The sequence below is a fragment of the Lissotriton vulgaris genome, chromosome 6 (genome assembly GCF_964263255.1).
Source record: "Lissotriton vulgaris chromosome 6, aLisVul1.2, whole genome shotgun sequence".
Lineage (NCBI taxonomy): Eukaryota > Metazoa > Chordata > Amphibia > Caudata > Salamandridae > Lissotriton > Lissotriton vulgaris.
The window spans coordinates 1,701,904,511-1,703,057,943 of NC_141694.1; positions in this window are offsets into that span (position 1 = coordinate 1,701,904,511).

The window sequence follows — 1,153,433 nt, forward strand, 5'->3', positions numbered from 1 at the left end:
TTTATCTGTCTCTCAATTGGATAAGGACCTATGAATCTTGGGTGGAACTTCCTATTTCCTTTCAACCTCAGATGTTTTGTACTTAACCATACCTCTTCTCCTTTTGTTAGACTGGGACCTTCTCTTCTCTTTTTATCTGCATAGATTTTATACCTTTCTTTTGCCTGTTCTAAGTTCTGAGAAGCATTTTCCTGAATCTTTTTTCAGTGAGTAACTAAATTCTGAACTGCTGGAACTGAAATATCTGTGTCTTTTACTGTTGGGCTTGGATGTCTGCCATAATTTAGGTAAAAGGGGAGTAACCTGTTGAGGCATTCCTAGAATTATTGTGCGTGAATTCTGCAGCCCACAAGTAATCTGACCAATTTCCACCCTGTTTTAATAGCAACAAAATATTGCTCTAATTCTTGATTGACCCTCTCAGTCTGTCCATCAGTTTCTGGGTGGTAACTGGTGGAATACCTAGCCTCTATTCCCAGGGCACTCAAAAAGGCTTTCCAGAAATGGGATAGAAACTGGGATCCCGGATCTGAGATGATGACCTTGGGAATTCCATTTATCTTGACAATTTGAGTACTGAAATGATTTGCTAACTGTTTAGAAGTTGGTGCCCCTTTTAAGGCCAAAAAATTTGCCATTTTAATGATTGACTCTACCACTAGCCATATTGTATCATAACCTCTACTTGAAGGTAAATCCACTATCAAATCCATTGTGATTGTGTGCCATGGACCAGGAGGAGTGGGAATAGGTTGCAACAACCCTTTTGGAGGTTGCCGTTCTGATTTTCCCTGAGCGCAAATTTCACATGATTTCACCTATTTTTCTATATCTGTGGTCATGCTCGGCCACCAGTAATGTCTCTTTACTAATTCCTTGGTTTTGGTGTCCCCTTTATGACCGGCCAATAAATTGTCATGACACTCGTGTAACACCTGGTCTTGCAATTCTTCGGTTGGAATATACAACACTCCCTTGTGGTAAGGCAGATGGAGTTTAATTTCTCTGCCTTCTTCTTCTTTTGCCCATTCTTGCTTGTTTTCCAGACTCATAATGTGAGTAATTTGTTTTCCAAAGGTAATGGGGGTGGTTGCTCCGACTATCTTTGAAGTGGGTATAATGTTTTCATTCTCTTCTACAGGTCGTTGGACATCAGTTCCGATCCTAGATAAGGCATCCACCTTTCCATTTTGTGTACCCGGTCTGTAAGTGATTACAAAATTGTATTCGGCAAAATACAAGGACCAGCACAGTTGTCTTGGCGTAAATGCCTTATCGGATTTTAAGAATTTCAAGTTTTCGTGATCAGTAAAGACCGTCACTTGGTGTCTAGCCCCCATTAGATAGTGGCGCCACTCCTTGAAAGCGTCCTTTATTGCTAGCAATTCCTTCACTGTTGTAGTGTAGTTTTGTTCATCGGGCGTTAACTTCCGTAATCTGTAAGCCACTGGGTGTAGTTGACCAGTTTCTTTGTGTCTTTGAGATACACACCACCAATGGCTTGGTCGGAAGCATCCGTTTTCACGTAGAATGGTACTGATGGATCGGCATGTAAGAGCACCGGAGCTGAAGTAAAACTTCCCGTCAATTACTTAAAAGCCTGTTCCGCTTCTGTTGTCCATTCAAAACGAACACCTTTTCTCAACAACTTGGTGAGTGGCAGGATCTTCCTGGAGAATTCTTCAATGAACCTTCTATAAAAATTTGCAAATCCAATAAAGCTCTGCACCTCTTTCACACTACTAGGGGACATCCAATCCACTACTGCCTGGATGTTGCTTTCATCCATATTCACTCTAGTTGGTGAAAGAATAAATCCCAGAAAATATACTTTGGAAACATTAAAGGCACATTTTTCCAGTTTGACAAATGGTCGATTCTCACTCAGTTTTTGCAAAACTCCTCTCACTTGTTCTTGATGTTCGTATGTATTATCAGAGTAAATCAAGATATAATCTATATAGACGATTGCACACTGATCAATATATTCTCTCAGAATGTTGTTTATAAAATGCTGGAAGGCAGCGGGGCATTGCCCAAACCATAAGGCATGACCTGGTATTCAAACAATCCAAATCTCGTCCGGAAAGCAGTCTTCCACTCGTCGCCTTCCTTCATTCTGATCAGATGGTAGGCTCCTCTCAAATCTAATTTGGTGTATATTTGTTCACTCTTGACTTGGTCCAGTAAAACAGAGATAAGAGGGAGTGGGTAACGATTGTTTTTGTAATCTTGTTTATGGCTCGATAGTCAATGGAAGTTCTTAGATTGCCCTTCTTCTTCCGCACAAAAAAGAGTGGCGAAGACACTGGGGATTTGGAAAGCCGAATGAAACCGTTTGCCGAATACTTATCTAAATATTCCTTCAGATGTTTATGTTCCTTTTCGATTAACGCGTAGACTCGACTGCAGGGTAGGTTGGCACCAGGCTCTAGTTCTATTGCACAGTCATAGTCTCGGTGGGGAGATAGTTGCTCAGCCTCCTTCTCATTGAAAACGTCCTCAAAATCTTGATATTCTGGAGGTATTTCCTGTGAATTGATGACGCATACCGACCCTCCCATCATACACAACCTATGTGCTGGATTATCTTTGTAATTATTTTCTTTTCCTCCTACACAATTTTCCCGACAATAATCTGAATCCATTGTGATTGTTCTGGTGCTCCAATTAATTGTGGGGTTGTGTTCGGTCAACCACGGAAGTCCTAAGATGAGCTGGAATTGAGTTGCGTCTATCAAGTTAAATTGGATGAGTTCCTCATGACCATCATTGGATATCATCTGTAAGGGTTCATTATGGCTCACAATTGGTCCAGACGAAAGATTTGTGCCGTCCACTGCCCTCACTGATTCACTTTTGGTCTTTGCAATGGCCTTAAATCCCACCTTTGTTACGAGTTTTAGATATCAAAATTTTCGGTGGCCCCAGAATCCACCATCACCGACACATCATTTAGGGTCACTTCCGAAACTTAATCACCATAGACAAGACCAAATGAGGCGAGGAGGACTGAAGAGTATTTGCCAGCTGGTGCTCTTTTGGAGTTGATTCTTGATTAGCATCCACCTGTCCAACTCCTCCTACAGGTGGTGCTGCAAGTTTTCCTTCGGCTTAAACTGAGTCTTTGGACAACTCCTTACAAAATTACCATTCGAACCGCAAAACATACATACATTTCCAGCCCTTCTTTTCTCCTTTTCTTCCTTAGTCAATGGACCTCTAATGGTTCCTATTTGCATCGGTTCAGAGCTTACTTGTCCCTCTATGGTTCGGTTATAATCTGATCTAGTCCTAGCGAATCTGGGCGCAGTCGGCTTGAAGTCTTTTCTTTTCTCACCTTTCCTTTCTCCTTGGCGAAAATCTATTTCTAGCACTAAGTCAACTAGTTCTGATATTTCAGTTGGTCGGTTAGGTATCTGGGCCAGCACATCCTTCAGTTCGTCTCGTAATCCACGATAAAATACTGCCGCCCATTTACTTTCTGGCCAATTGGTCTCTACCACCAACTTATTAAATTGCGCTAGATAAGCGACCAAATACCGGTTGCCTTGTCATAGTTCTAGTAATTCGTTGTCCACCTCCTGTGAGATTCTTCTCCTGTCAAATATTCGAAGGAATTCTCTTTTAAACTCATCATAGTTCTGCAGGATTGGATCGTTTCTGGAAACCAAAGGCATCGACCACGAGGCTGCGTCACCACTTAAATATGACAGGGCAAATGCCACTCTAGACTGCGCATCAGGAAAAATAGAAGGGCGACACATAAAGTGAAGGGAACACTGCGAAGGAATATCTGAGCCTTTTGAGGATCTCCGCTAAATTGCTTTGGAGGGGCCAAAGGAATAACCGGAGAAAAAGAACGTATTACTTGAGTTGTTAATCTATTTGAACCTTCTGCCGAAGCTCTTGCATTTTTTCTTCCTACATTAAATGGTTGTCCCATTCTTTCAGCCTATTCTGCTGTTTCTTTTCTGGACTTAACCACTTCCTGTTGAAGCTTTTGATTCTCCTCTTTAACAGATATCAGTTCCTTTTGTATGGCTTCTAAAACTGTACCCAAGGTTTGTAGATTAATTCCCTCTGCCATCCTGTTCGGGTGCTGTTTATATACGTGGGCACTTCACTCTGTCAGAGACTAAAAGTGAACTCTTACCACGACTTGCACAGGAGCAGCTTGATGCCCTTTTCCCAACTCCACCTCCAGAAATCCTCAGAGTCAATTGTAGATAACTTGACCCCTAAGGTCTCTCAGAGGGGGAAGGGGAAATTGGATAAAATAATAAACAAGAAGAGACTGCTCAGGATCTATTCTTCCGCTTCTCTGTCTTTTCTTTCGAATCTTTTGAAGCCCTTGAAGTCCTAATGCATCAAAAGAAAATAACAGTTAACTTTCCTTCCTATCCTCCCTAATCTCTGTCCTACACAATTATTGGTGACTAGTCTTACCTATACTTCCTGAGACTAGTGCTTCTCTTCTTTCTTTTTTTCTTTTTTCTTTCTGCGAGGACCTTACTCCCTGAGATTTTGCCTGTAACACATAGAGATTAGGTACTGTCTGCTCTAATTTCTATTATACTATTTTGACTCTCTCTAGTTCTACTCTTACCTTCTCTAGGGCGAAGTCCCTTTTTTCTAGGAATTCTCTCTTCTCTCTTTTAATCTTACTCATATTTTTAACACTAGAGCGCTATCGATATTCTTTGGTTCTTTTGTCTTTCTAGTTAATATGTCAATCCTTTTCTTCTACTGAGATTCAGAGAAACTGACTGGTAAGTATTTTGTGAATTTCAACAATTTTCTATGAAGTAATATTGTTGCTTTTATTTTATACTGTTTTCTCTGTGATTCTAGTTCATGCTTTTAAACTTCTCAAAAAACGTATTAAGCACTTATCTGTCGTTCTTCTCCTGACCATGGAGATGCTCAACTGGTTCCTGACATCGACTCTCTCTCTCTCTCCAAACGCTCGAACTCCTCACTGGGTAAATGTCACTCGAGAGCTGACAGGAATTAAGGAGAAAATGGGTATATCGGGAAAGGAAGGGGAAACTCTGGAAACTACCTTTGGACTAAGAAATGAGCGCGACGCAATTGGAAACGGGAACGAAGGGGATAAACAGGAGTCAGGGATTCGCACAGCCGTCTCTCCGAATTCCTCAGGTAAAGTGCGCATTCCGTTTATCGTGCGTGCTTCACCTAAGGACCTACAGCTGCAGAGTGGTTTAACTTCTAGACCGTGGACTTCTTTTGCGAGTCGGCGGCCATCTTGAAATTTCACCGCTGATTCAGGAAACTCCAACTGCGGCTCCGTGCAGGACTTTTCACCCTGGCCAAACAATTCTTTGTCCTCAGGACACATAGGGCATGAGTACGTCCAGTATCATCACTGGGAGGCCTGACACCATACCGCTGACACAATGCTCGACATTCAGAGGACAATCCCATTATGTACAGGGGTGGTCTCTGTGGTATGCTCTAACTGTACTCCTAAACCAAGACAAGAACCTTTGATGCAGAAAGCCAGTAAATAAATAACCTTAAATTGGGCACATTGACTGCCTTGATTCCATGTAGTTACTTAAACCCCAGCCTTCACTCAATCATCTTGTTCTGAAAGTCAGTTACCCAAGACTAGCTAGAGCCTTCAATAATTAAAGCCTACCTCAAAACCATGTATGGAGACCCACACCATCAGGCATCATCACCATGCAACCTAAATGACTGTCCCTCTACCATCAAGATCATGACCTTATTTTCTCTTTAAGTCTATAAAAAGAAGGGCAAGGGGTGAATGAAGGTCCAGTATAGACGCCCCCAAATATGCGAGTACAGTCAAACGTATGCAGGTCCTAAGAAAAAGAAGAAGGGGGAATGGTCGAGAGCACCAGAGCTGTCAGATCAGGGGATCTGATCCATCAGGAGCAAGAGCCATCACACATCTGAGGGGTTCCATTCTTCATCATCGGGCATCTCCTCATTGGGCCAACGCTGCAATGCCGAATGGGCACCTTTGCAGGAGTTCTTTTCTGTTGCTGATGTGAAGAGTGAGGTGCTCAAGCATCCTACCTCAACACTTTGTATGAAGACAAAAACATCAGGCATCATCACTGTGCAGGCTGAATGACTGTGCCTCTACCATCAATATTGTGACCTTATTTCTGCTTTAAGTCTATGAAGAGAGGGACAAGGGGTGAAATGAAGGTCCATATTACACACCTCACATATTCTATTCTCCCACTCACTGAGTGCTCTCTACCCATATCCGTTAACTCTTCAAAACACCCCTTTGGTCACATCCAGTTGCTTTTCATCATTTTAGTCACTAATAACATGGGACGCAATCTGTTTAGCATCCCATTCAACATGTTGCCCATTTTTGCCATATCGGCCTCCTGTCTCTAGTCTAGTGTTGTGGGCCAGAAGTTCTGGCCACTGTGCACGTGAGACAGTTTTATACCCCTCCTGCTCTGCTTACCAGCTAAACCAGCGGTAGCAGAGTCCTGGGTCAGTCGTACGCCAGTAGCAGTCGTGACCAACTGTAAACGCAGTTTTCATGATCTTCTGATCTCTGGAGTCTTACACCTGACTCCACATAGCAGGAGTTGCCAATTTGTCTGTCTTTTCCCTTCTCTTTTAGGTGGTCCAATGCCAGTGAGCAAGACTCCGCTACCAACTGTGGGGCCATAATTAATCTCCTCAGCAGTAAGACCTTTGTCTCCCTTGATGTCAAGGCTGTAGTCTCATGTTTGTCCTCACACTGCGCATTGGTGTAATATTTAGATTTACTATTTTGTTGGGTCACTTCTGGATATGGCTATGAGAGTCTTTATGGAAAAAGGATTTCCCCTAGTGGTTTGCCTAATCACGAGCCATTCCACTTTTACCTGTCTCTGTGAGATAATTTCCGGATGCAGAGCCTCACGTGTATAGTGTGCAAATATGTATACACTGATTCAAGGCTTCTGCTTAATGTTTTGTTCTTTTTCCCATCTAAACAAAGAGAGAGTAAGGGTATAACAGTTCACTCTCTTACTCCTAATGAATGTTTGATAAACAACAAAAGAGTGAAGGTAACAAAAACCACTTTCAAAAGAATAATTACTTTTGATGTGGTTAAGAACAAATGGAGAAGGAAAACAAAAAACTGATTAGATAAGAACCCTCACTCACAAACCTAGTGGTGACATGCTTCATCACTGGGTTCCCACTGGAAAGACCTAGCGTCTTTCCAGTGTGCTGCAATGCCTGTATACAGCGGAGCTGGTTCTTGTGAGTGTTGAGGGTGCAAACAGAAAAGCCAAATTGTGCTAAGTGAGTGCAAAAAAGGAAATTAAAAAGTGCGTAGTTGTGACGGTAAACTATTTTATTCAGAGTCCAACCTGCACTGGTTAAAAGCAATTTAGAGTGGAAACACAGGGAGGGTCTCAATAATTAAAGACACCTAGTCCACAATGTGAAAAGATTAGGTCGACATGTTTCTGCTGTGTGTGAGCCCGAGTCGCTCAGCTTTCGTCAGGACCAAATTTATGTGATCCTCCGGTGATGTACACGCCCTAAGGTGCACCCTGCCGTGAGGAATTATATGTGAAAAAGTAAAAAGGATAAATTGATCCAAAATACTTACGGCTTAGAGCCGATTCGGACCCATGCAGAAAAATGCTGGGGTCTATACCTGTAAGGAATAAAATGTTTTAAGTTATAAACAAAATATTATTACAGTGTCTTATCAGTAGTATGCAGTTGATTTCTTTCCACTGTCTGGGTGGTAAATTGTGGTGAAGGATTTTTTGACTGCATACTACTGATAAGACACTGTAATAATATTTTGTTTATAACTTAAAACATGTTATTCCTTACAGGTGTAGACCCCAGCACGAGAAAAGTCAGAGGTAGTCATGTGTGGTAAATCTTCCTTGGTCAGGTCCTTCGCTTGATGGCCTGGGGCCTTAGTGACACTCCTCTTCCAGAATACTTGGCAAAGAATTTGGGAATCACCCTCAGCCATAATCTTTCTATAACTTCCAAGTCACCAGTGTAGCTGCCCCTTGGTTTCACATTCTAAAAAATGTTTGTAAATATTTTGAATGGCTTTCAGTTCAGGCCATAAAAACTTATATCGATGCACATAGCTGACTAATAAAAGATAAATGCTGGGTCCATAATTGTTATTCAGAAGCTCATGGCTGGTGTTTGCAGCGCTCAGGGTGCAGAATATTAAGGCAGCATCATTTTGATTGCACCAGATACTGCTTAAACACACCATCAGGCGACCCCTGCCTGTTTACCTCATCTTTGCAGATTCTTTACCATCCCTGCTTTATCACTGTTTTCTCATTTTTCTCTTCCTCCTTCTTTCCCCCCATTTATGTTTTCTCTCTCATGCTCTGAATCAAAGAGTGCGGAGGAAAAATAAGTACTGGTCCTCAAAATGAGAGCCGGTGGGGCCCGTCTGCTACCACTGGCTCAAATTAAGCACTGTCCGTGCATCAACACTTCACTTCTGGATTACTGTAATATCCTTTATTTCAACATTCCAGACAAGCTTCTTCATCAGCTTCAAGTGGATCAAAATTCGGCAACACCTAGGGGCATATTTATCAAGGGGTTGCATCTCGTTTGCACCATGCAACATGGTGCATGCATGACGCAAACCCTAAAATGCAATTTATCAAGCCATGCAAAGCCACTTTTTGCGGCCTTGAGTGGCTTGATAAATATGGAGTAACACATTGTAGTTGAAAACAGTGTCGCGTTACTCTGCCCCAAGAAGGCTTTCCTTGGGCGTTACAGAGGTGTTCCCACGCAGCTCCTATGGATTTTGATGCATTCCCAGATTTACCATCAGTGGTTGACCTTTGAATGCACCAAATGTTACTCCTTCCCAGGGGAGGCGTAACAAGGATAAATATCTTTATTTCTTCTCATTACTTCCTCTTTTGATGTGAGCATAGAAAGAAGAATATAACTCAGGGGATTATTTTTGTGCAGGAAGGTGCCCCTTCCTGCACCAAAACAATCCTGCATGCAACATAAGCACACTTGCACCATGATGCAAGGGTGCCTGCTTTGGCGCTAGGCAGCCCATTGTGCACCAGACCTGGGAAAAAGGCAGGAATGCACCATATTGTGTTAAATATGGTGCATCCCTGCACTTTCCCTGTAATGCAGCACAGCAAGATGTGTTCCTTTTTTAATAAATAGGCCCCTTATTCCTTTACTCACTCACCCACACTCATATCTTGCTTCATCTCCATTGGCTCCCGGTCTGCAAAAAATCTATTTTCAAACTTCTATGCCTCACTCATAAAAATAATTCTGGCCTGTCGTACAACTTTGGAACTTCATCTAGCAGTAACGCCTCTCATTAAGTACTGTAAAATCAGCAGTCACTGCTCGTATGTGGGACTAAATCACTGGAATTCTTTGCCTTTGTATCTTTGCTCACAGTCTGACATGTGCCCTTTCTGTAGGGTCTCTCCAAATTGTTTGTCCTTTTTTTTAACCCTTTTTTGCTGGGTATATAACTTTGTGCAAGTTATCCTTGCTTAGCAGAGGTAAAGTGCTTATGCTCCTCCCTACAATATGTTAACATTGGTATACTCGTAATTGGCATATTTGATTTACTGATCCGGTGCCTTGCATATGGTACTTAAAGTATACCCAGGGTCTGTAAGTTAAATGTCACCACTGGGCTGCAGCACACATTGTGCACCCAATGCAGGGACAGCACAAACATGACTGCAGGCCTGCCTTGTGTAGCACAGTGGTGCAGGTTTTAACTGTGAATACAACCTGTCAAAATAATCACTATAGAAAGGTCTAAACCATCCTTTTAACTATTAATATGTCACACATAATTAGGTTTTACGGCTCATTAATGCAGGGTGCATGGTATTTATGAATAGAACATGTAAAGCTTTAATGTTAAATATGTCCTTGCAGTGGAAAAAACTAAACTATATTTTCACTGTAGCACTGTTAACTGTTCAATAGGAAATCATTGTGATGCAATATTAAATTTAATATTGCTATCTTCGCTTAGGATAAAGTTAGCAAGTTCATTTTTGGACTTTCAAACCCATTTAAAACAAATCCATTTCCTTGGGAAAGTTGGATGTGTAAGAAATATTTTAGAACAGGAACTTATAAAACGTTTCCTGTTATCTGCCTAAAACCTCCAGAATCGCATTTGCTTGAGCTTTACAACAGTCACCCAGGAGATGAATACCCAACTTAAAGAGGTATGAACTTGCTTCCAGCCCTGAGGCAAACGCCTTGGGTCTGATGAGGTGTTCTCTTTCTCTGGCAGACCAGCCATCTGGGCTATGGCCAGGACTTTATTAACTTCAAAGAGGCCCGCCCTGTGACAGGCAGATGCAGTGAACGCCAGGGCTTGCCCCTTCCTTTGTTCTTTTAGCTAATTGGCCACCAGGCCCAGTGGGGGATGAGCTGCCCCCATAACTGGTTTCAAGTGACCACAAAGGAGGGGTTGCTCATTCCCCCAAACACACCTATATGGTGTGCACAGGAACTCCACACAGGGGAAGTAAGTTTCTGTCTTATTTGTTTTTGGCAGAGAAGGGCACTGTGGGATTGTCTGCAATAAAACCAACATGAAGTACTCCAAAACATGGTAGGGTCACCCCTGGAAACCTTTAACCCATTTCTTAGGGAGTAGCCATAACTTTCCCTCAGCCACAGGTTGGCACATACATGTGGCATCCCCAGTACCCTCTTCAGATCACTTTTGGACCTGTAGAAGAACGGAATAGGACTGAATATGCTGCCTGTGACCTGAAGACAGCCCTGAACATTGGCCTTGCTTTTCCTCTTTCACCCAGAACAAAGAAGTAGACTCCAAGGACGATAGAACTGACCTGTTTGGGCTGCAGTGACACCAAGGTCCAAGAAGCCTTTTTCTGTATTTCCAGATGACCAGTTTCCTATGGTCCTGATGAGGACCCTGCTATTGGTCTCTGCTGGAGTGAGTCTTTACCCCCAAGTGCTGTCCCCAAGGGCCTGGACCCTTGCTGATGCCAAAGAGTACTCCTCCTAACACATCCGGAACCTTGGACTTCGGAAAAAAAAAAATTATCGGAGAACCAGCAAAGAGCAGGGAACAAGCTGCCAAGCCAATCCGGACAAAGGTGTGTTGCAGCTGTGCAAAACAATTCAGGATGCTTCTATTACATCTTCTCCACAGCAGCAAATCCGATTTAGTGGGAACTTGTGCAGAAGGTATCCAGCCTTATAGAGCTGTTTTCCTCTACAGCCTGCAGCCTTTTTTCGCAGGAAGAACTTGAGCTCCAAAAAAGTAATTAAGTCCGAAGGAAGAAATCTTCACCGGTCAGAGGGATGAAAAGTAGCTGACAAGCGAGGGACCTTCCCTGGGCACAACAGTTCTAATTTCTCCTGTTAAAAGCTTTGCTTCCAAAATTCATCTGCTTACCTATACCTCTGCAAGTGGCTATTCGAAGATGTGGAGGTCTGCTGTCTTACCCTAATTAGAATTTTTGACTTCCATTACATAGACTAAGGGCCTGATTACGATTTTGGCGGTCTTAGAGTGGGCCGGCACCCCAGAGCCCCACTCCAAGACCACCAAACCCATAGTCAGTCCGCCTGCCAGATTACGAGTTGAAATCCTGGTGGGCTGTCCTGGGGCAACATTGCCACGGTGGTGCCTTTCTAGGGCTCATATGAGAACCTAACAAAGGCACTACTGTAGGGCGCCATAGCCCATTCCTGTATGGACAGAAATGCACTATGTTATGCATTTCTGTCTGCGCAGGAATAGGGGGTTCAACAATACAGGGGGGCACACCATGTGCCCCCCTGCATGCACCCTGTGCACAGAGACACCCCCTTAGTTTGCTCACTCCCACCCTTTTTATGGTGGGCTTACTGGCCTGAAAAGGGTTGCAGTGAGGAAACTCGTAATATGCTAAGCCCAATGCTTAGCCCAAATAAAACCACCTCCTCCCTCAAAACAAACAACATGCATTAAACAATACATTCATTAAATAAAACTAAAGTGTACTTACCCAGTGGCTCTGCATCCTCCTCACTGTCCTCCGAAGCCTGTGGAACAAAGAACCCCCCCAACCAATCCTGGTGCATGCAGCATGAGACCAGCACCAGGATTGGATGGAGTGGCTTGGCCAAAGGCTGCTTCAGGCTCTAGAGGCGTGTGCTTGGTCTCCACCTAGCTATCCAAGACAGCTGGGTGGAGAGCTTCAAAGTGCGCATGTCACTTTGGCTGGCGTAAGACCGTCGGCCAAAGTGACATATGCACTTTGAAGTTTGTGGCCACCAATACTACAGCCCACCTCATGCCAATCGGCAGAAGAGTATCCACCCACCTGGCTCAAAGGCAGGCTGGTGGCTGCAGTGCGCTTTGGTCAAAAATAAAATGGCAATGAAATCATTTCAATGCTGTTTTATTTTTAACACTTCATGCGGCATGCAGGAGGCGCAGGGTGCTGCTCACCAGCCCACATAAACAAACCACCAATGGTACTTACACTTTAGACATTGCCTCTAGAATAGGCCTGTTTGCTTTGTGCCAAAGCTACCAAAGGATTGAGCTCAGGTTAATTTATGATTGTAGTTATTATATAAGGTGGGTACTCTCCCTGTTCATCTAACAACCCAGAGTATCACACGGTCTGTTGGACTTGGTCCTTTTTGCAGGGTCATCCCTAAACTTTTTGCCTTTCTCCTAGCCTTTTTTCTGACATGGTGTTGGTGGTTTTAGGACTCTGGGCACTTTAGCAATGCTGTTCAGTGTAAAGGGTGTGTGCTCTCTGTGTTAAATATGGTGAGATTGGTCTATACCTGTTTGGCCTATTAAATTTACCTGTCAGTCCCTTGTAAAGTGGTATCTCCTATACAGAGGGCTGGTAAATGAAATGCTCCTGGTGGGCTTGCAGAGCTGTTTGGGCCGCCCACCAAAGTAGCCTTTCAAACTTATCTCAGGCCTCTGCCATTGCAGGGTCTGTGTGCCCAGTGTTACTGCCGCTGTGACGTGGCACCTAAAGTGTGTGCTATGTCCGTGACCCCGCTTTTATTGCATGTCAGTCACCCCTAAGGTAGGCCCTAGCTAGCCGTATGGGCAGGGTGCATTTTAGGTAAACGATAGGACATGTACCTTAACTGTGTGACATGTCCTGGTAGTGGCAAACAGCATTTCTGGTTTCTCACTACTGTGGGGTGGCCTCCCATAGGAATGCATTGGGGATTCCCTGATAAGTGTTTCAGTGGTAATTCCTGATATTAGAGGAGCGGCATGGTCAAGTTTGGTATGTTTGAAATAGTAATAATTTATGCTACGCAATGGTGTGCACCGATTTATTATAAATATTTTAGAAATGCCACTTTTAGAAGTTGGCATTTCTGTGTGCTATGTGTCTGTCTGCCTGATGTGAATTGCATATCTGGCTTGTGAGTTACAGGAGCTGGAGGGTGTGTGTGGCTCCAGAAGGGGGCAGGGTGAGTCAGCGCAAGGCTGAATGGGACATCTGCATTTGGAGTGGTGGGAAGAGAAGTCCCTAGTCCCTGAATAGGATTGTGCCTGCCCTAGTGAATGCTATCTCCTCCCCCCTGTGGTGTGTCCGATGATGAGCCCCCACCTAATAATAGAGAAGAGGAGCCCTGTCAACAGAGTGCTCCAATTCCTCCCTGAACCAGTTGCATCTGGTTCCCCCCTGCCCTGTACTATAGACAAAGGAAAATGAAGTATAAATGAAGGGGCTGTGACCCCATGAATCTGTTCTGTGCTTGTGCTTACTTGGAGGGGACCCTCTGCCAGGAGGAACCGCCCGGGATCCAGCTGCTGTGTCCTAGGGGTCCCTGCGTGCTGGCCTGCCTGGCTGAGCTGTGGTCTCCCCAGCACCAACAACTCTTTTATTTCTGCCCTTTTAAGTACTTTATGGCTCCTAGCACCTCATGAGTACTGTATTTTAATTGCCTAAGGAGAGTGGAGCTGCCCTGCTGCAGCGTGAGGCTGCGAGGGAATCCTGGCATGTGGTATTCCCCATTGAGCTCCTTATTGAAGCGGGAGCCCACCCCACATTGTGCCAAGAAGAGTGGATGCCCACCCTGCATTTGGTGTTTTATTGGAGGAGCGGGTGCCCACCCTGTGTTTGGTGTTGATCGTGGGTGTCCCCCCCGCATTGCACCTCTGTTAAAAGCGGGTGCCTACCCCGCTGTTGTGGATGCTGAATCGCGGGAGCCCACCCCACATTGCCCGAGAGAGAAACCGCCAGCTGCCATGATCGGGGTGCGAAATAGGAAGTCAGGCATCCTGAAAGCCTGACTGTGGGCGGGCTGACCTGTGAGGAAGGAAGCAGGAAAGTGCTATCTGGCTGGAGACAAGGCAGCCGCTGTTGACGTCCTTCCGCATTGTGACCAAAGGAGGGCGGAAGCCTACCCCGCCTCCGTGTCCAAAGGGTGCCCGAGAAGACTGCGACCAGACTGGAGACCTCACGTGCGACCAGACAAGAGTTGCCCCGAGACCCAGTTAGTGGGGCTCTCAGAGGCACAGCGAGTGTCAGTGCCTTCCCTGTTTGCTCATTCGCAGCTGCACTGCCATAGCAGGCAGCTGCATCAAGGGGGCCCTTTTGTTGGCTGGGAGTCCCAGAGACGGACTCAGATGGCACGTGTAGTACCAGTGCCATTTCTCCAATGTTGGGGGTAGTTGATCCTCCACTACCAAGTCAGGAGTTGGGTCGGGACACATTGTCAGTACCCTCCCCCTATGATTGCTTCCCCAGGCCCCATTAGTGCCAGTGTATTTTTCTTCACAGCTGCACTGCAGTTGCGGGCAGCTGCACCTTGGGGGGCATTTTACGGTTATAATAAGTAAGGGGTGAGAATCACCCCCACGGGTCATTGGGCACATTAGTTTCTAGAGTCCCAGTGGAGGACTCAGGGCACAGGAGTGCCAGTGCCAGTTTTACTTTGGGGGCATTCATGAAGCGCAGGAGTGAGATACACTCCCCCCCAAGCCCCAGGCAGTGCGTACTTTGCTTTGGCTGCATTTGCAGCTAGGCCCGGACATTTCTGGTCAAAGGGCGTTTGGAGCCCTAGAGAAGGCCAGTTGGCCTGGAGGTCAGTTTTATGTGGTAGGGCGCAAGGCCCTAAGGTGATGCCTATGGAAAAATGTGATTTATATGACATGGTTTATGCACCCTGATATATGCCTCTAATGATGTTTATGCTGGTAAGGCCTAATGTGTAATGGGTTTATGCTTAGGAAGGTGACTAACGCTAATGTGGTTATGCCTAATGTCATGCTATGATATTTTAGGATGGTGTCTAATGCTAATGTGATAATGCTTAGGTCATTATTGTACCAGTAGTTACTGGTCATGGTTTATATTTACTTACCTGCTCGGATGGTTGTGACCATGGCCCGATTGGCCCGGTCCTGTATATAATCCCCTGTGAATAGCGTCTAGTGCCATTTGGCACAGTGTAAATGTGTGATTATGTTTCTAATGTGTTCATGATAATACAAAGGCTATTTTTTATATAACTTGTGTGGAGTTCCTTTTGTCGTGTGCCTAGTGTGTTGCTGTGTGTGTGTGTTGCGCAAACGCTTTACACATTGCCTCTGGGATAAGCATGAATGCTCATGCCAAGCTACCAAGGGGGTGAGCAGGGGTTATCTTCAGAATGTAACTCCCTTGCCCTGACTAGAGTGGTGGTTTCTGTCTGGCTTTGGCGCGAGCTTTAGCCAACCAGAAATCTCATTTCTAACGTGAACTAGCATTCCTTCCGGAGACACTTCATACCCTGTATATTCTAAGCTTCATAATTCCTTTTCCTGCTCTTCCGTTCTGCGGTCTGTCTTTATTTGCCTGTTCTCAGCGCCAGAACTACTTTTTTGGGTATTAGTCACACTGTACAAATCCCTAAATAAATGGTAGCGCTTTATAAAAGTTTACAATGAAATCAATGAAAATAACACAGTTCTCATAAGTGATTGGGTAAACAAGTGTATAGCTTGTGTATAACAATAACATTTACCTGTTCAGGCCTTATTTCTTCCTAAGGCTATATTTTCTTGTTAGCTATTACATGGAATGCACAGTGCTCACAAACAGTAATCTCCCCACATGCTGCGAGGAAACTGCTACTGCATCAGGGACATTTCGTTTTTGTTTTAAAAAAAGAAGTAAAACACATGTGGGAAATGTATTTCTGTAAAGCAAAAAAAATGCTGACTGGGCTGTAATGTTGTGGTGGCCTAACTGGCATTACATTCTTGCCAAAGGTTTTTGGCAAGTATAGGGGAGCACTTTCACCAAAACAATCCCACTCAAATGATATGGACCTGGTGTGCCAGCTTTCTCGGGCTGTCTGAGATAGGGTACCTGCTTACCCGGCATCTTAATGTTCAACCTAATGGGGTCTAACCCAGGGCCGTACCTACCATTGGTGCAGGAGCTGCATTTGCACCAGGGCCCACCTGATGGTTGCTGTATTTAACTTGCCCACCAGAAGTCAAAGGGGTAATGCTCTTTATTTGCACCAGGGCCCATGGCCTCCCTGCCAATCTACTGGTCTAAACGACCACCTAAGAGCATGCACTATGTTCTAGGATACACTGCCCAGCGATCTTCTTTAGCACCCTCCCCAAACCTTTTCAATCAACTGTATTGTAGCATCCACTGTGGCTAATCAGCAGAACAGGGGCAAGCGGTTGCATGCTACTTCTGTGTAAGTATTGTTTGAGGTTTTAGCATTCCTAATTTTGACATTCCTCTTTTAAATTGAGCAGTACTAAAACACGTCTGGAAGGAGGACATGGGTAAGAATATTTACAATTCTGAAGCTATGCTCCTGCGACTCGCTCATGCATCGTGCACTATGGTTCCTTATGAATCTATTTCTACTACATTCAACAACTTCTGAATTATGAAATGCACCTGTCAGAGACAATTTGCTTACATTTTTTTTGCACGTAATTCTTTTTGCAGCTAAATCAGCAAGTTATATTTGCGAAATTATACGGGATTTGGTTTTAAGCGATTGGCAATTTCACACATTATGTCAAGGAGAGAGATGCATTCGTGTTTGCTTTCTATAATTAAGACCACTGTTCTGTTCTCTTTGCAGAGCTTGCCAAAAAACAATGCTGTGGGGAAAATCAATTGGTTGCTGTGAATGGTTTTGTTGGATGAATAAGAAACACAGTTCAAGATAAGTGAGCTCAGTGCTCGGGGTGCTGTTTTATTTCCAAGAGTGCAGATGTGCAGGATTATATACAAGACAAATCATTCCAAGTGGAACAGTTTTAATTATAGTCATTCCAGGAGGGAAATTTGGCAAATTTTCCTCTGGAGATTCCTTTGCATGTCTACAGACGCAATGATTTCATCGTCTGGCACATCTTTATTTAACGCTGCTCTGTTCGTTCCAGGAAGCTATTCTCTGGATGTAGAGAGTGCTTGGGGATATATATTTTGGACAACAGAAATTGAAATATGTGCAATTCTCGAAATGTGAGTAGGGATGAGCACTCAAGCCACTTTGACTTCCTAACTTTGTTTTTAGAGGCATCTGATCGACCGTAGCTCAAAATATTTTTTCAAACACTATTTGTCTTTGGTTTGATTTTGCTCCATGGTCACATAGTATTTTTTCTCTATACTGAATTAATTATTCACTTGGCCACTAAGATTCTATACCCCCCCAGGTATGCACTTTGTTTGGAGTAGCTCATGCTACTTCATAACTTTTTTTTCCAAAAAGGGTATCCTTGGCCAATTAGCCTCCTTATTTTCCAATATCCTGGGCATTCTTTTGCGGAAAAAAAATGGGAAAAATGCTGTGCAAGAAAGTGTACATGTTTCTTTCCTAAAAATGGTCGCAATCAAATGGTTGATGTGCTGGTATCCTCATCTTCCTAGCTGTTCCAGAACAAGCAGAGTTTTACCAATAAAATATTTGTTTCCCACCGTTTTTGCATTTTTCAAAAAGGTGCTCCATTTTTTCCTAACTTCTGAAGTTTCAACCTTCTTACAGCTTGTGGTGGAACCAGAGGTAAAGCCCATGGGTGATCTCAGAAAGCCATGCATTTCTGAAAATTGGACAAAACTTTGAATTTAGCATGGGACCATCGAGTAGATCACTCAAGATGTTTCCAAAGAAACCAACTGTTGAAAGGAAAAAAACAGCCCTTTCAGTTGTTTTCAACTGTAAATTCTTGGCATGATGTCCAATTTCCAAAATAAATATATGTTATGTTGGCTAGACCCTTTTGGTCACTGGATATATATATCTGATCACACAATACCCAGTGCCAACAACCTAGTCGCACCTTAGAATGATTTTTCTTTCTATACTGACTATACAGCAATTCATATGGTAAAATATAAAGAATGAAAAATGTCTATGAAGGAGATTTATGAATTTCGGAAATGTACAAAGGATACAGAGTTTAGTAACAGTGGTTATTTGTCCACGCATGTCCACCTTCCAAACCTAGACATTAAACTAGGCACACAGGGAGGTGAGTGGTTCAGCATAACACCCATGACACAAAAAAGCACAAAATGCACAGTGGAGATATCAAGATGTTCTGTAAAAAATACTATTTTGGCAAAGGGGGGTAGCTGCGATATTTGGGTCCCGGCTTTGCCATCAACAGGGAAACTCAATTAACTGAGATAGCTCTGAAAACGAGACTCCTACACGAGTCCAGGGTGATGAGGCCTGCGTGGATCCCATTATGTTTTCTTACACACAATGCCCTGCAAACCTCAGACTTTTGCTTAAATCATTTACCTTCCTCTCATTTACGTGAACGAAAATTACAGATTCTGTGGGGATCCCAAAAAATGTCTATCACCTTGTGTACCAAAGCATATCCAGATAAAAATGGTACCCCACTTGTGTGGAACAACAGCTGGAAGGGACCAAACCAGGAGCCATATGAGGACCCTATTGACTTTGCCTAATTTGATTGGTTTCTGGCATAGGTAAGGTACATTTTCACTTTGTTTTGTTGTGATGTCAGCTTGAAGTGCATGCTGGCATTAGAGAAAAACAAAACAACCTCTATCTCGGGAAGCACAGAAAGCTCGCTCTCAGTTCCCAACTGTGACTATTGAAAAGAAAATGCTTCTGATAATTTCACCAGAAGAATATTCTTTTTTGTGCTGCCTCTGACCTGTTCCTGATGAGCACACTGTAAAGGTAGTGTGAGCGTAAGTAAGTGGCCACCCTAAAGAGGTTACTGAATATGCTCATTGGTGATTTAGAAACTCCAATGCAAACTGGCTATTCTTTGATTGAAAACTAAACCTTCCAATGGGGAAAAGGCTCCATGCTAGCTACAAGCTACTTTACACAAGCTACTTTACAGAACAATGTTCAGCATAACTCATGACGGACTTACTTGTAACTCAGATTGTACCTTAGTCCACCTAGTGATGTGGGTATGAAGAGCTATAAACCTTCAGTAGAACATCTCTTTCAGCATTCATTGAAACCCCATGGCTGGTGTATCAAACTGTTTGTCAGGAACCCTCGGAGAAATCAAGTTGATGTTATACAAATTATTGGTCAGAACTGTAATTTGGCTTTACTGCCTGGAAATCTCTGTAAATCCAAAAATAATATTTATTTCCAGATTGCTGACTGAGAGCATTTAATGCAACACCGGTACAGATATGAACACATTTTGAACAAGCATTGGTAAAGCCAGTCAGTCTCACTTTGCAAATGCTTCAGCCAGTCACTCGACTTTGCACGTATTAGCATTGCCAGTGCTTGTACAATGGTGGCACAAGCATTGGCAAACCAACACCATGGGGCAGTATATGGCTCGTATTCTGTCAATAATATTAACACAATATGTCCACAATTTGTCCTGCATATTGTCACTACAGCAGAGGATTTGTAGAAAGAGGCAATAAAAATAAATAGACAGTGGCCATAGACAGTATTTCTGATTCCTTAACTCCATGCTTGCCCAGTGTTAATTTATATCACAATCACTAGAAGAACAGTCCTATGCATTACCAAATACTGCAAGGATTGGATATTGATAGCCACGTTGACCCTTTTGTAGCTCAAGATGTTGATTCAGACCTCCATGTTTCCCAAATGCTAACATCTGGTCAAATTCATAGCTAATTTTGCTCCAAAGTGTAGATCCAGTTTGTCCAGGTTCCACTGTGGTCCTCACTCAGGTGTTGCAATTGGGTATCTCTGTCATCTCCAGTGTCTGTAACAAAGTCTTATCAATTGGTTTGAAATGGATTAAGAATTGTGCTTCTGAGGCTGTAATAGTGAACACTTGTTGTGTGTTCTATACTTACCAACAATCGATTAACTAGTCTTTTCATTCACTGAATAGGCTTCTGAAGATTACAAACTGCAGGAAACTGCCTCTTTTTTTACATGGTTACTACCCACTTTTTGCCTGGTACATCATACGAGTTCCCCAGTGCCAAATCTCTTTCCCAAAAATTGTACAATTGTGTCCGGGAAACATCCTTTACGACACAACTTTTACCACGCAGTACCTTTACAACGCAGGTTTTTCAACGCAAGTCATTACAACGACTTGCGCTGGGGGGCGCTCTAGAATAGGTAATAGTTTGATTTACTATCCAACACCTTCAATACTATCCACGGGGACTGGAGTTGGAATAGTAAATTAAACTATTCACTATCCAGCACCCCCCAATGCAAATCGTTGTAACGACTTGCGTTGAAAAACCTGCGTTGTAAAGGCATGCATGGTAAAAGCATGCGTTGTAACAACGTACATCCTTGTGTCCCCAATTGGCAACACCCTCTAGCACTCTATGTAAGTCCCTAGTAAATGGTACCCCTGGTAACGAGGGCATGAGGTATTAAAGAAGGTTCCAAAGGGCTGCAGCACAAATTATGCCAACCTAAGGTACCCTTCATCAAACCCATGCAGGGCTGTCATTGCAGGCTGCGTGTTTTGATGCAGACAAAATTGAAAATACAACATGACACACATCCCTGTGTGCCATGTCCCCTAACACTGCATGCAATGTTTGTAAGTCACCCCTACAGCAGGTCTACGTGTGAGCACATTTCTCCATGAGCAGATATGCCTCTGTGCAGCTGAGTTCCATTGCTGCCAGTACAAGTTATCAGGGAAGCCATTTTAACCCATGTGCTGGACACTGGTGAAGATGAGTTCCCCAGCCACATGATGGCTTCACTGAAAATAGGGATGTTTGGTATCAAGCATCACATATTCACAAACTCACCCTGATTCCCATGGTGGATTTGTGAGTATATGCACACAGAGGGCACCTTAGAGATGCCCTTGAAAGCCAACCGGCCTCGGGTGTACTGGCTTACTGGTTTCTGCCAGCCTGCCACCTGATATAGATTTCTGACCTCCCAGGGTGAGGGCCTCTGCTCGGAGGAGGTCAAAAACAAAGCCTGCACGAGAAGAGGGTGTTCACACCCCCTGCATCAGGATGACCTGCTGATTAGCATTCCAAGTTAGTGGAGCTTCAAGGAAGCCCCTACCTTTGAAATGCAAATCTGGCTCCTCTGACAGGAGAGGAAGACGGCCCCCTTTGTCCAGAGCCCTTAGGCACTTGAATAGGTGAAATCATTTGTCAGTCAGGTAGGCGTGCCCACCCATCAGGTTAGTACCACCCCTAAGGTGGGCTAACTGAAGTGGCCATGACTTTGCAGAGTTGGCCATCTTTGTGATAGCAAACTTAGGAATTCTGGGACAGGGTTATGCCCACTTCCCACAGGAAGTAGTCATATGGGGCTGTAGTGACCCATCGGGCTACCCTTCACTCACATACAACCCTAAATTCATAATTTAGGGGAGCCCCTGGCACCAGGGAGACAGATCCTGCCAACCTGAAAGAAGAAGATGGACGTGAAGAGTGGCAAAGAAAATAACTGCCCTAGCAACTGGCTGACCTGCCTGCTGACTTCAACAATTGCACCAAAAGACAACTTGTGCTGCAGCTGCTGAGTCTCCAAAGCCTGGGAGACCTGCCAGCACTTCACCCAGGAACCAAGAACTCCCGTGAAGCAGCCGATCTGCTTCCCTGCATCCTGCAGCCAACCAAAGACTTCTGAGCGGACTTCATGATCTCAGAAACCCGATGCCTGGAGAATAGAAGTGGGCCAACTGTGTCAGCGCAGTCATCCAGCCCTCCAAAGAAAGAGTGCATTGTGGTTTCACCTCTCTTGGACTCCCCAACATCTCAAAGCTCAAATACATCACCTGCAGCCTCTGCATGCTGGCCCCCTCTACCGCGACTGCTCCCGGTAAGGAAAACCTGATGCCTAAAAACACCTCTGCACCTGTCGCCTCTGGACTGTGGAGAATAGTAACAAAAGGTGTCCCTACGTCCCTAAGCATCATGAGGTCTGAGCCCCCCTGTTGATTCACCTTGACTGGCCCACCAGTCAACGCCTGTAGCCGCTTTACACAAATACTGATCCCCATTGAGTAACAACTGGCACACAACACTATTTTGCACCCAGCCGCCATAGTGCCACTGGTGGTGTTCTGCTGGGGCTGCCTTGGAACTTGCCCACCATTCACCTTAACTCCTGGAGACTGATCCTGTAAGTCGCTGTACTGTTCCTGAATGCCACACTTGCTTTTCCTCCTATAGGATAACATTGCAGCTTCTGAAAATTGCACTTTGTTGACTTTTTAATTAAAAAAAGTATTACTTTTGAAAAACGTACTTACCTGAACAAATTGCATCAGGTGCTTAAATATATATAGATAGAAACATGTTATTATAAATCAGTGTGGATCTCCTTATTGAGTCTTGTGTCTCACTTATTGACTATCGTGTGTATATGTGAATGTCTAACACTCCCCTCTGATAAGCCTACGGCTGCTCGACCACACTACCTCCTAGAAGAGCCCCTTGGGATTGCTAGATCAAGCCCCTGTTCACTTATAAGGAAACCATTATGCTCGTTGCACGACATATCTCATTTTGATATAAAGAGCCAGCTTCCTAGATTGGTGGTGCAATTGTGGGATATAAGACTCGACATTTGCTGTACCACATGGTTGATAAATGATTCCATTAAAGAATCCAAAATTGTCATTAGTTTAAAAATACTTTTGTTGATTTCAAATGTTTCTAAATTGTTTAAAACCTAACTGTTAGGGCCTTGTGTTAAGTCCATCAGTAAAACTGTTAAGTTAGTTAGGACCTTAGAAAGTACTTAGCATTTTTTGTAGTTTCTAAAAAGGTTCCAATTACTTGAAAACCATGACTGATGCAGCAGGTTCTTCCAAGGAGCTCAACCTGGGGCCCTATAGGAACCTTAAGTTGGATAGACTTACAACCCTCTGCAAAGCATGGAACCTCACCATGGGGCCTAGATCCACGAAGACACAACTGCAAAAAGTGCTTGCAGAAAATGCAAGGACCGTGGCTGAGGGAGCAATCCCTCTTGGAGAGGTTACAGAGGATGCTGCGGCGAAAGAAGTTGATGATGAATAAAAGCAGCAATCCTACAGTAAGCAATACCACTGGGAGTACTACTGATAGCATCCCAGAAGAAGTAGATAGTGAATATGCTGATCTTTAAAAACTAGCCAAAAGGATGGCATTGGAGACTGAACTCTTAGCTATAGAGAAGGAAAGAGCTGAGTTGGGCCTAGGACCCATCTCCAGTGTCAGGACAATCATAAATAGGAAGAAGGATGAAGCTATTGACCCTCAAATTCCCAAAGGGATTGTCCCCAAATATACTGAGGGTGATGATATCACCAAATGGTTTGCAGCATTTGAGAGGGCTTGTAAAATGAGGCAGCTCAACTAGAAATATTGGGGCTCTCTTCTCTGGGAGCTGTTCTCAGGAAAGTGTAGGGATAGACTCCTGACACTGAATGAGGCAGATGCTGAGTTCTATGAACTCATGAAGGACACCCTGATTGAGGGCATTGAACTCACCACTGAAGAATACAGGATCAGGGAGACCCAAAAAACCCAGAGTCAGACCCCCCTGAAGATTTTGCAGACTTTTCAGTGAAAACACTAGGTGGCTGGTTGAGAGGGAAGAATGTGGGCAGTATGAAAGAGCATCTGTTGAGAAATTGTGTTCCTGAGAAGTTACATCAGTACAAGGTAGACCTATGTCAACTTTCTCCTCAAGAGTTGGGGGAAGAACACAGACCACTGGGCCAAGACAAGTGTGACCAAAACACCATGGGGGGGGGTGACCACAAGAAAGCGGATGCAAGTCCTCCCAAGGGAGAAATGATGATCAGTAGACCAGGGTGGATTTCACCGAGTCACGCTACGTGGAAACTCCGCGGAGTGGCTAACAAACTTGGCTCATGCTTCCCCGAATTCCATGGGCGGACGGTGTTTACCAACGCACTCGTTCGCATTGCGAAATGCAATGCAGAGTATGTCTTATTGTTCCAAATCGCACGTGAATAGCACCACTCGGTTCTCGCATGGGCACCAACACCTTGCTTTCTGCTCTTTTTATGGCGCTTGGCCTAATTTTCAATCTCTCTATATTCTTTGCAATCCTCCGCCCTCCTAATTAATCTACACATAATTTTTATGTATTGTGATAGTGTGAGTTTTTGTGTCTGAGTATTTTTTTTTACATTTACTACTTCCTTATTCTTTTCTTACCTTTCTTTTCTAATCTTTACTCCACTGAGCACCATGGGAGAGCAGGGCAGGCTACCTTTTGGGCAGCAGCGCTGCCTAGGTGTGCAGCCCCACGCATTCTTCAGAAAGGAGGCGGTGGCAGCACTAGTTTTTTTTTGTAGCGCCACCTTCCCTCCATGCTGGCAGCAGGCAATAGGCCTGGCAGTGGATATCCCATTCAGCTGCGCTCGAGAGGGTGCACTGATGCGTGTGACCCACCAGCCAGGTTCAGCGTACAGTCCAACAGCTGACACACCACTGGGCGGATATCCCTGAACAAGAGCAGTACCCGCTCAATCTGCTCAGTATCGGGATTCTGTGGCTTAGTGTGTATTAATTATTTGTTGCATTTCTACCTGCTAACTTTTTCCAAATAGCAGCTCACACTCAGAGGTAAGTTACATTTAGTTTACGTTAAGAATATTATTATTATATGATCCAGTTTCTGCTAGGCAGAGGCTCAGCACAACCTATTCATACTCATCATTGGTACTCATTTTGGCTGACTATTTAAGAAGCCATTGCAGACTCTTCCGTCCTGCTGTCACCATAGTGAATCAGTAATATCAGTGTGTTAGCATTCTCTGTGACATTGTTTATGGAGCTCGTACAGTTCCAAGCTATTTCACAGCGATGTGTAGTATGCATCTATGCATCAGAAAAAAGGGAGTCTGAGTTGATCCATCAAGGGGATTGAGAAATGAGAATAGAATCAATGATCATTCACTGGAATGCATTAGTTCCAAATGTGGTTTTTGTTAAGGAAATTTGGAATAGGGATTATAGGATTAGTAAGGGCAACTCAACGATAGTCAATAGACTCAAAACTAGTACTATTGCTGATCTATTTTAGAGAAGTTCAATCATGTGACTGCGTTTGCCTGTCATAATAACTTTGCGGAGATTAACTAAATCACTAATCTATTTTTTATCTACTTCATTTCTTACATCAGTACCCAAGGGCAAGAAAAGGGAAGTTGTAGAAAGGGACTGGGAGTAGGTGGTCAGCAGGAGGTGCTGAACCCCAGTGCCGCTGCCGAGGGCTCTGCTAACCCCAGTAAGTCTTATTATTTATTATTGTCATTTCCCTAATGTTGAGTGTTATGATTGTTGTGGGCTTAGGATAGAATCTTGCGGTACTGGAATGTTTGTGCTGGGTTCCAGGATGGGAGTTGCTGCCTGGAGCTGGTGTTGCTGGCGAGAAATAAAGTTGCTTTGACACCCTTATCTGCTGTCTTTCTTTCATGTGGCGATGAGGATGGGATACAAACCCACTTGTGCAAAGCACAATGGATTAGCTCTTTTTCCTCTGCCCACTATGCAACTTAAAATTTTGCCTTGTTTATTTTTTTATACTGTCTCCTTGTTTTTCACCTCCCCTATTACATTTTTGTTTCATTCCTGTTATCCCTACTGAGTCCAGAAAGTCGGGCACCAATCCGTAGCAGAATCGACTGCAAAAACACAATCTACGCCGGCATCACCCAGGATTTCCTCAAAAAACTGTAGAACATTCAAAATGCTTCCACCAGACTCATACTCAACAGCCCCTGCTGCAGCCACATCACCAGCCATCTGAGACACCTCCACTGACACCCAGTCAACAAAAGAATCCCCTTCAAGCTCCTCGCGCACACCACCAAAGCCCAACAGGATGCAGGACCTGTGTTCCTAAACCACCACTTCCCATTCTATGTACCCACCAGAGACCTTCGATCTGACCAACTGGCCCTGGCTACCGTCCCATGTATCCACAAGACCACAGCCGCTAAAAAATCCTTCTCCTACCTCGCAGCAAACACCTAGAACACCCTGCCTCTCCACCTCAGACAATCACCCTCACTGCCTCAATTCAGGAAGAACCTCAAGACCTACCTCCTCATCTGAACCACAGTGCCTTCAACGGACCAGCAGCTCCCCCCCAGCACCTTGAGACCCCTACTTGCGCTTTACAAACCACCTGATTGATCCCTGCATTATCTTTTTTCCCTTATTACAAGTTTATTTTTGGGTGCTGTCTTTTTCCAGTCTATACTAGTCTCTAGTTCACTTATCCTCTGCTTTGTTGGTAATAATCTTTCCCTCTCTCCTTTATATATTGTGGTACTGTAAGACTAAGAACACATTTTTGGTACTCTACTCTCTACTGTGAAGATTACAGCCCCAAGTAGGCTAGTTTTATAAATAATATTCACCATGAATGTTTGTTGAGAATGCTTTCTTTTTCCTGCTCATGCTCTAACAGTTGAGTTAACGAGAGAGTGGCCATGGTTGGTCATGGATCCCCCCAAATGTTGTGTGCTGTGTAATTCATTTATATAGTATACAAACAATTTCCATGACAGTTCAGCATGTCTGGGAAAAAGTATGAAGTCCCATTGCATTTCACAACCAACATCATATGTCTTTCATCGGCCATTATTCCACCTCTTCATTTGATCCTCATGGGTTACAGCTTTGCCCCTCTATTATGAAAAGTTTTAGTTTGGCTTCACTACCCGGCTTGTCTAACATTATGAACCAACTAGATGCCCAGAGTGATATTTATGTTAGAGGATACTGGAGTGCTAACTAAACTGTAGTGATGTATTGTGTTGTATTCTTTTGATTGAAAGAATTAAGGGGAGGCATATCTGGCATCTACATTTTGCATAATGTTTTATTCTAGTCACTAGCTAGTACCAGGCCATTGTCAACTCATGACTGTAAACCCCCTACCCCCAGCTTTACCAGCTACAGCAGTGATTGAATTATTATGACCTCTTATATCTGCAACTTAGCAAAAACTCATATAATGAGTGTTGATGGCTTGAGAGAAACGTGAAAGAACAGAAGGTTAAATGAAAGAAAAATGGTATATGAGTGAAAGGGTGGGCAGGTAAAAGTGTGCATGGGTAACGGTATGGATGGGTGAAAGGATGGTTGGAAGAAAGGAAGGATATTGAATGGATGTAAAATGGATTGGAAATTTTGGTGAAAGACTAGATGAGAAAAAGTTACGTTTAAATCATGGTTGCTATGGGTGAATCAGAATGAAAGTATGAATTAATATTTGGATTGCTTGGATGAATAAGGAAGGTACCTCTGCTCGTTGAGAGGGGTATGCTACTTACCTGCTTCGCTTACTTTGTTTATGTAGGTTTATCATCAAAGCTATAGGTCTAGGTGAGAGGTATTTTCTGAATTTTTGTTATACTCCCTTGACTCACTGTACTTGTTAAGGAAGAAGATGTCTCCCCATATGAAATGATTCAAAAAATATATTTAATGGTTTCCCATACCAGATTTATTTACCCCTGTTCAGATTTTTCCCTTTTGACTTCCATCGACTAGTATAGTGACTGAATAAGCCAAAGATGAGGAATCGATGATCAGTGTAGTGACATTGACTCCTCAAGTCTATATCAAAAGCTCTACCAAACACGCCTAATCCCTCTATCCTACCCTGCAGTAGAGTAAGTCAAGTTTTCTTTCCTTACTGCCCAGCGAATGAATATGTTGGAAATAACATGTGGTAGTGGGCGAGGCCTTTGAGTCAAGTGGAAGTAAGTGCATGATTTGAAGTCAAATTTGGTTTATGGGATTCACAGTGATAAATGTGCCAAAGACAATCTGTATAGCCTGTTCCTTTCTATATGGCACCGTGTATTGTGTTCCCAATGTCTACTTACATCAGACAGGATAATATCCACATTATATATATGAGGTGAGTGTTGTAGTATCATATTTATTATTCTTCTGACTCTTTGGAGTCAGGGTAGAAAGAGAAATGAATTTGGAGAAGAGCAGGACCATTGGAATTAAAAATAGATTATTGGCAACTACTGTTGCCCAGCTGCAGACAATAGCAAAATACCTGACGCGCTGGCTAGCAATGAGCATGGCTACATTAATTTAGTACCACACACAGCTTGTGCTCAATAGTACTTAATGCCTTACTCATTTATGAGAAGTAATTTATTTTCCCACTGAAAGTCTCTGTTTAGTTACTTAAAAAGCATTTAAAAGAAAAAAATCAAATCACAGTTTTTTTAATACGTTGTTATTTTTATTCTGCCTTAAAACTTTTCGGCCACACAGTCAGTGCTTTTCATGCGAGGCATGTGTGGGTAAAACATTAAATGGGCCTAGTGACTCTCCAAGTCATAATCACATCAAATTCTAATGGCCCTAGGGGACCAGCAATGTACTGCTACTGTGCAACCCACTAATTTCAAAGAATTGTTTGCACAGAGCAATATTTAAAAGTTTACTTTTTTCTTTTCTCAATATAGCTACTCCTACTAGTCCACCCGTAGCACCCAGGAGATAGCGGTCTTTCTGCGGTGGCAGAGGCTGGACTGTATCCAGAAGGAATACCAGCAGCTGGTGGTCCTGGAAGATGAAGAGGAGGCGGAAATACTTTCTTCTCAGCTAAGGCCCCAGTACAGTTGGGCCCCCTCAGCCTACAAGCTTCCCAGCACTCACATCACCAGCGCCACTGACAGCAACTGCTACTGCCCCCTCCTGCTCTGACAGCAGGCCATTGCTTTGGCGCATCCTGCAGCAGCCGGACTCTATAGAGAGTCTGCTTGTCAATAGAGCAGAGCCTGGATCAGCTCTGCACCCAAATGGACAATGCCATTTTTTGTCCTTTTTTATTTTTTATTTTGATGGGAGGGACTTGTGAGTGGAGCGGGTGGGAAGGGAGTTGGGACTCTTTTTCTTTTTACTCATTGAACTATTCACATTTTTGGACATTTGCACTTGGGTCAATTTGTTTAGGGAGAGGAGTGGGCCTGTTGTGGGTGGAGAGAGTGGGTTCAATTATCCAAAAGCAACAACGGTGGACCTCCTATGCCACACCTCGTGCCAGTTCCTATATGTGAGTTTGCTGTGCAAACTACCCCTACGCCAGCCGTTGAATGGTGTCACTGTGCTCCAGATCAGAAAATATTATGACAAATGGGGGTGCACAGCTCAAGAAGTCCAATAGGCCAAGATTGATAGAAAAATAACTTCTTTATTCCCAATTTTTTTTAAGATCATCAGATATAGAAAATCCAGCCAGGTTTGTTTATAAAAGAAAGAATAAAGGGAAAAATATAATATTTCATAGATGTTATGCCTGAAATACTTTTTTTGTGTTTCACTTTTACTTTGCATTGCTGCGTTTACCATTAGGGGAGTTGCTGCCACGACCTATATTGTCGACAACAACCTAGCTAAACGATTATTTTCTTTGCAGTTAGTTAGTTCCTTACTAACCTAACTAGTTCACTTCACTCCATAGTTGTCTTACCTGAATATAGATATAGCAAGAACAGGGAAGGAATCACAACTTCAAAAGCAAGTCTCACTCCTACCCAGGTGAGCTCCAACTGTAGGATTAATCAACAGTACTGCTCGTTGCAGGCAACGAATTGGAAATAAAAACACTGAGTTAGTGGGTTATGTCAAAGCTTTACAATGAATTGAGACCAGACTACTACATGATGACACAACAACGAATTCCTGATAGTTATAAAATAACAAAAAAAGCAATAGTAGTAAGTTGAGCAATGGGGAGCTACTATTTAATTAAAACTAAAGTTTCAAAATTCTCAAAAATTAACTCAAGGTCAGGAGTGGACAAGCTTAGGTTAGGCATTTACAGTTATGCAGAACATGGCCTGAATGATGAAGCTGATGACTGGTGTTCTTCATTATAGATCTAAAATATGGATCACTTTTATGCGCAGGTGGGTAAATGGGGCTAGTGTGTGCTTATTGCTTAGAAGAGCCTGCAGTGAGTTGGAGTTGCTTTCCCCACATCCGCCCCACCATGTACGTGTGATCCATTGATGGTGCAAATTAAGCCACACCTCAATAAATCACACAGCCTGGGGGAAGAGGGTTAGGGGTTTGATGAATGGATGGGAAAGGGGATTTGGGGAAAGGTTTGACAAAGACAAACACAAGTCAAGGACAATATTCTTTCATCTGGGCAATGAGCATCACATCATTATCAACCATCTGTTGTGGAAGGAAATGAAGGAATGAGCATAGCACAGTACATTTAAATGTATTGCAAACAGTCTTTCTGACCCAGAGACCCTAGTTATCAGATATCTAAATGTTCTGTATTCTAGGTTGGAAAAATAAAATTATGGAGGTGTGCACCCACCCTCCAAGTTCTCTAAATATGATTGTTGAAAGAAAAATGATACTGTATCGCAAAATTAGGTGGTGAATCTGCATTCTCCTCGGGAATGTCCCTCACTTTTGGGTGCCTATCAAGACTGGTCAGGTTGGTAAGCAGGCTGTTCAGCTCAGCTTTTGCCTTTCATTCGTGCAGGAGACTAGAAGGCCCATGTCAGATTTTGTAAAACAGAAACCGTGTTTTAACCCCTTGTGTGCTGATGACAGAACGGTTCCGTCATCAGCATCGGTTGAGCTGTGCTGATGACGGAACCTTTCCGTCATGACTCCGCCCGCGCAAGGCGGAGTCAGCACAGGCGGAAAATACGCCCCGCACGCAAGGGGTTAAGAGTCAAGGAGAAGTGTAGTGCACTGCTGTTGAAAAACAAGTAGAGAAACAGAATTGCAATATTTTGAATAGGTCTTTGTTTGTTAACTAAAGCGATTGTTCTGGTCTCTGAAGAACCAGAAAGAAGGAGAGGACCCTACAAGTAAATCTGGTAAGGTGCGAAAGGGCCAATCACCTCCAGGAAAAAAAATATTGCCCATCATTTAGGCCCCAAACATTGCAAATCATGTAAAGCATGTTCCTAAATTACAGTTCATCACTGCAATGCATTCGTTCCAAATGTAGTTTTTGTTAAGGAAATTTGGAATAGGGATTATAGGATTAGTAAGGGCAACTCAACGATAGTCAATAGACTCAAAACTAGTACTATTGCTGATCTATTTTAGAGAAGTACAATCATGTGACTGCGTTTGCCTGTCATAATAACTTTGTGGAGATTAACTAAATCACTAATCTATTTTTTATCAACTTCATTTCTTACATCAGTACCCAAGGGCAAGAATAGGGAAGTTGTATAAACGGGACCGGGAGTAGGTGGTCAGCAGGAGGTGCTGAACCCCAGTGCAGCTGCCGGGGGCTCTGCTAACCCCAGTAAGTCTTATTATTTATTATTGTCTATTCCCTAATGTTGAGTTTTATGATTGTTGTGGGCTTAGGATAGAATCTTGGGGTACTGGAATGTTTGTGCTAGGTTCCAGGATGGGAGTTGATGCCTGGAGCTGGTGTTACTGGCGAGAAATAACGTTTCTTTGTGCAAAGCACAATGGATAAGCTCTTTTTCCTCTGCCCACTATGCAACTTAAAATGTTGCCTTGTTTATTTTTTATACTGTCTCCTTTTATTTCGCCTCCCCTGTTACATTTTTGTTTCATTCCTGTTATCCCCACTGAGTCCAGAAAGTCGGTCACCAATCAGTAGAAGAATCAAATGCAGAAACACACTCTACGCCGGCATCACGCAGGCATTCCTCAAGAAACTGCAGAACATTCAGAATGCTTCCAGCAGACTCATCCTCAACAGCCCCTGCTGCAGCCACATCACCAGCCATCTGAGAGACCTCCACTGGCACCCAGTCAACAAAAGAATCACCTTCAAGCTCCTCGCACACACCAACAAAGCCCTACAGGATGCAGGACCTGTGTTCCTAAACCACCGCTTCGTTTTCTATGTACCCACCAGAGACTTTCGATCTGCCCAACTGGCCCTGGCTACCGTCCCATGTATCCACAAGACCACAGACGGTAATAAATCCTTCTCCGACCTCGCAGCAAACACCTAGAACACCCTGCCTCTCCACCTCAGACAATCACCCTCACTGCCTCAATTCAGGAAGAACCTCAAGACCTAACTCCTCAACTGAACGACAGCACCTTCAACGGACCAGCAGTTCCCCCCCCCAGCACCTTGAGACCCCTCCTTGCGCTTTACAAACCACCTGATTGATTCCTGCATTATCTTTTTTCCCTTATTACAAGTTTATTTTTGGTTGCTGTCTTTTTACAGTCTATACTAGTCTCTAGTTCACTTATCCTCTGCTTTGTTGGTAATAATCTTTCCCTCTCTCCTATATATCTTGTGGTACTGTAAGACTAAGAACACATTTTTGGTACTCTACTCTCTACTGTAAAGATTACAGCCCCAAGTAAGCTAGTTTTATAAATAATATTCACCATGAATGTTTGTTGAGAATGCTTTCTTTTTCCTGCTCATGCTCTAACAGTTGAGTTAACGAGAGAGTGGCCATGGTTGGTCATGGATCCCCCCAAATGGTGTGTGCTGTGTAATTCATTTATATAGTATACAAACAATTTCCATGACAGTTCAGCATGTCTGGGAAAAAGTATGAAGTCCCATTGCATTTCACAACCAAAACCATATGTCTTTCATCGCCCATTATTCCACCTCTTAATTTGATCCTCATGGGTTACAGCTTTGCTCCTCTATTATGAAAAGTTTTAGTTTGGCTTCACTACCCGGCTTGTCTAACATTAAGAACCAACTAGATGCCCAGAGAGATATTTTTGTTAGAGGATAGAGGATACTGGAGTGCTAACTAAACTGTAGTGATGTATTGTGTTGTATTATTTTGATTGAAAGAATTAAGGGGAGGCATATCTGGCATCTACATTTTGCATAATGTTTTACTCTAGTCACTAGCTAGTACCAGGCCATTGTCAACTCATGACTGTGAACCCCCCACCCCCAGCTGTACCAGCTACAGCAGTGATTGAGTTATTATGGCCTCTTATATCTGTAACGTAGCAAAAACTCATATAATGAGTGTTGATGGCTTGAGAGAAACGTGAAAGAACAGAAGGTTAAATGAAAGAAAAATTGTATATGAGTGAAAGGGTGGGCAGGTAAAAGTGTGCATGGGTAACGGTATGGAAGGGTGAAAGGATGGTTGGAAGAAAGGAAGGATATTGAATGAATGTAAAATGGATTGGAAATTTTGGTGAAAGACTAGATGAGAAAAAGTTAAGTTTAAATCATGGTTGCTATGGGTGAATCAGAATGAAAGTATGAAATAATATTTGGATTGCTTGGATGAATAAGGAAGGTACCTCTGCTCGTTGAGAGGGGTATGCTACTTACCTGCTTTGCTTACTTTGTTTATGTAGGGTTATCATCAAAGCTATAGGTCAAGGTGAGAGGTATTTTTTGAATTTTTGTTATACTTCCTTGACTCACTGTACTTGTTAAGGAAGAAGATGTCTCCCCATATGAAATGATTCAAAAAATATATTTAATGGTTTCCCATACCAGATTTATTTTACCCCTGTTCAGATTTTTCCCTTTTGACTTCCATCGACTAGTATAGTGACTGAATAAGCCAAAGATGAGTAATCGATGATCAGTGCAGTGACATTGACTCCTCAAGTCTATATCAAAAGCTCTACCAAACACGCCTAATCCCTCTATCCTACCCTGCAGAAGAGTAAGTCAAGTTTTCTTTCCTTACTGCCCAGCGAATTAATATGTTGGAAATAACATGTGGTAGTGGGCGAGGCCTTTAAGTCAAGTGGGAGTAAGTGCATGATTTGAAGTCAAATTTGGTTTATGGGATTCACTGTGATAAATGTTCCAAAGACAATCTGTATAGCATGTTCCTTCTATGTGGCACCGTGTATTGTGTTCCCAATGTCTACTTACATCAGACAGGATAATATCCACATTATATATATGAGGTGACTGTTGTAGTATCTTATTTATTATTCATCTGCCTCTTTGGAGTCAGGGTAGAAAGAGAAATTAATTCAGAGAAGAGCAGGACCATTGGAATTAAAAATAGATTATTGGCAACTACTGTTGCCCAGCTGCAGACAATAGCAAAATACCTGACGCGCTGGCTAGCAATGAGCATGGCTACTTTAATTTAGTACCACACACAGCTTGTGCTCCATAGTACTTAATGCCTTACTCATTTATGAGAAGTAATTTATTTTCCCACTGAAAGTCTCTGTTTAGTTACTTATAAAGCATTTAAAAGAAAAAAATCAAATCACTGTTTTTTTAATACGTTGTTATTTTTATTCTGCCTTAAAACTTTTCGGCCACACAGTCAGTGCTTTTCATGCGAGGCATGTGTGGGTAAAACATTAAATTGGAAGTTAATGATGGGAAAGGCACTCCTTTACTCACAATACTCACAATGAATAATTCAACAAATTATCTATGCGTGCTGGCAGAAGGAGATGGATAGTCCAAACTCCATCCGAGTAATTACAAAGAACAAAGACATCAAGCAGAACCGCTTGCCCTCTGCGCACTGTTGCAATTCCCAAAAGTGGAATGAATGAATTATTAAATTCTGTTTAAATACTAAACATTTTAAATGCAAAAACACTCTACAAGTTATGTGTGTTTGATTTTTATCTTTACTGACATATCTCTTAGATCAACTCATGACATTCTTTTTGTATACAATACTCATTGGTGCGAAAAAAATTATAAATCACAAACAACTCATTTCAAAATACATCAACAATGGGATACAATTCATATGTTCCCTGCCCAATGCATTTCAGGCCTCCCGGCCCTTCGTCAGGGGCAATGCCTAAAAAAAACAGAAAAATTGCTTTTACTTTAATGCAATAGGTTCTTTCAATATGCAAAGTACACCGCAAGTCACTGTATGCATTTCATTAAATCTACTCATGCACAGGCTAATTAATTGTCCTATAAACCTGTCAACAGTATTATATGATCATACTCACTTAAAGAAAAAAGGTTTAAGTTGGGAGAAGACGGTCAAATACAGGTGTATGAATGTGGAAGCTTCCCTCCGATTCTATAAAGTGAAAACAGTGCGTTTTTAGTAACATGTTGCAGCATTAGTTAAAAAATAACCAGCAACTATATGGGGAGTTCCTCTTCACTTACTCGTGAGCGCGAAGATAGTAATACCGACTTAAACGTAACAAACGGCCACTGGTCCCACGAGACTCAAGTTATCTAACACTGGACCCGGAAGGTCTACTCCATGCAACTGGAAAGAACATGAGGAAACGTATAATTAAAATCCGTGACTCTACCCACAACGAGAGCGTGCTGCGTGATGTTGAAGATTTCAATATAACCCGTGTGATACTGACTGAACAATAATATACACACCTCTTTTCACTGCCGCTGCAAGTTTAAACATTACACTCGATCCCTTGCTAATAACTCCGGACTTGCTCGCGGTCCGCTAAAAAAAGAGGAAGACTGATTCAAAATCAAGCGAAACACCAAACGACACATCCACCTGCCAGCTTCATGATTAGAAAATAACTACCTATTTCTCCTCAGTTATCACTTCTAGATTCTCCCGTCCACAGCTAACCTCTCGTGACGATCCCGGCAGTCGGTCACCGAACAATCCTACTCCACGTCTCTTAAACACCTACAACTATGACGTGGTAATCACGCGCGGTGGTAGAAACTGAAAACGGACTGAAAAAACTAAGTGGTACTATGTGAAAAAAAACCCATGGGCGCCATCTTACCATGTAAAATGTGTAGTGAATACGATCACAAGGTGCCAATAATACTGTATGTTGTGTACATTACAGGTTACAAAGATACAAATAAATAACACATAGCAATCAGCCTCAGGGCGAACTGTTCTGTGCAGTATCACAGAAAACAGCTAAAGTCAACTCGATCATTGATCCTTTTGGGATCTTGTGTCTGCAGCCTCTTGATCCAGTAAATTTCTCTTTGTAATAGAGTTCTTGTTAAACTTTTCCCAGGTGTGGGGGTCACCATTTCTAAAATCTGGAATTTTAGTTGAGCGATAGTGTGTCTATTTTTGTCCCAATGCACTGCCAGGCTGCTTTTTGCATTCTTATTTCGAATAGTACTCTTGTGTTCTGAAATCCTTATTTTTGCTTTTCTCTCAGTTTTCCCTACGTACAAGAGACCGTCTCTTGTACGTAGGGAAAACTGAGAGAAAAGCAAAAATAAGGATTTCAGAACACAAGAGTACTATCTCTTGTACGTAGGGAAAACTGAGAGAAAAGCAAAAATAAGGATTTCAGAACACAAGAGTACTATTCGAAATAAGAATGCAAAAAGCAGCCTGGCAGTGCATTGGGACAAAAATAGACACACTATCGCTCAACTAAAATTCCAGATTTTAGAAATGGTGACCCCCACACCTGGGAAAAGTTTAACAAGAACTCTATTACAAAGAGAAATTTACTGGATCAAGAGGCTGCAGACACAAGATCCCAAAGGGATCAATGATCGAGTTGACTTTAGCTGTTTTCTGTGATACTGCACAGAACAGTTCGCCCTGAGGCTGATTGCTATGTGTTATTTATTTGTATCTTTGTAACCTGTAATGTACACAACATACAGTATTATTGGCACCTTGTGATCGTATTCACTACACATTTTACATGGTAAGATGGCGCCCATGTTTTTTTTTTCACATAGTACCACTTAGTTTTGTCAGTCCGTTTTCAGTTTCTACCACCGCGCGTGATTACCACGTCATAGTTGTAGGTGTTTAAGAGACGTGGAGTAGGATTGTTCGGTGACCGACTGCCGGGATCGTCACGAGAGGTTAGCTGTGGACGGGAGAATCTAGAAGTGATAACTGAGGAGAAATAGGTAGTTATTTTCTAATCATGAAGCTGGCAGGTGGATGTGTCGTTTGGTGTTTCGCTTGATTTTGAATCAGTCTTCCTCTTTTTTTAGCGGACCGCGAGCAAGTCCGGAGTTATTAGCAAGGGATCGAGTGTAATGTTTAAACTTGCAGCGGCAGTGAAAAGAGGTGTGTATATTATTGTTCAGTCAGTATCACACGGGTTATATTGAAATCTTCAACATCACGTAGCACGCTCTCGTTGTGGGTAGAGTCACGGATTTTAATTATACGTTTCCTCATGTTCTTTCCAGTTGCATGGAGTAGACCTTCCGGGTCCAGTGTTAGATAACTTGAGTCTCGTGGGACCAGTGGCCGTTTGTTACGTTTAAGTCGGTATTACTATCTTCGCGCTCACGAGTAAGTGAAGAGGAACTCCCCATATAGTTGCTGGTTATTTTTTAACTAATGCTGCAACATGTTACTAAAAACGCACTGTTTTCACTTTATAGAATCGGAGGGAAGCTTCCACATTCATACACCTGTATTTGACCGTCTTCTCCCAACTTAAACCTTTTTTCTTTAAGTGAGTATGATCATATAATACTGTTGACAGGTTTATAGGACAATTAATTAGCCTGTGCATGAGTAGATTTAATGAAATGCATACAGTGACTTGCGGTGTACTTTGCATATTGAAAGAACCTATTGCATTAAAGTAAAAGCAATTTTTCTGTTTTTTTTAGGCATTGCCCCTGACGAAGGGCCGGGAGGCCCGAAATGCATTGGGCAGGGAACATATGAATTGTATCCCATTGTTGATGTATTTTGAAATGAGTTGTTTGTGATTTATAATTTTTTTCGCACCAATGAGTATTGTATACAAAAAGAATGTCATGAGTTGATCTAAGAGATATGTCAGTAAAGATAAAAATCAAACACACATAACTTGTAGAGTGTTTTTGCATTTAAAATGTTTAGTATTTAAACAGAATTTAATAATTCATTCATTCCACTTTTGGGAATTGCAACAGTGCGCAGAGGGCAAGCGGTTCTGCTTGATGTCTTTGTTCTTTAAAACATTAAATTGGCCTAGTGACTCTCCAAGTCATAATCACATCAAATTCTAATGGCCCTATCGGACCAGCAATGTACTGCTACTGTGCAACCCACTAATTTCAAAGAATTGGTTGCACAGAGCAATATTTACAAGTTTACTTTTTTCTTTTCTCAATATAGCTACTCCTACTAGTCCACCCGTAGCACCCAGGAGATAGCGGTCTTTCTGTGGTGGCAGAGGCTGGACTGTATCCAGCAGGAATACCAGCAGCTGGTGGTCCTGAAAGATGAAGAGGAGGCGGAAATACCTTCTTCTCAGCTATGGCCCCAGTACAGTTGGTCCCCCTCAGGCTCCAAGCTTCCCAGCACTCACATCACCAGCGCCACTGACAGCAACTGCTACTGCCCCCTCCTGCTCTGACAGCAGGCCATTGCTTTGGCGCATCCTGCAGCAGCTGGACTCTATAGAGAGTCTGCTTGTCAATAGAGCAGAGCCTGGATCAGCTCTGCAGCCAAATGGACAATGCCATTTTTTGTCCTTTTTTATTTTTTATTTTGATGGGAGGGACTTGTGAGCGGAGCGGGTGGGACGGGAGTTGGGACTCTTTTTTTTTTTTACTCATTAAACTATTCACATTTTTGGACATTTGTACTTGGGTCAATTTGTTTGGGGAGAGGAGTGGGCCTGTTGTGGGTGGAGAGAGTGGGTTCAATTATCCAAAAGCAACAACGGCGGTCCTCCTATGCCACACCTCGGAACAGTTCCTATATGTGAGTTTGCTTTGCAAACTACCCCTACGCCAGCCGTTGAATGGTGTCACTGTGCTCCTGATCAGAAAATATTATGACAAATGGGGGTGCACAGCTCAAGAAGTCCATTAGGCCAAGATTGATAGAAAAATAACTTCTTTATTCCCAATTTTTTTTAAGATCATCAGATATAGAAAATCCAGCCAGGTTTGTTTATAAAAGAAAGAATAAATGGAAAAATATAATATTTCATAGAAAGTTATGCCTGAAATACTTTTTTTGTGTTTCACTTTTACTTTGCATTGCTGCGCTTAGTTTACCATTAGGGGAGTTGCTGCCATGACCTATATTGTCGACAACAACCTAGCAAAACGATTATTTTCTTTGCAGTTAGTTAGTTCCTAACTAACCTAACTAGTTCACTTCACTCCATTCCTGATAGTTATAAAATAACAAAAAAAGCAATAGTAGTAAGTTGAGCAATGGGGAGCTACTATTTAATTAAAACTAATGATGGGAAAGCAGATTTGGGGAAAGGTTTGACAAAGACAAACACAAGTCAAGGACAATATTTGTTCATCTGGGCAATGAGCAGCACATCATTATCAACCATCTGTTGTGGAAGGAAATGAAGGAATGAGCATAGCACAGTACATTTAAATGTATTGCAAACAGTCTTTCTGGCCCAGAGACCCTAGTTATCAGATATTTAAATGTTCTGTATTCTAGGTTGGAAAAAATAAAATTATGGAGGTGTGCACCCACCCACCAAGTTCTCTAAATATGATTGTTAAAAGAAAAATGATACTGTATAGCAAAATTAGGTGGTGCATCTGCATTCTCCTCGGGAATGTCCATCACTTTTGTGTGCCTGTCAAGACTGGTCAGGTAGGTAAGCAGGCTGTTAAGCTCAGCTTTTGCCTTTCATTCGTGCAGGAGACTAGAAGGCCCATGTCAGATTTTGTAAAACAGAAACCGTTTTTTAAGAGTCAAGGAGAAGTGTAGTGCACTGCTGTTGAAAAACAAGTAGAGAAACAGAATTGCAATATTTTGAATAGGTCTTTGTTTGTTAACTAAAGCGATTGTTCTGGTCTCTGAAGAACCAGAAAGAAGGAGAGGACCCTACAAGTAAATCTGGCAAGGTGCGGAAGGGCCAATCACCTCCAGGAAAAAAAATATTGCCCATCATTTAGGCCTCAAACATTGCAAATCATGTAAAGCATGTTCCTAAATTACAGTTCATCACCCTCCCTCACTGTCTGCCTCAACATAAATCATCAATTATCACTCAAAATCACTCACTCACCTTTGCAATAGTTGTAGTTCCCTCTTCCAATCCAAGCACAGGTAGGTTAGATAGTAGGTACCCAATGAATCTTTGACACAGGAAACACATTGGAATTTGGTACTAGCACTCTTGTAAATCAACAATCTTTCTGGGGCAGCAAAAGGATAGGCATTCAAGGGAGGTAGACATTGTCTCCAATGTCATGAATGAATTGTGGAGTCTTTTCAATACACACTGGTCCACCTGCAATCCAGCAATATGTGTAACTAAAAAATATTAGGGCAGCATAAATCTGATACAAAAAAATAATAATGTTCAACTAGCTTCTTTTTTTTCTTCAAAGATAGAAGTTCAATGATACATAATTAAAAAGGTCTGGGAAGTAGAGTTCATCCTCAAATGCAGGTGGTTCACCCAGATGACACACTTGAATCTGACCATTCCTCCGCCTCCTCTGTTGTTTCAGGAATGATGCAATTATATGGTATGAAATGTTCGTTCATTTTGATCATAGTAAATTTCTCCATGCTTACAGGCAAGATACTGGTCCTTCTCATTTTAACAACTGCACCAGCTGCACTGAATACAGGCTCAGCAGACACACTGGCTATAGGAAAACCCAGGTACTTTTTTGCCAGCCTGCGGAGCTCTGGCCATTTGTGCATCTTCCCTTACCAATACATCAATGGGCTAAGATCCACAAAGACCACATTTGGACCATCCAGATACTCCTGGAGCATCCTGTGGATGGTCCTTGGTTCTGCCACTTGTTTAACCTCTTGTGTCATCACCTTTGCACTGGACTTAAGCCTTGCTGATCCAGACCAATACAATGCAGAGGCTGGGTTCAGTCCCTCTACTGCTATTGTTATTGGTGTTCTGGTTGCTGGTGTTGTTGGCTGCTGTGAGACAAGACTGCCCACGCTGGAAGTTGAATGCGGCTCCCCAGAACATCAGGGTGGGATTCTAGATTCCAGCCATTCTTCCTCCAGGTCTCTAGCTTGCTCAACAATCCATATCTTGCATTTTGAAACACCCCCTTCAGAAAAAGGAATGAAAGCGGGCAGACATTTTTTGTACCTTGGATCAAGTAGTGTGGCATACATGTACAGTTTGGACGAGATGATGTCATGTGTTAGCCTTGTATACCAAGCGAGGGATTAAGCTCTCAACCAAGGCATGCACCTCTGTGTTCTTATTCACATCAGCCTTGGCGAACCTTTCAGAAACCTTCTTTACCTGGACCTGTAGCAGATGCAACAATGGGATAGCTTGGCCCATCGTACAGTCCTACTTGCTAACTTCCAGTGTGAAAACCTCAAAATGGAGTAGCATCTGTGTCAGGCATTTGACTAGGCCCCATTGGTCCGCATTCATGGTCATGGATTTCCAAACGGCATCCCCTTCTCTTTGAATGACATAGTCATTGATCTGTTTGTACTGCTCAAACAGACGTTGAAACATGTAATAGGTCAAGTGCCAGTGTGTTGGCACCTCCTATATAAGGGATTTAACTGATGCTCTATTAGTACACAGAATAATCCGCAACTACTTCCGGGCTTTAAAAGAATGGCTGAAATGAGTACAAATTGTTCTGCAGGTGGTTAGTACGTTGCTGGCTATGTGTTCTTTTTTTAGAAAAGTATTGAACCACCAGGTTGATGCAATGGGCCAATCATAGAACCCTGAAATAGCCACCGTCTGACATGGCCTTTCCTATGTTGCTGCCATTGTCCATGGCAACAAATTCAATTCTGAGAGCTCTGGGTTGCAGCCATTCACACACCTTGCTTTTAAATTTGTCCAAGAGCTGTATGTGATTTCTCCATGGCAAACATTGCCACTATTGCATGCCACTGAATGCTCTTAAAACTTTCTTCAGGGCCAAGACCTGTGAAAGGAACAAATCAAATTTAGTGTCACTGCTCATCGGCATCACCAGGTGTCAAGGTCCAAAGTGAATTCTTACCGCTGGAACTTGCGCAGGAGCAGAAGTCGATAGTTGCCAACTCCCTCTCAAAGATCCCCAAGAGCCCGTTATAGAACTTGACTCTTGGAGACACTCAAGGATAAAAGGATAAAATAATACATAGACAATGAAGAGACTGCTCTGGTAATCTTCTTCTGCTTCTCTTGTGCAGTCTGTCCTGCAGACTCCTTATCAGAGATACCTAAATTACAGTAACAATAGATTAAACATATTTCCTACTCTAATCTATCCTCTATCCAAATTTCTACTAAGTTATCTTTACCTAGTTACCCAGAGGCCTTGCTTCTCTTCTTTTTTTTGTCTGTACGATCTTCTCTTTCTTCTTGTAATGAGGGAAACTTATTTTAAATAGGGAATGATTTAGTAATATTATCTATTCTCAGTTCTCTAAATATCCTTATATGTATTGGCTCCTTACCTTCTCTCATTAGTAGTAGTCTGTGTATTCTCCAATTAACTTCTTGGTAAATTCTCACTATGCTATTTACTACGTATCAAATTTAATATGTACCTATGTGTACCCTACCTATTGCCTAAAGATATTCTATTTATGTTTTACTGAACGTGCTATTCCTACTCAAAATGTGCTACTAATTAGTTATCACTAATATGTACTCCTCTTATACTTTATATCTTCTTTCCTTAGGATTCTTTGACTGAGAAATACTCCGGTAAGTGCAGTTCAATTATGACAGAATTCTTACTCATATCATTCTTTCAATACATTCAAGTTTATAATCTTTAGAGTTTGACTTATCTCCTTTTTTCTGCTTGTTTTCTTCTCAGGGCGTAGTCCTCGAGCGCTGCTGCCGGTGGAAGCCCCTTGGGAAAAACATGGACTTCTTTAGCCAACAGGTGAGGGAAAAGATTTCTAAGGTCCACAAACTCTGTTAATGTCTCAAATTCTCAGGTAACTCGTAACTGCTCAAATGAGTTTTTGAACGCGTAACCAAAATTGGGCTCACACAATTCTTTCTCTGGAGCTCGGAATATTCAACCTGCTTCGGGGATTCTTCAGGTGAAGTGCGCAGTCATTTGGACTCGCGTGCTTCACCTCTACTCAAACACCTGCAGGGAGCGGAAACACTAGACCGCTAACCTGCAATTGGAAACGGCGGCCATCTTGGAATTTCGAATATTGTTTCGCAATCTCCAATCATTGTGAACAGGAAAGTCTCTGTTGTGGGATAGTTGTGGTTTCCATTTCAGGGCGGAAACCACATGACCAATTTGCTCTGGGGGTCTAACAGTACCCCCCAACAAAGCGGACCCTTCCACTCTGGGCTTGGTTGGAAGTTTGCGGTGAAAAGCCTTCACTAACGGGAGATAGTGGGAGGCAAGATGGCCGCCGGACTGATGTGCTGAGAGGTCGCACTTTTCCTCTCTCCCAGAATGTTTTGACAAATTGAAAGGATTAACGTGTCACCCACGAAGGAGAATTATTGATGGAGGCTGGCCTTTATTGGATTATTAGAGCATCCCCTAAGAGGCAGATACTGCGGATTGGGCAAGCCTGGATCCGTTTGAAGGAAGGGATCCTGAACCTGATAACTAAACATCAGTACATGGCTCCCAAACCGATCGTCCGTATGGCTAACCAGGAGAAAGCAAAAGAGGGAGCCAAGAAACCCCCTGATACCCCGGTGGCAGCGAAGGCGGGGACAGCCGGCAGCCTGAAGGGAGACCCCTTGACAGGGAAGAACCCCGGCGCGATCAGGAAGACAATCCCCCCCGTGGCGAAAAACAGAAAGGTCGAAACACGGAAGCAAAATGCTAATTCTAAGTTGAATACCACAGCAAGTAAAACCATACTACCGAAGGGAGACGAGCAAAAGGCTCGAGAGACAAACATGCGCCAGCCTACCATGACGGAAATCCTAGCGGGGAAAATTACCGAAACAGAAGCTGCAGAGACGGCAGATTCCTCCCGCGAGTCAGACGCTGGCACTGTCACGGCAGGTAACGTCCTCGAGGAGGCATTCAGCAAGGAAGACGCTGTGGTTGCTAGGCAACGGGCCGAGCCGGCATGGAGAGAGAACCAGAACGCTGCAGCGCTGTTGGCAGGCGGAGCACACGCTGGAGCTCGCGCTGAAGTGAAAGACCCAGCTGGGGACAGAGGTAAAGGGGAGCTCGCTCTTGGAGGTATGGAAATGGGGAGTACAGGCGCCATGGGAGACACCACAGCGGACATGCTTGGAGCATTAATGCAAGTCAAAAAGGAGATCAATGACTCCAAAAAAAACGCTGGTTCATGGGGCAGTCGTGAAAGCTTAGTAAGCTTAGGAAAAACCCCTGCAGAGGAAACTAACATAAACATACAACTTCAGGGGAGGGGAGACTGTACCTCTCTAGAGGGGGAGGGCGAGTTTTACTCTGTGAATGAAGACTCTGAGTCATTGCCTTCAGTGGAGTCTAACACAGAGGAGGATGAGGGTACAGAATCAGGCATAAGCACATCTGGTAAAGAGTCAACAATGAAAAAGAGGAAGCATACCAAAGTGGAGAAGCGTCTCCTATGGGATTATTCAGCTACCTCTCAAGTATACCAGGAGGAGGATACGCACGCAAATATGGGGGAGAGAGCAACGAGTGGTAATGTCCCTTCACAACAAGATCCTTTTCAGACTTTGTTCTCGACCCTGAAACAGATGCAGAATGAAGCAAGAGCAGAGAGCCGTAGGGCAAGGCAGGCATCAAAGAAAATACAGAACAGCCTAAGGAAGGTTAATAAACTATATGACGAGCTGGTGGACAGAGTTACAGAGGTTGAGGAACGGACTGGCAAGCTCGAAGACGACGTGGGGAGATGGCAGTCATTTAAGACAGAACACGAGAAAATGGCAGAGGACATGCGCTGGAAGATGGAGGACTTTGAAAATAGGCAGAGGAGGAATAATGTCTGCCTCCTGGGTGTGGCGGAAGGGGCAGAAGGGCAAGATGTCAGGCAATTCGTGATAAAACTCTTGAGGGGTGCATTTCCAGAATCCCAGTGGCAGTGGGAAACAGAAATACAGAGGGCCCATAGGTTCCCATTCAATGTAAGGAAGAGGGGCGATGCAGGAGGAGCAGGGGAAAATGGGCAGGAAAACCATCCAAGGGCAATACTAGTATATATTGGAAACTTTTTGCTCAGGGAGGAGATTTTGGGTAAGGCAAGGCCAGAGAGTAGGAGGTCCTTTGAGGATAATACTTTTTTCGCCAGGCCTGACTTCTGCCATTTTACTGTAGAGAGGAGGTGGAAGCTGAGGCAATTGATTGCGCCATTTCAGGCTCTTGGGATGGAGGCATATCTACTTTACCCTGCCAGACTGAAGGTAATTGTTAAAGGGAGAACCTGGATGTTTAACTCTGAAATTAAAGCTGAGCTCTTTTTAGAAGAGATGAAGAAACAGAATAGAGGCTGAGAAGCCAGATAGGGTATAGTGGGCTCATGGGGGACACGGCAAAGTATATGATTGGGAGAGGGAAGCGACTGGCACAACACAAGGCGGGCACACATAGGTCGGCTGACCTATTTGCCTGTAAGGGGGGGGAGAGCGGGAGGGGAGAGTAGCACAGGGGTGGAGAGGGGGGGAGAGGGTGGGGGGGTTGGAATGACAAATGTTTGGTTATGATTTTGCACATTGATATGTTTTTGACTTACATTGAAAGTACACAGACTGGTTTGTTGGTAATAGACTATGCTTTTCGTGGTTGGTATTTACATATGATTATACTATGGCATGTAGGATAGCATCAATTAATGTGTGTGGTCTAAATGACCCAAACAAGAGGATGAGGGTGGCTGCATACTTAAAAACCTTACGACTGGATCTGATATGTTTGCAAGAAACCCACATAGAGTTAAGTAATATAAATATTATCGAGCAACTGGGATACAAGTTATTGGCTAGCTCTAAACAAGAAACTAGGACCAGAGGGGTAGCAATTCTGGGTAGACACAGGGATGTGGTAGTAGAGAAGAAGAAGGAAGATAAATGGGGAAGATGGGCCATAGCAGGAATATGTTTCAGGGGACAGAAAATAACATTAGCCACAATCTATGGATCTACTGAAGATGACCCAGAGGTATTTCAGTTTCTTGATGCGGAGCTAGCTCAATGGCCTGAACCCATAGTTTGCTGTGGTGATTTTAATATTCATGATTTAGAGAGCTCTTTTACACAAACTGATGCAGTTTATAGAGGGAGGAAAAGAAAAGTGTTTAGGGCTTTGGCAGACATGGTTCTGCATAACTCACTGGTTGACCCTTGGGTAAAATTACATCCTCATCTTGATGGTAGCACCTTTTTTTCTGCCCCGCACAAGGTATTGGTAAGGCTTGACTACTTTCTAATAACTAGTTGTATTTTATCTGAGACACAGGTGGAAAAACTTCCTAGGGTGATTTCAGACCATAGTCCAGTAATACTTACTATTAAAAATAACCATATACCAAGAGCTCCCACACAGTGGACTTTTGAGAGAGGTCTCTTGAAGGATCCTACATATAAGGAACACATGACGGAATGGATCAAATGGTTCTGGGATACCAACAGGGGGACAGCGGATATAGGAATAGTTTGGGATACATTCAAGGCGGGAATAAGGGGAGAAACGATTAGCTTCGTCCTGGGGAGACAAAAAAGAGAAAGGGACAGGAGAGCGATTGTAGAACATAAACTATTAAGGGAGGAGGAGAATCTAAGCAGGGCAATAAGAGCTAATTTACCTCTGGAGGACGGTCTGCTTAGAATAATAGCCCTAAAAGCGGAGGCAGTGGAAGGTTTGGCCAGACAGGCGGCAGATAAATTCTTGTCTAAAAAGGAAAAAACATATGAGCTTAGCGAGAAGGTGGGACGGGTGTTGGCAATTAGAACTAGGCAGAGAGCAGCCGAAGCAGGAGTAAAAGAAGTACGGGATGAACAGGGAAATTTGGTCACGGAGACTAGTTTAATAAGAGATGTCTTTAGGAGATTTTACGCAGATCTATATACTCCAGAAGATTTACCGAACGTAGGAGAGATAGATGAGTACCTGGGCGTTATATCCCCACCGACGATATCAGAAGAGGATAAAGAAATACTAGATAGACCTATACTGTTAGAAGAATTGGAGGAAGCTCTTGGCAGTCTGCCGGCAGGTAAAGCGACAGGGCCAGATCAAATCCCGCTTGAATTTTATCAAATATTTAAAGATGCACTCCTGGCAGATATGTTTGTTACTATGCAACAAGCACAAGCAGGGGGGCCTAGTCCGGAGTCATGGGGGGGGGCTGACATAATAGTTATACTAAAAAAAGGGAAGCCACCAGAATTGCCAGGGTCGTATAGACCAATTACATTAATGAATTCGGATATTAAAATATATTCTAAAATTTTAGCGAAAAGGCTGGCCGGAATCATTGAGCAGTTAGTAACCCCTATCCAACATGGTTTTATACTTGGGAAAGGGACTACGCAGCATGTAAGGACTGCGATCACGGTGTTTGACTCTGCAGATATACTAGGCGACCCTGTCGCAGCACTTCTCCTTGATGCTGAGAAGGCATTTGATAGGGTCGCCTGGGAATATCTATGGTATGTAATGAGGTGGGCTGGGTTAGGGGAACCTTTTATAAAAGCTATACAGGTTTTGTACAGGAATCCAGCAGCAAGAATAAGAGTGAATGGAGGGCTTTCAGATAAAGTAAAAATTGCTAGAGGAACCAGGCAGGGATGTCCCTCCTCTCCGCTGCTGTTTGCATTATATTTGGAACCATTACTACGAAGGTTTGAAGAGAACGAAAGAATACCACCAATGAGGATAAACGAATGTACCGTGAAGTCCCTAGCCTACGCAGATGATGTAGCAATTTTAACTCCTAATCCCACTGCAGCTATAAATGAGGTGGAGATAGAGGCTCAGAAATTTGGGGAAATATCAGGGTATAGTTTAAATAGATCAAAGACGCAGATTATCAAGAATAGACATACTGTTTGTGCGGATGATAGGGTGGTTAACTCAGCGATATATTTAGGGGTAGTATTAACGGCGAATGTAGATAGGATAGTAGAGATGAATCTGGACCCTCTAATCGGTAAAGTCAAAAAGGACCTAGAAAGGATGAACAATCTACACCTCTCCCTTATGGGATGTACAAATGTTGTCAAGATGTTAATTCTACCAAAGTTTTTATATTTTTTTCGTACTATTCCTCTAGTTTTTGAGGCTAGATGGTTTAATCTGTTAGAAAGGGTGCTCAATAGATTCATCTGGGCACATGGAAAAACCCGAAGAGCTTACAGATACCTGACTCTACCAAGAGAGAGAGGGGGTTGGGGAGCCCCCGACTTTAGGCTGTATCAGATGGCTGCCGCACTACAGTATATGCAGGGTCTAATCGGGGGTGGAGGAAGTGATATAGGGGTTACGACTATGTCTACAGAAATCTATGCTATTATACTTGGGGCAGAGGCGGAAAATAATTTTTTAAATAGAGTAGAGTTTGGTTATTATAAAAGAACTAGGTTCAAGACCCTGATGGCAGCTTATAGGATATGGAACGCATTTCTCAAAAAAATGGGAATGGGGAGATACAATAGATATGTCAGGCTATATAAAAATAAATCTTTCCCGTTAGAAATATTTGCAGACTCAACGATGTTGTGTTGGACACAGAAAGGGATAGAACAGATTGGGGATGTAATGAATGGGGATGGGGTAATCCAGTTCTCAGATATCAGCGCAAAATATGGGATTGAGAGGAAGGACTTCTTCAAATATCTGCAGGTAAGGAGCTTCCTAACGCACAAGCAAGGTGGTAGGGAGGGGTTTAATAGGAATGTAATAATGGAAAAGATAAAAAAAGGAGGGGACTGCACAATTAGATCTTTTTATGCAAGTTTAATGGAAGGGAAGGTGGATGATATGGAGAAAGTTAGCAGCAAATGGGTTGCAAAATTGGGGGCGGACCCCGGAAGTCTGCAAGAATCTTTGAAGTTGGGATGTAATATCCTATGCTCTGGACCCCTGCAATCACAGCATTATAAGACGTTATTTTCATTATACTACACCCCAGCTAGAATAGCCAAGGGGGGAGGGATCACTGGTACTACCTGTCCTCGTTGTAATGCAGTAGATGCAGATATTATTCATATGTTTGCCACTTGTCCTCAGCTATATACCTTGATTAGAAACATAGAAGATTTTATCAATAATACTCTTGATATAAGAATCAAATTAACACCTATCATGATATTGCTTGGAATAGATAATCAAGATGGATTGGACCAGAAAGGATTTATGTTTATAGCAACTGCAGTACTGAGACTGTCAATAGCAAGGGTATGGCTGGACAAGGTACCCCCGGATATGCAAGTTTGGTTGGCAAATTTATTATCTAGTTATAACCTCGAGAAAGCTATATATGCACGGAAAGGGAAAAAAGGAAGGAGACTTGGACTAAAAATTTGGGAACCAATAATCAAATGGAAGGAGAGGATGGCATTGTAAGTCATTGTAAATGTAAATGAATAGCAAAGATTTGAATTCTTATTTATGTAATTATACTAATTATACTCGTTCTATTGTTTTGGAAACCTCAAACCAGAGATACATAATGGATGTAATTTGTAAAATGTATAAAAGTATGACATGTAAGTCAATGTGCAATGTAACAAGAAAAAGGGAAAAGGAAAAAAAAAAAAAAAAAAAAAAAAAAAAAAAAAGAAAAGCCTTCACTAACCTGGGGGCATGAGCATCTAGACAGCTTTCCCATGAGCATTCTTCTGGACCGTAACCTTTCCAGTCCACTAAATAGTACAGTTGTCCTTTTATTCTTTTTGAATTTAGAATCTCATTTACTTCGCATTCAATTCCAGACTCAAATTGAATAGGTTTTGGAGGTAATTCTTTCCGCAAGTTTGGTGATGTCTTTTTTAACGAAGAGACATGAAAAACTGGATGAATTTTTCACTTAGTAGGTAATTGTAGTTTGTAAGTCACTGGATTTATTTGTTGAACTGCTAGTTGATGGACTCCTTTCAAGTGGGTCACTACATCTTTCACTGCTGGAATGGAGATTTCTGCATTAGTTACTGTAGCATTAGGATGCCTACCATAATTCAAGTAGAATGGAGTATAACCAGTAGATACATTGATAGCGTTATTATGTGCAAACTCCGCTGCCCACAGAAGATCGGACCAATCCCCTTCCTGTTTTAGAAGGAATAATCTCAGATACTGCTCCAGTTCTTGGTTTACTCTCTCAGTTTGACCATCTGTCATTAACTTACTTTTAAATTTATGCAGGTACCGACATCTTTGGGCTTTCAGGGGTGAGCTACCGGATGGGGCTGATCGTGTTTTTCGCGGGCTCCCAGCAGCAGCGGGCGCCATCTTGGCTTGGGCTTAGCTTTCCATCACAGCCCTGCCACTCCCCCGCCGCTCCGCCCCTATTTAGTAGCGCGTTCTTCCTCTCCCCTCGTGTTTGACCAGTGGCCCGGTGGCAGTGGGCTGATTGGTCTATACTTGGCGAGTTGCTGCTTCCCTTCACTTCTCGCCCCGCTGATTGCGAGCGGAGGCGATACTCTGGCTAAGATTGATTTTAAATTGTCATTAACTTACTTTTAAATTTATGCAGGTACCAACATCTTTGGGCTTTCAGGGGTGAGCTGCCGGCTGGGGCTGATCGTGTTTTTCGCGGGCTCCCAGCGGCAGCGGGCGCCATCTTGGCTTGGGCTTAGCTTTCCATCACAGCCCTGCCACTCCCCCGCCGCTCCGCCCCTATTTAGTAGCGCTTTCTTCCTCTCCCCTCGTGTTTGACCAGTGGACCGGTGGCAGTGGGCTGATTGATCTATACTTGGCGAGTTGCTGCTTCCCTTCACTTCTCGCCCCGCTGATTGCGAGCGGAGGCGATACTCTGGCTAAGATTGTTTTTAAATTGTCATTAACTTACTTTTAAATTTATGCAGGTACCGACACCTTTGGGCTTTCAGGGGTGAGCTGCCGGCTGGGGCTGATCGTGTTTTTCGCGGGCTCCCAGCGGCAGTGGGCGCCATCTTGGCTTGGGCTTAGCTTTCCATCACAGCCCTGCCACTCCCCCGCCGCTCTGCCCCTATTTAAACAGGCAATATGAGGCAGCGCGGCGGACGAGCGCAGCGGGCGCGACAGAGTTGCGCCTGAGTTAAGCCCGTCTGCGCCCGTCCGCGGCCGACCGGGGCTAGGGGCACGAGACGCTGCTGGTTCTATCTCCTATTCTCCGTCTCAGTTATGCCTTTATTGGGTCCCCGGCTGTATTAACCCCTCTACTACTACCTATCTACAACATCTTGGCCTATACAGTTCCCCTCCACATTCCCTCCCTGGTTTAGTATCTCAGCTAGCATCACTAGCCTCCACACCCCCCCCTATTCCCCCTTCACTCCCAGCCCCCCCTGCCTCGTTGTTTACCATCTCGGCTGCCCTCCTAAACACTAGGTCCGCAGTAAATCATCAATACGAACTATTTGATTATATCGACTCTAATGAACCCGATCTCCTTTTTTTAACCGAGACCTGGTTCAAGACCGACTCCCTGCCCAATGTGCTTGCCGCCTTACCATCGACATATTCCGCCATTCGTGCGGATCGTCCAGAAGGCAAGCGGGGTGGAGGAGTGGCTTTAATAGCTCGTACTGATTTCAGCTTTCAAGTTCTTCCCTCCCCTCCTATCCCTGATGTCGATTACCTTGTAGCTCGTTCTACTTCTCACCAAGCCCCCCTCACTTTTGTCCTTATCTATCGCCCTCCCCAGTCCACTCCTTCATTTCTCCCTAATATCCAGACCCTTTTGGCCACCCTGGTAGTTAACAATTCATCTGTATTAGTTTTAGGGGATCTCAATTTCTGGCCCAATGACCCTGCCGAAAGCCCTCAATCTAAGGAGTTTACCTGCCTTATGAACAGCTTGAATTTTGTACCGCTCATTCACAGTTCCACCCAATTACATGGCCATATGCTAGACCAAATCTGGACACTGAATGTTCCATCCTCACCTCCCATTATATCCCCTTGTCCATGGTCAGATCACTCCACCATCACGCTTTCCCTTGCCCTAGCGCCCCCGGTCAAACCCCCCCTTCCCAAAAACACCTGGGTTCGGAAATGGGGAAAGCTAGACATGCCCTCCTTCTGCTCAGCCCTGGCTAAGACCAGCCTGATCTATCCGGCCTGACAGCCACCCCCCAGTTGGCCACCATTAACAACTGGCTCACGGTGGTGGGTGATGAATTCGCCCCCCTAAAGCGGCTTTCAGTTAAACGGGCCCACGCAGCCAATCGTTGGTTTACTTCCGACCTTAAAGAAAAAAAACTAGCTGCATGAAGGGCCGAACGAGTCTGGAGAAGAACTTACGACCCTGCCCAAAAGACAATCTATTTGGCTGTTCTGCAAACCTATAAAAAAGCATCCTGGAAGCAAAAACCGAATATTACACCAACAGGATAATGATCGCTGAGTCCCAATCGAAGGAAATTTTCTCCACTGTTCATGAACTTGCCTCATCCACTAGAGCCACGGTTACCATCCCCCCTTCCCAATCCCTCTGTGACTCGCTCAACGAGTTTTTCATAGACAAAGTTGTCAAAATTAAACACAACATCCCTCCGCCCTCCTCCACTTTTGTTGACCCTTCCCCTCCCCCCACCACTGTTAAACTGACTAACTTCCCATTACTAACCACTGACACCCTCCTCCCTCTGCTTCATCGGGTCAAATCAGGCTCTCCCCTGGACTTTGCCCCTGCTTGTATCCTCAGGGAAGTTTATTCAGCCTGTCCGACTCCCCCTCTGACCCTCCTTAATGATTCACTTGCACACGGTCTTGTTCCCAGTTCACACAAATCGGCGGTTGTCATCCCAATCTTAAAAAAACTGGACGCCGGTCCTTCCTCCCCCTCCAATTACCGCCCCATTTCACTCCTCCCTTACCTTGCAAAAGTTCTTGAAACTCATATCACCTCCACTTTGAGCACTCATATTGAGGCAAATCACTGCCTCTCCCCCTGCCAAGCCGGTTTCCGTCCCCTGCATTCTACAGAGAAAGTGGTCATTTCAGTCATGGACAAGCTGCGTGAAGGTATCGACATCAACCTTCCGTAAGCCTTGATTCTTCTAGATCTATCCGCCACTTTTGACACGGTGGACCACTCCATCTTTCTTAACCGTGTCAGGGCGGCGGGCATAGAAGGCTTAGCCTTTTCTTGGCTGGAGTCCTTTCTTGCTGGGAGAACTCAAGCGGTCCGTTTGACTGGCTTTGCGGCGGCCTCTCGCAAGGTAGAGTGCGGGGTCCCTCAGGGTTCATCACTTTCCCCTCTTTTGTTCAACCTCTATATTTTTCCCCTTATTTTTATGTTACAGAAACTGGAGGTCACCGTGTTCAATTACGCGGATGACCTCCAGTTAATCTTCAATCTGTCTCACTCACCCTCATCTGCCCTGAACGTCCAAACAGTAATGACGTTCATTCAAGATTGGATGAACTGCAGCCACCTCAAACTTAACCCGGACAAGACCGAGCTGGTCCTGACCGGAGGTGGCTGCAGTCCATGGTCCCCTTCCTTTTGGCCCCCTTCCCTTGGTGTCCCTCCACTTCCTGTGTCCAAAGTAAAAACCCTGGGAATCCTTCTTAATCCCCAGCTCACTGTCCACCCACAAGTCAGCTCCGTGGTTTCTTCATGTTTCTTTTCCCTTAGAGTAATTAGGAAAGTTTCCCGCTTCTTTTCTCCCTCAGCTTTAAAAATTATTATGTTGGCCATGGTACTGTCCCGTATAGACTATGGCAACGTAGTCTATAATGGGGCCCCTGCATACATGATCCATCGATTACAACTGGTGCAGAACCAGGCGGCCCGCCTGATCCATGGCCTACCTAAATATCATCGGGTCACTCCACTACTCAAAACACTGCACTGGCTCCCTGTGAGAGAGAGTGCCCTGTTTAAACTCGGCTGCCTCACGTATCAGGCCGGATCGGGCACTGCTCCCGAGTTCATCTGCTCTCTCATTAAGCCATACTGTCTAGGCAGAGAACTTCGCTCGGCCCATTTGGCCCTTCTTACCATCCCTCGCTTTAAAAAGCAGAGGGCGGGCGGAGCGAGATTCGCTGTCCTGGCTCCAACTTTTTGGAATTCCCTTCCGGTTACCCTACGCACCTCACCTTCTTACCTTCTGTTCCGGAAGAATCTTAAAACCTTCCTTTTTACACAAGCCTATCTGACCTAATCTCTTAGCTGCTGCCGTCCACTGTTCACCACTAGCGCCATGAAACCGCTGGGTATGCGAGCGCTGTACAAATGTTTTTAAATTCGAATTCAAATTCTGTCTCAGGATGGTAACTGGTAGAGTATCTAGCCTCAATACCCAATCCCAATAAAAAGGCCTTCCAAAAACGGGATATGAACTGGGAGCCTCTATCAGAGATGATCACTCTCGGTATTCCATGAATCTTTACTATATGAGTACTGAAATGAAGAGCTAGTTGTTTGGCAGTTGGGACACCCTTCAGAGCTATGAAATGAGCCATTTTGGAAAAAGTATCTACTACTACTAGAATGGTAGTATACCCTTGACTTGAAGGCAAATCTACTATGAGGTCTAACGTGATGGTATGCCAAGGACCAGATGGGGTGAGTAGAGGCTGCAACAACCCCTTCGGGGCCTGTCTCTCCGATTTTCCCTGAGCACAGATTTCACATGTTTTCACATAGTTTTCAATGTCGGTAGCCATTCGTGGCCACCAATAATGTCTCTTGACTAATTCTTCAGTCTTAGCTTCTCCTTTATGTCCTGCAAGGGGGTTATCATGACATTCATGCATTATCTGATGTTGTAACTCTTTTGTAGGCAAATATAGAGCTTCCTTGTGATAGGGTAGTTGGTGCTGAATTTTTCTGTCTGGATCTTCCTTAGCTCACTCTTGCATTTCCTCTGGACTCATAGCCTGAATTATCTGCTCATTCAGGGCTACCGGCACAAAGACGCCAATTATCTTTGATTCTGGTATGATTGTTTGACCTTCCTCCAAAGGTTTATGTGCTTCCGTACCAATCCTAGATAAGGCATCTGCTTTTCCATTCTGAGCCGGTAAGTCGGTAAGTAATCACAAAACCATATTCTGCAAAGTATAACGACCACCTGAGCTGTCTGGGCGTTAGGGTTTTAGCTGATTTTAATAACTTTAAATTCAGATGATCAGTAAAAACTGTCACTTGGTGCTGCGCCCCCATCAGATAATGTTGCCACTCCTTCAACACATCTTTTATTGCCAGCAGTTCTTTTTCAGTGATGGTATAATTTGTCTCTGCTGGGGTTAGTTTCCTGAATCTATAAGCCACTGGATGCAACTGCCCTGTTACCTTATGTCTCGTCGAGAGTATTCCACCTACTGCCTGATCAGAAGCATCGGTTTCCACAAAGAATGGCTCCGCTGGATCTGCATGTAGTTGTACGGGGGCAGTGGTAAAACTTCTCTTGAGCATTTTAAAGGCTTCTTCCGCTTCTTCTGTCCATTCAAAATGTACTCCCTTCTTTAACAGCTTAGTAAGGGGCAGAATCTTTTGTGAAAATTTGCAAATAAATCGCCGGTAGAAATTTGCAAATTTGTTAAAACTCTGCACCTCTTTTACACTTGCTGGAGACTTCCAATTCAAAACTGCCTTAATCTTATGTTCATCCATTTTCATACCAGTGGGCGAAAGGATGAATCCCAGAAATTCTTCTTCAGAGAACCTAAAGGCACATTTCTCTAGCTTCACAAATAATCGATTCTCTCTGAGTTTTTGTAATACACCTGCCAATTGTCCTGGGTGCTTACTTTTGTCATCAGAATAAATAAGGATGTCATCAATATACACTATTGCACATTGGTCAATTAATTCTATGAGGACGTCATTTATAAAGTGCTGAAAGGCAGCCGGGGCATTGCATAAACCATATGGCATAACTTGGTACTTGTACAACCCAAACCTCGTTCTGAAGGCGGTCTTCCATTCCTCGCCTTCCTTCATTTGAACCAAAGGGTAAGCACCCCTCAAATCTAACTTTGTGTAAATTTGTGCCCCTTTGACCTGGTCCAATACCACCGAGATAAGAGGGAGTGGGTAACGGTTTTTCTTGGTGATTGTGTTGATTGCGCGATAATGGATACAAGTCCTCAAATCTCCCTCCTTCTTCGGCATAAAGAACAATGGGGACAACACCGGAGATTGAGATCGTCGTATGAAACAATTCGCCAAATACGTATCTAAGTATTGTTTCAGGTGTAGATGCTCTTTTTCCATCAATGCATACACTCTACTACACGGCAAGTTAGCACCAGATTCTAAATCAATTGTACAATCATAAACACGATGAGGTGGTAGTTGTTCAGCTTGTTTTTCATCAAAAACGTCAGCAAAGTCTTGATATTCGAGAGGTATTTCTTGGAAATCAATAACACATACTGTAACATTAGCCATGCATAGGGAAAGAGCAGGATTAATCTCACAACCCTTGTTACAGCCATCAAAACAATTCTCTTTGCAATAAGTTGAATCCATGGTTATGGTTCGTGTACTCCAATTAATAGTGGGGTTATGTTCTGTCAACCATGGTAAACCCCAAATAAGCTGAAACTGCGGGGCATCAATCAAATTAAATTGAATAATTTCCTTGTGACCATCAACGAATATTATTTGCAAAGGCTCAGTGTGACTCACTATGGGTCCAGATGAAAGGTTGGTACCATCAACAGCTCGAACTGGTTCACTCCTGGTCTTCTGAATTGCTCTTAATCCAATCTTGGCTGCAAACTTCAGATCACAGAAATTTCCGGTTGCTCCAGAATCCACCATCACTGAAACTTCTGTTAAGGTAGTGGTTCGAAATGTTATTGTTACTGATAGAGTTAAATGGGGAGAGGAATACTATAATGTATTCGCCAACTGATGTTCTTTTGGAGTTGCTTTTAAATTTGCATCCACCCGTTCAACTCCATCTACAGGTGGTGCTGCGAGTTTTCCTTCGGCTTGAATGGTGTCTTGGGTTTTCTTGGACAGTTCTTAACGAAATGACCATTGGAACCACAGTATATGCATAGATTTCTTGCTCCCCTCTTCTCTTTCTCTTCTTTGTCAAAGGACCTCGGATAGTTCCAATTTGCATAGGTTCTGAGGTAGATAATCCTTCTGAAGTTCGGTTATTCTCAGACCTTGCTCTATCAAATCTTGGGATGGCTGGTTTGAAATCTCTTCTTTTTTCTCTTTTTCTCTCTCCTTGACGAAAATCAATTTCTAATACCAAATCAATCAATTCTGAAACTTCTGTAGGTCTATTTGGTATTTGAGCTATTACATCTTTTTGTTCATCCCGTAATCCACGATAAAATACTGCTGCTCTCTTGCTTTCTGACTAGTTAGTCTCCACTACCAGTTTATTAAACTGGGCTAATTATGCCACTAGGTCACGATTACCTTGTCTCAGTTCCAATAATTTGTTATCCACTGCCTGTGATATTCTTCGTAGATCAAAAATTCGTAAAAATTCTTTTTTGAATTCATCATAGTTCTGCAATATCGGGTCATCTCTTGAAACCAATGGCATTGACCACGATGCTGCATCTCCACTCAGGTAGGACAAGGCAAATGGCACTCTTGACTGAGCATCAGGGAAAATGGAAGGACGGCAAATAAAATGAAGGGAACATTGGGTAAGGAATACTTGTGCCTTTTGGGGATCCCCACTAAATCGCTCCGGAGGGGCCAGTGGAATAACTGGGGACAGAGAATGAATTACCTGTGCGGTCAATCTGTTTGGACCTTCAGTGAGTGTATTTTCCCTACCTGAACCTAATCATTGTCCCATTCTCTGAGCCAATTCTGTGGTATCCTTCCTTGCATTTATCATTTCTTGCCTAAGGCTCCGATTATCCTCACTAACTGCTACCAGTTCTTTTTAGATTGCCTCTAGGACTGTTCCCAAGGTCTGTAAATGTATTCCCTCTGCACTTTTCTGCTCGGGCGAAAGTATAAAAACGCGGGCACGTCACTCTGTCAAGGTCCAAAATGAATTCTTACCGCTGGAACTTGCGCGGGAGCAGAAGTCAATAGTTCCCAACTCCCTCTCAAAGATCCCCCAGAGCTCGTTATAGAACTTGACTCTTGGAGACACTGAAGGGGGAAAGGGGAGTGGATAAAATAATACATAGACAATGAAGAGATTGATCTGGTAATCTTCTTCTGCTTCTCTTGTGCAGTCCGTCCTGCAGACTCCTTATCAGAGATACCTAAATTACAGTAACAATAGATTAAACATATTTCCTACTCTAATCTATCCTCTATCCAAATTTCTACTTAAGTTATCTTTACCTAGTTACCCAGAGGCCTTGCTTCTCTTCTTTTATTTGTCTGAACGATCTTTTATTTCTTCTTGTAATGAGGGAAACCTATTTGAAATAAGGAATGATTTAGAAATATTATCTATTCTCAGTTCTCTAAATATCCTTATATGTATCGGCTCCTTACCTTCTCTCATTAGTAGTAGTTTGTGTATTCTCCAATTCACTTCTTGGTAAATTCTCACTATGCTATTTACTACGTATCTAATTTAATATGTACCTATGTGTAACCTACCTATTGCATAACGATAATATATTTATGTTTTACTGAATGTGCTATTCCTACTCAAAATGTGCTAATAATTAGTTATTACTAATATGTACTCCTCTTATACTTTATTTCTTCTTTCCTTAGGATTCCTTGACTGAGAAATACTCAGGTAAGTGTGGTTCAATTATGGTAGAATTCTTACTCATATCAGTCTTTCAATACATTCAAGTTTATAATCTTTAGAGTTTGACTTATCTCCTTTTTCTGCTTGTTTTCTTCTCAGGGCGTAGTCTTCGAGCGCTGATGCCGGTGGAGGCCCCTTGGGAAAAACACGGACTTCTGTAGCCAATAGGTGAGGGAAAGATTTCTAAGGTCCTCGAACTCTGTTAATGTCTCAAATGCTCAGGTAACTCGTAACTGCTCGAATGCGTTTTTTGAACGCGTAACCAAAATTGGGCTCACACAATTCTTTCCCTGGAGCTCGGAATATTCAACCTGCTTCGGGGATTCTTCAGGTGAAGTGCGCAGTCATTTGGACTCACGCGCTTCACCTCTACTCAAACACCTGCAGGGAGCGGAAACACTAGACCACTTACCTGCAAAACGGCGGCCATCTTGGAATTTCCAATATTTGTTCGCAATCTCCAATCATTGGGAACAGGAAAGTCTCTGTTGTGGGAAAGTTGCTGTTTCCATTTCAGGTCGAAAACCACATGACCAAATTGCTCTGTCTGGGGTCTAACACCAGGATTGCAGTGGCTGCCTTATTTACAGACATAGTCTTGGGCTTAGGTTGCGCTCAGGCTGCTGTTGATGCAGGAGTGCTGCTCTCAGCTTGCTCCATGGAATCCGGTTCAGCAGGCACACATCGTATGAGTTTGGGGTGACATGCCACTGGTGGGAAGCTGCTTTTTCTCACTGACCCCTTTCTTGGCAGCCTCTTTCCTTGGTGCCATCTTAAAGCTCCAGTTGGCAGTTACATTAAGCTGGACAAGCGGAAGAGATGAGAGGACTTACGTGTGACTGCACAGGCCTTCTGTTTGGCAGTACTGCGGGTGATGTCTCTTCTCTTGTGCACCTCAAAAGCTAACAAGCAAGAAAAACATAAAGGACCCGATTATGATGTTGGTCGTAAGGCCTCCGACCACAGTTCAGAGGCCTTAAGACCGACATTATTGGTTTCAATTCCGACTATCTGATTATGATACAGCTGGTCGAATTGAAACAGGACGGTCATTCCGTCTGGCTTCCGACGGGCTCCAGGAGTCTGTCTGCCATTCGGAGACCAGCCTGTAATCCAAATGGAAGGCGTTTCTACCTTCAGGATTATGATGCACGGATTCCGGCAGGGTTTTCATGCTGGCCTTTCCTAAATGGAAAGCCTATCGGAAAGCGTGTCAGGTGGACCCTAGCAGGGCCCCCTTCTGTATTTGGATTCTGGTTGGAGACGAGGGGCCACCTGTGGTACCCCCTGTTGATCCCTGCACCTTGTGGCAGGCACCTTGAGGTGCAAGCCATGGGGTGCAGGGATGAACACAGACTCCCATTTCTCATTAGGAGCTTGTGTTACGGTCAGTTTACGGCCATAACACAAGCTCCCATTGAGAAATGGGACAATGCGACCCCACCATGTGCGGTCCCATTGTAATTCGGAGGGAGGTCGGTTCCGTTTCCGCAATGGTGTCGGGTGGACACAAGTCCGCCCGACATCGTAATAAGGCCCTTGGTGTGAAATGTGGCATTATTTGCAGTTTGAATTAGTCCAGAGAAAGGCAATTTTAGTTTGGTTATAACCACTTTAAAGTCAAATCACGCCACCATACCATAAAATGTAATTCCGCATCAGAATAACACACAATATACAGAATGATAGAGCACATTCCTTTATGTCCATATAGTCTAAAGGAGACACCTGTGACACTAGGGGAACTGCATGGGTAAATGGGATAGTAATTTTTTTTTAAATTGAGGTTAGTGAGCGCCTATGGCAGGCAATGTGGTCCAGGGGAAAATGAAATCATCATCAGTACACAAATGAATGTTGCTGATGTATCTAAAGTTCACCACAGCCAGGATTGTCCATGAGGAAACGGAATTATATACCTAAATATGGAATGCTGTTGCACAGCTGTGCACCTATGGTGGATGGATGAATGATGGATCAACTGAAGTAAAATGGGGAAAAATAGGAATAAAAAAAATGGGGGGAAATGTAAAATAAAAAAATATTACAAATTAAAAAACTAATAATTTAAGTGAAAAATATTAAAATTAATAAATAATTAAAAATAACATTAAAGTGGAATAAAATGGGAAAAAATGAAAACTAAAAATATTGAATATATATGAAATAAATAAAGAATTTTTATTTTTAATTGAGTGAAATAAAAAAACTATTAAATAACTGAAGGAAAACATAAAAGAAAACAATAAAAAACAAAAATTATAATTAAAAAATATACATCAATAAATGCTGATGATCATATGGGAGGATGTGAAGAAACCTCTTGGAGGTTAAAATAAAAAAAACAATAAAAAAATGCTGGTAATACATATAAGCACTGTTCATAAAAATCATATTCTTAATATACATACGACAATGATCCTCAAGCATATTATTGAACTGATATGCCATCCAGCCACACAAGCCTATGGCAAAGGTCCACTGGCTGGATGAACAAAATGCCTGTCAGCCAGTGCCACATGGTCAAACAACAACAATGAGCAAGGAGTCATGTGGAACAAGGAACTCATACAGGTCTATAACAAAAGCAGACTGGCTAGCTACACAAAGTGACTGCATGCAACATGTTAAAACAACAAGCAGAAGGCATGGAAACAAAGAACACTTGCAGGCTATGGTAAAAGCACACTTGCTGCCTACACAATATATCCACCAGCCACTTGGTCAAACAACAAGCAGGAGGCATGGAACACAAAGAACACATACAGGTCCATAGACACTGAGTATACAGAAAAATGGCCCCTGGGCATGTGGAACAAAGACAAATGGTGGCCCATGGCAAAAACACTCACATACTGGCCAGTGAAAGGATGCATTGTAACACAGGAGAAAACAGTATTCATTCAGCCATGCCAAAAACGAAACATAACACACATCCTCAAAAGGCATCACATATTTCACCCACCCACACACAGTTTGCAGAAAAAAAACCTTAAAATACTCCAAAAACCCCACATTTTATTATTTCATCAAATGCCACCTATGGCCTAAATTATGTTTTAATTCAACAAACACCACAGAAACCGCTGTTTCATGCACCCATGACATGTACTGGGCCTACTAGCTGGAAGGCCCATTGGCAAACTAGTCAACGTAGTGAATTAAATTAATGTTACAAATTTATTAAAAAACGTGGAAACAATATACTAAACTATGCAGTTTTTCCTTTATAAAACAAAAAAAATTACATAAAAAAACAGTTCCCTACTGAAACTGCAGTCTGCCTCCTACAATACATTTAAAACATTGAATAAAAGTTCTAATACATTCTGGAGCATTCCCTCAGTTAAACAAACAACACCCTTATACAACAGTTTTTGAGTTTACTTGTGAAATCTCAAATACAAAATCCTTAAATCCAATTGTATATATACAACAGACAAGTGTAGTGATCCTTCCAGCTCCCAATCCAAATGAAAAGTGACCAGGAGATGGACAAACGACTGGGAAGAGTCTGCAGGACAGGAGCAGGAATTTAGAGTCTCTGGGACACTTCCTGCCTCGTGCAATAAAAACAACTCCAATGCCCATTGGAGAAGAAAATCCACTTGAAAAGCTGTTTTGCAAGCGCAAAATCTGCTTGAGCGGTGTATTCGCAATAGGCGCTACATTGGTGGCGTCGCAGCTCGAAGCAGTGCAAGTGAACATGAAGTATTGCGCGAGCTCGCTAGTGGCCCAATATTGTTATGGCGCTCGAGAGCGAGCACCAAAACAGATCTTGGGTGCGCGAATAAAAAAAGCTCTGCTTCGTGCCTGGGAAGGTGGAATTCAGGAAGTTTGTGGATCACGGATTTCCTGAATTCTGCAAACTTGCGGTGTGGAGTTTACTGCCTGGGACAAATGATCAGTCAAAGGATAAAAATAAAGAGTTGTCTAAAGGCCCCCAGAAAAGTGTCCAGGGGTGTGAGCCCCAAAACAATACACAGTCTAAGGGTGGGTGCCAGAGTAAGGGATCCCAAAAAGGCTTTGTACTTTGATTGTAAGGCCAATGGGCACCAAACTGGAGACCTTAGCAGTACCATCAAAAAGAATGCCTCTAGTGCACCTGCAGTAAATGCAGTGATAAGTCTTCAGATGGGATCCCAGGTAAGCCCAGACCATGTTAGAGAGCTCACTGATACAACTTTAGTCTCAGAGAGTGGGGTGGATGTAGCTGCCCCAGCTGTCTGGCCCAGTAATCTGGAGAGGTACAGACAACAGAAACATATTGGTGGTATTAAAGTTGTAGCACTGAAGGATGCAGGTTCAAGTGTCACTATGGTGAGTGAAAAATCGGGATTCCTCAGCATGGGCTGAGGTTGAAAGAAAGACTCATGCAGCTATGCAGAGTATACCTGAATGGGTGTGTGTGAAAAAAGGATCACAGTGCAAAGCCCAGGGTGAAAAAAATAGTTGGAGCAAGGAATAATGGCCCAACCTTCAAGAGAAAAAGTAAGAAGACTGAGAAAGCAGCTTCAGATCAGATACAAGCTCAGGTTCCCTCTCCTTGAAGAGAAGACCTGTAAGCCACAGAAGGAACTGAGCCCCAGGAACTTGGGCCTTAAATGGCAGAGCTCATGGGCACAGTGGATCCCTCAAGGGAAGATCTGTGCCAGGGAGAGAGGAGCTTTACCACCTTTGAAAGCCTCAGACAGCAAACTGGTGATCAGGAAAAGGGGGATTTCAATCGCTCCCACAGAACCTATTGGGAGGAGGGACTCCTTTACACTGAGGCCAGAGCTCTCAACCCTGGTGACACTAAGAGAGCCTCAGCAGTATAGAGAGTTCCTGCTCACATTGGCTCATTACATCACCCTAGCTGGGCATCTTGGCCAGGCCAAAACTTGGAGTAGGTTAGTCACCCACTTCTACTGCCCAGGAATGTCCCAGAAAGTGAAGGAGTTTTAAAACCTCTGTACCACCTGTCAAGTCAGTGATAAGACAGGTGGCCACCCAAATGGCCCCTTAATTCCACATCCAGTGGTTGGGGTTTCCTTTTAAATTGGCATTGTCGGTCCCTTGACCTTCCAACTGCCTTAGGGAACAGATTCATACTGGTAGTATTTGATCAGTCTACTAGGAATCCTAAATCAATTCCCCAAAGGACTGCCACTGCTCCTGCAGTGGCTAGGGCCCCCACAGGTATCTTTTCCAGGGTTGGTTTTCCTATGGCAGCTGTTGGTAGACAGAGGTGCAAACCTCATGTCTGGTTACCTAAACACATGTGGGCAGAATGTGGAGTGATTTATATATTCTCTACCCCATACCGTCCACAGATCAATGGGCTTGCTGAAAGGTTACATAAAGACCATGAAGGATATCATTGGTGGACATTCTCAAAAGGAAATGGAATGTCTTACTGGCATGCCTGCTTTTCATCTACAGAAGGTGCCACAGAAGGGAGTGGGGTTTTTCCTCTTTGAACTTCTCTTTAGTCATCCTATAAGAAAAACATTGTGTCTTGTGAAGGAAGGCTGGGAGAGACCTCTCAAAGAGCCTAAGCAGGACAAAGTGGACTATGTGCTTGACATATGTTCCAGGATGGCTAAGTACATGGCATTCAAAAACCTTGAGGCCAGCCAAGAGATCCAGATGCTCTGGTATTACCAAAAGGCTGCCTTGGTGGAGTTCCAACCAGTGCAGAAGGTGTGGGTTGTGAAGCCTGTGGCTCCTAGGCTAGGGCCTTCCAGGACAAATGGAGTGGGCCCTACCATATCCTGGAAAGAGAAAGGGAAGTCACCTACCTGGTGGACTTTGGTAGTTACAAGAACCCCAAAAGGGTCATCCATGTAAACTGCATTAAACCCTATCACAACTCGACTGAGATGACCATGTTGATGACCATCGATGAGGATCAGGAAGAAGAGAGTGAACCTCTCCCTAACCTCCTCTCTAACAACCCTAAAGAAGGGTCAGTAGAAGGAGTTGTCTTTTTAGACACCCTCTCTGCCCAGCAGCAGACGGACTGCAGGCAAGTCCTTCATAAGTATGCTGAGCTCTTCTCTTTCATCCCTGGCAAGAATAACTGGTGCACACATGATGTGGACACTGGAGACAGCCTACCTGTCAAAAATGAAATCTGCGGGCAGTCTGATCATGTCAAAGAGAGCATCAAAGCTGAAGTAAGCAAGATGCTTTCATTGGAAGTCATTGTACCAGCCCAGTTTCCTTAGTCCCCCAAACCTCACACCCAGGTTGGTAAAAAGGAGATGAGGTTTTGTGTGGACTATAGCGCCTTCAATGCAGTAGCCAAGCAGATGCCCACCCGGTTCCAAGGGCTGATAAATTGATTGACAGGTTAGGGGCAGCCAGATTTCTCAGTACTTTTGACTTCAGGGTACTGGCAGATTGGGCTGACTCCTGGAGCAAAAGAAAAGCCTGCATTCTCATCCCCAGATAGGCATTATCAGTTCACTGTTATGCCCTTTGGACCAAGAATGCCCCTCCCATCTTCAAGAGGTTGGTGAACAAAACCCTTTCTGGGTTGGAATATTTTAGTGCAGCTTATTTTGACAATATTTCTGTCTATAGTTCCACCTGACAGGATCACTTTATCCACCTTGACAAGTTACTTGAGGCTCTGCAAAGTGCAGGCCTCACTATCAAGGCAATAAAGTGCCAGATAGGGTAGGTTTCTGTTTAATCCTTGGCCACCTTGTAGGTAGAGGCCCAGTTCAACCCCTACAACCCAAGATCCAGACAATTATGGACTGGGTAGCTCCAAACACCCAGACTCATGTCAGGGCATTTCTAGGCTTGACTGGCTACTACAGGAGGTTTGTGAAGGGATATGGGTCCATTGTGGCCCCCTCAAAGGATTGACCTCTAAGAAGATGCCAAAGAAAGTGAACCTGGACCGTGAGCTGTCAAAAAACAATGTACTCAGCACCCATTCTGAAAGCTCCAGATTATACAAAACAGTTCACAGTGCAGACAGATGCCACTGAACATGGGATAGGAGCCGTCCTATCCTAAACCAATGATGATGGCCAAGACCAACCTATTACTTTCATTAGCAGGAAGTTACTCCCCAGAAAGCAGCTTTTGAGTGCCCTTGAGTATGAAGTCTAAAGCTGTGGTTTGGTCCCTGAAGAAGTTGAAGCCATACTTGTTTGGCTATCATTCCTTGTTCAAACTGACCACAGGCCTCTCAGATAGCTAATGTAAACGAAAGGTGAAACCCCCAAACTGTTTATGTGGTCCATTTCCATACAGGGTATGGACTTTGAAGTTCAACACAGACCTGGACTGACCATGCCAATGCAGATGACTTTTCCAGGTACTTCCACTTAGAAGATTAAGGTTCTCTTGGGAAAGGTTAGTCTCATTCTCTTTCATTTGGGAGGGGGTTATGTAGGAAAGTGTCCCTTTTTGACATAGTCCCCCTCATGCTTTGCCTGGTACATAATGTGGAGGATTTATTTGGTACAAGCACACTGAAGACATCTTAGAGGTGCCCCTTGAAAATCTACCACCTCTGGTGTGTTGGCTGACTGGCCTATGCCAGCATGCCACATGAGACAGATTTCTGACCTCCCAGGGTGAGGGCCTCCACTCTCAGGAGGTCAGAAACAAAGACAGCATGGGAAGGAAGCTCAGGAAGACCTGCTGATTAGCATTCAGAGGCAGGGGTGCTTCAAAGAAGGTCCATCCTTTGAAATGTCTATCTGGCTCCTCTGACAGGAGAGGAAAACAACCCCCCTTTGTCCAGAGGCCTTTGGCACCCGGACAGGCAGGAAAATTAGTCATTCAGGTAGGTGTGCCCACCCCCAGGCTAGTAGCATTCTTAAACTGTGCTAACTGAAGTGGCCACGACTTCTCGGAGTTGGCCATCTTTGTGATGCAAAACCTAGGAATTCTGGGACGGGTTATGCCCAATTCCCACAGTAAGTGGTCATATAGGGGGTGTGGTGACCCCAAGGGTACATAGCCCATTGGCCACTATCCTACATTTCCCTAACACCCCTAAATTCAGTATTTAGTGGACCCCCGTCATCAGAGTGAAATAAATCATTCAACCTGAAAGAAGAAGATGGAAATGAAGAGTCGCAAGCAGAAGGAAATGAAGCCAAAGCAACTGACTTGCTGCCAACTTTGCCATTCTGCCTGCTGACTTCAACAATGGCTCCAAAAGATGACTTGTCCTGTAGTTGCTGAGTCCCCAAAGCCTGGGAGAACTGCAGCAATTTGCCCAGGAACCAAGAACTCCAGTGAAGCAGCACACCTGCTTTCCTGCATACTGCAGGCAACTGAAGACTCCTGAGAGAACTTCATGACCGTAGAAACCCGACAGCTGAACACACCACTGCACCTGTCGCTCCAAGCCCGAGTTGAAGTGAGCAAATGTTGTCAGTGTGGTCCCCCAGAGACTGAGTCCACTGTGATTTTGCTTCTTGTGGACTCCCCAATGCCACTTTCAGCCTCCTCACATTGGCCCCCGCTACCTCCACTGCTCCCGGTAAGGAAAACCCAGCTCCCCTGGGCCATGGAGAAGAGGACCAAAGGTGGCCCTACGTCCCCAATCATTGTGAAGCCTGTGCCAAACTGTTGGTTCAGTCTACTGACCCCACCTTCAAAGCCTGCAGCCTCATTATGTGAAGACCGATCCCCATAGAGTAACATTGGGTACCTCTTGCCATTTTACACCCCTGCGCCTGGCTGCCTTAGTGCCGCTGGTGTTGTTCTGCTGGTGCTGCCGTGGACCTTGCCCACCACTCACCTTAACTCTTGGAGACTGGTCCCGTAAGTCGCTGTACTGTACCTGAATGTTGCACTTGCTTTTCCTCCCTTAACTAACAACCACATTTATTTGAGTGGCAATCATGGATTCCCACATTATCTTTATGAATTTCTCAAAAGTCACATTTGTACTGCATAGTTAGAAGTAAGATGTTTTTTAAAATAGGCTTAGTTCATAAAGATACCAAAGTCCTTTATATTTAGACTTTGCTGGGGCCATCACACACACACCTCACAATTGGCTCATTACAAGATATAGATGCCAAAAGAGGTTAGGGTTGCAGTGAATGAGAAACAAATATCCATATCGAGCAATGAATCACTCATACAAAAAATTCTGTTTATTTTCATTTGATTAATGATTTAACCCCTTGTGTGCTGCCGTCGGCCTTTGGCCGACGGGAGCACTACCTCGCTAGTATCGTGGCCCCACCCATTTTGCAGAAGTGCTGCACTGCCGCGAAATCGCGGCCGCGGCAAAGGGGTTAATAACACACGAGGTACAATCATAGGATATATCAGGATACTCAGTCCAATAAGATTTCTATGTGATATACATATTTTTACATTTTTAAATGTATTTTAAAATTGTTGTCTTCTTTTTTTTTAAATGTGTAATATCATGCTATTTTCTTGAAGAGCAGTGGAGTAAAGAGGAGTTTTATTAGGCCAGATATTGTTCACACAAAATTAAAAGCTATGGAGAAAGCTTTATGAAATAATCAGATTCAAATTAAAAGTTTGAGCAATCGGTTATAGAAGAGCTTAAGGTAATGAAGATAAGAGAAGTCCGAATTTCAGCTAGTAAAAAACTGTAGAACATGGAGATCTAAGTAAACCTGTGAATATTCAGGTGCCATAACTCTTTACTCTGAGTAAATGTGGGGCTCTGGAGTAAAATGGGACCAAGAAGCGAACACAACCAAGTTTAAGTGGAATTGCATATTGGAACACATCAATGTAACTGGCGACGGATGGGAGTAATGCAGTCCTATTTTCATGCACATCTGTGAGAGCACTTAGGGTGAAAAGAAGAAAGCTGGTAAGAAAAGTGTCAAGGCATAAGTGCGGAGTGAAATTTGCTAATTAGATGTGGTAACTGAGAACAACAGAAAACAAGCAATCTATCTATGTAAGTTGGAAACCTACTGAATGTACCTCAGGAGTGGGAGATATACCAACTGGAGAAGAATAGTAAAGCGAGGTTGCACCACAAAGGCAGTGAGTCAGGTGAAGGAGTGAACATACAATTGAGATTTGTGGGATTTAGCTAGGAAATGTGAATGGTCATGTATTTCTCAATAACATGGACAAAGTCCCTGAGCCAGTGGACATAATCTCCCGATAACATTCAAAAGCTGATCTAGGGTACCTGCATCAATTTCTGTGCACAATAATATTTTATTTCACTTGATAGATTTAACCACCTTTAGTTAGGTTTCACTACTTATTGAGCCACATGTATGTAGCATTATCATGCAATTTTAAACTATCTCCTGCCCATCGTTTGAAATGGATGTATTCCATTTTGGGTGACCAGAGATGCCCTGCTCAGATTTCAACTTTGCTAGTGACTCCATTCAAATTTTTGACTGCAAATGCATCATAATTAATTGATGCAATGCACCACAGGACATTGGAAATGGGCGGAACCAGGACCATCTCATAGCATGAGCAGAAAGGAAAAGTCATCGTGTGCACATATTATATCATACACAACGTAAGTGGTGGATTTTGCAATACAACAGCCAGGTCGGAAACCAGTTTGATATGAACTTTCCAAGAAATATGATGAAAAATGTGATTGAGCTTCTGAAGATATCCACCTGCCAATTCATATAACTGGGAAAAGAACATTAATCATTAGGTGTAGAGTCACTGTATTGTACTTGTCGAGATAGGTTTCATTACAAGCTGTAATATATTGTCCACTTTACAGGTAGAGAAAATAAATCTGCAACCAAACAGGATTTGGGTACAGGGGTTAAACATTAGTAGGATATTGTATAGATCCATCAGAATACAGAGGGAAGGCTAGACCAACGTCAGACGAGGAGCACGAAAGGACGTTTCTACATTGGAAATTGAGAATTAAACAGAATTGTTGATTTAATGAATATTATGGTATGAATTTCTGAACTCTTTTCTGGAAATTAGCAAAAGACACATCGACTACAGAATGAGATATCGTAGATAAAGGGAAAGGATCCAGAAAGCATATGATTAAAGAAAAAAAAGTAACTTAGACTAAACTACCAGGGTTAGTCAAATTAGAAGTTATTTAGATTGAGGTTAAAACCCTACCATGTCTTGCGATAGAAAGAGCCGAAACAAATGAAAACAATTTCTAGTTAATTCTTTCTTTCTTTCTTTCTTTCTTTCTATCTTTCTTTCTTTCTTTCTTTCTTTCTTCTTTCTTTCTTTCTTTCTTTCATTTTCTCTCTTTCTTTCTTTCTTTCTTTCTTTCTTTCTTTCTTTCTTTCTTTTTCTCTCTTTCTTTCTTTCTTTCTTTCTTTCTTTCTTTCTCTCTTTCTTTCTTTCTTTCTTTCTTTCTTTCTTTCTTTTTCTCTCTTTCTTTCTTTCTTTCTTTCTTTCTTTCTTTCTTTCTTTCTTTCTTTCTTTCTTTCTTTCTTTCTTTTTCTCTCTTTCTTTCTTTCTTTCTTTCATTTTCTCTCTTTCTTTCTTTCTTTCTTTCTTTCTTTCTTTCTTTTTCTCTCTTTCTTTCTTTCTTTCTTTCTTTCTTTCTTTCTTTCTTTCTTTTTCTCTCTTTCTTTCTTTCTTTCTTTCTTTCTTTCTTTCTTTCTTTCTCAGTTTTTCTATAGCACGGACAAGACCCAAGGGTGAAAGGACACTTTGCATAAAAGCAAAGGTAAACATGCAATTCTGAGAAAAAAACAAAATAGCTGAACTAATCCCACCCGTCCATTTGGTTATTTCTGTCGTCCAGAACCGACTGGTTATTTAGTTACTTACAAGTAGCTAACCAGTAAGAGAAAAGAACATTTTCCTGCTCGAGAAACAACGTTGGAAATTCTTATGAGGAGTTGTATGCTTAGGTGGTTTGGTTCTTTAAATAACCTTGCCTGTGATGTGACAGTGTTCTAATTTTATAAAGAAAATAACTGAGTCAGGGGATAAAGATATCACTGGAAGTGAGAAAGCATTAAACAGAAGGGAAATGCGGGGAAGCCAGGAAAGGAAGCAGCAACATAATCTGTTTATATTTCAATATCACTCATTAATTTTTCAGCAGAATTTACACCTTGTGCTTTCAGGATGAACCCTCCGCTTCTATTATCTCCTGCACCATTAGCAAAATATGCGTTGTATCGGGGATATTGGAATTTTATCAGATGACACAAAAGGACAGAAACCACATCTGCCGTAATCATTTCAATAGGAAGATAATGAAACCTGACATTGAATGAAAAGTGCTTATAAACAAAATTAAATCTAAGTAAACCGTTCAATATCCAGTACTGCGAATGATCCAACGTTAGCATTCAGTGAATATCAGTCCCACATAATCTTAGCTATCTTATATCACACTTATTCAATGCATCCTTATTGGTTCTTTTAGGGTAGCTTTCAGCTTTTATCCTCATCATTTCTGGGATTAACATAAGGGGTCTGATTTACAAAAAAGGAGACTTACCTCTGTGGTGAGCATTGCCATCCATCAAATGTGCAAGTACATTTTCCCAGCATGCAGGTCCCTATCAGCAAAGGCACATGTGTGTGCGAAGGAGCTCAAGGCCAGAAGCATCACAAGTGTCACTGCTGTGCTACAGTTTCTGGGCCTTGGGCTTGTTGACTACTAAGGCAGTGCTTCGCTATTCAATGTATTCCACTGGACAAACAGCTGGAGGGCCAGCTGACCCCTGCAGGTCCCCCTGCGTTTTCTCACTTGTGGATCAGGGAGTGCATTTCCCTCTGTGGCCTCAACAGTGCAAGGAAAGATCAATACTGTTTGCCCTCAGGAGTATATCTGAAATCCTACCATTGATGCTCATGCCTTCATTGTTGTTGTACAAGGGACAACCATGCAGGTAGGAGACATATATGTCACTGAACTGCCTTACACCTTCCCCTGAAAGGTTCAACCTCAACTTTATTCTTAGATTAGTCCAATAGGAAATTTGAGAGACTATTACGCTAGTCTGGTTCTGTTTACGCTAGTATGGCACAGACAAAAAAATAAAAATACACTGCAGCCCACCCAGCCACAGAGCCATGGATTCTGATTCTTCTCGCCGTGGTCCTCGCTGACTGCATCCCCCTGGTATTGGAATAATTTGCCTATTGGGACTCAAGTTCCAAGTTCAAGTAGAGTGGCACACAGCTCATGCGACCACCCTCATAAGAGCCGATGGTACTGATGCTTCACCCAGTCTTGGCACCCTTCCAATGGTCTAGAATGGGTTGTACAAGTCAACAAAAGAATTGGTTCTACTTTTGACTAGTTCTTCATCTCTCGACAAAAGAATGTTCATCTTCAAAATGTTGATTTAGTTCAGAAATATGAAGCTTGTAAAGTCTAGCAAGCAAGGCTTATGGAGTAGATGTTTTTGTCAGATTATGCCTCCGTTCATATAAAAGTGCTTTAACACATCATGGACATATATATGGCATTCAATGCAAATGTAAATCACTTGTAATGGGTATTATATTCACCTTAAAAGATTAAAAAGCAGAGAAGGTCTATCCAGATGTGAGGCAGTAAGAATCTCTAGAGGGAATCTACAGCAAGTGCAACAACAGTGTTTAACCGCACTATGCAGAAAGACATATTTTAAGCCCCACTCCGTGGAGTAATATTAGTGCCTCCATGCAGGAGCCATCTGGACAGAAGAGAGGACATGGAGGTGAGAAAAGAGGATGCTGAACTGATGGTAGGGATAATAGGAAGAATGGAGGGCAGAAAGATGAGGAGTGGGAGTAAGGGGGGTAGGAAGGCATCAAAGTGATAAGGGACCTGAGGAAGGAACGAAAGGTGGAAGAAAATGAAGGAAGGACAGGGGGAAAACTGAGTAAAGAAAGGGAGAGATTGAAAGAATGGATAAGGGGAATGAAGAGAGGAAAGAAAGAATACCCGAATGACAGGAATGAGGCAGAAATAGCAGCCATAACAGTAGGAAAAATAAATGTGATAGATGATGTGGTAAACCTGCCTCGAATCATAATCGCCTCAAGCTGAACAATGGACAGACAGCCCCCTGCAGAGGTAAAAAAAAAACCTCACTGTCCTTTGGCGCATGTATTCAGGCACATACGCCCTTCACTATCTATAACCGAATCTAGCCAATCACCATCCCATACAATCCCTCACTAAAGTACTCATTAGTCTATTGAAAGCTTACCACCTGGCCAACAAGAATCGAAGACCCGATAAGGGTTTGTAAGTCTCAAGAGCACCTTCATAGCATAACATCACACAACATAACATGCTTCCCAACCAAACCGTTGTATGATCTTGGACAAATCATTGATGCCATCATTTTCAATTTTTTTATGTAAGTAAGTAGAACTTACATACACAAACCAAGACCAGCAGGTGTAAATGTCCTGATTTACATTGCCAGGATCAGTAGATAATTTTACTTGCTGTGCTTACCTAGGAATGGGGCAATCTTCCAGTTATACAAATTGTGTGCAGTGGTAAATATGGAAGCAGGAGCAAGAAAGGAACAAAGGACATAGCTAATAAGGGGTGGGAAGAGTGAATATGCAAAATATGGATAACAGCCACAAACCAATACGTTTTTGGGCATTCACAGTGTGCAAGATGCTTCTCATCCTGGAAATGCATGCAACTAGAAATGACAACTGTAAGTGTCCTTTCATGGTGGGAAAGTATAACTTTTATCCACTCACTCCAATTTTATGTAGATGTAGGGGAAGCGGTGGACAAAATCTTAAAATAAAAAAAATGTTCTTTTGCACATTCCTACTTGCATACTGGAGACAATTTTATGATACCTTGGCACACCACCACTCTTGGATTTCAGTGCATCAGTAAAAATGTGCAAATATGTGCAAATCCTACTGTGATTCACCCATTCATGCATTTTTGTGAACCAAACACCTTTCTGCTAAATTTAAGATCACTTAAAAACTGACTCAAAATCAGTGTATGGTAATATATTAAAATAAACTTACTGGAGAAAAGAATGAGATAATGCAGACATTTAGGGGGATATTCTCAAGAATGTGTGACAGCCATTGCAAAATTTGCTTAACACAACTTTCAACATCCCAGTCTATCACTAGAAAAGAACGCCGTGTTAACTAAGTATTCACAACACAGAGGCACCATGCGATAGGCCCCTGACAATGTTTCAAATGTTAGCGATAAAGTCAACGCGACGCCGCATAAATGCAAAACACGAACGCAAAAAAACTTGCAATAAGGCCTATCGCAAAACAAAAAGCAGTGAAAACCAGCAACAGGTCTGCAAATCCCACACGTCTGGCAGGAAAATGCACTATAAAAACAACAAAAAGAACACACCAAAAACATTCCAAAGTGTGTGGCAACATGGATGCACCTGGACCGCGTGCAGAGGCTAACGCGAACCTCACAAGCCCCACAGACCACCAGCAAGGAGAAAAGGGGTCGGGGTCGAGGAAGGCCAAGGAGAAGAGGGAGAGGAGTGCAGTCCGCAGGCAAGCCAGATCAGCGTCACGGAGGTGACAGAACACTACCATCAACTGACCCACAATTTGACTACCGTGAATGCAGTCGGCATGATGTGAAAACGAAACCAAGAACAAACCCGCTGCCAACAGGAAGGCAACAACGGCGACAGGAGGTGGGAGTCCTCAACCACAGGAGGAGCTGGAGGAAACGGAGGCCACAGTCATCAGTGTGGAGATGGTGCCAGGAGTTGGGAGTCTGGACACAGCTGACACAACATCAACAGGGCGAGTAACAACCAGGGACTGGGGACATGGAGGGAGATGGGCCCAATGGCACACATGCACAACAATGTGCAGTACACTGCACACCCACAAGGACCCTGGATCATGTCCCTGATCCCTGTGGCACACTTCAGGACACATACATAGCAATAACAGCACATCCACATTGACAAGAATGTGGTACAATGTGCGTTCCCGACACTGCAGAACAGAGGGCAAAACATGCACAGAAACAGGCCAACTTCATCTAACAGAGCAGGAAACTGTGAGATGGAAATGTACGCGTACAACCTCACATCGTCATGTAGTCCAAATGTCCACTGTCCACCATCAAAATCCAGCACCTCCCAAACAGTCACACTGTACATTGCCATACAGTCTGCATGTAAACCAGGACAATGCGCCAACATACATGTCAACATAATGTCAACATGCATCTCCCCTTCACATTGCAGAGGGACAAACAACACCTCCAGCAGAGCAGACCAGACAATTCATCAGTGATGCCATAGCGGACCACCACACCTTCGACACCGATGCCCTACAACAGCTCATGGACATCCCAGGCAACCCACCAACAGGGCAGCCAAGCTACATGGAGGAGAACCTGGCCCCTGCACAGACCACACAGCAGGAAGCACCCGCAAGTACGGCTGGCTCGCAACACTTCACAGAGGCACACATGGCATTCCAATGCCAGGTGTCCGAATGCCAAAAGGAGGTGGCTGAACAGGTGTGGGTGGGGTCCGAACCCATGGAAGATGAACTAGATCACATACATGGGTGTCTAATACCCTTCAGGAACCACCTACACCCCACAAAGGAGACCGCCTTGCTACAGAGACACATGCATATGCACATTTCCAGTTCAGACCACGCTCAGAGGATTGCAATTATCATTCACACACCCACGCTGGACCTGCGTACGATGGGCCAGTTCACTCCTCTTACGTATTGAGCGGGTGATGACAAAGCTATGTGTCCAAGCTCCAACCCACTGCCTGCGGTGACATATCTGCGACCACTGTCCACAGCACAATGTAATGTCGTAGGGCCCAGGGCCTTCATGCATACATCATGACCACACAGATACAGGCAGACAGTATGTGGAACTGGCTATGGGCACATGCACCCAGCCTCTTTATTGGCAGGGCCACATGTACAGGGACACCTGTGCTAGATGTGTGTGGGGTTAGTGTAAGCCAGCCCACATGGAGTGGTTGGTGCTGGCAACAACTTGAACAGTGAACACCATTAAAACGGAAACTGAAAACAACAGCATAACAGAGAAAACTGCTGAGCAACATGGAGGTAGCCAGAGCAAGTACAGAGGTCACCCAATATGCGAACAGAAGTGTCCGTGAGGTGCAGTGCACTGAGGTTGTGGCACTAGAGCTGAGCGTACTTATGTGTACAAATTGTCTAGGATTGTGTCCCTTCGGGATATACCTGATGCAGCTGAAGTGGTGTGTGTTACACCTGCATCATCTACCTCATCATCGTCCCAGGTCTCCCAAACTGTCTGAGGTGACATTGCTGCATAACCTCTCCACAGCACAAAACTCAATCAGTAACAGTCCATGGGTTGCGCTGCATTGAGTCAGTGGCACCTGGAGTGCTGAGCAGGGTATCAGGCAGATGATGGCATCCACGACAGGTGGGAACATCTCCCTTAGTCTGCCAGTACAACTGCTTCGACTCGGCAATTGGCAGTTGGAGGTGTTCCTGGCAATGGTGGCGTGTCCCTCCTGCAGTGATGCGACATCCGGGCCGGTCAGGACTTGATTTGATGTGTGAGCCCTGGTGGACCGCAGTTGAGGCCGGTATCAGAGGACAGTGCGGGGCCACAGACACATGGCGTTGATGACCCCAAGCCATCGTCTCAGAGGCCATCCAATACTCAATCAGACAGGGTCCCTGACTTGAGCTGCACAGAGTTAGTGGCCCCGGCTGTACAGCGGCCGGCACAGGCACACCGCCACAACAATGTCCAAGTGGAATGTGGTGGAGGGTTGCAGGGGACAGTGGAAGGTATCAGTCAGCCATGTGTCTTTGGCTCACGATGCACAGAGTTAGTGACACCAGGGCAGTTGTCGGTAGTGTTCGATCACCTCCGTAACGATGATGCTTTTTTCCTCCTGACTGAAACGTGTCATCCTCGTACACCTTTCCTTGCGTGCAATGATATGTACTCTGCCATGGAAAAATCAAAACTCACTTCCAATTTTGTGACCTACTCGAGCGCAGTGTGGCCTGAGGGCAGTAGTCTGCGTGGCCCCACAGACATGTGTGGTTGGAATGCTATACAGAGACTTGGTGGCACCACATCAAAGGGAGTACAGTGACAACAAACATCCCATGAACATATGAAATCGCCCATCAGGATATCAAGACTCAGTTCCAAATGTGTGACCTACTAGTCCACTGTGTATGCCACCTCCAGCAAGCACATCTCCTTCAACCACACCACAGCTCTCCACTGGACGGACCACAGCTGCGTTCACTTCAACTACAAAAAGACCACGACTCACAACCTCCAACAACCAATCCCCCAAAGAAACTGGAACAAAATTACCACCGACCAGCTCTTCACTTCGCTTCACCAAAACCCTCCTGCCAAATCATCGGACCCAAACCTAGCAGCCACCAACCTCACACAATGGATCACCCACAGCGCCGACGAACTAGCACCCTTGAAAAACCATCAAATCAAGCAAGGTAGCAAAAAAGCCCCCTGGTTCAACGATGACCTTAAGAAATCCAAGAAGTTATGTCGTACCCTCGAAAAAGCCTGGAGAAAAAACCCAACCACTGACAACCTGACCACCTTCAAGAATGCCACCCGCAAACACCACCAACTGATCTGATCCACCAAGAAATCAGCATTCAAGGATCGACTTGACAACAACGCCCACAACAGCAAGGAACTATTCAACATCGTCAAAGAATTTACCAACCCCACCGCCGGCACCAATGACATCACTCCCTCCCAAGACCTCTGCGACTCCCTAGCCTCTTTCTTCCACAACACAATCGCCGACATACATAATAGCTTTGAAAACCAGTCCGGAGACCAGTCCACTCCACCCACCTCCGAACCAAATCCCCCCTCGAACAACCTTTGCGCCTGGAACCCAATCACCACTGAAGACACCATTCACCTGATGAACTCCATCCACTCAGGATCTCCAACCGACCCATGTCCCTACCACATTTTCAACAAAGCAGACTCCATCCTCGCACCCCATCTCCGAGACGTCATCAACTGCTCCCTCAACTCCGCTACCTTCCCGGAAAGCTGGAAACATGCTGAACTCAGCGCCCTTCTGAAGAAACCCACAGCAGAACCCACTGAACTTAAGAACTACTGCCCCATCTCGCTCCTCCCATTTCCTGCCAAAGTCATTGAGAAAGCCGTCAACAGTCAGCTCGCCGCCTTCCTCGAATCCAACAAATCCCTTGACCCTTCACAGTCCGGCTTCCGAGCCAAACACAGCACCGAAACCGCCCTCATCGTAGCAACAGACGACATTCGAACACTACTGGACAACGGAGAAACAGTTGCCCTCATCCTACTTGACCTCTCCGCAGCCTTCGACACAGTCTGTCATAACACCCTCATACAACGCCTCAGCAGCGTCGGATTACAAGGAAAAGCATTGGACTGGATCATCTCGTTCCTCGCCGGAAGAACGCAGAGAGTCTGCCTACCCCCTTTCAGATCGGAGCCCACTGAAGTCATCTGCGGCGTACCACAAGGATCTTCACTCAGCCCCACCCTCTTCAATGTATACATGAGTCCCCTCGCATTCATCGCGCGCCAACACAACCTCAACATCATCTCCTACGCAGACGACACCCAGCTGATCCTCTCCCTCACCAAAGACCCAAACACCGCCAAGACCAACTTACACGAAGGAATGAAAGATGTAGCCGAGTGGATGAAGAACAGCCGTTTAAAACTGAACTCGGACAAAACGGAAGTCCTAATCTTAGGCTCATCCCCCTCTGCTTGGGACGACTCATGGTGGCCACTGGCCCTTGGAACAGCACCCATACCAACGGACCACGCACGCAACCTGGGGTTCATACTGGACTCCTCCCTCTCGATGACCAGACAAGTCAACGCCGTCCCATCATCATGCTTCAACATCCTACGCATGCTCAAAAAAATATTCTGTTGGATCCCCACCGAAACAAGAAAAACGGTCACCCACGCACTTGTCATGAGCCGACTGGATTAGGGAAACACCCTTTACGCCGGAACCACAGCCAAACTACAGAAAAAACTCCAACGCATCCAAAACGCCTCAACCAGACTCATACAAGACATCCCCCGCCAAGCTCACATTTCCGGTCACCTGAAAGACCTCCACTGGCTCCCCGTCAACAAGAGGATAACGTTTCGACTCCTCACCCACGCACACAAAGCCCTCTACGACCTAGGACCCGAATGCCTCAACATGCGCCTGTCCTTTTACACCCCCACCCGCCAACTACGATCGTCCAATCAAGCCTTCGCCGCAATTCCGCGCATCCATAGATCCACCATGCGGGGAAGATCCTTCTTCTACTTAGCGGCCAAAACCTGGAATTCTCTCCCCACCCACCTCCGCCTTACACAGAACCACTTCTCCTTCAGAAAGCAACTAAAAACTTGGATATTCGATAAGTAAAGTACCCCCCTCCCACAAGCGCCTTGAGACCCTCTGGGTGAGTTGTGCGCTATACAAATTTTGAACTTTGAACTTTAAGAACTGACAAATGCGGGCATCGCTCGCGGAGGCTGTGATGGTCTGAGCAGGCTGCCAAGGTTGCAGGCCTCAGGCTTGGAGCTTGCACTGGCACGTGGTGGGCCCTCTTCGATGCATGCCGGTGTCTGCAGGTTCAGAAAAGGGGCTGGTGATGAACACTGATCTTTGGACTGGGTAAGAGTGGTCTGCTTAATTCAGACACTCTGTTCATCACCACCCCCTTTTCTGAATCGTTTTTGTCCACCATAAGCGTGGAAGGGTATTCTCAGATGTGAGTCCCTTGCTCATTGCACCATCAGGATTCAGGCAAGCCGGGCCGAAGACGGCTGAAATGCCAGAAACCGGTCCCCGGAAGCTTGTTTTCTTCCCAGTATAAGAATTGGCTTGGTAGTTTGGTCTGCCCTGTTCCCATGATGCACTGGGCCAGGGTCAGACTAATTTGCATATAGCCAAGTTCTGAGCTGGGATGGTGCAGTGAGCTAAAAAACGGTGATGGATCAAGCCCTGATCTTTGGACTGGGTAAGAGTGGTCTGCTTAATTCAGACACTCTGTTCATCACCACCCCCTTTTTTGAATCGTTTTTGTCCACCATAAGCGTGGAAGGGTATACTCAGATGTGAGTCCCTTGCTCATTGCACCATCAGGATTCAGGCAAGCCGGGCCGAAGACGGCTGAAATGCCAGAAACCGGTCCCCGGAAGCTTGTTTCCTTCCCAGTATAAGAATTGGCTTGGTAGTTTGGTCTGCCCTGTTCCCATGATGCACTGGGCCAGGGTCAGACTAATTTGCATATAGCCAAGTTCTGAGCTGGGATGGTGCAGTGAGCTAAAAAACGGTGATGGATCAAGCCCTGATCTTTGGACTGGGTAAGAGTGGTCTGCTTAATTCAGACACTCTGTTCATCACCACACCCTTTTCTGAATCTGTGTCTGCAGGTTAGCATTGAGGCCTGGGTGCGCAGGGAGGGCAAGACTGGTTCGGGGACCAGCGGCCCGGGGTGCAGCAGGCGCACATGATTGCAGGCAACACTGCTCACTGCTACGGCGTCAGCCTCATGGTGGGGTGGGAGGTGCCGCCCTGGCCGAGATGTTGGGCATTCAGGAAGAGAACCTTGCCCAGAGTTATGTGCCTTTTATTCACACCCCTATGCTGGCCTGGCGTACGCAGGGGCCAGCCCACTCCGCTCATGCTTACGGGGGGATGTAACAAACTACATTTCTGCAATCTTCCCCAATGGCTGGGTGACATAGTAGCATCCACTGTCCACTACACTCCAAATACCAGCAGTGTATGTCGACATGGATATGTGTGTGGTCTCCATATGGCAGTCTGGCCCTCACATCCACGCCACACTTGGCATTGTCTACATTCTTATTCATTGGTCACTTGCCTCCTTCACACATGCCTGGTCCCCAACTCTTCCCACATTCTGCTATTGTGTGGCTGATGTGCCATGCCATTGATGGCTAATGTACATGGCTGGCCCAGGTTCCCACACTAAGTTGTGCTGTCATATCTGGTGGGTGTGCATGTAGTTCGGCATGGTGTATGTGAGTTTGTAGCATGTGTATTCCCAGTGTTGTGAGTTGCATGATTGTGGAGTTGAGGTGTGTGATCTGTTCATTTGGTATTTGCCAACGAGTAGTGCATTTACGTGGGTGCCATCCTGGTAGCGCTGGTTGATGATAGACTGTCCGAAGTTATAAGAATCATGCCCACTGCCTTGGTTGTGGGCGTCGACGTTGGTGGAGATTCCCCGGTGGTCCACTATTGCCTGGACATTGATGGAATATGTGCGCTTTCTGTTGCGGTTATTGTGTTCAGTGTTGCCAGGGGAAACAAGTAGGACATGTGTGCAGTCAATTGCTCCTTAACACGTGCAAGAAGCCAACTGTGGCGTAGACGCCTTGCTTGGTCTCCGGCTGTTCCTAGGCAGTCTGGGGGAAGAATACATAGTGGGGTACCAAGCTGATGGTGTCATCCATGACCGTTGTGAGGGACTTGGATTGGGCTAGCTGTGAGACTCCTCTGACTCAGGCGGTCGTTTGTTGGAGGGTAGAAGAGACCAACAAGTGCCGCACGGCCAGCAGCTTTGTCTGAGGTGGGATGTAGGTTGTCCGCTGTGTTGCTACCATCAGCCTGTGGACAATGGTGGTCAGGATGCGGAGGACATTTGTCCCTTTGAACCTGTAGTGGGCAATGACATTCTCTGGTAATGGGTCTGTGAGGTTGGTTTGTTTTCTGGAGGTCGCTCTCTTTGTCTAAGCTGCCTCAGTGTTGGTCCGGAGGGGGGGGGGGCGGTGGGTGTCCGGGGGTGGTGGTGGTGGGTGTTGTGGCCCTCTTGAGTGTCCGGGCTGCATGATCAGTGGCTCCATGGTATCTGTTGCCCTTAAGAAGGTGTGGCTCTGGGCTGGGCTCCCTTTCGTGGTGCAGGCTGTCATCCGACTTTACACCAGGTCAGCGCAGGTGTTAATCTCCTGCTGCTAGCGCGCCTTATCATATGTTTTGTGTTCTTATAGCTGATCTGGCTGGTCGTTGAGAATGTTGAGGAGTGGTGCTGTTGCGCCTTTTTGCACGGGAACGCCTACTCTGCATCTCATTAGCGATAGTCGCGGGGGTCATCTGTGGCGATGTTTTTTGCAGCTGCTATCACAGGTAAACTGGTGATATGGGCTGTTAGCACCAGCTTGTGAATGAGGTGAAAAATGTATCGCCACTTTGGCTGCAATAATGTGCTGTTAACTCAGCTAATTTTCTCTGACTTAAAACTTGTTTTGCTCAATGTAAGTAAAATAGATTTTTTTCATGTGATTATCACCATCATTGAAACAAAGAGTGAACAATCACAAAGTTTTAACAGCCTTTGTTGTGTATTTAAAATGTAAATGTTCATGCCTTCCTATGTCAAATTGAAAAAGTACAAAGCAATCCAATGTAGCCCGAGGACATTCACATAGATCGTGGACAAGTGCTTCTGTGCTAACATCGCATCCTGTTTTGTCCTGTAGAAGCCAAGGCATTCAAAGGGAAAGGGGAGCTGAGACAGCCACACATCTGTACACAATATTGTGTGCATCAGGGATACACACCGATCTGCGTCTACCACACTCCTCTCAGTAGGCATGTGTGGATTTCCATTTGCGTACACGCGTCTCTTTTTGTACATGCAAAAATTAAGTATATTTTTTCATAAATGCAAAATGTGCTTTTGCCCTAATCTGCTCTGTTTACAGGTCTATATAAAACTTTTGGAACAAGGTCAGTGTTTTCATCTATAGTAGCTGCCGAAATGAAAGGATGTAAAAGTTAAACATTTATTTACTTTATAATTTGCCTCACGTGAGATATGCTCTCTCACTTGCTTCTTCCCTACTAGAATTATGTAACTACATATCATTAAATGTTAGCAGGAAATCTAAAGCAAGTGCCTTTACCCATTTCCAATGCAACTAGCCAAAACTACAAAAACTACATTTACCACCTTTCTGAACTCCGCTGTGAACACAGATCCTTTCATTCATCCACAGTTAATCACTTTCTATTCATTCTCTATTCCACTTGTTTGCTACAACTGTAGCACTTGCTACAACTAGAGTACCTTAAAAATACCTCTTCAAAAGTGTCCAACTCCTCTGCACAAACGAGACAGAGCCTCTGAGTGTTCCTGGTGAGCTGCAGATGTTGGTAGCACTTCCAATGTAGCAGCAATGATTTTGCTGGACCCCTATATTGCTTTTGACACTATTAACTATGACAGATTGTTAAGGACTCTGGCCCTCATTTATAGGGATTTGACGTAGGGCAGCACAGCAATACAGCTTACTGTGCTGCCCTACGCCTAAGTGAATGAGCAAGAATGCACTGTATTTATGAAATATGGGTTTAATTTAACAAAAGATGTATTTTTAAATATGTGATTTTTATGTCTAAAATTATCTTTTGGAATAGATTGTAATAGGTTGTTTCTTTCATATGTATGTTTCAGATATCACTGTGTGGCTCCTGAAGAAGGCGTTGTCCACGCCGAAACACGCGTCGAGTTTCACTCGCCACAGTGTTTTCTCTTTCTGATACCAATGATAATATATTTTTTAGGGGTGTTCTTTACATGATTAAATAATAAATGTATGAATTGGATGATTTTTAACTAATGTTTACTATCATACGGTGATGGTTATGCCATTTACCTGTATGATTTTTATCTGTCGTTCATTAAAATCATGATTAATTTCATTTTATTTCTCTATGTATGATTTTTCGCTGTCACTTTATATTACTTGTTTGCCCAATTGTTGACCGCCGAGGGTTTTTGGTCACACATTATTATCCCTGCCCTAGGAGTTCATTGACACCAGTGTTCAGGGGGTCCTTGTTTTTTTCAATCCTGTATTTCTGCAATACAGTGCATTCCTATCCTTTCTCTTTGCGCTGGTGACATTTTGGCAGCCTAGTGCCAATGCAGGTAACCTTGCATCCTGATCCAAGTGTTCCTAGGTTGTTGGCAGGATTGTTTATGTGCAGAAAGGGGCACCTTCATGGATAGAAACAATCCTAAGAGGCCTTTTTGTCTTTCTATGTTGCAGCAGGATGCAGTCCACATAGAGTAAGAAAGGAGGAGAAATACAATTATTTCTCCTTGTTACGCTTTACCGTGGGAGACGTAAGGCTTTGGTGCTTCCCCAGGTTTACATGCTCTCATACATCTTAGGCAGAAGAGTGTTGCCCCACTGCTCCCTGAGCAGTGCAAAACAAAAAATAAAATGATAATAACGCGATGTTATCATCATTTTATTTTTCTGCACTGGCTCAGTTTGGTTGCATTTTAGATGTGGTTCTGGGTGGAGTCACTGTCAGCAGGGGAGGAGTGGTGGGCACTTTCTAAGTGCGCATGATGTTTTGGCCGTTCGTCTTGGGCTGGCCAAACAGTTATGCGTATTTAGCATTTTCCACCCTGCTGTATTGCACAGCCTGGGTGGAGAAAATTCACAGGCTCACACTCCTTGTCTGAGTGCGAACCAGGGCGCTCAGAGCAATCACAACGCTGCTGTCATGCTGGTGACAGCAGCGTTGTGATTGACTAGAGTAGTCTGGGAGCCTGTGTTGACAAAAGGATGGAGGAGAGTTGGCATCAGATAAGTCAAATTGTATTTATTTCTACCCACCGCTCCCGGCCCCCAACCCATCTCAGTACTATTCATTGGCAGCCGCTACTGCATTCAAAGCCACACATAGTGGCTTTGCGTGGTCTCATAGATATAATTTTGTGATTTGCGCCTCCACTGCATCACAAAATGTGACGGTCCGGCGGCGCAAGTGTATCCTAAATATGCCCCTCTGTTGTGCAGTATCAAGGGTCTATTCATGGCTAACGAAAATCCCTGCTTTTATAGATCATACAAGGATTTTCTTTAAAGGGTTCAGAAAGGTGCAACTCAGTATTGCAAGAGTCAGATCTACCCCTATACCTAATGGAACAGCTACTATCAATGTTTCAATTTGTGACGACTAGAACTGTCATGAAATCTAAATAATTGCATTACCTCCCTCTCTTGGCCCTTATATTGACAAACGTGAAACTTCTGGTGATGCACAGCCGATTAGCATCACCAAGAAAAATGTCCATTTGGTCTACTGCCTCGAAGCCTCAGTTGCAGGCACACTATTTATTTATGTGTTCATTACAGATTGTGATCGCTGCCCCTCAAATCTCCATCCCAGGGGCTTCGTCTGCAGATAAAATGCACAAGACAACCAGACAGTCCAAATCAACACAATACAACACCATTCAATAAAAAATACAACAGAACTCAATATTATTTAATTCAATATAATAATGCGTTATTAGTATTAATGTGGACAAACGTGTTTCCAAGCCTGAATGGTGAGTAACATCTAGTAAGAGTTTAATAACTGGTCTGTAGCAGCGTTGTGAATGGTTTGTTGCAGTGTTTTCAGAGCTGTGATTCTGATGGTGCAAAATATGTTCGTAGTATGAAAGGGTGAAACGGCTCTCCCTATTTTAATAGTTGTAGTGGCCAACTTGTGAACATCTTTTAATGTGAATATCAGGATGATCAACCAGGAACACCAGGCGCTGTCCTGTTTTGCACGAGCAAAACAGTGTCAATGATTTGAAAAAAATTATATTTCAGAGAGTTTAAGTAAATGTAAATTTCATCTGTTCACTAAATTGGCTGTCTCTGTTCCAGTGGTAATGTTTGTTTTACAATTACTTCTTAAGACTTCAACTTATAATAAAGTGTTGAAGGCGCAGGCTGTTGTCCATTCCACTTGCTTAATTCTTCATATATATTCTGCTAACTACTGGCTTCTCTCTGACATTGTCATCAAGTCAAGGTTAGCCAACTCTGAGAAAAGCATGCAAGTCAGTTGGCCTGCTGAAAGCACCGGATGCGGCCTGATGTAAAACTGGCAACAGATGTTACAATCCATTGATTTCATTTACCCATTTCAGGCAGAAAAAGTAGAGCAGTTCATAACATCTGTCTGCATCAGATTTTGATAGATTCAGCATTTAACTCTTGCTCCAGCAATATGGTCCACAAGTTCATTTTCGACGTCGACCACAGACTCCAGGATTTATTGCCGATGAAGCAAAAACAGTTTACCTCATTGCTTAAAATGTGTTTTCTGTAAGCATGATGCACACATACATCACATCAACGGTATTTGCTGCAAAAACAGGACAACTCAGGACAAATAGCAGAAGAGCAGCGTTATAAATATAACACAAAAAATAATGTAGTATAACATAAAAAAATAACATTTATCATGATGCTCTTCTGCAATTTGTCCTGATTTTTCCCTGATATATGTGGATCATGCTTGCAAAAAATATATATCCAGTATATATATTACCTACTGGCGGTCACCAGTAGGTAGTTATTGGTAGGATCTAGATTCCATGGGAAAAGTGTTTTTTGAGTTGCTCATAACTTTGGCACCGTTTGACAAATCTCCATGAAATTTTACCAAAACAGTGACCTCCTTTTTCTAGTTGTGCATGGAAAGTTTTGGGGTGATCAGTCAAGCTCGGGCTAAGAAAAAAGGGGGTTAAATAAAGTGTCTTTTTCATGTTAATTCTCATACAGATTTTAGACACGGCTACAGCCCAAACTCCAGACGGAATTATGCCAAATTTGTAGAAAGCTATTTTTCAGTGCAGAAAGAGCCCTTTTTGTGATTTGGTGTAAATCTGTTCAGTAGTTTTGCAATAATAATGGAAAAAGAATTATAGCTATCTAGAGGCTCTAATCCTCTGTGAATCTGTTGCGGCGCTTAGTGAATCCACGTGCCAACAGCAATACTGTGATTGGCTGGCTACAACCGGAGTAGAAAGTTGCAGAGCCATTTCAGATATCAGGGAATGTCCCCGGCTGCGAAAATTGAAACTAAATGTAGTAGAAGGGGTCAAGGTAGACTTACCCTGACCCCATGGGTGCAATACAGGGGTCTGTGAGGGACCACTGATGGGCAAGGAAATTCCCAGAAATGTTTTTTTCCACGCGCCAGGGTTCACAAATCCGCTGCGATGCTCAGCGTGACACCCCCTGTAAAGTTGCAGTAGATTAACAGATTCAATAAAAAGTATTTAAAAAATGTGCACCCACATGCTCACTCAGACACTAAAGCATCCACTCACAAACCCACTCAGACACTTTCATACCCACTCACAGGCCCATTGAGTCACAGATTCAATCAGACCCTTACGCACCCACTCACACATCCACTCAGACACTGATGCAACCACTAACAGACTGCACCTACTCTCAAAAACACTCTTACCCCCACTGACAGACCTACTCAGACACTCACACATTCACTCACAGATCTACTCAGACCCTTACACACCTACTTACAGACCAATCCAGATACTCATGCACCCATGGACAGACATACTCAGATACTCTCATACCCACTCATAGACCCACTGAGACACACACACATCCAGTCACAGACCCACTCAGTTATTCATGTACGCACTCACACACCCACTCAGACATTCATGCATCTACTTGTAAGCCTACTCAGACACTCTCATACCCACTCACAGACCCTCTCAGACACTCTCACACCCACTTGTGGACCCACTGTAACCTTCTCACACCCACTCGGAGACCCACTGTGACACTCTTATACCCACTAATGGAGCCACTCACAAACCTATTCACCCACGCAAAGACCCACCAGAGATTCTCACAACCACTCACCAACCCACTCAGACATTCACACACCCACTCAGAGACCAACTCAGACACTCACACACCAACTCACTCAGACACTCTTACACCCACTCACAGACCACTCTGGCACTCACAGACCCACTCACACACCTATGCAGCCACTCTTACAGCCACTCACTCTCCCATACACCACTCACATAGTCACTGACCGACCCATACAGCCACAAACACACCCACTCTCAAAGGTTACTGATTACAGTTGCTGTTGATCACAAATTCAAGAACTTACCATTACAGGAATATGAGACTGAAGGAATTCTTTTTTCTGAAATAAAATCTGACACTTTTAGGGCAGTTTAGGTAAGAGAAAGTAGTGGCATACAAACACATGGAATGCCACCAGAAGTTTGCGATTGGTAGTTTTCCCTAGGTGTCGACAGATGACCTCGCTGGCGTAACATCGTAAGATCCCACAGTCTCAACATATTTTCCTATGCAGATGCACCCAACTCATCCTCTCACTCACCGACGATCCCACCACCACCACCACCATCACCAGAACCAACCTTCACAGATGCATGACAAACGTCGCCAACTGGATGAAGAACAATTTTTTTTCATGGAAGTTACAAAATGTAATTTCTTTTTTTCGGATTTTGTATGTGCAGGAAGGTGTCCCTTCCTGCACATAAACAATCAATGGCAATTTTCATTTTCTATGTGTTCTGCACAACGAGCACACATGGAAACAGCAACAATGAGGAGAAAGAAATCACTTCTCCTCGTTTCACCTGTTTAAGACAAGGTTTTCCCTGGTCTTAATTTTGGCACTGCCTCCCTTTTACGCCACCCTTGTAAATAGGGGGCATCGTCAAAATCAATGGATGTTGAGGTGGTATGCCCATGCAACATCCATTGCCCTCTCCCCTCATGCTAAGTACAGCATGAAAGGTTGCCTTATTTACAAGATAGTGTTAAGCCACATCAGGTGGCTTAACGCTGCCTTGTAAGTAAGGCAAGCCCCTGTCGCCATCACAACGCCACTAAAAGTGACGTTGTGATGGCGATAGGGGCTTGTAAATATGCCCCCAAGTTTAATCTTCTAACAAATGTAGTCACAGCTTTTTATCAATAAATATTGCCTCCTTCAGGAAGATGCTAACAAGGAGAAGTGCTTTTATTTATCCTAAAAGTTCACACATTGCATGTGTGCTGCACTGTGCATTGAAATTTTCAATATGTCTAAGCATAGTGTTTTATTCGGGGAGGGAATCAGCTAAAAGGGGGATGACCACGCAAAAAAGTGCCATTTTCTCTGACTTGCCAAGTGGGAGACCGATCCCAACACCCTTTACATCAAGGCACATCGTATGCCAAAGGATTACCTGCCATGGGGTGTGCACAGTTTTGGCAAGGGATTTCATGTGATGAGAGTGCTCCCCAGGTAATGCATTTCTTGGAAATACCGGTTTGCTTTTGGACCTAGGCGGTTGGTAATACCTGAGGGTATCGTCGGTGATACCCAAGGTTCTGCAAAATGACCCGTCATGATCGCTAGGGGACCAGCAGCATCAAGATGGAGGTTGTTTCACCACCATGCAGATGTGGAACACTGCACAACCATCATATTGCCAATTGCAATTGACCATGAATGTATGGTGGCAGCATTAAAGCCTGAGTGAGGCAATTCTTCCACCCTGACCTAAATGCAATTCCTTAGAGAGGTCCAATAGGCTGTCATTCTCTGGGTTGAAATCAATTATTATGCATAAATTATTTGTAAAGAGTCACAATCATGAAATAATTTTTTATGGTTACAGGATTCTCATTTCCTTTTTTCGTTCATCAATGCACAAGTGGGTCAATTCTAGGTTGGGAGAAGGTTACATGCCATCAGGGATTCTTTCATTAAGCATAGCAACACGTATGCATATTGAGTTCCAATTTTCACATAATCGTATATTATTCTACAGAGGTTGATTTTTTTTTAGGTAGGGGTGGGCGTAACTTGTGTAATTCAATATAGCAGAATCTCATGGATTACCAAAGAATAATTCAAGATTATCCCCCAATTTACTACCAGCATTTTGCTTCATTTTCTTAGCACAATATACAAAACGGATGTGAGGATGCATTTTGGAAGTAAGAAACAGTGCTAAATACAGCAAAACACAAATATCGAGTGCGAGCGGTCTCTTGCGCTCGCTAAATGTGCTCTTGCAGTAAGATTTTCTCCCCTAATTACTCATAATTGCGCAATATGGAGGAAAACGTGTAATTATCGGCAATTTCAACCCAAAGAGTAACGCAGAATTACTGAAATTACTTCAATTACTCTGGCTTAAGCGAAATTCTGCCCAGGTCTATTTTTAAGCAAATCCTTCAATATTATGTCTTTGTCATACTCTTTATCTTGTGCTAAGAAATAAATTGAAGCAGGTATTCAAATGTTGCTTAATGGGGATTTTGGACTCTGTTTATACATTACTATTTGTACCTGCAGAGTAGATTTCGAATTTAAATTTTGAAAATAAAAAAAATGAAATGCCATTGTGAGAAGAGATTAGGCGCAAACACAGCAAAAAATCAAGTCCTTCGCTGCAATCAATCTTCATTGTGTCAAGATTCTGTTTTATCTGTTTCTTAAAAATAGACCTTTGCCCACAGCGAGGGAGGTAGTGTTCAAGGTTTCACGCTGTCATTTTGAATAGCAGCGCATATCAATTCAAGAAGTTAAACATATATTTACAGCTCAAACATTAGAAAGAGGCAAGATAGACTTTTTTTGTGTACTCAGCTTATTTATAGCAGACAGGAGACTTTTTTTCAAACATAAATATATACAGTTTCTATGGCTAAATCTACAATAGATGTTACCGTGGGCCAGCCAGCTAGCTTTAAGAGGAATAGTGTTAATGAGACACACAGTTTGGTAAGCCATTGCAAATAAAGTGAGTTTAGGAATTACTATTTAAGGTATTGTCTGTGAATGGTAGAGTGCTGATATTATCCCCTTATGCGTACTACAACAGAACAATAACAAATTGAAAACACAACCACAATACAACATAGTAACAGCACACAACAAAACACTAATGCAAAACAAACCACAAAATACCCTATCACAATAACACAGCCCTAAAACACAAGCCAATTTCATAGTTGTGCTCTGTTGTATTTGCTGGTTTGTGTTGCTGTATTATTGTTTTTGTGGCTATGTTGGTACCTTGTTGCTATGTTTTATTGCTATCTAGTGTTGTTGGGGAATTGTGCTGTTGTTGCTTGGTGTATTAATGTGCTGGCATGGGTCCTTTTTGTGGTAGCAGTTTCTTGTCTTCCATTTCTGTGCTGTGTTCTTCTTCACTCTTAGGGCCTGATTACAAGATTAACATTGCGGTGGTGGGTCCGCCACCGCCAAGCCCATGGTCGGGCCATCCACCAGATTACGAGTTATACTCTTGTCTGGCAGGTTTTTTGTTGTTCCCAAGGCAGTCTTTAAAAACAGTCACTGCAACAGGAACGCCAAAAAACATTCCTGCACAGCATAGACTCAAAAGTCCATGCCATGCAGGAACTGGTGTACATGGACACAGGAGGGGGTGTGCCTATACAGGGCATGAGGCATAAGGGGGCCTTGTAGGGCCCCCTTTGTTTCCTCTCTGCCAAGGTTTTATGGTGGTGTAAGCACCATGAAAAACCCGATGGAGAGGAAACTCGTAAGATGCTTGGCAGGACCAAAACGGACCCACTAAGCATACTGCGGCCTCTGGACTGCTACGCCACCTCTAGGAAATGGCAGTTCCCTGGTGGAGGACCAATGGGAGTCTGACCGCGTGAGTTGTAATTGGGCAGTGAGAAGACCACCACCACCGTACCTCCATGAGTCTGGCTATTCGTGGACCAACAGACTCATAATTGAGCCTTTAGTGTTGTGTTCTTGGAATCTGACAACTTAGATATGCACAGACAGCCTCGCTACATATTGCAGTGTTGATACTGCTCATTTAGAGCCATATTTGAAAGGTCAGTTAAGTTACAATTCAAAATGAAGGGCTTCCCGCTAAGGCTGACTTGCCACTGGGTTTTTGGAAGGACAGAACATTCTAATAAAATTGTTCTTTCTGCAGCCAGCTCTGAAGAGATATTCATGAAATGTTCCAAGTCTTTTAAGATGTGACAGATAAACCACACCTACTGACGGAGTGGGTTCAGGGGGCCGTATGCCCCTCTCCCTGACCGGCAACTTTCACGCACCCCTCCCTCAGGGAGCCTGCTGGGGGAAGGAGCCCACCTGCCTGGGCAGGAGGGCTCGCTGGAGCGGTGGAGAGGTGCAGTCACATGGGTACCGGCAGGCCCAGCTGTCTCCCCCGGAAGGGAGAGGCGGGCCGAGGTACAGCCTGAGTAGGATGCAGGGGTGCTGGAGCCTGGCGGCGGCAGCACTCCTTAGTTCTGAGCTGTTGTGGAAATGTGCTGGGCAGAGAGGGGTGACAGCATGGTGCACAGGGCCTATGAACCTGCTGGGCAGCAGCATCCGAGGACCTGGCGTCACCCGACCCCTTCTGCTTGGGTCAGACCACTAGGGGGTACGAGTTGCCAGGGCAACTCGGCCTTCGCTCTGCTCGGTACGTTTAAGGGCCTCCCGCCAGGTGGCAGGCCCTCGAGTCGGACGGTCCATGCAGGGAGGAAGCTCCTTGCATGAAACAACAGCCGACGCTGGCCAAGCAGCTCATCCCAAAATGGACCGAGAGTGCCCAATCAATCAGAGTATGGCTGGGGCATCATCATCAGAGAAAAAATGACCATCGGGAAGGGACTGAGAGGCAGGTGCATACCCCGGCCCCTGGGGACACCAGCGGTTGGGCCTGGGTGTTGCCTTCCCCCGCCTCAGCATCGCCGGACCTAACAGAGGTCTGACTGAGCAAACTCGGAAAAAAACAACCATTGGGAAGAGGCTGAGAGGTGGGTGCATACCCGGGCCCCCGGGGGCCCCAGTGGGCGGGCCTGGGTGCTGCCTTCCCTAGTCCCAGCATCGCCGGAACTCACGGAGGTCTGACTGAGCAAACTTCGAGAAAAACAAATATCAGGAAGGGGCTGAGAGGCAGGTGCGTACCCGGACCCCTGGAGGCCCCTGCGGGTGGGTCCATGTGCTGCCTTCCCCGTCTCAGCATCGCCGGACCTCATGGAGGTCTAACTGAGAAAACTTGGAGAAAAACAACCATTGGAAAGGAGCTGAGAGGCAGGTGCGTACCCGGGCCCCTGGGGGCCCGGCGGGTGGGCAGGGGGCTTGCTTTCCCCAGTCTCAGAATCGCCGGACCTCACGGAGGTCTGACTGAGCAAACTCAGAGAAAAACGACCATTGGGAAGGGGCTGAGAGGCTGGTGTGTACCCGGCACCTGATGGCCCTGGCGGGCGGGCCAGTGTGCTGCCTTCCCCTGTCTCAGCATCGCCGGACCTCACGGAGGTCTGACTGAGAAAACTCTGAGAAAAAAGTCCATCAGGAAGGAGCTGAGAGGCAGGTGCATACCTGGGCCTCTGGGGGCCCCGGCGGGCAGGCCCGTGTGCTGCCTTCCCCTGTCTCAGCATCGCCGGACCTCACAGAGTTCTGACTGAGCAAACTCTGAGAAAAACGACCATCAGGAAGGGGCTGAGAGGCAGGTGCATACCTGGGCCCCTAGGGGCCCCGGATGGCAGGCTCGGGTGCTGCCTTCACATCTCAGCATTCTGGACCTCACGGAGGTCTGACTGAGCAAACTCGGAGAAAAACTACCATCGGGAAGGGGCTGAGAGGCAGGTGCTTACCTGGGCCCCTGGGGGCCCCGGCAGGCGGGCCCGTGTTCTGCCTTTCCCCATCTCAGCATCACCGGACCTCAAGGAGGTATGACTGAGCAAACTCAGAGAAAAAGGACTATTGGGAAGGGGCAGAGATGCAGGAGTGTACCCCGGGCCCCTGGGGGTGCCAACAGGGCAGACCTGGGGGCTGCCTTTCCCCCATCTCAGCATCACCGCACCTCACTGACTGAGAGTTGGGCGCGGACCTAGGCAACTTTGGAGGCCCCGATGGACAGGCCTGGGTGCTGCCTTTCCCTGTCTCAGAATCCACACGGAGGTCCGACTAACCCTCTCCCTACTAATCTGTAGGAGAATTACTCCCTTTTCTTGTAATCCGTGCACACAAGGTGACAGGGTGAATGTGCCCGACCTACTGGAGCCCTCACTGTGATTGGGGAGACAAATGAGTCCTCATCAAAACTTCCAGGGAAGCCCGGCCATGTGGTCACCCCATTGGAAAGCATTGTGTGCGACCAGATGGCCGAGGGGAAAGGTGTGACATCATGGGCGGGCCCGAAAGGGAAGCCATCTGGTCGCCCTGTGTCCCAACTAAAGAGTGAGCGGGCTCTGGGGCATAGGGGGGGAGGCCCGGGGCCCCAGCCATGAAGGCTCTGAGTGGGACACAATGGGCCCTCTGACCCGGGGCCCGCAGACACTTTGAGAAGCAGGGGAGACCAACGGACCCCTGTCCTGGGCCTTCGGCAGAGAAGCAGGCCGGGGACGAGGCCCAGGGCCGGAGCACCCGACCCTGGCCACAGGGGAAGCATCCATGGGCCCACGGGACCCCATCCTGGGCATCCTGCCACATGGCAGGACCGAGGACACAGACCGGGGTGAGGAGGTCACCCACCCCGGTGCCCTCAGGGGCCCCGCCGGACCTCATGAACAAAGCCAAGCAAGGGGAGGCTCCTGAGGCACAACGGAACCCCATCTTGGTCCTTTGGCAGAGCGGCAGGCGGGGGGTCAGGGTCCAGAGTTGGAGCACCCAACCTTGGGGCTTGGCAGGGCGCCTGGACCCATCTGGGGCTCCCAGGCCCAAGGCGTGGGGGAAGCCTCCCCAGGCCCGCTGGTCGGAGCCCGGGGTGGGGAGGCCACACTCCCCGGGGCCCCTGGGAGCCCCTGAACCCAGCCAAGCAGGGGGAGGCCCACGGGAGCCCATCCAGGGCAGCCTGCCACAAGGCAGGCCCAGGGATGGACCCAGGGCTGGGGCGGTGTCCTGGCACATCCAGCTGCTGGCTGAGGACCGCTAGACCGAGAGGGGTCCCAGAGTACCCTTTCCCTAGTAATCTGGAGGAAGGGAACCCGAGCACACCAAGAGACTCAGGGGACACTTATGCCCGGGTGTGCCCAACCTCCTGGAGCCCTGGCTGGGATCAGGGAGGTGAATGAGCCCCCATCCAGACTTCCAGGACGGCCCGGCCATCTGGTCCCCCCTTTGGAAAGCATTGTGTGCGACCAGATGGCCAAGGGGAAAGGTGCGACCAGATGGCCTGGACCGAAAGAACTCTCATCTGCCTGTCCTGAGCCTTCATGGTAGGGCTCCTGCCTGCCCACGCAGGGCTCGGAGGCTCTGCATCCTGGGGGGGTCAGAGACCCCGGCTGGGCCTCAGGCACGGGGAGGACTACCGGAGCTCTCGGGCTCAGACGCCTGGGGTCGGACTGCCCGAACCCATGGAGCCCATCCCGGGTCCTTTGACACACGTGGGCTGGAGGAGGAAGCCCCCGGATGGAGGGGAGGTGTTGTCGGGGCATAGCCCATCTGGTCCCCGGAAAAGAGCCGCCAGCCCGGGAGGAGTGTTCCGGCATACCCTGCCCCTAGTAATCCGGAGGAAGGTTATCCCAAGGGGAAAGGTGCGACCAGATGGCCGGGAGCAAAAGGACTCTCATCTGCCCACCCTGAGCCTTTGCGGTGGGGCTCCTGCCTGCCCACGCAGGGCTCGGGGGCTCTGAATCACAAGGGGGGCTCAGGGACCCGGGCTGGGCCTCAGGCACAAGGAGGACCACCGGAGCTCTCGGGCTGGGACGCCCAGGGGAGGACTACCCAGGACCCATAGAGCCGGTCCCGGGCACTTTGACACACCGTGGGCCAGAGGAGGGAGCCCCCGGATGGAGGGGAGGTGTTGTCCAGGCATAGCCCATCTGGTCCCCAGAAAAGAGCCGCCAGCCCGGGTGGGGTGTTCCGGCATACCCTACCCCTAGTAATCTGGAGGAACGTTTCCCCTCTTCCTGTGAACCTGTGTGCACCGCAAGACTCAGGGGACCCTAGGACCAGATGTGCCCGACCTCCTAGAGCCCTGGCTGGGATCAGGGAGGTGAATGAGCCCCCATCGAGACTTCCAGGGCAGCCCGGTCATCTGGTCGCTCAATTGGAAAGCATTGCGTGTGACCAGATGGCCAGACTCGGAAGGACTCTATCTGCCCGCCCTGAGCCTTCGCGGTAGGGCTCCCGCCTGCCCACGCAGGGCTCAGGGAGCTGCGCATCCCAGGGGGGCTCAGGGATCCCGGCTGGGCCTCAGGCACGGGGAGGACCACTGGAGCTCTTGGGCCCGGACGCCCAGGGGAGGACTTCCCAGGACCCATGGAGCCCGTCCCGGGCACTTTGACATGCCGTGTGCCGGAGGAGGGAGCTCCCGGACGGAGAGGAGGTGTTGTCTGGGCGTAGCCCATCTGGTCCCCGGCAAAGAACCGCCAACCTGGGAGGGGGGTTCTGGCATAACCTGCCCCTAATAATCCAGAGGAAAGTTACCCCTCTTTCTGGGACCCCGTGCGCACTGAGTGACGAGGGGACCCAGGGTACGGAGGCGTCTAACCTTCTCGAGCCCAGGCTGGGATCAGGAAGGCGAATGAGCCTCCATCTGGACTTCCAGGCCAGCCCGGCCATCTGGTTGCTCCATTGGAAAGCATTGCGTGCAACCAGATGGCCGAGGGGAAAGGTGCAACCAGATGGCCGGGACCGAAAGGACTCCAATCTGCCTGCCCCTAGCCGAGCTCTCCTGGTAGGGCTCCCGCCTGCCCTAGAAGGGCTCGGGGTCTCTGCATCTTGGGGGCTCTGAGACCCCGGCTGGGCCTCAGGCATGGGGAGGACCGCCGGAGCTCTCTGGCCCAGACGCCCAGAGGAGGACTGCCTGGGACCAATGGAGCCCGTCCCGGGCACTTTGCCACGCCGTGGGCTGGAGGACGGAGCCCCTGGATGGAGGTGAGGTGTTGATTGGGCATAGCCCATCTGGTCCCTGGCAGAGGACTGCCAGCCCGGGAGGAGTGTCCCGGCATACCCTGCCCCTAGTAATCTGGAGGAAACCTACCCCTCTTTCTGGGAACCCATGCGCACCGAGTGACAGAGGGAACCCAGGGCATGGAGGCGCCCCCACCTCCTGGAGCCCAGGCTGGGATTGGGGAGGCGTATGAGCCTCCATCAGGACTTCCTGGCCAGCCCGGCCATCTGGTCACCCCATTGGAAAGCATTGCGTGCGACCAGATGACCGAGGGGAAAGGTGCGACCAGATGGCTGGGATGAAAGGACTCCCATCTGCCCACCCCGAGCGGAGCCAAAGTGGAAGGGCTCCCGCCTGCCCTAGCACCAAGGACCCTTGTCCCGGTCAGATGGACACTTGGCAGGCGGGTGCAGGATGGGGGCTCCCGCACCCCAGGCCCTGACCAAAGCCCAGGTCCCGGGCCGGTCCCTGCTTCTCAACCTAGCCAGGCCGGGGAGATCGGGGAGCCTGCAAAGGCACGAGGGACCCCTGTCATGTGCACACGGTCCCTCAAAACTCGGCGTAGAGGCCTTACGCCAATTCCACCCAATCCTATATTTGATATCACATTATAAAGGCGGCTTCTACATTACCCCATCTGGTACCAAATCACTACATCTTACTCGCAGAGCCTACCCAACATCATGTTGGTACCTCAAAATTACTCCTAAGGAGGCAGAGTGTTGTAACTAGTACAGTTGTATTTTTCCCAGTTAGTGCAATTATCCTGACCACAGTGCAACCCACTACTCTGAACTTTGCAAACCTATGAGAACTAACATTACCACTGCTATGCGGCACTATCATTGGTGCCCTTTCGCAATATGTATTCTTTGCAATTTGTGTCCTATAAAACCTAGTCATTTCTTAATTATATTTGTGGTGTGTACTTTACCGAACCTTTCCTAATGCTATTTTTAAATGTTGTGGTCTGTAACATTGGCAATGGAACTTCCAGGTGAGAGTATCTATTCTACGGTTGTAGCTGACAAAATTTGATGTCCCCAATTACTCTGCATGTTATTATCCACTAGGCACTAGTCATTAAATTGGCAGCAATGGGGGTGAATATTGCTAGTAGCACCCATGGCCATTTTTTCTCATTGTTCTGAAAGTCTTGAGGCATTGTTCCAGTCGGTGGTACGTGTGGCTAGTGTGACTAGTTGGAAGAATGTCTTATCTTCTGTTGCACTTTCACTATTTTCAAAAGTCTGCTGCGGAATAATGCAGAGCAGTGATACCTGTAAACAGAAAAGTACTTAGGAACTTTCAATATGAAGAAAACAAAGTGATGAGGAAGGTAAGGATGTCTTGTTGTCACAGCTTGTAGACTGAGGGGTTGGGGCATTGATGTTCCGGATTTTGTTGATGTATCATTGGGGCCAGCTTAGTTACACACTCTTCCTTGCTTTGCTGTGTTCAGCACACGCAACCCTTCAGGATGAGCTTGGGTACCTCTCTCACTTCGTACCTTTTGTGGGACACAGGTTGTAATGAGGCTATCCTGGATGCGAAGCAGGGGAAGGCACTGGAGACTCCTCTGGTGGTGGGAGTCACTGCTTTCTTTGTATGAGAACCATGGATCCAGGAAGTCAGTCATTAAAACTTGAAGAGAATGTAGGGGTCCTTGCAAGGTAGTATCCAGCGGCTGGGTCTGCTGTTCATAGCAGAATGCTGCCTCAGTTGACTTGTGCCTTCTTGGTGGAGGCCTGGCCTGCTGCGAACAGGGATCTGTCTCTGTTGAATTGAGCTTACTGTTGGAGGCCTGGCCTGCGGTGAGCATGGATCTGTCTCTGTTGAATTGAACTTACTGTTGGAGGCCTGGCCTGCGGCGAGCATGGATCTACCTCTCCTCTAACCCTTCTCTATCATTGCTTGTCTGCTGGAGAAAATGTTGTACCTGCGGGGCACCTCAGATGAAACTGATGGTGCAGGTGGAGCTTTGACTCTGTGCCACTCGTTTTCCCGGTATTTCTGTGCCCTTTTTGCCTTCTGTGCCACTCGTTTTTCACTTGCTTTTGTGCCCCTTTTGCCTTCTGTTCCACTCGTTTTATGTGCCCTTCTGCCCTCTGTTCCACTTGTTTTTCCCTCATTTTTGTGCCCTTTTTGCCTTCTGTTCCACTCGTTTTTTGTGCCTTTCTGCCTTCTGTGCCCCTCATTTTTCCCTTGTTTTTGTGTCCCTTTTGCCTTCTGTTCCACTCATTTTTTGTGCCCTTCTGCCCTCTGTTCCACTCATTTTTTTTGTGCACTTCTGCCCTCTGTGCCACTCATTTTTTCCTCGTTTTTGTGCCCCTTTTGCCTTCTGTTCCACTCGTTTTTTGTGCCCTTCTGCCCTCTGTTCCACCCGTTTTTGTGTGCATTTCTGCCCTCTGTGCCACTCGTCTTTCCCTCGATTTTGTGCCCCTTTTTCCTTCTGGTACCTTCGTAGTCCCTCACCGCCCTCGCCGCTGCGTCCCCTGCAGGCCCGCCCCCCTGTCTGCCCACTGCCCATTCACTGCCCACGCCTCACAGCTGCTCCTCCCTCCCACCTCCCCATATATGCCGGCTGCTGCCCGGCCGCACCAAAGGCGCACCTAAGGCAAGTCCGTCTGTGCCCATCTGCTCCTGGACCGCACCCAGCACCAGAACCCATGGCCCCTGCACCCGCAACGACAACTGCCACCACTACAACCCCAGCACTCTGCACGCTCTCAACTTCAAATGGAGCAACACTTGCTTCAAGGCCGCCCCGAAAAGCACACACGCCCCTTGACCTGCCAGAACTGTAGCTACACCAGCCTCAGAGCCGACAAACCACCTGTCGCGACGTCAGTAGCACTTAAACAAGATGTAGCCACTAACCTCGGAAGATCGTCAGCGGGAACGATGGTAAGTAGCTGGCCCCCCTACTCCCCTGGGTGCAACCCCGCACAGAGTGAAACCCCACACTACTATGTACAAATGTGTCCAGGGGAGAAGGGAAGTGGATAAAATAATAAACACTGCGGACCAAACGATTCTTTCTAGTCCAGTTTCTGTAGTCTGACATGCAACCCTCAGAGCAGGAGCATGGGGGTCCCTTGGAGGCAACTCTCTAAGGAAATGAGACAAGAAGTCAAAGTTAGGGCAAGAACATGACAAGGACCAATCATACCACACCCAGTGAGAGGATATATACTCACACGCTCCACAATGCAGTTCTCCTCAGATATGGCATATAAGGTGGTTCAGCATAAAGGATACATACAGCTGAGTTCGTAATCCTTTAAATGAACCAAAGGGAAGACTATCCAAACGTACAGGTAGACTGAAATCCGGTTAAAATGAAACAACACACAAGTAGTTCCTTCACTACGAGTTTGGCGAAAGTAAATCAGCAAGGATATGCAAAGTCCCAAAATTCCTTCTATTCGGGCACAGGATACATAGAAAGCGCAGTGTGCAATTGTTCCTCAAAATAAACCTAAATACCTGAAAGCTGCTTGCGCTGATGATGATCCCCTGTATTGTTCAATATAACGCGCTGCTCCAGTTCCTTCACTGGATCAGCACAGAAAGAGACCGGCAAGGCGCAGGCAGCAGAAATCACTGCTCCGTCAGAGATAGAACAGCAGCCAGCATGGAGGTGAGTCTGAGTCTCGGCACTCCTGCGGGGAAATACCTTCCGCGGCCAGAGCTCAGAAGTCAATCCTTCCAAATGACAACGGGAAGCGGGGACTCAGGAATACTGAAGCAGGCTTGGAACATGGAAATAAGCCTAGCGCAGCACTCCTGTGGAGGACTTCATCACGGCAGGAACTCGGGAAGCCAAGGATACGTTTGTCAAGCCCCGATCCTCAGAGGAGGAGGGGCTTTGTAGACTCGATGTGGGCCAAAGCGCAGGATCTTTCTACCGGCATTCTGAGCATAGGGCTTCTGGGACTTGTAGTGCACAGTGTGTTGTCCGCCCCCTAGTGGTCCCTCATTCATTGCGCTCTCAGACTCACTCATTCCTTTGGTGAAAGAAGAGGAAGGATGCGTGCTGAGCACCTTGTGCCCTTAAAAATGGCACGTGATCGCTATACCACCCGCCAAGAAACACCCCAACCACCTCCGATGCATACTACTGAACACCCACTCCGCACGCAAGCATGCCTTCGAGCTCTGGGACCTGCTCAACACAACATCCCCGGACGTCGCCTTCCTGACAGAGACCAGGTTTAACGGCTCCTCTGCACCCGACATCGCCATAGCCATCCCAGACGGCTACAAGATCACCCGCAGAGACAGCACCAACAGAGTTGAAGGAGAAATCGCTATCGTCCCCAAGAACAGCATCAGGGTCTCGACTAGCACCGACGACGCGCTCAGCACCGCCGAACACATGCACTTCCAAATCCACACAGACCCTAACTCTACCCTCAGAGGCACCCTCGTCTACCGACCCCCCGCACACCGCCCTCAGTTCAGCGACTCCATCGCCGACTTGATCAGCACGCACGCCCTGACATCCACTGACTACATTCTCCTCGGAGACCTGAACTTTCACCTTGAGAACAACAACGACAACAACTCCTCAACCCTGATCGATAACCTCGCCAACCTCGGACTGAAGCAACTCGTCACAATGCGCACCCACTCCGCCAGCCACACGCTCGACCCCGTCTTCTCCTCAAGCCCGCACGTCTCCGTCAGCCACAACACCAAACTCCTCTGGACCGACCACAGCTGCATCCACTTTGCCTTCCAGAAACCCACCACACACCACCGCACTCAACAGATCCCAGCGGCTGCTGGAGCAAAATCAAAGAAGATCAACTACATGCAAACCTCGCTCTCAGCCCACCCACTGAACCCTCCAACACAGACGACGCTGCCCACAGCCTCAGATGCTGGATCGAGGATTGCGCCAACACCCTTGCCCCACTGAAGAAACCCCCCCCACAGAGACACCAGCAAGAGGGCCAGCTGGTTCACCCCAGAACTCCTAGCCTCAAAGCAAGCCTGCCGGAAACTAGAGAAGAAATGGCACAGTGAACAAACTTCAGACAGCCATACAGCACACAAGGACTCCATCCGCAACCACCACCACCTCATCAGGGCGGCCAAGAGGACCTCCTTCAAAGACCGCCTTGACACAACGCACACAATAGCAAGGAGTTCTTCAACATCGTGAAGGAACTCTCCAACTCCAGCTACAACACCAACGACATCCCGCCGTCTCAAACCCTGTGCGACTCCCTTGCCACCTTCTTGAATTTGAATTTACAGGAATTTATATAGTGCGTGTATACCCAGCCGTTTCATGGCGCTAAAGGATGCTTAGCCCAGAGGCTTGGAAAAGAGAACTTACTGGGATGGGAAAGCTTCTGAAAACAGGTAAGTCTTAAGGGCCCTGCGGAATTCCAGATAGGAGGGAACAGATCTAATGTGCAGGGGGAGAGAGTTCCAAATGGCCGGGGCTAAGACAGCAAATTTCAAACTCCCTGATCTGCTTTTTGTAAATTGGGGTACAGAAAGAAAGAATTTAGCAGAGGAGCGGAGTTCTCTATTGGGATGGTAAACGTTGATTGCAGATGAAATGAACGCTGGGGCAGTCCCCGCAATGGCCTGGAAGGTAGTGCAGCCCAACTTGAAGAGGGCCCGTTCTTTGATTGGCAACCAATGTAAAGATTTGAGTAGGGGAGTAGTATGGTGGAATCTGGGCAGCCCATAGATCAGGCGGGCAGCCTGGTTTTGGACTAGCTGAAGGCGGCGGAGGGCATATGCGGGGGCGCCGTTGTACACTATGTTCCCGTAGTCCTGCCGAGATAGGACCATTGCCATTAGGATCAGTTTTAGACCCGGGAGAGAGAAGAACCGGGAGATTTTCCTTATAGTGCGGAGAGCAAAAAAGCAGGAGGAGACTACTGAGCTGATCTGGGAATGGGGAGTGAGATGTTGAATAAGTGAAATGCCAAGTGTTTTAACTGAGGATGATGGTATGGGGGGAGTGCCCAGGGTGAGAGGCCAGAAGTTGGGGGACCAGGGACTGGGAGTGCTACCAGTGACGACAAGTTCAGTCTTGTCCGGATTTAATTTCAGGTGGTTACAGTTCATCAAATCTCTAATGAACAGCCTGACAGATTGAAAGTTGTGAATGCTGACAGGGGAGTGAGAAAGATGGAAAATGAGTTGGAGGTCATCGACGTAGTTGTACACAATGACCTCCATCTGCTGTAGTGCAAGGATGAGTGGAAAAATGTAAAGATAAAATAATAGGGGAGAAAGAGAGGAACCCTGAGGAACACCACACTGGACCGGGCGAGGGGGGGCAGAGAATTCGGCGAGATTGACAGCCTGGGTACGATCTTTTAAAAAGGAGTTGATCCAGGTCATAGCTGGGCCCCCGATGCCCGCCGCCTTGACACGGGCATCGGGGCCACCTTCTTCCACCACAAGATAGCAGACATCCACAACAGCTTAAACACCCAGCCAGCCCCAACAGACAGCAACACAACAGACCCTCCGCACACCATCAACCACATCCCCCTGCTAGCCTGGGCCAGCGTGCGCACCAATAATACCATCAAGACCATGCGCACAATCCACTCCGGCTCTCCATCAGACCCATTCCTGCACCACGTCTTCAACAGAGCATGCAGCTCCATCGCGCCCCACCTGCACAATGTCATCAATGTCTCCCTTGAGACCGTGACCTTCCCAGATATCTGGAAACATGCCAATATCAATGCCCTACTCAAAAAACCTAAGGCAGACCCAAGAGACCTCAAGAACTTCCGGCCCAGGTCATCGAGAAAACCGTCAACAGACAGCTAACCTGATAACTTGAAGAAAACAGAATCCTGGACCCTTCCCAGTCAGGGTTCCGCAGCAACCACAGCACAGGACTGCCCTTATTGCCACCACCTACAACATCAGGACCCTGCTGGTCAATGGCGAAACCATAGCACTCATCCTCCTAGACCTCTCTGCCGCCTTCGACACTGTCTGCCACCGCACACTACGCGCACGCCTCCACGCCGCAGGGATCAGAGACAAGGCTCTGGATTGGACCACCTCGTATCGTATCGTATCGTAAGGGGTGCTTGTAGAGCGCACTGACACCATGGGTTTCCTGGCGCTGGTTGGAAGTAGAGGGGGCAGAAAGACTAACCAGATTGGGGAAAGAGCCAAGTTTTTAAAGACTTACGGAAAAGGGTCAGAGAGTTAGAAGTTTTGAGAGAGAGGGGGAAAGAGTTCCAAAGCTTGGGGGCAGAAACCAGAGCGTCCGCCTCCACCGATTCCGTTCCAAAGCCTCCAAGATCATCTGCAGCGTACCCCAGGGATCCCCCCTAAGCCTGACGCTGTTCAACATTTACATGGCCCCGCTCGCACACGTAGCCCGACAGCACAACCTCAACATAATGTCCTAGGCTGACGACACTCAGCGGATCCTCACTCTCACCAAGGACCCCATCACCAAAGCCAACCTCCATGAAGGAATGAAGGCTGTCGCCGACTGGATGAAGACCAGCCGTCTGAAGCTGAACTCGGACAAGATGGAGGTCCTCATCCTCTGCTCCAACCCTTCAGCCTGGGATGACTCCTGGTGGCCGACGGCACTGAGGGCAGCCGGGACACCCACCGACCACACACGCAACCTGGGAATCATCCTCGACTTAACGCTTTCAATGACCAAGCAAGTCAACGCCATCTCCTCCTTCTGCTTCAACATGCTCCGCATGCTCCGCAAGATTTACAGATGGATCCCGACAGATACAAGAAAGACAGTCACCCAGGCCCTCGTCAGCAGCAGACTCGACTATGGAAACGTCCTCTATGCGGGAACCCCAACCAAGCTCATCAAACGACTACAACGCATCCGGCGGGACTGACCCTCGACGTACCACGCCACTGCCACATCACCCCCCACCTGAGAAACCTGCGCTGGCTCCCCGTCAACAAGAGGATATCCTTCAAGCTCCTCACCCACGCACACAAGGCACTCCACAAGACCGGACCAGCCTACCTCAACAGACGGCTCTCCTTCTACATCCCCGACCGCCAGCTACGTTCTGCCGACCTCTGACTCGCCACCGTCCTGCACATCTGAAGAACAACCACTGGTGGGAGATCCTTCTCCCACCTCGCTGCCAAGACATGGAACAGCCTCCCACTGAGCCTACGACAGACCAAGACATGCTGACCTTCGGGAGTATACTCAAGACCTGGCTGTTCGATCAATAGCGCCTAACCCCCCCCCCCCCCTCCCCCCCCACAGCGCCTTAAGACCCTCGTGGGTATGTAGTGCACTTAACAAATGATTGATTGATTGATTGAATTGCAACTCTCTTTGGTGGCAACAAGCCTTGCAATAGTTGTGCCATTAATGGTGCATGCTGTATTCGTTGGCCAACTGAGTTAAGAATCCCCTCATAGCCCACAGCTGGCCAAGATCAGGGGCCCCTCCAAAAGTATATTAGGTGTCTGTGTAAATGTCCACTATTCTTCCTTCATGTTATCAATCTTGCAGTACATTCCAGTACATTTCTAGCCGTGCCCACTGCATAAGAATTTTGCAGTGAGCCTGTGTTATTGCTGCTGCATGAACCACTATTAGAGCTATATCTCTATCGGGGAAAGGTGTGTCTCTTATATCAGGTCTAACATTTGAATACTTATCTGTGTCTAGTACACATGGACTATACTTTGCCAAACACTCCCTACCTATGACCCATTGCAAGGTGTGAAATCAGTAGTGACGCAATGTATGGGCCAAATTTTCAGAAATATAAATCACATTTGCACCAGTAGAGCTTCCTAATCAGATATGAGAGGGTGAATACCTTTATCATTGAGCACATGCAGACAAACATTTTCAAAAACAGGAAGCTTCTCTGTCACGGTAAGCATGGGCGGAAAATCCGTTACGCTCGCGGATTTTGCGGATTTTCGGGAAATCCGCAATCCGCGAGATTTGCGGATTTCCCGCAAAATCCGCAAATTCGCACGCAGCAGATTTTTTTGGCGGCGCGCGGCGTTGGTGATACAATTTTTGCGGCGCGCGGCGTTTATCATCGTTTGCCGAGTTGTTTTTTTCGATAGTTTGCGAGTGCTGCGCCATTTTGGATCTTGCTGTGTGATCCCGCGGGAATTGGCGAGCGCGATTACGTCATCGCGGCTTGCCAGCGATAGTTTGTGAACGCGAGTACGGCGAGATCACGTCTCGCGGTACTTCGCAATTGCGAGATTTGAGATGCGGCGCGCGAAAATATAAATTTGCAATTCTGCACAAGAAATCCACCAGCAAGCAGCATAAACCTTCTAGAAATGATGATTTTTATGTGAATAACTCCTTAGTTTGACATTTGCCTGCACTTTTTTAGCGAGGAGTCCATTTTGGGGAGGGGGGCAGGGGGGTGGGAGGAAGGAAGTGCCCCATAGTCTTCAACTTCCTGTTCCTGTTCAGCAGGCTCCTCCCAGTGCTTTGTCCATCTCCTGGTCACTTTTCATTTGGATGTGGACCTGGAAGGATTACTTTTTGTGGATGCTGCTGGATCTTTGGATTTGAGGCCTTTTTGACTTTCTTTGGATCACTGTTGGATTAGAAATTTTACAAGTAAGTTTGTTTGGGGCATTACAGTTGCTGCAACTAAAATTTTGGGATTTTCGATTTTTGGGCTGTTTTGGGGCCTTTTGCCCAGGGGTACTCAGTGGTGGGTGGACTGATTCTTTCTGTGGGTTGTCTTGAACTTAAACATCATGGAGGCCATAGATGAATTGGGATTGTGCTGATTTTTCTGTGTTTTTCGATTTTTTTTTTTTGTAAAATTTTGTGTTTTTCGATTTTTGACCTGTTGTTGGGGCCTTGACCAGGGGTAGTGAGTGGTGCATGGGCCTAGTCTTTCTGTGGGCTGTCTTGAATTTAAACATCATGGAGGCCATGGATGGAATGGGATTGTGCTGATTTTGCAGTGTTTTTCGATTTTTGGGCCTGTACTTGTGGCCTTTTCACCAGGGGTATTTGAGTCTAGCATGGGCCTAGTCTTTCTGTGGGCTGTCTTGAATTTAAACATCATGGAGGCCATGGATGGAATGGGATTGTGCTGATTTTGCAGTGTTTTTCGATTTTTGGGGGTGTTCATGGGGAGGGACATGCCATGTGGCTGGTGGCCATTTTGAGTGCAGCTACAGGCACTGGCCATGTGCTGGCAGGCAAGTGGCCATTTTGAATGCAGGCTTTGTTGTTAGGCCTCCAACCATTTTGCCTACTTTTCAACCTTTATTTATGCCCAGGGGTAGTGAGTCTTGCATGGGCCTAGTCTTTCTGTGGGTTGTCTTGAATTTAAACATCATGGAGGCCATGGATTGAATGGGATTGTGCTGATTTTGCAGTGTTTTTCGATTTTTGGGTGTGTTCATGGGGAGGGACATGCCATGTGGCTGGTGGCCATTTTGAGTGCAGCTACAGGCACTGGCCATGTGCTGGCAGGCAAGTGGCCATTTTGAATGCAGGCTTTGTTGTTAGGCCTCCAACCATTTTGCCTACTTTTCAACCTTTATTTATGCCCAGGGGTAGTGAGTCTTGCATGGGCCTAGTATTTCTGTGGGTTGTCTTGAATTTAAACATCATGGAGGCCATGGATTGAATGGGATTGTGCTGATTTTGCAGTGTTTTTCGATTTTTGGGCCTGTACTTGTGGCCTTTTCACCAGGGGTATTTGAGTCTAGCATGGGCCTAGTCTTTCTGTGGGCTGTCTTGAATTTAAACATCATGGAGGCCATGGATGGAATGGGATTGTGCTGATTTTGCAGTGTTTTTCGATTTTTGGGCCTGTACTTGTGGCCTTTTCACCAGGGGTATTTGAGTCTAGCATGGGCCTAGTCTTTCTGTGGGCTGTCTTGAATTTAAACATCATGGAGGCCATGGATGGAATGGGATTGTGCTGATTTTGCAGTGTTTTTCGATTTTTGGGGGTGTTCATGGGGAGGGACATGCCATGTGGCTGGTGGCCATTTTGAGTGCAGCTACAGGCACTGGCCATGTGCTGGCAGGCAAGTGGCCATTTTGAATGCAGGCTTTGTTGTTAGGCCTCCAACCATTTTGCCTACTTTTCAACCTTTATTTATGCCCAGGGGTAGTGAGTCTTGCATGGGCCTAGTCTTTCTGTGGGTTGTCTTGAATTTAAACATCATGGAGGCCATGGATTGAATGGGATTGTGCTGATTTTGCAGTGTTTTTCGATTTTTGGGTGTGTTCATGGGGAGGGACATGCCATGTGGCTGGTGGCCATTTTGAGTGCAGCTACAGGCACTGGCCATGTGCTGGCAGGCAAGTGGCCATTTTGAATGCAGGCTTTGTTGTTAGGCCTCCAACCATTTTGCCTACTTTTCAACCTTTATTTATGCCCAGGGGTAGTGAGTCTTGCATGGGCCTAGTATTTCTGTGGGTTGTCTTGAATTTAAACATCATGGAGGCCATGGATTGAATGGGATTGTGCTGATTTTGCAGTGTTTTTCGATTTTTGGGCCTGTACTTGTGGCCTTTTCACCAGGGGTATTTGAGTCTAGCATGGGCCTAGTCTTTCTGTGGGCTGTCTTGAATTTAAACATCATGGAGGCCATGGATGGAATGGGATTGTGCTGATTTTGCAGTGTTTTTCGATTTTTGGGCCTGTACTTGTGGCCTTTTCACCAGGGGTATTTGAGTCTAGCATGGGCCTAGTCTTTCTGTGGGCTGTCTTGAATTTAAACATCATGGAGGCCATGGATGGAATGGGATTGTGCTGATTTTGCAGTGTTTTTCGATTTTTGGGGGTGTTCATGGGGAGGGACATGCCATGTGGCTGGTGGCCATTTTGAGTGCAGCTACAGGCACTGGCCATGTGCTGGCAGGCAAGTGGCCATTTTGAATGCAGGCTTTGTTGTTCGGCCTCCAACCATTTTGCCTACTTTTCAACCTTTATTTATGCCCAGGGGTAGTGAGTCTTGCATGGGCCTAGTATTTCTGTGGGTTGTCTTGAATTTAAACATCATGGAGGCCATGGATTGAATGGGATTGTGCTGATTTTGCAGTGTTTTTCGATTTTTGGGCCTGTACTTGTGGCCTTTTCACCAGGGGTATTTGAGTCTAGCATGGGCCTAGTCTTTCTGTGGGCTGTCTTGAATTTAAACATCATGGAGGCCATGGATGGAATGGGATTGTGCTGATTTTGCAGTGTTTTTCGATTTTTGGGCCTGTACTTGTGGCCTTTTCACCAGGGGTATTTGAGTCTAGCATGGGCCTAGTCTTTCTGTGGGCTGTCTTGAATTTAAACATCATGGAGGCCATGGATGGAATGGGATTGTGCTGATTTTGCAGTGTTTTTCGATTTTTGGGGGTGTTCATGGGGAGGGACATGCCATGTGGCTGGTGGCCATTTTGAGTGCAGCTACAGGCACTGGCCATGTGCTGGCAGGCAAGTGGCCATTTTGAATGCAGGCTTTGTTGTTAGGCCTCCAACCATTTTGCCTACTTTTCAACCTTTATTTATGCCCAGGGGTAGTGAGTCTTGCATGGGCCTAGTATTTCTGTGGGTTGTCTTGAATTTAAACATCATGGAGGCCATGGATTGAATGGGATTGTGCTGATTTTGCAGTGTTTTTCGATTTTTGGGGGTGTTCATGGGGAGGGACATGCCATGTGGCTGGTGGCCATTTTGAGTGCAGCTACAGGCACTGGCCATGTGCTGGCAGGCAAGTGGCCATTTTAAATGCAGGCTTTGTTGTTAGGCCTCCAACCATTTTGCCTACTTTTCAACCTTTATTTATGCCCAGGGGTAGTGAGTCTTGCATGGGCCTAGTCTTTCTGTGGGTTGTCTTGAATTTAAACATTATGGAGGGCATGGATGGATTGGGATTGTGCTGATTTTGCAGTGTTTTTCGATTTTTTTGTGCTCTATAACTGAACTGATGTTCCTCTGTCTTCCATTTTTTTTAGGTGCACAAGACTCAAGAGAACCACCAGTGCCAGGAAGAAGTCCTGCAGCGGTGTGTGTGTGCAGCATAACGTCACGCGACGTCACGTCTGGCCTCAGACAACTCTACAATTCGTGCAACTGCGGCCTGCTGTCTGACCTGCTCTGAAGAAGATGGCCCCGCCCCCAAAGAAAGTTCTCCGTAGCTCCTCTAGCAAGAAAGTTGCTAGTAAGGAGCAGAAGAAGCAAGTTACCAAGGAGGCTGGTGTGCCACCCGCCACTTTTTTTGGGAGCAAAAAAAAAAGTACGCCTGCAGCAGCAGGATCTGCTGGGGACCAAGCTGAGAGCAGCACCCCTGCTCCATTGGGTTCAGTGCCTCCACCACCACGCCAACTTAAGTCAAAGCCCTTGAGTGCTTCAGAGGCAGTCAGTGTACTTCTCCAATCACCATCGACCAGTGATGTTGGCTCATCGCAAGAAAGTAGCAGCAATGTCCCTGAATCAACACAGGTTGTTGTAACTCATCTGACAAGTGTTGAACAACCACAGCCGCAACAACAACACCATGTGCAAGTACACGCCCAAGTACATGTGGAAGGAGAGGCAGCAAAAGGAGATGCGCAAGCAAAGGTGCATGGAGGTTCACAAGTGCCCACAATAGTTGTTCCTCCCGAAGTAGGGGCACATTTGGAAATCGACAATGAAGCCGAGGTATCATTGGAAGCCACTCCTCCTGATGATCATTCATTGTCTTCCACATCCCTAGCAAGGAAAAGATCAAGGGGGGTGTCTACATCTTCTTCAAGCCCACCTCGTTCTGATGCAAGTGATCCGTCTTGGGAACCACAACTGCGGTCTGACAGTGAGGCACACCATGATCTGACACCGGTACCTAAGCGTAAAAGGAAGGTCGTCCAAAAACTCAAACCTATGGAGTGTGATGAGGCTCAACAAGAAGTGACAGATACTGCTGGTGATGAAGCCTCTCACGATGACGACGAGCCAGTCATCACAAAGGTCACTGCAGCCCCACCGGGCATGCAGCAAAGAGACATTTTGACCCTATCCCGAGAAGCTGCTGAGCGTGATGATGATGTCGGCGAGGAGGCAATGGAAATGGAATCATTAGATTTGGAGTTAAGTAGTACACCAAAACCTACCGCTTCCATATTTCTTCGCAAGAAGGTACCCACCTCGTCCTCGACCTCAATTCGTGGTGGTGAAAGTGCAAAACGTACTGAAGTTCGGCAATCCACATCCTCCACTTCATCTGTCATTAGCAGCAGGACCACCACCACCAGTATCGCCGCCTCCTCCGGCCCCCGAAGACATTTCAAGTCTCCAGTTTGGGACTTCTTTAGTGTTTGCCCAAAAAAGGAAAACGTAGCCATTTGTAGCCTTTGTAAGCTTCGATTTAGTCGTGGTAAGCTTGGTTCTAACTATGGTACCGGAGGCCAGAGAGGTCATCTTGAGAGAAGGCACGCTGTCCAATGGTTTCCGCACCTAGAGGCGGTCAAGAAAGCCGGAATTGCACGTAATGAAAACGTTGATTTGTCATCTGCTGATGACGAGGAGGTAGAAGAAGACGATTCAAACACTTCACTTACACCCAGTTCCCATGTCAGCAGCACACCCCATGGGAGCCACACTAAGAGTGTGGGAGAGAGTGAGACATCAATGCGGAAAAGTTTATCAGCGAGCGTAACTGGGTCGAAGAGATCATCATCATCCCGTAAATCATTGGTCCAGGGCAACATTAAAAAGATGTTGTTTACAGAAGCGCAATATGAACGCAACCACCCAATGACCCGTCTGTATAACACTAAGCTGGCTAAAATGCTAGCTCTGGACCTTCTCCCTTTTTCTTTTGTAGAAGGGGTTGGTTTTCTAGAATTAGTGACAGCGCTCTGCCCTAAATGGAAGGTTCCTAGCCGGTTCTATTTTGCCCGAGTTGCGGTTCCAGCACTACATGAAGATGTTCTGAAGGTGATTGGGGCAGCTTTGCAGAAGAGTGCTGTTCACACTATACATCTGACAACAGACATGTGGACCAGTGGCGCAGGCGCTGATTACATGTGCATCACTGCACACTGGGTCTCTTTTTCAGGGGCTAAATCAAAGCTAAACGCAGGTGTTGACACGAACATTGTTTTTAAAGGTGCTCGAAAACATGCAACACTAGCCATGTTTGGTTTGGAGAAACGTCACACAGCAGAAAACATTTTGGATGTCTTTAACACAAAGGTCCTTAACTGTCTGTCCCCACTAAAACGCAAGGTTGGTTATGTTTCCACGGACAATGGCTCCAATATAGTTAAGGCCATGAGGGACGGTTACTATTTCAGAGTGCCGTGTTTGGCGCACTGTATAAACCTGGTTGTCCAAAAATTCTTGGGTAATAAACGCAGTGCAGCGTACAGTGTATTGGAGAACTGCCGAAAAATTTGCAAGCATTTCAGGCATTCTTTTAAGGCCCGGAAGCAGCTGAGGAGCATGCTATATCAATGTCAAATGCCAGTGAAAGCACTCATCCAGGAGGTGGTAACACGTTGGAACTCAACCTTCTACATGCTTGAGCGTCTGTATGAGCAGTATACGGAACTCGATCAATATTTCTTGAAAGAGGGTATAGAGGAGCTGAGGATGGGTGGGCCGCAATGGAACATAGTTGAAAGCCTAACACGCATGCTTCGTCCTTTTGAGGTCTTCACGCGTGCAGTCAGCAAGGAGGACTCTAATTTGGGAAAAGCTATCCCATTGTTGTACATGCTGGAGGACCAACTGAAGGAGGTGTGTTCTGTGTTTGGAAAAGATGACAAAAAGAAAGACTCTTTGCTTCTGGCTGAGCAATTATTAGAGCTCCTACAAGGTGATGAACGTCTTAAAAAGATCCACTCAGAACAGCATTACATTTGTGCTACTATTCTGGATCCACGCTACAAAAAGGCGCTGGCAGGCAGAGCATTCTTTCCTTTTGGTGATGAAGATGTTACAAAGTACAAACGTTGGCTAGCCTTGTCAGCCAAGAAGTTTGAAATAGAACGGCTGGAAATTGAAGGAAATGGCAGTACATCAGCAGGCCATCCCCAGTCAAAACAATCCACTTCTGCACCTGTGGCTGTGGCACAAGTGACCTCTCAGCCGTTAAAGACACCGGCAACCGGATCATCTGCACGAAAGACAACAGAAACATTGGAGGCTGAAGAGGATTGGCTAGCTCTGCGTGGGTTTGGTTCTCAAAAGGTCAGAGGCACAGCAAGAGCTACGCAAAGTGGAGGAACCTTGGAGGAGGACCTTGAGTCGATGGTGAAGGACTATCTGAATGACTCCACAGAGGTCTATGTTAATTCTGACCCATTGGCGTATTGGCATGGGAAAAAAGAATTGTGGCCACAGCTCACCAACCTGGCTTTAAACTACTTGTCTTGCCCACTCGCAAGTGTGTCTTCTGAACGGGTTTTCAGTGCGGCTGGTGGGATTGTAACTCCCAAACGGAGCCGCCTCTCGCCCAAAAATGTGGAGAGGTTAACAATGATCAAGATGAATCAGCACCTCATACCACCAGATTTCAGAGTACGAGAGAGCGTGCCGGATGAAGAGGAGGTGGCCAGCAACATAGATGAGGGAATTTCTACTCTGTCAGGTGGCACTGACCTCACCCTGGCTGAATTCGCAGAGTATGATGACGAAGCCTTATTCTTATTCCTGGACCGTGATACCGACTTCGAGCCCTGAAAATGAGACAACGAATCAATAACTTTCTTTTTCATCCTTATTCACTTTTATTCCTGTGTGTCTGTCTTTCTTTGTTGTGCACAGTTAATATAATTCAAACTTTAATCAGATAATCACAAAAACAAGCCCATCAGCAGAACTGTCTTCACTTGTTTGCTAATTTATTTGAAGGTGCCGCAGTCTGCATTCCTCAGGTTCACAAGTTCAGAAGAACATGCTCCTCTATCCTCCTCCTCCAGACTCCTATTTCCATCAAAGCAGAGGGCTGGTTTACGCCCAATGAAGAAAGACTCAGGACTTGTGGGGGTGTTGTTCTACCTCTTTGCAGGTGAGTTGACGGGTCTGGGGCCATTGCTGGGAAGCACTAAAAGTGGTTTGGACCAAATCCGAGGCGGAAAATTTTTTGTGTTTTTGATGACTTGCTTGCCTTTGAGGTGCTCTTAGGGGGGGTTCCGTCTGTTTGTGGGTGAGTTTCGTGGTCTGAGAGCATTGCTGGGACACTCTAATCTTGATTGCATTTGCTTTTCAGGAAATCCGTCGTGCCAACCCCGACTTATGGCCTAGCTACGCAGCGCGTTTGGACCGAAGGCCCAGAAATATTGCAAGTATGAGATTTTGCTTTTGGCCTGTTTGGGGGTGTTATGCTTCTTGGCGGGTGGGTTGCCGGGTCTTGGGGCATTCCTGGGAAGGTCTAATACCGGGTAGAAGTGGTTGGGACAAAATCCAGGCCGATTTTTTTTGGGGCTATTTCTGACATTTTGCTCTATGTAGCGTTTTCGGGGGCCTGTTTGGGGGGCTTCCTGGTGTTTGTGGGTGAGTTTCGTGGTCTGGGAGCACTGCTGGCTATATATACTTTACTTTGCAAGAGGTTTGAAGCAAATCCATGGTGGCAGAGGGGACTTAGGGCCTAGCTGCAGAGCGCGCGCGGAGTGATTTGGGAAATTTGTGAAAAATTGACTAAGTCCCCATTTTTGTACTTTTGCTCTTTGGCTGTTTGGGGGTCTTCTACTCGTTTTCTCCTGGGTTGACGGCTCTGGGGCCATTGCTGGGAAGCTCTAATACCGGATAAAAGTGTTTTGGACCAAATCCCAGGCGGAATTTTTTTTGTGTTTTTGATGACTTGCTTGCCTTTGAGGTGCTCTTAGGGGGGGTTCCGTCTGTTTGTGGGTGAGTTTCGTGGTCTGGGAGCATTGCTGGGACACTCTAATCTTGATTGCATTTGCTTTTCAGGAAATCCGTCGTGCCAACCCCGACTTATGGCCTAGCTACGCAGCGCGTTTGGACCGAAGGCCCAGAAATATTGCAAGTATGAGATTTTGCTTTTGGCCTGTTTGGGGGTGTTATGCTTCTTGGCGGGTGGGTTGCCGGGTCTTGGGGCATTCCTGGGAAGGTCTAATACCGGGTAGAAGTGGTTGGGACAAAATCCAGGCCGATTTTTTTTTGGGCTATTTCTAACATTTTGCTCTATGTAGCGTTTTCGGGGGCCTGTTTGGGGGGCTTCCTGGTGTTTGTGGGTGAGTTTCGTGGTCTGGGAGCACTGCTGGGACACTCTAATCTTGATTGCATTTGCTTTTCAGGAAATCCGTCGTGCCAACCCCGACTTATGGCCTAGCTACGCAGCGCGTTTGGACCGAAGGCCCAGAAATATTGCAAGTATGAGATTTTGCTTTTGGCCTGTTTGGGGGTGTTATGCTTCTTGGCGGGTGGGTTGCCGGGTCTTGGGGCATTCCTGGGAAGGTCTAATACCGGGTAGAAGTGGTTGGGACAAAATCCAGGCCGATTTTTTTTTGGGCTATTTCTGACATTTTGCTCTATGTAGCGTTTTCGGGGGCCTGTTTGGGGGGCTTCCTGGTGTTTGTGGGTGAGTTTCGTGGTCTGGGAGCACTGCTGGGACACTCTAATCTTGATTGCATTTGCTTTTCAGGAAATCCGTCGTGCCAACCCCGACTTATGGCCTAGCTACGCAGCGCGTTTGGACCGAAGGCCCAGAAATATTGCAAGTATGAGATTTTGCTTTTGGCCTGTTTGGGGGTGTTATGCTTCTTGGCGGGTGGGTTGACGGGTCTTGGGGCATTCCTGGGAAGGTCTAATACCGGGTAGAAGTGGTTGGGACAAAATCCAGGCCGATTTTTTTTTTGGCTATTTCTGACATTTTGCTCTATGTAGCGTTTTCGGGGGCCTGTTTGGGGGGCTTCCTGGTGTTTGCGGGTGAGTTTCGTGGTCTGGGAGCACTGCTGGGACACTCTAATCTTGATTGCATTTGCTTTTCAGGAAATCCGTCGTGCCAACCCCGACTTATGGCCTAGCTACGCAGCGCGTTTGGACCGAAGGCCAAGAAATATTGCAAGTATGAGATTTTGCTTTTGGCCTGTTTGGGGGTGTTACGCTTCTTGGCTGGTGGGTTGCCGGGTCTTGGGGCATTCCTGGGAAGGTCTAATACCGGGTAGAAGTGGTTGGGACAAAATCCAGGCCGATTTTTTTTTTGGCTATTTCTGACATTTTGCTCTATGTAGCGTTTTCGGGGGCCTGTTTGGGGGGCTTCCTGGTGTTTGTGGGTGAGTTTCGTGGTCTGGGAGCACTGCTGGGACACTCTAATCTTGATTGCATTTGCTTTTCAGGAAATCCGTCGTGCCAACCCCGACTTATGGCCTAGCTACGCAGCGCGTTTGGACCGAAGGCCCAGAAATATTGCAAGTATGAGATTTTGCTTTTGGCCTGTTTGGGGGTGTTATGCTTCTTGGCGGGTGGGTTGACGGGTCTTGGGGCATTCCTGGGAAGGTCTAATACCGGGTAGAAGTGGTTGGGACAAAATCCAGGCCGATTTTTTTTTTGGCTATTTCTGACATTTTGCTCTATGTAGCGTTTTCGGGGGCCTGTTTGGGGGGCTTCCTGGTGTTTGTGGGTGAGTTTCGTGGTCTGGGAGCACTGCTGGCTATATATACTTTACTTTGCAAGAGGTTTGAAGCAAATCCATGGTGGCAGAAGGGACTTAGGGCCTAGCTGCAGAGCGCGCGCGGAGTGATTTGGGAAATTTGTGAAAAATTGACTAAGTCCCCATTTTTGTACTTTTGCTCTTTGGCTGTTTGGGGGTCTTCTACTCGTTTTCTCCTGGGTTGACGGCTCTGGGGCCATTGCTGGGAAGCTCTAATACCGGATAAAAGTGTTTTGGACCAAATCCCAGGCGGAATTTTTTTTGTGTTTTTGATGACTTGCTTGCCTTTGAGGTGCTCTTAGGGGGGGTTCCGTCTGTTTGCGGGTGAGTTTCGTGGTCTGGGAGCACTGCTGGGACACTCTAATCTTGATTGCATTTGCTTTTCAGGAAATCCGTCGTGCCAACCCCGACTTATGGCCTAGCTACGCAGCGCGTTTGGACCGAAGGCCCAGAAATATTGCAAGTATGAGATTTTGCTTTTGGCCTGTTTGGGGGTGTTACGCTTCTTGGCGGGTGGGTTGCCGGGTCTTGGGGCATTCCTGGGAAGGTCTAATACCGGGTAGAAGTGGTTGGGACAAAATCCGCGCGGAAAAGCCTTTAGTTTTGGCACTTTTTGTAACTTAGGGTTCGTTAGGGTTAGCCCTAGCAGCAGGATTGCATGTGTTTCGGGGTGTTCTAGATTTTTCAAACTGAGTTCTGGGGTCTTAGAGCACTCGTGAGAATGTGTAATTTTGGTTGCAAGTCATTTGAAGAAAATCCATGGTGGGAAAGGGGGGATTTGGCATAGTTAAAGAAAGCCTTTGCCACTATTCTTAACTTAGGGTTCGTTAGGGTTAGCAGTATTTCTATTGCATGTGTTTGAGTGGGGGGGATTTCGAGTCTTGGAGCGATGCTGGCTATGGCTACTTTTGCTTGGTTGCTTGCAAGTGGTTTGAATGCAATCCACGGTGGGTAATGGGTAATTAGGGTACTTCGGCCTACTTTTACTTTCAAAGTAAGTTTTGTCACCAGTTTTCTGCTAGGCCTCGTTTTTTGAGATTTGATTGGGGGTCTTCTACATTTTTGCGACTGGCTTTAGTAAGGGTCTGGGTGGGAGCACTGCTAGGAAGATCTAATTTTGTTCTAAAACACAGTTTACAGTACACCTAGCTTGAGGGGCAAGATCCGCTACATTAATTTGCCCATACTTATTTATCCTTCAAAAGGTGACTCAGAGTACGCACTTTCAAAAACATTGTACTGTCTACTAGGAAAAACAAATTGTGACTTTTTGCACTCCACAGCCTACATACCTTATATTTATTTATCAGTGGTGTTGTAATATTATATCACTTCCTGTTTTTCGTTGAATAATTACAGGCCGGGTTTCAGTCTCTGCAATGGGGAAAAAAGGATGGAGTCAGGCTTCACAGTAGCGAGCCACAATTCAGCATCAGGCAGGCAGTGGACAGGGTGTCTTCTGGTGACCAACATCGGTGGACGAAGCGTCGGCTGCAATGGAGGAGTGCCGCTAATAGGAGGATTTTTTTTCTGCGGGCAACTTACTTACCACTTCCAACAGGACCACTACAACCACATAGATACAGTATCCCTTGCCTTTTTCTCTGACTGTGACTGCATTTCTTGGCTCTCTTTCGGCTTCTACATTGATCCCTTAACACATCACTTAGTCCACTCCACTATCTGCACCACACATAGTCATTTGTAAGTGCTCCTACGTAATTCGCAAGTCGCAGCACGCCCCAGGCCGTAGAGGACTGGGATGGCCCCAATGATGAAGCATGTCACCAAGGGGCAACCCTGGTGAGTGAGGGGACACCTAGAAAAAAAGCAATTTCTCCTTTTCTATCTACTATACCTTCTGTCAGGTTACGCAGCCCCTAAGCGCCTACCGTACTATGAAACTACATTTCCCATGAGTAGGCGGGAGACTTGCAGACTATTTAGTGAGACTATATGAGAGTACCCTTGTATGTTAGGACAGCACTTCACTGATGCCTGTCTTGTCTTCTGTTACAGGTATCCTTTCCCTGCTGACCCTACCTTTACCCATCCCACATTTTTTATTTTAGTTTGTTATTTTTCTCCCCCGCCTAATGCCTCGAACACCCTGTGTTTACACTTCTGGGTGTTGGTGACATTTGGAGGTGGAACCATATTTGCATCGACTGGATCACGGGGAGTAAACCTGACACCTTCCAGACCAACCCCATTGAGTGTTGTGAATGGATTTATAGTGACCAGCAAGGCTCTCGGGTATCTGGCTACAGAGACCTTATGTTGAATATCGTTATCAATAATTCCACACAGGCCCTGTACTGTCGCATTCTTTCTTTCCACAGTTGTCGATGATATATTCTTACTCTGCTTGACAAAGAACCATTGCTAATGTGAAAGAACTTCAACCGAATTAGTAGTTATACTTTACCATTTGTTAGGCTACAATGTGGCACTGCTCTACTGTACTTCTGTCACCTGCTATATTCTCAGTTGTACCGTTGAATTGCTCAGGAGGACAAACCAGATTTCATTTTCTTTTTTTTCATAGGCATGCAACTGCCACTGTGTCACACCACTAGTACCACCGCTATGAGGAAATTTTATCCGACCAAGATTGCCAACGTTATTCGGTGTTTCCCGTGGAGCCAGCCCTGGGTCTAGCCCTACTTTCAAACACAAATTACAGGTAAGATAAGCGTTTGGTGGTTTGGGGGTATAATGGAGTATTAGTACGAGAGACGAGAGACTGAAGGTAGTACTACTAAAGTCCTAGGACTCTTGGATTCACTTCACTTAGTCTGTGAGAGGCACTTAGTGTTGAAAACATTTGGGCATTTACACTTAAAGGAAGAAAATGGAACTAAACTTTCAGGAAAACAGTCAACGTTAAACCCCCACCCACCAGGCAAGCAGTAAAAAACAGGTATGCTCAGATAAAGTTTGAAAAAGTATATTTATATCCCTAACAAAATAATCTCCCGCAAGACCCTCCCTAACCCCAACGATTGTCCTTCAAAAGTCCCCAAAAACCCAACTCCCAATTCCCACCCCCCAAAAGTCTCTAAAAAAGGGGCAAGGGACACTATGGGTGGATGCTGTTAACTTTTTGGGCCAGGGCATCATGCTCCTCGCGGAGCAAGGCGAGCTCCTGCTGAAGGCGGGACACCATCAGGGTAGTGCGGCGCAGGCGTGCCTTCACTGCCTTGCAGGTGCAAGGCCTGTGAGAGGCAGCTGTTGGCCTTGCTGCTCGGCGGTGGCGTTTGCCTTTGGCAGCCCGGCTCAGTCTCGGTGGACCACTGTGCTGGGTGGCAGCCCGTGGGGCCACGGAGGCCGATGCAGACGACGTTGTTGTAGTTGTCGACTGCACACTTTCCACGTCCTCCAGGGCCACCAGCCGCCGATATTCCGCAACAGTGGCCTCGATCCTCCGTTGCCGGGCCGCTCTAGCCAGCTCCTTCCTCCTTGTTCGTTTGGAAGGAGAACCTATATGAAGAAAGAAAGACATAGTCTGTAACCAATGCTCTTTAAGATTAACTCAATCATTCAGCAGAAATTTGTGCTGCAGTACAACTAGCAACTTGCAAGCGCATTACATAACTATTGAGGCCAGTATCTATCTAACCTCACACTTCTTCATCCTTGCTCTAACATTAGTGGGAGTTTAAGGAACAAATTCTACGAGCACTGTGGACTTCCATTGGAGTCGACTATGAAAGTACACCAGTCTTATTCTTCTTCTTATCTCTTGTTTTGGAAAATTGGTACGTTATTTTCTGCAAGCCGGCATAATGCCAGCGCGGTAAACTTGCACCCGAGAAAAAGAGACGCACGCCATGAGGAGTGACCTAGACTTGCGTTGCCGTTGCGTTACTGTACCCATCCAGTACATGCAGGTGGTGAATCTCTTACTTTTCTATTACGGGTGGCACTGAGAATACTCTGTTACAACTCAAGGGCTACTGCTTAATTAATTTAACTTTCACCCTACAGTGGAAATGAGTACTAGAAATGGAAAATTGAAGAAGATAAATAATCTGATTATCTATCACTTCACATGGGATGTTTTTGCTTATATATGGAATGACTTTAGGTGCTTTGCTTTTTATTGAGTGACCAGTGATACATCCACACATGAATGACTGAGTACTACTAAACTTATTAAGAGAGGTAGGGAGTGGCCACCATAATAACCGGATCTATGCAGTGCTTGCAATACAAACTACTGCTACTATTTATGGTAGTATTTGGACAAAATTAAAAGTTCTTTTCCTTGCCTTTCCTACACTGGAACGGACGTGCGGGTGCAGTGTTACATGCTCTTCAAAGTTACACTTAGTTCATCCACTGACCATCTACTCTCTCTAGATCATGGGTACTCACAAACTTTCTCTCAGGGGCTACATTTACAGTGTAGTTTGGGGCCGAGGGCCGCACTGGTGGGGGCGGAGTCAGAGGGGGCGGGGCTAAAGCAAAACGATAACTTGTGACCATGAGGTTGCACACAGGTCCCTGCAGCAGATGCCCTCATCCACTGAGCCACCAGACCCAGCATTTACATACATCTCTCTCCCTCCTGCTCTCCCTCCTGCCCTCCCTCCATCTCTCTCTCCCTCCTGCCCTCCCTCTCCCTCCCCCTCTGTCATCTCACTGTGTGTGTGTCTATCTGTGTCAGCCTTCAGCCCGGGTTGAGACCGCTTCCTCAACGCGCACACACAGACAACAACACCAAAGTACTTAACAGGTCTTTAAAAGACCATTAACATATTATTGAGGCTTTGTTTGTTTTAGCGCCCCTGCTTCTCCACCCTGACAATCACTGCTTGACCGGCCCCACAGAGCAGAGGCTTTGTTCTATTTCACCTCTTTGTGGCCTTGCATCTCCACTCTGCTCTGTGGGGGCCGGGGGAGCAGTGATTGTCAGAGTGGAGATGCAGGGGCGCTAACAGGTGAAATACAAAAAAGCCTCTGCTCTGTGGGGGCCGGGGGAGCAGTGATTGTCTGCAAGGTCTGCGCACCGCCAACGAAGGCTTGCCGGGCCACCACCGGCCCGCGGGCCGTACTAGGAGTACCCCTGCTCTAGATACACATATGCTATCTAAGAGTCAGATAGTAGCATGATCCAGGTATATGGACACATACAGTTTCTGTGTCACCCACCCAGGCTGTTGTCCTTCCACCCATCATTGCTTCATCATTCACCCAGCCATGCATCTCATATTCTTGCCTTCCCAGCTAGTCTTCAATCTCAATAAGTAAGGAATATATAAGAGCTTACCTCTGGCCGCCACCACCACCGTCTCAACTCTCACAGCCGCCGCCTCCTCCCCTGAAGAATCGCCCTCCGCCTCCGTGTCGAGCACCACCACCTCCACACTGGCCCCGCCACCAGATGTTCCACCTACAAAGTACATTTAAGAATGTTAGAATAAAGCACTCACTAGTCACTAGTATTTGGTCTAGGAATGAAGACATGTGAAAACAATGTAATTTGTGACTGTCTACGTTAAAGTTAAAAAAAATGTCCCTTTTTCCAGGGAAGGTTGTCTTGCTGCACTTTTTGGCACAACTGATGAAGGCTGTTTTTTTAACACGCACCATTTTTCTCCACACAGACAGAAGATGGACTTCTAACAACAAGATCAAGTTGAAACCAGGTGAGAGCTCGGCTCGACCACAAGAAATGTCTTCAATTAATCGTCAGCACTAACCACTTTTCCATTATCAGTTAAACGTTTAGTTTTATTATGACTTCATTTTAATAAATGTGTTTACTTTTAATAAAGCTTTTAAACTTAAATACAATCTGTGTTTTTTGGTCCAGACTAGAGTGACTGAGCGAAAGGTTTTGCAATTTTTGCAAGCATGAGTCCAGATAGAACACTTCAAAAGACATTATGGACAATCCCAGAGGACTGCACTAAGTTGATAGAGCTATTGCTGACTAGAATCATGGGAGTTTCGCCAACCGTGCAATCTTAGTTAGCTACACAGACAGACTAATAAGAATAATCTAGTAATACCACAGGGAGTCATAGTAGAGGCAGGATAAGAATTTAGATACAGTCTACAAGAAGAGCAAAGACAATTTTGAAAAAAGTCAAATGAGGAACGCTAGGAAAAATAGGTACTAGTCTAAAATGAAAACTTACTGGGGCCAGCAGAGGAGCCCTCGCCTGCCCGATCCTGGCCCTGTTGATGAACAGCATCCGCCGCCTGCTGCTCCTGTGTCCTCCTCTCGCCCCTGGGGGGAGCTGACGTACAACATGAAAGAAAGAACAGAAAACATGGATGATTGTTGCTTGTCAATGTCAACCAAATCAAACATTTCAAAAGAACAATAACAAAATATTTCTGCGAAATTATATTGATTATGGTTACTTTTCATTTATTTGCGGACCTGTGACTTCGAAAGTCACGTAACTCACTAAACAAAGTACTGAAACGTTCACCTAGGACTGGCAGGCAGCAGTCCGCAGGCAAGACGCAAAGTGACAGACAAACTCCATTGTGATTTCAGTCAGATCAGTGACAACACTAACAGTTGCCTGCTACATTACCAGTCATTTAAATAGTCAAACTATCAATCCACTGCCACTATTTTTCTTATTGTCAGGGTTACAAAGGAAGGGGCAGATTTAAGCCCTTGCGGCTCTTTTGCGCCGTTCTTGCGTGACTTTTGTGACGCAGCAGCTAAACAAAAAAGGGCGCCATGGTGCGGCGTATAATATTATAACAACGTGACGCATTTGGGAGATGCATCCCGTTATAAAGCCCTGCGCCATCAGGGGGCGTTCCGGCGCAAGGGAGGGCATTCCTGCGCTGGAACACATCCTAATAGTGGCTGAGGGAAATCTACAAAATATCAATCAGTCACCTTTAGGACAATGATGCGTCACACAAACCCTGCACCTGCTTGAAGCAGACGTACGGCTTGACCCAGCATTGGGGAGATAGGGTACCCCAGAGCATTGATGGAGCTGCGCCATCGTTGCGACGCAACTCCAGCAGTAAAGCTTCGGTGACGTTTTGGGCCCATGGTGCGCCGCATTGCAAATACGGCGCACCATGTTTGGTGGTGGTAGCGGGCCGCACAATTAATGGCGCATCCCTGCTACTTTGCAGGGATGCGACGGTAATTGCAATTCTGCCCCTTAGGGGCATACTTACTTACGCGTTCTGGCGCATCTCCAGAGATGCGCCAGATCAAATGCGTCACGCAAAACTACCCTTGCGACACGGCAGATGTGCCTCATTTACAATGCGGCGCGCCCTGGCGCAAGGGTAGGCACTTGCGTGAGGCATCTCGTCACGTAAGAGCGGCGCATCGCTGGAGTCACGTCGCCAACGCAATGCAACTCCAGTAATGCTCAGGGCCACCCAATACTTAACATGCTGTGTCAGTCCTTTCGCCTGCTTCGAGCAGACATAAGGAATTGAATTGACGTAGCAGCGTCGCAGAAGTGCCTGCGTTAAATCTTGTACATTTCACGCAGGCAATTTTGCGAGGCGCACAGCCGCTGGACCGCCCACCCTGCGTACTAGGAACGCACCCATTGTGGTGCAGGCCCATGGCTTTATAACATGACGCATCTCCCTAGATGCGTCATGCTGTAAATGACTCGCAGGGATGCGGCACGTTTACGCCGCTGTTGCGTCACGCAAGGCAACGTAAACGTGGCGCAAGGGGCTTGTAAATGTAATCTGCCCCCTAGTGTCTAGCATTACGCAGTTCTGTAAAGTACACTCATACATAATAGTTACTCAGGCCAATGAGACCACGAAATAGAAAACAAATAAGCATAGTAGCAACGCCACTGAGAAGGAGAGCAGTGCACCTGAAATGCACAGAAGATTTTGAAATATAATTTAACTACAATGTAATCGTCATCAGCGGCATTATTGGCTTGCTCCATGTAAAAAACAAATATTTGCAATACAACAACACAGAGCAGGAGAAAACATCATAGTAGTGAGTGATTAAATGGCTACTACTACTCACCAAGCCCGGGGATCTCCAAGCCGAGATGGTCCAGCAGGTCGCGCTCGCGGTCCAGGAGGTCCGTCCAGCGATGGGTGACCTGGCTGTAGGTGCGCTGGACCCCGTAGAGGTGGGATATGGCCCAGCACACCTTCTCCCACCGCTTCCGGCGCTCCCGCATGTTGTAGCCGCTGGCCGCGATCCTGCCGCCTCCCGCGATGGTCCTGGGCAGGCGGCGCTGGACGAAGTAGACCAGCGCGCCCACTTCCTCCGGGCTGAAGATCTCCCGTCGCGTCACCTGCTCCCCCCTCAATCTCCCGCATGCTGTCCTGCCACTGGGTCCAGCACTACTCCCCGCCGCCGCTGCGGCCCTCAAGTGCCTGGGCAGCTTCACGGCGCCTGGCTTGACCATGGTCTGGGCAGGTAAGGTAGGAAGAAGTAGAAAATTAAGAAAGAATAGGATAGGGAAGAAGAAAAGAAAAGAGTTTAAAAAAGTAGTTTAAAAGTAAAGAAAAATAGCAGAAAAGACAAAAATATACAGCTAGGAAAAGAGAGGGATAGATAAGAAGCAAAATCGTAAAAAAAAAACTGAAAACAAGCAAAGGATGGCAAAGATACCAAGAGGATTAAACACCATGCCCAGACACAGGAAATGAATGAAAAACAAGATGGCCGGCGCCCGTTCACGAGCGCAAAAGTAAGTTCGCGCGAGATTTTCCTCGCGATCTCGTGCGAACCTCTAGATTTCCCGCGCGATCTCGTGCGAACCTCTACTCGCAATGCGCTTACTGCGCGAGATTATACATAGCGGGCGGAAACGGAAATACGTCACGCAAACAAAATGGCCGCGCCCGTACTCGACCTTGGGGTAAATTCGCGTGTTGCGCTGCAAGCGGCTCGCGAATACTGCAAAAAAACTCGCGAAACAACAAGCCGCAAAAAAATAAAATGCTCATTCGCACAAATTGGCGGCTTCCGCGGTCGGTTTCGCACGACGCCGCGCCCCGCGAATAGCGCGAAAAAAACCGAAAAACGATTTCAGCAAAAGCAAAAGCAATGAGCAGGTGCAAAAGGTCAACCTCATGATTTGTAACGATTCTTTGTAGTGCTTCCTGAGGGGGCCCTCCAGAATTCGGTTGCCTGCTTGCAACTATTGTGTGACCCTGCTCTGACCTTAACTGTATGCCACAAAGGTCCTGATTTACAGCTAAAGGAGCAGACAAGCAGGTGCCAGGCTGGAACTTTAAATTCTTTCAGTGACACATTAATTAGCCCCTAATTCATTATTGTCAGTTGGGGCAGGGCAGGTGTTGTTAATAAACTAACCCCAAATTAATTCATGTCACTTCAAGCAGGGCAGGTGGGCTTGCTTTTCCCCCCCATCTTCTACAGTGATGATGAACCAGAGGGTGGCATTGATGTAACAGAGGGTGGCATGGGTCAAAGAGAGGGTGCCAGTGGTAAAACAGAGGGTGCTGGGAGGCTGTGATGATGAACCAGACGTAGAAACAACATAGTCGCGACCGTTGCGAGCCGACAAGTAAGTTCGCAATTGCGAACTAGTACCAAATCCTCGCGAACTGGCAGAAACAATTGCGAACACAAAAAAAAAAAAAATCCGCTAATTCGCGGGAATTCGCGGATTTTGCGGATTGCGAATCCGCAAATCCGCAAAATTCGCGAACGCGAGATCCGCAAAATTCGCCCATGCTTATGTCACGGTAACACTTTTAGGAATCAAAATACCCATTAAAAATATTTGCAATCACCCTAAAGACTGCACCTGTAAACTTAAATTCATCTTAAATCTGTACATATTCGGCCACATGCATCAATGTTGCTGTTTGCGAATCCTTAATTGCGAAAATTAAGGAATCGCAATTAAGAATTCGCAAACGGCAATGCATCAAAATTTCGCAAATATTTTAGCGATTTCTTATTTTTCCTTAATTGCGATTTTCAATTTGCGAATCGCAATTAAGGAATCCCATTCCCATTGATTCCTATGGGCCAAGAGGCCCATAGGAATCAATGGGAAGGCATTCACAATTTGCGATTTTCAATTTGCGAATCGCAAATTGAAAATGCAATTTCAAGGGTGCAGGGGGGGGGTCCATAGAACCGCTCCCTACACCCCTGAAATTAAACTTAAGTGCAATTTACACTCACATATGTCCCAAGGACATGTGTGTGTGTAAAATGCAACTTTAAAAAATGCAATTTAGTGCATGTTTGAAAGTTTTTGGTAAATTAGCATGAAGTCCAACTTCATGCTAATTTACCTCTTCCAAATTGCGAATTTGCAATTTTGAAATGATCATGCATTGCATTTAAGAAATCTCAACATGCGATTTCTTAAATGCAATCGCAATATTAGAAATCGCAACATAATTGCGATTTCTAAAATTGCGAAAAAAGCAGAAAAGCTTAATACATCCCAAATCAATGAATTGCATTCGCAAACGGACAAATTTTGCGATTCGCACCATTTGCGAATGCAATTCAGTTTGATGCATGTGGGCAATTGTATCCTGAAAACATTATAATTATAATACGAAACACAGTAATTCAATGCACACTATCCTTCAGCATTTGCATACACTCATTACTAAACATCAATATATACAAATAATATTAGTACAAATTATCCATCCTTTGTAGTCCCTGGTGAATGTACTCAATCAGAATGCATTATAGCACATTCCACCTTACAATGTAATTCGTTATAATATTTTCTGCAACTCTGAAGAACGTAGAAATGGAAAACATTAATATACATACACATTATTTCTTCTGGATACATTACATACATAAAAAAGTACTTTTCCTCGCGCCGCTGGTTAAGCAAAACCCCGCTAGAACTCAATATACCCAGTGCTATTTCATGTATGCCTGACCAAATTGTGTGAACCTGGGCATTTCATTTCCCCCTTTTTATATATGTATACATACACACACAAATACATACATATATATATTCACAGAAAAAACCATAGGTTATAGACCATATATAGTTAGGAATTTGCATTTACAAAACCTTGAAAATTCACTGAAAAAAACATAGGTTATAGACCATATATAGTTAGGGATTAGCATTTAAAAAACCTTATTTTATTTGCACAAAACCATTGAAATTCCATATATAGTTAGTTGCACTAACTATATATCGCGGACCCACAATCCACTGCTAATGATGTCACATATTACATCATTCATGACATGGTCAGTGACATCACTGATGACATCACTGATGACATCTCAAATGACATCACTGATGACATCACTGATGACATCTCAAATGACATCACTGATGACATCACTGACATCTCATTTGACATTACTGATTACATCACTGATGATATCATTTATGTGATAATACATCTTCAGACTCTAATATAACCTTAGATACACTCAGTGTAAACAGGCACTCACAGACTGTCACACATCCATGGAGTTACTCACACACCTAGTCAGTCATGCAAAGAATCAATCACACCTCCATTTCCTCAACTATACAGTTATACACACCTTACTTATTCAAACATATACTAACACATATTTACTCTCTTATACAATCCTTGATACAAGTTCACAATGATTCATACAGCCACTCTCACATTCACTGGCTCTTATGTTCAGTTATTTATATATGTCAACTCTCACATGGAGTGTGTTTTACATATGTACTTACTTTGACATGTAGAACTGAGATATCCATTCACTCACCAATACACTCATGCACACAGTCAACTGTCCATACAGCTGTTTCTACATGCACTTTTGAACCCATACACCTAGGGAATCAACTGCTCACACATCTATGCACAGAGTTATACACCTCCCAGCCACCCACACACATACTCAGTCTCCCATACAAATACTTGGGCAACCATTCAATAACCCATATAGTTACTGATATAGCTACTGATTTAAACATGCAGCAGTTTACAGAAGAACATAAATAATGATTGCCAAATTAAGACACTTTAATCACTAACCCATGCACTCAGTGAGACACATTTAATCATTCTCTCATACAGTCAGTCATGCAGCTACTAAATCCTTCATCCAGACACTTATACATCCACTCATTCTTCAATATGTAAGACATATTTTAACTTTACAGAAACATACAGTCACTGGGTGTTGTCATCAGTGATGTCATCAGTGATGTCATTTGAGATGTCATCAGTGATGTCATCAGTGATGTCACTGACCATGTCATGAATGATGTAATATGTGACATCATTAGCAGTGGATTGCGGGTCCGCGATATATAGTTAGTGCAACTAACTATATATGGAATTTCAATGGTTTTGTGCAAATAAAATAAGGTTTTTTAAATGCTAATCCCTAACTATATATGGTCTATAACCTATGGTTTTTTCAGTGAATTTTCAAGGTTTTGTAAATGCAAATTCCTAACTATATATGGTCTATAACCTATGGTTTTTTCTGTGAATTTCATTGGTTTTTTAAAAGCTAATATCTATAGCTGTAAAATATATTCTTTATTAAGTGACGTATCACGTAGCCCGTGAGACGCCTCATGATGCATCGCATAACCGTGACGTATCGTCTCTGCAGCGCAAACCAAACCAAAAACGTAAGCGCACCAGAACACGCTTAAAGATATATATATATTTTTTTAACCTTAATGAGACAAAATCCACACGTGCACATATCACAAACGTTTTATAATGTAACTAAAGTCCTAAAACCCTCTATTAACTACAATGCTTTTTAATGAGGTGCTATCATGTATATTGGTCCCAAGATGGCTGCCAACACTTCTTGGATGAAGTGCTGACAGCCAATCAGATCAGATGTGTGGTTAGGCTCCGCCCAGATATATATCTTTTTTTGAACCTAAATTACTCAAAATCCACGGGAGCACATATATTGAGACCTAGCAAAGGCACATCGGGCTAACAGTCCCTACAATTTTGCCAAGTTTCGTGCAAATCCATTCAGCCGTTTGAGCTAAAAGTGAGGCCAACCGCCCTATGGAAAAATGAATGGGAAAAACGCGTTTTGGGACCCTCCTTTTTTCTCGGCCCCGCCTTGACGACCCCCCCCCCAAATTTTCAGGGGCTGCTCAGAAACAAAATGTGCCATTTTCCTGAAAATTTCAGCCAATTCCGTCCACAAACGCCAAAGTTATTAGACATAGAATTTTCAAAAGTTCCATAGAGAAAAAATCCTAACCATATAGAGACAAGATGGCGGCCGCTCCGGACTGTTTACAATGTTGACAGCCAATCAGCTACTCCTCAGACTCCCGTTACACTGCCGGTTAGCTTCCCGGTTAGCTGCCCGGTTAGCTGCCCGGTTCGCGTTTTTTTTTTTGGGCCCCGCGTGACTCTATAATATCCCCCTCATCAATCCTAGGGGGTCAGAAGGGGTCTACCTCGCCCCCTTTCCTTCATTTCCCCCTTTGTTTTGGCCTCCTCTTGTCTCTCGATCCTACCGAGAGACAAGATGGCGGCTGCTCCGGACTGTTTAGAATGTTGACAGACACCGGAGAGCCAATCAGCTTCGCTTCGCAAAGTTCCGATACGCGAAAAGTACGCGAACCGGAGCGCTGCCCGGAGCGCTGTTACAGATATATATCTTGTTTTAAACGTTAATTTCTCAAAATCCACTGAAGCACATATATTGAGACCTAGCAAAGGCACATCGGGCTAACAGTCCCTACAATTTTGCCAAGTTTCATGGAAATCCATTCAGCCGTTCGGGCTAAAAGTGAGTCCAACCGCCCTATGGAAATTAACATGGGAAAAACGCGTTTTGGGACCCCCCTTTTTTCTCGGCCCCCCCTTGACGAACCCCCCCCCAAATTTCCAGGAGCTGCTCAGAAACAAAATGTGCCATTTTCCTGAAAATTTCAGCCGATTCCGTCCACAAACGCCAAAGTTATTAGACATAGAATTTTCAGAAATCCCATAGGGAAAAAATCCTAACTATATATACCTACTGGCTATCGCCAGTAGGTAATATATATATATATATATATATATATATATATATATATATATATATATATATATATATATAAAGAGAGAGAGAGAGAGAGAGAGACATTTTTTAGTATCACATACAAGAAAATAATTGGAGCCCAGGCCACCCAGATCATTCATTTCTTAGCTCAATACTTGCATTGTTGTTGTGGTGGGGAGAGAGTTAATATGTTCAAATGCTTACTTTAAAGACTAGCACCTGAAACAGGGATGATACTAATCAATGCACTGACATAACCTGATGAACCGAAATCAAACAGCTCTGCATGTTCATGAAATACACTATGAACCTGGAGAACTTTACAAGACTGTCTTTAACATTTCTCTGTAGACTGTTATCCTGAAAGTGATGCTGTGCTGGGCACTCTGGCTACCTCCCTTCAATTGTGTATTGCAAATTACGTCAACAGAGGCTTACACGAGATATGACGGATTCTATCAATCATGGACCATTTTAACTGTGAGACAGTGGACACAGGAAAAGGTTGGTGGACCCTACACCTATTAATCTGTCGTTCATGGCGAATACTTCAGGTCCATTATGGGGGTCGTGGTGCACACCTGTCTTTTTATATTTGTCCAAACATTATCCTGTGATCAAAGAGTGCGTGCAAGCTGGCATGAGTGCCTTTGCCCGAACGACACTGAGTAAACATAAATATAGGGATGAGGCGTTCTCAGCGCCTCTGCCAGCTGCACAGCTGAAGGCGCCATTGTGGCAGTCTTGTATTTAGTCCTTTTAAGACTGAATACAAGACTGCCACGTTGGCGCCTTCAGCTGTGAAGCTGGCAGAGGCGCAGAGAACGCCTCATCCCTATATTTGTGGATACTTCAGGTCCGCCATGTTATGAAAATGAGGTTGAGAAATTTTAAATGACATGACTGTTGTTCTGTACTCCTTTTCAAACAGATTTTTAAAACTGTAGAACATGAGGGGGAAAAGGGTTTTAATGTTTTGGGGGTTTATGTGGTTCATTTCACTTTCGAGTGGGACATTTTCAACACTGAGCCTGACTCACTTGGCCATCATTGTTTTTTTGATGCTTAAAGACCTCACACATGCTCTATTGTCTTGAGCGCTCCTGATGGCCCTCACGCAGCACTGCCCCAATTTAAGCAAGGGTGGATCACACATGCATGTTTGAGTTATGGGCATTTTTTATGTCTTTGCTGTTATTCTTTTCTCTTTTTCAAGCTATTACAGATTTTTGAAACAGTAGAATGTGAGGGGGTCTAAGGTTTTTTATGTTTTTTGGTCCTGTGGGTTTATTTGGTTCATTTTACTTTCGAGTGACACATTTTCAATACTGAGCCTGAACCTCTCAGTGGCTAATTTGGTTGTGCCGCTTAGAGGTTTCATATGCACTCTAGTGTCTTGAGTACTCCTGATGGCCCTTGCCCAGCCCTGCCCGTAATTACACAAGGACAGCGCTTGGACGCACATGCCAAAGGCAAGCCTGTCTGCGCCCATGCAACAGGACCAGCGGCCAGGAAGTCTGGATCATTAGCTTCAGAATCATGTATGCATTCCCCACAGGTTTTGCTGTCTCTCCACCCCAGGAATTTACCTCTCTATACAAAAAACTATTATTTGTGGAGAGGGTACATAGTTGCCCTCATTGTGAATGGCATTTCACTCTCAATTTGCCTTCCAAACTCCCCAGATAGTTCATCCTCTGACCCTAGTTGACAGGCTATGGGTTATTCATTTTATTTCCATGAACTGCCAATCCCTGGTCGAACATTCTCTAAACATATTTGAGTTTCTCAATGATTGCAATTTCAATGACCTATTTCTCACTGAAACTTGGCTTAGCAAATTGTCCTTGCCTGATATTGCTCTGGCAGTCCCTGAATATAACAGAATTATAAGGCAAGATGGTCGAGGAGGGCAAAGAGATGCAATTGCCATCCTCTATGAAACCTGTTTCACTAGTTGCACTGAATCCTTAGATGCTCCAGATCACGAAGGCTTAATATTTTCTCTTACACTAACAAAGCAATACACTTGGGCTTGATTACAACTTTGGTAATGCGGCACCAGGTCCTCCCTGCCGCTGCACCACCAAAGCCGCGGGCAGGCCGCCCACCAGATTAGGGGTTCCCACGGCAGTGCCCTGAAAATAGACACCGCAATTGGAATGCCAGTTCCTGCACGCTTGGACTAAAGAGTCCATGCAGTGCAGGAACTAGTGTGCATGCACACAGAGGAGCACATGTTTTGCCCCCCTGTGTGCAACCAGGTGGCACAGAGGCACATGGGAGCCCTGCAGGGCACCCTTTCTTTCCTCTCCCCCACGGTGTAAACACCATGAAAGCCATAGCGGAGAGAAAACTTGTAATATGCTTGGTGGGACCGCAGCAATTTCGCCAGGCATATTACTGCCTCCTGACCGCTGCAACACTGCCAGGGAACTGCGGTTCCCTGGCTGCTGATGCGGGGCAATGGCAGTCCGACCACCCTTATGTAAAAGGGCAGTTGGAAGACTGCCACCACTGCGTGTCCACAAATCTGGTGATCCATGGACCACCAGACTCGTATTTGAGCCCTATGTCAGGTGCATTATTGTATCGCCCCCAACCCTTGGCCTTGTTAGTCTCTGGGGCTCTGCGATTGTGAAGACCAATACACCTTTTGTCTTGAATTTTGCTTACTTCACTATTCTAGGTGATCTAATATCCACTTTGATGAGTCCAAGAATGGCTTGGCTACTGACCTACCGGAGAACGTTCGTATTTTAGGTTTACTGCCCTGAGTCATTCGGCTGGGCATATTCTTGACCAGTTTTTGTCTCTCTTCCATTGGCTAACCCTATACCTCTACAATTGTTAGATTATATGTAGTTCCCATATCATTTCAAATTCAAGGAACCGCACAGCTAGCATGTTTTCCAGCTGCACCTTTTAGCATCCTGCCATGTAAGGTTGGAGCTATCAAAAGTCATTGCGCGCCTGCTGCCTGCTTTAATGACTCACTACTATTACTAAATAAAAAATTCAAGCAGCTAGAATGAGCGGGGTGCAAAACTTACTGGGAAGAGGCCAAATTTAAACTGAAGGCAGCTACTAAGGAGTACTTGAAAGCCTGCCATAAAGCATGGGTGGATTATTACTGTAATACAATCTCCAATGCTCACAATTCTTCTAAGGAGCTTATTGGGTTTAATCAAAAACTGATAGATACTGTGCAAGTCTCTTCACCTGTATCTCTTTCTCAGTCTAATTGTGAGGATATTTAATAGCTTTTTCATAATAAACAATAAGATTGCTGACATTTATTCCTATTTGGCTGTTTCTGAAGATCTGAGGAAGAGAGCAGTTTCAAGTAACTATCATAATTCTACCTTGTTGAACTTTAATCTTCTCAATATCTCTATGCTTGAGTCATTGTTGGATTCCATTTGTCCAGGCTCTCCCTGTGATCCCTTTCCCCATGAAGAAATGAAGATCAATACTCACCTATGAGAAGGTAGAGTTCCCTCAATATGGAAAAACACAACGGCCATTCCACTACTCAAAAAGCCTAGATGAGGTGCCAAAGTATGGGCTAACTTTTGCCCAATGTTGCTCCTACCAGTTTGTGGTAAGATTGTAGAAATGCATATTAACTGTCAGCTTTCATTTTATTAAGGGAACTACAGCCTGTTACATCCCTCTCAGTCTGGCATTTGCTCTGGCTATAGCAGGGAGACTGCACTCCTGGGAGCAGTAGAGCATCTAAGGAAATAATTGGACCTTGGAGGCACTGCTGCTCTCATCCTTTTCGATCTTAGTGCAGCATTGAACACTGCATCTCATCCTATTCTTTTTCAAGCCCTATTAATCCATAATATTTCTAATATTTCACCTGCCTTGTGGTGTGCCCCGAGGGCTCTTCATTAAGCCTCAAACTCTTTAACATCTATGTTCGGCCTTAGGCCGACCTAGTTGAGTCCTATGGCCTGCCACTTTTTATGTACGCTAATCACACCCAGATCATTGTAACACTTAGGGCCTAAATACATCTGGCAGTCTGAGGAGCATGTGCTTTTGCAAATATACCAATTGATTCATTGATTGTTATGTCTGCCACCATAGAGCTACATTATCAGCATTGGTTATGCATGAGAACATGGCAGGCCGGTGGTACATTTTCTTTGCAAGCCTCTGTCTTCAATGGAGTTGCTTCCATCAAAAACAGCTAGAACACATACAACACAAAATATAGAGATACACTGTCCGTGGTGTAATGCATGTCAATCTTGTTGGACATTACACTAAATAATATTTTCAACAAAAAAAAGTAAAACACAGCACACATAGTCCAATTATTATTATTGTGTACAAACAATATATTTGTTTGAGAAAAGTAATATAAATGTATTTTTTGAGCTAGAAAACATTTGAATTAAATGTAGGAGTGTTTATGACGAGAGAAAATATTAATATTGAAACAATGGTGTTTTATATTTTTATTAAAAAATGTCAAAACTATTTTTCTTAATTGGTTTATTTTTTTATATTTCTTCCTGTTTACAAGGGATACATTCTGAAGTTTTTGAAATATATACAAAGGTTGTTAGTAAACATACAATACTGGCATATAGCACTCACATGTCATAGATATGTCCATTCATCAGCCCTGGGAAGACGAAGATTTCTCTATCAATGCAGCCAAAGTGTCAACAAACCAGGTCCTGATCTGGAAACCATATAGGAAAGGCACTTCATTAGAATATACAGGCTGAAATATAACATCATTCAGGCCTTTGCCACGTAATTACAATCAGAACTGTTGTCAAATATAAAGATACAGACTACCATCCCACCTATTGTGTCAATAATTGCTGTGCTACGTTTATGTGTGATGGGCTCCTACCTGTAGACAGTTTGTGGCTCCAATGGGAGGTTGTTGTCTACATTTACTGCTGTCCTCAGCCAATCCTTGGATGTTAGGCTCAGACCTATGAATGACTGCATCCAATTTCCAACAGATAATACTACACTAAAAAATATCAAGGGTGAGTTCAAATAACATGATGCACATTGCATGTTATTGGTGCCATAGAAGGAACTCACAATGCATTGATGCCACATCATGGCCGGGAGCAAGTGTCCCGCAATAGGAAGCATTTCCATTCCATTAATGTGCAGATGGTTTGCCTACCAGATGTCTTCCTCACCAGGGTTTGTGCTAGATTTCCTGGCTCAACCCATGACTCGCTAATGCTACCCAAAGGCTAAATACCACAACAGATGGCAGACCTTGTTCCAAGGAGGATCTGGCATGTTGGTAATTATTAACATTAGTGTTGTAGTGATATTTTTTTTGAAAGTTTTGATGTTCCAGACATAAGCAAACTTATGTTTACTTTTGTGACTCTAGCTTGCAGGGGACTTATCTGAATCCGCAAATGGCTTTTAACACCGCTGATAAACCTGACAATTCCTGGGGAGGTCAGATTTGATGAGATCCATGTGCAAAGAAGAGGACTTATGCACATTGTTTGGATCTTGAATTCCCACTTCCAGCACCTGGACAAGTCTGGAGGGAACCTTTTCTCTTCTACTGTACTGGGAAGGTCTGCAAGATAGTTGTGTTATGTTGCATGCTATACAACATTGCCCAACAAGAAACATTCTCTTCATCCCTTATATCTACCTGTGGGAACCCAAGGGTGAAATTGGTGAGATTTGCCACCAAGATGACAGTGATAAGGAAGAATATAGAGACATCAGGCATGAACTCATTGAAAACATCTTTGCCTAATGGTAAGTTAATTCAATGACATTTAAATGTACAGCAAAAGAATGGAGAATGCATGCTACTGATGTTAATATTGTATGAAAAATCTATTTTTTGTAGGTACATGTTAGTATACATTTCAAATGTGACATATACAATGGGCATGTTATCTGATAATGTATGTGTTACATCCCTTGATGTTTTTTCTTAGAAGAAATACTAATTAGATTTAAAAATGAAACAGTTTGTCACAAACATATTAATATATTTGACTAATCCTTCTTAAGTCATGTTATCCTGTCATCTGGAACACTAACAAGTTATCAGTGGTTACATTGTAGTCATGCACAGAAAGTGATAAGGGCGAGATCTGCAAAGCGGTGCACAGACAAAATATCGACTCCAAAATATCGACTGGACATAATATCGACTTTTAAATATAGACTGGACAAAATATCGACTGGACAGAATATCGACTACAAAAATATCGTTTTTAAGGTAAGTGAAGTAATATCGACTGTATAAAATATAGATAGCAAAAATATCGAATTTTTAATAATATATTATATTTTATAGTGTATTTTTATGTAATAATATGTGTGAAAAGTGTGTATTAATGTTATAAATAATTTTATTAAATGAATTTTGTTTTTATAATAATTGCGTAATGTAATTCTGTAGCGGGTTGTGGGTTTATAGGGGAATAGGGTGGGAAGTAAATTAATTATAATTAATTAAATATGTAAATTAATTAATTGATATTAATTTAAAATTAATTGTAAATTAATTTATATGTGTTAATTAATTTAATAGTAATTGCAAATTAATTAATAATAATTGATTAATTGGTAAATATGTAAATTTTACAAATTTAATGCAGTAGCGGGTTGTGGGATTATAGGGGAATAGGGTGGGAAGTAATTTAATTAATAATAATTAAATATGTTAATATATTTATTGATAGTAATTAGTAAATAATTGATAATTAATTTATATGTGCTAATTAATTAAATAGTAATTGTTAATAATTTTATACTCGTTGATTAATTTGTTAATATGTGTTTTTTACAAATTTAATTATTACAACTACGCTTTCCAACGCTTTCCCTACTGTTGCACCCACTGGAGTGGGAATAGTAATTTTAACTCCTACGCTATCCAACACTTTCCCTACTGTTGCACCCACTGGAGTGGGAATAGTAATTTTAACCCCTACGCTATCCAACGCTTTCCCTACTGTTGCACCCACTGGAGTTGGAATAGGAATTTTAACCCCTACGCTATCCAACGCTTTCCCTACTGTTGCACCCACTGGTGTGGGAATAGTAATTTTAACCCCTACGCTATCCAACGCTTTCCCTACTGTTGCACTCACTGGAGTTGGAATAGGAATTTTAACCCCTACGCTATCCAACGCTTTCCCTACTGTTGCACCCACTGGAATGGGAATAGTAATTTTAACCCCTATGCTATCCAACGCTTTCCCTACTGTTGAACCCACTGGAGTTGGAATAGTAATTTTAACCCCTACGCTATCCAACGCTTTCCCTACTGTTGCACCCACTGGAGTGGGAATAGTAATTTTAACCCCTACGCTATCCAACGCTTTCCCTACTGTTGCACCCACTGGAGTTGGAATAGTAATTTTAACCCCTGCGCTATCCAACGCTTTCCCTACTGTTGCACCCACTGGAGTGGGAATAGTAATTTTAACCCCTACGCTATCCAACGCTTTCTCTACTGTTGCACCCACTGGAGTGGGAATAGTAATTTTAACCCCTACGCTATCCAACGCTTTCCCTACTGTTGCACCCACTGGAGTGGGAATATTAATTTTAACCCCTACGCTATCCAACGCTTTCCCTACTGTTGCACCTACTGGAGTGGGAATAGTAATTTTAACCCCTACGCTATCCAACACTTTCCCTACTGTTGCACCCACTGGAGTGGGAATATTAATTTTAACCCCTACGCTATCCAACGCTTTCCCTACTGTTGCACCCACTGGAGTTGGAATATTAATTTGAACCCCTACGCTATCCAATGCTTCCCCTACGCTTGCACTCTTTGGAGTGGGAATAGTATTTTTTACACTTCTGGTATCGTACGGTAATATAATAGTATCTTATTTAATTATAGTATGTTACTATATATATATGTTTTAACAAATATGATTGTAAAAAAATGTTTTTATTAATTTCATTCATTATTTAATTATTATAGGTTAATTTAAGTATTTTTAAGTATATTTTAGTAATTAAATTTTAATATTAATTTAATTTAACACTGTTTTTAATAAAGTCGATATTTTTTACAACTATATTATTGTAAACGATATTTTGTACTCGATATTTTTGTACTTACCTGTTTGTAGATACAAACTCGATATTTTGACTGTCGATATTTTGTCCACGATATTTTTGCAAGTCGATATTTTGTCCCTCGATATTATTTCAGTGATCCCTGCAAAGCAAGTTGATTGACCATTGATGTGATGTTTTTGGAAATAACATCTCCACACTTCCTCTCAGTCATAGAGTTATGCCAATGATAATGAGTTTCATATTTAAATATTGACACATATTGTGCGTATCTCCATATCTAGAACTAGTCCTTGATTAGGTTAGTTGTAGCATATATGTAGAAATTGATGGTATTTTCTGACTACGTCCGAGACTAATATCTGTATAAAACAGGAGGACAGGCTCCCCATGCGCGCCAAAGGTGCGCCAAAGGTAAGCCTGTCTACGCCCGTCCGCGCCTGGACCGCGCCCAGCACCATACCCCCTGGCCCCCGTCATACCCAGCCCACTAGACTCACATATGATGCCGCAACTCTCCTCACCGTCAACCCCGGACGTACTCCACAATGCTGTGAAGCCACCCCAGGACTTACCCACGGCCCATTCGCCTGTTACACCTGCAAGTTCACCTGCTCCAGGACCCTCACCAAATCCACTTCCTCCAAACATAGCTCCGACTCTAACCACCTAAAGTGCATCCTGCTGAACACCCGCTCGGTCCACAGACACGCAACTGAACTCTGGGACCTACTCAACACTGCGTCACCTGACATCGCCTTCCTTACTGAAACATGGATGAACACATCATCAGCACCCGACATCGCTATAGCCATACCGGACGCTTACAAGATCATCCGAAAAGACCGCACCAACCAAACAGGAGGAGGCATCGCCATCGTCCATAGGAACACCATCAAAATCACGATCAGCTCCGACGATAATCTTGCAACCGCCGAACATCTCCACTTTCAGATCCACACCAACCCTAGGACCACACTTAGAGGCACCCTCATCTACAGGCCCCCAGGAACCTGCACTCAATTCAGCGATGACATCACTGACTTCATCAGCCCACATGCCCTCGCCTCCGAGAACTACATTCTATTAGGAGACCTCAACTTCCACCTTGAAAACAAACACGACAACAACACCAACTTCCTTCTGGACAACCTGGCCAATCTCGGACTCAAACAACTTGTGGACACCCCCACCCATGTAGCCGGGCACATGCTCGACCCTATCTTCACCTCCAGCAAGCACATCTCCTTCGACCGCACCACATCTCTCCATTGGACACACCATAGCTGTGTTCCCTTCAGCTACAAAACCACCTTGACCCACATCCGCCCACAACCTTGTCCTCTGAGAAACTGGAACAAAATCATCTCCAACCAACTCCTCACATCACTTAACCAAAACCCTCCCACCCTCTCATTGGACCCAAACCAAGCGGCCACTAAACTCAAGCAATGGATCACCCACAGCGCTGACGAATTAGCACCCCTGAAAAAGCACAAGATCAAGTCAGGCAGCAAAAAAGCCCCCTGGTTCAATGATGAACTTAAAAAATCCAAGAAACTATGCCGCACCCTTGAGAAAACATGGAGAAGAAACTCAACCACTGACAACATGGCCACCCTCAAGGAGGCCACCCGCAAACACCACCAACTGATTCGAACCACCAAGAAATTAGCTTTCAAGGATCGTCTCGACAACAACGCCCACAACAGCAAGGAACTTTTCAACATCGTCAAAGAATTCACCAACCCCGCCGCAGCATCTAACAACATCACTCCCTCCCAAGACCTCTGCGATGCGCTATCCTCCTTCTTCTACAACAAAATTGCCGACATTCACAACAGCTTCGAGAACGCTCCCGGCGAACAACGTCCCCACCCCCCTCAGATCCCACACCGCCAACTAACAACCTCAGCGCCTGGAACCCAATCTCCACCGAAGACACCATCCGCCTAATGAACTCAATCCACTCTGGCTCGCCAACCGACCCCTGTCCCCACCACATCTTCAACAAAGCAGACTCCATCATCGCACCCCATCTTCGTGATGTCATCAACTGCTCGTTCAACTCTGCCACCTTCCCAGAAAGCTGGAAACACGCCGAACTCAGCGCCCTCTTGAAGAAACCCACAGCTGACCCCTTGGAACTTAGAAACTACAGACCCATATCCCTCCTCCCCTTCCCCGCCAAAGTCATTGAGAAAGCCGTCAACAGCCAGCTCGCCGCCTTCCTTGAATCCAATAACTCCCTCGATCCCTCACAGTCCGGATTTCGAGCCAAACACAGCACCGAAAGCGCCCTCATTGCAGCAACAGACGACATCCGAACACTACTGGATAACGGAGAAACAGCGGCCCTCATACTACTCGACCTCTCGGCCGCTTTCGACACAGTCTGCCACAGCACCCTTATACAACGCCTCAGCAACATCGGCATACAAGGAAAAGCCTTGGACTGGATCATCTCATTCCTCGCCGGGAGAACTCAAAGAGTCCGACTTCCCCCATTCATCTCAGAGGCCACTGAAGTCATCTGTGGAGTACAACAAGGATCATCACTCAGTCCCACCCTCTTCAACGTTTACATGAGTCCACTCGCCTCCATCGCGCGTCAACACAACCTTAACATCATCTCTCACGCTGACGACACCCAGTTAATACTTTCCCTCACTAAAGACCCTAACACCGCTAAAACTAATCTTCACGAAGGCATGAAAGAAGTAGCCGAATGGATGAAACATAGCCGCCTAAAACTCAACTCAGACAAAACGGAGGTGCTCATCCTAGGATCTTCCCCCTCTGCCTGGGACGACTCTTGGTGGCCTTCCGCTCTGGGCACAGCACCCACACCCACAGACCACGCACACAACCTGGGCTTCATCCTGGACTCCTCTCTCTCGATGTCCAGACAAGTCAACGCAGTCTCATCCTCCTGCTTCAACGTACTTCGTATTCTCAAAAAGATCTTCCGCTGGATCCCCGTCGAAACAAGAAAGACTGTCACCCACGCACTGGTCACGAGTCGACTGGATTATGGTAACACACTATACGCCGGAATCACAGCAAAATTACAGAAAAAACTCCAACGCATCCAAAACGCATCAGCGAGACTCATATTGGACATCCCTCGCCAAGATCACATCACCGGACACCTAAAAGACCTCCACTGGCTTCCCGTCAACAAGAGAATAACATTCCGTCTTCTTACCCACGCACACAAGGCCCTCTACAAACTTGGACCCGAATGCCTCAACACTCGACTGTCCTTCTACACACCCACCCGCCAACTTAGATCGTCCAATCAAGCCCTCGCCGCAGTCCCGCGCATCCGAAAATCCACCATGGGTGGCAGATCCTTCTCCTTCCTAGCGGCCAAGACCTGGAACTCACTCCCCACTCACCTCCGCCTTACTCAAAACCACATCTCCTTCAGAAAAGAACTTAAAACCTGGCCATTCGACAAAAACTGAACCCCCTTTCCCCAAGCGCCTTGAGACCCTCTGGGTGAGTAGTGCGCTATATAAATCCCTGAACTTGAACTTGAACTTGAAAGTGTGGCTGAAGACTCCTGTTAGTATTGCTTATGTATTTAGGAGAGCAGTTGCTCACAAAATACAGCACTGACTTGTATATCTTTATCATATGTACAATTCTAATATAAATTCAATTGCCCTAGTCACTTTTTCATTGTCTGTCCTAGTCAATTGCTTGTTGACTACTATCTAATTTTGTGTCTTTTCTGCATGGTTTTTTTGCTGGGATTCTGCCCATACACAGAACTGTGCACAGAACTGTGAATTGTGGTGGACCAAAAAACTCACCTCAGTACCTAGAACCCCTAACCGACTAGCATCAGTGTCTCATTAGCTCTTCGTCCTATAGCACAGGATTAGACAACGAAGAACATGCGACTTAGGTTACTCTCAGGAATGGTGGGAATCAAGAACACTCTTTTGTTTGTTATTCTCATACCAGTCCACAACGTGAGTAAATAGAGACACAGAACAGTTTCAAATGTATATTTTAACGACATGCTCTAAGATGCAGTATTTTTATTAATATAAGCAGGCATATGATTAAAAAAAATATGATCAGCATTGTTACAATTCCATAAAACACAAAGGGAGAAATCATATTATAATAATAGTGGAAACAGGTCCTATAGTGACTTATATACCCCCCTCCCTAACTAGGAACTATGTTTTATATAATAATAGAAGGTCTATTAGGCTTGAATGGAGAACCCCACACCTCCAAGATCAGCAGAGGTGAATCACATCAGGATCTGCAAAAGCTCTCTCTCTCTCTCTGGAAACAGATTTTCTCCAAGTGCCCAAATCATGCATGCAGTGCAATATTGAAGGCGCCAGAATTTCAGTTAACTTGCTGCAGCGTGCATGTTGTGTCTAAGCATGGGCTGATCAGCCCGATCAACAGTTAACATTGTTATGATAACCTTGGAGGCTTCAGCACTCACTGTACAGACTAATTCTAGGGATGTTAAAAACAAGCCATTCTCATGTGAAGAATTTCACGCAGCCTAACTTACAACAACAGTTACATAGAGTGTTGTGTGCAAAAGCAGTAAAAAGGTAAAATGGTGTTTAAACTTCTAATAAGCCTATGCTAACATACCAATGTGTGCAAGCAGCGGCTGTATAGTGTCCAAAAAAAAACCACCACTGGGTCTGGGCCCCCAACAGCAAGGCTGAGCCACGAAATACCAATGAACAACAGAATGCCAAATGCCGTCACAATTTTCTTTCCTAAATCATATAGCCATAAGAATTATTCACTATGGTAGAATGCCATATTAGTGACAAGAATCAATCTTTTTATTTTCTTTAAAATTTTTCTTTCTCAAGGAAATATTGGTTATCAATTCACCAATTTTATCAAAACATCACAAGACCTCAACATATACATATATATACAATATTCACAAAACTCTTTTATACAATATCAATAATGTACCAATAAGCATAGATTCTTCATAAACATTCATACCCACATCCATTCACACTCATACATATCAACATATATTTATACAAAAAAACCTGGAATAAAAAATATTCACAGTAAGCCATATACAAGAATTGTTATAAGTGATAAGACTTTTTCAGAAGTTTTTAGCTACTCCTTCTTTTTTTGATGGCAAAAAGTTGTCTATGCGTTTCGAACTCCCGCCGTTCGCGGAGTTCTCATCAGGACAAAAGACTGCGAAAAAAGGAGAACAGAAATCTTCCTTTAGGGTCATATCAAACAAATGCTAGTAACCTTACTTGTAGCCTCCATTACTCTAGCCACCTTGTCTTACCTCTAGATATATGGAGTTGACTGGGGTTTAGAAAAAATCGCCCGTCGAAGACACCTAATGCAATATAACCATCAATCTGTGTGGAAGAATGAAGACACTCTATCAGCATTCTGTAAATTTATCATACATTCTCTAAACGGACACTGTGTAAACTTTTTGCCATCAAAAAAAGAAGGAGTAGCTAAAAACTTCTGAAAAAGTCTTATCACTTATAACAATTCTTGTATATGGCTTACTGTGAATATTTTTGATTCCAGGTTTTTTTGTATAAATATATGTTGATATGTATGAGTGTGAATTGATGTGGGTATGAATGTTTATGAAGAATCTATGCTTATTGGTACAAAGAGTTTTGTGAATATTGTATATATATATGTATATGTTGAGGTCTTGTGATGTTTTGATAAAATTGGTGAATTGATAACCAATAATCCTTGAGAAAGAAAAATTTAAAATAAAATAAAAAGATTAATTCTTGTCACTAATATGGCATTCTACCATAGTGAATAATTCTTATGGCTATATGATTTAGGAAAGAAAATTGTGACAGCATTTGGCATTCTGTTGTTCATTGGTATAGTGTCCAAAGCATGGAATGAGAAGAGAGAAAAAAAATTGAATGAAAAAATACGAGTCCAGTACACGCTGAAGTCGGACCACTGTTAATTCAATCCAACAGCGTATAGGCACAATACGTTGCAACAGCTTCCAATAGGAAGTCATTGTTCTCATCCGAAAACATTTCAGCCATTCAATTTAGCAATGGAAAGCAAGAAACATGTTCCTTGATAACCGGAGCATCTAGCACCATCATAGGACAACTCCGGTATTCTTCAATATAGCTGCGGGCCAGGAAGTCATGTGTTGCTGCACAAATATCCCAATAACCAAGGACTCCATGCATCGCTGCAAAGGCCATAATCCCGATGCCAGAACATTCTAACTCATGAGTAACTAAGGGACTCATCAGTTGATCATAATCCGGGTTAGGCGACACCGTATTGCAGAGACACAAATCCAGAGCCCATTCAAAACAGCAATCCAGGCAATGAAAGACAGGCTGCATGCATGTAAAGTAGGAGAACCGGAACGTTAGCGCTCCATAGTAATCAAGCATTCGGTTGTGAAGGTGAAGTAGACGGGGCAGATTGTCTTGTGACACAGACTTTGCATCCATTTCTAAGCAAGCAAATTAACAGCAGTACACCTGCAGCCAGGCCGAGCATTAACGGTAAACCACCAAAGAGGCGGAAAAAATAGAATGAAAAAATGCCAGTATCACATCAAGTATAGTTTGGAACGAGGTCACAATTCATAATTGGCTGAGTCTAAATAGAAACCTCAGCATCAAAAGCAGCATAATATTTCAAATCACAAAAACAGGGCCTCTATGGCTTGTACATCCCAATCATCAGAGCGTATATTTTGTTTCACAACATCCCCCATTGAAACACGAAGCACATTGGGGACATTTATAACCTCTGTGGGGCCATGGATCTGAAATTTCACAGCATCCCACACAATCCCATCTAAGACAGGCCAAGCAGTGATATTCACAAAAGTCTGGTCCCTCTCGATTATGTGTGATGAGGAGTGGGGTGCCAAAGTTCCATAAATTAGTCTAATTGCAGATCTTTCTTTAACATAATGTCCATTCACAAAACGAAAAAATACACTACAAATCCAATTGATATGAATAAAAAAATAGAAAAATCACCAGCCAAACGTAAGTCCAAGCGGGTATCAAAAAATGTTTCTTAAACCAAACAGCAAAAATTGAAACTTTTGTTGGGGACTTTGATGTGGTAGAGTCAGTGTCAAATAAAAAGAGTGACTGGTTAACTGCACTTGTTTGCAAATCAGGTATTGACAAATCTGTGGGATAAGTATGCTCAGTATCATCAAGGGGATCAACAGCTGGTGGATTCACTAAAGGATTTGCAACTGTATGCATCTTGATGGCAATGTCAGGCTTGGTAGTACTTGCCGGAGCCAAAACAGAATTCCTCAGCATTGCTGGGCAAGAGACCGCAGGTGTCATACTAAGAAGAATCGGCCATTCGCTGTAATTTGACATTGTCAATGGAGATGTAACTGTTTTCCTTGCGACCAGACCAGGAAAAGGAGGAAAAATGACTGTTCTTGTACCCAGCACGGCAAGCACAGGAACTGGTGCATGATATGAGGGGCCGAATTCCTTCTTGTTCTCCACCTTCTCACGGAACAGGTCACCAACTTGGGGTAGCCAGCCAACTACCGGAATCTGAAGCATAGCATCAGTTGTGGAGGGCAACTGTTCCTTTAAAAAAAAAATGTTTTATTGACAGCACAATAATGGAAACAAAATGCAGATACAAAACAATCAGAGGGAAGAAGACGATAACAGAGTTATGGTAATCAGAATAAACCTGATCAAAATTAAAGTGCTTCCCAAATTCCTTTATTTATTTCGTTCTATACCCCTAGCTCTCCCAAATTCTTTCTTTAAGTAGTTATATTTGGGGATATAAAAAGGTTCGTAGATCATTGACGTCACTAAAAGGGACTGCAGAGACAGGGGGGCTTAACTTTCCAGACTTTAAACTATACTATTGGTCTACCTTAGGTCGGCTGCGTTCCCTTCTTAACTCTGATACTCAAATTTTTTTTCACATTCTCAGGCAAATGTTCCTTTGCAAGACTGTCACAGGTCTTTTGTAGGTTCTGTAACACAGCAGAATGGTCATCTATGTCAAAGGGTGTGGCAGACGCCGCCATGTCTAGACCCTCAAGGTCCGTAACAAACATTTTAATGCCAAAGAGCATTTCGTATGGGGTCCACCCACCCAGAGACATTCTAGGGAGATTATTAAGTGCACGTTGGATGCTATAGAGATGGTCTAGCCAGTTCCTGCCAGTACCTAAAACCCTAGCAGTCAAGGATTGCTTTAAGTCACGGTTCATCCGCTCCACAACTGAATTACCCTCAGACCTGTATGGAGACGAAAATTTGACTTGGACTCCCAATGAACACATTGGCATCCTTGTACGCCTTAGAGGCGAACGCTGAACCCTGGTCAGAATGAAAGGTACCACATGCAAAAATTCCCACAAAGACACACAAATCCCTTATGACAGTTCAGGCATCAGCATTCCTTTGTGGCCAGACTCAAACAAAGTGTGTGCACGAATCCACTGCAACTAAGATGTACTTATACACAGTATCTAACGAGAAAAGACCTCAGTGATCTAAATATACTTACTGAAGTGGTTTATTCGATATGTACAACTATGTATGGGGCGGGCGCGCAGCAGTTGAACGTTTAATCTGCTGACAATTGTCACAATAAAGGAAATAATCGTGCTTTTTTTTGTACAATCCGCACCACCAGTAATGTTGTTGTAAAAGAGATACTGTCGCAGAAACGCTGGCATGAGCCGAGGCCATACCCTCGTAAGCTGCAGTAATCAAGGATGACCTGCGGTCCGCGTTGGGAATCAATCTGTCACCAACGTCGTTAATTCTCACATAGGGAACTTTATCAGGACTTAAATGATAAGAGTTTCTGGAAGGGAAACCTCTAGGGTAATTACCTCCCTTCTCTGTTGCAGCAATAGCTGTCAAGATGTCATCAGCAATCTTACTTTTGGAACGTGTAACTGCTGCAACTGCATAAGTCGCTACTGCTGTCTTTGCTGCTTCGTCAGCAAGATTGTTACCAACAGCATGTACCCCTACGCGGTGATGACCAAGAGTATGAAATATAAACACGAGTGTCAGTTGTTCTTTAAGCTCAGCCACTCGAACCCATAGCATTTTGTGTTTGATTGTGCTACCTTTGGAATCACGATAGTCATTCTGAGTCCAAAAGAATAAATTGTCATTGTAAGACTGAACACAGTAGTAAGAGTCACTTACAATAAGTGTAGGTACACAAGGATCAGCGTACTCCAGTGCAAGCACCAGAGCACGTAGCTCTGCCAATTGGGCGGTACAGTCCCCTAATGTCTGTATATGCACAACATCAGACTTGAAGTCTCCATTCACCATCGTACCAACCACTATTGCACAGGCCGCCTAATAAGCACGCTTTGATCCTCTCGCAGGTTGCGCCGATCCGTCAGTGTAAATGATACAATGGAAATCCTCCAGCGGGCGCATGGTCAGAGGAGCCGGATGAACGAATTCATACTGCAATTACTCCTGAGTTTGCAAAGAGGAATTGAAAACGAAAGTGACATCCGGAGATGTCAAAGATGTTGGCCATTGTATCCACTGGGGATGCAAAGCTTTTCAATTTGGTACACTGGCTTTCGTCACTGCTTCCAAGGCAGGATACGGTGTAACAACCAACATGCGTTTCCCCTGCGACAGTGCTCGTTCCTTTAGAATCACCATCTGCACTGCAGTCAAAACTTTTTCTACAGAGGAAAACCGCATTTCAGCCGAAGTATACAAGTGTGATTTGTAAGCTATAGGGACTGTGTCACCCTCATTAAAGGTCAGGTATGTGAAACCAATTGCCCCAGGCACTATTCTTATTTTCAGGTTGGTGTGGTTATCACGAGTCAGTAGGAATTTAGATTCTAGAAGATCAGCCTGCAAAGATTGCAAGATGGCTGAATATTCAAGCTACCAGCAAGATTTGGTGAAAGTAGGTTGTGTAGTGTAGTTCCTATATTCCCAATAGGCTCTGCACATTTGAATATTATATAATATATATTTGACATAGGACTCAGGACAGTATGTCTCTATCGAGTATACTAAACTTAATTGTGTGTGCCAACTAGCTCAGAGGTCACTAGAAACTTTTTCGAATAAACAAGAAGGGATTAGTTTCTGACAACTGCACAAACATGACAACTTTGTTTCCCCAAGAATAAAACGTATCTTCAGAGTCGTGGAAACAATAGATAACTATTTTACTCAGTCAATCGTGCATGCTTTGTTTCTACAGAGTTTGCACAGAAATAGAGAGACGGAGTTTCAATAAAAAGGGGTTTATTGAACAGTCTTCTTTCTAATGCAAGAGAGGAGAACTGCTACAATCGCTAGACAGAATGCAAAGTATAATGCGTACAGCGTAAATAGTAATATAAAATAATACTGTAATAGCATTGTCTGGTGCTATGACATATAAAAATACATACATAAATAACACAGGCTAAAATACTCAACTGGTACTTCTAAAATATGCCTACCCCAATGTACCTAACCTAGGTCTAGTACGAGGGAAGAAGTTAGTGTTGTCTTTAGCATAGGTTTAGTTTTCCCAAGAATTGCCAAATGTGTCTCTAGGTTCTAATCAGCTCCATACCTTAGAATGAGAGAGGTTGATGTCTCTTTCACAGACTCGATTTCCCAACACCCCGCAATGGGAGTCAGAAACACGAGAGCTGGATTCTTGGCAGGAGGATGACAGCTTCTGGTCAGTGCGTCAGCTGGAGAGTTGGCTTCCTTCGGCACTTGCTGTTGCGAGCTGTGTCCTGCAAGTAGGTAGTCGAACTACACCGAACCACACCATGCTTTGTCATAGCAAGTGAAGGTATATTTATACCTTGAAGGTGTTTAGGAATGCCAGCTTTGACGTAAAGTTGGGCATATGAATGCCATGAACGAACCCCTAAGGACTAGATGTTCATGCTGCCTTTTAGAGCTCTCCCTAGTGAGAGACACTAGGGCTGCGAGTGATTTTACTTCTGGCATATGTATTGGCGAATTTGTGTATGAAAACGGCGAAATAGCGTTTTTATGATATTTTAAATTGGGGGGCTCTAAATAGTGATTTTAGTTAGGGAATTGATACAGGTACACTGACACCTTCTTTCACGCTATACTTCCTTTGCCCTGCCTCGCCCAGCCGTCTTTTGGGAATTGCTGTTTGCCGAGGTGGGCGCCATCTTAGGTAGGGCTGGGGCTGCGCTCTAGTCGCGCTGCCCTCCCGCCCTCCCAGGCTATTTAGAGCCGGTCTTTTCAAGCCCTCGCTGCCTTTTAGAGCTCTCCCTAGTGAGAGACACTAGGGCTGCGAGTGATTTTACTTCTGGCATATGTATTGGCGAATTTGTGTATGAAAACGGCGAAATAGCGTTTTTATGATATTTTAAATTGGGGGGCTCTAAATAGTGATTTTAGTTCGGGAATTGATACAGGTACACTGACACCTTCTTTCACGCTATACTTCCTTTGCCCTGCCTCGCCCAGCCGTCCTTTGGGAATTGCTGTTTGCCGAGGTGGGCGCCATCTTAGGTAGGGCTGGGGCTGCGCTCTAGTCGCGCTGCCCTCCCACCCTCCTCACACACTATAAAATGTGTATTCCGGCCAGACGCCGCAGCGGGCTGGTGCAGCGGGCGCGCCGGATGCGCGCCGAAGCCGCGCCTAAGCCAAGCCCGTCTGCGCCCGTCCGCGGCCGCCCGGGGACAGGGGCCACGACCCCTGCCCAAATTATCAGCGCGGCCCCAGGCTCAAGTGGAAATATTACCTATACAAGCCGCGAACTGCTGGATTTGTCTGGTAAGACGATCACAAATACACATGATTGTGCTCACATGGGTCCTATGGATACTTATGGCCCTTTTAGCTGTTACAGCTGTAGATGGGAATGTACCCCTACACTGAACCCTGTGACATTACATCTATCCACATCTCCTCTGAAATGCATTTATATGAATGTAAGATCACTACCTAAACATTCTACGTATATCTGGGACCTTCTTAATGAGCAACAACCAGATTTAGTGTGTTTATCTGAAACATGGCTTGATGACCACAATATCCCAGACATAGTTATAGCCCTTCCCCCGGACTATAAGATACTGAATGTTAACAGAGTTAAGAAAAGGGGTGGTGGTGTAGCTCTACTGTTTAGAGACCATCTTTCATGCAGACAAGAGAGTATTGCACCGGTTGGAAATTATGACGCTCTGGCATTTACGGTGTCCATAAACACCAGTGTGCTATTTGGAGGTATCTTAATTTATAATCCTCCGGGCTGTACATTAAACTTTAGTTCACAGTTACTCACTCAGATCATGCCTGTATGTTTGAAGAACAAGAACATCCTCCTCCTTGGAGATTTCAATATACATCTGGATAACAGCAGTAGCTCCTTGACGAATCAATTAGTGGAAGATATGTCCATCCTGCAGTTATCTCAGAGAGTCCATCAACCAACACACAGTGCAGGACATACATTAGATTTGATATTTTCTAACATCGAATCCATTGACATCGACCCTTTAATCCCATTGGTATGGACCGATCACTATATGATTACCTTCCGCATTAATCTCCCCACCCCCCAGACTAAAAACATAGTGCATTTATAGCAAATATAAGAAACTGGAAGTCCTTCACACTTGATAAATTCAGTAATCATTTTTTACACCCCTCCTGTACAAGTACCAATATCCAGGAGGAAATAGACCTTCTCCACAATAATATTAAAAATGCACTTGAACACTGTTCGACCACCCAATCCCGTCACAAACCAGGCAACAAAAAATCAGAGAGATGGTACGGACCTGAACTTAAACTTTTAAAACGAAATTGCACCTCCCTTGAGCATAAATGGAGAGTATCTAAGACAGATGAGACCAAAGATAGTTTTAGGAAAGCTCAAGCATTTTATCAAAGAGCGATAAGAAAGGCAAAAAAGGACTATTTCACACGCAGAGTATCCGAGAATAAAAATTCATCAAAAGAACTTTTTAAAATTGTAAGAGAATTATGCAGCCCAACTAATCTCTCCGTACAACTTACTCCTTCACAGGAGAACTGTAATAAGCTCAATGATTTTTTCTGTGAAAAAATTGATACCATCTATGCCTCTTTTCCAAAACCAAGGATGGATAAAATTGAACAATATGTACCAACTGCTGCACATACTGTCTGTCGTACTTTTGGCCCTTTTTCAGAAGAGGAAGTAGAAAAAGCCATGCTTGAGGTCAAGTCTGGTTCACCACTTGACCCATGTCCACATCACATTTTCTCCCAGCTTACCCCCGTAATATGTCCAGTAGTTACCAGAGCATTTAATCTCTCCCTTAGTTCTGCCGAATTCCCAACATCATGGAAACAGGCCCTAGTTACCCCTTTAGTAAAGAAGGCTGGGGCAGATGTTAACAATCCGGCCAATTATAGACCAATATCCCAGTTACCCTACTTATCAAAGGTCCTGGAAAAATTGGTCAATAGACGACTCTCCACATTTCTGGAAGTTAATGGTCTGCTGGACGCCTCACAGACAGGGTTTCGGACAAATAACAGCACCGAAACCACACTCTTGGCGGTGACAGACAGTATTAGAACCAAGGTGGATCAAGGTAGCACAGTCGCTCTGATACTCCTTGATTTATCAGCGGCTTTTGATACCGTACCCCACCATCAATTAGTGAATACTCTGGCAGAGAAAGGAATCCAAGATAAAGCTCTTGGATGGTTACAATCGTTCCTAGCGGATCGCACCCAATCAGTTCGCCTGGGTGACTATACATCCCCTCCGCGACCTATAAAATACGGAGTTCCTCAGGGGGCGTCGTTGAGCCCAACTTTGTTCAACGTGTTCGTCTCCTCGTTGGCAACCATCGGCAAAAAGTGGGGTGTCGAAATGTGCTCCTACGCGGATGACACCCAGCTGATGGTCACCATTGATGAAAATGATGACTCAAAAACTAGATTGACGAACTGCCTGACTGAACTGGCAATTTGGATGCAGGACCATTGTCTTAGACTTAATGCTGACAAATCTGAAATTCTACTGTTCGGCAGAGGCACACATGTCTGGGACAATAGTTGGTGGCCGAGCGATTTGGGCTTGCCTCCTAACCCAACTATAAAAGCTAAAAATTTAGGAATAACACTGGATAATGATTTATCCATGAAATCTCATGTTTCCACAGTCTGCGGCAGAGGCTTTGGCCTCTTGAAGATGCTCAGACGAATATTCCCTTGGGTTCCGACAGATTGCAGGAAAACACTAGTCCAATCACTATTGATGAGTAGGTTGGACTACGGTAATTCACTGTTTGTGGGAATGGCAGACTACCTATTTTCCAAATTACAGTTGGTTCAGAATGCCGCTGCCAAAGCCATCTGTAATAAAAGAAAATACGACTCAGCCAAAAAATGCATGCGTGAGCTTCACTGGCTCCCAATGAGACAACGAGCCATTTTTAAAATGTTGTGTATTTCACACAAAGTACTTCACGATACAGGCCCCATCATCCTACATGACAAGATCAGATTTCATAAACCCTCTAGAAACCTACGATCTATGACCTCAGGAAGAGCATCTATCACCCGAGCCCGGACTGTCAGGATGGGAGAGAGGGCCTTCTATCACATTGCCGCAACAAAGTGGAACGAGTTACCTCCTAAACTCAGAACCACTGAATGCTTCCTTTCATTCAGGAAACAACTAAAAACATTCCTTTTCCCCAGGCCAGATCAATAATTTCCAATTAGTGCTGTCGCTAAGTCACTTGCAATTCTGCGCCGTGATGTCCTTCCAGGATGAATGTTAGCGCTTTATAAATAAAATAAATACAAAAATACAAATAATAACTGAGTTCTTGGAGAAATCAATATTCAAGCAAGGGGAAGTCCCTAACGGCTTAAGAGTCTGGTTTTCCAAGAAATCGTTGTAACGTAGATGAACGGATGGAAGTAGCCATGCCTGTATTTGGGCAGCATGGGCTATGCCTAACTAAGGACTGGATTTCTATGCCTATATAAGGGCAATGCGAATTGTACCTATGTAAGGGCATGAATCAGGAAATTCAATTGGAATCTAAAATCGAACACAACCCCCACTCCACTTTCTTATGTATGACTTTTACTAAATACTAAGTCCTAAACATGATGAAACATATCTAAAACATATCTACACAACAAGTGTTTAAACCCCACCTAAAATACATAAAAATGTATTGGTACTGGTTGTACACAAAAGAGCATTAGTGCTGTACGCATTAAAGCAATATTTCATTCTAAGCATATAGTTGACGTTTGAAAATGCCATCTGAATGAATCATGAAAATATACATTTATGAAATGGCTCTTAAATACAGAAGAAAACGGTGCCAAAACCATTTAATGTCAAGTTACATAAAACTGTTTGTATGTGGGCAAGGCCAAATATTGTCTCTGGAAGTATTCAAATAATTCTTGTTCTCTATGAATAGTTCTTCCTTAAGCAGATTACTTGTGCCAAAAAACGAAAAATAAAAATTTGGAGAAAAAATTAATCATAGGAAAAAGAGTTCCAAAGTTAGAACTTTGTTTTAAAAAACGAAGGTCAAATTCAAAGTCTCTCAGAACACTGTGTGCCAGAATCATGTCAGTGTTAGGGCTTCAAGAAAACATGAAATCTTCTATGTCTGTTGACAAAAAGTCATCTACCATTGTAGATGAAAGTTGTTTACCTCGTTTAGAAGATAACCACACATAGATGTGAAGCATCGCCGTCAGAATTGGTCGCATTAGCAATGTTCGTACTGGATGGTACCTGCTCGCCTGTTTCCTCCCATACCTCAGCAGTTGCAATTTGCATCTGTGAGATGTCAATGAATGCCGTCATCAGAATTTGTAGCCGCTGGGGACAACACAGTGCATGGGCCGTTACTGGTTCAAGCAAAGTATCAACATCCATTGGTATGACTGATGGGAGTGTGAGACATGTGTCTAACACGCGTTCTTCTCCGCATAGCAGGCAGCTTAAAACAGGTAAGATGCAATCTTGCCAAATTGGTCTGAATGACAGAAACCATGTGGTATTTAATTCTCGTAGGCGAGGTAGTCCCAAAATGTAGACGATGCGCTCACGACACTTCATCGCCAGTAGAGTTGTCTCCATGGAGAACTGGGTGTCGCTCCTGAATTGGCTTGCCATATCACAGCAGTTGGAGCAAAAATAGTATCCCTGCAGCGAGACCCAAAATGAGAGGCAGTCCGCCAAACACAGAGAGCACGAAGTTTGGAAATATTCCTAGGACCGCTAGGACTTAACATTTCTGAGAAATGTATAGGGCAGTTGTGGTTAAGAGGGCATGTATCTCGGCAGAAGTCCTTGCGATTTGTAGATCATAGGTTTCTTTGGCCGAGGTCAGTGGCACCGTTTTTTTGCCAAAGAATGGCTTTCATTCTGCTTAAAGTATCAATTTGTATAGAAGAGATGTTCAGTGAAGGCCATAAAGGCGACTCCCTGTCTGCCTTGGTTTTAGGAAACAATACTTGCATACAGCAAGTGACCCTGGCTGACACAATTACTAGATCTGGTATGCCTGGCAACATGCCACAGCAGCTGTGATCTTTCAACATGAGGTAACTCCCATTCGAGAGCTGTCTAATAAATTGAATCAATCACTGCAGCTGGTGTACCTTGCAGGTGGCAGGATAAATTGTTAGACGAACCATCACAGGCCCGTGCAAGTTTATACCCTGACAAAGGAGAGAACCGCTTAGTGCGTTTTCACAGTTTTTCCCGCTAAGAAACATTTCACGTCCCCCACTCCAACATCTTTGTGTGTATGGTAATTCCCAGGATGTCTTGATGTATTCTTTACCCAACCTTTCATATGTGCCTGCTGGTATGTCTTTTAGGCAATACTGAAAATGGAAAATTGTAAAAGGCAGAGTGTTTGTTCCATGTATTAGCCATTCAATAGCTGGTTTTCCAGCTACCGTAAAAGGCAATCTTTCCAATGCTCAGCACCGTAAAGGCTGCTCCCCTCTGTGCCAATTTGATCTGTTTGTCAGTGAGATTGAATTCTGATAACAGTGACGAGGTATTGATTAAACGCCAAGGCACATAGTCTGAACAAAGGTTTTGCAACGTCCAGCCTAATAACATGATAGAACGTAATTGCGACTGACTATGTTGCAACATGACCAAGTCCTGTTCCATGATGTCAATGGCAGTAGACACTATATTGTCCAATGAATATATCCTGGACGACAGAGTCGTTAACCAATTGTCACCCACAGAGAGAGATTTCTCTAAATGAATACGATCAATTTCTCGAATTCTTTCTGCAGTCTCTGCTTGCGTAATCTTCCATGCTTCATTATAAGCTGCATAGATACCAACATATATAAAACGTTTATGATGCAGTGTTCTTGGTCCTAGCAAGAATTCCCTAAGATCAGCACCATCTTTAAGTAAAGATAAGTGTTGCTTTACATCCTTAAGTGTAGATCTATGTAGCCAATCAAGACAAAGCTTCCCTACACTGTATGTTATTACTATTCCAGGATGCTGTCTTTGAACATATCTTGGTTCTGACCCATTGAATGTGAAACCCTGTGTTTTGTTCAGGAATCTATCTTGACAGTTGTTTGTGTCTGTGGGCCAGATCAACCATTTATTACAATCTGGATCTGTTCGGTAGTGAAGCAAAATAGTATGTACGTCGACCTCCCCCTCTGAAGTGTCTATCAGGTGTAGGTGTAGGTATGGACGGGTTGTTCATGTCTTTTATCTTGGCCAACCGAAGGCAAGACGTCTGTTGGACAGTGTCATTCAAAAACATAATTTTGCTCAGGGATGATGCAGGCTCTAAATAAAGGCTCTAAATAAAGCTTCTACACCCTGTCAGGGGCGTAACACAGGCCCCCGTAGCCCACGCGTTGCGGGGGGGCCCCTGAGTTCCAGGGGGCCCCTCGGCACACAGTACATTTGCCGACAGCAGGGTCTGTCTGGAATGTACTTTAAAAAAAACTACCGCCGCCAAGCTTCATAATAAAACCTGCGTGTACGTGATGAGATTTTGCGCAGCAAGCAGCTGCGAGTTTTTCAGCCTCAGGGTGAGCCATAGGTTGGGGCAAGGCCAGGACAGTATTTCCATGTGCAGTGTAACCTGCCCTTCAGGCGGCCGATGTGTCCCAGGCAGTGAGACAAGACTATAATTTAACACCTTGGCTGCTTGAAATATTCCTCTCCTGTGCTGGGCCCTAATAGAAATGGGTGTGGTCATGACAAGCTCAGCTCGTCATGAGCACACGAGCACTGTGCCTCATGACGAGCTGAGCTCGTTATGAGCACCGAAGGGGTTAAGAATTGCTGCCCGTGGTCTTCTGCAGCCTGCCCCTGCCAGCCACCGAAGCTGCAGGTCTCAGGTGAGCCAGTCGGAAACAAGTAGCTGGTACCAGGGTACAGTATCTATAATAATGAGGTGACTGGCCTCTGTATTGAATAATGTATCTGTGCTCTGAAACCCTCCCATGCCCAGGCAGCCCCAGCAAAGCATGTGCTAAACCCCAGTGCTTAGCACAAGTCTGCAACGCTCACTGTGCTCATGTGTTTATGATAACAAGGGGAGCATATTCCTACAGCGGGCATCCTTCAACATCCTGCCTGGCCATCTGGCCCTTTAAAAGCCTTCCAATGCCTCCTCTGTCAGTGTATGAGGGGATAAAACCTGCAAATGTTAGACCAGGAACTTGCCAGCATCACTGCACATGGACTGATTTGCATGTAGTTGGTCCTTGTCTGTAATGGACAATCTAAAAAACGATGCCAAGACATGTCATCAGTGGTTTGTATTGATTTAAACATTTAAACCCACCATATTTTTGATAAGTGAATCTCCTTCAGATGGGCTCAGTGTCCAGGGATAGAGCTGAATCTGGTCTGGGGTTGCTTGAATAGGGACAGCGTGACATTGACATTTTGTGGCGAGTGTCTCCTTTGGCTGGGTCTGGCTGGCAGGGTGCCACTTCCACTGGTGACTACCCTCACCCAGCTCCTTGTGAGGATGCTTCCTTCTCTGTGGAAGTTTATTTCTTCTAGGGTTCACAGAGACGCTTTGAAGAACACGGTGACACCTCACTCCATCTCGATCCCACCCAGGGATACCTGCCCATTTTTAGGAGCAATGCACTTACGTGTTAAAGTGAAAGTGCCACTCACATGTGTACCACTGATGCCACTGTGCAAGAGTTATGGTGATTTGTGACATGCCCGTGTAACAGATAGGTAAGTAGGTAGATAGATAGATAGATAGATAGATAGATAGATAGATAGATAGATAGATAGATAGATAGATAGATAGATCAGTTCAGTAAAACCCTGGTTCAACATTATTGTACCAGCGATGCATCAGTTCAGTAAAACCCTGGTCCAATATCAGTGCATGAGCGATGGATCAGTTCAGTAGCAAGGACTTGTGCAGCAGTGAAACCCTTGTCCAATAGCAAAACATCACTGCATCAGTGATGCAACAGTTCAATAGAAAGGCCTGGTACATCAGTGGCACTCTGGTCCAACTAAAATTCATTTGTGCATGAGCGATGCATCAGTTCAGTAGCAAGGCCTGGTACAACAGTGAAATCCTCGTCCAACAGCAACGCACCAGAGATTATTCAGTTCAGTGGTGAGGCCTGCTACAACATTGAAACCCTGGTCCAACAGCAACGCACCAGCGATGAATCAGTTCAGTGGTGAGGTCTAGTACAGCAGTAAAACCCTGGTCCAACATGAGTGCAACAGCGATGCATGAGTTCAGTAAAGCCCTGGTCCAACATCAGTTCAGTAGAAGGCCTGGTACGTTAATGTCACTCTGGTCCAATAGAAATGTATCTGTGCATGAGTGATGCATCAGTTCAGTATCACGGCCTGGTACAACACTGAAACCCTAGTCCAACAGCAATGTACCAGCAATAAATCAGTTCAGTAGTGAGGTCTGGTACATCAGGAAAACTCTGGTCCAACAGCAATGCACAAGCGATGCGTCAGTACAGTAGTGAGGTCTGGTTCAGTAGTAAAACCCTGGTCCAACAGTAATGCACATGATGCATCAGTTCAGTAGTTAGGTCTGGTACATCAGTAAAACCCTGGTCCAACAGCAACGCACCAGCGTTGCATCAGTTCAGTAGAGAGCTCTGCTACAGCAGTAAAACCCTGGTCCAACAGCAACGCACCAGCGATGCATCAGTTCAGTAGGGAGGTCTGGTACAGCAGTAAAACTCTGGTCTAACAGCAAAGCACCAGCGATGCATCAGTTCAGTAGTGAGGTCTGGTACAGCAGTCAAACCCTGGTCCAACTTTAGTGCACCAGCGATGCATGAGTTCAGTAAAGCCCTGGTCCAATATCAGTGCATGAGCGATGCATCAGTTCAGTAGAAGGCATGTTACGTTAATGGCACTCTAGCCCAATAGAAATGTATCTGTGCATGAGTGATGCATCAGTTCAGTATCATGGCCTGGTACAACACTGAAACCCTAGTCCAACAGCAATGTACCAGCAATGAATCCATTCAGTAGTGAGGTCAGGTACATCAGTAAAACTCTGGTCCTACAGCAATGCACCAGCGATGCGTCAGTACAGTAATGAGTTCTGGTTCAGTAGTAAAACCCTGGTCCAACGGCAACACACATGATGCATCAGTTCAGTAGTTAGGTCTGGTACATCAGTAAAAGCCTTGTCCAACAGCAACGCACCAGCGATGCATCAGTTCAGTAGAGAGATCTGCTACAGCAGTAAAACCCTGGTCCAACAGCAACACACCAGCGATACATCAGTTCAGTAGAGAGGTCTGGTACAGCAGTAAAACTCTGGTCCAACAGCAACGCACCAACTATGCATCAGTTCAGTAGTGAGGTCTGGTACAGCAGTAAAACCCTGGTCCAACATGAGTGCACCAGCGGTGCATCAGTTCAGTAGAGAGGTCTGGTCCAGCAGTAAAACTCTGGTCCAACAGCAACACACCAACGATGCATCAGTTCAGTAGTGAGGTCTGGCACAGTACAGCAGTAAATCCCTGGTCCAACATGAGTGCACCAGCGATGCAGCAGTTTAGTAGTGAGGTCCGGTACAGCAGTAAAACCCTGGTCCAACATGAGTGCACCAGCGATGTATCAGATATCTGGTACAGCAATAAAGCCCAGGTCCAGCAGCAGAATCCCAGTGATAGCAATGACAAGATGTAGCAGCACATGTTTGAATCAGTGATGCACTGGTGCAGCAGGCATTCACAAATCCAACAGCGATGCTCTGGTGTAACAGTGATGCATGGGTGCAGCACTGGTGCGCAGGGACAGCAGTTATGTCCCAGTTCATGCTAGCTTTGCTTCAGGACCTACAGGTCCTGCAGGGGTATGAAGGTTCTGCAGTAATGTGAAAGTGCAGCAACCATATGCAGATTAGTAAAAATTCACAGGTGCAGCGATGATGCTGATCTACAGCACTAATGTCCAAGTTTAGCAGTGCAGTTCAGTTGTAGAAATGAAAAACAACTCCAGCGGTAACAGCTTGGTGCACATTTGCAGCTTGGATGTCCAGGTACATGAGCCATTCCCCGAAGAAGCAGCTATATGAAGATGCAGCCGTAGTGCCCAGTGCACCAGTTGGACACTGATGCAGCAATAACGCCTGGCGCAGTAGCGATGCTTCAGTGGCGCACTGGTGCACAGGTGCTGCGAAAAATCCTCACTACTGCCAGGTTCATGAGGCTGCTTTCTCCTATTTCCAATCGGAACTTCTCTGATCGCGGCTCCATGATGGCTGCGACCGCCATTTTGTGCTCCAACAGCGTTTTACAATTACAAAGTTTCAGCTGTCTTCAAGGATGATACACAAACTTCCCTGCACACAAGGTGGGCTACAAAATGCATTTAACAACTTTTATTGACTATTATGAATGCCTTATCCTTATATAAACGCCACCTTCATCCTCCTCAGTTTTTGGCTGCCATTTTTTGATTCTTCATATTTCAACCCTGGCATTATCACCCACAATTGCTCTCCTATCTATGTGACCTCATAACTTTGTTCAGCTTCTTCTGTTATAAGGTGGTTTTTATCCATACCTCTTGCCTCCTATTGTTATTTACATATCTCACTGAGTGCAAAGATCCTTTGACTGTGTTGCGCAGACATTTTCCTTTGCGGCAATCGGTACCTCATGGGCAGGATTACGACAAGCGGTGTCAGCAAGATGCCAAAACGCAACTTCATTAAAAACTCTAAAGTGTTTTCAGAATTGGCTCAGTTAGAAGCCTCTCAAACACCTCCTATTCATGAGCCACAGCTTATGATGGAGCAATCTGCGCAACGCTTAGGGAAAGTCACCATTAAACGGCTGAAAAAGGATCCTCCCTCGCCTTCTAATTCCACCTCAGCCATATCTATGGAATTGCTGTTGGATTAGTTAAGAGCTCTCCGTCCCTTTATGGAGGAAACCAACGCTAAGCTACAAGTTTTGACTGATAATTGGTCATCAATGGACGCACGAGTCACATCGGTGGAATGCAGTGTTTCTTCCCTTCAGGAATCGTCTACCAAGGTCTCCCTTATGCACTCACAGATTTCTGCTCTCCAGAAGCAGGTGGAGGACCTTGAAAATCGAAACAGACTTAATAACCTATGTATTTACGGCCTGGTGGAAGGTTGTGAGGGGAGTGACCCTATTGCTTTTTTCAAACCCTTTCTACCCAAACTTTTGCATATGCCAGAGGACACTGTGCTAAACATGTAGCGGGCTCACAGACTTGGCCGAGTTTCCTCCTCTACTTCCACTTCATTGAGACCGAGAGGCATGATCATGTATTTCCTAGAATACACCGACCTTCTAAAAGTTCTCTCAGCGGCCAAAGCTTCTCCTCGTCTCACATGGTCAGGGTCCTACTTGTTCTTTGCACAGGACTATGCTAAAACCACAGCTAGTCGTCGCAAGGTCTTCCTGGATATGAGGTCTGATCTTCTCTCCATCGGTGCCAGATACAGACTTTTCCATCCATGTCTTTTTAAGGTTACCTACAGTAACAAGACGACGACTTTTGAGGATCCTGTCCGACTTTGAAGCTTCATGAACTCCCGCCAAGCTGCTGACATGGATCTCTCTGGTCCTTCTTCTGCTCTCCCTACATGACTTTTTTGAATTGCTACTGTCTCTCCTAGTTTGGCTTCATCTGTTCGTTAATCAAGTTTAACAGTTGTATTTCATGTTCATGCATTTCTTGTTAACTTTTTATGTTGGTTTTGTTTCATCAGTATTTCTCTTGTCTATTCTCTCCTGCCCTATTGTATTTGATTATGCAACCTGCCTGCTGTTTCCTCTTTTTATTGATTTGTCTTCTGATGTTCTCCTCATGTTTTCACAGGTTATATTCCGAGTTCTGTGTTGTTTTCCTGGCTGGACGGTTCGCTGACCCTGCACGTCCTGCCTACTCCAGTTGGCCTTACCCTCCTCTCCCCTCACGTTTGGTTTTCTTCCTGACTGTGCTCCCCCATACCTCTCCCTTGTAAGTACATTTTCCTTCCTTGTTTGACATGTTTGCTTTTGCTCCCGCCTCCTCTTTCCTGTCCTTCTCCTCTTCCTTCCCTGATTCGAAGGTGTCACTTCTTTTTTATCTTAATTTTGACTTTTTCTTTCTCATTTCTCTCTCCTCTTTTTCTTCTTACTCCTACACTCTTCTTCCCATTGCATTATGTTTTTCTGCTGCGTTTTGTCTTAGCAAATTGCTTATGTTCCTTAACTTTTCTCTCTTTCACAATCTTTTATCTTCTACATGTTCTCTGCCTCCGGGTTTCTTTATTGAACTTATTCAATTTTTTCATCATTGTTTATATTATTCTGCATGTCATTGAGAGTAGTCACATGGAACGTTAGAGGTGTTAACTCTCCAATTAAGAGACAAAAAATCTTATCTCATTTAGCTAAATTGAATGTGGATATTGCATTTCTGCAGGAAACTCATCTTTCAGAGGTAGAATCATCTCAACTTAAAAGGGCATGGGTGGGTGAAGTCTTTTATTCTCCTGGTGATGGTAAGCGCAATGGGGTTGCAATCTTATGTCGCAAATCCCTTTCTTATACTGTATTAACCCAAGAATCGGATACTGAGGGTAGATGGGCTCATGTCAAACTGTCTTTCAAAGGTGTACCAATCTCTCTTCTCAAAGTCTATGCCCCTACTGCTGGTGACCCTGCCTTCTGGCGCATGTTTTCCGCCCATGTTACCACATTTGTGGACAACAATTTTATTTTGGCAGGTGACTGCAATCAGCCTCTCAACCCTTTCCTAGATAGAAACTCCAACGTTTCTTTCATTCCGAATAGGTCCCATAAACTTTTTGTTCAGACTATTTCGCAACATAAACTCACCGATGCTTGGCGCATTTGTAATCCGACAACTACAGAATTTACTTTTTATTCGCCTTCCCATCATTCCCAATCAAGGATTGATTACATTTTTGTCTCCCATCACATCGCCCAGACTCTCACTAATGCTGAGATTGGTCCCATTTTATTTTCGGACCATGCCCCTGTCTCTATTTCTATTGATATTCTCCCCAAGGCAGTTGGTCCTAGAAGATGGCGGTTCAATAATGCTCTTCTACTGGATCCTAAATTCACTACATCATTCACTGACTTTATTACCAAATTTTTTTAGATTAATGACACCCCCTCTATTTCTAAACGTACTATTTGGGATGCCTTCAAGGCTTCAGCAAGAGACTTTGTGATAAGACATGTAGCCACGAAACGGAAAGCCGCTCGGAAATTCACGGGTGACCTCCTCCAGAAGATCAAGCAGTTGGAACACGCTTATTATACATCACACTCACAAGACAGTTTGACAGCCCTGGTTGATGCCAAAATGCAATTTAATAAAAAGTCCACAGAAGATGCTTCCCTATATCTTTTGAAATCGAGTGCTAAATTTTATGGGGGGAAGAAATAAGGCTGGGAAAATCTTTGTCAATTATCTGAAAGTAAAACAAAATAAATTGAACCTTGAGTCTATTTATGATGCTGATTCTAACCTTCAACATAAGGATGCTGACATTTTAACTAAATTTTCCCGTTTCTTCAACTCCCTTTGCTCCTCTGACACTCAGCCTTCCTCTGACTCCTTATACCATTTCTTATCTAGCCTTCACAAAGCCCAACATTTTCCTCTTGATCTCTCTTCACTCGAGGCAGACATTTCCCAACAAGAGGTGCTTGCCGCACTTCAACACCTCCAGAAAGATAAAGCCTCTGGACCGGACGGTTTCACAGTCGAATTCTACTCACACTTTTCAAAACTTCTCATACCAAAATTACATTCCCTTTTGAATACTTTTCTCACCGTAGGTAAATCTTCTGGTTCCTTTTCTGATGCTCACATAGGCCTCATCACCAAGTAAGGGAAAGATGTTAAACATTGCAAGAATTACGGGCCCATATCCTTAGTTAATATGGATTATAACATTTTTGCCAAGTCACTTGCAATTCAATTCAACCTTCTCTTGCCCGATTTGTTGGGAGTTGAACAATCGGGTTTTGTTAAAGGGTGCTTCATTACTGATAATACCAGACTCCTGTTTAATGACCTGTCAAAATCTTTGCGTTTACAACACTTTCTCGCAGCAATTGTGTTGGACGCTGAGAAAGCATTTGATAGGGTCAAATGGACTTACCTTTTTGCAGCCCATAATTGATTTGGCTTTGGTCCCAAATTCATTTCTTTGGTTTCCCTCCTTTACTCCAGCCCACGCGCAGCAGTCTGTGCCAATGTTTTAATTTCTTCCTTTTTGACCTAGGGCGGGGTGTCCGTCAGGGGTGTCCCTTATCCCCGTTTCTTTTTAATCTAGCTTTGGAGCCTTTCCTTTCCAAACTTCGTCAGCACCCAAACATCCATGGTTTTCATACTTCGGAGACACATGTTAAGTTGGCTGCTTACGCTGACGATATTTTACTTTTCATATCCAACCCCTCTGAGTCAATACCCGCTTTTCGCGACGTAGTCCATGAATACTCCCTCATTTCTGGATATAAACTTAATAACAACAAATGTGAAATCCTGCCCCTGACGAAGTTTACCTTCAAACCCGACTTTAGTGCATCCAATTTTACTTGGAGATCTTCCCATATCAAATATTTAGGTCTGCATGTTACTCCCTCAATCCCAGATACTGTTTCCTTATGTATGAACAAATGTATTCAGAAATTATCTGATCTAACGTCCAGATGGCACCCTCTCTACCTCTCCTGGTGGCATCGCCTTGATACTATTAAAATGATGTTGTCCCCTATAGTTCTTTACACAATATCCAACATCCCTGTACCCATTCCCTCAAAATTCTTTAACAAGATTAACTCAATTCTGCATGTCTCTTAGCAGGCTCAGATGCTCTAAGTTGGAAGGCGGAGTCAACTTCCCGGATTTCCCATCTTATCAGAAGGCATTTCTTCTGCGACAGGCCTCTTTTTGGTTACAAGATTGTGACGTTTCCTGCCCTTTATGGGTTACGGTTGAACGTCTTTCACTTTCACCTTTTTCTTTCACTGAATACTCATCCTTTTCTCGCAAACCGTCCTCACTGTCTTCTCCCTTACTCAAATTCACAGCCAAATTGCTCCTATCATGGCCCCCTACCCCTACCACCTGCCCTTTTATTGGAAATCGTGGAGACAGCAAGGATTAATCTGGGTTTCCCAATTGTTCTCTACCTCTTTGTTCCTGTCTTTCCCTGCCTTTCGTCAATCCTTTAATCTCCCTGCCTCTTCAGCTCAGAAATTTCTCTTGCATAAAGAGGCTGTATTGTCCACATATGCTCGACCTTCGCAACCTTGTAGTCTCTCTCCACCCCCTACTTCGTCTTCACAAATTCATTCCTTTTTACGTACCACACCCAAAGCCTCTGCCATCTACAAATTCCTGCACCACACAGAGCCCCTTAGGTCTAAAACTAAAGTAGAGGAACAATGGGAATGTGACTTTGCCACTTCTTGACTGACGTCTTTGTGGACTAAAATTTGGACCACAATCCGTAAGTCCTCTAGAGCGGCTTCCCTAACACAATCCCTATTCTTCATTTATAATAGACTTCTTCTCACACCATCTGACCTCAGTAAGAGGTTTCCTACCATTCCTGATTTATGTTGGACATGCTCCTCTCCTCATGCTACCCTATTTCATATGCTATTCGCATGCAGACTTGTTCATGATTTTTGGGTGCGAGTATGGAATCAAATAATGAAATTTTTCATACTCACATTCCTTTCTCTTACACTCAAGTTTTTCTAGGAAGTCTTTCTCCTTGTTGGGAAGACGTCTCTTCCAATGTTCGAATTGTTGATTTACTGCTAGCTGTTGCGTTTCAACAGATTACTGTTAATTGGAAAGATTTTTCATGTATCTCTTTTAAAGCATGGTGGTATAATGTGTGTCATAACCACAGACTAGACACTGCATTTATTTTTCCTATTAATCTAGCACCGAAACGTTTGGATATCTGGCTTCCAGTCACGCTTTATTTGGATGTCTGCGCTAAGCATTCCTTTCAGTTGCAGCCTACTCAGCATGAGGTTTCCAAACGTCCTTAAATACCTTGGACGTTCCTCATTTCTTCACTATTATATTGTTTTATACAATTATGCTTTGTTTTATCGTTATAACTATTGTATGCTTGCTTAGTCTTAAACCTGCACTTCTTTTTCCCTGGATTTGTTTTATTCTCATGATTTTGCTGATTGCCTTATTTGATTATTTACTGTTTCACTTATGAACTGTTTCTTTTTCTTTTGTATTTTGTATTGACACCTTGTTTTGCCTCAATAAAGTTTTCTTGAACTGAAAAACATAGTCACGGTAGTGGTGTAAAGCTCTCTTGTGGGCACACTCCACTGGTGCAATGCACAGCTCTGATTGAGAACGATGTAAGTTGGTAAGTGTGTGTATTTTAGTCAAGCTTTTCATTTTTGTATAGTTTTATCATTTAATATTACCTTAAGATTGTTTCTTCGTCTACATTAAATACATTTATAGGGCTTTACCAAATTTAAGGAAATTTCTGTGATGTCAATGATGTCAAAGGTGACCTGACCTGACTTTGTGACATGGCATCTCCTACCCGTGTGCCCCTAACAATGGTTTACCAAGAGGTTAACCAAAAAACTCCAGCTGGCTCCAAACAGACAAAGGGCAGAAACACCTGTAATAGAACATTTTTCAGGTTTTTGCCCTACCACCTGCTAAGTTTTGCGCAAAAGTTTCCAAAATTAGAAGTGCAATAAAAATTTCACATTTCGAATAAAATCAGCATTCTCGGTGGAAGACATTTAAAGCTCCATGAAGCACACACCAGCAATTGAAAAATAACTAAATAAAGCACACCGCCTGTTAGAAATGGGGTAACCATTTCCACAGGGGTAGCATGGTGCAGAGCGGGCAGGCCAAACTCCTGAGGACATGTGTGAAGCATCCATGCAGTACACACAGACGACACACCAGGCACACCACAAAAAGAGACACAACACCAGTTTTGGGTAAAAAAGAATAACTTGTGTATTGTACCAAACCTACACAGGTAATCACAATTGTCACTGTACTGTGCCAACTGACGCCAGGGTAATATATACACGGGGATTATTTACAGGGTAACTGAAAAAGATAAGTCCATCAGTTTCCAAGCTGTAGGAAAAAAAAATATGAACCAACATCATATGGCATAGAACATCAGTGGACATAAATCATGAGGCCTTAGACAGAAATGATATGGAGGCCCAGGAGCATTAGGCCTAACCTACAACCGTCTAATAGCCTTCGTTCTAGCAGAAGCCACACTAACAGTGGCATCATCCTTAGGGGAAAACATCAGGCTCATTAGTACAGGGCCCCATCCAAATAGGCCTTTAGGAGCATGAGCATAAGTCATAATCAACATTAGGCACCATAGTATAGGCGGAACACAGGGCCTAAAAACCTTCCCTGGCAGGAACACATTAGGTGGGCACCTATCAGGCCTCAAACATTAGGGGCAAAACCAGGAGTGGGGGCCACAACCCCATTAGCATAAAAGCAGGGGCCACCTTTCATAAGATCACTTCACTAAACATGACTCTCTGCTCGGGGCAGGCTAGACCACATCACTTCCAAATAAGAAGAGCATCAAACGAGCAGGATCGTGAGAAGGCAGTACTGCCATTATTCAGGGTAACATTTTAACGGCATACATAAAGTACCAACATGTCACCATAACCACTCCCCTGCAGGTTCACATTGGAAGTAGGGCAATCCCTATCTGGGGTAACCTCTGGTGCTGTTCCTCTGCCTAGGGCACTCCAAGGCAGTACATAGGGCTAATTCAGACAGCAGGATGTCCACTAGTCGAACCGGCCCAGGCCCAGCGCTATCCAGCGCGGTGCCCCACTTACTCCAGGACTCGGTAGGTTGATCTGGGCAAACCAGGCCCAACAGCAGTCATCTGAGGGGAGGCAGGAAAGGCGCGAGGCTACCTCACTAAATCCATCGTCTCCCTTGCAACCCTGCCGCCTCCAGGGTCTCTCGCCCTTCCCCGGCGGAATTTACCTTTAGTTGTGAGCCTCTTGTTCTGTGGGCCAGTCAAGGCGGTCTCACGGGGGCACAGGGCACACAGGGTGGCCCGCGCTACTCCAGCCTCCCTGCAGCTCCGGACCGGCTCTGGGCCTTCTGGGACCTTCGACGGCCCAGGAACCAATGGGGCCGCAATTCCGGGCAGGCACAGCGTCAGCTGCCAATCAGGGCGCCCCCTCCAGTGGGCGCGGCGGCAAGGCCCAATCCGGGCGTGGCGGCTGGGGGCCCGGCCGGTGACGTGGCCGGCGCCCCAGCCACGTGACACCACCCTCCTTCGCTTTACTAAGCCCGGCGTGGGCCTCCGCAATGCCGTGGTGGCCCTCTCCTGGCTCCGGGGGCCGCAGTGGGAATGCAGGCAATAGTAGGATCACGGCAACGAAGGGGCGCCATCCATGGCGGTGACCAGGCGGCCCCAGACACACTCCAAGTAGCGCTCTCTCAGTGCTGGCCGGGCCCACAGCGGTGATCCAACAGGCACACGCTTCTTCAGACGGCCCTGGGGCGCCGCTGCTGTGAGTACCTCAGCAGCTCTTCACACGCGCTTACACACGGGCGTTCTAGAAGTGCGGGGTGGAGTCCCACCTTCTGTTTCTCGGCACTCGCTCCTCTGGGCACAGCGCTTCTGATGCACAGCGCTTCACAGGGCAGCAGCGTCTTCACGGCACAGTGCTTCCAGCACTTAGCGCTTTGACGCCAAGGCAGCCTCCCGTAGCGGCCGTACTGGGCAATAGCGCTTTACCAGCACAGCGCTTTGAAGGCACAGTTCTGTAAGATCCTGCAGTATAGCGCTTAACAGGCAGCAATTCTTCCTAGTCCTGATAGGCAGCGCTTCCAGGCTACACAGTGCTCCAGTAGCCCAGTGCAAGGGGGGGGGGGGCAATTCCCTCAAAACAGCGCTGTAGGCCTCAGCTCCTCACCTCCTTCTGAGCGCAGTTAAAGGTGCTCCTTGGCAGTTAAGTAAAGCGCACTTCTCTTCAAGCGCTTTTAGGTGTAGCGCTCGCGTAGGTCCCACCAGCCTCAGGGACCTAGGCTGGCGCTCCTTCTTCAGGGGCCAGGTGTCAGAGCACCAGGCACTACTGGGCAATGTCAGCAGTCAGCGGGTACTCATCAAGACAGGGCGATAGGCTTTAACCATCCTCCACTGTAGCGTGGCACTCCTCCTGTACAGCAGCCTGTACTCCTGCAGTGGGGCTTCCACTAGACCTGGGGACAGCAGAGGGGTTTTAGTTAGGTGCAGGGTCCAGCACACAGGCCAAGTGGCGGTTTCCCCTGGCAGCAGGTCTCCTCAAGTTAATGTCCCTGCTCTATCTGAGCACAAGGTGGCACAGCCCCCTTATTTATACGACCCTCACCCCACCTACCAGGCAGTGCCAGAAGCTTCTAGAATCCTCTGTGGAACTGGTTCTAGCTGGCCCAGGGGGAGGAGTGGAGCACCCTGTGTGCCAGGCTTTCCCTCCAAATGCTGGGATGGCTGGGTACCAAACAACTAGACCGCTAACCCACTGCAGTCATGTGGCACAACACACAGCCATGGCATCCATTTTAAGAGCAACATTTCACCAGGGTGCATTTTCACAAAGGGGGTTAACAAGTGTACACAAGGGGGAGGAGCTTCGCGCGCGACCAAGATGGCTGCGTGAGCACAGGGCTCCGGAGACCCACATTTATCCTGCCGTTTATCCTGTCCTTCAATGACAAATCTATGAAGATGAACCATGGTTGAGGCGAGATCTGCTTTCAGATTCCAAATCGGACCCGGAGACCGGAGTTGTGGTGCTTTGAAGATTGTGGCCTTCGCCTCCGTGATGCCCGGCTGTCGACTTGGCACAGTGCCCGAGCTGTCGTTGATCAACATCGGCCTGAGGTGGTGGGGTCGACCGGTCTGGTTGACTTTCACTTTCGATTTGGCCTTTCTCTGAGGGAGAATCGACAGCAAGCGGCCCCGTCGTGCCGGGTCGGCTATTCTCTGCTACATCCGAGTGTACCTCCTCACCGCTTTGAGACTCTTGCTTTGATACCTGGTGTGTGCCCTCCTGAGTGACGCTGGGCCACGGTCCTGAGGTCTTGGACCACCATCTTCCTATCTGGCCTATCTGCCTCACGTTGGTCTGTACTCCGCAATGGCGGGGAAACCAGAGGGTGAAAAGCAGAAGCTCAAGACAACCAGGCGTGGTGGCTATACCCAGACCAACAATATGGACCGTTATGCCCAAACTAAGGGACCTCCCAGCGGACCGGGCGGGTCGCCAGAGGACTCTAGAGATGTTCCGACTTCGGCAACTGAACCGACCCTACAGGACGTCATGGCCGCCATAGATGGGATCAAGTCCTCCCTCGGGCAACAAATGGAGACCCTCGCCCATAAACTCAAAACTGTGGCGATCGAGGTCAATCTGATCCGTACGGACCTGATGAAAACTAATGAGAAAGTCAAGTCGTTGGACATTAAGACCTCCAGTTTGACGAGTGATGTTACTGACCTGCAGTCGGAGGTCTGCAATTTGAGGGTCTCGAATGATCTCTTCGTTCGTCGTCTGGAGGATTTTAAAGGGAGGGCTCGGCGGAACAACGTCCGCATTATCGGTGTTCCGGAACAGGCGGAAGACTCTGCAGCTGACCTCTTTGTCGAAAACCGGGTTGTAAATCATCCAGCACCCAAGGGACTAAGTACATTTTTCATGGTCGAGCGTGCCCATAGAGTGCCGGGCGGTAAGCCAAAGGTGGGTGCCCCGCCGCGGCCTATGATCGCAAGGATCTTCAACTTTCGCGACAGAGACGCTATCCTGCAGGCTTCGCGGGTGAGTGGACCTACTAAGTTCGAGAACACCACAATCAACATCTACCCGGACGTTTACCCAATCTGTTCAAAGGCAGAGACTTGGTTTCCTGGGGGTAAAGAGGAGACTGCGTGATATGGGACTAAAGTACGCTATGCTTTTCCCTGCCAAGTTGAGAAACGAACACGCTGAGCGCACTTATTTCTTTGATCGGCCTGATGCAGTGGCTGACTGGCTTGACAATTTACCGAATCATCCTGCACCAGAGGAACATTCCAGAGGGGCAGAGGGCGGACAGATGGAACAGGAATAGACACCTTTGCCTGGTTTCTGGGGTCCCCCAGTTGGCCTCGAAATGTGGTTCGCTACTATTGTATTTTAAATGGTTGTAACATCCGGGGGGTTACGGGGCTATTGGAGGGTCTCTTTCCTCCTCCGTCATACTTTTTTGTAGCTTAGTTGATGTGGGGGCGACAGGCACACTGCAAGTTGGGGTGGCTTTTTAGTCTTATCCAGGGGTGCAGGGTGGGGGGGTTTGTAACGAGATGTTGGTGGGGGGGTGGGGGGTTCCGGTTGGGGTGTGTGTTTTGTTTTTCTGCCAGCAATGTACTGTTAGACTTTCTGATCGAAGTGCTGGGTTCTTGTTGGGGTTGGAACTTTCACTTTCGGATGGGGGGTAGGGGGCTGAAATTGATGAGTTGGAATGTGAATGGGTTGGGGGATAGGATTAAATGCGGGGCTACAATTGCTGAAACGCCTTTCCCCAGATGTAGTCCTTCTTCAGGAGACTCACTTGATAGGTAATACTTATCACGCTATGAATAGGAAGGGGTATCGTCTGGTCGCCCACGCTGGGTTTTCCTCAGGCTCGAGGGGGGTTGGTATTCTTATCAAGACTTCTCTCCCCTTGGAGATCGATGCAACTGTCCTTGATGACAGGGGGCGCTATGTTGCTCTAACGGGTAGGTGGGAGGGTCAAACTCTTTCCCTTGTTTCCGTTTATGTCCCCCCTGGCCTACAGTCTACTACTTTCGCGGACTTAGGGCGGGTGACCTCGCTCTCCCCGAGGGGTCATTGCTACTGGGTGGTGATTTTAACGCTGTAGCTTCCGGTGTGGCTGATCGCCACCCACCTAGAGACCTTAAGGGGGCACAGAACTGGCTTCATGATTTCATTGATACTCTAGGCTTGGTAGATTGTTGGAGGTTGTCGCACCCTGCATATCCGGTGAAATCTCTCGATCACTATTTCTTGAGAATGAGGGTTCGGTTTCATCGGCGGTGTCCCTCTGGGAGGCTTTCAAAACTGTTCTCAGGGGCCAGGCCCTGTCGTTAATTGCAGGTGTTAAGAAACGGAGGGACGAGGAGGTGTTTAAGATTGAGGCTGAGATAGTGGATCTCGAGCTCAGCCTGGAACGGGAGTTAACGCGTGCTAAGACACATGTTCTGAGGCTTAAGCAGTTGGAATATAGGGCGCTGGTTACTGACCCAGCTAAGGCAATGAGTAGAGAACAGCAGGGAAGGCTTTATGACGTAGGTGATAAAGCCGGCAAATTGATAGCATGGCTAGATAAGAAGGATAGGGCCAGTCGTGTTGTGCCCGTGATTGAGACAGCGAGTGGTTGCCGGTTTACTGATCCTGAAGAGATCATTCAGTGTTTCGCAGATTACTTTCAGTCAGTATATGCCTCTGTGGCAGATAGGCCGGAGGAAGATTCACATCTATTGTGGCGCGATATTGCTCTACCGCGTCTTTCTGATTTGGATAAGGAACATATGGATGCTCCAATAACTGCGGACGAGGTGGCTATAGCGATTCGCTCCTTCCGTTCGGGAAAGGCTATGGGTCCTAATGGCCTGCCTATTGAACTTTACAAATTGCGGCCTGACAGGACAGCGCCCTATGTAAGAGATACGTTTTGGAGTCTCTGGAGTGCGGATCTCTAGCCAGCGATCAACGTCTCGCGACCATTGTGGTGATCCATAAGGAAGGGAAACCGAGAGATAGGTGCACATCGTACAGGCCGATTTCGCTTTTGAACGCTGAACCTAAGATCCTTGCAAAATTGCTGGCTAACCGCTTGATCACCATTATCAGTGACTTGATACACCCGGATCAATCCGGTTTCATTCCGCATAGAAATACTGCTCTGAATCTCAGGCGTTTACACAGTGTTCTCGCGAGAGCTGCGACGTTGCGTGAGCCGGCCGTCTTGGCGTTATTAGATGCCACGATGGCTTTCGATACCGTGAATGGCCATACTTATGGGCCGTGTTGGCTAAGTTCGGGTTTGGACCTGGTTTTATTGGCTGGCTGCAACTTCTCTATGAAAACCCCCTTGCGCAAATTGTAGTGAACGGTTGTGTTTCTACTCAGTTTAGTCTTGGAAGGGGCACTCGTCAGGGCTGTCCCTTGTCTCCGTTATTGTTTGCCCTAGCCCTAGAACCCCTTGCTGCGTGGATCCGATGGGAGCCCTTGATGAAGGGTATTAGATGGTCTCCTGAACACAAGGATCGCATCTCTCTCTACGCGGATGATATTTTACTGTATCTGATCTCTCCTCGGAAGTCTTTGATGGTTCTGTGCGATGTCTTGGCCTCCTTTGGTAGGAATTTTGGTCTGATTATTAATTGGTCGAAATCCTATCTATACGTTCTTTCTGGTTATGTTCCTCCTCTCCCACGTACCTGCCCTATTCAGGTGACTCTCACGGGATTTAAGTACCTCGGTATCTTTATCTCATTGGATCCGATGGCCCGTTATGAACAGAATCTTCTTTCACCTCTGGCTAGATTGAAACAGGACATCGGGGGTTGGCGTAAACTTCCGCTTTCACCGGTTGGCCGTGCGGCCCTATTTAAAATGATGTCTTTGCCTCATTTTTTGTACGCTCTCCAGAACACTCTTGATATTGTCCCAGCTAGCTACTTTCGTGCTGTCGAAGACCTCCAGAGGAAGTTGATATGGAACGGTAGACCTCGTATTGCTTTGGCCAAATTGACGCTCCCCTGGTATGACAGGGGAATCGCTCTCCCTGACATTAAACGCTATTACTGGGCTGCCCAATTGAGTGCCATTAACCACGGTATGTATGGTCCTGTATTAAATCCTGCTTTTGCTATGGACAGATGGCTGCTGCCCGGGGGTAATTATTATAGGGCGCTCTACTCAAAATCGTTGGTCAAGACTCTGTCGGGGCCTACAAAGACGGCGGTGCGTACGTGGCAAGACGCTAATACTTCCCTGGGGAGGAAAGATCGTTTAACCTTAGCGACCCCGCTCTTCAGTTCGGACAGGCTTGGGAAGTTATGGAAAACCAAGGGGTTCGACAGATGGAACCTTATCGGTATTAGTAAGGTAGGCGACCTCTGGGTGAAGGGCAAGGTGAAATCATTTGAAGTGTTAAAGATGGAGTTTGAACTGGGTGACACAGAATACTTTCGCTACGTCCAGGTCCACCATGCTTTAACGTCGGTCTTTCCTTTAGGTGAGGTAATTCCGGAGTCGTCCCCACTTGAGGATAGGCTGTTGAATGGCTATGTTCCAGACAGAACCATCTCCCTTGTTTACAAGAAATTAATTAATAATAGGCCTGATCTCCTGTTGCATCTCCGGGATCAGTGGACCCGTGACGGCCTGGAATTGGACGACGAGGACTGGCAATCTGCGATCTCCTCTCCCAAGAAGGTCGCGATTCCAGCTCGACTCCGACTGGTACAGCTTAAGATCTTCCACAGAATCTACGTCACGGGCCCCAGTTTGGTCCATATGGGCTTTTCTGAGGAGGGATTATGTAAGCGAGGTTTGGGCAGGTTGCTACCTTTCTCCATATTATTTGGGATTGTCGCAAGATTGTTGCTTTTTGGAGAGGGGTCCATGAGGTCATGAAGGAAGCGACTGGTGTTGCTCTTCTGCCGGAGGCCAGACGCTGCTTGTTGAATGTCTGGGAACCTATGTATTATAATGTAGCTCAGATTCAGTGGGCTTCCCTGGGGGCCATGATCGCCAAGCGGGATATTGCTCAGTTGTGGGGGTCCCAGAGGCCTCCTACAGTGGACTTATGGAAGGAAAACATGGACTGGTGCATGTTCCGGGAAAAGACTGTATACCTAGCCAGGGGCCGCCCCCGGAAGAGGTGCAGGGTATGGGGACCTTGGAATAATTATCGTGGAAACATGTATACCGCCTGCGGTTGATGACACTGATGCTCCACCTTCCCCCTGACCCAGACATTTCGACCATTCTACTGTATTGACATTATATTTGACCCTTTTCCCCCATCCCCGTTCTTTCTATCGATTGCTGTTCAAATGTATTTTTTCTCCCTTAAACGAACTAGCATTTTGTACAACATGTTTCATGCCTTGCTGGTTTGCATATTTTAATAAAAAGAAACAAAAAAAAAGAAAGAAATCGGTGTTTTGCCCCCGACTAGCAAAATACCAAAGGAAAGTGAAAAACAAAAAAAAAACAAGTGTACACACCATTGCAGTACATTTACTAAGGCATCCCACACCACACATGGCGTATACAACTTTCTACCATGGGGGAAACATCCTCAAACAGGGGGGTGAAAAGCAAACAATTTTTGGGGAAAATGGGCCAAGTCCAACAACCACGTTTTATAAGAATGAACTGACACACCTAAGGAGTTAATAATTGTTTTGCGCTCCTATCTTCAAGGAAAATACCGCACACATTCCTTCATGCTATAGATAAAATACAGTTCATGCATGGAACTGTGACGTAAAGTGATCTATAAGATTCACATGAAAACAGACCTAGGGCGTGCCTCTACTGTTTATTAATTGCTGTTGAGAAATACTCAGAATGCCTCAGACATTCACCACCCAATGTAGAGTCTAAGAAATAAGCTTGCATTTCACATTGTTCGTGCCTACGTGCATCACTTATATTTATCGGATTTAAATCATCCTCTCAGAGAAAGAATTCCAAAACATAACATTGAGTGCCTGTCCACATGTCTGCAGCTACAAGTGACATCCAGACTGCCAGCATTAACAGATACCAGAGAGATTAAAGGCAAGGTTCAAAGATATGTATCCCAATGTATACAGAACAGTTCTGGTAGCAAATGTACAAGAGACGTGGCTAACTTCAAGTCCAGAGGGGCTGGGTCCATTCCACATGTTCAGGATAGCCACCAACTATGAACTTACAGTCTAGTTACCAGCTACTGATGTCCTGAAGATCCAGCGTGGCCTTGCCCCCTTGACCGCTGGTGGGTACCGCTATCCTCTGTGGATATCTCGGTGGTCAGAGCACAGTGAAGGTTTACCACAGACCACAATGCTGTCCATTAATGAAGGGTGACGACGGCGCATGAACATGAACAGGCCGCAGAGGCATTCCTTGCGGCCCAGTTGGAACAATTTTGAATTTCTTACTTATTTTCATATCATTCAAGCTCCCTTGATGTCAAGCTGTATTGAATTATATATTAAACTTTCGAAAATGTGGGCATACAAAAAAAAGCCAAAGTTTTGAGCTGCCGGGGCCTGCCAGCCAAACAATACCAGAAGAAAACTTGAATCTTTAGATCTGGATTTCTTTTTATTCTTTCAACAACATTTTACAGGGAATTCAGTGTCTAACGAGCCTGTTTCGCCGATTATACGACAAATACACTAAGGGTGATTTGGTGGACTAGTACATAATATCAAATTAAGAGATACTGATATTGCACTTGGAATCGTAGATTTAATTGGCAGATGTCCATAACCACAAAAACAAGCATTGGCATAGCCAATAGGTCTCGTCTTTTGGACCTTATAAGTGTTTAGTTACCCAGCACAATATCTTTGGTGCAACAACATCAAATGTTGCATGACTAAACACTTAGAAGGTCCCAAAGGCGAGACCTATTGGCTATGCCAATGCTTGTTGTTTTTTTTTATAAGGGTTACAGTATTTTAGAATTATATTACTATCTCTTTGTATTTGTTTCAGCATTCCACTCCAGTCATGTATATTTGACATTTTTACTTAAACAAGTTTTGTTTAATGTTTAACTGTTCATTCATATGATTATATATTGTTTATTGTATCATTGTATATTTAAACTCTCTGTTTCCTTGAACTGAAAAAAAGAGATAATAGGCTACAGGTTTTACATAGAGTTTTCTCATGATCATGTTTGGAAATAAGGCATCACCATACCCTTTGTAAAGTACTTTTCATGGGTCCGATAGAATAATCATTATTCAAAATAATTATATAACAAATAAAGGCAAAACAATAGTAAAGGAATATTTTTTTAATTAAATTCTGAAGAAAATGAATGTGGCCCAGATGTTTACTATCTTTTATTTCAGAAATAACTCTAATCTATACTAATATAATAAAGAGAGAGCCCAAACCTTTGAGGCGGGTAATCTCAGGAACCACAGCACCAATCACAACACCCAATACAGCGTTGGAAAGGGCAATTGCAGCAGAAGGACATAGGCTATGCAGACGCCCACCATATACATTTAAAAGGTAAAAGAACCGTGCCAGCAAAGTAGTCCCTTGTGGGTGTGTCTGCGTTGTGCTGTGGGCGTGTGCTGGGGGCGTGACAAACGCTGGGGGCGTGTGGTACATTCTGCCATTCATGCCATGTCTCATATCATGTGCTGTGGGCTTGTGCTGGGGGCGTGGGCATGTGCGGGGTGCGGGATTACGAAAAAAAAGCAAGCGTTGTGCCCAATATTTCATTGTTTTTTCTTCTCAGGTTCTGTATATTCCAGCTCTGGGTGTGCTTGCCCCGCGCTCCCAGTGACGTGCACCTGCTTTACTGTATGGAGGTCAGGCATGGCGCTATTCCCAAGGGCCGGAAGGAGCGCAAACAGGGGCCATTGTGCAGGAAATCTAATCTCGCCTTAACTTCCCGTGATGCTTGAAGCACACACTGGAGTTTTCCACTTCTGTTGCGCACAGGCCTTGAGCCTCGCACATCCGGACACAAGGCCCGCCTCCACGGAAATAGCAAGAAAGGGACTATCCCATCCCCGTTAAGTACATTGGTGGTACGGCGGCCCACATCTCCAGCAACATACTCATATTTTTTCACCACCCATTTGAAAAATGCACAGGTCTCTCTCATTGATGGCCAGCACCGACATACACTTTTAGACACACCTCCCACCAGAAGTTCTAGAATTGCGAACGTTAGGGCTGGGGAGCTTCTTTTGAATCTCGGCATCAGCTCAACATCCTGTGATTCCAGGCAAATCGCTTTGTCTCCCCGTGCCTACCACAAATGAATGTGTTCTTCTGTAATGTAAATTGTGCTCATGCCATGTTGTCGAGTTCGCGCAATATAATATTGCAAGGAAAAATAAAATAGGGAAACTCGAGTTCAACCGCGCACTCTTAAGTGCATCAGCAGTGCACTGTTATTCGGAGCGTTTCACAGGCCTGTCACCGATAAGAAATGCTATCAAAACGAAATCCTACAAAACAATATACTACTGGCCGGCAGCAATTTATACCCGGACAACGTGGGGACGGGCTGCTAGTTACTTCTTATAAAGAAATGTTTTTCCTTAATTCTGATACCTCACTGGTGGCATAAATGTGTTTTGAATTTGTTGCAAAATAGTTATCAGTTACTACATTTTTTCACCACCATGTCACGAGCATGCATTTAGTTAAAAATCAAGAAAATATTGTATAGTTTCATGATGATCTGTTCTGATAGTGCCTGTATTTTCTATCAGATGGGCAAAGTTTAGGCTCTTTAGTTTGATCTCAATGAAATGTAGCCACTATGTGCATCAATGATACTATAGCTGTCTGTAGGAACTATCTCCATCTTGTTTGCCAACCTTTCTGTTTGCTAACTATAGGTTTTAGTTGACAAAAGTACATAATTGATGTTTTCATAGTATTGTCAGGTTGCACATACGCCCCACTCATTGTATATCTTGAAGAAAGGCCGACCGCTTTCACATGTCAAACTCTGGTTCATAACAGGGAAGCTCCCTGTAAAATATTACTGAAATTCATTATAAGGAAAATCACAAAGTAACACATTCGAAAAGTGTGATCTTGCGTACTGAATTGGCAGAGCTGAACCCCGATATTCAAACATGAAAGAGCTGGACTTGTTTTATTTTTTGTACCTTTACTAGATGAAAAATACCAGATTTGTTAAAACTTTTCCTGTCTACTAAATTATCCATTTATTTCGAAGTTAGAAGTGGCTCGCTATCCAAATCGGACAAAACCAGTGTTGAAATTGATCTTTATAATGGAATACACCCATGGGGTTTTTAATTAGCAGGGTTTCTCGTGTATAATACCTGACACAATATTCATTTTTATGCACTGTATCCTGCTTCGTAAAGATGCAGAAGAAGTAACGACCATTTCATGTCCCAGGGAATTAGAGTTTGCAAACACAGTTGCTGCTAAGTTTTAAAGGGAACACAATTCCTAAATGTTTCCTTTTTTTTACATTTCATTAGTTATATCTCAACATGAGCATTGTAGTATTTCTTAAAGGGGAATGCATGGAGCCAAAAATTTGGGTTGGAATATGTCCAGATTTGATGTACACTCACCTTTCTGTCTTTTACTTTCAACATAGGGGTGAGTTAAACAGTCAAAATGTGTTACATAGGTTTTCTCCTGTGTGATGTAAAGTTGTATCTATCAGGAAATTCGTAGACGATTCTACTGCCCTTTGTGGGACTTAGTGACCGTGTCAGACTCCCACTATTAGTTCCCATGAATTATTTTGTGAGCCCATGTTGTTTAAGTGTGTTACCATTATGCATGTGTATATGTATATAGTGAAGTTATTCATGCTCATATAGTATGCAAGAGTGCATTTGCATTTTTCAACAACTTTTTCTCAATGGGCAAAGCACTTCTGTTCTCCTGACTCACTGTCAGTTTTAACCCTAATGCGTTAACTCCTGTGTTTGACCAGAACATATTTAGAAGCACATTCGAGGTGTGAAACAGCCTGCGAGTTTGTGGGTGTCCTGGGGGGAGATTTACTCCTATATAATTACTTGAGAGTAAATCACATCGTAAGTCTAAATTTACATTCTGTCGAAACAAAAAATGAACTCACACCTTGTAAATGCTGCTATTAAAGGACTTAGGTTAGACACAGGTGTGGAAATAGCTTTGTGAATCGGGCCCACAATAATTAAATGAGCAGCATTGTCACCACTGATGGTGTTAGCCAAGGGTTCATGTACTAGGTCAATAACTAGGTTGTCAATATCCATCTGTGTCTGGAGTGAAAATGAACCAAGTTGGACGTTATTCTGTTAAACAATTGTGCGAGTTTTGGTCTTTGGCTTAGCAATTTGACATCAATAATAAATAGAGTAGTTCAATGCACCAATCATGAGGCTTTATTTAAATTACTCACATGCGTTAAGTGACACCGTTGTGATTGGATAACTCCCTTCTGCCTGGAGATTCGGATGTCCATCAATAGCCAAGTGCTTTGATTTGCTTCCATATTTATTATGAATCCACCTTGATTGCAAGGCACTAATTTGGCCAGTATTTCTTCTTGTCTCTTGGCTGTAAGAGGTTATGACGGAGATTGGTCAGTAATTTGCACAATCTTTGCTTGATTTTGCATACCTGATGAAGGACCCTGATTAATTCCTGCTCCAGCAATATCCACATTCATCTTCGTATGTTGGTACCTTAACGGACTTTAAACAAAAGCTCGGGCTGTATGCATTGAATGTATTTAGAAAATTCTATGGGCAGCTGTTAGAAATGAGTCATTGTTGTGTTGCCTGCACAAGTAATGGGTCTACATTTGTCCTTCACTGGGAACCAAACTCCCCATTCTAGCGCTTGCGAAGCAGAGCAGTCCAAGCTACTCAAGGGAGGGGGTGTGGGCTAGCAATCACCATTCACCAATACACAATAATAACACTCAATAAATTATTGTCCAGGCTGTGCTTTTTCTATTGAAAAAGGAAAAGTACCTTATTATACACAAACTGCTAAATACTATGCCGTAATTTACAAATATACAGCAGCTGCTGGAAATACTCCTTGATGACATTTTATAAACATTCTTACCCCTCCCTACACAGGGGTTATTATCATAACTCACATGTATAAACATTATCTTGTCCCTAAATGCCAGAGTTGAACATATTTGGAGTAAAAACACTTAGGGACCAATTATGATGGCGGAAGGACCTGAGTCCGTCCGCCACCATAGAGTAGGAAGGACCGTCCGCAGGGGCTGCGGCAGTCCCTCCGTGCAGATTAGGATGTGACCGCCAGGGTGGCGGTCACATCCTCAATCTTTAACATTGCGGCGGGTGCAGCTTCAAGCTGCACCCGCCGCAATGTTAAAAATGCATGCACGTCATTTGCGTGCACAAAGCAGCAGGCACCGCGCGGTGCCTGCCTCTTTGTCTACACAAATGCAGGGGGGCCATGTGCACCCCCCACACTCCCGTCACCAAGGGGGCCCGCAACGGGCCCCCAAAGTCAATGTCCGTATGCTTTTCCGCGGCTGAAAAGCCGCCGTGGAAAAGCATATCATTTCCGCTATCCTAAAATGGCTGGCGGTGTCTGACAGACACCGCCAGCCATGTTAGAGCTTTTCCGCCACGGTAGGAAGGCGACCGCGGCGGAAAAGCTGCAGTCGGATTTTGAGACCCACCGCCATCCTAATTTGGGGGTGGGTCTTTTGTGCCTCTGCAGCGGTTTTCCCGCATCCTCCTGGCCAGCGGTGGCTTCCGCCGGCCAGGAGGATGCGGGAAAACCGCGATCGTAATCGAGCCCTTAATCCTGGGACTGAAGCGAGTGTCTGATAACCTCATGATCTCAACAAGGATGTCACGGGCGGAATCAATGCAATATTTACTTATAACCATAACTGAGAGTACTTAATACTGGCAATACAGCATTCAAGCTTTGATCACAACTGTCTGTCAGTCTCAATATTTAAATAAAGCATGAGCAAGAGTAAATGTTTAGGCATGTCTGTGAGTATGAGTACTTATCATAACTGTTAGCATGATTAATGGTATTCAACTTTTACAGTTATAATCACAACATGTGCAATTATGTCACACCCCCCTAAACTGTGTTTACAGCTACACTGTTAATGACTTGTAATATGAAATACTGCACCTTTAACATAGTCCCTAAAGGACATCACTTCTGTAATCACTACATATGCAATTACATCCTTTCACCCCCTAGGTGGTGTTTGTCAATATGAAAACTCATGGTGCACCAATTCAGGCCACCAGAATTGTAGCCATGGTCTTCACCCCTAGAAGGCACATCATTCTTAAGCTGAAGAACAAAAGCCCGAACATAGGAAATGTTTGCAACAGATCAAAACCCTTGAGGGGTTATCTTTTCCATATCCCAGCCAACTTAGAGAGAGGTCTGTTCAGCTGCTTTTGGGGGGAGGCTGCACTGCTCCTGCAGCTCCTCCACACTTTGGTATTCATTTGGCGGTGCCCGGCTCTCCTGAGGCCACCATAAAGTCAAAACGAGTGATGTTTTACTCCACAATGCTGGCCAGCCCGTAGGACCTTATGGGAGCTCCTAACACTCTCCGTTGAATTATTGAGCAGTGGTTCTCCTGCTGCACTGGGTAGACTCACAATGCTTTCCTGCTCTTTTTCCATTTCATTTTGGTGCCTCTGTGCAGTGTTCTTGGTGTCTCGAGATGCCTGGTCCCACTCGGGCACCTCGCGCACTTGTGACGCTGGATAGCAGCTCAGGGAGCCCACCTCTGGCCAATCTTGCCGGATCCCCACATGGCCAGCACACTCATGTGCTGCAGTGGGAGCTGCCACTTCAGTCCAGCATGCCCACTCCTGCAGACAGACTTGTGCGGGTTTTCCTGGCCATGCAAGGGACCCTCCTTGCTCTGACCATCAGGCCCCAGGGATGGGGTCCTGAGCCTCCTCTCACCTTTGCAGAGGGTGTGACAGTGCTCCCTCATTCAGAAATCTTGTGGGATACTGGGCCCCCTTCCTGGTTCTTGCAGGGAAAGCGCAATGGTGCTACATGTATTTCTTTTGTGTAGGTAAGCCTCTAAATCCTGGCCCACCCGAGGCAAGATTTCTCATGGCGGTGGAGCCCCACGCACTTTGTCGCCAGTGGTGAGAAGGCCAAAGGTCTCCCAAACTTTAAACTGGGATATCTTTGGCCCTGTTGGGCCCATTTTGATGATCCTGGTCTCCTTTTGCTCTTCATAGTGAGTGTTTGCCACTTGGAGCACTTTCATTAGGACTCCTGGCCGCAAAGAGTGCAGTCTTTGTAGGGCGCAGACCTCACTAACTCCCTGCACCAGTTTTTTGCTTTGCTCTCCTTCTGGGCTTCTCTCTCCTCCTTGCGCAGAAGTCCAGTCTTTTTCCCAACTGGTCCTCAGGGGATCTAAGGGAACCAGCGTCCCTCTTTCATGGGAGTGCCCCACTGGTCATGGGGCCAATTAGATTCAGAGTCCTTAGTCCAGGGGACAGCCATGGCATCAGACTCCAGTACTAGCGTTCAGCAGAAAAGCACATCCAAGAGAGCTCTCCCCTCTTGTGCAGAACCTTTTAAGTGATGCCGGAGGGTCCAGCATAGATGCACCTTTGGCCTATCGAAATGTGCAACATCACCTCTCTGTCCCTGTCCCAACCTCCGTGCGCAGTCTTTTTGGATACTTCAACGAGTCACTTGCCACATGGGCTCTAGGTGTCTCAGTTCCACCCCCACTGACATCACTGCCAGGGCCTTCCCCAAGCAAATCTTCAAAGGAGCCACCCCTCTGGTTTAGCTTCAAAGGTTTGGACTCCCTCCTTTGTTGAGTGGCTTGGGGCAGGCCTACTTTCTGGCACTGGATGACAGCTGGCTGATCGCTGCAGAGCATTTCACCCAATAGCTCCCTCCTTCAGAGCTGACTTAAGCACTATTAGTTGCTTCCTTTGATGTGTGGGAACTTTGTTCCTGCAGCTGGGGAGACACGTATTTAACCGAGCCCATCAGGGTCATTAAATGCCTAGGCTCTGATCCTGAGCTGAGTCAGAGACATATGACATCCCTGGATGACCCATAAGCTGTACAGTATGCATTTGGACTTCACAGAATTGTTCTTTTTACACAGATTACAGTGTTCATTGGTGCAACTCTGGAGTCTGTGGACGCCAGGGAACTAGAGCTGTGCCCTAAGGCAGCCTTTCCCGTAGGAGTATAATGGAGTGTCACAACATTCAAGACAGTAAAGAACACTGACTTTTCCTTTGTACATACCCCCCATTATAAGGCCTATTCCAAGTCACCACCCAAATTCTGCATAGTCCCTTGGTGCCAGGCTACTAGTGCGCAGTGTTTGGACTGTGGACAATAGGTGTCTCCCACACAACCCCTCACACATGCACACACGCATGGACACATATGCCCACATGTAACCAGCCCAGTGCCCGTTACCCTGGCTGCGTCGCAGAGACCAGATCTTAAAAGGCAGACGCTGGCAGTAAATATATGTAGCCCATTTTACCATGAGTTTGCCGTGGGTGAGTCACAGGTTATGAGGCTGTCCTACAACAAAAGGTCAAAAACTAGGTGATCAAAAAGCAAAAAATGGAGGCGGATTAGATGGTCAGAACCACCTTCTCACGGCAGCACTTCACTTCTTGAGATGCTATTGCACGATTTACAAAATGTTTTCTTCAAAGCTATTTACATTTAATACTAATATAATGTAATTATATAGCACTGAAATCCATTTCAGAGGATAGTTAAAGGCATACCTCCTAGCAATAGGCCCTCTTTATAGTGCTGAGCTGCAGGTGAGAAGCTGTACAAGAGAAAGTCTTTTAACAAGATGTATAGGTCATACCATAAGGTCTATAAAGCTATTAGAACATCCTATTCACTGAGAGTAGAACATTCTAAATTAAACTGAAATGAATAGAAATACAAAGTGGGCCATTTGGAGTATGTCAGGGCAGGAGGAACTCTGTAAATTGTCAATGCTCCCGCCTCACTAAACTCAATGTTTCCCCCAATACTAGCTAGAATAGCTAGCTAGTGTTGGGGGAAACATTGAGTTTCCAATGGAAGAATCTCCACTGGTTCATTTATCAGAAGTATCTGACCTGATGGCCTGCCCATCACAGGGCATTCAGGTTATGGTAACAGTCTCCCGAACGATGTAGGGTAGTGTTAGCATCGAAAGACTCCCTGCCTAGGACCTCTATGCAAGGCATGGCCTTCCAGCTTAGGGAGATCACTAACCCCCCCATGCATGAAGAAAACCCTCTGTGTATCGAGGCCATTGATCTTTTGCTTTCAAGATTTTTTTAAAAACAACTCATTAGCAGAGGGGGGGACATCAACCATGACTCCTGTTTGGCAAAGTTTCACTACTATCAATGGATCCACTAAAGTGAGGGTTCTACTGTAGATAAAGAGATCCCTTCCTGTGTGGCACAGACCTTTAAGTATAGCATACGTTCTTCTGCAGGGTTGATACAGGTAATGGCCTCTGCCAAATTGGCAACCTCGCAGACTGTTCACCATAATTAAAATTACCCTAGACTCTGAAATAATACAGAAGGAGGTCTATAGCATCCATTATTGGCCTTTCTCCCCTCTACTGTCTTCAGTGTAGCTGGCAACATTCTAATATTATAAAATTCTGTATGAATGAATGAATTTAAATTTCTATAGCGCGTAGCTACCCTGAGGCCTCCTAGCGCTTCTGGACCGGGTGGCAGAGGACCACACCACGTTGGAGCATAGCCTTGAAGAGTTGGGTTTTAAGAAGCTTGCGGAAGGCCAGCAAGTTTGATTCACTCCGGAATTCCAATCAATCAATCAATCAATTACATTTATAGAGCGCACTACATACCCGTAGGGTCTCAAGGCGCTGGGGTGGGGGGGTGCCGCTACTGCTCGAACAGCCAGGTCTTCAGCTTCTTCCTGAAGGAGAGGTGGTCTTGGGTCAGGCGCAGGTTGGTCGGGAGGGAGTTCCAGGTCTTGGCGGCCAGGTAGGAGAAGGACCTTCCTCCTGTAGATTCCAAAGATTCAAAGCATCCAGGGAAAAGGAGCGTCCACCCCATCTAGTTCTTCGTATTTACCTTGGAGTGGCAAGGAAAGCAAAACTAGATCGGAGATTCCTAGAGGGTTGATAGGGGATAACCAGAGAATGGATAATGGCTGGATCAGATTTTCAAATGGCTCTGTGAGCCAGGTACAAGACCTTGAACTCTATCCTCACCCGAATTGGGAGCCAGTGGATATTCCTTAATGCCGGTTTGCCGATTGTCTCCGAGGAATCTGAAGAAGTTGGTGAGCCGAACAATTCTGGATCACTTGCAATTTCTGAATTATGGCCTGGGGGGCTCCCAAATATAGCACATTCCCATTGTCCAGGCGGCAGAGTATGAGAGCTTGCACCATAATCCTTCTCGCCTGGAAAGGGAGCAGGGGAAGGATCTTTCGTAGCATTCTCATCAGGCCAAAACAAGTAGCAGAGAGTTTAGTGGCCTGATGATTAAAACAAAGGGAGCTATCAAGCCACATGCCCAAGCTCTTAATCTGCTGCTTTAATGCTGGGGCAGCCAAAGTAGGCGAAGGACAATTGCCCAGAAACATCAATTCGGTCTTGTCTCCATTTAGCTTAGGTTGTGAAAGTTCAATCCATTCTGCTACTGCCTCTAGGCAAGGACCTAGGGTGCAAGATGACCTCTCAGGGTGGTTTATTGCCACAATCAGTTGAGGGTCATCTGCGTAGGTAATGATCTTTATGCCGAATGGATGGACTATCTCTGCCAGGGGAGCCATATAGGTGTTAATAAGTGTGGGGCTCAAAGATGAACCTTGAGGAACCCCACAGCTAAGAGGCCACCAGTTTGATGTGGCAATTCCCTTGAAGACTTGAAAAAAGTGGTCACTAAGAAAGGACTGGAACCAGGTAAGTGCCATACCTGTCACTCCTATATTTTTAAGTCACTCAACAAGGATGTTATGATCAACAGTGTCAAAAGCGGCACTGAGATCTAAAAGAATAATTGCTGCGGAGCCACCCTGGTCCAGTAATCTCCTTGCCTCCTCTGCTACTGCTAAGAGGGCTATTTCTGTCCCGAGCTGAGGGCAGAATCGTGTTTGATTGTTGGATCCAAGTACTGCACAAGCATGGTATTTATGTGTCCCTCAATCAACTTGCTCAACCAGGGAAGGAGAGAGATCGATCAATAATTGGCCATATTGGAATGGTCTAGATTGGGTTCTTTCAAAAGGGCTCAGACCTGAGCACACTTCCAGGCTGGAGTAAAGCCAGAGGTGAGGGAAGAGTTCAGACTATCCAAAATTGCCGGGCGAATGGCACTAATGGCTAGAGAGAGATGCTGAGGGGAGCCCGAAGTTACCCTGGAGATATATGAGTCCAAGGAGTCATCGTCTAGCAGCGGAAATTCTCCTAGAGAGCACTGAGGCTTAGGATGCGGACTCCTCGTACTGATGGCCGTTGCTCAGTCTGAGAGGAAAGGAAAGGCAGACATGTCAATTGAATTTTTTGGTGGATGTATTCTGCCGTATTATTACAGCGATTTAGAGCTCCCTCAGTAGTAGGAGGTTTTTGCGGCATGGTGGAGAGCGATTTGGCAATACGAAAAATCTCTTTAGGTGATTTAACAGCTGTACTAATCATTTCCTCATACAAAGTGGCTTGAGCAATTTTAATTGCTGCTTTATAGAGCCTGATTGCCTCTCTGTAATCAATTTTCCTATCTTGTGAAAAAGTCTGTCTCCACCTCCTTTGTAATCTTCTGCAGGTTTGCTTTAGATCCCTTAGTTTAAGGGAAAACCACGGGGCTGTTTTTTGTTAGGATTTCTTGTGGATAGGCTTCTTGGCTAGAATTGTATCCAAGGAGATTTGAATCCATAAATTAAAGTTGTCATTAGCACGCTTAGGGTTGGGGTCGCTACATGGTCTGGTAACGTCAAGAACCGTGGTCCATTGATCGGTGGAAAGATTCAACCAATTCCTTTCTAGCATCGGAGTGGCACTCTGGGGAGGAATAGGTGCCATAATCGCCCAGACCAGAGGGATTAACAAATGGTTAGTCCAAGGGAGAGAGATAAGGGTGCCTACCGAAAGATTGTGCTCATTGCTAAATACATGGTCAAGGAGATGTACCTTGGCATGCGTAGGGGGAAATTCTTTCTGCCTAAGTTGAAGTGCCAAAAGACTTGTTGATAATTCATTGGCCACCCGGTTAAAGGGGTCATCTAAGTGGATATTAATATCCCCAAGTATGGTGAAATTGGCTGGGGTCAATGCTAAATTGGCAACAGACGTGGGAAGAACAGTGAGAAATTGTCCAATGGGTCCTGGGGGTCGGTAGAGCAGTAGGCCAGAGGACGTGCTAGAGGGTGAGAACTCTAGGGAGAAGGTCATGCTCTCACAGTCTGGTAACCCATCCGTAGAAGACCGGCAACAGAAGTTATCTTTAAATATAATAGCTAGGCCCCCACCTCTACCAGTCTCACAGTCCACCCTGTGTATTGAATAACCATGTGGAAGGGTTTGAATGATGACTGGATCAACTTCCTCTTGTAGCCAGGTCTCGTTCAGGAATAAAGCGTCTGGTTTAAGATCCTCTAGTAAGAGTGCTAGTTCATCTGAGTGTTAAGGGAGCGAGCAACAGTTTAGGAGGAAGAATCTTAAGGGAGAGCAGGATGAAGGCACAACATTACAGAAGAGTTGAAGCTCAACGTTGCAGTAGGAGCAACGGGCGGGACTATTGGCAACGTTCATTGAGTGTAAACAGTTAGTGCCAATGTCCCCTCTCATCTCGAGTAGAGTTTGAGCACTGTATAAGCTGGTAAGATGTTGCCAGTGTACAGATGTGTTTATAATCTGAAGAGCTCATTGAAATTGTCATTACTGGAGCTTTTTTTTTATTTGTTTTTATTTTTATGTAACAAAGAAGGCAGAAATACAGAGCATATTGGTACATACATATTGCAATCACCATACACAATACATAACCACCTATTTACAAAGCTTGCTATGGAAAAAAATTGTAAACTGAAAAAGAAAAAGGAGGAATAAAGGGGTAAATAAAAGGGAAAGAAATTGGCAATAACCCCAACATAGGGGGTAAACCTGTACAGCATTTGAAACACATGTAGTTACAAGCAAGATATTATGTCAATCACAACATTAGTCAACAGAGTGGTCATCCAAAGGGGAGTACCAAAATTGTCAGCAGAGTGTATTAACATCCTGAATGGCCAGTCCATGTGGATGCAGGGTTTAATGTAACTTTCTGTTCCACAAGGCAACACATGCAATGCAGTTTAATATACCCCTAAGGCTCAATTGTATTAACATCTAACTGGACTTGAGACCGAATCCAAGTGTGGAAGGGACCTCAAATGTCATGGGTTCTGGAGGCAGCTGACATCAGCTCCCAGAATGTATTAAGAGGTTCCTGACAGTTTGTAATATCGGCAACCCATGATTGTACTTTTGGAACTCCCGCCCTCCCCCCAGACATGGCTACCCGTCTCTTCGCCAGCAGCAGTAGCATCACAAGCATGGGGTGAGGATTCAGCGGGGATATCTTTACTGTATCCCAGGATGCCCATAAGTGGTGACAGCTCCAGCCTAGTTTCTAGTATCCCATTCACTGAAGCAAAGATTTCTACCCAGTAATGCGCTATCTTAGGGCAATACCATGCCATGTGTAAGAAGGGGGCTTGTGGTTAGTTACATCACCAGCATCTAGCGCCTTCGTGCAGGCCCATCCAGAGGAGCTGTGCTGGCGTCCTGTAATATCTATGCAAGAATTGAAAGTGAATTAAGCGGAGCTTGTAATTCAGGGAGAGTATCTCTAGCTGACCACAGCAGAACTTGTTCTTCAGTCAGGGGCGTGAGTAATATTTCTTTCCAACCTTCAAATGACTTGTATCTAGCAATCGGGAAAGTGACTTGTATAGAGTTGTATAGTCGGGAAAATTAACTTTCGTTGGGATGTATTGGTTAGTGCATGCTCTAGTGCAGTTAATGTAGGTGGAGGGGCAGGGGCAGGGAAGGAGCTATTTAGCTTGCGGCAGGTGGCGCTGATCCTATAATATAAGAGCAGGTCAGAGATGTGTGAAGTGCCAGCTCCCGGGGGAAGACTATTTGGTAATTAATTACATTTTAATTGGCAATTATTTTACTTAATTGATTATTTGATAATTATGTTAATTTTATTAATTTATTTTCCGTAGAGGGTTGTGGGTTTATAGGGTAATAGGGTGGGAAGTAATTAAATTGTCATTAATTAAATATTTTAATTTATTTATTGGTATGTATTTTGAATTAATTGTTAATTAATTTTTAATTGCTACTTAATTATTTGTTAATTGGTAATTAATTTATATTGATAGGTAATGAATTTTAATAATTGATTTTTATTTGTATTTTTAATTGATTAATTATTATATTATATTAAATTTGTAATTACTAATATATGAAGTATTTCCATTCCCTACTGTTGCACTCATCGGAGTGGGAATAGTCATTTTTACCTCTACGCTATCCAACGCTTTCCCTACTGTTGCACTCTCTGGAGTGGGAATAGTAATTTTTACCCTTACGCTATCCAACACTTTCCCTACTGTTGCACTCTCTGGAGTGGGAATAGTAATTTTTAACCCTACACTATCCAACGCTTTCCCTACTGTTGCACTTTCTGGAGTGGGAATAGTAATTTTTACCCGTACTCCATCCAACGCTTTCCCTACTGTTGCACTCTCTGGAGTGGGAATAGTAATGTTTACACCTACGCTATCCAACGCTTTCCCTACTGTTGCATTCACTGGAGTGGGAATAGTAATTTTTAACCCTACGCTATCCAACCCTTTCCCTACTGTTGCACTCTCTGGAGTGGGAATAGACATTTTTACCCCTACGCTATCCAACGTTTACCCTACTGTTGTAAATTTTACACTCCCGCTATCCTACGGTAAAAATATTGTATATTTTTTTCTTAATATTATGTTAAAATATATATATGTTTTGAAAAATAAAAGTGTATGTTTTTTTATAACTTAAATGAATTATTTAATAATTTTAAGGTTATTTATGTATTTTTGACTATATTTTAGCTAATTATTTTTAATATTTCATTAATTTTAAATTATTTTTAAGACATTTAAAAAAATTCGATATTTTGACTAACTATATTTTATTAAACAATATTTTTGATTCAATATATTTGTACTTACCTGTTTTTAGATAGGAATTCGATATTTTTGTATTCAATATTTTATCTTCGATATTTGTGTAATTCTAATATTAGTGTAATCGATATTATGTCAGTGATCCGTTTCACACAAATGAATGTACATTGATTTGAGTTAGTTATTACGTTTTGTAAAAATTGAACGTTTTTTATTTATGTACAAATGCAGTCCACAATGTTCGTTTAACTCATGTGATCACTGTGAAGTTGAAGTGTCTTTTTGACAGGCATGTGATACAAATGAAAAGCGTATATAATAAATAGTTCAAAGAGATAAGCAATTAAACACTTTTGAATTTTCGAATAAGCTAATTTTCACAGACTGGTAAATTTATTCCAGCATCTTCAGTACGGTTTTGTTCTTCTTTTTGCTTTCTAAAAGCTTTCTAAATGTGGTATTTTCAGAATTGTGACTTAAAATCCGATTTTACCATTAAGGAGGGCTTTACACTACAATTTTAATTCAACTCTCCATGCTTTCCTATGAACAGCTACCATTTCTACAGTGAAATAATTTTTTAGGCCTTTTCACTGTAAGGCCATTTTAAATGAAAAACGTACATATCTAACTCTAAAATGCCATGCATCTTGTCTTATGTACACTTAAAGCTTACATAGGAGTGCGTTATTATTGTTTAAAAGGAGGATGTAGGTCTGTCAAAAGAGGTTATTTTGACAGATCGAATTTGAAGTTTAAACCTGCATAGCTAGACTACTGGTGGAAGATCTGCAGTCACGTTTTGAATTGTCACTTTAGTCGTGGCACAATATATGCTGCAGTCCACTAGTGACGTTTATCCTACTGGCCCTGGGTACACTTTCTACATTTACTAGGGATTTATAGGTAAGATACATCTACCAATTAGGAGTATGGCTCATTTTGACATGTTTTAGCAGGAAAGGCACATGCAGTGGGGTCTGGTTATCAAAGTCGAAAACCCAGCAGCATCAGTTGAAAAAAAACTGTCGTGATAATGCAAAATGAGTCATTTTGCAACAGGCCCATTCTTGGACAGAGCTCAGGAAACAAGAAGCCCTGGACATTAAAGAAAACTGCAGACTCCCGTGTGGTACGGCTTGCACAAAAGCCACCACCTTTTGTTACTTAGAATGCCCTGCAATCATCACATTTTTGCAAACGTGCTCCCACTCAATGTTCTCACACTTCTGCTAAAAACCTCAACAAGAGAAAAGCTATGTGACTTTCTTTCCAGACTGTGGATAGCTGTCATATTGGTGACAAGGAAACATTTGTACACCATGTATTTAATAAAACTAGAGAGACATTGGAGACTAGGATGTTTGCATGGATGCCACCTCTTTTCCTAATCCATAATGTCTAGCAAATGCCAAACCTAACATATAAACAGAATTTCCTCACATTTTTGTTACAGCTTATTTTTGAATTCTTGGGGATCATCAAAAGTGCTGCAACTCATTGTTCCTACAATTCTCCTCATTTAAATGATATCTCACTTGAGTGCCTGACAGTCACACTTCTTTTGATTCTTCCATGTCTCTTCTCTTAGGCCCATATTGTGAGTGACCCAATTTTGGGTCGATATTTATCGGACCCAATAAAAACTAGCTCCACTTGATACGTCCAAGCTCCAATTTCAGATGCAGTCAGGTCCATTATTATTATTATGTTTCTTATATAGCGCCTGAATCAACTCCCGAAGGGATATCTCCGCGCTTGCATTGGGAACCCGTCCTGGCTTTTCCCTGTGAGATAGCCCCTACAGGGCATCCTCAAGGTGAAAGCCAGGCATCCCGCCGCGGGGGGGCCATTGTGGAGATTAAGCAAGCTTAATGCCCAGAGTTGCAGAGTGTGAACCCATGATTAGGTCAGGCACCGAAGCGAGAATTATCGAGTCCATGGACATTTGAGCTCAAGACCCTGCCGCGTCGGGAATTGAACCCTGGCCCCGGGTCTGACCTCTGCTTCAGGGTCTGCCTGCTCTAACCAGTGAGCCACACTTCTCCACTGAATCACCAATGCAATCATGACGATTCCCCATGTAATCATGGAATGTCTTCTGGGAGTGGCCACTTGCCTGACTCGATCTTGAGGCGGGCCTGCGGATTCCAATACCTTGGACGCCTTTTGCCGCAATGCCAACAATGCCAACAATGCCCCCAGGCCACTTTGCTGGACAGGTCCTCTTAGCGTGTTTTCCGGCAGTACCCGCAATATATTCCAAACAAGACCACTCCATGAACAAGCAATCAAGAGGACACAACGGGTAGTTGTGGAAAAAACAATTTATTTACAGCTGCTAGGCATTATGCATTTTGGCATGGTTTGCCTTCCTCAGATGCCGACAGCACAGGGTTTAGCCAACCTCCCTCTTGTGGATATTCTGCGAATTTTCAATTGGTGAAAATCGGACTCGCCCCACCTGGTTGTTAACTGTGTAGTCCTGAGCTGTAGACTTCAGAGACCAGCATGCAGCTCTGTGGTAAGTCCACTGGTGGGACGGATATACATATATACAATTTACCTCCAGGCAGTCGCTAGTAAGAAGTTAGAATTAGGATCTAGTTTCCATTGGAAGAGCATTTTTTTCATGTGCCAATAAGTTGGGCATCATTTGTTGAATCCCAGCGAAATTTTCAAAACTAGTATGACGCTCACTGCAGCTGCTGTCTTGAAAGTTTTGTGGTGATCCATCAAGTGAGTCCAGAGAAAAATGGGGGGTCCCAAAATGTGTTTTTCCCATGTCAATTCCATGGAGAGTTTAGATATGACTACAGCCCAAACTACTGAACGGAACCAAATGTGGGAGAAAGGGAGAAATTGGTCTAGAAAGCAACGTTTTTGTAAATTGGCATAAATCCGTTTGGTAGTTTTGGTGAAATTAAGAGAAAAAACTAATTGTATATACAGGAATGCAGATCCTCTGAGGATCCAACTCTCCTCATGCTGAAAACACTCCCCGGGCCAAATTCAGTTTTTTTAAATGGAGGGAGAGCCACGTGGCCCCACTCCTGGACCGTTATTGGCCCCGGGGACTGCCACATCAGGTCAGGCCCTACAACAACAAAGGAGGGGGCGCCCCTCCTGGAGCAATAGATGGCCCTGGGGACCGCCACCCTAAGTCACAACAAATGCTCAGCTTCCAGCAAGCGAGAGAAGACAAAATGCTCTTGCTTGCCGGAAGAGGAGCTTTCGTCTGTTTCTCTGCCCACTGTGAAGCAAACAGGAGAATCAGACAAATTGCTTTCAGACACTGAACGCTCCATGTTTAGCAGCTCAATGTGTTTGAGCGCAGTGCTGGGTCCTGTAGAAGGCGAGGAGCGGGCAGGAAATGCGGGGGCCTTGAGTCTCCCCCAGTGGTCCTCAACGGTTTTCACTAGGTGCCCTGGGTGGGACCAGTATAATCCACAATGGAGCCTGGATCAGGGGGGAGGGGTCCTCAAGGCCAACATCGTCCCAGGAATGGGGGGCCGCATGGCCCCCCTCCCCATTTCTAAATTGCCAGGCCTCGGGAGATGGGCTCCCCGGGGCTAAAATTGGCCCGGGAAGTGAAGCTGCATGGCCCCCCTCCTGTTTTATAAATCAAAAGAAAAAAAGTAAAGGTCTGATCCTGGGGGTTGGGGTCTCTGGGGTCAAATTGGCCAATGTAATGCGGCCCCCACCTCCATTTGATAATGGCTGGGACCCCATGGTCCTGGGGCCAAAATAGCTCCAGGCAGGGGGCCCACACGGCCCACTCCCCTGTTATGAATACATTAAAAAAATTAACAGGCCTCAGGGAATAAATAGCCCAGGGTGGCCCTCATCACCTAATAATATTTTTTTTAATGTCGGCCCCTGGGATCACCGCTAGAGGCCCTGTCCCCTTTCTGAACTACTCTGCAAAGGGGCCTCCTGGTGCACAACTTGGGGGATGAAGATCCCTTGGATGCTGAGCGCCCTTGGGGGACAACAACTCCTCCTGTTACCTCCAGTAGGCCCCATACGGAAGGATTGCTGAGAGCTTGTTGGCGGCCCGCCACCTTTCTCCCAAACTCTGCAAACGCGCATCCTGGTGCATTACTAGTTGGATGTTTAAGTTCCCTTGGCTGCTGAGGGTCCTTAGGGGCCAACTACCCATCCTGTTACCTCCTGTAAGTTCCACACAGAGGGATTTCTGAGATCTAGTTGAGACACTGCCCCCTTTCTTCACCACTTTGTAAACGCACCTCCTGGTGCACTCCTGATGCTTCTCCCCATGTTTTGAAAATCCAACTGGGGCAGCAGAAGCTTTACAGGGGCGCCACTAAACTCTGAAATAGCCTTCTCAACTCCATTAGGACTCCGTCTTCTGTGACAACATTCAGGATGGCTCTCACAACTTGGTTATATAATAAATAGAGGTCTCAGCTCACTTAGGAATGCTAGCGCCAAGACGCTCTATGCATTTTAATAACATAACTACTGGTTGGGGGATGAAGTCCCCTTGGCTACTGAGGGTCATTGGGGGCCAACAACCCCTCCTGTTACCTCCAGTAAGTTACACACAGCAGGATTGATGAGAGCTCATCCAAGGGCCATCCCCCATCCCCATCCAAGGCCCCATGGGATGGGGCAAACAAGCCTCAAAGTCTAGTACTGGTTGAGGATGAAATCCCCTTAAATGCTGAGGGTCCTTGGGGGCCAAAAACCTCCCCTGTTGCCTCCAGGAAGTCCCACACAGTGGGATTGCTGAGAGATTGTTAGAGGTACTCCCCTTTTCTCTACTCTGCAAACTAGCCTCTTCGTGCACTGCTTGTTGAGGGATGAATCCGCTTTGGATCCTGAGGGTCATTGGGGGCCAAGAAACCCTCCTGCTACCAGTAGTAATCCCAACACAATGGGATTGCTGAGAGCTGGTCTGTGACCCATCCCCTTTCTCCACCACTCTGCAAACACACCTAGTGGCTAAAAAACAATTGAAATTCACTTAAAAAAATACAAAGGTTACAGGGATATTATAGTTAGGAAATAGAATTATAAAAACCATAGAAAAATGACAAGGCCAGTGACATCTCTGATGACATCTCAAATGACATCACTGATGATATCATTCATATAAGCACTTGTACATCTACTCACACCCCCATGTAACCTCTCATACACTCACTCACACACCCACACAACCACTCACATACACATTCACAATCCCGATACAATTACGTACATAACTACTCACTCTTCCTTAGAGCTACGCACACACCCACTCACTCACTCACTCATAGAGCCACTCACACAACCATCACTCACCCATACAGCCACTCATACAACCAGTCACTCACCAACACAGCCACTCACACAGCCATACACTCACTTATACAGATACTCACATATAGACCTATTGACCTACATAGCCTCTAACACACGCATACAGCCTCTCAATGCAACTACTCACTCACCCATACAAGCAGTCACACACTCACTCACACACCCGCACAAACATGTACATACCAATTCAAACATCCATGCAAGCTCTCGCATATCTGATCACTCACCTACAGTCATTCACACGGACACTCAATACAACTAATCACACACCATCAAATGCTCACTCAAACAGCCAATCACTTACCCATACAGTCACTTATACACCCAGTCACTCACTCATAGTCATTCAGACATCTACTCACTCACTCATACAGTCACTCACACAGCCACTCACTCACCCATACAGACACTGACGCAACCACTCACTCACCAATACAGCCACAGACACTGCCACTTATACACCCAAACAGGTACTCACACACCCATAGAGCCATGCAGACACCCACTCACACACTGATACATACAGTCACTCACATAATATATCTTAGAAGTAGCATCACTCATTAGTAGTACACCTAGTATACTAATTCTACTTTTGTACTCTTATAAAACACTGGAATGACGGGGGACAGATCCCCGATTCATGGAAAGAGGCCATAATTGTTTTGGTTTTAAAACCTGTCAAGGGTCATAGGAAGGCAGATTCCTATTATCAACTCTCCCTGTTAAATGAAGACTATAATATCTTGATGAGCATTTTGTCAGGGAGATTGGCCCTCCTGCTGATACATCTGGATCAGAAAGGCTTTGTGCCAAAGAGGCAAATCAAAGAACTTACGCAGCAGTTCATTGAAACCATTGATCTTGCCACTGCTTGTTCGATCGTCCTGGCCATGGTCATGATAGATGCGGCCAAAGCATTCGATCAGGTATGTTGGGCATACTTTTGGGTGGTCTTGGATTTAATGGGAATGGTGCTGGTTTTATCTCTAAACTATGGAATCTCTATGAATACTCGTCAACTAGAATTCTCCTTAATGGATCCCTGACAAGGAGTTTTAGTATTTCAAAGGGGTACAAGGCAGGGCTGTCCCCTGTTGCCTCTCTTGTTTGACATCTACATTCAGCCATTAGCACAACTGCTTAGGAAAGACAATCAGATTATCCCTTTTAACTCCCCCCCCCCTCTTAGCGGCAAGATTGCGCTATACGAGGATGATTTGATAATCTATATATCAGACCCTGTTCTAACCATACCTAGGGTGGAGAGGCTGTTGGCAGAGTACATAGCCTTGTCTGGGTATTTGGTGAATAACTCCAAGATGACAGTAATGTGTTGGAATATAAAGATGGTTGTAGACGGGAAGTGTTTCAGAGATAAAATATCTAGGGATTGTTATTGTTAACCTAGTGGATGAAATACCATTACATAATTTGAAATGGGTGACTAAGGAGGTAGAATCTATAAGGTCTAGATGGAAGAGCTTCCCTTTAACAATCTATGGGTAAGTGAATCTCATTAAGATGTCGATCCTTCCCAAATTAACATACCTTTTCAGTTGCATCCCCCTCACATTCCCAAGACCAATTATCAATAAAATCCAGGAGAAAATAACAAGCTTTATATTGGCTTCCTGTGGTGCAAGGTTGGTGTGGAAAAAGTTGTGGCGTAGGCTTGAGAAGGGAGTCTTAGCCCTCCCATATTTAAAGCTATATTGCATGGCATTTCAGTTTAAAAACCTCAGGATGTATTTGGGAAAGCCGAATAGTTGAACGTGGTGAATGCTTTTAGCAGAATGATAAGGGAATTTGAAGCTGCCATTTTTTTGTATACGTTTGGTGCCCCAACATTTTTCAAAAAGGTACAATTGAAGTTTTTAAAGATAGCACTAAACCTTTGGTGCAGGGTGAGGAAGCTACTTAGTATTCAATATTACTCTGACTTTGCAATTATATGGGACTCTCCTGGCACCCCAGAATGCATGAAGGATGGGCTAAGTCTCTCATTAAGGCAAACAGGTATTGCTCCCTGGGGTGATTTGATGACAGTGCAGGGGATACTACCCTTGGAAATCCTGAAAGCTAATACTGGTGATAGTCTATCTAGGTTGAAATATGCGCACCTATCATCCTAGATAGCAGGAAGATTTGCAAATGCTGGATTGATCCATCTCCTCCAAATATAACGGATTGTATTAAAACTGTAAAATTGACTTTTTGCCTACATCTGGAAGGTAATTAAGGAATATCGTACGAGGTGTGGGCTGAGTTTACCAGGTGAAGTGGAATTGAGGGAAAAACCTCAGATAGAACAATGAGGCCCTATGATTACACTAAGGCACCACTCCAGGTGAAGGCCGGATAGGCTGGGTCAGTGCTGTGTGGTCAAATATAAATGCAACAGACCGCGAAGTAGACAGAAAGGCTGAAAACGGTCTGAGATTTGGAGACGCTATGGTGATGTGAGGACAAAAAATATTTTTTAAAAAGTCATTAACTCTTACTCACATTAGTTATTGTTAGCTCAGGTATAAGATATATATATGTTTGAGTGTATACAAACCTATATGTATATGTATCTGTATATGTGCGTGTGTGTATATATATATATATATATATATATATATATATATATATATATATATATGTATATTAGAACAAATGGCGCAGCACTCCAGAGTAGGTTACTTAATGGACATATATACCAAAGGACATTTGTTGTGCAGGGGGTATTCTTGGTTATTGACATTGTGTTTCATAAATCTATGAACAAAGATAAACTGGTACTAGAATTAAATAATCGGGTACTATACCGAATTACAAATAATTCAATGAGAACTGTACCAAAATGAATGAGCTGACAGACAATATACACATAAATATAACATAGTGGGCACTTAACCAAATGTAATGTATACCAATGAGAACTTGGGATTTATGAAACACATGTCAATCACCAAGAATACCCCCTGCACACCAAGGGCCCAAATTCCGATCCGGTAAAATTACCGTCCGTACGATTCGCATCCGGAGCCGTTTCCGTACGACTCGTACACACGCCGGTTGACCTGACGAGTACGATCCAGACCGGGGTATCAGGACGCGATTCGTACGGTCCAAGTCAGGCAAGGGCAATTCGTACGGAAAAGCGCACAAACACATACATACCGTACGGCGCGTATCCCTGCGATCATGGGGGGTACACGCCTTACACCCAGCGTACATGGGGTACTCACCGTACACCTTGCGTGAATGGGGTACGGTGCATACCCCATGTACGCTGGGTATACGGCGCATACCCCCCATGATCGCAGGGGTATGCGCCGTACCCCTGTGATCATGGGGGTACGTGCCGTATACGGGGGGCGTACCATACCTGTTTCGGGGCGAACTCTGCTTTTACGACTGTTTTCAGCTCACGTAGAAAAAGGGTCGTACGGTGTGTACCCGGCACGAATCGTACTTGCCGGGTTGTATAAACCAGCCGCGAACCATAGAGAAGTCGCGTACAGCGGGTTCCGAGTGTGCCTCGTATGGGGATTTGATTGGTATGGTCTCTGTGCGATTCGTACGGAGTCCAGCTCCTGGTACGAATCGTACTTCGTCGTACGTACAGGGGACGTTGCAGGGTACGATTGGTACGGGAAAAACGCTCCATACGGCTAATCGGAGCGCTTTTTCCAGGATCGGAATCGACCCCCAAATGTCCTTTTGTATATATGTATAAAGTTTTCTAGCAACAAGTCACACTACAAATCCCATAATGCCACATTACAGCAGAAATGGGTATTTAAGGTGAAAGTGAAAAGGGACTCACTAACCGTGATTAAGGCCATCTAGGCTGAAACGCGTTGGTTGAGTGGTGCTGTGGAAAATAAAGTCCATTAAGTAACCTACTCTGGAGTGCTGCACCATTTGTTCTAATGAAATTAAGCGAGGGTCTGGATCCAACCCTAGCGCTAAGCACCCGCTGTTGAGCGCTTAACACCTTAGCTGCTTCGCAAATATCCCTCCCCAGTGCTGCGCTGTCCATTGGAACTAGTGCTGAATGGACGTCCAATGGTCGTGCGCAGCACTGGGGAGGTAGCGCTCGTGACGACCGTTGGCCGTCAGCAGCGCTTAAGAGGTTAAAGACCAAGCAGGATCACATTGTGGATATATATATATATATATATATCCACTGAAAAAACCATAGGTTATAGACCATATATAGTTAGGAATTAGCATTTACAAAACCTTAATTTACTCGCACCAAACCATAGAAATTCGCATATATAGTTAGTTGCAATAACTATATATCGCGCGCCTGCAATCCACTGCTGATGATGTCACATATTACATCATTCATGACATGGTCAGTGACATCACTGATGACATTATCCAGTGACTGTATGTTTCTGTAAAGTTAAAATATGTCTTACATATTAAAGAATGAGTGGATGTATAAGTGTCTGGATGAAGCATTTAGTAGGCGCATGACTGACTGTATGAGAGAGTGATTAAATGAGTCTCACTGAGTGCATGGGTTAGTGACTAAACTGTCTTAATTTGTGCATCATTATATCTGTTCTGTAAACTGCTGCATGTGTTGATCAGTAGCTATATGAGTAACTATATGGGTTATTGATTGGTTGTCAAAGTATTTGTATGGGAGACTGAGTATGTGTGTGGGTGGCTGGGAGGTGTGTGACTCTGTGCATAGATGTGTGAGCAGTTGATTCACTAGATGTATGGGTTCAAAAGTGCATGTGGAAACAGCTGTATGGGCGGTTGACTGTGTGCATGAGTGTATTGGTGAGTGAATGGATTTCTCAGTGCTACATGTCAAAGTAAGTACATATGTAAAACACAGTACATGTGAGAGTTGACATATATAAATAACTGTGCATAAGAGCCAGTGAATGTGTGAGTGGCTGTATGGATCATTGTGAACTTCAATCAAGGATTGTATAAAAGAGTAAATATGTGTTAGTATATGTTTGAATAAGTAAGGTGTGTATAACTGTATAGTTGAGGAAATGGAGGTGTGATTGATTCTTTGCATGACTGACTAGGTGTGTGAGTAACTCCATGGATGAGTGACAGTCTGTGAGTGTCTATTTACACTGAATGTATCTAAGGTTATATTAAAGTCTGAAGAGGTTCATCGTATTATCACATGAATGATATTATCAGTGATGTGATCAGTAATGTCAAATGAGATGTCATCAGTGATGTCATCAGTGATGTCATCAGTGATGTCATCAGTGATGTCACTGACCATGTCATGAATGATGTAATATGTGACATCATCAGCAGTGGATTGCGGGTGCGCGATATATAGTTATTGCAACTAACTATATATGCGAATTTCTATGGTTTTGTGCGAGTAAATTAAGGTTTTGTAAATGCTAATTCCTAACTATATATGGTCTATAACCTATCGTTTTGTCAGTGAATTTCAATGGTTTTTTAATAGCAAATATGAAAAGCTTTAAAATGTCAAGTACGTAGTAGGTAAAAACATTTTCGTGTCTATGCACGCTGATGTGCTTTGAACGCTGCCCCCCCCTTTTTTTTCTTTTAGGAGTATTCTCTCTTTGCAGATAGTGAAGGATAGGTAACGCAGGCCTTTGCCCCCGTTGTAATCCGTCGTGCCTGCTTCTCTCTCCATTTGATTGATTGTTATCCAAGCATTTACTGTTTTAGAATTGGATCTCTTTGCTTCATACTCTAATAACAAACAAGCACAGAGTCGCAATACTCTGTTTAGTCTTTGCAGATAGTGAAAAATCGTTTAAAAAAACAAAAGGAATCGAGCAAAATTAGTAGGCCACTAATGGGATCTCTTTTTGACCTCGCTAAAATAGAAACATTAGGAACTACCCCTCATGAGAAATACGAAACTAGTGAGATGAACTGAGCTCGACGCCATGATGGCTGCAAAACAGCTCGGCTCCGCCACCCACCCCGCCCATATTCTATAAGTTCCGGTGGAGCCCCAACGTGAACAGGTAGAGAAGAACTTGCCCTCCCCTCTTTGACTGAAGGTTCTTGTAGCATGTCCCTTCTGTTGTCATTTAACAGAACTTTTTGGACTACTGAAAGGGGTTGTGTTCCTTCCACTGGTTGGTGGAGACATTTTGACTATATTCTGGACCTGTGTTGTCGCGTAATGCGTCATATGACGCGCCGCGTTAGCGCACCCGGAAGTACTCCGGTGCGCAAGGCGCAGCTTCCCGGAAGCGATCCAGAGCGCGGCACGCAGCGCATAACATAAGCATAACAGGTCATGTGACTTGTTAATAAAACTTTTCATTGGTTCATTTTACTTTTAATATTCTAATGATGAAAGGCTTGGTCATAATAACGCTTTTCATTGCTTTCGAACATTTTTTTTTCTTAAACATATATGTTATAATGTTCCAGGCTAATGTATTTTCCCGGGAACTTTAAAACTGTCCTGCAAGTAAAATATTCCTATTTCGAGAAAAAGGGCGTTTCTTCGTCCCATGAGGGAGCAGTTGAGCAAAAGAGGCTCGGCCTGCTGTCTTAGTCGCCGATAGGCCTGAATATCAGATTCTTATCGATCACTTTATGTTGCAGGAGTAGAAAACACAACAGCCCTTGACCATTTATCTTTACTGCGTTCCTGCGTATTATACCTTTTAACCGTCATGTAATTGGACTGCTTTATTTCACTTGCCTTTTACTGATTCGAAAACAGTGGCTATTATTTAAAACTTTTCAAATGTAAGTACTACTACCATGTTTTGTTTTAAAAACCTTTATTGTGAAAATGTCAGTATACAAATACGGGCCTATAACCACGTGGGCTGGCCACGGAGCAAACTGGAATCGTATATGATGAGGGGACATTTACACTGTAGAACAACGTAACGGGCGACCCATTAGGTTGCAAGAACTAAGGTGTCTAACATTAGCGGAATCGGTGGACGTACATTTTATAATTAAAGTACGACAGGGCCAGTTACAATAAAATTATCTAGATATACATTTGCGGGCAAGTACCATGGGTGACGTTAAATCGAACTTTCAATAGTACAGTAATCAATAACACATCAGAACTTAATATCAATAGGGGTGTCCAAATGTTCAATTAGTACTCGTCCCCGCCCGCCATGTGCTTCAAAACTGCATACGTATCTCGTGATATCAAGGTTGGGCAACCAGTACACAACAAGGAGTTACGAGTCCCATTTATACCGGCGCCATTTTGAGCGCGACCGGGCAGGTCCAGGATATAGTCAAACATAACAAATGAGGCTGACGTCTCTGAAGCAGTTGACGCACAGCAGGACATAGCAAATAAACATGACGCGTTCTGCTGCCTTCGACCTACTGTAGCATCAAGTGCGGGCGCAACTCGGCTGGAGGGCGTGTGAAACGCTAAGGGGCGCCGCACTGCACATGAGGTGCCTCCACCTGGGGAGGCGGAAGAGGGCCGTTTGCGCCGCCTCCCCCCGAGCACCCCACGCCGTCTTTCGGCGCAGCATTGTAGGATGGCCACACCAGTGGGGCAACTTGCTGGACACCGCCTCGGTGCCATCCGGATCTCGGCGCGTTCGAGTCACTGTACCGCAAGAGCGGGAGAAACTCAGCTGGACACGCCGTCTTTCGGCGCAGCATTGTAGGATGGCCACACCAGTGCGGCAACTTGCTGGACACCACCTCGGTGCCATCCGGATCTCGGCGCGTTCGAGTCACTGTACCGCAAGAGCGGGAGAAACTCAGCTGGACACGCCGTCTTTCGGCGCAGCATTGTAGGATGGCCACACCAGTGCGGCAACTTGCTGGTCACCACCTCGGTGCCATCTGGATCTCGGCGTGTTGTGCTGCCTTCGGCCTACTGTATCAGCAAGTGCGGGCGCAACTCGGCTGGACGGCGTGTGAAACGCTAAGAGGCGCCGCACTGCAGATGAGGTGCCTCCACCTTGGGAGGCGGAAGAGGGCCGTTCGCGCCGCCTCCCCCGGGCACCCCACTCCGTCTTTCGGCACAGCATTGTAGGATGGCCACACCAGTGCAACTTGCTGGACACCAACTCGGTGCCATCCGGATCTCGGCGCGTTGTGCTGCCTTCGGCCTATTCGCACATCGGTCGGCTGCTGACGCCGCCTCATGGGCCAACGGATTTTGTACGCTTTTTATAGCCCAAAGCCGCATAACAGGTCATGTGACTTGTTTATAAAACTTTTCATTGGTTCATTTTACTTTTGGTTTCCTAATGATGGAAGGCTTGATCATATGACCTAAAAATAACGCTTTTCATTGGATTAAAACCTTTTTTTTTCCCAAACGATGAAAGACCCACCTTTTTTTTTCTCACTCAGCAATCAAAAAAGGTTCCGTTAGATGACAACAGAGGGGACAGGCAACAAGACCCATCACTCAAAAAAGGGGAGGGCAAGTTCGCTGAATGGCGGATAAGGCACAGTGTAGCAAAAGCGGGCGGAATGGCAACTGAAACGGTAAAGGGGCGCCCCACTACAGCAAATGAGCCTCCACCTGGGGAGGCCCGTTCACGCCGCCTCCACCCCCCCCCCGGGGCGCCCCATGCCGTTTTTCGGAGCAGCATTGTAGGATACCAAAACCAGTGCGACAACTTACTGGACATCACCTGGGTGCCATCCACATCTCAGCGCGTTCTGCTGCCTTGGGACTATTCGCACAACAGACCACTACTGACGAGGCCTCCCCCCCCCCGGGGCGCCCCACGCCGTTTTTCGGAGCAGCATTGTAGGATACCAAAACCAGTGCGGCACCCAGGTGACATCACCTGGGTGCCGTCCAGGACTCAGCACGTTGTGCTGCCTTGGGACTATTCGCACAAAAGACAGCTACTGACCACTGTTGCTTCTGTTTGAAAAAATTTTTTTAAATGAGTTTACTGTTTTTGTTGCATTCTATATATTTATAAGTTATTAAAGTTTTATAATCCTACTACTTTGTTGGAGTGCTATATATTTTTAATGTGACACATAATTGTAAAAACTTTGATGTACAAAGAGGCATCCCTGGAATCTTCCGCTTCAGGCTCGGTCCCACACACCCTCACAGTGAGAATCCCCTCCCAAATCACAATACAGGATCGTTATCAGATAGTAGGAACGCGTGTGGTGTGACGGATCTCATCGGATGGGGGCCTTGATCTACTGTAACTCCTTTGAAGAGGGGTGATTCTTTACAGTTGAGGCCATAAACTACATCCGCAGGGCTAGGTGATAAACTGGGACCGGCCTGGACAACCGGACACAGAGGAAGAGGAGTGTCAGAGGGTGCGGTAGTGAATAGGGTGAAAGGGTGGGGTCGGGCGGGCACAGGGTGTGATTCTCAGGGAAGAGCAGCGCAGATGGGGGGAGGTTTATGGCCCATGCATGAGAGAGAGAGCGGGGGTGACCAGTGCGTGGGGGAGATGCTTGCGAGGGTGGTGAGCCATGCTGAGGATCGGCGGCGTGCAGAGAGTGGGTCTGGTCAAGGCATCTAAAATGGCTGCTGTGCACGACAAAAGTGTGCCATTGGAAAAAAAGCAAGATGGCGCAGACAATGTTTATCAATACGGATTAATTTATAACAATTATTTTTAACAATATATTTACTCGCAGTGTCAAAATGGTGGTCAACACTTCCTGATTTCCTTCGAATCGAACGTTAACAGACGTCATGCAGCAAAAAAAAAAAAAAATGCTCACGCGCGGCCGCTGGAAGACAAGTATTGACACCGCCGGAGTGGAGAACGCTGACTGGGTCCGGGCTGAGCTTAATGGATTATTGATATAGCAATTGGTGCTACACATCGCTACACATCGCTGAAAACGTTTTAATTAAGGAACCTTTGCTTTGCGGAACGGAGAGTTCGGAAAACTTACATTTACACTGATACCGCAAGTGCTGTATGTTGAATGCGGCAGCTACGGCTGATCGAGAGCCGTATCCGGAGCCTGCTGTGCTCCGTCAGCATTCAGAGATTTTCGAAAATTCCACGCTCTGCTCTAGAGTCCACGAAGGGTTGGACGAGCCGGGCGAGCTTGACGGCAGTCAATTGGTTTGGTCTACTACTGCTTCAGCGCTCTTCCACGGCACCGGCAGCTATGCTGACAGAGAAGGCGAGTTCTTGCAGGATGGCGCCGAAACCTCCGACGCGCTCTACCCGGACGACAACAGCTAACGGGAGAGCAACGACTTCAGCGAATGCACCGGTATCTTTGCTAGTGCCGGCTACAAGGGAATTAACTGCAGGTAAAAAGTCTTTATCTGCCATTAACGCGCCTGAGACATTGTGTCAAATTGTTACTGCAATAGCTCCGAGCGATGCCACTTTAAATAATTCAAATGTCTCATCAATATCAGATACTACGGAGCTGGCTATTGTAGATGAAGGGGTTACAGATTCAACTGATGCTTCTACTATTATGGTTAAAGGGACTATTGAGCCCTCAGAGCCTCAGATGCTGAACAATGTGATTAATACTGACTTTAATACAAAAGCCCCTCAGATTGAGATGACTAGTATGCCTCCAGACCAGGGGAATGCCGAGGGCGTGGAAGAAGGTGAGGCCGGGGACAATACGGATGTCGTTGAGACAGATGAAGAACACATGGACCTTAATGAACAAGGGGGTAATACGCCTTTAAGATCAATCAAAGATAAAAATAAAGCTTTCAATACAAAAAAATCGAAGGGTAAAAACAAGAATAAGACCACAAAAACTACAAGCAAATCTAAGACTAGTGTTCTGAAAGCAATTGCCGAAAACAGTCCAATTAGACAATGGGTGCAGGCTAAGGGTGGTGTAAAATCAATGGCGATGAGACTATCTGGTAACAGCCCTAACAATCAAAATATTATTACCAAAGAGGCAAACGGAGCTATTACTATGGCAAATACGACGAGTAGACCTGGATTAATGGACTCAAATCAAATCACCAATGTACCACTCAATGCACCACTTAGTCCCATTCAGTCTACTATCCCTATTACTACGAAGGCGAAGGCGATGGTCCCAGCTGATGGACTAGATCTACCTGTCCTGATTAAGGAGTCTACAAAATCTTCTGAGGAAACTCTACTGGATCATCCACACCCTTCTATATCCTCTATGATACTTATGGAAGCCAATTCTGCTCCTTTGTTAATTAGTTGTAGCGATAGCAGTAATAACAGCAATAGCAGTATAACCCAAGATATGCCCAATACTCCTATGATGTCTGTATGCGATATAGTTCCAGCTCGGATAGATGAGACAATGCAAGAAATACATCCGGAAAATACAGCTCTCTCTTCATCCAGTGTACCAACAGAATGGATTCCTCAGGGGGAGGTTTCTGCTTCTTTTCAGACAATACTACATCTTTTAAATGAACAGAAACAAGAAGCCAAAATTCATTACCAGCAAATGAGGGAAGACAATAATAGAACTCAAACCACATTACAAGAGATGGCATGTACATTGGGGGCTGTGACTCAGGATATAGAGGAATTGCAGCAAAGAGTGGTGATTACAGAGGAGAAATCACAGCGCTCCGAAATAGCAGTGAATAAACATGCCTCTCAAATTCTTCAGATGCAAGCTAAGCTGGAAGACTTAGAAAATAGACAAAGGAGACAGAATCTCCGCATTTTTGGTATTGCTGAAGGAGCCGAGGGGGCAGATCCGAGAGCATATATCACTCAACTATTTCAAAAGGCCTTTCCCGACCTCTCAGATTGGGATTGGGACTCTCAGATTCAACGGGCCCATCGGTTACCCCTAGTTCAAAAGGATAAGAGTAGTAAATTTCCACGACCAATTCTGATTTACATAGGCAACTACTTGCTCCAACAAGCTATTTCTTTAAAAGCGCGGCCAAACACTCCAGTCACCATTGATTCTACTATTTTTTTTGTGAGATCGGATCTAAGCAAACTTTTGTTAGAAAGACGATGGAAACTGAAACAATTCATTGATCCGATTAAAGAACTTGGATGTCAAGTTTATTTACAGGAACCTGCGAAACTAAAAGTGATTAAAAACGGCCGATCCTATTTCTTTTTGGAAGTAAATGAAGTTGAAAAGGCTATTGCCTCTTGGCGTTTGGGGAAATGATTAAGTTAATGACTAATGCTTAGCATATATGGCCTTCTAGATTTCTTGATATATTACTATCAGCTCTAATTTTTGTGTGGGCATTTAGGTGATTGCTCTCTAGCTAGGCTATATTTGAGATAAAGGGCACTGTGTAGCATGGCTTTTCTGTTTTTTGTTTGTTTCTCTTTTTTGATATGTTTAATATTGAATACCTGGACCCTATTAGCGCTCTAACCGCTCACTGACTGCCAAGGGAACGGCAGTCACTCGAATGGGGGGGCCAGCAGGTAACTATTGGGTGGGAGGTGGTTGTTATGAAGTGTGGGGAGGGGAAGAGGAAGAGCTTTTTGGGGGAGGAAAAAAATGCATAAAAATAAACAAAATAAACAAAAATAATATGATCTATAAAAATGATTTGATTGGTTATGACGGTCATATAGATAAGGATTTTTATCATTTACAATGCATTGTATAAAATGGCTAGTTTGGAATGTTTCAGGATTAAATAAAAGAACAAAGAGAAGCCTAGTGTATGAAGCGTTGAAAATGTACAGTCTTCAAATAGTGGTTATAACTGAAACTCATATACCTTATAAAGATAAGCATCTGCTGAAGCAATTAGGATATGACATAATAGTTTGTACTAGATTTAATGCTTCTATTCGTGGAGTTGCGATCTTAAAGCAAAAAGGGCTGAAATGCGAAATACTTAAGACACTAACTGACAAAGCTGGTAGATGGGCTATTGCTCAGATAAAATTGGAAGGTCGGAAATACACAATATGTGGAATTTATGCATCAAACCAAGATGAACCACAAATTTTTGATCATATTAATATAGAATTGTTCGGATGGGAAGGGGAATTTATTGTTATGGGCGACTTCAATTGTATTATGAATTATGCTTTGGACACAACTAGGAAAAATTCCTTTCAAAGAATGCGGAAAACTAGAGCAGCAATTTTGGACTTAGCATCTAATCATTTTTTAAAAGACTCATAGAGATGTTTAAATCATAAACTTGCAGGGTATTCTTACTATTTGGCCCCCCATAAACTATGCTCACGCATAGACATGATTTGGGTCTCAGATTCCATCCTTAATTGTAATAAATGTTCAATGGCAATCCATCATAGGGTAACTTCAGATCATAATCCAATTTCTATCATTTTTGAGATCACACCCGAAGATTCTTCTCCCCGACTTTTTTCATTTCCTAGATATTTATTTTCTGACAATGGATTTGTGAGTCAACTTAAAGAACACCTGAAACAATTCATTGATATAAATATTCAATCTAGTAAACCCTTAATAGTATGGGACGCTTATAAAGCTAGCATACGTGGTTTTACACAGCAATATATTTGGCATCAAAATAAAGAACACCGAATTTTGAATGAGAAAAGGCTTGCTGAAATTCGTGACATTGAACTTCAGTTATCAACAGCTTTATCTGATGAGGCACTGATTCCAGATATACTTAATCTTAACCTCAAATTAATCGAACTTAAAGTTGCACTCAAAGATCTTCTTAGAACTAAAAGCATTAACAAATTAAAAAAATATCAGCTTGATCAGTATGAAAATGCAGACAAAATTGGTAAACTTTTAGCTTACAGAGTTGCTCAAGATCGGGCGCAGAATATAGCTAAAGAAATCAAAGGAGACAATGATCAACTGGTTAGCGATTCTAAATCTATATTGTTGCAATTTGCCTCTTACTATCAAACTTTATATACTCCAGAATATGTAATCTCGGAAGATTGTGTTAAAAAGTATATAGAACTTAATACAGTAAATGTCTTAAAACCACAACAAACAAAACAATTAGAGGAAGACATTACAGTAAAAGAAATTAGAGATGCTATTAACTCCTTAGCAACAGGGAAAGCAGTAGGGGAGGATTTTATTCCTCTGGAACTATATAAATGTTGTGCTGAGGAATTAATACCTTTATTTTTGGAAGTGATCCGGGCAATTGGTAATGGACAACAAGCACCTAAATCTTGGAATCTAACTCAAATCATCTTTTTTTAAAAAAAGGGTAAAGTACCTCATGAGAGGGGATCATATCAACCAATTTCACTTATTAATAGCGATGCCAAAATCTTTGCTAAGATATTGGCCATCAGGCTTGCACCAGTTATGTCTCAACTAGTATCTCCCCAACAACATGGATTCATACCAAAACGTGATACAACAGCGCACATTAATATGGCCATCTCTGCTTTTGATGCAGCACGGATACAGTCCGCCCCACTCGGTATGATTTTACTAGATGCAGAAAAAGCATTTGACCGAGTGGGGTGGGGCTTTTTATGGCCATCTTTACAGGCATTTGGCATTATTGGTCAATTGCTGAGGTGGATTCAATCACTCTATGACAACCCAATGGGCAAAATATCTTACATGGGAAAATACTCACCTATGTTTCCAATTAAGAGGGGGACAAGACAGGGATGTCCTTTATCACCCCTGCTTTTCGCTCTAGGTATGGAACCTTTCTTAATTGCTCTCCAACGTCAGACTTTAATTAATCCTTTTTTTAATGGATTAAATAAATTGGACATCACGGTATATGCAGATGATGTAGCAGTGTTTTCCTCGGATGTAACTCAAGCTTTGAAAGGTATCTCTATCGAAGCAAATAAATACGGATCAGTCTCTGGTTACAAACTTAACACTAGCAAAACTCAAATTGTTGCAAATCATCATCTTCCTACCTCTATTTCAGGTATCTGTAAGGTCGCAACATATCTTGGTGTTAAAGTTTCTTCAGATATTGATTCCGTTGTGGCTCTAAATTACGAAGTATTATTAAAAGAGACTGTAATGCAATTTAAGAAATGGCACAAACTTCCCCTTAATATTATCGGACGTATAAATCTAATTAAAATGAAGATTCTGCCTAAATATCTATACTTATTTCGGGCAATTCCTTTACGTGTTAATAACTCTTATTTTGTCAGATTAGAAGGGATTATTAGTAGCTTCATATGGGGATATAAAAAGGCCCGACGGGCAATTTCCTTACTTAAGTTTCCTTTCAGCCAAGGAGGTTTGGCTCTTCCAGATTTCAAACTCTATTATTGGTCGGCTTTTCTAACTCGTTTTCGTAGTTTAACAATTCTGGATAAATGTTTGTATTTTCATAAATTTTTGTTAGGACAAGATGCCACTATGTTTATTTACAGATTAAATGACCCTAATTATTTCAAAATGGTTAGGTTTAAGACTATACGAGATACTGTTAATATTTGCCGCTCCATCATGATGAAATGTAATGCCTCTTATTTCCATTATAAAACACCTCTTTGGGGTAATCCAGGACTTCCTTCAATTTTTAATGAATCAATATGTAAACTATATTCAGAATCTGGTATTAGATCATTGGGAGACCTGTATGATCATCAAGGGTTTATGACATTTGAAAAATTGAGGCAATGTTATCACTTATCTGAACTGGCTAGGTTTAAATATTTTCAAATTAAGGATTATTTAGTGAAAAAATTAGAACTTAATAGGATAATAGATTCAGACTTTTGGGACTGTATTTATAGAGAATCAGACCAAGCTTTGATTAGTATAGGATACAAATTATTTGCGGTCTTTTATACTAGCGATCTAATAAAATTAACTGCGAAATGGAATACAAAGCTAGCCGCAAATATACCACCTGATCTAATTACCCTATCTCTTAAGAGCTTAGATATGTCAGTTCATTCCTCTAGCCTTAAGTTGCAAATGTTTAAAACTATATGTCAACTGTATCATACCCCAGAGAGAATTATAAATGGACAAAGAATAATAATTTTAGTGAACGAACGAAATGCCCTAAATGTGATTTAAGTGGGGCTGATATTACTCACATGTTTCTACTTTGTCCTATGCTTGAAGATTACTGGAGTGGTATAGTGAAGGTGGTTTCGGACAGACTTATTCAACCAATTTTTTTTTCCTCAACTGATGTACTGATTGGTACATGCGTGGATCAAAATGAATTTAATGATTTGCTGATCATTTTAATTTCGTTTGCAAGACTTATTATTGCCAGAGGTTGGATACAGAAAAAATCACCTACTGTTATGGAATGGTGGAGCTTTGTTAAAGAAATCTATGCTATGGAGACCACTCTTGCTAACTCAAAGGGCCTTCGGGCCAAACAAAAAATGGACAAAATCTGGGGAACATTTATGTCTTAAATTAATGGCATCTATTCCTTCCATTTCTCGTCTTTCTCCTCTTTTCTTTTCTTTTTCTTTTACATGACCGTATTTTTGTTTGTGATTAATGTCATTGTTAAATGTGACTTTTTGATATTTTTGATCTGCTTGTTTTGGTTCTTGTGTACTTTTGATGCTAATAAAAAATATTTTAAAAAAAAGGAAGACAAGTATCAACATATATGAGCATCCTCAGCCACCCTCAGAAAACATAGGGGGTCAGGATACGTCTCCCGTACCCCCTTATACCCATTTCTCACATTGTTTTTCCCCCATCTTGTAATTTAATTAAAACGAAACACAAAATGGTGAATTCCCGTTTCGCTACCGGTTCGCTACCCAGTTCGCTACCCAGTTCGCGAACCAGAAAGCGCTTCTTCCGCAAAAAATCAAATCATCATTCCTAGGGGGTCAAGAAGGGTCTACCTTGCACCCTTTCATTAAATTCGCCCTTCGTTTTTCTCCTCTTCTTGTCTCTCGATCCTACCGAGAGACAAGATGGCGGCCGCACCAGACTGTTTAGAATGTTGACAGACACCGGAGAGCCAATCAGCTTCGCTTCGCAAAGCTCCGTTACGCGAAAAGTACGCGATCTGGAGCGCTATCCGGGACGCTGTCACAGATATATCTGTTTTTTTAAACGTTAATTTCTCAAAATCCACTGGAACACATATATTGAGACCCAGCAAAGGCACATCGGGCTAACAGTCCCTACAATTTTGCCAAGTTTCGTGTAAATCCATTCAGCCGTTCGAGCTAAAAGTGAGGCCAAACGCCCTAAGGAAAAATGAATGGGAAAAACGCGTTTTGGGACCCCCCTTTTTTCTCGGCCCCCCATTGACGAACCCCCCCCCCAAAATTTTCAGGGGCTGATCAGAAACAAAATGTGCCATTTTCCTGAAAATTTCAGCCGATTCCGTCCACAAACGCCAGTTATTAGACACAGAATGTTCAAAAGTTCCATAGAGAAAAAATCCTAACTATATATACCTACTGGCGACCGCCAGTAGGTGATATATATATATATATATATATATATATATATATATATATATATATATATATATATATATATATATATATATATATATGTTCATTAAAAAAAACATAGGTTTCAGGCCTTATATAGTTATGAATTAGCATTTAAAAAACCTTCAAAATTCACTCAAAAAACTATACGTTTTAGGGGTGTTATAGTTAGCTGGACATTTCACTCATACAAGACCATTGAAATTGCTCCTTTATAGTTAGTTGTACTAACTATATTTCGCGCACCCGCAATCCACTGCTGATGATGTCACATATTACATCATTCATGACAAGGTCAGTGACATCACTGATGGCATCTCAAATGACATCACTGATGACATCACTGATGACGTCATCCAGTGAATGTGGTTTGCTTCGTTATTTAAATATGCATTATATATATAGCAATTTGCATTGAAGAATGAGTGGATATATTAAAATAAATATTTGGATGGAGGATTTAGTAGCAGTGTAATTGACTGTTTACTAAATATAGTGGATAGTGACTAAACTGTTTGAATATCTGTATCACTTTGTCAGTTGTTGTGTAAACAGGTACTCCAGTTGGTTACAAGCTATGTGAGAGACTGTATTAGTTATTGATTAGTTAACTGAGTAATTGTATGGGAGAGTGAATGTGTGTGTAGTTCGGTGGGGGGGGGGGTGTGACTTCCCAAAGATGTCTGAATAGTTGATTCACTAGATATATGAAGTTAAAACTACATGTTCTAACAGTTGTTTGGGTGAGTGAATATCTTTATGGGTGTGGTAATGAGCAAATATATTTCTCAATGGTACATGTCCAAGAAACTAGAAAAATAAAAGGCAGTGTATGTGTCAGTTGTTGTATATAAATAAGTATACATAAGACTCAATGATTGTGTGAGTGACTGTATGGATAACTTTATACTTGCAATAATGATTTTATAATTCACTAAGTATGACTTACTATCTAAATGAATAGATGAAGTTGTGTTTGTATAAGTGTGTAGCTAAGTAAATATGTAAGTATGATCAATTGTTTGCATAAGTGAGTAGGATGACTACATATGTGAATAGGATGTGTGCTGGTGTGTAATGTCGATTTAGGTGTATATGTTTTTTTGATAGTGTTCTATTGTTCATTGACAGCATGTATGAGTGAATCTACAGGTAAGTGATTAGATGTGTGTATACATCTATGAATCACTGAGTGGGTTTTTAGATACTTGTACTGCTGTAACAATGGATTCAAATATCATACTCTGTATTTTACAAAGAGTGATGAAAGATTTTACTAGTGTATGAAAAGGTGTATGTGATTGTCACGTGGATGATGTCATCAGTGATGTCATTTGAGATGTCATCAGTGATGTCACTGACCTTGTCATGAATGATGTAATATGTGACATCATCAGCAGTGGATTGCGGGTGCGCGAAATATAGTTAGTACAACTAACTATATAGGAGCCATTTCAATGGTTTGTATGAGTGAAATGTCCAGCTAACTATAACACCCCTAATACGTATAGTTTTTTGAGTGAATTTTAAAAGTTTTTTAAATGCTAATTCCTAACTATATAAGGCCTGAAACCTATAGTTTTTTCAGTGAATTTGCAAGGTTTTTTAAGTTCAAAATAAGCTTTATTGAAATTTTTGAAAAAGTCATATAAACAATTTAAATACACGTACGCATGAAATTGATACAGAAAGAATAAATGAAACATATGAGAACGAGAATCAACTGACTGTATAAGAGAGTGATTAAATGTGTCTCACTGAGTGCTTGGGTTAGTGACTAAACTGTCTTAGTTTGTGCATCATTATGTCTGTTGTTCTGTAAACTGCTGCATGTGTTGATCAGTAGCTATATGAGTAACTATATGGGTTATTGATTGGTTGCCCAAGTATTTGTATGGGAGAGTGAGTGTGTGTGTGTGGGTGGCTGGGAGGTGTGTGACTGTACATAGATGTGTGAGCAGTTGATTCACTAGATGTATGGGTTCAAAAGTGCATGTGGAACAGCTGTATGGGTGGTTGATTGTGTGCATAAGTGTATTGGTGAGTGAATGGATATCTCAGTGCTACATGTAAAAGTAAGTACATATGTAAAACACAGTACATGTGAGATTGACATATAGAAATAACTGTGCATAAGAGCCAATGAATGTGTGAGTGGCTGTGTGGATCATTGTAAACTTGTATCAGTGATTGTATAAGAGAGTAAATATGTGTTACAATATGTTTGAATAAGTAAGGTGTGTATAACTGTATAGTTGAGGAAATGGAGGTGTGATTGATTCTTTGCATGACTGACTAGGTGTATGAGTAACTCCATGGATGAGTGACAGTCTGTGAGTGTGTGTTTACACTGAGTGAATCTAAGGTTATATTAGAGTCTGAAGAGGTTCATCGTATTATCACATGAATGATGTCATCAGTGATGTTGTCAGTGATGTCATTTGAGTTGTCATCAGTGATGTCATCAGTGATGTCACTGACCATGTCATGAATGATGTAATATGTGACATCATCAGCAGTGAATTGCGGTTGCGCAATATATAGTTAGTGTAACTAACTATATATGCGAATTTCAATGGTTTTGTGCGAGTAAATTAAGGTTTTGTAAATGCTAATCCCTAACTATATATGGTCTATAACCTATGTTTTTTTCCAGTGAATTTCAAAGGTTTTTTTAATGTTAATTCCTAACTATATAAGGCCTGAAAGCCCACCAGGAATCTCCAGTATGCACCAGGGGACTGCATTGCAGAGAGGTGTATTGAAGCCATGCCCCTTTTTACACCTCTCTGCAACGCAGCCCCCGTGCATGTTTGAAGAGGGGGAACTAATTCCCCTTGCATAATGGGGGCCCCTGGGGGCCAACTAGCCCACCTGGAACCTCCAGTATGCGCCAGGGGGCTGCATTGCAGAGGTGTAATGAGGCTATGCCCCTTGTTACACCTCTCTGCAATGCAGCCCCCTGCCGCGTTTGCAGAGGGGGAACTAATTCCCCTGCATACTGGGGGTCCCTGGGGGCCAACTAGCCCACCAGGAGCCTCCAGTATGCACCAGGGGGCTGCATTGCAGAGAGGTGTAATGAGACCACCCCCCCTTTTTTACACCTCTCTGCAACGCAGCCCCCGTGCATGTTTGAAGAGGGGGAACTAATTCCCCTTGCATACTAGGGGTCCCTGGGGGACAACTAGCCCACCTGGAACCTACAGTATGTGCCAGGGGGCTGCATTGCACAGAGGTGTAATGAGGCTATGCCCCTTTTTACACCTCTCTGCAACGCAGGCCACTGGCGCGTTTGCAGAGGGGGGCTAATTCCCCTTGCATACTGGAGGTCCCTGGGTCATATCTGCCCAAACACCGATATTCTGAACGATTGAAAACGACTTTTCTTGAGAAACATTTGGATTTGGATTATCATGTCCTATACTTTGGAATTTTTGAAAGACTGACTTTGAGGATGCTATAAATTACTCAAGTCTGCCCGAATTGTGTTGGTAAAATTGATACCTAGTCACTTTGAATAAGAATGTACTTACGTCTCGTCTAACATTTGGAAGAAATATCTAGTTATATGACAACAGGATACCGACATAACTTGAAGGAAATAAGAAAGCCCTGAAGAAGTTCTGTTGTACAGAACGAAACGTTTCGGCTGGCTGTGGTACATAAACTTAAGGAAAATAAAAGCATTTGAAATATACACCAAGATTCAGCGCTTCAATAAGGACTCTAAGTGATATGATTTGATTGGACTTATTGTGCAAGTGGTGCTGTGCCAAACTTTGGAATATTCTCCACTACTCTCTACTACTTACTCTCTCCTACTCCACTACTCTCTAATACTCACTCTCTACTACTCATTCTCTACTACTCTACTACGCTCTACTACTCTCTCTCTACTACTCACTCCCTACTACTCACTATCTACTACTCTCTACTACTCACTCTCTACTACTCTCTGCTCTTTACTACTCACTCTCTACTACTCACTCTCTACTTCTCACTCTCTACTACTTTCTACTACTCACTCTCTACTACTCTCTCTTTACTACTCACTCTCTACTACTCACTCTACTACTCACTCTCTACTACTCTCTACTACTCACTCTCTACTACTCTCTCTCTACTAGTCTCTACTACTCACTCTACTACTCACTCTCTACTACTCTCTACTATTCTCTCTCTCTGCTACTCACTCTCTACTACTCTCTACTACTCACTCTATACTACTCTCTACTACTCACTATTTACTACTCTCTACTACTCACTCTCTACTGCTCTCTACTACTCACTCTACTACTTACTCTCTACTACTCTCTACTACTCACTCTCTACTACTCACTCTCTACTACTCTCTACGATTCACTCTACTACTCTCTACTACTCACTCTCTGCTACTCTCTCTACTGCTCTCTACTACTCTCTACTACTCACTCTCTACTCTCTATTACTCACTCTCTACTCTCTACTTCTCTCTCTACTAGTCTCTACCTCTCTACCACTACCTCTCTACCTCTACCTCTTTACCTCTCTCTACACGCACACGCATATATATATGCATATATATATGCGGTTGAGCAAAATGCCTGAGCATTTGAGGGGCACACTGCGGGGCTCTGCCCTCCGGGCTTTTAGTTTCCAGCATACGTCCTCACACTGCAAAGTTCTTGATGCCTGACACGTTTCTGGGGGAACCTCCCCCCCTCCTCAGGGGCTGCTTTCCATCAGACACTCGATAATGCACCACGCGATTTCTTGGCATTTATTGAAACAAGCCCCCAGGTAGGCATGTGTTTTCATCCTACGTCATACCCAGCATTGTGGGACTTGGAGTCGCTGTAGTGATGCATGTGTGATTGTAGACTTTAAAGTAAAGTCGAGGGTCTGGGATCCATCTTGCATGCGATTAAAACCTTCAGTAGGCTGCCTGTGTGTTTCAGTGCGCTGTATATTAGATAACGAGTCCTGCACTCATAATGCTTCCAATTAGTTCGGAAACCCGAGCTTCATCCTGCTGCTCCAGCTTTTCAGATTAGCAGGCGATGGTGCTCCCTCCACGGCCAGGCTGCTGTGTACGAATGTGGTTGAGCAAAATGCCTGAGCATTTGAGGGGCACTCTGCGGGGCTCTGCCCTCCGGGGTTTTAGTTTCCAGCATACGTCCTCACACTGCAAAGTTCTTGATGCCCGACGCATTTCTGGGGGAACCTCTTCCCCTCCTCAGGGGCTGCTTTCCATCAGACACTCGATAATGCACCACGTGATTTCTTGGCATTTATTGAGACAAGCCCCAATGTAGGGGTGTGCTTTCATCCTATGTCATACCCAGCATTGTGGGACTTGGAGTCGCTGTAGTGATGCATGTGTGATTGTAGACTTTAAAGCAGAGTCGAGGGTCTGGGATCCATCTTGCATCCGTTTAAAACCTTCAGTAGGCTGCCTGTGTGGTTCAGCGTGCTGTATATTAGATAACACACAGTTCCCTCTTCTGGATCCCGCATCCTTGGCCACACTGGCCGTCCTCATCAAGTCTGGATCTCCAGACGACTGGTGTCCCCCTTCCATACTCTGGGACATCTGCCATTCTTTACCCGACTGCATCCTTCCTCTGCTGAACTCCTCTCTTTCCTCCGGTACGGTGCCCAGCTCCTTCAAGGTAGCCGTTTTGGTGCCTCTATTGAAGAAGCCTGGAGCTGACCCCGCTGTCCCGGCGAACTACCGTCCCATCTCCCTTTTGCCCTTCTTCTCTAAAATCTTGGAAGCCCACGTCACCACCTGTCTCTCACAGTTCATCGGCCGGCTTTAGACCCGGCCACTCTACGGAGGCTGTGATCTTGGCCGTGTTGGATGCCTTGAGAGACGGCGCTGACAAGGGTACCCCCCAGGCCTTGGTACTATTAGACCTGTCAGCCGCTTTCGACACGGTGGACCACAACATCCTCCTCCACCGTGTCGAGCAGGCTGGCATCCAGGGCCTGGCGCTGGCATGGGTCAAATCCTTCCTGTCCGGGAGGTCTCAGACCCTCAGCTTGGGCACTTTCAGGGCTCTTAGGGAGCACTCACCCTGTGGGGTCCCCCAGGGCTCCTCCTTATCCCCTCTTCTCTTTAACCTCTATCTTCGACCCCTTCTTTTTTCTTTGAGGCAGTGGGACGTCACCGTCTTCAACTACGCGGACGACCTGCAACTCATCTTTCCTCTTAACTCCCCTTCTGCTATTCCCAACTTCCAGGCAGCCATGTCCCACATCCTCCAGTGGATGTGTAAAAACCAACTTAAATTGAACCCCGGAAAGACGGAGCTCCTTCTCCCTGGCAGGAGCTCTGCCCACTGGGGTCCGCATTTCTGGCCGGCAGAACTTGGCCCCCCTCCCATCCCCGTGGCCACGGTGAAATGTCTTGGGGTCACTATTGACTCCGGCCTATCCCTTGGGCCCCAGGTGGGGACGGTGGTCTCCTCCTGCATGCACCAGCTGCGCAGGATCAGGAAGGTGGCTCATCTCCTCACCCCTGAAGCCCTGCTGCAAGTCATCATGGCCCTTGTCCTCTCCCGCGTGGATTTTTCGAACTCCATCTACCACGGTCTGCCTAAATCATCTCTCTTCAGACTGCAAACTATTCAAAACCGAGCGGCGAGATTGGCCTTCGGGATCCCGAAATGGCAATCTGCCAAACCCCTCCTTTTAAAACTGCCCTGGCTCCCTGTCACCTCGAGGGCAGCCTTTAAGATCGGCTGCCACACTTTCAAATCCCTGTTTGGTTCCTGCCCCGCCTTTCTGAAATCCCTCATCAGGCCCTACTGTCCATCACGTAATCTCAGATCATCCCACCTTCACCTCCTGGTCATCCCCCATCAAACTCTGCAGATCTGGAGGCCGGAGATTTGCATACCTGGACCCTAAACTCTGGAACTCCTTTCCTCCCTCTCTCAAAACCTCTAACTCTCTTATCCTATTTCGTAAATCCTTAAAAACATGGCTCTTCCCACAATCCAGCTAAGTTCCTCTGTCCCCTCTGCATCCGATCAGCGCCAGGAAACCCATGGTGACAGTGCGCTTTACAAGCACCCCTTAACATAACATAACATAACATAACGAGTCCTGCACTCATAATGCTTCCAATTAGTTCGGAAACCCGAGCTTCATCCTGCTGCTCGAGTTTTTCAGATTAGCAGGCGATGGTGCTCCCTCCACGGCCAGGCTGGCGTGTACGAATGTGGTTGAGCAAAATGCCTGAGCATTTGAGGGGCACACTGCGGGGCTCTGCCCACCGGGCTTTTAGTTTCCAGCATACGTCCTCACACTGCAAAGTTCTTGATGCCCGACGCGTTTCTGGGGGAACCTCCCCCCCTCCTCAGGGGCTGCTTTCCATCAGACACTCGATAATGCACCACGTGATTTCTTGGCATTTATTGAGACAAGCCCCCAGGTAGGCGTGTGTTTTCATCCTACGTCATACCCAGCATTGTGGGACTTGGAGTCGCTGTAGTGATGCATGTGTGATTGTAGACCTTAAAGTAAAGTCGAGGGTCTGGGATCCATCTTGCATCCGATTAAAACCTTCAGTAGGCTGCCTGTGTGTTTCAGTGCGCTGTATATTAGATAACGAGTCCTGCACTCATAATGCTTCCAATTAGTACGGAAACCCGAGCTTCATCCTGCTGCTCAAGTTTTTCAGATTAGCAGGCAATGGTGCTCCCTCCACGGCCAAGCTGCCGTGTGCGAATGTGGTTGAGCAAAATGCCTGAGCATTTGAGGGCCACACTGCAGGGCTCTGCCCTCCGGGCTTTTAGTTTCCAGCATACGTCCTCACACTGCATATGCATTTATATATATATGTATGTAAATATATATATATATATATAGAAACAAGGTCCTGCAATGTGACTCCTCACACATCCATCAGGTACAGATCTCCATAACACCAAGAAATTGAATCAAAAGTGGCTTTATTTTTCCCTCGCCATCGGCATGACGCGTTTCGGCCGTCAAAAAACGGCCTTGATCACATGGCTTCAAATGACCAATGGGGGTGTTTATATACTGTGCTCAAAAAGGAAGAAGATAATAACATCGAGTCACATGGGTAAGGGACATAGAAAAAATACTAATCTGCACATATGCACTGAGTACAAACTCAATAAAACAAAATATTTATATACATGAGCTCATTCTAAACAATGTAAAAACATATTATTGAAAATATTTCATCTTAGATAAACATTGTTAGTCCGATCGAATTTGCATATCGGAAAAATAAAGTGCAAGTGCATAATTGGGCTCAATATTGAACTATGTAATTGTTTAGGAGTAAGTACAAAGGGGTGCAAAAATAGGCTCATTCTTTATACCTCATAGGATTTATACTAGTCATGACGTATGTGCGAATTACTGATATCATGTCCCTGAGTGATAAAACAAACCCATAGGATGTTATTAAAAAAACAGTGCTCAAGTGCTCTAAAGTGCATGAAATACTCGCAGTGTGTACATATATGTAATGATTTCTTTCCAAATCACAACAATAGATGTCATGTTTCATAATGTACCTGCGCTAGTGCTATCAACCAAACACAGTTAAAAACATTTATAAGGCATTGCCGCTGATGCTATGAGTTCACTATAGCCATAGTGACTAAGTAACAACAATTAATATTTCAATAGAGAAAATATTTCATCAACAAGATTCAGACAGAAAATATATATAAAATGAATTGAAACTATATATGCGTTGCATTTAGAAAATGGAGAAAAACTATATATATATATATATATATCCAAGAAAACCTCCAGCACGCAGAAGGAAGAGGCTACAGGCAGGGAATTTGAATGAGGTTTCTTTATTGATTCAGCAGTTGTGGCATGATGCATTTCGGCTTGGTGCGCCTTCTTCGGATGCCGCTGTCGAACTGCAGGTAAATTTTGCCCAGTTTATATAGTTCTGCACTGCTGTCGAGTGAGAAGCAGATGCCTCCCCCAACCATGTGATCGTCCACCGAGATGTAGCGTCGTTGGAGACTACAACTCCCAGAAACCTTCATACCTGGGCGGGTATACATATATAAACATATACAATCTGTATATCTATATAAATACGAATATAAATGCATGCATACATATACATATATGCATACATATGCATGTTATGTACATGAAAGTTTAAAAAACCCTAATAAAAGCAAAGCTAAAAAGCCACCTCATTACAAACAGAATGGCTTTAACTTAAACGAGGGCGAGATCTATTGCATTTTCAATGCTTGTTTACTTTGGTTCCATCAAGAAGGCATTCAGATGTGTCACACATTTGCCATAAATTCTGAATGTTAGCACTCTAGTTGCTCATTAGATCACTGTAGTAAAGCTACTGCTCACCAGGGAAGTCTGCTGCTGGTATTCAAAGTGCATGTTTCAGTCTGCATGTCAGAATTTTTTTAATGAAATAGAAGAGGATTTGAGAAGTCATTTAAAATGTGCCCTAATTTTTATTTCTGAAGCACTAATCATACTTTCTATGGCAAAATGAACCCCCTCATTTTGTTCCTTTTTAAATTAAATGTTTTCAGACTTACCACTTCATTCCAATCAGGATGGCTTCTGGTGTGCCATACTTTTGTCATAAGTAAGACTGTTAGCGCTTTAGTTGTTCTTTAGAACACTCTGGGACATTCTGTCATTGGGATATACTTGGGCTACATCTGGGTGATATTTGGGCTACATTTGGGCTCTTTTGTCTCTGTGGCCATCTTGGGAGACTGCATGTCAGAATTTTTTTAATGAAATAGAAGAGGATTTGAGAAGTCACTCAAAATGTGCCCCCATTTTTTTTGCAGCACTAATAATACTTTCTATGGCAAAATATACCCCCTCATTTTGTTCCTTTTCAAATTAAATGTTTTAAGAGTTACCACTTTATTCCAATCAAGATGGCTTCAGGTGTGCTATACCTTTGTAATAGGTAGGACTGTTAGCGCTCTAGTTGTTCTTTAGAACACTCTAGGAGGCTGCAGTAGAACACAAAGGAACCAACTGACAGTCTCTGTCCTTGTTGGATGTACATGTTTTACTGAGAATGTCAGACTTCATTCTCACATAACTGAGAAAGATAATGTGAATTTACAGAAAATATGCTTTCAGTTTAGCTTATAGATCCCCTTCCAAACCACTGTGGGAAAAGCATGAGATAATAGTTTTCTTTCAAACATGATTCATGATATCACAGCAGAAGGCTTTTTCACATGGTAAAATCACCTTAGAACACACCACAATTCCTAAAATGAGTATGGTACCATCAACAAATGATTTATAATGTAACTAAAGTCCTAAAACCCTCTATTAACTATAATGCTTTTTAATGAGGTGCTATCATGTATATTGGTCCCAAGATGGCTGCCAACACTTCTTGGATGAAGTGCTGACAGCCAATCAGATCAGATGTGTGGTTAGGCTCCGCCCAGATATATATGTGTTTTTTTTTTTTCATTTTTAATTTCAACAAGATTTTATTGAGAGAAATAATGATCCAAATAATAGCAATCAAAATACAAAGAGGTGATACATTCCAATATGAGTAGAACGTGAAAAACATGGATAACATTTGATCAGTAACTAAACTCAATGTAAGTAAAATTGGAAAAAAGGCAATCAATATGAAGTTAATGATATGAGCCAATAAAGGATTACAATGTTCAGAACGCAGAACGTATCAGTCTCTAAGATGAGGATAGGGGCAGGGGAAGATAATAAGAACAAAAGGAAGAAAGAAGGAAAGAAAGGAAAAAAGCAGCAGAAAGAAAGAACGGGATGAGAGGACAGGAAAGAGGGAGAAAGGAAGAAGGAATCCCACAGGAATAACCCAATGTAACGCAACTACCAGACAAAAATTAAGTAGACAGAACAACAGGAAATTGAGGGACTACACCTTTCGAGGAGAGTTCCATATAGTCATCCAGGGTTGCCCAAACCCCATTAGAGATGGAAGGCGACAGGTGTGCTAGATCTACTGAGGTGTGAGCACTGCGTAAGAAGGAAACCCATGCCCACCACGTATGGTAGGAGACAGACGAGAAAGATTTCCATTCCATAAGGATAACTTTGACCGCTACAGATAAAAGAAGGTCTAACAGTTGTAATTGCAACGGATCAAGGGGAAGAGGCGTAGGAGCAGCCCAGGGACCTAATATAACTAAAGGAAAAGAGAGCTGGGGCTCAATGTCAAAGAAAAGAGACAAATGTTGCTGAATAAGGTCCCAGAAAGGTTTAAGTAATGAACAGTTATAGAACATATGTGGAAAATCATACGCCTCCAAGCCACAACTCCAGCAGAGGTCATCCTCTTTAAGGTTGAGGGAATGAAGACGTACAGGTGTCCAGTGGAGTAGATTGATCGAGAAAAACTTGGACTGTATTAAGGAAGGAGCTATTTTATTACGGAGCGCCAATTTGCTAATGGATTGCCAAGCTTCGGATGATATATGATCCGTAATATTGTGATCAAAATGACGCGACCATTTTTGCTGTGCAACCGTCTGATCAGGAAGCGAAGTAGAGGATAGAAACCTATATATGTGGGAAGCAACATGACCCGCTTTGAGCCAAATACAGAACAGCGAAATGGTGGAGGAGGAGGGGTGAAGACGAGTTTTTGAGACCGCAACCTTGATTTTAAGAAAGGTATAGAAGTCTAGATTTGTTAGAGAGTGTTTGAGCGCTAAGGTAGAGAAAGGTAAGGGCTCACCAGAATCACTATACAAATGTTGGACAAGAGAGACACCCTTCGTAGCCCAGTAAGACATGAGGGTGGGAGTGATATTAAGTTTAATTTTGGAATTACGCCAAATGGAAGACCATCTAGTTTTGTGCAGAGGAAATGCCATCTTTCTGTCTACTTTCTTAATTGCGACAATTGTATCGATAATTATAGAGCGGGAAAACAGAATATGCAGAGTGGAAGTAGTACAAAAAGAGGCAATTGGTAAAGGTGCAGCTAAATCCTGTTCTATGAGTAGCCATAAAGGAATATGACGGGTTGGGGGAGAAAACCATAAGGCACCTTGAGAGGCCAAAAAAGCAGTCTGGTATTTTTCCCAGTCCGGGAAATTACAACCCCCCATGTCACAAGGTCTACGTAAATGTTTATATGCCAACCGAGCACGTTTGCCGCTCCATAAAAATTTGGAGGTGATACCATCGATTTCCCGAAAAAAAGAGTCAGATAATTTAATCGGAATCATGGATGAGACAAAATTGATAATCGGCGTGATCATCATTTTAAGGGTTTGTAGGCGACCCCACCATGAGGTATGTTTTGGAGACCATGTATCCAGAAGACGACGAACTTTAGTAAGAGTTTGAGATTCATTATAGGCAACCGTGGTATGTAGCGTGGAACAGAAATAGATGCCTAGATATTTGAGATGGGTAGATTGCCACTTAAAGCCAGCCGAACCCATATGAGCAGGAAAACAGTAGGCATTTAAAGGGAACATTTCTGTCTTATCTTTGTTTAGAGTATATCCCGATACCTTAGAAAACAAAGAAATGGTGTCAGAGATAGCAGGAATGGCCAACGCGATATCATCTGAGAAAATGAGAACATCGTCAGCGTAGGCTGCAGTTTTAAGACAATGAGGGCCAAAAGAAAACCCTTTGATATCAGGGTGTAAATCAATCAGCCGAAGGAGAGGATCAATAGATAACAAAAACAAGAGAGGGGATAAGGGACATCCTTGTCTCGTGCCCTGGCAAAGATTAAAAAAAGAGGATGTAGTACCATTAACTCTAATATTAGCTTTAGGTTGGGAATATAAAGACATTACCATGTTAATAAAAGACTCCCCAAGGTTATGTGCACATAAGACAGCTCGAAGGAAAGGCCAAGAGACTTTATCGAAGGCCTTCTCCGCATCGAGGGCCAAGGCCGCGGCAGGTAGTTGGGATCGCTTAGCCGCCCCAATAATATGACAGAAAGTGCGAATATTGTCTCTTGCCAGCCTACCCTTAACAAAACCAGTTTGGGAGGGATGAACTAGATTGGGAATAAAAGATTCTAGACGTTTAGCCAGGATTTTAGCAAAAATCTTCGCTTCCATATTGAGAAGCGAAATAGGGCGGAAATTCTTAGGATCCGAATGGTCCTTCCCCTCTTTCGGGATCACTACTATGGTGGCTTCAGCAGCCGTACCAGAAACAGAACCATTACGAACAAAAGCGTCAAAGACAGCTTGTAACTTAGGAACAAGCAACGGGAGAAAGGTTTTATAAAATAATATTGGGTATCCATCTGGGCCAGGTGCTTTCCCCGAACGGGTCAGAAAAGGGGGTGGTGATGAACAGAGTGTCTGAATTAAGCAGACCACTCTTACCCAGTCCAAAGATCAGGGCTTGATCCATCACCGTTATTTATCTCACTGCACCATCCCAGCTCAGAACCTGGCTATATGCAAATCAGTCTGTCCCTGGCCCAGTGCATCATGGGAACAGGGCAGACTAAACTACCAAGCCAATTCTTCACCAGAAAGGAGACAAGCTACCAGGGACTGGTTTCTGGCATTTCAGCCGTCTTCGGCCCGGCTTGCTTGAATCCTGAGGGTGCAGTGAGAAAGGGACTCATGTCTGAGTATACCCTGCCACACCTATAGTGGCCAAAAACGATTCAGAAAAGGGGGTGGTGATGAACAGAGTGTCTGAATTAAGCAGACCACTCTTACCCAGCCCAAAGATCAGGGCTTGATCCATCACCGTTATTTATCTCACTGCACCATCCCAGCTCAGAACCTGGCTATATGCAAATCAGTCTGTCCCTGGCCCAGTGCATCATGGGAACAGGGCAGACTAAACTACCAAGCCAATTCTTCACCAGAAAGGAGACAAGCTACCAGGGACCGGTTTCTGGCATTTCAGCCGTCTTCGGCCCGGCTTGCTTGAATCCTGAGGGTGCAGTGAGAAAGGGACTCATGTCTGAGTATACCCTGCCACACCTATAGTGGCCAAAAACGATTCAGAAAAGGGGGTGGTGATGAACAGAGTGTCTGAATTAAGCAGACCACTCTTACCCAGTCCAAAGATCAGGGCTTGATCCATCACCGTTATTTATCTCACTGCACCATCCCAGCTCAGAACCTGGCTATATGCAAATCAGTCTGTCCCTGGCCCAGTGCATCATGGGAACAGGGCAGACTAAACTACCAAGCCAATTCTTCACCAGAAAGGAGACAAGCTACCAGGGACCGGTTTCTGGCATTTCAGCCGTCTTCGGCCCGGCTTGCTTGAATCCTGAGGGTGCAGTGAGAAAGGGACTCATGTCTGAGTATACCCTGCCACACCTATAGTGGCCAAAAACGATTCAGAAAAGGGGGTGGTGATGAACAGAGTGTCTGAATTAAGCAGACCACTCTTACCCAGTCCAAAGATCAGGGCTTGATCCATCACCGTTATTTATCTCACTGCACCATCCCAGCTCAGAACCTGGCTATATGCAAATCAGTCTGTCCCTGGCCCAGTGCATCATGGGAACAGGGCAGACTAAACTACCAAGCCAATTCTTCACCAGAAAGGAGACAAGCTACCAGGGACCGGTTTCTGGCATTTCAGCCGTCTTCGGCCCGGCTTGCTTGAATCCTGAGGGTGCAGTGAGAAAGGGACTCATGTCTGAGTATACCCTGCCACACCTATAGTGGCCAAAAACGATTCAGAAAAGGGGGTGGTGATGAACAGAGTGTCTGAATTAAGCAGACCACTCTTACCCAGTCCAAAGATCAGGGCTTGATCCATCACCGTTATTTATCTCACTGCACCATCCCAGCTCAGAACCTGGCTATATGCAAATCAGTCTGTCCCTGGCCCAGTGCATCATGGGAACAGGGCAGACTAAACTACCAAGCCAATTCTTCACCAGAAAGGAGACAAGCTACCAGGGACCGGTTTCTGGCATTTCAGCCGTCTTCGGCCCGGCTTGCTTGAATCCTGAGGGTGCAGTGAGAAAGGGACTCATGTCTGAGTATACCCTGCCACACCTATAGTGGCCAAAAACGATTCAGAAACGGGGGTGGTGATGAACAGAGTGTCTGAATTAAGCAGACCACTCTTACCCAGTCCAAAGATCAGGGCTTGATCCATCACCGTTATTTATCTCACTGCACCATCCCAGCTCAGAACCTGGCTATATGCAAATCAGTCTGTCCCTGGCCCAGTGCATCATGGGAACAGGGCAGACTAAACTACCAAGCCAATTCTTCACCAGAAAGGAGACAAGCTACCAGGGACCGGTTTCTGGCATTTCAGCCGTCTTCGGCCCGGCTTGCTTGAATCCTGAGGGTGCAGTGAGAAAGGGACTCATGTCTGAGTATACCCTGCCACACCTATAGTGGCCAAAAACGATTCAGAAAAGGGGGTGGTGATGAACAGAGTGTCTGAATTAAGCAGACCACTCTTACCCAGTCCAAAGATCAGGGCTTGATCCATCACCGTTTTTTATCTCACTGCACCATCCCAGCTCAGAACCTGGCTATATGCAAATCAGTCTGTCCCTGGCCCAGTGCATCATGGGAACAGGGCAGACTAAACTACCAAGCCAATTCTTCACCAGAAAGGAGACAAGCTACCAGGGACCGGTTTCTGGCATTTCAGCCGTCTTCGGCCCGGCTTGCTTGAATCCTGAGGGTGCAGTGAGAAAGGGACTCATGTCTGAGTATACCCTGCCACACCTATAGTGGCCAAAAACGATTCAGAAAAGGGGGTGGTGATGAACAGAGTGTCTGAATTAAGCAGACCACTCTTACCCAGTCCAAAGATCAGGGCTTGATCCATCACCGTTATTTATCTCACTGCACCATCCCAGCTCAGAACCTGGCTATATGCAAATCAGTCTGTCCCTGGCCCAGTGCATCATGGGAACAGGGCAGACTAAACTACCAAGCCAATTCTTCACCAGAAAGGAGACAAGCTACCAGGGACCGGTTTCTGGCATTTCAGCCGTCTTCGGCCCGGCTTGCTTGAATCCTGAGGGTGCAGTGAGAAAGGGACTCATGTCTGAGTATACCCTGCCACACCTATAGTGGCCAAAAACGATTCAGAAAAGGGGGTGGTGATGAACAGAGTGTCTGAATTAAGCAGACCACTCTTACCCAGTCCAAAGATCAGGGCTTGATCCATCACCGTTATTTATCTCACTGCACCATCCCAGCTCAGAACCTGGCTATATGCAAATCAGTCTGTCCCTGGCCCAGTGCATCATGGGAACAGGGCAGACTAAACTACCAAGCCAATTCTTCACCAGAAAGGAGACAAGCTACCAGGGACCGGTTTCTGGCATTTCAGCCGTCTTCGGCCCGGCTTGCTTGAATCCTGAGGGTGCAGTGAGAAAGGGACTCATGTCTGAGTATACCCTGCCACACCTATAGTGGCCAAAAACGATTCAGAAAAGGGGGTGGTGATGAACAGAGTGTCTGAATTAAGCAGACCACTCTTACCCAGTCCAAAGATCAGGGCTTGATCCATCACCGTTATTTATCTCACTGCACCATCCCAGCTCAGAACCTGGCTATATGCAAATCAGTCTGTCCCTGGCCCAGTGCATCATGGGAACAGGGCGGCCTTGATAGCAGAAACTATTTCCTCAGGTGAGATAGGTTCATTCAGAGAGGAGCGATCTTCTTCTGATACTGATTGAATCGGAATCGATTTTAAAAAATCTTGGCACTTGTCAAAAGAAACTTGGTTAGAGCGGGTATATAATTTGTTATAGAAATCGCGAAAAGCTTCAAGAATTTGCTCAGTTTGGAATTTTTTAGAGCCAGTATGATCTTTAATAGAAGAGATCTGTGAGGACTTATAGGAAGAATCTTGGAATTTTAAGGTAGCAGCCAAAAGTTTCCCAGCCCGATTCTTTAAAAGTAACTTTTTGGACTTTTGTGCTTGGAAACCAATATGAGCTCTTTTAGTGACAATTGTATTATATTTGTATTTTAGGAGCTTAATTTGTTGCAGGGTAGTCGGATCTTTGGTATGTCTAAAGGAAGCCTCCAGAGTCTTGATTTCAGAAGATAAATCAGTAAGTTCTTTTTTAATCGCTAAATTACGTTTGGACATGCATGCAATAACTTGGCCCCGGAAAGTACACTTAAAAGAGTCCCATAAAGTTATTGGAGAAGATACAGAATCCTCATTTTCACGGAAAAAAGTGTTTATATCCGTTGAAAATTCTTCCACCTGGGAAGAGTCATGTAATACTTCCGTATTAAGTCTCCAGGAACGACCACGTGGTTTCGGAGCAAAGGACGATAGCGTAAAAGTGACCGCAGCATGATCAGAGATGACAATGGGATGTATAAGCGGAGAAGAAGAAGCTGAGACAAGAGAAGAGTGAACTAGGAGATAATCAATACGAGAGAATGAGGAATGAGGGGAGGAAAAGAAAGAAAAGTCACTGCCAGTGGGATTATGGAGACGCCAAATATCATGCAATTTAGCAATGGAACACATGTTAAGCATCTGTTTGTGTGCTTTAGGCGGACGAAACTGAAATGCAGAATTCCTGTCCAATAAAGGGTCCATTGGTAAGTTAAAATCGCCACCAACAATGAGATTGCCAGCATGTGGGGTGTCATGCAATTTTTTAGAAATGGATTTCCAAAAAGCTGGGTTATCAACATTCGGAGCATAGATATTCATAACAAACAAATCATGTTGTCCATCCGACAATTTAGATAAGAGCCAGCGACCCTCAGAATCATGCTCAGAAGAGAGAATTGATAAACCTGAATTCCTCGAAACTAACGTAACCACACCATTGCGTTTATCAGAAGCATCCGAACAAGACACATCCGACACCCATTCTTTCTTTAAGAATAACGCTTCTCTACTAGTGATCTTAGATTCTTGAAATAGGACTAAGTCTGCCGAGAGAGACTTACAATAATCTAAGATTTTAGATCGTTTCACCGGATGATTCAAACCCTTAACATTAAGGGATAATACATTTAAACCTGGCATATAACAAAAGGGGATACAAACGAAGACAACATTGATAACAGAGAAAGGGCGAAGTTCAAAAATATAGTAGACCAACCATTAATCAAAATAGATGTTACGGGAGCATCCATGTGGGAGAACCAGGAAAAAAGAAAAGACAGAAGAGGAGAAGAAAGACTAGAAAAGAGAAAGAGAAGAGGCAGAGGGGGAGGTCTAAAAGAGACCCATATCATGCAAGGGAGAAAGTGGAAAAGGCGAGTAGGAGACCCGTACTAGGAGCAAAAGTTGGTAAAGAAGAATAGCCCACTATTAAAAAACAACTGTCAATGAGATAAAAAAACAATAAAAAAAAAACCATACTAATAGAAATACATTTTGATAATGAAGTACTAAATTGCTATAAGAAGAATAATACAACTCAGAGTAGACTAGCAATATCACAGCGAGAACAAGATCATATATTAAATAACAATAATATAAAATGTAATAAAAGTTTAATTATGTACGAAACAGCCTAAATAACATATATCATTTTGTGAATACAGTAACAAATATGCACTGAAACCGCATATTAATAATAAAAAAAACACCTGCATATAACTATACTATAAAGTGGAATTGTATAAGGAAAAAAAAAAAAGAGGTGCATGAGAACAGCATATAGAGACGAGGAAGAAACAGAGAGGGAAGATGAAAAGGAGCGGAAAGAATAAGGAGAATTCTACACAGCCATAATATAATGATACCTAGTAGAAGGCAAATGTAAGAAAAAATGCTAGTGAAAGAAGTAATAATACATTAATTACAGACAATAAATCTGCAAACAATAGCTATAAAAAGGCAGGTAACATGTAAGTTTAAACAGCAACAATATAAATGAAACACATCGTAACAAAAATAGGTAAGAGAAAGAAAAAAGGAAAAGATAAAGAGGTACGAAAACTAAAGAGGCCAGATAAGTCGGGTAAAAAAGAAAGAAGAAAAAAATTGAAAGGATCTGAAAAAAGTCTTCTCGAAGGATAAACAAGAGAAAAAGACGGGGAGGTCGGATACGAGAAAGAAGAAGAGATTCAAGAGTAGTATGGAGAAGAGAAAAGAGATAGGACGTACAATAGCAGAGGAGTAGATCAACGTGTAAACATAGCTGGAAAAAAAGAGGAGGTATCTATCCAGAAAAAGACACAACCAGAAATAGAGAGAAAAACAAATCAGGTTCCTGAGGCACCATGAGCCTGCGAAGTTGCTCTTTGAATTTCCATTTCTATTTCCTCCTGGTTGTCTAAGAACGTTGCCAAGTTGCCGGTTCATCGAAGATTCTGGAACGCCCTTTATATGTAATGCAAAACTTGGATGGACCAGAAAAGGAAAAAGGAATGCCCAAGTCGGTGAGACGTTTTCGAAGGTTCAAGAAACCTTTCCGTCTTATGACTGTGTCTCTGGCAAAGTCTTGGGAAATGGATATGCGATGATCCTCCCAGTTGAGTTGTTTAATCTTGCGCATATGAGACAGAATCAGCTCAGTGTGTTGATGTCGTAAGGGCTTAAAAATGATTGCTCTTGGCTGGGTGGCTGCCTTAGAACGGAACGTTGGAACACGGTGTGCTCTTTCAATCTCAAAATCTCTGTGGAAAGATAATTGAAGTGTATCCGGAATCCAATGAGATAAGAACTCAATCATAGAGGAGGATGATTTCTCTGAGTCCTCCGGTAGGCCAAAATTACGCAGATTAGATCTCCTATTACGGTCCTCCTGCTCCGTGAGGTCTCTGCGCATCGCCGCCATAGAGCGCTCCAGTTGAGAAAGGGACCTGGATTGCTTTTGCATACCATCCTCTGCGGAACTTATTTGTGTTTCTGTCGCTGATACACGAAGAGAAAGGGCTTTAAAGTCATTCCTGATAGCAGACACTTCCACTTGTAGTAAGTCAGTGTTAGTTTTTGTTGACTGCGCAATATCATGAACTTCATTAAGGCGCGCCAATATGGTGTCCAATGTGGAAGTATTGTCTGCCTGAGGAGATTCAGGCGTCGGAGAGACTGACTTAAGTCTTTTCAAAGATGTGCCCGGGTCCTTAGAGTCTTTGTTGTTCGAGGACCGATTCATATTGGCAGTGTTGTAGTAGGAGCCTAACAGAATACCACTGAAATAGGCTATAACACCAAAGTTGCGCAAAATAGTCAGATACAGTGAAAAAAGTGGCAGTTCACGCTCAAAACACGCTAAGCTAATCTAGCGGTTCGAGTATGAGCATAGTTGAGCAGGAAATCACCTCAATGAAGCGATATGAACACCTCCATGAACAGTTTGAGAGAAAAATAAACTGTGAGCAGCTTAAAAACCAGCCAAGAAGCAAAAGAGAAACATCAAAAAAAAGCATAAATGTTACCAGTTTAGACGTCGTGTGTAGAAACCCTTAGTCGGACACTTGACACTGCAAAATTGTATCCGTGGAGGCGCCTCTGAAGTCAGATGACAGGAACGTCATGCGCGGCAAAATGGCGGCCGCTCTTCAGGAATGCGAGCGCCTGTGAGGTTTGAGGCAGAAAGCATATCTCCGATGGCTAAAACAGCGGAAAAACAGCGTCGTAGAGGTCACCACATGTTCCGCTGCTGGTGTATGATTTTTCCGGTCAGAAGGGCAAGAAGAGACGGAGAGAAACGCTCGACGGGACCAACTCGCCCCGGAGCTCAAGTGCAACACGCCATACTGCAGCGGCGCGCAAGCCACGCCCCGATATATATGTGTTTTTGAAGTTAATTTTCATAAAAACCACTGGAGCAATTTTCACCAAACATAGCAAAGGCACATCTGCATACCAGTACCTACAATTTTGCAAAGTTTGGCGTTATTCCGTTCAGCGGTTCGGGATGTAGACTTGTCAGACCGTCCTATGGAAATTAACATGGGGAAAACACGTTTTGGGACCCCACTTTTTTCTCAGCCCCCACTTAACGAATCTCCCCGAAACTTTCAGTGTTCAGCTGAGGCAAGTGAAATGAATAATGGGGCCTAGTTCAAACACGGCCTAATGGGGCTTGCAAAATACAAAATGGAGTCGCACTCGCTAACTGGAGTTCAGGCATTACAAGGATAACTCACTGGGTTGCATAACATAGCTACAAATGGGATCTAATTTAGCCGCACACTGCTAACCTACTACAGCACGAGACTAGTATATAATGGGAATGGGGGTTCTAAAACCTAACAGCCGTGCCTAACAGGCACTGCACGGTCCACCAGATTGGGATGCTGGATCCCCGCCAGCCTTTCCATGACGGTTCCCCCATCATAAAAAGGCTACCGGGGATTGACTTTGAAGGCCCATTGTTTTCCCTGCACCATGTGGCAGGCCGGCCACGTAGAGCAGGTAAAAGCAAAACCTGCCCTTTTAGCATTGCGGCGGGTGCTGTATCCAGCAGTACCCATGGCAATGTTAATAATGCCTTTCGAAGCCGCTGTGGTGGCAGCTGCAATGTAATATCATATGTGGGACCTCCGCCTTATAGGCGAGCGACCCCATCACTGGGACGATGGCAGATGGACAGAAGTCTGTCCGCCATCGTAATGAGCTCCTAAGTCTGGATTTAATATTATGCAGTTATTGTCCAATCTTACAGTAAGATTGTTGGGAAATTAATGACATTAACATGTAGGGCTTGTTTTCCCAAGAAATAACAAATTGATAATGCATCCTCTATTTTCAAATCTGAAATGTACCCATCATAAAACGCTGCTGGCAATCGTTTCCCTAGTATGCGCGTATTAAATATGAGAAATGGCTTTTTATTGAGTGTTCCACTACGCAGAGAGACAAAGCAGTTGTGTCAATGCAGTCAGTGTCATCGTCACGTATAGCATAGTTACATGTTAAGTCATAAACTTGAAGATGCAAAGCATAGCTTGCATTGACAATAATGCTGTGCCACTGAGACTCACTTCTGCTGATGGTGATGTGGGCCTGCCCAGACCCTCTTGTCCTTGCATGTACTGAAAACAGATGAAATGCTACTTGCAAGAGGGATAGTGACACAACACGTGCTACCTATCATGTGGACCACCTTATGTTTATGGTAGGCACAGTCAGTGATCTTTGCAAGCCGGTCACTGAAAATAAATATTTATAATTTAGGAGATTCCCCTTTATAAATACACATAGTCATTATTTGGGATCTACTTTACCTGTATACACTCCTAATTAAAAAGTGTTCAAATGGCATTTACTGCTTGTTAATAAATAAGCCAGTGGAAGGGTAACCAGCAGCGGCTTCTATTGTGGAATATTATACATATAGTCCAAGTGCTAAGTACATGATGATAAGTGGCAGGAAGGCAAACAAACATATAGTGGAAAATCTAGCCTAAGGAACATTCTATTCCACTGTATCGTTCACTACTATTTGTTAGAGGATAGTCAGAATATCTATTATTGTTCTGTACATAGCAGATTCCTTGTATCCTGTAAGTTGGCTCTTGTGATAATGTTTTAATTACTGGCAATTTCAGGTAATTTTTCCATATGTCTTTCCTCCAAAATGTCTCTCACAAATATTTTTGTCGATGGTTTACTGTATCACATAATGCTTCTGTGTTGAGGAATTCAAGCTCTAACTTTTCGCATCATAATTCCTATGTAGAGCAGTTTGCATGGACATTTATGTAAGAACTTGGTATTCTGGTTATTTCAGATGATATGGGCCCATATGTACGAAATTCCCAATATTGTGATTCCCAAATAGCGAATCCGTCGAAATCTCTATATGGAAATCACAAAAGGTAACAGATGTGACATGTGATTTCCTAATAGAGATTCCTACAGATTCGCATTCGTTATGATGACATTGCAAAATTGCAATTTCCTAATAGGAAATTGCAAATTTGGAAATGCAAAACCATTAGTATCTGTGGGCCTTATAATATCTCCATGCCTAAAAAATCGAAAATGAATGTGTCCTTGTGTAATATAATTGATGCTTGTGTAGAGCAATCCAATACCTTTGGGTCATGTTTGCACTATATAAAACTCTAGGGAAAAAAAACACTAAACCAGTCCCTGAAGAGCAGAAGGGGATTATAGGTTGCATCTGTCATTTCATGGATCGAATTCTGGATTGGCAGAACAGAATTCAGGGGGAAGGTTTTATGGCACAATTAAAAGTGTCATGTAATGTCCTTTATTCAATAGTCCTCAGTCCCTTTATTTACAGTTTTTAGGGACTGGAAACTCTGACCCAGAAGGCTACTGAGTGTTTCAGCCATTTTGATGAAATTGCCATTCCTCCTGGAGCCATTGCTACTGGTACCATTTCTTACGGGCCCAATCCTACTGGTTGAAACACAACTGCAGTCCAGGAGTGGCTTTGTTACCAATGAACCTAAAACTGCCATATGAACTCCAGTCCTCGCAGCTACGGCACACTTGGGCTCTATTATAAATCTGGGGGTCGATGGACTGCCAGAATCAAATCATGGGTTTGCTGCAGGGGTCTCATGATTGCTCTAAGAGCAGCTGAACCACCATTGCCCCACCGCAGCCGCCAGGGAACTACCACTCCCTGGTGGTGTTGCGGTGATCAGGAGGCATTAACATGCTTGGCAGGACTGCCGCATTCCCGTCAAGCATATTAAGAGTTTCCTTTCTGCCATGGTTTTCATGGCGGTTCATTCTCCATGAAAACCCTTGCGGAGTGGAAAAAAGGGGGTCAACAGGGCCCCCTTGTGCCTCTGTCCCCTGGGGTACATGCAGTGGGGCACAATATACGCCCCAGTTCCTGCACGGCAAGGACTTTTCATTTAATGTTGTGCAGGAACTGTTTTTGCCGTTCAGATTGCGGTGCCCATTTTTAGAGGCACCACTGTGGGAACACCAAAATGAGCCAGCCAGACACTAGGTAACTCCTAATCGGGTGCTTGAGTCTCTGAATCAAAGACTAATTGCTTTAGTGAATGCCTATATATGCGACAGAGTGACTTTGTTAGTTGCTGTATGTAATGTTGCATAGGTATGGAAGTAGCTGCATAGGATAATGACTGGCTGTGTTAGTAGCTGTTTATTTAAGTAAGTATGTGTATGCGTCACTGTTTACATGAGTTACTGGATGTATTTCTATCTGTATGGGTCAGTGATTAGGTGCATCAGTACTTACATGGGAAAGTGACTCAATAATTTAGTGATTGTATGTATGGCTGACTGGTTGTTTAAGTTACTGTGTAGATGACTTGGTGCATATTGTTTTACCTGTATTAGGAAGCAACTAATTTTCTATATGGGTAAGTAAGATCATGTAGTAGTAGATGTATTTATAAGTGAAAAGGTGTGTTACTATCTGTGTAAATGAGTTAGTGGGTTAATGATTGGTTGAATGGATGAGAGACTGGGTGTATGAGTTGTGTAATCAGTGTAAGTGTAAATGTTTCAGTGGCTATACAAGGCTCTACCTTGGTGTATAGATTTACAGTGTAAATTTGGTGACCTACACTGCAAGTTATAATTACCAAATGGGTTAAACAAAGTGGAGGCAAGCTATACAAAGTGCTCAATAAGTATAAAAACACTCTCCACGGGTATGTCTAAAGAATATTTCTGTGGTAGAACAAGTCTCTTGAGACATCTAAACACGTACAACTCCAGTCACTATAGAAAAGAACATAAACATATGTCAGTATTTCATTTTCAAAATTATAGACACATAACAATGTATGGGAAAGCATTTTCAAACTGAAACTGTGCCATTTCTTGGTAAGACTCTTTTCTGCAGAAATCTCTTCCCACATCTCTTTCATCTCTGTCTTCACTGATTTGGTTGTATAAGAAGTCACACTGCAAGCAACAGCAATGGAGTTGTCTGCAAAAAAATTTAAATCCGTATTAGCATTCCATATCTTGTGAATGACAGGGCTGTAGTCAATTATATACTTGGAAGCCTCTGTTCTTCTGAGTTTGTATATTTTTGATGGCGATTTCCATGTCAGTGTATGTCTGACTGCAGGCATACAGCTGTTCACTCTTCCTTCTTCAATGACAGGTCATGTGAATCCAAAACAACAGCTCATATAAATTTTTCATTTGCATCTATATTTTCTAACTGTGGGCCAAAAATCTGTTCCGCTTGCGGAATTTGCGGATTTTTGGCAATTTCGCGATCCGCGAATCTCGCGAAATTGCCAAAAAATCTGCAAATCCGCACGCGGACGGATTTTTTTTTGACCCACAGGAACACTTACAGTTAAGGCAGGTGCTCGAGTTGAAGCTAACTTGTAACCATTTTAGAATGGCGCCGGCAAGCTGCCGGAGTTGAAGTTGCTTACTTGCAAGTTGCAACTTCAACTCTGGCAGCTTGCTGGCGCCATTCTAAAATGGTTACAAAGTTAGCTTCAACTCGGGCACCTGCCTTAACTCTGTAAGTGCTTCCTTTGGGCCAAAAATTAAACCTCAACAGGGAGCACTTATAGATATAAAAAAAGCAGGTGCCCGAGTTGAAGCTCAAATTCAGTAACGTTTTAATCAGCCCAAAACATTAGTGAGCACGGTCGAGGCTGGGCAAGTGTGCTTTAACCCCATATCTGCCTTTGAAAATTAGCTGTAGTACTTGAGGAAGGTCTTTGAATACCTGAGTTTCTCGAGCGCAACCCCTGTGTAGTTCCTGTGACCAGGAGGCTGATTTCTCCTCACCTGCTGCCCTGCTCGCTCTCTGACCCTTTATACACAAGAGGCATGTTGACACGCAAAAGAAGCCCTACTCGTTTGGCCCCGCACCACACACTAGCGGTATCAAACGTCTTCCCGCCCTTTCCCAACTATGATGGACAGCTCACTCAAGGGACCTCGGTACCTTTTGGCGCCGTGGCAAAGTTACAGGCACACATGGTCAGTGGAGACAAATCTTCTGGCCCTTTACGCCGCTGCAGTGTAGGAAAAGCACTTTACATTTACCCAATGAGGTAGCACTTACTGGATTAGCCAGTAGAAAGTACACCAGTTGAGTAGAGGTATTGCACAAAACGGTGGCATCTTCGTGGATAACTATGCAGGGCATGATTCATTCTGGCACAAGGCTCCTGTCACAAAAATTAAACCTCAACATGAAGCACTTACAGATATAGCAGGTGCCCGAGTTGAAGCTCAAATTCAGAAACGTTTTAATCAGCCCAAAACATTAGTGAGCCCGGTCGAGACTGGGCAAGTGTGCTTTAACCCCATATCTGCCGTTGAAAATTAGCTGTAATACTCAAGGGAGGTCTTTGAATCCCTGAGTTTCTCAAGGGCAACCCCTGTGTAGTTCCTGTGACCAGGAGGCTGCTTTCTCCTCACCTGCTGCCCTGCTCACTCTCTGACCCTTTATACACAAGAGGCATGTTGACACGCATAAAGGCCCCGCACGTTTGGCCCCACACCACACACTAGCAGTATCAAACGTCTTCCCGCCCTTTCCCAACTATGATGGGCAGCTTACTCAAGGGACCTCAGCGCCTTTTGGTGCAGTGGCAAAGTTACAGGCACACATGGTCAGTGGAGACAAATCTTCTGGCCTTTACACAGCTTCAGTGTAGGAAAAGCACTATACATTTACCCAACGAGGTAGCACTTACTGATTAGCCAGTAGAAAGTACTCCAGTTGAGTAGAGTGCAAATCGCAAAATAATCCACGAGTTCACAGGAAATCCGCGAATTCGCTGACTTTTTTGCAAATTCACGGACCGCAAATCCGCAAAATTTGCCCATACTTAATATTTTCAATGACAGTAGTTTCCCCATCTATGAGTTTGAAACCGCAGAACTTGTTGTCTCAAGCACTTGCCAGCACCATCTTTTGGGATGGTGGTGCATGTGAAATACTGTTCTTTGAAGGATACGACAGACTCATCACTGTCTGTTCTAAATGTTGGTGCACTTTTAACCCATAATAGCATGTGAATATGCCGGACACCTCTAGTTTGGTACTCTTTACGCCAAAAGAAATCAGTTACTTCACCAAAAGGAGAATTAGTTTTGTTGTAGTTGACAGACTTCACGGCATGAAACCTATGGTTGACTTATCTGCAAACATATACAGGATCCAACTAGCAAAGTTTGCCAACTAAGCAATAGGCCATTCTGCCTCCGAATACCTATCTATGTGTGTAGATCTGTTCCCACATTAGGAGATGGTGAGACCCAGCACTTGAAACTTGAAACTGTAATAGTGTGCACCATCTAGCAGGTGCCAGTCCATCTTTCTGTTCCCCTTTGTTCATGTTTGGCCTAAGTCGGTAATGTTAAACTGTGGGCATGGTTGGGGGTTGTTGGAGGAATGGTTACGCATTGCAGGCTGTTGGGGGGCCAATCCCTCGACAGACATCTTAGGGTGCAGGTCAGATTGGACTACTCTGCAGAATATTGCTAATAAATGCATGTTTGTATTCTCTACTGTCTGACTGACTCTTTGTTACTTGGGGAGGCATAGTAGGAGGTTGTGAATAGCCCTAGTGGCCCCTAAGGGCCACTTCCTTCAGTTGGCGCCCGAACAGGTACCCCGCCAGGTGATCCGACTCATGCGTAATCAGGTTGCAGGGTTGGGGTTGCGTCTGGCCGGTCGAGCGGATCGGGGATCAATAAGAGCCCGGTTCTCTTGGCTGCCCGCCCGTCTGATCCGACGGTTCCTCATCTAGTGGTCACCGGCTGGGGTCCTGAGAAGGCGAAACCTTGGATTTGACCATTTGGTCCGAAGAGTTGGAAGGGGAGAATAACTTTCCTCGGCCTGAGTGTACCAGGTGAGTGATTTGATTCTTGGAAAAAATTGCGCCATTCTTAAACGGCACAAGCCTAAGGGCTGTGTCCTGGTACAGTCTCCGGACTGTCTTGGTTTGGACTGGGTGGATTTGCGGACCCTTAAAAGACACAGAATGTTTGCGAACAATCTGCCAGGTCAACTGGAAATTCGGCTTACTCTTGAAAAGGTCTGGGATGAAGCCTGTCTTCTTGAACTTTGTGCAGTCTTTGGACTATAGAATGCGGTCCTTGGACCGTTTTTGTTTGGTTCTCAAACCCTTTTTGTTGATTGGTGTTATATTTCTCCGTTGGGGACAGTGCATGTGTCTTACATTAGGATGCCTTGCCTAGGTAAACTGGAGTATTTTGGATGTCAGTGTTGTTCGTCTAAGGCTCGATTAGAAGAGAGCCAGCCTGCGCCTTTAGAGGGTACCCCAAATTTTGATGTATACATCAAGCATGGCATTGGCCCTATTATGTTTAGCACGCTGTGGAATAAATATACGAGGGACAATGATGAACAAAAATGGAATTTCTTGCAAGACAAATTGTTTACCAAAAAGAGCAAGCAGTCATGTTTGATTCTTTAAGAGTATGGCAGAAGGAAGCAAAGCAACAATGTATGAGAGCAGAGAAGGAGGCCTGGAACAGAAAGACGCAAACAATAACACAAAAAGCAGTGGCTTATGATAGAGAAAAGATAGAAAAATGCATAGAATGTGCAGACAGGAAGTTTTGATTGCAGAATGACAAATGTTATGTTACTAAAGAGGAAGGTGATGTTTTCGTTGAGGCGTTAATAGATTGTCCACCCCCACCTCCTTATGCCCCTGTTCCGACATCTCAGTCTCTGGCTCCTGGTGCCACCCTTCCTAGTGTTTCTGTTTCTAGCCCTATTCCTTTTGGTCCGGCCCCACCTGCTTCTTCTTTACTTAGGCAAGTCACAGGGGCGGAAGCCGTTAGCCCTCCTATTCTGTCTACTGGCTCCGTATCTGTTGGTCTGCCCCCTTTAGCCCCAAAAACACAGTCTCCATTCATGATGGTACCTGCCTCTTCATCTGCTCTTTCTCCTTTAAGTGTGACAACTCAAACACTGCAAAAAGGCGAGGCACTTGTGCGTGGAGTGCATGAAGCGAATTGGGCAGCAGCACGAGACCGCATGGCGAAGGTGTTGTTGCGTACTGCTGTGGGTGATGAGGAAAAGCAAATGGTGGCGAATGAGGCAGGCCAAGTGGGCACGGAATGCGATCTAGAGTGTGGAAGATTTGTGGAGTGTGATGAAAGATTATGAGCCATTCATACAGCAGCATGCTTCAAAGCATGTGTCGGCTATGCTGATAGGATTGATGGAGCAGTATTTTCAGGGTGTGGCACCGCAGATCATCTATGACATACGGGACAGGTGTATGCTATGGATATGGCCCCCAATTAGGTTTTTAGTAATGTAACAACAGTGGTGGGTTATGGGGGCAGATTGCTCCAAAAGGTTCCGACGATAGGGACACAGCACCCCTTGAGGGAGGTCCTTCCCTTTTACCATCATGAAATACCAGAACTGCTCGATGCAATAAATACAGCAATTAGGCCACGGCTCGGTTTCAGGAGCAGTGGATCTATACTCCTTGGAAGAGGTTTGAGGTAACATCCCTTAAAGCTCAGTTGCCGGACCCTCTGAAAAATCCGACTGCATACTACAAAGAGTTGACAGAGGCGACCTCCTCTATGGTGATGTCGTTAGCTGATATTGAGTTGTTTTTTGTTTTGTTGGTACCAGTGGACATATGGAGGCAAGTGCATTTGCAGGATCATGCACTGGAATTGGGTGGAACATGGGATCAGATTAGAACGTGGGACAAGGAACGCAAGCTTAGCGAGAAGCTGAAGACAGAGTTATTAGCCTTGTCGGGTAGCATTATCACTTATATGCATTCCTTATCCCACTGAGACAAGTGGATTGGGACAAGTTGACTGCATACCATCAGAAGAAGGACGAGAGTGTGTCTGATTTCTTTATTAGGTTTGAAGGGGTGTTTCTAGACTTTAGTGGTCAGGATCTGTCATTGGAGGGTGGTGTCCAGTTGTTTGTCAGCAGGTTTGTTAATAACTTGGTTCCAGAGATTGCAACTAGGTTGCAGGCTTTGGAAAGTACTTGGAGCACCTCCTCTCCATCAGTAATGTTGAGTATGGTACAGTACTATGAGCAAAGGAAGAATGAGGAGAAAGAGAAAGTGGAGAAAAAGTCAAAAGAGTAGAAGACAAGGGTATTGATGCAGCAGGAAGCGAGGGGAAGTGAAAGAGGCAGAGGTTCGGGTTCAGCCCAGTGGTTACCCCGATCTAACAGGGGTGGTGCTTCGGGTGTGCCTATTGGGCCCAACCATTGTGCGTATTATAAGCAGGAGGGACATTGGCGGAATGAGTATCTGGAGTTATTGCAGAAAGGTGAGACCCCGAGAGGTCGGGGTTTTAGAGGACGTGTTAGAGGAGGAGGCGGCCGAGGGGAGATACAGTCAGAGAATACATTGTATACTCGACAGAACTGGAACTATTTTGACAACCCCCGAGTACGGCGGTACTATCATGATGACTATGAAATGGACGAAGTGACGGGACAGGACGAGGGACTAGTTCTGGTGCCGGTAGATCAATGCGGACCCTATGTCACTGTGAATCTGCAAGGCACGGCAAAACATGTTTAATCAACACAGGTGCTATGAATAGCTCTGTTTCTCGTTCGCTGGTCCCAGGGACAGCTCTGTCTGGCCAAATTAATGTGTTGGCAGGTTTCTTATGCATGCCGGTTGTTAGCCCCATTTCCAAACCCCTTGCTTTGACTATTGGCCTCTTCACAGTGGATTACCCATTTTTACTAGCGACAAATTGTGGAGAAAATGTAATGGGATTGGACTTGTTAAAAAGGTTACACGCGACAACATTTTGTTCACCAGATGGCATCTACATGACCATTGGGCCAAAGGTGGCTTGTGCAAAACAATGCTTCACAAAAGATGCCCCCCTCCCCGCTGAGTAGTTTAAAGATGTGCCACGCACATTGTGGGCTATGGAAGACACAGATGTGGGGTTACTCTAAACCCCACCGGTCTCTACACAGATCAAAGACAACGCCGTATTGCCCCGTGTTACCTAGTACAAAATATCACAGGCAGGTGAAAATGCCCTATTGCACATAATACAGGATTTGATTAAGTCTGGTGTGGTTGAGGAGACAGTGGCGAATGTGGGTAATAGTCCTATTCTTCCTATTCTTAAGAAGGCACCCTTGGATTCTTCTGCTCTTATCCTGATGTTTACCGCTTCGTAATTGACCTTAGAGAGGTTAACAAGATTGTGATTCCCCAGTATCCTGTGGTTCTAGATATTACTATGATTTTGACAATGATTCCCGCATCAGCAACATTCTTTTTTGTAATGTATTTGAAGAATGCTTTCTTCAGGATTCCAATCCATACAGATAGCAGATATCTGTTTGGATTTGCCTTGGTCAGCAGGAGCTTTAGATTCTGTTGTCCTCCACAAGACTCACTATACAGAAAGCCCTAGTATCTATAGTCAAGCTTTAAAAACACAATTGGATTCTCTGGAACTTCCCCTTGGTAATGTGCTATTGCAGTACGTTGACAACCTCTTTGTGGCTTCTGATACTGAAGATGGTTTTAAAGATGCCACGGTTACATTGCTTTTGTATTAAGCACATCATGTGTTGCTTTCAAAATGTCAGTATTGTTGAAAGGAGGTCACCTAATTAGGTCACGTACTGTCGAAGGAGGGTCGCAGACTAACACCTGAACGCATAGCTGCTATTACTAATATGCCTGTTCCTAAGACCCAATGCGAGGTGCGTGCTTTCATTGGTGTAACCTCGTATTGTCGCCATTAGACCCCCAATTATTCCTTACTAACAACCCTCTTCCTTTACCTGACCAACATAGAAGTGCAAGAACCCCTGCTGTGGACATCTACTTGCAGCAAGCTTTTCAGCAATTAAAGGTTGTGATTTGCTCTGCTCTTGTGCTTGGTACTCCTGATTACCATAAGCCTTTTGTTCTCTATGTACACAAGGCGGATGGTTGCACGATCTCTGTTCTAACACAGGATTTCAGTGGTAAGCAGAGACCCTGCGCTTACTTCTCTGCCATTCTTAATAACGTCTCCAGAGCCCTCCCAAGCTGCCTGAGAGCTGCCATGACGGTGGCAGTTTCTATCAGTCATTAAGCAGGGCTTGTCCTTGATACTGTTTTCACAGTAATGGGACCTCACGCTGTGGATACGCTTTTCAATAAGACAAATACACAGCACCTTACTAGTGCATGTCTGACTGGATATGAATTTACCTTGTTTTCTCCGCACATTACCATCAAACGCTGTGCTGCTGTGAACCCAGCCACGTTACTACCCCTCCCTTCAGAAGAAAAGAAAGGACAATGATGTCCATGATTGTTTTTTCAGACTGAAGAAGAAACGAAGGGGCGGGTAGACCTGACTGATGTTCCCTTACCTGACCCCAAGGGGAACTATATGTCGATGGCTCTTGTTTCAAATTACCAGATGCCACTACCAATGCAGTGTACGCAATTACAATGCTACACACTGTAGTTGAGACATCAAATATCCCATACCAACCAGCCCAAGCTGCAGAGTTGGTCACCCTCCTTAGGACTTGTGAGTTGAGTAAGGGACTGACTTTCAATGTCTATACCGACAGCCAGTATGCCTTTGGGGTTGCCCATAATTTTGGGCACCTCTGGGGGAGAGAGAGTTCTTGAACTTGCATGGATTGCGAATACAGAATGGCCCATTGATACATAGATTGTTTTCAGCATTGACACATCCGATAAGTTGGCAATAATAAAGTGTAGTGCCCACAAGGCCATAACTGATGATGTTGGGAGGGGAAATGCGTTCTCAGATCAGACAGCTAAGGAGACGGCTAGATCAAAGATGAAAAAGAGGTTTGTGGCAGGTCCCACTACGTGGATCCCAGACAATGGAATGTTTGAGGACACATTAGAAAATGTCCAGGGTGAGGTGACTCTAGACGAATTGACAATATGGGAGGAGAGTATAGGGCGTTTGGATGAGTATGGGTGCTGGACTAACTTTTTGAGAAAACAGAGATGGTTGCTGCCCAACGCTTACGTGCTCCATGTTGTTACCATGGCCCACGGCCCAGCACACATTAGTGCCAAAGGAATATGTAAAGTACTGGACCCAGTATGGCAGAAAGATAATATCGCTAAGGTAGCCACGCATCTAGTGAAACACTGCATTATTTGTATGAGACATAATCATGGGAAAAGCACTCTACACCTTCAGGTAACTTTGCACCGCTTTCCTTTCCTTTCGAGGTCCTCCAGATGGATTTCATCGAAATAGAACGAGTGAATAATTTGAAGAATGTGCTGGTCGTGATTCGTGCATTCAGTAATGGATTGAAGCTTACCCAACTAATGAAAACAAAGCTGTGGCGATGGCGAAGGCACTACAAAAAGAGTTTTTCCAAGCTTTGGTTTACCACGTTTGATTTGGAGTGACAACAAAAGTTATTTCAATTCAAAGGTCATCACATTAGTGTATGAGGGTCTGCACATTAAACAGAAGTTAGATGCAGCCAACCACCCCCAGTCAGAGGGTCTCGTGGAGAAATACAATGGGACCCTCAAACTGAAGTTAACAAAGATACAAGAAAGTCCAGGGTTGCGGCGGCCAAACGCTCTACCTTTGGCTTTGTTATCTACCAGGGCTACAGCGCATTCTAGAACAGGGTTGTCCCTGTACAAAGTGGTTAAGCATGGGTGAATTTTGCAAATTCGCAATCCACGAATTTGCGGATTTGCGAGTTCGCAATCCGCGAAATTTGCGAATTGCCGTGAATTTGCAGATTTTTTTATTTTTGCGAGTACGCGGGTGTTCGCAGGGTACTTCGCCTGTTCGAGGGTGTTCGCGAGGCGCTTTGCGTTTGTGCAGGGGGGGGGGTTTGCTGGTTAATCACTGCCACCCTCTCGTTTTTTATGCCCATCTGCCCTCTGTACCATTTGTTTCTGTGCCCTTCTGCCCTCTGCCCCACTCATTTTTTGTCCCCTTCTGCCCTCTGTCCCACTTTTGTGCCCTTCTGCCCTCAGCCCCACTTAGAATGGCGCCGGCAAGCTGCCAGCGCCATTCTAAAATACCTGCAAATAGCTTCAACAGGAAGCACTAATGGATAAAGTAAAGCAGGTGCTGGAGTTGAAGGTCAAATTAAGTTACACAATCATTAATCACCCCAAGTTTGGGGTGATTAATGATTGTGTAACTGAATTTGAGCAGCACCTGCTTTACTTTATCTATTAGAGCTTCCTGTTGAAGCTGACTTTTGTAACTATTTTAGAATGGCTCTGGCAGCTTGCCGGCACCATTCTAAAAGAGTTACAAAAGTCAGCTTCAAGTTTTGACCCAATCCGTTCCGCTCGCGGATTTTGCTGGAAATTCGCGAAACTCGCGGATTGTGAATGTACCGAAAATCCACAAAATCCGCGAGTGGAGCGGATTTTCCGCCCATGCTTAAAAGTGGTCTTCGCCCGCCCTGCCAATGTCTGGGGATTCCAAAACCCAAGTGCTTCTCTGAGATAGAGTACCCCCTGCTTTTGGATTATCTGTATGAACTGACTAAAGATCTTCGTTCTATCCATCAACAGATTCAAGACATGCTGCGGCCAGTATCAGAGGGGCCCAGGCATCAGCTACAGCCCGGAGACTATGTTTTGCTGAAAACTTCCAGAGAAAGAGCTGCCTGGAGCCTCATTGGATAGGACTGCTGCTGGTCCTCCTTGTCACTCACACTGCGGTAAAGCTCGAAGGCTGGAAGCACCGGGTGCATGGGACGCACGTCAAAATCGGTCCCTCTCCCACTTCCCTATGACCAGTGGGTCCTCAATGGTATTGCTGGTCAGGAGGGGGAGTAGTTGCCCCGTTTCGCTCCCTTCTCCGATGCTCGATTGAGGTGGGCACAGACGGACGAAGAAAGTGAAGCGGCCATGCTTGAGGCGGTCCTCCTAGAGATAAGGGCCACCCTAGATACTCCCGTTTCTGATTCACAAGGATCTAAATCTCAATCCCCACCTAACCCTGAGTTTCTACCCCTTTTTGTTGACGAGACAGTGCCTGGAGTCACCAGGTATAATCTGCCCCCCCGGTGGAAGGACAGTGCATCAGAGGGACAGTCTAGGAGCTAGGAAAGGACTTGAGACCAGGTTGTAAGTACCATGTGTAAGGTAACAGAGATAGCGTAGGAAAAGAGATTGGTGCACTGGCCTGGACACTGGACAGGATTAGTTGAGGGTGTCTTCCCAGGAGGGAGGGTGCCCTATCCTGAAAGAAGAGGATTTGTTTGCCAGCAAGGGCTGCGATTGCACAGCTCTCCCGAGGGAGTGCTTTATAGCACCGTTGTTGATGAACAATAGGAGTCTACCAGTGAGCCTCTGAAGGACACTGGGTAACTTGTGCCCCTCAGGTTCTGTTGTAGTATTAGTGGCTCCAGTTTGCAAATTGTTTCCTCTGATAAATATAAGTTGCTTCTGAGATTTTATAAATGTATCCTTTTATAAATGTGTCCATTTTGTTGTGCTGGTATGGACGACGAACAGCCCCTAGCGGCCCCACAATTAGGGCAGGGTAGTCCTGGTTGGTCTTGCTGGTCCACTAACAGTAAGATAGTAGTAATGATTTTCTTTCTCATACTCTTGATCACAATGTTTGGAGTTGTGTGGTATTTAGAAGAACACCATCCAGCACACACTCTCTGATAGGGACTACACCAGTTCCACCTGAGCATCTGTTTGGTACATTGGCCCTGCACAAGGAAAGACATAGACAGACTTACATTAAAAATGCGGTTGTCCAAATGCTTCATCAGGTACACAACACGACCAATGCCACAAATTGCTGAGTATGTAGGTTACTCCCTCTGTCGTACACAAGAATGATTTACTGGTGTCTTTACCCTTTACGTACCTAGGCAGCTGTGAGGCATAGTTCTAGTTGCTTTCCATGATGTATATCCATGATCATGCTGACGCAATGGATATGACGGAGTCTGATTACCAAGCAGCACTAGAGTATGTAGTTGTACATCAGGGTTATACTCCCGGGATAGGAGGAAAGGAGGGTACTCTACATCCAGATGCTTGCCTAAACGTCTTCGAGAATAACAGAAATGTCACATGGCTGCAAGAGGAAATGCTGGATTTCCAGGGATTCAATGTTACTGAATACTTTCAATGTTTCAATGCAAGCAATATCCCTGAAAATGAAATAACGCCCATACCTGTCATCCATACCGCAGCTAGCTTTTCTGTTGAAGGTTGTGGGAAAATTCCAGTGGGACTAAGCAGCTGTAATTACACATATAAATTGAACACCACTAGTAGCCCACCTTTGCTCACACCCGCTAACATATACTTTGTTTGTGGAGCACATGCTTATACCTGGCTCCCTAGAGGATGGTCTGGCCAGTGCTATCTCTCTTTCCTTTTACTTCCCGTTTATATTGTACCATCTAACTATCACAGAGACCATAGACTGCAATGAAGAGGTGCCTACTTGTCCCGAGCAAGGAGAGTTATTAATACAGAAGATATTGATCAGACTGATACTACTTAACAGCAATTCATGGATGTCATGAAGGGTATTCTGCCTTTCTAGGGACCTATGCATAATAGTCTTAGCATCCGTTGCTTCACCAGAGTTGTAGAAGGGGTTATTAACACCACCGCAGGTATGCTCACTAACATTACTGCAGAGCTCCAGGGTACCAGGCTTGTTGCTCTTCAAAATCGGATGGTTTAGATGTCATCCTTGCAGATAGGGGTGGAGCCTGTCGCGTCATTGGTAGCAGTTGCTATGTCTATATACCTGACCACGCCCCTAATGTATATTCTGCTATACAGAAGATACACAGACTTGCATCTGATTTTCATTAAGACAATGGTTCTGGGGTCTGATATCATCCTGGGGTTGGAAGATACTTCTTTTCCTAGTAGCTATAACTGGTGCCATCTTTACATGCTGCCTATGTGTCAATTGCCTTCCAGCATGCTGTACCTATTGTGTGAGCAAGCTCACCCCTAACACTGAATTGCCAGGGCGTGATAATGAAGTCTTATCTATGATGATGCAGGACATACAGGATATTATGTTGATTGACGAGGGCATTTTTTAATATTAAAGCTGTCTGATATATACAAGTGCCTTATTTCCTTCCCTGCTTAGAATTGTAAAGACCCTAACGGATAGCACCAATAAAGCATTTAGCCTCCACTGCTGAAAGGAGGGTCTGTTAGGTTTCAGAAACCCCATTCCCATTATATACTTGTCTCATGCCATAGTAGGTTAGCAGTGTGCGGCTAAATTAGATCTCATTTGTATCTATGTTATGCAACCCACTGAGTTATCCTTGCATTGTGTGAGCTCCAGTTAGCGAGTGTGACTCCATTTTGTATTTTGCCAGCCCCATCAAGCCGTGTCTGAACTAGGCCCTGTTATTCATTTTGCTTGCCTCAGTTGAACACTGTATCTAGTTGTTATTTTCTCTTCCATTCAAGGTTGCTTTCTGACTTACTAATGAACAGGCCATTCTGCCTCTGCATACCTATCAGTGTGTGTAGCTCTGCTCCAACGTTAGGATACGCTGAGACCCGGCATGGCAACATTGAAACTGTGATAGTGTGTACCATCTAGCAGGTGGCAGTCCATCTTTCTGGGCCCTCTTTGTTCGTGTTCGGCCGAAGCCGGTAACTTTCCACTGTGGGTGTAGTTGGGGGTTGTTGGAGGAATGGTTACACATTGAAGGCTTTTGGGGGGCCAGTCCCTCGGCAGACATCTTAGGGTGCAGGTCAGATTGGACTCCTCAGCTGAGTATTGATAATAAATGTATGTTTGTATTCTCTACTGTCGGACCGACTCTTCATTACTTGGGAAGGCATCGTGGGAGGTTTTGAATAACCCAAGTGGCCACAGATAGAGTCATGTGGTGAAATCTGCTAACCTTTATTTGGTGCTAGAAAAAAAAGTAAATGACAGTGAACCAAACAGTAGATACTTGATCAGATGCAAACCCCTATTACGGTTAAAGGATTCAATTCTGCACGAGCCTATAGGGTGCATGTATATGACAATTTACCAGCCTGTCTGGAAAAATCAAAACCCATGCCCCATGACTTGTTCTGTGAACCCATAAACGATTACCCCTCTTCTTTTTAGTTGAAGTGATGCTGCTCACAGGCCAATTCAAATACCCATGGCTCTGTTCCCAGTTGCCACTTATGGCTGCATGAACAGTTACATGAGTGACCATGGTGTAGACACTGTCCTTCTTTGAAGTCCCCTGACTCATGTATGTATGTGTATGTATGTATTTGAGCTTATATAGTGCACAGCTACCCACAAAGGGTTTCCCGGCGCTTGCTTAGGGAACCCGTCCTGGTATTCCCCTGTGAGATAACCCCAGCAGGGTATCCACAAGGTGAAAGCCAGGCATCCCGCCGCGAGGGGCCGTTGTGAAGATTAAGCAAGCTATTGCCCAGAGTCGCAGAGTGTGAACCCGTGAGTCGAGAAGGCACCGGAGCGAGAATTATCGAGTCCGTGGAATTTTTGAGCCCAAGACCCGCCGAGGCGGGGAATTGAACCCTGGTCCTTCCGGGTCTGCCGCCTCTAACCCCTGAGCCACACTTCTCCATGGAGACCCTACTACCTCAGCAACTAGCCTGAACTTCCCCAACAGCCTGCAAACCTGTTCCTGCATCCTTCCTGATGCCAGCGTTCACAGCCCCTCTCACAGGAACACCCATTCCATGAGGTTGTCCATGGTACTCGATGGCTGATACTGCAGCACCCAAGGAAGACCCCAGAATGGATCCCACTAGAAAACCTGACTGTAATCCACTACCCAAAGACTTTGCCTCACATAGTCGCTGATTTTTCTGCTTCCTTCATGCTGCTCTCTCAAAGAGTGAATACTTAACCGAGAATATACAATCAGTGATGAAGGGCTGACGCTCAGGAGCAATGCCCTGCTTACAAAATAAATCCAGACCTGCCCACACTGTTCCCTGCTCAACACACATAGCAGTTCTGCTTTCTTCGAACTCACTTTCCAAACAGTCATACCAGCAACTGAAGCCATGATTGAGTATTGATGAAAAAATACCCATGAGTGCAGCGCTGCAACCCCACCTGCATCAAAAAGATGCAGAAACAAGCCTGGAAGACGATTGACCAGTGCATACCACCACCAGGTATAGGTCAGATACCACGAGTTTTGCCCGAAATCATTGCTAAATGGGTTTTATGGTTGTTTGCTCACATAGCAAAATAATTGTCATTAAAAAACTTCTGTTCAACGGAAGATATGGATATGATCCTAATCCTAAAATTAGCTGGTTATTATTTTCTATGCAAGCTTAGCTCTTCCAGTGGGCTGCTCTTGACGTCACACATAATGATGTCGATGTTATGAATGCCGTGTGCAAACAAAGTGAGGGATGGAATGCTTGAAGTATTCTCAGCCACTGGTGATCAGTCGGACCCTCACCCCACTTCATCACTGTTTTGCAAACATGCCACCTTAATTTGAACCCAGCTATATGCAAATCAGTCTTGACCCTTCTCCAATAAGAAAATTCCCGCCCAATCTGTCAGGCCAGGTCTCCCCTGAACCGGAAGACAAGCAAAAGACCAATTTCATCCTGATTGGGCTACTCAGTAGGGTGTACACTTCAGTGCAACACCTTAAGTGCAACTGTTATGCTCAGACATGGGTCTAGGACACAGTCTGCAACTGGAACCAAACTGCACTCGAACGATTGGACCTAATCAGGGTGAAGCTGGTCTGTTGCTTGTGTTCTGAATCAGGGTAGACCTGACACGGCACTTCATGCTGGACTGTTCCTATTGGAGCAGGGTCAAGATTGGTTTGCATATAGCTGGGTTCAAACTGAGGTGCGGCTGATAGTAAGAATGTGTTTCACAATGGAAAAACATCTTCCCACATACCCACTAATGTAGGTGTTGCTCCCTCCATCAGCCTATAATGGAAAGGGATTCACTCTTGCCTTTAACAGGAGTATCTGACCATATCGAGGTTGAGACCAGAGGATGGAAGGGTGTGGAATGTCCATTCATTGTGTGAGTTCACACTACCTTTTCTTTGCACTCACAGGCTGTATTTACAACTTCCCACCCACTCAAGAGATGTACTCCTACTTAACGTTATAGCACACTGGCACAATATTAATTGAGAGCAGACTTACATTTGTAACCTTTCAGACATGACCTTTCACTTTTAAATCATGCCTGCTGCACAGCTAACCTCAATTTAGGTGTGTAAACAAGTTTATAAACCGGGTTATTTGTGTTTATTTAAAAAAAAACATTTTAATTTGTTTAATAAAAACTAATATAGGTCATTTGGCTTCATATGACTTTAAAAAGTACCATTTAGGAAATGAGTACTTAATCTTTACGATTAATCTATTTATTTCATCTATTCAATTCTACATCACGTTCCTTTCATACATTATATTCCAAACGCATGTCCCTTTCAACGGAATATTTTTCTTGTTAATTTCCACAGTATTTTCTGCACTTCAGGCTTCCTTCCGCCGTCCCCATTCTTCACAATACTTACTTTCACCTTTATAAATTTCTCAAGCTAATGTTAACCGGGTGCTTTCTATGCTGAGTGAATGATTGCCAATTTGCTCAAAAGTTTGCTTTTAGTCTAATATTTGAACTTGGTAATGCACATAGGTTAATATGTTACCGTTACCAAACAATTAATTTTACTGAAAGCCCTGCACTAGGTTACCAGTCCTTGAGCGGCTGATTTAATATCCACGTTTTATCATGTTTTCTGTAGTCTTCAAAAATGCTGCTGAATGGATGCTGCCAACCCTGAGCGGGTTGAGGGAGGCGCTTTGCTTTATCTCAGTGTGTACAATGAACAGAGAGACAATGTCTGCTAACTTCTTCATGACAGGTGGTTGTACCCCAATAACATTACATGTAATGGTTGTTTTCTTTATTTCATTGTTTTATTACAGTCATGCTTTCACCACTTACAGATTTCGAGGTAGCCTATTTTCTTTTTTCTCCATTCTATTTTTGTAGATTATGCTTGTATTGAAAATGCAAAAAAAGCTAGGCACTGTCGACTTATTGGCTTTGGCACTGCATTTTAGAAATGGTGCCTTCGCATTTTAGACCCTTAGTTGCACAGTGTACGTGGGTTGGCATAGCACTTTCTACACTCAAAGCATTTTACAATTTTGGAAACATTGAAACACTACCCAACATAGTCTATTCCCCTTGTATCATGTTTAAGGGAAGTGATAAAGAAGGCATCTTGTATTCTTTCCCTAACAATTAGTCATTTGTGTACATTGTGGCATTACTGGCAGTCCTGGTGCTGAGGACCTGCAACACAACAGCTCCACCCGGACTTTTTAACTATGCATATATTCAAGATTATTTCGAGTTTCCTGCCGCAGTTTTGGCAAAATGTGCCACATGTTCTTGAATTATATACACTATTCAAAAGGATGCCCTGCCTCTCAACAAGGCCCTACAGAATATGCCATAATGTCTTTTTGACATCTCACATACATTCAGGCTCCCTTTCTCCACAATCCTATTGAATACAGAAGAAAGCCTCATACCGTGTGTTTTGGTACTGCCTATAGAAAAATGTGAGAACGTATGGTTTTGGTGTAAGACTTGTCTGGGTTCACAACGTTTGAACCAGTTAAGCTAGAAACGGGAACTGTCATTCATCCTTCATATTTCATATATATACATTTAATTTATTTAAGAAAGAGTAAGGCAACATTAGGGCATAACTGACCACTTACATGCATTGCATTACAAAGACGGCCCTCTACCCAGACTCATGCTTCTGTATAATTTTCTAACCAAGATCACACAGTGTCTTTCTGTTCCTGTGTGGAACCCCATAAGTGTTTTCTTTTACTGTAATGGAGTACACTGTGTCGGTTTGTGCACCACAGTGTCAGTGTATGCAACCTTTTAAATTGATCCCTACAACAATCTTCTACTAACAATAGGTTCCCAGAATGAAAGCAATATGAAAAGACGCAGAGTACAGCACTTACCCGCCCTACGTTAGCTCGTCCTACATATAATGTAATGACGCGCCACGTCAACCCCCCCTTCACTGCCTCGCTTGCTCCCATCTCCCTTGCTCTATCCGGCCTTCACCAAGCAGACAGTGGCTGTCACTCTTCTACATAAACGCACACTCAAGGCAGTTTTTGCTGTTATATAGGAGACCTTAAAAAAAATACACACGCACGTGTCACCATTAAATGTTTTTTTAAAGTTTCTCGCCTTACTGCAGTTTAAGATTAGGTTGCATAACATACAGAAACATATTACATTCACTTTAACCCTTTCAGTGCTTAAGTAGAGTTTTGCACGATTGTTTTTCACTTTTGGTGATAGTAAATCTTTGTAAATTTGATACTTGTATAGCGCACTACTCACCCGCAAGGGTCTCAAGGCGCTTGTACGAATACCGCTGCGGAACCCGTCCTGGCTTTCCCTGTGAGGCGTCCACTCCTGGGCACCCCCAAGGTGGAGGCCAGGCATCCTTAGCGTTGTAGGGATTAAGCAAGCTATTGCCCAGAGTTGCAGAGTGCGACTCCATGATTGGAATAGGCACCAAGGTCAGGTCCATGAAATTTTGAGCCCAAGACCCGCCGAGGCGGGGAATTGAACCCTGGTCCCGGGCTAGACCTCTGCATCAGGGTCTGCCGCTCTAATCATTGAGCCACACTTCTCCACTTTGTAAGCCAGATGTCATTTTCCTGACATCTGTCTTTCCTTTCACCCAATTTTCTTACCAGAGTTCACGTTGGCATCCACGTTTTTCAAATGTCCTAATACATAATTTATTACATTGATATTTCAGGGTTGTTGAGAAGAAAATGCATTGTTTTTCTCTGCAAAGCAGCCTAAAATTAATGAACATTTAGCTCCGTAAATGTGTGGCCCGTGCTTTTGATAATTTAAGTATATGCATCATGTCTTGGATCGCCACCAGGGTCTTGACTTATTTTAATTGGGTCTCAGACATGGTGCGGTTATAATTAGATGAGGTTAATTGATAAACATTTTCAAAGCTAATGTTTCAAGTATAAAATGCAAAACAACATGCCACATTAATATAGCCTCTGAGACAGAGGGGTGTGCTGAATGACAAAGCAGGGTTCAACTAAGAAACATTAAAACTGTTAACCTGTGTGTTACTCTTTCCTTTTTTAGAACAACAACATATCTAACAAGACACTAGACACTTGCCTTTTATGCAAACGCAGCAAGGAAAAAAGCATGACTGTACAAACATTCAAAAGGTGATATGTCATATACTCACAAAGAAAGGGTACCCACACATATATAATACAAAAAATCCAGTCTTCACGGCCAAGAATCAATAAATTAGTACAACAAACAGGACAACATTGAAGCATGATAATGATCTCATCGTAAACTGTCAAAGGTGTAGATAAATGTAGATACATGTTACAACTTGTTCCTATATAATAACTTTTTTTATACAGCACATCATCCCACACCTGTTTGGGTTCTCAAAGCACAATAAATGGTAAATGACATTATTGCAAACATTAAGGGTACTGAATTTATTGATATAAGCAGGATGGAGGATGAGTTGGTCCACCTTTAACAATGCTGGCATTAAGACTTATTTAGGTTTATGGAGCAGATTAACAAGCCCCTTGCAACACATTTACACCGCGGTTGCGTCACTTCTGTGATGCAGCGGCAGCGTAAACCATGCGCCATGTTGTGACTTATTTACAACGGGACGCATCTGAGGAGATGCGTCACGTTGTTAAGCCCTGCGCCACATTAAACCTGTGTCAGGTTTAATGTATGCAGGGTGGGCGTTCCGTCGAAAAAAGCCTTGTAAAAGTGACGCAGTGAAATGTACAAGATTTCACTGGGGCACTTTTCAGAGGCCGCTGCAACGAAAACTTATGCCTGCTTGAAGCAGGCGTAAGGAGTGGCGCAGCATGTTAGGTATGGGCGGTCCCTGAACATTGATGGAGTTGCATTGTGTTATCCACACGTCTCCAGCAATGCTCCGCCCTTACGCCATCAGATACGGCACCTCTGTCTATCCCTGCGCCACGGTGCGCTGCATTGTAAATGCGACTCATCTGTGATGGGGCAGGGGTAGAATTGCATGTCGCATCTGTACTGGCACATCCCTGCTAATACGCAGGGATGCGCCAGCTATAGGTCTTACGTCTAAGTCCTACATTTTACACTGTGTAGCTGAAAGTAATCCCAAAAGTCTTCCAGGTAATGTTTTGCATGAGGAGGTCATCGGTGCAGCTTAGGTAATCACTATTAACCTAAAGACATTCTAATTATCTAGTAACATTTCACATCCTTTTGCGTTTATTGCGTTGAAAGAAGTGACATCACACAGAGTTTGACCGTGAACCAATCAAAGAGAATTAGGAATAAATATTTCAGTAGTGTAAGACTGATAAATAAATTCAATATGTGGCAGAAAAAAATGAAAGAGAAGTTTAAGAATGACAAAGGAGAATATTGGGTCTTCTACGGACTTCTGCATCTTTACAGATCCTCATAGTGTATATTGTGGGCAAATGTTACAAAGTTACTACACATCAAGAGAATAATACATTTTCTAAATTTAAAGGATCTCAGCTCTAAAAGTCGAACATATGTTTTAACTATGAAAGAATGAAAAGTTTATTGTTCAGTTAATTAAAACTTATCATTAAAAATGGAATCATGAGGTTAAAACCACAGTAAAACCCATCCATCAATGTGATTTTGCATCATCAAGGCCAATGGCCATATCTTCATCTATGGTAATGTACATGAGCTGTTTCAGCCTGGGACCACTTCAAGTGTGGATAATTCCCCCCCAATCCTCATTTAGTATTGTTGGCGGTGAAAAGGCTGTTCTTATTAAAATACCTGAGCATTGTAATTTAAACATGAAATGTGCACGATAAGCCAAAAGAACCCCATAAACTTGAGGCTCACTAATGTAAAGTGTTTATGGCATTAACCGGTTGCAAAGTGAAAAAAAAGAGGCTATGCCCGTCTCACTGTCCTAGCTTAGTATTGTTGGACGCAAAAGTATGTACAAGGTTAAAATGCCAGAGAATCAAAATATAAACATGAACTGTGCAAATTAGCCAAACAAATATAATCTTTGAGACTTGCTAAGTTAAAGTGCTTAGTGCGTTAGCATGTTACAAAGTGGTAAAGCAGGTTTTTCAGACAAAATATCGAAATTTAAATATTCAACATACATAAATATTGAGTTTGAAATATTGTCATCCAAAAATATTGTGGTCAAGAATATCATTTGTTTGGGGGGGAGGGGACGTGGCCAGCAACATGGAAGACTAGACGCAACCTCCTGAGCCTTGGCAGCCCCACATAAATAAGGACAATAATCCTGCCTTCAAATACATCTTTAATGGATCAATCAACATCCCGAAGGTTGACAGTACTTGGTGATGCGGTTGCTGGAAGATTCCGGGATTTGAAAGAAAATAGGGAAAGGGATCCGACAGATCCACAACTGAGAGAGGAGGCGGACGAAGATGGCGGGCGGCCCGAGATGGCGCTCAGAGGGACGCGGCTACCCCAACGTACTAAAGAAAAAAGATGCCCCAGCTCAGCGGAGGTGGAGTATGTAGCAGAGAAGGAGAGCTGAGTGTACAGAGAAGGTATCTGGAGAAGCCAGGTGTGGCAGCGGGACTGCGGAGGCTTTAGATGGGTGTGAGTGAGCTCTGCTATTCTTGGCCCTCCCGAGAGCATCATATGCGGTGGACCACGGTTGCGGCTCAGCAAAGCCAAGGGAGATGAGCAGGAGCTGGCTGACTGGAGCCGATAAGGAGAAGTCGAGGGCCCTGGGGTAAGGAGGGATTACGAAGCCCCAACGAAGACCTGAGAGAGGCTGGGTGCGGGCTGGGGAGACAGGCCCGGGCCCGGCTGAAGAGGATGAGGTAACAGAGAGGCGACCAAATCACAGAAAGCCAGCACCATGCGGGTAAATCAGTGGGAAAAGCTTGGTCCCAGAAGAACAAGCAGAGAGTATCAAGAGGTTCCCTGGGGCTTTGGAGAGACTAGGGTGGTGAATGGCCTTTTGCCTACTCCAGGGCCCTGAATCAGACCTGGCCGGAGCTGCCTGCGTGCAGGTGCCTGGGGAGCCTCAAGCTAGAGATACAGAGATCAAGTGACTTCAGCCCTGATGAGAGGCAAGTGGGAGAAGAGATCCCCCCCAGTCAAGTGAGAGTAGGAGGCACGCCAGGGGCAGAGAACTGAAACCACCCCACTCAGAGGAGAAACCTGACGCTCGATAGAGGGGTACAGAGGCAACAGATTGCAATCGAGCATTCCTACAGACCAAACCAATGCACAGGGCACCTTGGAGGTCTCCCAGTTTAAAGCACCTCGAGGCTAACCAACGGTAACCCAGGCGAATTTGGAGGTGACAGGGTTGAGATACAGGCGGGAGGCGAGAGACTACCCATAGTGGCACCGCATATTTTCAATGGAGCGGCTGAGAGAATCATCAATAAAGCAGTCATTTCCATTAAGGAACTCAGATGCAAACAGACAAGAGGGGATACGCAACAGCATGAAGAACAGAAGTGGTGGTGGCCCAGTGGAGGCGGAGTATTTAGACAAGTGGCAGTGTTAGTGGAGCCGGAAGGAACACCGACGTGCTCAGATTGTCTCACAAAGGCGCAAGATAACAGGGACAAACCATGGCTAAGGACAAAGACCCTAAGCCCCAAAGACAGGGGAAAATGGAGAGATACACCAAAGTGGTGACTACGCCGCCTGAAGTGAGAAGGGAGAAGTTACCAAGTTGACGGCCACCTTGAAAGAGACAATGTGGAAAGTGGATGACGCTTAAAATCGAGCAAGACGAAATAACCTGAGCTTCAGATGTTTCCCGGAGGGAATCGAAGGGGCAGATATGGAAGCATACCTCCTCAAATGGCTTAAAGATACTCTCCACCTGCTTTGTAATTAAACGGGCACATAGAATGCCTGCCTCCAGACCTCTGGCTGGGGCTCCCCCCAGGCCAGTCATAGCCCGCTTCTTAAACTACCAGGATAGAGACGTAATACTACATGAGATGAGCCGCTGGGAGAGGTCCGGATGGAAAACACAAAAATAATGGTGTTCCCGAATTACTCCAGGGAAGTTTAGAAGCAGAGAAGAACCTTTGACTCAGTAAGTAAAAGAAAAGTTGAGAAACCTCTGAATTCAGTACATGCTGCTTCTCCCTGCCAAGCTCGAAGTAATATTTAAAGATAAGACATTCTTCTTTCAGTTCCCCGAGGAGGCATTGTCATGGATTGAGGAGAGACCTCCCAAGGCGCGAAGTACAGAATATAGAGACTCTCAGTACCGGACTCCAGAGACAGTAGTAAGGCCCAAAACTAGGAGAGTCAAGATCAAAGGAGACTAAGAGACTCGGAAGAGGATTCATATCGAGGGTCAAGGGAACTGTCAGGCGCTGGAGGTCGACCCAGAAGACAAGCCACACCAGACCCTCCAGAAGTGGAGCACTCAGAGGGATGGGATAGCGACCACCCGCTATTGCAGAAAATTAATTGGCTAGAAGAGCCAGAGGTGGAAGATGGAATCGGAGAGCGACTGTGACCTACATCTCCAGATGGGAGTGAAGAAGGCTGAAGATCCAGGGCATGTCTGATACAGAAGGGACTGTAAGAAAGTACTAGGTGCCCGTAGAGACTTAACTAGCTCATGATGGAAAAGATCTGCGTTTGGGCCTGGAGCCTTGTGGGTCACTTGCTCCTATTAGTTAATTAACTTCATTGGTGGGGAGAGGGGTGGGGGGGAACATAGACCTCTCAGGCTAATCCTACGACACAGTTGTCATGTTGACATTTGGGGGAAAGTGCGTGGGAAGTGGGAAAGAGTGGGGTGTGGGAGGTTCAGATGGGGGACACAAACGGAGGTAATCTGAACTCTACCAATGCCACAGAGAGGCATGTAAATATACGAGATACAAGCAGCAAATCAGGACACTACATTCAGTGTAGAAATGGCAAAGACAAACAACGGGATATGGCTGAAAAGGTCTACCCAGTAATGACTTGGAATGTCAGTGGGCTGGGACACCAAAGTAAAAGGGGCCTGGTTCCCAAATACCTAAAGAGACTGAAGTGCTCCTCCAGGAGACACACCTTAGAGGGACGCGCTGTAACTTCCTGGGGAGAGGCATATACACTACCCGGGTCCACGCAGGATTTCCCTCCGGTTCCAGACGTGGCAATACTCATTAGGAAAACTATACCTTTTCACATCTCCAACACATGATCCGACCCGAGTGGTACATATGTGGTGGTACAGGGAACATGGGGACACAGGGATATTACACTAGTCAGTGTTTATGAGCCCCACGACTACAATGACAGACACTAGAGAGGGTGGCAGAGGTTCTTCTGGCTGCAGAATCCCCCTTGCACCAAGTGGGTGCTGATTTTAACGATATGGCAAACCTTGTCATAGACCGATCCGAGGGACAGGTGGTGGGAAGGGAAACACAAGACTGGCTGAATTTTCCCTCACCCTGGGACTACAAGATATCTGGTGCCTGCATCACCCTGCCGACCAGGCATATTCTTTCTTCTCGGGCACCCACCGGGTATTCTCCAGACTAGATTTGTTTTCCCCAGCAGGGGAACTGGATAAGGTGAAGGGGGTGAAAAACTTAGCAAGAGGACTGTCGGATCACTCTCCCATGTGGCTCACGGTGGGTGAGGAGACCAGTGGTGGGACTGGGGGATGGAGGCCAATCGCTTTGGATCTTCGAGACTCAGGGATAGCAAAGGAGTTAAGGGTAGAATCCGAGCTGTACTTTCTAGAAAATAACGGAATTGTACCTTCCGCAGTGGTCCTATGGGAGGCATTCAAGGCTGTGTTAAGAGACATAGCTCAAAATGCGATCGCATACAAGAACAGAAAAGAGACGCAGGATATAGTGGCTCTTGAGAACAAACTCCTACAGTTGGATCAAGACGTGGGCCAAGACCTCAGTCAGTCCACCCTCCGTCAGATAGAAGTTACCCGCATGGAATATCAATCACTGGAACATCGAGATGCGAAGCAGCTGTATCTTGCCGCGAGGCATCGTCTCTATGGAACAGGGGATAGGGCAGGGAGGCGCTTGGCGTGTTGGGTAGGAAAGAGACGGAATCCAAATTGGTGAACGCAATTCAAAGAGACGGACAAAACCTTACCACAGCACTGGATATTGACAAAGCCTTTGCAGATTATTATGCTGATTTATTCAAAGCAAAGAAACAGGTGGGGGGACACTTAGATCCAGGAATAAACCTCCCAGACCTGTCCCTGTAAACACCGAGAAGCCCTAGAGGAAGAGCTTACGCTCGAGGAGGTGACAGGGGCTATACACAAACAAAAACTGTGAAAACCCCAGGGCCTAATGGTTTCTGTGCGTAACTCTTCAGGGTGAACTCCGCATTACTGGGACGACACCTACTTGAAATGTTTCAGGTGACTCGAGAAGAAGGCATCCTAACCCCCGATTTGCAGAAAGCAACAGTAGTGGTGATTCACAAACCCAGGGGGCCAGCAATGGAATGCAGGGCATACCGGCCGGTCTCTCTCCTCAACGTGGAGGTGAAGGTATTAGCTTCCATCCTAGCAAATAGATTGGCCTAAGTACTCATCTCCCTTATACACAACAACCAGTTAGAGTTCATGCCCAGGAGGGTGACAAGATTCAATCGACGGCGTCTAGCAAATTGGCTGAGTACGGCCAAGTCACAACGGAGTCACATATGTTGCTCTCATTGGATGCAGAAAAGGCCTTTGATGTTGTCCACTGGCCTTTCATGTGGCAGACGTTAAACCAAATTCATGGCGTAGATCCAGCTGCTTTACAGGTCCTTGAATGAAAGGGTGCAGGGTAACAGGGCAGTGTCAGAGGAGTTTGCAATAGAAAGAGGAACTAGACAGGGGCGGCCATTGTCCCGATGCTCTTTGCATTGATCCTGGAGCCACAAGCGTACCTCGTAAGTGCACACCTGAAGATGAAGGGGTTCACAGGAGGTGGAGGGGAAGAACGCATCTCGCTTTATGCGGATGATGGTCTTCTGTATGTCACAGGTTCGTCATCCACAATTCCGACCCTTTTCTAAGTGCTAGGGACATACGGAGAACATGCAGGCTACAAGATTAACTGGGGAAAATCGATTCTTTACCCGGTGGGAGGGCCCCCCGAGATACAAGATCTCCCCAGAGAATTTCAAGTAACCACAGAAAGGTTTAAATATTTGGGGATGTGCATTTCTACAGACATCTCAAGCTGCCTCGCACGCAACATCCGAAGAGTAGTGACAGACTTTCATGCTGATGTGGAAAGGTGGAGACGGCTGTCCCTAACATTACTGGGCAGAGTGGCAATGTACAAGATGATTACGCTTCCCAAACTTCTATACATCCTAAAAAACACACACTACATGATCCCAGAGGACATTTTCGGGGCAATAGACAAAGAGGTGCGCACCTCCTGTGGGATGTGGCAATCACAGATCGCGCTTCGCACATTGCAACTCAATCAGTACAACGAGGGGATCGCCATCCCACATATCAGATCTAATTACCGGGCTGCACACCTGATAGCAATAAATGAATGGGGACTTCTGCTGAGATGACACCCAACATACGCATTATGAAATGAATGAAATGAATTCGTACTTGTATAGCGCACTTATACCCTGAGGTGTCTTGGTGCTGTACGCATACTGCTGTGGAACCCTTCCTGGCTTTTCCCTGTGAAATGCCCATTCCTGGGCACCCCCAAGGTGAAGCCAGGCATCCCAGCGCTGTTGGGGCCGTTGTGGAGATTAAGCAAGCTATTGCCCAGAGTTGCAGAGTGGGACCCACGATTATGGTGACGGTGATGGATTACACCCAGATCTTTTGACTGGGTGTGAGTGTTTGATTGATTTAGATGCTCCGTCCATCACCACCCCCTTTTGTACCGCTTTTGGCCACCACAAGTGTGGCAGGGTATGCTCAGACGTGAGTCCCTTGCTCACTTTGCCACTGGATTCAAGCAAGCCGGGCTGAAGACGGCTGGAATGCCAGAAACCGGTCCTCGGAAGCTTGTTTCCGGTCCAGGGAAGACATGGCTTGGCAGTTCGGGCTGGACTGTTCCCATGAGGCACAGGGTCAGACTGATTTGCATGTAGCCATGTCTGAACTGGGGTGGCAGAGTGGGCAAAAGAACGGTGATGGATTAAACCCAGATCTTTTGACTGGGTGTGAGTGTTTGATTGATTTAGATGCTCTGTCCATCACCACCCCCTTTTGTATCACTTTTGGCTCCACAAGTGTGGCAGGGTATGCTCAGACGTGAGTCCCTTGCTCACTTTGCCACTGGATTCAATCAAGCCGGGCTGAAGACGGCTGGAATGCCAGAAACCGGTCCTCGGAAGCTTGTTTACGGTCCAGGGAAGACATGGCTTGGCAGTTCGGGCTGGACTGTTCCCATGAGGCACAGGGTCAGACTGATTTGCATGTAGCCATGTCTGAACTGGGGTGGCAGAGTGGGCAAAAGAACGGTGATGGATTAAACCCAGATCTTTTGACTGGGTGTGAGTGTTTGATTGATTTAGATGCTCCGTCCATCACCACCCCCTTTTGTACCACGATTAGAATAGGCACTAAGGCGAGAATGATCAGATCCGAGGATAAGAGCAAAGCCAACTCTAGCTACACTCACACCTACACTACATATACTGAGAAGGGTGATAAACACTTGTTACCAGCGACTCAGAGGGCATTGGAGGTATGGAAGGGCACTGAGAAACAAATGGGATGGAATAAGAAGGTAACAAGGCAGATCCCATTATGGAGAGGTACACGTCTCCCGAACATAGGGAAACTGAAGGGGTTCAAAGACTGGGACATGATAGGAATCGTGACAGTTGGGGACCTAATAAAGGAAGGCACTTTGATTTCGTTTACAGCCCTTCAACAAGAATTCCAGATGGGGTACAGACAGAGGTATAAGTACATGCCAATACAACACGCATGGACTCCAGAGGGAATAGATATTGCAGGCATCCCCAAGTTCGCACTGCAAGGAAAGATAACAGAGAAGGCCATATCCTGGACCTACAAGACCCATATTAATAACATCCTAGACAACCTAGAGGCCCTGAGAAAAAGATGTGAGATCACCTTGGGGGAGCTGGAAGATATAGACCTGGAGCTGGCTCTAATGTACCCGAGGGAAGTGGCAATCAAATTGAGGTTGCGTTTAATTCAACTTAAAATCCTTCATAGAACATATGTAACAAGGTCCCATCTTCACAACATGGGATGGGCAGAATCCCCTGGTTGTCTCAGCTGCAAGATAGAAAGCGGGACGTTCATACATACCCTGTGGAAATGCACACACATACAAAGATACTGGGCCAAAATAATGAGTAAGTTAAGTGAGATTCTGGGGTTCCAGTTACCGAAAGATAGCAAATATATGTTGCTGGGCACACCTTCAGACATAGACCTACCCAGACGAAGTCTTATCCTGTGCAATCTAGGGATGGTAGTATCCAAAAGAGACATAGCCAAAAAATGGAGAGCACCGGAGGCCCCAACCTTGAGAGAGTGGAAAGTCGGTATGGACATGTACATGGGGGCGCAGCAAGTGACAAATAAAATGAGAGGCTGCCCACAGAAATTTTTCAAGATCTGGCATCCCTGGCTCAGGTACTACGGGCTAGATCTTAATGATACACGCGGGGTCGCAGACTTTAATCGTGCCCCAGGAAGAGGAAGGTCCAAACAAACATACACCCGTGGGGAGGAGAGAGGAAGCATCCAGTGAGAATCTAGTGCCATGACTATAAACAGAAATCTATCAATGCTGCTGGAAAGGAGAGAGCTCTGCACCCAAATGAGAGATGTGTATTGCCCTGTGACCTTGTATGTGCCAAACGTGAAATCGATGTATATTGGCAATAACAAAAATGCATTGATAAAAATATTTATAAAAAAAGAATATCGTTTTTAAGATAACTAATATTGATTTAAAAAAATATCAAAATCATTAATATCACTTGCAAAAATATCTATGTTGTTTTATGATTTACAAAAATATTGTTAATAATAGCATGTTTTAATTAGTTTTATGTATTTTAATATATATTTCAATTATATATGTTACAAATTGTCTACTCAAAATTATTGTTAATGATTTTTAATATAGTTTTTACATTTTTAGTAGTTTTTAAATTTAATTTAATTCAATATATTTTTTTAATTGTTAGTACTGTAGTGGGTTGTGGGATTTATAAGGGTACAGGGTGGGAAGTAAGTTAATTATAGTTAATTAATAATACATTTCAAATAATGTTAATTGCTTATGTTATCATTATTTATGTTAATTTGATAGAGCCCTGTAAACTCCTGAGGCGGAAAGCCGGGAGCACCGTTAGCCCGCTATTTTTAAAACTGTATGTTATTTTAGAATTTGATCTCTGAGTTATTGTGCACTTACGCTCCCTCTCCTCCTCACGTTGCTCTTTTCACCCGTGCAGCCGATTAGGTGCTATATATTTACAACAAGGGGTGGTGAGGGACAGAGTCTCTGAATTAAGCAGAAAGCTCTCACCCAATCAAGAGATCAGGGCTAGATCCAACACCGTTTTTTAGCTCACTGCACCATCCCAGTTTCAGAACCTGCCTGTATGCAAATTAGTCTGTTCCTGTCCCAGTGCATGATGGGAACAGGGCAAACCAAACTACAAAAGCCAATTCTTACACTGGGAAGGAAACAAGCTCCCGGGGACCGGTTTCTGGCATTACAGCCGTCTTCGGCCCGGTTTGCTTGAATCCTGATGATGCAATGAGCAAGGGTCTCACATCTGAGAATACCCTTCCACGCTTAGGGTGGACAAAAATATTTACAACAAGGGGTGGTGAGGGACAGAGTCTCTGAATTAAGCAGAAAGCTCTCACCCAGTCAAGAGATCAGGGCTAGATCCAACACCGTTTTTTAGCTCACTGCACCATCCCAGTTTCAGAACCTGGCTGTATGCAAATTAGTCTGTTCCTGTCCCAGTGCATGATGGGAACAGGGCAAACCAAACTACAAAAGCCAATTCTTACACTGGGAAGGAAACAAGCTCCCGGGGACCGGTTTCTGGCATTACAGCCGTCTTCGGCCCGGTTTGCTTGAATCCTGATGGTGCAATGAGCAAGGGTCTCACATCTGAGAATACCCTTCCACGCTTAGGGTGGACAAAAATATTTACAACAAGGGGTGGTGAGGGACAGAGTCTCTGAATTAAGCAGAAAGCTCTCACCCAGTCAAGAGATCAGGGCTAGATCCAACACCGTTTTTTAGCTCACTGCACCATCCCAGTTTCAGAACCTGGCTGTATGCAAATTAGTCTGTTCCTGTCCCAGTGCATGATGGGAACAGGGCAAACCAAACTACAAAAGCCAATTCTTACACTGGGAAGGAAACAAGCTCCCGGGGACCGGTTTCTGGCATTACAGCCGTCTTCGGCCCGGTTTGCTTGAATCCTGATGGTGCAATGAGCAAGGGTCTCACATCTGAGAATACCCTTCCACGCTTAGGGTGGACAAAAATATTTACAACAAGGGGTGGTGAGGGACAGAGTCTCTGAATTAAGCAGAAAGCTCTCACCCAGTCAAGAGATCAGGGCTAGATCCAACACCGTTTTTTAGCTCACTGCACCATCCCAGTTTCAGAACCTGGCTGTATGCAAATTAGTCTGTTCCTGTCCCAGTGCATGATGGGAACAGGGCAAACCAAACTACAAAAGCCAATTCTTACACTGGGAAGGAAACAAGCTCCCTGGGACCGGTTTCTGGCATTACAGCCGTCTTCGGCCCGGATTGCTTGAATCCTGATGGTGCAATGAGCAAGGGTCTCACATCTGAGAATACCCTTCCACGCTTAGGGTGGACAAAAATATTTACAACAAGGGGTGGTGAGGGACAGAGTCTCTGAATTAAGCAGAAAGCTCTCACCCAGTCAAGAGATCAGGGCTAGATCCAACACCGTTTTTTAGCTCACTGCACCATCCCAGTTTCAGAACCTGGCTGTATGCAAATTAGTCTGCTCCTGTCCCAGTGCATGATGGGAACAGGGCAAACCAAACTACAAAAGCCAATTCTTACACTGGGAAGGAAACAAGCTCCCGGGGACCGGTTTCTGGCATTACAGCCGTCTTCGGCCCGGTTTGCTTGAATCCTGATGGTGCAATGAGCAAGGGTCTCACATCTGAGAATACCCTTCCACGCTTAGGGTGGACAAAAATATTTACAACAAGGGGTGGTGAGGGACAGAGTCTCTGAATTAAGCAGAAAGCTCTCACCCAGTCAAGAGATCAGGGCTAAATCCAACACCGTTTTTTAGCTCACTGCACCATCCCAGTTTCAGAACCTGGCTGTATGCAAATTAGTCTGTTCCTGTCCCAGTGCATGATGGGAACAGGGCAAACCAAACTACAAAAGCCAACTCTTACACTGGGAAGGAAACAAGCTCCCGGGGACCGGTTTCTGGCATTACAGCCGTCTTCGGCCCGGTTTGCTTGAATCCTGATGGTGCAATGAGCAAGGGTCTCACATCTGAGAATACCCTTCCACGCTTAGGGTGAACAAAAATATTTACAACAAGGGGTGGTGAGGGACAGAGTCTCTGAATTAAGCAGAAAGCTCTCACCCAGTCAAGAGATCAGGGCTAGATCCAACACCGTTTTTTAGCTCACTGCACCATCCCAGTTTCAGAACCTGGCTGTATGCAAATTAGTCTGTTCCTGTCCCAGTGCATGATGGGAACAGGGCAAACCAAACTACAAAAGCCAATTCTTACACTGGGAAGGAAACAAGCTCCCGGGGACCGGTTTCTGGCATTACAGCCGTCTTCGGCCCGGTTTGCTTGAATCCTGATGGTGCAATGAGCAAGGGTCTCACATCTGAGAATACCCTTCCACGCTTAGGGTGGACAAAAATATTTACAACAAGGGGTGGTGAGGGACAGAGTCTCTGAATTAAGCAGAAAGCTCTCACCCAGTCAAGAGATCAGGGCTAGATCCAACACCGTTTTTTAGCTCACTGCACCATCCCAGTTTCAGAACCTGGCTGTATGCAAATTAGTCTGTTCCTGTCCCAGTGCATGATGGGAACAGGGCAAACCAAACTACAAAAGCCAATTCTTACACGGGAAGGAAACAAGCTCCCGGGGACCGGTTTCTGGCATTACAGCCGTCTTCGGCCCGGTTTGCTTGAATCCTGATGGTGCAATGAGCAAGGGTCTCACATCTGAGAATACCCTTCCACGCTTAGGGTGGACAAAAATATTTACAACAAGGGGTGGTGAGGGACAGAGTCTCTGAATTAAGCAGAAAGCTCTCACCCAGTCAAGAGATCAGGGCTAGATCCAACACCGTTTTTTAGCTCACTGCACCATCCCAGTTTCAGAACCTGGCTGTATGCAAATTAGTCTGTTCCTGTCCCAGTGCATGATGGGAACAGGGCAAACCAAACTACAAAAGCCAATTCTTACACTGGGAAGGAAACAAGCTCCCGGGGACCGGTTTCTGGCATTACAGCAGTCTTCGGCCCGGTTTGCTTGAATCCTGATGGTGCAATGAGCAAGGGTCTCACATCTGAGAATACCCTTCCACGCTTAGGGTGGACAAAAATATTTACCACAAGGGGTGGTGAGATAAATAACGGTGATGGATCAAGCCCTGATCTTTGGACTGGGTAAGAGTGGTCTGCTCAATTCAGACACTCTGTTCATCACCACCCCCTTTTCTGTATCGATTTTGGCCACTATAGGTGTGGCAGGGTATACTCAGACATGAGTCCCTTTCTCACTGCTCCATCAGGATTCAAGCAAGCCGGGCCGAAGACGGCTGAAATGCCAGAAACCGGTCCCCGGTAGCTTGTTTCCTTTCTGGTGAAGAATTGGCTTGGTAGTTTAGTCTGCCCTGTTCCCATGATGCACTGGGCCAGGGACAGACTGATTTGCATATAGCCAGGTTCTGAGCTAGGATGGGGCAGTGAGATAAATAACGGTGATGGATCAAGCCCTGATCTTTGGACTGGGTAAGAGTGGTCTGCTCAATTCAGACACTCTGTTCATCACCACCCCCTTTTCTGTATCGATTTTGGCCACTATAGGTGTGGCAGGGTATACTCAGACATGAGTCCCTTTCTCACTGCTCCATCAGGATTCAAGCAAGCCGGGCCGAAGTCGGCTGAAATGCCAGAAACCGGTCCCCGGTAGCTTGTTTCCTTTCTGGTGAAGAATTGGCTTGGTAGTTTAGTCTGCCCTGTTCCCATGATGCACTGGGCCAGGGACAGACTGATTTGCATATAGCCAGGTTCTGAGCTAGGATGGGGCAGTGAGATAAATAACGGTGATGGATCAAGCCCTGATCTTTGGACTGGGTAAGAGTGGTCTGCTCAATTCAGACACTCTGTTCATCACCACCCCCTTTTCTGTATCGATTTTGGCCACTATAGGTGTGGCAGGGTATACTCAGACATGAGTCCCTTTCTCACTGCTCCATCAGGATTCAAGCAAGCCGGGCCGAAGACGGCTGAAATGCCAGAAACCGGTCCCCGGTAGCTTGTTTCCTTTCTGGTGAAGAATTGGCTTGGTAGTTTAGTCTGCCCTGTTCCCATGATGCACTGGGCCAGGGACAGACTGATTTGCATATAGCTAGGTTCTGAGCTAGGATGGGGCAGTGAGATAAATAACGGTGATGGATCAAGCCCTGATCTTTGGACTGGGTAAGAGTGGTCTGCTCAATTCAGACACTCTGTTCATCACCACCCCCTTTTCTGTGCCGATTAGGTGCTGTCACGGGGACTGTGAGGTTAGCCGCCATCTTGGGGTAGCCCAGGGTTGACGCTGCAGTCTTCCTGACAGTAGCATTTCAGTCAGCATAAAAGACACGCTTCCTGCCTTGCGCGCAATATCGACAGAACGCTGTAAACTCCTGAGGCGGAAAGCCGGGAGCACCGTTAGCCCGCTATTTTTAAAACTGTATGTTATTTTAGAATTTGATCTCTGAGGTACTGTGCACTTACCCTCCCTCTCCTCCTCACGTTGCTCTTTTCACCCGTGCAGCCGATTAGGTGCTGTCATGGGGACTGTGAGGTTAGCAGCCATCTTGGGGGTAGCCCAGGGTTGACGATGCAGTCTTCCTGACACTAGCATTTCAGTCAGCATAAAAGACGTGCTTCCTGCCTCGCGTGCAATACCGACAGAACGCTGTAAACTCCTGAGGCGGAAAGCCGGGAGCACCGTTAGCCCGCTATTTTTAAAACAGTATGTTATTTTAGAATTAGATCTCTGAGTTATTGTGTACTTACCCTCCCTCTCCTCCTCACGCTGCTCTTTTCACCCGTGCAGCCGATTAGGTGCTGTCACGGGGACTATGAGGTTAGCCTCCATCTTGAGGGTAGCCCAGGGTTGACGCTGCAGTCTTCCTGACACTAGCATTTCAGTCAACATATAATGAGTAGCCCCTCCAGGCCGCGCAGCGGACGCGCCTAAGGCAAGCCCGTCTGCGCCCGTCCGTGCCAGGCCGGGCCCAGGGGACAGCCCCCCTGCTCCATCCCTATCATATTCCACGGAAACCTTGGTGTACCTTCGTGGTTTATCCTGCCCACTGTGCCCAGCCTTCACTAGTCATCTAAAACGATTAGCCATCTTCCAACCTCCCTTCACCCCCCTGAGACCCCTGCCTCTAGTACGTCACCGGCATCCGCAACCTAAGCCTGTACCGGCCGAAATCCAACGATTAAACATTTTCTATCTCAACACCAGATCCCTAGTAAAACATCAACTCGATATCTTTCTTCTCCTTGCATGCCAAAAACTTGATATCCTTTTCCTTACGGAAACTTGGCTTAATATTGATTCATCCCCAGATATCCTAGCAGCCCTCCCTGATAATTATCACATCGTGACCGTGACTTAGGGAAAGTAGGGGTGGAGTAGCCACCATCATCAACAAGAAACATGTATTGTCCAAAATGACGTCTCTTGACCTTCCCGCAGCCGACAATCTGGTCATTAGGCTCGACTCTAGGTCGAGTCCACTCTTAAGTGTATTGATATATAGACCCCCCAGAGTATGCCCCTTTTTCCTTTCTCTCTGTGCGACCAGTTGGCCATCTTGGTCACCGATTATACAAAAATCTTATTAATCAGTGACTTCAATTACTGGTTTAACAGCGAGCTTGGTGGCTCTTTGGTGAGTGAGCTTACGGAGCTCCTTATAGGGCTTAATTTTAGCCATCACATCAATACCGCCACCCATACTAAGGGGCATACACTGGACCAGATTTGGAGTACGGACCTAAGCATCTCCCCCCAGCCGTTTCCCCCTGCATTTGGTCTGATCATTTTCTGATCCAATTTAACATCTGTATCCCTAAGCCTAAAATAAAAGTAGACACCAAGGAGGGCTTTATCAGAAAATGGGGCTCCTGGATACTCCAGCCTTCCTGGTAACTCTAGAGAACTCCATACCTGTCCATAACACTGATCTTAATCAGGCTGTGGCCGACATTTCCAACTGGCTTGAAATAGCAAGCGATATACACGCCCCGCTGAAAAAACTCAAAACTATTCATCAATCTGATGCTCACAAATGGTTCTCCCCTGACCTTAGGGTGAAAAAACTAATCGTCCGTCAAAAGGAGCGAGAATGGAGAAGAACCTACGACACTCCGGACAAGGCCCGTTACTTGGCTGCTCGCACTGATTACATGAAGGCTATCTTTCTAGCTAAAGCGGCCTTCTTTTCCAGCATTATTGAGAAATCCAATAACAATCCTAAGGATGTCTTCTCCATCGTTAATAAGCTCTTGAATCCCGGAAGAACCCAGCCCAAGCCCGTGGTCACTCAGGAGTTTTGTAACACTCTCACCAATACTTTCTGGACAAAATTGTTACTATTACATCCAGTATTCCCATCACCACCACCGCCCTTACTGATTCGACACCTGTCATCAGTACCTTTTCCCTTGATCACTTCCCCCTTTTGGATGCACCGTCCCTACTTACCCTCCTGAGGGGGTTAAGTCTGGATCCCGCGAGACTGCTGCCCTCCCCATATCTTAAAAAACGTATTTGCTGCTTTTCCCTCTCCTATTTTACGACTCCTTAACACTTCTTTAATTCAAGGTATGGTACCTAACTCTTTCAAGGAGGCAGTTGTGGTACCCCTCCTAAAAAAATCAGGAACGGAGCCTAATACCCTATCAAATTATAGGCCAATTTCCCTTCTTCCGTATTTAGCCAAAGTACTGGAAGCCCACGTAACATTACAGCTCCCCAGCTTTATTGAACAATCCGACTTCTTGGATTCCTCCTCTTGGATTTCGACAGGCCCATTCCACTGAGCCAGTCATCACGGCGGTCCTAGACTCCCTGTTCCATAGAGCAGATATGGGAATCCCTCAGGCCCTCGTCCTACTTGATTTGTCGACCATGACATCCTTCTCGACCATGTCAGACTAGCTGGCATCTGCGGCCCTGCTCACGATTGGATCAGGTCCTCTTAGTGACCGCTCGCAGGCAGTTGGTGTGCCTCCCTTCTCTTCCCCCAAACTCCACACCACTTGTGGGGTCCCTCAGGGTTCCTCCCTGTCGCCCATTTTATTTAATATTTATATGCTACCCCTTCTTCAATCACTTAGAACCTTCAAAGTCACTACTTTTAATTATGCAGATGATCTGCAACTCACTTTCACACTTGATAATTCCCCAGACTCTATCCACCAATTCCAGAACACCATGCTCCATATACGTCATTGGATGGATAGTAATCAATTAAAGTTAAATCCTGACAAGACAGAACTGGTTCTCTTTGGCAAAAGCCAGCTACTTTGGGGCCCACATTATTGGCCATCTGAACTTGGCCTACCCCCACTCCGTCCAGCTCGGTCAAAAGTTTGGGGGTGCTTATTAATAAAAACCTATCATTAAAGCCTCAAGTGAACTCGGTTGTGTCCTCATGCTTTTTTCAGCTCCGTAAAATAAAAAAGATCAGTCGGATGCTCACCCAGCCAGCTCTGATCCAGGTGGTGATGGCCTTGGTGTTGTCACACCTAGACTACGCCAACGCCATCTACGTGGAACTCTCTGTCGCTCTCAGTAAACGCCTGCAGATGGCTCAAAATCAGGCAGCTAGGCTTAAACATCGACTTCCGTGCTGGCAATCTGCCAGACTTCTGCTCAGGCAACTTCATTGGCTCCCGATTGCACAACGGTTCATCTTCAAAACTGCTTGCATGACCTTTAAGTCATTATATGCTCGCAGTCCAAAGTTCATTCAAAAACTCTTGCCCAGGTACATCCCCCCACGTAGCTTTCGCTCTGCCTCGCACACCCTCCTGACTGTCCCTCGCTACAAGTTCCAACATAAGGGAGGGTGTAGGTTCCTCTGGCCTAACCCTCTTTCAAGCCTCACAAGTTGCAGTCTCTTAGTCTTGTCGGTCAGCGCCATGAAACCCTCGGGTGTACGAGCGCTTTATAAAACCTTGTTAAGATAAGATAAGATAAGATAAGATAAGATAAGATAAGATAATAAAGACATTTTTAAGTCAAGTTTTACGTGCGGGTTGTGGGTTTTGTAGGGGTACAGAGTGGGAAGTACATCAATTATAATTCATTAATAAATACTTTTTAAATAATAATTCTTTAATTGATCATTTTTATGTTAATTGTATAATTAATATTTTTGAGTTAAATTTCAGGTGTGGGTTGTGGGTTTTGTAGGGGTATAGTTAGGAAGTAAAGTAATTATAATTAATTCATTAGTAATTAATATTAATTATTTAATTGATAATTATTTATGCTAATTTTATATTACATTTTGTGGGGGGTTGTGGTTTTTGTATAGGTAAAGGGTGTGTTGGAAATTAATTATAATAATTAATAATTAACAATAATAAATATTTAATTGATAATTAAGTACGCAAATTGTGTAATTTAGAGTTTGTTTACGTTATATATTGGGTGTGAGTTGTTGCATTTGTAGAGATAAAGTGAGCGAAGTTAATTAAATACAATTAATTTATTATTAGTTCATTATTATTATTGATTGATTAATTGATAATTATGTAAATTATGTAATTCAGATTTTTTTAAGGTAATTACATTTAATTGATCATTAATTATGTAAAATGTGTACAAACTATAATTTAAAAAAATAAATTTTGGTTGTGTAGATTGTAGAGTTATAGGCTAGAAAGGTATTTAAGTAATAACAAATGTAAAAACATATTTATTATTGTATGTGTTAATTGAGTTGTGCTTTTTAATTCCAAATAACATTAGGCCTCATTACAATGCCTGTCAGACCGACCGTCTGACCCCTGCGGCCGCAATCTGATTTTGACCATTGAGGTAAGGAAAGTTCCCCACTGCTTTAGTGCAATCCAACTGCTGCTACTGCGGCGGTCTCATTTACGGTGGTGGACATATCCCTGAATATGTTGCTGCCTCCAAACTCACAGGAAACATGTGATATGCACACACATACATGACATAAGTGGGGATATGCCTCGTGCTGAATGTACCCCATTGCTGGAGTATGGCAATCTGTCCACTTATTGGACCGGGAATAATACTATATACTTCGTCTTAGTCCAACACTTTCCATACTGTTCTATAAATTGAAGTAGGAATAGTATATCCATTATTTGTAGAATTGTATAGTTTTTTTGCAATTTGTTGTGTTGTTTACTTTTTTATTTGTAATTAAAGAGGTATGTGTTTTAATTTTATTATGTTATAGGGTTTATGTGTGTATATATACACACATTTGATTAAAATATACATTGATATTATTAGCTTTATTAAGAAAGGAAGATAGAAATAAGATTGAGGGTTTAATGAAAGAGTTAGTAAAAGTAGAAGAGCAACACACGACTGATATAATCAAAGGGGTTAATACCACTGCAAGTCAGGAAGCTTTACTGACAATCAAAGCCGCACTCCAGAAAGAAGTAACTATGAAAGTCACAGGAGAATACCAATCAAATAGGGTTAAAAGATATGAGACCGGTGAGCAGGCAGGGAAAGCACTTGCCCTCAGGTTAAGGCAGGAAAAAACAAGAAACACTATTGTATGTATAGAAGAGGATGAGATCAGGTATACAGAAAGTAAGGACATTTTAAGAGTATTTGAGAAATTTTATCAGCAGCTGTATGAGCAGGAAGAACCTACTAAGAAACTAGGGGAAGGAATACGAGATCGGGGCCCACTTTTAGAAGACTCAGTCAAAAAAAAATTGGAAGAAGAAATTACATTATTAGAAGTAACAGTTGCGTTGCGGGAATTGGCCTCAGGTAAAGCTTCAGGTCCCGATGGGATACCTTTAGAAGTCTATAAAACAATAGAAACCGAAATCACTCCGCTTCTGGTAGATTTGTTTAATGGGGTTATGTGTACAGGATCAACACCCTCCTCTTGGAAAGAAACAAATATAGCAATCTTCCATAAAAAGGGGAAACCAGCGGAAAAGGCGGGGTCCTACCGACCCATTTCATTAATAAATTCCGATACTAAGCTTTATTCTAAAATTTTGGCAAAGAGGTTGGGCAGGGTCATTGGCGGTCTAGTATCCCCATGGCAGCATGGGTTTGTCCCCGGTCGGGGTACAACGGATCATACCTGTAGGGCAATATCTTTGTTTGATGCCCAGGCTGCCATGGGGGGGGATGTCGCTATGATCCTGCTCGACGCAGAGAAGGCGTTTGATTGTGTGGACTGGAGCTTTCTCTGGGCTATTTTAGAGGCGAGGGGATTTGGTCCCAATATTATAGGGGCCCTTAAAGCCATGTATGTAGAACCAACAGCTAAGGTAACAGCAATGGGCGAGAAATCAGGGGTTATACATATAAAAAGAGGGACTCGGCAAGGCTGTCCCTGTTCCCCTATTCTATTCGCGCTGTATATTGACCCCCTTATACAGTGTATTCTTGACTGCCCAGAGATAGCTCCAGTGATATGCAATGGTTATTCAAGTAAAATACTGGCCTACGCTGACGATCTTGCAGTGTTAACAAATAATCCACAACAAACTCTTCCTATTCTAATTCAGATAGCTAAACTGTTTGGTGAAGAGTCAGGCTATCTTCTAAATGAAACAAAAACGCAGGTTATTTGCTCTAAAAATATAGCCAAAACTGACTATAGATTCGTCGACTCTGCCGTATATTTAGGGGTTAAAATTAATGCCAATGTTGAGAAAATTGTAAGTGAGAATTATCTGCCACTTATTAAGGATATTGAGAAGGAATTAAAAAGAATAGATGTGCTACACCTCTCATTAATAGGAAGGGTAAATGCAGTTAAAATGTCTATGTTCCCTAGAGTTCTTTACTCTAGGATCATGAAACATCTTGAATCTATGTTTATCAGATTTGTATGGCAATATGGAAGGGTAAGGCGATCTACAAACTTAATGGCACTGCCCAGAGAAAGGGGTGGGATGGGATTGCCGAATCTAAAGTTATATCATTGGGCCTGCTTGCTAACCCAAATGACTACTCTATTTCAATCTACATCTGTACCTGATATAACACCTGGGTTTGTAGATCAACAATGTCCGCCCCAGATATATAGGATGTTATTGGGTGAAAAGACTGTAAATGTATTTCAGTGTGAATTGGAACGAAGCTTCTATAAAAAAACAAGATTGAAGACACTGATTGGCGCATGGAAGGTTTGGAAAGCAATTATGAAAATGTTTAATATCCCGAAAATCAACTCCTTTTTGCAACTGTATAATTCATCTCTCTTTCCTCAACTAAAAAATGATAATAATTTGCTGATGTGGAAAAGGCTGGGGCTTAGATCCTTGGGAGATTTAATGGAAGAAGGTGAAATTCTGGGGTTCGAAATGCTGCAGGAAAGATTTGGCATTCCAGACAGTCAATGGCTGGTGTATGGTCAAGTTACCAGGGCAATTAAGGCAGTCAGGCCACAGACTTCACATACAGCGGATTTTCCACTGATTGCGTTATTAAATAGAGGCTGTAGGAAGATTAAGATTTTATATAATTGCTTATTGGACCAAATCCCGGATGATATTGAGAAGGTTGAGTCTAACTGGGCGACAAAATTAGGAGATTCTGATGTCGATCTGGATCTTGCGCTTGTATTGAATAAAAAAATATTCCGGGCATCAAACCTTCGCGCACAACACTACAAGACTATTTTTAATCTTTACCATACACCCGCGAAGATATTCGCCTGGGGTCTAAGCGAGAATGATAATTGTCCCAGATGTAATGAAAGTCATGCTGACATTATACATATGTTTTCTTCCTGCAATCAGTTGGAAAATGTTAAAAAAGAAATAATTAAATTTATGGAGGGGCTGCTAGGTCAGTCCATCGACTTATCCCCTACCTTAATTTTACTGGGTACAGACTCTAAGTTGTGTTTAAGCGAGGCTGAAAGAGATCTAATGTTTTTATCTGTTGCAGTACTTAGAATTTTAATTTCTGCGGCGTGGAAAGATACGAACCCTCCATCCTTTCAGATGTGGCTCTCGAGATTTCTAGGAATTCATAACATAGAATCCTGCCTCTATGAATATAAAGGCATGAGGCAGCGTAAGGAGGGTATTCGCCTATGGGCTCCTGTAACTAATTGGAGAATAGATAGAAATGGATAAAAAATTTTGTTCGTCTCCAATTAATTGAAACTGATTTCTAACCCTATTTATCGATTTATTTTTCTCGTTCCCGCTAACAAGATGTAATTAAAAATGTATGTAAATATATCAAATATTAATCAAATTCTTATCATGTATGTAATAATTGCTGAAATTTGTCCATCTATGTACCATCTTTATCAAAAATAAAAAAAATAAAAAAAAAAGATATTATTAGCTTTATAATATTTTTAAATTAGACATATGTAAATAAACATATATATATATATATATATAAATATATTTGTGTGTTTTATTTTTTAGATCCAAGTATAATAGTTATATTTCTTTTAGAATTAGGTAAATATATTTAATTTCTATTATATCACTGTTACTTTTCAATATTTTTATTGGTTACCATATATATATATATATATATATATATATATATATATATATATATATATATATATATATATATATATATATATATATATATATATATATATCGGACAGCAGCCGGGCATCTTCCGCGACTCAGGCCAGCCGCTTTCAATCAAACCACAAAGTTTGCCTGCTGAGGAAGAAGCCACAACACCAGGTAAGTTTTTGCCACTCTTTTAATGGAAATTGAAGGAAGCCATGCGGGAGAACAACTGAGTCCGCACAAAATCACCCATTCTGCCCAACGCGTTTCGTGATCTCCTCACTTCATCTGGGGCTGCCGGTTGTGAACACAGATTGAACGGCAATGTTCTTTGCACCACATTTGAATCTGATAGATTCCGCCCCCATGGGCGTGGCCACCCCCGTGGCCTATGGTACATGTAGTGTTTCGGTATCCTCAAGTGAGCTGCCGTATAATCCAGTTCGTTTTGCAAAATTATATCCAAGTGGATTGCGGTACTTCGCTGTTACATGCCGCACCACTTGCTCATTCCTTTAATCCTGGCTCCCAATGTTCCAAATACGGCTACACAATGTTACGTCTCCTTGGGACTGCTCGAACAGCAGCCGGGCATCTTCCGCGACTCAGGCCAGCCTCTTTCAATCAAACCACAAAGTTTGCCTGCTGAGGAAGAAGCCACAACACCAGGTAAGTTTTCTCCACTCTTTTAATGGAAATTGAAGGAAGCCATGCAAGAGAACAGCCGAGTCCGCACAAAATCACCCATTCTGCCCAACGCGTTTCGTGATCTCCTCACTTCATCTGGGGCTGCCGGTTGTGAACACAGATTGAACGGCAATGTTCTTTGTACCACATTTGAATCTGATAACTTCCGCCCCCATGGGCGTGCCCACCCCGTGGCCTATGGTACATGTAGTGTTTCGGTATCCTCAAGTGAGCTGCCGTATAATCCAGTTCGTATTGCAAAATTATACCCAAGTGGATTGCGGTACTTTGCTGTTACATGCCGCACCACTTACTCATTCCTTTAATCCTGGCTCCCAATGTTCCAAATACGGCTACGCAATGTTACGTCTCCTTGGGACTGCTCGAACAGCAGCCGGGCATCTTCCGCGACTCAGGCCAGCCTCTTTCAATCAAACCACAAAGTTTGCCTGCTGAGGAAGAAGCCACAACACCAGGTAAGTTTTCTCCACTCTTTTAATGGAAATTGAAGGAAGCCATGCAGGAGAACAGCCGAGTCCGCACAAAATCACCCATTCTGCCCCACGCGTTTCGTGATCTCCTCACTTCATCTGGGGCTGCCAGTTGTGAACACAGATTGAACGGCAAGGTTCTTTGCACCACATTTGAATCTGATAGCTTCCGCCCCCATGAGCATGGCCACCCCGTGGCCTATGGTACATGTAGTGTTTCGGTATCCTCAAGTGAGCTGCCGTATAATCCAGTTCGTATTGCAAAATTATATCCAAGTGGATTGCGGTACTTCGCTGTTACATGCCGCACCACCTGCTCATTCCTTCAATCCTGGCTCCCAATGTTCCAAATACGGCTACGCAATGTTACGTCCCCTTGGGACTGCTCGAACAGCAGCCGGGCATCTTCCGCGACTCAGGCCAGCCGCTTTCAATCAAACCACAAAGTTTGCCTGCTGAGGGAGAAGCCACAACACAAGGTAAGTTTTCGCCACTCCTTTAATGGAAATTAAAGGAAGCCATATGGGAGAACAGCCGAGTCCGCACAAAATCACCCATTCTGCCCAACCAGCAGCCCCAGATGAAGTGAGGAGATCACGAAACGCGTTAGCCAGAAGGGTGATTTTGTGCGGACTCGGCTGTTCTCCCGCATGGCTTCCTTCAATTTCCATTAAAAGAGTGGCGAAAACTTACCTGGTGTTGTGGCTTCTCCCTCAGCAGGCAGACTTTGTGGTTTGATATATATATATATATATATATATATATATATATATATATATATATATATATATATATATATATATATATATATATATATATATATATATATATATATATATATATATATATATATATATATATACTCCAACTTCTCTCTTCCTTGCGGCGAAAGACTCAAGGGACACGTCGGGATATCACAGGTTGCTTTATTAGGTCTCTTCCACAACCGGTTTCGGCGTTAGCCTTCGTCAGGTGTCATCGTCCTAAAATCGTGTCCTCCCCCTTTTAAATGTTGTTACATGGGGCTCCTCCTCCTAGTGTGTCATATAGATGCTGCTTTTCTATATACCGTGTTAAGTTAGCATGAGTTTATTAAGTGTTTAAACAACATATTTTCCTTCGGCTTTAGTTTGCACACGATGCATAATTGTTATTGTAGCTTTCAACCTAGACGAAAGATGTGATTTATTTGAGAATAATATGTTATTACTCTGATATCAGTCGCGCTTGGTACACTGTCTGAACAGTGAGTGCTGAACCCTCTAAGAATAACTTAACACAAGGTTGCTGGGAGCTCTGATCCTCGCACCACTAGACATAACACAAATACAGTTGCTGCCAACATTGGGCTCTAAGCGGGTTTAAGATAGAGTTACTGAGAATGCAAAAACACACTTGATGATGCTTCGCATGCAGAGAGCTGGTGGCAGATGATGAGATCTTCTCCTCCTGAGATTCAGAGGTATGGGCCCGCCCTGCTAAAACCCAAAAGAGACCTTCTTAGATATAATATAGTATGCTAAATAGGGAGTGCAAGAAATAGGTGTTATTAATTTCTATTGAGTTTAGCACTATAATATGCTATCACTGTTTGCTTACTATGGACTAGTAACTATGCTGATATCTCTGATTCTTATAATATGTCTTCTTGTATTATATAAGATACTGCGTTTGAGAACCTTGCATTGAATAATAAATATTTCAAATGGGCACATGTCCTCTTTTACTCCACGTTCTGGTTTGAAATGATTATAGAGCGAAAGAGTGTTCATGTGTTCCACGATACCTGAGGTAACCTAAGTTCATGTTCTGGTTTGTCTAAGTCATTGGGAGTTTGTTATGACCAATGAGACACTGTAGCTAGCTCGGTAAGGGGATTTTGGATACTGAGGTGAGTTTTGGGTCACCCTAATTCACTGAGGTTCCGGATCTCTATGCACAGTTCTGCAAGAGAACGGAATCCCTGCTACAAGTGGTTTAGGAACCTCGCCTGCAATCAGTTCCACCTTCTTCCGTCCATCTTGGAGACTGTAGTCCCACAATGCTTCTCGACGGCAGTCCGATGCTCAGGGGAGTCACGTAGTTGTTGTTGCAATATATATATATATAATAAATGATATTTTTGGCCACAGTATTTCTGATATTTTTGTCATTTACATCATAATTGTAGGATGACGATATTTTTGTGTTTGATATTTTTGACACGATTATTGTGTAGGACGATATTTCTAGTTTCGATAATTTGTCAGCGAACACTAAACTAACTAAACCTCCTTATCAGTTATGTCCACAGTGTGGAGCAACTCAACATAAATCATTCTCGTAAACCAATGCCCCAATAGACCACTTAGTTATGATGTTACCTAAGGACTGATGGGTGCCTCCCCTGTCTAACTTAAGGAGCAGAGACTTAAACTGTGCAGAACAGCCACTTATAATATAGAATGTATGGCACAAAGATTGGGAGTACTCAGGGGTGGATCGAAGTGCGGGATGCAATAGACATTGTATCCTGTTACTACAGGTTTTGCATAGTTAGTTTTACTGCCAAGGCAATGAATTTCGAGAATTTCCCACTAAGTAGAAGTTTTTCTCCTTGAAGGCAGTTTATTACTGCCTGTCAACATGTGAGTATTCTCTTTCTTCTCAAATGGAGCTTCAATAGTACTTTTCTATATTTCATCAAGGCAGGGCATAAGCACATGAAATGACTACTGTCCTCCTTTGCATATTGGCACAGCCAGTATAAAGTCATGGTGGTTTGTCTCAACCAGGCACGAGAGTTGAATGAGGTGCTGAAACTATCTAGTTGACAAATTAGCAGCTTGAGCTTTGTCCTCAGCCTAAACAGTACTCCTGGGTACCGCTGTGACTTCAGTAAACTGTATGTGTCATTTGTCAGCCAAGCATGAGATATTTTAGCCTATAGAAGTTTGTTAGAGAAAAAGACTACTTGAGTACTGCATTACTTGCTTTTTTAATAGCAGTTTGGCTAGGAGTAAGAGCCCAGAGTGTCTCAGCCTGCAATGTTTTAATTGTCAGATTCATACATTCATGAGCCTGGGTATAGCCTGGGTCAATTATTGCCCTCCATAAACCGGTGCTTAGTGTGACTCCCTGCACTTTTTTTTAGCTTTTAACAGATCTATAACCAAAACTAGACAGGCTCTGCCTCCAAACTTCTAATCTTATAATAGTTTAAACTATTTCATTTGACTCATTCATTTTTGTCCTCATTAAGTTTAGATAACTTTCCCATCAGTCGTCTTCTTTGCAAAGAATGCCTGTGCCATGAAAACATTCCATTTATTGCATCACAACAGAAACATACATTTTTGTTATAAGGAATATTATGCCCTCAATCAATTGATATTTTTATATCTTCTGCAAATAAATGTGATTTCATTGTAAAGGAGCATTTTTAAATCTGGCGCAAGTGAAACACCTCAAATCATGAACAATGAACCGCGAAGAGATTTTGGTCATCCCAGTACAGCCCTTGTTTCACATGGGTCATTTGGCAGGAGGATTGTACAGTTTCTGATTATGCACTGGTGAATGGTAAGACAGAGGGCCCGATTCCGATCTCACTGGGAAGGGCTCCAAACGGGATCGGTAGCGTATGAGTCTGATTCAGAGCCCATGTTTCCGACCCAATTGTCCCATGTTCTGGATGAGCAAGTATGATGAAAGTATACCGTACGCGCCGAGCAAATCGTCTCCAATTCCGAATCTGTCCGTCCGACTGGTACGGAGCCGAATGGTATCGCGCAATGGAGCCAGATGGAGCCAGATTCCTAAAAAGCGAGTACGATGCACGATTCGGACAGCTGTATCGACTTGGTCTCAGCAAGACAAAGCAGACTTCGGGGGGCCAGAGCAGGACCTCCTCCATCTAGAGTCCTCCGAATCTGTCACAGGGGGGTGCGCATGGGTACCCCAATCCAAGCATGCAAGTACGGTGGGCAACATGTATGCTTTTCCCCACCCACCCCTTTGTTTGCTATGGGAGCCTGTGTACGCGTCCGTACACTAGCTCCCATAGAGTGCCATGGGAGTCTGAGCGAACCGAGTCCGTAAACATGCTGTTGCATCATACTCGCTCGGTCGGACTCTCAGAGGGCATTATTCTAGGAAAGCCCGCCGGATCCGATTTGTATGGAGGGCTTTCATTCCTAGATCGGAATCGGGCCTTAACTAGTCTGACTCCTTGATGACAGCTTCTCTTTGCATTGGATGAATTACTGTCACGCAACTCAGATGGGAGTTTCTCAGCTCAGAATGGCTATACAATAAAACTCAAGCCCTGAAACTCACCTGACCAGAGCTAAAAGGGTACGTGCAACATGTAGAGCATGATATGGTGCCTACCCACCCACACTACTTGTGATCACCCCGACTGGTACTAACCAGCTACACATGTTGGGACTAACGTGCCCGCACACACTCACATTGCACCCTCCTGCACATGTTGGTTCCTTCCAACAGTGACACCACATTTCATGTAAAGCCATCATATCATTAATATATGTTGTTAATCTGTTTTTCCACTGAGAGAAACTCCACTGTAACTACCAGACTACTAAACTGACATTTCTAATTAAACATTGAAATACATTTACTTAACACAAATTCAATCATTCAGTCACAAATACAACTAAATCTCTAACACTTAATGACTTGTTGCATAGTTTTACAATTCTTAACTTAAGACTAATCTACAATATCATCTTAGAAATTAAATACATTTCTACTGCTGACTAAACCTTGATTTATTAAATTGTATTAAACTAAATTAAATAAATGTCATTAACTTGTCACTAATACTAAGTTTAACTCTTTCCCCAATGTATTTTTCAAATGAATTTTATTATGATTATGATTATGATCATAATTATTATTATTATTATTATTATTATTATTATTATTATTATTATTATTAATATTATTATTATTATTATTATTATTATTGTCGTGATCTATATTATTACTTCTATTATTATTATTATTATTATTATTATTATTATTATTATGATCAGTATTATTATTATTAATATTATTATTTTAGTAGTAGAATGTAACTAATCATACATATAATCTTTAATAGTGAAATTAAATTCAATGTACGTAAATATATAATCCTACATCTCAAATATTTTGAACTGAAAAGTAGCCATGACTATATTTCTGAGTTAATTGTAAGTTGTTTAATTATAATTGTATTCATTGTGTACCCCAAAGCTAACCATTAATTTAATATATTTATTTACATTGTATATGTTCAAAATTAAACAAGTAATCTTATACTAACACTATTGCTCTTTTCCTAATAGTAACTGATTGAAATTATATACAATGAATTTTAATATTTACCTGAATGGTGACTGTTAATTTGTTTACGTTAAATAAAATAACATTAGACTAAATAAATGCACCTTACTCTGATACTTAAATTACACAAATTAAAATGAAATAAATGCAATCAAAGTACTCAAACTCCTAAATCGATTCATTAGAGTAAACTAACCAATGTTTAATGAGCCTCGGACTTTGAGTTTAGAGGATAGCAGCTATTTGTTGAATTCAAAAACATTTTGCATTTCATTGGTCACAACCCTGTGACTCAAACATGCATGGGCTGTTAAATACAGTAACCGGCCCTTGTGGTGAAGAAGTGTCAGTCACAACACTTTTTGAGACGTTGACATTCAGAATTGAAATTATCAGGGTGGTTTTCTCAAAATGTAAAAACACAGCTACGCCCTGTTTGGCAGATCAGCTCCTATATTGTCAGCACCTGTGACCCACTCCACCTTTTTTATATTGACATTCTGAATCTGCTCACTTCAAAAAGTTTGTTTTTTTAGCATAGCTTTTAAGCATAGGATTAGCACAGTACCATCCATGCCCAGATAGAAAGGGAAAAAGCATTTGACCATTTTTACAGCATGGTCTTTAAGCATAGGATTTGCATGGTGCCATTACCACTGAAGTGAAAAATGGCAAAAGCCTTTCACCACTTCAGGCTCAGTGTTACAGCTTTGGATCGGTAAAATACCACCCAAACCAAACTGGAATGAATAAAACCAACCCCTGACACATTTTTCACTCTAGTTGAGCTCATCAGAGAGATACAGTGTGCATACTTTATTTGGGACTCTAAGCCTGAAAGGGTATTGTCTTTACTTCTTCTGTGTGCTCCTTTCTGTCTGGACAAAGCTGCAACTCTCACAAAGATATATTTATACACAAAGATATATTTATTTATAATGTAGTTGTGGTTGTGATAAAGGCCACCTGAATGGCGTAAACGTGTTACCTTTTAGCTTGACGTTGCCACAATAAACGATGTACCGTGAACCCGAGTGTGCTGGTGCTGAAGCCTGTTTCAGATTAATGGGACGGGCATTTGGAATATATATGTATATTTATATATGTCAGCGTAATTTTCTTCAAGACCTCCACAACGGCGAAAAGAAGAAGCGGACCCAAACGTTTACAGGCAAGATGTTATTTATTCCAACCTTCTTTGATGACGCGTTTCGAGCCTCAAGTGCTCTTGTTCACACAACAAGCACCGCGCCAGCCTTCATTTTATAATTAATGAAAAATGAGTAAACACCCTCAGTGAGTCACATGATCTTGTCCATGGACACAGAAAGAGTATTGTTTAAACAAACACCATCTTGCTTGTAATATATAACGCAATTCAACTTGTGTTCCAATACTATCAGCATGAATGCTTTCTGGTGACGACTTTTTTTTTTTTTTAAATAGGTGAATAATGGATCAATCAACAGCATGAATGCTGGAATAGAGACAACGTGAAAACAAAAGTAGGGTTGGCTCTAATCAGCAAGGCTGAGCCTGTATATCAAATAACAAAGAGAAGTGCCAATACTGATAACATTTATTCAATGATTGAACTCATCATCCACATCAAGAAAAATAATTCGAGAAAGGGTATTGCTACTTAGTCGCAATTTTATTTTATAGAAATTAAACAGTCATTACAAAATTTATCTTTTCATAAAAAAGAGAAGCATTCAAAAAATTAGAGAAATACAGGACACATCAAGCTACATTCAATAGAAACTTCAAAACATCCCAAGACCTCAATCATATCACAATCAAAAAGCATTCACCGCATTCATACCTCAATCAAACATACCACATACTGCTACTACAGTGAAAAGAAAATACAAACTGGATCTGCACAAATTATACAATAATTTAGTACAATTCTTTGAAAACAGTACATTCCCATAGGTTGTTGAATTTTGCACCATTCATTATAGATTAATACACTGATGGGCAATGTACAAAAGATAGTGAGGAGTCTGGGAGTAGTAATAACTCCTAGATGCTAAAGCAGACCAGTAGAGAAATGGCCTACACGTTTCAAATCCCCTTCTATTTGTGAGGGATTCTCGTCAGGGCCTCAAACACTGCAAAGGTGGAGAGAAAAAACATAAGAGAGAATATTTAAAACAGAGGAAATGGAGTGATAATAGCGTGTGGAGAGAAATACAATTCAAATAAAATGACACATCAGGAATCTGGAATCTTAGCGACACACCTGTCATGAATTAGCACTGGACTGTGATGGTCAATATGTTAAGAATCTACTGAGGGAGACCAACCTAGGGACCAGGTGCTGGGCGGAATTATGACCGACTTACCTCGGTTTGGGATTCCTCAGAATGCTGGTAGTACCTATTTTACTCTGAAATTCCTGAATACTTACCACCCAATAGGCAACACGTAGATCCTATACGGGTGGGAACAGAATAGGCTTCTCTCGGATGACAAAGCCTGAAAAGCAAAGGTGGAAGAGTATGACTCGGATGGGGGAATATAGGCGATTTACATGGCAGGAATGGAAAAGAGTGGAAGACTTACCACTATGCGGCAGAATGTAAACAGTGGTGGCTCGAGGTTGTAAGCATATGACGTGCAGTGAAAAAATCAAGGACCTGCACGGGGGAATGAAATGAAAACAGATCCTTAAAGTGAGAACAAATAGTCAATAACATTAAATGTAGTACGAACTAGCTGGGTGAAAAAACCTATAACGGATGGACCTTTTACAAAAAACAAATAATGTGAAATACCTCTTATGGGGCAAGTCAAACCGCCAAATGCAAACGGAGATTCGACGTCGGCGTGTTAGACAGAAATGGTCTCTGTCGCTGTTGAGAGGGGCAACATCAACACATTTCCGCTGAAACGCGGGTCGCGGGTGTTGCGGAATCTATCTGCAAAAGAAGGAGGAGGACGGTACTTAATAAGTGCCAGCTGGCGTGGGAGCTCAGAGTGATGTGGAAGTTTCAATCGAATAAAGGATTCAATTGTAAAAAAGTCTCATGTTTGTATCACCTTTAGAACAGATTGAGCATCGGAGTGTTTTGCGGGGGTCTTTTCCGTAGCAATATGAGGAGGGGCAGCGTCAGCACATACCCGCTGGATCGCGTGTGCTGGGGAAAGGAGAGAAACAAATGTTGATGCCAATAGTCACAAATAGTATTAGGGGGAGCCTAATCAGGGGCATCACAAGGATATGAGAGGGTCGAGACCCAGGGTCGCCTGGCAGCGGTTCTTACCGGTAGGCTTGAATCAAACAGCGTCTCACTTCGCACTGGAGTCTTTCGACGTCTAACTTAACACTAACTTCTTGCGTAGGCGCGTTACCCTGCCGAGTGTGATTCTCCTTTATAACGGGGAGGCTACGCTGATACCTCGACGTGAGGGGCGGTCCTAGAGGTGCGGACTGACTTAATGAGTCTAGAAGGTGGGGGGAGGGGAGGGGTGGGGGGCGGACTCTCATCATCGGCGCTGTATAGTGGGGATTCACAAAGTGGATTATTGGAGTGAGTAAAGTGACGAGCCCTAGAGTGAGGGATTCCACGGAGGAGGTTTTGGAGCCACAGCACAGAGCTCGGTTGGCATCATAATCAATCGCTTGAGTCAGAAATCACTTAACATAGGAACGATAAGAGGGTAGGTAACTGGAGGAATAAACGTACATTTCACGTGGATGGAGTCACATATTCCTAAACAGAGAAAAAGTGTGGCGCTTCCGTTTACAGTGGTCATAGTTTAAATATTTCAGATAATTCATTCAGGCCTAAGTAGCAATAACCTTTCTCGAATTATTTTTCTTGATGTGGATGATGAGTTCAATCATTGAATAAATGTTATCAGTATTGGCACTTCTCTTTGTTATTTGGAATAGAGAAAACAACATCTGCAAAGTGGCATAGTGCAATACATTTTTATATATATATGTGTGTGTGTGTGTGTAAGTGCACATATATATACCTAATATTATGTATCTGTACATTTAAGTATAGGTGGAGATCTACAAAGTCAACCCAGAGTTGTTGTGTATCTTTGCGTGTGCCCTGGAATATTTGCCAATACTCTTCAGGTGTGAGATGAACGGGCTGCACAAGGGCATTCTTCATGTAGGAGTCAGCTACCCCCTCTTCTAGAGTCAGGAGAGTATCCTTTCAAGTGTTGATTCTAACCTGTTGGTACTAAGTCCCACAAAAAGGCCCCCCAATGATGTTGACCCACAGTGGGCATTCTCAAAGCTCTTTCATAGGAGGCAAACCATTTGTCAATATTGTACTCCACACCAAAACTAGGCACAATAACAATGGACCAGCAAGAGGTGTGCGCCCCTCCTGTAAATACCCTAAGAAGATTACAGCATATATGTTATGGGCAATGAAATAGTAATGATGTTTAGTAAATGATGCATGATTGCCAGGATAGTAGTTTATAAAGCATTAACCACTTTTTTACTACTTACCGTTGTATCGAGGCTATCAGGAAATAACCAATGAGCCAGAATAACATAGATCACTTACATTTTGCTGTTTGTTTGTTTCAGGAAATGTCTGCTAAAGACGCGTTCATTCTAAAGGCACGCACAATAAAGGCATGCTGAATACCATCATACATTTGCATTACATAACACATCATATGTGGTAGTAGTGGTTGTGGTGAAGGAATAAAGCGTGCATTGCTCACATTCATTAGAAAGTTCAAGGCTAGTGCTATTTGACATCAAGGAACCTTAGAATGATGTGATTTATGGTAACTTTATCATAATTGTTAATGATGGTTACATTAAGATGTATTTACATCAAGATTTATTTAGATGTGATGGCAATATTTTCCTGAGAATAATTGAAATGGGTGCATCCGTTTCCAGTTTTTCAAAAATGTTCCACTAAATTGCATAGATTTTATTTTCAACCTTTTGAACAGGTCATTCTGCTTTTCAATCACATATCCTGCTGTATACCAGATACATAACCTTGTTTTAGACTCCTTCAGCAGTTCAATTAGTGTCTGCACATTGATGTGAAAGATATTTATGGAGTATAGAAGCGACACAAGATTATGATGCAGAATACATACATGTTAGAACTGGGGGTCTCAAGTTGGCTGAGGCAGTTGCCTTAGTCCAAATAGGGACCCTTGCTTCTAGTTAGGGAAAGAAGGAACACCCTCTTTTATTACCCCTGCTCATACTCTGGTAGCTTGGCATGAGCAGCCTGGCTTATCTTCAAGGCAATGTGTAAAGTATTTTTCAACCACACTCCCAGTGAGAACTTCTTCCTTTGGTTAGTGGATGTCTGGTTCCTCAATCACTCAGCAGGAGGTGGAGCCATTCTTTTATGGAAGCAGCCCAGGCCTCTTCAACTCCAGGGGCTACTCCTCCCCCCTACATTCCAGATGCAGGTCAGCCTGTTGCTGTCTCCTACTCCTCCCCTGGGTCAAGACATGTCCCAGACCCTATCACATTCAAATCTAGACAGTCAATCCAAAACCAGGCAGAGACACACAGAAGTGTTAGAACAAAGAAAGCAGCAACTTCTAAAAGCGCAGTTTCTAAACACACAATGCAGAAAACACCTCCACAAAAAAAATGTGGTATTAAATTGTGAGTTCAGGCACACTAAACATTACCTCTCCATCTTAAGCCTATGGATAGATAGGCTGGAAACATATAACACAGCCTTCCCCATTCTTTCCTATGTGCAAGATGGTCTTGCAACAGTGAAAAATGAAATGGAGAGTATTTCACTGTTAGGACATGGTACACACCTCAGTACATGTCCTACCTTTCACAGGCACTACACCCTGCCCAGGGTGGTACCTTGAACCTACCTTAGGGGTGTCTGATGTGCATGGAAACAGAAGGGTAAGGCCTGGCAAGTGGGTGCACTTGTCAGGACAACATAGAAGTTAGCAAACTGAGCGCAGGCACTGCAGTGGCAGGCCTGAGTTCGCTCTGTAGGGCTACTTGTGTGGGTGGCACAATTAGTGCTGCAGGCCCACGAGTAGCATTTGCATTACGAGCCCTGGCACACATAGTGAACTTTACTAGGGACTTTACTAGTAAGCAAACATACCAATTATTGACAACCAATTACCATAACACTTTATACAGAGAGCACTTGCACTTTGACACTGATCAGCAGTGGCAAAGTGTCAAAAGCATCTATATGCTGCTCTTGGGCCTGAGAATGCATGCAGGAGAACACATGTTGTGCCACCTGGAATTGCACCCCCTTTCCTGCACGGTGTGTCATGCATGCCACACCGTGCAGGAATGTGCAAAGGTGCTTTCATGGCAGCAGGCTGCATGTTAGGCACTCCTATGAACCTAACAGCCCACCAATGAGAGACCAGCACTGCCCGTCCGGTCACCCAGGATTAAAATCCTAATCAGGTGGGTGGGAGCACCTCAGCTTTGGCGGTCCTCCAGTGGACGGCGCTTTGGAGCTTCACCAAAGTCGTAATACGGCCCTTTGTGATTACTTCACTATCTATAATTGCAGTAAACAGGAGAATCAAGATAGGATGATAATTGTTTGAAGTGTTATCATCAGTGGTGGTTTGTAGCAGTGGTACTACTATGCCCTTTTTCAGGTGGAAGCCTAAAGGCCATTTGAAATAAAGTTTAGGGCAGTTCAAATCTGAAGATGTGCAACTTTATCAGCAAAACTAATAACTTGATGGCAACTTCATATTAGGATGCTTTTCAGAGTAGTAGGCTGTTAACACGTTCTTCCTTCCTTTATGAGTAGACTAATTTCAATATTGTGTGGCACAAAGCAGTTTAGCAAACACAAATGGCCTCACTACTGGGACTCATCCAGGTTGAAATTCATCAAATATTGCCTAATACTTGCCTCTACTTAGAGTGTAAAACATACTTCTTACTGTTTGTGAACATGCTGTTTGTTTTCTCAGCACTGCTACATACTTCAACAAATAATATGGCAAGATAAATATAAAGATGAAATGCCCAAAATTAATAGGGTGATTGGCCTGGACTCATTCTTCAAGAATTCAATGTTTGTCTCTACATTAGAGATCGAGGCTATGGTGCAGCTCTTATATTTCTAAAATCTCTTTCAGCATGATCCTTTCCTGTAGTCTCAATAGCAGTCATTCTCAAGGTTAAAACTCCAATATCTCAATTATTTGTATATACGTAAAACCCAGTGCACCTTCCAAATCTTTTCTCATTAAAAGATTAAAACCATGCATATCCCTCAGTGTGGCTGACCTCACATTTTTGTAACTGCTTAGACTCCCAATATCCAAGTCTCCAAGGGGCCTAACCTATCAGGGGATAATATTCTCTGTGCTCTTCATGGAGCAGTGTTTTTGCTTTAGGGGCATTTCTATAAATAACTTCTTCATGGTCACTTTTTGTAATTCTGGCATATGTATCAAAGTGTGGGATATAATGGCTCCCAGCCAAAGTAACACCTTTGTTTCAAGCCCTGTAGCTGCTGCTTAAGCCACCTTACCTTAGGGGGTGCCTCAGGGATCCTCCCTGAGTCCCACCTTTTTAAATCTTCATGTCACTCCGCTGGCCAGGCTCATTAATCCTTTTGGAGTCTTAGTAATCTTGTATGTTGATGACACACAGATTGTGGTCTCAGTATCTAGCAATTCAGATGATACAGCTGCCAGATTCAAAAGCGCCATGTGGAAAATTGACAACTGGATGAAAACGAATTGCCTCAGGTTAAACTTGTGGAAAAGGGGATTCTATTTGACAATAAGCTTTCCTACGATGACCAGATCAACGCAGTGACTTCTTCAGCCTTCTTCACCTTAAAGATCATTAGGAAAGTATGTCCTTGTATTCCCTCTGACCTTCAGAAATCTATAGAGACCGCTCTTTATTGATCCAAATTGGATTACTGCAATGCTCTTTTTTTGAAATTGCAGCAAAGACTACTCCACAAACTGCAGATTCTGCAGAATGCAGCAGCACCTCTGCCATTGGGGAGTCCTAGACACCAATCAGCGTCTCAGGCTTTAGTCAAGCTGCACTGGCTGCCCATTAAAAACTGCATCGAATTCAAGGCTCTCTGTATAGCCTTCAAAACCTTGCATAACTCGAGCCCTGAAACCCTTAACCGAGAGTTTACCTGGTACACCCTCTCTAGAGCGCTTCAATCCGCTACAGCCAAGTACATTGTTGTTCTCAAGTTTAAATGTGCTTCTTGGGGCAACAGAAGTTTCATATCCGATATGGCCAAACTATGGACCTCTCTTTCTCTTGATCTGAGAGAAAGCTCAAATCTCCTCTGCTTCAGAAAAGTGTTACAAACATGACTCTTTCGTTAACTAGCCTGATTCTTGTCATGCCTTCATACAGTAGCAGCGCCAAGATGTTCCCCGGCAATCAAGCGCTTAATGAATATACATTTTATTAAATTTCATTTCCTTTCACCCCTCACCATTTACCGTTCACCTCTTCGAGCCTTCTCCTGGAATCCGATTTTCACATGAAGGGTTGCACAGTTACTCTAGAGGCACCCTAGAGAAATTCCTGTATTCAAGCATTCTCAGAAATGCGTGACCTCCATTCCTCTCATGCCACCATCTTGTCAGCCTTGTGTGTCACCCCATCTGGGCTGCAGAGGACACCTGTGTCTCCACATTCCAGCTTCCTCTGGACCTCAGCACCTCAACTCACTTTTGCAGGTTAAAGTAGCGCTGGGGTCTGAGGCGCTCAAGAGCTAAAAAAGTTAGTACCTACCTTGGAGCCTGCTTGCCACTGCCTTACATAAATGATATATCTAAAAACGCAATAGAAAGGAATTTAAGGGGCACATGCCTCAACATTTGAATTTGTGATGACTAAATAGCGATTTTTAAGAATCGCTATTTGGTAATCACAAATGCCTGTGCATGTAGGAATCACAAAACAATTTGCGATTCTAAACCATTACCTAATAGCGATTCTGTAACTAGTGAATCGCTATTAGGTAATGTGACTCCATTCATTCCTATGAGCCTATATGCCCATAGGAATGAATGGTAATGCATTGGTAAATTGCGATTATCAACTTGGTAATCGCAAATTGTGAATGCAAAGCCAAGGGAGCCCGGGGCCTAAGGCCCCCCTATAGCACCCAAAAAATAGATGCAAGTGTGCACTTGTAAAGCACACACATGCCCTAAGGGCATGTGTGCGCTACATGGCTCTTTAAAAAATAAATGTTTGTGCATTTTTCAAAGTATGCTCATATTACTATCGACTTGAAATTGATGGTAAATTGCATTTCCTAAATGCACAGTTCGTATTTAAGAAAGGCTTCTTGCATTTTCATTAGGAAATCGCAAATTGTGAATCCCTATTTGCATTGGCAATTAAGGGAATAGCAAAAAATTGTGATTCCCTTAATTGCGAATTGCCAAAAAGGTACATGCATCAGAAAAGGCCATTTTGGGATTGCAAATGGCTGATTTTTCAGAATTGCACTGCTTGCGATTGCAAACTGGTTTGATGCATGTGCCCCTAAGTGCCTTCATTATGTGTGGAATTTTACATGTTATCACACATCTCCAACTAAGACCCACAAACGTTTAAAGGTCAATTTATCCAGAACATGGCCCGGTTTTTTATCAGAACGCATTGACAGTCTCCACTGAGAGTTTATAGAAACTGATAGCTTTGAAAACACGTTTTCTAATTTGAATAAAATATAAGACAAACTTTTAATGATTATGCTTAGTATGGAATTCAACCCAACTAAATATCTATGTACTCTTGCCTCTCTCATGCCCCTGCAAATCAAGCATCCGGAGGTGAGGGGGAGGGTGGTCCAGTAGCAATGCCATAGATTGCTGAACAAAGGAAAGATTTCGAAAGAGGAAAGATGGTGGAAGAAATACAGGTCTCGAAAGAAGATTTCGATGCAAGTCTAGTTTTATGATGCATTATGTGCATTCCTTTGTAATGTGCAACAAACCTGGCACACTTAACCCTTTCCTAGGATGAGCACTTAAACTCGTAAAGCTGAAAACTTTTCATTTTAAGTGTGAAAATCAATTACAGAGCTATCAAAAAGGCAACTGCAAAGTGCACACGTGGCACGGATCTTCGAAAAGGATTGCCTCCCCAGCACTCTTTTACAAGTGAAAGCCTTTGCAGTTCACGCGAGCTATCAATTGACCACGTGCGATATCAGCTATTGTTTTCGCCGTTCTCCACGTGCCAGGTGCCCGGCATAACTCTCAGCTTGAAAGTACCATTACATCAAAAGAGAAATGGCTAAAACTGCACTTCTGAAGTGGTACTATTGGAGGCTAATGCTTTATTTTGTACAGAAAATGAAGAGAAAATGTAAATGTAATGAATTAAATGCTTTCAACGCTTTTAGCTCTCTAGCCGTGCCAATTTCGGTGTTTAGACACTCATCACGATCTGGGCTTAAATGTGCTCCTGGTGCACTTACATGGCGTCCATTTGTTTTAAGTGCGGATTGCCTGAATAAGAGAGATGGGGGCACCATTTTTTAAGGAACCTTCTCTTCATAGTATGTTCATGCATGGCTTTTTTTCCACCTTAATGGATGTGAATGATTCTCCAGTGGAAAATGTGATATAATTCCTGGGACATACATTACTAGCTTGGTAATGATTGTAGGAAAATCTAATAAATAGTGTGGCTCACAAAAAAGTGTTAACCCGATTTTGATGTTATAAAGACTTAGCTGGGTAGAGGAATTTAGAAACCACATGGGAGGCAGGGGGGCATATTTACTAAGATAAAATGCAGCGCTGAGCTGAGTCATTTAAAAAACGCAGGAGTTTGTTGTATTTACAAGAATACGGCCCCCCTATGCTCTCCCCAGTACCGGCGCTCAAACAGCAGCCGTACAGCGGCTGCTTTGGGGTAGTGGTGATGGAGCGGGTGGGCACTCGTGTTTAAAAAAAAGAAAGAAAATTCAATTTACCTTGCCGCCTCTCGACCATTCTTCTTCTGTGGATTGTGCAATAACCGGAAGAACAAGGCTTTCAGACTCTCCTAGGCAATCATGATGATGCTAATAGCAGCACATAGGCCAAAATACCACTGATGAGAAACTACGTTTTTCTGGTGGAATGCTAGGGATTGCAGACTGGATGAGGGAGTGCTGTCTTCAGCTCAATCCGGTAAAAACGGAGCTTATGATATTAGGCAGAGATGCCCCAACTGGGTGAAGCTCCAACTCCGTCCTCCTCAGTAAAGACTTTAGGAATCCAGCTGGACTCAATGCTTACCATGAAAGACAACGTTAAGAACATCGCAGGGTCCTGTTATTATAGCCTGCACCTACTACGTAGAATTCTCCCTTATCTACCACTTGAACATCGTAGAACTGTAGTTCAGGCAATGGTGGAGATCATGGTGATGGGGAATCAGGCCCATTTCCACCCAGACTCTCTTTGGCCCCCTTGCATGGGTAAACCTCCAACTCCCAAGCCCGAGATTAAAAGCCTTGGTCTATGGCTAGATAAAAACCTCACCATGCAAACCCAAGCATGGAAAACGGCGGGAGTTTGTTTCGGTCTCTTGCGCTCAATCCAAAAAATCCTACCACTGCTCCCTCTCCAATCAAGGAAACTTTTGATCCAAGGCCTTATTTTGTCAAGGTTGGATTACGGCAACGCACTGTACCTGGGTGTACCACAGAAAGTTCCAACTAAATTACAGGTAGTACAAAACTCTGCCGCCAGGATCTTGACCAATACTAAGACCCGCTGCTCGGCCAAACCAGCTATCCGAGAGCTGCACTGGCTACCCGTCATAGAAAGAGTGCAGTTCAAGGTGCTCTTCCTTACGCACAAAATTCTTAACGGAAAAGACCCCCCTATACTTAAAGATCTGGTCACTCCTTATACCACCTCCAGACCCCTCCGATCTTCTAATGCCCACCTCACTCGAGTACCCAAGATCAATAGAGCACGATCAGGAGGTCGTTGTTTTTCGTACAACGCGTCCAAATTGTGGAATTCCCTTCTCTCTGACCTTCGTGCACAACCCAACCTGCTGGCATTTCGAAAATCTCTGAAGACATGGCTGTTCCCGTGAGCTTCCCCCCCTCTTCATTCCATCTGTAATGGTTCAGCGCTGGGACGCTCACGGGCAGCTATGCGCTTTAGAAATCCGGTAACATTAACATTAACATTAACATTATTAGTCGGCTCGACTACGGAAATGCCCTGTTGGCTGAAGGAGGCATTCCCACTCTGGCTAAACTTCAGGTAACTCTAATAAAAGAGAGGGACCCACAAGCCAAAGGGGTAGGGTTTTTATGAGTTTTGAGATGCTAAGTCAGTGGATACAACTACTCCATTTCCGATAGTATTACGAACTGGAGTCTGATCAAATTCCTTTACTAGCGCTCCTCATCTCTTTTAAATTGGAATGATTTTCCTTATTGTCTTTCCCACAGTCTGTAATAATCTAATGTGTACTATTGTGTAATATTGTGTTTTTACTGATGTCATATTGTTTTTAAAGATATTGTAATAAAATGTACAATTTTATGTAAATCTATCACCTATACTCCTTTATTTCTGATTTACTGTCTATTAGTTGAATATTATGTATGAATTGGTGTGGGCAATAACTGTTGTTATGGTATAAATTTACCCAAAGGGGAAACATGTTTTAATTTCAAATTTGTTTTATTGGTTTTAAGAGCGAAAGTAGGCATGTCAATACAGCAATTGAGTAGCAGGCATATATAGCAAGCGAGACAGACAGACACTTCTTCTCTAAATGTCATCAAGGAAGCAAGAACAATATGCCAACACAGATATGTAGAGCCAGTGCTGTGACTAAGGTGCCATGTAAAAAAAGGGTCAACCGACCAGAACAAGAAAAGGAACCAAACCCCCCTCCCTCTTCCCAACATCCCTTCCTTACCTGGGCAAGTGATTTCGTAAAATTCTTTGGACAGGAGGGATAAAAGTGGCTGCCAAACTTTCTGGAAGGAGTCTGTTGTGTGTGTCAGCCTGGCTTGGATACGCTCCATGCCTAGGGTGAACTATAGTTTATGCAGCCATCCAGTGTGAGTAGGGGTGGTGGTGGATCCCCAGAGTGACCGGATATGTTGTGACGCTGCTTGCATGGCAATGCCCATCTGTTTGCTGCGCGTGGATCTCAAGGGAAATGTAAGCGCGTTGGTTAGCACTAAGATGGTATAAGCGGGGAAGCGTGGAATTTCAGTTTGAAAGGTGGAGTCGATATCATCTAGGACCGCCTTCCAATAATCTTGGATTTCGCTGCAATCCCACAGGAGGTGGGTCAAGGTGCCCTTCTCGCTGCAACCCCTCCATCACAACGCGCTTCGAAGTGGATTGCCTCGATTGAGCCTGACCGGGGTAAGGTGCCAGTATATGGCCAATTTCACCGCCACTTCCCTGGAGTTAGTGTCACGAGTTGTGTGTGCCGCTCTGTAGTATATAGACCTCCATTCCTTGGGTGACAAAGCCCTGCCGAGCTCTGATTCCCAACGCTTCTGTCCCACCGTCTTGCCTGGGCCAACCGCGGGTGACAGCATCTTGTAAAGGTCCGAGATAAGGTTCCGGTCAGAATCTCTCATGATCAGCCACTTCTCGAATGGTGTCAGTTGCCGACTTACTAGGGGAGCGCATTCCGGACTCGAAAGCCAGTGACGTAGTTGGAAGTATTGGAACAAGTGAGGTTTGGTCACCCCATAGTCCTGTACGATATCGATGAGGGGGAGAAAGCCCTCCAAGTCAAAGAAATAGCCAGCAGAGCGGCATTCCGTACCACACCACTGTGGAATGGCACGAGGGTCATTGCCCGGTGGGAATTCCGGATTATCTAGGATCGGAGTGAGTGGGGAGGGGAAGTTATTAAGCCTCTCTTGACCGCCACTGTGTCCCAAGTTTTCATAATAGTGCGCGTGATGGGGGACCGAAGAAGATATGGTGGTCTGTGTTGGCGAGTGAGGAATGGAACTTTCCATAGTGATGTTTGGGCCATCGCTCTATCCTGAAACAACCATCTCTTCTCGGATTCTGGCCTATACCATTCTACCAAGTACCGAAGTTGTGAGGCCTGAAAGTATTGCAGGAGGTTGGGGATTCCGAGACCACCCTCATCTACAGTTCTGTGCGCTATTTGTTTATGCAGGCGCGCGCGTTTCTTTTCCCAGATGAACTGGTGGAAGGCGGCTTGTAAGTCCGGCAATGCACCAGGGGGCGGTGGGATAGGGAGAGTCTGGAAGACGTACAGAATCTTAGGTAAGGTTGACATTTTCACTGCTGCTATGCGGCCCAGTAAGGAAAGGGGTTATTTCGACCAGCATGCAAGATCGGCTCGAATCTGGGAGGTGAGTGTTTTATAGTTAAGGGACGCCGTAGCGTCAGTGGTGGAGGTGAGAGTGATTCCCAAATATGGGAGCTGTGCAGACGTGTGTAGATCGCAGCCGAAGTCAGGTGCCGGAGTGCGGGGGTGGGCATTACTGCCCAGAGGCAGAATCAAGGATTTCCCCCGGTTGATTCTGAAGCCGGACACTGCCCCAAAGCTCTCCAGTTCCTCCAGGAAGGCAGGTATAGAGTGGGATGGTCTGTCAAGCACAGCAATGATATCATCGGCATACAATCCCACCACGTGAGGTTCATGGCCGAAAGTGATACCACAGATACGAGGATTGTCTCGGATTTTCTGCGCAAGTGGCTCCACTTAAAGGGCGAATAGGAGGGGTGAAAGAGGGCACCCCTGACGCGTTCCTCGCTGTATCTCGAAGGGGTCTGACTTAAGACTCCCCAAGCGAACCCGAGCCTAAGGGCGGTAGTAGCAGCTCGCTATCCAGGCTTGAAAGCGATTGCCCAACTGATATTGTTGTAGGACCTTTTGCAAGTAGGTCCAGTCGACTCGGTCAAACGTTTTCTCTGCGTCGACAGCTAACAGCGCCGAGTCCGAGTCTTGGAAGTGGGCTTTATCCACAAGGTGCAGGAGCCGTTTAGTATTATCGCTGCATTGGCGGTTCGGAACAAAGCCCGATTGATCTGGTTCGAGGATTCCCGGAAGACAAGGGCCCAGACGGGCCGCTAGCACCCCTGTGAACAGTTTTAAGTCTAGATTAAGTAACGAGATGGGACGGAACGCTGAACAATGTGTTGGGCTTTTGCCCGGTTTGGGCAGCACTACTATTTCTGCCGCAAGCAGATCTGGGGGTATGGAGCTTGGACCTTCGAACAAGTTAAATAATCTTGTGAGTACCAGCGCTAAGAGGGGGCCGAAGAGTTTATAGAAACCTGATGAAAAGCCATCCGGGCCTGGTGATTTAAACGGGCGCAGGCGGGAGATAGCGGCTAGGACTTCGTCCAGGCGAATAGGAGCGTCTAAGGCTTCTGCGTTCGTTTGAGACAGCGGTGTGATTTCCGCCGATTGCAAGTATGCGTCGATGTCGGCGGGCGGCACTTTATCCTCGCTATATAGGGAAGCGTAAAACGAGCGGAAGGCGTCCGGAACCTGCGCCTCTTCGGTGAGGGCTTCCTCGGAGTCGCTCAGGAGAGTGGTGATTTTAGAGCGCTGGGTCTTGGCTTTCAGGGCACTAGCTAGAAGGCGCCCGGTGCGGTTGCCTCCTACGTAGTAAGAATGGCGGAGTCGGAGGGCAGCGAACTCCGCCCTGTCGGTATCAAGGCTGGCCAGTTGGGCACTAGCGGCCTTCAACTGTCGCCAGATTCTCGGAGCGCCAGTGAACCCTCTCCAGCTTGGCCACTTGTGTTGTGAGATCGTCTCTTTTTTCCTTGCGGACTTTGGCGTCTGCAGCTGCTATTGCGATCAGTTCCCCCCTAACTACAGCCTTAAGGGCTCCCCAGAGGGCCGATATCTAGGTAGCGGAGTTATCATTAGTCACGAGGTAGTCTGAAATGCATTTATGGATTTGTTTGGTGACGGCTGGTCTTTGCAAAAGGGTCTTGTTGAGCCTCCACGAGCCCGGGGTGCCCGCCGTTTTGGGCATGGTAAGCGTCAGTTCTACCGCGCCGTGGTCAGAGAGGGCTGCTGGGACGATGGAGATATCAGTGATGTGGGTGGTCATTTCTGAAGAGCCTAGGAAGTGATCCAAGCGCGCGTATGTGTGGTGTACATGTGAGTAGAATGTGAAATGTACTGCGTTTGGGTGTATCGTCCTCCAAAGGTCTAACAGGCCCCTTTCTCTTAGCCACAACCCACCCGCTTCAGACAGCGCTCCCGCCTCCCCATACCTGTGTCCGGACCTATCTTTGTTCGTATCCATAACTAGGTTGAGATCCCCCCCAATGAGCAGGTGAGAGTTAGAGGGTTGTAGGGCTTCCGAAAGTGCGTTTTTTAGGAAAGGTTCCTGGCCAGTGTTTGGAGCATAAATGGAGCCGATTGTTATTGTTCTATTCCCTATAAGGAGGGTGTATGCTAGGAGGTGGCCTTTAATTTCTCCCACCTTGACTCCTACGCGGCCCCGAAAGCGTCGGGACACGAGCATGGCCACTCCTGCTTTTTTGGTTGGGAGTGATGAAAAAAATTGTTGAGGGAAGGCCCTGGAGCGCCGTTTGTGCCAGTCTTTAGGTAGGAGGTGAGTCTCCTGCAATAAGCAGATGTCTGCCCCTGAGTGTTCCAGGTATGAAACAACAGCTCTTCTTTTGATTGGATTGTTGAGGCCTTTTACATTGAGAGATAATACCTTAAGTGTATCAGACATCTTGGAATGGCACGGGTTCGGCAAAGCGTGGCATCACACCCATCGATGCGTGCAGTGAACATTGGTCAATACATGAGACCTGTCGACGTCCCATGGCATACTGGTCCCCTCCCTCATTCCCACCCCTGTTCTCCCTGCAAAACTGATCCCCACCCTGAACCCGAACAACAACCCAGGCGGTTCCTTGTCCGTCCTTCCGCCAACCCAGAACAGTCCCTGTCCCCCCGCCCAACAACACTTCCCTCCCTTGCCCACCCTAACCCCAACTTGTGGATCCCAAACCAAAGTCATAGTCCCAGGCCTATCCAGAGTCAATTCAGGCCTGCAGGTTAAAAAGGTAAAGGAGACCGTGGCAGTGGCGACTCGTGTGGCCCCCCGCCCCTCTCCCACCCCCACATAGAGAGAGTGCGTCAAGTTTGGCTCACTGTCAGAGACAGGCTTAGGAGTTAGTGGCTGTGTCTTTAACTACCACTTTGATTGCCGCGGCTCGGTCTTTGGCGATCGTCCCCGGATCCGGGCGGAGGTGATTTTTAGGTGTGCGGCGTCTCCGTACTTGTTGCCAGCCGTTACCAGAGGGTTGTGTCCGATTAGCCTGGGAAGACCCCGGAGTGGAGTCCCCGTCTGATGTGTCGTCTGGCAGCTCAAGGCCCAGCAGGGCACAGGTGTCTTGGAGCGAGCGGAGTTGATGTAGGGTACCTTTCCATTTGAAGATCAGGCGAAACGGGTGGCCCCAGGAGTAGGGCACCCCTTTTTCCTTTAGAAACATGGTGACTATTTAGAAATCCTTACGCTTTTGAAGTGTGATAGCTGAGAATCCTGGAAGGAATCCTTGCGGCTGTGTCCCATAGGCCCAGACCGGGGCCTCGAGTAGGCTCCAACGTGTCTGTGCCTCAGCAGGGCAGGTTAGACCAGTTCGGGGCCTCTATGTCTTCTCTCCGCCGGCTCCGGAGTGCGTGTAGGCCCAAGCCGGGGGCTAAATTCGGGAACTGTCTGGGCTGCGATGTACCTCAGCCGCGAGGCGGAGGCTCCCTCCAGACGGCCCCCCTGTGCCTTGGGGGGCCCCCGACGTCGAGGGTCGGCTCCGGTCGGCAGTAGCGACCCCGTCGTGCGGGCCGGTCGGCCTCAGGACGGTGGTAGGTCCGACCAGTGCTAGGCCCGGTCCCCGGCTCTCTCCAGCTCTTGTCAGCGGTGGTGGTGGGCGAGGGCGATTTCACCTCTGTCGGTCTGCACACCGGGGGGCGTATGTCCGCTCCGTATCGTGCCATGTGTGAGGGGGACACATTTGCTATTCCAGGGCTGTAGTGGGGGGTTACAGGGGATTGGGCGAGGAGCTCCGTAACTACACCTCCGTCCCGGTCGCCATCTTGGCCATGCCCCCGGGGAAACATGTTTTGACAATAAACTTCAGGTAATACAGCACACCGCCGCAAGAATGGTCCTAAATCGCCCCCCTGGATCCCCATCCCTCCCCTTGCTCAGACAACTGCACTGGTTGCCTGTGGTAAAAAGATCTTTCTTTAAGGTCTGTTGTCTCTCCTTTAAAGCACTTAAAGGTGGGGGACCACGCTACCTTCAAAACAAACTCTTCAAACAAATACGCGAATGCAATTTAAGATCAAATGCTTTAGCTCTCTTGAAGGTCCCACGTATTTGGTTAACTCGCACAGGTGGCAGAGCTTTCTCTTATATTGACCCTAAATACTGGAACTCGCTACCTGTGGCCCTGCAAAAATCCACCTCCTATATGTCTTTCAGGAAACTATTAAAAACTTCTCTGTTTTAAACTTGTTTTTTACAGAATCATTTCTCTGCTCCGCTTTTGGAATCCCCTTGGTAAGCGCTGAGATGCACCCGGGTGAGTCATGCGCTATACAAGGAATCATAACATAACAGAACAGCACTGTGATTGGTGTAAGCGCTGTGGTTTGGTGCTCAGATGGGGTATACATGCCTGTGCATGTTTTCCAGTACAGCCTGAGTGAGAATATGCGAAGTGCGCATGACTGTGTAGCCGGCCCAAGACGGCCGGCAGAACCATCATGTGCACGTAAGTGCACATACCACTCCTGCCCTCTGACAACCCAGCCAAGCCCCTGCCTGCCCGCCCCTTAAACTAAACTGGTCCAGTACAGGAGAAATAAATTGATAATAATGTTTGTGTTATTATCATTTTATTTCTCCTGTGGGGCGACGCTCCTCTGCATTAACAGAGGAGCCACCGCTGACGCACATGGTGCAAGGGTGCCTGCATTGCAGGGATGGTGGTGTTTAAATAATTATTGGCATTTTGCAGCACACATAGAAAGAGAATAAAATGTGGAGAAATAAAAGTGTTTCTCCTAGTTGCGTCACTTTAATGTCTCAACTGGAAATCCTTGTAAATCTAGGCAGTGTCAAAAAGCCATGGGGGTTGCGAACAACCACAGCAACACCCATGACACACTTTTACACAGATTACTGAGTGAAAGAGTGCCATATTTAGAAGGTTGTGTAAAGCCTCACAAAGTTGCTTTGTGTTGCCTTGTAAATATGGCCAGCATCCAGTGCCACTGGAGCATAAAAAAGTGACACTCCAGTGGCACTAGGGGCTTGTTAATATGCCTCACGGTTTTAATGCCCTAATTCAGAGTGCGCAGTGATACCCAAGCCCTGCACAAACAGCAGCTTGTACCAGGATCAAAATTCCAAGTTTTGCTGCAGCCACCACATCTCCTCAACATCACTGTAGTTTGTTTTCTTCATTTGCTGTGAACTGATTGAAAGAAAAATAACGGGGATAAAGCTGAACAAAAAGGAGTAGAAGGAGAAAACAATGCTAAGGAAGCATAGCCATGGTCAAATAAAGGGGGGGGGGGCAGGAAGAAGCAGGGTCAAGACAACCTCACGCCACTAAAATAAGAAAACAGATACACAAATGGGAGATAGAGGCAGTGAATAGAGGGAGAGGGTTCAAAAAGATCAGGAGGTGGAAGTGTGGGGTGGGAGAACCAAGCAAAGGAAACTCAAGAGAAGCAAACAAATAAAATACTTGGGTTTAGATTCATCAAAAAAGGAAATGAAACAGGCACATTCGTTTTTTTACCAAAATGCCATTAAAGAGTAATTTTAAAGACAAGCTGTGTAAGGCAGTGTCAAGAATATTTAGTTATGACCTTATTTAGAGCGTCTGTTGTTCTCAGCTGGGAAAGATAGTTAATCATCTTTTGCCAGATTTAATCTCCTACCTGGTCCAACCCAGCTATTAATAGTGTTCCACTCTTTTGAAGATCAGAAAAAAACAAATTTTGATTGCTTGATATCATCTGTGTCTAAGTAAAGCATTGATATGTCCATATAAGGAAATATAGTGCTATCTAGACTAATACCCAGGCACCCTACATAGATGTGGTGCACCAACATACAGTAAATATGCAGTTGAACAATAGTGCAGGAACACATTTACACATGATGTACAGTCCAGGAATCAGAGGGTAGCAAGTCTGATATACTGTAAAAGCCATCACATTGGCACATTCCCAAGGCAATCTAATAAACAATCTCCTAAATTAGCATCAAATGTATATGAAGTTCTTGCTCTAAAATTTCAATTTGCAGTAGGAGTAACACATACTAGCCTGCAATGGCATGCTAAAGCAACGAAGTTGAAATATGACATTTTCAACACATCTGTAACAATGAGCTGCATCATGGCATGCATGAAATCAAAGTAATTTTTTATTTTGTAAACATTTAAATAATATATTTTTTATAAAAGCTATCCTGTTCTCAAAATATAGGCACTATTGCACTCTGTACTAGGACAGATATTTCATAGTAGCGGGTTTGAAGACAAAAGACTTACAAGCTATTGCCCTATGATGCACACACTAATGTAGAATAAGGAGACTGCGAATGAGCATATACATTATTTGCATTTCAACATAAAACTAAGGTGTTCACATGTGGCATGTAGTATATAGAAATTGTACAATCAGAGGGGCATATTTAGAAGGTGATAGTGCTACCAGAACGTCACTTTTAGTGACGTTCTGGTGGCGATATCCCCTTCTCCTTATTTACAAAGCAGCGTTAAGCCACTTAACATGGCTTAACTGCTCTTTGTAAATAAGACCCCTTCTCATGCTTCACTCAGCATGAAAGGGGCGTGCAATGCGTGTTGCATTGGGCATTCATCCCCAACACCCATTGCTTTTTTACGCTGCCCCATATTTACAAGGATGGGGCAGAGCCAAACAGGCCTGGTAAAACCTGGCCGTAAGATGGCGCTACGAGGAGGAATTAATAATTACTCCTCAGACTTTGCTCTTTCTATGGCACACACAGAAACAGCAAATTGCCTTTAACGCCTTGACTGCGGCAAGAATTCCAGCCCTATGCTGGACATTCCAATCGCGGGCGTGGTCGTGACGGAACCCAGCTGTCATGCGCACAGACCACCTGTGGCTCATGACAGCTGGGTTCTGTCATAAGCATTGAACGGGTTACGGAGTGTTTATAAACAATCACCCATGCCGTGTAGCCACCCTTGCAACATGGTTCAAGGGTGCCTGTGCTAGGCAGTTTTTTACTGCCAGCGATAGGAGAAATGCAGGAGTGCGCTGTATTTTTATAAATACGGCGCATCCCTGCATTTGAAAATTGTTAGGGTGCACATTTACCAATTTTGGCATAATACTGCGCTCCAACATTTTATTATAAATAGCCCTCAGATTATCAGTGGCTCCCGAGAAGGAAGAGATTCGGGCTGCAGCTGTACTGTGTCGGTTCTTTTTCAAGACTGCAAGTGCAAAATCAGATTCTGGTTTTGAACTGAGATTTTGTATCTTTGTATGTGTGAGTGATGTGTGTTTCACTCAAGGACACATTTAGGGCCAGTCAGATGTTGCAGAAGTCTGTGATGACATGAGTGAATGCTGAGGTTGATCTCCTTTAAAGCTTGCATGTGATGTTGTTCACAATGGGCCGTTGAGTGAAATTGAGGATATCAGGAATAACCTTCATGGAGGTTGTTACGGGGCAGAGGTTTTAAAGGTGAGGTATGTAGGTCCCCGAACCTTAACTCAAATTCAATGGAATGCGGTCAAGGTTCAGGGTGGGTCTAGTAAACAATAAAATGGCTGGTGAGCCATTAGGATCCACTTTGGCACTGTGAGTGAACTATGACCCCCAAAACCATACCCAAGGAGCCATCAGGTGGGAGTCCATGAGAGAGACAGACAGAGAGAGAGACTACTGAATTGTACCTGCTCAACTGGATGGCAAGGTGATTCTTAGAGGATACTTTTAGCTTTTTTTCTTCAGTGCCTTCATAAGCTTTTAGCGGTCTCTAACCATATAGTAAATATAGTAAATATTATGGACATGATGTGAGTTACATGACATGCCTCACTACTGCTGTTCGAATAAAGCAGTTTCATGAGCTAAATCAGCCAATCTTCTGCATAATGCAGGATACCTAGACTATGTACCTAGAAAAAGGAATGCCAAACGTATTACTCTGCTAAATTGTGGTCATGTTTACCAATAACAATTGCTCATGTTCAGAATAGAAAAATTTGTGAAGCAATTGTGTGAGTTTGTATAACAACATTGTTGCTTTTTTACTCTACCACTACTTAATAGACCACCCATCTTTATGTTTCCATTATACTAGGTGTACCGTATTGGGACTGGTGTATAGTGTTTAAGATGAGAGGGCATGTAAGGTGAAGCAACTTTTGATGTTCTATGTGATGTTACCACTCAGATGCTAGGCTCGTAACAGGGACCAAAAAATACAACCATATCACCTCTGACCTTTTGTCTTTGAACTGGCTGCCTTATGAAGTTAGGATACAATTACAAATTGCCTGCATGGGACACAGCCCTTCCCTTCAATACCCCTTTGTACCTCGCTCAGAAACTGGAGCTCTCATGTAGCGAGTGAGCCTCCAGAAGTGCCAGGCCCTATTGCTCAAACCACAAAAATTCAAGAAGAAAAAACATATATTTGAGCCTTCTCCGGTATAGCACCGAGGATTTGGAACTCCCTCCCCCATGAAGTTAGGGTGAATCCTTCCACTGTCCTCTTCAAAAAGGAAGTCAAAGTGCTCTTGATGAAGGAATGTCCACCTCTGACTGACTATTCAAGTGGATAATGAGGTCACAGTCGCAGTTATGTGGCCCAGCTGCTATGGTCACGAGATTCCCTTTGCTCTATATGACTTTGTATCTTCTGCTTTGTGAGTTCTGTTTTGATTGCATATATCAGAATTCCTCTGGATGTACAAATTGTAAAGCACTCTGATACCCCCTATGGTCATGTTCGCGCTATAGAAACCATTAAAAATAAATAAATAAATAAATTAATAAAGAAATAAATGTTCAAAAAAATGTATGTTTCAGCTAGCAGTTTTAGATTTTCCTCTAGTACTGTAGTTCGAGCTGGTGGTTGCAAGTGGGGCCTACCGGCACTCGTTTCCGGGTCTGGCACACTTATTTATCCGCATCTGACTTTCATTTAGAGCAAGAGAGAGAATAACACAAAAGAGCAAAAGAAAGAGGAACAGAAAAAGGAAAATAATTGACAGAGGGCGAAAGCAGGGATGAAAAAGAAGAGTGAAAAAACTGTGTGGTGGTGAAAGAGGCATGAGTTGGAATCAAGAAAATGCAGTCTTTGTATTCGGCACCCCAAAATTCATCGGATGCAGTATTCTGGGCAAAACTTTGTCCCAGCCACTTATTTTTTTAACAAATTAACCACTGCTTTGCTCTAAGATCTTTATTAATTATTCACCTTGTATATATCTGCTGGCTACAGCTCCAAATAGAGAGAGACTGACTCCTTATAAATACTTGTGTTACCCATTGGCCATGTGCTACTCTAATTTGTTAGTGCTATGAGATTTTAATGTGCATTTTGAGGACACCCACTGCCCTGCTGTAAAGTCCCTAGTCGAGGAAATGGAGAGTCTTCAGCTCTACCAGCACATCCTTGCCCCTCCCTACATATAGATTAGGGCACATGCTCGACCCAGTGTTCACTAATATGGCCTGTGCCAAAACCCTGCACCCTATTCCACTGACTTGGGCTGATCATCTGACGAGTCCCATCAGTATAGTATGCGCTAAGACATCAGGGAAATCTGCCTCCGTATAGATGCAAAGCTGGCCGGAAGTTACTCCAGAGAGGTTTAATTTGGCTTTCGATAACAGCTACCTGATTCTTGACAGTTGCCCGGAAAGAGCCAGTTGTCAACTTATGGACAGACTTAGAGGTGCACTAGACCAGATTGCTCCCATCACAAAATTGGTTGCCCGCAGAAGCAAACAATCATCTGCATGGTTCTCTGCTCAGCTTCTGGCTCCTACAAAAAATTGCAAGAAGATTGAACGCTGTTGGCGTAAAACCTATGATCAAGATTGCAGATTACTTTGAAAGCCTATCATATGCATATCAGTCAGACACACCAAGAACACTATTCCATGAGAATTTCTGCCGCTGAGAACTCTTCTCATGACATTTTTCAGACCTTCAAATCTCTTACCTCACTAACGACTTTCACACCATCGGTAGAGAGTTATATTGCCCTGTCCTCCTTCTTTTCCAAAAAGGTAGGAAATATTTATGCTGCCTTTTCATCTGAAGACAGACACTACCTGCAACTGGAGACATGGTTTGAAGCAATAGATGGAAGCATCAATTTCCGACACATCCACCATATTCAAACTGAGGAACTTATATTTCTCTGCTCAATTGTCAAGTTAGGGTCACCAGATGACCTCATCTCTCCATCTATCCTGGAGCCGGTCTGTGAAATTATCCATCCAGTCCTATGTAATCTCATTACCTTGTCCCTGGCCTCTGAATGTGTTCCTCAGCAATGAAAGCACGCAATGGTGGTACCTCTTCTTGAAAAACCACTACTCGACCCCTCCAAACAGGAAAACAAACGGCGCATTTCACTCCTGCACCTTTATTCTAAGCTAGCCAAGAACTATGTGAACAGTATAACAACCTTCTCCACGAAACCCAATCTGGCTTCTAATCCATAAACAGCATGGAATCCGCCCTGTTGCTGGCCTCTGAATCAGCCAGCCAGATTGTAGATGAGGGGGACAAAGCAGCTATCCTTAAGTTGCATCATAGTGCCGCCTTTGACACAGTTTAAACTAATATTTTCAGTGGCAACGCGCTGCGCTGGCTATCTTCTTTCCTGTCAGGAAGCACCTTCCAGGTCTCTGAGAAGCTGTTTAAGTCAACAGTGCACCCCCTGCAGCAGGGAGTTCCACAGTGGTCACCACTTAATCCAAACCTTTTTAATATATTGCCCACCATCTGGTAGAGGTCATTGAGTGTCATGGGTTTTCTATTATCTCATACGTCGATGCCATACAATCAAATTGTAATCAATTTGTCACACAACAACAATGGCCTCCTCCCTCCATATCTGCAGAAGTAGCTGCATTGATAGACGCAAACCATCTAAAACTAAATGCTGGGAAGATAGAGGTAGCGGTACTAGGCAAACAGCTTAACATCTGGTCCAATGACTGGTGACCTGATGGCCAAGGTCCTCTTACCTTAGCCAAGGCCATGTTTAAGAACCAAGGCATCTGGTTTGATGATAAGCTGTACTTTGATGCTAAGATCACTGCCCTCATACGGAATGTTTTGGGATACTGAGATCCCGGAGGAAAGTACTCCATCATCTACCAAAGCTGCCCAAAAAACTGTGATATAGACACTGGTGGTACCCAGGTTGGACTACTGCAATGTTCTATATCTGGAGGTGTCACAGTCCCATTTGAACAGATTGCATTGCATCCAGAATGCTGCAGCCGTGCACTGTTGAAGCTTTTAGTGGGCCTCTATGAGACGTGCTCTGTGGAAGCTTGTTTGTAAGGCAAAGAGTCCTATTTAGGGCACTCTGTTACTGCTTTAAGGCCCTCTCCTCTCAAGGCCCTCATTACCATCAGCTGATGATGCAAAGTATTACACCTACTAGAAACATGAGATCAGCTGAGGATAAATGGGCCATCATTCCAAATTTCAAAAGGGCCAGAGAAAGAGGTAGCCCCTTTAGCCTTTTGGCTCCTACAGCCTGGAATTCCCTGCATCTGTATATCCTTCAAGCTCCCTCAAAACCTTTATTTACAAAAAACTAAAGTCTTGTTTTTTCCCCTCAGAGTGAATCCCCCCCCATTGGACTAGGCAACCTTTCTATCTCTCTGTCAGTTCCTAGAACTGGGACACTCTGCAAGGAGTAACTATGCTCTTAATAAATCTTATTACTATTATTATTATTATTATTATTATTATTATTATTATTGTTATTATTATTATTATTATTATTATAACTGGAAAATGGCCTTGCTCAACATTAATAGTGGAGCAGTGACCCAGCGGAAAAATGTGTGCATTCACACTAAGAGAGAACAATAAAATAATTCTGATGTTCCTTCATTGTATAAGCTACACCAATAGTCATTTATCGGGAAAGGAAGGGAAGTGAAGTAATATAGAAAAAATGGGGTTGACTTTCCTGGAACAAAATGTACAGAAGCATTGAAGTGTTATGAATTATAAAGACTCATTAAATGCAATATCTTGCAAAGTAACTTGCATTTTGTTTCTTTTGGGTGGGAGTGATTGTCTGGCCTCCACATGAGCTTTAAGCATTGTGAGGGTTCCATGGCATGAGCAGTACTTGCAGGTTAATGTTCTTACTGGTTGCTGAAATATGAATTGCCCTAATTTCCTCAACCACAGTCTAGTCTTTAATTGATTGGGTGTCAGAAACATGTGTTTCTATTTCTGCCCAAAACCAACATGTCCTAAATAAGATGGAAATTACTACCACTGTGGCCCGGCAGCCTGGTGATGGACAAGATGCGGTGGAAAGATTTCTTTGGAGGAGTCAGCTGAGGCTCTGCTGTTGGAAACCTGGTGCTTCCCCATCTCTAAAACTGGTGGGCGAGCTGGACGTTCATCTCAAAGGAAGCCCTGCTGACTTATGGTGGGGATGCTGTGGTAGCACATTTATTTTTTGTTTAATGATTTTTTATTGAGTTTTCAGTGAAAGAAAAACATTATAAAACAAATAAACACATTATGAATAAAGTATAACAATTACTATATAAGTGGAAAAGAGAAAAAGAAAAACAGGAGTAAATAGTTTGAAAGAAAAGAGAAGAAAAAAAGAGGAGGGAAAGAGACAGGGAAGAGAAAAAAGAAAAAGATATATATATATATTTATTAAGGATATATCAAAATGGAAGAATAATTCGAAGGTAGAAATTGAAAAGCATTTGCATTTGCAGAAAGATGGGAGGTAAAGGGTAGCTAAGGAAGATCAGATTTAATTTTCTGAGAAAAAGTAAGAGAAGAAACATTAACAATTCTGTGCTCATCACAAATATAGTTCCACCAAGTTAATGATGATAATTTAGAATTATCTTTCCAGCAGGATAAAATCACTTTAAATGCTAGAGCAATGAACAGATCAAACAACAAAGAAATAGGAGTAAAATCATCCAAATCTGGTGAGGATGAACCTAGAAAAACATTTTGCAAAGATAACAAAATATTACATTGAAATATTTTCATATATTTGGACCAAATAGATTGACAAAACGTCAATACATTTGAACAGTCATAAAGTTAATGAATTAAAGTCCCAGTGGACTCAGAACAGGACCAACACAGGGACGAGGATGTAGGAGAAAACTTGGATATACAAACAGGAGTAATAACAGCTCTACTATTAATAAAACATAAAGATTGAGCTATACGAGCCGCAATAGAAATTCTAAATAACTTGGACCATAATTTATCCCAAGAAGAAACAGAAAGCGATAAAGATAAGTCTGTTTCCCAGACTAATTCTGTATGAGATTTAGGTCTTTCAGTAACAGGCGATAACAACATATTATAAATAGGAGTAGCCTTAGGCCTATGGTCTTGAGAAATACTATCTAATGGTGTGAGTGGAATAAGTGAGGGAGAAACTGAAGGGAAATTGTTAGAAGTTAAGTAGGATTGCAAAGCTGTTGATAGTAAAAGGTATTCATGAAGAAATTAGTCAGGTAAATGATATTGCAATTGTAACTCAGAGAAGGGAATAACAGAGCTATGTTGAATCAATTGATAAATAAACATAATTCCCTTTTCCTTCCAATGTTTGTAATAAAAGGATTTACAGTTATATTTGAGAAATGTATTATACCAGACAGCAGAGGACAAAAAACATTGAAAAGGGTCTAGACTATTAGACAAAATATAATATAATAAATGTTAGGAATATTTTAAAATAGACACGCAATTATGTTTCGAAAAGAAAAATCTTTTAATAGGGAACGTTCAAAAGCAATCCAGCGAGGAATAGGAATATCAGCAAAATCATGTTAGGGCTAAAAAATGGCCAAATTAAAAATGCAGAATGATAAAATTTAAAATCAGGAAAACACACGCCGCCTTCTGATTTGGGACGTTTGAGTTTCATAAGAGAATGCAGGGATGTTTGTTATTCCATAAAAACTTTGTGCAAATAGAGTTAATTTGTGAAAAATATGAGATAGGGATCTGAAACGGTAACATGGATAGTGTATAAAGGACATGAGGCCCAATCATCATTTTTATAGTATCCAATCTACCCCACCAAGATAAATGAATGGGGGACCAAGAAAGAAGGAGGGACTGTATTTTAGTAATTAGTGCAATAAACGTAAAGCTAATTGTTGTAGATAAAGTAGAGGAAAACCAAATACCAATATATTTAATTTTTGTGGGACACCAAGTAAAACTAGTATCATTAAAAATATATTGGTAACAGAGAGAATTCAAGGGTAAGACTTCTGTTTTAGAAAAGTTCAACTTATATCCAGAAATACTGGAATACAGCTGAACCTCATCCAAAAAAGGAGGGAGGAAGACATTAAGATTAGACATATATTGTCAAAGCCCAGCTCACCTTTGTTTCTGTTCAGTTCTGATGGAGGTTGAAGACAGTCCGACCCCACCCTGAAACTGCTTGTTCCAGCACACTAGTTTTAAAACAGTGCACTAAGAACCAGAAGCTCAAAGGAAGGGGGGAAGTGGATAAAATAAAAAAAAAACGAGACAACATCGTTCTTGTGTTTCCACTGTAGAAGAGCTGCTAAAATCTGCGGCCCTCTCTTACTTCTGTAGAAACTGGTGCCTAATGAAACATAAACAAAGAACAGATAAGTGCAACCTATCCCTAAATGTGTTCCTGACTAAACCTTAATCTTATTAGAAATTCTCTTCTAAAAGTACCTCTTGGATCCTGGTCTCAAGCTTCCAGGTTTGGAATGTGCTACTATTCTGGGATGCGCTTTCCATTACTGTTAAACTTCAGAAAATCAAACGAATATCATTACCAGAATTACCAACATCTAACATTCACCTTAATATAACTAAAGCCTAAATTCTTAATAGCAAACTCACTTTTCACACATTTCCAGACTTTTAATAAAACAAATACTGTACTTTTACATCAAAATACAGCAGGTAATTTGTGCAAGTCCTTGATTTACTGTTTACCTTGCTGTCAATGGTTTCCTCTGTTCGATTCTTAAAAAAGTTCCATGTAAAACAATGTTTATTTCACATAGTTCCACAAAGTATTCTTGTAACAAAGGGTTTGAACCACCAAGTTCGTGGGAGATATCTTGTTTCAAATTGTCTTTACATGAATCCAGAAATCGCCGATAAAGTTCTTTCAGGTAATAAAAGGTTTTGCACTTACTTGTTGCTGAAAAGGGATACTGATCAGTCTAACCTTGGCCTCTTTCTATTTTTCAGGTCGATTGGAGTGGACAAAAGAGGGGCTGAGGCAAGAAGTAGCCGGAAACCAGAAGAAGGAAGAGCCAGAAGCCACGCCCATTGAAGTCAATGAAGGTCTGGAGACAGTAGGAGTGCCACTGCCGGAGGATCTGTTCTCAGGTAAGTGAGAGGTAGACGAACACAAGCACTTGGTGAGGCTCAGTGGCTGCCTTTTATAGACAGGGCTGAGTGTAGTTCGAAGAGCTGGGTGTGGTTCGAAGAACTGGGTGTGGTTCTCACAAGCAGGTGTGCAGAGCTTTAATTATTATGCTAATGAGTTGAAGTAACACATGGCCTAGGGAGGAGTGTTCTAAATAAGCCTTGGTAAAAGCAAGGTCTAATGTTTTCTAAATAAGCCTTGGTAAAAGCAAGGTCCAATGTGCAAACAAGACAGCAATGTCCAAACTTGTGAATACATTGAGCAACATACACAGAAGTCTTAGGGAGGGGCTGAGATAACAAGAAAGGCTTTCAGTAGTATGTTTAAAGAGAGCTATTACAGAGACCACTAGAGCAATGAGAGGGGACATGCTCTTTGCTGTGCACAAATCCTAACATATATACCAAAATATCATTAGCGTATTGACATTTAAGATCTTGAAACTCCCCTCTCTTCCAGCCCTTGCGGGTCTTGTTTCCCCCTATGTTCCTACGCGGGCTCTCAGGTCGGAATCTCTCCATCTGGCGGTTAAGACCAGGTTCAGACTGAGTAGGATGGGAGGTCGTTCCTTTCGAGTTCTGGCGGCAGGATTGTGGAACTCTCTCCCTGTCCATATTCGTGCCCTGAACAGCCTGACTCTCTTCAGACGCGCCATGAAAACTTATCTGTTCCCTACTGCTGACTGATCCCCTCTCCTTCCAGCATCGACTTGTTGTGTTACGGCACTTGATCAGGTGCCAGGATGCCCCTTTGCTGGGGCAGCTGTGCGCCTAATAAAAGTTATTAACATAACATAACATAACATAACATAACATAACATGCTGACATTTTAGTTTCTATGGAATTATATGTAAAGCCAGAAATGTGTGTATTAACATGAATACGCTCAAGGAAGGGTTCAAGACATAAAACAACTAACAAGGGAGAAAGAGGGCAACCCTGACGTGTACCCTACATACGAGTGTTGTCCGCAGCCAATATGCTCTTAATAAAACCAACTTGATCAGTTTTGACCAATAGTGAAATAATATTCTCAAGTGTAGAGGCAAGGATTTTAGCAAATATCTTACAATCATAGTTAATGATATGGGACAATAGTTTTTACAAAGGGAGTGATATTTGTCAGGTTTAGGAATAAGAACAATCAAAGCTTCAATAAAGGAACCAAAAGCCTTAGAATCAACAAGAAATGAGTTAAAAAGGGCCAGAGGTTTGGGATCAAAAATAGAGGAAAAAGATTAAAACAATTCAACAGAAAGACCACCATGGCCTGGTGCTTTCGATTTTATTAAAGATTTATCCCTTAAAGAGGAACTTCTTTTTCTAGCAATTCACATTCATCAGGTAGCAAAGGGGGATTAGGGAGAACAGAAAAAAAGGTGTGTACATTTTGACTAGAGGGATTCGTATCATCAGAATATAATGATTGATAATAATCATGAAATGCAGTACCAATATCCTTATCAGAGGACGCTAAGTTGTTGGTAGATTCATTTAAAATGGGTCCAATATTTTTACTTTCAGATTTATTTTTGAGTAATTGGCCAGCATCTTACCAGCTCTATGTTGACCCCTGTAAAACTTGGACTTAATTTTAAGAAGAACATTACAAGCATCAACTGCAGCAAGTTTGTTAAGAGCAGATTTGGCCGTAATCAATTCTTGAAGAACAAAGGGAGATTTAGAAGTAAAGTAATTATGGTGCAACAGTTTGAGTTGTTGGAGTTAAGCTGTATAATTAGCCTTTGCAATTTTCTTCTTTTTTGTAGAATATGAAATTATAAAGGTATGAAAGGAGGCATTAAAAGCATCCCAATTATTAGGAATTGAGGTGTCCAGAGGATTGTTAATAGTAAAAAACTCATCAAGAAAGGCAGTAGCTTCCGATAACAATAAATTGTTAGGTTTCCAACAACCAAATTTTGGAGAACTCAGGGAAAGGCCAAGAACAGAAATGACAGGGGCATGATCAGAAATTAAAAATAGGTCCAATCTCGGAGGATTGAATAGATAGGAGTAAGGGTTTACTAACCAAAATATATTCAATTCTGGAACAGGTATGGTGAACATTAGAAAAAAAAGTAAATTCAAGGAAATCAGGGTTGCAGGTATTCCAAACATCATATAATGAACGAGAGGCAATCAAATGATTTATGAGTCTGATCTGGGTTGAATTTACACTTGGATTGTCTATTAGAAAAAGAATCCATCCACTGGTTAAAATCACCAGCAACATTAATATTCGGGCTATCAATTGAGGAAAGTAAAATCTTAATACTATTCCAAAATTCCGGATCTGGTTTAACAGGGCCATAAATATTCAATAAGACTAGTTCTTTATTTTGTATAAGAACCTTAGCCATTACCCATCGTCCATCAGTATCACATTGTGTAGATAAAATTTGAACAGACAATGATTTGTGAAATAATATAGCAACACCCTCTTCCTATTAGATGCAGGAGAATAAACAACTCGACCCACCCATTGTCTTTTGAATTAAAGCGATTCTGCTTCATTACAGTGCATTTCTTGAATAAATGAAACATGAAAATGTAATTTAGACAAATGAGAGAGTACCTTTTGTCTTTTGACTGGGTGTCCAAGACCACGAACATTCCACGGAACAACATTACACATATTTGTGGGATGGAAGGGTAATACATGAATGTAGATGATACACTTCAGGAGAACAGCTGGAAGGAGAAAAGCACCCCATATGAGATGAATTAAAAAATATAACATTAAACAACAACCATAGGCACATACAACATGCAGAATATCATCAAAAAAAGGAACAAACATAAAAGAATAGAAAAAGGATAGAGACAAAGAATAAAAAAGGAAAAAGGAATAGAAAAAGGAGGAGATAGATCAAAGAAAGAGATCCAGATCTAAGAGGAACATTTAACGAATGTTATCAAGAACAGGATTATGAGATGACAAGATGGGAGGGTGGGGGGTCATTTGTAACCCTCTTGGGCTTAGTACCTGAAGACTAGGCTCTGACAGAGATTGGAACTTCAATGGCCATCGTAAAAGGATGAGAAGAACGAAGAAGAATATTTAAAAGAGGTCTCAGTCTTCCCATAAGCTTAATAAGTACACAACACCAATAAACGAGGGTCCAGAAGAAATGCCAGTTAATCAGAGAAAAATATGTCACCATCCGTTTGCACTCTGAGAGAGGAAAAAGGTGCACAGCAAACATCCATGAAAAAAGTCAATGAAGTGAGATAATAAAAAGTGGAGTATGAGGTATCTTCATGAGGTAAGAAGTAAGGGATAAGAGGTAAATAGATCATAATGTGCCTCATACTATTTGAAATAAGCAAGAAAAACAAAACGAGGTGCAGCAAGGATAAAAGGGCAGCTACACACAGTTACATGATGAGGAATCAAGGAGCTCAAAAATAGAATGAATTAAAATGAGCACAGTCTTAAGACTATCCTTTTAGAAAAATACATTAGTTGACACTGTTGCCTGGAAGCACCAAAATCATTACAAAAGCAGTGAAGAACTTATTATTATTAGTTACCTCTACATGGTAGGATCCATAGGAAATATGAAGTACTGCATATGGCCGGGATACCCGTCACCCCCTCCCAACCCAATCCCCAATGATGGGAGACGGACGTCGTTCTGAACTTTTGGAAGGCAGGAGGGAGTTACCCTCCCGGCCGTATTTATTAAAATATGAAACAAAATTAAAACATTAAATAAAAGTTTCATATCATGTACAATTTTCATTTATTACATTTCGATGAAGACATGTTCATTGGCTAACCTTAACAAATCTCTAATACAAAGGTTTTCCTAGCCGAGTCTAACATCCTGCAAATGCATACTTTCTAAATTAAAATTGTACATCCTAGCATTACGGGCCAACAGCAAGGTCGCAACCGGTGTCAGATCCCTACTACCAAAACTCTCGCCCTCACAGTGTGAGTGGCGCATGCGCAGAGGACTGTACCCTCTGTGCCAACTCCAATTTCCCTTGTCTTGTTGGGGGCCCCCATCTAAACTCGACGCCATCTTAAAGGTCGTCCGAGGACCCGTGTGAGGTGTCTGTAAGAAGGCAGTGTGGACTCCCCCTCCCACCCCACACTGTCTATCACATCCGCCGTCGCAGATATCCGGGCCCCGGGAAATTCGTAGGAGGGGCATATAACCGCCTCCTCCCCTGGAAGGGGTCTATGGCCGTCTTCCCCTAGGCGACCCATACTTAGTGGGTGCCGCCTCCCCGTGGGAGGGGCCAATGGCCGCCTCCCCCCAGGTGCTCCCATCCATAGTGGGTGGCGCCCCCCTCTAGGGACCTTGAAATTACTGCTCACTGATCATGACCTTACCGCCCGACCAAAAAATTATAAATACGACATTGATTACCTACTAAGAGAAAAAACCATCATCTTATCTACTTGCATGTTCGCCTATGCCACCAGAAAAGGGTCCATTCAGACAGAAATGATGTCATTAAACTAGACCTTCATATATCGCAACACCTGAGGGAAGAAGATGTTTATCAAAGAAAAAGACTTTATTGCAAAAAAAACGTTGCCATAGGGGGCTGGTGGGTGGGTCAAAATTGCTCCTTGTTCTGTCGAGGGCTCACGTGCAACAAGTGGGTGCAGCTTCCAAGCACAGGAACAAGAGGATGCTTCTTCGGATTCCCGCTCTCTTTATTCTTCTCCGGGAGGGCGTGTACCCTCCGCCGGTACGCCTACTGGGCGTGGCCATCGGTGTCGGTGTCTAGGACAACCCCTCTTGGGTGGGAAAAGGCTGTGCCCCGGCTACGCCGCTTTGGGCATACCAGCCGTGACACGCCCCCCCGCCCAAAATGGTTTCCCGGGAGGATCTGGGCCCCCAACCATCCGTTTGGGGGGACCGAGTGGTCGCCCCTTTCCATTCTATGAAATGTACTTCGTTATTCCTGAAGAGGAGTCACATAATAAGCAGGCAACAGAAAAAGAAAATAAAAAAAAGAGAGAGAAAAAAACATTGCCGCACGTGTAGGAATTGAAATGCCAGTTTTACCTCTGAAGAGATCAAATCAGGCACAAAATGGCGGCCGCTTGCGTTTACATAAGGAAAATCACAGGCGCTGCCACTGGGTCGCACCTGACCGCATTCAAGGTCAGAACGGCTCCATATGCTGCTCCGACCATGCAGAGGCACAATTCCAGCACCTAATCGTGCCCAACCCCACAGGAGAAGACTGAATGAAAGAGAAGAGCTCCGCGACCGAGCGGAGCTCAGGTCAAAGCCGCTATCTTACCGCGGCGCGCGACCATGCCCCCACGGTAGCACATTTTTAATGAAGCCTTTAATTTATCCCAGAAAGTGAAGGATTTCTCATAATTAACCAACTCTGATTGAGTCTGATCGTTTTTTTCGGGGCAATCCCACTCTTAGCTGTGAGGACTGCCTATCATCCACCCTTTGCACTCCATCTTCTTTTGAATTATTTGACTTTTTAACTTTAGTATTTTTCAATTGTAGAAAATTAAGATAAAAATGCTTTTTATGAAGGAGCAGGAACGTCTTGAATATTTGACTTTTCTCTACTACGTTTTGGATACTGCTATGTTTAAATCTCAGCAGTAAATTAATCTACCTGGCTACTTTTCCCAAGCAGTAGATGACAATATAGGTACAAGTTATACATATTTTTCTGCTGTACCCCTGCTTTGTACTTAAAATGATGTGCATGAAACAGACTTTTCCCGGACAGTTTTGCTATGATATTAGGGATGAGACCCAAAGTGGTTGTCGGAGTAAGAGAAAATAAATAGTTTAAAAGTTAGCTCTCTTGAACAATACCATTGTCTTAATTTATTGGAACATTAGTAAGTAATTTGTTATCAATTGATTCCAATTGTATAATAGTAAAATATGATATTAAATCACTTGCAGAACATTGTAATTTTCTGTCACTGCACCAGAAGCTCACCCCTTGGCCATTTTAAGGGAAGTGGGATCTGACCAATTTACAAGAGTGCGTTGGCTTCCCTTAACATACTCCAGTAGTTTATTAAAAGAAACTCATTAATTGAAAAGGGGCCACTAATACCAAAATTAACGACATATCGTTATATCTCTCATTCAAGTACCACAACAACTTATCATGGGGAATCACCAGTAGCTGTAAGGGTATTTTACATACGTTTCAGCTCTTCAGTCAGGTAGTTTGTACTAATAGTTTGATGTTTATTCAGATATGAGCATTAGTGATTTTTAATTGTCCTCCCCTTTGTCAAGGTGCTTCATATTTGTTTAGTCTCCAAAGCTGTGGATTCAAATTACCAACCAACAATTTCCCACTGCACAAAATTTGCGCTAATTCTAATACCACGCTTCTTTCAACCAATTGCAGCTATGTGGTTCAATTAATCCGAATCAGCTGATGTGCAGTATTAGGACATCTCCCCTGGCATCAGTGCACATGGTGGGCAAAGGCTTTCATTTTGGGCACCAGTTCTTATTTTTCATTGTCATTCTTTGACCCAGTGGGAGAGAGAGAAAGGCAGGAAAGCTGAAAAGGGAGAAAAAAGGGAAGAGAAAGCTTGGAAAACAGTTACAAAGTGATACAGAAGGGATTACAAAACATTCAAGAGTGATTGAGTTCAGATGTGAAGTGTATGGTGCTGGCTGAAGAAGGCATGAGGTGGAATCAAGACCTGGCAGACGTGATATTCTGCAACCCTGGAATTGGGCAGCAACATACTTCTAAGAAAAGGTTTGGGCCCCTGCCCTTATTATTATTATGAATATGATAGTGATGTTGATGAATAGTCTTATGATTAAAAATAAAACTTCGTGTGACACTGAAAAAGCCTCGGTAGCTGGGTAAATGTGTAAGATCAGTCCTCTTGTCCCCTCTTATGCTGTGTGCAGAAGAAAACTTTGAAGAGTAAAAAGGTATTTGTTTACTTTGAGCTGGCTGTTGCTAAGTGCTTCTGGCTGTGCCAATACATGTGTTCACAGCTCTAATTGTGTTAATGAATTGAACATAATTAAACGTATGTTCCAGGGACCCTCTAGCACTAATCTGACAGAGGAGTCTTTCTTATAAGTAAGTCCGTTAACAGAGTTGCAGATCAGATGCTAAGCAACTTAAATGCCGTTGATCTTAATTTATTTTATTGGCAATTGCATCAAGCACACACTGTTTCTCAGAGGAAACAGGTTGTTTGTTTTAAGGAAAATAATGTCTGTTTTTAGGTAAACGTTATTGACAAACACTTATAGTGTTCTTTACCGAGCGTTCGCCCTAGAGAATAAGTCTGATTTTAGAGTAAATACGCTTTAGACCTTTGTTTTGTAAGCCACCACAACACTGGATTTCAAATAATTTGATCACGGTGATTAAAAGTGCAGCACATAGGATGTTGGATTGTAAGTGTAGAACATTTTTGTGCATGGTGTGATTTGAGGGTGCCCTATAATCTCTCTACGTTCATATATCCATTGAAAACTAAGGGCCACAACATAAAACATTTTAAACTGGTTGTAATGTAACAATAATGTGGATGCTTATTTGTTGTATGGGTGGGGTTGTGTTTTTGTGTTGCTGATTTTTTATGTATTTTGAAAATATAATACTCTTTTCTTGTACTGTGGTTTTTGTGCTGTGTTCTTTGACTGCGTTGAGTGATTTTATGTTTTAAATGTCATTTGTTACTTTGTGTATGGTATTGTCATGTTCTGCTGTTTACTGGAGATGTGTTACCAACTACTTTTCTGTTCCCTGCCAAAAGCATCAAATGCCTTTAAATGTACTGTGGCAAAAACTCATTTATCATTGTCCAAGGTGCTAAACTAGGATTGCCTAGCTGTTCAACTATTTAACACACTGTTTTGTCCATACCTGTTGCAAAAGCTTTGGGCCGTATCACATAAAGCGAGCACTGGAAAAGCTAAATTGAGACATAGGGCCAGAAAACAAAACCTTTTTCAATGGTGCCATTTTGGGTCCTTGGTGCTTGCCCAAAACAACTTTTACCACAGTATTGTGAAAACAAGATTCTAGAGGTGATATTGTGGGGCAAGACTGTAAATTTGTTGTGTGGCATTTTGTTGCAATGATAATATGTTCTGTTGTTCTTTGTGCTACCTGTATTTTTGTGCTGCAACATTGCAATTTGTTTTTGTTGTTTTGTACTGCGGCTGTTGTGTTGCATTCTGTTTTGACAGTTTCTTTATGATTCCCTCTTTTTTCTGTTATTGTGGGTTTGTATTGTTTTGTGTGTGTTATGTTAATTTGTTTAATTTAAATATGTTAACAAATGTTACTACATTTTCAGCCAAACATAGCATATTATCTTATAGCTCTTGTGACAGCAATCATTTACCACCCTTTAGGGTGGTAAAATAGTGATGCTACTGTTTTTAAAATGTTAACTATAACAGGCAGCCCAGAACTACTGCAGGGACTGTGTCTTAACAGTGCTTGTGTGGCTGTATCACATAAAGTAAGCACTAGGAGTGAGTAAAAAAAGTCTTTGCAAAAGTTTAGTGTTACCTGGTCTCTTAAAATAACTGCAGCAGCCCTATTTTACCACCTCTGACAGTTGAACATGGTCAACATGGTCAACATCTCAAATTGAGATTCCTTAAATGCAATGCATGAAAGTTTCAAAAATAGCGAAATCGCTAATAGGGCACGCAAATTACCATGAAGTACAACTGCATGGTAATTTGCAAAAACTTTGAAAAAAGCACTTTTGTGCATTTTTCAAGGATTCATGTTGCGCACACACATGCCCTAAGGGCATGTGTGTGCGCAAACATATGTGCACAGATCAAATTCAGGGGTGCAACAGGGTGTCCTTTGGACACCCCTGCACCCTTCAACTCACAATCTCAATTTGCGAATCGCTAATTGCGATTCGCAAATTGAGATTGTCTTCCCATTCATTCCTATGGGCCTCTAGGCCCATAGGAATTAATGGGGAGGTATTCATTAATTGCGACTCGCAATTTGCGAGTCGCAATTAAGGAATTCTAAGGAATCGCTATTTTTGTAGTGATTGCTTGATGCATTCCATTTTGTTATTCCTTATTAGCGATTCCTTATTTTTCGCTAATAAGGAATCGCAAAATGGATGCTTGATGCATCCGGCCCCAGAGAGTATATTACATATAAGGTATGTAGAGTGATGGCTCAGCAACTCATTTCACACCAAGCCAAGCACTCCTATAGTTACGTTCTCTCCACATTGTCCAAGGTCTCCACTATGCCATCTAGCCGACACTGCATTCTGCTGAAATGGGGTAATCTACTAAACTTCACCCTTTATAGCAGACTGTCCAGTTCCCATTGTCTACACTCTGCACAACTAACCCTTCCATGTTTAACACAGTAGTTTCCACTCACACGATTCTCTGATCTCCAGTCCCCCAAACCTGTTTCCACAGCAGAGTTTGATTTTTTTGCACCCTAAAAAAATTCTTTGTGATGACATCCAGGGACCCCAATATTTCTCTTTGCCCTCGCAACACATAAAGTATTGGTGATTCCTCAGCCTTCCGGCCTCCATCCACTTATTCATCCTCACTTGTTACTCAAAAAGGTCTTTCCTCCTAGTGCACAAATGGATTCTACTATAATGCCAAAGCTCTGCTGCTCCCATCAATGGGTTTTGTCTACCTTTGGACCCACCTCCTGCTGATAGGCCACCAGCTGGCATCGATTTGGCCAGTCCCAGCAACATGTACACCTCCAGTCATCATCCCCCCACCATTGTATCACTTAATAGGGCAGGAGTTCACCCCCACAGGACACGGGCCTCCCAAAACTGCTACTGCACAACGTAGAGAACCCCCAGTACCTCCTCCACCATTACACTCCTTTTCCTGATGCTCAGGGTCTCCTTCAAGTGCATCAGTCACTCACTCCTTGTTGTGTGCACTGCAAGTGGAACCCCCCAAACTGCATCACTTTCCACCACTTCACCACCCCACCAGGAGCCTATGATGCTCTGTGGACGATCCAGTCAGGAGATCTGGTGAGATGGTTCAGAGGTTCTAGGAAAGTATGGCTATCTTTTGAAATACTTGGCTCTAGACCCCCAAATAGTCATTGTAAAGCTGCACACATGTTTTATGTTACATTTCTGATGTTTTCCGTAGTGATCTCACATCACTGCTTTCTAAATTCTAAGACTTTGCTCATCGCACCACAATTAAGTTTCTGCATTGCATGCAGTACAGTACAAAGATGCTGATTTAAGGGTTGTTCTTCTCCTTAATCTGCTCACAAACCTCTGCAGGAACAATATGTGGTGTTCTGTCATCTGCCTTCATATGGTTTGCATCTTTTTTTACATTGGTCGAGAAGGATCCTTTCAAGTTCTTTTCCATGCTCTCCATTCAGGTGCTTCTCATAGTTCCTGAGGAGTACATATTGCTCTGTCCCATGCTCGTGTTCAGGTCCCTCTCGCCTGTGCTCAAATTCATGTCTTTCTTACATACCCACCTCCCTTGTGGAATGTGAGAATGTTTCCATAACCATGGAATCTTGCTTTTTCTATTTCCACTGTCTCCCCTGTGCAAATGACTTCTTCCTCTTCTTGAGATGCAGACACATATGAAGGTCCCAGAACCTCCCCTTCTGCTCTGTATGGATTTGTTCAGATGTAAAATGGAGCTTTGGCTCTCCATAGCATATCTTAAGACCTTTTAATCTTTTCCAATTAGTCAATGTAACTCATTCTGCTAAGAAAAGGCAATTTGCCATGCAATGAAAGAATATATAAACCTTTAAGTATCCTACTCTAGTTCTCAATATCGTTATATAGACTAATACAATAGATATACTAAGACATCCTAATAGATAGTAAGGAAGACCATAACCAGCATCTGGTTGTTGTGCTTACATGTGGCATAACATATTGCACCCTGAACAAAGTGAAACTGAGCTAATACCATGGTTTGTTAGGTCTGGAAAATATTGACCCTGAAATTACAACATCAGCACACAAGGGAAAGAAGTTGAGACCCTGGATTTGAAAAGAAAGGACAGTAAGCCTAAAAATAAGTTACAATGTGTCTAGAAAACAGAATAACAAAGACACAGCGAGACAAATATTAGGACGGGGAATGAAAGATGCACATACCAGCATCAAGGCTCACTGCCATGATATACAACAAATGGAGGTGTGCCCTCCTCGGAACAAGTCAATCACTAGGAATTGGACTCAGCCTCTTAAGGTCCACCACACCAGTTTCTTGGCAGACACATTGATTATCCAGACAAACATCCTGTTGATTATTGCTATGCACTCATACATTGCTGGAGAACACAATGCACCCTTCTTCCTGGTTATTGGCTCCTACTCAATGCTGCTGTTCAGCACTAGCTTTAAAGACACAGACATGGGAACTGACAGTCACATATTGTGGCTAAGGACATAGACACCATGATTGCCAGACAAGGCCTCTGCAGCACTTATTCTCTGATATTACAATTTTACTGTGTATTCCTGACAATTGACATCTGGCAGGATTAAACTATTTGACAGCCTGGTTGAGGATATGAAGTCCTCTTGGTGAATATAATTCTCTTATTACACCTTATCTGATCTTATCTTACACCTTATCGGATCTGAACCGGATGTTGCCTGTGCCCTACCGTCTAACTATACCATTTTAAGAAGAGACAGAGTTGGGGGCAGAGGAGGCGGGGTGGCCCTGATAGTGGATAAGGCCCTTGTGTGTTCTTCTTTTCCTGTGGAGAATATCGCAGGTTGTGAAGCCTTAGGCTTTACACTTGGTCTCTCTGCTTCTCAGACTTGCACGGGGATTCTCGTTTACAGACCACCCGGGCCTATTGGCTCGTTCTTCGATGACCTGCAGGCGGCTCTCTCCGTACCCTGCATGCGATCAGCGCACTGTGTACTGCTAGGTGATTTAAATTTGCATATGGACTCGATTGCGGATTCTGATGCATCTAAGTTGCGGGATATTACTGCACTGTTGGGGCTAGTCCCTTTCATTGATAGACCTACACATGTTAAATGCCATACTCTAGACCTAATTTTTTCTACGACGCAGATTGAGGTGTCCCCGCCGCATCCTGTCTTATGGTCGGATCATTTTTTAATAAATTTTGCTATCCCACATGAGACGAGGACCAGCCAGAGAGCACAGAAGGGTGTGACTCGACAGTCTAGAGCGTTTCATCTAGTTACAGCAGATATGCTGTCGGATGCCCTCTGTCAACATCCTTGTAAACTTACAGGGGATCTAGACGCTGACCTGGTTTTGGTTCAGGAATGGCTGCAAACAAAATTTGAGGAGTTAGCCCCAGTGAAGTCAGCTAGAACAGCCCACAGCCACGAGTCCGCTCCTTGGTTTACTTCTGCATTACGAAAAATGCGCCAAGATTGTAAAAAGGCGGAAAGACTGTGGCGTCGTAAATACGACCCAGAGGAGAAAATAAAATACCGTGATGCCATAAAACAGTACCATAAATACATCTCTGAAGCCAAAAAGGAATATCTTGAGCGCAGAATAGATCAAGCGGATAATATGAGTAGGGAACTTTTTAGAATTGTCAAGGAGTTTGTTGATCCTGCCGCAGGTGCCCTTTCCCATACTGAAGGGTGGATTAGGCAGCTCGCTGACTTTTTTGTAACGAAAATCAAAACTATTCAAGAATCCTTCCCCTCCGTGGACCCCTCCGCGGACACTGACACGTTGACATGTAAATGGAGGCCTGTATCATCTTTAGGGGCAGAGCCTGGGCCTACACTATCGGTCTTTCCACGGATGTCCTGTGCAACATCTCTTGAGTTGCTGTCCCGGCTTCAATCTGGCTCACCTCTGGATGTATGTCCAGCAAAATGTTTGGGTAGAGTGGCGTCGGCAGTAAACAGCTTGCTGAACCCCCTGCTCAATCTGTCCCTGAGTTCCGGAGTGGTGCCTCAGGAATGGAAACACGCATTGATTCTGCCGCTGCTCAAAAAACCTCTTTTAGATCCCTTGATGCAGGCTAACTATAGACCTATCTCCCTGCTTCCTGCTCTGGCGAAGGTGGTTGAGAAACATGTACAGCACACACTTACCAACTTTATTGAGAGTAACAACATTCTCCATGATTCTCAATCTGGTTTCCGTGCTAACTATAGCACGGAGACAGCCCTCTTGCAGGTGACCGAAGCCATCAGGGAGATGCTCAATCATGGGGGAAAGGCTATGTTAGTCATGCTGGACCTGTCAGCGGCTTTCAACACCGTCCCACATGAAGGTCTCCTTTTAAGACTCTGGGAGATCGGATTGCATGGGACGGTGTTGGATTGGTTTCAATCCTTTTTATCGGGCCGTCGACAGGTGATCTGGGCTCCACCGTTCTCCGCTGAAATGCCATCGCTAGAGGTGGGGGTTCCTCAAGGGTCCATTCTGAGCCCCACCCTTTTTAATATCTATATGGCCCCTATGGCGGTGATAGCGGAGGCTTTCGGGGCCCAGGTCATATCATACGCTGATGACACCCAGCTCCTGTTTACTTGCAGGAAAGGAGAGGTTTTTGACGGTGACAGGATCAAAGACTGTCTGAGTGCGGTCTTTGCGTGGTTTCAGCGGCACAGCCTGAAATGCAACTCGGATAAGTCTGAGCTGCTTTTCTTTGGCTGTGCCCCTGACCCCGGCTGGAAGTCGTGGTGGCCCCAGGACATGTTCCCTCCAGAGAAGGCGTCCTCCCAAGTCAAAAATCTTGGGGTAGTGTTCGACGACGACCTTTCTTTTCGACCCCATATTATGGGGCTATCAGGGAAATGTTTCGGCATCCTAAAGATGCTCAGAAAATTTCTTCCATTGCTCTCCCTGCAATATCGAAAGACTGTCGTTCAGGCGCTAGTAGGGTCTCGGTTAGACTATGCTAATGCGCTATATGCAGGACTGCCCAAGTATCTACTGGCTAGACTGCAAATTGTACAAAACTCTGCGGCTAGAGCCATGTTTGGCTTGCCAAGGAGAGCCAGTGCCTCATTGCTTCTAAATAGGTTGCATTGGCTACCTATTTCTAGAAGAATTGTGTTTAAAATCCTCACGCTGGCTTTCAAAGCCCTTCACTCTGTTGGTCCTAATTACATCAGGAAGCGCATGGCTTTCTATGCGCCGCGGAGGATGTTGCGGTCAGCTGAGTTGGCTAAAATGGATGTTCCGTCTATTAGACGTGCCCGGATGGGAGGACGGTCTTTCCAATATGTGGCGGCTCGCCGTTGGAATGAGCTCCCTCTCACCCTTCGTAAAGCTAACAGCCTCCTAGCCTTCAGGAAGGAGCTAAAGACCACGCTCTTTTCTGTTTAAATCTTGAGATCGTAGCGTTTTGCAGCCTTTGTGTTTCTTGGTTTTCAGGCCTCTTTGTCAAAGCGCCGGGACACCCCCTGGGGTAGCCGTGCGCTCTAAAAGAATGGCGTAACATAACATAACATAACCTTATTTGGAAGCTACCCAATGACCTTTAGAAGGACAACCACAGGTACTCCGAGGCAAAGTCACTGCCTATTATGTTTAGAGAGAACGGCTGTATTTTCTTATCCATTGGTGTATGGGTACACTGGATGACTGTTCGCGATGTTGAACTGATCGCAGCTGTAGACTTAGTCTCAGTGTCCACTCTCAAGGATTGATGGAAATCAGCAGCTAAGAAGCTAAAACCACGGGATAAAGTTGTACTGATAAATCTTGATACCACAGAACCACAGGCAGTACTGCAGGCAGAGGTCTCTTTTCTTAGATGCCTGGCACTGCCCTTGTGATCCCAGAACCAGAAATTTCAATGTCACTTTCAAGGGGTGCCAAAGGTTTAACATCAGGTCATTGTGGGGACCACTTCAGACCAATAACTGGCAGTGATGAAAGAATTGCACTTATATTTAAATTAGGCCTGGGTGAGAAATTCCGCTCCGCTCATGGAGTTTGCAGTATTTCCCACTCCACGTTCCACGTAGCATGCGTGAAGCAGAGTTTTTTCCTTAAATCTGCAACGTTAAGTTGGCAAGCACGAGCGAAGAAAATCTTACCCCAGACCACCTCCCGGCGAGATTTCTCAACGCAGGCGGTCGCAGATGGCCACTACCTCTCGCATTGAGAACCCTTCAGTTCGCAATGAGGAAGCTGCTGCTCGAGTAGAACACCTATTCGAGCAACAGAAAAAAGCAGCGCCCTCTTGCGCTGTGCATGGTGCCATTTGAGCTGATTTTCCAGTGCGGGAAACACCCAGTGCTTAAAATCAACTTGAACGGCATGACCTAACACACTCCTCAGCTTGCAGAACTCTGCAAAGCGCAGTGGTGTTTTTTGGTCACTTTCGAGAGTTTTGCATGGTACAGCTCGGCAAACTCTGCCCATGCCTCATTTAAATACTATTTTGGGATATTGCTGACACTCCTCAGATATGTTGATACATTTGAAAAAAACAGCACAGTTTAGGGGTACTACATTGTAGTGTCAGCCAAATGGCAAATTAGCATAAAGATGTATGTTTTTTTATAACTCTTTTTTATTGAGAATATCATATCCATTAAACATACACAGTTGGTTGAAAGATGTATGTTTTAACCTTATATTTAAACTAAAATAGGCATTTAACTTCGCCATACAGAGGAGTGAACACTGCATCAGAATTGTAATTATGCATCTATATTGTAACTACAGCTGCTTTACTGTAATAAGGTCCTCATTTAAACCTTAGTAGGGGGAGATTGTGCCCCCTCAATGAAGGTCTCATAGCCCTTCTCAAAGCTGCCAATATAAAGCTAAGTGTGGAATAAGATTATACTGCCACTCTGATGGTCGAATTCATGGTTCTGCCTCCAACAGTGGTGCTCCACTCTCCCTCCATGTCTCCTGAGCTCTTGATGGGGCAGAGAGGCAGTACCTAGCTGCCTGAACAAACAGCCAGAAACCAGTACAATGACAGCTAGACACTATAGAAATGCTAGCAACATAATACACTAAATGACAAGAAAACAGCATTTTGAGACTATGAATACTGTCCCCAGACACTCTACATCAAATCCTACAATCATTGATCTACCTGTTAGTTATAAGATTGAAATCAGTTCCAATATGTGTACGTGGTCGGAGCCAGCACCCATGCTTGTCACTGAATAAACTGTACTAAAGATATCTAAAGAAATAGTCAGTAAGCCCCACCTTGCATTGACTCAAAACTGAACCTCCTATGATCATCAAGAAGATTCAATGCTGGACTGGGATTGAAAAATAGGTCAGTAAGTGGTTCATTCGTGCCCCAGAGTATACAGAATGAGCATAGTAAGTGAGTTCCATCATCCCAAGAAGAATTTGGGGGGAGGGGGGACGGATTGGCATACATGTCTGGAAGAATTGCATTAGCGTTCCCTCAAATATTTATGACAGTCTAGATAGCCAGTGCTTAATTTGAGCCAGTGGTTCCGGTAATCCGCACCGGCACTTAATAGTCAACATCAGCATTTATGAAAGTCTGCCACATGGTGGCGTTGTTAGTCTAATTTAGAGATGAGCACAACAGTTGTTTATTAATTCAATGCACTTTAAAAATGACTAGTACCTGCCACCCATGCCATTCGTATGAATGTCTGACAAAATATCGAAAACTAAAATATCGAAGTACAAAAATATCGGAACTAAATTATCGATGTCAAAAATATCGGGATCCTATACTTAACTATATATCTACACAAATATCGATTTTTTAATATCGATATACAAAAATATCGTTTACTGTGATATCGACCACATTTATATCGGAAAACAAAAATATCGCAATCTGCAAAATGTAATGACACTTACAAAAATATCGAAATCAAAAATATCGTGAACATTAATATCGGATTTAGAAATATATCGACTTTTGTAAAGCTTTTCTTTACATAATTAAGGAACCCTTTATATGTTTTCACATCAAAAATAACATACAACACTTTAATTTCTACTATACACACACCATAATATCAAATATTATTTTTTATTTATTTTAAAATATGTCACATACACATATAAAAATATTCTATGGTACTGTGTATACTTTTCTAATTATTCTTTGATTTTATATTCGAATACTAATTAATGTCAACAGAAATTCAAATCTACTAACTAACCAATCACAAGCCTAATTTTTTAAATGAACCAATAGTAAAGTAATTACTACTGACACTCCCCTATATAAGCAATGAAAACGTAAGCACAAACTACTTGCCAAAAGTCACAGAAGGAGATTCATCTCTATCCGAATTGCTGCACAAGTAGAAGAACGAGACTGAAAACCTACTATTACATCTACTAAGTAAGTAAATAAAATATATCCTACATTATTTTCTATTTGTATTTACTTACCTGCTAAATACCCAGTGGCCCTTTGCTATTCATACTACTTAACATTCTAAATAATGATATAAAATTATTTTTTTTAGATACTACCACTACTGATAATTGTACTCCAAATAATTGTGAACAAAAGATAGGAATACAGAATCAGAAAAGTATGTAAGTAATTTGACATTGTTTAGTTTTGTGCACATTAATCTAAACACCCTGAAATAATGACTTTTGCACACCATCTTTTTATTTTTCTATAGATTCTGCTACAGAAAACTGCACTAATACAGAACTAAGGCTACAGTACTACATCTATAATCCTTTATATTAAGTAAGTACATAAAATAGAAAGTGCTTCATTTGCTAGTAATACTTAATTACCTGCTAAATACCCAGTACCCCTTTGCTATTCATTGCAGTTAACATGCTAATAAATTATCTGCTAGTATTTGTTTAAGAGACCACGAGAACTGAATATTTTACTCAAAATAACTGTGAACAAAGCATAGGAATACAGAAGCCAAAATATATGTAAAGAATGGCACATTGTTTCATTATGTCCACATAAATCTAAACACAATGAAATAATCATTTTTCTCCCACATATTTATTTTTCTCTATAGATTATACTACTGAAATCTGCTTTACTACAGAACTAAAAACATCAGAATTATATCTAAAATACTTTGTCATAAGTAAGTACATGAAATAGAAACTGCATATTTAGTACTACTAATTATTTTCATGCTAAATACCCGGTGGCTCTTTGCTATTCATAGTACTTAACATCCTAAATAATAACATATTATTATTTTTTTAGATACTACAACAACTGAATTTTCTTCTCAAAGTAAGTGTGAAGAAAGCATAGGAACACAGAATCGAATAACTATGTAAGTTAAGTTACATTGTGTAATTTTGTGGTCAAAAATCTAAACACTGAAAAAATAACAGTTTTCCTCAACATATATTTTTTTCTCTGTAGATTCGACTTCTGAAAACTGCACTCCTAATTAACTAAGGACCTCAGTAGTATTTCTAAAATACATTTTAGTAAGTAAGTATTATGCAACTGCAATAATTGTGTGAAAACAATTCTAACATTTCTAACTGTTTTAATAATTTTCTATGACATATTCTTTATTTACAGAGCAAACACAGTGAATAGATATACAGACAACATACAGAACTTCACATTCTAAACAGCAGTAAAACTAATAACTAAGTAAGTATATTAAATGACATATTTACCACATGTTTCAAAAAACCTACCAACATAGTGATTAAAGTAACTCATATGTTCCTTATTTTTTAAAGATAACACTACAAAGTATTCTACAGAAGTTGAAGAAAGAATTATACCTGCCAAATACCAACAACAAAAATTATGTAAGTATCTTCACAATGTGAATAATGAAGACACATCTTTGTAGTAAAAATGAGCTTTATAATTGCTAATTTACCTAAACATTAATAAATAATATACTACTTTCATATTTCTCAGAACAGCTACAACAACATCAAAACTATTTATCCTCAACTAAAGAAACAAGAAAGTCCAAAGTTTAGCTGTACATTGTAAAACACGTAAGTATAAACATTCCTACTTATCACTAACATAGATTATTGATCACATTTAAATTGATATGAACTATTATATATATTTTATAGATATACAAAGTACAAAATGACCGAAGGAGCCGAGTTTGTGACCAGCCAAAAAGGAAAATTATTGTTATGCTACATGGGTTACACGTACACACAGGAAAAACAATATGGCATGAAAGTGAATTGGAAATGTTGCAAATATTATTCCAACAAGTGCTACGGCAGAGCAACAACAAAAGAAGCTACAGTACTATATACTAGGGAACATAATCATCCACCTAATATTACAGAAATAGAAGTCAGAACAGCCATAGAAAGTATAAAAGAAGCTAGTACCGGATCCCAAAAGCAAACTAATGTCATTTTGAAAGAAGCCATTCCAAAAATTCCCAAAACAGCCTCAACCCAAATGCCAAACATCCTATCATTAAAAAGAACTATAGCACGGACCAAAAAAGCGACAACTTCTTCAACACCATGTCCTAGAACATATCAGGATATTAGTTTTAGTGCTAACGAAATAATAACTTTAAATAAACAACCCTTTATAATTTATGACAACGAAAGCAATGAAAATAGACTAATAATTTTTGGTACCAGTATGAATTTAGTGAAACTGCAGCAAAGCCAATATTGGATGATGGATGGGACATTTAACATCTGTCCCAAACCATTCTTCCAATTATACACAATACATGGCCTCTATCACAACTGCAATATCCCTTTGTTATATGCACTATTGCCTAACAAAAACAATTCTACTTATATGGAATTATTAAATGTCATAAAACAAAAAACCAATGATTTCTCTCCGGACAAAATCATTCTTGATTTTGAGCATGCAATGCTCTCAACTATTCTAAAGATCCACCCACATACCTCCATTCAAGGGTGCTATTATCATTTCAACCAGTGTTTATGGCGACACCTTCAAAAAACTACCCTAAGTGTCGAATATGCTACAAATTCTTCATTTGCTTTTCAAATAAAAAAACTTATAGCACTTGCCTATGTCCCTACAACAGATGTAGCTGAACATTACAATATTATCATAGACAGTCCATTTTATAAACAAAACGAGGCTAGATTAACTCCTTTTCTTGATTACTTTGAGGACACCTGGGTAGGCAGACTCCACAGATCAGGGCACAGGAGAAATCCAAAATTCCTTATTCCCTGGTGGAATGTGTAACATAGTACCCTTAACGGGGAGTCAAAAACTAACAATGCCGTTGAAGGTTGGCACAATGCATTTGTCCAATCAACTGGCAGAAGCAAACCTAGTCTCGAAAAATTCATAAAATGCCTACAAAAAGAACAGAGCTATCAAGAATTCCGAATGGACCAATCTGTTACCGAAATTGTCCCTAAAACATCCAAGCAAAATAAACAAATGCACAAGTACCTGGAAGAGCAGGTTAAACTGTACCCTAATACGAAAGGCATAGAATACCTAAACATCATAGCCAAAACACTACTGTAAATAAAGCCGAAACTGTTATAAAACACCAAATGTAGCACCTAACTATGTGAAAATATGTAACGTGAGCTTTTAAAGTATTTAATGTATGCAATATATAATGATATTATTTTAATATATGCACACATTAAAACTAAATAATAAGTTAAAATCAATTCCGTAATAAATATGACATTACCCACCCACAAAAATAATAGAAAGCAAACACTTACCAATTTAGTTGTCTATCCAAGAACGTCCATTACCACCAAAGTAATCCAGGTAGTGCAAAAGTAACCCAAAAAAAAATGTAAAAATACAACTGTTCCACAATTAGGAATTCCACGCGGTCCTTAGCCATCGAACTACCATAAAAAACCCGAAAAAGTCGAAAAAAAGAAAGAATCGCTCCGGAAAACCCGAAAAACTGTAAAGAAGTGTTTGTAAATCACTGTAGGATTAGAAAAACTAACACTTCCTTTAGAAAAAAAACGGAACTTCCGATGTTGCGAACACCTAGGAAAAAAACATAGAAAACAGACATTCCCACCCACAATATTTAACAAATAATGACAGACTAACATATTAACATTGATGATTTAATGTTCGATATACCCTAAAAGACTTAAATGAACTCTATAAATAATTAGTAAACTAACTAACACGACGTGTATATACCATACGTAAATATGTTATTTCTAAATCTGAAACATAGCTCCCTCACATTCAACACCACTAAATATAAGCTCACTAGTGTCAAACCTTAATATTAATACACATATAATATATAAAATGAACCTTACCTGCAGCGACGTGAAGTGTCTCCCAACCGCGATCAGCCCTTCTTCAAAATAACCCAAAACGACCAAACCCGGTTACAAAAGAAAGCACCAAAAACTAAATAAAATAGTCCCATTTGTAAAATATAATATCTATACAGAACTAAATGTGTAAAAAAAGAAGTATTAATTTATGTTATATAGAAAAATATCTATTTTTTTTCCAACAAAGAAATCATGATAAAAATGTACATTAATATAATAATGTAATATGATGAAAACAATGATGTTTATGTTAACAATGTTAAAAATTATAAGTACATTGTCACAAAAAGAAAAAATATTTTTAAAAAAATGTAAAATGTTTATTTATATTGTAAAAATGTTATCTTCACAAATGAAGGTGAGAAAAGCTTTACAGAAAATTATTAGTGTTATTAGCAATTTTTTTCTGAAATAACAATATGTGAAAGAGATAATAAAGAATGTTAATGTCATATGAAAATGAAGATAAATAATAATGGTTCTGTATAGTTGTTATTAATTGTGTTTATAAAAGTTTATTTGAAAGAAATGTCAATAAAAAGATATTATTATGCATTTATGTTATTTGTTAAAATGTAAATAAAAAAAAAGTTAATAAAATCATGCTGAATATTGTATTTTATTATCTTACTAAAAAGTATCAATGTAATAACAAATAAATAACTGCATATTACAAGTGAGTATATGTTGGACTCTAATAATGTAATGAAGAATATACAAAATCCAGTGTACATTAAATTACAATACATGTAGCACAGTAATAACATAAATATTAATATTCCTACTGCACTCTACATAAAATGTTAATATGTACTATACACTAATTAATTTCAATAGATTATTCCAACAGTAGTGTACAGTAAATTAAACTTGATGTAATATTATATATGTTAAAAATCCTGTAATTGATTAAATGAAAAATAAATATATATTTATCCTGTAGAACTAGGTCCCAAAATCAATAAATTAACCCTGAACCCTACAAATACTCCTTTACCCTAAAAACAGAACACTGACCCTGAACCCCAAAAATAGACCTTAACCTAAAAACTTAAAACTGACCCAGAACACAACAATAACCCCTTTACCCAAAAACTAAAAACTGACCCTGAACCCTAAAATTAGCCCTTTACCCAAAAACTTAAAACTGACCCAGAACCCTAAAATTAGCCCTTTACCCAAAAACTATAAACTGACCCTGAACCCTAAAATTAGCCCTTTACCCAAAAACTCAAAACTGACCCATAACCCTAAAATTAGCCCTTTACCCAGAAACTGAAAACTGACCCTGAACCCAACAAATACCCCTTTATCCACAAACTGAAAACTGACCCTGAACCCTAAAATTAGCCCTGTACCCAAAAACTGAAAACTGACCCTGAACCCAACAAATACCCCTTTCTCCACAAACTGAAAACTGACCCTGAACCCAACAAATACCCCTTTCTCCACAAACTGAAAACTGACCCTGAACCCAACAAATACCCCTTTCTCCACAAACTGAAAACTGACCCTGAACCCAACAAATACCCCTTTCTCAACAAACTGAAAACTGACCCTGAACCCAACAAATACCCCTTTCTCCACAAACTGAAAACTGACCCTGAACCCAACAAATACCCCTTTCTCCACAAACTGAAAACTGACCCTGAACCCAACAAATACCCCTTTCTCCACAAACTGAAAACTGACCCAAAACTCAACTAATACCCCTTAAATTAAAGATAATTAAGTACATTAAATAAATTAATACCAATAAAAAGTAATTATTCTCAACGAATTGAGTAAATAATAAATTAGACTATATAATATTAATTACTGAACTAATTATTATTAATTAATTAGCAATTAGGTGTAATGTAGGAAAAAATATGTACAATTATTAATTATTGAATTCATTATTAATAAATTACTTCCCACCCTTATCCCCTATAAACCCAATAACCCGCTCCTAAACCCAAAAAAATTATTGTGAAAAAATGTATTTTACTAATTGTAGAAAAACAAAATAAACAAATATCTACATATATTGTTTAAAATATATATTTTTAAATTAATAATTAATATTTATTAATTATCAATTAATTATTAATTAATAATATACACTATAAGAGCTTAATTAATTAACTAATTAATTATAATTAATTAAATAATACGTATTATTTAGTATTTGTTATCAACATATATTAAATATTTATTAATAAATTACTTCCCACCCTTATCCCCTATAAACCCAATAACCCGCTCCTAAAACTAAAAATGTAATTTTTTAAAGTTTTATTTTACTAAATGTAGAAATACAAAATTAACAAATATCTACATATAATGTTTAAGATATGTAATTTTAATTTCATAATTAATATTTATTAATTATCAATTAATTATTAATTAATGATATAGACTATATGATCTTAATTAATTAACTAATTAATTATAATTAATTAAATAATACGTATAATTTAGTATTTGTTATTAACATATATTAATTAATTATTAATAAATTACTTCCCACCCTTATCCCCTATAAACCCAATAACCCACTCCTAAACATAGATATGTATTTTTAAATATTTTATTTATAATTGTTTTATTTATTATAATTCAGCTTTTTTATAACTTTCCCATACAATTATTTTACTTTTTCCTATACTATTGATTATTTCCATTACTACACGATATTTTTTTTTTACGATATTTTGACACTCGATATTTTTTTTTTCGATATTTTTGCATACTCACCTATTTCGATATTTTTGTATCCGATATTTTTGCATACCTATATTTTTGTCCTACGATATTTTTACTTCGATATTTTGTCTTTCCGATATTTTTTTTTCGATATTTTGTCTGATTACCCATTCGTATATCCTTGGGGTCCTGGAATACTCTGAATTGTCACACTTGACGGACCTCAAGAACTACAAGGCCCTCTCTCTGCTCCCCTTCTCAGTCAAAGTCATTAAGAAGGCCATCAGTTTCCCAACTCACAGAACTCATCGAAACAAACCACACCCTGGAGCCCTCCAAATCTGGCTTCAGGAGCAACCACAGCACCGAGACTGCACTCCTTGCCGCAGCAGACGAAATCCGCATTCTCCTCGACCAAGGTGAAGCTGTAGCCCTCATCATCCTAGACCTCTCTGCTGCCTTTGACAACAACTCCCACCACACCCTCCACAATGTTGGCATCCACAGCAAAGTGTTAGAGTGGATCTGCTCCTTCATCATCGGCCGAAGCCAGAGAGTCAGCCTCACCCCATTCTTTTCAAAATCTACAAAGATCACCTGCGGAGTCCCACAGGGCTCCTCTCTGAGCCCCGCCCTCTTCAACATCTACATGGCCCGCTTGCAGCCATCGTCGGAAACTACGGACTCAACATTGTCTCCTATGCTAACGATACACAGCTGATTCTCTCTCTCACTGACGAACCTACAACTCCTAAGAGCAACTTCAATGGCAGGATGAAGGCAGTAGACACCTGGATGAATAAGAACTGCCTCAAACTTAACTCCAACAAAACTGAAGTCCTCATCCTGAGCTCCACTCCCTCTGCATGGGATGACTCCTGGTATCCAGCAGCACTCGGAACACCCTCCACACCCACCGAACACGCATGAAACCTTGGCATCATCCTCGGCTCCTCGCTTTCTATGAACCGCCAAATCAACGCCACATCATCCTCCTGCTTCCACAGGATTCCGCCTGCTCGAGAAGATCTTCAAATGGATCCTCACCGAGTCCAGGAGAATGGTCATCCGGGCGCTCGTCAACAGCAAGCTCGACTACGGCAACACACTCCACGCTGGCACCACCCAAAAACTCCAAAAGAAATTGCAGTGCATTCAGTACACTTCTGCCAGACTTATCTTGGACATCCCCTGCCAAAGCCACATCATCGATAACCTGAGAAACCTCCACTAGCTCTCGATCAACAAAAGAATCATCTTCAAGCTCCTCAAGCATGCATACAAAGCCCTCTGCGACACCAGACCCTAAAACCTCAAATGCCGCCTCTCCTTCTACACACCAACCAAATATCTCCACTCCTCGCACCTGGCCCTGACGCCTTTCCAAAGGATCCGCAAGACGTCTACTGGAGGAAGATCCTTCTCCTACCTCGATGCAATGACATGGAACTTCCTGCCTCTGCATCTTTGCCTCAATTCAGGAAGGACCTCAGGACCAGGCTCCTCAACAGAACTGCAGAACCGCTGCCCCCCTAGAGCCGCGCTCTACAAGAACCTGACTGACTGATAGATTGATAGTTGTGCTGGTACTGCCATTTACATCGCTGGCAAGGGAAAAGGGGTGGTGTAAGCTGCAGTGGCCTCTTGATGGGGCACTTCGTTTTTTATTTTTTTTTACAAATAAAGCACAGTGGATAGCTTATGGTCACTTTTTCCGTCCTTTCCTAAAAGCACCTTCCTGGTCCTTAGTGTATCTAAGTCTTTCTCTGTATTCCTTGTGGCCTGTCCAATACTGAAAAGAGTCCTGTTCCAGGGCTGGATTTCTAAAATAATGAATGCTGGTGCCCAAATATTTTGCTCATAAGCTACTGCCGGCACTGCAGAAAGCTTTGGTGCTGAATACTAAGGCTGAGTAGTCTTAATTCCCCCTCTTGTATTTATAATCCTTGACAAGATGCTCCATGCCCTCAAACTCACTCCAGCACGTTCTTTTGCATTCCTGCTTTTTCCTTTAGTCACTCCTTTTCTGCCTTTCTCTTCTTCCTACTTTCCCCCTTGTGCGCGTTTCTCCCTTTGTCTGGGTCAAAGTCTGATGGGAAAAATAAGTGATGGTGCCCAGAAGCGTCGGTGAACCCCACCGGCAATCACAGGCTCAAATTAAGCACTGTCCAAAAATTAATAAAGCACTACTTACTGCATCGGCACCTCAGATCTAGCTCAAAATTTCTGATGAAAGCAGTCCCAGAGATCCGTCTCATTGAAAATGAACTCTCTTTTAAAAAAAGGTTCAAGACCTGGCTTTTCCCGTTGGATTAAGTGTTGGCTGTATTTTTCCTTATCTGTTAGCGCTGAGATGCCCAAGGGTGGTCACGCGCTTTATAAATCCCACAAACAAAAAAATAAACATAAACTGTGACCTGCTCTCACTCACCCATATCTAGGTCTCCACTGTATAATACACTCAGAGCAAGCTAAATGTGCCTGGGTCAGCATTAAAAGCATGCCCCAAAAAGTATCCATAAAATTTTAATCCAAATCGTTGCACATGGCTCAGCGCCTGCCTCCCTTGATGCATATATTTGTTGTGAAAAAATAATCATATCTATATTTTTTTCAGTTTGAAAAAGGCGTTGCCCATCTTAGAACTGATGAGCTCGCCACTCAAAGCGACATTCCAGCAAGACTTAAATACAGCTGAGTTAGATAGGGGAATATTTAGGTGCTTTGCGGTGTACACTTGAGGTGTTGTTTGAGTGGTTGTGACTAGCCCATATCACTTCATAAAAATAGATGTCCTATAAAGCAAGGGGCTTTCTAAACTGGAATATATTTTTGTCAAAATAGATTAGCCAATGTTTGTCCAGAAAGTGTAATTAGTACATATGGTCCAGCTGTGAAGCAGTGGCGAGCGCATTCAACTTATTATTAATTATCCTCATTAATATGCAAGTCTAAGATCCCTGCCTTGGTAAACAATGCGCTGTGTCATAAAGTCATTACCTGACAAGAGCTATTCTTGGTAACCGAGGTTGACTCTTGCATTTTGGAATATTTTTAGGCCTGGTAGGCAGTAGTTAAGTAATTCTGACTGACATCAAGGACAGACTCGCTGAGCGGGAAGAGGCCATCCGAGCAGTGAGGCAATTCATTTGACATCATTTCAAAACGCGTCTGGCTGGGGTCAAAGGTTGACAACCAAAATGACAGGCCTTCCTCAATTGCAGCGGTGTCACAGCGGGAGCGTGTCAAGGAAATGTTTCCATTGGCTCCTCGGTGAATTTTTTACATGACTACATTTCTTCCCTGACTCCTAAATAGCGAAGAATTGGCAGGTTTGTGATTAACACCTCAGACGGCAAGCCCGTTCATGAACTGCCACTTAACAGTAGCCAGAAGCTCCTTAGTGAACTTACAAGAACAGGAGAAAAGGCAGAAAAGAGCTTTACTGATTTCCGATAGGTCTACACACCAATAAATGTCTGCTAAGGAAAGAACATTTATGTTTACTGTAATAATGTTTAAGGTATTTGATATAGTCAGGGCCCAAATTTTTACAACACCAGAACACTTTGAGGAGAACAATAGTATTATTTTACCAGAAGCATCTCTGCCACTCCAACATGAGGTCCTGTACCAGAATAATATGGATGTGAGATCCGGAAAAAGCCTGGACACAAATGGTCGGTATCGAATGGAAGGGATGGAAACGTGGTCTGGACATCATCACACCACACTCTGATTTGTATTTGTATTTTTTTATTCAACAAATTATTATAGCACAAACCTTATCCCAAAGGTCCTAGGGTCTCTCTCCTAACTTTAAATTGCAAAGAAACGTATGCACACAATGTAAAAGAAACATACAATAAAATTAAAAATAGGCATAAACAAAATGAAGCACAGGTGTTTCTAAAAACAGAGCTCACAAGAGTGGGGCAGAGGCAATACGCTAGATTCTAAGGACCCCGTTTTGCGATTTCCTGATTGCGAATCCTTGAGATTCGCAATTAGGAAATCGCAAAATGGCAGACATGAAAGTTAGTTAAACACATTCTGCAATTCCTAGGGGATCGCAAATGATCTACCTCATGAATATTAATGAGGTAGGTCGCAATACTAGACCACCTAGGAATCGCAAAAATCATAGGGTTGGTGGCCTGCTGGGGTCAGCAGACCACCAGGTCCGTGACTGATTTTAAATAAAGCAATCTTTTTTTGTAAAGCAGCCGGTTTTTCTTAAAGGAAAAAAGGATGCTTTACAAAAAGAAAATGAAAAGTTTTCCTTACATTTTTTAAGAGCAGGTAGTGGTTCGTGGGACCACTGCCTGCTCCTACAAAATGCTTTTACAAACATTCACAAAGGGGAAGGGGTCCCAAGGGCCCCCATTCCCATTTGCGTATGGGGTACCACCTGCTTGAAGTAGGTGGTAAAATGCTACTTTTTGCAACCGCATTTCGGTCGCAAAACATTCATACATACCATACCGATGCTCTTCGGTATTAGGAAGGGATGCCCTAAACACGCCCCTTCCTAATAACGAATCGCAAATCCAAATTGCGAATCAGTACCATGTTACCAGATCACAATTTGTGTTTGATACTTTGAAAACCCTTTTTTGCATTTGCAAACTGGGCGATTTTGCAAATCGACCCGTTTGCGAATGGAAAAATGGTTGATGATGAGCCCTGAGACCTCTGGCGCTACACCCTAAGAGTGTTTCACTTTATATCGTATTATTTGCAATTTTAGGCGCAGGGACATGGAGTCTTTTACTTCAAACACATGGTTCTATTGATCAATGTCAAAGCTGGAATTGGAACCCAGGGCTCTGGGTTCGAAGAGAAGCAATAGCCCACTTCTCCCGAATTCAGAACCAGGCACCACAAGGACAGGCTGCTGCTGCATGCTCCCCGGCCCATCAATCAATCAATCAATCAATCAATCAATCAATCAATCAATCATCGCATTTATATAGCGCGCTACTCACCCAGAGGGTCTCAAGGCGCTGGGGGAGGGGGGTCCGCTACTGCTCGAACAGCCAGGTCTTGAGTTGCTTCCTGAAGGCGAGGTGGTCCTGGGTCAGGCGGAGGTGGGTAGGGAGGGAGTTCCATGTCTTGGTGGCGAGGTAGGAGAAGGACCGTCCCCCTGTGGTGGCTCTTCGGATGCGGGGGGCGGCGGCGAGGGCGTGGCTGGTCAATCGAAGCTGGCGTTTGGGAGCGTAGAAGTTGAGGCGGCTGTTGAGGTATCCTGGGCCTTGGTTGTGTAGGGCTTTGTGTGCGTGGGTGAGGAGACGGAAGGTGATTCTCTTGTTGACCGGGAGCCAGTGCAGGTCTCTCAGGTGTCCGGAGATGTGGCTGCGACGGGGGATGTCCAGGATGAGTCGTGCTGAGGCGTTCTGGATCCGCTGGAGTCTCTTCTGGAGTTTGGCGGTGGTTCCGGCGTAGAGGAAGTTGCCGTAGTCCAGACGGCTGGTGACGAGGGCCTGGGTGACCGTCTTCCTGATCTCGGTGGGGATCCACCGGAAGATCTTACGTAGCATGCGCAGGATGTTGAAGCACGACGAGGAGACGGCGTTGACTTGTCTGGTCATGGAGAGGGAGGAGTCCAGTATGAAGCCCAGGTTGCGTGCGTGGTCTGTTGGTTTGGGTGCGCTGCCTAGGGCGGGGGGCCACCAGGAGTCGTCCCAAGTGGCGGGTGAGGATCCCAGGATGAGGACTTCCGTCTTGTCCGAGTTCGGTTTCAGGCGGCTGTTCTTCATCCTTTCGGCTACCTCTTTCATCCCTTCGTGAAGGTTGGCTCTGGCGGTGGCGGGGTCGTTGGTAAGGGAGAGGATCAGCTGGGTGTCATCGGCGTAGGAGATGATGTTGAGGTTGTGCTGGCGTGCGATGTCTGCGAGGGGGCTCATGTAGACGTTGAAGAGGGTTGGACTGAGCGAGGAGCCCTGAGGGACGCCGCAGATGACTTCGGTGGCTTCAGATCTGAACGGAGGGAGACGGACTCTCTGTGTCCTTCCCGCGAGAAAGGAGATGATCCACTTCAGTGCCTTCTCCTGGACTCCGACGTTGCTGAGGCGTTGTACCAGGGTACGGTGGCAGACAGTGTCGAAGGCCGCGGAGAGGTCGAGGAGGATGAGGGCCGCTGTTTCTCCGTTGTCGAGCAGCGCTCGGATGTCATCGGTGGCTGCAATCAGGGCGGTCTCGGTGCTGTGGTTGGCCCGGAAGCCAGACTGCGAGGGGTCGAGGGATCCGTTCGTCTCGAGGAAGGCGGCCAGCTGCTTGTTGACGGTCTTTTCGATGACTTTTGCGGGAAACGGGAGCAGCGAGATGGGGCGGTAGTTCTTGAGGTCGGTGGGGTCGGCCGATGGCTTCTTGAGTAGGGCGCTGAGTTCGGCCTGCTTCCAGCTCTCCGGAAAGGTAGCGGTGTCGAAGGAGGTGTTGATGATGTTCCGCAGGTGGGGTGCGATGACCGCGTCGGCCTTGTTGAAGACGTGGTGAGGGCAGGGGTCGGTCGGAGATCCGGAGTGGATGGAGTTCATCGCGCGGACGGTGTCTTTGGTGCTGATCGGAGTCCAGGCGCGGAGGGTGGTGGTGGGGGGCGGTGGTTTGGTCGTGGCGTTCGTCGGCTGAGTGCTGAAGCTGTTGTGTATGTCCGCGATCTTGTTGTGGAAGTAGGAGGCGAGGGAGTTGCAGAGGTCTTGCGAGGGGGTGATGTCGTTGTTTCCAGCGTTGGGGTTGGAGAGCTCTTTGACGATGTTGAAGAGTTCCTTGCTGTTGTGTGCGTTGTTGTCCAGTCGTTCCTTGAAAGCAGTTTTCTTGGTGGCGTGGATGAGTTGGTGGTGTTTTCGGGTGGCGAGCTTGAGGGCAGTCCTGTTGTCCGGTGTTGGGTCTCTGCGCCAGGTTCTCTCGAGGGCTCGGCAGTTCTTCTTGGAGCTCTTGAGTTCGTCGGTGAACCATGGGGCTTTCTTGCTACCGGGTCTGCTGGGCGGGGTCCTCAGGGGGGCGAACTCGTCGCTGATCCACTTCGTGAGGTTGGTGGCCGCCTGGCTAGGGTTCGTTGTGCTGGTGGGAGGGTTCATGTTCAGGGAGGTCGCGAGCTGGTCGGCTGTGATCTTGTTCCAGCTCCTGCGTGCGACCTGTTGCTGGTGGTGGTGGATCGTGGTCCTTCCGAAGCTGACGTGGACGCAGCTGTGGTCCGTCCAGTGGAGTCTGGTGGCGTGGCTGAAGGGGATGTCCTTGCTGGATGAGAAGACGGGGTCGAGTGTGTGTCCGGCGTAGTGGGTGGGGGTGGTCACCAGCTGCTTGAGTCCCAGGTTGGAGAGGTTGTCCAGCAGGGTGGTGGTGTTGCGGTCGTTGTTGTTCTCCAGGTGGAAGTTGAGGTCCCCTAGGAGGATGTAGTCAGCGGAGCAGAGGGCGTGCGGGCTGATGAAGTCGGCGATGTCTTCGCTGAATTGTGTGCGTGGTCCCGGGGGTCTGTAGATGAGGGTGCCTCTGAGGGTGGTCTTGGGGTTGATGTGGACCTGAAAGTGCAGGTGCTCGGCGGTTGCGAGGGTGTCGTTGGTGTTGGTCGTGATGCGGATGGTGTTCCTGTGGACGATGGCGATGCCTCCTCCGGTGTGGATGATGCGGTCCTTTCGGATGATCTTGTAGCCGTCTGGGATGGCGATGGCGATGTAGGGCGCTGAAGAGGCGTTCATCCAGGTTTCCGTGAGGAAGGCGACGTCTGGTGAAGTAGTGTCGAGCAGGTTCCAGAGCTCGACTGCGTGTCTGTGGACGGAGCGGGTGTTGAGCAGGATGCACTTTAGGTGGCTGCTGCTGTTGCTCGTCGAGGTCTTGAGCACTGCTGGAGTGGTGTGGGTCCGGATGCAGGTGAACTTGCAGGCGTTGCAGCAGAAGGGTCCGTCTCGGGCTGGCTCGGAAGCACCCCAGGATTCTTCCAGCGATGAGTGCGTAGAGTTCGGTGGCATCGTAGGTCCGGCGGGTGGGCTGGGGTCTGCGGGGGCCAGGGGTCCTGGCACTGGGCGCGGTCCAGGCGCGGACGGGCGCAGACGGGCTTACCTTTGGCGCACCTTCGGCGCTCAGTCGGTGCTCCCGCTGCGCGCGTCCACTGCGTGGTCGCAGAGGGGGCGACATAAGAAGGGAGCCGGGAGGGCGGGTCAGCTGGGAGGCGGGTCGCGTTCACCAATCGTCTGGCGAGGGGGCGGGGCCGCAGGCAGGAAGCGGCGGGAACGGGATCAGGCTGAGCGGGCGGCCCTGCGGCGGCTGGGGCGCTGCTATCGGCGGCGCTCGGCGGTGAAGATCTCTGTCAGCAGGGGGCTCTGGAGCAGGAGCGAAGAGGAGCGAGGGGGCGACCAGGCCAGAGGCGCAGTGGTCGCTCCCCAGGTGCGGTCAGGGTCCCCTTAAGAAGAGAGCCGGGAGGGCGGGTCAGCTGGGAGGCGGGGTCGCGTTCACCAATCGTCTGGCGAGGGGGCGGGCCGCAGGCAGGAAGCGGCGGGAAACGGGATCAGGCTGAGCGGGCGGCCCTGCGGCAGCTGGGGCACTGCTATCGGCGGCGCTCGGCGGTGAAGATCTCTGTCAGCAGGGGGCTCTGGAGCAGGAGCGAAGAGGAGCGAGGGGGCGACCAGGCCAGAGGCGCAGTGGTCTCTCCCCAGGTGCGGTCAGGGTCCCCTTAAGAAGGGAGCCGGGAGGGCGGGTTAGCTGGGAGGCGGGGTCGCGTTCACCAATCGTCTGGCGAGGGGGCGGTGCCGCAGGCAGGAAGCAGCGGGAAACGCGATCAGGCTGAGCGGGCGGCCCTGCGGTGGCTGGGGCGCTGCTATCGGCGGCGCTCGGCGGTGAAGATCTCTGTCAGCAGGGGGCTCTGGAGCAGGAGCGAAGAGGAGCGAGGGGGCGACCAGGCCAGAGGCGCAGTGGTCGCTCCCCAGGTGCGGTCAGGGTCCCCTTAAGAAGGGAGCCGGGAAGGCGGGTCAGCTGGGAGGCGGGGTCGCGTTCACCAATCGTCTGGCGAGGGGGCGGGGCTGCAGGCAGGAAGCGGCGGGAAACGGGATCAGGCTGAGCGGGCGGCCCTGCGGCGGCTGGGGCGCTGCTATCGGCGGCGCTCGGCGGTGAAGATCTCTGTCAGCAGGGGGCTCTGGAGCAGGAGCGAAGAGGAGCGAGGGGGCGACCAGGCCAGAGGCGCAGTGGTCGCTCCCCAGGTGCGGTCAGGGTCCCCTTAAGAAGGGATCCGGGAGGGCGGGTCAGCTGGGAGGCGGGGTCGCGTTCACCAATCGTCTGGCGAGGGGGCGGGCCGCAGGCAGGAAGCGGCGGGAAACGGGATCAGGCTGAGCGGGCGGCCCTGCGGCAGCTGGGGCGCTGCTATCGGCGGCGCTCGGCGGTGAAGATCTCTGTCAGCAGGGGGCTCTGGAGCAGGAGCGAAGAGGGGCGAGGGGGCGACCAGGCCAGAGGCGCAGTGGTCGCTCCCCAGGTGCGGTCAGGGTCCCCTTAAGAAGGGAGCCGGGAGGGCGGGTCAGCTGGGAGGCGGGGTCGCGTTCACCAATCGTCTGGCAAGGGGGCGGGGCCGCAGGCAGGAAGTGGGGGGAAACGGGATCAGGCTGAGCGGGCGGCCCTGCGGCGGCTGGGGCGCTGCTATCGGCGGCGCTCGGCGGTGAAGATCTCTGTCAGCAGGGGGCTCTGGAGCAGGAGCGAAGAGGAGCGAGGGGGCGACCAGGCCAGAGGCGCAGTGGTCGCTCCCCAGGTGCGGTCAGGGTCCCCTTAAGAAGGGAGCCGGGAGGGCGGGTCAGCTAGGAGGCGGGGTCGCGTTCACCAATCGTCTGGCGAGGGGGCGGGCCGCAGGCAGGAAGCGGCGGGAAACGGGATCAGGCTGAGCGGGCGGCCCTGCGGCGGCTGGGGCGCTGCTATCGGCGGCGCTCGGCGGTGAAGATCTCTGTCAGCAGGGGGCTCTGGAGCAGGAGCGAAGAGGAGCGAGGGGGCAACAAGGCCAGAGGCGCAGTGGTCGCTCTCCAGGTGCGGTCAGGGTCCCCTTAAGAAGGGAGCCGGGAGGGCGGGTCAGCTGGGAGGCGGGGTCGTGTTCACCAATCGTCTGGCGAGGGGGCGGGGCCGCAGGCAGGAAGTGGGGGGAAACGGGATCAGGCTGAGCAGGCGGCCCTGCGGCGGCTGGGGCGCTGCTATCGGCGGCGCTCGGCGGTGAAGATCTCTGTCAGCAGGGGGCTCTGGAGCAGGAGCGAAGAGGAGCGAGGGGGCGACCAGGCCAGAGGCGCAGTGGTCGCTCCCCAGGTGCGGTCAGGGTCCCCTTAAGAAGGGAGCCGGGAGGGCAGGTCAGCTGGGAGGCGGGGTCGCGTTCACCAATCGTCTGGCGAGGGGGCCGCAGGCAGGAAGCGGCGGGAAACGGGATCAGGCTGAGCGGGCGGCCCTGCGGCGGCTGGGGCGCTGCTATCGGCGGCGCTCGGCGGTGAAGATCTCTGTCAGCAGGGGGCTCTGGAGCAGGAGCGAAGAGGAGCGAGGGGGAGACCAGGCCAGAGGCGCAGTGGTCGCCCCCTCACGCTACCTTGTGTTGCAATGCAAGACAGATCACTCCTTGGTCCAAACAGAAAGGTGGCACATGGCAAGAGTATTTGGTGACATGAACAGGTACTCAGAAAGTGAAGATGAAACAGAAGATAAGGATGAGGCTGAGAGAAAGTAAGGCCCTTACAAAGAGTGGCCTTAGGAGCAGGTGCTATTTAAAGCACCTAACAAAATCTAACTCCCAGGGATCAGACTTTATCAGGTGCCTTCATTTGAATCTATTCTGAGTTCTTTGATGAATAACCTAAGGAGTTTGCTGCTTACTGCACCAAAATATGCATGCAATAAAATACTATTTTCCCTGTTAATATCCTGCAGGTTTGAACTGGTAAAATGTAATGAAGGGGTGGGAGACTTTATCTCAGGTGCAGCAAACTCCACACATCTCAGAATTCTGACTCCTGCATTAGCGGCCTATAAGGTAGAATACGCACAACATAAAGAACTTCACCTTGCCTGGTGTTGGGGAAGTCTCTAGAATAACGTCTTTAGACTGCAAATATAACCATCCATGTAGGAAAGAAAACCCTGAATTCTATAATCCTATAACAAATGTCCATTTAAGTTACCTGCATGAAAAGCGTAAGGGGCCTCTATGCTTCCAATAGCACACCTTCTACTGATTGCTAGCAGTTGGTCTATGCCCTCAAAGCACAACACATTCTTTGATAAATTACCAGAATATCATCACAGCATCCTCGTGATCAGACATTAAGTTAGACATTAATACTGTTCGTCTCTTATGAGTCCAATTTTGTTATCTCTGTTCTGTCCCTCATGTTCATCAAGCCATGAATGGGAGTCAATGGGAGCTTCAATCAGCAGCCCTACCACTGATATCAGCTTCATACCACAACCCATTGATGAAAATGTCTCCAGGTTGAATGCTACCCTCGTTGAAGCGATTGAGTCTATCGCCCCCCAGAAAATCATCACCTCCTCAAGGTCGCGACCCGCGGCTCCCTGGTTTTCCACCTCCCTCCGGGAGGAGAAAAGCAGATGCAAGGCTCTCGAACGCAAGTGGAGATTAAACTACGACCTCGAAGCCAAACTTCTATATAGAACGGCCCTAAAAAAATTCCTTAAACAAAAAAAAAGCGCGATGAAAGACCACTTTGCCTCTCAAATTAATAAAGCTAAAAATTCATCTAAAACGCTCTTTAGCATTGTTAAAGACTTTATTAACCCTCCGGCCAGGGCCCCCCAGAATACAGCGAGCCAGGCTCTTTGCGAGGGACTCTCAGACTACTTTCTTGAAAAGATCAATAAACTCTGTGTCTCCTTCCCCACAGGGCCTGTCATCTTGCCTTCCCCCACCTGTCCCCCAGAGTCACCGTCCTTTCTTTCATTTAACAAACTTAACCAGGACGAGGCTATCAGACTACTTATTCACTGCAAATCCGGTGCCCCCTCTGATCCTGTTCCCGCTAAAATCATGGGAGAACTGGCGCCTTTACTCGCCTGCCCCTTCCTCTCCATCTGGAATGCCTCCCTTCACCATGGCTTCTTCCCCACCACCTGGAAGGAGGCCTTGGTGATCCCTATTTTAAAGAAAACAGACGCAGATCCCACTGTTTTTGCTAATTATCGTCCCATTTCCCTTCTTCCTAAACCCGCCAAAGTTCTGGAAAAAGCCGTGCAGCTACAACTCACGGAATACCTAGAAAACCATTCTCTGCTGCATGGATCACAATCCGGATTCAGAGCCGGATTCAGCACTGAGACGGCTCTGCTGGAAGTATCCGAAACAATTCGAGAATGCGTGGACAGGGGCGAGGAGGCCATGCTGGTTCTCCTCGACCTGTCCGCAGCATTCGATACGGTCTCTCACCCCATCCTCCTTGACCGACTTAAGCAGATAGGCATTGGTGGCTCTGCCTTCAGCTGGATCGAGTCCTTCCTCTCATCCAGAAGTCAAAGGGTATTGCTGCGTCCCTTCAAGTCTGAGAAAAAGCCTCTGTCATGTGGGGTGCCGCAAGGCTCCGCCCTCAGCCCCCTGTTCTTCAATGTCTATCTTGCCCCCTTGGCCGACGTTGTGGAGTCCTACGGAGTCAGGGTGGTCTCTTACGCTGACGACACACAGTTGGTGTTCTCCTTCAGGGACCACTCGGACTCCGCATTCATCAATTTTCGCCAATGCCTTAACAACATCAGTGGCTGGATGACCGCGAACCATCTCAGATTGAATGCAGATAAAACGGAGGTTCTGTTTTTTAATCAGAAAACCTCCATCCCCTCCTCTTGGTGGTGGCCCACGGCGCTCGATCCCGCCCCGTCCCCCGTTCACTCGGCTCGGAATCTTGGTTTCCAATTTGACGACTCCCTGTCATGCAAAACCCAGGTAAATAAAGTCACCTCCGCCTGCTTTATGAAACTGCGCATGATAAGAAAAATCCTTCCCTATCTCCCCCTGGATTCCCGCCGTACAGTCACCCAAGCCCTCATCACGTCCCACTTGGACTATGCCAATAGCCTCTATGCTGGTGCCCCCCAGTACCTGATAGGCCGGCTGCAGATTGTCCAGAATGCTGCAGCCAGACTGATCGGTAATATCCCGTACCGTCAATCTGTTTCTGCTTATCGGAGGGAACTCCATTGGCTTCCAGTGGCTAGCCGCATTCAGTTCAAGGTCCTCACCCTCACCTATCGAGCCGTCAACGACTGTGGACCTACTTATCTGAAAAAACGGGTCTCGATTTCCCGCTCCACCAGATCCCTGAGATCTAATGACCTCCGCCTCCTGACCTCGCCCCGTTTTAGATTATCTAGAACTGGTGGCAGAGGGTTCAGTGTCATTGCTGCCAAATTGTGGAACTCCCTTCCAATTGAGCTGAGATTCTGCCCCTCTGAATCCATCTTCCGAGCCAAACTTAAAACCTGGCTCTTTTCCGGACTTTAGTCTCTCCACTGCTCCCCCTGTTTCACTCCCCCTTTCCCTTGGTAACTCTGGATTTTAGCGCCGGGACACCCCTTCGGGGGTAGCTGCGCGCTCTACAAACTACATAAAATAAAATAAAATAAAATAAAACCCCACCATATGCGCACTACGGCTGTTATGGTGTTTTAGTGTCAGTACTTTTACTTCGGGGGCCATATTACACAAAGTGGCTGGGGGCGCGATGAGCAGCCAACTGGAGTGGGAAAAGGGACCCCCAGACATACCCTTGCAAGTGGGTGCAGTCACAGACCCGCCTGCAAGGGGACCTCTAATCCCCTTTTAAAGTACGGGGGAATGCCGTATGTACTGTGAAAACACAGAGCGGCGTCAAAGCAGCCGCTTCGTTTTTCACATGAATTCACTGCCCCCAGGACAGCGCAAGTTTGCAATTCCCCCGAGGGAAATGCATTTAATATAACATATTGCCTTTTCCTTCATTGAGGTGGGTGCTCCTTTTAAAAGGTGGTCCCAGCACAGTGACGGAACATGTGCCGCATGTATAATAGAGCCCTTGGTAAGATGCTTCCAGTGGATTTAACCCTTTAAGTGCTGCCGTCGGCCAACGGTCGTCACGAGCACTACCTTGCTAGTGCTGTGCACGACTGTTGGCTGAGGGGCCAGCATTCGTTCTCCGAACGTTCAGCACTGGGCGCTGGACGTTCGCCGCTGCGAAGGTGTTAACTTCAATATTGTTTACGTGCAGACTCCTTATTAAGCATGCCTTCTCTTTTCTGGACTGGAGGCTGTTATGTATCTTGGAAATGTATCCTTTAGGTTAGGGACTACTAGACTAAAACAATACTCCTTCACCTTCATAAGCAAACAAACTGTATTTATGTAGCCAAATGTATCTGCAGAAATATCTGCGTACACAGACTTCCATCTACGCCTGGGCAGAAACCTTAGCCCAGATGTTAGTACCCCATTCCAAATGAAGTTATCCATTCAGTATAAAGAGTATGTGTCTCCACCTACTTACATGAGAGTGTTGAAACACTTATGAAGTAAAATACAAAATTTCTACAAGTTTTATTATGGCTGGCGTTAAGGCGTACACCTGCAAGTAAGCAGCGGAAGCAGAGATGCCTGTCTATTCTATGTAAAACTCGGAATGAAAAAGAATAGGAAAACAGCATTCACCTGAGCTGGATCACGCACCCTGAACAAACATTTACCTTGCAAGCACATTAACAGAGCCCACACCTTGAGATCTTCCCTCTTCTTCTTGCACTGCATGCACTTGCAGATGCCAGACACCAACTTTGGCCTCCAAGATGCAGGCCACCTGCACTTCAAAAGAAAGTAAACTATATTGTAGACCAGTATTAAGAACTACTTTGTCTTCCACAATACACAATAAGTGGAGTGTAGAAGAAGGCTTTATAGCAGTTGCTCTCAAACTCTGTTAAGGCATTGGGTGTGAAGGTATGGTCATGGGGACTGGAAAATTAAATGCAGGCTGAGAGGATGTTGGTGAAGGAGAGGTTTTCTGTGATACAGGCGTTTACAGTTTTTCTTGGTGTGGGACCCAGTTCCTTCCTCGATTTCACCCTCTCAATGAATGTATCCTTCTGACCCTGAATCTAATCTGCTGTATGATCTGCGAAACCAAGGAGGAACCTCTATCTTTGTACTAAATCTTAAGTCCTCACTCATTTCACACTTTCTTCCAAGAGCACAAGCCCCTTCAGAGATACCTACATGGGCCAGACATTTCACTCACATACAGCTGTAGCCCCGCTATTTAAAGTGCCTACTGATTATAATAATATTCAGGCATTTAAATGTTCTTTCATACAGTCTCATGGCAAGTGCATTCCCTATGACAGTTGGAGTTGGAGCTGCAGTAGCCCCTTCCCTGGCATGACATCCTGTGTCTAGAGATCGCAGCCCACACTATATAAATATTTTTTTTTATATATATTTTTCCACAGGTCACTGTGCCTAACATATGATAAGGAGTGGATTACCAGAAAATATTTTTGTCCTCTTCCTTTCCAGGTCTGCAAAATAGCAGAAATCATCAAACATTGTAGGTACATTATAGCCTGCACCATATCTCACTTTTTGTTTAAAAAAACTGATTTTAAGTAGAGAAACGTGAGTAAGGTGGGGATTTGTGTAACCCGTCCTGAAGAAGGAGTTCCGACTCCGAAACATGTTGACACACACACAGGAGGTGATGCACATAATCCTGCATAGAACACCTCCACTCACACCTTTTAATAGTACCAGCCCGGTGGGCCCATTAAATATTTTTTAGTTTACCCCACGAGCTAGGTCCTTTTTAAACCATCACTCACCCATAACCTCACCACTCACGCACATAATTTAAAAACCCTCACACGTAAAACACTAGGGGCTAGATGTAGGTAGAATAGATTTACCGATTTTTAATTACCGAATTTTACCGATTCGGTAATTAAAAATCGGTAAATCTAAGGGGTGGGTATGTAGGTATTCCAGATGTGCTGGAATACCGATTCGGAAGAATTCGGTATTTACCGATTCGGTAATTACCGAATCGGTAATGCCCATTCATTCCTATGGGCTTTGAAGCCCATAGGAATGAATGGGCATTACCGATTTGGTATTTACCGAATCGGTAAATACCGAATTTCACAAGGGTGCTGGGGGTGTCACTTTGACACCCTCTGGCACCCCAAAAATAGGAATGTGTACAATGTGGCACACAGACATGCCCTAAGGGCATGTCTGTCTGTCACATGGCTAGGTGTGCATGCATACATGTGCATGCATACCTGAATTCGGTATTTTAACACCCAATTGGATTGGGTGGTAAAATACCGAATTTGTAGGGCCTTTGGGACTCAGAAGAGTCCCACCTACATCTGGGAATTACCGAATCGGTAAAAATACTGATTCGGTATTTTACAGATTCTGTAAATTTACAGATTCGGTAAATTTACAGAATCTGTAAAATCTGGCCCCCTACATCTCAAGATGCCAAATACCGGTCGGAAACGGCCGAATTCGGCCGTTTCCGACCGGTATTTGCCACCTACATCGGGCCCTTAGCCATCTAGTGAGTCAGTGAGTGCTCCCACTTAGTCGCAGGTCGCAGCACGCCGCATCCCGTAGAGGGGTGCGAAGACCCCAATGATGAAGAATGACACCAAGGGTCCTTTTGGTGTGTGAGGGGTATTTTACCAGCACTGGGTGCTCCCCACAACTGTAGGGAAACCCTTCCATTGAAAGGTGGATTCTTATTGTTTAAATATTGTAATTGATTGTCCATGATTGGCATATTTGTATCACCAAGAAGTCACTAGTAAAGTGCACTGAGTGTGCCAGGGCTGGCGATACAAATGCTACTAGTGGGCCTGCAGCACTGATTGTGCCACCAGCATAAGGAGCCCTATAAGGGTATCTCAGGCCTGCCACCGCAGTGCCTGTGTGCAGTATGTGAACAGCCATGTCCTCCTGATCAGTGTCTCCACTGACCAGGCCCAAACTTTCCCTTTTTGTAAACATTGGTCACCCCTATGGAAGGCCCAAGGTACCCCATTATGCAGGGTGGAGTGTATGTGAAAGGTAGAGCATGTACTAGTGCAGGTGACATGCTCTGGTAATGAATTTTAGCCATTTTAGTTTTTTATTATTGTAAGGCTATCTTGCCCATAGGCTATAATTGGAAATGCTGTGTGCAGTGGTTACCTGCATATCTTCCCATAGGAGCAAGATAGGAAATAAAAGTCTTGTATCCCTGAACTCAGAATTTAATAACACATCTTTTAGGAAAGGTGTTTTTTAAATCCTGTGTTTGAGAACAGCACTTTTTAGAAAGTGGCTTTTCTCTTGTCTGACCTTTCTGTGTGCTTTAGCTTTTCGTGAATTGTCTGTCTGGTTTGTGAGTGACAGGGCTGGGGGATTCCTGGAGATAGAATGAGTCTGCCCAGTGGTGAATAGAGAGATCTGCATCTAGATGGGAGGGAGGAGTTGCACCTGGGACCTGAATAGGACTGTGCCTGCCCCCCACAGTACTGGCTCCAACCGCTGTGGTGTGTTTGATGTCTCTGTCCTGCACTGTGAAAGGAGAGAAAGAATCATGTCAACAAAGTGCTCCAGGGCTGTGCTTTCCATCCAAAATGCTGGCTCTACCTCCTGCTGGGCGGCTGACGACCCTGCCCCTCTCTCTGAAAGGAAAGGAGAGGCCAGGAAAACAAAGTGCACAAGGAACACCCAGAACTGGTTCAGACCGGGCTCAGAGCCCTCCTGCACAAAGGGAACAAAGACTTTTAGAGGTAGAAGGATAGGACCCCAGACTGCAGAAAATTAGATCATCCTGGAATCAAGAAGGAACCTCTGCCAAGGAAAAAGCTGGAAGACTGAAGAAGGAAGACTTTCCTGCTGTTGCTTTTCCGGACTGACCTGCAGTTGCTTTGCTGCCAAGGAGAGGGGAAGGACTTTGCTTTGTGCTGTGTCCCCTTGCTTAAAGGAATCTCCAAGGGCCTGAAGAAGAGCTGGCTCTCTGTTAAGAAGTCCCAGGAACAAAAGGACTTCACCCCCAGCTTCCCTGAACTATGCTGAGAGACTTGTGTCCTTCCTAGAGTGCTTGGGCCAGTTGTGGTGCCTCTGGAAGTTGTACCTGTGTTGGGAAGCTGGAAACCAAGATTTTAAAGACTTTCTGCAAGTTTTAACGCATCGCTCGATTGCGGAGCGCATCCCCATCAGTGCGAGGAAATTTCCGCCGCTGCGAAGGTCGAGATTGTCGCAGTGCCTGTTGCCGCTGCCAGAGTCGTCGCATCCTTTGCTTGTGGGACGCACCAGTCCGGTGCGGGAAGAGTACCATTGCTGTGAGAATCGTCGCAGAGCCTGTCGTCACTGGGTGAGATCGTTGCACCGCTTGCTTGCGTACCGCATCACAACGCTACAAGAGTCGTCGCAGAGCCATCGCATCGAGGGGCCGCTAGAGGAGAAGATCGAAGCTGAGCCGCGCATCGTCGCCGCACCGGAGATCGTCGCCACCCGAATATCATCGCATTGTACCTTTTGCGAGCCGCTTCCACCGAAACCTGTGCACCGGAACCCACGTAAGGTATCACCTCCCTCCCCATACAGACAGGAGTCATCGCAACTTACCCGCTGTGTCAAGCGGGGTTGTCGCATCGCCTCCCCAGGGTCTCAGGAATGACGCATCACTTGCTTTTCAACGCTACAGCTTTCACTTGGAACTTTTGTCGCATCTAAAGGTGCTGTTGGCTGAAACGTGACGCAATTGTGGATTATTTTAACGCGACCTTAAGAACTCTTACGAAACCATATTCTTGAACTGTGTGTGTTGGATTTTTGTCGTTTTGGTCTTGTGTAGTTTAGATTAAAATACCTTTATTTTTCTAAACTGTTGTGGAGTCAGTTTGTGGTGTTTTTACTGTGTTACTGTGAATGTTGGTACAAATACTTTACACATTGCCTTCGATAAGCCTTGACTGCTCATGCCAAGCTACCCAGAGGGTGAGCAGAGGTTATCTACGAGTGTTTCCTCCTTACCCTGACTAGAAGCAAGGGTCCCTATTTGGACAGTGGTACCCACCTCTGCCAACTAGAGACCCCCAGTTCTAACATCCTCAAACTGATGAACCAACATGTGGAGTGGCAATAGACATGAGCCTGACACAGCCTGGTACATATAGAGTCCAATTAGCTGTGATTCATTTCAGCCTGTCTCCTTCTCTATTAACATATGATATTGTAAAACAAATTTCAATAGCACTGTTGATGCAAGTGTAATCTATTGTTTAAACAGCTTGCAAGTATAAGGTTGACATAGTTGTTTATGGGTTAAAAGCATGCTTCATTTAAATGAATTTCCTCTGAATCATCCAAAATTCAGTTTTTGACAGAGATGCTAGACAATATTAGAGGTGATTTGAAGCAAACCACGCATGTCACTGTCAAAGTACGAAATTGACACCTCATGCATTTGGAGTCAAAGTGCAACTTCATCTGCTGTAAATCAGGTGAAGACAATGGAGGCGCTGCAAAGAATCTGAACGTCGAAGGTTGAGAACCTGTTGGTCAGGCCATACATAAGGGTACCGCTATGCTACGCAAGATAAAGTTGTACATTATACAGAGCATTACTGCAAAAGGCGGTTATATATTGATATAGGAAAAAGCTCTAAAGATGGTAGTAGTTAATTACCAACAAACTACAAAGAAGCACTGGCTTACAGAATAACTAAGAAAGAATTATATTATCATTGCACTTACCAGAGCCTAGATAAGCAGAGCTCTATGACCTCAGCACCAAGAGAGGAGACCCGAGAAAAAGCATGAGAATTGTGCTTACTGAGCTGTCCGATACCTGAAGTACCTCACCACCAAAGCTGCCAGGTGACGGCTCCAAACAACCCCAGAGGTCTCCAACTAATGAAGGGCTCCAATGGAGACCAAGGCGGAGGTGTCCATTACCCTGTTTGTCCATGGCGACTTTAAGTCCGGTCCGGCACAAGACCTCAAAAATAGAGAGAATGATGTAGGCTCAAATGGGCAGCCAACAGTAGCAGAAAGAGCTCCAACCTTGATATTGGCTGCTCCCATAACTTGTTACCATGCTGCCTTCTTAAACCCACCACCACTTTTTGATACCACCAAAAAGCAAAAACATTGGCGATAGATAAATTGCATTGATAGAGACATTTGATGACTTCATTGATGTACTTGAAACGACTGATAAATAAAAGAATATCAAGCATCTCAAAAATCTTGCTGATGATGGTGTGAACGAGGCCATAAAGAAAATACCGCTAACTGACAAAGAAGTCACATACTGTCAGATTAAAGAAATGCTGAATTTCAAATTCAAGCTCGTACAAAACGTTGACATTTTTGGTCAAAAGCATCAAAATAATTGATGAAACCACTGATGAATTTGTGGAAAAATAGTTGCACTCATCAAATTTTGTAAGTATAATGAATTTAATGACGAATAAGCTATGTGTTTTAGAGTAATTGACGGATGCTTGTCAGATTCATTCAGGCGACGGATGCTGAGCGAAACTCTTAGTCTGGAGTGATTGGCTGCCAGAGTTGAGGAGTATCCTAAAAGACACGCTGCTGGCATGGAGGCCAGAGGTACCCAGAATGAGTCAGTCATGAGTATAACATTTCTAGAGAATGTACATTTTACAAGGTCACTATCTGCATTTTCAGAATATGTTATCAAATGTAGGAAAACTATTTTAATATGTAAATGTAAAATGGAAATGTATGTGTCTTGTAAAGCGCACTGCTGCCCTGAGGCGTTGTGGCGCTTAAGACCGCTGGGGAACCTGTCCTGGCTATCCCTGTGAGATGGTCCCTACTGGGTATCTCCAAGGTGAAACCAGGCATCCCCGGCGAATATGGGGGGCCGTTGTAGAGATGAGGCAAGCTAATGCCCAGAGTTGCCGATTGTGATCCCTGGTTAGAGTAGGCACGGAGGCGAGAATTATCGAGTCCGCTGACTCTGGTCCACAACCCTGCCGCGTCAGGAATTGAACCGTGGTCCCGGGCCGTTCTCTGCTTCCGGGTCTGCCGCCTCTAACCAGTGAGCCACATCACTCCACTATGAACTTATTTTCTATAATACTAAATGTTTTCTTATTTATGTGCAAAAGGTAGCCACAGGACAGTGTTTTAATTTAAATTTCTGATTGTATTTTTTAAAATGATGTTTTAAAAGCTGTATAGACTGTGATAAAGTGTGATATCATGTGCTTTTATGATTATCTTGAAAGTAATCAAACAAAGCTTTATTGAACTGAACTGAGTATAAAAGTAAGCAAAAGACTAAAGGACATAAAGTGATGACTACACGTAGACAGAAGTTATGCTTTAGATGTGGGTTCTCATTTCCACACAAAGGTTACTGTCCCGCTATTGGACAGATATGGAAAGGCTGTGAAAAAGAGAGCCATGTTTTGGCTGTGTGTAAAGCGAAGGAGAAAGTAAGTGCATCACAGTGCAGAGACAAAATGGCTGCCAGAATATTCCAGAAGAAACGTTCAACGAACACCCACAAGGCCAAGCGGCTACATCAATTGAGGCAAAACAACACTAAATGAAGTTGATCGTCATCTAAATCAATGTCAAATAGTTCTGCCTCAATATTGAGTGAGATTGAGGAAAATGGTTGTGTCAAGACTCAGAAAAATGTACGCATGTCAAACTGGCTGGATGTGAGGAAAAATGTCAGTCGACATGCCAAAACCCCAAAGTCATACAAACATTGTCTGAATGTTACACTGAAACTAAATGTTGCTCGATATCTTTCATCATTGACTTTGGTTTGTCAATAAACGTAATACCTGAAAAGAAATACACTGAGTTATCTCTATTGCATCAACTTACTCGATTGAAAACCAAAGTCTACACATTGCCTGCATCGAGGCCCATAAAAAGGCAAGGTTCAAATGTAGTGACAATGAAACACAAGAAAACGATTGATTGTGTAAGCACCCATCCATGTGCCTCAAGGTACACCCTCAAGTGCCTGTCCGCTCAGCATCAGCACTGCTGCTGATATGGGACTGATTTGCACCAACTACAGCAAAAATGCTCATCATGAAATATTGAGTCAGTTCCCTTCGTTATTTCATGGTAAAGCTTAAGACTATGAAAGTAAAGTTGCATATTAATGAAGATGTTTGTCCTGTTACTCAGAGACATAGACAAATTGCTTTTCACTCACAAGATACTGTTGCGAAAGAACTTGAATCGTTACTTATGCATGACATCATTGAGTGTTCATCTGGTCCAACGCCATGTGTTTCTCCCAAAGTAGGAGTGCCCAAACAGGACAGTGAAGGAGATGTACGCATATGCATTGACATGCGTCTAGCAAGCAACACAGTTGAACGAGAACGATATCCAGGTCCCCACATTGCGGACATGATAATGCAATTAAATGGTGCAAAGGCCTTCTCTCGCCTTCATTTCAATAAATGCTATCATCAGTTGGAACTCGAAGAAGATTGCAGGTATATTACAACCTTTTCCACACATGTTTGGTTTGATACAAGAGACTCAATTTTGGTGTGTCATTGGCTGCATAATGTTTCCAAGACATCATTTGATATGTCATGCAGCCTGTTGTGAATTTTTTCAATTATTAGTGATGGCAGTAGGAGCATGATTCAACTTTCACACAAGTATGTTGCTTACTTACTGATTCAGGTTTGACTTTGAATGCTGACAAGTGTGAATTCCATGAAACAACGTTAAAGTTCTTTGGCTATATCTTTTAAAATGGCGGTATGACACCTGATCCCGCAAAAGCACAAGACCTGTCAAATGCTGACCACCGCAAGATGTTTCTATGACACGTTCATTTCTTGGCATGGCCAGTTACTTTTCAAGGTACATACAAGACTTTGGTACTGTCAGTGCTCCATTAGGAGAGAAAACAAAGAAAAGAGTTTAATACAAGTGATCACAAGAATGTGAGGGAAGTTTCAAGAAAGTCAAACAGGTCATTGAAAGTACTGTTAAAATGGCCTATTTCAATCCAAAGCTTCACACAGAAGTTGTTATTAACTCTAGCCACGTCGGGTTAGGCACAATCCTTGAACAGCACCGCAGACATCTAAATGCTCAAAGGCATTTTGTGGCCTATGCAAGTAGAAGTTTATCCCAGTCTGAATGTGTTTACTCACAATCTGAGAAATAAAGTCTAGCTGTGGTATGGGCTTGTGAACATTTCCATTGCATTCCTGAATGGAAAGCCCTTTGCGCTAGTAACTGATCGTCAAGCCTTACGGAATATCTTTGGCAATCCAAAAGTCAAGATGCCTCCTTGCATTGAATGGTGGGGACAACAATTGTAAGAGTACAAATTTACCATTGTGCATCATCCAGGGAAGGACCAAAATCCTGCTGACTACTTTTTACAGTGTCTACACAAGGTCACGATACTCCATTCAAGATGGCTGATGCCTACATTAATTTAATTGTAAAATCTATGCCAGGTGCTATATTGTTAGCCCAGATCATTACTGCCATGAGCCATGATAGTGAAATGTTGTAGTTGAAGGTTATTATTACAAATCAGTAATGGAACCGACACACTTAACCTTTACAGTGATGGTGAATACCAAAAATACAAAAACAAGAAAGATAAACTGTCCATAACTTGGGAAGCAGTTATACTTCGAGGGTCAAGAATCCTAATTCCAGACAGTCTGCGACAGAAAATATTTGAAGTTGTCATGAAGGACATTGTGGTATTGTTGGCATTAAAAGAGCTCTCCAAGTTCAAGTTTGGTTTCCATATTTAGTTGAAAGGGTTGAAAATAAGCATGGGCGAATTTTGCGAATTTTCGGATTTGCGGATTCGCGATCCGCAAAATTTGCGATCCGCAAAATTCGCGAATTTGTGCGAATTTGCAGATTTTTGTTTTTTTGCGAGTTCGCTGGGTTTTTCGCGTGTTCGCGGGGCTTTTTGCGTCTTCGCGAGCCGCTTGCATAGCAAAGTTACCCATGCAGTCGTTTATGGGAGAGGGAGAGAGAGATAGATAGAGAGATAGATAGATAGATAGATAGATAGATAGATAGATAGATAGATAGATAGATAGATAGAAAGAGAGAGAAAGAGAGGGAAAGAGAGAGGGAGAGAGAGAACGAGAGAAAGAAAGAGAGGCCGGATCTCTGAAGGGCCAGATTCCTGAGTTGCCCCTACAGAACATACAGCTTTTTATTTTTAGCAAAATGCATATGAAAATTGTGCTGTAAAGGTCTCTGTTAGTTTAACCCCTCCTGACATCTCAAAATGTGTGTATTTGGCATTCTCTCCCTTCTTCCTGTTTTTTTTATCTGTAAGTGCTTCCTGATGAGGTTTAATTCCTTGGACAGGTGCCTCGTTGCCTACTTGTAACTATTCTCTGACCCTGCTTCAAGGGTCAGAGCAGGGTCAGAGAATAGTTGCAAGTAGGCAACGAGGCGCCAGGAAGCAATTAGCAGCAGGTGTCCAAGTCGAAGTTAATTTGTTTGTAACCCTTTTGTAAAAGGTTACAAAGAAATTAGGTTCAACTTTTGCACCTGCTGCTGTAACCCTTGCTTGGCTGAAAATTCGTCCCCGCTGATTTTATCGCGATTTCGCGAGATTCGCGGATCGCGAAATCGCGGAAAATCCGCAAATTCGCTCGCGAAACGGATTTTACGCCCACCCTTAGTTGAAAAGTAACTCAAAGCCTGTCATCTACGCAGCTGCCTTTTTACTAATATTACCTAACATAACCCTAACATGTCAGACGTCCCTAAGCATGGATGGGAGAAAGCCAATGATTTCTTTAGTCCATTTAATAATGGATATCATCTGATGGCAATTGTGGATGAGTTATAAGCTGTTCCATTAGTTGAAGATCACTCATCCACAACTCACAAGCGAGTCACAGTGAGACTCAATGGCATCTTTGCGACATGGGCATTCCTGCCATATTGAAGTCTGAGAATGGCCCACCATTTAACAGTTAAGAATTCAAGGATTTTCTGGTGCAACTAAACATAAAGCATCAGAAGAGTACCTCTTTGTGGCAGCAGGCCAACTGACTCATTGATCGCTTTATGAGTACACTAAAGAAATCATTACAGCATGCAACTATTAAGAGGTTAAGCTTAAAAACATTTGTGAATTCCTCCCCGCGAGCATATAGTTCAAGACCTCACTCAACTACAGGTGAAAGTCCTCTGACGTTAATGTTTGGTAGAGCAATGACAACCAAGTTACCTCAATGAACAGAAAAAAAAGAACACAACTCGTACAAAGGAATTGGATAACTTGGAAGAAATGAAAGCCTATGCAGACAAGAGGCGACATGCAAGGAACATTAATATTTAAAGAGGAGATCTAGGGATTGCCTGGTGAATGCAAAGGAGGAAATCTGATGCTCTATATGATGCTGAACCTTGCCATGAAGTGTCCACCATGGAACACATGGTGAATTCCCACCATCCTGGAAAGTCTGTTACTAGAGACTCTTCTCACTTTCAGCATTTGATTCATCAGTCAATCAATCAATCAATTGGTATTTGTATAGTGCGGCTTACCAACCCTGGGGGAATATAGGCGCTGGGGTCCCATGGGCCTTATTTGAAGAGCCAGGTCTTGAGTCCCTTCCTGAAGCTTCCGATTGAAGGTGAGGTTTGAAGGTGGAGGTCGTTCCAGGATTCGGCAGCGAGGTAGGAAATGGAACGATCTCCACTGTGGCTCTGGTGGATGTGAGCTCATATGTGATGGGGAAGGAGGCAAAACAGAGTTGTCGGGAGGATTGGTGGCAGGTCAGTGGGTAGTTGATGTAGGTGGGTCCAATGTTGTGGAGGGCTTTGTAGGCATCGGTTAGCAACTTGAACTGACATCTCTTCTGGATGGGGAGCCAGTGGAGACTTCTGAGGTGGGGGTGCTGCTGGTCTGTTTGGGAAGGTTGAGGATGAGATTGACTGTGGTGTTTTGTATAGTCGGGAGTTGTTTGAGAACTTGGGTGTTGGTTCCTGTGTAGACTGCATTTCTGTAGTAAAGTTGGCTGGTGACGAGGCTAGAGTGATTCATTGGTCTTCTAATCAAGATGGGGAAGGAAAGGCTGAACCTGAAAATCAGTAACTGCTGTTACCTCTCTGAAACTGAAAATGACAGCTTCCAGCTTCCAGTAGCCAGATCAGGTTAAATAATTAAAGTGCCAAGGAGGTTGATTGTAGAGATGCAATTGTACATGCATGTATATTTTGATTTATAAAAAGGTTTAATTTTTTATTTAACAGAGGTGGAGTTGCACTGTCTTGCAAGCTTTTGAATGGAACTCTTTTGGCTCCTAATGAACTCCATAGAGCTGTGACGTAGTTGTCAGAGCACAATGCCATGAGAGTTTGTTTTAGAATATTGAGTTTACAGTTACAAGCAGCAGAATAAAGACCTGTAATGCTAAGCTCCGTGTGTTGTGTAGTCATTGGCAGGTACCCAGGAAAGGGAGGAATATACACATTAGAATTCTACTTCCAGTGGGGCCATGTTTATATTTATTTCGGACACAATAGGGGATATTCACAAGGACTTATCTCCGATTTATCCCCACCTTAACGCATCAAAAGTGGAGACAGATTTAACACCCCATTCACAAGCTGGTGTAAACTGCAGACTTCACCAGTATTCCCGCGATAACTGTCCCAAATTTTATCTCTAAGGTGGACACCACCAACTAACCCTAATGAGATGCAGAGTAGGCGTTCCCGTACAAAAAACACACAAAAAAACCACAACACCACTTTCACAACGAAATGCCAGATCTGCGATGTGAACCAAAAACAGGCGGTAAGCTTCGGTAGCAGCAAGGAATTAACACCTGCCTTTTGCTGGTGTTAAGCATAATGACTACCTGCAGTATAAAAGGGAGCTTGACCAAAAGCCACATCGGAAGACCCACAGATGCCATGGAGACAATGATCATGCAACACGGATACCCATGGGGGCCACAACACCCATTGCAACCACCCCAGGCCCGCCACCACTCCCAGGCTCCCCCCTCCCCGGAACACCACAGCATACACAAAGACAGAGGACCTACCTGAAACACACCTGCCACCCAGACCCAACACCAGAGGAGGACATTGCCCACTACAGGCCCAAAATAACAACCATCCCCACATCTTGACCCACATGCCCCACCTGCTGATGGTACCAACCCTGCGGACAACCAACATCCCTCCAAAGACAAAGCTGACAACTGCGCAGCACATGCCGGCCTCTGGTACCATCCAATCCACAACTGCCAGAGTCGAAGGAGTCACACAGCCAGCCCCATCCAAGGTCATCATGCCTGTCCTGGATGCCGACATCAAATTCTTCATATAAAAGTGACAAAATTGCACCAACCACATTTTTTTCTCATTTTTTTCAAAAATATATATCATTTATTATCTTTATACTTTAGAGTATTAGCATTGCTTTCACAGATACAATACAAAATTCATTATTTGAAAACACCAGATGAAGCTAAATCACAAAATCCATATAGCAAAAATAAATCATTAACACAATATATACAACAAGAAAAAAGGAATTAATATTTACAACAACATTATACAAAAGACAAGAAGAATTATTTTCATTAAAAAAGGGAGAAAGAACAATTATTCATGTGTCCCAAAAGGTTCTCACCCACACAAACAACTAACACACTCATGTATACACATTCACAAAAGCTCCAATTGTGAAAAGGTAGCTGGGTACTAGTAGACAAGGAGCCCCCTGTCACTAGAGCAGTCTCAACCAGATTTTTGAGACCCGCACTCTGGTAGTCGACGCGCGTTTCGGCGGCTCTAGGCCACCTTTCTCAGGACCTTTCCCCAGATGAAACAGCAACCCAGTGAGACCCAAGGGGACACCATAAGATCTTGGTGTGTGTTCAATTCTTGATGTATATTCAAGTGAGTAGCTGTGTCACAGGTATGAGGGCTTTCTTTCTATTCATTTCCTCTTTATCCAAACATGGGTGTCTCTCCAAAAATGCCCAATTAATAAGTCCCCGATGTCGCACACTTATGTCGCTTGATCCGTGGGTTTATTGAGATAAACTAAAGTTAATAAGCATACTTGCTTACATATTGTGCCAGGAAATTCCTTAATTTATAAGCCAAGAGCATGTATTTCCGTTTCCGATCTGAATGCCCACAGTGGAGGATTCTCGTAAATGAGCACTAAGTGCACCGTCAAACAGGAACGCCACGGTCAACGGCGACATTGGTCCGATGTCGCCGTTGACCGTGGCGTTCCTGTTTGACGGTGCACTTAGTGCTCATTTACGAGAATCCTCCACTGTGGGCATTCAGATCGGAAACGGAAATACATGCTCTTGGCTTATAAATTAAGGAATTTCCTGGCACAATATGTAAGCAAGTATGCTTATTAACTTTAGTTTATCTCAATAAACCCACGGATCAAGCGACATAAGTGTGCGACATCGGGGACTTATTAATTGGGCATTTTTGGAGAGACACCCATGTTTGGATAAAGAGGAAATGAATAGAAAGAAAGCCCTCATACCTGTGATACAGCTACTCACTTGAATATACATCAAGAATTGAACACACACCAAGATCTTATGGTGTCCCCTTGGGTCTCACTGGGTTGCTGTTTCATCTGGGGAAAGGTCCTGAGGAAGGTGGCCTAGAGCCGCCGAAACGCGCGTCGACTACCAGAGTGCGGGTCTCAAAAATCTGGTTGAGACTGCTCTAGTGACAGGGGGCTCCTTGTCTACTAGTACCCAGCTACCTTTTCACAATTGGAGCTTTTGTGAATGTGTATACATGAGTGTGTTAGTTGTTTGTGTGGGTGAGAACCTTTTGGGACACATGAATAATTGTTCTTTCTCCCTTTTTTAATGAAAATAATTCTTCTTGTCTTTTGTATAATGTTGTTGTAAATATTAATTCCTTTTTTCTTGTTGTATATATTGTGTTAATGATTTATTTTTGCTATATGGATTTTGTGATTTAGCTTCATCTGGTGTTTTCAAATAATGAATTTTGTATTGTATCTGTGAAAGCAATGCTAATACTCTAAAGTATAAAGATAATAAATGATATATATTTTTGAAAAAAATGAGAAAAAAATGTGGTTGGTGCAATTTTGTCACTTTTATATGAAGAATTTGATAAATACAGATCTGAAATAACTGAGGCCCAGGAGGGAACTTTTTCTCTTAGTATTTGTTTTTTCCCCTCTGTTCCCTGGCCTTTACTTACCTTTTTGAGGGGGTCCCATCATCTTCGCTTTCTGGATGCCGACATCAGCCTGATACTCCAGCACCCCCCACGTCACCCACACTGTGCAGGAGCAGCTGGAGACCAAGCAAGGCCCCTATGTCATAGCTGAATTACCTCACGTGTCAGGGACAATCAACTGCCCACATGTACCCCTAGTGCCCCCTGCCCACACTGCACACAACTACCACAATAGAAAACACACGCATACCATGAATGTGCAGGCAATGGTGGATCACACCGGACTCCTCAACATTGTCGTGGCCAACTCCCCAGCTTAGTGCATGAAACTTAAGTCTCCCGACAGTCCATCATCACCCAGAGCTCCCAGGATGACATACATGGAAATGCAAAGCCCATTGGTAAGTCCAATATAAACACACCACACACCTCCAGCCCACAGTCTTACCACTCATGACACTGCCAACGTGCACGCAGCACAACTACATACAACATGACACACGGTACGCCAACCGGCCAGACACGACAACACAACTCCATTGGGAATCCGGCCTTGTCATGCCCACAACCCAGCCACGGCATGGCACCACAGACACACAATAGCAGGATGTGAGGAGAGGCATGGAGCAGGCATTTGCGAGAGCGGCAAGTGACTAAGGAATGTGAACCTACCCAATGCCAGGTGTGTCGTGGAAGTGCCGGACAGATCACAGAGTGCTAACCACGGAAATGGCCATGTGGAGATCAGCTGCTGGTACATGGAGTGTAGTGGCCAGTGAATGCTACCATGTCCCCACTGGCTGTGGGGCAGAATGTGGAAATTCCACACGCACCCTCCGCCCCTGCATGCGCGTGCATTGTGGGTTGGACCTGCGTACGCCGGCCAGCATAGGGGTGTGAACAAAAAGCCTGTCATACTGGTTGTAGTTCTCATTTGGAATGGACAATGCGTCTGCCGGGGCGGTGCCTCCCACCCCGCCACAAGTCCAGCGCCGAGTGCGGTGGGTCCTGCGCCCTTGTGCACCTGCTGCACCCCGGGCCGCTGGTCCCCAGACCCATCATGCCTGCCCCAGTGCACAAACGAGGTTCCGCTCACCTGCCGACACTGACATATGTAAAAGAGGGCCCACCACATGCTTGTGCAAGCTCCAAACGTTAGTTATGCAACCTCTGCAGCCTCTGCAGACCATCGCTGGTGCCCCAACGCTGGCCCACATTACTCCTTTCTCATTGACATACTCCACCGGCATCCCCTTCAGCCCAGTAGGTCCCACATGTAAAACTGTGTCCTCCTGAGTCCTAAATGGCAGTGACCCCAAGTTAGTGGGAGCGGCCACAGCACCAGACTCCCTTCGATCAGTGAGGCATAATTCCATATCGCAGGCCAGCGACACGTGGGGCCACTAACCCTGTTCAACACAAGCTGGCGACATGTGGTGCCAATAACCCTGTTCAACTCAAGCCTGCGACACGTGATGCCACTAACCCTGTTCAACGCAAGCCTGCGACACGCGGTGCCACTAACCCCGTTCAACGCAAGCCGGCGACATGTGGTGCCACTAACCCTGTTCAACGCAAGCTGGCGACATGTGGATGAGGGCTCAGGCCTACCCTGCAGACCAGTAGGTCCCACATCCAGCACATAGTTGTGAATCATGAATGGCAGAGTCCACACCAGTGAATGTACAGAGAGGAGTAAGAGGAAGATGCAGCTTAGTCCGGACGAAAGCTGGTTCAGATTCACTGAGGTGAACGAACACTATCAACAACTGACCTGGTGCCATCAACCCCGTTCACAGCAAGTCCGCGTTCCGTGGCTGCAGGCCTGTGCAGGACGCTGTGCATCTGGAGCCACTAACTCTGTGCAGCACAAGTCATGGGGCCTTTATAGTTGAATAGTTGTGTCCTTTACGATGTACACTGTTGTCGAATTCTGACGGCACCAGGCAGCCCTTGCCGGCTGGTGTGCACAAACCCCACAAACATCCAACACAGGTGTCACTCGGTATGTGTGCCTATAGCCATTCACACCATCTGAGCAAGTGTGTCTGTGTGGTCATTGTGTCAGCATGATGGGCATGGGCCCTGCAACATCACAGTGTGCTGTCTTCAGCGGGCGTTACCATGTCACCTCAGCGTTGGCAGTGACCCTGAACATGTAGCTTAGCACGCACCCCCCTGCATGCACAAGCGGCTTGTGCTGGTCCGGCATACATCAGATCAGCGCAGGGGTGGGCTAATTCGGCAGATGGAGCAGGGCGTGGCTTGGACCTGGCCTTGGGCAGGATGTGCGGTGAGTGTGTTTCTGTTTTGGGGTGTTGTTGTCACCAGGGCCACAGTAGTCGACGTTGCAATGTGGCATGCATCAGGAGGAAGGGCCTGCACACATGGGGACATGTAGGAGTGCAAGATTGCTTGGGGTCTTGGCACATGCATGCCAAGTGTTATGTGTATCAGTCCTGCAGATGCATGAGTCAGTTGCCTGGCATTATTCGCAGCGCGATCACAACCAGCCATGGGCTGTACACCTGTGTCCGCCCTGTCCGGACCGTTGGCCTGCACTCCCGTGACCGCACACCTACAAAGGCCAGCATCATGGTGATGTTGGCATGCCGCTGGACATGCGCGGACAGGCATTACAATGGTGTGCCATAGAAGTGCATGTGATGCAACTGCGCAGGGCACACAAGTGTGGGGGCTCGTGGGAGTGAGGATCAGCTGTGTGGCAAAGTAACACACAGTGAGGCCGCTCATGTGCCACATGCTGGGCATATCATTCATGATTCCCAGGGTCGCAGACATCCCACCACACCCACGACCGGCCTCTGTACATCTCCTGTATGCATGCAGATGGTGAAGTCACTGCAGGGATGAAAGGTCCTTTGTCTGTACTATCAGGCGGTAGCACATCTGCATCTCTGAGCAGGAACTTGCATGTGGCCAGCACCCCTGACAGAAACGATAGCATTTGGTTGCGACTCCCACACTACGCACTGCAAGACATGAGACCAACGTGTACACATCCCACATGCAGAAGTCCTTGGTTGTAGTTGGTGTGTGTGAAATCGCCTTCACACGTACTCCCACCCCACCCCAGACCTGCACCCGTTGCACACAGACACTGCTCATTGCACTGAGCTGTGCCATTTCATCCACAGGACTGGCACAGGGAAAGCCAGTGGCGCTTCAAGCAGAGCCACTGACGCAATGGTAGACCATCCCGGACACATGCTTGACTCCAGTCACGTGGACCTGTACAGTGCACATCTGCTGCACGTACTGGGGGCACTGCCATTGGCAGTCTTGCAGATCAGTTACCGGCTGAGCTTTCGCCTTGCGGACGTCACCTGCATTCAGCCTGTGTTGCATTGTCGCTCGTGCATATTCGAGTGGTCCATGGATGTCTGCCTCTCCAACGTAACGGTAGCTGACCTGGATTCCGACGTGTGTGTGTGCCCCCTGTTGGCCCACGACAAGGAGTGTCACCGTTATGCCCGTTTATGGCATGCATGGATGTTTGGCATGCAGGCTGGGAACTGAACCTGGGAGATTGCACAAGTCCTCGTGTGCAGTGAGCACATTGAGCCACTACCTGATTTGGCGTAGGCCTGAGCAGTAAATTCCGTTCCGCTCGGGTAATTTGGGTAATTTCGCGTTCCGCAGAGAACGCAAAATTGTCAATTGTCAATCGCTGTTTGCGTGCTCGAGGGGAAATATCTCGCGAACATGCATTTGAGAACGTGAGCAAGCAAAAAATTTTGCAAAGCCGCAGAATGCAGAATTTTGGCAAATTCCGCCCACCCCTACTTTGGTGCACATTGGGCCCAGTGGTTGGAGTTAGCACATCTGTGCGGGTCAGCTGATGGATTACGTTGACAACATGTCAGATGTGGAGGACGACGATCACTCATTGGAGATGTTGGCCTACGCAGCTGCACTCGCGTTCATGGACGAGTGACAAGGTACCTGCAGCCACAACTGGATGTGATCCATTGCACGTGTCCCGATGCCTGGTTGCATGTCGGGACTCTGGTCACATGTTCCAAAACAACAGTGAAAAACCAAAGGAAATGATGGATGGAGCATTGACAATACAAGCACTCACCCCCAGTCAACTGATCTGGGTTTAATCCATCACCATTCTTTAGCCCACTCTGCCACCCCAATTCAGACATGGCCATATGCAAATCAGTCTGACCCTGTGCCTCATGAGAACATACCAGCCCGAACTGCCAAGCCTTATCTTCCCTGGACCGGAAACAAGCTACCGTGGACCGGTTTCTGGCATTTCAGCCTTCTTCAGCCCGGCTTGCTTGAATCCAGTGGCAAAGTGAGCAAGGGACTCAGGTCTGAGCATACCCTGACAACTTATGGCGAACAAAGAAAAACCAAAGGAAATGATGGATGGAGCGTTGACAATACAAGCACTCACCCCCAGTCAACTGATCTGGGTTTAATCAATCACCATTCTTTAGCCCACTCTGCCACCCCAGTTCAGACATGGCCATATACAAATCAGTCTGACCCTGTGCCTCAGGGGAACAGACCAGCCCAAACTGACAAGCCATGCCTTCCCGGGACCGGAAACAAGCTACCGAGGACCGGTTTCTGGCATTTCAGCCTTCTTCAGCCCGGCTTGCTTGAATCCAGTGGCAAAGTGAACAAGGGACTCACGTCTGAGCATATCCTGCCTGGAATGCCAGAAACCGGTCCTCAGTGTGTACCACTAAGCAAAGGATCTGTGGCTTTAGAGTAAGGCCGTTGTCTACCTTCACTCCTAGATTCTTGGCCACAGAGGTGGTGGCAGAAGGAGAAAACAAAGCCGCCGGCCACCAGGACTTCCAGGCCGTATCGGGGGGCAGCCGAAAAAAAGCACCTCTGATTTATCTGAGTTGCACTTGAGGTTATTTAATTGAAACCAGTCAAAAACAGCTTCCAGGCATCTCCTAATACTCGCTCCGTCAAAAACTGTGTTCTTATCATAGGAGAAGAGAAGCTGAGTGTCATCCGCGTACAAAACGATCCGGGCGCCGTAGGACTCAGCCAGCGCTGCCAGAGGGGCCATATAGATATTAAAGAGATTAGGGCTCAAGATCGAGCCATGAGGAACTCCTACCTCCAAAGGCGGCACTAAGGCTGAGTATGGGTGGGCCCAGACCGTTTGTTGGCGATCAGCCAAGAAGGACTCAAACCAGCTAAAGGCCGTCCCCCTCAGACCAATCTCAAAGAGTCTTAAAAGAAGACGGGTGTGGGGGACGGTATCAAAAGCTGCCGAGAGATCTAACATCACTAGCATCGCTTTTCCGCCAGAATCCAAAACCTCCTTGATTGCTTCCGTCACTTCCAACAGTGCTGTTTCTGTGCTCATGTTTGCACGGAACCCAGACTGGGTATGATGCAGAATGTCATTAGTCTCCAAAAAATTGGAGAGAGAAGAATGGACATGCTTCTCTACGACCTTTGCGAAAGCTGGAAAGAGATAGGTCTTTAGTTGGCATGGACCATAGGATTACGGTTGGGTTTTTTCAAAAGAGGGAGGATGAGGGCCTGCGTCCAAACCTGAGGGACTACTCCCGTGCTGAGAGATAGATTTAGCACTGGGTTGATCAAGGGATTAATCACTTGCGCTGTTTTGGCGAGAAGTTTGGCCGGGCAAGGATCCAGAGGGGAGCCTGATTTCAATTTAATAAGAAGGTCCAAAGAGGCCGTGAGGGAAAGGACAGGGAAGTTCGAAAGAGTAGGCCCTTCAGTGGTGGTAGAGGGTGGGGAGAAAGTAGCAGTGAAAGCTGCAGCAGCATCGGACGGCAAAAAAGATGCCTGAATATTTTTAATTTTGCTGGCAAAGAAATCTGCTAATTGAGCAACCCACAATTCAGAGTGGGAGCATTTAGATGTGATCGATAGAGGTGAAGTAAATTCCTTTACTATTGCAAAGATTTCTTTGCTGATGTTAGTGGCTGCCTCGATTCTACTAGCAAAATATTACTTTTTTTCCAGAGTGATGTCTCTATGATAGGTCTTAATACACTCCATGTAAGTCTCTTTAGATAGTAGATCGTAATGACGACGCCACGCTTATACTGATTCTATATTTTCCATCTCAACTATTTACAGATGTTTTTAATGTGTAACTGTATACTTATATCTTTCTCTGAACTGAATATTATGCTTGTATTCCTGTGTTATTTATCTTTAATAAAAATTATTTAACTGAAAAAAAATAGTAAATGCTGTACTTCATGCTCTTTCCACCTACATTTAGCTACCATGGATTACATGGCTATCACAAACAACAAGGGTGACAGGAAATATTGCTGCCTCATCCCTCTCTGCACCATCCAGGCATTAGATATAACCCTGCCATTATGGATTCTCACTGTTGGCCTGGTGTACACAAGCAGTACCCGTACTCTGAATTCCATCCTGAACCTCATTTCCTCAAGTATTAACTGCATGCAAAAATTGCCAGTTTAAGGTAACAAACACTTTCTCCATGTTGACAGCCACCACTGCCAAGTTGACACAACCAGCAGGGACCACAAACAAGGTGGTAAAGCCTCCTGACATCGGTAGATGTACTATTTCCCACAGCGGCTGCGGCTGTTTCAATTCGACAGTCTGCTGGTTTGGTTATGGACAGCACGTTAATCGTAATGGTTCCACATGCAGTGGATACCTTGTTGAACCGTACCAAGACACAGCACTTAACTAGTGCTCGGTTGTCGGGTTACGAGTTGACCTTGTTAGCGAGTCATGTGCACATTAAACGATGCAAAACGTTGAATCCAGCCACGTTGTTGCCGATTTCAGATGAGACAGATAATGACTAAATATGGGCGGAAAATCCGTTACGCTCGCGGATTTTGCGGATTTTCGGTAAATTCGCAATCCGCGAGATTTGCGAATTTCCCGCAAAATCCGCAAATTCGCACGCAGCGGATTTTTTTTCTCTTGGTGATACAATTTTGCGATGCGCGGTGTTGGTGATACAATTTTGCGGCGCGCGGCGTTTATCATCGTTTGCCGAGTTGTTTTTCTCGATATTTTGCGAGTGCTGCGCCATTTTGAATCTTGCTGCGGGATCCCGCGGGAATTTGGCGAGCGCGATTACTTCATCGCGGCTTGCCAACTTGCACAGCGGGAGTTTGTCAACGCGAGTACGGCGAGATCACGTCTCGCGGTACTTCGCAATTGCGAGATTTGAGATGCGGCGAGCAGCAACAATCTCGCACAAGCGAAAATATAAAATTTGCAATTCTGCACAAGAAATCCACCAGCAAGCAGCATAAACCTTCTTGAAATGATGATTTTTATCTGAATAACTCCTTAGGTTGACATTTGCCTGCACTTTTTTAGCGAGGAGTCAATTTTGGGGAGGGGGGGAGGGGGGTGGGAGGAAGGAAGTGCCCCACAGTCTTCAACTTCCTGTTCCTGTCCAGCAGGCTCCTCCCAGTGCTTTGTCCATCTCCTGGTCACTTTTCATTTGGATCTGGAGCTGGAAGGATTACTTTTTGTGGATGCTGCTGGATATTTGGATTTGAGGCCTTTTTGACTTTCTTTGGATCACTGTTGGATTAGAAATTTTACAAGTAAGTTTGTTTGGGGCATTACAGTTGCTGCAACTACAATTTTGGAATTTTCGATTTTTGGGCTGTTTTGGGGCCTTTTGCCCAGGGGTACTCAGTGGTGGTTGGACTGAGTCTTTCTGTGGGGTGTCTTGAACTTAAACATCATGGAGGGCATGGATGGATTGGGATTGTGCTGATTTTTCAGTGATTTTCGTTTTTTGGGGCTGTACTTGTGGCCTTTTCACCAGGGGTATTTGAGTCTAGCATGGGCCGAGTCTTTCTGTGGGGTGTCTTGAACTTAAACATCATGGAGGGCATGGATGGAATGGGATTGTGCTGATTTTTCAGTTATTTTCGTTTTTTGTGGCTGTACTTGTGGCCTTTTCACCAGGGGTATTTGAGTCTAGCATGGGCCTAGTCTTTTTGTGGGGTGTCTTGAACTTAAACATCATGGAGGGCATGGATGGAATGGGATTGTGCTGATTTTTCAGTGTTTTTCGATTTTTGGGGGTGTTCATGGGGAGGGACAGGCCATGTGGCTGGGGGCCATTTTGAGTGCTGCTACAGGCCCTGGCCATGTGCAGGGAGGCAAGTGGCCATTTTGAATGCAGGCATTGTTGTTAGGCCTGCAACCATTTTGCCTACTTTTCAACCTTTATGCCCAGGGGTAGTGAGTCTTGCATGGGCCTAGTCTTTCTGTGGGGTGTCTTGAATTTAAACATCATGGAGGGCATGGATGGAATGGGATTGTGCAGATTTTCCAGTGATTTTCGTTTTTGGGGGCTGTACTTGTGGCCTTTTCACTAGGGGTATTTGAGTCTAGCATGGGCCTAGTCTTTCTGTGGGGTGTCTTGAACTTAAACATCATGGAGGGCATGGATGGAATGGGATTGTGCTGATTTTTCAGTGATTTTCGTTTTTTGGGCTGTACTTGTGGCCTTTTCACCAGGGGTATTGAGTCTTGCATGGGCCTAGTCTTTCTGTGGGGTGTCTTGAACTTAAACATCATGGAGGGCATGGATGGAATGGGATTGTGCTGATTTTTCAGTGATTTTCGATTTTTGGGGGTTTTCATGGGGAGGGACAGGCCATGTGGCTGGGGGCCATTTTGAGTGCTGCTACAGGGCCTGGCCATGTGCAGGGAGGCAAGTGGCCATTTTGAATGTAGGCATTGTTGTTAGGCCTGCAACCATTTTGCCTACTTTTCAACCTTTATGCTCAGGGGTAGTGAGTCTTGCATGGGCCTAGTCTTTCTGTGGGTTGTCTTGAATTTAAACATCATGGAGGGCATGGATGGAATGGGATTGTGCTGATTTTTCAGTGATTTTCGTTTTTTGGGGCTGTACTTGTGGCCTTTTCACCAGGGGTATTGAGTCTTGCATGGGCCTAGTCTTTCTGTGGGGTGTCTTGAACTTAAACATCATGGAGGGCATGGATGGAATGGGATTGTGCTGATTTTTCAGTGATTTTCGTTTTTTGGGGCTGTACTTGTGGCCTTTTCACTAGGGGTATTTGAGTCTTGCATGGGCCTAGTCTTTCTGTGGGGTGTCTTGAACTTAAACATCATGGAGGGCATGGATGGAATGGGATTGTGCTGATTTTTCAGTGTTTTTCGATTTTTGGGGGTGTTCATGGGGAGGGACAGGCCATGTGGCTGGGGGCCATTTTGAGTGCTTCTACAGGCCCTGGCCATGTGCTGGGAGGCAAGTGGCCATTTTGAATGCATGCATTGTTGTTAGGCCTGCAACCATTTTGCCTACTTTTCAACCTTTATGCCCAGGGGTAGTGAGTCTTGCATGGGCCTAGTCTTTCTGTGGGGTGTCTTGAATTTAAACATCATGGAGGGCATGGATGGAATGGGATTGTGCAGATTTTCCAGTGATTTTCGTTTTTGGGGGCTGTACTTGTGGCCTTTTCACTAGGGGTATTTGAGTCTAGCATGGGCCTAGTCTTTCTGTGGGGTGTCTTGAACTTAAACATCATGGAGGGCATGGATGGAATGGGATTGTGCTGATTTTTCAGTGATTTTCGTTTTTTGGGGCTGTACTTGTGGCCTTTTCACCAGGGGTATTGAGTCTTGCATGGGCCTAGTCTTTCTGTGGGGTGTCTTGAACTTAAACATCATGGAGGGCATGGATGGAATGGGATTGTGCTGATTTTTCAGTGATTTTCGATTTTTGGGGGTGTTCATGGGGAGGGACAGGCCATGTGGCTGGGGGCCATTTTGAGTGCTGCTACAGGGCCTGGCCATGTGCAGGGAGGCAAGTGGCCATTTTGAATGTAGGCATTGTTGTTAGGCCTGCAACCATTTTGCCTACTTTTCAACCTTTATACCCAGGGGTAGTGAGTCTTGCATGGGCCTAGTCTTTCTGTGGGTTGTCTTGAATTTAAACATCATGGAGGGCATGGATGGAATGGGATTGTGCTGATTTTTCAGTGATTTTCGTTTTTGGGGGCTGTACTTGTGGCCTTTTCACTAGGGGTATTTGAGTCTAGCATGGGCCTAGTCTTTCTGTGGGGTGTCTTGAACTTAAACATCATGGAGGGCATGGATGGAATGGGATTGTGCTGATTTTTCAGTGATTTTCGATTTTTGGGGGTGTTCATGGGGAGGGACAGGCCATGTGGCTGGGGGCCATTTTGAGTGCTGCTACAGGGCCTGGCCATGTGCAGGGAGGCACGTGGCCATTTTGAATGTAGGCATTGTTGTTAGGCCTGCAATCATTTTGCCTACTTTTCAACCTTTATGCCCAGGGGTAGTGAGTCTTGCATGGGCCTAGTCTTTATGTGGGTTGTCTTGAATTTAAACATCATGGAGGGCATGGATGGAATGGGATTGTGCTGATTTTTCAGTGATTTTCGTTTTTGGGGGCTGTACTTGTGGCCTTTTCACTAGGGGTATTTGAGTCTAGCATGGGCCTAGTCTTTCTGTGGGGTGTCTTGAACTTAAACATCATGGAGGGCATGGATGGAATGGGATTGTGCTGATTTTTCAGTGATTTTCGATTTTTGGGGGTGTTCATGGGGAGGGACAGGCCATGTGGCTGGGGGCCATTTTGAGTGCTGCTACAGGGCCTGGCCATGTGCAGGGAGGCAAGTGGCCATTTTGAATGTAGGCATTGTTGTTAGGCCTGCAACCATTTTGCCTACTTTTCAACCTTTATGCCCAGGGGTAGTGAGTCTTGCATGGGCCTAGTCTTTCTGTGGGTTTTCTTGAATTTAAACATCATGGAGGGCATGGATGGAATGGGATTGTGCTGATTTTTCAGTGATTTTCGTTTTTGGGGGCTGTACTTGTGGCCTTTTCACTAGGGGTATTTGAGTCTAGCATGGGCCTAGTCTTTCTGTGGGGTGTCTTGAACTTAAATATCATGGAGGGCATGGATGGAATGGGATTGTGCTGATTTTTCTGTGTTTTTTTCCATTTTTTTGGGGTGTATAACTGAACTAATGTTCCTCTGTCTTCCATTGTTTTTAGGTGCACAAGACTCAAGAGAACCACCAGTGCCAGGAAGAAGTCCTGCAGCGGTGTGTGTGTGCAGCATAACGTCACGCGACGTCACGTCTGGCCTCAGACAACTCTACAATTCGTGCAACTGCGGCCTGCTGTCTGACCTGCTCTGAAGAAGATGGCCCCAAAAAAAGGTCTCCGTAGCTCCTCTAGCAAGAAAGTTGCTAGTAAGGAGCAGAAGAAGCAAGTTACCAAGGAGGCTGGTGTGACAACCGCCACGTTTTTTGGGAGCAAAAAAAAAAGTACGCCTGCAGCAGCAGGATCTGCTGGGGACCAAGCTGGGAGCAGCACCCCCGCTCCATTGGGTTCAGTGCCTCCACCACCACGCCAACTTAAGTCAAAGCCCTTAAGTGCTTCAGAGGCAGTCAATGTACTTCTCCAATCACCATCGACCAGTGATGTTGGCTCATCGCAAGAAAGTAGCAGCAATGTCCCTGAATCAACACAGGTTGTTGTAACTCATCTGACAATTGTTGAACAACCACAGCCGCAACAACATGTGCAAGTAGTACAAGCCCAAGTACATGTGGAAGGAGAGGCAGCGCAAGGAGATGCGCAAGCAGAGGTGCATGGAGGGTCACAAGTGCCCACAATAGTTGTTCCTCCCGAAGTAGGGGCACATCAGGAAATTGTCAATCAGACCGAGGTATCATTTGAGGAAGCCACTCCTCCTGATGATCATTCATTGTCTTCCACATCCCTAGCAAGGAAAAGATCAAGGGAGGTGTCTACATCTTCTTCAAGCTCACCTCCTACTGATGATCTGGATGACGAATGGGTACCACCACGGCAGCCTGAGAGTGAGGCACACCATGATCTGACAAAGATACCTAAGCGTAAAAGGAAGGTCGTCGAAAAACTCATAGCTATGGAGTGTGATGAGGCTCAACAAGAAGTGACGCATACTGCTGCTGATGAAGCCCTTCACGACGACGATCCAGTCATCATAATGGTCACTGCAGCCCCAGCGGGCATGCAGCAAAGAGACATTTTGACCCTATCCCGAGAAGCTGCTGAGCGTGATGATGATGTCGACGAGGAGTCAATGGAAACACAACAATCATTGGATTTGGAGTTAACTAGTACACCAACACCTACCACTTCCATATTTCTTCCTCGCAAGAAGGGACTTCCATCCACCTCAACCTCAATTAGTGGTGGTGAAAGTACAAAATGTACTGAAGTTCGGCAATCCACATCCTCCACTTCATCTGGCATTAGCAGCAGGACCACCACCACCAGTATCGCCGCCTCCTCCGGCCCCCAAAGACATTTCAAGTCTCCAGTTTGGGACTTCTTTAGTGTTTGCCCAAAAATGGAAAACGTAGCCATTTGTAGCATGTGTAAGTTTCGAGTTAGTCGTGGTAAGTTTGGTACTAACTATGGTACCGGAGGCCAGAGAGGTCATCTTAGGAGAGCGCACCCTGTCCAATGGTTTGCGCACCTAGAGGCGGTCAAGGAAGCCCGAATTGCACGTAATGAAAACGTTGATTTTTCATCTGATGATGACGAGGAGGAAGAAGACGATTCAAACACTTCACTTACACCCAGTACCCCTGTCAGCAGCACACCCCATGTGAGCCACACTAAGAGTGTGGGAGAGAGTGAGACATCAAGGCGGAAAAGTTCATCAGCGAGCGTAACTGGGTTGAAGATATCATCATCATCCCGTAAATGCTTGGTCCAGGGCAACATTAAAAAGATGTTGTTTACAGAAGCGCAATATGAACGCAACCACCCACTGACGCGTCTGTATAACACTAAGCTGGCTAAAATGCTAGCTCTGGACCTTCTCCCTTTTTCTTTTGTAGAAGGGGTTGGTTTTCTAGAATTAGTGGCAGAGCTCTGCCCTAAATGGAAGGTTCCTAGCCGGTTCTATTTTGCCCGAGTTGCGGTTCCAGCACTACATGAAGATGTTCTGGAGGTGATTGGGGCAGCTTTGCAGAAGAGTGCTGTTCACACTATACATCTGACAACAGACATGTGGACCAGTGGCGCAGGCGCTGATTACATGTGCATCACTGCACACTGGGTCTCTTTTTCAGGGGCTAAAGCAAAGCTAAACACAGGTGTTGACCCGGACATTGTTTTTAAAGCTGCTCGGAAACATGCAACACTAGCCATGTTTGGTTTGGAGAAACGTCACACAGCAGAAAACATTTTGGATGTCTTTAACACAAAGGTCCTTAACTGGCTGTCCCCAAAAAAACGCCAGGTTGGTTATGTTTCCACGGACAATGGCGCCAATATAGTTAAGGCCATGAAGCTGGGTCACTATTTCAGAGTGCCGTGTTTGGCGCACTGTATAAACCTGGTTGTCCAAAAATTCTTGGGTAATAAAGGCAGTGCAGCGTACAGAGTATTGGACACCTGCAGAAAAATGTGCAACCATTTCAGCCATTCTTTTAAGGCCCGGAAGCAGCTGAGGAGCCTGCTATATCAACGTCAAATGCCAGTGAAAGCACTCATCCAGGAGGTGGTAACACGTTGGAACTCAACCTTCTACATGCTTGAGCGTCTGTATGCGCAGTATACGGTACTCGATCAATATTTCTTTACAGAGGGTACAGCTCAGGAGGACCTGAGGATGGGTGCGGCGCAATGGAACATAGTTCAAAGCCTGACACGCATGCTTCGTCCTTTTGAGTTCTTCACGCGTGCAGTCAGCAAGGAGGACTGTAATTTGGGAAAAGCTATTCCATTGTTGTACATGCTGGAGCACCAACTGAAGGAGGTGTGTTCTGTGTTTGAAAAAGATGTAAAAAACCAAGACTCTTTTGTTCTGGCTGAGAAATTATTAGAGCTCCTACAAGGTGATGAACATCTTAAAATGATCCACTCAGAACAGCATTACATTTGTGCTACTATTCTGGATCCACGCTACAAAAAGGCGCTGGCAGGCCAAGCATTCTTTCCTTTTGATGATGAACATGTTCCAAAGTACAAACGTTGGCTAGCCTTGTCAGCCAAGAGGTTTGAAAGAGAACGGCAGAAAATTGAAGGAAATGGCAGTACATCAGCAGGCCATCCCCAGTCAAAACAATCCACTTCTGCACCTGTGGCTGTGGCACAAGTGACCTCTCAGCCGTTAAAGACACCGGCAACCGGATCATCTGCACCAGACACAACAGAAACATTCGAGGCTGAAGAGGATTGGCTAGCTCGGCTTGGGTATGGTTCTCAAAAGGGCAGAGGCACAGCAACAGCTAAGCAAAGTGGAGGAACCTTGGATAAGGACCTTGAGTCGATGGTGCAGGACTGTCTGAATGACTCAACAGAGGTCTATGTTAATGCTGACCCATTGGCGTATTGGCATAGGAAAAAAGAATTGTGGCCAGATTTCACCAACCTGGCTTTAAACTACTTGTCTTGCCCACTCGCAAGCGTGTCTTCTGAACGTGTTTTCAGTGCTGCTGGTGGCATTGTAACTTCCAAACGGAGCCGCCTCTCGCCCAAAAATGTGGATAGGTTAACAATGATCAAGATGAATCAGCACCTCATACCACCAGATTTCAGAGTACGAGAAAGCGCGCCGGATGAAGACGAGGTGGCCAGCAACATAGATGAGGGAATTTCTACTCTGTCAGGTGACACTGAGCTCACCCTGCCTGAATTCGCAGAGTATGATGACGAAGCCTTATTCTTATTCCTGGACCGTGATACCGAGCCCTGAAAATGAGACAACGAATCAATAACTTTCTTTTTCGTCCTTATTCACTTTTATTCCTGTGTGTCTGTCTTTCTTTGTTGTGCACAGTTAATATATTTCAAACTTTAATCAGATAATCACAAAAACAAGCCCATCAGCAGAACTGTCTTCACTGGTTTGCTAATTGATTTGAAGGTGCCGCAGTCTGCATTCCTCAGGTTCACAAGTTCAGAAGAACATGCTCCTCTATCCTCCTCCTCCAGACTCCTATTTCCATCAAAGCAGAGGGCTGGTTTACGCCCAATGAAGAAAGACTCAGCACTTGTGGGGGTGCTGTTCTACCTCTTTGCAGGTGAGTTGACGGCTCTGGGACCATTGCTGGGAAGCTCTAATACCGGATAAAAGTGGTTTGGACCAAATCCGAGGCGCAAATTTTTTAGTGTTTTTGCTGACTTGCTTGCCTTTGAGGTGCTCTTAGGGGGGGTTCCGTCTGTTTGTGGGTGAGTTTTGGGGTCTGTCAGCACTGCTGGGACACTCTAACCTTGATTGCATTTGCTTTTCAGGAAATCCGTGGTGGCAACCCCGACTTATGGCCTAGCTACGCAGCGCGTTTGGACCGAAGGCCGAGAAATATTGTAAGTCGGAGATGTTGCTTTTGGCCTGTTTGGGGGTGTTATGCTTTTTGGCGGGTGGGTTGGCGGGTCTTGGGGCATTCCTGGGAAGGTCTAATACCGGGTAGAAGTGGTTGGGACAAAATCCACGCCGATTTTTTTTGTGCTATTTCTGACATTTTGCTCAATGTAGCGTTTTCGGGGGCCTGTTTGGGGGGCTTCCTGGTGTTTGTGGGTGAGTTTCGGGGTCTGGGAGCACTGCTGGGACACTCTAATCTTGATTGCATTTGCTTTTCAGGAAATCCGTGGTGGCAAACCGGACCTATGGCCTAGCTACGCAGCGCGTTTGGACCGAAGGCCGAGAAATATTGTAAGTAGGAGATGTTGCTTTTGGCCTGTTTGGGGGTGTTATGCTTTTTGGCGGGTGGGTTGGCGGGTCTTGGGGCATTCCTGGGAAGGTCTAATACCGGGTTGAAGTGGTTGGGACAAAATCCAGGCCGATTTTTTTTTTTGCTATTTCTGACATTTTGCTCAATGTAGCGTTTTCGGGGGCCTGTTTGGGGGGCTTCCTGGTGTTTGTGGGTGGGTTTCGGGGTCTGGGAGCACTGCTGGGACACTCTAATCTTGATTGCATTTGCTTTTCAGGAAATCCGTGGTGGCAAACCGGACCTATGGCCTAGCTACGCAGCGCGTTTGGACCGAAGGCCGAGAAATATTGTAAGTAGGAGATGTTGCTTTTGGCCTGTTTGGGGGTGTTATGCTTTTTGGCGGGTGGGTTGGCGGGTCTTGGGGCATTCCTGGGAAGGTCTAATACCGGGTAGAAGTGGTTGGGACAAAATCCACGCCGATTTTTTGTTGTTGCTATTTCTGACATTTTGCTCAATGTAGCGTTTTCGGGGGCCTGTTTGGGGGGCTTCCTGGTATTTGTGGGTGAGTTTCAGGGTCTGGGAGCACTGCTGGGACACTCTAATCTTGATTGCATTTGCTTTTCAGGAAATCCGTGGTGGCAAACTGGACCTATGGCCTAGCTACGCAGCGCGTTTGGACCGAAGGCCGAGAAATATTGCAAGTATGAGATTTTGCTTTTGGGCTGTTTGGGGGTGTTATGCTTCTTGGCGGGTGGGTTGGCAGGTCTTGGGGCATTCCTGGGAAGGTCTAATACCGGGAAGAAGTGGTTGGGACAAAATCCAGGCCGATTTTTTTTTGCTATTTCTGACATTTTGCTCAATTTAGCGTTTTCGGGGGCCTGTTTGGGGGGCTTCCTGGTGTTTGTGGGTGGGTTTCGGGGTCTGGGCGCACTGCTGGCTATATATACTTTACTTTGCAAGAGGTTTGAAGCAAATCCATGGTGGCAGAGTGGAGTTAGGGCCTAGCTGCAGAGCGCGCGCGGAGTGATTTGGGAAATTTGGAAAAAAATGACAAAGTCCCCATTTTTGTACTTTTGCTCTTTGGCTGTTTGGGGGTCTTCTACTCGTTTTCTCCTGGGTTGACGGCTCTGGGGCCATTGCTGGGAAGCTCTAATACCGGATAAAAGTGGTTGGGACAAAATCCACGCTTATTTTTTTTGTTGCTATTTCTGACATTTTGCTCAATGTAGCGTTTTCGGGGGCCTGTTTGGGGGGCTTCCTGGTGTTTGTGGGTGAGTTTCGGGGTCTGGGAGCACTGCTGGGACACTCTAATCTTGATTGCATTTGCTTTTCAGGAAATCCGTGGTGGCAAACCGGACCTATGGCCTAGCTACGCAGCGCGTTTGGACCGAAGGCCGAGAAATATTGCAAGTATGAGATTTTGCTTTTGGGCTGTTTGGGGGTGTTATGCTTCTTGGCGGGTGGGTTGGCGGGTCTTGGAGCATTCCTGGGAAGGTCTAATACCGGGTAGAAGTGGTTGGGACAAAATCCTCGCAGAAAAGCCTTTTGGCACTTCTTGTAACTTAGGGTTCGTTAGGGTTAGCCCTAGCAGCAGGATTGCATGTGCTTCGGGGTGTTCTAGATTTTTGCAACGGAGTTCTGGGGTCTTAGAGCACTCGTGAGAATGTGTAATTTTGGTTGCAAGTCATTTGAAGAAAATCCATGGTGGGAAAGGGGGGATTTGGCATAGTTAAAGAAAGCCTTTGCCACTATTCTTAACTTAGGGTTCGTTAGGGTTAGCGGTATTTCTATTGCATGTGTTTGGGTGGGGGGGTTTTCGAGTCTTGGAGCGATGCTGGCTATGGATACTTTTGCTTGGTTGCTTGCAAGTGGTTTGAATGCAATCCACGGTGGGTAAGGGGGTACTTGGGCCTACTTTCACTTTCAAAGTACGTTTTGTCACCAGTTTTCTGCTAGGCCTCGTTTTTTGAGATTTGATTGGGGGTCTTCTACATTTTTGCGACTGGCTTTAGTAAGGGTCTGGGTGGGAGCACTGCTGGGAAGATCTAATTTTGTTCTAAAACACAGTTTACAGGACACCTAGCTTGAGGGGAAAGATCCGCTACATTAATTTGCCCATACTTATTTATCCTTCAAAAGGTGACTCAGACAGAGTACGCACTTTCAAAAATATTGTACTGTCTACTAGGAAAATCAAAGTGTGACTTTTTGCACTCCACAGCCTACATACCTTATATTTATTTATCAGTGGTGTTGTAATATTATATCACTTCCTGTTTTTCGTTGAATAATTACAGGCCGGGTTTCAGTCTGTGCAATGGGGAAAAAAGGATGGAGTCAGGCTTCACATTAGCGAGCCACAATTCAGCATCAGGCAGGCAGTGGACAGGGTGTCTTCTGGTGACCAACATCGATGGACGACCAAATTACCAAATTCAACAGGACAACTACAACAACATACAGATACAGTATCCTTTGTCTTTTTCTCTGACTGTGACTGGATTTCTTGGATCTCTCTCTGCTTGTAAATTGATCCCTTAACACATCACTTAGTCCACTCCACTATCACATCTGCACCACACATAGTCATTTGTTAGTGCTCCTACATAATTCGCAAGTCGCAGCACGCCCCAGCCCGTAGAGGACTGGGATGGCCCCAATGATGAAGCATGTCACCAAGGGGCAACCCTGGTGAGTGAGGGGACACCTAGAAAAAGAGCAATTTCTCCTTTTCTATCTACTATACCTTCCAGACCAACCCCATTGAGTGTTGTGAATGGATTTATATAGGCATGGGCGGAAAATCCGTTCCGCTCGCGGATTTTGCGGATTTTCGGGAAATCCGCAATCCGCGAGATTCGCGAATCTCCCGCAAAATCCGCAAATCCGCGAGCAGCGGATTTTGCTCGCACTGCTCGCACTGTTCGCGTGAGTTCGCGTGAGTTCGCGCCCCGCGAATAAGTGCAAAATTGCAGAAATACGATCTTAGCAAAACTGAAAGTAACTACTTACCAGGTTCAAAAGTTCAGGCTCATCATTAGTAGCCATTTCCTGTAGTGCTTCCTGAGGGGCCCCTCCAGAGTTCAGTTGCCAGTTGAAACTATTATGTGACCCTGCTCTGAACCTCAGAATAGTTACACATATGCCACAAAGGTCCTGAATTACAGCTAAGGGAGACAAGCAGGAGCCAGGCTGGAAGTTAAAATCCATTAATCAGCCCCTAATTCATTATTGTCAGTTGGGGCAGGGCAGGTGTTGTAACTAATTTTGCAACAATGAAAGCACTTAGCAAGTGCAAAAGATCACTAATCAGGGCGCACTAAGGAAGCAGGTGCCAGCTAAAAAAATATTCTGTGACACATTAATCAGCCCCAAATTAATTCAGGTCACTTGAGGCAGGGAAGGTGTGCTTTGCTTTGCCGAAAATAATGTACACTGGACAACCAGAGGGTGTGGTGATGAAACAGAGGGTGGCATGGGTGGGCCAGAGGGTGGCATGAGTAGTCAGAGAGTGGCAGTGGTGACAGAGAGTGGCAGTGATGAAGAAGAGTGTCCCAAACAGGCTGGACACGTAGAAACAACAAGTTCGCGAAACTTGCGACCCGACAGGTAAGTTCGCAATTTGCGAAAGTGTACAAAACCCTCGCGAACTGGCAGAAACACGGGCGAACACAAAAAAAAAAAAATCCGCAAATTCGCGGGAATTCGCGGATTTTGCGGATTGCGAATCCGCAAATCCGCAAAATTCGCGAACGCGAGATCCGCAAAATTCGCTCATGCTTAGATTTATAGTGACCAGCAAGGCTCTCAGGTATCTGGCAACAGAGACCTTATGTTGAATATAGTTATCAATAATTCCACACACGCCCTGTACTGTCGCATTCTTTCTTCCACAGTTGTCGAAAGTACTACTTACTTTTCACTGGCATGCATGCAGTAGTGCATGCACTTTCAAAGATTGATGGATAGGTTTGTACCCAAAGATTTGTTTATGTTCAATTGTTTGTCCATGCTGTGCTTTTTTTACACGGTGTCTTCTGGTGAGCAACATCGATGGACGAAGCGTCGGCTGCAATGGAGAAGTGCCGCTAATAAGAGGATTTTTTTTCTGCAGGCAACTTACTTACCAAATTCAACAGGACAACTACAACAACATACAGATACAGTATCCTTTGTCTTTTTCTCTGACTGTGACTGCATTTCTTGGATCTCTCTCTGCTTGTAAATTGATCCCTTAACACATCACTTAGTCCACTCCACTATCACATCTGCACCACACATAGTCATTTGTAAGTGCTCCTATGTAATTCGCAAGTCGCAGCATGCCCCAGCCCGTAGAGGACTGGGATGGCCCCAATGATGAAGCATGTCACCAAGGGGCAACCCTGGTGAGTGAGGGGACACCTAGAAAAAGAGCAATATCTCCTTTTCTATCTACTATACCTTCCAGACCAAACCCATTGAGTGTTGTGAATGGATTTATAGTGACCAGCAAGGCTCAGGTATCTGGCAACAGAGACCTTATGTTGAATATAGTTATCAATAATTCCACACACGCCCTGTACTGTCGCATTCTTTCTTCCACAGTTGTCGAAAGTACTACTTACTTTTCACTGACATGCATGCAGTAGTGCATGCACTTTCAAAGATTGATGGATAGGTTTGTACCCAAAGATTTGTTTATGTTCACAATTGTTTGTCCATGCTGTGCTATTTTTTCTTGTCTCCCAAAACCTTTCCCAAAAACCCCCGTACCCATCCATTTTTCAAACCCTAACCCTCTTCCCCCGGGCTGTGTGGTTTTCATTGATGTGTGACTAAATTACAGCAATAAATCCACACACTTGCTGGGGAGGATAAGGTGATAGCAACAGGCTGGTGAAGAAATCCGAGGATATATTCTTACTCTGCTTGACAAAGACCCATGGCTAATGTCAAAGAACTTCAACCGAATTAGTTATACTTTACCATTTCTTAGGCTACAATGTGGCACTGTTCTAGTGTACTTCTGTCACCTGCTATATTCTCTATTGTACCGTTGTATTGCTCAGGAGGACAAACTAGATTTCATTTTCTTCATAGGCATGCAACTGCCACTGTGTTACACCACTGGTACCACCGCTATGAGGAAATTTAATCCGCCCAGGATTGCCAACCTTATTCGCTGTTTCCCGTGGAGCCAGCCCTGGGCCTAGCCCTACTTGCAAACAGAAATTACAGGTAAGATAGGCATTTGGTTGGAGGTAGTATAATGGAGTATTAGGAGAGACGAGAGATTGGATTGACGGTAGTACTACTAAAGTCCTAGGACTATTCAGGAAAACAAACTTACTGTTAAACCCCCACCCACCAGACTCAAAAGCAGTAAAAAACAGGTATGGTCAGATAAAGTTTCAAAAAGTATATTTTTATAGCCCTAACAAAAGAATCTCCCGCAAGACCCTCCCTAACCCCAACGATTGTCCTTCAAAAGTCCCCAAAAAACCCAACTCCCAATTCCCACCCCCCCAAAAGTCTCTAAAAAAGGGGCAAGGGACACTATGGCAGGGTGCTGTTGGATTTAGCAGCCAGGGCATCATGCTCCTTGCGGAGGGTGGCAAGTTCGAAGCGGAGGCCCTCCACAAAGTTCTTATAGTTATGGACCTCCTGCTCCAGGTAGGACAGTCTGAGGGATAAGCGGCGCCGGTGTGCCTTGCAAATCCTGTGAGGGGTAGCTGCTTTCTTTGCTGCTCGGCGGTGGCGTTTGGCTTTGGTAGCCCGGCTCCGTACCGCTGGAGCACTGCGCTGGCTGGCAGCCCGCACGGAGGAGGATGCAGCTGTCCCAGTGGACGTTGTTGTTGTACCAGACTGCGTCTCCTCCTCCTCCAGGGCCACCAGCTGCCGATATTCAGCGACAGTGGCATCCAGCCTCCGTTGCCGGGCCATTCGAGCCAGCTCCTATCTCCTTGATGGTGTCTTGGATTTGGAAGGAGCAACTACATGAAAAAAGAAAGACATAACTAATGCTCCTTAAGATTAACACAAAATGATTGAGCAGAAAGTTGTCACAGTACAAGTAGCAAATTGAAAGCACAGTACATAACTATTGAGGACAGTATCTATGTAACCTCCGACTTCTTCATCCTTGCTCTAACATTAGTGGGAGTTTAAGGAACAAATTCTACGAGCACTATGGACTTCCATTACAGTCGACTATGACAGTACACCACTCTTATTCTTCTTCTTCTCTCTTGTTTAGGAAAATTGGTACGTTATCTTATGCAAGCCGGCATAATGCCAGCGCAGTGAACTTGCACCAGAGAAAAACAGACGCACACCATGGTGAGTGAGACAGACTTGCGTTACTGTACCGGTCCAGTACATGCAGGTGGTGAAGCTCTTACTTTTCTATTACGGGTGGCACTGAGAATACTCTGTTAAAAGGGCTACTGCTTAATTAATTTAGCTTTCACCCTACAGTGCAAATGAGTATTAGATAAGGAAAATGAAGAAGCTAAATTATCTGATTATCTATCACTTCACATGGGATGTATTTGATGACATATGGGATGACTTTAGGTGCTTTGCTTATTATTGAGTGAACAGTGATACCCCCACACATGAATGACGTACTACTACTAAACTAAAGTTATTAAGAGAGGTAGGGAGTGTCCACCGTAATAACCGGATATATGCTGTGCTTGCAGTTGCAATACAAACTACTGCTACTATTCATGGTAGTATTTGGACAACGTTACAACTTCTTTTCCTTGCCTTTCCTACACTGGAACGGACGTGCGGGTGCGGTGTTACATGCTCTTCAAAGTAACACTTAGTTCATCCAGTGACCGTCTACTCTCTCTAGATACACATATGCTATCTACGAGTCAGATAGTACCATGAATGATCCAGGCATCCATCCATTCAAAGTATATGCACACATACAGTTTCTATCTCACCCACCCAGGCTGTTCTCCTTCCACCCATCCTTGCTTCATCATTCACCCAGCCATGCACCATGCCATATTCTTTCCTTCCCAGCCACCTCGGGGACCAAGCAAACACATATCATTCTTCTTTGCCAGTCATCATTACATTTCTCGTCCTTCCACACTTACTTACACCCTTCTTTCGCTTTTCGTTCATCCCATCCATCAAGTTCACCTCAGATCTGATTGGGATTCTTCTCGCCAAAAACTTCACAGCTAAGTCGAAGTACATTTAGAGGAGGCTACTACCTGGTTTATTTATAATACACCCGTGCAGAAAGCACACTCCGCAGTCTTCAATCTCAATGACTAAGGAATGTATAGCTTACCTCTGCCCGCCACCACTGTGTGAACCCTCACAGGCATGTCCTTGTCCGGCACTTGCACCGCCTCCTCCCCAGAGTTGTCCTCCTCGTCCAATGCCACCACCACCTCCGCGCTGGCCCCGTCTCCAGATGTTCCACCTACAAAGTACATGTAATAATGTTAGAATACACCACTCACTACTATATAATATTTGGTCTAGGAGGAAAAAAGAAATGTGAAAAAAACAATATACAATTTAATAATTTATGACTGTGTACTCTAAAGTAAAAATGTCCCTTTTTCCAGGGAAGGCTGTTGTCTTGCTGCACTTTTTGGCACAACTGATGAATGTTTGCTTTTTACTTTTTAACACGCAACACTTTTTCTCCTAACAGACAGAAGCTTGACTTCTAAGAACACGAGCAGGATCAAGTTCAAACCAGGTGAGAGCTCGGCTCGACCACAAGAAATGTGTCCAATTAATTGTCAGCACTAAGCACTTTTCCATTTTCAGTTACACGTTCACTTTTATGACAAACTTGATTTTAATAAATGGGTTTACTTTTAATAAAGCTTTTAAACTTAAATGGACTCTGTGGTTTTTGGTCCTCCAGACTAGAGTGGATGAGCTAAAGGTTTTGGAATTTTTGCAAGCATGAGTCCGTGCCTCTGCCATCAGTGACTTTGGGAGCTAAATGACTCTGCCACACTATCTAGTCAGTAAGGAGATTGGGGGTTCAACTACAAAGTCTGTTATCACTGAGGTATGTGGAAAGTCTAACAGCACCTATTATAATTGATAAGCTAAGCAATGCATTATTTAGTGTCCATAGTTCTGTTTGTGCAGATTTGTCCCTGCAACAGTAGTAGAATGGATTGTCCTCCTATCCAAACCAAAAGTAAAGTAGTATCTTATTCTTTCTTGGTGGTCATTCACCTTTTTATTGTTGGCAATGGTCAAAGCATAAACATTTAGAATACTTGAAAAGACATTATGGACAATCCCAGAGGACTGCACTCAGTGCATATAAAGCTATTACTGACTAGAATGGGAGTCCAATGGAAATGCCAAATGTGCAATCTTAGTTAGCTACACAGACAGACTAATAAGAATAATCTAGTAATACCACACGGAGTCATAGTCGAGGCAGGATAAGAATTTAGATCCTGTCTACAAGAAGATCAAAGACGATTTAGAAAAAATTGAATGAGGAACCCTAGGAAAAAATAAGTACTCTATATTAAAATTAAAACTTACTGGGGCCAGCAAAGGAGCCCTCGCCTGCCCGGTCCTGGCCTGCATCGTCAACAGCACCCTCCTCCTCCTCCTCCTGTGTCCTCCTCTTGCCCCTGGGGGAAGCTGATGTACAACATGAAAGAAAGAAAAACAGAAAACAGGGATGATATTTCTCAACCAAATCAAACATTTCAAAAGAACTAACAAAATATTTTTGCGAAATAGCAAATAGGGAACGACTCCACGGGATATATTATTGACCAATCTCATGTGGTCGACTACGTTATTACTTTAGTATTGCTTGATTTGCGGACCGTCGAATTGGAAACTACCCTATGTAACTCACTAAACAAGGTACTAAAAAGGTTTGCCTAGGATTGGCAGGCAGCAGTCCGCAGCACGCAAAGTGACAGCCAAAGTCCATCGTGATTGAAGATCAGCGACAACACTAAAGTTTCCTACTACATTAACCAGTCATTAAAATACTCAAACTATTAATCCACCACCACTATTTCTTCTTATCGCCATGTGTACAAAGGAAGGACTGGACTTGAGTCTGTAGGGGCTGATTTAGAAGCCCCTTGCGGTTCTTTTGCTCCATTGTTGCGTGACTTTTGTGACACAGCGACAGCACAAAAGAGGCGCAATGGTGCGGCGTATATTAACAACGTGACGCATATGGGAGATGCATCACGTTGTAAAGCCCTGCGCCAATAGGGGGCGTTCCGGCGCAAGGGAGGGCATTCCTGCGCAGGAACGCATCCTAAAAGTGGCTGAGGGAAATCTACTAGATTTCAATCAGTCACTTTGAGGACAATGATGCGTGACTCAAACCCTGCGCCTGCTTGAAGCAGACGTACGGCTTGACGCAGCATTGGGGAGATAGGGCACCCCAGAGCATTGATGGAGCTGCACCATCGTTGCGACGCAACTCCAGCAATGCGCCGCCTTTACGGCACAGATGCGTAACGCTTTGGTGACGTTTTGGGCCCATGGTGCGCCGCATTGTAAATACGGCGCACCATGGGTGATGGTGGCGTGACGCACAATTACTGGCGCATCTCTGCTACTTTGCTGGGATGCGCCGGTAATTAAAAATCAGAACCTTAGTGTGTAGCATTACGCAGTTCTTTAAACTACACTCATACATAATTTCACAGGCCAATGAAATGAACACAAAATCTAAAACAAATAAGCATAGTAGCAACACTACTGAGAAGAAGGAGAGCAGTGTACCTGAAATGCACACAAGATTTTGAAATATAATTTACCTACAATGTAATGAGCAGCATTATTGCTCTTGGTAAAAAACAAAAATTTGCAATAGAATAACACAGCAGGAGAAAACATAGTAGTAAAGAAATAGCTACTACTACTCACCAAGCCCGGGGATCTCAAGGCCAAGGAGGTCGAGCAGATCTCGCTCACGGGTCAGGACATCCGTCCAGCGGTGGGTGGCCTGGTTGTAGGTGCGCCAGACCCGAGAGTGGTGGTAAATGGCCTGGCACACCTTCTCCCACTGCTTCCGGCGCTCCCGGACCCCGTACCTGGCACTGATCTTGCCGCCTCCCATGATGGTCCTGGGAAGGCGGCGCTGAACATAAAAAATGAGTTGGGCCACCTCCTCCGGGGTAAAGATCTCCCTGGGTATGACCTCCACCCACCTCAAACGCTCGCACGGGAGCCGGACACGGGGTGCGGGACCCTTCCCCTTCTCGGGATGCTTCCCGGCTCCCTTCACCATGGTCTGGGCGGAAAGGAATAAAGAAAATAGAATAGGGAAGAGAAGAAAAGAAAAGAGTTTAAAAAAGTAGTTTAAAATTAACCAAAAGTAGCAGTAAACACAAAAATATAGGGCTAGAAAAATAGAGGGATAGATAATAAGTAAAATAGATAAAAAAAAACTTCAAACAAGCAAAGGATGGCAGAGATTGACAGAGGATACAAAGACCATGCCCAGAACCATAGCAATGAATGAGAAACAAGATGGCCGCGCCCGTTCACGACCGCGCGGGTAAGTTCGCGTGAGATTTTCCTTGCGAACACGCGCGAAACTGTACTGGCAAGCCGCAGACTTTGCAAGATTACACTTCGCGCCCGGAAACGGAAATACGTCAGGCAAACAAGATGGCCGCGCCCTTGAACGGCCGCGAGGGTAACTTCGCGCCTTGCGCTACGAGCGGCTCGCAAAAATGCACAAAGCCTTGCCAACTAACACGCCGCAAAAAAAACAAATTGCATATTCGCACGGATTTGCGGCTTCCGAATCCGATCTCGCGCGTGTTCGCGCCCCGCGAACCCCGCGAAATTGCAGAAAAACGAGTTTTTCAAAACTGAAAGCACTCGGCAGGGGCAAGAGTTCAAACTCATCATTATTAACAATTCCCTGTAGTGCTTCCTGACTGGGGCCCCTCCAGAATTCAGTTGCTAGTTGCAACAATTGTATGACCCTGCTCTGACCCTCACAGCAGGCTCATAGAATAGCTACAAGTAGGCCACAAAGGTCCGGGGGAAAATAAATGCACTGCAACAGAAAGCAAAATTACAGATAAGGAAGCAGGTGCCAGACTGGAATTTTAAAACAGTGACACATTAATAAACTAACCCCACATTAATTCATGTCAGTTGAAGCAGGGCTGGTGTGCTTGCTTTTCCCCCCCATAATCTACCGTAATGAACCAGAGGGTGGCATTGATGTAACAGAGGGTTGCAGTGGTGAAACAGAGGGTGCTGGGAACCTGTGATGATGAACCAGACGTAGAAACAACATAATCGCGACCGTTGCGTGCCGAAATGTAAGTTCGCAATTGCGAACTGGTACGAAACCATCGCGAACTGGCAGAAATCCTTGCGAACACAAAAAAAAAAATCTGCAAATTCGCAAGAATTCGCGGATTTTGCGGATTGCGAGTTCACAAATCCGCAAAATTCGCAAACGCGAGATTCGCAAAATTCGCCCATGCTTAATAATGACACAGAACAGCATGATTGTTTTCTGAGAACTGAGGAAGTAATGAAAGGGAGGATAGACCTTAGGGATACTCGTCTTCCAGAGTGTGATGGTACTTTATGTGTTGATGGTTCATGCTTTAAGTTGCCGAATGGTGATACGACTGCGGCATATGCTGTTACGACTTTGCATACAATTGTTGAAGCTGCACGCATCCCACATAATTCAGCGCAAGCAGCAGAGTTGATTGCATTAACGAGAGCATGTGTGTTGGCGAAAGGAAAACGAGTGAATGTGTATACTGACAGCCAGTATGCGTTCGGTGTGGCTCATAGCTTTGGACGTTTGTGGCGTGAACGTGGGTTTTTGACTTCGCATGGAACGAAGATTCAGCATGGGCAGTTGGTGAATGAGCTCCTTGAATCACTTACTTTGCCATTGCAACTAGCGATTGTGAAATGTAGTGCCCATAAGAAAGTTACGGATGATGTTGGTCGTGGAAATGCGTTTGCGGATGAAGTTGCGAAAGAAACTGCGAGAAATGTGATGAGCCGAATGTATTTTGCAGATCCGGCAAGATGGGTTCCAGAGAAAAGTATGTGTGAAGATACGATTGAGAGTGTGAAATCCATCCAAGCTGAAGATACAGAGAAAGAGTTGAATGAATGGAGAGAAAGTAAGGGTAGATTGGATTCGAATGGTTGTTGGACTGATTTGTCCGAGCATCAAAGATGGTTGTTGCCTGACGCGTATGTGTTTCCAGTTGTTACAATGGCTCATGGGATGGCACATATCAGCGTGAAAGGGATTTGTAAGTTGTTGGCTCCAGTTTGGCAGAATACAGGGATTCCCAAATGTGCAGAGAATTTGGTTAAGAACTGTATGGTGTGTTTGATGTACAATCCTGGTAAGGGAACTCCAACACCAGCTGGTCATTTTGCTCCTCCTACGTATCCGTTCGAGGCTTTGCAGCTAGATTTCATCCACATGGAGAGGTGCAACAACCTGAATTATGTTTTAGTGGTTGTTTGCTCCTTTTCTAGATGAGTGGAAGCTTACCCTTTGATGGACAATACTGCCTTGTCCACAGCGAAAGCCCTAATCAAGGAATTTTTTCCGAGATTCGGTTTGCCGAGAATTATCTGGAGTGACAATGGGAGTGAATTTGTGGGTCAAGTAATGAAGAGAGTATGTGAGGGATTAGGAATCCGGCAGAAGTTCCACGCTGCAAATCACCCCCAATCAGCTGGTTTAGTCGAGTGCCATAATGGCACTCTGAAGTTAAAGTTGGCCAAAATCCAAGCGAGCACTGGTTTGCAATGGCCAGATGCTTTGCCTTTAGCGCTTCTGTCCACAAGAATGACTGTGCATTCGCAAATGGGTTTGAGTCCGTATGAGGTTGTTATTGGTCGCCCGGCGAATATTTGGGGCGTTCCCAAGACCAACAAAGTTTAGTGACCTCGAGTACCCTGTGTTGCTTGATTACCTGCACGAACTGACGCGGCTAAACTGCGTGTTTTACACCAACAGGTTTATGAGAGTTTGCCACAGGCTTCTGAAGATCCAGGCCACGCCATTGAACCCGGCCATTGGGTCTTCATTTGAAATTTCCAGCGGAACAAGAACGATCAGCCCCGATGGACAGGACCACATCTAGTTCTCCTGTCTACACGTTCTGCAGTTCGAGTGCAAGGCAAGAAACACTGGATCCATGCATACACTGCAAGCGGGCTCCATTGCCCTTACCGTATGACCGGTGGGTCCAGGAAGGACACCCAGAATCTGAAACAGAAACTGTGCCACGATTTTTGTCATTCAGCGATGCCCGTCTGATTGGAACAAACTCTGAGAAAGAAAGTGACGATCTCTTGCAAGAAGCTGTGCCTCCTCTGAATCGATTGAACACTACTGAGCCTGAGCTTCTATTCAAAGACCAGACATTGCCTGAAAAAGATTGTTATAATTTGTGACCAAGAGTCGTGGGACTAATAAAATAAATGAAGTTTTTATGATTTTTCTGTTTGCAGGTTAACTCTCCACCGAGGATCTACTTATTTTTGTTTTTTGAACTGCCATCCGGGTTCAGCTGTAGGGTCGCGGTTAATAAGTCTTTGGAGTGCAAGCCTGAGACAATAGGTTGAAGGTTCTGGTTGGCCTAAGGGAGTTGCCCTGGGATGACAGAGGCATTCCTTAGCATAGAACACCCTACCATAGCAAGCAGCATATTTAGTTAGGATGGATTTCTTTGAGTTGGAGAGACCTGTAAGGACAATGAATTTTAAGAATAAGATACAAAAGCTAATCACACGGAAAATATTTTTAATACTGTGCTTGTGTTTGCTATTGAGTTTAATGAAATTTTGTAATTGGTTATGTGACATTCTCTTTTATAGTGACGTTTATTCCCACTGTGCAACCTACACCTCCACCTACTATTTCTTCTCATTCTTTTCACCCTTTGCCTGAACATGTAGTTAGACGATTGGAATTTGCCAATAATTCTTTTATTCAACTTTTGCACCAACACCAAATAGTGATGAATACAATGAATTGTTGGATTTGTGGTTTAATGCCCCATACGACTGATAAAGGTATTCCGTACTTGGTTTTGCCTTTTAGCTTAAATGGATCTATTTGGGCTTACAGAACGAGGTTTATCTATGCCCATAGTGTCTATCCCCAACGTTTAGTGAAAGACAACCCGAAGAATAGTGCTTTGGTCAAGGTTATAGTCGATATGATTAGAGGGATTAGTTCGTATGAGACTATTCGAGAGATGAGACACAAGCATACATTGGTTGGAACGTTACTGGATATGGAGTAAGTCTGAGTGTTAACCAGCGAGCGAAAAGTTCTCCACCGATTTGGATAGTGCCCCATCAGGGTTGCTATTGTCTGCAGGGTAATGGCAAGAATCCGAGAGCTCAGCTAGGGAAGAGCGTTTGTACTGACACCTATGTATTTACGTCTCAGACTTCCCCAGCATTTTTAGCCGCTAAGGGTACTTATTTTGTTTGCTACGAAAAAGCATATACATGGTTGCCCCCTGACTTTTCGGGCACATGTTTTGTTTCCTTCCTGTTGCCTCCCACTTTTACAGCTGCAGCAGATTACCATAAGACGAGAGTTGCTAGAGGTGTCTTCAGTCAGGAAGACACTGCAGGGCAAGAGTTGGGAGATTGTGTCAAATCGTAATCTGCATACTTGATGGGATTTGTGCACACTTGATTTTAAGAGGTGTGTAGAGACTACCCTGCGCTTCTTGGCGCTTTATGTTCCTTCTCCCCCCTCCCTTCACCTCCGGACCGGCTCTCGGCTGAGTGTAGACGTCGAGGGCAGGGCTCTGGTTTCGGCGGCCATCTTGGGTTGGGTTGGGCTGGTGACGCGCTCTGGCAGCGCTACAAAAAGGGCTCAGATCAGTTGAGCTAGTGATCCTGATAACAGCAATTTCACCCCTCCTGAGGCGGAAGCCGGGAGGTCTCCTACCTTTCCTTTTTATATTAGCTGCATTTTAATTGTGTCAAATCGTAATCTGCATACTTGATGGGATTTGTGCACACTTGATTTTAAGAGGTGTGTAGAGACTCCCCTGCGCTTCTTGGCGCTTTATGTTCCTTTCTTCCCCTCCCTTCACCTCCGGACCGGCTCTCGGCTGAGTGTAGACGCCGAGGGCAGGGCTCCGGTTTCGGCGGCCATCTTGGGTTGGGTTGGGCTGGTTGGGCTGGTGACGCGCTCTGGCAGCGCTACATAAACAGACAGTGATGACTCCGCGCAGCGGACGCGTACAGCGGACGCGCCGGACCTGCGCCAGAGTCGTGCCAGAGTCCTGCCCGTCTGCGCTCGTCCGCGCTCGATCGGGCTCAGGGACCAGGCACTCTGGTAGGTGTATTTCTTACTCTGTAAATGACCTCCTATCACTGGACTCAGGTGGGCACACTGTAAATCCCACCACGCTGTCCATCTTAAAGGAATTTAATATCCTACGGTCTCCTAGTCATAGAGATACTTGCCAACCATCTCCTTTGAAGTTTGCCATCTTAAATACTAGGCCACTTCAGAAACATCATCTGGAAATTTTCACCCTCTTACAGGATGAGACCATCGACATATTGACCCTTACCGAAACATGGTTGGGTGATAACTCCTCCCCTGATATCATAGCAGCTCTCCCAAGTGGATACGACATGATCTGGCATAATCGCCCGGACGGTGTCCGAGGTGGAGGTGTAGCAATTATTTTTAAAAAGCAGCTAACAGTGGCGAAAGTTCTAGCTGAAACAATAAACTCTGTAGATCTACTTGGAGTAAAAATCACCATGAATAACTCTTGCCTTATCGTTCTAACTGTCTACTGTCCACCACAATGTACTTCAGTATTCAACGACCTTTTTTCCCCCATTATATCGGATATTTGTACACGATATAAGAAAATCTTGGTGACAGGTGACTTTAACGTCCATTGGGATAAGACAGATAAAGATCTGCCAACACGTCAGTTACAGACCTCCATGACCGCATTAGGCCTTGAACAACTAGTGGAAGCCCCAACTCACATAAAGGGCCACACCCTCGATTTAATCTGGACCTCTAGTATCATACCTTGTATCTGGTCTGACCACCATCTACTCTTGTGTGATGTACCACAGGACAGTCCTCAGGTCAAACTCCCGTTAAAAACTAAAAAAGTGCGCCAGTGGAAAAAAGTTGACTCGGTAACTTTAACCGACGCCCTTTCGAAATATGTACAACAGCCAACGAGTCCACATGACAACTCAGACTTAGATCAAAACTATAACTCCATAGTAGTAAGTCTTAGACAATCTATTGACCAGATAGCCCCGGAAAAGATACAGAAAATAAAGGGCGCGGAAAAAGGGGCCCCTTCGTTTACCCAGAGCTTGAGGGATCAAAAAAGAAAGCTCCGCCACCTTGAGAGATGTTGGAGGAAGTCTAAAGATGATACAGATCGCGAACTTTATAGAACATCTTTGCAGCTGTACAAAAAACTTATTGTATCAACTAAAAAGGACTATTATGAAACCCGCATAAAAAATGCAGTAAATGTCCAGAAATAAACCTTCAAAATTTTAAAAGAATTAAGTAAGAAGGAAGAAAAGATAGATACAGTGATAGATTGCAACACTTTCCAAGGCTACTTCCTCGAAAAAGTGGCAACCATTCTATCAGATATTAAGAAAGAAATCCCAAACATGCCTATCAATCCACTGGCCCCCCAAATTCCTTCGACCTCCAATATCTCTAGATTCCCTAGTATAGATTCTACAACTCTGAGACAGCTTGCCATTTCAACTAAGTCAGGCTCCCCTGCAGACCCCTGCCCGCCTGGAATCTTTCGGCTGGCACTTCCCATTTTAGAGGACCAGATTCTAGACCTCTTAAACAACTCATTAGCTACAGGACTATTACCAGCTAGCTTTAAAGAGGCACGCGTCAAACCCTTGATAAAAAAACAGGGGCTGATCCAACCAGCTTGAAAAACTACAGGCCAATATCCCAGCTGCCTTTTCTGTCTAAGATTTTAGAACAGCATGTATTAAGATCATTGTCACCCTTCCTGGAATCATGTGATCTACTCCAGGAGCGGCAAGCGGGATTTCGTGCCCATCATAGCACCGAATCAGTAATGCTCTCAGTGCTGGATGAGCTGAGATGCATGGCTGACAGTAAAAAACCAAGCGCCCTGATACTTTTAGATCTTTCAGCGGCGTTTGATACTGTCAGCCATGCATTGCTCCTGGACAGACTGGTTATGTCTGGGATAAAAGAACAGGCTCTCCAATGGCTAACGTCTTTCCTGCTAGGGAGGACGCAGAGAATTCAATTAGCAGATCGTGTATCTGATGTGGGTGTCCTGGAGTGTGGAGTCCGGCAAGGGTCCGCACTCTCGCCACTCCTGTTTAACTTATACCTGCAGCCACTGATAGACTCTTTGATGAACATGGGCTGTAAAGTCTTTAACTATGCCGACGATACTCAGCTGTTGCTGGGTATCGATATTACAACATCGGCTCAGTCCATGGCCCAAAATATACTGCGGTTTACAGTGAGCTGGATGACGACGAATCTGCTAAAAATTAACCCAGATAAAACGGAGGTCCTGGTAGTTTCAACTACCACCTCACCCTGGAATGATCTGTTCTGGCCCCAAGAACTTGGACCGACCCCAAAGCCATGCCCCAGCGTAAAGAGCCTTGGTATTAAGATCGACCAGGAGCTCTCAATGACCAGTCAAGTATCCACCGTGGTTGGATCTTGCACCAACCTGATTAGGCAGTTGCGAAAGTTAGTCCCTTTGCTTTCTACAAACATGCTCCGAACCATTGTTTCGGCAACAATAGTCTCCAGGATCGACTATGGGAACGCATTATATCTAGGCCTACCAAAAAATGTAATCAACCGTCTACAGGTCACCCTGAATGATGCAGCACGGTTAATCTTTAGATCACCCAGACAGACCCATGCTTCCCCTTTACTGCATAGGCTACATTGGCTCCCTATAAAGCAAAGGGTGGAATTTAAAAGCCTGTGCATTGCCCATAAGGCAATTTATGGGCAGGCGCCTGCCTATATAAAAGAGAGGCTTGAAGTGTATAATCCCAAGCGAGCTTTAAGATCTTCCAACTCCCAATTGCTGTCATGTCCACGCTTTAAAATGGCGACCAAAGGTGGGAGATCCTTTTCAGTCCAAGCCCCTACAATGTGGAATAAGCTACCTGAGGCCCTTCGTAAAGAATCTAATCTCCTCCTCTTTAGGAAATCCTTGAAGACATTTCTATTCAGAGATGCCTTTGCATCTCTGTAAGTTAGGCCGACAATCTGCATTCTTGTTCATCCTACTTCTTGTTGCTGTATCTGTCAGAAGCGCCTTGAGACCTGACGGTGATTTGGCGCGATATAAAACCCAGATAGCAATAACAATTTCTTTAAGGGTTTTCTGCCCTTCTGGGGACCGATGACTAACAGCAGGAATATTCGCCAGTTGACGAGAGTGGTTGAGTCCACCATAGTCGAAACTGCCGGTGCCCTTAGTAACTTGACTGCTGAGCTCCAGTCGGATAGACTTATGACACTTCAGAATAGGGTTGCTTTTGATGTCATACTATCAGACAGAGGTGGAGTATGTAAACTGATTCAATCGAGCTGCTGCGTTTTCATTCCAGACAACGCTCTGACAGTCTTCCAGGCCATTTCCAAGCTACATAAGATCTCCGATTCTGTCCATTTAGATAAAGGAGATTGGTCGTTGATAGGATGGTTCTGAGGATTGATATCCACTTGGGAATGGAAGATTCTGATGGTCATTGGGATGGTCTTAGCTATCCTTTTCCTGTTCTGTCTCTGTGTACAGTGTGCTCCTGCAATTTGTGGCCTCTGTGCTACTTCATGTGCAAGGAGACCTGTCAAGAGAGAGGTACTAAGTACTAGGAGGATGCTACAGCAACATATCGATGATCTGATGATGATAGACCTAGATTCAGATTGACATGGGTCTGGGTTTGTTGCCTATGTAAGGGCAAAAGGAGGTCTGGTGTTCCGTAGTTTGAGGGTCTGGTTCGGTGGTTCCGAACCCGTTCAATAAAGGTTGTCGGAAATAGATGATTTTGGTGTCAGTGGACCGCAAATCACGAGTGCGGTATGTACGAGTGTTTTCGCATTAATCGATCAATGAGAACACTATGTATTTAGGGATTTCGTTTGAACCTTCGGGTTCCATGTTGTGAACGGCAGCCATTTTGTGTGGTTGCCCTCACATAGGCCGATGACTACGGCCGAACGAGTCCTTGAGACACGTACACCTTAGCTGACTCTTGAATGACCTGGCCGAACTGACTCCCTTGCCCGAGGCTGACCTCACTGAGCCAGTTCCTTGTTAAGCAGCTGGTCAGATAAAGATCAAAGAGCAGGACGTGCCGAAGTTTACAGCACACTGCACCCACCTTTCTATCTTGCTTCCAATCTGTTTCTGCTCCTTCCTTTACGACATAATCACTGATTTGGGTTGAGGTTTTATGATGGGTTTGTCTGGCCTGATCGAACAAGAAATTGGAATGTGCTTGGTCATTTCTGGTGGGCTGGACAACGGAAAGTGGGATTGTCGTCATGCGATATGTTTGAAATGTCACCATGTGATTGGCTAGTTTGTATGTAATTGATGCCACCTTTGGAATGTGATTTTTGGCATAAAAGACCATGCTCCGCTCATTGAATTTGTGCAGTCTCTAGCGAACCACCCGTGTTGTGCTTCGTAGATCTCTGTTCCTGGTTGCAGCCAATAAACTTTGGTCTTTGACGTCATCAAGAAGCGTCCCGTGTCTCTGTTTGCCAAGGCAGGGGAACTCGAAGGCATCAGGCATTTTCCCTGGCGCCGTTAGGTTCTAAAACCTGGTCCTTCAACCTGAACCCTTGCTCTCAATAAATAAACAGTGAAATTGCAGTTTGAATTGAGCCTCAGTAATCTTCTGCAAAGAGGGTTGCAGGTTGCAAGTGCCATACTGGTACTCAGCAACATGTACACCCCACATAAGCACCAGCTTAAGGAGACAGTGATCCAATCGTGTTTTACCTAGAAATTCTGAAGCTAATACAAGTGATTAGATCACAAAGGAACAGGTTGATACATCTATGCAGCATGAGGTTATGCAAGTAGTAAGAATATGCTCTTTCAGTTGGGTACATCATGTGCCATATATCCACCAATTCCCAATTGGTGCACCTTCTGGTGAATCTAGGTTATCACTTGTGTGCCCTGTAATGGCAGCAGCGATTCGCCAAGTCAGTGATAGGAACACAGCGAAAATCACCATACCCATATCATATTGCACTCTGGGTGCTGGTCAGCCTATCCAGCTTCAGAATCTAAAAACTCATGCTGAGCTGAATTTGGAACATATATGTTTAACAATCTAATTGGATGTCTATCCACAAACCCTCCAGGATTTTGTGTTTACCATTCCCATCATTAACTCCTTCCATGATTATGACGAGCCAAGCTCGCCACGAGGCACAGTGGAGCTGTGCTCATGACAAGCTGGGCTCGTCATAACGGTCGCGGTCCGCCCCTGCGTAATTGATTCCCCGCCTGTGGGGAGAATCAATCAGTGGGTGGAGTCGTGACGACCCCAGCTCGTCTTGAGCACAGCTCCACTGTGCCTCATGACTAGCTGGGCTCATCACAAGCACTGTGGTGCCGCAGCCCCTCCCCCCGCGCCGTGGGGTAATGACCCCCGCGGGAAGGGGTTAACGTGCTTAGTTAGCTCAACCTAATAAGTGTACATTTGATGAAGAAGAAATATGATGTTCTAAATAGGTGTCTGTTCCATTTATGTCTCAGTTACACTAGCTCATCTTTTGAGGTGCATTTCCTGCGGGAAAACAATGTCAGCACCCCTTTGCTTGATATAAACATATTAGTTGTACCTCCTAGTGTTAACTTCCAACCACCTAACATTCCATTTCAGTACTTTGTATTGGTGGATTTCAACTTTTGAAAGATTTAGAGTTTGAGATTATCGTAATTGCCTGACTGAGCAATAAGGCACGGATTTTCACCTTCAGTTCCCATAACCTGCACCCCTGAAGCCCTTAGAGACAAAGAAACATAATAATTTATTGATGGTGCACTACTATCCACGTGTGAATAATGCCTTATCATTGTATTGTATTGTAATTGCATTTATATACCGTTTACTACCCCTGAAGAGGCATCAAAGCATTTTTTCGGTGAGTAGCGTGCTACTCCGGAACCCATAAAGGATTAGTGTTGAATTAGTATAGTGAAATATGAAAGTCATTTAAGTGGTGGGCAGGTCAGTCAATTATTTGGATTCAGAAATATAGTGGAAGGATAGAAGAGGGTAGAAAAAGGTTTCTATTTATATAGCGCGTGTTACCCCTGTTAGGGTGTTGAAGGACTTTTTTTTGGGCCCAAGTAGCACGCTACTCCGGTAACCCATAACGGATTAGTGTTAAAAATAATATAGTGACAGATGAAAGTAATTTGAGTGGTGGATATATGTTATTCAGTTATTTGAATAGAGAAGTGTAGCAGCGGGATAGAAGAGGGAAAAGAGGTTTGCAATTATAAAGCACTTGCTACCCCTAATGAGGTTTTGGAGTGCTTTTTTGGCGAGTAGCACGCTACTCTGGAACCCATAAAGGATTAGTGTTGAATTAGTGTTGAATTAGTATAGTACAATTTGAAAGTAATTTGAGTGATGGATATGTTAGTCAGTTATTTGGATTGAGAAGGGTGGGGGAGGGATAGAAAAGAGAAAAAGGTTTGCATTTATATTGCGCTTGTTACCCCTGATGGGGTGTTGAAGCGCTTTATTGGCAAGTAGGACAGTACTCCGGAAACCCATAAAGGATTAGTGTTGAAAATTAGTATAGTGACATATGAAATTAATTTGAGTGGTGGATATATGTTATTCAGTTATTTGGATAGAGAAGGGTAGCAGAGGGCTAGAAGAGAGGAAAAGGTTTGCATTTATATAGTGCTTGCCACCCCTGATGCGGCGTTGAAGTGCTTCTTTGGTGAGTGGCACGCTACTCTGGAACCCATAAATGATTGGTGGTGAATTCGTATAGTGAAATATGAAATTTGAGAAGTGAACAAGTTAGTCTGTTATGTTGATTGTTATTGGATGCTCCCTGCCCCGACCCAAAGGACGGTGGTAAAGGCGTGGGTTGTCTCCTGCCTGGACTAATGCAATGTTCTTTATTTAGGAGCTGATCAAGGAACTTTGAAAAAACTGCATGTTGTGCAGAATGCGGCTGCACGACTTCTATGTCATGTTCCGCAGAGAACTTCCATTTCGCAATCACTTCATGATCTCAACTGGCTGAGATTTGCCAGCCGAATTAAGTTTAAGACTCTCTGTTACATATTTAAGATTAAACAAGGCACGGCCCCCAAATACCTACAAGATCTCATCCAAGCCTACCATCCTACTCGTTCCCTTAGATCTTCAGGCAAAGGTGATTTTGTGACCTCGAGGTTTAGGTTGGTGAAGATGGGTGGCCGCTCGTTTTCCCACCTTGGTCCTAAGCTTTGGAATACCCTGCCCGCTGTTTTAAAAACAGAAACTAACCTTCCCCGTTTCCGCAAAGGACTTAAGACCTGTCTCTTTTGGCAATGATTTATGGTTGCTCTCTCTTCCATCTTTTAATCTGTCCCTTGGCACCGAGAAACCCACTGCAGGTAGCTGCGCGCCTTATAAGTTAAATAAAATAAATAAATAAATAAATTGAAAAGGATGGTGGAGGGATAGATCTTGTTTTGGAGGTCATAGCAGTAGGAAGATGCTTTGGAATGAGTATAAAGGGGATGTGGAGAGAAAGAGTTTAGAAAGGCTTGTTTGGGGGGATTGGTATAAATAAAGAGGTGTCAGATGCTGCAAGGAGGGCTAGAGTATTGGAGAGTCTAGAAAGTGTTATTTTGGGGATCGCAGTAGTGGTATTGGGTTTGAAGATAAATGACAGAGTAAATGTAGAGGATATATTGATAGAGGTATAGGGTGAGAAATAGGGTAGTGGCTTGGTGAAAGTAGTAGAAAGAAGTTTGAGATGAGTCAGAAAATTGGTATAGAAGATATATTGAGAGAAGTATAGGGTGAGAAATAGGATAGTGCATTGGATGCTGAATTGGAGGAAAGTGATAAATATATAGATCCTTTCTTTCTTTATTCTTTATTTCGGTAAAATGTTTCACCATAAAAGACATTATAACATTCCATAAAAACAGTTAATAGTAATTATAGTGTAATGGACTGAATGCATTTGCTAACTATAATTACTTTTAACTGTTTTTATGGAATGTTATAATGTCTTTTATGGTGAAACGTTTTACCGAAATAAAGAATAAAGAAAGAATATATAGATCCATAAGTACATGGAAAGTATATAGATGCATAAAGGAGGTAGGTATATGTAGATTGAAGATATTGATAGAGGTATAGGGTGAGAAATAGGGTAGTGCATTGGATATGCTTTTTTAGGAGAAAAGTAGTAAATATATAGGTCCAAGCACATGGAAGGTATATAGATGCATAAAGGAAGTAAAAAGATGCATTAGATAAACTCTGGTTTTCAAGTGTTATTGTACTTGAAAAATGTATTTTTTATTTATTTTTAACAACATAATTATTCTACATGTTTATACAAAGCAATACACAAAGATAGGTACTTATCTATAGTAAAATAAATGCTTATATACAGAGGGATGTGCTGTGAAATTCTATTTGCGTATGGTGCTTATGTGGGGAAGAGCTCATTCTTGAGTAGTTTTCTGAAGATAAGGTGGTTGTCCGTGGATCTTATGTTGAGGGGTAAAGAATTTCATAGTTTGGCTGCTTGAACAGAGAAGGGTCTTTTTCTTGTATCTTCGGAATTTGAGGCGAGGTACCACTTTAGAGCGGAGGTTCCTTTGTTGAATGTGTTTCAGAATTTTATTCCTGATGAAGAGCGGTCCCATTCCATGTATTACTTTGTGGATGATCCAAAGCAGCTTGAACGTTGATCTTCTGGCAACCAGTAACCAATGTACGGCTTTCAAAGCAGGTGAGATGTGGTCTCTCGGTTTGATATGCAGGAGAAGTCTGGCAGCCGAGTTCTGAATCTATTGTAGTTTCTTCAAGGTTGTTAAAGATGATCCGTGGAAGAGGCTATTGGCCTAATCGAGTTTGGACAGAACAATGGAGATGGTAGCTTGAACTTTGTGTGGAAATCCCAAATAGGGGATATTTTGTTGCAGCATTTTTAGTGTCAAAGGCATTCATCAATAGCTTGGAGTCCATGGTCATTTCGAAGTTTCTTACTACCCTCGATACTTTAGGCGGTGATCACAGTTCATCAGGCCAGGCGGCAAGCGGGTCATAATGTTTCCAATCACCACACATGAGTATTTCCATTTTGAAAGCATTCAATTTGAGATGGCTCCAAGTCATCCACTGATCTACGGCTCTGAAACAACTGAGAATTGGAGAGATTACAATGTCTTTGGGGCATTTCAGTTGAAGGAGTATTTGTGTGTCAACTGCATAGTTATAGCATGTGATGTAAAATTGATTGATCAGTACCAGTAATGACTTGTAGATGTTGAAAAGCATGGGCAAGATGATAGAACCTTGAGGGACCCCTGCTTTTATGTAGTATGATTTGGGTGAGAAAGGTGGGGTGTGGATGACATTTGTTCTGTTTCAAAGGTAGGGCGCGATCTAGTCTAGAGCAGTCCCCTCTATGCCGGCTTCATGGAGTCTTTGGTTCAGAGTGTCATGGTCAACTGTGTCAAAGGCAGCCGAGAGGTCCAAGAGGAGTAGCGCAACAACCCAGTTGCACTCTACTGTGTTCTTCAGGTCATCCCAGATGGCAAGGAGGCCAGATTCTGTGCCTCTTCCTGGACGGAATCCTGTTTGAAAGTCTGAAAGTATGACCTTCTCTTCAATGAATTGTAACATCAAGGCCAACACTGCTATTTCTATCAGTTTTCCCATAAATGTCCATTTTGAATGGGTCTGTAGTTGTCAGTAAAGGGCGAATGTATGACTTTTTTTAGTTCTTCTGGGCATTTTCTGGTAGTTAGGGAATCATTGATGATTCTTCTTACTGGAGTGGCAGCAAAGGTTGTTAAAAGAATTGTCTTGAAAGTTTGCGATGGACACTGGTCAGAAGGGCTGCCGGCAGCCCTGCTTGCTTTGACCAGGTCCATAATTTCATTGTGTGAGATGTGTTGGAAGGAAAGGAGAGGCTGGGTTTCAGTATTCGTGGATTGTTGTTTTGTAAAAGCGTTAGTGCTGGTGCTTTGTCTCTGTTTTAAGTACGAGTCCAATGCGTCTGCTTTGTCTGTGTAATGATTTGCCAGTTTGTCTGTGAAATCATGAGTAACAGTATGAGTTCCTTCTAGGCAATTTGGTTTACCTAAGACATAAGACCATAACTGGACACACAACCTCTTCAACAGATCGCCCGAGCTCGTGGTCAAAGATCCACATGAGGATATGGGGTATGCCTCAACTCAAAATGATGCCTCAAGTACTCCACTACCTCTGGTTTTCTAATATGGGTGCTAAATAGACACGTTTGATATTGTTCTATCTTGAGTCACATTCTTATTACACCCACCTCCTCAGCAACCATCAGTTACTGTGGTTTCACATACATGGACCTATTTAAACCAGAACAATATCAAAAACATGAACATATGGAACATTCCTCAATTTTAACCCTGGTATATTCAATTCCAACAGCACTTCAGGTGCATAACGTTAGAGATTAGTGTCTGAAGTCATTATGGTCCCCATGTCTATAGCATGCTGGGATAATCTGTAACTACTTTCTCATCTTCAAATCTCTGGCAATAATATCCAGATGTGCCATGAGGATCTCTGTTGGGGGGGTTACCTACCTTTATTCAGTTTACTAACCACATTCAGGACATAGTCTTTGGCTGCCTCTATCTGCTCCAGAATAGGTTTAGCGCTGCACCAGCACCCATCATTATGTTTACTCTTCATCTTCCTTGCCACTGAGACCTGGTGTCAAGGAACTGTTTAGCATTATCCTTGGCCCATTATGTCATCCAGTCCCAAACCTCACTAGTTTCCATGAAAAATATTGTCTGTTCACCCACCATGACTTTCTTTGCTACTTGTTCTGAACTGGAGGAACCCAGGTGAACTCTTTCAGTTATGAATAGGGTTCCCGGTTTCATGGTATTTTTTTTTTTTTTTACATTTCCCTCTGTATTTATCCATATTTATTTTTGGGCCATCTCATTGGTATTTAACCATATTATTTTGTGTTTTGAATATAAATAGTGCTGTGAAATTATATATTTCCATGTTTATTTAACTATTGCACATGCAGTCAAAACATGGATGCCTGTCACTTTTTAGCAAATTAAGCAGCCATGAATAACAAAACACTACACTCACAGGTACATATTAGCATTATAATAAAAACATATGTTAACATATGCCTGGATTTAAGGAAATCTCATCCTTTTTTTTAACTCTCCATGCTGTCTATCTGCTCAGCTGTTGCCTAGGATTTATGAAATACAGCATGGGGAGTCTCTCACAAGAAGCACCATTTTCAGTATTTTTCTACCTTTAAAAATAAAAACAGATAGGAAACACATTAATTTCGGTCTGTATGTATCTGTAAAAATCAGTAGAAATGGAAAACCGGAAGTACAACAGTACAGAACAGGGTAAGAAGCATGTTCAGACCTTCTGCCTTCTCAGGAAGGCCCACAATTCTCCAGTTATTGTAGTGAGATCACCCCTCTGCATCATCAGCTCTTACGTCCAAATGTTGTGCTGCACAAAAAGTAACTGCAACTGGATCTGCTCCACAGCAGGATAAAATTCATCCAGCATTTTGTCTACTGCAGTTACTCTTTCACCTGTTTTCTGCTGGTTGGTTCTCAGCAAATTGAAATCGCGTGGCACCAGATCAATTTTGAATAGATACAACTACAAAGAAGGGGGACCCCTGGCAGAATAACGGCAGGCAAACAGGGGAAATAACAAGTAATCAAGGAGGAAGAACACTTTATTTATTTATTTATTTATGGGGTTTTATATAGTGCTAGCCAGACCCGGAGGCATCAGAGCGCTTTACAACATTTGTTCATAACAGTCTAGTACACAGAAAATTCAAGTAGGTCCGTTGTCACTTTGTGAGGACTCGATTGAGGAAGAGCGCTTTGAGCTGGCTCTTAAATGCTTTGTAGGAAGGGCTTGTCCTAATATGCATATAGATGGCGTTCCAGATTTTGGGTGCATTTCCGGTAAAGGACCTAGATAAGGTCTTTTTTTTGCAGGTTTTCGGGGGGATGAGTACCAGAGAGTTGGTGCTTCTGCGGTTTCTTATCTGCCACACTTTTATGAGTTTGGCAACTACAAAGGTGGGTTTGCCAGTGTGCAGTGTTTTGTATGTGAGGCAAGCAGTTCTGAAATTGGCCCGCATTTCTATTGGGAGCCATTTAAGCTCTTTTACAGTGCGGGTGATGTGTTCGCATTTCTTTACTCCCGCCACCATTCTGGCTGCTGCATTTAGTGTTGTTCTGAGAGGAGCAAGGTGAAGTTTAGCCGTGCCTGTGAGGGTGACGATCCCATAGTCTAATCTGGATAGCACGAGGGATTGCGTGGCTTGCTTAAGGTCAGTGGGTGGGATGAAGGGTCTGATTTTGCTCAGTAGCTTTAAGTTGAAGAAGGCACCTCTTGCTGTGTTCTGCTGTGTTCTTGATGTGTTTAATCATATCCAGGTTGGGGTACAACTCATACATCAAACATACATGTAGTTCAAATAGTACATAGGTGCCACAGGATGAAAAAAGCATTTTTCGTGCCGGGGTTGCTGGATTGTCTCTCTCCTATATTTTTTCACCTCTATGCCTCCCCCGATGATTTGCCTCCATCTTGTTATCTAATCATCCCCTGTGGTGCATATGTACTAATTGTCCTACATTTATGTTTGATGGATGAGTTATGTTGAATTGTGGAATGTCTGATGGTTTGATTGCGGTATGAATTTGGTTGCGTGGGACTTGGTCCAATGAGTTATATTTTCTTTTATTGAAGAAAATGACCATGATATGGCTTGATATGCATTATGTCTATGAATGAAAGGAAAAACATTTTTTTGCTCTGATAATAAAATCTTTTTTTTATATGTATCTATATTGTTTGATGCTGTTGCCCTTGTCCGCTCCGGTGTCTAGGTATTATTATAAGGACCCTCTGATAGGGCCTTTTTTTAATTTAGTTGGCAGGTGTTCTTCTTCCTTGATTACTTGCAATTTTGAATAGATGTCATCCTCAGAACTTGAGGTGCCTTGTTTCAGGTGCCTGTTCCTCTCCATGTCTGCTCTCATGTACGTAGGCTAAATAAGCTCAATGAAGGTCTCTGCATATTCTTGCAGGTTGCGGCTGAGCCTCCTGGTTCATCACAATAACTTTTATATCCAAAGGGTTAAGCACTGCTCTTAACGAACATACATCCAACTTGGCCTCAATATGGCCTGAACCCCTCTCCAGTTACTGCTGGTACTATGCACATCTGCAAATGTATCCAATTGAGGAAGGAAATCTGTCCACACACCACTATCATGTGGGGTAATATCACATCTCCCTTATGACTCTGGCATCAAGGAAGGGGACTCATCCAGGCCTCAGCATGTGGGTCGACAAACATTGTCTTATCTCTAGAGCTCCTCTACCAGTTGCAATGATGAGTCAACATTCCCCTCTCAGTGGACTACACCCTCCCCCTAGTGTCTCTGTGCCACTGCAACTATAGTCACCTCACCAAAGGCTGTTTTGCTCTCTGGTGAAGACACAGGCTTAATACACTCTCGGTCTGAGCCTGTCATTGCCTCTTGGCCTCTTGGCCGATATACAGCAATTGAGGATTGCTCCCCCCTTGCATCTGTATCAGCCTGGTTTTTAGTGCTAATGTGCTTGTGTGGCCTCTACTCTGCTTGCTCTTAGACTCAATTCAATGCAGGCAGTGTCCACCTAGGATTATCATTAAAGGTAATTATGTCAAATGGTGATGCAAATTTAACAGTTACTAAGCATTATGCCATATTTCAGTGTTAATCACAAGGCTGTATGACACACATACCTCACTGTGATGGTGGTAATTTCCATACACAGCTTGGGAACTACCCAGAGTTCCCTACTTCTTTTTTTGCATAATTTGTGCAGCACTCTAAGCCTATAAGGCTGTTGCTTTGACTTATACTGGGTGCTCCCAAGCGTCTAGACAAAGCTATGGCTTTCTGATGAGCACTAATGAGAGCAAAACACATGTCAAGTATTGCTTGTATTTATTTCAGATTGGCTCGAATGGTATTTTACTGGTTCAAAGCTGTAAAAACTGTGCCCGGAGTGGGAAAAGGCTTTTTTCTTTTTTCAGCTCGGCCTGAATAGCATTAACAAATCCTATGCTTCAAGACTTTGGATCACTGACACTATATTGTGGTCAAAAATAATGTTGACAAAAATATCATAAGAAAAATATTGTTTGCCACAATTTCGTGGACATATACTTATAATGGTCAGTAGAAAATACTAGGGAAAAAAAGACAATTCAAAATTATCGTTATATATTAAGTTTATAATTCATGCACCACCTTCAAATTACTCTAACTTGTGCACCTCCGTACACACAGTACTCGCTTGCCACAATACATCTGTAAGTCACCACTCTCCCAAGCACAGTGTTTTATAAATTATTTCATTAGACATGTCATGAGTCTTGGTAGGAATGCTATGATTTGAATGCTATAAGTGATGAAATATGAAAGACTATAAGCAGTGCATGGAGATGTCGCAAGTTATAGTTAATGTATTCTGGCTAGCGAGTTGACGATGTCTACAGAGGTAAGCAAATTATAGCAATTTGAAGGTGGTGCATGAATTATAAATTTAAGATATAACTATAACTTTAGGATTTCTGATGTTTGTGTAGTTTAAGTTTAGTATTGAGAAAGTTTTAAAGGAGAAACCCTTGTATGAAAAGGGAGGGGTTAAGTACTATGACACAAATATAAGGAATCCCTTTTCATCTATTCTCGGTGAAGAGACTGCAGTCTCTGGGGGATCCGTATCAGAGAAAAATGGTGACACACTATATATGGTTATATCGGTATCTTGTTGATATTGTAAATTTGTCGATCCCGATATAGTGTGTCACCATTTTTCTCTGATACGGATCCCCCAGAGACTGCAGTCTCTTCACCGAGAATAGATGAAAAGGGATTCCTTATATTTGTGTCAAGGTTTAAGTTTAGTATGCATAGAAATATTAACAAATGTTTCCCTAACTGTAACTAATCTTTAACCTTTGGGGTTTTCCATTAAATTTCAAGGGTTTTTATTTTCATAATAAAAAAGTGTTCCACATCGTAGAGTGATGTATCATCAAGTGCAGTGCTGTTAAGTGGACTGTCATAGAGTACAGGGGAGGAGGGTATTGTAGAATGTAGTGTGGTACGGTGCATAAAGTAGAGAGCCGTAGAGTATATTCGAGTGTAGTAGAGTGGCGTAGAGTGGAGTGATGCACAGTAGAGTGGTGTAAAGTAGAGCGATGCAATGTCAAATAACGTATAGTGGAGTGGCGTAGAGAGGAGTGGTGTAGAGTCAAATAACTTAGAGTGGAATGGCATAGAGTCGAGTGGCATAGAGTGGAAATGTGTTGAGTTGAGTGGCATAAAGGGGAATACCATAGAGTGGAGTGGCATAGAGTGGAGTGGCGTAGAGTCGAATGGCATAGACTGGAGAGGCATAGAGTGTCGTAGAGTGGAGTGGTGTAGAGTCAAATAGCGTAGAATGGAATGGCATAGAGTGGAGTGGCAAAGAGTGGAGATGCGTAGAGTGGAGTGGCATAAAGTGGAATACCATACAGTGGAGTTGCATAGAGGGGAGTGGCATAGAGTAGAATGGCATAGAGGGGTTTGGCATAGCGTAGTGTAGGGACAAGTGGTGTGGAATGGCATAGCATAGAGTGAAGTGGTGAAGTGGCGTACAGTGAAGTGACATACAGTAGAGAAGTGTAAAGTGGAGTAGCAATGAATCAAATAGTGTAGTGTGGAGTGGTGTAGAGTGGAGTGGCATACAGTTGAGTGGTGTGGAGTGGAATACTGTAGACTCGAGTGGCACAGAGTGATGTATTCTGGACAAGGGTAGAGTAGAATGGCGTAGAATTGATTGCCTTAGATAAGAGTGCATACAGTAGAGTGGCATAGAATGCAGTGGCGTAGAGTTGAATAGCGTGATGCGGAGTGACATACAGTGGAATAGCATAGAGTGGAGTGCTGTACAGTGGAGTGGCATAGATTAGAGTGGCATAGAGTGAAATAGCATAGAGTGGAGTGGCAAACAGTTGAACCCTGTAGACTGGAGTGGAGTAAAGTGAGGTGTAGTGGAGTGACATAGAGTGGACTAGTGTAGAGTTTGATAGCATACAGTGGATTGGCATAGAGTGGACAGACATACAGTAGAGTGGTATAGAGTGGAATGGCGTAGAGTTAAATGGCATAGAGTGGATGGGTGTAGATTGGAATAGCGTAGAGTGGAGTGTTGTTGAGTGGGTTGGCATAGATTGTGGTGGCATAGAATGTCTTGGTATACAGTGTGGCCTAAATTGTTGTCTAGAGTGGAGTTGTGTACAGTGGAGCGGTGGAGCCTGAAGTGGCGTACAATGGAGTGGTGTACAGCTGAGTGACGTCATCATCAAGTAGCTTTCTTTCTGGTTCAATGAACCATAAAAGTGCACAGTGCAAATATTAAATACATTGTCAATTCTTTTATATAGCAATCAAAACCGTTCAATTAGGTAGAATTTACTTTTAAACATAGTACGTTCCTTTGGTACCAAGATACCTTCCAGCTGAAAAAGAAAACCAAAATGACAAAAGCCTCTAGGAAAGTCCTTAAAATGGGCTTTTGAAAGGGACTGTAATGCCATTTGAGAAATCTGACAATTTATGGTGCCTTAGGAAGAAATCTAACAATTTCAGGTGCCTTAGGGGACATGTCATAGCTGTAAAGTGCACAGTTCAGTTCATCATCATCTCTTCTATTAATGTAGCTCAATAAAATCGTAAAGATACAAGTAAAACATCCTTTGAAAAAATCTGATAAAAGTGAGCCAGTTTATCTAGAAAGAAAGAATACTTGTGTTGTTGAATGCAGTTTCAATTAAAATGTGGTTACTTCAATGGCATCCTTTTTTCAAGTGCAAATTCAAGAGAGGTACAAAGTAAGGCTGATAAGTGCATATATAAAAAGAGTAGCTGTAGTCCTAGACTACAGTCTCATTTGAATTTAGAGTTCTTCAAGTGCAATATTTCTTTCAAAATAGAAACTCCAAAAGGTTTAATGGACACGGCTATCCCATCATCAGGGTATGGAGTTCTTATATATATATAAATGATAAAACAATTAAAAATACTGAGTCCTTATATCTTACTTTAATGTGTTCATCCTAATGTGCCATATCGAGAATAAGTAACTTGTGATTTTGAAAACAATGCAGTCTTTAATATTAATTTTGCAGGTTCTTAAAGCAGTGTAGCATTAATTAAAGCCTAGATGTCGAAAGAGAGAAATTAACACGTTGAGCCTTGTTTTACGTACACTTTACAAAAGACTAAGATATGTTCACCATTCTTGATTACCTGGCAACCCATCAGACACAAGTTAGATGTGTTTTCATTTTTGTTCCAAGAGCAAGTAAAAGCGGCCAAGGGTAAAATACCCGGTCTGAATTTTATAAAAAGTGCTTGTGCAGTTGAATTAGAAACAATGGGGCATATTACCAAGCAATAGCGATAATTATCGCTATTGCTTGGTTAGAGACAAAAATTTACCGCAGCGCTGCGGCGATTTTTACCGCAAATAAACCTTGGTATTACCAAGGTTTAACGCAAATGCGGTAAAAATCGCCGCAAAGCATGAACATCGCTGAAAAGTCAGCGATATTCATGCATTAGCGAGCTAATGCTCTTAGCCATGTTATCCACCTCCCATTGGATAACATGGCTAAGAACTGCTCAGGGCAGGTGTTAGCTTTTGGAGATATTCCCGCTTAGCGTGAATATCTCCAAAAGTTGGTAATAGGAGATAGTGATGTTAGCGACTGTTTTCAGTCTCTAACATCTTGGCACGCCCACTTTGCATCTCATTAGTGATAAATATCACTGACATGCAAAGTGGGGCCCAAGATGGTCGCTATCTCCTACTAGCTGTCGCTAACTGGTGTTAGCGGCAGCTAGGTAATAGGGAGATAATTTTATCTCCGCTTTCTTGGCTTTTAAAGCCAAAAAAGCGGAGATAAACCCCCTTGATAATATGCCCCAATATTCATAAAAGGCTAAAAATCTGGTACACATTTGAACAGGAGATAAGACTCTATAAAGGTGCCTAAAGAAGCAGCCCAAATGTTTCTTGCTAGAGCAGAATTCCAAAAATTTGTCCCAGACATCTCTAGGTATATCAGTGGCATGTAGCCAGAAATAAACTAAACCCAGCATCAGCAACCAAGTTTTTAGGTGTAATAGCCAATGACCATCCAGCATAACCCTAGCACATCCCTAAAAGGCTCGAAATCCTCAGTTGTCCAAACTCTGGTCCAATATTGGATAGGCCTCAGTGCAGCAATATCAGAGATTGATCTAAGGTTCCGGTCAAAACTTATTGGGAGGTTGGGGGCGCTAGTAGGAAGTCTCAGAAGGGATTTTACAAAAAAAATTTCAGCCTATTCGAGAGCATCGAGATTACAGTGTCCCCACAAGTCTGCCCCATACAAGTGTTGTAAATCTCAATTGGAGGCACGATGGCAAAAGTAGGCATCCTATTTGTGTATCTTATGATGGACCTAGCTCTTTGTTTTAAAACGAATAGGCTTTACTCTATCTGGGGTATACATCTGTTGGTCATTTATTCTCGCACCCAAGTAATCAAACTCATAGACCCTACCCATGGTCTCACCCTCTTCTGAAAGCTAAAAACCATGTATTTAGTTTTATTACAATTTATTTCTAAACCATGTTCTTTGCAAAAAGAAGTATGGATAAACCCCAACCAGTTTTGGAAAGTAGCAGGGTATCATCTGCAAATAGGAGGCCCGGTATTTTGTGCCCCGCCATTTTAGGTGAGTCATTTATCGCAGTTTAAAAGATTTGGAATACATCCCTTTCCATATAAAGAAAGAGCATGGGGGCTAAGACACACAACTGTCTAATGCCTCTTCTGATGGGTATTTATTCTGTCTTTTCCCTCGATGTTCCCCACCTAACCCCTGCAAAGTTATGTGTGTACAAAGCCTGTATTAAAGACAATAAACCCATGGGGACTTCCATCTGTTTCAAAATCTCCCAAAGTTTTGCCCTTGGGGCAAAATCAAATGTGGTGGCGAGCCACGGAGGGAGCAAAAAGGGACCCCTGCTCATTTTCTATAGTCTTCCATTTGATAAACAGAAACCGCATAATCTGATCGATGGTGCTAGTATTTGGTTTAAATTCCACCTGAAAATGTGTCAACATTGTACTGAGGAGATCCATTTCCACAACCTTACTAAAATTTGCATGCTTACATTTTTTGCATGTTATCAATTAGACCTATGGATCTGTAATTTCCTGATGCAAGTTTATCTCCCCTTCTAAATATAGGGATTATTTCTGCCCCTTTCCAGGAGCTCGGTATAGGGGCACCAGCCATTAAGAGCGTTTGACAGGGAGTTTATATAGGGACCCCAGATCTGAAGCTCAGAGTGGAATAGGTCACCTGGTATCCTATCTAAACCTGGGGCTTTCCCTGGTTTCTGAGCTCAATTTCCAGCATTTGTTTTATCTGGTGTAAATGGGCTAATCTCATCTCCAAAAATTCCAAAGAGGGGTAGATGAAAAAATATCTATTTTGCCTTCTCATAGGTTTTTTTCTGCATAAAGGACTGAGAAGCGATTGACGAAGTCCCCTGCAGGAATTTGAGAGTCAGGATGGGTTTGATTTCTGTGTCCATTATGTGTAACCATATATCAGAAGTTTTTATTATCCCTGAGTCTTGACATGTCCAACAGGCCATCCCAAATGCTCACACCCCCACTAGGACTTGCTTATCTTGATAGCCCTGGCATATTTCCCTCTTGCTATACCAATCGCATTCCTTTGCTATTAAATCCTTCTTTGCACTTTACATGAATCATGAAACTATTCATTGGGTCTATTTTTTCTATGGACCCCACCATTTTTATACTCTGTTGCAAACTGATTCTCTAGCTTGATAAAAATATCTGTCATGGAGCTTCACAATCTCGGGGGGAAGTCAAGAATTGGTGCTCAAAGGATTACAATTCATTGGACACGATTCTGTAGAGCTCACACATGGCCTCGTTTGAGTTGGAGACATTCTCACATTTCACATTGTGTTTGTTGTTAGTTAGTGCAATGTGATTAGATAGTTCCATTGGATCAGGGCATACCAGTCCCTTATCCATGCCTGTTCCCAATCTAACATGTTTTGCAAGTGGTCATTATCATGGCGGTCAATGACCTCCATGTCTGCCATTTCAAGCCATATCTGCACGTCTATGAGAATAAAGTCAATGTGACTTTTTCAATTACCCGTCTCAAATGTTGGCCTAGCATCTATGTCTGAGGAAAGCGGACCATTACACGGTCTCAGCCATACAAGACCAATATGTTAATGATGTGAAGGGCAGCAGAGCAATTGAGTGAAGTGACGAAGAGTGTTGTGTATCTTAGAGTGGAGTGGAGTATCGTAGAGTGGAGTCATGTGTTGTTGAGTGAAGTGGTGTGTCTTACAGTGGAGTGGCATTCTCTGGAATATTGTAGAGTGGAGTAGAATAGTGAACTATGGAGCAACATAGAGTGGAGTAGAGTGTTGTAGAATGGAGTGACGTAGAGTGGACTAGTGTGTTGTGCAGTGTGTTAGAGTGGAGTGACATAGAGTGTCATACAGTACAGAGGTGTAGAGTATTGCGGCATAGTGTGGAGTATAATGCAGTACTGCGTTATAAAGTGTAGTAAAGTGGCATGGAGTGGCATGGGGAGGTGCGTACAGTGTTGTACAGTGAAGTAGAGTATCGTAGAGTGGCATACAGTAGAGTGGAGTGTCTCAGAGTAGCACAGAGTGGATTACATTGTCATACTTTGGAAGAGCGCAGAGTTTCATTGAGTGGAGTAGAGTCTCATATAGTGGTGCACAGTGGAGTGTCATAGAGTGGAGGGGCATGTCGTAGAGTGGTGTGACGTGTTCTAGTGTGGAGTGGTGTGGAGTGACACAGAGTGGAATAGGAGTGTGGTATAGTAGAGGGAAGTGGTGTAAAGTTCAATGGCATGGCATGTATTAGAGTGGGTTGGTGTGGTGTGTCATAGAGTGCCATGTTGTATAGTGTGTTAGAGTGAACAGAGTGTCATAGAGTGATGTAGTGGAGTAGAGTGGAATGTAGTGGAGTAGTGTGTCATTCAGTTGAGTGGAGTTAAGTGGCAATGGAATGGCATAGAGGGAGTTGTGTATGGTGTTGTAGACTGGAGTACTGTGTAGTAGGGTGGCATAGAGATGAGTACACAGTTGTGGGGGGTGTAGAGTGGAGTAGAGTGTACTGGCATAGAGTGGAGTGCCATAGAATGTAGTGTCATAGAGTGCTGTGTTGCAGAGCGTTGTTGGTACATTTAAAATAAAAGCAAAGATGCACCACAAAACAAGGAAAAGTATTCAATCTGTGGAGTGGCATAGAGTCTAGTTGTGTGTCATAGAGTAGAGTGAAGTGGCGTGTTACACAATGGCGTGTCATTGAGTGTCTTAGAATGGAGTGTCCAACACTGGAGTGCCATAGTGTGGAGTGGCATGTCATAGAGTGCAGTGCTGTGTTGTACAGTGGGCTGGCGTGTCACAGAGACTGGCTTGGAATGTTGTAGAGTACAGTGGAGTGTTGCACAGTGCAGTGGGATACAGTAGAGTAGAGTGGTGTGCGATAGGGTGGAGTGGGTTGTTGTTAAATGGATGATAGTGGAGTGGTATACAGTTGAGTGGCATATAGTGGAGTGTTGTACAGTGTTGTGTCGTTGAGTGTCATGGCAGAGAGTGTTGTTGTGTAGAGAGGAGTGTTATAGAGTGGAGTGGTATAAAGGGGTGTACACCGGAGTGAACTAGAGTGGAGTGGTTACAGTTGAGTTGCGTTTTGTAGAGTGGAGTGGGGTGGCATATCGTAGAGTGTCATACAGTGAAGTAGAGTGACGTACAGTGGATGGGCATAGAGTGGAGTATAGTGTTGTAGAGTGAAATGGCACTGAGTGCCGAACAGTGGAGTGGCATACATTGGTGTAGAGTGGTGTGGTGTACAGTGTAGTAGTGTAGTACAGTGGAATAGAGTGCAGTAGTGTGCCATGGAGTACAGAGGACTAACTTTATATGGAATGTCATACAGGAAGTAGCGTAGAGTGTTGTAAAGTAGAGTACAGCATCATAGAGTGGCATAGACTGGAATAGAGGGCTGTGCAGTGGAGGGATGTACAGTGGAGTAGAGTAGTGTGTCATAGAACGGTGTGTCGTAGAGTGAAGTTTTGTATTAAATATCGTATTGTATCATACAGTGAAGGGGCCTACAGTGAAGTGGCGGAGTGTAGTCCTATGGCACATAGTGGAGTGATGTTTCATAGAGTGGTGTGGTGTAGCGTGGAGTGTCATAGAGTGGAATGGTGTGTTGTACAATAGAGTGGTGTTTCAAACAGTGGAGTGGTGTTTCGTAGAGTGGAGTGGTGTGGTATGTCATACAGTGTCAAAGAGTGGAGTAGATTGGAACAGAGTGGAGGGAAGTAGAGTGGAGTGGATTGTTGTAGAGTGGAGTGGTGTGGAGTGGAGTGGCATGTCATGGAGTAAAGTATTTTCCTCCCAAAAATGCATTCAAAACACTGAAACACAACATTTAAAAATACATGTGTAACATATATAGAAACATAAATTAAACGGAAGAACAATTACACAATTATTAATAACTTAGTTTTTTTACATAGTTAGTAATCAAATAACATATAATGTAAACAAAAATCAATATTAAATGAATACATTTAATTTATGTAATTTCCACCCTGTACCCCTACAAACCCAGCAACCCACACCAAAAATATAACTAAAATGAATCAGTATTAAACAATTTGCATAATTAATAACACAATAGATAATGATTTAATAATTGATAATTACTACTTTATTATTAATTAATGAACTTCCCACCCTATACCCCCACAAACCCAGCAGCCCATACCTAAAATATAAGTAAACTAAATCAGTATTAAACAATATACAATCAATTGCATTAATAATTAATAATGACCGTTTACTGATTTATTACTTAAATAACTTCACACCTATCGCCCTAAAAAATTAACCACCTGCTACAACAATATAAATTACAGATAACAATTAAATAAAAAAATCTACATAATTTCAAATTACAAACTATGGCCAGATGTAGGCAATCCTCCCAATGTACCTATTCTTAAATACCGAATTTTACCGATTCGGTATTTAAGAATAGGTAAATGGGATGTAGATACATTTTTGGTAAAAATTACCAAATTGGTAAGATTCAGTATTTACCAAATCGATATTTACCGATTCAGTAATTGCCATTCATTCCTATGGGCCTGTGAATGAATGGGAATTACCGAATCAGTATTTACCGATTCGGTAAAAGGGGGGAAACATTCAAGGGTGGCAGGGTGCCACTTTGACACCCTGTTGCACCCCTGAATTGTGCATGGGTGCACATGTGGCACACATACATGTATGTCTGCCACATGGCACTGGTATTAAATGCAAAAAATTGCTTTTTTTAGGCGTTTCGTAATTTACCACCAACTTGTAGTTGGTGATAAATAATGAATCCTTACAGGTGAAAAGCACTCACTTGAGTGCTTACTACATTTCAGATTCGGTAATTTACCGAATCGGTATTTAAGAATTTGGTAATTTACCCAATTCTTAAATACCGATTTGGTAAATTATCAAGTCTGAAATGTAGCCACCTACATCCCAAATGCCTAATACTGGTCGGTACCGGCCGAAATTCGGTAAATTTGGCCGTTACCGACCGGTATTAGGGTTCCTACATCTAACCCCTAATTTTAAAATGAATAATAACAATCATACAAACAATAGTAATACATAAAATGTATATAGTAGCTAAAATACATACAATAACATATTTAAAAAACAATATTTTTTACAACTATATTACTGAAAATGATACTAAAACTATGATATTCTTAAAAACGATATTACACTAAAAACAATTTTCTTGATAGAAATATTTTTGCATCACAATATTTTTGGGTCATGATATTTTCTTCTGATATTTCTATCTTCTTATATTTTGAACTCAATATTTCTTTCTAACTACCAAGACTTCTGTGCGAAAATTACAAAATACATCACTTTTCTAGCTCAGCTCGTCTGGCACTATGCTAATCCTATGCTTAAAATTTCTGCTAGAGTAACAGACTTTTGGGGTGAGTAATTTTGGAATATCAGTGGTGTTGGGGAGTGTCCCATGTAAAGGAGCTGCTCGCCACATAAACTTGGGAAATACCAAGTTGGTGTCTACTTTCTTTTTTACAGAACTAATGCAACACTCTAATCCTGAAAGGGTATTATATTTCCTTACTCGGTTATTGTATTTGATAATGTCAGTGCCAGATCCAAAAATCAGAAGTAGGCTGCTTTACTAACGCAAGCCATGTCAGAAACACACACACCAGAACTTTCAGAATAGTTTTTGTTGGTCAAATATGTCACTGTACTGATCACAGTACAGTGCAGTGCACAAGAGTGAGGATTAGTTAGCTACTGTAGCATAGTTGAGGAAGAGGCTGCTGAGTAAGGAATTGTTATTTTGTTTGAACGTTTTTCAGAGTCACAAGCAACGTTGAGAATGTATCCACTCCCTGTGACTCGTTGATATGTACTTCAACATGTCTGATGGAGGGAAACATATGCACAGCGGAAGTCTATGTTTTTACATATGTTTTTATATATGGCTTTCTTTATAATTTTAGGTGTCTCTGTCAGGCAAAAACTGATCACACTGAAAACTCCTTGGGCCCAATTTGCAAAGGCAATTTTGGTTGTAAACATCTGTTCACAAGTGAAAATTGAAGGACTAACAACGTGTAGTAGCCTGTATATGTATTTATCCTTCTCTCATGTTACTTTCTCCCTAGCTGCTCAGCCAGTGTGAATGTGCTGCGTGGAATGTTGGCGTGGTGATGAGGAATGGAATGCTTGGGTGCTTGTGAGGTGAGGTGAGACATTTGGAGTATAGGCTGATCAGCAGGCAAGATGCACCTGGTGGGGCTGCTCTACATGTACTTACCAAGCTACAACTAAGACTAAAAAAAACCTACTTAAAATATATCTCGGCTATTGGACATTATCATTACACAACTGCAAGGTGTTCACAAAAGGATAGCTATCATGCGTAAATCCAGTTACTCCAAAATAATTGCACCTCACGACTGCACACAATTACTCATGAGTAACGGTAATGCAAGGGCTGGGTATTGGGTGTTGCATGGTGTGCTTTGCCTTGTGAGTTTGCGGACACCCATCTGCATGCCAGTGTGTAGGTATAGTTGGATAGTTACATCGGTCAAGAGTTGGACTATATTCTTTTGCAGGGTGGAAAGTCACATGGCCACTCCCAAACTTCATGAGAGATTTCCCAAATGTGCAGTTCCATTGTGCGTCTGCCTGTCCCCGTAGCAGAGTTGTACTGTAAAGAATGCTAGCTCCAAAAATACAGGACTTTCCCAGTATACACCTAGAAACCTGGGACTGATGAAACTTTTGACGCATGCCTTGGAGAGGTTTTGTGAATTCCAAAAAGGCTCACAGGGAACAATCAAGCAGAAGTGGCCTTGTAGAAGTGGAACATTCAAAATGCACTTTAAACTTTATAAGTGAACCCTGCACTCAGTTGTGTGTAACGGTCACGGCTAAGACTCTTGATGGTTCAGCCATGCTTCAGTAACGTTTTTCTACACATATCTGTATTAATTGTATTTACTTACCTATATTTTTAGACTGTAGCAGGAGAATGTATACAAAACGGACCATTAGTTAACTAAACAGGCGAAAAGTGACATTGAATCTTAACATTGTTCTTCGAGTCTAATACATGAACATTACATAGATTAAATTACAAAAAAAGCACAAGACTACCGCACCCTACATTACACCAATCCCTCGCAGAGAGCAGGGAGGGGGGAATAGATGCCTACTAATATTCAGCCCCAGTGATCTTGACGAGCTTCAATACACACCACAGGTCATCTCTTCGACAGTTAATGCTTTGCTACAGGGGAACAATTTCTCTGGAAAAAAAATCAATTCTAATTAAATCTTAGATCAAGCTACAAAAGAAACGGCAAACAGGTCTGTGAAATGCCACGAATGTTTACCTTTTTATAAAGAACAGCTGTGCTCCCTTCTGAACTGCTCATGTGATGCATTCAGCAGGCCATACGGATCAAGAGGAGCTATTGACAGCCTCTCAAACGTGTGTCTACCTGTAAGAGAGGAGTCAATTGGAAAATGTCTGACCTGGTCCTTTCACTGATCCTAAGTGGAGAACTGTCAAGCAGGGCTCCTCATGGACGTGGTGCAGGCTCATGTTGGCAGATGTGAGTTGCAGATGACAGCTCTGTGTGCGTTCAGCTGTGAGTGTGATGGGGGAAACACCACGTCTAGGAGAAAAACTGATCATTTGATATTCAGCTATAATTATATAACTGATATGGGTTCTAAGTGTGCTTCTCAGTAAAGCAGTTAAAATACCATTAAAACACTGAATATGTACAGAGAGGTTTCTGATAACTGAACATGAATTTACAGTAAACGCATGATTATGTTTGTACTGTGATTACTTCTCTCTAGCTCATCATTGGCGATTTCACAGTAGCTCACAGGAAAGAAATATAGAGCAAACGTGTGCACCAGATTTCATTTATATAATCATTATATGCTATTTTATTTTTATCAATTCTATTTTTATTTATTCTATTTCTGAGTAGACAGATTCTGTACTGGAGCCGATGTGTTAGTCGTAACATGGAGTGTCGAACAGCTTATAGTGGAGGTGATACCAATAATTCAAATCACAACCCATTCCTAGCTGGTCTGCTTGAGTATCTGGGTGTTTAAATAATTGAACCTGGAGCTCCATGTTGTACATTACCTTATTGTGATTCATTGTATTGGTTGTCATCAAACATGAGAGATACGTAGGAATATACTAGTTTAAAGTGACTTTTCACTTTTGAGTTTCAAAACAGAAGCAGACCTAGGTCCTTTTTATTGTGGCTTAGTAATCTCTCCAACGTGTGTGAATATTTCTGTATGAGTGTGTTGATTTGTTTGACTGTGATATGCCTGAGTTTTTGAATGGATGTTTTTAAGTGATGGTAGTGTGGTGTGTCCTATAAACTTTTCAATGTTCCTTGTTTACTATGTAATGAATTTAGAAATGAGTGTTTTGTATTAACACTGAAATAAACTGCTATTAAATAGCGATTCCCATTCTTGAATTGCTTTTCTTGATTTGGACGACCAGTTGTGATTTGAATTATTGATATCAGTATTCGCACCTTGTTCTTGTTATTTGCTAATCCGGCTCAGCTTTACTGATTAGAGCCAGCCCTTGTTTGTTTTGCGTTACAGTGGAGGTGAAGCATGTTTTAAAAAGTTATGTGAGAATTAAAGTTCTTGAAGTATATATAAGCAACAAGTGTTTTTATTTTTCTAAATAGTCTACAGTGGGGTATTGAAGATCTGGCCATGGCTAATGCGTGAATCGAGTTGCAGAGCAGCATAAAGGATGAAACTCTCATGGTTGCACTGACCTTTTGGTGTGGTTCTAGTTAGAGCACTGCAAACATCGCTACCGCCCATAAACCACTGGCAAGAATGCAAAGGATATTATGCTGGTCAGTATCAGAACTGAGGATAGGGGAATGGGAAAAGAGAAAGAGAGACACTGAATATCTTATATTTGCCTATTCTTACTGGCTTAGCCGACACTACAGATACATTAACATCTACATCAAACAGACAATAGGTGATGGGAGTAGCAAAGGTGTGCCCAGATGTGGGTCCTGTGCTCACTGTGGCACTGGAACCAAGCTTCACCCAAAGACGAGCCTCAGTCTGGGCAAAATCAATCCTAGGTTGCTTGTGTTCTGGTTCAGGGAAGACCTAGCCTGGCTGTTCAGGCTGGACTATTCCTACTGGAGGAGGGTCAAGACTGATTTGCATATGGCTGGGTCCAAACTGAGGTTACATGGTGGGCAAAGGAACAATGGGCTGGAATGCTACCCTGACCAATTTCCAGTGATTAGGCAAATGGTTAGACAAATTGCAAACATTCCTCCTATCATCTTTTGTGTACTGATTTCTCCAACAAGAAATCAGTCTTTCTAAGGGTCCCTTGGACTTAAAAAATACAATCACCTCCCCACCATCCTGACAGAACTCCATTGGCTCTCCTTGCTGATCTGCACCAAATTTACAAAGCCATCACAAACAGCACCCCCACTTATCTTGCAGACAATCTCTCATACTCTGTCAAATGGTCACATTCGGCTCAAGCGAAACACATGTTCATGTTTAAACAACATTTTTTCCTGAATATTGACACTTGACATACAAGAATCACAATCCTTCAATAAATATTGAAATGCCTTGCTGTGTATTTCTTGTGTATCTCATTGGGTATGCATGAGTAACCAAAAAAAGGGGTTCTAGAACTGTTTCCACGATTTCCTTGGAGATACAGGGTTATCATGTTCTGCTGTTGTTCTGATTTTTTATCTTGTCAGGTTTGGGGTACAGATGGTGAACTGTGAGCTAGCAGGACTAAGACCAATATATCCTAATGCTGTGCATAGAATCAGTCTTGCGCAGTCTTGCACAGTTCTGATGTTTATGTTGTCCAACAAACACAGTTGTTACTGAGAAAGTATTAGCTGTACGATAAGACATGCTCTTTTACTATTGTGTTAATTGTGTTACAGTTCACTATTTCTACAATGACATATGGATGCACCTTGTGGCAATCTCTGTATAATTCACTGTCTATAGTTAGTGAAACACCCTGACTTCCTAGAGGCAAAATATCATTTATGGAATAAAGTACCCCTTGCCATACATTAAAAGGGTATTGCAAGACCCAGGGGGTTTCTTTCTCCCTATATAGGAACAAGGCTGAAGGCTGAGTTCCTGTATAAGGTCCTGGTCCTCTGAGTTGATTTGCAATATCCTTAAAATGTTTGGAAGAGAGTTTTTTTTTCATTATTTATAATACATGGTCCCACCATCACCTTTCTACAAACCACTTAAATCCTTGGTGTATTGCTCTTTCATATGGAAGAAATAGTATGATTGAAGACATTAAGAATGAAATTGAAGTCTACTATGAAATTACACCCAAAGCAGTTAATAATTTGTTTTAAAAGGATATTAGAATCCGGATATTAGATTCAGTTTAATGTGAGTCAGTAGATATGCTGTCAATAGTTATTCTGGCATAATAATCACAAACCTGTTTTCATTTTACTTATTTTGTTTAAACTGCTGCAGTTGTGCTCCGAATCTGCCTTTCATCTAGACGTCTGTGTCTGACAGCAGGCATTATGATGTCAGAACTCAACTGTAATAAGCTATTACAATTGAACATCTACACAATTATATCATTACGGGCTACTAGAGACATTGCAAGTTTTCTGTAATTAGAAAATTAGAGACAGCCTTTCTTACAGAGATTGCATGCTCCTGTGTATTACAATGACTTTGGTAATAGTGAACGAATTAACCTGAACTGTAATACATGCTTCTATATTGATTACTGCCTTCTGTGAACTGTAAATCAGGCCCATACGAATCAAAGGCAATTACCAAATCAGTAAATACTGATTCGGTAAAATTACCGAATAGTCAAGGGTGGCAGGGTGTCACTTTGACACCCTGTTGCACCCCTGATTCAGGATTGTGTGCCACGTGAAACACATACATGCCCTTATTTTAGAATCGGTAAACCTAATGTAGGTAATGATTCAGTATTTTTTACTGAATGGTAAGATTCAGTATTTACCGATTCGGAAAATACCGATTCGGTATTTGCTATTGACTCCTATGGGCCTTGAAGCCCATAGGATTCAATAGCAAATACCGATTCGGTATTTACCGAATCAGTAAAAAAAACGAATTGGCAAGGGGGACAGGGTGTCACTTTGACACCCTGTTGCACCCCTGTTTCTGGCTAGCGTGCCATGTGGTACACAGACATGCCCTAAGGGCATGTCTGTGTGCCACATGGCACAGGTGTACACAAGAATTCGTTATTTACCATGCAATTGTATTGCATGGTAAATAACGAATCCTGAAAGGCCTGTAGCAATGTTAAAAGTGCTACCTACATCTACAAATACAGTTTCGGTAATTTTACCGATCGGTAAAATTACTGATTCAGTAAAATTGACAGAATCTGTAAATTTACTGATTCTGTAATTTTACCGATTCAGTATAATCACAGATTCGGTAAAATTACCGAATCTGTATGTATTTTAAGCCCCTACATCTCCATAGCCCAATACCGGTCGGAAACGGCCGAAAATCGGTATTTTTGGCCGTTTCCTACCGGTATTGGGCTACCTACATCTGGCCCTATATGTTTTCAAACAATTAAAAACATTTGCGTCTTTTTTGTACGTGGCGCCGTACATGACGTCACATGGAGGCTTTGATGCAACGCGTAACCTCGAAGCGTATTCGGAGCGTATGCTGAGAATGATTAGCAGAATAAACTATGGTGCGATCACTCTCTCACTGTCAAATCCGAGCACAGGGCATGCTATGAGAAGGGGTAGAAGTGGTCACTCATTGGAGATCCAATTCAGGCTTATCCACAGTATAATAACGTTATTTTTTAAACCGGTTAAGTTTGAGGTTTGCATGAAATACTTTTCTATAGGCAGATATGGATGTTTTGGCAGCTCTTATGTCCATGAAGCTTGGTTATTACCATTTACAAATAGGTGCCTGAGGGAGGGAAAAGAAGTATATGTGAATGGCGAGAATTGCACAATAGTACCAGATCACTTATTAATTTGTAGACACATACAATTGCATGGCTCTTGTATACAAGATGCGCCTGATTTGGACTGAGTTTTGAAAGGTAGTCCGACACCTACTATCATACCAACTTTCAGTTTACTGGAAACGGGAGTTATTTACTTTGAAATAATGGAGATTGTTGTGCAATGTTAGCAGGCATCTCTTACATGATTATGGTAACTGAGTGTGTGGTTTGATTAAAAAAAACTTGTGTTAACTCCTCTGCATGGGAAGCTGGATGTTTCCATCTAGCGGTCGATTTCGACCTTGAAAGCAGAGACAACCAAATGAGTTGTATTAGAGTGCTATTGTCTCAAAAAGAGGTCGCTCTTATATCTGGTACAGAAACATTTGTCCTTTATGTAGCAAACACCTGCACAGAAGTGCATGATTTATTAAATACAGACGTGCTCTTGAATTTTGGGGAGTTAATTTAGAGTATCTTTAATGTGTCCTTGACTACAGGGTTACCTTACTTTTTTAAAGTTAGACGCAGTGGCCTTGTGACTTCTGTAGAAAGTATATTTGGTGTCTTTTTGGGATTTTTTCATTCGATTTTTTCCAGCATCTTTGGTGGATTGCGCTTAATACTTGCATTAGGTGCCGGTGTGCTTTTATTAATTTGTTTACATAAATATGGATGTAAATCCTGCAGCAGGTGATAATATGTCCCGGCTGTTGCTGCTCCGCAACCAAATGCTTAGTTACTATGAAGCACTGCCTCTTGCAACGTTGAGTGCAGTTCATGGATTATCGTTTTGATTATCCTTTTTCACATGCGTTCAACCTGTGTTCCATTGCCTGAGCTGCGATTTCGACTGGGCCCTGGATTTGTGTCTCTGCAGTACGGTGTCTCCCAATGCGGATTATGACCAGTTGATGATCCCCTTAGTGGTTCATGACTTGCTCTGTTCTGGCGGCGGGAATATGGCCTTAGCAGCGACACATGGAATAATGGGACGTTGGAATTTTTTCACAGCGGCGCTTGAGTTCTTGGCACGCAGTTACATTGAAGATGACCCGAGCTTTCCTCCGATGGTGATAGAGGCTCTGGTTGTTGAGGAACATGTATGTTCATTCTCACTATTGAATTGGATGGCTGAAATGTTTTCAGATGAGAATAATGACTTCCTCTTGGAGGCTGTTTGCTACATACTGTGCTTACACGCTGTTGGATTAAGACTGTTTGATTTTTCTATGTATACTTTATTATTTAGTTACTGTTTTCTATCAAAGAGCGAATTACTTTTTTTTAGAAATGTGAACTCTGCTTTTTAGGGTTGGACTGTACATTCCTAATTCGCCCACGTTTATATCACGTGCTTTGATCAAGAAAGGGTGCTGTGGGGCTGAGCGTTGCACTCACAGCCTGTTAAGTTAGCATGGGTTTATTAGAAGCTTTGACGCTATTTTTGCTTTCCTGCTCTGCTTTGCACACAACACGTACTTGTGATATTGTTTAGAGAAGGCTGAGTATTTTGCTTTATATGAGAATAATTGGTATGCTAGATTTGTAAACTGCCTTGCTAGTTTTGTGTGTATAGTGAGAACATGGAACATCAAGGTTTTCTTGAATACTGTGTCTGTTATTCAGAATGATCCTCGCATGTTCGAGCCATAATACATATGGAGCTGTGGGCACCTCTGATAGTTGCACGTTTCATAATCCATTTTGGAGGCAAAGTTACACACAGTTGGAGAACAATCGTATCTTGACAGTTTGTGGAGCACTGAATGTGATGCACTACTGCTGCATACCAGAGGTATGGGTGTGCCCATGTAATCCTATGAGACTTTCTGTAGTTATGAACTAATCTTCTAGGTAGGGAGGGTGAAATGTATGTATATTTTAATTTTGTTAACCTTTAGCATTATAGGATGCTTTTTCCGTTTGTATTTCATACAATAGTAACAATGCTGACAACCTTGTTTCTAATAATATGTTTGGTTGTATTTTCTAAGGTACTGTGCATGAGATTATGGCGTTAGAAATAAACATTTAAATGTAGCACTTGTCTTTATTTACATCTAGTTTTTGACTGGTGTAAGAGTATATTGAAAGAGTATTTTTGTTATCCACTTTACTTCATGTAATCTAAGTCGCATGTTCTGGGTTGACTAGTCATTGGTGTTTTTGCTCTAGGGTGAAGCAATGAGTCACTGATTGCTAGTTTGGTAGGGGGTTTGTGTAGTAAGGTGGGTTTCGGTACACCATAATTCACTGAGGTCCTAAGTCTTTATGCACAGTTTTGTGTATGAGCAGAATTCCTGGAATAGTAGTTACAACAAAAAGGCTAGATAAAGGGATTGCACTTTGAATATGAATATAAAATAGAAGAATAGTTGATAATCACAGCTAAGGAATTCAGCAATTAGATGTGTGAATGTGTGGATGATGTGTAGATTGAGTAGGAGATGAAAAACTAAGGAAGAAAGCTAGTGCATAAAGTACACACAGTTGGGCAGATTTACAAGGTCGTGGGAAAAATGATGCAAAAGTGGCGCAAGGGGCTTGTAAACCTGCCGCAGTGTGTGGTAGAAAAGACGTAAGAAAGGACAGAAGTGTGCAAATTACCCACTGCTATTCACAGGTAGTAGTTACCAAGAAGGCTGAATAAAGGGCTTGCACTTTGAATTTGAATTAAAGAAGAATAATTGATAAGCTTAGGCAAGAATGGTAGCAAGTAGGTGTGTGTATTTGTGGTTGTTGTGTTGATTGAGTGGAAGATGACTAAGGTGAAAAATTAGAGAGTTTGCTGAGATGCAAACTTTCCATTTCTTTGTAAAGGAAGTGGGTGTTTAGTTTTCCAGTGCATATATATTTCACTGAAAAAAACATAAGTTTCAGGCATGTTATAGTTAGGAATTAGCATTTAAAAAACCTTACAAATTCATGAAAAAAACATAGGCACAGGAGCCTGTACTTCGTTTTTTTTCCCCGCGGATCCATGCACCCTGCGCACATTTCTCAGTTTAAAAAAAAAACATGCCTTAGGACATGGACTGTTTTAAACTCCTATACACTATGCATGTACTGGCGTAATAACTTTTACAGTTGTGTTTCAAGCCTACAATTCCCCAGTCAGTATACCTACACTGTAGCAAACACCCTGTCACTGCTCTTGTAATGCAATAGTGACTCTTTCAGTACTATGTACTAATCCATTCAGTAAAGTAAAACTCAACCAGTTATAAATTCTTCCAGTGTCTTTCCTTGTACTACTCAAATTATTCAGTCAGTATGCATGTACTCATACAGTGAGCCGGGTTTTAGACATGGAGTGCTTCAAACTCTTATGCACTATGCATGTAGTGGTCTAACCACTTTTATACTTGTATATATGGTGTACAATTTCTCTGTCAGTATCTATATAGAATGTGTTTGTATAGTAATAAAAAGTATAATTTATAAAGTTATTAATATACATTTATTTATGTGTATTTCTTACAGATATTGTTTATCAATATTAAAATAAAGGTATCATGCCTGACAAATTTAGAAAGAGAAAAATATAGCTAAAGGACAGTTACTTGAAGAAAACTGAACAACAAGTATTGGATGAGCAACATAATGTGGCTATAAAGACAAAATATTCTGGTAAGACTACTAAGAAATGTATTAAACATCTTTCTAGGCCTAAAAAGATTATTCAGAATGTTGAAACCACGGTCAATGATTCAACCACTAAAAATAATCAAAATATTAGGAATGGAAAAAAAGCAAATGTACAATCAAAAAATTTGACATATGTTAAAAGAAGAGAAAATCAGTATAAAGAGATACTCAAAAAATTATTTTATAATACAGTAGTACATAATTTGCTTAAAGATACGAAGAACTATAAAAAGAGAACACTATTTTATAAAAAGAAGAAGCATATTGAATCCATTGTTGAAAAGGCGTTTGAAGTAAAAAGGAAACTATTCATTTTAGTTTTAAACAGAATTCGATCACTAGATAAACCAGTGCATGTAATGCGGCCAAAAGTAAGAGAAAAAGATTAATTTACAGAACTAATTTGTGTGCTGTTTTTTGGGTGGGATTGGAAACACAGTTCTAGTTCAGAGCCTTTCTTTAATGAAGAGAGTTATTTGCAGACCAATGATTTGTTCCATGCAGTTGACACCAGTGGTCGAGCTTATGAGGTTAGAAATGGTTGTCCAATTGACAAAGAAAAAATGGTTCCCAGAAATGCAGAGGAAGTGATAGCTGATGAAGCTCTAGGTCGACGTCCTAAAGCCCCAGTGTATACTTGGAATCGCAGTAGTATTTGTAGTGTACAAAAAGAATCTATTGATCTTGTACATAATTTCTTACGAAAATATAGTAAAAAAAAGTGTTAAACAAAGAGTTAGAAAAAATACTGGTTTGCAAGGTCCTTCTCTGACTTGTCTTTCTAGAAAAGTATGTCAAATTGTTTTTCACCATTTCAGGACGTTAGCAGTACATCATACTCAAATGCGGAAGTTAGTTGTATTGTGCAAAAAGTCCAGCACTAATGTTAAATGAGTTGAATAATTTTCTTTTGCGTGGATCAGTATCAGATGTGAAAAAGGTTTGTGATGAAATTGAGTTTTGTTACTTTGGTCCTTAACAAGTGACTGCAGAAACTGATACATTAATGGAAGAAAATGTTGAAGAGAATGTGGAACATACTACTCCGAACAGTCTTGATGATGAAATTACAAAGTTTAAGGTGATTTCAGGCAAAAGGCCACATTTTTTTTGTATTTGTTGATGGCGAAATCACTATTAAAATCAGATTAAGACTGTTGATCAGTATTTAAAAAGTGAAAGACAAAATAATGATATGTGCGAGGAATATGCAACTTATTTTTTGTTAGAAAATTGTTTTGATTTAGGTTCTGATCAGCGTATTTAATAAATATTGTTATAACATATTAGATGAGAATACAATGCCCGCTAAAGCTGTCCATATTAATCTAGAGTTGGTTGCTATTCCTCCAGAACTGATAGATTTAAATAGCTATGAGTCTATTCTCAATCAATGTGTGCACCTGTTTCAGGCTATTGTTCATATGGAGCCTAAAACAGGTAAATTGCCTCCTTCAGATTTACGAAGAGGATTAAAAAGAAGAGTTGTATATTTACCATTAGATTTAAAGAAAAACATTGAAACTATTGGTGTAGAGAGTGTAGAAAATGAACCACTAGTTAATCTAGTTAATGGCATTCCTACTAAGAGTAAGAAAATCTGGCAGGAGTTAGTGGATGTTAGGAAAGTGCAGAAGGCAACTTTGTATTTGATAAAAAAACAATCATTATTATACAAATATTTATATGAGAGAAGAAGAAATACTTTTAGCAGAAGATAGTGAAACGTCAAGTGGACAAATTGAAAAAGTGGACATGTCAAGAAGTGAAGAAATCTATGAACATTACAGTGTACCTCCACTTCATTCAAAAGAAATGATGGGGAATACTATTGAGTTATTCCAAATGAAAAAAGCAAAGAGAAGTCCATTGAGTGTATGGGAAGAGAGCTTAGAAGCTCGTTATTTTCCGCAGTTGTTTCCAACAGGAAGAGGAGGACTATATGATGAACGACCTGTCCAAATGCCTGCATCTGAATATCAGACAACAAGATTATATGCAGAAGATCCAAGATTTCGACAATGTATCCCTTATATATTTCATCTTTTGTTTGAAAGTGACTTGTCTGGACTTTCATATGCAGTCAATCACATATTGAAAAAAGTACATCTGCAAAATGTTTATGCAAAGGATTTTATGGATAAAGTGCACCAGAGGGATGATCATTTAGAATCTCAGCTGCTTAATCTGATGGCATTTCAGCGTGGCACTAATGAATATTGGTACCATCACTATGGAGAACTGAAATGTATGCTACAGAACTTAGGAACTCCTACATGGTTCCTTACTCTAAGCTCTGCTGAGTACTCTTGGGATGATTTACTTGAATTTATTCGAGAGGCAAATTCCAATATAAAAAATATTGAATACAAGACACCTGAAGAATTGTGCTGTTTGGATCCTGTTAATGTATGCAGGTATTTTAATTTATAGATTTGAAGCTATGATCTCTTTTATCTGCAATAAAATAAATCTTACTGTTCGAGAAGTTGTGGATTTCTTTTGGAGAAAGGAGTTTCAAGAAAGAAGTGCTCATCATATACATATGTTATTATGGATCATGGATGCCCCAAAATTCAGATGATACTGTTTTGTTTTTTATTGAAGAATATGACACATGTGCTGTACCCAAAAGCACAGAAGAAAAAAACTTAAGACAACAAGTATTACGATTCGAAAGCCATTTTTGTGGAAAATACTGTTGACGAAAGTGCAAGTCTAAGGAAACGTATTATCCCAAATGTCGTTTTGGTTTTCCACGTCCTGTAATTTTCAAAGGAAGAGTGAACAGTTTTATGTGAGCTCTGCGACATACCATCACAAGAAAGTCTCCCAAAAATCCTACAATTTAAGAAGAAGCGAAGAGTCAAAATATATAAATGACTACAATCCGGTTATTCTGTCCATGTGGAATGCTCACATGGATATTCAGGGCGTTGCAGACAATTCCATTGCTCGATATGTAACATCCTATATTACAAAATCAGAAAAGACGGAATTGAAAGAAATGTGGGAAGAGATTTCTCACGAGAAGACTCTAAGTTAGAAATTATACAGTTTCAGTTTAACACCATCGCTGCTGCAGCAATTCCCCTCCTGTGCTGCATGATCTCTATTCCCATTGTTCATGACGAGCTCAGCTCGTCATCAGCACAGCTCAACCGTGCTTCATGACGAGTTGAGCTCGTCATGAGCATCGAAGGGGCTAAAGATGTTATCCCATCAAGAAATTGGAGCATATGAATGCTCAGATCGGTTATCATCTGCAAATCTATACTCCAAATCTAGAAGAATAATTTGGGTGAGTCTGGGTCTTGCTGCAATGCGAGATCGGGTACTGAAATCTGTTCAAGAAATTGAACATTTAGCAGAAAAAGATCCAGAAAGTACAGATATTTTGAAAACGAATATGTTGGAAACATATTACCCAAACAGAAGTCATCATCTTGGGGAACATGTGTCTGCATGCAGTGCTGCAAAACTACACTTTCAAACGGAATACTACAGAGAACATCAAAGATGGAAAATATGGAGTGATTGGTTCCGAAGTATGTTTGGTGAAACAAAGGAATTAAAATTTGATTAATCACAGGAAGCTGAGTTGCGACACTGCTGATAAAAGGGAATTTTACTATTTAGCTCTTTTGCAATTGTTCAAACCGTGGCGTTCAGAATTGGAATTACTTAGAGAATTTTAGAGTTATGAAGATTCCTTCAATGCTTGTAAATATACCATAGAATGTACTTTTTATCTAACTTATGTGAACATGTTGAACAATGAAATTGATCAAGAAGCTGCTATTGCAGCTGAGATTGCTAGAGACAGTTCTCGAGACAAAGTTCTGCTGTGCTGAGTCAAGATCCACTAGGACAACCAATTGTTGAAAATGAAGCAGCAATCAGCATGAATGAGGTGGAAACAGCAATGCATCAAGCTCAACAAGATGTAATGGACTTTGCAAAATTGGAAGACCAACTAAATATTGAACAGAAAGAAATATATCAGCAAGTGAGACAACAGATTGATCATGGATTTCTTCATGAAAAGAAAGAATGCACATGCACATCATTTCAACCTATCCGAATGGAAAGGGGCGACCACTCGGTCCCCCCGAACGTATGGTGGAGTACTCCGATCCCCCCGGGAAGCCATCTTGGGCGGGAGGCGAGTCTCGGCTGGTATGCCCGAAGCGGCGTAGCCGGGGCGCGCTTTGTTCCCGCCCTAGAGTGGGTTGTCCTAGACACTGAAGCCGCCAGCCACGCCCCCGGAGGCGGGCGGAGGCGGGTTTACGCCCGCCCGAAGAAGGATAAAAGGAGCAACAAGCCAGAGAAGCATCCTCTTGTTCCTGTGCTCTGAAGCTGCACCTCCCCGCTGCACGTGAGCTCGAGACGGGACGAAGAGCCAATTTTGAGCGTTGTAATTTTGTTCTTGTTCTTTCAGATATCTTCGTTGGAGAATGCCGGGCAAGAAGGTCGGAAAGCGGGTCGGTACCGATCAGATGCTCCGCATGCTCGTAAAGGACATGGCCGAGATGAAAAAGCAGATGGCGGCAATGAACGGGGTTGGAGGCCCGAAGCGAGTCGTCGGACCAGCATTGCCGGGAGTAGTCCCCAGCGGGAGAGGCAAGAGGTCCAAGAGGGGGACGCCTGGGGGGGAGGCCCCAGTTCCCGATATTCCGATAGAAGAGCCAATCCCGGTTCCGAAGGAGGGGCAACCGATCCCCGTTGTAGTCACCCCCGTGAACGGGGAAGATATGCCTCCTGAGTTGGCTGCACAACTGGCAGCGTGGTTGGGAAAAGATAGTGAGGGCACCACGGTGGATGACGCCAGGGCAGTAATGAGGCAATTGCGGGAATCTAGAGAGGCTGCGAAGGCACCATCTTCTGTTCCCCCACAGGTTCCGGTGGCTGAGACCGCAGCGGGCACGAGTTCGGCAGCGATTACAGCTCCTAGCTCAGGTAAGCGGCTACTGCCGATTGCGGGGAAGGGGTCTGTACCCTCACGAAGGGAGAAAGTGGCCCAGCATGTCCCACTCGAAGTTAAGGAAAAGATTTGGGCTGATAAGTATGTGAACATGTTTTCTTTGCTTACCGACCATTACGAGATCGAACATGTGAAGGGCCAAAAAGAGCTTCTGCATCCGAGTGTTTGGCGCGCCAAAATGGCCGCCTTTAAGGTTGATGAGAACATAGGTAACTGGGGCAGGGCGTTTGGCATATTCACTTCAATTATGGGGGAGCGAAAGCCTGAGTTGTTGCCCGAGTTGCCCATATATCAGACACGTATCATGGAGTATTCTCAATCATACGAGGGCAATCAGTGGTTTTGCTATGACAATGTTTTTAGGAAGGCCAAAGAGCACGACCCAGCTCTGACCTGGGATTGTTATGACTCCATTTCTTGGCAAAAAATGGAGAATTCAGGCCTGTTAAAGGTACCATTGTCGGGGGGTAACGGGGTGAGTCTTCCCGCCAATCCTCTGGGACACCCTTTCGGACGGGTGCAGGTAACGACCATCACTCGAAGTCGAGTGGCAGCGCAGGTAAAAAGGGGATTTGTTGGAATTTTAACAGGGGAAAATGTACAAGGCCCCAGGGGTCATGCAAGTTTAGACACGACTGTGGGGGGTGTGGACAGTCCTCCCATCCCGAGACCATGTGCAGAGCCAAAACGGGTGATAACGGTGGTAGGGGAAGCGCCAAACAGGTCTGAAATAGTCCGAGGGGCGCCTTTACCTACCCCGGTTGATACCATGGCAATGATTCCTTGGCTCAATGAATACCCGGATCATGTCTCCGCTGGGGTGTTGCGAGGCGGGTTTTCGTTTGGTTTCCGCATTCCAGTGGGGGATTTTCAGGGTAATACAAGTTGTAAGAACCAACTGTCGGTCCTGCAGCATACGGCGGTGGTACAGGTAAAGATTGGAAAAGAGGTGACTCGAGGCCGGGTTGCCGGTCCATTCGATTTACCACCGGTTGCTAACTTTGTATGTTCCCCCTTAGGGGTGGTCCCTAAGAAGGACCCGGGTGAGCTTAGGCTAATACATAATTTGTCAGCCCCACGAGGTCTTTCCGTGAATGATGCGATAGACCCGGAAGTGTGTTCGGTGCGGTACGCATCTTTCGATGACGCCGTCGCCATGTTGAATCGCCTGGGGCCCGGGGCGCTGATGGCAAAATCAGACATCGAGTCAGCGTTCCGGTTGCTCCCGGTACACCCAGACGATCAGCGTCTCCTTGGTTTCATGTTTCAGGGTCGCTATTATATGGATAAATGTATGCCAATGGGATGCTCCATATCTTGTGCTTATTTTGAAAAATTCAGTTGTTTTCTGCAATGGGTATTCATGAGAAAGACGGGTGTTCAGCATGTTATGCATTATCTCGATGACTTTCTGTTCCTGGGGGCAGCCGGGGGATCCAGAATGTGGACAGGCTTTAAATGAATTTTGTGACTTAATGATTCAGTTTGGTGTGCCACTGGCACCAGGTAAGACTGTGGGTCCCTCAACTTCACTCGAGTTTCTTGGGATAGAGCTGGATTCGGAGGAAGGTTGCTTTCGCTTACCCAAAGAAAAGGTGGTAAAATTTAGGGCCTCCCTTGAAACATGTATTCGAGAGACTAAGGTAAACTTGCATCAATTGCAGCAAACGGTGGCCAGTTGAATTTTGCCCTTAGAGTAATGCCAATGGCCCGCCCCTTTTCCCGCTCGATAGCACAAGCCATGGTCGGTCTTAAGGAGGGACACCACCGCACGAGGCTCTCGGCAGAGATTCGCCAGGACATGCGCATTTGGTTGGCATTCCTGGCGGATTTCAATGGTCGGATTGTCTGGAACAAACCGGCGGTGTCCTCCGAGGAGCTGGGGCTGTGGACAGATTCGGCGGGGAGTATAGGTTTTGGCGCCATATTCGGTACGCAATGGTCGGCTCAAAAATGGCCGTCATGGTGGCACGAGTCCAGGCTGACGAGTAACATTGCTTTTCTCGAACTCTTCCCTATTTTGGTGGCCCTGAAAACATGGCCTGAGGGGTTTCGGGATCACTCTGTGGTGTTCTGGTCTGACAACATGACCGTGGTTGAGTGTATCAATAGTCAGGCAGCACGTTGCAAATGGATTCTGAGACTGCTCAAAGAAATTGTGTTATTGTGTATGCAGTTGAATGTGCTCTTTAGGGCAAGACATGTCCCGGGGGTACTGAACCAAGCGGCTGATGCGCTTTCTCGTTTCCGTATGCAGGCCTTCTGGGGTTTTCTGCCCACAGCGGACCCGGTGGCGGCACCCTTTCCCGAAGCTCTCTGGTCTCTCGGTGCCCCGAACTACAAAACCTCGTGGGAGAGAGTTTAGCACCCAGGACAAGGAAGGCATACGAAGGGGCGTTCCGTTCCTATTGGTCCTTTTTGGGTTCTGCTAGGGGGGAACTTTGGGGCCAGGAAGAGCTTGTCGTAAAATTTTTGCTGTCTTTACATCAGGCAGGCAAGTCAGTAGCTACGGCCCAAAGGCATCGGGCCGCCATTTCCTTTATGGCGAGGGCTCATGGGATCCAGGACCCGACAGCGTCTTTTGTGGTGCAGAAAGCGCTACGTGGGTGGCAACGCCTTGAGGGTCGCAGAGTAGATGAGAGGCACCCGATAGGTCTGGATAGGTTGGCCCTGTTATTATCCGTACTCCCTGCGACATGTTCATCCCAGTATGAGACAGTGTTATTCCGGGCCGCTTTTGCGTTAGCATTCCATGGGGCGATGCGGGTAAGCGAACTGGTGGCAAAGAACAAGCAGGATACGGTGGGGGGACTGTGCCGAGAGCACATTCAGGTTAAGGGGGAGACTATGATTGTCTCGTTTGTCAGGTCTAAGACCGATCAGGGTGCGAGCGGGGACTGCGTAGTCATACATCGGATTCCTGGATCTCCCATGTGCCCCGTTGTTTGCGTAGAGGAATATTTAGCGCTGAGGGCGGCATCATGGGGGGGGACCTTGTTGAGACACGCTGATGCCACCCCACTGACGAGGTTTCAGTTCCAGCGGGTGCTTGCAATGGCAATTTCGACCGCGGGCTTGAACCCCGGCGAGTTTGGGACCCATTCCTTTCGGATAGGGGCTGCTACAGAGGCTACAGCCAGGGGTCTGAGTGTGGAAAAAGTGAAACAATTGGGGCGTTGGTCCTCGAATTGTTACAAAAGGTATGTGCGGTTGCACATGTTGTGAAGCTGATATCATGTACTCACGCTTCTTGTTTTTGTTTGGTTTACAGTTTCGCAAGCTTACGAGGCGGGGCGGACTGTGCAGTCGACCCGACACCTGGGAACCAGCGGTCAAAAATCACCGGCTGCGGAGAAAGTGGTGTGGGTCGTGGGCCACTCATACGTGAGGCGTGCCGCGGACGTATTCAAAGCAGGTGACATGATTCACACAGCTGGGGAATACGGGTACAGGGTGACCTTCTACGGAAGGGGCGGGCTCTGTATTGACCAGTTTCAATCCTTTTTCGAGGGTTTGTTAGGGCGGACGAGGTCACCGCCATCTATAATCATAGTGCATCTTGGGGGCAATGATTTGGTGACCACTGGTAGACGACTTCTTCTCGAGGCGATCCTATCCACGGTGAGTTGGTTGGCGAGAAGGGTTCCAGGGTGCACAATTGCATGGTCCCATATGATTCCACGTAAGGTGTGGCGGGGGGCGAATTCGGTGTCTGCTATAAATCATTCGGTGAAGAAAGTGAACAACAAATTGGGTAGACTGTTCCGTTCAAGTGCATTGCATTCCATTCCTCATGGTTGTATCAAGGGGGACAGTATGTACCTGGAGGATGGGGTCCATTTGTCCCGGGTGGGGAATGTGTTACTCATAGGAGACCTCGTAGCCTGGCTAAAGTGTTTACAGCATGACCTTTAGGTAGGAGTTTTGTGGGGGGTCCGGATAGCCGGTCAACTATCCGGCCTGTGGCGGTAAGGTCATGATCGGTGAGCAGTAATTGGAAGATCCCTATGGGGGGGCGTCACCCATTACGGATGGGAGCGCCCGGGGAGGTGGCCATTGGCCCCTCAACGGGGAGGCGGTCCCTTCTAAGGATGGGACGCCGAAAGGAAAGGGAAGGCGGTCAAGGCCCCTCCCTAGATAGGAGGGGCTACGGGCCCTTCCTGGGAATTTCCCGGGGCCAGGACATCTGCGACGGCAGATGTGGTAAGTTGTGTGGGGTGGGGAGGGGGGTCTACGTTACCTTCTATACACCTCACACGAGTCCTCGGACGACCATAAAATGGCGTCGAGTTAATTGGGGCCCCCGTCAAGACAAGGGAAATTGGTATGTGCACATGAGGTACAGCCCTCTGTGCGGTCGCCCCTCGCAAGTGAGGGGGTATTTCTGGTTTAGGGATCTGACACCGGTTACGACCTTGCCGTTGGCCCTTAACGTTAGGATGTACAATTTCAAGTTAAGAATGTATTTGTAGGATGTTAGTTTCGGCTAGGAGAACCTTTGTATTAGAAATATGTTAAGGTTAGCCAAAACATCGTAATGTGGAAATGAAATTGTACATGATATGAAACTGTTATTTTAATGTTTTGATTTTGTTTCATATTTTAATAAATACGGCCGGGAGGGTAACTCCCTCCCGCCTTCCAAAAGTTCAGAACTGTTTCCGGTTTCCCATCCTTGGGGATTGTGTTGAGAGGGGGTGGCGGGTATCTCAGCCATATGGAAAGGGGCGACCACTCGGTCCCCCCGAACGTATGGTGGAGTACTCCGATCCCCCCGGGAAGCCATCTTGGGCGGGAGGCGAGTCTCGGCTGGTATGCCCGAAGCGGCGTAGCCGGGGCGCGCTTTGTTCCCGCCCTAGAGTGGATTGTCCTAGACACTGAAGCCGCCAGCCACGCCCCCGGAGGCGGGCGGAGGCGGGTTTACGCCCGCCCGAAGAAGGATAAAAGGAGCAACAAGCCAGAGAAGCATCCTCTTGTTCCTGTGCTCTGAAGCTGCACCTCCCCGCTGCACGTGAGCTCGAGACGGGACGAAGAGCCAATTTTGACCCACCCACCAGCCCCTGGAGACAGCAAGTGGTTTGAAATAAAGTTTTGATGTGGTAACTCAATTTCTTACAGGTTGTTGTGATTAAAGTTTTTCAGTATGCAATAAAGTGGATAATTCCTTACAGTATATTTTTTCGAATAAAGTATTTGCACCAGTGTTGATCAGTGATGTTTCAGTAATCATACTTTGAGCATCTGTTGTCTTTTAGTTTCAGTCTTTCTAGTATAATGTCGTATTTATTTTTCGGTCGGGCGGTAAGATCATGATCGGTGAGCAGTAATTGGAAGATCCCTATGGGGGGGGGCGTCACCCATTACGGATGGGAGCGCCCGGGGGGAGGTGGCCATTGGCCCCTCAACGGGGAGGCGGTCCCTTCTAAGGATGGGACGTCGAAAGGAAAGGGAAGGCGGTCAAGGCCCCTCCCTGGATAGGAGGGGCTACGGGCCCCTCCTGGGAATTTCCCGGGGCCAGGACATCTGCGACGGCAGATGTGGTAAGTTGTGTGGGGTAGGGAGGGGGGTCTACGCTACCTTCTAGACACCTCACACGAGTCCTCGGACGACCATAAAATGGCGTCGAGTTAATTGGGGCCCCCGTCAAGACAAGGGAAATTGGTATGTGCACATGAGGTACAGCCCTCTGTGCGGTCGCCCCTCGCAAGTGAGGGGGTATTTCTGGTTTAGGGATCTGACACCGGTTACGACCTTGCCGTTGGCCCTTAACGTTAGGATGTACAATTTCAAGTTAAGAATGTATTTGTAGGATGTTAGTTTCGGCTAGGAGAACCTTTGTATTAGAAATATGTTAAGGTTAGCCAAAACATCGTAATGTGGAAATGAAATTGTACATGATATGAAACTGTAATTTTAATGTTTTGATTTTGTTTCATATTTTAATAAATACGGCCGGGAGGGTAACTCCCTCCCGCCTTCCAAAAGTTCAGAACTCTTTCCGGTTTCCCATCCTTGGGGATTGTGTTGAGAGGGGGTGGCGGGTATCTCAGCCATATGTATGTGAGTAGACAAGCTGGAACAGGAAAATGTTTCTTAATAAAAGTAATCACCAGTTATTTACAGAAAACAACTGAGTCACATTTGTCTTGTGTTGTAACTGCTCCAACTGGGTTGGCAGCACACAACATTAAAGGAATTACATTACATAATTTACTGATGCTACCTGTGGAGCATGAAAACAAATTGGAATATCACAAGCTATCTGGAAAAGCTTGTTGTGAAGTTTCAAGAGTGCTGAAGAAAATGAAACTTCTGATTATTGATGAAGTAAGCATGGTCTCAAACTTAATGCTTGCTTTTGTGCATTTAAGAATGCAGCAAATTCTTAAAACAGAGTAGGATGTGTTATTTGGAGGAAAACATGTCATAGTTTTTGGAGATCTACTGCAACTTACTCCCATAAAAGGACAACCAGTATTTAAAACACTTGTGCATGAAGACACCAGAAAGTCTCTCGGTAGTGTTGGAAATGTTAACATTTGGTCATATTTTGAATACAAGGAACTCATAACAAATATGCGACAGGCAAATGATGTTGATTATGGAACTATTCTTCAAGATATACGAATTGGAGTACTGACAGAACATGGCAGACAAGCTTTGCAGAGTCGATTACTTTCCAATTTGATTCCAAATGAAAATATAGTTCCGGAGAAAATATATATGAAAATTGCAGAAAATAAATCTATCATCTGCTTAATGCCAACACTGCGCAAGTATTCTATATTAAATTAACAACTTTTGAAGCTGGAAAATGAAGAAATAATAAAAATGGAAGCCATTGATAAAATAGAGCATGAAGGAATCACTAATATTTTGACAGAAAAATTGAAAACAAAATTGGATTCTTTAGAAAAATCAATATCTAAAACTGCTGGTTTAGAAAAGAATCAATATGCATGTAGAAACTGTCGGGTAATTTTAAGGCGTAATTTGGATGTAGAAAAAGGTTTAGTTAATGGAGCAATGGGCAAAGTTGTGGATTTTGTCCGAATAAAGATGGAATTGAGTTTTTAAAAATTAAATTTGATCAGATTGAAGAAGTGAAACAAATTGGTTGTTGGTCAGTTCGTTTTTTGCTTGTTAAAGATTTATATGCCCATAGAAAACAGTTTCCAGTTTCTCTGGCATATGCAGTGACTAGTCATAAATCTCAAGGTATTTAATAAAAATATATATTTTTAAATTAGAAATATATATTTTTTTATTAAATATGTGTAATGTAATGTAAAATATATTGTATCTAAAAATAAATAGATTACAAAAATGTAGTAAAAAAATATCAAAAAAACAAATAACAATAAATACATTTAAAAATTATCATTGAAAAAACCTTTGAAATTCACTGAAAAAACCATAGGTTTCAGACATGTTTTAGTTAGGGATTAGCATTTAAAAAACCTTTGAAATTCACTGAAAAAACCATAGGTTTCACACATGTTATAGTTAGGGATTAGCATTTAAATAACATTAGAAATTCACCGAAGAAAGCATAGATTTTAGGGGTCTTATAGTTAGCTTGACATTTCACTCGTACAAAACCATTGAAATTCCTCCGTTCTAGTTAGATGTACTAACTATAACTCGCGCGCCTGTAATCCACTGCTGATGATGTCACATATTAAATCATTCATTACAGGGTTTTGGAGGTGCAAACAGGTTTTAATCAAAGGCAATAATTGGTGCCATTTCACTCCTCTCTGTGCAAACCATTTAATGTCCACAGTTTCTAAACCTAGGTCTAAGTCAATATGTCACTGTTCTGCATACGTCTTGCACCAGAAAATATAGCTATGTCCTACGATCCACACTAGCATTTTTAAGGTATGGCTGGAAGGATTGGAAGATGTCTGTAGCTCATGCGGTTCCTTCGTAGAATCAGAGATATGTTTAAAAATGGGGAACTACTTTTTTTTCCATACAAAACGATACCTGATTGGGAGATGAACGGTATTGTTTTTTAAAAGTAGGGGTTACTTTTGTTTTGTGGAAAAGCATCTTTGTGATTGGTTAAGAAAAAGCAGTTTCAACGTGGAGTACATATCATATGATAACATTTGTTCAACTCAACCACACCTGCTACTTGCATTTGGAAGGCACTGTGAACTTTTAACCTGCACGTGCCGTTAAAGGTTTGAGAAAATGTTGCAAAAAAAATATCACTACATTTAATAAAATTGATTAACTTTCAACCTGCACATGTTGTAGAATGTTCTAGAAAGTGTGTTGATAAAATACATTGCACTGCTGACTTCTATGTGTCGTTGAATATCAAAAAAACTGTTTATATGAAAAATTAAAAAGAAAATAATAGAGAGAAGTTTTGAAACCTAAAAGAATCATGGAACTATTTTAATTTGTTCTTTACATGTATTTATGTCTGGAGGAACAAAATTATAGAAACAACAGCACCAGGAAGAGGAAGAAGCAGGGAGTGGGGGACGGGGGAGATGGGCACAGTGGCACACATGCACAATCAAGTACAGCACAAGTATAGACAAGCAATGGTCAAAATGAAACACACCAACAAGGGGCACAAGTCACACAAACCGCCAATATCACACCACTGAACGAGCATAGAAGTGAAAACCATGCTGCATTCATACAGGATGTGTACAAAGGCCAGTCGTGGGTGTTGTGGGATGTCTGCGATCGTGGTCATCATTAATGAGATGCCCAGCATGTGGCACATGGGCGGGTTCACTGTGTTTTACGTTGCCAAACAGCTGCTCCTCCCTTCCACGAACTCCCACACTTTTGTGCGGTGTGCTGTTGCATCCTGTGCACTCGTTTGGAACAGCATTGTAATGCCTATTCGGGCATATCCTGCTGCATTCCAACTACACCATGAGAATGCCGTTTGGTGGTGGTGCATGCCACTTTACAACATCGTCTGCTGCGGCCCTTGTGGCAGGCCACACCAGAACACAGAGACACACTTACTGCACTTCCTGCAGACGGACATGTGCGAGAAACCCCGTTTCCCTTGCCGGATAGGCAGACCCCTGCGCTGACCAGTGTATTCCGGACCAGCACACGCCGGCTGTGCATGCAGGAGGATGTATGGTTAGCTACATGTCTAGGGTCACTGCCAATGCTGAGGTGGCATGATAACGTTTGCTGAAGACAGCACACTGTGATGTTGCAGGGTTTGTGCCTATCATGCTAACACAATGACCACAGGTACACACTTGCTCAGATGCGGGTCCGGGGGGTGTTGGTGGTCCTGGGGTTGTTGCGATGAGTCTTGTGGCCCTCATGGGTATCCCTGTATCATGTGCATTGAGTCTATGGCATCTGTGGGTGTTCTGGTGTGGCTCTTAGCTGTGTTTCCTTTCATGCTGCAGTTAGTCATCCTGGTTAACACCAGCAGAAAGCAGGTGTAAAATCCCTGCTGGTAGCGTGGCTTATCGCCGGAATTTCTTTTGTATTGCAGTTGTTGTGAAAGTTGTGATGTGATTTTTTCGAGTGCAGAACAATATACAAACTGGGCAGTGTATCCCATCAAGAACCAGCACCTGACACACTATTCCCATTCAATATATATACAATGAGATTTCTTCATTGATTTTATGTGTACACTGTAAGTGCAGCCACTACCTCAGTGCAATTCAATACAGGATTTTAGTATTTAGATTAAATTGCAAAGGTGCACCTTGTGTCTTTTTGCACAGGAACGGCTACTCTGCATTTCATTATCAGCATTTTATTGCAGCTAAAGTTGAGATAAATCTAACACAGTATTCAGAAGTTGGTGCAAACTGCAGACATCACCAGTATTCCCGCGATAGGTGCCCCAAAATTTAACGCTATGGTGGATACCACCAAATAACAGTAAGAAGAACAAGAAAGAGTCACACAGCACTTAAGAAAACAACGAAAAAGGTTAATACATTTTTTTTGTCACACTTTATTTTTTTATAAACATATATAAATCATAAACCATTTTCAAATGTAAACTTTTTTTAACATACATAAAAAATAAACTAATAAACAAAGTTTAACAAAAGAAATGGAAAATAATAAGGTGGAAGACCGTGGATGTCAACGAGAGAGCCTGGAAAATAAAGCCCAAAAGAAGGATGTGTGTAATGCGCATATTAAAGGACTGAGGGAGAGAAACAGAGAAAGAGAAACAGAGGAGGAAAAACAAGCCAGAGAGAAAAAGAGAGGGAAGGAAAGACAGTGAGAAGGGAGAGAGAGATAGAAGGAAAGGAATGAAGAGAGAGAGAGAGAGAGAGAGAGAGGGGGAGAGATAGAGAGAGGGAGAGAGAGCAAGAGAGAGAGAGAGAGAGAGAGATAGAGAGAGAGAGAGAGAGAGAGAGAGAGAGAGAGAGAGAGAGAGAGAGAGAGTGAGAGAGAGAGAGAGAGAGACTGTCGCCTCTGCGCATCCATGAGCAAATAATTACCTGGTGCTATTGGAGTGTGCTGCAGTAGGCGGACTGCACGTGCCCGTCAAAACCCCACCGATCTCAGAGGTGTTGCTGAGTCCTAAATGGCAGAGACCACATCAGATTCTGCACAGATCTTACAGATGTCGTTGAGTCCTGAGTAATGAATGGCGGAAACCGAATTAGCTTGTCTGCGGATGTGACAGATGTCGCTGAGCCCTGAATGGTGGAGACCATATCAGCTTCTCTGCGGCCCGGCAGATCTTACACATGTCGCTGAGTCCTGAGTCATCAATGGCGGAGACCACCTCAGGGTTTGGTGCTGCTTAGCCTGTGGAACTCAAGTACGTGCCATGTGGTGGTAGACACCTGATGGCCACATGAGTTTCGGGTGGCACTAACCCTTTGCATATAAAAAAAACGCGCTGCGTGGTGGTAGGCCCCTGACGGGTATACAGCTGAGAGTGAGACTAACCTTCTGCGCAACATTCCATGGACTCTTTATGGTTTAGACCGGTGGAGCTTCTGCCAGCTAGTCAGCACCGGCAATAAAGGATGTGACATTGTCATAAACAGGTCCTTACAAAGCGGAGTGGTCCCCGATTGTCTAAAAATGGGGCAAGTCACCCCTCTGCTGAAAAAACCCGGTCTTGACTCAACTGACTTGAACAATTTCAGACCGATATCTAACCTCCCTTTGCTCTGTAAAACACTGGAACGCTGCATACTCCTGCAATTGACGCATCATCTGGACAACATCAATCTCCTGGACCCCCTCCAATCCGGCTTCAGACAAGGCCACAGCACAGAAACCGCGATGCTGAACATCATAGACGACATTCATGATTCTTTTGACGCAGACAAGTGCTGCCACCTCATACTCCTTGATCTCTCCGCAGCTTTCGACACGGTGGACCATAAGCTCCTCATCAAGACTCTTCAAGTAAGAGCTGGCCTCGGCAAGGAAGTTCTCAAGTGGCTTTCCTCCTTTCTACATAACCGCTCGCAAATAATAAAAATGAAGAACTTCACCTCCGAAACCCAGCAAGTCAACAAGGGTGTCCCCAAGGATCAGTGCTCTCTCCTCAGCTCTTTAACATCTATATGGAACCGCTCGCCAAGCTACTCAGGAATGCCAACATCCACTTCCACCTCTACGCGGATGACACGCAGATTTACCTGGAAACCTCTTCTCTTAATGACATCCACAGACTAAATGATGTTCAAGATTGGCTGACAAAGAATCACCTGAAACTCAATCCCGACAAGACTGAAACACTTCTCATCTCAAACAAAGAAGACAACCCTCAAATCACCGAGTGGCTGAAGTCGATCGATGCTCTTAAAGGTAATCTCACGCTAGCTGACTCCGTAAAGTCTCTGGGTTTCACCCTAGACCCCAAACTAACCTTGACAAATCACAGTACGAACTCTGCGAAAAGTGCATTCTTTAACCTCAGACTTCTGAACAAAATCAAACCTTACATTCCCAACAAGGACCTCAAACTAGCCACGCAATCTCTAGTTGTATCAAGACTGGACTATGGGAACCCAATCCTAACAGGCATCCCCAAATCGCACCTGGCCCCACTAAAAACAACACTCCATGCGGCAGCGAGAATGATCACAGGCTGCAAAAAATCTGACCACATCTCCCCGGCACTTAAAGAACTCGAATGGCTCCCTGTGGAAATGCGTAGTACCTTCAAAACGGTCTGCCTAACCCACAAGGCCCTCCATACCGGCAAACCAGAATACTTGGCAAACAAGCTCAAAAAAGCAGGCCAAGTTAGAAATTTGAGAAGCTCTAACTCCCTGCTGCTCATCCTACCAAAAACCAGAAAGAAGAGAACTGCAGACTGCTCCTTCACAGGAAATGCCCCCAAAATATGGAACTCCATCCCCCCGCACATCAGAACCATACCAGCCTATGCGGAATTCAAGAGCCAACTCAAATCCTTGTTCCTTATCCGTTACCTAGGTTGTGGGTAACTAGGATTAGCAAGCATCCCCAGAACTATGTGGTAACTCTGAATCCTGTTACCAAGAAGTCCTGCTGTCCGAACTTTTCCTCCTTCCAAATTGTCTTTCGTTGATCGCTCTTACTTGTTACGTGTCATGTTGTTCACTTTTTCATTCCCTTTACTGTAAAGCGCTCTGCTACGTTCGGGTCTTGTTAGCGCTATAGAAAACTTCTAAATAAATAAATAATAAATAAATAATATTATATTTGCGTGGTCATATGGTCTGTGACACATGTGCCAGATGGGTGTGGTGTGCGTGCAAACCTGTCCTCAGGGAGTGGTTGTGAGATGTTGAGAACTAGACCACTGAACTGCAAACCAACAGTGAGTATACCTGCGACAGGTAGCTAGTGGAGTGGAGTGGCGTGGCGTACGATGGAATAGGGCAGGAATAGCCCAAATGATGTGGACGGCTCATAGTACTGCTTCTGTGAGTCAAGCTGGACAGGCCGCAGCTGTCCCTCTGCGAGCCTGGGTGCGAACTGTTCATAACTCACACTATATAAGTATTGAAGAAGCATTTTGTGATTCAGTTAGTCAGCTGGCATCTGTGAAAACATAAAGGAGTTCTTTCTGTGAGAGATACGCCTTAGACGCTCCCTCTCCCCACATCAGCAGGTAACGCACCCTCTTCCCACATTACCAACATACCCCCAAGAACCTTCTTGGGCCCGGAAGTGTCCCTGTGCGGTTGGACAAATAAGAATCTTAGTCATGTATAAATATACGTATAAAAATATTATTTAAAGAAAAGAACAACAAATAAGACTGAAGGGAGTCAGGTGCTTTGGTCGCTGTCACGAAGTTGTGGTCACTGCCATTCAGGACTCAGGACACAGTTACACATGTGGGATCGGCATATGTTAAATAGGGTTAGTGGCACCAGAAGCATTGAGACTGTATGAGCCTGTGGTGGTGCTTGGTGTGGACGGCCTCACTGGGAGCAATGTGTGTTGCGTACTGGACTGCATCATGTGGAATCAGGACTCTATCTGAATTATGAGGCGAGCTGACCATAGTGTAGGCTAGAGGTAGCGATGAGGAAAGGCCCACATCCACGTGCATATGTTGGTTGCCCCACCGGCCTGCGTAGTGCAGGTTTAGTGGCACCACTTGTCACCAGCCTTCAATATGAAAATACTGTCATTCAGGACTCAGGACACAGTTACACATGTGGGATCGGCTTGTGTTAAATAGGATTAGTGGTTCTAGAAGCATTGAGACTGTATGTGCCTGAGATGGTGCTTGGTTAGGACGATCTCACTGGGAGTAATGTGTGTTGCCTACTGGACTGTGTCATGTGGAATCGGGACTGTATTTGAATTGTGAGTCCTGCTGACCTTAGTGTAGACCAGAGGTAGCGATGAGGAAGGGCCCACAGCCATGTGCATACGTTGGTGTCCCCACTGACCTGCTTAGTGCAGGTTCATTGGCACCATGTGTCGCTGGCCTTCCATCTGCCAATACTCCTCACTAATGGAAGGGAGTCAGGTGCTGTGGTCGCTGCCACGAAGTTGGGGTCGCTGCCATCCAGGACTCCGGACACAGTTACACATACGGGATCGGCTTGTGTTGAACAGGGTTAGTTGGCACCACATGTAGTAGGTATTCCACAGTGTAGGCCAGAGGCAGCAGCCAGTAAAGGCCCACTGGCAGGTGACGTTGACTTGACCCGTTATAGTATTCTACACAATTTGCGTCGCTACTAATCTTTAATTGCGAACCGTGGTAACCGCAGTGTAGGCCGGAGGCAGCGGTTAGGATGGACGCACAGCCACGTGGCATTGAGTTGAGCTGCGCAGTTAGCGGCACCTGGAGCACTCAACGAGTGCGCACCCTGTGATGATGCATGGTCCCGGCAGGCTGCACTGGGAGCAATGTCGTATGTGTAATGAATTCTGCCTTGATAAGGCCATGTGCCGATGACTTGCAGTGCCGTAAGCTAGTAGCACCTGAAGCACACAGCGTGTTCGAACCCTGCGATGATGCGCAGTCTGTGCGGGCTGCTCTGAGAGCAACGTGTCTTGTGTACTGGAGTGTGTAATCTGCAATCGCCACTGCATCTGTATTGTGAGCCCTGCTGTCTGAAGTGTGGATCGAAGGCAGTAGTCGGTACAGACATAAGTCAGCAGTGCAGTGCCGCTGGGTTCGCAGGGGGCCTGTTTCGAGGAGGCCTGCAGTCATGGAAGCAGCCACATGGCAGGGTGAGTGCCGCCGCTCTGCAGACTCATTGGTTTTCCCACAAGTGCACCATGCCCAGGGACTGGCCTATTTATTCATACTCCAATGCTGGAGTGGCTTAAGTTGGACCAGCATACTCTGCTTCAGTTTCCAGGGGGGGACAACACAGCTACATGAGTGAGATCTTCCCCATTGAGTGAGGTAACATGGTTGCGTCCACTGTGCACTACACTACAAGTATCAATACTATATCTCCACATGGATAGGTTTGTGCTTTGCACAGTGAGGTCTGTGCAGCACATCACCGGTACACTTGGCATTGGGTGCATTATTATTGATGGGCGACTTGCCTCCTTCACACATACTTGGTTGCCACATCTCCCAGCATTCAGCTATTGTGCGGCTGAGGGGCCCTGGCATTTTGGGAAGGTCTGTTGTCCTGTTTTGCACTGCTTCAGTGGTAGTACGGGGGTGGTCCGGGTGGGGAGGTTCTGGTGGTGGTGGTGGTGCTGGGTGTTGTGGCCTTGTTGTGTGTCGGAGGTTCATGATCAGTAGCTCTATCACGTGTTGGTCTTTAGATGTGGCTGTGAGTTGGGTCCAATTCAAGCAGTAGTCAACCTCCTTATACCAGTTAAAGGTTCCTGTTAAATTGGTAATGGTAACTCGGCCCATCGCCTGTTTTTGGATCGCATTGTAGATTTGGCTGGTCGTTGAAAATATGGGGAAGTGGTGTTTTAGTTTTTAGTTTCCACTGGAACGCTTACTTTGCATATCATTAGCGTTAGTTGTGGGTCTCGTTTGTGGCAATGTTTTGGGGCGGAAGGTATAGATGGAAAACTGGTGAGATTTGCAGTTTTCACCAGGGTGAAAATCGGATGATAATTTAAAAACACAAAACAAAAATAGGTTTAATGAACATTATAATTAGAAAAGTATCATTTAAAAACCTTTGAAATTCACTGACTAACCATAGGTTTCAGGCACGTTATAGTTAGAAATTAGCATATAAAAAAACCATTGAAATTCACTGAAAAAACCATACGTTTTAGGTACGTTATAGTTAGAAATGATGCATTTAAAAAACCTTAGAAATTCACTGAAACAACCATAGGTTTCAGGGACATTATAGTTAGTTGGACATTTCACTCACAAAACGATAGAAATTCCCCTGTTATAGTTAGTTGAGTTAACTATAACTAGTGCCCCCTCAATGCACTGCTGATGACGTCACATATTACATCATTCATGACATGGTCAGTGACATCACTGATGACATCTCAAATAACATCACTGATTACATCATCCACGTGAAAATCTGATGCACCCCATCAGACCCTAATATAACACTTGATACACCCACTCTAAAATACAGACCATAATTTTAGAAACCATGAAGACACCAGTACCAGTTAGCAAATATCCACTCACTAATTACTAGGTCTACACACACATCCATTCATTCACTCATACAGTCACTCATACATACAGTCAGCCATCAATACAGCATTATCATATCCAGTCACATATCTATACAGACACTCACACACCGCCTCTCATTCATAGAGTTATTCACACACCTAGTCAGTAATGGAAATAATGAATCACACTATTATTTACTCACCAGTACAGTTATATTTATTTATTTATTTATTATTTATTTATTTATTGCATTTGTATGGCGCGACAGCTACACTGAGGGTTTCCCGGCGCCCTGGATCCATATTACTGGTAAGAAAGCAGGGGACAATTATAGATCAAACAGCCATGATTTCACTCCCTTGCGAAAGCGTAGATAGCAGTGGATGTTTAACGCCTCCAAATCTGAGAGAAATTTAGCAATTATCGGGCAGTTGAGGTCTTCTAGGTGTAGGTTTAGATCGCCTAGGATGGTAAACATGGAGGCCTCCAGTAAGAGAGGTGCTAAAAAATCAGGAAAGGCAGCCGCCCATTCCCCAGCTTCCCCCGGGGCCGATATATCAGGAGTCCTGTGAGTGTTATTTGAGGAGTTAGTGTGAGTTTAAAAAATCCTGCTTCACAGTTACCTAGTTTCGCATCTGTCCATTTGCATTGAAATATATTTTTTAAAATGACACAGATGCCTCCTCCTCCTTGGTTCGCCCGATCTTTCCTGACGATAGAGTAGTTAGGAAGGAGGGCTAGGGCTATGTCTGGGCCGGAACTATCTGTTAACCAAGTCTCTGTGAGAAATAGCGCATCGGGCTTCTGGTCATTTAGAAGATTAAAAATATCTTTTTTGTGTTTTGGGAGTGATCTACAATTGGTACTCAGGAAGGAGAATTGGATGTCTTGCTTGTTAAGCTGGGTTAGGTACGGAAGTTTGATACCTCCTGAATCACGAGTGATATCCAGTAGTGCATGTGAGAAGGTTATACATATACGACCTCACTTATTTAAACATATACTAACATATACTTACACTTTAATACAATAACTAATACAAGCACACACTGATCCATACAGGCACTCTTGCTATCACTCACTCTCACATATAGTCATTTACACAGTCCAACACTCATATATACTGCCTTTCACATATGCAGTTACTCACACATGTGCCACTGAGGCATCCATATACTCACCAAAACACCCATACACACACTCACCCAGCCATACAGTCTTTCACAGATACAGTCTTGAACATACATACCCAGTGAATTACCCACTCACACATCTATGCACAGAGTCACATCCCCCAACCACCCACACAGACACTCAGGCACCCATACAGATACTCAGACAACCAATCAATAGCCCATATAGATCCTTATTTAGCTGCTAACCAACCCATGCAACCACTTAAACACCAACTGACAACCTAAACTGTGTGAATGTCTGTATCAGTCGCTAACACATGCATTAAGTAAGACACAATTAATCACTCACTTATACAGTCAGTCACACACCTACTAAATCATCCATCCTGACTCTTATACACCCATTCATTCTTCAATACACCTTGGCATATATATATAAAACATATTTACATTTTATAGAAACACATAGTCACTCACTGAATGATGTCATCAGTGATGTCATCAGTGATGTCATTTGAGATGTCATCAGTGATGTCATCAGTGATGTCACTGACCATGTCATGAATGATGTAATATGTGACATCATCAGCAGTGTATTGCATGGGTGCGAGTTATAGTTAGCTCATTTAACTATAACAGGGGAAATTCTATCGTTTTGTATGAGTGAAATGTGCAACTAACTATAATGTCCTTGAAACCTATGGTTTTTTCAGTGAATTTCTAAGGTTTTTTGAATGCATCATTTTTTAACTATAACGTCCCTGAAACCTATGGTTTTTTCAGTGATACAATGTCAAAAATCATAGTAGGCTGGTGTCCCATGCCATCCAACTCAAACTATATAACTGAAATAAAATAATTACAATGCAAGGCTGTGTACAGGATAAACTGGAGTCATCACACTCCACTGTGGTCAAATAAAAGAAGGAATACGGGAATACCACATCCTGAGCCATCCTGTGTAACATTAGCAACAGGAAGAAATAACAATCATAAATATAAAGAATTTGGACAGGGCTCAGCAAAAAATGAACCACTTCAAGTGACATCTAAAAACAGCTAAACAAGGGATACAAGAACTCCAATACACCAGATAGCAAAGGAACTGATTCAAGGGCTACACTAGATGCATTGGATGACCATTGACAGAAAATCTCAAAACACACAAAGCCTACGGAGAAGTGCAATGTCACCATTGAAGAAAATAAAAATGTATCCCAAAGCACCTGAAAGACATGGGAAGATAACTTACCCTTTCCTAATTGGAAGAAACAAAGCATAGACACTTGAATTGGTATCTGTAAAGTAGTTCTCATGTGGGTTGGGTGTTTGAAAGTTAGCCACCCATAGTAAAGTGCTCCTTGAGGAGTGTGTTGTATCTGCTGTGTGTCTGTGGGGGCAACTGGCCACTCACCCCACCCAAGGGAATACAGAAGGGAAGCTATTCGCAGTTCTTACAATGTATCAAGCAAATGGTAGACACTTTTTCTGATTATTTTCTCATCACCCTGAATTTTTCCCCATATTGAGTAATGCTGGTCATTTTATTTCTGTTTCCCCAATAGTCATCTGAAAAGTACGCTTTTGGGACTATGATCTAGCTTTTTGACAAATTTAATGTACTTGCGTGCAGCCGGTTAAATTAATTTCTTATATAAACATGGACCTAACTAGAACCAGTAACTGGCAAATATATATATATAGCGTGATCAAGGACAACTCGCCTGAAACACGTAGCTGCTGGTCTCTGTACAGGTTGTAAATAAAATTCCATCTTTGCTGACTTTTGTGGTCCGTCTCCCTCTTCTGTAAGCGTGCGCTGCTGCGGCTTGAAACGCTGTGAGAGCCGAGGAGGAGCTGAGTCTTTATATATATATATATATATATATATATATATATATATATATATATATATATATATATATATATATTACCTACTGGCGGTCGCCAGTAGGTATATATAGTTAGGATTTTTTCTCTATGGGATTTTTGAAAATTCTATGTCTAATAACTTTGGCGTTTGTGGACGGAATTGGCTGAAATTTTCAGGAAAATGGAACATTTTGTTTCTGAGCAGCCCCTGACAATTTGGGGGGGTTTCATCAAGGGGGGGCCGAGAAAAAAGGGGGGTCCCAAAACATGTTTTTCCCATGTTAATTTCCATAGGGCGGTTGGCCTCACTTTTAGCTCGAACGGCTGAATGGATTTGCACGAAACTTGGCAAAATTGTAGGGATTGTTAGCCCGATGTGCCTTTGCTAGGTCTCAATATATGTGCTCCAGTGGATTTTGAGTAATTTAGGTTCAAAAAAAGATATATATCTGGGCGGAGCCTAACCACACATCTGATCTGATTGGCTGTCAGCACTTCATCCAAGAAGTGTTGGCAGCCATCTTGGGACCAATATACATGATAGCACCTCATTAAAAAGCATTGTAGTTAATAGAGGGTTTTAGGACTTTAGTTACATTATAAATCATTTGTTGATGGTACCATACTCGTTTTAGGAATTGTGTTGGGTTCTAAGGTGATTTTACCATGTGAAAAAACCTTCTGCTGTGATATCATGAATATTGTTTGATAGAAAACTAATATCTCATGATTTTCCCACAGTGGTTTGGAAGGGGATCTATAAGCTAAACTGAAAGCATATTTTCTGTAAATTCACATTATCTTTCTCAGTCATGTGAAAATGAAGTCTGACATTCTCAGTAAAACATGTACATCCAACAAGGACAGAGACTGTCAGTTGATTCCTTTGTGTTCTACTGCAGCCTCCTAGAGTGTTCTAAAGAACAACTAGAGCGCTAACAGTCCTACTTATTACAAAGGTATGGCACACCTGAAGCCATCTTGATTGGAATAAAGTGGTAACTCTTAAAACATTTAATTTAAAAAGAAACAACATGAGGGGGTATATTTTGCCATAGAAAGTATGATTAGTGCTGCAGAATGAAAAATTAGGGCACATTTTGAGTGACTTCTCAAATCCTTTTCTATTTCATTAAAACATTCTGACATGCAGTCTCCCAAAATGGCCACCAGAGACAAAAGAGCCCAAATGTAGCCCAAATATCACCCAGATGTAGCCCAAGTATAGCCCAATGACAGAATGTCCCAGAGTGTTCTAAAGAACAACTAGAGCGCTAACAGTCCTACTTATTACAAAGGTATAGCACACCTGGAGCCATCGTGATGGGAATAAAGTGGTAACACTTAAAACATTTAATTTAAAAAGGAACAAAATGAGGGGGTATATTATGCAATAGAAGGTATTATTAGTGCTGCAGAAAGAAAAATGAGGGCACATTTTGAGTGACTTTTCAAATCCTCTTCTATTTCATTAAAAAATTCTGACATGCAGTCTCCCAAAATGGCCACCAGAGACAAAAGAGCCCATATGTAGCCCAAATATCACCCAGATGTAGCCCAAGTATAGCCCAATGACAGAATGTCCCAGAGTGTTCTAAAGAACAACTAGAGCGCTAACAGTCCTACTTATTACAAAGGTATGGCACACCTGAAGCCATCTTGATTGGAATAAAGTGGTAACTCTTAAAACATTTAATTTAAAAAGGAACAAAATGAGGGGGTATATTTTGCCATATGAATTATGATTAGTGCTGCAGAAAGAAAAATTAGGGCACATTTTGAGTGACTTCTCAAACCCTCTTCAATTTCATTAAAAAATTCTGACATACAGTCTCCCAAGATGGCCACCAGAGACAAAAGAGCCTAAATGTAGCCCAAATATCACCCAGATGTACCCCAAGTATAGCCCAATGACAGAATGTCCCAGAGTGTTCTAAAGAACAACTAGAGCGCTAACAGTCTTACTTATGACAAAAGTATGGCACACCAGAAGCCATCTTGATTGGAATGAAGTGGTAAGTCTGAAAACACTCAATTTAAAAAGGAACAACATGAGGGGGTTAATTTTGCCATAGAAAGTATGATTAGTGCTTCAGAAAGAAAAATTAGGGATCATTTTGAGTGACTTCTCAAATCCTCTTCTATTTCATTAAAAAAATTGTGACATGCAGACTGAAACATGCACTTTGAATACCAGCAGCAGACGTCCCTGGTGAGCAGTAGCTTTACTACAGTGATCTAATGTGCAACTAGAGTGCTAACATTCAGAATTTATGGCAAATGTGTGACACATCTGAATGCCTTCTTGATGGAACCAAAGTAAAGAAGCATTGAAAATGCAATAGATCTCGCCCTCGTTTAAGTTAAAGCCATTCTGTTTGTAATGAGGTGGCTTTTTAGCTTTGCTTTTATTAGTGTTTTTTCAACTTTCATGTAAATAACATGCATCTGTATGCATATAAGTATATGTATGCATGCATTTATGTTTGTATTTTTATAGATATACAGATGATATATGTTTATATATGTATGTATATATATATATATATATATATTCACTGAAAAAACCATAGGCTATAGACCATATATAGTTAGGAATTAGTATTTACAAAACCTTGAAAATTCACTGAAAAAACCATAGGTTATAGACCATATATAGTTAGGAATTAGCATTTACAAAACCTTGAAAATTCACTGAAAAAACCATAGGTTATAGACCATATATAGTTAGGAATTCGCATTTACAAAACCTTATTTTACTCACACAAAACCATTGAAATTCCATATATAGTTAGTTGCACTAACTATATATCGCGCACCCGCAATCCACTGCTGATCATGTCACATATTACATCATTCATGACATGGTCAGTGACATCACTGATGACATCACTGATGACATCTCAAATTACATCACTGATGACATCACTGATGACATCACTGATAACAACATCCAGTGACTGTATGTTTCTGAAAAGTCAAAATATGTCTTACATATTGAAGAATGAGTGGATGTATAAGTGTCTGGATGAAGGATTTAGTAGGTGCATGACTGACTGTATGAGTGAGTGATTAAATGTGTCTCACTGAGTGCATGGGTTAGTGACTAAACTGTCTTAATTTGTGCATCATTATGTCTGTTGTTCTGTAAACTGTTGCATGTGTTGATAAGTAGCTATATGAGTAACTATATGGGTTATTGATTGGTTGCCCAAGTATTTGTATGGGAGACTGAGTGTGTGTGTGGGTGGCTGGGAGGTGTATGACTCTGTGCATAGATGTGTGAGCAGTTGATTCACTAGATGTATGGTTTCAAAAGTGCATGTGGAAACAGCTGTATGGGTGGTTGACTGTGTGCATGAGTGTATTGGTGAGTGAATGGATATCTCAGTGCTACATGTCAAAGTAAGTACATATGTAAAACACAGTACATGTGAGAGTTGACATATATAAATAACTGTGCATAAGAGCCAGTGAATGTGTGAGTGGCTGTATGGATCATTGTGAACTTGTATCAGGGATTGTATAAGAGAGTAAATATGTGTTAGTATATGCTTGAATAAGTAAAGTTTGTATAACTGTATAGTTGAGGAAATGGAGGTGTGATTGATTCTTTGCATGACTGACTAGGTGTGTGAGTAACTCCATGGATGAGTGACAGTCTGTGAGTGTCTGTTTACACTGATTGTATCTAAGGTTATATTAGAGTCTGAAGAGGTTCATCGTATTATCACATGAATGATATCATCAGTGATGTGATCAGTAATGTCAAATGAGATGTCATCAGTGATGTCATCAGTGATGTCATTTGAGATGTCATCAGTGATGTCATTTGAGATGTCATCAGTGATGTCATCAGTGATGTCACTGACCATGTCATGAATTATGTAATATGTGACATCATCAGCAGTGGATTGCGGGTGCGCGATATATAGTTAGTGCAACTAACTATATATGGAATTTCAATGGTTTTGTGTGAGTAAAATAAGGTTTTGTAAATGCGAATTCCTAACTATATATGGTCTATAACCTATGGTTTTTTTGAGTGAATTTTCAAGGTTTTGTAAATGCTAATTCCTAACTATATATGGTCTATAACCTATGGTTTTTTCAGTGAATATATATATATATATATATATATATATATATATATATATATATATATATATATATATATATATATATATATATATATATATATATATATATATATATATATATATATACTGGAGACAAGCGGAGAAATAAACCTGGACACATTATGGTGGAAGAGCTGTAATTCAGGACGTGTTGGTGGATATATATAGAATCTCCATTTAGTTTAACAAATAAGGCCTATATATACGTCTCTCTTTTGTACATCTGCGCTATAAGATGATCTCTAGCATTGTCTTTTTTTAAATTCACGCAACACACTAATGGTTTTTCTTAGTGATCAAATGGAGTACTTTGGCCTATAATTTAATTTGTAATTTTTCACTGAATCACAGTTTTTGTTATCACATAATTTCTCGCCTACATATTTCAGGCAGCTGATAATATCGATCTTTTTAATATAGGATCCTTTTGCCATAATTTTGTGAAAGTGTTTGCCCACTTGGGCTATATTAATGTAAACAGCATAATGCAGACTGTGTATGAACTCTGTATAGTATAGGACCTATGAGTTGGTTTTATATTAAGGATTATGGGAGTAATGCTTCTCATGGAGCTTAGTACTCAGGATGTCCTAATTTATTAAGAGATGTATATATATATATTTTTCTATTAAGATTCATGTATATAATATATTTTTTTATCAACTAAGGTGAACATTTATGAAATTACTTATAAATACGCATGTTTTTAATTGTACATTTTACTGACCGTTATTATATTCTCTATCGGCAGTTTGGTCCACTTACATTGTGTTCATTGCATAGTCTGTCTTTCAGTTTCATTTCTGTAATGTTGCAGCTGTTTACAATTACTGGTTACCTGGCACTTTAAATATGGCTTGGGTCCGTTGTAACGCGTCATGTGATCAAGGTCCAGGTCGGACCGAAACGCGTCATGGCGGCATACAGATGCGTGGCGATATAATTTTGAATAAATAATGAAGCACGAAAAAATGGGTCCGCGTTTGTCTATCTGAGTCCTGGCTGGTGATTGGATTCCGTGAGATAGAGTACTGGAATATATATATATATATATATATAAATATATATACACACACATATATATATATATATATATATATATATATATATATATATATATATATATATATATATATATATATATATATATATATATATATATATATATATATAAATATATATACATACACATATATATATATATATATATATATATATATATATATATATATTTTTTTTTTTCCCTATCCAATTACCCCCTCATTACATACAGAAAGGGAAACTCCTTTAAAGACTATCTAGTGAACAGCCACTATGAGAAAAAGAAAAAGAACAAACCAACTGTCTCAGGCTTCTTCCCTTGTATGAAGTGCTAGGCCTGTAGAAACTCAAAAAAAGTCAAGGAATATCAAATTCCAGGAAAGAAAACCAAGAATAAGATAACGAAACTACTTAACTGCAATTCTGACTATACTGTGTACTGCTTGATATGTCCCTGTGGGAAGAAGTATATAGGGAGCACAGTGAAACCCACCAAACTTAGGGTCCTTGAACACATGAGGGCTATTACCTCGAAGGATCCAAGTTATCCAGTAGCTCGCCATTTCGAGCAAGCACACAATAGCAACAGCAATCTGCTGACTTAATTTATACTGGATCAACTAGTCAGAACAGAAAGAGGGGGTAACTGGGTAAAAAAACTGAGAACCTTAGAATCAAGATTCATCATCCAGCTACAGACTAAGATACAATGAACCAATGTATGAGTTTAAAAACCAGTGATGCCTGCCTTATCACCCTATAACTTGAATAGTATATTTTGTTATGGTAAAACATAGGGACAATTCCGAATAGTTACTGTTTAAATATGTAACATGAGAAATGAAATGTCCATTCAGGGCTTGATTGCATATCATTCAGAAAATGTGAATTGTTCCATATTGTGCAAAAAAATGTGAACTGCTCGTGAAAGGCTCATAACAGGACCGTAGTGAGCCTCACGATCGAATGGCACTATCCACGCTGGTGCCTTAAAATGCAAATATGTAACATATGGTACCACGAATACTTGAACGATTGAACTATAGGGAAAAAAATCTTTCACTGTTATATATATCAGACAAATAATTATGTTCAATGAACAACATGATGTTATCAAATGTGATGAAAACGAATAATATAACTTGTACTAAACCCATTATAAGATGGCCGCCACAAAAGTAATGATGTAATTACAAGTAATGTGCCTTTCTTTATGTTTATTTCTTTAGAAACACGTGACACATGGTCATCTTGGTTTTATTTAAATAATGGTAAAAACAAATGTCAGTTTACACTGACGAAGGCGGCAACGCCGAAACGCGTTTGTAAGCTTGACTTTACCTCCAGAAAGTTTCTGTAATAAATCTCTTGGCGAAACCACGCTGTATTGGCTTTGAGTGCTCTTCATGTGTGAATCCCGAGGACTGTGGGATTTTGCGTTGTCAATATATATATATATATATATATATATATATATATATTCAACGCTAACTGTCCTGTCGCAGAGGGAGCGCTTGGCAGGTTGGTGCTGGAGTCGGAACCAGGACCGGGTTCCGTGTTTAGATTCCTCACAAAGAACGTATTCCAGCACTCCGTTAGTTATCAAAGTTTGATTTATTCAGCGCAAAAAGTACAAGCCTACGCGTTTCGAACCCACTGGTTCCTTCTCACGGCGGCATAACTTTGATAACTAACGGAGTGCTGGAATACGTTCTTTGTGAGGAATATATATATATATACACATATATATATATATATATATATATATATATATATATATATACATATATATATATATATATATATATATATATATATATATATATATATATATATATATATATATATATATATATATATTCAATCCAGAAAATTCTGCAAAGCTCTCCAATGTATCCCCACCGGAACACAGCAACCACGGACTCAAAATTGCAAAAGCAGTATTTATTCTGCTAAATTAATCGGCAAATTCACTCAACGTTTTTTGGGACCTAGTCCCTTGGTTTCATGCAATTGTGAGTCCGTGTTTGCTGTGTTCCGGTGGGGATCCATTGGAGAGCTTTGCAGCATTTTTTGGATTGAATATTAGGTTCGCCACCTTTCCACGGACCGCCGTCATAAGCGTAAAGGACATGGCGTTCTCGGTTTCTACCGAGTTCAACTGTATGGATATATATATATATATACATATATATATATATATATATTCACTTAAAAAACCATAGGTTTCAGGCCTTATATAAGTTTCTTTTAAAGCTAATTCCTAACTATATAAGGCCTGAAACCTATGGTTTTTTAAGTGAACTTGAAAGGTTTTTTAAATGCTAATTCCTAACTATATAAGGCCTGAAACCTATGGTTTTTTAAGTGAATTTGCAAGGTTTTTTAAATGCTAATTTCTAACTATATAAGGCCTGAAACCTATGGTTTTTTAAGTGAATTTGCAAGGTTTTTTAAATGCTAATTCCTAACTATATATGGCCTGAAACCTATGGTTTTTTCAGTGAATTTGCAAGGTTTTATAAATGCTAATTCCTAACTATATCTGGCGTGAAACCTATTTTTTTTCAAAAAACTTCAAAGGTTTTGTAAATGCAAATTCTATTAGCGAATAATGTGTTTATATGTTACTATCCTTCTGGTACCACCTGAGCAGCCATCTCATTTCTCTGTAGAACTGAGGCACAAGAGAGCACAAAACAAGAGTGGAAAACGCATAAAGGGGGCAGAGTAGAGACTCCCTGACGCCCTAGCCCTTCTCAGGTTGTCCCAGAAGGACCCCCAAGGACAAAATTATTATTATTTATTTATTTTTTTTAATTTTAAAACCTTTATTTTCAAATAGTGCACACAGCTATTCAGCCTTACATCCCGGAGGCTAGGCAGCAATTCAAAAAGCAGCAAATCAGAGTGCAAGAAGCAAAGTATCAGAACGGAAGAAGGTTATGATTTTTCATTTTTATATTTTATAAGAAAAAGGAACAAGTACAGTAAGAGGCGCCAAAACAGGCACCAAGTAAGAAGGCAATTGACCCAATATACAGTGAGGCCTAATCGAGGAGTCAGCCAAGCACAGTGATAACAATTATGTGCAAAACGATATAGATGCTAAGAACCGTTGGGGGAATGAAGAACAGGATAATAGGGATATAGAACCGTCAGTTGGAGTCAAGGGCTATGGGGTCAAGTGTTCTTCCAGTGGAACGGATTCCGGTGGAATGCAGATGTCTCCCCTATACCCGTTCCAAGCCCCCCATAACTTCTGCCATTTTTTGGGTTTACCCCTGGCCACATACACAGTCTCGGAACATGCACCAATCCATATTGGCCTTCCACTGTACCACTTTCGGGGCTGTTGTTGCTCCCCACATTGGTGCAATGTCCCGCTTTGTGACCATATTCCCAAGGGTCACCCAATGGGTCTGAGCAGTGTTGTAGTCTGTTGGGCCCCAGATATTTAAGAGGCATCTCCGGGCCTCCGCGTGTACTTCCACCCCGGTCACCTCACTCATGATCACGTGCACCCGCCTCCAGTAGGAAGCTATCACGCTGCATTCCCAAATAATGTGCATAAAGGTGGCGAGAGCACCACAGCCACGCCGACAGAGGCCGTCAACCGAATGTCCCATATGTATTAATCTGGGGCCGGTGACGTAGACTCTGTGCAGGATCTTTAGTTGCACCAATCAAAGACGGGCGGGGATAGCTACCTCCTTGGGGGATGACACAGCACATTGCCAGTCCTCGTCGTCGATCTCTATCCCGTCCCGTACCCATTGATCTCTCACCCCCAGAAGCAGATCCGTGCGGACATTGATCAGTTTTTTGTATGTCAAAGAGATAGCGCCGTCCAGTACTCGGTCCTCCAGGGGAGAACTTTCGGGAATCGCCTCATCCTCCGGCCTGGCGGACAGGAGTGCATGTCACAGCTGAGCGTACCGAAAATATTCCGTTCCACCCAGCTGGAACTCCGTCTGTAGTTGGGCAAAAGACTTCACCTCCCCACGCGACATCATGTCCTCCACCCTAGAGATCCCGATCATGTCCCACTTATCAAACCCTTTGGTGTGCCACAGTTTGCCCAGAATCTCAGAGTCATAAAGTGGAGTTGCCATTGTAAGCTTGTCTTTCCACCCCTGTGCCTTTGTGATCGTTCTCCAGATGTGTACAGCGGTTTTCGTTGGCCCAGACATCCGCCTGTCAAGAGATCTCGTATACAGCGCCCTATGATATTTCCCGCCATCCAGAAGCCACCAATCCATGGCGTACCCTGGACTATCCACCGGGCCGTACAGGCCATGATTAATGGCCGCCAACTGGGAGGCCCAATAGTATCACCGCGCGTCGGGTAATGCTATTCCCCCATCATACCACGGGAGCGTGAGCTTTGTGATAGCAATACGTGGCCAGCTGTCCCAGAGTAGGGCACGTTGCAAGCTCTCGATTTCGCCAAAGTAGCTGGCCTGGACCGGGTCTTGAGTATTTTGCAGGGCATACAGGAATCTGGGCAAGGACATCATCTTAAATAACGCCGCGCGCCCAAGCAGGGAGAGAGGAAGTTTACGCCACCCCTCTACATCACGTCTGAGACGAATAAGAGGGGGAAGCAAATTATTCTCATAGCATGCTTTGGGGTCAGTGGAGATGTAGATCCCTAGGTACTTGAATCCCTGTCTCGCCACCTGTATGCCACAGTCCAGCGGAAGACTAGGTGTCCCCCCTCTCAGGACGTATAAGTGCGACTTTGACCAATTAATAACCAGGCCAGAGTACTGACCAAAAAGTCGAAGCACATCACATGCCACGATGAGAGACTTGCAAGGGGAGGTGAAGTACAGAAGGATGTCATCCGCATATAAGGACACTCGGTCCTCGAATTCAGGGGACCAGCGAATGCCATGTATGTCAGGGTGATTACATATCCAGGCAGCCAATGGTTCAAGTGCAAGTGCGAACAAAAGGGGCGACAGAGGACAGCCCTGCCTGGTGCCCCTCTGAAGAGCAAAGGACGCAGAAACTCGACCATTGACCGTCACATTAGCCAGCGGGCTGGCATACAAAAGTTTAACCCACCCTATGAATTCCGGACCGAAGCCGAGCTTCGCCAACACTGCCCACAGGTAGTTCAATTCAAGGGAGTCAAACGCCATCTTGGCATCCAACGACGCCAGAACAGCTGGCTCCTCAAGTGTGTAGGCCCTAGCCACAGCTCCGTGGAGTCTCCGAAGGTTAAGGGCAGTGTTGTGGTGTGGAATAAAGCCCGACTGGTCCGGGTGCACTAGGTCGCCGATTGCGCCAATCAATCGGTTGGCCAGCAGTTTGGCTAGAATCTTAGGCTCTGCGTTCAACAGAGAGATGGGACGATACGATCGGCACAAATCTCTTGGTTTCCCTTCCTTATGGATAACCACAATGGTGGCCAGCCTCTGGTCGTGGGGAAGCATGCCTGTCTCTCGCGCCTCCAGGAACATGTTCCGTAAGGGCGGAGAAACGACATCTGGCTTAATTTTATAAAGTTCCACTGGAATACCATTGGGGCCAGGCGCCTTACCAGACCTGCGGGAACGAATAGCAAGGGCTATCTCGTCTGCAGTAATGTCCCTGTCCAGGTCGGCACGGTCTGCCTCCGACAGGCACGGGAGAGCAATGTCCGCCAAAAGAACACAAGAGTCGGTCTCAGACCGGTCCGAGACCGAAGTGTAAATGCCCTGAAAGTAGTCCGAGAACGACTCAACTATTGCCCTCGGATCAGTGACAAGCAGGCCATCGTCCCCCAACACCTCCGGAACTACGCGGCCAGCTCTCTCCTTCTTGTCAAGCCAAGCAAGGAGTTTGCCCACCTTGTCACCGACATAATAAATTCTACCCTGTTGTTCTCTACTCATGACGATGGCAGCGTCGGAGGCAAGATCGAGATATTCTAAGAGAGGGTATGGAGCAACTCAGGCGTCGGGCCCGCTTCCAGTTGGGAGTCCAGCTCCATAATCTCTGCTTCGATGCGCACCATGTCGACATCCCTGTGCCTGCGGACATCCGCTATGAGGGTAAGGGCCTCACCTCGCAGGACTGTCTTAAACGCCTCCCATAAAGTGGCGGCCGATGTGACCGACCCAGTATTCACAGTAAAATAGAGCTCAATAGCTCTGGCCAGGAGTCCGCGCGTCTTCGGGTTCCGAAAATACCATGGGTTAACCACTACAGGTCGCTCGGTAACCACAATGTCGAAGTCAAAAGACACCCACACCGGGGAGTGGTCCGAGATGCCCCTTTCCAGCATCCGGGCTTCGGAGATCGCCGGCGCATGGGCCGCCAAGGCCAGAACATAATCAATTCTAGAGAGACTACCGTGCGCCCCAGAATGAAACGAGTATTGGCTCTGGGTGGGATGCATAAGTCTCCAGCAATCAATCAGACCCATGGTGTCAAGGAAATCGGGCAACCAGGATTGTGAACTACGGAGATCTCTGGGTGGATGTCTGTCCAAGGTCCCGGATCAAACTGAGTTGAAATCTCCACCCACAATAAGCAGCCCCTCGGGCAGACTCAAAATGGCGCTTCCAAGGTCCTGAAAAGTGTTGGTTTGTAATCCTGGGGGAACATAAACTGAAACCAGAGTTAGGGACCGCCCTCCCATCTCCCCGTGACGGCAGCGTACCGCCCGCTCTCATCCACGACAATGTGGTCAATCTCAACTGGGAGAGACGTGCGCACCATAATCCCTGCCCCCCGGAACCCCGAAGAGAACCCTGAATGTGCCACCATTTTGAAACCCCTCCTGTTGAGCGCACGAAACGTATTTCCCACCAAGTGTGTCTCCTGTAACAAAATAACATCGGGCATACTTCTCCTAAACAATTGCAAAACCACCCCTCTCTTGATGCGGTCACCCAAGCCATTAACATTCCAACACAGAACTTTTAATTTCCTACCCCCCATCGTCAAATCTCGGGCCTCCGCCGACCCCAGTAGGCCTCATAGATACATTGAAAGAATTAGAGCATACGTTGCATTACCTTAAAGAAGGAAAGAAGAAACAAAGAAAGCAAACAAAACCAACCCACATACCACCCCCCCACCCTGCACCCCTGCAGCAGACTAAATAGCCCCCCCAACCGGCAGTGTGCCTGTCGCCCCATGAACTAAACTACCAGAAGACCCTAGAGGAGAAAGGAGATCACGTAGTCCCCCCCCCGCCACCCTCCATGTTAGAAAGAAGGATATTCACATTAAAGTGCTACAGTATGGCTTGTAGGTCATAGTCAACAGGAACACCGACCAACAAAGTTAGTGAAATGAGTACTACTCCTGACGATCAGGGCCTCCCGAGGCACCCTCCGAATGTTCCTCCCGTTCCTCGCATCTGTGCGGCAAGGTGTCCAGCTAGTCACTTACAGTCTCAGGCATGTCGAAAAAGACAGCACGGCCATTGTGCTCAATACGCAGTCTGGCGGTAAACATCATGGAGTATTTCATCCCCAAGTCTCTGAGATGTCACCTCACTCCCGCAAAACTTTGACGCTGTCTCTGAACCGCCCTAGTAAAGTCTGGGTAAAAGTTGACATCCGCGTTCTGGAACTTGAGGGGTCCATGCCGTCTCAAGGCCTGTAGGATCACATCTCGATCTCTGAAATTGAACAGGCGGGCAATGATGGGTCTCGGCGTGGTGCCTGACTTCAGTGGTCCACCTGGTATTCTGTGGGCCCGCTCGACTGAAAAGAAATGGCTGAGGCCCGCAGGGGCCAGATGAGACTTTATCAAGTCCTCGCCAAAGAGGTCGGTGGCCGAGTCCTCTGCACCCTCCGGAACCCCAATAATTCGAACGTTCTGCCGCCTGGCACGTCCCTCAAATTCTTCCAGCCGCCTTGAGAATAGATTGTTGACAGACCTCAAATTCCGGACCTCTGTCTGCAGGTCCGAAACATCAGTTGTGAGGCTCGCAGTCTTGATATCCAGTGATTTCACTCTATCATTAGTCTTGCCAAGATCGGTCCTGATCAGGTTGAGGTCGGTTGCCAGGGTATCGACTTTGTGCGTCAGGACTTCATGTTGCTTGTGCATCTCTGTTCTGATGCCTGCTCTAGCCCACATGATGTCCCGGAGTGTCGGCTCCGACTCATCCGGCGAGCCCGCACGTAGAATGTCTTTTGACTGGGCGGCCACAGTTGGCGAGGTCCGTTGTTGGGCATAGCAGTCAATCTTGTTGGTCTGGGGTTGGACCGTCTTCCTGCTGACCCTGTTCATTGTTCTGTCTGGGTCGCCCTTGCCCGCCATGTTGGAACCAGGGGCAGAACAAAGGGTGGCACACCGAGACCCCTACGAGTACACAAGCAAGTGTGGAGCGCAGCAGCCACAGATGTTCAATGAGCGATAGGCCCCTCCGCAACTCCGCTTACTCCGCCAGCTGAACAGGAGTCCCTCACTCTGCGTATCGATCATGCACTGCAGTGTCGCAGCCGTCGGCCATCACCGAGACAATGGTCCGCCCCTGGTACGGAACTTCAACACGACGTATCTTCGTCAAGGAGTGTCGGATTTTGAATCGGACAGCAGATCCCGTCTCTATGACCATTCACCAACAAGAATCCACCACCGTGGAACAGGATTTCGATCAGGATTTATGCAGAGGATCGGAGGGTCTCCGGAGCTCCGAGCTTACGTGGCCATCTTACTTGCCCGCGAAGCTCCTCCCCCGACAAAATTATTATTATTTTTTATACAATCGCGGGGTACGCGCACGGTGCGCGAACGTACGCGCACCTTTACACGTACCGTGCGCGTATCCCGCGATTTTTTTATTTTTTATTTTTATTTTGCCCTTCTGAGACCCCCTGAGAAGGGCTAGGGGGTTGGGGGGTCTCTACCCTGCCCCCTTTTCATTTTTTCCACTCTTGTTTTGGGCTCTCTTGTGCCACAGTTCTCCTGAGAAACAAGATGGTGGCCAACTCTTCCTGGTTTGGACAGTTTGGAATGTTGACAGTCGACTGCCAGCCAATCAGGATCAGCACCTAAGGGTACGCGAACGTACGCGTACGGTACGCGGACGGTGCGCGGACCTGTTAGCTCATATAGATATATATGTGTTTTTGAACCTAATTTTCATAAAAACCACTGGAGCAATTTTCACCAAACATAGCAAAGGCACATCTGCATACCAGTCCCTACAATTTTGCAAAGTTTGGCGTAATTCCGTTCAGCGGTTCGGGCTGTAGACTTGTCAGACCGTCCTATGGAAATTAACATGGAGAAAATACGTTTTGGGACCCCCCTTTTTTCTCAGCCCCCACTTCACGAATCCCCCCGAAACTTTCAGAGAAGGAGCGGAGCACAGGCAGATCCCTCAATCGGCGGCAAAGTTATTCTCAATAGAATGTTCGGAATTTCCTATGGTAGCCAATCCTAACTATATATACCTACTGGCTATCGCCAGTAGGTAATATGTATGTATGTGTATATATATATATATATAATATATATATATATATATATATATATATATATATATATATATATATATATATATATATTACAAAGCACACTGGGTCCTTCCGGGTACCTCCTCCCGTAGTCAGGTGGCGCGGAAATTGGGCAAACCCACAGCCGAAAAGTTTCAATGAAAATCCACACGTTTTGCCCATAAGCAAAGTCGCGCACTCAAGGAGATTCAGTCATGAAAGTTTATTCACCGGATATCGATATCCGGTGAATAAACTTTCATGACTGAATCTCCTTGAGTGCGCGACTTTGCTTATGGGCAAAACTTGTGGATTTTCATATATATAAATATATATATATATATATATATAATATATATATAAATATATATATATATATATATATATATATATATATATATATATATATATATATATATATATATATATATATATATATATATATATATATATATATATATATATATATATATATATATATATTACCTACTGGCTGTCGCCAGTAGGTAGTTATAGTTAGGACCTACTTTCCATAGGAAATCCACAACATTCTATTTGGAATAACTTTGGCGGCGGTGGACGAATCTTCGTGAATTTCCCCAAGAAAATGGCCTGCTTGGTTCAGTTACTTCCCTGAAAGTTTGGGGGTGATTTCTCAAGCGGGGGTGGAGAAAAAAGGGGGTCCCAAAACGTGCAATTTTCCATAGGGACCTTTAGCCAGGGCTACAGCCCGAACGGCTGAACGGAATTACACGAAATTTGGCAGAGAGGTAGAGTTCTGTTCGCAGTTTGTGCTTTTTGTTAAATGGTGTAAATTGTTCAGTAGTTTCTGAGAAAATCGCAAGTAAAATCATAGCGATATCTAGAGATGGAGTTCAGCACGCGTACGGAAATCTGTTCAATTACGAGCGCGAGCTGTATGCTGATTGGCTGTGAACTGTCTGTCAACACTCGAAACCAGGAAGTGTTGGTGGCCATCTTGTGCCTCGCTAGAACCTAGTCACAAGAAAACAGTAAAGCAAAGTTGAGAAATAAGGGAAGGGGATAGGCAAGAAAGATTCTGACGCTCTAGGCTTGCACAGGGGGTCGTACATGGATGTTTAGGCTCTATTTTTTATTTTTATTTTTTTTAAGGAAAATCAAGGCGTAGGGGTTTGGAAAGATGTACAATTATGAGCAAGAGCTGCATGCTGATTGGTTGTCAATACTCCAAAACAGGAAATGTTGGCAGCCATCTTGTTTGTCACGAGAGCCGAGTCACAAGAAAACAGTAAAACAAGTTGAGATATAAAAGGGCAGGGTAGAAACATTCTGACCCCATACGAGTCTTGGTCAGGGCGGTGGTACATGGATCTTTAGGCTCAATTTTTATTTTTAAAAAAAATGGCGGGGTACTCGTGCAGTACTTGTACGCGGTGGAAAAGGTAAAAAAAATAAGAAGTCCGTTTTGTTTATTAGGTCCGGGGGGGGGCAAATTACGGGGGCAATTTTTAGAGCTATATTTCTATGACAGTATATAAAACTTTCAGGGTTTTTTTGCTGCATCAGTTGTTACGCAGCCTTGTTTGCAAGTGCACTTTTTTTTCTTTTACTTCAAGTTCACCAAGCAAACCTCTCCTGATTTTAGATATTAAATTTGCTGCATTGTTTTCCCGGGTCATGTGTGTTATCCGATGCTATACTTTTGTAATATAGTAATAAACATATTGTATGTATATTTATTTAAAATGTAGTGTTGAGGCGCCAAACGTTGATTACATACTCCGTCCAACCGCTATTTTAGTAGTTTTCCTTCGTTATTTTTATTATACCTGCTACTTTCATTTTACCCTGCAGATATTTTCTCTCTGATCGATGAGATTTGGTGCCACAGATACCACGGTGTTTGTCCTTGGCCTCCGATCTTATCAGAGTTGGTCACACGTATATCTAGAAACTAATTTGAAGGACGTAAGGCACAGCATTACAACACGTGTTGGTCAACAAAAAAACATTATTAAGATTATGCATTTATCATGTGTGGTAAATGCATACCAGTTGTAAAAGCATGTGTGGAAAAGCGATATGCGTGCTAATGGTTTTGTGGTGACGATCGCACGTGCTTATGAACCGGGTCTGGGTGTGGTGGAGTCTAGGGTACCAGGCAGAGGGGCACGCAGCTACACTCATACAATATAGAAGTAATATAGGATTCTTAAAACTTCCCAAAAAAATATTCCATAATTATCCTAGATTAAGTCTTCTGTTAGTATGTTCATTAAATACATGAATATATGTTTTTAAACAATTAAAAACATTTGCGTCTTTTTTGTACGGGGCGCCGTACATGAAGTCACACAGAGGCTTTGATGCGACGAGTAACCTTGAAGCGTATTCGTAGCGTATGCTGAGAATGATTAGCAGTATAAACGATGGTGCGATCACTCTCTCACTGTCAAATCAGAGCACAGGGCACGCTATGAGAATGGTTAGAAGTGGTCACTCATTAGAGATCTAATTCAGGTGTGTGGCTTATCCACGGTATCATAACGTTACTTTTTAACCTGTTTAAGTTTGAGGTTTGCATGAAATACTATGCTATAGGCAGATATTGATGTTTTGGCAGCGCTTATGTCCATGAAGCTTGGTTATTACCATTTACATATAGGTGCCTGAGGGAGGGAAAAGAAGTCTATGTGAATGGCGAGGATTGCACAATAGTACCACATCACTCCTTAATTTGTAGACACATACAATTGCATGGCTCTTGTATACAAGATGCACCTGATTTGGACTGAGTTTTGGAAGGTAGTCCGACACCTGCTATCATAACAACGTTCAGTTTACTGGAAAGAGGAGTTATTTTCTTTGAAATAATGGAGATTGTTGTGCAATGTTAGCAGGCATCGCTTACATGATTAGGGTAACTGAACGTGTGGTTTGATTAAAAATAAGTTGTGTTAACTCCTCTGCTTTGGAAGCTGGATGTTTCCATCTGGCGGTCAATTTTGACCTTGAAAGCAGAGTCAACCAAATGAGTCGTATAAGAGCGCTATTGTCTCAAAAAGATGTCGCTCTTATATCTGGTACAGAAACATTTATCCTTTATGTTGCAAACACCAGCACAGAAGTGCATGATTTATTACATACAGACGTGCTCTTGAATTTTGGGGAGTTAATTTAGAGCATCTTTAATGTGTCCTTGACTACGGGGTTACCTTACTTTTTTAAAGTTAGAAGCAGTGGCCTTGTAACTTCTGTAGAAAGTATATTTGGTGTCTTTTGGGGATTTTTTCATTTGATTTTTTCCCAGCATCTTTGGTGGATTGTGCTTAATACTCGCATTAGTTGCCGGTGTGCTTTTATTAATTTGTTTACATAAATATGGATGCACATCCTGCAGCAGACGATAATATGTCCCGGCTGTTGCTGCTCCGCAACCGAATGCTTAGTTGCTATGGAGCGCTGCCTCTTGCAATGTTGAGTGCAGGTTATGGATTATCATTTCGATTTTCCTTTTTCACATGCGTTCAACCTGTGTTCCATTGCCTGAGCTGTGATTACAACTGGGCCCTGGATTTGTGTCTCTGCAGTACGGTGTCTCCCAACGCAGATTATGACCAGTTGATAAGCCCCTCAGTGGTTCATGACTTGCTCTGTTCTGGCGGCGGGATTATGGCTTTAGCAGTGACACATGGAATAATGGGACATTGGAATGTTTTTGCAGCGGCGCTTGAGTTCTTGGCATGCAGTTACATTGAAGTTGACCCGAGTTTTCCTCCAATGGTGACAGAGGCTGCGGTTGTTGAGGAACATGTATGTTCATTCTCACTATTGAATTGGATGGCTAAAATGTTTTCAGATGAGAACAATGACTTCCTCTTGGAGGCTGCTGCTACATACTGTGCTTACACGCTGTTGGATTAAGACTCTTTGATTTTTCTACGTATTCTTTATTATTTAATTACTGTTTTCTATCAAAGAGCGAATAACTTTTTTTGGGAAATGTGTACTTGACTCTGCTTTTTAGGCTTGGACTCTGCGTTCCTAATTCGCCCACGTTTATATCACATGCTTTGATCAAGAAAGGGTGCCGTGGGGCGGAGCATTGCACTCACAGCCTGTTAAGTAACCATGGGTTTATTAGAAGCCCACCCGCAATTTTTGCTTTCCTGCTCTGCTTTGCACACGACATGTACTTGTGATATTGTTTAGAGAAGGCTGAGTATTTTGCTTTCTATGAGAATAATTTGGTATGCTAGATTTGCAAACTGCCTCACTAGTTTTGTGTGTATAGTGAGAGCATGGAACATCAAGGTTATCTTGAATACTGTGTCTGTAATTCAGAATGATCCTCGCATGTTCGAGCAATAATACATATGGAGCTGTGGGCACCTCTGATACTTGCGTGTTTCATAATCCATTGTGTAGGCAAAGTTACAAACAGTTGGAGAACATTTGTAGCTTGACAGTTTATGGAGCACTGAATGTGATCCATTACTGCTGAGTACCAGAGGTATGGGTGTGCCCATGTAATCCTATGAGACTTTCTGTAGTTATAAACTAATCTGCTAGGTAAGGAGGGTAAAATGTAGGTATATTTTAAATTTGTTTACATTCAGCATTATAGGATGCTTTTTCCGTTTGTATTTCATAGAATAGTAACAATGCTGACAACCTTGTTTCTGATAATATGTTTGGTTGTCTTTTCTAAGGTAGTGTGCATGAGATTATGGCGTTAGAAATAAACATTTCAAAGTTGCACGTGTCTTTATTTACATCTTGTTTTTGACTGGTGTAAGAGTATATTGAAAGAGTGTTTTTGTTATCCACTTTACTTTATGTAATATAAGTCGCATGTTCTGGGTTGACTAGTCATTGGTGTTTTGCTCTAGGGTGAAGAACCAATGAGTGACTGATTGCTAGTTTGGTAGGGGGTTTGTGTAGTAAGGTGGGTTTTGGTACACTGTAATTCACTGAGGTCCTAAGTCTTTATGCACAGTTTTGTGTATGAGCAGAATTCCTGGAATGGTAGTTACAACAAAAAGGCTCCATACAGGGCTTGCACTTTGAATATGAATATAAAATAGAAGAATAGTTTATAATCACAGCTAAGGAATGCAGCAATTAGATGTGTGTATGTGTGGATGATGTGTAGATTGAGTAGAAGATGAAAAACGTGAAAAATAAAAAAAGGTTGTAGAGACGCAAACTACCCACTGCATTGTCAGTGAAGTGGATCTTTGGATTTCCAGGTCATTACACAGATTACATTACACTGTAAAGAGTAAACTGTTCTGCTTCTCAGCATGAACCAAGACAAAAGCCGAAACGCATTGCTGTGCAGTCTTTGTATGAATAAATTACCTGCAAACCCATTCAAGGCGTCCGTGAGATTTTTCCATACATATATATATATCACGTTCACTCTGCTGCTCGAACGACCCTCGACCAGCCAACGTTGATGCCGTCGGTAGTAGCAGCCGCTACCTCAATGTTTGCAGGTACTGGATCCCACCAAATAGAAGGAAACAGAGACGGCACACCAGGAATTCTTGCACAAACCCTTTATTGTGCACTCGTTAAAGCGGCGTGGGCTGCGAAAAGCGTCAAGCAGTATGCTGGCTATGAGCTGTTATGAAGAATAAATAACAGAAACCTTTTTGGATTATTGGTCATTATTAACGGAGCTGGGAGTGCACGAGAAAATTCTGCTTTAGCAGAAAACGGACTTCATGAATCGCAGCAAGGCTTTGCTGCACTCGAACACTCACCGCAACAGAGCGCTCGGCGGTCCCTGCATGGGCCACAAAACTTGAATATATATATATATTAAGTATGGGCAAATTTTGCAGATCTGTGGTCCGCGAATTCGGGCAAAATTGCAAACAAATCCACGAATTCACGGATTTTCCCGCAAAATCATGGATTTTTCTACTGGCTAATCAGTAAGTGCTACCTCATTGGGTAAATGTATAGTGCTTTTACTACACAGATGCAGCATAAAGGGCCAATTGATTTGTCCCCAGTGACCATGTATGCCTGTAACTTTGCCACCGCGCCAAAAGGCGCCGAGGTCCCTTGAGTGAGCTGTCCATCATAGTTGGGAAAGGGCGGGAAAAATGTTTGATACAGCTAGTGTGTCGTGCGGGGCTTCTATGCGTGTGCACATGCCTCTTGTGTAAAGGGTCAGAGAGCGAGCAGGGCAGCAGGTGAGGAGAAAGCAGCTTCCTGGCCACAGGAACTACAAGGGGATCGCACTGGAGAAACTCATGGATGCAAAGACCTCCCTCGAGTATTACAGCTAATTTTCAACGGCAGATATGGGGTTAAAGCACACTTGCCCAGCCTCGATCGTGCTCACTAATGTTTTGGGCTGATTAAAAACGTTACTGAATTTGAACTTCCACTTGGGCACCAGCTAAATCTGTAAGTGCTTCCTGTTGAGGTTTAATTTTTGTGACAGGAGCCTTGTGCCAGAATAAATCCTGCCCTGCACAGTTATCCATGAAGATGCCACCGTTTTGTGCAATACCTCTACTGAACTGGAGTACTGGCTAATCAGTAAGTGCTACCTCGTTGTGTAAATGTATAGTGCTTTTCCTACACTGCAGCTGCGTAAAGGACCAGAAGATTTGTCTCCACTGACCAAGTGTGCCTGTAACTTTGCCACTGCGCCAAAAGGCGCCGTGGTCCCTTGAGTGAGCTGTCGATCATAGTTGGGAAAGGGCGGGAAAAACGTTTGATACTGCTAGTGTGTGGTGCGGGGCTTCTATGCGTGTGCACATGCCTCCTGTGTGAAGGGTCAGAGAGCGAGCAGGGTAGCAGGTGAGGAGAAAGCAGCCTCCTGGCCACAGGAACTACAAGTGGATCGCGCTGGAGAAACTCATGGATGCAAAGACCTCCCTCGAGTATTACAGCTAATTTCCGATGGCAGGGATGGGATTAAAGCACACTTGCCCAGCCTCGATGTGCTCACTAATGTTTTGGCTGATTAAAACGCTACTGAATTTCAGCTTCAACTCGGGCACCTGTTACTTTTCTGTAAGTGCTTCCTGTTGAGGTTTAATTTTTGGGACAGGAGCCTCGTGCCATACTTGTCACTATTCTCTGACCCTGCTTCAAGAGTCAGAACAGGGTCAGAGAATAGTTGCAAGTAGGCAAGGAGGCGCCGCTCAGGAAGCACTTACAGGGTTACAGCAGGTGCCCAAGTTGAAGTTAATTTTTTGTAACCATTTTGTAAATGGTTACAAAGAAATTAGCTTCAACTTGGGCACCTTCTGTAACCCTGTAAAAGCTTCCTGAAAATTTTGTCCCGCTCGCGGATTCGTGGATTTTTCTGCAATTTTGCGCAATTCGCGGATCACGAAATTGCGGAAAATCCGCAAATTCCGCGCCCATAATTAATATATATATATATACATATACATATATCACTGAAAAAAACAATGATTACAGTGATGTTATAGTTAGGAAATCGAATAAAAAAACTAAGACATTCCCTGAAAAAAACAAAGGCTAAAGTGATGATATAGTTAGGCTGACATTTGACTCATACAAAACCAGAGAAATTCAACAGTTATACTTAGCTGAGCTAACTATAAGTTATGCCCCCGCAATGCAGTGATTAGGACCTCACATATTACATCACTTATGACGTGGCCAGTGGCCTCAATCATGACATCACTCCTGATATCTCAAATGACATCACAGATGACATCACTGTAACCTTTGTTTTTTTCAGTTAATTTCTAAGTTTTTTTTCAATTCTATTTCCTAACTATAATGCCCGAATCGCATTTTGAGATTTGCAAATTCCGATGTAAATAAAAGATCGCAAATGTTAGCGATTTCCAAAAATTCACAGAATATTAATGCAAATACCTATTTTGCGATTCCTTATTTGCCAAATCGCAAATAAGGAATCGCAAATCTGAGAATCGGCAATTCAGGTGCAGCTTGATGACAACACAACCAGAAAGTGTAACTGCCCATGCTGCACCTGATTGCCAGCAGCTGAGTGAGAGGCTGGGAGGAGACTGAGAGACCGATGCACTGCAACAGGGAGAAGGAGAATTGGATACACAGGAGAAAGAGAAGCAGCAGGAAGAGAATGTAAGAAAGAAGAAGCAAACTTTCAGTGAGAGGGAGCTGGAGGTGCTCATACAAGAAATGGCAGTCAGCCATGAGCACCTGTTTGGGAAGCAATCCTTAGGTGTGCAAGAGGCAGGCAAAAGGAAAATCTGGAGTGAAATACAGGAGAAGGTGAATGCCATTGGTGTGACCCACTGAACTGTGGAGGACCTCCTCAAAAGGTGGTATGACATGCGCCAAAGATCCAATGAAAAGGTGGCAACAAAGTTGGCTGAGGCAAAGAAGACTGGTGGGGGACAATCTGCTACAACTGATTCTATGCCTCTTGAGGAGTTAGTGTAGGGCACCCTTCAGCCGGAGACTGTCAGTGGCGTGGCTGACCTAGACAGCTCCGAACCACAAAACACCAGACAAGGTAAGAAGCATGATATTACTCCCCTGATACATCACCACTTCACTTACAAACTCAGGAAAGACCCAGGCTCTAAACATGCATGCAGCTCTATTACATGTTAACAAGCACACCCAGCAATGCAATATGGGAGATGTAGTCACCTGCACCAAATAGTGGAGCAGTGAGACCCAGCAAGGTAGAACCAGGATGAGTAATTCAGGAAAGGCATTAAACTGACAGATAGTACTTATGAAAATCAAAATCTGTAAACTGTATTGCATAACCAAAGCGAGGCAGGACACCAAATTAATGTGTACATTTAGATTCACAGCACCACCTGAAACACAGGAATCACTTGCAGAATGGGAGGATGCATCCCACACTGAAGATCAGTCAGGTCAAGAGGAGCAGGAGGAAGGCAGACCAGCAATCCCTGTGACATGCAGACAGCACCTCATAGTGACACCACTCCCACTGCTGGAGGCAGGTACACAGGACACAAGTGGAGAAGAACAGCCAGTCCAGGGCCCGGGTGCAGCAGAGCACACACCACAGTCTCCTGTCCATTCTAGTTCAGGAATTTCATCCAGATTCAGGGCACGGCCGTCCGCCAGCACAGCTGCCGTAGCGGAAACACAGTGCTTGCAGGGCTTGAAGGAAACATGCTAAAAGTCCAGCGCCTGCAAGCAAAGGCATTAAAGTCAATTCAGCACCAGTTTGCCGCACATAACATCAACATGACCCAAATGAGAGATTGTTTCATGGGCATTACAGGTGCACTAGAAGAACTGTGCACAGAGATGAGGAGAGACCGGGCAGCCAGGCACAGGGAGAGACAACGTCTCCACAGCCAGCTGTACATATACACCAAAGCTGTGAACCGCCTGTCCACTGCCACGTCACTGCTGGCACGTTGCTGTGTTAGCATGCAGCATGAGATGGCACACTGCTGCCAGGATGTGGCCAAGGGCCTGGTGTAGGTCACACATGCTGTGGACCCGCTATGGGCAGCAGCCACAGGTGGCACAGGACCCCTAAGCTCACTGGAGAGTGAGGACCAGTCTAGCAGGAGCAGCATCACTCCACCTATTCCCCAGGACAGATGGCGGAGTGCGCGGCAAGAGGGAACAGCCGAGGACTCCGAGGAGGGCAGTGGGCACCCTGAGTGAGGGGCAACAGGCCGTGCCCGCAGGAGATGAGGTGTCATAAGAGGTACATGGCAATGGGTGAGGCCACATATTGCATCTTGACTCATGTCTGAGCAACATACTTGCAGTGTATATTTAACATGTGCAAGCAATTGGGACTCACGTTATGTGCACGTCAGGCAGGGTGATGGATATGTTCCTTCACCTAACGAAATAAAAAAAACAGTTTTGCACCAATCTGTAGCATTGTGTCATCATTACTCACCTAGAAATAGTTCTGTGTGATCTCATCTTGTCTCTGGCAGCTGGCGGCCGCACCAACACCACTGGCTGGTCTGCATTGTGGAGCAGGCCCCTCCTCATCTGATGAGTCAGAATCTGTGTGCTCCACTGGTGTGTCTTTCTTGGAGGCGATGTTGTGTAGCATGGCACATGGGACCACGATCTTGCAGCATGTCTCGGGGCTGTACTGTAGCGCTCCTCTACTCGTACGTAGGCAGCGGAAATGGCTCTTAAGGATTCCAAATGTTCTCTCAATGGCATAGCGCGTGGCTCTTTGGGCGCTGGTATACCTCCGATCCCCAGCAGTGGCTGGATTCAGGTACGGAGTCAGGATGTAGTCATGTACAGCATATGCACTGTCAACTGCAGGGTGACAAGAATCAGGTCAAACACTGTCCTGCCACTTCTGACCTTTACTGATTGTGTGTTTAAAAGCCATGCATTTACCTAGCAGGTAGCCCTCACCAAACTCCCCATCTGTGAGTCGTTGGTTAATTCCTCTGTGGCGAAAAATTAATGAGTCGTGTGTGCTGCCCGGGTATTTAGCAACAATATCAGTGATGACATGTTTGGCATTGCTCACTACCTGCATGTTCAGGGAGTGATAGGACTTGTGGTTCCGGAACACATACTCATTTTGTGAGGGGGAGATAGCGACATTGGTCCCATTTATGCATCCAATTATGTGGGGACATTGGGCTATCTGGTAGAACTCATGTTTGGTCTGATCTAGTGCCTGTTGTGTGCTGGGTAATTGGATGTGGTTATGCAGCTCTGTACCATTGCATCAAGGAAAGTGTGAAAGAACTCGACAGTGCACTCTGAGAGACCTCTTCTGCTGTGGCTACTACCCCCTGAAAACTCCCTGATGCCAGTAGGTGCAGTGAGCACAGGACCTGTACATGGGTGGGAATGGTGTGTGTCCTGCATGTGGGGTGTTCTAGTATGGGTTTGAGCTCCTCTATTAAGTCCAGGATGCTGTCTGCATCCAGCCTGTAGTTCACATTGATCTCCTCCACACTTCGCTGGAACAGGGTGATGCGCAATCTGAAAATCCTTTCCTGGCGTCTCCTTCTCTGTGTAGCACCTCTGATTCACAGCCTCCTGGCTATCACATACAGCCCAGCCATTGTGGAAAACCCCTGTGGCATAGTGGGCCTGTTTAAATAGGTTGCACCTGGTTACCACCTGCTCAGATTTGGTGGTAATTGTGATGTGCAAAATTGCTAATTTTGCTAAATGGCAATTTGTGATTTTTTCATGCATCTCATTTTGCGAATTCGCAGTTTGCGAGCACGTTATTAGTGAATATCGCAAATGACGTAACACTGATTGCGAGTTTGCAAATTTATTTGCAGATTCCATTCCTTGCAAAATTGGTAATCGCTAAATTTGTGATTACCATTTTTGCGCACCGGAACCCTTTCCTACATAGGAATACTCTGTTTTGCGATCGCAAACACTGTTTTTTGCGATTTGCAGTGTTTGCGATCACACAACAGCTTCATACATATGGCCCAAAATCACTCCTGCCCCCACTTTTTGCGAGTGTTTGCCAAGAGGTCTATTGAGTCTTTTGTTTGAAATCTAGATTCACTTGTTAAGACTATCCCACAACGATGGAGCAGGAAAACATGTGACCTCTCAATCTGATGTAAGTTTTTGTTTAAAAATGTGATATTTGAAAATATCGAAATATGGGACAATTTACATTTGTCCAAAAATCAAACTTGGGCCATTGTTTCATTTCTTCACAGCATGGTGCTCAGTTTGTTTAGATTGAGGATGTCTGCAACATGAAGAATAACATGCCAAGAGTTTAAAAAAGTCATGGGTAATACAATCTGCTTGGTTCTAAATATCCCTTATAATGTTAAATAATATTTCAGAATAAACCAATATGTGATACAGTAAAAATAAGTCTCAAAGAAGCGTCACCTTCGTAAAGTGCTTTTACTGCGGCAATTTGAATGAGGCAGCAGTGCAGAAGGCGTCCCACCAAGCTGACGTACAACCCCTCGCGCGCTTCATACATCGCACTTGTCAAAGTCTGACCCAAGTCCCTGCTCCATTACCACCTGAGGGAGATGAAGCCTCCATGCCATATGCCTGTCTGGGAAAGGGACAGGTCGCCTGCGTGCCTAGGGCCTTGTCATATAAAGAGACATTATAATATAATCTTATCAAAACTCGCAATTCCTGGGAGTTTTCGAGAGATTGAAAGCCTGTAAATTCATTGCTAAATTAAGGAAAGCTGAAAAAGGAGCTGTGCTTTCTATAGATGCCCACGCGTGCAAGAAATATATTTGTACTGCATGGGGTTTTGTAATCCTAATATAAACGGTAGTCACTAATTTCATTATATTCAGTGATTTGTGACGCACCGAGTGGCCAAATATAAAGAAAAGATGTCAGTCAGAATTTGTCGATTATAAAGTTATTACAGTCAAGTTCTGATGTCACAATACCTGCTGCCAGAGCCAGCAGCTGAGATGAAAGGTAGGTCTGGTCACAAAGCATATTTGAAGCAGCTGTTTAAAGCAATGAACAGAACTTTGGTTTTCTTTCTTCTGCTCTATTTTAATAGCTTGCAAATAGGAGAGAATATGTTTATTTTTTGTGCTCCTGAAACAGAGAAAAGCTAAAATCTTTTTGCATGTTTCTACACATTCGAAGCTACTGCATCTTTCTTTTTTTTTAGCGGACTTGTATTCCAAATATCTGTCTACAACAAATATCAAACAGGTTTTGATGTGTTGAATGTTGCACTAGAGGTTTTATTTTTAATTCCTCATGCTTGCAAACATGCTCGCTCTCTCATATGAAAGAGCTAAGCACCCAGGTTTTAAGTGGTTAGTGGGAGAGGTGATGGTGTGACCATGTATTACATGGGATAAAGTACCCCCTGGCTTACATGATAAGGATATTGCAAGTCATCTTGGAGTTTCATACCCTTATAAATGCACTCTGCCTTCTGCTCCATTCCTCTATATGGTTATGGAACGCCTCAGTGACTTGCAATATTCTTCTAATGTATGGCAGGGGGGTACTTTATCCCTTATATATTCAGCTTTATGGCTCAAACCATGGACAGCCTCTGCCAGTCCAGTGCAATGAAATAAATGAAACTCTCGATGATAATATAAATGATGATGCGCACTAGTGTAAGTATGTTTTTGTGTTGTTATTATCAAGGTCACTTGTATTCTTCTTAAAGATGATATTACCAGCAAATTTGTATTAATAATAATATTGCCATTTATACAAAAGGCAAAATGATAATAATATTCCAACACTTACTAGCAATTGTAATGGTGGTATTAGCTATTCGAATACTAATATTTATACTGATAACAAAATTATAAAAGCAGTATCACTGCTAACATTAGCGATATTTTTTTTATTCAGTTATAAAACGAATAATGACAAAAACATCATAAAGTCAGTAGCATTTACACCATTTTATTACCCTAACGCGTGCCAACAAGTTTACATAAAAAGAATTTCCAAAAATGTCATGAAAATGTTCGTCTTACCAATAATAGCATATTGCTTATGCTAATAATAATACTAGGGAAACGCTACTTATAAGAATTATATTAATAGAAGCCTAATCCTGAAATTTCATTTGTCAAATGAACTGGAAATAAGGTGCCCAAAGAAGTAATGTTTTGAAAAATGTTTATTTTTTAATTTCAGGCAGATCGACGAAAAAACTTATCCCCGAATAAGAGGAAGAAGTAGGCTTTATATTTTTAGCGAGATTGGTAGATGTTGAATGTGTTTAACTTATACAAATGCATCTGGAACATGCTGTCGTTCTAGAGGTTTACATTAAGCATCACAGCCTCTCCTTCCCTCCATTTCAATGCTCGGCGCCCTCTCCAAATGTGCCCGTGACCTACCCCCGCCCCTCTCATCAGGCTCTGACACGTGTAGCCTAAATTTGCGTCTTGCCTCACCTCAGGAAACCCGTGGCTAATTTCATTATTTTGGAGAGAAAATGCAAATGAGGCCAGACAGCTGGTGCTTTCCTTGTGGCTCGGAGTGATGGAGAGGCCTGAGGCCTACCTCAGCAGAGGCTGCGATACCTTCCTGCTTAGACAGGCCCTGGCGGGAAGAGAGCAGGGAGGCTGCCGGAGCAGCAGGACCAGATGGCCACAGAGGTACAAGCTGGAGTGGCCGGAGCGCCTTCCGTCATTGCGGCGTCAGTCACCTGTGCAGACAGATACCTTATCGTGGGGAAGTCGAGCATCTCTCACCGTCCCTGACTTGTCCATTTATAACGCGCATCCCTGTATAAATTAACCCAGTTAATTGTGCGAATACTAGTAGCATTGTAGAATTGTGTCTATGCTACAATTTAATATTAAAAAAACAATAGCGTGCCGTAAATTCGTGATTTTCATGTGGACTTCTCGCATGAATTTTCTTAAACAGCTAAAAAGCGTCTTAACTACATTTGCTACTGATGATGCATTGCTAGTTTTTTGTGGGAGATTCTAGCAAATTCGTAGTTCCTTTTTGCTGGGTTCTGTCCAACTTAGAATCTTGGTTGTAGCAACCGTACATGTATTTCCCATCCTTGTTGATATAACCATGACAAATAGTTTATTGATATTAATATCATAATTACAGACTTGTAATGGAGATGTATACACGTTTGAGACCGCAATCTTTGGTAACATTATTTATTGCTGACTGTAATGCTTAGTACAAAGATGAATAGCATACAATTGGCGACCCCGCAAAAAATTATGCAAGTTTCATTCTAGGCGCAGATTCGACCCCAGAGCCAGTGAATGACGAAAATGAGATATATTGTGTCCTGAAATCTCTGGAAACTTCTGTCCAAATGTTACATCCAAACATTAACCTACAAAAGAAGAAAAAAACGAGGGCTGCCAAGGAAAAATTCCTCACAGCAGCACCACAGTTTAGCAGAGCTTGTGATGACGCATTTCACAAAAAATGCTTTTGACACATGAAAGGTGACGTGTCCCAGGGCATATGTCTGACATGTTTTTTGTTATGGCGTTATTGTTTCTGGCAAAGCAGTTCAGTGGTGTAGCATGATCTTTTGTCCGGCGGCCTGCAGGCACACATGCAACCTCAAGGGTTAGCCTTCTCCTCTTCCTGACCAATTGGGGAGACAGGTATTTCATGAGAGAGCTTCCCAGCACAAATGGTTTGCAGCGGCGCACTGTCACACTCGCAATTAGAAACGTGATCCAGGAGGAAAGCTTTCATGTTTGCTGCAAAATATCCAGTCAGCAGAAGCAGCAACTGCACGGATATATGAGAACAAGCAGGCATGAGTACATGTGATCTTGCCACGATTGACATGCATTAACTTACCATTAAATAATGTGCTTTACTGTTGGAGGTATTATGCACAGCTGATCCTCTTGGGATGTTTTTAGTCATATGATAATCCGGTTGTTAGTGATGTAGCCAAAACCACAATAATCAAACTCCAGATAACGTTGACCTGCTGGGGGAGTTTGTTAGATTAGATGCTGTACCTTATGTATCTGGTGCATGGCAGTTCCTACATGAGATGCCATATGTGACTTAGAGCCTTGAAACCAGCCCTCATTTCGGACATCATGGTTGCGACCATCGTGGCGGCGCTGTCCAGTTGGGTAGGTGGGATCGGATCCGTGATGCCAGAGGCTCCGTCACCTCCCAGAAGTGGAGTCTTGTCAAAACTAAGTTTACGTTGGTTGGGGTCTCGTTTCCCCATGGCGGCCGCAATGGCGTACTCCGCGTGGGCCCGGTGGGTGGACAGGCAGGATGCAGACGGGGAGACCCGGGTCAATAGGGAGCAGCCCAACGCACCGCACCCGTGGGTTCTGGCCGGGTGGATCGACGGCCACACTCGTGATGCGATGGCAGCATGGAGGCGATGGGTCAGGGCCGGTGGTGTGGCAGCCAAGTAGCCAGGGTCAGCAGGGCGGCAACTGGCCTAGTGTAGAACCTCCAGGCCTGTGGTGATGGCTATAAAGGCCTCCAGTAGCAAGTCCTCAGAGCGCCCACCGGGCTATGGGCAGGATCCCTGGGCAAGGGGGCGGCCCAGGGCCTGAAAAACGCCTAAAAGAACCCTTTCTGCGCCCTTCAGCGTGAGCATCAATTGAGGGGAGAGTGTAGCAGGGGGGACCAGGCGGGGCCGCTCAGGCCCAAGGCAGACCAGCACCCAGAGCACCCACCCCCGTCCAGGGGACCACCACAGGCGCCGGCACCCGTCCAGCCCCACAGTCCCCGCCCTCGGCTCCCGCACCCGCACCCGCACTAGGCCGCAGGCCGTGTACGACACAGAACCCGGAGACCACGCAGGCGCACCCCCAGGCAGGCGATCGCGGGAGGCAGTAACAGGCCCACAGCCCTCAGAGCGGACCCCAGATCGCAGGCGCTGCGCCCCAGCGCGGCACCTACCCGAGCTCCGGGCGCAGTGAGAGCGGCCGCCGATGGGGTGGCAGCCCGCTCCTCTGTCTGTAAGGGTCCCCACTAGCTCCTCCGGCCTCGAACCCCACGCCGATCGGCAGCTAATCGCCGCCTCAGAAGGATGGGTGAAGGGAGAGGCGCTAGCAGCGTCTCAGGCTCCCAGGATGTTGTGTTTCATCCGCCCGGACAGCGGAGCTTCAGGCAGAGGCGGCCATCTTGGTCGCCTCCGTGGCCACGCCCTTGTTTCAACATTGTTAGAGCTGCTGTACAGTTAGGACTAAACTAGGGGGTGCCTGGACATTCTTTCAATGATTTAGTAGTAAGCAATTCAGATGCCAAAAAATTTCAGATTTTGATAAAACCCTCCATAATCTTCTCTGTGGCAATGTCCTGGGAGAGACAGCTAGTAATATTGTTAGAGGCCTTACTAAGCCAGATTATTAAAAAAATTATCTGGGTTCATATTCCTCCAGTAAGCTGTATAGTTAATGGGATTCTTATTGATAGATACGTTTCCCACTATATGGGGCATTTAATGATATTAAAATCTCCTGCCCTTATAATTGAGATAACATTGGATCAGTGTCATTCCACTGTAGCTGACAAAATCCTCCCCAACTGTGGTACAATCTCCACAGGTTGTATGGTAAAATAATTGAAATTATAATGTTTGATTTATTTCGAAACCCAGCAATGATCTATGAAAGAAATTGAAATCCTTGCCCTCTCGTGATGTCAATCTTTACTTTGTTTGGGGTACACGTATATAGAACAAGAAAGGGCTCTCTGAATATAGACTCCCCTTGAGAAGAAACCCCCAACTGACCGCTCTGGGACAGGTGCCAATCATTTTGTGTAAGGTTTGATAAGATATCAAATCGGTTGGGGTGTGCAATGTTAACCCTGAGGGGCAGATTTAGTGGAGGTCTGTTCCTTTGGTTAGTCTGATTGTTAGAGATTTAAACAGGAGGAGAAGGAAAGAAAACCCCTAATGGGTAGGCCCTTATCTCACTCCAAATTTGGTTGGTAGAATTTAGGCGAGCTAGCAAAATACGCACAAACTCTGGGTCCTTATAATTTAAAACAATATAATCTCCTTCAACAGATTTCACTGAGGGGCCAACCCATTTTACTCTTCATGCCATAACGATTTTATCCACAGTGACTGAGTCACAGTCTGTGTTCCTCCCACACCAATATGCAGCTTTGTTTATAAGACTTTAGCAGGATTCCTGGGTGCCTTTGCTAAGGGGCAGCTACTAAGATCTTTGTGTATGGGGTACTCTCCGGTGGTAATTACAAGATGTCTGAGGCACCCAGGAGTTGAGATACACAAGCATTCTACTGTCCATAGGATACTTCTTTTAGCCACAGGGTGGATCTATCTTTATATCTACCAGTCTAGGAGGTACCTTTCTTAACAATTTCCCTGTCCTCTAATGACCTATTACTGGTACACCATGTTGTGCCAGAGTCTAGCCCCTCTACATGGGCTTGAGAAGAGTGACCAACGACTGTGGAAGGCAGGCCTGTGGGCCAGATCTCCTTTATGGGGTAAGTGTGTAGTTGATGCATAGCCAGGTTCTCTCCCTAGTGGTCAGCTTGTGTTCCTTCTACATTGAAATACACTAGTGAAGCAAGAATTTCTTCTATTTCCCCAAGCACAATAATATAGGCTTTGACGTTTCCATTAAAAGATTTGCTATCCTGGGGTATAAATCCTCTAAGAGGACTTGAAACATGTCATATCCTTGGCTAGCAACTAAATTATTTCCATCCTGGGCTGGACTATGCTTACTCTTTTGATTAACCAAGCATTCTTCCTTGGAGATATTAGTACCCAGTTCCACCCTTTTCCTTTCCCCCCTTTAAATGTTGTAGTTCTATCTCCCCCCCTCATTCTATATTTCAGTTTCAGTTTGGAGGAGGGTGGCAGGACAGTTAACAAAACCTTTAGGGGAGAGGAGTTTGGTTGGTTGGGTTGTCTGAAGGGCTTTGGTCCCACCCTTGCCAACTCTATTGGACTGGACCTCCGTGGGGGAGTTTAGGTGAGGAAAGAGACATCCTGCATTCCACCAATTATATTTCTTTATTTAGAACTCCAACAGCCCACTGAATAAACCTGTCAAGAGGGTTGTATGACATGACAATGCGTGTTATTACCACGCGTGACATTACAATGCAGGAATTACAACGAAAGTCGTTACAATGACTTTTGCTGAAGGGCGCTGGATAGTGGAATAGTTTAATCTTCTATTCCAACTCCAGCCCACGTTGACAGTAGGGAAGGAGTTGGATAGAAAATTAAACTTTCTTATCCAAGAGCGCCCCCCAGCGAAAGTCGTTGTAACGACTTTCGTTGTAATTCCTGCGTTGTAATGACAGTGCGGGGTAATCCCCGCGTTGTCATTGCTGTTCACTGTCAAGAGTGGTTCCGGGGACAGGAGGCACTGAACTTGTCTTGCTCTTCCCCATCACAGCACTATTTTTAACCAGTGCAAAGATTAATCCTATTTAGTCCAGAGAAAGATGTTAGAACTAATTAATCCAGTAAGAGAGAGGTTATATAATTAGTAAAGTATTTGAGCAGACAGTACCTTGCAAGGTACTTTGGCTGCTGAAATACCCTCCTTGAATAAAGCCATGAAGGAGGGCCCACCCTTGCCTTCGCTGGCCGTTGACAGGCGCAGCATAAGCCCAACACGGCTGAAATAGGAAGCCCCTTGCGCAAGTGCTTGCGTTGGCGGCTTCGTGCCGCAATGAGAACTGGAGCTTAATAAGTATTATCTTTTTTTGCTCCTCTTTTCTTTTTAGGTTCCTTGGTCTTCTTTTTCCTTGAAGATACAACAGACTTATTACCAGTAATTATTTCTATTTCCGTTTTCCTTTTAGGGAGGGGAGTGAGGGATTACCAGAAAGCTCCTATCCCGCACCAAGTGTCCTGTGATTGTGAGGTGGTCGTTTTTTTTCAGACTCTCTCTAATGGATCCCAGCTATAGTGACTTCCTTCCTCCTTCTCGCCAGCCCACAGAGCCACGTAGGTACCTGCGCAAGACATGCTTTTTTAGGTGCATGGCGGGGCAACCGGAAGATCGTTGGCCTCCTGGCATGCTGCTGCTTACCCCCGTCTGAGCTTTTTGAGTGAATCGGCCATTCACGGTTGCTCCATTTTGGTCTGAGGTCTTTGCCTCCTTCTCTCAGCTCCACACTCTGACAGCATCTACCGTGTTCATTACCCATCAGCCTTCATTCTCGGTGATTTCCTGGAGTACTGATGCCATGTCCGAAGACTCAGCCTTTCATCCTTTTTCAGAAACTCAATCCATCGATCTTGCTGATACGCTGGTTGCCATCACACATCATGAGACTGCTTGACGCCGGGTCCTGCGCCTCCGCTCCTGCTCTCCTCTATCTGGGACTCCTAAGAAGTCAACTTTGTGTATCTCAATCTGAAGAGAAGTAGTGCTGGAGATGTCTAACACTGGGCACTTAACTCCACTCCGCTGAATTCTGCATAGTCCGCATTCCGCGGAGAACCCAAAGTTCCTGCAAAATGTCCGACTCCGCAGCGTTGTACAGTTCAGCCTCGGACTCTCCTGCCTCCCACTCCCTGCAATAAATATTTCTTAAATGCTATCTACAATTAATGCACTCCTCCTCGCCATAATCTCCTACGTTAGACATACGTCATGTTAGGACTGCGCATGCACACGTATGCGCAGTCCTACCATGGATTACGGCGAGGGGAAGGAGGGCACCCCGGGACGCCGCAATAAGGTAAGTGTGGTTTTATATTACATTAATTGTAGATTGCATTTAGAAAATATTTATTGCGGGGGTGGGAGGTGCGTAGCAGAGCGGAGCTCCATAGAGTTTTTGGCCATCTCTGTGGTGCCTCGCATAGAGCAACTCCACCTGCTACGCCCACCATTAGTCGTGTCATAGTTTCCGTTCAGGCCAAGTGGCTATTTCTGAAGGGTAATGAATTGCTAATGATAAGACGTAAGTTGAACCACGAGTCGAGAAGGTAGATATATACCAACCTAGTTCAGAGAAAGTAAAGGTACAACATAGGAAACATTAAGTGAATAGAGAAGATGGGGGTCAGGCCTGTGTATAATAGGGAGTTGGTGCAGGATAAGGAATATAGACATTATGTATAGACCAATAGAAGAACATGAGGAGATCGGCTTGCAGGTTAGCTTAACTAAAGTGAGTAGAATGCTATTCCACAATTTCATTGGTTGTAGGACTTCTGACATCAGTTAGTTAATTCACCTTTGGGGTTCCCCTACATGTTTGTTGTATTTCTCTGATTCTGATTTTCTTTCTCTTCTACTAAATAAATGTTGTCTAAATGATTTGTTCCCTATCTGATGATCTATGCTTCTGTTTGGCGTTCTGCACATTTGTTAGAGGCTGGTATCCTGAGCCCGGGAAGTTGTATTTGAAATCTCTGGGGGGGGGGGGGCAACAGCTGACTCACTGGGGCATCAGAGTTCACATATTAGAGAAGTCTGAACCCCTGGGCAGAGTAACTGGATAATTGATGAGAATCAAGTTCCGATAGAGTCAGTGAGGCAACATGAGGCTCTCGCTCTTTCCTTACACTCTTTTTCTCCTGGAGTGACAGGGGTTGAAGGATTACCCTTTCTTCTACATCGCCCCCCCCCCCTCTTCAGATGGAAGATGTGTGGAGATCGTCATTGGTAATCTTTTATCAAAACATTGTCTTTAGCACTCACTTCAATACAGATCCCCTGTTGACTTAAAAAAGTAGAGAGAGTGTACAAATTTAGTTTGAGGTTACCATTCGAATTGTAATTATAAACACTTTGGCCTATCTACATGTGTAAATTTACTCTTACAGTTTGTAGTAACGTTATTATTTTTGGCTATTCACCATTTCAGAGAGTGAAGTTACTACAACGTGTAGGCTTACATGTCTCCACCTCCTTAATTCAGGGGGTGAAGACTAATTTACAAGTGTAAAGTTACTACTACTAACTTTTCACTTGTAGACAGAGGTGTCCACCACCTGGGTGGAGATATACCCACAGTGAAGTATAAGGGAAATTAAAACAATGTACTATTTTACCATTATTTCCTATTATTCTACTTTGAAATCCTGCCTCCAATATTTTCTAATGGAGAGTGCTGCAGTACCAGTGGTTGACCGCGTGTGGTGCAGGACCTACTCCAGCCCTAAACTGGAGACATATACAACTGTTTTGGGTCCTTTTGCCTGTAGTAAATATAGAAGTGCAGTTTGTACATAGAAATAGGCTCACTATTTTGTGGAACATACCCTTACCTAAACCAGGCCTTAACATTCCCTAAACCCCTCCTTACTCTTCCTTTGGCTCCTCCCACCATTGTAGTTTTCAGTCACTCCTCCGTGCCTTCCACATTTACTACAAAAATAGAAGGGGTACATGTGCAGAGATCTCTGCATTTGGGATGAAACAAGCAGATTGCTATTGATCCAGGGAGGAAGCAATTGCCACCAACCATCTGAGCCTGGATCATTGACAAACATTAAAAAACGACTTCGAACAGATAAAACAGAGATATAGAAATGCAATCAAGTGAATTTTATTGACTCATTTTCATGCAGTGAAATGGATGGACGTTTGATCAGGAAAGCAGGGCAAAATGAAAACAAGGCAATTTTAAGTAGAAATTTATGAGTTCTGCTGTAACTAAGGCTTCTTGAATAGATTAAGATGAACCATGACTTGGTAGGGCAAGAATTGCTGGAAAGTGACTTGGGGAAAAGGCAATGTTCAGATGAGTGGGGAGCATGAAGTATAAAAATTCAAAGTAGGAGCTGGGAACAGCAACACATGGGTGGGGAGGGGTGTGGGCAAGATAGTAACATGGTAAACGAGGATGGTTGACAACAATGTTATGAGAGAAGAGGATGATCTAAGTTACAGAGGCAGAGTGGAAATGGCTAAATTAATGAATAAGGTAATTCTGGGCAAGTGATCCTTCCAGTCAGAGGAAAATGCTGAAATGAAGGTGTTGGAACTGGCTAAATGGATGCCCCCAGTCAGGGAGAAGAAACTGCTCCCATCAAGGGCAGATGATTACACTCACTGTATAACCTGTGCTCACCCTTGCTGCTCCACTGCAATCCACTATTGCAGCCTGAAGTGATGTCAGCCACTACCCCATGTTAACGATGGGAAGAGCAAGCCTCATAGGTAGTGAAAACACACACAGGTATTCCTCACTACCTGGGCGCAAATGCGCCAGTGTGCACACTGAGCTGCGATGGTGGGTTGGACACATAGTCGCTAGCCTCATGTCTGCAATGACAGACTGGGCACAGGTTTACCAATACAGGCATCAGTGCTCATTCCCTGGCCTGCAATGGCATGCTGCATATGTAGTCGCAGGCAACATAGGTGCAGTGCGCACATACAGCAGCCTGCAATGGCAGGCCACTCATGAGGTTACCTGCGATTGAAGCCAGTGCACACACACTGGTCAGCCATGACAATCTGAGTACAAGGGCTTACTCAGGACTTAATAAAGACTGTGTATCAAAGATTTTTCTGATGTCTATTGATTTAAAAAATGATTTAGAAACAGGAAATTGATCAAGCTTGACTGACTTTGATTTTGTGATCAACTTAAATTAATTAAAGAACCTGTTTTTAATCTGATTCCACGTTCCAATAATGAATAATCAGCAATGTACAATAACCATATTATTACCTTTTCATTTTATATATTCTATTTATAAAATGAAAAGGTAACAATATGGTTATTGTATACTTTGCAGGGGGTCTAACTCTATTAAAGATTGAAAAGTCCTGAGGATGGCCTTGAGGATTAATCAACCATAAGGCCGAAACGTCGACACATCAGTCCACATCTTTTCTTCTTCTTGTTTTATGCTGGATTAAGCTTTATACAACGTTATTTTTGTTTACATAGACATTGTTTTGTTGTGTGATTACTTATAACAAGAGTGGACCACAATGCAAGTGGACTTCAAAGAACAATTTAAAAATGTCTTATCCACTTGTACATTGCTGATTATTCATTATTGGTTTTTAACAAAACTGTACCCCATGAAACGAAATTTGATATATAAAACTTTTTTCATAAAACTACTCCCCGTGTAGCATTTTCTATAGTGAGTTGTTAATCCTTTATCAAATTAATAAATGTGGAATCAGACTTAAAACAGGTTCTTTAATTAATTTAAGTTGATCACAAAATCAAAGTCAGTCAAGCTTGATCAATTTCCTGTTTCTAAATCATTTTTGAAATCAATAGACATCAGAAAAAATCCCTTGCAAGCAACTTGCATTCATTATATTTTAGCCCAAGCTCGCAAGGGTATATTGGGTCACCCACTTTCACAAACCTGTGTATCAGAGAGGCTTTGCTCTCTGACACACAGTCTTTATTACAATTTTCAAACTGTCAACATTATTCACCCACACACCTGTCTTGACAAAGACCCGCCGCGACCACCAACTGGGGCGCATGAGGGTCGAAACGTCGACGCATGTCATAGGTCCAGAACCACCAGGATCCCAATAGGAACACTAGGAATCCTCGGTTGCAAATCAGCATCTGGCCAATGAAATACTAGTATATATTTGTATATAGGAAATCCCTTCTCACTGTATATTTTTTCACTCATTGAGCACTATTCACCAAATGTCACTCAATTGCACCTGTTTTTGATGGTCTTATCATGCATTGAATGTTATCATTGAATGAAGCAACTCAGACAAAATATGAATGAATTCTGATATAAATTGCATGAAATAATCTCTTGATCTCACAACCTTTTATTTTGAGCATTTATTTCTACATTTTTGTGTGTACCAGAGAGCACCGAATCTTGATTGCATTAATAAGCAGTGTCAAAGTAATGTGTCTTACCCAACAGAACCATTCGTTTGTTTAACCATTAATTACCCAGGTTCTGACGGACATAGGGTTACCCCTTTTTCTTTAACTACACTTATTACATCAACTCCAGAAATTCTCGTTGCTCTAGGAGGCAAGCAGGTAGTATATCCATAAGGAGAATCGAGTTATAAAAGCGGCGTGGAAACTTCTCAATATTCACATCACCAAACATACCAGTTAAACGAATAACCCAGGGACTTTCAACGTGGGGAGGCCAATTGTTTTAAGTACACCACATCACTTCCAGCAATTCCGACGTAGATCTGAAACAAGCCGATAAATACAACTTAGTCCTCATAGGGTCACAAGGTGTGTTACCCTCTCTTCTGTACATATAAACAAACAAAGCCCGATTCACCAAATCATTAAGCGGTACTGCGGCCAATCAACCCGTAACGACATCCAAAGCGCAGTAACTTGGGAGATCAGTATTTAAAAGCGCCTGCACCTCTGTGCGGGTGTTGGTGACATGAAGGACGACTGTTTCATGGGAAGACGTGAGTGCAAATTATTTTTGGGACAATAGTGCTCTTATTCTGCTCAATTTATTGAATTCTGCTTTCAAGGTCGGAATGGAAGGCCAAATTGTGATGTCAAGCCTCCCCTGTGGGGGCGGAAAAAGCTACTTTTTTCAGCAAACTACACATTGTGAGACAGCTACAATGTAAGGGATGCTAGCCAGCATGTCCCAGCAAGCTTCATTATTTAAAAACAAATAGCTACTGTTAGCAAGCAACGTGAATGTAGGTGTGATAGCTGGCATTAGATTACCCTTTAAAATGCAAGCAAAATTAGGCGCCATTAAATTACATGCACCGTGAAATTGTATATTCTTACACATGAGAGAGTGATCTGGTGAGGAATCACATTTCCCCAGTTAAGTACACTTCTTTGCCATCCCGGAGGCATCTGTATGTGAAATGCAAAGCAAAACCAAAGGGGATGATGGACGGAGTGTTGAACATTGCAAGCAATCACCCCCAGTCAACTGGGTTTAATCCATCATCATTCTTTAGCTCAAATGCAAATCAGTCTGACCCTGTGCCTCATGGGAACAGTCCATCCCAAACTGCCAAGCCATGTCTTCCCTGGGCTGGAAAAAAGTATCCTGGGACTGGTTTCTGGCTAATCAGCCATCATCAGCCAGGCTAACAAGGCAAAACCAAAGGGGACTATGGACGGAGTGTTGAACATTGCAAGCACTCACCCCCAATCAACTGATCTGGGTTTATTCATCCCCTTTGGTTTTGCTTTGTTTGCTCTAAGTTGGCAAGGTATGCCCAGACGTGGGTCCCTTGCTCACTTTGCCACTGGATTCAAGATAGCCTGGCTAATGAGGGCTGTGAGCCCGAAACCGGTCCAAGGATGCTTGTTTCCGGTCCAGGGAAGACATGGCTAGGCAGTTTGGGCTGGACTTTTCCCATAAGGCACAGGGTCAGACTGATTTGTATATAGCCATTTCCGAACTGGGGTGGCGGAGTGAGCTAAAGAATGATGATGGAATAAACCCAGAACAGTTGACTGGGGGGGAGTGCTTGCAATGTTCAACACTTCCTCCATCATCCCCTTTGGTTTTGCCATGTGAAAGGCAAAAACCACACTTCATGGAGATATGCACTACCCAAGGGTTCATACGTCCTAGGGCATAATGTTTCATACATGAACAAAATTTAAACAGGGAAAATGGTAAAGTTATCACCTAATGGATAAGCCAAACAGCAGAATCGGTTTCAGCTACTAAAGGTAAAGGTTCTAACTTTTCAATGTGTAACATACTGTATGTTGCATTCTTCATGGACATAAACTGTTGTTTATCTGTCAGGTTAAAAGGCAAAAATAAAGATGATGTGTTCATATAGACTCATGGACCCTTACCCATCTTAAGTGTATGTAAAGTCCAAGCAAACTGTATGATGGAACGCAATTTATTCTGGCCATGAACAATATCCACAACAGATGAAACAATATTGTCTAACGTGTAAATACCGGAGGAAAGCTTGTTAATGAAATATCAACGACTGCAAGCACCATTTCAATATTCGCTTGGTGTACTGCTCTCAGACATAAAGCTGCTTCTGTTGGGGACAGCTTCCAAACTTCATTGTAAATAGAGTACAGAAATCTTTTGGATCTAGCACCAGAGGGCCCTTTAACAAAATCTGTTAAATCAACATCTTCATTTAATAAAGACAAATGGTGTTTAACTGACGTTAAGGTAGAGTGTTTAAGCCAATTTTGACCTATTTTACCTACTCAATAGGTTGTTACCAAATGGGTGCTTGTAAAACGTGGATCAGGTCTATCCTGTTTGTAAAGAGGAGCGTTGCTCAGGAAACTGTGTTGGCAGGAGTCAGAATTTGTTTGCCAAAACAACCTTCCCAGGGGGGTCTAAGGTAGAAACATTGAAAGAAGCATTTGCAATTCATGACGGCAACTCATCAAGGGTCATATCTGTATGATTGTTCCAGGTGTCATAAGCATACAGATCAGGAATTTCCGGGGCAGTCATTTGTTTTGAAGTGTCCAACCCAAAACGGGTTGTTTGATAAAGGTTTAGTTAGGGATAACTCATGTTCGATGTAAAGCTTCTGCGCCCCGAACCTGCCAGGGTCTAGAACCCCAAACAGATTTAAGAACAACAGTTTCTTTCCATTGCTCATAGCCACCAATTGCCAATTGATCTATAAAAGATTTGCAATATAGTAATTCTGTGTGGGTGAGCCTTACTTTAAAATTGGATGTAGAATTTATTTTAAAATAAAATGACTAAGGATTGGATTCAATAAAATCAGTGAAATATGTACATTTTTTTCCAAAAGGGTTTTTGAACTGCCTTCAATGGGAGCTGGGAAATGTTCCCATTGTGTATAATTAACCATATTTCTAAATGTATTAGCTTTATGCAGGAAATGATGGTCAAAATGCTGATAGCAAAATAAGTCAACAGAATTAGCAGAATTTAAATACAAATGTTCAGCATCAAAAGCAGCATAATATTTTAAATCAGAAAATAAAGACTGTACTGCTTGAACATCCCAATCATCAGAGCATATGTTTTGTTTCACTACATCCCCCATTGAAACACGAAGTACATTTGGGACATTAACCACCACTTTGGGTCCATGAATTTGGAACTTTACAGCATCCCAAAAATTCCATCCAACACTGGCCAGGCAGAGATGTTGACAAAAGTCTGGCCTCGTTTCATGATGTGTGAAGAAGAATGCGGTGCCAAAGTTCCATCAATCACCTTTACAGCAGAGTGTTCAGTAAGGTAGTGACCATAGATTAGAAGCAAAAAGAATGTCACAAATCCAATTGACATGAATAATAAAATGGCGATGAGGACCAACCAGATGTAAGTCCAAGGTGGAACTAAAAAACTATGTTTAAACCAGGTAACAAACATGGAAAATTTTGAGGGGGAACTCGATGTTGTGGAGTCAGTGTCAAAAGATAAAACATGACTGGTTAACTGCATCTGTTTGCAAACCAGGCAAATGACACATCAGTGGGATACGCGTACTCAGTATATTCATGTGGACTGCAAGCCGGAGGATTAAACAACATATTTGTAATATTGGGCATCTCTATGGCAACGTCAGACCTGATGTTGTTCGTTGAGTCCGAGACACAATTCCTTAACATTGTGGGCAGGAAACAGTGGAGTCATACTAAGAAGAATTGGCCATTTGCTGTAATTTGACATTGTCCACAAGATGTATCTGTTATCCTTGCGACCAGGAAGTGGTGGTAAAATGCCTGTACGAGTACTCTTCACACCAAGCACTGGAAATGGTGCATTATGAGAGGGGCTAAACTCTTTCTTGTTCTCCACCTTTTCACGGATCAGGTCTCCAATCTAGGTAGCCAGCCAACTACCGGAATCTGTAGTGCAGCTTCAGCGGCGTAGGGCAAGTGTTTCTTTGCAAGACTGTCAGGAGTCTCTTGTAGGTTCTGTAATACAGCAGAATGATTATCTATGTCAAAGGCTGCGGCTGTCGCCGCCATGTCTAGAGCCTCAAGGTCCAGGACAAACATTATTATGCCAAAGAGCATTTTGTATGGGGTACGCCCAGCCAGAGATCTTCTAGGGAAATTATTAAGTGCACGTTGTACGCTATACAAATGGGCGAACCAGTTCCTGCCAGTACCTACAACTCTAGCTGTCAAGGATTGCTTTAAGTCAAGGTTCATTCACTCCACAACTGAATTACCCTCAGGCCTGTATGGAAATGAACATTTGACTTTCACCCCCAATGACCCAATGGCTTCCTTGTATGCCATAGAGATGAACGCTGGACCCTAATCTGAATGGAAGGTGCCACATGAAAAAATTCCCACAAGGACACGCAAATCTCTGATGACAGTTCATGCCTCAGAACTATGTTTTGGCCAGACCCATAGAAATCTTGTGCACAAATCCACTGCAACTAAGATAAACTTATACACAGTATCTGAAGAAAATGGACCGCAGAGATCTAAATAAACACAGCCAAAAGGTTTATTAGAAACGTACACCTATGTTTGTGGCGGGCGCACAGCAGTAGAAGGTTTAATCTGCTGACAAATGTCACCAGAAAGCACATAATCACAGGTTTGTTTATACAACCCACACCACCAGTAACGTTGCTGTAAGATGGAAACAGTCACTGAAATGCCTGTATGTGCCGAGGCCATGCCTTCGTGTGCGGCTGTTATCAATGAAAGTCTGCGGTCCACGTTGGTAGATCTGGTACTTCAACTGTTCTTACTGTCAATCTAGTAGCTCCGGTATCAATTACAAATTATACTTAGTGGCTACATAGATTAGCATCCACATATGCGCCATTCTGGTCTACCTCTATGACTGTGCCAAGTACGCAATATTTCCCATCCCTCAGGCACTGTCATTGGGAATTATCAGTATTTGACCCATCAATTTGGGTTCGAATTTTGAAATGTGGCATTGAAAAGAACTTTTGTTCATTTTTGGCAGCCGATTTAAATCAAAATGAGGGTTTCCTACATTTTGGGAATTCATCTGAACTGGTGGGGTGGGCATGATCTGCATCTGACCTTGCATAGGCATTTGAATTTGTGGTGTAGGCACATTTGACATTTGCATTCTTTTGCCAATCTTTACATTCCCAACATTATTATTAGGATTTGACCTGCATTCGCTCTTTCAATGTCCAACTCTATGACAGACGTGAAATTGTGTAATCTTTTCATCGCAGCAATGTCTGTTCCAGATCCTGTACCCACGGGAACACCTCTATCTTGAGACTGGTTAAACCCTGTATTTCCCTGAAAACCAACCAGTGGAACAGCAACTCCCTGCATATTCCCTTGATATCTTGTATCAGAAGGATTCTAAAGGCCCCTCTGAGTCAACTTCATTTGTGCCAACATATTCTTTTCCTTGATCTATTTTAGCTTCATGTGTAACTCATTGCTTCAATATTTAGCATACCTAAAAATTTCATCCAGCGACTTGTTCTTCCAGCAGATCACACTTTGTGTTATGTGTGTACAAATGTCTGGTTTTAAACTCAAAACTATCTTAGACACAAAAATCCCCATATCCTTCTCCTCAGGACATTCTTGTCCACTGTGTCTCTTGGTGGCACTCTACCCTTCAGGAAAGTAATCACAGCCTTTTCCGTTACTACAGGAGATGGTGCATTGTTTTCTAGTCTACCTCACTGGTTCTTCTTTTGGCCATTGTACTACAACTTTACATTCTGCCCACAAATCGGCTGGTACTACTATATCAAAACATATATTCAAGTCTGTCCACAACACCTTGGAAAGCTTATTGAACCGGTCAGCTTTTGCATACCATTGCACCGGTTTGTCTCTCAATTTGGAGAAACTGCTTGTAAATGCAGCCAAATCACTTCTACTCCAAGGAACATGCACATACATCCCTCTTGCAATTTCTCTAAGTGGAAATGCTGTTGCCTCTCCCTCGTTTCCTTTATCTGGTTCCATTTCCATAGCTTCCTCTCTTTTTTTCTTTTCCTGTTACTTTGCACATTTTTTAATATATTGACCAATTTTGAAAGATTTAAACGCATTCCTGAAACGCTCATGTTTTCTAATGCTGGGTCATGTAATTGTAGCTTCTTCGCTGGTGAAAATGTTTGCCAAGATCGATCTCATATTTCTGGGCTACTTCTGCCAATCTTTTGTACACTACTGCTGCTCTTCATGTCATTTCTTTACAGAGGTAAATTCATTTCTTTCTTTGTATCGCTCCATATGTTCAGATGCTAATCCCGCCTCCTAATATTTCTTCTAATTTAATCTTCAATTGGGCCACATTTAAAAGTTTCTCCATTTCTGAATCTTGCCTTTCTACTATATCGCTGCAATTATCTTCCTATTCCATGCTGCTTTTTTTTAGCCATCCTGGTACATTCGTTCCTGTAGAAGCATTAATGTCACCAGGAACAATTGGAGTTGTGAATACGAAAGTCCATCCATCTATCAGTGCATGTACTTTCTGCGGAGGTCTCCACATAACGTTCTAGGATTTTTGTGAAGTCAGGATGATTCCTATCGGAGGCACACCTCGAACAACTTGAGGAGCTTCTGGCGTTAAATCCACATTTGGAGGAGCAGTTGCAATCCCTTCGGGTATATTTACAGGTGCTATCTAGGCTGTGGTATGTATTTCAGTTATATTGGTAACAGTTGAAGATGCAGTCTCTGGTCGAGCCACAGCTGGTGAGACAATTTTGAGGATCTGCATTGTTCTTTCAATCTGGGCTCACTGGGATCTGCAGGAGAAGTTCCTATTGTGGCCCTTGCACCAGCACTAGCGTCTCCATAGGTGTCATACATGGTTTAGGTCTTGAATACAACATCTGTTCTAAAATTCTTCCACTGAATCTCTGTCTGAGTCAACCCCATCTTTCTTCTGGTGATCTTTTTCTTTTCCTTGCTTTGCTGCTTCTGTAGTAATAGCTGGATATAATTTAGTTTCCTTTATGATAGCTTTCCTCCTTCTACGCTGCTCTTCATCCCATCGAGAAGCCACATAATTCTGCACAGCTTGTTTTGACCTTCTCTAATATTTTTCTCTCTCCTTCTCTCTCCCAACCTTCTCCCACAAATTAAAAGCTTCATATTGAGTAGGTCTAGGTGGTGGCCTCATCTCACGTAATTTTCCCTTCGAATTTTCTGGAATCCTTGTATTAAATGTCCCATATCTGGGAAAACTGAATGCACCCTCTAACTCAGTGATTCTTCTCCACTTGCAAAGCCAAGAAAAAGTGTGTATCCCATGCTCCGTTGTCATATTGTGAGCAGGTATACCCTGGGAGGTGCCTCTTCTCCCTTTTGTTGCAGAATAGTAATACCTTCTGACTAAACTCCTAAATTCTTTAAAATGTTTCATTTGTTCAATACAGTGAGACAAGGAATGTTCAATCAAAATATTATCATTTTGTCAAGTATATGTGAATTTCCCTATAAAACAATCCAATTTAAACTAATTGTTTACCAAATCTCTTCCATCAAATCCAAATACACTATTTACTTTTAGCAATCCAAACCCAGTGTGACACACTGACGTCACCAACCTATTCCTGCACGATAGCACACCAACTGACCAATCCTAGCACCCAAAAAAATATATATATACATTGACCCAAAAAAACTTTTATATAAAAAAAATAGTTATAAAAAACTGCTTAAAAAAAAATACATAGGTTAAAAAATAGATAAACAAAGGAATTCGCTTTTAAAAAAACTATGAAATTCAGTGAACAAACCATAGGTTTCACAAGCGTTATAGTTAGGAATTAGCTTTTAAAAAACCTTTAAAATTCAATGAAAAAACCATAGGTTTCAAAAAAGTTATAGTTAGCAGAACATTTTACTCATACAAAACCATTGAAATTCCCACGTTATAGTTAGTTGGACTCACTATAACTTGCGCGCCCGCAATCCACTGCTGATGATGTCACATATTACATCCTTCATGACATGGTCAGTGACATCACTGATGATATCACTGATGACATCTCAAATGACATCACTGATGACATCACTGATGACATCATCCATGTGATAATACAATACACCTCCTCACACTCTAATCTAACTTATGATACACCCAGTGTAAAATACAAACTACCATTCCTAAAACCATTGACACAGTAAAACCACTTACCACATACTCACTCACTGATTTCTAGGTCTACACACACATCTACACATTCACCCATACAATCTTTCATACATACAGTCACTCATCAATACAAGACCAACATATGCACTCATACACCTATAGAGAGACTCACACACTGCTACTCATCCATGGAGTTACTCACACACCTAGTCAGTCAAGAAAAGAATCAATCTCACTCCCATTTCCACAACTATACAGTTATACACACAAACCTTCCTTATTTAAACATAGACTAACACATACTTACTATCTTTTACAATCACTGATACAAGTACATATTGATAGATACAGTCACTTATGCAATCACAGGCTGTTATATATAGTCATTTATATATGACAACTCTCACATGCACTGTGTTTTACATATGTACTTACTTGGACATGTAGCACTGAGATATCCATTCACTTACCAACACACCCAAGCACACAGTGAACTGCCCATACAGCTGTTTCCACATGCACTCTTGAACTCATACACCTAGTGAATCAACTGCTCACATATCTATGCACAGAGTCACACACCTCCCAACCACCCACACACACACTCAGTCTCCCATTCAAATACTTGGGCAACCAATCAATAACTCATACAGTCACTTATATAGCTACTGATCATCACATGCAGCAGCTTACACAACAACAGACATACTGATGCACACATTCTAACAGTATAGTCACTAACCCATGCATTCAGGAAGACACATTTAATCTCCCACTCATACAGTCAGTCACGCACCTACTAAATCCATTATCCAAACACTCATACATACACTCATTCTACAATATGTTAAACATATTTTTGACTTACAGGAACACACATTTAGTGGATGATGTCATCAGTGATGTCATCAGTGATGTCATCAGTGATGTCACTGACCATGTCATGAATGATGTAATATGTGACATCATCAGCAGTGGATTGCGGGTGCGCAAGTTATAGTGAGTCCAACTAACTATAACGTGGTAATTTCAATGGTTTTGTATGAGTAAAATGTTCTGCTAACTATAACTTTTTTGAAACCTATGGTTTTTTCATTGAATATATATATATACAAGTTATAGGAGAAAGCACAATTTAGAAATCTCTACTATTACCTATATTCCATAAAGAAACAATCTCATTTGAAGTATTCAGATATACCAATACACTCATTCTAAACTCCTCCACAAGGTGTAGAGGTACAGTATATCAGACATAGACATATGCATTACTCTCAGGGGGGTGGATGATTCTTCCCTGCTACACCCAGCACTGGGGAAAAAGCTCCACACTTCTGTGGGCATGTATTAATAATCGGAAAGAGACACAGCCAGACAGAGCGCAGCTCCTGGGGAGGTCACTTTGCCTCCACTCCCAGCAGTAGTCACTGTATGCGACGAGACAGGAGATGGGGATTTCAGAACATTTGCAGAAGCAAAAGATGCAAAGCATTCCTGATGTATGGGAAGCCATATGACTCTTTCGTGCAGCTTTAGTGGTAAACAAAGGAGACAAGCATTTTGTACCTCCTGACACTATGACTAACATTGAGCAAAGTTTTTCACTTCATGTTGTGTTACATTTCAGTTGATGAATTTGAGGAAACTGTTACATTCGATGGAAAACTTTGGTCAAAGTAGAGCTCAGCATTCATATGATAAACTGCTGGGAGAGCCATATGCATTGTTTATGATATTTTTTTTTTTAAATACTCTTTTGAAATGATATCTTTAAACGTGTTTTGTTATTTTTTCCAAATGACAAATTATACAATATTTTGTTTTTGGAAATAATGCTTTGATTTTCACCAAATAATGTTCTTGCTTCTAATGTCTGTTCCGTTTCTTTAAAAAACAAATAAAGGCACAGTATATACACAGTATATACACAACTGATGCATTACTTCATTTAAATGAAATTGCCTTGTGACCCTACCAACACAAATAATGGGTAGCTTAGATTGAATCTCTTAACCAAAAAGAAGTGACAATGTAAGCACCCAGTTTGTGACAAATACCTAGCGCTGTCTGTGCATACAATTGGGCTCTTTCAGAACACAAACATAACAACAGTGTTTACCTTTTTTTAATTTTGTGATGTCGTGCTGGTAGTTCTGTACTTCCGTGAAGACATTAAAAAAACTGTGATGCAATTGCCACATAGTTCCTCTACCTCTGCATCGTTTTTCTTTTTGTATTACAAAAAGGAGTCACAAGGCCATCATTCAATGTGAACAAACTGTTTCCTGTTGGAATAATTATATTGTCAGAAGCGGGGCTCCACTGATCAAAATAAAAAATAAAATGATAATAACGTATTGTTATTATCTTTGTATTTTTCCTATTGCAGTGAGTAGTTGGGTAGAGCTGCGCAGGAGGAGGACTGGCTTGCACTCCTAAGTGAGCATGTCTGCTTGTCCGGCCCCCTTGGGCCGATCAAACAGTCATGTGCACTTTGCATATTCCCCACCAGGCTGCATTACACTGCCTGGTGAGGGACATGCACGGGCTCCGTGCCCCCATCTGAGCAACAAACCATAGCGTTCAGACCAATCACAATGATGCATTACAGCATTGTGATTATCTATGGGAGCCAATCACAATGCTGCATTGCAGTGTTGTGATTGGCGCAAGAGTGCCTGTTTGCCCGGGAGGAAGGAGGAGAGGCAGACGTCCGTCTGTGTCAGGTAAGTCCTTTTTTCCACCATCCCTGTCCAGTATTAGCTGCTACTGAGTTTGCATGCTGGTGTGGCGTCATTCAGTTGCCAGTAATCCCTATGTCCAAAAACTAGTTCCTTTTGCGAATCCTGCTCACAGCCAAAGAATCCCTTTAAAGACAGGCTGAATGACCTGTACCCTGGAGGTGCTGGATGCTTATTGTGCACCCATGGTGCCCTTTGACAGGTAGGATCAGGAATCTATAAGAATTCTGGGAATGCTCAGCCACAGGCGGAGACTCTAGATTGCCCCTATACTTCTCACTCCCTTTATTCAATTTTGTGTTTATTGTCCTTCCTTTGTTATTAAGTGCAAATTCACTAGCCAAGACTTCATGGCACTTTTAAACCTTTATGATATTGCTATTATGCAGGGTACCACTTAAGGAGGCATGTCATCAGCAACTTTCAGAAAGATTTTAGACATAACTTTGACTGAGGTTTATTGGGTCCCTGCTAACTAGGCTCCCAGCAGCAGTGCACTTTCTCTAAAACTGTACAACAATTGTCACTATTTCAGCAACCCCTTTAAATTCCCAGTAAATGGTACTCCTGGTACCTAGAGCTTTTTGAGACTGAAAAGAATCCACTAGGGCTGCAGCACAATTGTGCCACCCTAAGAGCCCCTGACTAAGACCATGCAAAGTGTAATTCCAGGCTGTGTTTCTTGGTGCAGAAAAAACTGAAGAGTTGACATGGGACACAAAACTGTGTGTCATACCCCATACACTGTATGAGGTATAGGTAAGTCACCCATATTGCTGGCCTTACAGTCCTGAGTCAGGGTACCCTGTATCCTATGTGTGGACATATCTGAATGAGCAGATATGACCCGACAATATCAAGTCCATTCTTGGATATTGTAAGTGCACAGGGAAGCTATAGAGAGTACTTGGTGTGGATACTTGTCATTACCTCCTCGTCCCTCCCTCACTTCCATTCCTTACGTAGTCGAGGCAACCCTGCCTCACCAGACACCCATACCACGTGATTTATCACGCGGGGGCTATAAGTAGCCCCCACCCCCCTCAAACCTCCTGTTTTTCTTTTGTCTCACCTGTTCAGACGCGCGTACCACACGCTGGCCGTTTACGGTGCTGCGGTCTTGTTTCTTTCTGGATTTCTTCTTTTATGGATTCCTTCGTGGGTGGTCTTCTTCTCCTGAGAGTTCTTCTGCCTGCGGGGCTTGGCGGTGCTGGCCTGGGCAGTGCTGTGCCTTCCCTCGCCGCGTCAGGGGTTTGCAGTGCACCCTTGGCGGTGGAGTCAGCGGGTCCGCCTGACGGAGTCACCGGCCCTGTGTGGCTGGGGCTGTCTTTCCGGGTTGGAGGCCGGAAAGGGAAGTGAGGGCAGGGGAATTTCATCTGGCATCCTCGGCTGGCTGTTTCTGCTTATCTTTCAAGTAAGAGCCTCGTGTGAGGCCATTTTTTATCGTTTCACTTGCGTTTTTTGATTGGATTTCTGTGTTTTGCGGGGGGGTCCGCTTTTCTCTCTTTTTGATTGGTTTTCTGGGGTTCCCTCCTGGTTTTGGTCCCTGTTGTTGGTCTCTGATGCTGGGCTGCTCCCTATTTATACTCCTTAGGTTGTGCTTCTGGATTTTAGATCATTATGTCGAAGCGTGCTTCCAAGCGCAGGCATGTTTTGTCCTCCTCCTCCTCCTCTGACGATGATGAGCCGATCCCGGCTCGCCGGACTAGGTCCAATGGTCTGGGGATTCTACGGCCCTGCTGTCTGCTTCTGAAGTCCAGGACATGATTGAGGCGGCGGTGGATCGTGCTCTGGAGTCCAGGGTCCATGCCAAGCGCAAGTCTTCTCGTTCTGCGGTGGGTCTGGTGGACTCTCCCTCTGAGGACTCTTCTTCTTCAGGCGCTGCCCATCCCTCTACCTCTTCTGGGAAGTTTGTGTGTAGGGAAGAGGATCCTGCAATTCTCCAGCACATTAGGGAGAACTTGGGGTTTTCCCCCTTTTCTGCTCCTGAAGGGTTGGATGACATATTTCCTCAGTATGTCAAACCCCCCGTACTCGCAATGCCTTTTCATGGGCACATCATGGACTTGAATTCTGGGGAATGGCGCTTTCTGGAGCGCTCCTCGGTTCCTCGCTTGTTGCAGAAGCTGTACTCCTTGGGAGGAGGGGGAGGTTTCTCTTCCTCACTCTGTCAAAGTGGATACCATGCTGGCCACCCTGATTGGTCTTACGGCGATTAATCCTGAGGATTGTTCTCCGACTGATGCTACTGATAGAAAGGTGGATGGGGTGCTGAAGAAGGCCTTTTCTGCTGGTAACTTGTCCATGCGTGCTGGCATTTATTATGCTTATGCGGCTCAGTCGTTGGCGTCTGACTTTTGGAAACTGGCCACGGCTATCCAGGAAGAGTCGGACTGCTTTGACTTGCTTGTCCACATAGAACAACAGGCCAAGCTTTTGGCTGACGTCTCTTCGGATGTGCTTTGTTCTTCTGCCATGGCTTCTGGTTCCTTGGTCCTGGCTAGGAGGAACCTGTGGTTGTGGGACTGGAAGGCGGATTCTTCGGAGAAGTCCTCTCTCCTTAAGATCCCCTTTGACAGCAAGATGCTTTTTGGTGAGCAGCTAGACAGTATGATCACAAAAGTTTTTAAGGACCATAAGCATGCTCTGCCTTACAAGGGAAAGCCATTGGCATCTCGTTCGCGCTGCTTCTGGAATCCGGCTCCTTCCTCTGCCTCTTCTTTCCAGTCTTCCCGGCAGTCGTTAAAGGCCTTTTCAGACCGTCAGCGTAAGTTCCAGCCCAAAAAGGCTGCTCCTGTGGCTGGTCCCAGTAGTCCGTCGAATACCTTCAAGCGAAAGTCCTGACAACGACTGTGTGGTAGCCTTGAGACCTGTGGGCGAAAGGCTGTTGTTTTTCCTGGAGGCTTGGAGTCTGTATGTGAAAGTTCGCTGGGCGAAGAGTGTTATCAGGAGAGGTTATCCTATGGACTTTGTCGCTATTCCTACTGGCTGGGGCACCCTCCTTACTCCTGTCCCCAAGTCCCCGGTAAAGCGAATGGCTCTTCTGGATGGGGTTCGGGATCTTCTGGAGAAGAAGTGTGGCTCACTGGTTAGAGGCGGCAGACCCGAGAGCAGAGGACGGCCCGGGACCAGGGTTCGATTCCCGGCGCGGCAGGTTTCTGGATCAGGGTCAGCGGACTCGATAATTCTCTCGCCTCGGTGCCCACTCTGATCAGCGATCACACTCGGCAACTCTGGGCATTAGCTTGCCTCATCTTCACTAACGGCCCCACCAGACCGCCGGGCATGCCTGGTCTCACCCTGGAGATACCCATTAAAGGACCATCTCTCAGGGAAGCCAGGAAGGGTTTCGCAGCGGTCGAAGCGCCTTGGGACCCTCCGGGTAAGTAGTGCGCTATATAGATGCCTATACATTTACATTTACATTTACATTTACATTACATTTACATTTCAAGGCGATCGTCCCAGTCCCCCTAGCTCAACGGGGTCAGAGTTGTTATTCCATTTTGTTTCTGGTCCAAAAGGTGTCAGGTGGGTTCCCACCGGTTCTGGACCACAAGAGGGTGAATGGTTGGGTTCGGACTGTTCACTTCAAGATGGTGACCATGCAGTCCATCATTCCTTTGGTGGGGGTCCAAGACTTCATGACTTCTATCGATCTGCAGGATGCCTATCTTCATGTTCCGGTGGCTGGGGACATCAGAAGTTTTTGTGTTTTGCTATCGGCGACTCTCACTTCCAGTTTGCGGTTTTGCCATTCGGGCTGAAGTCCGTTCCACAGGTCTTCACCAAGCTTCTGGCTCCTTTGGTTGCTTTGTTCCATGCCCAAGGGATATTTCTCCATCCTTGTGTGGACGATTGGTTGGTCCATGCTCCCTCATTCCGGTTGGCTCTCAGTCACACAGAGGTGGTCCTGGCCGTTTTGAGGGGGCACAGCTTTCTTATCAATGTGGGGAAATCCTTCCTTGTTCCGTCCCAGGATCATCTCTTCATTGGGGCTCGGTTTCAGACGGATTTGGCGGGTGATGACTCCGCCCGAGGCTCGGGTGGACAAGATTCAATCACACATCCTGTCTTTTCTGTCCGGTCCGGTTCAGGTGGCGTGTCGTTAGCTCCAGGTGCAGGGGGACATGACGGCCATGGTCTTTCTGGTTCCATGGGCCCGGTTTCATTTGCACACTCTGATGGCTCATGTTCTAGCGCATTGGTTTCCCCATTGCCTTCCCCTCTCTTCTCCGATTCCGATGTCCCCTCTGATCAGGTCGACTCTGGTGGTTGGTTCACGATCATCTGCTGAAGGGGGTTTCTCTCTCTCCTCCGGCTCCCGTAGTGGTCACCACGGATGCCAGCCTCTTGGGGTGGGGGCCCTTTGCTGGGGGTTCATCGGACCAGGGGCTTCTTGTCACCCTCTCAGGGCAGGAGGTCTTCGAATTGGAGGGAGTTGGAGGCAGTCCGTCTGGCTCTGTTGGCCTTCTCCCGGTTTCTGCGGGGTTCAGTTGTTCTAGTTCAGACAGACAACGTCACTGCCATGGCTTACGTGAACAGACAGGGGGGACCAGGTCCTCGTCTCTGGCGGCGTCGCAGTTGTTCGGTTGGGCGGTGTCTCATCTTGTTGCTCTCAGCTATTCACATTTGGGGAGTATCCAATTCCCTAGCAGATGCTCTCAGCAGAGCCATCCCGTCCTCTGTGGTTTTCTGCCTCCGTCAGGAGTTGTTTGTGGATCTGACGGTGCGTTGGGGTGTTCCGGTGGTGGATCTCTTTGCTTGTCTGGGCGATGCCAAGGTGGCCCGGTTTGTGTCCCGCAGTCAGGAAAGGTCGGCCTGGGCGGTGCATGCTCTCTCTTGCCCCTGGCCTCGTGGGCTTCTATATGCCTTTCCTCCCTTCCCTCTTCTCCGCTTCCTTGTTCGGGTCCATTCTTTGGGACTTTGGTAATTCTGGTGGCTCTGGCTTGGCCTCGTGCCTCCTGGTTTCCTCTCCTGGTGCAGATGAGGTCAGAGGTGGAATAGTTGCTGCCTCTGTTGCCGTCCCCTTTGGTGATGCGGGATGTTCTGGTCAGGATGCGCTTGGCGGCTTGGAGGTTGAACGCTTAGGTCTGCTGCATAAAGGTGTTCTGGCTGGCTTGACCTCTACTCTGCAGGTGGTTAGGCGCCCGTCAACCAACAAGTCTTACCTGAAACACTGGCGTTCTTTCAGTCGGTGAAGTTGTGGCAGGGGGTTGGACCCTGCTTCCTCTTATTTGTTTGAGGTGATGCTGTTTTTCCAGGAGGGTGCTGCTTTGGGCTTGAAGGTGTCTTCCCTTCATTTACAGTGGGCTGCGATTAAGGCGTTTCAGAGCTCTTGGGGCAATCTCTCAGATCCTGATGTGTTGGTTGGTCGCCATATTTAAGGGTTTGGGTAATGTTCTTCCGACCCCTCAGCGGCATTTTCACGCCTGGGATATGACTCTGGTCTTGGACGCTTTGATGTCCCCTCCCTTTGAGCCCTTGCTTTCTGTGGATCTGCCCCATTTGTCCTTCAAGATCCTCTTTTTTGGTGGCCATTTCGTCTGCTCGCCGCCAGGGTGAGCTGGGCGCTCTCTCTTTCAAACATCCTTTTTGTCAGATTTGTCAGGATTGTTTTGAGACCTATCCTTTCCTTTCATCCTAAGGTGGATTCTCAGTTCCACGGGGATCAGGCGTTGGTCTTCCTTCCTTTTTTGATTCTCCGGTGTTGGAGTCTGAGATACGGCTGCACTCTTTTGATGTTCGGCGGGCTCTCCTGATCTATTTAGAACAGGTTGCTCCTTTCCGTTTGTCTGATTTGCTTTTTGTTAATTTTGGGTCTCTGAATCAGGGTTTGGGTCATTCTACTCCTTCCTTGAGTCGTTGGGTTCGTTCTCTGATTTATTTGGTGTACAAGGCGGTGGGGCACCTTTCTCCTTTGGGGGTTCAGGGTTGTTCCACTCGGTCCATGGCAGCGTCCTGTGCGGAAGTCCAAGGGGCTCTCATTTCTGAGATTTGTCGGGCTGCCACCTGGGCTTTGCCGTTGACCTTTGCCTCTCATTACCGGATTGGCCAGGAGGTTGACCGTGCTGATGTTTTTGGGTACAGGGTTCTTTCCACTATGGTTCCTGAATAGTGTTTTTTCCCTGTTGTCTGTATTTTTTAATAAACCTGTTTTTTGCATACCTTCTTTTGTTGTCCTGTTTGGCTTTGTACTTCTCGACTACGTAAGGAATGGAAGTGAGGGAGGGACGAGGAGGTAATGTTTCAATTACTTACCGGTAATTGCATTACTCTGAGTTCTACTTCCTAGCTGCCATTACTTACATCCCTCTCTCCCTCCCTGGTAGTCCGGGCCAAACTTTTGGTATGGTTTCGGTCTCTAAGGTAATACAGTAGGTTAGAGGGGGTTGGGGGCTACTTATAGCCCCCGCGTGATAAATCACGTGGTATGGGCATCTGGTGAGGCAGGGTTGCCTCGACTACGTAAGTAATGAAAGCAAGGGAGTAGGACTCGGAATAATGCAATTACCGGTAAGTAATTGAGACATTACGAGTTTTCTACTTCAATGATAGCTTCACTGTACCCTAAGATGTTTGGTACCAAACATTTTGTCTTAATAAATCCTCACTAATAACAAATTATTAATAAATGCACCCAGGAGACCCTTTAGATGGCCCCCTGAAAACTTAACAATCTCTCGTGTGGTATCTGACTGGTCTCAGCCAGCCAGCCACAACATGACATGTTTCTGACCTCATGGGGTGAGGGCCAGTGCTCTCAGAGGCCAGTAACAAAGCCTGTTCTGGGTGGAGGTGTTTCACATCTCTCCAGGAGAAGATGGCCTTTTAAGGCAGGAAGCTTCAAAGGCAATGTCGCCTTTGAAATTTGACCCAGGCAGCTCCAGCTGGTGGTGGATGAGCTCGGAGCTTGCGCCTTCATGCTGTGAGTGGAACTGGTCCTGAGAGATGAGGCAGCACGCCCTGCAACCTATGAACTTTGCTTATTTTCCCTACTGACGATTGAGAAATCATGAAACACGTGTCCAGGGATACGAATTGGAAATAAATAATATAGCACTAGCTATGAACACTTTGAACTGAGTATTGAGCGAGAAATCATGAACTACGTGAACCATCATGCAAGAGGTAATTATGCTGGGGCGTGTCTGGTGCGCTCCCACCCCTCTAATAGTTTAAAAATGGCTCTCATGAGCCGCCGAGCTGACGAGCTCGGGAGCTTGCGCCTTCATGCTGTGAGTGGAACTGGTCCTGAGAGATGAGGCAGCACGCCCTGCAACCTATGAATTTTGCTTATTTTCCCTACTGACGATTGTGGAATCATGAAACACGTGTCTAGGGATACGAACTGGAAATAAATGATATAGCACTGGCTATGAACACTTTGAACTGAGTATTGAGCGAGAAATCATGAACTACGTGAACCATCATGCAAGAGGTAATTACGCTGGTGTGTGTCTGGTGTGCTCCCACCCCTCTAATGGTGGATGCTAACCCCCTTTTTCCTGCTCCACATTTGGCAGGAGGACAGGTGTGAAAATTAGGTAAATTCTGAGGTGGATATCAATTCAGCCAGCAACACCCCTAACGTGAGGCAGGATGTGGGGCCCACTTTCATTTCCCTCCATTTTGATTTGTGAGGTAGTTAGACAATTAGGGCCAGGATAGGGCCCCTTCCTATTTGAAATGGTCACTTAGAGGGTGTAGAGACCCTAAAGGTAGGTAGCCCATTGGCTACTACCTGTCGCCCACTTTAACACCCTTAAATATAGAATTTAGGTGGTATCCCTGGACCCTGAACTCAGATTTAATGGAGAGAAAGAAGAAAAGGACAAAGAAGAGGTGCGGACCGAAGACTGAAGCCCTGTTGCAGAAAATTGGTGCCAAACCCTGCCTGCTGCCTTCAGGAATCAACAATCGTGGTGTGCTCTCTCGTCCTGCAACTATGAGGCCTCCAAGAACCCTGGAGTTCCTCCAGATTTCTACAAATCACTAAAGTACTCCTTTGGAGTGGAGGTACCACTCACCTGAAACCCGCAGGCACTGAACCTCAGAATCTGGTTTACCGACTTGCTGCTCCCCGGGAATTCTGATGCAGCACCCAAACCAAAAGTGGTATATAAGCTCCATAGGGTCAAATCTATCTCCTCACCAAGCTTGGGGACACCAGGACCTACCAAAGCTGTGCTGCGGGAATACCCAGAGTACCGGATCCTCTGTAGCATTCATCAAGACGAGGAGTCCAATTCAGACTCCAGCTGCCCAGTATGCATGCACTTGTCGAGTGACCCTTGAGACTTACCTTATGAGTGGCCCAGCAGTCCAGAAATCACCCGAGGATATCTGGACGTGTGCCGCCTGACTGACCTATCTACTCTGCACTGAGCCCACCCAACCTGGGTACTGATGAACCAGCTATGCTCACATTGTCCTGAGGCCCTTGCAACCTTCTCCCTTGAATTAGATCCCTCAGACTTACCTATAAGTCCCATTGTGAAGTATGTTTTCAGGTGGCCCCCTTCTTCGTAACGCACCAGCTACCAGCGACCTCAGCACCCTGCTCCCTGCTCCCAGGCAAATCCGAGATGCTCTCGAGAATCTGCTGGCTGAATATTGGGCCTGGCATTGCTACCTATTTGAATTCCGAAGGTGACTCTTGAAATCTAACTGTGTGATTTTATATGTATTTTCTCTTTTTCCACCTTTAACTTCAATGGTGCGTAATTGAAAACACAAAAGTAATTCATTTTGCATACTTGAAAAATGCATAACTTAAAATGGAACTACTGTAGAAAAAAGGTTTTAGTCTGAAAAATGACATAAAAATCAGTGTTGTTTTTATAAATTGGTCTAGGATTTATTCTTGAGTACGTGTCTCATTTATTGCCTCAGCGATTACAACAAATACTTAGCACTACCCTCTGATATGCCTAACTGCTTGCCCACACTACCTCAAATAGAGTATTAGTATTATCTGCTTTTGCATCTGTTTACCAATCAGGGTCTCACTGAACTCTCTGCACAATGCACTTCATTTTACTGCTCTATTTAGAGAGCCAGAATCCTACAAACATCTTCGCATTGTCTTATATGCCTCAACTCAGGTGAATTACCATATTTCATATTTGTGGTTCGAATTTGCAGGTCTCAATTACCACACATTGCTGTGAATGAATATTCACCTTGCTTCATAATCACGAAAACAAAATGTAGGTATCTTTCTTTGGTAGACTCTTGTGAGGGGGCAGCTATGTCGGGGAACCACGCTTCCGAATAGCCATAGGTGACAGCACCCCCTGCACCGGCAATGGCGGCAGCGGCAATGCAGCAGAATGCCAGAATCAAGGAGGTCTCGGCAAAAGAAAAAAAACGCCTTTAATGAGAGCAAGCTGTTAGGAGGGAGCTCCGGTGCTGAGCCTAAATCGGGCATTGAGAGACGGAAAGGAGCCCTCTGGGGAGATGAATGCAGATGCGCAGTGAAATCACGGAATAAGCAAAAACGGCAGGAGGGTGTTGTCGAGCATCTGCAGCAATTTGAAAAGCTATTTTTTTTAGAGGTAGACTGTATCGTGGATACCCGGTGGGGCTGTGACAGGCGAGGACAACTGCTGGAAAGTTACACTGGGTTCTTTAGGTACTATTGAACATTGAATCATAAATAATTACACGGGAGTCAAATAAAACCCGGACTGAACTTTCAAACTTTTAAAGTTTTTCCAAGGAAGAGTCTGGTGAGGAAGGTGGTAAGGAAGGCAGCAAAATAAGAAGAGAGAGGTGAGGAGAGGTGAGGAGTGGAGGCGTGGAGGCGTGGAGGCGTGGAGGCGTCTGGTTGGTGCTGGGGGAATGCTGTTGTAAGCAAAGTTTAAAGGAATAACCAGAGCTTTAACACACCCCGGAGGGGGGGGGGGAAGCCTTCTGTTAACAAGCACAATAACCACAACACAATTACCAGCAGCATTAAAGGAGAGCTGACATGGGGAGACACAATAAGCAGGTCTCAAAAGTAGATTCAGCTACTGGACTAAAGGCAAAAACCCGCCTTGCGCAGGCTCAGGCTAAGGCGCTGTCTTCTGGGGTTGGAAGAGCAGGACTCTTGGGAAATCGTAGTGATCATAACTCAAGCTTTGAAATCTCTGAGGACGAATTGGCTGACGGATTTAATGCCACAAGCCAGGGAGAACAAAATGCTCTTTTGGCGGAAATCGGCGAAAGCACCAAGGGAGAGGGAAGGAATGTCAAGGAGTTTCCGCTCTTCAAGAAGAATCCATCACTACCAGCTCTCTCACAACCTAATCCATCCCAGATAGTGACAGTCGACATGGTCAGCCCATGCCTGATTCCATTAGATCTCAGTACATCATCTTCTCCCCCTAGCGCCTCAGCTTCCCCTGTCCCTCCACACGTTCAAAAAATGCTAACCTCAATCTCCATAACACAAGAACTGAAAACTAATTCGTTAAATCCAAATCAATTGCCTGTTACTAAAACCACAGAGAGTCATATCCATGTGTTGGACGATAGTAACGCAGCTTCTATCTCGGGATCACAGGAGCAACAAAAGGATTCAGCGCAGAGTTTAAAAAATAAAATCTCAGAGCCCCTACAAGCAACTCCCAGTTTGAAAGCCCAGTCCGTATCGGATTCTTCACAGCTTTCATGTTTAGCGTCCGTCACACTCTCAGTCTCAGAGCCAGCAGAAATTGTCTTAGATAAACTATCAGAGGATTTAATGTTATGTTATGTTATGTTAATTTCGATTTATATAGCACCAAATCAACAGAGCCATCCTCCACCAAACAGTTAGATATCAAGGCACTGCCTAATCTTATCCTCGACGAAATAAGAGATATGAAGAGGTCTCAGGAAAATAAGAGTGCTTCTCTTCATCTCTGCCTAGATAAGATCGAAGAGGCAATGGCTTGTTTGCCAGTTTAAATTCAGGAAGCAGAGTCCAGGATTTCTCAACTTGAGGACCAGATGCCTGGACTTCTTACCAAAGTACGCGAAGTGACTAAAGACAGAAGCTCGCTAAAAAACAAGCTTGAGGAGCTCGAAAATCATTCTCGTCGCTCTAACCTGCGTATAGTGGGAGTTCCCAAGCGAATGGAGGTAGCCCAGACACCACATTGGGTGGAATCTTTCATTAGGGAAAAGGTTCTCCCCAAATTCAATGGGGATCTTACCATCACTAGGGCTCATAGAGTTCCGCTCCACCCTCTGCCAAGTACGAGTGGCCCCCGCACCATCTTAGTCAACTTTGCAGACTACCGCATAAAGGAAAGGGTCCTGTCAAAAGCAACACAACAGAGGCAATTTCCAGTCAATAAAACTTCCAACTGCAGAATCTTTCCTGATATGTCCGCAACAGCAGCTCGCTGATGCAAAGAATTCCTCAAGATGCTGTTTTTATTCAAAGCTCATGGCGCGCAGGAGACAATAGCGCAACAATCTAAATTGCGCGTCCTTGTCAAAGGGAAATTTCATATGTTCGCCAACTTGGAAGAAGCGCAAGATCTACTTAAGGAAATTTCGAAGCCACAGTGAACTGGTGGATTGAGGAAGTTTTAAAAAGTATGGCGAATGCCAAAGCTTGTAGAGCAGACGGGATGCCCGTAGAAATCTATAAGATATTTCAACACTGAGTTGCTTCCTTTTTTAGTAAGTTTGTTTAATGAAATTAAAGATGGTATTGAGGTTCCTAAAAGTTTCAAGGAGTCGGTAGTAATAGTTTTTGGTAAAAAGGATAAGGATCCTGCTGACCCAAGTTCTTATCGGCCTATCAGTCTGTTAAATACAGATTATAAGCTACTAATGAAAATTTGGGCAAAAAGGATAACACCCTGTGCACAACAGCGGTTTCATAATAATCAAAACAGTTTTATTCCTGGACGTCTAATGGCATTAAATACTTATTTTTTAATGCAAGCCATAGATTACTTTTCTACTAAGCAGACAGAGGGGGTGATTATGATGATTGGGGATGGTTACATATTTTTTTGAGTGTAATGATTTACAATTTTTCTGGAAGAGGGTTTTTGAGGAAATATCCATCATTTTATCTTTGAAAATCTGTCCATCAGCTATGCTGGTGCTATTTGGCTCTTCAGCAGCAGTGAAATGTTTCACAAAAAATCAGCAATATTTTATATTAATCGCAATTGCAGTTGCTAGGTCACTTGTGCTCCAAAACTGGAGATCTAGTACACAACCTAGCATTGAACATTGGTTTAATAAAATGATTAGGACGTATAAACGGGAAGAGGCCTATGCGTATTGGGGCGGTAGTAAGATTTAAAGGTATACGATGCTCTTTCTTTACTTATGGATTTGCTGCCGAAGCTTGATGATTGCAATTTATTTAACATATAAGCTATATATGCACATAACACTTTGCATAAAAGAGGGTAGTCTTCTAGAAAGGGGAAAAAAAGAATAACAGGCCCATGGTGCTTTCTATATTGGCACTTGGCACTTTGTACCTTGCACTTTCAATATTTTAACTCTATTTAATGCAATTTATTGAATTAAGTAGTTTAGGTAGGATCTTTTTAAGTTAGGATTGTGGGAACCTGATTTGCAAGTTGAAAAATGTAACTATATGAATTATTTAACGTTTCCTCTAAATATGTTTTTTTTGGTCATGTAAATGGAAAATTAAAATGTTTGCTTTATTATCCGTTTCCTCTTCTAATAAAAAGTGTTTAAAAAAAATAATTCTTTGGTAGACAAATTATAAGGAAAAAACAATGTCTGCCATTTGAGGCATAGTGCGAAAGTTTTCAACCATACTCATAGTCATCATGTTATTTACTGTGTGTTCTGGGCAGGTACGACCTTTATTTAGCGAAGGAGAAAAGAAGCAGATTCATGAGCTCAGCGCACTGGTGTTAGCACCCACGAGCCAGCCCCTGTCAGGAAGCCTACTCCAATCCCAGCAGCGCGCGCCCCACGAGGCTGAGGCAGTCCCGGGGCTGCCTCCTGGCACCGCGAGATCAGGCCAGTGAGTTCCATCACCAGGATGTTGATGCTAGAGGTGGCCACTGCCCTTGAACTGAAAAAAAAACCTTACCTCCGGAGAGCGAATGAAAACATGAAGCCTAAATACAACTGGTATGATCATTAACACAGAAGTGCAATGTTAACCCTTCACACAAAGCATCTCCAGTTTACAAAGTTCAACTTCATATTTAATATCCAAAACAGAATGAAATTGTTAAGATTTGTCTGCAATAAATCGTTAAAGTGGCACACATGAAAGCTAATATTATAGAAACATGGAAACAAGAACAAATAAGGCACAGCAGTCTCAGACAGTTTACTTTTTGATGTCTCTGGCTACTTTTGAAACAATTGCTCTCTGTGGTATGCAGCTCAGCTATTATTTACCCCGTACTAATATGGACGCAAATCCTTACTGTGCCTTTCTAAAAATAATTTTCTTTTATCTGCTGTTTTTTGCAAGGAACACCTTTCATGCATTCACTGATGGTTCTGTGAATATTTGTGGGAAATGCACAGAAAGTGACTTTGTGTAGTTAACACGAATTTGTTTTTAGACAAAAATTGTATTACTTTACCTAAAATGCGGTGGTACCAATTCTCTGTGTATGTAAACATTGTTTAATGACACTAGTAAAATGCGAGTTATTACTTTGAACCAAAAATGATGCGGAAACGCATGCAGAAACACTGTTTTCCCTATTTATTTCTAAATTTGTGGTAATTTTGTGATGACCAAATGCAGTAATGAATTGACTGAAATTGTGGTATAGCTGTGAAAAACAAGTCATCTCTAAATGAAGTTTTAAAAAGTTTATCTCAAAAGTATATCTATGCAGAGCCACTTATTCTAGCATGAAAAAAAATGTAAGGACATAAATTGTCACAAAACCGAAGATATTCACACAGATGTGACATATAGCATAACAATTGATCAACTAAAAAAAAGTTGCACATTTTTCAACTGACATGTGAAATTAGCAGATATAACAATTGCAGCTCTCCTAAGTTTTACTAGGAGTTTCAGAGATGGCAATATCAGAAGCAATATTAAATACCCATTTTTTACTGCGTTCGTCAAGGTTATTATGCCCTTATGACCAGAATATTTGGCCTGCAAAAATGACAAATACGGCTACCACGGGGTATGCTAATCTATGGGTGTAACATTTACGTCTGATTGCAATTTTCTCTACCAAAATGGAAACTTATACATACATTAGGCATGAATTCACCCATTGTTGTGTGCACTTTGCACATGTGATTTTAAACAGTTTTTGCTTGCCACAAACCGCTGGTGCAAATACCTTCATCAATCATCTGACACCCAGTGCTTAATTTGAGCCGGTGGGTTACGGTGCTCAACACCAGCACCCAGTTGTCACCACCAGAACACATATGACAGTCTGACACCTGATGGCACAGTGTGTCCAAAGTAGAGATGAACACAACAATAGTTGTTTATTAATTCAATATACATTTAAAATTACTAATACTTGCCATCAAAGTCATTTCTATAGCTTTGAGGGCCTGGAATAGCCTGAATTGTTACACTTGTAGGGTGGGAAGGTTAATAGATGTGTTCGTTCTGTCATTGGCGGTACTGGCAGGGACAATGGGTAGTGCAAGCTGCAGGCCATCTGGGGTTTATGTTTTTTTTACACATTACCCCCTGCTGACACCATACCTCTAATGCTGTTCCATGGACTTTGATACTTGCCATTAGTGCAATACATGGGAGTTGTGCATATGAAAGCCTCTTATCTGTCACCTGGGATACTGAAGAACATCCTAATTCCCTACTATTAGGTTTCGGAGTGGGAGAGTAAAGCAGGACTCATCGTCTGATTGGAGGGAATTCCTTCAGGGAATTGGTCTTAGGTAAATGCACTCAATATATCAAATTTCCAGAGCCCACATAGGATTATAGAATGTCTTGAATTGGCATAAATCGTTCTTTATACTCTTACCTGGCTTCTATTTCTCTGTTACAAAAATAAATATGTATGTGGACTGACTGACGTTTTTGAATTACATGAGTAATTCTAGCAAGAGAGTAAGTTCTCGAATAATTGGAAAAAAACATCTTAGTGCAGGTGTACTGTATTGCACTGCAGTTTATATCATTAGCATGCAGCCTGACATCCCCACAGGACTCAAATGCTATTGGTCTTTAGATAGTCCCTGCAATGTGGGTAGTTTAAGCAAGTTAAACCCGAAGAGACTAATGATTTTATCACATAGTCCAAATGAGCGCCTCACTAATCAGACAAATGAAGAAATGAAGTACTTAATTGCAGACTTTGTACAAAGTTCACAGCTGCGGAATAAATACCGTGCTATGTAATCAAAAACTGATGTGATGAGTATGTGGACTCCTACATACTTCTCAATGCAGGTGTTCTCCCATATGCACCACGCCATAGTATTAAACACTACGGGCTGTGCAAGGGTAGAAATTTAAAAATCAGAGAGGACATGCTGGGACAAGTAGAGGCATCCCTCAGATATAAAAAAAATTATCATGGATATGGGGTCAACCATATGCAAAAGAAAAAACAATGAAAAGGGTACACAACTCAGCAAGATCATAGAAGACTATTATGGTTTGCATGTGGCCACACCCTCCCTTATTAAGCCATCCGTGGATGCTGATCTGAAACCGAAAAATAGCTCCTGGCAGTGAAACATATTGGCTTTTCCAATGCGTTTTGGCTTACATGGCTACGACAAATGCAGTTATCTTGGAATGATTTATTAAAGTATTATAAAAGTATTCAAAGATGCCACAGTGGATGGTCGCACATCCTTTTTCGCCATCTTTAAATGTATTGGCAATAGTTTATTAAATATAATTCAAAGATGGTTGTGTAGGCATCTGCGTCAGTCATCTTTGAATGTGTTTGTTAAGATAATACAAACTCATTCCTATTTGCCTGTAGTGCATGCATGGACATTCACACATGTTAGCAGTCATCTTTAAATGGTTCAAAACATTTTAATATAGACGCCGATTGATAGCATGTGAGGCGCTAAAAAGCAAGACATTTAAAACAAAAATGAAGTGGTGGGGTGGGTAAAGGGGCACCAAGTGAGAAGGGAAGGGAGAGTAACAGAGGATCTAGAGAGGATGGGTATAAAAAAATAATGGATGGGGAGCGATAGGGGACAACAGAAAACTGTGAGAAAGGGAGGAGTCAATCAGAAAGCTGAGTGTGGCAGAGGAAAGCAAAGGGGGAAGCGGGAGTTAGCTATTCTTTCTAAAACACAGGCATCAGGATATTGACAACAAAGATAGTTGTTTATAAGATTTCCTTGAAAACGAATGCCCTCCCATAAAGCCAATACCGAACACTCCAGTTCAAAGGCATATGGAGTGATGGTCTCAAAGGGATGGCCATATGATCCACATCCCTTAATGCAGAAGGACATGGTGTTGTATAGCATTTTAGGACCCTAGTGTAATTTTCGGGATTCATGCCCTTATATGGGTATAAATCACCATATCCTTATATAGGCATAGAAATCATAACCATATTTAGACATAGCTCATGCAGTCCAAATACGGCATGGCTACTTCCACTAGTTCCGAAAATCCACAACGATTTCTTGGAAAACTCGGCTTCAGCAGTTAGGGACTTCCCCTTGCTTGTATATTGATTTGTCCAAGAACTCATGGAGTTTTAAAAAAACTGAGACTCTTTGATGACGTTATTATGTACGACCTTACGTCAAACTCGGCACCTTCAAGGTATAAATATGCCCACACTTGCCCAGGCAAACACACAGTGGTTTGGAGCAGTTTGACTATCTACTTGCCCGACGCATCTCGCTACAGCAAGTGCCGAAGGAAGCTGACCCTCCAGCAGACGCACTGGAAGAGACACTGTCTTTTCTGTTGCCGAGAAATCCAGTTCCAGTGTTTCCAAGCTCCCATTCGGTATGTTGGGAAATCGAGTCCTGAGACAGAGAGATACCAGACCTCCTTCATTCTGAACCAATGTACAAAGCTGATTAGACCCTAAGAGAAATTTTGGATAGATTCTTGGCAAAAAGAATACTAACTTATGCTACACCACACTTACTTCTTCCCTCGTACTAGACTTAGGTTAGGTACATCGGGGTAGGCGTATTTTAGAAGAACCAGTTGAGCAATTTTAGTCTTTATTTATTCATGTATGTTTTTTATGGCTTAGAAACCATACCATGCTTTTACAGTATTATTTTATAATAGTCTTTTTGATGTCTATCTACTGTTTACACGACTCTGAAGATCAGTTTTATCTTGGGGAAACAGAGTTGTCATGTTTGTGCGGTTGTCAGAAACTAATCCCTTCTTGTTCATTCGAGAAAGTTTCTAGTGACCTCTGAGCTTGCTGGCACTCACAATTAAGTTTAATATATTTGATAGAGATCTAGTAGACATAAGTTTATTTATTTATTTTATGTGCAAAGTTTTTTATAGCGCTGGCTCGACCCGGAGGTATCAGAGCCCTTTACATGAAGATCAGCGAGTCACAGGTTACATAGTTATATCAGTTGGATCAGCGAGTTACAGGTTACAAAGTTACAACAGTTTGAATCATAGAAACAGAGGGAGGAGGAGGGGGAGGGAAGCAGACACAAACGGGGAGATGAGAAAGACAATGCCAGATGACCGGCTGGGTAGCTGGCAGTCAAGGGGTCAGACTCCTCTTTAGCTGTATAGGACAGCTCCACCGGGCATCGGCCAAGATTGCTCAGGCTCTGTAGTGGTATCTACATCAGTTGAATCAGTGAGTTACAGGATACACAGATACATCAGTTAGAAAACAAACAATCGCAGAGGACGGAGGAGGGGAAGGGAAGGGGACCGAACGGGGGGACGAGTAAAACAATGTCAGATCTCAGGCTGGGTAGGTGACGGCCAAGGAACCAGACTCCTCCATAGCTGCATAGGACAGCTCCACCGGGCATCGGCCAAGGTTGTTCAGCCTCTGCTGTGGGTATCTACATCAGTTGAAACAGGGAGTTACAGGATACATAGTTACAGCATTTAGCATCAAGAGAATCAGAGAGGAGCGGGAGGGAAGAAGACCAAATGGGGAGACGTGGAAAACAATGTCAAATGTCCGACTGGGTAGGTGACGTCCGAGGGGCCAGACTCCTCTATAGCTGCATAGGACAGCTCCATCGGGCATCTGCCAAGGTTGTTTGGGCTCCGCAGTAGGTATCCACATCCGTTAAATCTGCAGGTAAGTACAAAACAGTATCCCTTTTCTTCCCATGGGACATCGTCCAAGATCAGACTCATTAGATGACGCAAGGAGAGATCGAAGGAGGAGGAAAAGGAAATGGCTACCTGGAGGAGGGTGATGTAGAATCGTCTTGCTTAGGGGGGGGGTTATGTGCAACCACAAGGAACCAGGCACACAGGAGGCAGATGGGACGCTGTGCAAGCTGACACATTGCATCAAATGCTGCTAGAGAGACAAAGTCAGATAAGGTATGACCTCAACATCTGCTGTCACCAGTGGAGCTTTAATGCATGTGTTGTGAGGTCAGGTCTGTCCCTCTGTCCTACGTGAATTCTATAGGATATATTGTTCCAATGCGCAGAGCCTATTGGGAATATAGGAACTACACTACATGGCGCTCAACGTTTGGTAAGGCACTAATTTAAGTCTAGATACTAGAGTAACTCAGTCGTGCTTTTCACAGACACCCCTTTCTCCCGTAAAATACTCCAATAGACATCTGGAGTGGGTTAAAGGATAAAATATCCGCCATAACTGAGTAGGACGAAAATCCTATGTATTAGTTTTCGGTTTTTGTTCAACTCTGAAGTGTTCCAAAATATTGTGCATCTTATCCTTGTTTCCTTGAAACTTGCTCTACAACTTTCATTAAACAATGTTGCTTAACAGCAAGAATAACGCAACCGATGGAACTGCAGCTGCACCCCGACCAGGTTTAGACGTTACAGGTCTCCAACAGAATGACCCGGATGCTATAATCATCCCGGAAAACTTAAGGAAAACAATAGCTTTAAAGCTTATAGAAAATGGCCTATCACCAAGAGGTGGAAGGGTTATATTTGTCATAGAGGCACATGAATATCGGCAGACAGAGGTGTTCTATTCATGGATTATATTCCCAGAAGCAAATCCAACAACACATGTGTTCCACTTCTTCAAAAGAGAGGAACCTCCAGCGGAATAAGCTCCTTTCGAGGACATTGAAATTCCACTAATTTACCCAGAGCATCAGCTCTGCTTTAAAGGCGCCTTACAACATCAAAATCACATCACCAGGCTCGGTCCACTAGGTAGACAAGGAGCAACATGGCGGGTACTAGCCAGCTATACACCGCATCCTGCCATTGAACAAATTACAGGTCCAGAACTGTTAGCTCAGCTAAAACAATTAAATAAAATACATAGAAAATTTGTTCAATATGTCATGCGGACCCTAACAGTCCAACCTGCTACAAGAATTCCACAGCACACCCCACATCAGGGGAACGCAAACAAAATTGTACCACAGACTATACAATCAGTCATCTGTAAATTACCCACAAAAAGGGAACACATTCCATTCTGGTTAGCTCAAAAAATTACTCAGATCAAAGCAGTATTTCCTGATAGTACACCTCAGGAGAAACACAGGATTCTAACAATCTGTTTACCAATGGGGATCACACCACACCTGGAGGACTGTGACACTTGGGGTACAGTCTTTGCTGCAATCTACAGAAAAACACATGGTGTACCATCCATGGGGGTAATACCAGACGTCCTGAAACAGATTCAAAATGAATACGGGGCAGAGCCTGCTTTAAATCTCCGTATGAAGTTACTGAAGGATTTCAAACAGGTCTCAGCTATAATATTAACTGATATTAAAGGTGAAGCAGCATTAGTGGCAATCCGCCAAGAACTAAAAGAACTTGATGTAACTGAGCAACCATATGAACTGGCCAGAATAATAGAAAAATCCTATGAAGAACTAGGTAGAGATAGTTTGGGTGGGAAACCAGTAAAACCAGAACTAAAAGTAAATCCTGAAAAGGTCTTTATTAAAAACACTCTCACTACTCCTCAAAAGAAGTGGGAAAACACTAAACAAATTTCTAAAGAGAAGCGTTCTCAGTCCTGAGGTAGGTCTCCTCAAAAGGAGCCCTCAGAAAAGAGGTATAACCTCAGGAACAGGGATAATTTGAGAAAACCTGATAGATATCAAGATACTGATACACGTTCCTCTCGTACCTTTCAGAATGCCTCGCAGAAATCCGAAAGAAGAGGACAATCAGAACACAAGGAAGAACGCGTGAAGTCCTGAGACGATCAACACGTTCCAAAAAATAAGAAAACTCAATTCATAAAAAAGAAGGTAGCAAGTTTAAAAATCATACATGCAGAGGATCTTAAGGACCCAACTCAAGAACGGGGAGTGGACCCAGACAATGCTGGACAGCGCAGCAGAAGTTACCATAGCTTGGAGGATCCTGAAGGATCATCTGGAGACAGTGGACTTGATGAGTACATTCAAGTTGAAACTGCCGATGCCAGGGTTAGTGTACCGCATAAGTTATATGAAGTAACACTCCGGATAGAGGGGGACATAACTAGAAAAATAGGAGCACTCTTTTGGGAACAGCTATCAAAGGGTTATGACATCCTTCTGGCTGAAAAAGACTGGCCTCCTGAATTTGTCAGGAAGTGCCCACATGGCGAAGACATCATTATGATGCGTTTCATCAGGGCAGGATGCACACCTTCTGTATCCATTTTTAACACATTTTTATCCATCTTTAATTTTGTATGCATGCAATATACTGTAGTGACGTGCCCAATTTAGCACTTAGGTACTAACATCATAAGAGGTGGGACTGTGTCCAGTCCCCAGATATGCACAGCTATTTTCCTCTTGGCTAAACCTTATTCGACCATTTTGATTCCACTTTCTCAATGTAATCCGTAACCTCTTATCAAAAGTACTCCAACATTCTGAAAATGGGACCACGAGCTCAGTCTATACGTTATTTTCAAGTTTATGCTGTTAAATGGAGTCACTGGGACTTTTTCCAAAAACAGGATTGAGACGTAGATTCAGTCAAGCAGTGTTTATTAGATATCATAACCCAATGCATTTCGGGCTGCCACGCCCTTCTTCAGGGATCACTGTAAGTGATAATAACATGACACAATTACCAAACTGTTATCACCAATATACACTTCTTATGCACAACTTGGTGCGACAACATAGCCATTTTATGCATCGTTTTGCTTCAGTACTATTGGGACAAAGAGTCTGTATTCCCTTAACAATTCTGTAGTCAGACTGTCCACCATGAATGTAGATAGAAAGTAAATGCATTTGCGCTCATGCTGTAATATTTTAATAAACGGTAAAAACCTTTCTAACCCCCTCTGAGTGTCAAGCATTTGAATGTCAAACATTTGGAAAGACGCGCTGACACCCAGCTGGTCCTGGTGATCCACAAAAATGGAGGAGCAGTGGCCGCTAACTTCCAGGAGGGTATGAGAGCCATCAGTACCTGGATGGATCAGAATTGTCTAAAGTTAAATTCTGACAAGACTGAGGTCATGGTATTTGGTGAACTGACCCCATCTTGGTCCCCAGTTTGGTGGCCTTCGGAGTTAGGAACCCCTCCATCACCAGTATCCAAAGTTAGGAATCTGGGGGTTCTATTCGACAACAAGCTAGCTTTTGTCAGCCATGCCAACACAGTGGTCTCCGTCTTTTTTTTTTCCCTAAGAATGGTAAAGAAATTGCTTCCATTTCTTCTGCCAAATGCAGGCAAGACCCTAATGTCCACTTTGGTATTGTCTAAGGTGGACTATTGCAATGGCCTACTGTTGAACACGCAGAAGCAAGTTTTGAACAAATTACAGCTTGTTCAAAATGCTGCTGCAAGGATTCTAAACGGCACACCAAAGTATTCATCTATTTCTCCCATCATTTTTCAACTACATTGGTTGCCGGTTAGAAGCCGTACGAAGTTTAAGGCCTTGTGTATCACATATAAGGCATTGAACCAGAATTTTTTAAAAAGGCCATTTGTGTTTACACGCCTAGTCGAACATTACGTTCATCTGCAGCCCAACAGCTTCAAATCCCACGCACAAAAAAAGCCACATGAGGAGAAAAACGCTTTGTGGTTGTCGCTTCTAAACTGTGGAACCTGCTCCCTCCCTACATCAAACTTAGCCCATCACTGCTAAAATTCCGAAAGCATCTTAAAACCTGGCTTTTTATTCAGTAAACTCCCAATAGGAATCCCTTTGCAATCTGTAAGCTCTAGCGCCGAGACACCGGAAGGTATTTGTGCGCTATAGAAATTTTATAAATAAATAAAAAATAAAATTAATTTATTTTACCGTCGTATAACACATCTCGTTATTCCCACATACCTGCTGTTCTGTCATTAAAAGCAAGTTCCTTTCCTCAGCTAAACCTATTTCACCCCACCATCCCTCTGCCTTTTGAATACCTCATGTAATCTCTGATTGGTTCAAAATCTAAAGGAACTCCCACCTTCCCCCGGTCATTAACTCATTACACCTAATGACTTTCCTTCCACAACTCAATTTCCCATAATTCATCTATTCAGTCTTATACGAATCGAAACCGCATCTTATCCCCAACTTTAGTTCAACATAAAAAGTGTGCTGGTGTCCTTATATTTCAAACAGTTCTTTAATTGTCCGTTTAATCTGCTGTTTTAACCTGAACTATGATGTCGCTCTTCGTTCGTGGACCCGTGTTTTTTTAAAGCTTTCCATCCTTCTTTTTGCGGGTGCAATCCTGGTGTTTGGGCTATAGTTACGATGCGTTTCATTAGGGCAGGATGCACACCTTCTGTGTCCATTTTTAACACATTTTTATCCATCTTTAATTTTGCATGCGTGCAATATACTGTAGTGCCGTGCGTGCCCAATTTAGCACTTAGGTACTAACATCATAAGAGGTGGGACTGTGTCCAATGGATACAGAAGGTCTCATTGAGTGCCTTTGTTTCACCCAGCACATTTTCTGATGATAGGGACTTTGAAACTGTAAATAACATGATGGCAGACTTAGAAATGTCAGCAGAATTTGCAAAACATGAATACTTGGAAGGTTCCTCATATTATGAAGAAATGTATTGTTTTAATCATTTTGGTCATCATGTTTTGCACAAATCTGCAAACCCTGGAAATGTTTTAACTTACAATCAATGGAAACATTGTCCTAAGCCACCAAAAGGTAGCTCTAAAAAGTTTATGAAAAATGTCCATACTTCTTAGGCTTTAATGTCACAAATGCAGAAACCTTTTACTTTAAAAATGTTAATAAGACAGGCATGAAAAGTATGTTTATGAAAAGTATGAAAATATGTAAAATGTGTAATATGTAAAAAGTATGAAAAGCAAATTTATTCTGGGGCCTTTCATGCTCAATTGTCCACATTAGGTTTTGACTTTTGGAAAGACAATATTGAGCCAAAAACTGTCTGGGGCAAGAAAGACTGGCAGGTGCAAGGTTTAGAAGCCTTAATCAGAGCCTGCATCATCCCAGAACAATTAATGTTTTTAAATAAAACTGTTCAACAGACATCTTGTCTTGGCCTGGCTAAGATAAAAGATTTAAACAAACCGTCAAGCCCACACCAGATAGTAATGGAATTACAGATGAGGAGGTAGACGTAAACTATAATTTACAACAGAACAGAACTCGACGGGGGCCCCAATAAACTCGACGCCACTTAAAGGTCGTCCGAGGACTCATGTGAGGTATCTAGAAGGTAGCGTAGACCCCCTCCCAAACCCCACACAACTTACCACATCGGCCGTCGCAGATATCCTGGCCCCGGGAAATTCCCCAGGAGGGGGCTGTAGCCCCTCCTACCCAGGAAGGGGCCTTGACCGCCTTTCCTTTCCTTTCGGCGTCCCATCCTTAGAAGGGACCGCCTACCCGTTGAGGGGCCAATGGCCACCTCCCTCGAGCGCTCCCATCCGTAATGGGTGACGCCCACTCATAGGGATCTACCAATTAGTGCTCACCGATCATGACCTTACCGCCACAGGCCGGATAGTTGACCGGCTATCCGGACCCCCCACACACTCCTACCTAAAGGTCATGTCTTAAAGTCCCCAGCCAAGCTATCAGGTCTCCTATGAGTAACTCGTTCCCCACCCGGGACAAATGAACACCATCACCCAAATACATACTGTCCCCTTTAATGCAACCATGCGAAATAGAATGCAGTGTATTTGAACGGAACAATCGACTCACTTTATTATTAATCTTCCTTACTGAATGATTCAGAGCAGAAACTGAAAAAGCCCCCCGCCACACTTTTCGCGGGATCAAATGGGACCATGCAATTGTGCACCCTGGAACTCTTCTCGCTAACCAACTTACAGTGGAAAGCATTGCCTCAAGAAGTAGTCGTCTACCAGTGGATGCCAAATCGTTGCCCCCAAGATGTACTATGACTATAGCCGGCGGTGACCTCGTCCGCCCTAACAAACCCTCAAAAAATGATTGAAACCGGTCAATACAGAGCCCGCCCTTTCCGTAGAAGGACACACTGTACCCGTATTCCCCAGCTACGTGAATCATGTCACCTGCTTTGAATACGTCCGCGGCCCGCCTCACGTATGAGTGGCCCACGACCCACACCTCCTTTTTCACAGCCGGTGATGTCTGACCGCTGACCCGGTGTTGGGTCGACTGCACAGTCCGCCCCGCCTCGTAGGCTTGCGCAACTGAAAACCAAACAAAAACAAGAAGCGTGAGTACATCATTACAGCTTCACAACATGTGCAACCGCACATACCTTTTATAACAGTTCGAGGACCAACGCCCCACACGTTTAACTTGTTCTACATTCAGACCCCTGGCTGTAGCCTCTGTAGCAGCCCCTATCCGAAAGGAATGGGTCCCAAAGTCGCCGGGGTTCAAGCCCGCCGCGGAAATTGACATCGCAAGCACCCGTTGAAACTGAAACCTCGTCAATGGGGTGGTGTCAGCGTGTCTCAACAAGGTCCCCCCCCATGATGCCACCCTTTGCGCTAAATATTCCTCTACGCAACTTACTGGGCACATGGAGGACCCGGGAATCCTTTGTATGATTATGCAGTCCCCCACCGCACCCTGGTCGGTCTTGGACCTGACAAATGAGATGGACATTGTCTCCCCTCTGACCTGAACGTGCTCTCGGCACAGTCCCCCCGTCACATCCCGCTTGTTCCTCGCCACTAGTTCGCTTACCCGCATAGCCCCATGGAATGCCAGCGCAAAAGCGGCTCGGAATAACACTGTTTCATACTGGGATGAACACGTTGAAGGGAGTACAGATAATAACAGGGCCAGCCTATCCAGACCTATAGGGCGCCTTCCATCTACTCTGCGACCCTCAAGGCGTTGCCACCCACGTAGCGCTTTTTGTACAACGAAAGACGCTGTCGGGTCCTGGATCCCATAAGCCCTCGCCACAAAGGAAATGGCTGCCCGATGCCTCTGGGCCGTAGCCACCGATTTGCCTGCCTGATGTAAAGACAGCAAAAAGTTTACCACCCACTCCTCCTGGCCCCAAAGTTCCCCTCCAGCAGTCCCCAAAAAGGCCAAATAGGAACGGAACGCCCCTTCATATGCCTTCCTTGTCCTGGGTGCTAAACTCTCTCCCACGAGGTTTCGTAGTTCGGGGCACCGAGAGACCAGAGAGCTTCCGGAAAGGGTGCCGCCACCGGATCCGCTGTGGGCAGAAAACCCCAGAAGGCCTGCATACGGAAACGAGAAAGCGCATCAGCCGCTTGGTTCATCACCCCCGGCACATGTCTCGCCTTAAATAGGACATTCAATTGCATACACAACAAGACAATTTCTTTGAGCAGCCTCAGGATCCATTTGCATCGTGCCGCCTGGCTATTGATACACTCAACCACGGTCATGTTATCAGACCAGAATACCACAGAGTGATCTCTAAACCCTTCAGGCCAAGTTTTCAGGGCCACCAGAATGGGGAACAACTCAAGAAAAGCAATGTTACTCGTCAGCCCACCCTCATGCCACCATGACGGCCATTTTTGAGCTGACCATTGTGTGACAAATATGGCACCAAAACCAATGCTCCCTGCCGAATCTGTCCACAGGCCCAGCTCCTCAGAGGACACCGCCGGTTTGTTCCAGACCACTCGACCATTGAAATCCGCCAGAAATGCCAACCAAATGCGCATGTCCTGGCGAACCTCGGCCGAGAGCCTCGTGCGATGGTGACCCTCCTTCAGGCCGACCATGGCCTGAGCGATCGAGCGGGAAAAGGGGCGGGCCATCGGTATTACTCTCAGGGCAAAATTCAGCTGTCCCACCAATTGTTGTAATTGCTGCAACGTAACCTTGGACTGTCTAATACACGTCTCCAGGGATGCCCTGAACTTTAGTACTTTTTCTCTTGGTAAACGAAAACAACCCTCCTCCGAGTCGAGCTCGATCCCCAGAAACTCGAGGCAAGTCGAAGGACCCACCGTCTTACCGGGTGCCAATGGCACACCAAAATGATTCATTAAGACACAAAATTCATTCAAAGCCTGACCACATTCCGGATCCCCGGCTGCCCCTAGAAACAAAAAGTCATCGAGATAATGCATAACCTGATGGAACCCCGTCTTCCTTGTGAAGACCCATTGCAGGAAACAACTGAACTGCTCAAAATAGGAACAAGATATCGAGCACCCCATTGGCATACATCTATCCATGTAATAGTGTCCCTGAAATATGAAACCAAGAAGACGCTGATCGTCTGGATGTACCGGGAGCAACCGGAACGCTGACTCGATATCAGATTTCGCCATCAGCGCACCGGGCCCTAGGCGATTCAATATGGCTACGGCCTCATCAAAAGATGCATATCGTACTGAACACACTGCCGGGTCTATCGCATCGTTTACGGAAAGACCACGTGGGGCCGACAAATTATGTATCAGCCGAAACTCACCCGGGTCCTTCTTGGGGACCACCCCTAAAGGGGAACAAACAAAGTCAGCAACCGGTGGTACGTTAAACGGACCGGCAACTCGACCTCGAGCCACCTCTTTCCCAATCTTCTCTTGTACCACGGTCGCGTGCTGCAAGACTGATATTTGGTTCTTACATTTCGCTAAACCCTGAAACTCCCCCACTGGGATGCGGAAACCATATGAAAACCCGTTTCGCAACACCCCAGCGGAAGCGTGATCCGGGTATTCGCTGAGCCAAGGAATCATTGCCATGGTATCAATCGGAGTAGGTAAAGGCGCCCCTCGGACTATTTCAGACCTGTTTGGCGCCTCCTCTACCCCCGTTATCACCCGTTTTGGCTCTGCACATGGACTCAGGATGGGACGCTTGCCCACACCCACTACATTCGTGCCTAAATTTGCATGACCCCTGGGGCCTCGTACATTTACCCCTGTTAAAATTCCAACAACTCCCCTTTTTACCTGTGGTGCCGTTCGGCCTGGAGTGGTGTTCGTTACTCGTGCCTGATCGAAATGAGGTCCCAGAGTATTGGCGGGAGGACTCCCCCACACTACTCCCTACCAATGGCAAATTCAACATACCAGTATCCGCCATTTTTGATCATGACACAGAATCGTAACAATCCCAAGTTAAGTTTTTATCATGTTCCTTCGCTTTTCTGAAAATATTATCGTAACAGAACCACTGATTGCCCCCATATGACACAGAATACCCCATGATCCGTGACTGATAAATCGGCAATTCAGACAGCAATTCGGGCCTACGTTCGCCCAAGATGGATGTAAAAATCCCCCACGCCTTGCCCCAATTGCCAATGTTTTCATTTACCTTGAAGGCGGCCATCTTTGCGCGCCAAACACCCGGATGCATGAGCTCCTTTTGGCCCTTAACATATTCCATCTCATAATGATCGGTAAGCAACGAGAAGATGTTCACATACTCATCTGCCCATATCTTCTCCTTAATAGCTAGAGGGACATGTTGACCCAATTTTTCCCTTCGTGACGGGGCAGATTCATCCCTCGCAATCGGCAATGGCCGCTTACCTGAACCGGAAGCTGTATCTGCGGCTGCGCCTATCCCAAGTGGCTTTCCTCCTGCCGCGGCCGGCGTGATAACTGGCGATGCTGCCTTCGCCGCCTCCCTTGTTTCACGCAATTGCCTCATCAAAACCCGTGCGTCGTCAGCCGTGGCGCCCTCGTTATTTTTACCCAACCACGCTGCTAATTGTGCTGCCAGCTCGGGTGGCATATCCTCACCGGACACGGGGGTGACCACCACGGGAATCGGATTCCTTTCCGCCGGCACCGGAGTTGGCTCTTGGAGTGGGGTACAGGGAACCGGGATGTCCCCTCCAGCTGCTCCCCTTCTGGGCCTCTTGCCTTTTCCTCCCGGAGCTGCTCCAGCCAACGGACGTTTCGACCCTTCTTCCCCATCTTTCTCCGCCATTCGCTTCTTTAGGTCGGTCACCTCCTTCATAAGAACGCGCAGCATCTGGTCGGTAGTCATTCGTTTTCCGACTTTCTTAGGCATTCTCCAACAGAGTATCTGTAAGACAAACAAGAAAGATTACCACACTCAAAATTGGCTCTTCGTTCCGTCTCGAGCTCACGTGCAGCGGGGGGGTGCAGCTTCAGAGCACAGGAACAAGAGGATGCGTTCTTGGCTTGTTGCTCCTTTTATCCGTCTTCAGGGCGGGCGTAAACCCGCCCCTGCCTGCCCCTAGGGCGTGGCCGGTCGCGTCAGTGTCTAGGCCAGCCCACTCGGGGGCGGGAAAAAGCGCACCCCGGCTACGCCGCTTCGGGCATACCAGCAGGGGCTCGCCTCCCGCCCAAGAAGGGCTTCCCGGGGGGCTCGTGGTACTCAACCATACGTTCGGGGGGACCGAATGGTCGCCCCTTTCCAATAGTAATGGAATTACAGACGAGGAGGTAGACGTAAACTATAATTTACAACAGAACAGAACTAATCCTGATTGGAAAAACTGTAAATTTGGCCCACGGACACGAATAACTGTCAAGATAGATTCTTGAACAAGACACAAGGGTTTACAGTAACTAGGCCAGACCCAAGGTATGTCCAGAGACAACATCCAGGGATAATAACAACTTACAGTGTAGGAAAACTGTGCCTTGAGTGGCTACAAAAAATCCGCACTCCCAGATATAAAACAACACTTAATGTTACTTAAAGATGGAATTGATTTGAGAGAATTCTTACTGGGACCTCGCAAACAACGTCATAAACGTTTCATATACACCGGTATATACGCTGCTTATAATGAGGCATGGAACGTCATGCAAATGGAAAATGCAGAACGAATACGAAAAATTGATCGTATTAATTTAGAGAAAGCTCTCTCTGTAGTTGACAATGGTTTAACAACTCTGTTATCCAGAATGTATTTTTTGGACAGCATTGTATCCTTTGCCATAAAAATAATGGAACAGGATTTTCTCATGTTACAACATGGACAGTCTTAATTGCGTTCTATAATGCTGCTAGGCTGGATGTTACAAAACCTTTGTTCAGGCTATGTGCCTTGGCGTCTAATCAACACCACATCATTGTTTACTAGATTTAACCTTACAGATAAACAAATCTCTTTGGCACAGAGGGGATCAGACTATACAGTGCTGATCATAGAAAAGCTGGAAAGATTACCATTAACCGATTCTGAGAAACCAGCCGTTGAATGGATAATACATGGCACCATCACAATACCAGTGACGATTTTCCAGTTTCAGTATTGCTTGAAACACATACCAGCAGGCCTGTATGAAAGGTTGGGTAAAAAGTACATAAAGTCGACCTGGGATTTACCATACACACACAAATGTTGGAGTAGGGAAAAGGAGGTATTTCTTAGTGGTAAAAATTGCAAAACCACACTGAGCAGTACACTTCTATATCAGGGCATTTATTTGCATGGAGCCTGCGATGTTTCTTCAAACAACTTACCATGCCACCTGCAGGGTTCCCCGGCAGCAGTGATAGATCCAATTTTTAGCCAGCTTTCTAATGGGAGCTACATAATGTTGAATGATCACAGCGGGCTGTTGTGGAATGATTCCAGGAATAGCCTATCTCGTTAGTGTGTCAGCCAGGATCACTTGTTATATGCAAGTATTGTTTCCTAAAACTAAGACAGACGGGGAGTCGCCGCTATGGCCTTCACTGAACATCTCTTCATTACGAATTGATACTTTAAGCAGAATGAAAGCCATTCTTTTACAAAAAACTGTGCCACTGACCTCGTCCAGAGAGACGTATGATCTGCAAGTTGCAAGGTCCTCTGCAGAGATACATGCCCTATTATCAACGAACTGCCCCATACATTTCCCAGAAATGTTAGGTCGTATCTTAAACATGTCTGATACCAGTGGTATTGTCCATGTATTTAAGACGATTTTTTCAGGACTGTTAGCATCCTTTAAAGCAGTCATAGGCATTTTTCCAAACTTCGTCCACTCTCTGTTCGGCGGCCTGTCTGTCGTCTTGGGACTCAAGGAGGGATACTATTTTTGTAACTTCTGCTCCGATATGGCAAGTCCAGTCACTAGCTATACCCAGATTACCATGGAGAACACTCTTCTGGCAATGCAGTATCGTGAGCGCATAACACAGATTCTTGGCTTGGCTCGTTTGAGAGATCTGAATACCACATGGTTCCTTTTGTTCAGACCAATCTGGTAAGATTGCATCTTACCTGTCCTACTATGCCTGCTTTGTGGAGAGGAATGCATGTTGGATATCTGTCTGACACTTCCATCAGCACTGCCAACGGATGTTGATGCTTTGCTTGGTTCGGTAACAGCTCATGCATTGTGTTGCCCCCATAGGCTACCAATCCTGATGACTTCATTCATTGAGGTCTCACCGGCAATTCCAGCAGAAGGTGAGATACGTGGACCAACAGGCCCACAGGTACCATCTACTGTGAACATTGCTAATGCGACTGACACTGACGGCGATGCTTCTCATCTGTGTATGATTGATCTACTTAATGAAGTGGTTCAACTTTCACCTACTGTGGTAGATGATTTCTTTGCCAGCTTAGATGATTTAATGTTTTCCCCTGACAACGAGAATAACTTTTGAAATTAGCACACAGCGTTCTATGAACTCTGAATTCGACCTTCGCTTTTCAAAACAAAACTTAAAACTTTGGAACTCTATTTTTCTACGATTTGACTTGACTTTTTTCTGAAATTGAACTGTTTTTGGGGGGTGCAAAGTAATCTGCTTGAAGTAGAACTATCCTTGGAGAATAAGAATTCTTTGAATACTTTGTAGAAACAATATCGACCTTATCTACAAACCAGAACAGTTTATATATTCTTGTCATGGAATGGTCTCGACTCTTCTTCTGTAACTAAGAGCCATTTCATGAATATAATTTCGTGATTCATTCGGATAGCATTTCAAATGTCATACTATGTTATACTATGTCATTCAGCGCTGAGATGCCCTAGGGTAGTCATGCGCTTTACAAATCCCATAAACATAAAGTATATGCTTACAATGAAATCATTGCTTTAAAATGCGTACTGTACAAATGCTCATTTTGTGTACGACCATTTTCAAATGCATTTTATGTATTTTTGGGTGGGATTGTAAACATATGCATTAGATATGTTTTAAATGCTTAGAATTTAGTAATGTCAAACATAATAAAGTGGAGTGGGTGTTGTATAGCATTTTAGGACCATAGTGCAATTTTCCCGATTCATGCCCTTATATAGGTATAAATCACCATATCCTTATATATGCATAGAAATCATAACCATATTTAGCCATAGCTCATGCAGTACAAATACGGCATGGCTACTTCCACTAGTTCCGAAAATCCACAACGATTTCTTGGAAAACTCGACTTCAGCAGTTAGGGACTTCCCCTTGCTTGAATATTGATTTGTCCAAGAACCCACAGTGTTTTCAAAGAACTGAGACTCTTTGATGACGTTATTATATCCGACCTTATGTCAAACTCGGCACCTTCAAGTATAAATATGCCCACACCTGCCCAGGCAAACACACGGTGGTTTGGAGCAGTTCGACTATCTACTTGCCCAACACATCTCGCTACAGCAAGTGCCGAAGGAAGTCGACCCTCCAGCAGACGCACTGAGAGAGACACTGTCTTTTCTCTTGCATAGAAATCCAGCTCCAAAGCTCCCCTTGCGGGGTGTTGGGAAATCGAGTCCTGACACAGAGAGATACCAGACCTCCTTCATTCTGAACTAAGGTACAGAGCTGATTAGACCCTAGGAGAAATCTTGGATAGATTCTTGGCAAAAAGAATACTAAGTTATGCTACACCACACTTACTTCTTCCCTCGTACTAGACTTAGGTTAGGTACATCGGGTAGGCATATTATAGAAGCACCAGTTGAGTACTTTTTGTCTTTATTTATTCATGTATGTATTTTATGGCTTAGAAACCATACCATGCTTTTACAGTATTATTTTATAATACTCTTCTTGCTGTACCTATTATACTTTGCAGCCAGTATTACGATTGAAGCAGTTCATTTCTTCTGCATGAGAAAGAAGACTGAGTGAAATATCTATCTATTGTGTCCGTGACTCTGAAGATCAGTTTTATCTTGGGGAAACAAAGTTGTCATGTTTATGCAGTTGTCAGAAACGAATCCCTTCTTGTTCATTCGAGAAATTTTCTAGTGACCTCTGAGCTAGCTGGCACTCACAATTAAGTTTAATATATTCGATAGAGACCTAGTAGACATAAGTCCTACGTCAATTCTATAGGATATAATATTCCAATGCGCAAAGCCTATTGGGAATATAGGAACTACACTACCATGGACCATAATATCTTCGGCAGCCATGCATATAGATCCAGAAGGGGGTCCACGTACCATTTTTGTTGAAATTACTTTGCCTTAAGCTCAGATCCCTAGTGATTCTCAGCACCTTCCTTGATCACCTCGGAGCCGCGCCCAGCCCCTTGGGTGTGTGTGGATACAAAGTATGGTAGTGGCCAGCTTGCTCACTACACAACCCACGGCACACAGGGCATGAACTGTACAGCATCACAGTTTTCTGTCACCAAAAACTGTAACAGCAATCAAATTCATTCCTTAGCTGACTCCTCCCCTGCCACTATGTAGACCAGGTATCGGTACAATCAGACAATTAATAAACATTTATTAGTCCAATCCTGTCTTGGTATCTCGAGTCGCAGAACAGTGCCCAGTGATACTGGCTTGCAATAACAAACCTCAGAGCTCCACAAATACGTTTCTCATCCCTTACTATGAAAATCTCTGGTCAGCCTTTATTTGTCAATCAAATCTTAATGAGGTGCAAACATATCCTCATCCATGCACATTCTGGACACCAGTGGGACTGGTCTGATGGTAAGAGGAGCCTCAGTACTGGGGAATGAGAAAGGTATGGAGATGAGGGAAATGATAAAAAGATATTTGTAAGAGCACATTTAACGACAAGGTACATACAAAATAATTAGGAGCATGAAATAATGAATGGAGAATTGAGAATAAGGATAAAGGAGGCAAGAGAGAAAATAAAAACAAACTTGCTTGCAAGCTCTGGCAAATCACCATAACTGTGATTTTTTTACAGAACAACCAAAAAAATAATAAGCAATGATAACCGCACTGATAAACCCTGAAAAGTCCCCTGGAATTCACAACAAATAGAAACTGAAAACAGAGAAATATATGTATAATATATAAATGTATGTTTTGATGAACCTTTGTAAAGGTAGATGCCCTTTTAAGCCAGATTCAGCATGTGATACACTAGAGTAATCGAAGTCATTTGCAGATTCACAAGTATGTTAATGTTTGCAAGCTGTTAACATTCCAGTCTTTGATTTTACAAAGCAGTGAATTTCTGGACGTGTAGCCTTTGATTGCTTCTATTAACTCAATTGAACAAAATCCTGATATGCTTACTTGCCAAATTAAAACTAAGGAATGGAAACAAACTGAATTATTTACCAAGAGCTGTGTGGGCTTTGGCATGGCAGTGTGCAATTTTGCACTGCTTCAAGAGGGTTTCATAATGGCAGGTAAACTAACACAATCTTATGAGTTGCATTGCGCCAGACCACCACCTCCACAAAATCTTAGTAAAAAAAAAACAATAGCGTTCTATTTTCAGCAGCCTATATGCATCGCTGTTGAATCCCTTAACACGATTTGAACAAGAAAGTTAATTTGTGGTGGATCCCAGCCGACGTCCTTGTTGGACGACATTTCGTCTGATAATTAATGTGAAAACCAGTATCTTGTGTTTCCCTGTTCTGATGAGGACACACATGATTGGGCCAGAATGCGTCAACATTATTTTAGAGGAAAAATATAACTGCTACATAAATAAGCACTGTTTCAAGAAGGAGCAAAACAAATCAGAGTTTTTCTTCGCCTTCTCTCTGTTGCATCAGACAGAACTACTTCAACTAATATTATAGACAAAGGGGCAGATTTACTATAACTGGCGCATCCCTGCATATCAGCAGGGATGCGCCAGTTATTGTGCGCCGCAGCTCCGCCACCCTGGATGCGCCGCATTTAGAATGCGGCGCACCATGGGGCAAAAACGACACAGATGCGTCACGCATCTGTGCCGTAACAACGGCGCATTGCTGGAGTTGTGTCGCAAGCGCGACACAGCTCCAGCAATGCTCTGGGGGGCCATATCTCCACAATGCTGCGTCAGTCCTCACGTAGGGGTTTTTGCGCAACATGGGCCCAAAAGTGACTGAGTGAAATCTTGTAGATTTCACTCAGCCACTTTTGGGAGGCGTTCCTGCACCAGAACGCCCCCCCCCCCCCCTCCTGCGATGGAGCGCTTCCTTCTGGCGCTGGGCTTTACAACGTGATGCATCTGGGAGATGAGTCACGTTGTAAATACCCCGCACCATGGCGCATCTTTTGCGCCGCCGCTACGTCACAAAAGTGACGCAACAACAGCGTTAAAGAGGCGCAGAGGGCTTGTAAATTTGCCCCAAATTAATTTTGAAAGATACCCACTTTGCTTGAAAAACAAGATGCAAGGAACGCGTCAATCATTTAACACTGTAAAACTATCAAAAAATAAGAAAATCATTTTTGATAAATAATTTTTATATGTAATATCATCAATATTAGTCTTTATTAATGTTCTACGTTTGTTAGATTATGATGTTGTTTGGCGTTGTTTTCTCTATTTTTGTTTTAATGATCTGTTTATTCAGGTTTACAAAAGAAAAAAGTTTGAAGAGAAATATGCACAGATTATATTTTCCAATGATAGATGATAATAACAATACAACAATTGAGGACTTATATAATCCTATTATTCATCACTATCAAGAACCCATTTACTTTATAAGTTATTTTGAGCAGGGTCTGCAGGGTTTTTCGGGCATCCCCAATTTTTTACAACACAAGGTAATCAGGCTACTCTAATGTTAACTGTCAGCACATGCTTTGTCCTTGAACTCTAAATGCAGCCTCCTCCGGGTGTAGATTCAGCATTTGGTGCATTTATCCTTAGAGATACAACGTTTATATTATTGAAGGCTTTCATTGAATAACCCTATATATGCAGGTGGTGCCATTTTGGTGTTTGCCGTTCATCATAGGAAGAGCAATAAGTACCATCTTCGAGTAGACAAATGTTTATAGTCTGCCACTTCATTGTGGTGCATTGCTGATATGGAGCTTGCTATTTTTGCTGGATGTAGATGTATTTGTTGTGTCCCGATGACACATCACAGTGCAATCCCTCCCCGTGTTTTGCCCCTACATTCACCCACACCTATCCAACACATGCAACCCCAATTAGGTGACCCGGCTATCAAAAGGGGTCTGAGCAGACATGCCCTCACTGCAGTTGTATCCACAAGGGCAGGGGCTGTGCCATTATTCTACCATCACACGGGCTTATTGCCCACAACACCACATTGGTGATGAAAATGGACCGACCCTGCCTTCCACCTCAGTCCTGCCCAAGATGTGGTGTGACTCGAGCTACTGCTGCAATTCATAGCTAGTCCCTGACTTGCTGGCCCCCTTTGCAAGGCTGTTCCCCATCCTGGTGGGGAAAGAAGAGTAGAACAAGAAGCCCTGCAAATGAATGATCCCTGCAAACTGACAGGGCCCTGCAAGTAATAAGGCCTCTCACCCATTTCAGAACTCTCTGTTGTGACACTGCATCAACACACACTTGTTGAAGACCATTTCAACCCCAACAGAAGTATGCAGTGAGACTCTGCACATAAGAACCTCACTTTCACTGTGTGAGAAGTGGCCACCTACAAACCCACCTGGCCCCTGACAAAGGAAGACACTGAGCTTGCCTCTTAACCCCATACATGAAGCCTGCCCTTGGGAGCTTGCCCCCACTCCCCACATCTGGTGTCCTAGGAGGCAATCACTGCCTGTGCCTTTGGGCCAAGAGGAGCTGTGACACAAGGCTGACACACCTGGCTGGAATCCAGTTTTTCAAAGTCAGAGGATCAATATTTAGTTCAAGATGAAGACGAGGCATGGATGAATCTGCCCTGGCTCTCAGCGATGCTGCCCAGGTGTAGATACCATGAGGAGAGTTCCCACCTTCAGATACACTGCTGACTAAAACAAATATCTGGAAGACCAAAATGGGGACTGCACCTACTGGAAAGGCCATCTACCTCTTCTTCAGAACTCTCCAGAGATCCAGAGCTAGAACCACTGCAGCTTGTTTGATAGCTCTGGCTTCCACACTGACTCCATAGCATTGTACGCCTGTTTGCTTTCCTGCCCCAAGTGGTGAGTAGTGGATCACACCTGCTCCTGTTCAAAGGGCTGCAACACTGCTTACAAATCGTCACTTCCTGGGCGATCTCTTTTTTGTCGGGTAAACATGATTTTGCACCTAGGTTAAGAGATCTGGCCACTGAGGCAGTCTGCTGAAAAAAATAAAAAAGTCCTACTCCTGCAGGCCCAACATAGATGTGTTTGTGTTTGCCCTGAAGAAGGCAAAGGTGTGAGAAATCATTCCTGGGCGACTACGTTGTCTATTTGTATTCACCATGCTGAGGGTGTAAAAAGTGACTGCTGCGTTTCACCATGGTCGCCAGCACGCAGACCACAAACGCCAAGATATTCTCGTTCTGATTAGGAACAAAAAATACAGAAGTCATTTGGTTGTCAACTAGGAAAAGTGGACATGGATAGTGATGCACATCTGGCACCACAGTAGAGGAAGACAGCCGCGTTGTCCTGCTAACAAGATAAAGGAAAAAGAGGTGCCACGAGAATCCACTGAACATGTCAACACAAGGAAGGAAAGAGAGAGGTGCCATGAGAATCCACTGACCATGTCAACACAAGGAAGGACAGAAGGAGGTGCCACGACAATCCACTGAACATGTCAATGCATGGAAGGAAAGAAAGAGGTGCCATGAGAATCCACTGAACAGGTCAACACAAGGAAGGAAAGAAAGAGGTGCCACGAGAATCCACTGAACATGTCAACAAAAGAAAGGAAAGAGAGAGGTGCCATGAGAATCCACTGAACATGTCAACACAAGGAAGGAAAGAAAGAGGTGCCACAAGAATCCACTGAACATGTACACACAAGAAAAGACAAGCAGAGGTGCCACGAGAATCCACTTAACATGTCAACACAAGGAAGGACAGAAAGAGGTGCCACGAGAATCCACTTAACATGTCAACACAAGGAAGGAAAAAAGAGGTGCCACGAGAATCCACTGCACATGTCAACACAAGGAAGGAAAGAGAGAGGTGCCATGAGAATCCACTGAACATGTCAACACAAGGAAGGACAGAAGGAGGTGCCACGACAATCCACTGAACATGTCAATGCAAGGAAGGAAAGAAAGAGGTGCCACGAAAATCCACTGAACATGTAAACACAATGAAGGACAGAAAGCGGTGCCACGAGAATCAACTTAACATGTCAACACAAGGAAGGAAAAAAGAGGTGCCACGAGAATCCACTGCACATGTCAACACAAGGAAGGAAAGAAAGACGTGCCACAAGAATCCACTGAATATGGCACTTCTAGGCCCCCAGTTGCCCCACATATTCAGACTAATTCCTGGTGCTCACACCTTTGAACATGGGCTGTGCTGTACTCTTTCCTGAGGGGTGAAAGGATGGTATTGTGGGAGAAGAACTGTGCCCCAATAATCTTGACACTCCGAAATGTCAAAATGTCACCATTTACCTCTGGAGGTTCCACATGATCTAGTGTAATAGAGCACCCCACACAACATCAGTTTAACAGAAAAACATAATCAGTCATAATGACCACTCAATAACTGGGTTCTAGATCAGAGAAAACCTAAAGAGTTTTATTATAAAGACCTCAAATCAATACATAATATATACCATGAAGACTCAGAATTGCAGAGTTTTACAGAATGGTCCAAAAGTCAATACATCATTCTAAGCCTCAAATGAGCAACAAAATCAAGAAATGTGTTGCCCCCTCTTAGGCCAGAGGTCACAAAAGAAGTGCCAGGAGTAGCAGGTGGCAAGCAAGAAGTCACAGCTGCAACCCCAGACTATTCCCAAAGGACTTCCAGTGGTCTAATAACCATCATTTCAGCAGTCACTAATTTAAAAGAACCTGCTATATGTGTAGCAAACTTTTCTACAACAGTGAACAGATGCCTCATTTTCACATCATTCATTGCTAAATCTACTGAAGCAACTATAGCAACTAATATGTCTAAAAGTACTTGTCCAAAACACCACTTTCTCCTTCTCTTATTAATTTCAGTATCTATTTCATTAATGTCATAAATTCTAGGAAACTCTAAAGCTAACTAACAAGACTCAAACCAGATTTCTGGCAAGTTAAAATAAGAAACCTTCCCAGAAACATAATAAAACTCTCTCAAGATTAGTTCTCCTCCCACTAAGCATTGTCCATTCACTTCTTAAGTCCTGTCACAAAACCTTTCTCCTACAAATTCAGCTTTTTCTCCTTTTGAAGAACCAGGACCATGCCTTATCATATACAATTCAGATCTTCTTTCTGCTCCTCCTTCAGTCTGGGATATAAACTTGGCAATCAAAGTTCTACTTTGTCCTTTTTCTGTTCATTAACATTCTTTCCTTCTTCTAAATTTCTCACAATTTGTATTGTATTCTCCAATGAAAAGATGCTCCTCTTTCCTCAATAGACAATAAACACAAGCAGCGTGGCTTGAATCAATTGTGCACTGTTCACCTGGTGTAAAAACACCTATTGGTTATACTCAAAATAAATAACACAATTCTTCTGTTCATACAGTTGTATTTCCAACCTTAATTATTACATTCAAATGATAGCTTTTTCAAAATGCTACATGTAACATTCAAATTGGCAAAAATAAATCTTCATTGTACATTAATCACAATACATTTTACATTGATCAAATAAACAATTTCAATGACGGTGCCCAATGCATTTCGGAACCATACTGGTTCCTTCTCCAGGGGCTTAATCTGCAAATGAGATATATAGTATGAAATGTTAATGCCCATGGTACTCATGAATTAATGTGTGTCAATAGGGATTGTGTGTTGCTATAGCCTACCTCCTGGATATTATATGAGATGATTCAGAAATCTTTAAAAAGACGCGTCTGCAACAACCAAAGATGACAATAACCAGATGTGCCTCCTTAATGCACATAAAACAGCAGAGTACTTATATGTTGAGGCCACTTGTGAATTGGGTGCTTACCCCTTATTGCATGACAAATCTCTGGTTAGATGTGGACACAGAGGCAAATGTGGATGTTAAAATCCAATCGCATATAATATATTAAGATGATCACAAAACATCCAGATCACTCAAAACACCATACCTGCAGTCCACTGTCTTCAATCTATACTGTAATCACAAAAGGCCAGTAAAAACATTAGGACCCGATCTGTATAACCAATGTCACATAAACGACAAACAAAAACGTTCCCATACCTGGGCTTCACTGACTTGAATAATAACCTGAAAAAGTCGGAAAATATATGTATGAGCTTCAAACTACGGAAAAGTAACTCTCCCTACATAAGAAAGTCGCGCAAACAGTGCGGTCCTAAAGTATCAACGTTCAATCTCGGTGTGTAAACCAACCTGAAGCTCCAGCGCGAGGAAAACGCGACATGGTTTAATGTGCTTCACATAAATAATCGACACAAACAACGGACCACGCAGCAATCTGTCCTAACAGTGAACACAACTCTAGCGGCCATATTACAACGGAGTGTCTACTCCGGGATATCCTTAAGCCATGCAATGTCACCAAATACTGGTCATGATGACAATATACTTGCCAAACGATTTCAAGGGTATTGTTAAACAAATGAAAACAAAGGACCACTGTCCACAAAGAGGCTAACTCAATAACGGGTTAACGGAGAAGATGTCACGAACACCCTTCATTGCTGGCAACTTGCTTAAACCACAATGGATGTCAATCCTATAGACAAGTTCATTGTTACTAATACCTGGAACCAAAGGTGAAAGTATGTTTGTGTCAAAGAAAAAAATGTGTGTATTAAAGAAAAAATTATATTTTAATTGACAAGTGGTGTAATGATGAATAAACATGTGATCAAGTGATGCCTATGGAGCCTAGATTGGGCCAAACTTTTGCAAAATGTTAACTATTGCCTGACATAAATCCTATGGTTAAATATAACATGACAGATCCAGCCTATCATGTAAACCTGTTGGGGTCATGGTGTTTAGGATTTTAATCCAATGTACTTCCGTTGATAGAGTCTCTTATGATTATCTAATCCAATTCTAAGTGGCACATGTTCTATGATCATAAATCGTAATTGGGAAATAGAGTGTTTTTCATCTGCCCAGTGTGCGGCTAATGAGGAAGTCATATTTTGGGTTTGTATCCGACTTTTGTGCTCTGTAATTCTTAATTTTTATTTTCATTCTGTCTTCCCGACGTACATTTTTCCGCACGGACACTTAATCCCGTAAATCACATTTTGCGTATTGCAATCGCTGGTATGTCTTAAAGCTATTTGTGCTTCCGTTGTTGGATGGGTGAAGGTGTTTCCTGGTATGACATTATTGCAGTGTGTGCAGTTATGACATTTCATTGTTCTTTTAAAGTGTTGATTGATGGTTTGTTTAGTAGGTTGTGATAATAATTGTCGTAAGTTTTTTCCTCTGGTATAGGCATGGTTGGGAGAATCCTTAAAAATGTTGTTTAAATCTGGTTCATTGGAAAGGAGTTCCCATCTGGTCTTGATCATTTGTCTAATTGCCATTGATTGAGTGGTGAATCTGGAGACAAAGACAGTTTTAACCAAAGATTGCTCAAGTTTAGGTGTAAGTAAGTCTCGCCGGTTAATTTGAGCTGCTCTGATTTTGCTGGCTTGCAGTGTGCCCTGAGGGTACCCTCTGCCCTTATATCTCTGTAGACGTTCATCTGTTTTTACTTGACATGTCTGAGGATCTGAACAAATTCTGTTAATGCGTATCAACTGTGAATACAATAAGTTGTTAATTAAACTTCTGGTGTGGAAGCTTGTGTATTCCAATGCATTATTGCAATCAAAATTCAGTTTGTAGTCCTCTCCCGTTTGGTGTTTTGATGACTCTCACGTCCAAAAACTCCATCATATTCAGCTGTTGTATCATATTCTCTAGTGACTCTCTGGTGTTCATCCAAATCAAAAAAATATTGTTAATGAACGACAATATAGTCTAATGTTAGTCCACCATGCCTCATTGTTCATCAGGTGCTGTGACTCAAATTGGGCCATAAAGATGTTCGCGTACACGGGCGCCCCCGAGAAGCCCATGGATGTTCCTGTGAGCTGGGCATAATATTTCTCATTCCATAAGAAGTAGCTGTTCTGAAGAGAAAATTTAAGAAGTTGGAGTAACAATATCTTGTTAGTAGTGAGTTCTTCAAGCTGCAATAGGGCCCATTCAACGGATTCCAGTTCAGCGTTATGTGGTATGGAGGTATAAAGAGCCACCACATCTATGGTGCATAGTAGCCACGAATCTTGCTCAATACACACGTTACTCCAAATACTAATTTTAATATCATACCTGTTTTGTGTACTCACCTTCAAAAATGTGTCTATTTTCAGATTATCGTATTTAGGTGAATTCTCCAAAAGCTCACTGAAATCAGTCAAACAGGGAGAAACAAATTGATTTTGATTAAATATTGCAACATACAAATTACACAAAACGGCATACGATATCGAAAACTGAATATACACAGATCCCTCTCCACCAGAGTACCTCAAAATACTAACATACTCCTGAATTATATTAGCATAAAGGATATCTACAAAACCACTAACTAAATCATCATTGAGAACCGACACATTATATGTGAATTCACTCTTTAGCGTAGTATATTCACTTTTGTTAGAAAAGTATCCTACTGGAATAAGTAAGCACAATAACAGTGCACTAAAACTACTAGTATCGTTAATATCATCATCAGCCCTACAATTTTACAGCATCTGCAGTACTCCATCTTTACAAAAAAGCTGTAGTGATAATTAAAAAAAAGTCAAAGACAACCAAAGTTTTCTTTAAAATAATACATGTTTTACTCTTTTTATCTTCTGTTTCATCAAAACAGTAATTAAAACATAAGAGTAGTTCACACAAAATTCAAAAATTTAAATGTAAAAATGATCTTCTCCAATTCTCTTTAATGTTCATAAAAATTAGTCTCAGTCAATAGTTCATTTCAATTCTGGGTTTCAGATTACTGTCCCTCCATCAATCAAACAATCAGGCAGGGTTTGTAAAGTGCAACGCTGTTACCCCTGGGGTATCTGGACGATGTGTCTCCATCGAAGAGTCAGGTCTTGAATCTCTTACTGAAGTCAGCAAGCGAGGGGGCTGGACGACCCTGGAAAGAAAAGTCATTCCAGATCTTGGTAGAAATTGTAGGAGACGGAGTGGCCACCACTGAGGGTGCGATGGATGTGAGTGGGGGTGCGAGGGCGAGTTGAGAGGAGAGCAGGTGTCTAGCAGGTTGGTGGAATTTCTGTTGATGGTTAAGGAAGGCAGGTCGTGGGTCAGGGAGGGCTTTGTAGGCATGTGTGAGGATCTGGCAACTTTTCTGGATGGGGAGCTAGTAAAGGTTGCACGGGTGGAGGGTGATGTGGGTTTATTTGGGTAGGTCCAGGATCTGTATGGTTGCTGTGTTCTGTATGGTCTGGAGTCTTCTGAGGAGCTGGTGGCGATGCTGATATAGTCATAGTCGAGGCCGCTGGCAACGAGGGCCTGCGTGACAGTCTTCTTAGTTTTAGTTTGGATCAGGAGGAGGTGACTACATTGACTTGGTGCTTCATGGTCAGTTGGCTGTGAGCATAATGTCAAGGTTGCGAGCATGGTCGGTAGGTGTAGGTCTGAGTTCTTCCAGCTGCCAGCTGTGGTCCCATGCAGAGGTGTTCTATCCGAAGATCAGTACTTCAGTTTTGTCGGAGTTGAGTTGAACGCCGTTTTCTCTAATCCATTTGGCTATGCTGGTCATGGCGTTGCAAAAGTTGGTTTTGGCTTTGGAGGGGTCCTCGGTGAGCAAGAGGATCTTATAAATGTCATTGGCATGGCAGAATATAGTAAGTGTGTGGGATCTAACAATGTCTTTGAGGGGGGTCAAGAAGATGTTGAATAGAGTGGGGCTGACGGATGATCCTTGTGGTATTCTGTATGTGATGTCTTTTGGTGCAGAGGTGAAGGGAGGCAGCAGGATGTTCTGTATGCATCCTGCAAGGAAGGAGGCAATCCCCTTGAGGGCGTCTTGCTGTATGCCTCTGTTGTAGAGTTTGTTGATGAGGATGTTGTCGGAGACTGTGTCGAACACTGCAGAGAGGTTGAGGAGGATCAGGGCCACAGTTCCTCCATGGTCAAGGAGTGTTATGATGTCATCGGTGGTGACAATCAGCGTGTTATCAGTGCTGTGGTTGGCATGGAATTCTGATTGAGAGGCGTCCACAATGTGGTTCAGTTCCAGGAATTCGATGAGCTGCTGGTTGATGGCTTTCTTGAGTACTTTGGCCCGGTTGGTAATCAGGGAGATCGGGCAATAATTTTTTAGATTGTTGGGGTTGGTGGGGGTATTTTTTATGAGGGGTCTGATGTCTGCGTGTTTCCATGTGTCCGGGACGGTTCCTGTCGAGATGAAGGTATTGAGGATACTGGTGAGCTGTGTGCTGATAGGGTTTATTGCAAGGTTTTAAAGGTGGTGGGGCAGGGGCTGGTGGGCGCCCTGGAGTGGATTGAAGACATGATGGCTGAGGTGGTCAGGACGATGAGCGGTGTGACCAGGTGGTAATTGTTTGTCTGGTGTGCGCAGCTTGCTTGAGGTCGTCGGGTTGGGGGTGGTGGGTTGGATGTTTAAATTGTTTTGGATGTTGGAGATCTTGCTGTGGAAGTAGTATGAGAGGGTGTCGCAGAGTTCTTGATATGGGTAGATGGTGTTCTCAATGGCTGTCACATTGGAGAATTGATGGAACTGGCCCTTTTTTCAGGGGTTTTCCCCAAACATTTTGTCTTCCTCCTGTATCTTTTCTGACCTGTTTTTGTTGGCTTTTTGACTCTGGGCACTTTACCACTGCTGGTCAGTGCTAAAGTGCATGTGCTCTCTCTTGTAAACTTGGCAAGTTTGGTCTACACTTGTTTGGCATATTTAATTTCGTATAAGTCCCTTGTACAGTGATATCCCATATATCCAGGGCCTGCAAATTAAATGCTAATCGTGGGCCTGCAGCGTTGCTAGCGCCACCCACAAAAGTAACCTTTCAAACCTGTTTTAGGCCCTGCAACTGCAGGGCCTGCCTGTGTAGTTTACTGTAGCAGTGACGTAACATTTATAGTTTGTGCCACATCTGAAACTCCTCTTTTATTACAAATATGCCACCACTAAGGTAGGCCCTAGGTAGCCCTATAGGCAGGATGCTGTGTAGGTAAAAGGTAGGACATGTGTTTTAGTTGTGTGGCATTTTCTGGTTGTGACAAACAGCCCATGTGGTTTATCACTGCTTTGAGGCTGCCCCTCTCATAGGCTTGCATTGGAATTCCCCTGATATGTGTTTTAATGGTAATTTCTGATATGAAAGGGGTAGAGTGGCCATGTTTGGTATGTTTGGAATAGTAATAAAATATCCTGCTTATTGGTGCAAGCGGATTTGTTATTACTATTTTAGAACTGCCACTTTTACAAGTGGGCATTTCTGGGTGCTTATAACTCTTTGTGCCCTGCCTGGTTGTGTATTCACTGTCTAGTTTTGGAGTGACAGGGGTTGGGAATGTTCATTCACTCTAGACAGTCACAAGTGGGATTGAGGTGTGTCCTGCCTTTCCTGGGTGACTCAGCAGTGGGATAAATAGGCCTGGTCTGCATTTAGAGTGGTGGGAGGAGTTGCACCTGCACCTGAATAGGGATGTGCCTGTCTTCCCCCTGTAGTGTGTCTGGAGCAAGGTCTTGGGATTGAATAGGGGTGTTGTGCACTTCTAAGGTTGTTTGAAGTTTCCCTCCAGAACAAAGGAGTATAAGTACAGGTGTTGTGACCCCATGTTTTGAGACAATGAGTGGACTTGCACCCAGATGATGCTGGTTCTACACCAAAGGACTGCTGGACTGCCAGGAGGAACCGCCTTGGGACTGGATTACTTTGAGAGTGCTAACCTGCTGCCTGTGGGGCTGAAGTAAGGACTGCCACTTTAATCTGGGATCCCTTGTGCTGGCCTGACTGCCTGCACCCTGCTTGTGTGCCCCCACTGCTCTACAAGTAGTCGTGTTATGCCCCTTGTCCTAGCCAACTTGAGCGCATTGTGACGCACTTCATCTTTGTCTGCTGAGTGCCTCCCTGTTCTTAATATCTGGAGAAAGCCTTGTGCGTTTTCGTTGCTGAGGGGAAGTCCCCAGTGTGCATTCACTTGGGGCGTTTGAGGCACTAAAACCCTTGTGTGCTGCCTCTTGGCTCTATTTTAGCTACCCCCAGCCATGTGTGCATCGGCGCCGCAGTAACAGATAGATGATTTGGCTCGACACGAGGCATGACAGAAAGGCTGAGTACAGGTCCTGCAGGTTGCTGTGCAAATGCAGGAGCCGCAACCAAAGTGCTGGTTGCATGGCAGAGACCTCCCTCAGTGGGGCCCCACCTGCCAAGAGAAGAAGTTGGGAGAGAGAGGGTGGAGGACTTCTTCTGTTTGATCTGCTAAAGGCCGTCAATAACAGCCATGCCCGCTCTCCATGGCTAGCCCCCTGGGACCACGGGAGTGAGCAGGCAGCAACCCAGAAAGACTGCCCAATGCGTCCCAGGTCTGAGTTGTGCTTCCTGGGAGGGCAGAGGGAGTCCCAGCAAGGTCTTCTCACCAGCAGTGATTGCTCCGGCCACAGTAGCAGCCCCTCAGTGTGGGTTCAGGCTGCCTGACTGCAACCCATTCTGACACACTGGGAGGAACTGATGAGGCCACCTCGCCTATGTGGCATACCTTTGAGGGCACTACTTGACTCCACAAATTGGTGGAAACCTAGAGAAGGCCCCCACATGTTTTTCTTCTGTTGGAAAGAATGCTGCATTGGTTTCATCAGCTGGGGCGCATGATCGCAGGCAGCTGCCTGAGGGGATCACACACCTTGGGACCCTTGCCTTCATTAGGGACAGTCCAGGGAGAGACCTCAACGAAGACTACCGCTCCCTTCAAGGAAAATCATCGGAACTACCACATTCACTGTTGTAGGTGGGCATGGGAGCCTTGCCACCTATGCCTTCTGTTCATTACAGTATTATGGGCATTAAAAGCACAGCGGTGCTGTGCTCTATGAATATTTGGTGACTGATGTGCAGTGATATTTCTTGGTGATTATGTGTTTTACTTATCACACACTTCATGTTTTATGGTCATAGTGGGTGAAGAGGTGTATCCGGCTTTGTGCGTGGGTTCGGTAACCAGTTGAGTAAGGTGGTGTTGTTCAGTTTCTCCAGCAGGGTGGTGGAGTTGGCATTGTTGAGATCATCGATGTGGAAATTGAGGTCCCCGAGTATGACATAATGGTGAGAGTCAATTGCTAGGAGGCGATTAGGTTAGGGATAGTGTCATAGAAAGTTGCTTGGGGTCCCAGGGTTCTGTAGGTGGGGTGCCTCTTATGGTGGTCTTCACGTCAGTTTTTAGTTGGAAGTTGAGGTGTTCCATGAGAGGTATGGGGACGTTGTTAGCGATGGTGAATCTGATGGTTTCCATGAAGATAATGAGGATGCCCGCTCCTTGTTTGTAGGTGGGGTCTCGGTGTATCATCATGTAGCCTTCGGTAAAGGCAGCTGTGATATCGGGGTTCGGCGAGGTGTTGAGCCACATTTCGGTAGTCTTTTGAAATTCCAAAATTTTTAAATGTTTCTTTATCTGTTGCATTTCAATCAGTCAATTATTTATTTCAAAAAGAGTCTCTTTTATTTATTCAAGTTGGTTCTTCTTCTGTCTCACGTTCACTCTCTGAATCCTTCTCAGAATTGTACTGGCATGGATTTACTTTCACATGGCTTTACAACTCAACTTTATCTTCTTCTGAGGCTGGAGCTAGATAGACCCGTTTAGGTAAAAAATACATTTGAATTGGACTCTTTTCCTTGTTAATCTTTTGTCTACATGTGATTCACTGCCACTAGTTTCAGATGCAATCTGTCTACCAAACATTTTTGGTTCACAATGCTTTCTTTTACAAGTTCTTTTTCCCTGGATGTCTTCAACTTCATTTTATCAAGCAAAAGTCTTTGTTTAAGTATTTTTATTCTCTGCGGAGCTTGCTCTTGAACTTGCACTAGAACTTAAATTCACAATTGCTCTTTACCTCTCACTCTGACTTGAACTTAGATCAGTCTTTTCAAGTAGATCAAATGCAAAGTTCTTTCTTTCGCATGATTAGAGTCAGAGACTACTTCTTTTTGTTGTCATTCATGGATTGACGTTTGCACAGTAACAACTCTTCACGCAGATCCTTGTTTGGAAAATGAACTTTAGACGTTTTAGGCTCTTCTTCGTCTTCAGAGCTTTCACTGACCTTTAGGATTTCATGTTTCTTTTCATTACTTTCCAAAATCTTACTCCGGATCCGCTCTGTGTTTTTGGATTGCAGTTTGGACACCAACTTCTGTTGTTTGGCTTTGTGATGTGGCAGCTTGTTCAGTCTCTGTTTCAGTCACGTCCTGCACTCACACTCTTTTCATGTGCACAACAAGGATTCACAGTGGCACTCCAGTCTGCTTCACAGCAGTGATGGTCATTAGAGTCACCTGGAACAGTCCTGACCAGTCCAGTGTTTTCATCCAGGCAATATTTCTTGACCTGTATTCGGATCACTAGCCAATTGCCTGGGTTGAGATTGTGGTAAGCAGTGTCTTTATTCTATTCTGCTGCAGCATTCCCTAGATGAGAGATAGATTTCACCATATCAGCCAAGCCTTTGCAGCAATCAAATAAAATATCATCAGTTATTAAAACTAGTGCAGCTATGCTTCTTATTTTCATCAGCACAGGAGGAAGTGTGTCAGGCCATTTAAAACCAGTTGTAGCAAAAATAGCCAGTTTATTCTTGAGAGTGTAATTTGCTCTTTTAACCACTGCTGAAGATTGAGGTCTGTAACTACAATGATACTTCTACTTGATTGCAACACTGTACAAATGATCTGAATAACATCATTTTTTTAAATGAGAACTACGATCAGTCTCAACTAAAGTTGGTATGCCATAACAGGGTTTTAACTCCCTCAACAAAAGATTGGCAACTGTCATGATATCTGATCTCCGAGTGGGATAGGCTTCCACCCATTTTGGGAACTTAAGACCAATGTAAATCGGCATCTCAGTAAAGTCTGCTTGAAGTCTTGTAAATGGGCCCTCTAATTTATCAATATCGTTCATCACGGTCAAAGTCCTGTGACCTTGATCATTTCTCTGACACACTAAGCACCTGGCATATATATCATCAGCAACACTGCTAAATTAAGAGTTTTCTAAATATTTTCTGAACGTAATTAACAAGTTGTGCCTGCCTGCATGACTCTGTTGATGCAAATATTTCCCCGTTCAGATACAGTATTTCATCAGGAAATACATATTTATTTTCTGCATTTACGTACAACTCTTAATAATATTTCTTGTAACCCAATTTTTCACATCTTTTTCCTCTTCTGACACATCTTCCTGCAACTCTCTTAACTCATTTAAAAAGTGTGAAGTTAATTCATAGAGAAACAATTTATATTCTCTGTATTTTGTACAGAATTTACTCTTGATTCTTCATCATCATTTTCTTGTACCACTGTATCTTCATGATTTGCACAATATTTGACCATCTGATCAGCATCTCTGCTACCAAGTTTAACTAAATCATTTCCAGTCTTGTAGGCAACACATTTGATGACAGCATTTATTTCTGGCTGCTGTATTGCTTCCAACAAATCTAAAATGTAAGCATTGTTGTTATTATTGGCGTTCCAGACAATGTTATAAAACCTCTTTGCGACCACAGTTAACTGTAGTCATGCACAATTCCTAAACCGTATTGACTTTATAGATTGTCACTTTCAAATCAGTTGATAATTTGCAAGCTCTAATCTGTATCACTATTTCTGCCACTTGTGCTGAATTTATATTTGGCAGGTATGGTGCTTCAAGGTATTCAGAAATATAACATTCTGCATAGGCAGCTTTCAATGTTCCATATTCGTCTCTTAAACAAGAATAATCAACAACCAATGTCAGATCAGTCTCTTCTAAGAGAGTCTCTTTCATGTCTGGTCTTGGCTTAGTGACCAACATACCTCGATGTCAAAATCTAGCTTTCTAATGTTAAATACACCATCTAGAGGAAATCGCAAATCTTTATTGAAAGCAGTATAATCAAGCCATTCAGAAATCCAGGAACACATATAGTACCCAATGTCTGTTATCATATCGTATGCAGTAGTCACTTCTACAAGAAATTCCTGACCCCGATAGGTATAACAGTCCCGACAGGTATAACAGTAACTGAAAACATTTCATATATTTACTTAAAATAATCTCAAAATCTACTAAAAATCACAATAAGTGAATTAGCGAACAACAACCAATCCTAGTGTGGCTCTGTCGAATGTCACCTATTATAGAGCGGCTCTGTCATTAACCAAACAATTAGAGGGTGGCTTTGTGGTGATATCTCACTAACCCCAACGTGGCCCCTGGCTGACTAACCAATCACAGCCTGACTTGTTCATGGACTCTGAGAACCTTTTTTATTTTAGGAAGAAAGTCACAGGATACAATAAAACAGTTCAGATTTCACAATTAACAATCTACAAAAGACAAATGGAAACCTTTCTAAAACCAGAATTCACACTAAGCAGACCCACGTCCAGCGGAAATCTGCCCTGATCAATGCTCTAACTCCTTTGCGCTTAGGAGTAAAGATACACCAACTGACTAAAACACACAACCTAGAAAGGAAAACTTGTTAGTTCAGAAACCTCTAACTGTGAGTATGCACTGCCTCGCTCTACACATAATTTTATGTAAAACACCAATATCTCGATATCATTGATATCGATTAATCCAATAACTAAACCAACCAATATAAAAACAAATGAGATTACAAATATGAATAATACATCAAAACCGTACTCAATCCACCAGTTGGACAAACAATAAGCATTGTATGTCCAAAAAACTCACACAAACAAAAAAATCCCTTCTGCCAACACATACATCTATAATACACATAAATCAATTCACCCTATTCAAACTTATACTCCAATTGTTTAGGAATCCACTGAAAATCAGGTTCTGGGGGAAAATCCTACGGATGGAAGCTCTCACAATTCTGACAAAATACTCTCTAAATCCTAGAGAAGGGTCAAGAATCAAAGGAAATCCTTTGGAGACTCCTTTTAAAAGAGGAGATGTTCTTCCGCAGCCGTCCTCTGATACTATTTTGAGGGAGTGGAACCCTGTAATCCAATAATCAGGAATGTACCCCAATAATCATGACACCCTGAAATTTCAAATACCATATTTTACCTTAGGAGTTTCCTCTTTCGGGTTGATCTAGTACATGCTTCTCTAAACGAGTAGATCATGAGCTACTGGTAGCTCATCAGCTCTTCACAAGAAGCTCACCTGTGTACATCAGGCCTAACAAATTTGAAGCTTTAGTTGAATAAATATATGTATGTCAAAATTGAACAGTGTGTATTAGAGGCAAAATTGTGTGTATTTTCAGAACTCAAGAGCCGGTGTTTGGGAGACAATTTACTAATATTAATTTGGTGCAAGGGGCATTGTAGCTTGGGCTAATATACATTACCCACGTAGAGTTTCTCACTATTGGCAAAGCATTTTTTACATTAATGCTGTGAAACGTGCATGATGCTCTAAGATGGTCATTGCTGGCAATCTTGCATATGGTGCACACTAACCTAATCTTTCCAGATGTTGTCAGTATTAAAACTCTAAAACTTTAAGTAGCTGTGGATGAGTTTGAAGGGACACAAGTAACTCTTACTACAGAAAAGTTTGGAGACCCCTGATCTAGCATAAGAGAACACCCCACCCAACATCAGTTTAGCAGAGTAACATAATAAGTCATAAAAAACAGCCAATAACTGAGTTCTACATCAGGGAAAGTTAAAGAGTTTAATTACAAAAACCTAAAAATCAAGCGGTACAGAATAAATGCAGTCAATGCTCAGAATTGCAGAATTATACAAGATATTCCAAAGGTTAATAAACCATTATTCTAAGTCGCAAATGAGCAGCCAAATCAGGAAAATTTGAACATTTCAAAGGAAAAAGTTTCTTCAAAATATAATTGCCAGAATCAGAAGAAAAACAAACAGCATCAATAGTGGAAAAGAAAAAGTATCTTTTCAAATAAATTGGACAGCGTCTCTGGTGTAAAAGAAAAGTTATCTCACTCACCCTCAAAACAAGGGTTTCTTATACACTATTCTCGCATACAAAATTAGCTAAAGGCACCAATTCTCCATGGCATGACTAAAAGTAGCCAATATTGAACATATCAGAGGTTGTAACATCACATTAATGCTTCTAGCACTGTCCCATTTTTAAGTAAAATTCGAGCAGCCTCAGAAACAAATCATCATATAAAGTTTGTGAGAAATGCACCATTTCTAAACAATGGGCTATAGAACAGTACAAACAATGCTAACCCAGCAGCAGAACTTCAACAGAAAAGCCCTAGGGTAGTTTGCAACATTTAGAATACCAGAAAGTTCATTCACAATGCATGAATGTTTCGGAAAAACACTGTATGATATCACCCTGTTTCTTGTTGCAAAACCTGTGAGGAGAAATGAAGCACTGAGAAACCTGATGGGAGAGGTGAATGAAGCAAAGACATACAGAGAGAAATGGTATCCGTTCAACCAATATACCAGTTTTCACTCAATGTGGCCTAACTAAAACATGTTAATAAACAAACGTCTAAACCATATATTAAACTTGTTTCAACTGCATACGTATATTTCATTGCTTACATATATAATTCATCATAAACTTCATTAATACTCAATGGGCCTGATTACCAACATTAGTAATACAGATTATCTAATTGTGATTATCTCAAAATCGCAATTAGGAAATCGGTTTTCCTATTGTAGGAACCTTTTTGTTTAAATAGCGATTCCAAGTAGGTTGCAAATCAACCTACTTCATGAATATTAATGAAGTAGGTTGGAATTTGTGACCCATTAAGGAATGCCACCATCACAGGGATGGTGGCCTGCTGGGTTCAGCAAACCAATGTTAGAAACTTGGGGGCAGATTTACAAGCCCCTTGCGCCTCTTTTACGCCGCAGTTGCGTCACTTTTGTGACGACGCGGTGGCGCAAAAGATGCACCATGCTGCGGGGTATTTACAATGTGATGCATCTGGGAGATACGTCACGTTGTAAAGCCTTGCACCAGAAGTAGGCGTTCCTGCATAGGGGGGGGACGTTCCGGCGCAGTAACGCCTTCCAAAAGTGGCTGAGTGAAGTCTACAAGATTTCACTCAGTCACGTTTGAGCCCATGCTGAGTCAAAACCCTATGCATTGTATAGATACGGCCCCCCATAGCCTTGCTGGTGCTGCGCCATGCTTGCGACGCAACTCCAGCAAAGCGCCGCCTTTACGGCATAGATGCATCGTGCATCTGTGCCGTTTTTGCCCCATAGTGCGTTGCATTGTAAATGTGGCGCATCCATGGTGGCGGAGGCGTGGGCCGCAATAACTGGCGCATCCCTGCTGATATGCAGGGATGCGCCAGCTATTGTAAATCTGCCTATTGGTCTCTAGTTGTCAGAGCTTTGCACTCTGTCCAAATAGGGACCACAATCCTAGTCAGGGTAAGTCAGATACACAACCTAAATTAACCTGTGCTCACCCTCTAGTAGCTTGGCACAGAGCAGTCAAGATTAACTTAAGATAAAATCTGTAAAGTATTTGTTCAACACTTAAATTACAGTCACACAGTGAAAACACAACAAAAAGACTCCACACCAGTGTAGACAAATAAAGAATATTTATCTAAGTAAAACAAGACCAAAGCGATAAAAATGCAATAAGTAGAAGTCGAGATATGAATTTGTAAAGATTGGATTCGAAAACAGTGGTTAGAAATCAATAGCACTAAAAGGTTACTTGAGTTCGCGGTAGATCGGGGTAAATCCAAAGTTCAGTCCGACTACAACTGCGGACAGGCTGGCTACAGGAACCACTGAAAAATTACTTTTGATGGAGCAAGAGTCTGCATGGAAGTCTCAATGCATCGGTTCCGATTCAAGCAGTTGGGACGATGCATGGAAGTCGAGCCTCGCAGTCTAGTCCCACGGCAGAATTGAACCCCTTACGATACAGGCGTGGTGGCATCATCGAGCCTGCAGTCCAGTCATGACCTTGGATCAGCATTGCGTCATCGCCAAACCTTGCAGTCCGGTCTTGGTCATCGTCGAGCAATGTCGGATCTGTGTCGGCGTCAAAGGGCATTACGTCAATTCCGATTGGCACAAAGTCATTATTGTGACAATTTTTAAGCAAAAACTGCTGCCTCACCCAGTTTTGAGACCCAGGACAAGGTTGGCACCTCAGGCAAGAGAGGACTCACAGATGGCAGAATCCAGCAGCCAAAGTATTGTTGAATGAGGACTTCGATGGCCCTGTGACTTCAAGAACCGGGGGCAAACCAGCAAGCTCTTAGAGAAACTTGGGTTAATTGATGTAGAGAGCAGGCCCAGTCCTTCGCACTCACAAGCAAGAAGCAGCAGGCAGCAAGCCAACACAGAAAAACAAGTAGCAAAGTGACAGTTCCTTCTGCAAAACAGCAATCCGAAGGTAGCAGGCCAACACAATAAAGAAGTTAGCAACGTGGCAGTCCCTCCTGCAGCAAAACAGCTCTTCTTACAGACAGAATGTCCTTGGTTTCAGCAAAGTACTGATTTGTTGGTGTCAGGGGTCCAGTACTTACACCAGCTTGTGCCTTTGAAGTAGGGAGACTTCAAAGAGGCCTTTGAAGATCGCACGGTCCCTGCCTTTACTGCCCTGGTTCTACACTCACTACAAGGAGGTAAGCAGCTCTTTGTGTGGGGACAGGCACAGCCCTATACAGGTGCGAATGTTACTTTATCCCTCCCAATCTACCTCAGGAAGGCCCATCCGCAAGGTGATGGGCCTTCAGGATGCAAATGTCACACCCCAGCTCCCTTTGTGTGACTGTCTAGTGGGACTGCACAATTTCCAGCTGGCACCCAACCCAGTCATGTAATCAGATACAGGAAGAGGTACAGAATGGTTAAATGGTTAAATGAACAAAATGTCAACTTTCTGAATGTGACATTTTGAGACTTGCAATTTAAAATCCGACTTCACCATAAGATGTTATTTTAAATTGTGTGTCCAGGGACTCCAAACTCCAAGTCTTTATCTTTTCGAAATTGGGAATTACACTTAAAAGATGTTTTAAGGCAATTGCAATGTTAACCTATGGGAGAGATAGGCATAGCAGTTGTGAAATGCCAACTCAGCAATTTTTCACTACTAGGACATTTAAAACACAAAAGTATATGTCCTACCATTAAATACACTGCACACTGCCCATGGGGCTGCCTAGGGCTTACGTTAGGGGTGACATATGAAATAAAAGGGAAGGTTTGGGACAGGCAAGTAGGTGTACTTGCCTGGTCGAAATGGAAGTTTACACTGCACACGTAGGCTCTGCAGTGGGAGGCCTGAGCCATGTTTAAAGGGTTAATGGACTGGGTGGCTGCAATCCCACTAGCAGCATTTAATTTACAGGACCTGGGCACATACAGTGCACTTTAATAGGGACTTATAGGAAAAATGTAATATCCCAACAGTGGAAAAGCCAATATTACCACCATTTGAGTACAGAGCATATGCACTTTAGCACTGGTTAGCAGCGGTAAAATGCCCAGAATCCTAAAACCAGTGAAAAAGGAGACAGCAAAACATGAGGTCAGGAGGCAACAAGTCAGGGGAGACCACACCAAGGGCCTCAGGTCTAACAACCACTGTGACTGTGATTGATTTCAAAACATAGTCCATTCTCTTAAAGGAAAACAGGATGTGCTTCAAACAAGAAAATGAAATGTTTAAGTTAAGTTGAACCACTGGCTAAAAGGAATACTTTCTCTTTGGGACTTCGGGTGAAAATACCCTCTTGCATTTTCAAGTTTTCACCCGAAGTCCCAAAGAGAAAGTATTCCTTTTAGCCAGTTCCTTAGACTGAGAAGGAACTGCTCTGAGTTAGAGGATTTTTATAGACACTCTGAAATCCTAAAAAAGAAATTCAGAGACAGGGGCTACCCAAAAAAGCTCCTTACACACTCCATGAAATGGGCCAGATTTTACGATCGGGAGGCACTTGTAAAAAACAAAAAAAAAAGAAGGAGCCCCTTAAAAAGGTAGTGTTTGTGAGTCAGTTCTCAAATCTAAGCAATCAAATTAAAAACGCTGTGAATAAGAACTGGCGCATTCTACATCACGATGAACCTAATAAACTTGAGAGACCCATGTTTGCCTTTAAGAAAAATAAAAATCTAAGAGACTTCTTAGTACAAAATTACAGAGAGGAACCACACTCTAGTCAAAGAACCTTAGACAACACTGTAGTGTTAGGAAATTATAAGTGTGGCACATGTAATGTTTGCCCGCAATGTATACAAGCTAAGGAGATTAATTTCAACAGTCACGTGTTAAAATCCAAAAGCTTCACGAATTGTAAGAGCAAAAATATAGTCTATTTACTGCAATGCCCCTGTGGATTGGGCTATGTTGGAGAGACTGGCAGAGAAGCTAGGACCAGGTTCCAGGAACATAGGTCGGCTATAAAAACAAGAAAAATAACTGCACCCCTAGTTGAACATTTTCTGGAGGCAGGCCATGGTGAAAATTATTTCACATGGTGTATCCTCGAGAAAATAGTCATTGGCAAAAGAGGAGGAAATATGCAATCAAAACGTAAGGCACGTGAACAATGGTATATCTTGTTTTTAAATACTGTTAGAAAGGGCTTGAACTCCAAAGAAGAATGGGAGCGCCTTATTAGACACTCATTATTAGACTTACAAGACTTACTTTTTACTTTAAATATGTATTCATGTGTTTAGTAATACTTGTTTCGAGGTACTTTTGATGTAATAAGAACTGTATTGTACCTATTTCTTGTAAACATTAAGATTGTCAAAGAGCTATAGAAATAAGAGATGTTGGTTTATAAATAAATAGACTATAAGGAATACACCAACAATGTAATGATATGAACTCTTTGCGAAAATCCTCCATGTTTACAGTCCAGATAGGAATGGTCAGTAAAGATTTTGCTATGATAAAATTATGTTGTCTTAAGAATGTGATGTCCCCTTTATGTATACATCACAGGTATAAACATAGTTTTTTTGTGTACTCTTGCTGCATTTATATCTCCTAAAACATTAAGGTATATATATGCATATGCTTGTACTTTTGCAACTAATGTATATTTCCATGGCTTTGAATATGTCTGTAATGCTTTACCAATTATCATAGTAGACTATAATGCATACACGATTAATGAATTGATATGAACTTCCTAATAAGAGCCCTCATATTCATGGTACAGATAAGACTGGTGTGTAAAGACTTTGCTATGGCAATACTATGATGTCTTAAATGTGATGTTTCCATCAGTTACACACTTTACGAACAAACGAAGGTTGTGTATGCTCTTGTTGCATCTGTATTTCCCTAAACATTGGTATATGTATATATATGTGCCTGTACAATTGTACCAGATGTATATTTCCAAGGTATCTATACAATTGTACCAGATGTATATTTCCAAGGTATGTGAACGTGTATGCAATGCATCAAACATTAGGGTCGTATTTAGCCAATTGATTAATAACACTATATTATATCCAACCGATACAAAGTGGGAAATAATTATCTAAGTTGGAATAACATGAATTTCCCATATTGCGATATATTTTCCTCGTCGCTTTTTTATATAACAATAACCTTCCCGTCGGGGAGATTTTTAAAAACCGTGAGAATTGAATATAGTTTAATAATGGAAAAACTTATGTTGTGCAACTTGCGGAATAACTCTGTAATCTCATGAAAGTTGCCATATTACAATGTAAGGAATATTATAATGCAAGGTGAAGTTAGTACGTCATCTAGTAACCTTTGTTGACGGTGCTCCACGACCCAGAAACATTTTGTTTACCGGAAGCCGACCGGGCCGATTGATTAACAATGCGCAATTGTTTCGCGCGCTTTTTATATATAAAAGTAATGGTCCCCACTCACCTTGCTGTCAGCGGAGTGAACAGGACGCAGAACCCCACCTCGCGGCTAGAAGTTTTTATGAGCAGGTATGTTTACTCACTGAGGCATTAGGCGTTACAAGGTTATATGCGGATCAGCCTGACCTGACCCACTGTTTTTGTAAATATCTTTTAGGCTGCGGGCGGTCTGGCTTAGACGAGAACAGAAGAATTTCTTCTGTCTATGTAACGAGATATGTGATCTAGCCGCCATCGAAGACGAAGTGCAGTATACTTTTATACGCGCACTGGAAACTAATTTGAAGGTACTTCCATCCTTTTACAAGATCAACGGGATTCATAAATAATAGTAGTTGGTTTAAATTATTTGGTCTAGAAGATACGATTATCCTTCTATTTTGCCAATGGGTTTATTCTCTAAATGCACAGGCTAAATAGTATATGTGGTGAGTGATTAGTTATACCACAGTGACTCTAGAATGTAAACATGTAAGCATCAGAGACGTTATTTACATAATGCTGCCTCACATTAACAATACAATATCCGTAATAATTTAGTATGTCAGCAACCACACCTACACTGAAACCGAGTACTTGGCATTTCAAAGATAAGTCTTGTTTACAAGCTATAAAATTTGCTGTGGAGATTCAATACTAACTGTCAATTTTATATTATCAACATATAAGTGGATATAGCTATGCCCAGTATTTTCAGGGCGTGTCAGTATTGTATTTAAATTTTTTTTTAAATATATACTAAGCACATTACTAACCATCAATCAACCATTGTAGGTACTTTTTTAAGGTAGCTGACTCTAGCAGTACCGTTGAAAATATTCATTCGCTGATCTACAAGGTAAATACTCCGTGTACCTTTGTGTTAAGGTGGCAATGGCCAAAATGTTATCTTTGAACCATGAGTTCATTTAATCACTGACTGATACTAGATACGATTTGTGTTGGCTATAGTTGGTGTATCAGAGTATGAATAGCTGCCAACTTCTCTCTAGTACTACAAATAGGATGTGGGCTATCATGTGACAAGCTCTTGCTTATGTGATTGTTGCCATTTTCAGTAAACAATGAAATCTTATTTTCCTAAAACCCACAGATAAATGTAGTAAACGTTGTGTGTTTGTAGGAGCAGTGTTGTGTAACATGTTTTATGTTCATCCTTTCTTTTCAGTCATGCAATGTATATCTTATATTGTGTATTTTTATTTCAGATATTGTGTAAAAGTGGGATACTATTATTTTAATCCTGAAGAAGGTTTTTGGCTCTGAACATTTATATTCCATAACCGAAACGCGTTGATGCAATTTTTGGGTGGCGGAACACTAAGCCATTGAGAAAAGAAACTCCTGTAATTGTGAAATTGAATGTATAATCTGGAGTAGTAACCATCAATCAATTCAAACTAGTGATTTCTTCCCCCCTTTTAATTGGAATCATTTTCCTAGTGTGTTGTCCCATTTTCCGTATAATGAACTTTTGATGTGTCACAATGTTCTGTTTTTAATTTTGTTTTTAAATTTTCCAAAATAAAATGTACATTTCTGTGGTTTATTTATAAGTTCACCCAAAGGGGAAACTTTCTTGACAGTAATGCCACAAATAAACAGACAAAAAGAACATTCATGCAATTTCAAATTAGATTATGACAAATGCGTACCTTCTATGACACAATACACGACAAATTAGTAAATTATGCTTGGCAATTTCATGCAAATTAATATCTCATGTGTGTTTGTGTGTGTGCATTCTATTCTATGTTGGTTAATTTCAAAACCACACGTTTAGTACATATTACTGTTATGGAAAGTTATTTTCACAAGGGGTATACAACATTTTTTGTTTCCACCTTGCTCCATCAGTTTGGTTTGGTTTTTGTTCCACTGTTGGATTGTTTGACACTCCTTTTGTTTTTGGGAAGAATGTAGTTTCCTAATGATGTCACAGTGCAGCCCCCTCCCAAAGGGCTGCCCTATATTCACTCACACTCATCCAAACAGGTGTCACCGGTCAGGTGACCCTGCATTAAAAGAAGGCTGGGCGCACGTGCCATCACTCCAGTTATACACTGTATGGCAGTGTCTCTGCCATTCTTATTCCATCATGTGGTCTAAAGGACCACAACACCACAATATTGTACTACCTATGGCATACATGCCAACAGACCCGATTCAGGCAGGCAAATCACGATTTTTAAAGCCCATAATGCCTTTATTTTAGTGGTCTCAAAATAAATTCTTCCGATTTTATTTCCAAAATCTCCCTCTCACCAGGTTTAAAATGTTGGAACGTATGATATGGGATTGACAGCGCACAAACCGCTCGAGAATCCATTTGATGGTGGTGGCTACTGTGTTGTAGAAGATCACATTGCAATGCTTTTATTGAATTTCTTTGATGACTGAAAATATGACGGTCGGATTACAAACGCGATATTAAACCTTCATTTTTATGCACACCTGCTCAAATTCTACTTGGTACAAACCTCTGCAAAAAAAAGGGGGGGAACAATCTCTCATTTGACCATGAACTTTCGATGATCTAGTTAGCGTAACTGTCAAGCGTCCCGCGGTCTTTTTGAAAAGCAGGGCTTGTCCACGCTGCCCTCTGGCCAACTTCCGTGGGACTAAAGCAGAGCCGGAGCCGTCAAGCTGCCTGACAGCTTGTCACCCACGAGCCTGCCTTAATTTACAGGCAGTCTCCATTGCTCGGCGTCTGCCACGGTAACTCCATCCTCTTCCAAGCAGCTCCTGTTTGCATTTAACACTCGGGTTAATTTTCATCAGACTTTAAATTTAGCCATCACTTATTTCAGGGAGCTGTCAGCCGGCATATGGAGGCGAGTGGGGAGGAGGGGAAACCCTTTCGAATTTTCTAATAAAGCCGAATCTGTTGAATGTGAAACAAAAAAAAAAACACTGCAATATCCAGCCAGGCCCCGCTGGGGGACTGGGGTCAGGAAAGTATAGCAGAGTGGATTAGCTGTGCTGTGGCGTCTGAGCACCTCAGGAGCGTCATGACATATCAAAAAATGATGGAAAGACACAGTTCAATTTGTCCCCCTTTTATAAAGGATAATTAACCTGTCAGTCTCCTCGCGTTAACAACTTCATTAAATGGGAACGGGTGCAGCCAGCCCTTGTCTTGTTCCAAAAGAAAACACAGGGCATCGGTGGACCATGCAAAAAGGGGCGGGAGAGCGAAGGATATTTCACGGCGACAAAAAATTGGAACAGGCAGTCTTAAAATGACATAATCAGCTTGACTTTAATATGACCCACTAAAAGTAATTTCCTTAGCCCAGATGAAGTTAAAATATGGCGGGGACCAGCTGAAGGAAATGAAGTCGCTTAGATCACGACACAAGAAATCAGGGTCACGTGCACTGTTGAACTGCACAATCTTTGCTCTTTCGGTCCAATAAAAAAGGCATGTAGTTTCCAAAAACGAAAAAACCCTGCTCATTCTAAAGTACAAACATTAATTAGAACTGACAGCAATTAAACCAATCAATTACAACGTACCTGATGCATGGAGCAGAACCGTGTTGTAGGTTAGCGTGGGACATAAGTACAACTTCTTATAATTAATCAGACAAATTTAGCGGAATTGCGTGCATTTGGTTTTATCTATTCCGGAATACAGTTATTCCAAACATGTTTTTAGTGATGCTTAATATAAAAGGAACTGCTTACGCTTGCGTGGCCTGTTCTGTAATGCACATTGCGCAAGCGCACATTTTGCCCATGAATAATCTCAAGGTGTGCTCTCTCATCGGCTCCATGAAAGTGACAGTATGTCTTTGCACCAATGTCAGATCACCACCAAGTGGGCCCAGGTGTAAATATATGGCGAGGCTGAGTGTACGCCAGAGAGGAAGTAGTGCACAGAAAGTGAGGTTACATTTTGAGAAGATTGTAAGGTTTCCAGTGATTGCCCAACATGCAGGTGGGACCAACTACACTGAACCTTCCAGTGGCTATTCCGGAGACCAGTTTGAAAGGCAGGCTGGGTCCCCTGGCGGTGAAAGTCGGAACCATACTTTCAAAACTCCAGCTCCGTGTTACACTTCTGTGCCAACCCCAGCGACGCAGCAGCTCCGAACTCAAAAGTTTGCACCAGGCCAGGTACTGGTAGAGCTCATTAGGTCTCGCCTACACAGCACGCATGTGCTATTTAGGAGGAGACCGCTTGTCATTGATTTACTTGTTCAGGCAAAAACGTGCACACATTGTATTGCTTTCAATGGCAACACGTGGACATTTGGCGATTCTCTTGTAGGAGCGAGCTTTGAAACCATCTGTTTGTAATTAACTTGCAAAGAGATGGTGCCCCTGCTAGCTCCCGCAAGGGAAACGCTGTGTGTGTCTGTTTTTCCCTGCTTTCGCTTTCTCCGCATCCCTTAGCGCGATCGGTTTCACTTTTGCCCACTGGCTTGACACAGTTTGGTTGCGTGCATTCCGTGTCCCTCTCTTTATTAGCCCTGCCCTACACTTCTCTTCCCACGCTCCCTCTTCTTTCCTCTCACCCTCTCCATATCTTTCCTTTTCCTACAGCCGCTCTCCCTCCCTCACATGTTTCGCTCTCCCCTTGGGTGGCCCAACAATCTCCTCTTCTTGTCTTCCGCGACAATTCATTGGATGGAGAAGAGGAAGTGCCGAACAAAGAATGCAAAAAACACAGTTGATGGACAGAATGCAGAACTATGTCTTACATTCACCCCATTACAAAGATTTGGGCCTAAATCCATCATTTTTTTGCACTCCACACCACCCTAGGTCAGACAATGGCTATATGCAAATCAGCCCTGACCCTGTGCCTCATGGGAACAGTCAAGCCCGAACTACCAAGCCATGTCTTTCCTAGACCGGAATCAAGCATCCAAGGACCGGTTTCTGGCTATCAGCCTTCTTCAGCCTGGATAGATTGACTCCAGTGATGTGGAGAGCCTGGGACTCACGTCTGAGCATACCCAGCCCACTCGGGGTGAAAATTGCAAAAAACACAGTTGATGGACAGAATGCAGAACAATGTCCTACATTCACCCCAATACAAAGATCTGGGCCTAAATCCATCGTTTTTTTGCACTCCACACCACCCTAGGTCAGACAATGGCTATATGCAAATCAGCCTTGACCCTGTGCCTCATGGGAACAGTCCAGCCCGAACTACCAAGCCATGTCTTTCCTAGACCGGAATCAAGCATCCAAGGACCGGTTTCTGGCTATCAGCCTTCTTCAGCCTGGATAGCTTGACTCCAGTGATGTGGAGAGCCTGGGACTCACGTCTGAGCATACCCAGCCCACTCAGGGTGAAAATTGCAAAAAACACAGTTGATGGACAGAATGCAGAACAATGTCTTACATTCACCCCAGTACAAAGATCTGGGCCTAAATTTATCGTTTTTTTTGCACTCCACACCACCCTAGGTCAGACAATGGCTATATGAAATCAGCCTTGACCTTGTGCCTCATGGGAACAGTCCAGCCCGAACTACCAAGCCATGTCTTTCCTAGACCGAAATCAAGCATCCAAAGAACCGGTTTCTGGCTATCAGCCTTCTTCAGCCTAGATAGCTTGACGCCAGTGATGTGGAGAGCCTGGGACTCACGTCTGAGCATACCCAGCCCACTCAGGGTGAAAATTGCAAAAAACACAGTTGATGGACAGAATGCAGAACAATGTCTTACATTCACCTCAGTAAAAAGATCTGGGCCTAAATCCATCGTCATTTTGCACTCCACACCACCCTAGGTCAGACAATGGCTATATGCAAATCAGCCTTGACCCTGTGCCTCATGGGAACAGTCCAGCCCGAACTACCAAGCCATGTCTTTCCTAGACCAGAATCAAGCATCCAAGGACCGGTTTCTGGCTATCAGCCTTCTTCAGCCTGGATAGCTTGGCTCCAGTGATGTGGAGAGCCTGGGACTCACGTCTGAGCATACCCAGCCCACTCGGGGTGAAAATTGCAAAAAACACAGTTGATGGACAGAATGCAGAACAATGTCTTACATTCACCCCAGTACAAAGATCTGGGCCTAAATCCATCGTTTTTTTGCACTCCACACCACCATAGGTCAGACAATGGCTATATGCAAATCAGCCTTGACCCTGTGCCTCATGGGAACAGTCCAGCCCGAACTACCAAGCCATGTCTTTCCTAGACCGAAATCAAGCTTCCAAGGACCGGAATCTGGCTACCAGACTTCTTCAGCCTGGATAGCTTGACTCCAGTGATGTGGAGAGCCTGGGCCTCACGTCTGAGCATACCCAGCACACTCGGGTGAACAAAGAATGCAGGCAGCACAGTGAGTGTTGCTTTTTGAAGTTGGTTGGCTGCTATTCGGTGATATGGTTTATTCTGCAGTTCAAAGGTATAGACACTCAAACGATTCTGCCATAAATATGGGGGTGTCTCATTTCTGTTTTGACATGCTTTTGGGGGTTTCTGGAGGAGAAAGTATAATATGTTGACGTTTCTTCATTTAAAGACGAGCAGGGGGGGCGCACTGTGCAGGAAGAGTTGGTAGGTAAGGTTAATATCCTGGTCTGACTGGGCAGCTGGGCGTTCCCGTGCAAGGACAGCGTCTCCTGATCTCTGGCACGGGTTTCACTCGTGGATAACACGGATTAGTTGTGTTGAAACGTGCGAGCGGGGCTCCACTTCCCACATGTCTCTAAGCGAAGAAACAATTGCATCTCGTGCCCCTCTAATCGCCGGAGGCCTCCTTGGAGCGCCCCCTTCGCCAAGCGGTGCAGGCCACTTTCATCCCAGCCCTCGCTGCTAGACACAAGGGCCTCTGCAAACAAAGCTCCATCCTTTCGGCGCCCTCCTCCACCTGTTGAACCCTAGATGCTTTGTTAAAATGTTATTTTATCACTTTATGGGGATAATAAGGCAAAATACATCTGTCTGCCAAGCGCAGCCTTGCGTGCCCTGCTGCCCACGAGCGGACCACCCTCACAAACACTGTGCGCCATCCCTTTGACACCTTCCCACAAGGACACGTTAAGTTCCAAAAGGACCCCCACGAGTGGCATCTTTACTGGCATTCAGATCAATAACCAGTTTTCGGCTTTGTCACACCTCCATAACCTGCTGCTCCGGTGTCGAGGGCTAAGCAACCCAACATCAGCACCAACAGGTGTAAGAACAAGCAAAGGGCCGTAAAGCTCAAATACTTGGGGTATGTGTACAGTCAGGAACACACTCTTTCTGCTGCACTCTCGGTAGTTCCAATGAGATGCAATGCACTAACAATCTCCAGGGCTCACACATGTACATTGTCAAGTTTCTCATGGCACACAAAGTTAACAGGGATATTTGAATTAATAAAATATTCAGCACCCAAAAAAACAAGAATTGGCATAGCTAATAGGTCTCACCTTTGGGGCCTTATAAGTGTTTAGCCATGCAACAGTTGATGTTGTTGCACCAATGGTATTGTACTGGATAACTTATAAGGTCCCAAAGGCGAGACCTATTGGCTATGCCTATGCTTGTTTTTTTCCAGTGATCAGTCCTAGTCAGTGCTACGTGACCAGACAACGGTTCCTCTGGTGCAGAGCAAGATTTTGAACCGGATTAGTGTAATACAGCACCTGGGGTTGCACCAGGAAAACAAATAGATATGCGCTTGCAGGAAATTTAGAAATTCGTCAGCTGGATTTCTGATTCAACAGAGTTTAAAAAGGTTCACAATAATGTGAGATTTTTGCTTCGAGTAAGCAAGCAGCATGTGCTCTCGAGGTGAGTAGAGACACTGGGGGAGGGGGTGCGAGCATCTGTGCCTGGTCTGGGCCCCCCCAAGACTGTGATTTTGCCTCACTGATGGCCCATGGTTTTCTATTTGGGTATTAGCGCCCCATGGAGGGGCTTCCTTATGACTAAAAGTGTGAGCTTTGCCTGCCTCTACTTTGTCTTATCCCAAATCGACATCGTCATTATTATATTGATGCTGTGCCTGAGAGCCCTACTCTTTCTACGAAGATGTTGTTGAGTCTCAACCCTGATGATGCCTTATGTACTGGGGCTCATCGTTGTCCCTTCTCCAACCTCTCATTCATTGACACTTTGCAAGGTTAGGTCCAGCTGGGTGGGGATCCTGGATGAGGGGGTTCAGCCAGGTGGTAAGCTTCGAAACAGCTGGGTGAATGTGTGTCTCCCTTGCATTCTACCACCACTATACCGGAACATACACAGCTTTAGCTTCTACCTCTTTAGTGAGGGATGACACCGGTCTCAAACCGATTGCCACGCTTCACCTTCCAGCTTTCTTCCCTCCACCACACTTTGAGGAGAATTCATCCCACGTCCAGCTGCTCGTGCTGCTATGGGTCATGGCAAGCGGGCCAGACCCCTGTCTCCTCTGCCCCCAACACTGGACATTGAACATTGGGAAAGACAAACTGGTGAAAACTCATCCTTCTCAGCCACACATGGACCCGTACACCACCCAGCGATGGTGTCAGGGAGAGAAGCCTCAGACAAATCCTCCCCTGGGGAGGGAGTTCGAGACAACATATTACAGGCCATCCATACCTTATGGTCAGTGGTCAAAATAAAAATTGGGTAGGTACGAGTGAAAGGGGTGCTTCTCCGCCAGGATCTCCGCAACACCACCAGTCGCATAACCAACGTGGAGAGCAGCCTCTCCACAGTGGAGAACAAAGTTGCTGACCTTAAAGCCAAGGTGACTCGACTTCTCAACCCCACAAAAATATTCCATCATCGCATTGACGATGCAGAGAACCACTCGAGATGCAAAAAACTGCACTTCATAGACTTTCCGGAGGATGCAGAAGGAACTTGAGCAGCGGAGTTCCTGAAGTATTAGCTGAAATCCTGGATATCAAATGTGTGGTTGTCACCCTGGTTTACTCTGGAGCATACCCACAGTGCTCCTGCCCCCAGGCCACCTGCTGGTGCCTCGAGCTATCCTATGATTGCACGCTTACTTAACTTTAAAGATAGAGATTTGATCCTCCATGAAGCTGAAGCGCAAATTGACCTCCACTGCCAAAACTCAAAAATCATGATCTTTCCAGATTACTCTTGGGAGGTCCAGGCCGACCGCAGGTCTTATGACTCCGTCAAACATAAGCTATGGATCCTGCACCTGTCTTACGTTCTCCTCTGACCCCCGTATCTGAAGGTGATTTAGGAGGAGAAAATTTGCTTTTTTGACACACCTGAATCTGCATGGTAATGGCTGACAGAGGAGAGGCAGATTTGTTGCCTGACCCCTCTTCCCCCCACCATTGCTTGCTCCTACTGTCGGACCTGGCATGGGTGCAAGTGGCCATAGGAGACAGATAGATTTTGGCATGGAAGATGAAATGTGAGGACTGTGTCACTTTTGACTGGCTCCCCTGATTCGGCACCGCATTCGTTCTAGCATTCTGAACCATCCTCTGGGGCGCCGCAGGAACAATGTGATACGCCCTGTGGGGAGGACCGATTGAGCCGTACACCCTGTCCAATTTAGTGGCATGCCTGGGTGTCACCTTTATTGTGTGGCTGTGATTTCTTTGTAGCGCATGCCCTGGACTGGCTTCTACTCACATATAGTTAGATCAACACACATGAACTGAATTAAGATCTGCAGCTTGGTCTCATTAAGGCACTCATCAATATATGACACTCATCACGGCTCACATGATGGCGAAAAACATACAGTTTTTATCCGCTTTTCCTGTCTATGAGTAGTTATGAGTTGGGGTTGAAGATCTGGGGTGAAAGATACTTCTGGGGGTAATTATGGGGTGGGGTATTTGGGGGGTATAGGCTGCTTGATCGTGATGTTGACATTTTTTCGTTTTGGGTGCTGTTTCTTAATGGGTGGATGGTGGTTGGGGGAGGGGGTCTTGTTCTGACATTTTGGGAGATAATGTTTATTTGTTGTTACCATGCACAGCAGTTACATCCCATCACGCTGACACTTAAGTCTTGGTTAACCTGAGACCGCAGTATCCTAAAGAGAGGATTTACACTTCACACACTCCTTGTACCTGAGAGAACCCTGATGCGCTGTTTTCCTGCAGTTATGTGTCTTCCAGGGCCATGGTGTCTATTCAAGTTATGGCATGCATGGAATGTTAACGGTCTCTTAGACTGTATAAAATACTTAGCCGTGTTGTGGTATGCCCACTGTATTAATCCCTCAACCCTTATGACACAAAAAATAATTTACTAGGGAACCACTGCCTATTCCTGACCCATCAGGGAATTGATAGAGTCTATCATGCAGGTTATGCCTGAGGAGCCCAGGGAGTGGCGATACTCCAGCGTCATAGATTCTCCAAGGTGGTGAATCCAATAAGACCAATTGATGGACATAATGCAGAAAAATGTCAAACAATCATACCAGTACAGAAATCTGGCCTTAAATCCATTGCTTGTTTGCTCTCCATGCCATTCCCATTTAAAGCCAGCCATATGCAAATCAGTTTTGACTCAGCTCACCATGGGAACATTCCAGCCGAACTCCCAGGCCATGTCCTCGCTGGACCGGAAATAAGCATCGTGGGACGAGTTTTCGGGTATCACCCCTCATCAGCCAGGCTAGCTTGATTCCAGTGGCATGGAGAACACTGGACCCATGTCTAGGCATACCCGTCCCTCACAAGGTGACAAATTCAAAAAGAACAATTGATGGACAGAATGCTGAATGATGCAAAAATTCACCCCAGCACAGAGATCTGGGTCTAAATCCATAATTATTTTGCATCCCCTGCCATTCCAGTTTAAACCCAGCCTTATGCAAATAAGTCTTGACACTGCTTCCCATGGGAACAGTCCAACCCAAACTGGGAGGCCAGGTTCTCACTGGACCGGTAACAAGCATAGTGGGACCAGTTTTGGGGCATCACCCCTTAACCAGACTAGCTTGAATTCAGTGGTACAGCGAGCAAGAGACCCACATCTGGGCATACCCTTGACCACTCAAGTTAACAAATGTAAAAAGAACAATTATTGGACAGAGTTCTGAACAACATCAAACATTCACCCCAGTACAGATATCTGGTCCTAAATCCATGATTTTTTTGCTCGCCATGCCATTCCAGTTTAACCCCAGACATGTGTTCCTTGCTTGCTGTGCCAACGAATTCAAGATAACCTGGCTGATGAGGAGTGATACCCGGAAAGCGGTCCCAGGATGCTGGTTTCCAGTCCTGGGATGACCTGGCCTGGCAGTTCAGGTTGGACTGCCAGGCCAGCCTGGCAGTCCAACCTGCCAGGCTGGGTTTAAACTTGGGTGGCATAGTGAGTAAAAGAACGATGGATTAAATCCAGATATCATGACTGGGGGTGAGTGGTTGAAATGTTTTAGCACTCTGTCCATCATATTGCTATGTTTGCACTAAGTGGCCAAGAGTATGCCCATATGGGGGCCACTTGCTCGCTGTGCCACTGGATTCAAGCTAGCTTAGCTGATGAGGGGTGATACCCTGAAACCAGTCCCAGAATGCTTGTTTCTCATCCAGGGAGGACCTGGCCTGGCTGTTCGGGCTGCACTGTTCCCAGGAAGAGCAGGGGCAAGACTTAATTGCATGTGGCTGGATCTAAACTGGGTTGGCATTGAGCAAAAAGCAAATGAGCAAAAAGAATGGTGGATTAAACCCAGATCTCAAGACTGGAGGTGAGTTGTTGAAAAGATTTAGCACTCCACCCATCATCTTGTTGTGCTTGCTATGTTTGCCCTAAGTGGCCAAGGACATGCCCAGGCGTGGGTCCCCTGACCTCTGTGACACTGGATGCAAGCTAGCCTAGCTGATGAGGGTAGAGACCCTGAAACCTGTCCCAGGATGCTTGTTTCTGGTCCAGGGAGGACCTGGTCTGGCAGTTCAGGCTCAACTGTTCCTATGAGGAGCAGGGTCAAGACTGATTTGAATATGGTTGTGTCCAAAATGGGATGGCATAGTAAGCAAGAGAACGATGGATTAAACCCAGATTTCTTGACTGAAGGTGAGTGGTTGAAAAGTTTCAGCACTCCATCCATCATCTTTTTGAGTTTGCTATGTTCACCTTAAGTGGCCAAGAGTATGCCCAGACACGGGTCTCTTGCTCACAGTGCCACTGGATTCAAGCATACCTTGCTCCTGAGGAGTGATACCCTAAAACCGGTCCCAGGATGTTGGTTTTCGGTCCTGGGAGGACATGGCCTTAAGGTTTGGGCTGGACTGTTCCCATGAGGGGCAGGGTTAAGACCAATGTTCCCTCTATTTTTTTTCTCTGTGTGCGGCACTGTAAGGCCTTTCTGCGCTGCAGCCAAGGCTATGTGCGCTAGGAACCAGTCCGCGTTTGTGAGTGCAGCGTCTAAAGAAAGGGGCGTGGCCAACATTACAGTGAAAATGGCTATGGGGCGCATTTACACAAAGTGTAATACAAATAAATAAAGAAAGAAAGCTTTTGTAGCGAGCCCCAAGAAGTGAAAGTGGTTGTTAAATAAATAAATAAGCGCAGCCACTAAAGTGAAAGTGGCCTGCGCTGTAAATTAAATAAATAAACAAATAAGCACAGCTGCTAAGGGGAAATGAAATAAATAAGTGCGGCCGCTATAATAAAAAAATGGACCGTACTGCAAATGAAAAAATACTTGAGTAAATGACATGATATAAAAGGTCATTAAATACAATAGTCCAGCACACTTAAACCAAATCGTAATTAGTCAAAAAATAACTAAACCTATATGTCAACATTTATCATTCATATATCAAGGTCAAGAAATGGCAATTCTAGCAGAAGTTGTATCTCCAAAACCTTTATTAATGACTTATTTTTTTCTCTTTTTTTTCAACAAGTTAAAAGATCGTAGCCACCGTGTTTCATCCTCGTGGACTTCTTCAGGGTAGGATAGAACTCTATGTCTAAAATCTTCACCATATATTTCAAATTCATAATTTTCCTTTAGTTCTAGAGATGCGCCATTATCTAATATCTCAGATGTGGAGCAAAATCAAAATCTGTTCTCCTTAATTTACAGCCAGTGCTATTAAATTAACCATTTCCAAGAAAAGTATATATCTTATATTTCAAATACAAAGGGAGCGTACAGCTGTCCTCCTAGGGCGAGGTGCATATCATTATTGATCAACAAGGTTTGAAGCAAGTGTATCCTCTACGTTATTTATTGTGTAACTGAACCAGTCATTCGGCCGTCTGGCGTGGGTTTGCATAGACGCCACGCCGGCCGGACGAACGACTGGCTCAGTCAATTTTGGGATACTTTGTATCCTAGGAGATTGAGGGGTTTTGAATCTACAGTCCCTATAACCTTGTGCACTAAGATTATGATTACTCCACTAAGGATAGGTGCAATCTATCGCTGCCTCAAGCCCCTTTCCATTTCTATTGAAATGATATAAAAGGTGGTGGAGTAATGTGACATTGTGGATGGAATAGGGAAGATCATGAAAGAAAACAGTGCTCACCCATTAGATAAAGCAAAAAGTCCAGTCGTTATGGGAGGAAACAAATGCGACAAGGCAATACCAAGGAGAGACTACTAAGCCTATTCACAAATGAAAAGCAACGATTATGAAATTACATTAACAAGAGCTAATTGAAAAGTTGGCTGGGAAAAGCTTAGAAAAAAAACAGATTAATAAAACAGGCTATGTTTTATGAAATAGAATTCAGGTTAAACTCGTAACATTAAAGAATTTTTATTTTACAAAAATGTGATTTATGATTGAGCACAATATTAACTTTTCTTGGTGGTCCAGCTACGTTAGTTTAATACATTTATACAAGCATCATTATAACAGATAAGATGTCACCTCACCTGGGTCAGACACACAAACCCATGTGCTTACAAGCTGTTCCACCTGTGGCTGCTATTTCAGCTATTCTGGTGCTACTTGGCAATGGTCTTGGCGCTGCATGACAGTGGTCTTGGTCTTGGCCTTGGCGAGCGCCTCTCCATGGATAATTTTTGGCATCCTCACTTTACCTACTTCGTTTTAGATAGGGCATTTATTTTATATATAAAGTTTTATGTATTACTAACAGGACCCAAGAGGGTATCAGAGAACTTTACAAGTGGTAAGGAAGGAAGAAATAGCAAACCAACAACAAAATCAAGAGCGAAACAGAATGTGGTGGGTCCCAAAATGAGGCAAGAAGCCACCTTAGGGACCAAGCCGCGCACAAAATATACATGATCATAGAAGTCCAATACTTTACATGGTACAGCAAATGAGGGCTAATGTGGTAGGCTACTGAAGTACATGAGCCTTAGAACAAGAACTTGTTCATTAGTAGCACTTTGACTTCATTTTTAAATGATACGGTTGACATCTCAGAATCCATTACATTGATGTACAATTAATTATATAGATGATTGTATCGGGACTGAGATTACCATTTCTGAGAATGTTTCAACAATGAAAGTAGTAAATACCAGACTAAACGTTAGTGTAAGGAATATTGTTAGGTGTGCTTAGTTAAGGGGCAGTGTTTGGTTTAAGTGAAGGGTTTGAATTTGGTTCAGCTCTTGGGTAGGCTTATTCTTCAGTTTAAGGTCTGGGAACTGTTGTGGCAATACTCAAAATATTCACCATAACTATATGGAGCCAGCAGGCATACATCATAGAGGTGGTTACCTCAGGCATAATGTATCACTGTTTTGGTGATCTCGGGCACAAAAAAACAAGCGCAAACATATCTTCAAAGTAATGTTCCAAGATATCATATCAGCACTATGACAACTCACATATGCACAAAACAACAATGTAATGCTCCCAGGTACAAACCCCCACCGCAGGAAGATCCGACATACACATCAAAATTATACAGCCACATAAACGACATCTCACTACTGGGATTACCAATGGCACAAACATTCCTAATGCAATATTTCTATACACAAAACACCACAACTGGGTTCATAGCATGCTGGAATAATCCCAGCTGCAAAATATCACCATCGTAAAAATTTCAAGCACTACATATCAGCATTATGATCTGCCAATGTACAGAATACTGCCACTTATGATAATGCCAGGAAATAACTGCTAATCATTTGCACAAAATATCACAATAGGGCTGGGCACTTGCAAAAAGCAATGTTTGGACTCTCATGTATAAAAAAAAATCACTTAGATGGTCTAAGGCTCAACAAAGCACTGGGGAAACCGCTTGTGCAAGACGTCACATGTGTAAGCATATATGCAAACCATTACCAGCATGGTGATTCCATGCACAAAATACCACCAGTGTGGTGATGCAAGGGACACTAACACTAATGAACATTCGATTATCTATAAAAACATCAAGACATTCTCATTTGTGTACATCAAAGATGTTTCCTTATAGCCCAGGACAAAACTGTTTCAGGTATAATTTTCTAATGTCAACGATTTTAAAACCATAACTTGCACTTTTATGTATCATTTTAGGACCCTATTGTAAGTTTCCCTATTCATGCCCTTATATAGGTATAAATCACCATATCCTTATATAGGCATAGAAATCATAACCATATTTAGTCATAGGTCATGCAGCCCAAATATGGCAGGGCTACTTCCACTAGTTCCAAAAATCCACAACGATTTCTTGGAAAACTCAGCTTCAGCAGCCGGGGACTTCCCCTTGCTTGAATATTGATTTGTCCAAGAACTCATGGAGTTTTCAAAGAACTGAGACTCTTTGATGACGTAATTATGTCCAACTGTACATCAGAGTCGGCACCTTCAAGGTGTAAATATGCCCACACTCGCCCAAGCAAACACACAGTGGTTTGGAGCAGTTCGACTATCTACTTGCCCGACGCGCCCTGCTACAGCAAGTGCCGAAGGAAGCCGACCCTCCAGCAGACGCACTGAGAGAGACGCTGTCTTTTTTCCTGCCGAGAAATCCAGCTCCAGTGTTTCCAAGCTACCCTTGCGGGTTGTTGGGAAATTGAGTCTCAAGACTGACCTTCTCCATTCTAAACTAAGGTACGGAGCTGATTAGACCCTTAGAGAAATCTTGGGCAGATTCTTGGCAAAAAAAATACTACCTTTATGTTACACCTCACTTACTTCTTCCCTAGTACTAAGCTTAGGTTAGGTACACCGGGGTAGGCGTATTTTAGAAGCACCAGTTAAGTACTTTTAGCCTCTGTTATTTATGTATGTATTTATATATGGTTTAGGAACCATACAATGCTCTTACAGTATTATTTTATTCTACTATTTATACTGTACGCAGTATATTTTACCAACAGTGTTATGATTGTAGCAGTTTATTTCTTATGCTTGAGAAAGAAGACTGTACAATAAATCCCTTCATTGAAAGCGCCCGTCTTTCTACTTTCTCTGCACCTCTAGTGAAAAGAAGCATGCACGATTGACTGAGTGAAATATCTATCTATTGTTTCCATGACTCTGAAGATACGTTTTATCGAGGGGAAAAAAAGTTGTCATGTTTATGCGGTTGTCAGAGACTAATCCCTTCTTGTGAATTCGAGAAAGTTTATAGTGACCTCTGAGCTAGCTGGCACAGACAATTAAGTCTAGTATATTCGATAGAGACCTAGTCGCCCCTAGTCCTACGTCTAACATTTTAAATAGAAGTATTCTACTTAAGCTCTTTAAAGCTCTGCCCCCCTGAGTCACATAACTACTAGCGACTTCGTTAGTATTGCATTTGAACAGAATACGTACTTCATGGGACAAGAAATCGCCACAGCCTCAGTCTCAGCCACCTCCTTTATTGAACAAATTTGGCAGCTGAGGGATCAATTTGCAACGTGGGGTATTGAGTTAAAAAGGATCGACCCCCCCGCTACCCCAACCTGCTCCAACCAATCTACCAATCAGTGGGTCTGTTAAAAGGGACAAAAGGCTCAGACCATTAAACTTACCAAAAAAGAAACAAGTGCACGTCCAAGAACATTACTCTCACTTTTGCCAACCCAGAATCCATTAAGCCCCTTGGACCCCTGGACCGAATCACAGACGGACCATCTCAAGATATGGCATGAATCAACACTCACACAGTTTCCAATCGTCTCCAAGGCTGCAACATCTGCTCCTGGAATGTGTTCAGGCTTATTATAAAACTTGAAGATACAGGCTTCATGGAATTCATTTTAAAGTATAAAATTCTTCTCTTCCAGGAAACTTGGATGATTAATCCTACTCCCATAACTGGATACCATGAATTTCAGTGCCCCGCCAAAAAGGCAGGAAAACTAGGGAGAGCCAAAGGAGGGCTTTCAACGTTTGTCTCAACCAATACTCCATGGCAAGCTTCAACAATAGAACTCGAGTTTTCTTGGCTGCAATGTGTCAAACTCGAAGCCCCACCTCTAACTTGTTTGCTGATACTCAATATCTATATTCACCCATTGTTCAGTCGGAAAAAGATATGTGTAGACCATCTATTAGCAACAATGACAACCCTAAAACTTGCGGGAAGCAAATATCATCTTGTCTGGAGACTTTAATATGAACTTACTTAAAGCCATTGACGAGCGCACACACGCACAGAAACTACGAGAGTCGATCGGCAAGAGATGTGCGGCCAGTCTTGCGGACCTTTCAATGTGAATGCTAAACGGGAGCAGCCCGACAGACTGTCCAGCTGCACACACCAGGATGACTCACAAATCTGCCTCAACAATAGACTACACTTTCACGGATCACGAGCTCTCCCCCTCTATCACGAATTCCCAAATATTGGATAGGACTGAAAACGACCACCAACCGCAAACATTCATGTTACTAATTAATACAGACTACTCAGTGCCATCCAGAGTATTATCACACCAAACGCAATGCTTTAACTTAAAACGTCTGGTCTGGGAATCAGATTTGATTAACGACATCATGGGGACATGTATCAACCTCTTAGAAAGACTTCAAACAGAACTTGTTAACACTCAGGCATGGGAGTGCTTTATTCTAGAATTAAATCAAACATTTTGCAAGCAGGCCATAGGAAAAAAAGTCAAAAGTCATCAAGGCGGCTGAATGGTTCACAAAACACCACAGAAAGCAAAAACAACAATTGAACAAACACCGCAGGAGATTAGGCACTCAGTGTTCTGCCCCCTCCTAGGATCTCCTGCAACTCATCGCCAAAGCTAGAAAAGATCTAAAAAAAGTCATCAAGGCAGCTAAAAAAGCGTTCCAAGAACAACTATGGGCCAAACTCCATCATTCTACCAAACAAAGGGACTCGAGGCAGTTCTGGTCAATAATCAACCAGTTAGCAAACAGCAAGAAACTGCACCACAACTCTGACATCACAGAGGACTCCTGGAGTGCCCACATTGATTACCTATACAACAACATGTCAATGGTTTGTCCGGTAACTCACGGCCCGGAATCAGGCAAGAAGCCAATTGTTGTCTGCCATACCAGAACCACCCCCAAATCTGAAGCATTCGAAAACTCTCTGCAAATCCGAAAGGAGCAAGTATTAATAATCATTAAAAAACTGAGACCCGAGGGAGCCCCAGGACCCAACGGGTTGCCAAGCGTCTTGTTTCGGCACAACCCCCCATTCTGGTCTGATCTCCTCATGCCACTTTTTTCTTCAATTCTAACTTCTTCCACCATCCCAGACTCTTGGAGGGGCAGTATTTTAAATCCAATACACAAGTCTGGTCCCCTCTCTGACCCCTCCAACTACCATTTGATAGCCTTAATTGATGTGGAGGCCAAAATGTATGCATCAAACTTGCTGGCTGACCTGGAGGACTGGGTCCGAAGCAGTAACCTCATCCCCTACACCCAAACAGGATTCAGGGCAGGGATGGGCACACTCACGAACATCTCTGCGGTTACCCTGTTAGCCAACCAAGCTCTCGCAAAGTCCAGGCCTTTGTATGCTTGCTTCATAGACCTGAAAGCAGCCTTCGACAAAGTCCCAAGAGCCAAGCTACGGGTAAAAATGCACAACTGGGGTGTTCCAACCAAACTCCTGGATGCCATAATCAACTTGTATTCCCAGACGTGGGTTCAGGTCAGGAAAGGCGAGGGGCATAACCAAGAAGATTCAAATCCTTAATGGGCTAAAACAAGGGAGTGTGCTGGCACCCTGCCTCTTCAACATCTATATCACCGACCTAGATAACCAACTACGGTCAATTCCACCAGACCCCCCAAAACTGGGTAACGTCCCTACACCCAGTCTTCAAAACGTGGACAACATTGTGCTCCTCGCTCTAACACCCGTAGGCCTGCAGCGACTCATCACCAAACTAGGAGCTTACACCATCAATGCCCAATTAACCATTAACCATCAAAAAACAATAGTGATGTGTTTTACCAGACAAGGCTCATCGCAAATTTACCTGGTACTTGGATGTGCAACCTCTGTCCCCAGTAGACTCCTATAAATATCTAGGTTTCACTATAGACCGCAAACTCAACTTCAATTTACAACTGGGGCAAGGCCGTACCAGAGCTAAACAACTGCAGTTCGCCTTCAGTGTCTTAAAGAAAAAACTTACGGGGTGCTATACAGGCCATTTGCTTAAAGCTATTTCACCCAAATTTTACCCTCAATTTCATACGGCTCGGAAATTCTAAACACGAAAGATGTCATTTCCTTAAACTCGAATTCATAGGGGGTTTTGGGGCGCACTCCATATTACTCCGTTTTTCCATAATTTTAAGTCGGAACTACTCATGTTCCTCAATTGCGTGCAGGTTGGGTAAGTGCCTAAACCCTAAGGCACCAGTGAATGAACAGGTAAAGGGGCAAAAGGATTGCCCACACCCACCGCACAGTTGCTGTGCCTCTCTGGCGTCGCTTTCAACACTTTACATTAAAGTTCTTTTTAAACATTATTTGTCATTCTTTTAACAGTCTCTGCATAAATCCATTAATCCACGTTAGTACATGCTATATATCACTCCACACTCAGGTTTCTGTTGCACTTTTCAAGTTTCTAGTACGAATGCTGTGCCCATCCGGACCTCTTGCATAAGCACGAAAGAAGCAACGGGTTCTTCCAAAAACAGCGTTTATTTAAAAACCAATGCATTTCGAGCATCAAGTGCTCTTCGTCAGGGTACGCTGGAAGTAATACAGAAACACAATATTAAGTAACAGCTTAGCTCTGCTCAATAAGTGGCATTTTTATATATACTTAGTACATAATATCTCATTTGTGAGTCCCATTCATTTATATACAAATCATTCTTTGCAGAACAAGAGCAGACTGGTTTGCCAAATCATTTAAAACTCATCACTTTATGACATGTAAAACCCTTATCATTAAAAACACTAACACTCCCTATTGTATCCCCCAATCATATGGTTTTCTATGCTGTAATTGCTACCTAACTTAGCGGTCAGAATACTTTGCATTGCATATCCATATGCTCAACTTCTTGTTCATTCCCCATATCTATCAGTAAATGCAAAAAACGTGCATTGTTCCCTTTAACTCTACACGCATCCGCCGGACATTCCATTCCCTTTATTTGTTAACACCTGTGCCTCACATTCATCTTTTTCCTTCGTATCTCGAAAAAATTATTTAAAGACAGCTCAAATTGTCTTGCTGAAACGCCCATTACCTCCCCCTTACGCGCGTACTCGTGAGTTGTCCTGCAACTGAAAAGTTACATAATCGTCGTATCGCACTACAATCGCTTACAGTTAAAAACCTGGTGTTAGCGCTTCATACCTGTTCTGAACGTCCTCACCGCTACAAACGGGAGTTTCAATTCTATCACGCTCTAGTGAAACCTCCTATATTTGAACCCCTCCCTTTCTAAACCACTCTTCTTCATTACGGTTCTAATTACTACCCGGCCGTGGGGGCGGTGTTAGTGTGTTTTCTTGTTCCTCCTTAACTACTAAACCCACAATGCAACATTCCACCAAAAAAAATATATATATATACTCAGTGCTGTGCAGGCAAATGCTGTATTACGGTATTTCATGGTTCCACAGTGTTCTAAAATAAATAAGTACTTCCAATGTCAATATTCTATTTAACTCAGTTTTATCCAAGAACCCAGATTTTTACTCCGTGTGTGTGTGGTCAGATCTTCTGTATTCCTTCGTTCATTTTCTGGTTCGTCAGTCTTTTCGTGGGTGCTTCCCCAAGTCGGGTTTACTGTGATGATGAATTCATAGGGGGTTTTGGGGAGCACTCCATATTACTCCGTTTTTCCATAATTTTAGGTCGGAACTACTCATGTTCCTCAATTGCGTGCAGGTTGGGTAAGTGCCTAAACCCTAAGGCACCAGTGAATGAACAGGTAAAGGGGCAAAAGGATTGCCCACACCCACCGCAGAGTTGCTGTGCCTCTCTGGCGTCGCTTTTAACACTTTACATTAAGGTTCTTTTTAAACATTATTTGTCATTCTTTTAACAGTCTCTGCATAAATCCATTAATCCACGTTAGTACATGCTATATATCACTCCACACTCAGGTTTCTGCTGCACTTTTCAAGTTTCTAGTACGAATGCTGTGCCCATCCGGACCTCTTGCATAAGCACGACAGAAGCAACAGGTTCTTCCAAAAACAGGGTTTATTTAAAAACCAATGCATTTCGAGCATCAAGTGCTCTTCGTCAGGGTACGCTGGAAGTAATACAGAAACACAATATTCAGTAACAGCTTAGCTCTGCTCAATAAGTGGCATTTTTATATATACTTAGTACATAATATCTCATTTGTGAGTCCCATTCATTTATATAGAAATCATTCTTTGCAGAACAAGAGCAGACCGGTTTGCCAAATCATTTAAAACTCATCATTTTATGACATGTAAAACCCTTATCATTAAAAACACTAACACTCCCTATTGTATCCCCCAATCATATGGTTTTCTATGCTGTAATTGCTACCTAACTTAGCGGTCAGAATACTTTGCATTGCATATCCATATGCTCAACTTCTTGTTCATTCCCCATATCTATCAGTAAATGCAAAAAACGTGCATTGTTCCCTTTAACTCTACACGCATCCGCCGGACATTCCATTCCCTTTATTTGTTAACACCTGTGCCTCACATTCATCTTTTTCCTTCGTATCTCGAAAAAATTATTTAAATACAGCTCAAATTGTCTTCCTGAAACGCCCATTACCCCCCCCTTACGCGCTTACTCGTGAGTTGTCCTGCAACTGAAAAGTTACATAATCGTCGTAGCGCACTACAATCGCTTACAGTTAAAAAGCTGGTGTTAGCGCTTCATACCTGTTCTGAACGTCCTCACCGCTACAAACGGGAGCTTCAATTCTATCACGCTCTAGTGAAACCTCCTATATTTGAACCCCTCCCTTTCTAAACCACTCCTCTTCATTACGGTTCTAATTGCTACCCGGCCGTGGGGGCGGTGTTAGTGTGTTTTCTTGTTCCTCCTTAACTACTAAACCCACAATGCAACATTCCACCTAAAAAAATATATATATACTCAGTGCTGTGCAGGCAAATGCTCTATTACGGTATTTCATGGTTCTGCAGTGTTCTAAAATAAATAAGTACTTCCAATGTCAACATTCTATTTAACTCAGTTTTATCCAAGAACCCAGATTTTTACTCCGTGTGTGTGTGGTCAGATCTTCTGTATTCCTTCGTTCATTTTCTGGTTCGTCAGTCTTTTCGTGTGTGCTTCCCCAAGTTGGGTTTACTGTGATGATGAATTCATAGGGGGTTTTGTGGAGCACTCCATATTACTCTGTTTTTCCATAATTTTAAGTCGGAACTACTCATGTTCCTCAATTGCGTGCAGGTTGGGTAAGTGCCTAAACCCTAAGGCACCAGTGAATGAACAGGTAAAGGGGCAAAAGGATTGCCCACACCCACCGCACAGTTGCTGTGCCTCTCTGGCATCGCTTTTAACACTTTAAACTCAGCACAATCAACTCTCTTTAGGGCCCAGTTCTCAATCCCATGACACATTTCACCATCCTAAATTCGTCTTGAGTACGGCCTGAGAAACCAGACCCCGACAGACAAGGGTCATTAGCGAAATACTACTGGAGAATGAGGGATGCAGAGGATAACACCTTAGCACACTACTGCTGGAAGGAAATTGAAACCCAATCCAGGCTAAGTAACTCAAAGTTCAGTGTTCTGAAAGACTCCCTCGCGGCACTGCAAGTCGAGGAGGCCTGGCTCACCCTACCCACTTACTCCAGTTTCAAAACCATAGTGAACAATGAATAAAAAGGACCTCCCTATTAATGGATAAAACAGCTGTCTCAAAAAAAACCACGCCCGGACCATGATTTAAGGCTATCAGCGGCTGACACCTCAACCATATTTACTTGATCATTCCTCCCAGGAAAGAAAACAGTACTTAACGTTATTGCGGCTGGGGTCATTTCCATCAAAAGATTTGACACCAAAATGGAAATACCCCTGGCAATCCAAGGATTGTCACTTATGCGGAGGTCGGGACGAGTCCCTTTTACATCTGTTATGCATATGCCCCTCCCTGGCAGTGACCCGAAGAACGGTCCTCCGGAAAGCCTTTAGGAAGGAACAAATACGGACATGCAGAGCTGCTGTCATCCAATGCCTTGGGGGGTCATTAATCCAACTGTCCTGTAGAGCAATAACATTTCTCAAAATGGCAGCAAGAGAGCTAGAAAAAAAGGAAATCATTCACTAATTTAACAAGTTCCAGCATATCCATCAACAGCATTATCTTAATGTTTTAAATTCTCCTGTTTTTAAATTTAAAATGTATTTTTTCTTATGGTGGTTCCCCACCTTTTTATGATTTTTTTTATTGAAATCAAATAAAAGTATTCATGATTGATTGATACTCCTCAAATGAAGTATCCAGTAAAGCAGGAAGCTAAAAAACAAGTCAGGGAGATCTTAGATCATCTTGAATACAAAGGGGTGATTGAAACATGCATCTCTTCAATGAACAATCCTTTGCTTCCAGTCTCCAAACCAGACTAAACATATCGTCTAGTTTTGGATTGCATACATTTAAACTCTTGTTGCAAAACTTTTGCAGTACAAAATTCACACAGTGCAGCACTGATGAATAATATCGTTCAGAAGAAATATAAAACTAGTTTGGATATTTCAAACGGTTTCTTCTGTCAAAACATTGCACCAGAAAGCAGGTACTTGACCGCTTTCTTAATAATGGGGACACAACAACAATTCTGTCATCTCCCCCAGGGATTCAAGAACAGTCCTGGATCATTTTCAGCCAGAGTAACAGAGTTACTACAAATGTATGATGATGAGGCATTATCTTATGTCGATGACATCTATCTTACAGATGATGATTTGGACAGGCACTTGAACAGGGTGAACACCATAATACTTGGGTTCGCCTCAGAAGGGTATAAATTCAACTTTAAAAAAATCAAGAATTGCCCACCTCAACGTCCTATTCTTGGGATATGAACTTTCGAGTGAAGGCAAAAGCCTAGCAGCAAACTTTTAAGAAAAATGTGTGCTGCTCCAAACTCCAAAAACGCTGAAAAACTTCTAGGATTCCTAAACTTCGGAAGAACTTACATTCTGAATTACGCAGAAAGAGTTAAACCTCTCTACGAACTAATCAAACCTGATTTCAAACCATCTAATTGGACTCAAAAACACAAAGAAATTTCACATTAAGTACAATCAGACTTGTTGGCAACAACACACTTACAAACACGCGACTATGTACGCAACCTTGTAATCCGAAAATACTGATCGCGAATTCCCCACACTCATAGTTTGCGATTCGTATTACTGCGTCCAGTCTTATAATGAATATCTGCAGAACTGGGTTTAAAATGGTTTTAAAGACGCAAAAGGTGGCACAATCAAGCATAAAATGCTTTGGGAACAAGTAGTTCTTTTGCAGATGTAACTACAAAAGACTCACATGATCCATACACTGAGTCATCAGTGTGATGGCGTTCACGTTGAAGGGAATTCCTTGGCTGATGAAGCCGCAAAGGCAGCTGTGCAAACGGCTTCCGTAGTTGCAATTACTCATTCAAAAACGAAAATAGACAGCAAAATATTGCAAGCAGTCACTGCCTCAATAAAAGACAGTGGTAAAACACTGCTGAAGGGCTTTCCACTCAAGTACTCATATATAACAGATGTGAATAATGTTCCTTTTGCTCGAATCCCTGGAGTGGGGGATAGAGTAATCCCAAACATGGAACACAGGTTAGGACTAATCTTAGCGGTGCATAAAGGGCTTGACTCTGCACATGCAGGTGTTTCTGCCACAGTTTCATTATTAAACCAGTGATACTGGTGGCCCCGCATGAGGAAAGAAACCAGAAACGATGTTTTGGAATGTAAAATCTGCCAGAAAATGAAAGTCTCAACAGTGAAACGCCCAGCGCAGACGCCCCTTCTGATTTCAGATAAACCACTAGCGTGTGTTTACCTGGACCACTGTGGTCACTTACAAAGGGATGGCAACTATATATATCATGGTCGCAGTGGATTCATGCTCGAGATTCATTTGGATGTGGCCTCGGCGCTCAGCTGACGCCCGAACATTTATAAAAGATTTGCAAGTCTTCATCGGCACATACGCAATCGGCACGCTACATTCTGACCAGGGTCCTACGTTTAGCTCTAGGGCTTACAAGGAGGCCATCGCCAGCTTGGGCGTTGCATTGCGATTTTCAAGTCCATTCCATCCTGAGGGAAATTCCGTTGAGGAGAGAAAAAACTGTGACATAATGGAATCTATAACAGCTAGGGTATTAGGTTCGGGTGATGGGTGGGTCAAACATCTAATAAATGTCCAACGTAGTCTTAATAACCTGCCAAGAAATTCTCTGGGTGGAATCACTCCATATGAAATCTTTTTTGGTACTAGAATGTTGGTTGAAGACCTCGATCGTCACACTTCAGTGGTGGAACAAAAACCCTTTGATATCAAAGATCGTTTGGCTGTTTTACAGACTTAAAAGAAACAAGAAGAAGTCTAAGCAATACCAGCGAAAAGCCAACGACCACTGAAGAAAAACCACCTGTCCCAGCAAGACCTGTCTGGATTCCAAAGATTGGGGATCTGGTTAGGGAGAAAATAGTGGACAAGAAGGAATTTGGGCCTTCTTACAGAAAACCAGTACCTGTACTAGCAATCCACTGATCAAGAACAGTACTACTGCTGCCCCTTGCTGGAAAAAAGGAGAACTGGTCAGTGTCAATTGACCTGGTAAAATCACACCATGTGGCCGATAATAAGTAGTAGGCCCAGTGGACTCCCAAGATGTAGCAGGCGACCAAATCTTGCTACTATCCAAGAGGTTCAAACTGAAAGACTCATCACCTTTGAAGATTCTAAAGTGAGAAAAGAAGGACTATGCAATAAAGCTATGGAACTTATGCCTCCTGAAACCCAAATAACAGTTTGTCAAGAAACACCTACACTGATACAATGATATAGCATCTGACTATACAAACATGTCACAGGAACAAGCAAGTCCAGGTTTTTCAAAGAATCCGGATGCAATATCAACAATTGACAGAACTGCCTCTGGCTATTTTATCAACTTTTATCAACTTCGATAACTTTTCTGAGGATCCCAGTGAACCTGAAACTACGCAAGCAAACAAATCTTTCAAGGAAAAAGTAAAGGAACTTGGTCAGGAGCTTATAAATATATATCTGGTTTCACCTTGGGTTGAACTTTGGATTGTGTTAGGTGTACTTTATCTCCTGCTATGGCTCATTCTTGTGTTAAGTTTGGGAAAGCTTATAGATGGAAAGCACATTAAAATGGACACAGTGAGTAAGAACATCAACTTTCTCCTGAAGACACACAAATCATCTCATTGTGAACAACGAGACCTGTCATCAGTGAACATCGCAGCGGTCCCACTACCTGGTGGAATAGCATGGGATACAACTAATTATTACATTTATGGCCCTGTTGAGCTGCGAAAGATTCCTCATTAAGTTAAGGTTTCCTTGAATGATTTTGTTTCACCTAGCACATTTTCTAATGATTAGGACTTTGAGACTGTTAATAACATGATGGCAGACTCAGAAATGTCAGCAAAATTTACCAAACATGAATACATAGAAGGTTCATCAAATTATGAAGAAATGTATTGTTTTAATCATTCTGGCCATCATTACTTGCATAAATCTGCAAACCCTAGAAATGTTTTAACTTATAATCAATGGGAACATTGCCCAACACCTCCAAAAGGTAGTTTTAAAACGTTTCTTAGAAAATTTCCATATTTCACAGGTTTTAATGTTACAAACCCAGAAAGTTTTTACTTTAAAAATGTGAATAAGACAGGCATGAAAAGTATGTTGACAAATACTAAACACATTTATTCTGCTGCCTTTTATGCTCAATTGTCCACCTTAGGCTTTGACTTTTGGAAAGACATAATTGAGACAAAAACTGTTTGGGGCACAAAAGACTGGCAGGTGCAAGGTTTAGAAGCATTGTTCAGAGCCTGCATCATTCCAGAGCAAATGATGTTCCTAAATTACACTGTTCAAAACATCTTGTCTTGGCATTGCTAAGATAAAAGATTTAAACAAACCGTCCATACCTAAGCCCACACCTGATAGTAATTTAACTTCAGATGAGGAGGTAGACGTAAATTATATTTTACAACAGAGCAGAACAAATCCTGAATGGAAAAAATGGTTAATCTGGCCCACAGACACGAATAACTGTCAAGATAGATTCCTGAACACGACACAAGGGTTCACAGTAACTCGGCCAGATGCAAGATACATCCAGAGACAACATCCAGGAATAATAACAACTTACAGTGTAGGAAAACTATGCCTTCAATGCTACAAAAATCCACGCTTCCAGAAATAAAACAACACTTATCTTTGCTTAAAGATGGCGTTGATTTACGAGAATTCTTAATGGGACCTCGTAATCCACATCATAAACGTGTCATATTCGCCGGTATATACCCTGCTTACAATGAAGCTTGGAAAGTCACGCAAATGGAAACAGCTGAAAGAATATGAGAAATTGATCGTATTAATTTAGAGAAATCACTCTCTATAGTTGACAATGGGTTAACTACTCTGTTGTCCAGAATTTATTCTTTGGACAGCATTGTATCATCTGCCATAGACATAATTGAACATGCCTTGCTAATGCTACAACATGGCCAGTCACAATTAAGTTCTATAATTCTATTAGGCTGGACGTTGCAAAACCTTTGTTTTGGCTATGTGCCTTGGCGTCTAATCAACACTACGTCATTGTTTACTGTATTTAACCTTACAGATAAATAAATCTCGTTAGCACAGAGAGGAGCAGACTATACGATGCTGAGCATTGAAAAACTGGAGAGATTACCATTGACCGTTTCTGAGAAACCATTGGTTGAATGGATAATACATGGCACCATCTCGATACCAGTGACGACTTTCCAGTTTCAGTATTGCTTAAAACACATACAAGCAGGCGTGTATGAAAGGTTGGGTAAAGAATACATTAAGTCGACCTGGGATTTACCATACACACACAAATGTTGGAGAGGGGGAAAGGAAGTAGTTCTAAGTGGTAAAAATTGTGAAAACTCACTAAGCGGTACCCTATTGTGTCAAGGTATTAATTTACACGGAGCCTGCGAAGGTTCTTCCAATAACCTTTCTTGCCACCTGCAGGGTTCGCCCACAGCAGTGATAGATCCAATTTTCAGGCAGCTTTCCAATGGTAGCTACATTATGTTAAATGATCACAGCTGTTGTGGAATGATGCCAGGAATAAGCTTTCTCGTTACTGTGTCAGCCAGGGTCACTTGCTGTATGCAAGTATTGTTTCCTAAAACTAAGACAGACGGGGAGTCGCCACTATGGCCTTCACTGAACATCTCTTCTATACAAATTGATACTTTAAGCAGAATGAAAGCCATTCTTTTGCAAAAAACTGTGCCACTGACCTTGTCCATAGAGACGTATGATCTGCAAGTTGCAAGGTCCCCTGCAGAGATACATGCATTATTATCAACAAACTGCCCAATACAGTTCGCAGAAATTTTAGGTTGTATCTTTAACATCTCTGATACCAGCAGTATTGCACATGTATTTAAGATGATTTTTTCGGGACTGTTAGCACCCTTTTGAAGCAGTCCTGGGCATTTTTCCTAACTTCGTCCACTCTGTGTTTGGCGGCATTCCTCTCATTTTGGGACTCATAGCAGGGATCTTATTTTTATTTCTCCAGCTCCGTTATGGCAAATCCGGCCACCAGCGATACCCAAGTCAGCATGGAAAATGCGCTCCAGGCCATGAGGTATCGTAAGAGAATAACACAGATCCTTGGCTTGGCTCGTTTGAGAGACCTGAATACCTTGTGGAGAGGAATGCGTGATAGATGTCTGTCTAACACTACCAACGGTTATGCCAACGGATGCTGACGCATTACTGGGTCCAGTAATGGCTCATGTGTTGTGTTGCCCCAAGCAGCTACCAATCCTGATGACGGCATTCATTGAGATCCAACTGGAGGTGAGATACGCGGACCAACAGGCACACAGGTACCATCTGATATGAACATTCCTAACGCGGCTGACGCTGATGGCGATGCTTCGCATCTGTGCACAATTGATCTTCCTAATGAAGTAGTCGGACTTTCATCTACTGTGGTAAACAATTTTATTGCCAGCCTTGATGACTTAATGTTTTCTTCTGACACCGAGAATAACTTTTGAAATTCGCACACAGCGTTCTTTCGAACTCTGAAATTTGACCTTCAATTTTTCAAAACAAAAGCTACCAAGTTTGGAACTCTATTTTACTGACAGATTTATTGGACTTTTTTCTAAAAACAAAATGAACTTTGGCACAAAAAGTAATCTGCTTAAAGTAGAACTATTCTGAGAGAACAAGTATTCCTTGAACACTTCCTAGAAACAATATTAGCCTAATCCACAAACAAAAACAGTTTGTATATTGTGCTATGGGATGGTCTCAACCTTTTTCTTCTGTAACTAATAGCCATTGCATAAATGTAATTTTCGTGATTCAATCAGTTAGCATTGCTAATGTCATATCATATGCTTACAATGAAGTCATTTCCTTAAATGTGTACTATACAAAATACTCATTTTTCGTGTGCAACCATTTCAAATGCATTTTTATATGATTTTTGGGGGTTGTAAACACATGCTCTAGATTATATGTTTTAGTGCTTGAACTTAGATGAACATGATAACGTGGAGTGGGTGTTATGTATCATTTTATTACCCTATTGTAAGTTTCCCGATTCATGCCCTTATATAGGTATAAATCACCATATCCTTATATAGGCATAAAAATCATAACCATATTTAGGCATAGCTCATGCAGTCCAAATACGACAGGGCTACTTCCACTAGTTCAGAAAATCCACAACGATTTCTTGGAAAACTCAGCTTCAGCAGCCAGGGACTTCCCCTTGCTTGAATATTGATTTGTCCAAGAACTCATGGAGTTTTCAAAGAACTGAGACTCTTTGATGACGTTATTATGTCCAACTGTTCGTCAAAGTCAGCACCTTCAAAGTATAAATATGCCCACACTCGCCCACGCAAACACAGGGTGGTTTGGAGCAGTTTGACTATCTACTCACCAACGCGCCCTGCTACAGCAAGTGCCGAAGGAAGCCGACCCTCCAGCAGACGCACTGAGAGAGATGCTGTCCTTTCTCCTGCCGAGAAATCCAGCTCCAGTGTTTCCAAGTTACCCTTGTGGGTTGTTGGGAAATGGAGCCCTGAGACTGACCTTCTCCATTCTAAACTAAGGTATGGAACTGATTGGACCCTTAGAGAAATCTTGGGCAGATTCTTGGCAAAAAAAATACTACCTTTATGCTACACCTCACTTACTTCTTCCCTAGTACCAAGCTTAGGTTAGGTACACCGGGGTAGGCGTATTTTAGAAACACCAGTTGCGTACTTTTAGCCTCTGGTCTCTGGAATTTATGTATGTATTTATATATGGTTTAGGAACCATACAATGCTCTTACAGTATTATTTTATTCTACTATTTATACTGTACGCATTATATTTTACAAACAGTGTTACGATTGTAGCAGTTCATTTCTTATGCTTGAGAAAGAAGACTGTTCAATAAATCCTTTTGTTGAAAGCGCCTGTTTTTCTACTTTCTCTGCACCTCTAGTGAAACGAAGCATGCACGATTGACTGAGTGAAATATCTATCTATTGTTTCAATGACTCTGAAGATACGTTGTATTTTGGGGAAACAAAGTTGTCATGCTTATGCGGTTGTCGAATTCGAGAAAGTTTATAGTGACCTCTGAGCTAGCTGGCACCCACAATTAAGTCTAGTATATTAGATAGAGACCTAGTCGACCTCAGTCCTACGTCTAATCTATAGGATATACTATTCCAATGCGCAGAGCCGATAGGGAATATAGGAACTATAATACAGGACCTCCCAGAACCAAAAGATATGAATAAGCCAAATACAGATGTCTCTCGATATTGGGGTTTAAGGAGCTACAAAAAATGTGGGCCTTGCGGATCTCTGATGTAGGGCTACATATTTGTTTATTTATACTTATATCTAAAAGAAATGCATCAAGTTCAAAAGCATGATGTGTGTTTTACACGTTGTGCTTTTAAGCTTGATGTATTTTTTTTTGTTCAACATCACAAAGAGGCGGATTTGCTATATCCAATCTGCACATAAAAACTTGTCTCCTTCCTATGCAAGAACAACACCATAAACCTATATATGTAGTCCAGCTATTGAGTGCAGCCTTGGTGTAAAATGCTTATCCACCTCAAGCATTAATGATAGACAGTCTGTCCACCAACGGTGTTAAAGAATGTCACATCAACAGAAGACAAAAACATCAGCGCACATCATACCGGGTCACTTTTATCCCTCTGCATTCAGCACCATTCTTCAATCTGTATCCTTTCACAGACACTCCTTCTCAGTCCAAGGTAGTTCGGTTGTGTAGAAAAAAATTGGAATTGTATTTCTTTTAAAACAAAGTGCTTCTCAGCCTACGCGCGTTTCGCCCTTTGTGGGCTTCCTCAAGATTGTATATCATGTATAAAAGAATTCAATATAACCTATTTTTTTATAACATCATCCATTAAACATTACTCCCAATCCATGTGTTTGTGTCGACATCACCTTGTTCAATCCTGTGATTAACAGTCTACAAACCGACCACCAAAGATTATTATACAAAGACATCATGCTTTCAACCATGCTTTATCTACCGCAACCATTGTAAGGGTTGCAGCACATGAAGCATAAATCTGAAGAAAGGACAGCCAACATGTGAATCCGTAAATAGCTAGAAAATTAAACGAGATGAACAAGATTACAAAAATGGCAGGGTGTACACTTTCGCGAGACAGTTTGACAGCATCAAACCCTATATTATTAAAGAAGGCTCTGAGTGTACATCACAGTCAGCAAAACAAACCAGTATGTCTGACATATCCAGGGTAAGTAGCATGACAAGCAATGAGTCAGTCAGAACTCAAAGTAGTACATCGGATGCGGCCCCTGATTTTTTTTTTTTAGAATTACAACGCTTCAGAAAGGGCAACAAGGAAGCCTTCAAAAAAGATATGAACACAAACGAACGAGGAGGGGTAACAAAAGAACAGAAACGAAAAGAAAAGGTTGGTATCACAACAAGACCAGGGACATGCAATCAAAAGAAGTAAAATATGTTTTGAACATGGAAATGTGTGATAATATCAATATTGTCAATCTCTCTGATCATGTGTTGTCAAATACTGAAATATACATACTAAGCAAAGGATTTGGTTTTTGTCCTAGTGCCACACCAGATTTTTATGTTCCACATCAGTTGTTTTAAATTCATTAGAAACATCAAACTGCTTAAACATTTTCAAGATAAGTCACAGACTACTGGTAGAGGTTTACGAATGAACACCAATGAGTCTAACCCATCCATTAAGGAAATCAAAGATGTACATCTAATTTTAATTCTGGATGATGGGGAAGAGGTTCCAAGTGTGGAGCCGGTAGCTGTAGACTGAGATCTTATCACCTATACAGATGTAGATAGTGGATTCAAAGTAAAATCAAGATTTACACCTCAGTTACAGGGAGGGAACAACATTGATAGATTTCAGCACAATGTCATGTTAGATCTATATAAATTGGAAGACAAATATCACACAAACCATAGGTTTAAAAGGCAAAACATTACTATGGAGGAATGCAAGAGAGGCTGACAAGGGAGGCAATATAGTCCTGATGAACCATCGGGACTATATTGCAGGGATTGACAAACAGCTTGGTGATACAAGGACATACACAAAGCTGAGTGGCAATCCCATAAAAGGAACCAAAGACTTAATATACAGCCATTTAAAATCTTGGAATGAACAATGTTTAATTTCTGATATAGAGATGATATTCCTCTTTAATAATGTACCAACATATCCTTGTATCTACTGTTTACCCAAAGTGCACAAAGGAGGTAAATTTCCCCCTAAGAGACCCATCATGGCTAGAATTGGGTCGCCAACGGAAAAAATCTCAAATTATATAGACCTATTCCTGCAGCCTTTGGTTACCAATCTGCCCTCATTCATCCAAGATACGGGGGATGTCCTAAATAAAATTGAGGACGTAGACTGGGTACTTGGACACTATTTGGTTACGATGGATGTATGCTCGTTGTATACGAGCATACCGTGTGATTCTGGTTTAAAAGCAGTAGGTCACTTTTTAGACACCAGACCAATTGAAACATATGAACATTCTGTAATTCTAATGGCAATGGTTGAATTGGTCCTTCACAATAACATCTTTTCACACAATGTAGACTGGTTTTGCCAAACAAGAGGTGTGGCCATGGGGGCAAAAGTTTTGATCTCTTTGTCCAACCTCTATATGGGGTATTTTGAATTAATACACATATGGCGCAAAGGCCCGGTAAACCTACTAAATAACATCTTGTATCTAGGTAGATAGATAGATGATATGTTAATGTTTTGGGCAGGATATAAAGAGGAGCTAGATCATTTTTTGAATATCTGAATGAAAATCCATTTAATCTAAGCTTTACAAAAGAGCAAAGCCTGTCCAGCATTAACTTCCTGGATATTACCATTGATGTAAAGCATGAGAAATTGCTTACAGTACAATATATAAAAGCCACAGCCTGTAATGCACTATTACATGCAGAAAGTGCACACCCCATCTCACAGATTAAGGCAATTCCTTATGGGGAGATGGGAAGAACTAAGAGAAACTGCAGTGATGAGAGCAGATTGGATGAAGAATTACTATAGGTAGAGAAGAGGTTTTTATCCAGAGGCTATGGGAGGGACATTGTGTCTAAGGCCCGGATCAAAACTGAAAAGAAAAATAGGAATTAATTATTCAAACGCAGGAAGCAGAATACTCCACAAATACCAGCAAAATACAATTAATAACACCGTACAGCTCAGTGAGTACAGATCTGTATAGGATATTTAACAAACATTGGCACCTTCTAACCCAGGATGCTAGTTTACATGATAAGATAGATACCAAACCCTCAATCTCTTTCAAAAAAGGAAGAACAATAAGACAGGAATTATGCCTGAGCTATATTCCCCGAAAGAGATTGGGGACTTGGTTACCGACAGCACCAAAAGGGTTCTACAAATGTGAAGCATGCTGTGTTTTGTTGTTTTGCCATGAATAAAACCATCAAATTTCAGTACAACAGTTTAAATACGCACAACATAAACCACTTCATAAACTTCAATACTACACATACGGTTTATTGCCTAAAATGTATATGTAAACGAATCTACAAAAGCAGTACCATAAGGCACTTGAAAGAGAGAATACAAGAGCATATCCGAGCCATATGGAACAACAACATGCAGTATCCTTTTGCAGTACATTTTAACACCGAACATGCAAATAATGAACGGCACAGAACAGGGTTTCATGGTATAGATGTGACAGTGGCAGGCACAAGAGGAGGCAATAGAATCCTGAAATTACGCCAAATGGAGAGCAAATGGATTGTTTCACCTCGGGCAGTGGAACAAGGTGTTAACATAGATAAAGAGATGTTTGAATTCCTATAACTGCACAGAAAGAATTTATAGGGGTACTATGTTAACAGTAGAGAGGTGAACACATCTATTTCAGCATGGCATAGAAGAGCACAGAAAGAATCTATAGGGGTTTATATTGACAGTAGAGAGGTGAATACCTCTATCTAAGCTTGGCCATGAAATATAATGGTGATGAGGATGAAGAATGTAATGACAATGATGGGTAAGGACCATAAGTGTCAACATCGAAATAAGGGAAATAAGTTGGGCGAAGATGGGGGGATCCCGTAAACAGGACATAACAAAATGTGTTTTTTTAATTCGGTCGGCTTGTACTTTTGCTTAAAAGGGGATTAACTTTACAATAAACAAGAAACATTTTGTGCTAATAATTGAATACATGTCAACAATTGGATACATGTAAACATATCGAGCTGTGTATATACATATGTATTGGTTGTAAGTATTGCAGCATGGAAATGAATATTGTATACTTGCTTGTTAATTGGTTATTCTTAAAGAAATTTTAATAACGCCAACCGAAGTTAATGAGAATATGATGATGCCATATGTGTTTGCGGAACCCAATACTCTTGGTTAAGATTGGGTTTGATATCTGAGACCCGCATTTCTGTCATAAAATGTATTTTTATGTATAGGGATAAAAGGACAGCCACAAGTGTTAGTGCCAAAATAATTCACATTTCCCTCTACAAACATATGAGGGGCGGTGTGCCTTTTTTTAAAATTTTAAATATTTATGCTTCATTCTTAAAACTAGTTCCTCTAGCTAGCCTAAAATGGCTGCCACATAACCTACCGATCGCGCATTACATCTAGAGATTTGTCCGTCATGGATTTCTGGTTCAGGACGGAAGCCCTGTTAAATGAGTGTGAGGTGAGGGCGAAGGCGAAGGCGGAAATCTTTTGCGAAAGTCGATGTTGGAGGAACTTGCGGCGTTTATGGTGAGTGACACACCCGTCGACGAAACATTAACAAGAGAAATACTATGACAATTGCATGTCCTAACTTGAAGTAATGGTATATGATGGTTAAAACCACCGACATTTTAGGGATATGAGATAGAACGGCTGTGAGAGACTCGAGAGCTTAACATTTTATCAGAACATTATGTCGGGAGTAACTGTCGGTGTGGAGACTGTAGGAACATATTTAATATATGCAGTAGGAGGTTGTTTTTTGAGGGGCTCATCATTTTATAAAAAGCTAATGTCGGGATTAACTGTTGTGTGGATAATGTAGGAAAATGTGTAATACATGCAATAGGAGGTTGGTTTTTGCCTCCGGCGGCTCACCGTGCATATTTGTCTCCTTAGTTTCACATTAGCGGTTAGGTCACGACAGGAATGTATATAGCATGTCCTATGCGATATGGGGGTGGTGTTGATATTAGACCTAGCAAGGCATATGCTTATGGATAGAGCGCATATTGGTTTTAGAAATAATGAGCTATTAATATATTCATGTGCTTAGAAACAAATGAGAGGACTAATAAATAATGAATTTATGCTGTTGTACCCACCGGCTCTTCACCTAATTTGTATAATATTCAGACTGTGGCAACATTAAAAGCATGGATATTTTTATGGAATCCATAATTGACCACTCACTCCCTTGAGGGTATAATAAGACCGTGGCCAGGACAAGTAGGGTATAGCTTATGAAGGTCGTGAGAGTGGAGTTACTGTTTGGGGACCGTATTTGAGGATAAAAAAATGTGGGGTCCCTTGTTAATATGATAATTGTATTTACATGTTAGATGGAACTTATCATGGCTCCTGACAAACAATAAATGAGGATTCTTCTGCCATTGCTGGTGCTTGAATAGATTGAAATATACATACGTTGGAGCTTGTATTAAGGTAAGAATTTAAGGTGTGAGGTGACCACATTTTTTTTTACTTAGTATTACCAATTCATTTTACAGAATGGTTTAAAGTGACAAGTGTTGATATATACAGTGCTGATCATATTGGAAATATGGTGAGCCTACCATATATTTGCATCCCATTGGAGATGAATGTGTGGTTCTTATACATTCTTGATACTCTTTGTTCAGCATGATTGCAGGTGTGGTCGGTTTTGAAATTAAGGCTTTTCTTCTTGTGTCTTTTTGCTGACTTTTGGATTTTCTAGGTCACATTTTTGGCTAGATATTGGTAGATTCACATGTTGGCTGTCCTTTCCTCAGATTTATGCTTCATGTGCTGCAACCCTTACAATGGTTGCGGTAGATAAAGCATGGTTGAAAGCATATCTTTGTATAATAATCTTTGGTAGTCGGTTAGGTTTGTAGACTGTTTATCACAGGATTGAACGAGGTGATGTCGACACAAACACATGGATTGGAAGTAATGTTTATTGGATGATGTTATAGAAAAATAGGTTATAATGTATTTTTTTATACATTATTTACAGCCTTGAGGAACCCGCAAAGGGCGATACGCGCGTCGGCTGTGAAGCAATTTGTTTTAAAAGAAATAAAATTCGATTTTTTTTCCACAAAACGCGACTTCCTTGGACTGAGAAGGAGTGTCTGTGCAAGGATACCGATTGAAGAATGGTGCTGAATGCACAGGGATAAAAGTGACCTGATATGATGTGCGCTGGTGTTTTAGTCTAATTTTTTTTTGTTACTGGAGTACGGCCAGGGGGTTCATTGTGGGCCTTTCTAAAAATATTTCTGGTAATTCAAGCGCATGACAGTGCTGCGAGTAAGAGGAATACTTTCACAAATGCCCACAAAAAGCCTGCAGCCGCGCTCCATATGTTCAAAAGCACCACGTGTAAAACACACACCGTGTTTGTAAACTTGCTGCATTTTATTTCTTAATAGAGTGTGGCTGCAGGCTGTTTCTTGGCCTTTGTGAAAGTATTCCTGTTAATTGCAGCAGTGTCATGCGCTGCAATTAACAGAAATATTTTCCAACAATGGCCCACAATCAGCCCCCAGTCGTGCTCCATTAAGAAAACAAATGTAGCAAGTGCAGGAGCTTCTTGTTGCTGAATGCTTGAACAGGCTGCTATTAAAAGGAAGCTTAACTGCCACTCCTGTCGATGCAACCACTCTCCCAGGCAATCTGCTGTGTGCCCGCTTCACGTAGGCCACTGTGGGCTCGGGCTAAAAGAAGTGCGCGGGTGCGCAGGCGCGCACCTTACTCGGAACATAAGCTAGGACTGATTTGGATACTGCAGTGTCCAAACTAGGGAAGCATAGTGAGCAAAAGAACAATGGATTAAACCCAGATTTTGACTGGGTGTGAGTGGACCTGGCTTGGCAGTTCAGGCTGGACTGTTCCCCGGAGGAGCAGGGTCAAGATTGATTTGCATATGGCTGGGTCCAAACTGGGGTGGCATAGTAAGCAAAAGAACAATGGATTAAACCCATGTCTCTTGATTGGGGGTAAGTGGTTGAAAGGTTTAGGCACTGGGGTGGTGTCAGAACACTGACATAGCGATGCCTGACATTTGTCCGGTGGCTTGGCACGACAAGCCTGTATCGACATTATCCTCATGACAGCTGTCGATTGTCAGACCATATCACGGGTAACAAATCTTGCCGCTCAGGATCTCAGATCATGCGCTGGTAAATGTAGTGACCAAAGCTAAGGTGACCAACCCGCGTCTGGTGTGGTGCCTAAACACACGGTATCTCCAGGATGACGAATACGCACAAGAAGTGGGAGAACTAATCAACACATGTTTTCAAATCATTGAAGGGTTAGTAAAGTCCGCAGGCACCCTCTGGGTGGCCTCCAAGGCCACAGTCAGGGGTCATGCCAAGTCCCTGGTAAGGCAACAAGAATATGCTGCACACTAACGTATTACCAGTCCCGAGGCTGAAGCCCTCCACCTGCAGACACAACCTCCTCCTACATCTAATGGATATGCCGCTGTCTAGAAGTGAATAGAAAGAATTTACACATTGTGTCCCTCTAAGCAGCAAAACAGATTTGGTGATTGATGACGTCCCGGGTTTATGGATGTGGTGATAAATATAGCGATACCAAAAGGGATGATAGACGGAGTGCTTGAGCAAATCAAAAACTCACTGCAAGTCAACCAATCTGGATTTAATCCACCATCATTCTTTAGCTCATTCAACCACCCCAGTTCAGACATGGCCATATGCAAATCAGTCTGATCCTGTGCCTCATGGGAACAGTCCAGCCCGAACTGCCAAGCCATGTCTTCCCTGGACTGGAAACAAGCATCCTGGGACCGGTTTCTGGCTAATCAGCCATCACCAGCCAGGCTAGCTTGAATCCAGTGGCAATGTGAGCAAGGGACCCACGTCTGGGCATACCCTGCCAACTTAGGGCGAACAAAGCGATACCAAAGGGGATGATGGACGGAGCGCTTGAGCAAATCAAACACTCACCGCCAGTCAACAGATCTGGGTTTAATTCATCATCATTCTTTAGCTCACTCCACCACCCCAGTTCAGACATGGCCATATGCAAATCAGTCTGATCCTGTGCCTCATGGGAACAGTCCAGCCCGAACTGCCAAGCCACGTCTTCCCTGGACCGGAAACAAGTATCCTGGGACCGGTTTCTGGCTAATAAGCCATTATCAGCCAGGCTAGCTTGAATCCAGTGGCAAGGTGCGCAAGGGACCCACGTCTGGGCATACCCTGCCAACTTAGGGCGAACAAAGCGATACCAAAGGGGATGATGGACGGAGCGCTTGAGCAAATCAAACACTCACCGCCAGTCAACAGATCTGGGTTTAATTCATCATCATTCTTTAGCTCACTCCACCACCCCAGTTCAAACATGGCCATATGTACCACTGTATGGAAGAAAATTAAAGAACTAGGAAATGGCAATTCTCAATATGGCAAAATTCACCAATCCCTACTAGGCAAAACATCTCTTATTGTCCACTGTTTGTATGTTATAAAGGTTAATTATGTATAAGGTAACCCCCTACTGCCGTTGGTGGAGTAGTGGTGTTATGCATTTTATAAGCTAACATCATCAGTTGAGCTAGTTCAAGTGAGCATCTGATGTGTTGGATTGTCAAAATGGTACACTGATCAATTATGAGCATCGCGTTTTTATGTGGCTGACGGGCATATATAATGTGCACATAATGTTAGTGGTATGGCCACAAGTACCTTAGAGAAGGTGTCCCCGATGTTTTATTGATTTAAATGACGGGCATACCATGCGCACATAATGCTAGCCTTATGGTAACAGTTGCATTAGTGGATGACGGGTTGTTCCCAGTGGTGCGCATGGCTGTACGCATTCTGCTGGTTCGTCAAATGAATTGGCGGTTAATGCCACAGTTGGCGTGAGTAAACTACAAGCAACATTTTCTTAGGGCGAAATAAAAACATTTCTTGGGGTGAAATAAAAAACATGTTACGTGGCTAATAAGTCAATCTCATTGTGTGAGTGTCACATGTCCATACTACTGATTTACCCCCTGTACCGCCTGTATTGCGTACCTTGTCGGAGTTTATTTGTAAACTTCGTCGGGCGACAAGAAAGGGGGAACCTGTTGAAAAAATAACATGCACAGTGCGCTTTGGGGAGGCCACAGCAGTAATACTTTATGGTTTTGTCAGGTTGATTCTCCTCAGCGTTGATGCTACCTCTTACGCAGTGGTGAACGACTTGTACTTACTCTGCCTCTCTGGACCCGGATCTAGGAGGCAGATTGTTTCCCGGTGTATTAATGTCAATCTTGGTTAAAACAGGGAAGAAAGACAATGCCGATTGAAAGGCAATTTTTTAATTTTTTTTTATTTTCTTCTGGTCCTCATTCGCCAATAGTAAAACCAGAGCTATTGGATTACTCCCATAGCCTTCCTTCTTGAAGGCACCTACTGGAGCGCTCTGTTAGCTAATTGGAGAAGCTTTACACAAAACCTCACTGAGTGGATGTTCTGATAACTGGGTGCCCTTCAGAACCAGCGAGGCAAAGTATTTTAGGTGTAAGGCTTAATCATTGGACCGAGATGTTACTTTAACACAAGATAAGCCATGCCTCACACCGACTCCAAAAATCTAGCCTATTCTCCCTGTCATTTATAACATTATTCTTCTCAAGTTTAACTCTATCTATTTTCATGGTATAACTAACAGAGAACGGTCCACTCTACAAAGGAAGGGGATGGTATCCTGTATCCATTTTTACACACTTCTCTTCTTGCTAACAAAATCAAGTATAGAGATAACTTATTCATTCAACCAGGGAGCGCCTCACATTCTGGTAACAAGCCAAAAAACACTAAAAGACGGCTTACCTGAATGTTGATACCCATCATATCTCCAATACCTTTTATTACCTTTTCCCAAATCTTTTGGAGCATGGGACACTCCAAGAACATATGGATATCATCTGCTTCCGGGAGAAGGCACTTCGAACATTTGGGTAATGGACCATTCGAGAACTTTGCAAGTTTGTGCGGAGACCAATAAACCCTATGGATACAGAAGATATGGTTCCTTTTCAAATATGCAGGCTGGACTGTAGCATACAAAGTGTCAAGAGATACTTGCCATAATTTTTAAAGATGGGTGCCAGGCAAGCTCTCTTCCCACACTTCCGTTGGTAGATTGAATTCTCCATCCACCATCATTAACCAGTAGACAACCGATACCTTCAATTTCTTCCTGGTTTCTTTCTAAAGAATATTTTCCAATTCATACTCTTTGCCCACGCTTTGTCCAGTATTCTGATGCCAGCTCCTTAATTGCCAGTATTGAAATTTGGAGATCTTGTTGTCCGTAAGGGAAGATAACTCATCCCATGATGAAAATTAACTTTGGGAGCAGCATCATTTTTATTAAGTTAACTCTGCCCACTAACGTTAGAGGCAAATATGCCCATGCTGTCAGAGAGGATTTAATTTCCTTGGCCACCCTTTGCAGATTTAATTCTGGGATCTCATCAATATTCTGGCTAATCTGAATTCCCAAGTACCTGATCTTGTTCTTTATTGGATGGGATCATACTGTTAGATTCCATATCATGCACTCTGTTTTCGTGGAGTTAATTTCATACTCTGAAATCTTACCGAACCTGATTGCCTCCTCATAAACCAAAGGGAAGAAGATGTTTGGGTCTGAAGTAAAAACCATTAACCCCTTGCATGCTGGTGACGGCTCCTGTCCGTCATGGCACACAGTGCTAATGTGCTGATGACGGCCGGGAGCCGTCACGACCACGCCCGCGATTGGAATATGCCGCAAAAGAGCGGAATTCTGACCGCAGGCAAGGGGTTAATTCATCGGCGTATAACGCCACCTTTTTTTCCCAACCCAAATATTAAAAGGATTTTATGTTTTGATTCGATCTAATTTTTTCAGCAAAGGGCTCGATATATGGATTAAAAAGCATCGGCGATAAGGGACACCCCTGCCTGGTACCTCTCTGGATATTAACTGGTGCAGACAGATTCCCATTTACTAAGATTATTGCTGTGAGCAATTTATATAATAAGAAAATAGACCTACAAAAGTTCTCCCCTAAATTATACTCCTTCAACATCTGTTTCAGATAGACCCAGTTAACTCTGTCGAAAGCTTTTGTTACATCTATTGTTATGATGGCTAATGGACATTTATAAACCGTTGCTAGATCTATTGCCCCAATCAAATTGTAAGTTAGTTCAGCTATGCCTCTACCTGTAATAAATCATTTTTGATCCTTATGCAAAAGATCCCCTGTAACCCCATTTAACCTCTCTGCCAATATTCTTGCATAGATCTTATAATCAATATTGAGCAGGGAGATGGGTCGATATGAGTCACAGGATCTCGATGGTTTAGAGGGTTTAAGGATCAGGGAGACCATAGCTTCATTCCAAGAAGGAGGAATAATTCCACCGTTCTCAAACATATGAGCAAAGAGAACAACCAAAACTGGGGAGAGAACGTCTTTCAGGGCTTAATAAAGTTCTGCTGGTTGCTCATCAGGGCCTGCGGCTTTAACTTTTTTGCTTTGATCTATAGCTTCCACAACTTCCGAATTAGATATTGGCAGGTCCATATTCTGGGCTTTAACGTCTGAGATTTTTTTTAAGGGAATTTTGCCCAGCCAGTCCTCAACCTTACTGGACTGAACGTTCAAATCCTCCCGATATACCTCCTCAAAGTGCAGCTGGAAGGCCTTCATAATTTCATCTGGAGTCTCAAGTGTAACTCCTGGAATGGAAGAGTTTAGTTCAGTAATAGTACCTCGGGCTAGATCTTGCTTGGTCTTCCATGCCAGGAGCTTCCCACAGTTCTCACCGTATTCAAAATGTGCTAATTTACTAGCCTGCCACTTCTTTTTTAATCTTAACTCCAGGACTGCTGCCAAATCTAATCTTAAAGATTTTAACTTCTCTAACCTGCCAGGGTTTAAGGATGCATCCTGTTGGATATTAATTATATTATCAATCATTTGAATCTCTCTGTCTATTCCCTCAACTTCCTTCTTATATTATTTCTGTCTTACTAAATGGATAGCAGTGATTTGGCCCCTCAGAAAACACTTGTATGAATCCCATACTATGTGGATTGGGGCGTTGCCCAGATTGATTTGGAAGAAAGCCTCTGTTTCTGTTTTTAACTTGTCGATTATTTCTTCTTCCAGCAAGATGGCCCGTTCTACTGACCACCTTCTGATGGACTGTGCAACTGGAAGAGTGATTTTTAAAGAAACGGCAGAGTGATCTGAGAGATGCTCCCCTATATGCTGAACATCCTGAACCCATTCTTTTAAATTAATACTGAGGAGAAAATAATCTATTTTTGATTTATGATTGTATTTCTTATTATGGAAGGTATAACCTCTTTTCCTCACCCATTTTATTCCTCCAGACATCATACCAGGTAAGTTGCTTCATTGTGGTCTTAACCAGGGCCGCTAGTTACAAATGGCTTTGCTATTCTGTGATTCATCAAGAGTCTGATCCAGGACCACATTGAAATCCCCAGCCATGATCAATGGGTCCGTATAATTTAAAAGTTCCGATAATAAATCACTAAAAGGCCCTGTATCGTCAATATTCGGACCATAGTAACCTATCACTGTGAACTTAACTGTGTAGCACTTGATTTTTGCAATCGCCCAACTCTCCATCTTATCCACTACCGAGGATTCAAGGGAGATGGCTGCGTTTTTCTTTATAATTATGGCAACCCCCTTAGTTGTGCGCTTCTGTGTTGTACAGACTACATTTTGAACCCAGCTCCTCGTTTTGCAAATTGTTTTCAACTCATCCTCCATTAAGTGCGTCTCCTGTAGGACAAGAATCTGCTCTGGCGTGTCTTTTAAATATTGGAATATTTTTTCCATTCTGTATTTCGTCCTTAAACCATTAAGATTCCAGGAGAGCACCTTCAACTTAAAATTCTGCTCAGCCATAATATAATCTGCTTCTTTGAATCCTGCTCCAACTGAAACTTTCAAACACAACTAATTGGCTATTCGGACCAAACTTTTTTATTTTTATTTTCTCCCTCTGCTCCCCACCCTGTGCTCTCCCCCACCACCACCCCTCCTCCCCCCTTGTGAACCCCCCCCTCCTATAAGAACACCCCTCTTCCTTCTTCATGGCCTCTACCTTGGCGTATGGGACACCTATTCCTAGGACGGGAACAAATTTCTATTCACTTAAGTTTCTACTATTAAGAACATCTATACCCTGAATATTTTCATTAATTCCATATTTATTCTCCCTCTGAGATAGACTGCAGAAAAAACAGGGTCTCTTCTACTCTCTTTCATACTGTTATTATGCATTATTTTCAGAGACGCTGGGAATTTTATTTGCCCAGTGGCCCCCAGTTTTTAAATAGTTCCAGTAATTTTCCCAGCTCCCATTGCCTTGAAGCGGTAATCGCCGAAACGTCTGATCTAATCTGAAATGTGATGTCATCTACTATCAGAGAGTTTTGCTTAAGTGCCTTATTGAGAATCTCTTCTTTCAGTGTGTATGTTAAGAAGTGCACTAGTATTTTTCTAGGCCTAGTTTTTTTTGGGTTGAGCCTAAATGGATCCCTGTGGACTCTCTGCATATCTGCTATTAGTGCCTCCTCGGAACACTCAACAGGGTAGCCCGCTTTATCAATTTTGCCACAAACTCCTTTATCTTGGACCCTTCGACTTCTTCAGAAACTTTCAACAGGCGTATATTGTTCCTCCGCTGGGAGTTCTCTAACGACTCCAACTTGTCTTGTGTTTCTAAATCCCTCCCTTTCAACACCGCTATGGTTCATTTATTTTCTTCCACTTGGTTAGTTAAATCCGTTACGGAAAGTTCCAAAGCAGTTGTCCTTAATGCAAGCGAGTCGAATTTAGTTTCAAATTTTTCACACACATTTTTAATATCAAGTTGGTTACTTTCTGAAGTGGAAAATCTCTCCTTTATCTCTCTTGCAAGGGACTGTAATATATCGCAAATTGTTTCTTGCTGAGTTCCAGACTCGGACCCTCCCAGGTCACCCTCTAAAGAAGCCTCTAAAGAAGCCTGAACACGGATACTATCCTGCTGTTTCAGATTTGGGTTAGACTGTTCCTCACTGGTAATAGCCTGTACAGCCTCATTACCCACAGCTTCTGTCATAGTGATTTCAGGCTCGATTACCATATCTGGTACACCAGGTTCAGCCATAAGAGGAAGAAGTCTATTGCAGGTAGGGAATTTAGTGAGTGGGTCGTCCTGAGCCGAACTAAGTGGCTGCTCGAAGGAGGTTAATACTAATGCACTTGGGGTAACCTTAAAGTAGTCCCTTAGAGAGGGACTTAATTTACCAGGATCTCTAACTCCTAAGGCGTGCCTCTTTTTACTGACGTCAGTATCAGCAGTTTTTGAACTCTTTATGTTGTTGTTCTTTACAGCTGTTTTTTTGCCCTTATGTGTCTGTTTTACCTGTGTTGCTTTGCGATTTCTCAGCCTTCAAACTTGTCTTAGTACTTGACTTGGTACTCCTTAGCGAGTATCTGGGCTGCTCACAGGCTGGGTTTGCTGACATATAGCTTTCTCTCTGCCTGAACTTGTTTCTACCTTCAACCCACTGAACCCTATCAGCCACAGAAGTGATAGCCCATTCCTCCTCCACCTCTCTATAGAACCCACCTGCAGTTTTCCTCACTTGTCCCCCACAAATGTTTGCTGACCGTACCTTTGGTTTACTGGCAGCAATATTTCCTGGCCCTCTCCCTCCTTGGAAGAGGAGCACCGCTACCGCTCTCCTCCCACAGTCCAGCTCCGAGGCAGCGCGCTCCCACAATGGCCTCCAGGCAGCACAGAAGTTCGGGCCCCTCAAACCATATGGTAGAAAGTTGCCAGATTGTGAGAGCATCTGGCACTTTCAGCATGTGGCAAAAGGCCCGCCCTATGTGGTTGGTTTGGCATGAGGTATGCACAGTGCAGATAATATGTTTTCTTCCTTGCTTTAACCAAGATTTACATTAATACAACGGAAAACGATCCGCCTCCTAGATCCGAGTCCAGAGAGGCAGAGTAAGCACAAGTCGTGCACCACTGCACAAGAGGTAGAATCAACGCAAAGGAGAATCAACCCGACAAAACCGTAAAGTATTACTGCTGTGTCCTCCCTAAGGTGCACTGTGCATGTTATTTTTTCAGCAGGTTTCCCCTTTCTGGCTGCCCGACGAAGTTTGCAAATAAACTCTGACACGGTACGTAATACAGACGGTATAGGGGGTGAATCAGTAGTATGGACATGTGACACTCACACAATGAGATTGACGTATTAGCCACGTAAAATGTTTTTTTTATTTAACCCCAAGAAAGGTTTTTTTTACGCCCTAAGAAAACGTTGCTTGTAGTTTACTCACGGCAACAGCATCATTAACCGCCAATTCATTTGACGAACCGTCAGAAAGCGGACAGCCATGCGCACCACTGGGAACAACACGTCATGCACTAATGTAATTGTTACCATACGGCTAGCATTACGTGCACATGGTATGCCCTTCATTTAAATCAATAAAACATCAGGAACACCTGCTCCAAGGTAATTGTGGCAATACCGCTAACCTTATGTGCACATTATATATGCCCGTCAGCCACATAAAAACACAATGCTCATAATTGATCAGCGTACCATTTTTACAATCCAACACATCGGATGCTCACTTGAACTAGCTCAACCAATGATGTTTGCTTATAAAATGCTTAACACCACTACTCCACCAACGACAGTAGGGGGTTACCTTATAATTAATTAACCTTTATAACATACAAACAGTGGACAATGAGAGATGTTTTGCCTAGTAGGAATGGGTGAATTTTGCCATATTGAGAATTGCCATTTTCTAGTTCTTTGATTTTCTTCCATACAGGGGTACTAAAACAGCAACTATCATGCGATAAAGCACAATCTGCCATTATCTTTGTCTGTTTGTTTGTTATGTTTCCTCTTCTACTTGCAGGTACTCATATACCTTGATACAGGTCAGGATAATATACCTAGACCCACCCTCAAAACGAAGAGGTATTTTCTCATTCTCACTATCAGTTTCTAGGTCCTGAAGAAATCCTACTTGACCCCCCCAGGGCAGACCAAGGCTGAAACATGTCGACCTTTTTATGGACTCTAAACAGTGCGGAAGCCCCATAACTTTCCTTCCTACGCACGAAAAAACTTTTTAACAGCCTGACACCAGACCTAATAAAATTTCGTTCTATCTGGTTACCCAAGCTTTTTTATCAAGAACTTTTCTCACTCACAATTTTTTTCATCACTATTCACTACTGTACTAACCAGTGGTTCACCTCTGGGTGGAGGAAGCATACAAATTAACCCAATGATGATGCTGTCACATGGCTAAAAAGCAAAGGAAAGGCGGAGTATCAAGATATACCGCCATTCTAGCCTTAATACATGAATGAGGGTTTTTATATCGGTACTAGAACAAATAACAACAAAACCCTGGTTACTCAGGACAAGGGATCCTTCCCTACTTTGATTGTATGTTATATGGAGCCCTGATCCCCACCACCATGCCAGAGGTAACGTGTATGGTGTTTCTTGGGTGCAGAGCGGTGCTGAATTATATGGATTGGGCTACCACACTGACACAACAAACCTCCAAGTGGCATGTTAAATGGTTGGCAGAAGTGTCGCACTGGAAGATTTCAGTTGTTAAGATGCTATAGGCATTACTCTTTTAGGAGAAGTGGATCAGATATGGGTTCCTTCCAGGATCTTCAGTTGTCCCTGACCCAATTCCTCAAATACCTCCAACTATGCCACGCTCTACATATCCATGTAGCACATGGTATCACCCTTCCAGAATTCAACCCCTTTGAAGCAGAGCTCATATTGGGTTCCATTGGCAGAGGAGGGGTCCCACAAATCTATAGGAAACTCATTATTAATTCCTCAGATTCAATGGGGTTCCTCTGGACGAAATAGGAGGAATGGGTGGGCCCTTTGGAAGATGATGACTGGAGGATGCCTTGATGGCACTGAGGGTCATCACAATCTCATCGCACCTACCTCTGGTCAAAACATAATATCTGCAGTGTGCATACCTCATGCCAAACCAACCACATAGGGCGGGCCTTTAGTCACATGCTGGAAGTGCCAGATGCTCTCACAATCTGGCAACTTTCTACCATATGGTTTGGGAGTTTCACTGCACTGAGAGATATTGGGAAATAGTAGTGGTGGAGATTACAACAGTGTTGGGCTGGGAGGTAGAACTTACTACTAAAGTTCTCTTGTTGAGGATACTGGAGGCACGAGGGCAGACAGAGCCCTACTTGGCCCATCCATCATTATAGCCAAAAGGGACATAGCTGCTCAAAGGAAATCAGTAACACCTCTGATACACAATCAATGGCAAAGAGGGGAGGACTGGTGTGCCCAACATGAAAAGCCGGTATTTGAAGCTAGAGGTTGGCTAGCCAAATATCAAATGAATTGGAGTAAATAGTGGGGAAAGTGGATATGGGCTGCATTTTTATAAAATTACTGAAGTCGTACCTGTTGACTGATCCCAAGACATTGTTGAGACATTGTGGTGAAACTGATGTCTGCTTACTCTATTCTATGATTGCATTTGATGGAGATTTGCCGATGGTTCTTTGTTCACTTGTTTATATCTTGCAAAAATTCCCCCATTCGCACCAGTTTTTGCTGCAAAGGCCAGTCTGGCTAACTCTGTAGATCAAGCTTTGGTTTAAAGCCTATGGGACCATATTCTCAACCACTCTACTAATGCCCCTTAATGCAAAGCAGTGTAAAGTGTTTTTTCTAGTGCAAATGCATTTGATCTGGATAGAAAATAACTTGCACGGTTTTCTGCCACTTTGAACTTCTTTACGCTGTGCATAGCCTTAGTATGTCAGGTCCTCAGTGTGGGTGCTTTTGTCAACCTTAGCAACTCTAAGGAGCATCGATAGAGAGGTTTTAATGAATAGGCAAAGTGTGCTTTTGCCTAGGACCTTCATCATCTAAGAGACCTCCTGTTAATGTGTGTGTGTGTGCGTGTGTGTGTGTGTGTGTGTGTGTGTGTGCGTGTGCTCATTATCCCTGGTGTCTGTATTGTATTGTGTATTTTTATTTTTATTCCCTGGTATTGTCTTGTTTATTTCATTGCCATAAACTTCATTGTTAGTATCTGTTTGTTTCTGCCATTCTCCACGCTTCCATTTCCCACTGCTGCTGCCCCAGTGGCTTCGCCCTCCTATCTATGACCGCCTCCCACCTCACAGCTGCTCGTCCCTCCCCCACCCCCATCCCCTATTTAATGGCGGCCGCTGCGTGGGAGCTCAAGTACACCTCTGACCCTCGGTCGAAGGCAAACTCTCTCCCCAGCAGCTCCACTTCTACTGCTCCACCGCATGTGCCTCCAGCATCCTTCTGTGAAGGGTTGGAGACCAGTGCCTGCAGGGCTCCTCCATGTGCCTCTACTTGACTCCGCCCTTGATGCTCGTTATCCCTGGTTTCTGTATTGTATTGCATTGTGTATTTTTATTCACTCGTATTGTCTTGTTTATTTAATTGCCAATGACTTTATTGCTAGTATCTGTCTGCTTCAGCCATTCTCCCTGTTTCCATTTCCTGCTGCTGCCCTATCCACAATCGCCTCCTGCCTCCTCGCTGCTCGTCCCTACTCCTCTCCTGCTTAATGGTGGCCCCTGCCCATGCGCGGCGCTGGCGCGCAAAAGGTAAGCCCGTCTATGCCCGTCTGTGACCCGACCGCGACCAGAGCCAGGAACCCTGGATCTCCGACCATCTATCGCTACAAAACCACCACCCTCCTCGCACTCAACCCTGGAAAACTTAGAGACTGTCAGCAAGCCTCGCCACACATGACCCACGGACAGTTCTCCTGCCTCCACTGCTGCCAGACCTTCACTACCACCCCGGTTGCCAGAACCACCAATGCCAGCACCGGAGACACCATAAGATGCATCCTCCTCAACATGCGCTCTGTACACAAACACGCCATGGAAATCTGGAACCTACTCGACTCTCTCTCGTCCGACATCGCCTTCTTCACATAGACCTGGAGCAATGCCTCCTCCGCCCCTGACATCAACACCGTCATCCCGGACGGATTCAAGATCCAGAGGAAAAAGCACCCCACCACCTGGGAGGGGGCCCACAAGAGCACCCTCCACCTCACCACCTCCAGCGAAGCCTTCTCCTCCACCAAACACCTGTACTTCCAGATCCGGACCAACCCCAACGCCACACTTCTAGGAACCCTTGACTACAGACCCCCCGGCCCCTAGACACCCTTCGCCACCACCATCACCGACTTCATCAATCACATCGCATCAATGAACTACATACTCATTGGAGACCTGAACTTCCACCTCGACAACCCCAATGACCTCAACTCCACCACCCTCTGCAACAACCTCGCCAACATCGGACTTAAACAACTCGTCACCACACCGACCCACAGAACAGAACACTCACTCGACCCCATCTTCGCTGCAGGAAACAGTGTTCACTTCAGCCACACAACACAACCACCATGGACCGACCACCAATGTGTAGACTTCACTGTCGACAAACCCCAGGCACTAAAATTAGCCCCACACCCACCTTGAAGGAACTGGAGAAAGGTTACCGATGAACAACTTAACTACACCCTCACCCGAGACAACACCACCTGGGTATCCGACACAAGCATTGCAGCCAGAGAACTACACACCTGGATCTCAAAATGCACAGACGAGCTTGCCCCACTACGCAACCCGACAAACCATGCCTCAGGAAAGCGGCCTGGTTCACCACCAAACTCCAAGAAGCCAGGCGCACCTGCAGACGCCTAGAAAAGAAGTGGAGAAACACCAAGACAACCGAAAATGACTTCCTCTACAAGGACACCATGACGGGCTACCACAACCTAATTAGAACCACCAAGAGAAACTTCATCAACAAAAAAATCCTCGCCAACTCCACCAACTCCAAGAAATTCTTCAGTGTCCTTCAGGAATTCACTAAACCACCAGACACCACCCCGACCCAAGACCTCTGCGACAACCTCGGAACCTACTTCCACCTCATGATCAAAACCATCTACGACAACTTTGTCGACCATCCAACAGACTACCCAGCCGTCTTGCCCCCCCAAAGACACCAGCTTGCCCATCATCTCCAACTGAACACTGATCACGGTGGAAGACACCACCTCGACCCTGAAAAGCATCCACTTGAGGGCCCCCACCGACCCCTGCCCCCCTCACATCTACCACAGAGCCGCGGCCACCATTGCACCCAAACTGCAATGCACCATCAACACCACCTGACCCCAATGACCTCAAGAACTACCTGCCCATCTCGCTCCTTCCCTTGACAGCCAAAGTTGCAGAGAAAACAGTCAACAGGGAGCTGACACGATTCATCAAGGAAAACCCCGTCTTCGACCCGTTCCAATCGGATTCCGAAACAACCACTGCACTGAGACCGCCCTACTCGCCACCACAGATGACATCCACACCCTACTGGACCAAGGCCACTCCGCAGCCCTCATCTTACTTGACCTGTCAGCAGCCTTCAACACCATCTCTCATGGCAAGTCACCAAACTGCACAACGCCGGCATACAAGGAACAACCCTGGACTGGATCCGATCCTTCCTCACTGGAAGAAGCCAAAGAATCAGACTACCACCCTTCCTCTCCGATCCCACAAAAACCACCTGCAGAGTCCCACAGGAATCTTCACTGAGCCCAATCCTCTTCAACATCTACATGGCCCCCGTTTCAGCCATCATCCGACAACACGGCCTCAGCATCTTATTCTACACCGACGACACCCAGCTCATCCTCTCCCTCACCAGAGACCCCACCACTGCCAAACGCAACTTCCAAGAAGGAATGCAAGATGTCGCAGTCTGGATGACCAACAGCTGCCTGAAGCTCAACGCAGAGAAGACAGAAGTCCTTATCCTTGGAACCACCCCTTCAGCATGGAACAACACTTGTTGGCCGACCGCCCTCAGAAGTCCACCTACCCCCGCAGACCACGCCAAAAACCTCAGCATCATACTCGACTCCTCACTCACCATGAACCCACAGGTCAACAACTTCACTTCGACCTGCTTCAACATCCTATGCATCCTTCGCAAGACCTTTAAATTGATCCCTCTGAGTCAAGGAAGACAGTCAACCACGCATTCATCACCAGCAGATTAGTAGTATGGAAATGCACTCTACGACACATCAACAAGTCCCTACCCTGCAAACTCCAGACAATGCAGAACACTGCTGCCAGACTGGTCCTAGGCATCCACAGGCACAAACACATCAGCCAACACCTAAGAACACTCCACTGGCTCCTCGTGGAGAAAAGAATCACCTTCAAAATCCTCACTCACGCCTACAAATGCCTACACAACAACGAACCCAAATACCTCAATGACAGAATCAACTTCCACTTACCCAAAAAAAACCTCCGATCTTCCAACCTCGCACTGGCCGAAACCCCGTGCATCCACAGAGCCAGAGCAAGCGGAAGATCCTTCTCTCACATTGCAGCCAAGACCTGGAACACGCTACCGACAAACATTAGACACACACCCTCCCTGAACACCTTCAGGAAGGCTCTCAAGACCGGGCTCTTCGGCTAACAGATCTGCGGAACCTCACCCCCCAGCGCCTTGAGACCCTCATGGGTGAGTAGTGCGCTTACAATGCCCCTGATTGATTGATTGTCTGTGTGTGTGTGTAAAATTCGACATTGAGGAAGGAATAATTTATCAGAAAATAAGAAATAAAATTAAAAAGTTTTTCCATACAGAGGTCCCCAAAATATGTCTGACATGGGGTCCTACAATTCTTAGGCAGTTTTCTGAAAATAGTAGCAACAGCACAACACTTTACTGACTTGCTGCTAAACGTATACGCCAAAACAGTTGTGTGTGTTTAGATCATCCCACGGAGCAGATGGTACACTTATTTGATGATAGGACATACTGACATTTCAACTTCTGAACCTTGCATCCTCCAAGCAAAACGTTTGGCTTTCAGCTGAAGAAACAAAGATTTACATCAACATTTATTTTTTTCGTGCTGAAATGGATTTGAAGAACAAATTATTTTGGCATAGGCCATAACAATAACAGCAATAGAGCAGCCTGACACCTATTGAATAAGAAAATGCATGATTTCTTGATAATGACCCTTCAGAAGATTAACAAATTTCGAAAAAGAAATCGCAATGGCAATTGTTCTTGCCACTGGCTCTTTTTTATTGAGACTACTCGGTTAAAAATGTAAGATTAGATGAACAGCATAAACACTTAAATGCAACGCTGACATTAACATTTTGCCTACTTGGCATGATCTGTGTTTGCTTTAACTTTTATTTAAATAAATGTGTGCCTTCTGCAGCCTGCCGAGGAATCGTATTGAATGATTTATCAATGACCCGAGGACTGAACTTTTTCCAATGTGTTCCAATGTGTGGTAAAGACGTTGAAAAGTGATATTTTTCTTATTTTATTTATTGATTTATTTTTTAGCAACTCACGCTTTGATTTATTTAAAATCATCTCAAATGACTCCCTCCACATATCTCCATATGGCCGAGATACCCGCCACCCCCTCTCAACACAATCCCCAAGAATTGGGAAACCGGAAACAGTTCTTGAGCTTTTGGAAGGCGGGAAGGGAGTCACCCTTCCCGGCCGTATTTATTAAAATATGAAACAAAAGAAAACATTAAAATAACAGTTTCATATAATGTACAATTTCATTTCCACATTACGATGTTTGGCTAACCTTAACAGATCTCTAATACAAAGGTTCTCCTAGCCGAACTAACATCCTACAAAACATTTGACTTGAAATTGTACATCCTAACGTTAAGGGCCAACAGCAAGGTCGTAACCGGTGTCAGATCCCTAAACCAGAAATACCCCCCTCACTTGTGAGAGGAGCGACCGCACAGAGGCGTACCTCAAGTGCATCTACCAATTTCCCTTTGTACTTGACGGGGGCCCCAATAAACTCGACGCCATTTAACGGTCGTTCGAGGACTCGTGTGAGGTGTCTAAAAAGGTAGCGTAAACCCCCTCCCGCACCCCACACAACTTACCCATCTGCCGTCGCAGATGTCCTGGCCCCGGGAAATTCCCCAGGAGGGGCCGTAGCCCCTCCTATCCAGGAAGGGGCCTTGACCACCTTTCCTTTCCTTCCGGCGGCCTCTCCTTAGACAGGACCGCCTCCCCGTTGAGGGGCCAATTGGCCACCTCCCCCGCGCGCTCCCATCCGTAATGGGTGACGCCCCCTCATAGGGATCTTCGACTTACTGCTCACCGATCATGACCTTACCGCCCGACCAAAATAAATACGACAGTTCTACCTAAGTTACTAAGATTTACAAAGCAAAACAACATTTATTATCAAGCGTAAATACGGATCAATCCTTGTTCAAAATTTCTTTTATTTGCAAAACATACTGAAAAATAACCAATCTTTATTGCATCTTTAAGAAATTTCACGACAATCATCACAACCTGTAAGAAAACAGAGAAAACAAAAAGATACTATATCAACTGTATTCACAACGAATCGCTGTCCTCAGGGGCTGGTGGGTGGGTCAAAATTGCTCTTCGTTCCGTCTCGAGCTCACGTGCAGCGGGGAGGTGCAGCTTCAGAGCACAAGAACAAGAGGATGCTTTCTTGGCTTCCGCTCCTTTTATCCGTCTTCAGGGTGGGCGTGAACCCGCCCCTGCCTGCCTCCGAGGGCGTGGCCGGCCGCGTTGGTGTCTAGGCCAGCCCACTCTAGGGCGGGAAAAAGGCGCTCCCCAGCTACGCCGCTTCGGGCATACCAGCCGAGACTCGCCTCCCGCCCAAGATGGCTTCCCGGGGGGATCGTGGTACTCCACCATACGTTCGGGGGGACCGATTGGTCGCCCCTTTCCATATGGCCGAGATACCCGCCACCCCCTCTCAACACAATCCCCAAGAATTGGGAAACCGGAAACAGTTCTTGAGCTTTTGGAAGGCGGGAAGGGAGTCACCCTTCCCGGCCGTATTTATTAAAATATGAAACAAAAGAAAACATTAAAATAACAGTTTCATATAATGTACAATTTCATTTCCACATTACGATGTTTGGCTAACCTTAACAGATCTCTAATACAAAGGTTCTCCTAGCCGAACTAACATCCTACAAAACATTTGACTTGAAATTGTACATCCTAACGTTAAGGGCCAACGGCAAGGTCGTAACCGGTGTCAGATCCCTAAACCAGAAATACCCCCCTCACTTGTGAGAGGAGCGACCGCACAGAGGCGTACCTCAAGTGCATCTACCAATTTCCCTTTGTACTTGACGGGGGCCCCAATAAACTCGACGCCATTTAACGGTCGTTCGAGGACTCGTGTGAGGTGTCTAAAAAGGTAGCGTAAACCCCCTCCCGCACCCCACACAACTTACCCATCTGCCGTCGCAGATGTCCTGGCCCCGGGAAATTCCCCAGGAGGGGCCGTAGCCCCTCCTATCCAGGAAGGGGCCTTGACCACCTTTCCTTTCCTTCCGGCGGCCTCTCCTTAGACAGGACCGCCTCCCCGTTGAGGGGCCAATTGGCCACCTCCCCCGCGCGCTCCCATCCGTAATGGGTGACGCCCCCTCATAGGGATCTTCGACTTACTGCTCACCGATCATGACCTTACCGCCACAGGCCGGATAGTTGACCGGCTATCCGGACCCCCCACAACACTCCTGCCTAAAGGTCATTTCATAAAGTCTTTAGCCAGGCTATCAGGTCTCCTATGAGTAACTCGTTCCCCATCCGGGACAAATGAACACCATCCCCTGAATACATACTGTCCCCTTTAATACAACCATGCGAAATAGAATGCAGTGTACTTGAACGGAACAGTCTACTCACTTTATTATTGATTTTCCTTACTGAATGATTCAAAGCAGAAACAGAAATAGCCCCCCGCCACATTTTCCGTGGGATCATATGGGACCATGCAATTGTGCACCCTGGAACTCTTCTCGCCAACCAACTTACCGTGGAAAGCATCGCCTCAAGAAGAAGTCGTCTACCAGTGGTCACCAAATCATTGCCCCCAAGATGTACTATGACTACAGACGGCGGTGACCTTGTCCGCCCTAACAAACCCTCAAAAAATGTTCGAAAATGGTCAATACAGAGCCCGCCCTTTCCGTAGAAGGACACACTGTACCCGTATTCCCCAGCCACGTGAATCATGTCACCTGCTTTGAATACGTCCGCGGCACGCCTCACGTATGAGTGGCCCACGACCCACACCTCCTTTTTCACAGCCGGTAATGTCTGACCGCTGGCCCCCCGGTGTCGGGTCGACTGGACAGTCCGCCCCGCCTCGTAGGCTTGCGCAACTGAAAACCAAACAAAAACAAGAAGCGTGAGTACATCATTACAGCTTCACAACATGTGCAACCGCACATACCTCTTATAACAGTTCGAGGACCAACGCCCCACACGTTTTACTTGTTCAACGTTCAGACCCCTGGCTGTAGCTTCCGTAGCAGCCCCTATCCGAAAGGAATGGGTCCCAAAGTCGCCGGGGTTCAAGCCCGCGGCAGAAATCGACATCGCAAGCACCCGCTGAAACTGAAACCTCGTCAGTGGGGTGGCGTCAGCGTGTCTTAACAAGGTCCCCCCCCATGCTGCCACCCTCTGCGCTAAATATGCCTCTACGCACCCAACAGGGCACATGGCAGACCCGGGGATCCTCTGGATGATTACGCAGTCCCCGATTGCATCCTGATCGGATTTGGACTTGACAAACGAGACCGTCATCGTCTCCTCCCTGACCTGAATGTGTTCCCGGCACAGTCCCCCCATCGTATCCTGCTTGTTCTTTGCCACTAATTCGCTTACCCGCATAGCCCCATGGAATGCTAATGCAAATGCGGCTCGGAACAACACTGCTTCGTACTGGGATGAACATGTTACCGGTAGCACGGATAATAACAGGGCCAACCTATCCAGACCTACCGGGTGCCTATCGTCTACTCTGCGACCCTCAAGGCGTTGCCACCCACGTAGCGCTTTTTGTACAACGAAAGACGCTGTCGGGTCCTGGATCCCATGAGCCCTTGCCATGAAGGAAATGGCGGCCCGATGCCTCTGGGCCGTAGCTACTGACTTGCCTGCGTGACGTAAAGAAAGCAGGAATCTCACTACACACTCTTCCAGACCCCAAAGCTCCCTCCCGGCAGTACCCAAAAAGGCCCAATAGGAACGGAACGCCCCTTCATATGCCTTCCTCGTCCTGGGTGCTAAACTCTCTCCCACGAGGTCTTGTAGTTCGGGGCACCGAGAGACCAGAGAGTTTCGGGAAAGGGTGCCGCCACCGGGTCCGCTGTGGGCAGAAAACCCCAGAAGGCCTGCATACGGAAACGAGAGAGCGCATCAGCCGCCTGGTTCATCACCCCCGGCACGTGTCGCGCCCTAAACAGTACATTCAGTTGCATGCACAACAACACAATTTCCTTGAGCAGTCTCAGAATCAATTTGCAACGTGCTGCCTGACTATTGATACACTCAACCACGGTCATGTTATCAGACCAGAACACCACAGAGTGATCCCTAAACCCTTCTGGCCATGTTTTCAAGGCCACCAGAATAGGGAACAGTTCGAGAAAAGCAATGTTACTCGTCAACCCGCACTCATGCCACCATGACGGCCATTTTTGAGCCGACCATTGTGTACCCAATATGGCGCCAAAACCCACACTCCCCGCCGAGTCTGTCCATAGCCCCAACTCCTCGGAAGACACTGCTGGTCTATTCCAGACAATTCGACCATTGAAATCCGCCAGGAATGCAATCCAAATGCGCATGTCCTGGCGAACCTCTGCCGAGAGTCTCGTACGATGATGTCCTTCCTTCAAGCCGACCATGGACTGTGCAATCGAGCGGGAAAAGGGGCGTGCCATCGGCATCACTCTTAGGGCAAAATTCAACTGACCAACCACCTGTTGCAATTGATGCAAGTTCACTTTCGTTGAACGAATACATGTCTCAAGGGATAACCTGAATTTTAACACTTTTTCTTTAGGTAAACGAAAACAACCTTCCACCGAGTCGAGCTCGATCCCCAGAAACTCGATTAAGGTCGAGGGACCCACCGTCTTACCTGGCGCCAATGGCACACCGAATTGATTCATTAGGACACAAAATTCATGTAAGGCCTGTCCACACCCAGAATCCCCGGCTGCCCCCAGAAACAGAAAGTCATCGAGATAGTGCATAACATGTTGAAAACCTGTCTTCCTCGTGAATACCCACTGCAGAAAACAACTGAATTTCTCGAAATAGGCACATGAAATCGAGCATCCCATTGGCATACATTTATCCATGTAATAGCGACCCTGAAACTGGAAACCAAGGAGACGCTGATCGTCTGGGTGTACCGGGAGCAACCGGAACGCTGACTCGATGTCCGATTTGGCCATCAGCGTCCCGGGCCCCAGGTGATTCAACATGGCAACGGCCTCATCGAAAGATGCGTACCGCACCGAACATACTTCCGGGTCTATCGCGTCATTCACGGAAAGACCATGTGGGGCTGACAAATTTTGTATCAGCCGAAACTCACCCGGGTCCTTCTTGGGAACCACCCCTAGAGGAGAACACACAAAATTAGCAACTGGTGGCAAATCGAATGGACCGGCGACACGACCTCGAGTCACCTCTTTCCCAATCTTTACCTGCACCACTGCTGTGTGCTGTAAGACCGACATTTGATTCTTACAGTCCGGTACCCCCTGAAAATCCCCCACTGGGATGCGGAAACCATATGAAAACCCGTTCCGTAACACCCCAGCGGAAGCATGATCTGGGTATTCGCTGAGCCAAGGAATCATTGCCATGGTATCAATCGTGGTCGGTAAAGGCGCCCCTCGGACTACATTAGACCTGTTTGGCGCCTCCCTTACCACCGTTATCACCCGTTTTGGCTCTGCACATGGACTCAGGATGGGATGGCTGCCCGCACCCCCCACACTCATGTCTGAATTTGCATGACCCCTGGGGCCTGGTACATTTGCCCCTGTTAAAATTCCAACAGATCCCCCTTTTACCTGTGCTGCCACTTGGCTTTGTGTGGAACTCGTTACCTGCACCCGTCCGAAAGGGCGTCCCAGAGTTTTGGCGGGAGGATTCCCCCCCGTTACTCCCTACTAATGGCACCTTCAACATCCCTGTACTCTCCATTTTTTGCCAAGACACAGAGTCGTAACAATCCCAAGACAACAACGGGTTGTGTTCTTTAGCTTTTCTAAACAGATTATCATAGCAGAACCACTGATTGCCCCCATATGCCACAGAATACTCCATAATACGTGACTGATAAATGGGTAACTCGGTCAACAACTCAGGCCTGCGCTCCCCCATGATGGAAGTAAAAATTCCCCACGCTCTGCCCCAAGTACCAATGGTCTCGTCGACCTTAAAGGCGGCCATTTTTGCACGCCAAACACTCGGATGCATGAGCTCCTTTTGACTCTTTACATGCTCGATCTCGTAATGGTCGGTAAGCAATGAAAACATGTTTACATATTTATCCGCCCAAATCAATTCCTTGACTTCTAGTGGGACGTGCTGGGCAATCTTCTCCTTTCGAGAAGGTGCAGACTCCCCCCCCGCAATCGGCAATGGCCGCTTACCTGAAGTAGACCCCACGCTTGTCGCCGAACTTGGGCCTGCTGTACTTCCAACCGCCGGGACCTGTGGGGTAACAGAAGATGGCGTCTTCGCAGCCTCCCTAGATTCCCGCAGTTGCCTCATCACTGCCCGGGTGTCGTCAGCCGTGGCGCCCTCGCTATCGTTTCCCAACCACGCTGCCAATTGCACCGCTAACTCGGGGGGCATATCCTCCCTGTTCGCAGGGGTGACCACCACAGGGATTGGATTCCCCTCCTTTGGCGCCGGGGTTGGCTCCTCTCGTGGCGCTTCGGGAACCGGGGCCTCCCCCCCAAGTGCTCCCCTTCTGGGCCTTTTGCTCTTTCCACCGGGAATTGTTCCCTGTAAAGGCCGTTTCGGTCCTCCCTCCCCGTCCTTAGCCTCAACCTTTCTCTTTAGATCGGCTATCTCCTTCATGAGTATGCGGAGCATCTCCTCGGTACCGACCCGCTTTCCGACCTTCTTGGGCATTCTTAGACGGGATATCTGTAAGACAAAAAGAGGGATTACAACGCTCAAAATTGCTCTTCGTTCCGTCTCGAGCTCACGTGCAGCGGGGAGGTGCAGCTTCAGAGCACAGGAACAAGAGGATGCTTTCTTGGCTTCCGCTCCTTTTATCCGTCTTCAGGGTGGGCGTGAACCCGCCCCCGCCTGCCTCCGAGGGCGTGGCCGGCCGCGTTGGTGTCTAGGCCAGCCCACTCTAGGGCGGGAAAAAGGCGCGCCCCAGCTACGCCGCTTCGGGCATACCAGCCGAGACTCGCCTCCCGCCCAAGATGGCTTCCCGGAGGGATCGTGGTACTCCACCATACGTTCGGGGGGACCGATTGGTCGCCCCTTTCCACATGTCCCGACCTCTTTCTTTGAAATCTTCCCTGAAGGGTCCTTGGTTCTGCTTAATGCCACCCGGAGTCTCCCAATATCTGCGAGTTTAACCATTCTTTTTTGATCTGAAATGTTGAGTTCATTAATTCTTTAATTTTGGACTTTACCCTCAAAATATGTTTTCCTATTAAAGAAATAATACGTTTTATTCGCTTAAGGATTTATCTTGCAAACAAGTTCCTGCTACAAATACTATGAAGCCTTATAACTGTAAGTTTACATGTGGAGAGCCCACCATCTGTGGATCTCCTCCTACACCAAGGTACAGATTTCCTTGTGAATGAGATTTACCATTTGTGTCTGGAGCCCTGCTTCTCAAAAGAAGGGTTGGGGGCTCCTACTACCGAAAGTACAACTATACAGTTCCTATTAGTAACTTTGTGACAGTTTGTGGAGCTCTCAGTTGCTTGAGTGGAGATTTCCCTCTGGAAACTAATAGGGAATTTTAAATCAATAATAAACTAAACATAAATATTATTTATTGTTTTAATTAAAAAATATCAAACACATTTCCCTAACTCCTATTCATCTAGTACTATGACAGTACTAAGGGAAGGTACACTTGACTTAAAACTTACCATAGTATTAAATTTGAGCTCAATTTACTTTGATACTTTTTATTTAAATAATTATATTTTTGAGTTTTTATTAACTTGTAACATTGTGTATTATACAATAACTTTTACATGCAAGGTACAGCCATAGTGTACGCTCTGCACAAATATCATGAGGCCTTAAGATCACTATGAAAGTCTTGGGGGTACTTTTTGCCTTTCTTCTAGTCTCTCTCTGATTCCTATTACCACCCCTTCTCTGAAATAAATTACATTGAATGGTAAATTTCCTTCTCTCACCCCTCCCGTATAATTTGTGCTAAATATGTCACAATCTTGGATGGAATTTAAGTATTATTTCATTTGTGATATAATTTTTTTTAAAATAAATTAAAATTTGAGATATATTGTTCACAGTTATATATATTAAATACATTACATTTGTATTTTAAAAATATATTGTAATGAAATGTAAATTAATTTTTAAATCAATTTATTTTGAAACATTTCATTTACTTTTTTCCCATATGTTGTTGTTATTGCCTGACTTTATTGATTTATGTGGGAGTCTATTGTAGTTCCAGTGGTTGGCCATTTGTGGTGTTTGACTTACTCCAAGGATAGAAGAGTACATTTGAGCCTGTTTTGTCAGTAGTACGACTGTAGTAGATTTAAATCTGTATTTTCTGTATTGCAATTGTTTCATTCTTATGTAGGTGTGTGTTTTGTATTATTGTGTCCCGCCATAAACCCCTCTTTAAATATCTCTTAACCCCACCCATTTAGGAGTAAGTATTCCCCATTTTTCAACCGTTCCACTCTATCCCTCTCATGTTTACGAATACATCATATTTCTTTGTGTGCAGCGATCTTAATTACCGGGATGGAGATCTCCGTACAGTAAACATAGGAGAGGGACAGACAGAGATCACCAGCCAGAGGTTTGTGAATTGCATTTTCGATTACTACTTATTGTGCTCCAAATAAGATTTTTGAATAGGCCCCTTAATTTATAAAATCAAAAGAAACACGAAATAAGCAGTGGCAGTGTCAATAGGATTGGCTTTAATGTTGTAAAAGAAATACACGAGAGAGGGTTAACCCATCTAGTAGTGAACTCTTGGGGAGAGTCCTGCATCACTTTTGCACCAGTTAAAGTGGTACATGCATGAAACAGGGCTCTCAATACGATTTAAAAAGCCATACAAAGCCATCCTGCATTATTTGAGTAGCCTCATAAATCTTGAGTAAGAGGACGCAGCGCCAATTGCTGAATCGCCTTACTCTGCACCCGGGAAGCGTTCCATTGGTGTTGGGGTGGATTTTCCCTCGCAACACCCACTTATTTTGATGCTGCCCCAAATTTATAAAAATCATGTAAACCCAAGTAGGTGCCAAAATCGTACGCCTCCTGATGTGAGGCATAAGGAGGAGAAATATATTTATTTCCCCTAATTTTTTCCTCTTTCTCTGTGTGCTACGGAATGAGTAAACACCTCTAAGGATAGTTGTTGTGTAAGAAGGCGTCCCTTTCTGTGCAAAAACAAACCTGCATGCAATGGAGGAACCCTTGCACCACAGTGCAGGGTGCCTACATTGGCCGTAGGCTGCAGAAATGGCGCCAGCGCAGGGAGAAAGGACAGGAATGCGCGTATTGCATAAATATGGTGCATTCCTGCCCTTTCACTTTGTTATAGGGCAGTGCAGCAAGGTGCACTGCTGCGCTGTCCTACATCAAAATTCCATAAATGAGGGCCTTAACATCTAAGAGGTCAGGTGACTGGTCTCAATATATCTCACAATGGAAGAGGATCTGCACACTAGTACATTTGTGTGTCCTTGACATCTCATAGACATATTAATATGATTCTCAACCACAGGTACCACCAGTGGCATGCTTCATCATTGGAACCTCATCCACTACACCTAGTGTGAGTGGGTGGGCTCAATGCAGTTTGTAAGCAAAGCTCTTTCTAAGGGATAACAGGTGCAAATTAAAATTGCCTTCAGGATCCTAAGGCCTGTTTACCAGCAAGGTCCTTTGGCAAGAATACAAACAGTGGGATGTTTAGTGGGTATAATGATCCCTAACATAGTTAGGTCAAAAGGTCAACATGTTTCAGCCTGTATATAGTGCCACCAAGGGTCAGTATGCTTTCTTCAGGACCGACTGTGAACGTAGAATCCCTATGAAATATAGTTGGTGGGTATCAATTTTTAGTAGTAGTATAAACAAACATTAATATCATGAAGCATGCAAACACACAGACAATATTGGACTTTTTTCCTTTAATGATCTCTCAAACAAAAAAAACTAGGCCTGTGAAATGAACTCTGCTCCGCTAACAGAGTTTGCAGAGTTTCATTTGATGGGAGTGTAGCAGGGTTTTTTAATCTGTTTGCATGCTTGAGATTTGTTTTGGCACTTGCTTGTGAGTGCCACGATATTCTCGGGCTACCAGCGAACGCGGCCACCGACTTTGTGCACGACAGCACCAATGTAGTGCCGCTTGCAATTGCACAACTGGAGTAGCTTTTGTGCTTGAGAAGCAGCTAAATTTACAATAAGAGGTTTTTGAGTGGATTTCTTGGAGTTATTTTTGGCAAGAGCCCCTTTTTTAAAAAACTTTTTTTCTTCAGCAGGAAGGAAGTGCCCCAGAGACTCCAACTTCCTGTCCAGCTGGCTCCTCCCAGTGCTTTGTCGATCTCCTGACACTTTTCATGTGGATTTGGATCTGGAAGGATCACTCTCTTTGTCTGCTGCATATATTCCATTGGATTTAAGGACTTTGTATTTGAGATTTCACAAATAAGTTTAAAAAACTCTTGTATAAGGGTGTTGTTTGTTTGATTGAGGGCATGCACCAGTATTTATGTAACCTTTTATTCAAGTTGTCAAAGTTATTGTTGTGAGTGGTAAGCATTTTCTGTAGGGGCCAAGTTTTATTTTTGCATTTATTTTTTACTCTTTCGTAAAGGAACAATGTTGCATGGTTCGGTACATTTTCTCCAGGTTTCTTAAATTTGCAGTATTTATTTATTTTTCCATGCAGCCTACTTTGCCAAAGGGCCATTCAGTCAGTAGGCACAGGGCAGTGGTAGTCAGGGGAGCATTAGACAACCGTTTCTGTGATATATGTTGTTTTCAAACATCAAACATCATTTAGGGCTGGTATGGCATTGTACCGTGTATAATTGTGGTGGATTTTGTATGCATTTCATTTTGTTTTGTGTACACAAAGTGTATATGTGGGGTAGTATTTGTTGCCCTGGAAGGATGGGTATTGTTGTAAATAAATTATAGTTCATTTAATTTTCATTTTTTGGCATTGCTGAATTAATGGTATTGTTTCCTTCAGGGTTACCATGCCTTCTTTGTCTGCCCATTGTGTGTGTGTGTGCTTGCCATATGCCACCATTGATTTGTCTTTGCTCTCCATGCATCAGTTGCGTTAAATGATCTTTTCAATGCTATGTGAGACAATGTTGTAGGTGGTAACCCATACTAATGGAGATTCTGTCTTTTCTTTTACTGGTGTCTCAAGTAGCCCATTGTTCTAATTAGTTTTGTGCGCTTAGTTTTACTGCTAGATAGCTAGTTGTTTGAAGCCATTCATGAGACTACAATTGAACCGTAAATGGACAAATTGACCATAGGGTAGGTTTCCCCTTAGTGGTCGGGGGTGAAAACTATCGAAGCGCAACACGCTGTTCTTTGCAGTTGGCTTCTGGTGTGCCTCTGTTTGAAGAGTTCCTCTTTCAGGAAAGAGTTCCACAGCCCAGAAGGTCAGTGATTCTTTGCTAATGGTGTGGGCGTATCTTAAATTCCTGCCTTGGTGGTTAAGGGAAGTGGTAAAGTCAATGGCGTTCAGGGTGTCACTCCTCCATATCACTAGGATGCCACCAATATACCACTTTCATGTGAAGATGTTTCTCTGGTATGGATTCGTCTCATGTAGAATTATTTTTCTCCAAGTTGTGATTATACGAACTGGCCACACAAGGGCAATGCTATTCCCCATCGATGTACCATGGGTTTGGAGAAAGAGGGCACCCTTGAACTCAAAGAAATATCTTGTCAGTGCTCATAGGGTACAGTCCAACACAAAGTGTCTGGAGGTGGAGTATGAACATTCGATGATCACAAGTATCTTTTTAACGAACTCTACAGTCTTTTCTTGGGGAAGGCTGGTATATAGACTTTCTATATCTAAGCTCATTAGGAGGTCTTGTTGGTCATCAAACTTGATGTCTTTGACATGGACCAGCAAGTCCTTAGTATCCCTAAAATAGGTTTCTGTTTTTTGTATGTGTTTTAAGAACAAAATCACAGAATTGTGAAAGGGATTCTAAAAGGGAGCCTATCCCTGATACAACTGACCTGCTTGGAGAGTGTTGCAATTTTTTTAACCTTGGGCAGTGTGTAATGGTATATTGTTACTTGTTTGGTGTTCCTTAGAAAGTCCTCTGAATATTTACTGATCTACCCTTCGCACTCCACTTCCTATCCCATGGAGTTGATCTCTACTCTTAATGTGGTTATCGGGTCAGCATCTAGTACTTTGTGTTTGGTTGCCAATAGTCTCAGTCATTCTGTTCTGTACTCTATGGTGGACTGTAGGACTACCCCAAAACCTTTGTCGGCGGTTTTTATGGTGATGTCAGTGTCATTTTGTAAATTGGAAAGATCTTGTTTTTCTACATTGCTTAGATTTTGAAACTTTTTCAATGCTTTTATGTCAGTGTTTCCTGTTTCCATGTATACTTCCTGTTCAATTGTTACCAACTCTACTGGAGTTGTATGAGTAGAGGGGACGAAGGTAGACTTCTTTCATAAGACTGTGGTACATATTTCTTGTGTGGTCTTGTGGTCCCCAAAGTGTGCTTTCAGGTGCAATTCACAATGTAATTTGAATCTATTCAAGTATGGTGTAGGCATGAAACCCAGGCCTTTATTTTTTACCTGTAGTTGTGCATTTGTGAGATATTTTCCAGTGACAATGTTCACTCTGTTGTTGATGTGCTGGGGCCCTGTTGTCCATGGACATGCTCCTCGTGTGTCTTCTGCTCTCCTTTCCTTCTTTCGCTGCAGCCCTGACCCCTGGATAAAAAAAAGCAGGTCCCGGATTTGTGCGGAAGGTGGGGGGCCTATAGGGTAGGATGGTGGTCCCAATGGCATCATCTGTTGGCTTTGTGGTGGGAAAGGTAGCTGGAAGTAATATGGGGTGGGTAAATAGTTATTATAGCCTTTCTAGTGATGTGCTCAGGGTCTCCTTCAGTTCCTTGATTTTGTTCTCCATTTTTGCTCATTATCACTGCCCCCTTGTCTCTGAGTCTGTAGACCTGTCATCTGTGGAGTTTCCATCTGATAGGTCAGAGATGGTATCTGTGGGTACTTTATGCTCTCGTATGGAATAGAGATAGACTTTGCTAAATGAAAAAGTTTTGTCATCTTTTTTGAGTTTTGGGAATTTCAACTGGATGAGAAACTCCTTGTATTCATGGTTTCGTTATTGCTCTTGTCTCAGTCTCTTCTTGAAGGCTGTCACTGTTGCTCCTAGTTCACCGTCACCTTCACTGGTTTGTATTGCCAATCTTTTGGTCATGTTAATAGTTTGGATTAGTTAATCCCTGGTACAATGCCAGACAACTTGGGCCTATTATTTTCTAAAAGTGGCGTCTTCCAGGAAAATTCTTGGGGCCATGTTTACTAGCTGGCCTCTTAGGGCTGCATTGGATTTGAGATACTCAGTCATTTTAACCTCATGGAGGATTACCCTTATTATGTTCCTCTTTTATTGGTCAGGGTGTCCAATTTTGCTTCTGTGCTACAGTCTAGGTGACATTTAGATCTGACAGAAGGGAACGACCTGCCAGAATCTAATTTATGTCTTCATCCATGAAAGTGAGACCGAAACATTCTGCCATTGTGAACATGTAATGATGTGCTCTGTCTGTGCTGAAGATTATTAAAAATCAGACTTTGCAAAAGGAGGCGGTAAATCTTATGTGAAGTAGGATGATTGCATGCTAGAGACTACAGAATTTCTGTCAGTCAACAGGATTATATTGGGACAAGGTCTCCCTAGCTCCTCAATGCTGTGCGATGCCTGATATGAAAATAACCAAGAAGGAGTGAGAAGCTAAATGGGGGCAACCATCCGCCTTCCTGAATATGTTCAATAAATACACAAGAGTAGGGTTAGTCTATCTAGTAGTGAACTCTTAAAATCTAAGTGGTCAGTTGACTGTCTCAATATATCTCACAATAGTAGAGAATCTGCACCCTGATAAAATGGTGCATCCCTGGCCCCTCATAGATATATTAGTAGGATCCTTACTCACAGGTATCACAATTGTCATGCTTTATTATCAGATCCTCACCCTCTACACCTAGTGTGAGTTGGAGGGCTCAACACAGTTTGTAAGCAGGGCTCTTTTTAAGGGAAAACAGGTGCAAATTAAAATTGTCTTCAGGATCCCAAGTCATGCTTACTAGCAAGGTCCTTTGTGAAAATAAAAACAGTGCAAAGTTTAGTGGGTATAAAGACCCACTAAAAAAAGGTCAACAGGTTTCAGCCTATATCTAGTGCCAACAAGGGTCAACAGGATTTCTTCAGGACCAACTGTGTCTGTAGAATCCCTACCAAATATGGTTGGTAAATACCAATCTTAGCAGTAGTTTACACAAATATTATTATCATGAAACATGCAAACATACAGACCATATTGGGCTTTTTCCTTTAATGGTCTCTGAAACAAAAAAGCATACAATTGCCTTTCTGTTAGGGGGCAATTGTGACCCCTATATATATTATTTGCTGATGCTTAGGCAAACCTCATGTGCAACAGGGCCTGAAGACATGTGATATTTTCCCTCCAAGACATCAGAGGAAAAAAATATATATATATATATCAAACCAACAAAGTTGCCTGCAGTGAGGAGCCCACACAGATAAGTTACTGCAGTCAACTACTTCAATGGAGAATTGCATCACAAGCAGTTGAAAATAACTTTTCCTTACATTAAGTCCTGCCTGATGCGTTTCATGCAAAGCACTTCCTCAAGGGCTGCAGGCTTTCAAATTGAGTTCCAGTCACGGCTATTTTTGCGGCACCACTTCAAATATTCTATCCCCGCCCAGATGTGCGTGTCCCCTAGCATGGCTTGTTGGACATTGCAGTGCTGTTGTCTTCGTCTAGTGAGTCGCCATGACTGAACCCATGATTTCACCATAATCTATAGTGGGCAGCGTTGTACGTGTGTGTGTGTGTGTGTGTGCATATATATATAATTGTTTATATATATATATATATATATATATATATATATATATATATATATATATATATATATATATATATATACATATATATATATATATATATACATTATTTATTTTTTTGAAAGCACAACCAGATTGTAAAATAGATTTGCAGATAGTGTACAGCATACACACACAAGTTTAATGTTGCAAGACAGGCAAACACAAGCATGCAAAAATTATGCTTCTCATTTGATATTGCATTAAAGGCTGGGCTATTGTTGTTGCCACACACACCCACGTTCATCAATTAGCTGACTCTATTTACAGTGCAGGTGATTTTTCTCACACTCTAAAACTGTAAGGCAAGTTTGAAAAAGATTGTGGATATGAAAATGTCATACACAGAGGGACACATCGCCCTGTGCATGGCAACTACATACTCACTCTTATACTCTTAAGTATTAAGCATGAGCCTGTGCACTATGTATGCACTGCAAAATAAACATTTATAAAATCATATGTGGTGAAATTGTTTTTTGCCGGAGAATGTTGCAACAGATTTTGTCGTATATCAAGGTGAACCACAAATGTCTGCAACTTATGTGTGTTGACAAACAGCAATTCTTCGAATTCTGCAAATGGGTGGCAGGAATTTCTAACCAGATAAGAAGAAGAGGTTTTGCCCAGAGATGAGTGGAGGCAGGAGATCTTCTGACCAATGAACTTCTTTTGTGAGGCTTTAGTGATTAGGACTGGGTGAAATGTCAATTACTCCCTTGACAGCGTTTAGCACTTGACAAATAATTATTTGGGATGAGCAACACTGATCCTCTGAATGTGTGTTGTTTATTACAATTCCCCTGTTAATATTCTTCACTCCTTTAGTGGGCAAGAAACGTAAGTGCCCCAATAGCAAGATATCTTCATTAACTTTTGGAAAAAAAGTTATTTCTCATTTTCTGTTGCAATGACGCATGTCTTATTTTCAGGACTGGGAACTGAGGGGCATATTAGCAAGGCGGGCGGTATGAAATTATCGCCGCTTTTGTGGCCGTTTTCAGCCGAAAAGCGGTGATAATTTCATCGCCCTATTAGCAAGCTGTCGCTAACATCAGTTAGTGACAGCTTTTAGGCAATAGCGAGCGGTTTGGGGCCCGCTTTGCATGTCAGTGATATTTATCGCTAATGACATGCAAAGTGGGTGTACCCAACTGGTTAGCAGACTGAAAGCAGTCTCTAACATCACTATCGCCTATTATCAACGCAGGCACAGTGATAAAAAAAATTACCCTAAGCGTGAATATCACCAAAAACTGCTCAGACCACTTCTTAACCTGTATATATAATGGGAGTTGGATATTCAGGTTAAGACTCTATTGGTATCAATGTCTGAATATCGCTGGTTTTCCAGCGATATTCAGGCATTGAGCAGCTATCGCCGGATATTTTATCTCATTTGAGATAAACGTTGCTAATAGCACGTTATCTCTGCGATAAAATCTGGCGATGCGCAGCGATAAAAAAAATGTTGCTAAGCTCATTTAGCAATAAATATCGCTAGTTGTTGATAATATGCCCGAGTCCCCTGTCATAAAACTGCTGCCGCCACATCTCTATTAATGTGGTGGCAGCCAATCAGATATCATCTTGAGATCTGCCTGCCACTCGGATATTCTGTGTGTGAAATATGCAAAGGTTTTGAGGCTTACTTTTTAAAAAATGTCTGAACAAGTTTACACCAAATCACATCTGTGCCTCAGAAGGCGGAGGGGAGCACCAGGAGCCAAGCAAAAGAGAAAGCTGGTGGAATGAGATAGTGAAACCAGATCCTTGCAAATCGTGCCCCTTTTGAGGCCAGGAGGCCAGCGGACCTGCTCCAGGTGGAGCGAGATGAGTCAAATACTATCAAAATCAGCCCAACGCGGGAAAAATATGGCTGTTTAAAGGATTTGGCCTTTGACTCTCTATTGTCTGAAAGGATTACGTGGGTCTCTGGCACAATTCCTTCCAATTCCCAAGTTAGGACGAAAACCCAGGGGCAGGGGAAACAAAGTGCTCGGCTGCCCGCCCCCCCCTCCCCACTCGGGGGAAGTTGGAGGTGCCGCAGCGCTATTTGCGGGGGATGGTTTTCAGACGATTTTGGTACAAGGCCGATTTAGCAGCTATTGCAAAAACGACCCTGTAACAAAAACGGCCCCCAGGGGCTCAAAACCACCCCCATCCATGCGGCGCACCGGGGGATTGCCCGGTGCCCGCTATGGCCAGTCTGGCCCTGCCCAGGGGGACAAGGCAGCATGCACTTTCTGTGAAATTGACGAGGCGGGGGCATGCATGGGGGCTTGCCGCAGACTCTCTTTTGGCCCGGGGACCCCATTCCCAGTCCACAAAGACAAAAACACGCCCCCCCCCCGAAACTCAGAACAAAGGCCAAGGATGCCATGGCCGCTCCATCCGGGATTAGGAGTCAGGCCAATCCTGCCATGGATCAGCAAAGGACATGCTGACTCCTGTGCACCACTCCCGAGATGTACATGTGAGCGAGGAGCCAGTTGGGAAGCCAGGTATGGGCTCCCAACACTACTTCCACTGCCTTACTTGCACCTGGGTGCCTAGTGAGAACGGTCACCCAGGATTAAAAAAAATACTAAATAAAAGGAAGGCACACTGCTCTTTGGAACACAATGGTAGGGCAGCTAATATAATATTCACTTCTCTGGCTGAGGGACTGCTCCATAAAGCCTTGCAGGGGCCTTAATTTGCATTTGTGTTGGCTGTGTGTGGTGGCCGTAGGAGAATGGGCACCACCAACAATGTTTAAAGTGTTGATGGGGGATGCAGGCAGTGCAGCAGCCCTCCAGGTGCATTTTTCGAACTACTCATAGGTCTCCTGCGTCCTAGAATTCAGGACCCCAGGAGAGCTTTTCTTTATTTTAAAAGCATTAATGTTTTCACTACATCTTGAAGTGCAGGGACCTCTAGTGGTTGTTGTCTTGGCTGCTTCTTATGTGGCCTAAAGTGACAGAAGAAAGACACAAGCACAATGTATGTTGATTTTAAATGCCTGGGGTATTATCCTAAACTACTTAGAAGTCTCAAGGGTCATGGAATTCATGACCCCATGAGAGCCTTTTTTTAAACATGTTTACAGCATTCCAAAAGAGGAGGTTTTGCTCTACAGTTTGAAGTGCAGGGACCACCAGGGACGATTTTATGGCTGCATTTTATGTGACCTAAAGTGGTACAAGAAAGACTCAAACACATTATGTGGGAGACTCTCAAGGCATATAGTGGCTCGGAGCAGGTTAAACTCAAACTCCGTATCTATCTGGAGTTGCACATTTTAATTCTAGAATGCAAAGATCCTCATTCACACACTGAATCTGAATGGTGCCAGTTAGACATGGATAAAATATCCCTATGCCAGCCATGAATGGAATAGGCCCGCAAGTGCTGGTTGACCTCGATGCCTCAGGTATACGAATGGGGAGACAAATCCAGTGAATTGCTCCACTGGCTTGCTATGTACCAGAAGGCCTCCTGGGTAGTCCCCCATGTGCAGGTTAACTGGGGGAGGAGGGTAGAGGAATCGATTGACATTGCAGCGGGTTTTGCCAAGTACTATTAAGCCCTATATTCTCCTAAATCATGACCAGCTGGGGTACTAGGGTTCCCGCTGGCTGTGGAATTGCCTCTTACCCATCTTTCCCTGTCACAGAGACTAGCCTTAGAACAGGACATCTCAGCGGAGGAAATAGGTGGTGCTATCTCAGATTCCAACCCAGGCAGAACACCAGGTCCCGACGGGTACTCATTAGAGTTTTACCACAAGCTTAGCTCTGTACTTACCCACCCCATACTTCGTTTCTATAACAGTATGATTGATAGGGTTCCCCGTGTCACAAACATGGCCCCGCCCAAACCTGATAATCCGCAAACAACTTGTGCATCTTTTTGACCTATCTATCTTATCAACAGTGAAGTCCAAAGTTATGCTAAACTCCTGGCCAACAGACTTTTGACAGTCATTCGATCTCTTGTTTATCCAGATCAGTGCATGTTTATGCCTTGCTAGGGGACCATATACTGCTTTCGCCGAGTGTAAGGCACTCTGTCCTGTATCAAGGTCCTGGGAAGTCCAGCGGCCCTCCTTCTGATTAACTTCGAAAAGGCCTTCGACACAGTTGACCGGTGCTTCATGGAGAAAACCTTGTTGAAAATGGGCTTTGGGACGTGATTCTGTGCTTTTGAAAGAGTCCACTATGCTGGTCCTTAAGCCCATGTGCATACTAATGGTGTCTTGTCCCATGAATTTCCTATTGGGTGATGCACTCGACAGGGCTGCTCCTTATCCCCACTTTTGTCTGCCCTGATTATGGAACCTTTGGCACCATGGGTGAGATGTGATGCGCAGATATGGAGTTTGGATTGGGGTCTTGCGGCGGATGTCCTGTTATTCATATCCTGCCCAGCTGAAACCGGGCTCAGGGTCCTTCAGGTATTGCAGCATTAGAGTTATGCATCAGGATTACTTGTCACCCGAACCAAGTCCCTGCTGGTGCCACTACAGGGAGATTGCATGGATGCATAATGGCAGACTCAAATCCCAATTCGCAGGATCAGGTTCCAGTATCTGGAGATGAACAACCTGTGCCCTGTGACACGCAAGATTCATGAAGAAATGAGACGGTGGACTAATCTTCCCCTTAACGTCATGGGCTGTGTTTTCTCTTTTGTAAAATAATGGTTCTCCCAAAACTCTTATATGTGCTGCAGACTACACCTTATTCATCCCATGGGCATGGTTCAATGGCCTGCTGGCTATCAGATGCAAGGTTAGTTGGGCAGGTAGCCCTGCTAGGGTACCCTTGAGAAGAGTACTCAGGCCTCCTATGACAGCTGAGGCTTCTCATGGGTCACTTGGGTCACTTGGGTAGGGGAGGTGTATCACAGATTTATTGGTCCCTGGTAATACATTTTCCCATCACCCTAGAGGCCTTGAAAGACAAATGGAAGAGCTGGGTTGGGGATTAGGGCAAAGCCAACTGGAGAGACACATGCATGGCACCCCGTACACTGGCAATGTCAGCCAGGCTTTGGCTGGTGCAATTCAAATACCTCTACCAACCATAAATCACACCTTTGCAAATGTGGAGGATGAACTTCGCATCTCGCTCAATTGCCCTAGATGTCAGGATCCTCAGGGGGACTTTTTCCACATAGTATGGTCCGATTATACAGAACCATTGGGTGAGTCTTTTTGTGACTCTCTCCGCAGTTATTGGATCTCATACAGAGCCATAGTCTCAGATTGCCCTACCGGGCATCATGGAAGACATGGGCGGGGCTAGAGTGGACAGAGTGCTGGTGGGTCTGGGCACTATCATAGCTAAAAGAGACATTGCCCGTCACTGGACATCCTCGACAGCGGCTCCCTTTGAGGCACGGAGAAAGGGCATGGACTGGTTAGACAAGCTTGAAGAAACCATATATGAGGCGAGGGGTTGTCCCAAGAAATTTAAAAAGGTGTGAAGGAAATGGTGGAACTACCACTGACTGACATGGTAATGGCCCCTGCAACACCAGGTGGTGGTCTCCTGGGGGTGATAACGCTGTATCGATTTTGGGAAAGGCTGTAATAATTTATTTTGCCTGTGATATTGGGTGGAGCAGGACAACTTTTGCAGTTGTTTGGTATTTAAAAGCAAAAAAATGTGTTAGAAAATAAAAAAGAAAAAGCTCAGACACGGTATGTTGTTTTAAAATGCTTTATTGAAAATATGTTGCTAACAGTGATTTTTCGATTAACATTGTAATGTTTTGTTTACATCAAGAATGCATTTAAACATGGTTTATGACTTCAGGAATATTATGATTATTTCTTAAACATGTGTTATTGATTTTAAAATATGGTGATCCCCTTAACAAAGTCAAAAGGCTTGGCTTACATGTTGTTATGGTGACCCCTTGACAAAGCTGATAGGCTTGCCTAATATACTGATGTAGTGACACCTTGACAAAGACAATAGGCCTGCTTTATTTAAAGTGATACCTTGCCTATATCATAATGTTCATTACAGTACAGGTGGATGTGGGGGTACTGTCATTTATGGGGTCTGGACTCATTAGGGTTAAATGTGATAGCAGAATATCACCCAAAGGTATTTTCATCTGCCTCATGTATATATTTGTAAAATAATGCCTACCATTTAGTGGTTTGTGTCTAATAAATGTACTTTTCCTTTTACAAAGAAAAAGCACTGGCTGAACAATCACTGATTGAGTGTTATTGTTGCATGCCAGCAAAGGGTGATTACTAGCCTACTACACCTTCTCTAAGTAGGCCTCTACATCACTACCCTGAGAGATATGAGTCCTACAAAGGGGTGCTTGGTTCCCAGTAAGTAAATAATTGTTTACCTATTACTTGCACAGGTCTCACATCCTGCACAACTAATAGCCCAATATCCTGTCCGCCAAAGTATAAATCGCATAGGTGCTCTAAGCCACATCTACTCGTGCACCAATATTTGTGAATCAGTACCACTGAGAATTTGCCTGACCCTAGGATAAACTCATCTCCCTTACCCAGAAGGATGTGCATTGGTTACATTTGTATTAGAAAATGTAAATCATCCAATTCTGCACCCTCTGCAAAGCATTTCTAAGAAATGGTCCAACTTACCTACATATCAATCTGAAACATCTGATCCCAAAACACTAATTATGCCTACCATAAGTGATAGAAGAAAATACAGCTGTAAATGGCTAAGTCCACTAGGGCTGACATTTTAAAACAAACTTCTTCTACTTCTCAAGTTCTAAAATAATCAACTTACATTTGTAAAAAAGCTGACTCTTTGTTTTCAGAGATTTTTTGGACTGCTAGATTCAGAACTCACTCACCTTCATCAGAACAGGTAAGGCCCTGAGACAACAGCAGTGTCCATGTCTCTAGATCTCTCAGGTCTTACTGTTCTTGCTGTTCCATCTAACCCATGGGTTCTGCCCACCGAACATTCTAGCGGCTAATTTATGAGCCCTTTTGTCACTTTTGCGCTGCCGGTGCTTCACTTTTTGTGACGCACCAGCGTAAAAAATGCATCATGTTGCGTCATATTTACAAAGTGATGCATCTAGGTAGATGTCTCACTTTGTAAACCCCTGACCACATTATACCTGTGCCAGGTATAATGTATGCAGGGTGGGCGTTCTGATGCAAGTAAGCCTCATAGAAGTGACGCTGTGAAATCTATGAGATTTCACTGCGTCACTTCTAGGACGCAAATGCGTCAATATCTTATGCTGACTCACAGCAGGCGTAAGACTGATGCAGGCACATTTGAAATGGGACTTGCCCATTTGAAATGATGGAGTTGCTTCACTTTTGTGACACAGTCCAGCAATGCGTCATTTTTGCGAGTTGCGTCACTTTTGTGACACACTCCAGCAATTAGTCATTTTTGCGCCTACAGATATGTCAGAAATATTGACGTATCTGTAACTCCTTGCGACATGATGTGTCATACTGTAAATATGAAGCATCCAGCATGTCGCAAGGAGGGCGCAATGAAAAGTGACGCATCGCTGTTTTTACGCATCGATGCGTAATTTTTCATAAATGAGGGCCCTAATGTGTGTGCTCTCATCTTGCCTCTTTGTACTGTTACATGCTACAGACGTACTGACGACACATCACCCAGGAGCTGAAATAAGCCAAAGTTACATGCAGTGCTGTAAAGACCGCTGTAGCTAAATCACAAATAAATAAATAAAGATTTTGGGAACACTCTCCTTGCATCAATGGAAATCAGTTTCACTAAAATTATTTTACTTCCTAATTGACAAAGGTATTTAAGAAATAATTGCGTATTTCAGGGGCAGAAAAAAGCGCCATGAATTCTGACGAGTGTGAACACTGATGTGTGAGAAATCCTGTAGCAGAACCTTGCGGGAGATCTTGAGGGTACTGTAAATAAAACACAGTGAGGCGTACAGTAAGGGTCGTTGATCATGTCGAGTGAGCTAGAGACACAGACATTAGGGCATTGATCGTCTGAAGATGTAGCACTTTAGCATGCATTGTCAGCTGGCTTGCATCGCAAAAATAACTACTGCTATTTCAGGGAGCAGGGCAGAGGACTTTGCAGAGTCAACCACAGAATGTGCATTCTCTTTCTCTGCAAACAATCTTATATAAAGGCCTCACGGAAAGAAGAGGGCAAACATAAAGCGTGCCTTCTTTAATATTATAGTAATGTTAAAATATAAGCATGAAATTGAAACATAAGTCCTCGTGAAGGATGGTCACTTACGTATACCATTTACTGTAATGGTCTCCGTTGCCATTTCATTTGGCTAGATTCGCGCTGTTGAATTACCACATATATACATACATACATAATTAATACTAAAGTTCAGATACAGAAAAAAGCAACTGCAATACCATCTTAAAAATGTAGGCATGAGCTTATGGGTGAGCATCACCAGTGTACCCTGTTCCTCTGCAGATGGCTAAGGAACACACAACACAGACCCCAAAAAAATTCAGTCATAGTTCAATGGCTATTTGCTTAGGTCATTTGTAAAGCATGATCCAAGGGTACTCTGATTCGTCAAATTTTAATTCTCACATGTTTTACTGTTTATTAATAGCATTACTGTTTTGATGACTGCAGCCTAGTTCAATGAACTTTATTTGCTTTGCCCAAGGAAGTGTAGAATTACAAATTTACCAGGATGAACGTAACCCCCATGTTTACATAGAAAAACAATGGCCCTTCTCCTAGTGTGCTCAAAATGTTACTCAGTTTCGTAGCTTACCACGAATTGAATTCTTTTAGAAAATCAGAAATCTCTAACAAGCTAGAATATTTTCTCTATTCAAAAACTATAAAAGATATTTAAGAGCAAGATTTACGGGAGTATGGTAAAGAAGAATTCTTCAAAAAGAGATCATTTCAGGTTTGTGCCCACTACTGACATAACTGGTGTGAGGAATTGTGTTGTTGGTTGACTGGGGAATGAACCCTGGTCAGGCAGCAATCACAATGATTCCCGGGTTAAGGCTCAAGCAAACCCCAAATTAATCCGTGCTCAGCCCCCTTGTAGCTTGGGACAGAGTAGTCAAGCTCAACGTAGAGGCAATGTTTAAAGTATTTGTGTAGCACTACAAACTGTAAAACAGTGAAAATACCAAACAAAAAGATTCAACACCAAATTAGAAAAATAGAGCAACATTTAATAAATAAAATAATACCAAACTGACACAAATCCAATCCGTAAAACTAGAGTTATGAATTTTTATATAATAAAGTGCAAAATATCACCTAAAAGCACAAAGTGCCAACCACAGCAATCTGGTCACACTGGACCAGGTCAATGACAAAGGTTGAGGTCGACTGCAATGGAGCACAAGTCAGATACAGTCCCAGATTAGTCTGCTGATGTTTTACCTTCTAACGTTTTGTGCCTAGAGCCCCGTTCGCTTTGGAGAGGGCTGCGAGGAGCAAGAAGAATGTAGCAGGAGGCTGTTGGCATTGCGCAATGCGAAGGCTGGGCTTCACGGACGGGTGGGTTGGAGCTTCGTATTGGTGTTCCCCTATGAGTAGTCGATGCTGCAGTGTGAAGAGATGAGCTGGCAGCCCTTCGAGCTGATTTCTAGTATGAGCAGAGTCTTGGGGCAAACGGGTCTTTGCGTGGTCACAAAGAGCCCAAAAGCTTGCTTAAGGTCGCTGAGCCACACCAAGTATCCAGGACCTGGGGGCACAATTTGGGCATCAGGAACTCACAGTAGCTGGGCCCAGGAGCTGCTTGGGGAGCCCTTTATGTCCCTGCGGCTCAAATAAGGAGGCCAGCGACTAGCCCATGGAGTCGCTATGGGGTCGTGGGTTCAAGATGAAGTTGAATTTTCAGTTCTCCTTCCTCAGGCAAGAGCAGGGCAGCAGCCCAGGAAGATGGATGAAGTCTCTAGACTGTGGGTTTGAAATGCCTGGAAGTCCCTGCCTCCCTGCCCTGGTCCAGGCTGGATGAAGCAACAATGCAGGGCCATTAGGCCCTTCGTTTGAAGGCATAGCACAGGCTTTTCAGATGTAAGTGGAGCTATGCTCTGCTCTGTCCCCATCCTGCCATTAGATGACCCTTTCAAGTACACCTTATACCTCTATTGTGTCACTGTCTAGGAGGAATTCACAAACTCTAAATGTCAACTACACCTAGTCACGTGACCCAAGACAGGCTATAGGCACAAAAAGGCTGAGAACAGGAAAATGCCAACTTTCTAAAAGTGTAATTTGCAAAATTGAAAGAAAAATTCAGACTTTACCATTGAAGAGGGTTTGTAACTACAATTTCATAAACATCAAACATGACATAGCCACCATCTCCCACTTGGAATTTACAGCTCATTAAATTTAATTCGGAATCTCCAAAGTATCCTATTGGAGGGGTAGGCATCAGAGTAGTGAAAAATGAATTTAGGAATTTTTCACTACTAGGACATGTAAAACTTAAAAGTAAATGTCAACCTTTTAATTAACCAGCACCCTGTGGTATGAGATATAATAGGGCCTACCATAGGGGCTACTATTATGTAATAAAAGGAGAGTTTATGGTTTTGCAAGGTGATTTATCTGACAAGTGGACTTGGAAGTTTAAAACTGGATTCAGGCTGCAATGGCAGTACTATGTTATATTATGGGTACTTATACAGCGCATGGCTGCCCCATCAATAGGGCGTCCCAGCGCTAACGGAGCAAACAGTAAAAAGGAGTGTAGCTAGATGGATGTGAAGAGCCTATTTTATTCAGCTTCCTAAATATCCAGTGGTCGCTAGTACTGCGCATAGTCAGGGGGATGGAATTCCAGAGTGCAGGTGCCTGAGCTTTAACTTCTGAAGTGGGTGGCACTATAACTGCTACAGGCCCACTAGTAGCATTTCATTTACAGGCCCTGGGTATATAGTATACCACTCTACAAGGCACTTACAAGTAAATTCAATATGCCAATTGGGGATTAGCCAATGTTACTCTATTTTAGGGAGGTAAAACATGTACTTTAGCACAGAACCCTAAGGCCGGCAAGAAAGAGATCAACAAAAATGGAGAAGGAAGGCAAAAAGGTTTGGGGGAAGACAACCCTAAGCCTGGCCGGTCTAACGTTACAGGTGTAGTCAAGTAATAGTATTTTCGAGATATATCTTGGTGACTGTGTGGGGATTTAATGATAGTGCTTCTGTATGCATATAAAATGATAGGATCATCACTAAAATGAATATGTAACTTTTTTGTATGGCAAAGCTACTAAAACATATCTGCCTGTTTTGCTGTATATGGTAATGGTAAATAAATATTGCCGGAAGCGCTTCCTATTGGGCATTGGGGTCAAGACTCCATATGCACCTCAGCTTCCACTGTGTCATTACAAGATTTAGTGTATTGACCAATAAGGTTTTAGTGCGTACGTGGTCTCAAGTGAGGGTGAAACATATAGGGGACTTGGTAATTGATAACCATTTCAGATGTGACAGAAACATTTCCCCTACCCCCTTGCCAGCCTCTGGCATATTATGCAATCCTCAATGCTATCAGTTTGACATTTTATTTCTTTAGAGAATGCCCGGTAGTACGTTTTTTTCTTCTTAAATTTCTGTGGTTTCAGTAGTAAGTATGAAGTGCTTCTTTTGGATCTAGTGCCACCATATAGCTCCATTTTTTTGTGCAGAGTGTTGGAGTGTCATGTTTTGTGCGTCATGCAGGCAATTATTTGTAGAATTCTTGCCTCAAGAGGAAGCCAGTTTTGTGATTTCATATCCGGTGTGATGTGGTCGTAACGTTTAAATCAGGTAATGAGTCTCTGGTAGCTGAGTTAAGGGAGGCCCTGAGGGGGTCCAACTAAGATCTTGGAAGGCCTGTAAGGGTTACATTTCCATAGTCCAGCCTGGAGATTACTAGGGCTTGAACAACTGATTTGAAGTCCCCAGAGGGGAGGAAAGGTTTAATTTTCCTTAAGACGCTCATTTGGAAGTCAGCTCCCAATAATTTTGTCAAATCGTTAACATGTGGAATGCAATTGAGGGCTGTTAAATGTTTCAACCATTCCGCAATGTCAAGTAAATGTTTGGGGGAGCAATTAAAATTCTGTTTTAAGAATATTTAGTTTGAGGTGGGTGCAAGGCAATCAATTTTGAGGTTTTTGTAGAGTTGTGTTAAGAGACCTAAAGTCTTCAGGGGAGGATATTTTCAGATAAAGTTGGGTGTCATCATCAGCATATATGTGATAATTGATGTTTGATGATTTCAGAATTTCAGTTAACGGTTCCATGAACAGGTTCAACAGTGAGAGACAGCGTAGAACCCTGCGGAACACCTAATGTGGCAGGCGTGGGGTTAGATAGGGAATGATTAATCTTTTTTCTTTAGGTTCTATTGTGGAGGAAAGAGGCAAACCTGTCTAGGATAGGGCCAGAGAGTCCCATCCAGCATTCCAATAAATCAATGAGGCTGTCATGTTTGACCGTATCGAATGCTGATGAGAGGTCGAGGAGGATTTGAAGTCAGGATTCATTATGATCAAGCATTTACAGGCCTCATCAGCTATGGGAGTGATGGTCGATTGAGTGCTGTGGCCCTGATCTAAGCCAGATCGATAATGGTCTTAGAGATGAAAATGATCAATGTGATTACATAGCTGGGTGTGGACACATTTCTCGAGGATCTTTGAGAGAGAGTCGGGAGGTTAGAGATAGGTTGGAAATGATTTAGATCAGTGTGATCTGCTGTGGGTTTTTTAAGAATGAGGTTATCTGTCCAGATGTGAGGCCGTCTGGTATAGTGCCTTGCAGTAATAAATCATTTACTATTTTGGTCCACAGGGGGGAACAGATGTTTTAATCTCCCAGAATAGAGTTGCAGGAAGCGGGTCGTTGAAGTGGTTAGAAGGTTTCAGTGTTGATAGGATTTTTAGAATGGTAGTTTCATCAACGGATTTGAATGAACACAATGAGGCGGTATTTTGGGGGGTGAAGGCTGGGCGCTCCTGCCCCAAGGGTCGGGCGGGGGCTGGAGCTTGAAATTACTGGGAGTAGCTTCATTGCAGATCATAGGTCACTTTCAATCTTTCCAAGGTTATTTCTTGCCCTGAAGAAGTCCCATTGGAAAATAGGACAAAAAACGCGTAGGCTGTTTCCATCATGGTTTTGTCTTTCTGTTTTATTATGAATTTTGATTAATTAAAGAATAAAGATGATGAAAAACAATCCAATTGTGAATCGAACATTTGTGCTATATAACTAGGGAAAGTCTTTTGCTGTCATTTTGACATCAACAAGTGTAGTGTACAGATTTTATACATTTTTTATAGTTTCTCTGGTAGACTCTTTTTTAAAAAACTGCAATGTGCTCATCAAAATTGTATCTTTAAGCTTGGGGTTTTGTCAGTTGACCCGAAGGAGTGAGCACATTTAAGAACGTTGGGGACAAACAATTGTGCAGGCAAATTGTATGACACAACCGGGTCTTTGTTGTGTTATTAAACACAGGGATATACACAGTTTTGTGATCCCCTACCCTGGAGCTTAGAGCCTGGAGCCTAGAAGTGAAGCTCCCTCTCGTCGGCCCTCTTGAGGAGATCACATTTGGCATCTGGGGATAATCTAACCATCCAAGACACACATACCACAGTCTAAGCTGTTCTAACAATTAGTGGCTATAAACTCCTGGCGTCTCATCACTATAATTAGTTGATAGCACAAATGAAGAAATCTTTTACCACACCCTGGCCCAGACTCACAAAGGTTTAGGATCGGGTTGGTGTTGCTTTTGTAACACTAACCCGAAGCTAAACCTATTTTGGGATTAACAAACAAATGCTAATTGGTATTACCGGTGGCCTGTATGGAAAATTACCACAAAGCAACACAAAATGCTGCTTTACATTACTTTACGTTAAGGGTGCATTACATGAGCGGTACATGGGCATTCCATGCAATCACCCATGCTTTTTGAAGCTAAACCCTATCTCCTAACATTAGTAGACATGGGTTAGCATAAAAAATTAACACCGCTGGAAAGCAGGCATTAAAAGGAGAAATGTTTTATTTCTCCTTTCTTTTCCTACTTTGCATGTGTGCTACACTGTGCAGCACACATACAAAGGGGCTGATTCCGATCTCACTCGGAAGGGCACCGAACACGATCTTGCCAGAAAAAGTACGAGCCGTACGTGTGTTTTTCGCCCGACTCATACAGCTGTACCAGCGAGCAAGTACAATGCAAGCAACGTATAATTCACCGACCGAGTCGTTTCCGGGTCTTAACCGCTCCGTACGTCTCGTCCGTTAGTAAACCGTGCCGTGCAATGGATGCGATTTACGACCGAGCAAGTACGATGCACGCGCCGGACAGCCGGTACGAGCCAAAGTTTCCGGCTCGCAAAATGTCCAGGAAGTTGCCTTTGGGGTCCACGTCGGACCCCTTGTCACCCGCAGCCTCATGACTCGGACACAGGAGGAGAACCAAGGGTCTCCCCAACACAGGCATGTCGGTGTGGATGGCACCAACACGTACCCACTGTAGGGGGTGCCCTTGTGCGAGACGTACCAATTCAGTCAATGGGAGCCCATGTACGAGTCATACAACCGGCTCCCATTGACTTCTATGGGAGTTCGACCTATCCGAGTCCGGCAGCATGCTGCCGCATCATACTCGGTCGGTCAGACTGCAGGACTCGGGCTCAGTCGAAAAACACCCCGGATCCGGCTCGGTCGGAGAGCTTTCCGACCCAGATCAGAATCGGCCCCCAAGTAGGAAAAGATTTTGAACTTGCCTAGGCATAGTATCTTTTACAGGAAGGTTAAAAAATTTCATTTTTTTAATTATATATATTAACCTAATAATATTTTTTTTACATTATATTTTAAGTAAAAAAGATAATGTAAATATAATTACCTATAAATATAAATAAACATTCTGTTAATATAAAAAAATATATAATAACGTAAAACATTAAAATAGATATTTGTTTTGAAATAATATCTTACACTACATTAAATATAACAATACTGAAGGCGTTGCATAACGTAAAGGATAAAATGACTATTTCCCCTCCAACAAGTTATACAGTAGGGAAAGCTTTGGACAGCGGGTTGGTAAAAATTACTATTCCCACTCCAGTGAGCGACACAGTAGGGAAAGTGTTGGATAGCGGGAGGGTAAATATTACGATTCCCACTTCAGTGATTTGAACAGTAGGGAAAGTGTTGGATAGCGGGTGGAAATAATGTACTATTACCACTCCACCATGTGTAACAGTAGGAAAAGTGTTGGATAGCGGGAGGGTACAAATTACTATTCCCACTCCAGTGAGTGCAACAGTAGGGAAAGTGTTGGATACTGGGTGGGCAAAAATACTATCCCCACTACAGTGAGTGCAGCAGTAGGGAAAGGGTTGGAAAGCAGGAAGGTAAAAATTACTATTCCCACCCCAGTGAGTGCAACAGTACAGAAAGTGTTGGATAGCGGGTGTGTAAAAATTACTATACCCACTCCACTGAGTGCAACAGTTGGGAAATTGTTGGATAGTGGGAGGGTAAAAATTACTATTCCCACTCCAGCGAATGCAACATTAGGGAACAGTGTTGGATAGCGGGTGGGAATAATTTAATATTCCAACTCCACCAAGAGAAACGGTAGGGAAAGTGTTGTATAGAGTAGGGGAATAATCTAGTATACCCACTCATGCAATATAATTAACATTAATTAACATGTAATTTTTTTTCAAAATTAATTTACCTACCACCATTTACCCCTCTAAATGTCACCTACAATATTGTAAAATATTAATAAATGAACATAATTAATTAACAATTAATTAATTAACTAATAACTATAATTAAAAAAATAATAACATTTACATTAAAACTAAATTACTTACTACCCTACTCCCCATCAACCCTCAACCCACTCCTAAAATACAGTACACAATTAACATATTTACAAATTCATTATTAATTATTAATATTTAATTAATTACTAATTAATAAAAACACAATGTTCATAATTACCAATAAATTATTAATTATTAATCAATTTATAATTAATCAATAACAAAGTAATTACATTAATTAACAATGTAAATTATCAAACACTAAATCATTAATTATTAAAATAATTAATTAATTAATTTCAATTAAATTACTTTCCTATTCCCCTATAAACCCACAACTCGCTACAGAATTAAACTATGCAAAAAGTAATTATCATATAATTAATCAATTCTAAATAATTCCTAAAAAATATATTATAATTAAATTACTTCCCACTCTATTCCCCTATAAACCCGATATGGAATTAAATTAGGCAAAAATTAATTAACGGAAAATTCATTATTTAAAAAAAATTCAAACATACATTACAAAAATAATACAAACTTTTAACACATATACTAACACTTAAAACACAAAAAAATCAATACTTTTAACAACTTAGGGGTCCATTCCGATTCGAGATACGAATCCGTACGACAAATTGAATTCATAGCCGTTTCTGTAAGAATCGTACGAATCTGTCTGAATCGCGTAGTACGATCCGTCACCAAGTGAGCAAGGCAGCACCCTGATAGTCGGGCATGTAGAACCAGGGAGCCCGACCCCCGTAAACAGGTAGGGATAATTATGTAAAAATAGATTAGCAGTAAAGCCCGTTTAGCCCGTTTACAAAAACACAAACACAACAACACACAAAAAAAATCACTTAGAACAAAAGACAGCACTCCTGAACCTGCAACACGCAGCAGTGCAGGAGACTAAAAGACAATACAAATTGAGTAACTAAAAGATGCCTATATCCGGACTGACCCCAAGGGAGTCCGCTGCACGTTCGCGAGGCAGCTCCCATTAAGTAGGAGGAAAGGACCAATGGTCGGAAGACTAGACCGCCAACCCTTACAAATGGCGACTATGTGCGTCAAAAGTGTGCCCTAGACCTGGGGGACTGCACATGCAAGGTGGGGGAGGCTATGTAGGTCACAGATGGAGAAGTGATAGGGGAAGACTGATCTAATTACAATGGGGAAGGTGTGGTAGGGCAGGGAAAGAGGGTTGGGTCTGTGTTTATTTTGGCATTTATATTGGCATGACTCCTTCTGTGAGTGAGAGGCTGTAATGGCATTGACTTGTTTGTTCAGTTTGGTAAATTATAAACCAATAAAACAGATTTAAACCATGAAAGTAACATAATATTCATATAAAAATCATTTGATAACACACCTCCATTCCTGTATCCTTACAATAAACTGCCAAACCTACATGTGATTTTTTTTCAAATGTATTTTTACTGGACCCAGCTCCTTTGTGCTTCTAATCTTGACCACAATGCTCCAGCGACTGGAGAAACATACGCGCAAGCAAGAATGTGAACTTAAAAAGTATAACTAAAAAAGGACAATTTCTCCTATTGAAATAAATGGAGAAGTGTGAGAAAACTTAACATTTGTTAAATACTGTATGACATCTAAAATTACTAGTTTATCATATTAAATGAAGATATATTTTAATGACTGTTGGACCTGGCATCTTTGGCGTGGTTTCCCCTGTCTTTTTGGCCTCTGCATCCTGTATTTTTGATGTTGTGCTGGATTTCGTTTTTGCTGATTTAGATGCTTTGGACACTCTGCCACTGCTGATCAGTGCCAGAGTGTAAGTGCTCCCTGTGTAAATTGTTATTATGATTGGATATACATGATTGGCATATTTTGTATCACCACAAAGTCCCTAGTAAAGTACACTGAATGTGCCAGGGCTGGTGATGACAAATGCTACTAGTGGGCCTGCAGCACTGATTGTGCCACCCACATGAGTAGCCCCAAAATGGTGTCTCAGGCCTGCCACCGCAGTGCCTGTGTGCAGTCTGTGAACTGCCATGTCCTCCTGGTCAGTGTCCCCACTGCCCAGGCCTAACCCTTCCCTTTTTGTGCACATTGGTCACCCCTATGGAAGGCCCGAGGTACCCCCCTGGGCAGGGTGCAGAGTATGTGAAAGGTAGACCATGTACTGGTGCAGGTGACATGCTCTGGTAGTGAATTACAGCCATTTTCATTTTTCACTATTGTAAGGCTATCTTGCTCCATAGGTTAACATGGGGGATGCTGACTACAGTGGCTACCAGCATTCCTTCCCATAGGAACAAGATAGGACATAAGAGTCTAGTATCCCTGAACTCAGAAGTTAATAACACGTCTTTTAGGAAAGGTTGTTTTTGAATCCTGTGTTTGAGAACATCACTTTTAGAAAATTGCTTTTCTCTTGCCTGACCTTCCTGTGTGCCTTGGCCTGTTTGTGTATTGACTGTCTGGTTTGAGATTGACAGGGGCTGGGGATTCCCCAGGAGGCTGGCTGAGTCAGCCCTAGGCTGAATGACTGCATTTGCAACTTGAGTGGTGGGAGGAGATAGAACCTGGGCCTGAATAGGGCTGTGCCTGCCTTCAACAATGCTGGCTCCACATCCTGCTGGGCGGCTGATGACCCTGCCCCTCACTCTGAAAGGAAAGAAGAAGCCAGGAAAACAAAGTGTTCAAGAAACACCCAGAACTGGTTCAGACCGGGCTCAGGGCCCACATGCACATAGATCACAAAGACTTTTAGGGGTATAAGTACAGGACCCCTGACAACAGAAAATTAGATCATCTTGGAATCAAGAAGGAACCTCTGCCAAGGATCAAGCTGGAAGACTGATGAAGGAAGACTGCCCTGATGTGTTGCCAGGGCTGACCTGCAGTAGCTTTGTTGCCAAGGAGAGGGGAAGGACTTTGCTTTGTGCTGTGTCCCCTTGCTTGAAGGAATCTCCAAGGGTCAGAAGAAGAGCCGGCTCCCTGTTCTGAAGTCCCAGGAACAAAAGGACTTCACCCCTAGCTTCCCCTGAGCTCTACTGAGAAAGTTCTGTCCTTCCTGGAGTCCGTGACCCATGTGTGTGCTTCTGGAAGTTGTACCTGTCCTGGGAAGCTGGAAACCAAGATTTGAGCGACTTTGCTACAGAAAAGTTATCGCATCGCTCGCTGCGGAGCGCATCCCCGACAGTGCGAGGAAATTCCCGCCGCTACGAAGGCCGAGATCGTCGCAGCGCCTGTTGCCGCAGCCAGAGTCGTCGCATCCTTCGTTTGCGGGGTGTACCAGACCGGTGCGGGGAGACTAACATTGCTGCGAGTGACGTCGCAGAGGCTGTCATTCCTGGGTGAGAACGCCGCACCGCTTGCTTGCGGACCGCATCACTTCGCTGCGAACATCGTCGCAGAGCCATCGCATCGAGGAGCTGCGAGAGAGAGATCGCCGCTGGATCGCGCATCGTCATCCCGGAGATCGTCGCAGCCCCTACGAGATCGACGCATCGTGCCTTTGCGAGAACAAACTTCCCACGGAACCTACGCACCGGAATCCATACAAGTGGCCTTCCTCCCCATACCGACCGTATTCGTCGCAACCCGCCCGCTTCTGCAGCGGGGCTGTTGCATCGCCTACCCAGGGTCTCAGGAGCAACGCATCGCTTGTTTTCCACCGCACCAGCTTCTGCTTTTGGAACTTTGTCGCAACTAAAGGTACTGTGTCTGAAACTTGACGCAACTGTGAAATTTTCACGCAACTGTGGATTATTTTATCGCAACCTAAAGAACTTTTATTGCAACCTTAAGAACTCTTTTAAAACCATATTCTTGAACTGTGTATGTTGGATTTTTGTTGTTTTGGTCCTGTGTAGTTTAGATTAAATACCTTCATTTTTCTAAACTGTTGTGGAGTCAGTTTGTGGTGTTTTAACTGTGTTACTGTGAGTGTTGGTACAAATACTTTACACATTGCCTTCTGATTAGCCTTGACTGCTCGTGCCAAGCTACCTAGAGGGTGAGCAGGTGTTATTTCAGAGGGTTTCCTCCTTGCCCTGACTAGAAGCAAGGGTCCCTATTTGGACAGTGGTCCCTACCTCTGCCAACTAGAGACCCCTAGTTCTAACATTGTTGGTCAGCGGTGGGGATTTGAACTTGTATTTGTACTTGGCCCACAGTGATTGGTGTACGCCACTCGTGAGTGCAGACCACTGCGCCACCACATACTACTGGTTTTGATTTTTGATTCTATTTTTCAGTAACTTCTCCAAGCATCATGTCTGAGAATGGGAAAGCACCCAGTAAGGAGGCAGAAGTAGAGTTGGAGTTTGTCTTTGGAGACTTGTATTCCTACAGAGCAAAGGATCTTAGGAGATTCTGACAAGAGTTTATGTGCCCCATAAAGAGTATCTACAGGAAAGATGAGCTGCGAGACATCTTGAAGGCCCATTGGGAGGCCCAAGAGGGAAATGATGATGTGGATGCAGGGAATGGTTTTAAAGTCACAGATCTGCCAGTGGGCAGAGTAGGCTCAGGAGCTGGCAGCAACCATTCCGGTAGGGGCCTCACCCCAGAAGAGTTACAAGAAAATCAGAGAGTAAGAGAATATGACTTGGAAGTCATGAAAATGAAAATGAAGCAATTGGAAATGGATAAAGAGAGAGAAAAGGCAGTGGAGGAGAGCATAAGTGCCCGCTCCTTGGAGGAAAAGAAATTGCTTTTGGCTCATGAGTTGAGCATGAGAGAACTGAATCTTAAAGTTAAGGAGGTGGATGCCAGTTCAAATGGTGGCAGCGCGCAGCCAGTGCATGGGGGTAAAGCATATATTCCCAAGGATCTGGTACAGAATTACAATAAGAGTGAGGATATTTATGCCTGGTTTACTTCCTATGAGATTGCATTAAGGATGAATGGTGTCCCTGAACAGCATTGGGGGGAGGGCCTGCTCTAGAGCCCTTAGAATTAGCGGGTACCATGACCTACCCCAATATGAAGGAGGCCTTATGTCTCAGGTATGGACTTACCCCAGAGCAGTACAGACTGCAGTTTAAAAATTCTAAGAATAAAGAATCTGAGACTTGGATGGAGTGTGTGAATTTGTACTCGCGTGCACTGGAAGGTTGGATGAAGGGCAGCAAGGTAACTGATTTTAATGGGTTATTGCATTTAATCAGTTGGGAGCACTTGTGTAGTCTTTGTGTTCCAGAGCTGCGCCAGCATCTTTTAGACAGCAAGCTGACAGAGCCCATTGAGCTTGCTAAGGAGGCGGACCACTGGACCAGTACCAGGGTCCACAGAGGAATTGTGGGTACCACAGCCAAAGGTGGGCAGGGTCCCCAGCAGAAGAGTGGGGGGGACAAGGGCAATCAAAAGGAGTCCACACCAGGGCCCCATAATAATTCCCAGGAGAAGGAATTCCAACCCCCCACAACTAGGCAGCCATGGCCCCCTAGGGGCAGGAGGGAGTACAGAGATCCCAGGGACAACAGGGGCCCACCTACCTGCTTTCACTGCAATGAGGTGGGACATGTTCTCAGCCGGTGCCCCAAGAGGCCCCCTGCACCCACTGGTGCTCCAGCCCCAGGGTTAGCAAGTGTAGCCTTGGGAGGGTTATTTGGTTTCTAGTGGGGAGGTGGGGCTAGCAGTTATGTCCCTTGTCTCTTTAGGAGACCAAGAGATGGTCCAGGAAACCTTACTGCCCATGAACACTAAGAAATATGGGCGGAAGGTGACCGTCAATGGGAGGGAGATAGAGGCTCTGAGAGACACTGGGGCCAGTGTGACATCCGTGAGGTGTCAGTGGGTGTCTGAAGAGCAGTGTATCCCTAAAGTACTCCGCCCTATAGTAGCCGCTGACAGTTCAGTGCGCCTCTGCAAAGTGGCACGTGTTCCCTTTGAGTGGGGGGGGAGTCTAAGGTCTTTTGGAAGTTGTTGTCAGTGATGCCTTGCCTGTAGACTGTCTGCTAAGTAACGACCTGGAGAGTTCTCCATGGAAGGATGTAGAACACCAAACTCATTTGGAGATGTTGGGGTTGCCTGCATGGATCTGTGTGACCACGCATGCTATGGCAGCCAGTAGGGATGATTCAGCAGAACTGGAGCCTGAAACAGTGGCCCAGAGACCTGCCAGGAGAGGACAGGGCAGAGGGTGCGGCTAAAGATCACTTCATCTACTGGGAAGATGACTTATTATATAGCGAGCCTAAGTTTGCTGAGCCCAGTGCAGCCCGTGTGCTGGTTGTACCCGCGCGCTTCAGGGACTTCCTACTGGGTTTGGCTCATGTCGTGCCTCTCGCAGGACATCTGGGGCAAGACAAGACCCTAAACAGGCTTGTCACCCACTTCCACTGGCCCCAGATGAGGAAGCATGTTGGTTCCTTTTGTAGGTCTTGCAAAACATGTCAGGCCAGTGGCAAGACTGGAGTGAAGTGCAAGGCACCCCTCCAACCCTTCCCCGTGGTCAGCACCCCTTTCGAGCGGGTGGGCATCGACATCGTGGGGCCCCTGGACCCCAAGACAGCCTTAGGCAACAGGCTCATCCTGGTCTTGGTGGACCGTGCCACCCGGTACCCGGAAACAGTACCTCTCAGGACAATCACAGCACCCGTGTTGGGCCGTGCATTGATGGGGATCTTTTCCCGTGTGGGGTTCCCCAGAGAGATGGTCTCCGACCGGGGTACCAGCTTCATCTCTAGGTACATGAAGTCTCTGTGTGAGGAGTGTGGGGTAACTTATAAGTTCACCACTCCTTACCACCCTCAAGGAAATGGGTTGGTGGAAAGGTTCAACCGCACCCTGAAGGGTATGATTATGGGCCGAGAAGAGCCCATGAGACGGAAGTGGGACGTCTTGTTACCATGCCTGTTGTTTGCCTACAGGGAGGTGCCTCAGAGGTCCTTAGGGTTCAGTCCCTTTGAACTTCTGTATGGCCATCCTGTTAGAGGACATCTCACACTGGTGAAGGATGGGTGGGAGAAATTCCGTGAGAAGACCCTCCAGGATGTGTACAGCTATGTGTTGGCCATTCGCAACCAGACACAGCGCTTCAGGAAGCTCGCACAGGAGATTCTGGAAGCTAGACAGGAAGAAATGAAAAGATGGTACGACCAGAATACCACTCTGGTCGAATTTCAACCTGGGCAGAAAGTGTGGATGATGGCGCCAGTGGAGCCTTGCGCGCTCCAAGACAAGTGGACTGGGCCATATGAGGTATTGGAAAGGAAAAGTGAAGTAACCTACCTGGTTAACTTGAGGACCCCCAAGCAACCCCTGAGAGTCTTGCATGTGAACTGCCTCAAGCCACACTTTGAGAGGTCTGAAGGGACAATGCTCATGGCTATAGATGCTGGAGGGGAGGAGGTTAGTGATCCTCTCCCTGACCTCCTGGCAGCTAAGGAGCAAGACAGGTCAGTGGATGGTGTGGTCCTCTCACCTACCCTGACCCCAGAACAGCAGAGGGACTGTCGCCAAGTGCTGGGTCAGTTTGCCCCCCTGTTCTCCCTGACCCCAGGTATCACCAATTGGTGCGTCCATGACGTGGACACTGGAGATAGTTTACCTGTGAAACAAAAATTGTACCGGGTAGCTGACAAGGTCAGGGCCAGCATCAAGGCAGAGGTTTCCAAGATGTTGTCGCTAGGGGTGATTGATCCCTCCAGCAGCCCTTGGGCTAGCCCAGTGGTCTTAGTGCCAAAAGCTGCTGCGCCAGGTGCCACTCCAGAACTCAGGTTTTGCGTGGACTACCGTGGGCTCAATGCGGTCACGAAGACTGACGCACACCCCATCCCCAGAGCTGATGAGCTTGTGGATCGGTTGGGAGCTGCCCAGTATCTCAGTACCTTTGATTTGACTGCTGGGTACTGGCAGATTGCCTTAACTGATGGGGCCAAAGAGAGGTCCGCATTCTCAACGCCAAAGGGGCACTTCCAGTTCCGAGTCATGCCCTTTGGGTTAAAGAATGCCCCTGCCACCTTCCAGAGACTGGTTAACCAGGTACTGGCCGGGCTGGAGGAATTCAGCGCCACATACCTGGATGACATTGCTGTGTTCAGCTCCACGTGGGAGGAACACTTGCAACACCTCTGCGAAGTGTTGAAGGCTCTGCAAAGGGCAGGCCTCACTATCAAGGCCAGCAAGTGACAGATAGGGCAGGGATCTGTGGTGTACTTGGGACACCAGGTGGGGAGCGGCCAGGTGGCGTCCCCTACAGGCAAAGATTGATACCATTCTGGCTTGGGAACCCCCCAAGACCCAGACAGAGGTGAGAGCCTTTTTAGGTCTCACCAGGTATTACAGACAGTTTTTCAAGGGATTTGGCACCATCGTTGGCCCCTTGACAGAACTGACTTATAAGAAGTTGCCCAAAAGAGTGAACTGGACCGAAGCCTGCCAGACTGCTTTTGATGCCCTGAAGCCTGCCATGTGCACCGCACCGGTGCTCAAAGCACCTGATTTCTCCAGTGAGTTCATAGTGCAGACAGACGCTTCAGAGCATGGTGTGGGAGCAGTACTCTCACAGATCACTGAGGAAGACAGGGACCAGCTTGTGGCTTTCATTAGTAGGAGACTACTCCCCAGGGAACAGAAGTGGAGTGCGATTGAAAGGGAAGCTTTTGCTGTGGTCTGGGCCCTGAAGAAGCTGAGACCCTACCTGTTTGGGACTCACTTCCGTGTTCAGACCGACCACAGGCCCCTGAGGTGGTTGATGCAGATGAGGGGGAGAACCCAAAACTGTTGAGGTGGTCTATCTCCCTACAGGGAATGGACTTTACGGTGGTACACCGCCCTGGTACAGAACACGCCAACGCTGATGGCCGGTCCAGATTTTTCCACCTTAGTGAAGACAACTCCCAAGAGGGTGGGCAGTTCCCCTCACTTTCAGCTGGAGGGGACGCGTGTTAGACCTGGCATCTTTGGCGTGGTTTCCCCTGTCTTTTTGGCCTCTACCTCCTGTATTTTTGATGTTGTGCTGTATTTCGTTTTTGCTGGTTTAGATGCTTTGGACACTCTGCCACTGTTGATCAGTGCCAGAGTGTAAGTGCTCCCTGTGTAAATTGTTATTATGATTGGATATACATGATTGGCATATTTGTATCACCACAAAGTCCCTAGTAAAGTACACTGAATGTGCCAGGGCTGGTGATGACAAATGCTACTAGTGGGCCTGCAGCACAGATTGTGCTACCCACATGAGTAGCCCCAAAACGGTGTCTCGGGCCTGCCACCGCAGTGCCTGTGTGCAGTCTGTGAACTGCCATGTCCTCCTGGTCAGTGTCCCCACTGACCAGGCCTAACCCTTCCCTTTTTGTGCACATTGGTCACCCCTATGGAAGGCCCAAGGTACCCCCTGGGCAGGGTGCAGTGTATGTGAAAGGCAGAGCATGTACTTGTGCAGGTGACATGCTCTGGTAGTGAATTACAGCCATTTTCGTTTTTCACTATTGTAAGGCTATCTTGCTCCATAGGTGAACATGGGGGATGCTGTCCACAGTGGCTACCAGCATTTCTTCCCATAGGAACAAGATAGGACATAAGAGTCTAGTATCCCTGAACTCAGAATTTAATAACAGATCTTTTAGGAAAGGTTGTTTTTGAATCCTGTGTTTGAGAACAGCACTTTTAGAAAGTTGCTGTTCTCTTGTCTGACCTTCTTGTGTGCCTTGGCCTGTTTGTGTATTGACTGTTTGTTTTGAGAGTGACAGGGGCTGGGGATTCCCTAGGAGGCTGGCTGAGTCAGCCCTATGCTGAATGACTGCATTTGCAACTTGAGTGGTGGGAGGAGATAGCACATGGGCCTGAATAGGGCTGTGCCTGCTTCCACAATGCTGGCTCCACCTCCTGCGGGGCGGCTGACAACCATACTCCTCTCTCTGAAAGGAAAGAAGAAGCCAGGAAAACAAAGTGCTCAAGAAACACCCAGAACTGGCTCAGACCGGGCTCAGGGCCCACATGCACAAAGAGAACAAAGACGTTTAGGGGTATAAGTACAGGACCCCTGACAACAGAAAATTAGATCAGGAGGATCAATTAGAAGGAACCTCTGCCAAGGATCAAGCTGGAAGACTGAAGAAGGAAGACTGCCCTGATGTGTTGCCAGGGCTGACCTGCAGTAGCTTTGTTGCCAAGAAAAGGGGAAGGACTTTGGTTTGTGCTGTGTCCCCTTGCTTGAAGGAATCTCCAAGGGCCAGAAGAAGAGCTGGCTCCCTGTTCTGAAGTCCCAGGAACAAAAGGACTTCACCCCCAGCTTCCCCTGAGCTCTGTCCTTCCTGGAGTGCGTGACCCATGTGTGGTGCCTCTGGAAGTTGTACCTGTCCTGGGAAGCTGGAAACCAAGATTTGAGAGACTTTGCCACAGAAAAGTTATCGCATCGCTCGCTGCGGAGCGCATCCCCAAAAGTTCGAGGAAATTCCCGCCGCTACGAAGGCCGAGATCGTCGCAGCGCCTGTTGCCGCTGCCAGAGCCGTCGCATCCTTCATTTGCGGGACGCACCAGACCGGTGCGGGAAGACAAACATCGCTGCGAGTGTCGTCGCAGAGCCATCGCATCGAGGAGCTGCGAGAGAGAGATCGCCGCTGGATCGCGCATCGTCATCCCGGAGATCGTCACAGCCCCTACGAGATCGACGCATCGTGCCTTTGACAGAACAAACTTACTACGAAACCTACGCACCGGAATCCATACAAGTGGCCTTCCTCCCCATACAGACCGTATTCGTCGCAACACGCCCGCTGCTGCAGCGGTGCTGTCGCATCGCCTTCCCAGGGTCTCAGGAGCAACGCATCGCTTGTTTTCCACCGCACCAGCTTCTGCTTTTGGAACCTTGTCGCAACTAAAGGTACTGTGTCTGAAACGTGACGCAACTGTGAACTTTTCACGCAACTGTGGATTATTTTATCGCAACCTAAAGAACTTTTATTGCAACCTTAAGAACTCTTTTGAAATCATATTCTTGAACTGTGTATGTTGGATTTTTGTCGTTTTGGTCTTGTGTAGTTTAGATTAAATACCTTGATTTTTCTAAACTGTTGTGGAGTCAGTTTGTGGTGTTTTCCCTGTGTTACTGTGAGTGTTGGTACAAATACTTTACACATTGCCTTCTGATTAGCCTTGACTGCTCGTGCCAAGCTACCTAGAGGGTGAGCAGGGGTTATCTCAGAGAGTTTCCTCCATGCCCTGACTAGAAGCAAGGGTCCCTATTTGGACAGTGGTACCTACCTCTGCCAAATAGAACCCCCCAGTTCTAAGAATGACCAAATTGATTTTTTATTATTTTTTATTTGCACTTCTACTTCAATTTGTATGCCTAAGTATAGTTATGTGTTTTTATTCCTGTTATAATACTCTCTCTATATATTGTACTCATTCATATTTTTAACTTAGAAAAAAAACATTTTAAAGGATTACAAAATGAAAACCCAACTACTAATAAGTAATACCGGTGTATTAATTCACTTCACAATGCAATACCCATTGCATCCTGTCCCTAAACTTATGTTTCTATTTTTGATCTAAACAGTGCTTCTAATTATATTTTGAAATAAAAAAAATATTACCTTATATTCAATATATTATATATTATATTGCATAAACTGAAGAGAAATCTAATTAAATGTTTCTAAAGTTTCTAAAATGTCCTACTAATACTTATCAATAAGTATGGCGTAGGCATACATGTCAAAGGCATTAGTGGTAAAGCCATGGGTGGTGAAGGCACATGTGTGGTAAGGGCTGTGAGGTAAAGGCCTCCCGTAGTAATGACTTAGGGCCTCTGGGCCTGATCAGGATGTAGGTCGGTAAACCTCTCACTGCCCGTCGGAAACTTACCAACCAACATCCTTGGTTTGAAGTCCCACCGCCGTATTACACTGACGGCGGGCGGAGTCCAAACCGGGTCGTCAATCCAACTGGCATCCGACGGTTTGGAACTGCCACATAATCTCTCGTGGACAGCGTTTCCGCCGTTGGGATTATGATGTCGGTTTCCGACAGGCTTTCCGTGTCAGACTTTCCGACATAGATTGCCTGTTAGTAAGTAACTTTGGGGGCCCCTAGCAGGGGCCCCCTGATTCTGTGGCCTCCGGTTGTGGGCCGTGTGCCCCCTTGTAAATCCCTGCACTGTGTGCCACATGGTGCAGGGATTTGCAGTAACTCAGATTTCTCTATGGTAGCTTGTGCTGCGGCCGGTGTCCAACCGCCGGGCAAGCTGTCATAGGGAAATGGGAGTTTGCGACTGGACCATGTGTGGTCGCATAGTAATTGCAGTTTTGGACCGCCGACCCGAGATCATCGCCTTCAAAACCGCAGAGATGTTGGTTGGAGGCTATTTCGACTGACATTATAATCAGGCCCTTTGTGTCTGTTTCTCTACCAAAACAGAGAAATTAAATTTAACCAAATCAATAAAAAGAAACCAAATGTGCAAAATCTGTTCATTGGTTTTGCAGTTATGTGCATTAAAAACTATTTTAGGGGAACGCCCTTTATTTTTTCCAGCAAACAAAAACACTATTTTCAGACCCCTATACCTTTCATACTGAATCAAATTTCATAATAATGGAGATATTCCCTTAGTGGATTTCCTAGGGAGTGAGATGTCAACCTTAACTCCATAGGCGTGGGTGCACCTATGTAATATACAAAAAACCTTTGAGCATTGAACCGGGACATTCCTGCCTTGTGACTCTACCAATTCCAAAGCTCTTTGTCAATCAACCGTTTAAAAGAATTTGGGCAGACCTATTTGAATACCATCCCTGGAGAGTTGAGATGAAACAGGGGCTAAAAGTGAATATTGCCAAGGCCTCCCAGAGATAAGCCCAACAAACTATCGAACGCCTTAGCAGCATCAATTGTAGCAACTGCCAAAGGAATAGATTGTTGAGTGAGCTCACAAATCTGATACTTTTGAGTGAAGTACTTTTGATCTGGGTGGATTAATTGCAGGGCTACTTTGACCAATCTACCGGCCAATATACTAAAGACCTTATAATCAGTATTCAATAATGAGATGGGTGATATGAATTTGCCTTTCAAGGGTCCTTGACAGGTTTTAAAATCAGCACTAACGTGGATTCTCTCCATGAGTCCGGAATTTGTGCATTTTCAAAGAAGAGGAAGTTGAACAATTTTTCCCCAAATAGGCCAAATCTCTTACCTCAAAAGCCTATAAAGCTCCGCTGATAATGCTTCTGGACCAGCCGCCTTTCCGACCTTAACATGTTTAAATTATCCAGACTTTCTGCCTCTGTGATCTGTGCCTCCAGATACTCTCTTCCTACCTCTGTTAGGCCATAAAGGTCCAATTTCCTTCATTCATTCCCTAAGCCTATTGAGATCTGGATCTAATGCTGAGAAAAGGGAGACCAAATGCTTCTGCATTTCTCCTGCCTTATTTATTTATTTATTTTAAGAATTTATAGAGCGCGACTGTCACCGTTGCAGGCATCCTGGCGCTAACAAAATCCAGACCGTGATACACAACAGAGGCAGCAAAGTATGCCTGGGGAGCGAAGGCTAGCCAGGGAAAAGCCAAGTTTTTACCTTTTTAGGTATATTCCCCCAGGGATTAATAATCAGCTCCTTGATGTTGTTCCTGGTCCTTTCTGTCTTCGCCTTCCATGCCAAAAGTGATCCTGACCATTCCCCATATTCAAAGATGTTCTGGCACCTAACCTGTGAGAGAGCGCAAACTGAACAAAATGTATGAGTGCATCATAAGTGCCAGTAGTATGCACAAACCATAATAGAAATACTATAAGTGCTGAAAATATATTCACCTATACTTAGAATTGTGTGTTTAATCTAGAGATTTCATATAGAAGTGGAATTAATGCAGAAGTGTGTGGAAAATGTATAACCTTATTAGACGTGATTAATCCTGATCCATGTTATGTAGCTGCTAATTGAAGAACGTCATGCTGCAAAGCACAGAACGGAATAGGCCCCATGGCCAGAGCTGAAAGGGTTGGGAAAGGTATTCATTTGCATAACATGGATTGCACTAATGTTATTTAGTAATTCTGGTTTCGATAGGTTTATAATCTATAGATGTGTTTTATATAATCATAGAATAAGGTATTAGCATGCTATTTTGATTTACGAAAGAATTTGAAGAGAATAAACCTCTGCGAGAAATGTTGTAGGCCTGAAGTGATCAAAAGGTTTCTGATTTGCACGTACTGGTACAGGCCGAGCTGTGTCGAGAAATAAGTTGCAAACTTCTGTTAGAAGTTTATGAGAATTGGGATCCTAGATGCGGATGTCTGTCTGCAGGTGCGAGGGGGTTTTGATTAAAAGTTTGATGAATAGAGCTTTGTTCGAGTAGACTGGTACAGACATGGAGGAGGATTCAGGAATGTTTAGGGGGTACCAGCGGGCCGGAGAAGAGCCTGAGAAGCAAGGTCAACGCGAAGCACGAGGCCCAGAGGAAGATCATCATGGAAAAAGCCAGAATCGACACCACGTGAGGGGCGTCTTTCGAGGGGCGTCTCAAATGATTATTGTGTTTTTGTATTAGGGACAGCACCCCTGGGTGGAGTTAGAGCAGATGCCTGAGGACCCTTCAGAGAGCGGATGGGTAGGCAGAGAGGGGTCATGGCTGGAGATTATAGGTTTTCACCTAGAGACTAAGAGTGGGTGATCTTCTTAGGAAGTCATTCACAGCTGACACCTTTGATAGGTTGAGATTCTGTTAAGTAGGGATACCATCCAGAGCAGGGTAGGGACAGCCTAACCTGAAACCTTCCTTCCTGCTGTAAATGACGGAGAGATCACAATTCGTGTCAATGCTTGCAGCCCTTTTGATTTTGGAACTAGTCCTAGTAGTATTCTTTGCTCGCCTGAGGGCTTTTAGAGAGCACATGTATGTAGTGGTGCCCGTATATCTTTTGAATCTCATTTTGAGATGTCTGTACTTGCAGTTATCATTGACTCTGTAATAAACCTCTAAAACTTAGAAGTAGTCTGTGGTTTTTCAGAGTCGAGCCCATTATTGATTGAACTAACCTGGTAAGAGATGCACTTTCTTTCCTCAATGACAGGCAATAAAGATTCAGTCGACCAGAACGGGGTTTAGATCTGGAGTGATAAGATAGAGATCAAAATCCCGCCCAAGCAGTTGGTAGCTATAGAGGATGGTTGCCTTCTTGAGGAAGGTGATCTAGGCCAGGTTAGATTACCCCAAGGCCCCTAGAGATCGATGATCGGAAGAACCGCCCGCCGAAGAGGGTCCGGATGACGTGAGACAGAAAAGCAGCAGTATCGGTCGAGAGTGAGTATAAAGGGTCATGCGTGTTAGATTGCGGTGTTTTTGTGTTGTATCTATGTTGTAATGTCTGGCGGAGTTGAATGCCTGTAGAGTGACTGTGGAACAGGTTGTGAGCGCGCGCAACCGGTGCAAATCTTAAGTTCAAAGAGAGCTTAAGTGGTTCGGGTGTATCGAACATCCAGAGTAATTGTCAACCAGTGTGAAGGGGGTCATGAGGTACCATTGATCGCCCGCAGGACCGAGATAGGGGGAACGTAAGAGTGAGTGCGTGAGTAACGGACGCTGGTCGGAAGTTACTGTGTGTGTAAGCAACCTATCAGAGAGACGATAGACATTTCGTCAGTTGTGGTGACAATTACAGATAGACTGTGGACGTACAGTCGAGAGAAGTGACCGCTTGGTCGGAAGTAGTCATTTTTCGGTGTATGAATGGGACGCATGCGTGACCGGGAGACGAGCTGAGAAAGGAGGGGAGCTGCTGCGAAGGGGAGACGAGTGACGTCAGAAAGTGCCGCGCTGGGATTGGCCGGCCAGAGTGAGACCGCGCTGTGATAGGCCAGCTAGCAAAGCCGCGCTGGGATTGGCGGATCGTCATCAGGAAGTAAACAGAATAGCGAGGCTGGAAATTGTACGTTTAATCATGAAATGTTTTAAATGGCTAAGAGCGGCGTTTAAGAGAGAGAGGCGGAGATCTTTTGATGGGGAAGAAGCCCCGCCGGAGGGTACGCCGGCTAATTATATGGGGACAAATGTTGGGTTGCACACTATATTGTGGATTTCAGAGTGGAGTAAGATTACAGAAGGAAATGAGGAACTGACGTTTCCAAAGTACGGGACGTTCAGATTAGAGGTGCTACACCGATTAAAAGCAGTTATGACCTCAATGAGACCCATGCCTAGACCGACCCAGTTTGAAGCTCTTAATGCATGGATTAGGGCGGCGCACGATAGGAACCAGCATAGGCGTCAAGAAAGGGTGAAACGATCGGTAAGAGCAGTGCAGGATGCCAAATGGGATGCGGATGCTAAAAGATGGAGAGTGCATAACCTTGAAGTAAACAAACTGTACCCAGTAATAGAGGTGGCAGGAAACAAAAGCCCATTAGAAGAAGATGAGGAGAGCGAGACAGAGGACAGCCTGATAAATAGGTTACTGACAGATAGGCCACCCCCGTACAACAAAGAGACAGGAAATGTTGAGCCCAGCAGAGAAGGGGGCCTGGCATAGGGGAGTATGGACCGCTTCCCATTACAGATTGGGATCCCACTGCAAGCAAAGAATTGTCTCAACCTAGTCCGGTACAGCAGGTAGTCGGAAGGTTTGTGGTACAAAGGGCGCCAGAAACGGAGCGTGCCACTTCCTACGCACTGCCAGATGCCCTGCAAGTACCTGTTACTATAGGCCCTATAGTATCGATTTATGACCCAGAGAGAGCCCGAGGGGAGGAACAGGTACGGATGGACAGAGAGAGAGCAGAAATGGCAAGGAGGAATGATACAATCAATTCCCCAAGTCAGCTGCCAAGACCAAGAGATTGGAGCACCCCAGTACATACAGCAGTAGATCCAACAGGAGATCCGGGAGGCCCTAGATGGCCGATGGATCTGAGGGGATCAGGACGGAAATCCTTCCAGGAGTTAAGCGAGTACATGAAGAAATGGGATGAGGCAGTGGAGGCTCACAAGAGCATCATAGCAGCGGAAGCTGGAAGGGAAAGCCAGGATAGCAGGACCCGGACTCACTGCTGGGCTGATGAAAGCAGTCCGGAGTGGGACGGGAAGGGTCAGGACGGCAGCGGAGACACTCGCCATACCAGGAGTGGAGGTAGAGCAGACCTGGAAAACAGGAGCCCTGAGTGTGGGGGGTGTCCCGCCCAATTCACAGCGAAGGGGATAGGAGAACGCAAGAGTACAGAAACAGTTTTAAGTGCACCCACTATGAGTCTGGCAATAGTGGACAGAACGAGAGTTGCGAGAGGCCTCGCCATAACCCCTGTGATTACAGACAAGAACGCAGTTCTGGGGAGATGGGGAGCCGAGAAGGAACTTACCGAATACTGAGTGACACTAGACAACGAGAGAATAGCGACAGGAGGGAGAACAGCAGGGAATCCTACCATGGAGCGAGGGAGGACAGAGAGAATGGACAAAATGAGATTGGGGGAAACAGGCCCGTGTTTCATCACCTTCCAAGGCAGGATGGCCGAGCATGGGACTTAGAGAGATGGGAACAAGGGAGGACTCTCCTTAACTCCCCTGAGCCTAAGCGTAGGACTCGGAGCTGGGACGGAAGAGAGACCAGTGAACACCCTAAGAAAGACATACTGAGAGCCGAGATAAAAGCCAAGAGACTTGATGTCGCCAGCTTAAAATCAGATCTGGATGACATGGTAGATGGTACCCTGCCTCTAGAGAGAATGGACATGTACGAGCAGGATGAAATACTGTTCATGGCAAAGGACATCACTCGAAAGGCGAGAGCAGCACATGAGAAATTAGTCGAACTGGCGGGAAAATATATGGTAGACCTGTCAAGGACCAAAGCATTACAGGGTAACCATAGGCTACATTATTCAGACCAGGACCTAGATGAGAGAAGAACAATAGGATTGAAAACACACATAAGGGAACTGATCACTGGAATAAGGACATGGAGGGCGTTGGATAAATGGGAAGAAAGGTGGTCCAAGAAAGGGACCGTTAGGAGAAGCATGCTTGGGATGTCCCCAGAGGGAGGACTGCAGAGAATAGAGGCATACCCTTTGCGTGAGGTTGCAAACGGGAACTATGTACATGTGCCATGGAGTAGGGGGGACTTAGCAGCTTTTACCAACTCCTTCCCTAAATTGAGGGAGAATCCAGTAGAATGGTACAAGCAGGTGGAGAGGTTTGTAAAAATATCCAAAGTACTATGGATAGACCTGAACACTCTGTTTGACATTGTGGTACCAGGAGACTTGTGGACAGCATGTAAGGTTAGTGCTGAGTGGCCCACATCAGAACCAGAGAGAGATGCACGGACTAATGGACCGTCCGAGACAGTAATGGCAAAATATGAGAGAGTGATGACTTGGCTGAAAGAAAAGGTGCCAATGCAGGACATAGATTGGGTCAAAATAGATCGAACTAGACAGGAACCCAAAGAGACAGTTCATGAATATTATGAGAGATTGCTGAAGGCGTTTAAACAGTATAGCGGGTTGGATGTAATGGATCCTAAAGACATAGGGCAGTTTGTGTCTAAATTTGTTTTGGGCTTAAGACCGGATATTAGTTTAATGATTCAGCAACACTTGATTTGTTGGCAAAATAAACCTTTGGATGAAATTCTGAGATATGCTAGGTACTGCTGTGATGAGATAGACTCAAAGGCAAAGAAGCTAAAAGAAAAACTGATGGTGGTGCAGATGCAGTCAGCCGGTAAGGGTGGACAACAGCAACAGCAACAGGGAACAGGGACCGGGGGCAGGAGACAGAATAACCAGAACAAGGGCAATGAGGAGAACTCCAACTTTAGACCTAGGGTAGACATAGCAGCATTGAAAAAGACGACCCAGTGCCACCAGTGTAACGAGGTGGGGCATTGGAAACGCGAGTGTCCCTACAACGTGGAAATTGGAGAACAAGAGGTAGAGGAGGAAGAGGTTCAAAGCACTCCAGGAAGAGGGGTAACGCCATACCAAGGAAAGGTGGTCAAAGGGGGGACCCCAGCTCCACGAGCCCAGTTCCCTCAACCACCCAGAATAGGGACAACGGGAAAAACCTATAGACAGATGCCTCTTTTTGTAGGAGGAGAGGAGTGTTACTATGTTGATCCCCTAACAGGACAGAGGGTGGAGAGAGAAGACTGTACCCTCGGGGCAGCCTTAGATGTGGATCAAAGGGGACCCTACGTTGAGGCCGAAGTGGCAGGGTGTCCCACGACATTCCTAGTAGACACAGGAGCCATTCGATCCACGATAAGATCAGCTGCAGTTCCAGGCCTGCCAATGTCAGGGGAGACAATTCAAGTGGTAGGGGTCGCAAACAGGAGAATAACCAGCCCATTGACAGAACCAGTGCAAGGGAAAATAGGGAAATACAGCGATGAGCATCAGTTTGTGGTTTGCGATTCTAGTCCTGTATGTCTATTGGGAAGAGACCTTTTGTGCAAGTTAAATTGTACAATATACTGCACCCCGCAGTCAGTGGAGGTATTGACTAATGATGATGACGCTAACTTCAAAGTCGCAAACTTGAGAATATGTGTGGAGCTGTATCCCACTTTGACAGTGGATGAGCTCCCATGGGATCTAAGAGAGACCGTGGCACCGGAAGTGTGGGATTTCACTGGGGAAGAGATTGGACTAGTCAAGGAAGTGGACCCAGTGAAAATCATAGTGAAACCGCATGCTGAGTTTCCAAGAACACCCCAATATAAATTGACTCCAGAAACGATTGCAGGTATAAAACCCGTGATAGAGTCCATGATTAAACAGGGAATACTGAAAGAAATCGTGGGTTGTCCGTGTAACTCCCCGATTATGGGTTTGCAGAAACCAAATGGGAAATTCAGAATAGTGCAGGACCTTCGAAAAATTAATAACATAGTTGTCTCCTGTTTTGGAGGAGGAGAGCCATTTTCTTTTCGCATTTAAGCTGGAAGGTCGCGTATTAACATGGTGTCGTATCCCACAAGGGTATACAGAGAGCCCATCGATCTTTAATCAGCTGCTGAAGAAAAATCTTGAAAGTCTAGTGCTGCCCCAGAAGTCGGTTCTGGTCCAGTACATAGACGACCTACTTGTGGCGTCAGAAACTGAGGAAGCTTGCAGGGAGGACTCCATTGCTTTGCTAAATCACTTAGCTGCAAATGGGCACAAGGTGTCCCCGGGCAAATTGCAGTACTGCCTGACAGAAGTACAGTACTTGGGGCACAGAATTGAAAAAGGGAAACGGAAGGTGTCACCAGACAGAATAGAGGCGATCATGAAGATGAATGCGCCCAAAACACAGAGAGAGGTCAGGATGTTCCTAGGGATGGTGGGTTATTGCCGACAGTGGATAGCGAACTTTTCACTGAAAGCAAAACCCTTGCAAAAACTGACGCACAAGGAGGTGAGTGATCCGGTACCATGGGACAAAGACTGTTTGATGGCGTTCCTGCAGCTGAGAGAGGACCTGTGTCGTGCTCCTGCTCTGGGAATGCCAGATTACGATAAAATATTCTTGCTTTACTGTTGTGAAAGAGAGGGTTGTGCTTTGTCTGTCTTGGTCCAAATCCATGGGAATGCCCGTAGACCAGTCGCCTACTTTTCGGCTACCTTAGACCCAGTAGCCGCAGCGTTGCCCGGATGTCTCAAATCCGTTGCTGCAACGGGTGTCAGCATCGAACGTTGTGAAAATATAGTTATGGGCCACCAGTTAGAGGTATATGTGCCACATTCTGTTGAACTGTTAATGACCAGGACCAAAACACAGCATCTGACCAATAGCAGGCTCACTCGCTATGAGCAAGTCATCCTTGCTGCAGAGAATGTGACCCTCAAGAGATGCTCTGTTTTGAACCCTGCTACCTTGATGCCACTCCCAGGTGACATTGATGATGATGTATGTACAGATCATGATTGCCTTGATGTGACTGAACTATGCACCAAACCGAGACCCGACATCGTGGATGAGCCACTGACTGACCCCGATGAAGTTTTCTTTGTCGATGGCTCATGTGTAAGAGACGAAGTTGGGCAGTTGAGAGCAGCTTACGCTGTTTGTACAATTACTGGAGTCGTGGAAGCCGCATGCCTGGAAGGAGTACACTCCGCTCAGGTAGCTGAAATTATTGCATTGACGCGTGCCTGCCTGGCAAGCAATCAAATTCGAGTCACCATATACACCGACAGCCAATACGGTTACGGGGTAGTTCATGATTACGGGCAATTATGGTCTCAAAGAGGTTACATGACTTCTTCAGGTTCACCCATTCGTAATGGAGAGTTGGTACGTCTACTGTTAGAAGCTTCGCAATGTCCGGCAGCTATTGCCGTTGTAAAATGTACCGCCCACACAAGGAACATGGACTTCGTGTCACAAGGCAATAGATATGCCGACGAAGTCGCAAGATACTGTGCAGAACAAGGGTACTCTTTCACTGAGGTGGAAGTGGGTGGAATAAATGTCAGGACTGAATTAGCTATGATATTGGAAACTGTAGATACTTGGGACGAGTTAAAATGCATGCAAGAAAATGCACCCGATTGCGAAAAGCAAACATGGGAAACTGCAGGATGTGTGATAGGCGAGGCGCATTTCTGGGTTTCAGCAGATGGAAGGGCAGTGTTACCAAATGAGATGGTGAGCCCAATGGCTAGACAAATCCATGGTCCAGTACACCTAGGGAGAGACGCTATGCTGAGAGTATTCAGACAAACCTGGTACAACCCTAAGTTCAGAGTAGCAGCAGAAGCAGTGTGCCAGCGTTGTGTGACCTGTCAGCAGCTGAACATAGGAAAAAGAACACCAGTTGCATTGAGTCACATAGGGAGGTTCGGAGGTCCATTCAATAGAATGCAAATTGATTTCATCGAAATGCCAAGATGCAACCGCCTTCGTTATGTCCTGGTGGTTGTTTGCATATTTTCCAGATGGGTCGAGGCATACCCTACACGCAGGTGTGACACCCTCACAGTAGCCAAGTTATTGCTTAGGGAACTCATTCCGCGCTTCGGGGTACCGGCCTCTTTGGAATCAGATAGGGGAACACATTTCAACAGCGAGCTTGTGAAGATGATTTGTGCGGCCCTGAACATAGACCAGAAATTGCATTGTAGTTACCGACCAGAAGCTTCGGGAATTGTAGAGCAGATAAACAGCACCATCAAATCCCGAATTGCCAAAATGTGTTCATCAACGTCTCTGAGTTGGCCTGATGCTCTGCCATTGGTCCTTATGAGCATCCGTAGTACCCCAGACAGAAGAACGGGACTATCACCACACGAGGTGTTAATGGGGAGGGCAATGAGATTGCCATCAGTACCAACTGCTGCACTGTTGAATATCACCGATGATATGATCCTGGACTATTGTAAGGGTCTGTCTGATGCCATTCATTCTGTGTCCCTTCAGGTGCAGGCTGCCGAGGTCCCGTCGTGCCAGGACTTGTGTCATGACCTGTGCCCTGGTGATTGGGTGCTTGTCAAGAAGCATGTAAGAAGAAGCTGCCTAGATGTTCGTTGGCATGGGCCCTACCAGATCATTCTGATCACGAAGACTGCTGTGAAAGTGGGAGGCCTGCCCAACTGGATCCACGCGTCTCATACGCGGAGAGTTCCAGCACCTCTGGAAGAAACAGCTCCTCTCTCGGATGTAAGTCCAGCTGCGGACAGAGAAGCCATAGAGGGGGCCAGCCAAGCTGTAGAGGTGCCAGAAGAAGCTGGGAACGTGTCTGAGTGTAAAAATGCGATATGCCCATATTGCATTTTTGGCCATTTCCTGTTGCGGACAATTAATAGAGCGCGACTGTCACCGTTGCAGGCATCCTGGCGCTAACAAAATCCAGACCGTGATACACAACAGAGGCAGCAAAGTATGCCTGGGGAGCGAAGGCTAGCCAGGGAAAAGCCAAGTTTTTACCTTTTTAGGTATATTCCCCCAGGGATTAATAATCAGCTCCTTGATGTTGTTCCTGGTCCTTTCTGTCTTCGCCTTCCATGCCAAAAGTGATCCTGACCATTCCCCATATTCAAAGATGTTCTGGCACCTAACCTGTGAGAGAGCGCAAACTGAACAAAATGTATGAGTGCATCATAAGTGCCAGTAGTATGCACAAACCATAATAGAAATACTATAAGTGCTGAAAATATATTCACCTATACTTAGAATTGTGTGTTTAATCTAGAGATTTCATATAGAAGTGGAATTAATGCAGAAGTGTGTGGAAAATGTATAACCTTATTAGACGTGATTAATCCTGATCCATGTTATGTAGCTGCTAATTGAAGAACGTCATGCTGCAAAGCACAGAACGGAATAGGCCCCATGGCCAGAGCTGAAAGGGTTGGGAAAGGTATTCATTTGCATAACATGGATTGCACTAATGTTATTTAGTAATTCTGGTTTCGATAGGTTTATAATCTATAGATGTGTTTTATATAATCATAGAATAAGGTATTAGCATGCTATTTTGATTTACGAAAGAATTTGAAGAGAATAAACCTCTGCGAGAAATGTTGTAGGCCTGAAGTGATCAAAAGGTTTCTGATTTGCACGTACTGGTACAGGCCGAGCTGTGTCGAGAAATAAGTTGCAAACTTCTGTTAGAAGTTTATGAGAATTGGGATCCTAGATGCGGATGTCTGTCTGCAGGTGCGAGGGGGTTTTGATTAAAAGTTTGATGAATAGAGCTTTGTTCAAGTAGACTGGTACAGACATGGAGGAGGATTCAGGAATGTTTAGGGGGTACCAGCGGGCCGGAGAAGAGCCTGAGAAGCAAGGTCAACGCGAAGCACGAGGCCCAGAGGAAGATCATCATGGAAAAAGCCAGAATCGACACCACGTGAGGGGCGTCTCTCGAGGGGCGTCTCAAATGATTATTGTGTTTTTGTATTAGGGACAGCACCCCTGGGTGGAGTTAGAGCAGATGCCTGAGGACCCTTCAGAGAGCGGATGGGTAGGCAGAGAGGGGTCATGGCTGGAGATCATAGGTTTTCACCTAGAGACTAAGAGTGGGTGATCTTCTTAGGAAGTCATTCACAGCTGACACCTTTGATAGGTTGAGATTCTGTTAAGTAGGGATACCATCCAGAGCAGGGTAGGGACAGCCTAACCTGAAACCTTCCTTCCTGCTGTATATGACGGAGAGATCACAATTCGTGTCAATGCTTGCAGCCCTTTTGATTTTGGAACTAGTCCTAGTAGTATTCTTTGCTCGCCTGAGGGCTTTTTGAGAGCACATGTATGTAGTGGTGCCCGTATATCTTTTGAATCTCATTTTGAGATGTCTGTACTTGCAGTTATCATTGACTCTGTAATAAACCTCTAAAACTTAGAAGTAGTCTGTGGTTTTTCAGAGTCGAGCCCATTATTGATTGAACTAACCTGGTAAGAGATGCACTTTCTTTCCTCAATGACAGGCAATAAAGATTCAGTCGACCAGAACGGGGTTTAGATCTGGAGTGATAAGATAGAGATCAAAATCCCGCCCAAGCAGTTGGTAGCTATAGAGGATGGTTGCCTTCTTGAGGAAGGTGATCTAGGCCAGGTTAGATTACCCCAAGGCCCCTAGAGATCGATGATCGGAAGAACCGCCTGCCGAAGAGGGTCCGGATGACGTGAGACAGAAAAGCAGCAGTATCGGTCGAGAGTGAGTATAAAGGGTCATGCGTGTTAGATTGCGGTGTTTTTGTGTTGTATCTATGTTGTAATGTCTGGCGGAGTTGAATGCCTGTAGAGTGACTGTGGAACAGGTTGTGAGCGCGCGCAACCGGTGCAAATCTTAAGTTCAAAGAGAGCTTAAGTGGTTCGGGTGTATCGAACATCCAGAGTAATTGTCAACCAGTGTGAAGGGGGTCATGAGGTACCATTGATCGCCCGCAGGACCGAGATAGGGGGAACGTAAGAGTGAGTGCGTGAGTAACGGACGCTGGTCGGAAGTTACTGTGTGTGTAAGCAACCTATCAGAGAGACGATAGACATTTCGTCAGTTGTGGTGACAATTACAGATAGACTGTGGACGTACAGTCGAGAGAAGTGACCGCTTGGTCGGAAGTAGTCATTTTTCGGTGTATGAATGGGACGCATGCGTGACCGGGAGACGAGCTGAGAAAGGAGGGGAGCTGCTGCGAAGGGGAGACGAGTGACGTCAGAAAGTGCCGCGCTGGGATTGGCCGGCCAGAGTGAGACCGCGCTGTGATAGGCCAGCTAACAAAGCCGCGCTGGGATTGGCGGATCGTCATCAGGAAGTAAACAGAATAGCGAGGCTGGAAATTGTACGTTTAATCATGAAATGTTTTAAATGGCTAAGAGCGGCGTTTAAGAGAGAGAGGCGGAGATCTTTTGATGGGGAAGAAGCCCCGCCGGAGGGTACGCCGGCTAATTATATGGGGACAAATGTTGGGTTGCACACTATATTGTGGATTTCAGAGTGGAGTAAGATTACAGAAGGAAATGAGGAACTGACGTTTCCAAAGTACGGGACGTTCAGATTAGAGGTGCTACACCGATTAAAAGCAGTTATGACCTCAATGAGACCCATGCCTAGACCGACCCAGTTTGAAGCTCTTAATGCATGGATTAGGGCGGCGCACGATAGGAACCAGCATAGGCGTCAAGAAAGGGTGAAACGATCGGTAAGAGCAGTGCAGGATGCCAAATGGGATGCGGATGCTAAAAGATGGAGAGTGCATAACCTTGAAGTAAACAAACTGTACCCAGTAATAGAGGTGGCAGGAAACAAAAGCCCATTAGAAGAAGATGAGGAGAGCGAGACAGAGGACAGCCTGATAAATAGGTTACTGACAGATAGGCCACCCCCGTACAACAAAGAGACAGGAAATGTTGAGCCCAGCAGAGAAGGGGGCCTGGCATAGGGGAGTATGGACCGCTTCCCATTACAGATTGGGATCCCACTGCAAGCAAAGAATTGTCTCAACCTAGTCCGGTACAGCAGGTAGTCGGAAGGTTTGTGGTACAAAGGGCGCCAGAAACGGAGCGTGCCACTTCCTACGCACTGCCAGATGCCCTGCAAGTACCTGTTACTATAGGCCCTATAGTATCGATTTATGACCCAGAGAGAGCCCGAGGGGAGGAACAGGTACGGATGGACAGAGAGAGAGCAGAAATGGCAAGGAGGAATGATACAATCAATTCCCCAAGTCAGCTGCCAAGACCAAGAGATTGGAGCACCCCAGTACATACAGCAGTAGATCCAACAGGAGATCCGGGAGGCCCTAGATGGCCGATGGATCTGAGGGGATCAGGACGGAAATCCTTCCAGGAGTTAAGCGAGTACATGAAGAAATGGGATGAGGCAGTGGAGGCTCACAAGAGCATCATAGCAGCGGAAGCTGGAAGGGAAAGCCAGGATAGCAGGACCCGGACTCACTGCGGGGCTGATGAAAGCAGTCCGGAGTGGGACGGGAAGGGTCAGGACGGCAGCGGAGACACTCGCCATACCAGGAGTGGAGGTAGAGCAGACCTGGAAAACAGGAGCCCTGAGTGTGGGGGGGTGTCCCGCCCAATTCACAGCGAAGGGGATAGGAGAACGCAAGAGTACAGAAACAGTTTTAAGTGCACCCACTATGAGTCTGGCAATAGTGGACAGAACGAGAGTTGCGAGAGGTCTCGCCATAACCCCTGTGATTACAGACAAGAACGCAGTTCTGGGGAGATGGGGAGCCGAGAAGGAACTTACCGAATACTGAGTGACACTAGACAACAAGAGAATAGCGACAGGAGGGAGAACAGCAGGGAATCCTACCATGGAGCGAGGGAGGACAGAGAGAATGGACAAAATGAGATTGGGGGAAACAGGCCCGTGTTTCATCACCTTCCAAGGCAGGATGGCCGAGCATGGGACTTAGAGAGATGGGAACAAGGGAGGACTCTCCTTAACTCCCCTGAGCCTAAGCGTAGGACTCGGAGCTGGGACGGAAGAGATACCAGTGAACACCCTAAGAAAGACATACTGAGAGCCGAGATAAAAGCCAAGAGACTTGATGTCGCCAGCTTAAAATCAGATCTGGATGACATGGTAGATGGTACCCTGCCTCTAGAGAGAATGGACATGTACGAGCAGGATGAAATACTGTTCATGGCAAAGGACATCACTCGAAAGGCGAGAGCAGCACATGAGAAATTAGTCGAACTGGCGGGAAAATATATGGTAGACCTGTCAAGGACCAAAGCATTACAGGGTAACCATAGGCTACATTATTCAGACCAGGACCTAGATGAGAGAAGAACAATAGGATTGAAAACACACATAAGGGAACTGATCACTGGAATAAGGACATGGAGGGCGTTGGATAAATGGGAAGAAAGGTGGTCCAAGAAAGGGACCGTTAGGAGAAGCATGCTTGGGATGTCCCCAGAGGGAGGACTGCAGAGAATAGAGGCATACCCTTTGCGTGAGGTTGCAAACGGGAACTATGTACATGTGCCATGGAGTAGGGGGGACTTAGCAGCTTTTACCAACTCCTTCCCTAAATTGAGGGAGAATCCAGTAGAATGGTACAAGCAGGTGGAGAGGTTTGTAAAAATATCCAAAGTACTATGGATAGACCTGAACACTCTGTTTGACATTGTGGTACCAGGAGACTTGTGGACAGCATGTAAGGTTAGTGCTGAGTGGCCCACATCAGAACCAGAGAGAGATGCACGGACTAATGGACCGTCCGAGACAGTAATGGCAAAATATGAGAGAGTGATGACTTGGCTGAAAGAAAAGGTGCCAATGCAGGACATAGATTGGGTCAAAATAGATCGAACTAGACAGGAACCCAAAGAGACAGTTCATGAATATTATGAGAGATTGCTGAAGGCGTTTAAACAGTATAGCGGGTTGGATGTAATGGATCCTAAAGACATAGGGCAGTTTGTGTCTAAATTTGTTTTGGGCTTAAGACCGGATATTAGTTTAATGATTCAGCAACACTTGATTTGTTGGCAAAATAAACCTTTGGATGAAATTCTGAGATATGCTAGGTACTGCTGTGATGAGATAGACTCAAAGGCAAAGAAGCTAAAAGAAAAACTGATGGTGGTGCAGATGCAGTCAGCCGGTAAGGGTGGACAACAGCAACAGCAACAGGGAACAGGGACCGGGGGCAGGAGACAGAATAACCAGAACAAGGGCAATGAGGAGAACTCCAACTTTAGACCTAGGGTAGACATAGCAGCATTGAAAAAGACGACCCAGTGCCACCAGTGTAACGAGGTGGGGCATTGGAAACGCGAGTGTCCCTACAACGTGGAAATTGGAGAACAAGAGGTAGAGGAGGAAGAGGTTCAAAGCACTCCAGGAAGAGGGGTAACGCCATACCAAGGAAAGGTGGTCAAAGGGGGGACCCCAGCTGCACGAGCCCAGTTCCCTCAACCACCCAGAATAGGGACAACGGGAAAAACCTATAGACAGATGCCTCTTTTTGTAGGAGGAGAGGAGTGTTACTATGTTGATCCCCTAACAGGACAGAGGGTGGAGAGAGAAGACTGTACCCTCGGGGCAGCCTTAGATGTGGATCAAAGGGGACCCTACGTTGAGGCCGAAGTGGCAGGGTGTCCCACGACATTCCTAGTAGACACAGGAGCCACTCGATCCACGATAAGATCAGCTGCAGTTCCAGGCCTGCCAATGTCAGGGGAGACAATTCAAGTGGTAGGGGTCGCAAACAGGAGAATAACCAGCCCATTGACAGAACCAGTGCAAGGGAAAATAGGGAAATACAGCGATGAGCATCAGTTTGTGGTTTGCGATTCTAGTCCTGTATGTCTATTGGGAAGAGACCTTTTGTGCAAGTTAAATTGTACAATATACTGCACCCCGCAGTCAGTGGAGGTATTGACTAATGATGATGACGCTAACTTCAAAGTCGCAAACTCGAGAATATGTGTGGAGCTGTATCCCACTTTGACAGTGGATGAGCTCCCATGGGATCTAAGAGAGACCGTGGCACCGGAAGTGTGGGATTTCACTGGGGAAGAGATTGGACTAGTCAAGGAAGTGGACCCAGTGAAAATCATAGTGAAACCGCATGCTGAGTTTCCAAGAACACCCCAATATAAATTGACTCCAGAAACGATTGCAGGTATAAAACCCGTGATAGAGTCCATGATTAAACAGGGAATACTGAAAGAAATCGTGGGTAGTCCGTGTAACTCCCCGATTATGGGTTTGCAGAAACCAAATGGGAAATTCAGAATAGTGCAGGACCTTCGAAAAATTAATAACATAGTTGTCTCCTGTTTTGGAGGAGGAGAGCCATTTTCTTTTCGCATTTAAGCTGGAAGGTCGCGTATTAACATGGTGTCGTATCCCACAAGGGTATACAGAGAGCCCATCGATCTTTAATCAGCTGCTGAAGAAAAATCTTGAAAGTCTAGTGCTGCCCCAGAAGTCGGTTCTGGTCCAGTACATAGACGACCTACTTGTGGCGTCAGAAACTGAGGAAGCTTGCAGGGAGGACTCCATTGCTTTGCTAAATCACTTAGCTGCAAATGGGCACAAGGTGTCCCCGGGCAAATTGCAGTACTGCCTGACAGAAGTACAGTACTTGGGGCACAGAATTGAAAAAGGGAAACGGAAGGTGTCACCAGACAGAATAGAGGCGATCATGAAGATGAATGCGCCCAAAACACAGAGAGAGGTCAGGATGTTCCTAGGGATGGTGGGTTATTGCCGACAGTGGATAGCGAACTTTTCACTGAAAGCAAAACCCTTGCAAAAACTGACGCACAAGGAGGTGAGTGATCCGGTACCATGGGACAAAGACTGTTTGATGGCGTTCCTGCAGCTGAGAGAGGACCTGTGTCGTGCTCCTGCTCTGGGAATGCCAGATTACGATAAAATATTCTTGCTTTACTGTTGTGAAAGAGAGGGTTGTGCTTTGTCTGTCTTGGTCCAAATCCATGGGAATGCCCGTAGACCAGTCGCCTACTTTTCGGCTACCTTAGACCCAGTAGCCGCAGCGTTGCCCGGATGTCTCAAATCCGTTGCTGCAACGGGTGTCAGCATCGAACGTTGTGAAAATATAGTTATGGGCCACCAGTTAGAGGTATATGTGCCACATTCTGTTGAACTGTTAATGACCAGGACCAAAACACAGCATCTGACCAATAGCAGGCTCACTCGCTATGAGCAAGTCATCCTTGCTGCAGAGAATGTGACCCTCAAGAGATGCTCTGTTTTGAACCCTGCTACCTTGATGCCACTCCCAGGTGACATTGATGATGATGTATGTACAGATCATGATTGCCTTGATGTGACTGAACTATGCACCAAACCGAGACCCGACATCGTGGATGAGCCACTGACTGACCCCGATGAAGTTTTCTTTGTCGATGGCTCATGTGTAAGAGACGAAGTTGGGCAGTTGAGAGCAGCTTACGCTGTTTGTACAATTACTGGAGTCGTGGAAGCCGCATGCCTGGAAGGAGTACACTCCGCTCAGGTAGCTGAAATTATTGCATTGACGCGTGCCTGCCTGGCAAGCAATCAAATTCGAGTCACCATATACACCGACAGCCAATACGGTTACGGGGTAGTTCATGATTACGGGCAATTATGGTCTCAAAGAGGTTACATGACTTCTTCAGGTTCACCCATTCGTAATGGAGAGTTGGTACGTCTACTGTTAGAAGCTTCGCAATGTCCGGCAGCTATTGCCGTTGTAAAATGTACCGCCCACACAAGGAACATGGACTTCGTGTCACAAGGCAATAGATATGCCGACGAAGTCGCAAGATACTGTGCAGAACAAGGGTACTCTTTCACTGAGGTGGAAGTGGGTGGAATAAATGTCAGGACTGAATTAGCTATGATATTGGAAACTGTAGATACTTGGGACGAGTTAAAATGCATGCAAGAAAATGCACCCGATTGCGAAAAGCAAACATGGGAAACTGCAGGATGTGTGATAGGCGAGGCGCATTTCTGGGTTTCAGCAGATGGAAGGGCAGTGTTACCAAATGAGATGGTGAGCCCAATGGCTAGACAAATCCATGGTCCAGTACACCTAGGGAGAGACGCTATGCTGAGAGTATTCAGACAAACCTGGTACAACCCTAAGTTCAGAGTAGCAGCAGAAGCAGTGTGCCAGCGTTGTGTGACCTGTCAGCAGCTGAACATAGGAAAAAGAACACCAGTTGCATTGAGTCACATAGGGAGGTCCGGAGGTCCATTCAATAGAATGCAAATTGATTTCATCGAAATGCCAAGATGCAACCGCCTTCGTTATGTCCTGGTGGTTGTTTGCATATTTTCCAGATGGGTCGAGGCATACCCTACACGCAGGTGTGACACCCTCACAGTAGCCAAGTTATTGCTTAGGGAACTCATTCCGCGCTTCGGGGTACCGGCCTCTTTGGAATCAGATAGGGGAACACATTTCAACAGCGAGCTTGTGAAGATGATTTGTGCGGCCCTGAACATAGACCAGAAATTGCATTGTAGTTACCGACCAGAAGCTTCGGGAATTGTAGAGCAGATAAACAGCACCATCAAATCCCGAATTGCCAAAATGTGTTCATCAACGTCTCTGAGTTGGCCTGATGCTCTGCCATTGGTCCTTATGAGCATCCGTAGTACCCCAGACAGAAGAACGGGACTATCACCACACGAGGTGTTAATGGGGAGGGCAATGAGATTGCCATCAGTACCAACTGCTGCACTGTTGAATATCACCGATGATATGATCCTGGACTATTGTAAGGGTCTGTCTGATGCCATTCATTCTGTGTCCCTTCAGGTGCAGGCTGCCGAGGTCCCGTCGTGCCAGGACTTGTGTCATGACCTGTGCCCTGGTGATTGGGTGCTTGTCAAGAAGCATGTAAGAAGAAGCTGCCTAGATGTTCGTTGGCATGGGCCCTACCAGATCATTCTGATCACGAAGACTGCTGTGAAAGTGGGAGGCCTGCCCAACTGGATCCACGCGTCTCATACGCGGAGAGTTCCAGCACCTCTGGAAGAAACAGCTCCTCTCTCGGATGTAAGTCCAGCTGCGGACAGAGAAGCCATAGAGGGGGCCAGCCAAGCTGTAGAGGTGCCAGAAGAAGCTGGGAACGTGTCTGAGTGTAAAAATGCGATATGCCCATATTGCATTTTTGGCCATTTCCTGTTGCGGACAATTAATAGAGCGCGACTGTCACCGTTGCAGGCATCCTGGCGCTAACAAAATCCAGACCGTGATACACAACAGAGGCAGCAAAGTATGCCTGGGGAGCGAAGGCTAGCCAGGGAAAAGCCAAGTTTTTACCTTTTTAGGTATATTCCCCCAGGGATTAATAATCAGCTCCTTGATGTTGTTCCTGGTCCTTTCTGTCTTCGCCTTCCATGCCAAAAGTGATCCTGACCATTCCCCATATTCAAAGATGTTCTGGCACCTAACCTGTGAGAGAGCGCAAACTGAACAAAATGTATGAGTGCATCATAAGTGCCAGTAGTATGCACAAACCATAATAGAAATACTATAAGTGCTGAAAATATATTCACCTATACTTAGAATTGTGTGTTTAATCTAGAGATTTCATATAGAAGTGGAATTAATGCAGAAGTGTGTGGAAAATGTATAACCTTATTAGACGTGATTAATCCTGATCCATGTTATGTAGCTGCTAATTGAAGAACGTCATGCTGCAAAGCACAGAACGGAATAGGCCCCATGGCCAGAGCTGAAAGGGTTGGGAAAGGTATTCATTTGCATAACATGGATTGCACTAATGTTATTTAGTAATTCTGGTTTCGATAGGTTTATAATCTATAGATGTGTTTTATATAATCATAGAATAAGGTATTAGCATGCTATTTTGATTTACGAAAGAATTTGAAGAGAATAAACCTCTGCGAGAAATGTTGTAGGCCTGAAGTGATCAAAAGGTTTCTGATTTGCACGTACTGGTACAGGCCGAGCTGTGTCGAGAAATAAGTTGCAAACTTCTGTTAGAAGTTTATGAGAATTGGGATCCTAGATGCGGATGTCTGTCTGCAGGTGCGAGGGGGTTTTGATTAAAAGTTTGATGAATAGAGCTTTGTTCAAGTAGACTGGTACAGACATGGAGGAGGATTCAGGAATGTTTAGGGGGTACCAGCGGGCCGGAGAAGAGCCTGAGAAGCAAGGTCAACGCGAAGCACGAGGCCCAGAGGAAGATCATCATGGAAAAAGCCAGAATCGACACCACGTGAGGGGCGTCTCTCGAGGGGCGTCTCAAATGATTATTGTGTTTTTGTATTAGGGACAGCACCCCTGGGTGGAGTTAGAGCAGATGCCTGAGGACCCTTCAGAGAGCGGATGGGTAGGCAGAGAGGGGTCATGGCTGGAGATCATAGGTTTTCACCTAGAGACTAAGAGTGGGTGATCTTCTTAGGAAGTCATTCACAGCTGACACCTTTGATAGGTTGAGATTCTGTTAAGTAGGGATACCATCCAGAGCAGGGTAGGGACAGCCTAACCTGAAACCTTCCTTCCTGCTGTATATGACGGAGAGATCACAATTCGTGTCAATGCTTGCAGCCCTTTTGATTTTGGAACTAGTCCTAGTAGTATTCTTTGCTCGCCTGAGGGCTTTTTGAGAGCACATGTATGTAGTGGTGCCCGTATATCTTTTGAATCTCATTTTGAGATGTCTGTACTTGCAGTTATCATTGACTCTGTAATAAACCTCTAAAACTTAGAAGTAGTCTGTGGTTTTTCAGAGTCGAGCCCATTATTGATTGAACTAACCTGGTAAGAGATGCACTTTCTTTCCTCAATGACAGGCAATAAAGATTCAGTCGACCAGAACGGGGTTTAGATCTGGAGTGATAAGATAGAGATCAAAATCCCGCCCAAGCAGTTGGTAGCTATAGAGGATGGTTGCCTTCTTGAGGAAGGTGATCTAGGCCAGGTTAGATTACCCCAAGGCCCCTAGAGATCGATGATCGGAAGAACCGCCTGCCGAAGAGGGTCCGGATGACGTGAGACAGAAAAGCAGCAGTATCGGTCGAGAGTGAGTATAAAGGGTCATGCGTGTTAGATTGCGGTGTTTTTGTGTTGTATCTATGTTGTAATGTCTGGCGGAGTTGAATGCCTGTAGAGTGACTGTGGAACAGGTTGTGAGCGCGCGCAACCGGTGCAAATCTTAAGTTCAAAGAGAGCTTAAGTGGTTCGGGTGTATCGAACATCCAGAGTAATTGTCAACCAGTGTGAAGGGGGTCATGAGGTACCATTGATCGCCCGCAGGACCGAGATAGGGGGAACGTAAGAGTGAGTGCGTGAGTAACGGACGCTGGTCGGAAGTTACTGTGTGTGTAAGCAACCTATCAGAGAGACGATAGACATTTCGTCAGTTGTGGTGACAATTACAGATAGACTGTGGACGTACAGTCGAGAGAAGTGACCGCTTGGTCGGAAGTAGTCATTTTTCGGTGTATGAATGGGACGCATGCGTGACCGGGAGACGAGCTGAGAAAGGAGGGGAGCTGCTGCGAAGGGGAGACGAGTGACGTCAGAAAGTGCCGCGCTGGGATTGGCCGGCCAGAGTGAGACCGCGCTGTGATAGGCCAGCTAACAAAGCCGCGCTGGGATTGGCGGATCGTCATCAGGAAGTAAACAGAATAGCGAGGCTGGAAATTGTACGTTTAATCATGAAATGTTTTAAATGGCTAAGAGCGGCGTTTAAGAGAGAGAGGCGGAGATCTTTTGATGGGGAAGAAGCCCCGCCGGAGGGTACGCCGGCTAATTATATGGGGACAAATGTTGGGTTGCACACTATATTGTGGATTTCAGAGTGGAGTAAGATTACAGAAGGAAATGAGGAACTGACGTTTCCAAAGTACGGGACGTTCAGATTAGAGGTGCTACACCGATTAAAAGCAGTTATGACCTCAATGAGACCCATGCCTAGACCGACCCAGTTTGAAGCTCTTAATGCATGGATTAGGGCGGCGCACGATAGGAACCAGCATAGGCGTCAAGAAAGGGTGAAACGATCGGTAAGAGCAGTGCAGGATGCCAAATGGGATGCGGATGCTAAAAGATCGAGAGTGCATAACCTTGAAGTAAACAAACTGTACCCAGTAATAGAGGTGGCAGGAAACAAAAGCCCATTAGAAGAAGATGAGGAGAGCGAGACAGAGGACAGCCTGATAAATAGGTTACTGACAGATAGGCCACCCCCGTACAACAAAGAGACAGGAAATGTTGAGCCCAGCAGAGAAGGGGGCCTGGCATAGGGGAGTATGGACCGCTTCCCATTACAGATTGGGATCCCACTGCAAGCAAAGAATTGTCTCAACCTAGTCCGGTACAGCAGGTAGTCGGAAGGTTTGTGGTACAAAGGGCGCCAGAAACGGAGCGTGCCACTTCCTACGCACTGCCAGATGCCCTGCAAGTACCTGTTACTATAGGCCCTATAGTATCGATTTATGACCCAGAGAGAGCCCGAGGGGAGGAACAGGTACGGATGGACAGAGAGAGAGCAGAAATGGCAAGGAGGAATGATACAATCAATTCCCCAAGTCAGCTGCCAAGACCAAGAGATTGGAGCACCCCAGTACATACAGCAGTAGATCCAACAGGAGATCCGGGAGGCCCTAGATGGCCGATGGATCTGAGGGGATCAGGACGGAAATCCTTCCAGGAGTTAAGCGAGTACATGAAGAAATGGGATGAGGCAGTGGAGGCTCACAAGAGCATCATAGCAGCGGAAGCTGGAAGGGAAAGCCAGGATAGCAGGACCCGGACTCACTGCGGGGCTGATGAAAGCAGTCCGGAGTGGGACGGGAAGGGTCAGGACGGCAGCGGAGACACTCGCCATACCAGGAGTGGAGGTAGAGCAGACCTGGAAAACAGGAGCCCTGAGTGTGGGGGGGTGTCCCGCCCAATTCACAGCGAAGGGGATAGGAGAACGCTAGAGTACAGAAACAGTTTTAAGTGCACCCACTATGAGTCTGGCAATAGTGGACAGAACGAGAGTTGCGAGAGGTCTCGCCATAACCCCTGTGATTACAGACAAGAACGCAGTTCTGGGGAGATGGGGAGCCGAGAAGGAACTTACCGAATACTGAGTGACACTAGACAACAAGAGAATAGCGACAGGAGGGAGAACAGCAGGGAATCCTACCATGGAGCGAGGGAGGACAGAGAGAATGGACAAAATGAGATTGGGGGAAACAGGCCCGTGTTTCATCACCTTCCAAGGCAGGATGGCCGAGCATGGGACTTAGAGAGATGGGAACAAGGGAGGACTCTCCTTAACTCCCCTGAGCCTAAGCGTAGGACTCGGAGCTGGGACGGAAGAGATACCAGTGAACACCCTAAGAAAGACATACTGAGAGCCGAGATAAAAGCCAAGAGACTTGATGTCGCCAGCTTAAAATCAGATCTGGATGACATGGTAGATGGTACCCTGCCTCTAGAGAGAATGGACATGTACGAGCAGGATGAAATACTGTTCATGGCAAAGGACATCACTCGAAAGGCGAGAGCAGCACATGAGAAATTAGTCGAACTGGCGGGAAAATATATGGTAGACCTGTCAAGGACCAAAGCATTACAGGGTAACCATAGGCTACATTATTCAGACCAGGACCTAGATGAGAGAAGAACAATAGGATTGAAAACACACATAAGGGAACTGATCACTGGAATAAGGACATGGAGGGCGTTGGATAAATGGGAAGAAAGGTGGTCCAAGAAAGGGACCGTTAGGAGAAGCATGCTTGGGATGTCCCCAGAGGGAGGACTGCAGAGAATAGAGGCATACCCTTTGCGTGAGGTTGCAAACGGGAACTATGTACATGTGCCATGGAGTAGGGGGGACTTAGCAGCTTTTACCAACTCCTTCCCTAAATTGAGGGAGAATCCAGTAGAATGGTACAAGCAGGTGGAGAGGTTTGTAAAAATATCCAAAGTACTATGGATAGACCTGAACACTCTGTTTGACATTGTGGTACCAGGAGACTTGTGGACAGCATGTAAGGTTAGTTCTGAGTGGCCCACATCAGAACCAGAGAGAGATGCACGGACTAATGGACCGTCCGAGACAGTAATGGCAAAATATGAGAGAGTGATGACTTGGCTAAAAGAAAAGGTGCCAATGCAGGACATAGATTGGGTCAAAATAGATCGAACTAGACAGGAACCCAAAGAGACAGTTCATGAATATTATGAGAGATTGCTGAAGGCGTTTAAACAGTATAGCGGGTTGGATGTAATGGATCCTAAAGACATAGGGCAGTTTGTGTCTAAATGTGTTTTGGGCTTAAGACCGGATATTAGTTTAATGATTCAGCAACACTTGATTTGTTGGCAAAATAAACCTTTGGATGAAATTCTGAGATATGCTAGGTACTGCTGTGATGAGATAGACTCAAAGGCAAAGAAGCTAAAAGAAAAACTGATGGTGGTGCAGATGCAGTCAGCCGGTAAGGGTGGACAACAGCAACAGCAACAGGGAACAGGGACCGGGGGCAGGAGACAGAATAACCAGAACAAGGGCAATGAGGAGAACTCCAACTTTAGACCTAGGGTAGACATAGCAGCATTGAAAAAGACGACCCAGTGCCACCAGTGTAACGAGGTGGGGCATTGGAAACGCGAGTGTCCCTACAACGTGGAAATTGGAGAACAAGAGGTAGAGGAGGAAGAGGTTCAAAGCACTCCAGGAAGAGGGGTAACGCCATACCAAGGAAAGGTGGTCAAAGGGGGGACCCCAGCTCCACGAGCCCAGTTCCCTCAACCACCCAGAATAGGGACAACGGGAAAAACCTATAGACAGATGCCTCTTTTTGTAGGAGGAGAGGAGTGTTACTATGTTGATCCCCTAACAGGACAGAGGGTGGAGAGAGAAGACTGTACCCTCGGGGCAGCCTTAGATGTGGATCAAAGGGGACCCTACGTTGAGGCCGAAGTGGCAGGGTGTCCCACGACATTCCTAGTAGACACAGGAGCCACTCGATCCACGATAAGATCAGCTGCAGTTCCAGGCCTGCCAATGTCAGGGGAGACAATTCAAGTGGTAGGGGTCGCAAACAGGAGAATAACCAGCCCATTGACAGAACCAGTGCAAGGGAAAATAGGGAAATACAGCGATGAGCATCAGTTTGTGGTTTGCGATTCTAGTCCTGTATGTCTATTGGGAAGAGACCTTTTGTGCAAGTTAAATTGTACAATATACTGCACCCCGCAGTCAGTGGAGGTATTGACTAATGATGATGACGCTAACTTCAAAGTCGCAAACTCGAGAATATGTGTGGAGCTGTATCCCACTTTGACAGTGGATGAGCTCCCATGGGATCTAAGAGAGACCGTGGCACCGGAAGTGTGGGATTTCACTGGGGAAGAGATTGGACTAGTCAAGGAAGTGGACCCAGTGAAAATCATAGTGAAACCGCATGCTGAGTTTCCAAGAACACCCCAATATAAATTGACTCCAGAAACGATTGCAGGTATAAAACCCGTGATAGAGTCCATGATTAAACAGGGAATACTGAAAGAAATCGTGGGTAGTCCGTGTAACTCCCCGATTATGGGTTTGCAGAAACCAAATGGGAAATTCAGAATAGTGCAGGACCTTCGAAAAATTAATAACATAGTTGTCTCCTGTTTTGGAGGAGGAGAGCCATTTTCTTTTCGCATTTAAGCTGGAAGGTCGCGTATTAACATGGTGTCGTATCCCACAAGGGTATACAGAGAGCCCATCGATCTTTAATCAGCTGCTGAAGAAAAATCTTGAAAGTCTAGTGCTGCCCCAGAAGTCGGTTCTGGTCCAGTACATAGACGACCTACTTGTGGCGTCAGAAACTGAGGAAGCTTGCAGGGAGGACTCCATTGCTTTGCTAAATCACTTAGCTGCAAATGGGCACAAGGTGTCCCCGGGCAAATTGCAGTACTGCCTGACAGAAGTACAGTACTTGGGGCACAGAATTGAAAAAGGGAAACGGAAGGTGTCACCAGACAGAATAGAGGCGATCATGAAGATGAATGCGCCCAAAACACAGAGAGAGGTCAGGATGTTCCTAGGGATGGTGGGTTATTGCCGACAGTGGATAGCGAACTTTTCACTGAAAGCAAAACCCTTGCAAAAACTGACGCACAAGGAGGTGAGTGATCCGGTACCATGGGACAAAGACTGTTTGATGGCGTTCCTGCAGCTGAGAGAGGACCTGTGTCGTGCTCCTGCTCTGGGAATGCCAGATTACGATAAAATATTCTTGCTTTACTGTTGTGAAAGAGAGGGTTGTGCTTTGTCTGTCTTGGTCCAAATCCATGGGAATGCCCGTAGACCAGTCGCCTACTTTTCGGCTACCTTAGACCCAGTAGCCGCAGCGTTGCCCGGATGTCTCAAATCCGTTGCTGCAACGGGTGTCAGCATCGAACGTTGTGAAAATATAGTTATGGGCCACCAGTTAGAGGTATATGTGCCACATTCTGTTGAACTGTTAATGACCAGGACCAAAACACAGCATCTGACCAATAGCAGGCTCACTCGCTATGAGCAAGTCATCCTTGCTGCAGAGAATGTGACCCTCAAGAGATGCTCTGTTTTGAACCCTGCTACCTTGATGCCACTCCCAGGTGACATTGATGATGATGTATGTACAGATCATGATTGCCTTGATGTGACTGAACTATGCACCAAACCGAGACCCGACATCGTGGATGAGCCACTGACTGACCCCGATGAAGTTTTCTTTGTCGATGGCTCATGTGTAAGAGACGAAGTTGGGCAGTTGAGAGCAGCTTACGCTGTTTGTACAATTACTGGAGTCGTGGAAGCCGCATGCCTGGAAGGAGTACACTCCGCTCAGGTAGCTGAAATTATTGCATTGACGCGTGCCTGCCTGGCAAGCAATCAAATTCGAGTCACCATATACACCGACAGCCAATACGGTTACGGGGTAGTTCATGATTACGGGCAATTATGGTCTCAAAGAGGTTACATGACTTCTTCAGGTTCACCCATTCGTAATGGAGAGTTGGTACGTCTACTGTTAGAAGCTTCGCAATGTCCGGCAGCTATTGCCGTTGTAAAATGTACCGCCCACACAAGGAACATGGACTTCGTGTCACAAGGCAATAGATATGCCGACGAAGTCGCAAGATACTGTGCAGAACAAGGGTACTCTTTCACTGAGGTGGAAGTGGGTGGAATAAATGTCAGGACTGAATTAGCTATGATATTGGAAACTGTAGATACTTGGGACGAGTTAAAATGCATGCAAGAAAATGCACCCGATTGCGAAAAGCAAACATGGGAAACTGCAGGATGTGTGATAGGCGAGGCGCATTTCTGGGTTTCAGCAGATGGAAGGGCAGTGTTACCAAATGAGATGGTGAGCCCAATGGCTAGACAAATCCATGGTCCAGTACACCTAGGGAGAGACGCTATGCTGAGAGTATTCAGACAAACCTGGTACAACCCTAAGTTCAGAGTAGCAGCAGAAGCAGTGTGCCAGCGTTGTGTGACCTGTCAGCAGCTGAACATAGGAAAAAGAACACCAGTTGCATTGAGTCACATAGGGAGGTCCGGAGGTCCATTCAATAGAATGCAAATTGATTTCATCGAAATGCCAAGATGCAACCGCCTTCGTTATGTCCTGGTGGTTGTTTGCATATTTTCCAGATGGGTCGAGGCATACCCTACACGCAGGTGTGACACCCTCACAGTAGCCAAGTTATTGCTTAGGGAACTCATTCCGCGCTTCGGGGTACCGGCCTCTTTGGAATCAGATAGGGGAACACATTTCAACAGCGAGCTTGTGAAGATGATTTGTGCGGCCCTGAACATAGACCAGAAATTGCATTGTAGTTACCGACCAGAAGCTTCGGGAATTGTAGAGCAGATAAACAGCACCATCAAATCCCGAATTGCCAAAATGTGTTCATCAACGTCTCTGAGTTGGCCTGATGCTCTGCCATTGGTCCTTATGAGCATCCGTAGTACCCCAGACAGAAGAACGGGACTATCACCACCCGAGGTGTTAATGGGGAGGGCAATGAGATTGCCATCAGTACCAACTGCTGCACTGTTGAATATCACCGATGATATGATCCTGGACTATTGTAAGGGTCTGTCTGATGCCATTCATTCTGTGTCCCTTCAGGTGCAGGCTGCCGAGGTCCCGTCGTGCCAGGACTTGTGTCATGACCTGTGCCCTGGTGATTGGGTGCTTGTCAAGAAGCATGTAAGAAGAAGCTGCCTAGATGTTCGTTGGCATGGGCCCTACCAGATCATTCTGATCACGAAGACTGCTGTGAAAGTGGGAGGCCTGCCCAACTGGATCCACGCGTCTCATACGCGGAGAGTTCCAGCACCTCTGGAAGAAACAGCTCCTCTCTCGGATGTAAGTCCAGCTGCGGACAGAGAAGCCATAGAGGGGGCCAGCCCAGCTGTAGAGGTGCCAGAAGAAGCTGGGAACGTGTCTGACCAGGCTGAGGACGGTCAGTACAACAGCAAAACGGAACAACGCTACAGAAGGAGGAAGTAGCTGGGAGTACGAATCAGACACTGACCAAGCTGAAAGAGAGCGAGAGCAAAGCAGAAGGACAAGGAGCAGAACGGTAAGGCGTGGAGAAGCCAGCTGGCCGCAAAGAAGGAGTTCAAGCCTGAGGTCAACTCCAGAGAGAACCCTTGCTCCAATATCTGAAGACTCGGACCCGGAAGAAGGTGCCCAGGGCTCTGAAGCACCAGATCTAAGAAGGTCAAGAAGAGTACGTGTGCCTAGCAGAAGATACGCCACTCCTGAGTGGACATATCTGGCGACAGATGTCTTGGGAACAAACGACAGGGAGAATAAGGGCGGTGCTAGTGATTGAGGTTGAACCCATCATCACAGTAGAAGTACAACTGTTGGTGCCTGGAGTCGAAACAGAAGGGTCACTAACGTTCAAAGTCCCCAACCCTCCCTACCTGAGCAAGCTAAAGCACATGTTCTTCACCGAATTGCAATTCCCCGACTTTGGAACGACGATAACAAGTCATGAAGAATACATTCTTCGTTTGGAGCTATTGAACTATGCTATCCAAGCCGCAGGCCCAAGCCTTATTGTAGATGCTTAAAGACTTTGTAAATAAACGAGAAAAAGAAGATTACCTAGCGCCTAGGAAGCAGAGAAACTTAGGGACCTTTCCTATAAGTTGACGGAGAAGGGCTAGGGTTGTCTGTGTTAAAGCTCAAAAAGACTTTGCAAAAGGAGATTGCCAGCTTCCAATTGTGTGGTTCTAAAGACTGAAGGATCAAGAGAGACTGTAAAGGAACAAAGAGAAAAGAACTTTGAGTTGAAATAGAAGGAAAAGAATCATACTGTCTGAAGAAATGGAGGCCGGTAGTCCGAACCGTAGAGCCAAATGTATAATAGGCACACTAATAGTAGGAGTGATACTTCTTATAGCTTTAGTAGTTACTGTATCATATGTAATGGGACATGAGAGTGAGGCAAGGGTACCAGACGAAAAATCTGTAGTGACACCAAAACCCACTGTTGCTGGTAAGAAGGGGGAAACCATACAGGAGAAAGCGTTATTAGCAGCAGAAGCCCGTAGGTTACACATGGATGAGTCCCAAGGCGACTATAGGTCAAATGCTTATGCCAAACTTTTGTATGAATATGTGGATGCCATGGAGGTCAAGGATTGCTATGTGTGCATGCAACTGCCAGCGTCTGTAGATGAAGGCATTAGATATCATCACCTCCCGCTGACTTATGGCATTACATGTAGCTTATTGCTTAGCATATTTTATGCAAGAGATAGTTTTGAGTATTACTTCTCTAACTACGACTCAGTGTTACCAGAAGTCCCAAATTATAAGCAAATGAATAAGTGGGACTATTGGAAGAGTGAAGACAGATTGGCAAAGTTCTTCATTCCTTGGGATACTTTAGATACTTCACATGCCCGCAGAAATAACCTGACATGCAAAGTGTCAGAAGTCGAGAAGAAGTTTATAGGGCAAGTGGATGATCGATACAGAAGGCAAAAGATTTTGAAAAAATCAGGACAGTGGAAAACAGATTGGACCGAGGAAGAGAAGGCACACAAGAGGAAGGGTAGTAGTGGTCCAATAGCTTTGGATCGCACACAGAGAGGGAAGTTATGCCTTCACAGAAGCAAAACGTATTACGAAAATGTATTCGTAGGGGAAGTCAGTTGTGAACATGCTTTTAGATTAGAATATTACACTAAGGATTTCTTGAAAGGAATGCAAGTGATTCCAAATGTATATTTTGTATGTGGAAGAAATGCCTACGTGAGACTACCTGACAACTGGTATGGATCACGTTACTTGGCAATTGTCTTCCCCAAAATATACCATGCCCAAGACTTAGAGATCATAGAGGGCAAGGCCTCAGCAAGAGGGAGAAGAGACCTAGGAGATGCAGAAATAGTTGGAGATGTTTTTGGAGCTGCATTTCCTCTTTTAGGACTGATCCTCAATGATGTCAAAATTAGGAGACTGGCAACAGTCGTAGACAGGTTGTCTGCCAGCACTGCTAGATCCTTAATGCTGGTGGAAGGAGAGATGCAATCGATAAGGGCCATGGTGCTTCAGAACCGTCTTGCATTAGACGTCCTGCTAGCAAAAGAGGGCGGAGTCTGTAAGGCTTTGAAGGTCCAGGAATGTTGCACTTACATTCCAGACAATTCAAACCTCTTGAGAAAGTTATCACAAACATAACTAACATTCACAAAGAGATCGAAGACCTGACTAAAGTAAATGTGTGGGAAAAAGTGGGCCATGGAATGGGCGAAGTTGGAGGTTGGTTCGCCAACTTAGGGAGGAGCTTTGTATGGTATGTGCTGAAACCTATCATCATAATAGTGATCTGTGTGATCATGTTGTGGGGATTGGTGAGGTCATACCTATGGTACAGATCAAATAGGTTGGAGAGATCCAGGAGAGAACAGCTACAGAGATTAGCTGCAATACAGGAAAATCAGTACAGGAGCCTGAGGGCTCTAGAAATGCAGAAGCGAGGGGCGATCGCAATTAGTTCAGTTTAAATCTTAGTGATGACCCCGAGAGGTCATCAAAGGGGGGAACTGAGAGAGCGCAAACTGAACAAAATGTATGAGTGCATCATAAGAGCCAGTAGTATGCACAAACCATAATAGAAATACTATAAGTGCTGAAAATATATTCACCTATACTTAGAATTGTGTGTTTAATCTAGAGATTTCATACAGAAGTGGAATTAATGCAGAAGTGTGTGGAAAATGTATAACCTTATTAGACGTGATTAATCCTGATCCATGTTATGTAGCTGCTAATGGAAGAACGTCATGCTGCAAAGCACAGAACGGAATAGGCCCCATGGCCAGAGCTGAAAGGGTTGGGAAAGGTATTCATTTGCATAACATGGATTGCACTAATGTTATTTAGTAATTCTGGTTTTGATAGGTTTATAATCTATAGATGTGTTTTATATAATCATAGAATAAGGTATTAGCATGCTATTTTGATTTACGAAAGAATTTGAAGAGAATAAACCTCTGCGAGAAATGTTGTAGGCCTGAAGTGATCAAAAGGTTTCTGATTTGCACGTACTGGTACAGGCCGAGCTGTGTCGAGAAATAAGTTGCAAACTTCTGTTAGAAGTTTATGAGAATTGGGATCCTAGATGCGGATGTCTGTCTGCAGGTGCGAGGGGGTTTTGATTAAAAGTTTGATGAATAGAGCTTTGTTCGAGTAGACTGGTACAGACATGGAGGAGGATTCAGGAATGTTTAGGGGGTATCAGCGGGCCGGAGAAGAGCCTGAGAAGCAAGGTCAACGCGAAGCACGAGGCCCAGAGGAAGATCATCATGGAAAAAGCCAGAATCGACACCACGTGAGGGGCGTCTCTCGAGGGGCGTCTCAAATGATTATTGTGTTTTTGTATTAGGGACAGCACCCCTGGGTGGAGTTAGAGCAGATGCCTGAGGACCCTTCAGAGAGCGGATGGGTAGGCAGAGAGGGGTCATGGCTGGAGATCATAGGTTTTCACCTAGAGACTAAGAGTGGGTGATCTTCTTAGGAAGTCATTCACAGCTGACACCTTTGATAGGTTGAGATTCTGTTAAGTAGGGATACCATCCAGAGCAGGGTAGGGACAGCCTAACCTGAAACCTTCCTTCCTGCTGTAAATGACGGAGAGATCACAATTCGTGTCAATGCTTGCAGCCCTTTTGATTTTGGAACTAGTCCTAGTAGTGTTCTTTGCTCGCCTGAGGGCTTTTAGAGAGCACATGTATGTAGTGGTGCCCGTATATCTTTTGAATCTCATTTTGAGATGTCTGTACTTGCAGTTATCATTGACTCTGTAATAAACCTCTAAAACTTAGAAGTAGTCTGTGGTTTTTCAGAGTCGAGCCCATTATTGATTGAACTAACCTGGTAAGAGATGCACTTTCTTTCCTCAATGACAGGGGCAATAAAGATTCAGTCAACCAGAACGGGGTTTAGATCTGGAGTGATAAGATAGAGATCAAAATCCCGCCCAAGCACCTGCTATCTTTCCCTTTACTATGTTTCAAGCTTAATTTTAAAATTCAGCTGTACCACTTCCGCACATTTCAGTATTTGTTCTTTATCCTGAACTACCGTTGTCTGCAAATTAGTCTCCAAAACTGCAATTTCTTGCTCCAGGGAGGCAAGCTCCATTCACTCCATTTGATTCCTAATATTAGCTTGACTTCTCAAGACACCCCTAATAAAAGCCTTAAAGTGTCCCACACTATAGCAAGTGAAGCAGATCCCAAAGTATTAATAAAGAAATCATCACTACAGCTTTTCAGGGCAACTGCGATATCTGCATCCAAGAGGAGGTTGCAGTTGACTGTCTACCTTGAGTTCTGAACCCCTCTGGGACCTTGAACATGCATAGTTACGGGTGAATCATAAGATAGGTGACCTGGTAGGTGGTTAACCTCTTTAATCTTTTCAGCTATCAATAAAGAAATAATCAAGCCTTGGAAAGTGCCCATATTTCTTACTATGGAATGTATACGCCCTTGCCGAGACCATTTGATATCTCCAGGCTTCCACCCATCCAAAGTCCTGTATCATTCTTCTTAACCCTTGTCTATTCTTTGGTGTATGTATACACTCCCTTTTGGTGGATCTATCCAGATTAACATCCAGTAGGGTATAAAAAACTCCCCCAGGAACCACCAGGAGTTTGGACTCCATCAGATTCCACTCCAAAGTTGATAAAAAGGAAGGGTCATCTGAGTTTGGGCCATAGAAGCCTGCACATGTAAGTTTAAATCCTGAACACCTTAAATCCGCCACAACCCATCTACTGGAGTTATCCGTTTTTGAGGGCATAACCTCCACTCCTACTCCTCTCCTCAGAAGGATAGCAAACCCCTTTCAACGAACATCTTGATCTGAAACAACATAACTCTTGATACACCTACACTTAGAAAAAAAGGATTTTACTCTTTGTTGCTTTCAGATGGGTTTCCTGTACAATCATAAAATGAGCATTACTCCGCTCAAGGTACCTAAGCACCAGTCTCTGCTCCCCCTTGTCCTGAGTCCATTGATGTTCCAGGTCATAAACTGTATCTCTTTGCCTATCCCCATGTATTCTCTAACTATCTCCACCTCAATTTCCCTTTGCTATAGTAAATGCCAACAGCTATAAACACCACAGTTTGGTGAATTTGAGGACTCTTTTATTTCTTTTTATCCCACTGCTCCCCACCCAGTGCCTCTTCCCAACCCCTTCCCTGAGGAACCCTCCTATTACTGATTGGCATTCTACATGCCCTAGAGCAACCCTAGGAGGGAGAAAAAAAAAGAAAAATAAACTTTCACTTAACCACATTTACCCCCCCTTTGCCTTTTCTGTACCGTATACAAAGCATTTCTTCAAAGTTTGGAGGCCTTTGATAAAATCGATCAATGTATCCACTGACTGGTTATTATACATCTTATTATTCCACACATTGCGCAACATTGACGGAAATTTTAATTGCCCCCAATTTATGAAGCTTGTCCATTCTCCTACAGAGATCCCAGTGCTATTGATCAGTTGTCTTGCATACATCAGACCTTATGGTGAAAGAGAAATCTTTACTGGTAAAGGGACCATTGTTTAAGGCTATACCCAGGATGGCCTCCTTCCCTGTGTAGGATAGTAAATTTACCAAGCTCTTCCTAGGTTTTTCGGCATTGTAGGTTTCTTTAGAAGGGATCCCTATGTACTCTCTGTATTTCCTGTTCCAAATTGGTTTCAGGCCTGTCCATGAGAACCTTATCTTGGAGGACTGCTACCACAAAGTACTTCATGTCTCCACCTTCTGCTAGCTCCGGGACATTCAAACTCCTTAAATTAGTTCTCCAAGAATGGTTTTCAATCCTCTCAAGGTCCTCTGTCAGACCTTGAGTTTGTTTAGTAAGCAGGCCTAATCCAGTTGCCTTCTTCTGCACATCTTGTTTGACTGATGCGACCTCTTCCTCTAATACCTTTGTTCTTACGGCTACTTTGTCCAACTTCTGAAATTGGGCTAAACAAGAGGCTTGGACCCCTGCTTGATTGATCTCAGACACCTCAAATCTACTCTTGATTTCTTCTTTAAGGCCCAGGAGAATTGCAGTGAGTGACTTCTCAGTCCGTGCCCCTGCTATCTCATCGTCCTTTGGTCGACTGGGTGCTGCTAATTGAGGGTGTCACTTCTGTTGATCTCCCTGGCTAGCCTCAACTCTCTGGTCCTGCTGTTCTAGGCAAGTAAGGGCTTCATTTTGGTTCTTAACATTGATTTGTGGGGCGTACTGAGTTAGACACCTTATACATAACCCAGGTTCTGTGGCGGGTGTGTCATTGCTAGATAAACTAGGCAGGCTGGTTGCCTCTGTAAGAGCCCCTGTAAAAACTGGGAGAGACTGCTCAATCTGGGTCTAGACCTGATCTTTCTCTCCCCCTTCGGTAGTCCCTTCATTACACTGGTGTAGTGCTGGAGAAGCCATTACTTTAAAAAAAGAGTTAAGGGACGGTGTTATTTTAATTGAGGGGGCAGGAGCATTCTTACCCCTTCTCCCTGCTGACCCATTAGACAGTTTTACTGTTTCCTGATCTTGTGGTTTAAAGCTCCAGGGGACCCACCCTTAGTACTTTTATTGTGGCTTTATATTAGCTGTAGGGACTACTGAGGAAGGATCCACTTTAGGGCTTACCTTGGGGTTGGCAGCCTCATGAGTATAGAGCGTGTACCTTGTTATTTTACACGAGCCCCTCTTATCCATATAGGCCGGGTAGTTAGTCTTTTGTAATGCCTCCTCAGTCATCTATCTCTTCTGACTCTGCCTGTTTGCATCCGGACCCAGAATTATCCCAACTTAACTGGTACAAATTGCCAAAGTAACAGAGGATCCCTCAAAATCTTCTTACAGCATTAGAAGTTGATCCTCCCTTCCGGGAGCTCGCGATCGTCTAGTGTGCAGCTGCCATGTTCCTCCCCAAACTCCGCTACTTTTAACTGTATTGCTACTATTTTGTGCATGTTTTAAAAAAGAAATTAAGTGTCCAACTGGCCTCTATACAGAGCATCAACCTCTGGGCATGGTTGAACTTCACAAAAGCCTCTCTGAAACTTTTGTAAATAACAAAAGGGATTGTGGCATGGCAATTTGAGAGGCACTTGTCCCTTAAAGACTGCTTGACTAGAGGAAAGTTTAGCAACCCCCATCCTTCCCCTCCCCCGCCCCGCCTTTCTGCCCCACGAAACTCCCTCCAGGGGCCGCGGCTGGATCACCCATGTGTTTCACACTGGTTATTGCCACAAACTGGTAGTAGGTTGGATGTACAAAAAATAGGAAAAATGGGCTACCAATCTGAAAAAGGCCACAACTATTACGTACGTTTTTTGATTCAGCTCTGCAATGCTGTTGAAAGCTAGTAAGATGGTGGCTTCAGCACAGCAAACCATTTGTTTATTCCATTTTTATGAGAAAAAAACAAACACTTTTATCCAGAGGAATCCTTTCCTATTTTTCCCCAAAAACTTCACGTTTTGTTATATTTTGGAAATATTCTTGCTCCTCTCCAGGGAATCAACACACCTTTAGAAGCCCCATGATGTTGGAAAAAAATTCATACATTTGCCATATCTTATATAGAAAAGATTCTATGGATGACGAAGTACAACCTACCCCAAATAGCCAGAAAGGAGCTTAGCACTTGGGGAATAGGCCCATCAGCTAAGGGGTTAAAAGCAAACAAGTGCATAAACAACACTACGACATAACATACTTGAGTAATGTTTTTTTTTGAGACAGTCAGAAAGTTTATCACACAGTAAATGACATTCGCTGTTGGATTGTCAAGGCAAGTAGTAATTGTGATTTAAGAGACTATTATCAAGAATCAACAAGCCTGGATTTTATATGTGTTGTTTCTTGTTGTTTGCTGCATGTGAAGATTGAGGTATGCTTTTCCGGTGTGAATGCTTTGAAGTACTTGAGACTTTGTGATTTAAGGATTTATTCCAGGTAGATTGAACACTTTTGCATTCTTGTTTGCATAAAGGAAAGAAAAAAGAGACTTTTTTTGAGTGTGGGCTCCTTTGCTGTGGAGTTCATAATGTAATCTATCATAATGCAGTGAGGTAATATTTGTAAATACATTTTTTTTCATGCATTGTTTTATCTGACACAATGTTTGTTGAACGTTCTGTGTTTGTTTGGGGTCAGTTGTTTTCAACGGGGCAGCTTTGTATTCATTTCAGGACAGGCTGTGGTGGGACCCATTTAAATGACTTAAGACCAGGAACAGTAGGTAAGAGGTAAAACTGGAGAAGTGCATGGTGCATGTATTGGTTGTGTTGCCTATTATATGAAAATAATGATGCAGTATGATGAGATGGTATGTTGGTAATTAACCCTATTCGGGTCCCTAAGCAGTCCAGTCGAGCTTTATATACATAAACATAAATGCTGAACTGGGCATATAAAAAAACGCAGTGGTGCTGTAGGTTCCGTGAATCCCAGAGCATCGGAATGGTTCTGGGAAAGCTTATATATAGGGTTTCTAAATGTTTGTTAAAACCATTTTAACCAAATAACACCAAAAAAAGGGAATATTTGCTTTTCAGTAGAAACCAGAAAATACTGCATTTTGCTGCATTTTACTTTATTGGTACATCTGGAATCAAAGCAGTAGAAGTGCAGGCTCTAAATCAAATCATGTTTAGGTCTGGCATTAGTGAAGACCTTTTTACTTACTAAAATATGAATAATATACTAACATAACAGGGCTTTCAGCCACCTGTTTTCATCCATTGGTCTGTTGTTGTATCAGTCACAAGTTACTTCCACCCACTTTAGCATATAGCAGCGAGCAGTGGGGCAGCCTCTTTAAACCACTGGTTAACTTCCCTTTGAGTGACTGGATTTTGCGCTTTTACAAGAAGCACATCCTCCCAGAAGGTAGTTAGGTCCCTTCAGTGCCAGTGTTATGGACCTTGTTGTGTAGTTGCCAGCATGTACCCAGATGAACTTAGAGCAGGGACTCAGTCGAGGGCAAGAAGCATTGCCATGTTGTCATCCTCCTTCACTGAGAGAGGAACCTAGGGGCATATTATCAAGGGGGTTTATCTCCGCTTTTTCGGCTTTAAAAGCCAAGAAAGCGGAGATAAAATTATCTCCCTAATTTCTAGCTGTCGCTAACACCAGTTAATGACAGCTAGTAGGAGATAGCGACCATCTTGGGCCCCGCTTTGCATGTCAATGATATTTATCACTAATGACATGCAAAGTGGGCATGCCAAGATGTTAGCGACTGGAATCAGTCGCTAACATCGCTATCTCCTATTACCAACTTTTGGAGATATTCGCTCTAAGCTCGAATATCTCCAAAAGCTAACACCTGCCCTGAGCAGTTCTTAGCCATGTTGTCCAATGGTTGGTGGATAACATGGCTAAGAGCATTAGCTCGGTAATGCATGAATATCGCTGACTTTTCTGCGATATTCATGCATTTCGGCCGATTTTTAATCGCTTAGGAGATAAACCTTGATAATAGCATGGTTCCTAAGCGATTAAAATCGCCGCAGCTCGGCGATAAAAATATCGCCGCTAAACCAACATAGCGATAATTATCACTAGTTGTTGGTAATATGCCCCAGAGTTCTTCTTACTGAAAGTTCAGGTATCAAGATTGTGGAAACAAATATCCCTGTGCATATGTATGCTCCTAGAATCAATGTCCCCCTATGAAGCTCTATACCTAACACTCTTAGGTTTACCTGCCAATGGTCTGAAAAGGGTAGCTGTAGAAGCTCTCACCCTCCTCCTTCTGGACAAGGCTCATACCATGAACATTTCCAACAACCACAAGCAGACACAGACAAGGTTATTCCACCAGTTTTGCTGAAACTGAGCTGCCCACAGTGCATACATTATCTCAGAAAATCTACAGGTTAGTGTATAAGTTAAAAACAGTGCAGTTAGGAACATGAAGAGACAGCTACTTTTTGTTGCAGACAGTACAATTTGAGTCAAATGGCTGCATGTAAACATTCTGAGCCTACATACTTATGTAGATCATATTGGTGAAACAGCTTGACGAAAATGCTTCACAAAATCACCTGCAGCCACTACGGTGATGTACTTAATGAAATCATATTGCGTTGTGCACATTCTTTTCCCAAGATGAAGCATGCACTACAGCTGTGAATGCCTGATAGAAAATAAAGGTAAAGGGCCTCAGGCAACTCTCACACATACCTGGAAGGAGCATAGTCCTCTGCTGCTTTCAAATAAACAAAGGCTCACATGCTTGTTAAAAATCAATTCTTAGAGGTCCTTGTTCTGACTTTCAAATAAACACAAAATCCCATAGGTATGACCCTACAATGTAAAATAAACTGCCTCGATGGTGAGAGCTGAAGAGACAAACAGCCCATGGCATCCTGCAGGTCATGCAGTTTCTTTCCTACCTCAGCTTCAGAGCAGCAGTTTTTGTTGTCACCAAAGATCATCTAGATAATATTCTGCATATTAATTCCTTAGCAGACATCTGTCCTAAGACCATGTAGAGCAGACATATGCCCGGATCATACAGTACTACCCAGGGCCGGACTGAGAACCAAAACCGGCCCCGGCAAAGTGCTCCGTCGGCCCCCCCCACCCCCAGGGGGAGGGGGGGTTGGGGGTGCGACCGCGCTCTATGCCAGGGCCGGTTTTCGGCCGATCTTGTTACAGGGCTGCAAAAACGTCGCTGTAACAAAAACGGCCCCCAGGGGCTCAAAACCGGCCCCCACCCTTTCGGCGCACCGGTGGATTGCCCGGTGCCCGCAACAGCCAGTCCTGGCCTGGTATTACCATATTTATTAGCTCAGTCCTTTCTTAGTATTTAAGAGTATGGACAGGACAATTTGACACTTGCTGCAATTAACAGATCACTAAGCACCAAGGATATAGATAATATTTACCAAATAGATAATAATCCTTCAGTCAGTTTTAGTGATTTGTCTGAAGAATAGAGCAGGAGAAAGGTTTGTCAAACGCTCACCATTAAATCTTTATTTGCTGAAATGAGTTCGCAATGGGATGCAAACATATCCCATCCATGTGCGAACGGGACTGAACTTCTGGAAAAATGAGTTTGACTGCTGAGAAAAGTAACAGGCAAGAATAAAGAGAAATAATGAAAGGTATCGGTAAATTTCTTTATAAAGACTGGAATAACACTATCCCTACAACTTCTAATGGAGCAAAAAAGAGTAAACACTGCTGGTACACAATGTGTCTTGCAATTTTTTGAAAAACATTGGAGAGCCCTCAAGATTCCACAACAAATAGAAACCGAATACAGGAAGCCCTATGCATATGTATCACTGCTAATCCTCCTTACTTTAATGTAATTATGTGCTCTTTCAGATTGGAGTAAATAAATGTCATTAATTTAGATATTCTTGTCTTTTCCTCATCTGATCACTACTTCCAATAATCTCACAACTATCAATATTTTAATGCATTAAATCGATGGAAAATGAAAATCCTACATCCTACTCGTTTAGGGATTTGTACTAAACAGGTAGAATGTATTTCTCTCATTTTCACCTATTTGAGCTGGATCTAGTTGCTACCCAGATTCACTTGAACATCCTCTACTTGTTCACAGGGCACTTCACCCCATCTCCGCTAGGATTTTGGCATCAAGGTTTTACCATAATCAACTAAAATACATTTTACACATCTACAACAAATCATAGATGTGGTATTGCACCAGAAAGAATATCGATTTCAGATTATCATCGAATCAAAATGTCGAGTTCTAAATAAAGAGGACCAACATATTGTGACTGCAAGTATTCGTAGGAAAATATAGGTTACTATACTTAACTTCACATGTTAAGTTTTTGGGGGTGGAGTGGGAAGAGAGGCTGTTCAACCATGCCAGTGAAACAAAGGACTTGCTTTCTACATGAATTCAAGCAATTAGCCTTAGAATTCAATCAATAGACCCTACCAGTTTACAAATTGATAAAGAAGGTACCGTTCATATATAAGCACTTTCCATTAATGCTTCTCTGCTGTGAATTTAGGGACAGATGTACGACAACTTTTAGCAGTTGCAAACGGAAAATCAGGCCATTAGTAACAATATTTTCACATGAACAAACCCTATTTTCTGAGTCAGTAACCTATTACTGGCTCGCAAAAGAGGGTTAGTGAGCCGCTAATAGGAAGGGGTTTGTCAAAGGCGTCCCATCCTAATTGCATGTTGCAAGGGCATAAACGATTGTTTTGCAAAATAATTTTGGTTGCAAAACTATCGCTGTTCACTACATATTTAAAGTAGGTGGTAAGCCAGTCGCAAACAGGAAGGGGTCCCCAGGGGCTGGCAGCAAACATGTTTTTAAGAATAGGCCATGATCCCACGGACCACTGCCTGCTCTTAAAAAATGAAACAGAAACATTTAATTTTCCTTTTGGAAATGCATCCCATTTTCCTTTAAAGAAAACGAGTTTCATAAAAAAAAGTTGCTTTATTTAAAAGCAATCACAAACATAGTGGTCTGCTGTGCCCAGCAGACTACCCTCCTTGTGTTATTGCCCATTTCCAATGGGCTGTAAATTGCTCCCTGCCTTCTGAATATTGATGAGGCAGGTAATTTGTGGCCCAATTAGGATTCGCTAATGTGTCTGAGATAAGCATGAGCGAATTTTGAGGATCTCGCGTTCGCGAATTTTGCGGATTTGCGGATTCGCAATCCGCAAAATCCGCGAATTCCCGCGAATTTGCGGATTTTTTTTTTTTTTGTGTTCGCCCGTGTTTCTGCCAGTTCGCGAGGGTTTTTACAATTTGGCAATTTGCGAACTTACCTGTCGGGTCGCAAGTTTTGCGAACTTGTTGTTTCTACGTGTCCAGCCTGTTTGGGACACTCTTCTTCATCACTGCCACTCTCTGTCACCACTGCCACTCTCTGACTACTCATGCCACCCTCTGGCCCACCCATGCCACCCTCTGTTTCATCACCACACCCTCTGGTTGTCCAGTGTACATTATTTTCGGCAAAGCAAAGCACACCTTCCCTGCCTCAAGTGACCTGAATTAATTTGGGGCTGATTAATGTGTCACAGAATATTTTTTTAGCTGGCACCTGCTTCCTTAGTGCTTCCTGATTAGTGATCTTTTGCACTTGCTAAGTGCTTTCATTGTTGCAAAATTAGTTACAACACCTGCCCTGCCCCAACTGACAATAATGAATTAGGGGCTGATTAATGGATTTTAACTTCCAGCCTGGCTCCTGCTTGTCTCCCTTAGCTGTAATTCAGGACCTTTGTGGCATATGTGTAACTATTCTGAGGTTCAGAGCAGGGTCACATAATAGTTTCAACTGGCAACTGAACTCTGGAGGGGCCCCTCAGGAAGCACTACAGGAAATGGCTACTAATGATGTGCCTGAACTTTTGAACCTGGTAAGTAGTTACTTTCAGTTTTGCTAAAATCGTATTTCTGCAATTTTGCACTTATTCGCGGGGCGCGAACTCACGCGAACAGTGCGAGCAGTGCGAGCAAAATCCGCTGCTCGCGGATTTGCGGATTTTGCGGGAAATTCGCAAATCTCGCGGATTGCGGATTTCCCGAAAATCCGCAAAATCCGCGAGCGGAACGGATTTTCCGCCCACACCTAGTCTGAGAGGCATTGGTACATTTCATTTTGAGACTCGCAACTTGTGAGTAGCAAAATCTAATGGTCATACATGTGACATGTGTGTGATTTTTTTTTAGCTCTGTACAATAATAAAGGGCGTTCTTCATACATGATATACCCTGCTGGGAGTACAAAGGCCAAACATTGCTGTATATTTGCTTTCCAATCTAAATTTTATATTACAAAAGAGTCTACAAGTGTGTGCATGACCTTTTCTGCTATACTGAATGCATGGGTACATATTTACCGCCTGTGCATGGTCTTGCAGGATTTTAATTTATTCAAAGTGTTTCATCTCATGCAAATGAGGGCTTCTCCTATGTACATTACTATAAACCTATGCAAAAGCTTGCATACCTATAAGACACAGATATTTAAGATAGGGAGGGTGTTATATTTTAAAATAATGGACTTCCAAACTGAGGAGATGATCTTGATTGAAGTTTATTCTTAACAGAGGATCTCATCGAGCCAGGTTAACAGATCAACTGACTAAGCTTCAATCACCCTGCATGAAATATTAAAGATCTAGAACTGTAGTATCACATAACCATAGAAAACACTAAGGAAGGTGGTGGAGAAGCTACACAACAATCACAGGGAAGATAGTATAGAATATCACAGAGGGCCAATAGGACTCTCTATGACCACCGACTCCATGGATGGAGGACCTGGTCACCTTTAACCCCTTCGATGCTGATGACGAGCTCAGCTCATCATCAGCTATGGCCCTCGTATGCTGATGACAAGCTGAGCTCGTCATGTAACGCGGGTTTTCGAAAAACCCAGCACACAGCGGGAAAACCGCTAGCGTGCAAGGGGTTAAATGTCCAACTAGGAGCAGTCATGCATAAACCCCGTCAATGTGCACAAGGCCATCGCCCTTGGAATTTGTGACCAAGTCAAAGCTATTGTGGGGAGAACTGAAAACACACACAAGGCGTTGTGTAAGTTCAGAGAAGTATGCAGTCTGCATTATCTTCAGGAAGAAAGGTGGAAAAATTGCCCATCAGTAGGCACTCAGTGATTTAACTTACATGTTCATGCATTGCCAGCATGCTCATTTACGATCTGCCACAGTCTTTTTAGAATGTTTCCACCTGATAGTGTATTGCATTAATAATGGCTGTATTTTTTCGAAAGGCCACCTTTGACTTTTTATGTGATACTGGCACAGATAATGTGTTTGGTGAAGGAGGTTCTAGCTGTATTTGATGGGCTAAAATTTGGTAGCAATTTGCCTTGCATTTTCTTCACGGTTATTGGCTGGATATAAAAACACTATATGTAAGTTCTCAATCTGGATACTGTCTTTTGACATTCCAATGGATGCTTGTTCTGGAGGTTGGTGGTCTTGGAGAATTAAAAGGGAAGGTGGAGGTGGCTTTAACCCCTTCGAGGCTGATGACGAGCTGGGCTCGTCATGGTGTAGCCTCCTCAAACACTGATGACGAGCCCAGCTCGTCATGAACAATGGGTTTTTTAAAATGTCAGCATAGCAGTAGAATCAGAGCAGCGCGCATGTGGTTAAGCCAGTGTCTGTGAATTGGAGGGGGTTGCTGGAGCAGTGTGCTACTGTCAGTGTGGCTGAGTGGAGAGTTGTGTGGCATCAGAGTAGACTGATGCAACCTTTGGTATAGTCGAGTGGTGAGTGACTGGGCAGACAAATAGTGTCAAATTCTAGTTTTTCTATAGCACCTTAGAAGGTTCCGTAGCCTGTTTCTAGGTGGTCCTAATATCAAAGATACAGGCACTGAGACACAAGGGTACAAAAGGTCATGCTTGAGATTACAAAAACATGGAGGTATATTCACAAGGAAATGGAGTAGCGCTGCTCTAAGTCATTTAAAAAATGCAGCGTTGTGCTGTATTCACAAGAATACGACACACCCCTGGGTTTTCCATTACCCTGGTGCTAAAAGTAGCTGCCTAGCGCCAACACAGACACCCTTGCACCATAGTGCAACGGTGCTTGCGTTGCAGGGATGATGGTGCAGTGGCGTTTGTGTTGCAGGGAATGGTTGATTATGTGCCTGAAGTGACACCTTACTGCACTTCAACATCTTTAAACGCAAATTACTTTCAATGTGTGCTGCAGTGTGCAGCATGAATATATGACGTTACAATGCAAACATTTACAATGCATACTGTTGGGTACTTGTATTTGCATTATGTGAGCTGTCACGAGGTGTCCCATTAGATGTACTGGACTGCATGTCTTCCCCCTCCATTTCCACCAGCCGCCGATATTCGGCAACAGTGGCATCCAGCCTCCGTTGCCGGGCCAGTAGAGCCTGCATACTCCTGGATGGTTTGTATGTTTTAGTACGACCAACTATATGAAGAAAGAAAGACATAATCTGTAACCAATGCTCTTTAAGAATATGATTAACACAACATGATTCAGCAGAAAGTTGTGTCACAGTACAACTAGCAACTAGCCAGCGCAGTACAAAACTATTGAGGCCAGTATCATGGGCGTCCGCAGGGAGGGGCAAGGAGGGGCGCTTGCCCCCCCTGGATCGCAGGTCCATCCAGTGCTGGCCCAGTGACAATATGGTAATTACAGCAGGCTGGGACCGACAGACAGATAGAGGCAGAGACAAGGACAGAGAGATAGAGAGGGAGATGGAGAGGGAGACAGAGGGAGAGAGAGAGAGGGATTGAGACTGAGGGTGACAGAGGGAGGGAGACAGAGAGACGGAGACAGAGTGAGACAGAGAGACGGAGACGGAGGGAGACAGAGAGAGAGGGAGACGGACAGAGTGAGTGAGACAGAGGGAGAGAGAGAGAGGGGGAGAGAGAGCAAGGGAGGGAGACAGGCAGAGAGGGAGGGAGACAGAGAGAGAGAGGGAGGGAGGGAGACAGAGACAGACAGAGAGACACAGACAGAGACAGATGGAGGCAGAGACAGGGAAAGGGGCAGACAGGCAGAGACCGACAGAGAGACAGAGAGGGAGACAGAGGGAGGGAAACAGGGACAGATAGCGATAGGGACAGACTGACAGATAGGGGCAGAGACAGGGACAGACAGAGAGGAAGACGGAGAGGGAGACAGAAGGAGAGAGAGAGAGGGAGGGAGCCAGAGGGTGACAGAGGGAGGGAGAGGGAGGGAGACAGAGAGAGAGAGAGAGAGAGAGAGCGAGGTAGAGGGAGACACAGGGAGACATAAAGAGGGAGACAGAGAGAGAGAGAGAGAGAGAGAGGGAAACAGAGAGAGGGAGGGAGACAGAGAGAGAGGGAGGGAGACAGAAAGAGAGGGAGGGAGAGAGTCAGAGAGAGAGACAGAGAGAGAGAGAAAGAAAGATGTGTGTATGCCAGGTCTGGTGGCTCAGTGGACGAAGGCGTCCGCTGCAGGGGCATGAGTTCAACCTCATGGTCATAGTTTTTTTGTTGCTCTAGATCCACCCCCCTCCCCCACTGACCCTGCCCCCATCGGTGCGGCCCTTGGCCACAAACCACACTGTCAATTTGGCCCCGAGAGAAAGTTTGTGAGGACCCATGCTCTATAACCACATCCTCCTGATTTAGAATTGTTTTTTTCTGGCATTTTTAGTTTTTCCCTCTGTTTTAATGTAGTTGCCAGGTCGTCTGCTGTGGTGCCGCACAAGATTTTTCTCTTCCCCCTATGGGGTTCTTTGCTTATTTAAGCTCTATGTCGTGTTAGATTTAAAAAAAATGTATTTAATACTTGTGCTCAATCATGTCAGGAGATGGTGATGATGTTGCCCCCCCCCTGGAAACATTTCATAGTATTTTCGTAGTTCATCCAGTGACCGTCTACTCTCTGTAGATACACATCATATGCTATCTAAGAGTCAGATACTACCATGATCCAGCTTACCTCTACCCGCCACCACCACTGTCTGCTTCCTCACAGTATCTTCTTGGGCCACTTGCGCCGCCTCCTCCCCAGAGTTGTCCTCGGAGTCGACCACCACCACCACATCCGAGCTGGCCCCGCCACCAGATGTTCCACCTACAAAGTAGATTTAAGGTTGTTAGATTACACCACTCACTAGTATTTGGTCTAGGAATGAAGAAATGTGAAAACAACAGAAAAAGTAATTGACTGTCTACTCTAAAGTAAAAATGTCCCTCCTTTCAGGGAAGGCTGTTGTCTTGCTGCACTTTTTTGTCACAATTGATGAATGCTTGCTTAATTTTAACACACACCATTTTTCTCTGAACAGACAGAAGCTGGACTTCTAAGGACAAGAGCAACATCAACTTCAAACTAGGTGAAAGCTCGGCTCAACCACAAGAAATGTGTTCCATTACTCATCAACTCAGCACCAAGCACTTTTCCATTTCCAGCTCACTTAATTTTAATATATGTGTTTCCTTTTAATAAAGCTTTTAAACTTGAATAGACTCTGTGGTTTTTGGTCCTCCAGACTAGAGTGACTGAGCGAAAGGTTTTGCAATTTTTGCAAGGAGGAGTCCGTGCCTCTGGCACTACCAGGTTTATACAGTGCGCCAAACACGCCACTCTGAAATATTATTACTCTGGTGTTTAGTGTCCATAGTTCGGTTTCTGGAGAATTGTCCCTGCAACAGTAGTATTATGGATTGTGCTCCTATCTAAACACTATTTCGAAAAAATTAAATTAGGAACGCTTGGACAACAATAGGTCCTCTATATTTAAATGAAAACTTACTAGGGCCAGCAAAGGATACTCGCCGCCCTGGCCTGCATCCTCCTCCTTTGGAGCCACAGCATCCTCCTGTTCCGTCCACTTGCCCCTGGGGGGACCTGACGTACAACATGAAAGAAAGAACAGAAAACATTGATGATTGCTGCTTGTCGATGTCCTTGTCAACCAAATCAAACATTTAGAAAGAACAAGAACCAACTATTTCAGCCAAAAAGAGGGCTACAAAGGAAGGACTGCACCTGAGCCTCTACTCTAGGGGCAGATTTACAAGCCCCTTGCAGCTCTTTTGCTCCGTTCTTGCGTCACTTTTGTGACGCAGCGCCACAACAAGAGAGGCGCCATGGTGTGGCGTATATTAACAACGTGACGCATATGGGAGATGCATCCCATTCTAAAGCCCTGCGCCATAAGGGAGCATTCCAGCGCAAGGGAGGGCGTTCCTGCGCAGGAACGCATGCTAAAAGTGGCTATGGGGAATATATAAAATTTCAATCAGTCATTTAGGACAATGATGCGTCACTCAAACCCTGCGCCTGCATTAAGCAGACGTACGGCTTGACGCAGCATTGCTGGAGCTGCGCCATCGTTGCGACGCAACTCCATCAATGAGCCGCCTTTACAGCACCGATGCGTAACGCTTCGGTGACGTTTTGGGACCATGGTGTGCCACATTGTAAATACGGCGCACCATGGGTGGTGCTGGCGTGCCGCACACTTTGCAGGGATGTGCAGGTAATTGCAAATCTGACACATAGGGGCATACTTACGAGTTCTGGGCTGCACACCTCCAGAGGTGCGCCAGAACAAATGCGTAAGGCAAAACTAACCTTGCGTCACGGCAGATGTGCCGCAATTACAATGCGGCACACCCTGGCGCAAGGGTAGGCAGATGCGTGACGCATCTCGTGACGAAAGAGGGGCGCATCTCTAGAGTCGCGTCGCAGGTGCGATGCAACTCTAGCAATGCTCAGGGCTGCCCAATACTAAACATACCGCATCAGTCCTTACGCTTGCTTCAAGCAAGCAGGCATAAAGAATTGACATAGCAGCGTCGCGGAAGTGCCTGCGTTACATCTTGTAGATTTCACGCAGGCACTTTTGCGAGGCGCACAGCTGCCTGACCGCCCCCCCCCCCTCCTGCGTGGGAACGCAACCATTGTGGCGCAGGCCCAGGCCTTAACGTGGCGCATCTCCCTAGATGCATCACGTTGTACATGACTCGCAGGGATGCGCCACGTTTACGTCGCTGTTGCGCCAGGTAAGGCAGCGTAAACGTGGCGCAAGGGGCTTGTAAATCTGCCCCTTTGTGTCTAGCATTACGCAGTTCTGTAAAGTACACTCATACATTACTCAGCCCAATTAAATGAACACAAAATAGAAAACAAATAAGCAGTGGCACCGCCACAGAGAAGGAGAGCAGTGCACCTGAAATGCACAGAAGATTTTGAAATATTAATTTACCTCTACTATCAATGTAATCGGCAGCATTATTGCTCTTTGTAAAAAAGTTAAAACAAACATTTGCAATATAACACACAGAGCAGGAGAAAAAACTGAGTAGTGAGTGATGAAAAAACTACTACTACTCACCAGTGCGCCCACCTCCTCAGGGCTGAAAATGTCCCTGGGCACCACCATTTTTCGCCCTCAAACGGCCACACGGGAGCCGGGCATGGGCTGCGGGGCCCGTCTTGGGCAGCTTGACTGCTGGCTTCACCATGGTCTGGGCAGGTGGTAGCAACAAGGAGAAAAAATGAAAAAGAATAAGACTAGGGAAGAAGAAAATAAAAGTTTTAAAAAGTAGTTGAAAAGTAAACAAAGTAGCCTAAAACACAAAAATATATAGCTAGAAAACTAGAGGGATAGATAATAATTTAAATAGATTCAAAAAATATTAAAACAAGCAAAGGATGGCAGAGATATAGAGAGGATAGAAACACCATGCCCAGACACATAGGAATGAATGAAAAACAAGATGGCGGCCCGATCCCGTGCGCGTAAGTAAGTTCGCACGCGATTTCTCTCGCGAACTCGGGCGAACTTTTATTAGCAAGGCGCTCATTCCGCGAGATTACACATAGCGGGCGGAAACGGAAATACGTCACGCAAACAAAATGGCGGCGCCCATACTCGACCTTGGGGTAATTCGCACAAGTTCGCGGCTTCCACGGTCGATTTCGCACGACGCCGCGCCTAGCGAATAGCGCGAAATTAACGAAAAACGATTTTTGCAAAAGCAAAAGCAATGAGCAGGTGCAAAAGTTCAAGCTCATCATTTGTAACCATTCCCTGTAGTGCTTCCTGAAGGGTCCCTCCAGAATTCGGTTGCCTACTTGCAACTATTGTGTGACCCTGCTCTGACAGTCACAGAATAGTTACAAGTATGCCATTGCCAACAAAGATCCTGTTAAAAAAAATTTACATGGCAACACAAAGTAAAGGGAGCAGACAAGCAGGTGCCAGCCTTCATTAATGTCAGTTGGGGCAGGGCAGGTGTTGTTGTAATTTAATTTTGCAAAACTTAAAGCACTTAGCAGGTGTGCTTTGCTTTGCCACAATAATGTACACTCACTGGTCAACCAGAGGGTGCTGTGATGACACCGAGGGTGGCATGGGTGTGCCAGCCAGAGGGTGGCATGGGTGAACCAGAGTGCCAGTGTTGACAGAGGATGGCAGTGCTTTGCTTTCCCCCAATAATGTACACTGGTGAGCCAGAGGGTACTGTGATGACACAGAGGGTGACATGGGTGAGCCAGAGGGTGGCATGGTGCCAGTGGTGACAGAGGATGGCAGTGATGAAGAAAGGCTTGCAAACAGGCTGGGCACGTAGAAACAACAAGTTCGCAAAACTGGCGACCCGACAAGTAAGTTCGCAATTTGCGAAATTGTACGAAACCCTCGCGAACTTGCAGAAACCCGTGCAAACATAAAAAAAATCCGCTAAATCCGCGAGAATTCGCGGATTTTGCAGATTTTCGCAATCTGCAAATTCACAAGTCCGCAAATTCGCGGATTGCGAATCCGCAAAATCCGCCCATGCCTACTGTTTAAAAAGGCTACATATATGTTGACACAAGAAGTGCTGCAGACGCACAAGTAGCACTTACTTTACAGGCCTTGCGTGCAGGTAGTACCATTTGACTAGGGACTTACAAGTAATTGAAATATGCCAGTCAGGAGTAAGCCAACGTTACCATGTTTCAGGCAGTGAGCACACACACTTTAGTACAGTTTGTAGTGGCTAGGTGCACTGAATTATAAGGTGAACAAAAACGAGATCAGCAAAAATGAAGGAGTGAGGCAAAAGGTTTGGGGAAGACCACCCTAAGGATAAGTGCAACAAAAAGCTATTGACTATGAAACATACTAATGAAATTGACATAAAATCCAAAAAATGGTAAGCAATTGGCTGACATAAAGCCTGCTGTAAGCATAGGTATTGTAAGCAAAAGATCTTCAACAACAGCCAGTTAAATGGTTTCTTTTGGCAAGACTTTCGTTAAACAACACAATGTAATTGCAGTATGTTAATACCCTAAAAGAATGTTTAATAGATTGATTAATCATTTTCATACATGGATGATTTATTTGCTTTAGTCTCACAGAAAATGAAGTTGTCTGAAAAAAAGAGTATTATGATCCAACTTCCTGTGTCTTGTGTGATAGACTGAAGCCCATTGCCCCTTTCATGACCTCACCCCACAAAATGTGAGATGCATTGCAAATGAACCTGTGGCAAGGACTGAACACTCAGCATCTGATCCTTTTAATGAAGGTGAAGGGGGCTTGTACAAAACATAGCTATGAGCAGATGGACCCCGGAAACCATCTGCTATTTTAGCAACTAGATGCTCAATGATGCATCCCGAAATTATTTAGCGCTCAAAGAGCCTGGAAGTAGTTAGCAATGATGGCATCTGTACAGCGAGCACACAGCCTCTTTAGATGTGATCTATCGCCTCGCCAGGAGTTTGCAGACCCTCACTCCTTAAAGAAACAGTAAACTGGACGAAGCGGTCTCCCAAGCGAGAACATGGACGAAATTACATTTAGAAGTGTGAGGATGATTGAAATAAATAGGGTTTCTTGAATAAATAAAAGCTAGAAGCGATCGCTTGAGACTGTGGGATTTCACAAACGCTTGATTCAGATGCAGTTCTCCAGGCAATTAATGTATAAGTATTTCAGACGAAACGGGCCTGACTCTCGCTAATAATGTGTGTCAGGTATGACTCACGAATCTACCTGACACAAAATGTAGAAGTACAGCATTTGCAAAATCGAAGGGATATAATAGGTAAAAGGGATTATTTGCACATGCAAAATCGGAATGCATAGAAACGCACATGAGATGAGAGAAATACAGAGGCACATATCTGTTTGCATAAACGCACCTAGGGACAAATGTATCCACCCTTTGCACTGGTACAAAGTTACCAAACGTGCTGCACTCTTTTAGTTTGGGGTTTACTTTCCATCCATACAGTAACTCAAAGTAGTGATCTGGGCTACTTCGCTCTACTGTATGTGACGAGGGGTGTCCCCTGGGTGGTGCATAAGCGTTCCCATTCAACCACCTTTGGGTTTTAATGCAAAGAGCGAACTAATAATATATGCAAAACATGAACCTCCTCAAAGGCAGGCACAAAGTTGAATAGAAGTTTTCTTTTCTCCAAACGTTGATACCTTTGCATGTGTGCTTGTACTGTGCAGTTTAAACTATGTCTGAGCATAATATTTTGTAGTTGCGAGTTAACTTCCAGTGCAAAAACGAAGCTAGACTCACACAGACACCATGGCACTAGGCAGCAAGAAAGTGTACCAGTGCAGGTGATGATAGCAGAAGTACTATATCTCAGTAGATATAGTGCATGCATGCATGAGTTGCATGACATTTTGGTAAATATACCACTTGTTCATAAAGGTGCTGCACAGGGTTGACTCCTATGTCACGTGATCCTGAATTCCATCTGTAAAGACACTAACAGATCAGAAAAGAGTCAATGAGCCCCCCCCCCCCAATTCTGCTCCAATGTAGTAAACAGCTCAAGATGTACCTCTTTAAGGAACGCTACAGCACAATGCAGTGACACTTCAGCTCCCAGAACCCAGCCACCTCTCCCATTACTCATTGACTCTATGCATGCCTTTGACCATGTACAATGTTTTCATGCCTTTTGGCTAGGATTGTGCTATACAGATACTGCATACATGTATCAGTACATTTGTAGTATACAAAACATGCTTTTACATAACAGATACACTTTAAATTAATGGCAGATCGACGCACTGTGCTGATTATATGAACAAATCATACATGTGGCAACGAACAATAATATGAAAAAAGTATGCAAAATATTTACTATGTCATAGTAAAAAGGTTATCCCCACACTTAGGGGCCGATTAGGATGGCGGACGGAAATGGGTACTGTCCGCCATGGTGGTGGAAATTTTACTCCCGGCTGCGCCGCGGAGATACCGCGTTTGGGATTAGGATATTCATGTGACGAAACTCCGACCGCGGCGGACGGTTCACAACCAACACCGTCCGCGGTGGACGGAACACAACCAAGTCCGTCCGCGGCGGACGGAGTTCAATGAACAACCACTGCCGCGGACGGAAATGACCGCGGAAAATAAAACATGTACCGCCATACCTGAGAATACTCCGTGGCCGCAATTAGGATAAATCCGCCCGTACCACGGAACGCACAGCCATCCACGTCCGCGGCGGAAAAAATGCTACGAGAACCACAGCATCACCGCGGAAGGCCAACACGCACAACATCCCTAGCGCCGAACAAATGTCAGAAACTGCACCGCAAGTCCTAAGCAAACATACGAACATTGACAAGGCCCCCCCCCCCAACACCAATCACAAGCCACCATGATACGTCCCAAACATCCAATAATGCACACACGTCAACACGCCCACCTACCACCTGACTCGCAACAACCATTGAGACACGACTACAAAATGACACCCACACACAACCACAATCCTTTGCACCACAGCATTGCTGCCAGCAAGAGGGCAAATCGAGAAACTGCTAACTCACAGAAAATCACATAGAAGACACCCACCCACCACCCTACCACACCCACCACACAAACACCCACCACACAAATCCGACACATCACACACCACACACCTGCACCTCCCAACTCACTCTACTCACACACTGAGCACCACACACCATGGCACCCAAAAAAAACCCGAAATTCTCAGAGACAGAGTTGAGGGTAATGGTAGATGAAATAATCCGTGTTGAGCCCCACATCTTCGGGGCCCTCGTCCAGCAGACGACCGTGGCGCAAAAGAACCACATGTGGGACAGGATCGTCACTCGGGTGAATGCGTCGGGGACTGTGCCGAGGACGAAGCAAGACATTCAGAGGCGGTGGCATGACCTGAAGACCAGGATCAAGGGCATCCGAGCGAAAAACGTCGCTAGAGCCAATCATACTGGCGGTGGCACACCCCCGGAGCCATTACCCTACACCGATTGGGAGGAGAAGGTGCTGGGGATACTACACCGAGAGAGCCTAGACGGACTTGACGAAGGAGAAGAGACTGGTGAGTACAAACCAAGCACCACGATCAGCACGACATGGTCAGGCTCACACAACTGAGAAGAAACATCCCCTACGCCCCAAACCATGCACGTTCGACACCAACTCACTAACATGTCCATGGCTCCCAACAGGCCCCCATGTTCACGGGGAGGGTGGTGGTGGTGGTGGAGGGTGGGGTGTGTGAGAGGCCCAAACTACAACTCCCAACTGGCCCCCATGTTCACGGGGAGGGTGGTGGTGGTGGTGGTGGAGGGTGGGGTGTGTGAGAGGCCCAAACTACAACTCCCAACTGGCCCCCATGTTCACGGGGAGGGTGGTGGTGGTGGTGGTGGAGGGTGGGGTGTGTGAGAGGCCCAAACTACAACTCCCAACTGGCCCCCATGTTCACGGGGAGGGTGGTGGTGGTGGTGGAGGGTGGGGTGTGTGAGAGGCCCAAACTACAACTCCCAACTGGCCCCCATGTTCACGGGGAGGGTGGTGGTGGTGGTGGTGGAGGGTGGGGTGTGTGAGAGGCCCAAACTACAACTCCCAACTGGCCCCCATGTTCACGGGGAGGGTGGTGGTGGTGGTGGTGGAGGGTGGGGTGTGTGAGAGGCCCAAACTACAACTCCCAACTGGCCCCCATGTTCACGGGGAGGGTGGTGGTGGTGGTGGTGGAGGGTGGGGTGTGTGAGAGGCCCAAACTACAACTCCCAACTGGCCCCCATGTTCACGGGGAGGGTGGTGGTGGTGGAGGGTGGGGTGTGTGAGAGGCCCAAACTACAACTCCCAACTGGCCCCCATGTTCACGGGGAGGGTGGTGGTGGTGGAGGGTGGGGTGTGTGCGACAGGAAACAGAAATGGCTACAAATCCATATAACCATGTAATGTCCAAATTACTGACCAGCTCGATCTTGTCCCTCAGGTGATCGTCAACTGACTGCGGAAACCAGTACCCGGCCGCCAGCCTCGCCTCCCACATCTACAGGACTCTCTGGTGACGAGGACACAGTCAGCTCCGGGGCGGAGGATGGAGCGGGACCAAGCACGCAGCCAGGGCCATCTGGCTCACAGGGACTCCCGGGACCGACCAACGTCGCATGTGTGACTCCAGCGGCACCTGTCTCTGTGATCTGCACAGTCCCCACCACCACCAGTACCACCAGTACCACCAGTACCACCAGTACCACCACTACCACCAGCACCACGACTCCTGCCGCTGCCACCCAGCATAACCCACCGCGCAACGCTGGTCCAACGGCCCCACACACAAGCAGGGTGAGTGGGCCACAAACACAGGCAACGGGACAACATCCAATCAGGCGAGCCACACACCGCCGTGCAGAGGAGGAACAGCTACCCCAGCCAGTGGCACAGTCCCTACAAGCTCTTGCCAGGTGCCAGGCGTCATACGACCGGTCCCAGGCAAACGCTGATCGTGCACACCAGGACTCAGTGGACAACACCAACACCCAGCGCCAAATCGCTGGCATCCTTGGCCAGATGTTGCTGATCATGGGGCAGCAGGCAACGATGTGGAGTGAATGGGTTGGCCGGAACAACCCCCCCCCCCCTCCACCAAGTGTGGTAGCGCCACCGTCACCTCCGCCTCCCCCGTCACCTCCGCCTCCCCCGCCACCTCCGCCTCCGCCGCCACCTCCGCCTCCGCCTCCACCGCCGCCACCACCACCTGAGCCCCTGGCGACGGATGTGGCCCATCAACAACCTGCCCTCCCAGCTGACTCTGTACCAGGTCAGAGACGGAGGGGCCGTCCGAGTAAGAAAGAGGCTGAGAGCAGTGTTGGAGCGCCAGGCACACGCTCCAAGAGGGGACGACCATGACAATGTCACTGCCTGTGCCAGACATTCACCCAGCTAAGTAGCCTGTCCCACAGACAATCATTCCCACTGGTCTGCTGGACTACCCTGACACCCCCCAATGTGGCGTCAGCACGGACATTTCATCAGCCAATACCTTCAACTCCAACTCCCTCCACCCCACTGACTTGTAAATATTCACCAGCACAGAAGCACAACCTGTAAATAAATAGCATTAACTCACACAATGATGTTTTGCCTCCATGTTCATTCACATGATTGCCATCAGATACAGACGTAAACAGGTACAGGGATCATAGTCATACATGATCATGGCGCTGCGGGAGTGACCTAGAGAAAACCAGAGACAGCAAACACACGTCAGTAAAGAGATTCACACACATCACAACACAATGCACAGCTACATTACACAAACGACAACCATCACACAAGCATGGGATGAGAGCACACACATCATGGACACTTCCATGTCCAAAGACATGAAGACACACATGTGCAACCATCACAAACAACACCCAGCTGATTAACCCCATATCCACACAACACCAGCAAACATACATGAGGCATTGTCAACCGCCACTAGAGGTAGATACTCACATTCAAGGGAAGTAGCGATCTATGAGCTGGCGCCTCTGGTCCACACCTTCCTCCTCACCACTATCCTCATCAGTCGACATGGGTGGGATGGGAGGCCGAGGCACTCCTTCGTCTTCAGGGTCCAACAGCAGTTCAATGCCATTGCGTACTGCCAGGTTGTGGAGCATGCAGCAGGCTATCACGATCTTGCATACTTTTCCTGGTGAGTAAGGTAGGGCCCCTCCGGTCTTATCGAGGCACCGAAACCTAGACTTTAGCAGTCCAAAGGTACGTTCGATGACTCTCCGTGTCCTTCCATGTGCCTCATTGTACCGCATGTCACCCGCCGTCCTCGGATTACGTAGGGGACTGAGGAGCCAGGGCCGGTTTGGGTAAGCCGAGTCGCCTATGTAGGGGGATGACCAGGGCCGGACTGGGAACCAGAACCGGCCCTGGCAAAGTGCTCAGCCGGCCCCCCTCCCCCCTCCGGGAGGAGAGGGGAGGGGGGAGAGGTGCGACCGCGCTCTGTGCCAGGGCCGGTTTTCTGCCGTTTTTGTTACAGGGCCGTTTTTGCAGCATAACGGCCCTGCAACAAAAACGGCCCCCAGGGGCCCAAAACCGGCCCCCAACCATGCGGCCCACCGGGGGATCGCCCGGTGCCTGCAACGGCCAGTCCGGGCCTGGGGATGACAGAGACAAACATCAGAAAAATATATGGTGGGTACCCCATGCAACACAGAGATCACAAGAGTACCCACTGCACACTCACCAACAAGCCACGCTTGACCGGGTCGCAGATTTGCCATGAGTCGTGGGACATTGCTGCTCCGCATGATGTGGGCGTCATGTGCGGATCCAGGAAATCTGGCACACACATGGGAGATGATGTTGTTCGCCAGGCACACCACCTGCACGTTCAGCGAATGATAGTGTTTGCGATTCCTGAACACTTGTTCGCGTGCCCGTGGTGGAATGAGAGCGATGTGTGTGCCATCAATTGAGCCCACAACGTGAGGCATGTGGCCCAGTGCATAGAAAGCAGCTTTGACAGCTGGCAACTCTTCCGGCCGTGGAAAATGTATGTACTCATCCTTGTAGAGCATCATAGCTGTTAACACATCCCGAAGAACCGTGCAGAACATGGCCTGTGACATCCCCCCGGCAACTGCAACTGTGAACTGAAAAGTGCCAGTAGCGAAGAAATGTAGTACCGCCATGACCTTTGCAGTGGGTGTAATCGACCCAGGATACGTTCTACGTGGCTGCAGATGAGGAGACAATAGTGCCACAAGCTCCAGCAACCGACGTCGATCCAGCCGGAATTTCCGAATCACCTCCTCGTCTACCATATCCTCCAGCACAGTGTATGGCCGATGCACATTTGGAGCCCTCCTGTGTGGGACAGAGATGTAACTTTGGTCAACTTACAAACGACGCATACGTGTAGAACTCCATCACATGTGTACCTTACTGACAAAACTTCAGTCTTCACCCTAATGTTTCGTAGACACATCACAGACACTCATGCTACTGCATGCACACAAACGATAAGTGTACACACGCCATGTCATCAAGCACAAATGCCACCACCAATAATGATGTGCATACGGAAATGACATGCATGGTGACACAACGTACAAAACACCTACACGGAATGCATGTGTACCACCACCACTGTAGTCACCTCGACACAACAAGAAACTGACAACAGATGCATAAATTGTCCACACAGCCGTGATGTACTGTGTAGTTGTGAAGATGTAACAACGTCTGTAGGGTCACACCCGACGTCAACAAGTACAAATGCACATCTGTTGCCCATTATGTGCCGACCGATTGCCATTGTGTGGACACACATGCTATATTGTATGACATATGACCTTTCCCAATCACGCTCACATCCCTCATGACACAACTGCACACAACACATCACGGTGCAGCGTCTGACAAGATCACATAATTGGCGCCGCCATGGCGGTGCTCAACTTCCGCTACTTCCCAAAGGCCATATGCGGCCAGCGGCCCTCTCCCCATTGGCTGCATGTGCATGGACCTTCACGGGCAGACATCGGCGACCGCACGTGCAAGCCTCAGGCACGGATGCTTCAGTTGCAACAATGTACTATCACTGGCGCCTCCATGGCGGTGCACGTACTCAGCGGGGGAGGTGCAGGCCTATACACCCTGTAGATGTAGTCAATGGACATGCCATTTCATGACCCCCCTTACAGTCACCTTGCATCATCCACCGTACACCGGCCGGAGCGGCCGGGCCTAGGACGACCGCCGTGCCCGGCCATGAACAACCGCCGTGCCCGGCCATGAACAACCGCCATGGCCGGCCATGAACAACCGCCGTGCCCGGCCATGAACAACCGCCGTGCCCGGCCATGAATAACCGCCGTGCCCGGCCATGAATAACCGCCGTGCCCGGCCATGAACCGCCGTGCCCGGCCATGAATAACCGCCGTGCCCGGCCATGAATAACCGCCGTGCCCGGCCATGAATAACCGCCGTGCCCGGCCATGAATAACCGCCGTGCCCGGCCATGAACAACCGCCGTGGCCGGCCATGAACAACCGCCGTGCCCGGCCATGAACAACGGCCGTGCCCGGCCATGAATAACCGCCGTGCCCGGCCATGAATAACCGCCGTGCCCGGCCATGAATAACCGCCGTGCCCGGCCATGAATAACCGCCGTGCCCGGCCATGAATAACCGCCGTGCCCGGCCATGAACAACCGCCGTGCCCGGCCATGAACAACCGCCGTGCCCGGCCATGAACAACCGCTGTGCCCGGCCATGAATAACCGCCGTGCCCGGCCATGAACAACCGCCGTGCCCGGCCATGATCAACCGCCGTGGCCGGCCATGAACAACCGCCGTGCCCGGCCATGGCGGGTGTGTTCATGGCCGGGCACGGCGGTCGTCCTAGGCCCGGCCGCTCCGGCCGGTGTACGGTGGATGATGCAAGGTGACTGTAAGGGGGGTCATGAAATGGCATGTCCATTGACTACATCTACAGGGTGTATAGGCCTGCACCTCCCCCGCTGAGTACGTGCACCGCCATGGAGGCGCCAGTGATAGTACATTGTTGCAACTGAAGCATCCGTGCCTGAGGCTTGCACGTGCGGTCGCCGATGTCTGCCCGTGACGGTCCATGCACATGCAGCCAATGGGGAGAGGGACGCTGGCCGCATATGGCCAATCGCAAGTAGCGGAAGCTGTGCACCGCAACTATGGGCCAGTCATTGGCCCATTTCACGATCACGCTTCCAGGGCTGACCAATTGCTGGCGACGTATGCCACTGACACGTGCTGAGGGCCCTATATATGTGTGTTGGCCAAAACGACGCTTCCTACCCTGGGGACCAGTGCTGCCTGTGACCATCACCTCGACCTGCTGCTGCTGCTGCTGAGCTGACCACCGACTGCTGCCTGTGACCATCACCTCGACCTGCTGCTGCTGCAGAGCTGACCACCGACTGCTGCCTGTGACCATCACCTCGACCTGCTGCTGCTGCTGCTGAGCTGACCACCGACTGCTGCCTGTGACCATCACCTCGACCTGCTGCTGCTGCTGAGCTGACCACCGACTGCTGCTCTAGTGCCATACTCCGTGATCTTGCCATGTCGAGAGGCAATGAGATCCGGTCTCGACCCTTCACCGCCGCGGAGCTTGATGTCCTCGTGGACGGTGTACTCTGCAACTATGGACGCCTCTACAGCGCACCAGGACGGGTGGTAAGTGCAGTGTGGGACATGTTGGTGTGCATGAGGGGGCAAAATGATCTTGCCAATTTCTATCTTAGCTGTGTAGTGTGGGCTACACATATGTTCCCGATTGTGCATGGCTGCTGACAGTTACGTCTTGCCCCTATGTGTGTCACAGGCCACCTGTCCACTGACTTTAACCCTTTTGTCTTTCATCATGGTAGGTCAAGCTGCACCTTCGCAAGGGCCTGTGGAGGAGCATAGCACGGGAAGTACGGGCATTGGGGGTGTGCAACAGACGACATACACACTGCCACAAACGCTGGGACGACATTTCCAGGCTGAGCAAGAATGTAGCTGAAGTAACACTGGGCCTGATTCCAAGGACGCCCCGTCTGGCCCGACGCTCCATGACCCCTCTCATGCACCGTATAATTGCAGTGACGCATCCTGAACTGGCCGAACGTCTGAGTGCCGATCAACAGCAAACTAGCGGTGAGCATACTGTCTGTGTAGGAAACTTGTGAGTGCTATGCATGTATTGGTGCCCAGACACACTATTGAGTTCCGTGTTGCGTACGTATGCCTGTGCTGCCATTTTGGTCCCATTGGGTGGTACTCATTTGACAGCCAGGTCCGCCATGTTGACACGCCACTTGCTTAGTACTTGAGTGTTAATGCACATCCCCTAGTGGTCCATGGCCCCATGCCCGGAAATGTGAGGATGACTGGTAGGGGTGGGCCATGTGCAGGATGTGGGCTCCTAAACCTTTGTCTGCTATGTAATTTGGCTATCCTGTTCCTTCTGTATGTCAGTCTGCCCATGACTCACACATCTTTTCTGTGCATTTCAGCTTTGACAGAGGACACTCTGCCACAGACGGTGGAGAGTAGCCGAGGAAATGAGTCCGGCTCAGACTTCGCACACACGCAGACTGACACGGAGGAGGCCAGCGCCGGAGAGGGGGACAGGACCGTCCCTGAGGACTCGCATGTGGAGACACCATCGTCCTCCTCGTCGGACACTCTTGGTGAGCCTGCACTGTTGTCACAGACTGGGAGTGGGCACTCATCACCTTCTGTCGGAAGACAGCACACAGGGCCCACACTTCCACCAACTGCACCATGTACTGTTCGTGGCCGGAGGAGTAGGGGGAGCAGAGTGGCGTTCGGTGCAGGCACCGCTGCCCCTGCCACGGTGAGCCAAAATGCACTGTGTGCTGAGGCAGTTGATCTGCTGCGACAGCTGTGTGTGGGGCAGACCAATATGACGAATGCTTTCCAGGACCATGATAGGAAGTTGGGGCAGGTGGTGGCATTCATGGAAGGGATGCATGGCGATCTTTCAGGTCTACACAGGACAGTGCAGTCATTGGCAAGCAGTGTGTCGTCTGCAATAGTTCAGTCGAATGAACAGGGTGCTACTTCTGTTTCCCCATCTACACCGCTGGATGTCTCAGGGGGTAGTGATTATTGTGAGCAAGACTCAAATAAAGGTTATTGCACTAGAAGCAGCGTCAGACAGCACGTCAGGGCACGCAGGGCACAGACCACATCCCCTAGATCACCTACATCTGTTCACGTAGACGACGTCAGATGCACTGGAGTACACACACAGGATCCACAAGTGTTGTTGGAGGACATGCCTTCAGGAGCTACACAGGCATTCAACACAAAAGGTACTCCCAAGGCATGGGATACTCACATGTCCATGGACTGTTCCTTGGACAAGGCCAGTCAGAAGACTAAGGCACCTACTAAGAGCAGGGAGACTCCCAAGAGCAGGCCCACAGCAGAGGTAAGGGACACTCCCAAGGACAGTGTGAAGACTAAGGCAACTACTAAGAGCAGGGAGACTCCCAAGAGCAGGCCCACAGCAGAGGTAAGGGACACTCCCAAGGACAGTGAGAAGACTAAGGCACCTACTAAGAGCAGGGAGACTCCCAAGAGCAGGCCCACAGCAGAGGTAAGGGACACTCCCAAGGACAGTGAGAAGACTAAGGCACCTACTAAGAGCAGGGAGACTCCCAAGAGCAGGCCCACAGCGGTCGATAGGAACACTCCCAAGGACAGTGAGAAGACTAAGGCACCTACTAAGAGCAGGGAGACTCCCAAGAGCAGGCCCACAGCAGAGGTAAGGGACACTCCCAAGGACAGTGAGAAGACTAAGGCACCTACTAAGAGCAGGGAGACTCCCAAGAGCAGGCCCACAGCGGTCGATAGGAACACTCCCAAGGACAGTGAGAAGACTAAGGCACCTACTAAGAGCAGGGAGACTCCCAAGAGCAGGCCCACAGCAGAGGTAAGGGATACTCCCAAGGGCATGGACACACACAGAGAGCAGGTGTCTACTGGAGACAGGTGCACCACAGACGACAAGTCTGCTGGCAGGAACAGGGCGGCGAGCAGGGCACAGGCTACATCCAGAGACAACACTCCACCTAAGGATAAGGCACCTCCTACGGACAAGGCATCTAGCATGGACAATGGCGCAATCAAGGACAGGCATACTTCACCCCTGGCTGCACTGAGGCTGATGTTTACTACTGAACGCCAAACTAATGTCTCCGCGGCGGAGTCCCCCCATACCTCCACTCCCATCCAGGCCAGTCAGAAGCAGAGGTGGGTGTCCCCTGTTGTAGCATCCCCCATTACACATCATTCCGAGTCCAGGCGGCAGGCACAGAGCAAACGACAAGCAGGCTCCAGCACGTCCCCAGAAACCAGATCCCCGGCAGCAGTTGCTCCACCTATGCTGGGTGGTGATTCTTTGGAGTCCCCGCCACTTGGCAGTCCAGTCCTGTCCAGGGTGCACTCACACCTCCACAAGAAACGCAGACACACACCATTGACACCTGCCAACCCCGATTTGGCTCTTGATGACCTATCACCAGCTCCCAGGCCCACCCTGCCTCCTGGCCCATACAGCCCTGTGGCTCATCATTTCAGTTGTCCCAGTGGCGCTGGTGCAGTTGACTCTCATGTATCAGATGGTGGCACAGTGTCAGTTGTGCCCTCTCCTGTTGCACGTCCTGGCAGTGTATCTGGGTCTATGGCTCACGTGTCAGTTAGGAGATCTGTGGCTGTGTTGCACACTCCTGTTTCTGGTGCTGCCAGTGTGTCTGGGTCAGTGGCTCACGTGTCAGTGACTACATCTGTGGCTGTGTCTCACACTCCTGTTGCTGGTGCTGCCAGTGTGTCTGGGTCCGTGGCCCATGTGTGTGTGACTCGGGCTGTGGCTGTGTCTCACACTCCTGTTGCTGGTGCTGCCAGTGTGTCTGGGTCCGTGGCCCATGTGTGTGTGACTCGGGCTGTGGCTGTGTCTCACACTCCTGTTGCTGGTGCTGCCAGTGTGTCTGGGTCCGTGGCCCATGTGTGTGTGACTCGGGCTGTGACTGTGTCTCACACTCCTGTTGCTGGTGTTGCCAGTGTGTCCGAGGCAGGTAGTTCACGCAGTCCCCCTGAGTCTGTGATGTGAGGTGCTGTACACTTCACTGAAATGTTACTTCACATGGTGTGTCCATTGGGAACTGCGTGGCACTCTTGTGGTTCCTGTGACGGGTTGGTAGGGACACGTAGTTGTGCAGCCTCTGATGTACCTGCTGTGTACTGCACTATGCCCTGTTGATGCTCTGATACTGCATACTGCCCTCTCGTTACCTGCTATGATGTACCTGCTCTGTACTGCACAATGCCCTGTTGATGCTCGCATACTGCATACTGCCCTCTCGTTACCTGCCTCTATTGTACCTGCTCTGTACTGCACAATGCCCTGTTGATGCTCTGATACTGCATACTGCCCTCTCGTTACCTGCTATGATGTGCCTGCTCTGGTGCCCACTTTGCCCATGCTCACGCATACACTGTGATTAAACCCCTATTTTGTGAAATAAAGGTGGTCTATCAAATCTCGTGGTTTTTCGTTGTCATTCCTGCTTGCGTACTAAAATGTGTATTCGTATTTGCTTCTCATCAGTGGTTACGGTGACATGACACTCCCCCTCCCTACGTCACGTCCCTTGCTGGTATTCACCTCCAGACAGCCAATGGTTTGTGCCTTACCTGCGTCGTCCATAATAGGCCATGACTAGGACGTGGTGGATCGCGAAGAGCATCGGGAAAGCGTGTAGCGCAGGGTCCATGGTGGTGGTCAGCTTGCGGTGGGTATCTCGGCTATGTCACCTGTGTTCGCTGTGGGGATTCCGACGTGTTCAGACAGGTTGTTTTTCCGCTGCGGTTTTATGTGTGTTTTCCGCCATCTTGATTGGGGGGACGGTCTTAGTCGTCAGTACGTACGGCGGTGCGTCCGGATCTGTTACGTCCGCCGCGTGGTCGTGTGTAGTTGGCCGGCGGAGCGTGCTTTTCCGTCGCGGACGGAAATTTGACAAGTTTTCCTATCCTGATATGGCGGACGGAGTATCCGCGGCAGGCGGACACGGAAAAGGCTTTTTCCACCTGCTCACGGGCCGCGGTGGCTCTTCCGTCCGCCATCCTAATCGGCCCCTCAATCTCTCAAGCCTCATCACTAAAATATCCTGATAGTGAATCTGTTGAACAATGTATAGCTCCTAATTTACACCAGAGAAAGCTGTCCAAAATTCCATGGAAGACTCTTCTTGTGGAAGTCAAGTAATGTTATTTTGGTTACAGTAAGTAGCCATAAAAGCACATAAAACGAAATAAGTACATATCGATATCATAAAACCAGTGACAGACAGAGCCACGTGCAACATAGTCATGGCTTTCAAGATGTATTCACATTAAGGTGAATCTTCTATTCCACCATATACCATTGATGCAAATGTATTAATTTCTGTCCTACTTGCCGAGGCACTGGTTACAGTAAAAATTCAAAAACTCGAATAGCAAGCGAGTGATAATAAACAGTCCACATAGGAAAGCACATACATACAAATTATCAGTAGCCACAGATCCCTTATTAAAACAAAATTGTCGACCCCTTAAAATATTCCATCCCGTTAAAATATCAATGATTCCCTTCTATTGAGGGCACAATTTAAAAAAGAACAAATATTGATACAGTTGGATGGGTAATCCAGTTGCTGCAGATAGGCCAAGGCTAGTTTAGAACTTCTGATTCCCTGTGACTTAATAATAGGAATTAAAACGGTTTTAGTAAAAAGAAGATTCAAGTGGCAGAAACAAATAAACTGCACCAGGCTTTGTGGGGAGGATTAGTCACAGGGGCAAATGAAAACTTTAGATGGATCAAATTTACCAAGGGGAAACCCAAGATGGAACCTTACAAATCCTAGCCGAAAACTTGTAAATAGTAATCTGCCCAAGGAACTGTCATTCCATTCCAAATATGGTTGCAAGGTTAAGGAGCTATGCAAATCCAAATACTCTCTAACACTTGGCTTACTGAATTCTAACTCCTCCCTGCAAACTTTCTTCTTGGTTCTAAAAGCAGTTTCAACCCAGTTCAAATTGGTTGTGTGATGGTAGAACTCTTGCCCTTACCATGCATGCCAGTTCAACGCGGTCTTAACCACGCAAATCTTAACCATGCTAATGCCTTTTCCATGCATGCCTTTACTAGAAAAATTTGCATTGTTAAGACAAGTATAACAAAGACAAATGCATGGTTACAACCTACAACACCTGCCCCCACCCTGAGCCCTGAACGCTTCTTGGGCAAAAATCTACTAAATTGACCTCCAAAACCCAAAAAAGTAACCTGACCCTGGCCCACGCCCTGAGCCCTAAAACACCCTAAGGCCAAAATTCAACCCCGAGTCCTAAAACAGCACCCAAAGCCCTAGAAAGTAGCCTGATCCCTACCCTGAGAGCTAAAACTACGCCCCTCGCTCCTGAAAACCAACTTTCTCCCCCAAGCCCTAAAAAATAAACTCCCTGACCCCCCTAAGCACTACAAACTACCCTGCCCCCAAGCCATAAAATCTATCCCGACCCCTGCACTAAAAAAGAACCCTGACTCCCCAGCCCTAAAAACTACCCTACCCCCTTGAGCCCTAAAAACGTCCCAGACCACCCATGAGTCCTTAAACGTTCCCCGACTCACCAGCCCTGAAAACAACCACCACCACCCAGCCCTGAAAACTACCCCAACCCTTAAAAAACTACCCCACCTCCCAAAACCCTGCCCTACTTACCACACTGCATCCTCTCCCGATCCTTCTTCTTCCTGGGCCTGCCTATTGCAGCAGCTAGACAGCGCATATGCCTTGACCACACTTATGCATGGTTAAGGCATATGTCTGGTTAAGGCAAGCGTGGTTGCACTTACATTGTTTGGCCACATTGTTCCAGCTATTCCCCATTCAAATCAGTTTTAGTTATGGAGGTTGGGTTAGTATAAAAGGTCGGCCTTTTCGGCTTCACCAGTTCTGCCATGACATAACTAAACTAGCTTATTTTCATGGCCCTCCCACATGTTCGGCAATCCACAATAACCTCCCTATCAAGGGAGGTGTGTGGATTTTCCCAAAATCGAACACCACAGAGGCACGGAGGCCAACTTAATATCCTCAATGTGGTCCAGCCCCAGCACATAATACGTTATATAGATGTAGCAGGAAGAGGAACACCCAAAATGTTCCTATATTTCCTGGTTTTACTCCCCCTTTAGGGGGCTTGTATTAGAGTATTCCTAAAATACCTGAGCTGTATGTAAGAACTGGGAGACACTTTCTCCAATAGATCTCTAAATGGGGCAACCAGTGTTTTTCCAATGTGCTTAGCAAGTTAGGAATATGCCCCACCAATGTTAAAAATGTGCCTAGCTTTCCATGGTCTGTTTCAAAATGGATTATTGGGCATGGTTCAGTGGCTCTTTGCAAGGTTCAATATTAAGTGACAGGTGCATTGACTTGGGCAGTGAAACAAAAGATAAGCAAAAGCAGTGTATGCCCTACCATTGCATAAGTGCTTCATAGTAAATACCATCAGTGATCCCATGCTCAACTTTTCATTGCCCCACAGCCTAGAAGCCACAACTACTCAATTTAGTTCTAAACAATTTGAAATGAACAATGAACAAGAAGTGAGATTCAATTGTCAGGGTTCTTAAGAATGTTTCCAGTATCCAACTTTTATTGATTTTTCAATGCATTACATTTTCCAGTCAGCCCAGCAAACGTGTTTTATCCTCAATGGACTACATATGGGTTGTGCTTTCCAAACTTGTGTGACTTTTAGGTAGCAAAAAGTATGGGCACCAGTTTCAGTTTTCTCATTGGTAATACATTCCTTTTTGTGTGGTGTAGTACCCCCTAAATCATCTTCCTTTTTTCGTGCGTCATTGCTCGAATGTCGTGGAAAAATCCATCCTGAGCAAATTTCATGTATTGAAAAATCATTAAAAGTTGGATACTGAATGCATTCTTAAGACTACTAACAATTGAATATCACTTCTTCTTCATCATTGTTATATTTGTCAACATTTGATTGCCTGAATTTGGACCAGAAACAAAACAATTTAGTGGATGCTTCTTTTCTAATTGTTGACATGGGCAATGAGTTCAGGAAAATGCAGTACAAGTGAAATTGGAAGAAAAGATCACTGGTGGATTGTTTTACATTAGTGGCCACTGAGTCACTATGCTCTGCTCAATTTGGTCCATAGAGCCATTTCCGTAGCTTGTCGGTGCACATACCTACACAGCAGACTCAGTGATGTTAGCAACAACTTGAATTTTATTTCTGCTAATTCTAGCCGACATGAAGGAAATAGTGGGTAGTTATAGTAAGACGACAGTTCCATAGGAAACACACTTTTTGGTTTGCTTCTAACTTTGGCACCATTTGCCGAATCTTGACGAAAACTTTCTAAAAAAAAGTCTCATTCACCTCAGGGTTTTCCTGGAAAGTTTGGGGGTTACCATTAAGTGTGGTCCAAGTAAAATAAGGGTCCAAAATGCGTTTTCTGTTTCATTTTGCTGTAGCACTGCTAATTACCTTGCATATGATATATGCCCTGACATGTTCTATGATATCACAGAGTGCATCACTGCAACATTTGAAATTACATCATTCATGACAACACTGTGCATGGCAGGTGAATGAATTATAGTCACCAGTTACCTTGGCGCATAAGATATAGTTACTTGAGATAACTATAACACTATAACTGGTGAATTTCAGTGGTTTTGTTACTGTAGAATCATATGATTTAACTGGCATATCCGTCATTCCATAGGGAAAGCATTTTTTTGTTTTCTAATAACTTTAGTGCCATTTGACAAATCTTTAAAAAAACTGGAAAAGAAGCCCTTCTTTGTCCAGCTCTGCATGGAAAGTTTCGGGGTGATCCGAGAAGCAGGACCTGAGAAAAAGGGGGGGCCCAAAACAAGTTTTACACCCTGCAATTTCCCATAGGGATTTTGAATACGACTACAGCTTGAACCGCTGTATGGATTAACACTAAATTTGGCAGAAAACTGTCTCTTATTCCAGAAAGAGTCCTTATTGTAATTTGTGTAAATCTGCTCAGTAGTTTTGGAGTTATTAAAGAAAAAAGAAAATTACATATTTAGGGACAGGAATCTTCTGCGGATTTTGCAAATCCCATGTTGAGATCTGATGTGCTGTCAACACTTCAGCCAGGAGGTTTTGGCAGCCAACTTGGGACTCTGACTCAAACGAGTCTCAAGAATAAATGGTACCAAAATGAAAACAAGATGCGAGGGTAGGAATACCAAAACTTTTTTTGAAGCTTTGCCATAAATTTGTGGAGGATTCCCAAATTTGCAGCACAAATAAGAAAAAAACAAGTGTTGTCTCCTGTGCTTGATTTTTTAATTTGCCCCCCCCATGTGGGTCAGGTCCAACGGGGTGGATTTTATATTATATTATGATGGGGGTCACGTGTGGTCTCGTTTCCCAGGCCGGTTTTAGTCCCGGGGTCCACCAGCCCTTAACCCTTCAGTTGCTAAATACCACAGTTTAGAGTATCCCAGCCCTGTATACCTTATTAGGACGTGGATTGGGCAGATCATTCATTAAGGAGCTTCACAAATAGATTCATGGATACAGAATAAACAGATACTAAATGGATCAGAGTATGTGAGCATACTAGAGGTCCTTACCCTGTTTTTACCCAAAGCTGTCCAAGGTATAGGCTGAATGAGGTAGACCTCTGGTACATATGGTGGGATTGCAAGTTTGTTTCAAATCTTTGCCAGTTTTTGACATGGACATCGGAGAGGAATGTAAAGGCTTGTGGCTTAGGCATACTGCCTGTTAGAGAAAAAAACATCCTCAGTCCAGGTCCCTATGTAAGCTTATATACAAACCTATGCGTGGCATTGAGGCTATAACTACCTAAATGCCAAAAAGTCTAAACATGGAAGGGTATGGCACTTCCACTGAGCACGCTCCAGCTCAGTGACATGCAGAAAAGGGTCAAAATCAATGGAAATCTATTTAAGAATAACAGTTGATGTACAGAATGCAGAACAATGTCATACATTCACCCCAGCACAGAGATCTGGACCTAAATCCATAGTTTTTTTGCACTCCACACCACCCCAGTTCAGACATGTCCATATGCAAATCAGCCTTGACCCTGTGCCTTAATGGGAATAGTCCACCCCGAACCGCCAAGCCATGTCTTCCCTGGACCGGAATCAAGCATCCAAGGACCGGTTTCTGGCTATCAGCCGTCTTCAGCCAGGATAGCTTGACTCCAGTGGTGTGGAGAGCATGGGACTCATGTCTGAGCATACCCATCCCACTCGGGGTGACAAATGCAAAAATAACAGTTGATGGACAGAATGCAAAACAATGTCATACATTCACCCCAGTACAGAGATCTGGGCCTAAATCCATCGACATTCCAGTTGTCCATGTTGTTCGTGGTTGGGACATGACGTTTGGGTATCTGGAGGGTGCTGGTGGCCACCATGCAGCAGTGGGTGCCAACCCAAACTAGTCAAAATAGCATTTTTGTTATTGTGATATATGTCCAGTCATGTAGTTTGTCATATTGTTTCAGTTATTCATTGCCTGGTGCACGGGGTTGAATTCTAACTCACTGTCCACCTAGAGACATGTACTTCATTTGTACCCCAGCCACGCTGAACATCTTGTTGACAACGCTCTCTGCACAGTGCTAGGGGGAAACCATTCTATATAACTGGGGCTCAATTATATCCTTGTGTTGTATTTTAATAATGATGATTACAGCCTGCTCTGTTATTTTCCTATATATACACCAGAAAATATTAATAACAAGTTATTGTAAAGAGCAATATGTATATGTCAGTATGTCTCAGGTTGGACCAATAAGGAGTCGCCAAGACTCACCAGGAGGGGAAATTCTGCTGACATTCCTCACCAAGTAAAATCCTCCAAAAATCCTCTAAAGAAGGATTTAGTAATTACTCCACAAATCAGGGGACTTTCCTTTATCAACGTTTTCTAAATTAGGCCCTGAGAGTGCCGTCATTTATACTCCTTGTAGAATAAAACTTTTCGTCTTTGATATAGTGAAGGAGAACTGCTCTTCAATCTTGTACGGTAGCACAAAAGATTGTGAAGCTAAAAAATAAATGTCAATTCTCGGGCATGCAGATATTACACCTATTCTTAGTGCATTTGTCGTCAATTGTTTATAGTACCCTTTAGCCCTGCACATTATTGATTGCAAGGAACAGCAACATTGAACGTCTTTCTACCAGTTCTGTCAATGTCAGTGAGAGACTGTTTAATGCATAACCTTGACGCACAAACAAGCTATTTGCTTAACAATGTGATTCATTCAGCCATAGGGACACATGGCAGAGTATGTTCTATTCTATCAAATGCAGCTATTATTCATGTGAATGGTCATTTGTTCTAGTGCTATGTGAAACCTCTATGTGTTTTTTTCTTATTCAACTTATCAGTTTAGTCAAAGAACTTTAACAGCTTATATATTTTACTGCATCATTACAAACTTAAAATGTGGTTCTTTAAGGAATTGAGGTACCTTTGGGGCTCAGCTTGACAGAGACCTCAGGATTGATAGGTGCTGCTGAGTAGTTTCCAGGGTCTCAGCAATCATGAATGAATTTCGTTGCGCGCACTGCAACACCAAATGCGATGCAGCGCATGCAACAAAAATCATTTTATTTATTTTTTACGTTACTTACCTGTAATCGTCCGTTTCCCGTATTTTACACTCCCCCACCCTGCCCCTCCCCGCCCCATCTCACCGCCCGGTGGAACGCCCTACACAAGCCATCGCTGGTGTGGGTTATGCTGTGCATTTTGTGTTACACTTCCTAAATGGAAACTTTCACCACTTTTTCAGCTTTATATTTGCCGAACCATAACTAACCTTTAACTGTGTGTTTTTTTTTTCTAGGAATTTCATGTTTTTTAATGATGTAATGGTAAGAAAATATCTCTGGTTGGCATAATTACACCCTTTTCTTGACTGATGCAGCTGGTGTTTTGACTCCGTGCCCAGGGACTCCGCTAACCAGGCCCCAATACAGGTGCTCTGATCCCTAAAACATGATGAATACTGCTATTCTTCAAATTGGCATATTTAACTTACCTATAAGACCATAGTATATTTTACAAAGTGGACCCAGGGCCTGTCAGTTAAATGTCATTAGTGAACTGCAGCACGTATGTTGCCACCAGTAAAGTGGCAAAGCAACCAGTAGTTTGACTTTGCAGGTTTACACATCAAATTCAATCTGTCAAATCTGACAGGTGTAAGAAATGGGGTTATTGGTTGATGGCAGTGGAAGCACCACTCAGGCAACAACCCCACTTCTTGTCAGGGTAAACTATAAAAGTCACTCAATTAACCTGTGCTTAACCCTCTGGAGGCTTGGGACAAAAGCAGTCAGGCATAACTTAGAGGCAATGTGTAAATTATTTATGCTGCACACAAACAGTAATAAAATGGAACCATAAAGCAAGAAAAATTCCAAACCATTTACAAAATATAGAGAACATATTAATCAATAAAATAATAACAGAATGATAAAAATCCAATCAGGAGAACTGGAGATATGGAATTTCAAACTTTGAAATTGCTATATTGCCTACAAGCACAAAGTGATCATCTGGTCATGCTAAACGAAGTTTAAGTCACAAATTCAGGCCGACCGCCATGGATCGTGGTTTTGGATACAGGTACCAGGTTAGTCCTGCTGAAAGACCACACTTTTCCATGTCTAGAGTTCTGTTTGTGGTGGAGGAGGCAGCGAAGAGCAGGGAGTGTATCTTGGCTGGTCATCGCTGTAATGCGAAGAGCCGGCCAGGCATTGTGGGTGCTCATTGTTGGAGCTTCACAAAGTGCAGCTCTCCCAATGCCAGTCATTGTTGCTGTCACAGTAGCGCAAAGTGTTGGGTAGAGCAGACATTCATGTTGGCAGTCTCCGCATGTGCCACTTCTGTAGCCCGGTTACCACTTCTGCAGCCCAGGTGCCACTTCTGTAGCCCTTAAGACATGTTACCCTTCGGGTAGGCCCAGGACAGCCCAGGGGGCAGGATGCAGTGTATTTAAAAAGTAGGACATGTATTTTTAAATTATATATGTCCTGGTAGTGAAAATCTCTTACATTTGTTTGTCACTATAGCAAGGCCTACCTCTCACATAGGATAGCACTGGAGTTACCTTATTACATTTAAAAAGCTGTGATTTCCAAATGGGAGCAGGTGATCAGTTCATTCTTGGTGTCTTTGGAGTTGTAATGAAAATTCCTAACTTATGGTGAAGTCAGAAGTACTGTTTTGAAAATGTCACTTTTAGAAAGTTGGCATTTTCATGGCTTAGCCATTTAGTGCCTGTAGCCTAATTCTGGTCACATGACTGGGTGTTGCTGACAATTGGGCTTTGTGTGTTCCTCCTAGACAGCCACACACAATAGAGAGCTTTGGTGTGTCTGGTTGGGCCATCACTGACAGGCAGAGCTGGGCCCAGCCCTACTAACTCTTCAATAGACTGCATTCTGCCTACACCCAGAGGGATGCATACCCCATCTAGTTAGTCTGGTGCCAGTACAACAAAAGTAGGATGCCTGAGGACTTCAAATGGAAATATCTAGAAGTGTCTGTCCCTCTTCAAAGACAGAACTGGTTATAAATACTGGACCTCAGACACCAACTCTTCAAACCACTTCTGGGCCTGTTGATACTCTGCCATGAAAAATGATTGCTGTGCTGCTGAAGGACTGCGACTCTGCTGGTCTGCTGCCCTGCTGAACTGCTGCCTTTCTGGACTGCTGCCTTACTGTGCTCACCTGTTGCCTGCTGATGAAGCAAGTTTTCATACGGGAAGAAACTTGCTCGCACTCAAATCTCTCAAAATAACATGTAACTCATTAACCAACATTTTTTGTAAATACTAATAATTGCACCACACGACATTTCAGAAACTAGGGGAAGCTTTTGAATGTGCTTTTACTAACCAGTAACCCAAGTGTCTTAATGTGGCTGCCGAAAACGCAGGAACTCTTCTGCGCATGTGTCTACTACATCTACGTAGTATGACGTTCTTTGCTTTTGGTGGGAATTCTTTGCAGCTGCGCAGTAGAGCCAAAAATGGCCGCTTCAAACCTCACATGCTAATGAATATGCTTTTGCTTAAATTAAACCTAGTGTGTTTTGCTAATCTGCTAATGCAATAGTTAAAATAAAGTAATGGGGTTAGATTAGAAATAAGTGGTACACAGTGCATTCATTTATTTTCGTATTCTAACACGTCCTTCTTTGATTTTATTCTTAGCTCGTATTTGGGCCTGAAGGGTGTCTGAAAACTCGATCTTGGATTTACTGCGGGTGCGCACTTCAACTCTGAAAACCTTGGAGTCATCGCATTGAATGTCTGTCAAGTCCCATCTTACCCGTGATGCGCCTGAGAACCTCACCTCTTGAACCGGAGAGAGGAAGAAAAAGCAATTGAAATGTATACATTGTATACAAAATGAAATGAATATTGCTGGGTGGAATAAAAGCTTTGGAAAGTAAATTAAGGGAGGTAACAAAGATCAATTAAACTAAAGGAAAATGACTTCATACTAGTATGCTGTGATGACATTTCCCCGTCTCTCTGACCAATCAAATGAAGGGAATACACAAATGTACAACATTGGGGGTGGTACATACCCTGGAAAATGGTATAACTAAGGTAGGTTTAGTCAGTTAGATTGTCCGACTTGTCACAGACCTGTCACTGACCCAACGTATGCTGAAGGAGATCGTGGATGCCGCAGAGTTCAGAGGGCTGGTCGAACACTCTGAAAGAATATTCAGGAAATTACTGAAGGAGAAGACTGTCCAATACAAGGGGAACGAGAGTAGCTGAAGAGAGGGGTGTAATGCTGGTGTTGCAATTACCTTTCTTTCCTGCACCTGTCCTGACCTGTTGGCTCCTGATTAGTCGGGAGCCCTTTCTTCCAGCCCTTGGCCAGTGGTTGGTCCTCGCACCATTCTAGGTAAATATAACTCTGTGGTATGTCTTGGTACCGTTTCCTTTTCTCTCCCTTCCCAGGTATCAATGTCTAAAAGTAATTTTGCTAAGTCTCTAAAGATTTTTTCTTGGGTCATTATTTTTCTATTTGAAAAGTAGTTAACCGATATGTATTGGTACTTGACTCACAAAATATTGCATAGATAAAGAGTTTAAAACTTTCCTGAGTCTGTGGTTATTCCATTAAATAAGATAAACTGTTATCCTATACCTATTATTCTAACTACCTGATCCGTTGACCTAAGGAATTAAAATACAAAGTGACTAAAGATTGGTAAGTTATGGTATACAGGTGTAAAAAATAATAAAGTAAATAACTCCTGATCGGCAGAATATTAGATTACCGGTTTATAGTGTGCATGTTTATGGGCCCAGGTGAGTATGGGGCTTTAGAAATATCCTAAACTGGTAATAACGTGCCATCAGTATTTCTTGGTAGCAGAATGATGGTTAGGTTTAGGTTTTAGTTAAAGATAGGCAGTTAGTTGTGTATTGATTTTATATTGATTTTATGTTTTAACCAAAAACCGTTTGGATTGTTACATGTTGTCTAGAATTCCCCGGGGATGTTGAATAGCGGGTGGTAAGTGGAAGCCAAACTACAGCAAGGTTACTGGCCTTGATAAAGTAAGTGTGGAAATTTAAGTGGAACTTGAAGCACTTGTTAGAGATTATTTTCTTGTGTAAAAGGGAAAGTGATTGATAGCAAAGGAGTTCGCTGGTCAGAAAATGTTGGTCTTATATCACCTAGAAAGAGTAAGTCTAAAGAGTAGCAGGTCCTTCAATGCTTGAGTGAAGAGGAAACGGAAGAGGTTTTACTCATAGTGTGTGAAGGGTAAATGGAAAGGTTTTACTTGCCGTGAAAGAAATTGTCTTTTCTTTGAATTTAGTCACTCAGGCAGAGTAGCGAATGTTTTATGTTGTTAATTAATGAAATGTGTAATTAAAATTGGAAAGATTGAGTGTTTGTATTACCTTGCAAAGGAGGGGTCAGTCGCAGGTGTTGCACTGACGTCACTGAGAGCCGCGCTGGGATTGGTAGAGACAGTGGGCGTGTAGCTGAGGTAATATTGTAAAGGAGGGGTGAGTACAGAGAGTGAAACTCAGGTCACAGGAAGGCCGCATAAGCATTGGTAGAAGTAGTTCTCTAAATCAAATATTGATTGGTCATTAAAATAAGAGACACACTGGTATTGGAGAAGCATTTAAGTGAAGTAAACAGTTGATTAAATTGAAAAATTAGAATTTTCAGTGTTAATAGACAGTGGTGATTTTATATGGAACCCCGATCCAACTATAACAGGGTCCCATCCAGATAGAAGATTTATAGGTTTTGCCCACGAGCAGTAGATTAGAGAAAGATCAAACATTACGTACGGAGAAAATAGAAAATGTCATTTATGGCAAAAAATAGGAATGATTTTTAAAAGGATAAACCCATTAAAACTAGGGAAGGTATTATTATTCCTCCCTCGAGAATGCCTGCATCATATATGATGATAGAAAGAGGCTACCACACTTGCGTATGGTTAGAAAATTGGATAGAATACACAAAGAATTATGAACTATTAGCATTCCCAGAGTATGGAACATTTAACGGGAGAATATTACACAATTTGTGAACTCACATGAATGAATTAGAACCCAGACTTAGATTAGCACAGTATGAAGCTTTAGAAGAGTGGGAGACTAAGGCTTTTGAGCGAGACAGACCTCGATGTGACAGGAACTTAAATACATTTTATTACAGATTTCCCCAAGAGACACGAGATAAGCAGATGAAACAATGGAGACAGTCTATGATAATGAAAGGATTATATCCGGTATTTACCACAGAAGAACCGACAGGAAGTAAATGTACAGAGAAAACAAAACAGTTAATGACTAGAAGTGGAGATTCAGAAGATTATTATTTTGAAGATGCATTAGTGGAAAATCTGCCACCCTATCAGGAAGAGACAAATAGAATTACCCCTAGCGCCCCGTTTTTAAAAACACTAGTGGTTCCACAGATTGAACATGAGACTACCATAGAAAAAGTACTACAAGAAAAAGAAAAAGAAGAGATAAATAAACATAAAAGTGAATTAATTGAGAAAATAACTCAATTGAATACAAGCCCTGAAGCACTTACGATACCAGTAACTATAGGTCCTGTAGTTCCCTTATATGGGGATAAGCAAAATGGTCCTAAAACTCCTGTTCTGACCACACCAATTATACAACCCAGAAAAGAAAATATAATAGTTGATGACCGGGCAAGTGAGTGTGAGTCAGTAATTTCCCTAATGGATTTGCCTATAATACAGCCAGTAAGTGATTTGTTCAGGAAAGTTACCCCCGGATGCTCTAGAGAGGTACAGATTAAAACGTCAACAGGAACGAAAAGTGCCACTGTAGTAACCCCGGAAGAAATAAAAAGATGGACACGAGATATAAAGAAGCCAAAATAACAGCCAAAAGTATTGGACATTTTTAAATTAAGAGTAGAACTGGAAGAAATGATAGCTGGAAATGTGGGATTAGAAAGATTAAATCCTTTCAGCTAAGAAGAATTGTAATTCATATGCAAAAGCATCATTCGAAATACAAAACTATTTAATGAGAAATTAGTGAATTTGGCCTCAGAAATGGGAATTGACATAGGTAATTCAAAAGTATTGCAAAAACCATATATTGCAGAATTGTCCAACAAAGATTTAGAGAACATGAACGTGTCAGGAAGAAAATTGCAGATAAAGGAATTATTGTCATTGTTACAAAAATGGGGAGACTTGGACAGATGGAAAGCTAGATATACAAAGAAAAAGGAAGAAGCACAGACAAATCGAACGACATCTGAATATCTAATGAAAGAAACAGAAAAGTTTGAAAGGTTGTACCCAATGAGGGAAGTTCCAGTAGGAGGATATGTACATGCCCCTTGGTCCTGACAGGTTATTTTACCATTTACAAATGACTTCTCAAAACTTAGAGAAAAAGTAGTAGAATGGTACAGGCAAGTCAAAAGGTTTGTGACGGTTTCAAAAGTACTGCTAAAAGATTTAGATGGTTTTTTTGACATAGTTGTTCCAGCTGATTTATGGGCAGAATGCAACATTTCTATAGATTGACCTAATGATGAGTACCCTAGAGATGCAAAGACAGCAGCCCCATCAGATGAGGTAATGAAAAAATACCATCAGGTAATAACTTACTTGAAAGAAAGGTGCCTCCATAAGAGACAGATTGGATCAAAATAGACAGAACAACCCAAGAAAAAGATGAATCTGCACATGCTTATTATGAGCATCTTGCAGGTATTCAAACAGTGTAGTGGGTTAGAAAACATTGATAATAAGGACATGACACGTTTTATATATTGTTTTGTGTCTGGACTAAAGCCAGAGATATCACAGATGATTAAAGAACATAAGTTGTGCTGGCAGGCAAAACCTATTGATGAAATCCTCAAGTATGCAAAATACTGTGGGGATGAAATTGATAATAGACTAAAGAAATTAGAAGAAAAGGTAATGTGGGCTCAAGTAAAATTGTCAGAACAATAGGAACTACAGTTAAGTCAACAGGCAAATAATCAAGGAAGAGGGGAAGGTCAAGGTGGGTGAAAGAGGTGGGGGAAAACCCAGAGGGAAAATGAGCAGAGAAGAAGCAAAGAAAAGGTTTTCCTGTCACAAGTGCGGAAAATTGGTGCATTGGAAAAACGAGTGTAAACGTATTCAGAATAATAATGTCCAAACTCAAAATTTAAATCCACAGACGCAGAATGAGGTGTCAATGAGGTGGCCGCAACCTGTAATACTGAGTCAATTGTCACCTGCCCCGATGCAAGATTTTGTGAGTCAAGCCAAGTACAGTGTGGACACCGGCTACCGGGAGGGAAGTGGTAAGAAATCCTCTGTAACACCACAGTTTCTTTTAATGGACAAATTGTTTGAGGAAGAGACTTTATGAGGATGCCTGAGAGGGGAGGAAGAGGAATGTGTACTTGGCGCATCCTTACCGGTAGAAGGTAAAGTTGAAGGAAATGACATCACCTTCTTGCTAGACACTGTGCTACCCACTCTGCTGTGAGAACAGCAGACATCCCAAACATACCCCTCTCAGGAGTAGCGATCCAAGTAGTGGGCGTTTCTAATAAACATATTAGGACCCCTATTACAGAACCAATGGAGGTATGTATTGGCAACTTTAAAGAGATGCACAAGTTCGTAGCCCTGTGAACCTGTTAGGAAGGGATTTATTGTGCAAAATGAATTGCACAATGTTTTGCACACCAGAGGGTGTTGCAATTCAGACTCCTGATGAAGACGGAGTGCACAAAATCATGTTAGCTAGACAGGGAACTGAAACTACAAAGATGACCCCAGATGAGCTGTCAGAAGAGATTCAAAATACCGTAAACCCTGATGTATGGGATTTTACCGGAAATGAAGTAGGATTGATGACAAATGTCCACCCAGTAAAAGTGACAGTAAAAGAGGGTGCAGTCTACCCAAATACTCGACAATACAAAATGAGCCCCGAAATAAAAGCAGGTTTTGCAGCAGAAATTGAACAGTTTGGTTGAACAAGGCATACTAATAATGAGCAGTCCTTGTAATTCACCTATAATTGGCATAAAGAAACCGAACTGCAAATATAGGGTGGTCCAGGATTCGCGCAAAATAAATAAAGTTGTTATACCATGCTGTTCAATAGTACCGAATCTAGCAGTGATCTTATATCAGATACCATAGGGTGCAGGATGGTTCACTGTAATTGATTTATGCCATGCCTTTTCCCCCATTCCATTGCATCCAGACAGTCAATTTTTATTTTCATTTAAATTTGACAAGCATGTTTATGTTTGGAATCGTGTTCCTCAGGGGTACAAAGAAAGTCCATACATTTTTAATCAGATTTTGAAAAAATGTCTTGAATCTCTGGTGCTGTCCAGGCAATCCGCCTTGGTGCAGTACATCTACGATTGTATTGTTGATTCCATTGCATTACTGAATCACTTGGCTGAAGGCGGACATAAAGTGTCACCTGAAAAGTTACAATGTAGTACCACTTCAGTCAAATACTTGGGACACCAAATAGAAAGGGGGTCAGAAGAGTGACTTCAGACAGAATCAAATTGATCAGAAATATTAAATTACCTCAGACTCAGAAAGAAATCAGGATGTTTCTCGGAGTTGTAGCTTATTGCAGGCAGTGGATTGTGAGATTTGCATTGCTAGCTAAACCATTGATACAAATGACGAAGAAAAAAGCAAGAGATCCACTAGTCTGTGATGCAAGAGACAATTGTGCTCTCTCAGTACTAAAACAGAGACAAGGCTTAATGCAACGTCCGGTGGCATATTTCTCTGCCACTTTGGACCCAGTGGCATCTGCACTACCAGGACGCCTAAAATCTGTAGCTGCAACTTGCATGAGTCTGGAACAAAGTGAATCGATTGTAATGGGACACCCTGTGACAGTGTATGTCCCACATGCAATCGTGATTTTGCTAACACGAACTCGCACACAATATCTTACTCCTGGTCAGCTGACCAAGTATGAGCGAGTTATACTAGGGGCAGAAAATGTGATGATAGTCAGATGTACTTTTTTAAATCCTGCAACAATGTTGCCTGCTTCACACTTTGAAGAAGTAAAAGATAAAGTTGAAAATGATTGTCTCGACCTTACTAAATACAGTACTAAACCACACCCAGACATACAAGTAGAACCTTTAAAGAATTCAGAACATGAGCTGTTTGTAGATGGCTTGTGCATGCGTCATGAGGAAGTAGGTTTGCGTGCTGCTTACGCTGTGTGTATATTGGCTGGAAAAGTCAAAGCATCCTATTTACCAGGAGTCAAGTCTGCACAAATAGCCAAATTGGTAGCTTTAATCAAAGCTTGCAAAATTGGGAAAAATTGTAGAGTAACCATTTACACTGACAGTCATTATGGTTAGGGAGGTTGTACATGACTTTGGCCAGCTATGGACTCAGAGGGATTTCATGACTTCTTCAGGAACCCCTATTAAAAATGGATATTTTGTAAAAGAATTAATTGAATCAATTCAATTACCAAAAGAAGTGGCCGTGGTCAAATGTGCTGCTTACCAATCTTGAAATGACAATGTGACAGCTGGTAATCAATATGCTGACTAAGTTGCCCAACATTGTGCTAAATACAAAATAGCAGTCAACAAGAAAATTGATTCATGTGGAATCAGTTGCCAACTTATGCTACTTGGGGGCATTGGAACGTGGGAGGAAGTGAGGGAATTACAAAATGAAGCAGAAACAAAAGAAAAGGAAGAATGGGAGAAAATAGGTTGTCAGAGAAGAACTGATGATGGTGTAATGATCTATTTAGATTGACTGTATGCTTGCACCAATGGCTAGAATGTATCACGGAGGAAGAGATGCAAGGACTGTTCAGACAGGATTGGTTTAACGCAAGGTTCAGGAACGTTACAGAGAGTCTTTGCCAGAGATGCTTAATTTGTCAACAAATAAACCCAGGCAGGAAAACTGTAGTTTGTCCTGGAAAGATTGGAAAAGCAGAGGGTCCATTTATAAGACTCCAGATTGATTTCATTTGGTTAAGTGCTTGTAGAGGAATAAAATATGTCCTTGTCATTGTTTGTTTATTTTCCAAGTGGGTGGAAGTATACCCGAACAGAGGAAATGACAGTTTAACTCTGGCCAAACTCCTGTTGAGAGAGCTCATTCCTAGATTCGTTTTTCCAGTAACTATTGAATCAGACCGAAGGTCTCATTTTATTAATGAAATAATTTGATTAATTTGTGAAGCTTTCAAAATTGAGCAAAAGCTGCAATATGCATACCACCCAGAGGCTTCTGGAGTAGTAGAACAACTCAATGGAACAATAAAATCGGGACTGGGAAAGGTGTGTAAATCCACCCCATTGGAGTGGTCTGATGCTTTACCTCTTGTCCTGATGGCACTCAGAAGCATACCAGACAAAAATACAGGCTTGAGTCCCCATGAAATACTCATGGGAAGGGCAATGAGGCAAGCACGTGTACCAGGACACAAGCTGTTAAATATATCTGATGATTTATTACTGGAGTATTGCAAAGAGTTGGCTGATCAACTCGTTCTATCTCTCACCTGGTTGGGGAAGACGCTGTGGCCAGGCAGTCGACTCAAGCACATGATCTGAATCCAGGTGATTGGGTATTGATAAAAGATCACACCTGAGAATCGTGCCTAGCACCAAGGTGGGGAAAACCACATCAAGTTATATTGGTTACCACAACAGCTGTAAAGTGTGCAGAATTGCCTAATTAGATTCATGCCAGCCATACTAAAAGAGTAACTGAACCTGACGGAGATGAGGCTGAAGGTTGTACAGCTGAAGGATCACAAGAATTTGATCCTGAAGTAGCTGATGAAGAATGACCTAGCACCAGTCAGGACGATTGGATCCCAATAGTAGACATACCTGAAATAACAGTGAGAACAAGATGACAAACTTATTTAGACAGACAGAGTGATCGTGAGGATGAGACAGGAATAGAAGAACACACCCAGATTACAGAAAATTAAGTAAATACCAAATCAGAGGAGGACTAGATAAGGAAAGAGCAATGCACTCAGACAGAAGAAAATAGAAATAGCATTCCTGAGTCTGAGGAGGAATTGATAGGCATTAGAGAAAAAGCTCAGGCAGAAGACAATCAGAAAATAGTAAGACCTGAGCAGGACCAGATAGGTAAAGAAGAACAAGTTCAGGAAGAAGAAGGAGAACAACGTCAAAGTCAAAGCAAACAATATCCTGAACAGGGTCAGATTAGTATAGAAGAACACATCCAGGCAGAAACGGAAAAGGTAATAAGCCCTGGACCAAGTCAGATAGAGAGGGAATCTGAAAACGAGAATAATCAAAGTGTGCCACAGAACAACGAAAACAAAAGAGTATTGAGAGAACGTGAAGGCACAGAGCCAGCGAAAATACTCAGAAACGGTGATACTTAGCCTAATAGTATCAAGAGACTGAAATATCACCTAAAGATAATAAATGAAGAACCTGACCAAGTAGATGAAGTAACAAGTCAGTCTAGAACGTCAACAGATAAACCAAAAAGGAAAAGTCCACGTTTGAAAAGACTGAATAATAAATTCCTATGGACCTATGTAATTCATGAGGACTTTGAGAATTTGGAAATAAGCGGAGACTGTGATGAAGAATTAAGTGCTGATCAAATTGACACAGAACTGAGACCAACTTGAGAAAAAAAATAAGATTACAGTTTGTATTCAGTGCAAACGTTACAAATAGGGGATTAAGGGCCAGATGTAGGTGGCCATTTACAAACCTGGTAACGGCCGATTTCGGCCGTTACCGACCGGTAAATGGTCATTTGTGATGTAGGGACCCTATTTTACCGATTCGGTAAATTTACAGATTCGGTAAAGTTATCGAATCGGTAAAATACCGAATCGGTATTTTTACCGATTCGGTAACTTGCAGATGTAGGTGGGACTCTTCTGAGTCCCACAGGCCTTACAGAATCGGTATTTTACCACCCAATCCAATTGGGTGGTAAAATACCGAATCCAGGTGTGCATGCACATGTGTGCATGCACACCTATGCCATGTGACAGACAGACATGCCCTTAGGGCATGTCTGTGTGCCACATGTCACACGTACCTGAATTCGGGGTGCTAGAGGGTGTCAAAGTGACACCGCCTGCACAGTTGCAACATTCGGTATTTACCGAATCGGTAAATACCGATTCGGTAATGTCCAATGATTCCTATGGGCTTTAATGCCCCTAGGAATCATTGGGCATTATCGAATCGGCATTTACCGATTCGGTAAATACCGATTCTTACAGAATCGGTAATTCAATTACCGATTCTACCTAATTCTCCCTCCTTCTATTTTACCGATTCATAAATACCGAATCGGTAAAATTCGGTATTTATGAATCGGTAAAACAGAATTACCTTCATCTGGCCCTATGTCTCATTACTTAGTCAGAAATGGCTGATAATAGAGCTGCTGGAAAATCGAAACTAAATTGTATGAATACATTTTGTAGAATATGCATATTTAGTATATTGATAGTGCTCATAGCATGGTTAGGACTGACAATAGCCATACCTTATTTAATGACTGCAAAGAAACAGAATAACACTAGTACACATGGAAAGGTACCTAACCTTAAGCAAGACAGTGTAGAATTAAAAGCCCAGATGAGACAGAATTACACCACAGTATAAATAGAAATGAGACAGATTTAAATGTTTTTGCTAACCTGTTAGTACATTATGTAGAAACAATGGAAGTTAGTGATTGCTATGAATGTATGAAATTACCAATATAAGGAACAGAAGGAGTCACATATCATCATTTACCCCTGACATATGGTATTTCATGTAATATATTAGCTAGCTTATTTTATAGAACTGGATCGTTACAATATTAATATTCTAATATAGATGTGATTTTCTCTGAAATCCCTTTATGCAGAAACATGAACTCTGTCCTTAGCAGTAGAGATTCCCAGTTTATGGGTGAATATTTTCTAACAATGAAAACAATAGATATAGCTGACGCACATAAGGATAATCTAACATGTAAGTTACATGAAGAAGAAAATATATTTCTGAATTTAGTAGAGAAAAGGATGCAGGATTTCCATAGAAGGGCTACTGAACTGAAACCTCAGATACCTAAATGGGCTGAGAGTGAAGATTTTATTGCAACTGGCAAGACTAATGCAGCTATGCCCCTAGATCTGAAAAAAGGAGAAAATCTGTCTCCATAGGTTAAAAACTGAGTATAATAATGTATTCATTGGTTCCAGTAAATGTGAACACAATGTTCTGATAATTGGGTGTTGGGGACTGAAAGGGGGAACTGATCCAGTATTTCCTGAAGTCTATTATATTTGTGGAAACAAAGCTTATTTTAAGCTGCCTGACCATTGGTATGGGAGTTGCTATTTCGGAATAGTATTTCCAAAGGTATATCATGTAAAAGGAATCACTGGCAGCAATGAAGAACAAATGAACTAATACGAAAGAAAAGAGCTAGTTTTTCAGTATTCGTAGGAGATATATTTAGTGCATTGATACCTTCAGTGGGAGTAATTCTGAATACAAAAAGAAGTTGTAAATTATCTGCAGTGGTTGATCGCTTATTGACTGACACTGCTGGAGGTTTCTTATTGGTCAATACATAATTAGTTGCGATAAGATCCATAGTTTTGCAAAATCAACTTGCTCTTGATATGTTATTGGCAAAAGAGGGTGGAGTCTGTAGAATGTTGAAAGCGCACCATTGTTGCACCTACATACCTGACAAAAGTATCGAAATTGGGAGATATGTCAGAAATATCACACATTTTGAAGAAGAATTGAAACCACTGGAGATTGATAGTGCATGAAAGAGACTAACTTATGGTCTCTCCTCTGTAGGTAGTTGGTTTTCTAATGTTGGAAGAAGCATTGTAGGTCGAATACTGATGCCAATAATTGGAATAGCCTTATTAGCTTTGATGATAATGATTTGGTGCAAATGCTGCAGAAATAGAAAATGGTATGCAGTGAATGAAAAGGGAAAGAAGAAAAAATATGATGAAATTAACTAGAGGAACTGAAAAGGACATTTACAAAAGAATGAAAGGTTTACAAAAGAAAAGGGAAAGGGGAAAGTCTAAAGTAATAGACAAAATTGAATTGGGAAACTGCTAAAGTTGGCATCTGGTTCAGTAATTATTGATGGCATAAAATGCCATCAAAGAGGGGATTGATGGAGCAAGGTTTCATTTGTGAAGACACTTGCTCGAACTCAAATCTCTCAAAATAACATGTAACTCATTAACCAACATGTTGTGTACTAATAATTGCACCACATTACATTTCAGTATCTAGGTGAAGCTTTTGAATGCGCTTTTACTAACCAGTAACCCGAGTGTCTTAATATGGCTGCCGAAAACCCGGGAACTCTTCTGCGCATGCGTCTACTACATCTACAAATGCAGCCCTTTGACCGCCCAAGAATGCCTGCATTAGAAAATCGCGCCTGGGGATGACAAATCTTGCTCGTGCTCACCAGCACGCATTTTCTGGAGCCTTTCGGGAGAAAAATTCCAGCATGAGGCAATTGGTGGAATATGGCCAGGACTCCACATTAAAGAGTAACGTGGAGTGGCCAAAATGTCACCAATTCTACGTTTTTATCCTATGAAACAATGAGGCATGGGCCTCTAAAGGTGACAGAAGAAAGTATTATTTACTCACAGCCCACACAGCATGCAACATACATGACAATGGCTACAAACAGCCACCCATTAGGGCCAAAACAAAATACTTTTATTTGTGCATAGTGAAGAGGAAAGCTCATCCAAGACGTCTTCTCAGTCTATGAAGACATTTCCAAATCATCTGCTGACTTTGTTACAACATAAAGCCATATTTCTATGACACAATAATTTCTTTAAAGCCAAGCTAAACCATAAACCCTTCCATCCTCACATTCTCCAGACTCCAGTGTATGTTTGCCCCATACTGATTAAGGTCACTGCAGTTGCTGAAGATACAATCATGAAAATAATCATTTAACTCGAGCCTGCTGTCTCCATGTGATACTCTTGCAATTGGAAAACCACAAAAATGATTACAAACTGTATCTTGTAATACATTTAGTAGTACTAAAATAGTACTACAAATGCTATTCACAAACCTACAAGTTTAAATCTCCATCTCTTCTATCTTTTCTCTATACAAAGTAAGTGTGGATATCTCCCTGTGGTAAAGTACAGTGAAACATTAAAAAGAGTGGGTTAAACTTTATTGTAAATCAGTAAAAATATGTTTATGTTGTAGGAAGCTGGGTTTTTGTTGCAGTAACCCTCTGCTTTTTGCCTGACATTTGATGCAACTCGACTTGATGAGCCCTGGGTCCCTGCCAATCAGGTTCCCAGGGAGTCTGTTCTTCCCCAAAACTGTACCTTGTATCCACAATTGGCACATCTCGGGCCACAGGTAAGCCCGTTGTAAAAGGTACCATGGGAATTGTGACCAGGTAAGGCCTCTAAGGGCTGCATTACCTACTGTGCCACCATTAGAGACCCTGCACCTTAACACCCACACACTGCCATTGCAGGTGCAGAGAATAGCGAACAGTTGACATGGCACTCATCCTTGTGTGCCATGCCTGCAATCCACTACCTGGGACCTAGGTAAGTCACCCCTCTAGCAGGGTGCACTAGTCCCCAGGTGAGGGTGCAGTTGCATGAGCACAATACATGCACAGTGCCTAAGCCCATTCGTAGACTTTATAAGTGCAGTAAAGCCTTGAAGAGTATATTGTCTGGGTCTTGGTCATTACGAACTCCACAGCTCCATAACAGCTCTACTGAAACCTGGGAGGTTTGGTAGCAAACTTCTCATCACATTAAACCCACAATGATCCCAGTGTGGGGTTTAATGTAAAATGCACTTGGAGGGCATCATAGAGATGCTCCCTGAAAAAACGACCAGCCCTGGTGTGGTTCCTGAATGGCTGCCCACCATTTGCCACCACCAGACAGGTTTCTGTACACCTGGGTAGAGGGCCTCTGCTCTCTGGGTCCAGAAACAAATCCCATCCTGGGTAGAGGTGTCATGCCTCCTCGCCCAGGATGGGCTGGGTCAATGAAGGGGAAGCTTCAAACTCATGCCGTATTTGTAACCTGTCACTGCCTTTTACTATCCCCAGCAACTGGCTCCCATATGTTCTGACCCCCACTTTGTGTGGGAGAATCAGCGGGAAAACCAACTCAGAAGGAGAGGTGTGCCCACCTTTGCCAACCCCACCCCTCAGTTGAAGGTGAGGTGAAACACACATCTCAGTGCCCTCCAGCTTGAAGATAAGGGGACCCAGCCAATTAGAGAGAGTCTCATGCCCCCTCCCACTGTAGGGTGGCATAATAGGGGATGAACTCACCCCAAATCGCACAATTCGGTAAATGCTCCTAAATTTAGTATTGAGGGGCAACCCTGAACATTGCCTTCTCAGATTCCCGCAACCTACGAAGAAAAAGGATGGAAGAAGTTGCACAGCAGAGTAGACTGTAGAGAAGAACTGACTTTGCCTCAGCCCTACCGGCCTGTCTGTGCTTTACAGAGATCCTGAGTCAATAGTGAAATTGTACAGCAGCCAGCAACCTCCAGAATGCCTGAGCGGACTGACTGCCTTCTACTAAGAGCGGATCTCCTGCATATCATCAGCTCTGTTCAGAAGAAAACTCCAAAGACAAACTCAGAGTCTGCTGAAGACGAAGAAACTCAATGTTGGGAACCACCACTGCACTCATCACCTAAGGCCTGAGTCCAAGTAGCCTATTGTTCCCAGTGTGGTCCTCTAGCACTCTAGAGTCTGAGTCCACCATGTGTTGACCCCTCAAGGACTCCCTAATGTCGCCTGCAGCCTTTGCACGTAAACCCCCCAAACTGTGAGTCTCCCGGTAAGGTGAAATCTGATCACAAATGGCACACCTGCATCTGGCTGCCCTGTGCCCTCAAGAAGAGGATCTCAGGTGCACCTACGTCCCCGAGCCCTCCAACTTACCTGCCCAGATGTTGGTTCCTCCTGGAAGAATTTCTGTACAAAGCCTTCAGCCAAGATCCAAAACCGGTAACCTCCATTGGATTGCATTGGGCTCCCAATACCTCCTAAACACCCTGCAACTGGCCGTTCCAGCACCACTCGTGGTGTGGACTTTGGTGCCAACCTGGGACCCCCATTGCCCTGACCTTAACCCTAGGAGCTTGGCTTCCTGTGAGAAGCCCCCAACCAAAGTGCCCCCAAAACCATTTGGCTAACATTGGGCCCCTGCACTCTGCACTCGGCTGCCCCAGTGCTGCCGGTGGTGCGATTTGAGTACCTAACTGGACCTAGGGGAACCTTGGTCCTAAACCACAAAAGCCATACTTGCTGGTCATTTACTTACCTGTAAACTTTTAACACTCTTTTCCTCCAAAGGAACCAATGTTATGATTTTTGTCCAAAAATGCTCTAAGGACCAGATGTATGACTGTTTTTTGTGGGAAATCGGCCCATGTGCGACCGCAAAATAGGTCTGCCCTATGTACAAATTTTGCTAGTCAGTAACCTTTTACCGACTCACAAAATAGGGTTTGCGACTCGCTATTAGGAAGGGCCGTGCCAAGGGCGTCCCTTTTTTCACCCATTTCAAAAAAGTGTTAAGCCACTCACAAACAGGAAGGGGTCCCCAAAGGAACCCATTCCCCTTTGTGACTAAGCGAAAATATTTTTAAAGAGCCTATTCTTCAAAAATAAAACAAAAACTTTTAATTTTTCTTTTTTAAATGCAGACTGTTTTCCTGTAAGGAAAATGGCCTGTATTATTTTTAAACTATTTATTTAAAAGCAGTCACAGACATCGTGGTCTGCTGACCCCAGCAGGCCACCATCCCTGTGAGTGCTGGCCATTTCCAATGGGGCCGCAAATTGTGTCCTGCCTTATGAATATTAATGAGGCCGGTCATTGCGACCCCATTGGGAATCGCAAACAGTGTCTGAGACAATGTTGTAAATCCCATTTTGTGAATCACATAACAACAATCAATCAATCAATCAATCAAAAACATTTATAGAGCGCACTACCTACCCGTAGGGTCTCAAGGCGCTTGGGGGGGGGGGGGTGCCGCTACTGCTCGAACAGCCAGGTCTTGAGCTTCTTCCTGAAGGAGAGGTGGTCTTGGGTCAGGCGCAGGTCGGCCGGGAGGGAGTTCCAGGTCTTGGCGGCCAGGTAGGAGAAGGACCTTCCTCCTGCGGTGGCTTTACGGATGCGTGGGATGGTGGCGAGGGCGTGGCTGGCGGATCGGAGGTGGCGTTTGGGAGCGTAGAAGTTGATGCGGTTGTTGAGGTGGCTCGGGCCTTGGTCGTGGAGAGCTTTGTGTGCATGGGTGAGGAGGCGGAAGGTGATTCTCTTGTTGACCGGGAGCCAGTGCAGGTCTCTTAGGTGTCCGGAGATGTGGCTGTGTCGTGGGATGTCGAGGATGAGTCTGGCTGAGGCGTTCTGGATGCGCTGGAGTCTCTTCTGGATCTTGGCGGTGGTTCCGGCGTAGAGTGCGTTGCCGCAGTCCAGTCGGCTGGTGACGAGGGCCTGGGTGACGGTCTTCCTGGTCTCCGTGGGGATCCACCAGAAGATCTTCCGAAGCATGCGCAGGATGTTTAAGCACGACGAGGAGACAGCGTTGACTTGCCTGGTCATGGAGAGGGAGGAGTCCAGGATGAAGCCCAGGTTGCGTGCGTGGTTCGTTGGTTTGGGTGCGGTGCCCAGGGCGGGGGGCCATCAGGAGTCGTCCCAGGCGGAGGGCGAGGAGCCCAGGATGAGGACCTCTGTCTTATCTGAGTTCAGTTTCAGGCGGCTCGTCGTCATCCACTCGGCTACCTCTTTCATCCCTTCGTGCAGGTTGGCTCTGGCGGCGGCGGGGTCGTTGGTCAGGGAGAGGATCAACTGGGTGTCGTCGGCGTAGGAGATTATGTTGAGGCTGTGTTGGCGTGCGATGGCCGCGAGGGGGCTCATGTAGACGTTGAAGAGAGTAGGGCTCAGCGAGGATCCTTGCGGGACGCCGCAGATGACTTTGGTGGCCTCTGACTTGTACGGTGGTAGGCAGACTCTCTGTGTTCTTCCGTCGAGGAAGGAGATGATCCATTCCAGTGCCTTCTCCTGGATTCCGACGTTGCTGAGGCGCTGCACTAGGGTGCGGTGGCACACCGTGTCGAAAGCCGCGGAGAGGTCTAGGAGGATGAGGGCCGCTGTTTCTCCGTTGTCCATCAGGGCTCGGATGTCGTCGGTGGCGGCGATGAGGGCGGTCTCGGTGCTGTGGTTGGCATGGAATCCGGACTGCGATGGGTCGAGGGATTCATTCGTCTCGAGGAAGGCGGCCAGCTGCTTGTTGACGGTCTTCTCGATGACTTTGGCTGGGAACGGGAGAAGAGAGATGGGGCGGTAATTCATGAGTCGGAAATTGGAAGGGTCGTACATCTGGCCCATAGTGCTGATCTGACTTTTTGTATGAGAAACCACAGTGACTGTCTTTGACCTAGAAACTGTCTTACTTACCTAGGCTTTGTAAGACCCACAGTTTGATATCTAAGTATATCACATGAGTAGCAAAAGTAACTAAAACGTCATCTAAATATACTCTAAAGACATTTCTTTGTATTTTTATCTTTTTTAAAAGCCAATACACCTGTAACAATTGCAATTTCAACTACAACTGCATTTCCTTGTAACGCTTTGCATTTGAAAGTATATTTCACTTACCTGTGCCAAGTCCTGCTTGGGTATAGAAATAAAACATAAGTATACCTTTTTTATACTTTACCTAATTGGTCTGGATTCTGTCTCTGAGTGTTTTAAAAGCCTATACACCTGGAACAATTGCAATTTCAACTACAACTGCATTTCCTTGTAACTTTTTGCATTTGAAAGTATATTTCACTTACCTGTGCCAAGTCCTGCTTGGTTATAGAAATAAAACATAAGTATACATTTTTTATACTTTACCTAATTGGTCTGGATTCTGTCTCTGAGTTTTTAAAAAGCCTATACACCTGTAACAATTCCAATTTCAACTACAACGGCATTTCCTTGTAACTTTTTGCATTTGAAATTATATTTCATTTACCTGTGCCAAGTCCTGCTTGGTTATAGAAATAAAACATAAGTATACCTTTTTTATAATTTACCTAATTGGTCTGGATTCTGTCTCTGAGTGTTTTAAAAGCCTATACACCTGTAACAATTGCAATTTCAACTACAACTGCATTTCCTTGTAACTTTTTGCATTTGAAAGTATATTTCACTTACCTGTGCCAAGTCCTGCTTGGTTATAGAAATAAAACATAAGTATACCTTTTTTATACTCTACCTAATTGGTCTGGATTGCGTCTCTGAGTGTGTGCCATCGATCTTGGGTGAGTAAATACATAAATGCTTAATACACCCTCCTGAGAAGCCTAATTGCTCTACCACAAAGAGAGCTGTTGGTATTTGTAAATAGATCTGTCTGATAGACAGTTGGCATTTTGTTAATGTTTCTTTAACCTTAGGATTGGTCGCCAAAACCTAAGCATGCCATGGTCACTCCACTTTTAAATAAGTGTAATTATTAGAACCCACAATTCCAGGTGAAATATAGGCCAGTTTCCTGCCATTACTATCAATGATGCTTAAATCTGCGGTCACTTCACAACACTCCACCAACCTTGAAACAAACCATCAACTCAGCAACTTATAATATATATTCAGATAACGACTTTTTTGATACAATCAGTGACTTTTATGCTAGCTGTTCAGCTAGCATTTGGGTTCCATTTACATTGTTTTACTTGAGTAAACATGCGATTATACTGAGAAAAAGTAAACATGAGCAGATCCGCGAGAAATTAAATGGCTTTGAGCCTGATGCTAGTGATCAAGGGAGTGAACAAAAACGTGCAAAGATGTTTCTGGAGTGAATATTACTGAGGTGCATGTTTTTTTCTGATATTGTGTACATGCAATTATAAAACCTCAACATCTTTTCTGTATAAAAATCATTTCACGCACACAAATGTACAATTCCCGTCTAATTTAAGTATTTAAAGCACACCCAGATAGTGAAGAATCTTCTGAAATCTCACAAATGCATTATTTCATGGGCAAGATTACAGAGACACCAGTTCCGGTGCAATAGTGTCTCAGAATTTTCAGTAACTGATAGGCGGAAAAGATATCTTCCCCAAATTACTAGAAAAAAAATAATCTTGTACATTTGTCAGTCGAAGAAAATCTCCTTGGTCCGCGCAAATGATTGTGCACAGAATCCCCCATCACTGGAGAAAACCATGGAAATGGGGAGACTCGCCACATGGGTTGCTGCAGTGAGTTGTGGATGACGTGTTAGGTCTTGTAAGGCTGATGGGGGTGGCTCTCCATCCTAAAACATTACCTATTTGTATGCTTGTGTATGAATTCGATGCGCCATATTCTGCCACAGAAGCCGGTCTCCTCCACGTAGTCCGTATGAAAGCGGTACTAAAGTGAGACCCTCGACTTAGAATCCTTGCAAACAACTTGATAGTAATTATAAGACAAGCTTCAACTTGAGAAGAGTACAATTACAGTATTTCAGATATAAATCTTTACATTTGCGTAAAAGGGTGAGGATCGGTAATCTCCACAGCTTAAAAATATAAATGTTTTCACTTGAACAATGTTTTAAGTTCTATGCTGTTCGTTTAGATCTCCGTTTGTGGCGTTTAACTTCCAGTAATTAAATACAGTAGTTTATCTATGTCAAAACAACTATTTGCAGAGAAAAGGGGTGCTTTTGTGTGACACTGGTACAGACATCTGTTTCTGCCATTGATTAATTGGAGATGTCAAGACATGGTGTAGTAAAGGAAGATCAGGAGTCCACTTGATAGGTTAAGATCCTTTATTCAGGTTCCTTCCAGGTTAGACGGATAGATTACTTTATGATGTAGATAGATAGGAAACCCCACCAGGAGCTCGCTGTTGGTAGCTCAGCCTCAGGTGACCAACTGCCACAACCAGGCAATAGAGAGGTACAACCAGCTAGAGAGATACTCTGGCATTCTATGATGTCATAGGTATTGTAGTATTGTCTAGCCAGAGAGGAACAGTGAAGATAGTGTTTACTACATATCCTCTCTCTTTATAGAGAAATAACAGAACAAAGGAAAACTCAGTAACAATACCTCATAAGTCTCAAACAGCAAGGAAGTACACATTTTAGAACAACCAAAAGTAGTAGTGTACAATAAAAGATGACTTTAACATGAGGTATTATTATTTGAGAAAAACACAAAGATTCAATATTATGACATCAGACTATGACATAATATACCACATCCCCTCTCCTTAACAAAAGAGTGAGGTTTTGAAACAAACCAAGACTACCCTCAACACAACCCTTGATGAAGAAATGTCAACACTTAATGTATGACAAGAATGTAACTCGAATCTTACCTAAATGAAGCCCTGGCCAGTAGCTACAAGAAGGTAGACTCAGATAAAACATAGTGTAAACACAATCTTTATCAATAACAGGAGACTTTGAACCTGAGAAGGGTACTCTGCAGGACAGCATGGTTACACTGCAGGACAGCATGGGCATTGATAACCCAAAAACAACAAAGTTTCCCCTGGATAGGGTACACCGCAGAGCAGACTAAATATCTCTGGGAACAAAGGCATGGAGTAGCCATTAAAACTTAAAAACATACTATGGGCGTTGACTACCCAAAAAAAACACATAACCTCCCCTGAAAAAGGGTACACCGCAGAGTAAACAAAAATATCTTTGGGAGAAGGGGCATGGACTAGCCATAAATACTTATGGAACATACTATGGGTGTTGACTACCCATCAACATCCCCGAACAACCAACCATGACATAGACTACCATAGACACCAACGTCCCTAGACGAGGGTACAGCACAGAGTAAAGACTATAACCCTGGGACCCGAGATGGGTATGGACTACCCACTAATACCAACATCCCCAGAAGAGAGTACAACCATGGGCATGGACACACCTTGTGAATTGGTATGGGCTTGGACTACCCACAATGACACTACACCCACTCTAATAATCGAAACAAGACCAAACCCTACATGGAATTCACTATGAGGTACTCCATAACTCTAGAAAAATGATTTCGTTAGAGTTAAAAGCTGTCAATGTGATCCCACATGCAAGCGATAGGGCAAACACTGAAGAGACCATTAACAACACAAAAGATTATGCTGAAAACAATATGCAAGATAGACACTTCAAAATAAAATAGTAAATAATGCCAGCTCCGGTGAGCGACCTCTCACCCGAGTTCCATGCACTCAGCTTCTTGTAGTCAGCGCTGAAACTTGCATCAAAAACGGAATGTTACCCAGTCTTCGAATGTCAGGCAGTCTTGTAACTAAAATATGTCAAAGATCAAATGGCTATACTCTTCTGTAGCCAGACAGCACAACGTTTCTCGAAACCACCATGCCGAGATTGTTAGGAAGGACGAAATACAGCAAAGCAATAAAGATGTTAGGCAAGTTGAAGTATTGTCAAAAAAAAAACTAAAATGGCGGCACGCCTCTTGACGCTGTGCCGAGAGGTTCAAGGCACGTTGGTGCACTAACGTGTTGCCAGGCAGCTGGAAGGCAAGACGTCACAGCGAAGACAGAGACATGACGAGACCGGTAAGACTGTGACCGGTAAGAGCGTGCGTGTAGAAAGGCTCGTGACATTTTAAAAATGCGGCGGTTCGACTCTCATGAACCAAACTGCATTGAGAATCGAATAGAAAGTTAATAAAAATGTCCTCCACTCACAAGCAAAAATACTGTTCATAGTTGCGCCGAGTCTTCTTTCAACAAGCACTCTTTTGAGCAGCTCGCACTTGGTAGGAAAGCTAAACTTCCAAACTGCTCCGGAAAATTGAGGCTCTCCGTGTTCTCCGTGTCCACTGCAATGTGCAGAAACGCACAGGAAAGCCATAACAACCCTGTAACTTTACATAATGCTGCAACACACCTACCAGGAAAAGTCTCCACTTGTCTTGTCAGAGGTTCCTCGCAAAGCAGAGCATCCGCAGAGCGTGCGAGAATGTGGACACAGATGGTTCTTGTTAACCAGTGCCACAAATCACCCAGACAGTTCCTCTGAGAAAGGTTAGAAAAGTTCACCGCAACAAACTTCCTCACATACGCATCTACATAGCGCAGGCTGTGAAGAAAATCCCAAGTTGCAAGTTGAAATGCACAGCCATCCTTTTTTTTTTGTACTTGCCAAAGTATAATTAGCCAGTTGCTGTCAACACTTAACGCTTCCCACACTGGATGAAGGCCAGACGAAATGGGTACACATTGTAGGCCTCAGGAAATAGTGTTGCTGGTGAAACTTTTCCCAGATATGAACAGCATGTAGACAGGCTAATTAGTAACAAACGCTCCGGTTACAGGTTGACCATATACACGCAGACATAAACATAAAGACGTATGCCCAGGGTGTAGGCTGTCCAGGTGTGATAAGACACTGGTGGGGTGAGCTGGGCATTACCTTTTGTCATATGTTTAGTTTTCACAAAGTCTTTAGTTCCTTATCCTTGAGTTCCTTAGTTGTCCTTTCTCCTCAGTGCACGCAGAGGTTCATCCTTCTTAAGAAACGTCGCCAAACTGTAGTAAAGGAAGATCAGGAGTCCACTTGATAGGTTAAGATCCTTTATTCAGGTTCCTTCCAGGTTAGACGGATAGATTACTTTATGATGTAGATAGATAGGAAACCCCACCAGGAGCTCGCTGTTGGTAGCTCAGCCTCAGGTGACCAACTGCCACAACCAGGCAATAGAGAGGTACAACCAGCTAGAGAGATACTCTGGCATTCTATGATGTCATAGGTATTGTAGTATTGTCTAGCCAGAGAGGAACAGTGAAGATAGTGTTTACTACACATGGCATCTGTCTTTGGCTGCTTTCAATCACTATAACAGGGCGCACTTTAAAATACACACCATATCTGTGAAAAACAAATCGGAATAATGTTCAGTTTTTACTGCTTTATGATTACGATAATATGATGCGCGTGAATTGTTTTTAATAGAATGTATTGAATCATGAAATGGTCATAAAGATTGCATATAACAACCATTGCTCACCCACTTATATTATTTTTCTATCCGTATATACTTTACAAAAATGTTACTGAAAGAAATTATAAACATATGTGAAATACTACAAACAACTTCCTTATCATGTAGTTCTCAGTTTCAGAAACTACACTACCCAGATTACAGAACAACACTGGCAGAGCCAATAGGCCTGGTTTTGTTTTATAATAAAGTGCTTCTTCATTGATTGGCAATTTTGTTCGTGTTATTGTGTGAAGTGTGGATTGTGAGAGAATATGAAAATGATTAAAAGGATAAATTAATTGAATGGGTGTTGGAATAGGTGATTAAGTGGGTATATGAATGGGTAAGAGGTAGATGGGCTAAAGGTCTAGGGATATTGAACACACACACATATATATATCGATAATATTTAATGGAAATGTAAGGTGACAAAACTTTATTTAAAATGTATTAGTGAAATTATTTTTTGGGCAATTTATAATTTATATATATATGTATACATGTGTGTGTGTTTACCTTAATTTGTTAAAATATAATATATACATTATTATGCAATTAACAAATATAAAAAAAAAAATAAGCACGAATTGGTGGTATTTTGTTAATGTATGTAAATTTGAATATAACTATTTATTTTAATTTAAGTTATAGGTTCTAAGGATGTAATCGTTTTATAGGATTCAGTGATGAGTAGTATCTAGGGGTGGTTTGTGCTTTGAAGTTTTTGAGGTTCTGGGAAGGGATGGGTAGTGTTTTGAGGTAGTAAGGGGTCATTAGGGTTCGGGACGGGGAGTATTAATATTGAGTAATAACGAGGAATATAGTTCAGGGATGGGTAGTAGTTAAGGGTGGTTTGGAGTTTTAAGGTTTAATTAAAAGTTGTCAAACCGGGTAGCAAGGGTTTTTAGGGCTCAGAGAGGGGTAGTATGCATGAATAGTAAAGTGTTTAGGGGCTGGGGATGGGTAATATAAAAGGTTCATGGAGTTTATAATTGTGTAGTAGTTAGCAGTGGTTTGAAGTTTTTAGAGTTCAGGGAATGGTAGTTTAAAGGGGGCATTTAGTGGGTTTTAAGATTCATGGATGGTAGGTGTTTCTGGGTCCTAAGTTTTTTAGTGTTCACTGATAGGTAGTGTTTTAGGGGAAATAACCTCTTTTAGGGTTCATGGATGAGTACTGTTTATGGGCAATAAGGAGTATTTAGGTATCAGGTATCAGGAAAAGGTATTGCCAAGCAGCAGTAAGGAATTTTTAAAGTTGAGGAACGTGCCCTTCTGAAATAAAATGTACAATTTAAACATTAAAATCAATTAAATGAAACTATTATTAATTTACATTTACAATAATATTAACAATGTAATTGTTCATAAAATTAATATTACGTTAAAATTCAAATACACATATACAGTTAAATATATCAGTCAATTACACTGGACTTATGGAGCACTGCTTGTCACTTTAGAGGCTATCCACGCACTGTGCAGTGGAGTCAGTTGAAGAGCCAGGTCTTGTGTCCCATCCTGAGGCGAGTCAGAGAGGGTGAAGTGCGGAGGTGGTGGGGAAGGGTGTTTCAGGACTTGGCCGTAAGGAGGAAGAAGGAGCATCCTCCGATCAATTGTTCTTTTTGTAATTTTTAAAAGTGGCACATGAAATGAATGTTGACATGTACATACAGTGACTAGTCACCAAAATATTTTTAAATGTATTGGGACGTGCCTGTCCTTCAGAAAAACTGCTGGTTTCCCTAAGCGCAGCCCTGGCTAGCACACAAGTGTCAGGATTAGCCAGGCGAACCCAAGTACAAGATTGGGTAGTTTAACATTTAAGGTTAGGAATGTTCATTCGTTAGTTCATGCCCTTCTCAAGTTGAGTCATTTGGTTTCTAGGTCCTTCGCACACTCTTCGCTGACTCTTTCTACAGTTCGTCTTTGGGGATACAACTCAGCAACATCATATTTTATAGACTTTGAATGTAAGTAGGAATATATATATATATATATATATTGTTAGCTACCAACCACAGAAGCTTCCTTGGGTACTCTCTGGAGCAAACTCTTTCATACTCACATCCAGGGGAATCCTCATTTTTGTTGGAATCATCTTCTATTATTTACAAGCAAGGAAAGCAATTGCTTCAATAATTGTTTACATTACTGGAGAGAAGCTAACGCCCACACTTAGTAAGGTAAATAGAGATGAGAGCTGGGATTTAGGAGGGGGGCTTATTACTGAGTACAGAGCTGTAGTTAGTAATCTTGTGTTTAATGTTACAGGTGCAGACTTCTCAAGAGAATAGGAGAATCCAGTGAAGACACCTGTGTGGCAGTCTCTCTTTATACTAATTCCCCTTTCCTCCTCGTATCTAAGACTAGGGTTATTCTGGTTTAGAGGCGTTTGGGAGTTGGGAAGTTAACGTCTGAGTTCTTCAGCCATTCTGTTCCTGTGGAAGCACAAAATCAGGTACCGGTTCTGACAACAAGCCACCTCCAAGGTCAGAAAGACTGTGCCATCTTGGATTTAAGGATAGTACAGTGTGGGATAATTAGCAGTAAGGAAAACAGCATATGGTGCAATAGTAGAAAGATTTGCTCTTGGGAGCTTTATTCTCATTGGTTAAAGATTCTCTAGAAGTCATCCTGACCCACTGGCTATTAAATCTAGGGGTGGGTGAATAATTCCACTCCGCTGGCTGAGTTTGCAGACTTTTGCAAGCAGAACGCAGAGTTCTGGCAAAAACGTTTTTTTCGTACATGCGCTCGCCAAAGCTAATTTGGGGAGCAAGAAGTTGAGATTTTTTTGGGTGCAAAAACACTTGCCACTGAGATTTTTTAATGCAGCATCCATAGCAGGTCACAACCATTCACATTGAGAGAGCGGTCGCTCAAGTATAAAATATACTCGAGCCGCAGAAAGAAGCTGTGCCCTCTGGTACCGGTGTCAGTTCGCACTGGTGCCGTTCGCACTGAATTTACAGTGTGCATCAAGCTCCCAGTGCTCAGAAATAAGCGTGAGTGGTGTAATGTGCCGAATTCCACCCACTCACAGAACACCATGGAGTGAAGCTCTGCGAGTTCCGCTCACCCCTAATTAAATCATACAAAAGTGGCATCATACCCACAGCTCATCAGAACAATTTTTGGACCTTTCTGAACCTCGGAAGAACAGAAGAGGTGGAACTGTTACGTGAGACTTGTGTGGAGATCTGTATGGCTGGACTTGCTTCACTTATAACCAGGACTAAGAAGTGTACTCCAAGGCTAAAGAAGGGGCTAATATGTACATTTGAAATGTTATCCTCTGTGTTTCACTTGTTTATGAATTATAGCAGGTTTTTTTTTTAAAAGTACTGACTGGACATTGATTCATTAACTGTGTGTGGAAAGTTCCATGTTTACAATTTCCTCCAGATTTTTTGCAGGCAGTGGGAGCCTCACAATCCGTTGATAGTTGTGTGGCTCACTGGTTAGAGGCGGCAGACCCGAGAGCAGAGGACGGCCCGGGGCCAGGGTTCGATTCCCGGCGCGGCAGGTTTCTGGACCAGGGTCAGCGGACTCGATAATTCTCTCGCCTCGGTGCCCACTCTGATCAGCGATCACACTCGGCAACTCTGGGCATTAGCTTGCCTCATCTTCACTAACGGCCCCACCAGACTGCCGGGGATTCCTGGCCTCACCCTGGAGATACCCATTAAGGGATCATCTCTCAGGGAAGCCAGGAAGGGTTTCGCAGCGGTCAAAGCGCCTTGGGACCCTACGGGTAAGTAGTGCGCTATATAAATGCCAATACATTTACATTTACATTTACATAGTTGGCCGAATCTGTTATATCAAGGTTGTGTTTTTTTAAATAGCGGTAGAATATAGGCCTGTTTCCACAGTGTTGGAAATGTTCCTTGTGAAAGCATCTGATTAAATATGCCAGATACCTGGGACTAATAATATGGCTAATATTATGGAGAATACTCGGAGGGCTGAGATCATCCAGAGAGCCAGATTTAGTCCTTGAAAGCAGGTTAGGAATTTGCACTTGGGAAGTAAGGGTAACATTTTAAAACAGCGTTATGGTCTTAGCTTCCTGTTCTGTAACAATTGTGTTAGGTGTATGCAAGGCAAATTGATCATACATTTGATCAACCTTTGATTTAAATGCCTGAGCCAGTGTGTTACAGAAATCTAGAGCGCAATTGACAGCATCATCCTTTTTAACAGTCGTCAGATTGTTTGACAGTGAAAAGTTCCTTACTTGAATTGCCCGCCATCTCTATTTTCAGCGTATATTATTGGCTCTTCTACGCAATTATGTTTTTCTTATAATCAGCTAGCATTAGTTTATATTGCTCTTTCTCAGCTGCATCATAGTTTTTCCGCCAAGTTCTTTCTTGCCTCCTACAGGCTTGATCATCTAATCTTAGAGCTTCCGAAACCATGGTGCCGATGGAGTCTTTCTATTTTTGTTAGCCATCGTAACAGGTGTTAGTTAGCAAAATTGGATTCCATCCAGGAAGTATAACTTCTAGCAGATACCTCTACTTCCAACTCTGATTCAGGAAGGCTTTACACTAGCTGGGTTTCCAACACGCCTATGAAAATATTGTGCCAAGCTCGCCTACTGAGCTTGGTGCTAGCTAGTTGCCTTGGATCCGGGCAGGTCACAACGGAATAAAACAACATGGTGATCAGACCACGTACAAGGAAGGACGGATGTGATAAGGCTGGCTGGATTATTAGTGAACACACCATCCAGAGTGTGCGCTGCTTGATACGTGGAGCCTTGGACTACCTGTTGGAGTCCTAAATCCGATGTAACATCAAGAAGTTCCTGAGTTTCTTTATCAGCTAGTGTTTCCAAGTGAGAGTTTATTCAGCCAGCAGAGTGAAACATCTAGATTGAATACCCAGTTCTAACAAAGAAGACAGGTTGTTCAGAAAACTAATTTTAGAACCTGGTGGGCGATAGATTAATAATCTGTTAAATGTTTCATGTTCAGGTGCACCAATTTTAAAAAGAAGGGCCTCGCAGTCCGAAGAGGGTAGTATTGAGCAGTGGGATAGAAGTTCACTTCTGTGGATTATTGCAAGTCCTCCACCTTTTTTATGGGTCTATCATGCCTAAAAACGTTATACCCACATAACATCATAATATTAAAATCTGGGTTGGATGTTTCTTCACCCCAGGTTTCCGTAACAAACAAGACATCCAACTTGTTATCAATGATAAAATCTGAGATCTCGTACTTATGCTTAATCAATGACCTAGCATTGATGAGCGCTAGCTTAAGTTCTGTTTTCAATATGTTAACCTTGGTCAGGCTTCTGTCAGTTTTTTGCTTCGCCCAGCAGTTCTTAGGAATTTTCTTAGAGCATTCTAGGCTTGAGGACTTTCTATTCTAATCCGCTTTTCACAAGTAAATTGATGGAATCTCTTGCCGCCAGTCTGACCGAGTGAAAAGAGGCTCCCCTTTGAGTAAATTATTCTAGGTTTGAGTTTGATATTTGGGCCAGGGTTCCTGGCCCCGGGTCCAGTCCAGGCGCGGATGGGTGGATTCGGTCTTGCCTTAGGCGCGCCTACGGAGCACCTGCTGCGCGTGGTCCCCAGGTCGCACCTAAATAGGTGCTCATGGAGCCTAGAGCGCTGACCGGGCGGAAATGACACCCCAGGAGGAGTATCAGAACTGTGGTCCTCCCATCCGCAACCATCGGCTGACACCACGGTGGACCGGGAAGGACCAGAAATATTGTGCAAAATAGCAAGGCAAGGGTAAGAAAAGTGCAAGGTCACGAATCTAGTTAAAACCCAGAACTGTTAAAATATATTTAAAACAAAATGTATTTAAAAACAATCCAAGGTAAAATATAAGTTGGGCTATCAAAATGCAGCAAAAGCGAGTAGAAGTAGCAACAGTAACAGCAATGGCTGAATCAAACACTTAGCGCCCCAGCAGGGCGGACCGCTGCGCGTGCGCTCCAGCTCGCACCAAAGTAGATGCTCATGGAGCCTGGAGCGCAGACCGGGCAGAATTGACGTCCCGGAAGTGTGTCAGAACTGTGGTCCTCCCTCCGCAACAATCGGCTGACACCGCGGGGGACCGGGAAGGACCAGAAGTATTGTGCAAAATAGCAAGGCAAGGGTAAGAAAAGTGCAAGGTCGCAAATCTATTTAAAACCCAGAACTGTTAAAATATATTTAAAACAAAATGGTTCCTGCTTGGACAGGGTGCATGCCTCTGCCAACCAGGAACCCCATTTCTAACAATTGCCAATCATACTCTATTGAAAGAGCCTCTTCTTTGATTGGAGAGACAGGTCCATACTTTTAGAGGGGACGTCGGGATTGATCCCAGGTTTTCTGGCTCCATATTGTGCAATTCATTTCAACTAGTAGATACGCTTGCTTCACTACCCGTAAACACACCTCCTCCACACCCCCGCTCCCTCCTGGCATCAATACGTCCCGCTATTTTTGTAATTTGTAATTTGTGGTGGTATTTGTAGAGCGCAACGGTTGCTCCGAAAGGAGCATCTTGGCGCTGGTTGAAGGTAAGCAATCAGTTACATAAGAAAAGATTAGATGGCGGCCATGGTATAATCGTCTGGGAGATTAAAGATCCAGGTTTTTAGTAGCTTCCTGAACTTGGTTTCTTGGGTTTGGGACCTAAGATTTTTGGGCATAGAGTTCCAGGCTTTAGAGGACAGATAAGTCAAGGTTTTGCCACCTTTGGTTTTGAGATTAAACCTAGCTAGCTGTATTTGATTGTCATTGGAGGATCGTAGAGTTCTAGTAGGGTTGTAGTGGGGATAGCGCCTGATGAGATATTTAGGGCCTGTGTTATTGAATGCCCGGAATGCGACAATTAGAATCTTAAAAAATATTCTTTTATGCAAAGGGAGCCAATGGAGAGTTTTTAGGGCAGCTTATATTGAAGATTTTCTGGGTAGTTTTAAAACTAATCTGGCTGCCGAATGTAGTACACTTTGAAGTTTTTTAAGTGTAGATTTTTTTGCACCTGCCATAAGACCATTGCAGTAGTCTAGGCGGGCGAGGATTAGAGCCACTGTTACAGCCTTTCTTGAGTCAGTGGGTAAGAAGTCGAAAAAAAAATTGAGAGATTTTATGATGCCAAAGCAGCGACCTGCCACATTCCTGACATGTTGGTCGAAGGATAATTCGGTGTCGAACAGGACTCCGAGATTCCTTGCTGTCGCTACGGTCTGGGGGGGGAGCTGTGGAGTCCTCTGGCCACCATAGGCTGGGACAGAAATTAGCATTTTTTCCCATAGGGAGGATTTCTGTCTTGCTAGCGTTGCATTTTAGGTGGTTTATAGCCATCCAATGGAAAACGGCCTTCAGACAGTTTTTAAGATTTTGTTCGGCTATCACACAACCCAACACACTTTTTGGCGCCTGGGAAAATGTTTTCGAGTTTCATGACCCAAACTTAGATGCACTCCTTTTTCGAGGCACCCAAAGCATTTTGTGATTGCGTTTAAGTTTGTACATCCCTTCATTTTGCTCACAAATGTTTGCTACACAAGCAAACTTTGTGGGCCACTTTATAAGTTTACTAATAGCTTGCACAAATTGCAGTTTCCCACATGTGTAATATACAGTTTTCCTGCTGCATTCATATATATACTAAAGCACGGTACTCCCATCTGATACCCGCTTGTAGAAGGGCACGCTTGACTTACATCCAAGGGCACGCAGGCGCGCATTCATTAAAGATCGGATGTAAATGGAGCACGCCTCCTGCTTAAAGGAGAACGGTGCCCTCTTCCCGCCCCTCGCCGGTACCCTCCGTCCTGTTTCTGGAGCACAGGATGGGAATCTCATTAGGAAGCTAATACAATAAGGCCATGTAGATCCTTGGGTTGGGCTAGAAATCAGATTAGCGTCATTACTTTATTCTGCACCTCGCAGCGCTTCTGCCAGTGGACAATTGCATTAGATCAGAGAGGAGATCAAAAGGTAAAATCTCCCGGAAATGTTGCTATTCCATTCATTGTCTGAAAGCAGAATAGAGTAAGACATTGATCAGGCATTTTTCCGACACATTGCTGCTTGCACAGCATCCCCGACCCTGCTCCTGCTTTTCCCATCAGGATGTTTGCTCGTTTTGGCGTGGGACGTCGACACCATCACTGTATGCGTGCACGTATTTACCAAAACTAAACCAACCAAGGTTGTTTTAGGAGAAGAATGTGGTTACTCGGTATATTGCGGAAAGATTTGAGTTTAATCTCAGCGTCTGCACTTCATCAAAATCGCGTGAGTTTAGGCAAATCATTTAGGACCGGATCACAAACCATTTTGATCACCACCATTTCATGACCCTGGTGGTAAATTAAGGTAGTGCTTGGCGCAAACATATTTTCCCATCGTATTATGAAAATAGGTTTCTCAGGTGGTGTATGACAACAATGTCTGTGCATTATTTGTCCTTAGCATTTTGTCGCGATTGTGATGTTTTCCTTTGTGTTTTCTGTTGCTGTGCGTTATTGCAAGGTGAAGAAGTTGTGCTGTACTGTGGTTGTTGTGCTGTGTTCTGTTTTGACTGCTTTGATATGTTGTGCTCTGTTTTCTTTTAACAGTGCTGCTTTTTAGCTTTGTGCATTTCATTGTGCTATATTCTGTTCTTTACTTCAAGTGTGTCAACAAATGCAGCTACATTTCCAGTCACAAGCAGCACATGCGTTTACAGTTCCAGCAACAAGCTATCATCTATCTATCATTGTCTAAGGTCATAAAATAGCTCTGTTCTTGCTCTTAAACTCATTAAAACACCAGTCTGCCCAACACTGTGCCACAGAATGTGACTTGGTGTGACGTGGCCCACAATCTCACTGTTTTCAATCCTTCCCCCTGTTCTTCAGTCATTTCCCCCGTTAATGTACATTGTTAAGGACCTCCACTGCTAGGTTTGTTCTACTTAAAAATGGACACATAAATGCATATGTGCCAGGATTTGTGCTGATCAAACAGTCATATTATTAGCGCTGTGAGCGATCGTAGGCTATGCAGGGGCTGTGCAGTTCATTCTGTAAAGGCATATTGTAATTCTAAGCATATAAAAGGGGAGAATGTGTAATTGCAAAAGAACCCGCGGATAAATTGCAAAGCTATTTCGAATTATTGTCCATTAAATACTACTAGTACATATCCGAGTGGCATTTAAAAATTAGTACATTAAAAGTTAATTAAAGAAGGGTAATTACTGGGGTGCTTAGTTGTCTTCAGTTGTCTTTTTCTGTTTAATTAGGTGCAGTTAATGATTGAAATTAGGGGTCACAAACAAGCATTAAAGTGCCATTTGATTAATGAATGTATGTATGATTCCACTGCTGGTCGCTAATTCGAGATAATAGACGGAAGGCAACTGAAAGGCTCAAATTATGCAGAGTAGCTGTAAAATGAGAGCTTATTATGATCATCTTCATTACTGACTCAAACCCACCTTCAGTTACCAACTAGAAAGCTTTAGTAGACATACTGTATATAGCTCCACTTTCTACTTTGACCACAGGAGATCAGTGCATTGGTTGCTTACTGGTAATCCTCATTACCCCAAGCCCATATCTTCTTTGTGGTAATCTAGTCATAAACTAGGATCCATCTTCTTCTTGATGGGCACTGTGGTACAGGACTGTTGTCCCAGCGTTTAGAAGAGGAAGGCTGGCGGATATCCTGAGCTTTTGGGTGTTGATGTTGTTAAGGTCGTCAGGTGAAAATTGAGGTCTCTGAGGAAGATGTAGTGTTTGGAGTTAATGGAGAATGGGACAATTAATTTGGGGTTGGTGATGCAGAAGCTGGGGCGTGGTCCTGGAGACCTGTAGGCAAAGGAGCCTCTGGTGGTGGTTTTGGTGTCAGTATGGAGTTGGTAGTTGAGGTGTTCCATGAATGGGGTGATGTCGTTTGAGGTGGTGATGCAGTAGATTGTTCCTTTGTGGATAATGGCAATTCTACCTCCAAGTTCGTGGATGCGTTCTTGGTGCATTTTTTTGTAGCCATTGGGAGTTAATGAGGCAATGGATGCAGGGCCGGTGGGAGGCGGTAGGGAAACAGTGGTAGAAACAGTCAGGAGAGCAGAGCAGAACCCTTTTTTTTAATTGTGAACCGTGATGTACTGACCTATTCTTGACTTTGCTGCACTGGCATTAAAAGTATATCCAATACCTGATATCTATTAAGACAAAAAAAGCTGCCTAGGAAGAACGCAAGGAAGAGAGACAGCTGTATGTTCTCTGCGGAAAACCATAAACGGAATTTTACTAGAATCTTCTGGAGCTCTTATGCTAATCTCATGCACCAAGTACCATAATTTAGTGTGAGTTCAAAACATGTGATTTTGCGCTCAGAAATTGATTTATTCACATTGAACATTACACAAGTATTACTTAATTTTAAATGTGATTCAATATTCTAGCAGGAACAAGGGCTGTATCATAAAGGTGGAGCGTCTGTTTTATGCACCTGAATGGTGTAGAGTTAATTAATTGAACCCACTCTGTCGCAGTATTTGTCGTTTATTTTTAGACAGGACAGCACAGCTCAGAAACTGAAAGTGGCAAACCTTGCTCACAGTTTCTGAGCTGCACTATCTGAAATTAAAGCTCAAGCTCAGAAAGATATCAAGTTAAAAGAATTCACTTTGTAGGAAATTGGGTTATTTGTTGAGGGGGATGAGTACCCTTCTCAGCAACAACCACAATCCTTTGTCAGGGTGAACCACAAAACTCACCTAATTAACTTGTGTGTAAACCTCTGGTAGCTTGGCACAAAAGCAGTCAGGCTTAACTTAGAGGCACTCTGTTAAGTAAGCCTCATAGAAACAGTAATAAAGTGAAAGCATAAGACAAGAAATACCCCACACACATTTTGAACAATTGAGAATAATTTAACAATTATTCTCAATTGAATAATATAGAAGGGGGCAAGATGGCCGCTGACAGACCGTAGGAGGCAGTCGCTATCCTCTAGCTCCTGCTCGAAGGTGAAAGATATGGTAAAAATTTGCCGACGAACAGTGCCTTCAGATAGCATGCAGCGTTCTATAAAGTTTGTGAAACGGCTGCTTAACTGGATAACAAGAAGCCGATTGAACCTAACAATTGTTTTCTCCTGGCTTGGGTCTCCGCTTGGTCCTCGGCAATACTTGATGCAAACCATGGCTCCACGCGGACCAAGACCGCAAAACGAAAAGGAAAAAGATGCTGCTACTCTAAGCGACCCTGGCTATAATCTTCGGACAACAACACAGACCCCAAACCCGCAGAAATGTAGTGAGAGACAACCCAGACAATGCGGACTACGAAGAAGAGCTAGAGACTGGTGAGAAACCACAAGGGAAGGATAAACTAAAGTCAAAATCAAAGGAAAAATTAAAATATAAAAAGGAGAAAGCTCAATTAAATAAAAAAGGTGTAAAGCGCCTGAACAATGAGACCGCTGGCATAGCTGTGGGTAAGGAAGGTAACATGCGGCAACCTACCCTTTGCGAATCTTTTGCAACGCCTGCGGTAAGCCAGTCCCCAGTTACAGCGGCTACAGCGGTCGCAGCACGGACAGGGACGGAAGCAGCAACCACCTTACTACAGGCAGACACAGGACCCGATGGATCTCACGGAGTCGCGCTGGGGCTGTCAGAATCGAGCGCAGAGCTTGGAGAGGATCGGTCGGAGAACGCAGGCGAAACTGACGACCGGAGAGCAGAGGAAGTCTCACATCATCGGGGATGCTGGAGAGTGAAAATACGGTGAATCAAGAGCACGAGCAACAAGAGCGCCGGGAGACATCTAAGCAGGGCAGGAGAATGCAAGCTGCCGTTTTGCTGGAAGGACGAAAACTCACGGAAGTCTCTGACGGAGGACAGCTCACTAAGACTCATGCTCTGTTTGCCGGTAAGGAGAGAAGAGAGGTGAGGGTCTTGACAATGTGCACAGTAGCGGGACTCAGACCTGTCCGATAGAGCTTGGGGGTGGGGCGGAGAGGCTGGTATCCGCGCAGATTGCCGCAGATGTAGTGGTTTTGACCCCAAATGATGTGCAGAATAATGTGCAGTCTGTGCCCCTTCCTACATCCAACATAACGCCCCTCGAAAGCGTGAAAGAACATGATGGAGCCCTAATAATAGAGGAGGGAGGCTTGACTCCACAACAAACACTTCAGAATGGTGGCAATCAGAGTCTGGTGATAACATTGAGAGAAGGGGAACCAGTGTCTATCATACAAACTCCTCTTGGCCCCTCTATGCATATGGGCTCCCCAAGTGATGAATGCTTTTTTTCAGTCAACGACGAGGAGGACAATAATGAAAGTGAGGACTCCATTTCTGAGAGTGATGTTGGGGGTTCCGAAACTGAATCAGAGCTGGAATACGAGCCTATAACCTCGGATAGTGAGGTAACTCATAAAGTGAACACAAAAAGAAGAGGGAAAAGCATGAAAAATAGATCCCGCAGTAAGTCAAGAATTAGCATGAGCCTATCTCACACAGACGTCTCTAAAAAATTAGACTGGGACTATGCAGCAACATCACAGCTCTATCAAGAAGGGGTAGCAGCAGCAGCACCTGGCTTGCAGCCTCGGCCCAATCTTTCTGCACAAGCAACAACGATGGATATACTATATACAACACTAAAACAAATGCAGGGAGAGGCTAGAATAGAGTCTCGGAGGGCAAAACATGCTAATCAAAAGATTCAAGCATCTCTACGAAAAGTTAATAAACTATATACAGATATGGCATTAAGGGTTACTGAGGTAGAAACAAGAACTGAGAAATTGGAGGAAGAAGTCGGGAATTGGAACGAGTTTCGGAAGGAGCAAGAACAGATGACAAGCGATGTACACTGGAAACTGGAGGACTATGAGAACCGCCAACGGCGTAACAATATAAGACTACTGGGGGTGGCGGAAGGAAGGGAATGGCAGGATGTGCGGGCTTTTGTTATTGAGTTGCTTAAGGGGGCTTTTCCTGAATTAACAGGTTGGGAATGGTAAAGGGAGATACAAAGAGCACACAGATTCCCTATGGTTCAAAAAAGGGCTCCACCTACTGATAAACCTAGGGCTATTTTGATATTCGTAGGGAACTTCCTTTTAGGACAGGAGATTATGGACAAAGCAAAGCCTGAAGCAAGACGAACATATAATGGTACAACTTTCTTTGCCCGCCCCGACTTCTGTCACGTCACAGTGGAAAGGAGGTGGCGGATGAGGAAAATGATAACTCCTTTCCAAAATTTGGGCTGTGAAGCATATCTTATGTTCCCATCTCGGCTAAAGGTAATAGATAAGGGGCAGACTAATATTTTTTTCTCCGAGATTATAGCACAGGAGTATCTCGAGGAGATCAAGCAAAGAAAAGAAGGCACAAAGAACATGGCGGTTGCGCTAATCCAGACAAACAAGTTTAATAATAATTTGGATCATTTCATCATGTGAAAGAAAAAAAAACAATGTTTGTCTTAAACAAGATAGTAATGGTAGAATGGCATAAAGAAGCAGATGGTAACTAGAGCAGGGGAGCAGGGGAGGAGTAGCGAGTGGTACCTGGGGTGACAGCTGTCACGCATAGGTCAGGACTGACCTATTTGCCTGTAAGGCGGGGGAGGGTGAAGGGAGAAGGGTGGGGGAGGGGTACAGGTCACTTGGATGATTTTTGCTTAAATATCTATGTACAGGGAAGATCTCATGAAATATGTAAAATCCAATGGATGGAGAGTTCACTTCAAGGAGGAGATGATAAAACATCGTGTGGTGATAATGGTGACTTGCTGGGACAGGTAACTGATGTACATTAATGGGTACACGTATAATCACTGTAAATGTTTGTGGATTAAATGATCGGGTTAAGAGGCAGCGAGTGGCAACGTGGTTAAGATCTCTAAATGTGGATTTGGTGTGCCTCCAGGAAACTCATATAGCGGGAGACCAGGGTTATTTGTTAGATCAGCTGGGATATCAAGTAGTAGCCTACACTAAGCAGGGTGCAAGGAATAGAGGGGTGGCAATTCTGCCCAAACAAAGGGATCTTACAATAAGAAGAAAACTTGAAGACCTATGGGGGAGATGGGTCATTATAGAGTATAAAATGAATGAGGAGTGGGTTACCTTATTGTGTGTATATGGCTCAACGGAAGATGACCCTGACATCTTCGATTTTTTGGACTTGGAATTGTCCACATGGTCACCAACTATAATTTTAGCTGGAGATCTTAATATTAATGGGGCAGGTGGGCTTGGACTGGTTTCTAATAGGGGGTATCAGGGTAGAAAAAGGAGAGTTTGGTGTTCATTAGGTAACCTTGTAAGGAATAATGCACTGATGGATGTGCGGGGGACAATCTATCCTGATAAACAGGGGTTCACTTATTATTCAGCACCACATAGGGTATGTGCTAGGCTTGATTATTTTTTTGCGTCAAACTCCCTTCAATCAAAAGTGAAAATTTAAAAGCTACCACGTATAATTTCTGACCATAACCCTCCAGTTCTAACAGTAAGTCTTAGCAGTAAGAGACCGGATCGTATTTGGACATTTGAGAGGGGACTGTTAAAGGATGAGGCATATATAACTCATATGAAAGAGTGGATTACTGATTTTTTAAATATCAATAGAGGTAGTACGGAAGCTGGGAACGTCTGGGATGCATTTAAGGCAGCTATTCGGGGGGAGACAATAAGTTACAGTGTAGCGAGTAGGAAACAAATTTCGTAGCGCGCCCTGCATCGCCAAATGCGATGCAGGGTGCGCTACGAAATTCGTTTTATTTATTAAATTGTTTACTTACCTTCAATTATCCATACTCCAGTTTTTAGCACCCCCCACCCTGCCCCTCCTCCGCCCTGCCTCTCCACCCCACCGAAACTCCCTCCACGGGCCGTGGCTGGTGGAAAGTGAAATACACATTTAGGAGTTTTTCACTATCAAGACATTTAAAGCTTAAAAAAAACATGTCCTACTATTTAAATACAATGCACCCTGCCCTATGGGCTTTAATAACCTACCAAGGGGGAATATATGACATTACAAGGCAAACAATTACAACGCATGCTTTTACAATGCAGTTTTTACATCGCAGCTACCATTATCATTACAACGCATTTGTTAAAACTACCATTACAACGCATTCCATTGCAATGCATTCCATTACAACGCATGCCATTACAACGCAGAATACTTTTAGGGCAACAGTAGGGTAAGTGTTGGATAGTGTAAGGGTAACAAATTACTATTTTCATGTATCCCAAAACCCACACCCAACCTAAAACAAAAAAATCTCCATTACTTACCTTATATTGCGTTGTAATGGCATGCATTGTAATGGTATGCGTTGTAATGGCATGAGTTGTAGTAGTGACATGTGTTGTAATGGCATGCAATGTAAAGGCAGTTGGGTTGTAACAGTTGCACTGTAAAGGTAGTGCACTGTAATGTCTGCGTTGTAATGGATGTTTGCCACCAAGGGGTGGCTTATATTTATTAAAAATTGAAGAGTTAGAGCTGGCATAAGGTTTACTTGGCCAGGTTGAATTGGCAGTGTCAAAACTACAGTACAGGCTGCAATGGCAGGCCTGAGACATGTTTTAAAGGGCTACTTAAGTGGTTGGCACAATGGGTGCTGCAGGCTCGCTATTAGCATTTAATATACAGGTCTTGGGTACATGTAGTACCATATAATAGGGACTTCCAAGTAAATTAAATACGCCAAACAGGTGTACGCCAATTGTGCAATGTTTTAATGAGCAAGCACATCAGTCCTGGTTAGCAGTGGTAAAGTACACAGAGTCCTCATACCAACTAAAACGATATTCAGAAAACAGGAGAGGTAAAGACAAAAAGTTTGAGGGATGGCTACACTAAGGCTGATAGGTCTAACACACTTTATGACCTGCAGGTGCACAAAACAGATGCTTACCTCTGTGCTGTGCCATTAAAGTCTATCACAATAGGGCCCCAATTAGTTAGTGTTTTTGAATAGAGATATGTGTCAAGTGTTTGTGGATAACCTTTTGCAGGTAGTTTCCATCCCCAAAAATGGTTACATATTTACTCCTCTCAAGGGCAGAAATAAGGCCTAATGCATAAAGATTTTATCCATAGAAAGAGGTCATATATTGAGCACCAAGTTTTTTCGAATGGAATCTGATTTTGCATATCAGCTATATACTAATAGGTTGTTTCACAAAATTCCAATTCAGAGTGGGTTTCCATCTGACCGACTTCATGAATCTTAATAAGTTTGGTCACAATTTGTGAGTCACTCTGATTGATGGCTACCACAACGATACTGGCATGCTAGTGCCAGCAGATCACCATATCTCTGATCATCTTTAAATAAAGAAAACCTTTTTTTAATGCAGTCCATTTATCTTAAATGAAACAGGGCATCATTTAAAAAAAGATAACTTTTCTGAAAAGTTTGTTTCTGATTTCTCAGTGGTCTACTCCCCAATAAACCTATTTTTTTTAAATATTGACACAGGGGAAAAGTTCCCTGGGGATCCCTTCTCTTTTGCTGCGGTGCCACTCCAAATTGTACATGTGTAACTTTTCAATGATTTGGGACCTGCTAACAGTTGCAAAACCTTGATACATATCCTACTGATGGGGTATTTGAAAGGAATGTCTACAACTCCCCCTTCCAAATAATGAATAAGTATGAGGTTACAATCTAATTTTAGTAGCGGATACAGGTTTAATGACTCCTAATATGGGTTTGCTACCTATGAAACACTATTTTGTGGTACATTCAGAAATGCCCTCTAGTTACATTTTAAAATGCTTCCCCGGGGTTCTCCTGGAATTCTATATTATGTCCAAGATGTAACAAATTCACTCAAACTCTAGGCATAATTGAGTTAATTTTCAACTTTATTTGTGACTCAAAACCATATGTGGTTATAAGGTAATTACTTCTGAGTTAGCCATGATGTACTTCAAAATGAATAGAAGTAAATCAGACACATGCATGGCAAAAAGGATTGTGTATCAGAACCTTAACCTACATATAGGAGAGGAAAATATGCAAACTATTTTATCCCCATTTTATCCCCACTGCATCCTTTTTTATTCAAATTATTCTATATTCACATAATTCATCTACATAAGATTTTTGTAGCACATACTCAGCATATCTAACTTCCTTGCAGCACTTGCTCATTTACATTCAAGGTCTAGGCTATACTAATACAAATTAGAAGAACATGGGATGAAATGCCTTTGCAAAGTGTATCATAGTCTAGCAGCATATGGAAGATAGTAATAAGACAATCCAATATAATAACAAACAATAATGGAGTTTTGGTCAATGCAAGGTAAAATTCACTTTTTAGGATGTGAAAATAGCTCATAAGCAATTTCTTTATAATATATATATATATTCCCATCTCTTACAATCTACTCTGCAAATATATACTTTTTATTATTCTCATGTTGTGCACTGTAGGAACTGGGTTTGCCACGTGCCCGAGGGATAGCTTGGACCGAGCCGGCAGGCACCCGAAGCTTAGGTGTAAAGTGACTACACAACACACTCATCCACTGAGACTATAAGTGCACACAAGGACTGAGTCCACACCAGAATGCTTGATTCAAATAAATAGGTTTTATCTTGAATTATCTTGAATTGGAATCAGAGCAGTCAAAAATCACAGCGGTATTAACTCATTGCCGTTCCTTTAAAACACAGGTTTTGCATTTCTCAGCAATAAATATGAAAATAAATAAATATTAAATAACGGTAGGCCTGGTAACAGCCTTACTCCTAGTCAGAACCTGCAAAGAATTTCCTTCTCAGACTTTAAAATAACATCTCATTGCTCAGCAGCAGTCACTAATGGAGGGTAAACATTTCCTAGCTGCAAAAATAAGCAATTTATCAGCAAATGCAGTGCATTTCATCAGGCTGGAATAAAGCAATTCAACACTTAGATATGAGAATTTCTTTTGGTCATAATAGGCAGGACATGACTTTCAGGAGCTAAGTATGACAATTCCCTTAACGATCAGGCCACCACAGTAGAACAACCTTTCCCCTGCTAAGTGGTTAACGTTTCTTGGGGCTCCTGCCCAGTCCTCAGTATCTCTTGGGGCCAAGGGGGCCCAACTATATTCTCCCGCAGGAAGGGCAGACTTGGAGCCTCCCCGGGGGTTTACCTCACTTCTTCGGCCCCTGTTCGGGCCCTTGCAAAGGGTCAGCACAAGGTAAGATGACTCTCGGAGGCGCGCTCTTCCTACCGCATCCTCCGGTGGTGTTGTAGGCTTCCGGGCTCCTTTTAAGCCCTCCGGTGAAGTCGGGGGTGCACAGGGGCTCCGGTAGTCTCTGCGAGCCCCCCATGCAGGTGTCAGCTCCGGTCCCGGTCCTCCCTCAGAGCCTGCAGGGACCAGGGACCAACAGGAGGCCGGGGTGCGCAGCGACCGCCAATTGCAGAGCGGCTCGCGGAACACAATTTCAGGGACCCAATCAGGGCACGGCGGGGGCGGAATTACATCGGCGCCCCTGTCACGTGACGCTAGAACCCGGCTTCAGGCCTAACGAGGCCTACTGCGGCCTGACCAGATTTTACGGTTGCCTTCTCTTGGCTCTGGGGGCCGCCGAGGGGGTGCAGAAGGCAGCACTGGCGTCGCGGAGAAGGCGCCAGGCTGCAACGATGACAGTAAGGCTCAAAGGCTAAAGCAGAAGTGCAAAAGCGCTCGACAGAAGTGCGACGGGGGGGCCCAGCTGAGAAGCATTAAGTGGCCAAAGCGCTCGGTCCTCGTGGCGCTTTACGGCAATTTACCATCACGCCTCAGGTAGCACTCTCAGGACCCACACAGGGTCTCCACGCAGTAGCGCTTCTCAAAAGGGGCACAGAGTTTGCCAGTCAGCAGTTCACAGTGCCTCTCAAGGGGAATGCAGCGCTTGCCAGTCAGCAGTTCACAGCGCTTCTCAAGGGCAATGCAGCACTAATACCTGGTTGATTCCCCACCAGTCCTGTGGGCAATAAGAAAGTCTTCTTGGTGCTAGCTGGATCCTGCTCCCTTGGTAGAAGTTACTTGAAGAGAGGGGGGGGGGGGGTGGTGAGTTGAAGGCTTGTCCAGTTTCCTCAGTAAATCACTTCAGGTGGTCCCTGGGTTCCCCTCCCGCTGGGCCAGATCAGTGAGCTAGTTCAGTATTCCTCACACAGCTTGGTGGGCAGCGCCTAAACCCTGTCACCCCCAGTGGCATAGGTTCCTGACTAGGTCCTACCACCTAAGTCTCCTGAGTAGGTTGCCCCAGGTCAGTGATGCCCCAACTACTCTCTCTGGAAAGTTTCCCTCCCTTTCCTTATATAGCGACAGTTGGCAGTTGGCAGTGGCAGTTGGTGTCACCTCCCCTGTTCTGGAAGGTTCCAGGAGCTTCCCTTATTCTACTATGGGCAGGCTGGCAGGCTGGCATTGCAAAATTGCTTAAGTGTTCCAGCCAGCTCCTGGCTACTAGAGTGCGCCTAAAAAGACCACGCTGCAGTAGCAGGGGTCAGTGGCAGCCATCTTAAGGGAAGAGAGCACCTGCACCTTAGCATTGGTAAGCAATGGGAAGGTGCCCAGAGACCTAAGGCCAACTAAAAGTAGGTGAGAAATATGAGGCAAAAGCGAAAAAAAATAGGGAAGACCACCCTAAGGCAGACAGGTCTAACATGCACCAAGGTTAAATATTTGAACTATGTTTCATATGACATTTATCGTGAAATGACCAATAGAAACAAAAAACTACATTGAAGCAGATAAGTTTCCTTAAGTTTATGTACCAAAACCAGCTCACACGTTTCGTTCTGTACAACAGAACTTCTTCAGGGCGTTCTTATTTCCTTCAAGTTATGTCGGTATTCTGTTGTCATATAACTAGATATTTCTTCCAAATGTTAGACGAGTCGTAAGTACATTCTTATTCAAAGTGACTAGGTATCAATTTTACCCACACAATTCGGGCAGACTTGAGTAATTTATAGCATCCTCAAAGTCAGTCTTTCAAAAATTCCAAAGTATAGGACATGACAATCCAAATCCAAATGTTTCTCAAGAAAAGCCATTTTCAATCGTTCGGAATATCGGCGTTTGGGCAGATATGACCCACGGACACAGTTTATGACTTTTCTTGAGAAACACCCGGACCCGGATTTATATATTTTTAAAAATATTTTTATTACAGGAGTTAGTCATGGACAGTTACAATTGGAAAGCATTGCATCAATCACATATCATATATTTACGGTCCTTACAAAATACAAAATATCAGATATAATATTGATTTTTCTTTTTTGTTTTGGTTCCCTTCTGTTAACAAACAATTCCCCTCTCCCGCTAACTTTCTCGGCACTTGCACATTGCAAACCACAATCATCTCATACTGAGTCATCATTTTCTGTAACAATATGTACTATTAAGCACCATTAATTTCTCTGCCATTTCGGGTTCACTCCCTGTATTAACATATCACTGTTAATTTATTTGTGTTCTTCCTGCACCTGGTTGCACGGCCTCAGTTGCCACTGGTTGGGACAATGGAAGGAAGGGGGGACAGGGGGGGAGAAGAAGGAGAGGGTGTAGGAACAGGGGGTGGAGAGGGTGTGTGGGGGGGAAGTGGGAGAGGGGGAAGGGGGGAAACAGGAGGGGGGATAACTTCCATTGCTTTAATTATGTATCTCATCGCCGTTGTCGACATCAACTGATTGAGACATGCTACCATCAGCACCAGATTCAAAGTCTAATAGTATTGTATTCCATTCCATTGAAATAGGGGTCCGCCGTAGTCCTCTTCGCTCCACTCGCTGCAGTTCCACCCCTTCCGCTCTCCCCCACCGCAGTACCTCCCTGTGCCAAATGTCTGGATCTGGTGGTCTAGCTGACTTCCACCTCATTGTTATTGTTCTCTTTGCCAATAATAGGGCCAAGTCAGCGAAACGGGTCGCTACACTCCTTTTCTTTTCCTTCGGGCCCAACCCCAATATGCTACATTCCATGGAGGTGTACGGTCTTGCTGGTGCCACCCTGGTCAGTTTTTCATGCACTGTTGCCCAGTAGTACCCCAATTTAGGGTATTCCCATAGCATGTGTGTCAGTTGTGCGTTATCCGCCTTACATCGGGGTCACGTGTCCGCAGCATCGGGAAACTTGGTGTGTATCCGGTGTGGGGTGAGGTAAGCCCTATGTATAATCATTAGTTGGATGAATTTAAATTTTTGGTTCCTCGAGACCTTTTTAGGGAATTTCAAAATTCTTTCCCACTCTTTGTCTCTAAATTCCCTGCCCACGTCTCCCTCCCAACGTTCGCGTGTGGGTTGGAGTGTGGTTGCCTTGCCAGTTCTGGTGCCATTTGTTATCCATTTTGTCAAGTGGCTACCTGTCCCCATTAAATACTGCATAGTGAGCAACGGGTTCGTGGGCGGTTCCGTACCGGTTGGTGCCCAAGTTAGCGTAATGTAATGTTTGACCCTGGCGTGTAAAAGAAAGAACCTCTCAGGAGTCGGATGCAATCTGTTAAAGTCTTCATACGACATAGGTGTGCCATCAGCGAACAGGTCTCCCACTTGCAAAATGCCCACGGCATGCCAGCCAGCCAGCTTTCGTTCTGTTAGTGCATCTGCTCCAAGGGGAATCCCCAACAGGGGTATTGAGGGTGCATAGGAGGTCGCTGCATTCGTATACTTTACTGCCTTCCTCCAGCAACTAACAGCAAGTCTAAGTAGATGTGGTGCTGAACTGGGGAGTGTAGTCTTTGGTAGTAATAATTTATGAATGGCGCCGTTTGCCCTATCGGTGTCGGACATATTTATCTCATGAAGGTTGCAATTGGCAGGCGTACCCATACACCATCATATCTGGAACTCCCATACCCCCCTGGGCAGTCGATAGCTGCAGTTTGGTGAGACTAATGCGTCTTCTACCCGAGTCCCATACCAGTTCAGTCAATATAGTGTTTAGCGTTTTAAATGTGCTTGCTGGGATCAGAAGCAGCAAATTCGTAAAGTAATAAAGGAGACAGGATAGCACTACCATTTTAGAGATTGCCACCCTTCCCGCCACCAACAGTGGCAGTGTATTCCAAAACTGTACTTGGGACTTTAGGGCGGTAATCGCTCTACCTAGGTTACCGTCTAACATGTCTCTCGTCTCTCTGTACATTTGGATCCCTAAGTATTTGAAGGTCGTTGTTGCGACCTGTAAGTGATATGGGGGAACCACAGTCGTGCGTTCTCGCATGTGTCGCAGAAGCAATAACCATATGACTTAGCGTCATTGATCGCAAGGCCTGATATTACCTGAAATTCCTCAAATATTTCCGGTATTGGGTCAAGACAGCCCCCTATGTCCCTTAGATAGAGTATTATGTCGTCCGCATAAGCCGACACCACGTGCGTCACTGTGTTTCTCCGTATTCCTCTGTGTTGGGCAACAGTCCGGAGTTTATTTAATAGTGGTTCTAAAGCTAAGATGAACAGGAGGGGCGACAGCGGACAACCCTGCCTGGTGCCATTCGCTATACTCAGAGGGCCGGAAATACATTTATTGGTGCGTATCCGGGGAGTTGGATTTGTATATAACAGAGCCACCCACGCTATGAACTCGGGCGGTAGTCCAAAGCTATTGAACGTCGCAAACATGTAGTCCCACCTAAGGGAGTCAAACGCTTGCCTTAGATCTAAAGATATGCAGCCCTCCGCACCGCTTGCCGCGTCTTCGTAAAGCATTATCTGGCTGAGCCTCCGTAGGTTCATCGCCGTACTCCAACCTGGTACAAAACCGCACTGGTCTGAGTGTATTAAGTGTGAGACATAGGGAGCCAACCTTCCTGCCGAGATCTTACTAAGGATCTTGTAGTCTGTGTTTAATAGTGAGAGTGGTCTGTAGTTTGCTAGGTGGAGTCCGTCCCTACCAGGTTTTAAAAGTGAGACTATCAGCGCCTGCAGTGACGTAGGCAGAAGCCCATTAGATTTCAGCGACGCTTGGTACAGTATGTGTAAGCGTGGCGCAAGTAGGTCTATGAAAGCCCCATAGAACTCAGCCGGTAGGCCGTCAGTCCCCGGGGTTTTACCCCGCGGTAGGGCTCGGATCGCCTGCCTTATTTCTGCAACCGTAATGGGGCGGGCTAAGTCCTTACTCTGATCCGTTATGAGTTGTGGCATATTGAGGTCCGACATAAACGACTCGTATTGCTCCGCCGATAGTTGTTGATGTCTCTCATATAGTGCCTCATAATATTCCTGAAATGCATTGTTTATGTCAAGTTGTGTCTTAGCCAGTGTACCATGTTGATCGTACACTTCCAATATGGGGGCGTACATGGGTGTATCTCGGACCAGGCGTGCTAGTAAGGGACCCGATTTATCAGCTTGTGCATGTTGTCTGCATGTGTATTCTCTATAGTCTAGTATTCTCAACTCCTCAAGCAATTCAGCGTGATGGATGTGTGCCTCCTGTAATTGCGTGAGCTGTTCATTCGTGCCCGCTGCCTCACTCTCCAGCATTGCCAGCCTCCCCTCCTCCTCCTCCCTAAGTCTTTCCAGCACCGTGTACCTCATGCCCACTTTCGTACTCAATGCAACGCCTCGCATGGACACTTTAAAGGCATCCCATTCAATCTGTCGTGAGCTAGCTTTGCCAGCATTCACAGTGAAATATTGCGTGATAGCATCGGACAGCGTGGATCTAAAAACCGTGTCTTCTAATAGTTCCGGCGATAGGCGCCATGTTGGTATTGGAGTTGGGTTCCTACCCCAGTGTATTGGGATTTCTACCAGGTTGTGGTCGGAGAACGTCTTTCCCATATGTACAGCAGTCACCACAGACCCCAGCAAGTTCCTAGAGCAAAAGATTCGATCTATTCTAGTTTGTAACTTGTGTGGTGGAGAATAGAAGGTATAATCCCTGTGTAGTAGATTTTGGCTCCTCCATACATCAGTCAAATCCCATCCATTTGCCCATTGCGCAAGTGCTTCCGCCTGGGTCCTGCTCTCTGTGGCATGTAGTGGGGGATGGGACCTGTCTAGGGATATGTCTAGTACTGCATTATAGTCTCCCCCTATTATCCAGTCATATTCCGACCATTCAGTTAGTACCCTGCTAGGTGTGGCAAGGAACGACATCTGATCTGAGTTGGGCGCATGTATACTGCCGAGTACAATGGGAGAACCGTCTAATGTCCCCCGCACAAACGCATATCTACCCTCTGTGTCCACTCTCTGCTCTATCATTTTGAATGGAACGGAGCTTCTGAGCCACACAGCTGCCCCTCTCGAGAATGCAGAGTAAGTAGTGGCGAACAATTGGCCCTTCCATTTCTTATGTAATTTAGCGCTCTCTTGGAGGTACGCTATATTCACCTGGCGCCGATTCAGTTGCGCTAGAATTCTATGCCTCTTGTGTATTGATCCCATACCCCGTACGTTCCAGGTGCATATCTTGTATCTGCTAGGAGTCTCCATGGCAGTGTATGTCCGTTACATATGTCAAGCCCAGTACCATTTTTGTGCAGTGTGTGTATGTAGGAGTCGTAAGTGCCTTTATTATTTTAAACTCTCTAACCTTAAGGTCGCCATCTGAAAAGTTCCGGAGACCAAACATCAGCGCCCAATGAGGGCAACAATTAAACAAACTCGTGCCTGCGCCCTGTGGGGGTGTGGGCAGCTGCACTCACTCACTAGGTATCTGCTGTCAATTACAGTACTGAACACTGTGCCTACAAATGTACCCTGTTCCCTGCCTGCCCACCTCAGCCATTACACATCAGCATCATAGGTTACCAACTGGTGTCTTCTATAGTTACAATCAGACTTCGTTTGCCTCTTGTGCAGTGATTTTCGGGAACAATTGTAAACTAGTGACAGAGCCTGACAGTTCCTTGCGAGTGTCCGAGTTACTGCCCATGTCAGTTTTGTCTCTGGCATCGTGCGCTGCCAGCGCATCCGTCGTAAGCAAAGTTATCGCTGAATTCGATCTCGGTCTGCCCGGTGTTCTCCGTCCTTTCGCACCAGGTTTCTCCGAGGAGTTGCCGCTTGCGGCGGGCTGCCTTTCCCCGTGACGAGATGGTCCCTCCTCCTGGTCTTCCTCCATGGGGTCTTGTTTGTGCATCGGCGTTAGTTCTACTTCCATCCACTCCGCGGCCTCCTCCGGGGAGTTGAAAAAATAAGTTTTATTTCCGTGCATAATTTTTAGACGGGCTAGAAAGAGGAGAGCATACTTCAGATTATGGTCTCGTAGCTTGCGTTTTACTCCCAGAAAAGTCGATCTGGACTTTTGGACTGCCGGGATGAAATCCGGGTAGATGGATATCGTCTTGTTTTCAAATTTAAAAGGAGCTTTCTCCCTGGCCGCCCTAAATACCGAATCTCTGTCCTTGTAGTGTAGTAGGCGTGCAATCAAAGGTCGCGGTGGAGCCCCCGGTCTAGGCGGTTTCGGAGGCATTCTGTGCGCACGCTCCACACTGTATAGGGGAGTAAGGTCTGTCGGTCCCACTATTGTCTTCAGCCAGTCTTCCACAAACTGTGTGGGGTTTTTCCCCTCACTGCGTTCCGGCACGCCCAATATGCAAACATTGTTTCGGCGTGAGCGCCCTTCCGCCTCGTCCACCTTATATCTGAAAGCCTTAATCTGCTGTTCCATGTTCTCCAGTCTCGTTGTGTGCTCTGTTTGTTGTGGAATCAGATTGTCCAATGCAAGTTTAGGCTCCGTGACTTTCTCCGCCAGTTTGTTATGGTCCGCTTTCAGGAGTGATAGGCCCGTTGACATCGCATCTATCCGTGTTTCTAGAGCTTCTCTGGAGGCCCTTATTTCTGACAAAATAAGGTCTAACTTAGCCTCTTGCGTGTCCTTGCCCGTCGGCGGTATGATTTCGTTGTTGGAAGAGGCCAGTGGGTCATCAGAGCCAGTAGATTGTTGTTCGGCGTTCGCCACAGGGTCCTGTTGTTTGAGCCGGTTTCTACCCATGATTGCGTGATCGAGCGGCGCCGTGTTCTGATGCCTTGTGCCAACGCTCAGACTCCCACTGTGATGGTGTCGGTGAAATTCACACACTGTCTCTGTCTGTTGGGAAGGCTGGCGGCCGAAATACGGTGCTTGAGCTCAATTCAATAGTGACAGGAGCCGTAGGCGTGGGTGCTCGCGCACCATGCAGACCATCTCTGTATCACACCCGTCTTGTGTGCCAGTCCAGTGTCTCCCGTGTCTGGCCGGAGGGACAGGGGGGAGGGCCTCCCACCACGACTCCCAGTGTCGCCGCAGCTCACGCGGTATGCCGGTACCCACGTTTCAGTACGGGGGTTACGTGTCGCCCAATCCTCGATGATCAGGTGTATGGGTTAAGTGGCAATTCAATCCCTTTTGGCACCCGGGCTGGTGGTGAGCCGAGTTCTAATGGCAAAACCGTAGAGAGCACCAGGCAATATGCGGTATCGTGTATGGTGAGGAGTATTATAACCCCCCACGTATTGCCCGTTAGGTTAGCAGTTTATCCCCTTTGACTCAATCCAATGAGACCTCGTTGCCCCAGTACACCTTCGTTAGTCAATCACATTTGGGATGGTGGGGGTGCTCAAGGGAGCTCCATCGTGTTGCCGTCCGCTGTAGCGCTTCACAAAATGGCAGCCGTCGTTGCTTTCGCCTAGAGCCTGTGTGTTCGTCTTTGCCGGACCTGCGTTCGGGAGTCAGCCCGGCCCCTCGGGGCTCTCGCCGTGCTATTGCTGCCCCCAGCCTCTCCTCCCTGTGCCTCTTACTGTTATTGACTCTCCGGCAGGTCCTGTGTCGCGGGCCTGTGTGGATCGGGTCTGCTCACCAGTGACGGAGCTCCCTGCAGCGGCTTTCTTGGACCTCACTGCTCACCGCCACCATCCGCAATCCTGCTCGGTTGTTCCGTGGTGTTCCAATGTTGTCTTTGTCGCTCTTGGCAGGTCGTGGGGCACACACCCCCTGTCGCCGTGTCAGTGGCTTGGCCCGTGCGTCGCGCCAGGATCAGCTCCTCCCCCTACACCAGACCGCAGCTTCCGACTTTCAGCAAGGCCGCACAGGTCCCGACAGGTCTCCACGCGTTACCGGAGCCGGAATCGCCTCCAAAGTTGCTGTCGCCGTTCCCTCAGTCCACCTTAGGCAATGATGCGAAGGTGGGTGACCATGTGGAACAGGGGTTCCAGGATATTCAGCAAATGTTTAGGGCATGGGACGGTGCTGACTTAGATCACGTCCTCCATGCTTGGCCCGTAGCTACGCCCCCCATTGAAGCAGATATGTTAATCTGTTTTTTTCTCACAAAAACCTCTATTAGAGTAGTAGATTGCAGAAAGTAAGAATGTTTATACAATTAGAGAGTATACACCTGTTCACACCTAAATGCCCTTTGTCCCCTCCACCACTACAACTGCCCATCACTAATCTGCTGGATTTGTGTAAAACATCATAAAGCACAGACTAGTTTGAGTTGTAAAAGAGAAAGGAAAAAAGTACATGTAAAAATGTTGGTAAGCAAATACCATTCAACTTGCCATTCTTAGGACATGGCTGATTATGACCCCAGCAAAATACACCCTATCAGCAACCCATCCACCAGAAGACATCTGACAATGTCCAGCAGGATAACTATCAGACAGAAAGTCTCAGGTCTTGCGATGTGAAGCCTGGCATTGAGTATGTGGCATGCAGTTGGTGATGCAGCAGTTCCGAAGAGCTGTGAGGCTGTGATGTGGAGTAGGGCATCGTTGTCGAGGCTGCAGTTTATGAGAGATGCAAGGACCTGGGCTGTGAATGTGCTGCTTCACTGGGGCAATGCATCAGTTCCTAGGACTGTGGTGGGCAATGCGGCTCTTTGCAATGGGTCCAATCCACCTGTTGCAAGGATCCTGCTCATACACAGAACTGTGCACAGAGACCTAGGACATCGGTGAATTGTGGTGTACCAGAAACTCACCTCAGTACCTAGAAAACCCCCAACCAGCTAGCATCAGTGACATATTAGCTCTTCGCCCTAAAGCAAAGCAACCAATGATTAAACAACCTAGAACATGCAACTTAGTACAAACTCAGGAATGGTGGGAAGTGAGAACACTCTTTCGTTATACTTTCATACCAGTCGACAACAGGAGTAAAGAAGAGACACGGTAAGGTTAAAATATTTATTTTAACGTTGTGATCTCAGGTGCAGTATCTTAACCAACATAAGCAGACTTATGATTAGAAATAACATGGTCAGCATTGTTACAATTCCATAAAGTACAAAAGAAGGAAGCATATTATAAGGCTGGTGAAAACAGGTAGTCTAACACCTAGTTATAACACCCTCCCTATGTAGGAACTATGTTCATAAACTAAAGAAGGTATCTTAGGCTTGTGTGGGGGACCCCATTACCTTTCCGCTCAGTAAGAGTAAATCACATCAGGATCAGCAAGTAGCTCTCTGCATCCATGAAACGGAAAATCTTCCAAGTATGTGAAATCATGGCAACTGTGGAATAAGCTCACAGCTGCCAAATTGTTGTGTCTAAATGATGGCTGCAGCATTCACTGTGCAGACTAGGGGCCCGATGTAAGTCTAGAGATGTCGAAAACAAACCTTTTCTCATGTGTAGACCTTCACAAAGCCTAACTTACAAAAACAGTTATGTGCAGTGTCGTGTGCAAAAGCGGCAAAAGGCAAAATGGCGTTTAAACTTCTAATAAGCCATGCTAACATACCATGCACGCAGAGCAGGCCTTGGGCCATACTACACCCTCCCTTGATCGGAGAATGCACACTAAAGGGGGCAAGATTCATAGAATGCAGAGTTAAAGTTCGAATGAGACAGAACGAAGTTCAGAAATTTTGCCACACTTGATAATGGGGAGTAATAATCTAAATTAAAAAGTAACCAAGTCAGTGAAAACATCCACAGGTGGCCATGTTGTAAATAAGACCTAAACAAAATGTAAAAAACATTTATGCATCAGAGAAAAAGTTCACGAGTCCAGTAAGTGTCTATGACGCAGAAAAAAATCACACTTCAATCCAACAGCGTATAGGCACCGTATGTCACAACTGCCTCCCACAGGAAGTTGTCATCCATGAACATTTCAGCCATCCAATTAAGTAATGGAAATGAACAAACATTTTCTTCAACCACCGGAGCCTCCAGCACCATCAGAGGACAACTCTGGCTTTCTTCGAGATAACTGCGTGCCAGATAGTCATTGGCCGGAGTCAATACTTTCCTATTGCCAAGGACCCCATGAGCTGCTGCGCAGGCCATAATCCCGAAACAATCTATTTCATGAGCAACTAAGGGACTGATTAGTAGATTAAAATCCAGGTCAGGAGACACCGTGTTGCAGAGACACAAATCCAGGGCCCATTCAAATCCACAATCCAGACAATGGAACACAGGCTGCACGCAAGTAAAGTATGAAAACCGGAAAAATAAACCATACGCCACACTCAGAGTCGCCAGAGGCAGCGAACCATAGTATTCTAGCATCCGGTTACGAAGCTGGAGCAGCCGGGGCAGATTGTCGTGGGGCACAAAATGTGCATCCATTTCGGAGTAAGCAAATCAATAGCAGTACACCCGCTCCCAAAACGAGAATTAACGGGAAACTGCCAAAGACACTCAAAAAAATTGAATGAAAAAACGCCGGTATTACACCAAATATCTTTTGGAATGAGGTCACAAGGCCAGAACTTACTACTTTAAAAAAGTGAGCCAGGCCCGTGGTAGACGAGGCATTACAGATTGTGTGAATCAAAGCACCAAAATGCGGGGGGATCTGTATTTAATAAGGCATGTACCTCAGTACGGGTGGTTGCAACGTGAAGGATGAATGTTTCACACGCAGATGTAAGAGTGACTTCTTTTGAGACAAAAGAGTTTTTATTCGATTCATCTTGTTGAGCTCTGATTTCAAGGTCAGAATAGATGGCCAGATGGATACATTGAGGCTCACATGTGGAGGAGGAAACAGAACACTCTTGTAGCAAACAACATGTTGGGAAACAGTAACGATGTACAGAATTCCCACAAGCATACCACAGCAATCTTCATTATTTAATAACATATAACTACCATTTCAAGCAACGTGAAAGTTGGTGTAATAGCTGGGGTGGGAGTGCCTTTCAAAACACACGCAAGATGTGGTGCCAGTACATTACAAGAACCATGCAATTGCAGATTTCTACAGACTAATGAGTGATCTGGTGTGGATCTGCAGTCTTCACCTTTCAAATAAACCTCCTTTCCTTCCCTCAAACACCTATATGTAAACGGGAGATTCCAGACTTCATGAAGATAAGCACTACCTAAAGGTTCAAATCTACCTATCGCATAGTGTTTCATGCAAGACTCAAATTTAAACAGAGGGAAAGGTAGAGTTATTAACCCATGGATGAGCCGTACTGCAGAATTCGACTCGGCCACTGAAAATGGTTCCAGTTTTTCAATATGCAGGAGTGAAAACGTGGCATCTTTCATTGACATAAATTGTTGTTTAACAGTCAAATTAAAAGGTAAAAATAAAGATGTCGTGTTCATGTAATCCCAAGGCACCTTCCCAGATTTTAAGGTTTGAAGAGTCCATGCAAACTGCATAATAGAACGCAATTATTATTATTATTACATTTCTTATATAGCGCCAGAATCGACCCCCGAAGGGGTATCTCCGCGCTTGCCTTGGGAACCCGTCCTGGTTTTTCCCTGTGAGATAGCCCCTACAAGGCATCCCCAAGGTGAAAGCCAGGTGAAAGCAAGGTGAAAGCCAGGCATCCCGCCGCGGGGGGCCGTTGTGGAGATTAAGCAAGCTTAATGCCCAGAGTTGCAGAGTGTGAACCCATGATTAGGTCAGGCACCGAAGCGAGAATTATCGAGTCCGTGGACATATGAGCTCAACACCCTGCCGCGTCGGGAATCGAACCCTGGTCCCGGGTCTGACCTCTGCTTCAGGGTCTGCCTGCTCTAACCAGTGAGCCACACTTCCCCACTTCCCCAATTGATTTTGTCCATGGTGCAGAACTGTAATGTCCTATTGTACAATATCAACCACAGATGAAACAATATTGTCTAATTTGTAAATACGGGAAGAAAGGGTGTTAATGCTATTATCCACAACAGCAAGTACTTTTTCTAAATTAGCTTGATCAATAGCTCTGAGCCTAAAAGCAGCTTCAATGTGGGACAGTTTCCAAACTTTGTTATAAACAGCATATATCCACCTTTTAGATCTGCCTGCTGCAGGACCTTTAATGAAGTCATTCAAATCAACAGTTTCAGTTAATTTGGAGAAATGTAATTTCACTGACGCTAAAGTGGAGTGCCGAAGCCAACTTTGGCATAGCTTGCCAACAGAATAGGTAGTGACAGAATGGCCACTCTCAAAATGGGGATCTACTCTAACCTCTGTATAGCCAGGGGTCAGACCTAGAAAATGGTGCTGGCAGGAATCTGCACTTTTTTGCCACAGCAGCCAGCCTTCAGGATTCAGACCAGAAATATTAAAGGATGCGTTTCGCAACAGGGTCTGTAAATCAGTAAGGGAAGTGTAGTGTAAATCCTATATTCCCAATAGGCTCTGCGCATTGGAATAATGTATCCTATAGAATTGACGTAGGACTTAGATCGACTGGGTCTGTATCGAATATATTAAACCTAATAGTGAGTATCAGCTAGCTCAGAAGTCACTAGAAACTTTCTCGAATAAACAAGAAGGGATTAGTTTCTGACAACCGCATAAACATGACAACTTTGTTTCCCCAAGAATAAAAACGTAATTTCAGAGTCGTGGAAACAATAGATAGATATTTTACTAAGTCATTCATGCAGAGCAATAGAGAGACGGGTGTTTTCAATAAAAGTATTTATTGAACAGTCTTCTTTCTCATACAGAAGAAATGAACTGCTATAATCGTAATACAGGATGTAAAGTATAATGCATACAGCGAGAAGAGTATTATAAAATAATACTGTAAAAAGCATGGTATGGTTTCTAAGCCATATAATACATACATAAATAACAATGTCTAAAAGTACCCAACTGGTGCTTCTAAAATATGCCTGCCCCAATGTACCTAACCTAAGTCTAGTACGCGGGAAGAAGTAAGTATGGTGTAGCATAGGTTTAGTATTCTTTTGCCGAGAATCTATCCAAGATTTCTCTTAGGGTCTAATCAGCTCCGTACCTTGGTTTTAGAATGAAGGAGGTTTGGTATCTCTGTCTCTGGACTCGATTTCCCAACCCCGGCAAGGGAAGCTTGGAAACACTGGAGCTGGATTCTGAGCGAGAGAAAGGACAGCTTCTCTGTCAGTGCGTCAGCTGGAGGGTCGGCTTCCTTCTGCACTTGCGGTAGTGAGCTGCATCGGGCAAGTAGATAGTCGAACTGCTCCGAACCACCGTGTGTTTGCTAGGGCAAGTGTAGGCATATTTATACCTTGAAGGTGCCTGGTTTGACGTAAAGTCGGGCATATTAACATCATCAAAGAACCCCAAAGCAATGGTAGTTCTTTGAAAATTTCATGATTTCTAGTACAAATCAATATTCAAGCAAGGGGATGTCACTGACTGCTGAAGCCGAGTTTTCCAAGAAATCGTTGTGGCTTTTCGGAACTAGTGGAAGTATCCATGCCTGTATTTGGACTGCATGGGCTATGTATAAATATGGTTGTGATTTCTATGCCTATATAAGGGAAATGTGAATTATACCTATATAAGGGCAGGAATCGGGACAATTACACTCAGGTTCTAAAACGCTATACAACAGAAGGACTGGTGTAATTATTCCAATAGGGATATTCACCGAAATCAGGAAATAAAGGAGCATTTCATTTTTTAGAAGTAGCCAATCCAAAGCAGGTGGTTTGTGAAATAGAAGCATACAAAACAACATATGGTTCGGGATGAGGCACGCACATTGCAAAGCTTCAGTGCCTTGCACTTGCCAACTTTTAGAACCCCAAACAGATTTAAGATCAACAGTATAGTTCCACAGTTCATAGCCCCCAACCGCCAATTGGTCAATAAAGGACTTAGAATACAGTAATTTAGTGTGGGTAAGTCTAACCTTGGAAGAGGACTTCTCAGTCATCTTAAAATAAAATGCACCAGGGTTTGATTGATTAAAATCAGTAAAATAATAAAACTTTTTTAACAGAGTTTTGGAGCTGCCTTCAACAGGTGCAGGACAATGTTCCCACTGAGTGTAGTTAACCACATTTCTAAATGTATTTGTTTTATGCAGAAAGTGATTTCCAAAGTGCTGGTAATAGATCAAAGCACCATAGTTCGCAGACTCTAGGTATAAATCGTCAGCACCAAAAGCAGCATAATATTTCAAATCAGAAAATAAAGCCTCAACGGCTTGGACGTCTCAATCATCAGAGCTGATATTTTGTTTAACCACATATCCCAAAGAAACACGGAGTACATTTGAAATATTAATAACCTCTGAGGGCCCATGTATCTGGAACTTTCAGCATCCCATACATTCCCATCTCAAATGGGCCAAGCGGTTATATTCACAAATCTCTGGTCCCTCTTCATGATGTGTGAGGCGGAGTGGGGAGCCAAAGTTCGATCAATTAGTCTAATTGCAGTTCTTTCTTGAACGTAGTGTCCATTTACAAAACAAAAAAAATACACCTCAAATCCAATGGACTTGAATAAAAAAATTGAAAAAAGCACCAGCCAAATGTAAGTCCAAAGGGGAATCAAAAAATATTTTTTAAACCAGGCTGAAAAAAATCGAAATTTTTGAAGAGGACTTTGATTGGGTCGAGCCAGTGTCAAATGAAAAATGTGACTGATTAGCCACACGGGTATCCAAATCAGGCATTGACTAGTTTGTGTGGTAAGTATATTCAGTATCATTAAGAGGATCACCAGCAGGTTGGTTCAATGAAGGATTTGCAACTGTATTCATTTCAATGGCAACATCAGGCCCGATGGGAGGATCTGAGGCCAAAACAGAGTGTCTCACCATTGCTGGACACAAGACCGCAGGTGTCATACTATGAAGTATCGGCCACCCTGTGTAGGTTGACATTTTCAATGGAAATGTAACTGTTCTCCTATTGCCCAGGAAGAAGAGGTAAAATGACTGTTCTTGTACCCTGCACGTCAAGCACAGGAACTGGAGCTCGATAGGAGGGACCGAATTCCTTCTTGTTCTCGATCTTCTCTCGGACTAGTACACCAACTTGGGGTAGCCAGCCGACTACCAGAATCTGCAACGCAGCATCAGATGTGGATGGCAAATGTCCCTTTGCAAGACTGTCTCTGGTCTTTTGTAGGTACTGTAAAGCATTAGAATGTTCATCTACGTCAAAGGATGCGGCTCCCGCTGCCATGTCTAGACCCTCAAGGTCCGAACCAAACATTTTGATGTCAAAGAGCATTTCGTATGGGGTCTGCCCACCCAGAGACCTTCTCAGGAGATTATTTAGTCCACATTGTACGCTATTGAGGTGGGTTAGCCAGTCTCGGCCAGTACCTAATACCTTAGATGTCAAGGATTTCTTTAACTCACTGCTCATTTGCTCCACAACACTATTACCCTAAGGTCGGTATGGAGACGAAAATTTGACCTGGACCCCCAAAGAACTCATGGCATCCTTGTATGCCTTAGAAGCAAATGCTGGACCCTGGTCCGAATTGAAGGTACCACACGCAAAAATTCCCACAAAGACACGCAAACCCCTTACAACAGTTTTGGAATCAGCACTGCATTGAGGCCACAACCACACAAAGCGTGTGCAAGAATCAACTGCTACTAAGATGTACTTTTACACAGTATCAGAGGAGAAGGACCACGGTGATCTAAATAAACACATGCAAGTGGTTTATTAGATATGTACAACATAATCACGCGTCTGTTTGTACAAACCCCACCACTAATAATGTTGCTGGAGAAGATATACAGTAGCTGATACGCCAGCATGCGATAAGGCCATCCCAGCGTGGGCTGCTGTCAGCAAAGCCTATCTGCGGTCTGCGTTGGGTATTAACCCATCATCAACGTCGTTAATTCTCACATACGGAACTTTATCAGGACTTAAATGATAAGAGTATTTAGAAGGGAAACCTCTAGCCTAATTACCTCCTTCTCTGTTTCGGCAATAGCTGCAAAGATGTCATCATCAATCTTACTTTTGGAAAGTGTAACTGCTGCTACTGCATATGTTGCAACTGCTGTCTTCGTGGCTTCGTCCGCGAGACAATTGCCAACAGACTAAACACCAACAGGCTGGTGACCGAGAGTATGAATTACAAACACGAGTGGCAGCCGTTCTTTAAGTTCAGCCACTCGAACCAAGATCATTTTATGTTTTATTGTGCGACCCTTGGAGTCACGATAATTGTTTCGAGTCCAAAAGTGTAGATTGTCATCGTATAATTGAACACAGTAGTAAGAGTCACTTACGATAAGAGTAGTCACACTGGGATCTGCGTACTCCAATGCAAGCATCAGAGCACCAAGCTCTGCCAACTGGGCGGTACAGTACCCTAATGTCTGCGTATGCACGACATCGGACTTGAATTCACCAACCACCATAGCACCAACCACAATTGTGCAGGCTGAAGAATATGTGTGCTTTGAAACCGTAGCCACGTGCGCGCTTCCATCGATGTAAATGATACAACGGAAATCCTCAAGTGGGTGCATGGTCAGAGGCGCAGGAGGAACAAATTCATACTGCAAGAACTCTTGAGTCTGCAGTCAGGAATCAAAAATTAACGCGACATCCGGGGATGTCAAGGACGTGGCCCATTGTATCCACCGTGGGTGCATAGCTTTTGAATTTGGTACACTGGCTTTCGTCACGGCCTCCAAGGCAGGATACGGAGTAACACCAAAATGGGTATTCCCTGCGAAAGTGCACGTTCATTAAGAATCGCCATATGCACTGCTGTCAAAACTGTTTTCACAGTAGAAAGCCGCAACTTAGCCGAAGTGTACAAGTGTGATTTGTAAGCGATAGGGACTGTGTCACCCTCATTAAAAGTGAGGAGAATAAACCTCACTGCCCCTAGAACGATTCTTATCACCAGGTTGGTGTGGTCATCACGGGTCAACAAGAATTTAGATTCTAGAAGATCAGCCTGCAAAGATTGCAAGATGGCTGAATGTTCAGGCAGCCAGCTCGATTTGGAGAAAGTAGGTTGTATCAAAGCGTAAAGAGGCTTGATATGCTGGGCATAATTGAGATGTTTTTTTAGTGTTGTGGGAGCTCGCTGCTGTGTGCATTTCTCCAGGAAGTAAGGAGCTAGTCCTCGTCCTTCATTGTTGAGCTTGTAGCCCAGGAACAACACTGTTTACTCTGCAATGTGTGACTTTGCAAAGTTAAATTTGTAATCGAAGTCCGCAAACTGACAAATGATGCGGTCTACGTGACACAGATGCCGCCATAATTCTTCGTCTGTGAGATAGATGTCATCCACATACGAACATGCATCTGGGTCGAGTCTCTCCAAGAGAGACACTCTGCAGGCGGCAAAGACAGACGCCAGGACTGTTCTTATAACCCATTGCCAAACGACGAAAGTGCCGGTCTTTTCCACCACAGGTAAAAGCTGTCCATTGACTACTAATAGAGGACAGGTTGTGGGCAAAAAACCTGTTGGATATGTCAACTGTGGTCTTAAACCGTTTACGCACGAGACTATCCAGAAGAGCAGAACTGTGATATTTTGGACCACACACGTATGACAATGAGAATTTAAGTGGCGGTAATCCAATTCCAAACGGTATGAGCCATCCGGCTTTGTAACAGTAAAAAGAGGGTTATTCATCGGAGACACACATGTTTCAATCACACCTTGATATTTCAATTGTTCAAGGATTTCTGACACAGGAGCTTTCGCTTCACATCGCATGGGGTATTCGGGTTGAGGCTGTGGCATAGACCGTAAGGAAATCTTATGACTGGGTAAGACTTTATCCCAGCCACAATGTGTACGGTACAAAGGCGGCGCAGGGGCCTTAGCCCAATCTTCTGCAAAACACAGAGCCTGTCCCTTCGGGACAGTGTACGCAAAACTGGGGAGGATCACCTGCTCCCCTTGTGGAGCGGCCATGACAAAAGGCGGGGACCAGTCGACCTCCGCCAGTAAAATGTCATATGTCGTAGTCAGATTTTCCACCCAAAAATCTTTTATAGTACGCTGTATGTCACCTTCAATTAAAAGTTCAATTTAAAAAACCTGTCAGGGGGAGCAACTCTAGTGTCAACTGTTTCTACAACGAAGGTGTCAGTCGCTGTCACGAGTCGCATTCCCAACTCTTGAGCACGCTTAATGATGCAGGGAAGGACAGCCATTGACAGGGTGCCAAAGCACCTAGTATAGACTGCCGCAAAAAATCACACCCCAAGTGGTACAGTCATTTACATCCGGCACTAAGACTTTCAGCAAACTAATGGTAAGAATCCTGTGTTTCTCCACAGGAGTGGTATTTGGGAATACTGCCTCCAGTTGGTCAAATTTCTCAGCAAGCCAGAAAGGCATCTCATCCTTATCCTGGGGACGCTTGCCCATAACCACATTAACCATAACGGGACTCTCAGATTTGTCTCACTGTACCTTAGATAAACAATGGGAACTCGGTAAAAGGATGGACGCTTTTCGTAAGCTTGGCGCTACAGTATAAATGGGGTTCCCTGCATCCCTTAAAGTCATGTTAGACAATAAAATGCACAATATCAGATCAGTACAAGCAGCAGATGAACTCCTGTTAGCCCTGGGAAATAGGAAACAAAGGGAGTAACACCAAATTTTGTTGAAATTATCTTCAGTACAATTATAATTAGATGAAAGTCAAAGGGAATAAACTAAAGGGCATAAATGGAAAATGGGAGAAAGGAAATAAGGTGAAGGATAAAGGGTAAAGGGAAAAAAAAATAAAAAAAAAAAAAAAAAAAAATAAAGGGGGTATGTAAATAGAAAGGGAAAAAAAAAATATATATATATAATAACAATTTGATGAACTAAAAACAAACACAAACACAAACACATGGCTTACATAGTGATGCTACGGCGAGTCATTTTGTAGATACCAGGGGGCACGAGGTGTCGAGACGGGGAAGAGCTAGGGGCACTTACTTCCGGAAGGTTTCCGGTTGGTGAGTACGGGGTTTTCCCAGGGAGGGAGTTGGGGTGGGTTTGGGGGGGTAAGGGGGCAAAATCACTTTTTTAGTAAAGAGCTCCAATCTTTGTATGTAAATAGTTTTTTTTACAGCGCAATGTTTTTTTCTCATCTTAAGAAACAGAAATATAAATCGTCTGAATTGTTTATTTTCTGCCAGTCTCAGCCAGGTTTAGCAATTGTCTTAACCTCACCACTTAATGAGTAAATTAAAAATTTTGCCCTGGAACGTTAATGGTCTCCGCACAAAACCACGAGCAAATAAAATCATGCAGTATCTTCGAGATACTGAAGCGGGAATCATTATCCTCCAGGAGACTCACTTAATCGAGAGTGAGATACTCGATCTGGTCCGTAGGAACAGATGGATAGAGTCATCAATTTCCACAACACAAAGTTCTAACACTCGGGGGGTCTCGATCTTTTTCAAAAAATCTGTCATTTTCAAAATTAAACAGCAGAAAGTAGATACCGGAGGTAGATGGGTTATTGCGGCAATAGAATTAGGAGACACTAAGCTAACACTCGTGGAATATTACGGTCCTAATATCGATGATCCTTCAACACTGGAAACTCTATTTAGTCATTTGCTTAGCTTCCCAGACCCGGTGATCATAGCAGGGGACTTCAACATAACACTGAACCCACTTTTAGATAAAACCCCTAATAGTAGGCAGAAAACAACTTCTAAATCTAGGAACTGCCTGTTAGGTCTGATGCACCAATATGACTATTTAGATATTTGGCGATTCAAAGAGGGCCAAAGGCAAGAATTTTCATTTAGAAATCAGAAATATAGACACAAGTCTAGAATTGATTTTATTCTCACAAGTAGAGCGTTAGCTGAATACACTAGCTTAATACAATACACCCCGATACATCTCTCCGACCATTCTGCAATAGAATTGGTACTAAGATTGGCTATGACGCCTCCCACTAGAATATGGTCCTTCGATAGATCCCTTCTCTCTTCAAGAGAGGATATTGCTTTTTTACAATCAGAGTCAAGTCTTTTTTTTAGTACGAATAAGGATACAGCTTCTATGGGGATAATTTGGGACGCTTTCAAGTGTACACTTAGAGGTCTAATTAAAAATAAAGTAGCTTACCGTAGCAGACAATATATAGATGAAATTATCTCCATTGAAAGAAATATTTCAATAGTACAAAATGATATAGACACTATCGATTCCATCAATCCCATAGGAAATCCTACCCTTCCTCTTAAACAAGCAGAATTGAATAGGCTGAAACTCTCATTGTCAGCAGTTTTGGAGAAGCGGGTTATGCAGAGGTGGGAGGCAAGCAAACTCTCGCATTTTCAATATGGGGAGGGGGCAGGTAAGCTACTTGCCTGGAAAATAAAATCTGACCGAGCACGCAATAACATCTGTTCAGTTACATCCACGGCAGGTACCTGTTTCAGAGATGAGGAAATTAGAGCAGTCTTTAGAAAATTCTTTGAAACCATATACCAAGACGATCTTAGGCCAAACCATTGCGACGTAACTAATTGGTTGAAGGGCATATCTCTTCCTTCTCTAACGACAGAACAGGCTAGCTATTTGGACGGGGAAATAACTATAGTGGAGGTGGAGGAGGCCATAAAGAAATCAAAAAATGGTAAGGCGGTCGGAACAGACGGGTTGCCTAGTGAGATTTATAAAAATCTTATCTTAGAGGTCTCACCAGTGCTGACCACACTGTTTAATCAAATTCTCAGAGAGGGTAAAACACCACCAGAGTCATGGAATAACGCTTCCATAACCCTAATTCTGAAACCCGGTAAGCCCGCCTCCGACTGTGGTTCATACAGGCCTATTTCTATACTAAATGCCGATTATAAAATTTTTACATCTATTTTAGCTAATCGGCTGGGTCGGGTGGCTCCGGATATTATAGCCCCGAATCAAAAGGGTTTTATAAAAGGGAGACAGCTCTGTGAACTTACATATGAACTGATTGGTTCAATTGACATCGCTATAAAGGAAGAAATTCCACTAGTTGTTCTCACTTTAGACGCCACCAAGGCCTTCGATAGGGTAAACTGGCTGTACTTATCGGAGGCTTTGAAGAGGTTTGGCATTGGGGAGGGCTTTCGGAGGACAATAGAACTTTTATATCGCAATCCCTCTGCCTCACTGCTAATTAATGGAGGTTTGACAGAACCTTTTAAGGTTATGAGAGGAACTAGACAGGGTTGCCCCCTGTCCCCCCTTCTTTTTGACATATACATAGAGCCATTTGCTCAGACTCTGAGGGACAACACACGTATTAACTCTTTTATTTATGGTGGCTGGGACAAAAAGGTGGCATTGTATGCAGACGATATTATGATTTTTTCCACAGATTATGAAGAGGCATATCCAGAAATAGTTGAACAGGCACATATATTTGGGAAGGTTTCTGGGTATGAGATCAATGCTCTCAAAACAGAGGCAATGTTTTGGAACTGTAACAGTGTTAACAATAATGGGACATTAAAAAGCCAAATTCGTTATTTAGGTGTGAATATAGTTGAAGATATCAATGCAATTGCTTCGCTTAACTTTAATAAAGTAGCTACAGAGTGTAGGAAACTCATGAGAGATTGGTCTCATCTCCCGCTTTCTGTTCTGGGTAAGCTTAATTTGGTGAAGATGAGCATTTTACCAAAAGTTTCTTTCTTATTTAACTCAATTCCACTTTATTTTGACCCAAAACTAATCTTTAAACTACAGAGTGCCATTACTAGCTTTATTTGGAATAATAAAAGTGCCAGAATCTCTTGGAAAAAAATTAGACGGCGGAGGGAGAAAGGAGGGCTGGCTGGACCAGATCTTCAAATATACGCATGGGCGTTCCAGTTATCACACATGCGCATGTTACTTAAAACTCCGTTATCTATTGGGATGGGACCTCTTTTTTCAACTCTATTGGAATGTGAAGGAGTTAATCATGCCGGTTTTTTGTTTAAATTCAGTGACCCAAAATTCTTTAAAAAGATCAAATTGAAAGTACTAAAAAGTTGTGTATTTACTTGGTATAAAATTAGACAAGCTGTCAAGATTGGTTACTATCCAGCTAATGCACCAATATGGAACCTACCTGCCCCTCCATTATGGACAATGGATGCCCTTAATGACCCTTTAATAGAAGCAGGCATCCAATGTTGGGACGATTTGTTCATGGATGGGGCTTTACTTCCATGGGAATACCTTGTTAATAAAGTAGGCCCTGAGCTGTCAAGATTTAAATATATTCAGATTTCTAGTTGGGCTCAGGCATACAATAGTCAACCAATGCGTCGTAACAAACAACCTATAGGAGGACTTAGTGACTTGGTAACCTCTTTATTAGACAGCCCAGTGGCAAAAAAAGAAATCTCGCGATGGTATAACAAAATACTAGACGAAATAGATGTCAGCTTTCAATTACCAACCAATTTGTGGGCAGAATTAATGCCAGGTCTTGATGTGGAAAAGCTCTGGACTACTTCCTGTTCATTGCTTTGGGATTTAGTCAAACCATTGTGGCTCCGTCGGAACCACCTCTTTACCTTGCATAGGGCATATTATTCTCCTCACAGGCTAACAAAATTCTCATTAACAGGGCCAGTCTCATGTCCTAGATGCGGGTTAATCGCAGCCACGGATATACACATGTTTTTAGAGTGTCCGAATCTATCAGAATATTGGGAAGAAATTAAAAATAGGTTGTCGCAGTCTGTGGGTCAACACATTACTATAGACCTTGCTCTTGTGATCTTTGGGCTGAGAAATAATAGTCTTAATGCAGCAACAAGACTGATATTCTATTCCATCCTTGCGGCACGCAGGGAGATATGTAGACACTGGAAGGATGCTCTACCACCTATGGTACATGAATGGCGAACATCACTCCTCCAAATTTCCAAACTTGATCTTGCCAGGGTAGGAAATCCGAATACCAGAGCATTTTGGGCAATGCTTGGTTAGTTGTGTTCGCACCTGGGTTTTTTTTTTTTTTTTTTTCCCCAGGTCCTATGATTAATGTGAGCATTGCCTATCCCGCATATCAAGACTAATAGTCTAGATTTCAACGGGGTCTCGATGATTCGGGCACTATCAACTGAGGTACCATCTTATGTGAGCTCAAGCTTGGTCACAGTATTTTGTGCTAAAGGGAACCGGCCTGAACTCTCGTTAGACACATTCCCTTACCAGCTATAAGCTGAGTTGGCATAGTACATGACCAGTTGGCTTTTTGCTTTGTGGTGGTTTCATTTTATTCTCGGTTTTGATAGATTGGAGCTATGCACACAAATTTATTCAAAAAAAAAAGAAAAAAAAACAAAAAAAAAACATAACGGGACTAAGCTTCAGCCCGTTCGGCCCATCTGGATGCGCCGCACCACCCGGGGTCCCACCCGACAAGTTGCGGGTAACGTATTGAACCAGACCCCTTATCACTGACACCGCAGATGCATAAAGGGTCCTTAATTCTGCAGCTGTACACCTCGCCACATTAGGGTACGGAGTATAACCAGCTAAAGCAGGCCAAGATGTGACTTCAATTGACAACAGCCCTTGTCTGACCGCTGTCATACTGTGGGGAAGGGCGCCATTAAACCAAACGGCATGCTGCCAAACTGATATTGGAACTTCCTGTGTCCGATACGGAGCGTACTCTACAGGCACGGCAGCTGGAGTGTATGTGTGGAAAACACCAGTAGTAGCATCAACCGCAGGAAACGTGAACCATGAGTAAAATAACTCAAACGGGTATGCTGCGTCCGCAGATACAACAAAAACCACTGTCATGCCAACTAAAGAGCTGTTTCAAAAGGAGCCAAGAGGGAAACACAGAAACAGGGTTGCCCTCTACTCACAAATCATCAATACAACAAAAACCCTTGTCTCTTAGGCGAGTAATATATCTATTCCTTTACGCAGAGAGAATGTCTCTCATCAATTTCTTCTGCTACAACACCCCTCTCGTTACCGTTTCTTCTCTGGGGGGGTTTACTGTATTTCGCCCTCTATTTAGAGTTTAAAAAAAACCTTTTTCAATTTCCAAATGACAGTCAAAAAGAAACCTATGTCTGAAAAACATGTTATACAGTACATCAACAAGTGAAAAAATATGTGAAGGACAAAATGATCCATCACAAGCACACCACCTTCGGGGTAACTGGCAGGTACTCACCAGATTGGGCCCCTTTTCTCATCATATGCAGTCATTTTGTTGTCCCAGAAAAGAAAAGAAAAGAAAAGAAAGACTAGTGTCCAAATAGAAAAATGTGTAAGGTGCAGCGAAGCGATAAACAATCTCACTCCACTAGTGACAAGCAGTGTTTAAAATCAACAGGCGCACCTCTCTCACAACTTTATTTTTAATTCTTAGGTGTGGTCAGTTGAATTAAAAAGGATGGTACCTATCCTCGCATACCAATACCTATTGCCAACATGTTTCTCTGCCTCTAACAATTTCGGCAAGTTCTTCAGGGCTAAACACCTTGTCACAACACCAATGTTGGACACCTAGTTCTTTTAGACTGTCAAATTGAAAAAGTCAAAGAAAAAACATTTAATAAAAAACCCGATAAACCGACCCAGAAATGCAGTAGATCGTTAGCTTTTCTGTATACCAGATCTGATCCTAAATACTGATACACTTGTTCAATTGCAGCCCCTCTTACTCAAAAAGGGGGTTTTCCCTCCGATTGTATTTAACCGTTGTGTCCCAGCCCCCCCACTCCTCACCTTTTGAAGCCACACGGAGCTCCTCATCTCCTCCTGTGGTTTTCGGCGTTCACCCCACTGCATGTTCATCAGCGGCGGCATGCGGACGCCTGATCACATGATCGACATCCAAAACGTTGTCCGCCATATTGGTTTGGGAAATTTCAAATTCGGGATACCAAGATCCCGTATTGTATACAGTGAAAAACGCGAATCCCTGCTAAAAACTGTTAAAGTTATAAGTCAATTCCAACCCAAATAATTCTCAATTTAATCCTTAAAACTGTACATCAAATATAAACAAAAGTTTGTTTTTTCAAAAAATGCGATTTTCTGAGAAAACCAAGAGCTTTCATTTCTTCGATGTGCATTATGCCGCCCAAGGTGAATCGAATATACATGGAAGACAGTAACTACAGACATCTCCCACGTTGCTTCACTTAACTCAATGTGTATGATAAATGTGTGCCCAGTCCCAATCCATTGTAAGAGGCAACAAGGGACTTACCCCATCAAAGCCAGGGGACAGAATGGACCTCATGCACGCGCTTAACAGAACATGCAGGCAATGAGGCAACAAACGACACATTACCATAAACGAAAGCTCACCCCTGACCCTCACAATGTACATAGCAGCAGATACCCTCATGATGGTACTGCATACCATTCCTTCTCCAGTTTTTATTAGTTTACTTGAATTCTTTGGTACATCATTCAGGGGGAAGGGTTGATATCAGTAAGCAACTCTGGCAGACATCAAAGAGAAGAAAAGCACGACCAGGACACAAAAAATACCTTTTTAACCCTGTTCCATTCCATAACTTCATTTAATCCCAACTGGTCACTTTTCTCCTGGTAGATCCAACGTGCTTCTTTTGAGAGGAGCACATTTTCGATATTTTGTATGGTGCCCTTCACTCTCTCAAGAACTACCCAGGTGAAGCTGTGTTTCTCAGTAAAAAAATGCTGTACAAGTTTAGTAGTAAGTTTCCCCGCCCTATGGTGCTAAGATGTTCTTGCATCCTGATCTTACTCTTTCGAGAATTGAGCCCAATATACTGAAGCCACATTCACACAGTAAGCGATACACTACGTTAGTAGTATTACAGTTACTGAAATGATTTAAAAAACAATCTTTTTCAGATGTCAAAATTACACTCGTGGTTTTCTTTGTCAACGGGCACACCGAACAAGAACCACACCGAAAATGCCCATTTGGAATGGTGGTGTCATTCATGTGTCCTTCACTGGGTTCACGAGTATGCACAAGCTTGTCTTTTAAGATACTGGATCTGTTAAAAGCAAACCTGGGTCGTGGCATTTGGAAATCCTTATTTGATAAAAGGGATCAATGTTTACGGATCGATTGTCTAATCTTGGTCGCGATTGTGTCAAAGGTCATTACAACCGGAAGGCAGTCATCTCTCTTTCTCACATTCTTTTCCAGAAGAGCACTGCGTGGGGTACTGAGGGATCTCTTCTTAGCGTGTTTAACTAGTCTCGGCGGGTAGTTTTTCTGTTTCAACTTAGCAGCCAAATCCTGGGACTGTTCTAGATATGTCTCAGTGGTGGAGCAATTCCTTCTATATCGAAGGAACTGCCCCACTGGGAGATTATCCCTGGGTGCTCTAGGGTGGTACGAATCATAGAGTAACAGGGAATTCCTGTCCGTCAATTTTTGATGCACACGGGTAACTATGGCCTCATCCTTTGCCTCAATTATCAGGTCCAAATATACACCGGTATTGTGGCTGTAGGACCACGTGAACTTAAGGCTAGGATCCTGGGCATTAAGCCACTTGAGGAATTCTAAAAGGAGTTCCTCTGGTCCTGACCAGATGCAGCATACTGCGAGAGAGGTTCCAACACCGACTGGATGCCTGAAACTATTGGGCGTCCAGGTGGCGGGTGGGTGGGCTTGTGTATTTTAGGGAGTATATAGAAGGCCGGAGTTCCGGGGGTGTCATTAACCAGAAACACCACCTCCTAAACAGAGATCCACTTGTTCTCTTTTGCTCTTCCGACCATCTCTCATATGACACCTCGTTCTTTTAGACTGTCAAATTGAAAAAGTTAAAGAAAACACATTTAAAAAAAAACCAAAACGACTCTCTCCAGATTTATGCTTCAAGTTGTCTACACCATGATAATTACCCTCTGTCAGCTCACATCTCTCATATCCGCAGCAGAGGGAATGACTTTATCTTGAACTCCTCATGTGAGTCCTCTTTTTGATTGACCAAGTGATTGTTTTATCAATCTGAAAAACCCAAATACAACAATGTCACAAATTCCTTCAAAACAACACTGGCACATACAAAATGTGGCCAGCCTCTCCAAAGACTATGATACAGAGGTTATGAGACGTTTGGGAGCACGTACTATCAGCCCCTCAGCCGTGACCCAGATCAGGAACTTCTCAAGATCATACGAGAGATGGTGGGAAGAGCAAAAGAGAATAAGTGGATCTCGGTTAAGGAGGCGGAGTTTCTGGTTAATGACACCCCCAGAACTCCGGCCTTCTATATACTCCCTAAAATACACAAGCCCACCCACCCGCCACCTGGACGCCCAATAGTTTCGGGCATCCAGTCGGTGTTGGAACCTCTCTAGCAGTATGCTGACTTTTTCCTTCGGGAATCAGTTATTAATTAAAAGTCATTTATTAAAGACACCACAGAGGTTCTTAACATCCTTGAAAGTATAAAGTTTGATCCGATCAAGGAGTTTCTGGTGACAATCGATATTGAATCATTGTACACGCGTATCCCCCAGGACTCAACGCTGGTGACAGCCGCCCACGCACTGGGGGTCCAAGAGTGGTTTTATGACACGCCGCAAACTTTTGTGATGCAATGTGTCGAAGTGGCACTCACCTGTAATTACTTCAGTTATAAAGATCAGCTGTACCTGCAAATTTCAGGAACTTCGAGGGGGGCCACTATGGCCCCCAGTCTGGCATGTATTTATGTCAGACAGTTTGAGGAGCAGGTCGTCTACCCTTCCACCAACCCCTTCCAGAGGAATTTGCGCCTCTGGAAGAGGTATGTTGACTACGTGCTCTGCATCTGGTCGGGACCAGAGGAACTCCTGTTAGAATTCCTCAAGTGGCTTAATGCCCAGGATCCTAGCCTTAAGTTCACGTGGTCCTACAGCCACGATACCGCTGTATATTTAGACCTGGTAATTGAGGCACAGGATGAGGCCATAGTTACCCGTTATTGAACGGAACCAGCTTAAATAGGTATTTTTGTGCCCTGGTCGTGCTTTCCTGCTCTTTGATGTCTGCCAGAGTTGCTTACTGATATCAACCCTTCGCCCTGAAAGACGTACCAAATAATTCAAGTAAACTCATAAAAACTGGAGAATGAATGGTATGCAGTACCATCATGAAGGTATTTGCTGCTATGTACATTGTGAGGGTCAGGGGTGAGCTTCTGTTTATGGTAATGTGTCGTTGGTTGCCTCATTGCCTGCATGTTCTGTTAAGCACATGCATGAGGTCCATTCTGCCCCCTGGCTTTGATGGGGTAAGTCCCTTGTTGCCTCTTACAATGGATTGGGACTGGGCACACATTTATCATACACATTGAGTTGAGTGAAGCAACGTGGGAGATGTCTGCAGTTACTGTCTTCCATGTATGTTCGATACACCTTGGCCGGATAATGCACATCGAAGAAATGAAAGCTCTTGGCTTTCTCAGAAAATCGAATTTTTTGAAAAAACATTTTGTTTATATTTGATGTACAGTTTTAAGGATTAAATTGAGATTTATTTGGTTTGGATTTGACTTATAACTTTAACAGTTTTTAGCAGGGATCTGCGTTTTTAGCTGTATACAATACGGTATCTCGGTATCCTGAATTAGAAATTTTCCCAAACCAATATGGCGGACGACGTTTTGGACGACGATCATGTGATCAGGCGTCCACACGCCGCCGCTGATAAACATGCAGTGGGGTGAACGCCAAAAACCACAGGAGGAGACGAGGAGCTCCGTGAGGCTTCAAACGGTGAGGAGTGGGGGAGCCAGGACACAACGGTTAAATACAATCGGAGGGAAAACCCTGTTTTTGATTAAGAGGGGCTGCAATTGAACGAGTGTATCAGTACTCAGGATCAGATCTGGTATACAGTAAAGCTGACGATCCACTGCATTTCTGGGTTGGTTTTTTCGGTGGTGCAGTCAATTTCGATTTAGTGTTTAGTATTACGAAATCATCTCAGGTTTTAGAGTTTCTCTACGTGTCAGGCCGTTTATGAGCCGGTAAACAAGATACGCCACAGTTTTGAGCCGCCTTCCGCGATTGGCCACATCATTGTCCAATGAGCGATTGCGGGCTCTGTTTACTTTCTCGGATGAGGAAAGCGGCATATTCCTATGACGCTTTATTGTACCCAGTAAGGTAATAATTTTTAAAGTAATGACGCTTGGCACTTTGAATTCCAGATCACTGTTGCTCGGTGATCTTTATATTTGAAGGATTAATAACCTACGATGATAGAGCGGCCCATGTTAGCTTGAGGCTCATGTCAAGTTGCAAATCGCCGTATTACATCAAGTGGCGAACCACTATGTAACACGTTATGCATGGTGCCCTCTCTGGTCCGCAGCATCACATGCTTTGCTACGCTATTGTGATTGGCTAACTAACAATACATTAAGCAGACTTCCTCGTCCAGTCGGTACCTCCCCCCTTGGCTCAGGACGAGGCCAGAGGTACCAACGGAGAGGTAAGAGATAGCTGGAAATCGGACGCTCCACATTTAAATAGCATTTTATTTTCTCCCCGTTTTTTGTCAGAATGCTTAGATGGTACCTTATTTTGTTGAAGACCTTATTTTTGAAAGACCATCTGCTTATTGAAAGACTATCTTATTTTCTTTGAATATACTAGGACTGATATTTATTAAAGTCCAAGTTGGTAGTCTGGCTTCATTGTTAAATGAATATCGTCGTTAAATGTGGGCTCAGTGGATGACGCAGTCTGTCTTGTTTCAGAAATCAAATATCAAGGATCTACTTAATTTATTTGTAAATATAGTGAATGAAGGGGGTTAGGTATCATTTAAGATAGAACCTACACTACCATTGAACTACTTCTATCTTCTTTCACTGATCTAGAGCGGGGCCTCCAAACCCTGAGCAGTGGCCAGGTGAGGTGGGGCTTACTCCCAAGGATTATTGGGTGAGTTATATATAGTTTTCACTTGAATTTATAACTATCTTTAGAAGTTAGATTTTGGACATTAGGTTATTTAACTGTATTCTCTGTGTCTGTTACATGTACAATTTTCTTTGTGCTTGTCAATTTTTCAGGAAAGAATCCAATAGTTTTTTTAACTGGATAAAGAGACGTAGGAGACCTTCCACGCAGAACTGGATATCCAGTATCATGTATTTTGGTGTAAATACTTTTGTTTGCACTTTCTTCTTACTTTTGTAGTAGTGTATTACTAGGTCCTGATGAAAGCCAGAAGGGAATTTCCCTAGTAAATGGCAGAAACATGTTGACCACGATACCATCTTCTCCGGACAGTTATTCTTTCAAACTGTCATACACTTTGTTTTAATGTTGACACCTTGATTGCTCCCTATTAAAGTTTATCTTGCTGTCATGGTAGCCAATTTTAAATTATTCACTTTTTGTTTACACGATTTTCGCACTGCAATTTAAATATCCCACACCACTGCACCCCTCCCTGTTACTCCATGGTTGGATCCATCGCTGCTGGTCTCGGTGAAGTGGAGATTAACCCTTTCGATGCTCATGACAAGCTCAGCTCGTCATGATGCACAGTTGAGCTGTGCTGATGACGAGCTGAGCTCGTCATGAATAATGTACTCAAGCATTTTCCAGCACAGGGGGGGAAAACGCCTAGCAGCCAAGGTGTTAACACACTATTCCAACAAGTGTATCTCCGTATCCATACGAGTATCCAGAGAAGTCCCAGATAATGATGCTCCGCCATTTGGGTGGGCTGATGGGATTCATTTCCTTTACATAGTGACATTAATTGCTTTTCAGACACTTAGTCCTTTTACTTTACAGACCGCTGACAGTCAAGTTGTTTGTTTCTACATGGTATATGGGGGTGTAGATTGTCTGGCAGGTCTATAAATATGCTTTCCCCTTAGACCCTACTCCAACCATTTTGTTATATATTATACACATTTATCATACACATTGAGTTGAGTGAAGCAACGTGGGAGATGTCTGCAGTTACTGTCTTCCATGTATGTTTGATACACCTTGGCCGGATAATGCACATCGAAGAAATGAAAGCTCTTGGCTTTCTCAGAAAATCGCGTTTTTTGTAAAAACGTTTTGTTATATTTGATGTACAGTTTTAAGGATTAAATTGAGAATTATTTGGGTTGGATTTGACTTATAACTTTAACAGTTTTAGCAGGTATCTGCGTTTTTAGCTGTATACAATACGGGATCTCGGTATCCCGAATTTGAAATTTTCCCAAACCAATATGGCGGACAACGTTTTGGACAACGATCATGTGATCAGGCGTCCACGCGCCGCCGCTGATAAACATGCATTGGGGTGAACGCCAAAAACCACAGGAGGAGACGAGGAGCTCCGTGAGGCTTCAAGCAGTGAGGAGTGGGGGAGCCGGGACACAACGGTTAAATACAATCGGAAGGAAAACCCCGTTTTTGATTAAGAGGGGCTGCAATTGAACGAGTGTATCAGTACTCAGGATCAGATCTGGTATACAGTAAAGCTGACAATCCACTGCATTTCTGGGTTGGTTTTTCGGTGGCGCAGTCAATTTCGATTTAGTGTTTATTATTACGAAATCATCAATAAAATCCTCCTATCACCATGGCATGGTCGCCGTTCTTAAAGAAAAAATAAATGATGTAGTGATATTATTGCGCTGTTTAGACAGAGGTATTAAGTTCCCTGTGCAGAGAGTCTCGATGGTGCGTGTAGCTGGCCATGTTTTGTATGTGTCAGTGTTGTTTTGAAGGAATTTGTGACATGTTGTTTTGGGGTTTTTCAGATTGATAAAACAATCGCTTGGTCAATCAAAAAGAGTACTCACATGTGGAGTTCGAGATAAAGTAATTCCCTCTGCAGCGGGTATGAGAGATGTGAGCTGACAGAGGGTAATTATCATGGTGTAGACAATTTGATGTATGAATCTGGAGAGAGTCGTTTTGGGTTTTTTATTAAATGTGTTTTCTTTTACTTTTTCAATTTGACAATCTAAAAGAACGAGGTGTCCAACATTGGTGCTGTGACAAGGTGTTTAGCCCTGAAGAACTTGCCGAAATTTTTTACGGCAGAGAAGCATGTTGGCAATAGGTATTGGTATGGGAGGATAGCTACCATCCTTTTTAATTCGACATACCAAACCTAAGCTTAAGAATAAAGTTGTGAGAGAGGTGTGCCTGTTGATTTTAACCACTGCTTGTCACTCGTGGAGTGAGATTGTTTATCGCTCTGCTGCATTTTACACATTTTTTGTTTGGACACTTTTCTTTTCTTTTCTGGGACAACAAAATTACTGCCTATGATGTGAAAAGGGGCCCAATCTGGTGAGTAACTGCCAGTTAACCCGAAGGTGGTGCGCCCGTGAGGGGTCATTTTGTCCTTCACATATTTTTTCTCTTGTTGATGTACTGTATAACTTGTTTTTCAGACATAGGTTTCTTTTTGACTGTCATTTGGAAATTGAAAAAGGTTTTCTTTTAAACTCTAAATAGAGGGCGAAATACAGTAAACACCCCCAGAGAAGAAACAGTAACGAGAGGGGTGTTGTAGCAGAAGAAATTGATGAGAGACATTCTCTCTGCGAAAAGGAAAAGATATATTACTCGCCTAAGAGACAGGGTTTTTGTTGTATTGATGCCATCTAAAGAGACCTGGAAATCCTGCAAATAGTGCGCACAGCCATACGGCTGTGTACTGGGATATCACCCGCAGCCATATCGACACAGTGAAAGATAAGCACAATGCAATACAAAAGCACAGCTGAGTAGTAATTCAATAGAAAACCGTTTTATATTATCAAGCTTGAAGAGACCTATGTAACTATAGGTAGGTTTATCCCTACACCACTGTCATCCGGAAACAATAGTGATGGGGTCGTGGACTGATATAAGCACCACTCGAGAGTCTCTAATTAAGACCACTCTCTTTGGTGGCCCCATGTTGCAAGGATCCTGCTCATACACAGAATTGTGCGCAGAGATCTAGCACATCGGTGAATTTTGGTGTACCAAAAACTCACCTCAGTACCTAGAAAAACCCCAACCAGCTAGCATCAGTGTCACATTAGGTAGTCGCCCTAAAGCAAAGCAACCAATGATTAGTCAACCTAGAACATGCGACTTAGTACAAACTCAGGAATGGTGGGAAGTGAGAACACTATACTCTCATACCAGTCCACAACAGGAGTAAAGAAGAGACAAAGTAAAGTTAAAATATTTATTTTAACGACGTTGTTCTCAAGTGCGGTATCTTAGCCAACATAAGCAGACATTTGATTAGAAATAATATGGTCAGCTTTGTTACAATTCCATAAAATACTGTCATATGGTTATTACGTTCCCATAGGTTGTGTTAAGTTAGCATGTGCTTGTTAAAAGTTTAAACGCCATCTTTTCTTTCTGCTTCGGTTTGCACACGACACCTACTTGTTATTACAGCTTTTAACCTAGAAGAAGGATTTGATTTACTTCAGAATAATATATTATTGCACTGATATCAGTCGTGCCTGGAACATTTGGAACAACTGTCTGCACACTGAGAGCTGCACACTCTAACACAAGGTTATTGTAGGCCTGATCCTCGCACTACGTTAGTCATAACACAAATAATGTTTGTGCCAACTTTGGGCTCTACGTGAGTTCAAGATACAGTTACAGGAAATGCTAAACACACTTGATGCTGGACATGCTGAGAGCTGGTAGCTGTTGATGTGATCTCCTACTACTGAGAATTTGAGGTATGGGTTCGCCCAGCTAAAGCCCAAATGAGACCTTCTTAGATATAATATAATATGCTAATTAGGGTGCGCAAAATATAGGTGATACAGAATTCTATAGATTTTGCATCATAATATGTTATCACAGTTTGCTTATTATGGATTAGTGACTATGCTGCTGACTCTGATTTTTATAATATGTATGTTGGTATTATACAAGATACTGCGTTTGAGAATGTTGCATTGAAAAAATAAACATTTCAAAACTTGCACGTGTTCTCATTGCCTCCCAGTTTCGGTTTGGAATGATAATATAACGAAAGAGTGTTCATGTGTTCCACGATACCTGAGGTATTCTAAGTTCATGTTCTGGATTGTCTAAGACATCGGGAAGTATTTACTGCCGATGAGATACTGTAGCTAGCCTGGTAAGGGGATTTCTGAAACATAGGTGAGTTTTGGGTCACCCTGACTCACCCAGGTTCTAGGTCTCTGAGCACAGTTCTGTGAGAGAACGGAAACCCTGCGACATGGCGCCCATACGTTGGTTGGCCCTATAACATGACACTCGAGTAGTATATCATTCAAACCTTAACGCCTACATTCCCGTTTCCGGAAAACGGCAGTGTCGGAAAAACCTACCTATTTTTGAAATAGGTTGTTTTCAAGCTTGAATCTATCTAAAACGGTTTCCTTGAATTACTACCCAGTTGTGCTACAAAGTATACTTTGTTTTTTCTAATTCCTGTGCTAACATGGCTCAGCCTGTGGACATCCCGCAGCATAGTCGCATTGCGGTGCGTGACCATTTGCGGATCTATGATGTCCCTTTAGATGGCTTGGCTGTGGTTCTGGTGGTGAGCGCGGAACATGCTTACCCGTACGAACTGTTTTATTCGTGGGTGACGTTTCCGGCGGTGGACGCTAATTCTGGTGTGTTCCACACATACACAGCTACGGCGGTACCGGCTGCGTACGCTCCGTACAGAGCACTGGAGGTTCCTATTGACGCTTGGCAGCATGGAGTTTGGTTTGGTGGCGCCCTACCGCACGCTTTAACCGCTCCGAGGTTAGGTCCTTTGTCCATTCCGGGCACTGCTTGGCCTGCTTTGGGTGGTTTTACTCCTCACCCTCAACGTGCCACTTGTAACGTGGCTGATCTGCGGCGGCTTCATGAAGTCGCGGTGGGAGTCATTAGAGCGCTTGTTCATTACATTGGCCGTAATGTTCAGGAAGCGGCCCCTAGAGGCGCACAGCTTCGAGCAGAACATGCTGGTCTGAAAATCAACCCGGTCATGGTTAATTCCGTGATGGGTAAAAAGCCCTTAGAAAAGGACGATTTTCCGTTCTGGCTTGCTGAGAAATTCGGCCAGCTGGAGGCTGTGTTTCCTAATACGAGTCCGGGTGATAAGCATCGGATTCTTACACTAAGTTTCCCGAAGGATCTGGCTCCTGAACTTGCTGACTGTGAAACCTGGGGAAAAACTTTTGCAGCGGTCTATTCGAGGTGCTATGGCTCCCCGTCTGTGACCAACCTAGGTGGGGTCCTTAAACGTGTTCAGGATGAACATGGACCGGAGGCGGCTGTTGAATTAGGCATGCGCCTGTGTGGCTCCTTTGAAGTGGTTTGCGGTGTGATCCTTGAGAATGTCAAGGGTGATGCAGTGAACTTTCAAGTTGCTAACGCATTAGCGTTGGTTCCCGAGCCCGATCGACCCTGACAGTTAGCGAAGATTATTGTGCATGCTTACGCAATGGTGGGCCGCAATGCAAAGGGTGTTAAGACTTTTTCTGAAAAGGAAAAGAAACAGCCCCAGAGTCAGACATCGGAAACTGGTGGTCAACAAAAGTCCAAGAAACAAAATTGGCCTAAAAAACAGAATCAGGGTAAGCAACAACAACAACAAACACAGGTTTCTACTCCTGCGTCTCCTTTGCCTGCGCAGTCGGATCGAGTTTATGATTTGCGCGACCGCGCGATGATTAAATCGCCTGAGAGGTTTCAGGCTTCTGAACAACGCTCTCCTCGTTCCTTTCAGGACTCATCGGCTCCGTCAACCGGTGGTGGAGGGGGCGGCAGAGGCCGGGGTGGCCAACAAGGACGTGGTCAGCCCCGCCCGCGTTCCAGTGGAGATCAGCAGGAAGGCTCTACGCCCAAGAGACCTCAGTTTACTACGAAGAAAGTCGCTGCCCTGACCGCGCATCGTTATGCCCCAGATAGTGAGAACGCGGCTTCGGAATCTGACGTGGGCTCTGACCTTGCTGGACAGCGCTGCAGAGATTACCATAGTGAGAGAGGCCCTCTGTCCACTGTTGAAGGTGACAGCGACTGAAACTTTTGTTGTGATTGAAACTGCAGATACGCATGTTGCTCCCCCTGAAAGACTTTTTGAAATTGTCCTGTTAATTGAAGGTGACATGCAGCGAACTGTAAAAGGGGTATTTTGGGAAAATCTCTCGTCTACGTATGACATTTTGCTTTCGGAGGCTGACTGGCCCCCACCTTTTGTTCTCGCAGCTCCGCGAGGGGAGGAGGTAATCCTGCCCAGCTTCGCGCACACTGTGCCGAGGGTGGAGGCGCTGCATTTTGCAGAAGAGTGGGCTCTGGCGCTTGCGCCGGCTGTGTACCGCAATCAGTGTGGCTGGGATAAATTGTCACCAAGCCATGAGATTCCTTTACGGTCACAGCCACAGCCTCAACCCCAATATCCCATACGGCGTGAAGCGAAAGCTTCAGTCGCAGCTATCCTTGAACAATTGGAATATCAAGGTGTAATTGAAACGTGTGTGTCACCGATGAATAACCCCCTTTTTACTGTGAACAAACCGGACGGGTCATATCGTTTGGTTTTGGATTATAGGCATTTGAACTCGCATTGCCGTAACTGTGCAGTACAGAATACGCACGGCTCTGCGTTAGTGAATAGTCTTGAGCGTAAACGGTTCAAAACCACGCTTGACATTTCCAATGGTTTTTATGCACATAGATTAGATGGTCTAAGTTCCCAATGGACCAGTTTTACGTGCGGCGGAGTGCAAAAAATGTTTAAACGACTCCCAATGGGCTACAAGAATAGTCCGGGAGTTTTTTCCGCGCGCATAGTCTCTCTTTTGGAGAGCTTCGACCCAGTTGCTTGTTCATATGTGGATGATATTTATCTCACAGACGACGATCTTTGGGAGCATCTGTGTCGAGTAAATAGCATAATTTGTAACTTTGCTGATGTGGGTTACAAGTTTAACTTTGCAAAGTCGCACATTGCAGAGTACACAGTGTTGTTTCTAGGTTACGAGCTTAACCATGAAGGGAAGGGTTTAGCGCCCCATTTCCTGGAGAAATGTGCACAGTTGTGTTCTCCGACAACACTGAAAAAATTACAATCTCTTCTGGGTTTTCTGAATTTCGGGAGGACTTACATTCCGGAATATGCCCAGCGTATCAAGCCTTTATATGCTTTGATACAACCATCTTTTTCCAAATCATGCTGGCTGCCTGAGCATTCAGCCATTCTGCAGTCTTTGCAGGCTGATTTGCTCGCTTCTGAATACTTACGGACTCGTGATAACCAGACCAACCTGGTGATAAGAATTATCCCTGGGGCGGTGGGTTTCACGTACCTGACTTTTAATGAAGGAGATACAGTACCTATTGCTTACAAGTCACACTTGTACACTTCGGCTGAATTGCGTTTTTCCACTGTGGAGAAAGTTTTAACAGCTGTGCAGATGGCAATTCTTAAGGAACGTGCCCTGTCACAAGGAAAGCGCATGTTGGTTGTTACCCCGTGCCCTGCCTTAGAGGCGGTTACGAAAGCCAGTGTACCTAATTCCAAAGCTTTGCACCCTCGGTGGATTCAATGGGCTGCATCCTTGGCGTCCCAGGATGTCACGTTTATTTTTGACGCCACGTTACGGTCGCAGGAGTATTTGCAGTATGAATTTGTGCATCCTGCTCCATTAGCAATGCGGCCGTTGGAGGATTTCCATTGCATCATTTACACTGATGGTTCGGCGCAGGTTGCGCATGGCTCTAAACATGCCTACGTTTCCGCTTGCGCCATTGTGGTCGGTGCCATGGTGAACGATGAGTTCAAGTCCAGTGTCGTGCACACGCAGACGCTTGGAGACTGCACCGCACAATTGGCAGAGCTTCGTGCTCTGATGCTTGCATTGGAGTACGCAGATCCTAGTGTGACGACTTTAATAGTGAGTGATTCTTACTACTGTGTCCAGTCTTACAATGAAAACTTGTTCTTTTGGATTCAGAATGATTTTCGTGACTCCAAAGGTAGCACAATAAAACATAAAACAATCTGGGTCCGAGTGGCGGAACTTAAAGAGAAGCTGCCACTCGTGTTTGTGATTCATACTCTCGGTCATCAGCGCGTGGGGGTCCACGCTGTTGGCAACTCGCTTGCTGATGAAGCAGCGAAGTCAGCGGTATCAAAATACTTGGTTGCAGCAGTCACGAGGTCCAAAAGCAAAATCGATGATGACATCTTGGCAGCTGTAGCTGCAACGGAGAAGGGAAGTAAATATCCTGCGGGATTCCCTTCTAAATACACATACCACTTAAGTCCCGATAAGGTTCCTTATGTGAAAATCCCTGAAGTTGGCGAACGTCTAGTTCCCAACTCGGATCGCAGAGCTGCTTTGATTACAGCGGCGCATGAAGGTGTGGCGTCTGCGCATGCGGGCGTCTCGGCCACTGTAACTCAGCTACAACAGAGATTCTGGTGGCGGGGTCTGTATAAACAGACGCGTGAATATGTTCTTCAATGTGACATTTGCCAGCAGATTAAGCCTTCTACTGCTACGCGTCCGCCTCAGACACAGTTGTACATCTCTAATAAACCACTTGGTTGCGTTTATTTGGATCACTGCGGTCCTTTTTCTTCTGATACTGCGTTCAAATACATCTTAGTAGCAGTTGATTCATGCACACGCTTTGTATGGGTATGGCCGCATCGAAGCGCTGATTCGCGGACTGTCATTAAGGATTTGCGTGTCTTTGTGGGAATTTTTGCCTGTGGTACTTTCCATTCGGACCAAGGACCGGCTTTTGCCTCTAAGGCATACAAGGCTGCTATGGTTTCGTTGGGAGTCCAAGTCAAGTTTTCAAGCCCCTACAGACCCGAGGGTAATAGTGTAGTAGAACGAATGAACCGCGACTTAAAGCAATCTTTGACAGCCCGAGTTATAGGCACTGGTAGAAACTGGCTAGCCCACCTCATAGGCGTGCAGCGTGCGCTTAATAATCTCCCTAGAAGGTCTCTGGGTGGGCGGACCCCATACGAAATGCGTCTTTGGTATCAAGATGTATGTACCTGACCTTGATGGGCCGGACTACAAGGCCCAGGCCGGGGCCTTTGACGTAGATGAACATTGCAATGTTTTACAGAATCTACAAAAGACCAGAGACAGTCTTGCAAAGGAACATTTGCCCTCCACATCGGATGATGCGTTGCAGATCCCGGTAGTTGGCTGGCTACCCCAAGTTGGAGAACTGGTTCGAGAGAAGATCGATAACAAAAAAGAGTTTGGTCCCTCATATCGAGCACCAGTCCGAGTACTTGGAGTGAAGGGCACAAGAACAGTCATTTTACCACCACTTCCGGGTCATAAGGAAAACAGATTTATTTCTATTGACAATGTCAAGACACACAGGGTGGCCGATTCTTCATAGCATGACACCGGCTGTATCCTGTCCTTCCATGGTGAGGCACTCTGTGCTGGCTATTACATCTGGTGCAGAACAGGAGGTGTCCCTCGAGATGCCTGCCATATCCAGACCTTTATTAAATACTATTCCTGATACTAACATTGATGAGCTAACCTACACTTATCCTGCTGATCTATCGATGCCTGATTTGCAGACCCGTTTGGCAGGCCAGTCCAGATTCTCTTTTGACTCTGTTTCGGAAACATCAAAGAAACCCACAAACATTGCAAGATATGCCACGTTGTTCAAAAAACATTTTTTAATTCCGCCTTGGACATACATTTGGTTGATCCTATTTTCATTCTATCTTTTTATGTCAATTGGTTTTGTGTTTTATTTTTTCCGCCTGATCGATGGTCACTACGTTAAAGAAAGAACAGGAATTCGGTACCTTAATGGAACATTGAACCCTCTCTCCTCTTCACATTCTGCGCTCAGACAGAAACGAAACTTAAAAGCAGTTAACATTACAGCATGGCCTGTCCTTGACGGGATTGTGTGGGATGCGGTTAGGTTTCAGATACATGGGCCTACTGAAGTGATTAATGTTCCAAATGTGCTTAGAGTAAACATGGGAGATGTGATTAAACAAAATGTACGTTCTGATGATTGGGATATTCAGGCCGTAGAAGCATTGTTCTCTGATTTAAAGTATTATGCTGCCTTCGATGCTGAGGATCTGTATACTGATTCTATTAATTATGGTGATTTGTTTTGTTTTCAACACTATGGTAATCATTTTTTACAGAAGACAAATTCCAGGAGGGTTGCTGTGAATTATACACAATGGGAACATTGCCCTGCTCCATTCAGTGGCAGTTCCAATACATTTCTGAAAAAATATACATATTTTACAGACTTTGATCAGTCTAATCCCAAGTCATTTTATTTTAAAATGACACAAAAGCCCATTTCCAAAGTTAGACTTACCGATACAAAATTGCTGTATTCGAAGTCCTTTTTAGACAGGTTGGCTGTAGATGGCTACGAGTTCTGGAAAGGAACAATTGACCTTAAATCGGTTTGGGGTACCAAAGATTGGCAGGTACAAGGCACTGAGGCTTTGCACCGTGCATGTCTCATCCCGAATCACATGTTGTTTTTAAATTCTACCATTTTCCAGACAACATGCTTTGGATTGGCTACTTCTAAAAAATTAAATACACCAACCATCCCAGATTTAAATGAATATACTGGTTGGGGTAATTTCACTGCTTCCTCCATTCAAGAGTTGCAAACTCTTTTACACAATTCATCCTTTGACATTTCCAGTTTGGATTCCAAGGGTTGGCTGGTATGGCAAAAAAGTGCTGATTCTTGCCAGCGCCGTTTTATGGGTTTGGCTGAGGGATTCACAAAACTCAGGCCCGATCCACGTTTTGAGGGAGACTATTCTGTCACGTCTTATTCTGTGGGTAAGCTGTGTCAAAATTGGTTACAACATTCTACTTTAGCTGCAGTTAAACTACATTTGTCTCAATTACATGATAATGTGGATTTAAACGATTTTATAAAAGGCCCTGCTAAAGGTAGATCTAAGCGATTCCTGTATGCAATTTACAATGAAATTTGGAAAGTTAACCAGGTTGAAGCTGCTAAACGCCTAAGGGCTATTGATCAAGCTAATTTGGAAAAAGTGCTTGCAGTGGTTGATAACAGCATTAACACGCTTTCTTCCCGAATTTACACTTTAAATAATATTGTGTCTTCTGTTGTCGACATAGTACATGATGAAGTGTCCGTGTTGTATCATGGTCAAAATCAATTGCGTTCTGTGATGCAGTTTGCATGGACACTACAGACTCTTAAGTCTGGTCGAGTGCCATGGACTTTTTTAAACATCTCATCATTATTTGCCCCTTTTAATTTGACTGAAAAACAGCGCATGTTGTCAATGAGAGATGCTACATTTTCTATGTTACATATTGAAAAATTAGAATCCCTGCCGTTTTCGGTGGCTGAAGTAACTGCAGCAACATGGCTTATTCATGGTGTTATAACGTTACCTTTTGCTTTGTATAAATTTACAAATTGTATGAAATATATTGCCATTGGGCGATATGAACCATTAGGCAGTGCTTTCCTCCATGAGACATGGTCTTTACCATACACTTACAGATGTCTTAAGGATGGGAATGAAGTGAATCTGAATGGGGAAGAATGTACACAGTCCCCAGACCGCTCACTTATTTGCAGACACATCCAGTTGCATGGTTCTTGCAATCAGGACAAACCGAATTTGGCCTGTGTTTTGAAAGGGACCCCGGTTCCAGCAATAGTTCCCACGTTCACGTTGTTGTCCAACGGTAGTTATTTACTTTTAAATAACGAGTTTTGTTGTGGGTTAGAGGCTGGAATCGGATATGTGGTTACAGTGTCTGAAAGGGTCGTTTGCTGTAAGAATGTGTTGTATCCACCCACGCATGGGAATTCAGAAGTTTTAATTTGGCCGAGAATACCAACCTTGAGAGCTGAATTCAATGGTTTAGGCCGTATAAGAGCCCTTTTGTCTCAAAAACAGGTGGCCCTGAGCTCTGCCCGTGAAACTTATGTCCTTCACATAGCAAACACACGCACAGAAGTACAAGCTCTTTTAAGTACTGATTTGCCGTTTCATTTTTGCGAGCTAGTTCATCAAATCTTTAATGCCTCCTCCACATCCAACCTCGCGCATTTTTTTAAAATGGTTAGCAGTGGTCTTGTGACTACATTTGAAAAAGTATTTGGTATCATCCCTGCGTTCTTTCATTCTATATTCGCTAGTCTGTTTGGCGGATTTCCTGTATTGCTGGCTTTGGCTGCAGGCGTTCTGGTGATATTTTATTTCATAAAACATGGATGCCCATCCTGCGCAAGGAAACGCACAGCACCTACTGATGCAGTTTCGCAACCGGATGCTTGATTATTATGGATCCCTGCCGCTTGCGACATTAAGCACAGCTTTTGGATTATCTTTCAGATTTTCCTATTTCACCTGTGTCCAGCCTGTGTTTCATTGCCTGAGCTGTGATTTCGACTGGGCCATTGATTTGTGTCTCTGTTTACCGACTTCTCCTGACGTCAATTTTGATCAGCTGATGTCCCCCGTAGTGGCTCATGAGTTGGTCTGTTCTGGCGAAAGGGTTATGGCTATGGCAGCGATGTATGGACTAATGGGTCAGTGGGACATCTTCGCAGCACCGCATGACTTTCTGGCACAAAGCGTTCTCGAGAACCCGCTGAGTTGTCCTCTGATGATGCTAGAGGATTCAGTACTGGAGGAGCACGTATGTTCTTTCCCATTGCTTAATTGGATGGCTGAACTGTTTTCGGATGATGACAGTGATTTCATGTTGGAAGCTGTTGCTACATATTTTGCATATTCATTCAACGAGGGATGACTTTGAATACTTCCATCTATATGGCACGTGACTTTTTAGTAATTCTGAATGGTGCCACTTTCAATACGAACATTCGAATTTTTTCATATGTTCAAGGCCTGTTTATTAATTTTAGGCCTCAAGTTCGACTTTTTATATTTTGTGTGGCCACTATAGGCATTCATTACATACATTACATACATGCATTACATACATTTAGCTTGGCTCAATATCATTGAACTCTGCTTTCAAGTCTTGCCTCTCATAGTGTAATGGCTTATATATATATTTGTCTTTTGACCGTCCTCGGACCATTGGGGGGGTGTCATATGGTTATTACGTTCCCATAGGTTGTGTTAAGTTAGCATGTGCTTGTTAAAAGTTTAAACGCCATCTTTTCTTTCTGCTTCGGTTTGCACACGACACCTACTTGTTATTACAGCTTTTAACCTAGAAGAAGGATTTGATTTACTTCAGAATAATATATTATTGCACTGATATCAGTCGTGCCTGGAACATTTGGAACAACTGTCTGCACACTGAGAGCTGCACACTCTAACACAAGGTTATTGTAGGCCTGATCCTCGCACTACGTTAGTCATAACACAAATAATGTTTGTGCCAACTTTGGGCTCTACGTGAGTTCAAGATACAGTTACAGGAAATGCTAAACACACTTGATGCTGGACATGCTGAGAGCTGGTAGCTGTTGATGTGATCTCCTACTACTGAGAATTTGAGGTATGGGTTCGCCCAGCTAAAGCCCAAATGAGACCTTCTTAGATATAATATAATATGCTAATTAGGGTGCGCGAAATATAGGTGATACAGAATTCTATAGATTTTGCATCATAATATGTTATCACAGTTTGCTTATTATGGATTAGTGACTATGCTGCTGACTCTGATTTTTATAATATGTATGTTGGTATTATACAAGATACTGCGTTTGAGAATGTTGCATTGAAAAAATAAACATTTCAAAACTTGCACGTGTTCTCATTGCCTCCCAGTTTCGGTTTGGAATGATAATATAACGAAAGAGTGTTCATGTGTTCCACGATACCTGAGGTATTCTAAGTTCATGTTCTGGATTGTCTAAGACATCGGGAAGTATTTACTGCCGATGAGATACTGTAGCTAGCCTGGTAAGGGGATTTCTGAAACATAGGTGGGTTTTGGGTCACCCTGACTCACCCAGGTTCTAGGTCTCTGAGCACAGTTCTGTGAGAGAACGGAAACCCTGCGACAATACAAAAGGAGTAAGCATATTATAATGCTGTTGAAACCAGGTAGTCTAGCACCTAGTTATAACACACTCCCTATATAGGAACTAACTGGCACATGCATCTATGTCTATGTCTATGTATTTATTTTTATATAGCGCATAATTCACCAATAGGTCTCAGAGCGCTTGCGAGACAACTGGAGAGAAGGGAACCCAAAGGGGATTCATTACTGAATAAAGAGCCATGTTTTAAGGTTTTTGCGGAAAGTTTTAAGGTTGGGGTCCAGTCTGATGGTTAGTGGTAGTGTGTTCCAGGTGGTGGGGCCTATTTTGGAGAAGCTCCTGTCTCCGTTTCTTACGGTCCTGACCTTGGGGACCTTTAAAAGATGTTTAGTGGAAGAGCGCAGGGTTCTCCCGGGACAGTAACCTTGGAGTTTCCGCTGCAGGTATTTTGGTCCGTGTCCATTGGTGGATTTATGCACCAGGCAACAGATTTTGAATGAAATACGTTTTCTTATGGGGAGCCAATGGAGCGCCTTCAGACAAGGGGCTGAAGGTGTGCGGGGTGGGAGGTCTAGAGTCAGCCTAGCCGCTGAATTCTGCAGAGTCTGGAGTTTGGTGAGGGCACTGTCGTTCACATCGGCCAATAACGCATTTCCATAATCAAGACGACTGATTATGAGGCCTTGAATGAGCGGTTTTCGAGAAGCAAGTGGGAGCCACTTAAAAAATTTTCTAAGACTTCTCATTAATCCAATACTTGAATGGACAACTTTGTTTATGTGTGGGGTCAGGGATAGTTTATCATCAATGATGACTCCCAGATTTCTGACTGTATTTTTGGGGGCCGGGCAGGGGCCAAGGGCCGTAGGCCACCATTCATCGGACCAGATTTTATTGGCCATGCCAAATAGCATGATCTCTGTTTTTGCAGCATTCAGCATTAAATAATTGTTGTTCATCCATTTTTGAATGTCGATCATGCACTGTTGGAATCTGATTTTGGCATCTGCAGGATTGGGGCCTAAGGTTATCAGAATCTGAGTGTCATCAGCATAGGATATCGTATCAAAGCCGTGTGCTTTGATTACCTTTGCCAGTGGGGATAGATAAACATTAAATAGAGTAGGGCTCAATATGGAGCCCTGCGGTACTCCTTTATCATTTTCCACAAAGGAAGATGAGAATGGACCGATCTTAATCTGAGATTGTCTTCCGGCAAGATAGCTCTGGATCCAACTGTGTGCGCGACCTCCGACACCAATCTCCGCCAGCCGTCTCAACAAGACGCTATGGGAAATGGTGTCGAAGGCCGCCGACAGATCCAATAGGATCAGGATGGCAGATTGTTTGGCATCTACGTAGGCTTTTGCGATTCCTAAATAGCGAATTTTAACAAATAGCTATTTAGGAATCGCAAAAGTCTATGCATGTAGGAATCGCTATGAAAATAGCGATTCCTAAACATTCCTTAAATGCTACTCGCAAAAGGCTAGTCGCAATTAAGGAATGCTGTCCCATTCATTCCAATGGGCCTATAGGCCCATAGGAGTGAATTGGAGATTGCATGAGCAATTTGCGAGTACCAGTAGGTACTCGCAAATTGGTCATGCAATTTCAAGGATGCAACGATGTCAAAATGACACCCGGTTGCACCCCTGAAACTGATCTCTGCTCATATGTTGCACACACACATGCTCTAAGGGCATGTGTGTGCGCAACATGAAACTTTGAAAAATGCACAAAAGTGCATTTTTCAAAGTTGTTTCAAATTACTATGAAGTTCAACTTCATGGTAATTTGCTACTCCTACTAGCGAAAATGCTAATTTTTTTACTTTCATGCATTGCATTTAAGAAATCTCAATTTGGGATTCCTTAAATGCAATTGCAATTTAAGGAATCTCAATTTAGAGATTCCTTAAATAGCGATTTTTGCATTTGGGATGATGCATCCCAAATGCAAAAATACCTGTGGCAAAGGGACAGATTCTGAGAATCTGCCTGTTTGCGACCAGTATTTGGTTTGATGCATGGGGCCCTATGTTTATAAACTAAAGAAGGTCTCCTAGGCTTGTGTGGGGGACCCCATTACCTTTCCGCTCAGTAAGAGTAAATCACTTCAGGATCAGCAAGTAGCTCTCTGCATCCCTGGAAACGGTAAATCTCCAAGTGTGTGAAATCATGGCAACTGTGGAATAATAAAGTGGCCAGAATCTCAGCTGGCTCACAGCTGCCAAATTGTTGTGTCTAAAAGTGTTACTCTATCATGTCAAACAACATCTACCCTGTTATGATAACCTTGACAGCTGAAGCACTCACTGTGCAGACTATGGGCACAGTGTAAGTCTAGAGATGCCGAAAATGAACCTTTTCCCATGTGTAGACCATCACGAAGCGTAACTTACAAAAACAGTTATGTGCAGTGTTGTGTGCAAAAGCGACAAAAGGCAAAATGGCATTTAAACTTTGAATAAGCCATGCTAAGATAACATGCACGCAAAGCAGGCCTTGGGCCATACTACACACCCATAGGGGGTGATGCATGATTTCTGCTTGGAGAGGCACCACTCAGCCGAGGAGATGCATCAGTTCTGCTCAGAGATGCAAACCTCAGAAGAGAAGATGAGTCGGTTTTGTTGGCATGCACTTTAGGCTCACTTCCAACAGTTCAGGACTGGGGTGGCACCACTTGACAGGGTGGATTCGCAGATGGCAGAGTCCAGGGGCACATGTAGGAAGGCTGGAACTGGAAGCCTGTATGTCCCTGAGGCTTCAGGACAGGAGATCAGCCATCTAGCCCTTTGCATCACTTTAGGATCTGGGTTCAAAAGATGCAAGTCCAGTCCTTCATACCCAGGTAAGAGGGTATTAGGCAGTAGACCAGAACAGCCACGCAGGAGCCCAGCAGAGTGGCAGTACTTCAGCAGTTCATCCATCATTCTCCCTGACAGAGTATCCACAGGTCCAGAAGTGTACTTAAGTGGTGGTATCTGAGGTCCTTCTTTTATGCACAGTTTTCCCTTTGAAGTGGGGGAGAAGCTTCAAGAAGCATGCCTTTAAAGTGCACAAATGCCCTGCCTTCCCTGCCTTGACTCTAGACTAACTGCAGGGGGTGTGCAGCCCTTTTGTGAGGACAGGACACAGCCTATTCAGGTGTAAGTGAAGCCGGGCTCAGCTCCTGCCTCCCATCCTGCCAGTGATGGCTCAGTCAATCCCACCTAAGCTCCCACTCTATGTGGCTGTCTAGGAGGAACACACAAAGCCCAACTGCCAACTACACTCATCCATTTGACCAGAGGAAGGCAGCAGGCACCAAATGAGTAAGACAAGACATTGTCAATTTTCTAAAAGTGGAACAACATTAGAATTGCCAATGCTGACAACCCTATAAAATATTCACTTCTCGCGTGGGCGCGCAAATTAATTACTGGGAGCACCATTTCTTTTTTCATATTCTGAAATATTCATAAATTATTTTTGCATCAAAAATTCATAGACTGTTGAACAACATACATGAAAAACAATACCAGCAATTTTTTTCAAATCACATTATTAACCCACAAAGCATTTAACTCAAATCATGAGTTATGCATGTGACAAAAACATCAACAACTTATACACACCTGTGTGTGTACACCCAAACAACCTTGTATCATGGTTCTGAATTGAATAGCCAACTGAGAGCCACACTAGTTTAATCACTCACCTAACTCCTATCAGTAGAGCAAAACCAGTAGAGTGATAAAAATAACTTGAATTCATTGAATGGTGCCAGGAATATATTCTTTGCATTATTTAAACCTAATCATGGTCTCTGTACACTAATAATGTCTTTAAAACATGCTCTTTGTTGTGCTACATTGTGGACACTCTTCAAACCCTAATTCATTTGGGGGTTCTCCTTAGGGGGCATGATGACTGGATACTATAAAAGAAAAAAAAATAATATGTTTTAGTGTTTAGTGAATTATGTGTGTGGGGATTAACAGGATTGTCTGTGACCCTAACCTGTCTACCTTTTTTTTAAACATTTTTTAATCTTTGTTAACAATAAAACATGGTACAAGTTATGAATTCAATGGTAATATTCGACAGTACAGTAGAACAGAAGATGACATTATAGCGACAAGTAGCGCGGAGAGCAAGGCAGGCAGAGTGCATACAAGTAGGGATGTTTACTGACTTAAGTGTCATCTATGGCTTAGGCTGGTCGGGAATTGTGAGGTTGCTCCTGACTAGGGGCATCACTGTTAGACCGGGGCCCGGGGGGTGGAAGGCTGGGTCGGAGAATTCCTGGCCGTCCGGTGGAGATGGTAAACCAATGGACCCCAGATGTCATGCGGTCTGTTAGCCTCTGGCATTAAGTTCCAGTATTCACTAAGGTGCTGCATCTGCTTGCCAGTGTTTCTGTTGAGGTGCCGGTCTGCAACCCCAGTGTATTGCCACTAGTTGTTTAGCCAGGAACAGGAGCTTTGCAGTAAGTCTGCGGTTGGCATCAGTGACCCCTTAACATGGCCTATCAGACAGGTGAGTCGATCAGGGGCGATGTGTTCAGCAGTGATGTCACTAATAGTTGTGCATACCCCCTGACAATATTCTACAACTTTTGGGCATGCCCAGGCCAAGTGAGTGAAGGTAGTGTCTGGCATCACGCAGCGCACGCATCTAGTGTTGTCGGACAAGCCCATTTTGTGTAGTGTGGAAGTGTAGTGTAGTTCCTATTTTCCCGATAGGCCCTGCGCATTGGAATAACATAAACAGCAATGTAGACGTAGGACTGAGGTCATCTAGGTCTCTACTGACTATGTTAGACTTAATTTAGGTTTGCGCCAGCTAGCTCAGAGGTCACTGGAAACTTTCTTGAATGAATAGGAAGGGATCAGCTTCCCTGGCTCAGACAAGAAGGGATTCAGCTTCCGACAACCGCATAAACATGACAACTTTGCTCCCTCAGAATAAGAGTAAATCTCTAGAGTCGTGTGAAAACAATAGACAGTTATTTCACTCAGTCAGATGTGCATTCTTAGTTTCACCAGAGTGCAGAGAATAGAGAGACGGGCGTTTTCAATAAAAGGTATTATTTATTGAGCAGTCTTCCTTCTCATGCAAGAGAAATGAATTGCCACAATTGCAATACTTAATATAAAGTAAAGTACGTACAGTAATGAAATAATACTGTAAAAGCATTGATATGGTTTCTTAGCCATAAGACACTTTAAAATGGATAAAATATATATACATATATACATAGGTTAACGTGCTCAACTGGTGCTTCTAAAATACGCCTACCCCGGTGTACCTGACCTAAGCCTAATTCGTGGGAAGGAGTAAGTAAGTAGCAGTTTGCGTTAAGTTGGTTTTGCCAAGAATCTGACTCAAGAATTCTCTCTAAGGGTTTAGTCAGCACTGTACCTTGGGAATAGAATGTAGGAGGTCTGGTATCTCTCCTCAGGACTCGATATCCCAGTCACCCGCAATGGTAGGCTGGAAACGCCGGAGCTGGATTTTCTCGGCAGGAGAAAAGACAGCGTCTTTCTCAGTGCGTCAAAAGAGGAGGGGCAGCGTCCGTGGGCTTTCCGCATCTGCTGGGCTCTCAGCAAGTAGATTAGCTGCTCTGCTCCAGAACCTGCTTAAGGCAGTGTTGGTATATTTATACCTGAAAGGTGCAGAGTTTGACGTAAGGTTTGGACATAAGACGTCAATAAAGATTTCACTAAGAACTGGCCGTTCTTACAGTGCTCGCAGGAGTTCTATTACAAATCAAAACAAAGCACATGGGGATTTCCCAGGTTGCTGGAGGTTTGGTGTGTTGAAAGAACTCGTTGTGCTTTTGAGGAACCTAAGGAAGTAACGTTTGCCGTGCCTTGGACTGCAAGGGCGATTTACTGAAATATGGATCTGATTCTTATGCCATTATATGGATATTATTGATTATAGCCGTGTAAGGGTCTAAAATGGTAATATTGATTCTGGTTCCTAGATAAAAACACAATAGAAGGGGTGCAGTAGAGTCGGTGCAGGAATGAATGAGTCACAGCCGGGGAGAGACGTTTTGTTTGGTTGCAGCAGTACAGCCATTGGGTTGGTGAGGGTCCGTCAACTAAATCAGTCACCCAAGTGCAGTGGGCATGCTCATTATCAAGAGGAGAAGTCGCCAGGGTAAGTGCATATAGCCTGGTGACAAGTTTCTGTGGGGATGAATTTTAGCAGTTGTATTCCAGAGCAGTGTTAGGCTTCAGCGCATCTGGGAATGTGGGGTTGGTATCTTTGCAGGTCCCTCAAATTAGGTAGTAGAGAAACATGTCAAGCAGGGACGCACTGGTAGGGAGAGGAAGAAAGCTACAGTTAGGGTAAAGGTCAGTGTTAGTTTGCATGCCCAGGTTCGCAGCACAGTGAGCCATGCCTGAAGTTTGTAGAGGTGAGAAAGACAGGTTGTTCGCCAGGTGCATTGCTGGTGCATATAGGTCCCCGCTCCGGGTGTATTTGCGGATCCTGTCCCACGCCCAGCGCACGCACTAAACTGTATTAATTTAGTCTCTGGGGCCCTTGTATGGAAAGAATAAAGCTGTTTATAGAGGCCACATCTGTCTTAACTGCTGCACATGGATGAAAGGGCGTGGGATGCAGCCAGAAATGAAGGAAGCTGGCTTGAGCAAAGAAGCCATAAAGACGAAGGTCTGGGGCTCCCATGCCACCACATGAGGGAGGAAGTGTGTGAATGTTGTTTGAGATATGAGGTTGGAGGCCTGCCCAGGTCAGGGGAATCTTGTTTGAGCAGAGCCTCTTGAAAAATTGCAAGGTTAGTGGGATCGGGATATTTGGGAATAAATATAGAAATTTAAGAAGCACCACCACTATGGCCATTGAGACGCGTCCGGCCAGGGAAAGTGGGAGCTTATTACACACATGCAATTTAGTTTCAAGCCACTCTACTGCTCTTCCAAAATTAGCTTTCCAAAGTTCTTTCAGATCTCAATACAACCATATGCTGAGGTACTTGGTGGGACCAGACGCCCAAATGAAAGGATAATCAGAGAGGAATGGTGAGGTCGCATCGGTAAGGGGGAAAGAACGGATTTACCCCAGTTGATTTGTACCGCAGAATAGCTGCCATATCGTATCACCTCCCTAGTCATGGGAGCTATGTTCTCTTGCGGCACGCGTACATATAATGTTACATCATCTGCAAACATAGATGTCACAAGGCTGCGGGTTGAGAAGCTGATTCCCCTATGTGTGTGGTATTGGCGTAGGCGCACCGCAAGAGGCTCCATGGCGATGGCAAAGAGCATTGAGGACAGAGGGCATCCCTGTCTGGTGCCCTTGGTAATGATGATAGGTTCAGTGACCTGCCCATTGACCCTAAGGCGCGCAGAGGGAAGTGTATATAGGAGGTTGATCTTCGGGATGAAGCCTTGGCTAAACCCCAGGTGGTTATGTAGGTAAAAAAGAAAAGGCCATTTCAGCTATTGAACATCTTTGTATCATCCAGGAGAGCCGCCACTGCAGGCAAAGCAGGATTAATCTAGTGCATTACCGAAAGAATGGCGCAGAGATTGTGAGAAGTGGCTAGGCTCGGTATGAACTCAGACTGATGAGGTCGTGCGATCAGGGGCATAAGAGGAAGGAGCCGGTTGGCAAGTAGTTTTGCGTATATCTTGTTATCTGTATTTATCAGAGAAAGGGGGAAATATAAGTCATAGTTATCGGGTGGTTTGTGAAGTTTAAGAAGAAGAGTAATCAATGCTTTGCGTAGCGTGTGAGGGAACTTGCATCGGGTGACTGAATCGTTATACATCTCTGCAAGATGTGGGATGAACATGGGTGCTAATTCTTTATAAATTGCGGGAGTCAGCACGTCGGAGCCCGGTACTTTGTTGCTTGGAAAGCCCGCAATAATCTGGCCAATCTCTTCAAGGGTGAAAGGTTTGTCTAAATAGTTGCAGTGCCCATCACTGAGCGACAACAAGTCAATTGAGTCGAAGTATTGATCCAAGAGTTCGCAAGGCGCAGCCTCGCCAGCAGTATATAATTGGGAGTAAAAAGCGGACAGTCTAGCTATGATCTCGCTGGGGGATGTGGTCCCTCCAGAGGTCTTGTCGCGAAGCTCTGCAATGTAGGACGAGGGGTGGGGTTTCCTAAGTAGGTTTGCAAGGGTTCTCCCCAGGTGGTCACCCTCCCCATACCTGCGAGCCTGAAATTCTTTGCTTGGACATGCAGCCTCCCTTTCCACATCTGTGTGATATTCGGTTAGTTTGGTTCTAATATCAGCTAATGTAGTGGGGTTAGGGTCAGTGATCTGGCGCTGATGTTGTAGTTTAATGTCTGCCTCAATATGCTCCAGCATCCCCCTGATAGATTTAAGCACCCCTGATTGTCTAGCAATGCATTCCCCCCCCGGATTTGAAAGACTCCCACAAGGTCGAGGGGGATTCTACTGGGCCAGTATTGTGTTAAAAAAATTCAATGATGGCTCTCTGGATTTCTTCCTGAAATGGAGTGTCATGGAGCGCCTGAGGGGGCAGGCGCCATGCAAACATGCAACGAAGGGTGAGTGGGAATCTTACAGCCTTGCCCACGGCTGTGTGGTCGGATAAGGTGCAGGCCAGGTGATAGACAGACACAGCCCAAGATGCAATACTGGGGGGAAGTAGAAGCGACGACTCCCATCCCCATCCCCTGGTCGGATCATCACTTGGTACCTTTCACCATCCAAATTCCTGAAGGTAGATCTCTGCAACCCACAGCACTGTATCATCTTAGGCGAAAATGGGCTACCTTCTCCCTGTCTAAGTTCTGCGAGGAACTGACCAAAGGAGGTGACCCCGGGGGGATGATGCAGACACGGCTAACTTCTATCTCTGCAAGCGCATCAACGATGCACTAGATCTTACAGCCCCTTTATCTAAAACTAAATCTGGTGGCCGTGTTCAAAAAACTGCACCATGGTTCAGTATTGAACTGCGAAACGCAAAAATCATATTGAAGAGAGCAGAAAGGCAATGGCGTAGGGCTTTCTCAAAAGATACTAGAGAGGCCTACTTGTCAGAGAGGCGACTTTACCATGGATTGATCAGAAAGTTGAAAGCCACACATTATGAGACCAGGATCAACGAAGCTGGTAACTCAACGAAGGAGCTGTTTTTGCTCTACAAAACTCTTTCTAGTGGAAAATCTGCCACTGTCCCTTATGACTGCTCGCCCGAGTCTTGTGACAGAATCGCAGATTTTTTTGCCGAAAAAATATCAAAAATTTACTCGGCTTTCCCAACTCAACCCACGAATGGGATAGAGTTTGTGGAAAGCCCAAGGGAACGGGGAGACTCACTTAGTCTGACCAATTTTGTCACCCCGCCCCCAGAGGCTCTTCTAAAAATCTGCAGATCTGTGAAGTCGGGTTCTCCACGGGACCCTACCACACCTAAACGTCTAGTGGATAGCCTGGGGGTCTTGGAGCCCTATATTAGGCATCTACTGGACGTGTCTTTTAATACAAAGACAGTGCCTAAAGAATGGAAAAAAGTGGTAGTCCTTCCTCTCAGGAAAAAATCCACTATCAGTTTTGATAAATTAGACAATCTACGGCCCATCTCTCTCTTACCTTACCTGGCCAAGGTGGCCGAAAAAACGACTAATCTCCAATTTATGGATTTCGTAGACAAAGCTGCCTTACTGCACGACACCCAATTTGGCTCCCGCCCCCGCCATTTAACGGAATCAGCACTACTGATGGCTGTGAAGTCCCTACGGCAGGGGGTGGATGAGGGTCACACTATTTATTTATTTATTTATTTAGCGACTTGTAAAGCGCCTGGTGACCCGAGGGCATCCCCGCGCTATAAAGATTTATGTCCTGCTGAGAGGGAGAAGGGCGAAGGACTTATACAGGAAACAGAAGGGTTTTGAGTTTTTTCCTGAACGCCAGGTAGCTGGGCTCCAGCCTGAGGGAACGTGGGAGGGAGTTCCATCCAGTGGACGCTTTTACAGAGAAACGTCGACCTCCGGTGCGCGTCCTCTTAAATTTGGGGATATTGGCAAGGTGCTCGTTCTCGGACCGTAGAGCTCTGGATGCTTTGTATGGAGTAACCAGGCCGCTGAGGATCGCAGGTCCCGAGCCATTAATCAGTTTATAGGCCGTGCACATGGCTTTAAATTCCACCCTTTGGCGGACTGGGAGCCAGTGCAGGGCCTTAATAGCGGGTTTGGCGGATACTCTGGGAGGTACGCTCATGAGTAGGCGGGCTGCTGCGTTCTGGGCTCGTTGCAGTCTCGCCAAGGTAGCTTCTGGAGCACCCAGGTAGACCATATTGCTATAGTCTAGCCGTGACAATATAAGGCCTTGGACTAATAGTTTCCTGGACACAGAGGGGAGTAGGGGAAAAATTTTGCGGATAGTCCGCAAGAGTCCAAGACAGGTCCCTGCCGTTTTGGCCGCTTGAGTCTTCATAGAGAGGTCGGGTTCTAGCCAGACTCCGAGGGTCTTGATTTCGTGTTTCGGGGTGGGGATTTCCCCGAACACGTCTGGCCAGACCGCCGGGGGGATGGTCGCCCATTGTTTACCCATGAGCATCACTTCGGTTTTGGAACCATTAAGTTTTAATGATGATTCACACATCCAACCGTGAATTTCGGTGAGACAGTTTGACAAGTTGTCTGGGTGGTCATCTAGTTGGGATAGGGAGACGACCAGTTGTGTGTCATCGGCGTAGCTCACAATTTTTATCCCGAATGGTGTTACCACATCTTCCAGAGGGGCCATATACACGTTAAAAAGCGTGGGGCTCAGGGAGGATCCCTGAGGCACCCCGCTTGTAAGTGGAAGGGTAGACGAGTGGTAGTTACCGTCCCAGACCTGGAACGTGCGTCCGGTGAGAAAGGACTCTATCCAGCTGAGTGCCATCCCGGTGAGCCCTGCTGTCGCCAGCCGATGGAGGAGGACACGATGGTTAACCGTGTCGAAGGCAGCACTAAGATCCAGGAGGATCACTGCCACTGATCCTCCCGAGTCTAGAATGCGCCTTGCCTCCTCGATGACGGCAAGAAGGGCGGTGTCCGTACCGTGTCCCGGGCGGAACCCGGTTTGGGATTGCCGTAGGATGTTATTGGTCTCGAGGAATTGGGAGAGTTGACCATTAACCAATTTCTCGGTGACCTTGCTAATCCCCGGGAGGAGAGATATAGGCCGGTAGTTTGCCATATCTGTTGGGTCAAGCTGGGGCTTCTTAAGGAGTGCTTTCACCACTGCGCTTTTCCAGCTGTCGGGGACCGATCCTCGTGCAAGTGAGCAGTTAATGAGCTCCGTGAGTGTGGGGATAATAACGGGGGCTACGTTTTTGAGAAATCTCATGGGTGCAGGGTCTAAAGGAGACCCGCTTTTTATTTTATTCAAGGTTGCTTCCACCTCATTAGGCGTTACTGGTCTAAATATCTCAAGTTGGGGGCGTGTTCCCGTCTGACAGGGGGACTGACTGTTGTTCCTGTGGGTGGGGGGACTAGGAAAAGGGAGGGAAGTTAGGATGCGGGCAATTTTGTTGTTAAAATATGTGGCTAGGTCATTGCTTCTGTCTACCTGGGGGGTGGTGGGAGAGGGAGAGATAGGAACTTTCAATAGCTCCTTCACGATAAGATAAGATTCCCTAGAGGAATTAGAGGCCTCCTTTATCCGGGTGTCGTAGTAAGAGGCTTTGGAGAGCTTAATAGCAGTTTTATAAAGTTTAACTGAAGAGTGATAGGCCTCTTTGCTGGCATTCTGCCAGTCTTTTCTCCAAAGCCGTTCGGCTCTCTTACAGTTTTTGCGGAGCTGACGGAGTTCTGGGGTATACCACGGGGCAGAGCTCGTGTTATTGGTTTTGTCTTCTCGCGTTCTGAGTGGGAGCACGGAATCAAGGGAGGTCGTGATCCAATTTCTGAAATTGCTCTCGGCGTTAGCCGGGTTTTCTTCGTGGGCCGGGGTAGTTGATATCAGGGTCTTAGCCCATTCTTCAATGGGAAGTTTGGACCAGGTCCTGCCTCTGGTATAGGTGGGCAGTTTCTGAGGTTTCCTAAGGGTTCCTAAGGGTTCCTGGGAGTTGGCATAGGACCAAGAAGTGATCCGTCCAAGGTAGGGGGATGGAGTCTATTGCTTGCATCATGGGGGTGCTGGTGAACACTGGGTCCAGCAGGTGGCCTTTGATGTGAGTGGCTCCTGAGTTAAGGAGACGGATGTCCAGGGCCGCTAGTTCAGTGATCAAGTCGACTGCTCCAGAGTCTGAGGGGTCATTAAAGTGAATGTTCAGGTCTCCCACTAGCATAAAATTAGTGACGGAGTGGACCTGTGTTGCTACTGTGTCTAAGAGGGCATTGGTAAAAGAGCCAGAGTGCCCAGGGGGACGGTAGACTAGAATCCCTGAGAGAGAATTCGTAGGGTCTAGTTTAATTGTGAATTGAAGGCTTTCAGAGTCAGGAATTTGTGCATCGTTGGACTTACAAGTGAAGGAGTCCCGGTAGATGATGGCAATGCCTCCACCTCTACCTAATGGGCGTGGAAGAGACTGGATGAGAAAGCCCGGTGGGGTGGCTAACACTATGTCCGAGTCAGAGTGTGGGGAGAGCCACGTTTCCGTTAGGAAGAGGACATCAATCTCGTGGTCTTCTATTAGGTGGTGGATTAGTGTCGCATGTTTGGGGAGAGAGCGGCAGTTCAGCGTGGCAAGTTTGAGGGCTGCAGGCTTAGGCACTCGTGTGAGGAGTTTAAGCTGGGCTGGCTGGCAATAAATACAGCTGGTAAAGGGTCCATTCATGTCGTGAATATAGCCACATGATGAGGCGATGGGAGGTCTGAGGCTTAAAAGGTCCCGACGGGAGTAGGTAACCTTAATAACCGCTCTGTCTGCCAGGGGGTCTGGCCCTAGGCCCGGTCGTGCGCGGACGGGCGCAGACGGGCTTGCCTTAGGCGGGCCTTCGGCGCGCAAACGGCGCTCCTGCTGCGCTCGTCCGCTGCGCTGGAGTGGCCGGCACATTTGTACTGAGTATTATGGGCGTGGCTTCGCCTTTGACCGCGCTGGCGGTGTGGGCGTTTTCCCCCTCTAACAGCTGTGACTCGCTGTATCTGGAGGGTCTGGGCGTGCAGGCTTAGCGCGTGAAACTATGGCCCTTATCCTATTGGACCTGAGTGCGGCATTCGACACTGTAGCTCATTCCACCTTGCTACAGTGTCTGAATAATGGAGGCATATCTGGAGCCGCACTCCAATGGATCCAATCCTTCCTAACTGGGAGAAGCTTCCAGGTCCGTCAAGGTGACCACTACTCCAGAGACATAGGACTGGGCCAGGGCGTTCCACAGGGATCGTCCCTGAGCCCAACCCTTTTCAATCTTTATATCTCCCCAGTGGCTCCGATCGCTGTGGGGCACGGATTGCAAATTGTATCCTATGCCGACGATACACAGCTGGTGGTCTCCCTCTCACGTGCACCCGGCCTCGCCATGGACAGTTTCAGGGCTTGCATGAAAGATCTTGCAACCTGGATGTCCACTAATTGCCTGAAATTAAATGGCAACAAGACTGAGGTGCTCGTGGTGGGAGGGAACCCATCTGTCTGGTCGTCAGCATGGTGGCCACCATGTCTAGGTGAGGCCCCTACACCTCGGCAGGAAGTCAGAAATCTTGGGGTCTGGCTTGATGCTGACCTGTCTTTCGGACCCCAGATAGACAGGGTGACGGGCATTTGCTTCAGAATTTTAAAGAATCTACGGAAGGTCCTAGCTCTCCTCCCTACGGCTGCCCGCAGAACGCTGGTGCACGCCCTTGTCACATCACGCCTGGACTTTGGTAACCTACTCTATCTGGGAGCTACCTGTAAAGCAATACATCAACTTCAGGTGCTACAGAATGCTGCAGCTCGCCTCATATCAAAACTCCCTAAAAGATCGGACTCTAAAGCTGCCCTCCAGTCCCTCCACTGGCTACCAGTAAGGAGCAGAGTTGAATTTAAATCCCTCTGCACCTGCCATCGTATCCTTGCTAAGAAGGCGCCAGCACCACTCCAGAACCTAGTCACTAGGTATGTACCATCTCGCGCTCTGCGCTCCTCGCAGGGAGGCCTACTGAAGGTCCCTAGGGTGAAAAGGGCTCGCATGGGAGGAAGATCCTTCCGTTACCTGGTGGCTAAGAGCTGGCATGCTCTACCTCTTAATCTCCGTCTGGATCCTTCTGAATCTAGTTTCCGGAGGAAACTGAAAACACACCTCTTTTCAAAATAGCTGGGCTCCTTCCCCTACTGCTCCTCCTGAGTGCTTCAGTTAGCACGGGGACACGCTTTTAGCGTAACCATGCGCTCTACAAATACCCCTTAATAATAATAATAATATCGCTGGTAATGAGCCAGAGGTCGATTCAGGACCAGAAGCCATGAGTACCAGAAACGCATGTGCTCTCGCGAGCGCTTCGGTGAGTGTGCCGCCAGGCGTCAAGCAACGAGCTATCTTGTGTAATAGCGTGTAGAGTAGCAGCAGCCTGAGGTTGTTGTAAACAACCGTCTGAGCGATCTAAGGTTCCCAGGGGGACAAAATTAAAACACTGCCCCATACTAATGGGGAGGCCAATGGAGGAAATTATCCTCCATACATTGGAATAAAATTCTGGGTTGTCGGTGTTTGGGCCTTAAACCGTGTCCAGAATTACCGACTGAGTATATAATATCCCCGCTAGAAACATGTATCTGCCCCCGGTGTCAATGAAGGTCTGTGTGGTGCACCAAGGGAGATCCTTCTTGAAGAGTATAGTGATGCTGCGTGCATAGTTTGAATAGTATCCGGAGTGCACCTCTCCCCAGTACCTGGAGCGTAATTTGGCAGCGTTGATGGAGATTAGATGAGTTTCTTGGAGGAAACTTATGTCAACCCTTACACTGCTCAGGTATGTGAATGAGGCGTGCCTTACGATGATCGTTCATGCCTCTAATGTTCCAAGTTAGGAAGGTAGTTTCAGTAATTTATCAAATAGATATGGGTATGAAATATGCTGTCTGCTGCAAGTTGCAATAATGAGCCATCCGGTGACACGGAGGACGATGCACAGTCTAGTGAACGCGATCAATAACAAGTTCATAAAGAAAAAACAGTAAATATTGAACAATCATCGGGCCTAAGTATCCTAAATAAGCTCCTGGAAAGCAGACCCACTTTCCGCCCCCACCCACTCCAACCCCCCAATTAGGTTGAACAACACACCACCCCAAGGACCCAAAACTTGGAGTGTGAATAACACAGCTGGGAATTATCCCTTTGGGGTACGAGGGCTCAGCCAGATGCCCCTATGCCAGAAGGGCAGGGTGACTGAGCATTATAGCTGCCAGAGGGGGTTGTTAAGCAGGATAGAAAAGGCAGCAGGATAGTACAGGTTATGACAACAAATACAAATCACATAGCAAAAGCATTAAAAAATGCATATATATAGGCGTGCTCAGGGCTTGCAAAGTCAATCATTGTCGCTGAAGCAGCCATCTTCAGACCTCGCTTGGCGGGGCCGCTAGGGGGACCACTGCAATTGTTTTGCAAATGTTAGGGTGGCCTTGGGATTGGTTGTTAGGGTGGCCTTGGGATCGGTGAAGAACTAGGGTTTGTCGCCTGTGTCAATGCATAAGTTATATGTAGCTGTTGGATAATGCCCTTGGCGGGAAGGAAGTCCCTGCGAGCCGCCTGAACAGTTAGGGTAAAGTCAGGGTAAAAAGATAGAATGATACCTTGGTGTCAAACCTCACCCAAATCTCTAGCTTTCTGAAGGATGGAATCTCATTCACAGTAGTTTAGTAAGCAAGCAATTATGGTTCTTGCCGGTGTCCAAGGAGGAGGCCGCATGCCAAAGAACCTGTGTGCCCGTTTGATGATAAAATGTTCAGACAGAACTGAACCAAGATTCAAGATATTCCTCCATTTTCCCCTTTGCTGTTGACTTTGGGATGGTAATAATTCGTATATCGCTTGTGCAGGAGCGCGACTCGAGATCTTCATTCTGTGCATGGATAAGTTCAAGGACCTTATCCATCTTGAGAAGTTGCTGTTGATAGTCAGCTCCAGTGTCCTCTGCCTCCAAAACCCTTGCCTGTGTAATTCGGGTCTCATGGGTGTCGACCCGCTCCTTGACTTGATCGAGGTGCAAGGTTGAATGGTCAATCTTAGAATCTGTAGATTTTGGGCTTGATTGAGCCTCCAGCAGTAAGACTCGAAGTCTGTCATCTTGCGGCTCAGGCAGGTCCGTATGCGTAGACTGTTAGCTGGCATCCGGAGGAAGCTTGCTGCCCCTGCCCGTCCCCTGATTGGTGAAGGTTAGCTTGGGCTGCTTAGCATCAACCTTGCCGATCTCTGGTGCGTAGTAGAGGCTGAGACTGCAGCTGGTATCAAGCCAGAGGGAGACCACAGAGATACAAGGTACAGGGATGTGCTCAGCACTGGGCGCCAGCCGGAACTGCATCGCAGCCCCTTTGAGCCTCCCAGGAGTGCGAATTTCCGCACTCCTGGGTGCCAGTGCCAGCCCAGGCCACCCAGCAGACAATGGGCGTCCGATCAGTGCAGATGGGCCAGAAGGGGGGGCACTAGGCTTCAACTTGCGGTAAGCCAGTTGCAGTACGTGGAGAGGATCTGGTGGAAGGCAAAACCCTAGTTCAGCTCAGGTAGTCTGTGGATGGGCATGCAAGGTGGGGAAAGCGTAAGGAGGGGGGTCCTTAGGTGGATGGTTGGAAGCCTCAGTATAACCATGGGAGACAGACTAGCCACGGTTTCAGTAGGGTATCGCAAGTCAGTATTGCAGATCGCGAGTGGTGAGCCACAGCTGGCTTGGGTACCCTCAGTACCACAGCACACGTGCAAGATAAGTAGGGACCCCCAGCCAGGAAAAGTTTGAGCCAAAGTACTTGACTTCACCCCACCACTGCAGTCTTACTTGTGGGAACTCGCTGTGTTGAGAGTTTGGCTGTCTGCAGCAGTATCAACATGTGGGCTGGGCACTGGTCCTCAAGTGCGGCAGACCTGGCCAGCCAGATGCCACTTGCCACTTGCCACAGCCTCTGGACTGTTCCCATGAGGCAGGGTATGCCCAGACGTGGGTCCCTTGCTCACTTTGCCACAGGATTCAACTAACCTTGCTGATGAGGGCTGCTAGCCCAAAACTGGTCCCAGGATGCTTGTTTCCGGTCCAGGGAATGAATGGCTTGGCAGCTCGGTCTGGACTGAGGCACAGGGTCCAGATTGATTTGCATATAGCTGTGTCTGAACTGGGGTGGTGAAGTGAGCTAAAGAACAATGATGGATTCAACTCAGATCTGTGACTGGGGTTGAGTGTCTGAAAAGTTTCAATGCCCTGTCCATCAGCTACTTGTGTTTGCTTTGTTCTCCCTAAGTTGGCATGGTATGCCCAGACGTGGGTCCCTTGCTCACTTTGCCACTGGATTCAAGCTAGCCTGGCTAATGAGGGTTGTTAGCCCGAAACTGGTACCAGGATGCGTGCTTCCGGTCCAGGGAAGGCATGGCTTGGCATGGCAGTTCGGTCTGGACTGTTCCCATGCGGCACAGGATCAAGACTGATTTGCATATAGCTGTGTCTGAACTGGGGTGGCGAAGTGAGGTCAAAAACAATGATGGATTCAACCCAGATCAGTGACTGGGGGTGAGTGTCTGAAATTTTTCAGCGCTCCGTCCACCAGCTCCTTTTGTTTGCTTTGTAGGCCTCATTATAGCCACGGGCCGGCATGGAGACAGACTAGCCTTTCAGTAGGGTTGCGCCAGTCAGTATTGCAGATTGCGAGTGGGGAAACACAGCCGGCTTGGGTGCCGCAGGTGCCGCAGCACACTTGCAAGATAAGTAAGGACCCCAGCCAGGAAAAGTTTGTGCCAGAGTACTTGACTTCCCCCCACCCACTGCAGTCTTATTTGTGGGAACTTGCTGTGTTGAGATTCTGACAGACCTGGCCAGCCAGACGTGGGTCCCTTGCTCACTTGGCCACTGGATTCAAGCTAGCCTCTGAACTGTTCCCACAAGGCACAGGGTCAAGACTGATTTGCATATGGCTGTGTCTGAACTGGGGGGCGACGTGAGCTAAAGAACGATGATGGATTCAACCCAGATCTGTGATGGGGTGAGTGTCTGAAAAATTTCAGCGCTCCGTCCATCAGCTCCTTGTGTTTGCTCTGTTTGCCCTAAGTTGGCAGGGTATGCCCAGACATGGGTCCCTTGCTCACTTTGCCACTGGGTTCCAGCTAACCTGGCTGATGAGGGCTGTTAGACAGAAACTGGTCCCAGGATGCTTGTTTCCTCTCCAGGGAAGGAATGGCTTGGCAGTTTGGTCTGGACTGTTCCTATGAGGCACAGGGTCAAGACTGATTTGCATAATACGGTGTCTGAACTTGGGTGGCAAAGTGAGCTAAAGAACGATGATGGATTCAACCCAGATCTGTGACTGGGGGTGAGTGTCTGAAAAGTTTCAGTGCCCCATCCATCAGCTCCTTGCTTTGTTCTCCCTAAGTTGGCAGGGTATGTCCAGACGTGGGTCCCTTGCTCACTTTGCCACTGGATTCAAGCTAGCCTGGCTGATGAGGGCTATTAGCCAGAAACTGGTCCATTTATGCTTGTTTCCGGTCCAGGGAAGGAATGGCTTGGCTGTTCGGTCTGGACTGTTCCCATGAGGCACAGGGTCCAGACTGATTTGCATATAGTTGGGTCTGAACTGGGGTGGCGAAGTGAGCTAAAGAACAATGATGGATTCAACCAAGATCAGTGACTGGGGGTGAGTGTCTGAAAAATGTCAGTGCTCCATCCATCAGCTCCTTGTGTTTACTTTGTAGGCCTCAGTAGAGCAACGGGCCAGCGTGGAGACAGACTAGCCTTGGTTTCAGTAGGGTAGCGCCAGTCAGTATTGCAGATCGCGAGTGGGGATCCACAGCAGGCGTGTGCACAACCAGTGCCACGGCACAGGTGCAAGATAAGTAGGGACCCCCAGCCCGGAAAAGTTTATGCTAAAGTACTTGACTTCGCCCCACCACTGCAGTCTTACTTGTGGGAACTCGCTGTGTTGAGAGTTTGGCCGTCCGCACCATTACTGTAGCAGCATCAACATGTGGTCTGGGCACCGGTCCTCAGTTGCGGCAGACATGGCCATCCAGGCGCGTGAAGCTGGCCCAGACGCCCGGGGATCACCGGTGGGCAGCAGGCGAGGCGAAAGACTAGTCCTCCAAGGTTGTGACGGTCCAGTTCCACACTGAAGTAGGAAATTGGGGCCCATGTGGGGGCCGGAGTAGCATCGCAGTCGCGGCCACAGCAGCAGCAATGGCGGCCGTATAGTGTTTCTGGCCCCCCCACCAACAGCAGGAACCCAGGGGGACGCCGGTGGACATCAGGCTGGGCACGGGGCCGGTCTCCTCTGCTCACTGTGACCAAGTCCCCAGCAGTGACAGGGAGATGCAGCCCATATGGGGGGCCGGCGTATAGGCACATGCCTGGCCGACGCAGCAGCAATGCAGCCCATGTCTCGGGCAGCTCTGCTGAAAGCAGGACCCCCCAGGGCCACCAGTAAATGATCGGCGTTGCACAGGTCCAGGACTTCAGTATCGCCTCAGCACCCGCCCCAACTGGGAGCAAGGAGCTGCAGCCCATGCAGAGGGTTGGCGCAGCAGTGCAGGCCCAGCCGCCGCAGCAGTGATGGCGGCCCGCTCCGTCTTTCTGACACCCCGGACCTCATGGAGGGTCGGGCTCAGCAGCACTTATCCTGGGCACGTTCCGCTTCAAATGTCTGCCGGTTCTGCAGCAGCAGCCCCTTACAGCAGACTGATGTTGGTGGATAAGGCAGACTCGGCCGGCAGAGCTCGCTCAGCTCGCATCCATCTTGCAACTGGAGAGACCACTCCCCAACCTGTCTACCTTAATAGTATTTCAGAACCGATAAAATGGTCCTCCCATTTATCTTTCTGTGTGAATGTCCCAATTATTTCTATAAAACAAATATTTTTTTAAAATTACATGTAAATCAATCAATCAATCAATCATTGACACTTATAAAGCGCGCTACATACCCGTAGGGTCTCAAGGCGCTGGGGGGGGGGGGGGGGGGGTGCCGCTACTGCTCGAACAGCCAGGTCTTCAGCTTCTTCCTGAAGGAGAGGTGGTCTTGGGTCAGGCGCAGGTCGGTCGGGAGGGAGTTCCAGGTCTTGGCGGCCAGGTAGGAGAAGGACCTTCCTCCTGTAGTCGCTCTTCGGATGCGGGGGACGGCGGCGAGGGCGTGGTTGGCTGATCGGAGGTGGCGTTTGGGAGCGTAGAAGTTGACTCGGCTGTTGAGGTAGCTCGGGCCTTGATCGTGTAGGGCTTTGTGTGCGTGGGTGAGGAGGCGGAAGGTGATTCTTTTGTTGACGGGGAGCCAGTGAAGGTCTCTCAGATGTTCGGAGATGTGACTGGTTCGTGGGATGTCGAGGATGAGTCTGGCTGAGGCGTTCTGGATCCGCTGGAGTCTCTTCTGGAGCTTGGCGGTGGTACCGGCGTAGAGGGCGTTGCCGTAGTCCAGTCGGCTGGTGACGAGGGCCTGGGTGACGGTCTTCCTGGTCTCGGTGGGGATCCACCAGAAGATCTTCCTTAGCATGCGTAGGATGTTGAAGCACGCCGAGGAGACGTTGTTGACCTGCCTGGTCATGGAGAGGGATGAGTCCAGGATGACGCCCAGGTTTCGTGCATGGTCTGTCGGTTTGGGTGCGGTGCCCAGGGCGGGAGGCCACCAGGAGTGGTCCCAGGCGGAGGGTGAGGAGCCCAGGATGAGGACCTCCGTCTTGTCCGAGTTCAGTTTCAGGCGGCTGGTCGTCATCCACTCGGCTACCTCTTTCATCCCTTCGTGCAGGTTGGCTCTGGCGGCGGCGGGGTCGTTGGTCAGGGAGAGGATCAGCTGGGTGTCGTCGGCGTAGGAGATTATGCTGAGGTTTTGTTTGCGTACGATGGCCGCGAGGGGGCTCATGTAGACGTTGAAGAGGGTGGGGCTCAGAGATGATCCTTGGGGGACGCCGCAGATGACTTCGGAGGCCTCTGACTTGTACGGTGGTAGGCGGACTCTCTGTGTTCTTCCGTCGAGGAAGGAGACGATCCATTCCAGCACCTTGTCCTGGATGCCGATGTTGCTGAGGCGCCGTACTAGGGTGCGGTGGCAGACCGTGTCGAATGCCGCGGAGAGGTCTAGGAGGATGAGGGCCGCTGTTTCTCCATTGTCCATCAGGGCTCGGATGTCATCGGTGGCGGCGATGAGGGCGGTCTCGGTGCTGTGGTTGGCTCGGAAGCCGGACTGTGAGGGGTCGAGGGATCCGTTCGTCTCGAGGAAGGCGGCCATCTGCTTGTTGACGGTCTTCTCGATGACTTTGGCTGGAAACGGGAGGAGCGAGATGGGGCGGTAATTCTAGAGTTCGGTGGGGTCCGCTGTGGGTTTTTTGAGAAGAGCGCTGAGTTCGGCGTGCTTCCAGCTCTCGGGGAAGGTGGCGGTGTCGAAGGATGTGTTGATGATGTCTCGCAGGTGGGGTGCGATGACAGCGTCGGCCTTGTTGAAGACGTGGTGAGGGCAGGGGTCGGTCGGTGATCCGGAGTGGATGGAGTTCATCGTGCGGATGGTGTCTTCGGTGCTGATCGGGGTCCAGGCGTGGAGGGTGGTGGTGGGGGGTGGTTGTTCGGTCATGGTGTGCGTTGGTTGGTTGTTGAAGCTGTTGTGTATGTCCGCGATCTTGTTGTGGAAGTATGAAGCGAGGGAGTTGCAGAGGTCTTGCGATGGGGTGATGTCGTTGTTTCCTGCGCTGGGGTTGGAAAGCTCTTTCACGATGTTGAAGAGTTCCTTGCAGTTGTGTGCGTTGTTGTCCAACCGGTCCTTGAAAGCTGTTTTCTTGGCGGCGCGGATCAGCTGGTGGTGCTTCCGGGTGGCAAGTTTGAAGGAGGTCCTGTTGTCCGGTGTCGGTTCCCTTTTCCAGACTTTCTCGAGGGCTCGGCAGTTCTTCTTGGAGCTCTTGAGTTCGTCGGTGAACCATGGGGCCTTCTTGCTGCCGGGTCTGCTGGGCGGGGTCCTCAGTGGGGCGAGTTCGTCCGCGCAGTTGTTGATCCACTTCGTGAGGTTGTCTGCGGCCTGGCTGGGGTTCGCTGAGCTGGCAGGAGGGTGCTGGCTCAGGGAGGTGGCGAGCTGGTCTGCTGTGATCTTGTTCCAGCTTCTGCGGGCGGCCTGTTTCTGGTGGTGGTGGGTCGTCGTTCTCTTGAAGGTGAAGTGGACGCAGCTGTGGTCCGTCCATTGAAGCTCTGTGGCGTGGCTGAAGTCGATGTCTGTGCTGGAAGAGAAGACTGCGTCGAGTGTGTGTCCGGCGAGGTGGGTGGGGGTGGACACCAGTTGCTTGAGTCCCAGGTTGGCGAGGTTGTCGAGCAGGGTGCTGGTGTTGTGGTCGTTGTTGTTCTCCAGGTGAAAGTTGAGGTCTCCCAGGAGGATGTAGTCAGCAGAGGGGAGGGCGTGCGGGCTGACGAAGTCGGCGATGTCCTCGCTGAATTGCGTGCGTGGTCCAGGGGGTCGGTAGATCAGGGTGCCTCTGAGGGTGGTGTTCGGGTTGGTGTGGATCTGGAAGTGCAGGTGTTCGGCGCTGGTCAGGGTGTTGTCGGTGCTGGTCGTGAGACGGATGGTGCTCCTGTGGACGATGGCGATGCCTCCTCCCATCTGGTTGGCGTTTCGGTCCCTCCGGACGATCTTGTAGCCCTCTGGGATAGCGATGGCGATGTCGGGAGCTGAAGAGGCGTTCATCCAGGTCTCCATGAGGAAGGCAACGTCAGGGGCTGTGGCGTCTAGGAGGTTCCAGAGTTCGATGGCGTGTCTGTGGACGGAGCGGGTGTTGAGCAGGATGCACTTGAGGTGGGTGCTGCTGGTGTTCGACTTGGCGGGCGCTGGTGCGAGGCTGGTCCGGGTGCAGGAGAACTTGCAGGTGTGGCAGCTGAAAGGTCCGTGTGTGCCTCGTGGAGCGGCTAGGTGGCATTCTGGGAGTCGGCCGGTGTTGAGTGCGTTGAGGGTGGCGGCGGAGTACGTCAGGCGGGTAGGTCGGGCTCTTCGGGGGCCAGGGGTCCTGGCGCTGGTCGCGATCCGGTCGCGGACGGGCGCAGACGGGCTTACCTTTGGCGCGCCTTCGGCGCACAAACGGCGCGCCCGCTGCGCGTGACCGCTGCGCGTTCGCACGGTCGCCATTTAAGGCGAAGTGCGCGGGTGGGCGGAGCAGCTGGGAGGCGGGAGCGGGGAGGGTACAGAAGAGAAAGGGGCGGGGCTAATGGCGGTGGCGGGAAGCGGGAGCGGGGAGGGAGAGCGGCGAGGTAGGCGGGCAAGCAGGAAGGAGGCAGGCACAATGGAGGTAAAAAACACGGAGAGAAAACGTCACAGAAAAAACAGGCAATAATACTGGACAAAACGGGGGAAAAACAGTGGAAACACGATCTCGGGCACAGAAAGAAAAACAAGCACAAATTTTTGACAAAACGGGCAAAAAACCAAAGGGGAGTGCTCAAGGCGGCAGCGAGGACGGCGCTGAGGCAGAGGCAGGCACTGGGGGCACACGCAGCAGCTGGTGGCCGTGCGGCGCGGGGGTGTCCCACACTGGGAATTCACATAATCAGGGCAAACTATTGTGCACTCACCTAAATGTAGAGTGGACAGCCAACTTGACAGTGGTGGGCTGTATCTTTCAGGGAGAATCGATTCCAAGGAAATCTGCACATATATAAATATGCCATTAAGTGTTCAAACCAGCAAATTTTTTGATGGCCAGACCTAACAATATTTTATCAAACCGATGTTTCCACCTGAGTGCAGTGCTGGCAGTTTTGCGGTGTGCACCATCACCACCCTGTAATTCCCTGATTGTCTAGTTTTCAAAAATGTTTGTGGTTTGAAGTTTGTATGGGTGATGCCACAGTGTGGCCCCAAATAATGCAGCTATCCCTTTTGCTTATCTATCAATGTAGTGCCTTATCGCCTTTTTTGTGGTGGTCTCTTGGCCCACCCATACAAGTGGGGTATTGTTCTTATTAGGGGACATGTGGGAACTCAGGGTAGTAGGAAGTGTGTGAATCACCACAAATTCCAGAATTTTTTGTGACACAAATGTGAGGAAAATGCGTGCTTTTTCCTGATGTTTGATGCTTGCAAGGGTTTTTGGATAAAATTACAGAGTGAGAGCCACCCAAGTCATACACCCCTAGACTTCCCTAGATGTCTAGTTTTAAAAATGTGTAGATTTGCTAGGTTTTCCAAGGAGTTAGCCACAGCCACCCACTGTGCACAAAAGGGGTCAGTTTGGAGTGAAAAAATGTAATATATCCGTTTTGGGTCATTTTCTGTTGCGGGTCGTTTCCTGTCTAGCCACACAATTGAGGTACCATTTTTATCAGGAGACTTGGGAGAATGCTATGTGGAAGGAAGTTTATGGCTCTCCACAAATTCCAGAACTTTCTTCATATTTCTGTGATGGAAAGTTCTGTTAATGTGAGGAAAATGGGTTTTTAGTCAACGTTTGAAGTTTGCAAAAGATTCTGGGTTGGACATATGAACCCTTTGATTCCCCTTACCTGGGACCTGTTTGGGTCTTTCTGGACCTCCTCCTCACTCTGTTGGGAGTGACCTGAACCACCCTTCTTGGAATCACCACCAGGTACATTTATGGGCACTCTGGTGCTGACCCAGATGTCCGTCTCCTCAGGAAGCTTCTTGGAGTCAGTAAGCTTGCTATCAACCAGGTGTTTAAGAACAAGTTGTGCAACGCTTCATAATGATTAACTTTTGGACCCCTCACCCAGATTTTCAGTGCCTTACCAGCATAGTTCAAGAAATCCAACCATGTTGTGTAGAGAGTTTGTTACTGGCCCTGAACCGTTGCCTGTGGTTCTCAGGTGTTAATCCATACTTACTGACTAAAATGGCCTAAAAAGGGTAACCTCATCGCTGCTGTTGGTGGCGCCAGGAACTTTATGACCTGCAAGGGACTCCAAGTCCAATGCAAGGAGCCTCTTCGTCATTGCCCGCACCAGTGGGGAAGCTACGTTAACGCTTGTGGCACGCGCTCAGTGGGAGCCGCATCGTTGCTGTTGGTGGTACCAGGAACTTTGTGACCTGCAAGGTTCTCCAAGTCCGAGGAGCCTCTTCTTCATTGCCCGCACCTGTGGGGAGGCTACGTTAACAATCGCGCCACCCGCTCTGCGGGACACGCGCGGGCGTGCCCCGGGCAAAGCCCAGGCCAAGGGAGGGCCCGTTTGAGCCCGTTCAAGACCGAGCGAGGCCGGGCTGGGCCACCCCCCTTCTATTTACTATCGATGTGGTTGTGGCAGATGATAAAGTTAAACATGACCATCTGGGTAAGCGGAACAACGCAAAGCATTTTAAAAGTTATCTTTTGCCATAATTCATCGTCAACCCGCTTTGGGAATCCATGATATAGCATGGGGAAGCAAAATTTAGAGATATGTAAGAACAAGACTGTGGAGAACACTGCACCAATTACAACCTACCTGAAAAGTGCAATGGGTATCATTAACAACGAGATTGTTCAAGTAGAAGAACAGCTGGCAGCCGCTAAATCAGCCTTGAATGCAGTTCATAAGGAGGTTAAGACTGCAGTGGAAGTCCATGAACTAAATAACTCTCTGAGGGCCCGATGTAGGAGCCTTAATACCGGTCGGAAACGGCCGATTTCGGCCGTTTCCGACCGGTATTAGGCTTTTGAGATGTAGGGGACGTTTTATTTAAGAATCGGTAATTTTACAGATTCGGTAAATTTACCGATTCAGTAAAATACCGAATCGGTATTTTTACCGAATCGGTAAATTCCACATGTAGGTGGCACTGAAAACAGTGCCACAGGCCTTTAGGAGTCGGTATTTTACCACCCAATCCAATTGGGTGGTAAAATACCGAATCCAGGTGTGCATGCACATCTGTGCATGCACACCTGTGCCATGTGACACACAGACATGCCCCTAAGGCATGTCTGTGTGCCACATGGCACACATGCCTGTAATTGGGGTGCCAGAGGGTGTCAAAGTGACACCCCCTGCACCCTTGCAAAATTCGGTATTTACCGATTTGGTAAATACCGATTCGGTAATGCCCATTGATTCCTATGGGCTTCAATGCCCATAGGAATCAATGGGCATTACCGATTCGGTATTTACCGAATCGGTAAATACCGATTCCTTCCGATTCGGTAATTAATTACCTACATCTGCCCTCCTCTTTTTTACCACTTCTTAAATACCGATTCGGTATGAATCGGTATTTAAGAAGTGGTAAAAAAGATTTACCTACATTGGGCCCTTAGTTCTGATACTTCTTTGCAAGTACAAGTTAATAGTACTACAAATGTTGATGCCCCAAAACTAGTTGGAAATGCCGAATTGCATGTACAAGGGCCCTGTGTGTCAACTATTCCCCTTGAAGTTACTGTCGCCTCTGATATTTTAGAAGCAGACTCACCCCTGCAAAAAAAGTAAACAAAGTCAGGTATAAGGGAGGCAAAGTCCATCAAAAATAGCCCATAACAAGGGAAAGTCCAGTAAAATTGTGGGGGATGGTTTAGGAATGAAGCATGTGGGCTTAATGAATGACAAACAGACTATAGATAACTTATTTAAAAAAATGCATGGGAAGATCGATTTTATTGAGAGGCGGGTCTTATTAGAAATAAAACAGTGCAAAAGGATATTGCAAAGTTATTGGATGTGGTTAATGCACTTCAACTGTCAAATAGTAGATTGAATGCAAACAATCAAAATAGGTGTGACACACAGGCTGGGCCTAAAAATATGACTAATATGGAGAATCAGGAAAGGGCTTGTCCCTTACAACGTATTGATACACGTGTTGAGAAAGCACAGGCTTTGCATACATCAATGTTACTTACTCTTGCGCCTCTTTTGTTTTTGCTTTATATTAATAGTGTTGACTCTTTACTACAGAATTTAGGGGCAGACGTTCCTAAGGTCGGTAAGAGGCCCACACCCCTATTATTGTACGCCGATGATGCTGTCCTAATTTCAAGGACAACAAACAGCTTACAAATTCTAATGGATAATTTTACTAGTTTTATGATGGAAAAACATTTAAAAATTAACCTGAGTAAAACTTTGGTTATGTCCTGTGGTAAAAGGAATATAAAAACAAAATCACACCCTATTAACGGGACATTAATAGAGAGAAAATATTTATTTTCTTATTTGTAGATTCTTTTTAACAGTAAGGGTACTTGGAATACACATATAACCCTAAGCAAGTTGACATTTGTGAAATTAGTGGAGGCTATTTTTAGATTCTCCCGAAAAATTGTTAAAAAACTGTACAGGAGATTCTAAAGTTATACGGAGCAAAGTGCATTACAGGGAGTTGTTACGGGGGAGACCTTTGGGGCTTGGCAGATACCTCGCCGCTACAAACCCTTGAAAATAATTTTTTAAGATGCTTGCTGGCCGTACCTGCCTCTACTTCTTCTATCATTTTGCAATGAGAAACTGGAATATCATATATACATGATTTGATTAGCACGGCAGCTTTAAATCTGTGGCACTGTGTCTGGCCTAGGGAAGAAACTAATTTCACGAGGGATATTACATTAGATTGTTTGTCCCAAGATCGATTTAAGAAAATACCTTTGTTAAGTTATATCAGTGGTCTTCTAGAAGAATGCAATTTGGCCCTGAACTGGAATCAACCTGAAGATATGCAAAGATTTGTATGGTTGAATTAAAAAAGAGTCTCTTAAATGTTAGGACAGCGTCAAGAGACGAGGTTTCGAGTACTAAGATAACTGTTTCATGTTATCTTGAGGGGCCAATTGCCATGGGTATACAGCCATACCTCATCTTTATAACTACCGTTCAGCATAGATTCTACCTAACCAGATTACGGATGAACACATTAAATTACCTCTCTGCTTTCCCCAAACGGGGCAAGTGGTGTGCTAATCTGCCAAAATATCCGTGTGATGGTAGGTCCACACAGAGCACCCTTCACTTTTGACTTTTTTGTAATTTTTCCACAGAAGCTAGGACATATTTTCTCCATCCAATTTTTAAAGAGAATTGCCTGTATTCCTATAAGGCTGGTTTTAACTAGATACGAAATTTGGAGAAAGTATCAGTCTGTAATGCAGTAATTTGTTAAATAATGTCGGTATTTAAACAAAGGAATGACTCGTTTACCTAGAAAAATTGAACTATAAAATAATTTAAACTGTATATTTCTCCATGAAATGTATAATTGAATAATGATTATGCTATTTTAAAATGTTAACTATTGAAATTTTTGTTTATAAATGGATTTTATTGTATTTTTTATAGTATGCTTTTATGGACTTTCTGTATGATCCGAATAATGCTTGATTTGATTTGATTGATTTGACTAAAATGGCCTTCATGGCAGTGTAATTTGTCTGATCCTCCATCTTTAATGTAAAGCGTGTTCCCCTCCCTACTGTGGACATATACCACCATAATCTATTCCCCTGAGCTCCTCTGGACGCTGTACATTTTCATAGCCTCTTCATGGACTGCCGACCATTTATCTATGTCATCCCCACATTATAACTGCGCACCATGGGGCACATGCATCATTCTACATACCGGTTGCAAAGGGGCAGATTTGCAGAATCTGCCCCTTTGCGACTGGTATTTTTACATTTGGGATGCATTAACGCAAATGCAAATTCGCAATTGAAGCGATTCCCTAAATACAATGCATGATGCTATTTTAAATTGCAATTTCGCAATTAGGGATCGCAAATTATCATCAATTTAAACTTGATGGTAATTTGCGAAAACTTTGAAAAATGCACTTAAGTGCATTTGCATTTTTCAAAGTTCCATGTTGCAAAAACACATGCACTTGGGGCATGTGTGTGCCCAATATGTGGTCACATGGCAATTTCAGGGGTGTATCAGGGTATCCTTTTGGCACCCTTGCACCCTTGAATTGCATGCGCAATTTGTGAGTACCTATATGGTACCGCTTTTGGCCACCATAAGTGTGACAGAGTATCCTCAGACGTGAGTCCCTTGCTCACTTTGCCACTGGATTCAAGCAAGTCGGGCTGAAGAAGGCTGGAATGCCAGAAACCGGTCCTCGGAAGCTTGTTTCCGGTCCAGGGAAGACATGGCTTAGCAGTTCGGGCTGGACTGTTCCCATGAGGCACAGGGTCAGACTGATTTGCATATAGCCATGTCTGAACTGGGGTGGCAGAGTGGGCTAAAGAACGGTGATGGATTAAACCCAGATCTTTTGACTGGGTGTGAGTGTTTGATTGATTCAGATGCTCCGTCCATCACCACCCCCTTTGTACCGCCTATTCTTTTAAGGCTTTCTCAAGCTTTGCCTTCTTGGCACTTACGTCATGGAACACAGCTCTTTCCTGGCAGAACCCCTTGAACTGGGCCACTGCGTATGCATCCGATGTATAGAAATTGAGGTATTGAATTTTAATGGAATAAATGCAGTGAAGCACTTGGAAGAAAGTAGCGCTAAACTTTTTACTTGAGGTTGCAATGGATCGGGGCAAAGTCAAAGTTCAGGCTGACTATGATGCAGTCAAGATATCCTGGCTGAAGACGACTGATAGCCAGAAACCGGTCCTAGGATGCTTGATTCCGGTCCAGGGAAGACATGGCTTGGCAGTTCGGGTTGGACTGTTCCCATGAGGCGCAGGGTTAAGACTGATTTGCATATGGCCATGTCTGAACTGGGGTGGCTTGGTGAGCAAAATAACGATGGATTAATCCCAGATTTGTGACTGGGGGTGAATGTTTTGCCATTGTACAACATTCCGTCCATCATCTTGTGTGTTTTGCTGTTCACCCTATGTGGGAAGGGTATGCCCAGATGTGGGTCCCGTGCTCACTAAGCCACTGGAGTCAAGCTATCCTGGCTGAATACGGCTGATAGCCAGAAACCGTTCCTAGGAAGCTTGATTCCGGTCCTTGGAAGACATGGCTTGGCAGTTCGGGCTGGACTATTCCCATGAGACACAGGGTCAAGACTGATTTGCATATGGCCATGTCTGAACTGGGGTGGCTTGGTGAGCAAAATAACGATGGATTAAACCCAGATCTGTGACTGGGGTGAATGTTTTGCCATTGTGCAACATTCCGTCCATCATCTTGTGTGTGTTGCTGTTCACCCTATGTGGGAAGGGTATGCCCAGACGTGGGTCCCGTGCTCAATAAGATACTGGAGTCAAGCTATACTGGCTGAAGACGGCTGATAGCCAGAAACTGGTCCTAGGATGCCTGATTCCGGTCCAGGGAAGACATGGCTTGGTAGTTCGAGCTGGACTGTTCCCATAAGGCACAGGGTCAAGATTGATTTGCATATAACCATGTCAGAACTGGGGTGGCTTATTGAGCAAAATAATGATGGATTAAACCCAGATCTGTGACTGGGGGTGAATGTTTTGCTATTGTGCAACATTCCGTCCATCATCTTGTGTGTTTTGCTGTTCACCCTATGTGGGAAGGGTATGCCCAGAAGTGGGTCCCGTGCTCACAAAGCCACTGGAGTCAAGCTATCCTGGCTGAAGACGGCTGATAACCAGAAACTGGTCCTAGGATGCTTGATTCCGGTCCAAGGAAGACATGGCTTGGCAGTTCGGGCTGGACTGTTCCCATGAGGCACAGGGTCAAGACTGATTTGCATATAGCCATGTCTGAACTGGGGTGGCTTGGTGAGCAAAATAACGATGGATTAAACCCAGATCTGTGACTGGGGGTGAATGTTTTACCATTGTGCAACATTCCGTCCATCATCTTGTGTGTTTTGCTGTTCACCCTATGTGGGAAGGGTATGTCCAGACGTGGGTCCCGTGCTCACTAAGCAACTGGAGTCAAGCTATCCTGGCTGAAGACGGCTGATAGCCAGAAACCGGTCCTAGGATGCTTGATTCCGGTCTAGGGAAGACATGGCTTGGCAGTTCGGGCTGGACAGTTCCCGTGAGGCACCGGGTCAAGAATGATTTGCATATGGCCATGTCTGAACTGGGGTGGCTTGGTGAGCAAAATAACGATGGATTAAACCCAGATCTTTGACTGGGGGTGAAAGTTTTGCCATTGTGCAACATTCTGTTCATCATCTTGTGTGGTATGATGAGTATAGGCTGGAAACAGGGCCTATGGAGGCCTTGGTGAACAAAGCACCTTTCCTGTTTGCAAGCAGTGATATTTGTTGATCTTCTCCAGGCAGTGAAGGCAATGTGTTGTTTCTGATTTATGCCATCAGGTTGAATCATCAAAGTTGAGCCTCACAGTTGGGGCCTTGGATTGGAGCTGAGTCGTCATCGTATCTCGCAGTCGGGAACTCGAATCTGCACTGCGTCATCATCGAACTTTGCAGGCAGGTCCTGCATCTTCGTCTAGCTGCACAGAGCTGTCTTCGGTCAGCCTACTGGTGATGATGAATTGATTTTATATCAAAACTGCTGCAGAACCCACTGCTGGGGCCTAGAACTGAATATGGCACCTCAGGCACGAGTAGGACTCAGAGACGGCAGAGTCCAGGAGCACCAGCAGAATTTCAAGAAGTATTTTGTGTTCCTGAGACTTCAGAAAACAGGAGGTAAGCCAGCACACCCTTGAAGATCACATGGAGGGAAGGCAGAGTCCAGCTCTCCTTCAGCCGTTTTAGGGAGCAACAAGCAGAAAATGGGTCCTTCAAGAAAAGAGTCCTTTAAGCAGCACAGAATTCAGAAATTCCTGACAGAAATTCAGTTCAAGATCCAGAAGTGTCTGATTTCAGGGTATCACAGACCCACTACTTATACCCAAAAGTGCCCTTGATGTAGGAGGTGACTTCAAAGTAGCTCTCATAAGTGCACAAGGATCAATTGTAACCCAGTCCTGTATGCCATGCTATCTATGGGGGGTAAATTATTGCTTTGTGTGTGGAAAGGAGACTACCTATTGAAGTGTGTTATCCCCTCCCATTCTTCCCAGCCCAGGAAGACCCATTAGAATGCAAATTAATGCAGATGAGTGCTCAGAATGCAGATGAGCCTCACCTTCGTGTATTTGTGGCTAAATAGAGAAAATGCAAAAGTGCAACTGTCATCCAACCAAGACGTGTACTGGAGACAAGCTATAAGGTACAAAGAGCAGTAAGTGCAGAAAAATGTCCACTTTCTAAAAGTGGCATTTCTAAGATAATAATGTTAAATTCAACTTCACCAGTACAGAGAATTCATCGATCCTATTCCAAATATATGAAACATGCAAAACCTACTCCTCTCTGACCAGGAATTACATCAATATTCCTTGCAGTGTTTTAATGAATTCCAATGTTGGCCTATGATAGGGTTAGGCCCCACAGTAGTGAAAAATTTAATAGGCTGTTTATCACTACCAGGACATGCAAAACAGAAAAGTACATGTCCTACCTTTAACTGACATGGCACCCTGCACTAGGGTTACTTAGGGCTTACCTTAGGGGTGACTTATATGTAAAAAGAAGGGAGTTTAAGGCCTGGCAAATAGTTGTAAATGCCAAGTCAGAGTGACAGTAAACTGTACGCACAGGGACGGCAGTGGCAGGCCTGAGTCAGGTTTGAAAGGCGGCTTCTGCGGGTGGCAATGTCAGTGCTGCAGTCCATTAGTAGCATTTGAAGTACAGGCACTGGGTATGGTATACCACTTTACAAGGGACTAACCAGTAAAACAAATATGCAAATCAGGTATTCACCAATGGCATCATTTTTAGGGTAAAAGCACATGCAATTTAGCACTGGTTAGCAGTGGTAAAGTGCTCAGAGTCATAAAGCCAACAAAAAGAGCAGCAAAAAGACGAGAGGACGGCAAATACCAATAAGAAGCCGGATAAAGTTTAAGGCCATGTGTATCATTCACAAGGCCTTGAACAATAATGGACCTGATTTCTTCAAAAGAGCATTCAAAGTGTACAAACCCAGTCGAACACTACGTTCTTCCTCGGCCCTACAGCTCCAAATCCCATGCACAAAAAAAGTATCATGGGGAGACAGACGTTTTGTAGTGGCAGCATCAAAACTATGGAATCAGATCCCTTCCTTTGTCAAAGATCATTCTTCACTACTTTCATTTCGAAAACATCTCAAGACCTGGCTCTTTAATCAGTAAGATGTCAGTGGAACCCTCGTAATCTGCAAACTCCAGCGCCGAGACACCGTAAGGTATTTGTGCGCTCTAGAAATTTAAAAATAAATAAATAAAATAAATACAAAAGGTTTGGTGACACCCTTCAGAGAGGGCCATTTTCCAACACAATGTCACCTCAGTTTTGACCCAGCAACATGCAAATCAGTCTTGACCCTACTCCAATTGGAAGAGTCCAGCTCAAACTGCCAAGCCAGGACCTACCTGAACCAGAACACAAGCAACCAGGAACCGATTTTCACCCTAGTTATGGGCTCATCAGCCAGGTACAACTTGTTTCTAGTAAAACAGTGTTCATGGGACCCATGTCTAGGCAAACCCCTCCCACTTGGAGAGACAAAAAAACCTATACAAAAAAGTGATGGCTGGAATGCTCAATTCAATCTCAGCCACTGTTATTTATTCAAGCCACATCCCAATCCATCGTTATTTTGAATACTGTGTCACCTCAGATTGGAGCCAGCTATATTACAATCAGTGTTTACCATGCTCCAATTGGAACACTCCAATAAGCAAGCCAGGTCCTCCCTGAACTAGAGCACAGGCAACCGAGGACCGGTTTCACCCTAGTTATGGTCTCATCATTCGCGCACATCTAAGGGTGACTTATATGTATTAAAAAGGAAGGTCTGGGCATTGGCAAAAGGTTTATTTTACCATGTCATAGCGGCAGTCTAATACTGCACACTCACAAGCTGCAATGGTAGGTCTAAAACATGATAAAAAACTAATTAAGTGTGTGGCAAAATCAGTGCTGTAGACCTACTAGTAGCATTTAATTTACAGGTGCGGGGCACATGTGGTGCCACTTTACTAGGCACGCATACGTAAATTAAATGTGCTAATTGTGTATAAGCCAATCGTAATATGTTTTGGGCAGAGAGCACAAGCACATTGTCGGTCAGTCAAAAGCTTTTATTATCGGTTAAAAACCATAAAAAGAAGTGTTACAAATACACAGACAAGTAAAAAATGTTGAAATATTAAAAACTCCACTATGAGTACTAGATCATAAAATATACAAAAAGCAAGGATAAAAAGCACAAGAGGGGCAAACATTCATATCGCGGTATTCAGTAAAATAGATATGAAGGCCCTACACAATTTTTTATGAAAAAGATGTCCCCACCACAATCAGGATGAAGACCCATAGGTAGTGGGCGGTGATTTAGTATTTCCTTCTAAAATTGCGCACCTAGAGTACCACATGGACAAAAGAAACCTTGATGTTGCAAACACTGCCGGGCCGTGGTATCAGCTTTTAAAATTCTGAACACCTCCCTAAAATCCCTAAGACCCCTGGTTTATCCACTTAGCCCTTGCCCTATGGTACGAGGGACAAAAGAGCAGAACATGCTGATCTGTCACCTTTGCACCCCTGCACCCGGGGCAAGTGCTCGCTAGCTGTGTGGCCTTAGACCAATTTTGCGTAAGGCCCCTAAGGGGCAGTGAGCCATGCCTAAACTGGATATACAGTTTCTTTCCCAGGGGAGGCTGGACATCATCCAGGAATTTCTCAAATCTGGGAAGTGCCTTAAAATCAAGAAAGTTATTAGTCAACCTGCCCATAGAAGAGTTTGATAAAACACTAGCAAGGTGATAATGGTTTAGAGCCAAACTCAAGGATTTTTTAGATATCCGGGGGTAGGCCACCTCAGGGGTCGACCACAGTTCCCCCTTCCCAAGTGCTAAGGTGAGGTGCTTGATATCACTCAACCATGGGATCTTCCCCAAACTACCTCTGGACAAAAGATCGCCCAGGTCCTCTCTGTAGCTCTCTAATCCCGGAGTGGACCAGAGTCGTCTCCAATATAATAGCGGACAATTCGAGACGATTTCCTGTGTGGGCACTAAGCCTAGATCAAACCTTAGGGTGGTTTGAGGGGTGCTCCGAGGGAGTCTCAAAATGCGTCTATAGAAGCTGTTTTCAGTGAGTGATATCAAAAGAGCACTAACGTGTCCCCACAGATCCGCTCCGTAGATCGCACCCCCTCGCGCCTGCACTTTGTAGATTTCAACCAGCGGACCCACCAATTTCTGGGAGGTTTCGTTAAAAACTTTTAAAATGCCACCTGAAGATTGAGACAATTTTAGATTTGCCCTGGCCGTGTGGGAGGTCCAGTTCATTCTATCATTAAGGGTGACCCCAAAAATTCGAATGTAGAGACTCGGTCCAAGGGCAGTCCGTCCAGGTGCGGGTGGGGACAATTTGATTTTTTGGGGTTATACACCATATACTTGGTTTTGGAGACATTAATCTCCAAGTCCCTCATTCTGCAGAAGCCACAGAAAGCTCCCAATGTACGCTGGATACCTCCAAATGATTTAGACAATAGGAGGGTATCGTCTGCGAACATTAGGGCAGGTATTTTCCTCCCAGCTAAGCTAGGAGAGCCCAAGTCCCTAACACCAATCAGCCCGTTAAGATAAAGTGAAAAAAGCGTGGGGGCTAAAACGCACCCCTGCCTCATGCCCTTATCCACAGGGAACGGGGCCGACAGCTCCCCACCGCTCCCAAACCTTACCCTAGCATAGTTACCCTGGTGCATGCGCCTAAAAAGGTCACACAGATAAGGTGGGGCACCCAACTCTAGGAGTAAAGCCCAAAGCTTGTCTCTCTGGGCCAGATCAAATGCGGACCTGAGGTCCACAAAGATCAAGTACAAACTACCCGCTCCTACAGTGACCGTTCTCCAATAAATAAGCTGGAGCCTAAACAGTTGATCGATCGTGGATACCCCAGCACGAAATCCTGCCTGCAGGGAGGTTAGGATGTGGTGGTCATCCATCCAGTTCTGCAACCTAGTTAGGAGGACACGTGCAAAGAGCTTCTGGAGTACGTCGATCAGACTGATGGGGCGGTAGTTCGCCGGGTCAAGGGGCGAGGCCTTCTTATAAATGGGGATGATTTCAGCTCCAAACCATGTTGCAGGAATGTCCAAATCCTGCATAATGGCATTGAAGAGGACACAGATGTAGGGCACCCACACCCTTTGCTCGGTCCGGTAGAGGTCGCCGGGAATTCTGTCCAGTCCCGGTGCTTTCCATGCAGCCAGGCTTTTAAGTGCTGCATTGACTTCTAACAGCGTGCAGGGATGTTTAACTTGTGCTATGCCCTTCAAAGATGCTGTTGCCAATGGTCTTGGTAATTCCAGCGCAACAGCTGTGGAGTCTACGGGGCTGAGTGAGTATAATGGTTTAAAATGGGCAAGCCACACATCTTCACTAAGGTTGGGTAATATGGCGGTCGTCCCTTCCACCGATCCCCCCCGGACCAAATTCCAGAAGGACCTATAATCCCGGGCAGCAAGCGCCTTGCTTACCTTTTCCCATCTGTCAGCCTCCCACTCTGACCTGGCCTCTGTGATTAGTTTTTTATAGGATTGTCTCGCATTCCTAATCCGTAAGGGTGACAAGGTTACAAGCACCCTTACCTGTAGGTTGCTTGTTGTGGTTTTCGCAGAGACGTTATGGACCAACTTCCCCAAATTCTAGGCAACACCTAGTGGTTGATTAATAACACTGAGGTAATTAAATAGAAATCAGGGAGGTAGGCCGGATCGTGGACGCTACCTGCTTCCTTGATTGTCGACCTGCGAAGCAATAAGGAGAACTTTTGTAAGATCAATTTCCTGTATTTCTATTGATTTACCCCTACAATGTCTCTAAAGGTTTGTAACTATTCTTTAATAGAAGCCTACCTGCGACTGGTAAAGATTTAGCGTCGCGTCCGTGTTGTCGTCGTGAAGGGTAGAAACTGGGCGAGATTTGTGTTGGTGCAGAAGGGCTGTTTATCTGGGATTGTCCTCTGAAAAGCAAATATTAAACAAAGAGTCATGGGTTACTGACTTTCTAAATTATTTGCATTACACAGTGCCTCTCTTCATTAATGTTCACTTACTCTGAATTCTCACCGTGCCGTTCTTCTCCTTCACTCCCTAGTATTTACAATATCAAATAAAAGACAATTTGACAATCAACAATAACATTTGCTCTCACTTTGATACTTCTCAAAGTTTTTAAGTTCCTTTTCAAAGTCCTTGTAACAATGCTCTTTTCTTTTAGATTCTCAACAGATTGAAAACCTTAGAATATTGTCCAGGTAAGTCTTTAGTTCTGTGAATCACTTGTAGCTTGCTTGCGATGGGCGCCAGATAATGCAAATAAGAAGAAAAATGTTCACTTAGCTTATTTGTTCTTTTTTCCTCCTTTTCAGATCGTGCGCGAGCAGATTGAAGACCTTCAGGCTTCCTGTGCGCAGGCCGTCGTCTTCGGGATCCAGGACTCTCTTCGACGAACCTCAGGAGGGCAGTGGCAGAAGGCAAAGCGCTGAGCAACGTTGGGTGTGGCTTTTTATAGTGGAGCCACACCCAGCCACACCCAGGGAACGTCGACGCATCGCGCACCAAATACCTGCGTGCCGTTTTCAACGTGCGCGCTGAGCCAGCGTCTTCCGAACCTTCTCTGAGCAGAGCAATCCTCTTTCCAGTCTCGCTCACGAGCCAGCTGATTTCTTCTGCATCGCATTCTTTATCTACAACTTAAAAGCCATCTTGCAAATCCCTACTTCGACAATGCCTTCAATAAACAACACTCGGCAAAGACAAATAAAGTCATGAAAACACGTGTAACACAAATAGCATTATGCACCAAGGAAGTACAGTAACAATATACATTTACACACTAACATCACACTGGCGTGCTGGTAGCACGGGACAGGGGCGGGTTTCTTGAGTGGGAAAACTACCCCTGCATGAATGTGCATAAGGGGATGAATGCAAGGCTTGTGAGGTATGTGATTCATGACAGTACTCCCCTCTCAAGAGCCCTCCCAAAATCTGTGGCACAGGTTTTGGTTTATTTGGATTACGAAGATGAAAATTTCTGAGAAATCGAGGGGAATGTTGGATGTTGGAAAGAGATTCCCATGTTCATTCTTCAGGACCATACCCTTTCCAATGTATAAGGTAGAACAATTTCCCTCGAAATCTCTTTGCATCTAAAATCTTTTGAACTTCAAATTCAGGAACCCCATCAATAAGTATGGGTGGTGGATTCTTTTTAAATCTAGTCATGGGATTACAAGGTTTGATCAATGACACATGAAACACTGGATGAAACTTATACCTATTGGGTAAGGTAAGTTTAATACTGACGGGATTTATTATTTTTTCTACGACAAATGGGCCGATGAATTTGGGACGTAGTTTCTTACAAATTTTCATTCTTAGATTCTTTGTGGACAACCAAACCTTATCTCCGACTGAATAATTAGGTGACGGTTTTCTATGTAAGTCCGCAGTTTCTTTTTGGCTTTCTTTTGCTTGAGCTAAGTGATATTGGGCCTGATTTTGAACATGAGCCAACTTTGTAATATGTTCTTCCAATGATGGTATTTCTGAAGGGATATGTACTGTTCCCGGGATATTTTTGGGATGAAACCCATAATTGCAAAAGAAAGGTGAGAGAGTGGTGGAAGAATTGTCTAAGTTGTTGAAAGCGAATTCTAATACCCACAATATATCAGACCACTCCCTTTCTTCTTCTGCTAAAGCACATCTTAGAAACTGCTGTATGGTTTGATTTGCTCTTTCAGTTAAGCCATCTGTTTGAGGATGGTAACCAGAGGACATGCGAATGTCTATATTCAAAGTTTCTCCTAAACTTTGCCAAAAGTGAGAGACAAATTGTGGACCTCTGTCTGAAATGATTACGGAGGGAATTCCATGCAATCTAATTATTTCTTTAGAGAAGACTTGAGTCAATTCTCTTGCAGAGGGGATGTTTTTTAACGGGATAAAATGAGCCATTCGAGAAAAATGGTCTACCACTGTCAAGATAGTGTTATACCCCTCTTTGGTCTTAGGAAGTTCCACAATAAAGTCCAATGATATTGTGTGCCATGGCTGGGGCGAAATTGGAAGAGGAAGTAAAAGACCACTGGGTGCCTGATGTTGTGTTTTATTCTGAGTGCAAACTACACAAGTCTCAATATCAGATTTTACATCATACAACAAAGTAGGCCACCAGAATTTCCTCTTGATTAAATGACTGGTTTTAGCAACTCCAGGATGTGCACACATTAGAGTATCATGATGTACTTGTATCACTTTGTCTTGTAGATCCTGTGTAGGTACAACAATTTGCTCATTCATGTACATTAACCCTTCTTTGAATTGCATTAGTGGATACAAAGCTTTCCATTCTTGAAAAGTCTTTTCTTGAACCCTTTGTTTAATGTCTTCCATTACATCAGTAACCACCACTCCCACCTTGAAGCAACTATCAAGCAGTACAGGTTGAATTTTTTCAAGAGAACACTCCTTTTCATCTACAATCCCCAAACGTGACAATGCATCTGCTTTTAGATTTTCTTTTCCGGGACGATAAGTAATTACAAAATTGTAATCATTGAAGAACAATGTCCACCTTAACTGTCTAGCAGTGAGAGCTTTCACTGAACGCAAAAATTGTAAATTTCTGTGATCAGTATAGATTGTTATTGGATGTCTTGCCCCTAACAAGTAATGGCGCCATTCTTCGAAGACTGCTTTTATGGCTAACAACTCCTTGTCAGCTATGGCATAATTCTGTTCAGTAGGAGTTAGCTTCCTTTGTATAGTATGCGATTGGGTGCATCTGTCCAGTTTCTTTGTGTCTTTGGGACAAAATGCCTCCAATAGCAAACTGGGAAGCATCTGCCTCTACTATGAATGGATTGGAAGGATCAGGGTGCATTAATACTGGTGCTGAAGTGAAATGATTCTTTAAATTTTGAAAGGCTTCTTCGGCTTCACTATTCCAGTCAAATTTTGCGTTCTTCTTTAACAATTTTGTAATTGGGGGTTATCAAGTGAGAAAAATTTGATATAAAACGCCTATAGAAATTAGCGAACCCCAAGAAACTTTGTACCTGCTTGACTGAGGAGGGGCTGGACCAATCTAAAACTGCCTGAATTTTCTTTGGATCCATTTCTATACCATTTGGACTTAGGACATATCCCAAAAATTCCACTTTTGTGGTGTGAAAGATACTCTTTTCCAACTTGATGTACAAGGAGTTGTCGAGGAGTTTTCGAAGAATAGCTCTTACTTGTTGTACATGTTCTGTAGTGTTCTTAGAATAAATGAGAATATCATCTATGTACACAATGCAACAGATATCCAAAAATTCTCTCAAAACTTCATTTATGAATAATTGAAAAGCTGCGGGAGCGTTACATAGCCCGAATGGCATGACCTGGTATTCGTACAAACCAAATTTGGTACGAAATGCTGTCTTCCATTCGTCTCCACTGCGAACTCTGACCAAATGGTAAGCTCCTCGCAAATCCAATTTAGTGTATATGGTGGCATCCTTTAACTGGTCTAAAAGTGTCGGGATCAAAGGAAGTGGATATCTATTCTTGATGGTAACATTGTTCAAGGCTCTATAGTCGATGCATGTTCTCAACTCACCTCCCTTTTTTGGAATGAAAAAGAGAGGGGAGGATACTGGAGATTTCGAATGTCGGATAAATCCATTGGCCAGAAATTCATCTAAGTACTCTCTTAGATGCTCATTTTCTTTCTCGGTGAGAGCATAAATTCTACTACACGGCAACGTAGCCCCTGGTACCAAATCTATTCGACAATCGAAATCCCGATGAGGAGGTAGAGTGTTAGCCCTCTTTTTGTCAAATACATCGTGAAGGTCAGAATATTCCTTAGGAATTCCTTCTAGAAGCAGTATACTCTTTGAAGTCAAGGGGAAATTATTACTTAGAATCAACACTTTTGAATCTTGTGTCGTCAGACAAGAAGATACACAATGATCAGAGTCAAAAAGCAAAGTTCTTTCCACCCAATCTATCTTAGGGTTATGCTTAACTAGCCAAGGTATGCCTAAAATTAAGCGGAATTGAGGGGCATCTATGATGTCAAAGGTTATGTCCTCTTGGTGTTTATGTAAACAAGTCATCAAAAGAGTCTCAGTGTGAAATTGAATCAGTCCAGATGATAACTCTTTACCATCTACTGCTTTGACCACCTCCGGGTGTTGTTTTGCCTTGGTTTTAAAATCTAATTCCTTCAAAAACATGGTATCTATGAAATTGCCTGTAGCCCCTGAATCGATCAATGCGTCTACCGTCCATTCCTTCCCCTTTTCAGACAAAGATTGTAAAGTAACCTTTATACTAAGATGATGGGAAGTTATCTCAGGGGTGATTGAGGCCAAACTAGATGACTTACTCGACAATCTGACCTCTTGATTTGTCGAGCCAGTTAGTTTTCCGACTGCTGTACTAAGGCTACCTCAGAATTCTTGTTTTTAGGTTTATTTGGGCGCACTGGACATTCCTTGACGAAATGACCAGATTTGCCACAATATAAACATTGGTTCAGTTTTCTTCTCTTGTCCTTCTCTTCTTTACTCAGAGGTCCTTTTATCGTGCCTATTTGCATAGGTTCTACTCCTGAGTCCAATTTCGATGTGTTTTCTGTCTTAACACTGTTGTATCTCTCTTTAAAGGAGAACACTTTAATTTCAGTTTTACCTTTCTCACCTCTGCGCTCTAATAATCGATGATTTAATTTTACTACTAAGTCTATGAAATCTTCGATGGTATCTGGTGGGTCTAAGATTTGCGTGACCATATCCTTGAGCTCATCTCTAAGCCCCTTGTAAAAAAGGGAAACCCTTTTTTCTTCGGGCCAGCGGGCCTCAATAACGAGCCTATTAAATTGGGATATATAATGTAATAGATCCGAAGACCCTTGCTTGAGGTGTAATAACTCATGGTCTGCAGACTGGACAAAGACATGCTTGGCAAATAATTTTTTCATTGTGTTCTTAAACAGTCTAAGGTTATACAGAATTCGGTCATCTCGCTCTACAATTGGCACCGACCACCTAGGTAAGATAGAATAAAAGCTACCTTAGAGGAGTCATCTGGAAAGGCTGCTGGTTTAGCTATAAAATGTAGGTGACATTGATTTAAGAAGATAGAGAACTTGTTACTATCTCCCAAAAATCGTTCAGGTGGTGCTAAAGGAACTGTTACTGGAGTCACTACCTGAATCTGGGTTGGAGTAGTAGAAGAGCTGGGACCAGAGTGCAGAGTTTGAAACCCCGGCTGAAACGTGGCTGGTTTCAATACAGATTTCTGAGTTGGGGAAAAGCCCCACTGTCCTGAACCAGATTGCATATTACTCTGGATATCTGTAATATCTCTACGTAGGGCTGCGTTTTCAGCTTGAATAGCTGTCAACAATGTTGTAATGTCTTGCAAAGAACTTGTAATGGAAGGATCCATAACGTCTGGGCGAAAATATAGTCGTGGGCTTAGCCTTCTGACAAGGTTACAAGCACCCTTACCTGAAGTTGCTTGTTGTGGTTTTCGCAGAGACGTTATGGACCAACTTCCCCAAATTCTAGGCAACACCTAGTGGTTGATTAATAACACTGAGGTAATTAAATAGAAATCAGGGAGGTAGGCCGGATTGTGGACGCTACCTGCTTCCTTGATTGTCGACCTGCGAAGCAATAAGGAGAACTTTTGTAAGATCAATTTCCTGTATTTCTATTGATTTACCCCTACAATGTCTCTAAAGGTTTGTAACTATTCTTTAATAGAAGCCTACCTGCAACTGGTAAAGATTTAGCGTCGCGTCCGTGTTGTCGTCGTGAAGGGTAGAAACTGGGCGAGATTTGTGTTGGTGCAGAAGGGCTGTTTATCTGGGATTGTCCTCTGAAAAGCAAATATTAAACAAAGAGTCATGAGTTACTAACTTTCTAAATTATTTGCATTACACAGTGCCTCTCTTCATTAATGTTCACTTACTCTGAATTCTCACCGTGCCGTTCTTCTCCTTCACTCCCTAGTATTTACAATATCAAATAAAAGACAATTTGACAATCAACAATAACATTTGCTCTCACTTTGATACTTCTCAAAGTTTTTAAGTTCCTTTTCAAAGTCCTTGTAACAATGCTCTTTTCTTTTAGATTCTCAACAGATTGAAAACCTTAGAATATTGTCCAGGTAAGTCTTTAGTTCTGTGAATCACTTGTAGCTTGCTTGCGATGGGCGCCAGATAATGCAAATAAGAAGAAAAATGTTCACTTAGCTTATTTGTTTTTTTTCCCTCCTTTTCAGATCGTGCGCGAGCAGATTGAAGACCTTCAGGCTTCCTGTGCGCAGGCCGTCGTCTTCGGGATCCAGGACTCTCTTCGACGAACCTCAGGAGGGCGGTGGCAGAAGGCAAAGCGCCGAGCAACGTTGGGTGTGGCTTTTTATAGTGGAGCCACACCCAGCCACACCCAGGGAACGACGACGCATCGCGCACCAAATACCTGCGTGCCGTTTTCAACGTGCGCGCTGAGCCAGCGTCTTCCGAACCTTCTCTGAGCAGAGCAATCCTCTTTCCAGTCTCGCTCACGAGCCAGCTGATTTCTTCTGCATCACATTCTTTATCTACAACTTAAAAGCCATCTTGCAAATCCCTACTTCAACAATGCCTTCAATAAACAACACTTGGCAAAGACAAATAAAGTCATGAAAACACGTGTAACACAAATAGCATTATGCACCAAGGAAGTACAGTAACAATATACATTTACACACTAACATCACACTGGCGTGCTGGTAGCACGGGACAGGGGCGGGTTTCTTGAGTGGGAAAACTACCCCTGCATGAATGTGCATAAGGGGATGAATGCAAGGCTTGTGAGGTATGTGATTCATGACAAAGGGTGACCCCGATTTTACCTCCTTTACCAAGGCAATTTTGGCCGCCCTGCAATTTTTATTGAACCAATGATGTTCATTCTTCCGGGCCCCAGACCTGCCAGACTTTGTGGAATAAAAGTAATCAGCTAATGCGCTGAGGAGCTCATTGTGAGTCCCTGTAGGGCCAGAAAGTTGGGTGAATCTGGGTTGCAGCATGACAAATCACTGGCCACTAGTAAGGCCCCAGCTATATGGTTATAAATCGCCGCTAACATGTCCGGGGATAGTGCCGCCTTTGCTCATCTAATTCATCTACCTCCCGCCATTTGAAGCAAATTCTGGTTACGTGAGGTTTCCACTGCACCCTATGTTTTTTGGTCCCCTTGGTAAGTGACCAATTCCAATGTTAGCAAATTGCGGTCACTGTCGACCCTGGGGAATATCGTAAAAATTTTTGCTTTTGCCCAGAATTTCACATTGACCAAGATATAGTCAATTGTAGTGCTTCTATCTGGTCTGTTAAAGGTGCGGGCACCCGGGATATCTGGTAGAAGTCTACCATTACATGCCCTGAGGGAATTAGATACAACCAAGTTATTAATCGCAAGAGCCAGAGGCAATAGACGCTTTTCTGGATACATGGAACATTCAGGGATTAACCAGGTCTCGTCCTCTTCTGCGGTTACCGAGGGGATCCCCGAAAATGGTTCAAAGTGGCAGTTAAGATCTGCACCTATTATTGTGTTATAGGACGAGGGGAAAGATGAGAGGAGTGCCTCCAGCGCCTCTAGAATTGATAATCCTAGCTGGAGAGGATTCAGGCGTAGATAAATATTGATCACTGCCAAAACCGAGGCATCCTTAAAGGTGAGTAGAATACAAAGGATGTCTGGGCTGTGTGTGTCACCTACCTTGGCTGAGCACCCCAGGTGCACAGCCACCCAGATACACAGTCCTCCCGATGGTCTTCCCCTGAGACCTTGAACTGCCGCTATATGATAGGACGCAAATCCTACCCTTAAAGGGGGAGACAGGAGCCAGGTTTCCTGGAATAGGCATATGTCATAATCATCCATCAAATATCCCCGCTCCGGGATCATCAACTTTGCCCCCAACCCTGATACATTCCAGGACCCAGTTAAACAGTGGCAGTGTGGTACTCGCACGATAGAGGCCTTCGGATGTGTGTCAGGGGATATCGGAGGGCAACATTGATAAGTACCCAGCTCCCGTCCCCCTCCTGGAACATTCATGATCGGGGTGACAGAGGGGTTGAGATACACAAGCACATTGGCACTGGTTAGCAGTGGTAAAGTGTGCAGAGTCCTAAAAGACAACAAAACGGGTTCAGAAAACAGGAGGGTGAAGGCAAAATGTTTAGGGATGACCCTGCAGAAAAGGTCAAGTCCAACAAGAAGGATGCAAACATCAAAGAAGAATGCAAAGCCATGATCAGACAATGCGGCAACCGAACGACAAGCGGTTCTTGATAAACTAAATAAGGCTAAGGAGGTAAAGGGTAGAAATGGCAACAGACCCATCGCAATCAGGGTGTGACAGATGATGGTAGGGCAACAGGGAGTTCAGAGGACACATAGAAGTGAACAAAGGCAATACACAAACACTCACAATGGATGGAGGTATAAAACTCTGGTCGCTTGACCACACAAAGCCCTCGTCTGTGGTTGGACATGAAAAGATTTTGTTTGCGCTATTTGTTATTGTTCGAGGAGGGTTAAGAAGGACAGGGGTTATGAAGGGAGGATCTTGGACACTGACGCAGTGGAGGGTGATGGCAGGATTTATAGGAATCGACATTTCGAGTGGAGAAGTCCATATGATGTATGAGGAGTCCTTACATGCAGATGCCACACCATGAGTACCCTTAAAATAGGATATCTCATCATCAGGAGCCTTAAACCCCAGCCAAATGGAAAGAAGTACTATCAGCACTCAGAGACGCAGGCAAGTCAAATTTGACTGCTACAAGAAGCTCATTGGCTCTGAAAAGACGAGCACTGAATGCGATCCTTGTGGGTCCCTCAACAATACCTCTCCTCCGGGCACCAATAAAAAAGCCGCTGTAGCAATTTTGCTAGCAATTAGATTCAGTAAAAATCATAGTCATTGACGGTAAGGTTAGGGCTCTGGCATCTGTCTCTTGGGGATTACATACTCATGGTTGCATCTATTTACACCTCCACCATTGGCCATGAACAATTGCTCAAAACAGTGGTCATGCATATCTTGAAATCAACCAAAAAGGAAGTAATCACAGTGGGAGATCTTAACCTCATAATTATTCATGAGAATGATAGATCCACAAAAAGAGGCTAGCAAGGGGGGACAATTTCACCGAAGGTGATGATTTGGCTTCGGGAGTTGGGCTGTTTAACATGTGGCAACATGTACACCCTAATGAGTGTGATTGCACGCTCTATTCAGCGACTCACAAAACTTACGCTAGGCTCTACCATTTTCTGGGATCCAGCACAGTGAGGATCCGGTGGAGGAAATGGATATAGGAGCAGCAGCACTGTCCGATCACACGCAAATCTGGTTTCCTTGAGCACTTCACAAAAGCCTAAACATCATAACACATGGTGGCTGAGAGGCAGTCTTCTCTACAATGAACATAATAGGTCCATTATAGGGAAGGTCATCTCCCAATTTCTAAAATAAAATGATATAGAAGGATTGAGCCTACATATACTTTGAGAACCCTTAAAGGTCACTTTCTGACAGGCCTTTATCTTTCTGGTAGTATCCAATATTAAGGATACAGCAGCGAAGTGGAGCTCCAATTCACAGGTCAAAATATGATGTACTTGAGCGCCATGCTCCCAGCTAAGAGCATTAGACTTTGATAGGGCTGAGTCTATGGTCTTGAGGATAAAGCTGAGCATTTTAAAGGATCCAATAAAGTCAGCAGGATTTAAGCTTACAAGTTATGGGACAAGATGCCCAAAAACACATACCCTCCATTTACTCAGAGACAGGAACCCTATGCACCACAATTAGGGAGATTTCATGGGTATTCCATGACTTTTACGCTACATTATATACAGTGGAGGAGGTTCCTGAGTCAGATAGGGAGACACTACTCGAGAAAGTCCCATTTTAAAATCTGACAAACCCCTAAGCTGGCACTTTGGGGAGGTTTATTAGGTGTAGGGAGCCATCTCAGGTATTTCATGACTTGAGATACAGAAATCTCGGGGCCTTGATGGGTACACAGCCTTGTTTTGCAAAACCTATGGTTAGGTGCAAACAAATGAACTTGCTAAATTATTCAATGTATTCCGTGAGACTGGAGAAGGAAGACAAACAAAGCTATAGACGGTTACTACTATCATACATAATCCCAGTAAAGACCTGTAACTATTCTCCTCATACTGACTGATATTGTTGCTTAATACTGATGCCATATCACTGATTGGTATACTAGTGTGTAGAATGGACAACTACATGCAATTCCTAGTGGAGCTGGATCAGTTCTGCATTATCTAGGGTCGCAACTGCACTTACAATACCAAGCGGTCCCAGAATCTTATAGATAAAGTAGCATGGATGGGCTAAAGAGCTGTTATAATAACGGTCGATGCTGAGAACGCGTTGGAGCAAGTTCATTGGACATTTCTTAAAGCTGTCCTGATGCAAATGGGGATGGATCGTAGGTTTATCACATGGGCCTTCAGCAGCTACAAAGCCCACCAGGCCCATGGTGAATGGTTCGCTGATGTCTCCCATACAAATCAGGAGGGTGAAAAGACAATGATGTCCTCTGTCCCCATTCCTGTTCTCGTTGCACATTGAGCCCCGGGCTATAGCTTTAAAATAAATGCAAAGTTTAGCAGAGTGACTATTGCTCAAACTGAACACAAACTGTGAACTTATGATGTATTTTTGACATTATCTAATCCTGAGGCATCCCTTCCAGCAGCAGTATATGAGATTTACCTCTTCTGGGAAGTACTGAGCTCTAAAATAAATTCCTATAACTCCCACTTTCTAGGCCAGGCAATTCCCTTCAAGCTGTGCTCATGATTGCAGTTCCTGCTCCCTCTACAACAAGCAAAAGATAGTATCCCATACCTTCAGTTATACATAACTACCACTGCTCATAAAAGAGCTAAATGCCACTACGCCCGACAAGTCTGCCAACTGAAGTCATATTTTCAGACATGGTAAGGTTCCCGGCCTGTCATGGCTGGGGAGCATCGCAGTGGCCAAAATAACAACCTTATTGAGATTCCCCTTCTTGGCTTAACCAATACCACTGCTTCACCAAGGGTCTACTGCGCCTTATCAACAAACTTTGCAGCAATATCATCTGGGCCCAGGATTGCAGTTAGACAATATACCACCAAGCACAGGTGGGGGGGTTGAGCGTTCCACACATTAAAAACTATTATGACATGGCACCGCTGTGATATGTGGTACAGTGGCACAGGAGGGAGAGTGTAAATACTAATGCTGCATGGGCCAGTCCTTCACAGGAACACACATATGGAAAGCCCATGGTTACCTAAAAACATCAACATTGGAGCTTGGAGTCCTCCACAGTTACATGGACAAGAATAGCAGCTTGGGACATGGCATAGTGAGGGGGTCCTGGTCACCAACTCCAATGGCACCAATATTTGCCAATCACAACTTTAACCAGGCCTATAAAAGAGAACAATTTTGAAGAATAGCAGCACGCTATCTGTAAAAGAATTGGAACCCTGATGAATCTGGAGGGCCTCAAAACTTTTAGACAGATTAAGAATTATTATGGCCTTCTGGATAAGGAGAGGCTCCGATACCATCAGGTTCATCCCTAATTCACCCACCCCACAGTAAAATTAGCAGCCAATGATCTGTTACTACCAATGGAACAATGACTCATCACTAAATATGGGGACAAACGTACTTTCTCGGAGTTGTTCAAATTGCTCACATGTGGGAAAGAGCATGGAAAACAGCTAGCCAGATAAGATGAGCGAGGGAACTGGGTAGAACGTTTGATACACCAGAACAGAATCCCCAAATAGGAGCCAAAGGGGTAAAAAAGAAGAGGTCGCCGCCACTCACTAACTTCACCACAAAAAAGGACCTGTTCTAGCTAATTGTATGGACGACTACAAATGTCCGCCATATATTTTTTAGTCACACAATTTTATGTGACACAGCAGTGAATCAATATCTCACATCTGCCAGACAGTGACCTAAATCACTAATTTAAACTCTGATATGTGGTGCTGTGTCTGCTTGATAAGACCCTCCCACAAGTGTAAGGAGGACCTAGAGGTGAAAAAAGGTGAGGAAAAGTTGGCAGAGCCTCACAGGAGTAACACCATGGGAGTTTACAGACTGGTACTAGTCTGTATCCTCAGGTTCTCATCATTAGCAACTGCCAACATGAAAAATAAATAGGTAGTGAGGATAAAAAAGGAAACCAAAAATGTGTTCTATGTGATGTATGTGACCCTATAAGGAGTAACAGGATCTGGCGTAGGAAACCCGGTGCGCCTTAGTTTAAAAACGAGCTAGACCCACTAGCTATACTATTTTATTTATTGCTGTGTGTCTGCTCAATTAAAACCAACATGTTTCATTGACTCACAGAGTTTGTGGCAATTTCATCAGGGTTAGGGTCAATGTCCTCACTGCACCTCTTTTCTCCGTCTATTGTATCGGGTAGTTGCCCCTCGTCTGCATACCTGCAACCCCTTAAGAGAAACTACTTTCAACACTGTAATTGTTTACAGGTACAGTCTCAATCGCTACAGTAAGTCAGTCGATATACCGCAGTGGCACCCCAAGGGGTAAGCTTATAATGATCCTCCTATGTGCGGCCAAGCAAGTAATCCTGGAGGCATAGGGCACCACCAAAATACCACAGCATAGGCAATGGTTGTAAAAAATAAGAGAACTCAAAGGCTTGGAAAATAATTCTCTGACACTTGAACAAAAAGGGAAAGACTTTGTGAAGAGCTGAACCCCTGCTTGGAACCACTCTCTTCTAAGCTCATAGAATTGACATGCACCCTTTACCTTTAAGCGCTGCGATGGGCAACCACTGAGGACATGGGCGACAACACTGAAAACTTAGACCTGAGGGGGCATATCAACTGGTTGAGATCTCAGATGCTCCAGGGCAAGACATGGTGGAAATAGGGCTGTTTACTTCTGGGGAGAGGAAGGCGATGGATGACAGGGTGGGTGGGTTTAGTTTAGGCATTTAGTTGGCTCTCCGGGCTGTTGATTGTTTGCTGAGGATGTTGTATTTTTATACACTATGAAACTGCTAAAACAAACTGTATTCTAAAATGAATTATCTAAGTTTCTGGGGGGAATCCTGATCTTACTCTTGATAATTTTGCCACAAACAGCATTGCCCTACTCATAGGAACGTGCAAGTGATACATGTATAAAGAAACAAGCAATCATTGCATTTAAGAAAAAGATGCGTACATTTCCCGTCACACCTTGGTTGAAAAGCGTTAAACTGCGTTATTAAAAAAGACGCCAATATTTCAAAAATAAGACAGACTGATCAAGATACATAAAAATATTAAACAGTATTCATTGCGTACCACAAAAGTAAAAAAAAACGTCATTGTTATCATGCAGGGTGTACCTGATGAAGGTCTAGTACTGGGTCCTAGACACCCTTTTTTGTCATCATAAACTTCCAGCAAAGAAAAGATGGAGTTCTATGTCAGGTCGGAGGCTCCGATTATGCTTTTCTCAATTTCTTTACTGGAGACAGCAGCCAATGAAAACACAGTAAAGAAAACAAAAAAACTACACTTCCCATGAGCACATAGTAACCATAGAGTACATAGAAGGTGTAAATATAGTCATAGAGGTTCCAACTTCCTCTTCCTTTGCTGCTCCGCAGCCAGTTAAGTGCTCTTTCCTTATTTACTTGATATTTTGCCTTAATTCATGATAATATTGTGTGCGCTTTGTTTTTTACTACAGCATTATTGCTAAATGCAACTTTGAACCTCCCGGTTCGAGTGTTACAGCTAATTGCCTCGGCGCCTTCCGTTTCGCATTGTTGCTGTTTCGCCGCTTCTCTGTGTCGATTGCGGGGGCGTGGGCTCTCCCCCCCGGTGGCAGGCTTGCTTCTTGCGCCTGTTCTTTTGTTGTGGAGCGGGAGCGGGGCTTGAAGACGCGTGTCCTGCTACGCGCGTCTCCCATTTTCGACAGGTTTCATTCAGCGCATGCGCAGTCCACCGGCTGTTCTCACGTTGTGGTCGGCGGTGGTACTTTTTAAACCTTCACCATATCCCACCACTCACATTAATACCCCAACCACGTACACCACATGCACCACACATAGTCCATACTATCAGTGCTCCCGCGTAGTCGTAGGTCGCAGCACGCCACATCCCATTAGAGGAGTGCGAAGATCCCTATGATGAAGCATGACACCAAGGGGCCTGTTGGTGTGTGAGGGGTATTTTACAAAACACTGAGTGTCCCCACACCCCTGTGGTTGACACTTTTCCCTTTCACTGCGAGTAAGTATGAGCGGAAAATCCGTTCCGCTCGCAGATTTTGCGAATTTTCGGTAAATTTGCGATCCGCAAAGTCCCGCGAATTTACCGAGAATTCGCAAATCCGTGAGCAGCGGATTTTTCCGGGGGCAAAAGTTGAAGCCTGGCCTGTTGTAACTATTTTACGATGGCGCCGGCAAGCTGCCAGAGCCATCCTAAAATAGTTACTAAGTTAGCTTCAACAGGAAGCTCTAATAGATAAAATAAAGCAGGTGCTCGATTTTATCTATTCGAGCTTCCTGTTGAAGCTAATTTAGTAAGTATTTTAGGATGGCGCTGGCAGCTTGCCGGCGCCATCCTAAAATATTTACCATGCCCTTCCTGTGACTCATTCATCAGCCCAAAAACAATCGTGAGCGTCGTCGAGGCAGGTGTGCCTTCTTCACAAATCTACCGTGGAAAATCAGCTGTGATGCTGGATAGAGGCTTTTGCATCCGTGACTTTCACAAGCGCAATACCCGTGCTGTTTCTGTGACCAGGAGCTTATTTCTCTTCATCTGCTGAACTGATCTTTCTCTGACCTTTTATACACACTAGAAGCATGTGTGAACTCGCATGGTAGCCCTGCCCGTTTGGCCCCGCCCACACACTCGCGGTTTGCACCGTCTTCCCGCCATTCACCCACTATGATGGACAGCTCACTCAATGGACCCCTGCGCCCTTCGGGGCGATTGCATAGTAACACACACATGGTTGCTCGAACTAGTTGATGCTCAAATTCAGTGACTCATTCATTAGCCCAAAAACAATCGTGAGCGTCGTCGAGGCTGGACAGGTGTGCCTTCTTCCCAACTCTACCGTGGAAAATCAGCTGTGATGCTGGATAGAGGCTTTTGCATCCGTGACTTTCACGAGCGCAATACCCGTGCTGTTTCTGTGACCAGGAGCTTATTTCTCTTCATCTACTGAACTGATCTTTCTCTGACCTTTTATACACACAAGAAGCATGTGCACTCGCATGGAAGCCCCGCCCCAAATCCGCGGATCCGCAAATCCACAAAATCCGCGGATTTTGCGGATCCACGATCCGCAAATCCGCAAAATCCGCGGATCGTGGATCCGCAAAATCCGCCCATGCTTAACTGCGAGTAGGATTCCTTTTGTTTATTTAACTGTGCCCATGGAGTAAGAATCCTACTTCTAATACTCTACCTCCCTTCCCCAATGTTTTTTGCGGCGGTGGTACTGCGCATTTGTTCCTGAGAGAATTCTGACAAGACGCCCAGCGCTCGAGTGTCTCTTCGGAGTTGAGTTGAATTGGCATCTGCCTTTGCCCTTTTTTCTGTCGTTAGGCCCCTGACGCCCTGGTGCTATTTAAATTACCTGGGGTTGTAAAATTATTGCAGAGGCTTTGCCTAGAGTGTATTCAGCAAGCCCTCCCTCCACATTCTACTATTTGTTTTGACAGGTTATCCTGTCCATTGGCTTGTTTTGGGGCTACACTCCCCCTGAAGTGCCTTTGGGTGTCAATATATTTTGCCTCCTCTTGGGCATATCACCTCTCCTGAGGTCAGAATGGCAGAGTATTATGAGGATGAAGAGGCATATTACTACGCTGAGGAAGAGCCTGCAGGCTCTGAGGGTGCTGAATTCATGGACCACGCATTGTATCAGGCTATAGCCCCTCTCAAGAGACATTTGGCTGAATATGCTACTCAGCAGGGTTGGATTCCTTCTTCAGGTCGGTCTAAAAAATCACCTAAGAATCCTCATAAAGTAGACTTTCTAAAACTGGCTAAAAATCTGTCCACCAAGTCTTTCAAAAGATCTGCCACGTCTTTTCAGACACATCAAGCCTCCACTGTGACTGAAGACACGTCTTCAACTGATCCCGTAGCTCCCAAAAAGAAGGCTCGTAAAGAGCATTTAGTCGATGCCTCTTAAACCCCACAAGTGTTAACCTTTGAGCCAGGTGACATTATTCACCCCAACTCTTCAGCTTGGCTCCCCTCACCAGAGGTAACTGAATATGTGCAAGCACATATTCGTCGTCCCTTCGAGAAAGATGTTCGCGCCAGGCTGCGCTCTGAGTGTCCCCGCACAGACCTGGCGGACAAGTTAGCTGAGACTCCTGAAGTCGATCCGTCCATGGTTACATATATGCGCAAATATGCCAAAGACCCGAAAAAGGGTCTGGATAGGTCGTGGAGGTCCTGCCAGGACAAATTACTAGACCTCTTGGGTCCATTGACCAAAATTTTGGATTTGGCTTATTCTGCAAAAGATTTTCTGATTGATCCCGATGAGTCAGCAGGTTGGTCTCAAAGGGCTATATGCATTTTAGGCAATGCAAATTGCGCCCTGTCCTGTGAGCGCCGTCGCTCGATCCTAATGAAATTGGACCCTAAGTTAACAGATCTTGCATCTCCCGAATCAGGCCCTTTGGCACAAGGTTTCCTTTTTGGTCCGCAATCAAACCTGTGCCGTGCCTTCCGTCCGGTTTTCGGACGGGCCGGACGAAGGGGACGTTCGTCCGGCTGGGGAAATACCCAAACTGCTCAACGAGGAGGCCAGTCCCAGAGAGGAGGAGCCCAGGACAATTATGGCTCTGGAAAAAACAGATTCTACCCTTCTCGCAAGGGCAGAAACAACTACGGCAAAGGCGGCTACGGAGGTGCCCAGGGAGGACGTCAAGATTCCTCCAACTCAGGTGAGCTTAATTCTGGCATCCTAGGTTGTTTTGGGGGGGCACACTGAAATATCTGTTTCGCAATTGGCAGCTGATCTCCAGCGATGCTTTGGTGTTGGAAACGGTGCAGGGTTTCAAACTCGAGTTCTATGACCGCCCTCTCCAACACCGCCTTCCTTTACCCCTTGTTTTTTCCCAACGAGATCAAGACTTCATCTCCGAAGAAGTCGAGTCCCTTCTGACGAAAGGAGCCATCCTTCCATCTTCCCGTCATCCCGACGGTTTCGTCAGCAATATTTTTCTAGTGGAGAAAAAAGGGGGTGGTTCCCGTTTAGTATTAAACCTCAAAGATTTCAACGGCGGGGTTGTTTACCGTCATTTCAAAATGGAAGGTATCCATCTTCTTCAAGATCTTCTTCGAGAAGGGGACTGGATGGTCCGTTTGGACCTGAAAGACGCCTATCTGTCTGTTCCGATATATGCTCCCCACCGGCGTTTTCTTCAGTTTCAATGGTTGGGGAAATGGTTCAAGTACACTGTACTCCCCTTCGGTCTTTCTTCCGCTCCATGGTGCTTTACGAAGCTCATGAGACCGGTGATGGAGTCTTTGCGGGCCCGGGGAGTCCGTTTGATTGTGTATCTGGACGATATTCTGTTGATGGCTCATTGCCCCTTTCTGCTGCAACTTCATTTACAATGGTCCATCTATCTATTGCAATCTCTAGGTTTTCTTATCAACCCTCTCAAGTCAGACTTTCATCCCTCGCAGAAGATGGATTTTCTCGGTTTCAACATCGATTCAATAGCTTGTCAGCTTCTTCTTCCAGGTCAGAAGATCAGAGCGATCAAACGGGAATTGCGTCTGGTCTTGTCCAAACAACTGGTCTCTTTGCGGACTGTGGCTCGGATTGTAGGTCTCCTTTCCTCTTCAATCCAAGCCATATTCCCGGGTCCCTTACATTATTGCGCTCTTCAGCGCCTCAAGATCAGACATCTTCAGAAGGGCCTTCGTTACTCCCATCTCATTCCCCTGTCGGAGGATGCTCGTGGGGAGATGTTGTGGTGGCTGGACCACATGGAGTCCTGGAACGGTCGAGCGCCGTTCGGGTCGACTCCAGACATCATTATCGAGTCAGATGCGAGCCTTTGGGGGTGGGGACCTCGATGCAGTTCTCTGACGACAGGGGGCCGTTGGTCCCGGGAGGAATTATCCCTCCACATCAATTGTCTAGAGCTTCTTGCGGGCTCTTTTGCGATCCGCTGTCTTTCCCCTCAAGCGACGAACTGTTGCATTCTCCTCCACATGGACAACGTCTCAGCGGTGAGATATGTCAACAAGCTTGGGGGCACGAAATTCAAACTCCTTTCGGAGATAGCCAAGGACTTTTGGCATCTTTGCTTACAACGCCATATCACGATTATTGAAGAGTACCTACCAGGTCGCAACAATCTAGTGGCGGATTGGAATTCCCGTCACCTCCGGGATTACAGCGACTGGCGTCTCCACCCTCGAGTGTTTCGGACCTTGGTCCGGTTTGGGGCCAATGCCACTTGGATCTATTTGCCTCTCGCCTAAACAAACAGCTTCCGCTGTTTTACAGTTGGCGTCCGGATCCGGAGGCTCTGGCCAGAGATGCCTTCCTCCAGTCTTGGCCTCCTCTCCTGTGCTACGCGTTTCCCCCATTCATTATGATTCCCAGGGTTCTGGCCCACACGCGGCGTTTCCTCTCGGATCTGATTCTCATCACTCCCCTTTGGAGGGCTCAGGCGTGGTTTCCAGTTCTTCTGCTCCTTCTCTCCAACAGATGGAACCTGTTGCTGGACCCTCTTCTGCAGCCCCACCCTCTCATTCTATCGGGTCATCTCCGTCTTGTAGCGTGGCGGATTTCGGGGGACGCTGGCAAATCACAGGCCTTTCTTCTGACGCTGCCCAATTTATCGGCGCAGCATGGGCCCCCAACACCCACAAACGTTATTCGTCAGCTTGGAAATGGTGGTGTGATTGGTGTACTCAAAGATCAGTGGATCCCTCTACGGCAGATGTCACCTTAGTTCTGAATTTTCTTGCTTCTCTTGCTTCTTCCGGTTTGACAGTCAATAACTTTCGTTCTCCTATTTCAGCTGGTCATATTCCAGTGGATTCTAAGCCTATTGGGGAACACCCTTTGGTTTCCAAATTACTCAGAGGCATCCGGATGATAACACCTCCTTGCCCTAAGTATGTTCAATTATGGGATGTATCTGTGGTTTTACGTTTCTTGAGCTCTTGGCCTGAAAATTCTTTGCTGTCTGGGAAACAGTTATCCGCCAAATTGACAATGTTGCTTTGCCTCTTGTCCTGCAAGCGTGTGTCAGATGTTCGTGCTCTGAATCTCGCCGGACGCTCTTTCTCACCTGATGGTGTTTCTTTTTCCATTTCTCACCGTACTAAAAGTAACACATCTTCTGTGTCTAATCCCTCTTTTCCACACAATCCCAAGCTGTGTGTAGTACAATGTATTAAGGATTATGAGGTGAGTACTGCACCTTTCCGTCATGATTTGCAGGGTCAACTGCTTATAGCTTTGCAAAAGCCTTTTAAGCCTGTGTCTCCCGCTACCTTGGCACGTTGGGTACGATGGCTTATGTTAGAAGCGGGCATTGACGTTTCTGTCTTTGGGGGCCATTCTGCTCGGGGAGCTATGGCTTCAAAGGCTTTTTCCTGGGGGTTGGCCTCCAGGATATCATGAAGGCCGCAGATTGGTCTTCAGAATCTGTTTTCAAAACATTTTATTTCAAACCTATTGTTGCTGTTGCTTCTGTTGTGGTGGATAAGCTTTCAACAAGCATAATCGGAGCCTCCGTCCTGACATAGAATTTAAAATTTGCTAACATTCGTGCCAAGAATTTTCAGTTCTATTAAGGACAGGAGGCAAGGATTATCCCACCCTTATTGACATTTTATGCATTGGATTAAGTATGCATGTTCCCGCCCTAATGTGAATTTGTAATCTATCCTTTGGAATGGCCTTTACGGCTCTGTTTTTATTTCCTTCAGGCTCCGACTTTAAATGAGATGTGCTGTGAGTTCCTGCTCTTCGTGGGTCTTCTTCTGTTCCTATGGCTTTGGGAGGTGCCTCCATCCCTTCATATAGATGATGATTTTTCCTTTGGACGTTCTTAATGGATTTTGACTTTTCTAATGTTCTCTTGGTTCTGGACAAAGAAAGAGGAAGTTGGAACCTCTATGACTATATTTATACCTTCTATGTACTCTACGGTTACTATGTGCTCATGGGAAGTGTAGTTTTTTGTTTTCTTTACTGTGTTTTCATTGGCTGCTGTCTCCAGTAAAGAAATTCAGAAAAGCATAATCCTCGCTTCCTGTCCTTAATAGAATTGAAAATTCTTGGCGCGAATGTTAGCAAATTTTAAATTCATTGCCAAGATTGGCTCCGTAGGTCATTGCATTGCTACTTTTCTGATACAGAGGATTTGGTTTCAGTGATGTTATTTGCTGTGTATAGATGCAATTGCCATTGGTATTTTTGTTGCATCAAAACGATTAGCAGGAAGGATTTTAACTACCTCTTAATTTTCGGAAGAAAAATGAATACAATTCTACGAAGAGCAAAAAAGCCACCTAAAACTCTCCATCTTAGCGTGTACTTTCATGTCTACATTTTCAGACTTCCTCCATGGCAGCAAATACTTTAGGTTTCCTGCTTTCACTCGGTTGAGAAATTGATTGAAACAGAGAAGAAGTAGGTGGTAGAATTGTGAGAGAAACAAAAATGCGCAAACTCCCACTGAGCTGGGAGAGTACCTTAAATTGGAACAAAAGGTGAATTTTTGACAGCAATTCTTCTTTCGTGGTGTAGAATTGTCTGAGAACTCCCTGAAGCAATGACTTTGACCTTGAAAGCGAAGTACCTGCCATATTGGTCAAATCCACATAACGTTAACAGTACTTCCTTTGTCGAAAATAAATTGGAGTGCGATGACGTTGTGCAAAATAATGTACTCATTCGTGAAGAACGGGATATTTTGCGTAAATAAGCAAGACATGTCATAGATATTTGCTAAACGTGCGATTGAATATTTTAGCTGTTCTTTTTGGCTTTTGAACTCTGAAATGGCGCGTTATGCTCTTGTTTTTTGTGTGGGTAGTTCTAGACAGTTTTAGCTACCTATTTTCTCTAATCTCTATCCCGGCTCCCACTCGCCCCTCCATCTAGACAGTTTTAGCTACCTATTTTCTCTAATCTCTATCCCGGCTCCCACTCGCCCCTCCACCCCCACATCCACGCCATGCGATGCTTTCACCTATACTTTTAAAGGCCGCCATCACACAGGCGGTTCTCCTGAATCATTAAACAACACCTATCCTATTGTCAGGTGATGCCAGCTCCCAACGGGCTCATAGGCAGCCTCACGTTCCCTTTTCCTTACTTATTTTCACCTCCGGGCTGAGTGGAATGGGTAGCAAAAAATAGGACCCAGCTGCTGCGCCGAGCAGATGCCCTTGTGAAGGCCAAGGAAGCAGCTGGTACAGTAAAAAGTAAAACACTGAAGGGAAAGACTGATGGCCGAGGCAGAAAATACAAGGAAAATCTGAGCAGCGCTCGGCGTGCTGCCCCTGCCAGTCTCTACTACAAATGATTGTGTTGAAACACAGTGAGGGGAGTCTCTGCTCCGGGTTCTATTAATCATGCTCTCGAGAGCACTTCATTAGCTGTGGCCAACGGTGGAGCTGCTCACGTGCGCAACGCACAGCAGCTTCTTGAGTAATAAAAATAGAAGAAAGAATGTCTTTTCCGTGTTACCCATCGTGTTCAACAACACACGACCTCGAAATGTGCGTTAAAATGGCCAGTATCCCGAGCAAAATGTGCTTAGTGGAAGTTTAATGTAAAACCTGGGTACAGACAGTTATATTCTGTTAGTAAATGGGAAATAAAGGGAAACGTGGAATAATTCTGATGAACTATGAAAAACGCAAGGTCCAATTTTCATAATAACTTGTTTTAGTGCAGTCTTTCTTACTTTGGGAGCATGCAGCCCACCTCCTCCTGTGTTGCCAACAGAAACAGATGCATTACTTTTTTTTCAGTCTTCAGAGGCACCTGTGAAAGGGGAGCATACATTTCAATTTTGCTTTGCTGGATTGCCTAATCCTTTGCCCCCAAAACAGGGATATCCATTCAAAATGGAGACAAGTGTGGGGACACCAGGACGTCTGATCACCCTAGCTATTAATAGCAGAGGTTATTATGACCACCAGAATGCTGTAAATTCACCAATCTGAGTATGGATGGAAGGCTGATTCAAACTAGTGACCCTAAAACCAACACATTCAGCGCCACTCGTTGAGGCACCAGCCGCTTCTTTAGGAGCAGACAATGCATGCTGACTATTTTAATCCACCTGCCTATGAAACGAAGCACCTAGCATCGATATCCCCCTTACTGCCCCCAAAACAGTCATACAATTGATTTATTTGGTTGATCGATTAAATAAGTTCACATATGTATTGTAAGTTTCTTGATTTCTTGCATGCGGGACAAATACTTATTACATCACAAAGAAAGCACTCCCCGCTCCCTGATATATAAAAACTCTGTGCCCTGTACATCATCTTTACCACCCATCCGTCTAAGACACCTTGTAAGTTTAGGAGAAATTCTGTCAGAAATGTGGCTATTAATTTGGGCTAGGGTACACCTACCAATTTAATAAACACATTCCACAATCTAGTTAGATTGGAGCAAATATCTGCTCAACCCCTGTCAGTGAAGGCACAAGCAGTAGGCAACTCCCACAGATACATTTTATGTTCCAGCAGTACCAAGCAATTTTCCTAAAAAAATTTAGAATAGTAAAAAAAAGTGTAATAATAAAAAGGCAACACGTTTATTGAGATGGGATAAGGGGAACTAGAGGTACTGCATTTGAAATGTTTAAGGAAAAAAGTAAATTTTGTCTGTTTGAGAAACCTTTGCTGCATTGTTCGTCATCCACAGACATGCATTCTTATTTTGCATTTTGGTTTTAAATTGTTGATGAAGTTTAGACAATTCAATTCAATTCAATAGAGACTTTATTTCGGTTATATTTCAAACCATAAAAGTACACATATAAAATACATTGAACATTTCATATTTAAAATCACAATTACAAAAATACATATTACGTATTTCATTAATCAGTAAGTAGGCGAATCAACAATAAAGTGCTATTAATAATGGCTCGGAGGGACGCCTGGAGTACCGACGGTCAGAGCGGATCTTCAACTACCTGAGCCATAGCCAGGTGAGGTGGAGTCTTTCTCTCCTTTACAAATTGCTGGGAGAATGATGTTCAAAAAATACCCAGGTGATAACTTTTCATTATGAGTTTCACAGTTTTGTGTTTTAAGCAGTAGCGTCACCGGTCCTGAGGAATGCAGTAGACACCACTTGGGTCCTTAAATCTGCAGAAACATGTCAACCAGTTGAGAGTACACTAGTAGCTATTAGTTAAAACTACTAGATTCGCACTACTTTTTTATTGACTTAGAAGCAGCGAGGTGTTTATTAAAGTTCTTTTCCTCCTGTCTATCTAATTTTAATAACACTTTTTGTCTATTATCACACCTTTTTCACATGCACTGCTTTACAGTAGTCTCCTGTCGCCCTAACTACTTGGCTATACATCACTGGGTCACATTTCAGTCTACCACTAAAGAACAACCATTGTAGACTATCTTCCTTCGTGGTATGAAGGAACCTATATGATGAAAAGGGCGGTACAGGTCGAATACTGATGGGTATTTTCTTCAAACTTGAATGAAGTACCCCGTTGATTCCAGTTTCGTTAAATCACACCACATGGTTTGAGAGCACAGTCTGTCAGTTGCATAGTTAGTCACTCCCTATTGCCTTGACCCACCGCTAATATTTGTTGTTATTACCTCTGCCTTTACCTGTGAAAACGTTTTCACTGTAAAGAAAGACTATTTTCACAGGATAGCTTCATACTGTTCTGTCTAATAAAACTCAGTCAAGTAAAAATGAATGTCGATTTTTTTTCAGAAAATGTACTTTTTACTGGCTTTTTTTTAATGAACAATGATGTTGTACAAGAAAAGCTCATACACTTTTTCTTTGTGAAATATATATCACACAGGCACATTTTGTTAACTAAATATGGATACACAGAACATAAGTTGTAGTAAAAGTCATGATTTTCATGCAAATGTGGCAAAGCAAAAAATACGTCAATTTTCACAAAGTTGCAAAGTTTTCAGACTTTTGTGGCGGTTGCAAAAAATACCTCTGCAATTTCCCACCGGCCTGAATGTTGCACCATTTTTGCTTGTTCACAAATAGCTCATTTATAGCCTCATGGTGAATTTGATGACCTTACTCATGGTTTGTTTCCGGCCATTAATTGGTGGCGTGTCTGTGCAGCATGGTATTTTCCAAGTCATTAGAATACAAGAAGGTTTTAAGATTCAGATGCGCTGATGAAGGGCTTGGGTGTTTAAAAATGGCCATCATCAGTATCTTTAATTGAAAGTGCTATTGATTTATTTTTCTTCTCTTAATGACAGGGAACTGTTTGAGTACTCGACAGTTTAAGTAGTGCTCCAAAGGGCATTAATGCACCACTTACACAAAATTATGACTGATTAATATGTGATTTAGCAAGATAACTGTGTGTGAGATTCAATATACTCATGAATAAATTTGATTATTTTGGAAAAGGAACCATGTACAAGGCTCAGTGTTAGTTATCGTGGTTCCAGTAACAATACCAGAATTTAGAGAACAGAGTAACACAATTTGAACAATATGAACAATATCAAGATTGTCTCGAATTCATTTAAATGTATTTTTGTGCAATAAAAATGTAAACACTAAGGGCCAGATGTAGGTATTCCCAGATTACCGATTCTTAAATACCGAATCATACCGATTCGGTATGTAAGAACAGGCAATTGCGATGTAGGTAAAAAATTACTGAATCGGTAAGTTTCGGTAATTACCGAATCAGTATTTACCGATTCGGTAATTGACATTCATTCCTATGGGCCTGGAGGCCCATAGGAATGAATGTCAATTACCGAATCGGTAAATACTGATTCAGTAAAATTGGGAAACATTGAAGGGTGGCAGGGTGTCACTTTGACACCCTGTTGCACCCCTCAATTGTGTATGGGTGCACATGTTGCAGACATACATGCCCTAAGGGCATGTATGACTTCAACATGTCACTGTTGGAAAAGCAAAAAAAATGTTTTTTCAAAGGTTTTCATTATTTACCACCAACTTGTAGTTGGTGGTAAATAACGAATCCTAAGATGTGAAAATCACTCATTTGACATATCAGGATTTGGTAATTTACCGAATCGGTATTTAAGAATTCGGTAATTTACCAATTCCTTGAATTATCGATTCGGTAAATTACCGAATCTTTTTTAGCCTCCTACATCTTGAAAGCCTATTACCGGTTGGTAACGGCCGATTTCGGCCGTTACTGACCGGTAATAGCCTACCTACATCTGGCCCTAAAGGTCGATCAAAAAACGTAAGGAAACATGAAGTTGTGTCATAAGACAAACATAAACTGTTTATGCTTTAATGGCAGCGTTTCATTGAGACTCCTGCAATGTTCACACTATTCTGATTGGTATTCATATATATGTGAGAGTGAGTGAGTGTGGAACATTCTCTATTACACAAGTAGCTATAACATGGCACATGCCCTTAATTTGTTTGCTCAGTAGCAGGTTCCTGTATGTGGTCTATGTTAAACTTATAATACAATGTTTACAATAATTGATACAACTGTTACCATTTACACATAAGCCTGTGCTTTTATTAATAGTACCCAGGCTTCCGATTCCCTTAATATCTTCCTGCTATCCAATACTCACTGATTATCCCAAGTTCATCAGGTGCTGGTGATTTAACAGGAGTGTCTTGGTGGGAGGTGGTGAATGGAATTAGTAATAGCTCCTTTCTTTATGGCATTGGAGGATTTGGTCCGACCCTGTTATCTCTTGTTTACCTGGAGTGCACAACAGCATGGCTATGGCACGGGCACAACATCCTTCTTCTATAGTGGGTATGATTGTACAGCGCACAGAGGCACTCTCTGTGTAGATCTGTCCATTACCCCAAGGCTAGATGTTTTAAACCAAGATGGTTCACAGAACCTTTCATTTTACAATGGTATTTAAATTAGTCCCATTACAGTGGGGTATAAGACTACTTGTTAAGCATGGCTAGATAAGATACTGGGAGGGGGTATCATTTTGAAGATTGTACCACTGAATATCAACACCAACAGTATCGTGGCATACTAGTCTCGAGGACAGAATATCAAGGGACAACTTTTCAAAATGTAAGTGCATTTAGGGAAGTATAATAGTATTGAGGACAGAATATCAAGGGACAACTTTTCAAAATGTAAGTGCATTTATGGAAGTATAGATTTATTTATTCTAACTACACATATATGTTCCTGAAGACATATGTATGAGTAAGTATGCAATGTGTAAATGTCAATGTGTGGTACTTGTATAGCGAATACCGCTGAGGAACCCTTCCGGGCCTTTCCCTGTGAAGAGCCCACTCCTGGGCACCCCCAAGGTGAAGCCAGGCATCCTAGCATTGTTGGGGCCATTGTGGAGATTAAGCAAGCTATTGCCTAGAGTTGCAGAGTTGGAGAACCGGGCCTTATGGGCCTGGCGGCGCAGGGCACGCCTTAAATCCCCAAGTTCACCTGCCTTGTTGAACAGAGACACGAGACACTCTGTTGAGCGTGGAATCCAGGTTTATTAGCTGCAGCCAAGCACAGTTATCCTAGAAATTACACTCAAGGTGGGTTCTGAGGAGACTGCCACTTCAATCCGTGGTGCACAATCTTTTATAGGAAACACATTTACAAAGTTTACTCCTTACACATACAAAACGAACCAATAGAAAAAGTTGGAAAACAAGCTATCAGGTGTCTCAAATACGCCCCCCTCTCTCAGACCCCGTGTGTTACCCCTCCCAACAAATTAATCAGTACTAGTACCAACAATCTAATTTGCAGGTGGCAGGACGTATTTGTGTGCCTCAAAGGATAGTTGTGTAACAGGAGAATACAAGGACAGAATAGCGAAGGCCAGTCGGATAAGATAATGTAGGGAAAGAATAGAAGAAGGCAAATAGTCAGCCAAAGCGGGGATCAGTCAAACCAGACATGGATTAAGAAACTCGGCCAGACCCTGACATCAGTTTCGTAAACAAGGGCAAAGGAGTTACTCTTTGACAGTAAAGACATGTAGCAGCTGAGAAAAGCAAAAACACACTGTCCGACGTGCTGCCTGAGTGAGGGCAACACAAAATGGCGGCGAGACACAAAATGGTGGCTAAATACGGGACGAAGTCAGAAATCAAAGAACCTCAGACCCTCCTTTTGCCATTACTCAGGCAAAACATCAGGGACTCAAGTTAGTCTGAGTCGATGTCAATGGCCATAAGGTCATCAAGCTGTTGCTGCAGCATCATTCTAATATTCTCCGTTTTCTGTGACACAGGCTTTGGGACGCAAACAGTGGCACAAAGACCACAGATGGCAGGTCCACACTGTACACAGAGACAACAAGAGAAAATAATAGCCAAGACCATTCCAAGGAAAGTTAGTATCTTCCATCCCCATGTGGACAGTAGTCCCCAAAACCATCCCATCACAGACCAATCTTCCGTGTCCTTATGTATAGACTCGGAGATGATATGCAACTTGGAGATAGCTTGGTATACCGTAGGGGCATTATCAGGAATGTAAATGCAGCAACTAGACCCGATCAATTTACAGACTCCTCCACGAACTGCAAGGACAATGTCTAAAACCATCCGGTTCTGCAAAGTCATAAGGCGATCCGCCTGAAGTTCGGCTGTCAGATTACTCAAGGCTCCAGAAGTTACATTTATGGTAGCCTCAACAACACAAACTAGTTGTCTGATGTCTCTGCTATTGGCCATTGGGCCCCAGAAAGGAAGCAACCCTTTAATAAAGTCACCTCCTTCTTGTCCTGGGGTGTCTTTCAAATCAATAATTCCCCTGCCATATCTTTTCCTAAAATGACCTGAAGGAGCAGTATATGTCGGAGGAAGAAGAAAAGCCACATAGCAAGTTCCCGAAAAGTAAGTAGGAAGCCATGTATAGACTCTGTCATGGCAGATAAAATAGGTGCCTTGTGATGGCTCTAACGGTGAGGGAATCTGAGGTGTATAGACAAAAGAATGGGAATAGACACTCTTCTCCTGTTGATTTTTAACATTCTGGCTGTTAATCTGTAGGCAGAAATTACCTCGATGAGGTACAGTCCAAATTGGTGGGGATCTCCTTCGCCTACCCTTTTCTGTAAGGCTAGTGACATAACGGGTTACATTCCAGCCATCATATGCTCTTTTCTCATCCATAGGTATCCTACTAATCTGAGCAATTTTAGCCATAGCTACTATTCCCTTTATCATAGAACTGTGACTAAAATCTGCTCCACCCCCATATGGACTACCAGGTGGATACCGCAGTTGGTTCTGGCAAACATTAGAGAACATAGCCAAGTAAGCCCATGCGGAGCCTTCATGGGGAAACGGGAGGACTAGATATGGCATCCCTCTCTCTGTGTTATGGGGCATGAGCCCACATACCCAACAATCAGTGGTGTTCATTACCAGTTGATGCTGATGCAATAACTGAATAAATGAATTATTAAAGTATTCTGTTCTCCTAATCTGCTCATGTTCTGGGAGTGTATGAAACCGATGTGGGGAGGCAGTAGTAGAAAAAGATAAAGAAATAGAAGTCGAATCAGGTGCTTGTTGCATAGTATAAACAATCCAACTTACACACACTAATAAAATACATGAACATATTAGAATACATAAGGTTATGCCACATGGACTAACCAATAATTTCTTGCATTTACTTTTCATCTTTAATTTCTGATCATTAATTTCCACTTTAGTATCCATACTCTAAAGCATTGCTCATGGCAATCTTCCTAGATCACTTAGCTGTGATTAGTAGCCATCCTATGACACTGCAAGTCCTGCAGACCTACTGTCACTACTCAGGTCACAGTTTAAGACTCCTACCGTGACCCTGCAACTTGATGGATAGTGGAAAAAAAAGAAATGTCTCTCAAAAGCGTAATCAGAAAAATAGAAAAAAGAAAAATTCAATTGTCTTTCATTTGTCGGGGTCTTAAATTGTACAGAGTCTTATTAGGGATCCGTGGCTCCTTAAACAAATTTTCTGGGTTCGTTGTGTCCAATCGTAGATGTGATGGTACAGCTTCTTGCAACACTTCGTCGTCTTCTTTCTCAGAGTTCATTTGATCCAGGCGTGCACTACTAAAAAGTACAAATAGAGGGACCCTTTTGCCTTCACTATCACTCATGCCCTTACGTACCCATTGATCAAAAGCTAAAGGCAAAGGTACCCTCTTGCAGTGTAGGCCATGAACCCAGTTCTTTTTTCCAACGACTTTTACTGCTGTAGGTGTCGCCAACAAGACTTGCCGAGGCAGGCCCCAATGAGTTCCAGATTCTTTTTCCGCTGGAAATTCTTCAAGCAGACCCAGTCTCCAGGTTGGATGGAGTGACCTGGATCTGCAGAGGCCTCCGGCAGAGCGTTTAGAACCTGTTGATGAAAAACACGTAATTTAGTGGTGAGGTATTCAAGTAGTCAATCGACATTGGATATGGGATGTCAGAATACTTTTTAGGTCGAGGTACTCCCCAGACATTGGCTGGGCGCCCAAAAACGACCTTGTATGGACTAAGTCCTAAACGAGAATACACAGTAGTTCTCGTAGATAAAAGTGCCAAAGGTAAAGCATCGGGCCAAGGAAGGCCCGTGCTGGCCTGAATCTTTGCTAATTTAAGCTTGAGAGTGCCATTATAGCACTCTACTAAACCTGCTGACTGAGGGTGGTTTGCCGCATGGAATTTCTGCCTAATACCAAGACCTGTACACACTTTCTGCATGATTTGACCTACGAATTCAATCCCATTGTCACTCCAGACAATGCGCGGCAAACCAAACCTCGAGAAAAACTCCTTCAAAAGAACTTTGGCAGTAGTATTGTCCTTTAGGGGGTAGGCCTCTATCCATCTGGAAAAGGCACACACCACCACCAGAACATACTTGAGGTTATTACAATGATCCATATGAATGTAATCGATTTGCAATACCTCAAAAGGATACGTAGGAGGAGCAAAAGGACCTGCTGGAGTTGGGGTTCCCTTTCCTGGATTATGCATTAAACAAATAATGCAATGCTTCACCACATTTTCTGCACATTTAGGAATTCTTTCATTCTGCCATACTGGAGCCAAAAGTTTACATATGCCTTTTGCACTAATATGGGCTGGACCATGCGCCATAGTAACTACAGGTAGTACATAGGCGTCTGGTAACAGCCAACGCTGATGTTCTGACAATTCCATCCAACACCCCGTCGCATCTAACATTCCCGTACTTTCTCTCCACTTACTCAATTCCTTCTCAGTTGCTTCTTCTTGAATCGTTCTCACACTTTCTATCGTGTCCTCGCACATTCCTCCCTCTCTGATCCATCTTGCAGGGCCCGCAACACACATGCGACTCGTAGCATCTCTCGCCGATTCCTTTGCTACCTCATCTGCAAAAGCATTCCCGCGACCCACATCATCAGTAACCTTCTTATGAGCACTACACTTGATTATTGAAATCTGGGTAGGCAACGCAAGTGATTCGAGAAGGTCAGTCACCAACTGACCATGCTGTATCTTAGTCCCATGGGAAGTAAAGAATCATCTTTCCTTCCACAAGCGACCGAAGCTATGAACCACACCAAAGGCATATTGGCTATCAGTATAAACATTCACTCTCTTTCCCTCAGCCAACATACACGCTCTCGTTAAGGCAATTAGTTCAGCTGCTTGGGCTGAATTCTGTGCAATGCGTGCTGTCTCCACTACCGTATACAAGGTGGTAACAGCATAAGCTGCAGTCATCTCCCCATTTGGAAGTTTGAAACAAGACCCATCCACCCATAGGATCCCATCCGGGTCCACAAGTGGTGTGTCTTTTAAATCTATTCTGCCTTTCATTTCCTCCTCTGTTCGGAGAAAACAATCATGCTGTTCTTGAATGCCTTTCTCATCCGGGATGGGCAACAATGTTGCTGGATTCAAAGTATTACACCGCTTGATATGTATATGGCTAGCCAAAAGCGTCAGCTCATATCTAGACAAGCGAGCACTCGTGAGGTGTTGTGTTTTCGTTCTATTCAAAGAGTATCTACTGCATGTGGTCCCATAACAACAATAGTGTTATCTAATACCAATCCAGCAGATTGGCGAAAGGAGATCGCTGCCGCTGCTGTAGCTCTGAGACAACTAGGCAATGCCTAGGCTACTGGATCCAATGTAGCCAAAAAATAGGCAAATGGCCGTTGTTTGTCTCCAAATTGCTGCGTTAAAACTGACAACGCGCAACCTTCTCTTTCATGTATATAGAGTGTGAAAGGCTTACTGTAATCTGGAGTACCTAACACAGGAGCAGAACACAAGGCAGTATGTAAGTCAGAAAAACTCTTTTGACATTGATCAGTCCAAGGAAGAGGTTGGGGTGTATCTTTCAGCGTAAGTGCCAACAGAGGTTTAGCCAACAACGAAAAATTTGGAATCCAATGTCTACAATAAGAGGTAATGCCCAGAAAGGCACGTACCACCCTTTGTGTGGATGGCACAGACATTTGTGCGATTGCTTGAATTCGTTCTGGGGTCAATCGTCTACCCTCCATCGACAAGAGATGACCTAGGTAGGTAACCTCTTGGCGGCAATATTGCAACTTAGAGGGGGACACCTTGTGATGCAGGTCAGACAAATGACACAACAGTGAAACAGTCACATCCTTACAGACATCCTCCGAATCAGCAGCAACTAACAAATCGTCCACATAGTGAATCAGAGTGGCACCTGGAGGCAAAATGAAAGCATCAAGCTGAGATTTTAAAGCCTGACTGTAAATGGAGGGACTTTCACAATAGCCGTGAGGTGCACGCTTGAACCGGAAACTTCCGCCTCCCAGAGAGAAGCCAAAATTATACCTACTTTCCTCAGCAATAGGAATGCTAAAGAAAGCATTCTTGAGGTCAATAACCGAAAACCATGCCGCTGAAGCGGGTATCATGGTAAGCAAGGCAGTGATATCTGGGACAACAGGAAATTGAGGGACAACAACCTTGTTGACCTCCCGAAGATTGATCACAAAACGATATACAGGAGGTTGAGAAGGATCAGTGCGTTTAAGAACAGGTAGAGCAGGACTATTGCAAACATTTCCTCTATGTTTCTTCCACCACACCCTTCTGAACCAGATCATAGATAATAGCCAACAAAGCTCGTTCACCATCATTAGAAATCTTATACTGAGGAATGCGTGGCAATTTAACATCAGGCTTAATAGTAACCACGTAAGGTGGAATCTGGAGCAGACCAACATCATTCGGACCTGTAGCCCAAAGTGTAGCAGGGAGAGACTGCAATTCTGGCGGGAATCTATCCTTTGATAAATACGTAGGAGAAACCAATGTCTCACCCAAGGTAAGATGCACACCAGAAGGGGAACAATACAACGTTGCATGAAGACGTTTCAACAAGTCCAAACCCAACAAGTTCTCTCCGCAACCAGTTGTTAGAATAAGTGGAGCTTCCAAATCGTAAGGACCAATCGAAAGAGGCAAAGGACAAGAAACTGGGTTAGCAACTGGGGCGCCAGAAAATCCTACAGAAACGTTCGTTAAGCCAGACAAAGGTGCCCCAGGGAGTTTGGGAACTTCTCATTGCACCAGTATCCAAAAGAAATGGTTCTGCAACACCCAATGCAACAACTTCAACATAAGGCCCATTCTGATACACTGGAACTGATACGACTCCCTTACTTTGTCCATGGCTGTCCTAACTAGAATGAAAATCCTGAACCTCACCCTCAACACAATAATCGTCATTATAATATTGCGCAGACTGAGTATTCTGCTGATCGAAATAATTTAAAGAATTCTGAGGGGGAAAGGAACACTGTCCTTGGGGCAACGCACCTCGCCCTCTACCTCTAGGTACTGATTGAAAACCACCACGGCCTTGCGGCCCTGGAAATCCACTATTACGCTGCAATAAAACCAGACAACTATTCTTAAAATGGCCTTCCTCTTTACAATAGGCACATTGATTAGGACCAAGCAAAGGTCGTGGAACAAAGTGTTCACTTTTCTGTAACAACCTCTGAGGCTGGAGAGGCTGTTGAAACTGACGCTGGCCAGAACGAGGGGGATAAGCCTGTTGAAGAAGAACCTTCGTTTTTAATTCCTTAGTCTTCTTCTCCATCTTATCTTTCTCTTCTTTATCCCTATTCTCGTAATACTGGGCAGTGGCTAAAATCTGTGCAGACGAAGAAACAGCCCAAGAACTATCGGAGTCTTTCAACTTATGCGACAACTCAGGGAGTAAATTAAATACAAATTTATCCATGAATAATCACTGGCCATCTTCAGTAGCCATATCCTGACCACTGTGATCAATAAACGTCTCCTCAAAACGGGTAAAGAAACTGGAGACACTCTCATCTTTCCTCTGCTTACACGCAGCTAACTTATCTCAGTTAACACGTAAGGCAGGCATCATCGTCTTCATTAAAGCGATGATTCTACCAGGCAATTGTGTAATCAAATCATCTGGCTTAGCACCACCCACTTGTGCTGCATCTGCGGCGGCTATAGCGGCCCAATTACCACCTAAAGCTTGGTCGTGGTCCTCTCTATGAATCCGAGCCCACAGGGCTTGTGGAACTATATTCCCCATAAGCATATAAATATCGGCCAAATTCATAATACATGCATCAACAGTCTGAGACAGCTCTTTATAATATCCCACAGGATTTTTACGAGGGTCCGGTAGAGACTGTTTAAGTGCCAAAACTTCAGATCTTTTCCAGGGGACGTGTACCCATATACTCTGGAAATAAGCAGGGACACCCGGAATATTGCCTGCCTGTCGAACCGCTTCCCTCCATACTGGAGGAACTTCTCTTATAGGGTAATTTTTCGTTCTCTGTCTAACTGCAGGATCAGGTTCAAGAATAGTCTGAGAAGAATATAAAGACCTAAAAGTAACAAGTGTCTTTACAGCGTCCTCAACTTCAGAACCCACAATAAGTCCATTATCAAACCTATCCTGTATATCTAACAGACCCTGAGGAGTTAAATCCAACTCCATATCCTCCCATCCTGTGACAAGAGCGTCACACATGACGTTGAAATCATATCTCTGCGTGGGCGCATCCACTGGGGAAAGGTATTCAGAATATCAGATACACTATACAGTGTACCACTCATGATCCATTTGTGAGCAAGAGAGTCCAACGCAACTCGTTCGGCAGAATCTGGAATTTGACTACAAGATTGCCGTCGAGAAAAAGCAGGAGTCCTATTAAAAGATGCAAAAAGAGGGGAGAAACAGTGTTAACCAACCAACTACGAGTCGGGGAAGAAGCAGACAGTAAAACTGGAGATGCAGTATTAAGCAAAGGAGGAGAAGAACTAGCCGTCATAAGAGAACCTGAAGATGAAGGGGACTGAGGTACAGAGGTTGGCGGCAAAGGAGGTGCAGGTTGTAATGCAGGAAGGGGCAATTGCGGAGGAGCCGGAGCACCTGGCTGAACAACAGGTTGTTGGACAGGCGGCAACAATACAGGTGCATTAGCTCCTGGCACATAAGGCGGAGGCAATCTCAACAAATGGGACATTAAGGGATCTTCGTCAAGATCCTTACTCTGTGGAGAAGTAGGCAAAACAGGGTAGCATCTATCTATTGCCATACGATGTTGTCTGTCTGAGACTTCAATCGCTCAATCAGTCTCGTTATTTTTAAACTGCTGGGCAGCCTTTATGATCGTCATATCTTTTTTTTTCTATCTCTTTTCGCCTGCTCAATTTCTCTCTGTTTGGCTTCTTTACGCCAAAGGCGGAAAGAGTCAAACATTGCCGGCCGGGCTTTCCTTTTAAACAAAAACACTTCCAAATTATCTAGTATATCAGGGTAAAGCTACCATTTTGTGGCCACCGTAAAACACCATCTTTCTTCGTGTATTGGATCCATGCCTCATTAAAAGTAATGGGTCCAACACCATGTTTAGAATAGAGCTCATAAGTGGGAGTTCCAACCGGAGGAATGGGACATGAGTCCTTGAGCTGGGAATCTCTATTGCAACCAAAACAACAACATTTCCTAAATCCGCTAAAACCAGGCATCCTAAGTTCACTGGTCCGTTTACCAACTTCAAGGAGTGAAAGCAAAGAACACAGCACAAATGTACTCACCCCTTTGCTTCGGCTGTTGCAATGGTCGAATAACAAAATTCAAAAACAAAACAAAGAAGTGGGCGCTACCCACGAATACTTAACTAAATGGTCTTCTCTCGCCAACAGAGGTCCGTCTAACGTCTCGCGATACCAGTCATCACCAGAGGGTCCAAGGCAGGGCGGCAGTCAGGGCAGCATTCGTCAGCAGCCGTCAGAAAGGAGTAGCCGCGCTGCAAAAGACCTTCGGTCCACTTCGACATACAGGGGTCGCTTGAAGTGGCTCGCGAATCCTCTGGAATTTTCTTGCGGGGCTTCTCACAACCCTCGGGCTGAACCGCTACTACTGAAGCCGCCCCACGTTGGGCGCCAGTTGGAGAACCGGGTCTTATGGGCCTGGCGGGCTCAGGGCACGCCTTAAATCCCCGAGTTCACCTGCCTTGTCGAACAGAGACACGAGACACTCTGTTGAGCGTGGAAACCAGGTTTATTAGCAGCAGCCAAGCACAGTTATCCCAGAAGTTACACTCAAGGTGGGTTCTGAGGAGACTGCCACTTCAATCCGTGGTGCACAATCTTTTATAGGAAACACATTTACAAAGTTTACTCCTTACACATACAAAACGAACCAATAGAAAAAGTTGGAAAACAAGCTTTCAGGTGTCTCAAATACGCCCCTCTCTCTCAGACCCCGTGTGTTACCCCTCCCAACAAATTAATCCGTACTAGTACCAACAATCTAATTTGCAGGTGGCAGGACGTATTTGTGTGCCTCAAAGGATAGTTGTGTAACAGGAGAATACAAGGGGAGAATAGCGAAGACCAGTCGGATAAGATAATGTAGGGAAAGAATAGAAGAAGGCAAATAGTCAGCCGAGACGGGGATTAGTCAACCCAGACATGGATTAACAAACTCGGCCAGACCTTGACATCAGTTTCGTAAACAAGCGCAAAGGAGTTACTCTTTGACAGAAAAGACACGTAGCAGCTGAGAAAAGCAAAAACACACCGTCCGCCATGCTGCCTGAGTGAGGGCAACACAAAATGGCGGCTAAATACTGGACAAAGTCAGAAATCAAAGAACCTCAAGAGTGGGACCCATGATTAGAATAGGCACCGAGGTGAGAATTATCCGGTCCAAGGAAGTTGAGCCCAGGACCCGCCGAGGCAGTCTTTGAACCCTGGTCCTGGGCTAGACCTCTGCATCAGGGTCTGCCGCTCTAACCATTGAGCCACACTTCTCCACTAGTGGAGTTAGGTATAGAAAATCTGGATTGATTTACATGTCAATATTTAATTTTGATAGTCTGTCCTTGCTATTCTTACCCATTGATCTTCTTGATTCAATAGTCTGGTAGCACACCCATTTTGAGAGGTCTTCAATGTAACCCTTTTCCATCCTTGAAAGGTTTTACCTTTGAACTTGTAAATATTTCTGCAAGTCAAGCCTGGACACTATAGCTGGAAAGAGTTCCATTAGGTCAGCCATGAAGAGTAAGAACAACAAGTGCTTCCACTATAGCCCAGAACTTCCTACCAAAAATATGTAAAATGCAACATGTAAAATGCAAGGTTGAAGCAACTATGAGTGGATCACTTTCAAAGACATTTCATGGTCCCCTCAATCCTTCAACCTACACTACTGCACAATAAATTCCATATTTATTTACACTTCCTGGTAGTATTGCTACCTTGAATAGTATTCCTGAGTTCTTCATCACTAGCTTATCTGACTTTGGTCCGCTTTACTCGGTTGTTGGAATGTTTCTTCAACTCTGTATGTATGTTCTTATGAAAAGTTCAGTTTTAACTGATCCACTAAAATTCTTTCAGGTATGCCACTAATTCCACTGTCTTAAGAATTTCTTGGCCCACAAGAATGAGTAGAAATACACCACAGAAGCAAAAGTTTAAACCCCAGTATCCCTGTGGGTCAGCAGGAGACTGAGGTCACCAGATATGGACAAAAGTTTATGGATGTAGAAGTTTTAGATGAAATTAAAGAATGCAGTTTCCACTACTTTGGTCCTAGGCTGTAATTTTTTACTGCTGTGGCTTAGATGTTTTCTCTCCTCCCCATATCATTGGAAATTCTCTCCTTGGAAGGGGTCATGCAGGTTATTTTGATTTGTAAACTAGTCTTCAATTGGAGGTGCATCCATCCCATCCTAATAAAGGCCTTAGATTTCCCCCTACACATTTTGTAGCACACTGATACACTTGCTTTTGTGGGTACATGGTTTTAGGCATCAGAAGAATACCCGAGTTTCATGCACCCAAAATGCAAATGGTGAATCCTTGACTCAACCACTCAGTTTTTATCATTTCTCCACTCCACCATTAGCACTCCCACTTCAGACCCACAAGCTCCAAAGAACATCTCCTTCCCTGAGCCATCACAAGGTCAAGGCTTCATGCTAACCATGGCTTCACTTAGTTTGCTAAGGCTCCTTTTTGTATAGGAATGGTGCTACAAGTCTATTCAGCCTTGTATGTCCCCAGGGATTTGTTACAGCCTAGCGTTTGTGTTTTCACTTCTTTGAAATGGGGGCTAGAAATCCGGGCCACCAAATGGTGTGTGAGAAAGTTTTCCTTTTCTTGACCGATACTGGTGGAAACGGACTCTGACTGTGCCCTGTGCTCTGCTAAACAGGCCTAGGGCCAGTGCTCTGCGAAAAAGGTAAATGATAATTAGATATTAATTACAATTGTCAATGACAGACCCTGTAAGTCCCTAGGATATCATAGGGCAAGGGGGATGCAAACCACCTATAAGTCCCTAGCATATAATAGGGCAAGGGAGATTAAAGGCCCTGCAGATTTCCTGCACTTGCATGTGCGCACTGCTGTATGACTGCTGTCATTTTAAAGGCAGCCTTGATTTGCAGACTGTCTTTAAAAGTAAATTGCATGCAAACTTTGGTGGTATTAGCTCTTTTAAAGTGATAATCTACCTAATTTTTAGATATTAGGCACATCCACGGTCTACCCTAGGTGTCCCACAGGTGGAGGACATGTACGTATAAGCAGAGACCTTATAAAAGATGTTTTATATATAATAACTGCCCATTTCATTTCCCCCTATTGTGAATGCTCCATAGGCTTATATTGCAATATTTTATTTAAACATACCTAATGTTAGGAAAGGAGTAAAAAAAGACAATTCAAGGACTTGAAAGATTGATAATAATAAGTTCAATAACTTGTCACTGTTGAATTTATCATAACTGGTACAGAAAATCAGTTATAATACTTTCCTTTCTGCAAGCCAGAATCCAGCCTGCCCTGATGGGCCAGCTCTAACAGGCTGTCAGGCTGCTTTGATTAGGTGATAAGTGGCCTGGCCAGAGCAGAGGTTATTTGATGGGGGAGTTCTGCAACTATCTCATTAAGTGAGTATTTCCAAATATCCCAAATTCGACCTGTACAGATTCTTTGAAATCTTAAGATAGCCCATCACTGCGTCTTCAATTCTGATATAGGAGCCAATAAACACTAATGGACACAATTTCCATTATTATGACTTTCTCCACTCCCTAGTAGGCCCTATCGGGTGCATTGCTCTCCTCTAAAACTACAGCCAACCCCAGGCAATTTCACTCCAGATGAGACACTTTTATCCCATTAAGAGTTCAAACGCCATCGGCAAATGTACAAAGGCAGACTGTTTTTCATTTTCTTTTTCTTTAAAAAAAATGTTTTTGTGTTGAGAGTTCATTACACAATTACTTGCATACAGAAATAAAGTGCTTACAATGTTCAGTTTTGATTGGCACGTATCATCCACCAAGTATAATCAATCAATAAAAAATATGTTCCAGACATAACACTGTGGGTAATACTAAAAAAAACATACAAAAACACATATTGTACAATTTCCCTTTAATAGCTTAACTTATCTAATGGCTAGCTTCATGTGGACTTCCAGCATTTCTCAAAATTTGTGTTTGTGCCCGACCTTAGAGCGCAGTGTCTCTCCAGCTCTCTAACTTTATGCAGTTTAGCCTTCCAGCCATGGAAAGTAGGAATATTCTCATTTCGCCAATTCTGGAGAATTTGTGATCTTGCCACTAAGGCCAGAATATATAGACCTTTCTCTTGTATGTTGTCCACCGTTATGTTTGGGGAACACCCAAGGGTTGCACTATATCTATCGATAGTTATTGAGTACCCTAGCTTCATTCTACAGTATTTCTCAATTTCTTCCCAGAATAGCTTGATCTTTGGGCAATCACAAACAATGTGAGTCCATGTACCTCCCTCTTCTGCAGAGCGCTGAAAACATCTATCCGCTATCTGGGGATATATGCTATGAAGAAAAGAGGGATTCCCGTATAGTAGCCATTTAGTGTAAAATTTCATTCTCCTAAAGTTGGCACCTCTTAATAATGTAGGGGCATATTATCAAGGGGGTTTATCTCCGCTTTTTTGGCTTTAAAAGCCAAGAAAGCGGAGATAAAATTATCTCCCTATTACCAAGCTGTCACTAACACCAGTTAGCGACAGCTAATAGGAGATAGCGACCATCTTGGGCCCCGCTTTGCATTTCAGTGATATTTATCACTAATGATATGCAAAGTGGGCGTGCCAAGATGTTAGCGACTGGAAACAGTCGCTAACATCGCTATCTCTTATTACCAACGTTTGGAGATATTCGCGCTAAGCGCGAATATCTCCAAAAGCTAACACCTGCCCTGAGCAGTTCTTAGCCATGTTATCCAATGGGAGGTGGATAACATGGCTAAGAGCATTAGCTCGGTAATGCAAGAATATCGCTGACTTTTCAGCGATATTCATGCATTGCGGCCGATTTTTATCGCATTTGCGATAAACCTTGCTAATAGCAAGGTTTATCTGCGATAAAAATCGCCGATGTGCGGCGATAATTTTTGTCTCTAAACAAGTTAGAGACAAAAATTATAGCTAGTTGTTGGTAATATGCCCCGTAGTGTTATATTTGTTGATTCTGCTCCAGCCTCCTCTTGGAATCTGATGGCCTTCTTTCTCTTGCTATTTGTCTCTGGCTTTTCCGTACACCTTTGAAGTCTTATGCCCATTGAACATTTCTATTCAACTACTCATTGATCTCCATCCAGTTCTTTCTAGCAGAGCCTCCCTGAGTTCTAGTCTTGTACTTAGTACGGACGGATCTATATTTTCTAAAAACTACCATATTTGAATAAAAGACCATTCAAGCATATCTATAGAATGACTCAGCCCGTACTCTATGCCTGCCCACCTTTTCCAAGTGACCGAGATAAGATAATTTCCCACATGTCTATACCTGTTCTCCTCCCATTGAATTAATATACCAGATTGGATCAGCCTATATTCCCCGAGATCCAAGTCAGCCAAATATGTGGAACCATTTATCAAAGGTATTTCATAATGCTTGAACAGTTGGGCTTTTTGTTTTAAAAACCACTGGAAGACCTTGTAGAATACTCTTTTTGGGTTCTTCACCAGCCTCATAGGCTCTAGAAATTTATATTCCTTCAGTATCCTTATTATAAAATAATGATCAATACCTAGCAGATTAAGATAGTTAAAAAGTCTGTGTGGGGCTGTCTCCATACAAGATGGCCGATCGGACAAGATCTGTGTCGTCTCCGTCACGTGAAGCTTCTTGGGCACTTCTGCAGCCCCAGCGTAGCCCCTAAACAGCATAAATGCAAGTATAAAGAAATGGAGTCCTGAGGAGGGGCAGCGGGAACAGCGAAAGAGTGCCCACCTTTGAGATAAAGTCTTGATGCAGGAGACAAGGGCCGTGAAACAAGATGGTGATGACCGGCCGAGCAAGTTGAAGCCGGCCTCCCGCTGTGCCAGGGAGCCCCGGAGTGAGGATCACTGCAGCTGGTTCACCAGCGGAGAGCAGTCTGACAGGTCTGCATCCATGGGGGAGTTGGTGGGGGCCTAAATAAGCACCCGGAGATGCAGCGGTGAACTCCAGAGTGTGCCGAGAGACCGGGAGGAGTGGTAAAGCAAGAGGAGGTAAGCTGGGTAATCCTGCTGTAAAATACAAGTATCAGGCCCCCTCACCAGGCAAAGGTAGGCACTAAGGGACACATGAGGCACAGAGGGATCCAGCCCCACCCTGCCTGACTTCAATATGGCAGCGAGGGGCAAAAATAGACATTTCTTTAACCACATCAATGCTAAGGCAATTTCCCCCCGGTGCTCATTTTTTTCAAATCCCATTGTCCATGACGAGCTCAGCTCGTCATGAGCACACAACCAGTGTACTGCATGACGAGCTGAGCTCGTCATGGGCAGCGAAGGGGTTAAAAGGAGACTCTAATGCTGAAGCCTGAAATTAACAAAGGAGCTAGTGGGGCAGTCACCAACATAAATGTGGAAATGGATCAGTGAATGCAGCCCACACCTCTAAAATCAGGAGCAATGCCTGATGCCTGAGCCTAAGATGTCCGCCATACAAATTTACTTTGCATTAGAATGAGCTGTGTAATTGGTTTTATGCTCTTCTGAATGTGGACTACAGGGGTAGTTGAATCCCCAAATTCAGTTTTTGGCGTCATATATGCTGATAAAATGAGTACTCATCTTTGGTATTCTTTTCTTTTTATTTGAGGTCATGTGCAAAGACAGAAAAACAGCCAACATGTGTTTAGCCCAGGGGCTGACAAGCAGGGCTTTCTCAAGGCAGAATAATCATGTTCGGTTGGTGTAGAATAAAGAATTCAATAAAGATGCACGAAAGCAAAAGTTGAGTTTCAGGTCAGGATGCGGTCTCAGTGAGCTCACTCAGACGGCATCCTGACCCAAAACTCGAGATTTTCCTTTCATGCATCTTTATTGAAAACTGAATTTGGGGATTCAACTACCCCATAATCCACATTCAGAAGAGCATAAAACCAATCACACAGCTCATCACATTGATTCAGGTGGTATCTGGGTGAAACCACAGTTTTGTTTTGTGCCTCAACGCGCATTTGGGTCATGACCTATTGTGTGTGAACCCTGGTAACACCCACCAATTAGACCATTTGCCTTCTTTGCATAAGAAGTCTTTCCTACTACGTAATTGAGGGGACCAGCGATAAATTGTGGATCCACATAGACCTACCAGCGGCTAAGCACAGAGGCAGGGTGGGAATATACTAAAGGAACAAAGGAAACTGTGGAGTCCCGTGGCCACGGCAGAGACCGCATCTATGCCACCAAAGAAATTGACTTCTAAGGTCTCCAGCTATTTTGCGCCTGCAGAAAGTACAGGAGAGAGAGAGTACCGATTTCGCCATGCCCCTGGCCAAGGAAGATTTACTAACATCCCTAAAAGAGTTTAAGTTGGAACTACTCTCGGAACTAAAAGGAGACATCCAGGCTTCCATGGACCAACTGAAAGTGGACCTATCAGGAGAAATGGCCTCTCTACAACAGGATGTGGATTCCATTGGAACGCGACTGATGGATACGGGGACCCAACCACAAGAGCTTGATAAAAGAGTAATGGAATCGAGCGACAAGGTACAACTTCTACACTCACAACTCCAAGTGGCCCTACTGAGGAATGAAGACCTAAAAAACAGGTCAAGAAGATACAATATTTATATCAGAGACTTGGAGGAGTGGGCAGAAGGCCCTGACTTGGAAGCTTTTGTAGAAGGCCTCTTTGCAGAGGTACGTGGGCCCAAACAACAGAAAATGTAAATCGTAAGAGCCCATAGGGTGGGTCCAGGAATGCCTGGTGAGTGACGTCTCACTTGAGACATCCTGGTCAAGCTACACTCATGTAAGGTCAAGGAAACCATACTACAGGAGTTCGGAAAGAAAGACTCCATTTCGTTCCAAGGATTTCGCTGTTCGTTCTTCCAGGACCTGGCGCAGGCGACTTTTCAGCAACAACAATCCTTTCGTTCGCCTAGGAGAAGCTACAAGAGGAACTAATATGGTTCCGATGGACATTTCCCTTTAGGCTAGCATTCGAATGTAAAAACAGACAGACTGCTCTATCCTGGCTATCGACCTTTCTGAGTCAACGCTCCTTTCAAATCTGGGAGAATAACACCCGTTCCTCCGACACTCCCCTCCAATGTGGCATGCCTCAGGGCTCCTCCCTGAGCCCCACATTATTTAATATCTACATGTCCCCATTGGAGGAGGTTGTTATTCCGTTCGGAGTGAGTATCGTCAGCTATGCTGACGATACACAATTAGTGGTGTCCCTTTCTCACCCCAGCCAACAACCTGCGGACCTTTACAACTGTCTGACGCAGATACAAGGATGGATGAACAGTTCATCTTTGAAACTCAACGGTTCAAAGACTGACATTCTCCTCCTTGGTCAGAAAGGGCCCTCTCTTTCACAGAACATCTGGCCTCCTTGTCTGGGCCCGCTCCCAGACCCAAAACCAGAGGTAAAAAGCCTGGATGTTTGGCTCGATAAGGATCTATCATTTGCAACACAAGCAAAAAAGGTAGCCGGGACGTGCTTTGGCTCCTCAAGGCGATTTGAAAGATCCTGCCCCTACTCCCCTTCAACTCTCAAAAACTGTTGGTCCAAGGCCTGATACTCTCTAGGCTCGATTTCAGTAATTCCATCTACTTAGGCGCTCCGGAGGCAACCTTGAACAAATTACAAAGGGTCCAAAATGCAGCTGCCCGGATCCTCACTAACACCCCTGCCAGAGCCTCGGCCAAACCAGCACTGAAGCGTCTCCATTGGCTCCCGGTAAGAGAACGTGTGAAGTTCAAGGCCCTCTGCCTTGCACACAGGCTGCTTCAAAACAAAGACCCCCCAAGCTTAAAAAAATTTATCAAACCATACAAGCCCCTAGGTCCCTCCGATCCGATCAGGAACATCTCCTCGTCATTCCCAGAGTCAAGAAGGCCCGAACAGGTGGAAGGCGCTTCTCGGTCCACACTGCACGCCTATGGAACGCCCTACCTCGCGACCTGAGAACTGAACCCAACTACCTACGGTTCAGAAAGCGATTAAAAACCCACCTCTTCCCTTAATCCTGTCCCCCTCCCTGCCCTCGCTGACCCGCAGTTGTACTGATCTTAGCGCTGGGATACTCACGGGTGACTACGCGCTCTATAAAATTAATTAATAATAATAATAATAATAATAATAATAATAATGCCACAGAGCTAGGGGAGGGCGTGGAGATTCTAGGGATTCCAGTGCCAGAGGATGAAGCCTCCAGCTCACAGACCGGAAGAGGGGAGCCCACTCAATCAAAAATAACAGATTGGAAAATGACCACTAAAGGGCGCCTAACCAAGACCTGACTCAAGGAAAAGGAAAGAGGTTGGAGTAGCTGATAATGGGACTATATGACATGACTTGGTGTTCGTAAGAGCTTAATAAAAGGATATGAGTCAAATAAGGCTAACAAGTGAAAAGAGGACATGAGACTTGGCCTAAGTTTTTTCAACTGCAGCTCAGGGACTGCTACAAGCCATGAAGAAAGGGCATATGCCTTGGCCGAACTATGGCTATGTTGGTTAATGTTGCATGGACAACGAGGTGACAGGCGAGTGCCAAAACCCCTGCTCAATGCCACCAACATGAAGTTAAGTTACAGCGGGACACGTGAGGGTCCCACGGATAAGAATTATTTTTTTATATTGGTTATGTTTTGAATTTAAAGTGGAGGTTTATGTTAAAGGGGTGGTGGAGAATCAGGGGGGAGGAAAGGCGGGGCACTGCTATGCAGAATGTCAGAATGTGAATGTGGAGGACAGAAGTGGTTAGAGAACTGTAGGCGTGGGACCATAAAAAAGGGAGACTGCAGGGAGCACAAGTAGCGAGAGGGAGGGAGTACCCAACAAGATGATATCGACCGAGTCATGGAACGTGAAGGTCCTAAATTCAGTGATCAAGCAACAAAAAATTTGGAAGTATCTAGTGGACCACCAATTTTATGTGGTGGTTCTTTAAAAGATGAATATTAAGAGATCAGAAGAATTGAGGCTCAGACCCAAAAACGATTTGCTCCTGTACAGGTCATCCACCAAAACAAAACATAATGAGGTAGCATTAATGCTTCACAATAGCACCAAGTTTCAGCCTGAAGGGATTAAGACAGATAAGGAGCGATAGGTGGTAATGGTGAAAGGGAAGCTTGTGGGAAGAACTGTTACCTTTGCCGCAATCTATGCCCCCCAACTCGGGTCAAGTGACATTTGTGAATTCACTTTTGAATATGGTGGGAGCCTTTGCTGAAGGCCAAATAATCGTGATGGTGACATTAACCTCACTTGGCATCCTACAGACGATAGTTTGTACCAGCATAGGTCCGCAGGAGGTAGTTTCACTAAATCCCTAAAGCATGCTTTTCAGGACTTAGGGCTTTTCGACATATGGAGATTTCTCAACCCAACTACAAAAGACTACACATATTTTTTAAATGCCCACCAAACGTACTCCAGACTAGATTACATTTTTATGCCCCAGGAGTTATAGGGAGCCCTTCAGGGGGCTAAGACCCTTTCCATTTTGTTATCAGATCATAGTCCAATAAAGGTGGGCCTACATTGGGGTGGGGAAACTCAGGGGTTCGCAAGATGGCATTTTCCAGCCACATTGACGTGGGACAAACTACTTACTACTTAGGGATGAATTGCGGGGAGCGATTAAAGAGTATTTTTGGACAAATGACCCGGGTGACACTTCCCCCCAGAATAATTGGGACGCTTTCAAGGAGGTAATTTGTGGAAAATGTATAGTATTAGTCTCTGCACTAACAAGGCAAAGGAAAGGGTGGAACTTGAGGCAGCCCTGTCCCAGGTAGAAAGTGAATATAAAAAGAATCCCACAAGTAGCCTAAAACGCCAGATGGGGACACTAAAATGGATATTGGGGGCAATTTACACTAAGAGAGCTGAATTCATAATGTTGTGACTGCGCAGTAGTGCATACGCACAGGGAAATAAAGTAGGCATGCACCTGGCTAGACATCTTAGGGAAAGAAGGACGAGGTAATACATTAGAGGAATAAACAAGGGCAAGGTGGAGATAGAACTAGATTACTTGGGTAAAGCTTATATTTTCAGCGCTTTCTATCAGGACCTCTACAAAGTGGTTAACCCGGTTGTTAGGGCCCAGCGTGGACTATTTAGACTTGCTTACACTCCCCAAACTCCCAGACGCATGCAAAGACCAACTAGAGACCCCAATTTCTGAAGACGAGGTGAGACAATCGATCAGGGCTCTTAAACCTCATAAGTCCCTAAGGACGGACGGTCTAACGGCTCTATTTTATAGGTCCTATGCACCGGAATTGTTGCTCCATCTGACAACCTTATTTAATAACATAGAGACGGGACAGCAGGTAAGCCCTTCTATTGCGGAGGTGATTATTACAGTAATTTCAAAGCCAGGGAAGAACTCTCAACTATGCACCTGTTATATACTGATTGCGCTCTCAAATCTCAATGCCAAGCTCTACTCAGCTATCTTGGCATCCCGCTTAAGAGAACTTAATGTCTGACATTATTCACCCGGACCAGTCCGGTTTCATAAAAGGGCGTCAGACACATGGCAATATCGGCAGGACTCTGCATCTTATAGAAAAAGCTAACAAGTTCAAAATATCAGCGATAGTAATGGGGTTAGATGCAGAAAAACCTTTGATGGAGTGGATTGGTATTTCTTATTTCTCAATCTGGAATGTTTTGGCTTTGGGGATAAGTTCATAAAAAATGATCAAAGCCAACTATATGGGCCCGCGCTCCAGGGTACAGGTTAACCGGGTGAGTTTGGAGTTCTTTGAGCTTAGTCGATGCACAAGACAGCGGTGCCCTTTATCCCCATTGCCGTTTGCTTTCAGCATTGAGCCGCTGGTGTCCCGACTCAGAGCAAATCCGGACATTCGGGATATTAGGTTTGGGGGAGACGAGCATAAGGTGTCGCTATTCGCAGACAACATTCTGTTGACTCTCACAACTCCTAGATCATCACTTCGGACTTTACAGTCAAAGTTCAAGGCATTTGAGGGGATAGCAGGCTTCCGAGTTAATTTATCTGATTCATCGATACTAAACCTAACGCTATCAGAGGGGAAGAAACTGCAAATACAGGGGGAATTCTCGTTCACATGGACTAAACACAGTTTAACATATTTGGGGATTTAGATCACCCCACGCATAGAGATAATATTTCAGGCAAACTTCCCACTCCTACTCATACAGATACAACAGGAGTTAAAGCATTGGAAACCCTTGTTTATATCATGGCTCGGTGGGATACATGCAGTCAAAATGACCCTTCTTCCTAAGCTGTCGTACCTGTTCCAGGCCCTCCCAATAGAGCTTGCTAAATATTTTTTTAATGGCATTTGCTCCATGTTACTACGCTTCATTTGGGAAGATGGAAGAGCGAGGTTACCCATTCATGTGCTTCAGAGACCAAGAGAGGAGGGGGGTGGCGCTCCCAAACACCGGGTCTTATTATAACGCAGCACAATTGAGGATAGTGACAGAATGGTACATGCGGGAGTTAGACAAACACTGGCTCCACATGGACCAAGCCATCGTGGGAAGGACAATTTGGGATGTGCTGTGGAAATCCCCAAAAGATAGAGCCTCCAATGCATACTTATGCACCCCTAGAAAGATTGCCCTTAAGACTTGGGATGAGGTGAATGGGAACCTGGGTTGGACCGCCTTTCCTTCCCCATATACACCTATACACTTTAATCCAGACTTTTCTCCTGCGTTGAAGGAGAAACAGTTTGATGCATGGCAAGAGGGAGGGTGTTGGGTTCTTTGACATCTATCCCATAATTATGACATTCTCACTTTTGAAAACTGTCAGCATGACTTTGGGGTTCCACCAACTGAACAATTTCATTACCTGAAACTTAAGCATTGGGCACTACACCCACAGGAAAGGGAGAAGGCAACTAGAGACCTAACCCCAATAGAAACCTTCATGCAGAAGGCAAGTACTTCAAATGGTGCTATCTCTTTTTTATACAAGCTATTGGTCTCCACTACGATTGCACCGCAGCAGAGGCGTACATAGCAACAGACCCGAGGAAGGGAGGTAACAGAAGGAGAATGGAAGCACCTGTGATCCGACATAATCAAACTTAACCATTCACTTGAATTGAGGGAGGCACACTACAAAATATTATTTGATTGGTACCTATTCCCTTCCAAGCTCAAACAGATCTTTCCCCTCACCATGGATCTCTGCTGGATAGGATGTGGTCTCTTGGGAGACTTCCATCATATTTGGTGGAACTGCTCAACTATTCAGCCATTCTGGGAGGATATTCTGGTCCAAATGAAAGACATGTTGTGGTATCCCATTCCAAGTTCAATAGATGCAAGCCTCCTGGGTCTAGAGCACCAAACTAAGGCAGACAAAGGAATTATGTGGGCATGTTTGGGAGCAGCTAAGAGGGCTATAGCGGCTATTTGAAAGAAGAAAGAAGCGCTAGTGCTGCTGCAATGGCACTCACGTTTATGGAAAATACTCACAATGGAGCATATGTCTGACATTTTCAGAGACAAATATAAGAATTTTGAGTGCAAGTTGGGCCCTCTGGTGTTGTATCTCACAAGGGGGCTCCCACTGGCAGTATGCCCACCTACATTATGAGGGTTACACTTGGTTCAGTTTTAAGTGCCAAAACAGAGATAGCACAGATGACACTCAGCAGCAGAAGGAATGGCACAAATCTGAAACTGCGCAAGAGGATTTCACTCCACCAGCCGGAGTAGAGTAGCAAGTAAGGAAGAGGCGGTTATTGCTTTTCAATCAAAGAGGGGTGGGGAGGGAAGGGAATTTTTGTTTTTAGTTAGTTGTATTTTAGATGTTACAATGACTCAGTGGCGTGTTATGAGCTTCAAAAGACGATCATTCTAGCACTGTGGGAAACTGTGATCAATTTAGTGGAGGATGGCGTGTGGGAATGTTGATATGGCTATTAGCCATGACTGTTTGAATTGTTTTATAAAAATTCTGCCAATGAACAGAAATTTGACATAAAAATCTGCGTGTGCTATGTGTATAATTTGCATAATAGTTTTCCCTCAAATTAGGAAGGACTAACCATTCCTCCACATTCAGGTTACTTAAAGTGGCTAGTGCTAATCTTGGTACCTTGTTGGCATATATAAAAGAGGAGAATCGACCATCTATTTCTTTAAAAAATGACATTTGTAGCGCACAGGGGATTTCCTCAAATAGAAAATTAAAGATTGGGAAAATTGACATTCGTGTAAGTGCTACCCATCCTATTCTTGCGTTTGGAAGTCGATTCCATTTTAAAAACAAACGCTTGAATTTTTACACTAGGGGAACGTAGTTTAATGTATAAAGTTCATTCACATTTTTTGACACAAATATACCTAGATACCATTTGGGCTTCAAATTATGTAATAACTGGAAATTTGGTAATAATATGTGGCCTAAACAGTTTAAAAGTAAGATTTTCGTCTTAGCATTATTTATTTTATACCCACCCAATTCTTGAAATTTCGAAAAAATTGCTAACATTTCCTTTTGAATGCTCTCCCCAGGTTTAAGAAATAGAACAATATCATTGGCGTATAGTTTTATATTAGAGGGGGGGCGTGGCTACCAGCCGAACATTGCAGACGTGAGCTGAGCTCGCTCCGTCTAACACCCTAAACATAGGCTAATTATCCTGATATAGAATCAACCTCAATGGATCGCACACTGCTAGCCCCTCCTCCGGATCGTCCCTAAGGATTCTGATACATATAGTTTGTAAGTGGTTCACCTAAGTAGGTGCAAGTAAGTACTTGTTGTTCTGAAGATCTCTAGACCCGGGACATGGCCCGGGTTTCGGGATATCTTCCCTCATCAGTAGAGAACGTAGTTGGGGTGGAAGAGAAGGCCGCCAAGTAACCGTCACCGGCCTCGATGCCTAACTGGCACGCAGGTGCGTCATCCAGAAGCTCGTCAGCTTAAAGGCTCAAGGGAGCCCATTTGTAGAATCAACCGCAATGGATCGCACACTGCTAGCCCCACCTACATAGGTGAACCACTTACGAACTTTCAGTAATTCTTAGGACTTCAACCACTTCACATACCAGAGTGCTTAGGGGCGACCCGGAGGAGGGGCTAGCGGTGTGCGGTCCATTGCTGGCACCAAAAACCCCTAATCTCAGACCACTGATAGTGTGCCGCGTTCGGAAAGAGTGTGGCAGATTTTGAAGATCGCGGAGATTGTGGCCATCCGAAGCTGACACTTGGTGCTCGAGAGGCCTGCCTGCAGAGAGAAAGCTGCGACCCACAGTGAGGGGAGGAGCCGCAAGACAACCGCTGGGAATTCGGCGTCTGGACTCCCCGGACTTACAGGCGAGCTGTGAACGGCAGAGGTGAGCCGGGAAAGAGCGGACAGTCCCTGCGCAATACGGCGCGAAGCGAGGACAAAGGAAGCATAACTTACCGATGGGGAGCTGTCGGCGACCCGGTGCGTGAAGGGGAGAAGGGTCCGCCATAATCGGAGATGCAGGGAAAAGTCCTTGGTGGGTGCCCCAGACGGGACACCGAATGAGCCGCCGAGAGCCCAACATCTCCCCACTAAGACCTGCCAGTCATTACCAGATCGGCCGGGAACCGCGGGGCCGCCCGACAACAGAAACGCTAGTGAGTACAGGCGACGGCCATTTTTGCACGTCATACTTGGGAGAGGTGCGGGGGCATAGGGCAGAGGATGAAATCGGAGCATTCGGTACACCAGATCGGAACACAAAGGCACCGAGGCAGGGACACACAGGCCGCCCGCGAACCCTGAAGAGCTGCCCCTTCCCCCCCGTGGCAGATATCGACACCGTGCATGTTGGAACGGCTGAGGACGGCGCGAACATGGAGGTGGCTGTAGGAGAGAGCGGTGTATAATTAGGCCGCCGAAAAGATCCGATTGGGGGGCCAGAAGAACGTACTCAGACCCTAAACAAGGCCGTTACTTGCAATCAACGTCACAAGCGCACCACGTATGATTGTACATATCGGCCAAGAGCAGGTCGGGCAGAGAGGAACCGGCGGGTCCCGAAGGAACATAATACTTACCCGCTGGAACTGCAGCAAGGGAAGTGACATAGACTATCACTGCTCATTGAGGATGCTCTGACACGTGCCGACTGCGGGCATTGGACTGGGATAAACCTCGGAGTCCTTAAGCCTAAATACTTAGGGGAAACGAGAAGGATACGAAAGCAGGCGGACCACTAACGCCACAGGGGGGACGACGTACCCCCAAAAGCAGATTACGCCATGGTGCTCATAGGACTCAAACAACCAAATTCAGCGGCGAATGTCATGCTCCCGTCCACTGGTTCTGAAGACCCTCTGGCCTCCTCTAACGAGGATATAATCCCGCCAACGGGCATGGAGGCACAAGAGGCCAAGCTGGACTTGATCCTGACTGAAATCAGGGCCTCCAGGGAAGCGCTAGAAACGCGAAGTGAAGGGGCTAACCCCACGCAATTTGTGGAAGACTGGCTGAGAAAACTGGTGCCCCTGGCGGAGCTTACTCCAATGTATAGTGTGGAACGCGCGCACAGAGTACCTCCAAGACCACCTAGACCAGGGGCACCGCAGAGACCCCTGATAGCACGCCTGCTACACTATAAGGACAGAGACTTGGTACTGAAGGTGGCCAGAGAGAATGCCCCGGTAAAATACGAAAACAGAACGGTGTCGATCTATCCGGACTTTACCCCAGCGGTTCAGAAAGCCAGGTCGACCTTCCTAGGGGTAAAACGTACATTACGGGATCGCAATCTGAAATATGCACTCCTCTTCCCAGCGCACCTTAAAATTATACATGGACACAAAACATATTTCTTTGATAGCCCGGAGGAGGTGGCTGAATGGATGGAGGTGACACTCACGCCAAACCCATCTCAGAACTTTACGGCGGGGGCGCTTGGGAGAAGCCCCTTGGGCAACCTGGGCCTGCAGCAGGAGCCACGGAGCACTGCCACCGGGAACCACAGCATGGAGAGGAGCCGACCACCGATCAACACAGAAGGTGCCCCGGAAGAGGCCCTGCTGACGACAAATGCGCTGGCAGCACACGAAGCCCGAGATGGAGTAGAAACGGACAGCCAGGACAGTTCACACATGGCAGATACGGACTAGGACACTAGTTTGCAATTGTTTCCGCGCATCACAGCTCAAGTGGCGAATGACTTTTGAAGTCCCAGGACGAGGACGTAGAGTGGTAACGTATACATTCAGAGGCTCGAAACATTGAGGGGGGAACGATGGACCAGGGTACATGTTGACATAAGGGTGGTATGTAAAGAAATTGGAATACAACAGTTGAGAGGGCTTAACTGGGTTCACCCCCCCCCCAGGCAGAGGCACAATTGGGTTCTACTACCGCCCACGTTGGATGTTAATGATTGGTCCCCAGCAGTTCCTGGGCGGGGACCTTCAGGTTGGGAAGTTATACATGAGGGAAGCACTTATACAACACGTTATAATGAAGCACAGATCAGAAATACTGCTACTTTCGCACGACACGGGTACTCCTAGACATGGCGACTCCAAACACATATAAGATCTGCACCTGGAATGTCCGGGGTATGGGATCAATACATAAGAGACATAGGATACTAGCACAATTAAATAGAAGGCAAATTAGTATTGCATGTCAACAAGAGACCCACTTAAATAGGTCTGAGGGCGACAAACTGATGAAGAAGTGGAAGGGTAAATTATACGCTACCGAATACTCAGAGTTCTCTCGTGGGGCGGCCATCTGGATTAGGAACTCTCCCCCAGATTCATCAAAGTGCTGTTTTGCGAGTCCTTAATAGCGATTTTTAAGGAATCGCTATTAAAGACTCGCAAAACGGAATGCATGTAGAAATCGCAATATTTTTTGCGATTTCTACTGCTTCCTTATTTGCGATTCGGTAATTGCTAATCGCAAATAAGGAATGGCTTTCCCATTCATTCCTATGGGCCTAAAGGCCCATTCAGTAGTGGAGAGTCTCAAAGACGTGGAGGGAAAACTAGCAATGCTTGAAAGCGAGGCAGCGGGCACCGACAACAACCTCACACAACTCCAAGAGGCACATATACAACTTGCAGAATTGTTAGAGGAACTAAGAGTAATTGACTACAAAGAATATATATGCAGGCAACATACTCAGGCTGACCGATCGGGCCGTTATTAGCACGACTGGTGCGGATCGCCCTGGTAGGCACCCCTATAGTGGAAATACAAGATCAACGGGGACAGTTACTACGAACACAGCTAGATATAAACACCGCCTTTCAAGAATACTATACTGAGCTTTATGGTTCACACGCACCGCGATCGGAAGTGGACTTAGAGACGTTTATGGAAGACATACATATTCCACAGGTCTCGGCTACACAACGAGACGACCTAGCGACACACATCTCGATTGCAGAGATTAGACAGGCAATTAAGGCGCTACCGCGGAGCAAGTCCCCTGGGTCAGACGACCTGCCGGCCGAGTTTTATATGACATTTATAAATGTACTAGCCCCACACCTACATGCCCTATATGGGGAAGCACTGAGGTCCAGTACGCTTCCTAACACGACACTGCAGGCACTGGTTGTCTCGCTCCCGAAACCTGGCAGGGATGCACTACAGATGGGGCACTACAGACCTTTGTCCTTACTAAATACGGACTGCAAGATCCTTAGCAAGATACTGGCAACACGTCTCTCCCAAACTTATACATTCGGACCAATACGGCTTCGTACCAGGACGAAGCACAGCGTTAAACCTCAGAAGGCTAAGTCAGTTACTGCTGCACGACGATGCGAGGGAAGGTACTGAGGGCTGTATAACGCTGGACCTCAAGCAGGCCTTTGACTCCCTGAGATGGGATTACATGTTTGCAGTGTTGTGTAAATTCGGTATCCCACCCGAGTATATAGCATGGTAAAAATACTGTATCTGCACCCCACGTCGTGTGTCCGTACTAATAAATGTATATCCGGACAATTTATAATAGCTAAGGGTACGCCACAGGGCTGCCCACTGTCGCCCTTGTTGTTTATCCTTGCCCTGGAACCATTATTACTTAAAGTGCGGACCCTTGTACTCACGAAAGGAATATTAAGGCACTCGGTACCGCACATAGAATCGGCCTATGCAGATGACATCATAATATACATTAGAGACATGACAGGCCGACTGGAGCTGCTGCCAGAGATATTCCTGGATTTCCGAGCGATATCGGGCCTGACGATAAATGCATCCAAGTCGTATGGCTATCGTTTCGCTGACAGGCCAGGGGTCACCTACATCCAATTCCCCCGCATAGATTCCAAGTGGCACCTACGACATTTAAGTACCTGGGGATCCAGGTGTACCGCGATGCTCGAGACCTCCTGGACGGTAATCTGGGTAAAGCGATAAACACACTCCGGACACAAATACAATTCTGGAACACACTGCCAATATCTATAGAAGGGAGGGTGGCGATATCCAAGATGGTGGTCCTGCCCAGATTGATATACTTCTTCACGAATCTGCCGGTATTGGTACCGTTGAGCTTTTTTAAATTACTGAACACACTACTGACGGAGTCAATATGGGGATCGGATAGGAGGTGTATAAGCCTGGCCAAACTACAGCTACCAACGGATGGGGTTGGCATGGGAGTGCCGGATATGATTGCCTATGGTTATGCCTGCAACTGCAATGGCTGGCCTTCTGGATAGCGGGCCGCAACCTGCATGAGATTGACATGACAAAGGCAGATAGGAATAGGGGTACAATACACCGGCTGCTGCTTCCAGGTGTCGGAACGTCCAACTCAACGCCACACCTACTCAGACTCGCAATCAGATACTGGAGGAAGCGGTTAAGTACACTAATGCGCTGTCCTCATACGCACCCACTATACCATTACTAGGACTCCCCCTGAGGGCAGGCACGCTGACAGATAGGGAACTAAGGCCTTGGCATGATGCAGGTGTTCTGCAGGTGGGGGACTTCTTTGCGGACGGTTACATCATGACGCACACAGATTTTGTCCGCTCACATCAGACCCATGACGCATCATTTCTTCTACACGCACAAATCACACACTACATAACTACGACCTGGGCACGGAACCGGGTAGAACCACCTACGAACTCGCTACTCACAATGCTATACTTAATGGGGACAGGCAGCCACCTGACAAAATGGCTGGCAAATGGCATTAGAACTAACACGGTGTTATCACTGCAACCAACCCGGGAACGCTGGGAGGGAGACATAGGCCGGGTACTTGGAGACAAGGAATGAGAAAAGATTCTGAAGTTCCCTAAAAAGGTATCCCGTAATCCTAAATTTAAATTCCTTCAATTAATGGTGATACATAGAGCGTATCTCACACCACACCGGCTGCATGCAATGTTTCCGGAGGCGGTGGACACATGCCCCAGATGCAGAGCAGACGACGCAGGCCTATTACATATGTTCTGTGACTGCCGAAAGCTAGGCCACTACTGGGAAACAGTGCACAGGTACTTGACAGGATTTGCACCTGGCAGGCCCTATGCAACGCCACTATACATTATACTGGGACTAGGACACACAGAAAAGAAAAGGAGTCCCGCCACACGCTTTGTGGACATGGCTCTGCTCTTAGCGAAACGCTCAATAACGATGAGATGGAAATCGGCTAGACCTCCAGACATAGAAGTATGGCATAAAGAGGTGACACTATGGGGAAGAGCGGTAGGAGTGGAACTGCAGTGGGAGGAGCGTAGAGGCCTCCGTAAGACACATATATCCCTAGACTGGAATGCCATGTTGTTGGACTTTGAAACACAGGCGGAGACAGATTTGGATTAGGGATATAATGGCGGAGTAGCAGAACTTTTGGGCTACTTGGGGTACGACCACTTCATTTCGACAGTCCCATATTTTTTTTAGTGTTAAACTACCCCGGGCATATCTAAAGGAACGCAGAATATGTTCACATGTAGGAAACGTAATTCTGATGGAAGGAGGTTGTCATAGGAAGTTACATACATTTAGCAAAACTGAATGTGCTTCATTGGCAAGGAAAAACATGGACGTATGATTTGTAAGTGGTAAGGGATCTGAGGGTGGGGGAGTTTTGAAAATGGGAAAGTTGTTGAAAAAAGAAAACTGTGTTGTGAAAGCGTATTCAATGTATACAAATGCATACTGAGAGCGTTAATCATGTGTTTGACGTGTTAAATATTGTATGATTATGGAATCGATGCAGAAATAAAAACATTTTTTAAAAAAAGAATAGTTTTATATTAGACATGCTTTGCAGATGTGCGGTTAGTAGTGTTTTTGTCTAATGGCTATTGCCAGGGGTTCTATAAATAGGGCAAAAAGAATTGGGGATGAAGGACACCCCTGCCGTGCGCCCCTATTTATTTTACAGCTGCCTACATTGCTAGAATTAATTATTTTTTGTACCGAGGAGTCCTTTTATAGATATTTCACTGTATGTATAAATATTCCAAAAAAACAAATCCACAAGAATAAAAAAGACATTCCCAGGACATCAGATCAAAAGCTTTCTCGGCATCTAAAAACAACACCTGTGACTCTATTTGGTCTGGGTAAAATTATTAGAAGCTTTGTTTCGAGGAGAGTTGTGTGCCTGCTACAAAATTGCATTGGTTCTCCATGTATGATTGGTCCCACGATCTTATTAAGCCTATTAGTGAGAAGCTTGTTAAAAATGTTATAGTCACATTAGAAAAGCTTATTGGCCTACAGGAATTAATGTTTTCCCGGTTTTTGTCTTTAAAAAAAATACTAACTACCACAGTCATGTGAAAAGAAGCTGGGGATTCTCCACCTTTTAATATGTGGTTGTCAAGGTTTACCAGTTGTATGTTTAAAATTAGGGCGAACCTCTTGTATATTTCTACTGGTAGTCCATCCTCCCCAGCTGCTTTACTATTAGCCATTGATCTCACAACTGTGTCTATTTCTTCAAGAGAAAACTCAGCTGTTACCATTTTGCTTTGCTCTCTGGTTAGGGATGGAATCAGCAGTTTATCCAAAAATCTTATAATCCGTATTGTAAATTTTCTCCTAATGTTTTAAAAAGGCCTCCCCAATCTGCAAGGGACTGGTTATCTGTATCCGCATCTATCAGTGATAGGATCCTATTTTGAATCTGTTTATCCTTTGCCTGCCACACAAGTAATCAGGGTTACCCTGCAGATAATAGTACTCCTGCATATCTAACTTTGCCTGTGAACACTCCTGTTTTGTAACTAGATTCCTATCTATGGAGTGCTTTCTACTTGATTGCTCAAGCCTAGATTCAAGCTCAGATCTTTCCTCCATTTTTCCCTCTGTTGACGGATTTCTTTAGATGTAATAAATCCCTGTAATACAGCCTTAAACGCATCCCATACAATGCTTACCCGGGCAGTATCTGTGTTGTTAAAAAAAAACCTGTTAATTTCATTAGTTACCTCTGTACACCATTCCTCTCTCCCTAAATTAATTCTGATCAAATACCATCTCCTGGGTGCTCTTTCAAGCCCTACCCCTGCTTCTTCCATTTTTATTAGTGTGTGATCTGAAAAGGCATTATGAATATATTCGTGAACTATCATTTTGAGACCATGTGAAATCAAAAATGAGTCTATTTTAGAAGCAGTATTATATTTTGCAGAGAAACATGAAAAAACATGTGTTTCCTAGGGTGCAGAGAGCACCATGGATCTACCAGGTCTAGATCATTTTTACAATTAGCTACAGCAATGGCCACCTGCGGCTTATTTTGTTTTTGAGTTTTAGTGGAAGAATCTATTAGTGGCTCTTGAAGGAAATTAAAATTGCCACCCTGAATGAAAGAGCCGGGGATGTAAGTTAAGGCCTATTTAAGCTGAAGCAAAGGGAGCAGATTGTCTTAAACTGGTGCATAGATCGTTGCTATAGTAAAGTTTGCTTGATTAAATCTCCCACTTACAAAGGCCCATCTTCCACCTGAGTCTATCTGCTTGGCTTTCATCTGGAATGGTACATGTTTACCTACATAGATCTCCACACCCTTCTGTGTGCAGCTGGCATTGGATAAGCAATAAAAACCATCCCACTGTTGTAGAATCCTACTCGCACTACTTGAGTTCTTAAAATGGATTTCCTGCAAGAGTATGGCATCCGGGCTATGGCTTCTCAGCCAGCTATCTTTGCATGGGCCTTACGTTTATTGTTTAAACCATTAGTATTAAAGGAGATTTCTTTCTGTACCTCTTTACCTATTTCTTCATAATAACTGAACTGTGACTCGTGTTCTTGTAAACAGATGATGTAAACAAATATTCTCCCCGACCTCTGAAAAAGTGCTGCATGCATAGCTTCATATTATAGCTATATTCCATCTGAACAGATATATTAGCTTCTAGAGTATGACCCATATATGTCTAAAGTGCGTCAAGTATACATGAAGTGACATTTAACAATATGAAGTGTAGCAAGTGCTCTGTTCAGGATAAATTGACATAAGCCGCCCCCCCTCCCTGAATTTTCTATTCTCAATTCCATGTGCCAACACGTAATTCGACCTATGTGTCCTTATTTGTTTAATCCCACTGATTGATTAAGCACTTACATATGAACTCTCCTTTTATATTTTGCCTCAACCTCACCACCCCTGCCACCCTCACCACCTCCAACTCTTCGTCCCCTCCCCGGAAGATGGGATTACCCACTGTTCCCTCTTCCTCCCTCTTCCCCCTCTTATTGCTGGATGTCATTGTATTGCATCCTTTACGTGCTCCTGCTCTCCCCATTGAGGACTAGTGCTTTAAGCACCCCTCTTCCCAACTTGAAAAGAACTTTCAATATCAGACTAACTGAGTAGATTGTGCCCCCCAAGGCTAAACCTCTCTTGTCCCCACCATATAATTTAGACAGCATCAATTGAGCTTCCTGAATATCTGTAAATATGTGGAAATGCCCTTTAGCTAAAATCTTTAGCTTTGATTGTTGTACAATCGAGGCCTTGACTCCCTTCTCCTTGAACAGGTCAATCATCTTGACAAACTCTTTTCTTCATTGGGCTGTTGCAGCCGACATGTCTGAAAATATCCTAAAGATAGAGAAGGATCTCCTGGCAATAGCAGTACTTAGGGGCAGATTTACAATAACTGGCGCATCCCCAGGGATGCGCCAGTTATTGTGCGCCACAGCTCCGCCACCCATGGTGCGCAGCATTTACAATGCTGCGCACCATGGGGCAAAAACGGCACAGATGCGTGACGCATCTGTGCCGTAAAGGTGGCGCATTGTTGGAGTTGCGTCACAAGCGTGGCGCAGCTCCAGCAAGGCTCGGGAGTGCCCTATCTGTCCAATGCTGCGTCAAGCCTTACGCCTGCTTCAAGCAGGCGCAGGGTTTTGACGCAGCATTGGTCTAAAAGTGACTGAGTGAAATCTTGTAGATTTCACTCAGCCACTTTTGCGAGGCGCACCTGCCCCGGAACGCCCACCCTGCACCGGAACGCCCACATGTGGCGCAGGGCTTTACAACGTGACGCATCTGCCTAGATGCATCACGTTGTAAATGGGTCGCAGGGATGCGCCACGTTTACGCCGCCGTTGCGTGACGCAAACGTGGCGCAAGTCCAACATAAATCTGCCCCTTAGTATTCTTTCCTTGACTCGAAAGTCCGCAAAATTAAGTAATATAGTTCAAGGGAATTTTGCATTTGGTTTTCTCTGCACGGGGACTCTATGAGCTCTAGTAATTGTTAAGTCCCCTTCCAGCTCCGGCATTACTTTCTTCAGCAGCGAACCAGCCCATTTAGCTACCTACTCGTCTTCGCATCCTTCCGGAATTCCAGATAGACAGAGATTAAATTGCCAATTGTAGTTCTCTAAATCCTGAATCTTCAGCTCCATCTCGTTCTTGTTTTTACCCAGTTCTAATAAATCTCGCTAAATGACAGTCAGTTTATCCTCCAGATCCGAGATGCAGCTCTCTGCTTCTCTCATTCTTTTTGGTGGGTTGGGCAGATTTTCTTCCAGCTTAGACAGCCTCTTATGTAGTGAAGCAATCTCAAGGGCCTGATACGATTTTAGATCTCTAATTTTGCCCAGTATGGTAAATAGCATATTTTGAATTGATATTTCTCCTACCTTTCCTTCCAGTATTCTTCTTGGTGGCTCCTTCGGGATAAAAGTTTCCACCCTCTCTTTGTTTTCACTGACTGTCACCCATGTGGTCCTGGCTGGCGATTGAGTACCCTGAAGAGGCGGTAAGCTATTGGGGTACCTTGAGAGAGCCTAGGTTGAGTATTTTCTTGTGGTTGGGCAAAATACAGAGAATGAGTCTGTTCTCTAATGGGTACTGCTTCATCTAATGAGGCTAAGGATGGATTCAGTTGCTTCTGATGTTTTTGGATGAGAGGGTATTGTTTACGGGGGATAGGACTACTGCTTGTGCTGAGGTTTCCCCCCTGTGCTTCTGGTCTTTTAACGTCTATTCTCTTGTCCTCGTGTTCCACATTGCAAGTTTTATCCAGCCGTGAGCCAAGCAAAGGATCAGAAGCCTCCCTATTATTTTCTGCCTCAGAGGTTCTCTCAGTGTCTGCGGGGTCACTTTTTTTAATCTCAGCTAACGCATTAGCTTTCAGTTCCATTCTGTGTTGCGCATTTTTCTGACCCGTGCATTCAACTCTAGGAGCTGGTGAGGGGGTAGACTGGTCTGGCATTTCATTAATATCTTTCTTCGCTGTTCGATGCTGTGTTGTGTGCATTCTATAGTCTCACCCCCTCAGGAAAGCAAAAACAAGTCAAAGCAAGCAGTAACAGCTGAGGGCTGTTAATATTTCAGGATTACAAATTAAAAGTCTTGCAGTGTCGCCAGGTCTCACAGAGACCCTTGAGAACCCCTCCAGCCACTCTGCAAGTGTCTGCCCCCATTACTTGTTTTCTGCCCAGTAGTCTTAGCAGTCTCAGCACCATGACATCTCTCTCCTGCAGCCACGCTGTCTTCACTGTAATATGGTCAATGGTATAGAGAGCAGGGTACAGGGAGCCACAGGGGGCCAGACGTATCCGCATAGTTACAGCAGTTGTAACTTCCCCTAATTTGTCCCCCTGTATTGAGCTTGACTTGAATTCTCCTTAACTCCACCTCTGAATTCACAAGGGGTTGTCTCCATCGATTGGGCGCAGCTGCAGAACCCATATCTCTCACCCCTCTTGCGCCACTCCATTCCAGTTGCCACAGCCATTCAGACAGTACACAAGTCACAGGTGACTCTCCAACTTCTGCGCTACCTTTGCTTGAATCACCGGATCCTCAAGTGGTTTTACCGCCATTTAACCACCACCTGTTTGCCGCGGCTCATGCCTCTCCTCCTCCTCAGTGTCTCAGCGATACAGGGAGTGGGCGGGAGTAGGGGGAAAACTGGAATGCTAGCGGCTACGTGTGTGTGCCACGTCTGCCGCCCATATCACTGTTTTTCATTTTCTGTAAAGTAATTATTTATTTCCTGTCTCGTGAACTGTATTGAATTTAAATTGCTGTACTTTGATATAAAGCAACCAAAACCAATTTACTGCTTATGTTCACACTTTACCTCACTGATTTCGGTTTTGGTTTGTCTTTACACCTGGGGTCCACCCATTTCTCTTTTTTTTCTACATTTTTCTCAAGTTTTTGAGATACAGCTATGAAGTGCTGACCTGAATAATCTTCGTTAAATGAAACCTGGTTCGGCTGAATTGTAGTTACTCACAAATACTGGCTTTGCTGTATTCCTTTGTTATTTTAGAACTAGACTGATGTTACAAAGATTTATTCTACACAGAAATATCTGTGATACTTAGGAAATATTTCCAAAATGAGTTCCATGTGAACGTTTGTCCCAAGGATAGCTTGATACCCCTGTTCACATGGACATAAGGGTCGCTCTTGTTTGTGTTTAAATACTCCAGCAAAGACCAGGCTAGTCAGGGAATATGTAATAAAACATGAACTTCAAAGAGAGCAAAACAGCAAGGATTACCAGTTAGGCCCACCCCCTCTTCCTGTCAGATGGCAGGGCCAGAAATCTGAATTTGCAGGGGTCTGGAGGTCTAGAGTTCAAGTACATGAGCCACACCAGTAGGTTGGTTTAGCCAGCTCTCCCTCCTCTGGAGAGAAATCATCCTTATTGATTTTCATAGGGCAGGTTTTGTGGGACAAGAAGATGTCACATTTTGGAGGAAGCTGTCATGTTTTTGGGTGGCACCCTGAACCTCATTAGACAGTGGTGCCTGGCTGCTTGTCACCACAGATCATTGAATAAATAGGTGATAGCTCCAGAGCAACTCAGTTCTGAAGTTGAATTTGCTGTCTGAAACTACAAGAAGAGGATTGCCCTGCTTGAACCCTGGTCTGCACCACACAAGTATGCTCCCTGAAGGACTGCTCTGTCTGCACTGAAGGACTTTGCCTTGCTTCAAAAAGGATTAAGGAGTGGACACTCTGAAAGCAACTGGTTAAAAGAGCTTGCCTGCACCATCTCCCCCAAGAAGTCCCCAGCCTGGAGTACTTCCAGTAGAATTTGCAAGATGTGGCCATGTGCATTATATGAAATGAAGTCCAAACTTCCAAGGACGATTGCAGAGCCTCTAGATCCCTATATTTGTGTTTTGCACACTTTGGACACCCAAGAGGAACTTTGGGATGAAGTTCCAGAAGTTTGGAGCACTTTAGAAAACTTGTGAAAAAGCTCCATGAGGTGATCGACTCAATGTCGAGAGTCAAACCGATTATCTTCAACTGCGACCCAACCAGGACTTCAGGGTCATCCCGCTGAAAGCTCCAGAGCTCCAGACTTCCAGGATTTCACCTGGCTTCACAGAAAGTCAAGCGGCTGAAACTGCTCCGTATCTAGTCTTCCATGGAGAGTCGATCGACGTCATAAGAAAAAGCTCCATTAAAGTTTCTAAGTGTGAAGGTAAAATTTCGACCAGGACTTCCCACTTAGGGAAAAGACTATCGAGGCAGGGAATAAAATAACATCACAAAGCAAAGAAATAAATGATAAATAAATTAAATTAGTTCAATATTTAAAAATTATAGATACATATATGTATAAGTGATAAATTACATATAATTATTAGTCTAAAGAATAATATTATACTTAATTAAAAACATTTAATTAAACATTTAAACTTAAAATATATATATTTAATATATTTTTAATATTATTCATAAAAGTAATGTGCACTAGAAATACATATAAATTACTTTTATATTCCATTATTTTTATGCAAATATTGCATTTTTTTTTCAAATCAAAATGAACTAATTCAAATATATCTAAATCGACTTTAATTGCAATGCATTACACAACGAAAGGCCTGTTTACCTCAACCAATGCGTGACCTTTCAACAGCCCACCAGGAAACTCAGATCTGGATCACTCGCCCTAGCTGCCATCCATCGCAGCCACTGGACAAACAGCAGATGCCACTCAGTTTCCCATTTGGCGGCCAATACCTGGACGTCCATCCTCTGCACCTCAGAGCAGAGGATGGTCGGACTTCTCTGTATGATGGTGCGGAGGATGGGCCCGCTCATACTGGACCTTCAAATACTCGGCCCCAGTGCCATCGCTCACGCAGATGTCGTTGTCAAAGAAGGGCCTGCTCGGATTCCCCGCTGAATCCTTCCCATTTGCCTGGGTCGCCTCATGGGGATCGTTGGGCTACGCAGCGCCCCGGCTCCTCCAGTCATCCGAGTCATGGGGGAGCCTCGCCTGCCTCCTCTATGCCCGACGTCCCAGACACTTACCTCTCCCGTAGCCTAACGCTTCTCAGCAACCCAGCCTTAGCCCGTCTCTGCCTGCCGGGCCTGGCACCGCGGCCGGAGGCGATGTGCTGGCTCAACTTTGTTCTCTTTCTTGTTAGACTTTAATATGAACATCCTGCAATGAGGAGAAGTCCTCCACGCTTCGCAAGTTCCCAAGCATTTTAGTTTGCTCCTGTGTTGGTATTATTGTTAGGGCAACAGATGCTTTTGTTTCTGTAGCATAGGCTGGGAGTAGGGGGTGGGGCAAGGGTGGGGTGACCGTTGTCCCAAGTTTTGTTTTTTGTTGTTTCCTTGTTTCACCACACCAGCACTCACATGACTCCCCATTCCAAGCATTCAGGGGACATGGTAACTGATATCTGTCTCCCTATCCTGCATCCCGACGTCTCTGCCCCAGGCTGAGCTTCCCTCCGGGGCCTCTCCCCTTGTCCGAGATAGTCTACTGGGATGGCTGACATAACGCAGCAGGGTATATCCTTACGCCTCCCGTCCTGGAATGTCAACGGTCTCCTTGACCGCCTCAAGCGCACAGCGGTACTACGATATGTGCAGCGCCAGGAGGTGGAGATCTTAATGCTGCAAGAGATGCACTTAAAGGGTAACCATTGCCCCTTCTTAGCGAGATATGGTTAGGACAAGGTCTGGCATTTGGGTTTCACACTTGGATCCCGTGGGGTTGCGATCCTGGTACAATGCTCCTTCCCGTTTGTGGCAACGTGGATCATTCATGACAATCAGGGCACTCTTTTGGCCCTGTCTGGCACTCTGAATGGCACGCCCCTTAATTTGTTGTCATTATACTCTCCCCCATCCAGGCTGACTGCGACCCTGGCCGCCTCCGTTGAGCTCCTGGCTTCCCTGCCCCAGGGCTCCACCTACGCGGTCTCTTCCCTGGATCTGGACACGACTGGTCCCCCTTCCCACGGCAGATTGGCGCAGGCAAAACACCTAACGAATCGGGCCGAATCCCTTGATCTTTGCGATGCTTGGCGTTCATGGCACCCGCATTCTAGGCAATTTACCCACACTTCGGCATCGCATTAAACACACGCATGCATAGATGCCATTACATTTCCTCGACTGACTGCCTTATGCTTCAAGATGGCACTATATTTCCACGGGGTATATCAGATCATTCCCCTATACGGCTCACTGTGGGTGCCCCTCCGGCCTCGGTGCATCAGACATGGCGATTGAATACGTAGTTCCTTCAAGACAAAGACTTCTGGAGGGTGGTAGGGTGGGAGCTCCAACACTACTTCCAGACCAATGTGGGGTCAGTGTCGTCGCCGGGTATCCTATGGGAGGCTGGCAGGGCCCCGATCCGGGGAGTCACCAAGGAGCAACTCAAGATCCAGCGGCATGCGCAACTAGACCGGATCACCTCACGCGAGGCTCAGGCCTTGAGCTTTGAAAGGTCCACTGCTCTGAACCCTGACGCCTCAGAAGTAAGGCTCCTTGCACACATCCGCAAAGAGATTCGACAATTGTCGATGGAAAACTGCCAAACTCCTCTGGCGCGGCTCCGTCTCTAGGGTGTACGGATGAGGAGACAAGAACGGTTCACTCCTCCACAGACTGGCCACCTATCCCAGAGCAAACCACATAATTCCAGAGATCATAGATCGGGATGGTTTGGTATGTAACTCCTCAGCCGCAATTGCTCGGGCCTTTGCTCTGTATTATCACCAACTATATACTGCTGGGACTCCATCCCTGTCCCTCTCTGAAATGTTATGGACTGGAGCCAGTCAACTCCCTCACCTGGACTTGGTTGTTCAGGAAGACCTGGACCATCCCATCGCCCAAGAGGAAATCGGGGTAGCGTTTACCCTTACTGCATCCGGCAAGACTCTGGGTCCGGATGCTCTTCCCCAGGAGTACTATGCCCTATACTGCGTAATGCTCACTCCTCACCTCACTCAGCTGTTTAGTGAGGCAGTGGAGAAGGGATCATGTCCTTCCGAAACTGACATGGCCACCATCGAGGTCCTTCCAAAATCCCAGCCACCCTCTCCCCGGTGTGCGGCTATCGACCCATCTCCCTTAAAAATACGGAGATAAAATTATACGCTACGATACTTGCCCAGTTCCTTAAACCACACTTGCACACACTGGTCCATCCAGACCAATGTGGGTTCATGCCAACACGTGGTAACCAACATTGTCTGCGGATGCTTCATTTAGCCCTGTCCCACCGTAGCTCGATCACCCCCTACCTCGCACTCCTACTGGTAGATTTCGAGAAAGCTTTTGATTCGGTAGGCTGGGGGTTCTTAGAAGATGTACTGACGGAGATGTTTTTCGGACCCCCCTTTCATGGTTTCATCTTCCTATTATACGCTCGTCCAAGGGCACGTGTCCTGGTGAACAGGGTCCTATCAGAACCCTTCACGATCAGCAAGGGAACAAGGTAGGGGTGTCCCCTCTCTCCCTGCTCTTTGCTCTGGTGATGGAGCCCCTGGTGGCCCTGATACACTTGAGTGGACAGGTGCAAGGTTGGGATTGCCCTAGCACAGACGCCTACAAAATTGCTCCCTACGCAGACGATTTCCTGATTTATTTGGCAGACCCAGAGAACTCAGGCCCTCACTGCCTCCGCATCCTCTGGTCTTTTGAACTGGCCTCCGACCTCCGGCTTAACGCTGATAAGTTGGTTTTGGTCCCCCTTCATGTGTCCAGAGAATGCTTCGCCTGGCAGACATACATACCGCTCCGCCGCCAATCATTTAAGTATCTGGGGATATGGGTGACTTTACTTCCTGAACCCAGCAGGGCCCTTAATGTCACTCCCCTGGTAAAGCGGGCCTGGGCGGACCTGTCGAAATGGCAATCATTGCCACTGAATCCCATGAGAAGATTTGCACTTTTCAAAATTAGGATTCTTCCCAGATTCCTCTAAATGCTCTAAAATACCCCCCTCAATTTTCCGAGAGCGTGGTTCCGGGAGCTTGTCAGCCTGGCATCCAAATTTCTGTGGGGGAAGGTTAGGTCTCGATTGGCCCTGAGCGTTTGTCGGATCCCTTCTTTTGATGGGGGCTTAGGGATGACCCACTTATATCTATTATTTGACTACAAGTCTGCTCTCTCTGCATGATTGGTTTAATAGGGGATGGTCTGATCTGAGGTATAGGTTGGAACTCAGCGAGTTGGGCCTGTTCAATATCCAGTTGTTGATCTATGGGGCACCTGTACCTTCCCATCTGCCGAAAGTGACACGGTCTGTGTTCCTGGCCTAGCCGGCAGTGATACGTCACACCAAATGGACCCACACATTGACCCAGTGCACTCCCTTGCGGCAAAGTACCTGGCTCAGGGAGGTCAACGAGCTACAGGGCTTTGGGTCTTGGACCTTATAGGCATTTCACAATTGGGCGACGTTTGGGTGGGTGATCACATGCGCTCCTTTCGGGACCTTCAAGCTAGGTTTTCCCTACACCACTCACAGTTTTTTAGATACTTACAACTGTGCCATGCTCCTCAAGTACGATTCAGAAAAGGGGGTGGTGATGAACAGAGTGTCTGAATTAAGCAGACTACTCTTACCCAGTCCAAAGATCAGGGCTTGATCCATCACCGTTATTTAGCTCACTGCACCATCCCAGCTCAGAACCTGGCTATATGCAAATTAGTTCATTAGTTCATCACCACCCCCTTTTTTGAATCATTTTGTCCACCATAAGCGTGGAAGGGTATACTCAGATGTGAGTCCCTTGCTCATTGCACCATCAGGATTCAAGCAAGCCGGGCCGACGACGGCTGAAATGCCAGAAACTGGTCCCCGGAAGCTTGTTTCCTTCCCAGTATAAGAATTGGCTTGGTAGTTTGGTTTGCCCTGTTCCCATCATGCACTGGGACAGAAACAGATTAATTTGCATGTAGCCAGGTTCTGAGCTGGGATGGTGCAGTGAGCTGCAAAACGGTGATGGATCAAGCCCTGATCTTTGGACTGGGTAAGAGTGGTCTGCTTAATTCAGACACTCTGTTCATCACCAACCCCTTTTTTGAATCATTTTGTCCACCATAAGCGTGGAAGGGTATACTCAGATGTGAGTCCCTTGCTCATTGCACCATCAGGATTCAAGCAAGCTGGGCCGACGACGGCTGAAATGCCAAAAACCGGTCCCCGGAAGCTTGTTTCCTTCCCAGTATAAGAATTGGCTTGGTAGTTTGGTTTGCCCTGTTCCCATCATGCACTGGGACAGGAACAGACTAATTTGCAAGTAGCCAGGTTCTGAGCTGGGATGGTGCAGTGAGCTAAAAAACGGTGATGGATCAAGCCCTGATCTTTGGACTGGGTAAGAGTGGTCTGCTTAATTCAGACACTCTGTTCATCACCACCCCCTTTTTTGAATCATGCTCCTCAAGTACACATCACGACCGGTACAAGACTTCCAAACCATAGCCCTCTCGAGGAACAAATCAGGATCCGCATGTAACAACATTGGAAATAACGATCACCTAATTGTGTGTTTCTGCGAATAGCAATTAGGTAAATGCTATTCTTAAAGTATCTAACTCCCACAGTTTCATTTAGCCATTTCTAGTGGGTCGCAAATCGACTTACCTCATGAATATTATTGAGGTAGGTCACAATTTGCGACCCATTTGGAATTGCTAAAATCAAGGGATAGTCAGCAGACCACCGTGTATGTGATTGCTTTCAGATTAAAGCAATCTTTTTTTATGCAGCCTGTTTTCCTTAAAGGAAAAAAAGAACAATAAGAATTGTTCTTGTCATTTTTTAATAGCAGGCAGTGGTCTGTGGGGGTGGGTAGTTTATAGGGATATAAGGTTTTTATGTGTTTTTAGGGTTAGGAATTGGTAGTGTATAAGGGTAAGAAGGTTTTTTTGGGGGGATCATAGATGGGTATGGTATAGGGATAATACAAGAGACTTTTAGTTTTCAGTGAGGTGTAAATTATCAATCAAATCAATCAAACAATCAATCAGGATTTGTAGAGTGCAGCTGCTTCACCCGTGAGGGTCTCAGGGCTCTATTGGATTATGCGGCTAGTGCTCTTATTGGTTGAACATCTAAGTTTAGAGGTTCTTCTTGAACTGTCGAAGGGGATGTTTTTCCGTGGCCCAAGTCCATGACTCCATCTGGGATTCAAAGAATAACATTTTATTTGTGAACACCACTCACAGGCCGGTAAAAGGAGCCAATACTGGATGTTGAGGGCTCATAATTTCAGCTTGACCTCGCCAAACGAGGGACGCTGACCATGGACCTCCTGAGTGTAATCCAGAAAGATCATGATCGAGTGGTTCTCATAGGGGAGGTGTCGCTGCTTGCGGGCTTCAGCCAGGATAGAGTCTCAGTCTTTGTAGTTAAGGATGCGCATTATGACCGGTCGGGTGGCGCTCCCGCTGGAGGGATAGGTGCACCCATTCTATAGCAAACTACTGAAAGAGAGAAATCTCCGGAAGCCAGGATCTCAACCATTTCTCGATTAACTCAGCGGGCGGCCCTCTTCCGCCCCGTCCGGGAACCCCACCAGGCGGTGGTTGCTACGGCAGGATCTGTTTTCTGCATCTTCGGCCCTTTGATGCAGCTCTTGGGTATGTGACGGGAGGCGAGCCACCTGCCCCTTAAGTTGCTGAACATCGTCTTCCACAGATGATATACGGGATTCAGTTTATTTAATCCTGGCCGTGGCGTTCCAGAGGTCCTGCCGGATTAGGGGTCATGTCCACCCGGACCACTGCGATCTTGCCCCCCACCGATGACTGCGAGGTGTGGATGGCTTGGAGGATGATGGACAGGTCCGTTGCCGGTTGTGCATCTTTCTTCACTGTTCCCCCCACCGCCCCAGTGTCCGAGGTGGTGAAGCAGTCCATTTTGGTCTGGGTGGCCAGGGTCTTGGCTGTTCCAGTCCAGCCCATGGCGTCACTCCAGGTATCCCAGGGCTCGCTCACCACGGAGGGCTAATGAGCTTCTCGGGGAGGGACAGGAGCAGATGGACAGCCCGAGGTGGAGGCCACCGCACCCCAAGACCCTCAGCTGCTCGACCCATGTGGCTGACAGGGAGGCGCCAGGGAACAAATGTGGGCCAGGATGTCGTGCACAGTTCCCCTGATTTTGTTGAGCCCGGGTGTGGGGAGGATTCAAGAGGGAGACCCTCACGCCACTTGAAAGGCGTGGCCAAACACCCTCTTGCAGCACCAACCCGAGAGGCAGTGCAGGCAGGTTCAAAGTTATGGGCAGACCTGGGGGTTATAGGTCCGATGAACCCAGGGCCACAGCACAGAGAGCGGGGAGGGCGTGCCCCCACCACCAGAATCTCCTCCGCTGCTCAAAAAAGTGGCAGACACCACTCCAACTTCCCCCCGGCCCCAGGGCCGAGGCTCTGTGTTTGATGTAAGGCCTCCAAGTGAGCGGTTCCAGGGAGCTCGAGGGAGGGCTGCAAGAATGCAGTCCGGGTCTTCTGTGATGAGCTGCCCACGTGCGCAGGGGGGCCCCCCAAGAGAAACCGGGACCCCACCTGCCGCCGGGACCTAACGTCTATGGAACAGTGCAGCGCTGAACCTCTGGGTAGCTGGCCCTCCATCCAAGGGTTGACACACATGGTGGTGCGCATGGGCACAGGCCGATGGCGTTAGATGCAGACAGTGGCCTCAGTCAAGCGCGGATCTTCGTGCCGCACGAGCCACAGCCAGACTTCCGCCAGCTTTCACCACTCGAGATAGCGGTCGAAGATTTCGTCCGCCACGTCTCAGGTGTTAAGGCCCGCCAGGTGGCCCCGCTCCTATCGCAGCTCCACTGGGCTGCCAGGCCGGGCCCACATAGCCACCCGCCTCCAGACAGGCGCCGCAGGAAGGGGAGAGCACCCGCAGAGCTCTGAGGTCCACTGCACACCCACAGGCCTACCAGATCTCGGGGAGCTCTCCAGGCCCCTTCACAAAGCACCGGCTGTGGAACGGTCCAGGAGGTCTTAGGGCCACCGGGCACGCCGGTTAGTGCGAGCTCTCCATTTTTGATTGCCGGTCCCCTCCGTTGATCGATCTCTACGCAGAGGAGCCCCACAGGTGGAATATGAACAGCCTGGGGTGCAGCCAGATGTGTGACGGTGACCCTGCTAGTGAAAGTAAGGTTGGATGGCTCTCTTGTTGGGCAGATCACGGGCGGATGGTGGAGGGGTCGGGGAGCACACTCAAGGTGCGACCACCATCTTGGCTCATCAAGCCACGCCAGGAACATGTATAAATTTAACGTACAAATTTCCCTGCGTTACAAGTCCCCCAAAAATGTTTTTCATCCCCTTCTAGAAAGCTATTTAGCATAGATTCAGGAAATGTATTAACTTGTAAAGTTTGGGAACGTCATCCTTTTTGCCCTAATCACTCCCATTTTTTGACTGATATTGGTGGTAACTGATTCTGACTGTGCCATGGGCTATGCTAACCAGGCCCAGGGCCAGAGCTCTGATTACAAGGTATATGGTATTTTGGTGAAATTAAAATTTGGTACTGACAACCTACCTATCCCTTGTATATGGTAGGACATGTAGGTCTAGAGACCCAGCAGAATCGCCACACTTAAGTGTGCACTGATGTGTTGCCTGATGTCATTTTGTCAGCTTAGAGGGACGACCGGTGCACCGACGGAGAGTGCGGTGCATCCACTACCTGAGCTCGTGCCAGGTGAGGTGGGGCTGTTCCTTCCCATCACGTGGGATGAGAAGATGAACATACATACACCATCAGGTGATATGGTTTTTGTTATTTTAACTTAAGCAGTAGCACTAATGGTCCTGAAGAAGCAGCAGGAGATCACTAGACTCCATCTGTCTGCAGAAACATGTCGACCTTACATCTCTTTTAGTGGTCATTTGTTACACCACTTATTTTTGCACTGTTTTTATTGATTTAGGAGTGTGAGGGTGTCTATTAAAATTGTTTTCCCGATCACGACCTAATTTTAGAGCTTTTCTCTTTCTTTTCACACACACCTTTTCTTTGCACTGCTTTTCAGTTCCCCGAGTATACACGCCTTTTTCGCACATCTATAATAACACTGTGGTTTTTCCTGTGCATGGCTTAGTCATCTGCCAGCACAGGTTTTTTTACCCTCTATGTGTTATTTATAAACGTAAAAGATCCCAGATGATGAAGGGCGGTCTCGATGGTGGACTGATGGGAACTTGTTTATAATTAAACTACTCCCTGTTGTTGCTATATTTTTGGGTACATTGTCTGTTCTTGGACTCACTGTTAATTTTGGTTGGGGTAATCTCAGTAACCACAGCACCAATCACAACACCCAATACAGCGTTGGAAAGGGCAGTTGCAGCAGAAGGACATAGGCTATGCAGACGCCCACCATATACATTTAGAAGGTCAAAGAACCGTGCCAGCAAAGTAGTCCCTTGTGGGCGTGTCTGCATTGTGCTGTGGGCGTGTGCTGGTGGCGTGACAAATGCTGGGGGTGTGTGGTACGTTACGCCCTTCATGCCATGTCTCATATCATGTGCTGTTGGCGTGTGCTGCGGGCGCGGCATTACGAAAACTAAGTGGTAGGTTCCGCCCTTCATGCCATGTCTCATATCCTGTGCTGGAGGCATGGGCGTGTTCGGGGCACGGCATTACGGGAAAAAAAATCGAGCGTACATTCCAGCTCCGGGTGTGCTTGCCCCGTGTGCCCAGTGCCGTGCACCTGCTTTACTGTATGTAGGTCAGGCATGGCGCTATTCCCAAGGGCCGGAAGGAGTACAAACAGGGGCCATTGTGCAGGAAATCTAATCTCGCCTTATCCTCCGGTGACGCCTGATGCGCACACTGGAGATTTTTCCCCACTTCGGGGTCGCACAGGCCTCGCGCGGCGCACATCCGGAAACAAGGCCCGCCTCCACGGAAATAGCAAGAAAAGGCCTATCCCTCCCCCGGTAAGTACATTGCTGGCACGGCGGGCCACATCTCCAGCAACATACTCATATTGTTTCACCACCCATTTGAAAAATGCACAGGTCCCTCTCATTGATGGCCAGCACCGAGATACACTTTTAGACGCACCTCTCGCCAGAAGTTCTATGGAGGGCGCTCACATATTAGGATTTAGGCATTTGTTATGGTCATTTTTATTGGGCAATATTTCGTGTTCTGGGGCGTGGCCACTGGGCACGACAATCGGCCGGCAGCAATTCATACCAGGACAACGTCGGGACGGGCTGCTAGTACTGTAATAAAGTATAACTATTAACAGGAGTGAGCTAAAATATTTCAAGGACTTAAAAGACTAGTAATGATAAAACCAACAACTTACGACTGTTTATTGTAACTAATACAGAGGAGAAGTTGTAGATCTTTCTTTTCGATGAGTCAAAATCCAGCCTTCTAGCAGCCTCTTCAAATTAGCCAGACATGACAGGCTGATCCAAACTGCTTTGATGAGGTAACACGTGCCCTGCATAAATGCAGAGGTTGTCTGGTGGTGAGGAGATCTACAGCTGCAGAAAAGGGGCCAGGAAGGGGGTGGGTAAACAAACTGGTCTTAAAAGAGGGCAGGATAGTAAGGATGCAAGCCAGGCCTGCCTCCTCGTCCTGTACCCCCAGCCAGATGGGAGCCCCAGGAATGGAATTTGCAGGAGGTCTGGAAGGGGAGTGTTAAGAGAAAGAAGCCATACCAGTAGGTTGGCTTAGCCAGATCCTAACCCCGAGGAGAAGGTTTCTTTATTTTGAATTTAAAAATACAGTGCTTTGTGGGACAACAATATGCCACACTTTGGAGAAAGCTGTCATAATTTTGAGTGGCATTCTGTACCCCATTGGTCGGGGTGCACCCCAAAAGTCAAATCAGAACACTGGAGATATATATGGGAGAGTTGCATTACCACTCAGATCCCCAGCCTGAAACTACCAGAAGAAGTACTGCCTAGCTGGAACCCTGGCCTACACCACGAGGACTGCACTCTGAATGACTATGCTTCCTGCACACTAAGGAACTATAGCCCTAAGGACTTTGCCTTGCTTCAAAAAGAGAAAAAGAGGACTTCCTGCAAACAGCAGGTTAAAAGAGCTCCACTTGCATTATCTCCAACAAGAAGAACCCCGCTGACCACCCTTATCTGGACTCTAAAAAATGTGGCCAAGTGCTCTGTGGCAACTGTAGTCCCAACTTCTGAGGTGCAACTTAGAAACTCTTTAACTCCAAATTTTGTTTATGGACACTTGGGAACCCCCGAAGGGAACTACAGGAAGCACCTCCTGAAGTTTGGAGAACTTTTGAGAACTTATGTGAAAAAAGCTTCATAAGGTGACCGACTTGTTGACGAAAGCCAAGGTGCCGATGTAAGATCTCGACTCTGCCTGGATTTCAGATTCGACCCGCTGAAAGATCCAGAGCTCAAGAGTTCCGGGTTTTCAGCAAGCCCTTGTGCAAATCCAAGCCACCGTTGTCGACTGGAATCCTGACCTGAAGAGGAGCATCGCTCATCAACAAGAAAAACCCCTCCAGAATAGTTTCTAAGTGCGAAGGCAAAATTTTGACCGAGGTCTCACGCTTATTGTACCCGACCAGGGCTTTAGCACGGTCAGCCTTAAACTTTGACTTTGGCGTCATCCTGGACTCCTCACTCTCGATGACCAGACAAGTCAACGCCGTTTCATCATCTTGCTTCAACATTCTTTGCATGCTCAAAAAAACATTTCGCTGGATCCCCACCGAAACTAGAAAAACGGTCACCCACGCACTGGTCACGAGCCGCCTGGACTACGGAAACACCCTATACGCCGGTACCACCACAAAACTCCAGAAAAAACTCCAACGCATCCAGAACGCTTCAGCCAGGCTCATACTAGACATCCCGCGTAAAGAACACATCTCTGGCCACCTGAAAAACCTCCACTGGCTCCCCGTAAATAAAAGGATTACTTTCCGCCTCCTAACCCACGCACACAAAGCACTTTACGAACTTGGACCCGAATGCCTCAATACACGACTGTCCTTCTACACCCCCTACCGTCAGCTACGATCCTCCAACCAAGCCCTTGCCACTGTACCTCGCATCAACAAAACCACCATGGGAGGTAGATCCTTCTCCTACCTGGCAGCTAAAACCTGGAACTCACTTCCCCCTCACCTTCGCCTTACTCAGAACCACCTAGCATTCAGAAAGCAACTTAAAACTTGGATATTCGACAAGTAATTACCCACCCTTCCTCAAGCGCCTTGAGACCCTATGGGTATGTAGCGCGCTATATAAATCTCTTGACTTGACTTGACTTGACTGTCAAGCATGACTAGATATCTTAATTTGGCGCTATTGGTTTTTAAGCACTAGAAAGTGTTTATTGTTTAAACATTCATATCTATGGTTCTCTGCAATGGATTTTGTCATTTTGGTGTCAATTTAAATGTGAAAAGTATTTCCTATTTTTGTAAATTGAATTCGACTTTTATTGTTTGTTGTGTCTTGCTTATTTAATGTATTGGTGTTTGTTAATGCTTTACATGCTTGTCTCCTAAGTTAAGCCTACCTGCTCATTCATTGCCAGCTACCAAGGGTTGAGCAAGGGAATAATTTATTGGGACCAGGTCCGGTCCATTTTGAAATATTTTGTATGTAAAGTGCACTGCAATAGTACAACCTGTGGTGTTGAGGGCTTGTGTTTTGGCTCTGCAGGGAAGACACTTGCAAATATTTGTGAGCATCTTGAGTGTATGGAAAAAGTAGGTGGAGACTGCTTTCACTTGGCCAATCAAAGCCAGCTAGTTGTCAACTAGTATTCTGAGGATTTTCAAATGAGTGGTTGGGGTAGGTGTCTTTGTCAAAAATAACCACTTCTGTCTTGTCTGAGTTGAACTTGAGATGGTTTTTTTTTTTCGTCCATCTGGCGACTTCAGTCATGCAGGCAGAGAAGTTGGACCGAGGGTTCGGTGTTTTATTGGATAGAGAGAGGATGAGCTGTGTACCATCTGCGTAGGATATAAAATTGAATCTGTTGGCCCAAATGATGCTTGTGAGTGGGGTCATAAAGGCAAGGATCCCGTGGTATTCCATTGATGAATTTTGTGCCATAGCTACAGGGGGTTGATCTCTGTTTAATTTAGTGACATTTGGGTTCACTCTGTCAGGACAGTGCTATTGTTCCTTAAGGAATAATGTTATTTGGGGTTAGTGGCAACCCCCACCCGAAATAATAATCCATTTTCTTACAATTTTATTCTAAATTTCTTTGATTCAACATCCCAAATCCATTAGCTGTCCTATTTTGTCTCTCCATTCAAATTTTCTTAATCTCCATTTCCAATCTTTCTTTCATACGCAAAAACAGGGTTTTGCCTTCTTTGTATTTTTCTATGCATTTTTGATTGAAATTGTTCTTTTTTTGCTTCCAGTTTGACCTGAATTTACTATCTCTTCCTCCATTCTTCTATTTCAAGATTTTGTTGCCCAATATTTACTACCGACTTCTGTTGTCTTTCTACTTGTAACTGTTTGCAATGCCCTTATAAAACATTTTTGCTGATTTCCAAATCATACTCTATTTTGCTATTTCTTCATTATCTTCTATGTAATTAAATATTTCATATCTGATTTATACACTTTACATCATGTATTAGAGATCTATTCATTATTTAGGATAAAATGTTGGGTCTTTTATTCAGTGTGTCTAATCTAAGTGTCACGCTTGCATGATATAAAATGATATTAAATGTTACTTATATTCATGGATGAATTTACCGTAGCATTCAGATTTTGACTGATAAACAATTAGTCTATATCTTTCAAAGGAAAAAAGTCAATTCTATTTAAAGAGGATATTGAACTCAACAAACAATATTTTATTCAAAATATGTTTGAATTATTTTTGGTGCTATTTTGGGATATAAATGTTATTATCTTTTCAAATTTTACCCAGTGCTGGCTGTTGGACCTTGTTGAACTCAACTCCAATTATGTATGCGTCAGGAAATTCAGCTCCATTTTCAGTAAATCTTTTATAGACGGCCTCAGTATTTATAAAAAGGCATATAATCTGCCACTAACATTCAATCAATGGTCAAAATATTATTTTTAATGATTTGTTTCTCCATAAAATTCACTTTGTAGTTTTGTGCGTTTATCCTGGAGTGCTTTTTGAATATTCTGGCAGCCTTCAAATTTTTGTAATCTTCATTTATATATAAGTTTGATATATATATGGAAATTTGGGAAACAAGGGTGTATGTTTTTTATTGAAGCATGTATCAACTAAGATTGTTAGCTTTATATTCAGTGTTTTAAAATCTTTAAAAATGATTCTGTGTTATTGCCTGGCGTTATAGGCCTTTGATGCTCCATTCAATTATTTCATATCTTACCCATTTATATCCTAGTTAACATGCCATAACATGTGAAGACTGATTGTAATATTTAATGTATGCAATTGTTTCCAATTATTATTTCTTCATCAAATCAGAAATTGTACGTGTTGTTGTACTCAGGTCTTAGAGTTCATGTAAGAGCATCCCTTCTTTTATTGTGAATTGAACAAAATTCTCCAAATAGAGCATAGTTTTGCTTCACTCAACTGCCCCCAGGCTGGGGCTCTGTGCAATCATTGAAGGCCTTTCACTAAATGAATTTGGTCCAAGAGTTTCTGTGAATAATAGTCTTACAATGAAAAATGTAATTACAAAGTTTATTGTTTTGCCTCCTGTTATTCCCCTAATTTGGATTTGATTCTTCTAGCTTGATTTTCAAGAGGTTCATAAAAAACCTCCTGTATTTGAGCAGTTTATTTATCCGATGGTATTGACCAAGATCAGTTCTATTTTCACACTATGCTAAAAAGATAGCCCCTTATATTCATCTCATTCCTGTACCACAATACTTGATCTTTTATCTTATCCTTCTTTCTTCAGCACTGATTTGTGCAGCTTTATTTCATTTCGTTTCAGAAAGTGAGATGTGAGAAGGGAGTTTTCTGTGTGCCAAAGATCAGATATTGACCTTCCAAGAGCTGGCATTTAGTTCTCTACTATTGGTGTGTGTAAAACACACATTTGCTAATATATCTTACATGTTCTGAACATCTGGCTCCTCCTTGGTGCAGATTTTCCTGAGAACCCATTAGCATCTGGTCCCAGTCACCTTTATGGTTGTTAACTAGTACTTTCCATGAATTTGTTCATCTGCTTCTGTAACTCACACTTGAATTATCGAGATGTACGTCATGTAAAAAACGAGAGTGAGTGCTCTAAATTGCAATTTTCTGTGGATAAAAACGGAATAATACACATTTCTTAACCCGTAAATGTGCACTATGCAAAGTGCACACAGTATACCTAGGTCGATTAGGTAAACAGGTTTAAATGATGAATAAATATGAATATCCTAAAATTAAAAAATACATTTAACAAATCATAATTGTCTACACTTATAATGAGGGAGAGGTATGTGACAGCACAAACCACCTACAATTAAATATCGTACACAGGTGCAAAATGCACATATTACGGGTATTCAGACAAAAATCAAGAAAAAAATATTGAGATGCAGAATTTTGATATGATGATCGACAAATATTGTGATGTAGAAATATCATTGACAAGAATATTGATGTTCTAAGGTAAGTAAGATTGATGTAAAAATATCTATGTTATTAATATCATTTACAAAATATCTATGTTGTTAATATCTATGTTAAAACTATCTATGTTGTTAATATTGTTTACAAAAATATCATTAAGAATATCATTTTTTGGGGGGAGGAGCCAAGCGGGCACCCAAAATGGCCGCATAGTCGCTCGGCTCCATGAACCCTTTCGCCCCACACGTATATCCTGGCGTTTATCCTGAGCTACGGAGGCATACTTTAGTAGGAGAAGAATAACGAGCACTTACCGTCTGCTCCTGAGGCTCCTGCGTGCGGTAGGCCCTGAGAACTGTCCCCGACTGCTCTGCGGCCCACGTGATGAAGAGACCGGGGCGTTGACCTGGACGTGCATCCGGCCGCGACTGCAACAACAACGGCCACGGGTGGCGGTGAGGAGCCAGCCGGAGGGTGCCGTTGGCTTGAAGGGCCGCTGATAGCGGCGAAGGCCCGGTCCACTTGATGGTGACCCTGGAGGGGCAATGTGGCGAAGCAGGGTCAGAGGGTGCGCATGACTCCTGCCCCCTCCCCTAACTCTTTGCCCGGGCATAACCAAGGATTGCCCCCGATATAGGCGGGCGACTCCCGGGGTGCGGCAGGGATTTTAGCCTTTTGGTGACTCTCCTTTGGGGAGCCTGCCCCACTGTTTTTGAGCCCCGGTGGTCTGTCCCGTGGCGCCCCGCATTGGTGCCTGGTCCCTGGGTGAGGTGAAGAGGGACGGGGCCAAATTGACCAACATGGCGGCTGGTGCCCCCCTCTGCGGTCCATGTCCATGTCGGACAGTCGTCTCACGGAGGGGGCCGGGATACTTGCAACGTACGCAGGAGCCACGTATTGGCTGCCCTTACGGTTTTGCACGAGCCCCTGATTTGGCATGCTCAGGACCTGGGTAGAAGAATGGCCGCCATCACTTTCTCGCCGTCTCTAACAGATACAGTCCGATCCCATGGGACTGCAGACGAACCCGCAGCTATGTCCATGGAGGGAGTCCCGATTCTGCCCGGGGGCCGGGAGCCACTGGAAGACCCGGTTCCCGTGACCGCTCGAGCCGACATGGATCTACAAGTGGATGTCTCCTCGGGACACATGTTCAACTGGCGGCTGGAGATAAAATGCTATTTTCCTTATTGGACTGTCCCAGCTATGTCGTGGCGATTGCCGGACTGTGTGACTCTCCTTTCCTGGATGGTACTACTGTTTGTGAACTTTCGGAGGTTCTTGGGGACGACGTCGATACTACCGGATCTTCGCTGCCGATACTTGGATGGGTTTGGGATGCTGTACTTTTCTATGGCTATGCTCCGACCTGACCCTCCCAGATCGTTTGGACCTTCCGGGCTGTTCTGTGAACCGATTAGCGAGTGGACTTCTGGCGGTACCATTGCCAGACAGGGATGATGTGGTTCACAATCTATTGGCTTTATTGTTGACAGACGGTGTATGGGTATGTTTGACCAGGATTTCATCACTGTTGTGGCCGGGACTTGATGTTCCTCATTACTGTACTACTTCGTTTCTGGGATTTTCCTGGGTGTAGGGGCGAAGGGCGGGGTCGGGCGGCAAGATCGTGGGCCCTCCTCCGCTTATTTATTCTTTTCTCTCTTTTCTCTCTCTTTCTATATTTCGGGTCTCTATTAGGGCGACAGGCACGCTGTGGGGGGGGGGGTAGGCCAAGGCTTTCTGCGGGTGTGCAGGGTGGGGGGGTTGCGAGGTGGGTGTTTGTTCGGTATTTGTTTCTATGGCCCTTTAGTTTCTCTTCTCTTTTTAGTGTCGTCGTCGTTCATGGTCTCGGCAATCTGTTTAGTTTTTTGAGGGGTGGGGTTTGGACTCGCTACGTGCTGGGATTGTGCCTGCATTTCTCCTGTTCTGTGTATCCTACCCCCAATATTTCCTTCGTATCTGTACTGTTTGTAGATATCCTGATTCGTGTGCAGTATTGTAGGACTGTGTACGACTGTGAGACACCCCTTTTTTTAGTTCCTTATTTGAAAATGAACCTCTCAAATCCTGATTCAAGTTTGTGCACCGGATTACAAGATCTGCCCTGGTATTTTTATGACCCCGGATTTCGAACTGCTATAACTTTCATATTGCTTGCTGTACTCTTGCTCTGCTTAGTGGCCGGCCGGGTTGGTTGTAGGCCCATACTTGTAAATGCTTGTACTACTAATAAAGGTTAACAAAAAAACAAAAACAAAAAAAAGAATATCATTTTTATGTAGTTTAGTATATGTTTAAATTATGTATGTTATAAATTGTTTGTAGAATTATTGTTAATTTTTTTTAATATCGTTTATATATTTTTAGTTGTTTTGAAATCTAATTTAATTATTTTGTTGTCATTTTAGTGTTGTAGCAGGTTGTAGGGTTTGAAAGGGTAGAGTGAAGGTAAATTAATATTACTTATTATTATTTAATTATTAACTATTTTGTATCATTAATTATGAAAATGGTCTAATTTATTTATTTTTTAAGTTCGGTTTTAGGTGAGGGTTGTAGGGTTTAAAGGGTTAGAGGTGGTAAATAAATAATTATAACTAATAACTAATTAAAGTTCATTAAAAATTATTTATGATATTAATTGTTTAATTATTAATTAATTATGAAAATTACATATTTATTATAATTTTTTAGATATATTTTAGGTGTGGGGTTTTGGGTTTTGCGGGGTACACAGTTGAAAGTTAATTAAGAAATACATTTTGATAATTCAATATTAATCTGTTGTTAATTATTTAAATGATAATTATGTAAATGGTGAAATTGTCATATTTGTTAATTTATGTTTTAAGTGTTTACTGTTTAGTCTGTTATTTTCAAGTACATTTCAATTGTTCGCTGCTATGATTGTGGAAATATAGTGTGGTATTTAAATGAAATTAATGTTAATTATTTAAATTGATAGTAATTATTAAAAAATGTAATATTTAAGAAATTTGTTTAATTTCTGTTAAAATTTAGACATAATTTTTTTAATAAATATTTAGATTTTTTGTTATTTTTAAAAGAGTTTTTAAAATACGTTATTTGATTGAAGTGAACTCCTCTCTCTCTACTGTTGCTCTGACTGGAGTGGGACTAGTTCATTTTAACCCGCCAATGCTTTCCCTACTGTTACAGACACTGTAGTGGGAATAGTAAATGTAACCCCTCCTGAGTCCAACGCTTTCCCTTCTGTACATTGACTGAGGCGGGAATAGTTAATTTAAGCATTCCTGAGTCCATTGATTTCCCTTCTGTTGCACCTAGTGGGAACAGTTAATCAGACCCCTTCTGAGTCTTACTCGTTCCCTACCATTGCTCACACTGGATTGGGAATAGAACATTTTACGTTTTCTGAGTCCAACACTTTCCCTACTGTTTTATATACTGGAGTGGAAATAGTAAAGGTTACCCCTCCAGAGTCCAACCCTTTCCCTACTGTTGCACATATTGGAGTGGGAGTAGTACAGTTTACCCCTCCTGTGTCCAAAGTTTTCCCTACTGTTTGTTGCACAGACTGGAGTGGGAATAGTACATTGTATCCCTCCTGAGTCCCATGCTTTCCCTACTGTTGCACAGACTGGAGTGGGAATAGTACATTTTACCCCTACAGAGTTAAGCGTTTTTTTCGACTGCTGTATAAATTGGAGTGGTAATAGCATATTTATTATTTATATTGCTTAATTTTCTATTAATATCATATAAATATATATTAAAATTATGTGTTTGTGTATTTAAATTTAAATTTGTTATATATACAAATGTATGTAATTTGAAAGATATTTTTAGTAAAGTGTATTTTTATATATACTTTTTATGTATAACAAATTATGGGATGCAGTGCGCGCAACAAAATTCATTTGATTTATTTATATGTTTACCTATCTGTTAAACTCCATAATCCATACATTACTACCCCCCACCCTGCCTCTCCCCCTCCCCACATCACCGCCCTGCAGGAACTCCTACTGCCGACCGTGACTGGTATATATATATATATATATATATATATATATATATATATATATATATATATATATATATATATATATATATATATATATATATATAATATATATACATCTATATATGTTTATAATTATTACATTGGTAAATGTAAAAATAATTATAAAATTATACTATAGGTTAAAATGATTATTTTATTATATAGTTTTACCTTATATTTGTGTATATAAACACACACACTGTGCTATGTGTGTGTGTTTGCTTGAAGTAGTAAATGAGTACAAATCTATACATATATATATTTAAATATTATTTAAACATATTTAATTTACATTATATTAATATTTAGTGGCGGCTTGCACAGATAACACTGTGTGGGGCAGGGCATGGGTGGGGCTGGGTGGGGGATAGTAGAGTGTGACATACGACGGAAAGGTGGAGAGTAAGGAAATAAATAAAAGCACTTACTAGCGCTCACAGCATCACTGAGACGGCGATGCTGTGAGTGCAAAGGAAGTGCTTTTATTTATTTATTTTCTTACTCTCCACTTTCCCATTATATGTTACACTCCACTACCCTACCCAGCCCCATAACCTCCCCGCCTCACCGCCCTGTGCAAGCTGCCACTGTGAATATTATATGTTAAATCATATATATTTTACTTATTTAAACAAGATTTATAGTAAAAAGCGATATTTTGGTATGTATTTTTTTTAAATTAGTCTTAAACTAAATTTTGTTTTCGTTATTAAATGTATAGAAAAACTACATTTTTGTGAACGATTTTTTTGACATGATATTTTCGTATCGCGATATTTATGGCTTTTATATTGTGTCAGTGAACCCATAGTATGAGTTCTCTGTGTTTTCCACAATCTCTGTGACTCTGCCCTTCAGAGGATGTACGTTTAAGGTGCCACATTTCCAACTCGTTAGCCCTTTTGTATACTGAGTCAGTGTCCAATATTTTGGAGGCACAAACACCTTATGAAGCAACATAATTCCTAAAATGCAAAATATATCAGGGTTTCCAATATGCTCACTTGTGTTGGTCATGTGTGCTCTAAACTTTCTCACCTGATAGCATATTATGGCGAGAAGAAACTTCTACAGAAAGAAAAACGTGCCTTACTGTATAATCTCACCCAGTGGGTGGATCATTTCATCTCGAATATGACATTCTGGAAGTTTCCATAAGATACAAGTATTTTATATTAATATGGTTGGGGTGCGTGAGGTGACGTGCTCAAGTCTGGTGAAGGATGCCCAATATGGGACGACGGGCGACGCCACCCTTCTGGAGGGCTGTTAATGACCTGTGGGGAAGCTACACAGCAGTCATTTCGCTGTTAAGATGGCAGGTCACCGTAACAGATGTTCCCAACATATGTGGAGAATTAATTACCCAGCAGTAAACAAACTCTGTGATGCGGAGAGTCATTTTGTCTAAATTTCTTTCGATTTTGCTGGTATTAGGAGCTTAATTTTTCTTGATCAGCCAGACCCTCTTGAATTAAAGCGTTTCTTAATGTGCTTCGCCGAACAGCATTCTCCTGAAGTGAAGTGCTGAGGGAAAGATGTGCAAGGGGGTGGGGAGGGGAGCAGAGAGTTAGCTGGAAGAGTTGATTGTGATGCTGTACTTCAGTGAGCGATTAGTAAATTATTTAATTAAAAGGCTGGATGCCAGTCATATGCTTCTTTAATCTGCTAATGCCTAACTCGAATTCAATGGCGTTCAGCATGATTTAACTGAAGTGAGCAGATGGACATTTTTTTCATTGATATTTCTGGCTTTTTTCGCCAAAATACTTCGACGCTGTGAAGTCTTGTACTTGACCAAAAAAAATGAAAGAGTTTCATGGGATTTTTTTTTTTAATTAAAATCATTAAATGATAGCATGTTCCACATCATTAATCGAAAAAAGGACCGGGTTAATTGCATAATTTATTCAGGCTCTCTCACCGGTGTCACATTTTTAAATGAAAAGGAGATGCATGGCTTTTTTTCAATAGTTTTGTAAGTTAGTCATTTGTACCAGCTTCCTAATATTACTCGTTCTCTTTGACTGGGATAGCCTATGTTGCATATGAAAGGGAGAGTAGCTTGGGGGACAGGTGCTTCACTCACGGTCACTCACATGGGACCTTTAGGAGGGAGTGAGGACTCATGATGACATCCAGCCTCCCCACACCCACATATGCTGGTCAGAAGTGTGCTTTCAAGGCTTCCATCAATATGACTGCCTCCCGCGCCCACTGGGGTCGCGTTGACCCAGCATACCTTTGCAGCCTCTGCTCTCTAGTGTTTAAGGTGGGGCCTTACAGTTCTTTCAGACACTCACCCCCAGTCACTGATCTGGATTGAATTAATGTTTTTCTGCTCACTAAGCCACCCCAGTTTGGACACAGCCAAATGCAAATTAGTCTTGAACCTGCTCCTCATGGGAACAGTCCAGCCCGAACTACCAGGCCAGGTCTTCACTGGACCGAAAACAAGCATACTGGGACCAGTTTTGGGATATTACCCGTCACCATTCAGAATAGCTTGAATCCAGTGGCAAAGTGAGTAAGTGACCCACGTCTGGGCATACTCTGCCAACTTAGGGCAAACAAAGCAAACACATGGAGACGATGGATGCAGCGATGAAACTTTTCAGACACTCACCCCCAGTCACAGATCTGGGTTGGATCCATCATTGTTCTTTAGCTCACTTCACCACCCCAGTTCAGACCCAGCTATATGCAAATCAGTCTTGAACCTGTTCCTCATGGGAACAGTCCAGTCTGAATACCAGGCCAGGTCCTCACTGGACAAGCATCCTGAGACCGGTTTCGGGGTATCACGCCTCAGCAGCCAGAATTGGTGGAATCCAGTGGCAAAGTGTTCAAGGGACTCACGTCTAGCATACCTGGGTCAGTTAGGGCAAACATAGCCAACACAATATCTTGGGGTGGGCGGAAGTCGCGTAAGGGACTTTCGTGGAGAGGCACGGAGATTGAACCAATCTCCGTGCCTCTCCGCATATTTCCGTTATGCGCCTCCCACCCGCCGTATTAAATGTTATTTAAAAGCCTAAAATTAAATTTAAAATAAAACTTACCTTACTGCGGGCGCATCCTTGCCCATCGCGGCTTCTTCTTGAAACTGCGCATGCGCGGGCGCCTGCGCATGCGCAGGCTCTCACGCATGCGCAGTTCCCAGATGAAGCCATGATTGGCAAGTATGCGCACGCAATAAGGTAAGTTTTATTTTAAATTAAATTTTTGGCTTTTAAATAACATTTAATATGGTGGGCGGGAGGCTGGCGGGAGGCGGGCGGCCAACTTCTGTTCCACCCCCGAATGTACAGAGATTTGCGCAAGACAGAAGGGGCGAATCTCCGCACATTCCGTGGGCGGAACGGAGATGTCCGTCCACCCCTAACAATATGATGATGGATGGACTGCTGAACGTTTTCAAAAACTCACCGCAGTCACAAATCTGGGTTGAATCCATCATCGTTTTTCAGCTTACTAAGCCACCCCAGTATGGACCTAGCCATATGAAAACCAGTCTTGACCCTGCTCAACATGGGAACAGTTAACCTCGAACTGCCAGGCCCTCCCTGGACTGGAAACAAGCATCCAGGGACTGGTTTCAGGGTATCACCCCTCATCAGCCTGGCTAGCTTGAATACAGTGGCAAATAGCAAGCGACCCACATCTGGGCATACCCTGGCCGAATAAAAAGGAGATGCCTGTTTGGCATCCAGTCTCCCACACCCACATATGCTGGCCAAGGGTGTGCTTTCAAGACTTCCATCAATACAACTGCCTATCACGCCCCCCCCGGGGACATGAGGACCTCTATGCAGGCCCGCTCTCCAGTCTTCAAGGTGGGGCCTTACAGTTTTCTTCAAGAGTTAGGTAGGACAGAGCCACAATGGGATGGAACTGTGGGTGACTGTATCTGTTTCTTGTAATGGGATGTACAGCCCCAAGGTGCAGATTTTGCTGTTGTTTAGTGTGGACATCTGTGAACAACAGGAATATATGCTGCATTTTCTAATACAACCCATGGGATGCCTTTGGCTTGAAGACAGATGGCATACCAAGAGACGCAATTAGGGAGACAAGAGTATCAGCATTTATTCTTTTCCATTTTAGTGTAGGCATTCCCTCAACTAGAAATTGACCTAAAATCATTATTTAGTTATTTGTTCATATCTTGCAAATCTTCTGTTCATTGATAAAGATGTATTACATTTATTTGAGTCTGATGTGTTTACCAATAATATTGCTTGTTGCAGCTAAAATTGTGATAAAAATTGCAAAAGAGGCAGAGATATAAAATAAAAAACTTAGAAGATATTAATGTTAGAAATGGGATTCCTGGTTGTCAGAGGTATGCACCCAGGCCAGGTAGGAACCTCCACTCTAGTCAGGGTAAGCTAGATACACACTAAAAGATAACCTGAGCTCACCCTCTGGTAGCTTGCCACAGAACATGTAAAGTATTTGTGCAATACACACATTCAGTAACACAATGAATATACTACAAAAATACTCCTCACAGGTTTAGAAAAAATAGAGAATATTTATATGAGAAAAATAAGATCAAAATGACAAATATCTAATCAGAAAAAGTCTAGATATGAATTTTTAAAGATTAAATGCCAACACAGTATTTATAAGTCACTAGCAGTCAAAAGGTTACTTAAGGTCACAGGTTCAAATCCCGGCAGATCCACTCAGCCTTTCATCCTTCTGAGGCCTTTAAAAGGAGTACCATTGAGTTGCGTAACAATAATAAAAAAATTATTCAGCGCCAAGATACCCTTAAATGTGAAGGTGCAATGTACAAATACACATGTTATGTTATGTAGGTCACGAGGTACCGGTGCAAATCTAAAGTCCAGACCAACTACCATGGAGGGCTGGCTGGCTACAGGACCCATGCAGGTGCTGCTAAGAAAACACATTGCGTTGACGCTGAGGGTACGATGCGTCAATCTTCTCCACGCAGTAGAGTTGCTGCATCGTCATTGAGCTTCGCTGATGTGAAGGCAATGCTTCATCATCGAGACACACAGAGTGTCATCCCCAGGCTGCGCAGGCTGTAGAGATGCTGTTGTCATCAGCATCAGCATCTGCGTCAGCGTCGAAGTGTGATGCATTGGTTCCGATTGGCGCAGTGGTGATGATGAGTCAGGTATGTAGAAAAATAGCTGCAGAACCCACTACTGAGGCTGAGGCTCAAACCTTGGAGAGGGCACCACAGGAAGGCACAGACCAGCAGTACTGCAGGAAGTCTTTTGTATCCCTGAGACTTCAGAAAGTAGGTCGCAGTCCAGCAAGCACTTGGAGATCACTTGGAGGAAAGACAGAGTCCAGCTCTCCTTCAGCAGAGTCAGAGGGCAGCAGGTAGTAGGTCAACAAGCAGTAAAGCAGTCCTTCTGACAGAGATTCAATTCAAGATCCAAAGCTGTTTGATTCTAGCAAGTCACGACTAAGTCCTTATTCCCAAAAGTGCCTTTGATGTAGGGGGTGACTTCAAAGCAGCTCTCTGAAGTGCACAAGGATCTCTTTCAAACTAGCCCTGTCCGGCAGGCTATCTGTGGGAGGTAAATCAGTGCTTTGTTTGTAGATAGGACACTACCTATTGAAGTGTAAGTGTCAGCCCCTCCCATTCCTGCCTGCCCAGGAAGACCCATCAGACTGCTGATTAATGCAGATGAGTGCTCAGAATGTAGATGAGCCTCACCGTCCTGTGTTTGTGGCTGTCTAGAGGGAATTCACAAAGTGTAACTGTCACCCAGGCTAGACATCCATTGGCGACAAGCTGTCAGGCACATAGAGCAGTAAGTACAGAGAAATGTCCACTTTTAAAAGTATATTAACAGGTCTGGATGTCAAACAAGGGAATTATTCCAATCTTTGAATATGTCAAAGCTTGACATTACTACATAATTGAAGGTTATTTTCAAATAACATAAAAAGAAACAGCATTTCAAAAAGTAGGTGTATATATTCAAAAAAGGTCTTTATATTGAAAAAGATAAATCTTCATATATAAAATAACACGGGTTCACAAAAAATAAATCTTAAGACACGTTGACATTGGTCATTGTTTAATCATATCTAACTTCATATGACAAACTCTGTGTTTCCTCCTAATATGTTGACTGGATGTACAAGTCATCTTCATCTTCTTTGAACGACTGTAGAGCGTGGAAAAGTCTACAACTCGTTGCCAAATAAATGTAGTAACGAGGTCCAGGCTGGTTGTTGTAATTCATGAGGTTTTATTGTAGATAGGTACATGTTCTGTAGATCAGCCCCACCAGGAGCAGCCTGCATGTTGCTCACCCCAATCTCAACTATGGCTTCTCCCCCAGACACCCAACATTCTTAAGCTCATCATCACTACAACATTCCACTGACTGGGCAGGTGGTGAACATGGAGTAAAAATAACATGAACTGTATACCAGGATACTACAGACATATAGCAATGTATCAAACAACCACTTCCTAAGTGGTTAAGCCTGCCAAAAAACATCCTAAGCTTTAAATAGCGTATTTAACAAGACTATAATGGAAGTTGGAACATACGTCGACATTTCGGTCCTGGTCATTAACAAATCAGTAAGATCATCTTTAGGAATGTAGATATTTCAAGATGATAAGGGACCCCTCTCTGTGGCCCGATCGATGTGTGTGTGTTAGAAATGATGTCACACAATTGGGGGCCAGGGAAAGACATGATTTATGTAACATTTAGGACACTCGCTGTACTTTTTTATTTTCACCTGTTTCACACAAGCAACCATCTGAGGAAAGAATCACCACACTCCTATCAAGCAACTGTCTTGCTCCGGATTTCAGAAAACACTGTCCGTGTGTCAAGGTGTTTAGTGTGAGTTTGAAATGGCATGATTTAAGTAGTATCTTGGATGATCACTGTTGTTTAATCTCACGCTGAACAGTATATATTTTCAGAGGTGCTCGACAGCAGCAATTCCCAGCTTTTACTTCTTATCAAAAGAGCTTAGATCTCTGTTTACCTTTATCTAGGTGGTGCCTATTCAGCTGCCTTAGCATTCCTGTGCTGCAAAACCATCTGACGAATTATAAATGCAATAAAATGAAAAGTAAAATCATACAAACTATTTTTAACTAAGTCCATGATGTATGATGCCTTGGTCTTCTAGAGCCAATGCATGTCCACTTTGCTTGTGAGATGGTATGGCTCAAAAACGGAGCCTCCTCCTCACCAAATATTTCTGTGCTGCAAGTACACTAGGAATGTACTCTCAAAATTATTTTGATTACCCTGTTTCAACAGCCTAGCAAAGTTGTGCCTTGGCCAGCCCAGGTGGTTGGTCTCATAGGTCTCAAACAGCAGGTACAACTGTAACTGGTCAGGTAGGCACTTGAGGAAAAAGACCTCTTGTAGCTTGTGATGTTTGGACAAAATATTGAGGAAAAAATATCCTGTGGACAAAATAGTGTGTCAAGAATATCAAAATCAAAAATATTATGAAGGTAAGTTTCTTTGCGAAAGCAAAGTTTTACTATAGTAAAATCCACTCCCTGGACAATATATATATATATATATTCAAACTTTGAGCAGAGGATTAGTTACCGGGATCCATATCCCTTAGTCAGGTGGCGTGTTGCGCTCGGCTAATCCCATCGCCGAGTATTGACAATGTCCAAAAGAAACTGCTTTCAAAAGCAAAAACACGCACTCGGAAAGGTGCAGCAAAAAAGGGGTTTATTCACGAGGTAACGCTACGCGTTTCAGCACAAGGGTGCCTTGATCACACGTTTGACCTTAACCAATCATGAACGACTTTTGTACAAACAAGAATGACCATCATGTTTAGTAAACATAGGAGAAGGACACATACAATGCAAGAATTGCGTCGGCCATTGTTAACTAGTCATTTCGCGTTTTATGTCTATTACTTCATAGATTTGTAAACGGATAAATAGAACTTGCACCAAAATCGTAAAAGGAGACAATTACTCATTCTCATGAAACATGTGAAACCATATGGTGCCTGTATAGTCTGTTACAGGATATGACAGTTGCCTGCAGAAGTAAATATTTACTTGTGCCTCTTAAATATTCATCTGAATATCCCATCTATTCCCATAAATGTCGGGAAAATAATGAGGGTAATTGTGACACAAAATTCAAATTAATCATACCACTGTCCTAATGTATTGTTAGGCTGACATAAAAAAGTGGGTGCATCACGAGACTCGGACGTGCAAATTAACTGGAAAGTACAAGTAAATTAAATTGAAGGTCATCTATCGAGAGGCATGCAATTGCTTCAATAGTACATATAATACATTTCTAATATATGTTATTCGTCACATAATTAGGGTAGTACTGTTGAACATAAGACCCAACAGTATAATACATGTCATGTCAGGGTCTGGTAGCCGAGGGGCTTCTGGTACACTCGTAGACAATTTTTAAACAGTACAATCATTGAATTACGTAATGCACATCCTGCGCGAAAGTGCCCATGAGGTAGATGCGTTGCATTGGAATAAACTTGTCAATAGCGGCAAAGTCACACCATTTTGAGGCCATATATACAAACGAACAATTATTCACTCGGTCTAGTGCCCGAAAGGGATTACATTAAGGCTGAGTTTAAAGTCTCTGAGATGTTTGTCCTCCCATAAGGGTCAATCTCGTAAGTAACCAGGAAGTACAATCATGGTAAATAGAGTGCATCTAGATCCAAGGGATCATAGCGGTAGGGGAAGGCAAAAAAATATTAAAGGCGATGGTGTATTTCTTAGCTTATCGTAGTGAGGTGACAGTCTTCTATTCAGTTCAGGTATGTGAGAATCAGTGCAGTGCTCAGATTTTCTAAGGAGTGAAGTGCCCCCAACCGGCTCCTAGAAAGTAAGGTAACAAAAAAGTGGGTTAAAATAGGTTAAAAACACAGTTAAACTTTTTTAAGCAATTAATATGCATGAACAATCCGATTACATAATTAAGGACAAGGATATAATTGATGTTGCAGGGGTCCAACACAAGGCAGTGTAGAATTCAGACATGTGTGGTTACTCCATGTGAAGATGAGTTGCGAGCTCCTCATCCAAGTTGTGTCCCCCAGGGAATTTCGTCTCGAGTTCTAATATCCATTTAGATTCCCTTTTTCTGAGAGCAAGTTCACGGTTCCCACCACGTTTGCCAACATTGACCTGTTCAATTGCATAGTATTTCAAAAGGTCATTATTGAATTGGTGTGGGGTTTGGAAATGTCTTGCAATTGGGTATTTGGGGTCCTGGTTGGTGATGGCCCTCAGGTGTTCCTGGACCATTTTCTTTGCCATACATAAAGTACTGCCCACATATTTCTTATGACATGGGCATTCCAAAATATAGATCACAAAAGTGGAGCTACACGTCAGAAATTGTTTGATTTGTTTTCTGGTGTTGGTCCCTGGTATCTCAAATTCTTTCACCATCACACTGGTGCGGCAGGCCCTGCAATGTCCACAAGGGTAAAACCCACTCAGCCCTCGGATGTGTTGGCCCTTACTATCTGAAATGTCACTTTTTACCAACATGTCTCTTAAATTACGACCTCTTCTATACGTGATCAATGGTCTTTCAGAGAGTTTAGGTCCTATAATGGAGTCTGATTTTAAGATTTTCCAGTTATCAGCCATTATTTTGTGTACCTGTTTAGACTTCTGGTTGAAGGTGGTTATGATTCTGGGAGAATCTGATGGATTAGTGGGTTTAGACATGGGATTTAGGGTCTCTGATCTCTGAACATTCGAGGCTTTAGTAAAGGCTTTGGTCAGTACCCCCTCAGGATATCCCCTCTCCCGAAACCGTTTGAGTATGGTGTCACTTTCATGTATGAAATCTTCCTCTTTAGTACAGTTTCTTTTGGCTCTTAAGAGTTCCCCATAGGGGATGCTCCATTTAAGAGGTTCAGGATGGGAGCTAAGGGCATGCAGTAAGCTGTTACCTGCGGTGTCTTTTCTATGGAGTTTAGAAATGAGTGTACCATTTTGATTCTCAATACTTGTATCTAAAAACTCCACCCGTTCTTTGCTGATATTATAGGTCAGATGGATGTTGTAGCTATTTTGGTTCAGCTTGGCAATGAAGGAAATGGCTTCGTCCTCTGTGCCCTGCCAAATGACAAAGAGGTCGTCTATGTATCTAGACCATATGTGTACTTTTTTGAAGTCCTCCCTAAGATCTACATTGGTCATGATTTCTTCTTCCCACTTTCCCAAGAACAAATTGGCAAAGTTGGGAGAAAAAGCCGAACCCATGGCTGCCCCACGTATTTGTTTGAAATAGATACCATCAAACATGAAGATATTATTACGTAGGCATAGCTTCATCATCTCAATTATCATCACAGTATGGTTTCTGAATCCTATATCGCGGTTTTTTAAGAAATGGTAACATGCCTCCATACCCTGCGTGTGGTCAATGACGGTGTATAGGGCACTGACATCCATGGTGATAAGTATGGAGCCTTCTGTCAGTGTGATGGTGTCTATTTTTTTGAGAAAGTCGGTAGTGTCCTTAATGTATGAAGGGAGTTTGATGACATATTCTTTCAGGAAGTGATCAATGTATACTGACAAGTTTTCATTGACACTCCCTATGGAGGAGATAATGGGTCTTCCCGGGGGTTCTGAGAGGTTTTTATGAACCTTGGGGAGTAGGTAAAAGATAGGTAATTTAGGATAATCACATTTGAGGAAACAGAATTCTTGCCATGAGAGGAGCCCCTCTATTTGCCAATCATGGAGTCTATTCCATGTTTCTTCTATACTGTTGTAGTATTCATTACAATTGGATTTGGTGTAGAAGATATCACCTTCCAATTGTCTAAGGGCTTCCTTAACATATAGTTCCCTACCCCACAGCACAATGTTGCCTCCCTTGTCGGAGGGTCTTAGTATTACAGAGTTGTCATCTGCTAGGGAGAGGATGAACTCACGTTCTTGTTTAGACAGATTCCTATCCCAGTTATTTCTATTGTACTGTTGATGTTTAAGTTTGACAAGTTCTTTGCTAACTACTTCTTGAAAAGTGTCTATGGGGTCATGTGGCATTATGGGGTAAAACACAGACTTGGGTTTAAAACTGGTACAAGCAGCCCTATTTGTGTTAGAATCCCTGACTCCTACAATGGAGTTATCTGTTTGACTGTCTACTGGTATGCCACCCAATGAGTATACATCAAGTAATAGATCGTGATCATTAATGGTTAGTTCAGGTATATCTGATGGTATAGTAGATATATGTGTTCCTGCTGCTGGTCTAAGTGAATGCCATTTTTGAAGCTTAAGTTTCCTACCAAACTTATAGATGTCTATCCGGGTATCCGAATAGCTGAACAATTCACTAGGGCAGAAAGTTAATCCCAGACAGAGTATACGTTTTTCCTTAAGAGTCAATGTTCTAGAAGATAAGTTTATAATAGTTTTATTTACCATTTCGTCATCCATGGTTAGCGTCTTCTTCTGTAGCCGCCCCTTTTGGTTCCCACCGGCTTTGAACTCTATCCGTTTTCTCTGCTGGAGCTTGAGTCTTCTCTTCTGTGATCTGCTCTGCCTCTTGCTTGTCCTCTTGGTCTCCCACGTGTTGGTGTTTTTTAGAAAGACTGTTGTTGCTGTTGTGATTCCGCCTCCTTTTTCTGTCTGGTCCGCAGGACCCTGAATTCTTCTAAAAAAGTCGCCGTTTTTTTAACAACTTTTTCAGTATCTGAGGCAGTGCTGGTAGATTGTCTCGATGCATCTGAATAAGGTTCACTGGCAATGGCATTTGATGAGCATGCTCCCTCATTTTCTTGTAATTCAGGTGTCTCAGTGGTGGTGTGGTCTTGTTTGTACAGGTAGTCGTATTTGGGACTGTATGTTAGTATTCTTCCACTATCATAGTCGCCACAGTCTCTATGTAGCTTGCGCTGTTTGCGATATTTTATATCTTCCTCATTTTTCTTTAAGCGTCCTTTCAGTTCATCCTTAAAATTATTGATCGTGTCCTGATTAGGATGTTTACTGAATTCTTCTTCAAGTTCTTTAAGTTGCTTGATGATGGTTTAACGATCTTCCCATGCATATTTAATTAAGATGCATAACATGTTCTTACTACTGGCAGCGGAGTTTTGCGACCATTCCTCTAACATTTGCGCATTGGGTGATTCGTGTGATGGGGTGATATAAATTCTCAGACCCCTAGGTACCATGCACTTTTCCACGTAATCCTGAAGGGATGTGGCCTCCCACCATTTAGATGTCTCTTGCTTCCTTAATTTCTCATATTTTCTAAGTTGTGATATTAGTAGGCTGCTCTCAGTTTTTTCCAGTGTTACGAGACCAGTTCCTGCCTTGCCTGGTCCTCGTGCAAACAATGTGGCAGCCTCTCTCCTCCGTTCGTCATCTTCCTCCATCGTTATTTAGTAATCTGAATGTTCAGTGTGACATGTAATCAATATTGATGTAATGCACTCGTAGGTTTCTACCTCGTGAGTTACTGGTGATAATTCCCGTTTGTAAGTTTTTTTATGCTGCGACCTTTCCCTGCCTAGCTAGGCAGTTCCTGATGCCGCCTGATGAATGGTTGTCCCGAGTAAACAATAACTGAGGTAGCGGAGATCAAAGAAAACGACTTCCGTATGCTAAGCAGAGCTTAATCACTCTTACAGTTAGTATGCCTCCTGTACCCGCTAGCCCTCGGTTCGAGACCTGCCCGACCTGATCAATCCGCCTTGGCAGAGCCACGTCGCAGATAGCGCCGGTGCTTCACCAGGAATGAAAAGAAAAGGCGAGCCAGGTTCTTACCTTCAGGGCGTGCAGCGGTCTTCTTGCTTCTTCGGGATTATAGCGAAGTCGCGTTTCCAATCGGCCGGTTTGGATCCCTCCGTAGAATTCAAACTTTGAGCAGAGGATTAGTTACCGGGATCCATATCCCTTAGTCAGGTGGCGTGTTGCGCTCGGCTAATCCCATCGCCGAGTATTGACAATGTCCAAAAGAAACTGCTTTCAAAAGCAAAAACACGCACTCGGAAAGGTGCAGCAAAAAAGGGGTTTATTCACGAGGTAACGCTACACGTTTCAGCACAAGGGTGCCTTGATCACACGTTTGACCTTAACCAATCATGAACGACTTTTGTACAAACAAGAATGACCATCATGTTTAGTAAACATAGGAGAAGGACACATACAATGCAAGAATTGCGTCGGCCATTGTTAACTAGTCATTTCGCGTTTTATGTCTATTACTTCATAGATTTGTAAACGGATAAATAGAACTTGCACCAAAATCGTAAAAGGAGACAATTACTCATTCTCATGAAACATGTGAAACCATATGGTGCCTGTATAGTCTGTTACAGGATATGACAGTTGCCTGCAGAAGTAAATATTTACTTGTGCCTCTTAAATATTCATCTGAATATCCCATCTATTCCCATAAATGTCGGGGAAATAATGAGGGTAATTGTGACACAAAATTCAAATTAATCATACCACTGTCCTAATGTATTGTTAGGCTGACATAAAAAAGTGGGTGCATCACGAGACTCGGACGTGCAAATTAACTGGAAAGTACAAGTAAATTAAATTGAAGGTCATCTATCGAGAGGCATGCAATTGCTTCAATAGTACATATAATACATTTCTAATATATGTTATTCGTCACATAATTAGGGTAGTACTGTTGAACATAAGACCCAACAGTATAATACATGTCATGTCAGGGTCTGGTAGCCGAGGGGCTTCTGGTACACTCGTAGACAATTTTTAAACAGTACAATCATTGAATTACGTAATGCACATCCTGCGCGAAAGTGCCCATGAGGTAGATGCGTTGCATTGGAATAAACTTGTCAATAGCGGCAAAGTCACACCATTTTGAGGCCATATATACAAACGAACAATTATTCACTCGGTCTAGTGCCCGAAAGGGATTACATTAAGGCTGAGTTTAAAGTCTCTGAGATGTTTGTCCTCCCATAAGGGTCAATCTCGTAAGTAACCAGGAAGTACAATCATGGTAAATAGAGTGCATCTAGATCCAAGGGATCATAGCGGTAGGGGAAGGCAAAAAAATATTAAAGGTGATGGTGTATTTCTTAGCTTATCGTAGTGAGGTGACAGTCTTCTATTCAGTTCAGGTATGTGAGAATCAGTGCAGTGCTCAGATGTTCTAAGGAGTGAAGTGCCCCCAACCGGCTCCTAGAAAGTAAGGTAACAAAAAAGTGGGTTAAAATAGGTTAAAAACACAGTTAAACTTTTTTAAGCAATTAATATGCATGAACAATCCGATTACATAATTAAGGACAAGGATATAATTGATGTTGCAGGGGTCCAACACAAGGCAGTGTAGAATTCAGACATGTGTGGTTACTCCATGTGAAGATGAGTTGCGAGCTCCTCATCCAAGTTGTGTCCCCCAGGGAATTTCGTCTCGAGTTCTAATATCCATTTAGATTCCCTTTTTCTGAGAGCAAGTTCACGGTTCCCACCACGTTTGCCAACATTGACCTGTTCAATTGCATAGTATTTCAAAAGGTCATTATTGGATTGGTGTGCGGTTTGGAAATGTCTTGCAATGGGGTATTTGGGGTCCTGGTTGGTGATGGCCCTCAGGTGTTCCTGGACCCTTTTCTTTGCCATACATGTTTCATGAGAATGAGTAATTGTCTCCTTTTATGATTTTGGTGCAAGTTCTATTTATCCGTTTACAAATCTATGAAGTAATAGACATAAAACGCGAAATGACTAGTTAACAATGGCCGACGCAATTCTTGCATTGTATGTGTCCTTCTCCTATGTTTACTAAACATGATGGTCATTCTTGTTTGTACAAAAGTCGTTCATGATTAGTTAAGGTCAAACGTGTGATCAAGGCACCCTTGTGCTGAAACGCGTAGCGTTACCTCGTGAATAAACCCCTTTTTTGCTGCACCTTTCCGAGTGCGTGTTTTTGCTTTTGAAAGCAGTTTCTTTTGGACATATATATATATATATATATATATATATATATATCTTCAAAGTACATAGATGTGGAGAGAAGATAAATCTGTACTTACCCATTTCCATTTCCCGTCTCAATATTTTGGTCCTCCATATTTTTGACACAATATTCTGTCCACACAATATTTTTTTTTTATATTCTATCAGACTGTTGGAGATCACTTTTTTGTTCTGGGTGTAAGAATGCAGGATGCCTTGGTCTTCTAGAGCCAATGCATGTTCAATGCACTTTGTGAGATTATATCACAAAAACGGACCACCTCCTTTTGTGCAGTAAACACACCAGAAAAACACTCACAAAAACATTTTGATGACCATATTAATCTTACAGACACAAAGGGGCATATTAAGTAGTGACAAGAGATTGTGCAAAAGGAGAGAATCCAGATACTGAGGAAAAAAAAATAATCTTGTAAAAATACTAGATTTCTAAGAAAACCATAATGAAAAGGGAGATAGATAAGAGTACAAAATAGATAATCAAAAAACAAAATCAAACCTAGGTGCATTCTAGACTAGAACTGTATGGGAAATTTTTCATATAAATAATACTTTATATTGTTCATGCTTCTTTTAGCATGGTTGAAGAATCCAACAGAGAACTAGTCTGGACAAAAAAATAAGCTAAACTGATTGTGATAACACATTCTCAATCATTCATCTTACTGCCTTGTCAATAGAAGATTATCAATGAAGCAGAACAGGTTCTGGAAAGAGAAGGAGAAGTGATTATAAATTAAAGAAAGGAGCTCACTGCCCCACATTCCAGCACTTATTTCGCCCCAATGCTCCTTGGCTAGTGGGATCTGTAAAAACTGTGAGATGCATTTCCAGCACTCCAAATATACTTGTTGTTCTCTGCTCATAAAGGACAAATATCTTGAAACCAGTGTATAGAGACAGAGAGCACTACCTGCACCAACAAGGGTGAAAACTAAAGACTACAACTGAAGTAAGTGTTTTCATTTATTTATTTATTCATGAACTGCATTTGCCATATTGCACTGGGGTGAATTCAGTGCTGAGATGTGAGGCAGTGTGCTCTATTCATTCTTTTGTTAGAAGTGGATGTGTGTGTAAAGTTCCTTCTGATTTCAATAGAGAAAGAAAGTGTATTATTGCTGCCTGTGTGCCTGTGGGGGCCCTGTGGAGAACTTCAAGCCCGAGGACGCTGCGGGGCTAGCACCGGAAGACTCGCCCCTCCCCCCTGTAACCAGGGGCTACATTTACTTCTCGCATCTCCTGCTCCCCGGGAGATGCTTTGCATTGCTGCCTGTGTGCCTGTGGGGGCCCTGTGGAGAACTTCAAGCCCCAGGATGCTGCAGGGCTAGCACCGGCGGACTCAACCCTCCCCCCTGTAACCAGGGCTACATTTACTTCTCGAGTCTCCTGCTCCGCGGGAGACGCTTCGCATTGCTGCCTGTGTGCCTGTGGGGGCCCTGTGGAGAACTTCAAGCCCCAGGACGCTGCCGACTAGCACCGGCCGACTCAACCCTCCCCCCTGTAGGCGGGGCTATATTTACTTCTCGCATCTCCCGCTCAGTGGGAGACGCTTCACATTGCTGCCTGTGTGCCTGTGGGGGCCCTGTAGAGAACTACAAGCTCCAGGACACTGCGGGGATAGCACCGGATGACTCGCCCCTCCCCCCTGTAACTCGGGGCTACATTTACTTCTCGTGTCTCCGGCTCCACAGGAGACGCTTCGCATTGCTGCCTGTGTGCTTGTGGGGTCCTGTGGAGAACTTCAAGCTGTAGCACGCTGCGGGGCTAGCACCGGACGACTCGTCCCTCCCCCCTGTAACCGGGGGCTAGATTTACTTCTCGCATCTGCTGCCTGTGTGCCTGTGGGGGCCCTGTGGAGAACTTCAAGCCCCAGGACGCTGTGGGGCTAGCACTGGACGGCTCGCCCCTCCCCCGTGTAACCGGGGGCTACAATTACTTCTCCCGTCTCCCGGGAGACACTTCACATTGCTGCCTGTGTGCTTGTGGGGTCCTGTGGAGAACTTCAAGCTGTAGCACGCTGCGGGGCTAGCACCGGACGACTCGCCCCTCCCCCCTGTAACTGGAAGGATTTAAAGCAATCAGCCCTTTCCACCACGCGGGACGCGCGATGGTGGGCGCCGGGCTAAGCCCGGGCAAAGGGCGGGCTGTCTGTGGCCATCAGGGGCCAGAAGAGGCTGGTCTGGGCCCCCCCTCTGAGAAGAGTTCCTGGAATACTGAGGGTGAAACAGTAATTAACTGTTGACAAGAGAAGAGGTAGCACCACTGTCTGTGATTGACTGGACTGGGGGGTTACCTCAAGACTATTGTTTTAGATTTAATCAGGGGGAGGATCCGGGCTGTTTGTTTTTGGCTAGCTGGGGTGGTTCTGATCGGCCTCATAGTTGGTTTTGTATCTTGAAGTTGAAGCTCAGTTGTGTTTGCCTGGCAGTCATTGTATTTGTAGAATTCGAACATAATGGCTAGTACTGTGCAAACAAGGTCATCTAAACGGAGCCTTAACACTCCACTTAATACCCGTTCGGTGACCAAACCAAAGGGAACCCTCCCCCCTATACCTGCACAGCCCACCGCAATCGATAGAATGGTGCAAAAAGCCACCTGTGCGGTTGCCAGTGAAATTGAACATACTGAGAGGCGCCTTTCATTAACCCCACAAATTGACCCCACCCCCTTGTCCCAAGAGTCCGAGACCGATATGGTTGTAACCCCCCCAAATACTTTATTAGTGTCTCCAACCACAGATATCCCTTTCGCTCAGTTGGCGAATAATGACGATCCAGAGATACATATAGTGAGGGGAAAGGGTCAATTTGCTAAGAAAAAGGGGACCAGCAATAGGAAATCCAGGCAGAAGAGGGGCAAAACTATCCCTGTCCCGACTGAAATAACCAATGTGGTTGCAGGGGAAAACACGGGGCATGCGCCGCAACCACAAGTACCCTCAAGCTGGGTATCCCATATAATTAGTGACCTGCAGAACCACTTTGAGCAGCTTATCAACACTCAGATGAAACTAATTATGAGTCTGTTAGACAAAGTGGTAACCTTAGTGAAAACAAGGGGGGTGGGGGTGGGTAGTACTATGCCTTCACTACCGTCTAATGTAACTCTGAACCCGCCTGTCGAACAATCCAGTAGACTACCAGATGGGCAAACTATTAATACTATGCGCCCATTATTACCCTTAATCCCCCATTAGCCACACACTAGTAGTGCCCTCAATGGATGTACCCCGAGCACAGGTGAAGTTATTCTTGCCCCGCCAATATGTTTTCCACAAGCCCTAGCCCACAAGCAGCCCTCCTCAGAATCACCACTCCTGTGCCAACCGAAAGAGCCACCCCCCAAGGCGACCATTAACCAAATACCCTGTATAAATTCACCCCCAGAGGCGGCCCCATACGTAATTATACTCACGGGGGTCCCAGAGCTGTATCCAGACCGCACAGAAGCCTATGATAAGCTCAAAAATAAAATCATGTTCTGGCTGAATAGGAATAGGCCGCTAACAAGGAATGAACAGGGGGAAATTCTGTTTGCCCGGAGGTTGAGCTGGTTGGGGAACAGTCGCAAGGATGTCACCGGCGATTGTGTTGTGGTAAATTTTAGGGATTGCAGAGTAGTCGACCACATATTAAGTTGGGGGTCGGTTAGCCAATCAAGCAATTTTAGACCTTTGCCCCTGGGTTATTTTTATCCAAAGGGAACTTTGAGCCTTGGTCCAGGCCCTGTAAGCCGAAGTAGAAGTGACAGCCCCCTTGGCGGGAAGGGTCCCTACCGTTCAATGCCACATGCTTACCTTAGAAACCAGGGAGCACTGAGCCTGAGGAACAGATTTGATCCCCTCATGTCCTTAGAGGAGTTGGACTGACTGAAGAGCATTAGAGCCCTTCCCAAGAACCGTCCCCAGGAAAAGGGTTGTTCCCTCAATATCCCCCAGACTGTGACTCTATCTTACTACCCTGTACTGAACGTGCCCACTAGCCATGTCGTAGAGTCCCCGGATAGGACCCCTGCCGACCCCACTGCAGTTTCCCCTGTTTTAGGGAATCCTTCTAGGCTGCTGGTCAGGTTATCAGGGAGTGAGGATGTATTGGGGCCGGACCACACCTTTCGGCACCTTCAGCGATTAGAGAATCTATCTAATCTGTCTAGGTCTAATGAGGACTTAAATAGTGAAAGGATAAATGATAACAATCTAGCCACACTTTATCACAGAGATATACATACGTAGGAGGGGCTCAAACTGGTATCATGGAATATAGCCAGATTGTCAGCTAAATTTGACAACCAGGAATGGAGGCAGTATATCACCAGGTTCCAGGTAATCTGTTTGCAGGAAATCTGGGCGGTAGACTGCAGTCCCTTTCATTTAGCGGGGTATTAGTGTTTCTCTGTGCCCGCACAGAAGTCAACATCGGGAAGAGCTATGGGAGGACTGTTTACATTTGTGGATCTGCAGTTGGAAGGAGTGTGGACCAACTTAAACTGGACCACAAATAACATGCAGGCACTTGAGTTTCATACAAATGGGCTAAACGTGATCCTGATCAATCTGTTTAACGCAGTAGCAGTCAACGGGAAGGGACCTACAATATGCGAACTAGACAATAGATTAAGTGCAGAGATTGCCTCGAGGAAGGGAGTGGCGGCCCCGGTTGTGGTTTTAGCGGGTGATTTTAACTGCCACCTGTGCCCTTACCTAAGACCTGTTAATGAAGATTGGTCTCACTGCACGGTGGAGGAAGGTCCGCACTTTGAGCACTCCAGTGAGGGGAGGGAACTAGATAGGGTTCGGAAAAGCCATGCCCTAGAACATACTATTGATTTTGTGGTTATAGGAAGTGGAAGTGAGGTTAACCCAACATTCAAGGGCAGAAGGTGCCGTTCCTTTATAGATTATGTAGTGGTTTTCAGTCTATTTAAGGACTGGATAAAAGGGGCGGAGATCGAATGAAGTATATTTAGTGATCACAACCCTCTAGTTTTGGAGATAAAAGACCTGTCTCTTAGAAGCGCAAGAAGAGGTGTAGTGGCAGCCAGTACTGAGAGGGTAACGGATCAGGGGAGAGGACTCAGATGGTCAAAATTGGATGGGGATCCTTTTTATAAATCCCTAATGGAGAAAGGTAAAGAAGTGATTGGGGTGTGCCTCGACTTTTCCGTGGAGGGACCCGCTGTGAATAAAGCATTTGAGGCAGTGGCGTACTTGATAGATGGGCTATTAAAGACCACTATGCATGGGAGAGCAAACACCACCCCGGATGGTTCGACAAAGATTGCTCGCGGGCACAGAAAGATTTAAAAACTAGCCTGAAAACCGTCCCACGGGATAAGTTACGAATTGCACAGTGTAGGACTGCATATAAAAAGGCAATTAAATGTAGGAAATTATCTCTTCAATCACAAGCCTGGGAAGATTTAAGGGCTGCAGCAGACAGAGGGGACACAACTGCGTTCTGGAAAATAATAAATAACCCATGCTTTCAGGACACTAAAGCCCCAGAAACTGGTACAACCAGCTTGCCAGAACAATGGTATGACAATTTCAAAAGTCTATATAACCATACGGTTGAGAACACTCAGGATGATGGGAACGGATGCCGGTGGGTTGCCTCGATTGAATTTACGCTGGGGGAAATTGTAGTGGGCATTCAGGGCCTAACACAAAACAAAGCGCCAGGACCAGATGGTATCCCACCAGATCTTTACCTAAGCAAGGTGGAGCTGTGGGCCCCCATTCTCACAAGGGTGATAAATGCGTCTGTCGCAACCTGCCTCCAGCGTTCATGGTCATCAGCAACAATAGTCCCCATTTTAAAAAAAGGGAACAGGGACAACCCCCAGTGTTATCATCCCATATCACTGATTGATGTGACGGCTAAATTTTTGGGCCGAGCGGTCCTAACCCGCCTTATGGATTGGGCAGTATGGGTTCAGGGTAGGAGATCAACGACGGACCAGTGCCTGAACCTTTATCTATTGGTGGCTAAATACACCTTAGCCAGTAACAAGGCAGTATATCTAGGGTTTATGGACCTTACCGCAGCTTTTGACCACGTTAACAGAAAGAAGCTATGGGCTTTGATGACCAGACTAGGGGTTGATCAGGGCCTGGTAAACATCCTGAGAGCATTGCACTGGAACACCTCTGCCAAAGTGCGTTTTAATTTGGAAGGGGGCGCCACGGCACCTTTCCCCTGCACCAGTGGGGTCAGACAGGGATGCATTCTTGCCCTGTTTTTGGTTTCCTTATATATTAATAATTTAGACCAGGCGTTATGTAAATTAAAAGTTGACTCCCCCAGAGTAGGTTCCCGCCCTGTTACAGTGCTGCTGTACGCAGATGATGCGGTTCTTTTAGCCCGCACCCCTAAGGGACTCCAGCGCCTGATAGACGAGTTTGTCAGCTTCATGGACACCCTAGATTTATCAGCTAACCTGGCTAAGTCCTACGTCATGTTGGCTGGCACCAAACACTGCATGAAGTTTTCCTACAAAATAGGCACACATAAAATAGGGCAGGTACAGACCTTCTCCTACCTTGGCCTGCTATTTGATGGGTTTTTAAATTTTAAACTTTTAATTGAAGAGCGGTGTTCCAAATTAGCGGCCTCGACCGGGGCTATAATGAACTATGGACGCAGGCTGGGTCGGTGGTCTCTGGAACAAGTTATGAACTTGTATAGCTCAATTTGTTGCTCCAAAGTGGGATATGGGTCTGAAGTTTGGGGTTTTGTAAGCGCCCTTCCGTTACAGATAGAGGAGAACAAATATCTGAGAAAGGTGCTCAAAACCCCACAAAGTACACCCGCCTATATCATCCATGAGGAATTAGGAAGGGTATATATCAAGGATTTGATAAAGGTCAGACCCCTCATGGCCTGGTTAAAGATTTCGTCCAACACTGAGTCAGACCTGAGCAGACAAATTATTAGAGACTGCATAGACAGGGACAAAGGAATGGTATGCCTTGGTTAAAATACGTGAAGACCACACTTGAGGGAATTGGATGTAAGGATCTTTTTACCAATCCAATGGAAATTATCCCCCAAAACAAACTGAGAGTAAAATGTATTTTCTTGGACATGGGAGCCTCACGTAGAGCTGCTGCAGAAGGAAGTAAAACCACAATCTGCGCTCATAGAATGGTGAAGACAGGGGAAGGAATGGAACCTTATCTCGCTCTTATGCATAATGCACAGGACAGATTTTTAATTACTCGTTTTAGGCTCAACCTTTTACATCACCTACTGGCTGATCCACCAGGTTTTACTTCAACTGTTGAGCAGAAGGGTTCCTGCGGCTGCGACAATAGGTCTCCCCATGATACCCTTCATTTTGTATTATTATGCCCATTTTACACTCTACCTAGGTGTAGTTTTTTAGTAGGGATTTTAAAACAGGCAAAGTTCAGACACGCCAAGGTTGCCTTATTATTTTTGCAAAGGGCTAACAATCTTCACACACTGTTTTGTATTATGAATTTTATTAAGGTTGCTTTAAGGCTAAGGAACTCAAGAGGGCTGTGTTGAATGAATTCTTGGTCAACTGTCTCCAATTAATTTTGTTATGAATTGTATTTTACTGATTTTAACTGTATAACATGCACTTTTATGGTATTTTTTAAATACCGAATAAAGGACTATTGAAATTGATTGTATTATTAATCGTGGTGAATGGGAGTTCATCACAAGTAAGAAAGTCACTAACCTGTTAGATCCAGTCAAAGGTTTTAGTAATTTAATTGCGTGCTCAGCCCCTGAATTTTATTAAGGTTGCTTTAAGGCTAAGTAACTCAAGAGGGCTGTGTTGAATGAATTTTTGGTCAACTGTCACCAATTAATTTTGTTATGAATTGTATTTTACTGATTTTAACTGTATAACATGCACTTTTATGGTATTTTTTTAAATACCGAATAAAGGACTATTAAAATTGATTGTATTATTAATCGTGGTGAATGGAAGTTCATCACAAGTAAGAAAGTCACTAACCTGTTAGATCCAATCAAAGGTTTTAGTAATTTAATTGCGTGCTCAGACCCTGGTAGGTATGGCACAATGCAGACAAGCTTAACTTGAAAGAAATTAAAGAAAATGGATAAGGCAATTAGACATATCAAACAGTTAAAAAGTCAATAGCACAGTATAATAAATATCTCACTTTAATTTGAAAAATGATACAAAAATAACAAAAATGTGATAAGGATAACATGATGAATTTTAGAAGATTCAAGGTGGAAAGCAGCAGGAAAAAGCAAGGTATCAATGAACTGTGGTTATGGTTGACTGGGACCTATGTGTGATTTCAGGTTGATCACGATAGAGCCCAGGTTGGCTTCAGCAACAGGTTTGTCCCAGCCAGAGATTTCACCTTGGGACTTCAGTCTCTGAATTGGAAGTTGCACTCCTGAAGCAAGGCATGGTTGCAGGCTGTATGCGATAATGAGTTTGACGAAAATGGATACCTTCTCACTGAGGGTAGCAGAGACAGATTTATTGCTGTTGTGGAAGCTCTGCAGGGAAGCTCTGTTTCTTCAGTCTAGAAAAGTTGTTCCTTGGCCAGATAGGCTCAGGTGATTGGTCATTTTCCTCTGGCAGCTGTAAGTCAGGTTTTTTGTATGTTCCACAGCTTTTGAGCGATTGCAGGAGAAGTCAAGTTAGACAGAGTCAGGGGTCCCAGGAGCCAGGGATCAAGAGTCACTCCATCAAAGGCCACCAGTCCAGGTACACATGCAACTGATCAGGTGGGCACTTCAGGAAAAATACCTCTTGCAGCTTGCTGTGTCCCTGTAGCCACACAGGAGTTCAGCCAAATGATCCTTGGAGATCACTTCTTTGTTCTGGGTACAAGTAGGAGGGGGTCCAGCCCTCCAGGTCTCCTGAGAGATCTCAAACAGCAGGTGTAGTTTGTGTGTTCTTCCACCAGTTTAGAAAGTGTCCAGAGGAGGGTGCCTTGGGGTGCCACATTTATGGCTACCACTAAACAATGGGGTAAAAGCTCCCACTGGCAAACATGCACCCTACTGCAAAGTTTCCATAGGTCCACCTTCCTCCCCAAATCCAAAATTGGGTAACTCTTTCTCCCCTGAGTCGTGACTGTGTGCCCACTCAGCGGTATGGGCAGGAAAACATGCAGTCCCCTCTTCTGTGTCCGGTCAAAACTGATTCTGGGGATACCTCCCCTCCAACTGGGTTCAGGGGCTGCCAGGTTGGCAGAACAAAAGATTGTCTCCTACATGTCTCACCTTATATTTACTTATGAAAGGGCAGCCACTTACACGTTAGTGAGGTTTACGGGTCCACCCTAAGTAGTCTTCCTGCAAGGGGAAGAAAAACACTACACCCAGACCATTGTCTCTGATCTGGGAACAGCTTTCATACCTCATTATGGTCAAGCACTGGCTGGGAAGCTGCTGGAGAACTAATTCAAATTAGCCTACAGGAGCTTCAGGCAGGGAAAATGTAATTATCTGAAAATACTTCTTCGAAGAATTTCTTAAAAATCCAACTTCAAATATTGAAAGTAGAGGCAGAATCATTTGTCCAAGCAGTTCCAAACTCATGGTAGCAGAATTAAAATTTGAATCTGCACTCTAGTTTTCCTCATAGGACAGTCTGAGCTTTCCACAGTGAAAATAGCATAGGGGCTGTAGACATGTAGAAATAATACACTTCTACAGGTCCCATTCTTTACTATCATGCATCCTACCTTGTGGGCTACAAGGCCTACATAGGGGTATAGAGCGGTGACTTATTGATATTTAAAAGGAGATTTCCCCCCATCAAAATGTTGTTATTACATTGTGGGCTGAAGGTTTAAACTACAGCAGTCAGGCTAGAATGGGTGGTTTGAAGTCCTGTTTTCTTTTGTCACACTAGTGGCTGGTACAATAAGTGTTACAGGTCACAGGTGATATTTAACTTTACATTCCTTGGGTGCATTTATATACCATATTCTATGGCTATCATTAGATCATTTGGAGTCAACCTAGTCAACTATGCCGACGATACACAACTGGTGTTCTTCCTTGAAGGAGAACATGCTGTATCTCTGGACATGTACCAGCAATGTATGCGTCGGACGGCTGGCTGGCTCAGAAGAAACTCCTTACAGTTTAATGGTGGGAAGACTGATGTGGTGTACTGCTCCTCTGTCAGGATGTCTAAACATCTACCATTTGAGTTTAGACTCACTCCTGAGGAGGAACCGCTGACTCCGGTCAGCAAGGTACGCAATTTGGGGGTCCTGATTGATGACAATCTTCAGATGGAGTCACAGGCATATAAGACCGCCAGTGTGTGATTCTCCCTAATGGGAATGCTATGCCAGATACTACCACTACTACCAAAAGAGTCGCGCTCCCTGGTATTGAGAAGCACAGTGCTAAACATGCTGGACTAAAGGCAATTCCATGTATTTGGAAGCCCCAAAATACATCATTCAAGAACTGCAGAGAGTCCAAACTGGTGCTTAATAGGGCGTTTTAACTACTGGCCCTCGGACCCTGCTTCGAAAGAATTCACAGAATCCTTTCTCTCTCTGAACTTTGTTCCGCACATAACTGTCCCCACTCACTCTCACGGTCACATACTTGACCAGGTTTGGTCCCTCAACCTTCCAGTTACCTCGGTGACTGTATCTCCGTGCCTCTGGTCTGACCATACCCTTATCTCTTTCTCCATCTCTCTCAACCCGGTATCCAAAGTCCCACACGCCAAAAATTCCTGGGCGCGGAATTGAAACAGAGTCGATCTTCCCTCCTTGACCTCCCTGCTCCGGAACTCCACTCCGACCCTCTCTGATCTTTCATCCGACTCTCAAGCCAACACTATTAATACCTGGCTGGCTGGAGGTTGTGACTCAGTGGCTCCCCTGCGTCGCATTTCCATCCGGCGACCCAAGGACTCCAACAGGTGGTTCAATGACCACCTAAAAGAGCTAAAACTGACCGTTCGACAGGCAGAGAGGCGGTGGAGAAAAAATTACTGCCCCTCACTAAAAACCCTTTATCTTACATCACTTGCCAAATACAAAACCGCAATCCTCGCCGCCAAAACCACCTATTTTTCAACAAAAATAATGTCAGCCGAAAATAAACCCAGGGAAATCTTCGGTATAGTGAATGACCTGGCCTATTCCGACAGAGCTTCACCCCAAATCCCTCCATCCCAGCCTCTATGCGACCAACTTAACACCTACTTCTTGGATAAGATCGCAACCATCAAGGCCAACATCCCCCCTCCCTCGTCTGCCTTTGTTGATCCCTCCCCCCCATCGTTCAATGTCATCTTACCTCCATTCCCTTCCTCACTGAGGAAATATTCCTGGAGATACTTCCCAAAGTAAAGTCGGGCTCTCCGGCAGACATCTGTCCGGCACGAATCCTGCAACAAATCTACTCCTCTTGTCCCGAACCACCTATTACTTTCCTCAATAGCTCCCTAGCGCAGGGTGTAGTGACCCCTGCGCTTAAATCTGCCACCATAGTGCCCATTTTAAAGAAGCCTGGCGCTGACCCGTCCATCTCAGCCAACTACCGCCCCATTTCCCTTCTGCCCTTTTTGGGCAAGGTGCTGGAGCGCCATGTCACCGCGGTACTCAGCGCCCACGTAGAGGCTAATGGGGGACTGGCTTCCCGCCAGGCCGGCTTCCGCCCTAGGCACTCGACGGAATCAGTTGTGGTTTCGGTCCTAGACAACCTCAGGAAGGGTATGGATTATAACCAACACCAGGCGCTGGTACTCCTCGATCTCTCCGCCGCCTTTGACACGGTGGACCACACCATCTTACTGTCCCGTGTCAAGGCGGCTGGAATTGAGGGATCAGCCCTGGTCTGGCTTTCCTCGCTTCCTGAGGGACCGCACCCAAGCAGTCCGGCTAGGAGACTTCACGACCACCTCACTCCCCATCACTTGTGGTGTTCCCCAGGGCTCCTCTCTTTCCCCCTTACTATTCAATCTTTATATCTGTCCTCTCATTTTCGCACTTCAGCAGCTGGAGGTCACCATGTTCAACTATGCGGATGACCTCCAGCTCATCTTTGACCTTTCCTCCTCTCCCCTCTCTGTCTCTAACTTTCAGTCCACTATGATATTCATCAGGGACTGGATGAACCACAACCATCTCAAGCTGAACCCGGATAAAACCGAGTTGGTTCTCACCGGTGGTTCTTCCAGTCCCTGGAACTCTCTCTTCTGGCCCTCCTCCCTTGGTTCCGCCCCCACTCCTTCAACCACGGTTAAAACACTGGGTGTTAAAATGAACAACCAGCTCACCCTCCATTCACAAATCAGCTCTGTAGTCTCCTCCTGTTTCCTCACCCTCCGAACCATCCGCACTGTCTCCCGCTTCTTTTCCCCCCAGGCACTTAAGTTGATCATGGCCGCACTAGTGATATCGCGGCTGGACTATGCCAATGCCCTTTACAACGGCATCCCAGCATACAGCCTGCGGAGGCTCCAGATGGTCCAGAACCAGGCGGCCCGGTTGGTCTATGGTCTCCCACGATATCACCACTCTACACCCCTTCTCAGGGAGCTTCACTGGCTTCCTGTAAAGGAACGTGCCCTTTTTAAAACCGGCTACACTGCCCCCGCCTTCATTTCCTCTCTAATAAAAGAATACGTCCCCATCAGAGAGCTTCGCTCTTCTTCCAAGTCTCTCCTTCAAATCCCACGTTTTAAACGCAAAAAGTGGGGTGGGACCAATTTTTCCACCCTAGCTCCCACTTTTTGGAACTCCCTCCCCGACCACCTTCGTTCTGCCACTCATTATGTTTCTTTCCGCAAGGACCTAAAAACGTTCCTTTTCAAACAGGCCTTCTCCATGTAACTTCCCCTTCTTCTCTGCGTCAGGTTTTATTTTGTTTCTGTTGCCGAACCCTCCACTAGCGCCAAGAAACCGTACGGTGCACGTTGCGCTCTATAAATGTTTTAAATTGGAAATTGGAAATTGGCGTTCATCTACCGCTCTGGCCCTGAGAGACTTACATTGGTTGCCTATCAAGGAAAGGGTCCACTTTAAGTCTTTCTGCCTGGTGTTCAGAGCGGTGCATGAGCTGGGTCCAGTCCCACAGCAGGAAAAATTTACCTGGTACCATCCCAAGAGGCAGCTTCGCTCCTCTAGTGCCAGTCTACTGACGATTCCCAGGTTTAAACGTTCTAGGATGGGAGGGAGGGCATTTAATGTGGTTGGTGCCCGTCTATGGAACGAGCTACCCCAGAATATCAGACAAATTAATTCCTTGACTGAGTTTCGAAAGAATCTTAAAACCTGGCTCTTTCCTAGGGTTTGATTTATTTTTCCCTGATTTTTTCTGCCCTGACCTATTCTACTCTGGTCAATTCTTTTTAGTCTGAAGGGCCAGGAGACCCATAGGGTGACAATAAGCGCTATATAAGAACCGCATTCATTCATTCATTTACAGAACCATAAAATAAGTCAAGTATGAATTAGCCAATTTTTACATGTTTCACTCAGACCTATGGACAGCAGTGCCCCAGTGTGAAGAGTGTAAAAAACAGCACAACATTCAGCAAACATTGGAGATGACTATGCAAAAAGGATCATTTTCACACAACAGCACAAGTCGAATCAGAATTATGATAGCCATGTAGATTTCGACTGCTTAAAACAGTCAAAGTCTCTGGGCTGATTCACAAAGGTAAACTTACACTTTTGTGTATGTTCACTATTTTTTGGTATTCACAAATGATTTATTAGTAACTTTACAAATGCAGAGTCGTGTCCTCTCTTTTTATGTGCAGAGTTCCCTGCCCCGACTTCGGGGGCTATTCGCTATTCATGTTCTGCTGCATTTAGCAATATTTCTCGGCAAAAAATGTACCCCCACATCCATTTTAGTTTCAAGGGTGCATTTTGCGCAAAAGCACTAAATGTTGGTGTATGCTGGGAAAAATATGATCCCAAGAGCACATTTAGTAAGTGTGAGTGGCTGCGTAATCTCACGGAATTCTTAGGTAATTCTGCATGATTATTCTACAATACATTATGTGAGTTACACCCATCCCTAATATTAAGGCTGTATTTTACAAGATTTAAAACTGGCTAGAAGTATGAAATAGACATTTTTACAGATTTTCTTGGGTTAGCAGAGTTGCTGTAGTCCAAACATTAAGCTTTGTTTTCTAATGTCAAGGAGGTGGCAGACGCATGCGCTCTTCTAAAATGATGTTCCCTTATTTTGTTAGTGTAAGAAAGTGCTTCTTTTTGCATGGTTAGCCCCCACTGTTTGCCTGATGCCTGATGTGATTTCAAACAGTAAGTGCACTGGGTCCTTGCTAACCAGGTTCCCAGTGCCAGATCTCTTTCCCAAACACTGTACAATGATTGGCACCACTTCAGTTACCCATTTAATTCCCTAGTAAATGGTACCCCTGGTACCTATGTCATGGGTACTGGAGATGGCCCTCTGGGGATGCAGCACTGATTGTGTCACCCCAGCAACCCCTCACCAAGGACACACACTCTTCTATTGCAGCTGCGTATCTTGGTGCAGAGATATCTGAAGAGTCAAGATGGCACACAGCCCTGTGTGCCATGCCACACATACACTGCATAAGATATAGGTAAGTCATTCCTACTGCAGGCCCTTACCCCTAAAGTAGGGTGCACTATATCATATGTGAAGACATATCAGCATGAGCAGATATGCCCTTACAATGCCCAGTCTATTCTGAGATATTGTACGTGCACAGGGAATCCATAAGGAGTACATGGGCTGGATACTCGTCAAAATGAGTTTCCTAGCTCCATGATGGCTTCACTAATTTCTAAGATGTTTGGTACCAAAACATCTTGTCTTAATAAATCCTTAGTGTTGGATTTATTAATAAATTCACACAGGAGACCCTTTTAGTCTCCTCTTGTAATGCCCATAAATTCAGTATTTATGTGGCACCCAAGACCTGAACATCAGATTCGATGTTCGAGAGAAGCCCCGGACAAAGAAGATCCACTGCACGAGAACTGAAGTCCTTGCTGCAGAAGAAAAAGGCACAAAGCCCTGCCTGCTGCTTCATGGACTCAACAATCGCTGTATGTGGTGGGTTGTATGATGTTTCAACGCATGCTTTTACCACGCATGCCTTTACAACGCAGGTATTACAACGCAAGTCTTTACAACGACTTGCGTTGGGGGGTGCTGGATAGTGGAAAAGTTTAATTTTCCATTCCAACTCCAGTCCCCTTGGATAGTAGGGAAGGTGTTGGATAGAAAATTAAACTATTCCCTATCCATCAGCGCCCTCCAGCGAAAGTCGTTGTGATGACTTTTGTTGTAATTCCTGCATTGTAATGGTAGTGCGTGGTAAAAGTTTTGGGGTAAACGATGTTCCCCATGTGGTGTCATCCTGAACCTGAAAGGACTCCAAGAACTTCAGAACACCGCCAGCCTTCAAGAAATCACCAAGAATCTCCCTTGGAGTGAAGGTATCACTCCCCTGCACTCTGCAGGCACCGATCCCATAAGGTCTGGTTGATCAACTTGCCTCTCCCTGATGATCTCAATGCAGTACCAAAACAAGCAACAGTACAACAGCTCTGGAGGGTCAGATATGTCTCCACACCAAGTTTGGAGACACCAGGACCTATGAGACCTGTGGTGTACCAATACCCGGGGTACCTGACCCCAAAAACAAACACCAAGAAGAAGAGTCCACACTGGACTCCCAATGCATCAAAAGCAAGCACTCATGAAGGGACATCAAGACACCCGAGACCCACTGCTTTGGTGGCCCATCTGTCCCAAGACCACCTCTCCAAGTTGCCTGCTCCTGACCATGAGGACCTCAAGACACACAACACCCAGCTGACCTGTTCGCTCTGCACCTGACCACCAGCCCCAGCACCAACTAACCAGATATGCTCCCATGGTCCTGAAGCCCTTGCAACTTCCTTCCTCAAAGGAGCTCCATTGGACTTACTTGTAAGTCCTCCTGTGCAGTGCACTTTCAAGTGCCCCCCTTTGTCTTTGCGCACCATCTTCCAAGACCCTCAGCACTCTTCTCCCGGCCAATCCGGGACTCTCCCAAATTTCTCATGCTGGAGCTTTGGACCTGGTCCTGACATTGGCCTAAAACAACATGGTGAACTTCGTGAAAGCATTGCCTGATTTCCCCTGCATTTTTCAGCTTTTTCCCCATTGTTACCAATGGTGCGAAATTTTGCACAAAAGTGATATATTTTCCAACCTTTACAAAAATCGTAACTCTGGAAGTACTTGTCTTAGAACTGTGTTCTTGGCCTTAAAAATTACATACAAATCGCGATCATAATGTTATACATTGGTGTCAGATTTATTCTTGTGTATGTGTCACATTCATTGACTCTGTGGCGTACAACAAATGCTTAGCACTACCCTCTGATAAGCCTAACTGCTTGCCCACATTACCACAAAAAGAGCATTAGAATTATCTTCTTTTCCCTCTGTATAACATTTAGGGATTTTTAGTACATTATATAGAGAACCAGCTTCCTACACTTAGTTTAGCCCAAGCTAATTTAAAGCCGTGAAACTGTTTGTTTGATTTATATTTTTTAACTTGACCATTTACTTAAGGAATCGGGGCTTGGGGTATATTTCCATTTTGTTTTTTCTGCCTAAGAATCTGTTTACTCTGTACCATGTTACCTCCTTGTGACTATGCATTCCCAACCTGTTGAATCTGTTCATTTACCTGATTAAGAGGATAAAATTGTCAGTCGCATTTCCAATGCCCAAATTTGCCACAAATGTGACACAGATTAGTCCTTTTAATCATCTCAATTGAAACTGCTACTTTGTAGTTGCATGCCCTGCTGCTGTCCTCCACCTCCTCCTCACATCCCAAGATATGACTGACAATCTCCCTGTACCATATTTGTAGAATCCCCACCAGCACACTGTATCCCTTTTTAGCAGCTTTAATTTGTGCTATAATCAGCTTTTCTTTGAGCTTCTTATGCTTGGTCTCAAGCTCATCTCTGCTATACTTAGCATATCAGAGAATTTCATCTATAGGCTTGCTTTGCAAGCAAATCATATGCTTTTTAATCATGTTGCTGATTTCTGCTCTCAATCCATACACAAACTGATAGACAAAATGTTCCATATCCTTTCCTGGCACTTCTCCATCCCGCTGAATTGTTTAAAGTCCTGTAAAAAACTTTCATAATAGGCATGCATTGTCGCTTTCAATTCTTGTGTTGTCCTGTTAATCTTTACCCAATCAATCTCTTTAGGAGAGAGTTTCCCTTTCAAATAGGTAATGGTTTGATTTTTTTTTCATCAAATTAGGCGATGGTGCCCCCGTACATGGATGTCTACCTGGATCAGTCTCAGGCCAATCGGTAGCAATTTTACATTCTGCCAAATATCACTTGGAACTATGACGTCAAACAGTGTATCCAAATCTTTTAACAAAATCTTTGAAACCTTCACAAATCTCTCAGCTCGCTTCTACCATTCAACTGGATTTTCTCTCAACCTCAGGAAGTCATTTGTAAAAGACAATACATCTGGCCTGGTCCATGGATCATCTACGTACCCTCCTCCAGGTGCCGCTCTCATGGGGCGTATTTTAATCCTTCACCTCCATCATTTTCAATGACTAGGAACATTTGCATTGTAACTCATTTTGCTTCCTTCTTTTAGGCCCATCTTCCTTCCCACTTTTCCAACTCTCCCCATTTCCTAAGTGTAATTAATAACTTGTTGATCTGTGACCTCATTTCCAGAGGTCTCATGCTTTCAAAGTCACTGTCACTAAAGTCTATTTGGTATGTTTTCTGTAGTGTCTTTGATCTTTATAGGTCCACCTTGTACATCTCTGCCAATTTGAACAGCTTCTTGTGCATGTTTCAAGCATGTCTGAAATGTCCTTGCATATGAACAGTATTTATTTGTCCTGACAATCAGCTTAACTAGTGGGGCTTATAGTTTCCATTATCATTTCTTCAAGTTCTACCTTAAGTTTTGCTACATCCAAAGTATTGTCCTTGCTATTTTTTGGAACAGAAGTTCCTTGAGTTCCTGCACCCCTTTCATAAATAGGAGATATGTCTCTGATCCAAATGTCGAGTTCTTGTGGTGTAGGGCCTATCTGTTATCCCAAGCAAATCTTCGCTTCGTCCATCTGCACCTGTAGGGGGAGTGGATGATAAAAGGGATCCATCAGAATCGGGCAATCCCAACTGAAGAGTTTCTCCTGCTATATTTTGGGTTTGTTGAGTATCCAGGCCATTTCTTGATACATGTAAAGTCGAGCCTTGTCCAGATCTCCCACTTGAAGTGTTTGGTTAAGCCGAATTTGCATTAGATCCAGCATTCGTTCCACCAGGAAAAGTAGCTGAAGTCAGAATTAATGGCTCTTTATTTGTCTGTCCTGATATCAGGTATGTAAAAGTAGGAACTGAGCCACTCATCCCAGTAGGAACAGCCAAAGGATGTGTGTTTTGTCCCCTACTCCAAGATTGAACACAACTACAGGTCCTGACGTCACAGGGATGGTCAGGGCATCTGGAGCGTTTAGCATAGTCTGATTATTTGTTTCAGATCGCCCGGGAATGTCATTCACAGGTAAAAAAGGATTTTATGAATTCTAACTTATTGGCATGACAGGTGCATTAGGAATTTTTCCACCATAGGAATTTGCAATGCTCTGGGGTTGATCCTCATTATAGGGTGGTGAACAATGAAATAATGATTAATTTAAAAATATGTCTTCAATTTCCTTCTCACTCTTCTCAGTCAATGACAGTGTCGCTGAATCCTCAATGTGTTTTTCATTTTCCTTACACTTCTTTCCTTCTTCCCCTTCCTTAACTAATACAGCATACATACCAGTTCCCTCAGACATTTCTGTTCTCCAAGCTTTCTGCTGTGCATTCCATCTATCCGCAACATATGGATTTAAAGTGTTTTGTATCTTCCCTGAAATTTTGTTTTGTTTCTGGTAAGTTATGTATTCCCATTCACTAAGGGATCAAATTGCATGGGTCCCAGAAGTGCTTTGATCTCAAACAAATGCCTTTGGAAATTCTCTAGAATTTGAATGTTAAATGTTCCATATTATGGGAACAGCTAAAGGTCCATCTTTCTCAGTGTATTTAATTCAATTCTCAAGTTGTGCACAGGTGATATCCTCTCTCCTGTGTCATATATAAAGCTGGTGTACCCTCGGGTGGCATCGATACCCCTATTCCAGTGGTCACAAGCACATCTCCCTGCGTAAAACTCTTTAAGTTTTTCAAAATCTTCATTTTTTTCAAAATGCAATTATGTCTTTCACAAATGATTCACTTCATATCTACGATATACACTTCCTTGCTTAGCTTCAACCAACCAATACTAGTGCAGCAATTCTATGATGTTGTTAACCTATCCCAGCATGGTGTTACACCAACCGACAATTATCAGCATGGCAATCTGTGATGTCACCTTACTCTTGCGGCAATACCTCTCCTTCACAAATCTGTGTGCACGTTCTCTTCCATGCAATATTCACAAAATGCAAGCATTTAAAAACCCCATGTCTTCTCCACTAAAATAAAGTATAGATTCCACTCATACAAAAATTCAGTAAACAAACTAATCATGTACAGTACCTTCAAAACCACAGAAGACAGTTTTACTAAGTCTATGCCAGCACTGAGATAACCCTTGGGTATATATCCCGGGATCTTAGGCCACTTCGGACCCCATAACACTTCAACTTTACTGCACAAAGTGCATCACTCAAACTTAAAATCTAAATACTTTGTATAACCTCACACAGTTATTTTATCACAATCTAAGCTTTAAGCAATAGCAATGAGCAACCCTATTAATACTCACATCACTGTCCTGTTGCCTTCGTTGTACTCATCTAAACCAGGACTTGGTCACCTTCATCTAAACATCGAGCTTTGCATTTGGTCTAAATTTTATTCAGGTTCTCAAAAGGGGTTTCATTAGGGTTTCCCCCATTATATTCTAACTTCATCGGACAGAAAACCATCTGACATGCTACCAGGATAACTGTTGCAACACTACTGGGCCCATCACATTTTCTCTACTTCTCAATTTGTCTATCTTTTAATTCTTTTTTTATGCCTCTCCCTTGGTCCTCCGATGGATCCTGTTTTGTGCTGAGAGGGATCAGATATAAAAGGTCTAATAGTTATCCAATGAATGATGACACGGAATTGGATAACGAAACTTCGAATTGGAACTCAGATTGGTGTAAATTACTCTCAGAACAATGTTCTAAATGTATAAAATTATTACTGCAAGCTCAAATCTCCTAAAGTAATGCAGGTGAACTAGAGTTAAACATACCAGGAGTGAAGTTAAAACTATACAGAAAAATAACATTAGTATTTGATTTTCCAACATCTCTCTAAAATAATCCCTCCTAATTATTGGTTACTCTAATTAAGAATGTAAATTCAATTGGATAGGAATAAATCATGATAGCTGAGTCAATAAGGTAATTTAGTTTCGTTTATCAAGATTTTAAGGAAACAAGTCCATCAGTAAATTAGCATCAAATTATACTATGATTGATCAAATTCTAAAATATACCAAAACTCAAGAGTTCAGGAAGGGACATGAAATATGCCAGGTCAAGTAGTCTCTCAAGAAGGAAGAGACCACTAGGCACATATAGCATATGCACCAGTTCGGAAAGGAAGCAAGGTCAGTCCACATCAGGCAGGTCAAGATTGACAAGCAAAGTTCAGCGAAATCTCCTTTAGGAGATATACAGCAGCCGATCCATCAGCATCAGCCAGCGAGCATGCCAAAGTGCAATCCGAGAGCCAGCCAGAATGAGACAGCACTAGAGCCGCTGTCTGTATAATCGGAGGTTCCTGGGGTGACACCTCCTGGAAACACCTCATCGGGTCAGACCACTCAGTCCATTGGTCAGTTCATATGGGATGTGTGTCAGGCGACATAAAGAAGACACGAAATGTAGAGAAATAGGTGGGACAGTTACGCAGTCGTTAAGCAATCCATTACATGAAACATTGGAACAATGCTCTCTTATCAAGAGCACATGAGCGAGTTCAGGAGGACAGTTTCTTAGGCAGATGTTCCGGACTGTTTAACAATTTAAAATTTAACAAAGTACATGAGAACTCAGTCTGACTGTTTCACATTATTGGGTATATTGAGAAATTCTCTCATGGGCAGTGGATTCTGCAAGTCAAGAAACTTCACGTATGCAGTTAGGCCCATATTCATTTGAGCTAATACAACACAAAGGATATATAACTATTAAGCATACATTCATTGGAAACATAAAGATGTCATGATTTTAGCATACCTCTGATGCACATGGAATCAGCTAGTAAGGTTACAAATAACACATCACTTTGGCACACTGCTACGTTTATATGTACCCCCATATAAATATATTATGAAACATATGTTAAATTGTTAGGTGCATATCATTAGTACACATGAGAAATACAATCTCTGAAAGTTTAATGGATCCATTGCTAATTATGAATGTTATGTTATGTTATGTTAATTGGGCTCGTCTATAGCGCAACGGCTACTCCAGTCGGAGTGTCCCGGCGCTTTGGCGAAGAAGTCCTTTAATGGAAAGGAACATAACTGCAAAAAAAAGGAACAGCAAAATTAACTAGTAAAAAGCCAGGTTTTTAATGCCTTTCTAAAAGACAACAGACTGGGGGCATGTCTAAGAACAATAGGAAGTTCATTCCAAGCGCGCGGAGCCAGGTAGTGGAAGGAACGCCCTCCTTGTCTGGTTCGCTTGATGGATGGAACGACCATTTTAGACAAGGAGGCAGATCGCAGAGCTCTGCTCGGCTTGTAAAAAGCAAGGCGCTTTCTAATATACCTAGGGCCTGAGTCATGAAGAGCCTTATAGGTTAGCGTCAGGCTTTTGAAGAGAACCCTCTTGGCTATAGGGAGCCAGTGCAGTTCCTTCAACAAGTTAGAGGCACTAGCTCGTCTGGGGAGTCCATAAATAGCCCTAGCGGCTGAATTTTGGACTACCTGCAGTCTCCTTATCAGATATTTTGGGAGTCCCAGATAGAGGGCATTTGCATAGTCCAAACGCGACCCGACAAGTGCTTGGACTATGACCCTTCGATGGTTCACCGAAATCAAGGGGAGAAATTTCCTGAGCATCCGCAGGATTCCAAAGCATTTCCCCGAAAGACACGCAATTTGAGGACCAAAGGTTAACTCATTGTCAACAATGATACCTAGGTTTTTAGCCTTGGTACTAGCATTGGCAGGAGGAAACAGATCTTGTGGCCACCAACTTTTCCAGTTTGGTTCAGAGACACATCCGAAAAAAAGCAGCTCCGATTTATCGGAGTTGCATTTCAAGCCGTGTCTTTTGAACCAATCAAAGACTGCCTCTAAGCAGCCTCTGATACGGATCCCATCGAACACCTCGTTCTTGTTATAAGTAAACAAGAGCTGGGTGTCGTCAGCGTAAGACACGATCTGAGCGCCAAACGACTCCGCAACCTCTGCAAGGGGTATTTAAAGAAAACAAGGGTACCCCATTAGTAAAACCTGGGGTGAAAGTACTTGCAAAAATTACAATGGTTTATGGTGGCCTCAACGAGGTCCTGGGAAGAATACTGTTAATTATGAAATTAATTCATAAAATTAATTCAGGGAGAAAGTCTTAGTAGAATACCATATAGGTCAGTTTTATTACAATATTATACAAAAAACGTAACGATAATTACTTTCTTATCAGGTGCTCACATATGTGACAAAAGTGCTTAAAGTGACTTTAGTGAATACATTAAAAAAGCAATTATATACATTTATATACAAAGATGTCACCACAAGGTTATTCCCACAAAAATTATATACAATGAAAAATAGGGGAGTTTTCCTTGAGTTTGTCGACGGCGTTTCGATCTAGTTTGTTTTAGATCATCATCAGGACGTGAGCTTCCCTGAAATTAAAGAAGTATCAACTGTGATTCCTAGGCGGCGAGGAAATTAATTTGGCCGGTGGCGTGAATCTACACGAAGTCTATGCAATAAGCGCCAGAAATTGCAGAAGCTAATGTTGTTTGTATTTGTAGTCTCCGTTTCCAAAAGGGGTTATCTATTCAGGTTTGGAAATGAAGGGGGGCCATAAAGATGTTAAAAAGCAGGGGGCTAAGAATAGACCCCTGAGGGACCCCCATTTCCAGGGTTGCCATAGCTGCGGAGTGAGGTGGCGCCCAGATCATTTGTCGACGGCTGGCTAGAAATGATTTAAGCCAGTTCCACACCGTCCCCCTGAGGCCACAATTCCAGAGTCGAGTTAGGAGGGTATCATGGGGAACGGTGTCGAACGCCGCCGACAGGTCTAACATGACCAACATGGCCTTTCCTCCAGTATCTAAAACCTCTCTAATGGCGGTGGTGACTTCAAGTAACGCGGTCTCTGTGCTGTAATTCGCACGAAACCCAGATTGAGTAGTGTGCAACAAGTTGTTATTCTGGATAAAGTCAGAGATAGATCTGTGCACGTGTCTTTCCGCCACCTTCGCCAGAGCGGGGAGGAGAGAGATAGGCCTATAGTTGGCATGTATGATGGGATCTAGAGTTGGTTTTTTTATTAATGGAAGGATGAGAGCGCTCTTCCAGGCCTGAGGGACTATGCCAGAAGACAATGAGGAGTTGAGAATGGAATTGATGGGGCCATTTAGCAAAGGGGCTATTTTGTTGAGGCAAGAGACCGGGCAGGGATCTAAAGGAGAGCCCGATTTCAAGCCTGTCAGATGGTCTAATGAGGCAACAAGGCTTAGCTGTGGAAATTCCCAGAGGGTGGGTTGTAAGGAGGAGGGGGGATCAAGATCAGCCGCCTGAGGCTGTTTGGAATAAGTAGCAAGAGAGGCTTGGATGGATGTTATTTTGTCTACAAAATAATATGCGAGTTCATTCAGCCAAAGTTCTGAGTGAGACTGAGCCGAGATGCCTAGGGATGGAGAAGTGAAGTCCTTAACAATTTAAAAAATTTCCTTACAGGAATTATCAGATTCGTCTATCCGACGTTCAAGATAGGATTTTTTTCCACTCCAAATCATCTTGTGGTAGGATTTAGTTAGGTTTTTAAACTTTTCTTTCTCAAGAGGATTGTAGCACCTACTTTTCTTCTGTTATTTCGGTGCACACTCTATTCACACACAAAAGATGGATTTTTAATGAAATTCACCATCATAATCAGGATTAATCATAATTATTTGATACATTTGCATTAGGTATACAATGTATATACATGATTATAAAGAATGATTAGAGACAAACTCCGAAACATCAGTTACCATTTGCACATTTGTAGCACACGTTAATGAAATAACATACTTTGTCAATTAGTGAACCATAGTCTATGTTATGTACATGAATGATAAAACCTAAGCTACCTCTTTTGCTGCATGCTTTTACGATGCAGTAACTAAAATTCTCTGGTTTTGTAAAGTTTTCTTGAAAGTTTAGTTGGTGCACGTTTAATAATTCTTTTCCACAAGTGTCGTAATTGGTTTCTCATGTCATAGAAAGCTTAAATGAAATTCACTCTCTAACAGATTCATACCCATCACTTTGTGGAGTAATGTTCTTACATTGGCGATTATCTAGGATCCTGTTTTTCCTCTACCTATTAGATAAGCTACAACATCCACTTGTCTTGACATTACCCTGGAGTTCATCAAATCTGGGATTTCAAAGTGTCTACCATAGTCAAGACTTGTTTTTCAAAGTGTTGAAAATTAATTTTTGGCAAGTGGAGCAGCAGTAAAAACCTTTTGCTGGAAAGGGAACAGTTCCATACCGCCGATGAAGTTTAATTTATGCCTGGATACTCATTGGAAGTTTGCGCTTTGCACTGTGGCTATTTGACTTTGGGAAGAGTGATGGGAAGTGTAGACCAGTGCAGTGCTAGAGATTTACGTTCGAATCTGCTGGCATACAAAAGTAACATGTCACTCTTCAAAAGTAAACTCTTCACGTGCCTGAGAACATGCCTGTATTCTCTGTACTGTGTTGCATCATCTATTTAGCATACCGTTCCTTTCAGAAAGCAGCAAGTAACGTTGCCTTCACTTTTTTCAGGATTAGCGTGAGTCCCGCAAGCCATCTGTAACGTTGTTTTCTTCAAGCGCAACAAGAACTGGGGTGCGAGATTGTCTCGAACATCATCCTTGCATGCCACGCATCATGCATGGCCATGCAGTGTGGCCTTTGGTGGCCTTATTGTTTGGTTAGTTCCGCAAACCTCCCCTCAGCAGGACTTCACGGAGGACTAATGAAGGGATTATTTTCGTGTGAAACGAAAATGGCGCTCAGGGCATATTTAAACCTACTGTGAATATTTTCAGGTGTGTGGTCATTTGCCTGCAATGTCAACCTAGCAGAAAAGTCTCTGTAACATGTTATACCATTTTGCATAGCTGTCTTAATAGTTTTACACCAGAAGTGATATTGTTCTACTAACTTTGAGTTTCCTTCTTAATAGATTCTCAGGTATTGGTCCGGATACCGGTTAGTGTAATTGCAACTTATTTCTGCAGTTATGGGTGTGTGCACCTATTTATATATATACATTCTGGGTGCTGTAGTACCAACAGCACTACAGCAGGTGAGCGACCACATGGCAGGGGAGGTGATGTCACTGACCATGTCATGAATGATGTAATATGTCACATCATCAGCATTGGATTGCGGATGCGAGAAATATATAGTTAGTGCAACTAACTATATGTTGAATTTCATTGGTTTTATATCAATAAAATGTCCAGCTAACTATATAGGAGGAATTTCAATGTTTTTTTTTATATGTTAATTCCTAACTATATAAGGGCTAAAACCTATGGTTTTTTCAGTGAATTTCATTGGTTTTTTAAAAGCTAATATATATATTTATCTATATATATATATGCTAATTCCTAACTATATAAGGCCTAAAACCTATGGTTTTTTCAGTGAATTTCAAAGGTTTTTTAAATGCTAATTCCTAACTATTAAAGGCCTTAAACCTATGTTTTTTTCAGTGAATATATATAGAAAGCCGTCACGAGAGTTATGACATTACAAAGTCTGTTTGTAACTTTTGATTTATGGAAGAATTCTTGCTTTATAAATTGGGAGTGAGGCATGTTGGGATGGTTTAACCCCTGAACTCCCAGGCAGTGATAAAGGAGAAACAAGGAAGCCTGGCCACGAGGTACCGTGTTGCTAACCTCAAATTTGTCAGCATTTATTTCCCGCGAGTTTGATTAGGAAATGCAGAAGCGCTTTTTTGATATAAGAACTTCATGTGCTTCCACTGTGTGCTTATTTGCTAAGCACATCATCCCACACACATCATACCCATATAACTGACCAGTTCCCGCGGAGTGAGAAGGGGGGACTGGCATCACATAAATCAAGTATACAATCCGGTCTAACTTGAAGTTACACACCCAACGTCCTGACCAGAATTGTGTCATACTAGTACTCAGTAGATGGTGGGATTAGCCTTACCAGACTAACGCGGTGGGCTGGCAAAAACACACGCATAACACCCTCCACATAATGAGCATTCTAACACATGTGAACTCTCCCTCCACTTAAAGAAAGCGCACTAACACACACTCACCCGAACACCTCCACTCACAAACACTGACATAGAATTAACATCTTCAAACGACCCACCTAGCCCCAATTAAGACACCAACACAGACGACAGCAGCACTTACAGCAAAAGATGAATACTCCTCTGAATGTACACACGCCAACCGTACCTCCTCCCAGGACTGCCGACACTTTTAACTACCAGCAATCCCAACATCCACCTGCTCATAAACATCAAAACATACACACCACTCTCCATCTCTCCATCTGCTCAAACCCAGTTGTATTAGTAAAATACCATTTTCTATTTGGGGCGCTCAGTAACTTTGGAAGGAACCATTACACTTATATTAGCAAGGAGCCGTTTTGATGACTTACCGGAAACATCTCTTCGTGCATGCTGTGATGGGAGGTGGGGCCACCGCTGTGTCTTCGTTTCCGTGTAGCATAACAATTTCACTTCCCGTGGCTGCCTGCCTTGTCCTCAATGGCACGGTTACAGACAGCATTCATACCACGGGGGCCCCGCTGCAGTACGGGTGGCGTCCGGACATCATTCATACCACGGGGGCCCTATGCTGTACGGGCGGCGTCTGGACAGCATTCATACCACGGGGGCCCCGCTGCAGTACGGGCGGCGTCTCCTCTTTTCCCTAGGCTCCCTCAGCACACGGGAGACCCTCACCAGCCGGCAACATCACCCGGTCTCCCCCCCACGGCACGGGAGACCGGGTGGGCACATTGAAGGCTTCCCCCAGGCAGGGGGAAGCGGAAACCACGTCCTCCCGGCCCCGCCCACAACCAGGCGGCGGCCATCTTAAGCCAGCTCGGGCGGCGGCGGTGATCTCGGGGGGCAAAACGAGGGGTGGGCACCCTCGAAATTAAATTAAAAACAATAAAATGAAAGAGAGAAGCCCCCCAAGCCCCCCCCCCCCAAAAAAATCACGAAAAATCGCGGGGTGCGCGCACGCGTGCACGCTTATAGATATATAATTGATTTCTCTTCTAATTTTCTCAGGAACTACTGGAGGGATTTACACTATTTAACAAAAAGCGTGATCTGCGTACCAGACACTTCCATTTTGACAAGTTTGGTGTAATTCCCTTCAGTGGTTCAAGCTGTAGCCGAGTCCAAAGGTCCTATGGAAATTAACTAACATGGGGAAAACACGTTTTGGGACCCCCCTTTTTTCTCAGCCCCCACTTGACTAATCCCCCCCAAACTTTCAGGGAAGGAGAGGAGCGTAGCGAGCCATCTTCTTTGAGAAATTTGCGAAGATTCATCAACCAGCGCCAAAGTTATTCCCAATAGAATGTTGGGGATTTCCTATGGAAACTAGGTCCTAACTATATATACCTACTGGCCACCGCCAGTAGGTAATATATATATATATATATATATATATAAATAGAAATATATTACCTACTGCCAGTCACCAGTAGGTAGTTATAGTTAGGACCTAGTTTCCATAGGAAATCCACAACATTCTATTTGGAATAACTTTGGCGCTGGTGGACGAATCTTCGTGAATTTCTCCAAGAAAATGGCCTGCTCGATTCCGCTCCTTCCCTGAAAGTTTGGGGGTGATTCGTCAGGCGGGGGCTGAAAAAAAAGGGGGTCCCAAAATATGTTTTCCCAATGCAATTTTTCATAGGAACCTTTAGCCAGGGCTACAGCCTGAACAGCTGAACGGAATTACACGAAATTTGGCAGAGAGGTAGAGTTCTGTTTGCAGATTGTGCTTTTTGTTAAATGGTGTAAATCCGTTGAGTAGTTTCTGAGAAAATTGCAAGTAAAATCATAGCGATATCTAGAGACGGAGTTCAGCACGCGTACTGAAATCTGTTCAATTACAAGCGCGAGCTGCATGCTGATTGGCTGTGAGCTGTCTGTCAACACTCAAAACCAGGAAGTGTTGGCGGCCATCTTGTGCCTCACTAGAACTGAGTCACAAGAAAACACTAAAAAAAGTTGAGAAATAAGGGAAGGGGGTAGGGTAGAGACATTCTGACTCTCTAGGCTTGCTGAGGGGGTCGTACATGGATGTTAAGGCTCAATTTTTTATTTTATTTTTAAAGAAAAATCGCGGCGTAAGCATATGGAAATACGTACAATTATGAGCAGGAGCTGCATGCTGATTAGCTGTTAATACTCCAAACCAGGAAGTGTTGGCAGCCATGTTGTTTGTCTGGGGAGCAGAGTTAGAAGAAAACAGTAAAACAAAGTTGAGAAATAAGGAAACGGGGCAGAGTAGAAACATTCTGAGCCTTTAGTCTTGGTCAGGGGGTGGTACATGGATCTTGAGGCTCAAATTTTATTTTTATTTTAAATAAAAAATGTCGGGGTACTCGTGCAGTAGTTGTACACAGTGGAAAAGTTGAAAAAAAAGTAGAAGTCCGTTTTATTTATTAGGTCCCGGGGGGGAATTACGGGGGCAATTTTTCTGCATAATGGGGGCTTGTAAGGTGCCCCGAGTACTGGGGAACGGAACTCCTCTGGTTTTATTTTGAAGTATGCGGGGGGGGGTTATGGTCGTACTCCCTGCAGTCTCAGTGAGCTGCACCCCTCGGGTCTTTTAAAAAAACAAATATGTTTTGAGATCTCTCTCTCTCTCTCTCTCTCTCTCTCTCCCCGTACACGTCGCGGGGAACGCCACATTTCTGGGGCAGTGATATGGTAAAATGACCTTCCAGCTCCGGGTACCTGCATTGTGTGGAGTTTTTTAATAATGCTGGGAGGGTGGGCTTGATAATACGTCCTAGTTAATTCCCATAGAAGCCTTTGTTCTGGTGTTAACATGGACTTCTATGGGAAATAACAAGGCCGTATTGTGAAGGTCTTTATCGCCGTTTTATTGGCAGTTTCCTTCCAATAAAACAGCGATAATTTTAACACCGGTCCTTGATAACATGCACCTAAGTTTAGTGGTAAAAAAAAGAGCAATGGGCCATATTATCAACAAAAGGCGATTCATCATCGTCGCTTTTATTGGCAGTAAACTCCTGATAAAGCGGCGATAATGAGCTTGATAATATTAATATGCCCTTGTGAATAACCATAGCAGCCCAGGTTAACATCAGAACTTGGGCTGCTATGCGAATTTACAAGGGCCTATGGTTTTTTATTAATGTTGGGAGTGTGGGCTTGATAATACGTTCTTGTTAATTGCCATAGAAGCCTATGTTCTGGTGTTAACATGGGCTTCTATTGAAATAACAAGGCCGTATTATCATGGTCATTTTTGCCGTTTTATCTGCAGTTTCTTGCCAATAAAACAGCGATAATTGTAACACCGGTCCTCGATAATTTGCACCTAAGTTTACTGGTCAAAAAAAGAGCAATGAGCCATATTATCAACAAAAGGCAATACATTATTGTTGCTTTTATCAGCAGGAAACTGCAGATAAAGCAGCGATAATGGCCTCGATAATATGCCCTTGTGAATAACCATAGGAGCCCAGGTTAACACCAGAACCTGGAGTGGTATGGGAAGTTAAAAGGGCCTATTATCAAGCCCATTGTCACCGCTTTATCGGCAGTTTCCTGTCGATAAAAGCGGCAATAATGTATCGCTTTTTGTTGATGATATGCTCGTTCATTTCTATGATAGTATGTAAAGGTTTCCTTTTTTGTTAATGTAGCAGTTGTACTCTCTTTGCATGCTCAGCGTCGTTTCGAAGCCCACGTTTTCTTTTTCTTCAAGTTCAACAAGCAAACCTTTCTTTATATCAGTTAGTAAATCTGTTGCTTTCTTTTTCCGGTTCGTGTGTGTCATCCGCTGCTGTACTTTTGTATCGTATTAATAGTCATATTCTATGGGAAATAACAAGGCCGTATTATGAAGCTCATTATCACCTTTTATCGGCAGTTTCCTGCCAATAAAACAGCGATAATTTTACACCGGTCTTTGATTTACGATGTACCGTTACTTCCGATTTACGTTCTGTAGGTTTACAGCAGCTGGTTGCAACTCCCACTCATCAGGCAGGACACATACTCGATGGCCTCTTCACCAATAACCCTAATATCTCACTGACCACAGTTCTTCCGGTAGTATGGTCAGACCACTCGGCAATCATCTTTACCATTCTGGCCCATAATCCTAACCCCCTGCAACACATTTCCCGTACCCACATTACTACTAGAGCCTGGAAAAACGTAGATTTTCCTCTCTTGTCCAAAATTCTGGATGATTCCTCCTATGAGCCATCACTAAACCCTATCCTGTTGTCTAATAGATATCAGGACTGGATTCTGGATGCCATCAATAAAGGAGCCCCGGCTAAATCCTTCAACCCCAACCGGGCTAAGCCATCCGCCCAATGGTTCACTGAGGATCTTCGGCTACAACGCCAGTACTGTAGGAATTTGGAAAGGCGATGGCGCAAACATTACAGTATCTCAGATAAACAAACTTATAAAGATGCGCTTGCATTATATAGGAAGGCCATCATTAAGCACAAGAGCGCTTTCTTTTGTGATCAGATTGAGTCTGCTCAGAACTCGTCTAGAAGGCTTTTTCAAGTCGTCGAATCTCTCTCCAATCCCCCGAGAGGGCCTACAAATGAACCATCTCAAGACCTTTGTAACACACTGGCAAACTTTTTTCTCACCAAGGTCATGAACATTTACTTATCTTTCTCCCCTTCAATGGGTTCCCACCATGCTGAACCTCTTTCTCAGCCCCTCCCTCTCACTCCCGCCTTTCCTAATTTCCATTTGACTACGACAGATCAGATTAGCATGCTAATCAACTCTATTAAATCTGGGTCTCCTTTAGATCCATGTCCCACTTCTATCCTGAGCGCCTTAAATGAGGTCATTACTTCCCCTCTCACAGACCTGTGTAATTCCATCTTCCAAACAGGTATATACCCTGAGATCTGGAAAACTGTGATCATCAAGCCCTTGCTAAAGAAGCCTACCCTGGACCCCTCAGACTCAGTCAACTATAGACCGATTGCTTGCCTCCCTTTCCCGGCTAAAATATTCGAAGCCATTATGAGTAAACAGCTGGCGAGTTTCATCGATTGCCATCAGCTTCTAGATGACACCCAGTTTGGTTTCTGGAAGGGCCATGGGACTGAGACGGCATTGATAAAGGCCTCAGATGAGATCAGGACTATACTGGACCAGGGCGGGGCAGCAGTCCTGGTACTTCTAGATCTCTCCGCCGCCTTTGACATGGTCGATCACTCCATCTTGATCGACCATGTCACATCCCTGGGGGTGACCCACCGTGCCAGGGACCTCATTGCCTCCTTTTTGGCTAATCGTACCCAGGCAGTAAAACTAGGCTCCTTTTACTCGCCAACATATACCCTCCGGTGTGGGGTGCCGCAGGGCTCTGCGCTAAGCCCCACATTATTTAATATATATGTGTCAGACTTGGCGAGATTCATTAAAGCACAGGGTCTCTGCTTAACCACCTATGCGGATGATACCCAATTGGTGTTGGCGATACACAAAGATGGACCATCTGTGGCTGCAAGATTTCAGGAAGGAATGAAGATCATCAGTTCATGGATGTCAAGTAATTGCTTGAAGCTAAACTCGGACAAAACCTAGGTTATGACCTTTGGCAATCTTGCACCAGAATGGTCTTCCAGCTGGTGGCCCAGTGAAACCTCTGCGTTGTGTTCGATGATAAGCTGGTGTTTAACCCCTTCGATGCTCATGACGGAAAGGTTCCATCATGAGCATCGGTTGAGCTGTGCTCATGACAGAACCGTTCAGTCATGACCATGCCCGTTTCCCTTAGGGGTCAGCACCGGGCGGTAAATCGTACCGCACCGATGTGGTTAAACATCATGTGAATACGGTGGTCTCTTCATCTTTCTTCATGCTAAGGAAAATAAGAAAACTGCTGCCATATCTCCCGTCAGGAGCAGGGAAAACCTTGATTACCACTCTTGTTTTCTCAAAATTGGACTATGGCAATGCACACAGGAACAGATTCTATCTAAATTGCAATCTTTGCAAAATGCAGTGGCCAGAATTCTGCTTGATATTCCCAGTCGCCGCTCCACCTCCACGGCCATACGCCATCTGCATTGGTTAAGAGTTAGTAGTCGTATAAAATTTAAAGCACTTTGTATTGCCTACAAAGCCATTCATGACTATGGACCAAGGTTCCTTAAAGATGCTTTTCGAATTTATGCCCCACAAAGATCTTCGTTCTGCTAGCACCTATCTTCTTGCTGTCCCGCGTTCCAGAACCACCAGTTGGGGAGACAGGCGTTTCTTGGTAGCCACCCCCAGGCTGTGGAATTCCCTTCCTTTGTCCATCAAAACCAGTCCAACCCTCACTATCTTCCAAAAACTCCTGAAAACGTGGTTATTTGATCAATGATTTTAAGGTAGTTTCATCTCAGGAGTCCGATCTGCGCCGAGACACCCTCGGGTATTTGCGCGCAATAAAAATCTCAAAAACATAAACATAAACATAAACATAATATGCACCTAATTTAACTGGTCAAAAGAAGAGTAATTAGCCATATTATGAACAAAAGTAGATACATTATCGTCGCTTTTATCGGCAAGAAACTGCAGATAAAGCGGCGATAATGGGCTTCATAATATGCCCTTGTGAATAACCATAGGAGCCGAGGTTAACACCAGAACCTGGGCTGCTATGGGAAGTTACAAGGGCCTATTATCAAGCACATTATCGCCGCTTTATCTGCAGTTTCCTGTCGATAAAATCAGCGATAATGTATCGCCTTTTGTTGATAATATGCTCCTTCATTTCTATGATAGTATGAAAAGCTTTCTTTTTTTTGTTGTAGCAGTTGTACTGTCTTTGCATGCTCAGCACAGTTTCGAAGCCCACGTTTTCTTTTTCTTCAAGTTTAACAAGCAAACCTTTCTTTATATCAGTTAGTAAATCTGTCACTTTCTTTTCCCGGTTCGTGTCATCCGTTGCTGTACTTTTGTACAGTATTAATAGTCATACTTTTTATATATTTATTTGAAAGGTAGTGCCGAGAAGCCAAACGTTGATTACGTACTTCGTCCACCGCCATTTTAGTAGAACTCAGTAGTTTTCAATCCTAGTCTTGACTATCTTACTATAGTATTTCAACATTATTTTTATTTTGGGCCGTCATACCCCTCCCCCACAAAATAAAAGAAGTATGTTGTTTTTTTTAATGAACTTTTATTGAACAAAAATATAAATGAAACTCAATTATAACTATATTAGAACTGGAAAAATAACTTAAACAATGTTATAAACAAATTGTGAAATGGATTCCAAAAGGTGTCCAATTGTTAATCTGCAAAAGAAAAAAGAAAATTAGAGTTTAGAATTTTGTAGATGTGAGTAAATTAGCTGAAGAATTACGGGGCATATTATCAAGAACAGCAATAAAATTATTGCGGTTTCAGTGGCAGGAAACTGCAGCTGAAGCGGCGATAATGGGCTTGATAATATGCTGTTGTGAATTCCCATAGCAGTGCAGGTTCTGGTGTTAACCTGGGCTACTATGGGAATTTACAAGGGCATATTATCAAGCTTATTATCGCCGCTTTAGCAGCAGTTTCTTGCAGCTGAAACGGTGATAGTTTTATCGCCGTTCTTGATACTATGCCCCTACAAGTTTTGGTAACTCTACGGTTTTACGTGTGCAGTGTGACTCGTACATTCCAGTTCTGTTATAGTGCTGCGTTCAAGTGGTGTCTATATGGAAGTGCCTAGTGCGTTACTGACGCCCGTTATGGCAACTTATTTCTAATGCATTCCTGTAAAGGCTTTGTAGATCTAGGCCTTTGTGCTTACCGTTGTATAAACCTTGCGGGTAAACATTTTAGGTAGTTGGTGTCACAACTTATTCTGAGCAATTCTTCTACACGTCTACACGTCGAAGACAGCAGTGTCTAAGTTTAAGAGAGAAAGAGAAATGATGTCACAGAGAGTTAGAGAGAGAAAGAGAGAGAAAACAACATTAAAACTGTGTTGCAGAGTCTGGAGTTGAGATTTTTTCCTTGCGTCACTTTACTCATGTTAAAAGTGACTCAAAAGTGGCGTGATAAGGTTGTGGATCTGTTTCTCAGACTGTTGTAACCTATCTGTTGTCATTGCTCTGAGGTAATTATAGATCAAACCCATTATAGCCACTTTAGCGGCAGTTTGCTGCCGATAAAGTGGCGATAATTTTGTCACCAAGGCTTGATATTATGGGGCCTCTCTCGTTTCACAAATAAAGCGAACACTACAGTTTTAAGAGTGCAGTGTACCTGGTACATTTTACTTATTATAGTGCCGCATTCAAGTGGTGTCTATATGGAAGTGCCTACTGCGTTACTAACGCCCGTTATGCCAAATTATTTCTAATGTATTCCTATGAAGGATTTGTAGATCTAGGCCTCTGTGCTTACCGTTGTATAAACCTTTCGACCAAACACATTAGAAAGTAGACTTCACAACTTAAGTTCAACATTTCTTCTACACGTCCAAGCAGACAGCAGTGTCTAAGTTTAAGAGAGAAAGAGAAATGATGTCACAGAGAGTGAGAGAGGGAGAAAACATTAAAACTCTGGGCCATAATATCACTCCAGGGCGACAAAATTATCGCCACTTTATCAGCTGGAAAGTGTCGCTAAAGTGGCGATAATGGGTTTGATAATATGCTCTATGGAATTCCAATCGAAGTTCATGTTTAGATGTCCTTCACATCTAACATGTGCTTCGATTGGAATTCTATAGAGCATATTATCAAACCTATTATGGCCACTTTAGCAGCAGTTTGGTGCCGATAAAGTGGTGATAATTTTGTTGCCCCGGTTTGATAATATGGTCATCTCTCCTTTCATAAATAAAAGCTACACTACAGTTTTACGAGTGCAGTATACCTGGTACATTTTATAGTGCTGCATTTAAGTGGTGTCTATATGGAAGTGCCTACTGCGTTACTAACGCCCGTTATGTCGAATTATTTCTAATGCATTCCTATGAAGGATTTGTATATCTAGGCCTCTGTACTTACCGTTGTATAAATCTTGCGGCCAAACACTTCAGGCAGTTGGATTGACATCTTGATTTCAACTAAGCATGGGCGTAAAATGTGTTCCGCTTGCGGACTTTGCGGGTTTTCTGCAATTTCGCGATCCGCAAATCTCGCGAAATTGCAGAAAAATCCGCAAAAATCCTCGCAACGAATTTTGCAAAACTGAAAGCACTTAGCAGGTGCAAAAGTTTAAGCTAATTTGTAGGCATTCCCTGCAGTGCTCCCTGAGGGGCCCCTCCAGAGTTCAGTTGCCTACTTGCAACTATTCTCTAACCCTGCTCTGACCCGCAAAGCAGGGTCAGGGAATAGTTACAAGTATGGCACAATGCTCCTGTAAAAAAAATTAAACACAACAGGAAGCACTTACAGCTAAGGAAGCAGGTGCCAGACTTGAAGCTCAAATTCAGTAACACATTAACCAGACCCAAATTAATTCATCTCAGTTGAGGCTGGGCAGGTGTGCTTTCCCCCCATAAACTACAGTGGTGAACCAGAGGGTGCTGTGATGAACCAGAGGGTGGCAGTGCTGAACCAAAGGGTAGCAGGGGTGAACCAGAGGGTGGCAGTGGTAAACCAGAGGGTGCTGTGATGAACAAGAGGGTGGCAGTGCTGAACCAGAGAGTGGCAAGGGTGAACCAGAGGGTGGCAGTGGTGAACCAGAGGGTGACAGTGCTGAAACAGAGGGTGGCAGGGGTGAACCAGAGGGTGGCAGTGGTGAACCAGAGGGTGACAGTGGTGAACCAGAGGGTGACAGTGACGAACCAGAGGGTGACAGTGATGAACCAGAGGGTGGCAGTGGTGAACCAGAGGGTGACAGTGGTGAACCAGAGGGTGGCAGTGGTGAACCAGAGGGTGACAGTGATGAACCAGAGGGTGGCAGTGGTGAACCAGAGGGTGACAGTGGTGAACCAGAGGGTGTCAGTGGTGAACCAGAGGGTGGCAGTGGTGAACCAGGGGGTGCTGTGATGAACCAGAGGGTGCTGTGATGAACCAGAGGGTGGCAGTGGTAAACCAGAGGGTGCTGTGATGAACCAGAGGGTGCTGTGATCAACGAGAGGGTGCTGTGAGTGATGAACCAGAGGGTGGCAGTGGTGAACCACAGGGTGCTGTGATGAACCAGAGGGTGCTGTGATGAACCAGAGGGTGGCAGTGATGAACCAGAGGGTGGCAGTGGTGAACTAGAGGGTGGCAGTGGTGAACCAGAGGGTGGCAGTGGTGAAACAGGGGGTGACAGTGATGAACCAGAGGGTGGCAGTGGTGAACCAGAGGGTGCTGTGATGAAGCAGAGGGTGCTGTGATGAACCAGAGGATGGCAGTGATGAACCAGAGAGTGGCAAGGGTGAACCAGAGGGTGGCAGTGGTGAACCAGAGGGTGACAGTGCTGAAACAGAGGGTGGCAGGGGTGAACCAGAGGGTGGCAGTGGTGAACCAGAGGGTGACAGTGGTGAACCAGAGGGTGCTGTGATGAAGCAGAGGGTGCTGTGATGAACCAGAGGATGGCAGTGATGAACCAGGGGGTGGCAGTGATGAACCAGAGGGTGGCAGTGGTGAACCAGAGGGTGGCAGTGGTGAACCAGAGGGTGCTTTGATGAACCAGAGGGTAGTGTGATGAACCAAAGGGTAGCAGTGGTGAGCCAGAGGGTGCTGTGATGAACCAAAGGGTGCTGTGATGAACCAGAGGGTGGAAGTGGTGAACCAGAGAGTGGCAGTGATGAACCAGAGGGTGGCAGTGGTGAACCAGAGGGTGACAGTGATGAGCCAGAGGGTGACAGTGATGAACCGGAGGGTGGCAGTGGTGATCCAGAGGGTGCTGTGATGAACCAGAGGGTGCTTTGATGAACCAGAGGGTGCTGTGATGAACCAGAGGGTGGCAGTGGTGAACCAGATGGTGCTGTGATGAACCAGAGGGTGCTGTGATGAACCAGAGGGTGGCAGTGGTGAACCAGAGAGTGGCAGTGATAAACCAGAGGGTGGCAGTGGTGAACCAGAGGGTGACAGTGATGAACCAGAGGGTGGCACTGATGAACCGGAGGGTGGCTGCAATGAACCACAGGGTTGCAAACAGGCTGGACATGTGGAAACAACATGGTTGCAACTGTTGCGACCACACAAGTAAGTTTGCGTTCCCGAACTTGTAAAAAACCCTCGCTAACTGGCAAAAAAAATCTGAAAATTTGCACGAATTCGCGGATTATGCAAATCGCGAATTCGCTTTCGCACAAATTCGTGCAACGCGAATTCGCAAATTTCAGCCATGCTTAATTTCAACAATTCTTCTACATGTTTAAGCAGACAGCAGTGTCTAAGCTTAAGAGAGAAAGAGAAATGATGTCACAGAGAGTGAGAGAGAGAGAAAACAACATTAAAACTGTTGCAGAGTCTGGAGTTGAGATTTTTTTCCTTGCATCACTTTAACCATGTTAAAAGTGACTCAAAAGTGACGTAATAAGCTTGTAGATCAGTTTGTCAGACTGTTGTAACCTATCTGTTGTCACTGCTCGGAGGTACTCATAGAATTTAAACAGAAGCTACTGTACAGTTCGCTCTCTGGGCTATAATATCAAGCCTAGGCGACAAAATTATCGCCACTTTATTGGCAGGAAAGTGTCGCTAAAGTGGCGATAATGCGTTTGATAATATGCTCTATGGAAATCCAATCGAAGGTCATGTCTGATGTCCTTTACATCTAACATGAGCTTCGATTGGAATTCTATAGAGCATATTATCAAACCCATTCTCGCCACTTTTGCTGCCGATAAAGTGGCGATAATTTTGTTGCCCAGGCTTGATAATATGGCCCTCTCTCGTTTCACAAATAAAGCTAACACTACAGTTTTACGAGTACAGTGTACCTGGTATATTTCAGTTGTTATAGTGCCGCGTTCAAGTAGTGTCTATATGCAAGTGCCTACTGCGTTTCTGACGCTTGTACGCCAACTTATTTCTAATGCATTCCTGTGAAGGCTTTGTTGATCTAGGCTGCTGTGCTTACCTTGTATAAAAGAGTGCGGCCACCGGAGTTCACCACTCCACTTGAACTCTGCTTCTATACATCAAAGTATATTCAATAAGTTGCATAGAATTCCATTGCTGTTGGTCGATAGGCTGTAGTTGCTTCTGAACAATGTTTGCTGAAGGAAACAAAAGGACATTTTGATTAGTCATCGTAAACGGAGTTGAGTAACTATTATCAAAAGTGAATTTTAATGTGAGATCTTAATATTCCGTAGTTAAGAGTGTTGCAGCTACAGCAAACAAAGGAAGATCAATAAGTTAAAAGAGGCTTGGGACGGCCTCGTGACGCAGAAAAAAAAATACTATCATGGACGCACAATTAATAATAATAGAGGCCTAAGCATGTGGCGTAGTACAGAAATGCGACACAGAAATTTATGCTCGCACGATTTTTAAGATTTGAGGTGTATAGGACCTCGTCACTTATAAAGAAATATTTCAATTATGTAAGTACAATTTAAAACTATTGCGGGGTAGGAAAGCCATATAAAGGATAAAAAATAGCATTATGTATATACAATTTACAGTGGAGGCTGATGTTGTGAGGTCTTCTCTTACATTTGTTTTTGTCGTCTTTCGTCGTGTTTTGAAAGGATGTGGTTTCGCTGAGTCTGGGGTGTTTTCGACAGTCTGTGTGTCATCGCAGCAGAGACAGGCAAAAACGAACATGCTCACGTCAGTGCCCGCATTATATGGGAACCGCGGGGCTGACCAAACCAAGCCCAGGGCCGTCATTGGTAGCGTTTTCACGGTCTGCAAGAATGATGGCCCTGGGGGACATTCCATTGGCTAATGTATTGGTTTCCAGGCTAAATGATAGCAAGAGCAAGCATGCTTGGTGGTGGCATGTGTGTAGTGTGGGCGGGCGTGCACCGCGCATGTGCAAGTGTGAGTGTGTTTACCAACAATTAACAACAGAGAGAGATGGGGCGGTGTTATCATGTGCTCAGAGGAAGGCCCAGAATCGGATCTGCAATGAGTCAGCACTTCTAATCATTCTCCTTAGCGGGCCCTGAGCTCTGATTTGTCACTGAGAGGGTGATCGCACCATAGTTCATACTACTTATCATACTCAGCGTGTACCTACGCATACAGTACGAATATGGTTTGACATTATGAGTCACATAAAAGCTTTGTTGTGACATCATGTACAGCATTCTGTATGCGCAAGGGGGCAATGTTTCTACTTGGTTTAAAACATGTATGTATTTAATGTACATACTAAGGGCAGACATTTGGGATAACTATGAATTTTTTTCAATACTTGTAATAATCAAATATTACTTTTAAAAAGAATTACACAAATCGCGGTAGAACATCATGCGTACCCGTATTGAAAGAGTTGCGCAAGCGCATCATAAGCGTACGTAAAGCCATGTGACTTAAAAAATAGAGATTTGATTGGTTCATAACTTTTCCTATTGCAACTGTTGAAAGTTCCGTCCCATTATAATTATTCGACTTTGACTTTTTTAAGAAGAAGCATTTGTTCTGAGAATCTTCTCAAATAGAAGGAAGATCACAATAATAAGAGCAATGGAGTCATATTCCAGCAGTTCTTCAGAGGGAGATTTCATTCCTGAAGAACCTCCATAGAAGAGGAAAGAAGCTCTAATTTGGAAGTTTTTCACTTTTCCAGAAGGTCAAAAAAAGGTTAATGCTCCAAAAGTAACTTGTAAAATTTGCGAAACAACTCTTTCAAGGGGTGATCCATGCAAAAAATACTCCTTTGGCACAGCAAATATGGTGCGACACGTGAAGAATTTGCACTCCAAGAACATTGCTTGAGCTGCAAGACGGAGGTTGCACGAGAACCCACCTGCTGCTACACCTAGCACATCAACTGCAGCAGCAGCATTTTCAGCAAGCAGTCCACACCCACATATTGATTCTAACTTTGCTAAAGTTAAAATTATATGCATTTATTGCGATAAACTTTTGTGTTATGGGGGACAGTCTATAGACTTGTTGAAAAGCAGGATGCAGGATCATTGCTGTCCTCGACATTAGTTGTTCTTTTTTTCCTTCTTTTGTTCCGCATGGAATTTGTTGAGAAAACACAAAAAAACCAAAAAAAAACCCCAGTTCTTTTTAGAACTACCTTCACTGGTCAAAGAAAGAACTATATTTCTATGTTAGTGTGTAAATGTTTGTCAGAATGAATGTGTAGTTCATAAATGACTATGTTACTAGTGTATGGAGAATGTGAAAGTGTAGAACTATAAGGAACTACTACAGCATAATTCTATAAGGTGTTTACCTATAGTATACTGTAGTATGTCCGAAGCTCTTGAATGTATCATATATACATAAATATGTTACAAGTCTATGTTTCAATTTGCGTTGCTAGTGAAAGTGCCTTGGTGAATTTGTATGTCTAAGGGGTGGATTTATAATCCCCTTGTGCCTCTTTTACACAGCCGTTGTGTCACTTTTGTGACACAGCGGTGGTGCAAAAAATGTGCCATGATGTGTGGTATTAACAATGTGACGCATCTGGAGGGTGTATTACATTGTAAAGCGCTACGCCAGAAGAGGGTTTCTTGTGCAGAAGGGGGTGCAGAAAGGCCTCCTAAAAGTGACTGAGTGAAATGTATAACATTTTATTCAGTGACTTTTGAGCTTATGCTGCATCAAAACCTTGCACATGCTTGAAGCAGGTGTAAGGATTGATACAGCATTGTTAGCATAGGGCCCAAGAGAATTGCTGGAGTTGTGTTATACTTGCAACCGACGTCAAGCAATGATTCATCCAAAAATTACTTTGCAATTTAGTTTTGTTATTATTTTATAATAAGAATACGAAATATAATCTAAGAAATAAAATAAATATAAATATTTATATTAAAAATATAAGAAATTAGTATAAAAAGAAAGACATAATAATTAATACATTTATAAATTAGCATTTAAAAAACCATGCAAATTCATTGAAAAAACCATAGGTTTCACACATTATAGTTAGCTGAACATTTCTCTCATACAAAACCTTTGATATTCCTCTGTTATAGTTAGCTCAGCTAACTATAACTTGCGCGCCCGCAATGCACTGCTGATGACGTCACATATTACATCACTCATGACATGGTCAGTGACATCACTCATGACATCACTGATGACATCTCATATGACAGCCCTGATGACATCACTGATGACATCATCCTTGTGGCAGACCTCCTCTTACTGTAATATAACCTTTGATACACACAATCAAAAATAGAAACTAAAGTTTTCAAAAAAATTGAGATACCAATTCCAGTTTGAACAACCTATTGAGTAATCCCAAAATCTACATACATATCCACTCATTCACCAACAGTTCTATATAGTCACTCATACATGTACTCACTCATCATATGTACACATACACCTATATATACAGTTATACACCGACACTCATCTATAGAGTTACTCACACACATACTCACACATGCAAATATCCATTTACTTGCATATACAGCTATATACCCAGCACTACACTAACTTCTACAGAATCGTAGACATACTTACTCTCTTAACCTCTTCAATGCTAATGACAAGGGTAACTCGTCATGCACTGCCCATTCATTTCAATGGAAATCTCATTAAATGGACCTGATTCCCTTAGCGTCCAAGTGGTTAAACAATCACTTATAGTAACACATACTTATTTATACAGGAAGTCTTAGAATCTCTCGCTCTCAGATATACTCACTTATATAAATCAATACTTACATATACTAGTTTAAAACGTATGTAGTTAGTCATAAAGATACTATTCAGACAGTCAATCTCTCACTAACACACCCATACACACACTCATCCACCCATACATTCCTGCACACATGCTGTCTTCAAAAACACATACAAACAATGAGTCAGTCATTCATGCATCTGTGCGCTAAGTAATACTCCCCACCGAACTATACAAACACTCATTTTGGTACTCAAAAAAACAACTAATAACCCATATACACACTCATGTAGCTGCTCACCAAACCATGCAGCCATTTACATACAAAGTGAGACACTGATACAGATATTTAAATATTTAAAGATTACTCGCTAGTACATCTATTCAATAAGATATACTTAATAAGTCAGTTATACAATCAATTTCACACAAAAAACATCCATTTAGATACTTATTTGCCCATTTATTCTTCCATCGACCTTTAGATATATATATATATATAAAAAATATATATTTTTCAGAAAGACACACATTCACTGGATGAGGGCATCAGTGATGTCATCAGGTATGTCATATGAGATGTCATCAGTGATGTCATGAGTGATGTCACTGCGAAGTGTCATGAGTGATGTAATATGTGACGTCATCAGCTGTGCATTGCGGGCGCGCAAGTTATAGTTAGCTGAGCTAACTATAACAGAGGAATTTCAAAGGTTTTATAAGAGAGAAATGTTCGGCTAACTATAACGTGTAAAACCTATGGTTTTTTCAATGAATATATAAAAAGATATATATATATATATATATATATATGCACGAAAATTCGTCACGAGCCAAAGCAGCCGCCTCAGCCCAACACTCCAACACTGACGAAAGAACGGACCCAGTTTTAGGTGCTTTAATCGTGGTGTTTTATTTCAGCAAGCCTGCCGCCGCCATAACGCGTTTCGCCTTTCACAGCTTGATCACATGGCCAGTTGCTAACAGCCAATGCCATACATTTAAAGTGTAAGTGCGCGCGCAATTCCTACAAAGTATTCAACAACATAGAAAAAATACTTCATTTCCAAGTGCTAACATTTGTATGCCAAATTATATACATACTATGTTAAATGTACAAGTGGCTTGATTTATAAAATATATAAATATATATTTACACCTTAAAAAACCACAGAAATGTAAATAACTGTATAAATACCGGTTATTCACAACGTGAACGTGAACCCACAAGAATTGATCATAGATTCACAAGGTTTAGTTGTTCACATAATTGCTCACTCCCCAAATGTACAAGGCACTCAGCAGAAGAAATAAAGCCCCAGTGGGCACAGAACCTTGTAAGATTGCACTACAATACTACACATTTCATTCTGACATTGGCACAAATTGAGTGTTAAGTAAATGAAATTTCCTAAAGTGCTCGTGCTTGGTGCTCAAAATATATATGAAAAAGAAATCAAAACTTGTTCAAAAAAACACATGTTGTGTTTAACCCCTGGTCATACCCCCTGGGGGCTAGTCCTCCTCCTATTTGAAAGAAGCTCTTAACACAGATTGTGAGGGGGCGTCAGATGGTCAAATATAACAACAACATTGTTACTACTTTAAAAACCAAATACCCATGTGGCAAACTATGCAAATCACAATAATTAGAGAATCCGTCCTCAAATAATTGTTGCCCAGAAATTTTCATATACAAATGCTCTCATCAAACTATAGACAAGTGTATAGATCTTCCGTTGCATTAAGACCCTGTGGCTGCTTGCTGTCTAATTCTAGGATGTATCTGGTTTCAAGGAGGCGTAGTTTCGCCTCCCGATCACCCCCTCTTTTCATGGGCCATACTGCATCTATGACAAAATAAAATAGATGAACGGGGTTGGAACTATGCTGTTGTTCAAAGTGCCTAGCAACAGGATAGGCCTGATCTTTATTAGAGATAGCTCTAATGTGCTGAAGCACACGTTTGTGGACCGGCAGGCGGGTACTCCCCACATACCTAAGACCACATGTGCACTCCAGCACATAAACCGCGTAATCTGTCTTACATGTAAGGCGTTTAGTAATGCTCCTCGGGGTACTGGAGAATGGGACAACATAGCTGGATTTGTTGATCCCATGTTTGCATGCCTTACATTGTATGCATTTTTTGAAACCCCCTCCCAGAGCCTTCCACGTTGATGACATCTGTGGTTCTAGGGCATTTTGGACTAAGGCATTAGCCATGGATTTGGATTTCCTGAAGGTCAGGAGTGGTTTCTTCGATACCTTGTTACCAATAACCGGATCCCCCAGTATGAGGTTCCAGTTATCACAAAATATCTTTCTTAGGGCTGAATGCTGCCTACTGTATGTAACAATCATACGAGGACTGCTGACCCCACCCACCGCAGTTGTTTCTGCCTCCCTATTTCTCGGGATCAGGGCAGATTCACTGGATAACTGTTGGGTCCTCTTCTGTGCGGACTCAACCAAGGATCTAGAGTATCCCCTTGCAAGGAATCTATTTTTACAAGCTTCCTGAGCTAAGGTACATTCCTCCTCGCTGCTACAAATGCGTCTGATACGCAACATTTCCCCGTAGGGAATGCTGCGTATCAAATGGCCAGGGTGGTGGCTGGCTGCGTGCAGGATGGTGTTACCTGCAGTCGGCTTTCTGTATAATCTAGTTTGCATACAGTTTTCACTGACATATATTTCCATATCCAGAAAACAGACTCTTTCCGCATCAATGCAAGATGTAAAATGCAGATTCAAATTATTTACATTTAGCCTTTCAACAAATTGCCTTGCTGACTCCTCCGTCCCTTTCCAAACAAAGAATAGGTCATCAATGTAACGTAAATAGGTGACCACATGCTGTTCCATGGTTACTAGCAGATCCCCCGCCAGGACCTGTTCCTCCCATAGCCCCATGTGCAAACATGCGTAGCTAGGGGAGAAACAGGCCCCCATGGCGACACCCCTGATTTGATGGTAAATCTGATTATTGAACAGAAAGAAATTCTGCTCCAAACACATTTGGACCATGGATAACAGCATCCTGTTGTGAACCCCATAATATATGGGGCGTTTGTTAAGGAAATGTTCTATTGCCTTAAGTCCATCTCGATGGGAAATTGAGGTGTATAGCGAGGATACATCCAAAGTCATAAAAATAAGGTCTGGGCCCCAAACCAAATGCTCTGTCTTACGAATGAAATCCGTTGAATCTTGCACATATGAGTCCAATCCTTTCACCCAATCCTGAAGAAAAAAGTCTATGTATTTTGATACATTTTCTAAGGAGCTATCTATTGCGGAGATTATTGGGCGTCCAGGGGGTGTGGTACAGTTCTTGTGGACTTTGGGGATTAAATAAAACGAAGGAACCACTGGATGTTCTTTTCTCATAAAGCGGAACTCATCCTCCGTAATGATGCCTGCACTTCTCCACGCCTGGAGTTTGGCTGCCTGATCTCCCCATGTTGCCTTCAATGTGGGCCAGTTGCTCTTTCTATAACATGCAAGGTCATTGAGCTGTTTTTCCGCCTCCTGCAAGTATAGGTCCCGAGGCCACAAAACAACATTACCCCCCTTGTCCGCTTGACGCACCAAGATATTGTTGTCCGCAGTGAGTTTGTCCACCAGTTGTATATAGCTCCAATTGCGTTTATTCATGACATTACGCTTGCTGTTGGTGGCAACATATAATTGTTTTAATTCTTTGGTCACCAGATCATGATAAACGTCTATATTATCATGGAGCATGATGGGCTGAAAAGTTGATTTAGGCTTGAAAGATGTCAAACCTGCTGCTGCATTTATTCGCTCCATGTTGCAATTGCCCCCTTCATTTCCTGAAGATTCATTTTGGAGAGACCATATTGCATTAACATCTTCCTGGTCCCCCACAGTCAACAAAGTGGGGCTGTTAATTTCTGCAGGATTTTGTTTCTTGGATTGGAGACAGTGAAATTTGCTTAATTTGAGCTTACGGATAAACCTGTAAGTATCCATTCGTGCATCTGCATAATTAAAATTGTTCGGCGGACAATATGACAAACCCAAAGCAAGAACTGCTTCCTCCTGCTTGGTCAATTTTGTTTTCGTGAGATTGATCACTGAGTTGGTGTTTTCGATTGCGCCTGATTGCGTTGCTGGGATCGGTTCCATCTTCCCTTCGGGGGTCCCTTTGCTTTTGCCTTTGCGGCTCCTGCACTTTTTGCGGCGTTGGTTCCGCCGGTAGTTGCGCCTGGTGTTCGTTTTGTTCTCGATCGCAGAGTATCCCTGCGATCCAGGCATAGGCAATCTACTTCTTCCGCAACGGTAAGCCTGGTAAACCCCAACGCCTGGTCCGTTCTACCTTCGCCTTCCGGTTCGCTCTCGATGTTGGAACTCAATTCTGAACTGGAGATGGAGTTGTCACGGGCGGCAGGCACTCCACCCTGCGCCCCCTTGACTCTAGCTTTCACCCCATCGAACCGTCTGGCAAAAGTAAAGATTTGGCCATTTGCATAGTCCAAGCGATCTCTCTCAAACTTGTAGGCCTTCCTCTTTTTAATGATCTCCTCTTCCTTATTTAAACGGACCAACATTTCCTCACGCAATTTCTTAGTCTGATCATTTGTACCCAATCCAGTTATTTCCTCCTCCAATTTGTCAATCTCAATCTTGCAACTTATCACGGTCACTTGAGGCATATTTCACCAGAATTCTTAACAATTTTGCAGATGACTCTAAATTGGCTTCAGCCCATTCCTTCAGCATTAACGGGTCAGGGTTCTCATAACTGAGGGCTAATGTTATTTTAAGCCCCCTTGGTACTCTGTTGACTTGCAAGTACCTTGAAAGAGACCTGTGCTCCCACCATTTCGATTGTTCTGATCTCATCAACTTCTCCAATTTCTTGAATAAGTCTCGAATGGTGGGATTCCCTGTGATTGCCTGCGCTGCCTGTGGGACTTGGCCAGACCCCCCAGCTGGGGAATCTAGAAACATCGTCTCCGCCGCCTCCTCCCGCTCACGCAACTTGTTTGCGGACATTACGGCACTTTAGGCTGGGAGCTTCAATCGCTCCACCACGATTCGCTGTTCGGTGCTAATCCAGTGAGCAAGCACCGTCACACACGCACACTCCTTACCGGATCGTCCTTTCAAAGACTGTTCTCGCCGATTCACCGTTGCAAGCGCCGTCCGGCGCTTCCTTCCTTCAGGTGTCAGCTCCAAAACAGTCCGATAATTCCAGGCGTCCGGGGGCAACGCGGCTTACTCCTCCCGGAGTTCGTAAAACCTCTTCCGGGTGACCAGCCGAGGGAATGCTTCCTGCCGCTTAGCCCAAACCAACAAGGAGGGGTTCCGTTCGTACCGTGGAAGCCTCTACGGTAACACAAATGCACGAAAATTCGTCACGAGCCAAAGCAGCCGCCTCAGCCCAACACTCCAACACTGACGAAAGAACGGACCCAGTTTTAGGTGCTTTAATCGTGGTGTTTTATTTCAGCAAGCCTGCCGCCGCCATAACGCGTTTCGCCTTTCACAGCTTGATCACATGGCCAGTTGCTAACAGCCAATGCCATACATTTAAAGTGTAAGTGCGCGCGCAATTCCTACAAAGTATTCAACAACATAGAAAAAATACTTCATTTCCAAGTGCTAACATTTGTATGCCAAATTATATACATACTATGTTAAATGTACAAGTGGCTTGATTTATAAAATATATAAATATATATTTACACCTTAAAAAAACACAGAAATGTAAATAACTGTATAAATACCGGTTATTCACAACGTGAACGTGAACCCACAAGAATTGATCATAGATTCACAAGGTTTAGTTTTTCACATAATTGCTCACTCCCCAAATGTACAAGGCACTCAGCAGAAGAAATAAAGCCCCAGTGGGCACAGAACCTTGTAAGATTGCACTACAATACTACACATTTCATTCTGACATTGGCACAAATTGAGTGTTAAGTAAATGAAATTTCCTAAAGTGCTCGTGCTTGGTGCTCAAAATATATATGAAAAAGAAATCAAAACTTGTTCAAAAAAACACATGTTGTGTTTAACCCCTGGTCATACCCCCTGGGGGCTAGTCCTCCTCCTATTTGAAAGAAGCTCTTAACACAGATTGTGAGGAGGCGTCAGATGGTCAAATATAACAACAACATTGTTACTACTTTAAAAACCAAATACCCATGTGGCAAACTATGCAAATCACAATAATTAGAGAATCCGTCCTCAAATAATTGTTGCCCAGAAATTTTCATATACAAATGCTCTCATCAAACTATAGACAAGTGTATAGATCTTCCGTTGCATTAAGACCCTGTGGCTGCTTGCTGTCTAATTCTAGGATGTATCTGGTTTCAAGGAGGCGTAGTTTCGCCTCCCGATCACCCCCTCTTTTCATGGGCCATACTGCATCTATGACAAAATAAAATAGATGTACGGGGTTGGAACTATGCTGTTGTTCAAAGTGCCTAGCAACAGGATAGGCCTGATCTTTATTAGAGATAGCTCTAATGTGCTGAAGCACACGTTTGTGGACCGGCAGGCGGGTACTCCCCACATACCTAAGACCACATGTGCACTCCAGCACATAAACCGCGTAATCTGTCTTACATGTAAGGCGTTTAGTAATGCTCCTCGGGGTACTGGAGAATGGGACAACATAGCTGGATTTGTTGATCCCATGTTTGCATGCCTTACATTGTATGCATTTTTTGAAACCCCCTCCCAGAGCCTTCCACGTTGATGACATCTGTGGTTCTAGGGCATTTTGGACTAAGGCATTAGCCATGGATTTGGATTTCCTGAAGGTCAGGAGTGGTTTCTTTGATACCTTGTTACCAATAACCGGATCCCCCAGTATGAGGTTCCAGTTATCACAAAATATCTTTCTTAGGGCTGAATGCTGCCTACTGTATGTAACAATCATACGAGGACTGCTGACCCCGCCCACCGCAGTTGTTTCTGCCTCCCTATTTCTCGGGATCAGGGCAGATTCACGGGATATCTGTTGGGTCCTCTTCTGTGCGGACTCAACCAAGGATCTAGAGTATCCCCTTGCAAGGAATCTATTTTTACAAGCTTCCTGAGCTAAGGTACATTCCTCCTCGCTGCTACAAATGCGTCTGATACGCAACATTTCCCCGTAGGGAATGCTGCGTATCAAATGGCCAGGGTGGTGGCTGGCTGCGTGCAGGATGGTGTTACCTGCAGTCGGCTTTCTGTATAATCTAGTTTGCATACAGTTTTCACTGACATATATTTCCATATCCAGAAAACAGACTCTTTCCGCATCAATGCAAGATGTAAAATGCAGATTCAAATTATTTTAGCCTTTCAACAAATTGCCTTGCTGACTCCTCCGTCCCTTTCCAAACAAAGAATAGGTCATCAATGTAACGTAAATAGGTGACCACATGCTGTTCCATGGTTACTAGCAGATCCCCCGCCAGGACCTGTTCCTCCCATAGCCCCATGTGCAATCATGCGTAGCTAGGGGAGTAACATCATCAGCAGTGCATTGCGGGTGCGCGAGTTATAGTTAGCTGAAGTAACTATAACGGGGAATTTCATTGGTTTTATATGAGTGAAATGTCCAGCTAACTATAACATGTGTCAAACCTATGGTTTTTTCAGTGAATTTCATGGGTTTTTTAAATGCTACTTCCTAACTATAACGTGTGTAAAACCTATGGTTTTTTCAGTGAATTTCATAGGTTTTTCAAATGCTACTTCCTAACTATAACGTGTGTAAAACCTATGGTTTTTTCAGTGAATTTCATAGGCTTTTCAAATGCTAGTTCCTAACTATAACTTGTGTAAAACCTATGGTTTTTTCAGTGAATTTCATAGGTTTTTTGAATGCTAGTTCCTAACTATAAAGGATATACCTTAAAAAAATATCAACATACCAATCTTACGTGCACAACCGAGTGCGCGCACTCGCCTATATATTTCGTGAAAGCTTTGCAATTTAAAGTTAATGAATTTCTTCATAGACCAATGAAAAAACTTATAGTACGTTAAAGACACTGAACCTAGGCTTTTTTTTTCATATAAACCTTTTAATTAAATGGAGCCGAATTTCTTTTTAATCGTTCGTGCGTGACTGGATGTACACACCTTAATATTTGTTTAAAAAATATAAAAGGTTTAATAATTTAACAATTGTATACTTAAATCGAGTTCTAAAAATATGTAAAATCCGTATGTGTTTGAATTCACTTCTTTTCACGTTTTCAAACTTCGCTGAAGAACATCGCTACTTCCAAATCACGTTCGTAACTAGATAGTGTCACCGCCTACACGTCCTGAAAAGCGCATGTGAAGGCATGTGACTTGAAAAGAACACTTCCAATTGGTTCTTAGTAGTTTCTATTCTGGAATTTACACGCAGCACTCCACCCACTTTCCTCACTATCTTTTCTACTCTCAAGAGACAACAACATCGAACATCTTCCGGAAGACTTTGCTGAAATGGCTGCCGTTCCGCATTCATCTTCCGAATCTGAAGGAAATGAGCGACCACCTTTAAGAAGAAAAAAGGAATCTTTCATTTGGCAATTTTTCACTTATCCTGAAGATCAAAAGAAAGTGAATGCGCCAAAAGTAACCTGCACGATATGCAAATCGGAGCTCTCAAGGGGAAATCCAAATAGAAAATATTCCTTTTCCATACATACCATGCAGCGGCATGTTAAACAAAGGCACCCTGAGCATTATGCAAAAGCATCGACAAGAGCCCTGGCCACGCTATTACCATCAGAGGTGGCCAGCACATCTTCTGGTGGACGACCTGTATCTCCATCGAGTGCTGAGATGGACTTGAGACCATATCTTGCGAAGGTGCACATGAAATGCAACGAGTGTGGAGAAATTCTTTTGTACGGAGAGCAGAGCCTCATTCTTATTAAACTCAAAATTGAAAGTCATAAATGCCCCAAGAAAAGATAAATTTCTTCACTTCATTTTGATAGTATGACATACTAAAAAATGTCGTTGCAACTTTAAGAAATCAAAAACATCATAATACTTGTTTCCCAAAAAAAAAAAAAAAGTTCTTTTCAGAACTAACTCTTTGTACCAAAACGAGCTCCAAGAGCATATTATGAGATGTTTTTCACCGCTTTCTTTTAGTGCGTGACCGGGTGCGCGCACCCACTTATCGCGTACAGGACCTGAGACTCGTGACTTCAAAACAACACTTCCAATTGGTTCTTAGTAGTTTCTATTCTGGAATTTACACGCAGCACTCCACCCACTTCCGTCACTTTCTTTTCTACTCTCAAGAGAGAACAACGTCGGAAATCTTCCAGAAGACTTTCCTGAAATGGCTGCCGTTCCGCATTCATCTTCCGAATCTGAAGGAAATGAGCGACCACCTTTAAGAAGAAAAAAGGAATCTTTCATTTGGCAATTTTTCACTTATCCTGAAGATCAAAAGAAAGTGAATGCGCCAAAAGTAACCTGCACGATATGCAAATCGGAGCTCTTAAGAGGAAATCCAAGGAAAAAATATGCCTTTTCCATACATACCATGAAGCGGCATGTCAAACAAAGGCACCCTATAGAGTTTGCAAAGGCATCGACAACAGCTCTGGCCATGCTATTACCATCAGAAGTGGCCAGCACATCTTCTGCAGGACGACCTGTATCTCCATCGAGTGCTGAGATGGACTTGAGACCATATCTTGCGAAGGTGCACATGAAATGCAACGACTGTGGAGAACTTCTTCTATACGGAGAGCAGTGCCTTATTCTAATTAAACTCAAAATTGAGAGTCATAAATGCTCCGAGAAAAGATAAATTTCTTCACTTCATTTTGATAGTATGACATACTAAAAAATGTCGTTGCAACTTTAAGAAATAAAAGCATCATAACACTTGTTTTAAAAAAAAAAAAAAAAAAAAGTTCTTTTCAGAACTAACTCTTTGTACCAAAACGAGCTCCAAGAGCATATTATGAGATGTTTTTCGCCGCTTTCTTTTAGTGCGCGACCGGGTGCGCGCACCCACCTATCGCGTACAGGACCTGAGACGCGCATGTGAAGTCATGTGACTTCAAAACAACACTTCCAATTGGTTCTTAGTAGTTTCTATTCTGGAATTTACACGCAGCACTCCACCCACTTCCCACAGTTTCTTTTCTACTCTCAAGAGAGAACAACGTCGAAAATCTTCCAGAAGACTTTCCTGAAATGGCTGCCGTTCCGCATTCATCTTCCGAATCTGAAGGAAATGAGCGACCACCTTTAAGAAGAAAAAAGGAGGCCACGCTATTACCATCAGAAGTGGCCAGCACATCTTCTGCTGGACGACCTGTATCTCCATCGAGTGCTGAGATGGGCTTCAGACCATATCTTGCGAAGGTGCACATGAAATGCAAGGACTGTGGAAAACTTCTTCTATACGGAGAGCAGAGCCTTATTCTAATTAAACTCAAAATTGAGAGTCATAAATGCTCCGAGAAAAGATAAATTTCTTCACTTTATTTTGATAGAATGACATACTAAAAAATGTCCTTGCAACTTTAAAAAATCAAAAGCATCATAACACTTGTTTCCAAAAAAAAAAAAAAAAAAAAAGTTCTTTTCAGAACTAACTCTTTGTACCAAAACGAGCTCCAAGAGCATATTATGAGATGTTTTTAGCCGCTTTCTTTTAGTGCGCGACCGGGTGCGCGCACCCACCTATCGCGTACAGGACCTGAGACGCGCATGTGAAGTCATGTTACTTGAAAACAACTCTTCCAATTGGTTCTTAGTAGTTTCTATTGTCCAATTTACACGGAACACTCCACCCACTTCCCTGGAGAAAAAGTTTATTGAAAAACTTTTAAACCCTCCTCTTATCAAACATTCGACATCGTTCACATAGCAGTGTAGTAAATAACACTAGATCCACTCCGTCCCTTAATTACAAGGGACATATTGCTGTGTGAAAATAACTTTTGTTTTGACGCGATAATGTGAAATACTGAGCCTGTTACAGAATTTTCTTTCACATATATGTTGCCATTCTCCTTCAAGCACTAACACCGTAAAAAATAACACCGATAGCGGTGATATTTTTTACACCGAGAACGGGCGATTTTTATCGCTTAGAGCCCTTGCTATTATAAAAGTTTATTTCCTAAGTCTCTGATCTCCAACTGTGCAACGCGGCTCCCCTGTGTGTCGTAATGAGGTGCTAAGAGCACCACGCACACTCTACTGTGACTAAGCATCCATAAATTCCACGGACATCTCTACCCTGCTATCTGCAATTGTAAACATCAAAAGGAGCTACGCTGCGCCCCTTGGAGAGGCCTCACTCCCACTGCTACAACGGCTTGACAGTCGCCAAGATCCACAAGAACAGCGTCTCGGATCCATTGAACTTCTGTGACGGTCTCAATGAAAATAAGCACTAAACAATATTCAAGTATGTAGTAGTCCTCCTGCTTGGTTAGAGACTAAAAATTTACCGCAGCACTGCGGCGATTTTTACCGCAAATAAACCTTGGTATTAACCCCTTCCATGCTGATGACGAACCCCAGCCGTCATGCACTACGGTGCTCGTGTGCTGATGACGGCTGGGGTTCGCCACGGCCCGCCCCTGTTCGTGCTGTTTACAGCACACCAGGGGAATCGCGGCCGCATGGAAAGGGTTAATAAGCTTTAACGCAAATGCGGTAAAAATCGTTGCAAAGCATGAATATCACAGAAAAGTCAGCATTATTCATGCATAGCGACCTAATGCTATTAGCCATGTTATCCACCTCCCATTGGATAACATGGCTAAGAACTGCTCAGGGCAGGTGTTAGCTTTTAGAGATATTCCTGCTTAGCGCAAATATCTCCAAAAGCTAGTAATAGGAGATAGCGATGTTAGAGACTATTTTCAGTCGCTAACATCTTGGCACGCCCACTTTGCATCTCATTAGATATAAATATAACTGACATGCAAAGTGGGGCCCAAAATGGTCGCTATCTCCTACTAGCTGTCGCTAACTGGTGTTAGCGGCAGCTAGATAATAGAGAGATAATTTTATCTCTGCTTTCTTGGCTTTTAAAGCCAAAAAACACAGATAAACCCCCTTGATAATATACCCTATATTCAAATTGCTGCGTCAAGACCTAAGCCTGCTTCAATCACATGCACATTTTTGAAACAGCATGTGCCTGAAAATCACTGAGTAAAATCTCATAAATTACAGTCAGCCACTTTCAAGACGCATTACTTCAGAGGAACACTTCTTTATGATACAGGGCTTTAGAATGACACATATCTCCTCTTTATAGAGACCCCTCAGGTTTTTTTAACAGCTGTTAAATCCTTCCATACTCATCACAAAGCCGCTCCATCACGAGCATTGCCTCAGCTGTCCTCAGGACGGACAACATTTGTGATGAACTTGCCGCTGTGCTTGCGCAACATTAACATTGCGCTTCCTTGACACGTTCTATTCACTAAGCAGAACCATGACAGAACCACTCTATCATGAACATACCTCAACCATGGCTCAGAAAGGAGTAGCTGTATCATGACCATACAAGCACCACTAAGCCCCCCAGCCCCCTAATCTTGAGGCACAATTAGCACTGCAACACAGGATTTAAAGTCCTGCAAAGAACACTATGGGGCACATGCATCAACCTATTTAGGAAGTGCAAACGGTGCGAATCTGTAAATTCGGCCGTTTGCACTTCCTAAATACGTTTTTGGGATGCATCAAACTCTTTTTCAAAATTCGTATTTTTTTGCATTTCTTAAAAATGCAAATGCATTTAAGGAATCGCATTTGTGCGATTCCTTAAATGCAATGCATCAATTAAAAAAAAAATGCGAATTTTGAAATTGGAAGTGCAAATTACCACGAGGTTGACCCTCGTGGTAATTTGCGAAAATCTGTCAAAAAGCAAAAGAAATCATTTTTTAAACTGTCATGTTACAGACACACATGTCCTTAGGACATGTGTGTGTGAAACATGAACTTTCAAATGCATTTCAGGGGTGCAGGGGGGGTCCTTTGGACCCCCCCCCCTGCACCCTTGGAATGCATCAACAAATTGCGAATGTGTAAAAGCCTTCCCATTGACTCCTATGGGCCTTTTGGCCCATAGGAATCAATGGGAATTGCGATAATGCACTTAAGAATTCGGTATTTATTTGGGATTCGGTAAAAATTGCGATTTTTACCGAATAACAAATAAATACCGAAAATAATGATGCATAGCATTTTGCATTTCTTAATTTGCAATTCGGTATTTTTCGCAAATTAAGAAGTGCAAAATGTCTCAATGATGCATGTGCCCCTGTGTAACATTTAATATCATATCCACCATTGTTTTCATATATCACTATTGCTAAACTCACTCAGTGAAATGTCACTCATTTTATTAAATCACTTTTAAAGCATGCCTTCTAACAATGCACCCAATCCTATGTGGAAGTGTTTAATATAAAAGATGACATTGCTTTAACAAGGATACACAAATAAATAACACAATGATGTAAAAATTTCTTTATTATATATACTTACCAAAAAAAAACAACAACAAAAAATTAATTTCTTATTAACCCCTTCGCTGCTGGCCCGTTTCCGCCGCTGTGCGGTAAACAAATGAACAGGGGCGGGCCATGACGAACCCCAGCCATCATCAGCACACGAGCACCGTAGTGCATGACGGCTGGGGTTCGTCATCAGCATACAAGGGGTTAAAACGTAGCACCTGTGGAAGAAAATTTAAAATAAGATTATAAAGTATATTTATTAAAGAAAAAACAATAGGAGACAATAAGAGAGATGCAGAGAAAACTCTCAGATATTATTAATTAAATTTACCTTATAAATATAAAATCTGTGGAGGAGAGTAAAAAAGAATCTGTTATAATACATATTTCTGAATGTAATGTAACAAAATAAGTGAAACAACATATTAAATGATTTATTTTTGCTGTCCTCAGAATACATTGATTTTCACTATCAAGAGTGATTTCAATATTAATCATCATATAACAGCGGGGAAAAAAACACAATCAAAATGCTTGTGTTTAAAAAACCCATACAAAATCTGCATACATATTATAAATACCTGAAAAAAACATGTCTTAAATGTTTTCCTCAAATTCGCAATTTCTTGAGTAAGCACACTACATCTTCCACAGTTACAAACTAATTAAAGTATACCACTTATTTTTCAAGATATCTCAACAAAGCCCCGTGCAGGTATCTCCTATAAAAAATGTATTTGAAAGACACAGTTTCTTCTCTCATACCTTTCCGCGTGGCCAAATTGTATAAGCTAACTCATTAACTTTTAAATACCTCTCCCAAAAACTTGCGTCCATATAAGTTTTAAAATAATTTTCAAAAGTACTCATTTTCTTCTCTCATATTTTTCCACGTGGCCAAATACTATGAGTTAAGTAGTTTTTTCTGAAATTATTTAATCTTAGTCTTATCTATTGTTTTCTGAACCTTCACAATTAAAATTTGTAACATGTTTTATACCATCAAACATTAAGTAAATTTGTACCTGATGTTATCACTATGCCAAACACAAATTTCATTTATAGATTTATACACCCTCATTTACATGATATTTGTAAACTAGTAAGTTTCAGATCTTTACAGTATACATCTTCCTACAGCAAGTCATTCTACTGAAATTTGGGTTCCAAAAATAACAAATAAGAGTTAGTTAAGGCAAAAGGCAAACGTTTTTTAAAAGTCAATTGGCTATCATTGCAAAGCGTCCAGCCACTAGCACACTTCAAATAAGCTGTATAATGTCCTGATGATGTAGAAGGCCCTTCATGAAAAATAATGGCTACAGTTACAAATGTTCTTCTAGAAATAGAAACTTGAGAAGCCACAAAATTTTTTAATTAAAGTTGACAATTTACTCCCATCAGCTCTGCATCGTTGAAACATTAAAATTACATATTGTCCGTATCTATGGATAAATAAAGTTGATAACATTTCAGACTTGCATTGAGAACAGACCATGTTCTGATGCGCATCTTTAACTAGTTTATTAAAAGGCACTTCTTTGCAGTCTGGTAATGTCAAATATAAAAATCTTTCACTGGGTATCTCAGTACTACTTAAAAATGAGCAATTATCACACTTATGTTCCCATTTATAAGAAAGGCCAAAAAGACTATCAATATCTACACCTTCATCTTCCAAAACTGTAAACATATACATGATAAATTCCTGACAATCTTGCTGAATATTCTGAGAAAATTGATTTACTCCTGCACATATGTCTAAAACATTCCTTAGTTCTGAAACACTTGCTACTTCACTATCACCACTACTACAAATTTCAAATATAGAATTTAAAGAATAGCAAAATGTATGCTCCTGATTTTCTATAATCTGTTCCTTAACATTTTTCAGAAAGAAAACAACATTAACTACTACATTTGCATAGCAGTTGACACCAGACCTATTTTCAAACTTAAATCCAACAATCTCTTCAATACTAACAGTTTTGCTATGGCTACCAACAACAGCTACATCTTTTTTTCGTCGTTTCTCGACTACTTCAGCACATTTGTCCTCATTTTTCCTTTTCTGACCAACTATACGCCTTTCAATTAAAGGATATTGAGGTAAACTTGGAGCATATTGTCTTCTTAACCTATTATACTCCTTCACACAATTTAAATCTGCACTAATCTTTGTCTCATCATAATCAATTAGATAAAGTCCACATAAAGTTCTAACTCATGATAGAGCAACATACGCCATACCCTCTTTGAATACAGTGCTTCCAATATTTACCAAAGCACAATCTACACTTAAACCTTGAGATTTATGTATAGTCACTGCATATGCCAAACAAATTGGAAATTGCTTACGACGGACATATAAGTCTTTCACAAGCAAAAAACGAGTTGAACATCGACTAATTTGTTGAACTTCCTCAATCCCATCAAATTTTATCCTCAAAAATTCAATCTCATCTCTATTTGTATAATTGACAAAACCAACAACATTACCCAATTGCTCCATTTACCAATCCTCTTTCTACATGTAAATTTCTCCTTAAAATTATCTGACAATTTAAACATACATACAGATTTTTCTCTAAACCAGCAGTTTTAGATATAGTTTTTTGAAGAGAATCCAATTTTACTTTCAACTTTTCAGACAAAACAATAGTACTACCTTCATGCTCTATTCTATCTTTAGCTTCCAGTTTTTTAATTTCTTGATTTTCTAAATTCAACATTTTCTCATTAAAAACTGAACATTCTTTCAGAGTTGGCATCAAGCATATCACTGACTTATCTGCTACCTCTTTACTATATATTTTCTCAGGTACATTATCTTGCCGCAAGGAATGTAAAAAAGCGGAAAGATCTTGGAGGAAAGACTGGATGCATAGCAAAAAAGATATCTACAACACAGCAGTTAGACGCTACAAATCGGCCATCAAACTGGCCAAGTCCACCTTTTACGATAATAGAATTAAAAACGCGTCCAACTCTACGAAGGAATCCTTCCTGATAGTGAAGGAACTACTTAACATCCCCTCTGCTCCCGCAGTCTCTCCACCCCCACTGGACAGATGTAAGGATTTAGCCTCACTTTTTGACTCAAAAATCACGCGGATCTTGGAATCCCTTCCCCCAATCAGTCTCCCCATCCCAGTGGAGCCTGACGCCTACTCTTCCAGCCCGCGATTGTCCTCCTTTAGAGAAGTCTCCCTCGACGAGGTTACCAACACGCTGGCTAAAATGAGAAGTGGATCCCCCTTGGACCCAGCACCCGTCAGATTTTTAAAAACTGTATCTCTCAGCACCTCACCTATTATTAGGGATCTTATAAACACCTCTCTTGCCCAAGGCATAGTGCCTACCTCTTGGAAGGGCGCTGTCGTCAAAGCCCTGTTGAAAAAACCCAACCTCAACCCAGACGACTTGGCCAACTATAGACCCATTTCGCTCCTCCCCTGTTTCAGCAAGCTGGCGGAGAAATTGGTCAATGTGCGACTCTCCCAATTTCTTGAGTCGCATAACATACTAAGGCAGTCACAAACGGGATTCCGGCCAGGCCACGGCACAGACACCGCCCTCCTCTCCGTCATCGAGGAGGCCAGGTGTATCCTGGACTCAGGAGGATCAGTGGCAGTGATCCTCCTGGACCTCAGCGCCGCATTCGACACGGTGGATCACCGTGTACTGCTCCATCGCCTGGCCAAGGCAGGAGTCGTGGGTGCCGCACATGCGTGGATCAAATCCTTCCTCACGGGACGAACATTTCAGGTGTGGGACGGGAACTCTCGATCAGACCCCCTCCCGCTCACGAGTGGTGTACCCCAGGGGTCCTCGCTTAGTCCCACCCTGTTCAATGTTTACATGGCCCCGTTGGAGGACGTGGTCACCCGATATGGGATAAAAATAGTTAATTATGCCGACGATACACAACTCGTCGTCTCCCTGTCCCAGTTGGATAGGAACCCGGAAATCTTACTCAACTGTCTGCAAGACATACATACCTGGATGTGTGAATCCGCGCTGAAACTGAACGGGACAAAAACAGAAATCATGCTGTTGGGCAACAAATGGTCTTCTGTCCCTCCTTCAGCCTGGCCAGCCACCTTCGGTGACATCCCCACGCCCAAGACTGAAGTTAAAACACTGGGATTCTGGTTGGAGCAGGACCTTTCCTTAAAGACTCAGGCAGTTAAGACCGCGGGCACATGCTTCGGGCTGCTCCGCTCCATTCGGAAGATTCTCCCGCTCCTGCCCCCCCTGTCCAGGAAACTTCTGGTGCAGGGCCTCATACTATCACGCCTGGACTACGGCAACGCCACATTTCTCGGTGCTCCCGAAACCACCCTGACCAAATTGCAGCGCGTACAAAACGCCGCGGCGAGACTTATTTTCAAACTTCCCCCTAGAGCCCATACCACACCGGCCCTCAAATCGCTGCACTGGCTACCGGTCCGCCAGCGAGTGGAGTTTAAGGCCTTGTGCATTACGCACAAACTCATTAATGGGGCTGGACCTGCCACCCTTAACCATATGATCACACCTTACAAAGCCCGCAGAAACCTCCGTTCTGACAACGAACATCTGGCCACAGTACCTAGATTCAAGAAGTCGCGCACTGGTGGACGACGTTTCTCGGTCAAGGCCTCCGCCGCATGGAACACCCTCCCTCGTCTGCTGCGTTTGGAACCCAGCCACACGTTGTTCCGCAAAAGACTTAAAACCCTCCTCTTCCCAAAATAGTCACTGGTTCCCGTCTGTTCAGGATTTACAGAATTATAGCGCGGGGATGCCTTCGGGTCACCAGGCGCTTTATAAATCTCAAAATAAATAAATAAATCTTCATTAGGAAACAGCTTGGAAAGTAATCAGGTTTGTAGAGTGTGTTTCGCATCTTCAGTTAATTTTCCAATCCTAATATCTTGAAGAATACTTCCATATTTAGTATCCTTTGCCTGTCGCATATTTTGAATCAGTTCAGTATATTTGAAATGTGACCATATATTTACATTTCCAATACTGCCCAGGCACTTTCTGGTCTCCTCATGTGTAACAGTTTCAAATACAGGTTGTCCTTTCACAGGAGTTAGCTGCAGTAGATCTCCAAAAACTATGACATGTTTACCTCCAAATAACACATCATACTCTGTCTTAAGTGTCTGTTGCATTCTTAAATGCACAAAAGCAAGCATTAAATAGAATACCATGCTTACTTCATCAATAATAAGAAGTTTTATTTTTTTAAGGACTCTAGAAACTTCAAAACAAGCTTCTCCAGATAGCTTCTGATATTGTAATTTATTTTCATGTTCAACTGGCAGCATCAGTAAACGATGTAAAGTAACACCTTTAATATTATGTGCTGCCAATCCAGTTGGAGCAGTAACAACACACGACAGTGTTGACTGAGTTGTTTGCTGTAAATATGTAGTAATTCCTTTAATTAGGAAACTTTTACCAGTCCCAGCTTCTCCACTTACATATAATCGAATAGGTTCAAATGACATACATGAGCAATCTTTTCTCTCATGACGAAAGCCATGCTCAATGTGCTCTGTCACTTCATCATATATTGGAAAGGGGCGACCATTCGGTCCCCCCGAACGTATGGTGGAGTACCCCGATCCCCCCGGGAGGCCATCTTGGGCGGGAGGCGAGTCTCGGCTGGTATGCCCGAAGCGGCGTAGCCGGGGCGCGCCTTTTCCCGCCCTGGAGTGGGTTGTCCTAGACACTGACGCGGCCGGCCACGCCCAGGGAGGCAGGCGGAGGCGGGTTTACGCCCGCCCGAAGACGGATAAAAGGAGCAACACGCCAAGAAAGCATCCTCTTGTTCCTGTGCTCTGAAGCTGCACCGGATGCGCTGCACGTGAGCTCGAGACGGAACGAAGAGCCAATTTTGAGCGTTGTAATTTTTGTTTTTGTCTTACAGATATCTTCGTTTGAGAATGCCGGGCAAGAAGGTCGGAAAGCGGGTCGGGACCGATCAGATGCTCCGCATGCTCATAAAGGAGGTAGCCGATTTGAAGAAGCAGATGGCGGTAAAAAACGGGGAAGGGGGACCGAAGCGAATCGTCGGACCAGCATTACCGGGAGTAGTCCCTAGCGGGAGAGGCAAGAGGTCCAAGAGGGGGGCACCAGGGGGGGAGGCCCCGGTTCCCGATACACCGATAGAGGAGCCTATCCCGGTTCCGAAGGAGGGGCATCCGATCCCCGTGGTAGTCACCCCCGTGAACGGAGAGGATATGCCTCCCGAGTTGGCCGCACAACTGGCAGCGTGGTTGGGAAAAGATAGTGAGGGCACCACGGCTGACGACGCCAGGGCAGTAATGAGACAACTGCGGGAATCTAGAGAGGCTGCGAAGGCACCATCTTCTGTTCCCCCACAGGTTCCGGTGGCTGAGATTGCAGCAGGCGCGAGTTCGGCAGCAAATACAGCACCTAGTTCAGGTAAGCGGCTACTGCCGATTGCGGGGGGGGGGTCTGTACCCTCACGAAGGGAGAAAGTGGCCCAGCATGTTCCACTTGAAATTAAGGAAAAGATTTGGGCCGATAAGTATGTGAACATGTTTTCTTTGCTTACTGACCATTACGAGATGGAGCATGTGAAGGGCCAAAAAGAGCTTATGCATCCGAGTGTTTGGCGCGCAAAAATGGCCGCCTTTAAGGTCGACGAAAACATAGGTACTTGGGGCAGAGCGTTTGGCATTTTTACCTCCATTATGGGTGAGCGAAGGCCTGAATTGTTGACGGAGTTGCCTATTTACCAGACACGTATCATGGAGTACTCTCTAGCATACGAGGGCAATCAGTGGTTTTGTTATGACAATATGTTTAGGAAGGCTAAGGAGCACGACCCAGCTCTAACATGGGATTGTTATGACTCCATTTCTTGGCAAAAAATGGAGAATTCAGGCATGTTAAAAGTACCATTGTGTGGGAGTAACGGGGGTGAGTCTTCCCGCCAATCCTCTGGGACACCCTTTCGGATGGGTGCAGGTAACGAGCACCACTCGAAGTCGAGTGGCAGCGCAGGTAAAAGGGGGATTTGTTGGAATTTTAACAGGGGAAAATGTACGAGGCCCCAGGGGTCATGCAAGTTTAGACATGAATGTGGGGGGTGTGGACAGTCCTCCCATCCTGAGACCATGTGCAGAGCCAAAACGGGTGATAACGGTGGTAGGGGAAGCGCCAAACAGGTCTGAAATAGTCCGAGGGGCGCCTTTACCTACCCCGATTGATACCATGGCAATGATTCCTTGGCTCAACGAATACCCGGATCATGTCTCCGCTGGGGTGTTGCGAGACGGTTTTTCATATGGTTTCCGCATTCCAGTGGGGGATTTTCGGGGTAAAGCAAGTTGTAAGAACCAACTGTCGGTCCTGCAGCATACGGCGGTGGTACGGGTAAAGATTGGGAAAGAGGTGACTCGAGGGCGTGTTGCCGGTCCATTCGATTTCCCACCAGTTGCTAACTTTGTTTGTTCCCCATTAGGGGTGGTCCCCAAGAAGGACCCGGGTGAGTTTAGGCTAATACATAACTTGTCAGCCCCACGAGGTCTTTCCGTGAATGATGCGATAGACCCGGAAGTGTGTTCGGTGCGGTACGCATCTTTCGGTGAGGCCGTCGCCATGTTGAATCGCCTGGGGCCCGGGGCGCTGATGGCAAAATCAGACATCGAGCCAGCGTTCCGGTTGCTCCCGGTACACCCAGACGATCAGGGTCTTCTTGGTTTCATGTTTCAGGGTCACTATTTTATGGATAGATGTATGCCAATGGGATGCTCTATATCTTGTGCTTATTTTGAAAAGTTCAGTTGTTTTCTACAATGGGTATTCACAAGAAAGACGGGTTTTCAGCATGTTATGCATTATCTCGATGACTTTCTGTTCCTGGGGGCAGCCGGGGATCCAGAATGTGGACAGGCTTTAAACGAATTTTGTGTCTTAATGAATCATTTTGGTGTCCCATTGGCACCAGGTAAGACTGTGGGTCCCTCGACTTCACTCGAGTTTCTGGGGATCGAGCTCGACTCGGGGGAAGGTTGTTTTCGGTTACCCAAAGAAAAAGTGTTAAAATTCAGGGCATCCCTTGAAACATGTATTCGAGTGTCTAAGGTAAACCTGCATCAATTGCAGCAAACGGTGGGCCAGTTGAATTTTGCCCTCAGAGTAATGCCAATGGCCCGCCCCTTTTCCCGCTCGATTGCACAAGCCATGGTCGGCCTGAAGGAGGGACACCACCGCACGAGGCTCTCGGCAGAGATTCGCCAGGACATGCGCATTTGGCTGGCATTCTTGGCGGATTTCAATGGTCGAATTGTCTGGAACAAACCGGCGGTGTCCTCCGAGGTGCTGGGGCTGTGGACTGATTCGGCGGGGAGTATAGGTTTTGGCGCCATATTCGGTACGCAATGGTCGGCTCAAAAATGGCCGTCATGGTGGCACGAGTGCGGGCTGACGAGTAACATTGCTTTTCTCGAACTCTTCCCTATTTTGGTGGCCCTGAAAACATGGCCTGAGGGGTTCCGGGATCACTCTGTGGTGTTCTGGTCTGACAACATGACCGTGGTTGAGTGTATCAATAGTCAGGCAGCACGTTGCAAATGGGTCCTGAGACTGCTCAAGGAAATTGTGTTATTGTGTATGCAGTTGAATGTGCTCATTAGGGCGCGACATGTCCCGGGGGTATTGAATCAAGCGGCTGATGCGCTTTCTCGTTTCCGTATGCAGGCCTTCTGGGGTTTTCTGCCCACAGCGGACCGGGTGGCGGCACCCTTTCCCGAAGCTCTCTGGTCTCTCGGTGCCCCGAACTACAAAACCTCGTGGGAGAGAGTTTAGCACCCAGGACAAGGAAGGCATATGAAGGGGCGTTTCGTTCCTATTGGTCCTTTTTGGGTTCTGCTAGGGGGGAGCTTTGGGGCCAGGAAGAGCTTGTCGTAAAATTTTTGCTGTCTCTACACCGGGCAGGCAAATCAGTAGCTACGGCCCAGAGGCATCGGGCCGCCATTTCCTTTATGGCAAGGGCTCATGGGATCCGGGACCCGACAGCGTCTTTCGTGGTGCAGAAAGCGCTACGTGGGTGGCAACGCCTGGAGGGTCGCAGAGTAGATCGGAGACACCCGATAGGCCTGGATAGGTTGGCCCTGTTATTTTCTGTACTCCCTGCGACATGTTCATCTCAGTATGAAACAGTGTTATTCCGAGCCGCTTTTGCGCTAGCATTCCATGGGGCTATGCGGGTAAGCGAACTGGTGGCAAAGAACAAGCAGGATACGGTTGGGGGACTGTGCCAAGAGCACATTCAGGTTAAGGTGGAGACGATGACTGTCTCGTTTGTCAGGTCCAAGACCGATCAGGGTGCGATTGGGGACTGCATAGTCATACATAGGATTCCCGGGTCTCCCATGTGCCCTGTTGTTTGCGTAGAGGAATATTTGGCGCAGAGGGTGGCATCATGGGGGGGGACCTTGTTGAGACACGCTGACGCCACCCCACTGACGAGGTTTCAGTTCCAGCGGGTGCTTGCGATGTCAATTTCGGCCGCGGGCTTGAACCCCGGCGAATTCGGGACCCATTCCTTTCGGATAGGGGCTGCTACTGAGGCTACAGCCAGGGGTCTGAGTGAGGAAAAAGTGAAACGTTTGGGGCGTTGGTCCTCGAATTGTTACAAAAAGTATGTGCGGTTCCACATGTTGTGAAGCTGTAATGATATACTCACGCTTCTTGTTTTTGTTTGGTTTACAGTTTCGCAAGCTTACGAGGCGGGGTGGACTGTGCAGTCGACCCGACACCTGGGAACCAGCGGTCGAACATCACCGGCTGCGGGAAAAGAGGTGTGGGTCGTGGGCCACTCATACGTGAGGCGTGCCGCGGACGTATTCAAAGCAGGTGACATGATTCACATGGCTGGGGAATACGGGTACAGGGTGACCTTCTACGGAAGGGGCGGGCTCTGTATTGACCAGTTTCAATCCTTTTTCGAGGGTTTGTTAGGGCGGACAAGGTCACCGCCGTCTATAATCATAGTCCATCTTGGGGGCAACGATTTGGTGGCCACTGGTAGACGACTTCTTCTCGAGGCAATGCTCTCCACAGTAAGTTGGTTGGCGAGAAGAGTTCCAGGGTGCACAATTGCATGGTCCCATATGATTCCACAGAAAGTGTGGCGGGTGGCGAATTCGGTTTCTGCTCTGAATCACCCAGTGAAGAAAGTAAATAACAAAGTGGGTAGATTGTTTCGATCAAGTACACTGCATTCTATTCTGCATGGTTGTATTAAGGGAGACAGTATGTACCTGGGGGATGGGGTCCATTTGTCCCGGGTGGGGAATGAGTTACTCATAGGAGACCTGATAGCTTGGCTGAAGAGTTTAAAACATGACCTTTAGGCAGGAGTTGTGGTGGGGGGTCCGGATAGCCGGTCAACTATCCGGCCTGTGGCGGTAAGGTCATGATCGGTGAGCAGTAATTGGAAGATCCCTATGAAGGGGCGTCACCCATTACGGATGGGAGCGCTCGGGGGAGGTGGCCATTGGCCCCTCAACGGGGAGGCGGTCCCTTCTAAGGATGGGCCGCCGAAAGGAAAGGAAAGGCGGTCAAGGCCCCTTCCTGGATAGGAGGGGCTACGGGCCCCTCCTGGGGAATTTCCCGGGGCCAGGACACCTGCGACGGCAGATGTGGTAAGTTGTGTGGGGTGGGGAGGGGGTTTACGCTACCTTCTAGACACCTCACACGAGTCCTCGGACGACCTTTAAATGGCGTCAAGTTCATTGGGGCCCCCGTCAAGTCAAGGGAAATTGGTAGATGCACTTGAGGTACGCCTCTGTGCGGTCGCCCCTCACAAGTGGGGGGGGTATTTCTGGTTTAGGGATCTGACACCGGTTACGACCTTGCCGTTGGCCCTTAAAAGTTAGGATGTACAATTTCAAGTTAAATGTTTTGTAGGATGTTAGTTCGGCTAGGAGAACCTTTGTATTAGAAATATGTTAAGGTTAGCCAAACATCGTAATGTGGAAATGAAATTGTACATTAATATGAAACTGTTATTTTAATGTTTTGATTTTGTTTCATATTTTAATAAATACGACCGGGAGGGTCACTCCCTCCCGCCTTCCAAAAGTTCAGAACCGTTTCCGGTTTCCCATCCTTGGGGGATTGTGTCGAGAGGGGGTGGCGGGTATCTCAGCCATATGGAAAGGGGCGACCATTTGGTCCCCCCGAACGTATGGTGGAGTACCCCGATCCCCCCGGGAGGCCATCTTGGACGGGAGGCGAGTCTCGGCTGGTATGCCCGAAGCGGCGTAGCCGGGGCGCGCCTTTTCCCGCCCTGGAGTGGGTTGTCCTAGACACTGACGCGGCCGGCCACGCCCAGGGAGGCAGGCGGAGGCGGGTTTACGCCCGCCCGAAGACGGATAAAAGGAGCAACACGCCAAGAAAGCATCCTCTTGTTCCTGTGCTCTGAAGCTGCACCTCCCCGCTGCACGTGAGCTCGAGACGGAACGAAGAGCCAATTTTGACCCACCCACCAGCCCCTGAGGACAGCCAGTTGTTTTTAAATAAAGTTTTGATGTGGTAACTCTATTTCTTACAGGTTGTGATGATTGTCGTGTTATTTTGAGTATGCAATAAAGAATGGTCATTTACAGTATGTTTTTTCGAATAAAGTGATTCTGCACTAGTGTTGATCAGTAATCATACGTGAAATAGTTATGGTTGTTTTTTGAATTAGTAATTTTAGTTAAATTGTCGTATTTATTTTGGTCGGGCGGTAAGGTCATGATCGGTGAGCAGTAATTGGAAGATCCCTATGGGGGGGCGTCACCCATTACGGATGGGAGCGCTCGGGGGAGGTGGCCATTGGCCCCTCAACGGGGAGGCGGTCCCTTCTAAGGATGGGCCGCCGAAAGGAAAGGAAAGGCGGTCAAGGCCCCTTCCTGGATAGGAGGGGCTACGGGCCCCTCCTGGGGAATTTCCCGGGGCCAGGACACCTGCGACGGCAGATGTGGTAAGTTGTGTGGGGTGGGGAGGGGGTTTACGCTACCTTCTAGACACCTCACACGAGTCCTCGGACGACCTTTAAATGGCGTCAAGTTCATTGGGGCCCCCGTCAAGTCAAGGGAAATTGGTAGATGCACTTGAGGTACGCCTCTGTGCGGTCGCCCCTCACAAGTGGGGGGGGGTATTTCTGGTTTAGGGATCTGACACCGGTTACGACCTTGCCGTTGGCCCTTAAAAGTTAGGATGTACAATTTCAAGTTAAATGTTTTGTAGGATGTTAGTTCGGCTAGGAGAACCTTTGTATTAGAAATATGTTAAGGTTAGCCAAACATCGTAATGTGGAAATGAAATTGTACATTAATATGAAACTGTTATTTTAATGTTTTGATTTTGTTTCATATTTTAATAAATACGGCCGGGAGGGTCACTCCCTCCCGCCTTCCAAAAGTTCAGAACCGTTTCCGGTTTCCCATCCTTGGGGGATTGTGTCGAGAGGGGGTGGCGGGTATCTCAGCCATACTGTCTTTGCTCAACATTAAACTGCTTCTTTAATTCTTCTAAGTCGATTACTTCCTCTTGACCTTGCTGCATTGCGCTTTCCACCTCATCCATGGCAGTGGCTGCTTCATTTTGTATAATTGGTTGTCCCAGTGGATCTTGACTTAATGAAGCCGAACTTTGACTACCTTGTGAACTATCTCTAGCAATCTCCGCTGCAATTGTCGCTTCTTGCTCTATTTCATCATTCAACATTTGGAGATAATTACTAAAAACAGGACATTCAATATTACTTTTAGATGTGTTGAATGAATCTTCATAACTATCAAAGTCTCCAAGTAGTTCCTCTTCTTTACGCCATGGTTTAAAGAGTTGCAAAAGAGCAAAATAGTAAAATTCTCTTTTATCAGGTGTTTCGCAACTCAGTTTCCGATGATTTATCAAGTGTCCTTTTCTTTGTTTTACCAGACATCCTTCATGTTCAATTACAGCATGTACACCTTTATCAATGTTCTCCGTAACATTCCTTTTAAAAGTATAATTTCGAAGTATTTCATACAGACAAATGTTTTCAAGCAGAGTACTTCTATTTGGATAGTATGTATTCAACATATTTGTTTTCAAAATGTCTGTACTGTTTGGTTCTTTCTGGGCTAAATATTCAATTTCTTGCACAGGTTTCAGAACACGGTTTCGTGTTTCTGCTAGGCCCAAACTCACCCAGAGAATAGTCCTTGATTTCGCATAAAGACTCGCTGATGATAATCTGTCACAACATTCATATGCTCCAATTTCTCAATGAGAAATCATCTTCAAACTGTACGTATACAATTTCTTGCTTAGGTTTTTTTCATGAGAAATGTCTTCCCACATTTCCTTCAGTTCCGTCTTTTCATATTTCGTGATGTAAGACATTACATATCGAGCCACAGCAATAGAGTTGTCTGCAACATATTGTATGTCCATGTTAGCATTCCACATGGACAAAATGACTGGATTATAGTCATTAATATATTTGGATTCTTCACCTCTTCTTAAATTGTACGTATTTTTAGGTGACCTCCTTCTGATATTATGTCGCAAACATGACATCAAATTGTTGACTCTCCCTTTTGAAAGTACCGGTCGTGCAATTCCAAAGTGACATTTGGTGTAGAATTTGCTCTTTGATTTGAATTTTCGCCGACAATATTTTCCACAGCGATGACTTTGAAAACGTAACACTTTTCCTCTTAAGTCCTTATCAGTTGTACTATTAGGTATGTCACAAGTGGCATACTGTTCAATAAAAGACAGTACAGTCTCATCCGAGTCTATTCCAAATTTAGGAGCATCCTTGATCCATAGCAGCATATGAATATGAGGAGCACCTCTTGCTTGATATTCTTTTCTCCAAAAGAAATCCAGTACTTCACCAAGAGGCGGATTTTTCTTGTTTGTAATGAAAGACATCATAGCTTCAAATCTATGATTAAAATATCTGCAAACATTAACTGGATCTAATGAACACAGTTCTCCAGGTGTCTTGTAGTTTATGTTTTCTGTGTTTGCATTCGCCTCCCGAAGAAATTCAAGTAAATCTTCCCAAGCATACTCTGCACAGCTTAGAGTTAAAAACCATGTTGGTGCTCCTAAATTTCTAAGCATGCACTTCAAATCTCCATGACGACGGTACCAATACTCATTAGTACCCCGCTGACAAGCCATTAAATTAATTAGATGTGAATCCAAAACACTATCTTTCTTTTGCACTATATCCATAAATTCCTTTGCTGAAATATTTCGCAGATGTACACCACTTTTTAAGATATGATTTACTGCATAAGACAGACCAGATAAGTCACTCTCGAACAGAAGATGAAACAAATATGTAATGCATTGGCGAAACCTTGGATCTTCTGCATATAATCTTGTTTTCCGGTACTCAGATGCAGGAATCTGCATAGGTCGATCATCATATCGTGTACCTTCACCTGTAGGAAATAACTGTGGAAAACAACGACCTTCCAAACTTTCTTCCCACACACTAATAGGATTTCCTTTCACCTTTTTCATCTGAAATAATTCAATAGCATTCCCTATTGCTTCTTTGGAATGCAGTGGATGAACACTGTAATGTTCATAAATTTCTTCAGATCTGGATACATCAACTTTTTCAATTTGTCCACTAGACAAATCACTATCCTCTTCTTCACTTACATCTTCTTGTTCTACGTATACATCTTTGTAATACTTATTATTTTGCACTAAATACAACGTTGCCTTTTTCACTTTCCTAACATCCACTAAATCTTGCCAGATTTTCTTACTCTTTGTAGGTACACCATTAACTAGAATAACTAGAGGTTCCTCTTCTACATTTTCAACACCAATTGTTTCCATATTTTTTTTAAATCAAGAGGCAAATACACAACTCTACCCTTTAATCCTCTTTGTAAATCTGAAGGATTTAATTTACCAGTCCTAGGCTCCATTCGAACAATAGCCTGAAAAGGATGTACACATTGAATCAGAATCGTCTCATAAGTATTTAAATTCATCAATTCTGATGGAATATTTACCAACTCTAGATTATTATGAACAGCTCTAGCAGGCATTTTATTTTCATTTAATTTATTATAACAATATTTACAAACACGTTGCTCAAAACCCAAATCAAAATAGTTTTCCACCAACAAATAAGTTGCAAAATCTTTCCATTGACCATTACTTTCATCTTCACTTTTTAAATATAAATCAACTAACCTAGTTTGACTTTTGTAATGAATGCGCCGACAACAAACACAAGAAAAATTTGGTTTCTCACCTGCAATTACCTTAAACTTTATTATTTCCTGTTCAAAATTTTCAATATTAACATTTCCAACATTTTCTAACACATTTCCTTCTATAATTATATCAGTTTCTGCATTATCTTCCTCTGGACCAAAATAACTTACCTCAATTTCTGCACAAATCTTCTTAACATCTAGTTCACATCCTTACAAAAGAGCACTATTTAACTGTTTCAGTTTAAGTGCTGGACTTTTTGCATAGTACAACTTTCTCACTAATTTTCTCATTTTAGTATGATGCACTGCTAACATCTGGAAGTGATGAAAGACACTCTGGCATATTTTTTTAGAAAGACAAGCCAGAGAATGGCCTTGCAGACCTATTTTCTCTCGCACTCTGCATTGATCTAATTCTTGCAACATTTAAATTTTTTTTTTAGACTTTCTTTAGTGTACTTACGTAAGAAATTGCGAAAGAAATCAATTGAATCCTGTCGAACACTACAAATGCTACTACAATTCCAACTGTAAACAGGAGCATTAGGACGTCCCTCTAAAGCTTCTCTACCCATAACATCTTCTGCATTTCTAACCACAATTTTCTCTTTTTCAATAACACAACCATCCTTCACCTCATACGCTCGACCACTGGTGTCAACTGCATGCAACAGACCGTTACTTTGAAAGTAACTCTCTTCATTAAAAAATGGCTCAGAAGTTGAAGTATGCATCCACTTCCCAGAAAACACTTTACAAAAATTACTCCTATTTATGTGTCTCTTCCATTTACTTTTACCTTTCAAAACTCGAATCGCCTTATTTAAAATATTTATTCTATTAAGTATTAAAATGAATAATTTTCTTTTTTGTCTCAAATGCACGCTCAACAATACCCTCTATATATTGTTTCTTCTTAAAAAAAAGCAGATCTTCTCTTAGAAACTTTCTCCTTTTGTAATAAATTCGAAACGACTCTGTTGTAAAACATACGCTTCCTGATTTGACTGAATTGATTACTCCGGGTTTTACTGTACAAACTTTCATCTCTCCTAATTCCAGAAACATTTTTATCTTTGATTCCATCTCTCCCTTTAGATACTGATATCGTTTTCTCCTTCTGAACTTCAATATTAACATTTTTCCTTCCCAAAATTCGTTTCAAAAATGTTTTAGTTTGCTTACCAGGAGCACTCTTCTTTGTATCCGTCCTCTCCTTCTTTGAAAATATTTCAAAATGTTTCTTCTTCAAACTGTAAGTCCGTTTGTAGAGTTTCTTTTTTTCAATTCTGGTCGGCATCTTAATTTAAAATTTTGATGAAATTGTCAATCTGTAAAACACAAAAATAACAAATATTATAGTTCATTACTAGCATATATCGTACAAATTAAAACCATACATTCATTTTCTAATGAAATACAAATAATAACAGAAAATCTTTGAACAAAGTAGTAAATCTTGTAGTTAATGTTTCTTGTAAATTTATCACACTCCATATCTATTTTAGCTTTATAGACAATTTTTAAAAAAATTTTTTAAAGCATACAAACAGTACACTTTTTTCAAGAACTATCGGTCATCATAGGTGTTTTCATCTTTTTTACTACGATCTCTTTTACACTTCATGAGAACATATCTTATCACTCTCATGAAGCACTTCATCGGCGAATATATCAAGAAAACTGTCATCACGAATGCTTTGCTATCAATTTTTTTTTATTTATTCATAAGTTCATAATTTAGAAGAATTTCCAACATTAGTTCATCAGGGACTTCTTCAAATCCATTGTCCTCATCTTCTATCAGCTCTAAATAGGCTGAATCTAAGGATATGTCCATAAAATCATTATTTTCATCAGTTTCCTCCTGACAAACCGCGTCTAAAATTTCCTCCATCAGTTCATTAATGATGTCAAAATGAATTTGATTCTCTTCTGACCAATTCTCCATAATTAGTTTGTTTTTATTCTTCTGTATCCTTTTAAAAAAATATAGAGACTAAATTATATCTTTTTCCATAAGTGTATAACTAAAAAGTACCTTTACTAATTTTTAAACTACATATATTTTTATAATCTCTAACTTATTAACTCTATATATTGTAAGATACCACATTCCTCTTGTTTTGTTAAAGAAATTGGCAATATAACTCTAAACATTGACACTGAGCTTTTTTTTTCCATTAAATAATTACTGTTGTTAAAAGACATTTCACTGTAAAATTTATTTTTAGATTTTCTAGATATCTGAAATATTTATTACCTGTACAATAATTTTTAGAGACCCATTTTTTTAGTTCATCACTACAAAGTGCAATATAAATGTATGCACTCTGAAGAAAAGGATCACACTATACAAACCATTTAATTCACTTAACAGATTACTACTTCCCACAGAGACAGTTCCATTTATGTTACAACAGCATACTCACCATGTAAATGTCTTAGCATATGCAAAATGTCATACTAACCATGAACTACCTCATAATAAAGCTCTACATTAATATGTAAAAAAGTGCCTATACATAGTCAAGTCAAGTCAAGTCAAAAATTTTATTTGTATTGGTACTCAACAGAGGACCACAAAAGAAATTATTTACGTTTTACATGTATAAAAATGCAACAGTATTAATACAAGGATAAAAATTGTTTTAAGAATTTGTACAAATTGTAGCAAACGAATTCATTCAAAGGTTGACTACACATGACTAAAAGTTCTCTCCCCTTAGTAATTCTGCAGGAGCGGAATATAGGATTGAGGTATCTTGTACGAGCTAAGGTTACTTTGTGATTAGGACACACGAGTAATAAATGCTCTATAGTTTGGTCACCCCCTGCACACAAAGTACACAGAGGAGATCCTCCTGGAAGCCATCTGGAGGTATATGCTGATAGTGGTAAGATGCCCAACCGGTACATAGTAATCGCTCTCCTTACACCATGTGTCAGGGTAAACCCAATATAAGGCCGAGTTTCCTTATATTCAAGTATTTCCACAAACGGCTTGTAGATGGTTAATTTGTTGCAGTGTAAACAGTCCATAGTATAATCACAGATATGCAGGAAACATGACCATCACATTTAGATCCATATCATAATACCTCTCTGAAAATAAAGGTGAAACACTGCCAAACATAATACAACAAGATTTCAAAAATAATGAGCACTTCACAAGTATTAATTGAAAGAAACCTGAAAGAATTATACTCCAATGATTTCTAAATCTCAACTCCTTCCAAAAGATCACATGCACCAAGCTCATTAAAAGATAATGTGAACTGTCAATGGAGAACATCTCAAAAACATATGTAGTATAAGCAGATAGAACCACATGTGAAAAATTTAAGATAAAATCATGTTCTAAATATTTCAAAAATATTCTTTATTATTTTCATCACCACCAACAGAAATTGCCAAAGCAAAAAAAGTAACTCACCTGAAAAAAAGAATATATACTCTCAAATTATCAATTCAAATGGCAGGTTGTTGCTTTCAGGCACCAAACACTCTAAAAATGGAAATAATAAAATTTTATTAACTTATTACAAACTTATTTCCTACACAATATACAATCATTATAGCATTGAACAAGCATAACTAATAAGTTCCCCAAAATCCTCTACATTAAAACTAAATTCAAAATTTCTCATTTATAAAAACATTGTGCCACAGATATGTCACTTTTCCCCATGTTAAAATTAATGCACCTACAACAGTAGGCTTTCATAACTAAAAGGCCAAGTCACAAAAAAACAAAAGCCTTATTTATGAAGACCTTGCGCCGCCAGTGCGTCACTTTTAGCATGGGAAAAGTGACACACTGGTGGCGCAAGGCCGTCATAAATAAGGCCCCATGTCCATAGACCAAAACTACAGGGCCAGCATTATACACATGCAAGCAGTACACTTGCACAGAACCACAAAACCCCAAGGGCCACCATGTTAATATATTTCCTTAATATAATAAACCTCCGAGAATGGATACATATTTGCATGGCAGCCCATACCAGAAATTTGGCATCCTCTGACTCTGATCCACTACCAAACACCCTGACCCCCCCCTCCCTCTTCACTAAACTCCGCACTCCACCCCACCCGGACCCCCTATTATAAAGCCCCTACCTACCCTCCCTGCCCAAGGCCACCATGAGCCTCAACCGCCCCTGGTAAAGTTATAAGACACAGAATTACTAAAACTCAAAGAATAGGCAACAGGCAGATAAATTAAATAGTACATAAAGACACATATTTTTTACATTATCCCATTGAAAAAGATGTAGTATTTTTTTTAAATCTATCATGCAACTGGCCCTCCAGAACCGCTTTGAAAACTCCTCCATTAAACCTTTACATTTCATTTTTAAACCATACACTTTCAATTACATTTTTTATTTAATTACAATTCCTGTAATGTTACACACCTTTTCTAAAATACACCAGTCCCTGTTATTATAAGGATTTTTTTTCATTCTTCATCAGTGATACTTTCTTAACATATAATGAAAATCACTGTAACTTTTTAAACGACAAAGCTAATGCGGTAAAAATAACTCTCCATTTGCTTTCCTTTAAGAATGTAGATTATCTATCCCACGCATGCGATCCTTTATATTTGCATTTGGCAGCGAATACCGACCTTGAATCGGAAGACATGAACAAGAGCTCCATTGTCACATTTAAAACTTAACGTAGCATCTGCTCACACACATATCTTTCACTAGGCTAATATTCACAGAGAACAGCATTCGTGTAAAAAAAAAATTGACCTTCCTTTACAATTTGCTCAAATGAGTCCCTTATCTTTTAACGCATCCTCCACTTCAAGACAGGCTATTTTTTTGATAACTACTAAGCAATATTTAAGTGACTAGACTGCTAGAAAATTTATCAAGTCATTCTGCTCCTCTTCACTGCATAGCCAGCGACCTATTTCTGTGGAGTTCCAATAGAACCGGCAGTGCTGCGCCGTTTCCTTTACCATCTTGGTAAATTCAAAATGGATGTCCCTCCTGTCTTCGCAAACGAGCCGGACCACTTAGAACTATTTCGACAGAAAATGCTTCTCTACTACGGCACCTTAGCACTCTCAACTTTGAATACTTCATATTGATTATCATTTCAATATTCGTATTTCACCTGTGTGCAACCTGTATTTCATTGCCTGAGCTGTGATTTCACGTGGGCCCTGGACTTATGTCTCTGCAATTTGGTACCTCCTGAAGCGAATTACAATCACCTCATGAATCCGTTAATTGATCATGAACAGCTTTGTTACAACGGAGGGTTTATGGCCTTTGCAGCGATACAAGGAGTTCTGGGTCATTGGAATATATTCGCAGCGGCGCAAGATTTCCTAACAGAGAGCTACATCGAAAACCCACCGAGCTGTCCTCTGATGGTAAAAGAGCCTCCGATAATGACAGATCATGAATGCTGCTTCCCTCTTCTCAATTGGATGGCTGACATGTTTTCAGATAATAACAGTGATTTCCTGTTAGAAGCACTTGCTGCCTACTTTGCCTATACAATGGACGGATAACTCTTTCCTAATAGAGAGCTACATCGAAAACCCACCGAGCTGTCCACTGATGGTAATAGAAGCTCCGATAATAACAGATCATGAATACTGCTTTACTCTTTTCCATTAGATAGCTGACATACTTTCAAATGATAACAGTGATTTCCTGTTAGAAGCAGAAGCTACCTACTTTGCCTACACAATGCTTCGATAACTCTTATGCAAGCCATTGACGTTCTCATTTCCTTTTCCCTCCCTATATTCTTCACGTTGTTTTGGATATTTTCTTATGAAGAACAGACCTATTGGCTTTACTAACAGTGGACATTATGATTTCGTGCTGGTTAAATTTTGGTCTTTTATGTGGACTACATTTTTTTCTTCAGCTACTCGATTTTCAACTTTATTTTTTTAAACTCTAATCTCAACAATTCTATTGCATATCTTATCTTATGTTATTTCAAACGTACTCGATGCAAAACTCGCTAATATATGCTACATGTGCCCTGATTAATGTGTAAATATAAAACGAGTTTTTTATAACTGTAAACGCCATTTCGCCTCTCAACTGCTTATTTCCGCCTCAAACGCCTCTGCTCCTTTAATTTTCCATAAAAATATTTTTTTTAAATACATAACAGAAAAATATGTTCTTTCAATAATATTTCCATTGTTTCTTGTGCTGTATTTCAAATACAATACTGCAAACAACAAAAGATATCTCAATACAGTAGTTCTCCTCAATAGAGATTTGCGCACCATCCAACAGATTACATACATGCACCTCTCACCATTTTGTCGCTTTTGGCGCCTTTTTTCCCCTCACACAGTAATATAACAAAAACTTGATAGTGCTTCGCATGTAGACAGCTGATTGATAAACTGATGATGTATAACCTTTAGCATGTTCATATATGGTTCCTAAACTGAAAGGCCAGAGACCTTCTTCCATTTATTAAAATATAATATACTTCCTTATAAGAGTGTACAATTAATTTTGCAAACTATATTAATTTTTCTTCAACTATAGCGTTTGTATTCCATGTACTACTGACAATACCAATTACTGTGCTTTTTGCAATTTCTGTACTCATATTACATAATGATTTGCCTTGAAAACAGTGCATTTCTGAATAAACATTTCAAATATTCACGTTCTCTCTTTTAATCCATAATCTCAACTAAAATGATTATATATTGAAAAACTATTCATGTGTTCCATGTAACCTCAGCTGTACTAACCGAGGACCTTATTTATGAAGACCTTGCGCCGCCAGTGCGTCATTTTTTAAAATGGGAAAAAATGATGCACCGGTGGCGCAAGGCCTTCATAAATAAAGCCCTGAATGTTTTCTTTTCTCATACTCACTTACTGATACTAGAACCTGCAAGCCTATAACGGCCCGTGAACTCTTTCTTAGAAGGTCGCGCACCGTACAGACAGTTGTACCTCTGTTAAAAAAAATGATTACTGTTACCAAGCACCGCCGCAGTTCCGCTTGACTCAGAGTTAATCACTGCTCCCACGCTTCTACAGGCCAGACGCTATGTCGTATTTCACTCCTTATCACGCTTTCATCTCCACAATAACAAACAGTTCTCCGCCAGACACCAGAGAACAGAGTCACATGCAGAGGCACCAACAAGTGAAATACGACATACCCTCTGCTCTGAGAAAGCAACCAAGCGGTAATTGTGAAAGAAAACATTCAGTAGCACTTTAAAAATACCAATGCAATTTTATAATTATTTTTTTGAAAACGTTCCAATTACTTTGATAGGACTATCTGTGTGTGCCTCCACAGCAAACTTCCTCAGCCCGGACTGAAGGCAGACACAGACAGACACACACAATAACATAACACAGGGCAACGGAAACGGAAAACAGAAGGGACATGAAGATGCAGTCAAACAGCAGGACTGAGAGAGATATTTTTATACTCCGTTTGCTACCTCAATTTACGAACACATTTACTGCACAAATCTGTGTACAACCTCATGGTCAAAACTTTTCATTTTATTTCACTCGACCACCTCCCTTTCTCACCCCACCAGTGCAAGCCGCGGCCAGAAACCGCACTATAATTTTGTCGTCTAACAAAAACTTTGTGAATACCTTCATCATTACCACTTTAGCCCCCTTCCCCCTCCCTCTCGCCCCACCCCCACCAGTGCAGGCCACCAACCAGCCTGAAATTTCGTTGACTGACAAAAACTTTACGAATCCATTAACCATTAGCATTTTTTGACGACGGTATCACTAGTAATTTACCATTTCTCTCTCTTTCTGCATTATCTGTCTCTCTGCTAATATCATTTCTTCACTTCCTGAACAACTTCTCTCATTATATATAAACGCTTCAAAATTTCAAAAATAATTACTCTCTATATTAAAAATATTTTTTACTGCGTATTCAACATTTAGATGAAAAAATTAGTTTTAGAAATACAACACATTATGACAGCCAAAAATTTGTTTTTACGAGAAAAATCAATCATTGTTTGTGACTAAACTTTATTTTACGGGACATGACAAAACAAACTCTTACAGACTTACCTTTACCATTGCTTTGTACGATGTACAACAGTGACAGACACAAAACAGATATTTGTTTGACGGAACGGTCTATTAAGCTTCTATCACTGCAACCAAAATTCAATGGCACATATATCCAGTCAATACACACTCATATAACTCTCTTCAGCCAATCACATTTCGTCACGCAAAATTGTAAAATCAAATTTACATTTCAATTGGTTGTCCTTCACAATATTTTCAATCTCACGTGAAAGTCACCCATCACCAACTGCCATCTCCGGCTGTTTCCATGGTAACACCTCATTCTGCACCTGGCTGAAGGCACAGGTAAAAAGTTCATGTCTCAACGTTCTACAGCAAACTAAGAAGACTGTTTTCCCTCCAGAAACACCTGCCAATCCACAGCTCTGTTACATGTCATTTTTTTCACACCCAATAGTACTTTTCGTTTAACATAAACATTAACATGCAACGTACTCTTCAATCTCCAGTTATTACAATCAACCAATCATTTTTATTTTTTTAACCACACCCAGCCTCATCCTTTTTTTTATCCTGACTTTCAGCTTCTAACTACCATTCCACTTCCAGAACCGATCGGAGGACGACTACATATCCCTTGAAAATGAAGGTCTGGCTAATAGGACACAGTTATATTCACTGGAGTGAAAAATATGCAGCAAGCAGACGAATTTGCAACCTTGGTTTAACAAATGTACACATAACGTGGATTGCCCAAAGAGGATTGAAATGTCACCAATTGATTCCATTGGTGAAAACTTTTATGCATCTCCCAGAACCAGACCTTATAATTGTGCACTGTGGTGGGACGATCTAGGCACAATCACTGTGGTAGGTCTGGAAATGCTTCTAAAAGACACCTTTCGACAATTGATGACACTTTTTCCTCGAACTGCCTTGGTATATTCCAATATATGCCAAAGACAGAAATGGAATTGGTCCAATTAACATTGTGCACAAATTGAGAAAGCAAGGAGACATGTAAATAAATCTGTTTCTGCTTTCCTCAGAGATTATAGCATGGGTTCTATGTACCACAACAACTTGCGTTACCACATGCAAGACGTCTATAGGAGAGACGGTGTTCATTTCACGAATGAGGGAAACAGAATCTTCCTCTGCAACATCAGGCTCTGCATCGATACTTACTTATAAATGCAGAAAACACTCAATTAACACAAGGGCTCTTTTCAGAGCCACCTTATATCTAAGCACTCAAACTTCTGATTTATTTCCATTTTTACACTCTTGTAAATAGGTGTGCGTGACCGGGTGTGCGCACCCCGCAACTTAAAAAAAAATATATATATCTTTTCGCGTTTAAGGGGCTTACTGCACACCCCGAGAAAACCTACGCAGCAAGACTATCTCTACCTTCTCCCCTTTCCATGTTTCAACGCTTTGAAATGAACAATATATTTACTCGCAGTGACAAAATGGCGGTCAACACTTCCTGATTTCCTTCGAATCGAACATTAACAGACGTCACGCAGCAGAAAAAAATTCCGCTCACGCGCAGCCGCTTGGGTGCGCGCACCCGTGCGCGCGTATAGATATATAATTGACTTTAACTTTAATTTTCTCAGCAACTACTGAACGGATTTACACCATTCCAAAAAAAGTGTAATCTGCGAACCGGACTCTACAGTTTTGCCAAATTTCTTATAAATCCATTCAGCCGTTCGACCTGTAGCCGAGTCTAAAGGTCCTATGGAAAATAACATGGAGAAAACACGTTTTGAAACCCCCCTTTTATCTCAGCCCCCACTTGACCAATCCCCCCCAAACTTTCAGGGAAGGAGCGCAGCGGACCGAGCCATCTTCTTTGAGAAATTCGCTAAGATTCTTCAACCAGGGCCAAAGTTATTCCAAATAGAATGTTGAGGATTTCCTATGGAAACTAGGTCCTAACTATAACTACCTACTGGCGCCCGCCAGTAGGTAATATATATATATATATATATTCTCTTTACTAATGTATTTAAAGAGAGAGAGAAGGGGTCAAAATTTAGAATGTTCCTGCTCTGACCATCTTTCCTTCTTTGCCTGTTGAGCCTTCTTTGACATGGCCTACATGAAAGAAAGTTTTCACCCACTGCGCTAGGGTGTGTGACACTTCATTAAGTGCTAAAAGGAAAGCATCTCTTTTATTACACTGCCTAGGCTCAGAAGGTCAGGAGGTGTTTGAATACTTACCTGATCTTACTGAGGAAGAGGCAAATAATTTAAATGAGTATGAGATGTGGATTAAGAAATTGAATTTGCACTATTTGCCAAAGTTGTCTATGTTAATTGAGAGATATCGCATTGTGAGAAGCATGCAACAAGAAGGGAGTCAGTTGAGGGATATGTCTTTGTATTAAGTAAATTAGCAGCAATGTGCAATTTTAGACCACCACTGAAGAAAGATTGCGCAATCAATTCATATTAGATTGCTGCTAGCATAAAACTAGAGAGAAATGTGGTTGAGTTACTATCCGTTTCTAAAATATGTTTTGACTATTTTAAAGTCCACAGAGCATTCACAAGCATGTATGGAGGTGATTTGTAAGAACAATCACTCTGAATTGAACAAATAGTTAACAATACAAACACAGACCCTGTAAACCAAATAGTTGTGGCAGGAAATCCACACAAATCTAGAAAGGAGGAGAAAGACAGTAGATTATCAAAAAGTTTCCAAGGCAGTTGCTTCAGATGTGGGACAGTGGGTCACCTAGACAATATTAAGGACAGTCCTTGTAAAATCTGGGCACGGAATGGCCATTTTGCATCATGTTGTAGGAGTACTAGAGGGATGAAGAGGTCAGAGAGTTGGTGTATGACTGATTGTGAGGGTGATGAGTGTGTGCTGAAAGTGCAGGAAGGTTCTGATGATGGTCTTTATGACATTGTGCATGCCAATGGCAGTTTGGTCAACATGCTATTTGATTTGGGGGTCAAAATACCTTTAATACCCTGGGCATTTTATGATGAACACCTCGCACAAGTGTCAACATTTTTAAATCAGATATCAAACCTAAAGGTTATGGTGGCAAACCCATAAATGTATTGGGTTATTCTGTAGGTATCATTGAGCTGAAGAACAGAATGATTTGTGGAAAGGTGTATGTATCTTGCAAAGATGACTCTTTAATTGGTTGGATCTGCCAGAAAGAATTGGCGGTGTATCTGGATGCACATGAGGCACCTTTGGTAAGTCTGTGAGAGAAAAATACTGCAGTTTCCTTAGTTGACAGCAAAGGGCGTGTGAAGGGAGTATAGAGCAACTGCTTCCTGAAGTCTTTAGGAATTAATTGGGGTGTTTAAAAAGTTATATACATCAAATCAAACTCAAGTCAGGAGCCGAGCCTGAGATACGCAAGGTATGGGTGTTCCTCTGATGATGAGATACTATGAAAAAGGAACTGGAGATTCTGTTGAGTGAAGGAATAATTAAGAAAATTGAGGGCACAGAGTGGTTGTCTCCGGTCATTATGGCATGAAAGGCCAATGTAGATGTGAGACTCTCTGTGGAATTGAGGGAGCTGAACAAAGCAGTGATGGTAGTTCATTTATTCTCTGCCCAATGTTACTGAAATGCTACGCAGTTTAGAAGGGGCTATGTTTTTTTATTCTGTGGACTTGATGTCTAGATATCATCAGATTACCCTTCATCCCTCTTCAAAGACCTCACTGCCTTTATAACACCTTTTGGCATGTTCAAATATCTTCACATACCATTAGGGTTAATCTCAGCGGCCTCAGTCTTCCAAAGGAGCATGGAGCAAAGTTTTGCATGTGTCTGTGGTGCGAAAAGACAATGTTCTTGTGTTTGGTAAGAAGAGGAGGAACATGATGCAATTAATTAAGCTATCGGATTAAGGCTAAAGCATGAAAAAGTTTGTTGAAGAGGAGATTGAATACCTGGGTCATTTGGTTACTGGCAAAAGTATTAGGCGCAAGGAAGGTCTGTTGAGAGCTATATTACAAGTATGCCATGTCCTTCTAACAAAGAACAATTGCTCAAATGTTTAGGTGAAGCAGAGTACTATAATAAGTGTGTCCCCACTGTTTCTGATAGGTGTGGTAACATGAGAAGGCTATTAAAGAAAATAGCAGACTTTTGTCTAGTCAGGAGAGTGTGAGGAGAAGTTTCAGAGTCTAAAAGATAATTGAATGAACGCAGTCAAGGTAGACAGTTTTGAAACAGGCACAGAGACCATGCTGAGAACATATATACCAGCTCTGCAGGACTTAGAACAGTACTAGAACAGGTTGTAGATGGGGAAGTTAACACAATTTTATTCATCTCAAAAGGGCTGCAGAAGCTGAGATCAATTACCCTGTGACTAAGAAAGAAGCGCTGGCAGTGTTCCCGGCTGTAAGGAAGTTAAGCATATTTATTTGAGGTAATCATTTCACGGTGAAGACAGATCATAAACCATTGGTGGAAGTATTTGGGGAAAAGGGTCTTGATGCAAATCTCTAATAGAATTAGAAGGTGGGCAGTAGCATTGCAGGAATTTAATTATGAGTTGGTCTATCTGCCAGGGGTAATACACACAGTAGCAGACTGTTTGAGATCATTTGTAAAGGATGATGGCATGAAGCTGAGGATGTGTTTGGAGAAGACAATGTGAGGGTTTGTCAGGTGACTGGAGGCATTGGACAGGAATAGGAGTGGAGATGGGATCAGGAGTTAGAGAAGAGAGGCAAGCCCCAAAGACCACTGTGTTGGGAGGTTGATTGCCCACTGACAAAGGCAGTGATGTGTTTAAAGGTTTTTGGATTGTGAAAGATGAACTGTCAACTGAGAATGGGTTCATCATGGAAGGATATAGGATTATACCACCTGAGAAGGTCAGGTCAAGGTTAATTGAGAATGCCCATGAGGGTCTTCCAAGGATCTACAAGACAGAAGAGCTGTTAAGGGAATATTACTGTTGGCAAGGGATGGATCTCCTCATAGAGAGAGTGGCTAGAGAATATTTGGAGTGCAGACAGAGTGATAAAATCCTCAAATGCAGAACACAGTTCAGAAAATGGTCTGAAGTTGCTGTGGATATTGTATGACCTCTCATGATTCCCAATACGAACAAATGCATGATCTTCTGCATAGACCAGTATTCCTACTGGCTTGAGATTGCTACTGTAAGTTCAGTAGAAACAGGTGTAGGCATAGAGCTTCTTGGAGCTTATTTTGGAGAGAAGGATTTCCTGACTCTCTTTTTACTGATAACGATGTGTCATTCACATCACAGCTTATGGAAATTATTTTGTCAGAGGGAGGCATAAGACACAAAAAACATACCTATATCATCCTGAATCTAAAGGTGCAATTGAGCACTTAAACAAAATATCCTGAAGGAGAGCATTCAACATTCTGTAGCTAAAACATTAAATTGGGTGGTTGAGCTGAGGATCAAGTAAAGGTGTACAGAGTGACGCCTCACTCCACCACAGGTGTGAGTCCTTTTCTACTATTTAGGAAAAGGGTTCTCAATCATCAGGTGGATCCCATGTGGGTAAATCAGTTGAACAGAATAGGTAAGAATGATGTGGATGAAGCTTTCAGAGGGTGGAAAGAGAGAGAAACAGATATTGAGGAGAAATGGAAACAATTTTGACAGGAGAATGGCAGTGAAAGAAACACAATTGTGTGTGGTAGATTGGAAAAGGAAACAAAATTGCTAGGAAAAGTGGTTTTAATGACAAGTTCAATCAACCCATAGAAGTAGTTAAAGACTCCCAGAATGTAGTGAAAACCAGTGATCATTGCATATAGAATTTGAGGGCTGTTGATGTGGGGAAGAGTGTAGAAGAGGGAGATAGTAGTGAGAGGCCTACTGACGGGGTAGGCAAGAATCTTTAAGAAGAAAAAAGTTTTAGCAAAAAGTATGTGAAGAGACCTGTTTATCTGAAAGACTATGTATAATGCAACCTTAAGTAGTCTAGTTATGTTCTAACTTTTTGATTGTGCAAATAATACAATGTAATTGCTTTCATGTAAATATCACTGTGCTGTTCTGTAAATTCTACAATGTGCAGGAGTGTATGTGTATATATGTTTTATCTTTAGGTCTGGTTATTTAATTCCAATGGCAGGGAGGTGTGTGGGATCCTACCAATGTTATCAGTAGCAGGACTGGGCAGCTCCCACCAGTAGTGTGCATCTTGGGCAGTTCTGGAACACTGCATGTGTTTCCCTGGTGTTCAAATGTACAGTCTTGAGAGTGACCGTTACTGATCTGGGAGGGGGAGTGCAAGGAGGTTCTTGATGGATGAGGCTTGTATTGAGGAGTACAAATAAACCCCTGCTGGATTCATACCCATCACTTTAAGGTGTGACGTTTCAACACCTCATCCTTTCACTTTAAATTAAAATTGGGTAATAGTAACACCTGCTAATTATATTGCTCAGAAACAGCAGGTGTGTTAAAAAGCACTATATCAAAACACCATTTTTTTCTACATGAATGGTTATTATTAATGTATCATTATGCTTATCGAAATTTAGCAAATCTGCATAAGTGGAGAGCTAGTGATTTATTTATTTATTAAATGAAACCTAATATTTTCCAACTTTCTACAGAAACCATGAACATCCTGCTTGTGAGCTGTGAAACATTCCAGATGTGACAGCTGCTCACACTGAAACACTGCAAATAGTTGTGTTATTGCAGTGCACTGAAAATGGTTTCAATAGCCCTCTCCAAGGGCATGAGTTATATCCTGGGGAATGGCCCATTTCTCCGTCAGCGAGACAGAGAAAATTAGTCTGCTGTCCTAACAGAGACATCTCCTGTCAGATTTAGAAATGTCCATCAGGTCAGCAGATATTTCTAGCATTGGCAGGAACCGCTGTCACTGTAGTTTCTGTCAACGCATTGTAACTTTGACGGAAGGCTCCATCAAACATGACAGATTTGTTGTCAAAGTTACATTTGTTTATGGTAAAAAAGAAAATCTTGAAGTGGGATTTTCTTTTTGAGAATAAAAATAGAATGACCCTCTTGCAATGGGAATCATCTCCCATGGTAAAGGTGGGCATTTTTTTTTACTGCCCCTTACCTCCAGGACTTGTCTGGTGGTGACAGACAGTAAAAAATGGCTCTATGTCCGCCAATCTAAATTGGGCGGGTGGACATGTAGCCAGTTTGACAAGTCCAAGTCTCCGCTGCCATCAAACTATGGCCCACCCACATCTAAATTCGGTAGGATGACCATTGTGGCAAAGTTCCCTCTCCAGCAACAAATAAATAGGCCCCCAAGTTCCTACACAGGCTATGCGTGCTAGATATTTTTTAAATGAACTCTGCCCGGGAATGGATCAGATGGTTTATAATTGCTACTTCACACAGAGTAAATCACCTGATTACAAAAAAGTACGGATGACTGAAAAAAGAAAATAAAAGTCATGTAGGACCCCTGAACTTTCTGTACTGAAGGGGTCTGGCAACATACGAAAATACAGTGAAAGGCATTCTATGTATTCAGACACATAAATATATGGACTGGTGCCAGAACAACAAACCACAGTCTTTGGAGTCAAATGGGAAGCCCGCCCTATAATATGTTGGGGAGTGCATGCCACAACAGATTTAAAGACAGCTGGGCCTAATAGTAGGCACCTGCAATATTAAAATAAATACTAAAAATCTTTTCTGCTGTTGATCACTAACCTTTGGCAGTAAATTGTCAGAATGGATATAGGAGATGTGAGAATGTGGATTATTAGTTGAAGGAAATGTGAATCCTCACTAATCAATGATGTCACAATTCTGTATCAGGTCCAGTTAGGTCTTATCAAAGTAAACCTGACCTCAAACCTTCGCAGGTGCAGCACAGAGCAGACAGGCTTAACTTAGAAGAAATGTCTAAAGTACCTATTGCTACCAAAACAGTTAACAAGTAGAAAACACAGCACAATAGAAATTGCTCTCCAATTTATAAAAATAAAACAAAATGCAATAAATAGGAAGACACAAAATGAAAAAAAATGGATTCAGGGAAATGGATATATGATCTTAAAAATGTTTAAAGGAAGATAACACCTAAAAGCGCCAAGTACCAATCATGGTTATCTGGTTGTGCTAGACTGAATCCAAGTCAAACATTGGGGATAAGGACTATGTTTATTTTAATTCCGGCTTAGAAGATTTTCTAGAGAATAGTACTCATTGATAAATCATCAACAGTTCATGCTGCAGGCTGGGTTCAAAGGATGGCTCGAAAATGGCAGCTTGGCAAAGTGTGGATCCTCATTTAGAGCCTCAGCCCTGACTGAAACCTTGGTGCATTCAATAAAGATGGTGTGAATTTTTGAACAGGGGAAGACTGGAATCTGTACCCCGGAAAGTCTCTTCAGTGGTCAGATGCTGTTTAACGTTGTGAAGTTTCTCTATGTTCAGACTTAGTAACTATTCAAAATGTCAAAATCCTTTCAGCAGGGAAACCAGTAGGTTGACTCAAACTGGAGATTGAACTGTGGGAGTCCTGATCTCCGCTCAGTCTCTGGAGGAAAAGCTCTGAAAAAGGTTTTAGTATTCAGTTTTACAGGTTTTATGGTCAAAGGAGTACACTGTAAGAACAGCCAAGGGTCCTTAACCTTGTGGCCAGTACTTGAGGGTTAGAGCTCAATCTTGCAGAAGCTACCAGCAGGGTCCAGGCAAAACCAGTTGGAACTCGTCAGCTGGGATCATGGAAAATATTGTTTTCATTCAACTTTTGCAGCTTAACAGGAGGTCAGCCAACTTACCCTGGAGTCCACTTCTTTCTCCTAGGAGCAGGTACAACACTTGGGGTCTTTCTCCACAGGCTCAGCAGCAGGTACATCCCTTCTTCATTCTTCCACAGGTCCAGATGTGTTCTCAAGAAGCTATTCAGGGGTACCACATATATGCCTGGGACTAGCTGGTGGGTGGGGAAGACTCCTTGACCTTGACAAACAGAGACAAAAATTCCCAGGAGCAGACCTACCCACTTTGACATAATTTCCTGTGAATTTGACCCTAAATAATCCCACAGTGCTCCGCTCTGCCAAACTTTCAACATGGCTCTCGGCACACCCCTTCGGTGTGTCTAGACAAATGAGAAACTCCCCTTGCAAACCAGTTTTGAAACAGGTTTCTCCCTGAGTAGACAATAGAAGAGGCAAGCCTTGGTATGAGGTACATCTGCCTGCGACAGAGGAGATTCTGTTAAATCTGGTGTAGCTGGTGGGCACATCCCCCAGGCCTTCCTGCCAGGAAGAGGCCACAACACCTCCCACCCAAGGCCCTTCTTGCTCCCTTTTCTGTGAGCAATTTACACCTCTTGCAGAGGGCCAGCAGTCTGCCAGGAGGCAATTGGGGATTAACTCAAAAAAGCTGCTAGAGACTTTAGCCAGAAAATAGTGACTTTCTAAAGCCACTATTTCTGAAATAGACAAAATTTGACCTTAGCATTAGGTTGGATTTTGTTTAACTATGAAAATGAGTGTTTGAAGTGTCTAGCTAGTGTCAATCTGAAGTCAGCTTTATTAAGTGTAATACATTCAACCAGAGTTTTCTATCGCACAGCCAGCCTTACTACTATGAAAAATTGGTTTGGGGTCTTTTCAAGGTAAGGAAATATAAAACCATTAAATACATAAGTCCTACTTTTGAATGCTATGCACCACTCCTTAGCACTCGTAAGGCCTACTTTAAGGTTGCCCTCCTACTATTTAAAAGGAAGGTTTTCAAGTCTGGCAGAAAGCATTATTTTGAGTGGTTGAAATGGCAGTTGAAAATCTGCCCAGTTAAGCCACTGTGGCAGGCCTAGAGTCATACTTTACATTGTCACTTTAGTGGTTGCTCGATATGTGCTGCAGTACAATAATGCCACTTAAATCACAAGCCCTGGGAACACGAGGTACCATATAATTGGGACTTATAGATAAGTTAACTATGCCAGTTTGGGATTTTAACTAATTCAACAAGATTTTAGAGGTCAGTGCACATTCACTGGTGTCTAGTTAGCAGGGTCCCAGTGTATGGAGTCCAAAAAACACCAGAATCAGACAAGAAAATTGAGGTGATCGTGCAAAAAGAGGCTCCCAACTTCTGAATGCCAGCTCTGAAGTAAATAGGCAAAATATGATTTCTCACATTCCTATCACCCAATAAATATCAGGTGTAAAAATCTAGAATATGAATGACACTAGCATAAAAGCAATGGCTGAGGGGGATGAACCAATAGCTCACTTTATGTATGCTGACATAGGGAGGGGTCCAAATTGTATTGACAGTTCCAGAATGCATTGGTTGACGGAAGCTGTCTCAAAGCCAGCCCTGCCTGTTCTCACCCATCAATGGGCCTGATTCACAAAAGGCTTCCGCACTTGCGGTGAAGGCCCCGCAGTCATGGGGGAGACTCTGCACTCAGGATAGAATCTCCCTATTGAGAATTCTCATTGCGGAGATTCCGCGCGGGTGTGGACCCTCCCTCAAGACTGCGGGGCCTCCACCATGAATGCAGGGACCCTTTGTGAATCAGGTCCAACGATGGGAGTAAGGCAAATGAACCACTGTTACTCCATCCCTGCCTCTAAATATGGTGTCAAACACTTGAGAGCATCCCCACACTCCTTTATAGCGTATTTGTTCGCTTGAACCACAGTGCACCTTGAGTAAGTTAGTAGCCATATCTACCCACAATGACTGATTTAAACGTACAGCCCTTTGTCTGCTGCTGCAGCCAGGCACTACATGCAAGATCAACGGAGAGGTCAGGCAAGGGGTAACGCGACCTGCTTCCGCCTGTGAGTGGTGAACAGGGATGCAACCTTGATTTGGGCCATTTAGTCATTAGGTATGCCTAGGTATGGGGATGTGAGCTGGAGACAGTTCGTGAGCAGGAGTCCGGTCCCTGAGATTTGCCCACATTATTAAAGTATCACAATGATCCTCTTCTCGATATTCAGTAGTATAACCTCGTTTAGCCATTGGGACACAAGTCCTGGTGCAGCTTTCACTAAAAGGTCCACTAACTTTTTAGCAGCGTTTGCACCAACGACCAGTGCAATGATAAAGTGCACAGACTGACCAGTGAAAAAAATAGCATTTTATACTTATTGGGGCAACTGTCATTTCAAGGTCAGTGCAAAAATGCTCGAAAGTAGTGCAAAATTGTCTGGCACCCGTGCAGTTTATGTGAAATGGCCCCGGTGTCTGTAGACATGTTGATCCACAGTTTGTAACATTTTAAATTACATTATCAGCCGTCTGCTCAAATAATACTGTAAATGGTGCTGCACAAAATGGACAAATATATCGACAGGCTGACAAAGAATGGCTTCGGCCGGGACAGTGACAGTCAGAAGGCTGTTTGACAGAGTGATCGGCATAAATCTAATTTTATTCCAGGTCTGAGAAATGGATGGTATTTCTCGTCTCCCACGGAGAACACTGATTGCCCCATCCAGCATTTCTTTTTTCACATTTGTGTAATTTCTTTCCGAGCTTAAAACAAATTATCGGTGCGTTAAACACATTTTAATGGTAAATCAAATATTTTGAAGAGAATGTGAAAGTCCATCAAGACAAGCTTAATTCAAGTGACCACTGTGCAGCCTCCCTTGCAGTAATTTATTCTTCCTTGCAACACATGATTAAATCAATGCCTTGATTAATCACAATTATGCTTTGTAAGCAGCGGGGAGAGACCAGCATATTAAAACATATCATTAAACTGTTGCAATATTAAATTAAACATGATTTTTGGAAAGCGTTTATTTTAAATGTGTATTGAATAGAATTTCTATTAAATGAATGTTGAACCTGTGTACTGTGGGTAAAATAAAACAGCATTTACATCATAGGGCTAAGAGGCTAACGTTTTATGCTTCAGTACACAATTCTCCAAAAATATACATTTGGAAAAGTATTATGGCATTCAGCTATCACACAGATTCCTTTTAAATATTTTAATGATGATAATCTTATTGGGCTGATGAAGCGGAAATTTCATTCCAACTGTAGGGGTGCATTATAATCACGTGTAGAGCGCACCCGCAAATAATCACTTGTTGTATTAACATGAAGTGTTAGAAGTTGAAATGTATTACGTGATGTATTTTAGGCCATTAACAAGTACCATGAAGAATCGACATAGAAAATGTATGTAACTAGCAAGAAACATTAACATGAAGAACTTGTGTTGTGCAACTGACACTTATTTGTATATTAAATGTGTTTATTAATATGTTATTTCATATGCAGGTTATTTTATTCATTGAAATCTGCACTAGTGTCCTGTGAATTCATAAAGTTATATGGTGTTTCTCTTATGTAAGCTGAAATTCGTAGGCCTGAAAGGCAAGTCCCTGGAAAAATCTTGCTTTTGAATTAACAGTTTGAAATTCATGTGTGCTTTGGAATCTGTTCTTTCTCACGTTTTGTGTTGCAGGTGAAGAAGCACTCTCTTAGATAGAATACTGTCTTTGCTTTACTAGTCAGGCAGGTAGGGAAGAAGTTACAATCGTGTGACTTGAGTCGATACAGGAAGGTTGTTCTTTTTCACAAAGGAAAAGCCTGATAACCAAGGACAAACTGTAGCAAGGAAGGTACACCGTCAACATCGTGGACAAATACCTTCAGGACTGTACGCAGGGTGGATGGCGTGATCCGAATTGCACCATGGGATTGCTACCCATGGATAACTGGTTGTTGGAAGTAGGGATAGAGCACTACTTCTTCCTGGTATTTGGAAGTAGGGATAGAGCACTACTTCTTTCTTGCCGTCAGAGAGAGAGCATTCTAGAGCGAGCTCTGTCTTTGGTAGCTTTATGTTACTCGACCTATTGATCGTGGAGCGACTTCCTAGGGAGCCTCCACGTGCTGACACATTTTATCCTATCCTTTGCTTATTTAGGCATGTCAACTCTGTGATAGAGTAGGGATAGATTTAATGCTTTTCACCTACCAAACCCTGATGCAGGGAAATTTGAAATCATGCTTCCTGATTTTCTGTATTCTACTTCTTGAGTTAATTGTGCTGCTTGTGCTGCAACGTCTAAACTGCATACACAGATTTGGCTTTGTGCTGATTCCTCTGTATTTTTATACACTTGTGTTGAGATGCCTATGTGTTCAGCTATTTTTGGCTTTGTAGTAAACTAACTAACCATAAGTAGTTGCCTGTCGTTTATTATGTGTCCAAAGGAATCATTGGCTAATTGATTGTTTTCTGAACATTTTCCTCTCCTTTACACTTTCATGCTATGAAAAAGAACCATCAAAGTGTGTCTCTAGAATGTTTTTTTAACTTATGGGCCCGGCCCTTTCAGGGCCATGGTTTAAAGGGGGCATCCAGAGAAAAGTATAAAGTGGGCTGTCACCCATTCTTACATGACTAATAATCACCAGTAATAAGAATTTCCAAATGTCCTTTTGCTTGATGACCTCCAGTTGGTTTGTAAAACCTGCTGTACCCACATTCACTAGATGGCCCCTTCAAAAAGTGTACACTTCCACCGAGCAGTAGACTGCTTAAAGAAAATCCTCTTGGGAAAATATTGACTGATAGGTTTGAGATTTATTTCAGTTCTATTACTGAAGGCTGATTTAACATAGATAACAAATGTATTCATCATTTATGTAAATATCGGATGTATAGAGCATACCTTCACACTCAATGACAGCACCATGCTGGACATAATATAAAAAATTCATTATCTAAATTCAAAACATAAGTCATTCAGAGAAAAAGAGGGTAGCCAAAGAAAAGCTAACAAAGAGGACTAGAAGCCAAGTCCAAAACTAGGGTGAAGAAAAATGTTTATGGCCATTTTCAGAGAGAAATACAGCCCGCTGAATAGTCATATAATCACATATAAAGTATTAACAGGATCTAAAGTCTAAAGCCAGAGATAAAAAGAACAAACTCAGAATACTCACCATGTGTGACCCAAGGAACGTCAAACAAAAACAATGGTTGGCAGCAGGTAATTTTGGAACCTCTAGTTAACTGGAGCTTAATGTGCAAATACACGGCTGTCCATGGGTAATCACTTTGTGATAAACACAATTTAAAATTAGATCAAAAATACAAAACACAGTATGGAAAAACAGAAAACCATGCACCCACCTCCAAACATACATTAGTTTTAAGAAACTCAAAGATCTCAAAAGACATACAATTTCAAAGATCTCAAAGACCTACAATAAGAATGTTCAAAATGTTCAGTTGACATTTACAAGAATTTAGACTTTTGACTCCTCTCTTTGCGTTATGTGGCTTTCTCTCAGACACCAAGAGGACCGCCTTCAAGGACCGCTTAGACAACAACGCACACAACACCAAAGAGCACTTCGGCATCGTGAAAGAACTCTCCAACCCCAGCTCCAACACCAACGACATCCCACCATCACAAGACCTGTGCGACTCCCTGGCCACCTTCTTTCACCGCAAGATCACCGACATCCACGACAGCTTCAACTCCGACACCCCCGCACCCACCACCGAGTCCACCAACCCTGCGACCAGAACCCGCACCAGCCGCCTGATGCGGGTTGCAACATCAGCGACGAAGACACCATCAAAACAATGATCCCCATCTGACCCCTGCCCTCCCCACATCTTCAACAAAGCCAGCACAACCATCGCGCCCCACCTCTGGAAAACAATCAACAGTTCCTTCGAGACAGCAACCTTCCCAGAAAGCTGGAAGCACGCTGAGATCAATGCCCTTCTGAAGAAACCCAAGGCAGACCCTAAGGAACTCAAGAACTTCCGGCCCATCTCCCTGCTCCCGTTCCTGGCAAAAGTGACAGAGAAGATTGTCAACAAACAGCTAACCCGCTACCTCGAAGACAACAACATCCTGGACCCCTCCCAATCCGGTTTCTGCAGCAACCACAGCACCGAGACCGCCCTCATCGCCGCCACTGACGACATCAGGATCCTGATGGACAAAGGAGAAACAGCCGCCCTCATCCTCCTGGACCTATCAGCAGCCTTTGACACAGTCTGCCACCGCACCCTATCAGCTCGCCTCCATGACGCCGGAATCCAAGAGAAGGCCCTGGCCTGGACCACCTCCTTCCTCTCCCTCAGAACCCAGAGCGCCCGCCTCCCTCCCTTCCACTCAAAAACCACAGAGATCATCTGTGGCGTCCCACAGGGATCCTCCCTCAGCCCGACGCTGTTCAATATCTACATGGCACCGCTCGCCCACGTCGCATGACAACATAACCTCAACATCATCTCTTACGCCAACGACACCCAGCTGATCATATCCCTCACCGAAGACCCCCACACCGCCAAAGCCAACCTCCAGAGGGGAATGAAGGCTGTAGCTGACTGGATGAAGGACAGCAGACTGAAGCTGAATTCAGACAAGACGGAGGTACTCATCCTCGGACCCACCCCATCAGTCTGGGACGACTCTTGGTGGCCCACATCGCTAGGCACAGCCCCGGAACCCACAGACCACGCACGCAACCTGGGGGTCATCCTCGACTCCACCTTCTCCATGACCAGGCAAGTCAACGCCGTCTCCGCATCCTGCTTCAACACCCTCCGAATGCTCCACAGGATCTTCAAATGGATCCCTCCCGACACGAGGAAAACCGTCACCCAGGCCCTCATTACCAGCAGACTCGACTACGGGAACGCTCTCTACCCAGGAACAACAACCAAGCTCCTGAGACGACTATTACGAATCCAGAACGCCTCGGCACGACTGATCCTCGACTTCCCCCGACGCAGCCACATCACATCCCACCTGAGAGGTCTGCACTGGCTCCCCGTCAACAAGAGGATCACCTTCAAGCTTCTCATCCACGTACACAAAGCACTACACAACACCGGACCTACATACCTCAACAACCGTCTCAGCTTCCACACCCCTACCCGAAGCCTCCGCTCAGCCAACCTCACCCTCGCCACAGTTCCTCGTATCCAGAAAACCACCGCCAGCGGCAGATCCTTCTACCTCGCCACCAAGACCTGGAACGCTCTCCCTGCCAGCCTACGACAGACTCAGGACCTGCTGGCCTTCAGAAGACTTCTCAAGACCTGGCTCTTCGATCAGTAGCGCCCCCCCAGCGCCTTGAGACCCTCACGGGTTTGTAGCGCACTTTAGAAATGCAGTGATTGATTGATTGATTGATGCCTGTCTGCCTTATTCTCTGTTATTGTATGTCTGCAAATGGCTCACATATCATAACCGCTCCTTCTTTACAACCCTATCCCTACAACCTATCAATACGTAATAGCCATTAGCCAATTTCTTCATCTCACTAATGATATACATGAGGCTACATAACTTCCACTAATGATCACACAGGACTCGTTATTATTTTATCAATGACAAAGAAACTTGAGTAAAGGAATGGAATGACTAATCCCAATACCTAACAATAACTACTGGACTAACCTCTATCCTTGAGTAATGGAATAGCATGCTACTCACTTGTGTGCATCTTCAGGAGTAGTAATTGCTATATCAAATGCAATTACAATTACAATAGATGATGGTGTAAAGGCTAAAAGGGGACATTTAAGGTTAATGCAATTGGTAATACCAGGATTGCTCAGAATTAACCACATATTCATATTGAGCTTATCACTCTGATAATGATAACAAAGTAGGAAGGGGAAAGTGTAGAGCATGTGAAAGAAATACCCCAAAAAGTAGTCAGAGGGTGAATGGGTGTGACAAGTACCCAATATAGAAAATGGCTAAAGCCAGCCCTGCCAGGAAGCATGAGCGAAGAAGAAGGTAATGATAAGACCTCTGTTTTAAGGGATTATCTCAGAAAAGGCCATCAGTCCTCTATGACAACTAGAAAGAAAGCACTGCAGAACACTGGCGAAGGATGAGACATTTAGATAGAGCAGAATGTCATCCATGCTCTGCTGGAAGGAGACATCACCAAGCTCCATTCCGCCTAGCAGCTCACACCTACATTAAATGGGGTAGAAATCATGATCGAATACTGAAACACCACACAGGGTATAGGAGGGGATTGAATCTAGCTGGAACCAAATACAGTATTACCAGAACTCCAGTGGCCTTGCACTCTGCCAATATTAACAAGGAAGACCTTATTGCTGATCACCTCAACAGATTGGGATAAATCAAAGAGCAGAAGGAGACAGGCCTCCACTCAGACAAGCACATTGATGCCATCCTGAATTTGGCTTTCTTATTGCCACAGCTGACATTACTAAAGGCGACTGTGAGAAGATAAGACACAAAGACACATATTTCTCAGACGTATCCAGAAATGATAGGCTATTAAAATGCTGGATGTGTCTAAATCATCAGGCTTCCGGCTTGTCTTTTTTAATAGAGGAAGCGCTTAATCAATTTTGATAATCTAACCAGCTAACCAAAATATAAGACGAGCAACACAATTATAAAGCTGAGACAACGAAACATCTCAAGTGTGCTAGATTGGTGATTCCACTGACAGTTCTGATAGAGCAATAATACATTTTGGCTGATTTGTTTTTAAAGTGGGTGGTTGCCGGTATGGCCCACCAGCACTCATTTTTGGAGCCCTGCACCAGTGCTTTATTTGTAAAAAAAAAATGAGCAGCGGTGTCCGGAGCTCTGCTCAGAAGCCTGCAACTAGTATAATTAAATGTAATGCCAAATACTAAGGCTTGATAGCCCTAAAACCACCTCATGCCTCTTGAATCCACCAACAGACATCCCAGCTCCAGGTTCCTGCTTTCTCCTTTTATAGTGGTTTTTCCATCTTTATTGTCATCCGTCTTTCTGCTTTGTATGTTTTTCGTCTCTTATTCTAGGTTAGTGTCTGATTGTAAAGGAAGTAACCTTCATTTAGATGAGTAGAATAAATAAAGTCGAAGCGCAGAGTTGTAAATCCATTAAGAATGTTTATTAAGTTGAAGGCAGCAAATAACAGGAACACGTCTGAAATATCCAATGTCCAACTGCTGAATGACTAATTCAGCAGTTGGAGAACATGTGGAAACATTATCCACGAGCGATGCACTTTTGAAGAGAAACACTCCTCTGAAGTGCGCGCTGTGGAATGCGGCCATAGCATCTTGAATAAACATAAAAGAAACACTCTATACAATACATGTACATTACACTGATGTGGAAAAATAAGTTCCAGTCCACAAAAATGAGTACTGGTGACACCCACCAGCTCAAAGTGTGGCACTGACTGGCCAACACTTCTCATCAGACATTGACTTACAGCAATAAAGAGATAAACAAAGGAGAAAGAAGGAGAAAGAGAAAGATGGAAAATCTGTAACAAAGTGGAAAAATGGGGATGAAGAAGAATCTGCAAGAGTAATATAGAGGGACAGTGACTATCTAGAGATATATGAAAGGAATATAAAGTTGAAACATGACTTGCAGCACTGGCATCGGGCACCCTGACACTTGATAGCACCAAGTGCGTGCTTCTGAACAAAACTTTGGCTCCCAGCACATTTTCTTTTACAAATCAACATTTACCTCAAGATACTGAAATACAACCTATTGGATGTGGGGAATGTTAATTGATGGAGTTTTGTAGATTTGTATGGCTCTTTATCCCAGTTTTGACATTATTGCATCTCTATTTCTTTTGCTTCAGTCTTTATATATTGCTGCTGCCACTCCCTTTTCCCTTGTGGTTTTATATTTACCCACAAAATATACACTGAAGCTCTAGACTGGAAGCCTAGTATTTTTCCCCTCATATTGTTTCTTCTCTGATAGCTCGTATTTAATGGGGCAATGGTCAATTTTATCATGTATGCTGATGATGTTGCTTCAAGTACTCTGGTCCCCAGGTTTGTCCTACATCAGGTCTATGAGAAGGCAGAGAGGTTTAGTATTGTATCAGGCTATTGGCTAACTATACCAAACTCAAGTGATGCATAAATAGGGGCCTCCAATGTGAAATCCCCTAAGACATTCACTTAAAATTCATATTTAGGAGTAATATTCTGCCTACCAGTCATGGCTATGGTGTACTTTATTATTTTTTTTTTTAATATATTTTTTTTGCAGGAATTAGTAAATCGTAACAATATCGACCAGCATTGTATCACAAGCAATATCAACAGAATAAATCCCCCTGGCCCCCCACCGTAAGTTCCGTACACAGCCATCCGGCCCACAACCCTGGGGTCGGGCGGCGAAATGCAATGGGGGCTCAGCAGGATGCCTGAGCTGGTCCGGATGATCCACTGTCCGTCATCTGCTTTTCCAAACAAGCCTATAAACCCAAAAGAAAACCCCCCACCCTCAAAATACTACTAACCAAAAGAAACCCCACCCACCCCCGCCACCAGCGTCTGGGAACTACCGCCACAGGATCTGCCATGGGACCCACGGGGAAAGCAATTGGACTAACAGTGCAAATGTTTACCGGGACTCGGGGCGAGTCGCTTCTTCACCTTCAGAGTCGCCGGGGGCACAATAATCCCTGAGGGCCTGCACCAACATTTCCCACTCCAACGCGGCCTCCTGCGCTTTCTCATTACGCTGCCTCCAAGCTAGTTGATATCTCAGGGCGCTCTCCCCTGCCGCCCACTTCAAAAGCTCACTGTGCCATCTGCTGCCTGTCGGACCAACTCGTGCCTTCCAGTTCCTGGTCACCTCTCGTTTAGCAAGGAGGAGCCCTAGGTCGATAAATTTACTAGAAATTTTATTCCTGGGGGTATGGGGGAACCAGTGCAGGAGCCCCACCGCCGCATCAAATAATAAGAATCTACCCGTCACCTCCTCCAGGGTCTTCTCTACTTCCTGCCAGTAAGACGACAGTCCTGGACAGGCCCATAACATATGTAGGAGATCCGCTTCCTGAGCTGGGCACCTAGGGCATTCCGCCGAATTCGTGGCAAAATATCGCCTAATTTTCACTGGGGTCAGGTATGCTCTGTGAAGAACGTAATAGTGGACCAGCTGGAAACGGGCGTTGCGTGTGCCCTTCCAGGCTCGTCTCACCAACTGGGACCAGGTCGTCTCCGGGATCTCCCTGCCAATGTCCTCCTCCCAGCGGTTTCTCAGAGTGGTGAGAGGAGCCAACCCTTCGTTAATCAACCTGCCGTAAAGGCAAGTGACCGCCTTCACCGTGCCCGCCGACATCATCACGTACTGGCACACCTGAGATAAGGGGGGTTCCTCCTGCCCGCTCTTCCAGTGTGCCTGGATCGCTCGGACAATGGCCGAGTGTAGCAGAAAGTCACCACGGGGGATCTCGAAGCGGTCAATAAGATCCTGGAAGGACAAGAGCGCTCCGTCCTCGTACAGATCCCCAACCAGCTGTAAGCCGGCATCCTCCCAGGCCGCCAAACGTGACCAATCCCCTCCATGGGGGAGGGCCGTCAGCATCCCCAACGGTATTTCAGGCGCATACGGCGTTCTCAGTTGGCCTCGGGCGTGGGCCCGATTCCAACACAGGCGGACAGTCCGCTCCTCCATCGATAAATCCCGCAGGGCCAAACGTTGTCTCAGCGCTATAAAGGAGAGAACATGCCTGGCCATGCCCGTCCCCCTCCTGTCTTCCGGGCCCCGGAATTCCCCGGCGATCTCCTGGGTGAAGGTCTGGAGCTGCGCCGCCAGATAATCCTTTTCAAAGTCCGGCACCGCGAGCCCCCCCTCGCCTTTCGGCCTCATCAGGGTTTTGAGGGCCACCCGTCGGCGGCCCGACCCCCAGAGGAATCCGACCACCATAGAGCGTAACAGTCGAAACGTGGCCGGTGGGACCCAGATCGGTAGAGTCCGGAAGTAATATAATAGCCGGGGAAGCGCCACCATTTTAAGCAGGGCGATCCGTCCTGCCACCGAAAGCGGCAGCGTGGCCCAAAAGTCCATGCAGCCTCGAAGTGCTCGAATGCTGCGGGCAATGTTCCCATCCAGGAGGTCTGGTTGGTCGTGATAGACGAAAACCCCAAGGTACTTAAAGCAGTCGGGTTCCCATCTTATCTCCCTACTTAAGGCAGGGGCGGGAGCACCCTTGCGTACCGGAAAAAGACAGGTCTTGGACCAATTCACTCGGAGGCCCGAGACCTCCCCGAACTCTGTGAGCGCCACCGCCGCTCCCCGTACAGCGTCGAGCGGGTCCTCTAGGAAGAGCAACAGGTCGTCCGCATACAGCGAAACATAATGCGGGCCCGCAGGCGTCCACAGGCCCGCATAGTGGGCTCCCAATCGAAGGTGCAGCGCGAGTGGCTCCACCGCCAGCGCAAAGAGAAGTGGGGACAATGAACACCCTTGCCGCGTACCTCGTTCTACCGGATACTGCGAAGAAATCAGTGGTCCCGCCCGGACCCTGGCTGACGCAGAGGCATAGAGAACCGCGGTCCACCTGACAAAGCCCTCCCCGAGGCCGAATCTCCGCAGCACCGTGCAGAGGTAGTCCCATTCCAGGCTATCAAAAGCCTTCTCTAGGTCCACCGACAAGACGACCGGGGACGGGGCATCCACGAATGGTTCCCCTAGCAAGCGGAACAACCTGCGAATATTCATAGTCGTGTTTCGCCGTGGGATGAAACCAGCTTGGTCTTCATGCACCAGGGAACTCATGTGTCCCAGCAACCTCGAAGCCAAGATGCTGCTCAGTATTTTATAGTCTACCGTCAGCATCGATAGGGGACGGTAAGACCCCGGGTCGGACGAGTCTCGACCCGGTTTGAGGAGAGGAACCACCAACGCCTCACACATCGAGCTCGGGAGTCGCCCCAGCCTCTTCGCCTCCCTGTAGACCACCAATAATCGAGGGGCTAGGAGGTCAGCGTAAGCTGCATAAAACTCCACAGGTAGGCCATCCAGGCCCGGGGTCTTGTTTCTCGCCATCCGTTTAATGGCCCCGCGGATCTCCCCCAATTCAATGTCGGATCCCAGGACTTTCGCCACTTCTTGCTCCACTGTGCGGAGCTCCAGTGGACGTAGATAATTATCGAGCCGGTCAGGGTCTCGTGCGGAGCGGCTGCGGTACAAACGTTCATAATATTGCCGGAAGCAGCTAAGAATCTCCGGTTGAGTGTGTACCTCGGTTCCGTCTGCCTCACGCATACTTGTCGTCAATTGGGACTGGCGCGTAGGGTTGGCCAACCATGCCAGCAACGCGCTCGATCTGTCTCCCTCTGCGATGGATCGGACCGTATAGGCCTTATAGTCAAAACAGCGAAGCCGTTCGACCTCTGCCGCCACCTTTTCCCTCGCCTCCGCCGTTCGTATCTGCAATTCCGGGTGTCCGGGGCGGTGAATTTCAAGGTCGCGGAGTTTCCGGTCCGCTGCATCTAAGTCAGCCAGGATAACGCGCCTCATGCCCACCTTCTTAGAAATACAGTAACCCCTCACCACTACCTTAAAAGCGTCCCACTCTAACGCTCGTGTACTCGCGGTGCCGCCGTTGGACGCTAAATATTCCAATACCTTGTCCCCCAGGTCTGCCCTGAAAACACTGTCCTCAAGAATCTCAGGTCGCAGCTTCCAGGTGGGCACCGCCGGCGTCCCGGGGAACCAGCGGAGGCCCAGCAGGAGGGGGTTATGGTCCGAAATGGTTCTGGACAAGTACTCAGATCGGACCGCTGCCGAAACCAGTTCGGGCGACCCAAGAAAGCCATCCAGTCTAACATGCAACTCATGAAGGCTCGAGAAGTATGAATAATCCCTAGATGCTGGGTGATGCGCACTCCAGATGTCCGTCAACCCCCAGCGGGTCTGCCAATCCTGACGACCCTTAGCCGTGCGACGAACCGGAGAATCGAGAAGCGGTGGATGCGAGCGGTCAATGTCTACGTCCACTACGGAGTTGAAGTTTCCCCCAAGCAGAAGGGGCCCGGAGAAGAAGTGGGCCAACGAGCCCGATAACCTGGAAAGGAAGGCAGTCTGGTCCACATTAGGAGCGTACACACAGCAAACGTTCAAGTCCCTCCCTCCTAGAGTGCCCGAGATGGCCACGTAACGCCCCTCTGGATCTATCACTGTCCTCGTGACTTGGAATGGGACCCCTGCTCTGATCCATATTAGCGCCCCTCTGGCATATGCGGAGTACGACGTGGAAAAGACCTGCCCTCGCCATCTACGCTGTAGCGCCGCCCCTTCCGCCTTGTTCAGATGAGTTTCCTGCAGCAGCGCCATTTGCACTCCCCTACGCACTAAGTAAGCGTGGACTTTGTGGCGCCTGGACATAGTATGAAGCCCCCTTACGTTCCAAGTAACACATTTCAAGTTAGCAACATCAGCCATTGTCCCATATTGTTCTCGCACAGTCTCCCCATCCGGGTTCCCACAAAGAAAAGACATCAATCCCCCCAGCACTGATGGCGGCCATTTTCCCCAACCAAAACCAAACAACCCAAGAACGAACCAAACCCTCACCCACCCACCCCAGAACAGGACCCAAACTGCACCATCCAGATCCCATCCAAACCTCGCCTTCCGTCAACCCAATAACCCCTACTAATCCTATGGTCGCCACCGTAGGAAGGCCTTAAGGGCCAGGTGCGGGCCGGGCGGAGGCAGTGGGCCCTCGGCGCTTAGGCCACCAGGACTAAAACAAGCCCTAAACAGTGCCAACAACCCCTCGGGGCAGAAACAGGGGCACCCCACCCCTCCCTCCTTCCGTGTCAGCAACAATGGACGGCAACCGCCTCCCCCCTGCCGGGCCCCCTCCCAAAGCAGGCAGCACACCCCGTTACCCTTGTTACCCTTGTCCATCCAAAAGGTCCTCCACCGATTTCGGTGTGATCACCGGTGTATGGGCACTATCAGTCACTGAGTCCTCTGATTCCGATGGTGCCCCCTCATCACCCGGGGTTTCTTCCTCCTCAATGGTTTCGTCCCGTGCACCAGACAACTCCGACAATACTTCCAACACTCCCCTCCGCTCCGACGACGTCTCTGCAGTCGAGGGCCCTCCCGTGCGGCCGCGGCGATTCCTGATCCTCCTGGATCGCCGTCTCTGTTCCGGCTCATCTGCCTGTTGGGACGAGGAGCCGAAGCCATCTTTCCCTGTCCTGTAAAGCTCGAGCCAGGCACAGACATCCTCCGGGGTGTCGAAGAACTGAGTTTTGTCATCGACAATGATGCGGAGCCTTGCAGGATAGAGGAGCGAGTACTGGATGCCCTCGCTCCTGAGCTCGCGCTTGACCGCCAGGAAGGAGAACCGCTTGCGTTGAGTCTCGTAGGTGTAATCCGGAAAGATGTTCACCTGACTGTTCGCTACTTTGAATGGACCATTATGTCTGGCGGCATTAAGGATTAAGTCCCTGTCCCGAAAGTGCAATAACCGCGCCACTACCGGTCTCGGGGTGCGTCCCTGTTGCGGAGGCCGCGTCGGGACTCTGTGGGCACGCTCCAGAGTGTAGAAGGAGGACAGTCCCTCCGGGGCCACCGTGTCACGGAGCCAGGTCTCCAAGTATGTCACCATGTCGCCATCCTCGATCTTTTCCGGGAGGCCCACTACACGGATGTTGTTCCTCCTGTTGCGGCCTTCCGCATCCTCCGTCCTCTGCTCCAGGGTCGCAATTCGGGATAAGGCATCCTTCATCGTTGCAGCCAAGGTTCGCTGCGCCGGCTCCAAGGTTTTCACCGAGCTCTCCACTTCCTTGACCCGGTCCGAAATCTTGCCGTGGTCCGCTCTGAGGAGGCCTAGGCTCGTCGCCACCTGGGCAATGTCCTGTTGGAGGGCCGATCTCGTGGTCGCTATCGCCTCCAGGACGCGGTCGAACTGTTGTTGCATCGACGAGCCACCAGAACTCTTTGGGTCCCCATGCTCCTCTTTGTCCTGGGCTTCCGAGTCCGAGGCGGTCGGGGTAGTCCCCTTGGCTCCTCTAGGTTTCCCCATGTCACCGGGGGCACTCCGTGAAGGTCCCGGAGTAGGCGTCTCCGGGTGCAGATGCCGATCACGACCCTCCCGGTTACTGGTCCTCAAATCGAGTATGGGAGACCTCCTTCTCCAGGGCCTGTGGAGACTTCTCCGCTTCGGCTCACGCCACCGCCACGGCGTGCGAGGGCACCGGTGAGGGGGCGGAGACAACCGGCGCCGAGTCGGGCAGGCCCGCTCAGCCGCCAGGGACCCGGGGTGAGGGTCACCTACTCCACCGGACGATTTGCGGCGCCAAAGTGTCGCGCCTCCCATGGAAGTGGACCGGCCAGGAAGACGTAGCTAGGTGCGGAGTCGTGAGTTGGGCCACCGCCTGGATCACAGGGCGTCCGCTCCCGGGGTCCCCTATAACGTGGGCATCCGCCCAGTCACCCAACCGAGTGCAAACTCGTTGTAAAACGTCCGATCCAATTGATATCCAGTGCAGAGAGCAGCCGGGGATGGCAAAGCCGGGCGCAAGTCGCTGCTCGCGGCGCTCCTCCAAATCAGTGGGTCCGACCAGGGGGACAAAGGAGTCCGGGCGCCATGTTGGGTCGCACTCCGCAACTCCGCAAACTTCGGTTTTACTCCGGAGCAACCCTCGTCCGAGCCCCACTAGGGGCCCCGGCAGGTCTTCGCCGGTCCGCTCAGCGTAATGCGGGGTCTGGGGTGCCCCGCAGCCTCCGATTTACAGGATAATCCCGGGCTCAGTCCCGGAGCCGAGCTCTCAGGCGACCATCGCCATCGGCGCCCAAGCCACGCCCTTTCTGGCTATGGTGTACTTTAAATGCAATCCACTCATGAAACAGTGCACTAAGTTGTGGAAATAGTAAGGTATATTTCTATTAACTTAAATTGGTAGATAAAGCCTAATAGAAACAGCGATTCTCCCCAAATTTTGTGTACACTTCAAGTAATGCCTCTGTATACCAGGTTTGAATTATTAAAAGAAAAAATGATCTTGAGTCTGAGATGAGAACATTTGTTGTAGAGGATAAGAAACATACATGAGTCTTCTATGTCTGAATCCTGTGGAAATAAATATTGTGTTATATATATCGTAGTCAAAATATTGACTACCAAACTACTGAAAGGGCCAGGCCTGTTTGTTCTGCAACTTTTCAAGAGACACACTCCGAAGGTTGTTTTTAGCAGCATAAAAGTGTGAACCGGAAGAAAAACATTAAGACACAATCAACTTAGGAATAACTTCCTTGACACATAATAACCAGAGGGCAATTTCGAAAGGTAAGTTGAATTTATTACACAGCCAAAAATAACAGGCACCTCAAATACAAAGAAATCAGCATGAATCCATATCTACACACTCAAGTAAGATGGTGCAGCATGAACAAAACTATTATCTCAAGAAAGAGGATACAGGTAATCAAGAAGCACGAGTCCAAATTTTCCTGCATCGAGGGTTGATGAGAGAAAAGCATTAAGTCTATCTCTATCTATGACTAAAGTGACATCCCCACATACGCATTTTTAAATTAGGAGGCCAGGAGTCTTCTTAAGAAGTCGCTCCACCTTTGGGATGGTACAAGTAGCATAAAGCCACTGTCACAAAGGAAGAGCTCATTCTAAGATGCTCCCTCCCAGATGGCGACAAAGGAAGTGGGCCCTTTCCAAATTCCAACAATCAGTTATCCACAGGTTGCTTTCCCATGGGTACTGTCATGAGCATTCCTTTCTACAGTGTTCTCCATGTACATCCTTTGCAACAATTCGTTCTTGATTCCCAGTCCTTCTCTCATGTGATAACAACATCTTTCCTTTATTGCCTTCGAGTCATACGAATGTAACTTCTTCTCTCTTCTCCTAGCTGCTAAAACAAAGACATTACTTGTCCTAAAAGAATGCTGCTCCACCTTCAATGCAAAATGTGAGAAAGAACAGCTTCCATAGTTCACTTGAAATTTAGAACATTAATCCTAAAGGGAGAGTTGTCAGGGTTTTAATTTCATGCCTACAACTTTTGTTAACATAAAAAAGTATCACCTTAACATTACAAGTTACATACCTACGTTACATTTCACTAACACGTTTACCTAGTGATGGAAATCTTATTATTAAATACATCCATCCCATGAGTAGTGTCAACACCTCACAACATGGTTTCTTCATGTTAAAATTTTCTGCTAGTTACATCAATATTAGTACGTTAATTTCTAGTACTACCTTGTCAGCTAACTTAATTATATCACATAAATGCATCAACACAATCACAATTCTAACACTCGCGTTCACACAAGACAGGATTATATGCGGATGCGTACTACACAAGAATATGATGCACCCCTACAATTAGGAAAATGCAAATATGAAATTTCCCTCTCCATCAATACCATTAATTAAGTAAATCCAGGTAAATGTAGATTTACTATTGTTAGCTCCACATGTACATAACTTGAATGTATATTGTGACCAAGGTAAGTACATGGGGTGGAGTAAATCCATACGTACCTATGTTGATTTTCCATGACAATATTTAAGTTGTTGATACTTTTGCTACAATATTTCTGCAGCACATTATTATTTTCACAATATTTTGGCTCTACCCACATTTTTTGAACTTTTTTTTGGTACGGTGGGTTGTCCCTCTCACTTGTATAATGGGTGATACTATCCCGACATATATTTAAGTTGTTTTTTTCTTTGTTTTTTCTAGGTGCTATGCAAGATGCGGCCTCACTGAGATTCAATGATAAAAAATTCCATAAGAATGTAAAATTAATAGTAGTAGGGCCATCATTAAGGCTTTGCAAGATACATCGCATTCTTATTTTAGGGCATCTGGATTAAAAATGAAACATTACTGTACATTTTGTCAACAGTATTCCACTTCTCTGCTGCTGTTTGATTGACAGTATTGGGTGGATGCTAGGTGCCCATGAATCCTACATCTTATTCCCCCTTTAATGAGGGGCTATAGTGGAACAAATTGTAATCTGTAAGTAATATCAGGACTCTGTGTTATGAACACCAATGGTAAAAAATAACACTGGGCATTAATTACCAGCTAATCCAATTAAGTTCCTTAATGCTAAATGCAGGTTCATCCCTTGCTATTTACAATTCAGGAAGGTTGACTACCACCCGCCACATTATTGTGGACAACATTTCCAGTCATGGCCTTTTGTGGCATAGCCTACAGCATTCTGGGTGTTGTAGTCTTAGCTTTCCCCCATTAAACTAATTTGAACAACACAAGGGTTGGAGGTCCTCACCCTCGGCTCCAAACCTTCAGTCTGGGACAACTCCTGGTGACTGACGGCACTGGGGACAGCCCGACACCCACCGACTACACATGCAACCTGGGAATCATCCTCGACTCAACGCTCTTGATGACCAAGCAAGTCAAAGCTGCCTCCTCCACCTGCTTCAACACCCTCCGCATGCTCCGCAATATCTACAGATGGATCCCAAAAGATACAAGAAAGACAGTCACCCAGGCCCTCTTCAGCAGCAGACACGACTACGGAAACGCCCTCTACACGGGAGCCCCAACCAAGTTCATCAAACGACTACAACGCATCCAAAATGTCTCGGCACGACTGATCCTCGATGTACCATGCCACGGCCACATCACCCCCATCTAAGAAACCTGCCCTGGCTCCCCGTCAACAAGAGGATATCCTTCAAGCTCCTCACCAACTCACACAAGGCACTCCACAAGACCGGCCCAGCCTACCTCAACAGACGGCTCTCCTACATCCCAAACCTCCGTCGACTGTTCCCACCGTCCCGCGCATCCGAAGAACAACCACTGGTGGGAGCTCCTTTTCCCACCTCGCCGCCAAGACATGGAACACCCTCTCACTGAGCCTACAAGAGACCCAAGACCTGCTGACCTTCAGGAGGATACTCAAGACCTGGCTGTTCAATCAGCAGCCCCCCACCCCCCCCCAGCGCTTCGAGACCCTTGCAGGTATGTAGTGCGCTTTACAAATGATTGATTGATTGATCCGAAATCAATGATTTTCAAGTGGGAAGTACAGTACTTCTACATATCTGATGACTTGAAGAGTTGTGTCAAACTTTCTTCTTCTGTGAAGAAATGCACTGCAGTAGTCTAAACCTAATGACAATGTATATAAATATCATTCTTTCCAAAACAGATATCACAATTTTAGATGTTTAAAGAAAGAAAGCGCTGAATTTTCTATTTCTGAAAAGCTGATACCAAAGAAAAAAACTTGACTTAGAGGAAAACCAAAGTCAGAATTGATGAAGTCAAAAGTGTAACAAATAGCTTGCATTACCTCTACAAGTGGTGCAACTTCTTTGATAATGGTGGTATGTGGGCATTGGTATTCTGAAAAAGGTCAGTGGTATTTTGGTTCATTTAATGAAGTTCCCAATCTAATCATCCATGAAGTACAAACATTCATCTACTAAATATGGAATATTGTAGTAAACAGAAATAACCAAAAAGAGCAAGAAGGTATGGTAAAGGACAGGACTGAAGCTTGAGAGAAAATCTACTGCTGCTATAGCGATCCCAGGGCTGCCAGCCTCTTGGTGGGGGTGCTTCAACAGAACCACTTTGGCCCACAGGCGCTGGAAATAGGGGCACAGCAGTGCTTCGACCTAACCACATTGGACATATTTAGGTAAATAAGGAGCACAGTCACATTTCAATTGGAGGTTTTTCGGATAAATACTTACATGTACCCATGTTTAGACGGAATGCCTCCTGAATATTGAAGATAGAATATTGAGGTATAAAAATACTTAGGACAAAAATATAGAATCCAAAACCTCGAAAGGTAAGTACAGATATTCTGTACATAACTCCACATATATGTACTTCGATTATATACATGGGTATATATATATATATACCCATGCCTTAGTGGCGAAACGCGTCGGTAGGCAGCTACCAGATTTTGTGCCTTAAATAAAAGAACACTGAAGCATCCAGAAGTAGCCTGCGTATTTTCTTCGTGGAGGAAGAAAGTTGTACTGCATGTTAAAGGGTGTCCGGCACCCACACAGGCTCGCCGTAACTTTAAAACCAGGAACAGCCGGGAATGGTGGTTTGTATATATATATATATATATATATATATATATATATATATATATATATATATATATATATATATATATATATATAATATTTTTTTTTGTTTGTCATCTTGGGGGTAGAGGGGTCTGCCAATAAATCGTTTTCAACATCTCAAGCTTGGAGTGCCGTCTACTTTCTTTTAAAAAAGAAGCAAGTGTTCGTCGATGTAAACGCGGCTCACCACCGCGAGACGCCAGCACTCGGGACGTGGGCGGAGCGACGGCGGTGATCGTTCTATGCAGCAAGTTATTGTGGCCGTTTGCCCCGAGGTCGAAGAAATCCATAAAGGTGCCCGTATTGCGGAACCGGGATTACTAATCGTACGGAGGAAACCTGCTCGCAGCCTGCCTGACTCGTGAGACTGCGGCACGCCTGTCGGATACTGCGGACATCCGGAGAGGGTAAGTGCTGCTCGCACGAGTACTCCTTGATACAAACTGTACTATTTACACCTCTGTCCCATTTGAAGCTACTGAGGCAGACCCCCGTCAACTGCGCTTCACCCAATGTGAAACTGTCGATTAATACGCAGCGCGTAACGAAAGTGCTATTGACTCTCCCACCATCATGTCCTTGATCTCGGAGAGGGAGAAAGAAGCGGATGATGTTTTCAAAAGCCTCAATACAGTAACGAAAAAAACGGAAGGCTTGGCAACCTAGCAAACACCTATGAGCAACCTACAGACACTGTTTCAACAATTAGAAAAAATCCAAGAACGAGAAATAAGGAAGTGGTGGGAGGCGACGTCACTCCAAAGATACGTAGACTGCAACAGAGTCCCTAGGGTTCTGCGGATTTTCACTATTCCATCCTATGAAAACCCCGACCCCCAATTACTGAAAGATTGGGCAGATTACACTGCGGACTCCAGCAAAGGCATGCTGCTAATATTGATAAAATATGCATGGATTGATAGGGACAAAGCCCTCGCAGAGATCCAGAAACTCGAGGAAGCAATCGCAAAGGATAAAGATACGAAAACCACGGATGACTTGCGTGTGAACATGCAAAAAAAACTGAAAGGATATGAAAATGGGATTAAGAAAAGGAAGCAAACAAAGTTCCAAAGGGACGAGCAAGACTATCTGACTGGTCGGATACTCACCTTTGCGAAGAACTTCGATGCCACCAGAAAAAGACTTGCACAGGGGGTCCAATCGACAACAGCCACCGTTACCTCTGAGTCCGAAGTATCTACATCAGAGGATGAATCCACAAGAACTAGTGGAAGGAAGGATACAGGACCTACACCGCAGCTCCTTTTTTAGACGAATTTCAGGTCATGAAAGAAATGCCGCAAAAAGAGGAGGAAAACCAGGCGCGGCAGAAGGGGCAACGCCTATGGTAACCCGCAGCAGGGGCAGGAGGGGGAGGTGGTGAAACAGGAAAATACCATCATAAACCTCTCACAAAGAAAACTTACAGTACATGAAGAGAAGGTGCTGAAAAAAGGTATGACCTTCTGCCCAACTGCTAAATTCGATCCAGTTCACACTAGAATCAACATTTTTAAGTTTGTACGCAAACTAAAATTGGACAAAATATTTGCTACCCGCCCACAATCAGGACTGACAACAAATACAGAAACAACGATGGAATCTGGCAATGATCTCACTGAAAACGACCTACCTCTCCTCCAAGTAACACACTCCCTGGCAGGAACGGAGGATGTGCCAAGTTCTAGTGACATATTCAGGAGAGAAGAAATTGTCCAAAAGAGGGATCCTAGCAATTTGAAAAGAAAATCAAGATTCCTACCACATGTAACACACAATGCCATCGATGTCTTTAACGATGCGATCCTACAAGATCTGGATAAAATGACCACCAAAAAAACTGAAATGAGTAGGAACAACTCTAATATCTCGAGAATGGAATGGCAAGCCATCAAATCACTCAAGGAGGACAATACAATTGAAATCAAACCCTCTGACAAGGGGGGAACATTGTGATTTTTAACAAAGAGCAATATAAACTAGAAGCTTTGAAACAACTACAAGATAAAGACTGCTATGAGATAATCAATAAAAAGGACTTTGAGAAGTGCACCTCGGACTATCATAAGTTGTTAAAGGGGTGGTTGTGTGAAGAAATGCTCAGCAAAAACGAATTTGAGTACCTATATTGTGAACATCCACTCATCCCTACCTTCTATTATCTGCCAAAGGTGCATAAGGACATCAAGAACCCACCGGGGAGACCTATTGTCTCGTCAATAGGCAGTCTTTTAGAAGCTACTTCTAGATTTATTGACAACTATTTATCACCCTTTGTTAAGGATCTACCTTATTTTGTGAGGGATACCCAAGACTTTCTGAGGCTTATTGACAGCATCGAATGGGAAACAGATATGCTCCTCATCACCCTAGATGTCGCCAATTTGTATACTTGTATTGGACACCAAGAGGGACTCTCAGCGATTGATTGGTTTCTTGGGAAGAAAAACATACAATTTCACCACCATAATCATATGCTTCTCAGAATGACTGAGTTTTGTCTCTATAATAATATCTTTCTGTTCGCAGGTGTGTTGTATCGACAAATCAGGGGGACCGCCATAGTGAATTTCTAAGGTTTTTTAAATGCTAATACCTAACTATAACGTGTGTGAAACCTATGTTTTTTTCAGTGAATTTCAAAGGTTTTGTAAATGATAATTTTGAAATATACTAATTATTATATTTCTTTCTTTTTTAGTAATTTCCTACATTTTTATTAGAAATACTTATATTTATTTTATTTTTAAAGTTACATTTCATATTTTTAATGTAAAATAATAACAAAAATAAATTCACAAAGAATGCACTGCTAGTGAAACTGAATTTGTAAGTGTTGGTTAGGGGCAGATTTACAACACCCTTGTGCCTCTTTCACACCACTCTTGCATCACTTTTCTGATGAAGCACTGGTGCAAAAGATGCACCACAATATGTGGTATTTACAATGTGACGTATCTGGGAACTACGTCACATTGTAAATCCCTGTACCAGAAGGACACATTGCTATATAGGGGGGCGTTCCTGCGCAGAAACACCTCCTAAAAGTGGCTGGCTACAATATACAAAATTTCACTTTGTCACTTTTGTGCTAATGCTGTGTCAAAACCGTGCACTACCTTGAAACAGGTTTAAAGAAAGACACAGCAGTCTGAGCATAGGGCCCCCAGACCATTGCTAGAGATACATTGCACTTCCAACATAACTCAAACAATGCACCACCTTTACAGCACAGATACATCACATATATGTGCCATTTTTGTCCCATGGTACACCGCATTGTGGGGCGTGGCTTGGGCGCCGATGGCGATGGTCGCCTGAGAGCTCGGCTCCGGGACTGAGCCCGGGATTATCCTGTTAATCGGAGGCCGCGGGGCACCCTAGCCCCCGCAAATCGTAGCTCGGCCCAACTGGACCCCACTGAGACGACCGGCGCGGCCTGGACGGGTGGTGATCTGCCCGAAACACGAAGTTCGAGGTCCCGGGGAGAGCGACCCAATATGGCGCCCGGACCCCTTTGTCCCCTTGGACGGGGCCATTAGCCTGGATGAACGCCGCTGAGCATAACGTGCCCTTTTCTCATGTGTTTTCCAGGAGAGTGAGGAGTTGGACTCTGCCCTGCTGAGACCCTGGTATTGATGAAGGCGCCTGGGCGATCGGAAGCTCCCACCATAGTAAACCCGGACGCCTGGAGGTCCCGGCGGTGGTGACGACCCCCGACGCGGCGCCTGGTTGCATCCCCCGATCGGCCTGATCCCATGGGAAGCATAACCCCCTGGTGCCACAAAGTCTCTGGAGGAGTGGGTGGCCCTCGTTCCGGATCCTCGTCAACCAGACGGCCCTACCCGGCCTGGCGCCGAGTGTCTCCGCCTCCTCCTCAGCGCTCTCAGACGACACGGTGGTGGCGTGAGCCGAACCTGTGGAGATCCACCTGGCCCTGGAGAAGAGGATCGCCGGCCTTCATCCCGAGGGCCTCCATTCGGGAGAGTTGTAGTCGGAGCCCGCACTCGGGGGCACCTTTATCTGAGCCCACATTGTGCGCTTCCCACGATATGGGGAAGCCGAGAGGGGCCAAGGGGCCCACCCCGGCCGCCTCTGACTCGGAGACCCCAGACAAGGAAGGCAGCGGCAACCCGGGGGACGCTGGTGGCACACCGCTGCAGCAACAATTTGATCGCGTCCTGGAAGCGATTGCGACCACACGCTCGGCCCTTCAGCAGGACATTGCCCAGGTGGCGACGAGTCTGGGCCTTCTCAGGGCGGACCATGGCAAGCTATCGGACAGGGTCAAAGAAGTGGAAGGCTCGGTGAAAACCTTGGAGCCGGCACAGCGCACCTTGGCCGCGGCAATGAAAGATGCTCTAACCCGGATTTCTGCCCTGGAACAGCGAGCGGAGGATGCGGAAGGCCGTAACAGGCGCAACAACATCCGAGTGGTAGGCCTGCCGGAGAAGATCGAGGATGACGACATGGTGGCCTACTTGGAGGCCTGGCTCCGAGACACGGTAGCCCCGGAAGGCCTATCCTCTTTCTACACACTTGAACGGGCTCACAGAGTCCCAGCACGGCCACCGCAACTGGGCCGGGCGCCACGCCCGGTGGTGGCGCGCCTCCTGCATTTTCGCGACAGAGACCTCATCCTCAATGCCGCTAGACATAATGGCCCTTTCAAGGTGGAGAACAGCCAGGTGAACATTTTCCCGGACTACACCTATGAAACCCAACGTAGGCGGTACTCATTCTTGGCGATTAAGCGCGAGCTCCGGAGCGAGGGCATTCAATACTCGCTCCTATTTCCTGCAAGGCTCCGCGTCATTGTGGATGACAAGACTCAATTTTTTGATACCCCGGAGGATGCCTGTAACTGGCTTGAACTGTATAGAGCTGGGAAGGATGGCTTCGCCCCCACATCTCAGACAACGGCGGAGCCGGGACAGCGACGGCGGTCCACGAGGGTGCGGAGTCGCCGGGGCCGTTCAGGCGGCCCTACCACTGCAGAGACATCGACGGAGCGGAAAGGTGTATTGGAGGTGTTGTCTGCCCTTTCTGGGTCAAGAGAGGATGCCATCGCAGAAGAAGAGAACCCTGGTGACGAGGGAGCGTCGACGGACTCAGAGAACTCGGTGACGGATAGTACCAGCACACCGGTGATTACACCGAAATCGGTTGAGGACCTTCTTGATGGACAGGGTTGACGGGGTGAGCTGTATCCTTTTGGGTGGGGGCCCGTACCGGGGGTGGAGGGAGCCGATGGTTCAACGTGACCGCAGGAGAAGCGGGGGGTGGGGGGCCCTGCCTTTGCCCCGAGGGTTTCCATTACTGTTTAGGGCTTGCTTTAGTCCTGGCAGCCTGAGCATCGAGGGCCCACTGCCACCGCCCAGCCCGCACCTGGCCCCTAAGGCCTTCCTACGGTGACGACTGTAGGATTAGTTGGGGAAGAGGGGAATTTTGGAGGGCATGGTTTGGATGGGAACTAAATGGAGTTATTTGGGTCCTGTTCTGGGGAGGGTGGGCAGGGGTTTGGGTAACGTAAATTTTGTTGAGTTTTGGTTGAGGGAAATGGCCGCCATCAGTGTTGGGGGGATTGTTGTTTACCTATTGCCGGGACCCAGATGGGGTGACTTTGCATGCACAGTATGGGACAATGGCTGACGTTGCTAATGTGAAGTGTATTACTTGGAACGTGCGGGGGCTTCATACCATGTCTAGGCGGCACAAAGTCCACGCTTATTTAGTGCGTAGGGGAATACAAATGGCGCTACTGCAGGAGACCCATCTGAACAAGGCGGAAGGGGCGGCGCTACAGCGTAGATGGAGGGGACAGGTCTTCTACACGTCGTACTCAGCGTATGCCAGGGGGGCGCTAATCTGGATCCGGGCTGGGGTTCCCTTCCAAGTCACAAACTCAGTGGTAGACCCCGAGGGGCGTTACGTGGCCATCTCTGGCACTCTGGGGGGGAGGGACCTGAACGTTTGCTGTGTTTACGCACCTAACATGGACCAGATTGCCTTCCTTTCTAGGTTGTCGGGCTCGTTAGCCCACTTTTTCACGGGGCCCCTCCTGCTCGGTGGGGACTTCAATTCAGTGGTGGATGTGGAGACTGATCGCTCGCACCCGCCCCTCCCTGATTCTCCGGTCCGCCGCGTGGCCAAGGGCCGTGGCGACTGGCAGACACGGTGGGGGTTGACGGATATTTGGAGAGCGCAACACCCCGACACTAGAGATTACTCCTATTTTTCGGGCCTCCACGAGTTGCACGTTCGGCTGGACGGGTTTCTTGGCTCGACTGAACTGGTTTCAGCGGCCGTCCGTTCCGAATACTTGACTAGGACCATCTCGGACCATAACCCCCTCCTACTGGCCCTTCGCTGGTTTCCGGGGGCGCCGGCGGTGCCCACCTGGAAGTTACGCCCTGAGATGCTCGAGGATATTGTCTTCAGAGCGGACTTAGGTGATAAGATCGAGGAGTATTTCGCGTCCAACGGGGGCTCTGCGAGCTCGAGAGCGCTGGAATGGGACGCTTTTAAGGTGGTGGTGAGGGGTTATTGCATCACCAAGAAGGTAGGTATGAGGCGGGTTATCCTCGATGACTTGGAGGTGGCCGATCGGAAGCTTCGGGAGTTGGAACTCCGCCGCCCCGGGCACCCTGAACTCCAGGGACGCACGGCGGAGGCGAAGGAAGCGGTGGCAGCTGAGGTCGAGCGGCTGCGCTGCTTCGACTACAAGGCCTATACGGTTCGGTCCCTTGCAGAAGGGGATAAAACGAGCGCGTTGCTGGCTTGGCTGGCTAACCCTACGCGCCAGACCTCACTGACGACATCCATGCGTATGATGGACGGGACCATGGTGCATACTCAACCGGAGATTCTAGGTTGCTACCGGCACTACTACGATCAGTTGTACCGCAGTTGTGCTGTCAAAGACCCCGACCTTCTTGAGGACTATTTGGGATCCCTGGAGCTCCCGATGGTGGAGCCTGACGTGGCGAAAGCCCTGGGTTCCGATATCGAACTGGGGGAGATCCGCAGCGCCATCAAAAGGATGGCGCGGAACAAGACCCCGGGACTAGATGGTCTTCCGGTGGAATTTTATGCGACCTATGCCGACCTCCTGGCTCCGAGACTGGTGATTGTTTATAGAGAGGCGAGGAGGCTTGGCCGACTGCCTGGCTCGATGCGGGAGGCCTTGGTGGTTCCCCTCCTCAAGCCGGGGCGAGACTCGACCGATCCGGCATCCTACCGGCCCTTATCGATGCTGACGGTCGATTATAAGATTCTGAGCAGCATCCTGGCCTCGAGACTGGTTGGCCACATGGCCTCCCTGGTGCATGAGGACCAGGCCGGGTTCATCCCCAAGCGCAATACGACAATGAACATCCGCAGGTTGTTCCGCTTGCTGGGTGAACCGCTGCTGGATGCTCCATGCCCAGTGGTCCTGTCGGTGGACCTAGAGAAGGCGTTTGATAGCCTGGAATGGGACTACCTACACACGGTGTTGCTACGGTTTGGCCTCGGGGAGGGCTTCATCAAATGGACCGCGGTCTTATACGCCTCCGTATCGGCCAGGGTTCGGGCGGGCCCATTAATTTCCTCACAGTACCCGGTAGAAAGGGGCACGAGACAGGGCTGTTCGTTATCCCCACTTCTCTTTGCGCTGGCGGTGGAGCCCCTCGCAGTGCTACTCCGGTCGGGGGCGCATTACAGTGGCTTCTGGACCCCTTCGGGCACGCACCATGTTTCGTTATATGCCGACGACTTGTTACTCTTTCTGGAGGACCCAGTCGAGGCCCTACAGGGAGCTAAGACGGCGCTTTCGGCGTTCGGGGCGGTCTCGGGCCTACGGGTAAATTGGACCAAGACGTGCCTCTTCCCGGTCCGTAGAGGTGCCCCTAGCCCAGTCCTTAATGGGGGACTTAGATGGGAACCTGACTGTTTCAGATACCTGGGGGTGTACATTTATCATAATCCATCTGACCTCCTGGACGGAAACATCGCCAGGTGCAGTCGAGCTCTACGGGGGAATATGGACTTCTGGGCTACACTGCCGCTTTCGCTGGCGGGGCGGGTCGCCCTCCTCAAAATGGTGGCTCTCCCCCGACTGCTATACTATTTCCGGGCGCTGCCAGTTTGGATCCCGCCGGCCACGTTTAGGCTTCTACGGTCGACGGTGACTGGATTCCTTTGGGGCTCGGGCCGCCGTAGAGTGGCCCTTAAGACCCTGATGAGGCCGAAAGCCGAGGGTGGACTTGCGGTGCCGGATTTCGAGAAATATTATTTGGCGGCGCAGCTCCAGACCTTCACCCAGGAGGTTGCCAGGGAATTCCGAGGCCCGGAGGACAGGAGAGGTACAGGGATGGCTAGGCATGTCCTATCTTTCATAGCTCTACGCCAACGTTTGACCTTACAGGACCTAACGTTGGAGGAAAAGACCATCCGACTGTGCTGGAACCGGGCTCACGCCAGGGGCCAACTCCGGATACCGTATGCGCCGGAAATACCATTGGGGATGCTGACGGCGTTGCCCCATGGCGGGGATTGGTCACGATTGGCGGACTGGGAGGACGCGGGGTTGCAGTTGGTGGGGGATCTTTATGAGGCCGGGGTACTTTTGCCTTTCCAGGAGCTCATTGATCGTTTCGAGATTCCCCCAGGGGACTTCCTGTTGCACTCGGCCCTGGTACGTGCGATCCAGGCGCATTGGAAAGGCGGACAGGAGGAACCTCCTACGTCTCCGGTGTGCCAATACGTCATGATGTCTGCGGGCACGGTGAAGGCGGTCACCTGCCTCTACGGTAGATTGGTCAATGAAGGGTTGACCCCCCTTACGACCCTCAAGGGCCGTTGGGAGGCAGACATAGGCAAGGAAATCCCGGAAGCGACCTGGTCTCAGCTCGTGCGGCGAGCGTGGAAGGGGACGCGTCACGCCCGTTTTCAGTTGGTCCACTATTATGTACTCCATCGAGCATACCTGACCCCGGCAAAAATCCAACAGTATTTCGCTACGGACTCGGCAGCTTGCCCCAGATGCCCGGCGCCGGAGGCAGACCTCCTCCACATGCTGTGGACCTGCCCGGGTCTGTCCTCCTACTGGGCGGAGGTGGAGAAGACCCTGACGGAGGTGACAGGGAGGCCCCTGTCGCTTGATGCGGCGGTGGGTCTGTTGCATTGGTTTCCACATACCCCCAAAAACAAAATTTCCAGTAAATTTATTGATTTAGGACTTCTCTTGGCCAAACGAGAGGTGATCAGGAACTGGAAGGCACGCGCTGGTCCGACTGGGGGCAGGTGGCATAGCGAACTATTGAAGTGGGCGGCGGGGGAAAGTACGCTGAGGTATCAACTGGCTGGGAGACAACGTAGCGAGCGAGCACAGGAGACAGCGCTGGAATGGGAGACACTAGTGCAGGCCCTTAGAGACTATTGCGCCCCCAGCGACTCTGATAGTGAGATAGAAGCGCGCCCTGAGTCCCGATAGGCGATGGTGTTTTCTGTTACTGATACGCTCATCTTGGGTCCTCTCACGAATCCTATTGCGGTTGCTACCATACACTGATGGCGGAGTTGGGTGGGGGAGGGATTTCTTTGCAAGTTAGTGTTTTGTGGGTGGGACTTTCTTTTGGGTTTGGGGGCTTGTTTAGAAAAGCAGATGACGGACGGTGGATTATCCGGACCAGCCTTTCGCTCCTGCTGAACCCCCACTGGATTTTATCGCCCTACTTTTGAACTGTGGGCTGGATGATGAGGTGTAAAAACGTGCTGCGGGGGGTGGTCGGGAGGCAGTCGATTGATTTCAGTGTATTTTGGATACTGGTCATATTTGTAACAGTTTACTGATTCCTGCAATAAAAATATATTTCAAAAAAAAAAAAAAAAAAAATGGTACACCGCATTGTAAATACGGCGCATCCATGGTGGTGGTGTCAAGGAGTACAATAACTGACATATTCCTGGGGATATGCCAGTTATTGTATCTGTGCCCATAAGTGTTTTAATGTAGTGATAGGATTACTACATAGCGATGAATGAGTCATTACAAAAGTAAAACAACAGTGACAGAGTGTTTGCTGGAAGTGTAACGATGCAAACAAGTACATTGAACATATAAAACACAAATTTGCAAGCACATAGAAGACTACATACATCGTCTACAAGGGTTTTGAAGCAGTCTATGCCCTAAAGCCTATTTTAAAGCATGAGTACTTAGATAGTGAGTGAATGATTACAAAACTGCAAGGAAAGAACCTGATTGAATTTATAACAGTTCAAAAAGGGGGTGGGGTCGCACACCACTCACTCACCAGCGGGATCGCCCCTAAGGACTATGGTCAGTGTAGTTTAGTATTCCACGATATATCCATCTTCGCCATCCCTGGACACGTGTTTCGGGGTATTTACCCCTCATCAGCAGGGAATAGGCCATCTTCTTATCTTCTGGGGTTGCCGGTGGCTGCCAAATATTGCCAGGTCTAGTACCACACAGGCGCGCGGGTGCGGGGTCCCAGGCTCGTCAGCCCGCTTAAACATTTCAAAAAGGGGGTGGGGTCGCACACCACTCACTCACCAGCGGGATCGCCCCTAAGGACTATGGTCAGTGTAGTTTAGTATTGCACGATGTATCCATCTTCGCCATCCCTGGACACGTGTTTCGGGGTATTTACCCCTCATCAGCAGGGAATAGGCCATCTTCTTATCTTCTGGGGTTGCCGGTGGCTGCCAAATATTGCCAGGTCTAGTACCATGCGGGTGCGGGGTCCCAGGCTCGTCAGCCCGCTTAAACATTTCAAAGAGGGGGTGGGGTCGCACACCACTCACTCACCAGCGGGATCGCCCCTAAGGACTATGGTCAGTGTAGTTTAGTATTCCACGATGTATCCATCTTCGCCATCCCTGGACACGTGTTTCGGGGTATTTACCCCTCATCAGCAGGGAATAGGCCATCTTCTTATCTTCTGGGGTTGCCGGTGGCTGCCAAATATTGCCAGGTCTAGTACCACACGGGCGCGCGGGTGCGGGGTCCCAGGCTCGTCAGCCCGCTTAAACATTTCAAAAAGGGGGTGGGGTCGCACACCACTCACTCACCAGCGGGATCGCCCCTAAGGACTATGGTCAGTGTAGTTTAGTATTCCACGATGTATCCATCTTCGCCATCCCTGGACACGTGTTTCGGGGTATTTACCCCTCATCAGCAGGGAATAGGCCATCTTCTTATCTTCTGGGGTTGCCGGTGGCTGCCAAATATTGCCAGGTCTAGTACCACACGGGCGCGCGGGTGCGGGGTCCCAGGCTCGTCAGCCCGCTTAAACATTTCAAAAAGGGGGTGGGGTCGCACACCACTCACTCACCAGCGGGATCGCCCCTAAGGACTATGGTCAGTGTAGTTTAGTATTCCACGATGTATCCATCTTCGCCATCCCTGGACACGTGTTTCGGGGTATTTACCCCTCATCAGCAGGGAATAGGCCATCTTCTTATCTTCTGGGGTTGCCGGTGGCTGCCAAATATTGCCAGGTCTAGTACCACACGGGTGCGCGGGTGCGGGGTCCCAGGCTCGTCAGCCCGCTTAAACATTTCAAAAAGGGGGTGGGGTCGCACACCACTCACTCACCAGCGGGATCGCCCCTAAGGACTATGGTCAGTGTAGTTTAGTATTCCACGATGTATCCATCTTCGCCATCCCTGGACACGTGTTTCGGGGTATTTACCCCTCATCAGCAGGGAATAGGCCATCTTCTTATCTTCTGGGGTTGCCGGTGGCTGCCAAATATTGCCAGGTCTAGTACCACACGGGCGCGCGGGTGCGGGGTCCCAGGCTCGTCATCCCGCTTAAACATTTCAAAAAGGGGGTGGGGTCGCACACCACTCACTCACCAGCGGGATCGCCCCTAAGGACTATGGTCAGTGTAGTTTAGTATTCCACGATGTATCCATCTTCGCCATCCCTGGACACGTGTTTCGGGGTATTTACCCCTCATCAGCAGGGAATAGGCCATCTTCTTATCTTCTGGGGTTGCAGGTGGCTGCCAAATATTGCCAGGTCTAGTACCACACGGGCGCGCGGGTGCGGGGTCCCAGGCTCGTCAGCCCGCTTAAACATTTCAAAAAGGGGGTGGGGTCGCACACCACTCACTCACCAGCGGGATCGCCCCTAAGGACTATGGTCAGTGTAGTTTAGTATTCCACGATGTATCCATCTTCGCCATCCCTGGACACGTGTTTCGGGGTATTTACCCCTCATCAGCAGGGAATAGGCCATCTTCTTATCTTCTGGGGTTGCCGGTGGCTGCCAAATATTGCCAGGTCTAGTACCACACCGGCGCGCGGGTGCGGGGTCCCAGGCTCGTCAGCCCGCTTAAACATTTCAAAAAGGGGGTGGGGTCGCACACCACTCACTCACCAGCGGGATCGCCCCTAAGGACTATGGTCAGTGTAGTTTAGTATTCCACGATGTATCCATCTTCGCCATCCCTGGACACGTGTTTCGGGGTATTTACCCCTCATCAGCAGGGAATAGGCCATCTTCTTATCTTCTGGGGTTGCCGGTGGCTGCCAAATATTGCCAGGTCTAGTACCACACGGGCGCGCGGGTGCGGGGTCCCAGGCTCGTCAGCCCGCTTAAACATTTCAAAAAGGGGGTGGGGTCGCACACCACTCACTCACCAGCGGGATCGCCCCTAAGGACTATGGTCAGTGTAGTTTAGTATTCCACGATGTATCCATCTTCGCCATCCCTGGACACGTGTTTCGGGGTATTTACCCCTCATCAGCAGGGAATAGGCCATCTTCTTATCTTCTGGGGTTGCCGGTGGCTGCCAAATATTGCCAGGTCTAGTACCACACGGGCGCGCGGGTGCGGGGTCCCAGGCTCGTCAGCCCGCTTAAACATTTCAAAAAGGGGGTGGGGTCGCACACCACTCACTCACCAGCGGGATCGCCCCTAAGGACTATGGTCAGTGTAGTTTAGTATTCCACGATGTATCCATCTTCGCCATCCCGGGACACGTGTTTCGGGGTATTTACCCCTCATCAGCAGGGAATATGCCATCTTCTTATCTTCTGGGGTTGCCGGTGGCTGCCAAATATTGCCAGGTCTAGTACCACACGGGCGCGCGGGTGCGGGGTCCCAGGCTCGTCAGCCCGCTTAAACATTTCAAAAAGGGGGTGGGGTCGCACACCACTCACTCACCAGCGGGATCGCCCCTAAGGACTATGGTCAGTGTAGTTTAGTATTCCACGATGTATCCATCTTCGCCATCCCTGGACACGTGTTTCGGGGTATTTACCCCTCATCAGCAGGGAATAGGCCATCTTCTTATCTTCTGGGGTTGCCGGTGGCTGCCAAATATTGCCAGGTCTAGTACCACACGGGCGCGCGGGTGCGGGGTCCCAGGCTCGTCAGCCCGCTTAAACATTTCAAAAAGGGGGTGGGTCGCACACCACTCACTCACCAGCGGGATCGCCCCTAAGGACTATGGTCAGTGTAGTTTAGTATTCCACGATGTATCCATCTTCGCCATCCTGGCAATATTTGGCAGCCACCGGCAACCCCAGAAGATAAGAAGATGGCCTATTCCCTGCTGATGAGGGGTAAATACCCCGAAACACGTGTCCAGGGATGGCGAAGAAAGATACATCGCGGAATACAAAACTACACTGACCATAGTCCTTAGGGGCGATCCCGCTGGTGAGTGAGTGGTGTGCGACCCCACCCCCTTTTTGAAATATTTAAGCGGGCTGACGAGCCTGGGACCCCGCACCCGCGCGCCCGTGTGGTACTAGACCTGGCAATATTTGGCAGCCACCGGTAACCCCAGAAGATAAGAAGATGGCCTATTCCCTGCTGATGAGGGGTAAATACCCCGAAACACGTGTCCAGGGATGGCGAAGAAAGATACATCGCGGAATACAAAACTACACTGACCATAGTCCTTAGGGGCGATCCCGCTGGTGAGTGAGTGGTGTGCGACCCCACCCCCTTTTTGAAATATTTAAGCGGGCTGACGAGCCTGGGACCCCGCACCCGCGTGCCCGTGTGGTACTAGACCTGGCAATATTTGGCAGCCACCGGCAACCCCAGAAGATAAGATGGCCTATTCCCTGCTGATGAGGGGTAAATACCCCGAAACACGTGTCCAGGGATGGCGAAGAAAGATACATCGCGGAATACAAAACTACACTGACCATAGTCCTTAGGGGCGATCCCGCTGGTGAGTGAGTGGTGTGCGACCCCACCCCCTTTTTGAATTTATAACAGCCTCTCTTGTACCACAGTATACAGATAAGCACATACTGCTGAATGGCTCACTACAATATTGAAACAATAGTGTGAGAATGTTTGTTGGAAGTATTAGGATACACATTGTGGAATTGAACATATAAAACATAAGTTTGCTGGTACATAGAACACTGCATCCACAGTCCATAGATCTTTGAAACAACCTATACACTAAGGCTTCTTTTAATCCATGAGTATCTAGATACTGACTGCATCATTACACTTCTGCAAAGAAAGTCCCTCACTAAATTTATTACCGCTTCAGTTTTACCCCCGTACAACCAAAAAGAACATACTGCTGAGTGGCTCACTCCAATACTAAAACAGCAGTGTCAGGGTCTTTGGTGGAAGTCTAAGGATACAGACTGGGGAATTGAAGGCATAAAATACAAGTTTGCACCTGCATACAAGACTACATCTATACTCCATACGCATTTTAAGCAACCGATACCCTCAAACTCACTTTGCATATTTTAAATCAATACAAACATTAAAAGATTATATAACAGGATCTATAACTGCTTCACTTTTACTACAATAAATACATTAGTAGATAGTGCTCAAACCTTTATTATTTTTCAACAATAAATGTATTCTTGTAACATCTCAAATTTTAACAGACATTCCAATACAACTTCATCAGCTATGTAATTCAGATCCATTTCCTCGTCAGCAGGTTCTGTTTTAATGTGTTCTAAAATTTCAACATAATTTAAAACTTCAACGAAATCTGCATCACAGCTATCGTCTTCAAAATCACAATTGATGTCTGCAGCACTAATTTCCCTTTCTTCACTCTCATTGCCTGTGACAGATACGATTAGTTCCTCAATTATACTCAAAATAATATCCAAAATCTCCTGAGTATGAGGCTGTTCTCTTTCCATAATTTTTCCTTTATGTTCTTGCTCCTTGTATAAAAATATAAACAGTTAATGTTATCACTTTTCGTAATATATAATACAAAACGACAGTTTTCACCTATTTTGGCCTACAGAAAATACTACATAAATACAATTATCTAATAACATTCTATTAGGACAGTTGTACTCCTTTGCAAAATTATACAACTATAATTACTTATAAGGATATCTTGTTCTTAGCTTTTCTTAAATTTTGAAAGCAATCGCTCCTTATGACTATAGCAAAAGACTCAGGCTGGTATAGTAAAATACACTACTAAAAAATCTACAATATGTCTATTCACCTTACCCTTTCCAAAATAGTAAATGTCTTTTACTATAATGGAAAAGATAGTATTCATTGTCGTGAACAACACTGTGTATCCGTGTATATTTAGACATCATTATCATACTACTTTTTGAATACTTCATGTGTTAACTCTATCTCTATTCCTCATCTTTAACTTAGTCTAACCCTACTAATTACCTACCCCTTCCAATTTCTAACTAGTCTCTCCTCTACTATTTATCTGCAACCTTGTAACTTACGGTTCTTTATTTTTCTCACTGCTTTTAACCTATAATTACTGGGGAAAATATCGGACGACTTTTGGAGGATCAAGGACGTAAAGCACATTGATATGAACATACAAAAGTCCCCCCTCGGCCAGTTCCTACTTACATGGCTAGTTTCATCAAGCAAGTTTATTTACCTTCTTAATAGCATAGGTAAGGCAACAACAAGAATTTCATTTTATATATTTTGTTTATTTTCTTTTTTTTATAAAGTGTATCAAAAGATATATATATTTTTACTTTTTTGAATCATTTTTTGTATATACATCAAGTTCATAAATATCATTTTAAATTCAATTCAATTACAATTATAATGCAAAGTGCCTTGATCTTCACAGTGTTATTAGAATTCAATCCTTAATATAAAGCAAAAACAATACAACCCTGCCATCCACACATCAACCAACAATCACACTGACACATTCATACATTTTCCACATTTATTCCAATCCCAACAAAAAGGCTGATTCTAAGGTTCGAGTGACACAGATGTTATTTGTGTCTTGTCCACGCCAGGTCTACGCGCGTTTCGGTGGGTTGAGACCACCTTCCTCAGGACCAGACAAGAAAGAGTATTTACTCTCTCTTCCTTAAGTGTGTGCAGGGTACCTGAAATTACAAACAAAATATAATATACCCATGCCTTGAACTAGACAAGAAGGACATATGATTTAATCACCAACACTTAATACAATCATTAAATTTTTACATAAGCTGTGAAACACCACATTACATCTGGGATGGCTGAGTGTGAAAAGATATTATATTATCCGGGTTTGTATGGCTCCTAATGAGTTTGAAAAGTGGTGAACCAAGTACTTAGACTTAGTTGTTTGCAGTCAGGTACACCTATCACCATGGGGCGTGGCATTAATACTGTTAGGGTGACTAAGGGCATATCACACAATACAGAGGTTATTTGCAGATAGAGTCTCACCTTAAGTTAAGATGGTAGCCTGAACTATCTGGGTTCTTATATAAATAAGTTTAAGCTTATTTTCAGAGTCAATTCAGTGAGAAGACCTAAAAGGGAGAAGGAGATTACAGGGGTTGGAGCCTCTATTCACAACTTTATTTAACTAATGGGCGCAGGTAATAACATAGAAAGCATTCTTACCCCCGAGTTATATCATGAGTACCTCACTCAGGGAAAGTTCCTTATCTTGACTTGTAGAGGGGAGGCAAGCATTTCGTTGTTTAGCTTTCTTGGAGAGACGTCCTAAACAGGGTAAATTCAGACTGAGTCATATTGACCTGTATATCTGTTGTATGCATATATTTTGCCTGAAATTACATTTGTAAACTGACCTGATATTTAAAACGGGAAGATGTACTTCTCAGTCCTTTTTTTTAATATAAATGATGCCTTTTTCAAACTGATTTAGTTCCTTTCTTCCTCAGTAGCTGCAATCTATAAATAAAACTATGTATTAATAAACAGTCATCTCAAGTTCTACCTAGCTAATTATTCTACGATCCCCTATCTACATTCCCTTTCCTATACGTCCTCTATCTCCAGTTGTGGCTATATTTACTGACATGTATGTAAGAAAGTCGCATGCCAGCCAACAGTAAAGATACGGATTTATTGTAATAAATCCCCAGCTGGTGAACACACTTTGCCAAGTCTACCGTATACAGTATTTGTTAAATGTCCCGGACCCAGTGCCAGCCTGATGTAATCACAGTCAAATGTCCTGCCCCGTGAAAGCCAACTACAAGTCAAACATAATATTATCGGCAGTATTCTCACTCTGCAGTGCCACACTATCACTAAACTATTGTTTAAAATTATTTTAACTACTGGCTACCGGTGCCGAGCCCTAGAAGATACAATTACTTAACAGGGGCAGCACTCGCCACCTACGATGTGCGCTGTCAGCTCAACGTACCTTGCTGTGATGTTATTTCTAATCCGTTCGGTCGTCTTGCCTCATGCCGCTCGTACAGAATGATGTAGACCAGGGTTCCTAAAAACCCATGCATTAAATAGTCACAAGTACGCGCGATTTGTGAGTCTGGCGTTCTGTGAACCGGAAGTGATTAGAGTAAACAGCTCCTTTGCATTTTCGATCCCGAAATGCGGTCGCCATCTTTTAGCGGTATTATCTTGGTACTCCCACATAGCGAGTGTGTTATTGCTGACAGAAATGAAGATATTATTAAAAGTGAAGTATAAAAAGTGTCAGAACACGTTGTACATTTTATTATAACGTATGAATTAGCTTGTGTCCGAATTTAAAGTCTGACATGTATATATCTTCATACTGGACCACAGACTACCACACTACTAATGTATTTGTAGACGCCATTTGTAAGTGGAGTCCAATTCTGTTCATGCCTGAAGAATCAATAATTAAGGGACAAAATCAGGGGAAACTGGATTCTTTTTAAGCAGCGTATATCATCCAATCCTTAATGTTGTCTACTTAAAGTTACCCAATTTATAAGTGTTTCGTGACAAACCACGCTATATTCTCATTGAGTCCTCGACGTACACTATCAAATTGGAAGATCCAGAAACTCTCCCGTTTTCTGCGGGTATATTCCATAGGCTGACCTGTTTTGTGTTGTACCTTTTCTAAGATACACCACCGCAATTCTGTCTCATTATGATTCAGGTCTATGCAGTGTTGCACTAAGGGTGCCGAAATTTTCTTCAATCTCACTGCTGACTTATGCTCGCTGAATCTAATGCGGAATTCTCTCCCTGTCTCACCAATATAGGCAAGATCACATGGGCACAGGATAGCGTAAATGACATTGCTACTTCTGCAATTTGTCAGTGATCTTAGAGTTACTTTATAGTTGTTATAATTTATGGAATCAGTTGTAATTGCGGCATCACAAGCATGGCACGATCCGCATCTGTGGTTACCCAATATTGGATTTTGCCCTGTTATGGATGTCTGTGTATTGCCCATTCTCTGTTTGTTCCTAGTATGGACTAAATGGTCCTTTAAGTTTTTATTTCTTCTGTAAGCCACTAGTGGTTTCGAGGTAAAAGTCTCACTCTCTTCTGTTTCCAATATACCCCAGTTTCTGTTAATTATATTCTTGATCTTATAGTTTAGCGATGAGTGATTAATAACACAAGTTAATCTCTCTGTGGGTTTCCGTTTGGTGCCACTCAGAAGAGAGTCACGGTCGTAGTACTTCGCTCTTTTGAAAGCTTGCCTAACCAGTCGATGGGGGTAACCTCTGCTGATTAGTCTAGATTTCAATGCTTCTCCATGACGATGATACTCCATTAGATCCGTGCAGTTACGGCGTATTCGAAGGAATTCGCCGAACGGTATAGAATCCTTCTGGCAGTGTGGGTGGAAACTGCCGAATTGAAGGATTGTATTTTTTGCAGTTGGTTTTCGAAAGAGACTTACCTCCAGTGCTCCATTGTTTGCCTTAATCTCTATGTCCAAGAATTCTACCTTATCTATGTGGTAGTTAGAAGTAAATCTCAGATTTGGGTCACTAGAATTTAACCATCTTATATATTCCTGCAATAGGACCTCCGTCCCGTGCCAAATGAAGAAAATATCGTCGATAAATCGACGCCATAGGCGGACATTTTCAAAAAAGGGGGCGACCTCATTGTATATATTTCTTATTTTCCACTCGCCCATGTAGGCATTCGCTATGCTGGGAGCGCAAGAAGCCCCCATGCTGGTGCCCTTCACTTGTTTGTTAAGGGCACCATCATAGTCAAAGAAGTTATTTAGCAATACAATTTCCAGGCACTGCAAGATAAACCCATCTGGTCTATTCCCAGGATATCTACGTAGCAAGGATGACACTGCCTGCAACGCTTGACATTGAGGAATGTTGGTATACAATGCCTCAATGTCAAGCGTTGACTACCACATAGATAAGGTAGAATTCTTGGACATAGAGATTAAGGCAAACAATGGAGCACTGGAGGTAAGTCTCTTTCGAAAACCAACTGCAAAAAATACAATCCTTCAATTCGGCAGTTTCCACCCACACTGCCAGAAGGATTCTATACCGTTCGGCGAATTCCTTCGAATACGCCGTAACTGCACGGATCTAATGGAGTATCATCGTCATGGAGAAGCATTGAAATCTAGACTAATCAGCAGAGGTTACCCCCATCGACTGGTTAGGCAAGCTTTCAAAAGAGCGAAGTACTACGACCGTGACTCTCTACTGAGTGGCACCAAACGGAAACCCACAGAGAGATTAACTTGTGTTATTAATCACTCATCGCTAAACTATAAGATCAAGAATATAATTAACAGAAACTGGGGTATATTGGAAACAGAAGAGAGTGAGACTTTTACCTCGAAACCACTAGTGGCTTACAGAACAAATAAAAACTTAAAGGACCATTTAGTCCATACTAGGGACAAACAGAGAATGGGCAATACACAGACATCCATAACAGGGCAAAATCCAATATTGGGTAACCACAGATGCGGATCGTGCCATGCTTGTGATGCCGCAATTACAACTGATTCCATAAATTATAACAACTATAAAGTAACTCTAAGATCACTGACAAATTGCAGGAGTAGCAATGTCATTTACGCTATCCTGTGCCCATGTGATCTTGCCTATATTGGTGAGACAGGGAGAGAATTCCGCATTAGATTCAGCGAGCATAAGTCAGCAGTGAGATTGAAGAAAATTTCGGCACCCTTAGTGCAACACTGCATAGACCTGAATCATAATGAGACAGAATTGCGGTGGTGTATCTTAGAAAAGGTACAACACAAAACAGGTCAGCCTATGGAATATACCTGCAGAAAACGGGAGAGTTTCTGGATCTTCCAATTTGATAGTGTACGTCGAGGACTCAATGAGAATATAGCGTGGTTTGTCACGAAACACTTATAAATTGGGTAACTTTAAGTAGACAACATTAAGGATTGGATGATATACGCTGCTTAAAAAGAATCCAGTTTCCCCTGATTTTGTCCCTTAATTATTGATTCTTCAGGCATGAACAGAATTGGACTCCACTTACAAATGGCGTCTACAAATACATTAGTAGTGTGGTAGTCTGTGGTCCAGTATGAAGATATATACGTGTCAGACTTTAAATTCGGACACAAGCTAATTCATACGTTATAATAAAATGTACAACGTGTTCTGACACTTTTTATACTTCACTTTTAATAATATCTTCATTTATGTCAGCAATAACACACTCGCTATGTGGGAGTACCAAGATAATACCGCTAAAAGATGGCGACCGCATTTCGGGATCGAAATTGCAAAGGAGCTGTTTTCTCTAATCACTTCCGGTTCACAGAACGCCAGACTCACAAATCGCGCGTACTTGTGACTATTTAATGCATGGGTTTGAGGAACCCTGGTCTACATCATTCTGTACGAGCGGCATGAGGCAAGACGACCGAACGGATTAGAAATAACATCACAGCAAGGTACGTTGAGCTGACAGCGCACATCGTAGGTGGCGAGTGCTGCCCCTGTTAAGTAATTGTATCTTCTAGGGCTCGGCACCGGTAGCCAGTAGTTAAAATAATTTTAAACAATAGTTTAGTGATAGTGTGGCACTGCAGAGTGAGAATACTGCCGATAATATTATGTTTGACTTGTAGTTGGCTTTCACGGGGCAGGACATTTGACTGTGATTACATCAGGCTGGCACTGGGTCCGGGACATTTAACAAATACTGTATACGGTAGACTTGGCAAAGTGTGTTCACCAGCTGGGGATTTATTACAATAAATCCGTATCTTTACTGTTGGCTGGCATGCGACTTTCTTACATACATGTCAGTAAATATAGCCACAACTGGAGATAGAGGACGTATAGGAAAGGGAATGTAGATAGGGGATCGTAGAATAATTAGCTAGGTAGAACTTGAGATGACTGTTTATTAATACATAGTTTTATTTATAGATTGCAGCTACTGAGGAAGAAAGGAACTAAATCAGTTTGAAAAAGGCATCATTTATATTAAAAAAAAGGACTGAGAAGTACATCTTCCCGTTTTAAATATCAGGTCAGTTTACAAATGTAATTTCAGGCAAAATATATGCATACAACAGATATACAGGTCAATATGACTCAGTCTGAATTTACCCTGTTTAGGACGTCTCTCCAAGAAAGCTAAACAACGAAATGCTTGCCTCCCCTCTACAAGTCAAGATAAGGAACTTTCCCTGAGTGAGGTACTCATGATATAACTCGGGGGTAAGAATGCTTTCTATGTTATTACCTGCGCCCATTAGTTAAATAAAGTTGTGAATAGAGGCTCCAACCCCTGTAATCTCCTTCTCCCTTTTAGGTCTTCTCACTGAATTGACTCTGAAAATAAGCTTACACTTATTTATATAAGAACCCAGATAGTTCAGGCTACCATCTTAACTTAAGGTGAGACTCTATCTGCAAATAACCTCTGTATTGTGTGATATGCCCTTAGTCACCCTAACAGTATTAATGCCACGCCCCATGGTGATTGGTGTACCTGACTGCAAACAACTAAGTCTAAGTACTTGGTTCACCACTTTTCAAACTCATTAGGAGCCATACAAACCCGGATAATATAATATCTTTTCACACTCAGCCATCCCAGATGTAATGTGGTGTTTCACAGCTTATGTAAAAATGTAATGATTGTATTAAGTGTTGGTGATTAAATCATATGTTCTTCTTGTCTAGTTCAAGGCATGGGTATATTATATTTTGTTTGTAATTTCAGGTACCCTGCACACACTTAAGGAAGAGAGAGTAAATACTCTTTCTTGTCTGGTCCTGAGGAAGGTGGTCTCAACCCACCGAAACGCGCGTAGACCTGGCGTGGACAAGACACAAATAACATCTGTGTCACTCGAACCTTAGAATCAGCCTTTTTGTTGGGATTGGAATAAATGTGGAAAATGTATGAATGTGTCAGTGTGATTGTTGGTTGATGTGTGGATGGCAGGGTTGTATTGTTTTTGCTTTATATTAAGGATTGAATTCTAATAACACTGTGAAGATCAAGGCACTTTGCATTATAATTGTAATTGAATTGAATTTAAAATGATATTTATGAACTTGATGTATATACAAAAAATGATTCAAAAAAGTAAAAATATATATATCTTTTGATACACTTTATAAAAAAAAGAAAATAAACAAAATATATAAAATGAAATTCTTGTTGTTGCCTTACCTATGCTATTAAGAAGGTAAATAAACTTGCTTGATGAAACTAGCCATGTAAGTAGGAACTGGCCGAGGGGGGACTTTTGTATGTTCATATTGCTGTTTTTCTCTCTTTCCCCTGGTCATTAATCTAAACATAGAGAGGGTCCCATTTTTCATGTTATCGTAAAGCACATTGAGCCTTATCTCGATACCATCTCCAAATCCTACGACAGGGCACTGTATTTCAAATTCAGGATTGGTACATTACCAATACAGGAATTCACTGCCCGTTGGAAAGTCCCCTTCCAAACATGTCTTTCTTGCCCCAATTGCGATTCAGGAGTGTAGTCAATGGCTCACTTTTTGTTTGCATGCCCGGCATACAAAGCACCTAGGAGGCACTGGTTCCAGCCATTATGCAGAGAACTGGGCACTACAGCTCACTCTGTGGCGCTGCGTATTCTTAAATCTGATACTAGTTTGTTGTATGCATGTGGACTTTCAAAATTCCTGAGATGGGCCTGGTCCATCAGATTAAAAAGGCTGAAAGAAATTGTTTCATTCTATGTTTTACTTACTGGTGCAAATACTTGTAATCTTATTTTTCTGAAATGCTACTGTCTCTGTTGCAGAAATGTATGTTTTTACAAAAAACATGAATATGAAATATGCTAACAGTTGTGTTTTAACCTTGATGTAAGGAGCTGTTACTCCTAAATGTTGATTTAATGCTTGTGCTTTTAAGATATGTTTTTATCGAAGTAAAGCCTTTTTCAAACTCATACTCATACTCATACTATATTTACGTAACATTCATCAACCTAGGCCTCTCACTTTATTGTCTAATTTTTATATTATAAATTTCCTTGTGTTCTTCTACTAACTTTTCTTTATGCAGTTGCTTGTTATCTATTCTGTCAATCCTTCAATATCTTGTGTTTTTCATTAATGTTCCTTCTTAATTCAAAAGTATTTCTTCTATTCCTAACTCAAAGTGTTCTTTTCCCTTAAGACCTTGCTTATCACGAATTGTATCGATTCTTCTTTTAAGTTAGAGCAAATACATCGACTGATTACATTCAATATTGTCTATATTGTCAGGTAAGTTTACTTACTCACTAACTTGTCTAACAACAATCTTTAACTCTCACAGAAATATTTCCACTTTCTCTTCAAGAATGTCTAAGGAGCAATTGAAAACGGGTCTGAACTTGGGAACGTCTTCGGTGAAGTGCACACTCACCAAGGATTCTCCACAACTCTGTGGTAAATGACTAGATCGCAACCGTGTTTTTCAGCCGCGGCCCGTGCAGGGACTTGCGATGGAGCAGGCAGGACGGGCATGGAAGGGGCAAGGTGAGTGGTGATAAACAACGGAATCTGGCTGATTGCAGGCAAATAAACAATTACATTATTAAAACAAATTTTGGGCCATATTATCAACAAAACGTGATATCCACAAAAGGCGATACATTATCCCTGCTTTTATCAGCAGGAAAGTGCCGATAAAGCGGCGATAATGCTTCTCGGTTTGTTGATAATATGACCCGAAATGCATGCTAATGGCTTCGTGGTGACAATCACGCGTGGTTAGGGGGTCGTACATGCATGTTGAGGCTCTATTTTTATTTATTTTTTTTAAATCGTAACGTACGCGTACAGAAATATGTACAATTACGAGAAGGAGCTGCATGCTGATTGGCTGTCAATACTCCAAACCATGAAGTGTTGCAAGTCCTCTTATTTGTCACGGCAGCCGAGTCACAAGGAAACAGTAAAACAAAGTTGACAAATAAGGAAAAGGAGCACGATAGAAACATTCTCAACCTATAGGGGTGGTACATTTATTGTACTTGTACCAACCACGTATGGACGACGTACAGCTGTAATGTTGAAAGTTGTCACGTACGTGTACATAACCAAGAAAACTAAAAATAATTTTAGATATTTATGAAGTGTATTTGTTTATGTGTTGTGTGGCTCTAAAAAGAGCTGTTGTGTTTATTGCGAGATTTTAGTACCTACAAGTAAGTACCAATGCAGAGTCTTAAGGTTATTATGAACACTCTGTTCCCCTCTTCTGTAAAATGTACACCATCTCTCCTATAGATGCCATGCATATTGAAACGCAGATTATTGTTGTAAACGGACCCCATTCGGTAGGCTCGGAGAAAGGCAGAAACAGATTTATTCACATGTTTCCTAGCTTTTTCAAACTGTGGACAATAGTGGTTGGACAGCTTTCATCTCTGCCTTTGGCATATATTAGAATACACAAAGACAGTTTTCAGGAACAGTGTCATCAATTGGGCAAAGGTGTCCTTCATGAGCATTTCCAGAGCTACCCCAGTCAAAGTGCCTAGGTCATTGCCACCACAGTGCACAATTATGAGATCAGGGTGTTGGAGATGCATAAAGGATTTCACCAATGGCATCAATTGGTGCAACTTTAGTCCTCTCTGTCCAATCCATTTAATGTCTACATTTGGTAAACCTAAGTTCTTGTGAATTATTTTCCGTTCTGCGTACCGTTGACTCCAGAAAATATAGCTGTGTCCCACAATCCACACTGTAAGCATTTTGAAGAGAGGTCTGGATGCACTCTGATGGCGTCTGTAAATGAAATGCCAGTTTCAAAAGTAGGATTTTTCCAAAATGGTGGACAACATGCAGTTTTGAAAAAAGAAAAGACATGATTGGTTGTTTGACAATATTTTACCGAAAACTAGGTTCCATGTTCCTCTTATTTAAAGCAATTTTTTTATTGGTTAAGAAAAAGTGATAGGAAAGAACATTACATAAGATAAACTGGTATATTCTCCGGTCAAGCACACTTGCTGTTTTAATTTGCAACAATGTATGATGAACTTTTCACCTGTGTGCTGAGTTAGGTGTTCCCTGAAGTGTTTCTATGGTAACTGGCAGATTGTGGAATGGGGGAAGGGTTGAAAGTTCAATTAGTTCGAAAGCTTTGGAATGTTAAACCATTAAAAATGTGTGTTTTCCTTTGAATTAATGTGAACACGATTTTAATTGGTTATTTATATGTATGTATACATAAAATAAAAGGGAAAATATTCCATTTGACGGTTGTGCTGCAAACACTGAACTCCAGAGATTTTGTAGAAGAATGTCCACTGTGTGAGTGGTTTTCCTGTTAATCTAGAATTCAATTTGAAAGGTGAGTTGAAAAGTTGTATGGCAGTGCGTTTGTGCGGTGTATCTTTGTACATTAACGAATTATAAGGTATATTATCAAGACTCGGCGATACAATTATCGTTACTTTATCAGCAGGAAACTGCTGATAAAGTGTTCATAATGTTATCGCCTGCATTGATAATATGCTCCAATATTCGTCCGTTGTTAAACGTTTTATAGTAGTAAACATGTTTTGCTAAAATGCATGCTGTTATGTTTTTTTCTGTAATATCATTTTGTGCCTCTGTACATTAAGGGATTATGGGCCATATTATCAATAAAGGACGATACATTATCGCTTCTTTTATCGACAGGAAACTGCTGGTAAAGCAGTGATAATGCTCTCGATAATATATCCTTGTGAATTCCCATAGAAACTCAGGTTATGGTGTTAACCTGGGCTTCTATGGAAATTCACAAGGATATACTATCAACACCATTATCGCCGCTTTAGTGCCAGTATCCTGCCGGTAAAAGGGGCGATAATGTATTGCCCTTTACTGATAATATGGCACTGACAGGCATATTATTAAGAACCAGTGTTAATTATCGACGTTTTATGGACAGTAAACTGCAGATAAAACGGCGAAAATGGGCTTGATAATAGCTTCTTCTAAATTGCTATAGAAGCCCAAGTTCTAGTGTTAACCTGGGCTGGTATGAGAATTCTCAAGGGCATATTATCAAGCTCATTATCGTCGCTTTATCTGCATTTTCCTGCCGACAAAAACGTCAAAAATCTATCGCCTTTTGTTGATAATATGTCCCGAAATTCATTTTATTAATTTAATTGTTTACTTACCTGCAATGATCGATGTGGCATATTACCAAGGGGGCGATAGGCAATTATCATCGATTTACTATCCCCTTTCGGCTGCTAAGCGGCGACAATTCTATCGTCCTATTAGCAACCTGTCGCTAACTGATGTTAGCGACAGTTTTTACGCAATAGCGAGCAGTTTGGGGCCCGCTCTGCATGTCAGCGATGTTTATCGCTAATGACGTGCAAAGTGTGCGTACCCAACCAGTTACAGACTGAAAGCAGTCGCTAAAATCCCTATTGCCTATTAGCAAGGCAGGCGTTCCGTTGGAAATATTTGCGTTAACCGCGATTATCTCCAAATACTAACACCTGCCCAGACCAGTTCTTAGCCATGTTATCCAATGGCAAGTGGATAACATGGCTAAGACCATTTCGTCTCTAATGCGCGAATATCGCTGTATTCTCAACGATATTCACGCATTTCGCCGCTATCGCTGGACATTTTACCACAATGGAGAAAAACTTTCCTAATAGCATGTTTTCTCCGCTAACATATCCAGCGATAGGCAGCAATAAAAAAAATTGTCGCTAACCCTATTTAGCGATAAATATCACTACTTGTTGGTAATATGCCCCCCGATTCCATTCTTTATAACTTCTCGCCCTGCCCCTTTTTCGCCCCACCTGCCTGCCCCCTTGCAACTCCCTCCACGGGCCGCTGTTTCTATATTCCGTTATATTATACTGTCTATTTATACTCTCATTTTTTATTAAATTTTCCTTGCTTCATACTCCTTGTTCTTTTGTTGTAAGATCTCTTATTTTTATACTCCGAGCTTTGTCCTCATACTCCTCCCTCTCGTCTTGTAAGTAATATAATAGAATATTTGATATATTTTTTTTGTAATGTTACATATAAACTTGTTCCCCATGCTGACAACCGCCTGGCGTCAGTGCGGACCCGCTTTGAGCGGTGGGTCTCCTTTCCGCGACCGGGATAGCCGTTTCAATATCAATTCGTTTCAGGGACCCATTTGGAAAGGAGGCCACACGAGGATATTCTTAGCTTCTTTTATTCTATTGACATCTTGCACGCAGACATCAGAGCTGGGGCACACTTCACAAAATTCTACGCCAGACTTGTTTCGGGCAGTCTTTATCCCTTCTTCAGCAGCGTTCAAATGGCAAGTATGCTCAGATCGTAAAGCACCAATGTATTCAATCAGTTCCTGCCCTCTTGGGCGTGGCTCTAAGGCATCTTGGGATCTGTAGTGCTGTCATTGTTACCTCAGTGGGCGCGTTCTTTTTCCAAAGTTCAATGATTCACTTACCCCAGTGGGTTGAAGATCGCCTTCGAACTTGCATCTGCTCTGCTTTGTAGATTTCAATTACAGCATTGCAGGCACTCCCCTGGTGAGCATCCACAAACACGTTCCCCATGCTGACAACCGCCTGCCGTCAGCGCGGACCTGCTTTGAGCCGTGGGTCTCCTTTCCCGACTGGGATAGCCATTTCAATATCAATTAACTTCAGGGACCCATTTGGAAAGGAGGCCACGCGAGGATATTCTTAGATTTTTTTATTCTATTGACATCTTGCACGCAGGCATCAGAGCTGGGGCACACTTCATAAAATTCTACGCCAGAAGCGTTTCGGGCAGTCTTTATCCCTTCTTCAGCGGCGTTCAAATGGCAAGTACGCTCAGTTCGTAAAGCACCAATTTATTCAATAAGTTCCTTCCCTCTTGGGCGTGGCTCTAAGGCATCTTGGGATCTGTAGTGCTGTCATTGTTACCTCAGTGGGCGCGTTCTTTTTCCAAAGTTCAATGATTCATTTACCCCAGTGGGTTGAAGAGCGCCTTCGAACTTGCATCTGCGCTGCTTTGTAGATGTCAATTATAGCATTGCAGGTACTCCCCTGGTAAGCGTCCACAAACTCGTTCCCCATGCTGACAACCGCCTGGCGTCAGCGTGGACCCGCTTTGAGCGGTGGGTCTCCTTACCCCGACTGGGATAGCCGTTTCAATATCAATTCGTTTCAGGGACCCATTTGGAAAGGAGGCCACACGAGGATATTCTTAGCTTCTTTTATTCTATTGACATCTTGCACGCAGACATCAGAGCTGGGGCACACTTCATCAAATTCTACACCAGACGCGTTTCGGGCAGTCTTTATCCCTTCTTCAGCGGCGTTCAAATGGCAAGTACGCTCAGTACGTACAGCACCAATTTATTCAATCAGTTCCTGCCCTCTTGGGCGTGGCTCTATGGCATCTTGGGATCTGTAGTGCTGTCATTGTTACCTCAGTGGGTGCGTTCTTTTTCCAAAGTTCAATGATTCATTTACCCCAGTGGGTTGAAGAGCGCCTTCGAACTTGCATCTGCGCTGCTTTGTAGATTTCAATTACAGCATTGCAGGCACTCCCCTCGTGAGCGTCCACAAACTCGTTCCCCATGCTGACAACCGCCTGGCCACAGCGCGGACCCGCTTTGAGCGGTGGGTCTCCTTTCCCCGACCGGGATAGCCGTTTCAATATCAATTCATTTCAGGGACCCATTTGGAAAGGAGGCCACACGAGGATATTCTTAGCTTCTTTTATTCTATTGACATCTTGCACGCAGACATCAGAGCTGGGGCACACTTCATAAAATTCTACGCCAGACGCGTTTCGGGCAGTCTTTATCCCTTCTTCAGCGGCGTTCAAATGGCATGTACGCTCAGTTCGTAAAGCACCAATTTATTCAATCAGTTCCTGCCCTCTTGGGCGTGGCTCTAAGGAATCTTGGGATCTGTAGTGCTGTCATTGTTACCTCAGTGGGCGCGTTCTTTTTCCAAAGTTCAATGATTCATTTACCCCAGTGGGTTGAAGAGCGCCTTCAAACTTGCATCTGCACTGCTTTGTAGATTTCAAGTACAGCATTTCAGGCACTCCCCTTGTGAGCGTCTACAAACTCGTTCCCCATGCTGACAACCGCCTGGCGTCCGCGCGGACCCGCTTTGAGCAGTGGGTCTCCTTCCCCGACCGGGATAGCCGTTTCAATATCAATTCGTTTCAGGGACCCATTTGGAAAGGAGGCCACACAAGGATATTCTTAGCTTCTTTTATTCTATTGACATCTTGCACGCAGACATCAGAGCTGTGGCACACTTCATAAAATTCTACGCTAGACGCGTTTCGGGCAGTCTTTATCCATCCAGGACCTTCATATTGGGCACGGTAAAATTCAAAGTGCATCCATTCAGGATTTCAATTAAAGACACACACTACATAGTCCATAAGACTGCGCGCCTTACTCATTCGAGGAGCCCATTGGAGGGCATTTAAATAGTGGGTGTGTCGCAGCACTAGGTAATGCCGAGCCACTGAGGAAATAGCGAAGGGCGCTGAAACGCGCCAGGCTGCAGACGGCATCCTGCTCTGTTCAAGATTGGTGTGCTGATGCAGTTTTTACCTGAATAAACCCTTCCAACAGCTAGTCTTCTTCCATGTGTGTCTCTAACTGGGGACAGTTTGGAGCTTTGTTATATATATATATATATATATATATATATATATATATATATATATATATATATATATATATATATATATATATATATATATATATATATATATATATATATATATATATATATATATATATATATATATATATATATATATATATATATATATATATATATATATATATATATATATATATATATATTTCTAAGAACGATAAGTCAGTAAAGTACGCTCTCAGGGCAGAAACAGGCAAACACCGGTATGTTCTTTAGTGCTGTTTATTCCACAACGCGTTTCGCCGTGAAGACGGCTTCATCACGTGGAAAACAAGTTGCAAAGCCATAGGTTATATCTATTACCATCATAGACATAGAAATGAGACTCGGGATACGTACATGTAAAATGAGACTCTATATGCATTTCCTGTATTAAACACACATTGTATATCCTCAAATGGACACTTGTCACGTTATTAGCAACATCCCCGTAATTATGGAGCAAAAAGCAAAATTAATGTAAACAAAATATATGCTTCGTCATCACACCAGTAAACAAGGAATCGTTTCATTATCTCAATTGTGGAGTATACAACACCATAATAATGTGCTAGAAACCCATGCGTTCCTAGGTCAGAGAGCATCACATCATGTCTATCATGTAATGTTCGCGTGTGATGCGTAATCTACGGGTAGCAAGAAATAGAGAAAACGGGATTGTCTCCAAGGGAGGGGGAGTAAAGAGTGTGTTGACCCACGCTGAAAAGCGTAAACATAGTACATACAGTATTCGCAAGTGCTCAAGTAAAGTGTTGTTCTCTACCAGTCTGTCTTTGCAAACCATGCAGTGCCTTTGTGCTCAAAAAAGTGAAGAAGGGGAGAAGTCCCGTGAAGTGAAGTGCCAATGGAGTGGGTCCCTTCTCTCTTGTTCCTAAAAGAACAAAACAAATAAGTAAATCAATACACGTTTAAAATCAGATGAATTACATATTCCATTCCTTTGAAATTTCACATAGGACTGAACACAAGCATAAGGTATGGAGGAGGCGTGAAATATCTAACAGCATGAAATGTATACATGAATTGACATGAACTATGGTAGACAGGCTATGGGACTCTTAAGTGTACAGCTAGTTCCTCATCCTGGTTAAGGCCTCCCGGATCCTTGCACTGGAAGTCTATGATCAGTTTAGACTCTCTCTGTCGCAATTTAAGAATCCTATTGCCCCCTCTGGGATTTTTGGGTATTTGTTCCAAAATTATGTAGCTAAGGTATTTTACATTAGAGAAATGTTGCTCTTTAAAATGCCTTGCCACGGGGTATTTGGGGTCAAAATTCGTGATTGCCCTGGTGTGCTCCAGGATTCGTTTCTTCGCCATGCATGTTGTGCTACCTATGTACCATTTGTTACATGAGCACACTATTGCATAGACGACAAAGGTAGAGCTGCACGTGAGGAAGGACTTGATTTTCTTGTTTATGCCGTTATAGGTGACTTCCTTACACGATTTGCTGTTGGCACAGGCCTTACAATGGCCACATGGAAAGAAGCCATCTAGACCTTGTACATTGGCTGGGGGATATGTGGTGATATCACTGTGAACTAGCAAGTCCCTGATGCTTTTCCCCCGTCTGTATGTTATGCTAGGTCTCTTGGGTAAATCTTTGCCAATGACACTGTCTGTTTTGAGTATATCCCAGTTTTTTGTTATTATCTTTTTAATGGCTTGGGAGTCAGTGCTGTATGTGAGGATGAGTCTCGTGCCACCTTCATCCTCCACCTTGGTATTGGGTTTGTCACAGATGGTATCCGATCTTATTATGGCATTGGCTCTCTCCCTAGCTCTTTTGACCACCCAATTGGGATATCCTCTGGCTTTGAATCTGTCGCTTATGATCTCACTTTCCTCTTTATAAGCTTTGTCATTATTGCAATTACGCTTCGCCCGTAGTAGTTCCCCAAATGGAATGCTCCATTTCAAATTCTCGGGGTGGCTACTAAGGGCGTGTAAGATGCTGTTGCCAGCAGTGGCCTTGCGAAACAGTTTGGTCTGTACCAAATCATTGACAATCTCAATTTTGACATCGAGATACTCAATGTCAGTTTTGCTCTTGGTACCACTGAGAACAATGCCAAGCACGTTACGGTTGAGTCTGTCAATGAATGCGTCTGCTTCATTCATTGTCCCTTTCCATACAATGAAGAGATCGTCTATGTACCTCAGCCACATAGACACCTTAGTGAAGTCCTGTCGAAAAATGGGATCAGAGCGTATGTCCTTTTCGCACTTGCCAAGGAACAGATTGGCAAAACTCGGTGAGAAACATGAGCCCATAGCTGAGCCACTGACCTGTCTAAACAGTTCACCATTGAACAAAAAAATTTTGTTTTTTAAGCAATACTTGATCATTTCTATAAGCATGATAGTGTGTTCTCTGTATCTCATGGATCTTCCCCTGAGGAAAAACTCACACGCTTCCAATCCCTGGTCATGATCAATTATGGTGTAGAGGCTTTGGACGTCTAAAGTCACCAAGATATAATCTTTCTCCCATTGTAGATTTTCTATCTTTTTCAGAAAATCTTTGGTGTCCTTAACATAGCTGTCAAGTTCCATTACAAACTCCCTCAAAAATGCATCAATGTATTTAGATATTCTCTCAGATATACTCCCTCGTGATGACACTATAGGTCTCCCTGGGGGTTTAGTGGCATTTTTATGTATCTTAGGCAGTAGATACAGTACCGGGAGAACCGGGTAATCACATTTCAAGTAATTATATTCATCCCATGAAAGAATACCTCTCTCCTTCCATTCAAATAGGAAATCCCAAACACAGCTCACACTCTCATGATAACATTTCAGATCAATAGGTTCATAGAATTTGTTATCACACAATTGTCTGGTAGCCTCTGCAATGTACATATCCTTGTCCTGCACGACAATGTTACCCCCTTTGTCCGCAGGTCGTATGACTATTGTATCATCTGCCATTAGGGATTTTATGGCTTGTCTTTGTTTGTAACTCATATTAGGTTGTTCCCTCCGTTTGTATTTGTGGTGTTTTTGTCTAAATTCATTGAGGCTTTTGTTCACACACTCATGAAATGTGTCGATGTTATCATGCGGTAAGGTGGGAAGAAAGTTCGATTTGTTTTTAAAGGCAGTGTTGGCTGTGGTGTTGGTACATATGTTTAGTTCGGAAAGCAATTGTGTGGTGCTACATGCTTCTTCTTCTTGTATTTCATTGATACCCAAATCCATGACAACATTTAAAGTCTCACTGTCTCCAATATCAAAGTTGTAGGTATCATTCATTTCAGGATTTCTGACGGAATGTTCCTGATCACCTTTCAGTTTATACCATTTGTTCAGTTTAAGTTTTTGTGTGAATTTAAATAAGTCTATTCTGTTATCGGTATAACTGGAAGGATATGAGGGACAGAATGACAGACCTAAACATAGGGTTCTTTTTTCAACCATGTTCAATTTTCTTTTTGACAAGTTAACTATGGTCATATTTACCATTTCGTCATCCATTAGTATTTTCTTTTGTTGGCACGTCCCTTGCTTGTTCCCACTGTGCCACGTCCCTTGTCTTTTTTGCCATCGTTGTCTGATTCGTACTCTCCTGTTGGTTCGTTTCCCCTTCCGCGTCCTCTTCCGAGTGTTCCTCTCCCACGTCCTCGGGGTTTTGGTACCGGGGTCTCCCGCGTTGTTAAACGCCCCCTTCTCAGAGTCCGGTATTCGTCCAAAAAAGTCAGCTGCTTTTTTCCTTTTGCAGGGGTCACGGTAATCAGGGAAACATCCGATTCACTCCCACTGGTGAGATTAGTTTCCGTTGTCACGTTCCTGTTGTCTCCGGCTTCCTCCATTGGACTGTGCCAGAGGTGTCATTTTTGTATAAATGGTCGTACTTGTGACTGAATGTAAGTATTCTGCCGCTGTCATAATCTGCATAGTCTCGGTTGAGTTTTCTTTCCTTCCTTGCTTTAATCTCCTCTTCATGTTTGGCTAGTCTTTCCTGTATGGGTTTAAGTTTCGTGTTCAAACTTTCAACTTCCATACCCTTATTGAGGTCTTCCATGATTCCTTTAATTTCTTTGATGAGTTCCTCTCGGTCTATCCACGCGTACTTAATCAAAATTTCCAGCATTCTGCGGGAACTGTTTGCTGAATTTGTGGACCACTCCTCTAGCATTAAGGGATTGGGTTTCTCGTACGTTGGTGTGGTAAATATGCGTAGCCCTCTTGGAACCATATTCTGTTCTAAGTAATGTTGCAGTGATGTGGCCTCCCACCACTTGGTGATCTCAGTTTTTTTCAACTTTTCGTATTGTTTAGGTTTTGTTCAATGGGTTCCAAAGCTGTAGTAGATTCATGAGTTTTAGTTGATTTGTTAGGAATTGTTTTTTTTGCAAACATAGTTTTTGCAGCTTTCATGCGTTCTTCGTCCTCCTCCATGTTGGAAAACCTTATTCAACAGCACGAGAATGATGTTGTTACTCTGGTGTGTGCCTGCCTGTCCCCCCCAGTCAAAATGCTGGGTTCCTTCTGCCAAAATAGTTAAGTGATCAGGGATATTGGCGATATTAATGTCAACGCACGTTATGAAATGCGTAAAATATTTGTAAGTTGAGAGGTGTGTCGGAGTCCGTTACATGCCCCGTGAGGTCTGAGCGGCATGTGGTAGTGCCCCCCGCTGCCCCGGAGTGTATGAGTGGCCGCAGACAACCTCCGTTGTCTTGCAACTCCCCCCCACCCCGAGGACGGAAAGACACAAACCCCGCTCACCTTCTACCGGGAAAAGTTTGGCGGACGTGCACTTCCTTCTTTCCACGCTGTTCCCCGTCACAGTCACAATGGCCGGTCAATGCGAGATCCTCAATAACAATCCATCCAGCAGAAAACTCCTTCTGGATCCCAGGTGACCCGTGGAAGGTGGCGTACGTGTCGGCGGAGTGAAACCGACTTGCTTCAATTTCTAAGAACGATAAGTCAGTAAAGTACGCTCTCAGGGCAGAAACAGGCAAACACCGGTATGTTCTTTAGTGCTGTTTATTCCACAACGCGTTTCGCCGTGAAGACGGCTTGATCACGTGGAAAACAAGTTGCAAAGCCATAGGTTATATCTATTACCATCATAGACATAGAAATGAGACTCGGGATACGTACATGTAAAATGAGACTCTATATGCATTTCCTGTATTAAACACACATTGTATATCCTCAAATGGACACTTGTCACGTTATTAGCAACATCCCCGTAATTATGGAGCAAAAAGCAAAATTAATGTAAACAAAATATATGCTTCGTCATCACGCCATATCGCCAATATCCCTGATCACTTAACTATTTTGGCAGAAGGAACCCAGCATTTTGACTGGGGGGGACAGGCAGGCACACACCAGAGTAACAACATCATTCTCGTGCTGTTGAATAAGGTTTTCCAACATGGAGGAGGAGGAAGAACGCATGAAAGCTGGAAAAACTATGTTTGCAAGAAAAACAATTCCTAACAACTCAACTAAAACTCATGAATCTACTACAGCTTTGGAACCCATTGAACAAAAACTTAAACAATACGAAAAGTTGAAAAAAACTGAGATCACCAAGTGGTGGGAGGCCACATCACTGCAACATTACTTAGAACAGAATATGGTTCCAAGAGGGCTACGCATATTTACCACACCAACGTACGAGAAACCCAATCCCTTAATGCTAGAGGAGTGGTCCACAAATTCAGCAAACAGTTCCCGCAGAATGCTGGAAATTTTTATTAAGTACGCGTGGATAGACCGAGAGGAACTCATCAAAGAAATTAAAGGAATCATGGAAGACCTCGATAAGGGTATGGAAGTTGAAAGTTTGAACACGAAACTTAAACCCATACAAGAAAGACTAGCCAAACATGAAGAGGAGATTAAAGCAAGGAAGGAAAGAAAACTCAACTGAGACTATGCAGATTATGACAGCGGCAGAATACTTACATTCAGTCACAAGTATGACCATTTATACAAAAATGACACCTCTGGCACCAGTCCAATGGAGGAAGCCGGAGACAACAGGAACGTGACAACGGAAACTAATCTCACCAGTGGGAGTGAATCGGATGTTTCCCTGATTACCGTGACCCCTGCAAAAGGAAAAAAGCAGCTGACTTTTTTGGACGAATACCGGACTCTGAGAAGGGGGCGTTTAACAACGCGGGAGACCCCGGTACCAAAACCCCGAGGACGTGGGAGAGGAACACGCGGAAGAGGACGCGGAAGGGGAAATGAACCAACAGGAGAGTACGAATCAGACAACGATGGCAAAAAAGACAAGGGACGTGGCACAGTGGGAACAAGCAAGGGACGTGCCAACAAAAGAAAATACTAATGGATGACGAAATGGTAAACATGACCATAGTTAACTTGTCAAAAAGAAAATTGAACTTGGTTGAAAAAAGAACCCTATGTTTAGGTCTGTCATTCTGTCCCTCATATCCTTCCAGTTATACCGATAACAGAATAGACTTATTTAAATTCACACGAAAACTTAAACTGAACAAATGGTATAAACTGAAAGGTGATCAGGAACATTCCGTCAGAAATCCTGAAATGAATGATACCTACAACTTTGATATTGGAGACAGTGAGACTTTAAATGTTGTCATGGATTTGGGTATCAATGAAATACAAGAAGAAGAAGCATGTAGCACCACACAATTGCTTTCCGAACTAAACATATGTACCAACACCACAGCCAACACTGCCTTTAAAAACAAATCGAACTTTCTTCCCACCTTACCGCATGATAACATCGACACATTTCATGAGTGTGTGAACAAAAGCCGCAATGAATTTAGACAAAAACACCACAAATACAAACGGAGGGAACAACCTAATATGAGTTACAAACAAAGACAAGCCATAAAATCCCTAATGGCAGATGATACAATAGTCATACGACCTGCGGACAAAGGGGGTAACATTGTCGTGCAGGACAAGGATATGTACATTGCAGAGGCTACCAGACAATTGTGTGATAACAAATTCTATGAACCTATTGATCTGAAATGTTATCATGAGAGTGTGAGCTGTGTTTGGGATTTTCTATTTGAATGGAAGGAGAGAGGTATTCTTTCATGGGATGAATATAATTACTTGAAATGTGATTACCCGGTTCTCCCGGTACTGTATCTACTGCCTAAGATACATAAAAATGCCACTAAACCCCCAGGGAGACCTATAGTGTCATCACGAGGGAGTATATCTGAGAGAATATCTAAATACATTGATGCATTTTTGAGGGAATTTGTAATGGAACTTGACAGCTATGTTAAGGACACCAAAGATTTTCTGAAAAAGATAGAAAATCTACAATGGGAGAAAGATTATATCTTGGTGACTTTAGACGTCCAAAGCCTCTACACCATAATTGATCATGACCAGGGATTGGAAGCGTGTGAGTTTTTCCTCAGGGGAAGATCCATGAGATACAGAGAACACACTATCATGCTTATAGAAATGATCAAGTATTGCTTAAAAAACAACATTTTTTTGTTCAATGGTGAACTGTTTAGACAGGTCAGTGGCTCAGCTATGGGCTCATGTTTCTCACCGAGTTTTGCCAATCTGTTCCTTGGCAAGTGCGAAAAGGACATACGCTCTGATCCCATTTTTCGACAGGACTTCACTAAGGTGTCTATGTGGCTGAGGTACATAGACGATCTCTTCATTGTATGGAAAGGGACAATGAATGAAGCAGACGCATTCATTGACAGACTCAACCGTAACGTGCTTGGCATTGTTCTCAGTGGTACCAAGAGCAAAACTGACATTGAGTATCTCGATGTCAAAATTGAGATTGTCAATGATTTGGTACAGACCAAACTGTTTCGCAAGGCCACTGCTGGCAACAGCATCTTACACGCCCTTAGTAGCCACCCCGAGAATTTGAAATGGAGCATTCCATTTGGGGAACTACTACGGGCGAAGCGTAATTGCAATAATGACAAAGCTTATAAAGAGGAAAGTGAGATCATAAGCGACAGATTCAAAGCCAGAGGATATCCCAATTGGGTGGTCAAAAGAGCTAGGGAGAGAGCCAATGCCATAATAAGATCGGATACCATCTGTGACAAACCCAATACCAAGGTGGAGGATGAAGGTGGCACGAGACTCATCCTCACATACAGCACTGACTCCCAAGCCATTAAAAAGATAATAACAAAAAACTGGGATATACTCAAAACAGACAGTGTCATTGGCAAAGATTTACCCAAGAGACCTAGCATAACATACAGACGGGGGAAAAGCATCAGGGACTTGCTAGTTCACAGTGATATCACCACATATCCCCCTGCCAATGTACAAGGTCTAGATGGCTTCTTTCCATGTGGCCATTGTAAGGCCTGTGCCAACAGCAAATCGTGTAAGGAAGTCACCTATAACGGCATAAACAAGAAAATCAAGTCCTTCCTCACGTGCAGCTCTACCTTTGTCGTCTATGCAATAGTGTGCTCATGTAACAAATGGTACATAGGTAGCACAACATGCATGGCGAAGAAACGAATCCTGGAGCACACCAGGGCAATCACGAATTTTGACCCCAAATACCCCGTGGCAAGGCATTTTAAAGAGCAACATTTCTCTAATGTAAAATACCTTAGCTACATAATTTTGGAACAAATACCCAAAAATCCCAGAGGGGGCAATAGGATTCTTAAATTGCGACAGAGAGAGTCTAAACTGATCATAGACTTCCAGTGCAAGGATCCGGGAGGCCTTAACCAGGATGAGGAACTAGCTGTACACTTAAGAGACCCATAGCCTGTCTACCATAGTTCATGTCAATTCATGTATACATTTCATGCTGTTAGATATTTCACGCCTCCTCCATACCTTATGCTTGTGTTCAGTCCTATGTGAAATTTCATAGGAATGGAATATGTAATTCATCTGATTTTAAACGTGTATTGATTTACTTATTTGTTTTGTTCTTTTAGGAACAAGAGAGAAGGGACCCACTCCATTGGCACTTCACTTCACGGGACTTCTCCCCTTCTCCACTTTTTTGAGCACAAAGGCACTGCATGGTTTGCAAAGACAGACTGGTAGAGAACAACACTTTACTTGAGCACTTGCGAATACTGTATGTACTATGTTTACGCTTTTCAGCGTGGGTCAACACACTCTTTACACCCCCTCCCTTGGAGACAATCCCGTTTTCTCTATTTCTTGCTACCCGTAGATTATGCATCACACGCGAACATTACATGATAGACATGATGTGATGCTCTCTGACCTAGTAACGCATGGGTTTCTAGCACATTATTATGGTGTTGTATACTCCACAATTGAGATAATGAAACGATTCCTTGTTTACTGGTGTGATGACGAAGCATATATTTTGTTTACATTAATTTTGCTTTTTGCTCCATAATTACGGGGATGTTGCTAATAACGTGACAACTGTCCATTTGAGGATATACAATGTGTGTTTAATACAGGAAATGCATATAGAGTCTCATTTTACATGTACGTATCCCGAGTCTCATTTCTATGTCTATGATGGTAATAGATATAACCTATGGCTTTCCAACTTGTTTTCCACGTGATCAAGCCGTCTTCACGGCGAAACGCGTTGTGGAATAAACAGCACTAAAGAACATACCGGTGTTTGCCTGTTTCTGCCCTGAGAGCGTACTTTACTGACTTATCGTTCTTAGAAATTGAAGCAAGTCGGTTTCACTCCGCCGACACGTACGCCACCTTCCACGGGTCACCTGGGATCCAGAAGGAGTTTTCTGCTGGATGGATATATATATTTATATATATATATATATATGTGTGTGTATATTACCTACTGGCGGTCGCCAGTAGGTATAAATAGTTCGGATTCTTTCTCTATGCGACTTTTGTAAATTCTATGTCTAATAACTTTAGCGTTTGTGGACGGAATCGGCTGAAATTTTCAGGAAAATGGCACATTTTGTTTCTGAGCAGCCCCTAAAAATTTGGGGGGGTTTCAACAAGAGGGGGCCGAGAAAAAAGGGGGGTCCCAAAACGCGTTTTTAACATTGAGTTTTCCATAGGGCGTTTGGCCTCACTTTTAGCTCGAACGGCTGAATGGATTTGCACGAAACTTGGCAAAATTGTAGGGATTGTTAGCCTGATGTGCCTTTGCTGGGTCTCAATATATGTGCTCCAGTGGATTTTGAGAAATTAACGTTTAAAAAAACAGATATATCTGTGACAGCGTCCCGGGTAGCGCTCCGGTTCGCGTAACGGAGCTTTGCGAAGCGAAGCTGATTGGCTTTCCGGTGTCTGTCAACATTCTAAACAGTCCGGAGTGGCCGCCATCTTGTCTCTCGGTAGGATCGAGAGACAAGAAGAGCAGAAAAACGAAGGGGGAATTTAATGAAAGGGGGCAAGGTAGACCCTTCTTGACCCCCTAGGAATGATGTTGGGGTTATTAAAGGGTCCCGTGGGGCAAATAAAAAAAAAAAAAAATTGCGGTAGAAGCGCTTTCCGGTTCGCGAACCGGGTAGCGAACCGGGACGCGAAACGTGAATTCGCCATTTTGTGTTTCATTTTAATTAAATTACAAGATGGAGGAAAAACAATGTGAGAAATGGGTATAAGGGGGTACGGGAGACGTATCCTGACCCCCTATGTGGAGAAGTGTGGCTCAGGGGTTAGAGGCGGCAGACCTGAAGCTTGAGTTCGGCCCGGGACCAGGGTTCAATTCCCCACCTCGGCGGGTCTTGGGCTCAATTATTCCACAGACTCGATAATTCTCGCTCCGGTGCCTTCTCGACTCACGGGTTCACACTCTGCGACTCTGGGCAATAGCTTGCTTAATCTCCACATCGGCCCCTCGCAGTGGGATGCCTGGCTTTCACCTTGTGGATACCCTGCCAGGGTTATCTCACAGGGGAATACCAGGACTGGTTCCCTAAGCAAGCGCGGAGATGCCCCAGGGTAAGTCATGCGCTATATAAGCTTCATACATTTACATTTACATTTACTATGTTTTCTGAGGGTGGCTGAGGATGCTCATATATGATGATACTTGTCTTCCAGCGGCTGCGCGTGAGCGTTTTTTTTTTTTTTTGCTGCGTGACGTCTGTTAACGTTCGATTCGAAGGAAATCAGGAAGTGTTGACCGCCATTTTGACACTGCCAGTAAATATATTGTTAAAAATAATTGTTATAAATTAATCCGTATTGATAAACATTGTCTGCACCATCTTGCTTTTTTTCCAATGCCACACTTTTGTCGTGCACGGCAGCCATTTTAGATGCCTTGATCAGACCCACTCTCTGCACGCCGCCGATCGTGACGTCTGTTAACGTTCGATTCGAAGGAAATCAGGAAGTGTTGACCGCCATTTTGACACTGAGAGTAAATATATTGTTAAAAATAATTGTTATAAATTAATCCGTATTGATAAACATTGTCTGCGCCATCTTGCTTTTTTTCCAATGCCACACTTGTTTTGTGCACTGCAGCCATTTTAGATGCCTTGACCAGACCCACTCTCTGCACGCCGCCGATCCTCAGCATGGCTCCCCACCCTCGCAAGCATCTCCCCCACGCACTGGTCACCCCCGCTCTCTCTCTTATGCATGGGCCATAAACCTCCCCCCATTTGCGCTGCTCTTCCCTGAGAATCACACCCTGTGCCCGCCCGACACCTTCCTTTCACCCTATTCACTACCGCACCCTCTGACACTCCTCTTCCTTTGTGTCTGATTGTCCAGGCCGGTCCCAGGCTATCACCTAGCCCTGCGGATGTAGTTTATGGCCTCAACTGTTAAGAATCACCCCTCTTCAAAGGAGTTACAGTAGATCAAGGCCCCCACCCCATGAGATCCGTCACACCACACGCGTTCCTACTATCTGATAACGATCCTGTATTGTGATTGGGGAGGGGATTCTCACTGTGAGGGTGTGTGGGACCGAGCCTGAAGCGGAAGATTCCAGGGATGCCTTTTTGTACATCAAAGTCTTCACAATTATGTGTCACATTAAAAATATATAGCACTCCAACAAAGTAGTAGGATTTTAACACTTTAATAACTTATAAATATATACAACACACTAAAAACAGTAAACACGTTAAAAAAAATTGTAAACAAAAGCAACAATGGTCAGTAGTGGTCTGTTGTGCGAATAGTCCGAAGGCAGCACAACGCGCTGAGATCTGGACGGCACCCAGGTGATGTCCTTTACTTGCCGCACTGGTCTTGGCATCCTACAATGCTGCACCAAAAAACGGCGTGGGGCGCCCCGGGGGGGGGGGAGGCGGCGTGAACGGGCCTCCCCAGGTGGAGGCTCGTCTGCTGTAGTGGGGCACCCCTTTACCGTTTCAGTGTCCATTCAGCGGTTTTCCGCCCGCTTTTGCTGCACTGTGCCTCATCCGCCATTCAGCTGTTTACCGCCCGCTCTTGCGGCTACAGCGTCTCGTCCACCATCCAGTTGAATTGCGCCCACTCTTGCGGTGCAGCGATAGGCGGCTGCCACAGGACTCTTAAAATGGCGGCCGGCTCTTCGGATTTAGGCCTGGTCCACTAAAATGGCCCTGGGACACCTTGGAACTCGGACGCTTGTCTGCTAGGGTTTGGGCCCCATTCTCGAAAGCTTCCCCTCAGCCTTGAAGATTCTACAAAAGTCATGGGGGCCCCAGACTCCCGCAGGCTTCCGGTGGGGAGCGGCTGCCATGATTGCTTGCGGATTGGCCACGACGGAGCTACGAGATGGTGGTGCTCTCATGCTGACGCCAGCTTCAGTCTGAAACATCCAGAAACACTGTAGACTATCAATTCGATGACTTCCGGTGGAGCCTCAACGTGACCCGGTAGGGAAGAACTTGCCCTCCCCTCTTTTGACTGATGGTTCTTGTTGCCTGTCCCCTCTGTTGTCATCTAACGGAACCCTTTTGGATTGCCGAGTGAGAAAAAAAAAGGTGGGGCTTTCATCGTTTGGGAAAAAAAAATGTTTCAATCCAATGAAAAGTGTTATTTTTAGGTCATATGATCAAGCATTTCATCATTAGGAAACCAAAAGTAAAATGAACCAATGAAAAGTTTTATAAACAAGTCACATGACCTGTTATGCGGCTTTGGGCTATAAAGAGCCTACAAAATCCGTTGGCCTGTGAGGCGGCGTCAGTAGCGGACCGATGTGCGAATAGGCCGAAGGCAGCACAATGCGCCGAGATCCAGATGGCACCGAGGTGGTGTCCAGCAAGTTGCCGCACTGGTGTGGCCATCCTACAATACTGCGACGAAAGACGGCGTGGGGTGCCCAGGGTGGAGGCACTTCATGTGCAGTGCGGCGCCCTTTGCCGTTTCACTCGGCGTTCAGCAGAGTTGCGCCCGCTCTTGCGGCACAGTGCCTCACCCTCCATCCAGCTGAGTTTCGCCCGCTCTTGCGGTACATCGACTCGCCCGCCATCCAGCTGAGTTTCGCCCGCTCTTGCGGTACAGTGACTCACCCGCCATCCAGCTGAATTTCGCCCACTCTTGCGGTACAGTGACTCGAACTGAGCTGAGATCCGGATGGCACCGAGGTGGTGTCCAGCAAGTTTCACTGGTGTGGCCATCCTACAATGCTGCGCCGAAAGACGGCGTGGGGTGCCCGGGGGGGAGGGGGGAGGCAGCGCAAACGGGCCTCTCCCTCCTCCCCAGGTGGAGGCACCTCATCTGCAGTGGGGCGCCTCTTAGCGTTTCACTCGCCTTCCAGCTGAGTTCCGCCCACTCTTGCGGTACAGTGACTCACCCGCCATCCAGCTGAATTGCGCCCACTCTTGCGGTGCAGCGATAGCCGGCTGCAACAGGACTCTAAAAATGGTGGCCAGCTCTTTGGATTTGGGCCTGGTCCACTAAAATGGCCCTGGGACACCTTGGAACTCGGACGCTTGCCTACTAGGGCATGGGCCCCATTCACGAAAGCGTCCCCTCTTTTGACTGATTGTTCTTGTTGCCTATCTCTTCTGTTGTCATTTAACGTAACCTTTTTGGACTGCCAAAAGGGGTTCTGGTCCGACCGCTGGTTGGTGGAGACATTTTGACTATATCCTGGACCTGCCCGGCCTCGCCCAAAATGGCGCCGGTATAAATGGGACTCGTAACTCCTTGTTGTGTACTGGTTGCCCAACCTTGATATCACGAGATACGTATGCAGTTTTGAAGCACATGGCGGGCGGGGACGAGTACTGATTGAACATTTGGACATCCCTATTGATATTAAGTTCTGATGTGTTATTGATTACTGTACTATTGAAAGTTCGAATTAACGTCACCCATGGTACTTGCCCGCAAATGTATATCTAGATAATTTTATTGTAACTGGCCCTGTCGTACTTTAAATATAAAATGTACGTCCACCGATTCCGCAACTGTTAGACACCTTACTTCTTGCAACCTAATGGACCGCCCGTTACGTTCTTCTACAGTTTAAATGTCCCCTCATCATATACGATTCCAGTTTGCTCCGTGGCCGGCCCACGTGGTTATAGGCCCGTATTTGTATACTGACATTTTCACAATAAAGGTTTTTAAAACAAAACATGGTAGTATTACCTTTTTTGGTAAAGTTTTGAATAATAGCCACTGTTTTCGAATCAGTAAAAGGCAAGTGAAATAAAGCAGCCCGATTACATGACGGTTAAAAGGTATAATACGCAGGAACGCAGTAAAGATAAATGGTCAAGGGCTGTTGTGTTTTCCACTCCTGCAACATAAAGTGATTGATAAGAATCCGATATTCATGCCTATCAGCGACTAAGACAGCAGGCCGAGCCTGTTTTGCTCAACGGCTCCCTCATGGGACGAAGAAATGCCCTTTTTCTCGAAAAAGGAATATTTTACTTGCAGGACAGTTGTAAATTTCCCGGGAAAATACATTAGCCTGGAACATTGTTAGTGATAAACTGTAAATGCATCTGGGTCCTTTGCTTTACAAGTCAGAGTGAGAAAAAAAAAGTTGGGGCTTTCATCATTTGGGAAAAAAAAATGTTCGAAAGCAATGAAAAGCGTTATTTTTAGGTCATATGACCAAGCCTTTCATCATTAGAATAACAAAAGTAAAATGAACCAATGAAAAGTTTTATTAACAAGTCACATGACCTGTTATGCTTACGTTACGCACTGCGCGCCGCGCTCTGGATCGTTTCCGGGAAGCTGCGCCTTGCGCACCGGAGTACTTCCGGGTGCGCTAACGCGGCGCGTCATATGACGCATTACGCGACAACGCAGGTCCAGAATATAGTCAAAATGTCTCCACCAACCAGCGGTCGGAACACAACCCCTTTCAGCAGTCCAAAAAGTTCTGTTAAATGACAAGAGAAGGGACAGGCAACAAGAACCATCAGTCAAAGAGGGGAGGGCAAGTTCTTCTCTACCGGGTCACGTTGGGGCTCCACCGGAACTGATCGAATTGGTAGTCTACAGTGTTTCTGGATGTTTCAGACTGAAGCTGGCGTTAGCATGAGAGCCCCACCATCTCGTGGCTACGTTGTGGCCATTCCGCAAGCAATCATGGCAGTCGCTCCCCACCGGAAGTCTACGGGAGTCGGGGGTCCCGGTGACTGTTGTAAAATCTTCAAGGCTGAGGGGACTCTTTTGGGAATGGGGCCCATGCCCTAGCAGTCAAGTGTCCGAGTTCCACGGTTGCCCAGAGCCATCTTTGCAGGCCAGGCCCAAGTCTGTGGAGCCGACCGCCATTTCGTGAGCTCCGTAGCAGCCTCCTGTCACTGTACCGCAAGATTGGGTGCAATTCCGTTGGATGGCGGGTGAGACATTGTAATAGCAAAAGCAGGCGCAATTCAGCTGGCCGAGCGACGCACTGTGTCGCAAGAGCGGGCGCAAGTCAGCTGGTCGAGTGAAGCGCTGGGGTGTAGCTGAGAAACCTCCACCTGGGGAGGTGGGGAGGCTCGTTCGCGCCGCCTCTCCCTTCTACTGCACTCCACGCCGTCTCCTGGCGCATGTATATGTGATGGTCGAACCAGGGCACCACAGGACGTGTCTTCAGGTCAAACGGATTGTGGGACAAGGTGTGGAGCAGGCGCAATTATCTCGGGGGCCTCCGTCAAGGGGTTCAGGGAGGCACCGCATCACATTGTTTTCCAATGCAGTAAGGTCAACAAACAGCCCCCATTTACTTTGAGAATAGTGAAGCTGTAGCAGGTGCAAATAAGCTTCAGACAGCGTTACAAGCGTTGCTCGGAACCCTTAACTATGGCACCCAACATCCAGGACTTATGCCATTTGTGCAAGGCAGTGACATCGAAGCATCTCAGGGACCAAGCAACATACCATATCCAGAGTCCTTCCCACAACCTCTGCCTTCCTTCTTACCTAGTTATTGTTCTTTCACTCCCACTCCAGGCTTTTAGTCTGTGGATGGAAAACCATGAACCTACACTCACCTATGAAAATCTTACTATTGATGGTTTATTTTGAGCCCAAAATACAAAGGCTTGTTTGGATCGATGTTGCAGCAGGCTGCCATGTAAATAGTTATTTAATAAAACGTTTTAGCCTGTTACTTTGCTGGTGTGTTGTATATATTTATAATATTTGCATAGTGTTTGTCGTTATTTTGGGTGGGGTGGGCGGCGGAGCCGAGCTGTCTTGCAGCCATCATGGTGTCGATCTCAGTTCCTCTCACTAGTTTCGTATTTGTCATGAGGGGTTGTTCATAATGTTTCTATATTAGCGAGGTCAAAAAGAGATCCCATTAGTGGCCTACTGATTTTGCTTGATTCCTTTTGTTTTTTTAACGATTTTTCACTATCTGCAAAGACTAAACAGAGTATTGCGACTCTGTGCTTGTTTGTAAATAGAGAATGAACCAAAGAGAACCAATTCCAAAACAATAAATGCTAGGATAACAATCAATCAAATGGAGAGGGAAGCAGGCACGACGGATTACAACGGGGGCAAAGGCCTGTGTTACCTACCCTTCACTATCTGCAAAGAGAGAATACTCCTAAAAGAAAAGAGGGGGGGGGTGCAGCGTTCAAAGCACATCAGCGTGCATAAATACGAAAATGTTTTTACCTACCACGTACTTGACATTTTACAGCTTATGATATTTGCTATTAAAAAACCATTGAAATTCACTGAAAAAACCATAGGTTATAGACCATATATAGTTAGGAATTAGCATTTACAAAACCTTGAAAATTCACTGAAAAAACCATAGGTTATAGACCATATATAGTTAGGGATTAGCATTTACAAAACCTTAATTTACTCGCACAAAACCATTGAAATTCGCATATATAGTTAGTTGCACTAACTATATATCGCGCACCCGCAATCCACTGCTGATGATGTCACATATTACATCATTCATGACATGGTCAGTGACATCACTGATGACATCACTGATGACATCTCAAATGACATCACTGATGACATCACTGATGACAACACCCAGTGACTGTATGTTTCTGTAAAGTTAAAATATGCCTTACATATTGAAGAATGAGTGGATGTATAAGTGTCTGGATGAAGGATTTAGTAGGTGCATGACTGACTGTATGAGAGAGTGATTAAATGTGTCTCACTGAGTGCATGGGTTAGTGACTAAACTGTTTTAATTTGTGCATCATTATATCTGTTGTTCTGTAAACTGCTGCATGTGTTGATCAGGTGCTATATGAGTAACTATATGGGTTATTGATTGGTTGCCCAAGTATTTGTATGGGAGAGTGAGTGTCTGTGTGTGGGTGGCTGGGAGGTGTGTGACTCTGTGCATAGATGTGTGAACAGTTGATTCACTAGATGTATGGGTTCAAAAGTGCATGTAGAAACAGCTGTATGGGCGGTTGACTGTCTGCATGAGTGTATTGGTGAGTGAATGGATTTCTCAGTGCTACATGTCAAAGTAAGTACATATGTAAAACACAGTACATGTGAGAGTTGACATATATAAATAACTGTGCATAAGAGCCAGTGAATGTGTGAGTGGCTGTATGGATCATTGAGAACTTGTATCAGGGATTGTATAAGAGAGAAAATATGTGTTAGTATATGTTTGAATAAGTAAGGTGTGTATAACTGTATATTTGTGGAAATGGAGGTGTGATTGATTCTTTGCATGACTAACTAGGTGTGTGAGTAACTCCATGGATGAGTGACAGTCTGTGAGTGTCTGTTTACACTGATTGTATCTAAGGTTATATTAGAGTCTGAAGAGGTTCATTGTATTATCACATAAATGATATCATCAGTGATGTGATCAGTAATGTCAAATGAGATGTCATCAGTGATGTCATCAGTGATGTCATTTGAGATGTCATCAGTGATGTCATTTGAAATGTCATCAGTGATGTCATCAGTGATGTCATTTGAGATGTCATCAGTGATGTCATCAGTGATGTCACTGACCATGTCATGAATGATGTAATATGTGACATCATCAGCAGTGGATTGCGGATGCGCGATATATAGTTAGTGCAACTAACTATATATGCGAATTTCAATGGTTTTGTGCGAGTAAATTAAGGTTTTGTAAATGCTAATCCCTAACTATATATGGTATATAACCTATGGTTTTTTCAGTGAATATATATATATATATACACACACACACACATATATATATATATATATATATATATATATATATATATATATATATATATATATATATATATATATATATATATATATATATATATATATATATATATATATATATTTATATATTACCTACTGGCGGTCGCCAGTAAGTGTATATAGTTAGGATTTTTTTCCTATGGGATTTCTGAAAATTCCATGTCGAATAACTTTGGCGTTGCCTATCCGTTAAATCTTCACTTTTCCCACGAAGAAGTCCAAAAAGCCCTAAAATCCTCAAAATCAGCTAAAGCACCAGGCCCGGATGGTGTTCCGGTTGACGTTTTTAAACACCTCCCAGATCTCTGGACCCCTTTACTAACCAACGTCCTGAATGCCACCATTGAAGTAGGCATTTTGGACTCTTGGAAAACATCAACGTTGGTACCTATTTTTAAGAAAGGAGATCGAAACAGTCCAACATGCTACAGGCCGATCTCCCTCCTGGACTCACTAGGCAAGATGGCAGGGCGAATACTCCTCGACCGCCTCCAGGAGTGGGCCACCGACCACAAAATTATCTCAGATCTACAATATGGCTTCCGGGAGGGACTAGGAACAGTTGATCAGGCCCTAAACCTGTCCCTACTGGCGGGCAAATATCTGGAAGCTAAAGGGTCTTCTTTCCATATGGCATACGTCGATCTCTCCGCAGCGTTTGATTGCGTGGCACACTCAACGCTGTGGAGTACAATCCTGAAAATGGGAGTTCCTACGCCAATTGTGGATTTTCTTCGTGAATTGTATACAGGTACCACAGGTAGGGTAAGATTCGGGACAAAGGGTGAGCTCACTAACTCCTTTAGGGTGGAAAAGGGGGTCAGGCAGGGGTGCGTACTGGCCCCCTTCCTATTCACCCTCTATACGAATGGCTTGGAGGCTGCCATGCTACAAGGCAGCAAGGACCTTCCGTTAACAGCTCGCCGGCAGATACCAGCACTCCTATATGCCGACGATGCTGTTATTTTAGCAAGAACACCAAATGAACTACAAATGGCCTTGAACAGATACTGTGACTTTATGGCAAGTCTAAATCTGAAACTAAACGCAAAAAAAACGTACACAATGCACGCAGGGGAGAAAAGAAATGCAAAATATAGGAAGCTATTGGTACAGGGTGAACATCTGGATAGGACTAAAACCTACCCCTATTTAGGGATCGTCATTGACGAAAAATTCAAATGGACCCCAGCTATTAACGCAAGAAAATTGGTATTCCTCCGAGAGACATCTTCGCTAAAAACCTTCTCGCAGAGATTGGGGCAGAGACCAATTAAAGAACTAGTGCAAATCTATAACTCAAAATGTGTAAGCACAGCAACATATGGGGCGGGGATCTGGGGCTTCATAAACGTGGACTCAATACAAAGAATAGAGAACTCTTTCCTTAGATATCTGTTGGCGGTGCCTAAAACTTGTTCCACTTATGCCTGCCTCACTGAGCTGGGCATTGATTACATCACAGACATTATAAAATTGCAACCAATAATGCTGTGGCGCAGAATATGGGCTACCGAGCAAAGCCATTTGACCAGGACGATTATTCAAGACATTTTAACGTTAGACTATTCTAAGAAGATCAAATGGCTGTCATATGTCAAAGCATTACTAACAGATCTTGGATATAGGAAGTACTTTGATCATCCATCGCTGATAAAGGAAATCCCAAAAAAGAACTTAAAAAGGGAGTGTCTAATTCATCTACGTCAGCTACGCTTATTATCCGAGGTCCATAAGCCATCAGTCCAACACTCCTTACTAGTCCAGACTGTGTTTACTGCTGAACCCTACTTGAATTTTAAAATAACACAGTTTGAAAGAATGCTGCTTACCCATTTTAGACTCGACCTGTTCCATTTATTAGTTGCATTTCCCGAGCAAAATGTTAGGACATCTACCCTTCCTATGTGCCCTTGTGATTTGGTGTCCCCACAATCAACGATACACAAAATGCTATTCTGCAAATTCTTTATTGAGCCCCGGAAACGTTGGATACTGCCTATTTTGAAGTTCTGGGGTCTTCGTCAATGTCGCCCAGCGTATCTGGCATTACAGCATCTTGAAAATGAAAATTATGCTAAAGCGATTGTTTTTTACCTCAAATTTTGTATACGCCATCGCATACATTTATAAGTATGAACAACATTGCTATTTCGCACTAACGAAGGAACTGAGATAATAGGAAAACTGTACGTTACCGCATATGTCGAAAAAAACTCGCGCAAACGGAACCGAGAAGCACTTGTCACTCTTATGCCTTCTTTTAAACAAAATGTACACTTAACAGCTTTTAACTTTTTCTGATAAACTTGTAACTGTGATTTTTTTCTCTCTGAACTTTTATGGTGTTTTTATAAAACTACCGAATAAAGTTGATATTGAATTGAATTGAACTTTGGCGTTTGTGGACGGAATTGGCTGAAATTTCCAGGAAAATGGCACATTTTGTTTCTGAGCAGCTCCTGAAAATTTGGAGGGGGTTTCGTCAAGGGGGGGCCGAGAAAAAAGGGGGGTCCCAAAACACGTTTTTCCCATTCATTTTTCCATAGGGCGGTTGGAATCACTTTTAGCTTGAACGGCTGAATGGATTTATACGAAACTTGGCAAAATTGTAGATTTGTTTTGCCCGACGTGCCTTTGCTATGTCTCAATATATGTGCTCCAGTGGATTTTGAGAAATTAACATTTGAAAAAACATATATATATGTGACAGCGTCCCGGTTAGCGCCCCGGTTTGCGTACCTGACGCGTAACGGAACTTCGCGAGGAGAAGCGGATTGGCTCCCCGGTGACTGTCAACATTCTAAACAGTCCGGAGCGGCCGCCATCTTGTGTCTCGGTAGGATCGAAACACAAGAGGTGGAAAAAAGAAAGTGGGAAATGAGCATAAGGGGGCAGAGTACATCCTCCCTGACCCCCTAGGTTTGATGAGGGGGCTTTAAAAGGACCCCGCGGGGCAAAAAAAAAAAGTTATTCTCGTTTTTTTTGCGGGGGGAGCGCCCGGTCCGGGGAGCGTAATATACGGAAAAAAGAATGAAAGAATGTTCAAATATTATATGTTTATTGATTTTTCTTTTTGTTGTATTTTTTTTAATTTTTTTTATTTAAGTACCAACATGTAGGTACCAATGCAGAGTCTAAAAATAAATATACACCATTTTCTTTGGAGATATCTTGCATGTTGTTTCAGAAGTTATTGTGGTATATGGAATTCATAGCATAGTCTGTGAGGAAAGCAGAAAGAACATGGAGGCAGGAGATGATAAAGAGATGTTAAATACACATTGGAGATAATATAGTGGGAGAAAGGAAGTAACTATGAGCAAACTTACTATGTAACACAAAAAAAGTTGCACAGTATATTTTAAGTCTCAGTTTATATTTTATCTTTTTGGGTACTATTTCATAATTTTCATATTAAAAAGAATAATGTCTCAAACAATTTTTACTTTTAAAATTTAAATTTATTGTTCTGATTTTTCAAAATCTAAGAGAATTTGTAACATTAAATCATCAGGTCTGTCCTCCTTTTCATTCCAAGAATCACATTCTTCAGCACATTTTATTAATTCTTGGTCTACTGTTTCATCCATAAAGTCTACTTCTTCTTTTTCTTCGTTAGGATTGTTTTCAATCTTAATTTGAAATGAAATTGTATTTTCTTTTTGCTGTGCTTCCATTTTCTTGCTGTAAATTGCATAAAAAATAAATATATCAGTGGAGATAGGGCACTGTTGGGTTTAAGTTCAGACAGGTACTGGTGAGTTTTTAACAGTGAAGTTATCTTTGGGCAGTGCATGGTTTCAGGCAGGAAGTAGAACTATTAAAAAGTGCCTGTGATGATGCCTAAGTAAATTAATAATTATACCACAGAAGCCTAACTCAATCAATAATTTAAATAATTAAGTCTTTCTCAATGACTAACTCTTATAGAGGGACATTATGTAACTATCTGAAAACGTTTTCCTAAATTATTTAAAGTGCATAACATAGTTCTCCTTTCAAATTTTTTAAATTATATCTTACCTTTGAAAAAGAAGTTAAAGTTGTCAGCGAAAATGCTCTTGAAATGTACTTCAGGAAGTAGTAGTCAAAATGGCTGTGTTTCTCTCTCTTTCTTTATATATATCCAGGTACATAACCAATCAAATGTCATGAAATAATAGTAGAAAATGAAAGTAACATTTTAATTGGTTGTCAATTCTAACACTTCATATGTGTTTCTGTCATGTAATTTACCTCAGGATATTTAGTCAGTCCTACAGCATAATTTTCTCAATGGAATTCCATCAAATGTGGGTAAATGGTAGGGACTGCTAGGTAGTAGGGCCTATTCTATATTTGATGAAAGTGTCTCCAGTGGTTTTCCTGTAAATTACTTTCCCACCTTTTTTTAGCGAGCGCTCACCGGTGCGCGCACCGGTACGCGAACCGGCAGCGTTACGGGAGTCCACCATTTTGTGTATCGGTAGAATTGAGACACAAGATGGAGGGCAAACAATGTTCGGAATGGGTAGAAGGGGGCAGGGAAGACACTTCCTGACCCTCTAGGTTTTCTGAGGGGGGCTTAGGACGCTCATATAGGCAAAAAAAAATAAATGAAAAAACAAATTTAGCATGGGGAGCGCCCGGTACGCGGACCGGTAAGCGGACCGGGGAGCGTACTTTGGTGAAAAATAGTGAAAAAAGTTAGAAAAAGATAAACGTTTTGAATGATCAGAGGTAGGGTAGCTCTGAAAAGAGCTATTGGGTTCTGTGGCTAATTTAGGTACCTACAAGTAGGTTCCAATGCACAGTTTTAAATTCAGGAGGAATATTCTATTCCCCTCATCGGAGAAGTGCACACCATCTCCTCTGTAGATGTCTTGCATGTTGTAACGCAAGTTATTGTTGTATATTAAACCCATGTTTCCGTACTTTCTCAAATTGTGGACAAAATTGGTTGGACCAGTTCCATTTCTGTCTTTGGCATATATTGGAATATACCAAGGCAGTTTGGGGAAAAAGTGTCATCAATTGATGAAAGGTGTCCTTTAAAAGCATTTCCAGACCAACCCCAGTCATAGTCCCAAAATCATTTCCACCACAGTGCACTATTAAGAGGTCAGGGTTTGGCAGATGCATAAAAAAATGTATTCACTGAAAAAACCATAGATTATAGACCATATATAGTTAGGGATAAGCATTTACAAAACCTTATTTTACTCGCACAAAACCATTGAAATTCGCATATATAGTTAGTTGCACTAACTATATATCGCGCACCCGCAATCCACTGCTGATGATGTCACATATTACATCATTCATGACATGGTCAGTGACATCACTGATGACATCACTGACAACATCATCCAGTGACTGTATGTTTCTGTAAAGTTAAAATATGTCTTACATATTGAAGAATTAGTGGATGTATAAGTGTCTGGATGAAGGATTTAGTAGGTGCATGACTGATTGTATGAGAGAGTGATTAAATGTGTCTCACTGAGTGCATGGGTTAGTGACTAAACTGTCTTAATTTGTGCATCATTATGTCTGTTGTTCTGTAAACTGCTGCATGTGTTAATCAGTAGCTATATGAGTAACTATATGGGTTATTGAATGGTTGCCCAAGTATCTGTATGGGAGACTGAGTATGTGTGTGGGTGGCTGGGAGGTGTATGACTCTGTGCATAGATGTGTGAGCAGTTGATTCACTAGATGTATGGGTTCCAAAGGTGCATGAGGAAACAGCTGTATGGGCGGTTGACTGTGTGCATGAGTGCATTGGTGAGTGAATGGATATCTCAGTGCTACATGTCAAAGTAAGTACATATGTAAAACACAGTACATGTGAGAGTTCACATATATAAATAACTGTGCATAAGAGCCAGTGAATGTGTGAGTGGCTGTATGGATCATTGTGAACTTCAATCAAGGATTGTATAAAAGAGTAAATATGTGTTAGTATATGTTTGAATAAGTAAGGTGTGTATAACTGTATAATTGAGGAAATGGAGGTGTGATTGATTCTTTGCATGACTGACTAGGTGTGTGAGTAACTCCATGGATGAGTGACAGTCTGTGAGTGTCTGTTTACACTGAGTGTATCTAAGGTTTTATTAGAGTCTGAAGAGGTTCATCGTATTATCACATGAATGATGTCATCAGTGATGTTGTCAGTGATGTCATTTGAGTTGTCAACAGTGATGTCATCAGTGATGTCACTGACCATGTCATGAATGATGTAATATGTGACATCATCAGCAGTGGATTGCGGGTGCGCGATATATAGTTAGTGCAACTAATTATATATGCGAATTTCAATGGTTTTGTGCCAGTAAAATAAGGTTTTGTAAATGCTAATCCCTAGCTATATATGGTCTATAACCTATGGTTTTTTCAGTGAATTTTTAAGGTTTTGTAAATGCTAATTCCTAACTATATATGGTCTATAACCTATGGTTTTTTCAGTGAATTTCAATAGTTTTTTATAGCAAATATCAAAAGCTGTAAAATGTATTCTTCTTTTAAATGAAAAATATATTTTATGTGTTTTAATTATAATTGTTTTATGCATCTGCCAAACCCTGACCTCTTAATAGTGCACTGTGGTGGAAATGATTTGGGCACTATGACTGGGGTTGGTCTGGAAATGCTTTTAAAGGACACCTTTCATCAATTGATGACACTTTTTCCCCAAACTGCCTTGGTTCAATATACAACAATAACTTGCGTTACAACATGCAAGACATCTACAGAGGAGATGGTGTGCACTTCTCAGATGAGGGGAATAGAATATTCCTCCTAAATTTAAAACTGTGCATTGGAACCTACTTGTAGGTACCTAAATCAGCCACAGAACCCAATAGCTCTTTTCAGAGATACCCTACCACTGATCATTCCAAACGTTAATCTTTTTCTAACTTTTTTCACTATTTTTCATCAAAGTACGCTCCCCGGTTCGCTTACCGGTGTGCGTACCGGGCGCTCCCCAGCAAAATTTTTCAATTTTTTTTGTTTTTTTGCCTATATGAACGTCCTAAGCCCCCCTCAGAAAACCTAGAGGGTCACAAAGTGTCTACCATGCCCCCTTCTACCCATTCCGAACATTGTTTCCCCTCCATCTTGTGTCTCAATTCTACCGATACACAAAATGGTAGACTCCCGTAACGCTGCCGGTTCGCGTACCGGTGAGCGCACCAGTGAGCACTCGCTAAAAAAACGTGGGAAAGTAATTTACAGAAAAACCACTGGAGACACTTTCATCAAATATAGAATAGGCCCTACTACATAGCAGTTCCTACCATTTACCCACATTTGATGGAATTCCATTGAGAAAATTATGCTGTAGGACTGACTAAATATCCTGAGGTAAATTACATGACAGAAACACATATGAAGTGTTAGAATTGACAACTAATTAAAATGTTACTTTCATTTTCTACTATTATTTCATGACATTTGATTGGTTATGTACCTGAATATATATAAAGAAAGAGAGAGAAACACAGCCATTTTGACTACTACTTCCTGAAGTACATTTCAAGAGCATTTTGACTGTGAACTTTAACTTCTTTTTCAAAGGTAAGATATAATTTTAAAAATTTGAAAGTAGAGCTATGTTATGCACTTTAAATTAAATAAGGAAAACGTTTTCAGATAGTTACATACTGTCCCTCTATAAGAGTTAGTCATTGAGAAAGACTTAATTATTTAAATTATTGATTGAGTTAGGCTTCTGTTGTATAATTATGAATTTACTTAGGCTTCATCACAGGCACTTTTTAATAGTTTTACTTCCTGCCTGAAACCATGCACTGCCCAAAGATTACTTCACTGTTAAAAACTCACAAGCACCTGTGTGAACTTAAACCCAACAGTGCCCTATCTCCACTGATATATTTTTTTATGCAATTTACAGCAAGAAAATGGAAGCACAACAGAAAGAAAATAATATTTCCTTTCAAATTAAGATTGAAAACAATCCAAAGGAAGAAAATGAAGAAATTGACTTTTTGGATGACACATTAGACGAAGAATTAATGAAATGTGCTGAAGAATGTGAATGTGATTCTTGGAATGAAAAGGAGGACATTCCTGATGATTTAATGCTACAAATTCTCTTAGATTATGAAAAATCAGAACAATACATTTAAATTTTAAAAGTTAAAATTGTTTGAGACATTATTCTTTTTAATATGAAAATTATGAAATAGTACCCAAAAAGATAAAATATAAACTGAGACTTAAAATATACTGTGCAACTTTTTTTGTGTTACATAGTAAGTTTGCTCATAGTTACTTCCTTTCTCCCACTATATTATCTCCAATGTGTATTTAACATCTCTTTATCATCTCCTGCCTCCATGTTCTTTCTGCTTTCCTCACAGAATATGCTATGAATTCCATATACCACAATAACTTCTGAAACAACATGCAAGATATCTCCAAAGAAAACGGTGTATATTTATCTTTAGACTCTGCATTGGTACCTACATGTTGGTACTTAAATTAAACATTTTTTTAAAAAATACAACAAAAAGAACAATCAATAAACATATAATATTTGAACATTCTTTCATTCTTTTTTCCGTATATTACGCTCCCCGGACCGCTTCCCGGTGCGCGTACCGGGCGCTCCCCCCGCAAAAAAAACGATAAATTTTGGGTTTTTTTGCCCCGCGGGGCCCTTTTAAAGCCCCCTCATCAAACCTAGAGGGTCAGGGAGGATGTACTCTGCCCCCTTATGCTCATTTCCCACTTTGTTTTTTCCACCTCTTGTGTCTCGATCCTACCGAGACACAAGATGGCGGCCGCTCCGGACTGTTTAGAATGTTGACAGTCACCGGGGAGCCAATCCGCTTCTCCTCGCGAAGTTCCGTTACGCGTCAGGTACGCAAACCGGGGCGCTAACCGGGACGCTGTCACAGATATATCTGTTTTTTCAAATGTTAATTTCTCAAAATCCACTGGAGCACATATATTGAGACATAGCAAAGGCATGTCGGGCAAACCAAATCTACAATTTTGCCAAGTTTCGTATAAATCCATTCAGCCGTTCGAGCTAAAAGTGATTCCAACCGCCCTATGGAAAAATGAATGGGAAAAACGTGTTTTGGGACCCCCCTTTTTTCTCGGCCCTCCCTTGACGAAACCCCCCCAAATTTTCAGGAGCTGCTCAGAAACAAAATGTGCCATTTTCCTGAAAATTACAGCCAATTCCGTCCACAAACGCCAGTTATTCGACATAGAATTTTCAGAAATCCCATAGGAAAAAAATCCTAACTATATATACCTACTGGCGACCGCCAGTAGGTAATATATATATATATATATATATATATATATATATATATATTCACTTTAAAACACATACGTTTCACACCAGTTAGAGTTAGGAATTAGCATTTAAAGAACGTATTAACCACATCCGTGCGGCGCAGATTTCCCCCCGGTGCTGGGCCCTAATAAAAACGGGCGTGGTCATGACGGAACGGTTCCGTCATGAGCACAGCTCGACCTATGCTCATGACGGAACCGTTCCATCATGAGCATCGAAGGGGTTAAATTCACTGAAAAAAACATAGGTTTGACACCAGTTATAATTAGCTGGAAATTTTACTGACATAAAACTATTGAAATTCCCACGTTATAGTTAGTTGGACTCACCATAACTTGCGCGCCTGCAATGCACTGCTGATGACGTCACATATGACATCACTCATGACATGGACAGTGACATCACTCATAACATCACTGATGACACCATCCAGTGAATGTGTGTCTTTCTGAAAAATAAATATGTTTCATATATGTAAAGGTCGATGGAAGAATAAATGTTTAAATAAGTGTCTTAATGGATTTTTTTTTAATTGATTGGTTGACTGGCTTATTAAGTGTATCTTAGTGAATACAGATATTAGCGAGTATTGTTTAAATATTTAAATGTTTGTATCAGTGTTTCACTTTGTGTATAAGTGGCTGCATGGGTTGGTGAGTAGCTACATGTGTGTGTATATGGGTTATTAGATGTTTTGTTTAGTATTAGTATGAGTGTCTGTATGGTTTGGTGGGGGTGTTACTGAGCACATAGATGCATCAATAACTGACTCACTGTTTGTATGCGTTTTGAAGACAGCATATGTGCAGGACTGTATGGGTGGATGAGTGTGTATATGTGTGTGTTAGTGAGTGAATGACTGTCTCACTAGTGTCTTTATCAGTAACTACATATGTTGTAATCTAGTATATGTGAGTATTGATGTATATGAGTGAGTATATGTGAGAGTGAGAGATTGAAAGAGTTCTTGTTTAAATAAGTATGTGTTTCTATAAGTGATTGTTTAAGAGAGTAAGTATGTGTAAGATTCCTTAGAAGTAAGGTGGTAGTGTGTGTATAGCTGTATATGCAAATAAATGGATGTTCAATAGTTTATTTGCATGTGTGATTATGTGTGTGAGTAACTTTTGGATGACTGTCGGTGTGTAACAGGATGTATAGGTGTTTCACTACATATGACGAGTGAATATATGTATGATTGACTATATAGAACTGTTGGTGAATGAGTGGATGTGTATATAGATGGTGGTATTACTGAATTGGTTGTTGTAACTGCTATGGGTATCTCTATTTTTTTGAAAATGTTAGTTTCTATTTTTGAATATGTGTTTCAAGGGTTACATTACACTGAAAGGAGGTCTGTCACTCTGTTACAAGGATGGTGTCATCAGTGATGTCATGAGTGATGCCACTGACCATGTCATGAGTGATGTAATATGTGACGTCATCAGCAGTGCATTGCAGGCGCGAAAGTTATAGTGAGTCCAACTAACTATAACGCGGGAATTTCAATGGTTTTATGTCAGTAAAATTTCCAGCTAACTATAACTGGTGTCAAACCTATGTTTTTTTCGGTGAATTTAACAGGTTTTTTAAATGCTAATTCCTAACTCTAACTGGTGTGAAACCTATGTTTTTTTCAGTGAATTTCATAGGTTTTTTAAATGCTAATTCCTAACTATATAAGGGCTGAAACCTATGTTTTTTTCAGTGAATTTTAAAGGTTTTTTTAATGCTAATTCCTAACTATATAAGACCTGAAAGCCCACCAGGAGTCTACAGTATGCGCCAGGGGACTGCATTGCAGAGAGGTGTAATGAAGCCACGACCCTTTTTAAACCTCTCTGCAACGCAGCCCCGTGCATGTTTGAAGAGGGGGAACTAATTCCCCTTGCATACTGAGATTCAGCGCTTCAATAAGGACTCTAAGTGATATGATTTGATTGGACTCATTGTGCAAGTGCTGCTATGCCAAACTTTGGAATATTCTCCACTACTTACTCTCTCCTATTCCACTACTCTCAAATACTCACTCTCTACTACTCATTCTCTACTACTCTACTACTCTCTCTCTACTACTCACTCCCTACTACTCACTACTCACTACTCCCTACTACTCACTATCTACTACTCTCTACTACTCACTCTCTACTACTCTCTCTCTACTACTCACTCTTTACTACTCACTACTACTCTCTACTACTCACTCTCTACTTGTCACTCTCTACTACTCTCTACTACTCACTCTCTACTACTCTCTCTCTCTACTTGTCACTCTCTACTACTCACTCTACTACTCACTCTCTACTACTCTCTACTACTCACTCTCTATTACTCACTCTACTACTCACTCTCTACTACTCTCTACTATTCTCTCTGCTACTCACTCTCTACTACTCTCTACTACTCACTCTCTACTACTCACTCTCTACTACTCTCTACTACTCACTCTTTACTACTCTCTACTACTCACTCTCTACTGCTCTCTACTACTCACTCTACTACTTACTCTCTACTACTCTCTACTACTCACTCTCTACTACTCACTCTCGACTACTCTCTACTATTCACTCTACTATTCACTCTACTATTCACTCTACTACTCACCCTCTGCTACTCTCTCTACTGCTCTCTACTACTCTCTACTACTCACTCTCTACTCTCTATTACTCCCTCTCTACTCTCTACCTCTCTCTACTTCTCTCTCTACTAGTCTCTACCTCTCTACCGCTACCTCTCTACCTCTACCTCTCTACCTCTACACCTCTACCTCTCTACCCCTACACCTCTACCTCTCTACCTCTCTCTACACGCACACATATACACATATATGCATATATATGCATATGCATTTATATATATGTATGTGTATGTATATATATATATACAAAAAAACAACAAAAAGATTTTTTTTTAAAACAGCTACTTTTTTTTAAAACTGTCATTCTTATTCCCCAGGGTACGCTCCCAGGTACGCTCCCCGGTGCGCGTACCGGGTGCTCCCCCGTGAAAATCCCAACAAAGTTTTTTATTTTGCCCCGCGGTCCCTTTTATGGCCCCCACATCAATCCTAGGGGGTCAAGGGGGGGTCTACTCTGCCCCATTATGGTCAATTCCCCCTTTGTTTTAGCCACCTCTTGTATCTCGATCCTACCGAGACACAAGATGGCGGCCGCTCCGGACTGTTTGGAATGTTTACAGACACCCAAGAGCCAATCAGCTTTCCGCACGCAGGTCGCGTAGCGCGCCTGGTACGCGCCCCGGTGCGCGTACCGGGGCGCTGCCATAGATATATATCTTTTTTTAACCTAAATTACTCAAAAACCACTGGAGCACATATCTTGAGACATAGCAAAGGCACATCGGGCTACCAGTCCCTACAATTTTGCCAAGTTTGGTGGAAATCCATTCAGCCGTTCGGGCTAAAAGTGAGTTCGACCGCCCTATGGAAATTAACATGGGGAAAACACGTTTTGGGACCCCCCTTTTATCTCGGCCCCCGCTTCACGAATACCCCCCAAACTTTCAAGGAAGGACCGGAGCTCCGTGAGGCAAATTTGAGGGAATTTTCAGGCAGATTCGTCAACCGGCGCCAAAGTTATTCCAAATAGAATTTTGAGATTTTGCATTGAAAAAAATCCTAACTATAACTACCTACTGGCGACCGCCAGTAGGTAATATATATATATATATATATATATATATATATATATATATATATATATATATATATATATATATATATATATATACGCTCTCCGGACCAATCCACAAATGCAAGCAGAGACGCATCACGAGGCGCGGAGGGAGAAGGCACAGAGAGAGGCACCAGAAAACTGAGGAACCGGCAGGCCAGGACCAAGAGGCACTAATGGAGGATTTGAATATAATTAACCTCTCACAAAGAACTCTTAAAACAGATGAAGAAAATGTTCTCAAATTGGGACTTACATTCTGCCCAACAGGCCGCTATGAATATGCCCAGACCCGAATAGACCTGTTTCTATTTGTCCGGAAACTCAAGCTCTGGAAATACTTTAAACAGAAGGCGCTTAAAGAAAATACACTGAGCTCACCAATGGCGGTCGGTACAACCCAGTCAGATCCTACAGAAATGAGCATCAGTGACCTTGAAAGTATGGCTGTACTTGAGGACCTGTTGGAAGAAAGTGGATCCCAGACTGTATCACCAGTAGATGTAGTAGGGAGAGGTACATCTATAGGTATAACCCAAATAGGTGAATATAGCGCCTTCAAGCCAACCTCTCGTTTTCTCCCCCAAACACCGACGGATGCAGTGGATGTTTTCTCAGAAGCAGTTAGTCACGACCTACAGGAGTTATCTAAACTTGAAGAATCCCATAAGGGGAACATCAAGTGGAATCTCTCATTTTAACAGAGGGAAGCCATTACAAATCTGGAACAAGACGACTCAATCGTGATAAAGCCTTCGGATAAAGGCGGAAACGTTGTTATCCAGAGTCATGCCAACTACTGTAAAGAAGCCCTGCGTCAATTACAGGACCGCAACAACTACATGCCAATGACGGAACATAAATATCAGGAAAGCATCTGGAATTATCATTCCCTTATTGAACACTGGTATGGGAAGGGAATACTAGGAAGGGAGGAATATCTATTCTTGCAGAACAAGCAGCCGAGACTACCTAGCTTTTACCATCTCCCAAAAATACATAAGGATGCCACACAGCCACCAGGGAGACCAATTGTGTCATCCATTGGAGGATTAACTGAGAAGATGTCAAAATTTATTGACTCATTTCTGGCCCCATGGGTAGCTCAGTTGAGCTCATATACGAGGGACACTAAAGATTTCCTTAGACAGATACAAGACGTGGAGTGGGAGGACGACCTGGTGATGGTAACAATGGACATTTCTAGTCTCTATACGAGTATCAGACACCATGATGAGATTGCAGGAGTCAGGACCTTTTTGAACCTACGACCCGCCCGCTACCTGGAGCATAGCAGAATGATTCTGGACTTTATTTCTTTCTGTTTGAATAATAAATCTTTATTTTCCAGAACCAACGATACAGAAAGGTCAGGGGGACTGCGATGGGCACCTGCTTTGCCCCCAGCTACGCAAATTTATTTGTGGGCTGGTGGGAGAAGCAGGTGGCCTGGGCAGATGACAAAACCAAGTTGGTCGACAGGGTGATATGCTGGAGAAGGTATATCGACGACATTTTCCTCATTTGGAGAGGGTCAGAATCCTCAGCAAAGGAATATATAAGGGTTCTTAATCAAAACGATCTTAACCTGCAATTTACCTACAATATGAGCAAGAAAGAGGTTAGCTTTCTAGACTTAAGGGTTTTAGTTGATTCAGGCACTATCCAGACCGCTCTATTCAGAAAGGAGACGGCCGGGAATTCTGTCCTACACGGACGTAGCAGCCATCCGACCTCCCTGGTTAAGAGTATCCCCTACGGGGAACTGTTGAGGATTAAGCGCAACAGCTCCCTGGAGAAAGATTTCACAGAGGCCGCACAAAGAAACGTGAAACGCTTCAAATCTCGCGGCTATTCTGGAACTGTCCTCCAACAAGCTGAAGAAAAGGCGAAAGCTGTTGATAGGCAAACCCTACTGTTGGAGAAAAGGATTGGAACAACTAAAGGTGGAAGTGGCATCATTAGACTGATAACAAATTATTCGGTGGCAGCGAATAAAGTCAGAGCCATTATGTCCAAAAATTGGGGGATTCTCAAATCGGATGCCATAATTGGCAAAGATTTGCAAAAACACCCAATGATAACATTCAGGAGAATAAGATCATTAAAGGACAGGCTAGTCACAAGCCATCTATCCAGGGAAAAGCCCAAAGGAGATCTGCACACCATGCATGGGTCATACCCATGTGGGAAATGCAAGGCCTGCAGTAACAGCCAGAGGGTACTTACCTATCAGGTGCCACATAAGGATTCCAAGATTAGGATCAGCAGGTTTATTACTTGCTCGACCACATTTGTGGTGTACTGTCTAAAGTGCCCCTGCGGACTTAGGTACGTGGGGAGTACCACTAAGGCAATTAAGTTGAGAATCCTGGAACATCAACAGGCCATCACAAATAAGGATGAGAACTACCCGATGGCCCGACATTTTGCCAGTCACCATAACAGCGACAGAACTCTGCTTAGCTTCTTTAGTTTGGACTGTGTCCCTCAAGATATAAGGGGTGGGGACCTGAAACGGAGGCTTAGGCATTTGGAGTCAAGATATATTATCGACCTCCAAACAAAGTCACCGGGAGGACTCAACGCAGGGGAAAAACTACTATCACATCTATTGTAACAGTAATTGAAAGCACATGTATTGAGCTGTGTCACTGTCTGAGAATTCACTCATCCTTATAAATGCTTTAAGAAATTGAGTTGGTAGCAGGTTTTGACCCTTTATGATGAATTTAATGTGTAGTATTTAATTTGATAGTGTAGTGTAGGGGTATTGTCAAGTATGATTTACAGTTTCACTAGTAGGCCATTCTGGCCTCAATTATCAATCCATTCATCAGGGGTCTTATCAGTCAGAGCTTTTCCTTATACCTTTTACCAATGAAATATATTGATTCTTTGTGCAATGTGAATTATGTTGATTTATTGGTATTTGGTTTTTAACTTGAGAACCTTTATGAATTAGCCCATTCAGGGCAAAATGTCAGCACTAGACAATCTAGTTGAATGTTAGTCGAATAGATATGTATGATCTATTCAGCATTACGAGCATTGCATTTAATTTGGCTTTTTTTCATTATTTGCGTTATTCACCATTTAAAGATGGTGCTCATGAATTGTAAAAAATTATCTGTTTTCACTTTCAATCACTTTGCCTTATTTTAACTTCTGCCTTGCCGTCGCCAGCTGACACTGACGAAGGCAAGTGATGAAACACGTCTGTTGATTTGAATTTGTGCCCAATAAACCGTATCAGGTTTAAACTACTGTGAGTGCTGATTTTGTTGGTTTTCGAACCTGCGGAGCTCGGATATATATATATATATATATATATATATATATATATATATATATATATTACCTACTGGCGGTCGCCAGTAGGTATATATAGTTAGGATTTTTTTGAATAGGGATTTCTGAAAATTCTATGTTGAACAACTTTGGCGTTGAAGGACGGAATTGGCTGAAATTTTCAGAAAAATGGCACATTTTGTTTCTGAGCATCCCCTGAAAGTTTGGGGGGGTTTTGTGAAGTGGGGGCCGAGAAAAAAGGGGGTCCCAAAATGTGTTTTTAACATTGAGTTTTCCATAGGGCGGTTGGACTCACTTTTAGCTCAAACGGCTGAATGGATTTCCACCAAACTTGGCAAAATTGTAGGGACTGGTAGCCCGATGTGCCTTTGCTAGGTCTCAAGATATGTGCTCCAGTGGATTTTGAGAAATTAACGTTCAAAAAAATATATATATCTGTGACAGCGTCCCGGTTAGCGCCCCGGTTCGCGTACCTGACGCGTAACGGAACTTCGCGAGGAGAAGCGGATTGGTTCCCCAGTGACTGTGAACATTCTAAACAGTTCGGAGCGGCCGCCATCTCGTCTCTCGGTAGGATCGAAAGACAAGAGGTGCAAATAAACGAAGGGGGAAATGAATGAAAGGGGGCAAGGTAGACCCCTCCTGACCCCCTACGATTGATGTGGGGGCTATTAAAGGGCCCCGTGTGCAAAAATATAAAAAAACAAATTTTTTCGATTTTTTCGCAGTGGAAGCGGTACCCGGTACGCGAACCGGGTAGCTTACCGGTAGCGTAACAGGAGTCCGCCATCTTGCGTTAAGGTCTAATTTGTACACAAGATGGATGATAAACAATGCTGGGATTGTGTAAAAGGGGGCAAGGGAGACATATCCTGACCCCCTAAGTTTTGTGAGGGTGGATGACGAGGCCCATATATGCCCAAAAAAGAAAACAAAATCTAATTTTCGCGCGGTTAGCGCCCGGTGCGCGAACCGGGTAGCGCTCCGGAAAGCGTAAATCGTGAAAATTAGTAAAAAAAAGTTACATTTAAAATTTATTTAGAGTGATCATAGTTAGGGTAGCTCTGAAAAGAGCTTTTGGGTCTGTGGAAGATTTAGGTACTTATAAGTAGGTACCAATACACAGTCTTAAATTCTGGATGAAAACTCTGTTCCCCTCATCTGAGAAGTGCACACCATCTCCTCTGTAGATATCTTGCATGTAGTAACACAAGTTATTGTTGTAGATGGAGCCCATTCCATGGTCTCTCATGTAAGCTGAAACAGACTTATTTACATGGTTCCTCGCTTTCTCAATTTGTGGACAAAATTGATTGGACCACCTCCATTTCTGTCTTTGGCATATATTGGAATATACCAAGGCAGTTTGGGGAAAAAGTGCCATCAATTGCTCAAAGGTGTCCTTTAAAAGCATTTCCAGACCTACCCCAGTCAAAGTGCCCAAATCATTTCCTCCACAGTGCACTATTATGAGGTCAGGGTTTGGCAAATGCAAAAAGGTTTTCACCAATGGTATCAATTGGTGACATCTCAATCCTCTCTGGCCAATCCATTTGATTTCCACATTTTGTAAATTGAGGTTGTGTAAATTTCTGTTATCAGCATACCTGTGAGCCCAGTGAATGTAGCTATGTCCAACTATCCAGACAGAAAACATGGTGAGAGGAGGTTCTGCTGCAGTCAGATGAAGTGTAGGAATGAAATGGCAGTTGGAATAGTAGGAGTTTGTATTGAAAAAAACTGTGGAGTTTCAGTGCTAATGATTCAGTAGCAGTGATTGGTGGATTTTGATTGCTGAAAACAGAAAGTTAGGGTGCATGGATGTGTTCTTTGAAAGATGTAATTCGAATGGTTAAGAAAAAATCATTTTAAGAAACATTGCACTGGATAAGCAGGTGTAATGAGAGTTCAGAGTTCATTTGAAACATTGTTGTGTGAACTTGTAAACATGAGAGGTCTTTCAGGAGGTAGTTGCTATGGAAAAAAGGCAGAAAGGGCAGAGGGGGGAAGGGTGTTGATTTGAAAAAAGTGAGGGAAGAGTTTTGATTGGGTGACATGAGAGATATGTGTGATGAATTACAGCATTTCTGTGCCATTGTTGGTTGCAGCCTCTGGAGTGCATATCCTTTGCTCTGCTAAAGAAAAATTGGTGTGTGTCTGAGACTGTTTTGAAATTCAAAAATCATTTGCTAAGGTGAGTAAAGATTCATTTAATTTAGATAGAGACTAGTATGCTTTAGGGAGAAAATTTGGAAGAAAGTTGTGTTTTTAAAATGTTGCTTTGTGTCAAGTGTTTTACAAAAAGATTTTTTTCTTTGAGAAATTGTAATTGGAGATAATGTGAAGTATTAGTACTGACAGGGTGTGCTTGTACATAGGAGCTGTGCTGTGTTTTCAAATTATGACTTGAAAATCGTTTTTAAGGAAAAGGAATGCTTTTTAAATTTATGAGAAGGAAAAAATGGTGTCTGCTTCTTTAAACAAATATTTCACTTGTCCCATGATTCAGGGAGAATAATTTGTTTACTTGATGTGTTTAAAAACGTTTCTTGAAGTCATTTAGGTTTCTTGATATGTACTGCTAGAGTTTCATAGCCAGCATGGGGCATATTTATAAGGACTTTGAGCCACTTTCACGTTATTTTCCCCATGTTAAAAGTGACGCAAAAGTGGTGCAAGGGCCTTGTAAATACGCCCTCATGTGTGTTAGGGCATTTTAAGTCACTTCTCCATGAAGCTGGGAGAATAATCTGGTTGCAGCCTCTGGAGTGTATACCCTTTGCTCTGCTAAAGAAAAATTGGTGTGTGTCTGAGACTGTTTTGAAATTCAAAAAGCATTTGCTAAGGAGAGAAAAGATTCATTTAATTTAGATAGAGACTAGTATGCTTTAGGGAGAAAATTAGGAAGAAAGTTGTGTTTTTAAAATGTTGCTTTGTGTCAAGTGTTTTACAAAAAGATTTTGTTTCTTTGAGAAATTGTAATTGGAGATAATGTGAAGTATTAGTACTGACAGGGTGTGCTTGTACATAGGAGCTGTGCTGTGTTTTCAAATTATGACTTGAAAATCGTTTTTACGGAAAAGGAATGCTTTTTAAGTTTAAGAGAAGGAAAAAATGGTGTCTGCTTCTTTAAACAAATATTTCACTTGCCCCATGATTCAGGGAGAATAACTTGTTTACTTGATGTGTTTAAAAACGTTTCTGGAAGTCATTTAGGTTTCTTGATATGTACTGCTAGAGTTTCATAGCCAGCATGGGGCATATTTACAAGGCCTTTGAGCCACTTTCAAGTTATTTTTCCCATGTTAATAGTGACGCAAAAGTGGTGCAAGGGCCTTGTAAATACGCCCCCATGTGTGTTAGGCCATTTTAAGTCACTTCTCCCATGAATCTGGGAGAATAATTTACTTACTTGATGTGTTTTAAAAATGTGTTTTTTTACTTTAAATGGCTCAAAGGCTTTGTAAATATGCCCCATACTGGCTATGAAACTCTAGCAGTACATATTCTGTCTATGCTGCTAAATTACCATAGGTAGAATTGACAACTAGTGTGTTAATTGTTTGCTTGCTGTTATTGGTTTACTGTTTGGTAATAGTGGTTAATAAACATTTTTTTTTAAATTTACCACAGATTCAACTCAAGATCTTTTGAAATATTCAAACATGCCCTCAAGGCAAAGGAAAAGAAAAGAAGCAAAGCGACTTACACCCCACCTTGGTAAACCTTTGCAGCAGTCTTCTACAATAAAAACTTGGCAAGTCACCAAAAAAACTCCGGGTAAGACAACAAAATCTTTTTTAAGAAACATTTGCAGACGAAAAAGTATCACTACAGAACATGTTTTAGTCCAGAAAAAGAGAGCCAATTTAAACAGGAAGGAAAGGCCCCTCAAAAATGTTACTGCTAGAGCAGGAGATAACTCTGTGCATGGTAATAGAAGGAAAAATCTGTTTAGAGACATTCCTAGACGAATGTTCCGCAACAGGATAATTGGCAATTTGTTAAAAAATATTAAGAAAGGTCAACAGAAAGTGGCTTTTTGTAAGAGAAAGAAAAATGTAGAGAAAATTATTGATCAGGCTTTCGAAATTAAGCGAAAGTTATTTATTTTGATAATCAACAGAATTAGGAAACTAAACAAGGCAATTTATGTTTTCAAATCAAATAGTAGATGGAAGAGAACAGTTAATCGTAGTAATTTTAGTGAAGGTTTTTCAGGAGAATGGATGCATAGTTCAAGTTGTGAGGCATTTTTTAATGAGGAGAGTTATTTCCAGGACAATGATTTGATGCATGCAGTTGACACCAGTGGTCGAGCTTATGAGGTGAAAGACGGTTGTCCGGTTGAAAAAGATAAACTTGTGTCAACAGAGGCAGGAGAGGTGTTAGGTAATGAAGTTTTAGGAAGACGTCCTAAGGGACCAGTGTATACCTGGAAGTGTAGTAGTATATGCAGTGTGCAACAGGATTCCATCAATTTGCTTTGTGATTTTGTACGGACATTTAATGAGACAAGTTTAAAACAGAAAATGAAGTTGTTGCAAGAATTAGATCCTTGCAGAGTGAGAGAAGTGACCGGTTTGCATGGTCATTCACTGGCTTGTCTTTCCAGGAGAGTATGCCAGAGTGTTTTTCATCATTTCAGGATGCTAGCAGTGCATCATAATAAAGTGAGGAAATTAGTTAGAATGTTGTATTATGCTAAGAGTCCAGCAATTATGCTTAAACAATTAAGCACTGCTCTTTTGCATGGTTCTGAAGTAGATGTGAAGAATATTTGTGAAGAAATTGAGTTTTGTTACTTTGCTAGTAAAGAGAACAATGTTGAAATTGACCCAGTAGAACAAGGAAATTTCCACGTTTATGGTGAAATCAAGTGAGAAGCCTAATTTCACTTGTGTGTGTTGTCGACGGACTTATTATAAGAATCAGACCAAGTTACTGGATTTATATACAAAAAGTGAAATGGTAAACAATAGTGAATGGAAGGATTTTGCTACATACTTGATGGTAGAAAATCGTTTTGATTTGGGATCAGATCAACGTATGTGTACTTATTGTTTTAACAAATTAAATCAAAACCGGATGCCTGCTAGAGCGGTTCATAATAATCTGGAATTGGTTGACATTCCTTCTGAACTGAAGGATTTAAATACTTATGAATCTATTTTGATTCAAAGTGTCCATCCTTTTCAGGCTATTGTTCGAATGGAGCCTAAGACAGGGAAATTGCCTCCTTCAGATTTACAGAGAGGATTAAAAGGAAGAGTTGTTTATTTGCCTCTGGATTTGAAGAAAAATATTGATACAATTGGTGTAGACAAAGTGGAAGAGGAACCTCTGGTTATCCTAGTTAATAGGGTTCCGACAAAGAGTAAGAAAATCTGGCAAGATTTAGTGGATGTTAGGAAAGTCAAAAAGGCAACGTTGTATTTGATGAAAAACAATGAGTACTACAAGAATGTATGTATTGCAGAAGACGAACTAAGTGAAGAAGAGGACAGCGATTTGTGTACTGGACAAATAGAGAAAGTAGATGCCTCTAAAAATGAAGAAATATAGGGACATTATAGTGTTCATCCTTTGCATTCTAAAGAAGTCATGGGGAATGCTTTTGAGTTGTTTCAAATGAAACAAGCCAAAGGGAGTCCCATTAGTGTTTGGGAGGAAAGTTTGGAAGCTCGGTGTTTCCCACAGTTATTTCCAACAGGTCGAGGAGGAAGATATGATGAGCGACCTGATCAAATTCCTGCTTCTGAATACCGGACTTTACGATTGTATGCAGAAGATCCTAGGTTTCGTAAATGCATTCCCTATTTGTTTCATCTACTGTATGAAAGTGATCTGTCTGGACTGTCTTATGCAGTGAGCCACATCCTGAAAAGTGGTGTACAGCTGCAAAATATCTCGGCAAGGGAGTTTATGGATAAAGTCAATGTGCAAGACAGTATTTTGGATTCTCACCTGATTAATCTCATGGCATGTCAGCATGGTACTAATGAGTATTGGTACCGTCGTCATGGTGACTTAAAATGTATGCTGAGGAACTTAGGAACTCCCACATGGTTCCTCACTCTCAGCTGTGCCGAGTATGGCTGGGAAGACTTACTTGAATTTCTACGAGAGGCAAATGGAAACATTGAAAATATCGAATTCAAGACACCCGGAGAACTGTGCTCTTTGGATCCAGTCAATGTATGCAGGTACTTCAATCATAGATTTGAGGCTATGATGTCTTTCATTACGAACAAGAAAAATCCACCTCTTGGAGAGGTGTTGGATTTCTTCTGGAGAAAGGAGTATCAAGCAAGAGGTGCTCCTCATATACATATGCTGCTATGGATCAAAGATGCACCCAAATTTGGAACAGATCTGGATGACTTAGTGATGTGTTTCATAGAACAGTATTCTACATGTGCTTTTCCAAAGACAAAGGAAGACCAAAGTTTAAGAGAACAAGTTTTACGCTTTCAAAACCATCGTTGTGGAAAGTACTGTCGTCGTAAATTCAGAAACAAGAATAAGTTCTATACAAAATGTCGTTTTGGGTTTCCACGATCAGTGATATCTGAAGGAAGAGTGAACAATTTGATGTCTTCGCTGCGACATAATGTGACGAGGAAATCACCCAAAAATACATACAATTTAAAAAGAAACGAAGAGTCCAAGTACATCAACGACTACAACCCAGTGATTTTGTCCATGTGGAATGCTAACATGGATATACAGTGTGTGGCTGACAACTGTATGGCTGTGGCTCGGTATGTGACGTCCTATATCACAAAAAAGAAAAGACAGAACTGAAGGATATGTGGGATGACATTTCACATGAAAAGAGCCTCAGTAAGAAGTTGTACAGTTTCAGTCTAAAGATGTTGTCGCATCGAGAAATTGGAGCATACAAATGTTATGATCGGTTATCTTCAGCAAGTCTCTATGCCAAATCTAGGAGTATAATTTGGGTGAGTCTTGGTCTTGCTGCAACACGTAATCGAGTTCTGAAACCTGTACGGGAAATTGAGTATTTGGCGGAGAAGGAGCCAAACAGTACAGATATTTTGAAGACCAACATGTTGGATACATATTATCCAAATAGAAGCAGTCACCTTGAGAATGTTTGTCTGTATGAGGTTCTAAAAAATTACATATTCAAGAAGAACATCAAAGAAGATATTGATAAAGGAGTGTATGCTGTAATTGGAAGTGAGGGATGTCTGGTCAAGCAAAGAAAATGCCAATTGGTAAATCATCGAAAATTGAATTGCGAATCTCCTGAAAGAAAAGAGTTTTTCTATTTAGCTCTTTTGCAACTTTTCAAGCCTTGGCGTGCAGAAGAGGAACTGCTTGGAGATTTCCTCTATTATGAAGATTCTTTCAATGCAGCCAAGGAGTCCATAGAATGTCCTGTTTTTCCAAAATATCTAGAAATGTTGAATGCAGAAATTGGGCAGGAAGCAACAATTGCAGCTGAGATTGCTAGAGACAGTTCTCAGGACAGTCAGAGTTCCACTTCATTGAGTCAGGATCCACTAGGAGGACCAGTTAAAATGAAGCTGCCACTGCCATGATTGAAGTGGAAAGAGCCATGGCACATGCTCAGGAAGATGCGGTTAACTTAGAAGATTTGGAAAGACAACTCAACGTTGAGCAGAGGAAAATATATGACGAAGTTACCAACCAAATTGATCATGGATTAAGTCATGAGAAGAAAGAGTGCTCATGTACGTCGTTGAACCCTGTCCGACTGTACGTGAGTGGAGAAGCAGGAACTGGAAAAAGTTTCCTCATTAAAGCAATTTCATGTTATTTGCAGAAAAGGACTGAGTCATCGCTGTCTTGTGTTGTCACCGCTCCCACTGGTCTGGCAGCACATAACATTAAAGGTATTACTTTGCATCATCTACTGATGCTGCCAGTGGAGCATGATAACAAATTACAATACCACAAGTTATCTGGAGATGCTTGTTGTGAAGTTTCAAGAGTCCTAAAGAAGATGAAACTTCTTATCATTGACGAAGTAAGCATGGTTTCCAATGTCATGCTTGCCTTTGTGCATTTGAGAATGCAATAAGTTCTTAAAACAGAGTATGATGTGTTATTTGGTGGCAAACATATCATTGTTTTCAGTGATCTTCTGCAGCTGACACCAGTGAAAGGACAACCAGTGTTTAAACTACTTACGCATGAAGATACCAGGAAGTGCCTAGGGAGCATTGGCAAGGTCAATATATGGTTAAACTTCAATTATGCTGAACTGCGTGAAAATATGCGTCAGGCGAAGGATGAAGATTATAACAATATTCTACAAGATGTTAGAATTGGAAAAGTGACTGAGCATGGGAAGGAAGCTTTACATGCACGAATATTGTCAAATTTGTATCCAGATGAAGACGTTCTGCCAGAGAATATTTTTCAGAAAATTACTGAGAAGAAATCTGGGATATGTTTGATGCCAACTCTGCAAGAATGTTCCATCTTCAACAACAAAATGTTGATTTTAGAAAACCAAGACATAGTGAAACTGGAAGCTATTGACAGAATTGAGCATATGGGAGCAACAATTGTTTTGTCTGAAAATTTGAAATCTAAATTGGATTCATTAGAGAAGACTATATCTAAAACTGCGGGTTTTGAAAAGACTCTGAATGTGTGCTTAAATTGCCGTATCATTTTGAGAAGGAATTTAAATGTTGAAAGAGGTCTGGTAAATGGATCAATGGGTAATGTTGTTGATTTTGAGAAATACAGAAATAGAGATGGAATTGAATTTATAAAAATTAAATTTGATGGCATTGAGGATGTACAGCAAATTGGTCATTGCTCTGCTAGGTTTTTGCTTGTTAAAGATTTATATGTTCGCCGTAAGCAGTTTCCTGTTTGCTTGGCATATGCGGTGACAATCCTTAAATGCAAGGTTTAAGTGTAGACAGTGCTTTGGTGAATATAGGTAGTTCTGTGTTCAAGGAGGGTATGGCTTATGTGGCATTATCACGAGTCAGAACTTTATCTGGATTGTACTTGATTGATTGTGATGAGACAAATATTTGTGCAGATCTAGATTGTGTTAAGGAATACAAATAGGTTAAGAAGAGAGTATGCGCCACATTTGCCTCAATATCCTTTGTTTGAAAATCGTGTGGTAGGCCAGAAACGAAGAAATGTGACCAATAGTAGGGAGGTTGTAGCCAAAACACGAAAAGTCGATGAACCCGAAATTGTAAGCAGAAAGAAAATGGATGCTGTTCAAGATGTTGTTGGTTTTCAATTTGAAAATAGTTCTGGTGTCAACTGCTATGCTAATGTAGTGGTTAATGTTGTCTTTTCTCTAAAAAAACATTAAAAGAACAGATTGTGGTCAATTCGGATCAAAGATTTTGCTGTTTGTTAAATTCTGTGTTAGAGAAATGTAGCACTGATAGAAGAAAAATAGAAAGTGTATCTGAAATTCGAAATCTCTTAGACAAATGTTCAGGTCAAACGCAATTCTCTCAAAATATTCAGCAGGATTGTCAGGAGTTTTTAATGTATATGCTTGATGTTTTGCAAGATGAAGGTGTAGATGTAGATTATCTGTTTGGCCTTTCTTATCAATGGCAGCATGACTGCGAGAACTGTAGGCTATCAAGTACTACTAGTGTAGACTCAGAAAGATTTATATATTTAACTTTGCCTGACAGTAAATCAGTATCCTTTAATAAGCTAGTAAAAGCAGCCGATCAAAACATGGAGTGTACCCAATGTAAGTCTGCAATGCTGTCCTCATTATTTATACGAAGTTATGGCCAGTATGTCATTTTAATGTTCCAACAATGTAGGTCTGATGGAACCAAATTGACAACTTTAATTAAAAATGTTGTGGCTTCGCAGTTGTCAATATCAGGAAGGACTTTTGTAACTGCAGCAATTATATCATGATGGTCCTTCAACAACTTCAGGACATTACACGGCTTATTTAAAATCTGGAAACGGCTGGTCATTCTGCAATGATTCTGTTTTAACTTTTAAAAAACGTTTACCGTTTTACTTAAAAAATTCTTACCTAGTGTTTTTACACCCAAAATTTTAGGGAAGGAAAGTGGCCTACGAAGATTGGAGCAGTTGATAAATTTTAGTGTGCTGTTTTAAATTGCTTTGTGAATTAGAGTGATCATAATAAATAAAAATGTAAAGTAGTCATAGAGATACATAGCTGGTCTATAATGATTCAAAGAGTTGATATGATTTACTCTGTTGTTTTAAATTGCTTTGTTAGTAACTGAGATCAAGAGAATGAAAAAATTGGAAAAGTCATAGAGGTAGTGTAAGTGTGCCTCATAGTAAGTGGTATCAATGTTATAGGAAATGTGAAACATGAGTAAACTAGAAGGAGAGATATTATTAGTACAAGATTGTGAAAGTGATTTTGGACGTTTTCTTTCTGAAAGTCGGGGGAAAAAAATGACAGGATTTGCTTTGAGGAATTTGAAGAGATTAAAATGACTCTTACACGATTTGGCCTTGAGGAGAAGTGTGGTAGAGAGCAAAAAGTCATTTATTGTTTCTAACATATTACTCAAAAAGAAAGAGCTTTTCTTTCAGAAAGTGGCGGGCACGGATTTTTTAGAGCACAACAGAGTATAAGCTGTTCATCGCATATCATTCGACATCATGGAAAGTAAGTGTACTTTTGATGAGTTCTGATTTCTGATTTGTTATATTATATGGGTTTTTTAAACACAATCATTTTGATTGTGTTTTTTTTCCCCGCTGTTATATGATGAATACCTTCAGCTCACTGTTTTTAGTGAAATTTGATATATTCTGAGAACAGCAAAAATAAACCATTTAACATGTATAATTAATTTTATATTTTGTATAGCGATTTTAAATTTGTACTCATCTTGTCTCATGCTCACTTGTCTTTTACTACCTTATATCAATTCTCTTTACATACTCACATTGCCTTTTGTTTTATTCTCTTTCACCCTTGTTCTCTAACTCCACTTATCTTTCAACCTTTGTTTCCTTTGTTTTTATTCCAACTCTGCTTTTTTCTTTTCTCTCATGCACCATTTTCTAGCTTTTAGACCCTCTGCTTCGCTTCTCTTTTCCATCTTTTCTCCCTTTTGTTTTCGAAATTAAATAATTTTGGGTTCTCCTTTTTTGTTGCAATCAGTTAGTATAACTCACCTTCACTCATTTATCTTTCTTTGTTGCTTCACTTAGTCTGTATCTGACACTCTTTCCTTCACTTTCTCTGTTCCCTCTCTCCTTCACTCTCTTTTCCTTATTCACCCTTTCCTTATTTAGTTTACCTTACTCACATTCTTTTAGTATCTTACACATCTTTAGTTTATTTTTCTCTTCTATCCTTCTTTTCTGTCACTGAATCTATTCTCATTTTTATTCACTTAGTAATTTACTCTATTTCTATTTCTTTTTGACTCTGTCTGTCTTTCAACGTTACTTTATTTTCCTTTCTGAATGTTTATCTCTAACTTTATTTCCTTGTAAAATAGAATGATTTTCAACCTTATGCCTTGTCTTTTCTATTTTTTAAATACATGTTTTAATATTTTTCAAATTTTTGTTCTTTCTTTCACAGATTGAAAGTAAAAAAAATTATAAGTGATGGAGTTAACAACAACTATAAAGTAAGTATTTAGTACTTTTTCCCTTACATCTCTATCACATTCAACTTCTATTACTTCCACTGCTTTATTTCCCTAACCCTCAGTTTCCTTCCTTTGCTTTTTCCCTCATTCCTTTTCAATTACTTACTTACTCCACTCCTTCCACTCCTTTTGTCAGTCCCTCTGTTCTCACAGTTCCTCACTCCTTTTCACTCAGTCCGTCTCTCTTACTCTCACTGTCTCTGTCTCTTCACTCTTTTACTAGTTGTTCTTTATGCTTTCTCTCTGTAGGTCAAGCACACTATCTTATTTACATTTTTTTGCTGCTTCAATTAGTCTTTTTCTATCACTTCTTCTTTTCTTCTTTCTGTTTTTTCTCCCTGTCATTCCACATGTTTTAACCTTATTCACTATCATACACCTTGTTTAAATCCTATTTACTTTCACTCACTGTTTTTTTAACATCTTCCCTCAGGGTTGTTGTTTTTAGTCCGGTTCTATCCCTACCTCTTACTCCACATCCTTTACTCTCTTTCTTTTTAATTTGAAGATTCATTCACATTCTCAAAGTAACTCTTGTTTATTATTCTTCTACACTCTTTTTCTGTCACTTCCTTTTCTATTTTCTTTTTCTCAATTTTTCCCTCTTACATCTTTTCTTTGTATAATTATCTATTATACAGTATCTCTGTGTTACTCCCTCTAGCTGTCTTTCTTTTAACATTATTCTCTCTATCTCCTTCCCTTATAATCACTCTTTATTTTTTTTTGGTTCGCTTCCGGTTCGCGTACCGGGGCGCGAACCAGGAAGCAAATTTAAAAAAAAGAGATTGACAGAGTGCTAAACAATTTATCAATTTTTTATAAATGGGAGGTAGTTCTGAAAAGAACTTTTTTTATTGTTTTTGTTGTTTTATATTTTTTTAATTATTTTTCTGAACATTTTTTTTTTTGTGTATTTTTTGAACAATTTTAATTTTTTTTTGTTTTTTTGAGGGGGAACAACGAAAAACAGGCATTAGAAACGGCTCAACAGGAGCAAAAAAAAAGTACTTTTTGGGGCGTTGTGAGCACTTGTGGTTTTCATATGCTCTGTTCATTAAATTCACACTCATCTCCCCGTAACAAAGTAGTCCCCCACAATAAATACACACTAGCTTGATGTGTGCAAAATTGCTCTGGATACTGGGGACCGTCTCCCTCGCCTCTGGTCCCGAAAGACTTTCCTGTGTCGAGGTGGTGGCCACAGGAGTTGGTGGGTTTTCGCGGAGGTGACGCACCTCAGCCACGCTGTAATTTATTGGATGCCACCTTTGCATGTGGCGATGCATAGTATAGTTCCCGTAACTATATTTTTTATCTGTGCCTCGGGACAGATGTCCTTTAAATATGAGGCATGTCACATGATGGGCATTGACCTTTTTTTGGCCTTGAGGAAATTAAAAAAATTGCCAAATAAAATTGTCCTTGTGGTGGGATTTCCGGGGCTGTTCTGGCAAGAATTGTCTCTCCTGTACCTCTTCTTCCTCTTCTTCCTCCTCTTCCTCAGGGTTGGGAAGGAACTGGGTAGGTGGTCCTTCCTTCCAAGGAGGTGGTGGTGGTGGTGGGGGTCCACCAGCTGCAGCTACTATTGAAGCCATCACTTAATAATGAAAAACAGGTCTTCCTCTCACAAAGTTGAAAGTCAGAGTGAGAAAAAAGGTGGGGGCTTTCATCATTTGGGAAAAAAATGTTCTAAACCAATGAAAAGTGTTATTTTTAGGTCACATGACCTAGCCTTACATCATTAGGAAACCAAAAGTGAAATGAACCAATAAAAAGTTTTATTTTCATGTCACATGACCTGTTACGCTTACGTTACGCGTCCCGCTACGCACCCGGAGCGCTTCCGGGGTGCTGCGCTTCGCGCCTCGGTTCGCGCTCCGGAGCACTTCCGGGTGCGCTAACGCGGCGCGTCATAAGACGCATTACGCAGCAACGCGATACGTCGCGCTTACGCGATGCGTCACGATGTTGTTTTCTAACGCGGCAGTTGCGCTAACGGAACGTTTCCCGGTTCGCGGACCGGGTCGCGGCACCAAATTGAGCTAACAGGAAGCTACCCGGTGCGTGGACCGGTAGTGAAACAAAAAAAATAATTAAAAAAAATATATATACATAAAAGAATTATATTAAAAACATATAAAATATATTTTTCCATTAAAAGAATACATTTTACAGCTTTTGATATTTGCTATTAAAAGACCATTGAAATTCACTGAAAAAACCATAGGTTATAGACCATATATAGTTAGGAATTAGCATTTACAAAACCTTGAAAATTCACTGAAAAAACCATAGGTTATAGACTATATATAGTTAGAAATTAGCATTTACAAAACCTTATTTTACTCACACAAAACCATTGAAATTCGCATATATGGTTAGTGGCACTAACTATATATCGCGCACCCGCAATCCACTGCTGATGATGTCACATATTACATCATTCATGACATGGTCAGTGACATCACTGATGACATCACTGATGACAACTTAAATGACATCACTGACAACATCACTGATGACATCATTCATGTGATAATACGATGAACCTCTTCAGACTCTAATATAACCTTAGATACACTCAGTGTAAACAGACACTCACAAATTGTCACTCATCCATGGAGTTACTCATACACCTAGTCAGTCATGCAAAGAATCAATCACACCTCCATTTCCTCAACTATACAGTTTACACACCTTACTTATTCAAACATATTCTAACACATATTTACTCTCTTATACAGTCACTGATACAAGTTTTCAATGATCCATGCAGCCACTCACACATTCACTGGCTCTTATACACAGTAATTCATATATGTCAACTCGCACATGTACTGTGTTTTACAAATATACTTACTTTGACATGTAGCACTGAGATATCCATTCAATCACCAATACACTCATGCACACAGACAACCACCCATACAGCTGTTTCCACATGCAGTTTTGAACTCATACATCTAGTGAATCAACTGTTCACACATCTATGCACAGAGTCACACACCTCCCAGCCACCCCCACTCACACACTCACTCTCCCATACAAATACTTGGGCAACCAATCAATAACCCATATAGTTACTCATATAGCTACTGATCAACACATGCAGCAGTTTACATAACAACAGATATATTGATGCACAAATTAAAACAGTTTAGTCACTAACCCATGCACTCAGTAAGACACATTTAATCACTCTCTCATACAGTCAGTCATGCACCTACTAAATCCTTCATCCACACACTTATACATCCACTCATTATTCAATATGTAAAACATATTTTAACTTTACAGAAACATACAGTCACTGGATGATGTCATCAGTGATGTCATCAGTGATGTCACTGACCATGTCATGAATGATGTAATATGTGACATCATCAGCAGTGGATTGCGGGTGCGCGATATATAGTTAATATCCGCAAAATCCGCGAATTCTCGGGAATTTGCGGATGTTTTTTTTTTTATGTTCGCACGGGTTTCTGCAAGTTCGCGAGGGTTTTGTACAATTTCGCAAATTGCGAAATTGTACAAAACGCGTGCGAACTTGCAGCAACCCGTGCAAACACAATAATATGAAGAGAAAGAAGCTCCTGGTCACAGGAACAGCACGGGGATTGCGCTCATGAAAGTCAAGGATGCAAAGGCCTCTACCCAGCATCACAGCTGACTTTCCACGGTAGATTTGGGAAGAGGCACACCTGTCCAGCCTCGAAGACGCTCATGATTGTTTTTGGGCTAATGAATGAGTCACTGAATTTGAGCATCAACTAGTTCGAGCGCCCATGTGTGTGTTACTATGCAATTGCCCCGAAGGGCGCAGGGGTCCCTTGAATGAGCTGTCCATCATAGTGGGTGAATGGCGGGAAGACGGTGCAAACCGCGAGTGTGAGCGTGGGGCCAAACGTGCGGGGCACCCATGCGAGTTCACATGCCTCTTGTGTGCATAAAAGGTCAGAGAAAGATCAGTTCAGCCTGGCCTGTTGTAACTATTTTAGGATGGCGCCGGCAAGCTGCCAGCGCCATCCTAAAATAGTTACTAAGTTAGCTTCAACAGGAAGCTCTAATAGATAAAATCGAGCACCTGCTTTATTTTATCTATTAGAGCTTCCTGTTGAAGCTAACTTAGTAACTATTTTAGGATGGCGCTGGCAGCTTGCCGGCGCCATCCTAAAATAGTTACAACAGGCCAGGCTGCAAGTTATGAACTTTTGCCCCCGGAAAAATCCGCCGCTCGCGGATTTGCGGATTTTCGGTAAATTCGCGGGAGTTTACCGAAAATCCGCAAAATCCGCGAGCGGAACGGATTTTCCGCCCATGCTTACTCCCTATACAAATCCACAACACCTTCTCTTCCCACAGAAAAATCCACAGAAACAGAAGAGCGCGCACACCGGATTTCTTGTAAAAAACGCCCCTTAATTTTCCAGAACATATAAGCAAAAAATGTTGGAATCTTGTGTCCTTATGCGTTTCAGCTATCGTGTAGCCTTGATCAAAGGTGACTCTTCTTTGGTATGCTGCATGACGCTTTGTCCTTATATGCCTGATGGGGCAACAAGGTTTTACGTAATCAGCTTGTCAACTGCATATCCCAGAGTGCAGTTCGAAGGAGTTTTGCTGTCCCTTTATGCTGCTTCTCATTCTCCTATTCATTTTTAGGTCTCGGACCGTCGGCTGTGCTTGTGCAGTTTCGCTCCGAGATTTAATGTTTCTTTGTATGGGGGGTTTAACCCGCCCCTCTTCTCCATTGGCTGGCTTCCTAAACGGAGGCCAGCCATTGGAGGAGAGGGGCTTCACTCCGTTCAAGCCCCGTCTTTTTTGGATTCGGGGGCGTGTTTTTTGCAGATTTTAACTCTGTGAAATCATCCGTCACTCAACAGCAAAAACCATTCCCCCAAATGTGAAAATGTCGGTGCTTTTCTGATGTCATTTCTGCCCGACCGGTGAGTGCTTGCTGTCCTGCCCCCTCGTTGCTTGTGCTTGCTGTCCTGCCCCCTCGTTGCTTGTGCTTGCTGTCCTGCCCCCCTCCTTGCTCGTGCTTGCTGTCCTGCCCCCTCAATGCTTCTGCTTGCTCTCCTGCCCCCTCGTTGCTTGTGCTGGCTGTCCTGCCGCCTCGATGCTCGTGCTTGCTGTCCTGACCACTCGATACTTGTGCTTGCTGTCCTGCCCCCCTCGTTGCTCATGCTTGCTGTCCTGCCCCCTCATTGCTTGTGCTTGTTCTCCTGCCCCCTTCGTTGCTTGTGCTTGCTGTCCTGCCCCCTCGTCGCTTGTGCTTGCTGTCCTGCCCCCTTGTTGCTTATGCTTGCTGTCCTGCCCCCTCGTTGCTCAAGCTTGCTCTCCTGTCCCCCTCGTTGCTTGTGCTTGCTCTCCTGCACCCCCCTTGTTGCTTATGCTTGCTCTCCTGCCCCCCTCATTGCTTGTGCTTGCTGTCCTGCCCCCTCGTTGCTCATGCTTGCTCTCCTGTCCCCCTCGTTGCTTGTGCTTGCTCTCCTGCACCCCCCTTGTTGCTTATGCTTGCTCTCCTGCCCCCTCATTGCTTGTGCTTGCTGTCCTGCCCCCTCATTGCTTGTGCTTGCTCTCCTGCCTCCTCGTTGCTTGTGCTTGCTCTCCTACCCCCCTCGTTGCTTGTGCTTGCTGTCCTGCCCCCTCGTTGTTTGTGCTTGCCGTTCTGCCCCCTTGTTGCTTGTGCTTGCTCTCCTGCCCCCCCTCGTTGCTTGTGCTTGCTGTCCTGCCCCCTCAATGCTCGTGCTTGCTGTCCTGCCCCCTCGTTGCTTGTGCTTGCTGTCCTGCCCCCTCGTTGCTTCTGCTTTCTCTCCTGCCCCCCCTAGTTGCTTGTGCTTGCTCTCCTGCCCCCTCGTTGCTTGTGCTTGCAGTCCTGTTCCCTTGTTGCTTTTGCTGGCTCCCCTGCCCCCTCGTTGGTTGTGCTTGCTCTCCTGCCTTCCCTCACTGGTTGTGCTTGCTCTCCTGCCCCCCCCTTGTTGCTTGTGCTTGCTGTCCTGCTCCCTCGTTGTTTGTGCTTGCTGTTCTGCCCCCTCGTTGCTTGTGCTAGCTCTCCTGCCCTACCTCGTTGTTAGTGCTTGCTGTCCTGCCCCCTCATTGCTTGTGCTTGCTGTCCTGCCCCCTCATTGCTTGTGCTTGCTGTCCTGCCCCCTCATTGCTTGTGCTTGCTCTCCTGCCCCCCCTCGTTGCTTGTGCTTGCTCTCCTGCCCCCTTGTTGCTTGTGCTTGCTGTCCTGTCCCCTCGTTGCTTGTGCGTGCTCCCCGGCCCCCTCGTTGGTTGTGATTGCTCTCCTGCCCCCCCTCACTGGTTGTGCTTGCTCTCCTGCCCCCCCTTGTTGCTTGTGCTTGCTGTCCTGCCACCTTGGGCTTGCTGTCCTGCCCCCTCGTTGCTTTTGCTTGCTGTCCTTCCCCCTCGTTGCTTGTGCTTGCTCTCCTGCCCCCCCTCGTTGATTGTGCTTTCTGTCCTGTCCCCTCATTGCTCGTGCTTGCTCTCCTGCAACCTCGTTGCTTGTGCTTGTTGTCCTGCCACCCTGTGCTTGCTGTCCTGCCCCCTCGGTGGTTGTGCTTGCTGTCCTGCCCCCCTCGTTGGTTGTGATTGCTCTCCTGCCGCCCCCTCATTGGTTGTGCTTGCTCTCCTGCCCCCCTCATTGGTTGTGCTTGCTCTCCTGCCCCCCCTTGTTGGTTTTGCTTGCTCTCCTGCCCGCCTCGTTGGTTGTGCTTGCTCTCATGCCCCCCTCATTGGTTGTGCTTGCTCTCCTGCCCCCTCCATGTTGCTTGTGCTTGCTCTCCTGCCCCCCTCGTTGGTTGTGCTTGCTCTCTTGCCCCCCCCTCTTTGGTTGTGCTTGCTCTCTGCCCCCCCACTCGTTGGTTGTGCTTGCTCTCCTGTCCCCCTCACTGATTGTGCTTGCTGTCTTGCCCCCTTGTTGCTTGTGCTTGTTGTCTTGCCCCCTCGTTGCTTGTGCTTGCTCTCCTGCCCCCTTCATTGCTTGTGCTTTCTCTCCTGCCCCCCTCATTGCTTGTGCTTGCTCTCCTGCCTCTTCGTTATTTGTGCTTGCTGTCCTGCCCCCATTGCATGTGATTGCTCTCCTGCTCCCCCTCGTTGCTTGTGCTTAATGTCCTGCCCCCTCGTTGCTTGTGCTTGCTGTCCTGCCCCCTTCGTTGCTTGTGCTTGATGTCCTGCTCCCTCACTGCTTGTGCTTGCTGTCCTGCCCCCTCGTTGCTTGTGCTTGCTGTCCTGCCCCCTCGTTGCTTGTGCTTGCTGTCCTGCCCCCTCATTCGTTGTGTTTGCTCTCCTGCCCTGCTATTGGCATTGTAAATGACAATGCCATTTATTTATGTTTTAAAAACAAAAACAAAAACATAAATAAAAATAATGTCATGAGCAATGCCAATAGCTCTAACTTTAAGAGTGCAGAGACCATTGCATTGTAAATGCTTGTTCTTACATAGAGCGGAAATGCAGCTTTATCATTACACGAGTTCAATTTCAAAGTGTCACTGTTCTTTACTCATATCTTTTCCCAATTATCGCCACTATGTTCAAATTGTAAAACATCCCGACATACAGAAATCCATTAGAAAAATAACTAGTGTCCTTCTGCACTATATATATATATATATATATATATATATATATATTACCTACTGGCAATAGCCAGTAGGTATATATAGTTAGGATTTTTTTCCTATGGGATTTTTGAAAATTCTATGTCGAATAACTTTGGCTTATGAGGACAGAATTGGCTGAAATTTTCAGGAAAATGGAACATTTTGTTTCTGAGCAGCCCCTGAAAATTTGGGGGGGTTTCGTCAAGGGGGGGCCGAGAAAAAAGGGGGGTCCCAAAACATGTTTTTCCCATGCAATTTTCCATAAGGCGGTTGGCCTCACTTTTAGCCTGAACGGCTGAATGGATTTACACCAAACTTGGCAAAATTGTAGGGACTGGTAGCCCAATGTGCCTTTGCTATGTCTCAAGATATAGGCTCCAGTGGTTTTTACGAAAATTAACTTTGAAAAATATATATTGGGCTACATTGGGCTATATATATGTTGGAGCCCAAATGTAGCCCAATGTAGCCCAATGTAGCCCAATGTAGCCCAAAGATGGCCACCAGAGACAAAAAAAAACAAATGTAGCCCAAATATCAGCCAGATGTAGCCCAACTATAGCCCAATGACAGATTGTCCCAGAGTGTTCTAAGGAACAACTAGAGTGCTAACAGTCCTACTTATTACAAAGGTATGGCACACCTGAAGCCATCTTGAATGGAATAAAGTGGGAACTCTTAAAACATTTAATTTAAAAAGGAACAAAATGAGGGGGCTCATTTTGCCATAGAAAGTATGATTAGCGAATATATGACGAAATCCCGCATACCATCAGTCCGCAAAAAAAATCCCGCATGTACTATTAGGCCGCAAATTAAAATAACGAAAACTTTTAGAACGAATATGCCTTTAGCATACACTAAACAACCAAACTACCCTAAACCCTAAAACACTACCCCCAGCATGACCCTACACTACACAAACAGTACAACACTACCCTAAACCCTAAAACACTACCCCCAGCATGACCCTAACACTACACAAACACTACAACACTACCCTAAACCCTAAAACACTACCCCCAGCATGACCCTACACTACACAAACACTACAACACTACCCTAAACCCTAAAACACTACCCCCAGCATGACCCTACACTACGCAAACACTACAACACTACCCTAAACCCTAAAACACTACCCCCAGCATGACCCTACACTACGCAAACACTACAACACTACCCAAAACCCTAAAACACTACACCCCAGCATGACCCTACACTACGCAAACACTACAACACTACCCTAAACCCTAAAACACTACCCCCAGCATGACCCTACACTACACAAACACTACAACACAACCCTAAACCCTAAAACACTACCCCCAGCATGACCCTACAATACGCAAACACTACAACACAACCCTAAACCCTAAAACACTACCCCCAGCATGACCCTACACTACGCAAACACTACAACACTAACCTAAATCCTAAAACACTACCCCCAGCATGACCCTACACTACGCAAACACTACAACACTACCCAAAACCCTAAAACACTACACCCCAGCATGACCCTACACTACGCAAACACTACAACACTACCCTAAACCCTAAAACACTACCCCCAGCATGACCCTACACTACGCAAACACTACAACACTACCCAAAACCCTAAAACACTACACCCCAGCATGACCCTACACTACGCAAACACTATAACACTACCCTAAACCCTAAAACACTACCCCCAGCATGACCCTACACTATGCAAACACTACAACACTGCCCTAAACCCTAAAACACTACCCCCAGCATGACCCTACACTACGCAAACACTACAACACTACCCAAAACCCTAAAACACTACCCTCAGCATGACCCTACACTACGCAAACACTACAACACTACCCAAAACCCTAAAACACTACCCCCACCATGACCCTACACTACGCAAACACTACAACACTACCCTAAATCCTAAAACACTACCCCCAGCATGACCCTACACTACGCAAACACTACAACACTACCCAAAACCCTAAAACACTACACCCCAGCATGACCCTACACTACGCAAACACTACAACACTACCCTAAACCCTAAAACACTACCCCCAGCATGACCCTACACTACGCAAACACTACAACACTACCCTAAACCCTAAAACACTACCCCCAGCATGACCCTACACTACGCAAACACTACAACACTACCCTAAACGCTAAAACACTACCCCCAGCATGACCCTACACTACGCAAACACTACAACACTACCCTAAACCCTAAAACACTACCCCCAGCATGACCCTACACTACGCAAACACTACAACACTACCCAAAACCCTAAAACACTACCCCCCAGCATGACCCTACACTACGCAAACACTAAAACACTACGCAAAACCCTAAAACACTACCCCCAGCATGACCCTACACTACGCAAACACTACAACACTACCAAAAACCCTAAAACACTACACCCCAGCATGACCCTACACTACGCAAACACTACAACACTACCCAAAACCCTAAAGCACTACCCCCAGCATGACCCTACACTACGCAAACACTACAACACTACCCAAAACCCTAAAATACTACCCCCAGCATGACCCTACACTACGCAAACACTACAACACTACCCTAAACCCTAAAATACTACACCCCAGCATGACCCTACACTACGCAAACACTACAACACTACCCAAAACCCTAAAACACTACCCCCAGCATGACCCTACACTACGCAAACACTACAACACTATCCTAAACCCTAAAACACTACGCCCAGCATGACCCTACACTACGCAAACACTACAACACTACCC